Source organism: Capricornis sumatraensis, chromosome 1 (genome assembly GCF_032405125.1).
Source record: "Capricornis sumatraensis isolate serow.1 chromosome 1, serow.2, whole genome shotgun sequence".
Classification (NCBI taxonomy): Eukaryota; Metazoa; Chordata; class Mammalia; order Artiodactyla; family Bovidae; genus Capricornis; species Capricornis sumatraensis.
The window spans coordinates 231,003,637-232,145,952 of NC_091069.1; the positions used below are offsets into that span (position 1 = coordinate 231,003,637).

Genomic DNA, 1,142,316 nt, shown 5'->3' on the forward strand with positions numbered 1-1,142,316 from the left:
CAGAAGGATTGATAAGGAGAAGCAAAATTTGTTCTCAAGAACATTCCTAGCAACTGTTTCACGGTTGGTAGAACAACTGGATATATAATCAGGGAGTATACAACTTTGATTATAGTGGATTACACCAAGAGACATAATAATACTGCTATAATTACATATCAGCAGTTAGGCCTCAAATTCTTTTTTTAGAAAATAGCTATGAGTTTTGTAAAGCTACAAGTTATACAGAAATAGATCCAAGATAACAAGAAACAAAAGGATCAGAGTAAAAATCCTTTGTGACTAAGAATGTGGCATACTGTCCCTCCCCACTCCTCCATCTTAAACCTCAAAAATAAGTCCTTACTACACAGGACAGTAAACAGCAAAGCATATTTAGTTTTTAACTTAATTGTTTTTCAAGCATAAAATAGATACCTGCTTGCAAAACAGATACATGCTTAAAATAATTTAAGAAGTTAAATAGCTCAAAAGAGACTGACCAATTTAGCAATATTTACTAACAGAAATAACTTCATATAACTGCTTTCCTTATAGAAGCTTAGGAAATGCCACATGCATTTATAAGAATTATGGAAGTTTTTATTGCTATGGAAATAAGAAACATATAAAGATCACTTTAGAATAAAATTAGAATATGTTTTAATTCAGTATTACTAACTTTTAAAAAGTTATTCTTAAAGCTAAAGTTTTTTCCAATTTTAAAGTGATTTTTCTAAAGATATCATCTGAGCTATGGGCGAGATGTTTGCTTCTTTTAATATTTATGTTTCTTAGAAAACCTCTCTAGTAACATAAATAATAAAATTGACTTCTAACATGGTTCTTTGTAAAATAAAGTTAATAACTAAATTATACAATTATATACAGAAAAATTGAGCAACTATGTGACTCTAGCAAAAGCAGTCACATTTCATGTAAAGATGAAGTGAGGAGGATTCAGACTGACTCAGTGATAAGCCTGACTCACTAAAAACATGGAACTTTCCTTTTTTCACAAACTTCAGTTCAGTTCAGTCACTCGGTCATGCCTGACTCTTTGAGATCCCATGGACTGCAGCCCGCCAGGCCTCCCTGTCCATCACCAACTCCTGGAACTTACTCAAACTTGTGTCCATTGAGTCAGTGATGCCATCCAACCATCTCATCCTCTGTCATCCCCTTTTCCTCCCGCCTTCAATCTTTCCCAGCATCAAGGTCTTTTCAAATAAGTCAGTTCTTCGAATCAGGTGGCCAAAGTATTGGAGTTTCAGCTTCGTCATCAGTCCTTCCAATGAATATTCAGGACTAATTTCCTTTAGGATGGACTGGTTGGATTTCCTTGGTGTCCAAGGGACTCTCAAGAGTCTTCTCCAACACCACAGTTCAAAACATCAATTCTTCAGTGCTCAGCATTCTTTATAGTCCAACTCTAACATCCATACATGACTACTAGAAAAATCATAGCTTTGACTAGCTATGTAATATCTCTGCTTTTAAAGCAATGTCTCTGCTTTTTAATATGCTGTCCAGGTTGGTTACAACTTTTCTTCCAAGGAGCAAGCACCTTTCAATTACATGGCTGCAGTCACCATCTGCAGTGATTCTGGAGCCAAAAAGAATAAATTCTGCCACTGTTTCCACTCTTTCCCTATCTATTTGCCATGAAGTGATGGGACCAGATGCCATGATCTTAGTTTTCTGAATGTTGAGTTTTATGCCAACTTTTTCACTCTCTTCTTTCACTTTCATCAAGAGGCTCTTTAGTGTCTCTTTCTTTGAGTTCTGCCATAAGTGTGGTGTCATCTGAATATCTGAGGTTACTGATATTCGTCTACTGAAAAAAATGGTGAAGTAATAGTCAGATGTTACCTGCACTGGTTTAAATGCAAAGTCCCCCACTCCAAGGTTAGTGACAGTTCTGGCCACAGAAATATATCAGTACTAACACTCAAAAGCTATCTACTGTCAGTAAGAGCCACCTTAGCTTTCCAGCCCATATTTGGTCAGTCTAATTTGCATATATCCAATAATACCAAGAGTGTGAAGAACAATAAATTCTGGTGAAATAGTCATAGAATAGGAGCACTTCACTACAGAGGGCAGAACCCCAGGCTTCCATGGCTGGATGGCCTTGTTCCCACAGCAGAGAGCCATTGCTCTCTTTTCTCCACACTTAAAAGTTGAGGCTCTAGCCAGAGATTTGGATCCCACTTGACTCTCACAATGCAATTTTCTCTCTAACAGCAGCCCAGACAGTTTCCTGGGAGAGAGGAAGCTTACATACCTACAAGGCAACCAGTGGACCAATGCAGCTATCCACCTGGAGACCTCACCTGTCAGGAATGTGTGTGTGAGGGAGGAAGTTGCATGTATTAATGGAAATGGCACTACATTTGTAATTCTGTAACAACTGTAAGAGAATTATATTCCACTTAATACATCAAGGACATGGATGTTATACTGCCACTGTCTATCTGACCCACCAGGAGCTTTTAGGCAGTAGTTTCAATCTCTCAGTACTTGGGAGTTCTTTTCTAGAAAGTCCCCCACTCCAAGCTTAGGCTTTTCTGGAAATGAGAAGATCCCCAGTGATTATATTAACTATGGCAAGTCCTGCTCACCCCAAGTCCCAGTCCTGTGAGGCAATCAGGCCCACACTGATGGATCTGGGGAGACCCACTCTGGCTGATTCTGACAACCTTAGGGCTGAACAGGGGCATTAGGAAGTTTCATCTTGCCTGTGGTGGGCAGAGGGGAATAGACGTAGTTTTTGGTTCAGTATCCAGCAAGTCTTGGGCCTCCATGCATTGAAAGCACTGGTCTTCCATGCTGATCAGTCCCTGCAGTGAGGTTCTGGTCAGTCTGCTTCTTCTGCCTCAATTTTCTGTCCAGCATTCCAATTCTCTAGAGAATTATTTACTCTAGTACAGCCCTTAAACCTAAGCAGAAAGGGCCCCCGTCCTGAGCCTTGAACTTTGGATAGCCTGCATATCAGAAATATCAAATTGCAAAGATTATGAGAATGTTATTTTGGATGCTTGGTGATGATGGAACAAATGGGAATTATAAGAGAGGAATTTATGAACTGAACTGGGCATTCATCCAGCCCAGAAGATGCAGGGCTGAGAACCCTCATTTGTGACTATGATGGTGAGAGTGGAAAGGAGTGGGTAGAATAAGATCACAGCCTCTGCCCTGGGGGAGCAGGGAGAGGGAGTAGTTGCTCTTATTTGAAGTTGGCCACTATTTATTCAAAGTGACACCTATGCAAACTGGATTCCAAAGATAACAGTACTCCCTTCTTCTTCTTTGAGAATGCTAAAAATTCTATGAAGGAAAAAGTTCACTTGGGGGAGAACATACTCCCTTCAATATTCTGGGGATTTTTTCTGTATCACTGGGCTAAGGCTCAGTTTCTGCCCTGCCCTGCCTCACCCCAGCTAATCTGTGCTTGACCAGGAGACAGGCTTTATCCTTTAGCCATCAAGGCTTCAAGGCATTACCTGGGATTCCAGTGGGAGAGGAGGTGCCTTGGAAAAGAATATGGGCTATACACTACACTTTTGCCAGGCCCTTGTGCTGGGTAACATGATGGGGATTGAATTCTGCTTCTGAGAATCAGGTCATGGTCTGGAGTCTGACTCAATAAACTGACTACCTGGAAGAACAATGCCACTGCCTGGTCTTCTGGGTTTGAGTTGTTGCTGCCTAGGGACTTCTATGGCAATGCCCTTCCTCCCAAGAAAACTATCTCAACATCAGCAGCACAACTATCTTGGATAACAGCCTGAGCTAATCCCCAGTTTGCCTTGGGATGTTGGATATTAAGCAAAATCAATTCTCCCTTAATCCTATTTCCTTCTAGGCCTGATTCCCTAGTAAAAAAAAGATTTCAGGCCATGTGAAAAAAGATTTCAGAAACTGTGGGTTAGTCACTGTGGGTCATTTTCTAGGGCTGCCATAGCAAAATACCACAGACTGGGTAGCTTTAAAAAGAGAAATTTATTTTCTCACAATTTTGGAGGCTAAAAGTTCAAGTTAAAGGAATTGGCAGGGTTGACTTTTTGCCTGAGCCCTCTCTCTTTGACTGGCAGGTGACTGTCTTCTCACAACGTCTTTCCTCTGTGGGCACACATACCTCTTCTCCTACAAAGACAAGAGTCATATTGGATTAACATCCACCCTAGTGATTTAATTTTCACTTAATTACTTCTTTAAATTAATCCTTTTTTTTCCTGCCTCACTATTTAAGCTGGGACATCTCATTTCATCTCTTGCCCTCAGATTGAGATTTATACCATTGACTTCCCTGCTTCTTAAGTCTTCAGACTCAGACTAAACTATACTGCCAGCTTAGGTCTCTAGCTTTCGAACAGCAGACTGTGGGATTTCTCATCCTCTATAATCACATGAGCCAATTCCTCTTAATAAATCTCTCTCTGTGTGTGTATATATATATAGCAAATATATATATTGATATATATTGAAAATTGATTCTATGAAATCAGAGTTCAGTTCAGTCGCTCAGTCGTGTCTGACTCTGCGACCCCATGAATTGCAGCACGCCAGGCCTCCCTGTCCATCACCAACTCCCGGAGTTCACCCAAACTCATGTGCATCGAGTCGGTGATGCCATCCAGCCATCTCATCCTCTTGTTGTCCCCTTATCCTGCCCCCAATCTCTCCCAGCATCAGAGTCTTTTCCAATGAGTCAGCTCTTCACATGAGGTGGCCAAAGTACTGGAGTTTCAGCTTTAGCATCATTCCTTCCAAAGAACACCCAGGACTGATCTTCTTTAGAATGGACTGGTTGGATCTCCTTGCAGTCCAAGGGACTCTCAAGAGTCTTCTCCAATACCACAGTTCCAAAGCATCAATTCTTCGGCACTCAGCTTTCTTCACAGTCCAACTCTCACATCCATACATGACTACTGGAAAAACCATAGCCTTAACTAGACAGACCTTTGATGGCAAAGTAATGTCTCTGCTTTTCAATATGCTATCTAGGTTGGTCATAACTTTCCTTCCAAGGAGTAAGCATCTTTTAATTTCATGGCTGCAATCACCATCTGCAGTGATTTTGGAGCCCCCCAAAATAAAGTCTGACATTGTGTCCACTGTTTCCCCATCTATTTCCCATGAAGTGATGGGTCCAGATGCCATGATCTTAGTTTTCTGAATGTGGAGCTTTAGGCCAACTTTTTCACTCTCCTCTTTCACTTTCATCAAGAGGCTTTTTAGTGTTACAAATACCCAAAAGCATGGAAGCAGCTTTGGAACTGCATAGTGGGTACAGGCTGAAAGAGTTTTGAAGTTCTTGTTAGTTATGGCTACATTTTGAATGGATCACTAAAGGTGATTTTGGTGAGAGCTTAGAAAGGAAAGAATAGAGCTGTAAAGAAAGCTTCAGTCCTCTTAGAGAATACCTGAGTAATGCTTAACAAAATATTGGCAGAGACATGGATGGTAAAGACCATTCTGATGAGATATCAAATGGACACGAAGAACGTGTTATTAGAAACTGGAGAAAAGATGATCCTTATTATAAAATGGCAAAGAACCTGACTGATTTGTATTCATGTTGTAGTGTTTTATAGAAGATAGAACTTGTGAACAGTGAAACTTGATATTTTGCTGAGGAGATCTCTAAGGAAAATGTCGAAGGTTCTTTCTGTCTCCTTACAGTAAGATGTGACAAGAGATAAATCTTTTATTTAAAAAATAGAATTGTTAAGCAAAAAAGAACTGGAACTTAAAGACTTGGAAAATTATCAACCTATCAATGCTGCAAAAATGAGAACTTGTATTCTAAAGAGAACATTAAGGGCACAGTCAAGCGATAATTTGATAAGCAAATTAATGTGGATATGAATCACAGACCTAAAGGACCATCTCAGCAGAAGCCGGACATTATTGTCCAAGACAGGGGAAGAATGATACCCTGTCTTCCCAAAGTGATGCAGATATCATCAGGACTGTCACTTCCACCGCAGTCCCAGAGTGAAAGGGGCTGCGGGGCAGAATGGTTTCAAAAGGTGAGTCTGCCTCTCCAGTTCAGATGGTCTAGCATGTCCTTGTCCAGAGCCTCTATGATAGGGCCCCAGCAGAGCTGCCACAGGGGCAGGGCCACTGCAGACAGCATGGCATGAACAACACCCCACTGAGTCATCAAGAGGCTACCGCCATGGGACCAGAGGGCAGAACCTTGAGCCAAAGAGGATTATTCCTGAGCCTCAAGCCTTAATGTTATTGCCAGGTTAGGTTTTGATTTGAAACCACTAGTCCTTATGGCAACCCACTCCAATATTCTTGCCTGGAAAATCCTGTGGATGGAGAAGCCTGGTAGGCTGCAGTCCATGGGGTCGCTAAGAGTCGGACACGACTGAGCGACCTTGCTTTCACTTTTCACTTTCATGCATTGGAGAAGGAAATGGCAACCCACTCCAGTATTCTGGCCTGGAGAATCCCAGGGACAGAGGAGCCTAGTGGGCTGCTGTCTATGGGGTTGCACAGAGTCGAACATGACTGAAGTGACTTAGCAGCAGTCCTTAAGGTCCATGTAGTCAAAGCTATGGTTTTGCCAGTAGTCATGTAAAATGTGAAAGTTGGACCATAAAGAAGGCTGAGTGTCAAATAATTGATGTTTTCAACTGTGATGCTGGAGAAGACTCTTGAGAGTCCCTTGGACAGCAGAGAGATCAAACCAGTCAATCGTACTTAGGAAGTCAATCCTGAATATTCATTGGAAGGACTGATGCTGAAGCTGAAACTTTAATACTTTGGCCTCCTGATACAAACAGCTGACTCATTGGAAAAGACCCTGATTCTGGGAAAGATTGAAGGCAGGAGAAGCGGATGTCAGAGAATGAGATAGTTGGATGGCGTCACCGACTCAGTGGACATGAGTTTGAACAAAATCTGGGAGATAGTGAAGAACAGGGAAGCCTGGCTTGCTGCAGTCCATGGGGTTACAAAGAGTCAGATGCAACTGAACAACAAAAAGTCCATTTTTCTTACTTCTCCCTTTTGGAATGGCAATGTATAGCCTTTGTTCACCCTACCATTATATTTTGGAAGCACACACCTTGTTTGATTTGAGAGGTTTAAAGTTATAGAGGAATTTACTTTTCAGGATAAATTTTACCTTCTGTCTCATCCATATCTGATTTAGATGATATATATTTAGATAAGACTTTGGATTTAGACTTCAGTGTTGATACTGCAACAAATTAAGACATTTGAAGTTGTTGGGATGAAACACATGTATTTTGCACACAAGAAGAATGTGAATTTGGGGAGCTCAGGAATAGAAAGCTACCTACTCAATATTTGTGTTTTCTCAAAACTCGTATGTTGAATCCTAATTCCTAATATGATGGTATTCAAGGTGGGGGCTTTGGAAGGTTATTAGGCTCATAAGATCGTTGAATTTACAAATGAGAACTCAGAGAGCTCTCCTGCCCTTTCTTACTGTGTATGGACTTAGCAAGAAGACAGTCATCTATGAACCAGGTGGCAGACTCTCACCAGACAATGAATCTGCTGGTGCCGTGATCTTGGTCTTTCTCTAGAATTGTTAGAAATAAATGTTTGTTTGTCTAAGTCACACAGTTTATAATAATTTTGGTATAGGAGCCAAAATTGACCTTTGTCACACTGATTTGCAGGACAGTGTTTTACCCTATAATACACAGTAATAATCCTCACTGCTGTGACAGATCGAGTCCTTGATTTGTTCAAGTTCTTACTTTTTATTAGAAAAGAGTGGTGACTTCTAGGATCCTTTCATGCTGGGCTGGATACCAGAAGTTCCTGCTGAAATTATTTTTCAGAAACACATTTTTGATTAGGGCTGAGAAGCAAAATTCAAGGTTATATTACCAGGTTAGTATCAGATTAGTAGTATCCAAAGCACATATTAAATATTTATTCAACATGTATTTATTTGGTCCCCACTAAGTTGTGTATTCAGGCTATAAAATTGAACTAGCTACTGGGACTATAACAGGAACCAGATACAATTATCATCCTCAAAAAGTTAGAGGCAAGCAAGATAGGAAAAACATGTAATAACATTTCAAAAAAGAAAAAAATTGTTCCAAACCTGATCTGAAAAAGAACGTCCTTTGAGTGATATATGTCATATTGTCCTTTGGGGAGAAATTATTACTTCTGATTAACTTTTAAATAATTTCCCTACAAATTTTAATAGCTAAAATGTTGCCCTGAGGAATCAAGTAACTCACCATCCAGATGACTCTCAGTTGAAAGTCTGATGAACTTCTACCAAATATTCTTTCCTTCTTGCTCTGATTCAACAATGACTTATCTAATCATTCTTTTGACTATAAAATCTCTCACCAAGAAAGAATCTTTAACTAGCATATTCATAGGCCTTTTCCTCACAACGAAATTGTAATGAGACTTTGACACATGTTCATAACTAAACTGGCTGAAAAGCAGCACCAAGTGGCCCTCAACAGATAACTGGATGAAGATGATGTGGCGTATATGCACAATGAAATATTACCCAGACATAAACAAGAGTGAAATATTGCCCTTTGCAGCAATGAGGATGAATCTGGAGAATACTGTGCTTAGTAAGTGAGTTAGACAGAAAAAAATGAATATTACATAATATCACTTTTATGAGGAATCTAAAAATAATACAAATGAGACATATGTACAAAATGGAAACAGACTCACAGATTTAGAAAGCAAGCTTGTGGACTTCTCTGGTGGTGCTGTGGATAGGAATCCACCTGCCAATGCAGGGGGCAAGGGTTAGGTCACTGGTTTGGAAAGATTCTACGTACTGGGGAGCAACATGCACCGTTTAACTACTGAGCCCACTTGTGGACTCTAGAGCCCACAAGCCACAACCACTGGGCCTGTGTGCTGACACTACTGAAGCCCCAGAACTTAGAGCCTGTGCTCCACAACAAGAGAAGCCACCATGCTGTGAAGCCCATGCGCTGCAGCTAGGGAAAGCCCATGTGCAGTAACAAAGACTGACTGCAACCAAAAATGAAATTAATTAATTAACTAAAAAATCTTTCAAAGAAAAAAAACCCAAAACCTAGGGTTACAAAAGGAGAGAGAGACAAATTAGAGGTATGGTACTGACAGATCCAAACTACTATGTGTGAAATAGGTAAGCAACAAGGATATACTATATAGCACAGGAAATTATAGCCATTCTCTTATAATAACCTATAATGGAGTATAATCTACAAAAATACTGAATCATTATGCTGTATATCTGAAACTAACACAATATTGTAAATCAGCTATACTTGAGTTAAAAAAAGATAGAGTGAAAATTACTAAGCATTATAATAAAAGCACACAGGGGAAGCATTTGAGTTTTGGTGGTAAGAGTGGGTGAGGTTGGGGGTGGGGTAAATTTCTCCAGAAGCGGCATCTAAATTAAATACTGCACAGTGAATAGAACAAAGAGCAGTGGGGAGATAAGAGGAGTCTAAGTAGTAAAGGCAAGAAAACTAGAAGAAGGAAAACATTATCTGTAGAGCAGGCCTGTCATTGCCCTAACTATGTCCCTTGGCTTGAAAATGTCCTTGTTCCCAGGGCACTTCCACCCGTCTGTACCTGCATCTCCACCTGAGACTTTTCCCTCAGGACAGCGGAAGGCCATTCTTCCCTCTTTTGGGAAATGCTGGTAAAAAAAACTTGAGAGGACTGACATCTCCAATAGCAGCCTTGAACCAATGACAGAGTGCTGCAGTTAATATGAAAACACCCTGGTTCCTTCTCCTCCTATCTCCTTCAAGTGGGATAATTCTGAGTGTGTTTTAAGTTTCCCAAAATTTCCCCAGGGATTTAGCTCTAATCCCCCCTTGTGGGTCTGGCTTCCTTTTCCTGTGCTGTTTCTCAGCTCCCTACCAGTGTTTTCCCTACTTTTCAAAATGCTTTCCCTCTAGCCCTTGTCTCATTGTCTGCTCTGGGGATTCCAGACTATACAGCCTTATTGAGTGAGTGAGTTGCAAGTGGCTGGACAACAGAAAAAATTTGTAATATCCAAAGAGGTTTAAGTAAGGTTTGGCCAGAGTATACAGGGCCCTAATTTACCAATTTAGCATGTAAAACTACAGAATGCTTGGGTAAGCTTTAATTTCAGATAAATACCAAGTAACATTATAGTATAAGTATGTCCCAAGTATTGAAAAACTACTTATTATTTATCCGAAATTTAACTAGGCATCCGGTATTTTATCTAGCATTGCTACATAATCTAGAAAGGATTTGGAGCATTATCTACAGGATACTTTGATTGCAGCTTGAAACATGGTTTTGGGAAAGGCTGGGGAGACTGGTGAGGAGGCCTGGGCCTGGAACAGTCAGGGAGATGGGAAGAGTGAGTAGAAAGCATAAGGGCATTTGGAAAGTTATCTGCGCATCTCAGACTAGCTGCCAGGGCAACAGAACTCTCGCTGGATAAAATGGGAAAAGACTTTCAAAAAATGAGTTCAAGATGTCTGAAAATACCCCCTGACTGTTTAGACAAAGATATCAAAGTAGCAGTATAGGCCTCCTTCCCCTGCCTCACCTGTGTGCTTATGCCCATACAGTGAAGCATTCCTCCTTGGACCCAAACACCCAGCCCTCTAAATCAGGCTGCAGGGACCCTTTGGGCCTAGACCACTTCTCCTAAGCTGTGCTGAAGACCTGCATTAGAATGGACTCGGCTCAGCCTTGCCGCCAGACAAGCCTCTGACCAGATCTTCTGGGAATTACCAGCTGTGCATGGCAAAGAGCACTAAGGAAAAGCAAATTCTCTTGTTGATCATTTTCTCTTTGTTATTGTGGCTTTATCCCGAGATGGACCTTGCCCTATCTGATAATTCCAGCCATGATGCCCACATGTCTCAGTGATCTGACTGAAAATTCAACCTCATTATGGAGATGAATGGAAAGCATATTTTGCTTTATTATATGCCTTTCTCTGTGGAAAGAACTCTTCAGTTTCAACTTTCATGGAGGAAATTCTACTCCTGTGGGAATCTACTTCAAAACCAATATATTAAAAAAGAAGAAAAATGAAACCCATTTTACCAATGGTAGATTCTTTCTTCTGTTTCATTCTGTTTCTTCAATTTGTAAAATGCTCACCAAAGACCATTAGGGAACATAATTTGAATTTCTTTATAGCAAAGTTAAAGTGTTGAAAGATTTAAAAAAGAAAAAAACCTGTATCAAAATGAAAACAGGCCTTCATCATTTTCTAAGACCTGATTTTGATTATAACTTTCATTTCTGGAATTGCATAAGGCTATTTCTTCAAACTAAATTGTGAATACTTGTGTCAGACATTAGAAAGGCCTATGCATGAATGGTTATCTAGAAGTCATGTGTTTTCTACCCACATTCACATACACACAGACACCACTGTATGCGTGATTTGAGTTAGCATGTAGCTGGGAAGGGTTAATTTTGACCCCATATTGGATCTGTGTCTGTAAGTTTAACCCTTGTTTTGCCGCTTTTGTAATTATAGCAAATATAATGATCTACCTCAGGGAATTCTGCCCCCCTCTGCCTGACCCTTAAACTGAAGTGCCTTTGTTTAGCTCACAGGGAGATAACCTGACCCTGCCCACCTGTGAAGGACTGTGACATTCAGGCATGGCTCAGAAATTCACATTTTGGGGGCCAGAATCAGAGATAGCTGTGACATCCGTATTTGTTAATATGGCAAGAGATATTCCATTTCACACGACCTGTGAAATGGCTATCAGGAAGTGAAACTAGCACATACCCCTACCTGAGCCTTGCCATTTTAGGAGATATTTACAAGAATTAAATGGTCTTTTTACTTTGTTTCACCTCCCCTCATCTCTGATCCATAAAAGAACCTGGCATCCAGGCCCCAACAGGATGGTTATTTTGAGACATTAGTCTGCTGTCTTCTTGGTCAGCCAGCTTTTCAAATAAAATCACATTCCTTGCCTCAACAACTCATCTCTCAGATCTATCAGCCTATCATGGGGTGAGCGGCATGAGCTTGGACTCAGTAACAAGCAGAGCTGTTAATCACATTCAGCCACCCCACAGTAATCAAGTTGGTACCCTAGGGTATCTGATCTACCCTGTGCCAAGGATAATTTTTACTATTTACATATAGTATATGCTTAATTCTCATAATAACTTCATTTCTCACAAAAAAACCTTCTCTACAGCTGTAGAAACAGACTTAGAAAAACTGAATAATTTTCCCAAGGTCACATAGTCAATAAATGACAGCTGTGTGCTGAATTTTGTCCCCTCCAAAATTTATGTATATTTAGGTCCTAACCTCTAATATGTCAGAACATAACTGTACTCCTTCCTAGGCCTTTTATTCTAACCAGGCCTTCACTGGATTGGATGATGCCCACCAACACTGGAGAAGGCAATCTGCTTTACTAAACCCATGGATTCAAGTGCAAATCTCATTCAGAAACTCTGTCAAATTTACCCAGAAATAATATTTATTCATTCATCAGGTACTCTGTGGCTAGACAAGTTGATACATAAATGTAACTATCTCAATTGGAGAGACAGATAGACACAGAGAATCAAAACTAGCTAGATCAGCAACCCATGAGAAGCCTGTGCCAAGGTTGGAAAACTTAAGCTATAACTGATGAATTGTTAGAGGCTTAGTGTGGACAAATTTGAGAATTAAAAACTCCAAAGAGACCCAATCATAGGAAGACCCACAGTATTGTGAGATTTACCTCCAGGAGTTTCTACAAGGCCCTCATAGTGAATATCAGAGACAAATCTCCTCATGCTTCCAGCAGTGGGAGGGGAAATGAATCTTTCTGTATTTTGAAATACACCAGAGCATTCTGTTCTTTTTTTATTTTAAATTTTGTTGGAGTATAGTTGATTTACAATTAGTTTCTGTTGTACAGCAAGGTGAATCAGTTATACATATATCAACTCTTTTGAAGATTCTATTCCCATATAGGTCATTAGAGAGTATTGGGTGGAGTTCCTTGTGCTATACAGTAGGTTCTTATTTGTTATCCATTTTATATATAGTAGTGTATATCTGTTAATCCCAATCTCCCAATTTACCCCTCCCTCCCACCTTTTCCCCTTGGAGAGCATTCTGTTCCTAATCAATTTTGCCCTCAGGAGAAATTATTTTACCAGAACCTAACTTGCTGGGATTTTGCCAGAGCTTAGTCTACCTGAAGGAAGGGAAATAACCAAATCCTACTGATTTAGCTCCATGTGGGAGAAGCAGGAACATATGACTTCCCAGGTAAACTTCACCAAACATTTAAAGAAGAGTTGATACCTATTCTTCTCAAATATTCTGAAAATTCAAAGTTAAGGAACACTTCCAAGCTTATTCTATGAGGCTAGTGTTACCGTGATACCAAAATCCAACAAAACACTCCCCAAAGAACAAAAACTTAAAGGTCAATGTCTCTGATAAGCATAGATGCAAAATCCCCCAAAATATTAGCAAACCAAATTCAACAATACATTAAAAAAAATCATATGCCATGATCATGTGGAATATATTTCAAGGATGTAAGGATGCTTCAATGCACACAAATCAATCAACCTGATGCACAACATTAATGAAATGAAGGATGGAACTCACATGGTAACTTCCATAGATGCTTAAAAAGCATTTGACAAAATCCAACATCCATTTACAACAAAAACTCTTAACAAAGTGTGTGTAGAGGAAACATCTCAATATAGCAACAGTTATATACAACAAACACACAGCTAACATTATACTCAATGATGAAAAGCTGAAAGCTTTTCCTCTAAGATCAGGAATAGGATGAGAATATGATCTCACTGAGGCAGGAAGATCAATGTTCAAAGTCTTAGCTACAGAAATAAGCAAGGAAAAGAAATAAGAGCATCCAGATTGGAAGGGGAGAAGTTTCACTGTAGAAATATAACTATTTGCAGACAACATGATATGCTATATAAACAATCATAAAGATATCAAAAAACTATTAGAACTAATAAATGAATTCAGTAAAGTTGCAAGATAAAGTTAATATATAGAAATCTGTTGCATTCTAAGCACTCATAACAAGCTATCAGAAAAATAAATTAAGAAAACAATCCCATTTACAATTTTACTAAAAAGAGTGAAGTACTTAAGAACAAATTTAACTGAGAAGGTGAAGGACCTGTACCCTGAAAACTGTAAGACATCGATGAAAGAAACTGATAGTGACACAAATAAATAGAAGAATATATCATGCTCATGGACTGGAAGAACTAATATTGTTAAAAATGTCCATACTACCAAAAGCAATCTATAGATTCAATGCAATTATTAAATTAATATCTTTCACAAAACTAGAACAAGTAATTCCAAAATTTGTATGGAACCGCAAAAGACCCCAAATATACAAAGCAAACTTAAGAACAAAGATGGAGGTATCACACTCCTTGATTTCAAACTATACTACAAAATTATAGTAATCAAAGCATAATAGTACTGGCACAAAAACAGACACAAAAATCAGTGGAATAAAATAGAGAGCCAGAAATAAACCCACACTTATATGACTAATTAATCTATGACAAAAGAGGCAAGAGTATGCAACGAGGGAAAAATTAGGCTCTTGAATAAATAGTGCTGGGAAAATTACATGCAAAAGAATCAAATCAGACTACCTTCTCACACTATACACAAAAATAAACTCAAAATCAATTAACAACTTAAACATAAGACCCACAACCATAAAACTTCTGGAAGTAAACAGGCAGTATGCTCTTTGACATTAGTTTTACCAATAGTTTCAAGGGTTTTTTCCCAAAGGCAGGGGAAACAAAAGAATGGGACTACCTCAAACTAAAAAGTCTTTGCATAACAAAAGAAACTGTCAAGAAAGCAGCTTTCTGAATGGAAGAAGATACTTGCAAATAACATATCTGATAAGGGATTATAAAATCCATTTATAATATGCAAAATATACAAATAACTCATATAATGCAATATCCAAAACGAAACCTGATTAAAAAATAGGCAAAAGATCTGAATAGATATCTTTCCAAAAAAACACAGATGGCCAACAGACACACGAAAAGATGCTGAACATTGCTAATCATCAGAGAAATGCAAATCAAAACCACAATGAGATATCACAACACCTGTCAGAATAGTTATTATCAAAAATATAATCAATAATAAGTATTGGTGAGGCTATAGAGAAAAGAAAACCCACATGCACAGTAGATAGAAATGTAAATTGGCACAATCACTATGGAAAAAATATATAGATTTTTCAAAATATTAAAAATACCATACAATCCAGCAGTTCTACTCCTTGCTATTTTTCTGAAAGAAAACAAACCACTAACTTGAAAAGATATATGCACTCCTATGTTCACCGCAGCATTCTTTACAAAAGTTAAGACACGGATATGGCCTAAGTGTTCATAAATTGTTGACTAGATAAAGAAGATATGGTGTATATATCTATAATGGAATATTACTCAACATAAAAAAAAGAATGAAATCTTACCATTAGCATCAATCTGGATGAACCTAGAGGGTATTATGCTATGTGAAATGTCACTTATATATGAAATCTAACAAAGCAAATGAACAAACACACACAAAAAACAGAAACATACACACCAATAAAGAAAAACTAGTTGTTGTCAGAGGGCAGGGAAGTGGGATAAATGAGCAAAATAGGTGAAAGGGCTTAAGAAGTACAACTTCTAGTTATAGAATAAAAAAGTCATGAGGATGTAATATACAGCACAAAGAATAGTATTGTGACAACTTTTATAGTGACAGGTGGAAACCATACTCATAATCGTGATTACTTCATAATTTATAAAAGTGTTGAATTACTAGTATAACGGAAATGAATGTTACTTTGTAAGTCAACTAAACTCCAATAAAAATTGGAATAACAGTTGTGAGATTTAAAAGGAAAAAGAGAAACCAGAGCTGAATAGCCAAGAACGGTGAGACAATTACAAAATGCAACATCTAGAAAGATTAGGGAGAGAAAAAGAAACAGAAAAGAATATTGAAGCAGTTATGGCCGAGAATTCCCCAAATTATTTGCAAACACCAAACCAGACTAAATAAGCATAAAGAACATGAAACAGAATAAATATCAAAAATACCTACACTTAGCGTACTCAAGTTTCAGAAAATGAAAGAGCAAGAAAAATCTTGAGAGAAGCCAAAGCAAAAAACACCTTACCTTTAGAGGAGCAAAGAAACCATGCAAGGAAGAAGAGCATGGAGTAAAACATTTGAAGTCTAGAAACAAAAACAAGATGAAAGCACTACCCAGAATTCTGTACACTGGAAAACACCCAGGACTGATCTCCTTTAAGATGGACTGGTTGGATCTTCTTGCAGTCCAAGGGACTCTCAAGAGTCTTCACCAATACCATAGTTTAAAAGCATCAATTCTTTAGCACTCAGCTTTCTTTATAGTCCAACTTTCACATCCATACATGACCACTGGAAAAACCATAGCCTTCACTAGATGGATCTTTGTTGACAAAGTAATATCTCTGCTTTTTAATATGCTGTCTAGGTTGGTCATCAGAGAAGGCAATGGCACCCCCACTCCAGTATTCTTGCCTGGAAAATCCCATGGATGGAGGAGCCTGATGGGCTGCAGTCCATGGGGTTGTGAAGAGTCAGACACGACTGAGCGACTTCACTTTCACTTTTCACTTTCATGCATTGGAGAAGGAAATGGCAACCCACTCCAGTGTTCTTGCCTGGAGAATCCCAGGGATGTGGAAGCCCGGTGGCCTGCCGTCTATGGGGTCGCACAGAGTCGGACACGACTGAAGCGACTTAGCAGCAGCAGCAGGTTGGTCATAACTTTCCTTCCAAGGAGTAAGCATCTTTTAATTTCTTGGCTGCAATCACCATCTGCAGTGATTTTGGAGCCCAGAAGAATAAAGTCTGACACTGTTTCCACTGTTTCCCCATCTATTTTCCATGAAGTGATGGGACCAGATGCCATGATCTTAGTTTACATATAGATTTTATGAATTATGGCAATGATACATGAATTGGAAGGAGAAATTAAAAATATTTTATTATTATAAGGTCATACACTACCTGTGAATTGCTACAGTGTTATTTGAAAGTGGATTTGGACTTATTGTAAATGTATCTTCACCAAAGAAAATATACAGATGACAATAAACATATGGAATGATGTTCCACATCATACGTCACCAGGAAATTGAAATTAAAGCAACGATGAGATATCCCTACAGACCTATTATAAAGGCCAGAATTTAAAACACTGAACACCAACTGCCTGTGAGGATGTGGAGTAAGAGAAACTCTCACTCATTGTTGGTGGGAATGCAAAATGTGTACAGCCACTTTGGAAGACAGTTCAGTAGTTTCTTACAAAACTGAACATACTCTTACCATAATCATACTCCTTGGTATTTATTGAAAACATTTTTGTTGTTTACTTGATAAGCTGTGTCCAACTTTTCTGCAACCCTATGGATTGTAGCTTATGTCCACACAAAAACCTGCTTATAGATGTTTTTAAAACAGCTTTCTTCATAATTGCCAAGACTTTCAAGGAACTAGAATATCCTTCAGTAAGTGAATGGATAAATAAACTGTGGTACATCTAGACAACCCAATATTATTCAGTGCTAAAAAGAAATAAGATACTAAGCCACAGAAAGACATAGAAAAACCTTAAATACATATTAGTAAATGAAAGAAGGCAAACTGAAAGCTACATGATTCCAACAGTATGACACTCTGAGTAAGGCAAAACTATGGAAACAGTAAAAATCAGTGATTGTCAGGGATTGGCGGTAGTGGGGTGGGATGAATAGGCAGAGCCCAGAGGATTTTTAGGATAGAGCAATGATTCTGTGTGATACCACAATGGTGGATAGATGTTATACATTTGTCAAAATTCATAGACTATACACCACCACAAATGAAACAATGTAAACTACAGACTTTGAGTGACAATCCCTGGTGGCTCAATGGTAATGACTTTGCCTACAATGAAGGACCTGCGGGAGACGCTGGTTCGATCTGTGGGTTGGGAGGTTCCCCTGGAGAAGGAAATAGGTACCCACTCCAATACTCTTGTCTGGAAAATCTCATGGATAGAGGAGCCTGGCTGGCTACAGTCCATGGGGTTGCAAAATTCGGATGTGTTTGAGTATGTAGGCATATGCCAGCGTAGGTTCATTGTTTGTAAATAACGCACCTCTCTAGTGTGGGAGGTTCATAATGGATGTGGTTGTACGTGTGTTAGAACAGGGGGTATATGAGAGCTCTCTGTACTTTCCACTCAATTTTGCTATGAATCTAAAATTGCTCTAAAAAAGGAGTTTATTAATTAAGAAATTTATTTGTACAGAGATTTTCTTTTTTCCCCCCTTTGTTTCCAACAGCCTCATCAGATCCAGCCATTTCCCAAGGTGAGAATAATGGAGAAGGCCTTTTAGTAAAGCTGACTAAAAGAGCTGCTAAAAAGATCTTTACCAGGTAGTGTTTACCTTCCAATTACCTCCTAATACAGGATTAGAATCTCTTTCCGTCCCTAGCTCTGTCTAGCTAGGAACAATCTAACTCAAGAGGTTAAACAAAGGTAGAAGAGAGTGGACTCTGAAAGAAAGTGAAGAAAATATTGCATGATCCCATCTGTGTGCAATGTCCAGAATAGGCAAATCTATAGTGACAGAAAATAGATTATGGTAGTCAGGGTCTGTGGGAAAAGGGCCACAGCTAAGGAGCGTGGTTTTTGGAGGGAGTGATGAATACGTCCTAAAATTGATTTTTGTGATGGCTGCACAAATCTGTGAATATTCTAAAAACCATAGAAGTATATTATATGGTTTATAATTTATATTCCAATAAAATTGTTTTTGAAAAAGGAAGGCAAGGCAAACCTAGAGTTAAAATGACCAAGGAGTGGGAAAAAGGAGAGGGACAGGAAAGATAAAATCAAAAGGGGCAAAGTTTCCTGGTCATCCTGCAATGTCCAGCTTCAGAGGAATGACCACATGGATATGCCTTGGCATTTTAAATTTTGGGCTTCAAGTCTTTAAGGAAATACAGAAAAAGTGAAGAAGTCAACCTTGAATCTCAGTGCTTCTGTGAGTCATGTAGAGATCGCAATAATCAACTTTAACCCAAGAGACAGTTTTGCACATACTTCTGGACTCTCTCTGTGTGCCTGTCTATCTAACAGTGTGGTTGTTTGGGATCCATCTCTTTTTACTATAAAGGGAAACTCACAGTAGACAGTTGCTTACTTTTGAATTCCTCTTGATGTTTTAAATTTTAACGTAGGATCAAACATAAACCTCAGAGAACTGTGTACTCATATTGTTTTCTTTAGTCGTCATAAATTGATTTTAGTTAAAATTGGGTTTTGTTGTTTTGCCATCTGCCTCCATTGAAGAATACATTGAAAAAACAATCTTTAAAATTCAGCATCATCTTTATTGAGTCCACAGACTTGATATCAAAAGCACCTGAAGCTCTTATCAAATGCACAGATGCAAAGATAGTGAGTTATAATCCTGAGACTGCAACCAGCATTACGATTCTATATGTTAACATATAATTCTGTATGTTTACAAAGGCTTCTTCTGTTGGATTTCCCAGCTGAAAACTACTGTGGTACATCACTTGTTCCTTCTTTATAACACCCCAGAGGTGTTTTTGAGAAAAAAGTTGAAGTCCAGAAATAAAGTTATTTAGAGAGTGAGAAGGCTTGGATAACGTGGCAGATCTCTTGATTCTTCACTCAGTGTTTTCCTTACCACACCATATCGATGTCACTTACTGATCTGCTAATTTTTAGGGATCAATAAAGGAGAGCCAGTGCTTCTCAGAGGGAAATACTCTGGACTACCCAAGACTTTAGAACTAGGAAGACTCTATTACCTGGGATTAGCACATGAAAGGAGTTGGGAACCACAGAGCATTGAGTCATCAGGTGTTAAACAGTCCAGAAGTTCACAGGCCTTTGCTTCATTGCCTGCTGGGTTAGTCTCACCTTCCTCCAATCTATCCCTAAAATGCCAATCTCTCCACCTTTCAATGGGAGCACCTCTGAGAAATATGAGATGCCTCATATTTCTGTGGAGAAGCTCCATATGATATAAGCATTTTCAAAGAAAAGACAGTTCTTTGAAGAACATTTTATTGATGGGATTTTCCCCCCTAAGAAATAAAAGGTTAAATTTGAAAAGCCCAGATATTAGATGGAATTATTCATACTTTAGTGTTTCCAGGGACCAAAAAAAGTGCAAAATCACAATACTCAGGTCAATTTATTTATATTATATGTCAATTAGCAATATGTAGATGTCCCCAAATTGGTTATAGTTATATACTGCAATGGGAATTCCCTGGCCACTCAGTGGTAAAGAATCTGCACACCAATACAGGAGACAGGAGCTTGATCCATGGGTTGGGAAAATCCTCTGGAGAAGGAAATGGCAACGCACTCCAGTATTCTTGCCTGGGAAATCCCATAGGCAGAGGAACCTGGCAGGCTACAGTCCACGGGGTCACAAAAGAGTTGGAAACGACTTAGAGACTAAATAGCAACAACAGATATACTGCAATAACTTCTAATCTGTTGCTCATATGATAACAATGACAAATTGCAAATTACAAAATGTAACAACAACAAACATGATTCTTCTTGACTGTTTCCATTCTGGTTCACTTACTCATTTTTTTTCTCTCTACACACACACTTACACACACAAACAGAGCATTTCAGTCACTCAAAGCTGCAGGAGCTTGGAGATCAAAGTCTCTACATTTTCAGGTTAGAAGTTCTCTTGAATAGTTAAAACTAGTGTGAAATCACATAAATTTCCATAAATTTCATTTGCTTTTTTCAAGACACATCTTACCTGGCTCATCAAGATGGAGTGGTAAGGAAATTGCTTGAGATTACTTTTCAAATGGTCCTAGAAATAAACCAACAAGTTGAATTAAAGGTAATATGCATTTGTAGTAATTGTTCAGCTAATTAGATTCAATTTTTGTGATTCCAGAATTTATGCAACTGAATATAAGGCCCACCTTACAGTTTGTGGTATGCTCCTTGGATTGATAGTGCTTTGGACTGTATTGTCAGTTTAAATTCTTGAGCCTTAAAGGGAAATAATGCAAGTGAGACCAAGTTAGACAAGTTACCTTACTTCTCAGGACCTGTTCCCCATCTATTAGTTTCTCATCTTTCAAGTTTGTAATGAGAAATAGAGATCATTGATGTGAATCACTAAGTATAGTGACTGGCATATTAGAGAAAGCTATTGTTATTGTTATTAATGATACTAACACAGAAACTTTTGCTCAACCATGATAGTAAAAAAATCAACTGGTTTTATAGCACAAGTAGAACAATTTTAATTAGAAATTACTTTCCATATCGTTCTACAAGCACCACCTCTATTTTCCTCGAAATCCCTAAGAATTCTCAAACAGTTCCTGAGTATTTACACTCCAAGATTTTCTGTAAAATTATGTATTGATAATACAGCATATTGACACAGCTTTTTTCAACATAATAGTGCCTCATTTCTGCACAAATAAAGTAATGTTATATTGACTGACACCTTCTGTAGAAGCAAATGTAGGAGCCAGTGAATAAGCTGATCCATAACCTCTTTATTAGCAAAATTTCTGTTTTGATGTCCTTTACTTTAACACATTTTGTAATGTGCCAAAATTTTCTTCTCCTTTTGGGTTGTGTATGGTCACTTTTTGATATTTTTCTGGCATTTTTTGTACTAGAACACCTGTCACTAGAAATATATTTTTTTAATAGACCTTATTTTTTTTGAGCAGTTTTAGCTCTTTTGACATCAGTCCTGAGGAAGCTTTGATGCTATAGTTGTTTCCTTACTCCACACAAGTTGGCACAGATGAGAAGATCACTGTGGTTGGTTGTAAGCTGCTTAGTTTTACAGCCAACGAAGGTGACACAACTGCAAAAACCAAAATAAAAGAAATATTTCCTCCAGGTTCTCATGAGTGGGTTATAGTATATATAAAGATAAAGATAATTACACATTTTAAAAATATTTTGTTGAGAATAAAAAAGCTGTAACAATAACAAAAAGATCACAAAAATGGCAGTCAATGTTGTTATCTTTTTCTTCTGGTTCATCTAGTATTCAAAAATAAAATACTGATAATGCATATTGTGATATTCTATAACTTATTAGGATGTATTTCCAGAAATTGATGTCTCTAAAATCAAAAGCTTTTAACAAGATCTACAAACATTAATATTGAAGTATTGTACTAGTTCTGACTGCCGTAACAAATACCAGAGACTGGATGGCTTAAACAACAGAAATTAACTTCTCACATTCTGCAGGTTGGGAAGTCCAAGGACAAGGTACAGGTACAGTCAGCCCCTGGTTATGGCTTCCTGGACTGCAGGCAGCTGCCTTCTTGCTGTGCCCTCACATGGTAGAGAGACAGACAAAGAAGGATCTAGCTTCCTCTTCTTATAGGACTACCAATCCTATTGGATTAGAACCTCAGTCCTACAACCTCATTTAATCTTGGTTACCTCCTAAAATCTCTATCTCCAAGTACAGTCACATTGCAGATTAACGCTCAATTCTATGAATTCTGTGGGAACACAATTTAATCCATATCTGGTTTGTTCCCAGGTAGTTCAGCTGGTAAAGAATCCACCTGCAATACAGGAGACCCCAGTTCGACTCCTGGGTCGGGAAGATCCCCTGGAGAAGGGAAAGGCAACCCACTCCAGTATTCTGTCCTGGAGAATTCCATGGACTGTATAGTCCATGGGGTTGCAAAGAGTCGGACATGACTGAGCGACTTGTACTTTTACTTTCATAAATAGAATAGGAAGGGAGGGCAAAAAAAGACAGGGAAGGGAGAGAAATTTTTCAGGGTGTGAAGATATAAATGTTGGTGTCTTGGTCTTTTCAGCTCCTGAATGAGCTGCCGTTAAGTTTATGGCCTTAAGTTTTACTGCTACAAGCAGCCAATAGCTGTAAGAAACATTTCCTGGCAGTCTGTCCCACACAAAGGTGTAAGCTAGCATCCTTCTAGCAAGTTTCCACAGAATTCTCTGTTAACTGGCATTGTTATAGCAACCGGAGTGCCAATGGAGGCAGTCATGGTCTTCATCATCAAGTATCACTATGGCAACAGGAGTCTCTGGAAAGAAAAAGGAAAAAAAAAAAAAACTTAAACTGTCAACTGGAATCAAAGAGGTTTGTGAAGGAAAAAAGGTGGAGCCTGAAATGAACATGAGGCTGGAGCAAGGGGCAGAGCAAAGAGAAATGATTGTACAGAAGCTGAACAAACAAGAGAGAAAGGAAACAATAAGCAAAACAGAGGGCAGAGATGTGGCTCACATAAGAAACAAGGCAGCAAAAAACATATTCACATGAAATGGTGAAGTGTTCCCCAGTGAAGGATTTGTAATATTTATTGATTTAATAAACATAGGATAGTAAGGTCTATGTTGTTGGAACTATCCAGTATGTTACTATTACTATTTTTTCATGTATTTATTTTTAATTGAAGGATAATTGTTTTATAGAATTTTGTTATTTTCTGTCAAACATCAACATGATGTCACTATTACTATTAAAGAAATACTTAGACTGAGGCCACAAGATAGTTAAGAAAGGATAAACCAATTTATGGAGTACTTTTGGCATAGCATCCTGCTGACTAGGAATTCTTGTAATACTTGATGTTCAGAAGCACCACACTTAAATGTGCTTCTTTCTTTATTGGACAATGTGATTGCTTCAGACAAGGGCATATTGCCATTTGGTCCATTACAAATGTATATTTCCTTCATTAGAGGATCTAAATGGATGTTGTTTTCCAAGAGAGAATTAAGATAATTACTCTAATACTATTAAAAAGTAAGTGGTAATGTCATTGGGAATAAAATATTTTTCACTTAATATTTTCTATTTTATTAGCGCTCAGACATTGAAGTTTTTCATGGCCCAATATTAATTTTTGTAAAGGGAAAAAGATCTATTTTATGAAAACGTGTCACTAAATGTTGATACTTCTTTTTTTTAGAATTAAGAGATGATTTTGAGAAATGAGAGATTAAAGAAAATAAAAATAGAGACAGGAAAAGATGTGATGGTGTAATCATAAAGAAATAAACCAAAAGAAAAATAGCAAAAGCTTGAGATTAAAACATAGAAAAAAAATCAGCAGTCTTAGTGCTTTGCAGAACTCTGTTCTCAAGAATTTTTGTTGTTGTTGTTCAGTTGCTGAGTCATGTCTGACTCTTTGTGACCCATGGATTACAGCTCACCAGGCTTCTCTTTCCTTCACCATCTCCCAGAGTTTGCTCAGATTCATGTCCATTGAGTCAGTGATGCTTTCTAACTAAGAATTTTAATAGGATTTTAATTTTTTCTGATTTTTACTTTAACGACAACTATTTCTTTCAAGCACCTGTATTTCATGTGTCATTTGCCAACTTGACAAGAAGTGGTTTGTGGCCATTTCTCTTCTGCTCAGAAAAATGTCAGCTGCTTAACACTAGAGAGGAGCAAACCTCATCAGGAAGGCCCACATTTTAGTAGCCATTGGCCCCCACTGACCTGTTCCCACTGGAAGTACAGACCAAGCTCCTGAGCAGATCATAGGAGAGATACCCATCTGGTCTCTCAGATCCTTCCGCAAAGCTGGGATGACAACAGTGATAATGCCTTTTTGTCAAAGTTCATGATTAGAAAACCAATGCAAAATTTTTACTGGATGATACACACTTTAAACAAAGTTTATTTTTCTTTTGAATATTACAGTTATGTTTTAATTTTTCCCTATTTTTCTAACAACACATACACCAAGCATCATTTACAGAAAATGTATAAAGTTTTATGCAATGCATAAATAAAATAGCCAATTTTTATTATTCCAGATACTTAAGAAATGAAACAAAAGTGAGATAGCATGCAAACAGAAGTCAAATTATGGATTATAACTTAAAAAAAAGAAACATTTTTTGTGAAGTATAATATATAAGCGCAAATTACCTAAAAATCATAAATGCATTGTTTGATGAATTATCACATAGTGAACATACCTGTTTAATCACCCAAATCATGCTATGGAACATTATGCTTTTCTAGTGGTTTTCTGATTGTGTCAGAAAAGAATTTTGACATATTTTAAAACCACATCCATTTACATTGTAAGATGGATAAGCAAAATGAAAATATTCTATTCCATCTTCTAAGAATTTATTGTACCATGTGCAGAGAGAGACCCCTGCTGGAACAATGTTTTTAAAGAAAATGTCTGATCCAACCCAAGGAAATAATGTGGGGGGAAAAAAAAAGAGTTGCCACTAGCTCTTACAGCACCTTTGTAAAAATTAGAAGGTGCCCATTTTTTAGTACCCTTACTTATCTCTGCCAGGAGATTGATTTACTATACTTATGTTAACAAATTAACATTTGTTAAGAGCAGCCCAGAGTACTGAACGGTGAGCCACAGTTCAGCAACAGATCCAAGAGAAACTGAAATAAAGAAGTTATTGTTCACAAATCCTGGAGGAAATGCCCAGTACATCTCGACAGGCCACATACAAGGGTCAAGTCAAAGAGCAAGATCTTGGCACATACCTTGATTAAGGACTGGTGAAGTGCTTTGGGATTTCCAAACAAGGGCTAGATTGACTAATTTGAACCAAAAGAACTGGATTTGGGTAGGTCCCATGAGGGTCTTGCCTTTTCATACTGTTCATGGGGTTCTCAAGCCAAGAATACTGAAGTGGTTTGCCATTCCCTTCTCCAGTGGACCACATTGTGTCAGTTATTTAAGTTATTTAACTTATATGCAGAGTACATCATGAGAAATGCTGGGCTGGAAGAAACACAAGCTGGAATCAAGATTGCTGGGAGAAATATCAATAACCTCAGATATGCAGATGACACCACCCTTATGGCAGAAAGTGGAGAGGAACTTAAAAGCCTGTTGATGGAAGTGAAAGAGGAGAGTGAATAAGTTGGCTTAAAGCTCAACATTCAGAAAACAAAGATCATGGTATCTGGTCCCATCACTTAATGGGAAATAGATGGGGAAACAGTGGAAACAGTGTCAGACTTTATTTTTTGGGCTCCAAAATCACTGCAGATGGTGATTGCAGCCAAGAAACTAAAAGATGCTTACTCCTTGGAAGAAAAGTTATGACCAACCTAGATAGCATATTCAAAAGCAGAGACATACTTTGCCAACAAATCTCCGTCTAGTCAAGGCTATGGTTTTTCCAGTGGTCATGTTATAGATGTGAGAGTTGGACTGTGAAGAAAGCAGAGTGCCAAAGAATTGATGCTTTTGAACTATGGTGTTGGAGAAGACTCTTGAGAGTCCCTTGGACTGCAAGGAGATCCAACCAGTCCATTCTGAAGGAGATCAGGCCTGGGATTTCTTTGGAAGGAATGATGCTGAAGCTGAAACTCCAGTACTTTGGCCACCTCATGAGAAGAGTTGATTCATTGGAAAAGACTCTGATGCTGGGAGGGATTGGGGGCAGGAGGAGAAGGGAACGACAGAGGATGAGATGGCTGGATGGCATCACTGACTTGATGGACGTGAGTCTGAGTGAACTCCGGGAGTTGGTGATGGACAGGAAGGCCTGGCGTGCTGCGATTCATGGGGTCACAAAGAGTCAGACACGACTGAGCGACTGAACTGAACTGATGAGGGTCTTACCTGAGGGCCACATAAGGCTAACAGGCTCTGGGAGGCAGGGGAAACTTGATCACAAGGGCTGCTGGGGAAGTCATGTGAGGGCCTGTCTTTTGCTTCTGATTCTATTGTCTGCTGTCTGAGGCAAATACTCGTATGGCAGATCTAGTGTCCATTTAAAGTTACTGCAGGCTTCTTGGGTGAACAAAATGGATGTGGAAGCAACAGTACTATAGAGCAGCTTAGCTAGATTCTCAATACCTTAGTTTGTTGAAACAAAACACATTTCTTCTATCTGCCAGAAAAAAAGTGTTGCAATAACTCTAGGATGTCTGCAGTGGTAATGATGCCCCTTTATATGTGGTTCCCCTAAGGACTGCAGACCTGCATAATGCTATACAGCATCTATGGTCATGAGAAAAAGATGCAGTATGTTAGCGTGCCTTGGAAATCCCCAAAAGTATTTGAGTGTGAGAAACTGCTAATGAAAGTAAGTTAGGACTGGCTAAAGAAAACATTACTACTTTTGTTTGCATGCATGAATGATGTTTTTAAACAGTCACACGGAATGTACATTTTCACCAAACTAGGCATTAATATCGATGACTACATAGATGCTATAGTTCAGTGCATCTACGGTCATCAGAAAGTTCCCTGTGAAGACAGTCTAAGACTTTTCCCCAGACACTTCTTTAAAAAAGAAAGACCAAGATGTCTGGTCACCTTGTTCAAATCCAAAGAACTGGATCCTTGACTCTGGCTTAATCTTCCTCTGTCCTGAAAGATATAAGATGTCTAGCATTTTCTGTTTATTCCTGAAATCATCTATTCTTACTTTTCAGGCAGCAAAGAATTGGAATGCTAACTGAGGTGACCAATGCCAGGGCTAGATGTGAGAGCTGGCTGGTTGGCCTGTGGACTATGAAATGTAAAGAGAAATGAATTCTGCTTTGGCGAATGGGGGTAGCTAGTAAGATTGGATTGATAGGGAATATGTGGGGAACAACAAGCATATGAGAAGCAGAGAGTCTAGAACAGATGAAAACTGATTTGGCAGGGTCAGGAGGTGAAAGGGGAGAAGATACCTTGGGTTGATGCTGCAAGAGAAGACAACCCACATGGAGAAACCCAAGGGAGAGGAGGGAAGTACTACTAAGGTTAAGCTGGTTCAGAGGGGAAATTTGTCACCTCTGTGATTGTTCAGAATCCAAACAGCATTTTAAAAAATTCATTTGGCTGCTCCACATCCTAACTGAGGCACATGGGCTCTAGTTCCCTGATCAGGGATTGAACCCTGGCCCCTGCACTGGAAGCAAAGAGTCTTAACCATCGGACCACCAGGGAAGTCCCCAGAATCCAAACACTTTTCCTCGCTGAGGTTAATTTCAAATAGATGAGAGACAGGACTCCCCTTCTCACCAGAGGATCATTAATGAGGCAGTGGCACTCTTCCAGCTTACTGACGCGGGACATGAGCAGTGCAGCCCAATATCAGCCAGCTGACTGCTCCAGCCTGGAAATGTGAAAGTTAAGGGTATGACACTGACATAGCACTGGTTCCCTAAACAAAACGGCCTAGAAGAAAATCTTAGATGCCAAGTTTTTTTTTGTTGTTGTTTTGTTTTTAATTTGCCAGGGAAACAAGAGTGAGGAGAAAAGAAGAAGTGGAGCAGAGCAGGAGGAAAGAAAATACAAAGTGGTGCATTATAGATCTGGCCACCGCTTCCCAAGAAGACACCATAGGTAGCTTCGTTATGTGAGACACAACCATGGTATGTGCGCAGAGGTCAGTCTCAGAACAGCCCAGCAGGGGCAGAGAAGAGGAAGAATTACCAAAGTCCTCCTCATTTGGGTATTAACTCTCCTGCACTTTAGGCTGTGTTAACCTGCTCTCAGGAGCAACTCTGGGAAAAGCTCAGTATTTGTGGACAGATTGGAGGAGCCCTGGACCTGCTTTGGCCATGCAAAACCTAACCCCATCTCCAGGGAGACTGATAAAGTAGATGGTAGTAGAGATGTGTTGGCATTTGCAACAAAGTGTTTAGCACCACAGAAAGAGCATGAGCCCTCTTTCGAGCTGTCTAGCAAGCCAGGCAAGTGGCTCAGGCCGTAGGGCTCAGTAGCCCTGAGGTGGCACCAGGAGATAGTCAAGGAAACCAGTGAAGATTATTTAAGGACACATCTAGTGTCTCAAGGTGGCCATGCCAATAGTGATATGGTTGGATGGAGGAGCCTGGTAGGCTGCAGTCCATGGGGTCGCTAAGAGTCGGATACAACTGAGCGACTTCACTTTCACTTTTCACTTTCATGCACCGGAGAAGGAAATGGCAACCCACTCCAGTGTTCTTGCCTGGAGAATCCCAGGGACAGGGGAGCCTGGTGGGCGGCCGTCTACGGGGTCGTACAGAGTTGGACACGACTGAAGCGACTTAGCAGCAACAACTGTCCCCATGACTACGGGAAAATGTAAATGAGCAATCATTTTTTTAGTTTTCTGTGGTTGCTTTAGCTACTAAATTTCATTCCAATAAATCAACTGTCAGCATAAATAACCAAAGTGGACCTTTCTTGCTTACATCAGAATCCCCAGATATCCATCATGGCCATTTACCCTTTGGTTTGCTAAATGCTTCACTCTCTACCTACTCTGGATGGAGCGTGTGTGTGAACATTAACATATATGTTGGGCTTGAGACAGGCAAAACTGTTTTTATGGCTCTAGAACAAATCACCAGTGAAGTATTTTGGAAATTATTTCAAGTTTGTGAGATACTATATTACAGAGTATGAAGAAAGGAATTACCATTTGCTGGGGTCTCATTCAATTCACCATATACATTATGTATGTTATTTTGTTTAAGTGTCAGAACAACTTTTGTGATAGGCATAAACCAAGATCCCACAGAAAGTTTCAACATGGAATGGCTCAGGCAGTCCTTAATTACCATTTCTTAGAAATGCAAACCTCTGTTTTATAGAACACTCGCCTCCTTGGATATCTTTATTAATGTTTTTGCTGATATCTTTGAATTCTTTGCAATACTTCTAACATAGTAGGCCTTCAAAACATTCAGCAAATGGAGTTGGACTTATATGCCATATACGAAAAAAACTACCTTTACAGAGTACATAAAAAGCTACTTTGTTTTCACTCTCCATATTGTAGCAATGGATTTACATTTTCTTATGGACCATGATCAGCATAGCAATTGATGTCTCATCAAACTTGTTAAAAGAAATTTACCTCTCTGTAGATGTCTGTGCATGTATAAATCTTTTGTTTTGGAAAATGACAGCGACTGTGATTACTACCTGCAAATCACTTAAATGACTGCTGTATAATTAGCAATCATTTCTACATTGTACACACACAGAGTCTCATTTGATTTTAACCCATTGTTGCTATTTGTGTGCTATGCTCTTCTGTTTATCGATTGCAAGCCACTACTTAGATTTACTTTCAGGCAGAATATTTTATGAGACAGATAGGCATCTCTTGCCCCAACAGCTCCTGATGGTGCCACATTTGTTCACTTAGTGACTATTTATGAAGCAGCTGCTATGAGGGCTTTGGTACTATTGGCTCAAATGGATTCTAAGCATTAATTTGATTTTTCATGGGGGACCTTGATTTTTCTAGTCTAAATTGCTGTAACAAGGAGCCCAATAAGCCAGGGGATTAAGGAAGATTATTTCTCTCATCTAGTAGTGGTCCAGGGTGGGTTGGTGAGTTGCTGTGCTCACACAGCTATTCAGGGATCCAGGCTCCTCCTCTCTGGCTTCCACTGGAGGTTGTCACCCCTATTCATGTGGTCAGAGATGGGTCTAAGCACCAACCTGTTCCATTTCACAGGAGGGAAAAGTGGGAAGGAGGCTATATAAAAAGGCTCGGGCCTGGAGTGATGCACATCACTTCTGTTCACACGGCATGGTCACACCTGGATGCAAAGAGGCCTGGCACATAGTAGTCCCTAGCTAAGTGACCACATATGCAGGTACAACTGTGCTCATGTTCAGGAAGGGAAAGTGGAAATTTGTCTGTCATAGACACAGGACATTTGGGGCTTCTTATGTTTTACAGCTGATTTTTTTTTTTGAGCAGCTTCAGTCACTCCCTTTTTATAATCACCATTACAGAGCCATTCTGAGACCTCACTTTTGGAAATAAAGGTTTTGATGGTCAGCTTCTCTAGAATTTTATGCTGGTCCAGGAAAATGACATTTTTCTTCCCAGTTTTGAGGCAGCACCTGCCCTTCATCCATTATCTCGCTTTCCTAGATTCATTCCTGACCCCAGATCACCCCACCTCTACCATATCTCATTGTTCATGGAACTTGCTTGCTCAGAAATCTGTTATTGTTAAAGTTAATTCTTGTGGCCAGGTAATTTATCAAAATACCTACTGAGATATTAATTGGTGTCTTTATTTTCTGTTTTCAGAAAAATCAGAGAGATGCTTATGTTTTTTTATTCTTTAAATATTTATTGCACACCTGTTTATTTAATTGAGATATAATTGATATATAATATTATTTTAGTTTTAGATGTATGGCACTATTCAATATTGGTAGATATTATAAAATGATCACCATAATTAGTCTAGTTAACTTCCTTTACCATACATATATTGTTACAAAGGTTTTATGTACCTTGTGATGAGAACTTTTGACTAACTCTCTTAACAACTTTCAAATATGTAAAACGGTATATCTAACTTAGTTACCATAGTTGATGTTACATAGCCATGACTTTCTAATTTTATAATTGGAAGCTTGTACCTTTTAACTCCCTTCACCAATTTTGCCCACTTCCCATCCCCTACATCTGGTAACCATCACTTTGAAACCTGTAGGTATGTGCTCATTTTTTTTTTAAGATTCCACATAAAAGTGAGATCATACAGTATTTGTCTTTGTCTGACTTATTTTACTTAATATAATGCCCTCAGTGTAAGATTTTATTCTTTTTTATGCTTGAATACTATTCTTTTTTATATATATCACACTTTTTTTTATCCATTCATCCACTGATGGATGAACAGTTTGCTTTTATATCTTGGCTAGTATAAATAATGCTGCAATGAATGGGGGGGTGCATATATTTCTCTGAGTTAGTATTTTCAATTTTTTTAGATAAATAGCCAGAAGTGGAATTGCTGGATCGTATGGTAATCACTGCAGATGGTGACTGTAGCCATGAAATTAAAAGACGCTTACTCCTTGGAAGGAAAGTTATGACCAACCTAGAGAGCATATTCAAAAGCAGAGACATTACTTTACCAACAAAGGTCCGTCTAGTCAAGGCTATGGTTTTTCCAGTGGTCATGTATGGATGTGAGAATTGGGCTGTGAAGAGAGCTGAGCACCGAAGAATTGATGCTTTTGAACTGTGGTGTTGGAGAACTCTTGAGAGTCCCTTGGACTGCAAGGAGATCCAACCAGTCCATTCTGAAGAAGATCAGCCCTGGGATTTCTTTGGAAGGAATGATGCTAAAGCTGAAACTCCAGTACTTTGGCTACCTCATGTGAAGAGTTAACTCATTGGAAAAGACCCTGATGCTGGGAGGAATTGGGGGCAGGAGGAGAAGGGAACGACAGAGGATGAGATGGCTGGATGGCGTCACCGACTCAATGGACATGAATTTGAGTGAACTCCGGGAGTTGGTGATGGACAGGGAGGCCTGGCGTGCTGTGATTCACGGGGTCACAAAGAGTCGGACACGACTGAGTGACTGAACTGAACTGAACTGAACTGATGGTAGTTCTATTTCTAATTTTTTGAGAGACCTCCATACTGTTTCCCATAGTGGCTGCATTAATTTACATTCCTACCAAGAGTGCACAAAGATTCCCTCTTTTCCACATCCTTGCCAACACTTGTTACCTTTTGTCTTTTTAGTAATTGTCATTTTAATAAGAGTGAGGTGAAGTCTTACTGTGGCTTTGATTTGTGTTCCCTGATGATTTGTAATGTTGACCGTCATTTTCATGTGTCTGTTTCATGTGTTGGAGAAGGCAATGGCACCCCACTCCAGTACTCTTGCCTGGAAAATCCCATGGATGGAGGAGCCTGGTAGGCTGCAGTCCATGGGGTCGCTAAGAGTCGGATACGACTGAGGGACTTCACTTTCACTTTTCACTTTCATGCATTGGAGAAGGAAATGGCAACCCACTCCAGTGTTCTTGCCTGGAGAATCCCAGGGACAGGGGAGCCTGGTGGGCTGCCATCTATGGGGTCGCACAGAGTCGGACACAACTGAAGTGACTTAGCAGTTGGCCATCTGTATGCCTTCTTTGGAAAAATGTCTGTTCAGATCCTTTGCTGTGCAAGAGGCTTATGTGTTGTGTTAAGTGTTTATTTTTTTTTTTTATTACATCCAGGCTTCTTGCTTCCTTGGCCTCAAGTTGGGGTGTATTGCTATTTTTGAAGGCTAAAAACAGAAATTATCTAAGTTCTTGCTTTCAAAACTTTGAGTTATTGAATGCATTGTGCTACGGTCAGTCATTCTTAAAATGTAGCCTAGAATCAGAGTCACATGGAGGATTTGTTAAAACACTTCTTTCTGGGCCTCTACATCAAGACTCTAATAATTTACATATCTGACAATCTGCCTTTAGTACTGCTGCTGCTGATCTTAAGATCACAGAGAACCCAGGGAGAGAGGTAAGGTGGGGAAGAGAGTGGCCCACGAGTACTTCAGAAACAGCATAAGAAAGGAAAGCAATTTCCTCAGGCTGAGAAGGGCTCAGAGGTCCCGGGGACCTGAGGCCTATTAGGTGTCCTGGGGAGATTCTTCTCCCAAAGAGAAGCAGTGCCCCTGACTTCAAAGGACATGTGGGCTTTACTAATGCACATAATGAAGAAGGGCTGAACTTCTGACTACTTCTCATCCTTTGAAATGTTCTTCGCTGTGCAAGATCCCCAAGACCTTCCCATGACCCTGGCGAGTGGGCCTAATAATCCTGACACTGAATTTCCCAACAGCTCTGATCCATCAAGACAGAGATTGAATTTGAATAAATAAAATGCCATTCTTGCACATCTTGGGCTATAGGGTAAAATTCCTACATGCTTCATTGACTAAGTTGCTATTGGCTTAAGGGACTAACTTTTCTCTTTGTCCCTGTACATCTTTCCAAGGCCACAGGGAGAGTACTTCAGAAGGTCACTTACAAGCTCTGTGACTTAGCTCTGGAAGAGAAAAGGGCGAGAGAAAACTTCCCAAGCTCATGTCCACGACCATGATCCTCTGTCCATCCAGCACAGCCAGCACAAGTATTCTGAGGTTAAGAGGGAGGAGACCTGGAACCCCAGGTCAGTTGACCTTCATTTTATCTAGACCTCAGGGCTACACTCTACTGCTACACTGCTATAAACTCTTTCTCATTAAAGTAACACTGGAAATGTTTTGCAAAAATTATTACAGTTCCCCAATTATCCCAAACAAAAGGCCATTTTGTATACACCAAGATGTTTAAACATTTGTCTTAGTGTTCTAAATCAGAGATGTTTACTATCCAGACATTATAAACAAAGGAACTTTTTTTTTATATGTTTACCCAAACAAAGTGTTTACTGGGACCAAGTTTCTTCTGAGCTTCTAATCAGCGAAATCTTCAAGATATCTGGAATATTTCTTACAATGCTTTTTCCTGTCCATTCAAAATTATCCTTCATTTTAACTTTAGCCTGTTCTTTATTGACCGAAGTTCTAATCATAGCCAAGAATAATATTTGTTTTCTGAATTATTTTCTGGCCATTTTCACAGAAACATGGAAGGAGATTGTCATTATACTTAAAGGACCTGAGAGTAGAAAGAGCAGATGAAAGAAATAAGGCTTAAATATTTATCAGGTATTGACAGTGAGATAAACCACCATGAAAGAAAGCAGAAAATGTCCTTATTGTAAAAGCATGATGTTTACACTGGATCATTAATCCATATCCTGCTATGTATAAATCACACAACTATTTGACACAAAACTTGCCAAGTTTAGTCTCAGACTTTTGGGACTTGAGTATGGCTCAATGGTTCATACAGTAAAGAATCTACCTGTAATACAGGATACTGGGGTTTAATCCCTGGGTCGGGAAGATCCCCTAGAGGAGGGCATGACAACCTACTCCAGTATTCTTGCCTGGAGAACCCCATGGGCAGAGAAACCTGGCTGGCAACAATCCATGGGGTTGCAAAGAGTCAGATACAACTGAGTGACTAACACTTTCGCTTTTCACTTTCAAACTCTCCATTGTTTGCACAGAGGCCCTAACTCCTCACTTTCTGCACAAAGATGAACTCTGTCAAGTCGTATAATATATGGCTCTATTTAGTACTCTAATGGATGTGGCATAAATGGAATACAACATGCAGCACCCCTTCAAAAAGGCAACAATGGATTATTATTTATATATTGTTATAGATTGGGCCCATCTTTGCATGAAAGTTCCCTTGGTGTCTCTAATTTTCTTGAAGAGATCTGTAGTCTTTCCCATTCTGTTGTTTTCCTCTATTTCTTTGCATTGATCGCTGAGGAAGGCTTTCTTATCTCTTTTTGCTATTCTTTGGAACTCTGCATTCAGATGCTTATATCTTTCCTTTTCTCCTTTGCTTTTCGCTTCTTTTCTTTCCATGTCTGAGTGAACTCCGGGAGTTGGTGATGGACGGGGAAGCCTGGCGTGCTCCGATTCATGGGGTCACAAAGAGTCGGACACGACTGAGCGACTGAACTGAACTGATAGATTGGGCCTGATATGTTTCTGGTAGTTGCAGAAATTGGTAACTATAAAAATAAACAAATTGCACTTTGGGACCTGTATTGCTTCACAGTTCTAATTTCAAAGTAAATTAGTAAAAAATATCAACTTCTGCTATTGTAAATGTATCATTGGATCCAAAACAGGAAAGAGATATTGTGTATAGAGGCCAATTCCAAGTCAATCTCTATCCACTGTCATTTCAAGCTCTCTTTTTTGGTTAAAATGTAGAGAGCTCTTATATTTGCCATTTGAATAAGATATAGAGAATTCTTAGATACTGTGCTAGGAAATGTGCGTATATTTCTCATTTAATCCTTAAAATAACTCTATGAGGCTGACACTTGTTTTAACGCAGACTGCCATAACAAAAGACAATAGACTGGGTGCTTTAAACAACAAGAAAATATTTCCCACAGTTCTAGATGCTGAGTACTGACTCAAGGTGCTATCAGGGTTGTTGTCTGATGAGAGCTCTCTCCTTAGGTTGCAGACAGCTACCTTCTCCCTCTGTCCTCACTTCACCTTTCTTTGGTGCATTTGGATAGGGAAGACAAGCAAGTTCTCTGGTATCTCTCCTTTAAGGGCACTAATCCTGTCATAAGGGCCTCACCCTTATGACATCATCTAAACCTAAGTATCTCCTAAAGGCCTTATCTTCTAACACAGTCACATTGGGCATGATGATGTCAACATATAACTTTTGGAGGAAACAATTCAGCTCATAGCAGTACTATTATTATTTCCATTTCATACATGGAGAAATCAAGCACTGAGAGGCTCAGTCAATCAGTGGAGGAGCCAGGAATTATACCCATTATGTCTCCAAATTCTGATCCCTGGAAGACCATATGACTTTCATAGAGCCATCCCTGGGACCTAATCTCCCAGGCCTTAACAACTTGTTTCTGTAAATGAAATTGCAGTTCCAACTGGACTTTTCAGCTTATTCAGGAGCTCATCCCTTTTCAGATTGCAGCCCTCCTGTCTCTTCAGGAAATGACAGTCAGATATCTCCTGTGGGCAATAATAATTAGCTTCAGTAAGACTGTCTCTCCACAGGTACCTGTCCTCTCCATCTGCAAATACTATGCTTCACCTCAGGCTGAGATCCTGGAATCTTCAAATTTCAGACTTCCCACTGGAAATGTTTATTGAATGTCTTCTGTGTTCTTGACACTGTGCTTCATTTACCACCATGGGTGAAACAGCATATAGCTAGTGAAGTATTATATATGTGACTACAAATTTTGATACATGCTTAAAGGTTTCAAACACATGTTTTTCAAGGGGAAAGTATATCTTTCTGTCTCTTTTTATGAATGTATAAAGAAAAAAAATCTAAAACTTAGAAATAAAGGCAAAAACATAACTGTGTACTCTTTTAAAATCATACTAGACTAGTGATTCTCAACCATGGAAATTTAGTCCCCAAAGGTCATTTGGCAATATCTGGAAACACTTTTAATTTTAGAAGAACTAAAGAGCCTCTTGGTGAAAATGAAAGAGGAGAGTGAAAAAATTGGCTTAAAACTCAGCATTCAGAAAACTAAGATCATGGCACCTGGTCCCATCACTTCATGGCAAATAGATGTGGAAACAGTGAGAGACTTTATTTTTTTGGCCTCCAAAATTACTGCAGATGGTGACTTCAGCCATGTAAATTAAAAGATGCTTGTTCCTTGAAAGAAAAGCTATGACCAACCTGCTGCTGCTGTTGCTAAGTTGCTCTAGTCATGTCCGACTCTGTGTGACCCCATAGACTGCAGCCCACCAGACTCCCCCATCCTTGGGATTCTCCAGGCAAGATCACTGGAGTGGGTTGCCATTTCCTTCTCCAATGCATGAAAGTAAAAAGTGAAAGTGAAGTCACTCAGTCATGTCCGACAACAGCATATTAAAAAGCAGAGACATCACTTTGCCAACAAAGGTCCGTCTAGTCAAAGCTATGGTTTTTCCAGTAGTCAAGTATGGATGTGAGAGTTGGATTATAAAGATGACTGAGCACCAAAGAATTAATGCTTTTGAACTGTGGTGTTGGAGAAGAGACTCTTGAGAGTCCCTTGGACAGCAAGGAGATCCAACCAGTCCATCCTAAAGGAAATCAGCCTTGAATATTCATTGGAAGGACTGATGCTGAAGCTGGAACTCCAATACTTTGGCCATCTTTTGCAAAGAACTGACTCATTTGAAAAGACCCCAAGGCTGGGAAAGATTGAAGGCAGGAGGAGAAGGGGACGACAGAGGATGAAATGGTTGGATGGCATCACTGACTCAATCGTCATGAGCTTGAGCATGCTGCAGTCCATGGGGTCACAAAGAGTCAGGCATGACTGAGCAACTGAACTGAACTGATGATTGGGAGGGGAGGTGCTATTGGTATCCAGAAGGTAAAGGCAAAAGTTCTGCAGAACATCATACAGCCTACAGAATACACACCCACAACACTTATCCAAATTTTCTGGCCCAACGTGTCAACTGTGCTGAGACTGAGAAACCCTGTACTCTAGAGTATTGTCTACCAAGCCTGATTAAGGGTCATCTGGTGCTCAAGGGACTATAACTTTATTTTCTTTTTACTATTGATTAAGTCTTAGACAATGTAAAGTTGGATGTTAACATATGGAAGATTGATAAACTGCCAGTGATTTCTGTCTAGTAGAAAAGTTTTATTGCCCTGGTAGTCATTGAGCAGTTTGTAAAATCTAACTTTTCAGTTTATTCCAGCATTCTTTTTCTCTGAGTATACATATACTGTTTATGCTCATTGTTTGTAGTACTTATATTCTATAAAGTCACTGTGAATTCTGAGTTAGTGAATACTGAACCATTGCTCCTAGAGGAAATATATGATTAGGTTCCTTCAAGCTTGGTCACATTTAATCAATTAATCAACATTTAATCTTGATTTGTATCAAAGTGTTTCTATTTAAAGGCAACTTATTTAATGTATGCTCTTGATTCTTTAGCATTAAACTCACACTCAACAGCACTACAACTCATGCCCCATCAAAACTTATGTAACAAACAAAATTTCTCTGTGAGGTGTATCACAGCTTTCTTGAGTTTAGAAGTAACAGATAGAATCCTAACAATATATGCGGGACTTAATCTGAAAAATAAAGTCACCAAGAAAAATACAAAAATGCAAAAAATGTGGCAATAAATAGACCTCAAAAAAGACATTTGTTTACAATATGAGAACTGAAACTAGAAGGCAGAGCATGTATTTGTTTGACCTTGGCTGGGATCTTATGTGTTGGGAGGCTGGCATTTTTTGCCTCCCCTAACAAGACCTCTGTATGTCTTTGAACACTCAGCAAATGATGACAAAAGTGGTGCAAGGATTGATTTGGGGATTACAAATCAATTTTAGTGAGCAGACAAATTTGCAACTATGGAATCTGTGAGTAGTGAGGATCTACTATACTAGTTTCTAATGTTCTATTTTGAAACAGCTTTTGCAAATGGATGTTAGTTCCTTCATAACTGAATTAAAAATTTGACACATGCTCATTATATTGGCATGAGTTATGCATCTAGCTTTTTGAAAATTAAAATAAAAAATTTAACCATTTTCAGGTGTCACAATTTGTTATTTAGATAGACAAATGCCCAGTGCTTTATGATGATTTAGGGCAGTAGCTCTTCCAGGTGTATTTTATGGACCCAAGTCAAGTGGGGACTGGACTCAGAAACAAATGTACATGGCAGACAGCTTGCTGGGTTCACAGTCTTCTGTTCTTTCAGGTGTACCTGGCTAAGCCCCCTGTGTCTGACACCTATTTTCCTCAGCATGAGTTCCCCCTCAGGAGGCTCTTAGCCATCAGGGAAACAGGTTGCTACTGAGCCCACTGGATGCTTTCCAGAAATGCCAGGCTAAATTCAATCTGGGACTTTCAGGGCAAGGTGATAAGCTAGTCTTTGAGGTCACAGCAAGGGTAAAGTCCAGAGGCTAAAGTCATGAAAGTTTCAACAAGGTTAAACCAAAAATAATTCTGAGGAAAAAGGCTCTCCACAGAGTGAATTTTCATTGAGGGGACCAAAGAAATTCTCTTTCATCATAGAACTTTCTGGAACCTAAAGAAATAAGGCCCAGGGCCTATAGTAAAATAAATGTGCAGCATCTTCAGTATGCAACTGAAAGTTTATCAGAAGATTAGCATGCAAATAATCTTTTCCAGTAGGAAATGCTACATTATGTGGTATAATGGGGCTGCTAAAGGAAGGCTGATATCTTGACAATCCCTGCATACCTAGAACCCATATGAGTTGTATTTTTAAATACTATTATACATTTTTTTGCTTGAAAAGTTTTAAAATTAAAAATAGTATTGACGGCTTCCCTGGTGGCTCAGTGCTAAAGAATCTACCTGCCAATGCAGTAGACGTGGGTTTGATCCCTGGTCCAGGGAGATCCCACATGCTGAGGAGCAAATAAGACTGTGTGCCACAACTGTTGAGCCTGTGCTCTAGAGCTTGGGACCCACAACTACTGAGCTCATGCTCCACAACTGCTGAAGCCCATGCATTGTAGAACCTGTGTTCCAAAACAGGAGAAGCCTTGCCAAGAGAAGCCTGGGCACCACAACTAGAGAGTTGCCCCAACTCCAATCAACCAGAGAAAAGCCAACACAAGAACAAAGACCCAACACAGCCAAGAATGAATAAATAAATAAAATTATTTTTAAAGTAGTATTTTTTTCTAGGTATTTTTCAAAATGTATTTATTTATTTATTTATTTTTAAATTTTTATTTTTACTTTACAATACTGTATTGGTTTTGCCATACATTGACATGAATCCACCACGGGCGTACATGTGTTCCCATGTAGAGGGAGGTGGGAGGGGGGTTCATGTTTGGGAATGCATGTAAAATAGTATTTTAAAAGCTCAGCAAGGGATAAAGTAACATCTGCTTTTTTCTTTCCCTTCCCTTCCTCCTTCTTGTCATTTCACAACCTTCCTTTTAGGCTTGTGACGATTCCTGGGCTGGTGTTTTCATCATTTAAAGCAGTGGTTCTGTTACTGACCTATCTGGGTTTGCATTAGACCCCAACAAGGGTTCTTTGGCCCAGTGTCAATCGAGAAAATAGAATGAGACCAAGCTCCTTTCAGAAGCAAAGGAAAGCTATGTCTGATTCATGTTGATATTTGGCAGAAAATAACAAAATTCTGTACAGCAATTAGGCTTCAATTTAAAGAAAAGAATGGAGAGGTACGGACTTGGCTCTGGAGTACACTCTGTCCCTTACCAGATTTTGGAGGGGCTTCTACATAGGGTCCTCCACCACAGAGGCAGATTCTCCACTATGGATGGAGTGCTTATGGGTCCTTGTAGTTGTGTTGGCCACACTGCTTCAACCTGAAACGCTGGGCGTAGCCTCTCTGTACACAGGGTGCTATTGCCATCTTGAATTGCAGGGCTGTGGGCAGTACTTCTGCACACAATCTGCCAAGTTGGGGTGTGGTGGTTCTGTGCTGGGAGCTCTAATCCACGAGGTAGGTACAAGACTTTGTCACCTAGATTCCATCTTATTCCCTTCACCCCAGTCCCCAATGAGCTTCGTCCATGACAGTTTTCAACCAGGAAGGATTTTTGCCCCTCAGTGGACATTTGGTGATGTCTAGAGATGTTTTTTGATAAAGGATGGAGGGGTGGTTAAGGAGTGGTTCAAAATATCAATAGTGCTGAGGTTTTGAAACTAGTCTAATCAGGGGTCAGAAAACTGCTTCTGTAAAGGACCAGATAATAAGCATTTTAGGTCACACTCTGTTTTAACAACCCAACTCTGGTTGTAATTTGAAACTAGCCATGGGCAATGTGTAAATAAATGGGCAGCTGTGTTCCAATAAAATTGTATTTATGGATACTGTTAAATTAATTAAGCAAGGAGGCCATTAGGCTGAGGTAGGTCTAATGCTGGGACTGCCTACATAAGCAAACCAAAATCTAAGCCTATAAACGCCACAAACATAGGAAATTGAAACCTAAAGCCAACCAACCACAAGCAGCCAACTAGCCTTCAAGCTATACCAATCAATAATTTCCTTTCTTTGCTTCCGCATTGCTCTATAAAAATCTCTCCTGAGTTCCTGTCAGCAGAGCTGTCCTACCCACTTCTGGTTTGGCAATGCCCCATTTAAATCAATTTTTACTCCCAAATAAACTCTTAGAATTTTTAATATGAATCAGCTTATCTTATAATAATATCAAAATCTGAATTTCATATAATTTTCACATGTCATAAAATATGATTCTTCATTTGACTTTTTTTCTTTTTCAACAATTAAAAAATATAAATGGAAAACCAATTCTAGCCTGCAACCATACAACAAGAGGTTGTGGGCCTGATCTGGACACAATGATCCCAGTGAATAGACAGACTTTTCCTTCTTTTTTAAAGGAAGCACAGTATTTTCATTCAGCAAAACCATTTATTCTTCTTCTTTTTTTTTTTTTTTTGCTTGCAGCATTTTAATGTATGATTTGTGTTGTGTGATTCAGTGATTCAGCTACTAAGAGCTGTGGATGAAGAATAGCCCTTTTTATGTAAGCAGTGCTGTTGTGTTCTGGTCATTAAGAACTGAATTTTTAACAGACTCATAGACTGAGGAAACTTATTCCTTTTCTTAAGTGTTTATGATTTGCTTATTTAATCTTTGTCCCCTTTTCAGTTTTCTTGGCTTTTGGCTTAGCAGTGGATATTCCGAGTGAAGCAGACTCAATTTTCTGTAGGTCTGAAATTTCACCAGGGGTAAGTTCATTCAGATTTGGGGTCATTTACATTTCAAGTCTGCAATTTGATCTGATTATCACTGACTGAAAAGAAACACCAAGGGCCTTTTAATGTGGGCTGAACTGGATAACCCATTCCAAGGGCTGGGTAAAACAGAAAAACTGGTAAGTCTGGAGGGTACTTGCTTTTTATTTCTCAGCAGGGGGATATCATGGGAGAGTTTTATAAACACTAATTTCCAAAGAACAACTGAGAAAAGCTTGAGATTTTTGGTGAAGAACCAGGGAGAGAGAAATGCTTCCTGCCAGGTTGAAAAAGAAGAATGGGAAAGGAACAAAAAGGGGTTATTGTGAAACAGGCTGAAATGTGCCTGAGGGTGAAGGGTATAGTTATCATACTTTCAATACTTTCTCTTTTCCTAAGTGGTGTAAAGAGTACCTGAATAAACTTCTAGAACTGATAAGAGTTTGTGAAAGTGCCTAGATACCATATAAAATATATAAAATTCATTATTTTCTCTAAGTTTACCTATTGGAAGACAGGATATGGAAAACAAAGGATCCCATTCTCAGTGTCAACAAAAGACATACAATAGCTAAGAATAAGCCTACCAATAAGTGTGTAAAGTGTACCTAATGAAAACTGTAATATTTTACTGAGAAGTATTAAAAAAATTGAATAAATGGAGAGAGATTTTACCAGTTGGTTTTCTGGCAGTGGGGCAGAACCATTACGAGTAATGAGAGTAAGGGATTTTTTTTCAAAGACTAGACCTTACACGACTGTGGTAACCAGTTGAGAAATCAATGTAGAATTCTGCATCTGGTTCTGACCTCATGTCAGCAGAGTTGGCAAATGGGAAAGAAAGATGGTCTAAGGTGGGGAGAGCAGGGAAAGACTGGAAATTGCTGTTTTTCTCTTTCTCTTATCACCTCCAGCCTCAGGGACACAGGTGATCTGGAGGGTAACTGGGACCCTTCACCGTGGTGACCCTGGCACACGAAGCTGATTCTGAGAGCTGGAGGAGGAGATCTAGCGTTAACTGGTGGAACTTCGGTCCGGATGCTGCTTCATTTCTTCCCTTCAGATATTTCTCTTAAGAGAATCAAAGTGCTGTGCTAAGTCACTTCAGTCGTGTCCAACTCTTTGCAATCCTATGGTCTGTAGCCCACCAGGCTCCTCTGTCCATGGGATTCTCCAGGCAAGAATACTGGAGTGGGTTGCCATGCCCTCCTCCAGGGGATCTTCGCAACCTAGGGATCAAACCCAAGTCTCTAGTGTCTCCTGCATTGCAGGCAGATTCTTTACCCACTGAGTCACTTGGAAAGCCCGTGTAGGGGAGGAAAGTAAAGAACAGTTCCAGCTTAGCTATGGTGACGCTGCATAAAGCAACCATACATACTTTGTCTCTTGATGATGATGACATAGCAAATATGACATTAACTGCATGGTACACACTTTTCTAAGTTTTTTACGTTTATTAACTCATTTTAACTCTCACCACAACTCTCTGAGGTAGGGATGATTAGTAGCCCTATTTTGTAAATGAGGAAACAGCCTTGAGTGGTTAACAGCCTGCTGGTGGCCACATAACTTACAAGTGGCAAAGTCATCATTCAAACCCAGACAGTCTGGAAAGACTGCACTTCTTAAAATGTAAAGTCTCCTCAGGTTAATGTATTTTAATACAATCTGTTAAAATCCCAGTGGGCTGGGTATTGAGAATTTGTAAGAATTTTTCTAAAGAGCTTCTTCAAGCCTACAGATAAGTACATGTGTATGTGAATACATACAGTGAAACTCCAGTAGCTGAAACAGCATATTTCCATGGAAATCAGCAAAGAATCGAAGATAACTCTAAACAGAGTTTAGTATACAAACCAGAAAAGAAGAGCTGCTGCTGCTGCTGCGAAGTTGCTTCAGTCGTGTCCGACTCTGTGCGACCCCACAGACGGCAGCCCACCAGGAGCTAGAACGTGACAAACGCACCCTTGAACAACTGGCTTCTGGAGAAGAATGCAATGAGACCCTCCTCTCCCTGTGACTCACTGTGACTCACTGTGACTGTGACATCACAAGAGGGGAGGCAACATCACTGTCATACTTTCTCATGCCATCCTGGCAAACCTGCACATCAGCCCTGTTTCCTTTTTTTTCTTTCTCTATGCACTTGAGAACTGCCCTGGGCAGATAGATCCTACCATATTTAGATAATAAGTCTCTCTAGTCACATCAGTCATAGTAGTAAGAGTGAAAAGGAGCAGAAAGTTTTGACAGGGAGAGCTCCTCTGCTATTCACTCCCCCGGGGCTGTTGAATATGTTTAAAGTTGGATCCTTATTATGCAAAAGTTTTCCGGAGGTGAGGAGGGGTTTACCCTAAAATACTTCTGCTGGATCGCTTTCACAGCAGATCCCAGGAGAGGCAGAGTGTCTCCTGACTTGGTTCTTGTCTTCTACCTTAGCCTCTTCTGAGGGGTGTTTTGCCTCTTTTTTCATAACTTCTTGAGCACTTGTGCAAGGTGACCAACCACCTTGGTTAGGCTGGGACTAAGGAGTTTCCCAGGATATGAGACTTTCAGCACCAAAACTTCAACAGCCCTGAACAAACCAGGAGGATTGGTCACTGTCAAAAGTTCCCTTTTGAATACCTCTGCACAACCGTGCCTGTCTACCTCTCGATCCTGAGCAATGAACACTCTGGTCCACTATCACATCCTAAATGCAGCTTTCTGAGTCCATGGATCACTATTCGTAAGAGATTTCTGTCTTACTCTGGTCCATTGAGTCCCCAAATGCCAGGCAACTATACATCAAGCTCTCAGAGTGGCCTTCTAGAAGCCTCTAACAGGGCTTGAGGTGAAAGGAAAGAGAGCTACCAATTCCTGCCTTCAGAGTAGGTGTGGAACCTGCGCAGACACCTCTCTCTAAAGAAAGCTGCCCCCGCCTTTGGCTTTTTTCACTGTCAGTCCTTGTAGGGGCTTTCTCTACTGCTGGCTCAGGGCCACACACTGGTGTTTGTCATGCTTTTGCAGTGCTGTTGAGGCAGTAAAGTTTAGCCATCCCACTTTAGCATGTGGGAGCACCTGCCATGCACATTTTTGGTCACGAGATTTTTAAGCCTCAGAAAAAAACTGTGGCAAGATGGATTAGAGTTTTAATATCATGTTTCATAAACCCTTTAAGCAAAAAAAAAGGAAAGGAAAATTTCAGGGCAAGAGAGGATAATGAAGTATGAAAATAATTGACTTGATACATAGAATTGTTAAGTATCTGTACATCAAAAATTGTATACAAATTTAAAAGCTAAATGACAACCAGGAATGTATCTCCAACAAAGTAACAAATAAGAAGCTAATATACATAATTATGTAAACAAAACACTTTTACAAGTAATAGAGTCCACAGCTCACCACCTGTACCCCTACTTCCCCTTCCCAAATCACTCCAGTTTTCTGCCCTAAAAGCATAGCGATTTAGGATAATGGATATCTCTCTTGTCTCCTTATGTTCTATTCAGTACCAATAGTCCGAATAATCTTTTAAAATTGTAAATAAGATCCTGTCATAGTTCTATCTAAATTTTCTTTATGGCTTTTCTTACATTTAAAAATGAAATCCAAAGTCCTTACACGCCATAGTACAGAAGGCCTCATGCTATTTGGTGCTGGCTACATCTCTGACCTTATTCACACCCTAGCCCTCTGTGAGAGCAGGAACTTTATCAGTTATCTCTTTGTCCAATATCACAAAATGCTATCACTGATAACAGCGCCAAGCACAGAGCAGAGCACCACTAAATATCTTTTGAATGAATAAATGAATGGATGGATGACTGTAAGAAAAAAGATCAATGAACTATGAGGAGTTTTCTAAAAGAAAGAATACTATACATCATTGGTTAAGAGCACAAGCTGGAATCAAGATTGCCTGGAGAAATATCAATAATCTCAGATATGCAGATGACATTACCCTTATGGCAGAAAGCGAAGAGCCTCTTGATGAAAGTGAAAGAGAAGAGTGAAAAAAGGCTTAAAACTCAATGTTCAAAAAACAAAGGTCATGATATTCAGTCCCATCACTTCGCAAATAGATGGAAAAACAATGGAAATAGTGACATACTTTATTTTCTTGGGCTTCAAAATCACTGCAGATGGTGACTGAAGCCATAAAATTAAAAACACTTGCTCCTTGGAAGAAAAGCTATGAAAAACCTAGACTGCACATTATAAAGCAGAGACATTACTTTGCCGACAAAGGTCCATCTAGTCAAAGCTATGGTTTTTCCAGTAGTCATGCATGGATGTGAGAGTTGGGCCATAAAGAAAGCTGAGTGCTGAAGAATTGATGCTTTTGAACACTGGTGTTGGAGAAGACTCTTGAGAGTCCCTTGGACTGCAAGGAGATCAAACCAATCAATCCTAAAGGAAATCAATCCTGAATATTCACTGGAAGGACTGATGCTGAAGCTCCAATACTTTGGCCACCTGATGTGAAGAACTGACTCTTTAGAAAAGACCCTGATGCTGGAAAAGAAGGCTGACAGAGAAGGGTATATCAGAGGATGAGATGATGGACATGAGCTTGAGCAAGCTCTAGGAGTTAGTGATGAACAGGGAAGCTTGGCATGCTGCGGTTCATGGGGTCGCAAAGAGTCAGACACGACTGAGTGACTGAACTGACACATACTGCTTGAGGACATATATTTTTAGACAATTTGGGGGGAAAACAATTTGGAAATAAGAATGTAAAGTGTATGAAGTTCATATAATTTTAAGATTTAGAAATTTCAATTCTAGAAATTCAGAATATACACACCTATTGATTTTGGTAAAAGAAGCTTATTATAACATTATTAGTCATAGTAAAAAATTGGGAACAATCTAAAAGCCCAACAATAGCAGAAAAGTTTAATACATGTGTGCTTATTCACATGATGAAAAGTTGTATAGGTATTGCCATGATTTCCAAACAAATTTTTGCTTCAGGTTCATTGCTTAGTAAAAGAACAAAATACAAAATTTAATGTATTGTATGATTCTAACTAAAATACATATGTGTAAATTAAAAATTTGAGCAAATCGTTAATGTTACCACTGATTAATTTTGTTGGTGGGATAAGTAGTGATTTAAATTTTCTTCATTATGCTTTGTTTAAATTTCAAATTTTGTTATCTTTAGAATCAGAAAAGACTACAAAACTTACTTTTAAAATAATTATAGTTGATAGAGAAACTACTGATCAATGAATGCTTGCAGTCTTTAATATTTCCACAGACAGATGTGGACCAGTGACTTGATGATTGTGAATCAAATGTGCATAAAATTAAATTAATTTCCAGCAAAACAAGGCCAGAGAACCTTATAAGAAGATTTCAGCTCATGCCTATGGCTCAGATATGCATAAAAAGGAACTTCCTCCATTTTACTCTATATTTTCTCATGCTTATGATAGAAATTACTCGATTTGTCAGGTGAGGTTGTCTCCATCTCATACAGTTTGAAGTGGTAATTACTCCTTGCTATTCCATCTCTTCCTTCTCTGGTTGATGTAAATTTGGGGGTCATGGTTTATAGGTTTGCTCTAGAGATGTGTCATTTCATCCTTGCTGGACCTGGTTACAGTATTTCACTTCATCTGACCACTTGCCAATTCTACCTCAGTGTCTCTTGACCCCTCAGTGATTGGGGTCCTATCCCATCAATTGTGAGAGGGAGGGTGGTCTCATCTGGTGTTCGGGGCAGTGTTTGCAACTGATGCTTATAACAACGAAGTTTTATTGAATGTATGTCACGTGCAAGATCATGTGTTCTAACAACTTGAGGGGCACTCGCTTGTGCAGTTCTCATAGCAGCCAGCTCTGTGAGACAGATACAGCTAAGGAAACTGTGGCTCAGAAAGGGTAGGTCTTTGCCCATGGTCTATCACGTGTCAAAGTCAGAATGTCCATGGACTTTGTTATTGCCCTCGGTTGTCAGGTCCCCTCTTACTGTGGCCTTCTCATTTGACCCTGGGTCTCCTTGGGACCCTTTCCTTAAAGTTTCAGGAACCCTTGACTGCTTCTCCACAGGAGAAATTGGGTGCTATGAGACTGTGCTCATACTTAGGTACAGGTCTATACCTGTTCCCCAAGTATTGCTGCACTACCTTGCCTGGCCCAGGTTGTGTTGGAGTCTATAATGACAGGCTGGCAGTTTTCTCAGGATTCTCTCAGGGAAAGTAGGGAATTTGTTTTGTTGTCTTTAGTTTTCCAGAGCCTGCCTTCCCAAGAACTTCCTAGAGACTCACTTTCTCCCCAGTCTGTTTTTCTAGCTTCTGGACAAGCTTTCTCCTTTGTGAGCTTTCTCCTTTTTCTTCCTTGTCTGATCTTCAAACTTTAGAACTTGATGAGTGATACCCAGGTGTGGGATATGTGATAAAATCATTAAAAAGGTTATTAGTATGAGAAAAAGTCTTACTAGAAAAAGAGTTCAAACAAGTCTTCCTACCTGCAGTTTGTTGCTTTTCTGGCTTTGTCTTTGTGATGAAGAGTTGAAGAGGAAAAAAAAAAAATCTGAATTATATAAGGAAGGACATGGCTGATATTTGAAAACATTATCTTCAGCCCTGAAGGTCCATGCTATCCTGTCTGTCCCTATCGGGAAGCACTTTTTCCTGTTTTGGTCAGTGGTCCTGCCTTTCCCATCCTGCCATTGCACACTCAGTAGCTATTAATATCTACATTCTGCCACTCATGATAGCATTTGGGAGGCTCTTGGGTTTCAAAGGACCCTTATTTGAACTCCACACTGGTGAAAGTAAAATCTTAAGCATCAAATGCTGACATCTTAGCCGCAGCTCACTTATGTGTTATGAGCGAAGGTGAGAAAAAGATCTCGGAGAGGGAGCCCATAGAGGGCCAGTGAGACCATCAGCATGTTGCCCAGAAGACCCTCTTCTTCCGAGTATGAATGCTCTCATTGCACAGAGGGACCACTGTGCTACCTGTGCAGAAATATTTGTTGTTGTTCAGTTGCTCAGTCTTGTCTGACTCTTTACCATCCCACGGACTACAGCACTAGCTCACTTTGGCGCTCAGCCTTCTTAATGGTCCAACTCTCACATCCATACATGACTACTTGAAAAACCATAGCTTTGACTCTAAGTATCTTTGTTGGCAAAGTAACATCTCTGCTTTTTAATACACTGTCTAGATTTGTCATAGCTTTTCTTCCAAAGAGCATGCATCTTTTAATTTCATGGCTGCAGTCAGTATCTGCAGTGATTTTGGAGCCCAAGAATATAGTCTGTTACTGTTTCCATTGTTTCTCCATCTATTTGCCATGATCTTCATTTTTTGAATGTTGAGTTTTAAGCCAGTTTTTTCACTCTCCTCTTTCACCTTCATCAAGAGGCTGTTTAGTTCCACTTCACTTTCTGCCATAACAGTGGTGTCGTCTGCATATCTGAGATTATTGATATTTCTCCTGGCAGCCTTGATTCCAACTTGTGCTTCATCCACCTTGGAATTTCAAATGATGTACTCTGCATGTAAATTGAATAAGCAGGGTGACAGTATACAGCCTTGGCATACTCCTTTCCCAATTTTGAACCAATCCCTTGTTCCATGTCCTGTTCTAACTGTTGCTTCTTGACCTACACTCAGGTTTCGCAGGAGGAAGGTAACATGGTCTGGAATCGTCCACAGTTTGTTGTGATCCACACAGTCAAAGGCTTTAGTGTAATCCATGAAGCAGAAATAGATGTTTTTCTGGAATTCTCTTGCTTTTTCTATGATCCAAAATGTGTTGACAATTTGATCTCTGGTTTCTCTGCCTTTTCTAAATCCAGTTTGAACATCTGGGAGTTCTTGATTCACATACTGTTGAAACCTAGCTTGGAGGATTTTGAGGATTACTTTGCTAGCATGTGGGGCTTCCCTGGTGGCTCAGCTGGTAACGAATTCACCTGCAATGCAGGAGACCTAGGTTCAATCCCTGGGTTGTGAAGACCCCCTGGAGAAGGGAAGCTACCCACCCCAGCATTCTGGCCTAGAGAATCCTATGGACTGTATAGCCCAGGGGGTTGCAAAGAGTTGGGCACGACTGAGTGATTTTCACTTGCTAGCATGTGAAATGAGTGCAGTTGTATGGTAGTTTGAACATCCTTTGGCATTGCCTTTCTTTGGGATTGAAATGAAAACTGACCTTTTCCAGTCCTATAGCCACTGCTGATTTTTCCAAATTTGCTGGCATAGTGAGTTCAGAAATACAGTTGCAGTTTAATGTATCTGATTAATACTAACAAATCTTAGTTATCTTTCATTTTGTCCATGTATCCAGGTTCCCGGTTATGTTTTACATGTGGGAGAAATAATCAATATTCTCTTTTCATATAATGTATTTAGACTCACATTACAAACTTTATTCAAACATATTCTATATTTAGATATATATTCTCCAGCTTGGGAACTTTCTAAGGTGAATAAAAGTAAACAAACAGGCATGTAAAACCCATAGACTATGTTTACAGTAGAAGAAAATAACCAGAAGAATCACTTCTCACAATTTTTAAATAGTGTTACAAAACCAAACTTGGGTCCTCTTATCCACCACCCAGCAAAGCCAGTCTACTGACAGCTCTTTGTGGTGAGGGAAAGTACAGTGTTTATTGCAGGTGCCACTCAAGGAGTACACATGTGGCTCGTGTTCAAAAGACCCAAACTTCTCAGTGGTTTTCAGGGAAGCATATTTAAAGGTAAAATCTGGGGAGAGGGCTGCTGCAGGGTATGTGACTTTCTTCTCATCTGTTGGTGGTAAGGTAACAGGTGGTGCTCCAGGAACCTCAGTCCTCAGCCTTCTGTTTCTAACCAGTCTGGGTCCAGTGCTGGTACTCAGCCTGGAGTAAACATTCTCCACTTGGGTGGGGACTTTCATTCCTGTGGAAGAACTCTAAGATAGGCATCCGATTGTTATGTATATCCCTTGAGGAGGACCAGGACACTGCTTTATTGCTGCACGATTGTTCCTTGACTGCTTTTCCTTTGTTTCTGAATTCGCTCACTTCCCTAACCAGTAACTGTATCTGCCATTTGGCGCTCAGGGAAGGTCTAGGAGGCTGAAGGCTTTTTCTCGCCAACAAGAAATAGGGACACAGAAAGGCTTTTATAGGCAGAAGGAACTGACCTCAGGGCCCTGCTTGCTTTTAATACCTTTACTGTAATAATTTTAATCAAAACAGTTTTGCCTCAAAGTTGAGTCAACAGACAGTCCGTACTCCTGTGAAATTTGAATCTTTCCTGCTTTCAAGGGCTGGACTAAGTAGAGGAACTACTACTCTTCAAGAAATCTCATCCTGCCCTAGAGAGAAGTTCTAAGTTAGCATTTAACAGTTTTCCTCTTTCTTCATTCTTTAAATATTGTCATGTACATGATTCCTTCAGTTCAGTTCAGTTCAGTTCAGTTGCTCAGTAGTGTCCGACTCTTTGCGACCCCATGAATCGCAGCACGCCAGGCCTCCCTGTCCATCACCATCTCCCGGAGTTCACTCAGACTCACGTCCATCGAGTCCGTGATGCCATCCAGCCATCTCATCCTCTGTCATCCCCTTCTCCTCCTGCCCCCAATCCCTCCCAGCATCAGAGTCTTTTCCAGTGAGTCAACTCTTCTCATGAGGTGGCCAAAGTACTGGAGCTTCAGCTTTAGCATCATTCTTTCCAAAGAAATCCCAGGGTTGATCTCCTTCAGAATGGACTGGTTGGATCTCCTTGCAGTCCAAGGGGCCTTCAAGAGCCTTCTCCAACACCACAGTTCAAAAGCATCAATTCTTTGGCACTCAGCCTTCTTCACAGTCCAACTCTCACATCCATACATGACCACTGGAAAAACCATAGCCTTGACTAGACGGACCTTAGTCGGCAAAGTAATGTCTCTGCTTTTGAATATGCTATCTAGGTTGGTCATAACTTTTCTTCCAAGGACTAAGTGTCTTTTAATTTCATGGCTGCAGTCACCATCTCCAGTGATTTTGGAGCCCAAAAAAATAAAGTCTGACACTGTTTCCACTGTTTCCCCATCTATTTCCCATGAAGTGATGGGACCAGATGCCATGATCTTCGTTTTCTGAATGTTGAGCTGTAAGCCAACTTTTTCACTCTCCTCTTTCACTTTCATCAAGAGGCTTTTTAGTTCCTCTTCACTTTCTGCCATAAGGGTGGTGTCATCTGCATATCTGAGGTTATTGACATTTCTCCCGGCAATCTTGATTCCAGCTTGTGCTTCTTCCAGTCCAGCATTTCTCATGATGTACTCTGCATATAAGTTAAATAAGCAGGGTGACAATATACAGCCTTGACATGCTCCTTTTCCTATTTGGAACCAGTCTGTTGTTCCATGTCCATGTCTAACTGTTGCTTCCTGACCTGCATATAGGTTTCTCAAGAGGCAGGTCAGGTGGTCTGGTATTCCCATCTCTTTCAGAATTTTCCACAGTTTATTGTGATCCACACAGTCAAAGGCTTTGGCATAGTCAATAAAGCAGAAATAGATGTTTTTCTGGAACTCTCTTGCTTTTTCCATGATCCAGCGGATGTTGGCAATTTGATCTCTGGTTCCTCTGCCTTTTCTAAAACCAGCTTGAACATCTGGGAGTTCACGGTTCACATATTGCTGAAGCCTGGCTTGGAGAATCTTGAGCATTACTTTACTAGCATATGAGATGAGTGCAATTGTTCGGTAGTTTGAGCATTCTTTGGCATTGCCTTTCTTTGGAATTGGAATGAAAACTGACCTTTTCCAGTCCTGTGGCCACTGCTGAGTTTTCCAAACTTGCTGGCATATTCAGTGCAGCACTTTCAAGTTACTAGAAATAAAGAAAACTCTCCTCTTATCATTGGCTAGCTTAGAGGCATTGTAACATTTGAATCATGAAATTTTTAAAAAAGCAAACACATCAAGAAGACATTTCTTCTCTGATGTCCATTATTATAAGGTTCCTGCCTTATAGGAAGGAACTGTCTCTGTCTCTGTCTGCACCTCTGATCTCCGCACTCGGAGAGGCTTTGAAAGCACTGGTTGCCAGTGGGTGAGAGCGGTTTCATTGCAGAGAAGCAAGATAATAATAATGATGATGATGATGATGATGATGAAGATTTTCCTTCACTCTTTGGAGGACCAAGAGTCTGAGCAGAAATTCAAAGGAAAGGAAATGTGATTGCACAGAGGCTTAGCACCATTCATAATGAGAGAAATGCTTATTACTCAGATATACCAGTTTTCACCCACTAGATTGACAAAGATCAGCAAGTCTGATAACAAGCTTAGAGAACATTTTGGAAAACAGAACCAATACTCTCAAAATTAGTGCTGAGATTTGGCAAGATCTAGCAAAATTGCCAAAGTATATAGTTGTTGACCCAAAAGCTTCATTCCAGTAGATTTACCCTATAAATATACTGACACACATGCAAAGAGATATAAAAGTTTACTGCAGAGTTGTTTTTAAACTGTTTTATTGGAAACAATCTTAAATGTGTCAGCTACAAATTGGCACTTCCCACGAGCATTGCCAGCAATTGAACAAGAACAATAAGGGCATTTGCCATCTGCGCCTGTGGAGACCGAACCCAGTGCTGCAGCTGCTGACCTTCAACACCCTCTGAGGGGAATTCAGGCTGGAGAGTGGGACACTCTGCTCCAGGGAAACTTGTGGAATAGGTCTTTAGACAGATATTTTCAAGAATCCATTTTAAGATCCTAATCCTTATCTTATCTGCATCTCTCTTATCTAAAAAAATCACTAAATCCCTTCATAGTGACATCAGCTCCTCAGTTCAGTTCAGTTCAGTTCAGTCGCTCAGTCGTGTCCGACTCTGCGACCCCATGAATTGCAGCACACCAAGCCTTCCTGTCCATCACCAACGCCCGGAGTTCACTCAGACTCACGTCCATTGAGTCCATGATGCCATCCAGCCATCTCATCCTCTGTCGTCCCCTTCTCCTCCTGCCCCCAACCTCTCCCAGCATCAAAGTCTTTTCCAATGAGTCAACTCTTCACATGACGTGGCCAAAGTACTGGAGCTTCAGCTTTAGCATCATTCCTTCCAAAGAAATCCCAGGGTTGATCTCCTTCAGAATGGACTGGTTGGATCTCCTTGCAGTCCAAGGGACTCTCAAGAGTCTTCTCCAACACCACAGTTCAAAAGCATCAATTCTTCGGTGCTCAGCCTTCTTCACAGTCCAACTCTCACATCCATACATGACCACAGGAAAAACCATAGCCTTGACTAGACGGACCTTAGTCAGCAAAGTAATGTCTCTGCTTTTGAATATGCTATCTAGGTTGGTCATAACCTTTCTTCCAAGAGGTAAGCATCTTTTAATTTCATGGCTGCAGTCACCATCTCCAGTGATTTTGGAGCCCCCCCAAAATAAAGTCTGACACTGTTTCCACTGTTTCTCCATCTACTTCCCATGGAGTGATGGGACCAGATGCCATGATCTTCGTTTTCTGAATGTTGAGCTGTAAGCCAACTTTTTCACTCTCCTCTTTCACTTTCATCAAGAGGCTTTTTAGTTCCTCTTCACTTTCTGCCATAAGGGTGGTGTCATCTGCATATCTGAGGTTATTGACATTTCTCCCGGCAATCTTGATTCCAGCTTGTGTTTCTTCCAGTCCAGCACTTCTCATGATGTACTCTGCATATAAGTTAAATAAGCAGGGTGACAATATACAGCCTTGACATGCTCCTTTTCCTATTTGGAACCAGTCTGTTGTTCCATGTCCAGTTCTAACTGTTGCTTCCAGGCCTGCATACAGATTTCTCAAGAGGCAGGTTAGGTGGTCTGGTATTCCCATCTCTCTCAGAATTTTCCAGTTTATTGTGATCCACACAGTCAAAGGCTTTGGCATAGTCAATAAAGCAGAAATAGATGTTTTTCTGGAACTCTCTTGCTTTTTCCATGATCCAGCGGATGTTGGCAATTTGATCTCTGGTTCCTCTGCCTTTTCTAAAACCAGCTTGAACATCAGGAAGTTCACGGTTCACATATTGCTGAAGCCTGGCTTGGAGAATTTTGAGCATTACTTCACTAGCATATGAAATGAGTGCAATTGTGTGGTAGTTTGAGTATTCTGTGGCATTGCCTTTCTTAGGGATTGGAATGAAAACTGACCTTTTCCAGTCCTGTGGCCACTGCTGAGTTTTCCAAATTTGCAGCATTTTCACAGCATCATTTTTCTGGATTTGAAACAGCTCAATGGTATTCCATCACCTCCACTAGCTTTGTTCGTAGTTATGCTTTCTAAGGCCCACTTGACTTCACTTTCCAGGATGTCTGGCTCTAGATGAGTGATCTCACCATCGTGATTATCTGGGTCGTGAAGATCTTTTTTATACAGTTCTGTGTATTCTTGCCATCTCTTCTAAATATATTCTGCTTCTGTTAGGTCCATACCACTTCTGTCCTTTATCGAGCCCATCTTTGCATGAAATATTCCCTTGCTATCTCTAATTTTCTTGAAGAGATCTCTAGTCTTTCTCATTTTGTTCTTTTCCTCTATTTCTTTGCATTGATCGCTGAAGGCTTTCTTATCTCTTCTTGCTATCCTCATGACTAGTGAAAAACCTTTTGTAAAATAAGAGCTTAATTGCATTGATCTCCTCCTTCACCAACAGTTTATATATTGACCACCCTCCACTGCCTCTTTGGAGCAGTCTTTCAGAGCTATCTGAGGGGCTGTCTCCTAGGCTGCAGTCCTCATTTTGACTGACATAAAACTTAACTCGCAACTCTCACCTTGCACATTCTTTTAGTCGACACATGTTTATTAATAGGTCACAGGTTGGATACTGCATCCTTACATTGGACTAAGCAGCTTTAAAAAGACTGAGAAAGATACATAGATACATGCTGCTACTGCTGCTAAGTCGCGTCAGTCGTGTTCGACTCTGTGCAACCCCAGAGACGGCAGCCCACCAGGCTCCCCCATCCCTGGGATTCTCCAGGCAAGAACACTGGAGTGGGTTGCCATTTCCTTCTCCAATGCATGAAAGTGAAAAGCGAAAGTGAAGTCTCTCAGTTGTGCCCGACTCTTAGCGACCCCATGGACTGCAGCCCACGAGGCTCCTCCGTCCATGGGATTTTCCAGGCAAGAGTACTGGAGTGGGGTGCCATTGCCTTCTCCGACATAGACACATAATGATATCTAAATATGAGTTAAAGAGCAGAGTACTGAACAGGGGGTATCATTTGTATAAAATAGTTACAAGGGAGCTCTTTGTATATGTGCATTTTCTTATAGTGGCAAGAAATAGCTCAGGAAACTGATGCCATGTGTCCCCTCAGAGGCAACCCAAAGGTCTCAGGAGTGGAAAGGGAGTGACATTTTCCCCTATATTTCTACCTATCCTATATTTCCACTATATTTCTATCTATATAGATGCAAACAAAAACACAAATTATTTGTGTTTGAATTTGGGCCACACAAATACATTATCTATCTAAAACATACACACACTTTTCTGTATAAGTAACAAACACTTACTTTTTAAGTAACTGTGAGCTGTTTCTTGTCAAGCCTGTATATTGTCACCCTCCTTATTTAACTTATATGCAGAGTAGATCATGAGAAATGCTGGGCTGGATGAAGCACAGGCTGGAATCAAGATTGCTAGGAGGGATATCAACAACCTCAGATATGCAGATGACACCACCCTTAAGGCAGAAAGCGAAGAAGAACTAAAGAGCCTCTTGATGAAAGTGAAAGAGGAGAGTTAAAAAGTTGACTTAAAGCTCAACATTCAGAAAACGAAGATCATGGCATCTGGTCCCATCACTTCATAGCAAATAGATGGGGAAACAGTGGAAACAGTGAGAGACTTTATTTTGGGGGGCTCCAAAATCACTGCAGATGGTGACTGCAGCCATGAAATTGAAAGACGCTTACTCCTTGGAAGGAAAGTTATGACCAACTTAGCATATTCAAAAGCAGAGACATTATTTTGCCAACAAAGATCTTTCTAGTCAAGGCTATGGTTTTTCCAGTAGTCATGTGTGGATGTGAGAGTTGGACTATAAAGAACACTGAGCACTGAAGAATTGATGCTTTTGAACTATGGTGTTTCAGAAGACTCTTGAGAATCCCTTGGACAGCAAGCAGATCCAACCAGTCCATCCTAAAGGATATCAGTCCTGAATATTCATTGAAAGAACTGATGCTGAAGCTGAAATTCCAATACTTTGGCCCCCTGATGCGAAGAACTGACTCATTTGAAAAGACCCTGATGCTGGGAAAGATTGAAAGCAGGAGGAGACGGGGTCAACAGAGGATGAGATGGTTGGATGGCATCCCCGACTCAATGGACATGAGTTTGACTAAACTCCAGGAATTGGTGGTGGACGGGGAGGCCTGGCATGTTGCAGTCCATGAGGTTGCAAAGAGTCAGACACAACTGAGCAACTGAACTGAACTGAACTGAGCTGTTTCTACTCATAACATTTCTGACATAAAATGCATGGTTTTTCCAGCATCAACAAATCCTCCAACTGTTCAACCATCAACTGGGTGTTCTGTAATTTAATTTAATTCTAACACTAACTACCGAGAGTAAGCATAGAACCCATTGGCTAAGGGCTCATTCTCAGGTAGTATTGACCCTACCTCAAACATCGATTGCAGGTCCCAGACCACCCTACTTCTGATCAACCAGTTATAAAGCGGGTGTTCCCATGATTCCCTCCTCGGGTTGATAATCTACTAGTATAGCTCAGAAAACTTAAGAAACACTTTACTTACGAATACTGGTTTATTATGGGCTTCTCAGTGGTGTTAGTGGTAAAGAACGTGCCTGCCAATGCAGGAGACATTAGAGACTCAGGTTCGATGCCTGGGTCGGGAAGATCCCCTGGAGGAGAGAATGGCTATGCTCTCCAGTATTCTTGCCTGGAGAATCCCATGGACAGGGGAGCCTGGCAGGCTACATACAGTTCATAGGATCTTTGAGTTGGACATGACTGAAATGACTGAGCATGCATGCACACACTGGTTTATTATAAAGGGATTATCTCAGGAATTAACTCAAGGGCTTCTGTTCCTTTCCTGTAGGTTAGGCAATGGTGCCAAAAGTTCTAACCCTCTAGTCATGCCTTGGTCTTTTTTGCAACCAGCCCCCATCCTGAAGCTACCTGGGGCCCCTCAGTCAGCAGTCATCTCACTAGCATACAAGAGACACTCTATGGCTCCAGAGAGTCTAAGGGTTTTAGGAGTTGTATGTGGAACCACATACAAAGACAAAACATATATTTGTTGTATCACAGTAACACAATATCACTTTACAGAGGATGTGGCAGATTATATTTTCCAAAGGTAGCTATATCAATGTATCACACCTCACAAGCTCTTCTTATAATATGATGCTGACACTCCCCTTGAATCTGGGTGGGCCTGAAACCACGTGGAGGTGACTATTTGACCTTCAAGGTAAGGTCATAAAAGATGAAATAGCTGCCCCAGACTCTTCCTTGCTAGGGATGTTTGCCCCTGGAATCCAGCTACACTATTATGAGGAAGTCAAGTAGCCCTTTAGAAAAGTTCTGTGAAGTTGTTTCCACCCCAGCCCAACTGAGGTCCAGATGGCAGCCAGTATCAACTGCCAGACTTGGGGTTAAGAGAGCCAGTCCCCAACCTTCAAGCCATTTCAACTGGTGCTGAGTAGAGCAGAGCCAAACTGTCCCCTCCCAGCTCTACCCAAACTGTAGACTTATAAGCAAAATAGATGATACATTGTTTTAGACTACTAAATTTTGGATGGTTTACTGTTACACAGCAATGAATGAATAACTAGAACAGAAGATAAGTTGCTGGAAGGCTTTGAGTAGACCTCTGGGCACTTTCATGAAATAAAGGAATGGTGAAGCTTGATGTTGGGCACAGCTAGAACCAGACTGGTCACGTCCACAATTTCCCCTCTATCAGTTTCCTCCCATCTGCTGGTCACTGCTGCTTCTCTTTTCCTGCATATTATTTTCTTAGGTCATTTGATTTCACAGCACACTTTCCCAATCTCCAATTCCCAACTTGGCCCTTCAAGAAGAACTAAACCTCTTTTCCTTGTTACAGGTTTTAGTATGCTATGAACAACTTTGGACCAATCAAATGTACCTATAGGGAAAGTCTTATAACATTTGGCCTAGGGGGTTGCTGGAGAGTTGGGGTTATTTTTTGAGAAGAGAAAACTGCAAAATGAGTAGCCCTCACTTTTGAATTTGCGCAATTATTTAGGGAAATAATAAATTGCTTTCTGTGTGAGTTTAAATCCCAGAGTCTCAAGCGAAATGAAGCTTTAATTTTATGATAAAAATCAGTGGCACATAAAATTAGCTGAACAGGAATTCTTCTAATGGTACCATCTTGGATACTTCTATAAAATCATCAAGATCAACTAATTACGCAGCCTTCAGGATGTTAATGGGAAATGTAAAGGGAGATTGAGAAGGGCAGATTTATCCAGTGTGGCTTTATGTGTTAACTAATTCTACGCAGCAGCAATACATTATAGTTGTTAGACACCTGGGCCCTGGAGCCGGAAGGCTCCACTCAGTGTGGCTCCAACACTGGTTGTCGTTATGACAATTTAGCAAGTAATCTGTGTGCCTCAATGTTCTCATCTGAACATTGGCTCTAATAGCATTCCTGCCAGACAGCATTATTATTGGTTTTAATAAATTATATGCTAAGTAATGCTCAAAATTCTCCAAGCCAGGCTTCAGCAATATGTGAACTGCGAAATTCCAGATGTTCACGCTGGTTTTAGAAAAGGCAGAGGAACCAGAGATCAAATTGCCAACATCCGCTGCATCATGAAAAAAGCAAGAGAGTTCCAGAAAAACATCTATTTCTGCTTTATTGACTATGCCAAAGCCTTTGACTGTGTGGATCACAATAAACTGTAGAAAATTCTGAGATGGGAATACCAGATCACCTGACCTGCCTCTTGAGAAATCTGTATGCAGGTCAGGAAGCAACAGTTAGAACTGGACATGGAACAACAGACTGGTTCCAAATAGGAAAAGGAGTATGTCAAGGCTGAATATTGTCACCCTGCTTATTTAACTTCTATGCAGAGTACATCATGAGAAACGCTGGGCAGGAAGAAGCACAAGCTGGAATCAAGATTGCCAGGAGAAATATCAATAACCTCAGATATGCGGATGACACCACCCTTATTGCAGAAAGTGAAGAGGAGCTAAAAAGCCTCGATGGAAGTGAAAGAGGAGAGTGAAAAAGTTGGCCTACAGCTCAACATTCAGAAAACGAAGATCATGGCATCTGGTCCCATCACTTCACGGGAAATAGATGTGGAAACAGTGTCAGACTTTATTTTGGGGGGGCTCCAAAATCACTGCAGATGGTGACTGCAGCCATGAAATTAAAAGACGCTTACTCCTTGGAAGAAAAGTTATGACCAACCTAGGTAGCATATTCAAAAGCAGAGATATTACTTTGCCAACAAAGGTCCGTCTAGTCAAGGCTATGGTTTTTCCTGTGGTCATGTATGGATGTGAGAGTTGGACGGTAGAGAAAGCTGAGCGCTGAAGAATTGATGCTTTTGAACTGTGGTGTTGGAGAAGACTCTTGAGAGTCCCTTGGACTGCAAGGAGATCCAGCCAGTCCATCCTAAAGATCAGTCCTGGGTGTTCTTTGGAGGGAATGATGCTAAAGCTTAAACTCCAGTACTTTGGCCACCTCATGTGAAGAGTTGACTCATTGGAAAAGACTCTGATGCTGGGAGAGATTGGGGACAGGAGCAGAAGGGGACGACAGAGGATGAGATGGCTGGATGGCATCACCGACTAGATGGACAAGAGTTTGGGTGAACTCCGGGAGTTGGTGATGAACAGGGAGGCCTGGCGTGCTGCGATTCATGGGGTCGCAAAGAGTCAGACACGACTGAGTGACTGAACTGAACTGAACTGAACTGAATCTGTGTGCCTCAATTTTCTCATCTGAACATTGGCTCTAATAACATTCATGCCATACAGTATTATTATGGGTTTTAATAAATTATATGCTATGCCTTAATATTACTCTTTGGCACAAAAATGAGTCCTCAGTAAATAATGACTCTCGCTTTTACATTCCAGACATCAGATATGATACCTGTAGAATTTATACTTAATTGTCTTTGTCACTAGAACTTATAATCCAGATAAATTTATAAAGTGTGAGCAAGTCCTAGCCAAAACTTAGTTGCTAAAGGGAAATTGCTTTCTATTGCCCTTTGTTTCCTGTCTCTGTCCATATTTTGGAGTGGAGAGGTGTTATAGACATGGTAGTTTGCCTCTCAGCATCAGTTCCAGCCTCTCCCACATGTTTGGAGTCTTGCAGATACTGATGTACTAAAACCTACTTTCCTAAACTTCCACATAGCTGGTGTTCTGGGTACTGATTAGACTCTTTAGTCAGATGCATTTATGCAATAAATGGATATTAGATGGGTGCCATCTTCCTGTTGCTTTGAATCCTTCCACTGGCAAATTTGATTGTGAGAGTTTTGAGTTTTTCTGGAGAAGTCCAGTGTCCCTCACTATTTCTGTGTGTACTGAGAGGCAGCTGTGAGGGGAAGCCAGTGGCTGCAGTTCCCTGAGTCCAGGTCACAGTAGGTGGCAGTGGGTTTTGAGATCAACCAACACAAGCCTACTCAGCTGGTACAGAATCTGCCAGCAATGCAGGAGACCCGAGTTGGATCCCTGGGTCAGGAAGATCCCCTGGAGGAGGGCATGGCAACCCACTCAAGTATTCTTGCCTAGAGAATCCCCAGGGACTGAGGAACCTGGCGGGCTGCAGTCCATGGGGTTGCAAAGAGTCGGACATGACTAAGCGACTAAGCACAGCACACCGCAACCCAAACACAATCTCCTAAAGCCCCACATTTCTGAACATATCAGAAGTAACAGCTCTTTTGGCTAGCCTGATATATGATGTTGTTTGGGAGTGATTTCTCCAGCCCCTACAACACTTACATAAACACCCAATTTCTAACACTGTACCCTTTCAGCTCCTTTTCTTAAAACCAAACTGACTGATTCAGACAGGGAGCCACAGAGGTTGTCTCTCCTTGGCTATCCTCTGTCAAGTGGCTAATTTTTCCAACTTATTCCATGTGACCTTGCCAAGCTTCTCTATAAAATGGAGATGAACAGGAAAAGGAGGGTGTGGGCTGAGGAGCTGGATTGCTGATAAAGGATGATTCCTCAAAAAATAAACAAGTTTATCACGTACACAATGGGGAAAGCCACTTCTCTGCTGCAGCACTGTTATGGCGGTACAATGGGGTCATGTAGTGAAAGCACCTGGAGTGTCCCCAGTGTGATCACCCCCAAAAGAATTTCAGTTGATTCTACAAGTTATTGTTAGATCTTTCCACTCGAGCAGAGTGATTCAGATCTGTTTTAATCTCAGCTGTGCCACCTTGAAAAACTCAACTTTTGAATGCCTGTCCTTTCTCATCAACACTAGTACTGGGTTCCCCAAATGTTCTCAGCTGCTTTCTTTCTTGCCCCTGTCTCCACAGAGCATAGAAATTTATACACTACTGCCCTCTCTTCTCTTGCCCTAGCAGGAGTCATATGATCCAATTCTAGTGAAACTCTCCCTGGAGTAGTTAATAGAAAAGCTTTTGTTTTCCTTTAAAAAAAAAAAAAGAATGGTTGTCAAAGTTTCTTCCTCCCTTCTCTCCTAACTTAAAAACATAAATATACTATCTGGAGTCATAGCACCCATTTTGTGAACATGAGGTGACAAGCCAATTTACCAAAGACGATAGAGGGGGAAAAACAGGAGTTAAGACCGTTCATGACACCATAGAGTCTCTACATTCGCCATGAATTTCATACCCCCTGGGCTTTTCCTTAAGTGAGAATAATAAATTTCTATTTGTTTAACAAGTATTTGTAGGGTATTCTATTCCCTGTAGTCTCATTTCTATATATTTGTTATTTATACCTCTTAGGGATTTTGTGGGATCTAGCAAGATAACTGGTATGAGAGTACTTTGAAAATCTATAAAAAGAGAACTAATTTTAAAGTCCTATTTTAAAGGGAATCAAATGTTTTCCGAGTAGCTCAAGGTAGAGGAAGTTTCAGTGAAATGATAAATGATTGAAATAAATATGCCACATATTTCTTTCAACAACTCAGATGAAGGCTTGCTTCTTTCTTAAATTATTAATAACCCCATTTAGTACTTTCAAAGTGCTTTGCTATCATTTGATATTTAATCCTCAGAATTTCACTAGCAGATTGCAAAATCTCATTTTACAAGGGTAAAAGTGAAACAACGTTTTTCAAAGACTTTCTCAGAGACACATATGCCTGTGGCAGACTCAGAATTAAAAATCAAAGAATCTAACAGTCCGGTGTGTAATTGGCCTCCTCATATAAGTTTGATATGCAGGAAATGACCCAGCCTACGGAAGCCCTAAGGCCAAAGCATTTAAAATTTCAAAGTATATGTATATTCAAGCTAAAGTCCAGCTAACCACATACTTTATACTCTTTATCCTTGTGAATAAATGTCTTTATGAGCAACATTAGAAGAGGGCAAGGAAATAGCATCCTCCACCAGTACTGAACTTAAAGTCTATTTACACATTGCTCTATACATGTAATAGTTATGTGTGCCCCTCCCCCCTCCAATTCATATGTTGAACCTAATCCCCAGTGTGATATGGAGCATTTGGGAGGTGATTAGGTCATGATGGTGAAGCCTTCATGGATGGGATTAATACCCCAGAAAAGAGACCCCAGAGGGCTCTTTAATCCCTTCTATCATGTGAATACAGAAAGATGGCAGTTTTCGAAACAGAAAGTGGTCTCCTTAAATATTGAATCTGCTGGTGCCTTGACCTTAGGCTTTCTAGCCTCCAGAGCTCTGAGAAATAAATTTCTGTTGTTCATAAATCACCCAGCCTACAATTTGTTATAGCTGCCCAAACTAAGGCACATACTGAAAGCATCATCCTACAATGGCATAAGAGATTAGATCATATTACTTTTTTATTTTCTTAATGTACATTGTTATAAGCAGTAAGAAGGTGATTCCTTTGACACTATTTTGCCCCTATTTAAATGGGCAAAATAAGGAGAAATGTCTAACTGCCTAAATAGGAAGTGGATTCATACTTTTAAAAGCAAGTAAAGAAAAATCATCAGTGATCAAAACTTCTTTCAGGATTTTGCTGCTGAGAATGTCCCTCCACCTTCAAGCCAAGAAAATGTTCTGGTAATTTTAATCATGTTTTGTTCGATGAAAGGAAACTTGGTCTTTAATTCATGGTGGTATTTTCAAGAACAAATTTATGCATTTCAAATCCTTTTATCCTAATTCTAACTTAGTGAGACTTACATGACATGAGATCAAAGAGAGGAAAAGCAAAAAAGAGTCCAAAAAGAAATGCAAAAAGGTCTTAATAAGTCTATATTATTACGATCTTTATTTTCACATCCAGAAATGGATGATATAGGAGTTTCCTGTCCCAGTTCTACTACTTCCTAGCTGTGGGACTTCAGGCAAATGGCTCCCTCCGTGTTTAATTTCCTCAAGTAGTAAATAAGCATAATGATAGTGCCTACTTCCCTGGGTGGTTAAGAGGATTGCATGAAATGGTATTGTAACAGTAATGTTAGCTATTACTGTTGTCTGTAAAACCCAGGAAATAATAGGCACATCGAAGTCAGGGATACCTACAACACGCACTACAAAGCTGCAGGACCTGTGTCCAACACATTTTGTAAAATACTAAAGGGTAGATTGTTGAGAGATGACAAACAGCACACTTGGATCCAGCTCTGCTATTTCCAAGGGCAACAATGGCCACTGGATTGAAGAGGACACAGTTGAATTTGAGGAATCAAAAAGGTGGTGCTCAGCAGGAAACAGGGATGTTCCTGAGCAGAAATCCACTGTAAATGGAGAAAATTACCAAAAATTATGAAGGGATTATTATTGGTCACAACAAGGAGCAGATGGCTTCTCAATGTGCTTCCAGAAAGCCTGAATAGTAGAACGATGATTAGCCCTCTGGATTCTTGGTGAAGCTTATGAATTTATGGGGGAATAGCACACACCCTGGGAGAGTGAGAATTCTGTAAGATGTTTAAATCCTCGTGCCTGGTGTTTTAAAGGCTGCTGTATATGCACATTTTATATTAACTGCTTCTTTTTTTTTTAACAAATTAGGTTTTAAATTTTATTATTATTATTATTATTATTGGCCACACTGTGAGGCATGTGGGATTGTAGTTCCCTGACTGTAGATCTCGCTGTGGAAGTGCAGAGTCCTACCCACAGGACCACCAGGGAAGTCCCTGTAAACAACGTCTTCTGCAGCAGTCTCATAATAATTAAAATAGAGGAGTGAAGTATCTTGCCTGTTTCATATAGCAGATATGTTTAGGATGGATTGTAATTGCATTGGGGGAGAGATAGGAAAATGCAGCCAGAGAAGGCAAGTGCTTGAAACTGGTAGAATGAAACTGGGTAAACTCCAGGAAAACAAACACGCCTACCATAAATGTCAGGCCAGTCTTGGCTTCTAAGTTTTGTTACTTCCAGGAGCACCCAGCACAGGACAAGACTCTTCACCAAGTGTCTGCAAGGTCCCAAGAGCACCTCTAGTGTTTCCTGTCTGCCTCCCGTGTAGCTCAGTCTCTCCCGAGTAAGTGGACTGAAAGGAAATAAGATGAAAGAAGGATGAGGAAGAAGAGACAACAATGAAAAAGGGGGAAGCAATGAAGGATACAGAGAAGTGAGGGAACATTAAGAAGAAGGGAAAGAAAGGAAAAGAAAGGAGAAACTGAGAAAAAATATGGGGAAGAAAGAGAAGAAAGCATGACACTGGGACAAGCATGGAATCACAAAGATGTCACCAGGAAGCTTGGACCAGAGTGTTGAGCTAGCGCTGGATACAGGGAAGGAGGGAGGAGACACTGTGTCAGGAGGGGCTTCCTGAGAGCAGAAGAGGTAGGATAAAAGGAGGCCAGAGGAAGAAAGAGCACACTACTTGTTATCCCAGATGTCTACATCAATAATAATCTTTAAATCTATGGTGTCAAAGCTCTTAGTGACATTGTGGGCAGAACCACATCTGATACTGTTTCAAAATAATGATGCCTTTTGGTGAGGCGCGGTGTATAAAGGGGAAGAGAAACTGGATCAATGATGAAGAGATAGGAAGCCAGTACTGTGAGGCACCACAGGGAGATGTTGAACCCTTGAGAATGAAAGTGATGCAATGCCTGTGAAAATGAGCAGGATGTTTACTATCTTTCTGCACAGTTTAAGAAAAGCGAATAATTATAGCACTGGCTACACACAACTCTTTCTTAAAGAAGAACGTACTGGCATCTGTTTTATCTAAGATTGAGTTGCCACCTTGAGTATTTGGCATATGTTGTTTTATTTACATGTGATGTTGCATACTAGTTATTTATTGTTTTTTTAAATCAGGCTTTGGTTCCTTTGTATATGTGCTCCTTTTATTTTATGATATAAGTCATTTATTGCTCTATCCATACATTTATCAAGTTATCTCTTGGACCAGTCATTCTCAAATTTTAATGAGCATCAGAACCATCTGGAGGGCTAGTTAAACACAGATTTCTGGGCTCTACCCTGTCAGCATTTCTTGTGTATTATGTGGTCTGGAGTGGAAGAGTTTTCATTTCTAACACGTTTCCAGGCCATGCTGATGCTGCTGGTAGAGACCTTGCTTTGAGAACCACAATATTTGACAAATAATAGTGTTCCTACTAGAGGAGGAAATGGCAACCCACTCCAGTATTCTTGCCTGGAGAATCCGAGGGATGGAGGAGCCTGGTAGGCTGCCGTCTATGGGGTCGCACAGAGTCGGACACGACTGAAGCAACTTAGCGGGAGCAGCAGCAGCAGCAGCAGCAGTGTTCCTACTGGATGCAACTTCTGTTACTGCAGAGATATTAAAACACAAGATTGTATTTCCAAGGATGGAATTCTTAGAGTATAGAAAACGTTAGAAGCATTACTACACCAAATTGTCGGTTTGCTATTATATCAATAGTAAAAATCAAAGAGTTTTATGAATTTTTTCAGGAAACTTCTGAATTTGTGAGTTTCTCTGATTACATGACTTATTTGAGGTTCTGGCCTTACCACTGTAGTTTCCTCAATTTTAAACCTCAAACTTAAGAGTTGTGAAGGAAATATACCTGCAACTAACACAACATTGTAAATCAACTATACTTCAATTAAAAAAAATTTGCAAATAAAAATTTCCCCTCTTCTTCACATGACTGCATCTTGGCCCAGATAGAGGACACATTCACCAATAACTCTGTCATCCCAGAATAGTCCCGGTGAGGAAGCTTGCCCTCCCGCATCTACCTGAGCTGGACGGAGTGTGATACTCACTGGGCCATGTTGCTGTGCGAGGACTGTGCCTACAAAAAGGGGGGGGGCACCTTTGTGTCTGTGACTCCCTGAATTCTCAGGTGCCAACAGGCTTACCTGCACATCTGTAGCCAAGCACTAAGCCCACCTAGGCAGCACTCTTCTGTAGGCATCAGTCTGCACAAATGCAGACTCATCTTGCAGTTGACTGGGTAAGTGGATGTAGGGTCCTTCTGCAACCTGGCCACAGCCCCAGGGTGAATGTGCAGATCTTAGATCTAAGATAACTTCAGGTCTAAGCTGCACGCTCCAACATACTTTACCAGAAGCCCTGCTAAACCTTTAGTACAATTGACTGTTCTGTAAGTGCTTTATCAGTCAACTCTCTGAAGGGGAGCAGAATAGAATTTTAGATACAAAAGGCCTATAAACTATAGGCTGGGAAACAAGTATACGCATAAGATGGGCATGTGGGCAATAAAAGGCAACCTAAGGAGAGCAAATATCTCAATGTAGGACTCACTGGAAAGGTTTGGCCGGGCAGCTCACAGCGGTTTATACTACAGCCATAGCTGCAACATCAGGCATGGGATGCTCAAAAGCAGTGTTCTGATTAAGTGCCTCCTCAAAATATGTGGTCTTCACTTGTAAGGCTTTTTTAGACATTTGTGGAAAACATGATTGCTACTTTCATGGTGTCTTTTTTCTCCATAGAGTGCTTGGGGGCACAGGACACTAATGTGTTCATTCTGACCTCCAGTTTGTCAGGATCAGGCCTGAGTAACAGCTCTAAATCAGTTCCAAATCTGACTTCTTTACCTTATTTTAAATTACATCAAAAGTCAAATAGTCTTTTTGGACTCATGAGGCTCCATTATAGGATTCTGGAAATACACAATCTCTACCTTTGGGTTGCAAATTAGCTCTGAAATGGGTATGTTAGAAATTCTCCTCATGGGTGTAGATTTATCCCAGCTATAGCGTCAGCCATGGAAGGGTAGTACAACAGGGAAAGTGGGATGTGGAATTTCTCCTAAGGAGCTATGTCACATTTTTAACCTGGAGTAGAGTTCAGAAGAAAACCATCCTCACTATGAGCCAATGGCGAGGAGGATCAATTTCAAGATTTTTTTCCAGGACACTCTGTCATTTAGAATTTGGCTTGCCAAGTAACATACTGAAGAGAGAAAACTGGAAAGAGGTTTGATCTTGCAATCAAAACATCAATGAGAAAAAGTAAAAACAAAAATGAAGGCATACGCATTGAGACAGGCAGTAGAACAGAGAATGAACTTTCATCTTTGATGAAAGATTGAATTCTTGAAAATAGATATTACTAGGGAAAAGGGAAATATTTTAGCTATTCTTCAGTCAGGGAGTTTGGGGAGCTCACAAAGTCAAATAAAGGAAATGAGATTGAGAGAGCTAACTGGATTAATTCTCCCAGTAAGAGTCCTGATAGAGAATACTGTTGACTTAAATTATTATTGGAGTATAGTTGATTTAAAATGTTGTGTTAGTTTTCTTCTGTATAGCAAAGTGAATTGGTTATACATATACGTGTGTGTGTGTATTTTAATCACTCAGTCACATCTAACTCTTCATGACCTCATGGATTATAACCTACCAAGCTCCTTTGTCCATGGAATTCTCCAGGCAAGAATACTGCAGTGGGGTGACATTTCCTTCTTCAGGAGATTTTCCCCATCCAGGGATCGAACCTGGGTCTCCTGCATTCTTTGCCTTCTGAGACTGCAGGGAATTCCCATGCCTATGCATATATCCACTTTTTTTAAAGATTCTTTTCCTATATAGGTCATTACAGAGTATTGAGTAGAGTTCCACAGGCCATAGCAGGTTTTTATTAGTTATCTATTTTATATATAGTAGTGTGTACATGTCAAACCCAATCTCCCAATTAACATACTCTTCACCCCCAGGTAACCATAAATTTGTTTTCTACATCTGTGATTCTACTTCTATTTTGTAAATAAGTTCATTTGTACCCATCTTTTTTAGATTCCACATATAAGCGATATCATATATCTGTCTCTCTATCTGACTTACTTCACTCAGTATGACAATCTCTAGGTCCATTCATGTTGCTACAGATGGCATTATTTTGCTCTTTTTTATGACTAATATTCCTTTGTATATGTACCATATCTTCTGTATCCATTCACCTGTCAATGGACATTTTTGAGAGAGAAACTTTCCCTTCCTTTTCCTCTCCTCTCTTCTCTTCTCTCCTATCCTCCCTATCCCTTCCCTTCTCTTCCTTTCTTTTTCCTTCCCTTTCTTTTCTCCTCCTCTTTCTTGTTTTTAAAAGTATTTTAACTACAGCAATTTTCTAGCATACACAAAAGAGTGAATGTATTCCATTCTCTTCAATATGTTCATCTTTCAGCTCTACCAGTTACCAACATATGGCCCTTCTCATTTCATCCATACCTCTCCATTCCTCCCTCAGCCCCTCATTACCTGCTGGATTATTTTAAAGTTAATTTCAGACACCATATGATTTCATCGGTATTGTCTTAAAGAAATAAGGATTTAAAAAAAAAATTTTGGCTGTACTGCACAGCATGCGGGACCTTAGTTCCTCAACTAGGCATCTAACCCACATCCTTATTATTGGAAGGCAGAGTCTTAACCACTGGACCACTGGGTAAGTCCTGAAATAAGGCAAAATTCAGCTGCAAGATCTTTTCACATCTAAAAATATTAATAATGACTCTAGGAGTTATTAAGCTATTATACCAAAGTTCCAGCATACAATGTTAAACATACAAAAGTCAGTTGTTATCCTACTTACAAACAATAAGCAAGTGGAATCTGAAATAAAAAATGCAGTATCATTGGGAATTCCCTGGTGGGGTCCAGTGGTTAAGACTTCCTGTTTCCACTGCAGGGGTGCATGTTCTATCCTTAGCTGGGGAACTAAGATCCTGCATGCTGCATGACGTGGTGGGGAAAAAAAAATTATATCATTAACATTGACAAACTCACCTCAAAGAACTACTTAGCAGTAAATCTAAAAGATATGTACAAGATCTATGAAGAAAACCTTAAAAATCTGGTGAATGAAATCAAAGAACTAAATACATGGAGATATATTCCATGTTCATGAGTGAGAAGACTCAATATTGTCAAGATAGTTCTTCCCAACTTGATCTGTAGATTTAATCAAAATTCCAGCAAGTTATTTAAGGAATAAGTTAACATACTCATTCTAAAGTTAATCAAAGAACTAAATAAATGGAGATATATTCCATGTTCATGAGTGAAAAGATTCAATATTGTCAAGATAGTTCTTCCCAACTTGATCTGTAGATTTAATCAAAATTCCAGCAAGTTATTTAAGGACTAAGTTTACATACTCATTCTAAAGTTAATGTGGAGAGGACAAAAGACCCAGAATAGCCAAAATGGTATTGAAAGAGGGGAACAAAGTTGGAGAATTGAAACTACTCAACTTCAACACTACCTGTAAAGCTACGTTAATCAAGATGGCTTGGTATTGTACAACATGGGGAATACAGCCAATATTTGCTTCCCTGGTGGCTCAGAGGTTAAAGCATCTGCCTGCAATCTGGGAGACCTGGGTTCGATCCCTGGGTCGGGAAGATCCCCTGGAGAAGGAAATGGCAACCCACTCCAGTATTCTTGCCTGGAGAATCCCGTGGACAGAGGAGCCTGGTGGACTACAGTCCACGGGGTCGCAAAGAGTCAGACACGACTAAGTGACTTCACTTCACTTCACTTCATAAATGGAGTATAACCTTTAAAATTGTGAATCACTATATTGTAAAACTTCCAGTGTGGTGAAATAATTCTTGTGGCCATTGTTTGGGAGATGTTCAGGGAAATCATAGTGTTAGAATTCTCAGCAAAGATTTAGGGAAGATGAGGTACAGTGAAGGGGAGCCCTGGAGATTAAAAAGAGGTCAATTCCGAACCAGAGTCAGGTGCTGGGCTGATGGAAGGCACTTGGGGTAGAATTATCAAGCTTGGGACAGTGAGGGTGACTGGATATGTTTGAACAGTGAACACGTTTGGCTGAGCCAGAACTCATTGATTTCATGCAAGGGATCCCAGAACAACTGTCTGGTTTGGGGCAGGCGGGGGGGAATGAGGTCAGGAACTCTGACCTAGCAATAAGTGTTACCTAGGAGGAAAGAAAATTCAAAGCTTTGCTGAGCCTGCAGAATTCATGGAAGAAAAGAAAATGGAACAACAAGGGATATCAAACTGCTGTAGGAAAAGAGGTAGCTAGAGGAAGAGCTCTACTACTAATGATGTGGGAAAAGAGATGTTCAGGGTCCGAAAAGTCCAAAAGCCAAGGAAAGGAAAGGTTTTGGGGGAAAGCATGTGAAAAAGAACACAGTGATCCTCACCTAGAACTATCCACAGCTAGGGGTTTACTGAGGCTCATTCTTTATTAATATTATTTTTATTTTGAGGATTATTCTTTAAATGAGTTCATCAGGGTGGTAAGAGGGAACTGCATCTGTAATAAATGGCTCCTTAGATTAAGATTAAAGGAATTCCAGCACCAAATCTTTTCCAGTACAGGCTAAAACCCTCTTGAGTTTCTACTGTGGATGGAGAAATAGAGAAGGGAAATTCATCAAGATTATATAGAATGGAGGTCATGAGTGTACTTAGAAGGAGATGAAGGCTACATCACTAGGCAGAGTTCAAGCTCTGAGAGGAACTGGATACTCCAAAAGCAGCAATCAAGAAGGAAATAAAAATAGAGTTAAAATTTTTGAATTATACATAAAAATAGAATAATATATCATTCCCATCATGCAGCCCCGACAGTCATAAAATTGTTGTCATTCTTATTTTGATGATCCCTTCACATGATTTTATGATGGAGTATGTTAAAGGTCCACATGTTTATCATTTAATTATAAATAATTAGAAGAGTTTCACCATATAGGACAGATACAGAGCAGACCAATGAAGCCTTAGGTTAATGCAGAGGAGTGGACTAGGGGTGTCACCCTTGCACATTTCAAAGTTACAGAACAAGATAGTATTTTATTTTTTAATGTTTTAATACAACTATAGTTGATTTACAATATTGTGTTAGTTTCAGGTATACAGCAAAGTGCTTCAGAAATATATATATATATAATATATATATGCACACATACATATGTATATATATATATTTTTCAAATACATTTCCATTATAGGTTATTCCCAGATATTAGTCCCCTATTGTATATAAGAAATCATTATTGATTATCCATTAATATTTATATATATAGTAGTGTATATCTGTTATTGCCAAATTCTCAATTTATCCCTCGCTACTCTTTCCCCTTTAGTAACCGTAAGTTTGTTTTCTACATCCGTGAGTCTGTTTCTGTTTTGTAAAGAAGTTCATTTGTATTGTTTTTTTAGATTCCACATACAAGTGATATCTGACCTACTTCACTTAGTATGATAATCTCTAGGTCCCTCCATGTTGCTATAAGTGACCATATGCCATTCTTTTTATGGGCCACACATATTCCATTACATATATTGTTGTTGCTCAGTTGCTCGGTTGTGTCTGACTGTTTGCAACCCTGTGGACTGGAGCATGCCAAGCTTCCCGTACATAGATATAGCTCTAGATGTGGATATCATAGGTGGCCCAGTGGTAAAGAATTCACCTGTCAGTGAAGGAGATCCAGGTTTGTTCCCTGGGTTGGGAAGATTCCCTGGGGTAGAAAATGGCAACTCACTCCAGAATACCTGCCTGGAAAATTCCATGGACAGAGGAACCTGACGGGTTACAGTCCATGGGGTCACAAGTATTGTACACAACTGAGCACACATGTCCACATGCGTTTTATATATATCACATTTTCTTTATTTATTCTTCTCTTGATGGACAGTCAGGTTGCTTCCATGTCTTGAGTGCTGTAAACAGTTCTGTTATGAACACTGGAGTGCATATATCTTTTCGAATTAGAGTTTTTATCTTTTCTGGATATATATCCAGGAGTGATATTGCTGGGTCATATGGAAGCTCTAGCTTTAGTTTTTCAAATGACCCTCGATACTGTTTTCCATAGTAGCTGTACCATTTACATTCCCACCAACAGTGTAGGAGGGTTCCTTTTTCTGTTCATCCTCTCCAACATTTATTATTTGTAGACTTTTTTGAAGATGGCCATTCTGACTAATATGAGGTGATACCTCATTGTAGTTTTGATTTACTATTTCTTTAATATTTGGCAATTTTGAGCATCTTTTCATGTGTCTGTTGGCCACCTATATGTCTTTAAAGAAATGACTATTTAGGCCTTCTGCTCATTTTTTGATTGGGTTGCCTTTTTTTTTTTTTTTTTAATATTGAGCTGTGTGAACTGTTTGTGTGTTTTGGAAATTAAGCCAAATTACATTGTTCGCAAGTATTTTCTCCCAGGTTGTCCTCTTCTTTTGTTTGTTTATGGTTGTCTTTGCTGTGCAAAACATTGTAAGTTTGATTAGGTCCCATTTGTTTATGTTTACTTTCATTTCTTTTGCCTTGGGAGACCGAGCTAAGAAAATATTGCTATGATTTATGTCAGAAAACATTTTGTCTATGTTTTCTTCTAGGAGTATTATGGTGTCATGTCTTATATAAGTTTTTAAGCCATTTTGAGCTTATTTTTGTGTATGTGTGAGGGAGGGTTCTAACTATATTGATGTACATGAGGCTGTCCATCTTTCCCAACACCAGTTGCTGAAGAGACTGTGTTTCTTGCATTGTATATTCTTGCCTCCTTTGTTGAAGATTAATTGACCATGGGTGTGTAGGTTTATTTCTGGGTTCTCTATTTTATTCCACTGATCTATATGTCTGTTTTTATACCAGTGTCCATGCTGTTTTGATTACTTTAGCTTTGAAGTATTGTCTGAAGTCAGGGAGGATTATGTCTCCAGCTTTGTTTTTTCCTCAGGATTACTTTGGCAATTCTGGGTCTTTTGCAGATTCATATGAGTTTTAGGGTTATTTGTTCTAGTTCTAGAAAAAAATGTCATTGGGTAGATTGATAGGGATTGCATTAAATCTGCAGAATGCTTTGGATAAAATTGCCATTTTAACAATACTAACATTAATCCTTCCAATCTAAGAGCATAGGGTATCTTTTCATTTCTCTGAGTCATCTTTGGTTTCTTTTATCATGTTTATAGTTCTCATCATATAGGTCTTTCACCTCCTTGGTTAAGTTTATTCCCAGATTTCTTTTTAAACAGGGTTGTCTTTTACTTTCTCTTTCTGATATTTCATTGTTAGTGTAAAGAAATGCAACAGATTTCTATAGATTAATCTTGTATCCTGGTGCCCTGCTGAATTCATTTATTAGTTCTAATAGTTTTTGAGTGAGTTCTTTAGAGTTTTCTATATAATGTATCATGCCATCTGTATATAATTTTAATTCTTCTCTTCCAATTTGAATACTTCTTATTAATCTTGATTGATTGCTATGGCTAGGACTTTGAATTTGAATAGTAATGGTAAGAGTGGGTATCCTTGGCTTTTTCAAGAATTTAGTGGGAAGGCTTTCAGTTTTATTAAATCTGTAGAATGCCATTGGATATTATATTGCCTGTGGATTTGTCATAAATGGCTTTTATTGAGATTGGCACCGCACTCCGGTACTCTCGCCTGGAAAATCCCATGGACGGAGGAGCCTGGTAGGCTGCAGTCCATGGGGTCACTAAGAGTCGGACACGACTGAATGACTTCACTTTCACTTTTCACTTTCATGCATTGGAGAAGGAAATGGCAGTCCACTCCAGTGTTCTTGCCTGGAGAATCCCAGGGATGGGGGAGCCTGAAGCGACTTTGCAGCAGCAGCAGCAGCATTCTCTCTATACCCACTGTGGTAAAAGTTTTTATCATAAATGGATGTTGACTTTATCAAATTCTTTTTCTATAAGGAGATAGCACTTTCAGTGCTTCTCTTTAATGGTGAAATGAATTTCCAAACGAATTTCCCCATTGTTACAGAAAATGTAGTATGACCATTAATGGGCAATTTCTCCAATATGGGTTTAAATTTGTTGGAAAGGATTTCTCGACCACATACCCAGACTGATGTCCGTGTTGGTTAGCCTGAAAACAAAATATTTTATCTATAATTGTGCTTTCTCCTTGTGCCTGTCTTTCCCTGGGATACAACTCAGTAATATTCCTGCAGATAATGAAGATATCGACCTAGACTGTACAGTTTACAAAACTGGGAACAAATAATTTTGCTTGGGACAAGGCTCTAGCAGCAAAGGAATTGCTTGCTTGTATTTTGTAAAGTTTGTTATAATAAGTTTGGTGCAGTAATTCTCAGGCACTGCAGAATGCATGAGTAATTTGGAATTGGGTAAATTCAACTTTGTTGCTGCTGAAGAAACTATAATTATTCTAGTGCTTCAAAGATGGCACAAAACACTGCAGCTGCTAAAAGAAATCTGGTTCCATCACAGTTTGATAAATCCATTAAAACCAGAAAAAGACAGAAAAAATATTGAATTTAGTTTACAAGGGGAAGGGGAATTTGATTTAGAATATTAGTACTCTCTTACTTTAACAATCAAATAATTAATATTCAAATTTGGGGTATTTGAATGTTGTTTGTATGGTGTGTTTTTTGAGTAGTTTTATGCTGGCATGTGGAGCTTGTATACATTTTTGAGCTGTGATTTGCACAATGTGGATCAAAACAACTTACTAAAAAAAGAATTGAATAGGAATGAGTTTCTGTCCTTTGGTGTGGGGTGGAGTTGAGGCAAATTTAAAGAGTTCTTATCCTTCCTCTAGGCTTCAGGGGCAATAGTTAGACCACTCAACACGCTGTCCCTGGAGGATGCAAAAGAAGCATCCTCATGAACACAGGAGCAGCATTGCTCAGACAAAATGCTGATTTCCATTCTGAAGTGGGTTCATCTGCTCTGGTTGACCGTAAGCCTGGAAGCAAAGCCCAACAAACACCTGGGAAGAGTTCATGGGGGATATTCTGTTCCTAGCCTCACATTCCCACACTGGTTCACACAGGAGGAAATGTCCACCTATGCTTCTGAAATTTTGCAAGTGCCATGAAGGAGCTTCCGCCTCACTATTGATCACTTGGAATGAGAATGATCAGTGTGTGATCCAGACATCACATTGGCTGGGTCACATCTTATCAGAGGAGTTTCCTGGGCTCAGGAGCAAAGAAGTTTGAACTGTTCCTTTCTTTGATTTATACTGTCAAAGTGAGGTTAAGGGGTGATTGAAGCTCCAACATTCTTTCTTTTTCCGGCTGTGTTGCTGCAGGAGACCTCCCTTCTTGAAACAGGCTGAGTACATGGATGTGAATTCTGCTTTGCAGGAAAGATCTTACATCAGCAGGTGTGTCTTTGAGTGTTCTCTCAGGCTCTTTGTAGATTTGGGATGAGGTGAGAGACCTGAGGTCTAAGTCACTTGTTCAAACATAGTTCACCAAAAATCTTGCGTTTTGTATGTGACGATGTTGTTCAGCTGTTTGTTTTGCCTGTATTCTCTTTTGGTTAAGGTGGTGGCAGGGAGGAGCGCCAACAGAACAGTACCGTTTTTCACATGGAGATGAATCTAGCTATTATAGTAGATTTTGGTGGAATACAATAATATTTCAGACTGATAAGCAATTGACTCTGCTTTTTCCAAATTCAATATTTCTTAATTATAGTGCCTTAACAGACAAGGTTTACGTAAGTTCAAAGTAGAGTTAGAAAGACTTTTTCGCTTTAAAAAATAAAGATTCTTCATTTAACACTTCAAAACAAATTGTTTACAGTTCCTCAGTTTTGAAGTTCAAATATGCTGAAGAAAAATGCATCTTTTAGCAGGATACTAAGAGTGAGTAAATATTGAAAATTATCTTTTTTTTTAGTAATTTTGTTGAGGAACCAGGCAACCTGAAAGAGCTGATATAACACAATGTTCTCTGTTGAGCTTAATTGAGATTTATAACCCCTGATAATGTTTTGAGGAACAGTTCTTTCCCCCACCTCGGGTCTTAGTCTATCTGGGCTTCTATCACAAAAATACCATAAACTAGGTGGCTTACACAGCATTTATTTTTCACAGCTCTGGAGGTTGGGAACTGCACAATCAAGGTGCCAGCAGATGCGGTGTCTGGTGAAGCCCCACTCCCTGGTTTACAGATGGCAGCTGTCTTCCAGCTGGGTCTTCACACGGTGGAGGGGGCAAGGGAACTCGAAGGTCTCTTTTGTAAGGGCGCTAATCCTCCCACTTGTGAAAGTTCTGCCTCCATGACCCAATCATTTCCCAAAGGTCCCACCTCCAAATGTCATCAGAATGAGGACAGGTTTCAACATATGAATTTTGGTGGGGGGAGAATACAAACATCCAGCTAGAGCTTAGAAATGAAGATGGATGATTTAGGTATTTGGATCTTACTGAATAATTTAATTATTTATATATCCATACTTAACCCAGGTAACGAACATTCTTGCATCTGCATATGATGTAACAGCAAAATTACGATTATAAGCTCTATCATTCTTTGTGAATTGTTATTCTTTTCCCACAGCAATGCAGGTTATTTTTACAGAAATAAAATCGCATGGTCCTATGACATTTCTTAAAACTGTTAGACTGGATTAAAATGAATATGTAACCACCTATTGTTCCTTTAAAATTTATTTGGAGGAAGACCATGATAGAGTTTCAGTGAAGTGCATTTTAGTATGTGCATATGCCAAATTACATAGCCTTCAATGAGTCCCAGAGTAGTTTTAAACTTTTAGTTTAAAATTTAAACTTTAGATATGACATATCCACCACAAAGTGACATTTCAAAGCAAACTGAATTTCCTCTCCACAGGTGATATGAGACTTTAATTCTGCCAGCCACTGGGCATGATTTGCCTTCTTATCTAAGAGACCCATATTGTTTTTCATGGAATTTATCATGTAATTTTGTTGCTTTACACATAAATAAAATTTAACTTAGGTGCTGCTTATGGGATGTTTTGACCACATGCATAAGGTGGGGTTTCCCAGGTGGCTAAGTGGTAAAGAATGCACTTGCCGATGCAGGAGATGCAGTTTTGATCCCTGGGTTAGGAAGCTCCCTTGGAGAAGGAATGGCAACCTACTCCATCATTCTTGCCTGGAAAATTCCATGGGCACAGGAGTCTGGCAGGCTATGCTCCATGGAACTGCAGGCAAGTTGGACACAACTTAGGAACTAAACAGCAGCAGCAGCATAAGTATGGTATTAAAGTTTCAAAGTGCATAGACCCTATGAAGATATGGATGAAATGCGGAATGGATTAGGTTACAATGAGGCTTACAATTTTATTTCTGAAAAATGGTATTTCCTAGTCTTTGTACAATCTTCCTCAGTTGGGATTTTTGGAGGACATCTCCTGACTAAATCTTCTGTATCCGGGTCCTTGTCTCAGGCTTTACTGTTTTTAGGGAACCCACATTGAGATGTCCTCCAACAAAGGCTGTTTTAAAGACTGCTTTTTAAATTAGATTTAGGAGGGACTGAAAGAACTTTCTGTCACAATCTGCTCGGCATTTATGTACTTCATTTCAGAAAAATATTTCCAAGCTTACACAACATCACCTTGTTGGGAAGTCTGTCTTCTCTGTACATTTCACTGGAGAAATAAGTAGATGCAGGGAAAGGTGAGGGGCATGGTGCCTTCCTTTGTTAGTTCATATAAAATCTTTTATAATTTAATAAAGAAATGATAGGGCAAACTATCTTTTAGCTAATCAGGTCAGAGTTATTCATTTGTAAGACATAGAATAGAAGTTACTTCCTAAGAAGATTGTGAATTTATCACGTGGATGCTTAGGAGATCAAAGGTCTTTGATTGCAGGCAGCTTGCATTAAAGCAGGCTGCAGCTTGGACTGTCAGTTCTCCATCTTGTTCTCGCGTCCTTGGCTTCAGAGCTCATTCTTCTTCCCACCTCTGAAGCCTCCATCCTGAGTTGTAGGGGCGGTTTTAGCCACTGTGGCTGGCCTGCATTTACTCTGCCTTGTGGACAGCTGACAGAGACCGAACACAATAAAAAGCCGATGGGTGACTGTTTTTTTTCTATATTTTTTGCACAACTGACCTGTCAATATGTTCAAGACAGAAGTGGGGACCGATGGACTGAAACATTTCTTTCTTTTTTAAAAAACATTTTAAAAACTGAGATATAATTAGCATGTAACCTTTATCATTTCTTAAAAAAAGGTTCTCTCTACAAAAGAAAAGGGGATGATATCCCATGGACAGACATCTAGGGACAAAGGAAGAGGAGAGACAGAATGAGAAACCAAGGGATATTCAGGTGGGACCCTCCTCTGAGGCTTTAGCTGTGAGGCCATGGCCCTTTGATGACGCAGAGATGATGCAGCGAGATCACAGGCAAAATGCAAGACTTGCCTCCCTGCAGCTCTAGACAGCTTTGAGACTCTCTGATAAACAATACTTAGACCCAGAGGGATGGGATGGGGAGGGAGGTGGGTGGGGGGCTCAGGATGAGGATCTATGTACACCCATGGCGGATTCATGTCAATGTATGGCAAAACCAATACAATATTGTAAAGTAATTAGCCTACAATTAAAATAAATAAACTTATATTAAAAAACAACTTAAATAACAAGTGGGACCCAGTGTGTATTTGCTGGCACAAAGCCAACAGGTGCATCTAGTGCGAGTGCAAAGGGATTCCCCTCTTCTCTGGTCGTCACTGGCTGGGGGACCTTGTTATGTACTCACACACATCTAGCACGAAAACTCCAGAGATAAGGCCTCACCTGGGAAAGCAGTAAGCTCTGTACCCCAGAGAACAGCTGGAACCTGATAGGGTAGAAAAAGGAAGAGCTCTTCATTTACACATACATTTCTATATATAAGTTGTTTTATAAAATTATACAAGTCCTCTCGTTTCACTTGTTTTCAGTGTTCTTTATTTCACCTTGCCAGCAGAATGAAGAACAGTGGAAAGAGCACCCACTTGGGAGTTATGTCCTAGGTTCATGGTTCTTAGCCCCATAGATTTGGACTTTTCAGAGTCTGAAGAGGAAAACCAGGTATTAGTGAATTTCTTTGGGACTTACTATTGTCCAAGCATTTATCATGGAATTTAACTTTCTGTGAAATTTTTGAAGCTTCATTTCTCTCTAGAAATCTACTGATGGGAGTGGTTCATATTGTTCAAATTAGTGGCATTCTTATGCTAACATGTGACTTCTGGGGAGTAGGGAAAGCTAAGATGTGGTACAAGATAAACTAAGGCATGTTAAAATTTTCAAGAATGTATCTGTGCACACATGCACATCAACTTCAGTTTAGTCGCTCAGTCGTGTCCGACTCTTTGCGACCCCATGAACCGCAGCATGCCAGGCCTGTCTGTACATCACCAACTCCAGAGTCCACCCAAACCCATGTCCATTGAGTTGGTGATGCCATCCAACCATCTTATTCTCTGCCGTCCGCTTCTCCTCCTGCCCTCAATCTTTCCCAACATCAGGGTCCTGTCAAATGAGGCAGCTCTTCACATCAGGTGGCCAAAGTATTGGAGTTTCAGCTTCAACATCAGTCCCTCCAATGAACAATGAACACCCAGGACTGATCTCCTTTAGGATGGACTGGTTGGATCTCCTTGCAGTCCAAGGGACTCTCAAGAGTCTTCTCCAAAACCACAGTTCAAAAGCATCAGTTCTTTGGTGCTCAGCTTTTTTATAGTCCAACATTCACATCCATACATGACCACTGGAAAAACCATACCCTTGACTAGACAGACCTTTGTTGACAAAGTAATGCCTCTGCTTTATAATATGCTGTCTAGGTTGGTCATAGCTTTCTTCTAAGGAGCAAGTGTCTTTTAATTTCATGGCTGCAGTCACCATCTGCAGTGATTTTGGAGCCCAGAAAAATAAAGTCAGCCACTGTTTTTAGAGTTTCCCCATCTATTTGCCATGAAGTGATGGGACCAGGTGCCATGATCTTGATTTTCTGAATCTTGATCTTTAAGTCAACTTTTTCACTCTCCTCTTTCACTTGCATCAAGAGGCTCTTTAGTTCTTCACTTTCTGCCATAAGGGTGGTGTCATCTGCATTTCTGAGGTTATTGATATTTCTCCTGGCAATCTTGATTCCAACTTGGGCTTCTTCCAGCCCATTGTTTCTCATGATGTACTCTGCATATAAGTTAAATAAGCAGGTGACAGTATACAGCCTTGATGTACTCCTTTTCTTATTTGGAACCAGACTGCTGTTCTGGTTCCAGTTCTAACTATTTCTTCCTGACATGTATACAGGCTTCTCAAGAGGCAGGTCAAGTGGTCTGGTATTCCCGTCTCTTTCAGAATTTTCCACAGTTTATTGTGATCCACACAGTCAAAGGATTTGGCATAGTCAATAAAGCAGAAATAGATGTTTTTCTGGAACTCTTGCTTTTTCAATGATCCAGCAGATGTTGGCAATTTGATCTCTGGTTCCTATGCCTTTCCTAAAACAAGCTTGAACATCTGAAAGTTCACGATTCATGTATTGCTGAAGCCTGGCTTGAAGAATTTTAAGCATCACTTTACTAGCATGTGAGATGAGTGCAATTGTGCAATAGTTTTAGCATTCTTTGCATTGCCTTTCTTTGGTATTGGAATGAAATCTAACCTTTTCCAGTCCTGTGGCCACTGCTGAGTTTTCCAAATTTGCTGGCATATTGAGTGCAGCACTTCAACAGCATCATCTTTCAGGATTTGAAATAGCTCTACTGGAATTCCATCACCTCCATTAGCTTTGTTTGTAGTGATTCTTCCTAAGGCCCATTTGACTTCACATTTCAGGATCTCTGGCTCTGGGTGAGTGATCACACCATCGTGATTATCTGGGTCATGAATATCTTTTTTGTACAGTTCTGTGTATTCTTGCCACCTCTTTTTAATATCTTCTGCTTCTGTTAGGTCCCTACCATTTCTGTCCTTTATTGAGTCCATCTTTGCATGAAATGTTCCCTTCGTGTCTCTAATTTTCATGAAGAGATCTCTAGTCTTTCCCATTCTATTGTTTTCTTCTATTTCTTTGCATTGATCACTGAAGAAGGCTTTCTTATCTCTTCTTGCTATTCTTTGGAACACTGAATTCAAATGGGTATATCTTTCCTTTTCTCCTTTGTTTTTTGCTTCCCTTCTTTTCAAAGCTATTTGTAAGGCCTCCCTCCTCAGAGAACCATTTTGCTTTTTTTCATTTCTTTTTCTTGAGGATGGTCTTGAATCCTGTTTCCTGTACAATGTCACTAACCGCCATCCATAGTTCATCAGGCACTCTATCTATCAGTTCTAGTCCCTTAAATCTATTTCTCACTTCCACTGTATATTCATAAGGGATTTGATTTAGGTCGTACCTAGGTGGTCTAGTGGTTTTCTCCACTTTCTTCAATTTCATTCTGAATTTGGCAATAAGGAGTTCATGATCTGAGCCACAGTCAGCTCCCAGTCTTGTTTTAGACAGCCTTGTATAACTCAGTGAAACTAAGCCATGCTCTGTGGGACCACCCAAGATGGACAGGTCATGGTGGAGAGGTCTGCTAGAATGTGGTGCACTGAAGAAGGGACTGGCAAACCACTTCAGTATTCTTGCCTTGAGAACCCCATGAACAGTATGAAAAGGCAAAGATAGGACACTGAAAGAGAAACTCCCCAGTTCAGTAGGTGCCTTATATGCTACTGGAGATCAGTAGAGAAATAACTCCAGAAAGAATGAAGGGATGGAGCCAAAGCAAAAACAATACCCAGTTGTGGGTGGGACTGGTGATAGAGGCAAGGTCCAATGCTGTGAAGAGCAATATTGCATAGGAACCTGGAATGTCAAGTCCATGAATCAAGGCAAATTGGAAGTGGTCAAACAGGAGATGGCAAGAGTGAACATCAGCAATCTAGGAATCAGCAAACTAAGATGGACTGGAATGGGTGAATTTAACTCAGACGACCATTATATCTACTACTATAGGCAATAATCCTTAGAAGAAATGGAGTAGCCATCATGGTCAACAAAAGAGTCTGAAATGCAGTACTTAGATGCAATCTCAAAAACGACAGAATGGTCTCTGTTTGTTTCCAAGGCAAACCATTCAATATCATGGTAATCCAAGTCTATGCCCCGACCAGTAACACTGAAGAAGCTGAAGTTGAACAGTTCTATGAAGACCTACAAGAACTTTTAGAAGTAACACCCCCAAAAGATGTCCTTTTCATTATAGGGGACTGGAATGCAAAAGTAGGAAGTCAAGAAACACCTGGAGTAACAGGCAAAGTTGGCCTTGAAGTACAGAATGAAGCAGGGCAAAGGCTAATAGAGTTCTGCCAGGAGAACGCACTGGTCATAGCAAACACCCTCTTCCAACAACACAAGGGAAGACTCTACACATGGACATCACCAGGTGGTCAACACTGAAATCAGACTGATTATATTCTTTGCAGCCAAACATGAGAAGCTCTGTACAGTCAGCATTTGAACTTGGGCAGCACCAAACTGACAATGATTAGGAATATTCCACCAATGGAAGCTTAGAGGAAAGTTTTTATAGAAAAGATGGGGAAACAAGCAAAGACGCTATTTGATTTGCTATAGATGACCTGATTGCCTTGTTTGGGAAATCTCCATTGGCCATTTGTGATTGGTTGTTCTTAAATTCCTCAGATTTGAGCTCCTCGACTCTGGCTTAGGTTTGTTTTGCATGCATAGGTAACCAAGACATTAGAGTTACCCCGGTCTAATAGTGCCTCATTCAGTCACTTTAAGTCTTCCCAGGTGGTGCCAGTGGTAAAGAATCTGTCTGCCAATGCAGGAGACATAAAAGACGCAGGTTTGATCCCTGGCTCAGGAAGATCCATCCTCTGGAGGAGGAAATGGCAACCCCCTCCTGTATTCTTCTCTGGAGAATCCCATGGACAGAAGAGCCTGGAGGGCTACAGTCCATAGAGTCATACAGAGTTGGACATGACTGAAGTGACTTAACACTGCAAAATCACATTAACAGAGGGATTCACGGCAAGTTTGAAAATAGAACTTTGGTTGGGTGCATTGTGTGGCTTTCAAGTAAACTTAATTTCAGTCCTGTCCTAGTCTATTTTATAACCTTTGGGGGCAAGACATGAAACTCCCCTCTCGCTGGTCTCAGAGAGGGTTAAGTATCAGGGAAGAGGACAGGGAAGAGTGAGGAAATGGAATTTTCCTCAAACTCGGGGCCTGGGTTGACTTGAGTATTTTCTGTTAAGCCCAGTGGTTGAGAGGGTACTAAGAATAGGTAGGTAGGGCTCTAGGGAGCAGGGAAGAGGAACTCTCAGCAGCTCTTACACTAGGAAAGCATCCCTTCTTGATCCTCTGGGCCCACAGTCTCCACTGTCTTCTCTAAGCAAAGGAACCCTCAAGTGATTGGCTAGATTGTGGAACACAGTCTCTGGGTTCTAACTGGTCGGATTCACTAATAGGTGAGGTTACTCTGCTACACAAGGTTATTGGCTTGGAGGCCTCGTCAAGTTTTTCCTTCCATGGGACTGGATGGACAAGCTGAGGCAGGGCATGTTCACTGCATAAACTGGACCATCCTGCTTTTCTCTTTACTTTCTTCCTGTTCCCAGCATGTTGCATCTTGCAGCAAGAACCTTTGACTTAGTGGCCAACAGTTGTCAAGATCTGTAAGAGACAATCAACAATTCCTCTTTGAGCCTTATGTTTGAGTTCGATCCCAACTTCATTAGAGATCTAGTACTAAGGTTTATGTCACCAGCTAATAAAATTTATGTCACCAGCTAATAAAATAGTGCTTTAATTTTTAACTGATTTTTTGTTGTTGTTGTTGAATATCTCCCTCAGGAATCTCAGAAACAACAGTCATTTTTGATGGTACCAGATTTGTAAATTTGGGGAATCTGAAGGTTGACCTATTGTCCTGGTTTGCCTGTGTCTGAGGAGTTTCCTGGGATGCAGCACTTCTAGTACTAAAACCAAGAAAGTTTCTGACTAGCTAAGATGCATTAATCACTCTAGCTGAAATTCCATCTTTTTTTTCCCAAACTTCATTAGACCTTTACTTCAGGAGAGCAAGATGTAAAGGAAGGAAAAGTGCTTATCAAATAGTCAATTATCAACTAGGAGGCTATGCATAATAACAACACAAAATATTTTATATTATCTAATATATAAGTCTTTTTTATATATGTTATAACATGAAAAAACAAAAAGCACAAAAATTTGAACATAAATGTTTAGCTCTAACACATCAACATTTGTTTGTTTGTTTTTTTTCTTTTTGGTCTCAAGAAAGATTTCCTCGAATTTTACAGCAAGTTTTCCTCACTCTCTTGAGTCACGGCTGTGGATTACAGCTGTGAAATGCCATTTTAATACCATTAAACCCAACGTGTAAATTTAATTCTTACAGGCTGTGAGAACTTGGATATATTACCAACCCTCTCTGAGCCTTAAGTGCTTCACATATAGGTTTTCTATAAATATTATATCAAACTAAATTAAATTTCCCAGCGTATTTCCTGGTTCATGTGTGTCCACATGCCAAGTTGTTTCAGATGTGTCTGATTCTTTGCAACCCTATGGACTGTAACCCGCCAGGCTCCTCTGTCCATGGGATTCTCCAGGCAAGAATACTGGAGTGCATTGCCAGGCCCTCCTCCAGGGGATCTTCTCAACCCAGGGATTGAACCTGCATCTCTAACATCTCCTGCTTTGGGAGGATGGTTCTTTACCACTAGCACCACCTGGGAAGCTCTTCCTGGTTCACGAATATGTGTGCTAAAGTTGCTCAGCCATGTGGACTCTTTGCGACCCCTTGGACTATAGCCTGCCAGGCTCCTCTGTCCATGGAATTCTCCAGGCAAGAATACTGGAGTGGGTAGCCGTTCCCTTCTCCATGAGATCTTCCCAACCTAGGGTTCAAACCCAGGTCTCCCACATTGCAGGCGGATTCTTTTCAGTCTGAGCCACCAGGGAAGCCAGGTTCATAGTAGATACCAAATTAATATGTGCTCCTATTTCATTTGCTTATTTTTCTTGGCAAAGAAGAATATCAAGTGATATTCTGTGAGGAAAACACAATATAGGAGGGATTGAAATACTTTTCTGAATTGAAGAATTGGAAAAGATTCTTAAGTCCACTTTTCAGTTTAATGAAAAGAAATTTTCCTAACATTAAATAGTATCAGGATTAGACAATGGAATAGTGAATGCATTCTATTACTGGAATAAACCAGGGGCCATATATTCAAGTGACTGTGGAGGCCATGCAGGGAACATAAAAATGAGTGAAATAGGATGAATGAGACTGTGGCAAACAGGCACCCCTCAGCCCGGACTGTGGCCACATGAGGAGAGTCCAGTGTGACAGATCCTACCAGTTTTTTTCTAGAGAAACTATGTGTTTGACTTTTTTTATGTGAAACATACATTTTTACATATGTTGACATTAAGTTTAGGATTTTCTAAAACAGTGTATTAGCCAATCAAAACATTCCATAAGCCTTTAATCCTCTCACTGAGTTGCTTCATTGAGTAAGAGAGTAAAACTGGATGTTGTAATAAGACAACCAAAGAAAGTTAATTCTGCCCAGATGGAATAATCATCATCATTAAAAGTAGCCAAAGCAATTAAATGATGACAGAAAAGAAAAAAAAATTTATGAAATTGTCAAGTTTTAAATTTGGGTATCTTGTGAATCTAACAACTCAAGGCTAACTCTGTGGGTGTGCAAAAGTGTAAAGGTTGAACCTGCTAGCAAAGCTTGGTAAAATGCTTGCAAGCATTATCTGACAGATTTCAAAACAGTTTGAATATTAGTCATCACAGATATGTCTGCCAAAAAGGGTAGTGTAAAACATCTGCAGCCCACATAAATACCCCCTGCTGAGTTAAACTCAGGAAATTAGCTTCAAAAGTTGCAGGAGGCAAAGAAGCTGAAATGGCAGAATTTTCTACTAAGTGGTTGATAGACTTTCTGTGTGAGTAAAATTGTTGGGGGGTGGGGGGAACCAGTGAACTTTCAATATATCCTGTGTTTAAACTTTGGCTTTTGGTGACAAGATATTCTGAAGCTCTACTTGGACTTATCCTACTCAGTGAATCACTTACACGGTATAAACTGAATACTAATTCTGTTGAGTCAGGGGATGTTAGATGACTATTAAACTCCTGAGTTACAATAATTGTATGAAATGATGAAAAATTTCACTTAACTTCATTTAATTGTACTGTAGAGCCAATAAGGCAAACGTATCATCACAATTATTAAGAAAACAGCAGAGCTTAGAGTCTTGAACTTTTTCAAAAAGCATAAAGTTTTAATTCAAACAGAACTAACCTGCCAAATGCAAGATGATCTGAAGAATCATCACTGTCTGTGTCCTGGAATCCTGGAAACTTCAGTGTTAGTGGCAGACTATTCCTCAGTGAGCCACATTGTTTTGCCATAAGACAGAGGAGGTTTGTGATCTGTGGCAGATTCTGTGAGTCCTGAATGTCTGGATCAGGAATTTTATAAAGAGAAATCCACTAATGTGGCATTACTAGGAACGGCTGCATGGTTTTTTCCTTCAGAGATATGTTTCTTTTCTTCTTTTTTTGACTCAATACATAAAAACATCACAGCTGTAGAGAGGAGGACAAAATTCTTTTTGTCTTATGTTTTCATTTATTCCTGTTAAAAGAAAAACAACTGATTCAGAGTTTAAATACTGTTATGGTGACTACCAGTTATATAAAACCAAACAGAGAGAGAGAGAGTCATATACAAAATTATTTTCTTCTCAATTAAAAAAAAATCCTTATGAAATCATTTTCAGTCCCCATCACATTGCTAGGCTTTGGTTGGAAAGGAAAAATCTTGCATATGAATGAGGTTATGATTCAGGAATTGGCTTATTGAACTTAGAAAATGTTGCTGATGTAAGACAATCTGTTCTATTATTAATCTACAATTCACCAGTTATGCAGCTTAAGAAGACTTGTTCTAAATGATAAGATCATGATTCAATATCTCAGAACAACTGCTAGTAGGTTTGTCCAATATGAAAGTTAATTTCTTGGAATAAATCATTTAAAGACAGTAAGAGTCGATGATGAAACCACTCTCTGGAGTTTGAAAAGAGACGGGGCTGCTTTAAGAGAGAAACAGGAAGTTGTAACTAGAAGCCATCTGAATACTAAGCCAAGGCAGAATGCTCACGAAGTAGCAACTTAAGTGGCAGTGTTTACCCTGAAATCCTCAGGCAGCCAGACCGTCTTAGGCAAATCTTGATAAAATAGTCCTTGTCCAGGTTTTTATCTAAGGAATCCTGAGAAGACTGAAGAATGGAGAGAAAGCAAAGATTCATGTCAGAGAAGGATGAGTATCAGTTTCAACATCAGGGAGCGGTGGAGCTGCTTGTCTTTAATTTTTTGCTCATCCTTACCATTTTGACAATCTGGCTGTTTAAAAATCATCGATTTCGCTTCTTGCATGAAACCGGGGGAGCGATGGTGTACGGTGAGTGCAGAAATTGTAGGATTGATGTGAAACTTGTTGCTTGGGCGTAATTAGAGACGTGCTCAGATGGCAAAGTACCAAAACTGGAGAAAATGTGCTGATTGAAATGTCATTAGCTTGATGAAAGGTGCTGCAGCATAATGAATGCTCATCTCTTTCCAGATGAGCTGCTGAAATTTGCCTTGTCACAAAAGTAAATGCCACGGTCATGTTCTCACGAGGCACATAATGCGAGTCTGTTGACAGATGCGGTCCATTGTCATGTGGGAAGTCAAACCGGGCTAGTTGTTTGTTTTTGTAATGATAGATATTTGGAAGCGGTGGCTCCGCAGTCATCTCTCTCTGGAGGGGCTGATGAGCATTATAAAGTTCTAGAAATAACATCACTTAAACATGTATTGAGAAAATCTTACAGCACCGAGTTTCAAGAAGAAAACTTGAAGAAATGTACGTATTCCTTCCCCTCCTAGTGAAGCAATTTTGTTCAAATCTACTTAAATTATATGAGTGTGTTTTATTTTCGTAAAATACCAAGAGTTTCTTTATGCAGTGCTCTTCATTTCTTAGCCTGATTTCATACTTTCTAATTAACAATTATTAGTATTATTTGCTAAGTATCTTCTTTTTTTTTTGGAGGTACAGATAAGATGTGGAAAAACATTTAACCTTTAAACTCCCGAGGTATTGCTCTTTCTGTGCAATTTACCATATCATTCCTTTCAGAAAGTTTATTAAAACGTGACAGAGATTATCCAGTCTGTATTCTCATCTTTTAAAGTGTAAGACACTGGTAGTTTTAAAACTGATTTGGTTTATGAAATAGTTTTCTGTACCACTCTTATCTCTGCCTGATAACGGATAGGAAATTTGAACACATGGAAATGGCTGAGGTATTGTTATAATTCATAAAAGAATATACTGTTATATTTCACTTCCCTTATTTTGGAAGTTCTGAAGCCTTTTACACTCCTGAGTTTCAGGGAACAGGATCAGTGCACATTTTATATGCTAACAACGTGATGTCCTGATAATAACAATATACAGTCATGATTTGAGACCATGAGAAACCCTATGCCTTAACTGGATCCAACTGTGAGATATTTGAGCTAAGTTGTTTTAGGCTAAGCAGAGTAATTGCTTTCAGGAGACTGATGTGCTGGTCTATTCAGAGAACAGTTAGGTTCTTTCCATCGAGGGTCTTAAAGCACACACAAGCTCTCATTTGAGGAGGAAAAACTCACAATCAGGTTTAAGAGAAATAGTCAAAGAAAGTGATACCACTAGATGTAAAGCCCTGGGTGCCAGTCACTGCCCTCCTCCATCATCATTGGACCAAGCTTTCTCCTGACTTGTCTAATAAATAATCAATGAGGATGTGGGATGTAATCTGAGAAGTTGGAAACAATGTAATTCCTAGCATTAAATTATAGGGCAATTTATAGTTTAGAAAAACAACACAGGTTTTAAAATAACAAACCTTTATTAGAGGGGAGGATTTCTTCACAGCCCTGAATTTGAGTGACCATGACTCATTTACCAATTAAAGTTTATCTATGATGGAGATACTGTTTTGTAAAAGTTTTGATTAAATTTTGGTGACCTATTAAAATTCAACATACTTTGTACTCACAACACATAAATGTAACTTTTACTTTGGAACATGAAAATTCCCAGGTTAACTTTAATACTTAAACAGCTCCATGAAGTACTTTTAAGTTATGGTTAAACTCATAAAATATTAGCACATTTACTGCATAGCACAGGGAGCTATATTCAATATCTTTTAATATGCTATCCTGGAAAAGAATTGAACAAAAAAAGAGTATATATACAAATTACTTTGCTGTACATCTGAAACTACCAATATTTCAAATCAGGTATGGTTTAATAAAAAGAAAAATAGCACTTGAACATTAGCTGAGATAGCATTTCTCTTAATTGCTATTCCTAAGGCAGTTTAAGCTTAAGGTTTGTGTGGGATTAAGTTGAACTGTCTGATTTCTGTCCTTCTTTCATAAATTTTTTTATACAAAAGTTATTGAAAGCAAGTTCTGAAACAGTGCAATGTATAAGGATTATAAAAATTATGGAGACATGCACATATATGTATAACTATCCCATTACTAGAAATTTTAGTATCCTTGAGTTATCTTGAACTCTATAAATCAATGAAAAGACTTTTATTTTAGTGTTGCTTAATTTTTTTGTTGTTGACATAGAATTATAATTGTTGGAATTTAAGGAGATCTTAGAGGTTATTTTTTCTAGCCACCTCATTATGCAGAGGAAGAAGCTAAATTTCAAAGACGTGAACTTCCCCCAAACTGAATAGCCCCTCATAACAGCATCCTTGTGCTTTTACTTACTCAAAAAAGCTTTCACTGATAATCCCCCAAATTAGTCCATATGGATAGCATTGGTGATATCTCAGTGTTCTTTTTCAGGGATGATATAAATGTTATAGGTAAAATAATTCATAGGCAGTTTCTCTCAATGATGTAATAAAATCCTTTGAATCTACAACAGAGAAACAAGATGGGACATTCTGATAAACTTTTTTAAATGGTAAGGGGAAAGGCGATACCAAGTGAATGAATCTCCCAGTAGCTACAAATGAATTTGAAATTCATTTACTGGGAAGAAGTCAGAGATTGTAAGTTCAGTATCTTCATCTCATAGATGAGGAAATGAAGACTTACGTAGCCAATACACCTGTAGTTGTAACCAACCTATGACTTGGTTACATATTCATGTAACTGAGCTGATAGGCCTCTATCTCTTTTAAGAGATGCTGAAGATGCTTTAACATAAATTCTTTCAATGATTGTCCTAGAGAGAGGATGTATCTGTGAGATCCAGATGCATCCTCACATTCTTTATGCTTTCAACACTAGTCAGAGAGATTCTATTTTCCAGAAAGTCCAAGAGAATGAAATTTCAGAGTAAGACCATATAAGCCCTCATCATCAGAGTATGGAGACCATGGTTCTTGCTAGAGTCCTGTCAGAGGAACGGTGATAATCAATGTGGGAGAAAAGCAACAAAACTATGGTTGAAATCAACTTTGAACTGTTTTTTTTTTTTTTTTTTTGGCTATTCTGGGTCTTGAGGCTCCTGTTCCATGCGGGTTTTCTCTAGTTGCAGCAAGCAGGGGCCACTCTAGTATGAGGGCTTCTCACTGTGGTGGCTGCTCTTGTTGCAGAGCCCAGACTCTAGAGTGTATGAGTTTCGGAAGTTGTGGCACACAGAGTTAGTTGTCCCACAGCATATGGGATCTGCCTGGACCAGGGATTGAATCTGTGTCCCTTGCATTGGCAGGCAGACTCTTAACTACTGGACCACAAGGGAAGTCCCCACATTGAACTTTTAGAGGGTTTTTTTTTTTGTCTTAGATGAACACTTGAGAGTAAACTGTACTTTAGTCATCTCCATCTTTCAGACAGATATACTTGTAATGAAACATCTAAGATTGCTTGGTCCTGTATCTGATGCTTATCAATGAATTTGACCAGTCCCCTACTGGACTGAGTAGTGCTCTTACTCCCATCAACTATCTGTATAATGTGCCATTTTCCTCTGCGTCAAGAATCATAAATATTTTCTAAGGCACTGGATTTCCTGTAATACTTAAGCCCAGCCAGCATGCTACTTTTCTGCTGACATTCCACTGATATGTATCTGTTATCTTTTAGAAAATACAATAGATGTTGATTCATTTTATCTGTATATTGTTGTTCAGTTGCTCAGTTGTGTCTGACTCTTTGTAACCCCATGGACTGTAGCATGCCAGGCTTGCTTATCTTTCACTATCTCCTGGAGTTTGCTAAAGGTCAAGTCCATTGAGTCGGTGATGCCATCCAACCATCTCATCCTCTGTCTTTCCCTTCTCCTCTTGCCCTCAGTCTTCCTGAGCATCAGGAAATGAGTCAGTTCTTCGCATCAGGTGGCTAAAGTGTTGGAGTTTCAACTTCAGCATCAGTCCTTTCAATGAATATTCAGGACTGATTTCCTTTAGGATGGACTGGTTGGATCTCCTTGCAGTCCAAGGGACTCGCAAGCGTCTTCTCCAACACCACAGTTCAAAGATATCAATTCTTTGGTGCTCAAGTTTCTTTATAGTCCAACTTTCACTTCCATACATGACTACTGGAAAAACCATAGCCTTGACTAGATGGACCTTTGTTGGCAAAGTAATGTCTCTGCCTTTTAATATGCTGTCTAGACTGGTCATAACTTTCTGTCTAAGGAGCATGCATCTTTTAACTTCATGGCTGCAGTCACCATCTGCAGTGATTTTGGAGCCCAGAAAAATAAAGTCTGACACTGTTTCCACTGTTTCCCCATCTGTTTGCCATGAAGTGATGGGACCGGATGCCATGATCTTCATTTTCTGAATGTTGAGCTTTAAGCCAACTTTTTCACTCTCCTCTTCCACTTTCATCAATAAGCTGTTTAGTTCTTCTTCACTTTCTGTCATGAGGGTGGTGTCATCTGCATATCTGAGGTTATTGATATTTCTTCCAGCAATCTTCATCCCACCTTGTGCTTCTTCCCGCCCAGAGTTTCTCACGATGTACTCTGCCTATAAGTTAAATAAGCAGGGTGACAATATACAGCCTCGACGTATTCCTTTTCCTATTTGGAACCAGTCTGTTGTTCCATGTCCAGTTCTAACTGTTCAAGGGTCCTAGGATGCTTTTAAAAATTAGTGGTAACATTTTAACGATATTTTTGCTTCACTGATAACAGTGGTTGGTAATTGTGTCTCATGACATTCTACAGTTCTCATTATTTCAAAATTGAAGGATTAAAATCCATAATTGGTTCAACATAAAAGCCATGATGGTATTCATTTAAATTGGACTAAAAGCTTAGAAGACTGTTAATGGTCAAATATTGATTGGCAGCAGAATGTGCACTTAGTGCTGCTCACTTAGGGCCCTGTATCCCCTTCTCATTGTTCATAAAAGAAAAATTGCTTCTTGTTCTCTGATAGCATTAACAATTCCATTATACATCACTGGCAGCTCCCTTACTTTGTAGGACATTCCTAATGCTATGCATTTGAGGGGTGAGATCTGAACTTAGGAACAAAATAGTTTAAACCTCTTAGAATTCTGCCTTTGATTTCATGGCCTTACAATATAAGAAACAGTTTCTAAATGCACATGGAAATCTTGTTTAGTGGGCTGAAGGGAAAAATTAAGCTACAAAATTTAGATTTTGAATTCATTAAAGTATGTTAAACTATTGGGCTTCTCGGGTGGCTCAGTGGTAAAGAACCCACCTGTGAAACAAGAGACGCAGCCCATCCCTGAGTTGGGAAGATCCCCTGGAGAGGGAGATGGCAGCCCACTCCATATTTTTGCCTGGAGAACCCCATGCGCAGAGGAGCCTGGCAGGCTACAATTCATGGGGTTGCAAAGAATCGGACACAACTGAGCGACTAAACAACAGCAACATATTAAACTACTGACCCATGTTCCTCTAAAAAGATATTTACCAGTTTAATAGGTCCCATTGAGTTCACTCAAGATCCTGTTTTTCAAGATTTAAAGGGAATATAGTTCATAGTCAATCACTAACCCTATCTTTCTTCAAAAATCACAAGGCATTCATTTTATCCTGGCACTGCTTGGAGGTTCCTCAGAATAAGACTGGGTTGCTGGACATGGTGTGGCTGTTCCCTACTGATCCATTTTACTCTGCTTCGGTCCAGCCCTGCCTCCTTGACCTCCGGGCCCATAGGAGATGTTGACTGCCACTTCATACCCTTCTCCCTGCCTGGAAGCCCTGTCTGAGGCTTTTTCCTTATTCAAATGTGGCATGCTTTATGAACAAAGCATTGGATGCTCTCTTGTGGATTTGAGTTTTTAAATCCTTATGATTTTCCTTCTTTCTTTCTTTCTTTTTTTTCAGTAGCTAAATGCATTACTTGGGCAAGTGACTTAATTTCTAGCCTTACTTTTCCTATCTATAAAAAGAGGAAGAAGTGAAATAGGTTATCACTAACTTTCCTTCCAGCTGCAAAAGTCCTTCAAGATTCAGGTCAAGGCTGACTTTTGTCATCAGGCATTTCAGTTACTCCAATTCAAACCAACACCTTTCTTCCCAGAACCAGCCTATAGTGACATCCAGGTCCTTCTCCCAGACAGAATTTTAGTTACTGTTACATTGCCGTTCTTAGTTCTTCCAATCCCTCTCTGATTTTGTATTTCGTGCTCAGTAAATCCTGTTGAATTCCTGTTAGAAAGTTAAAGAGAGAAAGTTATCCTGTCAGAACAGTGAGGGCTGGCTGTGGATCTGGGGGTCTGTGAATGCATGTCCTATGAAAGTCAGAGTGGCTCTGGTTTAATCTAAAGGGGTCTGCAGGAAAGGAAATTATGGTTAAGAGCCTAAGGAAGGAAACTTGCTTTCCCCTTTGGTTTAAAAAAAAAAAGGTTGGTTTTAAGGACACCAGAGATCAATCAGGGCAAGGTTTTCCATGCTATAAAGCGTTAGCCAGAGAAAGTTTGAAAAAGTGGAAAAAATCAAAGGCAAATTGCTCTATGTAGGTTTCTGAAAGTTGATTTTAAGAAAATAACCTCCTATGTATTCTGCTTTGCTCCTGAATCAGCAGGGAGCTACAGAAAAAGCCCTGAGAGCAAATTGTGTTGCCTCAAATGGTCTTGTCTCAGGTGCTAAAGGCTAATGAACAAGCACATCAAGAAAATGAATTTATGATTTAAACAGTTTATGGAGATATTATATGTAGTCTAAATTGAATTAAAATTATCTGGTCAGCAAGTAGGGACATGAAGAACAAACATTTGTTAGGATTTATTATAAAATCAGTCAGTTCAGTCACTCAGTCGTGTCCAACTCTTTGTGACCTCATGAACTACAGCACACCAGGCCTCCCTGTCCATCACCAACTCTCAGAGTCCACCCAAACCCATATCCATTGAGTCGGTGATGCCACCCAGCCATCTCATCCTCTGTTGTCCCCTTTTCCTCCTGCCCCCAATCCCTCCCAGCATCAGAGTCTTTTCCAATGAGTCACCTCTTCGCATGAAGTGGCCAAAGTATTGGAGTTTCAGCTTTAGCGTCAGTCCTTCCAGTGAACACCCAGGACTGATCTCCTTTAGGATGGACTGGTTGGATCTCCTTGGAATGCAAGGAGCATCGATTCTTTGGCGCTCAGCTTTATTCACAGTCACACATGACCACTGGAAAAACCATAACCTTTACTAGATAGACCTTTGTTGACAAAGTAATGTCTCTGCTTTTGAATATGCTGTCTAGACTGGTCATAACTTTCCTTCCAAGGAGTGTCTTTTGATTTCATGGCTGCAGTCACCATCTGCAGTGATTTTGGAGCCCCCAAAAATAAAGTCTGCCACTTTTTCCACTGTTTCCCCATCTATTTGCCATGAAGTGATGGGACCAGATGCCATGATCTTCATTTTCTGAATGTTGAGCTTTAAGCCAACTTTTTCACTCTCCTCTTTCACTTTCATCAAGAGGCTCTTTAGTTCTTCACTTTCTGCCATAAGGGTGGTGTCACCTGCATATCTGAGGTTATTGATATTTCTCCTGGCAATCTTGATTCCAGCTTGTGCTTCTTCAAGCCCAGCATTTCTCATGATGTATTCTGCATAGAAGTTTAATAAGCAGGGTGACAATATACAGCCTTGATGTACTCCTTTTCCTATTTGGAACCAGACTGTTGCTCCATGTCCAGTTCTAGCTGTTTCTTCCTGACCTGCATACAGGTTTCTCAAGAAGCAGGTCAAGTGGTCTGTTATTCCCATCTCTTTCAGAATTTTCCACAGTTTATTGTGATCCACACAGTCAAAGGCTTTGACATAGTCAATAACGCAGAAATAGATGTTTTTCTGGAACTCTCTTGCTTAACATATAGTAAAAAAAAAAATACAACAAATGACAATAATAGCAATGACAAATGGCATTTGCAGTGGGAACTATGCTCTCATAAGTACTTAAACATATATTAACTCATTTAACTCACAATCACCATATTTTATATGGGGAAACTGAGGCACCCCAAATTAAATAACTTGCCCAATGTCACACATCTACTAGATGCCGCAGCTGGGACTCAAGCCTTGGTAGTTTGGCTCCATGAGACCACAGGGTATCACAAACATGGGTATATTTGTGTGTGTGTGTGTTACAGGGAGAGATATTATCATTTTTTTAAGTTACAGATGCTGAAACCAATATTTGGAGACATGCTGTGACTTGCTGGTAACCACCAGGGCTAAACTTCAAACCCAGGACCATAAAACCCATGTTCTTTTTCCTGTATCACACATTTAATCCTACTGAGGTTGCTGTTATTCAGTTAAATGTCTACTCTGTGCCAGGTGATAGTACCTTAGAAAGTTTATAGAAGTAAGACAGAGAATGAGAGATCTAACTTTATACTAACTGTCATTGCTAATCATCACTGTATCCATGCAAAATAGGCCTGAAGACCTTCAGTTTGTATGTTAGGAAACATATACTCAAAATTTACAACCATGGCCAAGGTTTCCCACAATAATTGGCAAGAACACCATTTTTGGAAGCTAGTGCTCTCAAATTCTGGCCATAGTTGACTACTCATCAAAGTCTTCTGCTGATATTTAACTGTCCCATGAAGTCAGGAGTAGGGAGAAGTAGGGGAAGGAAGGTATTAAAGTTTTCTTTTTTACCTTGAGGCTCCAGAAACAGTATACTGTCCATAGCAAAAAGCCCAGGATGGGAAACTGGGGATAAATCACTTCAGTCATGTCCGACTCTTTGTCACCCTGTGAACTGTAGCCCACCAGACTCCTCTGTCTGTGGGATTCTCCAGGCAAGAATACTGGAGTGGGTTGCCATGCTCTCCTTCAGGGGATCAGCCCAGGGATTTAACCCGTGTCTCTTTCTTCTCCTGCATTGGGAGTTGAGTTCTTTACCCCTAGCATGGGAAAGACAGTGGGAGCAACATTGGGAAAGTGCATTATGCCAAGTAGCTGGGTTGCAATGTCCCAGCGAGAGTGATAAGGCTCACCAAGAAACACCTGCCCCAGCATCAGGGTAGGTGGTGTTTCAAGTCCACAGTTACTCTGGTTTTAAATGGTTGTTGGAATGGGTGGGGAAGGTCCTGCAAATGCCTTATTTATGTGGAGCGGGCAAAGTAGGCTTTCATAATGTTAGGTTAATTGAGTTAAATGTTTGGAAGAGACTGAAGATAAAATTGATTATACCTCTGGACTCTCCAAGCTTGGTGAAACCTATGTGCATGAACCTGAGGTGACATGGATATTGATAGAGTTCTGTGACTGTGATGTCAATCATACCAGTAGAAACTGTTGTCTTATAGGACAGTGTTTGTCACAGTAGGGTCCCAGGACCAGCAGCATCAGCATTATCTGAAAACTCATTAGAAATGCTTATATGTGGGCCCCGGCCCAGACTTATTAGGTCAAAAATTTGGGGCAGAATCCAGCAAAGCAGTTTTTCAACAGACCTTCTAGAGGGGTCTGACATGACAAAGTATAACTACTTCATGTAGCTCCTAGTTTTGTTTCTTTTTTTTTTTCTTTTATATTTTGTTTTTCTCACTTCATTACCCTATTGTGACAAAAAGGGGATTTTGGGAGACAATCTCTATGTATTGGAGAACCCCTTCCTCTTTCACTATCTATAATACTTTGTGAAATTTCCACTTGTGGGCTGAGGGGAAAAAAGAGACTGTTTTTGTGTAAACATTATAAAGTAAGAAATTAATTTGTTTTAGTCAGTATGTATCTACTTTGATATCTCTATTTTCATATTTGTTCTGTAACCTTGCAAAGCTGATTTCATGGAAGCATGTTAGCTCTGTATAAGCTGGTGTCTGAGATAGTTTCTAGAGAAAAGTTACCTATAGCGCTGTGTTAGGAATCCAGAGTGCTGTGAAATGTGTGTGTTATGTGTTTGTGTGCTTGCATGAGTGTGTTTGATATACACCAAGGAAGGAAGTGTGCATTGAACAGCCTACCATGGTAGAAGATCTCATGGTTGGGGTTCTGTCATTTCCCATATGACTCTAACCTGTGAGGAGATAGAACTTTGAATGGATGAGGCATCCCAAGGTCCCAAGGTGGAACAGCTTCGTGGAGACCACTTTCCCACCTTGGGATATCATGGGATACTGTTGCTGGCAGATGCCCCAGACAGACCTGTTCTGAAATCCTATGGGATGCTTTTCTTCAACAAAACAAGTTGATAATGAGCCAGCACAAAGCAATAAATTATGTCCCTTTTAGCAACACCCACACTTTCTTTTAGTCCTTTGAATTTAGGAGGTTGGTGGGAGGGCAGAGAGAGAACAAAGCCCTAAATAACAGAATGCACTGTGTATTTTTACTTTTGGTCCTATCCCTGACTAATCTAGCAGTGTAAAATTAAACTGCTAGAGGAAAATGTTAGGGAATGCATTTAACATTTGAAACTCAAACCCACATCATCTCTCTAAATCAGTGTTCTGACAAAGACTTTGATAAGATGGCAAGTGAGTGAGTGAAGTCGCTCAGTCATGTCTGACTCTTTGCGACCCCATGGACTGTAGCCTATCAGGCTCCTCTGTCCATGGGATTTTCCAGGCAAGAGTGCTGGGGTGGATTGCCATTTCCTTCTCCAGGAGATCTTCCTGACAAGTGTAATACCACTTCCCTAATATCATCGCTGTCCTAGGAGTGGCCTGGTGTCACCCACGTGAGCAGTATTGGTGCGGTGCAGAAACAAAGAACCTGGGCTCCAGGAAGGCCGCCTTCCTGGGTCAGGGATTTAGTGGCCCTGGAAGGGCTGCCCATCAGTGTACATTTTGGCCTGTTTACCTTTAGAAATCATACCACAGAGCATTCAGTGTTTCTATACATATAAACTGATAAGATGGTACAGGTGGATAAATACCAAATAAACAGTTAAAACTTGTGGAGATGCCATGTAATGTCTAATATTTGTGAATAGTATCTTACAGTTAAATGGTATCCACTGATTTGACTGCCTTAAAATATTGATCACATCCTTTCCTTCTTCATCTCCACGTTTAGATCCCTAGTTCATATGTATTTGTTTTAATCTGAGTGATTAAAATAACATCTTACATTCTCTGCCTTAAAGAGTCTCCTGCTGTAAAAAGTCTTAAGATTGGTAAAGAACATTCTTTCTTCTTTGGGCTTTATTTTATTCCTGTCATCTTGAAATTCCTCTACTCAAATTCCTTTGCTAAATTCTTTTTCACATAAATATACACTACTTCTGATGTTAACTTTCTCTGCAGTTGCCCACTGTATCTCATTTCTCTTTTCTCTCGGCAGATGATTGTCTCCAAATGCTCTCTCCCTTGCTCCAAAACAGAGCAAATCTGCCTCCCTCAAAGGGGGTTACCCTGCCTTTCCTCAGGATCTTCTTGGCAACCGTCTCTCCTTCTTGAACAACCTCTGTTTCCCAGTTGTGCTGGGGCCCTTGGTCTCAGGTGCCTTAGTGGGCCACCCCAGCTGCTCCAGGGTCCTGATTAGGACCCTGCTCGTTGATTTCCATGGATTTCTCCCTAAAAATGTCTACACCCTCTTCTCTACCTGGCAAACCCTATGCATCCTTAAGAACCTTTTCTGTAAGGCCTTCCTTAATGCTTTCATGGGGCAGAGTTTGGGTTCCTGGGAACTTTTATATTCACTTAAAAATTATGTCTGTTAGCATGTATTCAGCTGTGTAGTCAAAGAAATCCTGACTCAAACACACTTACGCAGTGTGGTCATTTATTATCTTACATAGCTGAAGTCTAGAGGAGAGTAATCTTCAGAGCTGGTTGACTCAGCAGCCTGCTATTGTTTTCAAGGACCCAGGTTCTTTCCTTTACTCTGCTATTCCTAGTGCTGACTTCAATGTCAGAGTGAGGGTGAGGTGGACATGGCAGTTTCTACTGTCCTAACCAGGCCCAATAATAGTCTGAGGAAGAAGACAACACATCTCTCTTCTGCCTCTCTCTTAGGATGACAAAGCTTTTCTAGGAGGCCTCCTAGCAAGCTTCGCTTCACATCTTACTGACTGAAATAGAGTCACATGCCTTCTAGTACCAGTGGCTCAGATGGACAAGTATCCCGCTGCAATGCAAGCAATCTCCAGGTTCCAGGTTCAATCCCTGGGTCAGGAAGCTCCTCTAGAGAAGGGAATGGCTACCCATTCACTCCAGTATTCTTGCCTGGAGAATCCCATGGACAGAGGATCCTGAGGGGATTGTCCATGGGACTGCAAAGATTCAGACATGACTGAGCTACTAACACAGTTTTCATGGTGGCTCAGCAGTAAAGCATCTGCCTGCAGTGCAGAAAATGTCGGTCTGATCCCTGGGATGGAAAGATCCCCCAGAGGAGGAAATGGAAATCCAGTATTAGTGCTGGGTAAATTCCATGGCCAGAGGAATCTGGCAGGCTACAATCCATAGAGTCACAAAAAGCTGGACACAACTGAGCAACTGAACACATATTGAATGGAAACACCCATGGAACTGACAGAGAGGTCAGCTTATCCTGAGCATGTGTGGGAAGGAATGGTTAGCTGAACAAATCAGGGTTTTATTGGGATAAAGGGGAGATAGATATGAGTTGTCAGTCAACAATATCTGATACCCTTATCAAGTTGAAATACATTATACACCTTAAAGATTCATCTTTTCTTGTAGGGGACAATACTTCTTTTATCTAGATTATTCTTAGAAGCCACTCAGTGCATAGAGTGAAAGAAATATAAAACTCGATTCTTCTCTAGCCTTCATGTATTAACTGCATTTTATTTAGGCTCCTAAATTCTCTCCAATATCTTGTGGCATTGAAATATACCTGTGTAAGGCAGTTCTATTTCCAGTTTTTTAAGGAATTGCCACACTTTTCTCCATAGTGGCTGTACTAGTTTGCATTCCCACCAACAGTCTAAGAGGGTTCCCTTTTCTCCACACCCTCTCCAGCATTTATTGCTTGTAGACTTTTGGATAGCAGCCATTCTGACTGGTGTGAAATGGTACTTCATTGTGGTTTTTATTTGCATTTCTCTGATAGTGATGTTGAGCATATTTTCATGTGTTTGTTAGCCATCTGTATGTCTTCTTTGGAGAAATGTCTGCTTAGTTCTTTTGCCCATTTTTTGATTGGGTCATTTATTTTTCTGGAATTGAGCTGTAGGAGTTGCTTGTATATTTTTGAGATTAGTTGTTTGTCAGTTGCTTCATTTGCTATTATTTTCTCCCATTCTGAAGGCTGTCTTTTCACCTTGCTTAGAGTTTCCTTTGTTGTGCAGAAGCTTTTAATCTTAATTAGGTCCCATTTGTTTATTTTTGCTTTTATTTCCAATATTCTGGGAGGTGGGTCATAGAGGATCCTGCTGTGACTTATGTCGGAGATGGTTTTTGCCTATGTTCTCCTCTAGGAGTTTTATAATTTCTGGTCTTACGTTTAGATCTTTAATCCATTTTTAGTTTATTTTTGTGCATGGTGTTAGAAAGTGTTCTAGTTTCATTCTTTTACAAGTGGTTGACCAGTTTTCCCAGCACCACTTGTTAAAGAGATTGTTTTTTCTCCATTGTATATTCTTGCCTCCTTTGTCAAAGATAAGGTGTCCATAGGTGCGTGCATTTATCTCTGGGCTTTCTATTATGTTCCACTGATCTATATTTCTGTCTCTGTGCCAGTACCATACTGTCTTGGTGACTGTGGCTTTGTAGTGGAGCCTGAAGTCAGGCAGGTTGATTCCTCCTGTTCCCTTCTTCTTTCTCAAGATTGCTTTGGCTATTCGAGGTTTTTTGTATTTCCATAGAAATTGTGAAATTGTTTGTTCTAGCTCTGTGAAAAATACCATTGGTAGCTTGATAGGGATTGCATTGAATCTATAGATTGCTTTAGGTAGTATACTCATTTTCACTATATTGATTCTTAGTCCCACTGCTGGGCACACACACCAAGGAAACCAGAACTGAAAGAGACACGTGTACCCCAGTGTTCATCACAGCACTGTTTATAATAGCCAGGACATGTAAGCAACCTAGATGTCCATCAGCAGATGAATGGATAAGAAAGCTGTGGTACAGATACACAATGGAGTATTACTCAACCATTAAAAAGAATACATTTGAATCAGTTCTAATGAGGTGGATGAAACTGGAGCATATAGAGTGAAGTAAGCCAGAAAGAAAAACACCAATACAGTATACTAATGCATATATATGGAATTTAGAAAGATGGCAATGTTAACGCTGTATGTGAGACAGCAAGAGACACAGATGTCTAGAACAGTCTTTTGGACTCTGTGGGAGAGGGCAAGGGTGGGATGATTTGGGAGAATGGCATTGAAATATGTATAATATCATATAAGAAACAAATCGCCAGTCCAGGTTTGATGCAGGATACAGGATGCTTGGGGCTGCTGCACTGGGATGACCCAGAGGGATGGTACGGGGAGGGAGGTGGGAGGGGGGTTCAGGATGGGGAACACGTGTACACCCGGGGCAGATTCATGTTGAGGTATGGCAAAACCAATACAATATTGTAAAGTAATTAGCCTCTAATTAAAATAAATAAATTTAAATTAAAAAAAGAAATATACCTGTGTAATTATCTGATTATCAGATGCATGTGTATAGTTGAGCTTGTTGCTTTATGTTACTCCAGAGAAGTACTACCCCTACAGAACAAGACTCTGAAGGGAGCCTGCTGTGTGTGCCATGTGGGTGACAGTGTGTGTGACAGTGTGTGAACACAACTGTTGGTCTGAACATAGCCAAAGAGGTTTCAACATGTGATGTTTTCAAAACCATTCTGTAATCCATTTCATTATATATAAATATAACCATTATATGTCAAAGTAAATCCCCATCCATATTTCTCTTAGAAAACACCCTTTAGGAGGACATTTCAGCATCATGTAGAATGACTGTCAGTAAGATGCAGGGGAACTGTTTATGAAATGCAGGCTTAATATAAGAAGACACTTAGGAAAAACCTGTTGTACCTTCTTCTTACCAGAAATTAGGATCACAGGACTGGGCAAAAGATAGGATTAAAATATTTTAATATTGTATGATCAGAGCCATATTTTGTTCATTTTTATAACTCCTACAAGTCCTAGAGCAATGCCTGTCTTGTCTATAGCATGAAAGCAGACGGAGGGAAGAAGGGAATTTTTTTTTTTTCCCATATTTTCAATGTGAAGAGTGGAGAGTCAGTTCAGAGAGATGAGGCTCATGTTTCTAAATGCTTCTCATTTTGAGTGCTCGTGAGGCTCTTTTTTCTCCTTCCCTCTGTTCTTCTCCCACAAATATCACCATGTCCACTGTATGTCAGGCATCTGCTATAAGAATTATGCCACAAGCAAGCTCTGTAAGGATGGGAACATCATAGCATTTGGTGTGATGCTCCTCACATGTGACATTTTAAAATGCTGGTCCCTGACTGAATACATAAACTCAGAGGATCCTTTTCTTCTTGAATCCAAGGGCGTTTGTGAACTTGGAGAAAGTTTGGCTGTAACTGCCTAAAGTGTTTGGCATTTCAAGACGAAATAAAAGAGATGAGAAATAGCACAGCTTCTGCCCTAAACTGTCTCCTTGTCTAGTGGTGACAAAGCCAAAGTCTACATAGCAATGCTGAACAATATATGTCTTTATATAAAATTGGGCCCCAAAGGGTGTGGTTCAAACTGTAAGTATTCAGAGATTAGCGAACTTAGTACAGGCCGCATCAGAGCCCAGGTATCCCTGCTGGGACTTGGGATGCTCTTTGTTGGACTGTGAGTACTTTAGGGATGAGGACTGTTGTCCAGCTCTGACTTGGGGGTTTGTATGCTGCTGGAGCAAGGCCAGGGCTCACTTGAGAACAGGTTCCCACTGCTGTCACACTAGTTACTGAGAAGTTCAGACTTGTAGACTCAGGGGATACATTTGGACTAGAGTTTCTGCTTGAAGAAGGTAATGCCACCAGCCGGCCAGGTGACAGAACTCAGCAAAGTGTCATACTTGTGAGGATAAACCTGGGACCAGGGCTGTGTGCACATGTGATGGTGATATTGCTTTGCTGGGAGAGGCTGCCTTCTTTACTCCTTGGGCAAGTAGGGTCAGCTTCATGACTTACCAAAGAGAGTGCTGGTTTGTATCTATAAATCATGGTAGATAGTCTCCTCTTTCCTTCTTCTGCATACAAGTGGCTGATAACTGTCTATCCTGTATTTTTGTGGGGGTGTAAAAGTGATCCCTTTTCATTAGCATTTTCTTCCTATTAGCAGTCCTTCTTTATCTGTCACCTACTCTCATAATACTGGGTAGGAGTATATTCACTCAAGACTCCACATTTGTGTCAACATACAGCTAAAGCTGTGAGTGATTTAGCTAAAGCTAAAATTGTGAAGCTCTGTGAGTAAGTAGTCTTGCCTCCAACATTAAGGATTTTCTAGTTGCTGCTCCTGCACACAGATGGGTGGATGTGTTTAACCAAGTTCATAGGGAAGCTGCAGCTCCTCCACTGATCCTTATCCTAGGCTAAGATGACTCCTCTCAACCCTTGGGGTAGGGGAGAAGAAGGGTCAGGGTCTTTTGTCTAGTGTGTTAATTTGAGTCTTCCAAGAGGCAGATGCTAGAAAGAGATTAGTTCTGCAAAAGATTTATTAGGGAAAATTCTTCTGAGGAAAAGGGGGGAAGGAGACTGAGGATGCTGGGCCAGCTGTCAGGCCTTGGTGTAGCCCCAACCAACTCCTGTGGAGAGAAGGAAGGACAGGAGGCTGGGGAGGAGAAGATTTAAGCTGCAGTGCAGTTTTAAAAAAGGTTTGACAAGGCTGGTACAGAGTCTTTGAGCCATGGTGGCCCTTCAGAGGCCTGCTTAGTGCGCCTGATGAGATCAGTCATTTGGCTGGTTTCTTAAGTTCCTCCAGTGTGCCTCTTCTCAAAGGCTCGAACCAATGATGGCACAGAGGGCCAGGCATGGCCATTTAGGTTTTGATTCACTGTATGAATTTAGCCACAGAATCCCAGGTCCTGAGCACTTGTTTTTATGACAAATTCTTGTTTTCCCTGCTTAGGAACGAATGATAGACACTTCATGTTTACTCCGTTATTGCACCGAGAGCACATTGCAAAAGTAAAACGACTCACCCTTTGGGAATTTCAGACATTATCAACAATATAGTTTCTCTCTATTCAGGTGCACATAGTATCTTGTTTCCCTTCTATATTTCCCACTAAGCAGAAAGCTGAAGAGGTCATAGTATCATTCATGATACTTGCCAAGTAACATTTAGAGAATAAATTCTCCCTAAGATTTCACTAGAGTGTTGGAAAAGTGATATTCTTATGCAGGCATCCTAAGCCCTGTGCAGTGTATATGGTGTGTCTTCCCTCCTCTTTCCTGACTAGTTTTATTACACTCATTTGACACTGCACGTGGAAGGCTGCCCACTGCTCTGTGATAGGTCAAGTGCTCGTGGTGGTTACAAATCCATCACTTATTTTTTTCTTTCTAACAAAAGTTAGCATTAAGTATTTCTCACTATTATGGGGGAGTGGACCAAATAGCGAAGCAGGAATAAGTAAGATAAAAATATTCTTGACAGAAATCTGCTTTCATTCTCACTTTATCGCCAGAGTGATGGCTCTTACATGAAAATCTGACTGTTTTACTGTCCTGCCTAAAATCTTACAACAGTTTCATATTACCATTGGGTTAGAAATAAGAACTCCTTAGCAAGACAGAGGAGCCTCTTTATAACCTGGCCCCTGTAGTCTAGTTTCTCTCTCTTTCTCTCTCTCTCCCTCTCTTCCACTTATTCTCTTCTTACTCCACTGCTGATTTCCGAAATCCATCAGATTTCTTAAGTTCCTTTGTATATATATGGTATATTGTTAGGTCATCCTAGTGACTGTTAACACAGAAGCACTCACATTTCAGTGAGTGCGCAAGAGAAGTTCACTTTTCACTCACATAATGGTCTGGTGCAGGTTTTCCTGGCTCGTGGATGGCTTTCCCACACCTGCTGTCTCAGGGACTCAGGCTTCTTCAGTGTTGTGACTCTGTCTAACTATAGTACTGTTTTCTCCCCTCCACGTCCATCTGATAGATGGCTAAAGAGAAGGGAGAAAGCTTGCCTACTTCTTCAACACTTCTGTGGCACACATCAATTTTGCTTATAATCCATCGGTGAGAACCCATCCAAACTCAAGACAGCCAGAAACACAATCTCTGGGTGAGCAGCCACTTCCTGACGACTATTCTACGCACTGGTGAATCAAAATCCTAGAGAACATTTAGTTGTCTCTGCTGTTACGTGCTGCTCCCCACATGTGCAGCCTGGATCCCAACTCATTCCCTGATTCAGCTCATCTGGACAAATCTTATGTGACCTTTTAAGATTCATCTAAAGCTTTGCATCATTCAAAAGGCTTTGGAATGTCTCCTCTCTATACTCGTATAGCACAGAATCCTTACCAGCTGTCATAGCACATGTCATGTTGTATTATAATTGTTTGCTTATGGATCTTCATTTCACAAACTTCAGCTCCTGTAGGACTGCAAACTGTATTTTTATTTTAAATCTATAAATGTCTGGCACAAAATATGCACCTAAATATGCACATTCATTTTATGTGTTATTAGATAAATGAAAGGCAATTAGATGACTTGATTCACAGAAGAATGGCAAAACCCCCAGCATTTGATTTTTTTAAAGAGTAAACTGTGGATTTGTCCTAAAACAAATACATCAGTTCTAATTTTAAACTGAGGAATGTATACACCTCTAAAGTTTCTTTGCTTTTTTTGTTAATAAATCCATAATATTAAGAGAATTCACATTTATCAGATTACCGTGAGCATCTGAACAGTTTGTAAACTTGAAAGTCAAAGACTGTCACTTGAGTCCAACTCTTTGCTAAAGGAATATTGTGTCATTAAAATGTGTTTGGCTGCAGGTAAGGATAAACTTCATTTTAAATAGTTTGAAAAAAATTAGAAAATGTGTTATGTCACATAATAAGAAGTCTAGAATTAGGGTAGGGCTTCCCAAGTGGCACAAGGGTAAAAAATCCTTCAGCCAATGCAGAATACATGGGTTCAATCCCTGAGTGGGAAAGATCCCCTGGAGTAGGAAATGGCAACCCCCACTAGTATTCTTATCTGGGAAATCCCATGAACAGAGGAGCCTGGTGAGCTACAGTCCATGGGGTCGCAAAGAGTTGGACATGACTGAGCACCTGAACACACACTCAGATTAGGCTCTGAGATAGGTTGATCCAGGGCACAGTGAAGTTATTCAGGACCTAGGTTCTGTCTATATCTCAGTCCCACCATCCTGAGTGTTCTGATTGTGTCCCCTTAAGGAGACAAGATACCTGCCAGCAAAATGAGGAGAAATATATCGCCTTGATCATGTCCTGAGGGCGAGAGAGAATAAGGCTTGTCCTCTAACCATAGTACATAAGTGCTGTCTACTAGTCTGATGGGGCTCTCTTAGATATGTGCTGATTTGTGGACCAGAAACTTTCTCTAGGGCAATTCCATCTCCTGACTGATTAGATTACTCAGTATCTGTCACAGAGCCAAGGTTTTCTTGAAGCAATTGGATGGAAAAAAAGAGGTGGGTAGCTCTTCTCTCCAAAATCTGTGGGTCCATTAGGAAGAAAAGAAGGAGAGGTATGAAGTGTCCACTGCAAATATTGTAAGAGTCCAATCTTATCGACTCACAAAGAGTCAGACATGACTTAGTGACTGAACAACAAAAATCTAGTGAATTGGTGCCAGTGGAAAGGTAAACAATTTTCTAAGCCAGGTAATGATCCTTTCTCTTGCCACTTATATAAGTTCCAAATCATATATTTGAAAACATGGAGTAATAAATATTTTAGATTATGTTCCTCCAGTACACTTATTTATTCTTTATTTTAGGCCTCGTAATGGGATTAATTTTACGGTATGCTACAGCACCAACTGATATTGAAAGTGGAACTGTATATGATTGTGGAAAACTGGTCTTCAGCCCATCAACTCTTCTGATTAATATCACTGATCAAGTTTATGAATATAAATACAAGAGAGAAATAAGCCAACACAACATCAATCCTCACCAGGGCAATGCTATACTTGAAAAGGTAAGGACACTTTCTATCTGGTCACATATTTTTGTTTTCCAGTGTAAATAACTGTGTCATATATAAGCCACCATAGAGAGTGCATTCACACACATACATATGCCCCCTTAAACACCGTACTCATAGGGCAATTTCATTTACTAAGGGGTTAATGTCTTGATATGCTCTTATTGTAAGCTCAGTTGTCTGTATATTTCTTCTAGAAGCTGAGAAAGAGTACTTCTTATTATAACTGTTTTGCAAACCATGGTTACATTAGGGAAAAAGATAATAATTCAGCTGACTCTACCTTTAATGATACTTGATTCAAGTTTTTACACGTGTGTTTTAAGTGTCATTGTATATATATATTGTGGTTGTTGTATATGTTACCAGCTGGCTACTAAGTTTAAATCTCCCTTACGCCAAAGGGAAAATGAAGGAGAATGAAGGCATTTGCACTTGCAAACCTTGATCTAGAATGGCTGACTTTTAGCTGCCAGCATAAAACACTGGCCTCTTTGCTGTTTATACATGCACTGACACTCAGTCGTTCTTAAGAGATCTCGACTCCATCTGTTTAGTTAGAGAATCTTAGATTGAAAAAAGAAAAATTGTGAAGTTATTCACCTTCTAAAACTGGTTTTATTTTTGCAAATGTGTGAACTGCTTCGGTTATTGGAAGAGAAAATTTCTTTTGCTCTCAAGACTCTGGGTTAGAAAACAAGTGAGGTGACATTTTTGCTGCCTTGTGTGTGGATCAGTCTTTGTAATAAGTGAATTTGTGTTTAACAACACATATGCATGCTAAGAATCAGGATCTTGCATGACTTCTTCTAGCTTCTTTTGTGTCGGAACTGAGAACTTCCTTGAAATTATGGAAGTGCATTTTATCACTTTTATTCCATACAGATTTAGTTTTCTTTTAAAATATACTTTTCCCCCCTCCATTTTGAGAGATCTGGGGCAGGAGGGGAGATACACGACCTGCCATTTTTCCTCATTCAAGAAGAGTAATTTTTAGTATTTTTTTCCACACTATCTCCCAACTAGCAAATTTCTAGATTAACTTCCTCCTAGCACTTGGTAAGGGCTCTGGAAAGTCAAACTGATTATAATACTAGCCTAAATCATGCTTAGGGAAGTGAAGCGAAGCACAAGAAAGAAAATTAAATAATGTTTCTGAAGTAAACAGGAGCAACTTCTAGATCTTTGACTTTCTTGAGTGATCTCTTCTGTGAGATTCTTTCTATTCTCGTGAATAATGGAAAGTAATCTGTCTAGTCAAGGCTATGGTTTTTCCTGTGATCATGTATGGATGTGAGAGTTGGACTGTGAAGAAGGCTGAGTGCACAAGAATTGATGCTTTTGAACTGTGGTGTTGGAGAAGACTCTTGAGAGTCCCTTGGACTGCAAGGAGATCAACCCGGGGATTGCTTTGGAAGGAATGATGCTAAAGCTGAGGCTTCAGTACTTTGGCCACCTCATGCGAAGAGTTGACTCATTGGAGAAGACTTTGATGCTGGGAGTGATTGGGGTCAGGAGGAGAAGGGGACAACCAAGGATGAGATGGCTGGATGGCATCACTGACTCGATGGACGCAACTCTGAGTGAACTCTGGGAGTTGGTGATGGACAGGGAGGCCTGGGGTGTTGCGATTCATGGGGTCGCAGAGTCGGACACGACTGAGCGACTGAACTGAACTGAATCTATCTTGAAATAAATAATTGTTTTAAGTGACCTTGTTAGCAGCATAGGATTTAAACACCCTTGTCTGTTTAATTTTCTTAGTACCAGAATTTAACTTATTTCCCTTCTCACTCTCTTATCTGTTTTTATCTGCATTTCTAAGCAGCACTATTTCTTCAAAGGGGTTTGAGTTCCACCCCCCACAAAGGTGCTGATAATTATCTCTGTCATTATAGCAATTTGTTTTTCAACAGGACTGCCTGCGAGCACCTGTTCAGAAATTCTGTTATGGTGTTACTGACATATTGATTTTTATCAACAGCCAATTACAGTGTTTGCTTTTAAAAAATTAAGGCAAGAGATGGAGAAAAATATGGAGCCTTCTTGGTTTCTCCTGTTGGTTGGATTTTGAGTTCTCACATGAAATGTTGAATTGACTTTGAATGGTGCAAGTATTTTATAGACTAACTTCTAAAGCATGTGACTTATTGAATCACAATTAGCATTTGTTCCTCTGGACATTCCAGGCTGGCCATGGGCAGCTCAATACCCAGGGTAGATCCCCAAGTCCCTTGCTGGTCTACTGATACACTTACCTTATTAGACAACTTTAAGTAGAAACGATGTTTTTAATAAATGGCCAGAGTATATTTTAGCACAGATTTGTTGCTTATGTGCCAATGTTGGGGGACCCTACATAGTCTGTGAAAATGAAATGCTCATAGTCTGTCTTCCTTACTGAGAATCCTCCACTGCATGCAGTTATTCATTATGAATCAAGCAATTGCTCAGTCTATGTCAGATGCAAAAGAATTCCAAAATGAGTCCAATTTTTGAAAGGTTTAACATGGAGTTACAGAGGTAACATGGAATAATGGGGAAAAAAATTCAGGACCAGGAAGACCTGTCATCTATCTTTCGTAAGTTCTTTGAACTTCCTAAGCTCCAACTTTCTTATTTGTAAGGTGGGTAGATTAGAACTATTTTGCAGGTTGTTTCAATGTTTAAGTGAGATGATGTATAGAAAGTGACTGACTGCCATAGGCCTTTTATACTGTGTGGCTCTCACTGCCTTGTTATACTTCTAATTCCACCACCAATACCATCACCACTGCATGACCTTAAGACCAGTGCTACCATTGCTACTTCTACATAGTATTTGAATGCTTAATGTATTCCAGTGATTAATGGAATATATGTTTCTTCCTCATTTATTTAATATCTTTGGGGGAGATAATACCAGCATATAATATATGTTAGTATATGTTTCAGTTCTAAATTATATAGACTATGAGTTTCTTAAAACTTTACAGATTAGTTGTCATAAATATTTAAGCTTGTTAGGGAGGCTTCCTGGAGGAGGTGGCACTTGAGAGGGCTTTCAAAGGTGGGGGTGGCTTGGATAGGCAACAGGATAGAGTTCAGAAAGATCTGGGCAGGATTGGAGGATGAGGCTGCAGGAAGTGGTTCACTAGGTGAGAAGGGAAGAGGGCCTCATGGATTCTTTGGGTCAATAGAATCTGCTTCATTTATAGGAAGAGTGTGAAGAGAAGAATCTAAGATTCCAGGGTTTCAGGCCCGGCTGGGAGAATATGAGGGTCCCAGGATAGTGGGAAGGGAGAGAAAGATTTGTGGAAGAGGGTGGGTGAAGATGACCTGTGGATCTGCAATTAGAGAGAGATCATCTAATTCAGAGCAAGAAAAAGACCTGATTTCCTTATGTTGAACTCCATCATTTAACAGATAAGTAAATGAACTTGAGCACTAAAATTGATTTAGTGCTTTACTCGGTGATTTTCAAATTTGTCTGAAATTTGGAATCACTGGAAGCTTCAAAAAATTCTGATGCTTGTATTCTGTCCCTGGAGTTGGTGATTTTACTGGTTTGGGGTGTAGCCTGAGCACTGGAAATTTTGGAAGATCACCAGATGAGTCTAATGCACAGGCAAGTTTTGGAACCACTCATTTAGGTTCTATGTTATGTTTGGGTGAATATAGAGAGGAAATAAATGCCACGTTTCTGCTTCTTCTCACTCCCACTGCTGCAGATCTAGCACTTTTCTCACGTCAGGACTTCTACACATGTTGCTCTTAGCATATGCTGTCTAAATTAGTCTTCTGCTCTTTGGATGTCAGGCTACTTCCTATTCCTGGAATCTTGAAATGCCATCTCTTCAGAGAGGGCTTGTCCTGTGATTTTCTCACATTGCATCCCCTCTCTCTCTCTTGCCCTCTCTTTTGTTTCAAAGTACTTTTAGTACCAACTGAAATTGTATATGTATTTTCTTGCTTATTAATTATAATTCTTACATCATTTGATGTCCACTAGACTGCATACTTCACAAAGCAGGGTCCATGCCTTTTTTTATTGACCAATGTGTCCCCAAAGCCTACCATAGAGCCCAGTGCATACTGCTGCTAAATAAATAGTTTGTGAATGAATGAATGGATGGAGGAATCTGAGTGCTTGGTAGAGTATATATAGCTGGAATATTTGGAAGATATCATCTTGGAGTTGGTAGGAGAATGTCCTAGACACTTAATGGTTGAAGAGACTAAGATATTATATAATCCTAGTTGTGTTCGTATAGATATAAATTCATATACAGAGAAATTACATGGTGGGCCCAGGGTCCCAGTAAATATATTACTGGTCAGAGGCAGAACTGAGGTCCATAGGACTTTACTCTGAGTACTGAGTAGTTTATCAAATTGCATACCACTGGACAGGCTCCAGAGTGGGCTTGTGGACAGAGAAGGGCTGAGGCCTGAACAATCTGACATTGAGATGCGTGGGGGGAGATGAGGACCAGTACTGGAAAGGGAAGATTTACAGAATTGCAGAAATAGGTCCAGCACCAGGGTGTCACAGAAGCCATTGGCGTGGCTCCACTGGGTCCTTCTTCTTTGTGGTACAGGTTAAAAGGAGTTCTTGGCCTTTGTTTCTAAAAGTTACAGGATGAGGAAATGAGTTTTACTCTCAGAATGCAGTTTAGGGGCTTGGATGAAATTTCTGACTTCAGGATTTGAAGAGGCTGGAATAAATTCCTGTGCTATATAATCATCTCTTGGAATACCAATAAAAGCACATGTATTTCTGGGATGGTTAGGCCTTGACGTGCTTGGAAACAGCACTGGGCTTGATGGCTCCCTGGGTTTCTTCCAATAATATGGTATAAAACTGGAAAATAGGAGAGCTGTTGGCATCTATATACGCAGCAGTGTACTGTGCTTTCATACCACATTGTAAACATATAAAATTTTTAAGAATTACCATATGCCAAGCTTCTTTTGTTCATGCTCAATACAGATAAAAGTGTAGAGAAGAAAAAATATTTTCACTTAAAGATGTGTGAGAACAGTATTTTTCTATATATTACGAGCAGCTGATGATCTCAAAACAACCTTCTGAGAGACTAAAACTAGAATTATGTTGATTTATATCTATTCGGTTGACATTTCCAGAACTATTTGTCAAATTGTTCTGTGGATCCACTATATCCTTTAGTAATTTTAACTGAGTGGGGCCTATATTCTATTACATAATATCTTTACAGACATTAATTTGTTACAGAATATTTAGGAATACAAAAATGTCTACTAAGTGTTTTCTGAATTTAATATCAATAGAAAGTTAAAACTTGCTTTTGAAAAAAGAACTTTCTCTGTCATTCATTCCTTCAGCACAAATGAACTGATTTCCATCCGTTTTGATTCTAAATAGGAATGATCTCAAGGAGTTTATTAGTAAATCTGGGGGAAATGCAGCATATGACAAGACACAAGACAGCTAGCTATCAAAGGAGTAGGTCAAATACCATAGACGTTCAGAGGGGGTGACATTATTTCTTGTTAGGGTGATAGGCTAAGCACCGAAGAATTTATACTTTTGAACTGTGGTGTTGAAGAAGACTCTTGAGAGTCCCTTGGACAGCAAGGAGATCAACCCAGTCAATCCTAAAGGAAATTAACCCTGAATATTCATTGGAAAGACTGATGCTGAAGCTGAAGCTCCAATACTTTGGCCACCTGATGCGAAGAGCTAACTCATTAGAAAAGACCCTGATGCTGGGAAAGATTGAAGGCAGGAAGAGAAGGGGATGACGGAGGATGAGATGGTTGGATGATATTACTGATGCAATGGACATGAGTTTGAGCAAGCTCTGGGAGATGGTGAAGGATAGGGAAGCCTGGTGTGCTGCAATCCATGGTGTCACAAAGAGTCGGACATGACTGAGTGACCGAACAACAACAAAGGGTGATAGGAATGATTTTGAGGAAAGATAGCTGATTGACTCTGATAGTGATATATGTAGTGTTTGGAGGTTGGAGAGTCATTCCAAGCATGAGTAGAGAAAGGAGTAGAGAATATTCTGAGAAAGAAAGTCATTTCTAAGTTGTTGAAGTATGGAAGATCAATGAAACATAGGGTGGGACAAGGGCAGAGTCTGGCTACAGAATCACTTAAATCACGGCTGAGTAATGCCCACTGTATTTGTAGTCAGTGGAAGAGTGCAGTGTTGACAAAAGCAAAGAGATAGTTAGGCTGCTGTGTACAAGGTAGAGAGTGAAAGCACAGGGACAGCTACGTTTTAAGATCGAATGGTAACCGAGGGGCAGATAGAAGAGAAACAAGGAAGGAAGACACTGTAAAGTTTAGATCAGTTGGGCATGAGGAGGAAGGATGAAGAGCTAATTCTGCTGCTGTGTCTTGTGGGTTCATAGAAAGTTGCAGGACAGAAGTGGGTACCTTAGAAGTTAAAGGAAGGAGCTGTTTTATAGTGAAAAATCACAAATATGGTTTAAAACTATGATGAATGAATCAATCAATCTCATTTATTTATTTTTCATTGATTTAACACATTATGTTTTTCTACATTGAGTTGGAAAGGTCAGCAGACCATTTGGCTAGAAAAGTTTTGCAGACCTAGTAGATTTTCAAAAAGTTGTCAGCACAGTTAAATTTATACTTCCTATAATTTATGAATCAGTTGACTGTAGTGTGAAAAGTCAAAGGAAACCCCAGTGAAAAGTTTGCCAAGCCTTCACTTCCTGCGTGACAAATGACACTATCATTTGGTAAAGAAAGTTATTTTAGGGCAAGTTAAACTACCAAGCAATCTGTCTTGTCTATTGTTTCAATAAAGAGAATTGTCAGGCACATAGGTCACACTGAAGCTATTATCAATGGTGTTGATAGTATTGTGTATTTTTGAGATATTTTAAGGAAGTCCTTATAGCAGTAACATAACAGTAATTATATAACCTTATAAAATTATATGACTGTATAACAGTAATTATATGACTTTAAAAAATAACTTTGTATGTGTAGTATTAAAACATCATTGTCTGATTTTTTTCTCACTGTCCAACTTTTTCTGAAGATCGTTTTGACCGTTTGTGGTTCAGAGTCTTAATTTTCACATATTTATTTGTAAACTATTTCTGTTCTTTCCAGTCTTTCTTTTTACTTGACTATTCTGGCTGCAGAGTCCAGAAGGCAAAACTCTTCTGCTAACAGGAACAGCTTGATCAGAAAGAATCATTAGACCATGAGATAATATGTGCACTTAGTGCTGGGGTACTTTGGGGGAGGATAAAGAAAAGACTGGAAAGGAATGTCTAAAACTGTTCTAGCCACAATGAGAGAAGCAAGTGTCACGATAAATCAGCACCTGGGGTTTGGGGAAACACTTATAGAATACTATCAATTATTTCTTCACTCTGTAGAGATCAGGGATTCATGATCTATGTTTCTCTATCATGACCAGTTTTGATTCTTACACATGAGATGGTCTCAGGGAATCTCAAGTTTGGCAGTGCATGGGATGAGTCTCTTTGGATAGACTTAGATACTTTTATCGCAAACCTTCCTTAAGAGATCTATTGTTAACAAAGAAACCTAACATTTTTAATTCGTTTTATCTATTTTCTTCCACCTTTGCTCAACTTTCTTTGTAGAATTTTGGCCTGCAGACTCAGTATTCCGTTTAACTTTTTCCAGTTCTATTGAGATAAATTAACATATAAGATTATGTTAGTTTAACATAATGATTTTATATAGCTACATAGATATCTATAGGGCTTCCTGGATGGTGCTAGTGGTAAAGAACTCATCTGCCAATGCAGGAGATCTAAGAGGCAGGAGTTCAATCCCCTGGAGAAGGAAATGGCAACCCACTCCAATATTCTTGCCTGGGAAATGCCATGGACAGAGGAGCCTGGGGGTTACAGTCCACAGGGTCACAAAGATTTGGACACAACTGGAGGGACTTAGCATGCACGCACGCATGCATATATATCTATGTATGGTCAAATGCAAAATGATTATCACAATAAGTTTAGTTAACCTTCATCAATTCATGTAATTACAGATTTTTTGTCTTGAGAACTTTTAAGTTCTTAGCAACTTTTGAATATACAATACAATGTTATTAACTATAGTCACCATGCTGTACATTATATCCTCAGGATTTATTTATTTTATAACTGGGAATTTCTATCTTTTGACCACCTTCAACCATTTTTCCATCCCTCTTCTCTCACCTCTGGCAACAGTCAATCTGTTCTCTGTTTCTATAGTTCTTTTTAGACTCCACGTAAGTGAGATGATATAGTTTTACCTTTCTCTATCTTATTTCACTTAGCATGATGTTCTCAAGTTCCATCCGTGTTGTTGCACATGGCAGAGTTTCCTGCTTTTGCATGGCTGAATAATTCTATTGCATGTTAATCCAATTATCCATCAATGGACACCGGTTATTTCCATGTCTTGGTTATTGTAAATAATGAGACAGTGAACATAGGATTGCAGTTATCTCTACAAGATTGTAATTTCAACTTGGGGGGATCTATTCTCAGAAGTGAGATTGCCGGATCATAATGTAGTCCTACTTCTCACTTTTTTTGAGAAACCGCCATACTGTTTTCCTTGCTGGCTGCACCCATTTGCTTTCCCATAAACAATGTGCAAGTGTTCCTTTTTCTATTCCACATCCTGTGGAATAGAAAGGTAACACCTGTTACCTTTTGTCTTTTCTATGACAGGCATTTTAACAACTGTAAGATGATATCTCCTATTTCTTTGTGCTTCTGACTTGCATTTCCTTGATTTAGTCATTGAACAAACATTTTCTTTATTCATTTAGTCATTCAACAACTATTTATTGGACACTATTCATATGCTAAGTACTTGTTTTAAGTGATGCAGATACAATAGTGAACAAGACAAAGCCCTCACTCTCATGGCCCTTAGATCCTAAGGGGGCGCTAGACAAGGTACAGTTCAGTATAAGTATTTATAATCTAATGTCAGGAGAAGACATGCGCTATGAAGCCAGGTTAACAACATGAGAAGATGGCAAGAGAAGTGTATTTAGATATGCTTTGCAGGGAAGCCCTCATTGAAAAGGTGAAGTTGGAGCCTAGATCTGAATGAATTTGGGAGTAAGCCACACAGAGATCAGAAAGAAGAGAATCAAACTAAATAATAGAAGATGTCTTTACTTTCTTGAGGTCAATTTTTCCCTTTGCCAGTTCTTTGCTGTATTTTTCATGAATATCCAAGATCATTTTGTCTATAATAGAAGTTCCGGAAAAATTCTAGTCCTTGTGACTGAGAAAGGTGGAGGAGAAGTAGAGAGATGTCAGCTTGGAATGGGCAGTGAAAATACAGAAAATGCAGAAATAACAGGAACGTCATGCCCCAAAGGCTGGCAGTCTTGACCTAACATCCAGGCCACTTTTGCAGTCTTGCCTTCAGAATGCGTAGTCCAGATATGAAGGAGTTGTTTTGTGACAGTTTAGTTGTAACCTGGAGCACTCCAAATGTGAGACTGGTAATTACCCTTGTTGTTGTTTAGTTGCTAAGTCAAGTCTGACTCTTTTGTGACCTCGTGGACTGTAGCCCACCAGGCTCCTCTGTCCATGGGATTTCCCAAGCAAGAATACCAGAGTGGGTTGCCATTTCCTTCTCCAGGGGATCTTCCTGACCCAGTAATTGAACCCATGTCTCCTGCATTAGCAGGCAGGTTCTTTACCATTGAGCCACCAGGGAAGCCCAAGAATAACCCTAGACAGCTCTGTGAGACAGAGTTTGGATTAAGTCTTTGCCACCTGGAATGCAGCTTGGCTTTTTCACACAGTGGTATGGACATGGCACTCAAAAATCCTCCTGACTTCCTTTCTTCTTCTTCACAGATCATCACACATCATCACTCAGTGTTCTAAGGAAGCTGACTACTGGGACATTTATTTGTGGCATGATTGAATTCCAACCAGATGTCCAATTTTATTTCTTAACAAAAAACCTAGCTATTCAAGTAATGTAAAAGCTGCTGGTGGCAGTGATCTCTTGGATGTCATGTGATTAGAGCACAGATTGTACTGATGTCTCTCACACTCACTCTTGGTTAGCAAAGACCATGAGTCATGTGAAAGTCTATGGGTAGGATGAACACTGGCATTGGTGCACTTCCTAATGTGACAAAACTTGATAAGAGGAGAGTGGCTATGGAGTAAAGGGAAAGCGTCTCAGGTTCTGGACTTTGAGCCCAAGAAGGTATCCCTGACCACCATGGGGAGAAACAACTGATATGCCCACCCATCTCCCAATCACTCCTTCCTCCCGACTGATGCCTGGTTTTGGACCATCTCAGGTCATCCATTTGCCTAGTTCCAGAAAGGTCTTAGTGGCATCACAGACAACTTTTTAGGAACGACAGGAGCCAGCATGGCAGACCACAACATGGACTAGCTTTTGGGGATGTTGAGTAGCCATCCACTTAGATATCAAAGTTCCCTGGTAGCTCAGATGGTAAAGAATCTGCCTGTAGTGCAGGAGACCAGATTCGATCCCTGGGTCAGGAGGATCCCCTGAAGAAGGGAATGGCTACCCATTCAAAGGATAGGTTTCCAAAGCTATTTTAGGGGGTTGTGGGTGACTGGGGGCTCTAAAGCTATTCTATTTCCTTGTCCTACTCAGTTCAAGATCATGGTGAAACATGTTCCGTGAGAGGCAATCTTTAAAAACTGACTTAAAACTTGTTATTTGATAATATTTTCTGTATTTACTAATGTTTTATATTTATTGTGTGTTACTTCCCTCGTGGCTCAGATAGTAAAGCGTCTGTCTACAATGCGGGAGACCCGGGTTCGATCCCTGGGTTGGGAAGATCCCCTGGAGAGGAAATGGCAATCCATTCCAGGGCTATTGCCTGGAAAATCCCATGGACAGAGGAGCCTGGTAGGCTACAGTCCATGGGGTCACAAAGAGTCAGACATGACTGATCGATTTCACTCACTCACTCACTATCTCAGAACAAAATATTCCTCATAAGTGACCTTTCCAAAAAGCCCCAAAATATTATTCTTATAAATATCAACACATACATGATAGGAACTGGCATGTATGAGACAGCATAATATGGTAAGAGCCCCATTCTGCAATCAAAATACTTGGGTTTAAACCTCTGGTCTACCTTTAACCTGCTGGGTGATCTTCAGCATCTGACTTAATCCTTGATGCCTTTGTTTTGTCAAATGAGGCAGTACTAGTACCAACCTCAAAAAGTTATTATGAGAACTAAATGAAATAATTCATATAACCAGCTAATGTGCTTTAGCATTAATAAATCCTCAGTAAATATTACTTGTTATTATTGAGCATCATGTACTTGCCAAGTAATTTAAAACACTGATTTCCAAACTTTGATATGTGCATCAGTTAAACTATTGAGGATATGTACCTTATATTTGCCCATTTATTTGTAAATGACATGCGAGTGCTATTGTACAATGTATTGTGTATATTATAAAGTGAAAGTGTTAGTCACTCAGTCATGTCTGACTCTTTATGACTACATGGTCTGTAGCCCACCAGGCTCCTCTGTCCATGGAATTCTCCAGGCAAGCATACTGGAGTGGGTAGCCATTTCCTTCTCCAGGCAATCTTCCCAACTCAGGGACTGAACCCCATCTCCTGCATTACAGTCAGATTCTTTACCATTAGCGCCACCTAGGAAGCTCAGGTAATATTGCTATGAGAAAAGAGCATCAAACTACAATTTTTCAAAGGATGAGAAAAAATATAAAAAGTTTTTTGCACACTTAAGTGGATCATCTGGTTCACTTCATAACGTATGTACACCTCAACTTAAAGAGCAATAAACAGGTCATATTTTATTAAAATTTTATTTTTACTTTATTTTTGATATTTTTCTTGAAAAATTTTGCTCTTTTCTGAAATCTCACTGTATTCTGAGTCTCAGCAGCACCGATATGCACATGGGCTCTAGGCCTGAGGCAGGGATGCTTTTAGGGGTTGTTAGCTTTGTGGAAACATTCAGTCCCACCCCAGGAGACCCCACATTACTATACTTCAGTATCTAGTTCTAGCATCTTAAGGCTCCAGCTGATGTTCTCTCACTATGTCTTAGCTCAGCTGTAAATTAATATTTATGTCTATGATGTTGGGTTACTGTCTGTCTTCTCACTAGACTTCAGGAGGGCAGGGACCAGCTCTGTCCACGGTCCATTGTGTTCCCAGCTCACAGCAGCGTGCCTGGCACCTGGCTGATATACTCTGTGGACCCTGGCAAGTGAGTGGATGATATAATGAAGTATCCGTCTCTGCTTGTCAGTTGCTACTTCTTCCTGCCGCTCTGTCCTGTCTTTGCTGTTGGCCATTTTATTCCCAAGCATCTGTCACAGATTTCTCCTCAGAGTGAAGTACCAGGGCTCTGTGACGGTTGTTTTGCTACTCAGACAGTTGAATTGTTGGCAGTCTTTTTTTTTTTTTTTTTTTGGTGGTTGTTTATTCATTATTGCGTTATGATTGCTTAACAATGTTGTGTTGCTTTCTGCTGTACAATGAAGTGAATCAGCCATATGTATACATAGTCACCTCCCTCTTGAGCCTCCCTTATCTCCTCCCCCATATCACCCCTCTAGGTCACCGCAGAGCACTGAGCTGAGCTCAGTGCTGCACAGCAGGATCCCACTAGCTATCTGCTTTACGCACAATATTGTGTATGTCAATCCCCATCTCCGCGTTTATACCCCAGTCCCAACCCTCCAATGTCCACTCATCTGTTCTCTGCATCTGTGTCTCTATTGCTGCCCTGCAAATGGGTTCCTCTGTACCATTTTTGTCTAGATCCCATATATATGTGTTAATATATGATATTTTTCTCTTTTCTGACTTACATCACTCTGTATGACAGACTCTAGGTCCATCCATATCTCTACAAATGACCTGATTCCATTCCTTTTAGTTGGTGGCCTTAGCTCCAAATAATTGATCAAGGATAGAGGGAGAGGGAGACAAGGAGCTGGGCACAGGAGAGACAGAGAAGGAGGGAAAAAGGGAGGGAGAAAAAGAGATTCCTCGTGAAGACTTATAGTATGAGTACATACAACTTAAAATGGATCTTTCAGTTCCTTTCCTGTTTGCTTTATTCCTTCTAAACCATTAAACTTAGGCAAGACTGCACATTTATCTTTGCCGGTCTCACAAGAGTAATTATATAAGGTTCCATCCAACTGCATTTCCTGGTTCTTCTCTAAGATCATTAAGAAGCTCCTCATTAGTAGCTTACACAGCCCGAAGGCAGGGTAAACAGAAGTGGCACAGAGGGCTGAGAACAATCAGAAGGAGTGAGGACCTTGAAGAAGCTGTGCATTTATCTGGCTTGTCTCCTGATGCTATTTAAGCCTGTCTTGTGTTAGGGGTCTCCCAGCTGCTCCTCTCACATCCATTGTTAGTTACACTAAGTCTCCTACAGACGAACCTTCAAGTTGTGAGCTTTCAAAGATGTGTATGTGCGTTTGTGTGTCCAATCATGTAAGTTAGTTCACGTGTCTGGTGTACATGGTCACGTGTGTACATCCTCTGCCAGAGATTGTGCTTTTGTATACTTAATTATACTGTAGAGAGTATCGTAGTAGTACAGTATCTTTATGTCAAGCCCAGGATGTCTGTAAGCAAGTGTAAAAACAGCAGTGACGTATCTGGTACTACTGTGCTTTTTAGGGTACTATATTGTAAGATTAAAAATGTTTGATCTTTTGTGCTTGTTTGTTTATATTATTTGGGTGAATAGTATAATAAATCTATTACGGTACAGTACTATACAGCTGGCTGTGGTAGTTGGGTATGTAAGTGCTGTGTGCTCAGTCATATCTGACTCCTTGCGACCTCATGGACCGTAGCCCACCAGGCTCCTCTGTCCATGGGATTCTCCAGGCAAGAATCCTGGAGTGGGTTTCCATTTCCTTCTCCAGGTAGTTGGGTACCTAAGTAACTTTATATACTTATGAACAGTCTCTCAGAACAGAACTCAATTCTATGTAGGTGACTTACTGTATAAGGCTAACTGGACATGGTCTGATTTACAGAGTTCTGCCTCAGGTGGAGGTGTGTTGAATGAGGATGTCTCACAAATTCGGTTTCTTTTACTGTTGTTGCTGTTTGTTTGTGTTACATGGCATACAGGGTCTTAGCTCCCCAACCAGGGACCAAAGCTGCGCCCCCTGCAGTTGAAGCAGGACCACTAATCACTGGACCACCAGGGAACTCCCCTCTACACCATTCTTTCTGACTATTGAGCTCCTAGAGCACTCAGAGGTAGAGTTTAGTGAGCAGGATGGTTAAGTGAGCTTGAGATCAATATCTTATGAATGGAAGAGGAAGGAAACCAGAGAGGGCCAAGGGAGAAGCTAAGCTATGATGCAGGCTTGACAATTTTTTCTAACTGCTTGGCAAGTTCTGAAGCTAGAATGGCTCTTCAGAGTCCTCTGCCATTGGACTGAGATGGCCTGGACTCTAAAACACCAAATCATTTTGTCTTTGGATGTGGGCCTCTCTGGAAAGGGACTTTGTGTGGGGTGGTTCTTTTCAGTCTTACTTGTCTGAAGGGACTGACATTCTAAGCAGCAGAGGTGACAAGGCCTTCAGTGGAGGAAAAGCCCAGGATCTAACATATTGTAACCCTAACAGGGGAGGAAAATCTTTCTTTCTACCTGTCTAGGTTTTAGCCTTAGGGCCCTTGTAACAAAAGGCAGATTAACAAGAGAAAGACACACAGAAGTTTATTTCATATAGGCCTTAGAGAAATCTAGAGAATGAGCAATTCAAAGAGATGGCTTAGAATTCAGGCTTCAATACCATCCTCAGCTAAGATAAGGAAAAGTGTATAGGGGAGGCAAATTTTAGGAAGGTGACCTGGAAATGTCTGGTGAACAAGGGTAAAACTGTTGTGCAGATTTAAGTCTGTGCCTTTTTTATTGATAAATTTCATATGATTTAGACTTATTTTTCTCTTCCTGGTATCAAGCAGGAGACACCCTTATAAATGGAGGTTTGCTGTATGTAAATTTCCCTCACTGTTGTTGTTGTCCAGTTGTATCCAACTGTTTGCGACCCCGTGGACTGCAGCATGCCAGGCCTCCCTGTCCCCCACCATCTCCCAGAGTTTGCCAAAGTTCATGTTCATTGCATCGGTGATGCTGTCCAGCCATCACATCCTCTGACACCCTCTTCTCCTTCTGCCCTCGATCTTCTCCAGCATCAGGGTCTCATCCAATGAGCCATCTGTTTGTATCAGATGACCAAAATCCTGGAGCTTCAACTTCAGCATCAGTCTGTCAGGCGAGTGTATCCTCCTCAGTTCTGTCTCATGTCAACAAAGATTTGGAGTGACGGACATTAAAGCCCTCGGTGTGTCACAGCTCTCGGGTCTTGGACAGACCATGTTATAGCTCTCAGGTCTTGAACAGACAAATCAGTGTTACAGCTCTGTGTTACAGCTCTATTTTATTTAGAAAATAGCAGGGAAATCCATCCTCGAGGCGTGAGGGCATATCGACCCAAAGACGTGAAGAGAAGAGAGCCCCAGCGTGCCTGAGGGAGAGACCCCCGGCCCTTTGGCTCCTCTTCTTATATGTTTTTTCCTCCCCTGGGCCTGCCCTATATAAATCGGGCTAGCCAGGAGTGTTTGTTCTACCTGAGGTCCTCACTCCGGTCCTCGGACTTCCTTTGTTCTATTTTTGCAGGCTTTTCTCTACCTTGTCTTTTAGCCACCGCCATTCTGGACTCCTGTTTCCTATTCTAACTACCTAACAAGTCCTTCTAGTGAATATTCAGGGTTAATCTCCTTTACGATTGACTGGTTTGATCTCCTTGCAATCCAAGGGACTTTCAGGAGTCTTCTTGTGCACCGCAGTTCCAAGGCATCAATTCTTTGGCATTCTGCTTCTTTACAGTCCAGCTCTCACCACTGTACGTGACCACTGGAGAGACCATACCCTTGACTCTACCAACCTTTGTCAGCAGGGCAATGTCTCTGCTTTCAACACACTGTCCAGGTTTGTCATCGCTTTCCTTGTAAGAAGCAATCATCTTCTGATTTCATGGTTGCAGTCACTGTCCACAGTGATTTTGGAGCCCAAGAAAAGGAAATCTGTCACTATTCCACCTTTTCCCCTTCTATTTGCCATGCAATAATGGGGCTAGATGTCATGATCTTAGTTTAATATTTAGTCTTAAGCCGGTTCTTTCACTTTCCTCCTTCATCTTACAAAAGGGTAATTTCTGGTCTGTTTTCAGAGCATCTCCTTTGTCCACTCTTTCTCAAAATAATCAGTTCAAAATAATTCTGTGTCTAAAAGGCAAGTTTTTGGGGGGAGGTTATGTAATAGATTCTGGTCTCCTATACCTTCCATAGTGCGAGAAGCTTTATATGTTTACGTAGGTCATGTGCTCAAGAAGAGTACCCAAATGATGAGTTAACACACAGCTGAAGTAAAAGAACGCAGTGGAGTACTAGAACAGGCTTGTCTGTTCTCTGAGAGCTGATTATTTATTTAATATCCAGAATCTTATAAGCCAGTTGATCAAACATTGGCAGCTTGAAATGGGTCATGGTGGGAGTATTTAGAAACCATCAACTGCTGCAAATCCAGGCTTTTAGGCTTTTTTCTCTCCCCAGAGAGATGGTTTACTAGCATACCACTGAATATATGCCTACTCTTTGCATTTCTAGAACTGGAAATATCCACACACCTCTTGTTTCATCTCACAAAAAAGTTTTTTCTCACATGAGGCTTGTCTTAAAATTCCACTGTTAGAGATTCCTATCTTCAGCTTGAACTAACTGCTTCTAGGGTGATACAGAGAAAAGCATAAGGGTTTGTCTTAGTCCTTTTTGTCACCTGTAACAAAAATACCGTATCCTGAGTGACTTAAACAATAAGCGCTTATTTCTCACAGTTTTAGAAGCTGGAAAGTTCAAGATCAAGTCATCAGCATATTTGGAGTCTGGCGGGAGCTAACTTCCTGATTCATAGATGGCTGTCTTCCTGCTGTGTCCTTACGTGGCAGAAAGAATAAGAGCCCTCTCAGTTTTCTTTTATAAGGACATTAATCCCCTGTATGAGCGTTCTATCCTCATGACCTAATCACCTCCCAAAGGCCCCACCTCCTAAGACCATCATCTTAGGGGTTAGATTTCAACATATGAATTTTGACGAGACGCAAATATTCAGTCCATTGCAGTTCTGCAATTACACCTTGGGCTGAATCCTGTCTCTGCCACTTCTAGCACTGAGACCTTGGAGAAGTTAACCTCTCATATTTTTCTTTATAAAACAGGGATCGGTCATACCAGTTTACAAAATGAATGAGAAAAAGTTGTTAGGAGTGCTGTAAATATTACTCTTCTTCCTTAACATCTGCCCTTGGCAAGCATGGATTTCCCCCTTGGGACAAAGTTTGAAGTAGTTATGTTGAAGGAAGTTTGAAATTGTTTTTTAATGCATCATTCTTAAGGTGAAAGCACTGTTTGAAAAACACATCATTTTAATTTTAAATCAAGCTGTTTGGCATCTATTTTCTGCTGATTTCAGCTCATCCCCTCTACTTCCCCCAAATCCCCTCAAGCATGCCTGCTGTGACTGGTCCTTGCTGATTCAGCCCTTCCCTGTCCAGCTTCCCCAAGCCAGTTGCTCCCTGCTGAGGCCTTATGATGGGGAAGCTGCATGCACAATTCAAAGCTAAGGACTGAAAAAGATAATGGAAACTCAGAAAATTGTAAGGCAAAAAGAAACTCTGTGCGACTGTGATATTCCTATATATAATGAAGATCAGAAAGCAGTTTCTTTTGCTTTGTAATATTAAGATTGGCCAAGATGAATATCAATTCCAGATGGAGAGGGAATCATTCTTGATGCATAGGTTTGTCTTTCCTTTTGCAAGCCTCCCGCAGGTATTGAGGAATAAATACTCTTGGTGAGATGAAGAACCAAGCCCTTCTCATATCCACCTGTTATTTTTTCTTCCCTTGCTGATATGAAGCCAGGAAGTCCCCTTGTCATGTTAATACCACTGCTAGTGCGGGTGATGGGAGGTGGGCAACTCACAGCAATATTATAAATATTAGTCGCTCAGCCGTGTCCAACTTTTTGCAACCCCATGGACTGTAGCCTGCCAGGCTCCTCTGTCCATGGGATTCTCTGGGCAAAAATGCTGGAGTGGGTTGCCATTTCCTCCTCCAGGGGACCTTCCCAACTGTACATAAAGGAGACTTCATTAATGTGCATTAGAGGTTACCCCAGGTTAACTGTCATAGAAAACTGTCTCTTGAGCCTTTAAATTCTATACCAATTCTCACCGCAAAGGGCAGGCCTATAGGGGACCAGCAGCCAATCCAAGCTATGTATAAGGAAATAAAGGCCAAGAGTCTGTCTAGAGTTAGCAATAGAAAACCATATCATTTGATTTTTCAGCTATAACTCTGTGTGTGAATGAGGGATGTGAGTATTAATTAAGTCAGGACAACAGCTACTACCTGGGACTGTTCTGGTTAAGCTGGAAGGTATAGTTACCTTAGTAAAGGGTCACAAAGGTAACAGAGGTGAGTTCATGTGTCAAGAATCTTGTTCAGAAACATAGGAGACTCTGTCCATTGGTGTCTAGATGCTGTAGCAATGATTTGGAAAATGTAGGTGGTCTTTATGTATTTGCAGCTAATGAGTACACATCCAGTAGTGGAGTGGGTAACCTGAACCCACAGGTGGGTGGAAGATGGACTATTTTAGTTAAGAAGCTAGTCCCTGGAGCTGTATTACTTGGTTCGGGTGCTCCTTACCAGCTAAGTGATATTGGGTAAGATGGCTGGTTTCTCTGTGCTTCAATTATCTGTTTGTAAAATAGGATATTCCTAACTACTTGGTAGGATAATTGTGAGTTGCAAGTGAGAAAAACTTGTAAAGCACTTAGAATAGTGCCTAGCTCATAGTAAATGTTCAAAGTATACTGTTAGTTTTATCATTATTGTTATCAACAAAACAATGGATTCACAATTAGAAGCTAAGATATGAGTACAAGTCTGGATACTTACAAAGTTTGTAACTGTAAAAGTCATGTAATTCAGAGCCTTGATTTCACCTCTGTAAAAGCGGGATGTTCACAGTACTTACCTCAAACAGTTGTTGCAAAGAAAATATGAGAGTCTATGTATGAAGGTGCTTTTTTTTTAAAAAAAAATTATTACTTACTGTTATGATTAATTGACAAGTGGTAATAGCAGTCTATTAGTGAGGAAGATAGACCCTGAACTTCAGCCCTGCTTAAATTACAATAAATATGCATTCCCTTTTCAAAGATTGTTGTTATTTCCATTTTAGTCTCACCATTTTTCCATGAGGTGAACAGGTATCACCTCCATGTTTCAGAAACTGAGGCTCTGAAAACGTATGTGACTTGGTCATGATTGATCTGTGGCAGAACTGGTCTTAGGACAAGGTCTTCTGATTCTGAGTTCAGTGTACTTTCCACAACTCCATGCTGCCAACCTAAATATTTAGAATTATATAAATGTTCTATTCTAAATTCTCCACTTAAGTTCACCTGGATTTGTAGACATTACCTGGGCTTCCCAGGTAGCACTAGTAGTAAAGAATCCACCTGCCGTAAGAGATACGGATTTGATCCCTGGGTTGGGAAGATCCCCTGGCAACCCACTGCAGTATTCTTGCCTGGAAAATCCAATGAACAGGGAAGCCTGGCGGGCTACAGTCCATAGGGTCACACAGAGCTGGACAGGACTAAAGCGACTTAGCATGCATGCACACACATAGACATCACCTACCTCCAATGAAATACCAATGTTTATATCTGTCATTTTCGCATGTATAAATTTCACAATAGTGTATTTCTAACTTCTGGAATTTCAACTACTTGAAAAGTCATCATGGTTTTGTGGTATGAGAGTCTCACAATTTCTCAGTGATATTAATAATTCATGATTATCATTACAAGGAAAAATATTTACATTCATTTTACATATTTTCTTTATGTGATTTAAATCAGGTGGTCTCTAAAACTTTGTAACTTGCTTTATTTATATTCAAACCCTAACCTTTCCTCAGGCTTTTAAAATTTCAGGGTAGACAGCCAATTATAAAACTTTAGGAGAAAATGTATTTATGACATCAGGATAAGGAAAGATTTTTTAAAGAAGTTACCAAAAGCGGAATCGAAGTGAAAAATGGAATAAATTTTACTACATTAAAATGAAAAACAATGGCATGAAAAAGACACCAGTGACAAAGTTAAAAAAATGTTAAAAGGGTTAAGAAGGTAAGAGAATAGCAGAATATGTTTGAAATGTAAATAACCAAAACTGAATAGTAACTGTATTGTATGAAGAATTAATAAACAAGAAAAAGTCATACTGGGTAAAAGATATGATCCAAAAACTCATTAAAGAGATATCACAAAAGACCAAAACACACACAAAATATACTTATTTCATTAGTAATGGGAAATGCAAAGAAAACAGTAATATTAAGCAGCCCCGATTGGTAAAAATTGGAAATTTATTAATACTAAGCATTGGTTAGAATGTGGGAGAATGCTCCTATACTCTTCCATAGAGTGTAAATTGGTGTGACCACTTTAAAGTAACTTCAGTCTAGTAAAGTTGAAGATTCGGCATCCAGCAATCTACCTTTAGTATTTTCCACTTCTAGAGAACTTCACACACGTTATATGCAAAGGCTTAAGTGCAGGAATATCTACTGCATTATTTCTAGACATAGTGAAAAATAGGAAACAACCTGATTGCCCTGATTCTCTTGATAGAGAAGGGAAAAAACAATCATGATATATTCATCCTACAGAAGGCTATACTGCAGTTTCAGCACATGGACAAGATCCACTTGTATTAATATAGGTAAGTTGTTAAAAAAAAATTCTAAATGTAAAAAGCAGGATATAAAAGGTTGGTGTTGTGTGTTTAGTCAATTTAAGCCATGTCCAACTCTTTTGTGACCCCTTGGACTGTAGCTCACCAGGCTCCCCTGCCCATGGGATTTCCCAGGCAAGAATACTGGAGTGGGATGCCCATTTCTTTCTCCAGGGATCTTCCTGACCCAGAGAGACAACCTACGCTTCCTGCATTGCAGGCAGATTCTTTACCACTAAACCACCAAAGAATACCATATAAAAGGCTATTTATAGCTAAATTTCTGTAAAACTTAAAGATGCACAAATAGTAGTAATCATTGCTGTGGATACCTATAAATGAAGTATAAGAACACAGTCATGGAAGAAAAACTTCAGGGTATTGGTCACTTCTGGGGAAGGGGGAAAGAAGGGTCTTTAACTCTGACATATCATTTGAAACTTGTTTAAAGCAAAGTTAAGAACATACTATAATAAAAAGAGGAAGAGCTCTGGTCTAGAATTTTTAAGTTCAGTGGTGCCTCTGAGTGAAACCTTGACATTTCACATGTTCCTTGAACTTTCTAGGGGACAATATTAGGTCAGGGTCTGCTTCAGACCCTGAATAAAGCAGAGGAATGCTTCATTCAAAGAAAATCTGAAAACCCTTCTCAATGTGTAAAACAAATGAAATCAAAATTGCTCAGGCAGAACCGGAGGGCAGAGCCAGGTGGAGACCAGCACTCTTGTTCCCACATCCCATCACCACCACTCCCTCTGCAGGGCCCAGGAATTGACAGAGATCAGTTTGCAGACGGACACGACTGAGCGACTGAACTGAACTGAACTGAAGACAGGTGACCTCTCAGGCAGCGTCTCCCTCTGACTGCCTGTGGCACTATGTATTTCTTAATAAACAGCCTGCATGAGGTAGAGCCTGTTTCACTGAGGAGTCCCTGCCGCATAAAAGGGCCCAGCAGAAAACCATCTGGAGGAACAGAAGAATGCTTTTCACTGTGAATAACTATCTCCTAAGTCCATTCTGAAGGAGATCAACCCTGGGATTTCTTTGCAAGGAATGATGCTAAAGCTGAAACTCCAATACTCTGGCCACCTCATGTGAAGAGTTGACTCAATGGAAAAGACTCTGATGCTGGGAGGGATTGGGGGCAGGAGAAGAAGGGGACGACAGAAGATGAGATGGCTGGATGGCATCACTGACTCGATGGACGCGAGTCTGAGTGAACTCCAGGAGTTGGTGATGGACAGGGAGGCCTGGCGTGCTGCGATTCATGGGGTCGCAAAGAGTCAGACACGACTGAGCAACTGAACTGAACTGAACCTGGCTGCTCCACAAATTTGGAGTTTGAGAGAAAGATTTCTTTCCATATTTTTTTTAAATTAATTCATTATCTTTTTGCTGCTTATCTTGCTTCCTTGGGGCTTCCCTGGTTGCTCAAACTTCTGCAGTGCAGGAGACCCAGTTCAATCCCTGGGTTGGGAAGATCCCCTGAAGAAGGGGATGGCTACCCACTAGTATTCTTGTCTGGAGAATTCCATGGACAGAGGAGCCTGGTTCAGGCTACAATCTATAGCGTCTCAAAGAGTTAGATACAACTGAGTGACTAGCAGACACGCACGCTTGCGCGCACGCACACACACACACACACACACACACACACACACACACACCCCACTTCCTTACCTCCCTAAACTTAAGCCTTCACCATCCTTTGTCCTGATCTGCTCCCCTGCTTCCTTCTTTCTTAGCCTTTATCCTTTTGTTTTTCCTTCATCTCATCCTAGAGCCAGTTATTGGACTCCTGAAAGTGCTTGGCACTCAGCCTCCCAAATGGAGGTTCTAAACCCACTGCTTCTACTTTCCATCACTCACTTTTTCCTTTACTCCCTGTATCCATTTCTTGATTGGAATCAATTGAAAAGGATTGACAACCACTTCCCAATTATGAAATTCAAAGGATTCTCCTCAGTCCTTGAAATTCTTTTCTTAGTCATTGATATTGGGAGTCAGTGGCTCCTTGGTTATTCATCTCCTCAGTCAACCAGATGCAAAAACACAGGTTCACTTTTGATTTTCTATTTTTTGTTGTTTTCAGTTGATCAGTTCTGTCTGACTCTTTTGTGACCTCAGGGACTGTAGCCCTCTAGACTCCCCTCTCCATGAGATTTTCCAGGCAGGAATACTGAAGCAGGTTGCCATTTCCTTCTACAAGGGATCTTCCTGACCTAGGGATTGAACCCACATCTGCATTGCAGGCAGATTCTTTACTGCTAAACCACCAGGGAAGCCCCTTTCTATTTTTGCTTCTCTGTTTATTGAGTTTCAGGTAAGTAAAAAATAATGGAGCAAAGCATATCCCAAATGCAGTGCTAAGAAACTGTTTTGAAAAATTATTGCTTAGGTGGTGATGGACAGGGAGGCCTGGCGTGCTGCGATTCATGGGGTTGCAAAGAGTCGGACACGACTGAGCAACTGAACTAAACTGAAGCTCCCATTAAACTGGGTGTACTTTTACCCAAGTCTGACAGTCTTGTCCAGGGAACAGCACCTCCTTCTTATACCACACTTCCCCTTAGTTTTCTGTGGCCCTGACCCTCATCCTGCTTGTCTCGTGACTGCTCACTCATTGTCCTTTCCCATGATAGTACCACCTCTTCCCACCCCCGGGTCTGTTCTTGATTTTCTTCTCTTTCCTATAGTACTTACTCCTTCAAAGATCCCGCCTATACTTGACAAATCCTTTCCTCTCTGCTGATGATTTTGAGTCATTTCTCCTTGGCCCACCTGTCCCCAAGCATGTATTTCCAAGTGTTTCACAGACACCTCAGACTCAGGGAACCAAGACTTCAAGTAGTCCTGAGCTTTTCTGACTCCTTTTATCTCTGCCAAGTCAGCTCTTCTTCAATCATTTTTTATTCAGCCATACTCCTAAGTGCAAAAATATGGGTTCCTTCTGGGTTTTTTTTTAATTATTATTTTTGCCTCTCTATTTTACCTGCAAGCTCTGCTGCTTCTCCTTGCCTTATGCCTGGCTTATTCTCAGTAAATATTTTTGAATGAATAGAATGTCTCCTGTGTTTGTTTCTTTCTTTCCATTCTGTGATAACCACCTTCATTCACATTGTTGTTATGTTGTGCTCATTCTGGCAACTGTGGCTTGATAATGGTTTCCCTTCATCCAGGCCAATACTGAGGGCCCTTCAAACCAGTCTACCTGAGACATCTTTTTTTGGGGTGAATTACTTCAATTTATTTTTTGACTAGGTAATGCATTCATGTGGCTCACATTCAAAAGGTACAAAAGGGTATGTTGAAATCTTAAAGAAGTTATTCAGTATCATCTCTTTTGCTCATCTGAGTTTTTAGTTGATAGTATTTATTAAAATTTTTGTTGTTGCTGAGGTAGAGTTGCCCATCTGATTTTATAACTAGTTGAGACATAGATACAACAATAAGAAAGATGGAGATCAAAAGCTAGCTAAAATAATGAGGCTCAGTTTGTAAGCTGGCTTGCTCATCTTTAGCCCCAGAATTAGAAAGACTTATCAAACCAGCCACAGATCCAGCTGGAAAGAAAACCTTCCCTATGTTCGGGAGGAGCTAGGGACATCCACTTTGAGCAAACAGGCTGATTTCAACATGGAGAGAGAGGAGGCTGAGATGCACACTCTCAATTTCTTTTCTTCAACTTAGATTGGTCACTCTCTGTGTCCTGGGGAGGATGAGTGAAAGATGAAATGAGGGCCAGGAGTATTGAATCCTGCACGGTGCTTCCCAGCTGATGTGCTAATGGATTACAGCTGCTCCACAGGCTTTAAATTCCTTCATTCTTGGGCTGAGGATGGTCAGAGTCCCAGTCTCATCCTTTTAGCCCTGAATTGTCTTACCAGGACCCTAATTTCCCCACAGTTTCCTCCACTGACCAAATATAATCACTTTCTGTGTGTATGTATTGATGGCAAAAATCCTGGATGCACTGTGCTAAGCAGCAGTCATCTCTGTATCTCTAGATAAAAGCCAGGGCAAAGAGAGTCATCCTTCACTAAGTAAATGCAAAAAAAGCCTTCTCCAAGCCACCCCCCTTCCTGCCACCAAGTTCTAATCCCTGGTCTCCCCAGAGGCAACAGATTGTATATATATAACATGGTAACAATGGTGGTTTAGTCACTAAGTTACGTTTGACTCTTGTGACCCCATGGACTATATATATATAGCCCAATAGGCTCCTGTGTCTGTGGAATTCTCCAGGCAAGAATACTAGAGTGGGTTGCCATTTCCTTCCCTGGGGGATCTTTCTGACCCAGGGATCGAACCCAGGTCTGCATTGCCCATGAATTCTTTACCATCTGAGTCACCAGGGAAGCCCCATATATAACATATATGATGGTATATATACAATTTACAATATATACAATTTACAATAGTATGTGTATGCACACACACACATATATATAATATGCAAGTAAATATTCTACACTTCCTCCTTTTCCACACAAATCTTGGAACAGGCCAAATACTTTAACAGACTACCCCCAGATCTCAATGTGAGGTGAAGTGAAAGTCACTCAGTCATGTCCGACTCTTTGCAACCCCATGGACTATACAGTCTATGGAATTCTCCAGGCTAGAATGCTGGATTGGGTAGCCTTTCCCTTCTCCTGGGGATCTTCTGAACCCAGGGATCGAATCCAGGTCTCCCACATTGCAGGCAGATTCCTTACTAGCTGAGACACAAGGAAGCCCAAGAATACTGGAGTGGGTAGCCTATCCCTTCTCCAGTGGATCTTCCCAACCCAGGAATCAAACCCAGTGTCTCCTGCATTGCAGGCAGATTCTTTACCAGCTGAGCTATTAGGGAAGCCCAGATCTCAACAACTTAGTACACTAAAGTTTATTTATGGCTTGTGTTCAAATCCACTGTGGCCTTTGCAGTCTTCTCCAGGGGCCAGTAATCATCCCCAGCTTCCTTTAAACTAGTGGCTCTGCCACTCCCTAGTATTTGGGACCTCTGCCAGATGTTCCGTGGGAACTAACAATGGCAGAAAGACAGAGAACATAGGAGATCTAGGGGATTTTAGAGACCAGGGTTGGAAATTACTTATATTACTGTTATCCATATTCAACTGGTCAGACCTTTGTCATATGTCACACGTGATGACAAGGAAATGTAGTCTAGGTATCTGGCGAGGACAGAAAAGAAAAGGAGTGTGGTGAAGACACAGCAAGATTTATCACACCTGCCAGATGGACTGTTTCACACCTTGCTGTTTTAGCTTCACAACGAATTTTAGAAAGGAGCCATATCAGTTCCTAGACAGTTTCCTCAGCCTTTCTAACAGTTGCATGGTATTCAGTTTTATAGATTGTAGTTGACCTTTGAACAACACAGGTTTGAACTGTGTGGGTCCACTTATGTGCAGATTTTTTTCGATAGCAAATACCACAGTCCTACATGATTCACAGGTGGGGGAATCTGCAGAGGGAGAACCATAGATAAGTAGGAATTGCAGAAAGAGAAGAATCTCGTATACAGAGGGCCAACTGTGAGTTATACCCAGATTTTCGAGCACGGGGAGTCGGCACTCCCCTACTTTGATCAAGGGTCAGCTGTATACTGTGATTTATTTCACCAGTCTGTGCTCAGTCATCCTCAATGGTTTTTTTTTTTTCCCCCGCATTCATTCATCTGCAATGAATACTCTCATCCTTATGGCATTCCACACATGTGCAAGCATATCTGCAGGATAAATTCTCAAATTAGGTGTTGCTGAATCAAATAGTATGGATATTTGACATTTTGATAGCTGTTGCTAAATTACCATACTAAAAAGTTACACAAATTTGTACTCTCAATAGCCATTTTATTGTTCAATCCTGCTGGGTAAAACATTTCTACTTTTCTCCGTGTTTGAATGAATATTTCTGTGCCTTGGGCCTCCAATCCTCAATCCATTGCATCAACAGTTTCTTTCATTTCAGTTCAGGTACAGTGACCATTTCTTGAGAAACAATCAGTGTTGGGTACCAAGTAGACCCCTTTACATCTCTTACATCTAATCATGAAAAGCAAGTCTAGGAAGTAGGCAAATTACAAATGAGGAAACTGAGGCTCAGAGAGATTAAGTAAGTAGACTAAGCTCATCTAATTTGTAGGTGGTATATTTTCATTATATAGTCTGAAATTATTCATCTTTTACCCCCTCTGGTACTTCTCACACCAAAACATAACCTAGGGCAGAGGAAAGGAAATGTTCATTCTTATGTTGTCTAGAGCTGCCTTCCCTGGGCAAGCTTTCTTTGGAGTCTTTTATATATATTAAAAATGCATGCAAGTTTTGATTTTCACTTCTAAATATATCTGCATGCTTAAAATATTCAAAATATTTCAAACTACTTGCTCTTAAGTATAACTGAAACTTCGGGAAGCTGCCAGTTTCCCCTGTGGCTTGGTGAACCCTGGCCCAGTGCTCCCAGGGCAGACAAAAGGGCATGGTTTTGTATGTTGGTGCCCCATGGAGAGGCTTCTATTCATCCTTCAAAACCTAGCTCATGTGCTGCTTCAAGATCAAGGCTCCCTGCAGGGTCAGCAAGCCCAGAGTGCTATCTGTCTTCTAAAGAACTCTGGATTGCAGCAGAGAAGGGGCTCACTAGATTTCTAATGGACAAATCATTGCAGATAAGCAAACACATTATTGTGTTAACTACTTTTATTTTTCCAAAGGAGTTGGGAATTGCCAAAATAATGAAGCCTATTTCAGAGTGCCAACCTCTCTTAAACACTCCTAGATCTTGGTTTAAGCAATTATATTAGCCTGGTTCTCAACTGAAAAGCACACATTTAGTTTGCCCAGGTATACACATTTAGTTTGCCCCTGCATACACACCCTGTTCCCAGTGATATCCCTGTCACATTGATTGACACTGGGCATGCCTTTCATTTCTTCTCCTGTCTCTGGAAAAAGGGCATAATTGCATCTGCCAGCTACCACGCAGGAATGCTGTCAGAGTTAATGAAACAATGTTTTTAAAAGGCCTCTTTGGAAGTAATATGCCACATAAATCACAGTCCCCCATTAAAGTGGTTATTTTAGTGCTTCTTTAGTTAGTCGTTGCATGGAACACATGCTTTTTCCCAGGTAATTCATGTTGAGTCACTGGATGCCTTAATACTTAGGCCCAAACAGAATTTTGTATCTATAACCTTCTGATGAACTTGAGAGCTGAACTTGGTAGCTTTCCTTTCTACTCTTGGAAGTTTTCAAGTTGATTATCTCTCTGAAAGTAAGTCTGGGCCATTCCTAGCCAAACACTCGTGCATATCAGAGATAATAGATAAAGCTACCACATCCTTGGAGTAGTTGAACATATTGGTATTTTTCCGTCTCATACTATCTGGTGTTTTAAGAATTGAATCCCAATATTTTTAAATCACAGTTTTCATGAAGCATTCATAATTCTACCATTTGAGTTGCAGGTCTGTTGCTCCAAATTAATCATTCCTTATGTGGGGCGATAAACCATCTAAAAACCGAATGGTGTGAAGTTTTAAATTCTAGTACCTGTCTGTAAATATACTGTCCCATAGTTACTAGCCACAGAAAAATAAAAATTTCAGTCCCTCTGTTCCAGTAGTCTCCAGTTCAGTTGCTCAATAGATCATATGACCCATGACTACTCTACTGGGCAGGACAGTAATAGAATACTTCCACCATCACATAAAGTTCTGTTGAACGGTGCTGGTCTCTAAAACTTGTATTTTAAGACTAGTGTATTTAGCTGAAAGATGTTTAACTTTCTGTCCTTCCAGTTCACACCTGTCTTAGATTTTTTTTCCCCCTCATACTATAATGAAAAATTTTAATTGTTTGGGCTTTTAAACCAGTCTCACCTCCAAGGCCATGATTTGAACACAAAGTTTGAGGAAAATGACATGTGGAATCGCCATCTGGAGGCTGGTGCAGTGGCAGATCCAGCCATTTCTGAGAAATTATCTGGGTTTGGAGTTACTCCCAGAACTCTGATTTAGCAGTTCCTAAGCTTATAGCAAGTCTGAAAGGAACACAAATCTGTTTTGTATATACAAATAAATCCTCGTACTCTGCATGCCATTCTCAGCCTGCCAGTTTCATCTGGCTGCTCCAGAAAATATAATTCAATAGCACATTAGTTAACCTGCATGCAGGGAATGGGGCACTCTGATTATTGAAATGTTCTGGTTGAGTGATTAACCTGATTTTTGCAGGAAAACTGCAGAGGCGAGGGATTTTTCTGCCCAAGATGTTGTGCCACTGTAATCCTCTCTTCCAGATGATCACAGATCACAGCTATATGGTTTCACTCCTCCAGAACACAGAAATACATCTCTTTGCAAAAGCTTTCAAATATGCAATTGATAGACTCTTGAAGAGGCCTCAAAAATAGATCAACAATGGTGTTTTATATAATCTTAGAAAAAAGAATAAACTTAGAAGGAGAAGTAATCTCTTTGCCCAAATATTGCACAGTTGTAACACTTAAGAGTTCCTGACAATGGGGCTGCTGCTGCTGCTGCTAAGTCACTTCAGTCGTGTCCGACTCTGTGCGACCCCATAGACAGCAGCCCATCAGGCTCCCCCGTCTCAGGGATTCTCCAGGCAAGAACACTGGAGTGGGTTGCCATTTCCTTCTCCAATGCATGAAAGTGAAAAGTGAAAGTGAAGTCACTCCGTCGTGTCCGACCCTTAGCGACCCTATAGACTTCAGCCCACCAGGCTCCTCCATCCATGGGATTTTCCAGGCAAGAGTACTGGAGTGGGTTGCCATTGCCTTCTCCGACAATGGGGCAGTTTCTTCAAATCATATAACTTTAAATATTATTTCAAATATTTCATTTTCTTTAGTAATGAATTCTTAAAAGTGCTTACTAGATGTTAGGCAATGCTGCAAGAGCTTTACAAGTATTAATTCACTTAATTTTTCTGACCACCTTAGAAATTAGGTATAAAATTTTTGTATTCATCTTAAAGATGAAGAAACATGAGAGGCACAAGAAAGCTATGGATGGTCCAAGCTGATCTACCTGAATGCTCACTGGTCCAAGAGGTTGTGGCATCAGTTAGAGAATAACTAGGTTTATAAGTAGGCACCCAACTGAGTTACATGGCTCCTACTTCCCCAGCCTACCGCTTCCCAAATATTAGATGAGTAGAGTCAAGGAGCCAGTGTGGGGAAGGGAGAAGAGGGACTCTGGCCATGCTCAGTTAGGCCCAAAGTAAATCGTGGAGTTAAGAAAAGCTTTTCTTAATTTTTACTTAAGTAATTCTTACCTGTGATATGTAAGGTTTTTAGGGATATATATATATATATATATATATATATATATATATATATATATATATATATATATAATTAATTCCCTGGTAGCTCAGATGGTAAAGAATCTGCTTGCAACGTGGGAGACCTGGGTTTGATCCGTAGTTGGGGAAAATCCCCTGGAAAAGGGAATGGCAACCAGTGTTCTTGCCTGGAGAATTCCATGGGTAGAGGAGCCTGGTAGGCTACAGTCCACAGGGTCACAAGAGTCAGACACAATTGAGTGACTAACGTTTTCACTTTTTCATAATTCACTCTATTTTAATAGATTTGACTTTCAAAGGCAATTAATTTTTTCCCAATTGAGAAAAATATATCGAGCAATAAGCTAGCCCTGGGAGGGATGAAAGCAACACAGAATTGACCAAGGCATCATTGTGATCCTTGATGGCTTCCCAGTCTAATGGAGAAAGCAGTCAAACAGAAACTGATAAACTATGTTAGGAAGCATATGCTACAAGGGAGGGTACAGAATGCTGAAAGAGCACAGAAGAAAGTACAGTCGGTTTTGACTGGGGAAATCAGCATGCTTCAGAGATAAGTAGTTTTTGAGAATCAGCTTCAGAATGAGTAAGAATTCAGGCAAAAAAGTATAGAAAGTGTAGTTGTGAGACCTGTACGTCTGAAAGGTTTTGATGAGTGTTGTAATGGTAAGAAGGCCTTAGTGGAGAAATACTGAATGGCAGTGTATGTGTGTGCATGTGTGTGTGCACGCACGTGTGTGTGTCTGTATGTGTGCGCATATGAGAGTGAGAGATGGAGTGTGAGAGAAGTAGAGAAGAAGAAGATGAATCTAAGGAAGGTTTTAAAGAGTAAATTAGTTTTCATTTTCAGACTACTCAGCTCAGAGCATGTATTGGATTCAAGAATTTCTACATCTCACTTCATCATTCTTCACACTAAGGAATTTTTGCCAAGTTTATTTTAGCATTTAAGTAAAAGCCAATAAACAAATACTAGAAAAATCCTGTTTCTCTTTCAAATGTGTTTTCCAGAGTCTGGGAAATATTTTGAACTTTGGAATAGGATAAAGTAGGGAAAACTAAGACTAAATTTCTAAAAATGTTCGATTTGGGAAAATTTTAAATAAATCCTGTCAGAAGCTAAAATGTTTGAATACTACCAATCCCCTCAACTAGAAAAAAAAATAGAATAAAAGCATTTAAAATATGAAGAATGAATAGCTAATCAAAATAAAAGCAAAAAATTTTCTTTGCCTAGAAAGGTTTCATTCAGATTTTATGTTGTTCGTATTAGCTACAGAATGGAACATAAGTTTTACATTTAAAATATTACTTTATAAGTTACACTCAATCATAAATTTCTAAGTTTGCATTTTCTCTTTTTTTCATCTCTACTAATTTAATAGCATGTTGCCATGTCTCATACAACTTTAGCAAAGGCAACTGTAACTTTTTTAAATTTTATTTTTATTAGCCCAAAAGAGCATCTTCCTAACTACATATTTGTCTTTTTTGGCAGATGACATTTGATCCAGAAATCTTCTTCAACGTTTTACTGCCACCAATTATATTTCATGCTGGATATAGTCTAAAGAAGGTAAATATACAGTGATTGTTTTCTTCTTTTATCATTAAATAGAGAATCTTGCCAGCACTAATAAAAAGAGCATCATTTCATTTTACGTGTTTACCTATTTGGTAAAAATATCATTATCTTAGATTATGTGATACAGTTTCAAATCTGACATGCTTAGAATTCTAAACTTGCTCTGTCCAGTATACTGATTGATAGTCACGTGCAGCTATTCAGCCCTTGAAACTTGACTAGTCTGAATGAAGATGTGCTTTAAGTGTACAATATGCACTGGGTTTTACAGGCTCAGTATAAAAAAAGAATGTAAAATATTTCTACAATATTTTATATTTATTTCATGTAGAAATGATAATTTTTGAATACATTATATTATCAATGTTCATTTTACTTTTTAAAAACTTATTTTAATATGACTACTAGAAAAGTACATATGTCATTTTATTTTTTTATATATATCATTTTAAATGACATATATGGTTTACATTATATTTCTAATGGGCAATATTATTCTAGATGATTATAACCAAAGAGTTTACTGTTAATTAACATTGAGTTTATAGAGAGAAAGTTCACTCTCGCATTTTTTGCACTTGCAAAATATGACTTATGTGTAGCCTGAACATGTACATTTCCTAAATTAGTAATTCACACCAAAGTCTACATGCTTGCCTCCCCAGGGCCAAAGATCGAGGCTCCAGCCTGAATGAGTTTTGAGACGCAGAGTTAATATGGTTGCTTTCCTGCTGCCCACCCCTGACTCCAGAGATTTCTAGGGCTCTCCTCCCTTTGGCCTGTGGGCTTTAGCAGCCTTTATTTGTTCAGTACAGACTTGATTTTCTTGTGTACTTTGGGCTCCCTCTTGCTGTCAGTTCTGGCTACTTAGCTACCACTTACAGAACTGGAAGGGAGTTTTTCCAAGCAAGCATTTGAAAAGATTTAGAAAGCTGGATTTATTCCACTCATCCTTCTTCATCCCAGCCCCAAGACTAAGCATCATTTTGTGTGATTCATTAAAATAAACTGTTGTAGGTGATTAAGGTTCGGTTTCATCACTTTCAGAAAAACAGTAAATCAGAGATCCAATAAAAGTCAAACAGCAACTTAAATCTTTTAGAACAGTATATTTTAAGTGCTAAAGGGGTTTCAGTGACAACAAAACTTCTTAAAAACTCTGTCTTCCTTTAATCATTTCAGAGTCCTGCACGACCATTGCCTCAATCCCTTCCTCCTCTCTCAGGGCCAGCCAGTTCTGGCCTGTCACTTTCCAGATGTATCTTTTCCCTATTTGTTGGAAACCTCTGTCCTTTACAGTGTAAATCAGTTATCTTTGTACAATAAGGCCAGCAACTGAGGCTCCAAAAACAAAATCGGCCTTAACAGTGAGGAAAGGGTGACGCTGTGAAAACACATGCATTTGTTTTTATTTCTTGTTATGCTTAGAAGAAAAAATCTGAAGTACTATATGAAATCTATCTTTTCCTCCCCAGAGACACTTTTTTCAAAACTTGGGATCTATTTTAACATATGCCTTCTTGGGAACGGCCATCTCCTGCATCGTCATAGGGTAAGTGACATTTGGAGCTTAAGTTCCAGAAGGCTGTGGGGCCAATCTCATATTTCCTGGCCTCCCACTATGTGGGTGAATTTTTTTTTTTTTCAGTATATCACATCTTGACACTTTTTTCTAACTCAGTTCCAAGGCTTGCATGTCTTCTGAGAAACACAAGACTTCAAATCAAAGCAAACTAGAATTAGATTGTTGGATTTTCTCTATGAGTTTTGAACTTCTGACAGACAGTGTGGCTAATTTGGTTTGAATTATGTGAAGCACATTGCCTGTTTTTTGGCTTAAATAATGCAGATAAGCACACACTGTATTCTTTTTCCATCTTCTTTGCAGGATCTTACATGTATTTGACAGGAGTACAATAGTAATATATGTCAGGGGTTTTCTTTCTAAGGGAAAGTTAACAAGAGAGCAGTCTGAGACAGACATTTCTAAATATCAGCAGAGTTGTTTAATGCTGGGATGGCTTTTTGGTCGATACGCTGTAGAATGCAGACTTGTTTTTTTCTCATTATATTTTATTGGTTATGCTGTGAGCCCCAGACTCTGGCTTGCAGCTCATCATAAAGCAGAATGTGGTACAAAATGGTAAAGCCAATCCAATTCACTTCTAATTCTACCCAGTACATTAAATCTCCACTGTAGAAAACATATCCAGCTGCTCCGACTATGATGGTGTGGATGTCTTAGATTGTCTAATACAGCCAGTTCTACCCTGAAATTTTACTGCATACAGCTGTTATATCCCTAAAACAAGAAACTGAGGCTAAAAGCACACATTAGTCACTCAGCCAGCCCTTTCCTTATGAAGTGTTTAGTGTGTGTCACTGGAAGGCTAAGGAGCTATCATTACTTGGACCTGAAAATGGGGAGTAGGGGGGGGGTTATGTTGAAATCGCTCTTAAATTTTTATTGGTTCAAGCCTAGAACAACTCAGGCTACATTATATGAAAATGTCCAGCATGGTTAAGTTAGTGAGGAAGCTGAAGATTTTAACAACTGAAGCTGGAGGCTTGCAGAGATGTAGCCTGGGGAGCCTCATAAAGTCTGGACAACTAAGGGGTCTACCAACTGTTTGTGACTGAGAGTCACAGTGCATTGGATCCTTCTGGAAGCTTGTTCAAGGGAGGGCTTTTCTGTTCTGTGCGTATGCCATAGCTAAATATTCAAACTTCGAAGCTGGCAAGGGCCTCAGAGATCTGTGTGATTAAACTCTTCCTTCTGAAGATGAGAAATGTAGCATCTTAAAAGGCTAATTAATTGTTTCAGTCTCACCATCTATAAGAAGTAGGACCTTGGTCAGGACAAAATTAAAATCTGCTGCTCTTGATCCAGCAGCCCTTGCTATCACCCTCTCTTTATTTAACAATTTATCTTTAATTCCTACACATCCCTAATCATTGTTCCTATACATCGACTCAAGACTCTGAGGTGTATGAACTTTCAACAGATACTTATCAGTTTATAGCAAACATTGATTTTTAGCAATTCTATAATATGGAAATCTGAAATTTATAATAGATCTAAATTCTAAACTTGTAGACAATATTATCAAATTATGGCATAATCAGTTTCATTATTACTCTGTTTCCTTGCATAACTAACTTCAAGTATACTTGTTTGTATATTTACATAACATGCTTTTGCTATTATTAAAACTCTATACATCTATTTTTTAAAGCACAATATATATATTGTGTGTGTGTGTATACTAACATGCATGCATTGTATGTAATTGACTTGTTCTTAAAAATTCCAGTTCAAGAGATCCAGTAATATGTTTTTATTGGAGCTGAGAAACTCTTCTAATTGATTTTGGAGGCTGCAGCTAACCATTTATAATGGAAAGTGATTTGAGTAAGATGTGCAGCCCTGGCAAAACCTTTAGAACCATGTTCTTTGCTTGAACAACAAAAACTTACAGGGTGCCTTCCTAATGTGGATTAGATTAAAGTTCGGAAGGGATAGATAAGTTAAAGATTTTAGGATCTTATGCAAGTAAGGGAAACCCTTAAAGAGCTTTAGCTCGAGAGTGACAAGATCAGATTTACACTTTGGGAAGGTCATTCTGGTGGCCATGTGAAGTGGGAAAAAGGCACCAAGGGGACTATTTCTTGAGACAATTTCCAAGCTAGGTTGGAAATGATGAGGGCTTAGTATCAGGCAGTGGCAGTCAAGATGGATATCGAGGCATCAATTTGTTGAAATCCTGAGAGAATGAGGTCATGTAGAGCAAGTATGTGGAGGGAGAAAGGTAGGTATCTGGGCAACAGCACTATCTGGAGAAGGGGAGAGGTGCCCACAAAAGACTAAGAAGCACTGGGCCAAATAAACAGGAAGCAAACCAGCAGGGAATGTGTCTGGAAAACAAAGAAGGAGGTAGATGGAGGGTGGAAGTGTCTAACACGGGAGTGGTCAAGTCGGACAGACGTTGATATCCGTTGGATTCAATCCCTGGGAAATGATGGGTGACTCCACACTTATGCTATGGGCAGAAATAGAGGAAGAACATTGGCAGGTTCAATTGCTTAGGGAACTGTATGATGAAAATCAATCATTGTTTTATGCTGCTCTCCAGATACAATTTCAAAAATTTTGAAGTGAAGTTAGTGGTGGTTTAGTCACTAAGTTATGTCCAACTCTTGTGACAATATGGCCTGTAGCCCACCAGGCTCCTCTGTCCATGGAGTTATCTAGGCAAGAATACTGGAGTGGGTTGCCATTTCCTTCTCCAGGGGAACTTTCTGACCCAGGGATCAAACTCACATCTCCTGCATTGGCAAGCACATTCTTTAAAACTGAGCCACCTGGCAAGCTCCAGCTTAATTAATAGGTATGCTCAAAACAGTCCATAAGCAGCACCTAAGATAAATTTTATTTATGCTTGAAACAACTAAATTGCATAATAAATCCCATGACAAACAATATGGGTCTCTTAGATAAAGAAATCCCCTATTTCCTTCTTCAGGGCATCTTCCCAACCCAGGGATTGAACCCAAGTCCACTGTATTACAGGTGGTCTCCTGCATTGCAGGCGGATTCTTTACCAACTGAGCCACCAGGACAGTCCACTGAAGGAAAGGCACACACTTAAATTCAGATCAAAATGATACTTTCATAATTTGGTAACTCCCATTTTGTGAATCACTCAAATTTAAACTTAAATCTTGGAAAATAACCAGTTCTATTCTTCTGATAAATTAATAGTGACAAGAACAATACAACAAACATTTATTGAAAGCTTGGTATGTACCATGCCCTTTTTAAAAGTGCTTTACATGGATTATTTCATATAATCCTCAAAATAATCCTATTAAGTAGATACTATTATTACCCTCATTTAACAGTTGAGACAGCTGAGGTTCAGAGAGAATAACACAGTATAAGTAGTAGGGCTGATATTAGTAACCAAATAGTTTGGCTTCTGAGTCATATTCTTCATGCCAAAAAATTGCTTTACTTATATTTTTATTAGCACAAAAACATTTAAAATATTAAACTAAAAAATAAAATGGTAGAATAAATATTTACTAACATGCCACATGTTTCTTTATTTATCCCCTTAAAAGTTCTCATAGACATGAGAGATTTTTATCAGGAATCCCATCTAAAAAGAAATCCACGCTTTTACGGGGAAGAAGGAATGCACGAGTTTATGCAGATATATTCATCTTTGGATAAAATAGGCCAGAGGAGGGACTGAGGACAATCAGTTAGAATGGAGGCTGAGAATAATTTTAAAAAGCGGGTAGATCCTGGGTAGTGATTTTGTGAAGAGGGATGAAGAAGTTGGATTTTACATACTATCAAGTGTGTTAGTCCTGGTGGGTATTAAGAATATTGTGCAATTTTCCATGTTGGAGAGTCAGTCTCACAGAGTGATGTAAGAGAATGTGGGAACTGGAGTGCTGGAGAGTCAGCTGACAGATGCCCATGAATCTCAGGATCAGAAATGTATGAGGATGTGAAGATCATGAAGAGTGATCATGGAATATGCATGAAAACTCAGCTTGTGGGCCATGATCTTCTGCTAGTAAACCCTGTAATCAAACTATGGGTTAGCGCTAGAGCTGGACTCAGGTGTTCTATAGGATTTGAGATTGTTGGGTCCAGTAAATGAAAAAGTTCTTAAGTTTTATTAACTTCATTTCATTTAAAAAATTAGAGGTAAGTCATCTTTCAATGTACATGGGGAAGTTTAACAATATCCCCCTGGAAATAAAGTCGAAGAAATCTTTAAACATTTTTTTAAGGTTAACTTGTTCATCTTTTCTAGTTGTCTCCCCCATTTTATCACTTAAGAAATATTTAAAATATGTCTCTGCTTTTAAATACAATCCACGTATTTGAATTATTTTGCTATTCACTTCCTCCATCTCTGAGAGCTCTTCCTTTGCTATTGACTCAGTGTCTCTACTTTCATGGTCCCGTAGGTGGGTCATCACAATGCCAGCCTACATACTGTTTACTGGCATCGTGTACATTTTTGTCCTAAGAACTGATCAGTGTCCGTGGAACACTTCTTTAAGAGAACTGAAAATGATATCCTTTCCGCTTCTCTGTTAAGGACAAATTAAAACAAATACCACAGTTTAAAAAATTTTTTTGAAAAAGGGGGTATGGATCTAAATGATAAAGAATGGGCTGTTAATTTTAAGAAAAGCTCGCTGTTTAAATTGCATTCCATGTGCCAGACATTGACCTATGCTTTTTACAAGTATTATCTCATCTTATTCTCATAGTGCCCCTATGAGACAGGTACTATTATCATCTTTCTTTTACATGCAAGGATGCTGAAGTTGAGACTTACTCAAGGTTACACAGTAAGTAAATGGTAATAAATGGCACAGCCTGTCTGACTTGAGAACAATACTCTTAGAGTCTCTTTGTCCTCCTCCTAAGATGATGCATTATATTTCCTATAGTGTTTTGCAATTAATAATTATATATGCAAGACAAACCAAGCCCTCAGTAATTTCATATTTTCACATCTATCATTGTTGCCCTTTAGTTACTCAGTCATGTCTGACTCTTTGCAACCCCATGAACTGCAGCATACCAGGCTTCCCTGTCCTTCACTGTCTCCCGGAGTTGCTCGAACTCATGTCCATGAGGCAGTGATGCCATCCAACCATCCCATCCTAGCAATTATGAAAAATATGAATGTTTGATAATGAGCTATGAATATAACTGCAGTGTAGAAATTGAACCTGTCCTTTCTTACTGGAGATGGAGGGATGGGATGACTTCATTTTACTTCCTTAGAATTGCTGGATTTGGGGTAACTCACTCTGGAAAACCTGGATTCAGGTGTGAGGTTTTTATATTATTCATGTCAACATTCTTCAGGAATGTTGTTTTACCTGCTGGACTCTCTAATACACCACAGAAGCGTACCTGACATTAGCCTCTTGTGTGATCGTGCCCGCTGAGCTGGGGCCTGTAGGCCTGAGCACCCATGGAGCTAGTTCTGGAATCAGTGTTTCTCTGTCCTTGAAAGGGATAAGGTTTGTTGATGTTCAGCAGTCTCAAAAGGCTGACTCCTAAACCTAGAAGAAGGAACAACGGTCTAGAATCAAAACCTGAAGTATAGTTCATGGATGGAGGCCAATATGTCAGTGCCTTAAGCTCTAACACTATAAAGAGAATGATTTAGAGCGGTTCTTAGTTACTAATCCAGTTCTTAATCCAGGAAACACAGACCATTAGATGTGCATAGAAGGACTTCAGCAAGGCAGTCAACCCCCTTAAATCATCCATGAATTTTTTATGAGAGAGAGACTATATAGATTTCACTGTTTCATCAGCTTTGCTAGGGAGTTGCAGTTCCCCAAAAACATGTTTTTCAAGAACCTAAGCAAAGAGAGAGCTGGGAAAGGAAGGATTTTACACATCTCCATATTTAATTAGAACTGAAGAATTCTCTAGACTGCATTCAGGGTAGCTCTAAAGTCCAAAAATATGCGTGCTATTATTTTATCTGTACTTTAGAGTATTTTATCTGTACTGTAGAGTAATAAGAGAAGGCAATGGCACCCCACTCCAGTACCTTGCCTGGAAAATCCCATGGGGGGAGGAGCCTGGAAGGCTGCAGTCCGTGGGGTCGCTAAGAGTCGGACATGACTGAGCGACTTCACTTTCACTTTTCACTTTCATGCATTGGAGAAGGAAATGGCAACCCACTCCAGTGTTCTTGCCTGGAGAATCCCAGGGACGTGGGAGTCTGGTGGGCTGCCATCTATGGGGTCACACAGAGTCAGACACAACTGAATTTACTTAGCAGCAGTAGCAGCATAGAGTAATAGCAATAAACCAACTATTAGGTATTTGCCTGTGTTCCCAGACTTGGTGGCCATTCTGTATCCATGCCTAAGACTAGAAGGGCCGGTGGTAGGGTCTACAAAATGATATTTGTTTTTACAAATGAAAAATCATCTCCAAAGCAATTGTTCCTTATAATTTTTGGCAATTTAATAGGAACGATATCAAATTCTACTGTAGTCTTTACTTTTATTTTCCTGATTGTTAATGAAATAGATTATATTTTCATATGCTACCTGACCAAACTTTTTATCCATTTTTCTGAGTTGTTTTATCATATTTTTATTGTTGTTTTATCATGTTTTCATTATTTTGCATAATTTCTTTATATATTCTACATGATAATCTATACTTAGTTACAGATGCCACAAACATTTTCTTCCAGTTTGTGTCTTTTGCTTTTACTTTTTTCATGATTCTCTTAATGAACAGAATTTTAAAATTTTAATGTAGTTAAACTTATAATATTTTTTCTTTTATGGCTAGCATTTTAAAATTTTATTGACTAAATCCTTCCTTGCCCCCAAATCAGAAAGATATTTTCTTCTAAAGTGTATTAAAGTTTTACCTTGTGTAGTAAGTCCATTTTCTGAAATAGATTTTTGTGTGGAATATGCAGTAGACATCTAATTTTTTTCTTTCTCAAAGTGACAACTAATTATTCTAACTAATTATTCATTTATTGTCCTGTCCCACTTTCCCCCAAGATCTACAGTGCCTCCTGTACTATGTGTTGTGGTTTCTGTTTGGGGCCATTAATTCTTTCTAATTGATCTCTAATCTATCCCTGTACCAGTACCACACTGTCCTGATTATGATGGCTTAATAATTAGTCTTTATATCTTAAATGGATACCCTTCTTCATGAGTACCTTGTCTATTATTATTTCTTTACTGTAGAACATAAATGTGTTCCAATGTTTACATTTAGGAGTAAATAATTTTAAAATTTGTAAATACATTCTTACATACTTTGTACGTATTTGTATATCTTATATTTCTGAGTGTTTTCCTTAGGGACCCTCTTGCACACATTCACCATGTATAAAAATGTTTGTATCAACATTATTCATAATAGCAAACACTTGTAGACAACTCATATTTCATGAAAAAAGGAAAATAAATGTATATATATATAATATTATACAGCACTGAAAACAATGAAATAAATAAAACTGATGATGCCCATGTAGGTGAACCTTGAAAATAATGTAAGATCAATAAATCAGGTCCCATGTTACCTTTCTATAAAGTTCATAAATGACCAAAATGACCAAGATTAAACAATATTTTATAAGCATACATGCATATAGGTGAGAATGCATATATGTGTATCTGTAGCAGATAGGGAATTAAGATCACAAAATTCAGCAAAGTGGTGATTTCTGGGGAAGAGGGAAGAGAATGGGATGGAAAGAAACACACAGAGGAAATAAGTTATTGGTAATATTCTGTCTCATGGCTTGAAGTGGGTTTCCCAGTAGTCAGTATACTATTATAATTTGTAATTTGCATATATCTTCTATATATTCTCCTGCATGTGTCAATTGTATTGAAAAGGAAATAAAAGGGAAAACAAGTTGAAGGGGCTATCTAATAGGTTTATGAATATAAGCAGCTTGATTACACTGCTCACTTCATTTCTGGGAAACTCTGATTCTTCTATTGTTACTCCTTGTGTGTGTTTTAATAAGAAGAACTCTGGTTGGCAGGCAATAGCAGAGATGCAGAGGTGCCAAGAGTGTATTTGCCAGTATCCCCTGGTTAATTCTTATCAACTACAAAGCTCTCTATTTTCCCTCTGTCTTATCTATCTCCACCTTCTCTCTTGTTTCTCCCTGCTCTCTTGCCCTCCTTCCCAACCATGTTTTTCTCACTGTCCCCCGAGACTGGGCTGCTGCTCTCTGAGACTCCATTTTCAGGAAGCTGCAGCCCAGCAGAGCTCAGGAGGCTGTGGTGAGTGTGACTAGGAGGCCCCATGCCTTTTCAGTGCGTTCATTTACTCTCTGAATGTGGAACTGGCACAGTAATAGCTGTCACTGCTGTCGGAGAGAAAAATAAATAATGCTGCTGCCCTGACACAGCCAAATAAGAAAAAAATAATCTCTAATCTGTCAAGTACAGCCTGAGCTGCTTAGCAGTGTGGTTTCTCATATCTATATCACAGCAGGCACGGGCTGTATTTCTGAGAGCAAAGAGAATAGTGAAGTTTATTAGGAAAAGAAACACAAGGCAGGATAGAGGGGACTCTGGAGAAATCAGAGATGTAGTTTGGAGGTATAGAAGGTGATGTCTTATAGCCATATGCATTAGTCCATTTAATCCTTCTATCACAAACCTGAAGTTGTGGGCAATAAGGATGACAGCACAGGACAGAGAAAATAAATAGATTCCAAAAGGAAGAGAAATGTGGAAAGTCATGTGGAAGGAACAGACAGATATGTGAGATTGTTGACATGGAAGAAGAGAAATGTCTTAAAATAAGAAAGTATAAAAATAATTCAAACATACTCTATTCTGAAAAAGAATTTACCTGATAAGTCTCATTATTAAATAACTCATTCTAAAGATCCTAACTATGGGATTCCTTTTAAATGAAATATTTAATTCTTTGAATTATCTAGTTTATCTTCATCTCCAGGACCCTCAGGTACAATGTCAAACATTTTTTTCAATTTGACCAAAATCTGATGGAAGAGCTACCGTAAATGTGGCACACATACACATACCCCACATCACATGCAGAAAAAGGTTAAAAAAAAAAGCTAAGGGAACTGTATCAGTTACCTATTGCTTATATAACAAACCACTCTCCAAACTTAGTGGCTTAAGACAGCAACTGTTCTCTGTATGCGTGCTCAGTCACTGCAGTTGCATCCAGTTCTTTCTGACGCCATGGACCATATCCCACCAGGCTCCTCTGTCCATGGATTTTCCAGACAAGAATACTGGAGAGTGTTGCCATTTCCTCCTCCACAGGATCTTCCCAACCCAGGGACTGAACCCGCATCTCCTGCATTGCAGGTGGATTCTTTTACCACTGACCCACTGGGGAAGCCCATTAGTTCATAGTTACGTGGCTCAGCCATTTAGGTTGGAATCGGTTGGGCAGTTCTCAGATACTCATCTGAGGTCATTCATGTGACCAGTCATCTGGGATTTGACAGGGAAAGGGTGGTCTAATGTCTGCCTCCCAGTAGGTTAGCCATGGCTTTTTCCCATGGTGGTCTCAGGGCAGTATTCCAAGATGGGGGGAACTGAAGTGTAAGACTCTTAAGGCTCAAGACCAGAAGTCCTTCAGTGTCATTTTCACTGCACTGGCTTGGTCAAATTATCATAAGAGCAGCCAAGACTCAGAGCAAGGGGAAGTAGGCTCTTGATGCAATATGTGATAAAGTCACATTACAAAGGGATATTATATACAAGGATGGGAAAATTATTGTGGTCATTTTTGTGAATAATCTGCCACAGGAAGGAGCTCTAAAATATCTTCAAGATAAGAGCTTGCATTAAAAAATGGGGCTCAACCCATTGCTATTTACCTGAAATTATCACATTGTTAACCGGCTATACCACAATACAAAATAAAAAAAGTTTAAAAAATGGGACTGAAAATTTGTTATGAAACCTATGGCTACGAAATGAAAACATGGTGGTGAATTGAGTTGACCTTACAAGGGTTAACTCATCAGCCTCCTCTGTTAGGCTTCCTGATAGCCTGAAACCAGTAGCAATGAATATGTACCCTGATGATCTGAGTAACTTACGAAGAAGCATCTTATAATGTTCTTGATTTGTGCATAAAATGTCTATGGAAAGTATACATAAAGTTCAAAGAAAATAAAGCAGAGAACATGGCTCACTAAGATTTTATGATACCAAAAAAATGGCATTCATGGAAAATTGAGCTTTCCTCAGCTAGAGTGGGGAAGTATGGAAAATTTTTATTTAACTTGAGAATTTCAGCTTCTCCTTTTCCCACAAGTGACGCAGAAAATGTGGAGGCAAAGATGTGGCCGTGTTATCTGCAAAGGCAACAGTCTCTGCTGAGGCGGTTTCTCTCATGACTGCACATCCTTGTGAAAGGCTGTCATGTCAAGCCTGGTTTGTATCCATGTTTGTCTGGCTGGTCATGGTGCTTTGGGAAAGGGTGGAGCTTTGGGGATGACTAAAGCTCGATCTTGGCAGCTTATTCATTTTTCTTGCACAGCTTAAGAAAAAATAGGTTAAGGAGTTATAACATGGCCTTCATTGCACTTTTTCAAGGCCTTGAAAATTACCTTAAAATGAAAATGCATGAATTCTTTACTGACTATAAGCTCTGTTGCCAAAACTGTCCAACTTTCCTATGTGTTCCTCCCCATGGTCCTTTCCCCACATCCCCAGAGGTAAATCTTATACTGAATTTTTATTTATAGTTTTTCTATATGCTTTCAAAATTTATGAGAACTGTATCATACTTTATGTCATCAAGCCATTTCTTCTTTTTTTGCCCACTCATGATTTTTCTAAGATTCATCCATGTTATGGTTTTCAGCTGTAGTTCATTCACTGTCATTGGTAATATGCAAAAGTGGGAATATTTCATGCTTTACTTATTCTCTTATTGATGGAGTTACTTTCATCTATGAGGGTTCTTATACAAATCACCTGCTGCTAAGTCACTTCAGTCATGTCCGACTCTGTGCGACCCCATAGACGGAAGCCCACCAGGCTCCCCCGACCCCAGGATTCTCCAGGCAAGAGCACTGGAGTGGGTTGCCATTTCCTTCTCCAATGCATGAAAGTGAAAAGTGAAAGGGAAGTTGCTCAGTCATGTCCGACTCCTAGCGACCCCATGGACTGCAGCCTACCAGGCTCCTCCATCCATGGGATTTTCCAGGCAAGAGTACTGGAGTGGGGTGCCATTGCCTTCTCCTATACAAATCACCTGGGGCCCTTGTAAAAGACTCTTTAAACAATGAACTTAGAGTGATATGTGCAATACCAAATTCTTTTTCCAAAGTAGTATTCCTACTCCAGCTGGTCCCATTACTTCATGACAAATAGATGGGGAAACAATGGAAACAGTGAGAGACTTTATTTTCTTGCACTCAAAAATCTCTGCAGATGGTGACTGCAACCATGAATTAAAAGACGCTTGGAAGAAAAGCTGTGAACAACGTAGACAACATATTAAAAAGCAGAGACATTACTTTGCCAATAAAGGCCCATCTAGTTAAAGTTATGTTTTTTCCCAGTGGTCATGTACGGATATGAGAGTTGGACTATAAAGAAAGCTGAGCGCTGAAGAATTGATGCTTTTGAACTGTGGTGTTAGAGAAGACTCTTGAGAGTCCCTTAGACTGCAAGGGGATCCAACCAGTCCATTCTAAAGGAAATCAGTTCTGAATATTCATTGGAAGGACTGATGCTAAAGCTGAAACTCCAATCCTTTGGCTACCTGATGCAAAGAACTGACTCATTTGAAAAGACCCTGATACTGGGAAAGATTGAAGGTGGGAGGAGAAGGGATGACCGAGGATGAGATGGTTGGATGGCATCACCGACTTGATGGGCATGAGTTTGAGTAAGCTCCAGGAGTTGGTCATGGACAGGGAAACCTGGCTTGCTGCAGTCCATGGGGTCACAAAGGGTTGGACATGACTGAGTGACTGAATTAAACTGACCTGATTCCTACCAGATGGTATAAATGTTTCCATTGCACAACACGCTCACCAAAGCTTAGTATTGTCAGACTTCATGATCAATTTGTCCAGCCCTGTGACAATATCACACGATTTTAATTATCACTGCCTTCTACTAATTAACTCTTGATATTTAATAGGAATAATCTGCCCCACTCCCCACCACACACACCCTGCAATATTCTTCCGCAGTGTTGTGATAGCTATTTGGATCTTTTTTACTGTAAACATTTTAGAACCACCTCATCAAATTCTTTGACTCACTGTATCAACATTTTGATTAGAATTATATCAAACCTATAGATCAGTTTAGGGAAAATTGATGTATTTATTATATTGTTTCTCTATTCTTAAATTTTGATATCTCTTTTTACTTAGGTTTTCTTTTTTAAGTCTTCCAATAAGAGTCTTGCATAAATTTTACAAAATTTATTTCTAGGAATATTATAAATAGTTTCATTTTCAACATTTTATTTTCTTAGTGTTATAATTTAGCAGTCTTGATGAGCAAGAAAATGGCCTAGTCCCAGCTGGCCTGGAGCTAACAGTCTGTAAGGGAGGCAGACATTCATGAGGGAGTCACACACACGTGGAAGAGCACAACTGCCATGTGTGTGAGCAAGGAGAAGTGAAGGGTGCAAAGAGATCAGAGACTTGGAGGATCTGCTTGAGGGTTGGGTCAGGAGTGATATGACTGTGATGTGAGAGGTAAGGGGGCTGTGGGAGCCCACTAAGGGGACCAAGAGAGGCTTTTGGAAAAATGACCTATAACCTGAGATCTTATATTTATTCCAGAGGAAACCAGGAAAAGATCTGGGAGAAGGCATGCCAGGCAGAGAGGATGTTATGTGGGAGGCCAGAGTATGGATAGGAAGCAGTAAGAGATAAACAGAGAATTTATCCCAGGGAATTGAGACCTTGTTCTGGAGGTTGGACATAACTCTGTAGGCTGTAGAGAACTACAGGAGATATGCCCTTTTAAATTTTCACTCAAATCGGAATATGAAAATGGGTGAGAGAAGGTCAAGATGGGAAGCAGGAGAACAGTTAGGAGGTGATGCTACTTTAAACCTGGAGACTACTTGGTTGGATTTGAGAGCTGCTTGGGAGATGAAATTGATAGTACATGGCTATTGCCAGATTTAGAGACATAAAGGCCATCGTGGTAACTGTCAATTTTCTGGCTTCAACCTTAAGCTCACTCTGAACTTGTCAAACCTAACACAATTTGTACCTCGTGTCCAAATGAGTGCTATCCCCTTCCATCCTTATTTTATGTTCCCTGGTAGAATTAAACTCTTGGTTATTATGCCCTCACTTTTAGTAAAAGTCAATAACTATATTGCCAAGTAAATTAATGAAAAGATTTGAAAAATGTATATCGTTTGGCTGACAAAGGGGTCATAGAAATGACAGAAGTTACAACAAAAGATAGCTTTTGGTGCATTTTCTGTTGTTGTTTCTGACCTTGAACTGACCATTCTGCATTTATTATCTCATTTAATCTTCACTGCAAACAGCAGAGATGGTTAATTTCTATTGTTCCCTTTTCGTAAGTGAGAAGCTTACAGCTCACATAGCTTAAGTAACTGTTCCAAGTGACTGACTCCAGTGCTTGTATGCTAAACTCATCCTTGCAACTTAAGTTTCATCTTTGAACCTGCAGTAGCACCTGGAGCTTGTTAGAAATGCAGAGTCTTGGGCCTCATGCCAGACTTTCTGAATCATAATCTATATATTGAGCTTCCCTGGTGGCTCAAACAGTAAAGAATATGCTTGCAATGCTGGAGATACAAGTTCGATCCCTGGGTTGGGGAGATCCCCTGGAGAAGGGAATGGCAACCCACTCCGGTATTCTTGCTTGGAGAATTCCATGGATAGAGGAACCTGGCGGGCTATAGTCCATGGGCTTGGAAAGAGTCAAAGATGACTGAGCAACTAACACTTTCACTTTCAATCTGTATGTATATTAATGAAGTAATGTGAAAGTTGCCCAGTCGTGTCCGACTCTTTGTGACTCCATGGACTATCCAGTCCATGGAATTCTCCAGGCCAGAATACTGGAGTGGCATTCCCTTCTCCAGGGGATCTTCCCAACCTGGGATCGAACCCAGGTCTCCTACACTGCAGGTGGATTCTTTACCAGTTGACCCACCAGGGAAGCCCAGTATTAATGACAGCCCTGAGTAAATTTGTTATACCTCACTTCCAAACCAGTAGTGAGATTTAATATCTTACTTAGGGATTTAGTAAGAACAGGCTATAGGAATCAAGATTATTTTAACTTACGCTTAATCCATCTTACCCAGGTGTCATTGAAACTAAACCAAATTAATTTTAATTTCATAATTTATGTCCTCAAAATTTATATAGCTACCTATGTCAGTGCATGTGTTCAGGGCAAATATTGTATGTGTGGTATGTAGAGTATAACTGGTAGATTACTCTTAGTTGGGCACACAGAGCCATCTCAGTGAGAAACGCTGAATGTTCTGGTTTAAGAGTTTCAGTGTGGGAGGTGCTCAAGCTGATTTAGCAATTACACTCTGATGTCATTAAAATGAAATGGCTCCAATAAAAGGAATAGAAGTCAATCTTAACTACAGTTCTGAGATGCTTTATTGCTCTATCTCATCCTTACTTACTAATTCTCACTGTGTTAGAGGTAGCTATAAAGGTTTCCAATAGGCAAGCTACATTATCAACAGAATCATGAATATGAATGATGACATCATTGTTTTAGCTTCAGTGAGCTATTTTAAACTTGAAGGTCACTGCTACTGGATGATGGGTACCTATGATTTATTTTGACACAATTCTTGACTATTTGCCCTGTGGTTACACCTCCTTCCTCCACGTGATTTCAACATCTATATGAATTTGACCTGCTTTTGACTGGATTTTTCTTGAAGCCTCTGTTCTAGTGTTTCGTGAAGTGGATTACTCAATCTTTTCTTTTAATTTCTCTAGGATACCATATCATTTGGTCCCCTTCTTTGAATAAGGTTTACAACTATGAGAACTATCAATTGTAGTGATGATAACTGCTTGTATTGAAGCGAGTTCTGTCCCTGGGTTGGGAAGATTCCCTGGAGAAGTGCATTGCAACCCATTCCAGTATTTTTGCCTGTAGAATCCTCATGGACAGAGGAGCCTGGTGGGTTATAGTCCATAAGGTTAGAGAGAATCAGATAGAACTGAGCATGAGCACCTCACTGAATATGTACTTTGTGCCAGTTACTGAAATGCACTCTACACACATTAAACTTATTCATTACTTCAATCCCCCATTTAAAGATTTTTCTCACCACAAGAATATATATTTGTTTTTATATTCTTTATTAAAACAATTTTAATTTTTCCTTAGAATGTTAAGAAGTTTAGCACAATACTTTTATAAATATTCTTATTTATAGAATAGACTTTTGCTGAACTTTTGCTAATATACAGTAGAAACTTAGGGTTCTTAAGGAAGAAAGTCCTCAAGGATGAAAAGAATGAAATCTATTATAGACTAGACTTTAATAATAATGTATCAATATTGACTTATAGTACTGGAAACTGGAGGAGAGTTAAGGGGTATATGGGCACATATTTTGAGATTTTTTAAAAATACTTTCTACTCAGTGTTTTTGTAAACCACTCAAAAAATAAAACCTATTAATTTTTAAAACATCCACATTATTAATCTCTTATACAATCTCTTTCTTTTATAACACATAAAATATACCAAATATTTCCCAAGGCCCCAGTGGTTCGATGTTGGATGAAAACTAGAGGTTCTTATCCTTCTCTGAACCTAGGACTCTAACTCTTTTTGGCTCCTGGACTTTAAAAGCCCACTCAGCCTGTTTTAATGGTACCATCTTGGTTTACCAGTTTGGCAGTGGCCCTACTACGCTTCATCTCTATTACAGTATCAGGGGTCCTAAGAATAGCACTAAAAGCTGAGTTCTTTATGGCTACTGGGAAACTTTTCCTCTGGTAAGTCTCCATTATATGGTGGCCACCTTCCCAATCCCTTAGAATAGTACTATGAGGATGATGCTTTCTTAATTGCCCAAGTTAAATCATATTTCTTCTATTATTTTTGTCTTATTTTTCACATTTTTGAATTATTTTTTAATTGGAAGATAATTGATTTACAATGTTGTGTTGGTTTCTGCTCTACAACAATGTAGATCAGCAATAAATATACCTATGTCCCCTCCCCCTTGAGCATCGCTCTCCCATCCCGCTTCTCTGGGTGATCACAGAGCACTGAGCTGAGCTTCTTGTGATATGCAGCAGCCTCCCACTAGCTATTCATTTTACACGTGATCGTGTGTATATGTCTGCGCTACTTTCTCGGTTTGTCCTACCCTCTCCTCCCCACGCTGCGTCCACAACTCTGTCTCTTCTTACTTCTCTTTAAGTGTCCAAACTGCACTGCTGACAAAGTCATGACTGAACACAAGCTTTTCATGGGAGTGATCATAATGTATCATCAGTCCCTGATTGACTGTGATTCACTAATCCCATTTCTCAAGATCATTTTCTCCATGGCTATGTCATAATATCTTCATTATGTTTTTTGGTTGCATGTAATGTGCCAATGTTTTCTCCCATCCAAAATAGTAACCATAATTTAATCATCTGTTCCTAATTGATTCTCTCTCTCTCTCTGCATAATGCATGCTTTCTGTTTCAAAGTTTACTTATGTATTTAATTTTTCCTGTTGATTTGTACCACTTGGCTTCTGTTATTGGGCTCTCCTCTATTCAGGTAACCTAAGACTTCTAACATATATAGATAAATCCCTTACATGATTGTGAAAGCATTGCTTTTAATTTGCAGCAAAAATGTATCTATACTAGGTTGTGAATTTAAGGCTTCTACTGGAATCAATAACCTGATTATTGATAACTTATCTACTGTGCTTCACAGGGCTAAATACAATTACAGCCTTATTCCAGCAGAGAGAAACTAAGAGTATAGGAAAAGGCAAACAGTATCCTCTAAGAGTGGAAAGTAAATGGAGACTCATTTGGTAGAATGTTAGTGGTTATTGTGGATGGCACACACTTTAGGAAAGCATTTTACTTTAAAATGACCTGTTTTCATAGGACTGATATGTTAAAAATATGGACAAAATTTACTGTTTTCATAGTTCCCTCCTCACAAAATGTATTCATTGGATTTTATAACAACCACACCAGACAGGCAGGGACAGAAATTATCCAACTTTATGGATAAGAAAATTAAATTTAGTGGAAAACTACTTTCTAAAATACATTTTCATTGGTATTTGTCAAAACTGGTAATGATACCTTTTTTTTGTAATTCCTGCTGCTGCTGCTGCTAAGTTGCTTCAGTCGTGTCCGACTCTGTGCAGCCCCAGAGATGGCAGCCCACCAGGCTCCTAGATCTCTTCAAATGCTCTTCATCCTTGGTTAAGGTCTATCCCAGTTTTGAAACCTACTCTCTTGTTGATCATTCAATACAACAAGAAAAGTTTGAGATTTAGAACAAACATGATAAATAATAATAGTATATTACAGATACTCTATGTATATATGTACATATATAGGCATATTATACATACTTATACACACACAGACACACACGTATACACACCACGTTCAACTTTTAATTAATTTTTTTTTAACTTCCCATCAAGCTAGCTGGGATGTAAGATTTCCCACCAAAGACATCCCTAAGCCAGATCTGGAAATGAATATAAATTCAGTGAAATTGTTTAGAACATTGGAGATGTAATTTCATGTCATTGCAAGAGTCCTACATTAGAAATAGTCCTGTGTTCACAGAGGTTTGGAGAACTGTATTTAATTAATCTCTGGAGGAAATTACATACACAGAGCATGCAAGTCAACCACCATTAACTCACCCAACTGCTGCCCAAATTATACTTTTCAGGAGCTGTGCCTCTAATCTTTACTTAGACTCAACTGTTCTATTACTTCCACTGATGTGCAGTTTAGTTTGGCTACTTCTAATGAATAACTCTTTGTAAGCAAATTGATTTTCCTGTTGGAAAAAAAATACAGAAGTTTCCCTAAAGGTTTTTCTCTTTTTCCTTCTAAATTTAACTAACTTTCCATAAATCAGATTAGGGAAAATACAGCTTTTTTAAAGATATTTTCTTTAAAAAGTAAAGAGTTGCCAGATGATTTCCAACCCTCTTTTTTCTCTTCCTCCCTGCCTCCCAGATGGATATGTTTACAAGGAACATACTTAGTTAGGCATTGATATTCAGTTCCAAAAGCCGTTCTCTGACTCCATTCCTCCCATATTGAATAATTTCAGCATTCAGCAAGTTATGGGGTTTTTCTTTTAAAATTTACAAGATGAAAGGGACTTTACTTAAACCTTGAATCATTCATAGCTATTTCGATACTTAGAAACATATTTTGAGCAGTGTTAGTATTCTTCAAACAATGTAGTTATGAGAACATATCAATTTTTTTACAACCTTGCTATAAGAAGAAAGACCATGAGCAAAGTTCTACTGAAAGTGTTGTCTGCAGACCCATAGTAATCTGTGAGCTGAGTGCTATGGGATTGGGAGTAATAATTGCAAAAAGTGAGACTAAGCATATAGGAACATTAACAGGCCTTTGATATCTGTTGAATTTAATAATAAAATATCTGGACTTGCATTTTGTGCAATGTAAAAATACAGTTTATGGAGCATCTAATTTTTATTGTATTTTATAAAATCAGTATCAATAACTTAGAAATAAGAGTAATAAGCTAATTAATTAATACTCATTTACCACAGAGAGTTTAAGAAGTAGTGCTCAGGAAGGTCAATGCAAAGATGTCCTTATGGTAGGGGTGTTTCCTAGAGGAAAAGAAAGAGGTTAGAAAATGATTTCTAGGTTATGGTTAAAAAGAAGTTTGGTTAAAGTTCACTGGGTTTCCCTGGTAGCTCAATCAGTAAAGAATCTTCCTGTAGTGCAGGAGAGCTGGGTTCAATCCCTGGGTCAGGAGGATCCCTTGGAGAAGGAAATAGCAACCCACTCAGTGTTCTTGCCTGGAAAATCCTATGGACAGAGGAGCCCAATAGGCTACAGTCCATGGGGTGGCGAGAGTTGGACACGACTTGGTGACTAAGCCACCACCAAAGTTCACTAGGTGGATAACTAGTTCCTCAGAACAAATCTTAATTCTATTAAAGTTTAAAAGAAAATTACTTAACCATTTTTAAGAGATGGCATTTATTTTTATAGGAGAGTTTCAATTATATATATATAATTCAGATAAACTTTGCTTCAAATTTTCTTTTATCAGAGTCAGGGAGGAAAGTCAGTTTTGCTGAATACCTGAAATCTAACTTAAGTATATTTCCTCCTGACACAAGCTTCCCATATTGAGTAAGTTTCTTTGAAGCAACTGGGCTTGCTTCATGTAATTCTGGCTATCCAGTTTTTACTGAAAATGGATGCTTTCCAGGAAGGGCCCAGTAGAACTGAGCTCTAGGCATGATCTCTGATGGGTACACCAACAACAGTCTAGATTTTTAAGAAAGACAGAATGGGGCCAAGGAAGAGGTGACAAAAATGCCCTTTAGAGATTTATCTGATTGTCCACTGGTTAAGATTTTGTGCTCCCAATTCAGGGGGCCAGGGTTGGATCCCTGGTCAGGAAACTAGGATCCCACAGGCTGCAACTAAGCACATGTGCCACAAGGAAGACTCACTGCAACCTAAATAAGGAAATAAACAAAATAAAATTATTTTTTTTAATGCTCTTTAGTAACCTCCTTGGTACCCCAAAGAACTAAACAAACGCACCGTTCACCAGGTAGATACTCAGTTCCTGAATGTTGTGAGTTGCTTCCCCCAAAAGAAAAACTTTATATTGTGAATATATCTTAGCTCTCTCTTAAGTGAGTTTACAAAATTCTTATGATGAAATGTGTTCAAAATTTTCAATTTTTCTAAAATGACAAACATACTAAGGGATGGTTTTTTTCTCAGTAGAAGCAACAATCCTACCAAGGTGTGAAATTCATTCATATTGAAGGGGAAACAAAATATTGCTTTAGAACATTCAGTTCAGTTCAGTTCAGTCCTCAATCATGTCCGGCTCTTTGCGACCGCATGAATCGCAGCTCTCCAGGCCTCCCTGTCCATCACCAACTCCCGGAATTCACTCAGACTCACGTCCATCGAGTCAGTGATGCCATCCAGCCATTTCATCTTCTGTCGTCCCCTTCTCCTCCTGCCCCCAATCCCTCCCAGCATCAGAGTCTTTTCCAATGAGTCAGCTCTTCGCATGAGGTGGCCAAAGTACTGGAGTTTCAGCTTTAGCATCATTCCTTCCAAAGAACACCCAGGGCTGATCTCCTTCAGAATGGATTGGTTAACATTACTTATAATTAAAAAAGAAATCTGATCTAGAAAATTATCCCCTCTCAATCTTTTATATTTCAACATCTAATGATATTTATGAGACTTTTTGTTTTATTACTATGAATTTCAGTCTTTTTTTCTTCAAAGTCTCTAGGAGAAGTTATAATTATGGGAAATAGCTTTTATTTTAAATGGCATTATCCCTACTCTGTCCTTTTGAGAAAGAGAGGAGAAAACTACAAATTGCATTCCTTAGAATGGAAGAGTTGATTTTATAATTCTTTATAATTTATTCTCATCACCAGCCTAGCTGTTCAGATTGTTTCAGGTGTTCAGATGTTTTCTTATTAGTTTACAACTTCACTGGATAAGTCCATTAAGTCACTTTGAAAAACATTTCAATACTAGGTGAAACTTCAGGAGTTGGTGATGGACAGGGAGGCCTGGCATGCTGCAGTCCATGAGGTCTCAAAGAGTCAGACACGAGAGTTCAGTTCAGTCACTCAGTCATGTCCAACTCTTTGTGACCCCATGAACCGCAGCACACCAGGCCTCCCTGTCTATCACCAACTCCCAGAGTCCATTCAAACCCATGTCCATCGAGTCGGTGATGCCATCCAACTATCTCATCCTCTATCATCCCCTTCTCCTCCTGCCCTCAATCTTGCCCAGCATCAGGGTCTTTCCAAATGAGTCAGCTCTTCACATCAGGTGGCCAAAGTACTGGAGTTTCAGCTTCAACATCAGTCCTACCAATGAACACTAAGGACTGATCTCGGGGAAAAAACGTTTTAACAAAATTTGATTTGAAGAGATGGAAAAAATCATACAATTGGCACAAAGATATACATAAAAGATCTAATGATGATCTTTATACCTGTTCGTTTTGAAGGATAGGAATAATATATAGCTTATTATTATATATGTTAAAAATCCTTTCAAACTATATTAAATATACACATGTTTTGAGAAAGCAGAAAATTAGTTTTTTTTAACTGTGATGTTTTATATTTAAAGAACATACATTTGAATTTTGAAGGTTAGATTTTATTTAGAATAGGATAAGGATGTGTATTTTTTCAGTGTCCTAAGAATTTACATATAAACTAGATTCACAGCACAAAACAAATTGATAAAGCTTTATATATCCTTTGCTTTTTAACCAAACACCCACGCCGAGTTGAAGCCAGATTTTAGCAGTGTTTAAAGGCAACACAGTGTGTTATTGTAAGTTTGAATTTCAAATTCATCTCAAAGTTATAATCTTTTGCCTATTGGAAAGAAGAACTGGAACTTCAAAAAGGTCTGTTTCAATAAGCAGATGTGAAAAGCCGTTTTGGTAAATTTATTTGCAGATTTCAGACTCAGGCAAACCTTAAACATGCGAAGAATGGAGTGTGGATTATATTAGAATGAATGTTAAACAGGAGGGGGCAACTGTCACCACCTAGGAAGCTGAAACTCCATTCCAAAACCAACAGAATGAAATAATTATATATGGTAAATGATACACCAGCTGGAGCTCCACAGTCATTGCTTTTATATTGTGCCCTCTGGTGGGAAAATATATAAATCACAATTTAGCAGTTATGAACTGAGAAAACATGTTTATTGTTTCTTATTTCTGAGCTTTATGTATAATCAAACTTTAGCTTAAGGGAGATTACATGATGATTTTTTTGAGGCAGAGTTGCCTTCAGTTCAGTTCAGTTCAGTTCAGTCGCTCAGTTGTGTCTGACTCTTTGTGACCCCATGAATCGCAGCACTCCAGGCCTCCCTGTCCATCACCAACACCCAGAGCTCACTCAGATTCACATCCATCGAGTCAGTGATGCCATCTAGCCATCTCATCTTCTGTCGTCCCCTTCTCCTCCTGCCCCCAGTCCCTCCCAGCATCAGAGTCTTTTCCAATGAGTCAACTCTTCGCATGAGTTGACTAAAAGTCATGAATGGCCAAAGTATTGGAGTTTCAGCTTTAGCATCATTCCTTCCAAAGAAATCCCAGGGCTGATCTCCTTCAGAATGGATGGGTTGGATCTCCTTAAGTATCAACTAATCCAACCTCCCAGTTTTACCTGGAGATAATAAATAATTTAATCAAGCTTAAAAAAAATAAAAAAAAAAACTGTTTATTATTTAGGTCTCCTGTGTCCCAGGAAAGTATTAATTACTGAATAGCCTTTAAGTGCCAGACACTATATGAGCATCATTTCATTTAACTTCATTAATGCTGAACTTAGCCCAATACATTTCCCTATTACCTTAAGATCTTTCCTGTGCTAAAACATCACCTCCAGTCTATTCATATTTGCCAATACAAGTTTTAAATGTTATTTCTTTCTTTTCCCCTTTCAGAGAGGGACCAAGGAGGGGCAAGACCAGCAGAGCAGGAATAGGTCCCAGGAGGTGCTACTCTTTTTGGCTAATGAAACTAGAAGCCTGAGACCTGGCGTCCTTCACACAAATTAGCAGTGGGACTGGGAAATCCAACTCCAATCACTTATCCTGGGCCATGTATGGACAAAAGTCCATGGCAGTGACCGACAATGAGGCTTGTGAGCTGAGAAAGCTGAGCAGGCAGCTGAGAGGAGGCTGATAGTGTCCAGGGATCAGGGAGGGGGTCACGGGAATAAAATGGGGCATTTTTACCTATCCCTGGGTTTGTCCACATGTGTAGGTCAATTTGGAAGGCTCAGAGTTGGCCAATGCGTATATACGATGAACATTTTTAGAACTAGAAAATGTTGCAACAATATGTAGTTCAACTTTTAGATTTTTAAAAATTGTCTTTTTTTTCTGTGTAATATGATACATATATACATAATGATAATATAATAGCTAACCTTATAGGCCATCTTTTGTGCATGTATTTTATTCCAAGTCTTTCATATATCATAACCCATTCAGTCCTCATATACATCTCATGGAGTGGATGCCATTGTCATCCTCAGTTTGCCAATGAATAGATCATAGCCCAGCCCATGATGGACATCGCATGGACAATACTTGTGAAGAGCTAAGGCTCAAACTCAGGCCAGCTGGCTTCAACCTATGCTCCTAATGAATATGCCATGCCTACATGAAATTATGAAGCATAATAACAAATCACCTATAACCCTTGGTTCAACTTTAAAAATGGATGGCATCACTGGTAGCAGGGAAGGCCCCAACCAGTGAAGATGCTTTTCTCAGAACGACTAAGTGACTGTCCCACAACTGGTTATTGTATCTTACTGAGTTTAAAACTCAGCTGTTGAGTTTATATGGATGCTACCTAGTAGCAAAAGTAGAAGTTTACTGGTTGATTTATTATTTACTGAAGCCAATAAAACAGAATTTTTGTCTTACATGCCTTTCTGCCTGGAGAAGGGAATGGCAAGTCACTTCAGTATTCTTGCCTTGAGAACCCCATGAACAGAATGAAAAGGCAAAAAATAGGACACTGAAAGATGAATTCCTTAGGTCGGTAGGTGCCTAAAATGCTTCTGGAGATCAGTGGAGAAATAACTGCAGAAAGAATGAAGAGACAGAGCCAAAGCAAAAACAATACCCAGTTGTGGATGAGCCTGCTGATGGAAGCAAGGTCTGATGCTGTAAAGAGCAATATTGCATAAGAACCTGGAATGTCAGGTCCATGAATCAAGGCAAATTGGAAGTGGTCAAACAGGAGATGGCAAGGGTGAACATTGACATTTTAGGAATCAGTTAACTAAAATGGACTGGAATGGGTGAATTTAACTGAGATAACCATTATATCTACCTCTGTGGGCAGGAATCCCTTAGAAGAAATGGAGTAGCCCTCATAGTCAAAAAGAGTCCGAAATGCAATACTTGTATGCAGTCTCAAAAACGACAAGATGATCTCTGTCCGTTTCCAAGGAAAACCATTCAATATCATGGTAATCCAAGTCTATGCCCTGACCAGTAATGCTGAAGAAGCTGAAGTTGAATGGTTCTATGAAGACATACAAGACCTTACGGAAGTAACACCCAAAAAAGATGTCCTTTTCATTATAGGGGACTGGAATGCAAAAGTAGAAAGTCAAGAAACACCTGGAGTAATAGGCAAATTTGGCCTTGGAGTACAGAATGAAGCAGGGCAAAGACTAACAGAGTTTTGCCAAGAGAACACACTGGTCGTAACAAACACCCTCCTCCAACAACACAAGGGAAGATTCTACAAATGGACATCACCAGATAGATGGCCAACATCAAAATCATATTGATTATCTTCTTTGCAGCCAAAGATAGAGAGGCTCTATACAGTCAGCAAAAATAAAACCAGGAGCTGACTGTGGCTCAGATCATGAAATCCTTATTACCAAATTCAGACTTAAATTGAAGAAAGTAGCAAAAACCACTAGACCATTCAGCTGTGATCTAAATCAAATCTCTTACAGTTATACAGTGGAAGTGAGAAATAGATTTAAAGGACTAGATCTGATAGACAGAGTGCCTGATGAACTATGGATGGAGGATCGTTACATTGTACAGGAGACAGGGAGCAAGACCATCCCCAAAAACAGAAATGCAAAAAAGTAAAATGGCTGTTTGAAGAGGCCTTACAAATAGCTGTGGAAAGAAGAGAAGTAAAAAGCAAAAGAGAAAAGGAAAGCTATACCCATATAAATGCAGAGTTCCAAAGAATAGCAAGGAGAGATAAGAAAGCCTTCCTCAGTGACCAGTGCAAAGAAATAGAGAAAAACAATAGAATGGAAAAACTAGAGATCTCTTCAAGAAAATCAGAGATACCAAGGGAACATTTCATGTAAAAATGGGCTCGATAAAGGACAGAAATGGTATGGACCTAACAGAAGCAGAAGATATTAAGAAGAGGTGGCAAGAATACACAGAGGAACTGTACAAAAAAGATCTTCAGAACCCAAATAATCATGATGGTGTGATCACTCACCTAGAGCCAGACATCCTGAAATGCAGAGTCAAGTGGGCCTTAGGAAGCATCACTACAAACAAAGCTAGTGGAGGTAATGGAATTCCAGTTGAGCTATTTCAAATCCTTAAAGATGATGCTGTGAAAGTGCTGCACTCAATATGCCAGCATATTTGGAAAATTCAGCAGTGGCCACAGGACTGGAAAAGGTCAGTTTTCATTCCAGTCCCAAAGAAAGGCAATGCAAAAGAATGCTCAAACTACCACACAATTGCACCCATTTCACATGCTAGTAAAGTAATGCTCAAAATTCTCCAAGGCAGGCTTTAACAATAAGTGAACCGTGAAATTCTAGATGTTCAAGCTGGATTAAGAAAAGGCAGAGGAACCAGAGATCAAATTGCCAACATCCGCTGTATCATCAAAAAAGCAAGAGAATTCCAGAAAATCATCTATTTCTGCTTTATTGACTATGCCAAAGCCTTTGACTGTGTAGATCACCACAAACTGTGGAAACTTCTCAAAGAGACAGGAATACCAGACCACTGTAGATCAGGAAGCAACAGTTAGAACTCAATATGGAACAACAGACTGGTTCCAAATAGGAAAGAGTACGTCAAGGCTGTATATTGTCATCTTGCTTATTTAACTTATATGCAGAGTACATCATGAGGAATGCTGGGCTGGATGAAGCACAAGCTGGGATTAAGATTGCCGAGAAAAATATCAATAACCTCAGATATGCAGATGACACCCTTATAGCAGAAAGTAAAGAAGAACTAAAGACCCCTTGATGAAAGTGAAAGAGAAGAGTGAAAAAGCTGGCTTAAAGCTCAACATTCAGAAAACTAAGATCATGGCATCCAGTCCCATCACTTCATGGCAAATAGATGGGAAACAGTGTCAGACATTATTTTTTTTCAGCTCCAAAATCACTGCAGGTGACTGCAAAGCCATGGAATTAAAAGACACATATTCCTTGGAAGAAAAGTTTTGACCAACCCAGATAGCATATTAAAAGCAGAGACATTACTTTGTCAACAGAGGTCCATCTAGTCAAGGGTATGGTTTTTCCAATGGTAACGTATGGATGTGAGAGTTGGAGTATAAAGAAAGCTGAGTGCTGAAGAACTGATGCTTTTGAACTGTGGTGTTGGAGAAGACTCTTGAGAGTCCCTTGGACTGCAAGGAGATCCAACCAGTTCATCCTTTAAAAAATCAGTCTTGAATATTCATTGGAAGGAGTGATGTTGAAGCTGAAGCTCCAATACTTTAGCCACCTGATGTGAAGAAATGACTTGTTTGAAAAGATCTTCATGCTGGGAAAAATTGAAGGAGGGAGGAGAAGGGGATGATAGAGGATGAGATGGTTGGATGGCATCACCGACTCAGTGGACATGAATTTGAGTAAACTCTGGGAGTTGGTGATGGACAGGGAGGCCTGGCATGCTGCAGTCCATGGGGTCACAAAGAGTCAAACAGGATTGAATGACTGAACTGAACTGAACTGAACTGCGTTATTTGTGGGGGTCATCATCCACCGCTTACATGATTTTAAACAGACCTAAATCTTACTGTATTTGCATTTGGAAGACTTCTAACCTCAGATAGTTACTCACTAACTAATGAACCATTTAACTCACCAAGCATATGTATAATACCTGCTGCTACTGCTGCTGTCACTTCAGTCATGTCCGACTCTGTGCAACCCCATAGACAGCAGCCCACCAGGCTCCCCAGTCCCTGGGATTCTCCAGGCAAGAACACTGGAGTGGGCTGCCATTTCCTTCTCCAATGCATGGAAGTGAAAAGTGAAAGTGAAGTCGCTCAGTCGTGTCCGACTCAGCGACCCCATGGACTGCAGCCTACCAGGCTCCTCCATCCATGGGATTTTCCAGGCAAGAGTACTGGAGTGGGGTGCCATTGCCTTCTCCATGTATAACACCTGCTAGGTGGCAATGATCATGCAAAGGACAGGGCAACAATTAGTAGTGCACTCTAATGGCTTGTGCTAGTTCCCAAATGCCAACTGTTAACGATTCAGGACTTTTGTGAGTCAGTTGCCAAGTATATCCATTATCAAAAATTAAATTAAAGAAAAATTAAATTATATGAATGTACAAATATATAAATTATAATAAAACAAAGCTAATAAATGGCAAAACTTGTCAGTTTCTAATCTTTTGCTACATGTTTATTATGCATGCCCTTGAGGTTATTTAGAATTGTATGGTGGAAAGAGTGTGCTAGCAATTGTGCATTTTTTCCCTACTCTACTTCAGAAATGTTACATTAGTTGCTTGAAATTCACCATTGTGTGTTTATATCATAGAAACCATCAAATGCTGTAAACCAGGGCTTTTCTTCTCAAAGAGCTACTTTTTCCACTTTTAGCAGCACACCATCAAATACAGTGAAGATACAATCTCTACTAAAAAAAGTAGAGATCTAATATAACTAGTTATTTGAGCAATGTTAGTGTTAGTCACTCAGTTGTCTGCGACTTTTTGCGACCCCATGGACTGTAACCCACCAGGCTCCTCTGTCCATGGGGATTCTCCAGGCAAGAATACTGGAGTGAGTAGCCATTCCCTTCTCCAGGGGATCTTCCCCACCCAGGCATCAAACCCACGTCTCCTGCATCAAAGGCAGAGCTTTACCACCTGAGCCACCTACACACACTCAATATTAAAAAAGAAAGGAAAACAGCTGAACAAATTAAACACCAAAATCCACCATGGTCTCCAACAATGATAATTTTACACTGTTACCTTTTAACATAGTTAAAATCAACTTCATTTCCATATTTCTCTGGAATTTAAAGTTGGAAATACAGAACTGATGCCATGCTTCCAAAATTGAAATCTGTTGGGCAGGACCTCTGAAGGGCAGTGTTGTCTCTGTAAACATTTCTAGTCACAGCTCCAATCACAGTTTTCCACAAACTGGACTTTGGAGCAATCAAAGAGCTTGCTAATTAGCACTTCACTACAGTGGTCACAACTCTTGTTTTGAAGTGAAAAGACTTTCTGAAGGAATTAACTAAAAACAATAGGGGTTAAGTGCTACGGTTCCTTCCAGAACTTGTTTTCCCTTCAGGTTACACCCGGCAGAGAGAATGCCTGCAAACATCCACACAGTGTGCGAGTTTACAGGATAAACTCCTCATGACCAATCTGGAATTTGAGGCCCTTCTAACTAGAACTTTCCTTCTTAAATATCTATATTCAATTATACTGACTGTCCTTAATCCACAAGCTTTAATGTACCAAAAGGAAACTTTTTTTTCATGGACTTTGGTTGCTCTACTTTTGGCCCCAATTTTTCTCTGGTGTGTGTGTATGTGTTTCTTTCCATTGGAGGATAATTGTATTACAGTCTTCTGGTGATCTCTGCCATCATCAACACAAATCAGTCATAATTATAAATATATCCCCTCCTTCTTGGGCCTCCCTTCTGCCTCATCCCACACCTTTAAGGTACTCATAGAACACCAGGCTTGCCTCCCTGTGTTATACAGCAGATTGAATGTCAATGCTGCTTTCTCAGTTTGTCTCACCCTCTCCTTCCCTTGCTGTGCCCACCAGACCATTCTCTATATCTGTGTCTCCATCTCTTCTCTGTAAATACATTCATCAGTACTATTTTTATAGGTTCCATATATATGCATTAATATATGATATTTGCTTTTCTCTTTCTGACTTACTTCACTCTGTGTAACAGGCTCTAGGATCATGCACCTCACTAGAACTGACTCAAATTCAACCTGTATGGCTGAGTAGTATTCCATTATATATATATATATACCAAAACTTCTTTATCCATTCATCTGTCAATGAACATCTAGGTTGCTTCCATGTCCTGGCTATTATAAATAGTGCTGCAATGAACATTGGGGTGCATGTATGTTTCTGAAAGTAGTTTTCTCAGGGTATATGCCCAGCGGTGGGATAGTGGGTCATATGGTAATTTTATTCCTAGTTTGTAAAGGAACCTCCACACTATCCTCCATAGTGGCTATACCAATTTACATTCCCACCAATGTGCAGTAGGATTCCCTTTTCTCCACATCCTCTTAAGCATTTATTGTGTATATATGTATATTTTTATAATGGCCATTCTTTTTTGTTTAATAATTCTTTAAAAATTTTTTAAATTAAGTTATGAAAGTATGATAACACATTACAGGAGACTTGGAAAATACTGAAAAAAGTTACATTTAGTTCCACTATATGTTACAATTATTTTTAAGTGGATAAATTAAGATTTTTAGTTGGAGTTTCAATGTCAAACTCTCTATTAATTTTAGAATGAATAGACAGAAAAGCAGAAGGATATAGTATACCTGAAAAGCTCTATGAACCAATTCAGCACAAATCTTAAGATTTATACAGTTTTCACTCAACAGCAGAATACAAATTCTATTCAAGTTCCTGTAGACTATAAGCCAGGGGACACTGGAACATATCCAGGGACGTAAAACTAGGTGCAAAAATTTCATGGTATCTAAATCACATGGAGTCTTTTCTCTTATCACTGTGGAGTTACATTAAGAATCAACAGGTGATGGCCATTCTGACTAGTGTGAGGTGTTCCCTCATTGTAGTTTTGATTTGTATTTCTCTAATAATGAGTGATGTTGAATATTTTTATGTGGTTATTGGCCATCTGTTTGTCTTCTTTAGAAAAATGTCTGTTTAGATCTTTTGCCCAGTTTTTTTTTTTTATTAGACTGTTTTTCTGATATCAAGCTGTATAAGCTGCTTTTATATTTTGGAGATTAATCCTTTGTCAGTTGCTTCATTTGCAATTATTTTCTCCCATTCAGAGGACTGTCTTTGAATCTTGTTTATTGTTCCCTTTGCTGTGTAAATGTTTTTAAATTTAATTATGTCCCATTTGTTTATTTTTGTTTTTATTTCCATTACCCCAAAGATGCTACCAGAAAATTACTAGAGCTCTTCATATAGTTAAGACAAAGGATATAAAATTAACACACAGAAATCCCTTGCATTGCTATACACTAACAATGAAAAATCAGAAAGAGAAATTAAGGAAACAATCCCATTCATCACCACAATAAAAAGAATAAAATACCTAGGAATAAACCTGCCTACCTTTCCTGGTGAGTCGGACAGTAAAGAATCTGCATGCAGTGTGGGAGACCTGGGTTCGATCCCTGGGTCTGGAAGATCCCCTGGAGAAGGGAATGGCTACCCACTCCAGTATTCTTGCCTGGAGAATTCCATGGATAGAGGAGACTTGTGAGTTAAAGTCCATGGGTTCGCAAAGAGTCAGACACAACTCAATGACCAACAGCAATAACTAAAAGCAGCAACAAAAAGACAAAAGACTTGTATTCAGAAAACTATAATACACTAATGAAGGAAATCAAGGATGACACAAACAGATGGAGAGATATATCATGTTCTTGGATTGGAAGAATCGATATTGTGAAAATGACTATTCTTCCCAAAGCAATCTACAGATTCAGTGCAATCCCTATCAAACTACCAATGGTATATTTTATAGAACTGGAACAAAGTATTTCAGTTTGTGTGGAAACACAAAGGACCCTGAATAACCAAAGCAATCTTGAGAAAGGAAAACAGAGCTGGAGGAATCAGTCTGACTTTCTGACTTCAGACTGTACTACAAAGCTACAGTCATCAAAAGAGCATGGTACCAACACAGAAACAAAAATATACACCAGTGGAACAATTTAGAAAGCCCAGGGGATAAAACCACCTATGAGTACCTTATCTTTGACAAAGGACACAAGAATAATAATGGAGAAATGCCAGTCTCTTCAATAAGTGCTACTGGGAAAACCAGGCAGCTGCAAGTAAAAGAATGAAACTATAACACTTCCTAAAACCAGAAAGGGCAGAAACTACATATAAAACTCTTACTGGAGAATATAGGCAGTGCACTCTTTGACATAAATCACAGCAAGATCCTCTTTGACTCACCTCCAAGAAATTTTCTTTACTTTTTCTCTATAACTAAAATTAGTTTCTATTTTGAGGTTTTACTATCCTGTCTGGATGGCTGAAACTAAATCTCTTCCCTATGATCATGTCCAATACCAGGAGACTTTGGAGCCCTAAGTTATCGTGGGTGGGAGAGCATTCTCTAGGCATACTAGCTTTCACAGAGACACCATAGGCTGGACTTCAGGCATTGGTCTACACATTTCACTTGTATACTCTCCCTATCCTAGCAGCAAAGTCTCACCAAGAAGCCTGCAATCTGAGTCATGTGTGTGCCACCCTGGAACCCATGAAAAACATTCTGCTGCCCCCATCCCCAACACACAGACACACACAGACACACATACACATTCTAGGGCTCTTCTGAGGCTCCCTTGAACCCATATGACCAGGTTGGAAGCCTAGCTGTGGTTTTGCAGACCATCTGGCCATCCACTAGCACTTCCTCTTCTATTTCTGCTGCTCAGGATGGAGGCTAGTCTGGAAAGGAAGCTGGTTCTTCCTCTCTATCAATTCAGGAAAAAATGTAGTCAGTTCTCCAAGTGATGATAAGAAGCAAAAAGAGTCTGAGTAGTTTCCACTACTTTCACAGCCAAAACATGATAAGGAATGACAACAAAAATAGAGAGGAAATCATAATGTCTTATTAACTGTGTCCACTCCAATGTCAGTAAAATTCCTCAATTATATCTGAGGAGTTTCCTGGGTTTTCAATGATACGTTAGCCTGAAATGGGACAGCTCAATGTAGAGGATAAATTTCCATTCAGTGTCATAATTCTTGAGCTTGAGATCTCAGCCTTTCCCCCATGGCACCCACTGTCTGCAAGGTCAGCGTGTCTGTCTATATGTATGTGTATGTGACTAATAACAACCATAGTAGTAGCAGTAGTGTAGTAGTGAAGTCGCTCAGTCGTGTCCGACTCTTTGCGACCCCGTGGACTGTAGCCCACCAGACTCCTCTTTCCATGGGATTCTCCAGGCAAGGATACTGGAGTGGGTTGCCATTTTCTTCTCCAGGGGATCTTCCTGACCCAGGGATTGAACCCAGTTTTCCTGCATTGCAGGCAGACGCTTTAACCTCTGAGCCACAACTGTATTTGTCTTTAAAAAAAAAAAAAACAAGCTTTATTCAGTCTAGTCACTCCATCACTTCGCTTCTTTGGTACACACCACATACTACATGCAGTTGAATCAGAATCCCACCCAACATGTCATAAGAAGAAAATATATATCATAAAAAATATCTCCTCCTTAACCTGACTGACATTGAATAAGCATTGGTTTTATATAGAAAATATTCCTTTTCCAGTTCCCTAGAGATGCTCTCATCAGCCATTATAGTTCAGGCCTGTTCTGAGATCTCTTTGCTTCTTTGCATTGTTGTGTTGTATGAACAGAGTATTTATGCCCCCTCCTAAAATTGATGTGTTGAAATCCTAATGCCCCAAAGTGATGGAATTTGGAGGTGGGGTCTTTGGGAGGTAATTAAATTTAGATGAGGGCATAAAGGTAGGATCCAATGATGCAATTCATGTTTTTATAAGAAGAAGAGAGATTAGAGCTTTCTCTGGCTCTCTGCCAATGTGAGGAGAGTGAGAAGGCAACTGTCTGCAAGCCTGGAAGAGGTCTTTCACCGGGAATGGAATCTGCTAAGACCTTGATTGTGGACTTCCCAACCTCCAGAACTATGAGAAATAAATGTCTATTGCCTAAGCCACCCAGTGTATGGTATTCTGTTATAGCAGCCAAGCTAGAAGATTATATAATGTGTGCTTGGAATCAGGTCTGCAAGTGAAACATAATAGGGGAAGCATTTTCCCTCTATAAACTTTTTGATCTGATCGTTGACATTTTGATAGGTGAAAAATAATAACTTTTAGTTTTCATTTATATCTCTTACTGTGAGTAAGGCTGAGTATTTTTACATTTGTTTAAGAATTGTTTATATTTCCTTTTAGTGAACCATCTTCATAATCTTTATCTATTTTTTTAAGTTGTAAAAAAAAATAGAGTTTGTCTTTTATTAAGTTGTAGGAGCTTTTTATGAGCTTCCCTGGTGGCTCAGATGGCATAGAGTCTACTTGCAATGCAGGAGATCTGAGTTTGATCCCTGGGTCAGGGAGATCTCATGGAGAAGGGAATGGCTACCCACTCCAGTATTCTTGCCTGGAGAATTCCATGCATGGAGGAGCCTGAGGTGGCTGCAATCCATGGGGTGGCAAAGAGTTGGACACAACTGAGGGCCTGACATTTTCAGGAGCTCTTTATACATCAACAAGACAATCTTCAGTGATGTGAGCAGCAAATAATTTTTCCAGCTTATCATTTGTTTGTAATAGGGCTTTCTTTTCCAGGAAAATCTTTTTTTTTTTTCTTTCTGTGACTAATGTTATCAATACTTTATTTTGTGGGTTTAGGTCATTCTTACAAAGGCCTTTCCTGGTCTACATTTTATTTCATTTCTTTCTTTGTTTTCTTTAAGTGTTTTCATGTCTGTTTATTTGTATTTGTAGTAATTATTTGGCCTATCTTCAATTTCTGGAATAAAAGTTGTGATGTAAGGCTCTAACTTTATCCACCCTCTATCCAACTCCCTGCCAAACACACACACAATATAGTTACTCATTTATTTCTATGGCATTTGTTGAACAACTCACCTTTTGCCCACTCATTTTAAGTATTCTTTTTATTAGATACCAAATTTGCTCATTTATTTGGGTTTAATCCTGAATAGTATACCCTGTTTTATTTGTTGTTTTTTCTCTAAGAACCAGTACCTCACTATCTTAATTATTATGGCTGTAAAATATGTTTTAATATATGTTAAGGTTAATGTTTTTTCCTATTTTTCCCCAAATTTTTTTGACTATTCTTGTTTGCTTATTTTCAATATTAACTTATGAATCACCTGTATGATCTTGAATCAAATTCATCTAGAATCCCACCTGTTCTTACTCGGATTGCATTAAATTGATAAATTAACTTGTGGAAAATTTACATATGAGGTCTAGTCCTCATCTTCGAGAAATGATATATTGCAAGTATCAATAATTTATTATGAATAGTAAAGTATAAATAAGAGGAAATAATTTCTATCTTTATGTAGTTAGAATGAATTTCAGGCTACCCATAAGCACTCATGCTTACTTGCATGCAGACACCTCTTTTCTTGAGTTGGGGAAAAAGAGACCACCATCTCAGCTAGCTCCCTAGGAGTTCCACACACCTCTTGACATCTCTTATCTCTGTACACAAGAGTGTGTATTCTGCATGTAAGCATCATCCATCCTTCTGTCACAGTGGGGAGAAAAAGGTTCTGAATTTTAGCCGGAGCGTATGCTCTGACTTATCTAACACAGGTTGCTGTGCTTTCTTGAACTTTTTCTTGACCTTTTCCTTGAGTACTACCTTTTTCAGATCAGCATTGTCCTAACTAGCTGCTATATTTTTATGTTTTTGCATGTTTGTACTTTTTATTTATTAACTCACATGGAATTTCAAGTTAGCATAGCTTCTTGGAAATTTGGCAGCTACAAGTCTACTTTTAGAAAATAGCAAAAGACAACATTTTTAATGGTGTGGAAAAGAAATGGTTCTCATAGCTTCTAATGTTTTTGCCCAGTTTTGCTTTTGTTTTAGAGGAGTAAAGAGTCTGACACGACTGAGCGACTGAACTGAACTGAACTTAGGGAATGAAGAATGAAACATCAAATAGACTAGGCTAGTATCAGCAACTGAATTCGGTATGGGCTTGTTTTCACTAACATTAACATGGATAAGGATGGTATAAATGCACTGATTCACGTAATAGTAACAGCTGAAGAGCTACTCTCTATTTTTAAGATTATAAATACAATTTTATTTTCATTAACTTTTACAGCTCCGTGGTTCACCTTTAATTACTACTAGTAACAATATTTCTTATCTATTTTCTCCTTTAATCTGATAACTCTATCACGTTGTTTCTTCCCACTCTGAAGATGAGGAAATCTGGGCTTAAAAAAGTTAAGTAATATAGTCAAAGTCACACAGACAGTAAATGGGAAAACTTGAGTGAATACTTGAACTCTTAACCACTAATCCATGCTTGACCTTTTATAACAGAGTAAAACACCTTATTATTTTAAACTATTTGTATTTTAATTTGAAATATTTACACAAAGTGCCAAAAAATAAACATTTGTACTAAATGTTGCATAGAGGTATATAATCTCATTTTAAATAGCATTAGTACTTTGGAATTGGGAACTTTACCAAGACATCCCATTTCCCTTTATTTCCCTTATTTTACTGAACCTGCCTCTTGAGAAATCTGTATGCAGGTCAGGAAGCAACAGTTAGAACTGGACATGGAACAACAGACTGATTCCAAATAGGAAAAGGAGTATGTCAAGGCTGTATATTGTCACCCTGCTTATTTAACTTCTATGCAGAGTACATCATGAGAAATGCTGGACTGGAAGAACCACAAGCTGGAATCAAGATTGCCGGGAGAAATATCAATAACCTCAGATATGTAGATGACAGTACCCTTATGGCAGAAAGTGAAGAGGAACTAAAAAGCCTCTTGATGAAAGTGAAAGAGGAGAGTGAAAAAGTTGGCTTAAAGCTCAACATTCAGAAAATGAAGATCATGGCATCCGGTCCTATCACTTCATGGTAAATAGAGGGGGAAACAGTGGAAACAGTGTCAGACTTTATTTTTGGGGGCTCCAAAATCACTGCAGATGGTGACTGCAGCCATGAAATTAAAAGATGCTTACTCCTTGGAAGAAAAGTTATGACCAACCTAGATAGTATATTCAAAAGCAGAGACATTACTTTGCCGACTAAGGTCCGTCTAGTCAAGGCTGTGGTTTTTCCAGTGGTCATGTATGGATGTGAGAGTTGGACTGTGAAGAAGGATGAGCGCCAAAGAATTGATGCTTTTGAACTGTGGTGTTGGAGAAGACTCTTGAGAGTCCCTTGGACTGCAAGGAGATCCAACCAGTCCATTCTTAAGGAGATCAACCCTGGGATTTCTTTGGAGGGAATGATGCTGAAGCTGAAGCTCCAGTACTTTGGCCACCTCATGCGAAGAGTTGACTCATTGGAAAAGACTCTGATGCTGGGAGGGATTGGGGGCAGTAGGAGAAGGGGACGACCGAGGATGGGATGGCTGCATGGCATCACTGACTCGATGGACGTGAGTCTGAGTGAACTCCGGGAGATGGTGATGGACAGGGAGGCCTGGCGTGCTGCGATTCATGGGATTGCAAAGAGTCGGACACAACTGAGCGGCTGAACTGAACTGAACTGAACTGAAGACATTCATGGAGTATCAATATGCCATGCCATTTATTCAGCAGTGACTTTTAAAGCATTTATATAGGTTCTCCCTGGTGTTTCAGACAGTAAAGAATCTGCCTGCAGTGCTGGAGACCTGGGTTTGATCCCTGGTTGGGAAGGATCCTCTAGAGAAGGGACTGGCTACCCACTCCAGTATTCTTGCCTGGAAAACTCTATGGACAGAGAAGCCTGATGGACTACAGTGCTTGGGGTCTCAAAGAGTCGGACACCACTGAGTGACTTACATTTTCACTTTTTTTCATCATGTATATAGCACTGGGTATCTCAGTAGCCTCACTGTAATGAATCTGTGTCTATGTGTATGCACGTGTATTTGTGTGCTCAGTCGTGTCCGGTTCTTTGCAACCCGATGCACTGTAGCCTGCCCAGTTCCTCTGGCCATGAAATTTTCCCAGCAAGAATACTGGAGTGGGTTGTCATTTCCTTCTCTATTCGTATGTACGGTAGGAGTTATTTCCCTTGAAACTGCCCTTTGGTATCTGAAACACAGTTCCTCCTGTGTTTTGTTAGATGAGATACACTCCATCCACTTTCAATACCTCATTAAGTAGTGTTCTGTTACTAGGTTCATATGCTCAGAGGAACGTGTTGCATCTGATTCCAAGAGAACAATTCTTCATTCTCTTAAAAAAAAAAAAAGGAACAAATTTTCTTCAACATCTCTAATTTGGGGACAAAATACAGAGCAGTTTGTTGTCAAGATTAAACGAATTAGTATATATGTAGTTCTTAGCATTATGTGAGACTCATTTTGTCCCCTCAGAGAGTAGTGTTCTGATTGCTTATTAACATGGCCATCACTGTTATTTATACGTAGAAATGTTTATCTGTTTTTTTTCCTCTTGACTAAGAGTCATTGAGAGAGAGCAGCCCTTCAGGTGTGTAACCTTAGTGTCTAGCCAGGTTAGACAGTTAATGGGTGAATGTTGTATGAATGCAAGAAGAGGGCATAGTTTGAAGAATAAGAAGGGGAAGGAAATGGTAAGAAATGTGGGAAAGTCTAGCTGGAGGCGGGGTAGCAAGCAGGATGGGTATAGAGAGGATCTGTACAGCTGCCATCTATTTACCTTTAATTGCCTGCCAGAAACTTTGCAACAGAGCAAGCATGAGAATTTATACCAGCTCTCTTCAAGAGCATATATATTGGTCATTAAAAAATTCTGAGGGAGTGAGAGGCTTGAAAGATATAATTACTGTCTGTGTAGTTAATTCTAAATCATTAAGCTTCCCGTTTATAATCATTTAGTTATAAGATAGAGAGGTGTCACAGAAATGCATGAAGTGATAAAGATGATTGGGAAACCAGCCATCTAAATGGCCATTTCATTAAGGAACTAGGCTGTTATTTTTAAACAGTCAATGAAAATTTTTTTAAAATCATGCTGTGAAGGATGAAGGAAGATTCATACTTACTGTTGAAAAAATTCTAAACGTTTCATGGATATGAAAACAAGGCTGCACTAAAAGTCCCCTGCTATGAAAGAATAGAAACCATGGAACATATTTGTTGAGAACATCCATGAACATCCATGATGTTCATTCCAATGGGCTCAAATGCTGCAGGTATTTAAGAGTTAAGATGAGTTCCTGGCCATAGGGAGCTTTCTAACTGAGGTTAATGAGACATTTGTTTATGTAACTATCCTTCCCCCCAAAAACTTGATAGTCAGTTAAGGTAGCCCTTGAAGTCAATTTGTTTTTGCACATTCTCGCTCTCTTTCTGTTTCAGTAGTAGAATCATATGAAGGGCAGTGCCAGCTCATGTGTGTATACAGTGGGGAAGCAGTAAATAGTTTTACTCAGCATCAGAAATTACAGCTAGCTGGAGGATCATCCACATCGTCAGAGGTCTCATTGCCCAGTCTTGTCTGAAGATATCCTGGCATGAATAACATGCATGAGGTTTGATCAAGTTATTCTGGTTAAACATCAATTCTTTCCTTCTGTCCCCTGCAAAAACACTGAGAGATCTGATCAAGGGGCATACCTCCTAAATGGGACATACGCTTTCAACACCCTAGCCATGTTATTAGCATAATTTTCATGAAGTGTGCTTCAGCTCAGACACACTCAGATCATGGTAGTGTTAAATGCTACAGATATGACTTTCTAATTGCACATAGCAGCTGTGGGCATGACTGCCATGCATAGTTTCTCAAAGCAATTGGTATACTGAAATGACAGTTATGGGACACGTGGATAGACTCCTCTAGCCTATCCCTCCACTTACAGCCAAAAAATCCCAATACTTGCTTGTAGAAATACAATTTACAATTCCTTAATATTAGCAATCATCCCACTATTTTTAAATGTGATGAGAGGGAAATCCTGTTTGGTAGCCATTCTCTTCCGGCAGAATCCCTCCCTTCCGTACATGTTAGCTAATAATGGTTTTATGTTAGCTGATAATGGCTTTATTGATTCTGGTCTTGTGGCCTGATACTATATCCTTTTCAACTTTCCTAAATGTCAGCTTAGCTTCAGTATGGAGGATTTCCTCACTTTCGTTCCCTCTAGTTCTCAGTTTTCAGACTCCCATGCTACAGTTCTTCTTTGCCCTCGGGAGACCATTTTTCAATAAGAACTTCCTCTGGTTAACCCCTAAACCATCTCAAAACTTAGTGTGTATCCTCTATCAGTTACCCATTGCCTCATTAATGCTGCGTAATGAATTACTACAAAAACCAGTGGCTTTAGGTACTAGTAGCTCAAGAATCTATAGGTCAGTGCTTCAGGCTTTGCTCGGTTGGCTGGTTCTTCTTGGTCTCAAACATACATCTGATATTCAGCCACGGTGACAAGAGTGACTGGGCCACTTACCTCTCATCTTTTAGCAGACTTGCCTGAAATATCTTTTCATGATGATGGCCATGATGTGAGAGAGCAGAATTGTGCAAGTACCTTGTCAGGCTTCTGTGTGAGCCAAATCTACTAACATTCTATTGGCAAACAAGTCACAGGGCTGAGGCTACAGGAAGACTGGAGGGCACTACAAAGTGACGTGGCAAACAGATGGGAGGGTGAGGAAGTAAGGCCAGTAATGTAATCATTACACCATAATATGACAAGAAAGTAATATTGAATTTGGCTACACAGAGCTCAGGGTGACTGTGAAGCACAAATTTTTGTCAATGATTTATATGAGCAATCACAGAGTTATATCTTTCATAGATAGCAGTCTTTTTACCAACTGCCAACTAATGCTTTTTGGTTTTGGAGTAAAAAAAAAAACTATTATTATATGAATTGAATGCCAATTTATTTAATAAGCATTTATTTACCAAATATGATATGTTGGTCTTGAATAAACAGCTAATCTGTTGAACAACATACTTAAAACAAGATCCCTACTGCTGCTAAGTCGCTTCAGTCATGTCTGACTCTGTGCGACCCCATAGACAGCAGCGCACCAGGCTCCTCTGTCTCTGGGATTCTCCAGGCAAGAATACTGGAGTGGGTTGCCATTTCCTTCTCCAATGCATCAAAGTGAAAAGCGAAAGTGAAGTCGCTCAGTCGTGCCCGACTCTTAGCGACCCCATGGACTGCAGCCTACCAGGCTCCTCCGTCCATGGGATTTTCCAGGCAAGAGTACTGGAGTGGGGTGCCATTGCCTTCTCCGAAACAAGATCCCTACTGAACCCCAGATGGATAGTGTGACAGACTCATAGGATCTAAACTCAAGGCATTAAAAAGCGGGAGCCCTCTTGGTTCAATGAACTCTCAGGGATCATTGGTAATGAACCCAAGTGCCAGAAATGAAATACCAGACATGAAGAGAAAATAGGAAATTCAGCAAAGAAGTCTTAGTCTTTCCATAACACTGGGGTGGCCACATGAGGCAGTAGACTGTACTCCTAAAGGTTTTCTGGAAGTTACTCCGAAGGCAGCATTTAGCTCTGCTTGTAGAAGTTTAATTTGCATTGCATATGTTTTACCTTTAAAGGGAAAAAAGATCATAAGTGGTCTATCTGGAAAATGACATGCTATCATTGAAATTTCTTCAGTCGGCTGCACAGAAACAGTCTTGTCTTCATCCTGAGAAGTAGATGAGAGCCCATGACTTATTATGTTTCCTTAATCTATCTAGAATATTCACATCACCTCTTAGATACCATATTAGCAACTTTCTCCATCAAACTTTTGATGAGAATTAATGACTGGGAGAAAAATGACCTTTCCTGGGCAACAGTCCCCTTCTCTTTCCCTAACCATTCAAAGTGGATTTTTTTTAAAGCAATGTCTTCCAATATAAACTTGGCAAAGGGAAGAAAGAGCCCAACTATCTTGCTTAGTCTGTGACAAAGAATGGTTTTCAGAGGTTAGAGATCTTAGTAGAAAAAGATCTCTTAATAGTAACTTGGGAAATGCGAACTCTCCGAGTTAAAAAGAAGAAATATTGACTTATCATATCAGACTCTCAATAAGTATATTCTATGTAGAAAAAAAAAAATCACTCATCTGATTGGATGGCCCCATTTTCTCAAGTTTCTTCTGTTTTAGAGGTTTTACAACAGAGTTATCTTCTTAAACATCCCACTAGGTGGAGATCCTGAGCCATATTCCATGCTTTATGGCAAAAATGAAGAAACATGAAAAATATTTTATTTTGCTTTTTACTTCATTTTTCATGGCTTTTTTCCTTTTGAAAGATTGCAGAATACAACTATTTATTGGTTGCTATATTAAAGAACATCTGACATGTACAAAGAAGCTCTCCAAAGATTTTTAGTAACACCTATCACACGAGGTTGAATTGATACCAGAAACTAGAAGTATGAAAATACCATGATGGTATTTTTTTGTGAAAAAGAAGACGGGTGTTTGTTCTTTGTTTTGGAACCGCAGTGACCAAATCACACACCGACTATTTGAACTTATCTGTTTATAAAGACATTCACCTTAAATCAGATTAAGGTTTTGGTTTTTGTTTTTTTTTTACCCAAAATTTCTCTGTGCAGAGTCTAGTAAGATGAAGGCAAAATGAAAAAAAAAAGCAGATGGGTGTAAATTTCCAAAGCTTGTGAACTAAAGGCTCACTTTGGTAACTGACACAGCTATCTGAATGTCATTGTGGGTTGTATCCCATCATATTATCCAGGTTCTGAAGGAAGAGGGTGGGGAACTCCCATGGCTCACAAGAAGAAAAAATGAATTTCCATTTCTGCCCACTGTATAGGAAGCCAGTAGAGATGCTGCCACCGAGAGCCCCAGGGAAAGGCTAGCTAGGTCTTCTAGAAGCATCTGTGCTGTGCTATTCTAAATCTCTTCAGTAGTGTCCAACTCTTTGTGACCCTATGGACTATAGCCTGTGAGGCTCCTCCTTCCATGGGATTCTCCAGGCAAGAATACTGTGGGCTGGATAGCCATGCCCTCCTCCAGGGGATCTTCCTGACCCAGGGATCAAACCTGCGTCTCTTACGTGTCCTGCATTGGCAGGTGGGTTCTTTACCACTAGCGCCACCTGGGAAGTGCAGAGCCATCTGAGGACTCTCCAAAATATCAAGAAACCTTTAGGACTAGTTTAATCTCCTGTCCTTTTTTTCAAATGGAACCCCAGAACAGAGCTCTGTAAACGGCCATTCTACTGGCTGCTTCTCATGTGAATTGATTTGAGTTTCTCAACCGTAGGTTACCTCTTAATGTTTTGAAACTTGTAAAAGCCACAAAGCCTCTTCAAAGAAGTGAAATGTAAAGACCTTTAAATCAGGAATATCAGCTAACTCAGGATCCAGTGCTAACCATGCCCCTAAATTGTGTGACCTTGCTCTTTAGGCCTCAGCATCCTCATCTGTAAAATGAGGACGATGGGGAGAAAGTCTCTTTGTTCTATCTGTGTTTATTCACAGATATATTAATTGCTCAGGCAAGTTCAGGTCAATTTGAGAAAATAACCCATAGTCAGTATCCTTGCTTCCATCTCCCTCATAGCAACTAGGTTCATGTGGGAAAGTTGCCTTGGAGATCATCACACTATTTAAGCAAACCATTGCAGTTTTATTTGGGGGTATAAAAGTCAAGCTTCTATCTGGCTGTTTTAATTATTTATCAAGGATTACAGTAGAATTCCATTTTAATGAAATTGGTAGACTATCAAAATAGCCCAAATACCACTAAAATTAAAGTCCACTCTACAAATAAAAAGGATGTTTATGGTATCAGATGTGATAGTGGTGATGACTATTGTTATCATTTTAAAAGCCATTTCTATAAAGCAAAAGTGTACTGTACATCCTGTTCCCAGTATTTCTAGTAGGAGGTGGAAGTCTGCTAGTGTCTGTGATATTATTATTGTCCTAAGACTAAATCTCAGAGGGATTTAGCAAAGTGTTCCTCATCTGAAAGAAGACAGAAAATGTTGATGAAAGGGATAAATGCTTAAGGCAGTAAAATACATAAGAAGAGATCGAAACTACAGACTGGAGATCTCTTTGTTGTTTTAGTTATATCTCTTTGGTTGTAAGTGACAGAAACCAATTCAGGGCAGGTTTGGCAAAAAGTCGGTGCTTCTTACGAGAACGGAAGGTATCTCATCATATCTGATGGCAGAAAGGAGCTGGTCTGGAAAAGGGGAATGGACGCATACTAAGGACCTAGGAAATGCTCCCTTTCTATCTTTTTTCTGTGTCCTTCCAGTCATTCCCCATCTTCTGCCTCTAAGTAGACCTGAAGGGAAGAAGGCAGACACCTGGTAGTCCCTGCCCTTAAGACTGATCCAAACTGACTGGTTATTTCCATCTGAATTCCAAATGATTGGGGCAGGGGAAGAATCTGAATGGATAACTTGGGACCAGGTGAACAATTCTGTCCTGGGGAGGGGCTAGTTGTACACAAGGCTTCTGGGGTGTCCACTCTTGGCAGGGGGTAGGGATAATTCTCAAGGAGTCTGTCATCCTGGGAGTAACAATGTGAGATGTGAAATGAGGCAGGGTCACTTGACGGTTAAAAGCGGGAATTTGGAACCAGATTCCCCGCCTTCAGATTCCCATTCATACCCATGTCCGAGCTGAACAAGCTATTTAACCTTCTCCGCCTTAGTTTCTTCAGCTGTCAAATGAGGATGCCTGTAGTGTTGAGATGAAAAAAGTTAATTCATCTATTCATGATATAACATTGCCTACAACATAACTAATAAATATTAGTTGTTGATAGTATCATAATTATTAAAAGGTACAGATGTCTTAAAAACACATCCAGAGTTATTTTGAATCAGTTCTGAAGCTGTTAGTGACCTCTTAGTTTGCAATCCTCCCTTCTTTGTCAGTAAGCAAGGATATTACTTTTAAAAGCCCATCTTTATAACAAGGCTTAGAGGGTTCCTTCCTTCCCCCTCTCCCACCCTCTCTATGTCCCCTCTCTCCCTTGCAATGCATATCCAGTCTACTAGTCTTTGCTTCTCTGCTAGAACCAAGCTTAGTATCATTATACCTCCTGACCTTTCACTGTCCTGGTTCTTCCACCTGGCTTTACCAATATCTGACACTCTTCTACTTTGAACTTTTAAAATTGTCTGACACCTATATTCCCACCCCTGCCTTGGTTCATTTCCTATTTTCTGTTAACAATTTTATTCCAAACATCTTCAAATCTGCATATCCCTGAGAACTTTTTTTTTTTAATCTTTTTTTAAAGATATGAGTTTCTCTGGTGGCTCAGATGGTAAAGAATCCACCTGCAATAAGGGAGACCTGGGTTCAGTCCCTGGGTTGGGAAGATCCCCTGGAGAAGGCAATGGCTACCCACTCCAGTATTATGGCTTGGAGAATTCCATGGGCAGAGGAGCCTGGCACGCTGAAGTCCATGGGGTTGCAAAGAGTCAGACACGACTGAGCAACTTTCACTTCACTTCACTTCACTTCAAAGATGTGAGGGTCATTACTCCAACAGGGAGACTCTCAACAGTCATTAAGTCCTTACAGGCTACAACATTCTCCACTCAGAAAACAAAAAACTGTACTTTGAGAATTGATGCCAGATTCACACAGGATATTATAACATGCGATCATTCAAAAGTAGTTTCTATTTCTGAATGAAACACTATATCAACAGATGTGTTAACTAGGTTGACTGGTAAATGAACAATGATTTGGGAATACAAAACTCTGTCTTACATGAGTTTTTCATTTAAGGAAGCTAATTATATCCATAACAGCAACCTTGGGTTACTGAGGGTTGTTGACCATGAGTTGGCAATGGCCTCATTATGTAAAACTGGATGTTATAAATGGCAGTCATTAAGACAGGATTCTAACTTAGTTTAAGGACCAAAGATATGAATGCAAAGTTTCTCAAATTGGGCATTCTGGGAAAGTTCCAAGGTGATGGAAGAGGATGAAAGGGAGCAGCTTTGAAACACTGTGCGGTGGTAGAAATAATAAAAATCACTAGTCCAGCCTCCCTCCCCACATACTTTCCCTGCTGTTTCCTTTGCCTAGTGACTGCATTGACTTGTCCTTTGATCAGTTTCTCCTCCTCCTCCCCTCATTATCTTCATATTTCCTGCCAACCCCTTTAGAGTACCCTTTCTAATCTAATGTAAGACAAAGCAAATGATCTGCTATTGTACTGTCCTCCTTAAATCCTGGAAATCATCTTGTGAATAAGGAAAAATATGAGGTGAGATATAAAAATAGAGAGAGGCAGAATAGTTTAGCCATGGAACCAGACGCTGGTTCTCACTTTTGGGGTGGGGTGGGAAATGCATGTTTGAAATTTGGGGTGTTGAGGGGAACACTTTCATTTGCCTAAATGCTGCTATAGCTTTTGATTCCTGGGAGACCTGGATGTCTGTAGACTTGCAACACACAGCAAAATCCTGCACAGTAAAAACTTATTCCACTGCAAGTGCCAGCAGTTCCACTGCTGAGCATCTTTAGTGGAGTGAAATAGGTTGATTATTTAGAGCAGTGGTCACAATATAGCCATTGAGCCAACAACCGTGGTCAACAGGTATATTTTGTCTGCCTTGAGACTTGTTTTATAAAAAAATTAAATGTGAATGGTGGGAATGCATATTTTTCATTTCCCCATAAGACCCACCCTCTACCCCCACCCGCTGTGGTTTTTCACCACTTCATTAATAGCACCCACTTACAACTTGAATTTGCTTGGCGATTTTGGCTTAGGTGTCACAAATCTGTATTTTTGAAAAGAAGAGAGAACCCCAAGTTCTCCCAGTTACTATTTTGATTTTCCTTCTCCAGCGTCATAAACTGTTTGGCCCTGTGGACCTGACATTGTTCCTGGGACAATTTTTGGAATATCACAGGAGCCTTTATTCTCTCGCTTGTCCTGTGCCCTGATACGGGTCTCCTGGTTCATTCTGCATCTTACCTAAATCCCTGTAGAAAGCATTTGTGTTTTATTACATTCACTTATACATTATTTATATCTTTCAAAAATGACTTTGGGTCAGCTTACAGTAACAAGATAAAAACCGAAATAGGACCATTTAAGAGATCAATTAAAAGGAGAACTATTAGGATTAATTTGTTACTTGAGTCAGACATTTAATTTAACTCTGTGCTTTGGATTAATCAAGAATAGATTATAGAATTCTCTTGCCCAGTTAAGGGAAGCAAGCACCTTTGTTTGGAGAGACAGACCTCTTGAGCTGATATTGAAGTCTGCAAATATGTTATTGCACACATTCTTATAATGTGATAATTCCTATGAATATTTTCAGCCTGTCTCTATTTATTATTACAAAAACAGATTGTCCATTCAATAAACCAACACTCTCCCCAGAGTGCCTTGGTTTCTTATGTTCGAAACTGTGGGGGACCAATGAATGGTTTTGAAAGTAAGTACTTTTAAAAATCTTATCCTGCTTAACATACATAGGGTAATGATTATAAGGTAAATGGATGTTTGTTCTAAAATTTGTTAGGCAACTGAAGCATAGATATTTTTAAGAAAGGACACTAAATACACGGTACTAGAATGAGATAGTGTATGAGAATGATAGCTGTAAATCTCTTTTCTTGTAAAGCCCTTGCCTGGTGAGTCAATGGCTTTAATTGGTTTATTCCAGGGATTTATAAAACTTGGATACTGCCACTGTTCTGTGAAGAAGAGCTTTCCTTTCCTGAATACTCAGGTCTAATTATGGGATTGTGGCCTTCATGTTTTGTATCCATAGGTACAGAAAGGCCTGCATATATTTTCTCTTTATGAGACAGCGTGATGGATGAAAAGTGATTTGTTTGACTTTGGGTGCAGAGATTAGGAAGAGGCCCTGATTGGTAACAAATGGTGATTTGGAAACATGGTCCCTGGAGTCACCACTGCATCACCAAAGACATGCCACTGAGCAGGTTTCTCAGTGCCCCCAAAAGTTTCCTTTTGTCTCCACCCCCCGCCTTTGTCTTTTTCTTGCAAAGAGAAATTTACAGCCAAATTACTTTAACTTACATCTTAATAGCCAACGCAATTCTCTCTTGCTCATTCTTTAATACATTTTAAAAATTACATACACATACATGCATTCATGCATATTTGCACATATATAATAGATATATTTGGCATAATAAAGATTTGACATTATATTCTAAGTGACCTCAAGCTACTTTTGAAAATCAATAAATACATTAGATAATAAATTATGATTTTTTAGTACATTTTAGAGATCCTGCCATATTTCTGTCTCCCACCTGACTGTTTAACGGGACTGTTTAACATGTGGCCACCTAGGAGGCTCACAATAAATATGTCTTAGATTTCTTGAACCCTATTGCTTCTAATAGGACTCTAACACAGTTTCAAAACAGGTCTTATAAATTTTACTTTTTTTTTTTTAGTTCTACCAGTTTATTGTTACCAACCCATCTCCCTCCACCCTCATGCCTGCATGCTCAGCCATGTAACCCTGTGGACTGCAGCCCACCAGGCTCCTCTGTCCATGGACTTTTCCAGGCAAGAATACTGGAGTGGGTTGCCATTTCCTTCTCCAAAATTTTACTATTAAATTACCATGACCTAGGTTGCATACTAATTTAGGCAGTCCCTCTTTCCCTGTGTCCTTGACTAATCTGTAAAGCTCCTCTTTGCTCAGAGATGCCTGTGAATATATTAAATGCTTGAGAATACACTTGTAGTCATTTCAAGGAGTACTCTTTTGGAAGAATCAACAAATCTCATAGATGTGTATACTAGTGTGGATATAAATGTGTTCACCTTGAGAAGCGAATGCAGTGAGCCTTGGCAATCTACGAGAGGGGATGTGTCTTCAATTCATTCAAGAGTGGCCTGGGGGCAGCTGGAAAGAGCCCACAGGCTCCCAGGGCTCCCTGAGAAAGGCTGGAAGCTCCTAAATCACCCATTGTACAAACACCTATTCACTGGCAAGATGTGGTTATAAGATTCTATGTCCACAGCAAGGTTTTGATGGTGTTGTAAACCACTCAAGCTCAGCTCTTGTAATTTATAGAAACATCAATTCCCCTCAAGGGAAATACAGGCTGATAATTACCATTTGTCTAGGTGCCATAAACGTCAAAAGACCCTGGTTTCTCCATGGCAGAACTAAATATTATCCTATGTTGTAATGATAATGTGTAGTGGGGGAGAAAGCTTTTCTAAAAACTAAACAGCCTAACAAGACAAGAAGTGTGCCGCCCAGATGAGGTTCTTATGCTAGACATAGTCCCTCACCTTTCCTCTTTCCACCCTTGTCTTAATCCCTGAAAATTCCTTTTTTTGGAGGCGCTTCTGTGATAACCAGCTCTCTTTTGAACATCTCAAGAAGCTTTTGCGTTCACCACAAGCTTTGTCTTGGGATTTCTGGCTCAGTTTCCACCCCTCTGTTTTCCCCTTGTCACTTTGCTCTCCGGTGCCTGCCTCTGTCTGACTCGTCCTTTTCAGTGGCTTAGCCTTTTCAGTCACTCGACCACATGGGGAAAAGTCTATTCTGCTCAGGGACCCACTGAAGCTTCCACATCAATAAGGCAAATTGATGGCAGGTTTAACACATTTCCCAATTATTGTCTGCAGATGCTTTTCAGAACAAACAATCCCCAAAACCCTTCACACACAAGAAAACACTCCCCTGGCAAAATGATCTTGTTGGGAGCTTGAAAAGGAAAACCCTGACAAAGGAAGAATAGAAAATATTCATTGGCAGGAGTTTCCTGGCAATAGACCTTACTCCTGTTCAGAGGGATAAGAGCAGGAAAACACCCCAAAGCATCACAGCCTGACACTGGGGTTGCCATATTGGAATTAGCTTTTAATGAGAGAGGGTGGCTGCAAGAACACTTAATTTCATCAGCTCAGTGGCTATGTTTTTCTGTATTTTCTATTTCCTTGATCTCACTTTTCCACTATTGTGGATTCAGGTGACTAATCCTGACAGCTGGTCATCTCTTTTCCATACTTTTATCTTGAGTTTTGCAGAGATGATTTCTGAAAGGTCTATCCAAAACTGTGGAGGATGGTTGGGCTTCAAGCCCTTCCCATGGCTCCTAGGAAGAGAAAGAGAGATCCTGAGATATCCAGACATGCTTGATTATAGGGGAATATTCAGCACTTGTGTTGGTCTGTTCCCTGTTGGCAGGCAAGGTCTTGTGAGTTATTTGCTTTTTCTCTTTATAAAAAATCAGTAACCCCTTTTCCTTCCTCACTCTCTATAAAGAATTAGAGCATATACTTAGACAAAACTGTAGTTCAGGAAGATACATGCACCCCTATGTTCATAGCAGCACTATTCACAATAGCCAAGACATGGAAACGGCCTAAATATCTACTGACAGAACAATGAATGTTGTACATATACACAGTGGAACACTACTCAGCCATAAGAAAGAAAGAAGGTCATTGGCAGCAACATGCATGGACCTAGAGATGCTCATACTAAGTGAAATAAGTCAGAAAGAGAAATACAAATACCATATGAATTTACTAATATGTGAAATCTAAAATACCATACAGATCGACATACTTGTGAAACAAAAACAGACTCACCAATATAGAGAACAGACGTGGTTGCCAAGGGCGGGGTGGTTTAAGGGAGGGAAAGAGTGGGAGTTTGGGAGAGCAGAGGCAAAAGATTACATATAGGATGAATAAACAAGGTTCTACTGTAATGACGCAGGGTACTATATTCAATATCCTGTGATAAACCATAATGGAAAATAATATGAGAAAGAATCTATACATATGAGTGAGTCACTTTACAGAAGAAATTAACACAGTATTGTAAATCAACTATACTTCAAAGAAATTTTAAAAAAGATCAACTCCTAAAAGAAAAAAAATTGTTTCATGATCTTTTCTTGTATCTGTTATTATTGCACACCTTTCTGGGAAGCACTGGTGTGCAGGCAATGCCAGCAAGCCTGAGGATCAACAAGCCTGAAGGCCTGAGAGACTGAGTCCCCTCCCCTGTCAGCAGTGCCCCTGTGCAGTGAGCGGCCACCGGGGTTTGAAGAGCTCTAGGGACCGCCACAGTGGAGCGCCATTCCTGGAAATCCTCTAATGTTGCTGTGGGTGCTCACTCTTCTGAAACTCAACTGTAATAACCTCTTAGGGTCCTAAACGGAACCAGGAAAGAACCAAGACCAGTGCTGCACCAGGCCCAGGGGAGAGCCTCCATCAACTTCCTCTCTCTTCCTCTCTTGGAGGAAAAATTCCACCTTATTTTCCCACCCATCCAAAGAAGGGGCTGGAGCTCTGTATGGTTACAATGAACAGAAAATGGTGTGCATGTTGGGGGTGTGGGGAAAGTAAACTTTTCAATCGCTATTTGGTGTCTCTGCACAGTTCCACCGTCTGGTACTTCCTAACTTGCATGCGTGTGCAGTCAGTGAAGTAAAAGATCCACGCTTTTTTTTTCCCCACATAGACCAAATCCTAATTTCAAGGAGACAGAAAAACCTTCCAAATATGGCAAAATACAAAGCGAAACTACAACCAAGGGACGGATGTGAGCTTTCTAAAAGCAGAACAAACCTTCTTGGAGCCATTCTGCTCAAGGGAGTGGGGAAAGAGAAGGAATGAAGGCCCAAACTTCAAAGAAATGTAAATAAAACATTCCTCCTGCTCTGATTTTAATCTCTTTGTTGGCCGCTTTCTGTGAGGGGGTGCCTAAGTGACTGGATTTGCCTACCCCCTTCAACAAATCAAAGCTTTTCAGAACAGGATCATCAGTGGGGACTCCTTACCCCAGGCAACTGTAATAGGTGGTAAATATTAATTTCAGAGGAAGGCCTTTGAGCCTACGAAGTGCAGCAACAATGTGCCTCCAAGGAGCCACTTCTTTTCTTTTCCGTATCCATTGGAAGCAGGTTGTGGGAGCAAAGCTTATCTCCCATTTTTATCCATTTTAACAATGCTCTGCCTACTGCTAGTTAAACTGAGCTGCCTTAAGCTCAGTACAAAAAGCTCTTTTCAGAGCATCTAACAGATAACTTGGAAAAAAAAAAAAAGGAATCTTTTCACATAGCCTTCCTGGTGCCCTTTCAAGAGATATGGCTGTGTGCAGACAGCAGGCCTGAGGTGGCTTTTGGGGACAAAGGCAACACCAAGAATTAAGTCTACGTTTGCTGCTGCTAAGTCGCTTCAGTTGTGTCCGACTCTGTGCGACCCCATAGACAGCAGCCCACCAGGCTCCCCCGTCCCTGGGATTCTCTGGGCAAGAACACTGGAGTGGGTTGCCATTTCCTTCTCCAAAGCATGAAAGTAAAAAGTGAAAGTGAAGTCGCTTAGTCGTGTCCGACTCTTCACGACCCCATGAACTGCAGCCTACCAGGCTCCTCTATCCATGGGATTTTCCAGGCAAGAGTACTGGAGTGGGGTGCCAGTGCCTTCTCCGAAGTCTACGTTTACTCTTCTTTAAAGTTGTCACCACCTTCTTGTCTCTACCTTCTGCTTTTCCTCCAGTGCCCACCCTCACTCCCCGTAAGTGGGTAGGCCCATGCTGGCAGATTTGATGATGCTTTTTCTTTGCACACTGGTCAGTCAAGCCTGGTGAGGTGAGGATCTCCTGTTTTAAATCATGTCTCACCTTCAAGTTGAAGTGAAAGTGAGTCGCTCAGTCATGTCTGACTCCTTGTGACCCCATGGACTATAACCTGCCAGGCTCCTCAGTCCATGGGATTCATCAAGTAATGGTGTCTAAAACCCACAGTGTCATCTGGAGACCCACTAGACCACCTGTGGGGAAGGTGATAAAAAGAATTCATAACAGGCAGGGTGGTGGCCAGATTCTGCTAGAGTTCTGTGAACAGTTCGTTTCCATACCAGCCTTGTTGAACCTGGATTTCTGTTCTCTCTGCTAATGAGACAGACGGCTGGAGTGCCATTTCCCTGCTCAGGTAAGGGCAGGAGAGGCGCCCTTTCTACTGCTGCTGCTGATGAGGAGATTTCTGAGAATGCCGGAGTTTATTTTAAAATCTCTGAACTTCTCTTTGAAGTAAGGCTTCTTTGAAGTCACTCTAAAGTTGTTTCTGAAGAGTTTGATGAGTGTCTGAGAGGTGATTAAAAAGACTGTGGATGGAGGAATAGCCTTTCCTCCCAACCTGAGTTGTCCTTTCCTCTCAACAGCAGGCCACGTTGGTGAGAATAGATTTTTCAATAGTCAGACTCATTGAGGATGCCCCTGGCTCTAGTCCAGAATCCACTTGACTCAACTCAGTCTGAGGGGAGAGGAAAACATTGCCTACCTCATTTTGGTCTTCAGTGTGGCCTCCTTTCCCCCCCATACTTCCAACTACTTTCTCTCATATCCATCAACATGTGCTTATTGATGCCGTACCCACTTTGTTAATCTGCCTTTGATCAGTGTCATGCCATTTACTTCTTCTGGAAAGGAACTTTCTGTCATCTCTGTCACAGGCCAGTTTCTCAGGAAGCCAACTCTGCAGAAGAGGTTATAGTGTTCTTGTGATGCAGGCCTGTGGAAGGAGAAAGGATGAGGTGGAGGGAAAAGCTGAGCTACAACACAGTTCCAAGAAAGGTCTCACCTTACCTTAGGGGATGGGAGGCCCTGGAGCCAGGATAGCCCTTCAGAGTTGTCCCAAACTGACACAAGGAAGCCAGGCCTTTATCCTCTTTATATCATTAAATGCAAGCTGCCCCTGGAAGGAAGTATGCCCTTGCAAAAGGTGAGTCTCTTCAACCAAGGCGATCCCCTTAGGGGCCTGACAGCAGCAGGAAAATAAGTCCTGCGTTCTTGAAGGGATATGAGGCCATGCCTCACATCTACTAAGGTCTCCACATTAAACCATTAAGTGGGCCTGCCAGAAGCATCCTACTAGTGATTTAAAGGTGACAGGTACTTAGAAAGAAGGATGCCCTCCAATAGCATGCATCCTCCTGTTCATATAGCGGGAACCTGATTGAGCACTGCCAAGAAGGGCAACCTCGATACACCCTACAGTGTCACACTGAGGTCCCAGCTAGCCTGGCTTCAAACACAGAATTGTCCATAATGATGACTTCCTATTTTATTGAAGTAGCATCTGCTGTGCATCTCCTCCAGCAGCCCTGGAAACCGGTTCTGCCAGCTGCAGAGGAGAGAGCCAACAGCTAGACTCAACAGGAAGCTTGGATTTCAACAAAGAGAAAAAAATATAAATATTTATCTAATCACATAATTAAAGAAAATCCACTGTTCCTGTACAGTTGCTATCTAAATAGCCCACTTCATTAAAATGCAAAAGTTTTGTGAATTACTTTAAAATATTTCCTGAAAATGCTCTTCCCTTCATGGACTTATTTTTTTAAAAGAGGAAACAAACCAATATATTTAAAAGAATACATTATTTATTTAAGTATATATTTTGCGTGCCATATGTATATGATTATGCTTTGCTTTTACTCTGTACCTTCTTCCCACTTTACTATAGAATGGTTATCAGTTATTGGCACTTAACAAAGACGTTACCAAACAGTATTATGAAACATTTTCTTCTCTGCTGTCATTACAGGGTAGCAGGTAGATTTGTCTACACAGGTGGGGAAAGTGGAGAGCTGAATTATTCAATGACTTTGATTAATGTTTATGTCAGAGCAGGAACTAATGTATCAGGAATGGGGAAGTTCAATTAGTGCTTTAATTAATTAGATTCCTGTTTTTAGCTCTATTGTGAAGGATAATTACTTGTTAGGTTTGCTTAGGACCTGGGTGAAGGCCTTGATTACAGGTATCACAAAAAATATGGCACTGAGTTTGGGGCACTTTGAAGAAATGTAAAGCTTGTGAAAATAGAAAATGTCAGTGAAAATTCAAACACATTGTCATTTGCTAAGCCATCAAAGGCTTAGAACAAAGTTCAAAATAAACAGATTTAACTGAAGATAGGATTATAAGCAAGACCTCTTAGATACATCAATTGTCTTCTATTTGAATTTAGGGCCACTTTTGACTACAGTATCAAGACAATACAGTATTATGCGCTTAACCAAAAAGCTGACTTGAGTCTCTCTCTCCCTCTTTCTGTTGGCTAGGAACTTTTATCCTTACAACGATAAATCTACTAACAAATATCAAGATCGCAGAGGCGTAGTCTTACCAAAAAATGGAGTAAGCCCTGCAGAGGAGTCTGTGTAGTTTAGATTTCTCCCAGTTCTCACTGCTAGGATTTAATCATATCTGAAGGGCAGAGTAATTTTGATGCCTAACCATCTGCGTAGGTTTCCCTTTGTTCCTTATTTAGTCTGACCAGTATTTCTGAAACATTAATGGTATGCTCAAAGATTACAGAAGTATGTTCTTGAAACTAGGATAGTTGTACCTCATGGACCAATTAACGGGCGTTCAAGGGCAATTTTGGTTGAGAATTATAATAAGAAGCACATCAACAATTTAGCCACTTGGGCCTTAACATGAACTAAAGATCAAAAATGTTGTCCCAACTAACTAGCTATTCTCCTCAACTCTAGCTTTCAAATGTAACACAAATAGTAGGCTTCTGATAAAGTATTGAGCCTTATGAATGATTTGCTTTTCGCTTTTGAATGAAGTGGAGAACATTAAATGTTAGACCCATAAAGGAGCATGCTTAATCTCTGGCATCTAGGAATGTTTCCCTGAGTGGGAGAAAAGGAATTCCAGCTAAGTCTCCAGAAGTAGAATTCTTAGCCTAGTTCTTTAATGCTGTGGGTTGTCTTTGAAAGTACTGTAGTATTTCTGAAATGTGATTTTGCAGTTAATTTTCTTCTTAACTCTAACTGTGGATACATTTTTCTAAAAGGAAGAAACAAAGAATAGAGGAAGAAAACATCTTGATTGTGTTTGATAAAGAATGACACCATAGCTATCTGTTTTTAACATCTAAAAAGTTTCAGTTCTTCTAAAACAGGGCAAAGAGATTTATGTGGCATTTATGAATATCAATTTAAAATAACAAGCAAATACATGAAACCATATGTGCACAATATTTACAGTAATAAAATGCTTTAGATTTTTAAATAGTCTGTACTTGTCTTTGAGAACCACATGAAAGTCTAGAAGGAAACCAAAATTAAGTTCAGTTAGAAAATATATATACCATATTTAACTTTTTTATAAAAATGACACTTCTATTATTTACGTGCTTGTGTAATGCTACTAGGTACGTCTTTATCTTTATGTTTGGGTTTTTTTGCTCTACAATTTTAGTGTTATTCCTGTCTTAAGTTAGTACCTTCCTTTTTAAAAATATCTTCTTTTACTGCTCTTTCAACTATTTTATATAGTTGAAATAAATCTCTCATATTTTACATTACCCCTTTAAGACTTCTGAAAACTTTTTTATGAAGAAAGTGTGTATATGTTTGTGTGCATGTGGGTATATTTGGGAAGGAGGATAGTGGCACCAAGCAAGCAAGTAAATAAGCAAAGACACCTTAAACTATTTTTGTTGTTTAGTTGCTAAGGCATGTCTGACTCTTTGCAATGCCCTGGACTTCAGCACACCAGGCTTCCTTGTCCTTCACTATCTCCCAGAGTTTGCATGAACTCATGTCCATTGATTCACTGATGCCATCTAACCATCTTTTCCTCTTGTTGCCCACTTCTTCTCTTGCCCTCAATCTTTCCCAGCATCAGGATCTTTCCCTAAACACACACACACACATATATTTTTTTTTCTATGTTCATATATGTGTATATGTATATACATACATATGTGTGTATATATATATGTATACATGGCCCTGCATCTCTTACACAGCTATACTTTGGTAAATAAATTAATGCAATCAAGAAGAAAGGCTGTTCTTAGATTTCATATGTATTACATGTATGTAATTAACATATATATTCTTGGGTTTATTGGATGTGCTTCTCACTAACAGGAGAAAAATGATTGATAAGGTGTGACACTTGCTTTCAGGCAGCTCATAGTCATAGGAAAAGACAGAATAGTATACAAGCTATACACTCACTGTTCCATGAGACAGTGAAAGTCACTCAGTCATGTCCAACTCTTTGTGACCCCATGGGCTGTATAGTCCCTGGAATTCTCCAGGCCAGAATGCTCGAGTGGGTAGCCTTTCCCTTCTCCAGGGGATCTTCCCTACCCAGGGATCAAACCCAGGTCTCCTGCATTGCAGGCGGATTCTTTTATCAGCTGAGCTACAAGGGAAGCCCTTCAATGAGATAAGTTCTGGAAATACTTGTGCTTAGGCCTGAAGGAATTGGAGAAGGAAATGGCAACCCACTCCAGTGTTCTGGAGAATCCCAGGGATGGCAAAGCCTGGTGGGCTGCCATTTATGGGGTCACACAGAGTCGGACATGACTGAAGCAACTTAGCAGCAGCAGCAGGCCTGAAGGAAGAATAGGAACTCCCCATTAGAAAGGTCCTCTCTGTTATCAAGGCAGCAAAATCCAAAGCAGCAAAAGTATAATAGTCAAGTCTCAGAGGTCCATTGGAGGAATAGATTTTTTCTGTTTATGATGGGAAAGAGAAACACCAGGGTACCAGTTAAGGCATGAACATTCCCAAAGCAAGGAAGAGGTAGTGAGCCCAGAGAGTCATCAATCACATATCTTGTCAAAGGGATGAGGGTGAAGAAGATGGGCATTTATTAAAAATCTCACGTGAGATGACTGACAGGCTCATTGCGCCCTCAGAGCAAGCCTATGATAAGTGTTCATTCAGGATATAGTTATGAGCACAACGCTATGCTAGGCACTGAGAATACAGCTGGGAAACAGCAAATCTCTGTCCGCATAGGGCTTCCACTTCATTAGGAGAAACAGTCAATAAGGAAACCAACTAGTGAGCATGTGATAGGATGAACCTGGGAGGGACACTTAGGAAATGGTAGTTGAGCTGGGAAGTGCTTGGAAGAAGGGGTCTAGGCCTGAGGCAATGTGAGGGAAGAACATTCTATGCAAATACAAAGGCCCCCAAAATGGAAATGAACAGAGAGTCTTCAAGGAACAAAGGAAGGAAGGTGGGTCTAGAGTAGAGACACTGAGGTCACTACAGTGGGGAGGTGACAGGCAGGTGAGGCTTCATGAACGTACAGGATGTGCTACCAATGGTGGAGCACAGATTTGATGCCAAGTCTGACTCCAAAGCCCCAGTTCTCTCTTATTGGATCCTCTCCCCTGTTGGTTGTAGTAATGATGTGCCAGGAACTTGTACAAGAACTCTGATCAGAGAGTTCAAGAACATAGAATGCTCTTTAAACTGGCTGTCCAACACTAGGACTTGTGCAAGCCAGAGGAAGTCCCAGACCTATTCCTGGGTCTCTAACATTTGTGGGGCCCAGGACAAGAGCATGAAGAGACACTCACATATCATGTGCTTAAATATTTAAAGTTAAAAGGTGAGGAAATTCCCTGGGGTCCAATGATTAGGACTCCATGCTTTCACTGCCAAGGGTGTAGATTCAATCCCTAGTCAAAGAACTAAGATCCTGCAAGCTGTGCAGTGTAGTAAAAAAAAGAGAAAAAAAAAAAAAAAGGAATGGTGGTTAAAAATAAAATTAGTAAAGTTAGAAGGCAGGCTAGAAAACTGCTAAATACACGTTCACACTTAAACCTTGACAAATATACCTTTATAATGACCTAGAAGATCTGTTCCAATTTGCAGTTCTCAAGATGCCAATTTCAGTGCCAGAATATAGGGGCAGTGAGAGTGTGAGTCTCTGACCTCTGACTCCCAGCCTACTTTAGGTTCACCTCAGACTCAGGAAAAGGACCCACAGAATCCCAGGAGCTGGCTTGACACCATTACTGGCAGGGGATCCTGGGAGTCAGAGCCAGTGTGCACCCTAGACATGGGGGTATGTGTTCAGGGTGGTCACATCTCCTTGGCCTGTGAGCCTTTCACTGTGTGAAAGGAGAAGAGACAAGGTCAATAGCGGGGGCTCTAGATCACAAGACCTTCCTTGGCCAGAGGATCATTTTACCAGATCTGAGAGCAGTGCTACCTGCCCAGTGAGCCTAGAGGTGAAGAGGGAAGCTATGGAAGACAGAAAGCAGACTAAACCCCCCAAAATAATTCTTTAAAAATGTAACTCAAAGCATGCTTCTGCTGCTAAGTCATCTCATTCATGTCCAACTCTTTGCAACCCTATGGACTATAGCCCACCAGGCTCCCCTGTCCATGGGATTCTCCAGGCAAGAATACCACAGTGGGTTGCCATGCCCTCCTCCAGGGGATCTTCCCAACCCAGGGATAGAACCCAGGTCTCTTGTGTCTCCTACATTTCCTGGTGGGTTCTTTATCACAAGCATCACCTGGGAAGCTTTGAGTTAGGACTCAAAGCACATTTCTATATTATTTTCTGATGACTGCTGTATGAATTTCTACAAACTTGGAAGCATAAAATAACAGAAATGTATTCTCTCACAGTTCTAGAGATCAAATCTGGAAATCAGTTTCCCTGAGCTAAAATCAAGGTCTCAGCAGGCCTGCTTTTCTGCTAGGAGTTGTAATGGGGAATCAATCCTTTCCTTCCTCCAGTTTCTGGTTGTGGTAGTGGCTGGCATTCCAGCTTCCTGTGGCTGCATCACTCTGATAGTCAAGGCCAACATCTTCAAATCTCTCTTCTCCATTTTCACATCTCCTTCTATCTGTGTTAACATCTCTCTCTTCCTTTGTCTTATAAGGATATATGTAATTGCATTTAAGACCCATATGAATAGTCTAGAATAATCTCCCCACTTTGAGATTTTTAACTTAATCATAACTGCAAAGTTCCTGTGTTCATATAAGGTAAAGTTTCCAGGTTCTGGTCATTAGGACCTGATCTAGGCCCATGATTCAGCCTACCACAGCACTGTCTTTGTCTGATGGTTCAAGTTATAATACTGGTCAAAAATAATTAAAAGGTAAATAATTAAGGTAAAAAGCAATTAGATTTGTCACATAATTTAATGTTGTGTTAGTTGTTCAGCCATGTCTAATTCTTTGTGATCCCATGGATTATAGCCCACCAGAGTCCTCCGTCCATGGAATTCTCCAGGCAAGAATACTGGAGTGGATAGATATTCTCTTCTCCAGGGGATTTAATATAAAGAGATAAATATTTTCATTTTGAATATTGTCAAGACCATCACCAGGGAAGACAAAAGTTTTCTATTTGGTCATCTTTTTCCATGGTTAGGGATGGTAACTGATAGCAGATGACCAAGAAAACAAAGATTTCTAGCCAATTGTTTTCCAGTTTCTTTCGTATTAATCAGCACTATTTTTATTTAGGATAGGCAGGTGACAAACCTGTCTATTTCCACCACACTGGAAAGAAATTATTCTAACACTTTAAAAAATGGTGAATGTACTCAAATAGGCAGGGCTTGATGGCAAGCTTTTTCCCTGAGAATTTGAGATAGGAGTCTTGAATTCCATTCAACATTTTAATTAAACCAAAAACATTTGAGACACCACTAGATGCCAGGCACTGGGCTTTGGAAAGAGAAAGATAAATTATATCCCATACATGTCCTCCAAGAGCTCACAATTTAGTATGTGTGAGAGGCACAGAAACAATTAAGAAAATGAAAATACAATGTGTTATGTGCTATGAGAGGGATGATTGAAGTGCTGAGGCTAAAGGTTCAAGAGGAGAAACAAGAGAACGCAGGAAACTATCGCATATACAAGGAGCACTCAATAATATCTGAATGATTGGGCCACTGCTATGTCCTTCCTAACACCTCCTCTACCAGCTCTGAGTTTAAGTTACCATCATCTCTTGCCTGAACCACTCTAATGCCTTCCAAATTAGTCCACCAGATCTATTCTCCATGCCAGAAATCCGTGGCTTCTTTGCTTAAACCCTCTAATTTTTTCTCACCAAACTGAGAATAAGATTCCATCTATTTCTCGTGGTCTGAGCAACATAGTTTAGCCCTGCCTACCTTCTGATTGTTGCTTCTGTTCCCCTTTCTCCAGCCACACCAGCCTTCTTTCTCTTGCTGGAAACTCTTAACTTATTCCTGCCTCAGAGCCTTTGCTTCTTGAGGTTTCCTTTGTTCTATCTTGGCTTCTGTTTAACCAGTCTCTGCTCAGGTATTCTCTATTCCCTGATAGAGGAATTTGTCTGATCACCCATAGTATCAGTTTCCAAAGTGATTTCCTGTGTTTATTTATTTTCTCTCTTTTCTTTTCAATTGAAATGCAATTTCCATGAGGCAGGACCTTGTTAATCTTATACAACATATTTTCCCCCATTGTTTGTCACAAGATAGATGTAAACTTTGACCCCTGCCATGATATGAAATGGAGAAGGAAATGGAAACCCACTCCAGTATTTTTGCCTGGAAAATCCCATGGACTGAGGAGCCTGGTAGGCTATAGTCCATGCGGTCACAAAGAGTCGGACACGACTGAGCAACTTCACATAACATTCACATATGATATGGAAACTGTAAATCTATACTGCCCAAAATCCAGGCCTTGACAAGAATTGCCAGAAAAATATACAGCAAACTCCAGTGTTCTAGGTATTGGTGACATTATTATTCTGATCCTTTAAGTAGGCTTAAGAGTTAATTCCATAAAGGCTGCATGGCACAGCTGTAAAGTTTTCATGAAAGATGATTTTCGGTTTCTTTCCAGACTTCTAGGCTAGTCATTGGGCTAGAATTATGACACAAAAGTAAAAATGGACTTAAAAAAATACAGGATCACTTTAAAATGAGAATAGTCCAGGAGATAAAATTGTGACAATTTGAACTCATTATTTGAAAATCTCCTTGTTTTCTTTCTCTGGAGGCTTTTATCTGCAACAATAAAAATATCTGTAAATGCTTTGCAATCAGAGAAGCTTATTATAAAAACATATCTCGGTTACTTGAAAATGCTCACTGGTCAGTAGTTTTCATTTATCAGTCTCTATGCCATGCTTTGTCTGAAAGCTCCATCTCTCTCTCCTCTGAGTTATTGCCTGAGCATCAAACTAGTATATTTTGTATGCCAGTTACATTAAATTGGAGGTTAAACTGAAAAAGCTCCTTTGTGTAAAGGTCAAGCTCTCTTTAAAAAGCTCTGGCATTCAAAGCTAAAGCAGTAAACAACAAAAGAGGATGGCAAAGTTGAACAAATGGGGCTTAATTGGCTGTTAGACTTGGACCGATTTTTAAAAAATGAATGCCTAACTCTGCATTCTGGGTATCCAACTCTAAGGTAGTTCCCCTTAGCAGGCTCACTTCAGATAAATATCATCTAATTCCTTTCTCATTAAAAACTTCCTCTGGATATTGGCACAGTAAATACCTGGCATAAAAAGCTACCCCTGGTTCATCCCCCTGCTTCTGCTTCTCCACTTAATCAGACTTAATCATTATTCATTTGCCTAATTCAGGAAACATTTAAAGCTGTTTTTCTCTTAATCATTTTGACTAAAAAAGCTACAAGACCAGTGGAGGTTTTTTTTTAAGCCTGTTAAAACCTTTAGAGCATAAAATGGTGAATTCTAATTATTATCTAATAAAACAGAGGGAAAAAAGAAACAGGAAGTTCTTTTTAATGGCAGAGGAACACATGCGGGGCCTGGGCAAGCTGGGGCGTGAGTGGGGTCCTGGGGAGAGAGGAGCCATTTTCTATTCTTGTGGCTGAGCTCTGCAGGGGTTTTGAGTTGGGACCCCTGTGTGGGAATGACTATGTGCAGGTAACTGTCATTTTTGATTAGCTCAGCCTGGAGTCCTGCGATGAGGGAGACACATTCAGGGCCTGGAAGAGTTGGTCTCCCCAGGCAATAGGTGCCACGAGGGATGTCTTTGACAGGTGTGAAGTAGCCATTGCCAACGTTCCTAAAGAGGATGGGGCAGCAGCAGCTTTCTACCAGCTGAGTAGGGGTCTGGGAGCACCAGAGCCTAGAGCGCAGCTGGGACTCTGGGATGCTCTGAAGCAAAATTGAGAACTGGCATTAACTTGGAGGCATGAAAGACTCTGAACTTGTCAAAAATTACCTTGAATTCTATATTGCTGGTGCCTGGGACTTGGTTAAGTATTTAATTGATGTTGCTATTATTATTACTATTAATCATATTAGCTACTCACCACCTGCATCCACAGAATCAGAAAGCCTAGATGGTCATCTGGTCCATCAAACCTCTGCCTTTAGGGGCTTAAAAGTGTCAGAATATATTAAAGTTAAACTTCTCACTTGCATTCATGTCTAAAGAATTATACAGCTGAAAAAATATATTTTCCTCACCCTCATGCTTTCTGTCTCGAAACAGTTAGGAATGCCACAGGAAACGGACACAGGAACCAGCAGGTACGAACGCCTTTCTACAAATTAAACAGAGCTGACCCCTGTGAAGGGGTGCAGCCTCTTACCTTGGCCATGGACTGTGTAGGCAGAGTGGGAGTTGGGTTTCAGCCTTGACTCACCCTCCTAAACTGGTATAAATTGGAATGAGATGAAGAGAACCTCCTGGGAACAGGCAGCAGGCTCTCTTAGAGAGCTGTGATATACTTATTTTCATTTTTTAAATAATAGGCTATATTTTAGAATAGTTGCAGAGTTAACAGAAAAAATGAGAGACAGTACAGAGTATTCCCATTATATCTCCTGTTATCCTCCCCACTTCGCAGTTTCCCTTATAATTAACGTCTTAGCATTAGTTTTGTTAAAAAACAATTCAACTGAGTAAATTTTAAAGATCTGATTGACTTTATTGATTGAGTTATGAGTCAGGCAGCAACCCCTCTAGCAAATAGAAAGGACTCTGAGGAGCTGTGCAAAATGGAAGGCTTTTCTAGGCAGAGGGTGAAGAGGAGGAGGTTTCAGGCTTAGGTACCTACCTGTGGGGGGTGGAAGGGGACACGTGGCACATCACTTCATTGGTTCTCACTAGAAAATTCCAGACTGATTGGTTGAGACTACATTCCTGGGAAAGGTTGTAGCTGCAATTAGGGTAGGTATTTTGTCTTTATTCACCTATGTGAGGCTTGCCACAAGTGACTCCATTTTGGGCCAGTTGTTTCCTTTTTAACAGTTTGGTACATTTGTTACAGGCTTTCCAGGTGGCACAGTGGTAAAGAATCCACCTGTCAGTTCAGGAGACACAAGAGACATGGGTTTTATCTCTGCATCATGAAGATCCTCTGGAGTAGGAAATGGCAACCCACTCCAGTATTCTTGCCTGGAAAATTCCATGGACAGAGGAGCTTGGTGGGCTCCAGTTCATGGGGTCGCAGAGAGTTGGACATGACTTAGCAACTGAACAACACCAATGAACCAACACAACAATATCGATATATTACTATTAACTAATTTTCTCTCCAAAAGGGAGAACCATTTGCTTAATTAATTCCAAAATATGTACAGCAGTATCAGAGTTTTTAATTCATATGTCCATGAAAACAATTTTGTCAGCCAGAGTAAAGTATTTATGCACAGTTCCTTTTGCCTTTAGTTTTAGGTCAGCCTTTTCCCCCTTCTTTTTGAGTGACTTGTTTCATATGTTTGTGATACAGCTAGATACTCTTGTCTCAGTCTGCATTTTTTTCCTGAGATTCTTTAATGAAGAGATGTGAGAATTTAACAAATTAATTAATCTCATGTTTACCAAGCATATCACTGGTGGTATGCAAGATGATTTTTAAACAGACCTTTTTATTTTAGTAGCTATGCATTTATTTTAATTTGTACTAGAAAAAAGTATTTAGCCTATCAAAGCTATGATTTCATGACTATTATTGATTACAACAAAGGTAAAGGTATTTAATTTTCAGACTGGGTCATATTAATGAAAAATAGCAGTGACAGGGAAAGGCCTAAATTGGGGAAAAACTGAAGTAATTTATTCACCAGGCCCATCTCTAGCATACCACAGCCAATTAAGAATCCTACTTCAGCTTCAGCTTCTCAACCTATAACAACCTATAATATTCTCGACAGTTCAAAACAATAATCTGGTGTACAGATAATAATGATCTGTTACACATTCTATATCTTTCTCTTTTATCTCAAGTAGTGATGTTGCTCTCTCTGATTTGCTGCTGCTGCTGCTAAGTCACTTCAGTCATGTCCGACTCTGTGTGACCCCATAGATGGCATCCCACCAGGCTCCCCGGTCCCTGGGATTCTCCAGGCAAGAACACTGGAGTGGGTTGCCATTTCCTTCTCCAATGCATGAAAGTGAAAAGTGAAAGGGAAGTCGCTCAGCCATGTCTGACTCTTTGTGACCCCATGGACTGCAGCCTACCAGGCTCCTCCATCCATGGGGTACTGGAATGGGATGCCATCTCCTTCTCCAATGTATGAAAGTGAAAAGTGAAAGGGAAGTCGTGTCTGACTCTTTGAGACCGCAGGGACTGCAGCCTACGAGGCTCCTCCATCCATGGGATTTTCCTGGCAAGAGTACTGGAGTAGGGTGCCATTGCCTTCTCCGCTCTCTGATCTAGTCTCATATAATCTTATGACACATGAGGCAGCTCTCAACTCATAAATCTGGCCAACTTCTCACTAAGTTCACAACTTCTTCAAATGGTATAACCTATAGAACTCCAGGATATTGAGGTGGAAGAAGCTGGATTTCATCTACCTCTTAAAGAAGACAGTCCTGATTGACAACACTAGCTCTCTAACTTACCTTATGGAAACCCAATTGAGAGAAATAGCATCTCATTGGAGCATCAATAGGAACAAGATACCTTGACATGAATAGGGGTAGAGATGTGAAAACTAAGCAAAAAAGTCTTAGAGGATTTATTAAACACAGATTTCTAGGTCCCACTCCCAGAGAAGGCAATGGCAACCCACTCCAGTACTCTTGCCTGGAAAATCCCATGGATGGAGGAGCCTGGTAGGCTGCAGTCCATGGGGTCACAAAGAGTCGGACACGGCTGAGCGACTTCACTTTCACTTTTCACTTTCATGCATCAGAGAAGGAAATGGCAACCCACTCCAGTGTTCTTGCCTGGAGAATCCCAGGGACGGGGGGAGCCTGGTGGGCTGCCGTCTATGGGGTCGCACAGAGTCAGACACGACTGAAGCGACTTAGCAGCAGCAGCAGCAGGTCCCACTCCAAACTTTCTAATTCAGTAGGTATAAGTGGGCCCCAAGAATTTGCATTTTTAACAAATTTCCAGAAGATACTGAAGTCTGGGTTACAGGAACCACACTGTGAGAACCATTGGTTCAGGTGTTCAAGCAGTGGATTAATGGAAGCAAAAGAACAGATTAGCCTTTTATATGTTATTATCTGCTAAGTTGCTTCAGTCATATCTGACTCCTTGCAACCCCAGGACTGTAGTCTGCCAGGTTCCTCTGTCCATGGGATTCTCCAGGCATGAATATTGGAATGGGTTGCTATTTCCTTCTCTTCTGTGTTATTATAGAAAATATAACTGCTTGAAGGCAAATACAATTTTAAGTATCTAAATGAAATTAAACTTGAATTTGGAATTTCCTTAATTTTATTGTGGCCATTGATCTCAAGACCAGGTAAGGTTAGTAAGAAAAAATTAACCTATACATTTAATAAATGTGACAGTTATCAGCATCATCATCTTTGCTTCCTTTCATGACGGATTTTAAGTAAGTATTGGATAGTTATTATATTTGGGTTTGACCTTTTTAAAATTAGGGATATTTTGTTGTATTTTTCAAGCGGGTTGATTAATAAGAGCAAGTGGTTTAGGCAATAAGAAATTTTTTTTCATTTTTTAAAATTTTGTTTAGTTTGAAAACATACTTCAAATTTGCTTCATTTTCTCATTTGAAGACTTTTTAAATATAAGTTAAATATCAAAGAAATTTGTTGCCTGAGATATAGTAACCTAATTTTTAGGAATCTCTTCTTATGGTACAATACAAAATGCAGGTAAAGTTTGGGAGCATTATTTAAGAGTAAAAACTGGAATTTGTCTCAATGTCCAATATTAAAGGAATGTTTAAATATGTTAAGTGAAATGAAATGCCCTGTGACTCTTATAAGTTAAGGTGTAAATAAAGAAAATCATATACCATATGAAAAATAGTAATTTGCAACATTTTGTAAATAGTATGAGTCACAAAGGGGTGATCCAGGTGGCGCTGCTGCTGCTAAGTCACTTCAGTCATGTCCGACTCTGTGCAACCCCATAGACGGCAGCCCTGGGATTCTCCAGGCAAGAACACTGGAGTGGGTTGCCATTTCCTTCTCCAATGCATGAAAGTGAAAAGTGAAAGTGAAGTTGCTCAGTCGTGTCTGACTCTTCGTGACCCCATGGACTGCAGCCTACCAGGCTCCTCCGTGCATGGGATTTTCCAGGCAAGAGTACTGGAGTAGGGTGCCAATAGTGGTAAAGAACTCACCTGCCAGTGCAGGAGATGGAAGAGCCTCTGGTTCCATCCCTGGGTGGGATCCCCTGGAGAAGAAAACGGCAACCCACTCCAATATTCCTGCCTGGAGAATCCCATAGACAGAGGAGCCTGGTGGTCTACAATAAATGGGGTGACAAAGAGTCAAACATGACTGAATCCGTTTAGCACAGTATGATGACACATGGGTCACAAATGGGTTAAAACACATAAAAATTATATTGGTATAAAACGTATTAAAGTTATATACAATTTTCATAGGGCTTAAAGTGATGCCTCTGGGTGCAGACTGTATGAGCATAAACCTCAGCTCCAACACTTGCTAGCCACGTGGACTTGAATGAGGTTGCTAGTCTTTTTGTTCTCCACCATGAAATGGCACAATGGGAAATATATATTTGATCTTTGTCCTGGGTTTCTGGCACACAGCTTCTGAAACCTTTAGAAAGTTTAGAGTGATAGGCGTGTCTTTCATTATTTATAACAAGCTCATTTCAACTGTACCTGTGTTTGTGCTTATGAGGTAACTCTTGCAGTCCTCTAGATAGTTTCAGGATGAGGGTTGATTGACAGAAAGATCAAGGCATGATCAGAAGCCTGGACTTTCAGCTCTGCCGCACAACCTCCAGGGAAGCGAGAAGGGCTAGAGATAAAGTCAGCCACCAAAGGCCAATAATTTAATCAACAAAGTCTTTGTAATAGAACCTCCTTACAAGCCTTAAATGATGGGTTTCAAATATGTGTTCCAGGTTGGTGAACACATCAAGGTACTGCAGGGTGCTGTGCCTGGAGACGGCTTGGAAACTCCATATCTTCTCACCCCAACCCCTATCCTCGGCCACCTCATTGCCACTATACCCCACTGCCACTATTCCTTGCCTTGTACATCTCCTCCATTTGGCAGTTCCCAAGTTGTGTCTTTTATAATAAATCAGTATTAGTAAGTAAAAAGTTTTTAATGTGTTCTCTGAGCTATTCTAGCATGTTATTAAACTGAGAGGGGGCTGTGGAAACTCGTGACGTATAGCTGGTGGGTCCAAACTAAAAGTGACTCAGGACTTGTGACTGGTATTTGAATTGAGGAGTGTCTTGTGGAACTGAGCCCTTTAACTTGTGGAATATGATGCTAACTCCAGGTTGATAGTGTTAGAATTGAATTGAGTTGTTGATCATCTAATTTGTGGCCAGATAATTGGAGAACTGGTTATTGACCTTGTAAAATACCCCAGGAGTCATATTATTTAGCTATAACACTAGCAGTTCATTTAAGAAAACAGATCCACTCTAGATATTTCAAGCAGAAAAGATGGAATAATATTTGGGGTTTACGAAACTGTTCGAAGTGCCATAGAGGGAAGTCGAGAGGGTGGCCACTAGATTTTACAACTGTGTCCCAGAGATCCCACCCAGTGGTGAGGGACTGGGTGGAAATCTTGCTATTATCCAGTTATGCATATGTCCTATGGGATGTGACTGGAAGGGAATTCAGAAGCCATTGAAAGATCAATTTCTCCCAAGGCTCACATATCTGCCACTGAAGGAGGAAGAAGAATGAATTCTGACTCCCTCTTATCTCCGAAATCTAGTGCTAGAGTATTTCACTAAATTGCAAAATGTGAGTTACATGTAGAACCCAAGTGATAATGGAGTCTAGGACACGTAGTTCTTGGTCTTCCAGCCCCTCAGATAAAGGGATAAGCACAGAGATCCATGGGCATATTATAGGCTAATCACTTAAAATAGTAAAAATCCAGCATATTACCTCAGAGGGTTTTGGGGGGACTAAATTTGGCAATTCATGAAAAGTATTAGCATGAAGAGCATGTGAGCACATTTTAAGTATTAAGTTAGTGTAAACATTCTTGATAATGATAATGATTAGGAGGTGAGGGAGATGATGGATACTCTCTTGCTCTATATTTTTCCCATACTTTCACATTTTCTAGAGTAAAAACTTACTATATATTTAGAAGAAAGCTAAATAAAACCAGCATAAATGCTAGGAAATTATATTTTCTGTAGGTATATATAAAATATTAGTATAGAGTACCATATTAGAAGAAGTATATATAAATTCATAAGCAAAGTATATTTTCTACACAAAGCAAATACACTGACCTTCACTCCTGAGCGTATTTGAAACTTGAGATTGAAACATGCCATCAGCACAATCTTTACTGGCTTTGTCATGCATGGGAGTTTTAAAACTCTCTTTAGTAGGGATCTTATTTTAGGTATTGAGTGAACTCTGAATCAGGCCTTTATTTCTGTGATTCAAACTTAATTACTCTACCTGCTGTCTTCCAAAAATAAAAGTGCATCCAATTCTTGTGAGAACATCTTGGTAAAAATTGGAAAAGGCAAATGACTAACAGGAAGAACATCAAATGTACGTGGAACATAAAGAGTAATAGGAACCTGAAAAAAGCTAATTTTTCAGTGAACCCAGGGAGACAATTCCAGTTAAAGGACTAATTAAAATACTGGGACAGAAAATGTTGTTTTCATGATGAAATGATGTCAAGACTTAGAAAGAATGGTGCTTCCAGGGCAAATCTTAAAATACGACATTCTGCCTTGACATTTATAATGTGGTGTGAAGTCTACTGAGTTATTATTATCATAAATCTTTAATAATATAAAATATTATAACCTGGCATTTTAATCAAAGAGTATTATTAGAATGACTCAATATCTGAGCTTTGCTCTACTTAGTGCATTAAGATAATTCTTTCAAATACACCAATTATGATTGTCAGAGTAAGTGGAAAATAATTTATTTAGGAAGTAACCGCATTCTAATGTTCCCTATCCACTGACTCAGAGCTGATTAATACTTTACAAACCAGATGTGATTAGCTGGCAGCCTGGCTCAGAAGAGTCATCTCATTACTGGCCCATTATCCTGTTAGCCCTTTGCTCAAAAACTGATTAGTGAGCCAATTAACTATCGTCTCCTTAGTGTACAGGAGCATAGCATTGTGGTGTGTTCATCTTTTACAGATGTCACCTACCATCATCATTTATTTTGCATGTCATGAGAACTAAGAACAAAAAGGAGAGAGGTATCTCAGTCTTAGACCTTCTTGCTATCAGTTAAAACAAAACCCCAGAAATTCAGATAAAACTCGAAACAGGGAGTAAATAGTTACTTCCACAGAGCCCCCTGTTTAGAGTATGCTCATGTCTGTTCAACATCTATTGAATATTCACTTCCACTAAAATATTGCTTCTAAGACGGTAGGGTTTATCCTGATTACCTTGGAATCCACATGTTGAGAATTTTGCCTGCCGTATAATAGATGCTCAATAAACATCTGTTGAATGAGTAAGTTAACACTTGACATGATGCTAGTGTAAATGGCAAAAATAATTAGAAGAGAAACACATGCATTTATTTAAATATAAGGTAGTAGGTGACAAATTATAATAAGACAGGAGCAAGGAAGACTGTGAGTCAGTTCAGTTCAGTTCAATTGCTCAGTGTCTGACTTTTTGCGACCCCATGAATTGTAGCACGCCAGGCTTCCCTGTCCATCACCAACTCCTGAAGCTTGCTCAAATTTATGTCCATCAAATCGGTGAAACCATCCAAACGTCTTATCCTCTGTCGTCCCCTTCTCCTCCTGCCTTCAGTCTTTCCCAGCATCAGGGTCTTTTCCAGTGAGTCAGTTCTTCCCATCAGGTGGCCAAAGTATTGGAGTTTCAGCTTCAGCATCAGTCCTTCCAAAGAATATTCAGGACTGATTTCCTTTAGGATTCAGCGGTTGGATCTCCTTGTAGTCCAAGGGACTCTCAAGAGTCTTCTCTAACACCACAGTTCAAAAGCATCAGTTCTTTGGCACTCAGCTTTCTTTATGGTCCAATTCTCACATCCATACATGACCACTGGAAAAACCTTGGCTTTGACTAGATGGATCTTTGTCAGCATAGTTATGTATTTGCTTTTTAATATGCTGTCTAAGTTGATCATAGCTTTTCTTCCAAGGAGCAAGTGTCTTTTAATTTCATGGCTACAATCACCATCTACAGTGATTTTGGAGCCCCCCAAAATAAAGTCTCTAACTGTTTCCATTGTTTCCCCATCTATTTGCCATGAAGTGATAGGACCAGATGTCATGATCTTAGTTTTCCAAATGTTGAGTTTTAAGCCAACTTTTTCACTCTCCTCTTTCACTTTCATCAAGAGGCTCTTTAGTTCTTCTTTGCTGTCTGCCATAAGGGTGGTGCCATCTGAATATCTGAGATTATTGATATTTCTCCTGACAATCTTGATTCCAGCTTGTGTTTCATCCAGCCTGGCATTTCACAGGATGTACTCTACATATAAGTTAAATAAGCAGGGTGACAATATGCAACCTTGTCATACTCCTTTCCCTATTTGGAACCAGTCTGTTCCATGTCCAGTTCTAACTGTCGCTCCTTGATCTGCATACAGATTTCTCAGGAGGCAGGTCAGGTGGTCTGGTATTCCCATCTATTGAAGAATTTTCCACAGTTTGTTGTGATTCACACATTCAAAGGCTTTGGCATAGTCTAAAGCAGAAGTAGATTTTTTTTTTGGCACTCTCTTGCTTTCTTGATGATCCAGTGGATGTTGGCAATTTGATCTCTGGTTCCTCTGCCTTTTCTAAATCCAGCTTGAACATCTGGAAGTTCACAGTTCACAAACTGTTGAAACCTGGCTTGGAAAATTTTGAGCATTACTTTGCTAGCATATGAGATGAGTACAGCTGTGTGGTAATTTGAACTTGCTTTGGCATTGCCTTTCAATAGGATTGGAATGAAAACTGACATTTTCCAGTCCTGTGACCACTGCTGAGTTTTCCAAATTTGCTGCCATACCGAGTGCAGCACTTTCACAGCATCATCTTTTAGGGTTTGAAATAGCGCAACTGGAATTCCATCACCTCTACTAGCCTTGTTCATAGTGATGCTTCCTAAGGCCCACTTGACTTCGCATTCCAGGATGTCTAGTTCAAGGTGACTGATCACACCATCATGATTATCTGTTTCATGAAGATCTTTTTTGTATAGTTCTTCTGTGTATTCTTTGCCATCTCTTCTTAATATTTTCTGCTTCTGTAAGGTCCATACCATTTCTGTCCTTTATTGTGCCCATCTTTGCATGAAATATTCCCTTGGTATCTCTAATTTTCTTGAAGAGATCTCTAGTCTTTTCCAGTCTATGTTTTTCCTCTATTTCTTTGCATTGATCGCTGAGAAAGGCTTTCTTATCTCTCCTTGCTATTCTTTGGAACTCTGCATTCAAATGGGTATATCTTTCCTTTTCTCCTTTCCCTTTCACTTCTCTTCTTTTCTCAGCTATTTATAAGACCTCCTCAGACACCCATTTTGCCTTTCTTTTCTTAGAGATGGCCTTGATCACTGCCTCCTGTACAATGTCATGAGCCTCTGTCCATAGTTCTTCAGGTACTCTATCAGATCTAATCCCTTGAATCTGTTTGTCACTTCCACTGTATAATTGTAAGGGATTTGATTTAGGTCATACCTGAATGGTCTAGTGGTTTTCCCTACTTTCTTCAATTTAAGTCTGAATTTGGCAATAAGGAGTTCATGATCTGAGCTGCAGTCAGCTCCCAGCCTTGTTTTTGCTGACTGTATAGAGCTTCTTCATCTTTGGTTGCAAAGGATATGATCAATCTGATTTTGGTATTGACTCTCTGGTGATGTCCATGTGTAGAGTCTTCTTTTGTGTTGTTGGAAGAGGGTGTTTGCTATGACCAGTGTGTTCTCTTAGTAAAACTCTGTTATCCTTTGCCCTGCTTCATTTTGTACTCCAAGGCCCAACTTGCCTATTACTCCAGGTATCTCTTAACTTCCTACTTTTGCATTCCAGTCCCTTATGATGAAAAGGACATCTTTTTTGGGTGTTGGTTCTAGAAGGTCTTGTAGGTCTTCATAGAACCATTCAACTTCAGCTTTTTCAACATTATTGTTTGGAGTGTAGACTTGGATTACTGTGATACTGAATGGTTTGCTTTGGAAATGAACAGAGATTATTCTGTCGTTTTTGAGATTGCATCCAAGTACTGCATTTCAGACTCTTTTGTTGACTATGAGGGCTACTCCTAGTCCTGTGAGTCAGGGAGAGACTAAATTTGGTGTCAGGAGGAGGTGCTTGGGGTAGAGGCAGAGCAAACTTTCCAGGGATGAGGATGCATAGATTTTAAATAATTGTTAGGAAGTCCACAAGCCAAATGGAAGGTTCCAGGGAAAGAAGACAACATATATAAAGATATGGTTTCCTGGCGAAAATCATCTATTAGAAATATCTCAAGGGAAATTATCAGTATAACCCACACTGTTTTGAGGTTTCATGGTTATGATTTTCAAAAAGAGAAATGATAAGATCTGGAGAAAGAACAAATAAGTTGTAAGGAGAATCTGAAAATGGCACATTAAAATCATTTTTGAAGAAGCTAAAGTTTAGAGAGACTGAGTAACTTGCTCAGTGTTAGACAGATAGCAAATGGGAGATCAGGAATTTAAACTCATCTCTCTAACTCTGACCTTTGCTGACAAAGGTCCCTATAGTCAAAGTTATGGTTTTTCCAGTAGCCATGTACTGATGTGAGAGTTGGACCATAAAGAAGGCTAAATGCCAAAGAATTGATGTTTTCAAATTGTGGTGCTAGAGAAGATTCTTAAGAGTGACTTGGACTGCAAGCAAATCAAACCAGTCAATTCTAAAGGAAATCAACCCTTAATATTCATTGGAAGGACTGATGCTGAAGCTGAAGCTCTAGTACTTTGGCCACCTGATAAGATGAGCTGACTCATTGGAAAAGACCTTGATGCTCAGAAAGATTGAGGGCAGGAGGAGAAGGGGGCATAGAGAATGAGATGGTTGGATGGCATCACCAACTCAGTAGACATGAGTTTGAGCTAACTCTGAGGGATAGTGAATTACAGGGAAGTTTGGCATGCTCCAGTCCACGGGGTCACGAGAGTTGGACATGACTTAGTGACTGAACGACAGTTACTCTCCAACCCATGATCTTACTAACGCTTGACAGCATCTGTGAGGCATCCGCTTAGTTCATTTTTTCCTTGAATTACTATATGCCTGAGAAATCAAATTAGTTATCCAAAGCCTTATTTCCTGAGTATGAAATGTGTGTGTTTTTTTTCCTAAAGGAAGCCTACTGTTTGAATGTTTTCTAGAATCCTACTTTCATATTAGCTTTCCACAGGTTCATTGCTTCATTCTTTCAGTCAGCAGTCCCTAGCTCATGTATGCCAGCTGCCGTTGAACACTGACTCATAACATTCCTTGTCCTGGCCTTTATGCAGCAGACAATAAGAGTCTTAATTTCCAACTTTACTTTATCGGGCTCACTGGAGTGTTAATGCAAATCTAATTTGGCAGATAGCATATCTTTTAAATCTACAATTCCAAGGTTGAACGAAATATAAATTGAGTAATTCTTGGAGTTCCCCAAAGGGCAGGAGTTCTTTTATTTGAGGCCTTTGGGGTCTAATGTCTACTTTGCTGCTTCACAGTATTGATTGCAGAAGCTTTAATCATTATTAAGATTTTCATTTAGGTAGTTGGTCCTCAAAAGTCATTCCGGTGATTGCTTTCTCACTGAGGAATGGGGAGAAAGAAGAGAGCTTATTTTCATTCTTGTATTACCAGCAGGGCAAGAGATATGGCTCTCAAATGCGTTAATGTTAATTTTGTCAGGAATTGCATTCTGTATCCTAGCAAACAGGCCCTTCCTTCTACACAAAACAAGTGTGTGACTCTGAGTACACTAATTATTGTCATTTGTTAAATGGATCTGATTGAGCTATAGCCAGATTAAATCGATGCATCTTTACCAAAGTGCAGATGACAACGCAATTTACAATGATCATCTTTATTATGATTTAGCCACAGATATTTTACCTGGGATTTTCTTTAGCCATTTAGAGAGGGAAAGTAGAGCAGAGTATGGTCATGTTATTCCACCTTTGTTTATCTCCTAACTCTGTCACCTCTGTGTCCTTGAAATGTTATTGAATCTCTCCATGATAGAGTCTGCTCACTCACAAACCTCCCAGCAGAGTATTTATGAAGATTAGAGACAGTGCCTGCATGTAAAGTAACCAGAACATAATCAGTAGTTAGTGAGTGCTAAGTGCTGATATTATTATCTGGGAACTCATTAGGGTGGTAGCACATATACGTGGGAAAACATGAGAACATTGAAAAAGTGTTAGAGAAGAACCACAAGATTAATTTGAAGGTTGAAGAATGAGCTTTGGAATGGAAGACTAGGGAGACTGAGGCTTGTGATGTTATAGACAAGAAGGAGAAAGATAATTCATTGTCTTTGAGGTGTTGAGCAGTATGAAGTGTTATTATCCTAAAGACAGCTATCAGCTGTTTGCTATTTAAATGAATAAAAAGTAGGAAATTTGGAGTCTACAGTATAGAATGGGGACTAGAGGTCAGGTGAACTGTTCCCACAATGTTTGCACACTAGACTCTTGATACACTGCTGCTAAGTCACTTCAGTCGTGCCCGACTCTGTGTGACCCCGTAGACAGCAGCCCACCAGGCTCCCCCATCCCTGGGATTCTCCAGGCAAGAATACTGGAGTGGGTTGCCATTTCCTTCTCCAATGCATGAGAGTGAAAAGTCAAAGTGAAGTCGCTCAGTCATGTCCGACTCTTAGCGACCCCATGGACTGCAGCCCACCAGGCTCCTCCATCCATGGGATTCTCCAGGCAAGAGTACTGGAGTGGGCTGCCATTGCCTTCTCCACTTGATACACTAGTTGAATGAAAACTTACATGAACTAATAAGCAAATTTAGAATAATTTTCTAGCACTAATGTTTCTTGAACATAGATTATTACTGAGAGGGGTTAAGGAACTCTTCTATCTGGTGAAATAAAGAGATCGGAGATGTGATTAAATAGAGGCCATCAATTGTCTTGAGAACATTATTTGAGCTGTGTGCATATGTATTCACTATAGTTGTATATTGATTTATTCATTATTTTTTAATATGTTAAATGTTGCATAATAAATTTAGAAATAAAATATTATTATAGATTCAGGTGTCTCACTCTCTAGTACTTTGGCCACCTGATGCAAAGAGCTTTTTCTCTTTGGAAAAGACCCTGATGCTAGGAAAGATTGAGGGCAGGAGGAGAAGGGGAGAGGGTGAGAAGGAGAGGGTAAGATCGTTGGATGGCATCACTGACTCAATGGACATGAGTTTGAGCAAGCTCTGGGAGATAGTGAATGACAGGGAAGCCTGGTGTGCTGTATGTAGTTCATGGGGTCGCAAAGAGTTGGACACGACTGAGTGATGGAACAACAACACAGGATAGTCTTTTGGCAATGAAGCTTAGTGATGAGAAGGAATAATGGGAGAAAAGGATACCAAAGTGCTCCTTTTGGCAGCACCTGTGGAATATTCTGATCCAGCTGTCCAGGATTCAGCATGCATGGCCTGGGCCACAGATACACATTGTTCCGCTGTTCCTGTGGTCTCTGCCCCAGGATGGAGACTGCTGTAAAGCAGGAAGCGAAAGCATTCTGCTGGAGACAGCTCACCACTCCTGAGGTGTTTCCCAGGAGAAGCCAGGCTAGCTCTGAGCACAGAACATGAGGGGATGTGACCTCATGCTCTCCTCTTGGCATCTCATTGGTCTGCAGTGGTGACAACTATCATCAGGATTCTATGTGTTTTTCTATCAAGTTAGGAAAAATTTAAACTAGTGCTCAGAGGTAGTTAAGTGTCAACTGAATGAAAATAGGGCATCTTTCCAAATGCTAAAAATAAAATTATAGAGAAATATAATCAATTAACAGTTATGAGTATTATTGGCTCAAGTAGACAGACTTTCCTCCTTTTGTTTACACTGGGCAGTTGCTTACAGCTTTGGCTCCAATTTGGTCTTTCTCCCAGAGTACCTTTTGGAATAGTCTGATCAGTGATCAAAATGCCTGCAAGTTACAAGCAGTTGTTGTGTATCCTGGACCCTTACAAATGGAGGACCAAAAGGAGACCAGTTATCCCTGTTCTTCCTTCCTCTGAGTTGTGAACCCCTAACTTGTGACCATTAGCTTGCTTGTCTTTCTCCCCTGATGCCTGTCAACATCCTCTTTGTGGCTATCTTGAGTATAAGACCCATAAGTGGTAGGCAGTAGGGACAGTGTTCCTTCATTTTTTTTTAATTGTAAAAAAACATATATGTAACATAAAACCTGTCATTTTAAACACTGTGAGTATACAATTCAGTGGCATTAATTGCATGTCCAATGTTGTACAACCATGATCACTATTTATTTTCAAAACTTTCCAAAATACCAAATAGAAGCTTCTTAATCATGAAGTAATAACTCTCCATTCTCCCCATCTCCGAGCACCTGATAACCTCTAATCTATTTTCTGTCTCTATGAACTTCAGTTCAGTGGCTCAGTAGCATCCTGCACTCAGTGACCCCATGGACTGCAGCATGGCAGGCTTCCCTGTCCATCACCAACTCCTGGAGCCTACTCAAGCTCATGTCCATTGAGTCAGTGATGTCACCCAACCATCTCATCCTCTGTCATCCCCTTCTCCACCTGCCTTCAATCTTTCCAGCATCAGGGCCTCTATGAATTTACCTGTTCTATGAGAGATATTTCATGTAAGTGGAATCACACAATATTTGTTCTTTGGTGCCTGGCTTATTTCATTTAGTGTAATGCTGTCAGGGCTACCATATGGATATATGGTAGTGCATGTTAAATGGAGAAGAAGATGGCAACTCACTCCAGTATTCTTGTCTGGGAAACCCCATGGACAAAGGAGCCTGGTGGACTAGAGTCCATAGGTTTGCAAACAGTAGGACACAACTTAGTGACTAAACCACCAACTGGCACATGTTAGAACTTCACTCCTTTTTATGACTGAATAATTTTTTTTTTAATAAATCCATTAAGCACCAACAGTTTTATAGCCCTGAATCAGCCATACAAAGACAATAAACAACACATAGTCTCTGCTCTCAAGATGGTCATGAGGCAATGTATGATAAGGGAAGGATTCATGCAAAGTGGACAAGTGAAACAGTCGTTATTGATTGTACCATGTACTAAGTATGTACACCACGTAGCAGTGCTACAAGTAAAACCTCACGAACAAGAATGCAGAGCAGGAATAAAGACACCGAGGCAGAGAATGGGCATGTGGACATGGCAGTGGGGAGGAAAGGGGGAACGAGTGGGGAGACTGGGACTGACATGCCAGGCTCCTCCATCCATGAGATTCTCCAGGCAAGGATACTGGAGTGGGTAGCCATTTGTTTCTCCAGCGGATCTTCCTGACCCTGGGATTGAACCCAGGTCTCCTGCACTGCAGGCAGATTCTTTACCATCTGAGCCACTAAGGAAGCCCCCCATACATACACTACCATATGTAAAATTGATTACTAGTGGGAAGCTGCTGTATAGCACCAGGAGTTCAGCTTGGTGCTCTGTGATGACTGAGAGGGATAGAGTGGGGAGTAGGAGGGCGGCTCAAGAGGGAGGAGATATATGTATACATATAGCTGATTCAGTTTGTTATATAGCAGAAACTAACACAGTATTATAAATCAACTATTTTGCTGTTCAGCCACTAAGTCATTTCCAACTCTTTGCAACCCCATGGACTGAAGCCTGCTAGGCTCTACTCTCCCCTACTATCTCTCAGCTTTACAGCATTGGACTTTAATTTCACCACTAGTCATATCCTCAACTGAGCATCATTTCCCTGTTGGCTCAGCCATTTTATTCTTTCTGGAGTTAGTAATTGTTTTCCACTGTTCCCCAGTAGCATATTAGACACCTTCCAGCCTGAAGGGATCATCTGGTACCATATCTTTTCGCCTTCTCATACTGTTCATGGGGTTCTCCAGGCAAGAATACTGAACTGGGTTGCCATTTCCTCCTCCATTGGGCCACATTTTATCAGAACTCTTCGCTATGACCTGTCCATCTTGGGTGACCCTACACAACATGGCTTATAGCTTCATTGAATTATGCAAGCCCCTTTGCCATGACAAGGCTGTGATTTGGAGGGGGAAATTCAAGTATACTCCCATTTTTAAAAAAAGTTCAAAATGCTTTAACAGTAAGTGGATTTACTCTCTCAAATAACCAGACATCTAGAGTTCTCACAGTTGGTTAACTGAGCAACTTAAATCCAGGCCAGCTTCCTCCCATCTTTTTGCTCCACCATCTCCAGTCTCTTCCCACCAAGCTAACTCCCTTCACCTCACAATAGCTGTGAGGTTGGACAACAGCTGAAACAGTCCATGCAGTTACTTGCCACTCACAGATATCCAGAAGCTGAAAGAGGGAGTGCCCCATCATGAGTCTCCTTTTAGGAGCTAAGAGAAATTTTCCACAGCACTCACCCACCCCCAGGAGATTTCCCCTCATGCTTCATTGGCTTAGATTGTATGGCTTCACCCCTGGGCATGGCATGGCATCTCTCATCCTGAGTGTACTGAGAAAGGTGACTTGAACAAACTCAGGGTTCTGCTGGCAAGAAAATGAAAAGGAAAGAGCCTAAGGGAGTAACCACATCCTGCTACATCCTGGGACAGAGTGCTCATGGGGTCTCTAAACAGCCTGCAGAGTGGGAAAGGCTTAGATAAAACCTTCTCTTAGTGATGTTTCATTTCTCTGAAGCTCACAAATGGGTTACTTATACCAAATTCCTCTTTCTTTTGTAATTAATGGTTTTATTTCCAATATTAAAGTCCACATGCCTCTTGAAAAATGTTTAAAATAAAACATAAAGTAGAAATAAAAATAAGACACAATTATGCTATCCCAGGGTTTATGTTGTATATTTCTTTTCTCTTTGCATCATGTATATGTGTATATACATGTTGCTGTTCATGGTTCACTCACTAAGTCGTGTCCAACTCTTTGCCACCCCATGGACTGCAGCACCCCGGGCTTCCCTGTCATTCACTATCTCCTGGAACTTGCCCAAACTCATGTCCATTGAGTTAGTGATGCCATCCAACCATCTCATCCTCTGTCATCCCTTTCCCAGCATTGGGGTCTTTTCCAATGAGTCAGCTCTTTGCATCAGGTGGCCAAAGTGGCCAAAGTATTAGAACTTCATCTTTAGCATCAGTCCTTCCAATGAATATTCAGGGTTGATTCCCTTTAGGATTGACTAGTTTGATCTCCTTGCTGTCAAAGTTACTCTCAAGAGTCTTCTCCAGCACCACATTTCAAAAGCATCAATTCTTCAGAGCTCAGCCTTCTGTATGGTCCAACTCTAACATCCATAGCCTACTGGAAAAACCATAGCTTTGACTATACAGACCTCTGTTGGCAAAGTGATGTCTCTGCTTTATAATACACTATCTAGATTTGTGATAGCTTTTCTTCCAAGGAACATGTGTCTTTTAATTTCATGGCTGCAGTCACCATCCACATTGATTTGGGAGCCCAAGAAAATGAAATCTTACAAAACCATTTCCAATTTTTCCCCATCTATTTATCATTAAATGATAGGACTGGATGCCATGATCTTAGCCTTTTTTTGAATGTTGAGTTTAAAGCCAGCTTTTTCATTCTTTTCTTTCACCTTCATCAAAAGGTTCTTTAGTTCCTCTTCACTTTCTGCCATTAAAGTGGTGTGCTCAGTTGCTCAGTCATGTCCAACTCTCTGTGACCCCAAGACTGTAGCCTACAAGGCTCCTCTGTTCATGAAATTGTCCAGGCAAGAATACTGGAGTGGATTGCCATTTCCTTCTCCAAGGATAAAAGTGATATCATCTGCATATTTGAGGTTGTTAATATTTTTTCCAGCAATCTTGATTCCAGCTTGTGAGTCATCCATCCAAGTATTTCATATGATGTACTTTGCATATAAGTTAAATAAGCAGGGTGACAATATACAGCTTTGACACACTCCTTTCCCAATTTTGAACCAGTCCATTTTTCCATGTCAAGGTCTCACTGTTGCTTCTTGTCCTGAATACATGTTTCTTAGAAGGCAGATAAGGTAGTCTAGTATTTCTATACATACATACATTCCCATGTATACATATACATGTATTATATATACATATAATCTGTCCAAAAACCCATGTATAAAAGCTATGTAACTTTATTTTCAATAATTTAAATCAACATTAAACCTGGGGTCAAAAACAAAATCTTGACTAGTTACATTAATCTCAACTAATTCAAGGTTTCAATTAGCCATTCCAAGTTATCCTCAGTCAGTTCAAGATATTCTCTCTCTATTTTCTTGAGGATTCTCTAAATTCCAGGAGTCATGGTGTTGGACTCCTGGAATTTAGGAGAGAAATGGAAAGTCAAGTCACGGGTATTTCATTGTTTTCTGTCCACAGCCCATGACTAGGTCTGAACATTGGGTAGTTTCTCATCTTTGGTTCAAGTAGATGAGCACTATGTCTTCATTGTTTGTACACTAAGACCTCTTAGGTCTGTTGGTGATCTTCCTGTTTGTTTACCAAGAGTCACACCAGAGTACCTAGCAAAAGGTGCTAAGTTAGATAGGTACCTCATGCCCCTATTTCTACCTGACGCCTCTCAAGGCAGGTTCCACCAGCGACCACAGAGATGTGGATGCCTCACTAGGGCCTAGCTGGAAAACAGTCCATACAGCCTGTGCTCTCAGATTGCCCCAAGTCTATCTGAAGAGTGGCATCTCTCTTCCCATCCCTACTCCTACCCTGCAGCCAGGGACAAACCCAGGTATAAAATCTTTTCTTCACCCTCCTCCCATCCCCATCTCTTCTCTCCTTCCAGTCCCTGTCTCTGATCTGGGTTTGGTGCTGGGATGTAGAGACTGGAAGAAACCTGCCTGTGGCCGAGATGGCATCCTCCCACAACTATGCATTATGACTGAATCCTTCAAGGACTTGCTTTGGTCATTCAAAACCTCAGCTTCTGAGAAAAACTCAAAAGCCATTTTCTCCCCAGCCTTTGTCTATTTTAAAGTTCAAAATCTGAGAATTAGAAAACCAAAAGCTGAGCCAAAGTGAGACCAAAAATAATTAATAATAGTTCATGGGACAGACTATTTGGGGGAAAAAAAATCAAATATCCAGTTGATATAGAAAATAAGACAAAATGTAGTCTTTACTTACTCACGGGTCAACTGATGGTTGTGACAACTTTTTAATCCTTGTGTCACCATTCCAGGTACTGGTTACCACTCAGTTTATTCAGTCTAAGACAGCCATGTGTTCTGACTGAATTTGTTCCAGGGATAGTCATGCCATATTTGACTACTTCTCTTATCTCTGATCCAAATTTCATTTCTCTGAAGTTCACAAACTGGTCATTGTTATTTTCCATGAGTAAGAAAAGCTCCTTTAGAGAAGATAGCTCAGCAGTGCCTTGAATTCCCAGGAGGTGTGGCCAGGGAGGAGGTTAATGAAGTATTTAGATGGATTCCATTGAAGCATGGATTTATCTGTTGTAAAACTGGACATTAAACATTTAAGGATGGCTTTGTTAATGAGAAATTAAAGTCAAAGTGGTCAGAGGCTGTCCTCAAATCCCCATTCACAATTCCCATGGCTCTCTCTGAGACATTCACATACACAGCTGAAGGCAGTGTCGCATAAAGCTCTTTCTTTCAGGCTCTAACATGATAAACTCATGCTTTCATTTGTAAGAAAAGGGTTATTAATGGTACGTGTGGGGTATCAGTCACATAAAGAGAGAAGGATGAAGAGCTGCCCCACTCTTCTTTGTAAACTCTCTACATTGTCCATGATTAGATCACAGATTAGATACAAATTAAGACATTTACAGACAAAATACAGAATAGAATTTAGAAGGCCAAAGTAAGAGGCTTATGGATTTTCACAGAGAGGCATAAACTGCCACCAAGTTTCAGACAAAGTGAAACATTTTAAATTCATAGCGCAGCATGCTTATCTTTTGAAGTGTGAGATCTGGGCCTTCTGTTGTCGTCAAGTTCATCCTCTGAATCAGTGACACATGCTCCAATAAACATCAAGTGACAGCTCCTAGTCACTAACCAACACAGGGTTCCTGGAGCGAATCCAATCCTCAAGAACAGAAGCCATGTAAATAAACTCTGTTGGGCAGGTCATGCACTGAGAGCGAACGAGACTAAGACATCAAGGAAATTCCTGGACAGATTGCTATAGCTGAGCAGATGGCAGGCAAGAGGAGTGCTTAAAGGAGCCACTGGAGCACAATTTCAAGTGATGTCTCACATCCTCTGATGGCTGGAGAGTGATAGAAGCAAGCAGATCATGGGGATATATTATCACTTGGAAAGGAATGATTTCATTCAAAGATGACCCGGCCAAAAGACACAATAGATCTCCTCAGAAAAGGGCAATGGGTATGGAGAGGTGACTGCAACTTGGACACCAAGGACCAATCCAAGGTCAGAAGTATAGCAAGGGTGACTTTTTCACATCTCAAGAGTCTCATGTTTGCTGTGGGGCACTGCATCCCAAATCATCTTAACTGTAAGAATATTTGATATTATCAGAGGACAGGTATAGTCAAGCACTTCCTGGCTCAGAAGTATGGTTGAGAGCATGTTATGAGGTTGAGCCTGCAGGTGGGAGGATGAGTGAGGACAAATTGTGGAGCAGGAGAACCAAGACAGAGGGAAGGCAGTGAAACAGGAGCACTGTCCTCATCCTGTGATGGACACTGCGTAGGCCCCGGTAGGAGCAGTAGAACTGGGGATGCGTATTGTATACGGGAGTCAGTTGGGAATTGTGGCTGCCCAGCATCCTCTCTTCCTCCCCCCTGCTACCAGAACCTCTATTCTGTTTAGGCAGCTACCCATTACCCACATGGCTCTGAGGATGGTGATCTCCTCCCTAGTTCAAGAGTGAATCTCTGTAGACGTGACTAGACCCCTTGCCAGAGACTGGGATTGTGAACTAGTTCTAGCTGCTGAAACTTATGGGGGAAATCTCTGAGAGGCTTCTTTGGAAAGGTTTCCTCTCTCCTACGGGGAGATAGCCCTTTCCTCTATATTTAAGGGTTGGAGGGGCTTCCCAAGTGGTGCTAGTGATAAAGAACCTGCCTGCTAATGCAGGAGGCATAAGAGATGTTGGTTCGATCCTTGTGATGGGAAGATCCCCTTCTTGAGGGCATGGCAACCCACTCCAGTATTATTGCCTGAAAAATCCCATGGGCAGAGGACCCTGGCAGACTACGATCCATAGGGTTGCAAAGAGTTGGACGCAACTGAAGCAACTTAGCACGCATGTGCATGTGAGGGTTGAAACACCTTGTTTCAACCATCTTGTGACCACAAAAGAACCAGCATATGTTGATCGGTTGAAAATGGCTGAGCTGGAAAATTACCAATATGAGTCAAGGGTTTTTTGGTCACTGTACCTATAGCATCTTAATTTCTAGATTTTTTTTTTCAAGTCAGGTTAACTTTTCTGAAAGTTTAGTAGAAGTCTAGAGGAGGGAAGCTGGCTTTGTTTGAAAGGCTCTATCTTCTGCTCTGCTCATCCATCCATCCATCCATCTGTCATTTATTATGTGCTTACAATATGCCAGACATTTAGATGATTATTGAAGATATGAAGATAAATTGGAAATAGCCCTGCCCTTGCAGTACGCATAGTCCTTTATCATCAGATGGTATGATGTGTCTTGTAAGATAGGAATGTACAAAATGTCTTGGTAGTCCAGAGTGGGGAGTGATGAGCTCTAATCTCCAGATTAGATGTAGAGTAGGACAGAGATTGATTAAAACTTGCCCAGCAGAAAGTATGTTTCAGGGAGTAGAAACTGAAGAAAGTGAATAGAGGTAATAAGGAAAGCCCAATCACTTCACTCCAAGATGTAAATCCATGCAGAAAGGCAGGCCATATAGAAGTGGACTGTCTGCATCTTAAGGGAGGCCCAGAAATGGTGAACGAAATAGTCAGTTTACTTATTTAGATGGTGCAAGAGGAAGAAGGTAGGTTTAAGAAAGTATGAGGGATGTTTTATAAGACTAATCCTCGCTCTTGAGTTACACAGTCACACCAAAGTCTCCCAAATACCCCCCTTTCAAAGGTGGTCCAACAAGTGAATATGCTTCATGAAGCCTTTGTGATCTCCTTTCTGCTTCTAATTGTCAGAATTATATAAGGCCACTTCCCTTGCCCTTAACATGTGCACTTCAGTTCCAAAAGCATTTATGTAGTCAACTGCTTGCTATATGTGATATAATTTGAAGAACAAGATACAAATACCAGGATTTGTACCCAAGGAACTCACAGGATTGAAAAGAAAACACATATATAACACACACCTATCATAAAATAGAAAGCAATTAAAATAAAAGTATGTGCATAGGTGAGATCCTTGAGGGATACAATGGAGAGAGATTGACCAGGTACAGAGAATAGATTATATTTCTGTTGGTCCTGAATGATAAGTAATGGTAGGAGTTTCTAAGTTGGGAAGGGACTTTCAGATAAAAAGACCAACAACAACAAAAAAATGAAGCCCATAAGAAGAGGACATTTAAAGTGAGAAGATAATCTTCTAGGGGACAAGAAGTTACAGTGAGGTGAACTGGATGGAGTTAGCACAGAGGAGTGGATGGGCAGATTACATCATGAGAAATGCTGGGCTGGAAGAAGCACAAGCTGGAATCAAGATTGCTGGGAGAAATATCAATAACCTCAGATATGCAGGTGACACCACCTTTATGGCAGAAAGTGAAGAAGAATGAAAAAGCCTCTTGATGAAAGTGAAAAAGAAGAGTGAAAAAGTTGGCTTAAAGCTCAACATTCAGAAAACGAAGATCATGGCATCCAGTCCCATCACCTCATGGCAAATAGATGGGGAAACAGTGGAAACAGTGTCAGACTTTATTTTTCTGGGCTCCAAAATCACTGCAGATGGTGATTGTAGCCATGAAATTAAAAGACGCTTACTCCTTGGAAGGAAAGTTATGACCAACCTAGACAGCATATTAAAAAGCAGAGGCATTACTTTGCCAACAAAGTTCCATCTAGTCAAGGCTATGGTTTTTCCAGTGGTCATGTATGGATGTGAGAGTTGGACTATAAAGAAAGCTGAGTGCCAAAGAATTGATGCTTTTGAACTGTGGTGTTGGAGAAGACTCTTGAGAGTCCCTTGGACTGCAAGGAGATCAGTTCTGGGTGTTCATTGGAAGGACTGATGTTGAAGCTGAAACTCCAATCCTTTGGCCACCTGATGCAAAGGGCTGACTCATTTGAAAAGACCCTGATGCTGAGAAAGGTTGAGGGCAGGAAGAGAAGGGGACAACAGAGGATGAGATGGTTGGATGGCATCACCAACTCAATGGACATGGATTTGGGTGGACTCCAGGAGTTGGTGATGGACACAGAGGCCTGGCATGCAGTTCATGGGATCGCAAAGAGTCGGACACGACTGAGCAACTGAATTGACTGATTGATTGAATTGAGTGGATGAGAGGTGACAAGATGAGAAAGAGCTTACAGACCAGTGAAGATACTGTATATATTTTTGAGGAGTCTTCATTTCATTGATTTTTATATATGTCAGGTGTCTCCCACGTTCCTGGGAATTTTAGGATCCACAGATACAAAGACAAGTCTTAGTCCGTACTCTCAAGGAGACCTGGACCAATGGAGGAGTGAGACATATAGATAGCAGTAAGGTGAGTCAATGTTTGAAGAGCCTTGACCTTGTCCCAACACTCTTGTGCCACACACTATATGATGTTTGCCTCACAATGTACCATGAAATAGATAGTATTATTCTGGTTTTACAGACAAGGAACTGAGGTAAAGCATGGTCAAATAAATTTTCCAAGACCTCACAGCTAAAACCACAGACAGTCTAGATTCAGACTCAGGTCTGTTGGATTCCAAGGTCAACACAATGAAGTCCAGGGGGTCGCAAAGAGTCAGACACGATTAAGCAACTTTCACTTTCACTTTTGGAAGCTCAATAGAGTGGTACTTAACTCAGGCTGAGGATCAAAGGGAGGCTTCCTTAAGGAGATGATGTGTAAGCTAAGTTTTAACAATTAGAAGCACTTGGCTAGGTGATGAAGGGAGGACATTCCAGGCAGAGGGAAGAGCATAGGCAGGGATGTGAAGGTATGAATGTAGGGAACTATCTGGTGTTAGAGCGAATTAGGTGTTGGTATCACACATATTATGAGGCAAGAGGGAAAGGAGATGAGTCTAAATATGTAAGCAGCAGCCAGATTATGGATGACCTGTATATTATAAGGAGAGGATGTTGTCTATTCGAACATGAGCAAAAAACATTTCTTTTTCAACCATTTCACCATCATTGGCTTCCTGCAAGATATCTCCACTATACTAGTTATTGAAACCATTATGTACCTGGTTGTTAAAACTAGACTTTTATAGTCATCCTTGATTTTTCCATACCCCAATCCCCTTATCTAATGAATCAAGAGTTAAGTGAGATCATTTCTCCCTTCTAAATATATTTCTAATCTCCCCACTCCATCCTCACTGCCACTTCCTAAGTCCGAGCAAATCAGTCTTCACCTGGATACAGTGAGAGCCTTCTTTGTGACCTTGCACTTCTGCTCAGCAACCACAGCAATTTTCTAAAAATACAACTCAGACCACCTACCTCCTCATCCCTGCTTGAAATCCTACTGTGGCTTCTCTTATATTTCACATGAAACCCAAATACCTTACTATGACTGGCAAAGCTCTGCTTTCCTTTCCAAGCTTACCTCACCCCTCTGTCTCTTTCATCCATTTTTCTCTTCTTCCTTAAAGACTTTAGAATACTCTCTACCCCTTGTCTTGAGGCCTTTGTCCATGCTGGATTCCTGCCTGCAAGGATCACCTTCCAGATCTTTACATGACTTCCTCCTTGCCATCCTTCCGATTCCAGCTTAAACAATGCTTTGGTTGATGCATCCTTCCTTTTTACTCCATCCCACTTTGATTTCTTCTCCATTATTGAATATTGTGATTCTCTTAGCATTCTTGCCACATGCAGTCACCATATATTTTTCTTATTAAATGTGTCTCTTCTGTTGCTCTCTAAACTTGCAAAATGACAGAAGTTTGTTATTTTGTTCATTCTACCCTGAATGCCTAGCCCAGAATAGTCACAGTCCTTAGACATATGGCTGTCTTCCATTGTTTAATCACAGCTCCGCCAACTAACAACTGGAGACTTAAAACAAGTTTAAAGAACAGTATGAGATATAGAAGAATATGGAGAAGAAATAAAATTTGTGTAGGAAATATAGGGAAGCATGATGATAAATTCAATTTAGAATGCATGGGGAGAGTGACTGCTCTGGACAGTGCCTGGCACAAAACAGCCATCAATAAATATTGGTTAAATCAATTAACGTTAGTTAAATGATTGACTCTATTGACATAGATGAATAAGCCAGTTCTAACAGACCTCACAGTGACAAGGAAAAGTAACAGCCCGAGTTGTGCATACATGCATGATCAGTCACTTCAGTCATATCTGACTCTGTAACCCTGTGTACTAGAGCCCACCAGGCTCCTCTGTCCATGGGATTTTCCAGGTAAGAATACAGGCGTGGGTTGCGTGTCCTCCTCTAGCCTAAGGTGAGTCACTGTCAAAAGCATTTTCTTCATCTGTGACGGGAAAGTACTCGGTGAATTAATGTTTTATTTTTTCAGCCGTCTTTTTTTTTTTTCAATATACAAATCTGAAGCCAAGATATAATTTGTTATGGAAGATGAGCCCTGCTGGCCATATCATTTTGGCAGGAGAGAGGAATAACTCTTTTCCCTTGGTTGTAAATAGAATACAGTTCACTAAAAGTAATCTAATACAGTGAGAGAAACAAGTGTCAAGCCTAAAGAGTGCCCAGAGAGTCTTTGGTTCTTGTAGGCTAATGCATGGATGGGGGTATATTTTAATTCTAAATTTTATATTTCAAACAGCATAACACACCAGGTCATTGGAGTTGGATTTGAAAATGTAGCGACAGTTCCCTTGATGCCCCAAGTAGGATTTACAGAGAGAGTGTTTAATAATGCAGATTTTCTTTACTCTTCACCTTTGATATTTGGGTGTACAGTCTATGTTTGAGCTGCCTTGGTTAGAAACAAAGATAAGATTTTAGACAGTTGTATCCTCTTCTCACAGTACTCAGAAAAAAATTTTTATCCCTGCTTATCAGACAATAAGTATTTATTGAATATCTGCCATGTGCCAGACAGTGTTAATTAAAATTTGTTTCTCCTTTGTCATGTTAAAAATCTAGGCTTTTGTCATTGTTTGCCCTGTAATTAGGAAGGTGATTTCTTTTCTTGCTATTCATGGTTTTGTTTTTACGATTACTCAGGACTTTTTGTAGGGGTATGGGGCCTCATGTCTAAAATCTTCTAGAATTTATCTCAAAACTCAAGTGATTACTAAAGAGTCCCACAGATGGAGGAAGTCCAGTCTTCAAGCACTGGGATAAGACCTTTATTTCTGCTGGAATGATGGATTCCTTGAGAATTAAGTAAAGATAACTACTATCTTCACTATTGTATTTCCAGTCAACCACATTCTCCCAGAGAATTTCCCTCAAGCATTTCAGAAAGGAGGTCCTTTTTTTTTTCTCAGCCTTTGAAGGCATTATTTAATCTGGCCCGATACTTTTTTAAAACACTGACTACAAAAGTATACATTCACTTCTCTCTGCCTCTTTCTCAACATACTTATAGCTTATTCATGAGCAAGTAGCTTATCCACTGAAGAGACACGTCAAAGGCTGTATTCAGTTAGGGGCAAACACAAATATCATAATGATGAGACAGAAATTAACAATATATGTGATTATCTTTTCTTTCACCTTTTAAAATGAACTTTATCATGTATAATCTTCATACAATAAAAGGCACTCATTTTATGTGTAGAGTCAGATGAGTTTTAACAAATGCGTGTCCATTTAAACACCATCTCAATCAGTATGAAGGATGTTTCCATCATCCCAAAAGTTTTCTTGGTGTCCCTCTGTGGTCAGCCACCCTCAAACTCACCATAGGCAACATTGATTGATTAGAGCTGTATTTCTATTATTCTAATCACTGGGCAGAATAAAGGACAAGACACATCCTCTCTACATCTGTGTCTCTATTCCTGCTCCGGAAATATGTTCATTCATACCATTTTTCTAGATTCCCATGTGTTAATATTCGATATTTGTTTTTCTTTTCCTGACTTCATTCTACGTGACAGACTCTAGGTCCATCTACAGCTTGAAGCTCTGTGATGGCCTACATGGATGGAATGGTATGGAAAGAGAGGTCCAAGAGGGAGGGGATATATGTATACATGCAGCTGATTCACTTCATTTTATAGCAGAAACTAACTCAACATTGTAAAGAAACTATGAAAGTGAAAGTTGCTCAGTCGTGTCCGACATTTTGCAAGCCCATGGACGATACAGTCTATGGAATCTTCAGGCCAGAATACTGGAGTGGGTAGCCTTTCCCTCCTCCAAGGGCTCTTCCCCACCCAGGGATCAAACCCAGGTCTCCCGCATTGCAGGCAGATTCTTTACCAGCTGAGCCACAAGGGAAGCCCAGGAATACTGGACTGGGTAGCCTATCCCTTCTCCAGGGCATCTTCCCAACCCAGGAACTGAACCGGAGTCTAGTGCATTGCAGGCAGATTCTTTAACAACTGAGCTATCAGGGAAGCCTGAAAAGCAACTATACTCCAACTGAAAAAGAGAGAGAGAGAAAAGAACTACCTCCTGCCTTATAAGTCTTATAGAACAATGGAAATAATGGACACCAAAGAAATTCAATAGCAAGATAGTAATATACTCAAGAATTCATGGGGGCAGGGAGCAGGCAGAGCTGGGCTGAGGGGAGGCCTAGACTAAGCAATGCAAGGCTTGGGTTCTTTCTTGTACAAACTATTTCTAACCCACTGTCTTAGTTTTCTACTTATAAGCTGAGAAACATGAACTACCTGACCTCTAGAGGCCCTTCTAGCGTCCCACCTTTATATTTCACTTACGAGGAGGGAATGCTCTAGTCCCTGGGACTGCCATGGGTGTGGAAGTCTGTAATTACTTTGTGACAGGTAAAAAAGTCTGACTTCACTTGCCAAATACATTTTCATAAAAGTTAATTTTGTTAATGTTTAGTATATTAGGCTCTTCTCATCAGGAGCAATCAATGGAGTTTTATTTGATCTATTTACATAATTTGAAATAACTGAAGGAGCAACTTTTTGGTTCAGGTTGAGAAATATGTTAATTGATGTTTCCTAGCCAGGATACTGGCTTCCCTCATAGCTCAGTTGGTAAAGAATCCACCTGCAATGGAGGAGACCCTGGTTCGATTCTTGGGTCTGGAATATCTGCTGGTGAAGGGATAGGCTACCACTCTGGTATTCTTGGGCTTCCCTTATGGCTCAGCTGGTAAAGAATCTGCCTGCAGTGCAAGAGACCTAGGTTTGATCCCTGAGTTGAAAAGCTCCCCTGGAGAAGGGAAAGGCTACCAACTCCAGTATTCTGTCCTGGAGAATTCCATGGACTCTATAGTCCATGGGGTTGCAAAGAGTCGGACATGACTGAGTGACTTTCACTTTCATTTTCAGCCAGGATATAGCTGCTAGAGATGGCCTTAATTCCCCATCATCTCCCCTGCTGGCCGGTCTCCTTTACTCAGAGGTGGCTCTCCACAAAGTTAAATCTCCAGAAGTTACAACTCAGACAGGAAATGAGATAGGGAGTGAAGGAAGAGGAAAAGAGATCTCCACAGTGGTCTTCAATTCTAGCAAGGGTAAAACTTCCATCCCGAAAAGTGAATAAATAATTGGGCAATTATTTAAACATTGTTATAGCTTCTCTGACTGATAGGGGTGTTTTATTTTTCTTCAATAGGCTTCTTAGACTTCCATGAGTTAAACTTCTCAAATTCTGATCACCTGGGAATCTTGTTAAAATGCAGGTTCCAAGTCAGCAAGTCTGGGGAGGGGTCTGAGATGCTGCATTTCTTAACACACTCCTGGGTGGTGTGGATGCTCCTGGATCAAGGACTTGGACAGGTGACTGGAGTGGTGAGATGTCAGATGGGTTACCTTTTCTGGATAACTGACCAACTGAGTCCAAGTTATAAATCCAAGTTACATATGTTATTCAAGGTGCATAGTTTGGAAATGTCAAATTATTCAGGAAACATGCTTCCTAGAAGTTCAGTCTACTATAGAGTCAGCCCTCTGAAAATGTCATTGAAATATACATTTTTCCATTGGGCAACCAACCCACTAGTTTAACCTTTTGGTCAGAAAGTGTTTCATCCTTTGGATTAACATGAAAAATAGGAAAATTCTCTCCTGCCCTGAAACTTGTATTCAGGAAATAGAGGCCTCATCCATTACCATCCTGGCTTTCTGATGGACTTAAACCTGAGGCAATGGCATGTTTGGATCCCTCTACCCAGGATACTTGTTTTTAGCGTTTAGCTTCTAACTCTCTGTGTGCAGGAGTCTGATCAAATTTTTGTCCTGACTGTGGTTTTCAGGAACACAAGTTTTTGTTTGTTTTTTTTCCCTTCTGTTTATTGGTTTGTTGATTTCTAAAAGCAATCTTTGTTCCATCAATCACTTACCAGGGAGACATATTATTTTTATCACCTAAAGAAGGCAGATACTGCAACTCAGAGCAGATTTATATGTTGTTGGATTTATTTATCTGTAGGTGTACCAGAACTCAATCAGCCTGTGACTAGTGAGGAGTGAAGTGGACAGTAATCATCAAACTATCGTTAGGAGGCCAGGGAAAAAGTTAGGAGACAGTCATGTTACTGGTGTCCTGAGCCCTGCTTGTACTCAGCAAATATTAAAATACAAATTTTCAAAAATAATTGGTCCTTGGGTATTTCTAACTTATTTCTAAGGTATTCCTAAGAGAATGAGTAAATAAATAGAAAATAGTCTTGGAAAACATAATACAAATTACTGCCCACTGAAGACAAAATTGACCAAAATGAAAAGGACATTGGGAAGGAGTTGGGGAATGAAAAGAAAATGTCCTTTTCCCAAGGAAGCCAACAAAAGGAAAAGAAAATTAAGGCCAGAGAACTTTGGATCAGGCAGAGAGAGAAGGAAGCCTACATTTTATGTGATTCTACAGTTTGTATGGGACTTCAGGAAGCCAGACCTTTGGGACACTGGCTTCGCCCTGGGGTTTGCCATCAATTTTATTGATGACTATGACTCATTTTAACCTGCAGAAAACTGATGAATTTAGGAGAAAGGAGAGTGTTACCAGATTTACATCTGACACAACTTCACTTTATTTCCCCATATTAACCCATTAAATTCTTTAAAACTTAACACGATACTGCCTTTCTTCATTCACTTAAAAAAATAGTTTTGGCTTACAAAAATTTTTGAAAAGGCCATGTTTTCAGTAATGCTTTTGTTTTGGACACTGACTAGTCAGAATGCTGAGATGAAAAGCAAATCTTCTGTTGAAAAATTGATTTGTTTTTCCTAGGCTCTTCTTCATATGTCTTTGTCTGACTTCCATCCAACCTCGGCGTTAAGGTCACCTCAGAAATGGCTCCCCACTTTCTCTCCTTGTACTGGGCTGCTACTGTGTGGGGATTTCTCTCCTTCCTCCCCTCTCCTCCGTCTCCACCACTGCTGAGCCTTACAGCCACAACCACCAGTGATTCAGTGCCTCACTTCTTCCCAAGGCTGGTGTGAGGGACTCTATAAAGTTACTGGGGAAAAGTTAAGGGGATGGGGTTAGAGGGGAGCTACCCACCTCAGAGCCACTGTAACAAAGCCTCTCCCCAGGACCTAGGATGGATCACTGAGGCAGTGCTCCCGTTCGACTCTCTTTATTAACCACCTCCTTCTCCAGAGACTCCCTTCCTACACCTTCACAGGCATCCTCAGATTCAGAGAGTGGAAACTCACCACTTCTAAGTGTTTCTTTATACCATTACATTAAAAAGATACATCAGTGGAAGTTGCTAGCATTTCTCCTCCCTATATCTGCCCACACGAGGAGGTTCTGACTTGGTCCTCTCCTGTAGCTCCCTCCCACAAGCTCTGAGGGTGTAATATGTGGTGGCAGATGGGAGACATAAGGGAGAATTTTTAACAGGTATTGTTGGGACTTTTGAAGGTACAAAAATTATACCTGATGATCTGATTGTACCTTTTAGGGACAAAAATTATAACAAAGATAAAGCTTAAGGAAAATACTTAAGGACTGAAATATACATGGGTTATAGTGGCAGAATATTAAGTCAGCCCTCCCTGTACCTAAACAGCTAACATGTTCATTTCCCCATTCTTCTGCCTGCCTAGACTGAACCTAGAAAAGAGATGAACCTAAGGAGGCACTTTGCAACACTTTGCCCATTTTCCTGTTGAAGGCTCAGGGACAGGTGGGTGGGGTGGAAAGGAGGGAGGAGATGAGACTGCTGGAAGCAACAGAAGGTGGAGGTGGAACAGGATACGTTGTAGTTATGAAGGGTGTGACAGGACACCCGTGGGCCCAGGAGGCATTTTGAGGAGGCTTCCTGACATCTCTGTGTGTATGGTTTGAATTTAAAAAAAAAAAAAAAGGAAAACTCTGCATCTGCTCAATTGCTCTTTCCTCAGCAAGTGAGGCCCAAGGCATTGGCAGCCAAAGCCATTCTCCTCGGGTGGCCTCCAGTCTCACAGTAAGTCCTGACTTCAATTGCCAGGCAAAGAGCAGCTAAGAAAAACTGTAGGTCTGAATAGAAATCTCTCTTGCTTTTTTCAAACTATTAATTAAGTGTATAGCTATATGGATAGAGCCTTTGGAATATCTGCCTTATACTTCCAGTAGAGCAGCCATACCCTACCTTTTTGACACAAGGGAATCGATTTTATGGAAGACGGTTTTTTTCACAGATTGGAGTGGGGGTGGTTTCGAGATGTTTCAAGCTCATCACATGTATTGTGCACTTTATTTCTAATATTATGACATCAGCTGCACCTCAGATCATCAGGTATTAGATCCCAAAGGTTGTGGACCCTTGCAGTAGAGAACCCAAGTGTGGCATGTTTTTGTGTGTGTATACCTGCATATCAGAATGTTTACAGATATCAGTTGAGTTTAATTTAGGACACTTATTTGGAAACCTTTTAAAAAGACTGCCAGATATTTAGGGTTAGGAATTACAGGCAAGCATGAAAAAAAATAGATTAATTGTTTAATCGTATAATTATTGGGTATCTCCCCAGTAGTAGGAACAATAGTCCAGCAGTTTTTCAAGATGAAACTTCAAGGAGTCTCCATGTAAGAGGGTTTCTGATTCTCTGATTGAAAGTGTTACCATTGTTTACCTGCATACGCATGAGTGGATGAGTGAAAAATGGAGAGTGATATCCCAGAATGACAAGAGGGCATACACAGAACTAGGATTGGAGAGAGTTCAATATTGCTACCAGGGTATGGCTTTTTTTAATTTCATAATTTTTTTTCAAGCAGTGCTTTACTGGGGCCCCTTCTACAACAGTAGGGAGCAAAAACAAGCATTATTTACCTGTTCTCTAAGGGGGATGGTGAACTGGTTCCTTCTATGTGGTGAGGGTAGGGTTGTGGCCAGGGGTCAGGCTGGAGGGGTGGCCTAGGTATTTTGCCCACCCCTTAGGTAGTGTTGCTTGCAGGGGGCATCTGCAGTACCCTACTTTTGCTCCTGACTCCCTTATCATAAATGTTTTCAACAAGCAATTATTCAGCACCTCTTAAGTGCCAGGAACTGTGCTAGGTACGAAAACAAGAGAATTAAATATGGTGCCCGCCAAGGGTATCCACAGCCTAGTTACAGCAAGTAAACAAATGTTACAAAACAATGAGATAAGCTACATCTACCAGGGGTCCCAAAGATTTTGACAGGACTGAGTAAGCACACACCAGGGAATCATGGAGGGGAAATGGAAGGAGAAAACACTACTTTGGAAGACCCAGTGTGAATGGTGGATAAGTCCAGATGGCTTCCCAAAGATAGTGGCCACTGAATTGAAACTTAGAGAATGAGCACCAAAGAACTGATGCTTTCAAACTGTAGTGCTAGAGCAGACTCTTCAAAGTCCCTTGGACAGCAAAGAGATCACACCCGTCAATCCTAAAGGAATATTCATTGGAAGGACTGATTGCTGAAGCTCCTATACTTTAGCCACCTGATGCAAAGAGCCGAGTCTTTGGAAAAGACCCCGATGCTGGGAAAGATTGAAAGCAAAAAGGAGAAGAGGATGGCAGAGGATGAGATAGCTTGATAGCATCACTGACTCAATGGAAATGAATTTGAGTGAACTCCTGGAAATAGTGAAGGATGAGAAAGCCTGGCATGCTGCTGTCCATAGGGTCGCAAAGAGTCAGACATGACTTACTGACTGAACAATAACAACAAAGATTATTTCAAGGGCTGTTCAAGGGTGGGAGTGGTGGAGGTGGAAGGTATTCCATGTGAAGGAAACAGCAAGTACCAAGGTACTATTTTATCAGCCCTACATGTTGTTCAGCAAAGAACATCACATACATATTTGAAAAGACTTTATTTTCAAGTAAAATACGGACCCTTGTATTTCTCTAGTATCACCACCTTCCACATCGTTAAGACTCTTACCATCTCCCTATTAGGAAAAATAAGCAAATACTCAAATAAAATAGTAACTAGATTAATTAAGGCCAAGATAATTAAAAGCTGAAGATCCAAAAACCCTGTCTTTTAAATGAATTTCTTCCGTTCCCAAAAGGGCTTATTTGAAATCTAAAGAATATATTTTGGTTGCTCGTGTTTTTATTAAAGACACAAAAAAGAGACTTTTTTCCCAAGTAAAAACAGATTGTAAATTCACAACTGACTTTATCATCATCTAGCATCATGCCTGTGCATTTGGGGCCCCTGGGCTGCAGCAGCCCACATGCCTCCCCATAGGAATGGAGGTGCCTTGAGGGAGCTGTGAGTCCTGCCCAGAGATCTTCTAAAATAGAAGATGGCAAGTCACCTGTCTGCAGGAGGAAAATCTGAGCCCTTTATCTGCTCAGATTTGTATTCATGGAATACAAATTCCCACAGTTACAACCTCTCAGTAGTGTGCATTATGTTCTATAAGGAAGCAAACATGAATGGAAAGAACACATTAAGAAATTAATGTCCAGAGCACATTAGCGTGGATTTTTAAAAATCTGTTTAAGATTCAACAGCCATTTGTTTGGCTACCTGCTGTGTAACAACCTCCCAGGTCGGTTTTGTTATCCTCATCTTACAGAGAAGGAGACTGACTTTCTGAGAGGCCAAACTGTCCTCATTCAAGCAGCTACTAAATAGCAGTGTTTGGAGTTGAACCCAGAGTTTCTGACTATAGGTCAACTATTCTTCCTCAATACTCAGTTCTCACCTTGAAACTCAGAAAGCAAGGTCCTCAGGAATGGAATTCATGATTAAATAATTTTTATAGGAGAAACAATAAGGAAACTTTCAATGCGTGAGATACCACCTGGGTGGGCTGACCCAGGTGAGCTGCTACAGGGCTGGGCCACTTGTGGCAGTCGCTCAGTCATGTCCGACTCTTTGCAACCCCATGGAATGTAGCCTGCTAGGCTCCTCTGTCCATGGGATCCTCCAGGCAGGAGTACTCGAGTGGGTAGCCATTCCTTTCTCCAGGAGATCTTCCCCACCCAGGGACTGAACCTGGGTCTCCTGCATTGCAGGCAGAGTCTTCATTGTCTGAGTCACCAGGGAAGCTCATGAAGGGTCAGGGCAATAGCAGAACCTGCCTGTCCAGGCAGTAGGTGGGAATGAGCCGAGAAGGCCTGGAGCCCAGGCATTTCACCCTGGGAGGCGTTCAGCTCCAGGTGAGATGTGCTGGACAGCAGGGGCATGACAGCCTGCTCCAGTCTCACTCACACTTTGCTGCCTGAAAGCTCTTAATTCCATAGCAAGGGCAGAAATGTTCATTCTGCAGGGACTCTGCTGGATACCGCTTCAACAAAAACAAGAAAGAATTATGAAAGGAAAACATTTTCCCTGAGTTTCTTCTCAAAATTGTATGTGTGGGGGAGAGAAATATGTAAGAGGAACAGAAAAATGTAAGTAAACAGTGCAAATCAAACCAGTAGGCGAGCTAGCACAGCTAGAACATCCCAAGATTAAAAGAGGAGAAAGGACTGATTTCAGCCTTATGTTGTTCTCTCTGAATGTTTCTTTTTTGTTTTTGATGTTTTCAAGTCAGAGGCTTGTAAACTTGCCAATTTCTAAGAAATGGCTTCGGTGGGGTACGCTGTCTTTTTCCCTCTTCTTGGCTTCAGTCTTCCTTTCTCCCCTGTTTAACTCCCCATAACCTATTTAATCTTCAGCTTCTGTGGCTTGAATTTCCTTCACCAACAGGATCTTTCAGTTGTCATTGAACTTGATTAGCTGCTTGATTCTTACCCCTTGAGAATGTTACATCCACATCGTGATGTGTGAACCTACTAACCGCGCCACTGTTTATTCAACTAATCATTTTTTCTCTCTTTTTCTGCAAAAGGATAAAGCCACCTTGCCAGAGAAAATGTGTTCTTTCTGGACTTGCTTGCATCCTTTTTAACAGTGACATAGCTTTCTAAAATGGAAAATTGTGTTGAGAATGAAAAAGACTTTCTGGAAGCAAAATTGTCTTTCAAAAAGAGAATGGATCTCAGTTCCAACTAGCATATCTGAATTTAGACGCAAATGCAGAGGGGGATTAAGCAGGGGATGTAACGATGGAAGCTGCCTAGATGTAAAAGTAATTCAGACTGTGGCAAAATAGGGAAGCAGGAAGCCACCATTCAGTTCCAATGGCCTGCTTCCATGAGGGAACAACGGTCTAACATTGCTGGATCTTATTTTCCAAGAGAAGCTTGTAGTCTGAATTTTTTAAATTTATTTATTTTTAATTAAAGGATAATTCTTTTATAGTATTGTGTTGGTTTCTACCAAACATCAACATAAATTAGTCATAGGTTCACCCATGTACCCTCCCACTTGAACATCCCTCCCACCTCCTTTCCCATCCCACCCCTCTAGGTTGTTACTGAGCTCCGATTTGAGTTCCCCGAGTCATACAACAATTTCCCTTTGGCTATCTATTTTACATATGGTAATGTATATTTCCAGGTTACTCTCCATACATCCCACCCTCTCCTCCCCCACCACCCTCAGCCATGTCCTTGTAATCTGAATTTTTATGTGTGGTCTTTTACTGTTAGCCACTAATCCTAGCAATTTTCAAGGCATTCAACGGCCACTCAACAGCCAGCTTAAAGTCACCGTGGTAGGTGAGACATGAAATAGACATGCCACGCTGGGATAGTGCCATTCACTGAAAAATACTGACCTTGTGTATAGTTTGGGTTCTTGCTCCTTGCATTGTGGTCCATTGACCAGCAGTATTCATATCACCTGTATTCAAATCTGAATGTATCAGAATTCAGAATCTCAGACCCCATCTCTACTGAATCACAGTCTACATTTTAACAAGGTCTAAGTGTTCGGTCTGCACGTTAGAGTTTGAGAAGCATTGATATCTGTGTTAAGATGATGATTAGTGTAATGACAACTTTGATGTTCTGGAAGTGGTCTTCACCTTGTTCTCCCATCCTGGAAGGCATCAAGGAAGCTTGGTTAAGTTCTAGGAGCTACAGACTGTAAAGCAGCTGAAGGCTGTGATTCATTTGCAGTTCTCTCTCCCTCACCTCTTGCCCATCCTCCTTTGCCCCATCCCTGGACTCACCAGTTGTGGTTGGAGAAAACATTTTTGTTGCTCCCCATAGATGTCCCACAGGGCTTCCCAAGTGGTGCTAGTGGTAAAGAACCTGATTGCCAGTGCAGGAGACATAAGAGACACTGGTTTGATCCCTGGGTTGGGAAGATCCCTTGGAGAAGAGCATGGCAACCTACTCCCGTATTCTTGCCTGGAGAATCCCAGGGACAGAGGAGCCTGACAGGCTACAGTCGATAGGGTCACAAAGAATCGGAGACGACTGAAGCAACTTAACATGCATAGATGTCCCAGACATCCAAGTCAACAGGAAAAGAGCCACACAAAAGGCTTTAGCAACCTCCTCTACTTTCACTCTGTAATTATCTCTCCCTTTTCCCTTTGCCTGCTGTACATCCCCTTACTTACCAACTTCCCCTTGGTCCATCATCTGGCTTATTTTTTGTTTGGTTGTTTGATTTTATTTTGTTTTGTGTCAGCCTTTGTTCATCAGCATTTGAAATGACAACCCCATGCTGGACTGATTTTCTAAACTTGACCTTCTATTCCCTTGGCATATTTCCCTGTGCGTCCTTCCTCCTTTCACAGCCACAGAGCAGGAGAGACATGCCTGAGTTCAGCACAGGGTTAATGGTGACCACGCTTCTCTATTTGTCAGGAGTCTGGAATGAAGTGCTTTGATTAATTTATTCTTTGATGTGAACTGATAATTAACTGGTAATGCTTAATAAGAAACTAAGTATGTGTTTTTCTCTGAGAAATATGAAATTTGAAGAAAAAAAAAACTCCATTTCTCTTTTGAAAATAACTCAAAGTAATACCTATGTCAAATCCAGACAAGTTTCTTGTGGTGGCTTGGTGTGCAGTAGCAGAAAATGACTTACTCTTTGGGGATATAAACCTCATATTTTTTAAATCCATCTAATTGAAGATATTCTCTTCAATTGACAAATAATCTATTGTGAAAAGTATCTTACCAAAGATTGTTGTTGTTTTAATGTCATACCTCCTCCAACTTATCTATGACAGTGAGAGGATAATCTGTGGCTTGTGATGGTTCTGATCACTCTGGCTGGGGATCTTTCACTCCCGCCTTGGCCTTTCTCTCTACCTCCCCTTCTACCCCGCTCTCACCAACCCTCTTATTTGATAAATAATTACTGAGCACCTGTGTGTAAGCCCTGGTGCTACAGACAGTAAAGAATCTGCCTGCAATGGGGGAGACCTGGGTACAGTTCATGGGTTGGGAAGATCCCCTGGAGAAGGAAATGGCAATCCACTCCAGTCTTCTTGCCTGGAAAGTCCCATGGACAAAGGAACCTGGCAGGCTACAATCAATGTGATCACAAAGAGTTGGACACAACTGAGTGACTAACACATATGTGTAAGTGTTCCAGGGATTGGGAAAGTGGCCAATACAGGGATGGTTCCTATCCTCATCCTAGCAGGAAAGACAGATATTAGACAGTCTGTTACCCAATTAACCATTTAATTCTATGGTGAGTGCTTTGAAGAAGTATCGCATTACAGAAGCTTCTATTAGGCAGATCTGACTCTTGCAGAAGGGTCCAGAAGAGTTTCCATGAAAGAGTGATGTTTGAGGACTATTTAAAAGATGTGTGGAGGGCAACAAAAAAACGTAAAGGGTAGACCAGTTTCCCAGGGCTAGTAATAGGGGGGCACCATTATCTGAGGAGGAAAGTGATGAAACCATGCTAGAACCTGAAGAGATCTGTGTAGACAGGACCAACTGAAAGGAGATGTGACCTTTTTTGAAGGACAAAGAGCGCATGCAGACCCTGAAGGGAGAGAACTGAAAAGGTAAAGAATAAATATCCCAATCTTACTCGTCTCCCTCCCTGGTCTCCTGCCTGTGTCCCTCTACCCCTTTGACCTGTTGGTCAAATCTAAACAAAATCCAGAGATTAAGAGGAGCCCATTGATGGAACCCATACATATCAGCCTCTTGGGATACAGAACAGGGTGGAAAGGATGAAGAATGGACCTGGAAAGTAACAACCACCACAAGTATTTTGGCCTTTAATCTGCGAGCAATGGGAAGTCATGAAAATGATTTGAACATAGAAATACATGGTCAGATTTGTGTTTTATAATGATTCTGGCTATACATTGGTGGGAAGTGAGGGGATAAAGGAAGACAATTTCAGCAGGCATAGAGATAGCTGGAGGAGATGTGGTCTAGGCTAGACAATGGATGTATCTGAAACCAATTCAAGAGATAAACAACAGTTTAGCAATGGATTGCCTGTGGGGAAGGGCAAGGGGAAGAGAAAGCTAGAGATGTGTCTAAGATGACCTCCAGTCTTCTGGGTAGAAGTTGCTGCCTTTGCTGGGAAAAAAAAAGGAGACACTGTAATAACCCCAGTGTTCTGGATAAAATCCTAGTTTAGACTCAGAGTTAGTGACTGAGATGCCCACAGGTCCTCCCAGAAGCCAGAACAGGAGCCTGGTATTAGATAAGGTAGAGAAACTGCTAGACATCCTGTTCAGAGTCATCTAGGAAACAAAAATGAGTGGTTCCCCAGACCTAAGGAATTAAATGACTTTTGTGGATGTCTCCTCCCATCTGCTGGGAGGGCTGAGGCATTTGACACAGACAAGGATAACTTCATCTATTTTCATTCTAATCCCAAACTAAACATCTGTGGAAAAGCTACTGTCAGGTTAGGAAGAGAGTACTGGTTAATCAAATCAGTCCCTGGTGTCAGATTTTAGGTCCCATCAAACTTGTCTTTATCTGTACTTTGATAACTGACTAAACGCTAGAAAATATTGTCAATTGCAAAGTTTCCCAATCTTCCTCTCTTGGTCTTTGCTTTCATTTTTCTGCTTGAGATTTTTATAAAATCATTAAGTTCTAGAGTTAGAAATTATCTTTAAATTCGTTTAGTTTCACCTCCTAAATTCCCTCCCTCAAGTACACCTGTGTCCTTTTTATATAATAGACTGATATCATTTATGCATAGAATACTTAAGGGATGGTAAAGTTCCTCCAGGGAAGGAAACTCCTTCCCTCCCGCAGTACTGCATTCCTACCACACTTTGGACAGTTTTTCAATAGGTTGATCTGACTCTGTAATATCCACCTCTCTCCCTCGCTGCTTTCCCTCTAGTTTTCTGGAGGAACACAGGTTAGATTCTCTTTCTCTCTTCTTACCACCACCCTCCCATTGCGAACTCTGGACCGCATATTGCTTCTTGGTCTTCTCTAGGTAGCAAATCCACCTCTGCATTTCTTGACCATCTAACATGCTTCTAACCCTTCAGTAGCTTAAGTGGCATTTTTTAATAGGGTATTTTGAATAATAAAATATTTTAGCTAAGATTTAACCAATGTTTAATACAGTGGAATTAGTATGTATCAAGGTCTGCACAAATATACCTCCACTGATATAGGCATCTTTTCCCTCAACTACTTTTGCCATAGAGCTGCCTTCTTTTCTCTTATCATATCACTAGGCTTTGGGATTTTTGTGATATTTGTTTGAATATCTTCATTATGTGGATGACTAAACCCTATTAATCTATTTGTGACCTCCTGGCAAGCTGCTCTTCACCGTCTGAAGCTTGGCGACTTGCTTACTTTCTTCAGGGAGACCCAAAATTGGATGTGATGGGGTCAGGAGGGGTGGTCTTTCTGATGCATGCTGTGGCAATGACTCTAGATCCAGTTTAAGAATCATTTAAAGAAGTAGTATCTTTGCCAGTGAGGTCTTGGCAAATTCCTATAGTGAAATTAGATGAGAACGTATGTTGCTATTATGTTGAAAACAATCTATTAAAGGCTTCTTTTGATAGCTCCAAATCTAAGTCTTTCTCAATTTGCTGATTCTCAGAGGGAGATGTTAATGCTAAATGGCCTTTTGTGTTTCTAGACAAAATAGCTGACAGAACTAAATATACCCTTGGGTCATTCAGCAGTGGTTCTCTGGTAATAATACGAAAGGATGAATTTTTATACCTATTTTATGGATAAGGAAATTGAGGAAAAGTTGAGATAAGTAAATTGCCTAGTGTCAAAGAGCCTGAAAGTGGCAGAAACATTTACTTAATAGATATTAACAATCTGTTTATTTCTCTACAGACCCAAGTAGATTGCTCATTATCTTTTATTTTTCTTTCCATTTTATGCTCAGCACCTAGCAGGGTTCTGGGTATATAGTTGTTGTTTTTCAGTTGCTCTGTCATGTTTGACTCTTTGCAACCCCATGGACTGCAGCACGCCAGGCTTCCCTGTCCATCACCAGCTCCTAGAGCTGGCTCAAACTCACGTCTATCAAGTCGGTGATGCCATACATCCATTTCATCCTCTGTCGTCCCCTTCTCCTCCTGCCTTCAATCTTTCCCAACATCAGGGTCTTTTCCGATGAGCTGGTTCTTTGCATCAGGTGGCCAAAGTACTGAAGCTTCAGCTTCAGCATCATACCTTGCAATGAATATTAGAGTTGATTTCCTTTAGAATTGACTGGCTTGATCTCCTTGCAGTCCAAAGGGCTCTCAAGAGTCTTCTCCAACACCACAGTTCAAATGTATGTGGGTATACAGTTGGCACTCAATTAAAAATGTATTGTATGGCTTGATATTTAAATCTGATTCTTACCTCTCCCTCTGAGCCTCATTTGTATAAAGAAGATGCTTATTCCATCTACATTATATTTTATGCTTAATAATATCAGGTGCAATTCCTCTCCAGAGGAATGAGTTATTAAGAAATCAAATCATGAGCTATTGGCCATTAACTTGGGTGAGTCATCTCCATATGGATCATACCACGTCTGTCTTACAGCAGAATTAAATGCCCATTCAACTCCAGTCACATGGGAGCATGCCCAGCTGTCTACATCTCAGCTTAATGCCTGGTAAAGCCATCTATGGGGTCGCACAGAGTCGGACACGACTGAAGCGACTTAGCAGCAGCAGCAGCAGAGTAAAGCCAGTCCATATATCATGTGGATGGGGTTTAGTAAACAATGGGTAGGGGCATACGTGAAGAGTAAGTTATATCCAAAGTCATGGTTACCAGGGAGAAGGATGGGTAGAAGGGATAGTTAGGGAGTTGGGGATGAACATGTACACACTGTTATATTTAAAATGGACAACCAACAAGGACCCCTTACATAACACAGGGAACTCTGCTCAATGTTTTGTGGCAGTCTGGATGGGAGAGGAGTTTGGAGGAGAATGGGTACATTATATGTATGTATGAGTCCCTTTTCTGTCCACCTGAAACTATCACATTATGTTGTTCATTTACTTGTTCTGACTCTGCAACCCCACGGACTGCAGCAAGCCAGGTTTCCCTGTCCTTCACTATCTTTCAGAGTTTGCTCAGACTTATGTCCATTGAGTCACTGATGCCATCCAACCATCTTATCCTCTGTTGTCCCCTTTTCCTCTTGATCTCAATATTTCCCAGTATCTGGTCTTTTCCAATAAGTTGGCTCTTCACACCAGGTGGCCAACGTATTGAAGCTTCAGCTTCAGCATCAGTCCTTCCAATGAATAGTCAGGGTTGATTTCCTTTAGGATTGACTGGTTTGCTCTCCTTTGTTGCCCAAGGGACTCTCGAGAGTCTTCTGTAGTAGACTAGAAGCATCAATTCTTCAACTCTCAACCTTCTGTATAGTCCAGCTCTCACATCTGTACGTGACTACTGAAGAAACTGTAGCTTTGACTGTATGGACCTTTGTCAGCAATATTAAATTTTTAAAAATTGTTTTTTAAAAAAGTGAGTTATATCAATTATCTGGTGCTATGTAGTGGTGGATAATTGTCAGAAATGTTCCCATAGATTGGTCAGGCTGGCCCCGTGTAGATCTAGCCATGGGGTCTGGTCATTTAATATTGTAGCAGAGAAACTTGGGAATAACAGGATTCAGCAAACCAAATGGTCTTCTTTAGAAAATGTGTGTGTTGCTGGGGTGATGGGAAGCAGCGGCAGTGATCCAAGCTCAGGATCGATAAGGGAATACATAATTTCCTTATGGATCTAAATATTTTATCATTTTCTAAATGTTTTCTAAATCATTTTGGTGATTTCTTCTATGTTTGATTAGTTGGTAAACTCTGTTATTAGCAGAGAAGCCCATGAGGACAACCTGTCTCTAGGCTCTAAAAAGTGATTTGAAATATTGCAAAGAAATACACTTTACAACTATGAAGGGATTTCAAGTAAAAGCTTGTATTACATGCATCATAAGCAAAACAGGCTATCTGAAATTCTCCATTCTAGATCAAAAAGTTTTTAAAAATATATTGAGGTGGTTGAAAAAGAAGAATCAGGGCAAGAAATGAATGTTTGATTTTCATCACTCACAAGATAAATTGTTCAGTCTATCTTATTACCAATAATGATAATATATTTTAAAGCCATCAATCAAACAGTAAATAGTGTAACATCTTACTTTGAGCTAAATATGTTTTTAAAAATCTACATTATTTATGAACTTGCTAGAAAATTGATCTGATTGGAGAAAATCCGGAGAGTTGCATTTTCTTGTTATTTACCTTCTGTTGCCACAAGCAGTTGGCTTTAGGGTTCCAAATGGTACAGCTGAAAAACATAAATATGCTTTAGGGAATATGAAAAAGGATGGAAAGTTTTCTAGGAATACTAGATAAGGCAAGTTATATTCAGATCACAGATTCTAATCCCTTTGCTGAAAGGGATTAGAGATGCTCTCCTAAGCAACAGAGCATTTATGTAAACTGCCAGTTCTGGTAAAATCTTTTTAGGAAAAAACTGGGCATCCAGTTTTGGCTCCTCTATCAACTGAGTTAAGTGTGACTTTGACCAAGACCTTAGCCTAGGTGGGCCATGGTTTTATATCTTTAATAAGGATTCTGTATTGAATTTTTTTTTTTTTCTGGATCTAAATAACTGTTCCAAAGTGTTTCACTTTCAAACCTGAAGAAAGTGGTAGAATAAAGACTGTGAAGTGGTGAATAGGTTGCTCAGGTCCTTGTGACAGTTACTTCCTCTGAAAGTAAGACAATGGAGCTTGACTTTACCCACCTCCCAGGGAGAGCAAGAAGGGCAAGGGCAAGAGCAAGTGAGGCAGCAGTTATGCATGTGTTTTTCCTTTTGATAGCTTTATTTATTTATTTAGCTGTTCTGGGTCTTAGTTGCTGCATATGGGAATGGGATCTAGTTCCCCAAGCAGGGGTCAGACCTGGGCCCCCTGTACTGGGATGGTGCAGGCTTAGTCACTGGACCACCAAGAAAGTCCCTGTGCATGTGTTTTTGATGATGAAGAGTAATGGTCAAGGGACCAGCTGTACAGGGTAGCAGGCTTCTCTCTTGCTGCTTTAGGCTGGATGAATTTCATAGTTGTAGATACGTCTTACAAGTTTCAGTTCAGTTCAGTTCAGCTGCTCAGTCATGTCTGACTCTTTGCGACCCCGTGGACTGCAGCATGCCAGGCCTCCCTGTTCATCACCAGCTCCTGGAGCTTGCTCAAACTCATATCCATCGAGTCGGTGATGCCATTGAGCCATCTTATCTTCTGTTGTCCCTTTCTCCTCCTGCCTTCAATCTTTCCCAGCAACAGGGTCTTTTCCAGTGAGTCAACTCTTCCCATCAGATGGCCAAAGTATTCGAGCTTCAGCTTCAGCATCAGTCCTTCCAATGAATATTCAAAACTCATTTCCTTTAGGATTAACTGATTTGATTTCCTTGCAGTCCAAGGGACTCTCAGAAGTCTTCTCTAACACTACAGTTCAAAACCATCAATTCTTTGGCGCTCAGCTTTCTTTATAGTCCAACTCTCATATCTGTACATGACTACTGGAAAAACCATAGCCTTAACTAGATGGACCTTTATTGGCAAAGTAATGTCTCTGCTTTTTACAAGTTTACTTGTTGGTAATCAAAAATTCTATGTATATATATGTATTAGTTCAGTTCAGTTCAGTCACTGAGTCGTGTCCGACTCTGCGACCCCATGAATCGCAGCACGCCAGGCCTCCCTATCCATCACCAACTCCCGGAGTTCACTCAGACTCACGTCCATCAAGTCAGTGATGCCATCCAGCCATCTCATCCTCTGTCATCCCTTTCTCCTCCTGCCCCCAATCCCTCCCAACATCAAAGTCTTTTCCAATGAGTCAACTCTTCGCATGAGGTGACCAAAGTACTGGAGTTTCAGCTTTAGCATCATTCCTTCCAAAGAAATCCCAGGGTTGACCTCCTTCAGAATGGACTGGTATACATACACATATTTGTACTGCCATCAGAGCTTCTAAATTGAAGTAGTTCAGCTGAAAACAAAGAAACCAGTTGCTTTTTAAAAAAACAAGCACAGTATTCCTTTAATGGGCTTCCTTGGTGGCTCAGATGATAGAGAATCTGCTTACAATGCAGAAGATCTGGGTTTGATCCCTGGGTCAGGAAGATCCCCTAGAAGGAAATGTCTACCCACTCCAGTATTCTTGCCTGCAGAATTCCATGAACAACATGCAAATTTCTGCTAGAATTTTTTAAAAATTTTAAAGAAAAATTTGAAGATTCCTTTTACCACTTTTGAAAATGGTAGAACATTGCAGTGACCAGCCTCAGATATGATGAGACCAAAGCAGTCATCCTGTGTCAGTGAAGGGCAGGTCTTTGTACCTAGGACAGAAGTGTCCGTGGACCTACAGATCAAAGGCATAGCAGAAGTCTGTTAACTTTTACATTTTACTGGGAAGAAATTCTTTCACTCCCTCTTCCCCACTCCTTTTCATTTTCTTCTACAAAGAACTCTAAATTGAAACTGAGATGTCACAGTACCTTGATTCCTAAAACACTATTCAATAATTCTCATCACTCATCCACAAATGAGCATGGAGACCAAGTCACCATGCAGTGGGTATTAGGTGCTTAACTGTATGTGAGCCTGTATTAACTGCATGTCAGGCAGGGTCCATTTGTGACTACAAAGTGCATCCTCCTTAAAGAGTACACAGTTAGATCCAGAATGTACACAAGTGTCTGAGTGATTTTGCTTAGTTAGCGGCTTCCTCATTTATAGTCTCCGACTCAGAGTGTGGCATGAGACAAACAGCATCAGCACCTGCAAGATATTAGAAGGGCAGAATCTCAGGCCCCACTCCACCAGCTCATCGCTTAGCTCGTTGGTCTGGATACTGGAGACATGATGTGTTGATTTAAAACAGTAGTTCCCAAACGTTTTGGCATCAAGGACTAATTTCACAGAAGACAATTTTTCCACGGACCATGGGTAAGGGGATGGTTTGGGGATGATTCGAGTGCATTGCATTCATTGTGCACTTTATTTTCTAATCTAACACTGCCGCTGATCTGACAGGAGGTACTGATCTGTGGCCTGGAGGTTGGAGACCACTGATTTAGAAGATTTGTTCTAGATCTGGCTGCATAGTCAAGCAATGTAAGAACTTAAAAAAATATTGATGACTGGGTCCCACCTACAGAGATTCTAACATGCTTGGTCTGGGGTGTAGCCTGGGCATCATGATTTTTCAAAACTCCCTATATGATTCTAATATCCTATGTATGCACCAAAATTTTTAAGAGCCATTGAATTAGACTATATAGTAATTCATAGTGGAAGAATCTATTGGGTACTCACCCTGAATTACCCAACTTTCATTGTCCACACTTCATGTGTTGACATCCACTGCTTTGGGGGCCATGTTAACTTTTCCATAGTGACCACCCCTTTCCATGACCACAATTCATGTCTGACTCTATCAGTCCTTCAAGAAATTTTCATCTCCAATGCTTTCTTCCCCCAGACCATGGTTCTCCTTTCCTCCCCTGAACCCTGTATGACTTTAGCTTTCTTACCAAACTTGTTATTTTTCATTTAATAGTCCAACTATTTACACACATAGTTTGTCCCTTTTCCTAAGCTGTCAGCTCCCAGAGGGCAGAAGCTGTATCAGAGTCATCTTTGTAACCCTTAATGTCTAGAAAGCTGGGTAATGTGTGAATAGAATGGAGACGGGAAAAGAGAAAGCAGAAGGCAGAACAGAAGAGATGCGCTGATTCTCTTCAAATTAGTCAAGTAAGATAGGTACACAAAGGACACAAGAGTGGAATTTAGAATCTGAATGAAAGAAGGGAGATTTGTTAACCACATAAAGGGACAGATAAGGCAGACACAAGTTGAAAGAAGGATGGCAGCAAGAGAGAATGATGGCATCCAGTAAGCATTAGGTGTGGTTCTCTGAAAGGACAAGGTAGGAGGCCCAGGTTGTAGAGAGATGAAGAGCTGAGGTTCCTCAGAGCACTTTAAGGGCCAGGCCACCCCAGGTCCTCACACAGGCTGACCAGCTCTGCAAGGGAGGTTGTCATTTAGGGTCCATGATGCCTTTACTGTGACTGTGTCCCACACTGCCTTCATCATTCCCCTCAGTCTTCTCAGAAGCAATCTTCTTTCAGGCCCGAATGAGCCAGCATGCTCCCAGAAAGTGGATTTGAGTAGACATGCAGTCAGGATGCCTGGTCAAGTTCTCAGCTGTGTGTAGTTCACCTTTCAGTAGATCTCAGCTTCTTATGCATTTCAGCATTGCAGCTTACATCCAATCTATATGCATGCTTGACATTTGTATCATATTTCCTCCAAGAACTGTGAAACACTTAATAGGAAGGAAGCTTGTTTCCCTGCAGGCAACTATGTAGATTGCTGTTGGGCCTCCAGGGAAGACCCAAAAAAGTGACAAGTTGACAGGCAAGTGGGCAGTAGAGTGTAGAAAAATGGACTCACTTAACTCTGTTTCAAGGGTCTCAAGATCCCAAAGCCTTATACCCCAACTATGGATAAAGACAAATGTATTTCATCACAACTGCCTCTCTGCAGTCTTTCCATTCTTGCAAATCATAGTGACCATTTTTTTCTAGGCCCATAGGAAGCCTGATATAAAATGGACTTAAAGGAAAATCATGAAAGGCCTGGTGCTTTCCATATCCTCTTACAGTCAGATTTGATGCTGAAATGCAAGGTCTTCTAGGCCATTCCTAACTCTTAAAAAGCTGGTCCCATTGTGTATCATGTCAAAAACATTCACCAAAATAGTACAATCGTACAATAAGGATTGGTAGTATCTCACATGACTGAATATAAATATAACTTTTCACTCAATAATCCTATTTCTGTCAATTTACTTTGAAGATTCATCTTCAAAAATATGAAACAAAATATGCACAAGTTTATTCATTGTAGTATTATTTATAATAGCAAAATATTGAGAGCAATCTACATGCATATATGCAGAGCAGATTGATAGAATAAGCCACTATATGTCCATGCAATGGCATAATATGCAGCTATAAAAATGAAAAATATCTCTATAAATCAATATGAAGTGATTTACAGAGTATTTTAAGTAGAAGATACAGGTAATATGCTATATTTTTGTAAGAAAGTATATGAAATAAGAATATATAACCATTTTTGCAAAAGAATCATAGGAAAGATAAATCAGAAGTGAGTGAAACTGAACATCTGAAGGGGATGAGTTGAAATAAAGAAGAAATTGCAACAAAGAGACAGAGATGTCTCTAAATATACTGTTTTCATAGTTTTGGTTTTTTGACCCATGTAAATATTTCACCATACAAAAAATAAAATTAAATCATCAAATATGTGGAAAGATCCTAAAACTGAATGTAAACAGAAAGAAATAAACAAATCCACATATTAAATTGGTAAGATAACTATCAGTTCAGTTCAGTCATTCAGTCATGTCTGACTCTTTGTGACCCCATGAATTGCAGCACACCAGGCCTCCCTCTCCATCACCAACTCCTGGAGTTCACTTAAACTCACGTCCATCAAGTCGGTGATGCCATCCAGCCATCTTATCCTCTGTCGTCCCCTTTTCCTCCTGCCTCCAATCCCTCCCAGCATCAGAGTCTTTTCCAATGAGTCAACTCTTTGCATGAGGTGGCCAAAGTACTGGAGTTTCAGCTTTAGCATCATTCCCTCCAAAGAAATCCCAGGGCTGATCTCCTTCAGAATGGACTGGTTGGATCTCCTTGCAGTCCAAGGGACTCTCAAGAGTCTTCTCCAACACCACAGTTCAAAAGCGTCAATTCTTTGGCACTCAGCTTTCTTCACAGTCCAACTCTACATCCGTACATGACCACAGGAAAAACCATAGCCTTGAATAGATGGACCTTTGTTTTCAAAGTAATGTCTCTGCTTTTCAATGTGCTATCTAGGTTGGTCATAACTTTTCTTCCAAGGAGTAAGCATCTTTTAATTTCATGGCTTCAGTCACCATCTGCAGTGATTTTGGAGCCCAAAAAAATAAAGTCTGACACTGTTTCCACTGTTTCCCTCTCTAATCTATTTGCCATGAAGTGATGGGACCAGATGCCATGATCTTTGCTTTCTGAATGTTGACCTGTAAGCCAACTTTTTCACTCTCCTCTTTCACTTTCATCAAGAGGCTTTTTAGTTCCTCTTCACTTTCTGCCATAAGGGTGGTATCATCTGCATGTCTGAGGTTATTGAGGTTATTGATATTTCTCCCGGAAATCTTGATTCCAGCTTGTGCTTCTTCCAGTCCAGCGTTTCTCATGATGTACTCTGCATATAAGTTAAATCTTTTTCCTATTTGGAACCAGTCTGTTGTTCCATGTCCAGTGCTAACTGTTGCTTCCTGACCTACATATAGGTTTCTCAGGAGGCAGGTCAGATGGTCTGGTATTCCCATCTCTTGAAGAATTTTCCACAGTTTATTGTGATCCACACAGTCAAGGGCTTTGGCGTAGTCAACAAAGCAGAAATAGATGTTTTTCTGGAACTCTCTTGCTTTTTTGATGATCCAGCGGATATTGGCAATTTGATCTCTGGTTCCTCTGCCTTTTCTAAAACCAGCTTGAACATCTGGAATTTCACGGTTCACGTATTGCTGAAGCCTGGCTTGGAGAATTTTGAGCATTACTTTACTAGCATGTGAGATGAGTGCAATTGTGTGGTAATTTGAGCATTCTTTGGCATTGCCTTTCTTTGGGATTGGAATGAAAACTCACCTTTTCCAGTCCTGCTGAGTTTTCCAAATTTGCTGGCATATTGAGTGCAGCACTTTGACAGCATCATCTTTCAGGATTTGAAATAGCTCAACTGGAATTCCATCACTTCTACTAGCTTTGTTCGTAGTGATGCTTTCTAAGACCCACTTGACTTCACATTCCAGGATGTCTGGCTCTAGGTGAGTGATCACACTATCATGATTATCTTGGTTGTGAAGATCTTTTTTGTACATTTCTCCTGTATATTCTTGCCACCTCTTCTTAATATCTTCTGCTTCTGTTAGGTCCATACCAATTCTGTCCTCTATCAAGCCCATCTTTGCATGAAATGTTCCCTTGGTATCATTCTGTAATTTTGAGATTGCATCCAAATACTGCATTTCAGACTCTTTTGTTGACCATGATGGCTATCCCATTTGTTCTAAGGGATTCCTGCCCACAGTAGTAGATATAATGGTCATTGAATTAAATTCACCCATTCCAGTCCATTTTAGTTTGCTGATTCCTAGAATGTTGACATTCACTCTTGCCATCTCCTGTGTGACCACTTCCAATTTGCCTTGATTCATGGACCTAACATTCCTGGTTCCTATGCAATATTGCTCTTTACAGCATCGGACCTTGCTTCTATCACCAGTCACATCCACAGCTGGGTATTGTTTTTGCTTTGTCTCCATCCCTTCATTCTTTCTGGAGTTATTTCTCCACTGATCTCCAGTAGCATATTGGGCACCTACTGACCTGGGGAGTTCCTCTTTCAGTGTCCTATCATTTTGCCTTTTCATACTGTTCATGGAGTTCTCAAGGCAAGAATACTGAAGTGGTTTGCCATTCCCTTCTCCAGTGGACCACATTCTGTCAGACCTCTCCACCATGATTCGCCAGTCTTGGGTGGCCCCACAGGGCATGGCTTTGTCTCATTGAGTTAGACAAGGCTCTGGTCCTAGTGTGATTAGATTGACTAGTTTTCTGTGAGTGTGATTTCAGTGTGTCTGCCCTCTGATGCCCTCTTGCAACACCTACCGTCTTACTTGGGTTTCTCTTACCTTGGACATGCGGTATCACTTCACGGATGCTCCAGCAAAATGTAGTCATTGCTCCTTACCTTGGACGAGGGGTATCTCCTCACTACTGCCCCTCCTGAACTATACAGAAGGAAAAAATCTAATATAAATAATTTTTGGTGATGGTCATTGGACTATACTTCTCAATGAGACATATTCTAAAAATAACCGTGAAGGAATTTTGAAACTTTCTAACAGTATTTTTTTGGTATTGACATGAATATAATAATTTCAAAATTATTTGCATGTATTACAGCAAAGAGCAAAGGAGTAAATATATTGGTATTGTTGAGAACCAGGGAGGTTGAAAACTTGTTGGAGAAAATCATTGTGGAGGAATGCAATACAAAGAAAGAATGGGAAAAAGAGAGGAAAAATCTGTAGTATTGGATTGGAATTATAGGTGTTAATGGGCTTCCCTGGTGGCTCAGATGGTAAACAATCCTCCTACAGTGCAGAAGACCCGGGTTGGATCCCTGGGTTGGGAAAATGCCTTGGAGAAGAGAACTGACTACCTACTCCAGTATTCTTGCCTGGAGAATTCCATGGTCAGAGGAGCCTGGTGGGCTACAGTCCATGGGTTTGTAAAGAATTGGACATGACTGAGCAACTAACACTTTCACTTTTTGCACAATAAAGATAACAAATATTTTCATCATTTAAAAAAAAAATTCTACCAGAAACAAAGAATGTAGTAATTGACTTTTTGAATTTAAGAAGTCAAGGCAAAGATATCTTAAATTTTCTACATAATACTAAATGCTAAATAGTAGTACTAAATACTAAAGAGTAGAAAGGAACATCAGAGAAGGCGATGGCACCCCACTCCAGTACTCTTGCCTGGCAAATCCCATGGACAAAGGAGCCTGGTAGGCTGCAGTCCATGAGGTTGCTAAGAGTCGGACACAACTGAGCGGCTTCACTTTCACTTTTCACTTTCATGCATTGGAGAAGGAAATGGCAACCCACTCCAGTGTTCTTGCCTGGAGAATCCCAGGGACGGGGGAGCCTGGTGGGCTGCCGTCTATGTGGTCACACAGAGTCGGACACGACTGAAGCAACTTAGCAGCAGAAAGGAACATATGTTTAAGTCTCATTTCTATCCTTTGCTGGATTTCTTGTCTGTAATATTTGTAATATAAGAGTCATGATGGCTGCTTAACTGGTATGTGTGCGTGAGAGAGAGAGAGGATATAAAAAATAGAAAATGCACTAACATGGTAGCTCTACAGAGTAAGAACTCAACATATGCTCATACGTTCACTCTCTTCTTCCTTCACCCATTTTTATTTCTATTATTTTCATTCCTTCTTAAAATCTCAGGGCCAGAGAACCACCTTCCCAATGACAGATAAGTGCCTTAAGAAGAACTAAAGTTTGTAATCCCATGAACTGTAGCCTTCCAGGTTCCTCTGTCCATGGAATTCTCTAGGCAAGAATACTGGAGTGGGTTGCTATTCCCTTCTCCAGGGGATCTTCCTGACCCAGGGTTTGAACCCAGTTCTCTCACATTGGCAGGCAGTTTCTTTACCCTCTGAGCTGCCAGGAAAGGCAAGAGAGTAGGGGAGGAGAAGCCATGGACAAGACTGTGATTCTACAGTTGTCTTTATGATGACTGTTGCAAACATTTTTGATTGGTCAAGTGTCCTGGCATAGAATTTCCCAACCTCAGTACACACTTCTGCTGTTGACAATGAACCTTCCCCTCGTCCCTCCTCTTCCGCCTACCCCCGTCCCATTCCCTTATCAGACTCCTCTTTCCACACAAGGTCAGAAAAGTTGGATGCAACCGTTCCCTTCATCTCATACCTGTCTCCCTCTACCCCTTTCAGAGGAAAGCGGATCAAGGGCAGGCAGTCTGCAGTCTTCCTAGTTCCTTGTCCAAGAACTGGACAGGAGCTCGCTTGTCACCATGGCAAAGCTGAGTGAGCCTACTTGATCCCCGATTTTCTTTTAAGTTGCCCACAAGCCACCCACCCTCTTATTCCTTCACCCTCTTATTCTCCCCACTTTTCAATAAAACAGAAGGAGAAGCAAAATCTTGGGACTGGTGGGAAAAGTAGAACGGGCCAAAGAGGTCATCTAGTTTGTGAGATCTTAGTACTTGATTGAGCTACAGTAGGGCCCACAGACTTCATGGGTTTCTTGGGGTAGAGCGACCCATACTGGTTACTGAGGTAAAGGCCATAAATAGAACCACAAAGGAGACAGGACAAGCCTTTCCCCATCACCTCTGCTGTGGGCAATAGATGGCAGATGGTTCTCCAGATTGCTAAAGCAGAGGTTTCATTTCTTTGTCCGTTGGATTGTGTACTGTTCCAAAAAGAAACTACCTTTAGTAGGAAAGGGATTCCCTGGTGGTTCAGAGGGTAAAGAGTCTGCCTGCAATGCGAGAGACCCAAGTTTGATCCCTGGATCAGGAAGATCACCTGGATAAGAAAATTGCAACCCACTCCAGTATTCTTGCCTGAAAAATCCCATGGACAGAGGAGACTGGTTGGTATAGTCCATAGGTTCACAAAGAGTCAGATATGATCGAGCAACTTCACTTTCACTTTTCTTAATAGGAAAGGTTTTGCATTCTAAGGGGAAAAAAATAAGTAGTTTGGGCATATCTTATATAGGTGTGGCATTACAGGCAGTCTCCTTACTTGAATGTGTATTTCACATTCAGCAAATATGCTACCTTCTTCTCAAAGTCTTTCCTGTGTCCCCAAGGGACCTGCTTCTCTTCTGAGGATTGAATGCCCTTGATGTGCACCTCTCCTGCAACACTTAGCACTTTCTGTGGCTCAGAGGTTAAAGCGTCTGCCTGCAATGCGGGAGACCTGGGTTCTATCCCTGGGCCGGGAAGATCCCCTGGAGAAGGAAATAGCAACCCACTCCAGTATTCTTGCCTGGAGAACCCCATGGACGGAAGAGCCTGGTGGGCTACAGTCCACGGGGTCGCAAAGAGTCGGACACGACTGAGCGACTTCACTTTCACTTTCACTCTGCTTTGTAGGTGACTTGTCCCTCCCTCCTGAGGATGGAAGTCATGGCTGGCTTATTTTTGCATTTCTCATAGGCTTTAGTAAAGACTTTTATAACAGGAAATATTGTATATGTACATATGTATGTATACACACACACACACATATATATATAGAGAGAGCGAGCATTCACTATCATATATATATACACACACACATGCATACATACACAGTGAGGAACAATGACAAAGAGGAGAATCATCTCTATGACACTTGTGGGAGTCGCCCATGGTCCTATAGACCCTCTAAGGTCCATATCAGTTCAGTCGCTCAGTTGTGTCTGACTCTTTGCGACCCCGTGAATCGCAGCATGCCAGGCCTCCCCGTCCATCACCAACTCCTGGAGTTCACTCAGATTCACGTCCATCGAGTCAGTGATGCCATCCAGCCATCTCATCCTCGGTCGTCCCCTTCTCCTCCTGCCCCCAATCCCTCCCAGCATCAGAGTCTTTTCCAATGAGTCAACTCTTCGCATGAGGTAGCCAAAGTACTGGAGTTTCAGCTTTAGCATCATTCCTTCCAAAGAAATCCCAGGGCTGATCTCCTTCAGAATGGACTGGTTGGATTTCCTTGTAGTCCAAGGGACTCTCAAGAGTCTTCTCCAACACCACAGTTCAATTCGCCACTTTGTGCCACTAATCTTGAGAATGCAGAATTCTTATTTTGTAACTCTTTTTTTGTGTGTCACAGATGTTTGTGAGCATCTGTGAGATGTGAACCTCTTCACGACTTCTTCCTCATATCTTTTATATCAACTCAAGTCTCATCCCAATCTTCCAAATAGAGAAAGACCTGACTCCCCTCAAAACCAAACTCCCCAATGGATGGATGTGTTGCCTGTCTCAATTACCTGATTTTCTAATCTCACTTTAGTTCCCGCATTCCAAATGACCCTAAGTAAAAGGGCCCTCTTTTCAGCACTCAGCTCTATGCATCATTCCTCCCTGAAGCACTCTTCTTCTGACTCCTATGACACTCTACCAGATTTCCACTCACGCCTCTGTTGACTGATTCTTGATATCCTCTGCTCCTCATCATCTCTACTTCATCTTCAAATGCTGGAGTTCCCAGGCCTCAAGTCATGGGTCCTCGTCCACTTTATGTTCTCTTCACACTTTCATCCACACCCTAGGCTGCAATAACACATACCACACAGTTCTCTCAAATTTGCTTTTAGGCAAATCATGCAGTCCAACTCCGAATGCCCTACAAGCTAGAAGACCTTGGCAATCCCACCCATCCCAGTATTGATTAATTATGAATTCTCTCATAGAAACAGAACAGATTGATTGTTGCAGGAGCAGAGGGCAAGGGGGAGGTGGGAAAAGTGAATGAAGATGGTATAAGATGCAAACTTCCAGTTGTAAAATGAATAAGATCTGGGGATGTAATATATACATGGCTACTATAGTTAGTAACACTTTCTTGTGCATTTGAAAGTTGCTAAGAGAGTAAATCATAAAAATTCTTTGAAGTTCTCACCACCTAAAAAAACAGACTATAACTGTGAGGTGATGGATATGTTAATCAACCCTATTGTAATCATTTTGCTATATATATATATCAAATCGTCATACTGTACACCTTAAACTGACATAATGTTATATGTGAATTATATCTCAATAAACCTATAAAGAAAAAGAATTTCTGATTTTTCCAGTGGGATATTGCCCTTGAATGTGTGGCAGAAAAAAATAAACTGTGAGATTGAAACTCTCTAAAATGTGAACAAATAAATGGAGAAAGAACTTATCCAGAGGAAATGTTTTGAGTGTAGAAATAAGAAATCTAGGTGCAGATTATAATCTTTGTATTGCCTTCAGATCCTGTCGGTGCTGTGCTTTCCCACTGCGGAGTGAGGTCCATGTAATGGTCTGTTTCACGTGCCTTCACAGGCAAGGATGTGTCTCTTCTGACAGTTAACAGGCCTGGTCCATACAGCTGTCTCCAAACTAACAGCAAGTCCCCTTGCTTATCTCTAGCAATTCAAAAAACTGTCTTTTCCAGTGGATCTATTCATAGCTTGATCAAGACTGTTTTTTAAAAAGAAGATGTATTCTCAAAAAAAAAAAAAATTCCTGAGAGAGACTGAGATGGCACACTTAAAGATCATCCAAGCAATTGAGCCTTCTGGAACTTTTTGTTTTGAAACATATTTGCAGCATGTCTTTAGGTGTGGAGTTTTAATAGTGTGAAACAAGCTCATGGAATTTAAAAACAGTACGTGTGTCACAAACACTCAAGTATCTGGAGCTTTGTGTAGAGCATTTCCCCAAATTCTTTTTTATCCAATGCCTTCTGTTGGCATAAGTGATATGACTGCCATCCTGTCATACTCTGCTCTTTGAAGGCAGGTCATGGATTTTCACCTTTGTATCCTCCATAGCATAAGCACTCTGCTTTTTAAAAAATAACTCTAAGTGACTATTTGTTGAAATCAGTGTTATCAGCAATTTTGCGTATATGGAAGTTCTACTTCTGCCCTTCTCTGTGGCCTGTGACAGTCACTCAGTCATGGTTGACTCTTTGTGACACCATGGACTGTATAATCCATGGAATTCTCCAGACCTGAATACTGGAATGGGTAGCCATTTCCTTCTCCAGGGGATCTTCCTAACCCAGGGGTTGAACCCAGGTCGCCCTCATTGCAGGCAGATTCTTTACCAGCTGAGCCACCAGGGAAGCCTTCTCTGTGACCTGGGATGTCCCATACAGACTGACCCCAGAAGGATATCTCACCTGGTTTCATTTACCATCTTCACAGCTTTGCATGCACTGGACTTAACTGGCTCCCCTCTCCCCATCCGTCCACATCTTTCCTGTATCCTGAGCCATCTGAGATGCTTTCAGTGAAGTGTTGATAGCACGTGCTACTCTATGAGAATGTGGGTGGTTCTAATGGGTTCACTTTTTAATTCTCCCAGTTAATATAGTTATAACTAGTTGGTTACAATAATGTAGCAACAATAGCAATAGTTGCCATTTATTTAAAAAGTGTCTGGCACATAACACACTAATTATTGACATTGTAATCACCAGTGACAATGTCCATTGTTATTAATAATAGCAAAATGATCACATGGAGCTCATACTGCACTGGGCCTTTGTTCTCTTGCCTATCTCAAAGAAGATATTGGAATTATAGTTATTTTGGGTCCGGGAGTTGATTTGGAGTTACAAGTCACTTAATTTCTTTTTAAAAGCATACAAACTGTGTATACAGGGGTGTGTGTGTGTGTGTGTACATGCACATGTGTTTCTCTTCATTTCAAAGCAATTCCAGAGCTTTGTAGAATGGCAGCTATGTGTGCAGGTTTTGGCATCTAGCTGCGCTTGTGCTTAGTCACTCAATCATGTCTGACTCTTTGTGACCCCATGGACTGGAGCCTCCACCAGGCTCCCATATCCATGGGGATTCTCCAATCAAGAATACTGGAGGAGGTTGCCATGCTCTCCTCCAGGGCCTGGGTTCAAATCCAGCTTTGTCACAAGCTAACTTCTGTTTGGCAATTTACTTAACCTCTCTTTTTTAAGAATAACACTTTCAGCTTTGTAAAAAGGAATAATTATAGTATCTAGCTCATAGTCTTGTGAAGATTAAATGACATAATGAGTGTCTACTGGGTCATACAATAGCACTCACTAGTGTACATTGCTTTTCTTTTTATTATTCAGTTCAGTCGCTCAGTCGTGTCCAGCTCTTTGCAACCCCATGAATTGCAGCACGCCAGGCCTCCCTGTCCATCACCAACTCCTGGAGGTCACTCAGACTCACGTCCATCGAGTCAGTGATGCTATCCAGCCATCTTATCCTCTGTCGTCCCCTCTTCCTCCTGCCCCCAATCCCTCCCAGCATCAGAGTCTTTTCCAATGAGTCAACTCTTCGCATGAGGTGGCCAAAGTACTGGAGTTTCAGCTTCAGCATCATTCCTTCCAAAGAAATCCCAGGGCTGATCTCCTTCAGAATGGACTGGTTGGATCTCCTTGCAGTCCAAGGGACTCTCAAGAGTCTTCTCCAACACCACAGTTCACAAGCATCAATTCTTCTGTGCTCAGCCTTCTTCACAGTACAACTCTCACATCCATACATGACCACAGGAGAAACCTATTACTGTTATTTTAAAAGAACTGGAAAATACAGAAAAGGTAAAAAGAAAATAGTCACATACAGTTCCATTTTTATAACCATTAGTAACATCCCAGACTATATGCTTCAGGTCTTTTTCTGTTTATAGATATGCCTATGTTCAGTTTTTGTAAAATTAGAAATTATTATATATCACCACTTTATAAGTTTACTTTTCTTTGCCTAATATACACTCTTGTATGTTGTATTGAGTTTCATATTAGTTCATTATATGTGTGTTCTGTAATTTATTCATTGGACATTTAGATTGCTTTGAATTTTTCACTCATGAATACCAGTAATGTGAAATAATCTAATTACCTTTTAGGTTGTATTCAGATTAATTTCTTGGCAATTTATAGAAAATCATTTAATAAGCTATAGATATAAAACATTTAATACTTTCAAATAAGTTGGCAAATTGGCTTTTATAAAAATTTTAATTGTATTTTCAATAGTATATGACGTTTCTAGTTTCCATGTAACCCTGCCAAGCCAGTATAATATATATGCATGCATATATCTTATCTCACCCAATCTAATGACTTCTATTGGGCAATATGGGGCAAGTTGTTTTAATTCTGAGCCTCAGATTCCTAACCTGTAAAATTAACTAATGAGAATAGAATTCAGAAATACAGTCACAGGTTTTAAAGTTGATATTGATTCCAGAGCTTCTCCATGCTCCATATTGGAAGTGTAGCTCAAATGAGGAAAGACTGTAGTGAAGTCGAGTTAACACCAGATGAGGCTGAGGGGATGATTGTCAGCGAGCATTTCCCTAGTGCTGTCATGACTGCTCAGAATGTCTCAGTGTTTATCAGTGTTCATCAGACATGCATATTCTAATTCAGAGGGTGATGGGCATAACATATATAATTAAAATCTGTTTTATTTATTGCCATCTGCTTTGCTTTAAAATGCATGCTCCATAAGGACAGAGATCTTTGTCTTATTTATTGATGTATTTTAAACACCCAACACAGAGCCTGATGTGTAGTAAAGTTTCAGTAATAAGTATCTATTGAATAAGCAAATAAACTGAATGAAGCTACCCTATACCTTTCCAGAGGCTTCACCCTCTGGTAACCAGCAGAATGCCCTCCCCAGGATAACTGTAGATGAGCTGCCATGACTGGGACCTCTTTCCAGAAACCATTGCTGTGTCCCATTACACAGTCTTTCTCAGATATGTTAATACCGGCAGACTGGTTGAGATCCAGCCTCCCCTTCTAGAATCCACATACTTCGCAGAAATATTGGGTCTTTCTACTGTAACTCATGTTGGTTGTGTTAATAGTTTGACTCAAGAGGAGTATTATTTCCAAGTTCTTAGGGATACTTTCATTGCTGCCCCTTAGTACTATGTAGAACTGCCACTTTATGGACTAGTTGAGAGAATATTATATGATATAACACATAGTAAGAAATATAGAACTGTTCATCTAAGCAATATGCTGTGGTGGTTAAAAACCCAAGACCCAGAGTCAAATTTCCTCAGTTCAAACCTGGATTCCACAATTTAATAATAGTTCTATCAACTTCAGCAAGTTACTTGATCACACAGTGTTCAGTTTTCTCATCTGTAAAATGCAGCTAGTACCTACATTATAGAATCAATGTGTGGGTGAAATAAGTTAAAACATATGAAGAAGTAGAAATAGTAAGTGAATATTATTACTATATCTGTAATACTTGCATTAAGAATTTACTATGTGTCAAAACCCAAATTTATATTACTTCAGATAGTCTTTAAAACAACTCTGTAGACTGACCATTATTGTTATTCATAACTCATGAATAAGGATATTGAGGTTCAGAAGGTTTTAGTAATGTTCTAAAATCACATAGCTAGTGAGTGATAGAAACTGGATTTAAATGTAGATATGTATGAAATATTCTCTCATGGAGAAATTTTTAAGAGAATTAAAATATCTACATTCTCACTGACATTACAGTTTCTAATATCTGATTTCTAGTATTTTTAGTCATGCTTACAATCCTAGAACATTTTTCAAGAAACTAGCTTTAAATGAATGTGAATATCTAAGCAACCATCTAGGGGTCTGAGGGTCTATAATTTTTAAAGACTCTCACAGTCACTTTTAGTGATTCAACTGTGGTCCAGTTTACATGTCTCTGTATTTCCTTTACTAAGACTTAGAAAAATTCAGTCAATTAAATAGTTAAATACAATTTAAAAACTGTAAGGTGACAAAAGATGACCAAAACAGATAATTTGCATTCCATGGTGCTGGTTTGGTAAACATATTATAATCTCACAAAAAGAACAGCTATCCTTGAAGATCAAAATGTAATGATTTCAGGATTCATTTTCAGCAGTGTGTTGAAGTTACAGGCACTCTAACCCAACAGTGATTCTGTGGGTGTAGAAGTGCCCTGACATCAGCAGTTGTAGAGACTCATCCATTGTAAAGTAACTGGTTGGTCAACCAGTTACCTGGTTGGTAAAGTAACTGGTTGGTCAACCAGTGCCTTCTCATCACAGTAACAGACTTGAAATTTGAACCCTTTTCAGATATCCTAGCAGATAAAACAATAAAACTGATAAGTAATCCATTTAAAATGTCTGTGCACCTCTGTATTTATGGGCATGATTTGCTATGCCATGTTTCATGGATAATTTTTTATACCCTGAGATACTTGTTTTCATTGAAGCACACTGTAAAACATTTTGCTGTCTTTTGCCAGGGGAATGAATTGTGATATTTGGTAGGCGGTGTCCTGAGAACTAGCATGGCTACAAATGAGCAGAATAGTGGTAATTTGTGCATCGTGCTTATTTAGGAAGCCCATTAGAGTGTTAACTCTGATGGCATGGGTTTACACAGAATTCAACTTGATGTTTGAAGATCCTATTTTCCTCTTCAACAGGTTAATTATGTATGGCTTTGTGAAGGCTATGGTATATGCTGACCAGCTGAAAAATGGAGACTTTCATTTCACTGACTGCTTGTTTTTTGGTTCACTGATGTCTGCTACAGATCCAGGTAATTGTCCAAATAATATGTTTTCTTCTTTCTGAGAGTCAAACGTTTAAATTGAATTTTTCTCTAAAGAGCATCACCCAAGTCAACATAATAATTCCTTATTCCTTTTCACTTGCAGTTGACATATCTGTTAGTGATTTTAAAAAGCAGGTGAATATTCTAACAGCTCTCAAAAAATGGTTCTCAAAGCAATTTAAAGTAATGGGGAAGACTCTTTAAAATTCTCCACTGTTTGTTTCCCTAGAACATGTAGCCATCTTGACTTGTGGCTCTTAATTCTTCTCTATTCAACTTGTCTTCTTTCAAAAATGCTCCATTGCAGTGGTCCCCAACCTTTTTGGCACCAGGGACCAGTTTTGAAGAAGACAATTTATCCATGTACCAGCAGATTGCGGGGTGGGGGTGGGGGGTGAATAGTTTGGGGTTGATTCAAGCATATTACATCTATTAATGCCACCACTGATCTGACAGGAGTAGAGCTCAGGTCATAATCCAAGCAATGGGGAGAGGCTGCAAATACAGATGAAGCTTCATTCATTCAACCACTGCTCGCCTCCTCCTGTGCGGGCCAGTGCCTAACACGCCATGGGCTGGTACTGGTCTATGGCCCAGGGGTTGGGGACCCTTGCTCTATTGAATTAAATGGTAAAAGATAATTCTGAAAATTGATTACTATATAATGTTTCAAGCATATTAAGAATAGGGAAAATAGTAAAAAGAATTGTCATATACCCTTAATATTATCAAATTATGATAATAATCAAATTTGGCCAAAGTGTTTTATCAGTATCCTCCTACATTCCTTCTCACTATGACTGAATTATATTAAAAACAAGTCTCAGACATCGTATCATTTTATTTGCAAATGTTTTGAAAAATGACAGTTGTCATTATGAAACCTAAAAATATGAACAATCTTAATATTATCAAAGTGCTATCCTCTGTTCAAAAAGGCAGAATTTTCTTTTTGTCATTATCATTATTAGTTCATGTAGTAGTTTGTACAAATTAGAACCCAATTAAAGGCTACACATTACAATTGATGGACATGGCATCTAGTATTTTTTTAATCTATATGTTACCTTTCCCTCTTCTATTTTTCTTGTCACTTATTTATTGCAAAAAGAAAGGCAAATTGTCTTGTGTTTGAATTAAATATGATTGCTTAAAATGTTCCCCTAGCCTCAGGATCTCTTGTAAACTGATGGTTAAATCTAGAAATTGAATCAGATCAGGGTTCATTGTTTTGGCAAGATTGCTTGCTTGCTCTGAGTCTCTACAGAGTCACATCAGGAAGCACAGAGTGTTTGGTGACCCAGCTGTCAGTCTGATCCATCACACTGCTGAATTTCTCCTCCAGCAAAGACCACCAGAACACACCTGTAGTTGAATAAGACATGTTTATTACATGTTATAAGGAAGAAACTGCTCACCAGAGGAACACTGGGACCTCTCAGAGGGTGTTAGAAATAAGTTGTTATAGGATGTGGGCTAATGGTTGGTGATTTTAGGGAGAGCTTAAGGAATCGGGGTTTTGCTCGGGATTAGATGCTGTCAGAAAGCACGAATGATTGGACATTTTAGTAAATCTTCTCTAGCAGGAGGAAAGACTGAATAGAGCCTAAGCCTATAATTGGTAAAGAAACAGCATCACTCATAACAGCCAGGATAGGGATGCTGTGGTTTGGACAGTGTTCATTATTTGTGTTTAAATGTGATTACCCAATAGTCTTGTTTTTGTCTTGATTCTTTATGGTCACAGAGTGAACTTTTCTGATGTTTCATGTGAAATTGTTTACACTCAACAAGAGAAAACCTGTTCCAGCTGATGGGAACAGGCCAGCTCCCGCATACCAGGGCCTGCTCTTCTCTTTCTTAGAACAGCCCAGCAGCACTGGCACCATGTGGCACCTTGTTTTAAATACAGCACCAGAGCCGATGAATCAGCTTCTAAAATTTAACAGCATCCTCAAGTGGTTTATGAATGCATGCAGGCTTTCCTGCTCAGTCACTTCAGTTGTATCCAACTCTTTGTGACCCTGTGGACTGCTGCCTACCAGGCTCCTCTGTCCATGGATTCTCCAGGCAAGAACACTGGAGTGGGTTGCCATGCCCTCCTCCAGGGGATTTTCCCAGCCCAGGGTTTGAACCCACATCTCTTGTGTCACCTGCATTGCAGGTGGATTCTTTACCCACTGAGCCACCTGGGAAACCCCAAGTGGTTTATAGGCACACTAAATTTTGAAATTTAGCTAGTCAAATCAAATCCCAGTCATGGGGAAGTTCTATAATCAAATCCCAATGACCTTCAACCAGACCAATTTACCTGCCTCCTGAGAAATCCATATGCTTGTCAAGAAGTAACAGTTAGAACTGGACATGGAACAAAGGACTGGTTCAAAATCAGGAAAGGAGTACATGAAGGTTGTATATTGTCACCTGACTTATTTAACCCATATGCAGAATACATCATGTGAGAGGCTCAAGCTGGAATCAAGGTTGCCAGGAGAAATATCAATAACCTCAGATAGGTAGATGATACCACCCTTATGGCAGAAAGCTAAGAGGAACTGAAGAGCCTCTTGATGAAAGTGAAAGAAGAGAGTTAAAAAGTTGGCTTAAAACTCAACATTCAGAAAACTAAGGTCATGGCATCTAGTCCCATCACTTCATGGCAAATAGATGGGGAAATAATGGGAACAGTGAGAGACTTTATTTTCTTGGGCTCCAAAATCACTGTAGATGGTGACTGCAGCCATGAAATTAAAAGACGCTTGCTCTTTGAAAGAAAAGCTGTGACAAATCTAGACATCTTATTAAAAAGCAGAGATATCACTTTGCCGACAAAGACCCATGTTGTCAAAGCTGTTGTTTTTCCAGTAGTCATGTACAGATGTGAGAGTTGGATCATAAAGAAGACTGAGTGTCCAAGAATTGATGCTTTCGAACTGTGGTGCTGGAGAAGCCTCTTGAGAGTGCCTTGGACAGCAAGGAGATCAAACCAGTCAATCCTAAAGGAAATCAACTCTGAATATTCATTGGAAGGACTGATGCTGAACCTGAAGCTCCAATACTTTGGCCACTAATGCAAACAGTTGACTCATTGAAAAAGACCCTGATGTTGGGAAAGATTGAAGGCAGGAGAAGAAGGGGATGACAGAGGATGAGATTGTTGGATGACATCACTGGTTTCTATGGACACAAGTTTGAATAAGCTCTGGGAGTTGGTGATGGACAGGGAAGCCTGGTGTGCTGCAGTCCATGGGGTTGCAGAGTCAGACACCACTGAGTGAGTGAACAACAACAAATTTTAGCTAATGACCTTAGTACCCATCAGTGGTTATGCTTGGTCTAGTATGTATTAGGAGTTACAAACTAGTGCTGTGTTAATTCTGTCCTACATTTTTGCATGTATTAGCCGGTACTCTCCCAAAAGAAGTTGTTTTTCAGATCAACCATTTGAGTGCCTGTGATATTATTTAAACAAAAAAATCAGGATAACTTATTGATCTTTGTATTTACTAATTTTTGAAATAATGAATTGTTTCTCTAGCATCTCCCACATATGATCAAGGAGGTATATTTTTTCTTTTCTTACTTTTTTTTTTTTTTGCTTTTTAAAAAATTATTTATTTTAATTGGAGGCTAATAACTTTACAATATTGTAGTGGTTTTTGCCATACTTTGACATGAATCAGCCATGGGTGTACATGTGTCCCCCATTCTGAAGCCCCCCTCCCACCTCCTTCCCCATCTCATCTCTCCCAGTGCACTGGCCCTGAGCGCCTGTCTCATGCTTTGAACCTAGACTGGCGATCTATTTCACATATGGTAATATACATGTTTCAGTGTTAAAGTGTCATATCAATATATGGATTTAAACATAGCTGATATGTTCCCAGCTACTACAGTAATTACACTTTTTGATGATCAAAATGTTCCACTTTTGACAACCAGGGGACTCTTTAGATTTCTTCTGCATCCTTTTGCCATAAACCAAAGTCTTTCAGAGATTCCTTACTTTGGTGCAGGACCAGACATTCCAACCTTATCTTGCATGTTTCCTGTACCCTGAGATGGAAACAAACATTTCTCTAAGAAATCTTGGTTTTTTATAAGAGGGAAATTTATTTAGAGCTTAAAATGTGGGCACTACATGTTTTCATTGCTATTGTATTGGTCATTGTTTCTTAGATATTTTTATTTGTTTTGAAGGAGAAGTAATATCACAAGTTCATATGAATATTGTTAGTTTCCATTTACGTTTACTTAACTGCCTTGAATTTACTTTGTATTTACATTTTTCTTCTGCTACTTTTCTTCTTTCTGTTACATTAATATAATTTCTTATGTGCTTTAAATATATTTTTTCAAGGTTACAATACCCATTATCACTAAAAATATGATTATTGAAAACTGCTTTGGTTTCTTTTTAAACTTTACATATATGCCACTAGGATGAATAGCTAAAAATTACTGTTTTAAGAGTTCTTAAAATAATCCTCTATGTAGTTATGCCACAAGTCAAATATACAATAATGTTCATGTGCTTCACTTTGCTTTTAATTTCTGTTTTAAAATTAGATTAAATATCTACAGAATTCCAAAATGAAAACAATAGAAAAGAAGAGAAATCTAACTTTTATCCCTGTCCTCTCTACTCTGATTTTTCAACCATTTTGGCTGGTTTTTAGTTTACTCTTCTGCTTTAAATCTAAGCAAATAAGCATGAATACATTCAACCAGGCACACATGGTTCATCACCTTGCTGTTCTTTAATTAGCAGTATTTTTTTTTAAAGAATTTTCACAGTCTTTATTTATTTATTTTTACTTTACAATACTGTATTGGTTTTGCCACACATTGACATAAATCCACCACAGGTGTACATGAGTTCCCAACCCTGAACCTCCCTCCCATCACCCTCGCCATATCATCTCTCTGGGTCATCCCAGTGCACCAGCCCCAAGCATTTTGTATCCTGTATCGAACCTAGACTAGCGATTCTTAATTAGCAGTATTTTGAAGAGTAATCCATAGCAACATATAAAGAGCTTTTTCATTTTCTTTTATAGCTGCAGAGCACTCTGTAGTTTATTCAACCAGTTGTCTGTTGATGGACATTTGAGGGATTTTTTTGTCTTTTGTAATTATTAATGGTGTAACAATTAATAACTTTAATAGCTTTTCACATTTTGCCACTGTTTCTTTGGGACAGATTTCTAGAAATAGGTTAAAAAGTATTTGTAATTTTCCTGGATGCCAAATTCCTCCCCATAAAGTTTGTACCATTTTGCATTTAAACTAGCAATGTATGACATTATGTGTTCTGCATAGCCTTGCCAATGCAGAATTCTGCTACAATTTTTAATTTTTACCCACACAATAGGTGAGGGTTTTTATTTCTCTGTGGTTCGACTTATTGCTTTTCTTATTATGAGTAAGATTGAACATTTGCTCATATGTTTAGGGTACATATGCATTTTTCTTGCCGCAAACCAAATGCCTTTAAGTTGCCCTTTTCCTGGTAGGGTTGTTGATATATTTATTTTTCATATTTCAGAAGCCCTTAATATATTGTCTATAATTTAAGTTACAAATACTTTTTGCAGTTTTTTTTAATGTATTATTTTGCTTATGGGATGTGGGAGTAAAAAGCACTTAATGCCTGATTTCTGTTTTCTGGAAGAAGGTGAAATGAAAGTATGTCTCAGATTTGGAACCTGAGGTATTGATTAGAGGATCATAGCTGCAGAGTGGAGTATGGGGATAGACCACTTCGTCTCCAGGCCTGGACACGACTGGCCATGAAGTCATTGCTGGACCATTTCCGGCTACTGTCTCCCAGTGTCAGGGAAATGTAGAAGTCCTTTGGCATCCGTGGAAGCAAGGCCTGCAGATAAAGTGTTTTGAACCCATCAGCGACTTCTAGTTTGTTAGGGTTGTTGGATACTTTGTTTTTCATGGTCAAGTCTCACTTTAGGTCACCTTTGAACAAATCTGCATGTTGAAAAAGCATTGTATCCGTTGTTTCTTAGTTCCAGTGCTCATGGCCAAGTTGTTGCAGTCTATGGAATGACTCAGCCAGCTCCAAGCACAAGCTTTGTTCCTCCTGTGACTAGTGATCATTCCTGAGGTTATGTTTACATGACACAGGAGAAGTGATTGAAATAGAAAAAAATATCTGGCTCAGTAAGATGGCTATTAATCTGTATCATATCAAACAGCTGAGCAGACTGACTCTTTTAAAATACAAAATTGACTCACAGCCATAAAGAGAATCTTGGAAACCAAGTCCACTTTTCAAACCTGGCACAGACCAGCTGTGCAACTTTGGGCACCACTTTACCTCTCTAGATTTTATGGGTTCCTGGAAGTGGAAGATATTCGATCTCATCTTTTCCAACCACTTCATTTTACAGATGAAAAAACTGACTTTTCATCTGTAAAATGAAAAGTTTTGACTAGAGCCTTTTGCAGCTCTAACATTTTGTGATTCTTAAGAATTTCTGTGAGATTTTTTTTTTTAATTTTAAAACAAGTTTTTTTGCTTTTGTTTTTGTTTTTAGTAGTAGTTCAAAGTGAAGCTCAAGCCCTTCACCCAGACATTTTGGGGTTCTAACCCCAACTCAGCAAATGTTAGAGAAGATCTTGGCTCAGATGGTAAAGTGTCTGCCTACAAAGCAGAAGACCCAGGTTCAATCCCTGGGTCAGGAAGATCCCCTGGAGAAGGAAATGGCAACCCACTCTAGTACTCTTGCCTGGAAAATCCCATGGATGAAGGATCCTGGTAGGCTACAGTCCATGGGGTCGCAAAGAGTCAGACACGACTGAGCGACTTCACTTTCACTTTACTTTCACATAGCAGAGACCCACAGATGAACAGAAATACTTAAGCTCCCTTCTATTCTGGGAATTAATTGTTATATTAAAACATACTGAGTATACTCTCTGCTAAATTGGTACAATTTAAGATCTTCAACAACCTTTAAACACCTAGTTAATCTTATCCCACAATTACACATTTATTGCCTAAATTATTGTGACTCACTAATGAGAACCTATGCTTGCTCTCCAGGTCTGATTTTTCTTGGCCTTCTTTAAATTAATTCTTTCCCATTTAGCCTTAGCTAAATCTTAGCTAGGTGTTATTAACTATCCATATTTTTCTTTTATAGATACATATTTAGACTTAAATCTAATTCTTCCTCCATGTTTCCGACTCTCTTCAGCCAATTTTCGGTTTACCTCCAGTTAGGATGATTTGGCTGTTATTTGATTGATTTCACTTCCTCCTTTCCTCTCTGATGAAGGTCTTACTACTGATGTAAGGGTCATCAGCATCCCTTAACAGAAAGAGTGGATAAGTAAAGGCAGAGGCCCCAAAGAGACTGTGTATAAGAAATTGCAGGGTGGGGGAAGAGAGAAATACTTAGAGGGCTTGGTCACTGAACTAGCTCATCTTCAGTTGTGTCCCATATGTGTGCGCTCAGTTACTAGGTCATGTCTGACTCTTTGTCACCCCATGGACTATAGTCCCCCAGGCTTCTCTGTCCATGGAATTTCCCAGGCAAGAATACTGGAGTAGGTTACTCGTTCCTCGTATAGGAGATTTTCCCCATCCAGGGATCAAAGCTGCATCTCCTGTGTCTCTTACATTAGCTGGTGAATTCTTTACCACTGAGCCCACCTGGAAAGCCCCAGGTTTATTTAAACAATAATAACAGGAGGATGGGGAAGGGAAGAAAAACAGCTCATAACATGGCAATATTGTAGGGTGAAATTCTCAGCAGCTGGAAATAGATTCCATAGTTAATATCCTTTACTTGACAAATGGTCAAAGCCTATCAGGAAACCCTCTGGCCTAATATCATCGTCCTGTCTCTTTCCTCATTGACTTGGGTTCCAGTTTGGTAAATTTAGATTATCCAAGATAATGGTTTTTATTATTAAGTTTGAAAAATCCCTTTATATGGAGTGGGTGAGACAGAGAGGTCATCAGTGTATGTAAAGACACTTGGGAATCACAATGTACCTGTGTGCTATTCTTTGAACATGTCAGTCTTAATTTTTATTAATGACTAGTCAATTTACAATGTTATATTAGTTTCAGATGTACAACAAAGTGATTCAGTATTTTATATATTATACTCCATTTCAAGTTATTGCAAAATAGCAGTTATATTTCCCTGTGCTGTATAATATATCCTTGCTGTTATTTTATACATATTAGTTTGTATTTCTTAATACCATACTTACATCTCGCCCTTCCTCCCTTTTTCCTCACTGGTAAATACTAGTTTGTTCTCTATATCCGCAAGTTTTTATCTATTTTGTTATATATATTCACCTGTTTTATTTTTTAGACTGTACATATAAGTGATAATATGGGCTTCCCCGGTGGCTCAGACAGTAAAGAATCTGCCTGCAATGCAGGAGACCTGGGTATGATCCCTGGGTTGGGACAATCCTCTGGAGGAGGGCATGGCAACCCACTCCAGTAATATGACCTGGAGAATCCCCATGGACAGAGGAGCCTGACCGGCTACAGTCCATGGTGTCAGAAAGAGTCAGACATGACTGAACGACTGATCACATAAGGGATAACATAGTGTATTTGTCTTTCTCTGGCTAATTTCTCTAAGCAGGATACCCTGTAGGTCCATCCACATTGCTGAAGTGGCAGAAAATTTCTGATGGCCAAGTAATAATCTGTTGTGTATATAAACCACATCTTCTTTAACCATTTGTCCATAGCTGGACACTTAGGTTGCTTCCATAACTTGGCTATTGTGAATAATTGTGTTATAGATATTGAGGTACATGTATCTTTGGAACTAGTGTTTTCATTTTCTTTGGATATATACCCAGCAGTGGGATTGCTGGATCATATATAGTTCTACTTTCAGTTTTGGAATAATCTTCTATACCGTTTTCCATAGTGGCTGCAACAATTTACAATTCCACCAGCAGGATACTCGAGTTCCCTTTTCACCACATCCTTGCCAACATTTGTTATTTGCAGAATTTTTGATGATAGCCATTTTGGCAGGTGTGAGATGATATCTCATTGTAATTTTGATTTGCATTTCTCTGATGATTAGCATTGTTGAGCATTTTTTCGTGTACCTATTGGCCATCTGTATATCTTCTTGGAAAAAAATGTCTATTCAGGTCTTCTGCTCATTTTTTAATCAGTTTGTTTGCTTTTTGATATTGAATTATATAAACTATTTATTTATTTTAGATATTAACCCCTTATTGGTCATATCATTTGCAAATATTTCTCCCATTCAGTAGATTATTTTCTTTTTGTCAGTGATAACTGTTGAAAGCTGTTAAGTTTAATTAGGTCCCACTTGTTTATTTTTGCTTTTATTTGTTTTGCCTTAGAAAATAATCCAAGAAAATTTTGCTAAGATTTATGTCAAAGAGTGTTCTACCTATATTCTTTTCTAGAATTTTCACAGTTTACATCCTTATATTTAAATCTTTAATTCACTTTGAGTCTGTTTTTGAATATGGTCTGAGGAAGTGTTCTAAACTCATTGCCTTCCTTGTAACTGTCCAGTTTTTCCAGCACCACTTACTGAAGATGCTATCTTTGACCAATTGTATACTCTTTCCTCCTTTGAATTGAAGTCACTGACTCAATTTCGAAGTGTCCGACTCTCTTTGAACCCATGGACTGTAGCCTACAGGGCTCTTCTGTCCATTGGGTTTTCCAGGCAACAGTACTGGAGTGGGTTGCCATTTCCTCCTCCAGGGAATCTTCCCAGCCCAGAGATCGAACCTGGGTCTCCTGCATTGCAGGCAGACACTTTACCATCTGAGCCACCAGGGTGCCTCCTTTATCATAAATTGATTGGCTCTAAATGTATGGGTTTATTTCTGAACTCTCTATTCTTTTCCATTGATCTATGAGTCTGTTTATGTGCCGGTACTATGCTATTTTGATTACTATAGTTTTTTGTAGTCTGAAGTCAGAGAGTGTGATACCTCTAGTTTTGTTCTTTTTTCTCAAGATTGCTTTGACAATTCTGGATCTTTGTGGCTCCATATAAAATTTACAATTATTTGTTCTAGTAAAAATGCCATGGTTTTGTTAATAGGGATTGCATTAAATCACTGCTTCAGATAGTATGGCTATTTTAACAATATTACTTCTTCTAATCCAAGAGTATGAGATATCTTTCCATTTACTTGTATCATTTTCAAATTCTTTCATCAAGTGTTTTATAGTTTACAGGGTATAGATATTTTACCACCTTGATTTAGTTTATTCCTAGATATTTTATTCTTTTTGATGTGATTTTAAACAGTATTATTTTCTTGCCTTCTCTTTTTGATAATTCATTATTGATGTATAGAAAAATAATACATTTCTGTATATTAATCTTGTAACTCTATTCAATTCATATATTAGTTCTAATAATTTGGAGGCTTTAGGATTTTCTGATAGAGTAAGATTTCTCATGATAGAGTAACATGTCATCTGCAAATAGTGACGATTATACTCTTTCCTTTCCAATCTGGATGACTTTAATTATTTTTCTCATCTGGTTACTACGGCTAGGACTTTCAATACTGGGTTAAATAGAAGTGGTGAGCGTGGACATCCTGTCTTTTTCCTGATGTTAAAGGAAAGACTTTAAGCTTTTCACCTTTGAGTATGATGGTATCTGGGACACGCCAGAGGCACAGTCTGGCTGCTGCCTCTGGGCATTTACATTTGTTGTCTCTTTCTCCTCAATTTCTTCAGGTCTTTGCTCAAATATCACCTCAATGAGATCTTCCCTAAACATCCTATCAAAAATCACACCCTTCATTCCCCCCAACACAGTTGACCCCAAATCATTGTTTCCCCACGTTTTCCTTGACTTATATTCTTATACAGCACTAATCACTATTGATCCACTATTTATTTTATTTCCTTATTTTTCCTTATTGTGTGTCCCCTTTGAAAGAGAAGCTTTTTTTCTATTTTTTTCTGTTATTTTCACTCTTCTATTTCTAGTATTTAGAATAGTAGGTTTCCAATAAATGTTCATTAAATTGATGACAATAAATTTCTGGAAGAAACTGCTAAAGTGTGGAGCTTGAAAGGGTATCTCTTCTCAAATATGAAATGTGAAGCAGTTGAATATCCCAGCTCACTGTTGGAGATAAGGAGTCTCATGGCCCCAGGAGGGACAGTGACTCAAAATGAAGGTCAAATTCCTAGCACATAGCTGAACTTCAAGTACAAGCTGCATGGAAATATTAATTTTTGTCCTCAAAAAAAAAAAAGAGAGAGAGAGAGAGATTCAACTAAAACAAAAATATGTGTCTTTATTCTTGTTCAACCATACAGCCAGTATTTATTTCCCCTTTTTCATTGTTGGTCAGTGGTTTAACACTTTCCAGAAAGCACCAAGCCATAGGTTGTAGACTTGCAGAAGCAGTTATAATAGTGTGGATTTTTTTTTTTTTTCAGTCAGAAGAGGTCCAAAATAGGAGCTTCCTTTAGGAAAAGGAAGAACTCAGCACAATACCTTAAATATTAATCACCCAGAAGATGCCAGAAACTCATCCTGGTATTTACAGGACTAACATTTCTTCCAAGGTCTGCAGGAAGCCATTCGTTCAGGCACACGTGGACTGTGCATTATTTCACTTCATCAATTTTCCTGTTTCCTATTTGAACTAAAATGTCTTCATTTTATATGATGCTGATGCAGCTGCATTGAGATTCAAATACAGCTGTGCTGTTCTGAATTCTACAAGTGTTAGTCCAGTATTTAAAACTAGAAAAGAATTCTTACTTTGTAGAGTAGTCCTATTTTGTCTTAATAAAGTTAATCCAGGTTGTCCTGATTTAGGTAACCTCAGACAGGGCCTACTCGAGTGTTCCTGTGTCTAACAGGGTGGCCAGAAGCCACACGGGGCTACTTGAAATGACACTGGTCAAAACTGACAGGCTGTATATATAAAATACACCCTAGATCTCAAAAACGTAATGTGAAAAAAGTAAAATATGTCACTGATAATTTTTATAGTGATTATATTTTGAAATTATAACATTAATTGAATATTGAGTTAAATAACATATACTGGTTGCTCAGTGGTGTCCGACTCTTTGCGACCCCAAGGACTGCAGCACTCCAGGCTTCCCTGTCCATCATCAACTCCCAGAGGTTGTTCAAACTCATGTCCATAGAGTCGGTGATTCCATCCAACCATCTCATCCTCTGTTGTCCCCTTCTCCTCCTGCCTTCTATCTTTCCCAGAAAAAGGGTCTTTTCCAGTGAGTCAGTTCTTCTCATCAGGTGGCCAAAGTATTGGAGTTTCAGCTTTAGCATCAGTCCTTCCAATGAATATTCAGGACTGATTTCCTTTAAGATGGACTGGTTGATCTCCTCAGAAGCATCAATTCTTTGGTGCTCAGCTTTCTTAATAGTCCAACTCTCACATCCATACATGGCCACTGGAAGAACCATACCTCTGACTATATGGACCTTTGTTGACAAAGTAATGTCTCTGCTTTTTAATATGCTGTCTAGGTTGGTCATAGCTTTTCTTCCGAGGAAAGTGGAAAGAAAGAAAGTGAAGTCGCTCAGTCGTGTCTGACTCTTTGTGATCCCATGGACTATAGCCTACCAGGCTCCTCAGTCCATGGTATTTTCCAGGCAAGAGTATTGCAGTGGGTTGTCGTTTCCTTCTCCAGGGGATATTCCCAACCCAGGGACTGAACCCAGGTCTCCCACGTTGCAGGCAGATGTTTTACCATCTGAGCCACCAGGGGGGCCCTCTCTTACAAGGAACAAGCATCTTTTAATTTCATGGTTGCAGACACCATCTGCAGTGATTTTGGAACCCCCCCAAAATAGTCTCTCACTGTTTCCATTGTTTCCCCATCTATTTGCAATGAAGTGATGGGACTAGATGCCATGATCTTCGTTTTCTGAATGTTGAGTTTTAAGACAGCTTTTCCACTCTCCTCTTTCACTTTCATCAAGAGGCTCTTTAGTTCTCTTTTGCTTTCTGCCATAAGGGTAGTGTTATCTGCATATCTGAGGTTATTGATATTTCTCCCAGCACTCTTGATTCTAGGTTGTGCTATTAGAAATAATTTTGCCCATTTCTTTTTACTTTTTAAGGTGGTCACTATATAATTCTGAATTACACATGTGGCTTACATTATATTTTTATCAAACAGCATTGCTATAGAGCAATATAGATAGGGAACTGTTTTAAGACTAAAGTATGATTTTTCCCAGGTTTGTTGAGATATTATTGACATATAGCATATGTTCATTTAAAGTGCACAGGTTGATGATTTGATATTCATATGTATCATGAAATGATTACCACAATATATTTAGTTAACACCTCTATCCCCTCACATAATTACCTTATGTGTATGTGTGGGGGGCAGGGTATCATTCAAGATCTACTTTCTTAACAGTACTCAAGATTATAATATAGTATTGTTAACTATATTCACTGTGTTGTATCTTAGACTCCCAGAACTTATTCATCTTATCATTGAATATTTATGCCTCATCTCCCCTTTTCCAGACCCTGGCAACCATCATTCTACCCTCTGTTTCTATGAGTTCAGCTTTTTTCCATTTCATACAAAACATGTTCCTTAACAGAAATTCCACAATTTAAAATTGAGCAGAAAAATTAAGCACATGTAAACACATTGCACAAATTATGACTTTTGGTGAAATACAGGCACTTTATTTTTACAAGATTGAACTAATATGTCTGAAATTTTCTTTGCAAAGTCTCTTTTCTTGGTCTTATTTTTCTTCTCCAACACATAATAACCCATAAACTAGTTCACACCCATGTTTCAGAAGCAAAGCAAAAAGAAATAGAAGTAAATATCTGTCTGATTTCAAATATCACACAACAACCTCTGACTTGAGAGAAGCAGATTAAATAAATTCCTGTCCAAATGTCTCAGTTGTGTTCCTTTCCCTTAGTAGGCATAAATAATAAGTTCTCAAAGTCTGACAATCTGAGTTGTTTTTTTAATGCCCATTACTGTTTTGCTTTATGTAGCTTGTCAGAAACTCAGGAAACTTGACATTTATTTTGTTAGCTCTGTTTCAAAGTAATTTGATGCATTTAATGTCCCTAAATTGGCGGGACTCAATATCAGGAATAAATATTTATCCCAAAGTAATGAAGAGGCTACCTGTGTAGCCAGTTGGTAAAATACAGTTGTTATTCTTTTTATTAAATTTAAAAATCAGGTTGATGTAAATTATTAGTTCAGTGCTCCAATTAAGGTCAAAATAAACATAGTGCTTAATAGAATCCATTGGTTTTTCTTTTTTTGTTTTGTTTTGCCCATGCCATGTGGCTTGTGGGATCGTAGTTTCCCTAACCAAGGATGAAACCTGGGCCCCCTGCAGTAGAAGCACAGAGTCCTAACTACTGGACTATCAGGGAGTACCTGAGAATCCATTTCTTCATTGACTTTCCTAGTGGCTCGGATTGGAGAAGGCAATGGCACCCCACTCCAGTACTCTTGCCTGGAAAATCCCATGGACGGAGGAGCCTGGTAGGCTGCAGTCCATGGGGTCGCTAAGAGTCGGGCACGACTGAGCGACTTCACTTTCACTTTTCACTTTCATGCATTGGAGGAGGAAATGGGAAACCACTCCAGTGTTCTTGCCTGGAGAATCCCAGGGATGGGGGAGTCTGGTGGGCTGTCGTCTATGGGGTTGCACAGAGTCGGACACGACTGAAGCGACTTAGCAGCAGCAGTGGCTCGGATGGCAAAGAGTCTACCTGCAATACAGGAAACTCAGGTTTAATCCCTGGGCCAGGAAGATCCCCTGGAGAAGGGAATGGCAACCCACTCCAGTATTCTTGCTAGAGAATTCCATGGACAGAGAATCTGACAGGCCAGCATCCATAGGGTCATATAGAGTCAGACAATACTGAGTGACTTTCACTTTCATTTCTTGTTAAATAATTTTTAATGACTAGAACTAAGAAAGCATCTACAGATGTATCAAAGTACAGAAGGTCTAGTGAGTTTTGCACAGTGTACAATAAATATTTATTGAATAAATGTGATGGTCATTGAATATTGGTTAGAAACACTGTCCCTGGCATGTTTAAATCCCCATCTGTCTGACCCATTTGAGCCCCAGTTAATGATAATAATAAAACTTATTTTAAAGGTTCTTTATAAGAATTAAATGAGATGACAATTTTAAAACTGTTGTCATTTTTATGCCATTCTAAGCTAAGGCTGCTATTTTACCATCAGCAAGCAAAGCATGCATATTTTTGCTTATGTACCTAGTAATAGTAATGGCTTTCCATAAATCTACATACTTATTTAGTTACTTCCCTTGACTGACTCATTTGTTCACGAGTTGGGAATGTAATATATATAATATGGCTATTTTGCTTTGGATAAAACACAAATATGGGCACAATAAAGGATAAAAATGGTATGGACCTAACAGAAGTAGAAGACATTAAGAAGAGGTGGCAAGAATACACAGAAGAACTATGCAAAAAAGATCTTCATGATCCAGATAACCACAATGATGTCATCACTGGACTAGAGCCAGACATCCTGGAATATGAAGTCAAGTGGGCCTTAGCAAGCATCATTATGAACAAAGCTAGTGGAGTTGATGGAATTCCAGTTGAGCTATTTCAAATCCTAAAAGATGACAATGTGAAAGTGCTGCACTCAAAATGCCAGCAAATTTGGACAACTTAGCAGTGGCCACAGGACTAGAAAAGGTCAGTTTTCATTCCACACCCAAAGAAAGGCAATGCCAAAGAATGTTCAAACTACCACATAGCATTCATCTCACATGCCAGCAAAGTAATGTCCAAAATTCTCCAAATGAGGCTTCAACAGTATGTTAACTATGAACTTCCAGATGTTCAAGTAGGATTTAGAAAAGGCAGAGGAACTAGAGATCAAATTGCCAACATCCGTTGGATCATCAAGAAAGCAAGAGAATTTCAGAAAAACATCTACTCTGCTTTATTGACTACACCAAAGCCTTTGATTGTGTGTATCACAACAAACTGGAAAATTCTCAGAGAGACAGGAATAACAGACCACCTGACCTGCCTCCTGAGAAATCTGTAGGCAGGTCAAAAGGCAACAGTTAGAACTGGAAATGGAACAACAGACCGGTTCCAAATAGGGACAGGAGCACGTCAGGGATATATATTGTCACCCTGCTTATTTAACTTATGTGCAGAGTACATCATGTGAAATGCCAGGCTGGATGAACCACAAGCTGGAATCAAGATTGCTAGGAGAAATATCAATAACCTCAGATATGCAAGTGACACTACCCTTATAGCAGAAAGCAAAGAAGAACTAAAGAGCCTCTTAATGAAAGTGAAAGAGGAGAGTGAAAAAGCTGTCTTAAAACTCAACATTTAGAAAACAAAGATCATAGCATCTGGTCCCATCACTTCATGGCAAATAGTTGGGAAAACAATGGAAACAGTGAGAGACTTTATTTTCTTGGGCTCCAAAATCACTGCAGATGGTGATTGTAACCATGAAATTAAAAGATTCTTGTTCCTTGGAAGAAAAGCTATGACCAAACTAGACAGCATATTAAAAATCAGACATTACTTTGCTGACAAAGGTCCATATAGTCACAGCTATGGTTTTTCCAGTAGTCATGTATGGATCTGAGAACTGGACTATAAAGAAAGCTAAGCACTGAAGAATTGATGCTTTTGAACTGTGGTGTTGGAAAAGACTCTTGAGAGTCTCTTGGACTGCAAGGAGATCCAACCAGTCCATCTTAAAGGAAATCAGTCCTGAATATTCATTGGAAGGACTGATGCTGAGGGTGAGACTCCAATATTTTGGCCACCTGATGCAAAGAGCTGACTCACTGGAAAAGACCCTGATGCTGGGAAAGATAGAAGGCAGGAGGAGAAGGGGATAACGGAGGATGAGATGGTTGGATGGCATCACCATTTTGATGGACATGAGTTTGAGCAAGTTCCAGGAGTTGGTGATGGACAGGGAAGCCTGCCATGCTGCAGTGTATGGGGTCACAAAGAGTTGGACAAGACTGAGCAACTGAACTGACCTGAACTGAAAACACAAATATATTTATAGATTTATATTTCACAGGTAGAAGATAGCAATCTGTGAAAGCAAATGCCAGACCTTGTCATGTATCCGCATGTATATTAGTATGCGTATCTGTAGTTACGGACATTATTTTCACATGACCATGAAGTGATTATGAAACCTGCAAAATTTCCCATAATACAGTGACATTATCTAATACCCAGTCCACATTCACTTTCTCTAATTTTTTCCTTTTACTTCAATCAGAGCTTCACATTTGACTTCTAGGTATTGTATATCTGTGTTTCCCTCTTTCATGCCACCACTTTTTGTGCTATTGAGTTATTGAGGATGTTGGTCAGCTGTATAGGATGTCCTACAATCTAGATTTGTATATTACCTTACCACAAGTGTCATTTTATTTTTCCCATATTTCTATTTTGAGAGTTAGTTCAAAAAAAATCTTCATTAGATTCAGGTTCACCAGTTTTTCCAAAAATACTACATAGGGGGTTCTATATAGCTTGTGTTGCACCACATCAAAAGTTATACATTCTCTGGTGTTGACTTTTAGTGACCAGTTGGGTTCAAGTGGTCATAACCCGATTCCATGTGATTAAAGACTTACAGTGTGGCTATTACCCTGAATTATCTGGGTTGCCTCAAGCTTCTCACCTGCAGGCATGCTCAGGCTTGTCTGACTCTTTGCAGCTCTGTGGACAGTAGGCTGCCAGGCCCCTCTGTCCATAGAATTTTCCAGGCAACAATATGGAGTGGGTTGCTATTTCCTCATCCAAGGGATCTTCCTGACCCAGAGATTGAACCCTTGTCTTCTGCATCTCCTGCATTGGCAGGAGGATTCTTCTGCCACTGAGCCACCTGGGAAGCCCCATCACATGGTCTCTAAAAGCTAGAGAACCTTTCCTGGCTATGATCAGGGATAGATGTGACTATGGAAGACACACAGAGTGAACAACTTTCTGGTTTTGAAGATAAAGAAAAGGGGTTATTGACCAAGGAACATGGAGAGTGGTCTCTAGAAGCCAAAAAGGACAAGGAAACCAGTTCTTCTTCAGAACCTCCAGAAAGTCCTGCTGACACCTTGACTTTATCCCATGGAGACTCATGTTAGACTTCTGACATCCAGAACCATGAGAGAATCCATTTATGTTGTTTAAAGCCACTGAGTTTGTGATAGTTTGTTATAGCAACAATAGAAAACTAATTTTTAAGTGTTATGAAATATATACCTAGATTTAAATATCTTGAATTATCTCATGAAACTTTTTATAGCTTCTCTCTTGGACCAAATATCAAGACAATATCTCCACATTCCTTTTAGATGATATAAGGAATTCCTTTTAGATGACATAATGAATAATTTGAAATAATAAAAGTGTAGGATATTTTTGCAGAAAGAGGCTTTAGAAATCATTTAATATAACACTCTTAACTTTACAAAAGACCAAACTAAGGTTTAGAGGTGAATGACTTGATCCTAAGACAGTCATGTCAAAACAACATTATAATCACTCCAAAAAATTTATGAAGGTCTGCAGTGAGTTCTGGGAAAGTGATGGCCTTAACTTGACTTCTTTGTTTTAGTTACACACACCAAGATACTTGATTTTGCTAAAATCAAATAGATGCCTATATGCAACCGAGGGCTGGTCAAGCCGTGAGCTCAGCACAGGTGAGGTAACAAGCACTGAACTTTCTCCACCATGAGGAGAATGAGCATCTAGGTGCCATCTTCACAGATGCTTCAGTTGGCCAACGGAAAGCTATGAATATTCACCAAAGGTTTGGGTTTGCAGAACTCTGTGGGTCTTGGTGATGAAAAAGGAGGAAGAGGTTGAACAGCTCGCTCCTGTGTGAGTGAACTTAGTCTCCTCAATTGCTGGGCAAGGGGGTAGCCCCCTCACAAGTGCCTGAGGGTAGCCTACCTGCTTCGACACCACTGGCCGACTTTCTGCCACTTGTGCTGTGCTGTGCTTAGTTGCTCAGTCATGTCCGACTCTGCAATCCCATGGACTATGGCCCGCCAGGCTCCTCTGTCCATGAGGATTTTCCAGGCAAGAATACTGGAGTGGGTTACCATGCCCTCCCCCACGGGCTCTTCCCAACTCAGGGATCGAACGCAGGTCTCCTGAATTGCAGGCAGATTCTTTACCATCTGAGCCACCAGGGAAGCCCACTTTCTACCACTTACAGGACTGCTATTTGTAGGGTAGTCCAACAGTCTTAAACTCCAATAACCCAAGAAAGAAAAATAAAAACACAACAGGGCTTTTTAGCAGCCTGAGGGAGGAAGATCAGTCGAAACAAACAGAGCACTCTAAACTTCCGAAGCAGCCAGAAGACAATTTGAATAACATTCTTATGAGAAAAGTTAAGAGGATTGGGGAGTGGGGAGAGGCAGATAAAATTCATGATTTTTCAGAGTAAACAACTGGATAGATAAATTAAAGGATGATACAGTTAAGACTTTCCCTTCACAACAGACAATTATCTGGCCCCAAATGTCAATAGTTCGAAAATTGAGAAACCCACATTAGCTAATTTCTTGGGTCAGGGTTTAGACCCTTGGGGAGAGATAGCATTGGTAATCTTCCAGCTTCAGGATTTGTATGGAAAGAGAACGCCTTAACTCATTACCCCAGATCTTTTGTACTGGTCTGATATTACTGTCATGAACACCTGTCCTAGTGCTTAGCTAACTGTGTATGCTTTGTGTGGCAAGGACCTGGGCAATAATTACTCCACGAAAAACAAATGAGCCAAAAGGGTGGGGCTTATATATATATATATATTTCCTAATTTGTCTTTTCACTGTTGTGTCCAGCTGCCTTTTCCGGAATCTGATGGACCCCTCCCACCTCCCTCACCTCCCTTCCACAAGCTACAGTTCAAAACCACCTTATTTCTTCCTGAGCACTTCTCATGGTTTTTGTTGGTATTATTATTATTATCTGTTTGTTACAATTCCATTTTCTTTGTATAATTTCTCTATCAGTGATTTAGGGGAAGAAACCAGTAGTTTATACTAGCTTATCGTCTTGGTGATAGGAAGGATGTACGATAAATATGCCACTTTTGCCTAAAATAATATCAAAATTTAATGCAATTCTCATGAAAATCTAACATTTTAAACATTGGAACGGGATAAAATTATCTTAAAGTTTATAAATTAGAATAAAAGCATGAGGGCAACTGCCTAACCAGATGTAAGAATATATGACAAAGCTATTATAATAAAATTAATATGGTGCTGGCCTAGGAATAGGGAGATCAGTTGGAAAAAAATAGAGGATCTAGAAACAAGTCTTGGTATAAATGAGAATTTGAGGAATCGTGTTTTAGTTCAGTGGGGGAAGGATTGTATATTTAACAAATGGTACTTGCACAAATGGCTGACTATCCATTTAAGCTAAGTCACTTCAGTCGTGTCCAACTCTGTGCGACCCCATAGACAGCAGCCCACCAGGCTCCCCTCTCCCTGGGATTCTCCAGGCAAGAACACTGGAGTGGGTTGCCATTTCCTTCTCCATGAAAATATTCCATGAATGAATTTCAGTAACTCTTCAACATTCCACAAAATTTCCTAAGAACCTGTGAGAGTATAATATCTGGCAATCCTCTCTAAAACAGAAATTCACCTATCTGCTACATTACTGCTGATGATCTGAAATGTATATGATCTCTAAAAAATAACAGTACTGAATAAAACTGAAAGGATCATCCAAGTTCCTACATAATACCAAAGTATTTATCCAGGATTACTGAATAAGTCATAGCAATTTGGTATCCTTTTCAGAAAAATATCCATTTAGAAGATTTTAAAATTGGATCCTTATCTAACCATTTGCAAAAATATACCCAGCAGAATTAAAATGTAAATGAAAAAATAAAGTAAATGAACTCCTGAAATAAATTTGTACATTTATATTTGCAAATATTGATAAGGAATTTCTACTTAAAAAATAATGAAAATCCAGAATCTATAAATAAAGAATAGACATATTTGACTTCATAAAATTGTTTTAAATGAGAAAAGATACCATAAACAAAGACAATAGACAGGCAATAGCTTGGGGAAGAAAGCATTTAAATATAGAGGACAGTGTATTCCTATGTCTATTATATTAAAGCACTTAAAAAGTGACAGTCTGGCAATAAGTAAAAGAAAAATGGGCAAAGACAATAAAGAAGCGATTCCTAGAAGTGGAAATCCTCTTGGGCCACAAATGTGAAAAGTTATTCAAAATCATCAGAAATCATGGAAATGTAAAATAAAGTAACAGCATATCACTTTACCCCTAGCAGTTTGGCAACAATTATAAGGCCAAGAAATAGTCATTGCTGGCAGGGAGGCAGAAAAAAGTGCACTCTTACACATTTCCAGTGGAAATTTAAATCATGAACAGACTTTTGGAAAGCAATTTGGCAACAGCTATTAGAATTTAAAATACATAGCCTCTTCTCCCAGTGATCTGACTCCTGGGAGCCTGCCCCACACAAGTCAAAAGACTAGTTCTTAAGGATATATGGACAGGGATGTTTCTTGCAACATTTTTTTAAGTGGGGAGTGGGTTTAAAAAAGAAGCGTAATGAATCCTGTCAATAAGGTGATCTACCCAATGTTGTGTAGCCATTAAAAAGATAAATTAGCGCCCTTCAAGCTAACTTGAGAGTTTTCCAGGAGACATTGTTGACTATGTAAAGCAAAATATGGAAAAGTATATATTATTTATGATTCAAATTTTTTAAACAATCATCCCATATATTTATGTATAGATAACTAACCCCCATGCCTGTATTAGTATTTACATATATATATATTTATGTATACTTATAAATTCATTTACTTACATTTACAAATATGTAAATACATATTTACATATATGTATATATATATACATACAGCAGGACTCAGGAGGTATAACCATAGAAACTGCTTTTCTTTGCCCATTGCTCCTTTAAAAGTATTCTTTTAAAGGGCTACTCGTTTCTTACCTGCTCAAAAACTTTTGGCTTTTAAATTGCAATCAGAATGTCAATTTACCCGTGAACATGTCCAATATCATGTAATATTACAAATTTTCAGTTTAAGACTTCGCCCTACCTTTCCTAGCCAATTGAAAGCAGATATGGTTGGGGTCTTCTTTCTCACATACCTCATCTACCCCTTGCTAGATGCTGTCCTGACTTCTACAAGATGGGAGTAGAGATGAGATAAGGAAATCTTTTATTTGATTAATGATAAGCCACCACTGGGCTTCCCAGGTGGCACTTAGTGGCAAAAAACCCGCCTGTCACTGCAGGAGATATAAGAGGCACAGGTTTAATCCCTAGGTTGGGAAGATCTCCTGGAGGAGGGCATAGTAGCCCACTCCAGTATTCTTGCCTGGGGAATCTCATTGACAGAGAAGCCTGGTGGGCTGCTATCCACGGGGTCCCAAAGAGTCAGACACGACTGAAACGACAGCACGTACACACGTAGCACGTGCAAGCCACCATTAGAGCAGCTGGACAGCCACAGCCCATTAGACTTCTCAGGTGAGAGTCAACCAGTATTCCGCTGTATTCGCAAGCTCCCGGGGTCACACCTTAAGCTGTCTGATTGTCGAGACAAAGACACTTTTCATTGGATCACAATAAGGTCAAGCACCCCCAGCTCTCCTCTTACTGAAGTGTGAGATTCACAATTCACAAGTGGTAGAACACCATTCAAAAGTCTAGAGACCCTTTCACCTTCTGAAGGTAGGTGAGAAGTTTAAAGGAGTCATGTAACTGGTTTTTGGATAAGTACTTTAAAATTGTGCATCTCACTGTGGAAAATGTGAAAATATGGTTTCTTTGCTTTCAGTTTAAACTTCTGATTTAATCTGTTATAAATGCATGTGTATGTGATTATTATAAACAGACTTCTCTTATGAAGAGATATTTTTGGGACATATACTAGATTGTAGAGTTGGATTATTTGGAAAGGAAAGGAAGAGATGGGGAAAGTGAGTCATGCCAAAACAGAAAAAAAATAATAAAGCTATTAAAACAAAGCAAACAGGGCTTCCCTGGTGGGGTGAAGAATTCCCCTGCTCATGCAGGAGACAAGAGTTTGCTATCTGGGCTGGGAAAATCCCACATGCCTCAGAGCAACCAAGCCCATGTACCACAACTACTGAGCCTGTTCTCTAGACCCCAGGAGTCACAGCAAGAGGGGCCACTGCAGTGAGCGGCTGGAGCAACTCAGGCAGAGAGAAGCCCCCACTCAAAGAAAGTAGCCACCACTGGAAAAGAGCCTGCGCAGCGACGAAGATCCAGAGCAGTCAAAAATAAAATGAAGAAAGAAAATTTTTAAAACTCAAAGCAAACAAATAAACAAGAATATTTACAACGTGACATTTCTATATGGATGCACCCATATGGAAGCACATCTATGTATGTAAACAAGAAAATTTCAAATTTTCATAGAAATGGGATAATAAGGATTTTTAATATATTGTTAGTAAATTACTATGATGTGTACTGAGAAGATTTTAAAGGCATATCTTCAAACTCAATATATTATGTATACCATGAATTTAAAAAAATGCAGTGACTGCGTACATATTATGTAAGCCACATATCTTGACTTGCTCCAACAACTAAAGTGTGCTAAGAATCCCAGGTGCCTGATGAAGCCCTTAGCACTGGGTTTTCGTTTTCACAAGGAGACTGCTGGCTCATGTTAATTGAATTTACAATATTCATTCTGGCATTATCCTGTCTGAAGCCCAAATTAAATGCATGGATGATAATTCATTTATTGAAATTAGAAGCCAGGAGGAATGTAGATACAAAGTCTCTGCTTTACTAATATCAAGCCCAACTAGCTCCTACTTGATAAGTGTTGGAGCACCATGTTATTTATATTGTGGGGCACTAGGATAAGGAAATGGCAACCCACTCCAGTGTTCTTGCCTGGAGAATCCAGGGACAGGGGAGCCTGGTGGGCTGCCGTCTGTGGAGTCGCACAGAGTCAGACACAACTGAAGCAACTTAGCAGCAACAGCAGCAGCAGATCTAAGGTCTAGTTCAGATCCTGCTACTAACTTACAGGGCAAATTCAGGTGCCCACTTAACCTTTCTGGGCTTAGTTTCTTCATATATATTTGCTGAGAGGAATTAGAAGATTGCTGAGGTCACTCACTTTCTGTTTTCCATTAGTGATCTTCCAACTTGAGCATAGATAAAACTCCTATGTAAAATGCATGTTGCCGGGCTCTGCTTCCAGAGATTCTGATTCAGTAGGTCCAGCTGGGATCCAGAACTACAATTCTAACAAATGTCCAGTGATACTGATGATCCTAATCCAGAAGCCTATGAGTATCAGAATTGATGAATGAAACATTTGCATTTCTGAGTATACCTGGTGAATCAGAGAGAGTGAAGTAGGCTCGGTACTGATGTTTTTCAGTTCTGTTCAGTTGCTCAGTCGTGTCCGACTCTTTGCAGCCCTATGGACTGCAGCACACCAGGCTTCCCTGTCCATCACCAACTCCTGGAGCCAACCCAAATTCATGTCCAATCGTGTCAGTGATGCCATTCAACCATCTCATCCTCTGCCGTCCCTTTCTCCTCCTGCCCTCAATCTTTCCCAGCATCAGGGTCTTTTCCAAGGAGTCAGCTCTTTGCATCAGGTGGCCAAAGTACTGGAGTTTCAGCTTCAGCATCAGTCCTTCCAATGAATATTCAGGACTGACTTCCTTTAGGATGGGCTGGTTGTATCTCCTTGCAGTCCAAGGGACTCTCAAGAGTCTTCTCCAACACCACAGTTCAAAAGCATCAATTCTTCAGCTCTCAGCTTTCTTTATACTCCAACTCTCAGATCCATACATGACCACTGGAAAAACCATACCTTTGACTAGAAGGATATTTGTTGGTAAAGTAATGTCTCTGCTTTTTAATATGCTGTCTAGGTTGGTCATAGCTTTTCTTCCAAGGAGCAAGCATCTTTTAATTTCGCTGGTTCAGGCACCATCTGATGGTTTTAGGCTGAGGTAGATATCAGTACACACAGTTGTAGGACATTTGTGTAATTCCAAGGGTGGCAAAACTTACTTTATAGTGTAATTGTAGTAAAGACAAAATGCACTGCAATATATGTTCCCTCCTCAGAGAATGTGAACTGTAGCAGTCCTAGCTCCCAGGAGATCACAGAAGTGTAGAAAGCCTCTACACTACACTACACTACATCGCTGCTAGAAAACCTCTGAAGCTTCCACCTCTGTTGACCTTCCTTTCTCCTGGCAGTTTCCATTACCCAGCTTTCCCTGCATGTGCTACCTAAAGTTGCCGCTAGGTGTCACTCTAACTCTGGGGAGTGTTGGTCTAAGGGTTAGAGGTGTGAGCCAGGGTACTGGGGAATATATTACCAGCTCCTATGTTTGTGGGTTAAAGCATTTAACAGAGCACCTTGGAAATTCTCCACATAAAAGGATCACAGCTTGGGATGGATCATAGACTTTCAATTCCAAAAGGAACTGTCACTAAAAATAAAACAGGTACATGATGGTGTAGGTTGTTGTTCAATTTCTCAGGTGTGCCCAACTCTATGTGACCCCATGGACTGCAGCGCGCCAGGCTTCCCTGTCCTTCACCATCTCCTGGAGTTTGCTCAACTCATGTCCATTGAGCCAGCGCTGCCATCCAGCCATCTCATCCTCTGTCATCCCCTTCTCCTCCTGCCTTCAATCTTTCCCAGCATCAGGGTCTTTTCCAATGAGTCAGCTCTTCATATCAGGTGGCCAGAGTATTGGAACTTCAGCTTCAGCATCAGTCCTTCTAATGAACATTCAGGATTGATTTCCTTTAGGATTGACTGGTTTGATCTCCTTGCAGTCCAAGGGACTCTCAAGAGTCTTCTCCAACACCACAGTTCAAAAGCATCAATTCTTCGGTGTTCAGCCTTCTTATGGTCCAACGCTCCATACGTGACTACTGGAAAAACCATAGCTTTGACTAGACGGACCTTTGTTGGCAAAGTAATATCTCTGTTTTTTAATATGCTGTCTTGGTTTATCATAACTTTTCTTCCAAGGAGCAAGCATCTTTTAATTTCATGGCTATAGTCACCATCCACAGTGATTTTGCAGCCCACAAAAATAAAGTCTGTTACTGTTTCCATTGTTTCCCCATCTATTTGCCATGAAGTGACAGTCCCAGATGCCATGATGTTAGTTTTTAAATGTTGAGGTTTAAGCAAGTTTTTTTTTTTTCACTCTCCTCTTTCACCTTTATCAGGAGACCCTTTCGTTCCTCTTTGCTTTCTACCATAAGGGTGGTGCCATCTGTACTTCTGAGGTTATTGATATTTCTCCTGGCAATCTTGATTCCAGCTTGTGCTTCATTCATCCTGGCATTTCGCATGATATACTCTGCAAAGAAGTTACATAAGCAGGGTGACAATATACAGCCCTGGTGTACTCCTTTCCCAATTTGGAACCAGTCCGTTGTGCTACGTCTAGTTCTAACTGTTGCTTCCTGACCTGCATACAGATTTCTCAGGAGGTGAGTGAGGTGGTCTGGTATTCCCATCTCTTTAAGAATTTTCCAGTTTGTTGTGAGCCACACAGTCAAAGTCTTTAGCATAGTCAATGAAATAGAAGGAGATTTTTTTTTTTTTAATTCTCTTGCTTTTTTTGATCCAGTGGATGTCGGCACGTTGATCTCTGGTTCCTCTGCCTTTTCTAAACCCAGATGGTATAGGAGAGTTATCTAAAAATGAGGTCAGTAGAGGGCCTTCCAGTGGCTAGATTATCGTGGATAGTGCAAGCATCTGTTCATTAAGGTAGGATCAGTGTGATGGATGAATGGAGCACCATACTTTAGTGATTTGGCTTCTTTGAACTTCATTTTCCATGTCCTTAACATAGATACTGCAACAACAAAACATCAAGTGCCTTCAATTTCTTCATATAATTCTTGTGAGATCAAATGAAATGCTATCTGTAAATTGATAGGTATTATTAAACAAATTTTTACTGACAATGAGTTCTTCTGAGTCACTTTACTGACCATTTAGATGACACTGTCATAGCATTCTTACTTGTTTACAATTTAACATGAAATCACCAGATATCCATTCTTTTCCTAAATAACCAAGATGAAGCAATTGTTTTCTTGTGATATTCCATTACTTCTCCACCCACTGTCATGGTAAATGCTAGATATAAAAAGTTTAAAAAGAAACAATCAAATTATACATATCTTTGTGTAACTTCTAGAGTGGATAGCCTATCCCGTCTCCAGCAGATCTTCCTGACCCAGGAATTGAACTGGGGTCTCCTGCATTGCGGGCGGAGGGAAGCCCTAATAGTGTCTAGTGTACCTTATTTATTTATGTTTATTGAAGAATAATAGATTTACAATGTTGTGTTAATTACTGCTGTACAACAAACTGATTCAGTTATATATATATTATATATATATATATATAATCCTTTCTAAATGTTCTTTTCCATTATGGTTTATCAAAGAATATTGAAGATAGTTCTCTGTGCTAGAGTAGGACCTTGTTGCTCACCCATTCTATTTGTAGAATCTTACGTCTGCTCACCGCAACCTCCCAGTACATCCCTTCCTCAAACCCTTCCCCCTTGGCAAACATCAGTCTGTTCTCTCTGTTCATGATTCTGTTTCATAGATGAGTTCATTTGGGTCACATTTCAGATTCCATATATGAATAATGTCATATGGTATTTGTCTTTCTCTTTCTGAATTCCTTCACTCAGTGTGATAATCTCTAGTTGCACCCATGTTGCTGCAAATGGCATGATTCTGTCTTTTTACGGCTGAGTAGTACTGCACTGTATGTGCGTACCACATCCTCTTTATCCAGTCATCTGTCAAAGGATAGTTAGGTTGTTTCCATGTCTTGGCTATGGTAAATAGTATTGATATGAACATAACCATGCATGTATCTCTTTGAATTATGGTTTTGTCCTATAGATGCCCAGCAGTGGAATTGCTGAATCATATTTTTCGTTTTCTGAGACACCTCCATACAGCTTCCCATAGTGGCTGCACCAACTTATATTCCCATCAACATCTAGGAGGGTTACCTTTTTTCCACACTGGTTCCAGCATTTGTTATTTGTAGATTCTTTGACGATTGCCATTTTGACTGGTGTGAGGTGGTACCTCGTAGTTTTGGTTTGTTTGTTGTTTAGTTGCCAAGTTATGTCTGACTCTTTGCAATCCTGTGAACTATAGCCCACCAGGCTCCTCTGTCCATGGGATTCTCCAGGCAAGAATACTGGAGTGGGTTACCATTTCCTTCTCCAGGGGATCTTGCCAACTCAGGGATCAAATCCATGTCTGCTACATTGGCAGGCAGATTCTTTATCACTGAGCCAACTGAGAAGCCCAAGTTTTGGTTTGCATTTCTCTAGTGGTTAGAGATGTTGAATATCTTCTCCATGTGCCTATTCAGTTCAGTTCAGTTCAGTTGCTCAGTCACGTCTGACTCTTTGCGACCCCATGAATCGCAGTATGCCAGGCCTCCCTGTCCATCACCAACTCCCGGAGTTCACTCAGACTCACGTCCATCGAGTCCGTGATGCCATCCAGCCATCTCATCCTCTGTCGTCCCCTTCTCCTCCTGCCCCCAATCCCTCCCAGCATTAGAGTCTTTTCCAATGAGTCAACTCTTCACATGAGGTAGCCAAAGTACTGGAGTTTCACCTTCAGCATCATTCCTTCCAAAGAAATCCCAGGGCTGATCCCCTTCAGAGTGGACTGGTTGGATCTCCTTGCAGTCCAGGGGACTCTCAAGAGTCTTCTCCAACACCACAGTTCAAAAGCATCAATTCTTTGGTGCTCAGCCTTCTTCACAGTCCAACTCTCACATCCATACATGACTACAGGAAAAACCATAGCCTTGACTAGACGGACCTTAGTCGGCAAAGTAATGTCTCTGCTTTTGAATATGCTATCTAGGTTGGTCATAGCTTTCCTTCCAAGGAGTAAGCGTCTTTTAATTTCATGGCTGCAGTCACCATCTGCAGTGATTTTGGAGCCCAAAAAATAAAGTCTGACACTGTTTCCACTGTTTCCCCATCTATTTGCCGTGAAGTGATGGGACCAGATGCCGTGATCTTCGTTTTCTGAATGTTGACCTTTAAGCCAAGTTTTTCACTCTCCTCTTTCACTTTCATCAAGAGGCTTTTTAGTTCCTCTTCACTTTCTGCCATAAGGGTGGTGTCATCTGCATATCTGAGATTATTGATATTTCTCCCGGCAATCTTGACTCCAGCTTGTGTTTCTCCCAGTCCAGCATTTCTCATGATGTACTCTGCATAGAAGTTAAATAAGCAGGGTGACAATATACAGCCTTGACGTACTCCTTTTCCTATTTGGAACCAGTCTGTTTTTCCATGTCCAGTTCTAACTGTTGCTTCCTGATCTGCAAACAGATTTCTCAAGAGGCAGGTCAGGTGGTCTGGTATTCCAATCTCTCTCAAAATTTTCCACAGTTTGTTGTGATCCACACAGTCAAAGGCTTTGGCATAGTCAATAAAGCAGAAATAGATGTTTTTCTGGAACTCTCTTGCTTTTTCCATCATCCAGCGGATGTTGGCAATTTGATCTCTGGTTCCTCCGCCTTTTCTAAAACCAGCTTGAACATAAGGAAGTTCACGGTTCACGTATTGCTGAAGCCTGGCTTGGAGAATTTTGAGCATTACTTTACTAGCATGTGAGATGAGTGCAATTGTGCAGTAGTTTGAGCATTCTTTGGCATTGCCTTTCTTTGAGATTGGAGTGAAAACTGAGCTTTTCCAGTCCTGTGGCCACTGCTGAGTTTTCCAAAATTGCTGGCCTATTGAGTGCAGCACTTTCACAGCATCATCTTTCAGGATTTGAAAGAGCTCAACTGGAATTCCATCACCTCCACTAGCTTTGTTCATAGTGATGTTTTCTAAGGCCCACTTGACTTCGCATTCCAGGATGTCTGGCTCTAGATGAGTGATCACAACATCGTGATTATCCGGGTCGTGAAGATCTTTTTTGTACAGTTCTTCTGTGTATTCTTGCCACCTCTTCTTAATATTTTCTGCTTCTGTTAGGTCCATGCCATTTCTGTCCTTTATCGAGCCCATCTTTGCATGAAATTTTCCCGTGGTATCTCTAATTTTCTTGAAGAGATCTCTAGTCTTTCCCATTCTGTTGTTTTCCTCTGTTTCTTTGCATTGATCACTGAAGAAGGCTTTCTTATCTCTTCTTGCTATTCTCTGAAACTCTGCATTCAGATGCTTATATCTTTCCTTTTCTCCTTTGCTTTTCGCTTCTCTTCTTTTCACAGCTATTTGTAAGGCCTCCCCAGACAGCCATTTTGCTTTTTCGCATTTCTTTTCCTATATTTTGTCTTTGGAGGAATGTCTATTTAGGTCTTCTATACATTTTGGATTAGGTTGTTTGTTTTCTTGTTGTTGAGTTATGAGATGTTTGTATATTTTGTAAATTAAGCCCTTGTGTTGGTCACATCACTTGCAAATATTTTCTCCTATTCTGTAGATTGTGTTTTTATTCTGTTGATGGTTTCCTAGTGTACATTATTTAAATATTTAAAATTCAGAGTAGTTTCCCTATGCTTCCAAATGCTGCCCCTGGAGTCATATCAGGCATTTCAAAATGTAGTATAAAGGGTTGAATACTAGCTTCTGTTTTGGAGTATATAGATCATGGAATAATTGAGTATGAGTGCTCTAGCCTTTTATTACCTGCTTACCCACCCCTCTTCAACCCATTCTAAGCCTATCATGAATTATAAAGCAAATTCAGATCTGTGTTTGGATTGGTGCTTACCTGCTTTTTCAAGCCAGTTCTGCTTCTCTAATTAAAGGCTTCTTTTCTTTGTAATTTTACTCAGGGCCACACCTTAAGTTACCGACTATAGCTCATCCCACATAATGTGTATCTACAGTTACCATTGACCATAGCTACCCTCTGAGTTCATAGGCACAAAATATTACTTCTCATCCTACAGGGTCCCCAAGGGTAGGGTTTTTCCCTTTAACAGATTTTCAAAGTTGGCAAAATGATTATTGTTGTCTCCTCAGCATAATCAGAAGCACTGGACAAATGAGCAGCATCAAGTTTTCATCTTTTCTATTATTAACACTTTGGCAAAATAAGAGTCTTCCAAAATGAAAGGCATTTTTGTACACCATACTTGCGAGTCACTATTTTCATTTAACATTTAAGTTGCAGGAGGAGAAAAGCCACCTTTATTCTTTAAAGTTTGCTACAGTGTAACTATTCTAGAGGCACGTGAACGATCTTACCTTTGATCGTGTTGATAATCCGAAGACCCTTTCCATTTGGGGTTACTATGGTTACGGCTGCATGGGTGATGTGTGAGCTACACTGCTGTTTTGATAAAAATAGGTATTAACTACCAGTCATAGTGCTTTTCATTTCACAGTAGTTCTTGCAGAAGAACAGCATATTAAAAAGAGGGTGGGGGGAGGAGAAGAAAGAAAAAAAGCCTGACCAGAGAAGCATGAAGGAAACTCTGCGTAAATAATGGTGATTGGTCATGTGTATAAAAATATTTTTAATTAAATTCTTTTTAATTAAACAGGGCATTTTGCTGAATCCGTCTCTGTTATTTGCACCAAGCTTAGCCTTGAGGAAGATGGCTGATTAATAGACCCAAGAACCTATAATTAAAAACAGAACTGTTATTTTTAGAGAAAAGCCTCTCCAATAAGGGTGACTTAATTGGGCTATCTCTCACATTTTTCATTTGTCATTGAACTCTCTGGTTAAAATTTTGATTTTTTTTTTTTTATATATAGGAGGAACGACTATTAACATTGTCATAATCAGAAGTCTTTTCATTGTTTAGTTTTGTTTTTCTTAGATCCCTTTGACCACACACTCCCTTCACTGTTGTTTCTCAATATTTAATTGTGGTCTTCACTTATTTCTTTTGTTATATTATATATATTTTTTTACAATCATATATTGTTCTTTTTCTTCTCCGGCCCTGTCTGTCTCTCCATTTCAGTTTCAGGATACACCAAGTTTGTGGTTTCTCATCACTGGCGTTATCAGCATTCTGCACAGAAATTCAAGAGAAAGCTGAATAACTTTCTCTCCTCAGACAAAAAAAAAAAAAAAAGATGTAATTTACAAAGCAATCCCTTCAGCACCAGGGATGGCTTTGAGAACAAAGACAACATTCATTTAATATCTGCTAAGCAGCATAGAAAGAGATTGAGGTGGTTTTATGCTTATATTATTAAAAAAAAATACTCACATAGAGTATACGGTTCATGTCCCTAAATCATTTGCTTAGTTATTGGTAGAGAAACTTGTATGAGTCTACTTTTATTATTTAATATTTGGTAGAGAAGTATTGTATCCATAATTCTGTGGAAGAAGGCTAGCAGTGAGAGATCATTTGAGGTCTTTTCATATGCTTTCATTATATTCCAAGGGGAAAAAATTACACCTCTGAGGATATCTGAGTTTATTAGATCAGCATTCTTCCCATTGAAGGCTGCAGTCTTCCAGAGACTGCAGACAGACCAGCCATTTTTACCAGGCAATCTTTGCTTCAAACCTGCATACAGTGTCATTTAGTAGTATTTGGCTGCATTTAATGTATCTGTCCAATTCCATGTTATGAAAGCATCAGTATAAAAAGTCTCTATATAAACCTAGGTCTATAAAATGCCATCATATAAACCTAGATTCTATTCTTGAGCAAATTTACCCAGAAATAAAAAGAGCAGCTTGAACTTATATTATGTATCTCTTTCAACAAACTCAAATAGCTTTCACATGCAGTATTTCAATTATTGTCACATGCTTTCTTGGGTAGAGAGGATCCATTTCTTAGGTGAAATAATTGAGGCACAGATAAATGTTGGGTTTTTCTTAAGATTTTATAGTAAGTCAATGAAAGATTGACACAAAAGCGAGGACTTCTATTTTCTTAGATGACTACACTATGTTTTTTGTAAGACACTAACATCTGGGTGATCAAAATAAATTATTGACTTCAGCTAACATGCAGCCAGCTCTAAAATGTCCTTATTTTAACCATTAAAGCATCTGTGCACTTGAGTCAATATTTAGAATCCAAAGCTACCAAGTGGTAACAAATGAAAAACTCTATCTGAATGTTTCTACCTGGAGAGTTTGTCAGTTAGTGATAACCATTAACAGTGTACACATATATCATCTAATTTGATTATTACCACAGCCAGTCTATTATCTACATTTTAAGAAACTTAAGATTCTAAGTACTAAGCCCATAAGTGGCAGAGATGGGAGATAAAGTATATTCAATATTCTTTAATATTTAATATTTGGTAGAGAAGTATTGTCTCTACCAAATATGCATGTCCATGCATGCATGCCAAGTCTCTTCAGTTGTGTTCAACACTTTGCAACCCTGTGAACTGTAGCCCGCCAGGCTTCTCTGTCCATGGGTTTCTCCAGGCAAGAATACTGGAGTGGGTTGCCATGCCCTCCTCCAGGGGATCTTCCCCACCCAGGGATCCAACCCACATCTCTTATTATCTCCTGCATTGGCAGGTGTGTTCTTTACCACTAGTATCACTTGGGAAGCCCTTTCTTTGTCCTATACCACTGTTATTTCTCAAAATAAAAAAGTAAAGTGACAGTCAAACTTAGCACAAAATGAAACCCTATAGTCAAGATCTCACTTCTTATTGATTTCATTTAACAAACATTTATTCAGCACCTACTATGCGCTATATCACATAGTGTCAGACTTTAGTTTTGGGGGCTCCAAAATCACTGCAGATGGTGACTGCAGCCATGAAATTAAAAAACACTTACTCCTTGGAAGGAAAGTTATGACCAACCTATATAGCATATTAAAAAGCAGAGACATTACTTTGCCAACAAAGGTTCATCTAGTCAAGGCTATGGTTTTTCCTATAGTCATGTATAGATGTGAGAGTTGGACTGTGACAAAGGCTGAACGCCGAAGAATTGATGCTTTTGAACTGTGGTGTTGGAGAAGACTCTTGAGAGTCCCTTGGACTTCAAGGGGATCCAACCAGTCCATTCTGAAGGAGATCAGCCCTGGGATTTCTTTGGAAGGAATGATGCTAAAGCTGAAACTCCAATACTTTGGCCACCTCATGCGAAGAGTTGACTCATTGGAAAAGACTCTGATGCTGGGAGAGATTGAGGGCAGGAGGAGAAGGGGACGACAGAGGATAAGATGGCTGAATGGCATCACCGACTGGATGGACATGAGTTTGAGTGAGCTCCGGGAGTTGGTGATGGACAGGAAGGCCTGGCGTGCTGCGATTCATGGGGTCGCAAAGAGTCAGACACGACTGAGCGACTGAACTGAACTGATGCACTAGATACTGTAGGAGTGACTGGGGAAGGGAGAAGCAAAACACAGATCCTACATTCGAGAAACTCTTGTCTAAAGGCAGATATAAATGCAATAACTGGCAGTGAGTTTAAAAGATACAACAGAGGCAGTCAGGCAGCTTTTTAAGCTCGAAGGAAGGACTCCATGAACTCCTGCATCAGTCTGCAGGGGCAGGGAGAGAGTTCTGGGAAGACCTGAGGGTCTCCTTCATTTCAAAATAATCTTTTGCTTGATTGAAAAAGATGACATGTTAGTCAGAGGAACCACAAAACATGTTTCCCTCCTATAAGAGATGGCTCTATGAGTAGGGTTCTTTAAATTGCCATTCAGGCCACAGATGACATAACTTGCTGAATGTTAGCAAGATCTTCCTAGGCTCAGACTCCCTTTGGGGGTGTCCTGCCTTCACAATCCTGGGGGTCAGGGTCAAATAGAGAGCACACACAATTGCTATTATATCAGCTCTCTCCTCCCTTATGCAGAAGAGTCAAGCACATGGTCATCTGTCCTTGACACTATTCTGCACCTGTTGCTCTGCAGTGCTGCACCCAGGTTCCAGCATCATTAGCAAAATAGACACTCTCCACAACTGGGATCTACAGTTTGGAATTTAGGTCTGAGAGCCACAGAATTTTAGCTTTGGAAGGACCTTAAAGAAAACCTTGCTCAGTCTCATTTTTGGACAGGGATCTTGAGACTCAGAAAGGTAAAACAGGGACTTCTGTGGCAGTCCAGTGGTTAAGTCTTCACCTTCCAATGCACAGGGTGCAGGATCGATCCCTGGTCAGAGAGCTAAGATCCCACATGCCTTATGGCCAAAGAACCAAAAGGTAAAACAAAAGCAACATTGTAGCAGCAACACTGTAACAGCTTCAATAAAGACTTTAAAAAAGGTCAGCATCAAAATAGAAAAAAATATTTTTGAAAAGAAACAGAAAGTAAATGTAGGAGTAGGTGTTCTTTCCAAATGCAGAGATTCAAGCAGTAATTTGGGAGAAAGGGAGGGAGGCAGAGAAGAGTCTTCATGACTTCTCTACTTGATAATATCTATTTATCTCTCTTAAAGGCATTTTTGAGTATCAAAGGTGAAATACACAAGTAGAAGGTGTCATTCCATTTTATAATGGACAAACCCTCTTGATGGTTTTGATGACATGAGTAATAGCATTAATAGTAACCACCATTAATTGAGCTACAATATGCCAGACACTTTACATAAATTAGCTCACTTAATCATTCTCCAAAAGCCTATGAGGGAGAGAATATTTTTATCTTCTTTTTGCCAGTGATGCTTCCTGAAAGCTTAGTGACCGACTCAAGATCACCAAGTTCATTTGCATTACATTTGGGACCTGAACATAGGTTAGTTTGACATCAGAGTCAAGTTCCCAACCATTATCTCTACTTCTACTTTGGGACAGAGTTGTGAATAGCAAGGTCTTGGCACAAAGGTCTTGCTTCAGAAATTGGAAGCCTAGTTATTTCCAGAACAGAATTAGAGAATATAATGGGTGACAACCAACTATATACATGCCTCGGAATATTGAAAGTGGACTCCAGGTGTTCTGAGGGTGGAATTTCAAGAACACACTGAAAAACCATTTGAAGCAATTCAGCAGCTCCGTGGACAGCTGGGAAACAGCTGTGGCTGACAGACCTCTCTGGCTCACTGCTTTAGGGGACAGAATTGCTCTGTTTAAATGAAAGCAGCTCATTCTCAGCAGTGCTCAAAGACAGACCTGCAGAACAGAAGTTTGGAAAGTCAGTGTCCAGCCCAAACTTTCCATTTATGTGTTAAAGAAGACATTGCATATTGTGGTGAATAGGATTTAGAAAGTTTTAAGACTGTTTCCTTGGACAGTAGGCTGTCTGGCTCCCTTTAGGGCTCGGCTTGGCTGAATGAGGTCAAACTCATGGGGCAGTGAGGCAACTGGTGAGTCATATTGAAGGCGTCACTCACTCTCAGAGTCAGATAAGAGCACAGTCACCACCTCCACAAACTAAAAGTGGGCACCTCCTGAGGGTAAGATGCCCAGGAAGCCAGGAGGGCACCATAAACAGGGCTGAGATCCCTTGCTCTACAAAATTTCTCAGGGGCCCCAGGGGTTAGGATTCCTTGAAAAGTGATTTTCCTCCTACAACACACCCAAGAAATGATAGGGACTGGCCTTTTACCTGGGTTTTATAGATAAGAAACATTGTAGTGGTCAATGTATTATTTTGGGCTGAAATGGACACAGCTTTTCATAACAAGTGCTATCAGGTCAGTGAATGGTCGAAGAAGTCCCTGATCACAGTGGGAGAACACAAGAGAGGCGGGAGCTGGTCTGATCCTCAAGGAGTCAGACACGTGGAACATGACCTTCAAGTTTCATTCATTTGCTTATTTAATCAACAGAATTGCCTGCTGCTTGCCAGAAACTATTGAAGATATCAACAAATATATAGATGAACAACCAATATCAGTGATGAACAACTTTTTATCCAAGAAGACCAATTCAAAGAAAAGCTAAAATGCTTGCAGTCTACTTTTTGGGGAGTTTTGGTGTTTTCTTTTTTTTTTTTTAATGCTGCTTTCACATAAGGAAAAGCATTTATGTGCAATTGAACTTCTGCATTTTTATTTTCCAATCCAGAATGGATTTCTGTAGAGGGCTAAAATTTCAGACATGACAAAGCTAGTTCATAATGCAGTATCTGATGTAATAGATCACCACTGAAACTGGTTTCCTTTTCTTTCCTTGACTTTTCTTTTTCTTTTCTTTCCTTACAAAGTAAACCACTTAATTCCAAAGTGTGGCTTGTCTCTTCAAATTATACCCTATAATGCCAGAGAGTTTTCCATTGTAAATAAGTTACATTTTTTAGGATACACTTTATTTAAATTTATATTTTTTAATTTTTACAATGTTGTGTTGGTTTCTACCATATCACAACACAAATCAGCCATAATCATACATACACTCCCTCCCTCCCTCCCCCCGACCCCGTTCCTCCAAGTCATCACAGAGCACCAGTCTGGGCTCCTTGTGCTACACAGCAACTTCTAAAAAGCTATTCATTTTACACCTGAGAGTGTCTATAAGTTGATGCTAAGATAAGTTACTTTTTCTTTTCAATACAAACATAAGTTTCTGGCTAGGTGATGATGCCATTTCTTGAATTTGGTAATTCAAGAGCAAAAGCAACAGATTGATGAAGGCTGGTTAGATGACAGGGAATCTACAGCACCTCCATACCCAGTGTCGGGCACACAGTGATGCTTAATAAGTATTTGTTCCAGTAGAAGAACTCCAGGTGGAGTTGTCTTGCCAGTGGCTAGATATGGGAGTCTGCAGGTGAGGAGAAGAAGGGATGGGCTGGAGACTGAGGCAAGTGAATATGGATGAGATTGCCCACAGAGACTTGGTAGAATGAGGAGGGAACTGAGGAATTCTTGGGCAGCATTTGTGTCAAAGGGATGGGTTTGCCAAGGAGAGAGAGAGGGGCTGGAGGGGTCAAAGAGAAACTAGAAGTTAGTCTCCCCAACACAAAAGAGAGCTCTCAGAGAGATAAGAAGGGTCCACAGTGGCATGTCACATAGAGGGCTCAACAGTCTGGAAGCCTGCGGGGCGGGGGGGACGTTCTGGGAGAAAGGGAGGGGAGAGGAGTGCTCACATATGGCATCCTGGGCCGTGGGAAGAGACTCCGAGTTGCATGGTTTATCTCTTTATTAAGTTTGGCCAACTTTCAAGATGGCTTTTTATCCTTTCTTATTCATGCTTATTGTAGAAAAATTATAAAATACAAAAAAGAAATAAAAGTTCAGAGAAGAAGAAAAAAAATGGCCACTGCTTGCTTTTCTCATGAGAGTGGCTTTAGGACTTTTGGCTTGTTCTTCTCAGTCTTGGCTGGCCTGACTGTGCTAACTTTCCACCCTGGTTTGGGCTTCATCATTCCCACCTCAGCACTAGTTCTTCACAGTGTAGCTCAGTTAAAATAAACACCGGAAAATAAAGTGATTTGATGAGCTATAAAATAATACATTCTGAGTAAATGATCGATCTGCTGATCACACCAAGGGAGACACACATAGATAATTAATCAGCACAGAGGGGCTCATGGCAGAAACATTTGCAAATCCACAGCCTTCTCATCGGTTCAGGTTTTGTCCTTGCTAAAGTATGAGCTAAAAGATGGATTTGTCTATGTGACTTCTTGTCTACTGGGCAGGGAGGTAGGAGAAGAGAGGACTGAAGAGCCCTTCTACTCAGTAACTCATATATTGAAAAGTCAAATGCCTGGGAGTTTAGGCTGCCCATCCTTTATAGTTCCTCTGGTGAGAGGGGATCAGAGTGCATTCATTTATTAGGACTGCTGTAGCAAATTACCAGAAATGTTGCAGCTTAAAGCACCACAAATTTATTATTGTACAGTTCTGTAGGTTGGCTGGTTGCCCTACGTTGACTCAACTAGGATCTCTACTATACTCTCGCAAGGCCAAAATCAAGGTACTGACTAGTGGGGCTCTCATGGCGAAGCTCTAGGTTCATTCCATTTGTTGACCGAATCCATTCCTTTGTAGTTGTAGGACTGATTTTCCTGCTTTCTTATCTTGGCTCAAAGAGATCTCTCCCTGACCCTTGCAAGTGAGCCCCTGCAGCTCAGAGTTAATAATGGCATGTGGACTACTTCTCACACTTGGAATCTTCATGACTGCTGTCCCCCTACCCCCCACCACCCTTTTTTAGTCTCTCTTCTGCCTTCTTTTCAGCTACATCTCTGATTCCAAGGAAAGAAATGTCTCTGCTTTTAAGAGCTTGAGTAATTAGGTTGGACCCACCCGAATAGGTTCAGTTCAGTTCAGTCGCTCAGTAGTATCTGACTCTGCGACCCTATGAATCACAGCATGTCAGGCCTCCCTGTCCATCACCAACTCCCGGAGTCCACCTAAACCCATGTCCATCGAGTCGGTGATGCCATCCAACCATCTCATCATCTGTCGTCCCCTTCTCCTCCTGCCCTCAATCTTTCCCAGCCTCAGGGTCTTTTCCAATGAGTCAGCTCTTCGCATCAGGTGGCCAAAGTATTGGAGTTTCAGCTTGAGCATCAGTCCTTCCAATGAACGCCCAGGACTTATCTCCTTTAGGATGGACTGGTTGGATCTCCTCGCAGTCCAAGGGACTCTCAAGAGTCTTCTCCAACACCACAGTTCAAAAGCATCAATTCTTCAGCACTCAGCTTTCTTTATAGTACAACTCTCACATCCATACATGACCACTGGAAAAACCATAGCCTTGACTAGATGGACCTTTGTTGGCAAAGTAATAGTGCTGCTTTTTAATATGCTGTCTAGTCAATCTAATCACACTGGGACCACAGCCTTGGCTAACTCAATGAAACTGAGTTATGCCCTGTGGGGCTACCCAAGATGGGTGGGCATGGTGGAAACGTCTGACGCAATGTGGTCCACTAGAGAAGGGAATGGCAAACCACTTCAGTATTCTTGCCTTGAGAACCCCATGAACAGTATGAAAAGGCAAAATGATAGGATACTGAAAGAGGAATTCCCCAGGTCAGTAGGTACCCAATATGCTACTGGAGATCAGTAGAGAAATAACTCGAGAAAGAATGAAGGGATGGAGCCAAAGCAAAAACAATACCCAGCTGTGGATGTGACTGGTGATAGAAGCAAGGTCCAAAGCTGTAAAGAGCAGTATTGCATACAAACCTGGAAAGTCAGGTCCATGAATCAAGGCAAATTAGAAGTGATCAAACAGGAGATGGCAAGAGTGGACGTCAACATTCTAGGAATCAGCAAACTAAAATGGACTGGAATGGGTGAATTTAACTCAGAGACCATTATATCTACTACTGCGGGCAGGAATCCCTCAGAAGAAATGGAGTAGCCATCATGGTCAACAAAAGACTCCGAAATGCAGTACTTGGATGCAATCTCGAAAATGACAGAATGATCTTTGTTTGTCTCCAAGGCAAACCATTCAATATCACAGTAATCCAAGTCTATGTCCCAACCAGTAACGCTGAAGAAGCTGACATCGAACGGTTCTATGAAAACCTACAAGATCTTAGAAGTAACTTTTTTGGGAGTTAGAAGTAACTCCCAAAAAAGATGCCCTTTTCATTATAGGGGACTGGAATGCAAACGTAGGAAGTCAAGAAATACCTGGAGTAACAGGCAAATTTGGCCTTGGAATGCGGAATGAAGCAGGGCAAAGACTAATAGAGTTTTGCCAAGAAAATGCACTGGTCATAGCAAACACCCTCTTCCAACAACACAAGAGAAGACTCTACACATGGACATCACCAGATGGTCAACACCGAAATCAGATTGATTATATTCGTTGCAGCCAAAGATGAAGAAGCTGTATACAGTCAACAAAAACAAGACCAGGGGATGACTGTGGCTCAGATCGTGAACTCCTTATTGCCAAATTCAGACTTAAACTGAAGAAAGTAGGGAAAACCGCTAGACCATTCAGGTATGACCTAAATCAAATCCCTTATGATTATACAGTAGAAGTGAGAAATAGATTAAGGGACTAGATCTGATAGATAGAGTGCCAGATGAACTATGGGCAAAGGTTCATGACATTGTACAGGAGACAGGGATCAAGACCATCCCCATGGAAAAGAAATACAAAAAAGCAAAATGGCTGTCTGAGGAGGCCTTACAAATAGCCGTGAAAAGAAGAGAAGCAAAAAGCAAAGGAGAAAAGGAAAGATATAAGCGTCTAAATGCAGAGTTCCAAAGAATAGCAAGAAGAGATAAGAAAGCCTTCTTCAGCAATCAATGCAAAGAAATAGAGGAAAACAACAGAATGGGAAAGATGAGATCTCTTCAAGAAAATTAGAGATACCAAGGGAGCATTTCATCCAAAGATGGGCTCAATAAAGGAAAGAAATGGTATGGACCTAACAGAAGCAGAAGATATTAAGAAGAGGTGGCAAGAATACACAGAAGAAGTGTACAAAAAAGATCTTCATGACCAAGATAATCACGATGGTGTGATCACTCACCTAGAGCCAGACATCCTGGAATGTGAAGTCAAGTGGGCCTTAGAAAGCATCACTATGAACAAAGCTAGTGGAGGTGATGGAATTCCAGTTGAGCTACTTCAAATCCTGAAAGATGATGCTGTGAAAGTGCTGCACTCAATATGCCAGCAAGTTTGGAAAACTCAGCAGTGGCCACAGGACTGGAAAAGATCAGTTTTCACTCCAATACCAAAGAAAGGAAATAACAAAGAATGCTCAAACTACCACACAATTGCACTCATCTCACATTCTAGTAAAGTAATGCTCAAAATTCTCCAAGCCAGGCTTCAGCAACACGTGAACCATGAACTTCCAGATGTTCAAGCTGGTTTTAGAAAAGGCAGAGGAACCAGAGATCAAATTGCAAACATCTGCTGGATCATGGAAAAAGCAAGAGAGTTCCAGAAAAACATCTATTTCTGCTTTATTGACTATGCCAAAGCCTTTGACTGTGTAGATCACAATAAATTGTGGAAAATTCTGAAAGAGATGGGAATACCAGACCACCTAACCTACCTCTTGAGAAATCTGTATGCAGGTCAGGAAGCAACAGTTAGCACTGGACATGGAACAACAGACTGGTTCCAAATAAGAAAAGGAGTACGTCAAGGCTGTATATTGTCACCCTGCTTATTAACTCGGAGAAGGCAATGGCACCCCACTCCAGTTCTCTTGCCTGGAAAACCCCATGGATTGAGGAGCCTGGTGGGCTACAGTCCATGGGGTTGCTAAGAGTCGGACACGACTGAGTGACTTCACTTTCACTTTTCACTTCCATGCACTGGAGAATGAAATGGCAACCCACTCCAGTACTCTTGCCTGGAGAATCCCAGGGACGGGGGTGCCTGGTGGGCTGCCGTCTGTGGGGTCGCATAGAGTCGGACACGCCTGAAACGACTCAGCAGCAGCAGCAGCAGCTTATTAACTTCTGTGCAGAGTACATCATGAGAAACTATGGACTGGAAGAAGCACAGGCTGGAATCAAGATTGCCAGGAGAAATATCAATAACCTCAGATATGCAGATGACACCACCCTTATGGCAGAAAGTGAAGAGGAACTAAAAAGCCTCTTGATGAAAGTGAAAGTGGAGAGTGAAAAAGTTGGCTTAAAGCTCAACATTCAGAAAACAAAGATCATGGCATCCAGTCCCATCACTTCATGGGAAATAGATGGGGAAACAGTGGAAACAGTGTCAGACTTTTTTGGGGGGGCTCCAAAATCACTGCAGATGGTGACTGCAGCCATGAAATTAAAACATGCTTACTCCTTGGAAGAAAAGTTATGACCAACCTACATAGCATATTGAAAAGCAGAGACATTACTTTGCCAACAAAGGTCCATCTAGTTAAGGCTATGGTTTTTCCTGTGGTCATGTATGGATGTGAGAGTTGGACTGTGAAGAAAGCTGAACGCCGAAGAATTGATGCTTTTGAACTGTGGTGTTGGAGAAGACTCTTGAGAGTCCCTTGAACTGCAAGGAGATCGAACCAGTCCATTCTGAAGGAGATCAGCCCTGGGATTTCTTTGGAGGGAATGATGCTGAAGCTGAAACTTCAGTACTTTGGCCACCTCATGCGAAGAGTTGACTCATTGAAATAGACTCTGATGCTGGGAGGGATTGGGGGCAGGAGGAGAAGGGGACGACAGAGGATGAGATGGCTGGATGACATCACGGACTCGATGGACGTGAGTCTGAGTGAACTCCGGGAGTTGGTGATGGACAGGGAGGCCTGGCATGCTGCAATTCATGGTGTCGAAAAGAGTCAGACACGACTGAGTGACTGAACTTGAAGTAGATTGGTCATAACTTTTCTCTCAAGGAGTAAGCGTCTTTTAATTTCATGGCTGCTATCACCATCTGCAGTGATTTTGGAGCCCAGAAAAATAAAGTCAGCCACTGTTTCCACTGTTTCCTCATCTATTTGCTATGAGGTGATGGGAATGGATGCCATGATCTTAGTTTTCTGAATGTTGAGCTTTAAGTCAATTTTTTAACTCTCCTCTTTCACTTTCATCAGGAGGCTCTTTAGTTCTTCTTCACTTTCTGCCATATGGGTGGATCCAACATAATTTGCCCATTTTAAGCAAACTTTAATTACATCCACAAAGTCCCTTTTGCCATGTGAAGTTATACATGCACAGCCTCTGGAGATTTGTGCATGGACGCCTTTCAGGGGGAGGTGGGGGAGGGGTTGTTGTTCAGTTGCTCAGTCATGTCTGACTTTGCGACCCCATGGACTGCAGCACGCCAGGCTCCCGTGTCCATCATGTCCCAGAGCTTGCTCAAACTCATGTCAATCGAGTCAGTGATGCCATCAAACCATCTCGTCCTCTGTCATCCCCTTCTCCTCCCTTCTGCAATCTTTCCCAGCATCAGGATCTTTTCTGATGAGTCGGCTCTTTGCATCAGGTAGCCAAAGTATTAGAGCTTCAGCTTCAGCATCAGTCCTTCCAGTGAATACTCAGGATTGCTTTTCCCATAGGATTGATTGGTTTGATCTCTTTGCATTCCAAGGGACTCTAAAAAGTCTTCTCCAACAACTCAGTTCAAAAGCATCAATTCTCCTTTATGGTCCAACTCTTACATTCATGCATGACTACTGGAAAAATCATGGCTTTGACTATATGGACCTTTGTGGACAAAGTAATGTCTCTGCACGGGTGGGAGGGGCATTATTCAGCCTACCTCACAGAGTGATGGCAGAAATGATTGGACTCATGATATGATCCCTCTCCTCCTATCTTCCCCACCCTGTTGTGTCACACAGACCCAGTGTAGCCTCTTAATATTACTCTTGTTCACCCTTAGCAGCTTTTCTAATCAGAAATTAGAAATAGGTACCCTCTAGTTTGAAATCTTTCTGTAATGTCTCTTGGGGTCATTATCCACAGATTGGGCAATGATGGAATACCTGCTTGTTTCATGTCTTTTTGTAGCGAGATAAAAATTTAGTTGTGAAACCCACTTATAATGTGTACCATGATCATGACTCACATTATCATATTTTTCCTACAATTTTTGTTATGTGTAATGGGTCACACTGATATTTTTACCTCCCATTTTTGACCCATTCAGGCTTTGTCTGCTTTATGGCTCCACTGAGCTATTCTCTGAATTTATTTCATGATTTGTAGGCAAACCCTTGCTTACCACGTTCACTTTTAAAATGGCAAAATGGTTAAGTCATAATCCTGATTGGAGAATGCTTGTATGACAGGGTAAGTCATCTTCACTCAGATATTGAACAGACTGCAAAGATTCCCCATTAAACTGCACCATGGCTCATTAAACCCCATTGGTGAGAAAATTGGGTCTTTGTTAAATGTTTATGTTCTGTGCTAATGTTAAATTTAGAATATTTCTGTTGTAGGTACCTTTGGGAAAAATTCTAAAGCACCAGCTAAAGTGCTGAAAGATATCACCCCATAGTTCCCAAATAGAGGATCTAGAAAATATCTCCCCACCCCAGTGTTTGTTCTCAGGTTTCTATCTTGCTAATCTTTATATTTCTTATTTGTTTTTCTTTCCTTAATATCAAACCTTGTGATATTCTGATTACTTTTCTATATTCTCAGTAACTGATAAGGACTGTACTTCAGGTTTTAAAGCAAAAGAGGGAGTAGATTATCTGGAACTATGTTTGACCATGTTTGAAATTAAGGAAAGGACGTGATTGTCAGTGTTTTTAATATGCATCTGTATGTTGAAGAAATAACCTCTGTCCACAAAGCACTTACATTCCAAAAAAGGACTTCAGTTCAGTTCAGTTCAGTCGCTCAGTCGTGTCCGACTCTTTGCGATCCCATGAATCGCAGCACGCCAGGCCTCCCTGTCCATCACCATCTCCCGGAGTTCATTCACTCAGACTTACGTCCATCGAGTGCATGATGCCATCCAGCCATCTCATCCTCTGTCGTCCCCTTCTCCTCCTGCCCCCAATCCCTCCCAGCATCAGAGTCTTTTCCAATGGTTAACTCCTCACATGAGGTGGCCAAAGTACTGGAATTTCAGCTTTAGCATCATTCCTTCCAAAGAAATCCCAGGGCTGATCTTCTTCAGAATGGACTGGTTGGATCTCCTCGTAGTCCAAGGGACTCTCAAGAGTCTTCTCCAACACCACAGTTCAAAAGCATCAATTCTTCAGCACTCAGCCTTCTTCACAGTCCAACTCTCACATCCATACATGACTACAGGAAAAACCATAGCCTTGACTAGATGGACCTTAGTTGGCAAAGTAATGTCTCTGCTTTTGAATATACTATCTAGGTTGGTCATAACGTTTCTTCCAAGGAGTAAGCATCTTTTAATTTCATGGCTGCAGTCACCATCTGCAGTGATTTTGGAGCCCAAAAAATAAAGTCTGACACTGTTTCCACTGCAAATACTTATGACAGAAATGTGATTCCAGAATGTGCTGTTTTAATTAATCTGAAAAGAATAATTTTCCCTCATGTAATAGTTATTAGAAATCCTCTGCATACATTCCAAAAGAATCAGTTGGTTATTGTGTGGCAAAAGTTATTTAGAGCTAGGGAGCCTTTCTCAACAGGAATCCAACAAGAGAATTAAATTCCACTGAAAATGATTTGAGGAACTATTTTCTCATTTCTCTCAGAGACGATGCTTCACAAGTATCATTCTGGCTGCACAGGATGTAAATGGATTCATTACACACAACAAATGTCTTTGGACAAAGGTTCTCAAGCTTTTTGGTGTCACAACCGTTTTAAAATTCTTCAGAATTAGGAAGGACCTCAAGGAATCTTTTGTTTGTGGGTGTTATATCTATCATCATTTACCATGTTAGAATTTAAATTTTTTAAATTTAAATTTGTAATTTCATTGGTCTATTTAAAATAATAATCATGAACAATTTATATGCTAAATGACATTTTTATAAAAACTGAATTTATTTTCAAAACAAAAAATTTACTGGGGAGAATGGCACATCTTTGCAAGTCCCCTTCCTGTGTGGTGTGACAGAAGACAGCTGGATTCTCACACTGGTTTCTGAATTCAGCTGCACTAACACATCATATAACCTCTAAGTTCCACTCTACACAGATAAAATAACAAGAATGAAAAATGCAAGTAACTCTGTCATAGTATTCTGAGATAGTTTTGACCTGGGGAATCGTCTTGAATAAGTCTCAGGAACTTGCAGGTGTCCCTGGACCAGACTTTGAAACTATTGCCCTGGGGCACTGGAGCTTATTTCTCCCAAGTATCTCTAGGGGAAAGGGCTGTAATGATGTGCTAACATGTGGTATTTTCTCTACCACGAACTCAGTACCAAAATAACATATATTGATGGCCAAAATAAAATTGAAATGTTTTAGGGCTAAATCATTCATGATGGTCTGTGTAACTTCTAATTTACAATATTGTTTAGTTGCTAAGACGTGTCCAACTCTTTTGTGACACCATGGGCCTATAGCCCACCAGGCTCCTCTGTCCATGGGATTTCCCAGGCAAGAATACTGGATTGGGTTGCTATTTCCTTCTCGAAGGGATCTTCCCCATCCAGGGATTGAACCTTCACTCCTGCACTTCAGGAAGATTCTTTTACCGCAGAGCCAAATTACCTCAATGAAATAACATCTAGTGGTTAACTTTCTAGATCTGGCATTGTTTCTCTGACCTATTTCAGAAGGGTTAGGATTTCTAGTTGTATTTCTAGGATATGACTGGCAAAGCTTGATCAGCAAAACTAGTACACTGATTCTCTGCCAAGCCTTCACTGAGAAGATTGAAGCTCAAACTAATTTCAGTATTCCAGCATACTAGAATATCTCAGCTATTTTGGAGCCTCTCCTTGTAATCTCACTATGTACAATATTTCAGAAAAGTGGCAAGAGTTATAGGAGAATTTCTTATATACGAATTATAGGAGGGGGAAAATAATCCCACATTTTCCCAGTAATCACTTTTGTAAATAGAAATTTCTGCCTTGTTTATGAGGCTACCAGGGTTCTCCACCTGTCAGCCTGACAAGGTTCCACTGCACAAGCCAGAGACTTTTTGATTCTCCATGTGTCAGGGACAAGTGTCATACATACTGATTTGCACAGAAAACCATGGAGAGCTCTCTCCAGGGAGAGCCAGCATTTTGACATGGCTGAGTGATGACTTAGAGCAACGGGGTAGGAACTATTGTGTGATGCTGTCCACAGACCCAGGCAGAGCTTGTGCAGGTTGCTGAGAGTCCCTGTATTAAAATAGCATTTGAAATTTAAATTCCTTGTAAAACACCAAGAAAATATGGGTCAGAGAGCTGTTAATGGAGCTCTAGTGAAGGAACTGTCACTAAATCACCCTGAAGACTTAGAAGTGACTGAAAGAGCATTAGGAAAGAGGTTAGTTCAAAAGATAGTAATAAAAAAAAAGTAAGACATTATTTAAGTCAATACACTGAAGTACCAAATGGGGTAAGGTAGTCATTATCTGAATTTTTATCTCTAGTTATGGTTATTGCTTTTGAGATGAGAAAATATGAGTTCTGATGCTGTAATAGGGTTCTCTTCTTTTTCCTTTATTTTCAACTTTTCTTTCTGCTTATTCTGTTCAATCTGTATTAAATTAGAAATTGAAGAGAAAGCCTTCATTGGCTTTCTACTCCACAGGCTCCCCTTTATCACCAGCTTCCCAGAAGCACCATCCACACCACTGCCTCATTCGTTCTCCCAAGACCCCTCCCTGTTTGACTACTGAAACTATAACATATTCTCAGAAAATAGTTGAATCATTATTGTCATTCACTGAACCACTATTATCTCTAATAATTCAATGGCATGTCTCAACCATCCACTGCTCTTACATGGGAGTAGGTGTGTGTGTGTGTCTGTGTGTGTGTGTGTGCATATTTGAGCATAAGATTATATATGCTTGCATGCCTTACTACCAGTTCAGGAGACAAAACAGATTTTTCTCTAGCTAAAAAGTCAAGTATGGGGAAGGAACCCCAAACCCCAAGCTGAGCGTTGAAACTCACCACTAAGTGATGAGAACTAAAGTATGACAAAGGCAAGCATGGCACAATTCCTTGGTAAAATCAGAGGTTAAAGAAATCAGATTGTATCTTCTGCTCTTCCTCTCCACATGGTGTCTGGAATGTTCTCCTCAGACTATCCCAAGCAGTCTGATCAAACTATACATGGCTCTTCAGCCGAGCCTCGGACCTGGGTTTTCTTTAAAACCCAGCAAGGTGCGAACGGAGTCAGTGTGAGCATGTCTACAGCTGTTCCAAGAGGTTCTCTCTTGGGAAGAGGCGCCATGAGAGTCTTGGACATTGTGTGTGAGACAGCCCTGCCAGCGAGCTAATTACATGCATTTTTCAAAGCTCTCATCTCAGCAGTGAGAGTGGGTGGCTAATTTCCTGACTCACCTATTCAACTCATTTGTGGTCCCAGCAAATACTCCCTCTTGTAAGACACACCACCTTGTTTTATTTCAAAGCTGTTCCATTTCTTCACAGGGTAGATAGGAATGCCCAAAGTAATAGCTTGCTCTTTGTGTGGGACAGCATTTATGCAGTGGAATTCAGTTCTTTGTGCAAAAGGAATTGTGGGAATGTCAGAACAGTTTTGTACAAAACTGGATATTTAGTTAAAAGCCTGTCCCTCCAAAGGCCCAAAGCTCTCACTGGAGAGATTTAGAGTCCATCCTAGCATAGGGTAGACTTCATAAGTGGGGAGGTGGGGAAAGAAACCCAGGGCTTTACCTCCCTATTTGTGAGCCCAGGAAACTCATGTGCCTGGGAGTGCAGACAAGCTGCAAGTCATCTTCAAAACTTGGAAATACAAATAAGGAGCTACAGAGACTAAAGTCCATATTAGTAGAACTTCCATGATAGAATTTTTTAACTTAAGAATAACTTTCCACCAACAGTGTAAGAAGTTTCCCTTTTCTTTACACTCTCACCTGCACTTACTGTTAGATTTTTCGATGATGGCCACTCTGACCAGAATGAGGTGATACCCCATTGTAGTTTTGATTGGCATTTCTCTAATAATTAGTTATGTTGAGCATCTTTTCATGTACCTGTTGGCCATCTGTCTTTTCTGGAGAAATGTTTATGTAGGTCTTTTGCTCATTCTTTTTATTGGGTTGTTGGGGTTTTTTGATACTGAGCTCCATGTGCTATTTGTATATTTTGGAGATTAATTGATGCAGCCACTGTGGAGATCAGTATGAAGGTTCCTTAAAAAACTAAACAGGTAACAACAACGACAAAAAACTAGACATAGAACTACCATGTGCCCCAGCAATCATACTACTGGGCATATACCCTGAGAGAACCACAACTCAAAAGACACACATACTCCAATGTTCGTTGCAGCATTATTTACAATAGTCAGGACATGGAAGCAACTTAGATGCCCATCGACAGATGAATGGATAAAGAAGATGTGGTAACTGTATACAATGGAATATTCAGTTCAGTTCAGTCACTCAGTCGTGTCTGACTCTTTGCGACCCGATGAATTGCAGCACGCCAGGCCTCCCTGTCCATCACCAACTCCCGGAGTTCACTCAGACTCACGTCCATCGAGTCTGTGATGCCATCCAGCCATCTCATCCTCTGTGGTCCCCTTCTCCTCCTGCCCCCAATCCCTCCCAGCATCAGAGTCTTTTCCAATGAGTTAACTCTTCCCATGAGGTGGCCAAAGTACTGGAGTTTCACCTTCAGCATCATTCCCTCCAAATAAATCCCAGGGCTGATCTCCTTCAGAATGGACTGGTTGGATCTCCTTGCAGTCCAAGGGATTCTCAAGAGTCTTCTCCAACACCACAGTTCAAAAGCATCAATTTTTCGGCGCTCAGCTTTCTTCACAGTCCAACTCTCACATCCATACATGACCACAGGAAAAACCATAGCCTTGATTAGACGGACCTTTGTTGGCAAAGTAATGTCTCTGCTTTTGAATATACTATTTAGGTTGGTCATAACTTTTCTTCCAAGGAGTAAGCATGTTTTAATTTCATGGCTGCAGTCACCATCTGCAGTGATTTTGGAGCCCAAAAAAATAAAGTCTGACACTGTTTCTACTGTTTCCACATCTATTTCCCATGAAGTGATGGGACCAGATGCCATGATCTTCGTTTTTTGAATGTTGAGCTTTAAGCCAACTTTTCACTCTCCTCTTTCACTTTCATCAAGAGGCTTTTTAGTTCCTCTTCACTTTCTGCCATAAGGGTGGTGTCATCTGCATATCTGAGGTTATTGATATTTCTCCCGGCAATCTTTATTCCAGCTTGTGTTTCTTCTAGTCCAGCGTTTCTCATGATGTACTCTGCATAGAAGTTAAATAAGCAGAGTGACCATATACAGCCTTGACGTACTCCTTTTCCTATTTGGAACCAGTCTGTTGTTCCATGTCCAGTTCTGACTGTTGCTTCCTGACCTGCATACAGATTTCTCAAGAGGCAGGTCAGGTGGTCTGGTATTCCCTTCTCTTTCAGAATTTCCCACAGTTTATTGTGATCCACACAGTCAAAGGCTTTGGCATAGTCAATAAAGCAGAAATAGATATTGCTCAGCCATAAAAAGGAATGAAATTGAGTCAATTTTAGTGTGTGGATGAACCTAGAGCCTGCGATACAGAGTGAAGTAAGTTAGAAAGAGAAAAACAAATTTCATATATTAACACATATATATGGAATCTAGTAAAATGGTACCGATGAATCGATTTTCAGGTCAGAAATAGAGATACAGACATAGAGAACAGACTTGTAGACACAACGGGAAGGAGAGGGTGGGATGAATTGAGACAGTAGATTACCATATATGCACTACCATGCATAAAATAGACAGTGGGGGGTGCTCTGTGGTACAGGGAGCTCAGCTCAGTGCTCTGTGATGACTTGAGGGGTAGGGTGGGGGTGGGGGTGGGAGGGAAGCTAAAGGGGGGGGATATATGTATACATATGGCTGATTCACGTTGCTGTTCAGCAGAAACTAACCCAACATTATAAAGCAATTATATTCCAATAAAAATTATAGTTTTACTTTTATTCCGCACAAAATTCTGGTGAAAGGAAAATGTTGGTAATTCAAGCTCCCAGTTGTGGACTTCCCTGGTGGTCCAGTTGCTACAACCCTTTACTTCCAAGGCAGGGGGCACAGTTCAATCCCTTGTCAGGAAACTAAGACCCCACATGCCTATGGTGTGCCGAAAAAAGAGAAAAATAAAACTCCCAACTGAAGCCTTTTGGTTTTGACTCAGTTCAGGATCTTGACTCTATCCTATCAGGAGAAAGAGGTTACTTAGCAGAGATAATCGTCTGTCCCCTCCCACCACCACCTGCAAAGGCTCAGAGGTGGTACAAATGTGAACAGCTACACACTAGTAGACGGTACTTCTCTGCTGTTCTATCATGATTAAGGATCTTTTCATCTAGAATAATGAAATCGACTCTATGCCTAGTAAAATGGAATCTGGCTAATTGTCATGCTGATTCATGACAATTTGTATTTGTTTGTATTTCATTTGTATCTGTTGTCTCTTTACCCTAAAGCTAGTTGTTGAGTTCAATACTCCTTCCCCTAGGATAATCTTTAGTAAATAAAAATCTATTCATGATGGATGTGGTTTTCAGCCAACTTGCTCATGCTTAGGATCAGGTTTTGCAAATATCCTACATGTATATTTCATGTTTCTTTTTCTCCAGGTATCCCTTCTGTGAGTATCTCCCAAGGATCTCTCATGAACTCTCTTCTGTTACTATATACTTCACCCAGGCAATCTCAGCCACTCCTGTGGCTTTATGTTCTACCTACATGCTTATTACCCTTAAATTCTTTCTTCTGCTTTAACTCTGTATGGTTACAACCTTAAAAAAAATTTTTTTTAATTTATCTTTTGCTGTGCTGGGTCTTCATTGCTATGCAGGTTACTCTCTAGTTGTGGTGTGAAGGCTTCTCACCATGGTGACTTCTCTTGGGGAGCACAGGCTCTAAGGCACTTGAACTTTAGGAGCTGTGACTCCCAGACTCTGGAGTGCAAGCTCCGTTAACTGTGGCACAGGGGCAAAGTTGCTTAGCGGCATGTGGGAATTTCCCAGACCAGGGATGAAACCCATGTCCCATCCATTGGCAGGTGGATTCTTTACCGCTGAGCCACCAGGGAAGCCTCTAGCGATAGCCTTTTACTTCTAGCTTTCTTATTGAAATTTCCATTTGAAATTCCATCTGCCTACTTAAGTCAACATATCAAAAACCAAACTTGCAAAATTCCCTGTCTACAAATTTCTCTTATGCAGCCCATTTACTGCCTGCCCAGGGCTGAGACCCAAGTCTTGCTGTCTCTCAAGCACTGAGACCTACCAGTTCTTCATCCCAAATATATCATGGGTATTATCGCCTCTGCTCTATCCTCCCTGACATTATCTTTTCACTCACTAAAGCTTACCGTAGTCTAGCAACATGCTAGGGGTTAGTGACCCAGAGGGAAGGTGAGAACCAGTGAGTAAGTAAAATACAAAGCCCTGTGGTCACTGACCTATGAGAGCCCACGGTGGTGGATGTTCAGGGAAAAGCAGGATGTACAAGAGTTGAGCCTGAATCTAGAACTCTTCCAGTCTTGATACAACTCATCTCTTGCCAGAACATTCAGGAAAGCTTCCAGCCGCATGTCCATTCTGTCCTCTACCCTGCTGCCTAAACTTTAAATCAAGCTGTGTCACTCTGTCACTAAAACCCTCCCATTATGGCAGGACAAGTGCCAAACTTTTTGACCCTACTTACAAAACAGTCCAACTGAGCTTTTTTTTTTTTTTCTCCCTAGCACTCTTTTAGACAACACAGTTATTGACCTTACAGTGCATGAAATAGGAAAGGAAAGAACAGAAGTGAAAATGCCCATTCTGCCTTAAAAATTTACCATCAGTATCATTTTCAACCACCCTCTTTTACCCTTTGGCAGTCCACTCAGGGGATCATTCTCCTAATGATAGCTGTTCACACTTTGCATGACTGTTTCAAATATCAAAATACTGAATAGTTTTGATGAACGCAGTTAATCAGTGTGTGATTATTCACTGCCCAGGTATATGCCCAGAGGCTCTGTACAACTATACGGTATATAGGAGCCATGAAGCAGACTGCTGAAAATGAACCCTTAGGCCCCACTCTTAGGAACATTGGGTCCATCTGTATAGCTGAGTGTGATCTTGAGAGAATGAGAGCCAGGTGCCAACCACCTCTCCCTTCACAGGAATAAGCCACTGCAACAACCTTCATTCATTCACTCTCTCAGTCGTTCACACATCAAACACTTCTTGAGCATGTGCCAAGAGCTCACAGTCTTTTCCATGATATGTTCTGTGATCCCAAATTCTGGGATCAAAAAGGAGTTACCCAGGTCTTTACTGAGGGATCAGAGGGCTGGGGGAAAACTTGAGAAGCTTTTAAAGACTGAATAAAGGTTTGGGGTTTTTTGTAGCAAAAAGTGTGTGTGTGTGTGTGTGTGTGTGTGTGTGTGGGTGGGTGGGTGGGTGGGTGTGTGTATGTACTTAAGGAAGGAGAATGGTAGCATCTGGATGAGAAACAGATAGCTGCCCTGCTAAAGTGAACCCACATGCCAAGGTAGTTAGAAAATGACACACTGTGTTCAGGAAATTCTGACAAGTTCAGTGTGGCTGCTGCTGCTGAGTCACTTCAGTCGTGTCCGACTCTGTGCGACCCCATAGACGGCAGCCCACCAGGCTCCCCGGTCCCTGGGATTCTCCAGGCAAGAACACTGGAGTGGGTTGCCATTTCCTTCTCCAGTGCATGAAAGTGAAAAGTGAAAGGGAAGTCGCTCAGTCGTGTCCGACTCTTGGCAACCCCATGGACTGCAGCCCACCAGGCTCCTCCGCCCATGGGATTTTCCAGGCTAGGGTACTGGAGTGGGGTGCCATCGCCTTCTCCATCAGTGTGGCTAGAGAGCAGGGGCAGGGAGTGCAGACAGAGATGCTGGAAGGCAAACAGTGCACAGATTATAGAAGGCTCGTACCAACGAGCTCAAGCTTTCTCTTTAAGCAGTGGGGAGCCCAGAGAAATCTTAAGCAGGGGAGTGACAGATGAGGTTGATTTTGGTTAAAGGTTCAGTATGTACATATCAATGGATTTGAGAAGATGAACATTTAATGAGTGCTTTGTACAGGTGACCACAGCCAAAGACAAGTCTATGGCCGCATCCCAGCTAACGTTGCATATTTGTGTGTGTCTCCCCTAGTGACGGTGCTGGCCATTTTCCATGAACTGCACGTCGACCCTGACCTGTACACACTCTTGTTTGGGGAGAGTGTGTTGAACGATGCAGTCGCCATAGTCCTTACATAGTAAGTACCAGAACTTGGCCTGTGTTTCTTTGACCAAGTGAAAGTTGCTTCAAATATGGTGATAATTCCTAAGGGCTTTAATAGTATCTTTTCTCTTATATCATAGAGACAAAGGCAATTTCTAGCTTTTAAGGAATAATTACCAATGAAGAGCTCCAATAATGTGTACATTTCATTGTACATTTAATTTCTAACACTATTAATAAGTTTCATGTTTCCAGTCTATGATAAAATACTACTCAGAGGGTAACACTTTTGTTTCTTAGTGTATATGTTTACCTGATTCACTTAGGGTTCCTAAAATGCACATAAATAAGCTTTCTTCATTTTAAATCAGTATCATTTAATTTTTTCCAGTCATTTTCCAGATAATAGACTAATAGAAACCATTGTATTTATAAGAATTTTGGCAAATCAGAGATAGAAGTTGAGAGTCATAAATCTCTATTTATCAATGCAAATGTCACGCATTATAGGAATACACACATTCTAAAATCATCCACGTGATAAGTAAAACTGATGAAGCTTCTGCTAAGAGGTAATCTAATTTTCCTTTCATACTGGAGGAATTTTCATTTCAGGATGAGAATTAGTGCTCTCCTCACCTCCCCTTCAGGCACTCACCATTTATATTTAATAAATGCCATTTTGGTGGCTTTCACTATGTCAAAGGTCTCTTCTTGGTTTTAGATTAAGACTAACATTTTGGGCAACTGTCAAATACTCTAAAGGAAAGTAGCCATCTAATAATTAACTGTGACAACAAGATTCAATCCAGGGTGCTAATTACTTCGAATGCATTTGAATATATATTGCAAACTAAAAGAATTTTTCAAAGTCAGACCTCACAGAGAAGTCTAGGAAACAGCAGAGCTGCACCTCTCTTTTTTTCTGCCAGCTGACATTTCTCAAGGCTGCCACCCCAAAGTTACCACTGCATTCAGCAACGCTCAGAAAAGAGTCAAAAAAACCCTTATATTTCACCTGGCTCCCAAGAAGTGCTTTTCCTGCTTTTAAGGAAACTATCAGTGAGTCCAAATTAAGAGCAAAAGCCATGGCACATTCACAAATGCCAAAGGATGCTTTTAAAGAAACACCAAGAACAGTTCATTAAAACATCAGGAATCTCTGTCCAAGAAATACTAGTATTAAGGGAACATTTGGAGTAAAACTTGTTTAAAATCTGCTGAGTCTCTCATCTTCACTTCCTGAACTGCCAAGTTGTAAAAGGCCAAGCAAAGCGAAATCACTAAAGCACAAATGAGCTTGGGAAAGAATTGTGCAGCTACAACCAAGGAAAGGTTTGGCCTTTCTGCTTTCAGCACGACCATTCACAGTAGTTTTCCATTAAAAATGCAGACTCCAAGGATGAATGTTGATGCTGCTGAGCACAAGCCTGGAGGACATTCGGAACAATCCATTTAATATTGCCTTGGGTCAATAGGTGGTTATTAACTGGCAGCGCATTTTCTACTCCCCTACCTGTCCATTGCATGTCATAATAAAATGTGTTTCTCACCATATCAGGATCCCTTCCTTTCTAGGCACCACACACTTGCCATTCTAACCAAAATCTTGTGCTTCCCAGCTTTGACATTTCAGGTATTGTACAGAGTGACCCCAGTGAGTTTTAACTTTTAAATAAAGCTAATTCTAAATTAGGAGTTCTTGACATGGACACTGCCACACATTGAAATCTGCAGGCTCGCTCTTCCACCCAGTGCGTGCGGATTCCATCGGCCCCTCGCGGGAGCTCTTCTGAGCATTAATGCACAGCTGTTCCCCTGCATCGACAAGGGACTGGTTCCAGGCCGCCTGTGGATACCAAAATCCACGGGTGCTCAAGTCCCTTATATGAAATGGCATAGTACAGCCAACCCTTTCCACCCGCCAGCTCCCTGTCTGCAGAGTCAGCTAACTAACCTCAGATTGTTCGATGAGGAACCTGCAAATTCAGCGGGCCACTTGTACTTAGGTTACGCTGGGTCTGGACTCTGTCCACCTCTGCTGTCTATTAATTACTTCTTCTCTCACCTTGCACAATTCTCCATGTGTTTCAGTCTTCACTTTTCTCACATGCGTCTTAAACTTAGTTTACAGCCCATATGACAATCTCATTTTATACATCTACTTACCCACACATTCCCTCTCCTTTTAATGCTGCATCCCCACCCTCTCTCTTCCAACTATCTTCTTTTTACCTTGCAGAGCACTACTAAAAAGTTTTCCATGACCTTCAGACCAGAAATTCAACATTTGTCTCTCCATTTTTCTCTTCCTTCACTCTAAACTTCATATAGTGCCCAGTCAAGTCTCTGACTTGTAACCTATGCTTTTCTTTACCGGCACACAGCTCCTATTTTTGGCTCATCAGGTCTTTGACCACATACCTCAGACTCCTCCTCTGGGAACCACTAGCCCACACGCTAAGACCCTACCCTTCCTTTCTACGTGCCTCTAATTCTCTGCCAGCTCAGCAGTGCACTCAGGTTTACATGTATATTTGCTTCTCTAGATAGTAACGTCTGAGGATGGAGTCTTTGCACTTGAAACATACATTAAAAGAGAAAATGAAAATCTCTTTTGTATTTTCCCTTTCTGAGTTCCATCTTTGTGTGGTTTTGAAGTTTAAGAAGAGAGAGAGAGTTTTTTATTGTATCATGGAAAAGAAAAGACACATTTTGATGTGAAATCAAGTATTGTAAAGGACCTAAATCATCGACCACGATGGCCTTTGCAGTGACTCTGGAGCCTGTTTGGAATGGTCATACACTTTCATTTACCTTTTCATCTTCCAACAGCAAATCTCCTTGTTTAAGTATCATCCTCTTAATATTTAAAAAAGTTTCATTGTTAGTTTTGTCACAATATTCTGTTCTAGCATTTCTCATTCAAATACAGAGTAATTTAGCCATATTTTAATTTAAATTGGGCTTGCCTGGTGACTCAGTGTTAAAGAATCTGCCTGCATTGCAGGAGACACAGGAGATGGGTTCAATCCCTGAGTCGGGAAGATCTCCTGGAAAAGGAAATGACAACCCATTCCAGTGTTCTTTCATGAAAAATCTGATCGACAGAGGAGCCTGGTGGGCTGCTGCTGCTGCTAAGTCGCTTCAGTCGTGTCTGACTCTGTGTGACCCCATAGATGGCAGCCCATCAGACTCCCCCGTCCCTGGGTTTCTCCAGGCAAGAACACTGGAGTGGGTTGCCATTTCCTTCTCCAATGCAAGAAAGTGAAAAGTGAAAGGGAAGTCCTCAGTCATGTCCCACTCTTTGCGACCCCATGGGCTGCAGCCTACCAGGCTCCTCCTCCCATGGGATTCTCCAGGCAAGAGTGCTGGAGTGGGCTGCCATTGCCTTCTCCTCTGGTGGGCTGCATAGGGTTGCAAAGAGTTGGACACAACTGAGCATGCGTGCACACCATGCTGCTACTGCTGCTAAGTCTTCAGTCATGTCCGACTCTGTGCAACCCCATAGACGGCAGCCTACCTGGCTCTCCCATCCCTGGGATTCTCCAGGCAAGAATACTGGAGTGGGTTGCCATTTCCTTCTCCAATGCATGAAAGTGAAAGTGAAGTCGTGTCCGACTCCTAGTGATCCCGTGGACTGCAGCCTACCAGGCTCCTCCATCCATGGGACCTTCCCAGCAAGAGTACTGGAGTGGGTTGCCACTGCCTTCTCCGTCCAGTTAACGCCATAGTTTAAATTAGCTTTTCTGTGCTAATCTAAGTAACCAGTTATAATACTTTTTCTTAGGCTAAATGTGCTCTGAATTTCAAACAACTACTGTAATGTATAATTGAATTTGATGACTACAGCTCCTGAACATAGCAGTGCATGGTGGGTGGTGTCCCTAAGGCTTAAAATGATCCAGAGTTACCTTAAGATAAAAGTAATTTTATTTAACAAAAAGTTTTGGAATTAGCTTTTCTCTGCTCCATACGATTGTTCCAAGTATATAGGGAATGTCATGCCCAAACATGTATGCATAATGACTCATGAATGAGTTCCGCGTGATGGATTGGCATTTCTAAGAATGCGACTATGAAGGAAGACAAAAGATATAATGAAGACATCTTAAAAGGTGTGTGTTTTGAATCCTGAACAAAAAGGCAACATGGTAGGGTAGAAAGAGCCTTAGATTTAAGTCAAAAAGCTGGTGTCAGGATTGTCACGAATTAACTGTGCAGTTATGACAGTCGACATGGAATCAACCCAAACTGGAGTAAACACAAGGGGAATCTGTGTGAACTGAGGTAGCTGGACAGCAGCAGTAGACATGGCTCAGGAAAGGGCCCAGTGACACAAACACAGCTCTCTCCTCACTCAGCTTCTTCAGGGTTACCTCACACGCCTGGTCACAAGATGGCTGCCAGCATCTCCCAGGGCTGTATCTTAAATCAGGAGAGTGGGGCCAGAATCTTTGTCCCATTATTCCCAGAAATAATCTTGGTACATCTTGCAGACTCTGATGCCATTCCAGACTCATTCGAGGCCAGGGAGATGCGCTGAATTTACTGTCTCGGGTCTAAGTCACACTGTTCATGAACTTAAGGCTGTAATTGGTTTTAATTGAAAGCGCATGAACTGAGACTGGGGCAAGGTGGGATTATTGCTCAGAGTAATACTGCCACGAAAAAGGAAGAGTGGGGACTTCCCTGGTTTTCCAGTGGTTAAGAATTCGCATTGCAATGCAGAGGACATGGGTTCTAACCCTGGTTGAAGAGCTGAGATCCCTCATACCGAAGGATAACTGAGCTCACGGTGCTAAAGCTAGAGAGTCTGTGCACTACAACAAAGATACCATGCAGCCGATTTTTTTTTTTAATTTAATTTAAAAAATTAAATTAAAAAAGGCAAGTGGATGTTTGTTGCTATGTGTGGCAACTAAGACCCCATACAGCCAAAATTTTTCAAAAAATAAAATTAAAAAAGAAGAACGGAGGCTGGTCAGAAACAAAATAAAACTGAAAAAAACATGATGGTGACTTTATATGACCATAAGCTTTTCACACTTGTTTCCTTACCTATATTATGTAAGAATACTTGTCCTGTATACATTACAAAATTATTCTGGGTAATAAATAAAGCAATATAGTTGGAAAGGCTCTATAATCTATATAATCTACATAATCCATGCTTATAAGTATATATATACTTATTATAATTTATATAGTCACTGATATCAATATCTTTCATTCTACTTATACATATCTCTGGTTTCAGTGAAATGACTAAAGAAAGACCAGCTTCTAGTGAAGCATTCCTTTATAAATATGACATTTTATGAACCAAGGAATAGAGAGAATAACCATTTTTACATGTGATTTCCCCCATTAGGAATGAATGACTTAGTTAAAGCACACAGTCTAAAATCAAGAACTAGAAGTTGAAGTATATTATTTAACATTATATAGGTTCTCACACTCCAGTATTCTTGCCTGGAGAATCCCAGGGACGGAAGAGCCTGATGGGCTGCCGTCTACGGGTCGCAGAGTCGGATATGACTGAAGCGACTTAGCAGCAGCAGCAGGTTCTCGCAACCAAAGTTGATATTACTTGTGAAAGCTAATTGGAGGAGGAGAGAGAAAAGCAGGCTATGTTACCTGAAATACCATGTCTCTCACAGTAAGAAATCAATTTTTACATATGGAGTTGATAAATCAAGAAATGAAAGTGCATATATATATATATATATATATATATATATATATATATATATATACTGGTGGGCTGCCTTCTCTGGGGTCACACAGAGTTGGACACGACTGAAGTGACTTAGCAGCAGCAGCAGAATATATATGTGTGTGTATATATATATACACACATATTATTTAAAAATCTGAGTTGCAATGCAAGGGCCACAGGTTCGATCCCTGGTTGGGGAACAAAGATCCTACATGCTGTGGAGCAACTAAGACCTGACACAGTCAAATAAATAAATATTGGGCTTCCCAGGTGGCTCAGTGGTAAAGAATCCTTCCAACGCAGGAACTGCAGGAGACGTGGGTTCCCTGGGTTGGGAAGATCCCCTGGAGAAGGGAATGACAATCTACTCCAGTATTCTTGCCTGGAGAATCCAATGGACAGAGGAGGTTGGTGGGCTACAGTCTATGGGATCACAAAGAGTCAGACATGCATGCAGAGTCACAGGGCAGCTATCCGAAGAAATAAAGACATAAATGGTTAAAAAGAGATACTTTTGCTATGTATGACAATGATAAAAGTGAAAAGATAATTTAACTATTTTGTATCCTTTCATATTATCTGAATGTTTGTATGCATTTGAATTAATGTATTTAAACTATTCTTCTGGTGATCAAAATAAAAGAAAAGCCAATTTATTTGATGAGAATAGAGTCAGTCAGTCCTAGCAGGCAAAAAGTACAAACAAAATTAAGTGATGAAAGATAGACCAGGGAAAGTAGTTTCAACAGACATATTGATAGTCTTTCAAATATGTATTATGATTGTCAGTCTTTTTAGTATACCAAGTGTACTAGTTATGTTACCTGAGTTAAATTACTTAACCTCTCTTTGCACCAGATGTGTCCTTTATAAAACAGAGATGGTGATATTAATAGCACTTACCTCATTGGGTAGGATTAAACAAAAAACACCTGGAATAGGGCCTGACTTATAACACTCAGTAAACACTAGATATTAGCTTCTAATATAACTCCTGTTATAAAAGACCAATAAAGAAAAAGTAAACATGATAGAAAAATGGACAAAAGATGTAAGTAGATAATGAACAAGAGAAGAAACATAAATGGCCAATATTCTACTAAATAAGATCAGCTTCATTAGTAATGAAACAAATTAAATATCATTTTTTGCCTGGCAAATCTTCAAATTTTCAGAACTCAAGAGAGAACAGTTGTACTTGGGGTAAATCAGAGTTTGGGGAAACGGGAACCCTCCCACATTACTGAGAAAAAAAGAAAAAAGGAATAGAACTTTTATAAAGGCAGTTTGGCAATATTTATAGTCATTAGAATTTGTGAATGCTTTCACCCATTTACTTCATTTCTAGAAATTTGTCTGAAGCAATTAAGGGTATGTGTAAAAATTTCTTCATGAGGATGAGTGCATTGCTTTGAACAAAAAAGTTGTACTTAAATTACTAGTTGGTTGAGTAAATTATATTAAAATCATGAAATTCTATGCAGACATTTAAAAAATGATACAAAAAGTATTGATATTGAAAGATATTCAGAATATATTTTTAGGTAAAATAGGAAAATATTACTTTTACATATTTTCAAATATTTATTTTTATTCATTTATTTGGTTGCACTGGGTTTTAGTTGCCACATATGGGCTCTTGCTTGAGGCATGTGGAATCTAGTTCCCTGACCAGGGATTGAACCCAGGTTCCCTGCATTGGGAGAATGAAGTCTCAATAGCTGGACCACCAGGGAAGTCCTGAAAAAAAATTTAAATGGTGTATACTATAAGATCTATTAATATTTTTTGGTTAAAAAAACCACAGCCAAATTTATGTGTGTATAATTATAATACATTATAATTTATATACAAAATCAAAGTGTTAGGTGGGATCACAGGTGATTTTTATATTCTTTTTTGCTTGGATATAAATATATACAATGATCAGCTTTGGTCCAATGAATTCCCCATTAACATACTTGATAATTGGGAATCTTCATTTAAATGTAGATTCTAGAGAGCTTTAAATCTGACATTTTTCTACCCATGAAAGAGAAGAAAGAGGACGATGAGTGTTTTCAGTCATTTATCTGCAAAACTGAAGTACTGCCAGTATTGTACTGAAATATCTTCTTGTGAAATAATTACACAGTGTACAAATGCTTCCAGATTTTCTTAGAGATAAAATCAGAACCTCATTAAACAGCTGGCTGTTGGATGATAATAAATACATGCTAGGCTCCTTCATTTTCCAGTAAGCAAATGCTTACAAGGATATTCAATGTAGATTATTAAAAGAGTGTGGGAAATGGAGCACCATTTTCTTTTTTTAAATAAGAGTGTTACGCTGCTTAGAGGTTCTTACTAGAAAATGTCATTTAAAGTGTGATACTGGTGAATGCTTAGCACTTAGCGTGAGTGACATTTTGAAAGAGCACATTTCTTATAGCGCATGCATCTTAAGAGAAATTTAAAATGGAAATTAATGGGATGGCTGTGAGACTCCAAGTACCATGCAACTAACAGGAACCTTGAGATGTCATCCAGTCTTTCAGCAAAAATGTACTGAGGACCTATAAGCGCCAGACATTGTGCTGAGCCCTGGTGATGTGGAAGGATGGGCACAGCCACCTATGCGTGCTCTCAACTTAACTCCTCAGTGAAACAGGCAAATGACAGCTAACACAGGATTTTATATGTGTAACGAAACTTGCTCTAAAAATTATCCCAGAAAATAGCTCTGTAGAGATGTGTTCTGAACATACAGTGCTAAGGAAATCTATTCTTCTTCTTGGTCCCAGCATCTCTATGTAGATTACAAGCTCCTCGAAGGCAAATAGGTGGTTCTCCATCACCCACAACATGAAGCTAATTATCTGGAAGATGGGGACATTTTACTAATTATTAAAATTAAAATTCATTCCAGAGGATGGATGTTTAATATTCTTCATATTGCTTCTTCTAAATATATGAAAGCCTTATTTGTTATCCTCATTAGCTCTACTTCTCCCATTTGACCCATAGCTGTAAACAAAGAGGTGATAAGAAGATGTCTCCTTTTGATGAGCTTGAACCAAAACTGTTATTCCAGCCAAAAAGTACAATATTTCTCATAAATCTGCTTAACTTAAAAACAAATTTCTTATATCTTGACATATCTTTCTGAGGATAAATCACTTTGATATTTGCCTTGGAAACTAATAATCAGCATGAAATGCATTTATTTTGATGCCTGTCTGGATACTGCTGGTATACATAATTGAAAAAAAGAAAAAAAAAGTTATGGCCCTCTTGGCTTAAGGCTCCTTGTCCTGGCAGTCATTTCCATGCCAACTTCATCTTTTGGACACCAGGTGGCGGCACCTGGTAGGAATGGAAAGGGGTCCTGGTATCTTTAAGAAGCAACTGGGAGGCAGAGCTCAGCTGACCTCCAGCTTCAGTCAGAAAGCCCAGTGTTTGCTGCCACACCCGTGCCTGCTGCTGCAGGCTTGTTTGTTTTTTCTCATTCCTGATCCCTGGTTCCTGTTTCCTGGCTATGACTCTGGAACCTCCCCTTACCCTGCCTCTTAATGTCCCTGTTCAGATGACAGGAATTGACCTTGGCTTCATCCTGGGACTCCATTCCTTGTCTCTCAGATTAGATCTGACATTTACTCACTATTTCTCCAAAACTGGCTTTGCTTCATGTCAAACCATGCACTGCAAACTGACCTACCAAGAATAAATAAATAAAAGAAATCCATGTTGATGGTGTCTTGTTTTAATCCCACTATACGTTAATTTATTGGCACGTAAGTCAGATGTAAGTGACAGAAACCCAATTCAAATTAGCTTAAGCAAAGGAATTCACTGGCCTATTTAACGGGAGTTGAGCTGGCTCTGGACATACCAGGATTTAGGGGTTCAAATATGATTGTCTTCTTTCTTGGCTCTGATTCCCTGTGAGTGCTAACATCATTCTTTCCTACTGCAGATAGACTGCACAGATATATATGTATATATCTATGCACAATAAAAATTTATATGTATATATACAGACTATCTATCTGCAGGAAAGGGTAACTAATGCTATCTCCAGGCTTGTATTGTTCTATCTCAAAATAACACTTAATTCTCCCAATATTTGCATATCAGCCACAGAGAAGGGCTCCTGTTGGCTCTGCTTGCATCAGAAGATCACCTCTAGACCAATCACATAGCACTCCATGGAAATTAAACATGGTGACTGGCCAGATATGAATGATATCCTCATCCTTGTGGCCCATGGCATGGAATCTGCTATTAGAAGAAAGTGATTGAAAAGACAAGTTTAATCTCAGAATAACAACTACCAATTTCACAATAATGGAATGTTCAGGACATAATGAACTGAAATGAAGCAGACAGGCCCCATGCCTTTACAAACTTTAAAAGAAAATGCTTTATCTAAAAAGGCAAAAAGATATCTTCTAAATGTAGAATTGATTTGAAGAAGAGGAAAGGAAATTCCCTAAGTGTAAGAAACAAGAGAGAAAGCAAGGCAACAGTGAGTGGGAAGCTGCCACTGTCAGCAGCCACATGATTGTGTGTGGGATACAGACCCAGAGGTTTGGGAGCTGGAGTACCATCTCCCTGTGGAAATCAGAGCCCTGTCTTACAAGCTCATTCATGATAATATACTTGTGCAAAAGCTCTTTGAATAAAGCCTGAAGTCTCAACGTGCTCTCTCCATCACAGACTCTGTCCATCAGCCTTAAGAAATGGTGAGGACACTTGCCTTTTGGATTTTGCATCAAAATCCCTGGTCCAGGAAGTTGTATACAAGAAATACAAGCCAATGAATTAAGATTAAAAGTCTTCAGGACTATTGAAACTCCTGCCCCTGCCTTATTTTCCTTCCCTTATTTCTAAATATGCTAAATTTCTCTGAAGTGATACTATCTCAACTCAGAAACATGGAAATCCCACAGTAAAAAAACAACACTTCCTGAAAATAAATTCACAGTAAAAATTTACAAGCCACGGAAGGAAATGACTCCACTATGAAGAAAAGCCAGGAGATAACCAAAAGTAGATCAGAACAAGCACTCTAAGGAACTAAACAAAAAATATAAAATATTGAGATATATTATAAAAAATGAGCATATTAAACTGACTAAAGAGATAAGTGGAGGAGCAGAAAACAAGTTAGGAAAGAATAATAAAAGAAGAAGCAAAAGACTGTTCCAAAATGAAAAATGCATATATTGACATTAAAAACTAAACAGATGAGATAAATGTCCTATTAAATGCAGATGGTTAATCAAAAGATAAAATTTGCAAATGAACCAGGATGCAGAACAGAGTTAATTTGTGGCACTATTTGAAGAAATAATGGATGGTAATTTTCCAGAATTGAAGAGAAAAATTAAGACATCACATTATGTCCAGAACTGGATAAATTAAAATTATCTCACATCCAAATATATTATAGTGAAGTGTGAGATCATCAAAGACAAAGTGGAAATCTGAAAAGCAACCAGAGAGGACAGATGAATTGCTGACAGTGGAAAACAATTTAGAAGGCAGCAGTTTTCTTATTAGCATTAGTAGTTGCCTGAGGACAGTAGAATAATACGTACAAAGTACTGAGGGAAAATAATCTATAAACAAGGTTCTAAATAGCCTGCAAACAAGGTTACCATTCTAGGGAAAGAATGAAATAAAGACATTTACAGATTAAAAGAGTTTACCACTCATGGATAATCAGTGATAGAAATAAGAAACTGAACTAAATAGGAGTTAGAGACAGGAGTGGTGAGCAAAGAAGTTGGTGAAATAATCATAAATCTAATAAGGAATGACCATGGCAATAATCATGATGATTAGTGGAGTAAATTATGTGAGAACTAGCACTCTATTATTCACTACAATATTCAGAGATGGTGCACATTGAATATGATTGGACTGAGAGAGGATGCTGAGTTCAGAAAGTAGAAACACAGCAAAAGAGCTGTTTTAAAGCAATCCAGTTTTCACTCAAGCAGCCGTGTTCATCAAAATATTTCTCAAAATGGCCGAAGAGTATGACAACAGATAATCCTTTTCAGTTTGGTTTAGAAATGCTGAAATCAGTTAAAAAGTGCGATGAAATGTTAGATAGTCTTTAATAATTTCAAACTATACAAAGTATTTCTTCAAGTTAGAAAGCTGGTAAAGTGTCTTTCTTGGGATCCTTTCATTTTTCTGTTCAAGATTATAAACTCTCTCCTTTGTACCTCTGCTGTCTCAAGTGTGGGACTTATCAGGCTTTCTCTGGATGCTGTCCTTCATCTTTCTCATTGTCTTCCTAGTTTTCTTCATTCTTGGTTCTGATTGCCTCACGTTCCTTATTGTCAGATTTTATGATGCACACTAGGAATTCATCTATTCAGTTCTTACCAAGTCCTGGGAAGAGGTTACCTCCCTGGGTGGAAAGCGGTTACCTCCCTGGGTGGAAAGCAGGGATGTTTTCTGCCACATCCGTTCTTGATATGCTGTGTGATGGAGATTCTTTAAAATATTGTCATTTATATACTCAAGTAACTTTGAGCTAACGTTCTAAGCAACAAACCAGTTTTGAGAGAACACTGGAAGGGACAGTTTTGTCTTCTGATGTACATTGTTCACTAAATCACAATGAACAATGTATGTAGCTCCTTATTCATTTTTGCCTCTGTTTGAAAGTTTGGTTCTGTCTACATAAAAGAACATGGTGATCTCTAGTCCAGGCCTGGGATGACCAGCCATGTACTAAGATAATGATTTGTGCTAAGCAAAGTATGTATGAGGCAGAGGCAGACGGCAGGGCATTGATATAAAATAGGCACCAAGAAATTACTGATCCATGGCCTAGCCTATTCACATTCGCTTGATCGGTTCATTTTCTTTCTATAGTCAAGTTATGTAGGAAGCTGAATCATAATCAGCATCCAGCTTATTATTTACCACAGGAAATTACTGTCACTAGGATTTCAAGTACCCCAGAGATCATATGACAAAAGCAGTCTTCCTGTAGGCTGACCTGCATAAAAAGATAAATATCTAGAGGGTTGTATGATCAGCATGAGGACAGATGAAGAAGAGTAGATTGATGAATCATTAGTTCATCTGCATCTTTCAGACAATAAGTACTTTTTCCCCCAACCGGAAGTAGTAGGCAACCACTCCCCAAACCCATTACCAACTTTTAGGATAATTTAAAACAATTCAAAGTACGTTAGCATAACTAAACCTTACTCTCTCCCCACTATATAAAGCTGGGACTGTCACTCACAGAGCTTATGTGATTCCTCTGTGACTAATCAGTCCCTCTTCAGATTGATAGGTTGCATATTTGTCACTACATATGAATGCCTTATCTCTATTTAATGTCCTTGAATACCTGAGAGGGGAATTGATAGAGATTCTCCCTCCTCTGTGTTGTAACTTGTGACATACGTTCACAAGACAGTGGACTAATGATGGGGGACAGTTCATCACTAGGTATCTAGGACATCTATGAGAAGAACCAACCATGACGTGAAATAAAATTTCCAGCACTGTCAAACTGGCTTCTGTTCATAACATGATCTGAAACACTGCCCGTTCAACTTTTGGGGAAGAGGTTGCAAAGTCTTTTAGAGTCTGAAGAAAGCTATGGTTGTCATCTCAGAGAAGGGGGCATGTATCTGAACTTCAGGAACTCGTGGTTAAGATGTTTTTGTCCTAAGGCATATTTATTTCTGGTGCATTTTAAGCTTGAATTCTCATTTTGAACAACCAAGAAAATGCCTTTTATTTTAAGTGATCGATTCTGAATATTTTTTTCCAAGAGAAACATTTCCAGAGAACAAGGGGTCAAATCAGTATGCAGTTGAAATTTTGGTCTAAATTAAAAGCTCTCTTTCAGCCCAGAGAATATAATCTGTTCATGCTACTTGGGCTCTATAATGAATTTACATGGCAGGCTTATTGCAGGGTTTATGTGGGCTCTGCCTTGCTGGGGCATGTGATGCTCAGGGAGTCTGATTAAAATTTGGGGAAGGAGCAGCTTTTCAACCATAGAGGGTGAACTCAGGGCCCGTTTTTCAGAGCATGACTCTAACGCCTGACACCCTTGCCAGCTATTGGATGATAAATTAACTGTATTTAATGCCGAGCTCCTGTGTTAACAGCTTTAAAAGATCAGTTGTTTATGGGAAAGAAGTTGAGAGCTCTTACCAATTTTCCTGTCCCAGGGGTCCTCAAATACATCATTTTTTTCATTGCTAGAATGACAGGCAGTGTTTAAGGGAAAAGGAAAAAATTCTTCCCAGCATTTAGTTTACTCTTCATTGGTTAATGGCAAGAAGTTTCTCATTTCAAAAGATAGTGGAGTGAGTGCCCAGTGAATTCTTACATAAAACAAAACACATAAAACTCAGACCGTGTGATTGCTGGTATTATCCTATAGGACCAGAATCATGATGTAATTTCATCTGATTTTTCTGAAGCTACTTAATTCAACTGAACATGTGAAAGTCAAATTCTGAAGCCTGTGTTGTTATTGTTCAGTTGCTCAGTTGTGTCCGACTCTTTACGGCCCTGTGGACTGCAGCACACCAGACTTCCCTGTCCTTCACTATCTCCCCGCATTTGCTTAAACTCATCATCTCCATCGAGTCGATGATGCCATCCAGCCATCTCATCCTGTGTCATCCTCTTTTCCTCCTCAGTCTTTCCCAGCATCAGGGTTGTTTCCATTGAGTCAGCTCCTCAGGTGGCCAAGATATTGGCACTTCAGCTTCAGTATCAGTCCTTCCAGTGAATATGCATTCCTTTAGGATTGACTGATTGGATCTCCTCACTGTCCAAGGGACTCTCAAGAGTCTTCTCCAACACCACAGCTTGAAAGCATCAATTCTTTGGTGCTCAGCCTTCTTTATGGTCCAACTCTCATATCAGTACATGACTACTGGAAAAGCTGTAGCATTGACTATATGCACATTTGTCAGCAAAGTGATGTCTCTGATTTTTAATATGCTGTCTAGGTTTGTCACAGCTTTTCTTCTAAGGAGCAAGTGCCTTTTAATTTTATGGCTGCAGTTATTGTCCACAGTGCTTTTGGAGCTGAGAATATAAAGTCTGTCACTGTTTGCATTGTTTCCTCATCTATTTGCCATGAATTGATAAGACCAGATGCCATATTCTTCATTTTTTGAATATTGAGTTTTAAGCCAACTTTTTCACTCTCCTCTTTCAGTTTCATCAAGAGGCTCTTTAGTTCCTCTTAGCTTTCTGCCATTAAGGTAGTATCATCTGCATATCTGAGGTTATTGATATTTCTCCCGGCAATCTTGATTCCGGCTTGAGCTTCATCCAACCCGGCAGTTCGTATGACATACTCTACATATAAGTTCAATAAGCAGGGTGACAATATATGGCCTTGATGTACTGCTTTCCCAATTTTGAACCAGTTCATTGTTCCACATATGCTTCTAACTTTTGCTTGCTGACCTGCATACAGATTTCTCAGAGGCAGGTAAGGTGGTCTGGTATTCCCATCTCTTTAGGAATTTTCCACAGTTTGTTGTGATCCACCTTGAAGCCTGTGCCATGTTGCTTATTTTCAGAATGGCTGTTAAATGGTTAAATCTGATCTAATGCCATTGATGTGAGCATGCTATACCGGATGCCACTAAATTAAAATGAAAGTGAAAGTGTTAGTCTCTCGGTCATGTTGGACTCTTCGCAACTCCATGGACTGCAGCCCACCAGGGTCCTCTGTCCATGAAATTCTCCAGGCAAGAATGTTGAAGTGGGTAGCCATTCCCTTCTCCAGGGGATCTTCCCCACTCAGGGATAGAATCCAGGTTTCCTATATTGCAGGCAGACTCTTTACCATCTGAGCCACCAGGAAAGCCCCATTAAATTAAATCCTAACCCTAATACATTGGGAGTTTATCCTTTTTTTATCTTTTACCACATGCCCACCCTCATCTGCCTACTTTGTTTTTATGGACATCAGAATATCTTCTAAGTGGAATCAATTTATAATATGTGACTGTTGAACATGCAGATTTTCAGACATTGCTTATTATTCTAATAGCAGAATCTGCTTTTAGCCTTTTCATTAGCAGGTTTATAAGGACAAGTTATAAAAAGTAAAATATATATACAAGTAGGCACTCAAATTTATTTGGAGTTCTGATAAAAGTTTTGGTGGAAGAATTTTAACCTTCAAATATACTTCATGTGTGGATCATGTGTTTTGGTTTCTCCATGGAAAAGTGAAGGCTGATCTGAGAGTCTGAATGATGACTCTATCATTTACTAGCTTTATTCCACTAAGCAAGACAGTCAGCCTCTTCAAGTCTGCTTATTAATGTCATCAAGGTGTACACATCAGTTTACACATCTATTCCAATTTAAAATATAAAAATCTATCAGGATTTTAGAAGTAAAATTGAGGACATAGATTATAAAAGCAAATAGGATCAACACCATGGGAAAACAAAATTAGAGAAAACAAAAGCCCAAAACATAACTATTTACTAAGATAGGAGAAAAGACTATATATATATCCCCAAAATAAAGGTAATTTGAGATTTTAAAGTAAAATTAAAGAAATTTGAAATATAAATGGCAAAATAAGTTATAAGCTGATATGACTGTCTAGGTAAGAATACAAGAGACTCAAATGGAAAAATTTAGAGAGCTCAAAAATCTGGCTGGAGAGAAGACTGACACACAAAAATCAATAGATTTTTCAGACTTCAGTAACAACTGATGATAAAATGCCATGGGAAAATTATTTTGTTCACCATAGCATTTTAAAATCTAAAATAATTAGAATAGCTCTAAATAATAAACCTACAAGATATATAAGAATAAAACTCTTAACTTTAGTGAAGGACAAAAGAAGACAACCTTAATAAATCGGGAACTTTTCTATGAAATAGGTTGGGAAGATTCAATATTGTAAAATAGTCAACTCTCCCCCCAAGTAAACTGTACCTTCAGAATAATCTCCCTCCTCAAATACCAACAGTTTTTTTTAAGGTAATTCTAGAGTTCATGTGGAGCTTCTGCTGAAGACAGCAGAATAAAATATTTTATTCTACTAAGCTCTCTCAAAACAAACACTATGAAAAACATTGAAAAATAGAGAGGGAATTTTCATAACACATGAAACAGAGAAATAGTCACAACTCTAAACCACAAGCTATGAAATATTTACATATGAAGTATTGCTGCCAAATAATATAAAAACTTGAACAAGAGATGGAAAGTTACTGAGCCAAGTCAGTTCCTCTAGAACTGACAGCATATCACATCACTGAAAAAACCAGCTAATATTCCTTTGTTGAGAACACAGATTAAATCAGGTTGGATGGGCCAAGGGAGAAATGGGGGTGGGGGGGGAATAATCTGACCCTTCAAAATGCAAGATGAGTAGAAATCATGCTGACCTACATTCTAGTTTCTCAGCTAGGGCTTTGCAGGAGGCTATTTGCATGGAGGGAGGGAGGCAACAATTTTCAAACCAAAACATAGTTTTTCTGCTACCCTTGTATTGGATCGATCCTCCAACTTCTTTAGAGCTTCCCCAACTGATACCACTGAACCTGCTATGTATGCACACTCAGTCGCTGAGTAGTGTCCAGCTCTTTGTGACTACATAGACTGTAGTCCACAAGGCTCCTCTGTCCATGGGATTTTACAGGCAAGAATACTGGAGTAGGTTGTCGTTCATTTCTCCAGGGGATTTTCCTGACCTAAGTATCCAACCCACATCTGTTACATCTCCTGGACTGGCAGTCAAATTCTTTACCACTAGTGCCACCTGGAAAGTCCCCGAATCTGCTGAGCTCTGCCCAGTCTGCAGATCTGTAAACCCAGCAACTGACTGTTGTTTTAAACCACTAAGTTCTGGGGTGGTTTTTTGTGCAACAATAGATAGCAGAACAAACCCCAATTAACACTGTAATTGGCTTCTTCTTACTCAACTCTATTCTACGCATCCTCCCATAACACTGAACTACAATTTTCTTTAATAAATGGCCAGTCTCTTAAAATTAGTAATAATCAAAAAGGAGGAAGTGGGACATGTTCATCAAAACTGCAAAAGTTTTAAAACTTTAAGACAAAGAAAAACCCTTGCATGCATGATGTCATTTCAGACTCTTTGCAACTCTATGGACTATAGCCTGCCAGGCTCATCTGTCTATGGGATTCTCCAGGCAAGAATCCTAGAGTAGGTTGCCATGGCATCCTCCACGGGATCTTTCTGACCCAGGGATCAGACCTGCATTTCTCATGTCTCCTGCACTGGCACGGAGGTTCTTCATGCTAGTGCCACTTGGGAAGCCCAAAAGAACCCACAACCGCCATCCCCCACAGTCAAATTTACCAATATATCCTAGAAAATTTTAGACAAAGCATTCTCCACTATTATGAAAGACAACATCAACTTTTCCTCTCTAGATGTAGGTATACATGTATGATTCAAGGTTTCCTAGAAGAGACATAGAATAACCAGAGGAGATTAAAAGTGGACTGGCAGGACTCAGGAGGAACCTAGAGTGATAAATACGATTACTTAAAAGATTAAACTTTGGAAGCAACAAAAAGACAATGAACTTCTCTGAAAACACTGTCAGGGACATAGAAGATGGGTCTGAGGAAATAATAAAAAGCAAAGCAGAAAAGAACCTAGGTATGACAATAAATATAGGAAATATAGTAGAAATGGATGGTAGGTAGTTGAGTGATTTTGAAGAAGAAAACACATGGAAATTAGTTAAAAACACAATAAACAATATTCTACAATATTCTACAATGCAATGATGTAGTAAGTGGATCGAAAGACTTGAAGGACCCACTGAATGCCAGGAAAATTTCATTTGGAATCATCATGATGATGAGATAATCTGGCAAAGTTATTGAATTTCAAGTTTAAAGAAAGAATTATGGGGACATCTAGGCAGACAATTCAAGTCACCTACAAAAACAGAAATAATGAGGATGGCCTTGGACTTGACTACAGTGACATTCAATTTCAGAAGATGGAAAGGCCGCACATTTTCACTTCTGAGGGACAGAATGTGAAACTCAAGCCAAATTGTTCTTCCAATATAAATGCAACAGATTAGGTGTTTTAATAAATAGTGTGGGCCATTGAGCTGTTCCTTTGGGAGAAAAAGTTAAATACCTAATTCACATCATTCCTAAAAAGTAATTCTAGAGGAGTACTGTGAACTTCCTGATGTTCAAGCTGGTTTTACAGAAGGCAGAGGAACCAGAGATCAAATTGCCAACATCCACTGGATCATCGAAAAAGCAAGAGTTCCAGAAAAACATCTACTTCTGCTTTATTGACTATGCCAAAGCCTTTGACTGTGTGGATCACAATAAACTGTGGAAAATTCTGAAAGAGATGGGAATGCCAGATCACCTGACCTGCCTCTTGAGAAATCTGTATGCAGGTCAGGAAGCAACAGTTAGCACTGGATATGGAACAACAGACTGGTTCCAGATAGGAAAAGGAGTACTTCAAGGCTGTATACTGTCACCCTGCTTATGTAACTTCTATGCAGAGTACATCATGAGAAACGCTGGACTGGAAGAATCACAAGCTGGAATCAAGATTGCCAGGAGAAATCTCAGTAACCTCAGATATGCAGATGACACCACCCTTATGGCAGAAAGTGAAGAGGAACTAAAAAGCCTCTTGATGAAAGTGAAAGAGGAGAGTGAAAAAGTTGGCTTAAAGCTCAACATTCAGAAAACGAAGATCATGGCATCCGGTCCCATCACTTCATGGGAAATAGATGGGGAAACAGTGGAAACAGTGTCAGACTTTATTTTTGGGCTCCAAAATCACTGCAGATGGTGATTGCAGCCATGAAATTAAAAGACACTTAGTCCTTGGAAGAAAAGTTATGACCAACCTAGATAGAATATTCAAAAGCAGAGACGTTACTTTGCCGACTAAGGTCCGTCTAGTCAAGGCTATGGTTTTTCCTGTGGTCATGTATGGATGTGAGAGTTGGACTGTGAAGAAGGTTGAGTGCCCAAGAATTGATGCTTTTGAACTGTGGTGTTGGAGAAGACTCTTGAGAGTCCCTTGGGCTGCAAGGAAATCCAACCAGTCCATTCTGAAAGAGACTGGCCCTAGGATTTCTTTGGAAGGAATGATGCTGAAGCTGAAGCTCCAGTACTTTGGCCACCTCAAGCGAAGAGTTGACTCATTGGAAAAGACTATGATGCTGGGAGGGATTGGGGGCAGGAGGAGAAGGGGACGACAGAGGATGAGATGGCTAGATGGCATCACTGACTCGATGGATGTGAGTCTGAGTGAACTCCGGGAGTTGGTGATGGACAGGGAGCCTGGCGTGCTGTGATTCATGGGGTCGCAAAGAGTCGGACACAACTGAGCGACTGAATTGAACTGAACCGAGCAAAATGTTAAGAAAAAAGTATGAAAATACTAGGAGAAAATTCAAAAATTAATTCTATAATTTTGAAATGTTGATAAACATTTGAGTCTTTATAAATTAGACTCAAAACTTAAAAACAGTAAAATAAAAAATCAGCTGACTTTATACACAAATTTTTAAAAGTAAATAACAGCATAGATAGGAGACAGTTGACAGACTAGAAGGAAATATTTGCAACATCTTGACAGTCTTAATATTTTAAATGCCCAAAGAACAGCTACAAAATAATGTGGAAAAGGTAATACAATAGAAAGTTGAATAAAAAACATAAACAAATAATGTGCAAATCTCTATATATATGTGTATATACATGTATTAATACATATACATACTTATAGTCAAGTAAAATGATGTGTATTTAAAAATGGAGAAAATACAAATTCAAATGAGACATTTTACATCCATCAATCTGGCAAGAATTAAAAAGTGTTTTTTGTGTTTACTTCAGTGTTGTCAAGAATGAAGAGAATCAGGTGTTATTATATACTTTTGCCAGTACCACCCAACATTTTAAATGCACCCAGTAAAACTACCTCCAGTAACATAACTCAAGAAGTGTTTTCTTATGCAGACAAAGATACCGTTATAGTCATCAGTGTAATGACAACAAAGATGTAAACAGTCAATAATGGCTTTTCATAAGGAAGAAATTAAGTATTTTGTGCTACATACAAACTAGGGAACAAGTCGGAACCTCTAAAAAATAGATGACGGAAAAATCTCTAAGGCATTTTTAGTTACAAAATAACATTTCTGGAAAATACATATTTATGATAGCATTTATGCAAAAGTGATATTTGTATGTGCATGTATGCAAAGTCTCTTCAGTTGTTTCCAACTCTTGGTGACCCTATGGACTCTAGCCTGCCAGGCTCCTCTGTCCATAGGATTCTCCAGGCAAGAATAGTGGAGTGGGTTGCCATACCCTCCTCCAGGGGATCTTCCTGACCCAGGGATCAAATCCATATCTCTTATGCCTCCTGCGTTTGCAGGCGGGCTCTTTACCACTAGCACTGCCTGGGAAGCCTGACATTTGTGTGCAAGTGCATATGAGAGAAATGTAAGAGAAAGACTTTCACATTTTACTCTATATACTTTTGCATTGCCTTAATCTTTAATACAGAGAGTATATTTCTGTTTCATTCTTGCCTATTGCCTGCTGCTGCTAAGTCACTTCAGTCATGTCCAACTCTGTGCGACCCCATAGATGGCAGCCCACCAGGCTCCCCCGTCCCTGGGATTCTCCAGGCAAGAACAGTGGAGTGGGTTGCCATTTCCTTCTCCAATGCATGAAAGTGAAAAGTGAAAGTGAAGTCACTCAGTCGTGTCCTATTCTTCGCAACTCCATGGACTGCAGCCCACCAGGCTCCTCCATCCACGGGATTTTCCAGGCAAGAATACTGGAGTGGGGTGCCATCGCCTTCTCCGCACCTGTTGCCTAGTAGAGGTTTTCAGTTGTGTTTACTGCTACATTCCAAGCACCTACAAATGGCATAATAGTTGACCATCTGTTGTTAGTAGGCCTCTGTTTAATGAATGAGTGAACAGGGATTTGATGTCAATCAATGGGAGGGTGGTTGTAAAAGGCTTGTATAAGCACAGGTATTTGTGTGACAGAAAAATTGATTGTACGTTAAAAGAGTGAAACCCTAGAAATGTGTGACTATGATTCCAGAACAATTGATTGAAAATTGAAATCTTTGGCCAATCCATTTAGATCAGTTTTGAAGTTCCAAATCCCTAACCACATAAAAATGTTTAAGGTGTATTGGATGTATCCATCATGAACTTGACCTATGAGTATATATTTACATAAAATCAATTTTTTCCCCTTCATATTAGTGACAATGCATTTCTAAGTAGTTTGTGAGCAAAGCAGATAATATGAATTTGTGATGGTCTAGGGTACAAGACACGGAGAAGGCAATGGCACCCCACTCCAGTATTCTTGCCTGGAAAATCCCATGGATGGAGGAGCCTGGTGGGCTGCAGTCCATGGGGTCGTGAAGAGTAGGACACGACTGAGCGACTTCACTTTCACTTTTCACTTTCATGCCTTGGAGAAGGAAATGGCAACCCACTCCAGTGTTCTTGCCTGGAGAATCCCAGGGACAGTGGAGCCTGGTGGGCTGCCGTCTGTGGGGTTGCACAGAGTCGGACACGACTGAAGTGACTTAGCAGCAGCAGCAGGGCACAAGACAACAAAAAGTGGTGGTGGGGCCAATGATTCAGTGGAAGGTACATGCTTCCAAAATTACTTGAGATTCAATTTTAATTCTAAACTTGGTTATAACCAAGCATAACTGGAGGTGACCAGTTTGAGATCCTGGGTTTAATTGATGAAAAGCATTCACTTTCATTAGAATCTTCTCATTGTCACCTCCATTCGGTCCATCCTCATTTCTACCTTAATTCTTTTGCACCTGTCCTTTTATCAGTTAGGAATTTCCTCCCAATGTTCTGTCTCCAAATTGTTATTGTTTTGCAAAGCTTAGATCACACCTTCCAGCTCCAACAAACATTATCAAGAACCATCAGCCCTAGATTCCTTTCTCTGAACCCCCAGGGAAAGCTTTATTTGGAACCATAGCCTCTCAGAGTGAAACGGGGCATTAAAGGTCAATCAATCCAGTCTCAGGTAAGACTGCCTTCCAAAGTGACCAGCAGGAGGTCATGCCACCCAGAGCTGGTGATGGAGGGAAAGCAGGGCAACTCTGAGGAACAACTCATCTCCTGCCTGATTCCCTGTACCTTCAAATTCTTTCCTGGGGTCCTGGTCTCACCCCTGGAAATCCTATGGTAACCAGCAGCCTGGTTTTGTCGGATTTTCCCAGTGTTGATTGCCAAAGTGTGTATGTGTGTGTTGATGTGAATTTATTGCCCAGGTTTAAAAATCAAGAGAATTAGCATAAAAACCCAGATTTCTGACTACTTTTTAAAAAGCTGTTAGCTGCACTAAGACTGAGACAGCATAGCTAACATTTCCCCTGACAAAAATTAGCTGACATGAGGAAACTTTCCCTTTAACCTAGCACAACACTTCAGTTAGTAACAGTTCCCACCACCCCATGTGGCCTCTAAATTGAGCCCAGGAATCATCTGCCGCCATTGGCTAGTGAGTAGGCACAGTAGCTTTGTACAGGAGAGATAAGAGAAAAGGCATTATTTCTTGTGTTTCTGTCTTTATCAAAGAAGGAAAAGGAAGATAAGTCTCTCCTCCCTCATTCATATTACCTGCCCAAATGGTGGAACTTCGAATTTGCCACCTTAGTATTGAACACCTTCTCTTTCGTATGAAAGCTATTTATATATTGTGTGTGTTAGTCAGTTAGTTGAGTCTGACTCTTTGTGTCCCCCTGGACTGTAGCCACCAGGCTCCTCTTTCCATAGGATTCTCCGGGAAAGAATACTGGAGTGGATTGCCATTTCCTTCTCCAGGGGATCTTCCTGACCCAGGGATCCAACTCAGATCTCCTGCATCACAGACAGATTCTTGTCCATCTGAGTTATAAGGAAGTCCACATTAATGTAGAAGAAAAAGTAAGACTATCGGAAAGAATTCATTGTTTTCTCCTCTGCAGATCCCTATTTCTGTTCAACAAAAAACATAATTCTGATTTCATTCATCATCCTAGTTGCTGTACTGTGAACCAGTTTGCTGCTGTTTTCAACCGTGCATTAGAATTGTTGACCCAAATTCAAGGGTTTATTTTTAATCCCTACTGAATTTTGTTTAGATTTAGGCAAGGTGCTTGTCCTCTCATCAGAATCTCATGGAATAATATGGAGAAGTTAGAGTTAGTAAGAAGGAAAATTAAGTAATTGGGTATTGATTTAAGTAGCAATAAAAGTCAATATTTCTAGTAGCTTGGCAGAGTTTTAGGGACTTTTTCTGTTCAATATTTTTCTCAGTGATTGAGAGGAGGAACAGATTGCAGGCTTGTCAGATTTGCAATTGATATTAATCTAAGAGGTATAGCAAATATACAGAGTACTATGTTGAGATTACAGGAGATAACAGGCTGGAGAAACAGACTACCACATGTACTTAAGATTATTCATAGCTTGACATAATTAGTCTCTGGATGATTAATTATCACACCATAATCATCCTATCTCATCCATCTCATCCTCTGTTGTCTGCTTCTCCTCCCACCTTCAATCTTCCCCAGCATCAGGGTCTTTTCCAATGAGTCAGTTCTTCGCATCAGGTGGCCAAAGTATTGGAGTTTCAGCTTCAGCATCAGTCCTTCCAGTGAATATTCAGGACTGATTTCTTTTAGGATTGACTGGTTGGATCTTCTTGGAGGATAACATGGTTAGATGGCATCACCGACTCAATGGACATGAGTTTGAATAAACTCCAGAATTTGGTGATGGACAGGGAAGCCATGCTGCAGTCCATGGGGTCGCAAAGAGTTGGACATGACTGAGCAACTGAACTGAACTGAATCATCCTATCAGATTGCTTTGTTTTTGGCTATTAATTGGTGAAAAACCTAGGTAAGAGCATTTCTAAAGAAACATACTTTAAGCAAAGTCCATAATATTCAGAAAACACACATGGGTATGAATTTATTTTTTATTTGTTCAAATAAGCAAGTTGAAAATTGAGCTTTAAATCAGAATTCCATTTCTTCCCCTTAGATTTTCACATAATGAACTCAACTCTTGGCCTGAAAACTAATCTCTGATCATTTTCCCCATGAACTGCATTACCATTAATACAGTAGATATTATTTTTAAAGTCTCAGATAATTGTCAAAGTAGAAAGAATTTGCCTTGGCTTCTATGATGAGAAGAATGATTCTGTGCTCTTATCACAAGAGTCACTTCTTTCCCCCAAATGAACTGATCTTCAGAGCAAAAGGATGGTTCACTTGAGTATAAGGTATTTGTGGTTATCCTGGAAGTTCCCAGATGACTACATTTCTAAAATTTACCCTTTTTAGGGGGGTCCTTCCTCTCATCTAGAGTTCAGTTCAGTTCAGTTCAGTTCAGTTGCTCAGTCATGTCTGACTCTTTGTGACCCCATGAAACGCAGCACGCCAGGCCTCCCTGTCCATCACCATCTCCTGGAGTTCACTCAGACTCACGTCCACCGAGTCAGTGATGCCATCCAGCCATCTCATCCTCTGTCGTTCCCTTCTTCTCCTGCCCCCAATCCCTCCCAGCATCAGGGTCTATTCCAATGAGTCAACTCTTCACATGAGGTGTCCAAAGTACTGGAGTTTCAGCTTTAGCATCATTCCTCCCAAAGAACACCCAGGACGGATCTCCTTCAGAATGGACTGGTTGGATTTCCTTGCAGTCTAAGGGACCCTCAAGAGTCTTCTCCAACACCACAGTTCAAAAGCATCAATTCTTCAGTGCTCAGCCTTCTTCACAGTCCAACTCTCACATCCATACATGACCATAGGAAAAACCATAGCCTTGACTAGATGGACCTTAGTCGGCAAAGTAACGTCTCTGCTTTTGAATATACTATCTAGGTTGGTCATAACTTTTTTTCCAAGGAGTAAGCGTCTTTTAATTTCATGGCTGCAGTCATCATCTGCAGTGATCTTGGAGCCCAAAAAAATAAACTCTGACACTGTTTCCACTGTTTCCCCATCTATTTCCCATGAAGTGATGGGACCAGATGCCATGATCTTCGTTTTCTGAATGTTGAGCTTTAAGCCAACTTTTTCACTCTCCACTTTCACTTTCATCAAGAGGCTTTTGAGTTCCTCTTCACTTTCTGCCATAAGGGTGGTGTCATCTGCATATCTGAGGTTATTGATATTTCTCCTGGCAATCTTGATTCCAGCTTGTGATTCTTCCAGTCCAGCATTTCTCATGATGTACTCTGCATATAAGTTAAATAAGCAGGGTGACAATATACAGCCTTGACGTACTCCTTTTCCTATTTGGAACCAGTCTGTTATTCCATATCCAGTGCTAACTGTTGCTTCCTGACCTGCATACAGATTTCTCAAGAGGCAGGTTAGGTGGTCTGGTATTCCCATCTCTTGAAGAATTTTCCACAGTTTATTGTGATCCACACAGTCAAAGGCTTTGGCATAGTCACTAAAGCAGAAATAGATGTTTTTCTGGAACTCTCTTGCTTTTTCGATGATCCAGCGGATGTTGGCAATTTGGTCTCTGGTTCCTCTGCCTTTTCTAAAACCAGCTTGAACATCAGGAAATTCACAGTTCATGTATTGCTGAAGCCTGGCTTGGAGAATTTTGAGCATTACTTTACTAGCATGTGAGATGAGTGCAATTGTGCGGTAGTTTGAGCATTCTTTGGCATTGCCTTTCTTTGGAATTGGAATGAAAACTGACCTTTTCCAGTCCTGTGGCCACTGCTGAGTTTTCCAAACTTGCAGGCATATTGAGTGCAGCACTTTCACAGCATCATCTTTCAGGATTTGAAACAGCTCAACTGGAATTCCATCACCTCCACTAGCTTTGTTCATAGTGATGCTTTCTAAGGCCCACTTGACTTCACATTCCAAGATGTCTGGCTCTAGATTAGTGATCACATCATCATGATTATCTTGGTCATGAAGATCTTTTTTGTACAGTTCTTCCGTGTATTCTTGAAAAAAAAAATATATATATATATGTATTTTTGTTGAATTCAACAACCATTTATCCTTATCTTGTCTGGGGGAAAAAAAAGAGAAACAAAATTGACAGACAACCTTCTGTTATCCTTTACAATAACTGTCTTTGTGTTACTCATCAATAAAATGCCTCAAAATCAATGGGAAGTAAAATGAATTCTCTAGAGAAAATTCAGATGCATTTAAATAACTCCCTAAACCAATTAATACCAATGGAGGAAAAAGTTCCAAAGACACAAACACGAAACAACCAATTGTTTAATCCAGTGTGTCTTTTCCTTAAGATGAACATCTTAGGGTCTTTGAACATGCTATTCTTTTTTGGGGAGGAATAAATACTTTACCCCTCCCACACCTACAACAACATCCCATCATGCAATCCTCTTCCTTTTCTGGATTGCTCCTTTTTTCTGTCCATCTCAAATTAAATACAGTGTCTAGAGTGAGCTTTGCTTGACTATCCAATCTAGTATATCTCTCCTCTGACTCACACACACACACACACACATTTTTTACACGGTAGAATTGCCAGATTTAACAAATAAACGTGTAAGACCCCAGTGAAATTTGAACTTCAGATAATGACTGCTTTTAATATATGTAAGTTTAATACTGACAATCCTAAACATGGTACCCTGATCATAACACTTTTCATGATTTGCAATTATATATTCATTTACTCATTTATTGGCTATTATCTATTATTTCCTACTATGTTGTAAATTCCACGAGAGCAGAGACCATGTCTATTTTCCTTACCAACATGTCATTATCACTCAACATGGTTCTTTGCACTGGTAGATGTTCAAAACATATTTGTTGAGTGAGTAGACTGGAGATCAGGTGAGCTATCAAGATTAATAAATGATTTTTCTGATTGATGTGTTGAGCAGAAAAAGAATTTATTGCTTAGTGCTTCCCCCCAGCACAGGTGACTGATTGCAGTCAGTTACATTTAAAGAATATTACCTTTTTCCTTTGATGACATCACCAAAAAGGTGACCTCTCTAAGTGCAGATGACCCAGAGGAAACAGAAATTGTCATGGATTTACCCCAGAGAAATTTTGATTAGTATACCATTGACATTGCAGCTCCACTAATGATGGTATTTATGTCTGTTTTAATCTTTTTAGCAAAAGAAAAATACTTAACTAAGCTACATTTAAATTTTCTATTTTATTTTTAATTATTTTGCACAAGAAATTTCAAATGTATTATCTTGGAGAAAATAGGATGGTTTACTGACGACATTTCAGAGATACATTTGAACATACTCTTTGGGCCTGATTTACATCATCTATAAAATGAGTGTTGATTAAATGCCTCTTATTTTATGTAGTGAAACTCTGATATCCCAAAGTATAGTTTAGAAGATAACTTCATAGTTCAGAAAATGATTGTTCTAACAAAAATATTCAATTTGAATGACTCAAATAGGTCTCTATATTCCATTTTACTAATCAGGAATATTAAAGGGTGAGCTGTTATGTTACTCACTCTCTCCACTCACCCTTCCATCCCTCCATCCTAATCGATTTATCCCTCAGACAATTAGCTTCAGCTCCCTAAGCTCTCACATTCTTAACAAGACCATGTTCCTTCTAAGAAGTGAGAAAGTATTGTTTTCCTAAGAGTGAGCAGAAGGGGTTAACATATCCTTAGGGAGAGCCCCAGGGTAGAATGCAGACTACATTAAATTAAATAAATAAAACACATTAAATACAGATACATTAAATCAGTGATGGCCTGTCCTCCTGACACCTCACAGTTTAACTGGAGATGGAAATGTTCACCTCTGAACTTATATATTACCAGCTCCCTGCTAATTTTAAAAAACTTTTTTCTTATCTATTTAGTGTTTAGTATGTATTTTGTATTGATAACTGATTTGCATATGCCATCACATTTAATCCTCCCAATACTATATGATAGATGCTTCTATCCTCGTTTAATAAATGAAATAAACCTACATGTAGGGATGTTAAATTACTTGCCTAAAACTCCAATACTTTGGCCACCTCATGCGAAGAGTGGACTCACTGGAAAAGACCCTGATGCTGGGAGGGATTGGGGGCAGGAGGAAAAGGGGATGACAGAGGATGAGATGGCTGGATGGCATCACCGACTCGATGCACATGAGTTTGGGTGAACTCCAGGAGTTGGTGATGGACAGGGAGGCCTGGCGTGCTGCGATTCATGGGGTCTCAAAGAGTCGGACACAGCTGAGTGACTGAACTGAACTGAACTGAACTGAAAACTCCTTGGTTAGAAAGTGGCAGACCTTAGGTAACAGACCCACTACACAGATAGTTGGTATAATTTGGAGTGACCTAAACAGGATAAATATCAAAAGAACAGGGCTCTGCAAGAAGACCCTTCCTGCAAATGAACCAAAGGGAACACAGGAACTGATCTCGGGTGGCCTTGGCCTGTGGTGGTTTGAAGGCTTTGGCTCCTGGCCAGAGATTGAGGTTGGATTGCAGAAGTGAAAGCATAATTCATAGCCACTAGACCTGTATGCAGGTTAGGAAGCAACAGTTAGAACTGGACATGGAACAACAGACTGGTTCCAAATAGGAAACAGAGTACATCAAGGCTGTATATTGTCACCCTGCTTATTTAACTTCTACGCAGAGTACATCATGAGAAATGCTGGACTGGAAGAAACACAAGCTGGAATCAAGATTGCCGGGAGAAATATCAGTAACCTCAGATATGCAGATGACACCACCCTTACGGCAGAAAGCAAAGAGGAACTCAAAAGCCTCTTGATGAAAGTGAAAGAGGAGAGTGAAAAAGTTGGCTTAAACCTCAACATTCAGAAAACGAAGATCATGGTATCTGGTCCCATCACTTCATGGGAAATAGATGGGGAAACAGTGGAAACAGTGTCAGACTTTATTTTTTGGGCTCCAAAATCACTGCAGATGGTGACTGCAGCCATGAAATTAAATGACGCTTACTCCTTGGAAGAAAAGTTATGACCAACCTAGATAGCATATTCAAAAGCAGAGACATTACTTTGCCGACTAAGGTCCGTCTAGTCAAGGCTATGGTTTTTCCAGTAGTCATGTATGGATGTGAGAGTTAGACTGTGAAGAAGGCTGAGCACTGAAGAATTGATGCTTTTGAACTGTGGTGTTGGAGAAGACTCTTGAGAGTCCCTTGGACTGCAAGGAGATCCAACCAGCCCATTCTGAAGGACAACAGTCCTGGGTGTTCTTTGGAAGGAACGATGCTAAAGCTGAAACTCCAGTACTTTGGCCACCTCATGCGAAGTGTTGACTCATTGGAAAAGACTTTGATGCTGGGAGGGATTGGGGGCAAGAGGAGAAGGGGATGACAGAGGATGAGATGGTTGGATGGCATCACTGACTCGATGGATGTGAGTCTGAGTGAACTCCGGGAGTTGGTGATGAACAGGGTCCTGGCGTGCTGTGATTCATGGGGTTGCGAAGAGTCGGACACGACTGAGCGACTGAACTGAACTGAACTGAGACCAGTGGTCAGTGATAAGGCCCTGGCCCTTTGGTTTTGCAAAAAAAGAATTCCCATGAAGATGGAATTGAGTGAAACAAAGTGTTTACCAGGAGGAAAAGAGTACAATATGTATACAGACACAGGTGAACTCAGAGAGAGTCACACCCTGGTGGTAGTTTAAGTCACTTTTATGGGGCATTTGCTCCAGTTTACCTTTGGCCAGTCATTTTGATTTGCCTAGTTCTGAGTCCATATTTGGTATAACTCAGAATCCTCCCGTGTGTACACACATATCTCTCAGCCAAGATGGATTCCACCAGAGAAGCCAAGGGTAGGTAGACTTAGCATCAGCCCACTTTTGACCTACAAGAAGCTTTCTAGTCAGGAGAATTTCCTTGACTGTGGGAAGGAAAAATATGTGGTCTCGTATGTCTTATCTGGGCAGCCTCCTCTTTTGGTTGTCCTGCTATTCTTATCTTAAAGTATTGGTCCACAGGGAATGAATCTCCAGTTGCTTATTCTGGGGGTTGGGTTGGCGGGGGGTGGGGGAGGGGCTGCGGTGATGAGGGAGGCGTCTACCTCCTGCTTCAGAACCACTGAGAGAAAAAGTTCTCCTAGTCTTGCTTCTGTTCCTTGGCCAAGGCACAGCTGGACACCCCGAAGATTGCCTGGGTTGAATCCCCACCTCTACTATTTCCTAATGATCCTAAAAATGTTATGCAACCTATTTGACCTGAATCACTGTCAACAAAATATACCTGCAACTTTTATGAAAACTTGTTAAGTATAAAACACCATGAAAATGGTATTTATTATTTGGCTTCTTTGAATGGGTCCAGAAGTTGTTGAGATACTGGGAAAGAAAAGGCCATCCTTCGGAGTACTTCTCCTCAGTTCTTCCCCAAATCTCTGGCCATGTGGGTGGCCCTCCAGAGTCAGCTGGGGGATAGTGGAGATTAAGGAGGACTAGTTTATCCTCTTACTCAAAGCTATTGTCCTGGTAAAATGAGGATTTGTATGCCTTTCCTCAGGATTGACACAGCATGACAGTAGGAGATGAATTTTTATCTGGGGCAATGCAAAATGTTGCACACATGCATTCCCCTAAATAAAACGTTCTGTAAAGATTTTAATATTTGAATTCTATGCATGGAAAATATGAGTACATTATGTATAAAATGCAAATGTTTGCAAATTTGAAAATCCCATTTTTATTAGACAAGCATAATGGTTCTGGTTTGCTTCAAGTAAGCTTCCTTTCTAAATATTAGTTACTGTTTGGAAATGTTTTCTTTCTTTTTCCTCCATACACAAACAAAATTACTCTGCTTAGAGCAGTTATCACAAGTTCTCTCAAACAGCAAGCATTGTGTGAGATTTTGCTTCAGAAACTGTAATCTTTACAGTGGCAACATTTTCTAGGCTTCCTTTTTAACCTCTTTGCTTTCCCCCCTGTCTTCCAGTTACTCCTGTGGACTTTCTTCCACATATCTCTATAATATTGATAAAGTATAGGGCTTAGAAAATTGCCTCAGCTACTCTTCTAAATAAATTTGATACAGATGTGTGGCTTGTTGAGGAAAAAAGCTTTCTCCTCGGTAAGATTCAGTTCACTGTCATGATGAACTTAATTGGGGAAGATACCACAACTTTCAAAATTCAGGATGCTATGGCTTGACTTCTTTCGATGTGATGCTTCACGGAAACTGCCATTTCTTCTTTCCTCAGAGAAATTACCTAAACGCTCTGTGTCTTTCATTCTCCATTTGGTCAAAATCTTTATAAAATCTTACTGATTACTTGTTTGATTGTTGTTGTTGTTGTTGTTTTCTTCAAATGAATCCTATTTTGAGATTATCTCTCCATGCTACAAGTGAAAGTAGAATTTCAATCCTCCTTACTATTTCGTTCAGTTCAGTTCAGTCGCTCAAGTTGCGTCCGACTCTGCGACCCCGTGAATCGCAGCACGCCAGGCCTCCCTGTCCATCACCAACTCTCAGAGTTCACCCAAACTCATGTCCATCGAGTCAGTGATGCCATCCAGCCATCTCATCCTGTGTCGTCCCCTTCTCCTCCTGCCCCCAATCCCTCCCAGCATCAGTCTTTTCCAATGAGTCAACTCTTCACATGAGGTGGCCAAAGTATTGGAGTTTCAGCTTTAGCATCAGTCCTTCCAAAGAACACCCAGGACTGATCTCCTTTAGAATGGATTGGTTGGATCTCCTTGCAGTCCAAGGGACTCTCAAGAGTCTTCTCCAACACCACAGTTCAAAACCATCAATTCTTCGGTGCTCAGCTTTCTTCACAGTCCAACTCTCACATCCATACATGACCACAGGAAAAACCATAGCCTTGATTAGATGGACCTTTGTTGGCAAAGTAATGTCTCTGTTTTTGAATATGCTATGTAGGTTGGTCATAATTTTCCTTCCAAGGAGTAAGCGTCTTTTAATTTCATGGCTGCAATCACCATCTGAAGTGATTTTGGAGCCCCCCAAAATAAAGTCTGACACTGTTTCTACTGTTTCCCCATCTATTTCCCATGAAGTGATGGGACCAGATGCCATGATCTTAATTTTCTGAATGTTGAGATTTAAGCCAACTTTTTCACTCTCTTCTTTCACTTTCATCAAGAGGCTTTTGAGTTCCTCTTTGCTTTCTGCCATAAGGGTGGTGTCATCTGCATATCTGAGGTTATTGATATTTCTCCTGGCAATCTTGATTCCAGCTTGTGCTTGATTCCAGCCCTGCATTTCTCATGATGTACTCTGCATATAAGTTAAATAAGCAGGGTGACAATATACAGCCTTAACATACTCCTTTTCCTATTTGGAACCAGTCTGTTGTTCCATGTCCAGTTCTAACTGTTGCTTCCTGACCTGCATATAGGTTTCTCAAGAGGCAGGTCAGGTGGTCTGGTATTCCCATCTCTCTCAGAATTTTCCACAGTTTGTTGTGATCCACACAGTCAAAGGCTTTGGCATAGTCAATAAAGCAGAAATACATGTTTTTCTGGAGCTCTCTTGCTTTTTCGATGATCCAGTGGATGTTGGCAATTTGATCTCTGGTTCCTCTGCCTTTTCTAAAACCAACTTGAACATCTGGAAGTTCATGGGTTGGTGCAAAATAATTGTGGTTTTGCATTGTTGAACTTTGCTGTTTGATATTGGAATGCATTCTTAAATAAAAATGGTTATGCTATGTTTCATTTTAATGTGCATTTCTCACTTTTATTTTGCTGATGACTTTTTGCTTGCTATTTATTTTATATTTATTTTAGACTATGGAAATGATGTTAGACAAAAAGCAAATTTGAGCAATTTTCTTACTCAAGTTCAAAATGGATCATAAAGCAGTGGAGACAACTTACAACATCAGCAATGCCTTTGGCTCAGGGACTGCTAATGAACATACAGGGCAGTGGTGGTTCAAGAAGTTTTGCAAAGGAGATGAGAGCCTAGAAGATGAGGAGTGCAATGGCTGGCCATTAAAAGTTAACAAAGATCAACAGAGAGGATCATCAAAACTGATCCTCTTACAGCTACACAAGAAGTTGCTGAAGAACTCAATGTGGACCACTCTGTGGTCATTCGGCATTTAGAACAAATTGGAAAGGTGAAAAAGGTCAACAAGTAGGTGCCTCATGAGCCAACGACAAATCAAAAAGGTCACAGTTTTGAAGTGTCATCTTCTCTTCTGTGTAAAAACAGTGAACCATTTTTCAATCAGATCATTACGTGTGATGAGAAGTGGATTTTACAGGACAAGCTGTGAAGACCAGCTCAGTGGTTGGATGGAGAAGAAGCTCCAAAGCACTTCCCAAAGCCAAACTTGCACCAAAAACAAAAAAAAAGGACATGGTCACTGTTTGGAGGTTTGCTGCTGGTCTGACCCACTACAGCTTTCTGAATTCCAGCAAAATCATTACATATGAGAAGTCTGTTCAGCAAATCAATGAGATGCACCAAAAAGTGCAGCTCCTGCAGCGAGCATTAGTCAACAGAAAGGGCCCAGTTCTTCTCCATGACAATGCCTGACTGCACGTTGCACAAGCAATGCTTCAGAAGATGAATGAATTTGGCTACGAAGTTTTGCCTCATCTGCCATATTCACCTGACTCTTGCCAACTGACTTGCACTTCTTCAAGCATTTCGACAACTTTTTGCAAGGAAGATGCTTTCACAACTAACAGGAGACAGAAAATGCTTTCCAAGAGTTCATCAAATCCCAAAGCATGGATTTTTACACTACAGGAATAAACAAACTTATTTCTCATCGGCAAAAATATGTTGATTGTAATGGTTCCGATTTGATTAATAAAGATGCATTTGAGTCTAGTTATAATAATTTAAGAGTAAGAGTCCAAAACCACAATTACTTTTTCACCAACCTAAATATTAGGTAGGAGTAAACCTTTATTCAAAAGCTCATGAGGGTCTTTCCACGAGCAAGCAAAAAGTGACTTGTTTGCTATGCATCTAAGGCGGCTGAGAGGAATGGTGTGTTAGTCACTGAGTTGTTTTCAACTCTTTGCAACCCTATGTACTATAGCCTGCCAGGCCCTTCTGTCCATGGATTATCCAGGCCATTATACTGGAGAGGGTTGCCATTCCCTTCTCCAGGGGATCTTCCTAACCCAGGGATGGAACCCAGGTCTCCTGAATTACAGGCAGATTCTTTACCATCTGAGCCACTATGGAAGCCCGAGTAGAAAAGAATGGTGAGCTCCGTTTATTGTCCTAGCTTGGTCCTGAGGCAGGTACTCTCTTACCATCAGAAACCACCTTTGGTTTCTGATGACAGAATTAGGAAACAGGCACATGGATTCAGTACTATCTCTGAGCCCTTGTAAGGTCTCTATATCTATCTATATCTACCAGACTTTCCAAATCTGGGATTGTACATTGGACCCTGAGACTCCAGCAACTCCATTTGTCCCTTTGACTACATTCGTGTTCTACCCCCTACCTGTAATGGAAAGCCACTGGCCCCAGATAATTTTTATAGTCTCTTCCAAAGGGCTTCTCTGCCCCACCACCGCACCTGACATCCCCAGCACTCCTGATGCATTAGCTGTCTTGACCCAAGGCTGGTCAATCAACCACAGAAAGCAAGCTCTATGCTTTATTGATTTTAGGAATCTTGAGAATCCCCAAGTGGGATTTCAAAAAAATGGTCAGTTTTAACACTCTTCCCCAAACCATTCTAGTGGTTAGCTTTTGTCAGTCCAGTACCTAATCTCTCTGAGATGTTTTCCTCCTCTATGGAATGAGGCTAATTTTACATCAGTCAGTTCAGTTGCTCAGCCGTGTCCAGCTATTTGCGACCCTGTGGACTGCTAGGCTTTCCTGTCCATCACCAACTCCTGGAGCTTGCTCAAACTCATGTCCATCAAGTTGGTGATACCATCCAACCATCTCACCCTCTGTCATCCCCTTCTCCTCCTGCCTTCAACCTTTCACAGCATCAGGATCTTTTCCAGTGAGTCAGTTCCTCGCATCAGGTAGTCAAAGTATTGGAGCTTCAGCGTCAATCCTTCCAATGAATATTCAGGATTGATTTCCTTTAGGACTGACTGGTTAGATCTCCTTGCAGTCCAAGGGACTTTCAAGAGTCTTCTCCAATGCCATAGTTCAAAAGCATCGATTGTTTGGCACTCAGCTTTCTTTACGGTCCAACTCTCACATGCATACGTGACTACTGGAAAAACCATAGCTTTGACTAGATGGATCTTTGTCAGCAAAGTAATGTCTCTGCTTTTCAATATGCTATCTAGGTTAGTCATAGCTTTTCTTCCAAAGATCAAGTGTCTTTTTTAATTTCATGGCTGCAGACACCATATTTTTTGAATGTTAAGTTTTAAGCCAGCTTTTTCACTCTCCTCTTTTACTTTCATCAAGAGGCTCGTTAGTTCCTCTTCACTTTCTGCCATAAGCGTGGTGCCATCTGCATATCTGAGGTTATTGATATTTCTCCCAGCAATCTTGATTCCAGCTTGTACTTCATCCAGCCTGACATTTCACATGATGTGCTCTGCATATAAGTTAAATAAGCAGGGTGACAATATATAGCCTTGACGTACTCCTTTCCCAATTTGGAACCAGTCCACTGTTCCATGTCCGGTTATAACTGTTGTTTCTTGACCTGCATACAGATTTCTCAGTAGGCAGGCAAGGAGTTCTGGTATTCCTATCTCTTTAAGAATTTTCCATAGTTTGTTGTGATCACATAGTCAAAAGCTTTAGCGTAGTCTATGAAGCAGAAGTAGATGTTTCTCTGGAATTCTCTTGCTTTCTCTATGCTCCAACAAATGTTCGCAATTTGATCTCTGGTTCCTCTGCCTTTTCTAATTCCAGCTTAAACATCTGGAGATTCTTGGTTCATGTACTGTGGAAGCCCAGCTTGGAGAATTTTGAGCATTACTTTGTTAGCATGTAAGATAAGTGCAATAATGCAATAGTTTGAACACTCTTTGGCATTGCCTTTCTTTGGGACTGGAATGATTGAATAAATGCAAGTGGGGTGTATGCACATACAAGATTCCTTTTCCAATCTTGTGGCCACTGCTGAGTTTCCGAAATTTGCTGGCATACTGAGTGCAGCACTTTAACAGCATCATCTTTTGGGATTTGAAATAGCTCAGCTGGAATTCCATCACCTCCACTAGCTTTGTTCATAGCGATCCTTCCTAAGGCCCACTTGACTTCACACTCCAGGATGTCTGGCCCTAGGTGAGTGATCACACCATTGTGGTAATCAGGTTAATTAAGATCTTTTTTTGTATAGTTTTACATATGCCATACAAATTGTTGTAATGACGATGATAAATTATTTATAGCATCCAATATATAATAAAAACTCAACAAATACTGCCTGCTGCATTTATTTCACCATTATTATTGGCTCTGACTTACTTCCTGTGGTTGTTTTAATACTGATACATGAACTTAAGCTTTCATAGCCATTTTTTTTAAAAATTTCAGATATCTGGGTTCACAGCTGCCTTTTGAAAACCTGAGACTATCATAAAATTAGGTAGTATCTGAGAGCACAACAAGTACCCCACCTGACACATAAAAGGATCCCATAAATGTGGAATCTGAATTGATAGTTCTACCACCCATTATGAGAGTGAAACGTCTTCAATGTCCTAACTATGGTTTTTATTTTTCCTATACTAATAAAGAGACCCAAAAAAGAGGAAACCACCTTAAATCGTCCTGGATCTCTATTCCATGCCATGTGAGCAAAGACATGATCCAGTCATAACACATCCAGAGAGCAGTTTCTCCTGATTTTATTAGGCAGTCAGTAAGACTGTCCTCCTATTGTCTGTTGGAGGTCTATGAATTAAGTGCCTGGAATCAGAAGAGAGCTCTGCATAGTCTGTTTTCTCCTAAGCTAGAGGATCTCTGAATACGCTTTGTGGCTCATTAGAAAAGAGAGTAAGAAATGATTGAGAGCCAGAAAGACTGATCAAAGAACTAAATATATAGCTTACCAAATGATGCGCAGCAAGAGTGGTGGTTGGGTAGAAGGGGATCAGAAATTGATACAAGCTTACCACAAGTAAAAAGACTTGTTTAGACAGAAACTGAGCCTTGGAAACATAGGCTTAACCCTCAGAGATGGTGTACTCATCACATGGCTCGTTGAAGACTCCCTCAAAGGCAACAAAGGAATAACCCAGACTCATTCGAACTATTGGATGCTGCCCTAGAGCCAATGGGCAATGGAAAACATAAGCAGAGGTAGTGCTCAGAAACTATAGGAGGAGAATTATAAAATCTGAAGAGGGGAGAGAAACACTATTACATAGGAAAATTCATTATTAAAAATGTTAATTCTCCCCGAATTAAGTTTAAAATGTAATGCAGTTCTCAAAAGTAATCTTTTTCTAAAACTGGAGAATAAATGAGTTATATAAGAGAATAAATGAGTTTCAATAATATCTAAAGTAATCCTGAAAGATAAAGCATAATGAGATGATACAATTATAATTATTGCAATACAGTACCAGATTCTCCAGTCCATGGGGTCGCAAAGAGTCGGACACGACTGAGCGACTTCACTTCACCAGATTCTCCAGGCAAGAATACTGGAGTGGGTTACCATTTCCTTCTCCAGGGGATCTTCCCGACCCAGGGATCGAACCCGAGTCTCCCGCATTGGAGCCAGATGCTTTAACCTCTGAGCCACCAGGGAAGCCTAGTACAGGAATAGATAGGTCAAATATACAAAATAGAACACCCAGAAATAAACGGATGTATCTGTGGACATGCATACACACGTGTCATGTGTTTAAAGTAACGATTCAGTGAAAAATGAAGAAGATGAAGTTGGGACATTTGCTGGCTAATTATAAAAAGACAGGAAGAAAATATTACAACTCTACTATCACACCTTACACAAAAACAAATTCCAGATGACACTGTAAAAAAACGTACATAAAATCACCAGAAATACTGAGTTTACTACAACTTAATACCACCTAGTAGCACTTAATAAATATTTGTGGTAGATCTTGTGGTCATAAGATTTAATTGCAAAATTTGAGAGGTTTTAATATACTCTGAAGACTGGTTGCCAAGGCTTCAAAAATATTAAAATTACAGTAACTTTCGTAAATTCTTTACGGTTCTATATTTAATTTTCTTGTTAGTAACTTGTTATCCATAACTGCCAGAAAATTAATCATTGCTATTGATATTTGGAATTCCTTTTACACACTTTTCAGTTTGAAGGTGCATTTTGAAAAGAAGAGAAAAAAAGAAAAAGACAGGCATCTCAGGGCCCTGGCCCCTCTTCCTTCTTAGACATCAATCCTGTGACTAACCACAGCAGAGCTTACAGAAGGAAAGGTAATTGATCACAGTAAAAGCACCTTGCCATAAGAAAATGTTTTGTATCTTTTCAATACTTCCTGGAGTCAAGGAATCAAACTGAGAAGAAAATACAAGCAGTATGTTATTGGGAGACTATCGCAATCAGCACAGCGGCTTCCAAATTGTTTGTCACATATTTCAGCCCCTGCTGAGTTTTTTTCTTTCTTTTTTTCCCTACATAAGGGGGAAAAAAAGTCCATATTGGTCTGATTTAGCTTTCTTAAAGTGCTTTAGGTTTCTAAGGCAGTTCTTTAAGTAAGTTTCTGTTAAAGAAACTCCTTTTGTTTACATATAATATTCAAATTGAAATCACAGTGTTTCTCTCTAAGTGGCAGGCTGGAATATTTCAGCGAGAAGTGCCATGGAGTTTGCCCTCAGGCATGTATGAAACTATAACTAGGTGCAAATTAGCTGGGGGTTCCTGTGCATGTCATTTAAAATTTGCTCAGACTAGTTGTAGGCATTTTGGTCTGCTTTTCTATAAACAAAAGGATACTATGAAATGGAGGTTTGATAAACAGACAGTTCTGTTGGAGAACCTTGAAATCGCCTCAAAGAAACAATTATTTACCTCTGTTTTCAATTCTGCTTCTGTTCTGGCAATCTGGCATCCTAACCCCGGGGTTTCTCTTGCAAACCTGTCAGAGTACAAGGGCTCCACCCTGAAGGTCAGTGTGATTGCAAGCCAGGCCAGATCCTTGCTCATTTATATAAGATTAGCCCATGAGTGAGAGAGACTGTCTGAAGGCAATAGGATTGCATAGGATTTGCTTCTACCTTGCAGCCAATATTCTGTCTAACTGCACTGCACTCATGCATATTCACGAGGGTTCAGGGTTTGAGACCTTGAAACAGGCTGAAAATGCAAAGTTTAATAGCTATGCGGCTATACACAGTGCTACCCACCTCTCTTCAAGCTTGCGCTACCAGTGGCCATCACTATCTGTGCCTAGAGAGAATGCCAGTGTAACTCTGCAGCGATGCACCCCACGTGGGGCAGGCTGGGATGCTGTTTGGGGTGGAGTCCAGCACTCATTACCTGTCTTTTAAATACTTCTAACATTGATGGGCTTCCCAGGTGGTGCTAGTGGTAGAGAACCGGACTGCCAATACAGGAGACAGACTAAGGTTCAATCCCTGGGTCAAAAAGATCCCCTGGAGGAGGGCACGGCAACCACTCCAGTATTTTTGCCTGGAGAATCCCATAGACAGAGGAGCCTGGTGGGCTACAGTCCTTAGGATTGCAAAGAGTAGAACACGACTAGCAACTTAGCTGGCATGCAACACTGATGATCAACTGGAAGCTTTGACTTAAAAGTATTCCCTGCTTATCTCCAATTGGTTCATGTCGACCTCTGTAATATTGTTGTCCTTAACCTCTTGCTTTTCCAACCCAGATCCACTCTGAATCAACCCAGTCAGTATTTTTTTACTTATGCTCCCAGCCCTAGGACACTTCCTTGTCATCTTGCAAGACAGGATCCAATTTAAAACTACTTTAAAGACCAACTGGCTAGAAATAAGCTGATCTTTTGAATACAATAATATTTTTCTGTAAATGAATATTCCTTTTTTTTTTTTATTGTAGCAGCTAGATTTTTGAAGTGCCCTAGATCAGTTTTACAGTCCTTTGTTCTCCTCTGATTATTTCTTTTTATTTTTTGCTGTTTCTTCCACCTTTCTTCACTCCCACACCACCCCATCTCCCAGAATACGGAGGAACTAAATGTTAAAATATATATATTACATTGAAAAAGAACCTAAAAATTCAATAGTTGGGGGTTATGCCTGCCATAATTGTTTGAAAAAGTTTTTAATGGATTGAGGGTAAAAAAAGGAAAAAGAATATTTCCCTTCAGTCTATCATGACTTTATAGCTTTTTGTATAAAAGGCGTGAGGCAGTATATAAGGAAACCACAGAACAGGCCTCACGCTGAGTAGATACACTTGACTAAGAATTAACTCCAATTTTATAAATTAAAGGAAAGTACCTAAAAGGCAGTCTAAAAGACTTTAGTACTTTTCCTTTTTTGCGTTTTTATTTCTTTTCATCTATAGATAAAAATAGTTTATGTACCGTAGATACAGATCATAAATTGCAGAGAAACAAAAAGATATGCATCAGAACCCCCACCATGATCCAACCTACTTAGAGACAACCACTATTGTAAATATACCATTTCTTTGCTCATACAGATGCAAAACATATACATATATACCTTATTCAGAAATGATATTATACCATACTTAGTGTTTGAGAATGCTTAACCAGTCGTCTATTGTTGGATATTAGCTTTATTTGTGACTGTGTGTGTGTTTTGCTAAATTTTTCTATTACAAATAGGTACAATAATAACGATAAAAATAGATATTGAAAACTTAAGGAAAAAGAAAAAATATTCTGGAAATTGACAAAAATATTTAAAAACAAAACATGATACAATAAGCTGAAGGAGCACCCAGGTTACCTATTTGTGGGTAAAAACATGTGTTTTTGATTATTATTTTCAGCAATTCATTCCTTTGACTGAACTATCTTATTTAACAAATTTCTTGTGAACTATGTCCAGTCACCTTTATTGGGTCCCATTAAAGTTTCGCTGCAAGTGTCTGTCTCTCATGAGGATTCAGAGAGTGATTCATCCTGAGCCCCAAGTGTTCTTCCATTTAACATGTTTCAGATCTATTCTATGCTCCTTAAGCCTCTGATTCCTTCCCCCTCCTTCTGAATTTCTTCAGGAATTAACTTATAGTAATACCCAAGTCATTGCTTATAAATTGACTTTTACACAATCAACCAGACTTTAACATACCATCTTTCCTAACTTTATCTTTTTTTAAAATTATTTTTTCCTGCTCTTTGAAATTGGCAATACCTTTTAAAAAAAAATTTGAAGTATAGTTGCTTTATAATGTTGTGTTTGTTTCTGCTGTACAGCAAAGTGAATCAGCTATACATATACGTATGTGTGTTCTCAGTTATGTTCAACTCTTTGCAACCCCATGGACTGTAGTCTGCCAGGCTCCTCTGTCCTTGGGATTTTCCAGAGAAGGATACTGGAGAGGGTTGCCATGTCTCCTCTAGGGGATCTTCCCGACCCAGGGACCTAACCAGCGTCTCTCCTGTCTTCTTCGTTGGCAGACAGATTCTTTACCACTGCACCGCCTGGGAAGCTTTGTATATATACATACATCCCCTCTTTTTTGGAATGTCTTCCCATTTAGGTCACCACAAAGCACTGAGTAGAGTTTGCTGTGCTATACAGTAGGTTCCCATTAGTTATTTTATACATAGTATCAATAGTGTTCAGTTCAGTTCAGTTCAGTCGCTCAGTCGTGTCCAACTCTTTGCGACCCCATGTCAATCCCAAAGTCTTCTTAATCTTTTCGTTAGTATCAGATAAACCACCCTTCTTGCTAGAGTAACTGTCTTCACTTGGATTCTTATCCCTTTGTGTCCATTTTAAGACTTTATCTCTAAGCTCATATCTTCCTCTATTTTGTTTATCACTTGTTCTGTATCATCTCCTTCATTATTTTCTTTAAGCCGTGCCCTTATTTCCCCTTCCTTAAACAGTACTTTTGCTTGTCTCTATGTACTTTTACTGTGAATGTATTTTTCTTCTCCCTTGCGACACCAACACGAGCACATGATTTGTACTACTCTACTTTCTCAAAGCCCTCCTTAACCCCTGTAAACTGGCTTCCACCCCACTGACTCAACAAGCCTGCCTCACCTTTCCTTTTGGTTCTATCCAAGCTGTACTTTACAAGAATTTGGCCTTCTTCTCTGAAGCATCAAAACCTGTTTAAGCACCTACTCTTTTAGGACTCTCTCCACTTGCATTTATCTAAGGAGATTTGCTCAACTTTATGTTCCAATTTTGAAATTTTCATTTTGGCTTTTGTATTTTTCTATCTAAAAGCCCTTTCTTGTTTTTGATTGTTTCTTTTTCTAGGGTCCTATTCTTGTTTCATGAATGCAATATTTTCACTTGTCTCAGAATACTAATAATAGGTTTTGGAAGTTTAAGGCCCAGGATGTGGGCTAGAAACAAGTCTAGACTGTCAACTGGTGAGTCTTATTGTAGGGTAATTGGGAATCTGGCCTTTATTTGGGGGCAGCTCCAAATCTAAGTACCTGTGAATTAGTGAGCATCTACAAATAGTCCCTCTGCTGCTGCTAAGTCACTTCAGTCGTGTCCAACTGTGCGACCCCATTGACAGCAGCCCACCAGGCTCCGCCGTCCCTGGGATTCTCCAGGCAGGAACACTGGAGTGGCTTGTCATTTCCTTCTCCAATGCATGAAAGTGAAAAGTGAAAGTGGAAAGTGAAAGTGAAGTCGCTCGGTCATGTCTGACACTTAGTGACCCCATGGACTGCAGCCTGCCAGGCTCCTCTGTCCATGGGATTTTCCAGGCAAGAGTACTGAGTGGGCTGCCATTACCTTCTCCAATAGTCCCTCTAATCAGAGGTATAAGTAGATTACCATCATGCTGGGAGTACCTCATGGTAAAGGATCTAAGGGCTCTCACAGTTTATCGTATGGCTTCTATTTACCCCACCTCTATTCAGTTCTGTATCCCACTCTTCCTCCTCTGTGCCTACTGTCCCCAGTCCAGAACCTCCCTGCCTCCGTTTCCTCAGTAAATCCTCTACAGGTGGAGTGTGTGATAATGGCTGACTGCTCAGAGAAACAGACTGGATATTTTAAACTTAGTAGAATGATGCTAAATCTTATCTGGAAAAATAAACATTCAAGGAAAATTCTGAAAGTCCTGGGTAACACTCAGGTATAAGTTCTACCAGATACTAAATGTATTATGAGACTCTAGCCATCAACGTTTGGTGGTGTGAAGGAAAAAGCTGGCAGCTTTATGGAAGCCTAGAGTTAGAAAAATCCACAGAAACATTTGTAGGAATTTTGGTTATGATAAAAGTGGCATATCTGTGGGGAAAAGAGGATACTTATACAACATTATTTGTAAAAACAAATAATTAAAAAACCTAAATGTCTACCAATATAGAATTGCTTTAATAGGTGTGATAACTTCATAGAATATTTGCCGCTGTCCAAAAGAATGAGATAGTTATATATGAGCTAATTTGGAAGATATTCAATATATTACTTTAAGTTAAAAAGCAATTTACTGAATAATACATATGATATTATTTCATATTTATTCTAAAAAATGAGAGTTATATATTTACTAATCCATGCATAAAAGTTCTAGAAGCAGAAGAAATATTAATAGTACTTCTGGGAGTGTGAGTTAAGAGCCTGGAGAGGGAGTCTTTCACTTTTTATTTTATACCCTCTGCACTCTGAATTTTTTTTTCATTTTTTCCCTATGAGAATACATATTTCATACAGCCAAAATTTTGTTAAAAATTAATAACTACAACACTGCTAACTTGCTGTCCAAATACTAGATTGTGAAACAGTGTTTAAATGTAATTGAAAAAATATTGATTCTAAGCTGGCTTGCCCTATAGCAAATTGGCCCATGATCTGAGATTTCTTCAGGCTTGTCATTATCCTATAGTTTTGCTTACACTGACTCCAGCTGCCAGTCATCATGCTTTCTTACTTCTTGGAACACTCTCCACAATTTTTATTTACTCAGTCTGTTGCAGCATAAAAGTTTCCCAGATATCTGTTCTCTTAGGTCATTTACTACAGTTGGAGCAAATCAGAACCTGAACAGATTGATTGAAAATAGACTTATCTTCATCCTTACTTTAACTCACAGGAGTGTGGAAATAGGTTGGATAAGGAAGTTATATAACGCCACATACAACAGACATAACAGAACATGTTCCATCATAGATTACTAGAAAACTGGCATGATTTCACATTTGTTTTAGAGAAAAATATTTAAAGTGATTCAGCTACATAGACGTATACAGAAAAAAATGTACCCGTTACTCAGATTTTTTTCCAGAAGATTGATTTTACCTTAAGACTCTTTTTTAAGGAATAAAAAATATAACTACTGTTTAGTCCTTTTCCTTCCAATTCTCTTCCTTCCCCATTTCCCTTCTCCCTGAAGGTAGCTACTACCCTAAAGTCATTGCTTGTCCTTCTCAACCATCTCTTAATTATGTCCTATGTCTGTCTGTCTGTATGTATGTATGTATACATTGTATAACACATTTCTGTACATTTTATGTAAAAATTTACAAAAATAGTATTTTACTGTACTTATTTATTTCAATTAGGTTGTGTTCAGCAGCAAGTAACAGAAAAATACGCTATAGGATACTAAAGAATTGAGTGTTATTTGTCTCACAAAACAAGAAATCTAAGGAAAGGGGGTCCTGTTCTGATCCAGTGGCTCAGAGGCGTCGTCAGAGAGGACAGTGACGTTATGTGTCATACTCTGCACCGTCCCTGGGGAACTCTTCACCTGCTGGCTAGTTGTCTATGAAACCTCAGTTCATATTCCAGGGGGAGCAAAGGGGAAAGGCACACTCAAAACCTTTTTCTTTCTAACCCTTGTCATTTTCTTTAGGAAAGAAAAAACACCCAGAGAGAATTTCATTCATCTCATTTGCTAGAACTGATATACCTTTTGCTGCAAGAGAAGGCGAAGTATCGAATATTTTAGCTTTTCAACTTCCTTAAAAAAAGTCACTGGGAAAAAGGGGGACTGTTAACTCTTGAGTGGCTAATCATGATGTCTGCTATGTTATTCTTTTAAAACTTGCTCTTTCCACTTGCCATCATCTTTTTTTTATGATTTATCCATATTCATAATTCTAGGTATAATCCACTCATATTAACTACTCAGTAATAGTTCATGATATAAATATATTAAAATTTGTGTATTTTCCTATCAAAGGGCCTTTAAGTTGTTGCCGTCTTTTTGCCATTACAAAATTAAAATATTTGTGTGTGTGTGTGTATCTTTGTACTCATGTGAGAATTATATGTATAATATTAATGTAATATATAATACATATATTACACATTATATGATATACAGTTTACTATATATTATTACATACAATATATATATATATCTACATGGTGAAATAGGCTAATAGAGCATGTCATTTTCATCTCTGTTTGTACACACAGGTGCATGCACACATATACCTTACTCTGTACTTTTGATGTAAACACTTTTTAATACTTCCTATTTTCTCCTTTTCTGCTTTCATTTGGATTATTGAATGACCTATGTCTCTTTTATATTTTTATTCTACTGTGTGAGTGACTCATTTCAGTTTCTTTTGTTGCCTTTGTCGTTATCCTTAAATTTTAAACATATAATTCACATAGCATCTGTAATTAACAAAGTCCAAAACAAATAAATATCTCTAGCAACATCCTAGATAACACCCCAAAAATGAAAATGCTTTAACTCTTCTTACTCCTTCCATCATTCATGTGATTATTTATTATTTTAATTCCACCTCATTTTTAACCAAATAATCATTGTTGTTACAATTAATGTTTATTTTGGTTTATCTTACATTTAATAGTTTCTTTAATTAACATTGCTTCACAAACCTGCTCTTTCTTCTGTGTCCAGCTTTCTTTTTTCTAAAACTTTTCATGTAATGATTATTTTACTAAAGGCATGAGATTTTTGGTAAATTATCTCAGTAGTGGTAATTTACCAGTAAATTATTAGTCTTTGGCTTAAATTTTTCTTTATTTTGTTCTCACTTTTGAAGTATAGTTTATCTAGCCATAAAATTCAAAGTTGACAAATATTTTCCCTCAGAACTTTGGACATATTAGAAAACTGTATTTTGAACTTTGTTGCTATTGATTAAAAAATATACTCTGTAACCATTATCATTTTTAAAGCTAACCTGTCTTTTCTTTCTGGTTGATTTTGGTTTTCTTTCTGTGTATTGTAATTGTGCCGTTTCACTACAGCATGTCTAAGTGTGCATTCAGTTCAGTTCAGTCGCTCAGTCGTGTCTGATTCTTTGTGACTCCATGGACTGCAGCACGCCAAGCTTCCCTGTCCATCACCAATGCCCAGAGCTTGCTCAAACTCATGTCCATCGAGTCAGTGATGCCATCCAACCTTCTCATCCTCTGTCGTCCCTTTCTCCTCCTGCCTTCAATCTTTCCCAGCATCAGGGGCTTTTCCAATGAGTCAGTTCTTCCCATCAGGTGGCCAAAGTATTGGAGTTTCAGCTTCAGCATCAGTCCTTTCAATGAATATTCAGGATCAATTTCCTTTAAGATTGACTGATTTGATCTCCTTGCTGTCCAAGGGACTCTCAAGAGTCTTCTCCAACACCACAGTTCAAAAGCATTAGTTCTTCGGCCCTCAGCTTTCTTTATAGTCCAATTCTCACATCCATACATGACTACTGGAAAAATCATAGCTTTGACTAGATGGACCTTTGTTAGCAAAGTAATGTCTCTGCTTTGTAATATGCTCTCTAGGTTGGTCATAGCTTTTCTTCCAAGGAGCAAGCATCTTTTAATTTCATGGCTGCAATTAGCATCTGCAGTGATTTTGGAGCCCCCCAAAATAAGGTCTCTCAATGTTTCCAGTGTTTCCCCATTTATTTGCCATGAAGTAATGCGACCAGATGCCATGATCTTAGTTTTCTGAATGTGTGCATTAATTTTACTTTATTCCACTCAGAACTTAATATGACTATCCAATTTTATAAAAAATCTCCTATAAGGTAGTCTCTCTCTTGTCTCTTTTCTTTCGTTTAAAACTGTTATTAGATATCTGTTGGATCTTTTCAATTTATTCTGCATGTGTCTTATTATTTATTTTTTTCCCTTTATATTATTTGAATGATTGACTCAGATCCTGTTCTCTAATTCTCTTTTGAACTGTGTCAGCTGAGTTTTGCCAGTATTCTTGCCTGGAGAATCCCAGGGACAGAGGAACCTAGTGGGCTGCTGTCTATGGGGTTGCACAGAGTCAGACACGACTGAAGCGACTTAGCCATAGTGGCTCAGACAGTATAGAATCTGCTTGCATTGGGGAAGACCTGGGTTCAGTCCCTGGGTCAGGAAGATCCCCTGGAGAAGGAAATGGCAAACCACTCCACTATTCTTGCCTAGAAAATCCCATGGACAGAGGAGTCTGGTGGGTTACAGTCAGTGGTGTCACAAAGAGTTGGAAATGACTGAGCAGTTAGCATTTACTTTGTAGATTTTGGTTTGTTTCTTTTTAAAATTGGCTATGTATTTTCATTATGTTATATATATTATTCAGACTGTGCTGCTGTTTCTGTTTCTTTTGGTTCAAGTTCTCCCTTTTAAATTTTTTTTCCTGCTTCTCCTTCACAGTGGTTGCTCTTTCTAAACTATGTATATATTTTTAAATCTTTTTATTAAACAAAGTTAGAATGAAAAGTGAAGGATATTGGTTTGAATTCTCCTTCAGGTCAGTTAAATGAAGCACACAAATTTGTCTTTGGTGAGGGTTTTGTTTTGTTGTTTTTTTTTTAGTGGCATCGAGTAGGGCTTATTCTTGCTTTCAGTTTTCCTTTTGTTTCTTACTCTTGGAAATTTCCATTTTTTTATTTTGCATTCAGCCATGAGTTCAAGAAGCTGTTATAATTTATGTATAAACTTATATGCACTAATACAGGAAGGGACTCTATATAAGTTTCATTCTGCTGGATGCATGAACCACCTATTAACAACTTTCTGAGGACACTTAACTTCCTTAACATTGCTGTGTCCTCCTGTCAGCACTAGGCGATGTCATAAAGTCACTGAAAACAAATGCACGTCTTAAAAGTGGTTTCTGAACAATTTCTTAATATGTGCCAAAGATAACATCTGCTAATATGATTTCCTAAAGCTGAAGTTACAACATATGTTCTACTGGTCATAGCCCATGTGTTATGGGTTTTGTTCAGTCCACAGACACATTTTGTTCAGTCCACACAGTGTTCAAAATTTTGTTTTCATTTCTAACATTTAAAAATTAGCCAATTTTACATAATGGTTAAGATTTTCAATGTCTCTCACAGACAATTAAAAATAACCAGAAAAGCATGCCTGTGCCACAACTGAAAACAGGGAGTTCTCATCCCTGGCCCTCATTTCCACAGACAGCTAGGTCCTTTACGTTATAGGTGTGGCCTTGCTGGGACCTAAGCTTGTAGCTTCTGGTCTAAAGAAGTACAAAAATTTGTGGAGTGCCATCAAATAACTTACCATTCAGCTCCTAATAAATATGCAAAGGGCTGATTAATCTGGTTAGTTGGTGAATGCTTTAGCATTTAGGCACTTTGACTCACTAAGGTCAGGATGACAATCTGCTCTTTTGACTCAGTCTAAGGGAAGCATATTTATTTGGGGGAGTAATCTGAGGTCTTGTAAAGAAAACATACTACTGATTGTAATAAATGTAAACACAGTGGGTTCCAATGTGGTTTAGACCAGCAGAAAAGAGCAGAAAAGGCTTTCATTTTTGCTTTGTATTGGTGCATTTGTATCTTTGTGAGGTTTCGTGGTTTTACTGGAAGCAGGGCCTCCAGAATTCTCTCTAACTCTTGTTTCAACCAGCGGGCCCCTTTTTGGAAATGTGACAGAATCTGTGGATAATTAATAAGAATTGGACATGTTTCTAATTTTAAATTATTCTTTCTTTCTGTTGTGCAAGAATTCAGCAGTATTACAGCTGAGTGGGAGTGCTGTATACTGTTATTAAATAGCTTTATTATTCCCTTGTAGGTTAGCTATTTATTAATTTGATCAGCACTCATGTGGAAAAAATGGCCTTTATTGTGTTGCCATCTCTTCCCTGTAAACTGTGTTCCCAGGTAGTCAGAAGCATATTACTTGTTTTCACTTGTACCCCATACACCTCCACTTTTATTTCACCCCTTCTTGAGCCACACTAAGCTTCTCACCATAACCAAGATGACTCTTGTTTAAATAATTCTTTTATTTATTTATTTATTTTTGGCCGCCCTGGGTCTTCACTGCTGCGCACAGGCTTTGTCGAGTTGTGGTGAGCGGGCGCGACTCTCCAGCTGTGGGGCATGGGGGTTACTCTCTAGTTGCGGTGCTCAAGCTCCTCAAAGCAGTGGTTTCTCTTGTGATGGAGCTCAGGCTAAAGGGCCTGGGCTCAGTGATTGCAGCTCAGAGCCTTCGTTGCCTTCTCAGCGTGTGGAATCTCCTGGACCAGGGATCAAATTCATGCCCCCTGCATAGGCGACTGGACCACGAGGGAAATCCTAGATGATTCTTGTTTTCCCTGAGTAGTAATGCCAGCCTCTCCCTCTTCGTTGGGTCCAGTTTGGGTTTTGTCCCAAGTCAGGGATCATTTTTCTCTCCCCAACACTTTCATCCTACTTTATTCACCCTGTGATGAACAGGACTGTCAGCTGGTTTTATGGCTGGCTCTCCGTGTAATTGTTCAATACTAGATTTTGAGCTCCTTAAAAGGAAGCTTTACTTCTTGTCTTGTTCATCTTTGTATTTCTAGGGCCTGCTACCCTGCTTTGCACCTAACGATTACTCAGCAAACTCATAGTATCTTGAATTAGCCTTAATTATATCCACAAAGGACTTGAGTTAGTTTGTGGGACTAAGGAACATTTACTTTCAAAAAGGGTAATAAGTAAAAGATAAGACATCTCTTAAACAAGAAGATGAGTATCTGGCACCAATTAGATACTTAGTGCATGCATGCTTAGTCATGTCCAACTTTTTGTGACCCCAAGGACTGTAGTTCACCAGGCTTATCTGTCTATGGGATTTCCCAGGCAAGAATACTGGAGTGGGTTGCCATTCCCTTCTCCAGGGTATCTTCCCTACCCAGGGATCAAACCTGCATCTCCTGCATTGGCAGGAGGATTCTTTACCACTGCACCACCTGGGGAGCCCATAATTAGATACTTAATTTGGCACTAAACTTTGTTCAGAGCCTCCTGGCAACAAAGTGCAAAGGGAAGTATGTCAGTTTACACAGTTCTCCAAGCCAGCTAAAGAAAATACACAAATTATCTGCCAGTATTGTTATTAAAATGTGAAAAGTAGGGCATAGGGTGACATAATAGACAATGTTCTTGATTGTAGTCTTATGAAAGACACAAAATTATCCTTCAAATTGACCTTTTAAAAATCTGCCAACTACAAAAGCTAAAAGTAAAGCAGTAATCCCTAACTACATAAAGCCACTGCTATTATATAATAGGTCTGTAAAGTTGTTTCCTGATGGTCTGATGTGAAACCAAGTTAGACCTTAAGTAACTATCAATTATCCATTGCTGGGTAGCAAATTACCCAACAACTTTGTTTGCTTGATATGGCAAACATTCATCTCACTGTCCCTGAGGGTCCACTGAGACCCTCTGGTTCAAGGTTTTATAACTTTGCAGTTGAGCTGTTGGCCAGCACAGAAGTCTCTGAGGACTCAGCTAGGACTAAAAGATCCACTTAAAGCTCACTCACATAGCTGTTTAACTTCCACGCCACACGTTCTCCTCCATAGGGCTGGTCATGACTTAACTTCCCCTTCATAGAGCAATCTAAGAGAAAGACTGAAAGATTATGACATAATGCATGCGAGAGAAAGAAAAAGCAACCAAAATGGAGGCTGTGGTAACTATTTAAGTCTAATCTCAGACAGGATGTACTATCACTTCTATTGATCACACAGACCAGCGTTGGTACAGTGTGAGAGGGGACTATCACTTCTATTGATCACACAGACCAGTGTTGGTACGGTGTGAGAGGGGACTACACAAGGGTGTCGGTACCAAGGGTCAAGGATGGCTCAAAGGATGGCTCAAAGGATGGCTGCCACGGCACCCAAGGATGTTTGGTTCTCGTGTACTTTAGATTGTCCTTCTCACATCTCAGATGTGATCACTTGTAAGTAGTGAATGAAGACCATTCAAAGTTGACTCCTGTGGTTGCAAGTCAATATTTATTTGTTGATTAATGAGAGACATATATACTTCTTTGGGCTTCTCGGGTGGCTCAGTGGTGAAGAATTTGCCTGCCAAAGCAGGAGACACAGGTTTTATCCCTGGGTTGGGAAGATCCCCTGGAGATGGGAATGGAAGCCCACTCCAGTATTCTTGTCTGGGAAATCCCATGGACAGAGGAGCCTGGTGGGCTACAGTCCCTGGGGTCACAAAGACTAGGACACAACTGAGCACGCACACGTGTATATACTTCCAGTCCCAGGAGACAAATGCACCTTGAACAGGGTAGAAATGTGAGTATTCTTTCCCACCCTTGCAGTGATAAGACCAACAGTTTCCATGAAAGATAGCTGATTATGTTTAATGACCTACAAGAGCTGCGCATAGGTTTCTGCTCATAAAATATGGAAGAAAACTCTTGGCTTTAAAACCCTTAAGCTCATGTGCAGTCACAAGCATTCTCAGCCTCAAGTCTTAGAAATGCTATTTCACATTTCACATGCTTGATTTTTAGTAGGACTGCATCTTAAATGGTCCTTGGGGAGAGAGCTAAAGAAGGGAACCATCTTAAACTGTGAAAGGGACTTCTTTGGAGAAAGCCAGGTACTCTTACCATCCCTATTATACAGAAAGATTAAGTAATTTACACAATATTACAGAGCTAAGCATCGGTTATATTCAGCCAGGAAAAAAGAGATTAGGCTCTCTTACTTTAGACTACATGCAGAATTGCCCCACCTGTGCCTATATTTCCTTTAGCCTTTTAAAAGGATTTATTAAGCCATTAAAAATGAATGAAATATTAATCAAAAGGCACACAAATGCTAGTATTAAATAGAGTTAAAGTTAATGTACTTAAGTATTAAGAATTTCTAAAGGATAAAAAAATTGCTTAAATTCCCTTTAAAGGGAGCTAATGAATGTTTGGAACAACTGACCTGGTGCTTTCGTCACCAAGAAAAACTTCTCAAGGGGCAGACTGTAGCTAAGATCTCACCGTTGTGATCTTGAGAGGTGTTGACCTAGAGCCCTTGGGTCTGAGCCAGGGCCTCTAGCAGGGTCAGGGGCAGGCACAGGAAGGAGGCCTGTGGCTGCGGGGCCGGCTACGTGCTGCTGGTCTCATAATGAGGAAACCAGTGAGTTTTCAAAGCAAGCTCGTCCAACAGGCCTCCCCAACTCTCAGCCACTTTGAAGCATCAAATAATACAACAGCAAATTTAATTTTTTTATATGATAGCATTAAGGACAAATAAAACCTGCAGGAGTAATAAGTTTTTAAAAATTGAAGAAAGGTATTGTGGCAAATTTTTTAAATAAATAAGAAAGAGAACATGAGAAAACTGTTTTCTATAGGTTGGAAACGTAATAGAGGAGAAGTTCTCCAGAAAATTTCCCCAGCAGGGCCTCAAGTCTTAGTCAGGGCAGGGTGAGGGGTCAGAGGGATGGTAATAGAGGTTCTGGGAGGCTGGGGGTGGGGATGAATGTGGGAGCAGTGGGGATGTGGGGGGAGGGTCTTGAAACCAATGGGGATTCTGCCAGAAGAATCTGCAGATCCCCCAGAAGAGTCTGCAGGGGAAACAGTGCTTTTGTGCAAACACATGGACACCTTCCATCGAGTTCAGGCGCTTTTCAAAATATGCAGAACCGGTCTTCCTTCTGGATGACTTTAAATGACAGCTAGATAACAGGCTCAATAAAGGTGTGCTTTGCAGGCCTCTGGGCTTGAGAACCTGGAATTAGAACACCTGGTCTGTTAGCTGGAGTTTTGCTCACACCATGGCACTGGCTCCAAATTCCAGCAGAACACTTAGGTCCTCTTGAGTGGAAACAGTGAGAAGCCTAGTCTAGCTACATGTCATCCATCAGACAGCTGATTTAGAGGATTCTTTCTGTGATAACTACACTTCACCATTCACGAAGTCTTCCTACATCTATTGTACAATATGATTCTTATGACAACCCTAAGATAAGTAAGGTAAACTAATGTAATTATCATCCCTTTTTTACAAATGAGGCGACAAAGGCAAAGAAAAGCATCAGTGACTCCCCAGGGTGTCATCTGTAACCATGGTGTTGTGTGTGCCACGCACGGCCTCTTATCCCCACCCCCACATCTCCCACCTGCCATCCCCAGCAAATTCACTGTAAGAACACCAGTCCTGTAAGCTATTGTACTTCATTAAATCACTGCCTCTAGGGTAGCAAAAGTTACTGTCAAACCCAGAGGGTCTGGCAACAACCCTGCTCCCTTCACAGTGAAAATTGAAAGCAGTGGTTAATCCACCATGCTGTAAATTAGCAATACAGAGTGGAAGGGTTAAATACATGACTTTGGAGAATTGTTGATAGCTCAGTTGGTAAAGAATCCACCTGCAATGCAGGAGACCCCAGTTCGATTTCTGGGTCAGGAAAATTCCGTGGAGAAGGGATAGACTACCCACTCCAGTATTCCTGGGCTTCCCTTGTGGTTCAGCTGGTAAAGAATCCTCCTGCAATGTCCGATCCCTGGGTTGGGAAGAGTCCCTGGAGAAGGGAAAGGCTACCCACTCCAGTATTCTGGCCTGGAGGATTCCATGGACTGTACAGTCCATGGGGTCTCAAAGTTAGAAACAACTGAGTGACTTTCACTTTCATTTTGAAAACTGTATAGTTCAGTTCAGTTCAGTCACTCAGTCGTGTCCGACTCTTTGCCAGTCCATGGACTGTAGCATGCCAGGCTGTACATAGGTACACAAAATGTTAAATTAATCCTGGAAGTGCTATGATACAGTAAAAGAGCAGAAGTTTTAAAGAAAGATGTTCTGAATTTATTTTGTTTATTTATTTTTTGGTGCCTGGATAGGGACATGAACCCTGGACCCTCAGATTAAAAGCCTGATGCTCTACCAGCTGAGCTACCTAGGCTGTTAAGAAGATGTTCTGAATTTAAACCCTGGCTTCCCTGTTCACTCTTTTTGTTTGTTTGTTAGTTGTTTGATCATTTTATTTCTTTATTTAAAAATTTTCTGGTATACTGGGGCATAGTTGACTAACAGTGTTGTGTTAGTTTAAGGTGTACAGCAAAGTGATTCAGCTATACACACATGTATCTATTCTTTTTCAATTCTTTCCCCGTTTGTTGTTGTTTAGTCACTAAGTCATGTCTGCCTCTTTGCAGCCTCATGGACTACAGCACACCATCCTTCCCTCTCCTTCACCATCTCCCTGAGCTCGCTCAAACTCATGTCCATTGAGTCAGTGATGCCATCAAACCATCTCATCCTCTGTCACCCTCTTCTCCTTTTGCCTTCAATTTTTCCCAGGATCAGGGTCTTTTCCAAAGAGTTGGCCTTTCACATCAGGTGGCCAAAGTTTTGGAGCTTCAGCTTCAGCATCAGTCCTTGATTTCCTTTAGGATTTACTGGTTTGATCTCCTTGTAGTCCTAGGGACTCTCAAGAGTCTTCTCCAGTACCACAATTCAAAAGCATCAATTCTTCAGCACTCAGCCTTCTTTATGGTCCGACTCTCACATTCGTACATGATTACTGGAAAAACCATAGCTTTAACTCTACGGACATTTTCAGGCAAAGTGATATCTCTGCTTTTTAATATGCTGTTTAGATTTGTCATTTTCCCATTTAGGTTACTTCAAAATACTGAGATCCTTGTTGGTAATCTCTTTTTAATATAGCAATGTGTACATGTCAGTCCCAGGCTTCCAACCTATTCTTGCCCTCACCTCCCACCCCCATCCCCTTCCCCAGCAATATTCACTGTTTAAAAGAATTCGGCTGAGTCACTTAACTTTGCTTAATTTCAACCCCTAAATCTACAAAATGGAGCTTTCATGACAAAACATTTCATTGGAATACGAAGAAACTCATATAAGATATTGTCTCTGAAGTCACTTTATAATTTTAAATTTTGAATTATTTCAAATCTGTTTGGGGAGGGTAACAGATCATTTCCCATCTCAAAAGATTGATTGTTGGTTTTCATATTTATTGTCTCTTTGCTTCCCCACGCCACCCCTCTCGCTTATATTTACTGGCATATCACCATCATTTACAATATTGCCAGGCACTTAGTAGGCACTCAGCAAATATTTGCTGAATGAATAAGCATGAAAACCAATAGAAATAATCATATTGGAATTTAATTAAAGAGAAGAAATTTTGAAAGATAACCTTCCTACTATAATTATTTAGACTGTCTCCCTCTAGCTTCCCAGGTCTAAGGGAAATGAAATGTGTGGTTAAATACACTTGCATCATTTCCACTTACATCTCCAATCGTCACTTTCTTATACCCAGTTAAGATAAATCACACAGAGCTTCCTCCCCATATTGTTTTCTGATCTTCAGCAAACCCTGCCAAGAGCTAGAAAGACAGCCCAGTGGGTCTCTTCTCTCCGCCCTGGGCACAAGGAAAAAAGAGGATTTGAAGTATTTGAAACCATTTGTAAAAAAAAAAAAAAAAGAAAAAAATATATTTCACCCTTCTGGTCTATTTAACATTCTGTATCACCCATATTTCATTACCTTAGCTCCTCGCAATGACTATGAAATAATTTCCGGATTCTTTCCTTATCCATGGTTGCTGGTCAACATGAGTGATTTCTTGCTGATCAGTTTTTCTGATTTACTGGGAGTTGAGTTTTGGGACAGTCCTCTCAAATCCACTGAGGAACAAGAATGTCACCAACCTCTGTACCTCATTGATATTAAAAAGCTAATAACATTTATTAGCATTAAGGATTGACTTACCAATGTTAATATTTAAATCTGATAAATTAATGAGTTCTTCTTTTATTTTTTGCATGCTTAAAGAATTCTAATCTGTCTAGAGGAAACGTCTCTGTTTTAGTTACTTTTCAGAGCAGCAAAATATCTGCAAGCAGGGCTAGGCATATAGGTAAGAAGCCAAGAAAACCATAGTTGGAACAGTTTTTGATTACTTGCTTAACTCTGGATGAGTGACTTCATTCTCCATATTTCCTTTGATTTCTGTGTTGTTTTTTAAAGAAAAGAATGAAGAGAGCCACTGATTTCCTACTTTGCAACATGATGAGAAGACAAATGAAATATTTTGATTTCTTACAGGTCTCAAGGAACCATAGGAGTTTGTTTGTTTTATTTCCATTTTATTATGTATTTTATTATGGATGACATTGAATATTTCAGGGCACTGCGGAGAAGGCAATGGCTCCCCACTCCAGTACTCTTGCCTGGAAAATCCCATGGACAGAGGAGCCTGGTGGGCTGTAGTCCATGGGGTCACGAAGAGTCGGACACTTACTGAGCAACTTCACTTTCACTTTTCACTTTCATGCATTGGAGAAGGAAATGGCAACCCACTCCAGTGTTCTTGCCTGAAGAATCCCGGGGATGGTGGAGCCTGGTGGGCTGCCATCTGTGGGGTCACACAGAGTCGAACTCGACTGAAACGACTTAGCAGCAGCAGCGAAGTAACTTGGATTCTTTTGCCTCCAAGCCTAGTCTGTGGTCAGCCTGAGCATCATTTGCATTGCGGTAGCACAAAGGAAAGAAGTGGTATTTTGCTAGGTCACAGAGAGTGTCAGTGCCAAGTCAGGACCAAACACAGGCAATTGTTTAGCTCATAAAGCCCCAGAGCTTCCCGCGGATTATTTGTGGGTCACATCTCAACCTTATGTTTAATAACCGCTACCACCTCAAAGATTGCTGATTACTCAGACGTTAAGCACAGCCATTATTTCTTTGCAAATAAAGGCTCTCCTCACAGAATAAAAAGACCACTTGTGCTTTCCAAGTAAAATCCTTTTATTATTAGATTCTGGGTATTTGGCTACTTATACCATATAATAATACTTATAATTCAATGATCTTAATAATAACAAAATAGCTGTAACTGATTGTTTGATAAAATACAGAGAATTCCAGAAACATAACTATGTTTTTACAAGATAAGTCATAGTATGAGGCTGGGAACATAATTTCTTTTCAGACCCTTTTCCCATGAGGCATATGGTAGACTTTCTTTTCCCACTTTGCTGCTCAATCCCACTCCTGTCTTGTGTGACAGCAAGAACTATCCCTTCAGCTTTACAAAGGGAGAACTAGTTTGAATTTTGTTTAGAATAAGGGATTGAGGCTGCCAACATTTTAAAAATGTATTTACTTATTCGGCTGTGTTGGATCTTAGTTGCATCCTTCAGGATCTTTCGTTGCAATGCATGGACTCTCTAGTTGTGGCTCATGGGCTCAGTACTTGTGGCACGCAGGCTTAGTTGTTCAGGGGCATGTGGGATCTTAGTTAATCTGACCCGGGATCACACCCAAATCCCTTGCATTGCATGGATGATTCTCAACCACTGGAACCAGGGAAGTCCCAAGGTCACCAACATATTGAAGCTACTCACATCATTCCCTGGTGCCTCAGTCAGTAAAGAATCCGCCTGCAATGTGGGAGAACTGGATTCAATCTCTGGGTTGGGAAGATCCCATAGAGGAGGAAATGGCAACTCACTCCAGTATTCTTCCCTGGAGAATCCCCATGGACAAAGGAGTCTGATGGGCTTCTGTCCATGGCACCACAAAGAGTCAGACATGACTGAGCAACTAAGCACAGCCCATCATTCTCAGCATCTGGTTTGCCATGCAAATCAAGGCAACAAAACAACAAACAAAAGTGTCCTGCTCCTTGAGAACCATAATGTCATTGTTAAAGAAAATGGCAACTCCCCAGGTATCAATTTTTTTTATATTTGTCTTCATTGATGCCTACTGCACCCCACACAGAGAAAACCAAACTGTTTTCCCTTTTGAAAGACCAGGACAGCAACAGGCTGCACTGTCTCCCCAAATGGAAACTGGGGAATGATTTAAAATACATTGCATTGACTCCTTTGCAGCATTTTAATAACACATTGGTGTGATCCATGGAACTTCAGATAAGTAAGTCCTGAGCGAGTGCTATCAGTAGAGCTTGCTTCTGGAATGTTCTGGGAGTAGCATTGAGATTTGGGGGATGAGAATGTCTTTTTTAAGGCAGCAACTGGAGAGAATTATTTTAATAACAACAACCTGGTGCTAAGTATCTACCTGGGGAAACTGGGGGTAAGTTGAACTCTCACAGCTCTAAGTCACCCTCCAATAAACCCTTATCGGGGCACAGCCACAGCCCCATCTTTAGTTCTGCTTGGACTTATACACATGTCCCTCTCATTCTGGCAAAAGGCAGTAGCATCATTCCATCTGGGCATGTTTTAGGATGCCTCCTGGAAACAGCTGTGTTGCCTGTCTTTGTGTGGATACAGTATTTTTTAAAATGAAAATCACCATGGCAACAGCTGCAGTCACTTATTACAGAGCAGTGGAAGTGATGCTGGTATTTATGAGGAAATCTATGCTCTCAGAATAATGTGCCCCTTACAATGGAGTGGATTTTTCCTGCAAACATTACCATTTTTAAAAAAATAAAAAAAGTGTAAGAGTGTGTGTGAAAGAAATTTACCAGGGAACTGGAGAGTTCAGGGAATTTGGTAAGCAAGAATGGAGCCTTTTGTCTGTGGCCCCTGAGTTAAAAGCAAACCATCTGCTATTAGCTATCAACACTGGGGTTCTAGGGAGAGCAGTGCTTATTATTTGTTTTTGACTCCCTGTTACCTAATATGGCACTCTAAATAGAATTGTTTAATGATGGTGATGATTAGAATTAATTGAAGCAGTTTTCTGCTGCTTTTAGCACCACACCTTCCTTAAAGCATTGCTGCTGCTGATGCTAAGTCACTTCAGTCGTGTCCGACTCTGTGCGACCCCAGAGACGGCAGCCCACGAGGCTCCGCCATCCCTGGGATTCTCCAGGCAAGAACACTGGAGTGGGTTGCTATTTCCTTCTCCAATGCATGAAAGTGAAAAGTGAAAGTGAAGTCGCTCAGTCATGTCCGACTCTTCGTGACTCCATGGACTACAGCCCACCTGGCTCCTCCGTCCATGGGATTTTGCAGGCAAGAGTATTGGAGTGGGCTGCCATTGCCTTCTCCAAATTGGGGGCTGTAGGAACTGATGTGCTCTCATCTCAGCCAATAAGTATAAATTAGTTTAAGTTTGGTTTTCTTTCAACTCAGTTCTGAAATTAATAACATCTTTCATAGGCTCGTGCTTAATTTTCTGGCAATTTCTGTTTGCTAAGCACTAAGAAGGAGAGTGAAGAGGAAGCTAACAAAGGAAGATATGCCTTGACATATTTTCAAGACTGTTTATTATGGGGGAGCATCTGTGTGCTGAGTTTTGAATGAGTTTTTCATATTCCCTAAGCGTGATGTCACATTATTTAGTGATCAATAACATAGACCGTGTTCTTGATAGACGCAATCAGATAATTCAACAGGAAGCATTTAACTATAAGGAAAGAGAAGAGTGATACAAACTGTGGGTAATTTATGGAAAATAAAACCTCAAAATCTGAGGTCTCTAAGACTACAGATAAAGGAGCTTTGAGCACAGCACAAACATCCTTCAAAAACGAAATCCTTCACTCACTCCAAAAAGCTCTAACATCTGATGAGATGTTTCAGGTGTGCAAGTAGGATGGGCGGGCAGGAGTGTGTGGTTACTTATGTCTCTGAGTGTGCATGTGGGATGAAAAGAAAATACGACATATTATTTGCTTCATCTCTCATAGTGTTCAAATCCCTTAAAGAAAAGTTATTCCATATATTTGTTGGCTGTTGGGCCCTAAAGTTTTAGTTGTATATTTCACTACCAAAAGTATATTTCATCTAAACTTAGTTAAACTATGTTGTGCAATGGTTTGTTTTCTCCCATCACTCAGAAGAAGCAGAGAAGCCCAAGGAGAAAGATTTTTGCTCTGGGCTATCAGAAACATATTGCAAAAAGGCTCCATCTCATCCTATTCCTGGAAATGACTGCAAAACATAAACCTTTCCCCCTTTAAGCCCAATCACAAAGGACACAAAGGATTGTTTCATTTTTATTAGAAGGCAAGGAAGCATATTAGAATCCACTGAGCAGCAAGCAGTATGTCTCTCTCTCTCCTTTCTGCTGCCAACTTTGTTTCCCATTCAAGTCAACCAAGCAACTGTTACACAAAATAAGCCAGAATTTGGGATTAGAAAATGATTGGATAGAGTCTCTCCAGAAAACTCTTTAGTGCTTATGATTTACATCCCCCTCATTTCTACATCCACAACTGGGTGTTGTTTTTGCTTTGGCTCCATCTCTTCATTCTTTCTGGTGTTATTTCTCCACTGATCTCCAGTAGCATACTGGGCACCTATCGACCTGGGGAATTCATCTTTCAGTGTCCTATCTTTTTGGGGTTCTCATACTGTTCATGGGGTTCTCAAGGCAAGAATACTGAAGTGGTTTGCCATTCCCTTCTCCAGTGGCCCACGTTTTATCAGAACTCTCCACCATGACCTGTCCATCTTGGGTGTCCCTACATGGCATGGCTCATAGTTTCACTGAGTTAGACAAGGCTGTGGTCCATGTAATCAGATTGGTTAGTTTCCTGTGATTATGGTTTTCAGTCTGTCTGCCCTCTGATGGAGAAGGATGAGAGGCTTATGGAAGCTTCCTGATGGGAGAGACTGACTGGGGGAAACTGGATCCTGTTCTCGAACCCAGGTTTCCTGCATTGCAGGTGGACACTTTAACTTCTGAGCTACCAGGGAAGCCCAGGGCATGCTCAGAAAATCTTTAATCCAATTTTCTGTCAATGGGCGGGGCTGTATTCCCTCCCTGTTATTTGACTTGAGGCCAAACTATGGTGGAGGTAATGAAGATAATGGCGACCTCCTTCAAAAGGTCGCATGCACACACTGCTGCACTCAGTGCCCCCAGCCCTGCAGCAGGCCACCGCCAACCCACGCCTCCACCGGAGACTCCTGGACACTCACGGGCAAGTCTGAGTCAGTCTCTTGTGGGGTCACTGCTCCTTTCTCCAGGGTCCTGGTGCATACAAGGTTCTGTCTCTGCTCTCCAGAGCCTGTTTCCCCAGTCCTGTGTAAGTTCTGGCAGCTCTGTGGTGGGGTTAATGGCAACCTCCTCCAAGAGGGCTTTATGCCATACCAGGGTCTACTGCCCCCAGAGCCCCACCCCTGCAGCAGTCCACTGCTGACTCATACCTCTTCAGGACACACTCAAACACAGTTGTCTCAGCCTCTGTGGAGTCTCTGGGTCCTGATTTCGCCCCTCCTACCATCTTGCTGGGGCTTCTCCTTTGCCCTTGAATGTGGGGTATCTTCTCAAAGTCATCCCAGCGCCGCACAGCCACCACTCCAGTGCCTACCATCTTGCTGGGCCTTCTCTGCCCTTGGATGGGGGGTATCTCCTCATAGTACCTCCAGCACCCTGCAGCCACCGTTCCAGTGCCACGCAGCTGCAGCACCACTCTTCGAATCAAGACAAATTGGAAGTGATCAAATGGGAGGTGGCAAGAGTGAACATTGATGTTTTAGGAATCAGCAAACTAAAATGGACAGGAATGGGTGAATTTAACTCAGATGGCCATTATATCTACTGCTGTGGGCAAGAATCCCTTAGAAGAAAGGGAGTAGCCATCAGAGTCAACAAAAGAGTCTGAAATGCAGTACTTGGAGGCAATCTCAAAAATGACAAAATGATCTCTGTTCATTTCCAAGACAAGCCATTCAATATCTCAGTAATCCAAGTCTATTCCCTGACCAGTAATGCTGAAGAAGCTGAAGTTGAACAGTTCTATGAAGGCATATAAGACCTTATAGAACTAACACCCAAAACAGATGTCCTTTTCATTATAGGGGACTGGAATGCAAAAGGAGGAAGTCAAGAGATACCTGGAGTAGCAGGCAAATTTGGCCTTGGGGTATAGAATGAAGCAGGACAAAGGCTAATAAAGTTTTGCCAAGAGAATGTGCTGGTCATAGCAAACACTTCTTCCAACAACACAAGAGAAATGGACATCACCAAATGGTCAATACCAAAATCAAATTGATTATATTCTTTGCAACCAAAGATGAAGAAGCTCTATACAGTCAGCAAAAATAAGACTGGAAGCTGACTGTGGCTCAGATCATGAAACTCTTACTGCCAAATTGAGACTTGAATTGAAGAGAGTAAGGAAAACCACTAGACCATTCAGGTATGACCTAAATCAAATCCCTTATGATTATACAGTGGAAGTAACAAGTAGATTCAAGGGATTAGATCTGATAGACAGAGTGCCTGAAGAACTATGGGCAGAGGTTCGTGACATTGTACAGGAGACAGTGATCAAGACCATCCCCAAGAAAAAGAAAGGCAAAATGGCTGTGTGAGGAGGCCTTACAAATAGCTGTGAAAACAAGAGAAGCAAAAAGCAAAGGAGAAAAGAAAAGATATACCCATTTGAATGCAGAGTTCCAAAGAATAGCAAGGACAGATAAGAAAGCCCTCCTCAGTGATCAGTGCAAAGAAATAGAGGAAAACAATACAATGGGAAAGACTAGAGATAGCCTCGAGAATATTAGAGATACCAAGGGGACATTTCATGCAAAGATGGGCACAATAAAGAACAGAAATGGTACGGACCTAACAGAAGCAGAAGATATTAAGAAGAGGTGGCAAGAATACACAGAAGAACTATACAAAAAAGATCTTCATGACCCAGATAATCATGATGGTATGATCACTCACCTAGAGCCAGACATCCTGGAAAGTGGGCCTTATGAAGCATCATCAGAAACAAAGCTAGTGGAGGTGATGGAATTCCAGTTGAGCTATTTCAAATCCTAAAAGGCAATGCTGTTAAAGTGGTACACTCAACATACCAGCAAATTTGGAAAACTCAGCAGTGGCCACAGGACTGGAAAAGGTCAGTTTTCATTCCAATCCCAAAGAATGGCAATTCCAAAGCATGCTCAAACTACCATACAATTGCACTCATCTCACACGCTATAAAGTAATGCTCAAAATTCTCCAAGCCAGACTTCAATAGTATGTGAACCATGAACTTCTAGATGTTCAAGCTGGATTTAGGAACGGCAGAGGAACCAGAGATCAAATTGCCAACATCCACTGGATCATCGAAAAAGCAAGAGAGCTCCAGAAAAACATCTACTTCTGCTTTATTGACTATGCCAAAGCTTCTGACTGTGTGGATCACAATAAACTGTGGAAAATTCTGAAAGAGATGGGAATACCAGACCACCTGACCTGCCTCTTGAGAAATTTGTATGCAGGTCAAGAGGCAAGAGTTAGAACTAGACATGGAACAACAGACTGATTCCAAATTGGGACAGGAGTATGTCAAGGCTGTATATTGTCACTCTGCTTATTTAACTTATATGCAGACTACATCATGTGAAATGCTGGGCTGGATGAAGCACAAGCTGGAATCAAGGTTGCTGGGAGAAATATCAATAACCTCAGATATGCAGATGACACCAAACTTATGGCAGAAAGTGAAGAAGAACTAAAGAGCCTCTTGATGCAAGTGAAAGAGGAGAGTGAAAAAGTTGGCTTAAACCTCAACATTCAGAAAACGAAGATCATGGCATTTGGTCCCATCACTTCATGGCAAATAAGATGGAGAAACAATGGAAACAGTGACAGACTTTATTTTCTTGGGCTTCCAAATCACTGCAGATGGTAACTGCAGCCATGAAATTAAAAGATGCTTGCTCCTTAGAAGAAAACCTATGACCAACCTAGACAGCACATTAAAAAACAGAGATGTTACTTTGCCAACAAATATCAGTCTAGTCAAAGCTATGGTTTCTCCAGTAGTCATGTATGGATGTGAGAGTTGGACTCTAAAGAAAGCTGAGCACTGAAGAATTGATGCTTTTGAACTGTGATGTTGGAGAAGACTCATGAGAGTCCCTTGGACTGCAAGGAGATCAAACCAGGAAATTCTAAAGGAAATCAAGGACTGGAGCTGAAGCTGAAGCTCCAAAACTTTGGCCCCCTGATGCAAAGAACTGACTTATTTAAAAGACCCTGGTGCTGGGAAAGATTGAAGGCGGGAGGAGGAGGGGATGACAGAGGATGACATGGTTGGATGGCATCACTGCCTCGATTGACATGAGTTTGAGTAAGCTCTGGGAGTTGGTGATGGACAGGGAAACCTGGCATGCTGCAGTCCACGGGGTCACAAAGAGTCGGACACGACTGAGCGACTGAACTGACTGACATTTCTACACTTCATCTAAACCAACCTAATCAGTTTATTCATGACATTGCATTATATCTTACTTGAGAGTCTCAAGAGGAAGGTAACTCTAACAACTTAATTTTCATTAAACTAGGCAAAAAGGAAGGACATGCTGATTCAAATCCTGATGCAGGAAAGGGAACTTAAAAAGAATGCAGCAACAAAGAATGGAGATAATCATTTTCTTCACAAGAAGTCAGTACTTCTTCCTGGATTTGGTAGCCTCAGGCAGATAATTTGATAACAGCTGTCAGTGGAGAAGGAATCACCATTTGGCATGAAATGCATCTGAGTATAATTAATTTCTCATTAATAAATGTATTGAATTTTGTTGAACCACCTCTGAAGCCAAAAATATAAGATACTATTGGGAGATCCTTGGGTCTGCAAAAGGATCAGGTCTACCTTTTTCTGTGTGCTTAAGTCATAAGAAACCCCTGCCCCAATTCTTGTGTGTTTTAAAGCACAAGTCATGTGTTCAAAGAGAACTCATCAAGGCTCACGTTTCTAGATGATATCTGTTTTCAAGTTTGCCTTGGTAGGTTGGCTTCCTTCATTTTGCACCCAGAAGAGTCTCCATTTGGTATGACATTCCATTCTGATAGAAAAATAATGTTTTGACTATCCAGAAAATTTAGTAGCAGCCAAGGACAGATATGCCACTTCCTGCCAGATAACAGGCAAAACATTCTACCCTTCAAACACAAACATTTTCTTAAGCCTTTGGAAAGGACTGGAGGACAGTTGACTGTGTAAGTTCTTCAGTTTCAATATCCCTTTGGGCTTTTATTTATTTATTTATTTATTTTGCTGGTTTGCTATTAAGTAGAGATACAAAAAAAGAATTAAATATACAGATAGATGCTTTAAAGATCTCGCTTTACCTGTAAAGATTACTTAAGGGAAGAACTTACCTATTGGGATCACCACATAAAACTAACCTTTTAGTGATGCACAAATTTGCCTACAGTTTACTAGGAGGAGAGAGGGGGCAACCCAGGAGGTTTAGAAACAGGTTCTAATGCAGGTCCTACCACTTACTAGCCATGTGTAAGGCCACATAGCTTAACTTTCCGCAATGTCCTCAATTTCTCCTTGTAATATGCAGATAACATTATCTCTACTGTGGGACTATTGTTGTTGTCTGGTCCTAAGTCATGCCCAACTCTTTGCAACCTCATGGACTGCAGCACGCCAGGCTTCTCTGTCCTTCACTATCTCCCCAAGTTTGCTCAAACTCGTGGGGATATTATAACAATTATAAATAACGTATACAAAATGCTGATCACAGTTCTGGCTCGCAAGAGGCCTTCAATAAACGGCAGCTATTAGTATTGCAATGCGGAAAGCACAAAGTCCAGTAGAATTTTAACATGGAACACTTTGGAGGAGCAGACCATCTATGCTTTCTAAATTCAGTATTTAAGACTCTAAAATTATGTTGGCTCTGCACGGACTGATCACTCAACTGACCAACAAACTGCCTTTGGGTATCTTGCTGGTTTATTTTATTATGGTTGGAAGAGAAAGAAGTTACTATTTTTTTCCTCTGTCATCATTTTGGTAATTTATTGAGTTCTTTTTTTAAAATCCAGAAGTTTGAAGGCAGGACGTTTTAAAAGTAAATGGTTTAATAGAAGCAATGTTCTCTTTCCTGTCCACTGTCCCCTACACAGACTGGTTAGTGCCAAGGCCTAAACTGTCAGGCAATTCCAGGGAAGAAGATGGCAGAGGCACTTGTCCAGTTCCCTGAGACTTTCCATTTCATTACAGTCCCCAAATTCTGGCATTAGGCCGGAGGGGATTATCATACTTTTCCTGCGATGAGGCTACCTGGGGCCTCACTATCACATCTCGTATGCATCCATGGTGCTATAATCTCTAATTATGCAATGACCTCCTCCTGATAATGTTTTATTAGCATTAAGTGATAAAGCAGGTTTTTAACATACAAAAGCATGGATTTTGCTATTTCTCAGAATAAAATTTTTAAGTCTCTTTCTCTCTGTAACACACACACACACACGATGAATATGACTGCTACACACTCTATTGTTTTCATCTAAATGGCATTCTCCTCTCCTATCACTCACTCATTTCTGTTTCCATTTGGATGCTTTCTAATAATGGCCCTGAAGCATTTTTTTAAAAATTGGATTTTCCAAGAAGGTGAGGATAGGTTTGAATAAAAATCTAGTGAATAGATTTAATCCAGAGGAGACACTGAGGTATAATTCTGCCCTTTTTCTCAAAGACTTTGTGATTTCTATATCCCCTTAGTCCCACTTCAGTAAAGTTCAACACTAGCTGGTAGCATACTCAGTAAGTGGTGGGTAGAATGATAATGCAAGGGACCTGACCGAAGAAATACAACAACGACAACAAAAAACTGGAGAAAGAGACAGACAGAGAAAGAACGAGCTCCCTACCATAAAAGGAGCAAGTGGGAATTATTCAAAAGCAGCCTTCACCACCTGTCACTTGCCCTTCAAATTAGGAGGAGCCCCACCTCCTGCACCTTGTACCCGCTTCCTCCTTCTGACCCACACTGGCTACCAGTTTCTTCCCTTACAAACACTATGAACAATTCACTAGTTTTTAACCCATCTCAGAAACAGACATCTGCAACCCAAATGCATTTTGTTACCAACATGTTACTTATTTCACAGCTAAGCCATCAAGGCACATTTCTCCCCCAATTCCCTGTTTCTCCCATGTGTTCTCATGACATATAAATAAAGACATCGGGTCTTTTGGAGATCTTGCCCTGGGTGCAGTAAACAAAGCCTGGGAGCTGTTGTGTCTCACACATTCTGATAGACCTGTGGAGAGTCAAGCCCTGGTGGTGGTGGTGATAGTAAGTTCAGGCACGTGACTTTGGATGTTTTGAATCAATGAAGTTGACATAAGCTAGACCATGAACAGAGAGGATTGTTTCAAGCCACGGTTAATTTATGCTTCACAGTGTTATCTGCTATACTTCCTCTGTCATTTATTCCCCTGTAAATACAACTCTCCAAACCTTACCTCTCTCTGCAGAGATAGTTAGATGTCATTATTTACTCATGTTCTCCCTTTGCCTGCTAGCCCACAGCAGCTATGTAAGATCCCTACCAGAGCAGAGAGTGTGTGAAAGGCCATGGCTTAAACATAGGGTTTCCCCATGATCCCACTCCTGTTCCCTGTGCCTTGCTCTGGTTAGCTGATTCTCTTATCTTACCTTCTGCAGTTATTGTTGGCCTCAGTTTCTGACCACTCCTTCCTTGTTCTGCCATTCATATTTGCGTATCCTCACAGCAGCGATGTGCAACTTTTTTGAGGTCATGGACTAAATGGAGAAGATGTATGAACATTAAGGACTCTCCTTCCAGAGAAGTGCAGCGTGCATTTATGTGGCTTCACAGCCATCCCTGGACTCCTTCGATCATTAATCCCCTGGCTGTGTTGATTGTTGTTTATATATTCACTGTGGCTTGCTCACCTGTTTCTAACTTGAAGCATTGCACTGACCTGTCTCCACCCCAATCCTCAACTGGGTCTTCCAGCCTACATTTCCCCCAGCTTCTGAGCTTTTGTCTGCTTGAAGTGAAAGTAAAAGTGTATGTTGCTCAGTCGTGTCTGACTCTTTGCGACCCCATGGACTGTAGCCCTCCAGGTTCCTCTGTCCATGGAATTCTCCAGACAACAATATTGGGGTGGGTTGCCATTTCCTTGTCCAGGGAATCTTCCCAACCCAGCAATCAAACCCAAGTCTCCCACACTGCAGGCAGATTCGTCACTGTCTGAGCCACCAGGGAAGCCCCAATTATCTTCCAACATGTGCAAAAACCATCTTCTTGAGTCTTCAGACTGTTTCAGGGCCCAAGGTCCTAGCCCTAGGAGCTTCACAGCTGATCAATGACCTTGGTAAATGAAGTGTTCATCCTGGTGCTTGGCATCTGACTCCAAGTCTTAGTAACTACCTTTATTACATGGGTGGGATAGACCTATTAATTACCTGAGTTAGAAATCTCTCAATTTGTACAAGCTGTATTGGCTTAGAGATTCAAATATACTGTAAAGTATACATTCTTGTCCCAGACAAAGCTGTGTCCTGAAGATGCAGTATCAGAGATGACTCTACTGTGGAACATTGCATTCTGCAATATATACTTTATAGCAACTGCTACACACATAAAATGTAATTTAAAGGCATTATGTGAAAGGAAAACTCTCTTTGGTAAGATTTATTGGTCCACAGCTTCTATGCCTCAAACACAAAATCAAAATCTGTAGAGGAGAGGCAACTGCTTTGGTAAAATGCATTAGTTTAAGAAGATAACTGTGTGCTTTGCCCCCAAAGATAAACTTGTGCTCAAGTGAAATTATCTGCAACTCTAAAAAGATGGATGCAGATTCTCAATTAAGTTGTGATTTGGGAGGCAGATGCTCACTTAATTGCTAATAAATAGAAGAACAGGAGAAGGATCTGGGGATATGAGTTGATCAGTGCAAATATTTTCTAGGAGTTGGCTTGTCACCAGGTGAAACTCCATCAGACCCTCTCAGAAAGCTCTTATAATCTGAGTGAGTTTGTTTAACACAGGAATGAAAGGTGCCCAGATTAGGAAAGCTTTTCATAGGACCTTATCCATGAAAAGTCCTTTAACCCAACCAGAGGCAGCTAGCATTTCATTCAGCCCCTCATCTCTGTCCTCAGCACACAACATTTATGAAGCACTGCAGGCTCCAATGCAAGCAAGTGCCTGTGTTTGAATTCTTTTCATCTCTATGTGGCTTGCGGTGAGCTGTGGACTGATGATTGCCATGAAAGCAAGTGCCATAGGTTTCATGACTTTTTCTTGATTGTTGCTGATCAGCAATTCCACACAACTTTATTAGACAATTTCTATTCATGGTTTTTTCTTTTTTTTTTTTTTTTTGGCTTTAGATATAGCGATGAGTTAAAAAATCTGCCTTCAATACAGGAAGCACAGGTTCAATCCCTGGGTTGGGAAGATCCCCTGGAAGAGGAAATGGCAACCCACTCAGGTATTCTTGCCAAGAAAATTCTATGGACAGAGGAGCCTGATGGGCTACAGTCCACGGGTCACAAAGATTCGGACACAACCGAGTGACTAACAGACTTAGCAATGAGATTTCTGTGGTATGTCTGCCTCGATGTCCCCTACTCCAGCAAGGTTACTAGAAGTTCTGCTCTGTTGGGTTTGCAAGACAACCATGGATCTTTTGGTCTTAACTATTGTTAGCAATCTACATGCATCTCCTTCTTTGATACTATCCCAGAAATCTTCTGCTTTAAAAGCCTCATTAAGAAAAAGATGAATTCAGCATTTGATCTAACTCTAAATGTATTACTCATTCCACCTCAAAAGATTCTTGAAATGTTCTGACACATTAATTGGAATTCTAAATGTGCTATATTTTTAGAAATAAAGTTCAGTTTTTATTGACTTCTTTTGAGAAAATGGTGAAAAACACAGTAATCACTCTAACAATAATTAATACAAATAACAGTAACAATGGTTAATAACAGCTATCATTTATGGAGTGCTTTCTATGTTCCAAGTGGAAGCAATATATGTATATTAACCCAATGAATCTCCACTCTGTGAAGGAGGCACAATTGTTATCACCACTTTTTAGATGAAGACACTGTAACACAGATAATTACTATAAAGAGACAGTAGTCACACAGGGTGAACAACAGTAGGAGATGATGTGAAACTTGAGCTGGTGCTGGCATGGCCACCAAAAGGCACAAAGTGTATGTAGTTTCATAACAAGCTCATTTCCATATGCAGAAGAGGCCTCCACGAAGGAGTCCTGGCCTGTAAGCAGCATGGCAGTCAGCAAAACCGCTCATATCAAAATGATTATGTTCACTAATGCAATTTTTTTATTACAAATTAGCACCACGCTGTGTGTGCATATGTGCTCAGTCCTGTCCGACTCTTTGCGACCCCGTGGACCGTCGCCCACTGGGCTCCTCTGTCCATGAATTGTCCAGGCAAGAATACTGGATTTGTCCAGGCAAGAATACTGGAGTGGGTTGCCATACCCTTCTCCAGGGGATTTGGCCGACCCCAGGATCAAACCCGCGTGTCTCACGTCTTCTGCATTGGCAGGTGGGTTCATTACCCACTGAGCCACCAGGGAAGCACTGCTGCTGCTAAGTCGCGTCAGTCGTGTCCGACCCCGTGCGACTCCATAGACAGCAGCCCACCAGGCTCCCCCGTCCCTGGGATTCTCCAGGCAAGAACACTGGAGTGGGTTGCCATTTCCTCCTCCAATGCAGGAAAGTGAAAAGTGAAAGTGAAGTCGCCCAGTCGTGTCTGACCCTCAGCGACCCCATGGACTGCAGCCTTCCAGCACTAAAGTCCTAAAATCTTCGAAGAGTAGTCCTTGCCTCCATCCTATGAAGGTGAAATGTTTGTTGAGTTATTTATCTGTGCACACACTCAGGCAATGAATCTAAGTGCTCCTACTTTCTATTGTATTGTAAATGGGCTTTCACTAGTGAGACCTGAGTTGAGTGCCTACTAGTGGGACCTGAGTTGAGTGCCTACCATTCCAGTTAGAGTTACTTGGGGCAAGTAATTTACCATCCCTGAGTCTGTTTATGTCCAAAATGAAAATACATGCTTCATTAGATTGCTAGAAGGATTAAATGAGGTGAAATACACAGTTACTTAATTTCTCTAAGGGGCTTCCCTTGTAGCTCAGTTGGTAAAGAATCTGCCTACAGTGCAGGAGACCCGGATTCAATCCCTAGGTTGGAAAGATCCCCTGGAGAAGGTCACAGCAACCCACTCCAGTATTCTTGCCTGGAGAATCCCATGGACAGAAGAGCCTGGCAGGCTATAGTCCATGGGGTCGCAAGAGTCAGACATGACTTAATGACTAAACCACCACCACAATTTCTCTAAGCCATAGTTTCCTCATCTATAAAATGTAAATCAAAATAGCACCAACTTCAGGGGGTCACAGTGAGTGTTAAGTGAGACAATGTTTATTAAAATGTTTAACCAGCACTTGACACGTAGTGAATGCTCCATAGTGAAAAGAAAAAAAAAAAAAGGCAGGGAATAATAAGTATTTTGAGTGTTCAGTCAGTGTTGGAACACCTGACCCCCTTCTCCATTTCAGCCTTGAGGATTAATATTTGGTCTTTCTTGTGCATATTAATGATTATATTTAATTTTAGCTAGCTTTCCATCTTTAGTGACTATTAACCTACTTTTCCATCTTTTTCTATCTATTATGACTAAAAGTTTCATACATCACAGTACTCTTTGGAGCTAAGGTTTCATTAGTAAGGATTAAAGCAACTAAAAGTTGGAAACAGGTTGAAGTTCACATCAGATCATGAGAATTAGTCCCTCTCTCTCTCTCTCTTTTAAATAGGCTCACAGTAGTGGGATTCAAATTCTTGTTTCTGCTTTAGTAAAGGAAGAAAGAAAATGAAATAAGGAGAATATTTGCAAGTGACTTTTATCTTTAAAACTATCTCAAATTCACTTTCCTCCCAATATTAGGTATAAGAAAAAATTTCTCAAAGCCTGCAGACTAATTCAATTCTGACAAGACTTTTCAGGCTAAATTGCAAAGTAATTTAAGATCTCCTTTCAAAGAAAATGCACATATAATTCATAACAAACCTCCTTTAACTCTTCTTCCCTTTTAACCAATTTTAAGCTCAGAGCTCTCTTTGTCACTTTAGAGTTGGAACTTAATGGACCACAGTCACTTAGGAATCTGTCAAAGACTTTATTCCCTTCTGAGATTTGTAACTGTTCTTGATGTCACGATCAACCTGGCTCCAACCTAAATCATTGGCGTCTTCTTTGCATCTCCACTGAAGTACTGCCCTTTGCTTGCTGAATGCTCAGCCGTTTCCAGTGGCAGGATCTGAGTAGCACAGAAAACCAAGTCCCCTATCCCTCACCTGAGAGTTTTGGAAAATGCTGAAAACAGAGAGTCAGTGATTCTGGGGGCGGGAGGTTCCTCAAGGCCATGTTATCCAACACAGTCTAGTGCATGAATATTCTCCATAGCACCCTGACAGGTAATGCTTTCATTCTGTGCTTAAGCATCTCCAGTGACAGAGAACTTGCCTTTTGAAGATCCCATTTCATTTTCCATCAGATCTGAGTTAGGAAATTTCTGAAATAGAATATAAAGCTGAAATCCTTCTCCCTCTGATGTTTTACTTGTGGACTTTATCTATCCTTCTGGAAACATAAAGATTGAGGCCAGCTCACTGTACCTGTTTCTGCTAAATTCATCATCTATCATTTAAACTCTCCTCCTCGCTTACATCTTCCTCCCACCATCCTGCTCTTCCTCCTGTGAGCTGCTGTGGTTTTTCAGCTTTCATTCAGATGGTGGTATCCACTCCAGTGAAGAAAGGCCTGGTCTGCTGCAGCCGTGGGAGAGTACAACGAGGTCATGCCCACTCCCGTCCAGCTTCCTCTTCTCTTACTGACGCAATCTTCACCTGGACTGTTCTAAAACATACTCCCTTACCCTGAACCCTCCATTAGATGCCCTTTCACCATTAGAGGAAAATCTAAGTCCTAACAATGTCCTGGAAGCTTCCACAAGACCTGGTCCCAGCCCCATCTCAGCCTGTCTCCTACCACTCTTCCGCTGCCCATTTCCCTCTAGCCACCACCTCTGCTTCAGAGACTAGAAAGCCCTCCCATCGTTTTCATATAGGACTCCATTCAATAGTGCTTTTCAGAGGCTTTCCTGACCACCCTAACTAAACCAGCACCCTCATCACTGCCTCTTCCATGCGCTCACGCTGCTTCCTTCTCTTTTCTGTCTCTGTCCTTAAATCAAATATCTATTTGCTGAGCTATTTATTATGTTGTTTTCTTCCCTTGAATGTCAGGAACATGAGGTCAGAAGCTTTGCTGTATTTCCTGCTGTATCTTTAGCGTCTAGAACAAAGTCTGCACGTAGTAGGTGCTCGAGAAATATTTGTTGGTGGGAAGAATCTGCTAATTCAGTCTGAGATTGTATTATTCTGAGGGCAGCCATGATATACGAACTCATACGTCCCACAGAATTCTCTTTGCCTTTTTTTCTGTTGTGCCAGATATCAAAATGGTATTTGTCAAGCAAGGATTTGGAAAATCACTCTTTGGAGTGAATTTGGATTCTTAGGCAGCAGTCATTAACCAAACAATCCCTTAGAAGCTGAAAGAGTTAATTAATGTGCCTCCCCAAACACAGCTCTTTGCCCTACAGGGTCTTTAGCCCTGGGGAAGGTAAAACCCTGGTTCTAACTCAAGCTCAGCACACTTCTGGCCAGAACCTCTTATTATTAAGAGGCAGCTCTTCTAACCTCCCAGGGTGCCTGGAATGCCCCCAATTCCTGAAGTCATTATGTTTTACAGCAGGTTCTCTTGACAGAGCTTCAGCAGCCTTTGGCAGAACATAAGCCAGAATAATGGGCGAGCAGATGCCAGGATGAATTCTGATGTGTACACACAATTCTTGGCCCCATAAAAATCAATTCCTTATTCATTATTAAGCAACTTCTTGAGAAAGGGCAGGTCGGTACAGTTATTAAAAGATAAATAATAGATAAGGATCCACTTGTTTCTTTTTAGGGGGAGGATAAAAATTTTAAACGCACAATAGCACAGTAATTAGTTTTTCTTCTACATTGTTTCTTACCTGTGACACTCAGGGCCAACCAGACAGAGCAGTTTTACAAATTTCCATCACCCTTCCTTGTATTTCTCCCTAACATGTATCCTTCAGAGCATAATAAGAAGGCAACTCTAGATAGCTAGGGAGAAAAGAAACTAGAAGCACCCAGAATAAAGGTCACAAAATGTGTCAGCCTATGGGCTTTTGCCTGTTTTCCAAATTGGGTGTAAGGAGCAGAACTGAAAACAAAAGTAGCTAAATGCATCCATACTAAAAGGAGTAGCAGGGCTCCCCAGCAGTAAGAAACATACACCTCTCAACAGGCTTCACTGGCAAGAGAATTGGCCTTGTCTCCTCCAATTCCTACCCGATCTTCTTGGTCTCAAATAACTGTATGAAAGGGGGCCTCCTTGGAGAGAGGGCAGTGTTTGAGGTGGGAAGCTGTTAGCCCTCCCCATGAGGGAGCTTCCTCTCCCCTACGTCAAGTGGAAAGAACCCCATTAGAATCACCCAAACAGATGAGGGCTGCCTGCAAGAAGAAGACTTCCAGCTTATCCCCAGCGGAGGAAGCTGCAGAGGGCCTGAGGCCCTCTCAAAACTGAGCAGGGAAGGGAGATCTTGGGTGTGGCTTCTTGGCGTAGGGATGCCGAACACAGGGACTGGCCTACAGATTGCTGAAGGAATCAGCTGGAACCCTCTGTGTCAGCACGGCTCTCTGGTTTGATGTGTCTGGGGAGTGGGCAAGGTGAGCCCACCCAGAGCAGTGGTCCATGGTCCATGGAGGGAGTTCGGTGCTGCCCCAAATAGGAGGACTACAGATCAAGAGAAAGGTGAGAGCCACTGATCTGCCCAAGTGGCCCCTAATCCAAGCCGTAGAAAAGGGCTGGGAATGTGTATAGCTGGTGGGGCAGAAGGAAAATTGAGTGGCCCCTATGGAGTGGCGGGGGGTGGGATTCTTAATAAAATGGAGGTGTCACCATGAGAGCAGGGACCTCCAAGAAAGGGACCAAGCAGGAACAAGAGTGGGATCAGGGACCCTGTCCATGGTGGCCAAGCAAAAGGTGGACAGCTTGGCTCCCTGTCCTTCCTCCATGTCTCTGACACCAGGGGGCGCTGGTGCCCAAGAGGGTGTAAAGGGACATCTCCGTCTCTCCTCCCTTTCAAATCATCCTGCTCTCTGCTTTAGAATATTCTGCAGGGAGAAGAATCTTGCTTTGAAGATTTCGGTTTTAAGCTGGACAGCACTAGTTTAGATAACTGAAAGGAACTGAATAATGGAATTTGACCAAGACATCATTAATAGAACTATATGTCCAGCACAAAGAAGGATTTGATATAGTACAATTGGAAGTAGTGATTAGAAAAAAAAAAAAAACCTATATATGTCCCAACTAATCAAGAACTCTGTAATGAACTTGGGCCAGTGGTTTAAATATTTTCTGTTAGGGATTAAAGACTTGGCAGAGAAAACGGAAGTGCATTTGGTACATCTTTGGCTATGATAATCATCTTCCCATTTTTTTCTTGATGACTTTCATAGAAATTCTAAAAGGAATGCAATCTATTTGCTTAAAACTTTCCTTTTAAAGTTTTAAAGTGGCATCGATTCATGTTAACAGGAGAAGTGAGACTGAACTGGGAGACACAGAAGTAGATTGTTGCAATCAGGCACTCAGGACCGTGAGTGGCTTGTGGGAGCTGGGAGGACCAATCAGAGGGATAGCATCTTTAGGAAAGAATGGCTGCCTGGGAGCTTGAGGTTGTTGAGTAGTGTCTGTAATTATGGGGGAAATAATTTAGCAGTAGCAATGACGAGTAACAGGAGAGGGTGGTGATGGAGACTGGGTGGTCTTGAAAAGATTGTAAGAAACAGGAGGGATGACTCAGTAGGATCCAGAGTGGGGAGATGCACCGCGTTTTGGAAGGGGTCATTGGCAGCAGGGATGGTGGTTCCATTTACAGACTGCTTTCCGTACATGAGCTCATCGTCACTCTCAGCTCGATTGCAACACTTTTTCCCCTGCTTCCTCTTCTTCTTTCTTCTCCTCCTTACCTCTTTCTCTTTCTTCCTCATCACTGGCATTTATTGAGAACATGCACCACATTCCATTATATACAAAACAGTTTGTAAGATCAAATGATACCTGATACCCAGAGATGCTAGACCAGGGACTAGTCAGTGTGAGACAGTTAATGGCATCTCAGTTCTAATTTGCTTGAGGTAGTGCTGATTGGACATGTGGTTTGGGATACTTCTTTTAGAACTAAACCAATCTCTCCGTTCAATAGAAAGAGACAGAGGGAAAGAACAGACGATGAAGAAGGACAAGAAGAAGCAAAAGGAGGAAGAGGATGCAGGGCAAGAAGAGGACAAAGTAAAAAGAGGAGGAGGAGGGGTTATTTGAAGAAGGATGACCTACCTAAGAAATGCTTATCTAGTTTTGACTTTGTGCCAGGTACCATTTCAAATGCTTTATAAACATTAATTCATTGAATTCTCATAGCAACCTTACGTGATAGGTATATTTATTTTATTATCATTTTTTATCATTTTATTATCATTTTTAATCATCATCATAAGAAACTGAAGGGCATATAGTCTAAGTAATTTGGTCAAGGTCACACAGCCAGTAAGTGGCAGAGTCGAGATTCGCACCCAGCTCTCAGATTCAGGTACGATGCTCTTAACAGTACCTAAGCTGCCAGAGGGTTCCCTGTATGAACGTCGGAAAGATGAAAAGATGGGTTGTTGAGAACACTGGAGTTTCAGTCATGTCTGTGAACCTTAAATGATACAGTGAGCACTGTGATCCTTATTCATGTTGCTCTCTTCAAAGGAATGTAGGCTATTTCATCCATTTCAAAAATTTTGAATAAAAGATACGCACATTTATTTCTGAGACTGGATGCAATCCACGATCATCAAACTAGTTTTTGCTGAATAATCTGTTCCTGAACAGAATGAATCAATAACCTGGCCTTACTTCCAATTTATAAGATGAATATTTAAACACCACTGTGTAGTTCTGGTCATGTTATTTTCAAGGATATTGGTTGTATCCAACTCAAATATTCTTTTCCAGAAACCTGCATATCACAGATCTACCTTCACCAGATTATGCTATAAACAGTGCATCTTCAGAGTGGCGTCCCATACAGCAAGCACCACAAAGTCCAGTTCTTCTTCCCCACCTCTTCCCAGTCTGGTATTTGCATCCACTAATGGTTCAGCTGGCTCCCTTGGTGCATGGGAGGAGGGATTTACTTTTTAAGTTTAAAGTGCTGAAACCAGCAGTGGGGCTGGCTGGAACGTGATCGTCCTTCCTTTGTCAGACTGAGGTTGGAAAACTACACACACTACCCAAACCCTTGGTTGTTTCTGAAAGCACCCTCTGTAGCTGCTGCTCCATAATCTAGAGGCTTTGTGTTGCAGCTGAAAACTGGAGCCCAGAAAGATGCCTCCTTTGCCAGGGCGTCGAATCTGGAGGAATAATTTCCTAAAATCCGGGCAGTCAGAAGAAATTCAACATCCCTGGGCTATAAGGCCCCTTCTTTCTTGGCCTCATCTCTCACCAGAAGCCAAAGAGTTTTGCCTGAAGATTGTCCTCGGTGAAACCTGGGGAGATGTGACTCAAGCTCGGTGTACTGGCCTGTCCTTGTCCTGGAGCACATCGTTGTCCAGGCTGCTGAGGATGCTCCTCTCCTCCTTCATCCATGGAGCCAAGAGCTCCACACAAAACCAACTAGCATCACTTCTATGGCCATTTCCGCCCTCGAGACCCTTCCATTCCCATGCAGAAGTGACTAGTCCTCTGCAGCACTGTGTGCGTGGAGGGGAGCCACACCCCATCAGCCCATACCTGGAACCGAGGCCTGTTTCAGCCTCCGCACTCTGCTGTCTGTCACTGTGAGCCTGCAGAAGGTCTTAGCACGATGATGATGGGCAACATTCTTTGAGAGTCTTATTTTTTGTGCACATTATCAGCACTCAGTGAATGGCCCTACAACCCATAAGATAAATATATAGGAGTTTGGGGTTTTTTTCATCTCATTTATTTATTTATTTATTTATTCTTGGTCTTGTAGCATGTGGGATCTTAGTTCCCTGACCAGAGATTGAACCTGTGCCCTCTGCAGTGGAAGTGCAGAGTCCTACCCACTGGGTACCCTAGGGAAGTCCTTATATATATATGTGTGTTTAAATATACCTCATATCCTCGCACACTTCTGGAGCATAAGTACTACTATGTCCATTTCATAGACTTTGAAACAGAACCTGAGTGATGAAGTAACTCACCCAAGGCCATACAGCCAAGAAGGATCAGATCTTTGAAGCTCAAGAATCTCAAGTGTCCCCTTCAGGCTTGAATTGATGATCTTAAAAGTAACCACAACAGGACAACATATTGTTGCTGTTCAGTCGCTCAGTCATGTCCGACTCTTTGCAACCCCATGGACTGCAGCATGCCAGGCTCCCCTGTCCTTCACTATTTTCATTATATCTACATATTGTCAATTCAATGCCTAATAAAAATCTGTAGATGATGATTTATTTTAAAGACGACTCATTTTGGCAAGACTCCTCTCTTCCTGCATTTCTTCCTTTTTCCCCTCTGACTTCCAGTCAGCCCGCCCTCATTTCCTCAGACTTTATATAGTATGCCATGGGCCTGCGTCCTAGGCGTACAAAGAACAAGACCCAGGCCAGACCCCACAAAGCTTAAGTGCTGGAGCAGAAGCCAGACACAAAAGCAGGTTGCCAGGAGAAGCCCCATCTCTTGCTTGCTCGTAGAATGGGAGAGAGGGTGCTGTTGCCCCACACAACACACAGCATGTTCTACACTCTGCCTGTATTTGTGAGGGCGCTGCCCGAGTCCCATCCAGGCATGACATGTAAGGCTCTGATACCTGAACTCCAATTGCTCTTATATCACAGCCACGCTCAGCTATGCTGACGCGGGTTTAGGTTTTCCTCCTAACAAATCACTTTCGCAAGGTAGAAAGAAGAAATCTACATTTGGAACTTAGTGACTATAGATCTTTATTTCTCTGACTCTTAGTTTCTATATTTTATTTTTTTAAAAGGCAAGGGGAGGAAAGATAAACATACGCCCCCTAATTACCTGGCAGAGCTGTTATCAGATCAAGCACAGTTATGAGGCAGGCATCAGAGGACTAAGCATTATGTAAATGTGAGGGCTTTTTGTATATTCTCAACGTGGCGTTTAAAGCTTTGAGTGATGCCATCTACCTGCCTTTACCCTCCACCAGGGCGCATACACGTGCTCCCAGTCTCCTGCCATAACTCTGTGCTTCTACCTTTCTTGTTGTTTAGTCTCTTTTTGCTTCTTTTGCAACTCCATGTACTGTGTAGCCCATCAGGCTCCTCTGTCCATGTGATTTCCCAGGCAAGAATACTGGAGTGGGCTGCCATTTCCTCCTCCAGGAGATCTTCCAGACCCAGGGATCGAACCTGCATCTCCTGTATTGATGGGCAGATTCTTTGCCATCTGAGCCACCTGGGATTCTACCTTTACACACCCTCAATTCTCTGACTCCTTCTTTGCTACCACTCCAGTGGGAATGGCACTGGGAATGGCAACCCACTCCAGTATTCTTGCCTGGGAAATCCCATGGACAGACCAGCATGGCAGGCTGTAATCCATGGGGTTGCAAAAGTCAGACATGACTGAGCAACTAACACTTCAGTTTTGCATTTGAATAAAAATGAGTTGGTTTAAAAACAAACATTACATAAATAATCATACAGAATATGGCCAAAAAATGTGATGGTGCTACTTCAAGCTGGGGAAGCATCAGGACAGAGAAAACACTTCTGGGGAGTGTGAAGGTGAAGATGGGGGTGGAGAGATGCTTGTTCTAAGGATCAGATTTGCTGGGAGCAACCTTAGGAATTAATAGAATTATTTACAAAAGAGTGTGACTGTGCAAAAACCTGTGTTTCAAAGGCAGACTACAACTGAAATGTTTTCTCGTCACTATCATTTCTTCATTGAAATGAAGAAATATGTTCATATCAACTCACACACACACAGCTGTGGACACTGAATTTCAGAATGCCCATGGGTTTTACACCCTTTCCCAGGACTGTCAGCCACAAAGGACCCAAATGTGGGTTTGTGTTTCCTTTTTCCTGCAAAGCACAACACTTTACAAAAAGAAAAACACTTCAAAGGCAATCCCTTTCTCGCATACATTTCAGGGCTGCATTTGAGATCCACATTTATCTTCCTTATCCAATTACGTGATCAAAGCAGAAGTGTTTGGCCTACTTTGGGGGTTTAAAGACATCCAGGGAAAAACTAGAAACATTTAAAACTACCTTTTTTATGCCACACATTTTCCTGGAGGAGAACTGGAATCCACTCTCCCTGCTCTCTCTTAACTCTCTTAGTCTCCAGACACAAAAAGTCAGGTCAGAGAGTTAAGATACTTTAATTGTCCAAGCCATAAAAGATTCAGTTACATCTCTGTAAATACCTGTCTAATCTCAAGCCAGTGTGTCTGGTATCCTCTTTGCTCTCTACAGGGCTACAAAGTTCCTTCCAGAAGCTGCTGAGAAACTCTTGCTTTTGTCTGATTAGTTTTAAAGAACTTGTATTAAAATAAAAATAAAAAAACCTGAAAAGGGACTTTACTAGTCTCCCCAACACTGCTGGTTCTAGCACATCTGTCGTGTTAATGCTACAGGATGGAGCTCATGTTTCCTAAAGTAGGTCACACCTTGTCCTTTACATCAGCACTGTAGGATGTGAGGCCCTGGCTGAAAAAAAACAGCAAACATGACGTCTTCAAAAATATTTCAGTGAACAAACCACCTATTGGTGGATTGATTCTTCTCTGTGGATATAAATCTGTTGTCAGCCCCCAGAATCGGGGCATAAAAGATGACCTCAGGCAGCTGCTGCCATTTGTTTCGGTGGGAAAATGAGGGTTTTGTCTCTCCCCAGAGGTTAATCCTGTGATGCTCTGAATGTCGTCTGGGCTCTGTTTCTGAAGGGTTACACTGGAGAGGAGCAATGCTTTGTGGTTTATGACAAGATCACGGCAGAATATTTTGTGCATGCTGTGATTTGTATTGCCCATTTGTACACAGGCCATAAAAGTGCACTTTTTATCAGGAACATTTGTGAATATATAACAGCACCGAAGACATATGGCCACTAAATAATTCACAGTTATCTATCTCCTCAGCAGATTCTATCTATACCTACCATGTTTTAATGCCTAGTTTGCTCAGAAACAATATTCTTTACGACCCTTCCAATATAAAAATGTTTACTGACTGGCAACAATATATGGATACCAGGGGACTGGGCTGTACGGAAGGGGAAAGCTTTCTGCCTTCTCCGTCTCTCCTTGTCCTCATCTGTTGCCACTGAATGCTTCCAACCAGCACCTAACCTCAAAGGAGAAGGTGTCTTTCCCAAAATTGGGTGCTAAATTCTGACTTCTGGTGTTTGGGCCTTGAGATGGGAGTCCCTGACTAACCTTCACCCTCTTCTCTTTTCAGTTCTATATCCATTTACAGTCCCAAGGAGAATCCAAACACATTTGATGCCGCAGCATTTTTCCAGTCCGTGGGGAATTTCCTGGGGATCTTCGCCGGCTCATTTGCCATGGGGTCTGCATATGCTGTTGTCACGGCACTGATATCCTTTGTCTGTGTGTGGGAAGCTGGGGACTGTTAAGAGCAGGCAATATCCTTGGGATGTTTCTGAGGACTAACAAACTCCAGACCAGGAAATGGCTAGACAGTCTTATCCAAGCGTAGTACAGCACCACTGGGGCCATCTTGATTCTGAAGCATAGGCTGATACCAGTGGAAGAGTGGCCCAGGCTCTTTTCCTGCCAATTCTAGCACTGCTCATACTGTCTGATCCCAGGATATCAACAGTCTTTAAAAATTCCCACCTAAGAATACAGGTGGCCAGGGGGATATCAGGCTTGGCTACATTAAGATCAAGAGGAAGAAGTGAATATCCAATGTCAAGAATAAAATAGGATTGACTCAAGAGTGACTTACTAAGTATTCTCTGCATCCTTTTTAAACTCGTATCAATCACTAGTTCAGAGGGTTGGCTGAGTCAAGAATCACTGTGGGTTTAAACGAGCATCCATAGCTATTTTATGGAAGAAGAACAGCAAGCAACTTAGAAATGATGCTTGCCATATCCAGGCAATGATGTCATCCTACTCCCTCTTTTTCAATAGAGAGGCGGGAGGATGGGTAGAGTTCCTAGAGAACTTGAGTCAGGGAAAGAAGCTTGTCTGGTGGTCTCCTCACTCACAGCAGTTACATGGGACAAAAATGTCAGATTCTAGGAGGAGCCAGAAGGCTAATGTCAAGTATGTGGGCTTAACAGAGTCCAGAGAGAGGAGGCAGGGCAAAGGATTAGAGATCTTGGGGAAAAGGGAAGGACTAAAGGAGAATGGTGGAAGAGGGGTCAGGGATCAAGGCAAAGAAAGCAAAATGTTGGACTCTTTTTCCATGAGGACTGACCCAACAGTTCACTGAGCAACTGCTAAAAGCCCAGGTTCTGCTAAAGCTTTCTCAGGTAAGTCAGAATATGAATAAAACATGGACCCTGCCTCCAACTAATGACAGGCTTGGAAAGACAAGCTCTACAGAAAGAGTTGGATAGAAAGTGAGTGCTAAAGCTGCAGCCACCTTATTAAGGTTATAAAAATATAAGGATGACGCCACTGTATCTGGAAAAGTCCAACAGACTCTTGGCCAATCTGATGATTCTGGAAAATAACCCGAAAAGCAGTATTTACATGCAGGGTGGGACTTAGGCTTGACCTGAAAGATAGGTAAGATGCAGGCAAAGACCACATAGGTGATTCACGAGAAGATCAGCATTCACAAAGGTCAGGAGTGGGGGGCCGTGGGGGGCACTGACATGACCTATAGCAGTTGTCTCAGAGAGGGCCTTAGAGCTCAGGCTGGTGTGCAGTGCAAAATGAGCAGACACAAGTGCAGAGGAGTCAGCTTGTGGAGTACCTTGGAGGGCCACTCTCTATAGTCCACAGTATGCGACTGAAGTTTTCTCCAAGGATCCTGACACACTGAAGGGCTTGTGTTTAAAACATAAATAAGGAACTGGTATGAAGAATGAATGAGAAGAGGAAGAGTGAAATCAAAGAAAACTGTGAATAATGACCTGTAGGAGAAAGTCAGAAAGGAGGTCAACGTAGAAGACCCTCTAGGACTCAGTGATTGGTTGGTTCTATGAGATAAACAAGAGGAGAACATCAAAAGACGACCCCAAAGTTTTGTCCTGGAAACCCTGGAGAATGTCAACTCCATTAAAAATAAGTCAGAATAGGTAGGGTTGATTTCCAACAAAAAAAAGCAATGATTAACAATCTACCCAGTACTGGTGATACGTCAGGCCCCCTCCTACTTGTTTTACATGTAATACCTCATTTAATCTTCACAATGGTCATATCACACAGATGCTATTTTTCCTGGAGGAAAAAAAAAAAAAAGCTTAGACAGCATAAGCCCAAGGTCATGCAACTAGGAAGCAGAGCCAAGGTCAAACCCAGGGAATGAAACCAAGAGACAGACCATGCCCAGACCACACTCTTGATCACTACTCCTCTTTTTTTCCCCTCATAATCATTAAGGGGAATTACAATGGAGGTCACATGTTGTTTGGAGTAGAGAAATACTAATGATGACAGTAATGATAATGAGGCACGAAAGAGCCTCTTGATGAAAGGGAAAGAGGAGAGTCAAAAAGCTGGCTTAAAACTCAGCATTCAGAAAACAAAGATCATGGCATCCAGTCCCATCATGGCAAATAGATGGGAAAACTGGAAACAGTGACAGACTTTATTTTGGGGGCTCCAAAATCACTGCAGATGGTGACTGCAGCCATGAAATTAAAAGATGCTTGCTCCTTGGAAGAAAAGCTATGACCAACCTAAACAGCAAAAAAGGAGACATTGCTTTGCCAACGCAGATCCATCTAGTCAAAGTTATGGTTTTTCCAGTAGTCATGATGGATTTGAGAGCTGGACCATAAAGTAGGCTGAGTGTCAAAGAACTGATGCTTTTGAACTGTGGTGTTGGAGAAGACTCTTGAGAGTCCCTTGGACTGCAAGGAGATCAAACCAGTCAATCCTAAAGGAAATCAGTCCTGAATATTCATTGGAAGAACTGATGCTGAAGTTTAAGCTCCAGTACTTTGGCCACCTGATGCAAAGAACTGACTCAATGGAAAAGACCCTGATGCTGGGAAAGACTGAAGGCAGGAGAAGGGGATGAAAGGATAAGATGGTTAGATGGCATCACTGACTTGATGCACTTGAGTTTGAGCAAGCTCTGGGAGTTGGTGATGGACAGGGAAGCCTGATGTGCTGCAGTCCATGGGGTCGCAAAGGGTCGGACATGACTGGGCTACTGAACTGAACTGAATAATAGTGAGATAGTTAGGTAGCATCACCAACTCAACGGACGTGAGTCTGAGCAAACTTCGGGAGATAGTAAAGGACAGGGAAGCTTGGCATGCTGAAGTCCGTGGGGTTGCAGGGAGTGAGACAAAACTTAGCGACTGAACAATAGTAATGATCACAACATTTTGTGAATGTCTAGCATGTGTCTTTATATATATCTCCTCATTTGAATTTACCCTATAAGACAGATTATTATTATTCCTGTTTTATACATAAGGAAATTAAGTATTCATAGCTCACTCTGAGTCACATGTCAGTCATAATGGGCATGATATTAATATCATCTTATATATCTTGAGAATCTTACCAAGTGCCACCCATTATCTTTTATATTTTGCATAGATTATCTCAGAGAGTTTTTGTAAGAATCCTGGCAAGGAGATACTATTATTCTCTCAATTTTCAGCTGAAGAAACTGATGCATAATTTTAGACAACTTGTCCAAGGCCATATAGCTAGGACATTTTAGGGCCAGGACTTAGACCCAGGCTTTCATCCCCAGGGATGGCATGAAGCAGAAGAGCTGAGATTCGAACTTTTCTCTGCCTGATGTGCAGGAAATGTATGAACACATAAGTGAGCAGATTTTGATAACAGAAGGAAAAAATTCCTGGAGACTGGAAGTCTACCCTGACATTGGATCAGATCTGGGGAAAGGGGTGCTCCTCCTGATAACGAATTGCTTCCACATCCTTACTGAATCTCTTTCCAGAAAAGAGGTTTCACAAAACAAATTCACTTAAATTACACTAATTTAAAAACTTACACATCCCTTGTCACATGCCAGGCACTCTTCTATATACCTAGAAGGTAGGTTGTACTATTTGTGCCCATTTTCAGTTATGGGAACCAAAGCACAGTGTGGCCAAGGTACACATCTAAGCCGATACAATGAATATGAGCCCAGCTAGAGTTGCCTTCTAGAGGTCACGCTCCCAACCATGATATAATCCTGGTATTGTGTGCTTTCTAAGACTTTACAAAACATTTTTAATATTGTCATCTCATGTTACTCTTCACACTGTGGGGATAGGTATTATTCTTATTCCAGTTCACCTTGGATACAAATAAGGCTCCGAGAGGTTATCATACTGCTCAGAAATCACACAGCCAGTGACTGGCAAAGCCGGGACTCAAACCCAGATGTTGCACTCCAGAGGTCATGCTTTTTGCTGGCAACCCACTCCAGTACTCTTGCCTGGAAAAGCCCATGGATGGAGGAGCCTGATAGGCTGCAGTCCATGGGGTCGCTAAGAGTCCTACACGACTGAGCGACTTCATTTTCACTTTTCACTTTCATGCATTGGAGAAGGAAATGGCAACCCACTCCAGTATTCTTGCCTGGAGAGTCCCAGGGACAGAGGAGCCTAGTGGGCTGCCGTCTATGGGGTCGCACAGAGTCGGACGCGACTGAACTGACATAGCAGCAGCAGCTGGCTGCTAAACATCTTTTAAGGTGGAATCTCCCTTAGATTCTTTTTCCAGAAACAAAATCGCAATGTCACATTTTCTTGTCTGTCAGGGCATTTTCTGCCTAATGGTGGATACAACTGCAGTTGTAGCCCTTTACCATCGATCACATACTCCTAATCATCTCCCCATAGCCCATTCTCTGCAAGGCTCAAATCACTGTGCCTTTGTTCTATTTGCAATTTATAGATGATTGGCCAAGTGTCATCTTGGCCAAAATGAACAATTGCCTGCCAAAGGGCATCTTGCTTGACTTAGAGATAATATACATTTTCCTCTATCCTACTTATGCAAAGAGAGCCTGGGCAGCTTCCCCATCACTAAACAAAAATGCTCCTCCTGATCCAGTTTCCATCCCTAAGAGAAAAGGCTCTTCAGGTGATCTGTCCATAGACCAGCATTCCTGGGGAGCAGTGGCCTGGGAGGCCACTCCTGGGAGTGTGGACCGGCTGGCAGTTATCTCCACGAGACATGCTCCTTGACTTTATTTTCCCAGATCTGCCAGTCTCCTGAAGGGCACACCCAAAGGGTTGAGGCCAAATTTAAGGGGTTTTGTGTCTCCACTTAGCTGACTTCATCCTCTTAATAAGACATCTTTTTTAATCTCAAGACCACTTTGCGTTTTTACAGCCGTGTTCAGCCCCCAAAGAAGCATGACTCATGCAGGCTTTCAAAGGGAGTCACAGCGAGAGAAACAGTCAGGTCTGAGAATTGGTGCTCTCCTCTAAAACTATCACCACCAGAGTTTTTCTCAGCCAAGAGGGAGATTCATTCATAAAAGCAGTTGTTTCCCTTAACGCCTCTTTGTCACTTGACCAAATTTACCAAACTGTGCGAGTTCCCCATGCTGGAAACGGGCCTGTTTTTCCTCCTGTCTTGGAGCGCCTTTCTGTCTGCAGAGGCCGCTGGCCTAACAGGTCAGTGCTTCGTCCTGGGCAGCCCACCGGATGTGTGAATACCTGTGTTTCCCTCCCCTCACCAAGCTCCCCTCCCTGACCCTGCAGGAGGTGAAATGGATTGTGTCAGAATCAGCCTCTCCTGGGAGGGAAAAAAAAAAAATGCATCCGTTTTATGACCGCTCAATCGGAAGTCTCCAAAGTGCCGATTCCTCTTCTCTCCTTGCTGGTCAGGAAGGGGACGTTGAAATCTACGAATGACAGATGTACGGATGGTTGGTTTTACACGTTGCAGTCTCCGCTCAGAGTGTGAAGGGACGCACGGCTGCTTTGTGGGAATGAGTGCTGGCTTTCCATCGGCTGTTAACAGCGACGCCCACGTAGGCGGTCTCTCTGGGTGTACACCTTGCCACACCCAACGGTATTTAAAAATCTCTGCCTACGTTCGGGGCAAAGAAAATCAGGAGCTGACGCGGTGGTTTCGCTTCAGTGTCTCTTATCGTAGAAGGTCTATATGTAGAGTCCTCTGAGATGGAACGGTCCATGGAGAAAGAGGCAGTCCCTAAGGTCCCCCGGGCGAGTGGGGAGGCCCGCGGGCGGGGGCCCGCAGCTTGCATCTCGTATCTGAATTCTGCAATTAGATGGCCTTTCTGCAATAGCGAGGGTTTACGCTTGGGTAGCTGCAACGATTGGGTGCTTTTCCATGTAGAAGAATCACCGTGGCTCTGAGCAAAATGTCAGAGCTATTTCTTTGCTTTGGCCTAGTCCCCTCCTTCTCCCGGGTTTGAGTCCTGGATCCCTCGCTGTTCACTACATCTAAATTGATCAGGTGGTGAGACCCCACCCCCGAAAGCGCTAACTGGGAATAAGGTATGCCTCCAGGGGTACTCGCATTTTAATAGGTGGTACTTTAAGGGTAAATAATAATAAAAGTTGATATAGAGAAAGCTTACAATGAGCCAGGTGCTGGCTAACTGCCTTTCATGGATGTTCACATTAATTTACAGAAAGACCCAACATTAGGGACCGGTTTCCTTGGCCAAGAGCCAGTGGAGGCGCTGGGATTTCAGACTAGATCTAATTCCAGAGCCTGGGCTCATGGGCACCAAGCACTGCTACCTTGAATGAAATTATATCTTTGGAATATGAGGCAGGCCTTCAAGAGGAGGAAGATATTTGGGGTCCCAGGGGCCTGCCTAGTCCCCTTGCTTCTAGGCTGGTTTGGGCTTTCCTGTGAAAACCATGGCAGATCTTTTTTTGTAATGATAATCTGTTGCTCCAGGCGTCTGACCCACCTTACCTCATAGCCACAGGGAACCAGGCTGTTTCCACAGGCTTTGAGAGTATTTGTTGCTGATACAAACAGCCACCTGCCAGCCTTTATGACACTATAATCAAGACTACATTACCAGAGTCCACCCAACCAGACCATGTATCATTCCAAACCATTCTGACACAACATCCATTGTATTGGAGCTTTCTTTGCCTTGTTATTAGAAAGGTTGCTAAAGAGCTTATGCATTGCAAAGAAAATGGATACTTAGTGTTTCTTAAATGAAATAATGGAGTGAAAAGTTTACATAGGTCATTCGAAAAGTTGTTCCCTTTCCTCCGCATTCTATGCCCTTTTCAGCACTTAACATGGTGTAAAATAATGTAAGCAATGTTAACAATAAGAATACATATTTGACCTTCTGAAAAGGTTAAGTATCTTAACTCACCTGGTATTTTTTAGTCTACAGTTTAACATTGTAATAGAACACACAAACATATACACGCATATCCCAATGCCTAAGATCGTTTTGTGTGTGACAATTGTCTTACTATTTCGTGATCCAATTCAGCAAGATCATGTTTTCTTAACTCATTTTAAGATTATGGTCCATGTATAAATTATTGGTTTATCTGCGCCTTGCTCTGTTGCTACACTTTGGACCTGATATCCTTATTGGATACCATGCAGACCTCGTCTGAAGAGCCAGTGTCATGAGTTGAGTGGATGCATGCATGGGCTTTAGTAGCAGAAAGACCCAAATGCCCACAGCTGTACCCAGGGGAGCACTTAACCAGGACAGGACTTCAGGTTAAGCAACAAGTTGGACAGGTGTTTGATACAAATCAAACTTTTTAAGTGTGAGCATTTTGTACTGCTAAAGACCAAGCCTGCTTAGTCCATATTACTTATGCGTTTGTTTATTATTTGATCCCTGCCTCTTTCTAAATTGGCTTAGAGGCAACTCATAACATGAGCCATGCATATCATGGGACCATTTAGTTGAGGCTAGACACTCAAGTGTTTTGGGATAGAGTCGTTCTGCAAAATGAGACAGCTGTTCACTGCTGTGGTTTGGCAATAAATATGGCTCTGAGCTTTCTGGCAGCCAAAGCCAAAAGAGAAACATGAGTGGTACAGGAATAACACAGTATTATAAAAGGAAGTCACAATTATTTATAAAAATGAGTATGCTTTTTTTTTTTCTAAAATTTTAGGTGAATTTATCACACACGTCTTTATATAAGGGCCTTTGAGCACCATAACAGACAATGTATTGTTTTAGGAAAGATGGAGATCCGTTCTTTATGTAGTCATTTCTCATATCAACCTTCAATAAAATCTGACAGTGTGGTATTAAATTACAATTCCCTGGGGATATTTCATGTAATAAGAAAACCCTTTCAGTTCTAATCCACAAGTAAACTAATATAATACAAAGCTAAAAATATAGAAAATTTTTCAAAAAGTGCTTAATGAATAAACATATGATGATGAATATAGTGAATGAAATGGAATAAGATATAAAGAGTGTATGAGTTTCTGCAGTAGTAACCAACCATCCTGGGGCTGTGTATGGGTTCCCTAAGAATACCTCATGTATGTCCTTGAAACGGTGCTTACACACAATAGTTTCTCAGCAGAATTCCCCCAGCCCTGACATTGCTAGGTGGGGGCTAGAAGATGCCTACCAAGTGAGCACCCCCACATCACCCCTTTTATTGGTTCCACAGATTGAGTTTTCATCTAAGATTTTATTTGGGGGAAAAAAAGGATTTTTGTTGCTTTAAACAGAATAATATTTAAAAAATTTTTTTTCTTACTACCAAGATAAGGCATTTCCCTTGTAGAAAATTTGGAAAATATAGATTTACTGAAGGAAATAAAATTAGAGTTACCTGTATTCTCACTGCCTATTAATAACTATTGTTAGTATCTGTCTGAATTCATCTAATTATATGCAAATATTAGCATATATACATAATTAAATATATGCAAGGGCTTCCCTGGTGGGTCAGTGATAAAGAATCCACCTGCCAATGCAGGAGACATGGGTTCCATCCCTGGGTCAGGAAGAGCCCCTGGTGAAGGAAATAGCAACCCACTCCAGTATTCTTGCCTGGGAAATCCCATGGACAGAGGATCCTGGTGGGCTACAGTCCCTGGAGTCACAAAGACTTGGACACAGCTGAGCATACACACAATATGTGTATGTAACTGTATTTTTATTTTTAAATAATGATTTTTTTCACTTGGCAATTTTATAGTGAATATTTTCATGATATTAAATATTCTTCTATATTATTTTTTATGGCTGCCTAGTATCATACTGAAAGTGTTAGTCACTCAGTTGTGTCTGACTCTTTAGGACCCCATGCACTGTACCCATCAGTTTCCTCAGTTCATGGAATTCTCCAGACAAAAATACTGGAGTGGGTAGCCATTCTTTTTTCCAGGGGATCTTCCCAAACTTAAACCTGGATCTCCTGCATTGCAGGCAGATTTTTTACCTTCTGACCCACCATGGAAGCCCCACTATAATATATTAACTTGCTATAATTTATTATATTAACCTCTTGATCATTTATAGTTTTCAACATTATTAATATGATTGCTGTGATCATCCTTTCAGCTTGATATATAAACTTCTATTTATATAACTACCTAAAAATAAAAATCCTGGGTTAATGAAAATGCTAAAATTTTAATGTCTTGGAAAAATACATCCAAGTTATCCTTCAGGAAATTTGCATTCCTTTATACTTCCGCCAGCAATGTAAGAGAGAGCTCATTCACTCACACCTTCACCCCCTGAACTCATATTCCCTCCTGCTAATTTGATAATCAACCTCCGTTTCATTCTGATTTAAATTTATATATTTCTACCGAGGAAAGGATTTTAATTATATGTCATCATTGGCAATTTATATTCCTCCCTTGGTGGACTACCTGTTTATGCCCTTTGTCCTTTTTTTTTCTACTGAAGTGTTTATCTTTGTCACATTAAATTTTAAAATGCTCTTTATTGATTCAAAAATATTAACTGTTGACTATCTTGTAGACTACAAATGCTCTCCATTCATGGTTTTGTCTTTTAAATATATTGTATGTTGTTTGTTTACATAAGGGAAAAGTTTGGTTTAGACATTTTGAAGGTTCATATGGTTAATTTTTTCTTTCCTTAGTAAGTTCCAAGTTTTATTAATTTCTGCTCTTTGTTGCTGTTTAGTCGCTAAGCTGTGTCTGACTCTTTTGCAACCCCATGGACTGTAGCCCTCCAGGCTCCTCTGTCCATGAAATTCTCCAGGCAAGAATGCTGGAGTGGGTTGCCATTTACTTCTCCAGGGGATCTTCCTGATCCAGGGATTCAACCTGCATCTCCCTCATTGGCAGGCAAATTCTGTACCACTGAGCCACTAGAGATATAATTTCTGCTTAAAAAGCCCAATATTATTAATAATAATAATTTTTACTTTATTTTAATATGTGTTTTGGTTTTTTTCCCATTAGAATCCAAGCTGGAATTTGTTTTGATGTGAGGAATATGAGATGTGAGATATAGCAAGGATTTGATTTTCTTCCTAGATTGTTATTCACTCATCCTAATACCTATCAACCTTAACCTATGAGTTTTTAACATAATGTCCGTGTATGCAGGTACATATATGTGTATATATGTTCTGGCTTTCTGTTATTCCACTCAGCTTTTAGTCTTCACTGCTTTCATCATTTCAGCTCCATGGTTCATTTTAATGGCTAATAGACCCATTTCTCATTCCCCTCCCCCATTTTTAAGAGCTTCTTTGCTATACTCACATGTTTATATTCCAGAATCACTTGAAAATAACATTATGTTTCAAGCAGAAAATAACTTTAGGACTATGGTTAGGGTTGTATTAAATTTTTAGTTTAATTTGAGGAGGAGTGATGTTTTTACAATGTTGAGTCTTCCCACAGAGGAATACGTTATGTCTCTCCATTTATTCAAGTCATCTTTTATGGCCCTTAGTAAATTTTTATAGTTGTCTTCGCATTAGACCTACAAATTCCTTGTTAAGTACTTTTTAAGCTATTGTATATTTTGGCATACTATGATGAATGGAAACTTCTTCTGTGATAGTTTCTGCACGGCTATCGTTTGTTCGTGTGCATCTAGACCTCACTCTGCTATTTGATTTACTATCTGCAGTTCTGAAATATAGAACCAGAGCTGATGTGCAGAATTAGGATTGATGGGCCAAAGTTATGTTAGACTATCAGGTTCATGAGAGCTATATCAGCACCAGCAGTGTGGCTGAAGCATTCTAGGCAGTCAATATCTTTTGAGCAATGGAATGAATGATTTTAGGCCAACGAAAGGAAAAATTTCTAAAATATGAATAACAGGCTGTGTCTAAGTTAGGGACGGCCTTATCCCTGATAATAGTCTTTTCTTTTTCTATATTATTTATTTGTGGCTGCACTGGGTGCATTGCTGCACACAGCTTTCTCTAGTTGTGGGGAGCAAGGGCTTCTCTCTGTTGCAGTGCACAGGTTTCTCGTTTCTCTGGGTGCACGAGCTTCAGTAGTTGTGGTCCATGAGGTCTAGAGCACGGGCTCAGTAGTTATAGCACATGGGCTTAGTTGCTTCACAACATCTGGAATCTTCCCAGACCAGGGATCAAACTCGTGTCCACTACGTGGGCAGGCCGATTCTTATCCACTCTACAACCAGGGAAGTCCCTAATAACATTCTTATGGATTCTTTATGACCACTGGTCAAGGTATTTCAGAGCAGTTTCATACATCAACTAAAGGGCGTATCATAAATTACATTAAGCTGCAATTTCATTTCTCTAACTCTTAACTGAAAATGGAGGCATGTAGACCCAGGGAAACAAGAGCCTAGTCTACAAGAATATGGTGGGCATATGTTGGCTTTGGCTACCCAGCACCCATCCTCACTTTCACTGGTAGTAGCATCCTGATGTTACTGAGGGAACTACCCTTTCTCCATCAGATACCATCTTGTTAACCAAGGTACCCCATTCTCACCTGTCAAAGAGAAAAGGGGCATCTGAAGCAAGGTCACGCAGACACTCCTTCCTGGGGGTGCAGACCTTTAGGAGGAAGTTAGAAGGATGTGTAACTGTTGGCACCTGGACTTTCCAGCTGCAAAACCTTGTTGGGAACCTCTATTCCTGCCACAGATCCCTGGAGCTGCCTTTATGCTTCTCCCCTCCAATAAATTCCCTCTGATCACAGTTGCCAGAATGAGTTTTCACTGCTTGCAAATAGGGAAATCTAAAAAGTACAAGGGAAGGAATAATCCATGAGGGTATTTCAACAAAAGCTGTGCAACTTGGTGACAGTTCAGAAGGGGAAAGAGCCTCAAGGACAGCGCAGCCTCTAGGCTTAGATGCTTGGACTATCTTATGCCAGGTGCATGCTGATATACAAACAAAAGAAATCAAGCTCACAAAGACAGTTTTCACAGTGCCCATTATTCTTTTTGAATTCATCTCCTTGTAAGATTCATTATGAACACTTCAGTGGGGGTGGAGCTCGCTCATTACCACAATTTTCTGCTTTCACTTTCAGTTGTTATTAATTTGATGATGATCATTTGATTTATTTTGATCATCTTTTGCTTCAAGGGCCACGTTTGCAGCCGCCTCATCTCAGTCTCTTGGAAATTGCACCTGCAAACGTTCAGTCATCACATAGAAGAACTTAGTTTTATGGAAACAAGTAGCTTTTAGACATGCAAATGAAGGTTGGCATTTCTATTACCCAGAGGTCTGATACTCTGCTATTGGAAATATACAAGCGCAGTCTGAGAAAAGTTTTATGTAGGAAGACTAGGCAGAATGTCAAATGCTAGTGAGAAGTCTTTCTAGACAATGAGGGTGTGTAGATAGAAATGGAATTTAAGGAGTCCTCACAAGCCACAAGCTGGGACAGCAGAGAAGGAAGAGAACGTATGTACAAGTGTCTGCCCTGATTACAAAATCAGCCACTGAGGGGTCTCAGATTTCTAACTCTTCTGCTAGTTTCCTGAAGGATTGGAAGAAGTCACCCTATTAATTGGTATCTCAGTTTTCTTTATTGCTCAGGTAAAAAGATTTTATCATTTTGTAGTGGAAGGACATTGCACACACACACACAGAATGTGGCTTTTGCATAAATACAGGACCCATGGTACCCTCTCTATGAGGTACCTGGTACATATGCATACCTAAATTCTGATCAAGTAGAATTTTTCTTGGCCAAGTTTTTAAAAGTCGTTAGGTTACTGAGTCATTATTTTAAATTGAATATTGGAAATAATTCAGCAGTATTATTTATAGCATAATCTCCGGTGGAATTGAATCCTGTCATAGAAGCCACTTTTCAGTTTATAAAGATAACCAAAAAGCACAGCTGGACGGGTTGTTTGAAAATTCATTTTTACAATCTGTTTCCCAGCTGAGACTTTGGGGGTCAGGTTTTTGCCAGAAGCAAACTTTCAGGGACTGTCATTAAACAGTCGAAGGGTAAGATTTCTAATGGCAACATTGACACTGCGTCTAATGATTTCTCTGCTTCCAGGCACTGCTGTAATAAAGGCAGCTTCCATTTTTAGGTTCCTGGGGCATATTTTATGTCTGCTGGAAGTGAAGAGGGAGGAGGGAGGCGGTTGGCATTCCTCACTTTCTCGTATAGAAATTTAAACAGTATAACCCATTATTTACTCAGTTTAGGATGGTTTCCATCTAAGAAAATAAACATATAAAAATCTGAAAGAAAGAAAAAACAGCCCTGATTACTAACCATTGCTATTGGGCTTCATAGTCTTGTTCTAGAGAGTAAAAGACTCTAAAAATTTTTTTTGAACGTAGAAGGGTAAAAACAAGTGACACCCTGGCCCATTCACTAAGGAATTGACCAAGATGTCTGCAAGAGAGAACTCAGCACACACAAGCATCAGAGACAACAGAAAAAGTTAATTCATTCCAATCCCATCACCGAGGTTTGTTCTCCCATTGGTTTCAAATGACAAGGGCCTAATTACATTGTCGTGATAAGGAAAAGCTGACACTCAGGTCCTGCTTATCTGTCAGGTCAGCTCTTGAAAAGCTTTTGTAGAGTAAGTAGTCAGGAAAAGCGGAACCTGGGAAAGTCTTTTTTTTTTTTTTTTATAATAGACAAGGAGGGAAGATTTCCAAATGAAATGACTATTACTGGGCATGTTGCAGCTTTACTTGATCTGAGTAAGTAAGCTGGCTCATTACGTCTCATCTCCATCATCTCTCAGCTTGGCAAAAGCTTGTCTGAAACTCTTAAAAAGGCTTCTAGTTCAGAGGTAAATGTGTTCCATTTGTCCTGCCACTGAACACATTGCATGACTGGATGGGAAATACATTTCTAGATCTCAGTAAATAAATCCCCGGGAGACAACTTAGTTTGCCTTGTTTCTCAAATCAAGTCTGGCCAGTTTTAGCTTCTAAATACATGTCATTGGCTGACACCTCAGCTTCAAACTATTCTTGCTTTTAAATTTCAATATTGACAGGACCATATGAGTCCAACTTATTAGCCAACAATTCAACAATAAATGAGGTGCATTAAGTGTTTTCCAAGCCAAAAAATAAAGCCAGAGGCTCAAACTATTTATTTTTAGGCATTCAAGCTGCAGCAAAAGACACCCAAATTTCTCAAGGGGGTTTGTTAACCAGCTCGCTGAACTGAGGGTGAACACTCAATGGCACCATCTCAATAAACACAGGTGTGAAGTATATCTCCTTGCATAATAACTCATTAACTCACACCTGCACTTTCTTGAACCAAAGAGCTCCTGGTTTCAATATGCCAACGACCTTGCACATGTAACTTGAATAGTGAACAAATTTACCTCTGTTTTCTCCACTGTAAATATTTTCCGTCATTATTTAACATCTCCTCGTGGTGCCAGCAGGCATAGGGAAAAGAGAAACCTCTTTCTCTGTTGCCCATGTTCTGCCCAAGCATGTAGAAATTTGTCTGAAGATAGATGGCACAAATAATTAACATACAGGTGAAGGAGAAAGAGGAGTCAAGGATACTGGGAATTATATCAAATGGATCAATGGCTCATTTCAGCAAAATGGGGTATATACGTGAATGAATACATGTCGTAGAGGGAGACACAAAAATTAGTTCATTCAAAAATCTGGACTCTATGCAAGTGCGGAACCTCCGCACGTAAAGGCCATTGAGTGTGGACACCTGGAACAAGGCTGATTACTGGAGCCTTAGGTGACACTGGCATGTACATGTATTAGCTGACCGCAAGGAAATGAAATCTAAAAAGCAGTAATCCTGACAACACTGCATTTAAGGTGGAAAGTCAGGGATCTAAGTAAAAGGGTGTTTTTCTTCACTCTGGACCTCAAATTAATTTGCCTAAGTACTCACTACTACATTGTTGAAGGAATTTTTGTTTATTTTAAATGGAAATTTATAAACCTTGCAACATGGACAGAAAGTAATCTTGAATGCATTGGAGGATCTAGAAATAAAAACGTAGATTTGTGCTGTTTTCTATATTGATATTCTCATATCCCATAGACTCATGTTTCATCTGCCGATTGTAGCATTGCCCAATATGGTGAATTAGACCGTAAATTGTACTCTTGGCAAACTTGGAATCCTTCATATTCCCTAAAGGAGATTTCCATCTTGTTAAATCTTTGACTTTTCAGTTCCAAGTTCATGTTCAGCAGTGGTGTAGGAAAACTGTCAGAAATGTCTCTTTTTACTAAATCAAAACTAAATAAAAGCATGGCATGGAAAAATAGCCCATCAACCTTAAAACCCCTCAGAGTGCCATCTGAGAGCAAGTCAGAGTTTTTTCTTTCTCACTTGTTCTCTTTCTGTGTTCTGATGATATAATCAATATTTCCTGTCCAAAAATGCAATATTCTCCAGTCTTAGAAACCCCTCAAGTCTTCATTTACTGTCAAAGAAAATCATGCTCCATGTGACAGATGTTTATTTTTCAGCTTCTATATCTGAAGGCTTCATCAACTTTTAATGAGAAAAGAACTACTGAATAATGTTATCAGCAGCAGAGACTATATGGGTGACAATAGTCTTGAATAAGAAGATTTAAATATTAGAAGAAAATAGACTCTGCCACTAATAAATCCAGATAAATGTCTTTTTGTATGTGAGGATCAAAAATAATTTTTCCTGCTTTCTCTTTTTAGAGCAGATAAATATTTCTTGAAATAGAGATTTATTCCTTTGACAGACCTGCCTTTGAGTGCCTGGTGTCTGATGGGTACTGTTATAGGGTTGGGGCAATGCAAAGAGGGACATGATAGACCCCGCCTTTGAGGAGGTCTAGGTCAAGAAGGGACACTGGTAATTTAGTTGTCAGGAAGTCCATTGGAAGCTGTGGTGGCCCCATGTAATTCTTCAGTTCCATATACAGTAAGTCCCCTACATACAGACCTTCAAGTTTCAAGCTTTCAAAGATGCAAACGTGTTCATAGGTCCAATCATGTAAGTTAGTTCAGGTACCTGGCATGCATTGTCACATGTACACATCCTTGTGCTTTTCTGTACTTTACTGTCTGGTACTATATAGGGTACAATGGTACCATATCTTTATTTCAAGCCCATGATGTCCAGAAGCAAGTATAAAAGCAGCAATGATGTAGCTGGTACTACTGGGCTTTTCAGGGTACTGTACTTTAAGATTAAAAATGTTTGCTTTATTTTTTGTGCCTGCTTATGTGTTATTTGTGTGGAAAGTATTAGAAACTTATTACAGTACAAAATTATACAGCCAGTTGTATTAGTTGGGTACCTAGGCTAACTTCGTTGGACTTATGAACAAACTGGGCTTATGAATGCGCTCTCACAAGGGGACTAATTTGTGTTTGTGAATTTCAGTATGCAGTCCTTGAAGCAAATGTGAAAACAACTCAAGTCATAGACATTTAAGATGGGAAAGTGCTTAGAGATCATCTAGAGCAGAATTTACAGAATTTCTTGATCTTACCCACTCCAGTGTTCTGGCCTGGAGAATTCCATGGTCACAAGGAGTTGGACACAAATGAACGACTCTCACTTTCATTTACTTTCTTGATCCTTATTGGAAAAAAAAAAAAAAGATAGTTTTATCATGCACTTATCTGCACACAGCATATTTTTGTCCACAAGGTTACTTATATAGTTTAAAATACACAGACGTGGGAGGGGGGTTCAGGATGGGGAACACATGTACACCCATGGCTGATTCATGTCAATGTATGGCAGAAACCACTACAATATTGTAAAGTAATTAGCCTCTAATTAAAATAAATAAATTAATTTTTAAAAATGCAATACACAGACGTTCTAATTAGTAGTTATGAAGTTATATTTTCTTCTAACTTTCTGTGGGTTTCTTGTATACCCAAATTTAAAGAACACTAATGCAGACCATCTGTTTTTAATTCACTGAAGCGAAAACAATGGACTAGGCAATGAATTGGAATTGCTCTAGTCATTCAGCTAGTTAGGTATCTGGACTATGCCAAGGAGATCCCAGGTCTCCTGGCACCAATTGTAGTACATTTTCTCTGACATAATTTGCAACGACACAATGAACCCTCATCTCATGTAAACATGTTTGTACATACATGTGTGTGTATGTATATAACACTAATGCTCCCTGAGAGAGTCCAAAAGAGGGACTCACAGAAAACAGTGTAAACGGTGTTCTGTTAACCAAAAGGAATTAATTGTCCTCTCAAAACTGATCTCTCTAGAAAGAACTTACTTGCCAGCAGAATCATCATTCTTCCCAAAGAATTATGGACCTCCTCCTGCTGTTTCTTAAACTTCTTTGCTTGCCAGTAATTTGAATTTAACTCTGTACCTCTTTGTGGTTTCTCAAACAGCTCTTTTAGTTACTGTCATAAAGTATTGGTTCTAGTCCTTGCTCAAAATTGCAGAAATGAGTCCTTGCAGACAGCTCTTCAGGGATCTTGCCCACCACTGAAAACTCACTATGCAAACTGAAAGGCAATTTTGAGCACACGCATGAGTCAGAAACTCTTATCATTATTTTCTCTAAGTCATTTCTTGATTTCTTTCAGAGCTCCTTATTTTAGTTCTCAGATATTTTTGAGCATGATCCACTCCCCATGGACCTGGATGTATGTACTTAGTTCTATTTGTCATTGCCACGGGATCCCATAAATACAAGTCGAAACCAAGACTTTGGACATGCAACCCAGCAGTTGCATTAAGGACCACTTGTTTTTCAGAAAAGATGGAAACAGAATGATCAGATTTTACATCTGCTGGGAAAGAAAATGAAGTAATGTTTTGCCAACAGAAGATTGTCATACTTGATGCTTCATAATTCTATTTTGTGAATACTAGCACTAATAAAACATAGAGAAATGCTTTCATACTTATGATAACTAGCTTGACCATTTTTAAAAAGTATTTATTTACTTGGCTGTGTCAGGTCTTAGTTTTAGCACGGGGATCCTTTGCTGGGGCGCACAGACTCTAGTTGCGGTGCACAGGCCTCGCTTTTCCGCAGCATGTGGGATCCTAGTTCATTGACCAGGAACTGTACTCATGTTCCCTGTACTGCAAGGCAAATTCTTAACCACTGGACCGACCACCAGGGAAGTCCCTACCTTGACCATTTTAAACATAGAACATATTAATTGTTTCTTCTAAATTTTGTATTATCAGAAACTATGATGAATTAATTCAATGTGTATTTATTGCCTAACCTATAACAGAGTCAAACCCAAAGTGTGCAAGTAGGCTGCCTGTTCATGTATAAGCTACACAGTCTCCTAGCTCTCTGCCCTCACATTGAATTCCCTACCTGTGATCCTACACCCTCCCAGGTTTTCTTATTCAAGACCCAAATGCCTCTCCATCCTTTAGGAAAACGTTCTTCATCTCTCTTCTACCTTCCCCAGCCCAAAAGAAGTCACTGCCTCCCAGAATTCCTATTTTATTATCACCTACTGCATTCTACCTGCCATTAGATGTTTCTGTGTACATGATGTCTCTGCTAGGAGACATAAAGCTACTTGAGATCTAGGAGTGGGTTAATTCATTCTGGCATTTCCCAACAGATGGATAGCATTTGAATGGATGGAAAGCAAGTACCCAAGCCAACTTGTGGGCTTCCCTGGTATCTCAGTGGTATAGAATCTGCCCTCCAGTGTACATGATGCAGGTTCCATCCCTGGTCAGGAAGATCCCTGGAGAAGGAAATGGCTGCCCACTCCAGTATTCTTGCCTGGGAAATGCCATGGACATGGGATTACAAAAGAGTCAGATACAACTTAGCGAGTAAACAATGACAAGTTAACTTGCAAAAATCCAGTACCTTAACTGTAGTGCTACTGAGAATTGTCTAAATTTGAATTACTAGACTAGAGATCTCTTCAAGAAAATTAGAGATACCAAGGGAACATTTCATGAAAGATGGGCTCAATAAATGACAGAAATGGTATGGGCCTAATAGAAGCAGAAGATATTAAGAAGAGGTGGCAAGAATACACAGGAGAACTACACAAAAAGATCTTCACAACCCAGATAATCACGATGGTATGATCACTCACCTAGAGCCAGACATCCTGGAATGCAAAGTCAAGTGGGTCTTAGGAAGCATCATTACGAACAAAGCTAGTGGAGGTGATGGAATTCCAGTTGAGCTATTTCAAATCCTAAAAGATGATGCTGTGAAGGTGCTGCACTCAATATGCCAGCAAATTTGGAAAACTCAGCAGTGGCCACAGGACTGGAAAAGGTCAGTTTTCATTCCAATCCCAAAGAAAGGTAATGCTAAAGAATGCTCAAATTACTGCACAATTACAGTCATCTCACACACTAGTAAAGTAATGGTCAAAATTCTCCAAGCCAGGCTTCAACAATACACGAACCATGAACTTCCAGATGTTCAAGCTGGATTTAGAAGTACATGAACTGGTTCCAGAAAGACATCTATTTCTGCTTTAGTGACTATGCCAAAGTCTCTGACTGTGTGGATCACTACAAACTGGAAGATTCTTCAAGAGATGAAAATACCAGACCACATGACTTGTCTCCTGAGAAATATGTATGTAGATCAAGAAGCAACAGTTAATACTGGACATGGAACAACAGACTGGTTCCAACTAGGGAAAGGAGTACATGAGGCTATATATTGTCATCCTGCTTATTTAACTTATATGCAGAGTACATCATGAGAAACAGTGGGGTGGATGAAGCACAAGCTTAAATAAAGGTTGCTGGGAGAAATATCTATAACCTCAGATATGCAGATGACACCAACCTTATAGCAGAAAGCCAAGAAGAACTATAGAGCCTTTTGATGAAAGTGAAAGAGGAGAGTGAAAAAGTTAAAGCTCAATATTCAGAAAACTAAGATCATGGCTTCTGGTCCCATGACTTCATGGCAGATAGATGGGGAAACAGTGCAAACAGTGACGGACTTTATTATTTTGGGCTCCAAAATCACTGCAGATGGTGACTGCAACCATGAAATTAAAAGACACTTACTCCTTGGAAGAAAAGTTATGGCCAACCTAGACAGCATATTAAAGAGCAGAGAAATTACTTTGCCAACCAAGGTCTGTCTAGTCAAAGCTGTGGTTTTTCCAGTAATCATGTATGGATGTGTGTGTTGGACTATAAAGAAAGCTGAGTGCTGAAGAATTGATGCTCTTCTCCAACTGTGGTGTTGGAGAAGACTTTTGAGAGTCCCTTGAACTGCGAGGAAATCCAACCAGTTCATCCTAAAGGAAATCAGTCCTGAATATTCATTGGAAGGACTGATGCTGAAGCTGAAACTCCAATACTTTGGCCACCTAATGCGAAAAACTGACTCATTTGAAAAGACCCTGATGCTGGGAAAGATTGAAGGTGAGAAGAGAAGGGGATGAGATGGAAGAGAGGATGAGATGGTTGGATGGCATCACCGACTCAATGGACATGAGTTTGAGTAAACTCCGCGAGTTGGTGATGGACAGTCAGGCCCGGCGTGCTGCAGTCCATGGGGTTGCAGAGTCGGACATGAGTGAGCGACTGAACTGAACTGACTGGGTTACTAGGAGTGAGGAGTACATTTCCACCTGCTTCTTGATGCAGGAGATAATGTGGAAGAGAAGGCAACAGACAATGATTAAGGACATAAAACGTGTGAGATGAACTAGATGCCTTCTGTTTCTTCCCCTAGCCACTGGCTGAATAGGAAATATTGTGGCATGTGTTTTTCTGAGTTATTTCTCCTTTTCGTGTCATCCTCCTTTCACCTACTTATAGTAATTGGAGCAAAACTTAATGATTAGGTATTGGTATTTAGGCTACAAATCATTTTAAAATCCATCATATCACTTTATACTCAGAAGAGACCTGTGAGACAGGTGGGCAGGTACTATCCAAATGTGAAAATTGTCTTGGGTGGCTGAACCCTTGGCCAACATCACCCACTGTACATGGGTTGGTCAGAGAACAGCATTCTGGAGCGGATGGACACGTGAGGGTCTGAGAGGCATGGGCCACACTGTCACTTTATAACTCTTCATTTACTAACCAAATCTATTATTTTTAGAATGTTCTCTTTGGCTATATTTTTTCATTTTTCTTTATTAAGTTTTCAATTCTCTATCTTTGGGTCCATTTTATGTCTTTTGTCTAGATTCTTGAGGTAAAGAGTCCATTTTTTTCAAATTTTTTTTTTCTAAATAGGATGCATATAAGACTATAATGTTTCCTCTGAATAACACTTATTTTTACATAAGCTAAAAATTCAACTTTGACTTCATCCTCAAATCCAATTTTGTTTAAGAATACAATTAAAAATCCCTAATGGATACATATATGCAACTATGCTTTTTGTTAATTTCCAGTTTTATAGCATTATGGTCAATGGATATGCTTTGTTTGTTTGTTTGTTTGTTTGTTTTGGAGTGGTAAAGAATTTATTGAGCTATTTGATAGTAAAATATATCATCAGTTTTATTCCATGTGAGTAATTTATTTTACATCCCAGTGTTGCTGAGAAATTATGATCTCTTAAATGTTCTTAATGGACAGTTGTTCCATGAAGCTAAAATTACTTCATAGAATCCTGTTAATACTATTAATATAAAGTCACAGAAAGAAAAATGGGGAATAAGATATAAAAATATAATTTAAAAACATGTTTTTATAGCTAGCGAAAGTCATTTACAAACTTTGTAAATGAAAAATGAAAAACAAAAAGGCAATTAAAAAACGTATTTCTTCTTTGGAGCGACCTTCTAATTATTCCAAGGTGTTAAAAGGGCAATATTAGGCGCAAGTCTCTCTTTTAAGGACCATACACATTCCAAGCCAAAGCGCAGCAAAGGAGAGTTGATGCTAATACCAAAGTGTTGGTCAGCAGAGATTTGTCTCAAAGTGGGATGATAAAAGACCAGTAGCATGGACAGCCGATTTATACAAGGAATGGTCATATAAATGCAGAATCCTGGGCTTTGAGATTCTGAATCTTTACTCCAAACCTAGGGAAGCAGAATCTGTATTTAACAAGGTTCCCAGATAATCTGAATGTTCATTAATAGTCCAGTGGCATTAGGGTAAAGTTCTGAAACTTCTCTTGCCTAATGCGGACTCTTGGACCACAGTTGACCCCACAGCCAGGTGGGGTCAAGTGGCTTCTGATGTGCTGGGTGGCGAGCAGGATAAGCTGTGAATTAAGCTTATCTGAGAGTGACAAGCAACACAGAGGGCTGAGGAGCAGAGGTAAGAGGAAAGAAAGGAAGCGGGTTCCTCTGAAGTGAGCTGTGTATGTCACTTAGACACAGCCACTGGGGTTCACCCTTTTCAGAGCTCTCTGACCTGAAAGTTTGTGTTCTAGAGATTTAGAAACATTTTCTACACAGAGGAGACATCCTGAGTTCATCTTTAAACTTCATAGCTTACTTGAAAAAATTTAGGTTTTTATGATTTGAAAGTATGCTAGTGATATGCTTTAAAATTTTATTTTAGAGTAGCTGTCTGTCTAAATTTGGAAGAATATTTGAAAGTCTCTAAGTTTATCTTGTCTTTACTTTTTGAGAAAGTCAGGCTGCCTGTATTCAAAGTATCTAAATATTTCCTTTAGAACCAGTATTATTGTCTTGACCTGAACTTAAAAACAAACAAAAAAATTAATTGAGGTATTAATCCTACTGAATTAATAAAATAGTTTATAAGAAAATGACAGATACACAGAAATGTAGGATATCCAAATTTCTACAACACTTTATGTAAAAAATTCTTTCTATAACAGCTCTGGCAGATGATCATTCATCTCACACATTTCAAATGATAGGGAACTTGTCACACTTCAAGGCAGTCACTCCATTGTAGGACAGTTCTCATATTTTGAAAAATCATGTGATGGAGAATCAGAAAACATATTAGTCCAAGTTAACTTACTCCTATCCCCAAACCACTTGCTCCAATCTAGGGGCTCAAACTAGAAAAAAAATTCCAATCACAGGTCAGATTGAAATAGGCCTGAGCCCAGTCCCCAGGGACTTGGCACAGGATCTCATATGCTGCTGGCATCTCCCATGGTCCCAGTTATAATAAGAGAATAGAGGCTGAATCTTATTTCCAGATGACACACCTTCAGAGAACCATCAAAGTTTAGAATAGAAGGAACCCATAAGAGAGTCCTGGTCGGGGTTCAGTCAGGAAAAGAGGAATCAGCTGGCTATTCACAGGGTTTAATGCAGGAAATTGGATACACAGAAGATAGAGAGCTGCAAAAGTGAAAAGAGGGCCACTGAAGCAACGCACGGGCAGTCACTGCAGGAAGCAAGTATAACGTCTCAGACAGGACGAGCAAAGGGAAGGGAATCTAGAAACTCCTAAGAAAGTGTCATGGAGCTGGGACCCAGCCCTCGGAGGATACTGCCTGGCTGCTGCCCCCCTTCCCCTCGGCTAGGGGCGAGTCCCAGGAGGCTGGTCTGGAAGTGAAGGGAACAAAAAAATGAGAATATCCAGCCAGCTCAGATATATAATCTTCATCATCAGATCTCTATTTCCCTGGGGCATCAGAAATTATATTTTTAGATTGCTTAAGATTACCTTAAAATATTCACAGATGGTCTAAATACAGGCAGAAAAGTACAGGGGCTCTGTGAAATATTGAATCTCCGCTCTGCCACTTTCAAGGTGATCTTGAGTAAATCACTTTGTTTTCTTGTTACCTGGTGATAACAATGTTCATTTAGTTATTCAACAAATACATGGAGTACCTACCATGTGCCTGCCATTGCTCTAATGGTTGGGGACCAGTGAATCACTCTGCACTCAATGAGCTTTCCATTGCCATTCAGGAAGGCAGGAAATAAACCAATAAATATATGAAATGTTAGGTGGCAGTAAATAATATTTAAAAAATAGATAAAAGTAGGCAAGTAGAGAATGACAAGAGGGATATATTTACAGAGTGCACAGCGAAGACCTGTCCAATGATGTAACATCTTCAGGAAAGGAGGGAGGCATGTCAAGGTCTGGAGAAGAGCTTTTCAAAGAGCAGGAACTAGACGTGCCAGGGTCCTGCAATGGAGCCTGCTTAGCAAATTCAGCGGGTTGAAGACAGACTGTGGCAGAGGCAGCAAGGGAGACAGGGGGCCATGTAGAAAGCTGTTGCTGTCATCTAGGCAGAAAATGATGGTGGCTTGGTAGTGGGTGTTAGGTGGAGATGTTGAGAAGTGATTGCATTATGGGTAACTTTGGAAGGACAAGTCAACAACATTGCTGATATACAGAGAGAGGAGAAGTAAAGGTTGTTCTCAGAGTCTGGGCAGCAGGAAGCATGAAGAGGTTACTGAGAAGGGAAAGAGAGATGGAAGAGGTGGTAAATCATGAGAAGTCTGTTATGAAATAATAAATCAATGAAATAAATAAGATGATAAAACTAGTGTGTTCCTTGCTTACAATAAGGTTTGGCCAATCTTAGCCCCCTTATCTTTTATTCTTTGTTACCTATTTATGTTTTCAGAATGCATTTGTGAACTATCCACACACCTCTCCCTTTTTACTCACTACTTCTCTGTAGATCAATATACAGTCAAAACATTTCCATGACAGGCAGAGGTCAGCTAAACCTCACCCAGAAAAACCTCCGACAGACTGCAGAATCAGCAGAGATAGATACATTTCATTTTCAAATAAAGAAAGAAAAATATCTGATGCCAAAACAACATGCATGGCAATCCTCCTAGTTCCTCAAAGTCCTTGAAATACTTCAGTACCTAAAAGTTTCTCTGGCACTGCTTGTTTTTTAATAGAAATTCTGTGAAGAGTGAAATGTAATATTTCATAGGCATTTTTCTTTGAATTTCTGAAGAGAGACTAGAAAACTGAAGTTACCCCAAAAAAAAAACTATATAAATGCTTACTGCATATAAATCTCTTGGCAAAATTTCCTAGTTGTTTTTGTCTAAAATTTTGAAGCATAATATTAAAAGGAAATAAGTGATGCAAATGTATTAGACAAATATGTCTCAGCTATATTTTATCAAAAGCCAACCCCTCAAATAACAAACATATAAATAGAAGCATACAGTCAACATACAAAAAATATGCTTGGTTCTTTAAAATTCTTTACTGCAGATTCATTTGAAATGTCAGTATTCAGTTCACATATCTCTATACTCTTAAGAATCATCAGCATTTAATTTATGAGTGTTTTTAGGTGGGAAAGATTCTGCTGTTTAAAATTCAGTTCAATCCCCTTAGTTTGAATTGAGGAATACTTACATCTTGTGTTTTTCCCAAAGCCCTCCTATAGAGCCCTCCCAATTTCCCATAATTAATCAAATCTTTAATCCAAGGTAGGATGCAGCCGCCACCCACCTTCCCCACGCCAGCTTAGAGGCAATAACAGAGAATAGCAGAGCCCAGGGACAAATAACACATTTGTCCCGTGGTTGCTGCTCCTCTGTTCCCCAGGAACAGTGTATGTATGGCTTCTGACTATGTGTGGCTTCATGTAGCATTCGAAGCTGGGTATAACGATGGCTTTTGAAATAAACCCTGCAACCAGCCAAAAAGCAGCTGAGGGCCCACTGTGGACAGGGAGCACACAAGAACAGACCAGCTTGCCTCAAGGATTGTGTGCCTTGAATGTGTTCATGAAATTACCCAGCAGTGGAAGGACAAAGCCCCCAGCTTTGCCAAGGAGACACAGAGGCAAACAAGGACCTCTTTCTGTGCTTGGCAAGGAGGAGCATTGGCAGAGGCAACTGAACCCTTGTAGACATCTTAGGTTTATGACTCATGGTTGTTAATACTGAATTGTGGTATGATAGGAACTTCTCAGGCTTCTCAAGGTACACAGTGGAAAGCAAAGTTCTCAACAAATATGCCAGCATTTAAAATGCAGCAAAGTAGTTGGCACTGGCTGTGAGAGGCCTGGAACTGACTACACAGTCTTTTGTTCGTGGGTTTCCAAGTATAACTTTCCTAACTCATGACCAGAAAATAATTTATCCCCAGGAAGAATCTACTTATTAACACTTATTTATTTATTTATTTTTTTGGTAAGCTTTAATCCTGTAAGTCCCATGTTTAAAGCAGGAGCAAGGTTTACCCAGGTTTCATCATTGTAATTATTAGCAGTTTTAACTCTTCTGACACCAAGTCCATTTTCTAACTGGGGTAGCCCTGCCCTTTGACTTAGATGGGAAAGAAAATTGGTTTTGACTGGTATGTTTTTAAATTTCAGGGATAGTTGCTGTTCTCTTCTGTGGAGTCACGCAGGCACATTATACCTACAACAACCTGTCATTGGATTCCAAAATGAGGACTAAACAGGTAAAAGAAGAAACTCACTACAGGCTTTGTCTCTCTTCTCAGTGTAATGATTATGGAGCAATTCTGGCAGTGCACTCAGAAAGAATTTCATTAGCAAGGGAAGAAAGTAAGCTTAAGGCTTCATTATAGGTTGGATATTTATAGATTTTTTTTCTTCCTTCAGGATAACTATTAACAATTCTCTTGGTAAGCAAAAATATAGTTATAATACTCTTTCCCTCCTGAGAAATGTGGAACATAGACTGTCAGTCTTGAAGATGAAAGGCCCACAGTCAGTAATAATTCACAGTCACTTACATCTAAAAGCATTGTAAAGCATGTGAGATTGGGTAGTTATATAGAGAGAAGGAAATGAAGAAGAAGAAAGACAGGAATGTTTGGTCTTTAATTGGGTGCTTTTGCTTCCAAGTAAACTCAACTGCCAGTTGTCGCACAAGCAGAATGTATCTCCCATATGCCAGGAACACATCTGTTTCAATATTTGCACATAAACACTCAAAGATTCCTTCCACCAACATTTGCTGCATAACCACTCTGTGCCAAGCACCGTGCTAAGTACTAGGAATAAAAGGGCAGATAATACATGACCCTGCCTAAAGTGGTTCATTTTCAAGTCTGTTGAGGCTGATCAAGATGTGCAATGAGCAATTAATGATCCACAGTGTGGTAAGTACTGTGATAGAAATATCTGTAAAGGTTGTTTGAGGAAAATTCAGTAGGACCTCCTCCCACGGTTAGGATTGGGACAGTGAAGAGAAAGTTTCCAGAGATGATAAGCCTGATCTGGAGCTTGCAATGGTGAGGGATGAGAAGGTAGTAAGAAGGACATTTGAGGCCAAGGTTGTATTAATATCATGGACAAAAGTTTTGAAACAGTTGATTGAGCACTTTAAATAGTTCCAAGTGCCTGGTGAATGGGGAAGGGCTGAAGTTATAGTGGAACATAGTATGATAGAGACCACAGACAGAGCCAGAGACCAGCTTATGGAGGGACTTTCATACCTTATGAAGAAGTTTAGATTTTATCCTAAAGGTAATGAGGAGTGGCTTAAACAACAGAAATTTATTCTTACATCCCAGGTGGCACTGGTGGTAAAGAACCCACCTTCCAATACAGGAGACATAAGAGACATGGGTTCCATCCCTGGGTTGGGAAGCTCCCTTGGAGGAGGGCATGGCAACCCACTCCAGTATTCTTGCCTGGAGAATCCCATGGACAGAGGAGCCAGGCGATCTATGGTCCATAGCATCACAAAGAGTCAGACATGACTGAAGTGACTTAGCACACAGCACATGGCTCTGGAGGCTAGAAGTCTGAGATGAAAGCATAGGCAGGATTAGTTCCTTCTAAAGTTTGTGAGGAAGAACCTGTTCTAGTTCTCAGTTTTGACCTTCTGGTGATTTTCTGACAAACTTTAGTGTTCTTTGGCCTGTAGAGACGTCATCCTAATCTCTGCCTTCATGTTCACATGATACTCTCCCTATGAGCCTGTCTGTCTCTAAATTCCCCGTTTTTTTATAAGGATACCAGTCATATTAGAATAGGGACCCATCCTACTCCAGTATTACCTCATCTTGGCTTAACCAATTACATTTTTTAATGACCCTATTTCCAAAATCGTCAGATTTGGAGGTACTGGGTGTTAGGAATTCAACATGTGAATTTGGGAAAACATCACTAACAGAAGTCATTGACATATCTTAGGTAGAGTAGTTTTAGGATAATTGAAGTTTCATTTTAGAAATATCACTGTGACAGGCAGGGAGAGTGTGGATCAAGTGACACTTGTATCAGCTAGCTTTTGCTGTGTAACAAGCATCCCAGTGACATTCAACAATACACATTTATTTATCTTGCATTTACAGGGTTCAGCTCTTTTCACTGGGTTAATCTGGTTGGCTCTACTTGCCTTAACTGGGCAGATTCATTGAGTTTGGTGGGGCTCTATTCTAGAGTGGGCTTGGCTGGTGCACCATAGCCAGTCATACATGTCTATCATTCTTCTCCTGGCGGAAGAACAAACCCCAGTGTACAAGACCATTTCAAGCCTTTACTTGCATCACATTTCCTAAATATCCTATAGACAAAGGAAATCATATAGCTGAGCCCAGGGTCAAAAGGCCCACAGTGGAGAGCACTGTAAAGTTACATGACAAGGATCATAGATATAGAAAATGTATAGAATTGGACCAAATGATTGCAATCTGTCCCCAAATACAAATGGAGGTAAAGAGGTTCCCATACTAAGTCTAATGATGCTGAGAACATCTGAGATGATATTGGGGCAGTGGGAGTGGAAAAGGCCAAAAAGACATCTCAGCAAATGTATAATTGGCTGGGAATTCCAAACCAGTTTTCAAAGACTTACCTTCAAGTTCTGTAAAATGGCTATTGTTTTCATTCTCTTTGTCATGTCCCAAGCTCAGCTGGACCTGAACCCAGCTCCCACCCACCCAGGGACTCTACAAGGTCACCCTTACCTCTCTGCTCATCAGAAGACTCAGAAGATACAATTGCAGAAATTTTAAGGACCCCCAATTTTTAAAATTGAACACAAAAATTATACCAATACCTAGAAATGTCTAATATATAGCCTTCCATCTAGGATCCTTTTAATTATGGAGACAACTAGCATTCTCTAGAGTTTAAAGGGCAATCTCTTGAGCTGGTTTTTCCTGACCTCATATGGTTCTCTGAACATTTGTATTCTGGGCAACTGAACTCTGTTTAGGCGCTTGCACTTTCAAGTCACACTGCTCAGCGGAACTTCAAAGATAACTCATCTCATGGCGAGTCAGCAGCCCAGCACCTAGGGGAGACAAAGCCAAAATCAGTGCCCCACAGCCTTCTGTTCTCTTCTGAGTGGCTTGACAAGCACTCCCTGATGGGCTGCCAGCATCCTTTTTTATAGCAGTTTCCTTTAGGGAAGGAGATTTTTGAAAGTTCATTCTTCAACATCCAGATAGTTCCATCCCTCCATCTTTGTTCCCCCCATCACCTTCTTTCCTAGGTGCCTGGTTCATTGTAGGAGCTTGATGAATGCTAATTCCCTTCCCCTCCCTTCTCGTACCTTTCTCACTTCTTTTATTCCAGGAACTCTCACTTTGTATTTATTTTTTCTCTCAATATATGCATATGTAGCATGTATGCATATTCGTACATGAATATATATGCATGCATCTACACGCATATTCCCCAATCAAGTACATAGAGTCTGGGGTCACCATTTTTTTTAAAAATGAGATTGAGCCCTTTAATTAACTTCACAGATCAGAAGTTCTTGGCCACATATGCACCAACGTAGCAAGCAAAGTTTAAACTCCATGTGGGAAACCAATTACAAATTGTAAAGAAAAGCTGAAGCAGATATTATAGAGGTAGCCACTGTTTCCTTTCTGAAAGGGGCAAAGGTTTAGAAGGTATTAAATGACATGGTTACAGAATACATTATCTTCCTCTGCATCTCCCTGAGTTGTGTTTATTATCAGTGGGTAAAGTGGCCCCTTTGCCTCCATCCCCAGGACTGGTTAATGGGAGTGAAGGAAATCAATTAATGAGTCTAGGGGAAACCTCTGAAAATCAGCTTTGTGTTATAAAATCCTTAGGTAATATAATTTACAAAGGAATTTTATTCATGGACTGTGCCTATACCAGCTAATCAAACAGCTACAACTGGAGACAAAGACTTTTGAGAATTAATATATCCTTTATAGCTTCAAGAATTAGAGTGCCTTTTTTAAAATGCAGTTTTACATTAAAATATGTTTTGTACTTGATAATGACCATCTAGATTCCAGTGAATTGCTTTTCACTCCAGTCCATGAACATGTAACATCCCTGTATGTTAAGGCATAAAGCAGCTTAATAGAGATACTCTGGTGCTGCTGCTCACCATGAGGATTTTTCATAGCAAAGCATTTGGGGAAAGAGTATATGAACACTGGTGGCAATTTTCCTGGACTCAGATTGGTTTGCTTATTTCAGGGTGTGCACATCTAGCCCTAAAGACAGACACACACTGACTCTTGACCTAGAAACTGAGAACCTTCAGAGATATTTGATATAGATATCAGCACATGGCACTCTGTAAGCTGAGAGATTTCACCCTGAACCATCCAGAAAACTACCAACACATCCCCTGACCCCACTCACACAAGTCTCAGCCTACCTCTCAACCTCTTCCTCCCTCATACCCTCAACCCACTAGCCAGGCCTGGGGGCTGGTAATCTGGGCCAGACCCCAGGGTGTTTCCATCAGCTGTCTCTTCCTTGCTTGAGGCTTACTTGCAAAACCATGTACTTCTTTTTTTTTTTTTTTCAGATTAAAGGGTATCCTTTAATTTTCCCTCCAACTTCCTATAAGGTTTTGGATTTTTTCAAAATTTGTTTTTCAAGTATAATTGATTTACAGCGTTGTGTTAATTTCTGCTCAAAGTAATTCAGTTATACATACATATACATTCTTTTTCATATTCTTTTCCACTCTGGTTTATCACAAGTCTACCATCCCTTTTAACTAGAAATTCTCCTTCCCTTCCTGCAGTTTTCACCTAAAAATTACTCCCAACAGATACACATGAGCATATAATATTAAGTTAAATAATTAACATCTATGGTGCATCAATGGGCTTCCCAGATGGCACAGTGGTAAAGAATTTGTCTGCCAATGCAGCAGATGCAGGAGACTCAGTTTTGATCCATGGGTCAGGAAGATCCCTTGGAGGAGGAAATGGCAGCCCACTCCAAGATATTCTTGCCTGGAGAATCCCATGGACAGAGGAGCCTGGCTGGCTACAGTCCATGTGGTCTCAAAGAGTTGGACACAACTGAGAAACATGATGCATTAACAGATACAAAGTGAAAGTGTTAGGTGCTCAGTCCTGTCAGACACTTTGCAACCCCATGAGCTGAAGCCTGCCAGATTCCTCTGTCCATGGAATTCTCCAGGCAAGAATACTGGAGTGGATAGCCATTCCCTTCTCCAGAAGATCTTCCTGACCCAAGGATCAAAACTTAAGTCTCCTGCATTGCAAGCAGATTCTTTACCATCTGAGCCATCTGGGAAGCCCAACAGGTAAAAAAAAAGTACGTATTTAATTTTTACTTACTTCTTTACCTAAGAAGTGGCTCTTCTTATTATCACTGAATACCTTCATTCATTCATCTAATATTTTTTAAGAGCCTATTTTGTGCCAGCCACTCTTCAAGATGCTGGGATACAAGAGTGGATAAAAAAGAACTGCTAGTAGAGGAGCTTTAGAATAATCGAAATAAATAACCAAAGTTTACAATGCATTCATGGTCAGTTACAAGGCAATAATAATGCAAGAAAGGGAGGAAGGACTGTGTGTCTGGGAAAGCAGTGTTGCTATTTTAGACACTGTGGCCAAGGAAGGCCTCAAAAAGAAGATGATGCTTGAAAGAAAGAAAAGAGGGAACTATGTGGATAAAACTGGGGACCACATACACAATGGCACCCTGGGACAGAGTGACCACTGTGGCTGAGGTGGAGTGTTGTTGTTGTGTTAGTCACGTCAGTCATGTCCAACTCTTTGTGACCCCAGGGACTGTAGCCCGCCAGGCTCCTCTGTCCATGGGATTCTCCAGGCAAGAATACTGGAGTCGGTTGCCATGCCCTTTTCCAGATTAAAAGACTGGTTCCTCATTATTCCCAAAAGGAAATAGAACATGGAAAACTAAGGGACTTCAGCTCTTTTATACTTGGCAACCCAGAGGTGGAGTGTACCAGGTATGTAAGACAACATCAGAGCAAGTCTTAGGGAGCATCAACGAGGTGAGAAAACATCAGAGGTTTTTAAGTTCAAGCATGGCGTGATATGACTTAAAATTTTTAAAAAGGAAGGTGCCATGTGTTAGCTAGGAAGGCTGCAAAGTGGCAACATTTGAGGGCAACTGAGAATTAAGGATAGGTTTGTTATATTTGAGATGTATCAGTTCAGTTTAGTCGCCCAGTCATGTCCAACTCTTTGCAACCCCATGAATTGCAGCACGCCAGACCTCCCTGTCCATCACCAACTCCCAAAGGCCACCCAAACTCATGTCCATCAAGTTGGTGATGCCATCCAGCCATCTCATCCTCTGTCGTACCCTTTTCCTCCTGCCCCCAACCCCTCCCAGCATCAGACTCTTTTCCAGTGAGTCAGCTCTTTGCCTGAGGTGGCCACAGTATTGGAGTTTCAGCTTCAGAATCATTCCTTCCAAAGAACACCCAGGACTGATCTCCTTTAGAATGGACTGGTTGGATCTGCTTGCAGTCCAAGGAACTCTCAAGAGTCTTCTCCAACACCACAGTTCAAAAGCATCAATTCTTCGGCGTTCAGATTTCTTCACAGTCCAAATTTCACATCCATACATGACCACAGGAAAAACCATAGCCTTGACTAGACGGGCCTTTGTAATATTAGGCCAAAAAGCAGAGATGTTGATAGTTGGAAATAGAATTCTGGAGTTCAGGAGAGAAGTCTAGGCTAGAAATGTAGAAATCACCAGGATAGAGATGATATTGAAAACATGAGGTTGGATGAGATCTCTAAGGGAAAGACAGAGGAGAAATCCAAGAACCAAGCCTTGAGGTGCTCCAGTGGTGGTAAGAAATCAGAAACCAACAAGAGGACACTGTGAGGGAGTAGCCAGTGGGGAGAAGGAAAACCAAGAAAGTATGGTGTCCTGGGCGTCAAATGAAAAGAGTGGCTCAAGAAAGAGCGTAATGAATGATGCCAGATACTGCTGAAAGGGCAAGTGAGATGAAGAGCATGAACATCATTAATATTATTGATAAGAACCATATTGGTAGAGTGTCAAGGTAAAAGCCTGAACAATGGGTTCAAGAGAGCAAGGAAAGAAACAAATTGGAAACTGTGTATATAGACAAGTTTTTCAAAAAATGGGGAACAGAGAAGTGATCACTGAAGGGAGAAGTGAGGCCAAAAGATATATCTCTTTATTTTTAGATGGGAGAAATAACAGTATTTTTGTATGCTGATGGGAATAATACAGAGTAGAAGACCCTGTGTTAGAGGGTTCACCAAGACTTTTCAGTGGCAAAGGCAAATTTTAAACTTGGATTTTTTTTAAAAGATGTATTTATTTGGCTGTGCTGGGTCTTTATTGCTGCACACAGGCTCTCTCAAGTTGCAGAGGCTGGGAGCTACTCTTCATTGAGGTGTGCTGGTTTCTCCTTGAGGTGGCTTCTGTTGTTGTGGAGCATGGGCTCTAGGGTGCGTAGTAGGGTCAGTAGTTGGGGCTCGTGGGCTTATTTGCTCTGTAGCATGTGGGATCTTCCCAGATCAGGGATCGAACCTGTGTCCCCTGCATTGGCCCGCAATTCTTAACTACTGGGCCACCAGGGAAGCCCAAACTTAGATTTTGTGACTTTGTAATTCAAATTATTTTTGTCTCTTACTAAATATTCCTTGATTAGTAGATAGGTTTAGTAGCAATTGTGGGGCTTAGCATCATTTATCCAGTAACCCTTGAGTGGATGGATAGCTGAATGAATGAATGTTTAGCTATTTTATTATATTTTCAGCTAATTAGTCATTTATCTTATATGTAATTCTATCATCTTTGAAAGTCTACCAATTTCAGTGCATTTCAACTTTTTTTTTTTTACTGAAATACAGATTGAGATGGACATAGACATTTTCGTTCATTTATTTTTGAAAAGCCAGATTCTTTGCCTAGCCTTTATGGACAAACAATGACATCTTCATTACAGCACATTCTTTCCAGATGCTTATTTCATTTCCACTCCCTCCAGATGATATTTCAATCATCAATTGAATAGAAAAGTAGCAACGCAAATCCAAATTTAAATTTCCAATTAAAAGAAAAATGACAAGGGGAGCCAAATTAGACATGCTATGCATGACTTTGTAAGAAAATTCAAGGAAAATAACAGGAATGTGGGGAAAACAAGATGATATGGTAAAAAGAACACTTAACCAAGAGTCCAGAAAGCTAGAGTTTGTCTAGACAAGACACACAAGACAAGTTTTACCCTTGTCTCTACAACTAATGACGGGGTCTTAGGTAATTAATTTAACACCTATGAGCTTCAGTTTTCTCATTTGTAAAGTGAGTGATTGAACTCTGTGACTGAGTTTTAAGGATGATGCTCTAAACCTAATAACTCTCTGACCTGACATAGAGCATAAAATATGCATCTGATTCCCACTTCTAGACTAGGATTGGGCAGTGATCACTTGATTACAGGGTACTTCATAGAGATGAGAGAATCCATCAGTCTGTCATTGCTCTGGCCAACAAGTCACTGGGTAACCATTTTAATAAGTTGTCAAATCGAATCCAAGGGTGAAGCAATCAAACACCAAAGTCCCTGATTTATCCTGGTGTAAAATGTTTCACTGAAGCCTAGATAGTTCTTCCTGGAAAAATTCTCTGTTCCTTACGTGAGTGATTGAAATGGGTTCTTCAAAGAATGCCTGCATGCTTGGGGTGGCAAGGACAGAGTTTACATTGCTACCACTCAGTCTCAGAGTCTGACTGAAGGGCTTCTCGGCTTTCCATTTCAAGCATGGACTGAATGTGGACGAAGCGCCACATGCTTCAGTGACAGGCACAGCGCTAGAATCCAGGGAGACAGGGGCAGCAAGACACGGTTCTCACCCTTAGTAGCGGTAGTAGTAGTGTTAGTCACTCAGTTGTGTCCAACTCTGCGACCCCATGGACTGTAGCCCACAGACTCCTCTGTCCATGGGGTTTTCCAGGCAAGAATACTGGAATGGGTTGCCATTTCCTTCTCCATGGGGATCTTCCTGACCCAGGGATCAATTCTGCCTGCAATGCAGAATGTTTACAATCTGAGCTACAGGGAAGTCCTGGTTCTCACCCTTAGGAGTTCCTAATATAGCAGGAAGCACATACATGCACACAAATGCACAAACAAGAATCACAGATTTTAACATAGAGGGATGACCAGTGTGTCATGAGAACCAGAGGACTGAATTGCTTTCTGGAGGCAAGGTGTTCATGGAAAGCTGATTGTGGGTTAGGTGTTTTAGAGAAGGGTGTAAGGATAATTAGGAGATTATCATTCAGATTTCATGGGAAATGAAAGTAAAAAGAGTATGCAAAATCATAAAACTAAGAATGAGCTTGATAAGTCTCAGAGGCAAAGAGATGGCACACTCTGCCCTGGCTCAGGTTGCCTTGGGGAAGTAGACAGGGTTGGGTTTGGCCTGCTGGTATATGTTGTGGAACAGGAAAGGAAAAGGTGTGGGAGAGAGTTCAAGATTAAAATGAAAAGTGAGTTCAGGTGGACATTTCAATGTCTCACTCTGCTACATTTAGGAAAACTGTCTTCATACTTGCTTAGACTTTTTTGGCATAGAGATGATGATAATAATCATTACAAAGATAATGAAGATAGCACCATGGAGGAAATGACATCAACCTATGACATCAGTCTCCCTGTTCACCACATTTCCCTTTGATAAATACTTACATATGTAACATCTAAATTTATCTTAACCTTCTCTGGCTCTAGATATATTTTTGTCTTGCTAATCTCTTAGGAAGTTGTGGTCTATGTGAAAAGTTTGTGGAAATTTACCATTTGGTTTTGTCATGAACTTACGAGTTGCTGATTAAATAAATAGCTGAATGAATGAATTATAACCATTCATATTCCAAGATTAAAAATAGGGAAAATAATATCTGTTAATTAATGGTTTATTTAATCCTGATATGATGCATTAGTTTAAATGTCATGAGTTGGATGTACAAAGCAAATGTCTAAGGTAATCTTGAGATATTGAAAGAAAGATCAAGTATAATTCCATTGCTTGTGTGAGTTTCCTACAGTGTGCTTCTGCCTTATTGATTTGCATTACAGTGGTTTTTGATTATGGTTTTGTGCAATTTTTCTCCATCACTTCTAACAAAAGCAGGCACGTCCCATCCCAGTTACCTGTTTGAGGCACAGTGCAGAGAGAAAGTCGTGGGCAACAATGCCCACGTCTCCCTGGCTTCTGAGAAGTAAGATTAAAGATATCTTTATAAAGCATAGAATTGCCATTTTTTAAAAAACTCTAATTACATTTCTTTTGTCAAGATTTCTACCACTTTTCTTCTCCCCTTCATTCAAAGTACATTTAAAAATACCATCCTAGAAGGGTTGAATTCATAAATGATGGCAAAGTGTTTAAATTTCTCCTTAGCTAAGCTGGTGATTCTTTTCAATGAAACTCATTATATTGAATAAAGGACATTTAGTAGTTCAGCTAATAAGTGTTCTTTTAAATGCTAATGAGAGTAGAGCTCCCACATCATGGCAAGAACACACTGTACTTTCAGTGCCCAGAAGAATTAATGTCTGTGAACCCCTAGTTAAGAAACCTTATGCCACAAACAACTTGGATAATAGTAGAGGCCAAAAATGACCATTAGGCACCCTCAGTAGTAGATGTCTCCTATATGCCAGGTACTGGGGCCCAAGGAGAAATAAAGCCAAGTTAGATGTGAGATGCACTTTCCCTTGAAAATGTTTCATGTAAGTTTTTTTCTCTGATAAAGATATAATGGTACCATGTCTTCTTGATTAAATTTTAGTTCTTTTGACTTTTTTAACTACACATCTGTGTTTGTTTATCATAGTATATAATTGCAGTAGAAATTTTTAAGTCATAAAATCCAACAAGTTCAGAGAAGGGTGGGACAATAAAGATAAACGTTTAAACCCAGATATTGGAAGAAACTGAAGCCCAAAGAAGTTCAGTGACCTGAGGGGTAGAGTCAGTTCTTCAACCCAGGGGCCAATCTGAACGTAGATCAAAGCTCAAGGGATATGCTAAAAATACACAGTACCCACCTCCAAAAAGCAACTTTTGGAGTATTAGTTATCTATTGCCATGTGGCAAATTACCCCAAAATTTACCAATTAAAACAACAAACTTGTACTGTTTCATACTGTTTTTGGAGGAACAAAGTCTAGGAACATTAGTCAGGGTCTCACATAAGGTTGCAGACAAGCTCTTGGCCATGGCTGCAGTGTGTGAAGACTCAGCTGGCTGTGGAGGATCCACTTCAACATGGCTCACTCATACAGCTGTTGGCAGAAAATGTCAGTTCTTTACCATGTGTCTTTCCTTGTGGCTCAGCTGGTAAAGAATCTGCCCTCAATGCGGGGGACCTGGATTCAATCCCTGGATTGGGAAGATCCCCTGGAGAAGGGAAAGGCTACCTATTCCAGTATTCTGGCTTGGAGAATTCCATGGACTGTACAGTTCCTGGAGTCACAAAGAATCAGACACGACTGAGAGACTTTCACTTGACCATGTGTCTTCCATAGGGCTGCTAGAGAGTCTTCATTGTGTGAAAGTAAGTTTCCCCCAAAGCAAGTGAAACCAGTGAGAGAGAGCAAGAAGAAAGGAGCAATGCCTTTTATTAACTAGTCTCTGAAGTCACTCACTGTCACTTCTGCCATATTCTGTTTTTAAAAAGCAAGTCACTAAGACCAGTCCACACCTAATGGGAGGAAATAAACCCCTAAATAAATAAATAATTTTAAAATAATCTAAATTATTTATTTAAATAAATAAATAATTTTAAAATAATCTAAATTATTTATTTAAATAAATAAATAAACTCTTGAAAGGAAGAGTATCAAAAATTGTGAAAAATTACTTTAAACCTACCATGGAACCTAATGCCATTTTGGGAAGTAATTTTTTGATAATGGTTTCAATTTCTAAAATGATTGAATATTTAGGTTTTCTACTTCTTCAGTCAACTTTACTTTCTTAGTAAACCACCTATTCTCTCCAGAGTTTCAAAAATTTTAACAACAATTATTGAGCACATACTATTACCAGGCATTCAGCTCAGTTCAGTTGCTCAGTCGTGTCCGACTCTTTGCAAACCCATGGATCGCAGCACGCCAGGCCTCCCTGTCCATCACCAACTCCCGGAGTTCACTCAAATTCACGTCCATCAAGTCGATGATACCATCCAACTATCTCATCCTCTGTCGTCTCCTTTTCCTCCTGCCCCCAATCCCTCCCAGCATCAGAGTCTTTTCCAATGAGTCAACTCTTCACATGAGGTGGCCAAAGTACTGGAGTTTCAGCTTTAGCATCATTCCTTCCAAAGAACACCCAGGGCTGATCTCCTTTAGAATAGACTGGTTGGATCTCCTTGCAGTCCAAGGGACTCTCAAGCATCTTGTCCAACACCACAGTTCAAAAGCATCAATTCTTCGGTGCTCAGCCTTCTTCATAGTCTAACTCTCACATCCATACATGACTACTGGAAAAACCATAGCCTTGACTAGATGGACCTTAGTCGGCAAAGTAATATCTCTGCTTTTGAATATGCTATCTAAGTTGGTCATAACTTTTCTTCCAAGGAGTAAGCATCTTTTAATTTTATGGCTGCAATCATCATTTGCAGTGATTTTGGAGCCCCCCAAAATAAAGTCTGACACTGTTTCCACTGTTTCCCCATCTGTTTCCCATGAAGTGATGGGACCGGATGCCATGATCTTTGTTTTCTGAATGTTGAGCTTTAAGCCAACTTTTTCACTCTCCTCTTTCACTTTCATCAAGAGGCTTTTTAGTTCCTCTTCACTTTCTGCCATAAGGGTGGTGTCATCTGCATATCTGAGATTATTGAGATTTGTCCCAGCAATCTTGATTCCAGCTTGTGCTTCTTCCAGCCCAGTGTTTCTCATGATGTACTCTGCACATATGTTAAATAAGCAGGATGACAATATATAGCTTTGACGTACTCCTTTTCCTATTTGGAACCAGTCTGTTGTTCCATGTCCAGTGCTAACTGTTGCTTCCTGACCTGCATATAGGTTTCTCAAGAGGCAGGTCAGGTGGTCTGGTATTCCCATCTCTTTCAGAATTTTCCACAGTTTATTGTGATCCACACAGTCAAAGGCTTTGGCATAGTCACTAAAGCAGGAATAGATGTTTTTCTGGAACTCTCTTGCTTTTTCCATCATCCAGCAGATGTTGGCAGTTTGATCTCTGGTTCCTCTGCCTTTTCTAAAACCAGCTTGAACATCAGGAAGTTCACGATTCACGTATTGCTGACGCCTGGCTTGGAGAATTTTGAGCATTATTTTACTAGTGTGTGAGAGGAGTGCAATTGTGCGGTAGTTTGAGCATTCTTTGGCATTGCCTTTCTTTGGGATTGGAATGAAAACTGACCTTTTCCAGTCCTGTGGCCACTGCTGAGTTTTCCAAATTTGTTGTCATATTGAATGCAGCACTTTGACAGCATCATCTTTCAGGATTTGAAATAGCTCCACTGGAATGTCATCACCTCCACTAGCTGTGTTCGTAGTGATGCTTTCTAAGGCCCACTTGACTTCACATTCCAGTATGTCTGGCTCTAGGTGAGTGATCATACCATCTTGATTAGCTTTGTGGTGAAGATCTTTTTTGTACAGTTCTTCTGTGTATTCTTGCCACCTCTTCTTAATATCTTCTGCTTCTGTTAGGTCCATACCATTTCTGTCCTTTACCAGGCATTATAAGTATATATTTCATATAAATTATTTCAATTAATATTCACTAAAAATCCATGAGGAAAATACCACTAGTTAGATTTTGCCAGCCTTAGAGAAGGTAATAAGGTCACCCAAAAGCTAGAGTTGTGCATCATAACCCATTATTATTTTTAATGTCTTTTTCGTATATTTGATTATAGACATTTCCTGTAGAAAATGATGTGTATGTATTTCTCCCTTTAATTTAGAAACTGCATATTATACTGATCATTTTAAGAAACAGCACTTGGATTTATTTATCTCTTTGACTACCATGTTCTCTAATTCATTGTTTTATCACTATCATTTTCTTCCTTTCCATGGCTTCTCCTCTTCCTCCCTGTCCCCTTTAATAGATGACAATAAACCCAAGTTGCCTTGTCCCTGCCAGCCAACACTCCTCCTTTTGCTCTTCAATTCCTTTCTCAGCCTTACCACTGACCCAAGATGGCCTTAATATTAGCACCAAGAATGACTTTTTTCCCCCACCAAGTATTGATGCTATCACATCTTCTATCCTAATCACCTCTTTATCTTATGACATATGGTTTATTCCGTTATACCACTGTTGGTTTCCTCTTTCTTCAGGATTCATCAGTGTTCCATGTAGCTAAGAGTAACTGAATATTGTTGTTATTTTCTTCTAGTTCTTCATCTTGATCATAAAGGGCTCTATACCTGAGTCACCTGCCAGACCTGTCTGTCTCTACCCCAATAGGCAACATTTTGGGGATCCATATTAATTCACCATGACATTTCTTGCCAACACTCTTCCAAGTCTTCTCTGCATTTTTGTCTTATCTTCCAAAACTCTAAGAAAGTTTTGTTGTTGTTGTTCAGTTGCCCAGTCGTATCTGACTCTGCGACCCTATGGACTGCAGCACGCTAGGCCTCCCTATCCCTCACCATCTCCCAAACTTTGCCCAAGTTCATGTCCATTGCATTGGTGATGCCATCCAGGCACCTCATCTGCTGATGCCCTCTTCTCCTTCTGCCCTCAGTCTTTCCCAGCATCAGGAACTTTTCCAGTGAGTCAGCTGTTTGCATCAGGTGACAGAAAGAAAGTGTATTTACCTCATTTACCATTTTCTAGCAATTTACTACATTTGCTGCATTAAATTTTACTACATTTCCCCTCAAATAATGGTTTCATGTTCTTTACCACTATGTAGAGCTTTAGCGTCTCAGAGAGGGATGGTCTTCTCCCTTTCTCTTGCTCTCTCTGTTGCCTTTTGTCTCATTCTCTCTTTTCTCTCATTTCTTTCACCTTTAGAAAACAAAACAAAAAATTAATGCTTGAGTATCAACACAGAAAAATATATGTGATGCATGTCCTTCTATATATAAGTCTGATTCACTTCTTAATGGAAAAAAATTTATCTGAAAAAGATTTAAGAGATCAGCTAGCCATTCTGATGACATTCAAGACAGATGGTTGCTCATTATTACCTCAAAATTTCTAAGAATGGCAATGGCATAACCCCCTTGAATAGTCCGTTATAGTTTTATCACCCAGCTTAATAGGTGCAGGTATGAAGGGCTTTGGTCTCATAATGGCATTTGGGGATGATAAATGGAAATTACTGTAATTTTTCTACTCATTTTAATTAAATTTTATTGATGCAGCACAGAAAATATCAAGGCTGAATATATGCACCAGAGTGTGTGTTTGTTAAAGAATACTGCCAAATTTAAAGCTGCCATTTTCGTGATGGTCTTGAAAGATGAAGCAAATGGATTTAGTAAAATGTTAAGTCTTTGTGCAATTCCTTCCGAAGAGAAATGGAATTGCTTCTGGAGGCATAGCTCAAAAATCCAAAGAATCTCATCAGTGGAGAAAAGATATAGAACTCCAGAGTACCTGAAAGGAAAATCTAATAAATGAGAGTAAGAGTTTGGTTTTAGGAAAGTTACTTAATGCAGTTGTTCTGGGTTACACTGAGAAAGAACTTGATTGGCATCAGCAGTGACCAATCCATTCCTGAGAGAGAAGAGAATGTCCCTTATAATGGACCCAATAAACATACAAATAAAAAACAATCCCTGATGTATTTTTCTAGCAGTTCCAATAAAAATTATTCTTGAAAACATACTTTTTTCCCTGATAGAAAATTAAAGGAATTCTTCAGTTGGGAAAGAATGTCTAACCTTTTCTGTTATTGTAAGTAAGTGAATTTATACAACTCTTCTCTTCCCCGGAGATCTGTAAAAATGTGGTGTTTGGGATTCAGATTGGGGAAAAAGTGTTATTTGGGGTTTCTAGGACAATGACTTCAGACCTGAGCACTAGTCATCCTCTGACTTGCTTCTTTTCTAAAGATGCTGTTCTAATGATACCTTTGGAACCTACAACAGAGGAGCAAGGTGTAAGATCTCTCGACCAACTAGAAACAGAGAGGGGCTCTGGGCTAGGGCTAGAGTTTCCGTATGCTGAGTTCTGACACAGCAGGTTTCTGGACTGTTACCACGAAGTTCTATGAGCAGCCCCTGGGTCTTTCCTAGGGTCACAAGGAGAACTATATCTTAATGGTTTATGTCCTTCTGTAGGTGTTCCCAAAGGTGCTGTGTAGGTTGGTGTCATAATGATTCAATTTTACAACACCAGCTGTACCCAGTTCTGGCATAAGGTAATGATTTACACCAGCTTCTGAGGGAAAGCACCACCATTCTTCCCCTTTGTGCTGCCTTATTATTTGGTTTTTGGTTTGCTTTTATGGTACCATGTTGAGGCAAGTGGTCTACAGCGGTCCTTAGCTTCATCCAGGTTTACTAGAGACAGAAGAGTTAGAGACCGTCTAACCTTCCAGGGAAAAGTCGTCCGATTTTAAAGGAACATTTCTGGCTTGTTTGGCCCTAGTGAATGTTAATAGCTGGCCTCTTGCCAGGATTTAGATACACACCCTATGGAATAAAGCAAATTTCCTTAAGGGTCTTCCTTGGGGGGAAATATTCCTATTTAGAAGCTCTAGAATGTTCCCAGGCATGAATACAAGCATCTAGCCTAATATCTGATTTGTCCAAGGTCCAGGCAACCTAAGGGAAGGAACCTGAATTTTATCCCTAACTGGGCTTCAGGCAGGTAGTGATATGGGCTTCCCAGGTGGCTCAGCAGTAAAAAATTCACCTGCCAATGCAGGAAACATGGCTTTGGTCCCTGGGTTGGGATGATATCCTGGAGAAAGAAATGGCAACTCACTCCAGTACTCTTGCCTGGAGAATACCACAGACAGAGGAACTTTATGGATTAATTTCCTTGGGGCTGTGAAGATTCAGATACAACTTGTGACTGAGCATGCATGCATATGCAGTAATATATGTGTGAGGAGGGGTTTAATGGCAGATACAGAGGGAAATAGCCAAACTGCTAAGAAGAAAATTCCTATAAATGGGAAGGCATCTATTACAGCCTGACAATCAGCATCTTTTCTTGGGACAGTGTGAGAATGGAGGTGGTCCTCCCAACACACCAGCTACTGGCCTGCCTACATTTTGTGAGGACAAGAGCACTGACTGGTAAAATGGGGAGCACAAGACACAACTTCACAACACAGCTTAGCATTGTGTCCCTGCTGGAACCCTCCTCTCTTCCAAGAATATTGGGTGGTAAGCTAGAAAGAATTTAAGCAGATGTCCAGATAACTCCAAATATTAAAAAACAGAGACATCACTTTGCTGTCAAAGGTTCTTCTAGTCAAAGCTCATGTTTTTCCAGTACTCATGTATGGATGTGAGAGTTGGACCATAAAGAGGGCTAAACGCAGAAGTATTGATGCTTTCAAATTGTGGTCCTGGAGAAGACCCTTGAGAGTCCCTTGGACAGCAAGGAGATCAAACCAGTCAGTCTTAAAGGAAATCAACCCTGAATGTTCATTGGAAGGATTGATGCTGAAGCTGAGGTTTCAGTACTTTGCCACCTGATGTGAAGAGTCAGCTGGTTGGAAAAGACCCTGATGCTCGGAAAGATTGAAGGCCAAAGGAGAAGGAGGCAGCAGAGGGTGAGATGGTTAGATAACATCGCTGACTCAATGGGCATGAGTGTGAGCAAACTCTGGGAAATAGTGATGGACAGAGAAGCCTGGAGTGCTGCACTCCATGGGGTCACAAAGAGTCAGACACGAGTTAGTGACTGAACAACAATAACCAGATAACTTTACTAAGGACCATCTCTAAAAGAACTGGATACAAAAAAATGAAGTCCTCCCCTACTGGTTGAAGCAAGAGATAAATGAAAAGACCAGGAGGCAGCAGAAATGGAGTTTAAAGTGCTAGTGGCAAAAATAGCCGGTGCCCCCAGGAGTGAAGCCTTCCTAGAATTTCAGGAGGCAGGCAGCTGCATTACAGACCGATGGAGAGCGTGCTCAGCAGCTGGGAGTAAAGTGAGAGGTTTAGCATGGCTGTGACTGAGCAGAGTGAGCACATGGCCTGCTGGAACTGAAGCACGGCAAGTTCCAGACTCTGGTCATAGTTGCCACCCCTGCTCCTTCTTCCCGGAAGCTCTTAGAGCATCATTCCCAACACTGAGACTCTGTTAGAATCACTGAGGAGCTTTTACAAGTCCCAGATGCCTGAGCCCTATGTCCAGGAACTCTGATTTATTTACTCTGTGGTGGGGCCTGGGCTACAGTATTTTTTAACTCTGAGTAATTCTAGGGCTTCCCTGGTGGCTCAGCAGTAAAAGAATCCACCTTGCAATGCAGGAGGCAGAGGAGAGGTGGGTTCTTTCCCAGGTGGGGAAGATCCCCTGGAGGAGGGCATGGCAACCCACTCCAGTATTCTTTCCTGGAGAATCCCTGGTGGGCTACAATCCATAGGGTCACAAAGAGTAGAACACAACTGAAGTTACTAAGCACTCATGCACTCATGTAAGTGATTCTAATGACTGACCAAAGTTGAGACCCCAGAAAGACAATGGAAGGGAAGGATTGAGGTCCTGTCGTTTGGCAGGTGGGTTTTTGATCCAGCACACAGAAAACAGCCAGTCCCTGTGACTTCATGTGGGGTGAAAATTGCACACCCTTGGGCTTGAAGCCCTGGCTCTCCAACCAGGCTGCAGAGTGGAATCACCCAGGAGTTGTGTCAGGTGCTGCCCCAGGGATTCTGATTTAATTGGCATGGGGTAGGGTGGCCCGGGTAGCAGAGCTGTTTAAAGCTCCTTGGGTGGCTTTAATGTACAGTGATGCTTGAGAACCAATGACTTGTGGGACAGTAAAGTCACTTATGAAACTGCCCTTTGAGATGCCTACAAATATTCAAGAGAAAAGGAAACTCTGGAAGGAATTTTACATTCCATGTGAGTAGGCAGAGGCTCAGAGCTATCAAGATTTAGATGTTCGTACAAATGCCTCTATATCAATATTTGCAGTCAGGATGTTTCGGGGACATTACCCAGATAAGTATTTCCACAGTTCTTGGGTCTGGGAAGGCAGTCAAACCGACAAGCCGAAAAGAACAATTGACAGACCCCCTCGCAGGGTGACTTACTCACCTGTCTTAAGCAGACAAATGGAGGTTTCACTTTGAGATTCACAGATTCACTGTAGTAAACATGACGTGCAAAAGTGTTACACTACATAAAAAATGAGACTTCAACTAGAATGAGCTATGTAAAGGTATCTATTTTCACTACTTTAGTCTTTAACTTAGTTGAATGCAAATTTGATTAATATTTACTGAATATCTAATAGGTACCAGTCACAGTCTAAGATGGTTCAGTGAAAATTAGTATATTTCATCTTCCTGACAACAAATGGTGACTTAGGTCTCAGTAGCAGCTATTTTACTTACGAGGAAACACACACACAGAGATCACTCATTTACCTGGGATCACACAACAAACATGGATGGGATTAGAACAGATCCCAAGTATTTTTGTTTTTTTTTTCCCACCTCACCAAGCTGCCTTTCTCCATCTCTACTAATTGACTTTAAAGTATCTCACAGTTTAACTCTCATTTGCCAATTTTAGTTCCATAGGATCATTTACTTGTGATGGATTTCATGAAATACATTTGGAAAGTTGCCAAGTGGAGGATCCATATGAATCTAGTCTTACCTACAGAATCTAGGCTGACCTACAGTATTTAGAATTACCTATGAAAGTGTCAGTTGCTCAGTCATGTCTGACTCTTTGTTACCCTATGGACTGCAGCCTACTAGGCTCCTCTGTCCAATAGTATCTGCAATTTTATGAAAGAGAATTTTTTCCACCTAAAATTATTTGAAACCTCAGTAAGTAATATCTTCTTAGAGTCAGTAATCTTGAAAGTGTTGAAATCAAATCTATAATTTCATCAGTTGAGGAGGCTGCATTCTTAAATGACAGTGATTCTAATTATTGTATTCTACCATGTATAAATTGGGAGAAATTGCCATGTCTGTTTCTCAAAAGCTATGGCTCAGGTACACTCTAATAATCTTCAGAACTGTGCAAAAGAAAGTGAGATGTTTTCTATTGGATGGGGTAGACACATGTAAAGAAGAATCAAATGTATGTTTAAAGTTATAATCTATGTGCAATTATATGTACTATAATTTTAGATTCTTTAACATTCTCAAGACCTTTCATCTTAGACCACCTTATTCTACTCACTGAATCCCTGCCCCACAAAGAATACATTTGTGTCATAAATTATAAGTACTCTAAAAGCTCATATCACCATAAGGAAGATAATCCTGTCTGTGGCCTGCTAGGTCACTTCAGTTGTGTCCCACTCTTTGTGATTCTATGGACTGTAGCCCACCAGGATCCTCTGTCCATGGGATTCTCCAGGCAGGAATATTTGAGTGGGTTGCCATTTCCTCCTGCAGGGAATCTTCACAATCCAGGGATGGAACCCCAGTTTATTGTGTCTCCTGCACTGGCACGCAGGTTCTTTACCACTAGTACCACGTGGGAAACCTCAAGGAAAATGCTCAACTACTTAGAAAAAAAATGCTGTTTCCAAAGTGTATATTAGGACTTCAGTTCAGTTCAGTGGCTCAGTCATGTCCAATTCTTTGTGACCCCATGAATTGCAGCACACCAGGCCTCCCTGTCCATCACCAGCTCCCGGAGTTCACTCAAACTCATGTCCATCGAGTCAGTGATGCCATCCAGCCATCTCATCCTTGGTCATCCCCTTATCCTCTAGCCCCCAATCCTTCCCAGCATCAGAGTCTTTTCCAATGAGTCGACTCTTCGCATGACGTGGCCAAAGTACTGGAGTTTCAGCTTTAGCATCAGTCCTTCCAAAGAACACCCAGGGCTGATCTCCTTTAGAATAGACTGGTTGGATCTCCTTGCAGTCCAGGGGACTCTCAAGAGTCTTCTCCAACACCACAGTTCAAAAGCATCAATTCTTCGGCGCTCAGCTTCCTTCACAGTCCAACTCTCGCATCCATACATGACCACTGGAAAAACCATAGCCTTGACTAAACGGACCTTTGTTGGCAAAGTAATGTCTCTGCTTTTCAAAATGCTATCTAGGTTGGTCATAACTTTCCTTCCAAAGAGTAAGTGTCTTTTAATTTCATGGCTGCAGTCACCATCTGCAGTGATTTGGGAGCCCCCAAAAATAAAGTCTGACACTGTTTCCACTGTTTCCCCATATGTTTCCCATGAAGTGATGGGACCAGATGCCATGATCTTTGTTTTCTGAATGTTGAGTTTTAAGCCAACTTTTTCACTCTCCTCTTTCACTTTCATCAAGAGGCTTTTTAGTTCCTCTTCACTTTCTGCCATAAGGGTGATGTCATCTGCATATCTGAGGTTATTGATATTTCTCCTGGAAATCTTGATTCCAGCTTGTGATTCTTCCAACCCTGTGTTTCTCATGATGTACTCTGCATATAAGTTAAATAAACAGGGTGACAATATACATCCTTGACATACTCCTTTTCCTATTTGGAACCAGAGTTTCAGAGTTAAGCAAAACAAAATATTCATTGACAATGTTCAACTGGACATGAAAATATAACACCCTGGTATCATTGGCAGAAGGTGATAGCATTGAACTTGACTTCAGGTTTCTGTTCTAACATGAATTTTTGTTCAGAAATAATATGTAGTAGTGGATTCTGTGATATGGAAACTTCTTTGGCTGAACACTACCATGTTCTAAGCTGCCTTAAGATTTGTTCCAGTCTCCGTGTTCATCAATATCTTAATGTTACTTTGACTTGAATGTACATATTTTATGCTTTCTCGGACTTTTAGTTCAGTTCAAGTCAGTTCCTCAGTCGTGTCCGACTCTTTGCGACCCCATGAATCGCAGCACGCCAGGCCTCCCTGTCCATCACCAGCTCCCGGAGTTCATTCAAATTCATGTCCATTGAGTCGGTGATGCCATCCAGCCATCTCATCCTCTGTCATCCCCTTCTCTTCCTGCCACCAATCTCTCCCAGCATCAGAGTCTTTTCCAATGAGTCAGCTCTTTGCATGAGGTGGCCAAAGTAATGGAGTTTCAGCTTTAGCATCAGTCCTTCCAAAAAACACCCAGGACTAATCTCCTTTAGGATGGACTAGTTGGATCTCCTTGCAGTCCAAGGGACTCTTGAGAGTCTTCCCTAACACCGCAATTCAAAAGCATCAATTCTTCGGCACTCAGCTTTCTTCACATTCCAAATTTCACATCCATACATGATGACTGGAAAAACAATAGCCTTGACTAGATGGACCTTTGTTGGCAAAATAACGTCTCTGCTTTTCAATATGCTATCTAGGTTGGCCATAACTTTCCTTCCAAGGAGTAAGCGTCTTTTAATTTCATGGCTGCAATCACCATCCGCAGTGATTTGGGAGCCCAAAAAGACAAAGTCTGACACTATTTCCACTGTTTCCCCATCTATTTCCCATGAAGTGATGGGACCAGATGCAATGATCTTCGTTTTCTGAATGTTGAGCTTTAAGCCAACTTTTTCACTCTCCTCTTTCACTTTCATCAAGAGGCTTTTTAGTTCCTCTTCACTTTCTACCATAAGGGTGGTGGATTCTTTCCTAAATGCTTTCCTTGGTTGTGATTTATTATGATGATTTAAGTGATAATCTGTAGAAGTTAGACTTTAAATCTGCTTTTAGAAGAGAAATGATTTTATTTCTGTTGTTCATCTGAATATCCTAATGATATATGCAATCAAAGTTACTTTTTCTATCATTTTTTAGAGGCCTCCCTCAACCTAGAAATTCCTTTTGAAAAAAAAAAATGCTGTTTCATTTTAATTGCAAGAGACACTTCAGTTTATGCCACAGAACACCAAAGTGGCTTTTTAAAAGATTTTTTTAGTAAAATGTTAGTTGTACCATTAGTTTCTAAATAACTTAAGGTTGCAGTTCAAAGAAACTCTCATGCCAAACTTACCTACTCAAAATGTGTTTTTCTGATCCCAGTGTCCAGCCTCCCAATTCTTCCACCAGTTTCCAAATGTCAAGTCAAGTAAGCAATAGGGTTGATAAAGAAACATTTACATCTACCCAGCTCGTCATCACACAAGACTTATGTGGATGCCAGGATGCTCCCCTCTGTCCTGGGAATAAACCCAAGCTCTCTGGACCCAAAGAGTGTGGGGGCTTTAAATTAACCCATGATCTTTAACATGAATCAGCAATCCTCCTGCTAAAATATGCCCACTACCTGCATCCAAAAAGCATTATTACCTGCCCCTGGGGGAATGGTTTCAGGGCCCTGGAAGACATGCCCAAATGCAGTGGCTCTGGGAGAAAGCCATGACCACAGGAATATTAGACTTCACAGTGGCCATGTTGAGAAGCCCATTTTTAAAAAAATCACATTTTGTGGTCAGTTAACTTCATAAAGTCACACTTTACCTTTCAAACTTTGAACTAGGTGAACAGAGACATGATTTAATTTGTGGTTCTGCTGCATAGAAGCTATACATCATTTAAGTTTAGAATTTATTTTCAAATGTTTAAAAGCACCAGGAAATCATTTTTCTGTATTACTGACATTCAGATTTACCTGATCCTTGAAACGTTGTTATACTTTAATTATTATGAGCTGGTCTTGAGTTTCAAAGTATCATTTGATAACTGATTTAATTTTCAAGACATAAAATATGGGCTGTCTTCCTACAAGCAGAGCTGCTTTTTTTTTTTTTAAAGAGAAATATGGTCAAGATAATTATTACACTCAGCTTTTATCATATGAAATCTTTAATAAGAAAAGCTTTTTTGCTGTAGCTTTGTGAATTGTTCCAACTTGCAGTATATGACTCCATTTATTCGTAGATGCTTATGTTAAAAATTGCATTATATTTTAGACAGTAGGTTAGGTGGACTAAACCCAGACATTTATTGCATTATGGGGAAGATCTATGCAATTATTTTTTGAAAAATATGCATAATATCTCTTCACCAATGTTCACCTCTTTAAAAAAGAAATACCATTTCACTTTAGCCACAAAGACCTTGCATTGACAGAAGCATGTTGGCCACAATGATCTGTTGGAATTCTTTTTTTCTATCTCTCTCTCAGATACATTTTAAAAATACCTCTACCTCCAGATGATTCAAAGATATATGATACTTAAAGATGCAGGTTGTTTTTTTCATAGTTACGCATCAGTTAATGCAACAAAGGTCAGCTTTGCTCTGTTTTGCATGTAATATGCTCATATGTCTGACTGTTTCTATCTATCTAAACTCACTAACTGCACTTTTCCAGATTTCATTGTGTTTGTCCTTTTCAAAGCATCTTGTGCTGCGTTAGAGCTGTGACTTTTTGAATTATTAACACCAGTACCATGCCTCCCAGAAATGAGACAGTATGAGCACTGAATTATCCTGTGTGTCTCCAAGTCGATTTCCACACAACCTTGGCATCTGAGAAGCAGGGAAGGTGGGATAGCTAACACTGAATATAGGAGACCTGGGCTCTTGGTCTGGGTCTGCTCATGCACTGGTGGTGTGCCTCTACACAAAAGATTATTTTCTTTTGTACTGTTTTTTAAGCTTTTAAAACCTTACTGTGCCATAGGTGATGTTCCAGGCCACAGTATAGATATCCTTCATTAAAATGAGGCTTGTGGAATTATCCTGAGTACCAATTAGGACATCACAACAAAATCATTTGATCTTGTTTTTCTTACAACTTATCATCTACACCCACATTTTGTATTTTATAGTGAGTTAAGCTATTAAGAGATGATGAGAAGGAACTCAGTGAAGGAAGGTTTGTGTAGACTGACTCTTTTCAGACAAGCTTCCCACACATCATGTCTTCTCTGGTTTAGTGCCTCTTCTAGCAGGAAGATGGACTGTGGACCACTTGAACTTTAAGTTCTTTCCTTCCCTCATCTGATTCCCAGTTCCCAAGGACAAGAAAAGTTGCCCTTGCTACTCTTTCTAAGAGCTTCAGATAAGGAAAACTCAGCTGAATGCACTGGGGTTCTGGAGAGTCCAGAGCAGAATTCTCAAGAGAGAGAAAGTTCAGGGATTGCAGTTTGCTTCGGTGGCTCAGATGATAAAGAACTCACCTATCAATGCAGGAGACCCAGGTTCGATCCTTGGGTCAGGAAGATCCCTTGGAAGAGGAAATGGCAGCTCACTCCAGTATTCTTGCCTGGGAAATCCCACAGACAGAGGAGCTTGGTCAGCTACAGTCCATGGGGTGGCAAAGAGTCAGACAGGACTGAGCAGCTAACACTTTTCCTTGCCAAAACAGCATTCAAACTCTGAAGAGCTCAATGAGGCCAGGATACCCAAGAGCAGGCCCGAGGGGATGAATCCAGCTCATTAGTGAATACAGATAATGATAGCTTCTGTTTTAATACTTGATGGCACCGGAATCTGTAACAGTGCTCAGCAAATAGCTGTTGACAAGTGAATAGAATTGTTGTGAGGATTAAATAAGCTTTCACACGTTTTGTTTTCACAGTGTTTGTGGCACTTACATGCATGTTAGGTTTTGTTTTGGTTATTTTGTTTTGTTTTATTTTGTTTGCTTTCTAAGTGCTAGAATTAGGACTCATAATACATCAAGCTTCTGATCTGTAATGGAATTTCCACACAAGCTTTGCAGTTCAAGCTTCTGATCTGTAATGGAACTATCTTATTCCATGAAGACAAATTTAAAATGCTAAAAGAAGATAGGTTGACATAGACAAATCCTGAATCACGTTAAAGCAATTTTTCAATGAATTTAGGTAGAGTAGCTACCAATCCGAAGCTGGTTAGGCCAGAAAACAGGTAGTGAAGAAAGCACGTCTTGACAGAGCAGCAAGAGCCTAGGTGTACCGTTTAGGCAGCTGCCAGATTCTTGTCTCTGTTTTCTACCTGTGGCAACTATTTGAATAGTGTTTTGAAGACTTCTGATAGACTTGAGAAAATGTGTGGGCAGTCTTCCACCTGGTCAGTAAGGAAAAACCTTGACCAGATAAAATACTTTGAATAGTCTTCCAACCATGATAATTTACTTACATATTAGCCACTTCTTTTTTGTTAGCCACAAACCTCTCCCTTCCTCAAAGGCAGGTTTTCCTTCCCTTCTGCTTGCTCAGTGAATGTCACAGACTCACTAAATGCAGGCTGAAATAAACCACAAGGCTGAAATGAGGCTGTAGCTGCCTTCCAGTCTCTAAGAACACATAATACTCAGGCTAGCCTCTGGGCAAGCACAACCCCAGGTTTCTCATTCTAACCTCTTCATCCTGGACTCATGGGGGTAGCACCCCTTCCTCTCATCATGAATTCAAACCAAAGTAAGACAGACTTTTCATTTGTGAAATAAACTAGAAATACAGCATCAGATATAGGGTCCAATTCTTTTTAGTCCTTCATTTGTTGAGTTCTTAACTTTTTAATATATAATCAACAACTTTATAATTCATGAACACTATATGTGCATGTGTACATGCTGAGTTGCATCAGTTGTGTCCGACTCTTTGAGAGTCTTTGGACTGTAGCCCACCAGGCTCTTCTGTCCATGGGATTTTCTAGGCAAGGATACTGGAGTGGGTCGTCATGCCCTCCTCCAGGGATTCTTCCCAACCCAGGGATCAAATCTGCATCTCCTGCAGCTCCTGCACTGCAGGCGGAATCTTTACCACTGAGCCATCAGGGAAGCCCGTAAACACTATATAACTTTATGTAAATATCAAGTACTTTATACAATGCTGTGGCTTTCCAGTCTCTCTCTTGAAGCCCTGTAACCACTCATTGGTCACAGAGTCCTTGGACTTGAAATCTATGACTTCTATTTTCATCTTTGTTAAAATGTACTTCAAATTTTCTCAAGAGTTAAAAATTGCTTCTCTAGTGTGTTCAGTTCATCCAGTATATAAAATTATCCAACAAAACAAAATCCTTCCAAAATGCACTCACAGATCCTTTTACAGGATGACATTCCCTAAACAAAACTTCATAATGCTCTTGTTTTATCCAAATCTCTTGAGAGGATTACATATCAAAAACAATTAAAACTTCCATAGAAATGGGGTCAAAATGCTTCAGATGAATAAGAAATCCTCTAGGTCTTTTCTAAAAGCCAATGAACTTGGATTTTTTCTCCCTCCTCTGTTTTTACAAAAAAAAAATATTTTTTTAAGTTTAACTTGTTTTTCTTAACTATCTCAGTGTTGTGGTTTAAGTCATGAAATGAGGACTTTCTTCCAGAAAGGCATTTCCCACCCTAAGTGAGATATTGTGATTGTTGCTCCAGAGGCTTGGCTGGGTCTCTGAAAGAGTTAGATTCCCCCAGGGTCCCTGCACCCTATTCAGAGGCTCTGTCTCCTCCTCCAGCAGCCCTGACTCTCTCCTCCTCCTCTGCTTTAAGATGCATATGTTCTCCTTCAGGCTTTTTTCTTTCCCTTCAGAGTTAATGCTCTTGCTGGCTTTATATTTCCATCCTTTCATGCTGTTGATTTCCCCCATGATCATGAAGATTAACCAAAGTAAAGATAAATTTCTGGTTTGTCAAATTGTGTAAACTCTGGCACAGAGTGCATACTCAAGAAACATCTGTAGCATTTTATTTCTTTTCAGTTAAAGGGACAAGTTAAAGTTTAAAAGTTCCCTCCATCCCCTCCTAGCCATGTTACTAGTTACTAGCCAGTTTTACTAGTTAGGACCGTATGAAGTTGTGGCTATTTGATGATTCTGACCTACAGAAATGACAACTTCATATGATTCAACTAATACCATGCTGCTAAGCAGCTGGGTATTCAGTTTATAAAGAGCTCTCACACGCATGACTAGGTAACCAACCAATGGTCTTGGTTAACCCAGCACTGAGGGTCTCCCAGGATATGAGATTTCAACTCTGTAACAGGAAAGGAGGGAGTTAGTCACTCAGTCATGTCCAACCGTGGTCCCCATAGACTGTAACTCACCAGGCTCCTCTGTCCCTGGGATTCTCCAGGCAAGATTACTGGAGCAATTTTTTAAGGAATCTCCACACTGTTCTCCATAGTGGCTGTACTAGTTTGCATTCCCACCAACAATGTAGGAGGGTTCCCTTTTCTCCACACCCTCTCCAGCATTTATTAAAAAGACACAGATGTGTATAACGGACTTGTGGACTCAGAGGGAGAGGGAGAGGGTGGGATAATTTGGGAGAACGGCATTGTAACATGTATACTATCATGTAAGAATCGAATCGCCAGTCTATGTCCGACGCAGGATACAGCATGCTTGGGGCTGGTGCACAGTGATGACCCAGAGAGAAGTTATGGGGAGGGAGGTGGGAGGGGGGTTTATGTTTGGGAATGCATGTACACCCGTGGTGGATTCATGTCAATGTATGGCAAAACCAATACAGTATTGTAAAGTAAAATAAAGTAAAAATAAAAATAAAAAAAGAATACTGGAGCGGGTTACCTTTCCCTTCTCCAGGGGATCTTCCTGACCCAGGGATCAAACCTGGGTCTACCGTATTTCAGGCAGATTCTTTCCCACCTGAGCCACCAGGAAAACCTCAGCAAACTGGGACTAGTTGGTCACCCTACTCATTACACTGCAGTCAAAATTCTGTTTTCTGTGCTTTCCTGTTTCCTAAATGTGTACAGAAAAAAAAAAATGTCCAAATTTATCATAATAATATTGGGTTGGCCACAAAGTTCATTTGGGTTTTTCCATAAGGTGGAAAATGAACAAACTGTGGCCAACTCAATATAATCATCAATAAGATTTATCAAAAGCCCCCCATGTGCAGACACCTCAGTCAATCTGTGTAATCTTTCCAATAATTCTATGAGGAAGGAAGTCTTCTAATCTCCATTTTCAGTTCAGCTCAGTTGCTCAGTCATGTCCAACTCTTTGCGACCCGTGAATCACAGCATGCCAGGCCTCCCTGTCCATCACCAACTCCTGGAGTTCACTCAAACTCATGTCCATTGAGTTGGTGATGCCATCCAGCCATCTCATCCTCTGTTGTCCCCTTATCCTCCTGCCCCCAATCCCTCCCAGCATCAGGGTCTTTTCCAATGAGTCAGCTCTTCTCATGAGGTGGCCAAAGTATTGGAGTTTCAGCTTCAGCATCAGTCCTTCCAATGAACACCCGGGACTGAGCTCCTTTAGGATGGACTGGTTGCAGTCCAAGGGACTCTTGAGAGTCTTCTCCAACACCACGGTTCAAAAGCATCAATTCTTCGGCGCTCAGCTTTCTTCACAGTCTAACTTTCACATCCATACATGACCACTGGAAAAACCGTAGCCTTGACTAGACAGACCTTTTTGGCAAAGTAATGTCTCTGCTTTTCAATATGCTGTCTAGGTTGGTCATAACTTTCCTTCCAAGGAGTAAGCATCTTTTAATTTCATGGCTGTAATCACCATCTGCAGTGATTTTGGAGCCCCCCAAAATAAAGTCTGACACTGTTTCCACTGTTTCTCCATCTATTTCCCATGAAGTGATGGGACCAGATGCCATGATCTTCGTTTTCTGAATGTTGAGCTTCAAGCCAGCTTTTTCACTCTCCTCTTTCACTTTCATCAAGAGGCTTTTTAGTTCCTCTTCACGTCACTGGTGGGTAAAAGGAGGCACAAAGAAAGAATAACCTGATGGGGGTTATGGAGCCTGAAGTTGTAGAGCAGGGAGCTGAGCACAGGGAATCTAAACCCAAAGTCAGTGCTCTTTTGCACAGTACACTGGTTCTCATTAGTTATCTGTTTTAGACGTAATATCAATGATGTATGTATGTCAATCCCAATCTCCCAATTCTTCCCACCTCCCCTTTCCCCCTTGATATCCATATAATTGTTCTCCATGTCCCTGTCTCTGTTTCTTCTATACATGTCCAGCTCTTAACATGAGAAGCCACTCTCTGTCCACTAGGACCACTGCTCCCTACAAACAGCTTCATCTATGGCCCATACCCCCCCTCCCCTTGGCTCTGCTCCCACTACTGAGTAGCAAAGGGGAGGAGGGCTGAGCATCACCAGGTGGGCAGGTTGCTAGGTTGTGGAGAGTACTGAGTCTTGAAAGTCATGCTAAACAATTTGGCTTTTACTTGATCGACAGTAAAGAGCCAGCTAAGGCTGATAAGCAATGGCATGAGCACACTGTTTTAGAAAGATAAGTCAGAAGATCAACTTGGGCAGGGAGTCTCTCAGACTGCTTTCATTACATGAGCACTGACAAACTCTGATGCAATGGTGCTCAGGGTATACTGTGTTGAACCAAGGCAATTAGTCAATTACATGAAAAACATCAACCTAATCCAGTTACATCAGCCTGTGATAATGTTCCCTATTTTCACTCTCCAATAGAGAATGCTCACAATAAAAAGACACAAGTTGTCAAGTTTTGTTGTGTCGATTAAACACTTCAGCTGTATTGGATCCTACTGTGTTCTAATATCGCTAATATATTTAGTTAAAATGTAGTTTATTAATCTTATGTTAAGCCCTAAAAGGGCTTGCTTCCCTGGTGACTCAATGGTGAAGAATCTGCCTGCCAGTGCAGGAGACAATCTACAGTGCAGATTGTAGCCTGGTGGGCTACAATCCATAGAGTCACAAAAGCCGGACACAGACACGACTTAGCATCTAAACCACCACCACAAGGCTTAGAAAGGAGTGACTGAACACATTTCATGCTATCTATGAAAATCGGTGAAATCCAAAAACAAAACTGAAAATGTTAACACTGTGAAGGGGAAATGAGTGCTGAAATATGTTGCCAAACTATGTTATCACTGTTCTGTGTTTATTTGTGGATTCTAAGTAATTTGCCTAGAACTGCATGGAAGGAGTTTCAGAAAAAGAAATGTAAAGACCTGCTTTAAGTTGAGGAAATAGCTCCCCAATGGATACATGTATATGTATGGCTGAGTCCCTTCCCTGTTCACCTGGAACTATCACAACATTGTTAGCCATACCGCAATACAAAATAAAAAGTTTAAAAAATAAAAAGACAATATCTGGCTCCCCCCACCCTGGTCCCTATAATGGGGTTGTTGTTATTGTTGTTCAGTCACTAAATTGACTGTGTCCAGCTCTTTGCAACCCCCATAGACACAGAGAGTCAGACAGTCCTTCTGCCAGGCTCCTCTGTCCATGGGATTCTCCAGGCAAGAATACTGGCGTGGGTTGCCATTTCCTTCTACAGGGGATCTTCCTGCCCCAGGGAGCAAACCCACGTCTATTGCATTGCAGGTGAATTCTTTACCACTAAGACATTGAAGGAAGCCCCTATTATGGGGTAGATCTGCTTTAAGATGAATGAAACAGTTTTCTACATCCATATCCACAGTTCCGCATGAGTGTCCAAGCCCCTCACACCACAGGAAGCTTGATATATATTTCAACATGTGAGATAACGTATACTTTGCACTGAGACTTTATTGCTAAACTCAAGATCCTTACAATGGCTGCCAACTCCTAATATTTCAAAGACTGTCTACATTAATATCTTTCAAAGCCTCAAACCTTGGCAAGAAACAAAAATTGTTTTTGAATCTGCTTCAAGAATTAATATTAGAGAATAGGAGGTTCTCCTCTCAGCAAATTGAAGCTGAATAAATTGTTCTCCGTCTCCTTAGAAATGGAATTGATTGCTGGAGGTGAACACTGCTGCGAGGAGGCAGGGTGCAGTGCTAGGGAGGGACGCGTGTGGGCTAGAGGGGCCTTTGTTCTCTTAAATTATTGGCAGATCTGTTTCTTCAAACCCCCCAGTATAGATGCTAAAATACAGGAAATAAGTATATTAGTTTGGAGTTACATTAAAGACAGCTGGAATGGCTGGACGATCACTGCCTATTTTCTCTGATGACTGTGTGCCCACAGAGTAGCCTGCTCCCAAGCATTTCTGGGTGGCCGCTCACATCCTCGCCACTGTGACAGGTGAATTGAAGCAATCCCATGTAGACCTGCATTCAGTCTTTTCCTTGGAAAAAGACAACAAATCCAAGAAACTTTTCCTTGTGCTGTTTCTGGCATCTGCTTTGTCACTCCCTGCCCCATACAAGCAGTGATTCTGTGGTTTGAGGATTTGGCGTAGTTCTCCTTATGGATTTAAAAGACCCAGAGTTCAAAGCCACCTCCCAAAGGTTCTGGTAATGGCTTTGGCTTTATTTTTTTCTATTTATAAAAATGACATAATTCTTGTAATCTACCAGTAAATATCAAACAGAATAATGAGACTAAAAGAAAATCTTACTTCCTAAAAGCAGCCACTGTAACTGCTAATATTTTGGCAGTTTTTTCTCCCAGTCTTTCTTAGCTGTTTTAATTTAGCCAAGAACAAACTGTGTGTGTACAATTTTGTATCCTGCACTGTCTACCTGACTGTTATAACCTATGCATCTCCCATTAATTCTAGATCTCTGTTTTGTCATTACCAGCCAAATAAGTGTATCTAGATCCATGTATTGGATTAAATAGAAAAAAAAAAGAATAGAAAAATAGAAGAAAATATTGGATTTTCTTCTCCTACAACCTGTGGATTTTTATCATTTCATGCTTTTTTATTTATGTATCAAATTAAGTCATTGACACCATCTAAGTGAAAGGTGTCTTTCAAAGGAATAAAGTGTTCTTCATTATAAGCCCAGAAATATGCTCTAAGGTTGTACTGACATTTGAATGCTAATTTCTAAAACAAAAGAAGAAATGGTTCCCCCAAGACACTCACAGAGCAACAAGAAGATTAGATGGAGATTTGAAGGATGAGATTCATATGCTCCTTCAGCATTCCAGAAAAAGCATGCATCACTTAACTGACAGTCAGGGTCCTCACTTGTAACTTACCTGCTTTATGATCTTAAATATGTCACTGAACTTCCCCACAGAGGCTTTATCTGGGAAATGGGAGAAATAATACTTACTTCAGATAAGGACTAAGTTTTTTGTTTCATCACTAAGTCGTGTCCGACACTCTGTGACCCCGTGGACTGCAGCATGCCAGACTTCCCATCCTTCACTATCTCCTGGAGTTTGCTCAGGGAGATTTAGCATAATCTAGTATATAATCACTTTTTAGCATATAATCAATATTTGTTGGAACTCTGTCCTTACTATTCAAAGTGAAATCTTTTCATAGTAGATTTGTGTTAATGTAAACAATATAAAAAATAGAGAAGTGACATTTTCAAAGGCCTTAAAAATATAAGAACCAGTTCCTTAACTGCATCCTCCTATAGCTAGCATTTTTTTAAACAGATAGTCCATATTTTGCCTAGGCTGACAATGTATTTTTTGACATCTGTATAGCAGTCAGTATACTTTGTTCATCTTGGTTGACTATGAATGTTGATTCTCAAGAAATCTAATCTCATTAGTTGATCATGATGATGCACACTCGGGAAACCCAAATGATTAGTGTAGAGAGAATTCTAGGACCTTGTTTCAAAATGTGTATGCATAAACCGCTTTTAGTACAGTCGAGCATTTTCAAAACCACTATATACGTATAAAGAAACCACATGGCTGCCACACATTCATTCTTCCATGGCTATTACAGTTGATCCACTTTCTCCTCTTTCTGCACGTTCTTCAATCCTGGGCCTCCCTTGCCTTCAGCTTGACTGAGACAACAGACTATCAGTTGGACGGGAAGTCTATTAGCCTCCATCCCTCATCTCGGTTCAGCCTCTATCCTTCTTTTCTGTGAGGGCAAGGACTTGGATGTCCTCAGGGACTCGGTCATCTTCTTCTGCCCTTGTGTCTGCAGCCTCTCTACCCCTTCTAGCTGTTTCTCCTCCGCAGTGCTTTGCATCACCGACAGCTGAGCATTCTTCCATCCACCGCTTTCCGTGGTTTCTCTGAGACAGTCAGTCCTCGCCTGATCTTCCTCCTCTTTTCTGGTCTTCTCTTCTCACTCTTCCATCTGCTCTGCTCAGGCATCAAAGTCTGCATTCAGAAAGAACCCCAGGGAATTCCGTGGCTGTCCAGCGATTAAGACCCTGTTGTTTCACTGCCATGAGCCCAGGGCTCAATCCCTAGTCAGGAACTAAGATCCTGCAAGATATGAGGGAAAGTCAAAAAAAAAAAAACATGTCCTTTGAGCATGTCAAAGAAATGTAACATTACTGTTGGGTTTCATTGTTTGACTTGAGTAAAGGAGACATCCATATTCAACTCTTTCTTCTTTTTATATAGCTTATGGGGCAGAAATAAAAATAAACGTATGTACCATCAATCTTTTGTTTCTCGTTACCTTCTTACCTAAGATACACACAATACACACGATCTTGACATGATTTGTTGTCTTTCAATGATTAATAATTAAGAATCCCCATGTGCTAGACTTTGAGAAATTACAGAAAAATATAATGATAACAGTTACCCTCACTGAGCTCCTCATGTTTGCCGGGAGGTTTATGTAACAACAGCTTTGCCCAGTAGGATTAAATTTTCCAGTTCTACATGGAATAATGTTGAGGCTTCAAGTTTTCAAGTTCACACAGCTTGTAACCAAAGGGCTAGAATTCAAGCTGTTTCTTTATAACACAATAGTTTCTCTTTATGACTCAACATTAAATATATATAACAGCTCCTCAGAGGTACGAACTATGAGGAGGGGTGATCACTGTGGTTAGCTTTGAGTTTTGATCAAATTAATTATGTGGGGTTTTTTAAATTTATTCATTTGTTTTTCTAAAACTAAGAAATATATACAGTTCTACAAAATTTGAATTTTGAAAAAAGTAAAAATAAGTCACTCCTACCCTCATTTTTCATTTCAATTTACATATCAGTTTTTCTCCTGCCTCATAAAATCATGCACTTTGGAAGCAAAGATAAGCATTATTTCATGAAAAATATGAAAATACATTCAGAAAAGTTAAATGCTGGCCTTTTGCTGGTCACTCCTAAGACCTGTAGAATAGGAATGTTTACATGATTCAGGAGGTGTTGAAACTGTGTCTCCTGAAAGTTCATTAATTATGGACATTTTCTCTTTTTCTCTCCATGGAATTCTAGGACTGGAAAAGACCTTGTTATGTAGCTCCAATATAAAAATAAACAATGACCTGAGAATAAAATGTAATTGGGGCAGGCCTAATGAGAGTCAGGAGTATGAGTAATGAGAGGCAGGCAGTGGGCCTAATGAGAAACTTTACAGACTCTGTTTCTTTCTATTACCCTTTTCTATTTTTCAGGGTAGTCTGTTAGGCTCTGTTTTACTGAAATTTTCAGCATATTTTCCCTTCTGCTTTCTTATAAGTTTCTGATGTAGTGAACATAATGGCATGATGTGGTAAGGTTTCCTGTAGTGTAGGTAGGTACCCAGGGCAGTGGTAAAGTAGCAGAGGAAAATCCTTGTTAGATCTGGTGGTTCTGTGCTGTTCTGGTGCCCAGTCTTTTCTCATCTTGGAAGCTAGTTATAACTGGAGGGAATACCAGATGCTTCAGGGCTTTCTCCTAGGTCAGGAAAGACAAACAGAGATGATATATGAAGTTGAACTGACAACATAAGATAAAGGTGGAGTTTATAGCTGTTCCCGACATCAATGGGAAAGAAAGCTGTGATTAATGTTAAACATTTGTCTCACCATGCCAGTCCATGGGCTCGCAAAGGGTCGGACATGACTGAGAAACTAAGCGCAGTGGAGCGCATGTCGTGCCTATCCTAGGTTTTGACCATTCCTTTATCACAAGACTGTAAATCCCTCTATTCAACTATTAACTCCTTGAAAATATGAACTGATTTATTCGTTGTTGTATGTGCACTGGCTAGTACAGCTTTAGCATAAATAGTCAACCAATATTTGGAAATAAATGGAAAATAAATTAAGAGAATATAAATAATGATTTAAAGCTATTTTGAAGTCTAATTTCTGAGCGAGACTTGTCTCATAAATAATTCTTAAATGTGAGCTATTATACCTACAATAACTCAGAAAACATTGGTAGGATTCTAGGTGGGAAAGATGTATCCGCTGAGAAATTTGACCTCATATTTGACCTTATGAGAGTCTATGGTTTAAGTTTATATTGCTTAGGATATCCACAATACTCAAATTTAGAAATAAATTTAAAATGTGGTCCAGTTGGAAAGCCCTGGAACAACTAGCAAAAACAAAGCATCATTGGCAGGCTGCATTCCAGACGAGGGCCACAAAATGTCACCTCTACTAAAACTCCACCAACACTAGCTCATAGTCCAAAATCAAAAATACGTAAGAAAACAAACCACCATGAGAAACAGTATAAATAGCAAACAACAATATTAGATTCTAAGATTTTCATATAATAAACAATTGGATAATGATTACAAAATATATATTTTAAATGATTAAAGAAATAAAAGATGGAAACAAAAATGAGAAAAGAAAATAAATTATTAAAATAAGCAAACATATCAAAGAATTTTAAGTTTTTAAAAGGGAATATTAACAGAAATTCACTTTATATAAAATACGTATGTTATAATCAAATGCATCACTTCCAATACAGCAAACAAATAAAGAAGAAAAAAGTCAGCCGATAAAAAAGCAGGAAGAAAATGAGAAAGACAACAGCAACAAAAATCCAAAGCATAGAAAAGAGGGTAATTGGAAAACAGACAGTAAAAATAAAATTAAAATGCATTAATAGTAAACAAAACATAAATGGACTAAACTCATAAGTTAAAAGGAAGGGATTGTTATATTTAACTTTAAAAAATTTTTATCGAGGTATAGTATTCACAAAGGGAAATGTATGTAACTTTTGTGAACTGAACTCACCTGTATAAATAGCACCTGAGTCAACAAATATTACCAGCACCTCAGAAGTCTCTCTCTCTTGCCTCTTTCAGTCATTTCCCTAATCTTCCCCAAAAGAGCAACCACTATCTTGACTCTATCAGCATAGATTCATTTTCTTTTTATTCCAATTTAAAGATATATATATATGTAAAGCAAAATACAAAACTTTCAGAAGACAGTCTTTATGATCTCAGAGTTTGGAAAGACTGCTAAAGCACAGAAACATATATAAAGGAAAGAACTGATCAGTTTGACTTCACTAAAAGAAAGAACTTTTGCTCATCATAAGACATAAAAACAATCAATAATCTAGTTACAAAGGAGAAAATATTTGCAATTTGAAATATAACCACCAAAGGATCAGTATCCAGAATATATAATTCCTATAAATCAATAAGAAAAAGATAAACTACCTATTGACTTGAAAACTAGATAAAGACTTAGATATTTCATATGAGAGGAAACCTTAATAGCCATTAATACACCACTAGATATTCAACATCAGTGGTCATATAGGGAATTCAAATTAAACTATAACCACCAGGTTGAAAAAAAATGAAATATATATAGTGATTAAGGGTACAGACTCTGGAGTTGTCCTGGCTGGGTTCACACCCCAGATCCACATACCTAGTTAGGTGCTCTTGGGCAAATTATCATACTTCTTTCGGCTTTGGTTTCCTTACTTATAAAATGAGGCTATTAATTCTTCCTACATTATAGAGGCATTAACCTCATTAATATTGTTTTGGTTAGGTCAAAATCTTTCTTATCTTTGACTTCATCTTTGGCCTTTAGGAAGTCCTCTCACTTCTATTTTTAAAATATATACAAAATTTTCTCTTTTCACCACTCCAGTCCCTACCACTGTGGTCCAGATTCACTGATACATCTCATGCGGACAATCGCAATAACCATTTGAATGGCCTTTCTACTTCAGCACTGATCTCTGTAAGGCTATTTGCAACATAGCAGCAAGAATGGTAGTGTTGAGGCATATTCAGAACCGTGTCACTCTATCACTCAAAACCCTCCAGTGCACTCCCATCTTGCCCTGTAAAAGCCAAAATTCTGACTACGCTCTTCAAGTCCTTCAAGTTCCTAGATCACCTTGTTTCTGGTTCTCACTCTGATCTCCGCTTCTTCCATTCTGCTTCTCCATTCCAGACACACTGGATTCCTTGCTACTTGCTCTAATCAGAATGTTCTTCTTCCATATGTCCACCTGGCTTGTTTATTTACTTCTTTTTCAAGTCTTCACTTTATCTTTAAGTCAGTGATAGCTTCATTGGGCATTGTCTAAAATTTCAATATCACTTGTTTTTGGTTTTGATTTTTTTTTTCCCAACCTCCAATGAGGGGAAACCAAAGACCAAAAATAATCTGGAACTATTGAAATTTCTGGGACAAAGTTAGTAGCCAAAGGAAGTTGTTCAGCCAACATATTGAATAACCCTACTTTTTCCTACTTAGCTTGGCTACATAGCATATCAGATCATTTCTGACCTCTGTACTTTCCCTCTCTGATTTTCTCCATCAGGCTTGCCCTCTCCTGGGGTGGGAGGGTCTAACTCAAGTGTTCATTCCTTCAGGCCTGAGTATCAGGGACTGCTGTCTAACAGTTGTGGTTCTCATGTCCCTGGTAGCAAAGTGAGCTCCTTGGGGAAAAAAAAAAAACTTGATATCTCCTTTTTTGCCTTTTTTTTTTTAACCTTAGCTCATATCACTAATATACTATATTTTGGCTGTGAATCTAAAAGATAGCAACAATCTTGTTTAGTGTTTCCTCTACAGAATGTAAGTTCCAAAAGACAAGGATTTTTGGTTAAGTTTTGTTCACTAATGCATTTTCAGCACCTAGAATAGTGGCTGGCACATTGTAAGGCCTCAATAACTTTTTGTTGAGTGAATCCATAAATGAATGAATGAATGAATGCCTAATTTGGGCAAGAGTGTGAAGCAACTGGAAGATTTACACGTTGCTGGCAGGAGTGTAAATTTGAATGACTTGGAGGAGTAACTTGACAGTACTGGTAAAGCCAAAGATGGATGTCCCTTCTGACTCAGATGTTCCAGTCCTGGTAGATACTCTTTAGTTAAATGCTTCATATGGGCCTCAGGAGACAGGTATGAGAACAGTCAAAGTTCCACCATTTGTAATAGAATAGGATTGGAAACAACCCAAATGTTCATCAACAGTAGAATGGACAACTGCATTTCCACTGTTTTTCAAAATAAGTGAATTAGGACTATAACAAAACAACACAGATGAATCTCGAAAACAAAATACTGAGCAATATATTCAATGTGATTTCATTTATATAAATTTGAAAAACATAACAACCAAATAATATGTTGTTTAGAAATAGTAAGATTTGCAGGCAAAAGCAAAAACAAGGCCATAAGGTACATAAAATTTAGGATAGTAATTCCCACAGTGGCAGAAAGGAAGAGATGGAATCACAGAGGACAGACAGCAGTTCCAAAGTGTAAAATCCATGTTCTTTTTGTTTTGTTTTGTTTTATTTATTTATTTATTACTTTACAATATTGTATTGGTTTTGCCATACACTGACATGAATCCGCCATGGGTGTATATGTGTTCCCCATCCTGAACCCCCCTCCCACATCCCTTCCCATCCCATCCCTCTGGGTCATCCCAGTGCACCAGCCCCAAGCACCCTGTATCATCATGCATCAAACCCGGACTGGTGATTCATTTCACACATGATAATTTACATGTTCCAATGCCATTCTCCCAAATCATCCCACCCTTGCCCTCTTCCAGAGTCCAAAAGACTGTTCTATACATCTGTTTCTCTTTTGCTGTCTCTCATACAGGGTTATCATGACCATATTTCTAAATTCCATATATATGCATTAGTATACTACATTGGTGTTTTTCTTTCTGGCTTACTTCACTCTGTATAATAGGCTCCAGTTTCATCCACCTCATTAGAACTGATTCAAATGTATTCTTTTTAATGGCTGAGTGATATTCCATTGTGTATATGTACCACAGCTTTCTTATCCATTCGTCTGCTGATGGACATCTAGGTTGCTTCCGTGTCCTAGCTATTATAAACAGTGCTGTAATGAACTTTGGGGTACACGTGTCTCTTTCAATTCTGGTTTCCTCAATGTGTATGCCCAGCAGTGGGATTGCTGGGTCATAAGGCAGTTCTATTTCCAGTTTTTTAAGGAATCTCCACATTGTTCTCCATAGTGGCTGTACTAGTTTGCATTCCCACCAACAGTGTAAGAGGGTTCCCCTTTCTCCACACCCTCTCCAGCATTTAATGCTTGTAGACTTTTGGATAGCAGCCATTCTGACTGGCATGAAATGGTACCTCTTTTTGGTTTTGATTTGCATTTCTCTGATAATGAGTGATATTGAGCATCTTTTCAGTGTTTGTTAGCCTTCTTATGTCTTCTTTGGAGAAATGTCTGTTTAGTTCTTTGGCCTACTTTCTGATTGGGTCATTTATTTTTCTGGAATTGAGCTGCAGGAGCTGCTTGTATATTTTTGAGATTAATTGTTTGTCTGTTGCTTCATTTGCTATTATTTTCTCCCATTCAGAAGGCAGTCTTTTCATGTTGCTTATAGTATCTTTTGTTGTGCAGAAGCTTTTAATTTTAATTAGGTCCCATTTCTTTACTTTTGCCTTTATTTCCAATATTCTGGGAGGTGGGTCATAGAGGATCCTGCTGTTGTTTATGTTGGAGAGTGTTTTGCCTGTGTTTTCCTCTAGGAGTTTTATAGTTTCTGTTCTTACATTTAGATCTTTAATCCATTTTGAGTTTACTTTTGTGTATGGTGTTATAAAGTGTTCTAGTTTCATTCTTTTACAAGTGGTTGACCAGTTTTCCCAGTACCACTTGTTAAAGATATTGTCTTTTCTCCATTGTATATTCTTGCCTCCTTTGTCAAAGATAAGGTGTCCATAGGTGCATGGATTTATCTCTGGGCTTTCTATTTTGTTCCATTGATCTATATTTCTGTCTTTGTGCCAGTACCATACTGTCTTGATGACTGTGGTTTTGTAGTAGAGACTGAAGTCAGGCAGGTTGATTCCTCCAGTTCCATTCTTCTTTCTCAAGGTTGCTTTGGCTATTCAAGGTTTTTTTGTATTTCCATACAAATTGTGAAATTATTTGTTCTAGTTCTCTGAAAAATTGTATAGACCTGTGTTATATTATCTGTTTTTATGTTTCATAGTTATAAATATCCCACATTATCTACTTTATATATAATAAAACTAATTTAAAACAAAAATTTAATGAAAATAATTAAAGAAAAAGATAGACAATTCACTGAATAGGAATTCCCATTGGTCAAGAAACAAAAGAAGCTGCCCAAAACTCACCATAAATCAGAGCTAGAAATAAAACAATATTATGGTAATATTTATGAAGCTGGCAAGCTGTTCAAAAGTCATCAAACTAGATGTTTTTCAGGTTTTAGGGAAACAGATATTCTAATAAACTGCTCATGAAAAGGTAAAAAAATATACTCACTTAGAGGGCAATTTTGTTTTATCTATTAAATTAGTGATGTGTAAACCTACAGCCAGCAAATTTTCAAAATGGTACCATTTTTCCATCAGAATATCTTCAAAATAATACCATTTTTGGAAAATATACAAAAATAATATTTTAATGAGTATATCTTTCTAGGTAGAATAGACTACATGGGATGGGGCCAGAAGGAATAGTCAAAGGGGTCTCTATCTGTAATGTTCTATTATTTTTAAGCATATTTATGTATTGCTTGTTTAATTATATTTTCTTTTGCAAAAGAAATACAATTAAAGCTGCATACTGAAATTTGCAGCTAATTAAATGTAGTACTAAAATGAAATTAGAGCATTTATAGCCGTTAGTGTTTATCTTAAAAACTACAAAGAACTTGAATTTAATGTTAGAATATCAACTTAAGAGGTGAGAAAAGGAACAAGCAGAACAAGTCCAAAGAACAAAATTAAGTTAAAAATAAAGATAAAAGTAGAAAAAATAGAAAAAAAAAACCTGCAATAGAGAAGATCAACAAAAACCAAAACTTGTCTCCTTAAAAAGACCAATAAGGAGACTTCTCTGGAGGTCCCATGGACTCTGCTCTCCCAATAGAGGGGGCACATGTTCAACCACTGGGGAGGAACTAAGATGACACATGCTGTGGAGCCTAAAAACCAGAACAATAGCAAAAACAAAACAAAAAAAAACTGAAAAGACCAACAAAATAGACAATCTTAATAAGGCAAAAAAGAGAACAAAAATTAACAATGTTAGAAAAGAAAAGGAGGGCATAATCACAGGTGCTGTGGAAATTACAAAGATGAGAACAGGGCATTCACAACTAATGTAAATAAATCTAAAAACTTAGATGAATGGACAATTTCCTAGAAACATGCAACTTATCAAAACTGTCTGAGGGGGAAAAAGCTACATAGACCTTAAAGAAATTGAATCTGTTGCTAAAAATCTATTCACCAAAAAATACACAAAGCCCAAGTTGTTTCATAGGTGAGTTCTATTTAACTTTCAAAGAACGGATCATTTGATTTTTATATAACCTGTTTAAGAAAAAAGATAAAGGAGGAATGCTCCCCAAATCATTTAATGAAATTATTATAATACTCCTGAAATAAAAGTCAATGGCTATAATAAAAATGAAAAATACATGTTGATCTCACTTATGAACATAGATGCAAATGTTGTGAACACAGTATCAGCAAGAAAAATTAATCAATGTAAAAACAACCACAATATGACTGAACTGGGTTTATCCCAGGAATGTTAAGTATCCTCTAATATTAGCATATTGTAAGTATAATTTAGGCTTCCCCAAAATTATAGTGGTAAAGGTGCTAGTGGTAAAGGACCCACCTGCCAATGAAGGAGCTGCAAGAGATACAGTGTCGATCTCTGGGTCAGGAAGAACCCCTGGAGGAGGGCATGGCAACCCATGCCAGTATTCTTGCCTGGAGAATCCCAAGAACAGAGGAGCCTGGTGGGCTACACAGTCCATAGGGTTACAAAGAATTGAACAAAACTGAAGCAACTTAGCTTGCCCCTGAGTATAATTTAACAAATGAGAAGAAAATATCTCTGTAGATATAGAAAAAACATTGAATATGAAAGATTCAGCACATATTTATTTTTTAAATTCTTTGCAAACTATAGAAGGGAAGAATTTTATTTATGGATAAAATGTATCTGATAAAAACCCATAGGAAACATCATACATGGTGGTGAACCTTTAGAAGTTTAATCTTTTTAAAATTTTTTAAGTATTCTTCTTTTGATGTATGTTTTGGCTGTTCTCTATATCTTTTTATCTTAAGCAGTGAACATCTTGATGTAATCTATGTATACTTAGAATGTTGTTTGCTTAGGAAAAATTCCAAGAAGTAGAATTGTTTAGATCAAGGTTTAACATCCTATAAATTGTATTATATTTTCCTAAATATCCATGAAGGAAGATTGTGCCAACTTACAGTGACAAAAGGAAATTCCCAAAGGAATTTGGAATAATATAAATTTGGAAAATAAAAAGGAAGTTCCCTTTTTATTCATTTCAATTATTCAATAGATATCACTATTGAGCATCATGATATGCTAAACTCTCTGCTGGGAGTTGGTATTCAATGACAAACACAACTAATATGCTTGGTGCCCTTCTGAAGCTTGCAGATTAGTTTTGAGGTCATCTGCCTATCTTCTTTAAGAAATTACTTGTGTGTGACTTATCCATTTCTCTGAATTTTCAGTTTGATTCTAAAGCAGCCAAAATTCTAGGGTCTTCAGTATTTGGAATATAGAGTCCAAGAAATGAGATCTCTTCAGGTAGAGTAACTTTGTTTTCCAAACCAAAAATTGGACGGATGGTAGAAAAGCACAATAGTACTTAGATGGGGACAAGGGAACAAAGTATCTGAAAATAGGTCCATCCCCAAAAGTCTGAAATATATGATTTCCTCACCCATGGAAAGGGAGGAAGTGCTTACACACAGAGAGGTTGGGGACATAAACCACGGGCTACATCATATCCCCAGTTTTGCCTTGAGTAGGTTCTGCAGTAATTTGGCTGAAGTTAAACTCAGAAACTGCTATGGAGGAGAGCCCTTCAATAGCATTTATCATTCTCAATCAGCAACTTTAATTTTATTAATAAAAAAATAATAACAAAAAAAAAAACCCTCACCAATGACAAGAGAAAAAACTAGCTTTAGCTACTCCTTCCTCCCAAATCAGACATGAATAAACTACGTAATTGAGAGAAAGCATGGAACCAAGCAAGTCATAAAAACTATAAGAACACCTGGAGAGGTGAGAGGTAGTCTTGATGCGGTGTGGAAAAGGGGCCACATCTGCACAGCAGCCAAAGCAGGAGCCCGAGGAGAGGATCAGTTAGAGATGTGAACTTCTGTGTTCACTATTGCTCTCATTATTTTGGACTGACCTTCTTCCGCCTCATTGCAACAACCCCAGGCATCCATTGTCATATCAGGAGTAGCATCTGGGTTGTGAAGAAGTTGATAAAGGTGGAAGATGATCAGTTGCCCTGCCCTTGAGCATCCTCTCCTCCATCTCCTGTGCCTCTAAATTCCCAGGCTGATGGAAAATAACCTAGAGAGACTGCCTTTTGCCAGTGCTGCTATGTTCTAAGGATTTAAGGGTCAGTCCCTGACAGAGGAATTGCCAGAGGAGTGAGCTCAGTTCAGTTTGGAGGTGATCTAAAATCTGATGGTGCTGGAGGCTTTCTCCACTGTGGAGCACATCCCTTCCCATCTCCTAAAAATCTCTGAAGGAATACTCTAGAGCGTGTTCCTCGTAACATTCCTTTGTAACATTTGGAGACAGGGTTGACCCCAGAATTATATGAGCTCACAGGCCAAAATAATCAGATGCCCAAGGAGCACCACCACTGAAAAACAGAGACTAAAATCTGGACATAGACCGCAAGAAGCAAAATTATTGAAACAGGCAAGCTGACAATTTAAAATAGGCATATTGAAGAGATAAAGAATGTTAAAGATAGGTATTAGATAAAGATATTTAAAGATAGATAAAGATATTAGATAAATATAAAATATTAGAGAATATTAGTAATTTGGGACAGGTATAAGATGTTATAAAAATAACCAAATGGAAATATTAAACAAAAAAAAAGTTAAAATAGAGAACAACAGATACCACTTTTATCTAAAACAAAATCGAAGTGAACTAAAAGTTGCTCAGTCCTGTCTGACTCTGCGACCCAGTGGACTGTAGATCGCCAGTCTTCTCTCTCCATGGAATTCTCCAGGCAAGAATGGAGTGGGCTGCCATTCCTTTCTCCAGAGGATCTTCCCAGGCCAGGGATTGAACCCCAGGCTCCTGTATTACAGGCAGACTCTTTACCATCTGAACCACCAGGGAGGCCCAAAACAAAATTGGAATTAGTCAATTAATGGAAAAGTCACTTAAAGCAAGGAATCATTTTTAAATGACACAAATACCTTCAACATTTTTTCACTTACATAAATGCATCTTAATTTGCCAATCTTTTGATAGTCGATGCTTTTTCTCTGAATCTTAGAGTTCTAGGATATCTTTCTTGCACAAAGCACACTCAAAATATATCTACCAGAACTTCCAGTTTCTATTTCTGTGTCTTTAATTCAGAGCCGAGAATTAAAAGACATGTGCAAAGTATGTGAGTTGAGTCCTTCTGTATTTCAGTGTATTTTTGTAACATTTTACAGTTATCCTGCTCACTACTAATTTAGTAGCATTTTCTATGCAACTAATTTTTACCATGTCTTTTCTACACATTTAACTTAGTGTTTTGAAAAAAAACAATTCTTTTTCATAATGACACTTAATCTACATAGATAAATTAACCGTTACTAATACCAGTTTAAAGCAAACATATAAGACTTTGGGAGTAATGGAATTGACTCTTGTTAAGCCTAAAAATTTATGTGGTGGGTGTAGGAGTGACTTGGGCAACTGGAGAGTAATCTGATGCCATCGGCATTTGCTGTGCAAAAGGCATTGGTCACTGTGCTTTCTGGCACAGTCTTTCCCTCCATATATGTTCATGATTTATTTTGTGTACAAACTCATTCTGAACATCATCAAAAATACACATGTAGCCCAAAAGGATCTTTGTGGGGTAACTCTGAAGTGCCTAACAGTTTGGAAACAAAATAAAAGTAGCTCTAAAGCACCAAAGTAAGTCAAAGCTAAAACTTTCATTCAGATTAGATTTTTGCATGCATGGTTCTTATGAGAAAATAGAACTGCCTTCTTTAGAAACAAAGAGAAATACATTCTTGTACTGTAATAATTCATAATTTTTGACATTTTACCTATATTGTCAAGGATGTGCAATAGCTTCAATACAAGAGACCTTAAGGAGGGGGCTTAATGAATCTTGCTGAAAAAGAAAGCTCAACAAAGTTAATCAGTGTAAAATAAGAGTTTTCTGGAGTTCAATACAAGCAGTGACAATCTACCCTCACCACACTTTGACTCTCACAAAGAAACAAGTCAAGCAAGCTTAATTTTCACCAGCTATTGATTTATAGATATTCGTGCCTTCATAAAAATCATTTGGTAGCTGTTTTCTAATTAAGTGGCATTATTCAAATGTCATATATTTTTTGTCTTCATTTTCATTGATTTCTCTGATTTATAAACTCTTTCACATGTTCCAATTTCTTATCATGTTTAACACAATCAATGTTCTACTCTAAGCTTCAAGCCGTCTATTGAATGCCTTTACATAATCTGCCATAGTTCAGAAATTGAATTCAAACTCTTCTTCATAATAAAAATGATTTTAACCTTTTGCTGTAATTTTTTCTTTCTTTTGTCAGACAAATTAATGAATTCTTTAACCATCTGGAAAACAAAAAAATTTAAGAGCTTTAATATTGAATAATACTATTTATATATAGTGTTATATACTTGTATCAGACTTAAAATCATTTTGAAATACACAAGAAAACAATCTGTACCTCTTTACATTCTAAACTGTAAAATATCTACCTCCATGTATTGTACAAAGGATGACCTCAAAGCAAAAAGAAAAGCTGAACAAAGAGTTTGGCTAACTTAGGCTAAATAGCAAATCAGTTGAATTAGTCTTCAAATTATTTTCCCTCTAAAATAGAAGATGGGGTAAGAATGGTAAAATAGTTTTCTGTTTTTTTGTTTTCTGAGATGTTCTGGTTACTGTTGTACCTTTGTAATAAAGTACTCAAAATTAGCTAATTCAGAAAGTTATCAAAGGGATTCAAATATGATAGATACGTTAACAAAAATGACAATTTTTATTGGAAGTAACATAATGTGAAGCAAAGAAACCGGAAATTTTCAAGTTAATGATACAACTACGTGTTATTCCAAACCATGCTTCAACTTCTCAAAATTGAGGCAAAACCTTTCTCAATTGGTTTGGCTCTAGTGTTTTCATTTGTCCCGATACTCTCTGCATTACATTGTGAAATAGCTGATCGTAAAACAATACAGAATCATGTCCTCAGTCCTAGGCATTTTAGTTTGCCACACTTTCATTAAGGAAATGGGAGAGCATAAAGCTCACAGTGTTGTGACTCAATATTCATTTTGTTCCCAGTGACAAATCCTCACGTAGAAGGACCACACAGCCCTCATGGTGGATGGAATGGTGTAGTTTCAGTCATGTTGTGGATGGTTGTCCCTCATGTCAGTGGCAAGGGCTGGGGTATTGGTATTCAACTCAGAGACCTACCTAAAGAAATGAGGTCATTAGATATCTTCCTTTTTGTGTACATTCTTTATACTCCCATTCGAGAAAGAATTCAGCCTAGGCTAATTCTAAAGTTAAAAAGATGCACAAGATGAATAAGAAAGGAGATTAAGAATAGCTGAATGTAGAAAGTAGAAGAAATGGATATTAACCTTTAACATTTTTGATAATATGTGTATTTTATCAACACATAACAATATCAATGTTTCTCTTGGTTTATTCATTAAGAGTTTTTTTTAAGCATAGTTTTAATTTCTTCAGAGAAAACATATTGTTTCAACTAGTTAATTTTCTTTATTTATTGGCAAGGCCACTGAGAAATTAATTATGCTGTGCCATGTCTCCCTTTTTTTCCCCTGAAAGACAATACTATTAGATTTGCTGAGAAGATCCTTCTGAAGGACATTTATTTGAACATAATTCTGGTCACTGTAGGCCCCCAGCCCTTGCAGATATTCTAGACTAGAGGCCCCATGTGCCAACCACAAGCTTCTAGCAAAATGTTTGCTTTCAAGACAAGACAGTAGGATGAAAAGTGGCCGTTACTGTCTAAACTGTAAGATTACCTAAACTGCAACTCTTCTGATAGAAATCCCCTTTCTGCTGTTAGAGCAAGCAGCATGAAATAAAATGATACCCTACTAGACTCTTATTTTTTATGAGCTGAAGGAGTAGAAGTAGGAGAAGCAGTTGAAAGTGAGAAGAGAACCAAATTTCAACTCAATGAAAAGAAAGATATTCTAACAGTTGTGCTTTTTGCGACCCTATGAACTGTAGCATCATTAGGCTCCTCATCTCTAGGCAAGAATACTGAAGTGGGTCACCATTCCCTCCTCCAGGGGATCTTCCCAACCCAAGGATTGAATCTCATCTCTTATGTCTCCTGCATTGGCAGGCAGGTTCTTTACCACTTGTGCTACCTGGGAGGCCCCTCTAACTGTTACAGATATCCAAAAATGCCATTTACTTTCTTGGATAAGAGATGAGGTTTCTGCCTTTGGCCGTGTTCAATTATAAGCCAGAGAGCCCTAACCAAGAGTGTTGGAGCAATCAAGCATTGGCTAGACATCTGGACTACATACATCACAAAGTAACTCTGACTTTGAAATCGATGTTCCTATATTTTAGGCTGTGTGTGTGTGTGTGTGTGTGTGTGTGTGTGTGTGTGTGTGTGTGTGTGTCCATTCATTGAAATAGATCTAAGGCCAGTCTTATGTGGGGAACTGATATTCCTGATCAATATCATGATTATAAGCACTTTGAAGTTGCAGACTTGAAAAGATATTCTTAACCTAATGGTACATTAACTTAAATGCAACCTTACAAAACTCTGTACTTATCCCTTAATAGCCTCCCAAAACAGAGAGAATCAAAAGTAGAAAACCTCCAGAAATAAGAACACTATTATCAGTGTTTACCGGCTAAAGTAATTTAGCAGACTCATAGAAAATGACCTTCCCTTTAAGTTATAAGCTCAAGGATTTCAAGAAAATCTGACTACAGTATTTATTCAGTTTAATGAAGCTCAATTCCTTGTAGCTGTAACTACATTTCTTTCCTTATATTAGCTTTACTTACTTAATGATGCCTATTCATCTTCTTAAGATGTGTTTTGCTGTGTTTTTATAGGCCGTGCTTTTGGAAGTCTCATGTTTTTAAAAAGTCAAATTAAGTTTAAAGGAGGACAATGAAAAATACAGGGGATGGGAGAGGGCTGGGTAGCAGCCAGGAGTGCATAGGGAACCCCAAAAATTCTCAAAGAAATGACAAAGATGCAGCTCTCTGAACACTCAAGCCCTGTGAATAGCCTTTACTACAAGACCAGTAGAGCCCTGACCTTGAAGCACCTGATCTTGGATTTGAAGCCCACCTCCTGCAAATGGGGCAGAGACACTGCATGAAGTTTGTCTTATTTTAGGACATAGATAGATATAGATATAAAAATACACAATATATGTATAGCAATATTATAAAACGGTACAATCATTATATAAGACACAGTCCAGAAATTTCTCTAAGGGGAGAAGAGGTGATAGGAAAGGAGATTTGTCTTAATGTTATAAGAGCATGGCAAGACCTTTGGTTTTACTTTTGTGTTTTGAGAGGAGGAAAGAGAAGGATTGGATTGAAGGGGATGGTAAATAGACATTGTGGGGAGAAAAGTATGCCCCATCTTAAGTCACCCCCTGCTTCTACTAGTTGGGTACAAAGAAATTTACCTTTTAGGTTTCTTTACTGAAAAAAAAAACAAAACACATGATCAGAATTACAGATATCTTCCCTACCAACAAAGAACTGCCCTGATGATCAAACAAGATGTATGAAACTCTGCTTTGTAGACTCTAATATGTTACAAGTATTCACCGATACTCTTACTAACTGTTATTAACAAACATCTTTCTGTCCCTGAACCTGGATCTAGTCTAGTGGAGAGGCAGTGTAGTCTGGCAGAGGGGGTGTGGACTTTGGGTAAAACTCAGGACAGCTCAGTTCTTCCCTTTATTGTGTTTTACGTGGACAAATACATTAATATGGTCAAGTGCAGTTGTCCCAACTGTAAAATAGAAATAATAGTATCAATGTATGAGTTTTCTTGTTATAATAACATGAATTGTTAAATTTTTTGGAAAGCCTTGAACACATTCCTTAGCACAAATCCTAAAAAGTGAGTCCCATTGGTATTATTACTATTTTATAACAATAATACTGATGTTATTTTGTTGTTGTTATTTAGTTGTTATGTCATGTCCAACTCTTCTGCAACCCCATGGACTATAACCTGCCAGCTCTTCTGTCCGTGGGTTTCCCCAGGCAAGAATACTGGAGGGGGTTGTCTTTTCCTTCTCCAGAGGATCTTCCTGACCCAGGGATCAAACCCCTGTCTTCTGCACTGGCAATTCTTTACCACTGAGCCACCAGGGAAGCCCACTGATACTATTACAATGTCCTAAATCTAGAAAAGGACATTAAAAGATTGCACTTGTACTTATTTGTAAATCTTGTACTTATAAACCTTTGGCTTCGTAAGGAGAGGCTTCACTCTGGGTACCATGATCTTGACTGGCAAGAAAGCTTCCGTCCTGGTGGTAAAGATCACAGGTCTTCAGCACAATTCATCTCCTATGCTTAACTCTAGACCCCATAGGAATTATTGGGTTCATCTTGAACAGATTGCCTCAGGATTTAGGACCAAGCAAGTATTATAATCCCAGGAGCAAAAGTTTATAATTCTAACAGAATATATTATAATGTTTGTTTGCAAATCCCCCCAATATAGCAATGAAATTGTTTATTGGTACTCTAGTTGGCTTCTTGCATCTCAGTGGGTACAGAATCTGCCTACAATGAAAGAGACACAGGCAGATGTGAGTTCAATCCCCAGGTTGGGAAGATCCCCTGGAGGAGGGTATGGCAACCCACTCCAGTATTCTTGCCTGGAGAATCCCATGGACAGAGGAGCCTGGTGGGCTACAGTCCATAGGGTCACAAAGAGTTGGACACAACTGAAGCAACTGAACACACACACAGTCCAGTTTGTTCAGAATAGTTGTAGATATACCCAATAACTGATAAAAAATGAAATCTGAGGTATTCTCTAAAGAAGGCTCCCAGTTAAAAATAAAGGCAAATTTTATTAACAAACAAAAAAATTAATCCCAGGACAAAATTATGGAAAAAATAAAAGAATGCATTTAGTTCTTTCTTTACTTTCACTTTTATTACAGTTTTGTAGGTTCTTAACATCCAAATTAAAATGAATTTCAGTGCACTACTTGGACAAGTAGATGAAAGTCAGTATGTTGGGCCAAACTTTACTAAGTCAGATAGAGGCCATGTTGAGGAGTCCATGTGAATTTAATTAGTGTTAGTTAATCTGGGTGTAGTGAACTGCTGTAATATTTCTGCACATGAACCAGAGTAATATAATAGTTTCATTCTTTCACTATTCGGAGAAAGAATCAATCAGAATTAATAATAAACATATTTTATAAAACAGATATATAATAAAAAAGAAATGCTTCACCATGGCACCAGGTTTTCCTTCCCTTGCTTTCATGTTTAGAGTTGATATGATTTTTTTGATCCAAAAGAATTCAAGTTCTGGAAGATTCTTTGTGTAAAAGGTTATAGTAATACTTGAAAAATGATCATATGTAAAATCTACAATATAGTCAATATCAATTCAAGATAAGTAAATAAAACAGATATGATTTTTTTTCTTACTTTCTTAGTAATTACAATAAGTAACACCAAATGAAAAACATAGTATCAAATAAGTCTGTAAAAAACATGATTTGCTGACCATATTATGTTGCTTAATTAACATAGGAGTGGTTACCATGAATTTTTAGAGCTTTTAAAGATAGATTGTCCTTTTATACAGTTTAAATATTCCCCTAGTCTTGTTTGCACTATTAACTTGCTTCTTTTTCCTGAAGAAAAGCTTTCCCAAGCAAATATTATTTTAAACCTGAGTCTCCACCAAATGCTAACAAACTGTGAATTAGTGGAAATAAAACAAATGTTGTTTACTGTACTAGATAAATAAAATGTTAATTCAAGTTATTTTTCATTGACCCTGAGTGGGAAGGAAGTAGAATCAAGGTTATTCATATTGAATACTGTATCAACTATTTTGACATTTGTTGTTATTATTGTTACTACTCTTATTGGTTCTGGGGTAGAGTTTGTTCTTTATTTTTTCAAAATTGACCAATAAATCTATTTCCTTGGTAACTGACTACTCTGGGCCAGACTGGGGCAATGAAGGTTTAACAACCAAACTGGTTGCTTCTGTCAGCTTAGCCAGCAGTCTTTTTGGCACAGAGGGCCAGTTTTGTGGAAGACAAGTTTTCCATGGACCAGAGGATGGGAGATAGTTTTGTGATAATTCAAGCGCATTACATTTATTGTGCAATTTATCTCTATTTGTGTTATATCAGCTCCACCTTAGATCAATAGGCTTTAGATCCCGAAGGTTGGGGACCCCTGCAGTGGAACTTAATGTAGATTCATTCTCCTTCTGAAACATGTCTTCAGGAGAGTTTTGCTCATGAAACACAAAGTTGAATTTGCCCACACATTTTCATTAAGTGCCCCAAGAAGGAAGTTATTATTAAGCCTATTCATTCAGGGGAATTTTGCTACATGATATAAATAGACAAAGCAGTGCTAATCAGTGCTACCACCTTGCTTTGAAGGGAATCTTTTTTAAAATTCTAACAACCAGCTACAATTTAAAATGAGTCTATCAGATTGTCAAAGGTTTTTTTTTAAATTGATAAAAATTAATTTTGGCAAGAATATGAGGAAAACACAGCCTCGACACCATTGTTAGAGATGAAAATTGGTATAATCTTTCTGATAGGCAGACTGGTAGTATGTTGATAAAGTAAAATTAATGCATGTCCTTTGACAGAAGTAGCCCATATCTGGATATTTCGCCTAAGGAATAGTCACTCAGCTGAGGAGAGAGGTTTGTATAAAGATGCTCAGTACAGTTTTGTTTATAAGGGGAAAATCTGAAACAACCAAATGTCTAATAATGGGTAATAATGGACACAGTGAAATAAAATTTGATATGAAGATATGAAGAGATTATGCTGCCATTAAAAATTGTTTAGAAGATTCAAATTTATTGCCATGGAAAGAGACTTATAAATATTATTGAGCTAATGAAAGTAAATTATATAAAAATACAGTTAGATTTATGTAGCATTTTGCACGATGACTGCCCTGGTGGCTCAGTGTAAAGAATCCTCCTTCCAATACAGGAGACACGGGTTCAATTCCTGGGTCAGGAAGATCCCCTGGAGAAGGGAAGGACTACCCACTCCAGTATTCTTGCCTGAAGAATCCCACAGCCAGAGGAGTCTGGCGGGCTACAGTCAATACGGTCACAAAAGAATCAGACACAGCTGAGTGACTGAGGACACACACAGATGAGGATGCTTGATAATTTCCTAAAACCAAAAAGATGAAGAGTTGCTGTGAAAGCAAGGCTAAAGAAAGAAAATATTGGGGAAATATCTTTTTCTACTCTATTTTTAAATTTTTCATTTTTAATTGAAGGACAATAGCTTTATAGTGTTGTGTGAGTTTCTTCCATACAAGAGCGTGAATCAGCTGTAAGTATATGTATATCCCCTCCCTCTGAAGCCTCTCCCTACCCCTTCCGTCTACCCATCTAGGTCATCACAGAGCACCGAACTGCGTGCCCTGTGTTACACAGCGGCTTCCCACTAGCTGTCTCTTTTACACATGGCAGTGTATATCTGTCAATACTCTCAATGTGTCCCACCCTTTCCTTCTGCCGCTGTGCCTACAAGTCTCTTCTCTATGTCTATTCCGGTCCTCCTGCAAGTAAGTTCATCAATACCATTTTTTCTAGATTCCATATGTATGTATTAATATATTACTTCAATATTTGTTTTTCTTTCTTGTAGTTTAATTCATTTTTTTTAAATTCTGAAAGTAACATGTTTGTAGTAAAAAATTAATACAAACATTAAATGTCTGTAAAATGAACAAGCTGTGTGTACATGTGTATGTTAATACACTTGATGGATTCATCCATATACAAACATATTTTTTGTTTCTTTAACTTACTTTTTTTTTTTAATGTCTCACATTCAGAAGTCCTAACTCCAGCTAATAATAGCTGAATTCATCACACACATTTTTGAACCAAACACACTGGTCTGAAAATGGGGAAAGAAGTGGACCCCAGAGACAAAACTGGGGTACGACCACTAAGAGGCTGAATGGATCCTAGTCAGCAAATGTCCTCTCTAGAGTAAAATACATTTGGGATGGGGACCCAAGAAGGGAAGGACCTATGCATTTAACCTTGATATGAGGTTATTAAAGCTATGACAAACCTAGACAGTGCATTAAAAAGTAGAGACATCACTTTGCCAATGAAGGTCCATATAGTCAAAGCTATGGTTTTTCCAGTAGTAATGTTTGGATGTGAGAGTTGGACCATAATGAAGGCTGAGCATCAACGAACTGATGCTTTTGAATTGTCGTGCTAGAGAAAACTCTTGAGAGTCCCTTGGACAGAAGGATATCAAACCAGTCAATCCTAAAAAACAACTCTGAATATTCATTGGAAGGACAGTTGTTGAAGTTGAAGCTCCAATACTTTGGTCACCTGGTGCAAAGAGCCTACTCATTGGAAAAGACCCTAATGCTGGGAAAGATTGAAGGCAGGAGGAGAAGGTGGTGACAGAGGATGAGATGGTTGGATGGCATCACCAACTCAATGGACATGAGTTTGAGCAAACTCAGGGAGATAGTGAAGGACAGGGAAGCCTGGTGTGCTGCAGTTCATGGGATCACAAAGAGTTGTACACAACGTAACAACTGAATAATAACAGCAATGTGATTATTAATGTCAAAAACTGGGTAGTCTCTCTGGACTGAATATCTTCTCCCACCTTCCTCCTAACAAATTCATTTGTTTAAGCCCTAATCCTCAATGTGATGGCACTTAGAGGTGGGCTTTTGGGAGGTAATTAGGTCATGAGGGTGGAGTGCTCATAAATGGGATGAGTACCTTCAGAAGGTGAAACAGTAGAAAGAAGTTCTCCCTTTCTCTCTGCCATGTGAGGACACAGCAAGTAGGTTGCTGTTTGCACGCCATCAAGAGGGCCTTCACCAGAACCAAATTGCCCAGCACTTGGATCTTAGAATTTCCAGCCTCCAGAACTATGAGAAATGAATTTCTGTTGTTCAAATCACCCAGTCCATAGTATTTTGTTACAGCAGCCTGGCGTGTTATGGCACATAGGCAAATCTCACTTTTTGAAAAAGTAAAGATATAATGAAATAGAAAAGTATCCCCCATCTCCTGTATTTCCCCCCATATTTTCACATTGTCTGTGGCTATTTGGGTTACAGTGTTTGTTTAGATGAGCTGGCCTAGAATGTAAAGTGAGTGCTCAGGATAATTGATGATCACTACAACCAACCTAGATAGCATATTCAAAAGCGGAGACATTACTTTGCTGACTAAGGTCCGTCTAGTCAAGACTATGGTTTTTCCTGTGGTCATGTATGGATGTGAGAGTTGGACTGTGAAGAAGGCTGAGCACCGAAGAACTGATGCTTTTAAACTGTGGTGTTGGAGAAGACTCTTGAGAGTCCCTTGGACTGCAAGGAGATCCAACCAGTCCCATCCTGAAGGAGATCAGCCCTGGGTTTTCTTTGGAAGGAATGATGCTAAAGCTGAAACTCCAGTACTTTGGCCACCTCATGTGAAGAGTTGACTCACTGGAAAAGACTCTGATGCTGGGAGGGATTGGGGGCAGGAGAAGAAGCGGACAACAGAGGATGAGATGGCTGGATGGCATCACTGACTCGATGGACGTGAGTCTGAGTGAACTCTGGGAGTTGGTGATGGACAGGGAGGCCTGGCATGCTGCAGTTCATGGGGTCACAAAGAGTTGGACATAACTGAGTGACTGAACTGAACTGAACTGAACTGCTGCAGAAAGACCATCCTGTACCAAAAGAGCTGTGTCTTTTTAATCCATTCTTTCTATTACTGGTTTTAAATAATGTGTCTGACAAGATTCTGCTTTCTTTCTGTCAACTGTCAGTGAACAGGTATTGGGCATTATTGGTGGGGCTGTAAATACATTACATGAAAAAATAATGAGTCCTTAAAAAGTCAAGAGAAATGCCTCCAGAGACGTTTACCTCCCATGGTGATTTATGTAGGTCTGGGAAGGAAGTTTCAGAAACTTCCAAATGAAAAGTCTGGAACATAAACTAATGTCTCTCCCAAATCTGCCTTTGCTGGAGCCCCTGGACATATTTCCCTTTCACTTCTAACCTGGAAGTTGGAGAATGTTTTTCATGTTCAACTTAAATTGTTTAGTTAATGGTCTAAGAATAACTCTTAGGAGCATCCCTCAGCATAACATGTTATTACTCTATCCCTCTGACTGTAATGTGATGTATCTATTGTGTTCTTGCTGAATAAACTGATCCCTGGGATTAATCATTTTCTTTTACCGGCTAGAAATTGTAGACATTTAATGGATATACCTACATCAGTCAATTTAATGAGTCTTATTGTCTGAAGTTTGAAATATGATACTGATCCTGATCATTCTAATGTTGAAATATAGTTGACATTCATCCTTACCACAAGTTTCTAAGTTCTCCAGGTTTGTCTCTCTTGCCTGCCTGAGGAACATAATTTAGCTAAAGCTTTTTTTTTTTTAATTTAGTTCTTCCAGGGTCTGAGAACTCAAGTGCACCTTCTGGGTGATGTACAGAATGGGCTAGAACATTCTTGCATGGTTCACTACAGGGCACATTAACCAAATCACATAGTTTCGTTTTCTGTAAGAGGGACTGTTCTGTCATCCCGGTAGGAATTGTGCCATTGAGGATCATGCTGGTAAATCTCACCCTGGGATATCACTGACAGCCTTGCAGTTGGAAAGGAGGCTGAGATGTTGACATGGATGTGGCATCTGTCCCTGGGCAGAGAGCCAGGGTAGAGTCCTGGCCAGTCCTAAGGATGGCCTTCCCAGATACAGGAGGACCATCTAGCCACCAAACACAGCCACAGGAAATTAAATGCACTCAAAGCTGAGTCATAATTCATGGCTTTTGTTCTCTGTTTTGTTTCCAGTTGTTTGAATTTATGAACTTCTTGGCTGAGAATGTCATCTTCTGTTACATGGGCCTGGCACTGTTCACGTTCCAGAATCACATCTTCAATGCTCTTTTCATACTTGGAGCTTTTGTATCCTTTGAAATACTGAACACAAGGAGAAGAAAACAAACTACTTAACTTTAGGGATTATTCTTTTAAATTGTTCATTTTCCTCAGATTTACTGCAAAGTTCAAATTCAAAACATGTAAGTAATTTGAGTTAGAGGAGAAAAGCATCCTAAGAAATATTGGGGCCTTTATTAAATGTCTGTGGTTCAAGATATAAAGTTTGGAAATTGCTGAGGAAAATAAAGGGAAAAAAAACTGAAAGAGGAAGACATTTTTTGAATATTCAAAATATGTTTAAAATATGTTATGAATCATTTACATAAAAATTATGTCAACCCATTTTTTTAATGTTTAATCTGCGTTAGAACGTATCAGAAAACAGCCAGGCCTTAGAACTTTAGAAATACTTTCATTGAAAGATGGTAAAATCTTTTTTCCAGTGAAGACTTTGTAAAAAGGATAGACAGAGTAAAGATCAAGTCAAATTACCATGATGGGTGTGCTTTCACTATCTTAAGCATTGTGCACATGTAAGTTTAATAAGACAGCCTCTTTCCTGTAAGTGAAAGATCAGGTAAAGTCTAGACCTCACTTTTAATGCAGGGGGCTTTTCTTGCTCTAGGTCTGGGATCTAAGCATTCCCAGAGGAAATGGATGTCTATCAGAAAAGATACTGAGCCACTGTGGATGTTCCCAGGGATAGTCAGCAGCTGTTATCCTTGTTCCTGGTTGGAAAATGGACATGATGACCTCTGGGATCACAGGTAGACGATCCTAACAGCCAAGAGAGCCATCTCCTCTCTGGAAGCCCTGGTCCAACTAGGCACCAGCCCTGGCCTCTTGTTCTCTTTTCACTGAGCAGAGAAGTGAATTTTCAAATTCCATCCAAGTCTTAGAAGGACGCGCCCTCTTTCCCAAGTAACTCCTACCATTTGAGGACAGACTAGCACAGACAATCAGGGAAGATGTCCAAGATGTCAAAAGGGGACAGATGAGTACCGCCAGTATTTTCATAGATTTTTTAACCTGTATAGCTTGGATTTTAGTGAAATGCCTCTTAAAGCAAAAGTTGTTTTATACATTTAGACAGGCAATTCCTCTCGAAATTAAATTCACTAAAAGAAAAAAAAAATAAGTGAAGCTTGCTAGATTTAGAGAGTATAAACTGATGGGAAGTAAGATGATAATCGTGAGCCAAAGCACATTTATCCTTTCTCAAGTGCTGCTTGAGAGGATAATGGCACAGCCTCGGAATGGTCTCTGCCTCACATTTCGCAGCAGAATTGAGCATAGAGTCAGTTATCAGCCACATAAATGTGATGAGAAAATTTACGGTGATTGAAATGGTATTGGATTAACAATTTTAAACCGAGTATATGTTCAAAGAAGACCTCTATTATTTCTGGAAAGGAAGTGACATTGAAAGATGAATTTTGGAAGCGGTTTAGACATACATGTATCTACATGTTTGTTCCTATTTTCTGGGTCATAATATAGAGAAGCTTAAGGTCATAATATTTAAAGCCCAAGGACTATCACACTTACTGCAACAACATTTTCCTCAATGTTTCCCGGCGCTTATCCACAGGTAGCAATTTTTGTAGCCAGAGCCTGCAACATATATCCCCTCTCCTTCCTCCTGAATCTAGGCCGGAAACACACGATCCCCTGGAACTTCCAACACATGATGATGTTTTCAGGTATGTGAATTTTGTGTGTTCGTGCAACTCTTCTCTCATATTTTTTCCTTGTACTTGAAAACCATGTGCACTCTACATTATACTTAGAGACTTCTTGGGGAAGCATAACTTCTCTTTACCCCATTGTACCTACTTTCATGCTGCTATCCATACATTCTGTGCAACAATGGCATTTCTTTCCAGAAAGAAAATGAAATTAAAGAGAATATGGTTAAGATAGCCACGAGTTTCAATATCTGCCCAAAACTGGCCAGAATCTGGCCTAGAATAGCCACTGAACTTTTCCCTGACCTGTGCTCAGTCACTCCGTTGTGTCCGACTCTTTGGGACCACATGGACCACAGCCCGCCAGGCTCCTCTGTCCATGGGGATTCTCCAGGCAAGAATACTGGAGTAAGTTGCCATGCCCTCCCCCAGGGAATCTTTCCAACCCAGGAATCAAACCCAGCTCCCCTTCACTGCAGGCAGATTCCTTAACTGAGCCACCAAGGAAGTCCTTTCCTGACCTATTTCAGATCAATTTTCAGTTGGAGGAATTTGCATAATTGTTTCACAAAATGCAGACTTACAGATAAATAGTGTGTAAGTGGTGCCGTTTCTGTCCAATGTTATGGCTCCTTCTCCTTAGAAACCTTGCTGCTTCCCTATGCAAAGCTCCAGGAAGTTTTCATGGTTAGTACAGAAGCAAATCACATCCAAGTATGATCAGTTATTAGTTGAGAAAAGCGTTAATAGCAATTCCACCAAACACCAAGAGCTGTCCTACACACAGGTGGATGAAACCAACAAAGTCTCTACTCTCAAACCATAACCTGAAGGCCCCTTTTTCCCAAAGAAAACAAAATGAACTTGCTGACCCTGAACTGCTCTGGGGACTGTGTTCCTTTACGTTCAATTAATTTTCCTACCATCAGCCTTTTCTTATTTGGAGACTTTTCCCCTTACATGCCTTCTATGTACTTGTACACTTATATTACAGTCGGAGGCAGTTCACTGGAAGATACATGAGAGTAAAACAAAGCTTCACAATAGAGCAAACAAAATATGGGGTATACAGGAGAATATGGAAAAAATGAGAAAAACTATCATTTACTGAATATCTGCTGCTGCTGCTAAGTTGCTTCAGTCATGTCCGACTCTGTGTGACCCCATAGACAGCAGCCCACCAGGCTCCCCCGTCCCTGGGATTCTCCAGGCAAGAACACTGGAGTGGGTTGCCATTTCCTTCTCCAATGCATGAAAGTGAAAAGTGAAAGTGAAGTCACTCAGTCGTGTCCTACTCATCATGACCCCATGGACTGCAGCCTACCAGGCTTCTCTGTCCGTAGGATTTTCCAGGCAAGAGTACTGGTATGGGTTGTCATTGCCTTCTGCTTTGCCTCTCATTATAAATCAATCCTAGTGAAGTGAAAGTTAAAGTTGCTCAGTTGTGTCCAACTCTTTGCAACCTCATGGACTATATGAAGTGAAGTGAAGTCGCTCAGTCGTGTCCGACTCTTTGCGACCTCATGGACTGTAGCCTACCAGGCTCCTCCCTCCATGGGATTCTCCAGGCAAGAGTACTAGAGTGGGTTGCCATTTCCTTCTCCAGGGGATCTTCCCGACCCAGGGATCGAACCCAGGTCTCCAGCATTCCAGGCAGATGCTTTAACCTCTGAGCCGTATAAGGCCATGGAATTCTCCAGGCCAGAATACTGGAGTAGGTAGCCTTTACCTTCTCCAGGGCATTTTCCCAACCCAGAGATCGAACCCAGGTCTTCTGCATTGCAGGCAGATTCTTTACCAGCTGAACAAGGGAAGCCCAAATTAATCCTAGGAAGCAGATATTAATCCATTTTCTAGATGGAAAAAATGAGGTTCAGAATCTCAAAAAAAGTTTAAGTAACTTGGCTGAGGATGAAATCATTCCTAAGCCAAGGTCTGTGAAACTTCACCTCAAAACCCAACAAATCCACATTTTTAGAAGTAGAAATAAGGGCTTCCCGGTGGCTTGGCGGTAAAGAATCTGCTTGCAATTCAAGAGACACAGGTTCAATCCTTGGGGTCAGGAAGATCTCCTAGAAAAGGAAGTGGCAACTCTCTCCGGTATTCTTGCCTGGAAAATCCCATGGACAGAGGAGCTTGGTGGGCTACGGTCCATGGGTTTACCAAGAGTTGGACACAACTTAGTGAATGAACAACGACTAGGAATAGAAGGCTTGTTCCACCTTCACTTCCCTCCTGGCCTGTTCCACACAGTAAAGGGTGGCAGCTCCCAGGCTGACAATGAGTCATTCAATCAAGTGCAGGCAAATGGAGGTCCAGAGTTTAAAAATGTCCTCCTGTAGGCCTCTGATGTTTCTTCCCTACATTTCCAGATATGCCAGTGTGGCGTGCCCAAGAGAGAGAGGCATACAGAGTGTACCAGTAGGTGATCTTTAATTTAAAGCAGTGATGAACTTTGGTAATGATTAACTCTTATAATGGGACAGCAAAACACAGATTGGATCACGTAAAGAAGTTGGCACTGGGGTGCATTTTTGTAAAGCATTTCTAGGCGTTGGGAAGCACTGTTCCTCCATTTCCATCAAAATATCAGTAGCTTCACTCTGGAGAATTGTGGTTTATTTTTAAAACTGGGATATTATATTTTAAACAATGCTTTATTTTACAAAGAAGATTTTGAGAAAAGTGCAAGGTTTAAATAGCTGTCTTGGGATGTGAAATGTCTGCCCAAATAACCTCGTGGCTTGCTGGTTTTCTGGATTTGGCATCTTCTGTGTTTGCTTAGCTGTCAAATTGGAGCTGCATTAAAATCTGAGGCCAGCAGTATGGTGTGTACGGCCAGGGGATGTGAGGAAGCCCAGAACTTGATGATACCTTTCTGATATTCTAAAGTGGGGGGTCAGCGAACTAGGGCCTTTGAACCAAATCTAGCCTGCATGAATTTTGTGAATGAAGTTGAAACATATCTCTTCCTCTCTTTATATAATACTGCCCGTCCTGCCTTTATGCTGTTCACTCTGTGCAAAGTCGCTTCAGTCGTGTTGGATTCTGTGACCCTATGGGCTGTAGTCCACAGGACTCCTCTGTCCATGGGATTCTCCAGGCAAGAATACTGGAGTGGGTTGCCCTGCCCTCCTCCAGGGATCTTCCAACCCACATCTTTTATGTCTCCTGCATTGGCAGGTAGGTCCTTTACCACTAGCACCATCAGGGAAGCCCCATCTTTACTCTACAAGGGCAGAATTGTATGTTGCAGTAGAAACCATATGATTTACAAAACCTCAACCAGTCCATTCTGAAGGAGCTCAACCCTGGGATTTCTTTGGAAGGAATGATGCTAAAGCTGAAACTCCAGTACTTTGGCCACCTCATGAGAAGTGTTGACTCATTGGAAAAGACTCATGCTGGGAGGGATGCTGGGAGAAGGGGATGACCGAGGATGAGATGGCTGGATGGCATCACAGACTCGATGGACGTGAGTCTGAGTGAACTCCGGGAGATGGTGATGAACAGGGAGGCCTGGCATGCAATGATTCATGGGATCGCAAAGAGTTGGACACGACTGAGCAACTGAACTGAACTGAACTGAACTGAAAACAGCTACTACCTGGCCTTGTTCTAAAACACTTTCATCCTCTAGAAGAAAAACTAGAACTCCATCACATTAATGGAATTGGCATTAATAGTTTAATTAGGGGAATACCCATCTGCCAGTTCCTATTATTAAGAACATTGACTTTTCCACTAAAAAGCTGTCTTCTTAGCTTTAAAATGAGGAAATTGCTACGTTACATGGTTATGTAATTGAATCATAGATGGTCAACTCTAAAGTCACTCTGTACCTTTCTAAGACCTTTTGTGGGTAATGTTTTGAGACTCATCTTGGGAGCAAGATAGGCTAGGCATTGGTCTCTTTCTGTGGATTAAAAGAGAGAAGGAAAGAAAGACATGGAGAACTTTGGAGTATCTTGCTCACATCCTGGCAACTAGTTAAGAGATGGAATTGAGACTTAAACCTGGGCCTCCGGACTTTGAATTTAGATCCTTCTCTGCCTTGACAGGACTTCAGATTTACCCTCAAGGTCATGAGAACAGAAGTTAAATCAAAGCCGTGCCCTTCCTAGCCCAGGCAAACTCCAGCATCCAGTTCACAGTAAGCCACACATGTGGGCGACCCCCTTCCCCCAGCCATAGGCTCAGTTCTACATTGCACCCACTGATCCCCATCAGAATGTAGGAAGGATCAAGGGAATTCACCATGTGGAGGGCAATAGTTTTCTTCAAAAGAGAATGCTCCAGACTAGGCTTTGATTTTCTGCATAAATCCTGATATTCCATACCTCATATTCCATGCCTCACTCAGGACCTAAAGTTTTCAATGTATTTGCTGGGAAATAAAGAATTTAAAAGGTAAACTTAAGGTAATGTAAGCCAGAGGAGGAGGTGAAAAAGCAGATCAAATACACACAGTCTAGCCTTTTCTGGGTATGTGGACACCACAGCTGCTGAGATCAGAAAAACGACCGACCCTCTTAAAGAATATTTGCATTATAATGTAGTTTAATGTTCTTAATTATGTCCAGAGGGGTTTTGATCATCCAGTGAGAAGGAAACTTTGAAGGTTGCTGGTGGGACCTAGTTGTCCTTGCCTCACTGAGAAATGAAAATGGAGCCTCTCTTTACACAGCTCAAAACATTTTTCAGAGTCCTTAGAAGAAAGTAAATGACAATAACCCTCTATCTAAAATGGGTGAAAGTGAAAGTAAAGTCGCTCAGTTGTGTGGACTGTTTGCGACCACGTGGACTGTAGTCTACCAGGCTCCTCCATCCATGGGATTCTCCAGGCAAGAATACTGGAGTGGGTCACCATTTCTTTCTCCAGGGGATCTTCCTGACCCAGGAAGTGTGAATTTATTTACACAGCCCCTCTGTCATCACCCAGCTTCTCATTTCACAGACATTTCCTTACAGGCTCCCTTAGGTAAGTGTTGGGGTAAACGGAGACCAAGCTGAGAACCCTGCCCTTAAGGCGGCTTGCAGTTTCAGAGAGAGAACTTGGCTTTGGGCCAAGGTTCACTAAGCCCTTGCAGCACAGATGGTTCAAAGGCCAATCAAATAAGAGCCAGGATTTCTGTCTTAGTCAATTACACCTGCTATGTGACAAAGCCTTTCCTCCATCATCTTTACTCTCCGCTTGTACATGACTTTTTGGCACTGGGCAGGAAGAGGGCTGGTGATGCTTTAGAAGTAGAAGTGGATTCACTTGTAAAGTTAAAGAAGCTTCAGTTTGAAGCTCCCCAGGTCCCTGTTCCAAGACCCTGGGATGAGCCCTAGCAGTGTGTTCTGATGGTATATAAAATCTGTTAAAGATATTTCTGTCTCTTTTTTCTTAAAGAGGGTCCCAAATGTATAAGTTTCAGGCCCCATAAACCTGAATCAGCTCCTATGTCCATTCTGGAGGCACCTGAGGATGAGAGTTTGCAGAGGGATCCTGGGCTCATTACTTACCTCCTGGTTGTGGGGGTGTGGGGGGGCGGTGCAGGGGGGCGGCCTGCACACAGGGCCTGCAGTGAGCACTGAAGTAAGGCGTGGAGCTTCATAGATGGTGGGGTTTCAGCAATGTTTTTGGGGAAACCTCACATTGTTCCTGGATGATGACCGTACTGCCACTCCACCACCCTCTGCCCTCTCCCCTCAATACTCCACCTTTGGCTTCTAGAGCCAGTTAAAGTGCGCAAAGCCACTGTCAGGACCCAGGCTGAATTTCTCACCTAGCACAGGCCCTGTGCTAAGTCGCTTCAGTCATGTCCAACTCTTTGCGGGCCCGTGGGCTGTAGCCCACCAGGCTCCTCTGTCCATGGGATTCTCCAGGCAAGAATACTGGAGTGGTTTGCCATTTCCTCTGCCAGGGGATTTCCCGACCCAGGGATTGAACTTGTGTCTCTCATATCTCCTGCTCTGGCAGGCAGGTTCTTTACCACTGAGCCACCTTGGGAAGCCCAGCCCCTACCCAGTTTATTTTGTATAGACTCAGCGTCCACACACGCGCAGCCTTAGAACTTGAAAATGAGGAACGGTCTCAAGGTCAGGAGGAGTATGGTCTCTTTGCTTCCTCAGTCTTGAGAAGCTTTTAATAATGCAAATTCTGGGTTTTTTTGGTAGCTAGGTTGCAGCTCAGAGTCAGCTGGGGAAGTTTACCCTGAGACATTTTAAGACCTTCTTTAAATTCAAGGCCAGGAGTCCTCTGTTGTATCGTGTGACGCCCAGCACAAAGGGCTTAAGAGGACTGCTCAGCATCCTGCCCCCCTCTCCCCGAAACTGTTCCTGTCGTGCTCAGCACAGCCCCAGTTAATGCTTGGAGTGGGCGGCCCCACCCAGCACTCAGTTCACTTGAAACCGAAGATGCAAACCTCTGTGGTTTAAATTAAAGGAGAAGATGTGCTTTGCACAAATTAGCTTTCCTATTGATATGGTGCATATTACAAAGATCAGGCCTCTTGTTTTAATTCAAATCTGTGTGCTGCAATTTTTATTTAATTTAAAACTAAATAAGAGCCAAGAATTGCTAGAAGGCGGGGAAATACCAAGCCTAATTGAGCCCTGGCAGCCTTTCTGAAACCACTGGAACCACCAGGGACTGTAGGCTAGTGGGTTGTGGAGGCTCATGCAGAGTTGCTGTGCCGAACTGGACAGAAGGGAAGCCCAGAGTCATCCGGGCAGGTTGAAGGAGCCCAGAAGTGTTTCAGAAGACATGATTCGCCAATTTATCCATTTCTATTGCACTTTGAAGAGACTCTGTAACCCTGAAGTGTCCTATCCCATGAACTCAAAAGGGTTTTAACCTGGAAAATGTGATCGCAGTATATGGATATAACATAAAACCTCATCCATGAGTTTACATAACCATAAAGACAACAGCCCCAAGTGTGGCCCGGCTTTGCTGCTAATGTTGTTTGTTGCTCATTTGCTTGTCCACCAGCACTCATTAGCATCCAAATAGCTGCTGGCACTAAAGAACTAAGGGGAAGGCATGGAAGAAAAACTTTAAATTAAGAAAAATTTCCCATTAGCATTTATCTTCCCCCCTTACTAGTGAAAACACTGCCATTACTATTCAAGTTTTGGAAAACACTGTGCTCAGTATAGAACCCCAGTGTTCTATAGAACAGCTTAAGAACTCTGCCCACATGTTGGTGAGCATTTTTCTATGTCTTTTTGGTGAGCTACTGATCAGGCTGTGGTCAGAGCCAGTCTGAGACTTAGACCCCAAAATGGCCTTCCCTTCTTGACATTCAGTTACAGAAAAGAAAAATGTGTAAGTGAAGAGTCTAGGTTATTGTTTCAGCAGTGCCTAGCCGTCTATGGGGTCGCACAGAGTCGGACACGACTGAAGTGATTTAGCAGCAGCAGCAGTAGCAGTCTTTATCTTGGAGAAGGAAGTGGCAACCCACTCCAGTATTCTTGCCTGGAGAATCCTGTGGACAGAGGAGCCTGGTGGGCTGCTGTCCATGGGGTCGCACAGAGTCGGACACAACTGAAGTGACTTAGCATGCATCCATGCATTGGAGAAGGAAATGGCAACCCACTCCAGTGTTCTTGCCTGGAGAATCCCAGGGACGGGGGAGCCTGGTGGGCTGTCGTCTATGGGGTCGCACAGAGTCGGACACGACTGAAGCGGCTGTCGTCTATGGGGTCGCACAGAGTCGGACACGACTGAAGCAACTTAGCAGCTTTGTTGGCAAAGTAATGTCTCTACTTTTTGATAAGCTATCTAGGTTGGTCATAACTTTTCTTCCAAGGAGTAAGCGTCTTTTAATTTCATGGCTGCAGTCACCATCTGCAGTGATTTTGGAGCCCAAAAAAATAAAGTCTGACACTGATTCCACTGTTTCCCATGAAGTGATGGGACAAGATGCCATGATCTTAGTTTTCTGAATGTTGAGCTTTCAGCCAACTTTTTCACTCTCCACTTTCACTTTCATCAAGAGGCTTTTTAGTTCCTCTTCACTTTCTGCCATAAGGGTGGTGTCATCTGCATATCTGAGGTTATTGATATTTTTCCTGGCAATGTTGATTCCAGCTTGTGTTTCTTCCAGCCCAGGGTTTCTCATGATGTACTCTGCATAGAAGTTAAATATAGACCCTCTCTCTCTATGACCACCTAAATAAATGGAACCATATTAAGCCATCAGACTGTCCGACACAATTACCAGCCACCATATAAAAGGAGCACTTCCAGGCTTTCTTGATCCTTTGAACCCAAAGCCGTGGTCCTGGGACCAGCAGCTATGACACCCCTGGGGATCTCTTTAGAAATGCTGAGTCCAAGTCTGCCTTCGGATAAGATTCCCAGGCAATTTCTGTACATGTGAAAGCCTGAGAAGCACATCCCAGAACATAATCACAGTGCATGGTTTCTGTTCTGAACCTCTCTCTTCAATACATTCCCCCCACTTTATTCACTTTTGCTTTAGACCCTTCTGTGATGCCAGTCTTGCTTCTTTTTTTCCATTTGCCAGTCTTATCAGCAGAGCAATGTTTACCCAGTTACTGAATTTCCTCCAGTTCCTCAAGCATGTGGAGATCTTTCCTACCTCCACTCCCCAAACCCCACCCCCCACCGTTTACTCAGGTTCTTGGTCTGCCCTGACCCCTTTCCACACCCACCACCTTCACTCTTTTACTCAGTAATTGGTTTTATCCTTCACATCTTGGCTTAGACGTCACTTCCTGTAGGAAAACTCTTCTTGTTGTTGTTCAGTCACTCAGTCGAGTCCGACTCTTTGCAACCCATGGACTACAGCACCCTGGGCATCCCTGTCCTTCACTATCTCTCAGAACTTGCTCAAACTCATGTCCATTGAGTCAGTGATGCCATCCAACCATTTCATCCTCTGTCGTCCCCTTCTCCTCCTGCTTTCAATCTTTCCCAGCATCAGGGTCTTTTCCAATGAGTCAGCTTTTTGCATCAGGTGCCAAAGTATTGGAATTTCAGCTTCAGCATCAGTCCTTCCAATGATTATTCAGGACTGATTTCCTTTAGGATTGACAGGTTTGATCTTCTTACAGTCCAAAGGACACTCAGGTCTTTTCAATTCCACAGTTCAAAAACATCAGTTCTTCAATACTCAGCCTTTTTCATGGTCCAACTCTCACATCCATACATGACTACTAGAAAAACATAGCTTTGACTAGACAGACCTTTGTTGGCAAAGTAATGTCTCTGCTTTTTAATATGCTGTCTAGGTTTGTCACAGCTTTTCTTCCACGGAGGAAGTGTCTTTTAATTTCATGGCTGTAGTCACCATCTGCAGTGATTTTGGAGCCCAAGAAAATAAAGCCTCTCACTGTTTCCAACATTTCCCTATCTATTTGCCATGAAGTGATGGGACCAGATGCCATGATCTTAGTTTTTCGAGTGTTGAATTTTTTAAGCCAGCTCTTTCACTCTCCTCTTCTACCTTTATCAAGAGGCTCTTTAGATCCTCTTTGCTTTCTGCCATAAGGGTGGTGTCATCTGCATATCTGAGGTTGTTGATATTTCTCCTGGAAATCTTGATTCCAGCTTGTGCTTCACCCAGCCTGGCATTTTTGCATGATGTACTCTGCATATAAGTTAAATAAGCAGGGTGATAATATACAGCCTTGACATACTCCTTTCCCAGTTGTCTGGGTTGATGTCCCTCACCTCTGTTTCTGTAACACCCAACACTTCTCCTCTCCTAATACCCATCTCATTCCACTATGATTTTTGGTTCACCCAACTCTGTGCCCCTCTAGACAGGGAGCTTTGTGAGGCTAAATGCTTATCTATTGGGTTCACTCAGCACCCAGCCCACTACTTGAACCTGAGTAGCCTTCTACAAATAAGTGACAGATAAATAGGCAGATGAATGAACAATTTAAAACAGTATCTCAGTCAGTCAGTCAGTTCAACCACTCAGTCATGTCCGACTCATTGCATGCCCCTGCACTGCAGCACGCCAGGCTTCCCTGTCCATCACCAACACCCAGAGTTTACTCAAACTCATGTCCAAAGAGTCAGTGATACCATCCAACCATCTCATCTTCTGTCATCCCCTCTCCTCCCACCTTCAATCTTTCACAGCATCAGGGTCTTTTCCAATGAGTCAGTTCTTAGCAGCAGGTGGCCAGAGTTTTGGAGGTTCAGCTTCAGCATCAGTCCTTCCATTGAATATTCAGGACTGATTTCCTTTAGGATGGATCGGTTGGATCTCCTTGCAGTGTCTACACAACAGTGTCTACACAATTTAAATGGTATACTTCACCAAAATGCCACTTAAGGACTCTCCATTCCTGTTCTATCAGACTGGGAACTTCGGAATCCAAAATTGCCCCATATGCAGCTCTCAGACCAGGCTTGCCTAATTCTACAGGTGCAAGCCAAGCAACAATACACTTAAGGAAAGAGATCCACAAATAAAACCATTTGTTTTTTAAATGAAAGTATTTTTCACCAAGAAAAATACTGAGTCTTCATAACAGTAGACATTGTTAACACTTCCTTGTAAGTAATATGTAAAGTTACTTCCTTGTAAGTAACTGATATGAGACTGTTTTTCAAATCTTCACTTGCTTTGTATTGGGGGGATGTTTTTGGTTTCCAATTAAAAACTTTAGATCTCATTTAAAACCCTAAGATTTTTATATGAGCCAAGTGATTTGAATCAAGAATCAGGCTTAGCTTCAGCTTAGGAAAAAAAAAACAAAAAAGATTTCTGTAAACGTATATGCAAGGGTTGTCTGAGAATCTGAGGCTTCTCTAAGCAAGAGGACTCTGTTTTTGTTGTTTTTTGAAGGGGAGGGGAGGTGCACTGGATCTTAGTGCGCTGGATCTTAGTTCCCCAACCAGGGGTCAAACCAGGCCCAGACAGTGAAAGCATGGAGTGCTAAGCACCGGACTGCCTGGGAAATTCCAGCAGGACTTTTTCTCTTCTTGTCTCTTCCTTTTTCATTCTTCCAGAGAAAGACAACCTGGATGACATCATCATGGCGTCAAGCATTCCTTGCCAAGGCTTCCTCTTCAAAGCCCCCTCCCCCAGAGACCCGTGTCCTCCCCTGTTCCCGAGCTACATCTCCTTCCAGCTCTTGGTGTACCTTGTGCAATTAATTAGGCCACTCTCTTCCTTACCACTGCTGCTAAGTCACTTCAGTCGTGTTTGACTCTGTGCAACACCATAGACGGCAGCCCATCAGGCTTCCCCGTCCCTGGGATTCTCCAGGCAAGAACTCTGGAGTGGGTTGCCATTTCCTTCTCCAATGCATGAGTGAAAAGTGAAAGTGAGGTCACTCAGTCGTGTCCGACTCTTAGCGATCCCATGGACTGCAGCCACTACAAAACCACTAAGCAGCTCACAGGGCACAAGCTCAGGATATTTGTTTTCTCTACTAGAGAAGATGAACCGCACCAAGTCCCCAGCTCTCTCACTGAAGCCTGGGGTGGACGTGAGTGGGCAAGTGGGCAAGTGGAGAAGGTCTTCTGAGGTCTTCAAATAGGAAGGAATGAGGAAGGAGTCATGAAAATGTTCTAACCAGTGTATCACACGGTCACAGAAAAAGTCATCTTAAATAATAAATAGCCACGTGCCACATTGCAATGACAAAGTAGACAAACGCAGTAGGCCCATATGAACTGAATATTCCATTAAGTCCAAATGTGTGCTCTGTTGCTAAGTCATGCCCAGCTCTTTGCCACCCCATGGACTGTAGCCCTCCAGGCTCCTCTGTCCATGGAATTCTCCAGGCAAGACTACAGGAGTGGGTTGCCATTTCCTTCTCCAGGGGATCTTCCCAACCCAGGAATCAAACCCAACTCTCTTGTATCTCCTACATTGACAAGTGAGTCCTTTACCACTGAGCCACCAGGGAAGCTCTCCATTAAGTCCTCATATAGCTTCAAATGCTGGGGAAAAGTGTGAATATGGCAAGCTGAGAACATCTGAGAACTAGCTTCAAACTACAGCCAGTCCCATAGTTATCTCCTATTATTAGGTCAAAATAGCATATTCTTCACTTAGTTCCCAAATAAATTTAGAGTAAAAGTTATGAGCCACTGCATTTTTAAATAGAAGATTAGATTCCTCTATTTGGCAGACAATAATATTTTCTAAGGGAGAAGGCAATGGCAACCCACTCCAGTATTGTTGCCTAGAGAATCCCAAGGGCATAAATAGGAGCTACTGTTTTGGTAAAATGCAGAGGGCTCATGCTTTAAAGCAGTCTTAGCCATGGGAAGCGGTGTGGTTAACCCTCTCCAAACCTCAGCTCTCTTGGCTGTAAAATGGTGTTTACCATAGTTGGTCAGTGTTGAAAACCAAACTAGAAAATGAATATAAAATGCCTGGCACAGGGACGGCCACTTAGGAAACAGTCAACAGTTGGGAATTTCCATCGTTTTCTTTAACCACCACAGAAAAAGATAGCCATTAGTGCTTCACAGAGACTTGATTCATATAAACCCACAACTGTTCTCAGAAAAATCTTCTATCAGAGATGAAGGTTTTTATTCCTAATAAGGTATGACTGTCAGATCACTACTGAGGACCTACCTGTGCTAATGCTACTGACATACCCATGGATGGCAAGAACCCCTGATCCCTTCATTTAAGGACAATTGCTGATCTTCTGCTTTTAGTTCCAGCAGCAACTTATTCCTGGCACTAAGACATGAAACGTTATAAACTCAAAGTGAAACTCAAGGTAACAGTTTTTGTGAGGAAAATATATTGTAACCATCTCTGGGACACTACCCTTATGGTAGAATCTGTCTCCTTTATGGCAGATGACTCCACACTTATGGCAGAAAGTGAAGAACTAAAGAGCCTCTTGATGAAAGTGAAAGAGGAGAGTGAAAAAGTTGGCTTAAAACTCAACATTCAGAAAGCTAAGATCATGGCATCCAGTCCCATCACTTCATGGCAAATAGATGGGGAAACAATGGCAACAGTGAGAGACTTTATTTTCTTGGGCTCCAAAATCACTGCAGATGGTAACTGCAGCCATGAAATTAAAGGACGCTTGCTCCTTGAAAGAAAAGCTATGACCAACCTAGACAGCATATTAAAAAGCAAAGACATTACTTTGCCAATAAAGGTCCGTCTAGTCAAGGCTATGGTTTTTCATGTATGGATATGAGAGTTGGACTATAAAGAAAGCTGAGAACCAACCAATTGATGCTTTTGAACTGTGGTGTTGGAGAAGACTCTTGAGAGTCTCTTGGACTGCAAGGAGATCCAACCAATCAATCCTAAAGGAAATCAGTCCTGAATAATCATTGGAAGGACTGTTGCTGAAGCTGGAACTCCAATACTTTGGTCCCCTAATGCTAAGAACTGACTCATTTGAAAAGACCCTGATCCTGGGAAAGATTGAAGGCGGGAGGAGAAGGGGATGACAGAGGATGAGATGGTTGGATGGCATCACTGACTCAGTGGATATGAGTTTGAGTAAACTTTGGGAGTTCGTGATGGACAGGAAAGCTTGGTGTGTTGCAGTCCATGGGGTCGCAAAGAGTCGGACATGACTGAGCAACTGAACTGAATTGGGACAAGTTGACACGTGCAAAATGTCACTATCTACTTAAGCATTTATTGAGTGTGAAAAAGTGGCAAGACCTTGTAGATTACCCAACCACGCTATATATAGAGTAAGCCAAGAAGAGCATGCCAGCCTGAGAGACGCTGAGTAATGAAAGGGGACAACCCAAAATGCTTGTCACCTCTCCCTATATCTCAAGACAAGGTCTTACAAACATACAGAAAAATAAATAATCTTATTTAATTTGGGAAACTTACATGATCATTTCAGTTTTTCAGATATGTCACAGTTCAGTTCAGTTCAGTTCAGTCGCTCAGTCGTGTCACAGGTATCACAAATATCTGACTGATAGTTTTAATCAAGTGAAACTGTCTACTGAGGCAAAAAAATAGACTACATTGTTTTCCCCTGTTTTCTGCCTGAATTTGCTTCCTAATTGCTTGCTTGTTTCTGACATTAGGTTGACATAACCTTAGAAAATTATCGATACACACAAAGCAAGCTCAAAAAATAAGTCTGTCTGTGCCATGCATAAATCCCTCTAATTCCACCCTCAGGTTCTGTGGATAGAGTTCAGAAGAAGTCAATAAGATTGACTCAAGTAAGTTATATGTGCAAATGAGCAAGAAGCAGTTACATTTGAAAATGCCTTGTGCTAAATTTTCAATAGAGCCATTATGTCAATTAGGAATTTTCAGCATTTACTCTGAATATACTGGGGTCCTTCAAAAGCTGTTTGGGCAACCAAGTTCTTCACAGACAGACCAAACCTCTGTGAATAGGGATGGGTTCCAGACCCTTTGCCAGGCCTCCAACTGACCCTCTTCCAAACACTAGGAACTTTTAAAGCCCTGTGGTCACGTGAGAGGGCAGAGGGAGACACCAGGGCAGGTGCCCTGCCTGTGAATAACACCTTGCCCACCCTTTACAAGACCCTCAGTCCCACTCACCAACTGTTCCTCAGTGCTTGAAAACCGTCACTGGACCTTCAGGGAGCTGTTTTCAATTCCACAAGTAAACATGAAAGCACGCATGTTAACAACTATCTCAAAAAGCAAGCCCTTCAGAACTGTGTGCTTTCCTTTCCCCAGCAGATTTCGTCCTTCCAGTTGTTTTCTTCCTGGCAGGAAGCTCGTTTTGGCTGCATGGGGAAATGAGGGTCTTGACTGGAAAGTCGGAAACCTATCGTGTTCGCATAGGGCAGCTTGGGCTCAGGTGGGGTCGGGGAGCGGCACAATGGCAGTGATGTGGGGAAAGGGAGACAGAGACTGAGAAAGAAGGCACAGAAAGAACTGAGGAGGGACAGCAAAAGGCAAAATACCTTTTTCCAAATGTTGCCTCAGGTTGATCTGCCTAGGAAAGGGAAGATGATTTTCTTCTTCACATCTTTCCTAAAAATTCAAATTCTTAAGATAATCATGATTTTTCATCTTTGTTATGGGTTACATACTCAGTCGGGAGAATGAAACACAGATTGAATAACTAGTCATACCATTTACTATGTAACCTTGGCCCCTCCGTCTCTCCTAACCTGTATTTCCTCATCTGTTAAGAAAACACCTGTGATTCTGCAGAGACATATAAGGGGAGAGAGACATGGGGTAAGCAGATATACAGAATCCTCTGGTAGGCTAAGCTCTGGGAGCACACAGTCTCCCCAAATTCAGTTCTTGAACCATTGCAGTAAATCCTCTCTCATTCAAGTCACAGATCGGGGTTGATATTGCTGGGGGAGTATATCATTTCCTCGGTTCTGTCTTGTCACAACAAAAATTTGAAGGAACGGACCAGTGTTACAGCTCTCAGATGGACGAGTGTTACGGCTCTGTGTTACAGCTCAGTTTTATTTAGAAAGTAAAGGAAAATACATCCTCAAGGCATAAGGGCATGCCAACCCAAAAGACATGAAGAGAAGAGAGGCCCCCAGCCCAAAGAGGAGCCCAAAGTAGGCTCCTCTTATAATATGTTTTTCTCCTCCCCCGGGGCCTGCCCTATGTAAATTGGGCCAGCCAGGAGTGCTGTTTGTTTTACCTGAGGTCCCCACTCCAGTCCTTGGATCTTCCTTTGTTCTATTTTTGAGGGCTTTTCCCTTCCTTGTCTTTTAGCCACCGCCATTCTGGACTCCTTTTTCCTATTCTAACTACCTAACATTTCTCCCCTCAAGAGATGGGAGGCCCAATTCTTTGGGAATAGGGGCATCAAGGTCTTTCTGGCTACTTCATGCCGAACTGGGACAGCGAGGGGCATTGGGTCTCCCCTTCTTGCGAGTCTCAGGCCTCAGAGTCCTTATAGCAGTGTCCATCTAAGGGTGAGTGATATTTTCTGTGGTTTTACATATCCCTGTTGAACTGGCACTGCATGTTGTAGCTTGTTGACCTGGGCAGAGACAAAATAGGTTAGACAACTGATAATACATGGAGCAATCACAAGCAGCATCAATATGGTGATGACAGGGACTAGCAGGGGCATTGCTGCTGCTGCTGCTAAGTCGCTTCAGTCGTGTCCAACTCTGTGCAGCCCCATAGACGGCAGCCCACTAGGCTCCTCTGTCTCTGGGATTCTCCAGGCAAGAATACTGGAATGGGTTGCCATTTCCTTCTCCAATGCATGAAAGTGAAAAATGAAAGTGAAGTCGCTCAGTCGTGCCCAACTCTTAGCGACCCCATGGACTGCAGCCTACCAGGCTCCTCCATCCATGGGATTTTCCAGGCAAGAGTACTGGAGTGGGGTGCCATTGCCTTCTCCGAGTAGGGGCATTAGCCAACTCCAAATTTCCCATTTCCAGGAGCATCCCCAAAGAGAGATTTTAGCCACCTAGAGAACTCTCCAGCTTATTCTTTGAGATCCTGTGGGGTCTGAATGTTTTTCTTGAGGACTGTGAGACTTTCTTTAACTTAGCTGGAGGTATTTACTCAGAAACAACACGTCTCATTCAAGATGGCTCAAGTCCCTCCTTGTTCAGGGATCAGAAGATCCATCTCCTGTCTGTTTTGGAGTACAACCCCTGCCAAGCTGTGTTGGCTCTTCAGAGCTGTCCTGAGAAATCTTATCCCCAGAAACTTAATTGCGGTGCTCATTAGAATGGCACTATTTGTAGTTCTGAATAGGTATCTGAGATTTCCCAGGGGCTCACAGGTGTATTGAGTGTCCTCTTCTGCTTTTTTCCACAGCTTGACTTGTGAGTAGTGAATCCAGGGGTCATGTCCTGGTACCTTGACTGCTGTGGGCATAGAAAGTATTACAGGGTAGGGGCCCTTCCACATGGGCTGGAGTTGTGCCTTTGGGGACCCATCTTTCCAGACTTTACATAAGACTTGAGTCCCTGGAGCATATAGTGGTGATGCTTTAGAATCTTTTGGGTCCTAGTTGACACCCCACAAGCATATATCCTGTTGGAATTGTCCAATGGCTATGGTATAAGACCAGAGGGTCTAAGCCTCTGGATCTAGGAAGAGGTCATTGACATAAACAAAAGGTCTCCCATATAGTATCCCATAAGGACTAAGACCAGCCTGTTCCTTAGGGGCAATACTGGTGCAGAGGAGAGCTATTGGTAAAGCCTCCTTCCATCCCAGGGAGGTCTTCTGGGTTATCTTTTTTATTGCTGATTTTAAGAATTGGTTGGCTCTGTCTACTTTTTCTGAAGACTGAGGCCTCCAGGCACAATGGAGATAATAAGTAATGCCCAATGCTTTAGAGACCCCTTGGGTGACCTTAGAATAAATGATGTCCCATTGTCACTTTTAATGACCTGGGTAGACCAAATCTCAGAATGATTTCATGGAGCAATTTTTTACCACCTCCCCAGCCTTCTCAGTCCAGGTGGGAAAGCCTTCAATACATCCTGTGAATGTATCTATCATGACTAATAGGTATTTATACCCTGGAGAAACTGGCATCTGGATGAAGTCCATCTGCCAGTCCTCTCCTGAGTAGGTACCACATCATTGGACAGGCTGGGCCAGCTGGGGTCTTCGAGCTCCTTGGGGGTTATTTAATTGGCAAGTGGGACAAAAGGAGACCACTTCCCTTTTAGTCATTTGGAGGCCTGTTCCTCTGAAGGACCTTTCTATTCATCTTTGGAGGGCTTTCTCCCCTAAATGAGTGGTGGCACGTAAGGAGTTAACTAACTTTCATTGGAGGTTCCCTGGCAAATTAGTCTGTGGAGCTAATGACCTAATAGGCAACCCCTATTAGGTCATTGTTCTGTAATGCTGCTCTCTTAGCTGCCTGACCAGCTGCTTGTTTCCCTCATGCCACTTCTGTGCTCCTTTTTTGATGTCCTGTACAATGGGAGACTGAAACCTCAGCGGACAGATGGACTGCCTCCAAGAGCCTAAGGATTTGATCACCATATTTGATTGGGGACACTCGGGTGGTCAAGTGGCCTCTTTCTTTCCAAATAGCAGCATATGCATGTAGCACCAGAAAGGCATACTTGAAGTCAGTGTAAATGGCTACTCTTTTTCCTTTTCCCAGCTCTAAAGCTCGAGTCAGGGCTATGAGCTCAGCTAATTGGGCTGAAGTACCTGGTGGCAGAGGCTTAGCCTCTATGGTCTCAAAATTGGAGACTACTTCATATCCAGCTCTTCTTTTTCCATCCAGGACAAAGCTGCTTCCATCAATGTACCAGAGTTCCTCAGGATTGGTCAGAGGATCTTGTGACAATCCCTCTCGGGGTTTTGTCCGATGGTCCAAGGTTTCTAGGCAAGTGTGAAAGGGGAGAGAGCCCTCAGGGGTAGGCAGGAGGGTGGCTGGGTTAAGAACCTCACAGGGGGATATAGTGAGGCCTAGATTTTCCATCAGCACTACTTGATATCTGAGGATTTTTTGATCAGACATCCATAAATGGCCTCTCCCATTTAAGAGTTGTTTCACTTGATGGCTGGTAAAAATAGTTAGTTTGCCCCCAAAAGAGAGTTTTAAAGCATCTTCTACCAGGATTGCAATAGCTGCAAGATTTCAAAGGCGGGAGGCCAGCCTCAGGTGGTTGGGTCAAGCCTCTTGGATAAGTAAGCTACAAGCTTGAGCTCAGGTCCCAACATTTGAGTTAGCACTCCTAAGACTATTCCTTCTTTTTTGTGGACATAAAGTTGGAATGCTTTTTCTGTGTATGGCAACCTCATGGCAGGTGCTTGAGTTAAGGCTTGTTTTAGTGTAGCCTCCTCCTTCTTTTGAGAAGTTCCCCACAATATTAACATAGGGGTGGGGGATGGATGCCTCTCCTTCAGATGGTGATTCAGATGTTACCAAGTTCCTTCCATCTTATGGCATCATAATCCCCTAAGACAATGGTTCTTAAAATGTAGTACCTGGGCCAGCAATATCAGCAACACCCAGAAACTTGTTAGACATGCAGATCCTCGGGCCCTACCACAAACCCCCTGAATAAAACACTCTAGGTATTGAGCCCAACAGTCTCAGATTGAACAGGTCCTCTAGGTAATTCTGGTGTACTTAAAGTTTCGGAACCACTGCTATAGGGACTTATCATAACTTACAACTAGCTGGTGGAAAGGGAAAGAGAGACCAGGGTAGGAACAGCTGTTTCTTAAAAGCCTTGACCCAGAAATGACATGCCTCACCTCTGGTCTCATTTCCCTGGTGAGAAGCAGTTTTATAGCTATTCCTAGCTGCAAGAGATGCTAGCAAATATAGTTTATGCAGTTAGAGCAGCATCCAATGGATACCAGTGGACATACATGGATACATATCTACCTACCTGGATACTATGGATACCAGTGGACAGATAGCTATCTTTGCTAAAATAGCCCTTTGCAGTAGGAATAAGATCAACATTTTTAGCTTTGGTCCTATATCCTATGAAAAAATCCAGTGCCTAAACTAGGGCTTCTTAAACCAAGCAACTATTGACATTTTATTATTCAGTTGCTCAGTCATGTCCAACTCTTTGCAACCCCATGGACTGAAACACACCAGGCTTCCCTGTCCATCACCATCTCCCAGACCTTGCTCAAACTCATGTCCATTGAGTCAGTGATGCCATCTAACCATCTCATCTTCTGTCGTCCCCTTCTCCCTCTGCCTTCAATCTTTCCCAGGTCTTTTCCAATGAGTCAGCTTTTTGCATCAGGTAGCCAAAGTATTGGAGATTCAGCTTCAGCATCAGTCCTTCTAATGAATATTCAGAGTTGATTGCCTTTAGGATTGACTGGCTTGATCTCCTTGCAGTCCAAGAGACTCTTAAGAGTCTTCTCCAATACCACAGTTCAAAAGCATCAATTCTTCAGCACTCATCCTTCTTTATGGTCCAGTTCTCACATCCATACATAACTATTGGAAAAAAATCACAACTTTGAGTAGATGGATCTTTGTTAGCAAAGTAATGTCTCTGCTTTTTAATATGCTGTCTAGGTTGGTCATAGCTTATCTTCCACGGAGCAAGCATCTTTTAATTTCGTGGCTGCAATCACCATCTGCAATGATTTCTGAGCCCAAGAAAATAAAATCTGTCACTGTTTCCATTGCTTCCCCATCTATTTACCATGAAGTGATGAGACTGGCTGACATGATCCTTGTTTTTTGTATATTGAGTTTGGGGACAGATTATTGCTTTTTCTGGTGTCTGTCTTATACATGGTAGGCTCTGCCCAGGGATTCCATGATGGCTCAGATGGTAAAGAATCCAGCTGCAATGCAGGAGACACAGGTTCAATCCCTGGGTCAAGAAGATGCGCTGGAAAAAGAAATGACAACACACTCCAGTATTCTTGCCTGGGAAATCCCGTGGACAGAGGAGCCTGGCAAGTCCATGGGGTCACAAAGAGTCAGACATGACTGAGTAACTAACACTTTCACTTTTCACCTGGGCTCTACCCACTAAATAACAGTAGTGCCTCCCACCTTCCAGTTGTAGACAAACCATAAACGTCCCTGCTGCTAGTTGCTTCAGTCGTGTCTGACTCTGTGCGACCCCATAGACAGCAGCCCACCAGGCTCCCCCATCCCTGGGATTCTCTAGGCAAGAACACTGGAGTGGGTTGCCATTTCCTCCTCTAATGCATGAAAGTGAAAGTGAAGTCGCTCAGTCGTGTCCGACTCTTCGCAACCCCACGGACTGGAGCTTACCAGGCTCCTCTGTCCACAGAATTTTTCAGGCAAGAGTACTGGAGTATTCGGTGCCATTGCCTTCTCCAATAAATGTCCCTAGATATTGCCAAATAGTCTCTGAGGGACAAAATCACCCAAGATGAGAACCACTGGTCAAACAGAAAACTTATGAGTTGATCCTTGAACACAGCCTGGCCATAAGTTGAGTGCCACTCCTCACAGAGGTGGACTTTCTTCTGGTCTCTGTCAGCCTTTCTCTTGAAACCCTCCATTGAAGTTTTCAGCTAGTGGCAAGGATTATTCCACAGTTTCCTGCATCCACCTTTCTTACTTAAAAATAAGCTTCCAAAGCCAGAGGATCTAAGCATGTAGACTCAGAGCTGTGACAGAGCTAATCCTTCTGACAGTTACCCTTCCTGGCTGCCTAAGGTGTCCAAAAACAAACTTCATTTTATGCAAAAATATGCTAAAGTTACAGCGCATTCCTCAGTGGCCTTAGGTTTAAATGCTTCAAGTTCAGGTAGAGAGATGAAGGAAAGAAGGTTCTGCTTGTCTGACACAGGCTTAGTTTCCAGAAAAACTCAATTTATTTTTGAATGCAGAAGGATTTTTCATTGAAACAATCTGTTGGTTTCGCTTCCATGTGATAAAACGATGTTGAACTGAAAATGGGACTGTGTAACAAGGTGGTACTATCTTGGAAAAATGTATTTTGAAACCAGACTGACATTTTTGCTGAAAGTAGTTACCCTTTGTAAGGTCATGGGACTTCAGCAACGGTAAAAGCAATGCATAATTCAATCTTAGATCCAAACTATGGTTTGATTTATCAGATTAATGATAAGAATGTGTTAAATCTTTGAAATCAATCCCTTCACAGTACTTGAAGTGAAGAGGAAAAGGGGATGGCACAGAATTTCCCAAAAGGAAAGAAATGCGGCAAAATAACTCATTTCAGGGATATTTGTATTAAAGAATGGGTCAGTTTCTCAGGGACATTTCTGCATCCCTGCCCAACTACACATTTTCCTTTGGGTTCCACTTGTGCTTCAGATGCAAAGTATGACCTTTCCCTCATCCATTCTCTCATGCTTTTATCCAATGCTTGCTTTTATGATAAGTCACTTCACTCGTATCTGACTTTTTGTGGCCCTATGGACTATATAGCCTGCCAAGATCCTCTGTCCATGGGATGCTCCAGACAAGAATACTGGAGTGGGCATAAAAATTCAAATGGTGTAATTGTAATAAATGACAGGCAAAAAAAAAAAAAGACCTGGATTAAATTGGAGGGCACTTAGATGGCAGGATCATGACAGCCTTTCTGAGGCCTGAGATGATGAGCAGCAGGGCATAGGAGAAACTAAGGGGAATGTAGGAAGGGGAGATGAAGAAAGCCTAGGAGCATGCCTCCGGGTGGGAGGAGCAGCACAGAGGCCTTGAAACAAGACAACACATGGCTCAAAATAAGCTTTATCTTCCCACTCTAAACTTTCCTCCTGTCTTCTTACTCTCTCCAGTAAAAAGACCTTTCCCCTGAACTCCAGACTCTTAGGTCCAACCACCCGCTCAACCTCTGCACTTATATGACTACTAGGCATCTTGGATTTTGCAGGGCTGGAATATATCCCTTCATCTCCCCTAGACACCCAAATCTGCTCTTCTCACAGAATTTTCCTCAATTCTTCCCACTGCTCAGGCCATAAGTTCTTGGAGTTCTCTCATCTTCTCATACTCCTTGACCAACTCATCAGCAAATATCGTCAGCCTTTGACATTATTCCAGCACTTATGATGCTACCATTCTGTTCTGATCCACTTTTACTTCTCACATGGATTATGCAGCAGCCTTCTCACTGACCTTCTGCCTCCAATCTGAAGATCTGTTTTTCAGAGCCAGAGGGATCATTTTGAGCATAGACTAGATCATATCACAACCCTGCCAAAAACTTTCCTGAAGTTCTCCATCTCAAAATAAAATCCAAAAGCCATGCTGCTCAAGAGCCAAGTGTGATCTGGCTCAGTTACCTCTTTGATGTTATCTCCTTCCACTCTCCCCCCAAACTTGCCCCCCATTCATCTTGTTCTAGCCACACCAGCCCCTTTGTTGCTATGTGAATGTATCAGGTACATCCTTGCCTCAGGGCCTTTGCACATACTGTTCTGGGAGCCTGAAGTGTTTTCTTCCAGATGCACACATGGCCTATCCCTCATTAGGGTCTATGCTCAAATGTCACCTAACCAAAGTGGCTTTCCTAATCACCTTAAAAACTCCCACACTTCACATAAATACATCCTTTATCTTCTTACCCTACTTTTGTTTTCTTCACGTATTACTTTCTGCCTCTCGTTTAAACTAATCTGGAAGCCCCTTTAAGGCAGAAACTATCTCTTGCTTTCTGCTATCCCCTGGAGCCCAAATGAATGAAAAAGCACAAGAATGTCAGCAGCTCATACCTCCAGAGTTTAAAGCCATTGCAAGCATTCAATTTAAAAGCATTCACTGAGTTTCATGGTTTGAATACTATGAGAGATATAAAGCTGTGTAAAGAAGTTGTAATCCCAACCTTTTAAAAGATTAATAATTGAGAATAAAGAATAGATCGCATTAAACTACTGATTCATCTCAGACTATCATTTAATAATATGAGTCACATGAACAATATGTTTTATAGGATTTCTAAGAAAGAGAGAGCAATATGGCCTGGAGTATTCCAGAAAAACGTCATGGTGTTGGTGTAGAAGCAGAAAGAAGTTAATTATGGGCTTAACAGTAGGATCATTGCAAAGTGCATGCTCAGTTGCCCTGTCATGCTCAACTCTTTGAGGCCCCATGGCCTGTAGCCCGCCAGGCTCCTCTGACCATGGGATTTCCCAGGCAAGAATACTAGAGTGGGTTGTCATTTCCTTCTCCAGGGGATCTTCCTGACCCAGGGATGAACCTGCATCCCCTGCTTCTCTTGCACTGGCAGGTGGGTTCTTTACCACTAAGCCACCTGGAAAGCCCCATGGCATAGAGGCAAGAAAAACAATTATTTCTGGGGAGAAAGAAGGAAAGAAGACCACCTTGTTGGTATGCAAAGCTCTCAGTGAAAGAGAGAAGGCAGACAAGGAAAGAGGGGTTGAAATTCTGATTGAGGGGTTTCTAGGAAACCACTTATGGTTGCTGGATCAGATTACTGAAGGAGTCTTTGGGCCTAGAAAAGAAAACAACAGTCTCAAAGGCCCTTGCTGAATCATCTAACTTGGGAGAAAACAAAGCAGGACTTTAGGTCCTGCCCTGATGCTCCAGGCCGGTTGCATCTATCTGGGACTTATCACCCCCTGTCCAGAAACCTTCCACCCCCTACCTGCCCAGAAGACTTATCACCCCCTGCCCAACTACAAATGCCATCTCAACTAAAGAATGCCCAAAACATCCTGCCTGATTAAGTTTCCCTTATTGCTTCCACAAACCTCCCTATAAATATGGAGCCTCCCTGATCCCTCTGGGCGCTCAGCCTGGTGGTTAGGCCAACTGTCGCCCCTCCTTGCCTGAATAAAGGTAACCTACTTCTGTTGAGGTCGTCTTTCCTTTTCTGCCTCGGCCCGAGCTATACCTTACAATTAGCACCTCATAAAGTTAGATTTTGAGGAAATTGTTTAGAGGGACATTGATAGTTTAGAAGGAGGGAAGGGTGAAGGACATGAGCCTAAGAGACCAGAGAGTCAGTCAGGGGCACAGTCAGAATGTGCAGCGATGGGCCTTGGACCAAGGTGATACAGAGGGAGGAAGAGGAGTCTTCGCTGTCAGAGGACTCATTCTCTGCTGGATACAAATCTCTAGAGTTAGGACAGTGACATGAATGACTCATACATGTTTAAGTTTCACAGCTGATTGTGATGTGTGCTCCTGACTAAAGACTATAAGCTAGTCTTAAAACCTCCATTTAGTGATGAGACAACACAGATTCAGATAAGGCAATCTGCTTTTGATCATGCAACCTAGGAAGAAATTCCAGGTCTTTTGACTCTCAGTATGAGGCTTTAAAGTGAAGTGAAGCCGCTCAGTCGTGTCCGACTCTTTGCGACCCCATGGACTGTAGCCTAGCAGGCTTCTCCGTCCATGGGATTCTCCAGGCAAGAATACTGCAGTGGGTTACCGTTTCCTTCTCCAGGGGATCTTCCCGACCCAGTGATCCAACCTGGGTCTCCCACATTGGAGGCAGACGCTTTAACCTCTGAGCCACCAGGGAAGCCCATATGAGGCTTTAAGAGCCAATAAATACCAAAATAGCAGAAGCCAAACTTGTAGAAACTCAACTACTCCACTAAACTAAGAGCTATCAATCACTTTTCACTTTTCCACGTAATCTGAAACCATGAAGAATCAGAACATTCATCCATTCACTCATCTTTTATGTGCTTGGCATTGCTGTGTCTGCATAAACACAAAGCTAGCCAATTACAGTATAATGTCATAAATCCCCTAGACCAATCTCAGCTAGTAGTACTAGGAATGTCAGTTAGCCTAATCCAGGCCCAGATCTCAGAGGAGGCTTCATAGAGAAATCAGAGGCTCAGCTGAGCTCTGAAGATGAGTGGGAATTAGGTGAAATTTGGGTGAGAGTTATTGAAGAAAGAACTAGAGAAAATCTGAATGGGAGAAAAATGATTCAAGTATAGAAAATCAGGTATGCAAAGATCTCTTTTAGCCCACCATTGAATTCAGCGTCTTAAACATTGCACATCTGTTGACAATGCCATAATTTGGGCCCTCATGCAGTTTAGCAGTCTTATCTTTTTCTTCATCAGGGTATACATGCAAAGCATACTTTTCATACATCTGATGGGCTTTCCAGGTGGTGCAGTTGGTAAAGTATCTGCCTGCCAATGCAGGAGATGCAAGAGATGAGGGGTTCAATCCCTGGGTCAGGGAGATCCCTTGAAGGAGGAAATGACAACCCACTCCAGTATTCTTGCCTGGAAAATTCCATGGATAGAGGAGCCTGTGGGCTAGAGTCCACGGGGTCACAAAAAGTCGGACAAGACTGAGCATACATGTATGCATCTGATACACTTTGTCATAGTTAACCTGTTAAAAGAGAGTCATTTTTGTAGGACCACAAGCCCTGGAATACAGGATCCCGAGCTTCCTCATCATTGCTTCCCCCTACTCTATCTTAGGTAACATGTAGCACAGAGTGAGTCCTTAATAAACATTTAGGTTTAGACTGTTGCTTTGCACTTTCAGTACAAATGCCTTCAGGGGTACTTGTATTCTTGTGACTTAAATGTAGCTGTATATGACCTTCACCCTGTTCAGAACACATCTGCAAATTTATAATAGATTAAGTTTCACTTTTGCTGTTTAAAGATAAACAGGAAGCTGCACATTTTCTGCAGCAGGGGTCCTTGCCCAAAAGCATTCCTTTGTTCAATAGTCTTCTATTGTTATGAATAGAATATCAACATAATTAACATAAGAATCCCTTAGAGGCCAATTTTAAATGAAACCACATTTAATTGCAGGTAATTCTTTTATTTCCCAAGATGATGCTAACTTTCCAACTGAGTATGTGAAATATGTCAAGTCTCTGAACAGTAAACCCATCTAAAACAAAATGATAGAGTCTATCAACCCCCAAAAGTATAGAATTATGTCAATTAGTTGGCCAAAACAAAGAGAAAAAGAAAAGTAAATCCAAAGAGTCAAAGTACCCATAAAACAAAACAAAACAGGTTTTGACAATGAGTTCAGAATTTCCTGGTTTCTAAGCAAAATGACATGCGTTCTTTGCAAAGAGTGTTTTGCTAAAAGAAACGCCTAAGTGAATACTAATCTTTAATTTCTAGTATTTTGCTAGTAGCCTAAGTAATTTATTTCAATCCTAAAGTCCTCTGTTTCCCAAATCCATGGTGTGAAGAAGTTAAGTGTGCCCAGAACCTCCACATAGGAGATAATCAACACATACTGCTATGGACTGAAATGTGTCTCCTTCCCAGGTGGCACTAGTGGTAAAGAACCTGCCTGCCCAATGCAGGAGATGCAGGTTCATCCCTGGGTCCAGAAGATCCCTTGGAGGAGGGCACGGCAATCCACTCCAGTATTCTTGCCTGGAGAATCCCATGAACAGAGGAGCCTGGTGGGCTACAGTCCATAGAGTTGCAAAGAATTGGACATAACTGAAGCAATTGAGCACACACACACATACAAATTCATAAATTGAAGCCCTGACTTCCAATATGATGCTAATTGGAGACAGGCTTCAGGAGACAATTAGATGAGGTTATGAGGGTAGAGCCCCTATGATGGAAGTAAGATCCTTCTAAGAAAAGACACCACAACCACTGAGCTTGCTCTTGCATGGCACATAGGTGGCCTTCTGCAAGCCAGAGAGAAAACTCTCACTAGAAGCTGGCCATGCTGGCAGCCTGATTATAGACATCCTGGTTTGCACAACTGTGACAAATGTTTTCTGTTGTTGAAGCTACCCAAACCATGACATTTTATTATGTCAGACTAAGACACTAAGTATATTCCAAAGCAGAGACATTACTTTGCCGACTAAGTTCCGTCTAGTCAAGGCTATGGTTTTTCCAGTGGTCATGTATGGATGTGAGAGTTGGACTGTGAAGAAGGCTGAGTGCCGAAGAATTGATGCGTTTGAACTGTGGTGTTGGAGAAGACTCTTGAGAGTCCCTTGGACTGCAGGAGATCCAACCAGTCCATTCTGAAGGAGATCAGTCCTGGGATTTCTTTGGAAGGAATGATGCTAAAGCTGAAGCTCCAGTACTTTGGCCACCTCATGCGAAGAGTTGACTCATTGGAAAAGACTCTGATGCTGGGAGGGATTGGGGGCCAGGAGAAGAAGGGGACAACCGAGGATGAGATGGCTGGATGGCATCACCGACTCGATGGACATGAGTCTGGGTGAGCTCCGGGAGATGGTGATGGACAGGGAGGCCTGGCGTGCTGCAATTCATGGGGTCGCAAAGAGTAGGACACGACTGAGCGACTGAACTGAACTGAACCAAACTGAAGACACTAAGAGATGTATGTATTGAATGAAGCAATGAGTGACCATTGATTTGACAATTGTCTAGGCTCTAAATGTGTGATCAGTAACTTTGGCAATCACAAAGGATGAGTGAGATATAGATAGCCGTCCCCATCTAATGTTCTAAATGAGCTTTGTCCACTTAGTGACCTCACCTTTCTCATTTCCGTGCTTCCCGTGCTACCAAGTCATCTCACGTGTTGTTTTTGTTTAGTCACTCAGTTGTGTCTGACTCTTTTGTGACCCCATGGATTGTAGCCCCCCAGGCTCCTCTGTCCATGGGATTTCCCAGGCAAGAATACTGGAGGGGATTGCCATTTCCTCCTCCAGGGGATCTTCCCAAACCAGAGATCCAACCAGCATCTCCTACATTGGAGGTGGATTCTTCACCACTGAGCCACTGCAGAAGCCTCCATCTCAAATGTGGTATGGGCCATATTTGCTACGCGCACAGCAAAGTGTGACACACCTTTTAGGTGGTCATTATATGGAGAAGACCTCCTCTTATAGAGCCATCTTGGAGTTGTTTCTTAGTATGTCACAAGTATAAATACAAGACAGTGGCTGCATTTTTTTTCTCTTTATGAGATCTCTATATTGCATCTCATGTAAATATAGTTTTATGTATAGAGTACAGATATTTTAGAAGTCAGAATAATATAGTTTGAGTATATCTTTAGGTCAAGAACTGCTCACGTATAGATAATTTAGATTTAAGAGCCTAGTTATGCTAGTTTAACATAATAGCAATTTTAGGAAGATAAATGATTACGTTCTTCCTTGTCCTTGATAACTAACATGAAACATTTACAGTAAGTGTGATATAGCAAGTTTTAACCTTTATTCTAGTCTCTATTCTTTTCTTTATCACAAAATTCAAAGTAAAACCAAAACAAAATAGAACAAAACCCAAACAAATACACACATACATATACGCAAATATTTAATAAAGTGAAAACAAATACTTAGATTCTCATCACTTCAATATTTCTAACGCACACCACTTCATTTAGGGTAGTGCCTTTTTGTGGACATTTCTGGCAATAGGAGCTTGAGAGAAAGAAAACGAAAATACCACCTTTTGTCTCCAATCTTGTCCTGATTAAACACTGTTAGGAGCTTTACCTTAACCTATAAATTTTCTCCTCAGATATAGAAAGCTGTTGCAAAACTGTTTCCTTCTGTTCTCATTCCCTAATGACACCATTTGTATTTCCTGGAGAGAACATTATTGAAATATTCTCCAGTAATAAGGGTTATTAATATCTTCACTCTCTTCTTCCCAGCTGGGTCTAAATGCATGAACATCTCTGGTGGGGAACTTTTCTTCTGGAATATAGCCATATAAGTGTTCAGAATTCTGATGTATAAGAACTTTTTTTTATTAATGTCTACTTCAAATGTTATCGTCCTTATCTTCAGGCCATTTCCTTGTCTACATGGAGATTTAGAATAATTTTCTTCTTCCATTACATTTTGTTCCTTGAAGGTAATTTTATAATCAGAGTACATGTTCCTCTCTCTTTCTCAGACTTCCCTGTTTCAGGCAAAAATATATTAAGTCTCCCTAGTCTAATTCTCTGAATCTTGTGTTACGCCACTTGTCTCTTGTATATACTCAGCGTGGAGATAAGAAAGGAGTATTATGTGAAGTTGGGAACCCAAGGATAAAAACCAAGATAGTTAACAGTTTTCCTCATCCTATCCTGTATCCAATTTCTAAAAGTCTTTTAATGTATGAATACAGATTTAGAAATTTAAAAACCTAGATGATACAACAAATACTTTAAAAAATAGACCATTAAATTTTATGTATGTGACTTAAACCTTCCTATAAAAGTAACAAAATCACTACCTTTGACTTATACTTGCTGTCATTATAAATGTTTATTTGCCCTATTATTTGGTATTACAGAGCCTGTAAATCTCTTATAAGTCTTGTGTTACCCAAGACAAATTTTCCATTTTAACATTTTTTATTTCACTACTTGTCCTTTTATTTACCCTTCAAAGTCTACATCTGTTTTTATAATATCATCCCATTTTTATTTGAAATGTTCACATTTAATCTTCTTTAACCTCTTGCAAATATATTTAATGTGGATTCATAAAAAGTCAATTAGCATATTATTATTAAAGAGGAAAAATGAAGCAAAAAATCAGATTTTAATACGTCAGTTCAGATTATAGACTTTGTAAAAGTACGTTCTCAGTCTGGAGGAATTCTTAACTGTTATTTAGTTATTTACTCATTTTCAGTGATCCATAAGCTTGGTTTTCCTTGTTGTCTAACGCATTTGATTTTTCCAAAAATTATGTGTACCCAGAAAGACTTTTTTTGGTAAATACAGACAATATTTTTTTGATTGCATGGTAGAGTATTTAAAATAATTTTGAAAATGAAAAGTAAGAATCACTCTACCTGATATCAAGTCCTACCATATACCTCCAATAATCATGACAGTATACCATCAGAATAGGAATAGACACACATATCAATGGAACAAAATAGAGAACCTAGGAATCGAGCCAACAAATACACCGAACTGATTTTTGAAAAAGGTACAAAAGCAATTCAATAGAGCAATTAAACATCCATGGAAAGAAAAGAAAAAAAAGAAGACTCTCAACCTAAAACTCACCGCTTATGCCAAAATTAACTTAAAATGAGCATGGACTTAAATGTAAAATGTAAAGCTATGTAACTTTAGAAAAAATTTTAAAACATAGAGGAAAATCTTTGAGACCTAGAGCTAATATAGAGTTCTCAGTGCCGTGCTTAGTTGCTCAGTCGTGTCTGAGTCTTTGCGACCCCATGGACTGTAGCCTGCCAGGTTCCTCTGTCCATGGGATTCTCCATCCAAGAATACTGGAGAGGATTGCCATGCCCTCCTCCAGGGAATCTTCCCAACCCAGGGATCAAACCCAGGTCTCCCGCATTACAGGCGGATTCTTTACTGTCTGAGCCACCAGGGCAGACCAAGAATACTAGAGTGGGTTCACTTCAGTTCAGTTGCTCAGTCATCTCTGACTCTTTGCAACCCCATGGACTGCAGCACCCCAGGCCTCCCTGTCCATCACCAACTCCTGGAGTTTACCCAAACTCATGTCCATTGAGTCAGTGGTGCCATCCAACCGTCTTATCCTCTGTCATCCCCTTCTCCTCCTGCCCTCAATCTTTCCCAGCATCAGGGTCTTTTCAAATGAGTCATCTCTTCGCATCATGTGGCCAAAGTATTGGAGTTCAGCTTTAACATCAGTCCTTCCAATGAACACTCAGGACTGATCTCCTTTAGGATGGACTGGTTGGATCTTCTTGCAGTCCAAGGGACTCTCAAGAGTCTTCTCCAACATCACAATTCAAAAGCATCAATTCTTTGGCACTCAGCTTTCTTTATAGTCCAACTCTCACATCCATGCATGACTACTGGAAAAACCATAGCCTTGACTAGACAGACCTTTGTTGACAAAGTAATGTCTCTGCTTTTTAATATATTGTCTAGGTTGGTGATAACTTTCCTTCCAAGGAGTAAGCATCTTTTAATAGCCTATCGCTTCTCCAGGGGCTCTTCCCCAACCCAGGAATCAAACTGGGGGCTCATGCATTGCAGGTGGATTCTTTACCTGCTGAGCTAGTAGTTCATAGACTTGACTGCAAATAGATGATTCATAAAAAGAAATATCAACAGATTAAAGGTCATCAATAGAAAGCTACAAAGTGGGAGGAAATATTTGCAAACTGTATAGCCAACAGAGGACTATTATCTGAATATATAAAGAACTCTCAAAATTTCACAATCAAAAAATCCAGCAGTTCAGTGAGAAAATGAGATAAAGACTCGAAGAGCCATTTCACCTGAGCAGGTATACAGATAATGAATGAGCACATTAAAAAATATTCAATACCCAAGGTAGGGTGGGGAACATGTATATACCTATAGCTGATTCATGTTGATGTGTGGCAGAAACCAACACAATGAGGTAAAGCAATCATCCTCCAATTAAAAACAAGAATAAAATATTAAATTCCATTAGGAAAATGGAAATTACAGTCCCTGTAAGCTATCAGAATGACTAAAATTTAAAACAGAGACAACACTAAAGGCTGATAAGGATGCAGAGAAACTGGATGACTCATATGTTGCTGATGGGATTGTAAAATGGTAGTGCCCTTCTGGAAAAGTTTGGCAATTTCTTTTAAAAACATGCAAATACCATGTAACTCAGTGATTGTTCCTGGGAATTTATCTCAGAGAACTGAAAACTTATGTTCACATACACAGCAACCCTTTTTGTAACAGCCAAGACCAGGAACTACCCAGACGATCTTTAACCAACAACCTGTGGAACATGCATACCATGGAAATACTTACCACTCAACAGTGAAAAGAAACGAACTACTGATACATTTGACAACCTGGATGAGTATCCAGGGAATTAGGCTGGGTGAAAAAAAAGCCAATTCCGAAAGGCTACCTACTTTACAATTCCATTTATATCACATTCTCGAAATGGCAAAATTATAGAAAAGGAGAGTGGATTAGTGGTTGCCAGATGTTAAGGAGGAAGTGTGTGGGAGAAAAGCAGGTGTGTTTATAAAGGGTAACATGAGGGATCTTTACAGTGATGGGAATGTACTGAATCTTGCCTGTATCAGTGTCAAAATCCTGGTTGTGATGTTGTTACTTGAGTTTTGCAAAATGTTGTCTTTGGGGAGGAAATGGGGAACAGGCATGCAGTAAGTCCCTATTATTTCTTACAACTACAGGTGAGTCTACAGTTATCTCAAAATTAAAAGTTTAATTTTAAAAAGAAGTTGTGTTTGTCAGTAAATGGTAAATATAAATTCAATGAAATGAGTATGACACTTGTATAGATGTTTACTTTTCTTCTGGTGTTTCCCTGTAAGGTTTGCGAGGAGCGATAGCCTTTGCCTTAGCTATTCGGAACACAGAATCTCAGCCAAAGCAAATGATGTTTACCACCACGCTGCTCCTCGTGTTCTTCACAGTCTGGATATTTGGAGGAGGAACAACCCCCATGCTGACTTGGCTTCAGATCAGGTGAGTGACACTGCTTAACAGAGGACATCACTATGAAGTATGATTGTGCTATTCCGTTTCAGATGTTGCTGACTGGCCAAAAGTACAGTGGCCTGGGTGTGCCTTTACTTTCCCTGGGGTCAAGTCAACCTTCAATGACAAGGTGAAACAATATGACTGATCACCAACAGAACTGACTTTACCAAGAGTTCTAGAAACCTCAGGATGATGTCTGTTCACAGTCTACCGTCCCTAGAAGTGATTGTCTTTATCTGTGAGTTCTTCCATTCAGTCAGATTTATTGAGCACAATGTGATATGCTATGGCATTGACAAAAATGAGTAAGACACCAGTCTTGTCTTCAAGATACTTATGATAAAATGCAATTTATACAGAAAAGGCTGTGATACGAAGGAAAAAATGAAGTTTTGTTTTTAATTCCTATAGCACTTAGGATAGAATTGAGGACACAGGAAATACTTAAGTGTGTTTGATTATTCAGCCATATGTTTAGCCAGAGGGATGCTATAAACACAGATTAGACAACTTCTCAAAGGAAAATGGGGTCAAGGCTTCAGTCAGAGGCCATTCAATAAGCAGTGCTTGGAAGGTGATTGCTGTGAACCCAAAAGATGCAGGTAGTAGACGTTATGATGAGAAATGAATAGCCTGTGGCAACTGCGTAAACGGACAAATCTGTTGTAAAATGCTCTTGTCTTTATTTAAGTGTTTCTTTGACCTGGGTCCTCATTTTCCCATGCCAGAATGTAACAGTGCTTTACATAAATCACATTTTATTTCCCAAAGGCATACATCTTGATGATCCTGCAGCCCCTCCCCGGTCCCCACATATTCTCTGTGAGGCAAATCCATACCCATCACATCTGACAGGAAAAGATCCACCTGACTGGGAAGGGACTTCCGAGAAGATTTTTTTCAGACAAGGACTCTGTTATTCCAGCACGAGTGTAGTGCCTGGCACATGGAAGAATTGAATAAATAATTGGTACATGAAAATTAGATGGGTGTAATAATCACACACATATATTTCTTTTGTTAAGCCTTTATTGACAGATTTCTACCCACTTGACAAATAGAAGCAAGAGCAGGACTAACAAGTTTAGGATAAAAAAGCTTATCTTTAAACTGGGCCAAGTGGCTATGTGTCAAGCCAAATTCAAGGGGAAAGGGGCCTTTTAAAGTACTGTGAATATTGCTAAATACTTAAAAGCGCTTTGACCAAAGGTTGAAATGGAGAGTGTTTTGAAATGCTTGTTGAACTATTTTCTAACCATGTAAATGTGACCTGCAATTTCTTTCACAGTGGTAGCTACTTGTAGGCTCCTCTGGATGAGCACAAATATTGCATTAAACACTATAGTGTTGGCTCCTCTGTAAACTGATAATAAGATAATAGTGTGTTCAGGTTTCTGGAAAATAAATTCAGTAGGTGGATACATGCATGGAAAAATTAGGACTTGGAAAGCAGAAGTGAGAGGATACCAATCCCCACAAGAGAAATATATTGAATGCTCTATCAGTTAAATTAGAATATTCAGAACATAAAGTGGTGCTGGCAACATTTTCTTTAAAGTAATTCAAATATAACTTACTTCCTACTATTGTGTTTCTTTACCCTGAAGGATTTGTCCCCAAAGCAATAGCATGTTTTACCCTAAAATATTTACCGGATTCTCCTATGCACGCGTGCGTGCTAAGTTCCTTCTGTCGTGTCCCACTGTGTGCAATGCTGTGGACTGTAGCCCAGCAGGCTCCTCTGTCTGTGGGATTGCCAGGCAAGAATACTGGGGTGGGTTGCCATGCCCTCCTCCAGGGGATCTTCTAGACCCAGGGATTGAACCCACATCTCTTATATCTCCGGCATTGACAGGCAGGTTCTTTACCACTTTTTTGAAAGGCATCCATTGGCTTCAGATAGATATCATAGCTTATGCAGTCTCCTGACAACTGGATCAGCAGGGAGAGGGTAATATAAAATGGGGCCTTAGGCGAGTTAGAAGGATTATCAGGTTATAGTACAGTGCCTAATAGAGAAAGACAGTAACATCAACTGTAGCATCCATAGTAAGAGTCCCGGAGGTCATCTTAGCCCAGTGTGTTATGGCCTGCTGAGAGGCACAGTATGGAGCTGCCAGGTCATGGAGATGCCCCAGTGAGAACTAGCTCCAAATGGCCCACCAATTCAATGCCAGACTTATCCACCAGCCAGAAGGGAAGAAGAGTAAAAGTTAAAACCATAAGCTTTCAAACTCAAGTGAACATCAGAACCACCTCGAGGGCTCATTAAACTCCAGATTGCTGGCCCCAGCCTCAGAGTTTCTGATCCAGTAGGTCTGGTTCAGGGCCTAAGAATTTGTATTTTAACCACACTCCAGGCAATGCTGATATGGCTGGTTCTGGGACTACATTTTGAGAACCACTGGTTTAGACTTATAAACCCACCTGGAAATGGGGCTACCTTGAGGAGAAAAATTCATTGTGCATTGATCAAGAAGGAAATAGAACATACTAGAATAAACATAAAAGACTGGGACCATAAGTTAGTGTGTGTTCAGGCACAAGCACAACACACATTTGGTTTGACCGTGTAATAGTGGTACTATCGTATGCTCTACGTCCATCATGGTTTACAATGTTATCAAAGAAATCCTCAATTTCATTATAGCTTTTAAATGATCGTTGTCCATCATTTACACTATATGGAGGGAGACTTTGCTTGTTTACAGAGAAATATCTCATTAACCATCTTTCATGTCAGATGCTTTCCGTGAAATGCCAGAGTGTTAGTAAACTGGGGCTTCATAAAATGACACATATAGGGGAACCCAAAGGGCAGGCATGCAAACATGATATAGAATGAACTCAAACATCCTCACTTGGCTATGATTTATTTGTACGCTTTGCCTTCCCTCTTATATATTTTTTACATTCAACTTTTTTTCCTTTTAATTATTAGGTATGTACTTGAGGATTTTTTTTTTGTCCCTATAAATTTGTCATTCAGCTGCAAACTATCACAGTAAGATGCAGTTTTATGTAAGGTAAAAATTGAGAACATTAATATGAATTTCACTTTGATAGAAATAACTTGAAATGGCAATGACTTAAGCTTAGAGAAACTCTATGTAAAGAATGATCGTTACATATGAAACAAATTCTCCATTGGCTAAGTCTTATCCTGGGACTTCCCTGGTGGCTCAGATGGTAAAGAATCTGCCTGCAATACAGGAGACCTGGGTTTGATTTCTGGGACAGGAAGAGCCCGTAAAGAAGGAAATGGCTACCCACTCCAGTATTCTTGCTTGGAGAATTACATGGACAGAGTTTTATTAATAATAATGAAATATTTTTTTATAATGAAATATTTTTAATGCAGCATTTTAATGCAGCATTTAACACAGAGACCTTTGCTTTTTAAAATTCTAGAGAAAAAGATTCCTCCAGTATTATTTTGGAGGTTTTTATATAAAGCAAGCAGAATGATCTCTTGATTAGAATCCAGGTCTCCTCCCTGCTGGTTAGGAAAACTCAACTCTCAGTAGCCAAGGACTAGCTCTGATGTTAGCCAGGAAATAAGAGATCAAAGGTGTCAGGTTTTGCCCTACAGAGGCCAGTAAACAGTATCATCCACCAAATAATCACACATTTACAAAGAAAGCTCAGAGACCAACAGAGTAAAACTTTCTGGCAGTGGTAAGTAACTTGGGGTGGTAACCCTATTCTTAGTTAAGAGTAGGGTGTCACATGGAGTTAATGGAATTAGAGAGCCCATTTGTTGTTCAGTCGCTCAATCATGAGCAACACCAGGCTTCTCTGTCCTTCACCATCTCCTGGAGCTTGCTCAATCTCATGTCCATTGAGTCAATGATGTAATCCAACCATCTCATCCTCAGTCGTCCCCTTCTCCTCTTGCCCTTGGTCTTTCTAAGCATCAGGATCTTTTCCCGTCAGTCAGCTCTTGGCATCAGGCGGCCAAAGTATTGGAGCTTCAGCTTCAGCATCAGTCCTTCTGAAGAATATTCAGGGTTGATTTCCTTTAGGATTGACTGGGTGAATCTCCTTGCAGTCCAAGGGACTCTCAGGAGTCTTATCCAACACCTCAGTTCAAAAGCATCAGTTCTTTGGTGCTCAGCCTTCTCATGGTCCAACTTTCCCATCCATACATGACTACTGGAAAAACCATAGCTTTGACTATACAGACCTTTGTTGGCAAAGTAATGTCTCTGCTTTTTAATATACTGTCTAGATTTGTCGTAGCTTTTCTTCCAAAGAGGAAGCATCTTTTAATTTCATGGCTGCAATCACCATCTGCAGTGATTTTGGAGCCCAAGAAAATACAGTCTGTCACTGTTTCCATTGTTTCCCCATCTATTTGCCGTGAGGTGATGGGACCATACCGCAGTGCAAACCTTTCCTAGCTTCTCCCAGATAGGAATGCCAGACACATCTCAGCCACAGTACATAAAGCCTAGCTTACCAGAGCAATTCAGAACTTGTATTCCAAACAGTATGAGAAAGTGCCCCCAGCAATATGACTTTTACAACTTCCAGATTTTTGCTTCCGATATCGCAAAGAATAATAGCTAGCTTTTATTGACAATGAATTCTGTGCCAGATATTAGAAAATAAAGTACAAGGTAAAGTACAAAATTTCCTTGTGACTCTGCCTCTAATCTATGAAATGGAGATGATGGTAGTAGCTTCCTCCTAGAGTGGGTGAGGCCTGTTGAAGTGGCACGGGGTCACCCCCCTGTCCGGCTGCAGAGTCAGACTCCAAGGCCAGGCAGCCCAAGCCCAGGGGCCTGCACTCCCAACTAGTTCCTTCTACTGCCACTGCAAATAAATGAGCTTATTCCTGATGCCAGCAATCTACCTTGATTAACAAATCCTCTAGGGAAAAAGAGATGTACTTTTATAACCAAGACAGGCCAGTTAAAAACAAACACAGGAAATCTTCATCCATCATGAGTGATTGGGTTGACTTGCTCATGCAGCACAGAAATTCTTCGGTACAAATTTTCTCCTTGACCTAGAAAAGTTAAAGGTAAACAAGGCCAGCCCTGGTCTCGGGTAGCCAAACAGGGAAGTTTGTCTACCTCAGTTATAGAAATTTGAAATTAGAGGAATTTGTTACCCTCAGGCTCATTTCCCAACCCCATTTGGGATCCCATCAGCCCTCCATCAGCCTCTTCCACAGATCAGACAAAAAAATTGCATATCCTGCTCTGTGTCCATTGCAGAATGAAAAACTTTTAGGTAATGCAGTGTCTCCGCTAGCATCATTTTAGTTAAGTCTTTAAATTTTATTTGGGGTATGTGTCCTCTTCTATTTTATGTCATCCTAGAATGATTTTTTTCATCATATGTGCCTACTGACTACAAAGTTTTTAATAACAGTCACCATGGGAATGCATACAGAGGTAAAGAGAGAACTGTCTTTAGCAATATTTTTTAATCTTAAACAATAATGAAGTTAAATATACCTGCTTACATACCGATTTCCCTTATTGCTGAGGTGAGGAAATGCCAATCTAATGTAATAGAAGATACATGTAATCAAGTTCCCTTCATATCCAGCTGGTTTCTGCTTGGTTTTCTTTTTGGCATCCAAAGTCTTATGCATGTTTAACAACTTATTTCACTGGTGAGTTAACATAGTAATTAAGCTCACACACTCTGAGGCAGACAATGTGGGGTCCAATCTTGCCTCCCTCTTCTCCTAGCTGTGGTACCTTGAGCAATAATTTAAGCTCTCTATGCTTCAGTTTTCTTATTTGTAAGCTTGGAACAATAATAACTACCTACCTCTTTAGATTGTTATATAGATTAAGTATTGCATGTATAAATTTAAGGCACACAGTAAGTGCTCAATAAATGTTGTGCTGTAGTTGTTTAGTCGCTAGGTCGTGTCCAGCTCTCTTGTGACACCATGGACGATAGCCCACCAGGCTCCTCTGTCCATGGGATTTCCCAGGCAAGAATACTACAGTGGGTTGCCATTTATTTCTCTAGGGTTTCTTCCCAGTCCAGGTATCAAACCCGAGTCTCCTGCATTGGCAGGTGGGTTCTTCACCACTGAGCCACCAGGGAAGACCAAATGTTGCTGCAGCACTACCCAAATCACCACCTATGAGCCTTTCTTATCTAAACATTCTTTTTCTGCCTATGGTGTATATGTATATGTATATATATATATACACACACACACACATATACATATACACACATATACATATACACACACATGCATACATACACATAAAGTTATTAATTAATTGTATTTATGAAAGCATGGCTTACATGGGAAATAGAAATAGTCTCTAGGGAGTTTATTTCATTTTATGTAATGACTAGATTCATCAATTTTACAGGCAGCTCCTATTTCTGCATTCAAATTGATGAACCTCTTAAAGAAAAATGCTCACAAAAAGCATAATATTTATCCAACAACTCAGAAAGATTCTTCCTGGAACATGCTTCTGTTTGCTTCTGAGCAAAATCTTTGTCTCGGATCTCTTCAGAGATTTAATTTGCACCATTTCATTGATATATATTAATTTATTATTTTGCATTGATTTTGTACCAATTTGTACATTTTGTATCAATTTGTATTAACTGACGAGTCTGAGAAATACCCTCTGTCTTGTAACATGGAAAATGAGTTTACTCCTCTGAATGTAAACTTATACTCAATATTCCCCACCTCTAACTCCCATTTAAAATTATGTTCTATTTTCTGTAGGCTTTTCTAAATATTGTTTCAGAACTCCAAATATTTATTGCTTAAATTAATTTAGTCTGATATATTTTATTAAAATTATTGGATGACTCTAGTAACCTGCTGGTAACCTAAATCTATCCTGGGTTTTTAACAGGTGTAGATAGCAGCTACTGGATTTACCTTCAGTGCCATCTGGGTGTTTTCATATGGTTTCTCTCTGTGTACTGAATCTTCCCAGTTCCAGAGATAATAGACTTTCTCCTCACATCTGCCAGCTATCCTCCACTAGGCATGCTCTTATCTTCTTCAACATGCTCTTGAGAACATCAGCATCAATAAACTTCACCCATTTGTGAGGGTTACCAAACAATGAACATTCTGCTCTGTTGAAGGGTATTCATTAGCCTGCTATCGTAAAATGTGATTAAATACAGGTGCCTTACTTTAAGTAATAAGTGTATCATTGTTACTGTTGTTCAGTCGCTGAGTTGTGTCCATCTCTTTGCAACCCCATGGACTGCAACACGCTAGGCTTCCCTGTCCTTCACCATCTCCCAGATCTTGCTTAAACTCATGTCTATTGAGTGATGCCATCCAAACACCTCATCCTCTGTCATCCCCTTCCCCTCCTGCCTTCAATCTTTCCTGGCATCAGGGTCTTTTCCAGTGAGTCAACTCTTCGCATCAGGTGGCAAAGTATTGTCACTTCAGCTTCAGCACCAGCCCTTCTAATGAATATTTATGATTGATTTCCTTTAGGATTGACTGGTTTGATCTCTTTGCAGTCAAAGGGACTCTCAAGAGTCTTCTCCAGCACCACAGTCTGAAAGTATCAGTTCTTCAGTGCTCAACCTTCTTTATGGTCCAACTCTCACATCCACACATGACTACTGGAAAAACCATAGCTTTGACTATAATGGATCATTATTGGCAAAGTGATGTATCTTTACTTTAGGTAATATGTGAAGTCTGAAAAGAATACTTTAAAATTGTATTTACAGTAGATGGAACTTGTGATCCAAAAGGCTATAGAGGGGATTCCAGTTTTGGTCAAGATGGAGTAACCATGCTTAATCCCATCTGTATCTTCCTCTGAATGCAACTAAAATCTCTAGACAGAATGCCTGTAGCTGCTATCTAAGGACTCTTAAGGGTAAATGATGGATTGGGGGAGGAAACAAATTCAGAGTACTATTAAACCAGTGGTGAATTTCCTTTTTTTTTTTTTCCTCCTCTGGCTTCTCAACCTGAACTCAAAGCAGTTTAAAGGCCAGAACTGCACAATAAGGAAGAGAGAAAGAACTGCAACAGAAATGATCTGTTTGGGCATAAAGAACAGGACAGAGGACCATCATGGGTTAGAGGAGTGGGGAATTCCCTGGGTTTGTTGTTATTGCTTACTTCATTGTCATTTGAATACCAGGCAAAACTGAGGCAGCAGCGGTAATGATGGCAGCAGTGGTAATGATGGCAGCAGCGCCAGTTGGATGGACCCCAAATTCCCAGTCAAAGGAACTAAGATCCTGAGGTCTCAGGAAGAGTTCCCATGGCATTATTTTCTCTCTTAATCTTATCACTGTTTGACCTTGAAAACAGGCCCAATATTGCTGAAAAGTCATGGGAAAACCTGTAGCAGCATAGGGAAACAAAAACCCTGGGCTTTAGGAAGCCAGAAATTGTGGAGGAATTTGTGGTGTGGAGGGAGCACAGGAAAGTTAAAATTGTGTATAAACTTTTGGGCTCACCTCCAAGCTGCATAAGCATATATCTGACCCTAAATATCACACCAAAGTGTTTGAGAAATGAACTGCAAGAGAGAGCATCACTCAGGTCCCATATATACACTGTATGGCTCACATGCAGGGCATGTATGGATCTTAGATCAAAATGTAAACTATAAAACTTCTAGAAGAAAACATAAGAGACAAATCTTCACGGCCTTAAATTAGGCAAAGGAGTCTTAAATGTTATACCAAAAGCATCACATACAGAAGAAAAAAATGATAAATAGGACTTCATCAAAATGAATCTCTTTTGCTTTGCAAAAGACACTGTTAAGAGCATAAAAATGCAGACTACACACTCAGACTCTGAGAGAATGCATTGCTGATGGGAATACAAAACAGTGTGGCCAATCTGTAGATCACTTTAGCAGTTTCTTATAAAGTTAAACATACAGTGATTATAGGAGTCAGCATTCCCTCTCCTAGACATTTAGCCTAGAGAGTAAAGTGGGGATAACAGAATCTGTCTCTGAAGATTAAACGTGTGAACATTAAATTAAAAAATACATGTTAAAATCCTTTGAGCAGAACTGAGGACTCATTAGTAACTATTTTATTCACAGCTTTTATTAGAAATGTCAGATAAAGTTTAATAGTGTTTTCAGCATATATTGAGATAATCACATCATGTTTTTCATCTGGTTTATCAATGTATGAAGTATATATTGATTGCTATCTTGATATTGAATTATCTTTACAATATCAGGATAGTTATTTTTTTCCCTACAGTTCTGCTATCTATAATAATAGCCAAGGTTAGTCTATAATTTTCTTTTTTTTAGAAGGAGAGGGGGCTCTCTTTATTTAAAGTTTAAATAGTGTTAAGGATATACTATATTCATAGCATGAGCTAAAGACTTCTATTTTTTCATGGTATGAAATGAAAGCATAGCATAGAAATGATCAGGTTTGTAAAGAAAAGTTAGGAGTCAGCTGTAAAACCATCTGGCTCCTGGAGTCCTTTTAATAGTAGGTCTTTAGTCACCTTTCTGGATGTGAGAGTTGGACTGTGAAGAAAGCGGAGCACTGAAGAATTGATGCTTTTGAACTGTGGTGCTGGAGAAGACTCTTGAGAGTCCCTTGGACTGCAAGGAGATCCAACCAGTGCATTCTAAAGGAGATCAGTCCTGGGTGTTCATTGGAAGGACTGATGCTCAAGCTGAAACTCCAATACTTTGGCCACCTCATGTGAAAAGTTGACTCATTGGAAAAGACCCTGATGCTGGGAGGGATTGGGGGCAGGAGGAGAAGGGGACGACCAAGGATGAGATGGCTGGATGGCATCATTGACTCAATGGACATGAGTTTGAGTGAACTCCGGGAGTTGGTAATGGACAGGGAGGCCTGGTGTGCTGTTATTCATGGGGTCTCAGAGAGTCAGACACGACTGAGCGACTGAACTGAACTGAACTGAATCATTTTTCCAGTGTCTCCTATGGTAATTGCTGTATTCAGATGTAAAATTGTGATTTTTTTTTTTTAGCTCAAAAGTGGTCAAGATGGATATCCGTATGCCCTGTACCTCATTTTATCCAGTTAGTAATATGCCCATTTTGCTTTCTTGCTTTTATAAATACATATATATCACATATATTAAATGTTTTTATTTGTTTTTTTTTATTTTTCACTGAATCATTTAAATGTAAAAACAGACATCATACACTTCTAATCTAAGTACTGAAGAATGTCTTTGAAAAACAAGGACATTCTATTAGATAACTAAAATACCATTACTATGTCTAAAAATATTAAAAACAATAATTTTATCAGTATACACTCAAATTTTCCCAGTTATTGCAAAAAAGATATATCATGTGTAGATGTTTTTTAATTACATGATCTGATAGAGGTTATGTATTGTATTTGGTCAGTTTTCGTTTAGTCTCTTTAAATCAGTTTCTCTGCTTGTTTTTTCCCCCATGACATTGATTTTTAGGGAAAAAACAAAACAAAACAAACCAAAACAGGTCAGTTGTTTTGCACACTATTCCACATTCTGAACTTGTTTGTTTCCTCCTAGCATCAATTAATATGTTCTTTTCTCTGCTATATTTCCTGTAAACTAGAAATTAGGTCAAGGCTTGAAATTCAGGTTGAACCTTTTTGGCAAGAATTTTCACTGGCAAATGAACAAGTCTTTCACTCAGTAGGGGTATGCTTCAAGTACAGCTGTTGGACTGTATTATTTAACATGGTATCTGATAACCCCATGTGGACATGGTTAGTCCCAAACTGAGATATACTATCCTGGGTAGTAAACTATGTCCTCTCAAAATCCATATATTGAAGCTCTAACACCCAGTATGACTGTATTTGGAGACAGGGTTTTTAGAAGGTAATGAAGGTTAAGCGAGATCATGAGAGTAGAGTTCTAGCTGGTAGGAGTGGTGGGCTTATAAAAAGAGAGATGGATTGCTGTCTCTCTGCACATGTGCTCCGAGGAACACAGTGAGGACATAGGGAGATGGTGCTGTCTGCAAACCAAGACATAAGCCCTCACCATAACCTAACCATTCTGGCAACCTGATCATAGACTGCCAAAACTGTGAGAAATAAATGTCTGTTGTTAAGTTAAGTTAAGTCTCTCAGTCGTGTCCGACTCTTTGCGACCCCATAGACTGTACCGTACCAGGCTTCTCTGTCCATGGGATTTTCCAGGCAACAGTACTGGAGTGGATTGCCATTTCCTTCTCCAGGGGATCTTCCCAACCCAGGGCTCAAACCCAGGTCTCCCGCATTGTAGACAGATGCTTTACCATCTGAGCCACCAGGGAAGCTCCAAAGCCAAAACGAATATTCACTGGTAATGCTATATACTTAATAATGTGTATTTCCCAAAAAATTAATAATGCACATTTCATATCAATAAGCACATAAAGTCAAGTTGTCCCACTACTGGTGATGCTAAGTTTGGTTCATATGGTTATAGTAGTAACTTCCATTGTAAAAGTATAGTTTTAACTCTGTAATTAGTTTTTAACCTATGGGGCAACACTTGAGAACTGTGTGAATCTCCTGTTTCTAACATTCTTTTAGCCACTGTTTTTGCATGCATCAATGATCTGTCTGATTCAGTGATTCATTTGAGATGACTGTTTTGATTTCCTTTGCTAGGTAATTTTTTGTGAGTTTCTTAGTTTACCAAATGATCACAATTTTGATTACCTTTTTTATTAGTAACATTTATTTCTAATTCATTGAATTATAAGAATGTTTTACCAGTAACAATTCTACTTTTAAAATAAGAATTTTTATAATCAAGTATGTGACTGATTTGGGTGTATATTCCATGGACACACACCAAACAAGTATTTTTGCTATTTTTAGGGAAAAAGGTTTGTACATATGTATTGAATTTTCTATGTGACTCAAATTCCCTACATCCTTATCTATATTTTCACTAGATACAGGATTCTGAAAGAGATACATTAAATTCCCCAGTAGAATCTTTTGTAATCAAAGTCTTATATTCTAATTTTATATAGTCTTTCATGAATCAGTATTTCTTATGTGTTGTGTGTAGTATACCACTTTATGATAGGGACTCTTCAAATTGTCTAATATGTCTTTTTTATCCCAGAAATGAAGCTTAAATTGGTTGTATCCTTCTTATATGTCCATTCCCCTCTTCTATTCTCTAGTTATCATAATGTGAATCCTAAAACAAAGAGTGAAAGCAACACAGAAAACTGAACTCCTTCCTTCCTCCATTTCATTTTGGTTATAAACAAGCAGTGAGCTAGTAGATTTCAGTGTTTGGATCAACATCGTTTCATTCCCTGAAGTCCTTAACTTCTCTTCAGAAAATAAAGTCTGATTTTTTAATCTATTATCATCTTTTACCTGCTAGTATGCATTTTAAACCTTAATGAAATAGTTTAAGAAAAATTACTGCATAAAATCCAAAGAGTTGCAGTAGAACTCCCATTTTGCATTTACCCTAAAGATCAATTGCAGAGCCCAAATATGGGATTTTAACTTGAGTTTTAAAAAATAAGTGCTGAGTTCTATCACACAGAATCATTTCGAAGAAATTGGTTAAGACAGGGAATTGCCCATTAGAGGCAAAATATGCTTTAATGCAGAGTTCATTGTACTCAGTACATGGAATGTTGGGAAGACGAGTAGCACTTCTTCTTTTTTTTTTTTTTTTTTAAATGGGAAGCATGTTCCCCGCGTCCCAGTGCTAGATTTGCAGTGCAGAGTATAACTGACCAGTAATGAAGCAGTCCCCATGCTTGGAGATGAGGGTTGAAAGAATGTAACAATTGACTTCTTGGGGGCATTGGTTGCTTATTTCTTATTTTCTGCAGGATTCATTGTGAACATCAAAGGTCACCACATATCTCCTTGAGCTTCTTTGTCTCTCATTCTCCTTGGGCACAGCACCCACATATGAGTCCCCACCAAGTAAACGATCATCTTTGTTTGGAAAGTTCCAGCTAAAATGCTGGTTCAGTTCTGGGCTCACCACAACCTGGATTTCCTCACCTGCTGGCCCTCGTGGGGCTCTGCCAGGAGAGTGCAGCTGCCTGCCTGCAGCCTTTGTCCATGTGGGCTGTGATTTATTCTGGTCTAGCCAGCAAAATAATCCCACTCTTTTCTTTTTATTATTTTACTGTCACCATAGATCTACTCATTATCATACAGCACTCTTATGTCAAAGGGATCCTCAAAGAAAGGGAGAAAATATAAATGTTTGAAACAGTAATCTTAATTCAATTTTTCATGAACCATTACCAGACATTTAAGCAGGTGTTTAATTTTTATGAGTATAAACTAATACATGCTTATTATATAAAACTTTAAAAACTAAAAATGTATTTTAAAAAATAAAATTCACCTGAAGTCCTTTTATGCCAAGATAATTACTAACAGTAGTACATTTCTCTATTACTCTATAGATGTATAGACTTATAGATCTATAGGTTTTTTGGTAATCAAATTTTTTTTTTACAAAACTCAGATCTGTTATTTTTTTACTTAAAAATATAGCATGATAGCTTTCCAATTTTATTAGCTATCCTTTGATATTATATTTTCAAGGACTGAATAACAAAATTATATGAATATGCCAAAATTATTTATTTCCATTGGTATTAGAACATATGAACCTAGAATTATTTTAAACAATTATAAATTTTTCTGTGATTATTTCATACATACATACACACATGAAACTTTTTATATCTCTGATTGTTTTGGGGGGGGATAAAAATGAAATTAAGGAGTCAATGGTGGAATATTTTCTAGAACTCAAAATATATTTTGCCAAATTGCTTTCTATGGATGTGAGAGTTGGACTGTGAAGAAGGCTGAGCGCCGAAGAATTGATGCTTTTGAACTATGGTGTTGGAGAAGACTCTTGAGAATCCCTTGGACTTCAAGGAGATTCAACCAATCCATTCTGAAAGAGATCAGCCCTGGGATTTCTTTGGAAGGAATGATGCTAAAGCTGAAACTCCAGTACTTTGGCCACCTCATGCGAAGGGTTGACTCATTGGAAAAGACTCTGATGCTGGGAGGGACTGGGGGCAAGAGGAGAAGGGGACGACCGAGGATGAGATGGCTGGATGGCATCACTGACTTGATGGACGTGAGTCTGAGTGAACTCCGGGAGTTGGTGATGGACAGGGAGGCCTGGCGTGCTGCGATTCATGGGGTCGCAACGTGTCGGACGTGACTGAGCGACTGAACTGAACTGAATCATTTTCTAAAATATTGTCCTGATTTCAGAAGTTCATTTATTCTAGGTCATCAAGAAGGTGTTCCTTTTTCTTCACTCTGTAGAACATCTTGATAAGCTCTGTGTGATTTTTCTTGCCTCTGCTAGTTTTTGAATATGGAGAAAGCTTTCCAAACAGACTCAGCATTTGCCAACAGACAGGTGTGTGGATTGCCCTGGCTCCCCTCAACACCCATCTGGCTGTTTGTTACTTTACTTTCTGGGAGTCATAGCAAGCAAATCAATCTGCAACAAATTTAACCAAAACTCTAGGATCAACCAAATACTCATCTTGAAGCCATGCCCTGTGTGTGTAGAATTTTGTCATCCTCACCGCTCGGTCTTCAGGCCCTCTGAGCAATGCTGCACACGCTACTCCTAGCATCTCCCCACCTCCATCCTTGGCTACCACTCTACATATGGGACATTTATACTCCCAAAATGCAATGTGCCATTGCAGATGCTGACCTCTCTCCCTCATCCTTTCATTCATCCATTCACATTCATTCAGCGAATATTTATTGAGCTTCTATTCTGTGCCAGCCACCAGATAAAGCACAGAAGAGACAAAAGTCCCTGCCTTTGTGTAGCTGATACAACACCTCTAACTCCCACCTTCCACCCACCCTGTAACCTTTTGCTCTGAGTTTTCTGGTTGATACAAGATCTCTGAATTGGTGCAGGTAGTGGGGCTAAGGACAAAGTGTGTTTCAGCTGTCTTGCACACAAGCCAGGATGCTATATAATATTAAGTGGGGTATGGGTGGGGATACGCCACTGGTTGCTCTTCATACAGTAACTTATGATTATTGAAAGCTCATGGGAGATTTTAATGCTAACCTATCCTTTATTTGAGGTTTTCAGTAGGATTGGAGTTGTCTCCTCCTCTGGATCTTCAAAAGCATTTAAGTAGGAAGTTAGGAGGGATACTGTTAGGTACTGCTAAACTTAAACCATTTTCAACAGTCACACAAGGCATTTACAGTCTTTCAGTTGTGCTATTTCTTTTTATCAAGGTAAATTTTGAGGCAGTTGTTTTCGAAGATTTTGTTGTTGTTGTTCTAGTGGTTGGAGAAGGCAATGGCAACCCACTCCAGTACTCTTGCCTGGAAAATCCCATGGACAGAGGAGCCTGGTAGGCTGCAGTCCATGCGGTCACAAAGAGTCAGACACAACTGAGTGACTTCACTTTCACTTTCCACTTTCATGCATTGGAGAAGGAAATGGCAACCCACTCCAGTGTTCTTGCCTGGAGAATCCCAGGGACGGCGGAGCCTGGTGGGCTGCCGTCTATGGGGTAGCACAGAGTCGGACACGACTGAAGTGGCTTAGCAGCAGTTCTAGTGGTAAAGAACCCACCTGCCAGTGCAGGAGACTTAAGAATCTGATTCAGTCCCTGGGTCAGGATGGTCCGTTGGAGAAGGGAACAGCTACCCACTCCAGTATTCTGGCCTGGAGAATCTCATGGACAGAGGAGCCTGGTGGGCTACAGTCCATGGGGTCACACAGAGTCAGACATGACTAAAGCAACTTAGCACAGCCCAGCAACAGAACAAAAGAAACACAAAACTGCAGGAGCAAATTTTGTATGATGAATATAAATAGCATAGTTTTGATACTTAATATTTCTGCCTTCAATCCTTCAACAGAAACATTTGGCTGTGTTTTTTTCTTTTTCCATCGCTGAGCTAAATCCTGTCTTTGTAACTCAATAGGACACCAAGGTGAAACGAAAATCTGGCCTGTGTTTATATCTTATAATTAACTTCTTGTTGGATTGTTTGATGTGTCCCATAACTTCTAATACATGCTATAAAAATAACTATCAACATCTTAATTTTGTCTTCTGCCCTATGTATTTGCAACGGTGGTGGGTGGAGGGGCTTAGCGGGGAATATGGAAGTAGTTTCAAGTACGTTGTTGTCGTTCACTTGAAAAGTCATGTCTGACTCTTTGTGACCCCATAGACTGTAGCACCACAGGCTTCCCTGTCCTTCACCATCTCCCAGAGTTTGCTGAAACTCATGTCCATTGAGTTGGTGATGGCATCCAAACATCTCCTTTTCTGTCTTCCCCTTCTCCTGCCTTCAGTCTTCCCCAGCAAAAGGCTTTTTGCCAATGAGTCGGCTCTTCACATCAGGTGGCCAAAGGATTAAAACTTCAGCATCAGTTCTTCCAATGAATATTCAGGATTGATTTCCTTTAAGATTGACTGGTTTGATCTCCTTGCAGTCCAAGGGACTCTCAAGAGTCTTCTCCAGCACCACACTTCAAAAGCATCAATTCTTTGGTGCTCAGCCTTCTTTATGGTCCAACTTTCACATCCGTACATGACTACTGGAAAAAACATAGCTTAGATGGATCTTTGCAAAGTAATTACTTGCAAAGTAATCTCTCTGATTTTTAATATGCTATCTAGATTTTAATACACTGTGTAGATTTGTCATAGCTTTTCTTCCAAGGAGCAAGTGTCTTTTAATTTCATGGCTGCAGTCGCCATTTTTAGTGACTTTGGACACCAAGAAAATTAAGTCTGTCACTGTTTCCATTATTTCCCCATCTATTTGCCATGAAGTGATGGGACCAGATGCCATGATCTTCATTTTCTGAATGTTGAGTTTTAAGCCAACGTTTTCACTCTCCTCTTTCACTTTCATCAAGAGGCTCTTTAGTTCCTCTTTGCTTTCTGCCATAATGGTAGTGTCATCTCCATATCTGAGGTTATTGTTATTTCTCCCGGCAATCTTGATTCCAGCTTGTGCTTCATCCAGCCCAGCATTTGCAGTGGCCCCCATTATTCCATCAAACTGGTTTAGCTGTCCTTTTTTTTTTTTTTTTTTTGGCTACATACTTGGGGGCTTGTGGGAATTCCCCAGCCAGAGATCAAACCCAAGCCCCTTTTGTGGGAGCATGTTGTCCTAACCACTGGACCACCAGGGAATTCCCTGTTCTTACCAGTTTTGATGCTCTCCTCCATATTATTAAATCCAGTGGTCAAGTCTCACTTTTCAGTTTATTGGACCATCAACATTTAATTCAATTGATCCTCCTTCTTACTTGAAACCTCCTTCTTCACTTGGATTCTAGGACACACTCTTTTTACTTTTCCTAATACCTCCTGGACCACTACTCAGCTAGTCAGTTTTTGCTGCAGGGACAATAGACCAAATATATCAGTGACCTGCAACCACAACGATGCTTCTTGTTCAAGTTACACAACAGCTAGGAGTCACCTATGGGTCTGCCTGATGCTACTGGGTTCTACTTAGTTGCAGCTCAGCTCTGCTCAACTCCTCTTGGCTACAGGTTGGCTAGAGTTCTACCTGTTTTCTCATCCTTAGACCCAAGCTGATAGAGCAGCCTTATCTGGAACATGCTGTTCTCTCATGGCAGATGACAAGAGAAATTCTCTAAAAGCTGCTACTTGGACATGGTGTGGATCGTATCTACTCACATTCCACTGGGCAGAGTAAATCTGCACGTCTCCTTGACTACAGGAAAGGAATAACAACACAGATGAGGCTCGCCCCTCACCTTAAGCCCCTGAGATGAGCTTCAGAAAGACCATCAACAAGTTTGATAAATGTCCCCAGATGACTGAGAGTTCCAGTGTCAAACCTGCAGCCTGGTTCATCTGAAAAATCTGAAGGGCCAGGAGCTGGCTGAAGCAGCCTGCAACAGAGTGAGATCCATGGTCTGGGAAGTTGATACATTTCCACCAAGGATACATCTAAGCAGTGTGTTTTCTATTGGTTGGCAGTGTGGTGGAATAGACTTCTATTCAATAGACTCCATTCCATTGCATGGAGTTGTCACAGATTTGGCCCTAGAATGTCAACTGAAGAGACCAGAGATTACAGCAGAAGAAAGTCAGGGCTATATAGTTGGATGTTCAGAGGCTGGGGGAGAGGTGGATAGAATGCACAATTCATGTAGGAAACCACAGAAAGCAGAGAGCTTTCTGGGTTTCCTGGAGAGCCCTCACAAACGCCCACAAAGGTCAGCTTCCAACATCCATCATAGCCAAAGGGAAGTGGTACTTTAGTTGTGCCAGCAAATGAAACCTTTCTTGCCTAGTTGCTTCTCCTCCTTCTCCTGTCCCCTAAGCTTGGAGAAGCTAGGATAGCAAGGGAGTAGATTAGGAAACAGCTGGGGGATCAAAAGAAAGATGGACACTTGCAGCAAACCCGAGCTGGTGAAGGGAACTCAGTTGGAATGAACTTCAGATTCTGATATTATCACATGCGACTGAACATAGTTAACACCTGAGACTATTTCTGTGATTAGAGGTGACCAAAGGACTCTTTAAAATTATTTAATTTTGAATAAGAAATGTATATATAAAATACAAAATTTGAAAGGTACAAAAGGGTAAATAATGAAGTGAGTCTGCTCTGCTCTATTATAGCATACTGCGCACACGTGTATTTTATTCAAGTAGAGTTGATTTACAATGTTGTGTTAATTTCTCATGTACAGCAAAGTGGTTCATATATTTTTCATATTCTTTTCCATTATGGTTTATCACAGGATATTGAATATAGTTCCCTGTGCATTAACAGTAGCACCTTGTTGTTTATTCAGTCTATATATAATAGTTTGCATCTGCTAATCCCAAACGCCTAATTCACCATGCACCCATTCTCCCCACTTGGCAACCACAAGTCTGTTCTTTATGTCTGTGAGTCTGTTTCATAGATAAATTCATTTGTGTCATATTTTAGATTCTGCATATGAGTGATATACAGGATATTTGTCTTTTCTTTCTGATTTCACTTGGTATAATCATCTCTAGGTCCACTAATGTTGCTGTTAATGGCTCTTTCCATTCTTTTCATGGCTGAGTACTATTCCATGGTGTATATGTACCACCTCTTCTTTATCCATTCTTCTGTCAGTGGACATTTAAGTTGATTCCATGTCTTGGCTGTTGTCAGTAGTGCTGCTATGAACGTAGACATGCATGTATGTTTTTGAATTACAGCTTTGTCAGGATATATGCCCAGGGATGAGATTGCTGGATCATATGGCAACTTGATTATTAGTGATTGAGGCACTGCATACTATAGTGGCTGCACCAATTTACATTCCTGCCATCATTGTAGGAGGGCTCCTTTTCCTCTACACCCTCTCCAGCATTTGTTATTTGTAGACTTTTTAATGATGGCCATTTTGGCCAGAGTGAGGTCAAAATGGTTACTCATTGTCATCTAGATCAAAAGACTATTTTTTAAACTATCTGGGAGTAACAAAAAGTTATAGAACCAGTTCCACAGAGGGAAGTGTTGAAGCAGAAGTGTGTATATGCATAGCGTGTGTGTGTGTGTGTATGCGTGCACATGAACACGTGTACGTGTGTGTTGGGTGGAAGGGAGGGAGACCTGATGGAGGTGTTTTCTTTCTTGCTCCATAAGCCACGTTCACTGCAAGGGCTCTTGGCCCCTGACTGGTTGCTTCCATCTGCCTGGGTTTCCTCTGTACTAAGAAGTTGCATCATGACTTTGTGGCGACTTCACAGACATCTTTGATTGTGAGGCTCCAGGAGGCCAGAACCTTAGTTTACAATTGGCTGCCCTTGCATTTGACCCTGTTTACGTAAAGGAAATCTAGGCATCTGGCCAATTCGGGACCAAAGAATTTTGCAGTGAGGGTGTTGATCTTCACTTCCTTTTTTCATTTATAAATACAGTTGGGAGCTGATTTCAATGTGTTTTTAGGAAGTCAGTAAAAACATTTAGGCATAGCTACCACTGTTTTATGAAATTTCATCTATTGTTTTGACCTTGCCTGGGCTTAAATACGGAAATAAAAAGCCTGGTATGTCTGTGGGGGAGGGGAGGGGCATTATATCATTACAGCACCTACTTCAGGTCAGGAAACTCCGAACCGACCATCCATTTCCTACTTTACTAAGCCAAGGAATGCAGTCGAGTGTGTGACCAAGGGTAACATGATTCAGGTTAAGAACTGGGTCTATGGAATTTGTTTCCTGGCCGAGAGAACTCCAACTCAATTGCTGCTAGAGTTAAGTGGAAAATAAATACTTTTGCCTTCACTAGAACTATTGTTACTTTTAAAGACTTGTTGAGAACATAAGATCAGACTTAAACATGATAGCATGGATTCTTCTTATGGGAAACTGAGAGAGCCCTGGGAATAGAGCCTTCCACCCCCAGTTCTGCTTGTGCTCCATGTCTGACCTTGCATATCACACCTCAGTCCTTACACTTGAGAGAGAGACTATTTCTCATTAACACACAGCATTGGACAAATTAAAATGCCCACTTAGACGCAAGTTTGACTAACTTAGTCTTACCCTTATGCGCATTTATTTCTTTATCTAGTTCTTCATTTCCTAAAATGCTGTCCTTCACAGAAGTACCTGGGGCTACAAGCAGCATATTAAAACAGTAATTAAAAAAGGTAAAACATGACAAAGCAGCAATTGAGAGAGCAGCAAAAGAGGTTACATCGTAAAACACTATTATGCTTAAAACCTGACAGCAGTATTCACCTCATCAGTATAGTAGGCACCCAGGCAAGCAGTTCTGGAGCGCTACAGTGTCTTCGAGAAATCATACATGGGAAGCACGTGATGATAAAATTACTCCAAATTTTACCTCAAAATGTAATTTCCCAACCCTCCACACCTCTGCCCTACTCTGTTCACCTGTAGGGTCGTCTGCTGCACACTGGGCTTCACATGTCCGTTCCGCCAGAAAGAGTTACGGAGAATTCAAAAACCCCTTTCTTTCCCAGAGGCTGTAACTGGAGTCCTTAGTCATACTTTACACAGCTTAAATGGCAGTTGATGATGCTTAAGTACTGGAAACAATCAAAGGATCATAACCTCAGAGAACATTCTACCAACTGAAGTAGGAAAAAACCTTGTCCTTCATCACCAGCTCCTGCCCCACCAGGCCCCGCAAACCCACCCAGTTTCCTTATGCAACCCCGTGGGCCCTCTCAGCCTGTCACACACCTAATCCAGCCTAGGATTAATAACTGGCCTCACCAATCCTGTTTTTCTTTCCCCTTTTAACAGAGTGTACTTGAAAGATGTGGCTTTTAAAAGTTAGAATTTGCTTGGGTAGCAAGCTGCTTACAAAAGCTGATCACTCTGGGACAGGTTGTTAAGTGAGTGAGAGCTTGGTGAGCATTCTGAACAGGGAAGCTGAGAGTGGATCCCTTCCATTATGATGATCCAGGAGCGTCAAGATGCTGTTCTCAACAACACACTGAGTCCCTTCAGAAGCCCCTCTGTGGGCTGTTCAACTTGTTTGTGTAAATGATCCTGTATCTCCATTTTGGTTCATATAGTACTTAAAAGGCGGCATCCGCCATGCATGCCAGTGTCTGCCTCTACGGCCTGGCTCCCCTCCACCCTCCCACCTCTTCTCACTCCAGCAAGGCCACCCCCTCAGGGTGCTCAATTCAGTAAATAGAATTCCCAAGAACAGCATCTTTATAGTTCTGGGCTGAGCTCTGTAGAATAACAACCCACAGAAGTTATGCCAGGCTTATTTTAAAGCCTCTTCTATATGAACGTATTTAAACAGTTTCAATTTTGCCAGCGAAGCTCCTCTGGAGGATGTACTATTCAAACGGTTTTTACCACAAAGTCCTCTGAAATCATTCTGGAATTCCATATCAAAGAGAGAAAGAGCATCTCAATGTTCAGTAAAGACCCTGCCTTGGGAAGCAAAGGCTTGCTGAGGCCCTTGGCAAGCACCTCCAGGTTCCAATGGCTTATTTCATGAAGAACTGCATGTACCCAATGGGCTGTGCCACCACTCTGCCAACAATAAACAATAGGGCCATCTCCCAGAATTCAAACCACTTTAGCATAGTGGCGATTAAACAAATCATTAGAATGCCTTAAAGGATCTTTGGATTTCCTACAGGAAATATTATGAAGTCACTGTGTTTTCAGAGCTCATAAAATCCTTAGGTGGGTCTCGCCTGCAGAGGAAAGGGGCAAACCAGGGTCAAATACACTCTCCCCCAGCATCAGCCTGGGTTCTCCTTGTTTCCTGCACCATTCACTCCATCTTAACTGTCCCCTTCCTGCTGTAAAACACAGTTTTAAGGTGGCTTAAGTGAGCATGAAGACAAAAAACCTTGCACTGGCTAATCGTGATGCCTGGGGAAGCCCACAAAGTCAGGGGCAAACTGAATTTGGCACTGGCGTAACCTCGGAACTTCTGACCCCATAAAGCCACTGCGGGCTTATCTTTAAAACCTAGATGTGGGTGCCAGAGCTTTAGAAGAGCCACCTCTGCCCCCAGCATGACTGCTTCTGCTTTGTCCTCGTGGCCACACCTGCCCCAAACTTCTCTTCACCCCAGAGCCAGAGCCTTATGTTCTCTGCCCACCCTCCCCTTCCATTACCTGGTACTTTGTGTGCTCTGGGTGGAGGGCAGAGAGGTAAGGCATGATCCCAAAAGTTGGCCCCTAACTAGCGGTACCATTTACATGTGAAAGCCACATGACTCCACAAACTAGGGTGATGGTTGTTGTTCAGTTGCTAAGTCGTGTCCACTGTGAGGTCCCTCCTCCAGCCTTTGCTCTAGAAACCCCTAGAGTTCAGGCTGCTTTTTTTTTGCCCTAATTCTTCCTACCCCGGGCTTCCCAGGTGGTACTAGTGGTAAAGATCCCAGCTGCCAATGCAGGAGATGTAAAAGACGAGGGTTTGATCCCTGGGTCAGAAAGATCCCCTGGAGAAGGGCATGGAAACCCACTCCAGCATTCTTTCCTGGAGAAACCTGTGGACAGAGGAGCCTGGCGGGCTGCAGTTGCAGAGTCAGACGTGACTGAGAGACTAACACTTTCACTTTCTTCCTACTCCACCTTCCACCTGATGCTGATTGTGGCGACTGCTCATCCACAAACCTTCCCTGGTCCCACGGAGAACTGACCCCTCACTCACCATATCTCCACTGGACTCTGAAGGTACAGCAAGCTTAGCCAGAGGCAGTGCAAGGCTGTAGCTAGGAAGACAGCAGGCCGACAACCAAGATACTAAACCTTAGGTCTCTTTAACTGTGTGACTTAAAGCAAGCCTTTTTTGTGCCTCTGTTTTGTCAACTGCAAGAATGTGAACAATAGCACCTACTGTGCAGAGTTGTTGTGAAAAATTAACAAAATTAACAGAAGAGACTCCAAATGGTGTCTGGCATGTGATAAGTTCCTATAGTTGTTGTATATGATCACCGCTGCCACTCCTGTTAGGCTGTATGACTCCCCGGGGTATAGGCACTGCACGTTTATCTTTATATCCCCTCCTCCTTGCAGCTATAGGTAGCACAGAGTGGACAACCATAGAAGTTTATGAAATGCAAATTGAACAGCTGCATAAAGGACTGACCAACAAGTGAAAGGATCCAGGAAGGACAGATGGAGCAGCATCCTATTGCAGCAATAGCCCTGGGCCCAGAACCGGGGATGCCTGAGTTCAGCTAATACGGCTTGACCTTGCTCAATCAAATGAGCCCCTGAGTCCTGCAGCAGTGGCACTCCTGGAAACCAGTGATGGGCTGTGGCTCTGAAGACTGGGATCCACCCCCCACTCAGGGGTTCAAGATCCATTTGACTCCAACCATCCCCGCCTTGGTTTCCTCAACTGCCAAAGATAGACATTGGACAGACTAAAGGGTCCCAAACCCTGTGGGCCATTCTGGGCTAAGGACTTATACACTTGAGTTCTTACAGTTTCCTGGGAGACCAGTTCCACTGTTTGGTGTGAGGCTGAGGATCAGAGTCTTAAAAAAACTCCCCAGGTGTTTGCAAATCTCAGACACAGGTTTCTAAACAGCTAGACTAGATGACTTCTCATGCCAGAAGGCAGAGGTGGCTGCGGGCCATACCCTGGAGAGTACTATAGCACCACACTTCTCCCCAGGCTTCCCTGGGGGCTCAGATGGCAAATAATCTGCCTGTGATGCAGGAGACCCAGATTCAATCCCTGGGTCGGGAAGATCCCCTGGAGAAGGAAATGGCAACCCTCTCCAGTATTCTTCCCTGGATAATCCCAAGGGAGCCTGGCAGGCTACAGTTCACGGGGTCACAAAGAGTTGGATATGACTGAGTGACCTAAAAACAGTAACAACCGTACTCCTCCCCAGCCCCTAGCTCACATGTGCATGCACACACATACGTACGCACACACACACTAACACACACCAGGGGGATGCTAGGGAGAGCCCATCTCTGCCCTGCTCCTGAAACACAGAGCCTTGGGCACTGCCCAATCCCACATCAACTTCTGCTCCAGGAAGGCGGTGCAGTGTTGTTACACTGAAGCCACTTTTCTGTGGAGACTGGTCTCCCGCCCCCAGCCCCTCCCCAGCACACGCCTGACAAGTGATGGGATGAATGACCACCTGCGATTGATCCATGCAAGTCCTAAACTGTTATGAACCTGGTTAATTGTTTTGCTTGTATAAGCACATTTTGCTTCATCCATTTGTCAAGCTGAAGGAAGGTTGTTTTATAAAAGGAGATTTAATTAAAGGTTTCATCCCAGCCCAGGCTTTCTCTCCACATCTGCATTATGCTTGTGTCATATTTTCCCTGGAGGGCAGGAAAACAATTTAGTGAAAATGAAGGATCCATTGATTTACTATTGAAAAAGGAAATGCCAAGCTAACAGCTCCCCTCTATAATTTTCTAGTGACCATAAGCGAGAATCCAGCCATTTAACTTCCAGACGTGTGTTTCCTGATGCACCTGGCTCTTTACATCCTTCTATACCATTCATGTGATTCTGTTTATGGCCTTGCTCTTGATTGAAATTATTTCTTGAACACTCTTAACAGCTATTTTTCTTCCCTGAACAGAAAACATGTTTCTAGTAAGTAATATCCTTTCATTGTTTCCACCTCCAGGTTGGTGACTGGCGGGTGGAGAATCTTTCTTTCCCCAAGACCCTCTCAGTGGGATCATAACAGCCTCCTGCCGTTTAGCCACAGATCTCCCTGTGAACAGAATTTAACTTGACCTACTTTTCTGCCTGTTGAGCTGCCTCGGGCCTCAAATGTTCTCCTAGCAAAGATCAGCGATTTTCTGGGTTAAAGTCTTAGATCTTCAGCTCAATACAGTATCCCAGCACCTCAAAGCAAGCAGGTAGAGGAGGCTGAATGTGACAGGACCCGCTCTGGGTGGCCTGGTCCTCCAGCCACCCTGTGTCTGCTGCTGATCATACTGGAAACTGAAGCTGCGGCCAAGGACCAGGACAGCTCTAGAAATTTCATTCTGAAGGGAGGGAGTTCATATGTGAATGCAGAAAGGAATGTGGGACTAGAAATCAGGAAAATATGTTTTCCATAAGGGATACTGTGTCTTTGGGCACCATATGTCACCTCTGAGGGTTTCAGTGTCCCTGCCAGTGCTAAGGGTCTGTGATTAATTCACTCAGTTTCATTAAGCATCCGCTAAGCAGCAGCCTCTGTGGCTGGAGCAGTTGGAATCAGACCCAGTGCTGCCATCACGGAGTTCCGAGTGTAGTGGGAGGAATGGGTTGAAACAAATTTGAGACAATACTCTGATTAGAGCTATGTAGGGCAGACAGGACTATGAGACATCGCCAGGAGATCTAGCTCGGTGCCTGGCTAGAGAAAATCCAGGGAGTGGAGGAAGGCCTTTAGGAAAGAGTGACTTTGGGGTGAACTCACAAAAGATGACTTAGGGACTTCCCTGGTGGTCCAGTGGTTTAACTTCGCCTTCCAATGCAGGGGGTGCAGGTTCGATCTCTGGTCAGGGAGGTAAGATCCCACAGGCCTTGTGGCCAAAAACCCAAAGCATGAAACAGAAGCAATATTGTAACAGATTTAATAAAGACTTAAAAAAAGGTGTGTTAACCAAGAGGAATATGACTCAGGCAGACCCATGCAGATAAAGGAGCGATGCTACCACAGACTTGGTCAAGCACCCTGGCTGAGGATGCTCATTTTCCTGTGCCAAGCACCCACCTTCTCTCTAGTTGCTTTATTAGGAAACGCACCTGCAAACCTCTGGACTGGAACTGGTCAGCCAGAAAGCACTTATACCTAATTAGTCACAAGCTGCTGTCCACAAAGAGGAAATATTTTATTTTACTGCAGTAGACCAAGGATGAGGACAGCTGTACTTCTCACTGTCACCTCTTCCATCTATCCAACGAGGAAAGGAAGGGAGAGGACAGCACTTCTGCTCTGATTTTCACAGATCATCTGACCAAATCACAAGTGGCTCATCAGAACAGGACAGTAGCTCACCTCTCATTTGCTGATGGACCAAACAAGATATAACTGAGGCTGTCTTGCATTTCTAGCACTGTCCACCCAGAGCCGTCAAAATGTTTTGTGAGCGTGACAAGCAACAGGGTCTCATGCTAATGCTAAGTGCCCTCATAATCAATGTTCACAGGCCCGAGTCTGGCTTATTAGCCAGTTGGGGTGGGGGCAGGGCGTGCCTGGGATGGAGGCATGAGCTGAACCTGCCAACCAAGACCAGACCCTGTGCCCACCAGCCAGGGCTTTCTGCATGGATGCTGAGAGTGAGCCTCATGCAGACTTGAACCTACTTCTGCCATGCCAGGGGAAGCCGCCACAGCCCTTGTACCTGGGGAGACAATGTGAGGGCTGCTTGCCAGGAACCTGGAGCAAGAGAAGGGCAGAGAGAGACTAGAGGCAGAGTGGGAAAGGCCCGGCCTGAGGGTGAGGGAGGCTGAGGAGGAACCTGGGCTGCACCCATGGGGTGATTGGTTTAGAGTGACATAAAGACTGGCACAGTCGCCTTGAAGGACTGTTGTCACGGTCTGTGACTTGTCTTTCTACAGCATTCCTCCTGGTCCTACCTCTGTCCCTACTACGTCCCTCTAAGGGAAGAAATACTAAAAGTGTGACGCAGTCCTGTTTACAGATAGTTGTGTTTGTCCTCCAGGGGTGTTAGTGGTCTCCTAAGCAGGGCAGAGAGATGGGTCCTCATGTGCCATTTTGGGCTCAGTGGCACTCAAGCTTCAGTCCCACAGAAGAGATCTAAGTGGGGTTTCCAGTCACCTCACAAATCCTGCCACTCTGGGGGCTGCTCTGGGAATCTGTCCTAGGCTTCCATGCCCCTGGTCCTTTCATTCCAGAGCTCTTGTCTCCTGGAAAGCTTGATTTCATCGATTCATTCCTTGAAGATAATTCAGTAAACATCTAATGTGTCAGGCAATACATTAGACTCAAAGTGAAGACATTTTTCCTTGTTCTGACTTCTGAATTTCCCAGATTTTCAGTAGTGAATCTGCAAATTGTTTTGGACAATAAGATTTGCTATAGAATTAAAATTGAAAATGGAACTATGTAAGCTAAGCAGTTATTGTTGTTGTTGCTGAGTTTCTAAGTCAGGTCTGACTCTTTTGCAACCCCATGGACTAGAATAGCCTGCCAGACTCCTCTGTTCTCGGGATTTCCCAGGCAAGAACACTACAGTGGGTTGCCATTTCCTTTTGCAGTGGATCTTCCTGAGCCAGGGATTGAACCCAAATCTCTTACCTCTCTTGCCTTGAGAGGCGGGGTCTTTACTACTGAGCCACCTGGGTAGCCCAAGCATTTATTAGAGAAAAGCAGATTATTATTACTTTTAAAAATACTACTTGAAACTCTTACTTTAAAACCTTGACTTTGCTATCCTCTTTACCAAGAAAATATAAGGCTATTGGACTCCAACTTTCTCACTATCTCCAGATGCCTTTCTTCCAACTCAGAGAATCAGGTTCAATGGGTTTATAGTGGGGAAAACCTCCTTAAGAAGCAAAGATATAGTCATGCAGTCTGTCATCAAAACATTTGCAAGATCAATGGTTAGAAGAGAAAAGACATCCAAAAATAGAATTTTAAAATATAATGTAAAATATACTAAATATGACAAGATCAACAGGGATACATATTTTTAAAGGTTCTTTGGAAGGAATGATGCTAAAGCTGAAACTCCAGTACTTTGGCCACCTCATGCGAAGCATTGACTCATTGGAAAAGACTCTGGTGCTGGGAGGGATTGGGGGCAGGAGGAGAAGGGGACGACAGAGGATGAGATGGCTGGATGGCATCACGGACTCGATGGACGTGAGTCTGAGTGAACTCCGGGAGTTGGTGATGGACAGGGAGGCCTGGCGTGCTGCCATTCATGGGGTCGCAAAGTGTCGGACACAACTTAGCGACTGAACTGAACTGAACTAATGAGGTCTAAAGATGCCAGTAGAAGGTGTTTACTCCAGCTGAAGGGTGGGAAAACTTGATGGCAAACACGGGAGCCATGCCTGAATGGAAACAGGGTCCAGAGCTGCAATCAAGGTCAACAGTGGGTGATCAAGGAGGGGGTTAACATGAGCTGTAGACGAGAGGTCAGAGGAGGAGGCTCATGGGATGGACCACATGAGCTTGGTTAGTTAGCATGAAGACCAGAGACATAAAAGATGAGTGTAAGGTTCATGAATCCAGCTCTGGATGGAGGGTGCTGGGAGCCAGGCTGAAGGATTTGATTCTATCATCAGAGGCACTGGGGGCTTCCCAGGTGGCGCTAGTGGTAAAGAACCCATCTGCTGATGCAGGAGACGTTAAGAGACTCGGTTTTGGTCCCTGGGTCAGGAAGATCCCCTAGAGGAGGAAATGGCTACCCACTCCACTATTCTTGCCTGGAGTAATCCCATGGACAGAGGAGCCTGGTGGCCTATAGTCCATGGGGTCACAAACAGTCAGAGATGACTGAAGTGACTTAGCATTCACCATTTCCGAGGCATTGAGATGATGGCTGCTCTTCCCAAGTCAGACTTGTCCAGAAGCAGAGGTTATGGATCAGGGTGAGGAGAGATGGAAATTTATGAAGCTGAATCCAAATAAATACGATGAATACCTGACCTAGGGGAATAGCCATGTGAATGGGGAGAGGGAGCAGACACAAGAGGCATCTCAGAGACAGAATTGGTAGATTCTGGAGAAACAAGGATTTTTCTTCAACCTGTGCCCTTATATTGGATGGGGCCAGCAAGCGGAGGTTAGTAGTTGCAGTAGAACTCTGGAAAGGAAAATTACAGCACAATACAGAGGCTGGAAAGGAAAATTACAGGATGTTCTTCCGTGAGAACTTCTTCAGTTCAGAGGCACAAGGGGAGATGCCAGCATAATGAAAGCTAAACATAGGATTTCCAAGTAAGCAAGAAAGATAACTTATAAGACTTCTCTTTCTGTTTCCTTTCTGCCTCTCTCTCTCTCTCTCTCTCTCTCTTTTTTAAAGTCATATGTGCTTGCTCAGTCATTCAGTTGTGTCTGACTCTTTGCGACTCCATGGACTGTAGCCCACCAGGCTCCTCTGTCCGTGGGATTTCCCAGGCAAGAGTACTGGAATGGGTTGCCATTTCCTTCTCCAGGGGATCTTCCCAACCCAAGGATCAAACGCAGGTCTCCTGCATTGGCAGATGGATTCTTTACCACTGACCCACCTGGGAAGTCCTTTTTTAAGTCATCAGTCACTAAATCTCTATAAAGCAGTTACACTATGTAAAAAAACCAAAGAAACAAAATTTAACACCTCATTCCTAATCTCAGATGACTCAATATGTTTGCAGAGATAGAACTTCATCCCCATGTCAACATAACATCATGCACTGTAGTTCATGATAAAGGCCACCTTGAAAAAGATGCTGAAATGTGAATCAAAATGGAAATGTTACATAAATTAGGGGGAACTACGTGTGTGTGTGTGTTGGGGAGGGGAAGGCAAGTATCATAGGATAGCGCTACTCTGTGCATTTATTTGACTTCTTATCTTATTCTCCTGCCCATATTTGTAGGGAAGGAATAGAGACACAGACACAGAAAATAGACTTGTGGACTCAGTGGGGGAAGGAGAGGATGGGACAAGTTGAGAGAGTAGCATTGACATATATACAGTACAGTGTGCTAAGTAGATAGCTAGTGGCAACCTGCTGTTTTGCTTAGGGAGCTCAGCTCGGTGATCTGTGATAACCTAGTAGGGTAGGATGGGAGTGATGGGAGGAAGGCCCAGGAGGGAGGGGATGAATGTTACTTGTGGCTGATTCACGGTGATTACAGCACAAACCAAGACAACATTGTAAAATAGTTATCCTCCAACTAAAAATTGTTTTAAAGAGAAGTAAATAAAACCCAGAAAGGTTAAACAACTTGTTCAAAGTCACACAGCCAGTAAGCTGCAGAGTCAGGAGAGCCTGATCCAAAGGCCCGGTGCAGCATATCACCCTCCAGTGAGGCAGAGGTCAGGTAGGGAGGCAGCTGGAGGCAAACGATGTGCAAAGAGAAAGAAAATGGAGGCTAGCCAAATTCCAAAACCATTGAAACTTGAAGGTTTGGTAGGCATCTCCCCCCTTACTTTACTTTCCAGATGGTTTTAATAAAGGTTTCTGAAAGACTCCTACTGCTGCCAAGAATCTGCACATTTCCTCAAGATTTGGGGCAAAGCAAGACATTAATAGAAACACATGAGTAAATAGAAGATAAACGAGTTACTTACTGAAGTGAGTGTGAGAGTCAACCAGTTTTAATCCTTGTGCTGTTCTATGTCTGCCTCCTGGGGTTTATAGGGTTAAGAGACACCAACCTTTTATAATATCAGCAGATCTTGATTAATCTGGCAAATGCTATAAATCAAGGGACAGTGTGAAATTGGACACTAAATGTATTGGACGTTATTATAAAAAGAGAAATTGGATAATTTCTACTCATTTCTATCCGAAAATGAAAAACCGCCAGGGTAATGAATCTCCTTGATCTGCTGAAATGCCTATCAGTTATAAAGTACCTTTCCATCAAAGAGATATGCGAAGTCAAAACATGCAATAAAAATTATTCACCACAGAATTTTTAAATAAAAGTAAATAAATCTCTGTGATGCTTGTGCTATAAATCCCCCCAACCCCTGCCCTCCAAAAGACCAAGTGACCATCTCTGTTTTAAAAAGCCATGAAGTCAAAATCAAGACACATCTGAGTAAAAGGAGGACTTCACTGCCATTTCAGAAACTGTCCATCCTTCCATGAAATCAAGTGCCAACTTATCAGGACTGAATCTTATGACCAAGTCCAGTTAGATTTGATTGAAAAGAAATGCTAGCCCAAGAGTTGTATTTAAATTCTCACTTTCATTGTTAAGTTCAAAGAAAGTTACCAGGGCTGCAACACCATCCCCAAGGGAGTTGGGTGATGCCGTTGGTCCAATCATATCATACCTTGGATTCTGATTTACCATAGGCAAAAAGGTGAGAGTGCCTTCAGTTGGGACAAGATCAGTCAGCTAGCCTCCATTCTCAGGGAAAGAATACTGATTCCTGGACAGCCTACTCATAATAACATCTTTCTTTGTGAAGTTCCTCAAACCCTCAGCCCTATCTGTTTCCCTTTTCTGTATGAATTACTGATGTGATTGTAATGGATTAACCCTCCAGAAAGTAATGTTTGAATTCTTAATTCTTCCTTTATAGGATAAATATACTCTCTACCTACTAGTGAGACTAGTTTAAGTGGGGTAACTGGGATGGTAAATACTCATCTAACTGCAGACTCTTCAGGGGCCAGGATCATATCTTTTTTCCCACCACATCCCCAGGACCTGAGAGTGTATAGCACATGGTAAGTCCTCAGCACCATATTGATCTAAATCAATTTATTCATATACTCAAAAATATTTATGTGCAAAGCACTTTTCTGGGCACTTGAAATAAGTCAGCTATAAAAAAAAAAAGACAAATGTTTTCCCTCAGGGAGCTTTCCTCCTGGCAAGAGGAAATAAACCATAAGCAATTAGCAATTAGCACAATAGGTAAACTATATATTATATTAGATGGTGATGAATGCTATAGAAAAAAAGAGAGTAAGGAAAAGTAGAAGGCTGGTTATAGGGAATGGAGATGGGCTGCAGTTTGAATTAGGTGGTCCAGGTAAGTCTAAAGAGAAGGTCTCTTGAGCAAAGACTTGAAGAAGGAGAGGATGAAGAGCTTTCTGGCAGAGGGAGCCACTTACGTAGCTTGTAGGTGAGATGTACCTGACATGTTGAAGAACCAGCCGTGGGCCAGTGTGGACAAAGAGTTGGAGTTAAGTGGTGACAGTGGAGAAAAGATGGGGCAGGGAGATCATAAGACCCTTATGTGCCATTGTAAGGACTTTGTCTTTTACTTTGAAAAAAATGAGGAGTCACTGGCAGATTCTGCAAAGAAGAGGCATGCAACTGACTAGTGTTTTAAAGGGACCTCTTGTCTACAGTGAGAATACGCTGTAGGGAGGCAGCAGTGGTGGCTAGGAGTCAAGTAAGAATCTGAGCAAACCAACAAATAATATGTGGTTTTATGTGTGTTGGTGATGGTACGAACAAGGCTAGACTTTAGAGCAGAGTGTGCGATCAGTTTGAACTGGAAGAAAGGGGTTTTGAGAAGGGAGGGAGGTGGCAACGGGTGAGCTGGGAAGGGTTTTGTGGCATCAGATTGCAAAAGGCCTTGAATCCCAAGGTTTTTACTTGTTATGGTACCATAAATATACCCAACTATGTACCTTACACAAACAAGGTCTTATTTGTCTCATATACAAAGAAATCTGAGGATCGGTCCAGAACTAGTGCAGAAAATCTATGATGACAGTGGTGACCAGGCTCTTTCCATCATCCTTGTTGGGTTAGTTTGTAATGGTTATAAGATGCTGCCACAGATCCATGTTCTCAGAAGGAAGTGGCGGGAGAGCATGTATAACACATGAATCTGGCACCTGCTCTATTTAACCAGGAGAGCAAATCCCCCAGAAGCTCCATCCAATAGCTTCTGCTTATGTATCTTTGGCCCAGCTGGGTCACATGACCATCCCTACCTGGAAGGTGGCTGGACAGAGGGCTGGTGGACCAGCTGTGTCCATGGCTATCAGTGCTGCCACAAGCTCTTAAGGCAGCTAATGCAAGTGAAGAGGATACTCTCCCAGAACCCAGGAGCAGCCGCACCACCTCCCACGTGTTGGAGGCAGGTTCAGTGGTAGGGGAGTGGCCTAGGTGTGCCTACTCCCCACCTCAGCTGTCATTGCCCCACCCCCTCCCAGGAGGGGCCCAGGAGGGCCAGTTGGGGCTTCCAAGTCCTCCTTTCCTATGTATCTGTGAGCATCGCCAACTCTGCAGTGGGCTGGACACCCATGCTGCCTTTGTGATGTGTCTCTCTGTGGAGAAGAGCAATATATGTGTATACTTCACACTCAGAATTTCCCTAAGACTCCAGGGCTTGCTTTTGTTTTGGCAGAAGGGGCTTCTGTCCTGTCAGCCTAACTGATGTAGCAAGGAGGCACCCATGTGAGGCAACCTGGGGCTGTGCCTGACTGAGCCACATTGTGAGTCTGCAAAACTTGACCTCAGTGGCCGGAACCAGCTCTTCCAGACCCCAGGTGCCTGCCACCCGTGTCTCTTCACCTTCTTTCCAAATCTGTTCTTCCTAGAGGCTCTAACAAAGTCACTAACCCTGAAGTATAACTGACTCATAAGACAGAAAATATCCCCTCCCCACCTAACCTGCCTCTTGAGAAACCTATATCCAGGCCAGGAAACAACAGTTAGAACTGGACATGGAACAACAGACTGGTTCCAAATAGGAAAAGGAGTACGTCAAGGCTGTATATTATCACCCTGCTTATTTAACTTATATGCAGAGTACATCATGAGAAACGCTGGACTGGAAGAAACACAAGCTGGAATCAAGATTGCTGGGAGAAATATCAATAATCTCAGATATGCAGATGACACCACCCTTATGGCAAAAAGTGAAGAGGAACTAAAAAGCCTCTTGATGAAAGTGAAAGAGGAGAGTGAAAAAGTTGGCTTAAAGCTCAACATTCAGAAAATGAAGATCATGGCATCCAGTCCCATCACTCCATGGGAAATAGATGGAGAAACAGCGGAAACAGTGTCAGACTTTTTTTGGGGGGACTCCAAAATCACTGCAGATGATGATTGCAGCCATGAAATTAAAAGACGCTTACTCCTTGGAAGAAAAGTTATGACCAACCTAGATAGTATATTCAAAAGCAGAGACATTACTTTGCCGACTAAGGTCCGTCTAGTCAAGGCTATGGTTTTTCCAGTAGTCATGTATGGATGTGAGAGTTGGACTGTGAAGAAGGCTGAGCACCAAAGAATTGATGCTTTTGAACTATGGTATTGGAGAAGACTCTTGAGGGTCCCTTGGACTGCAAGGAGATCCAACCAGTACATTCTGAGGGGGATCAACCCTGGGATTTCTTTGGAAGGAATGATGCTAAAGCTGAAACTCCAGTACTTTGGCCACCTCATGCGAAGAGTTGACTCATTGGAAAAGACTTTGATGCTGGGAGGGATTGGGGGCAGGAGAAGAAGGGGACGACCGAGGATGAGATGGCTGGATGGCATCACTGACTCAATGGACGCGAGTCTGAGTGAACTCCGGGAGATGGTGATGGACAGGGAGGCCTGGCGTGCTGCGATTCATGGGGTCGCAAAAAGTCGGACACGACTGAGCGACTGAACTGAACTGAACTGAGGTATGTCCTCATTTCAATAGCTGCCAAGTCCCTATGACTCAGGCCTAAGTGTGGCATGAATTGGGCATCAGAGCACTGGTTTCTATTTCTAGCTCTGCTGCTCACTGTCCAGTCAATCAGTATATCTTGTGGGCTTCAACCATCTCACCTGTAAAGTAACAAGTTTGAAGGAAATGAGCTCTAAGGCCAATGCGTGTGTGCGTGCTAAGTTGCTTCAGTCATGTCTGACTCTTTGCAAACGTGTGGACTGTAGCCCACCAGGCTCCTCTGTCCATGGGATTCTCCAGGGAAGAATACCTGGAGTGGATTGCCATGTCCTCCTCCAGGAGATCTTCCCAAGGCAAGGATCAGACCCGCATCTCTTGCACTGGCAGCAAGTTCTTTACCACTAGCGCCACCTGGGAAGTCCCTAAAGCCCATACAGCCAAGTAGTAAACACTGGACACTGTAACTCTGGCCTTGACTGTGACTTAGCTGTCAGCATGGATGCAAGCTTCATCCTACACACTCTGTTGATCAGGACCCCACACACTCTCTCTTCCTCTATAGGGCTGATCTTCAGCCAAGTTACACCGCTTCCTCCAAGACCTCTGTCTGACTTCCTCTAAAAGTAGGCATCTGCGTGTGGACATCCATGGAGAGGAGCTGCCTCTTGGTGAATCCACTTGACCATCAACCTGTTGAGGGCAGGGACGTGTCTGGGTCACCAGGGTAACTGTGGCATCTACCGCAGGTCTGGCACACATAGGCATTCGACACATTTGTAAAGCTGAAGTGTCCTAACTGTGCTTAGAAAGGCAATAAGAATAAACCTCGTCCTCCATTTCTTTTCTTCCAAATAGACCCAGCGGGCCTTGCAGTCTACCCTTACCTGCCTTCTCCTCTGCTCTCTTCCTAATGCAAGGCAATGACTGCCTTACATACAGTCTTATTAAGGAGTCCCAAGTTGACCTCTCGCCCCAAGCACCCTCCAAACATCCTCACAGCCTACAGAGCTGCCCAAGTCACCACCCAAGTCAGTTCCATAATTTAAAGGTACTATTGCTTTGATTGTTGCATTAATAATAAATACCTGTAAATACCTTTTCAAGTTTTCCCAGTGTTCTCATTTATTCTACCCCCCTCTCTTGGGAGAGGTAGTTTCGCAAGCTAATATCAAGCTGTGACTTCTAAGAGATGAGCTGACAGCCAGCTAAGAGACCCTGGGGGGTAAGGAGCCACAGGAGACATGCCTGAGAGAAATATCAGCGTTAAGTGCTAGTAGCTAGGCAAGGAATTAGGATAAAATGAAATACCAGGAGGCAAGACACATTTCAGCAATATCACACCGTTACTTTGTGCCAGTTAAAGGCATAATGCCAGGCTTGGTTGTAGTAACTACGTCCAGCCCTAAGTTTTCTGAAACCATCGTTTTCTACCCACCCCTCCTCCCACCCTACCCCCCTCATCATAACAGAACATTTGTGCTTGTTGAACTACTTGACCTTCTGTTGTAAGCTGCCTCAACTTCTATTTTGTAAAAGAATAGAATATGGATAAGAAGTACCTTCTTTAATAATTATTAGAGATTGTTTATACAAGATGCCCTGATGCACTAGGAAGAAGATACAAGAATAGTTTTAATACCTAAAAGTGAGAAGTGAAAGTGAAGTAGCTGAGTTGTGTCCGACTTTTTGCAACCCCGTGGACTGTAGCCTACCAGGTTCCTCCATCCATGGGATTCTCCAGGCAAGAATACTGGAGTGGGTTGCCATTTCCTTCTCCAGGGGATCTTCCTGACCCAGGGATCGAACCCAGGTATCCCACATTGCAGACAGATGCTTTAACCTCTGAGCCACCAGGGAAGCCCTAAATACCTAAAAAGTACCCTAAATTTCTAAGTAGTAATAATAGTTTTAAATATGTGGCCAAATATGATGGCTTCTTTTCTTAGAGCATGAGAGCACACAGAGAGATATGGATAACTCCCATAATCTTGTGTGCATAAGCACGTTACACAAGCATAATTTTTCCACTATTACTAGGGGTACACTTTCTAGGCATTTAACCCACTTTGTGCTTCAGCCTAGCTCGCAGTAAGCAAATGGAACATTTCCCAGGACTCTTATCTGTGTGGATTGTCAATCAGGATATGAAGAAGTTGCTTCTTAAATCTCTTTTGCTTCATTTTTATGGGTTTAAAAACAAACAAACAAAAATGGTGCAACCTTACTTCAATAGTCATCATGTTTTGTAGATATGAGTAGACTCTAGTGGCTGAAAACCTGGGCTCTGGGGCCAGTTGCCTGGGTTTGAATCCAGCTCTGTCACTCACAAGTTTCATAGCCATGGCCTAATTACTCAAGCTCTTGGCACCTCCCTTTTCTCTTTCATAAACTGGGAACTATAATAGAAACCACCTCAGAGGGTCATTGTGAGGTCATTAACTGAGTTAAATTATGGACAGTATACACAGTACTTAAAACAGTGCCTGGCACATAATAAGTGCCCTATAAGTGTTAGCTCTTATGATTATGAACAGTCATCTATTGTTACACTTAACAATTTCCATTTCTAGTGGCATTTTCCAACATGGCATTGCTTATTATCTAAATGATTAGCTGCTTTCGAATAGGTTGTCCATGTAAGGGTAATCATAAAATTTCTATTTGACCTTGAGCAAAAATAGCTCTTTGTATGTTCTGCATTGTGTGTGTGTGTGTTTGAAAAACATGAAGACTATAAGCCTATATTGAGATAAAAGAATTTATTTAAGGATGAACAAGAGTAAAAGGTTGGGGAAGGGGCAAGAAAATTGCTGCTACGTTTCCCAGAAATGAAGAATCAGTGAACTCAGAGCTGGATATTTTAAGAAAGGAAACTGATAGGTTTCTACAAGATACTTCTCATAAGCCCAGATCAACTTGGAAATTTATAGTGGCTTGATTGTGAGGGACCAGAATGGTTCCACACTAGTGACTGAATCTAACCGTGTTGATTAAAACACTTTTTTAGGTGTTCACAGCCTTGGAAGTAAAGTCCCGATTATGACCTGAGCCAGTAATAGCCAGTAAACAGCTAATTACATTATAACGTGTGTTTTTTAATTGTTAATTATAATAAAAGAAGAAACAACCCAACAATAATTTGCCAGTTCGTACATCTGTGACGTTTAAATGGGAAAATTGCCTCTTGTCTCAGCAAGGATGTAATTGATTCTTGGGCACTTAACAATATAATACCAGTTGCTGCCTGTTCTTTCTTCCTTCAAAGAGCTGACACCATTATGTCACTGATAAAAATGGAATCTTGAAGGTGCATCAAAAATTCTCTGCCTTTTGAGAAAAAAAAAAAAAAAAAAACCCAGTGTGACTCTTTAGTTCAGAACAGGGGCATATTCAAGTAGGCATCCCAGGGTCAAGGTTAAAGTTCAACCCAGCTGGAGATTTTCACTCTTTTCTATGGGGTGAGGTGGAGCCCATCTTGTCATGTTAGCAATGGTCATTGTGAACCTCTAAAATGTTTGAAAGTACCATTTTAAAAGACTGCCAAATGAGAGAGCAAAGAGGCTTTGTCAGAGCCCATCTGCTCTCATGTCAACCAAAGCTAACTGAAAAAGAACTCAGGGTTCTTAAAACTGAATTTAATTAGTGGAGATGGACCAAAAAAATATGCCTTGAGAGGTAACTAGCAAAATATTAGCCTTACTCCCCACCCCCAATCTCAGCTCCTCATATTGCATTATTCCTGCTTGATATTAATTATCCAAAGGGCAGAAAAGGAATAATTTCCAAGAATCAACATCAAAGTGCTATCTGTGTTTCCTTCCCAACAAGAACATTGTTTTAATTTCAATTTTTTAATTTCCATTTTTAATTGAATTAGCAACTCTTGGTACTGGATACATTTTAATCCTTTATAATAGGCCCTGTGTATATAATTTTAAACTGCTTTAGAAATATCTTGTCAATGTATAATCACTTTTTCTTCATATTAATGCCTAGATTATTCTTAACACAATATTTTGGCCTGATATGATAATTATGTATATATATATATTTTTAAAAAAACTAATCCACATTGGGCCCCACATCAAAAAGTGTATATCCAAAGATTACAAACATATTAGTGTTATTTTAAACTCTCTCAGTCTGTGAAATCTACAGCCGTCTGCCTGAATAATAGGATTGACCACAGAGCAGATGTTTTCTAGCTGAATTCTATTTCTAGCTGAACAAGTCAGGAAGAATACACCAGATCTCTCTCCCTGGCATATGCCCTGAGGGGAAAAGATCACAGAGAATCATGTCATTGCCTACCAAGTAAGAAAAACAACCAGTAGTATTAAGAACAGATTGTATTAAGTACTTCATTGTTGCTAACTCACAGGAAATCTATGTAGGTGCTTTTATTATCCCCATTTTACAGACCAAGAAAGTAAGTCACAGATGATTTAGGCCACAAGTCATGTGGTAAAGAACCCTCCTGCCCATGCAGGAGACATAAGTGACATGGGTTCGATCTCTGGGTCTGGAAGATCCCCTGAAGGAAGAAATGGCAACCCACTCCAGTATTCTCGACTGGAGAATCCTATGGATGGAGGAGTCTGGTAGGCTATAGTCTAATGGGATCGCAAAGAGTCAGACATGACTGAGTGACTGTGCACGTGCATCACAAAGCTAGTGACAAAGCTGGGATTTAAATCCAGAGCCTAATTAGTGTTTTTAACCACTTTACTATAACCCCTGCATGCACTATCTATGTTCCTTTTCACTGTTGCTTTTGTTTCGAGATTTTTATTGTGAGGAAGATAATTTTTTATCTTGAAAAATATCAACCAAATTTTTTTTTTTCTCAAAAGGCAAGCAAAAAAATAGTTGCAAACACAATACAAAGAACTTTTATTTCCTGGACCATTTGAAAGTCATTCACCTGATAAATCTTCACCTTTAAATACATTAATTAGCATGTAATTCCAATAAACCAGATACTCTCCTGCATAACCACAACACAACCACCAAGATTAGGAATTTAACATTCAAAATATTTCTTTGGTCTAATCCTTACACCCCATTCACATTTCACCAGTTTACCACTAATGTCCCATAAAGCCAAAGACAGTTCAAAATCATGTCTGTTGCATTTTTTGGTCACATCTCATTGGTCACCTTTAATCTGGAACAGCTCCACAATCTTTTAAGTTTCATGACCTTGATACCTTTGAAAATTACAGGCCAGATCTTCCATAGAGACCCTTCCTTTGGTGGGCGTCTGATATTTCCTTGTGATTAGATTCAGACTTTGCACCTTTAATGGAAATACGACAGAAATGACGCTGAGTTCTTCTCATTCATGCTATCAGGGACCCAAGTCTTTGAGTTGTCACACTGATCACTAAATTAAGATGATGTCAACCAGGTTTCTCCACTGTAAAGTTACTCCATAATTAATAAGTATTCTGTGAGGAGATATTTTGAAGTTACATAAATAGTCCAGCTGATAATTTCAAGCCATTCATTTATTTATGAATATCAGTGAAGGCGTGTGCTTTTATTTATTCAGTTGTTATAACATATTACTATTGTTATTTATTTTGATGTTCCAATTTTCTTCCGTTGGCCTGTTGGGAGTTTCTTCAACCTGTCTACTTTATCTTTTTTAATTTTTCCAATGTTTTTAAAGCACTTCTTTGCTAACTGACACAAGAAGATGTTCCAGGCACTGCAGCCTTGGCATCAACCATTTCTCTAAAGATTCTTGGTTTCTTTTAACGAAGAATGGTGTTTAGGAAGGAAGATGTGGTGTTGGTGTGCTCATACTGGTGCTTTAAAGCTGGCCCTCTGGGTAGAATTTAGAATCTGTGTGTGGCTATAGATGCCTTTATATACGAGTTCCCACCAGTGCCTTTAGTGCTGGTCTAACACCATTCTAGTCTTTCCCTCTCCGTAGCTGTAGCTCCCTTCTCTGACAGCAAGAAAGCTAACAGCCTGTGCTCTTAACCATCCTACTCTATTGTTTGCCTCTGGGGACTCAAGAAAAAGGAAGAAAATTGGACTAAAACCTAGGCTTGAGTCCTGGGCCTCCTTTTCAATAGCTGTATGATCTTGAACAAGTCACTTAGCGATGGTTGGTCATTCTTTGTCTGGAAAATAGCTGTGACCATAATACCTATTTCAGGAGGACACAGAGGGTGGAATTCAGAGCAAAGGGCCTGGGGCCAGACTGGCTGTGACACTCGCTGGCTGTATGGCTTTGGGAAAAAGACTCAACTACTCTGAGCCTTATTACTTCATTTTAAAAATGTAAATAATGCGACCGCCAAACTCCCAAGTGGTTGTGCTATTTATCATATACAAAATTGCTTGGAAGAGTGCCTGGTAGATAGAAACAATTAATAAATAATTATTCCCTTCACCTTTCTCCTCACCATAACATTAAGTAATAATAATAATAACACAACTATAATTATACCTATACAGAGTAAAAGATGTCCAACACAAGTTAAAATGATCATGTAATCTCTTAAGTACTGTCCAGTGAGATAAGCTTCTAAAATAGCAACTGAGTATAAAAAGTTGCATTTTTATGGCATTTTCACCTTCTCTGAATATTTCCAAGGCATGATGAAACTAGGAGGAAGAGATGACTGCGCTAACAATAAAGGGTGCATTTAAGAAAATTTTACCATCATGTTTTAACTCTGAGTAATAATAAATAATGATGGCTTTGGTTGATTGAATGCATCTTGTATTAGGAACGCTGCAAACTCATTGCTAATCGTTACAACATCCCAGCAAGGAAGGGCATTTCATAGATTAGAGAACTGCAGTTTGGAAAACTTAAATGTCTTCCTAAGGCTACACAGCCAGTAAATGAGTGGGTCCAGATTGGATCCAATGTGTGAGGGTCTTCAGACCATCCAGGCACTGTCACATTACTCCTAGTGAAAAACATACCCAGGACATGACCCTGCCCGGCTGATCTGTGGAAGTCTGACCATGTCCCATTTAGTCAGAGACAAAATAGCTAACAGTGAATTCAGAACATCACCTCCAGCTTCCAGCATTCCACACTCCTCGTGCTCCAGAAATTCAAGAGCACAATGATTAGAGTTTTTTGGCATCTTGTTGCCAGAGTATTTCTGTCACACAACTAGAAGAGCTGGCATCTGCTCAGGGACCAAAAAGGCTCCCACTGAGAATGAAATAAATTCAGCATCATCGACCTGTTCTTTTTCCTTACATAGCTTGTTTTTCACAGGCTCTTGTGTCTGTGGGGGTTTACCTGTATCCTTTTTGTACTTTCCCTACCCATTTGTCTGATCCCCAGCTAGACTGAGTTCTGAGGATACAAGGAGAGCATTTTGGTCATCTTTATCTCATTTGTGCTAAAACAGGGCAGGCCCTTCATAGATAAATGTTGGCAGTCAGGATAGATGGTGCTTGTGATCATTATCCTTAATAATGTGAGGAATGAGGGGGTTACATACAATGATAAGGAAGTAAGGAAATAGCCTAGTTAGAGGTAAGTAGATCTATTCTAAACTTTATCAGAAAGTAAATATTTTAAAGACACAAGCTTTCTAACTTCTTTCCAAGGGTGCGATTCAGAGCATGGAGTCCAGGCAAGGCAGCCTGGTTGAATTTTCAGTCAAATATTTCTTCACTGTGTGACCTCATGCAGGTTACTTAAGCTCCCTGTGCCCTACCTGTAAAATGGGGTTGTTGTGCAAAATGGATGTGTTCATATATGTAAAGGGCCTGGCACTTGGCGAGTGCTATGTCAGTATGAGCCTTCGTTGTCATATCCTGCTGTTGTTGCTTTGGTACAAAGAGATTAATACCCCGATAGGGTAATAAAAAGAAAACATAGGACCCAAAGCCACATAAACTAAGAAAATACTTTTTATCCAAAGTACTCTACAAATTAAATTACCATAAACTGGTCATTACACATGTGATCTCAGGGGAAAGGGACAAGGAAACGAGAATGAAGCTACAACAAGGTGAGAAGATGCTATCATTAACATAATATATTATGGAAAAACCAACACAATCATTGTGTAATGCAGACATTAGTGCAGCGTGAACACACACCCCTGCAAGGAAGGACAATCGATCAGAAAGCAGCTCCGTGCCTTCTCCCTGCAGCACCCTGGGTTGCCGGAGGTTGCAAGAAATTCACACAATCAAGCCTTTGTTTTCACTTTAAATTCATGATCTCGAGACTCAAATCGGCACTCAGTATTACTCAGCAAGCTTGCTAGATTTCTCTAGAAGGGTCATTTTCCCCCCTCTCTTACACATCTAATTCATTCCTTCTCTAGCCCTCGCCAGCCTCCCACAACCCCTCCTCCATACTCCGCATCAGCTAATGATCTTGTTTCGGGCTTCACAGAGAAAACAGAAGCCAGCAGGCACACACCCCTCACCCTCCACCAGCAGACCTGCCACCCAACTTCACTTGCTCCCATCTTCTTTTCCCAACGCAGTCAAGAGCATTTTCCTTAAGCACGTGCCTAGGACTGACTGAACTGCCCATGCTTCAGTTCAAGGAACTGCCCTGGGTCCCCTGCTACTAAACTCAAGCAAGAAGAACAGAAAAAGACAATACGAGTCAACGCTGAGTGTTTACCAGATGCTAAGATTTTTTCATATATTAAATTTCTTGATTCACCACAACAAGCCTACAAGATGAATGGTATTATGGGCCCCACATTACAGATAAATCAAAGGCACAGAAAGGCTAAGTAATCTGCCCTAGGTCACAATACCACTAAGTGGTGAACCCAGACATCTGGCTCCAGAGACTGAATTCTTACACTGGTACAGCCTCACCATGAAGCATGGGTGGCAGATATGGGAAGAAGAGGTAATAAATTATTAATTGGCGGCACTAATGGTAAAGAACCTGCCTGCCAGTGCAGGAGACATAAGAGACGCAGGTTCAATCCCTGGGTTGGGAAGACCCCCTGGAGGAGGGCATAGCAACCCACTCCAGTATTCTTGCTGGAGAATCCCATGGACAGAGGAGTCTGAGGGGATACAGTCCATGGAGTCACAGGGTCAGACACAACTGAAGCGACTTAGCACACACATGTCAATCTTTCTGTGCTCAGAACAGACCCTCCTGCTGGGTCTCCTTCCTTCCTGGGGGTTGAGTAAGAATTAACCAAGTGGAACGCCATGGTAGAGGAACACAAGACATGCGCGTATCAAAGCTCCTTGCTCTAGAGAGTAAGACTGCAGAATCCTCGTACTCCTTCCTCTGAGAGTCTCCCATCATCTCAGCCTCTGTGACCATCACACACAGCAAAGTTGTGATCTTCCCAAAGTTAGAGTTCCTCTGGGCCCCGGAAACTACTCTTCCACAGGTGTGGGGAGAGCCCTTGAAAGGGTTTCAGTCTGCTCAAGCTGCCAGATCAAAATAGCAGAAATTGGAGCTTAAACAATTTATTTCTCACAGTTCTGGAGGCTGGGAAGTCCAAGATCAAGGTCCCAGCATATTCAGTTCCTAGTAAGCAGCCTCTTCCTGACTATGTCCTCATACGGCCTTTCTTCAGTGTGTGCTGGTGGAGAGAGAGATCTTTTCCCCTCTTCCTCTTCTTTGTCATTGTTGTTGTTCAGTTACTCAGTCACGTCTGACTCTGTGACCCCATGGACTGCAGCACGCCAGGCTTCCTTGTCCTTTACTATCGCCCAGTGTTTGCTCAGATTCATGTCCACTGAGTCAGTGATGCTGTCTAACCACCTCAGCCTCTGCTGCCCTCTTCTCCTTTTGCCTTCCATCTTTCCCAGCATCAGGGTCTTTTCCATTGAGTCTGTTTCCTCTTCTTGTAAGGCTACTAATCCTATGGGATTAGGACCTCACCCTTATTTAACCTAAATTACCTCCTAAAAGCTTTATTTCCAAACATAACTACATTGAGGGCCAGAGCTTCAACATATGAATTTTCGGGGATTCAACTCAGTCCGTAGCAAGGAGTGTTTCAGAGCTTTCTGCTATAGTTGCCACCACCTTGAGACCAGTAGAGCAGTCATCCAACTTGGAAAGAGCCTCCTAACCAAGTAGGAGACTTGCCCCTTCCCCTCTCTAAGGCAACCTCTCCCCCGAACTCTGAATGCTATCCTCTCTCACTTCTTAGATCTTCCCTCCCTTGGCCCTCCCTTCCCTCTTTTCTGTACTATCAACATCTCCCTTTCGACCAGAGGGCTAATACCAGCATCCCAAATGCTGTCCTATGCCCTGCCCTCCTGCAGCACTGCTACAAGAATCAAGGAAGGAACCTGAGCAAGATGTCATTTAGACTCTGTTCAGTCTAGCTTTTATGAAGAAATGGCTTGATTGTCAAGCTATAGTAGATATCTGATATATACATATATGTATTTATAAAATATAGATCTATATTATCTGTACTAAATGTGAGCATGTGCACATATATACACATACCAACATACACAAATACACACATGTAGATACATACAAATATATACACATGCACATATATGTACAGATGTACACATGCACACTCCTGCACATGAAAATATACTCACATATGCACAGACAGGTATACAGATATATGCACATATATAAAGGCATAGACAACTTTACCCACACAGGCACATATACACAACACATACAGTCACATATACACATACAGACATACACATATGCACACATAGTCTCAAGGCCGCAAAGAGGAAAGGAGAGATTGGAATGCAATTATAAAAGAAAGAAAAGATCAGACTGAATCTCTGCCTTTCCACTGAGTACTGACTGTTCCATTTTCAGCACATTTTTCCAGAACCTGCTATGTCTCTGGCCCTGAGTGAGGCACTTGCCCTTGCCTTCAAATGGCCCATTTAAAGCAACAGTATGCTTAATGAGATTTTTCAAGGGGGCAATAGGCTCCTTTCCAGGAAGAGCTGGAGTATATTCTCACCCAGAGAAGGCTGCTGCTAATGCATCTGCACAATAAACACATACGCATACACACACTCACTCAGTTAATGCTTCTGATCTCTATAACTTAGTACCTTCAATATGACTTCCTAAGCAAGAGCAAGAAAATGGCACTGTGAGACTGGCCACTTCAAGGGACCTCAGGCAGGAAAATGATTAAAGCAGTCAAGATTAGACTGTTGATTATCCAATAGCATTATTTTTGCTCATTCCCAGTCACACAGAGGTCTGGTGACAGGTGAAGGGTTCTTCAGAAGGTTCTCGTTGGTCTTTCCCCCCACAGGACACTCTTCTTTCCACACAGTAACTTAGCATAATAGCTCCTGGTCTCCTGTGCCAAGTCCAGCTTCTCTAAAACATGGGAGTCTGTGGGCAGGTGAGAGGAGGGTGAGCCCTGCTTCATTATAGTCAGCCGCCTTGGGAAAGGCATCTCCCAACTCTTCTTGGGCATTCTGTAGGACTGAACCTTGCTTGACTGATCATTCTACTTCTTAACATGATGCATTTTTCAAGCTTCCTGAAATGTCAGAGGCATTTCCCCCTCCAGCTTATCTTTGTAATTGTTCACGTATGACCCTATGTACCACAAGCTGCCAGGCTCCTTTGTCATGAGGATTCTCCAGGCAAGAACACTGGAGTGGGTCGAACCTGCATCTCTTGTGTCTCCTGCATTGGCTGATGGGTCCTTTACCATTAGTGCTGGCGGGAAAGCCCTCATGTATGACAGGTCTTATGAAGAGTGAACCTCTGGCCTTCAGCCAGCCATCTTCTACCTGATGAAGCTGCTTACTCCCAGGCAACTGAGGGGAAGGCTCTGCATGACATTCAGTGGTTATGACTGAACACAAACCCAGTTACTCCACATCTCATCCCTTTCCTTACAATAGCACCTCTGTAGGGTTGTAAAAAATAATTGGAACTCCTTCCCGTGAGCTTCAGAGGCCTTTTCTAAAGGTGCAAGTCTGTAAACTGAGGCAGAGGACATCAGTTCTTCTGTTAAACTCCAGCATGCTACCTGTAATGTAAAAAAATAAAAAAGAAAGAAAGAAAAGCTCAGGATTGGTCCACCAATGTCCAGTTCAATCATTTTCCATTGTCAGTTCAACACTACAAAGATTAAGCATTCATTTTATGAAAGACACTGTGAGAAGAGAGGAAGTAGACCCAGAACCTGTCCTCATGTTATTTAGGATCTGGAGTGGGAGAGGCAGAGGCGTACACAGTAATTTGAGAAAAGTCTGGTTGTATTAAGTGCTGCCACTGGGGAACAACCGGGACTACTAGGAGTACTAAGGGAGGGAGACATAAATTCCAGCTGAGACTTCCTGTCAAAGGTGGTATCTGAATCAGAGAACTAGGAGGATGCCAGAAGTCAGAGACAGGGAAAGGGGTGAGACGTCCATATGAAGGGAACTGTACATTGATCCAGAGGGGAGCCGCATGACATGGGGCTGGAGAAAGTGAGGAGTCAGGTATGACATCAAGTTCAGTGCATCCTATGTAAGAAGAGTACAGCTCCAAGGCCTAGGGTTTGGATGTCGAGCTTAGGAAACGGGGAGCCACTTAATGGTATTAGTATTGTCATGCCTACCTTTTAGAAAGATAACTTGGAGTCTGAGAAGGTGACTGCCAGAAAGAAAGCATGGACTTGGCCCCAGTCCTTCTCAGTCCCTTCTCTAGAGTCGATAGAAATGAAATTAGAGTCAGAGTTCAGAGAATGCATCAAGGGAGAGCATGCTGGGGACTTCAGACTCCATGGCGATGCCGACTGAAAATAAGAATCCTATGTGGGAGTTGTGAGTTACGTTTTATTAGGGGCAAAATGAAGGCTATAGCCCAAGAGACAGCACCTCAGAGAGCTCTGAGGAACTGCTCTGCAGAGGTAGGGGGTGGGGGGAGGTCAGTACATATGTGCTTTTGGTGAAGGGAGAGTGCATGCAGTCAAGCGTGTACTTTTTGGCAGAAAGTTGCTGCTAGTCACGAGAAGCAGATGTCTCCATTAATGATTTTGGTGCTTTTCTAGATAGGAGAAGGTGCAAGAATTTGAGCTCATAGTTTTTCTCCTGAAAATAACTATCTGAAGGCTTGTTTTGCCAGTTTTTCCCAGAGCACAGAGTGTCTTGTTCCTGATCCCCACGCTGAACTCCTTTCAAGGGTTGTTGAAGGTCAGCAGCTGCCGTGGCTCATAATTTAATCTTTGTAGAGGTAGATGGTGAGTGCCAATTTGTCGCTGGCAGCAGCCAGCAAGACCTGATGACCAACAGCAAAGGAGGAGCTGTAACGTGAAGACCTTGAACGCTGTGACTCCCTAAAGAACTGCATCTGGCCGATGTCTTTCTGACCTGCTTGAAAGGGGGCTATGTGTGTCCTGACTACACATGTTGAATTCAAAGAGGTCACCAACTTACACTCACCCTCTTCAACCTACATGGGACCTCCCTTGTGGCCTGGATTCTGTTCTATTGAGAGAGAATTTGACCCGCATCTCAGCAGACAGTCGGGCTTCCCTGGCAGCTCAGACAGTAGAGAATCTGCCTGCAATGTAGGAGACCTGGGTTCGATCCCTGAGTTGGGAAGATCCCCTAGAAAAGGAAATGGCAACCCACTCCAGTAGTCTTGCCTGGGAAATCGCGTGGACAGAGGAGCCTCGTGGGCTACAGTCCATGGGGTCGCAAAAGAGCCATACATGACTGAGCAACTAACAAAGCTTCCAACCAATCTCAACAGAAGGTAACAATTTGCCTACTTGCTGGCCATCAACCCACAAAAATGGACACTGGCATGCCTCCTGCCCCCTGCTCTGCTGTTGCTGATAGAATTCCCCAACTGGGTGACTGGCACAGGTATTAGGGGAGCCCACAAGATCAGGAAGTAATGAAAAATTACAACCCACTTCAGGGGACTCTGTAGCCAGAGGGAGAAAGACAAGGCTGAGCAAGTAGAGCTGGCAACTTCATTTACAGTAGAACTAATGAAAGAGAGAGAGGGGACATTAATAAAAGTAATTAGAACAAGATATAATTAGAGCACAGAAAGGCCTGCTGGAAACAAGGATATTTCTGAGTTTTCAAAGTTCAGTAGACAAATTGAAAAAATGAATGTTCACTGCTGAGAATAGAATTCATGTTCTGAGAGATCAAGTGAAAGAAATATCTCAAGACACAGAAAGCTCATCCCCAAAGTAGAACTCACGTGGAACAAGCAAAGAACCCTAGAAGACACATCCAGAGAATCTACCATGTTATCCTAAGAAGCAACAAGTGCACAAGCAATAAGAAAGTAATGGGAGAAAATGCTCCCTAAACTTGGACCTTCAGATCGAGAAGATGAGTTTAGAGGGGAAAACAGCAACAATAAACCCGAGACATACTCTAGTGAAATTTCTACATGCCCCTGCTCACCCATATGCCTGTGTCACCAGTCTAGGGCTACAGTTGGCATAGCAGGGTGATATATAAGCAAAAATATGTTTCTTCCCTGGTGGCTCAGATGGTAAAGAATCTGCCTGCAATGAAGGAAACTAGGGTTCAGTCCCTGGATGGGGAAGACCCCCTGGAGAAGAGAATGGCTACCCAATCCAGTTATTCCTGCCCGGAGAATTCCATGGACAGAGGAGCCTGGCAGGCTACAGTCCATGAGGTTGCAAAGAGACATGACTGAGAAACTTTCACTCACATAATATATTTCATAATATATATATTATGTATATAGATAGTGAGTGATAGTCTATATGTATAGACTCACTCAGTCTAATATAATAGGCTCATCCCAGAGAAGTACAGCCAAACTCTAGAATGAGAGAGAAGAAAGCTCTATTCTTTCCACCCGTCTCCTCTGCCACTCTGTTCGCAGGGACTGTCCTGGGAGACTGGGGCTGGAGGGCAGGGGCAAACAGAAACAGGCAGGGTCAGCATTTCCTCAATCAGGCCTCATTATTCAGCTCTAACGTCCTACTTAGGGAACAAGGGAGCTTCTCAAGAGACTTGTTCCGAAAGTAATTAAACACAACTACACAGTTGTAGCTCAATGACTATTAAATACAGCTTTAGCACTTCAGCTCAGTTTATGTTTGTCCTTCAGTCCTGCCCCCGCATCCCAGAACCCCAGCAACACATCACTGAGAAATCTAGACCTTGGGAATCAAATAAAAGAATCATTGGTCAAGATCTCATAATATTCAGATAACTTTTAAAAACAAATCTTGTAATAAACATTCTGGAATCCATCCAAGTCAATCTTCCTTCATAACTTCTATAAAAGCAGCAGGTCAATCATAGTATTTGTTTGAGAGGAGGGGAAAAAGCCAGACAGTGAAGCATCCAGGAGAGATTTTTCTGTCCTATGCTTCTACTTAGGCCAGCTTTATTTTCCCTTTAATGTTGAAGGTGTCACAGCTTCAGGCAAAGTAGGTGGTTTAGTCTCCAAGCCGTGTCCAACTCTTTGTGACCCAATGGACTGTAGCCCAACATGCTCCTCTGTCCATGGGATTTCCCAGGGAAGAATACTGGAGTGGATTGACCATCTCCTTCTCCAGGGAATCTTCCTGACCCAGTGATCTTGAACCCAGATTCCTGCATTGTAGGCAGTCTCTTTACCAACTGAGCCACCAAGAAAGCCCTCAGGCAAAGTATATTTGCTTAACTCTCTACCACAAATTTGTGCCATGTTAATTTAGTCTTTTGGTGAAGAGGTTTAACTAGTGAATGAAATGGAAAGGTTGAATACTGGCAGCTGATTTTAATTACACTTTTCTAGCACTTTGATTGAGTCTATGCTTTGTTGCTGAGAGGCTGTCACTAGTCTGGACTCCCCGAGATGCTTACAATATGGAGAGCTCAGGTTGGTGTTCCAGCTATGAACCTATGTCTGAGAATGTCTGACCAGTATCCCAAAAAGTTTTCTCCCAAGTTCAGGCCATGGAAGATCAGATCATTATGTTTAGCCACCAGTCTTCAGCCAAAAGAAATAGCAGGACATCACATCATTTACAACTGAAGCCTAAGTTTTTCTTTGAATTACTACCATTCACAGGCACAGCAACCTGACCTCATTCCAAATGAGTCCAAATCATGCTCAAGGAAAATAAAGCTACAGATACCCAAAGTAGTTCTGAGAACAACTGATATATCACTAGAGAAAAATGATATTCCTGAGCCGAGAATTAACTTCCCACATTCTTAGGAAATTGTCAAAATATATCCGGGCTGGCATTTTCTTTTCTTCTTCTTTTCCCTTTCTTTGTGTGCAGCTCTTTTGTAAAGTTGGTCCTCATTTCTCCTGGCTGGTGATGCTTATCAGCAGCCCAAATAAAATGATGGCAAAATGGCCTTATTCTTCATCTTTTTTTAAGTTGCACCTATTTCTGTAGAGTGAATAATAGTATAAATTTGGAAATTTAGCCAGGATTTTTCTTCTCCTTTATGTGCTAAGAGTATTTTTCTCATGTGGTACCAATGTTTTTGTCTCTTTGCATCAACTGAAAATGAACTTTTAATAATGCTCCAGAGTAAAGGGTCTTTCGTAATAGGCTTACAAATTTTGAGGCATGAAGCATTTCATCTGAAGAATTTCACATATCTAATAAAAAGTTCATAAATCTGAAAGGTACTCATCAAGGTAGTTTCCCTCAAGGTCATTTGTTGAAGAATTGACTGCTATTGAGATATTCTTTTTACGTCTTTGTGCTTTCTTTGAGGACATCTTACATACAAATTGGATGCACGGCTGTTATTCTCATCAGCATCATTTCTTAACAAGTCTTAACATGATTAGCTGCATGTCAGCCTATTAATCATTGAGTACCCTCTCTCTGTCCTAAAGCAGAATGTGAGACCTTTGATTTTAGTTCCCGGATACCCAAAATGTGATCCAAAGGCCAGCAGCAATCATATCTCCTAAGAACTTGTTAGAAACTCAGAATCCCAGGCCCCACACACACCTACTGTTGTGGACAGAATTGTGTAACCACCCCAAGTTCGTATGTTGATGCTAACTACCCCTCCCCACACTGTGACTGTTTCAGACATAGGGCCTATTAGGAGGTAAAGTGTGAAAGTGTTATTCACTCAGTTGTGTCTGACTCTGCCACTCCATGCTCTTCTGTCTGTGGGATTCTCTAGGCAAGAATACTGGAGTGGATAGCCGTTTTCTTCTTCAGGGAATCTTCCCAACCCAGGGCTTGAACCTGGGTCTCCTGGATTGCAGGCAGATTCTTTACAATCTGATTAAGATTAAATGAGGTCATAAATGTGGGGCCCCAATCCTTTAGAATTAATCTCCTTATAAGAGACACTGGAGAGCTTGTGTTCTTTCCCAACACACACACACATACACACAAAAGAGGTCACATGAGCACATAGTGAGAACCCAACAATGGGCAATCCAGGAATAGATCTTACTAGTAACCAGATCAGCCATTACTTTGATCTAGGACATCCCACCTCCAAAACTGTAAGAAATAAATGTCTCTGGTGGAAGCCACCCAATCTATGGTATTTTGTCATGGCAGCCCAAGCTGACTAAAACTCTTCTGACCCAAATTCTTCATTCTAACAAGATCCTCATTAAATTATGAGGATTACATTATTACAAGGTGCATATTAAATTATGAGAAAGACACTGCTTCGTTACCTTGAAAAAGACATTATTTAAACCTATCCCCTATTATTTCATTTTCACAGAAGTTCAGTTCAGTTACTCAGTCATGTTACTAAGTTCAGTTCAGTTACGTCATGTCCAACTCTTTGCAACCCCATAGACTACAGCACACCAGGCCTCCCTATCCATCATCAACACCCAGAGTTTACTCAAACTCATGTCCATTGAGTCGGTGATGCCATCCAACCATCTCATCCTCTGTCGTCCCCTTCTCCTCCTGCTATCAATCTTTCCCTGCATCAGGGTCTTTTTGAATGAGTCAGCTCTTCGCATACGTGGCCAAAGTATTGGAGTTTCAGCTTCAGCATCAGTCCTTCCAATGAATATTCAGGACTGATTTCCTTTAGGATAGACTGGTTAGATCTCCTTGCAGTCCAAGGGACTCTCAAGAGTCTTCTCCAACACCACAGTTCAAAAGCATCAATTCTTCAGTGCTCAGCTTTCTTTATAGTCCAACTCTCACATCCATACATGATTACTGGAAAAATCATAGCTTTGACTAGACAGACTTTTGTTGGCAAAGTAATGTCTCTGCTTTTGAATATGCTGTCTATGTTGGTCACAACTTTTCTTCCAAGGAAGAAGTGTCTTTTAATTTCATGCCTGCAGTCACCATCTGCAGTGATTCTGGAGCCCCGAATATAAAATCTGTTTTCACCGTTTCCCCATCTATTTCCCATGAAGTGATGGGACTGAATGTCATGATCTTAGTTTTCTGAATGTTGAGTTTTGAGCCAACTTTTTCACTCTCCTCTTTTCCCTTCATCAAGAGACTCTTTAGTTCTTCACTTTCTTCCATAATGGTAGTGTCATCTGCATATCTGAGGTTATTGATATTTCTCTCAGCAATCTTGATTCCAGCTTGTGTTTCATCCAGCCTGGCATTTCTCATGATGTACTCTGCACATAAGTTAAATAAGCAGGGCCTTGATATACTCCTTTTTCTGTTTGGAACCAGTCTCTTTTTCCATGTCTAGTTCTAACTGTTGCTTCCTGACCTGCATACAGATTTCTCAGGAGGCAGGTCAGGTGGTCTGGTATTCCCATCTCTTTCAGAATTTTCCACAGTTTGTTGTGGTCTGCACAGTCAAAGGTTTTGGCATAGTCATTAAAGCAGAAATAGATGTTTTTCTGGAACTCTCTTGCTTTTTTGATAATCCAAAGGATGTTGACAATTTGATCTCTGGTTCCTCTGCCTTTTCTAAATCCAACTTGAATATCCAGAAGTTCACAGTTCAGATACTGTTAAAGCTGGCTTGGAGAATTTTGAGCATTACTTCACTAGCATGTGAGATGAGTGCAACTGTGTGGAAGTTTGAACATTATTTGGCATTGCCTTTCTTTGGGGTTGGAATGAAAACTGACCTTTTCCAGTCCTGTGGCCACTGCTGAATTTTCCAAATATGCTTGCATATTGAGTGCAGCACTTTCACAGCATCATCTTTTAGGATTTGACATAGCTCAACTGGAATTCCATCACCTCCACTAGCTTTGTTCATAGTGATGCTTCCTAAGGACCACTTGACTTTGTGTTCCAGGATATCTAGCTCTAGATTGGTGATCACACCATCATGATTATCTGAGTCATGAAGATCTTTTTTATATAGTTCTTCTGTGTATTCTTGCCACCTCTTCTTAATATCTTCTGCTTCTGTTAGGTCCATACCATTTCTGTCCTTCATTGTGCCCATCTTTGCATGAAAAGTTCCCTTGGTAGCTCTAATTTTCTTGAAGAAATCTCTAGACTTTTCCATTCTATTGTTTTCCTCTATTTCTTTGCACTGGTCAGTGAGGAAGGCTTTCTTATCTCTCCTTGCTATTCTTTGGAACTCTGCATTCAAATGGGTATATTTTCCTTTTCTCCTTTGCCTTTCACTTCTCTTCTATTCACAGCTATTTGTAAGACCTCCTCAGACAACCATTTTGCCATTTTTCATTTCTTTTCCTTGGGGATGGTCTTGATCCCTGCCTCCTGTACAATGTCAGGAACCTCCTACCATAGTTCTTCAGGCACTCTATCAGATCTAATCCTTTGAATATATTTGCCACTTCCACTGTTATAATCACTATATAAAAGGACTGGGAAACTCTTGGAGGGCACAAACAGAGCTTTGTGTGCACCAGGACCCAGGAGAAGGAAGCAGTGACCCCACACTGCAAGTGACCCAGACTTGCCTGTAAGTGTCCAGGAGTCTCCAGCAGAGGCGTGGATTGGCGGTGGCCTGCTGCAGGGCTGGGGACACTGAGTGTAGCAGTTCATGCATGGGACCTTTTGAAGGAGGTCACCATTATCTTCATTACCTCCACCATAGTTTGGCCCCAGGTAAATAACAGGAGGGAACACAGTCCCACCCCTTAATATAAAATTGGATTAAAGATTTCCTAAACATGGCCCCACCCATCAGAACTAGACCCAATTTCCCCCTAGTCAGTCTCTCCCATCAGGAAACTTCCACAAGCTTCTTACCCTTCTCCATCAGAGGGCCGACAGACAGAAAACCACAATCACAGGAAACTAACCAATCTGATCACATGGACCACAGCCTTGTCTAACTCAGTGAAACTATGAGCTATGCTGTGTAGGGTCATCCAAGACAGACAGGTCATGGTGGAGAGTTCTGACAAAATGTGGTCCACTGGAGAAGGGAATGGCAAACCACTTTAGTATTCTTGAGAACCCCATGAACAGTATGAAAAACCAAAAGATAGGACACTGAAAGATGAACTCCCCAGGTCGGTAGGTGCCCAATATGCTACTGGAGATCAGTGGAGAAATAACTCCAGAAAGAATGATGAGACGGAGCCAAAGCAAAAACACCCAGCTGTGGATGTGACAGGTGATGGAAGTAAAGTCCGATTCTGTAAAGAGCAATATTGCATAGGAACCCGGAATGTTAGGTCCATGAATCAACCAAATTGGAAGTAGTCAAACAGGAGATGGCTAGAGTGAACATTGACATTTTAGGAATCAGTGAACTAAAATGGACTGGAATGGGAGAATTTAATTCAGATGACCATTTTATCTACTACTGTTGGCAAGAATCCCTTAGAAGAAATGGAGTAGCCATCATAGTCAACAACAAAGTCCAAAATGCAGTACTTGGATGCACTCTCAAAAATGACAGAATGATCTCTGTTCATTTCCAAGGCAAACCATTCAATATCACGATAATCCAAGTCTATGCCCCGACAAGTAATGCTGAAGAAGCTAAAGATGAACGGTTCTATGAAGACCTACAAGACCTTCTAGAACTAACACCCCCAAAAGATGTCCTTTTCATTATACGGAATTGGAATGCAAAAGTAGGAAGTCAAGAAACACTTGGAGTAATGGGCAAATTTGTCCTTGGAGTACAGAATGAAGCAGGGCAAATGTTAATAGAGTTTTGCCAAGAGAATGCACTGATCATAGCAAACACCCTCTTCCAACAACACAAGACTCTACACATGGACATCACCAGATGGTCAGTACTGAAATCAGATTGATTATATTCTTTGCAGCCAAAGATGGAGAAGTTCTATACAGTCAGCAAAAACAGGACCAGGAGCTGACTGTGGCTCAGATCATGAACTCCTTATTCCCAAATTCAGACTTAAATTGAAGAAAGTAGGGAAAACCACTAGGCCATTTTACCATGGAAAGAACTTAAGCCATGGACAAACTTTGAAATGAACCTTAGACTTGGTTAGGCTCTGACTTTTTGGTTCAGAAGACCTTTGCCAGCCTCAGTTTGCCAACCAATCTCTGAAGCGAAGAGAATCCTGGTTCTATGGTTAAGTGGAAAAGGTGCTCCTTAAAAGCAAACAAACAAACAGAACGCTGTGCATCTGTGAGCCCAGAAAGTTACATCCCTTTTCGGGAGAAGTCTCTAAGAGGCTCAGCAGGAATCATAGGATGCAAAACTGAACAAATAGCAGTTTTTGGATTATACCAAAGGCTCCCATCCTACCGGTACCTTTATTTTTATGTGGTGCCCACCTGCTCTTCAGGGGGATGGTTTCATCAAGTTTACAGGGCTATATTGTTTGGAACCACATTTACTCCATTTCAGAAAACCTAGATAATTTTCCATTGGAGGTCAAGAAATACTTGTTTCTTCCTTCCTTCCTCCTTGGTGTTAATAGTATTTTGTGAGATAGGGTGCTAGACCAAACATGCTTAATGGACAAATGTCTCTTTCTCAAAAAAGAACATTACAAATAGGAATTAGCATCTAAGATGACAAATGAGCAAGAAATACATCTTTACTATAGGGTGGTACCAGGAAAATCCAGACCTATTTCTGGAGTAGGGGAAAAGAAGGTCTTTACTCTCTCTAAGTCTCTCTTCTACCACAGTAGTGGGAACATCCTAGGGCAGGCTTGCCACCTTTTCTTGTATGGTTTATGAGCTAATAATGATTTTTACATGTTTAAGTGGTTGAAGACACATTTCTTGAAGATTATTTCTTGACATGTGAAAATTATTGGGAACAAAATTTCAGAGTTAACAATAAAGTATTGGAACATAGCCATTTATTCTTTCTATATTGTCTATGAGTGGGCTCATGCTACAACCACAGAGCTGAGTAGTTGCAACAGAGTATGGCCTAAATTAGGGCTTTCCAGGTGGTACAGTGGTAAAGAATCCACCTGCAAATGCTGGAGATGCTGGAGTCGAGGGTTCGAGTCCTGCATCAGGAAGATCCCCTGGCGTAGGGAATGGTAATCCACTCCAGTTTTCTTGCTGGGAAAATCAATGGACAAATGAGCTTGGTGGGCTATAGTTCATGGGGTTCACAAAGGGTGAACTGAGCACATGGCCTAAATCACTACTGGCCTCTTACAGAATACATTTGCTGACTACAGATCTAGGGGAATTGGACTGGGGGTCAAGTAAGAAAACCTAAATTGTTTCTAGATAAGTTTTTGGAATGTTGGTGATAATCTGTGGTGAAAATGATGATGCTTTTAATTTAGATTTTATTTTAAATACCAGTTGGATAGCTTAATCTCAGAATCAACTCCCCGGAATAGGCTTTTGGGGCCAAACAGTATGTGACTTTCAATATTACCTATTTGTTCTGTTCAATGCAAAAGAGTTGCAGTGATTTCTAACACCACTGACAGTTTAACCATATCTTTCCTAAATGCTATGAACTAATGCCTTCCTAATGCCAGAGATTGTATCTGATTTAGTCCCTCATGTGTTTTCCTCACATTAATACAGTCCAGGGTAATGTGGCAAGCTTCCCCTAAATTTTCTATTCTTTTTTTGTCATCACCATTCTGACTTCTTGGTCAGTAGTGACAGCAAAATAGAAATCCCTCTTGTTGCTTTCATTTTCTTCTAGTATAGTAATGAAATTGTCAGCAGGGAAAACCAAAATATAATCAGGTGCCCTATGTGTAAAAAAAACACACACACACAAAACCTTATACTTCCAACAGATATCTGGAGCACTGCACAGATATCCCAGCTCCTGTAGGAGCTCTTCATTCACAATACTAAGAGATTAGGTCAAGGTCTCTATCTAGCCTCTAAGTCTGTATAATACTCCCAGAATATAATCCTTCCACTTCTCTTTCATCTATGGAGAAACACTCTTCATCTCACTTCTCCACTAAGATTTATTTATTTTTCACTAAATTGTGTGCCTTTAAACACACACACATGGGCTTCTCAGGTGTCACTAGTGGTAAAGAACCTGCCTGCCAATGCGGAAGACATAAGAGACGTGGGTTCAATCCCTGGTCGGGAAGACCCCTGGAGGAGGGAATGGCTACCCACTCCAGTATTCTTGCCTGGAGAATCCAACAGACAGAGGAGCCTGGTGGGCTACGGTCCATAGGTCGCAAAGAGTCAGACATGACTGAAGGGACTTATTAGCAAGAATGCACAAACACACACACACTTACACACACAGAGCCACTCCTCTAGTCTTAATGTTTATTTTGAGCCAGTCCTGTTTTTCCACTAGTCTTAATCAAGTCATGTATTGTCCTTAACAAAAATTCTTAATACCAAGAAGAAAGAAGAGAGTGTTTATTGAGCACCTAATGTTTTCTAGTAAATACATTGGGTGCCTTGTCGTCATCTCTGAATGTGATGTTAACTCTGTAGAGCAGGTCCTATTATCCTCTTTTTATAGATGAATAAACTAGTATGCATAGAAGGGATGTTTCTTGTCCATGGTCACACAGCTAAAAGGAGTGGGGCCAAAATTAAAACCTAAGTCATCCTGGTTCCAAAACCATCAGGCAAGGTAGCACAATCTGTACCTAAAGCATACAGGAGTATTTTAGGAGGCACAAGGATGAACTTTATTTTTTTAAGTTACACATTTGTGTTTAAACCTTAATATAATAGAAAAAGCGGTAAAGAACCTGCCTGTAATACAAGAGACCACCTGCGAATCAGGAGACGTGTGTTCAATCCTGGGGTCAGGAAGATTCCCTGGAGAAGGAAATGGCAACCTACTCCAGTATTATTGCCTGGGAAATCCCATGAACAGAGAGATGGGTAGGCTACAGTCTATGGAGTCACAAAAGAGTTGGACACAACTGAGAGACCAAGCACATAATAGAAAAAAAAAAAAAATCATCATTTACCATCTAGGTCCAACATGCTTTTGCTTTTTATATTTAAAATATTTACAAATAATTTTCAGGAGAATAAAAGGATGGCGAAAAACAACTTTATTCAAAATTTTCATAAAGAATACAAACACAGAAAACAATTTTTGTTATATATTTTTCCTCTCTCTAGATACATAAGAGAGAGCAATCTCAACTTGGCAACATTCTCTGAGTTCAATTAATTTCTTGTCAACTGTCATGCACACACCTGAAACATACTCCAGATTTCAAACATATCTAGCTTATCATTATTTATAGGCCGTCTTTCTGCATTTGCATCACAAAAGTGGGAAATTTTAATATTTCTAAAAATTTTTGATTAATCATAATTTTGTTGAAGAGGTCATATTTTTAATTCCACATTATAAAACATTTCAATCTTAGATTTACAACAGCAGTTAAAGTAATAATATCTATTGAATTGTTTTAATTTTCTTTATATATATATCTGATTCAGCCTTTGTCTACTTATGAATCATATCAAATAATTTTGGCTCTCAGTTCAGTTCAGGTCAGTCACTCAGTCGTACCCGACTCTTTGCGATCCCATGAATCACAACATGCCAGGCCTCCCTGTCCATCACCATCTCCCGGAGTTCACTCAAACTCATGTCCATTGAGTTGGTGATGCCATCCAGCCATCTCATCCTCTGTTGTCCCCTTCTCCTCCTGCCCTCAATCCCTCCCAGCATCAGAGTCTTTTCCAATGAGTCAACTCTTTGCGTGAGGTGGCCTAAGTACTGGAGTTTCAGCTTTAGCATCGTTCCTTCCAAAGAACACCCAGGGTTGATCTCCTTTAGAATGGACTAGTTGGATCTCCTTGCAGTCCAAGGGACTCTCAAGAGTCTTCTCCAACACCACAGTTCAAAAGCATCAATTCTTCGGCACTCAGCTTTCTTTACAGTCCAACTCTTGCATCCATACATGACTACTGAAAAAACCATAGCCTTGACTAGACGGACCTCAGTCGGCAAAGTAATGTCTCTGCTTTTGAATATGCTATCTAGGTTGGTCATAACTTTTCTTCCAAGGACTAAACGTCTTTTAATTTCATGGCTGCAATCACCATCTGCAGTGATTTTGGTGCCCAGAAAAATAAAGTCTGACACTGTTTCCACTGTTTCCCATCATAAAAGATAAAAGAATAAGGAATATATTCTTTTAGAATCATGGGATAATCCAAGTTCTTGTTGCAAAATATTACATGATAAAGTTCTTCCTCTTCAATGACTAAATGGATAAAAATGCCATATTTCCTTTGTTCTCTTAGAATTATATTCATCACTCATGGATTCTGAAGTTTAAAACAATTCATCTAGGATATTGTTATCGGAAGAATTATGGTCTAAGATTTAGCTAATACAATCAATTCGACCATCATCCTTGGAGAATAGAGTTTTGTTGTCTCTGCATTTGTCTTCTCATTTGTCTAATAATTGTGAAATGTCTTCTACTGTAAAATCTATTGTTTTTCTCATTATGGGTGAGAAATGAAAAAACTCTGAGTTGTGTCCAGAGAAAGCAGACTATGACTACAAACCCTTCTGTCTTCTGTAAGACGCCTTTGATAGAAGATGATCCAATACTTTTCAACAGATGATGCAGTACTTGAGGCAACATAATAAGAGTTTTAAGGATAATAAAATAATGACTTATATCCCTGTTGTACGTAGGCAATCCCATCAGTTTTCTTGTTTTCCTATTAATTTAGTATTTTTAGCATCTTTTGGAATAATGAGTGATGAGGACATAATTCCTAGAATGATAAAATAGCAAAATTGTCAAGACAGAAAAAATAAGATGACTAAAACTTTATAACATATTTTAGCTTTTTAAAAGGTCCAGTAGACCTATATTGGGATAATTTTTTTTAAGTGGTATTATTTTATTTTCTTAATATGTCAGATTTCTCTCTGAGCTTTGGAAGACTTATAAGAAGAAAAATGCTGTTAAATAGCAATACTTACAAATAAAGCTACTTAAAACATAAGTTAAAATTAGATCCAGTGAATGTTGATGGTGTACGGAGGATAAAGGGATATATAAAATATATAGCTAGCATGTCAAACCATGATTTCACAGGTATTATTGCTGAAGATAGACTAAGCTTGTAAGACATCAATTGAGCAGGACTTCCAAAACAGAGATAAACTACATAATTTGTCCAGGCAATTCACTAAACAAACTAATAGCAACATCATCATGCCCTAGGGGTAGGAGACAGGGCTAATCAGAATCCAGAATTGGTACAATATATATCCATAATGTCTATTTTTGACAAAATATTATAAAATATGTAAAGTAACAAGATAATGTGTCCCTTGAATAGGAAAACAACAACAAATAAGCAATTAAAAACTGCATTTGAATGGGGAACACGTGTACACCCGTGGTGGATTTATGTTGATGTATGGCAAAACCAATACAATATTGTAAAAAATAATAATAATAAAAACTGCATTTGAGGGATCCTGGGTGAAGGAGACAAATACTTCAAAGCAGCTATTATAAATATGTTCAAGCAACTAAAACCATGAAACCATGTTTAAAATAAATTAAAGGAAAAGTAGGATGACCATGGCTCACTGATAGGGAATGTCAATAAGGACATAGAAATCATATTGAAACATAGAAATTTGGATCTTGAAAAATACAACACTTGTTGAAATGGAAAATTCACTATAGGGGTTCAACTGTAGATTTGAACTGGAAAAAGAATCAGCAAACTTGAAGGTAGATAACTAGAAATTATACAATCTTAAAAACTAAAGAAAAGAATGAGGAAAAGTGAATAAATCCTCTGAGACACCATCAGGCACACAAACATACTTGTAGTAAGAGTACCAGAAGGAGAGGAAGGGCAGAAAAATTATTCAAAGACATAATAGTGAAATTTTTCCAGGTATGATGAAAAACATTGATCTAAAACATTCACGTTCAATGAACTCCAAATAGAAAAAATGAAAAAAGAACCATATCTAGACATATTGTAGTCAAAATGTTGAAAGTAAAAGACAAAGAGAAAATCTTGAAAGCAACAGAGAAATAATGATTTACCACATAGAAGAAAATTCCAATGACATTACAGCTTACTTCTTATCAGAAACAAGTAGTCCAAAAAGCACTTGATAACATATTTTAAATGCTTCAAGAAAAAGAAACCGTTAGCCAAGAACACTACATCTAGCAAAATTATCTTGCAAAAGTGGGGAAAGCATAAAGACATTCCAAGATAAACAAAGACTAAGAGAATTTGTAGCTAGCAAACCTGCCTTACAAATAATATTAAAGGAATTCTCCAAGCTCAAAAGAAATAACACTAGACTGTAATTTAATCCATATGAAAAACCAGAAGTTCTGGCAGAGGAAATCACCTATTAAGTATAAAAGACAACATAATTATGTATTTGTGTTTTCCTTTCTTCTCTTCATTAATTAGAAGACAGTAGGGTAAACAGTATCTATAAAATTTAATTCTCAGGGCCTCTAGCATATAAAGATATATGTTTGACCACAATAATACAAAAGAAAGAAAGCAAAGTAGTGAAATGAGATAATAACTCAAGTCCACAGGAAGAAATAAAGAATACCAGAAACAGTGAATAAGATTAATATAAAAAGTTTGTAAATACATTTTTTGCTTTCTTCTTAATTTCTTAAAATGACGTGAGATTATATAAAGCACATTATAACACTATACTGTTGTGTTTGTAAGATATATAAATGTGATATATATCTATACATAGTATTAACAATATAAAAGAAGTGAGAAGGAATAGAGTGGAACAAATTTTCTATATCTCACTGGAATTAATTTAGTATAAACATGAAGTCGAATCTGATATGATGTATATTGTAATTCCCAGAGCAACCACTAAGAAAATTACTCAAAAAATATTTTAGAAGTTATTAGAAGAGCTAAAATGGTACACAGAAAGTATCCATTTAATACAAAAGAAAGCAATAACGGAAGAACAGAGAAATAAAAAACACACACTTACAAAGTCACTTCAGACATGTCCAACTCTTTGCGACCCTGTGGATCATAGCCCACCAGTCTCCTCCGTCCATGGGATTCTCCAGGCAAGAATACTGGAGTGGGTTGCCACTTCCTTCTCCAGGGGGCCTTCCCCACCCAAGGATCAGACCCACATCTCAGAAGTCTCCTGCATTGGCAGGCATGTTCTTTACCACTAGCACCACCTGGGAAGCTCATGAAACATGTAGAAAAAAAGAGCAAAATGCGGAGGTAAATATGACTATAGCAATAATTAAATATGGATGCACTAAATGAATGAAAAGGCAGAAATTATTGGAGTAGATTTTAGAAAGATAAAGTCCTTCTAGATTCAAAGATACAAGTAGACTAAAAGGCAAAAAATGGAAAAAGATATACCATGGACATAGTAACTGTAAGAGATCTGGAGCTGAATACTAATAGGGGATAAAATGGACTGTCTCACACACACACACTTCGCTAGAGATTCCTTTATAATGATTTTAAAAAAGGGTCAATTATTAGGAAAATATAACAATTTAAAAGACATGTTCTTAACAATAAGGCCCCAAAATACACGAAGCAAAACTGATAGAATGGAAGAAAGAAAGGTTAAAGAAAAATATTAAAGAAATAATGGTAGAAGTTGCTTTCAGTAATTTAAAAAATCAGAAAGGGATTTTGTGAATTACTGCAGCTTGAGAAATACCACCCCATGCCACATTGCAGCCATATTGTTTTCAGATTTCAAGTTCACTCTGTATCCTGACATCTCAGGAAATAGGTATCTTCAACTAATCTCTTCATTTTAATCTTTCCTTCTCCTAAAAGTCCATTCTCACCAAAGGATAAAGATGGTTTTAGAATCTCCCCCATCATTGTTCATCTGCTTATTCAAGGTAAGCAACATACAAAGTTGAAAGGAAACAACCTAAATTTTAAAACTGTTTTACATCTGGGCTCTATTACTTACAACCGAATTACCTCTTCAGAATAATCTCTGTGACTCTTGGCATTCTCATTTTTCAAATGTGATGTAGGATGAGACCTTGGAAGAAAAGCTATGACAAACCTTGACAGCATATTAAAAAGCAGAGACATCATTTTGCAAGCTCTGCTTTTTCAATGTACAGATGTGAGAGCTGGACCATAAAGAAGGCTGAGCACCAAAGAACTGATGCTTTCGAACTGTGCTGCTGGAGAAGACTCTTGAGAGTCCCTTGAACAACAAGGAGATCAAACCAGTCAATCCTAAAGAAAATCAATCCTGAATATCCACTGGAAGGACTGAAGCTGAAGCTCCAATACTTCAGCCACTTTGTGGGAAAAGCTGACTCATTAGGAAAGACCCTGATACTGGGAAAGATTGAGGGCAGGAGGAGAAGAGGGTGACAGGATGAGATAGTTGGATGGCATCATTGATTCAATGGCCATGAGTTTGAGCAAACTCCAAGAGATAGTGAAGGATAGGGAAGCCAGGGGTTCTTCAGTCCATGGGGTTGCAAAGAGTCAGACACGACTGAGGGACTGAACAACAGCACAGGGTGAGACCACCTGAAGTCCCTTCTGAGCCTTACATGAACTGCTTTCAGCAAGCTCACCATCAGGAAGTCAGAAGGACCCAGATTGCTGAGGTGGTGACGTCCACCTCACTGCTTCTCTAGATTACAACTTCAGCTTCCAGAAAGCCTTCTGTGAGCTTTTAACATTATCTATAGACTCAGTAGTTTAAGATGGAGCATTTAATAAAGCACATTTTGCCTTTGGATGTAATAAGAGGATTTGGTTCTAGAACACTTTTATGCCTCCTGTGTAGGTCCTAATAGGTCTGTGAAATGATCTACGCTCCTAATATCTGCAGTCAGCAGATTTTCCAAGTGAAAATCTGCGCCAGTCTAGGGCTGGGAGCCTTTATGTCAAGTTGGGCATGAATATGCAGATGCCCTAGAGAAACAGTTTAAAATGCAGTTCCAGTTTTTATGGCTGGAAACAGAACTCTGTGTATGATTTGTTTATTATACTCAGGAGTTCCTCGAGAAATTTCATGTCTCTACAAAGTTCCTAGTTCAAAGTAAGAACTTTCTGCATCTGCATGCTTACGCATATGAAATATTCTATTTTAGCCTGAGTTTGGGTAGGAAACAAATGATAACATTCAAATTGATTCATTTAAAGAAAGTTAATAAAGGAAATATTTAGAAAGATATGGGCTGACCTAAAAAAACCAGCAAGGGATAGTGCAGCACCCTGGGACTAGAATCAGTGGAGAGCAGTTACAACCTGTACCTGGAAGGGCAGGGAAAGGGAGTATTGGCCAGAACCCAGAGAGAGCAAATGCATGGAGCAGACTGACAGCAAGGAGCTGAGGCTTTGGGAGAGAGACACAGTCAACCATGGTGACCTAGCAAGGAGGCAGCCTGGAATAAACACCCTGTCTTCATTCACTTCCCTCCTCCCAGTATCTTGGAAGGAGTACTTCCCTTCAGCCAAAACCAATCCGGAGTCAGAGGGCAAGAGAACACACTTGAGCCTGTTCACATTGGTGAGCATCCCAGATCACAAGACAGTGTGGAGGAGGAGGGAGAGAGGACCTGGGGGGCAAATGGAAAAAGTCACACAGTTCCCAATTCCAGGGATGGGGACAGCAAAAACAACTGTGAGGTTCTCTTATCCAATATCAGGACTACAGTGAGGCAATCAAAGTAGGTAAGATTTACAATTTAAGAAGATGCTCACTCTCTGGATCAGGCTAAGGTTGAGCACTTGCCTGATGGGGTCACCTAGTGCCAGCAAGCAGAGACTTGATTACCAAAATAAGACCAGATTTAACCAGAGAATTGGAGTTGTTTACAATAGAATGTCAGACTTTATTTTGGGGGGGCTCCAAAATCACTGCAAATGGTGACTGAGCCATGAAATTAAAAGACGCTTACTCCTTGAAAGGAAAGTTATGACCAACCTAGATAGCATATTCAAAAGCAGAGACATTACTTTGCCAACAAAGGTCCATCTAGTCAAGACTGGTTTTTCCAGTGGTCATGTATGGATGTGAGAGTTGGACTGTGAAGAAAGCTGAGCACCGAAGAATTGATGCTTTCAAACTGTGGTGTTGGAGAAGACTCTTGAGAGTCCCTTGGACTGTAAGGAGAGCCAACCAGTTTATTCTAAAGGAGATCAGTCCTGGGTGTTCACTGGAAGGACTGATGCTAAAGCTGAAACTCCAATACTTTGGCCACCTCACGCAAAGAGTTGACTCATTGGAAAAGACTCTGATGCTGGGAGGGATTGGGGGCAGGAGGAGAAGGGGACGACCGAGGATGAGATGGCTGGATGGCATCACCGACTCGATGGACATGAGTTTGGGTGAACTCCAGGAGTTGGTGATGGACAGGGAGGCCTGGCATGTGCAGTTCATGGGATCACAAAGAGTCGGACATGACTGAGCGACTGAACTGAACTGAACAATAGAATTAGCAGAGGGGATATATTACCTTTTGATATGTAATTATAAAAAAATTGTTAAAAGATTTAGAAATATCTCTTCAGAGACTTTAAAGCTATCTCCTCAGAGACTTTAAAAACTTCTCTTTAGACTTTTCCCCAGAGATCCAAGCAGATAATACACTAGTTATACATGAACTGTCCAGAAGCTAGTGTGTTTAATGGCCTGATGTTGGCATGAAGCACTGGATTTGGACTGTTGTTTTGTGTGACTGTGTTATTGATTCCAACTGCACATTTTTTTACATTCTATCATTGCTGAAGTCAATCTTGTCTTATAATCAATGGAGTCAGAAGTGCAGTTAGTAGCACTTTTCTTCTTGTTGTTTAGTTGCTAAGTCATTTCCAACTCTTTTGCAATCGCATAGACTGTGGCCCACGAGGCTCCCCAAGTATACAAAGTAATAGTGTACCTTGTAATGGCATCTTTGATTTGGTGAAATTTAGTGTCAGTACTTTGAGCATCTTCCCTGGTGGCTCAGAGGTTAAAGCGTCTGCCTCCAATGCGGGAGACCTGGGTTCGATCCCTGGATCGGGAAGATCCCCTGGAGAAGGAAATGGCAATCCACTCCAGTATTCTTGCCTGGAGAATCCCATGGATGGAGGAGCCTGGTAGGCTACAGTCCACGGGGTTGCAAAGAGTCGGACACGACTGAGCGACTTCACCACCACCACCACTTTGAGCATCTAGTATGGATTTCATATCTAGCATGTAATAATGGTTGTGATGTATTCTCAACAGGATTTCATGAATGAATGAATGAACAATTGAGCAAAGGAGGGAATGAATGAAAAAGTCCTCCTGTCCTAGCAGATATTTCCTTTTAGGGCTTGGATAGTGTGGTGTCAGGAAAAAATATTAGTTCATATACAATAGTTTAAGCTATTATCGGGCTTCCCAGGTGATGTTAGAGGCAAAGAACCCTCAGGCCAATGCAGGAGACATAAGAGACATGGGTTCAATCCCTAGGTAGGGAAGATTCCCTGGAGGAGGCCATGGCGACCCACTCCAGTATTGTTGCCTGGAGAATCCCATGGACAGAGGAACCTGGCAGGCTAAAGTCCATAGGGTCGCAAAGAGTCAGACACAACTGAAGCGACTTAGCACTGATGCCTGCAGGCAGGCTATCATCATGATCTTCTGGAATGATAGGCTAAAAGAGCCTGAATGTTGCATTAGCCATGAGTATTCACTTATTCATTATTTCATTTTCTGCCAAATTGATGCGAATTCTGTATACATGCTATACACTTCCTGTAGTTTTCATGATAACTTGAAACTGTTTTACAGCAAATTGTCACTCACTCATCTCATCTTCCTCTTTATCATCTGCCCTAAGATAACTCTTTCTAACACGTTTTCATTAATTTTCAGCTTACATTGCTGATTTTACCCTCTGAATCTGAAATCAAGGTGCAGTTTCCAGTGTCATTCTATTAATAGCATTAACCACGAATTCTTTACTTAATGTTTTAAAATTTCATTTCATTTTAACACAGTCCTGCATGCAGGCATACATTTTAGTCTCATGGTTAATAGCAGCTGGTTTGGCCAGAGAAAACATAATTCTTCTAGTGATTTACTTTAGTCTGTTGCTGCAGGAAACTAACATTATTTTCTTCTTTTTGATGAGTCATGTAGTAACAGCTTCCTATGTTAACCAATATCTCTTCCTGTCAATTAAATTAAGATATTTATTCATTTTCAGCAAAAAACAATATTGAGACTGGTATTTCTGACTTAACTCTCTTCTGGAGATAAGCTTTTCATTAATACATTATGTCACAAAGCTGAATATTAATTACTAATAGGATCATATGGCCTTAAAAAGTGTTAACCACCCCAAAAGAGAGTAAGATTTCAGGTGTTTTTAGAGGTTATGTATCACCATCTACTTCCAATCTGGGGTTTAAGTAATGGTTTTGGCAGCCATTATTTACCCCAAAGCTGTTTCCATTTCAATTTTAGTGATTTATTAGTGTTGGTGAAACAATCTCCTTTGGCTATTTTTTTCATGTTTACATCCATGTTTAATAATTCTGTACTATCTGCAGAATGTTGGTGACGGATAGCCAGGAGCAACAGATTTACTGGTGCAAAATTATTATAGAACCCAGTTCCAAGTGCTTTTTAATGGCTAGCTTAAAGAAACGTGTTATAAATCTTTTTTAAAAATTTTAATTATTAAGATACATGGTATTACAATAACTTCAGATCATCTTGTCAACCTCTATCTGCTTTAGATAAAGCATGCATTTTATCTAACAAAGCACTCCATTAGCACTCAATGTGTGCATGCATGCTCAGTTGCTTCAGTCATGTCTGACTCTTTGTGACCCCGTGGACTATAGCCCACCAGACTCCTCTTTCCACGGGATTCTCCAGGCAAAAATAGTGGAGTGGGCTGCCATGCCCTCTTCCAGGGAATCTTCCTGATCCAGGGATCAAACCCACATTTCCTGGGTCTCCTGCACTGCAGGTGTATTCTTTACCACTGAGCTACCGGGGAAGCCCATACGCACTCAATATATATTGGCTATTAAGCTTATAGCTGCTTTTTCACACTCTTCCTTACTCCCATACTCCATTGTGCCCTCTCTCAGTACCTTGATGACCTTTAGGCTTTTGTTCTTACCTCTTTCTATTCTCAGGAATAAGCCTGGTCCAGTCACTTGTACTTTGTATGAATACAAGTCCAAATATTACCTCTACCAAGTCCTTGCCTTTAGGTCTAGTCTTCAGCTGGGAATGAAGCACTTTATCTCATCCTAAGGAAGTTCAGGCATTAGTAGTTAGAGATGGTCATGATGTGGGGTGGTAGCCTTCTCAAAACATCTTGTAGATTACCTGCAAGAGTTAAAACCTAGAGTTAAAGCCATGGAGGCCAAGAGTTAAAACCAATTTGGGATGAAGAATTCAGGACAAGCGACTGGAATTATACCTTTTGCATCAGTTGTCTCATAGATAAATATCCATCAACTTTGCAAAGCTTTATTGTTCTCTTAGAATTATTTCCAGGACATCATCCCACATACATGTCTCTTGGTCATCATTTACTCCGGCTGGGTCAACTTCTCTCCAGGATTAGTGTTTGGAGAAATTTAATAGTTCGCTAAATGTATGTTCTGTATATCTCCCCCTCATTGTTAGTCCATTCTTGATTCTTGTGGATGATTTCTCATGGGTAGAGTATCTTCCTTGCATCAAGAGAATATTCCCGTCCAAGGTCCTTCCCACTGAAGTCTGAGCATATCAAAGAACAGTGTGAAGCCTTGCTCTGAGGGGACGTCCAGACCCACATCATACACCATGTGTGGTCTTTCCTGGAGAGCAGGGTTCAGGCCACAGTTCCGCCTGGAGTTCCTTACAGCGTGGGCTGGTTTGGAGTGAGGGAAGGAGATGTACTTCCGATATTGTCATGGGAGCCTATTTGTTTGACTGTGAAGTAACCTCGATAGTTTCCAGGTTTTAAGTTTTCCACTTCTCACTCAGACAGCTGACAGTCTGGGATTTATTTTCAACCACTTTGGGTTTCACACCCACATTGAAAGCAGGCTGCTACAACCACTTTATATTCAGTAATAAAGTGTCTCTCTTTTTTCTCATCCAACGTCTTCAGTTTGACATTGCGAAGACACCCCACCTGATAACACACTAGAATTTAAACAAGCTAATCCACTTGAAAGGATGGTTTTTCCTGAAAGGGGATGAGCACTTGGCTCTGATAAATCCCTAATTGCCCAGGCAGGGCACCCAGAGTGAAGCCCTTAGGGAAGAAAGGGCAGATCCCTTGATAAGTTATTGCATCTGTCTTCCCACCAAAGTGTGTCAGTGTGCTTCCAGCTTCAGTCAGTTCAGTTCAGTCGCTCAGTCGTGTCCGACTCTTTGTGACCCCGTGAATCGCAGCACACCAGGCCTCCCTGTCCATCACCATCTCCAGGAGTTCACTCAGACTCACGTCCATCGAGTCCATGATGCCATCCAGCCATCTCATCCTCGGTCGTCCCATTCTCCTCCTGCCCCCAATCTCTCCCAGCATCAGAGTCTTTTCCAATGAGTCAACTCTTCGCATGAGGTGTCCAAAGTACTGGAGTTTCAGCTTTAGCATCATTCCTTCCAAAGAAATCCCAGGGTTGATCTCCTTCAGAATGGACTGGTTCAATCTCCTTGCAGCTTCCAGCTTAGGTCAAAAGAAATTAGTCTGTATGTTCAGTCTCAATCCACTTTCTAATTGACTCTTATCTGTAGCCTGAAATTAGCTTACATCTTGGTAGAACTGAACACTCCAAACTCAAGGGAAGTTTTGCCAAATTTATAGAACAGGATGTAGAGCTGCCTTTGTGTCTGTGACACGTACTTGTTTATTGGTGTTTATTTTTCAAATAACATAACGTTTTCAGCATACTTTTATGTTCCCAAATGTACTTCTAAATTTTCAGAGTATAAACACTAGTCCCACGACTCATCTACGCATCCAGAGCTTGCCTCTGCTTCTCAGTGTTTGCACTGTAAATAAGCCTCCACCGGAGGAAGTCACATGGAAATGGACTTTAAGGTCAGGTGATAAAGGGTGAAACATAGCTCCATTGTGGAGATAATCACAGTTCAATCTTTATCCAGGAGGCCTAAGCAGCAAAGACAACAACATCCACAACCACCACAACCGAACAGCAGCTACCACTTCTGAGCACCGTCTCAGTGAAGTCCTGTGCTGACCCCTTACATGCATCAACTCACAACACCCCCATGGAATAGTTGCTATTTACATTTCATTTCATGGAAAGAGAGGTACAGCTTCTTGCCTGTAATCACACAGATAAGTGGTGGGACCAGCTTATCAGAGTGTCCAACTCCTGATAATCATGCTATATGCCTCTTGTTAGCTGTTACCTAGTACTTTGAGTATGCTGTGTCAACACATTACTAAAGAGAGAACAGATCCTTCTCTAGTCTGATCAGCCTGACAGTGACTCAAGAAATCTGTTCTGCATCCATAGTCTCATATAAAACAAATATCACATGGGCAGTCACGGGACATCAGGACAGGAATGTGACATGAAACCTTGATCAGACAAGTCCCAGGGATAGAAAAGTGTAACCCAGCAGAGCATACAGGAGACCAGCAGATGACAGTGTGTCCATTTGCTGGTGGAGACCCAGAGGGACAGCTCTGCTCCCAGCAGCATCCCCAGACTTCCCAGTATCTTACTCACCCATGTGAGTTCACAGTCACATCAAATACTTCATGTCCCCAGATTATGGAACCTCCCTTTCTCCCTTCACTTCAGTGGCAGATATATTATTTTATCACTCCCCAAATTTAACATCAGAGTTGCTTCTGAGTACACATTACCCTGTGAGGTCTAAATCCAGTCTTCTGATAGAAGTGTCAACCGTCTACCCAGTTACTTATCAAGGGGACTCGCTATCACACCTCTGTGATATCCATCATTCTTTGCTTGAAAGCAAATAAGAAATGGTGGAGCAGGTAACTTTTCTTGATACTGAGCTTACATGGACTACATTTGAGTAACTTCCATGTGGCACTGTCCCGTGTAATCGATATTAATCCAAACTACAATTTTTCTACATCTATTGCCACAGCCTTCATCCAGAAAATGTTTACCTCTTTTCAGACTGTGATAAATTACCCATGAGAGCCTCCTTCCTAAGCCTCTCTGTAGCCCTTCTTAAATAAGATGTCCAAACTGTCTTCAGATACTGAATACAGTACACCCTCTCCAGCTTCCATGACCATTCCCAGTCCACTGATCTTGGCCTTGGAATGCCCATTTTCTCTTATGGTTCAGCCTCCACTTCAGAGAAGCAAATAGTTTAAACTGTTAAGAGGGAGGGGCTGCTTTTCGCAAGCTTAAAAGAATGTAGAGAGCTGACCTTGCTTCACTCACAATAGAAGTGCTCAGAACTTACTGATGCTGAGGTTCTGTTCCAACTTCTTAATAGGATATGCCTCAGGGCACATTACCAAAAGGGAGACATGGGGGAAGTGATAAATTAGGAGATTGGGATTAACATATACAAAGTGCTGTATGTAAAATAGGTAACTGTATAGCACAGGGAACTATACTCAATTTTCTGCAATAACCTATATGTGAAAAAGAATAAATACACACACACACACACACACATATATATATATATATATATATATATACACGCATGCATGCTCATGCTCAGTTGTGTCTGACTCTTTGGGACCCCATAGACTATAGCGTGCCAGGCTCCTCTTTCCATGCAATTTTCCAGGCAAGAATTCTGGAGTCGGTTGCCATTTCCTACTCCAGGGGACTTTTCCAACCCAGGGTTAGAACTTGCATCTCCTGCATTGGAAGGCAGATCCTTTACCAACTGCGGCGCCATGTAAGAGACATATATACATATGTCTTCCCATATATATAGGCTTCCCATATACATATATGTTTGTATACATACCTGATTAACTTTTCTGTACAACTGAAACTAATACAACACTGTAAGTCAACTATACTGCAATAAATTTTTTTTTTAATGAAAGAAAATCCACACATATTCCTCCCATATATGGTTAACGGCAGGGATGAACCATTCAGATATCCTGAGTAGAAACTCAGAATCCTCTCAGTAGATTCCTCTCCTTCCCTCCAGGTTAGTCCACCACATATCACAACCCCTGGCTCCTCCATATACAAATCTCTCAAATCCATCTCTTCTCCACTACCGCTATCTTAACTTAGATTCTTGCATGGACCGTTGCAGTAGTCTACTAAATGACCTCTATACCCCTAGTTTATTAATATCTCAATTTTGCCAGTGGTTTTCTAGAACATGAATGGGAGTACTTCAACCCCTACTGCCTACAGGAAAACAAGACAAAAAACACCCTCCTAAGCATAGCATAGCTTGATCATACAACATTCTAGACGTTCCACATTCCAGATGTTCAAGCTGGATTTAGAAAAGCCAGAGGAACCAGAGACCAAATTGCCAACATCCTCTGGGTCATCAAAAAAGCAAGAGAGTTCCAAAAAAATATCCACTTCTGCTTTATTGACTATGCCAAAGCCTTTGACTGTGTGGATCACAACAAACTGTGGAAAATTCTGAAAGAGATGGGAATACCAAACCACCTTACCTGGCTCCCGAGAAACCTGTATGCAGGTCAAGAAGCAACAGTTAAAACGGGACATGAAACAACAGGCTGGTTCCATATCGGGAAAGGAGTACATCAAAGCTGTATACTGTCACCCTGCTTATTTAACTTATATGCAAATTATATCATGTGAAATGCCAAGCTAGATGAAGCGCAAGCTGGAATCAAGATTGCTGAGAGAAATATCAGTAACCTCAGATATGCAGATGATACTACTCTTATGGCAGAAAGTGAAGAACTAAAGAACCTGTTGATGAAAGTGAAAGAAGAGAATGAAAAAGTTGGCTTAAAACTCAACATTAAGAAAACTAAGATCATGGCATCCGGTCCCATCACTTCATGGCAAATAGATGGGGAAACAATGGAAACAGTGAGACACTTTATATTTGGGGTTCCAAAATCACTGCAGATGATGACTGCAGCCATGAAATTAAAAGACATTTGCCCCGTGGAAGAAAAGCTATGACCAACCTAGACAGCATATTAAAAAGCAGAGACATTACTTTGCCAACAAAGGTCCATCTAGTCAAAGCTATGGTTTTTCCAGTAGTCATGTATGAATGTGAGAGTTGGGCTATAAAGAAAGTTGAGTGTCTAAGAACTGATGCTTTTGAACTGTAGTGTTGGAGAAGACCCTTGAGAGTCCCTTGGACTGCATGGAGATCCAACCAGTCCATCCTAAAGGAAATCAGTCCTGAATATTCATTGGACTGATTCAAGGACTGATATTGAAGCTGAAACTCCAATATCTTGGCCACCTGATGTGAAGAACTGACTCATTTGAAAAGACCCTGATGCTGGGAACGATTGAAGGCAGGAGGAGAAGGGGATGGCAGATGATGAGATGGTTGGATGGCATCACCGAATCAATGGACATGAGTTTGAGTTAACTCTGGGAGTTGGTGATGGACAGGGAGGCCTGGTGTGCTGCAGTTCATGGGTCACAAAGAGTCGGACATGACTGAGTAACTGAACTGAACTGAAACATAGCATTCAATATCCTTTACGATTTGGCCTCAAATTACTTTCTGATTTCACCCAGAGTGACTCTTCCCTCCTCAACATACATAATAACTCTCACAGTCTACTTGTACAGTTATTTGCTATGTCCTAAATCTACTTTCGGAGAAGGCAATGGCACCCCACTCCAGTACTCTTGCCTGGAAAATCCCATGGATGGAGGAGCCTGGTAGGCTGCAGTCCATGGGGTCGCTGAGGGTTGGACATGACTGAGCGACTTCACTTTAGCTTTTCACTTTCATGCCTTGGAGAAGGAAATGGCAACCCACTCCAGTGTTGTTGCCTGGAGAATCCCAGGGATGGGGGAGCCTGGTGGGCTGCCATCTATGGGCTCGCACAGAGTCGGACATGACTAACACGACTTAGCAGCAGCAGCAAATCTACTTTGCTTGTTTAAATTTCTAACCTTTTGCCCATGCTGTGCCCTCAGTCTGGAGTGCCCTCCGTCAACCTCTCTTTCACTAAATGCTCATGAGGTGTGGGTCCCAGTCTATGAATAGTGATGCTCTGAGCTCAGGATGCCTAAGGCACTAACTCACCATATCCCTCGTAGAGACCTCACAGACATTTCCCCTACTTGGGTCAACGTGTCGGCTGGACCAGCCCTTGTGGTCTCGGTGATGATTGCAGAACACACACTTCCAGAGACTATCAGGGAACTTTAAGGAACAAGACTCATTGCTCAGAGGGTAAACGTGGCACTCCTGAGGCCACACAGCAAAGTCATGGGGAGACAGAGAGAGAATAGGGATCTGGGGTTCTGCCTTTATTAGATCGGAGAATGGAGTATCTGGGTTTTGGGGTGCTCACTCTTTATTGGCTAATTAAGCAGGAATTCAGGGGAAAGAGAATCTGAGTCACTCAAGCAGTCAGTCCAGTCCTCTGGGTTATCCTAGACTTTCTGAAAGAGGGAAATTAATGGGTGGATGCAGCCTAATTCCTCACTGGTTGTTTTGCTAGGAACTGTATCATTTAGCTGGCAATATGTTTATTGAAGATAGATGTCTTTAGAAATGGATGCTTCAACAATCAAAATCTTAATGTCAGGCACTCACACTACACTCCCTTTTCAATATCCAACTCCTCTTTGAAATGTGCCCAAGCCCTTCATAACCCATCTTGGCTGGACTCTTTGTTGATGAATTTCAATAATTCCGTGTACAGTGCCTACCTCACTGTACTTTAGTTCTTTACTTCCAATGTCTGTCTTTCTGATTACATCTGGGGTCATTGATGGCAGGAATCCTGTCATTGACTTATGTATCTTAGCATCTATTATTTATGGGCTTCCCTGGTGGCTCAGCTGGTAAAGAATCACCTGCAATGTGGGAGACCTGGGTTTGATCCCTGGGTTGGGAAGATACCCTGGAGGAAGGGAAAGTCGGTCCACTCCAGTATTCTGGCCTGGAGAATTCCATGGACTGTATAGTCCATGGGGTTGCAAAGAATCAGACATGAATGAGTGACATTCACTTTGCTTCACTTCATCTATGATTTATAGACAATCTACTCTTGGTTTTAATCTATGCTGCATTTGCCATTCAATATGTTGTTGTTGTTAAGTTGCTAAGTCGTGCCTGACTCTGTAGCACTGTAGTCCACCAGGCTCCTCTGTCCATGCGATTTCCCAGGTAAAACTACTGGAGTGGGTTGTCATTTCCTTCTCCAGGGGATCTCCTCGACTCAGGGATCAAAACAGCATCTCCTGCATTAGAAGGCAGATTCTTTACCACCGAGCCACCAGGGAACCCCCACAATTCAATTTAGGGTATATCAATTTCTCCCTAATAACATCAAGAACATAAGTTAATGTTTCATAAGTGCTTCTTAAGTGGCAGCCAACATTTTACACGCTTCATATGTATTAACTCATTTTATCCTTATAATAATCCATACATTGAAATATATTTATCTTCATTTATAACTGAGAAAGCTGAGGTTTAGAGAGATAAGTAATTTGTCCCAAAATTATAAATGCAATAAATCCTAGAAGTGAGATTTGAACCTACAGAGCCTGGCTACAGACTCCCAACTCATCTAATTACTGTGCTGCACAAAATAAAATGAACTGGGATTTTTCCAATTATATTAGCCTATTTTTGTATTTCCCCAAAACCAATGTAAAATATTTGAGTGTTTAATTATATTAATTTTGGTCATACACAAGCCCAACTAATATTTATTCAAATAACATGGGGTGGGGATGGGGTGAAGTAGCAGATTGGGGCCCCATGTGATGTTCCCATGGCTACACAATAGTCTCCAAGCCTCAGCGGGTGTCTTTCAGACTCCTTCATTGTCCTGCCGTATTTGTTTTGCTCAATATCCAGTCACTCTTCCCTTACTGAAAATGTCATTTTTTTTACATTCAGCCATCAAATACAGTTCTTAGAGGAAATGGTTTCTCCTCTCCCACCACCTGGCCGCTGTCAGCCACCGGGGCGGTCGGGGGGGGGGGGGGGGCGGGGGAGGGGGTGCTCAAAAGAACCAAACTGAACAGCAAGACTATTGGAATTCACACAATGAGAGTAAACCCTGGTAATATTTCACTGCCTTTCCGGAGGTGCTAAGTGATAAGGATCAGAATGGATTTTGTTGGCTTTAATGGGAAAAGTGAGCCTTTTGTTAGTTACTTACCTTGCTTCCCCTCTAAGGAAAAACCCAATTTTGGAGCATTCGTTTTGCCGTGATTGGATATGGGAGCATCCTGAGCCTTCAATATGTCTAATAAAACTCTCCAAAGAATGGAGGTGCCCCGGGAGAGGAGGGATGCCCAGAGATGTGTTTGGCTCTGAAAACAGCACTGGATGCTTGCTGTAAATGAGGAACCTGGAGTGAGATGTTCCAGGGCACAGCCGGGAATATGTGCAAAGCTCATTTTCATTTTCATTTAAATACCATAGAGGCAGCACTCAACTTGCTTAAAATTAAAAGTTACATCAAAAATGCAAAACATGGTATAAAACTTTAACCAGTCTTCTTAGTTGCTTTTTAATCCTTCACTGGCTGTTCATATTCTCTATATTCAATTCTCCATATTTTTAGACATCTTCTTGGGCTGTGGTAGTTCCTCCATCCACCCTCAGCTTCCCCTTCTAAACTTGAGTGTACCTTTGTGGTTATTTATCCGCTAGCTTACCTATTCTTGGGCTTCCCAGGTGGTGCTAGTGGTAAAGAATTAGCCTACCAGTACCAAAGACGGAAGAGATGTGGGTTCAGCCGCTGGGTAGGGAAGATCCCCTGGAGGAGGGCAGAGCAACCTACACCTGCATTCTTGCCTCGAGAATCCCATGGACAGAGGAGCCTGGCGAGCTACAGTTCACGGGGTCGCAAACAGTCAGACACAACTGAAGTGACTTTGCATATAGCACGTTACCTACTCTTTATAATAATGTATTGTTTCCTTTTTACCTGCTTTCTCTTTGCTCTCTTTCTGTTCATTCTTCCCTTCTTTCCCTTTGCTCTCTAAACTCCTTCCTTTCCTTCTTTGTTGCCTTCTCACCTCCCTAGTCTAGCAGTAAACTGTGAATGAATTCCCAGTGTGGGAAGCTGCATAAATAGAACTGATATTTTACTGTGAAACCGGAAATCCCGGCTGTGCCCTGGCCACTACCTGTGGCTCCACTGTAGCTGTTAGTTTACACCAGAGGTTTGCCCAGTGCAGAATCAGGAACTAGAAGGGCTGAGCAGTGAGCACGGCAGTACTGAGCTCTGGCCCCGCTGATTTTAAAAGCACTGATAATAATAAAAATTATAACCTAGGGAGTTCCCTGGCAGTCCAGTGGTTAAGACTCTACCCTGCCAGTGCAGGGGACGCAGGTTCAGTCCCTAGTCAGGGAACTAAGATCCCACATGCCAGGCAGTGTAGCCAAAAGATAAAAATGAGCAGACAATAAAGAGGTTCTGGAAAGAACGATTATTTGTAAATAATAATAACATGGACAATAGCTGCTAACATGTCTTAAGAGCTCAGTAGGTACCTGGCCCTAAGCTAACACTTTACAAGTATTTTCATTTAATCTTGACCATAACCCTAGGAGAAGGAAATGGCAACCCACTCCAGTATTCTTGCCTGGGAAATCCCATGGGCAGAGGAGTCTGGTGGGCTACAGTCCATGGGGTCGCAGAGTCAGACATGACTAAGCACACACACACAGCAACCCTAGGAAGCAAGTTCCATCATTATCCCCATTGTACTAACCAGAAAACCTAGGCAGTGAGCAATGCAGGTCACACAGCAAAGAAACTCTTAACAACTGGGTCCACTCACCCCTCAATGGCCACAGGGTGACCTTGAGTCTGGGATTCCAGCCAAGGCTGCTGTCTCCTGAAGAGCGCTGGCTAGCCGCATGGCTGGCTCTAACCTCAGGAGAAAAGAGGGTGGGCCAGCAGGACAATCACAGGTGCCCCAGGAGGGGTTCTGTCAGGAAGCAGAGGACAGAACAGAAGATGTACGGCTACTTGCCATCCCAGTCAGTGAAAACTTTAAGTGATGGCGCGTCTGAATGAAGTTAGCGCAACAAGATGGATAGTTCACGATGGTGATCAGAAGAGGAAGGGCAGGAGGAGGAGGTTCAGAAAAAGAGGCAAGGCATCACAGATGGCCAGGGATGGCCAGCATGGCCCAGCCACCAACTGGAGTTTACAGAGAGTGTTCAGTCAATGGAAGAGGCACTGATCTAGGCAGGGCCAGAGCACAGGGGCCACACTGGGCACTGAGGCTCAGAAACAAGGACACATCCAGTTACCAGCCCTGAGGCACTGCCTCCAGGTCAGAAGAGCAGAAAGGGCAGTTCAAGGCTGTGGGAAAGGTGCTGAAGAAACTAGGATATCCCCTCAGGGGTTGTCCTTTATCCCACACACCCGTGATCTCGCCTGGGGAGCTGCTGTATACACATGTGGTGCCACATGCCAGGGTGACGTGGTGTCTTCTTTCTAATAATCTCTCAAAATCCCATAGCATGTAGGTGATCTTATGCATAAAAGTGAGGGGACTCAAGGGTAACCCTTTACAGGGTTACTTGCACACTCTGATTTGCTTTCTCAAAGAAGAGAGTAAGAGATACAGATGCAACTGGCATGTTGGCTTACCCCTGGGGATGCTGTGTGTATGTGCCATGCACACTGATGCCAGTATACACATCACAATCGAGAAAATGCAGAAAACTGCCCTCAGAGGCAATATGGGGGTCGGGGGAGTGTGGGGGTGGACAGTTGGTCTGTGGGTGTGCAGGGTGTAGCAGAAGACAAGCTATTCTCTCAGAAGCCCTTCTAGAAGGCTTCAATTATATTATATTGTCACACATGTGTATGTATTATAAACTTAAAAAGAAAAAATGTACTAAATCTGACCCTCAGGTTGTCATACTAAATATATACACCTATGGCTAATACGGTTGATGTATGGCAGAAACCAAATAAATTTTTTAAAATATCCTATGATAAGCCATAATGAAAAAAATATAAAAAATAAAAAGGCGAGCACAGAGTTAATATGCTGACATATTGTTGCAGGCAGGAAATCTAATTGGCAGATACAAGAGTTTCAAAAAGAAAAAGAATAGTAGCCAGGGACCATTTAATATGGGCATAAAGAGGTTCACTTGCCTCTTGGAAATCATTATAACACAGTGAGTGTTAGATTTTATGGGGCCGGTGGCGATCCTGAGACCTCCAGTAAAGCTCCGAGTTACCCCCATCACACTGTGTTTAAGGAGGCAGGGAGCCAGGTAATATATTTTAGCAAGATTCCTATCAAAAGAAGCCAAAATCACCAGTGAGAGAAGGCTTCACTCTTTGGTGCCTTTCCTTCACAGCCCTTAAATTATAATAAACTTTTCAGATTTTTTAAAAATTAGATCTACCCAACTGTATGCCCTGTGAGGACAGGGACCACGTCTTCTCTGTTCTCCTAGTTGCCCCAGAAGGGAAATAACTCACACTCACATAGGGTTCTGTTTCCTCAAGCCTCATGGGACTTTTTTTAATATTTATTTATTTGGCTGTGTTGGGTCTTAGTTGCAGCACACAGGATCTACACTGCATCATTCAGGAACTTTGATTGCTACTCGGGAGCTCCAGAGGACGCGGGCTCAGTTGCCCCACAGCATGTGGGATCTTGACTCCTCATCCAGGAATCAAACCTTCATCTCCTGCATTGGAAGGTGGATTCTTAGCCACTGAACCACCAGGGAAAACCCAAGTTCCTTGAGATGTCTAGTCTGCTCTAGGCAAGGAAGACAGCAGGCCTGGCCTCAGGAGCAGATGCTGAGCTTCCATGAAATGGGAGGTGGGGAGGAGACATGTTCTTCCTCTGAGAAAGCAGATCTCTTGGACCCCCGAGATGCTCTTCACGGAGTCCCGCATAAAACTGAAAGACATAAACTGTCCCCTCTCCTTCCTCTCTTCCATCTGGCTTCTGGAATAACTGAAACTAGCCTGGTCTACTGTGATGGCTGCTGGGGAGGAAAGCCTAAATGTCAGTGGAAAATCTCAGTGCTGCCTCCGACTTTAAACGTTGGGTTTCTTGTGAAATGTGACTTTTGTTCCCTCCAGTTTTCTAGACAGAGAACTGAAAAAAAGGGGCCCTAAACAGATGCAGCCGTGGAAAATTCAGGGCCCTCAGTCCAGTTCGCAGCCTGCATGGGTGCTGGTTAGCTCCTGGGGCTGGGGAGGGGTTCAGACTTACTCAGTAATAAAGGCTCCTGCAGAGAACTCAGGTCCACCAGAGACACAAGAAGGGGGGCCTGGGGCCCACTGTTCACAGAGGCTGGGCTCAGGTCAGCCGCACCGCAGGCTCATTGCCTAGACTCACCTCAGAAGGCTGGGCCTCAACTCCCCTCCATTCCGCCTCCCCTACTCCTTCCTCCTTTCCTCAGGATCCCACCCCCTCTATCCTCTTCCGGGCCCCCTCCCGGTCTCCACCTCCCCCCTCTCCCCCTCCCCTCCCCCTCCCCTCCCCCTCCCACCTCCCCGCCTCCCCCTCCCTTCTTCGCATCCCTCTAGGCCCCTCCTTTCTCCTTCCTGACCCCCTTCCCTCTCCCCCTCATCCTTCTCTCCCCCAACTTCAATAAAACAGGTCAAATGGCTCTTTCTACTCTAAGAAAATCAAAGGTTAGCCGCCACCAGAGGCTCTTTCCAGTTGCCTGAAAGCCTAAAGATTCCACACACAGTAAACAGCTACCCACTTCCCCCTGGGTTAGCGAGAAGCGGCCCTTCAGGCCCAGAGGTCACTAGTCTTAGAAGAATCAGAGGTGTTTGAAACCGGCCGCCTCTGCACTGCGGCCTTCCTTTCACAGGCTAGCACATCTGCGGGACTGGTGCCTGCCACCTGCCTCCCCTCCCCCACCCAGAGAACAGAACTGGAGCACCAAAGAAGAGTTTCCGGGGGCAGGAGGGCGAGGAAAGACTCCAAAGCGCTGGAGGTTGTGGCGTTCTCAGGAAAGGCTCTGGCGGAGCTCGAGCAGGTGGCTGAGGCCCTGAGCCACCACCCCCCACCCCATCCTGCCTGCCACAGGCAGAGGCCCACTGCCCAGAGCAGAGGAAGTTCAAGCTCCAGGCCCTCACGTGCTCCGGCCCTTCCAAGGCCCTGGGAAGAGCCCCAGCATTGTGTTCCCAGGGTCCTATGTTTTTGTAAGGTTTGCAAAAGGAATAGAGTTTAACCACTGTTGGGGTTGGATCGCTGTTTCTTTCTACTACTGTTTCCTCTCAGGCTTACTTCGCCCCGGTCAGATGGCTCTGGTGTGGCCCTGGGCATCTGGGGGTCTGACCAAGGGGAAACTGAATCGGGCATACATTCAGCTTATACTCAGTGGGGTTTTGTGGTCTGCTGTCACTCTGTGAAGGGCAAGTCACTGCTGGTCCTTCTGCAGGGACCGCTCACAGAACAGAGCCACGAGGCTGAGCCCCAGTGGAATGTGCTCTATGGTACCTGGCTTCGCAACTGTACGGTTAGTGGAGGAAAAACAAGGCTTGAAATGCCCTGAGCCAGGAACTAGTCTGCGGAAAACTCTTCCAGTTGTGAGATGTGTAAAATTCCAAGTGGAGGATTCCGTTCTCATCAATGTGCTGTCAAAATGGAAATTCAAGAATACTTATATTCAGTCATGCAGCACTTACACTGATAAATGCACTGGGTAGTAGTGTTGATGAGAATCGCCTGAAGGGAAATTTATCAGAAATCTTGTCTTTTCAGGGTATTAATCTTTAGCGGTATTGTACACAGCAAGTGTGTCTGTGTAAGGAAGCATGCTATAATGACTCCCAATTATTAATAATTTCCATCAGTCTTGCTGGAGGAAAGACGACCTCATCTTCCCGTTCTCTCTTATATGATGTCATTATATCATGTAAACAGAGTAAGAAAGTATACAGGCAAAACTCAGGAGGAAAAGTTATTTTAGAGGTGTATCAGACAGTAAATTAATTAGAACATTATACATCTTATAGATTTCAAGATGTCTGTTGCACAGATTTTAAAATTATTTATTGTGTTACAATTTATTTTCTCTTTGTAAACAGTCACTTTCATACCTCATTTTGTATTTGTATTTTTGCATTAATTTGCTTAAAGAGAGCCCCCTAAATCATATAAGTCCCACAAACCTGGATCCTCCCTACTTGCCAGCCTCCATGAGCATCTGGACGAAAGATCAGATTTTCCCCTAAATACAATATTATAAAGCAACTAAAAAAACCTTTTCTGTTGTTTGTTTCTGTCCTGGGAAGCCTGCTGCAGCCCGGGCCCCCACATCCCCGAAGCAGTGTGGCCAGTGAGTCCTGCCAGAGAAGCAGGTGGCCCTCCCTCCAGGAGCCCTGTTTGGGGGCCCTGGAGGTCTTTCCCTGAGGGCTTCGCTCCCAGATTCTCTTGCTGGGAAAGACAGCAGTGGGGAACAGCTGTCGGTGCTCCGTTCCGCCAGCTGTACAGAGGCCCAGCTGTGCGAGCTCTCCTTTTCCCATAAATCTATTTGATGTGCCTTGGATTCACGGAGAGGTACGAGGGTTTTCTGCCAAACCAGTCCTCTGATTCGTACTCTCTTTGGTTCAGGTGGTCTGACCTAAGAGACTGTCTCATCTCATCTGCACAAGATTCTTACCAGTTCTCTCTTCTCTTTAACAGGGTTGGTGTAGACCTGGAGGAAGATCAGAAGGAGGAACCCTCCTCACACCAGGCAAGTCAAAAAAGCAGAGGCATAGAGAACAACAACCTGAGCTGTTCTGTTTCGTAGCCAGGAAGCCCCATTCTAAAGGGGGCTGTTTCCTCAGATAAAACAAATCAGATGACTATAAAATACGTGGGAATTCAGGGTATCTATAACGTTTGTATCACCTCTAGTCTGCTTTGTATCACCAGCAGACACTTGTGCCCTCTTTGCGGCCTCAGGAAGCCTGGAAAGTGCAATGTGGGAGCAAAAGCATGGCTCTTGGAATCAGGCAGGCTGGAGTTCAAATCCCTGCCCAGGAGCTTGCTTGCTGTGGTCATTTCAGTGAAATTGATTTGATGCACATTCAACACATGTGGGGTGCGAAACAGATGGGCCTGCTTCTCCTGCGTGACTTCTCATTTATCAGGTTGAGGTATACAGAAATACAGAAACATTAAAAATCTGCAGAAGCACAGCCTGAAAATCCTAAGGGAAAATAGTTCAGGACAACATGCTGTTGCCTCAAGTAAGAGAAGTGTAGTCTCCAAACTCTGGACTTGAATCTAACATCAGAGTAAAGTCTATCATTAGCAATTTCGCTTTAGTTGTTTTTTACTTGGTACCCAAAGTTAACGACTCTGTAGCCATGTTGCACCTTTTGCTGAAATTGCAGGTAGACAGACATGAAATCACAGGTAGAATAACATCATAAATAAGTGATGCTGCTTAATGAATCGTGTCCTGATCCTATCTGAATTTGAAAAGAATCCATCTCTTTGATCTCGTTTTCTCCCTACCATTACATCAATGAGACGTCGCTGGTTAGTGCTGCCAGGCAAGGTGCTGCCGCTTTCCTGGTTCACACAAAGAAGGAAGGATGCTATGCTCTACTGTAAGGGCTGGAAAATTAAGTTGGCAATGATCCGGCTCATATGCACTTTGAATTTCTTCTGCCACATGTGTTCCAAGGTCAGGCTGGTGCTGTTTTCACTGACTTTATTGCCCAGAAAAGACACCTAACTGCAGGACTGAGCCCAGCAGGGGTGACCGGCACACTGGGATTAGGGCCAGTGTATTGACCTTCGAAAGGTGATCAAAACTGTCTCCTTACACTGGTGGGCTATAATGAGTTGTCAGGAAGGGTTCCTGGTTAGGATTTTCACAAAGCATTTTATCTCATGCAGGTCAACTAATCCCTTCTCCTACTTTCAAGCAAAGCTTTTATCGAAGTTTTGTCCTTCTCCTATATCTTTTTCTTTAAAAGAAAAGTGATACAATAAGAAAATTGATCAAAGAAAATTCTTCATCTTCTTCTGACTAACTGGCTAATACTTTATAGTTACATGTAATTATTGGTAAGATTATCTGCTAGCTTAAATTTTATCTTTTATAATTTCAATGTATTTTATTTTTGCTCATTTACACCATTGTTAATTTAGTAATAATTCTTACCTGAAAATACTTTTAATCAGTTGAAAGTACTTTTTGTTGTTCTTAGAGAAATGAGATATACCACATAATACAGTAAAAATTGTACCCCAGTAGCTGAGTGACAAATAATCCAACTGCCAATGCAGAAGACGTGGGTTCAATCCCTGGGTCAGTAAGATCCCCTGGAGAAGAAAATGCAATCGATTCCAGCATTCTTGCCTAGGAAATTGCATGGACAGAGGAGCCTGGCAGGCTACATGGGGTTGCAAAAGAGTCAAACATGACTTGGCGACTAAACAACAGTGGAAAGTGTATGGTATTTGGATCTTTGGCAAGCTTTTTACATCTTTGAATCTTAATTTTCCTATCTATATAACGCAAATGATAATAATGTCTACTTCTCCAGGTTGTTAAAACAATCAAGTGAAATTATATTTATGAAGACTACCTAACTTAATCTCATTAAAACCATCTTATCTCATAAACAATTTGATGAAGCAGCTTATACCACCACATATGATAAAATAATAGTGAAATATTTTTAAGAATTTTAAAATTCAGTTTAAAAAATTTATAAAAGCAGGAAGATGAAAACCAGAGAAGTAAAAAAAAAAATCATAAATAAAAGATCATAAGGTCCTATATGCTTGCTAAAGTTGAGCCACAAGTAAGCTCATTGGTAGCCAAAGAGGGGGGAAAGGAAGTAATAATCAGCAATATACTAAGTTATTATACTTAAAAAATTGCACTCACTCCCTAAGCTGTACAAAGCTTCACAGACCACAATGCTTTAAAAGAATTTTCTCACTTGAGGCTTCCTGTAGAGGACACGTAAGGAGCTGTCTAATTTCCATGTAATTTGCACGGTTTCTCCTGCTCTTCTGCTGCTTAAAAATAGTTTTAATTTTAAGAAGTGTCCTGGAATTGTTCTTATTCATGCTGCTTGACTACTAAGATAACTACATTTTGGATAAAGGTTTTCATCACACTTTGCAGTAATTTTTATTTTCAATGTCAAGTACAGGAAACAGTGGGCTCAGGCAACAAGTAACAAACCGCAGTGCCCGTGCAGCTGCCATTTAGCCTGGACAAAGGGGGTTTGGGGGACTTTTCAAACCATGTGTCAAAAACCTCTAGGCCCTCATTTTTCCTGACAGCTCTTTGCTTATCATCAGCATCTGTTGCTCTGACTATAGACCGTAAACTTAAGTCTCAGGAGGATTGTATTTTTCCACTCAGTTTGCATTTTATTACATTGGCCTTGCGTTAACAAACAGGTATCTTTGCACTGGTCAACTTCTGAAAAAAAGACTTTATTCTTAGTTTTTGTTCAGTTGCTCAGTCATGTCCAGCTCTTTTGCAACCCCATGGACTGTAGCTTGCTAGGCTCCTCTGTCCATGGGATTTCCCAGGGCAGAATACTGGAGTGGGGTGCTATTTCCTTCTCCAAGGGATCTTCCCAACCCAGGGAACAAACCTGCATCTCCTGCATTGGCAGGTGGATTCTTTACCCCTGAGCCACCAGGGAAGCTTGCCTTATTCTTAACTTACCAGAAGCTAAAATTTTCAGATAATTATGGCAATTACTGATCATAATTTTGATCACTCTCAAAATCAATAATAAGCATATGTAATGACATATACATATCCTTGAAGGAATTTCCTCTTCCTCTGTTTCTGGAGAGTAAAATAGCCTTTGGAAAGCATGAACTTGCAGCTGCGACTACCGCCCCCCCCGCCCCCACCGTGTCACGATTTTTCTTTTTGCCTTGTAACACCTTGGAAGTGTGAATGGTATTATGTTCTTACCCATTACAAACCCAGAAGCTTTAAAAAGCATGTTCCACATGCAGATATTAAACTTTAAATATACACTGTATGCAAATGTGCCACTTCAAGAAATGAAAGGTATTGCAACTGTGAAATTTATTTCTCTTAAATGTAAAAAAATAAAAATAAAAACACCCTCAGACAAACTTTCCCCCTTGACAGGAAATTTTCCTCGTACTTGATGCTGTGTCCTTGGCATCACAAGCCTTACAGAAAGGATGAGACTCGTTGGAGCACCATGCCTGTCATCTTAGTTCAATAGAAAATTCCTGCTACCCAAGAAGGGCCACCACTATTGCTTCTCTTTTTCCTGCTTGCTATCTTTCATGATCATCCTAGTATTTGTAGAGTGCTAACTATTGTTGTTAACACTTCTGAATATTAATACTTCAGCTGTGTTAACTCATTTACCCAGATAAACGTATCAGTTCAGTTCAGTCGCTCAGTCGTGTCTGACTCTTTGTGACCCCATGAATCGCAGCACACCAGGTCTCCCTGTCCATCACCAACTCCCAGAGTTCACTCAAACTCCTGTCCATTGAGTCGGTGATGCCATCCAGCCATCTCATCCTCTGTCGTCCCCTTCTCCTCCTGCCCCCAATCCCTCCCAGCATCAGGGTCTTTTCCAGTGAGTCAACTCTTCGCATGAGGTGGCCAAAGTACTGGAGTTTCAGCTTTAGCTTCATTCCTTCCAAAGAACACCCAGGACTGATCTCCTTTAGAATGGACTGGTTGGATTTCCTTGCAGTCCAAGGGACTCTCAAGAGTCTTCTCCAACACCACAGTTCAAAAGCATCAATTCTTCAGCGCTCAGCTTTCTTCACAGTCCAACATGACTACTGGAAAAACCATAGCCTTGACTAGATGGACGTTTGTTGGCAAAGTAATGTTTCTGCTTTTCAATATGCTATCTAGTTTGGTCATAACTTTCCTTCCAAAGAGTTAGCGTCTTTTCATCTCATGGCTGCAGTCACCATCTGCAGTGATTTTGGAGCCCAGAAAAATAAAGTCTGACACTGTTTCCACTGTTTCCCCATCTATTTCCCATGAAGTGATGGGACCAGATGCCATGATCTTAGTTTTCTGAATGTTGAGCTTTAAGCCAACTTTTTCACTCTCCTCTTTCACTTTCGTCAAGAGGCTTTTTAGTTCCTCTTCACTTTCTGCCATAAGGGTGGTGTCATCTGCATATCTGAGGTTATCCTATGGGTAGGTGCTGTTATTATGTTTGTATTTTAAATAAGGAAACTGTACACAGAGAATATAAATAACCTGCTGAAGGACACATAGTGAGAAGAGGTACAATTCAAACCCAGGTAATCTGGTTCCAGAACTTCCACTCTTAATGGATGTGCATGCCTCTGTTCATTCATTCATTCATTCATTCGTACAAGCCACCCATGTCAGGCAGGCATCTAAGTGTGAGGAGGATGCATCAGTTACCAATTCAAAGTCTTCACCCTCACAGAGCTTACACTCTAGTGGGGGACACAGAGAAGAAAGTGGTAAACCTCTATGCACTGTCAGTTCAGAGAATAATAACAACAGAGCAGGGAAGAGGATGGGGAACAACAGAGGAGAGGCTATGGCTGGCTTTCTTTCTGAGGAAGTGGCCTTTGGTTAGACACCTGAACAATGTGCAGAAGTGAGATGTGCACGTAGGCTCTGGGTAAACGGGCCAGGCAGAGGGAACGGCAGGATGACGTCACAGTGAGTTATGGTGTGCTCCATACACCGCAGGCATACCATGTGGCTGGAGCTGAGGGAGCAAGGCGGAAGCAAATGGAGAAGGAGTGGGAGAGACCAAGAGGGGCCAGATCACTGGCCATGGTGGTGGATTCATTTCATTCTGTGTGTGATGGAAGCAAAAACTTGCAGGTTTGGAACTTAAACCAACTTTTTTAAAAACTCATTTTTCTTCCATTTCCAACTCTGCCAACTGTTGTTGTTATTTAGTTGCTAAATTATCTGACTCTTTTGCGACCCCATGGACTACAGCCCTCCAGGCCCCTCTGTCCATGGGATTCCCCAGGCAAGAATACTGGAGTGGGTAGCCATTCCCTTCTTCAGGGGATCTTCCCTTCCCAGGGATTGATCCCACAACTCCTGCTTTGGCAGGTGGATACTTTACCACTGAGGAAGCCCTGTCAACTGATTAACAATTAACTGTCAACAATTAACAAGGAGGTTAATTTTCTTTTCAGATATAACTTTATTTTTAACACTCTGCTTGTGCCTCTATGTGCTCTCTTAAGGCTAACTTCCAATTTTATTTTTGCTTCTGAAAATCCCTTTATTGAAATTCTGATTTTGGTTGTCATTTATGCTTGTGTGTAACCTGGGTAGATCAGTTCTTGTCACTGTAGCTTAAGGAAGTCAAAGCAGAGCTGAGAAAGGTCCAGAGAAAGGCAGCTTCAATGAGCAGAGGGAGTTTAAAAGAATCAGGATTTCTCCAGCAGAAATGACTAGCACAAAGGGCTACAACAAAGTCTCTTTAAAAATATGGAGCATGTGAATCAGGTGAACAAAGACCTGTGTGCCAAATCCCAGAAAACCATAACCTAGAACACCCTTAAATCTGAAAAAGCTCATTTGGAGAAGAATAAAAGTACTTGTTCTTCTGCACAATTGACACTTAGTGCTCAGAGTCATCTGGAGTTACAAGACTGGAAATACAAGTAGGTTCAGGAGGGAAAGAGATTCATTAACAGATGGTAGGGTCATCTAGTCATTAAGTAATATTTAATTTTACCTTGTAAATATTTTCTAGTATTTCTAACAAACTTATAGGAAACAGAATAAAGAGTCCCACAAGTATGTCCCTCAGATTTAACAATCATCAATATTTTTTCATACTTGCTATTGGAGTTGGCCTCATAGAAAGGGAATCCCATGGTACATACCAACAAATATTTCAGAAATAAAATACTAGCCTCTAAAGGGCATCACTGACTCAATGGACATGAGTTTGGGTGAACTCTGGGAGTTGGTGATGGACAGGGAGGCCTGGCGTGCTGCGATTCATGGGGTCACAAAGAGTCGGACATGACTGAGTGACTGAACTGAACTAAAAGGGCTTTCCTGATAGCTCGGTTGGTAAAGAATCCGTCTACAATGCAGTAGACCCCAGTTCAATTCCTGGGCCAGGAAGATACCCTGGAGAAGGGATAAGGCTACCCACTCCAGTAATCTTGGGCTTTCCTTGCAGCTCAGCTGACAATCCACAATGTGGGAGACCTCCCTGGTGGCTCAGACAGTAAAGCGTCTGTTTACAATGCGGGAGACCCGGGTTTGATCCCTGGTTTCGGAAGCCTCTAAAATTGATCTGATCCATATGAGAGTTTTTGTTTATTTGTTTTTAATGTTATTGCAACTTATAGTTCTGTGAGAAAAAGGTAAATGACTGTTTCAGAGTAAGTATCTTGGGTTTTTCTGGGGCCAACACTGAATTTATTTTGATTTTACTTACTCATGCTTATACACTGAAAAGAGTACCACCTACCCACTACTATTTTGACTGAGTAAGACTAAATTCCACGTATATACATATATGTCTTACCTGCAGATTCTATAATTTCGTGCTTTACAAAGCAAAAATAATAACAAGGAAGAGGCAGCAGAAGATGGTAGCTACTATTTAGTGATTAGGCACCATGTATAAAATCACATTTACTCTCTAACTTGACCAATCAACATACATATTATAAACCTCACTTTTTTAAGAATAAAGCTTTTATTTAGTTAGTTATGGCTGCACCAGATCTTTGTTGCTGCATGTGCTTTCGCTAGTTGTGGCAAGCAGGGGCTAATCTCTAGCTGCAGAGTGCAGGCTTCTCTTTGCAGTGGCTTCTTTTATTGGAGAGCATGGGCTCTAGGGCCTGTGGGCTTCGCTAGTTGCTGCAGAGGGGCTCAGTAGTTGTGGCTCATGTGCTTAGTTGCCCAACGTCATGTGGGATCTTTCTGGACCAGGGATCGAACTTATGTCCCCTGTGTTGGCAGATGGATTCTTAATCAGTTGACCACCAGGCAAGTCCTAAACCCTATTTTATAAAGGATGAAATTGGAGTTCCAAGAATTAAACCAACTTTCCCAAGACAACATAAAAATTCCAGCCACTGCAACAATACCCAAACTCAGCTTCTGGTTCCACAGCTCATGAAACTGTTGTTCTCAGCTTGCATTGTTCTCTGCTTGGACTCTGCCTCTTCACACTACCATTGGGAAAGGGCCTCCTGGGAGAACAAAAGAAGAAGATAGGGCTCATTTCATTTGTTTTCCTTCTTTCAAGGATCACACTCCTTTGCTGCCTGAACTCTATTACATATTTATGGTACCAGTTATTCTATCAGCCATTATGTATTTTGAAAATAGTTTTGTTCAGGGAAACATTGTTCTGTTTCATTTCGTTTTCAGGCAAAAATATAACACTCTGTTCAGTTCAGTTCAGTTGCTCAGTCACGTCCAACAGGCTTCCCTGTCCATCACCAATTCCTGGAGCTTACTCAAACTCATGTCCATAGAGTCAGTGATGCCATCCAACCATCTCATCCTCTGTCATCCCCTTATCTTCCTACCTTCAATCTTTCCCAGCACTCAAATCACAAGTCTAAATGTAAGACCCTTATCCTTGCTATGGTGTTTGTGATTTGGAGTTCTGTCATTGGGGGATAGCATGAGCTAGGATCTTCTTGTTCCAAAGTACCTTTTCAACTCCAGTGCCTTTTACTTGTAGAACTTATAATTCTATTAGTAGTATGTAGTTGTATCAGGCTTCTACTGCTTCACAACAAATTGTCCCAAAAATTAGATGCTTGAAATAACAAACATTTATTACCTCACAGTTTCTATGGGTCAGGAATTTGAGAGCAAATTAGCTGAGTGTTTCTGGTGCAGGGTCTCTCCTGAGGTTGCAGTCAGGATGTCGGCCAGAGTTAGTCATCTGAAGGCTCGCCTGGGGCTGAAGGATCCACTTGCATGTTGGCAAGAGGCCTCAGTTCCTTGCTAACTCTTCACGGAGACTCAGGCCCTTTCCATACAGATCTCTCCACAGAGCTGCTTGAGTGTCCTCGCGATATGGCAGCTGACTTCCCTCCAGTGCTTCAAGACAGACAGCAAGGAGGAGCCCACAATGCCTTTTTATGACCTACTCTTGGATATCACCATCCCGTCTGCTCCATTCTATTGATTAAAAATGAGTCACTAAGTATGGTCCACACTCAATAGGAAGGGAAATTAGTCTCCATTTTTTTAAACTCATGTCTACTATTTATTGGACAATTTGTGAAGCACTATGAAACATAAGGCTTCTCATGGAAGCCCTATGAGGTAGGTATTGCATCCACATCTCACAGAGAATACAACAGTTTCAGAAAAATAAGCCACTTGCCCCTGATCACACTGCAAGGGAGAAAGTCTCCATCTTTTAAAGGAATAGGTACCAAAGAGTTTGTGAATATATATTTTTAAATCACCAAAGTATTATATTTACCTGAGCCAAACAATTTATTTTCACTGAATTAACTTGAATCCTTTGTACAGACAAAATTATTTTTGAAGCAGTCCCCATCCTTTTTTTGTGGTAGTGAAACCATGAGTTTAGCCCATCTGGTCATATATCTGTGTTGTCTAAGTTTCCTCCTGGCAGTTTTATTCATCTTTGTCTGATTGTTTCCTTCATTTTTTTTTTCTCCCTAAGCATGTATTTTCTGACTATACCTTCTTGGGAACATTTATGAATTTATCATGGTGTGGGAAAGGTAGAAATGTTTGCATAAAATACTTTCTATGTGGAGGCTAAGAATTAATTTTACTTTTTAAAACATAAATTTGAAAAAAAATTTCCTTTTTCCCCCTCAACTGTATATGCCCACCCTCTTTAGAACCCAGAAATCTTTCCCTTTAGGGACAGAGACTCTAGTCCTCTCCTTGGTTATCATAAAATCAAGGCAATAAATTTGAAATTATCACATGAATACACTCCAAACTGGGGGAGATGGTAGGGCAAAAGTACTGCTATCAAATTCCATTCACACTTACTACTGGAAAAAGTGCTCTGGAACCATAAGGAACCCTACAGACTTATTATGATAATTACCTGTCATTGTCATCATTCTGTACAACCTCCGTTGACTTTAGTATTGAGTACGAAATCTTGAGAAATAGAAAGGAAAATCTTCTCTCTCTTAATCCGCTGAATCCCCATGAAGCGAGGAGCAATCCCATAAGATTAGCCCGGAGCAGAGGTTCATCTGGTTCACTTAGCAAAGGTCCCTCGTTTGAATATTGATAGAGGAATGCATTTACATTGGCTTAGTTCTTTCTCACTAAGGTTAATACAGCAAACAATCCCCTCCTGCTTCAGTGTCTGGTTTTCAAAGATTTCTTGCCAGAGCCTTTTGTTTTCTCTCAGGGATCCAAATAAGCATAAAACAAAGAGTACCTTCATAATTTTCCTCTTGCTTCCTCTCTAGGGTGTTGCTAGAGGGGTCACTTAAAAGACAACTACTCACTCCCTCCTGTGTTCCTCCACTTCCCGATCTATTCCCTTGTTTAAGGAGAAAAAGGAAAGAGATCAAATGCCCCGGTCATTTGTGCGTTTTCCCAGAAATAGAGGATAATAAAGGAACCCGAAATTGCACATATATCAAACACTCTGCCTCTTAGAAGTATCAAGGGCAAATAAAAGCTAAGATTCAATGCCCTTGAATCTCCAGTTCCCATTTACAGCTGTGAAACATGAGGCTCAGAGTTGGAAAGTGTATCATTATTATTGAATGGGAGACAGTCGAGAGAACTCAAATCTTGGTCTTCAGTTTCTGGATCCTCTGCTTGTTCCAACATGTGTGCCACTTCCTCTCTGGCATCCAAGAACTCAGGAGAGAAGATATATTGCTAGCAATAAAGAAAATATCACCATGTTCCAGATTTTTCTGATGACTGCTCACATCCATTGTCCTGGGGTGTGATCTGATCTCAGCTTCAGAATAATCTAGGTAAATTGATGCTACCTGCTGTCCTCTGCCCATCTGGGCCCTCCCAGGCGCTTGCCCTCTGTGCTGCCTCATCAGATACTTCTCATGTTCCTGGGTGGCTGCAAAGGCTGGCCTTCCCTTGGAACATTTATCTTCAACCCCCAGTGAACAAGCAGAGCACATAGTGGACTAACTCATTTATTTCTCCTCATTTATTGATGGCCTTTCATAACCAAGTTATTAAGTCATCAATAACTTCAGAGAAATAAATGAATGGATCCAGAACTGGGCCAACAGATATTTAAGACATACTCTGAACATTTTATCTCAGATCAGCAGAAAAAGTCAATGCTGGGTCCTCAGTGGTATTTTCCTTACCTGGAAACACATGTTCTATATTTTATTCTAATGGAACCCAGTTTATTTCTCTACAAAGTAGTGAAATGACTAACATCTCCAGTATCCCAAGTAAATTAAAGTTTGAAAAATAGATTATAAGTGTTAACACTTTTTCCCAAAATACCATCTAGTATGTGTTGCTCTCATCAGCTGGCAAAAAAAAAAAAAAAATAGTTCTGGAAGATTTGCCAGAAATAGATTATAAATTCTTTCAGGAACATTTGTAAGTTCTGATATTCCCCTCAGGAGATAAACTAAAATGAAAAGGAGATGGAAAAGGGAGTGAAAGGCAGGGAGGGTTTCTAAGACCCTGAGAAACCCCTGAAATTTAGGAGTCTAAAGAAATTTGTAACACTAAAGTTACGTTTCTATACAGATACTTTCTGACATGTCAGTGGTTCAGCCACCTGAGAGGAGCCATGCATTTTATTTATGTTTGGGGGTTTATACAGCTGCTCTGTCTCAACCTTGGGTTGAGACATTTGCTCTAGTTTGCTCTTCACTAACCCCAGGACCCCACGATAAGAATCTTGGCTACTGCTGAGAAGCCACAAGTGTGGTTGGAAACCTCTCTGTGCCACAGTTGCCTCAGTTTCCTCATCTGTAAAGTGGGAATAATAATATATAAGCAGCACTTTGAATAGTGTCTGGTACATGGTATCTGTTCAAGAAGTGTCAGCTGTTATTGTTGTTGTCATTAATGATAATACAGTATTTTCCATATGGTTAGGACCTCAGAAACCAGTCAATCTATTTTCCTCAATTCATTTTATAGACAAGGAGACTGCAACCCAAATAGCTTATCAAGCAATGTACATTCTTTTCAACATTTAAAGGCTGAGTGAGAGACCAGCAGAAAGAATATCATCTTTGTTTTTTTTATTAACTTTTTATTTTGTATTGGATTATAGCCTATTAACAATGTTGTGATAGTTTTAGATGGAGAGTAAAGGATACTATCATACATATACATGTATCCATCCTCCCCTGAACTTCTTTCCCATCCAGGCTGCCACGTAAAATTGAGCAGAATTCCCTGTGCTATACAGTAGGTCCTTATTGGTTATCCATTTTATATATAGCAATGTGTACATGTTGATCCCAAACTTCCTAACTATCCCTTCCCCACTCCTTCCCCCTGGCAACGAAAAATTTGTTCTCTAAGTTTGTGAGTCTGTTTCTGTTAAAACATCATCTTTGGAATCCATGAGTCATACATTCAAATTCTAGCTCTGTAGCTTACTCGCTGTGTGACTTTGGACTCATCTCTTCTCTTTGAGTCTCACTAGATCCTCACTTGTAAAATAGGTATAACACAACTTACACTGATGGATTGTTGTAAAAACTGAAAAATAATGACTGAAAAAGTTAATGACTGGATAATGTGACCAACACACTACCTAGGAATTAATGAGCATTCCATAGCTGAGGACTATTACTGCAAATGTCATTCAACTGGGCTACTGCAGAGTGGGGGCTAGAAACCTGGGCCCCTAACTGCCAGCTAAGCTCACCACTGTGCAGCTCACCTTAACTTAGAAACAAACAACCAAATAAAAAAACAGAAATTTGCTTAACTCCTTTCTATCAGTTTTCTTCAATGACTATCTTGTCATCAGTGGATGTTCAGTTCAGTTCAGTTGCTCAGTCGTGTCCAACTTTTTGTGACCCCATAAATCACAGCACGCCAGGCCTCCCTGTCCATCACCAACTCCCAGAGTTCACTCAGACTCACACCCACTGAGTCAGTGATGCCATCCAGCCATCTCATCCTCGGTCGTCCCCTTCTCCTCCTGCCCACAATCCCTCCCAGCATCAGAGTCTTTTCCAATGAGTCAACTCTTCGCATGAGGTGGCCAAAGTACTGGAGTTTCAGCTTTAGCATCATTCCTTCCAAAGAAATCCCAGGGCTGATCTCTTTCAGAATGGACTGGTTGGATCTCCTTGCAGTCCAAGGGACTCTCAAGAGTCTTCTCCAACACCACAGTTCAAAAGCATCAATTCTTCAGCGTTCAGCTTTCTTCACAGTCCAACTCTCACATTCATACATGACTACTGGAAAAACCATAGCCTTGACTAGACTAGCTATCAAAATTAACTATGCCTCTTGATGGATTAAATTTGTAACTCCTTGTTGTTCTTAAAAAGAAAAAAAGAAAAAAGAAAGAAGAAAGCAAGCAAGAACTCCCCAGTGTTGGCCCAGAGCTTTTCTACCTAGTTTAGTTTGGGGAGAACAGTTTTACTCTCCCAGCTGTGCCCCAGCTGCTGACCTGTTTGAGAGATGGTGACTCAGAAACAGCTTGCAAATGTTCCAAGATGATGAAGAAAACACTAAGTATAGCAACAACTTTGCAAATCTGACACCTTTTGCATGGTAGAAATAGCTAGAGAAAAGTTCAGGGAAGAATGGAAATTGAATTGGACACCCTGGTTTCCTTTTACTGGAAATGTAATGAATAAATTCTAACTCTAGATAACAGGGCATGGCATTCCAGGTGTATCAGAAAACAAATCTATGGAACTCAAACATCCATGGAAAGATCATGGATGTCCCACTGAGGAGCTGGGGATGGGGCATGTGGTTAGGTAAGTTTGAGAAAAGCTTCCCTCTCAAAAGTTTACAATGCTCACTTATAAATGAAAGATTCTAAAAATTTCTGTAAATAGCAATCCTACTTAACATGCTCAAACCCACCTTTTCCTGAATGATTAGTACAGAATTTCCATCAACATCACGTAGAACAGTGGCATGCTGAGGAATGCTATTTAGGAAACTGTTCAATGTTGGAAATCAGAGATCTTCAACCACCAATGAGAAAGCCTGCCAGTTTGGGTTTTCATTTTATTGTTGAGTTTCTGTTTCAATCATTTTAGACAGATTTTGATGGCTACCTAGAAAGGGATCACGCTTAAGCTTTCTTACATCCCCATTTTGTTTGTGAGGCATGGAACTGAAGCACCTGCTGTGACATGTGTTTTGAAGCAGAATACAGCCTATTATGTTCAGTTATTTATCATTAACCATCAGTGGTACTGTCTGGAGAGAGGAATAAAAAGTAAATACATTAAATGAAGCAAATTAACTTAGATTAATCTAAAGGCTGGCTTTGGAGCAGCCAGTGGTTTGTCACTGTCTTCCATGCATCCTGATTTCTTGAGAACGTTCACTTACTAGTGGACTGTGAACTCTTGAAACCATTTGGAGATGGAAACCAAGGGTCCAAACAAAGCAATGAAATCCATTTTAATATATAAATGCTTTTAATGATGGAGATAACTGCAACTGATTGAAGTCCGGAATTTTCTTTTCTTAATATGTGAAATGGGATACAAAGAAAAAGATAAAATGTCACTGAATCTCCTTCATACCACACTGCAATGTTCATTATCATCTACCTGTATAAAGTTCACAAAAAATTTTCACCTTTTCCCTTTTTCTCACATTTTTATCCTCTACTGTTCATAATCACCCACTAAATGCTTTTTGTCCTTCTTAATTCCTTTTCTTTGTCCCTCCCACTGTGGTCCTTTTGGAAAAAAGACAGGAAGCAAGGGGGCTGGGAGATAAACACATTCAGTTATTATAGGCTTCTTAACAAGAATGTCTATTTCAAAACTTCAGAATTGAAGGGAAAGATATCAAAAAATTAACCAGAGCCTTTGGTAATGATCTATCAAAAAGAAAATGAATGAAAACTAGTTTAACAATGATTAGACTGTTAGCCCTTTAGTCTTGACCTTTTGGTAAATCATAAATAAATACCATCCAAATTTGACAGAATTAACTGCCAAATTCCCACAACAGCAATCTGACAGAAATATCATTTTTATTGGTGTCAAAAAAGTGGCATTTCTAAGCTGTTTAATAAAACAGGGATTATTAAGAAAAGTAAATGTTGAATTATGCCACAAGAGTCTCATCCATATGGCAAGATCTATAAGCTAATTGCTTGGCAGCTGCTTCACTATTTAGATAAAAATGCCTCTACCTGGAAAGTTGTTTTTTAAGTGGTTTAATTTGATATATAGTTAAAATATACTAAATACATACTATATATTAATGTTGATATGTTGGTATTTTATATTGATCATTTCTCTAATGACTTCTTCTACTGTCCCTTCTCCAGGAAGCAAATAATTTAGGCAAAAGCACGACAAAATCAGAGAGTGCCTGGCTCTTCAGAATGTGGTATGGCTTTGACCACAAGTATCCTTTGATAATGATCATCTTCCAGATCCTTCTATATGGCAGAGATGAACATTGAGCACTTCATCACTGAGGTATGTGCCTCTGCTCTGCAAGAAACACCAAAAGGTAAAGTGAATTTGTGACCAAATTTAACCGAAAGAATGATTTCAAATAATCAAAACGTATGTTATTTATACTTACGTGTTGCGAAGAGCTAACGTGAAATCTCTCAGAAACAACTGAATTTGGTGTGTGTGTGTGACAATCTACAATTTCCTAATGCCAGATGACAAAATCGTGGAGTCTTGAAAAATGGACCTATTTTACTGTTCATCCCTTTGTAAAAATATCATTTCTGGTGGAGTCGGTCAGGATGACAAAGCTCCTTCACCCCTCTGCTAGGAACCCATTTATCTGTTTTTGTTTCATGCTGTAAAAAATGAAAGGGAAGAGGGAGAAGGAAGAAGGAATGGTCCAAGGATAAGAGTGAGTCCGGTCATCACACTGTGAAATAATACTACTTTGTTTTCCAGGAAACACTAAAGTTTTTTTGTTTTTTTTTTTCCCTAGTCAAGGGCAGTTTTAAAATTCTAGCAATCAGTGTAAACATAGTGGCTCAGATACACGTTGCCATGTGACTCACAGGGCTAAGAAGTCAGGCCTGGAGGGCTTTGCCATTGTGAGTTGCAGTAAGCGGTCCATCTCTAATCCCAGGCAAAAGCGCCACAGAAGAAAGGAAAGAATTGCGCTGAAAATTGAATGTGTTGGGTCTTTGTAGTTAGTTTTCCACAGTCACAAATCCCTCTGCTTTCAGGGAGAAAATGTCAGTCACTGGGTGATTTTAAAGCAGCTTGGCAGTGATTTAAGCCACAGCAGATCAGTGGGAGAGGAAGAATTAAGAACGGGTAACAGAAAGTCAAAGAATAAGATGAAGAAGAGGTAAAAGTGGAAAGGGAAGAGGAGGCGAGAGAAATACAGGAAATTCACAGCAGAAAGGAAACAAATTAGAGGAATGACTGTAGAAAAATACAAGAGTGACTCGAATAATCAAAAGTAAATCAAGGTTAAAATTAGAAAGCAATTCTGGGAAAGTAGAGCATTCCAAGAATTATGAAATAGAGATGTGGAAGGTAGAGATTATGGTTTTGTTTTTCGATATTCCTGTTATCTATGGACAAATACCTTGTCTTGCTCAGTCTTGAGCTTTCATGGACAGTGTAGGCTGCCTCCACCCTAAAAGTGGCCCATCTTGGCCATTAAGTGCCTCCAGGAGGTGCTGGTACCTCATTAACCACTCACTGGTCCCTGGCTTTTAGCAGGTTATGCAGGTTTATGTTCCAGGTTGTGTTTCTTCTAGAAATATATTTCCCCTGCCATTGCTTAGGTATCAATAACCAAATTTGTAAGAAGTTATAAAAATCTGGCTAAAGAGTACATATCATGGCTGCTTGGTTATGACAAATGTACGGGAAGATAATGGTTTGGGGTTCCTGGACCCGATATCTGACTTGTGTGAACAGAGGCTTCCCCATCCATCCAAGCGACGTGCTGGATACCAGCTCAGTGTCCTACAGCCCGACCCAATCCTGACATTGCCTGCCTGGATACAGTGTCAGATCCTCTCAGGTAAGGGCTTGGTCCCACAAGGCTGCTTCCCTCGCCTCTTCAGATGCCAGCCACTAGCCCAGGTTGCTACTTATGCTTCCAATCTATCGGCTACAGGTTGGAGGTTCCATGACCTCCTCCTTGGATTCGATTAATTTGCTAGAAAACTTCACAGAACTCAGAAAAACATTTCACTTACAAGATCACTGGTTTATTATAAAAGGATATAACAGGAAAAGCCAGATGGAAGAAGTGCACAAGAGAAAGGACATGGAACTCCCACGGACTCTATGGGTACACCACTCTCCCCAAATCTCTGCCTGTTCACCAACCGCTAAATTCTTCTCAACTCCATCCTTTTGAGGTTTTATGGAGGCTTCATTGCATAGGCACAATGCATGAATCATTGGCCCTTGGTGACTGAAATCCATTACCAGCCCTTCCCTCTTTCCCAGACGTGGGGAAGGCAGGGCTTGAAAGTTCCAACCCTCTAATCACATGGTTGGTTCTCCTGGTATCCAGCTCCTGACCTTAGACGGGGTCCAAATGTCACCCATTAACATAACAAAGGATGCCTTTTTGCTATCATCACTTACGAAATTTAAGGGTTTTAGGAGCTCTGAGACAAAACTAGGGATGAAGACCAAATCGATATTTCTTATCATAAACCACAATATCACAAAATGGCAAATCAGAAATTAGATAAAAGATGGTTCTGTTCAAATTCTGACAGTGTTGTAAGGAATGCTTTACGATGAAGAAAAGAAATAAAATGGAAAAAAATAACTGGGAGACAAGAAAATGAAAGTGGCAACTGTCCCCAAGTTTTATCTTAGAGCAATGACAACTAAATTCAGATGATGTCATAGATTTTGTCTCACATTTCACCAGGGGATTGTTTCCATGTGATTATGGACAGACTAGCAAAAACTGAAAGCAGGCTTAACACCCTTAGTAATATCCCTTCTCATGGTAATTTGTCCTCCTGTGCATTCATTCTAGAAATTGCAGGACGACCATCACTGCATAAATATATTTTCTCTTAGAAAACAGAGCTTTTTATCCCAGTTGTGCTCTGAATTCATACCCAAAGAGTAGCAAAACCAACCAATTTCCACTCTGTACACTATTGATTTGTCTGTATTTTTAGAGATAAATTATTCTCTTGGCATTTATGCTCATTCTATTGTCCCCCCAGAACCCCGGTGCTGTGCCCCCATGGACCTCATGGGTAGGCTATGCCAGGTGCGATCAGTGTACAGGTGATCTCCCTCTTCCAGGGTCAGGTTGCCTGGCTCAGGCCAAGACAGAAATTGTGAGGCCAAAAGAAATGGACTGTGCAGTTTGCAGCCGCTCAAGTTTCATTTTAGTAAAACTGCATCCTGCAAATGAAACATCATAAAGAATTACTGAGAAAAGAAAAAGAAGAATGAAGGAGCCTTTGTATGTACCTTTATCAGTCAGCATTCTCTGGAGAAACAGAATCAGTAAGGAGTACACACGTATACATACGTATACCTATACACATACACATACACATGGATTTACTTCAAGGAATTGGCTTATGAGTTTGTAAGGGTGGCAAGTCCAGAATTTGTAGGGTAGGCTCTTAATCTAGACACTCTCAAGCAGGAGCTAAGATTCAGTAATCTTGAGATAAAATTTCTTCTTCCTCAGGGAAACCTCATTTTCCTCTTAAGTCCACTCAACTGATCAGATGAGACCCGCTTACATTACTGAGGATCATCTCTTTAAAGTGAACTGACTGTAGATGCTAGTCACACCTACAGAATCCCTCCATAGCAACACCTAGATTAGGGTGTTGTTTTTTTTTAATTGGAGTATAATTGCTTCACAATGTTGTATTAGTTTCTGCTGTACAATAACATGAATCAGCTATAAGTATACATATATGCCCTCCCTCTTGAGCCTCCTTCCCACCCCTCTAGGTCATCTTAGGGCACCAAGTTGAGCTCCCTGTATTATATACAGTGGCTTTCCACTAGCCATCCATTTTCCTGCGGTAGTTTTAGAGTTTGATTGAATAACAAGGTAGCCTAGTCAAAAAAAGACATAAATCTTAAGTGTCACAGTACTCAGTTCACATTCAACTATTGTCCAATATTCAGACTCAAGGAAGAAAGATCCTCAGCTCACCATCTGCTGCTGCTGCTCACCATCAGTATCAATAAAAAACAAGTCACTATTGCTCATATAGTTTTGTTTTCCTTTTTTACTTTATCATAGCATCATTAATATATACTATTGTTTTTGTTCAGTCACTGAATCATGTCCGACTCTTTCGCAACCCCATGGATTGTAGCCTGCCAGGCTCCTCTGTATGTGGAATTTCCCAGACAAGAATTCTGGAGTGAGTTACCATTTCCTTCTCCAGAGGATCTTCCTGACCCAAGGATTGAATCTGTGTCTCCTGTGCAAGAGGTATCTCCTGCCCTGCATGTGGATTCTTTACCTCTGAGCGACCAGGGAAGCCCAGTTAATACACATGCATTCCTACAAAAATTTTCCAAAAGCTACAGAAGAATAAAAATAATAAAAATTAGCATTCCATAAGGCTGAACAATGGCCAAGCACTGTGTTGAGTACTTTACATTATAATTTCATGTCACCTCCACAGCTCTGTAGGCAAGTGGGAGGGTCTAAGGGTATAATACCACACAAATGGACTACTGATTGTGTCCACCTCTGATGAAACAGCCTGAGCTCTCTCATTCAAGAACGTTGCTGGAAGCCTATGGTGCCAAAATTGATGATTAATTAAGATTTCATTATGATTCCCTGTGGGCAGCAATTCTGAGTCATGCGATGCAAAGCAGAAATTGAGAAGGGGAAGATGTTACTGCACACCAGTGCTTTCCATTGAGAACATTATTTTGTTTAATCCTAATAACCACCCTTTCAGTTTCATTCTCACAAAGCCTCTCTTTGAGGTGAAAGAAACAAAATCTCAAAGGACTTAAATAGCTTTCTTAAGGTTCCATACCTAGTGTCAGTTCCATGGTTCAAGCCCAGATCTATCACAATCTAAAACCCATAAATACCCTTAAATGAACTTTATCATTAACAACTCTGTGTCCTTGATAGCCCTTATTTACATGTAAACCCCATCTCCATACCTTCAGAATTCACTATTAAAGCAGTGACTATTATGACTGCTCACATTGTGTCGTGCAGAGCTCACATTTCATATATTTGTTGAATATATATGGGGTGATGCTTTGAGAAGACTCTTGAGAGTCCCTTGGACAGCAAGAGGATCAAATCAGTCAATCAACCCTGAATATTCATTGGAAGGACTGATGCTGAAGCTCCAGTACTTTGGCCACCTGATGCAAACAGCTGGACTCACTGGAAAAGACCCTGATGTTGGGAAAGATTGAAAGCAGGAGGGGAAGAGGGCGACAGAGGATGAGACGGTTGGATGGCATCGCCGATTCAATGGACATGAACTTGGGCAAACTTCAGAAGATGGTGAGAGACAGGGAGGCCAGGCTTGCCGTAGTCCACGTGGTCACAAAGAGTCAGACACGACTTGGTGACTGAACCCACACAAGGTTAGGGATCCTGGTAGGTCACCCTAAGAACATTACCACTGAGGAGTCTCCAAGTTTCTGAATCAGGTTCTCAGCTTTTCAGAGGCAGAGTTCAATATGCCAAAGACTCCAAGAATGGCTTAGTTTCATAGAGATGGATGCACTCTAGCCAAACTCCAGGAGGCACAAGTAGAAAGCAAAGATAAATTCCCAAATCATCATAGGTATCCTCATGGCGGGGAGGGAAATTCTTTTTTCTTTATTTCTTTACTTTTAAATTTATTTTTGGCTGTGCTGGGTCTTCGATGCTGCACATAGGCTTTCTCTAGTTGCAGTGAGTGGGGGCTTCCCTTCACTGTGGTGTGCGGGTTTCTCATTGTGGTGGCTTCTCTCGTTGTGGTGCACGGGCTCTGGGGCATGCGGGCTTCAACAGTTGTGCTCCCAGGCATTGGAGAAGGCAATGGCAGCCCACTCCAGTGTCCTCGCCTGGAGAATCCCAGGGACAGGGGAGCCTGGTGGGCTGCCATCTATGGGGTCGCACAGAGTCGGACATGACTAAAGCGACTTACCAGCAGCAGCAGGCTCTAGAGCACAGACTCAGTAGCTGTGGTGCAGCTGCTTAATTGCCCAGTGACATATGGGATTTTCCCTATAAGTGATCGATCGATACACGGGATCAAACCCATGTCCACTGCATTGGCAGGCAGATTCTTAACCATTGGACCCCCAGGGAAGTCTGGGGAGGGATAGTCCTTCCCAGCCTTCGGAAGGGTCAAGTCACAGTCTGGTCCCTGATGTCCCTCTGGCCCCCTCTCTTCGTCTTGCTCACTGGCTCACTCGACTCCAGCCCCCATGGCCTTCCTGAGATGCACCAAGCACCTCACTGCTTCAGGGCATTTGCCCTGCTCCTCTTCCTGCCCTCTCACTTGGGATACTCTTCTCTCAGACATTCACATGCGTCCCTCCTTCAGCTCTTCTATCCAGCTTAGCAGTGAGACCTTCCAGGTTCCATATTTGAAGTAGCTGTCCCAAGAGAAGCGCTCCCTCACCCCTTCCCTGCTTTGTTTTTCACCATCATGCTTATTACCATCTGACACTGTGTGTATTTTTTGTATTTGTTATAATATTCTTCACCAACCAGGATATATGCTTTCTGGGGACAGGGATCTGAGTCTGTACTCAAGGCATAGAATAGTATTTAGCACACACTGAACACTCAATATATATTCGTTGAATGAATGAATGAATGAATCAAGCAAGCAACATTTTCTATCCAGGGCACCTTCATTCTACACCCTGATATAACAGAAAAATCCAATTAATTATCTGAAGGTTGCTAAGTGAGTATGAAAGCAGAGCAAGGCAGAGCAGGTAATCTTAGTTGTTTTCACCCAAGCTGCCTTTTAGCACCAAAAAGCACATCCCCATGGACACCCACCTCTCCCCTCAGCCTCAGTGTCCCTGGCAGGGACAGCCACCACAGTCCACTTGGATCCCTGTTGCCTCACTGATCTCCTTCCTATGGTTGGTCCATTTTCCCTTAGGTTTAATTAGCACACCTGATCTCATCGATGCAAGCCTGGCTCTGGCTTAGAAGCCTTTGTCTGTCTGAGTGACTGTATCTTATCTCACCAATTGTGTATTGATTTTATTTGTGTACAGAAGTCAGAACTTCAGAGCTACCTATCATCCTCACTAACAATCTCTTATAATGAGAAGAAATTGATGCCCCCTTACTCAGATTTTAAGACGTCAGATAAAACGGCTTGCTTAGATTCACAGTGTTACAGCTGGTGTGGGAGTCGTAGGTTGCCCCGTTCATTGGTGACTAATAATGCTGCTGGACTGTCTGCTTCCTACTGTCTCTCTGTTTTATCATTTATTGTCTCTCTCCTTAAGTATGTGTATATATTTGTTCTACAAATGTGAATGACAGAGGATAAGAATGACCTTTTCCAAAATAAAAAGGGCAGCCTAAAATCATTTTTAGCACTTCCTGAATGCTGGCAACCACCAAAAATAAGGAGTAATCCTGTGGTTGCCAACATTTTACATAGTGTAAAGAAAGCACAAAGATAACAATGGATTGGCAAGTTGACACAGTAACAGAATTACATAAAGTCACATGGATGAAGACTTCCTTCCCATCACTGGCTTGAAATGAACTGTGCACTAAGATATTACTAACAAAATATAAGACCCATGGCAGATGTGTGGATGCTGCGGCATTTGAGTTTTCCATTAAAAAGTCTGGCAAGAAAAGTGGCAGATGCCAGACCCCCTCCTGGACAAAAGAGTGACATTGCCTTCTAGGAAAAGTCTAATGTGAATATCAGGATAATCCAAAATGATGCTTGGAACCAGGTATTGGAATGGCATTGTAGTCTTAAAAGAAAAAAAGAAGGAAAAAGAACACGTTTCCTCTTAAAACTTGACAGAATTCATTATATCCCACACGGACATGCTTATTTTAAATCATAGGTATGAATATTGTGAGCAGCAATTTCCATTTTAAATGATGATCACTGCATTGCAGTTTTTTCTACTCTGACTAGCTGAGCATCTATGAATTATTTATTGGATTGGTACTGTGGCCTTGTGAATGACTTGAGTTTACTTTGCAATAAACTCTCAGAGGAACAAGGAATATTAGCTCTGTGATTCCTGTTTTATAAATGAGGCAACTGAGCCCAAACGAGGGAAAAGACACCTCCAAGGTCAGTGAAGGACTTGGAGGCAGCATTCATAATCAACAAAGAGTGGGCTGTGTCCACCTGAAGAATCCACGGGTCCCTGTTCCAGGAGTCCCTTCACTGAGCATTAATATGCGTGTGATTTTATTGTTGTAAGTGTGCCTGGCCTACAGTTGGTAATTTGACATGATAGCTTCTTGAGTAGCTCATCAAAAACTTGACCAGTCTGTAAGTAGGATGTGTTTTACTTTAAGCAGAAATCCAGAGGGATAGCAGAGGATATAAGTAAGATGCTTTTTGTTGAACTTATTGAGTGCTTACTATGTGCCAGACAACATATTAGGTAGGTATGAGGCCAATAGCAAACAAGGTAGGCAAGGTTGACTCTCATGAGGTCTTGCTTATTTGACTCATTAGAATCCATCATAACTCCAGAGTTCCTTGAAATGCCAGGTGATCTTTAGTGCGGGAAAGAGAGACATTGGCACCAGCAGAGTTTAATGGGGGGAATTTTTTACGGAGCCATAAATTAAAATAATTTGTCACCCTTACTTGCAAAATGTAACCAGATACCTCCATAAGTGGTTTCAGAAAGCCTCAAAACTTCAAACGATTTGAAACAAATGTAAGCAGTCAGCTTTCTGATGGATCCCAAGATGATAGATAATTGAGTTTTTTACAATAATCTCAGGATTCTGTAAGAGTTTTGGCGTCCTTGATTTGTTTTGCTTTATCCCCTGTAAAAGTTTTAATAATAATTCTGTTAAATGAGAATGCTTTCTCATTTCATCTTCACTGTAAGCAAAGTGAAAATCTGAATTTATGCAAACAGGAAATCAGGTGACTCCTCCTCTTCTAAAATAGATTCATAAAAAACTTTCTTTAAATCCGTTTTTTAAAAAAACTTTTTTTTTTCAAAACAACTAGTTTTATTGGTTTCTGTGACCCTTAAGATGGATCTGTCTCATTGTGGCTTCTTCTTTGCCTTTGGATGCGGGTATCTTTTTTTTTTTTTTTTTGGATGTGGGTATCTTTTTATTTATGGGTTCCAGCATCCTCTGTCAATGGTTGTTCAACAGCTAGTTGCAATTTTGGTGCTTTGTCAGGAAGAGATGAGCACAGGTACTTCTACTCTGCCGTCTTGAACCAGAGGTCCATTTTTTTTTTTTTCATCTTTTGAGCACTTTCTCATTGAAAAGCACAATGTTAGGCTTTCCTCTTTTCTGTTTATTCATGTATTCATTACATATTTATCAAGAGGCTACCGTAAGTCGTGTACTATATTCGGCATGAGGAATACAGCTGTTGACAAGTTCTCACAGAGCTCACATGCCAATCTGGTTCTGTTTTTAAGTTTCTGATTTACAGATGTCTTTCCAGAAAATGGTAATGGTGTAAAGAAAGATAAACATCAACATTCTACTCTTGGTTTTTATCAAATAGAGGAAGGTCTGGCTCAGGGTCAAGGTTTGTGGATTTATTGTAGCTTACTCACTCATGGGGTCGCAAAGAGTCGGACACGACTGAACGACTGAACTGAACTGAACTGAACTCACTTACTAGTTGTGTCCTTTTAGGAATGTTATTTACCCTCTCTGGGCCTCAGTCTCTCAGCTGAGAGACAGAATAATACAAGTCCTTACCTTATAAGTTTGTTTTGAGGATTAAATGAGTTAACCCAAAGCACTCAGCAAAGTACGCAATAATGTAAGCTTTATTATTGTCATCAGTACCTGTTGATGTCTGTTTCTCTTAAAAGAAGGCATCATGTAATGTAATTAGTATTCATTGTCATTTGTTATTTCTGGGTGACTAAAATATCCATGATCATGTAGGCCTGTAATAATTTTTAGTTGCAATAGCCACATTTTAAAACAGTAAGAAAGTCTCAGTATCCATAAACAAAAGGTTCCACTTGGGTTGTAAATCAAATGCAACTCTTCTGACTCAGTTTGAGTCAATGGACATAGCTGGGTGTTTGACACCTCCTTGTGTTCCCTATGATGCACATGTGATTGTTTCATTTACGATTTTTCTAAGTTATAGTACTTCATCCCATAGTTATTTTTCTGGAAATGACACCATAGAGAGCAATTTTGACTTGACAGAGAAGTACAGCAATTTTTCTGCCCACAATGGAAGCTGTACAAGCCTTCAATGATAATTATTCCTCTTGTACCTTCTTGTGATAAAGGAAATCTTTTAATTGCACCTGTTAGGTGAAGCCATCATGTTTTGTCATTAGCATTGTAATGTCTCATTTGAAGATTTCTAGGTCAGTACATACTGAATCATTTTATTAGAAATAAAGAAGAAGGAAAAAATGTTAAGGTTGACAAAAAATATATATAATCTTAATGTGGTCAGTTTTGAACTTAGTTTCAGGATTTCATCCCCATAGGGGAAAAAAAAGTATTTTGTTTAAATTGTCTTTCGTTGCTACTTGGTCACTCCTTCTCATTCGCAGGAACCAAGCCATTTACAGGCTGACGACAAATCCATGTGTTGTCTGAGACATGTTAGCAGCATGGTTCATATATTCTCACCGGACAGGGAGACAGGGGCCAAGTCTGTTTTGCGGGTGGCAGGTACTCAGCCCTGATCTGCATATGAAGCGGCCATAGACACAGCACAAGGCATGCGGGCAGACACGGCCCTGCTCTGATGAGAGTTCACTCCACAAGGCGGATGGTGATGACGTATCCTCAGCATACGTCACGCCAATTCATAAGTAAGAGCGGGTAAAGAGGTGTGTGTGCTGGTGGTGAATGGGGGAAGTAACTGTAGGAGAAATCATTGCTGTTCTTCTAGTCCTGTGGGAAAGAGTCCAGGGAGGAACTGGGATTTCCTAACATGAAATTAAACAATGGGAAGGGAAGAAGAGTATTCTGAGCAGAGGGAATACCGTGGAGGGAGGTCTTATGACAAGTGTGGCATCAACAGCTCACAGAAGCCTGAGTAAAGCTGCCTGAAAGACAGAGTTGGGAGATGAAATAGGACGTAGTCTCCAGAGAACTATAGGGTCAGCCCATGGAGCCAAGGAGGAAACTCTTATTCCCTACACCTAGAGCAATCAAAATTCTCTCTCACTGGGACCCCCCTGGTAGTCCAGTGGTTAAGACTTCACCTTCCAATGCAGGGGGTGTCGGTTCAATCCCTGGTTAGGAAACTAAGATGGCACATGGCTTGCCGCCAAACATACAAAAAATAACTCCATAAAACAGATGTGATGTTGTAACAAATTCAATAAAAACTTTCAAAAATGGTTCACATTTTTTAAAAAATCTTTAAAAAATTCCCTCTCATTAGTATTAATTTTTTTTCTTTGGTAACTCAGATGGCTAGCAGTAGGGTAATGTGTCACAGGCTAAAGAACCTTGAGAGTTCCTTTTCTGGCACAAAGCTGATTCATCTGCTGACAGTCATTTATCAGGTACCTACACATTTAATGCTTCCAGAATTAAATTGAATTTTACTATTTCCCCTGGAAAAAATAAATATGTTGTTTAAATTACCTTTAATCATTTTAACTAAATTTTGTTTTAAATACTTCTTTTCCAGAAGAGAAAAATATATAAGTATGCTTTCTAGCTTCTTCTGAAGCCACAGAGATAAATAAGAAATGACGGTTGCCCTCAAAATGTAATAACAAGGTAGAGACAGCAGCCACCACTCTAAGAACTGTATTAAAGTTATGAGCAAAAAGTATTATGGAAACCAGAGGTGTGTGTAACCAATTCACCAGTTTTGGAGAATCAGAGAATCTACATGGAAGTCACTTTGAAACCAGAGGGAGAAAAAAAAGGGGGAGGGGAGGAAGAATCTGTAAGGAGCCGGACTGAGGATGTGAAGGGCATTCTGACAATAAAACAGCTCAGGCAGGGGCACAAACAGGGTGTGAGATGTTTGGAAAATGTTAAGAGTTTCAGTGCAGCTACATCAGTGGGAAATGAAACTAGAGAGTTCTCATGTGGACAGATTGGGCTGGACCACACGTGTCATAGTCAAGAAGATGGATTTTATCTAATTGACAGTGGGAGACCAAGGCCTCGCTTTAAGCACAGAGTCACACAGTCCGTTTTGCTATAATGAGAACTCACAGCTGTGTGGAGGGGGTGACAGGGAAAACAATAAACTTAGGACAATTCTGGACAGTTGCTCTCAAGAACACCCACCTGTTTTCTGTGTGGATGAAAATGAGGACAAGAATGTTCTTATTCTCCTTTGAAAAACATTTGGGAACACTTGATATTTGTTTCAGGGACTTCCCTGCCGGTCCAGTGGTTAAGATTCCGCCCTTGCAATGCAGGGGGCGCTGGTATGATCTGGTTGGGGAACTAAGAGCTCACATTCCTAGCCAGTGTGGCCAGAAAAAACAAATAAATTATCACTACAGCCCTATAAAATAGGTCATTTAAATATATATGTGTGTGTGTGTGTGTTTCAAAACCAGGATTCTGTAACAGTCTAGAGGGCTGGGAAAGGTTGGAAGCTGGGAAGGAGGTTCAAGTGGGAGGAAACATATATAGGTGGATGCATGCTAAGTTACTCAGTCTTGTCCAACTCTTTGGGACCCCATGGACTGTAGCCCTGCAGGCTCTGCTGTGCATGGGACTCTCCAGGCAAGAATACTGGAGCCGGTTGCTATAGATCTTCCCAACCCAGAGATGGAAACTGCATCCTTGCGTCTCCTGCATTGGCAGGTGGGTTCTTTACCACTAATGCCACCTGGGAAGCCTCAACATAAGTACACCTATGGCTAATTCATGTTGATGTATGGCAGAAATTTAACCAATATTGTAAATCAATTATCCTTCAATTAAAAATAAATTTAAATATATTTATGTTTCCAAACACAAATGTGTTAAAATAGAAAGGCATCATTTCATTAAGAGATTGATTTTTTTTTAGCTTCCATTAAGGAAAATGATCTGGTGGTGAAATTTTTAGGGTGTACCAGGAGGTTTTCTGGTTCAAAAGCCAACTAATTCAGCTTAGCTTCTGGTCTCACAGTTACCTTCCCATGGTCAGAATTGGGAGCACCTCTGACAGAAAATGTCAGATTAAAAATCACTTTCAAACAAAAGGCTGTTTTCTGTCCCCAAACTGATAAACTAGAATGCCACCAGCTCTCAGGCCACACTCAGCCCTGGGGTCAGCCACTTACCAGTGGTAACTGACGCTTTTGAATCTAGGGGAAGAAGCACAAGAGAGCTAACCTTTTTCCAGAGGAAACAGACACATCCTCAAAGCATTGCCTTTGACATTCTTTAAAGCCATTTCCTTGGAATTCCTTGAAGTCCACCAGTGTGCTGAGTTTCGCTGACCTGCTGCCTGTAAACATAGCCAGAGCTGCTTTCCAGCTTACAAATACAGTGTTTAATAGCTGGAACAGGAAAGGCCACACGTAACTGCTGTGTCCCTTCCTCACTACCCTTTCCTGAAGCCACAAACACCTCTTCCCACATCCCTCAGCACCAGCAGAACTTGGTTGCAGGTGCCAAGCTCTTTGCTTTTCCTTCCCCTGCTTCATGTAGACAAAGGTCATACTTGCAGCTCCCAAGAGAAGGCCCGGCTGCCTGCATGCCCTACGAGAGGAGGGGACCCCCCCAGGAGCAGGGACCCCCCACATCTTAAACAGCATAAGCCCAGAAGCCTGGTCTTTAGTTTAACCGATTCTTTTTCCTTTATTATTATTATTTTTTTAAATTTTTACTCTCAAATCTCAAGTCCTCGGGCCTTCTCTGAACTGCAGTGTTCAGAAGATGAACATTATGGTAATTGGTAATTGCACAAGCACTTTGCAAACATCAAGTGCTTCATAAAGTTGAAATGATACCAAATCCAGTGACAGTTTTATAGGCCTGAAGGCCCTCAGACTCACTATGCAGATATAAACAAAGAACTTTATTACATTTTTATTATTTTTAAATTCTAGCTGATTTCCTGCTCTATTCGGGATTATTATGAGCACACAAGTCTCTTCTCAGTCCACAGATGGGCCTTACTGAGAAATCTTTCTCCCCAGATCCCTGGCGCTCACAGTCCCATTCTTCTGAAGATGATCCACTGTGAAATGGATGCATCCCATTCCTCTTATCAATTAGCCTGTTAAGAATGCCTGTCCTTGCACAATCTCACGTGCAAGCGAAAGCCACAAAAGTCAAACTCAAAAGCAGAGAGTAGGGTGGCGGCTACCAGGGGAAATGAAGAGATGTGGGTCACAGGGGGCAAAGCTTCAGTCATGCAGGATGAGTAAGTTCTATGCATCTAATGTACAGTATGGTGATTACAGTTTGTAATTCTGTACTGTGTACTTGAAATGTGCTGAAAGTATACATCTTAAGTGTTCTCACCACCAAAAAAGGTCACTATGTGGGGTGATGAATTTGCTAATCAGCTTGTGATAATCCTTTCACAGTGTATTATTGTTGTTATTCAGTCGCTCAGTCGTGTCTGATTCTTTGTGACTCCTTGGACTGCAATATGCCAGGCTTCCCAGTCCTTCACCATCTCCCAGAGTTTGCTCAAACTCATGTCCATTGAATCAGTGATGCCATCCAACCATCTCATCCTCTTTCACCCCCTTCTCGTCCTGCCTTCAATCTTTCCCAGCATCGGGGTCTTTTCTAATTAGTCGGCTCTTCACATCAGATGGCCAAAGTATTGGAGCTTCAGCATCAGTCCTTCCAGTGAATATTCAGGGTTGATTTCCTTTAGGATTGACTGGTTTGATCTACTTGAAGTCCAAGGGACTCTCAAAAGTCTTCTCCAGTACCACAGATCAAAAGTATCAATTCTTCACAATGTATATGTATATCAAAATATCACTATGTACACCTTAAAATATCTGTATTTGTCAACTATTCCTGAATAAAAGCTGGGGGGAAAAATCTCTGTTCTTGACCTCCCAGCAAGTAAAGCTGGTGCTCTCCAGCTGAGGCCTTCCTTCCTGGTCTTGCCTTTGTATGAGGCATTTGTGTTCCTGCAAATGCAGGAACTGCATTTTAAATATAGGAACTGCAGCTTAAACCTACAATGAACACAGTTCTCTTGCTAGTTCAGTCTTTTCATAAATCTTTGAAAATTTGAAGATCTGGCTCATAGGCCTGCCTCTCAGCTATAGAACCTCAGGCTCTAGGCCTGTTCAGAGCCAACATTTTCTGATCTACAAAATGAGTATAATCATATCTGCCCCACTTAGTACCTACGATTTTCAAATGGAATAAGGTAAGTGAAACCACTTTGAAAACTCAGAAATATCAAACAAACACAAGATGTGCTTATTAAGTTTTTCTGCATGAAGCAAAGGTCACACGGAAAGATAAGAGTGGGTGCCTGGAACAGACTGAAGACAGCAGCTTGGCCCATGTACGGCATGTACGGCTGGCCGTGAGAGAGGAAGGGATTCAAAGGCTTTTCTTGGGGAAATCTGTGGAGATTTTGAGTATCACATCAGGTGAAAATGTCTGGATTTGATTCAGCAGCTAATGGAGAATCAGATGATGTGTAGACAGGAGTGACAGAGTCTTGTTTTAGAAAGACTGATCTAACAGCTTTGATTAGGGGAAAGAAACAAGGCCCTAAATGGAACTAGTTGCAATGGTACTAGAAAAAAAAGAGGTAGATGCTAGAAAACCCTGGCCCCCAATCCGTAGAATTTGATGCTACGTTACTGAGGGCATCAGTGCTGCAAGAGGAAGGGCCAGGGAGATGCAGTTTTTAGGAGGTGAGGGACTGCAGGTAGCTGCTGCTGCTGCTGCTAAGTCGCTTCAGTCGTGTCCAACTCTGTGCGACCCCATAGACGGCAGCCCACTAGGCTCCACCATCCCTGGAATTCTCCAGGCAAGAACACTGGAGTGGGTTGCCATTTCCTTCTCCATGCATGAAAGTGAAAAGTGAAAGTGAAGTCGCTCAGTCGTGTCCAACTCTCAGCGACCCCATGGACTGCACCACACCAGGCTCCTCCGTCCATGGGATTTTCCAGGCAAGAGTACTGGACTGGGGTGCCATTGCCTTCTCCTGCAGGTAGCTGGGGGTGGGGGGTCCAACCCTCTGCTTCTGCCTGTTACAGAAATGAGAGGCAGGAAGACTACAGGAATTCCCCTGCATACAAACGAGTTCCATTCCAAGAGTGTGTGCCTAAGTCCAATTCATTCAAGTTAGCCTACATACTCAACCAACAGAATAGACTATATAGTACCGTCCTGTAATAGGTTTACAATATTTTTCACACAAGTAATACATAAAAACAAACATAAACAATAAAAAAAACTATTAATCTTACAGTACCTTCAAAAGTACACTAGTACAGTACAATAAGGGGCTTCCCATGTGGTTCAGTGGTAAAGAAACCACCAGCCATCGAAAGAGGTGCAAAAGGTGCAGGTTCAATCCCTGGATCGGGAAGATGCTCTGGAGAAGGGAACCCACTCCCGTATTCCAGCCTGGGAAATCCCATGGACAGAGGAGCCTGGTGAACTACAGTTCATGAGGTCGCAAAAGAGTTGGACACAGCCTAGCGATTAAACAACAGCACAACAGCTGGCCTACAGGGGCAGGCACACACTTTCCCTTTGCATCTTTGAAAGTTCGAAACAAAGTTTCATAGATAAGGGACTTACTGGATCCCCTTGGGGAAGGGATGAGAGGTTGGTCCCAGCTCCCCTAGGTAGAAATCTATTTATAAGAACTTACACCATGTTCTTGTTGAACCTGTTCTTTGGGACAAATGAGCCACTGGGCCAGTCTTGCCTTGCATATAGTTCTCTTGACCTCTGAGTAAACTTGGTTTGTTCCCCTGAGCTGCTCTCTTACAAGGAGACACTCTATAATTAAAATTCTACTCAAAAAGAGGCAGAACACTTATTTTTAGTATTTTATGAAAATTCAGTCTTATCAATTTGTTTTCTATTTGCAGACTTTGCTTAAATTAAACCTCAGGTTAACTTATGTTATGAATACAGCCCTGATACCATATCCTACCACGTCAAGTTCAAACTCATTAGCCTGGAGCAGCATGGGGGTGAGTCTAATAGCTAGGTTTGGTTATCTGTTACTTACTAGCTGTGTGACACTGCAGAATTTACTCAAACTCTCTGAACCTTAATTCCCTAATCTGTAAAATGATGAAGATGGTCACGATAATAATACCTATCCCTCAGGATTGTTGTAAGTTTCGCAATGGTAAACATATCTAGCATAGAGCTTAGAAAAAAATAGACCCTCAATAAAAGACTGCTATAGTTACCCTTATTCAGGGATATGAATTGATGTGTTCCACCCTCCTTCCTAACCACACACTGCAGGTTTCCCTAATTCCATGGGCTGAGGCTTAGCCAGCCCAAGGAGAGGGGTTTCCAGGACTGACCTGGCAGCACCTATTTCTGCAGGAGCAAAAAGGCAATTTTTACTGCTCCTGTCTGTTAAGCCCACCCACAGGCTCTTTGGACAAAATAACTTTGTTCCAGCTCAACAGTGGTTCAAAAATGCCACGTGTCCCTCACTGAGAGTACGTGCACAGAGGTAGGACCACTCCATGTGTATGTACCACTTCGGTCACCCTGTATCCAGGGGTTGGGGAAAGACAGGGTTCCCATGGCTGCAGTCAGCTGAGCACTGGGGCAGCTGACCTTTTCCTGCCCCATGATCAGAAGAATCCTTGGGGAATCCCATCTGGCCGTGAAAATAAACTGCTTATGTTTCTATCATAAAATATGATTGCAAGCATTACATGCAAGCAATTAAGTGAATAGAGTATTCCTTGTGAGAAAGTCAAGTATTCACCAGCTAAACCAGAAATCATATTCAAGGAGTATGTAGCTGGGCCCCAGAGATCACAAAGCAGCAAGATTATGAGTCACGTGTCCTGACTTTGCGGGCTATGTGAGCTTGAGGCAACCCCTTCCAACCCCAAGTCTCCTCATCTGTGAGGACCTGGAATGCCCCTTTCTGTTCTTTATTTTATTTGGTGTTTTTTTTTGTTTGGCTGTGCCATGAGGCATGTGAAAGCATGCCTACCATGAGTTCTCTGATCCAGGATGACCTGGGCTCCCTGCAGTGGAAGCATGGAATCCTAACCCTGGACGCAGGAAAGTCCTCCGTCCTGTTCTCTAACCAGGAAGAACACTCCCCCAACACAGAGCGCTGTTCCTGCAAGTTCAGAAATCCAAGGCTTTGACAGCCCATGATACCCACACAGTATCCCCCACATTTTTTTTTAATAGGCTTGGAAACTAGAATTCATTTTTCAGTCTTGCATGTCTATTTATGCTTCCAACCAACACCACATTGCCCAACAAAAGTGCTTAAAACAAATTCTTCTGTAAGAAATGGGTCCCCCCAAAAGTCACTTTTATGAAAAGGAGTGTATATTCTCCCATGGTTGTGTGTGAAGAAAGGAAAGACACCTCTGGCTCCCTGTTGTATGTTTGGAATCTACTCTCCATGAATAGGGTGCACTTGTCATATTTTTGTCCTTGCAAACTTAACAAGATGTAATATCCCCTTTGGATGGCATGTAGTAAATAAAGGTGTTTTCTTACACTCCCAGGAAGTAAATAAATGACATGGTAACTTCCTATGATTCAACCCAAGAAACATACATGAAAATGAAGAAAAGAAATGGAATTAAGTCCAATAAGCTGTTGTCAATAGCTGCTTACCTTTCCATCAGCTTTCAGGAAGAACTGATTTCACCCTATTTGTGATAGAAACAAAGAAACAAATCTTATATCACTTCCAACAAGCCATGAACTCATCTTTTTTATGATGCTCCTTAAATTGTCACCTTTCAAATATTTTTTTCTAACTGGATCTTCATCAACTTGATTCTGAAATAATTTTTTCAAGAGAGAGTTAGAAATAGCTTCTCTGCTAAGGCTGGTTGTGGATAAGAGAGGGCAAGTGACCACAGGGGTGGCTTTTCTGTTCTAGCACAGAGCAGGAGACATTCTTCCCTTCTTACAGAAAGAGAAACTGAGGTTCAGCAGAGGTGGAACTAAGACCCATGGCATGGGACAGCCCCACCCAGGGGCCCTTTCCTTATCTAGTGTTTCATCTCTGTGGACTTCCACTGTTTGATTTCTGATTTAGCCAAAAACGTTTACGTTTTCTTATAACAAATTCTTTTTGGAGGAATTTTGAATTTGACTTTTATTCTTTCACTTATCTGTTTCTTTGAGTGATTTTCTTGATTTCCTCTTTTGTCTGGCTCATCAATCCATTTGTTAACGCAAACAAACAAAACTATTTCTGCTCTTTTCCCAAGCTACCATCTGATTAAACCATACATAAAGCTGCTTCTCTATTAAAGCCCTCAATGATTAGTTGCCATGTTTGTGAACATTCTTGAACCAGTACTTGGCCAAATTCAAACATGAAATATATCTTGGATGTTCCTCGCTGAGAAAAATGCTATCCATTATCTCATAGGCTCACAGATGGGCACATTCTGAGAGTCTAGCAATTGCTTCAGTATGCCCCCTGCCAGATTCAAGTTCACGTCCTTGAATTGTTAGATGCTTTTTGTTTATTTGAGGTTTAGCTGGTGAGAAGAAATTACATTTCCTTTCATTTGCTATTCCAAAATAACTAGGCATTTTCCTTTCTGGAAAAAAGGCAAGTTAGATTTGCCCTTGGCCATGATATTACTTATTATTTGGTGAAGGAAACTGACAACAGTCATCTGAAAAGTTTTGTGGAGATTGTATGTAATGGCCTTTCTCATTATTTTTCTCTTGTTTTCTAATAGCTAGTGTTTTTCCTTTTCATTTTATCCAAAGGTTTTAATAAAAATAATAAATACAAAAAGGCCAGAGTACTGGGAAAGAAATGAGACTTTAACATGATCATTTAAGTTTTTTACAACATCAAGTATCAGTTTTGTTTCTCAATTAGCTCAGCATTCATTTTGCTGAGAATAATGAAAAACTAAATGAGGTTCCCCTTTGAGTAAAGTTATGCTTTTCATTCTCTCCATTTTTCTCCTCATTTGGTCTCCAGTTCTTTGTATACATCCTTTACTCGGGCTTCCCTGGTGGCTCAGATGGTAAAGAATCTGCCTGCAATGCAGCCTGCAATGCAAGAGACTTGGGTTCAATCCTTGGGTCAGGAAGATCCCCTGGAAAAGGAAATGCAACCCACTCCAGTATTCTTGCCTGGGAAATCCCATGGACAGTGGAGCCTGGCAGGCTACAATCCATGGGGGTCACAAAAGAATCAGACAGAGCTGATCGACTAACACTTTCACTTTACCCTTAGCAAAATAAAAAGATGAGAACATTTTCCACGCAAATTTATTATGCTGAGAGAGTTTTAACTGGAATATAAGAAGAAATCTACATTCAAATAAGAATTTATACAAGTCTGAACTGAAAAAAAAAAAAAAGTCTGAACTGGTCTTTGAAATCTGTTTAGTCTATGCTTGGACCTTCCTACAAATTTGAGGGGAGAGGGAATAGTTAAAATTGGACTTAGTTCTCTTTTGCCCTTTAGTTTAATTAAAAAGAAATTTTTTATTCAGATATTTATAACATTAAATAAGACATTATTTTTCCTCCTTCTGAAGACAAGCTATATCAAGAGTGGTATATGCATAGATGAGACCTTTCTTTGAGGTGATAGAGATTCCAGTTCACTAAGGTCTATCCTTTCCCCAGTTTTCTACTTACCTAGATTGGAATCCATGCCCCATCATTTCAATAACACCCTTACAAACCCTCTATATTCCTCTACATCTGTGGTCCTTTTGGTACACCCATCTGGCAAAACCCCAAGCACTGATGAACCCAACCCTCTGCTTTTGGGGAAAACTGCACCTGAGTTGCTGAGACTAGTTAGAGTCACATACCTGGGAAGACTGGTTCCCCTACAACCTGTTAATCACCAGCCTCACATGACTCCATACCGCTCAACTCTCCTACTTCAAACATTGCATAATTTTTATCTTTACTTTTCTGAGCCTACATCTGCACTCCTCAAACTTCAACTCTCCAGCTTCCCATCTCTCTGTCATCTCTCCCCTCCTCCTTCGCAGAGAATAGAAGCCATTTGATGGGAACTTCTCCCAGCTATCTGTCAAACGTTAAAACCAACCTACTTCTCTACTTGCACTTTTCTTATATTGTCAACCACTCCTTCTCAACTAAGTACTTTGAAATACTTCTTTAAATTTTTCATTTTATTTTGGAGTATAGTTGATTCAAAATACTGTATTAGTTTTGGGTGTAAGACAAAGTGATTCAGTTATACATATACAAGTATCTGGCAACCTACTCCAGTACTCTTGCCTAGAAAATCCCATGGATGGAGGAGCCTGGTGTCTATGGGGTCACAAAGAGTCAGATACGGATGAGCGACTTCACTTTCGCTTTCACTTATTCTTTTTCTAATTATTTTCCCATTTGTATTATTACAGAATATTAAGCAGAGTAAATTAAGATCATGGCATCCAGTCCCATCACTTCATGGCAAATAGATGGGGAAACAATGGAAACAGTGACAAACTTTATTTTGGGGGGCTCCAAAATTACTGCAGATGGTGACTACAGCCATGAAATTAAAAGATGTTTACTCCTTGGAAGAAAAGTTATGACCAGTCTAGATGACATATTAAAGAACAGAGACATTACTTTGCCAACAAAGGTCCATCTAGTCAAGGCTATGGTTTTTCCAGTGGTCATGTATGGATGTGAGAGTTGGACTCTAAAAAAAGCTGAGTGCTGAAGAACTGATTTTTTTGAACTGTGGTGTTGGAGAAGACTCTCAAGAGTCCCTTGGACTGCAAGGAGATCCAACCAGTCCATCCTAAAGGAAATCAGTCCTGAATATTCATTGGAAGGACTGATGTTGAAGCTGAAACTCCGATACTTTGGCCACCTGATGCGAAGAGCTGACTCATTTGAAAAGATCCTTATGCTGGGAAAGATTGAAGGTAGGAGGAAAGGGGGATTACAGAGGATGAGATGGTTGGATGGCATCACCAACTCAATGGACATGAGTTTGAGTAAACTTCAGGAGTTGGTGATGCATAGGGAGGCCTGGCGTGCTACAGTCCATGGGGTCACAAAGAATCAGACACGACTGAGCAACTGAACTGAACTGAGCAGAGTAACCTGCACTATACATTAGGTCCTTGTTAACATCTATTTAAAATATAGCAATGTGTATATGCTAATCTTAAACTTCCAATGTATCCCTCCCCCCAATCTTAAGTCTTAATTATTTTACAACTATAGTTGGTAAAGAATCCACTTGCAATGCAGGAGACCCCAGTTCAATTCCTGGGTTGGGAAGATTCCCTGGAGAAGGGGATTCTCCTTCTGTGAGTGAAGAATACTTCACTCCAGTATTCTTGAGCTTCCCTTGTGGCTCAGCTGGTAAAGAATCCACCTGCAATGTGGGACACCTGGGTTCAATCGCTGGGTTGGGAAGATCCCCTGGGGAAGGGAAAGGCTACCCTTTCCAGAATTCTGGCCTGGAGAATTCCATGGACTATATAGTCCATGGAGTCACAAAGGGTTGGACACAACTGAGCGACTTTCACTTTCATATAAATACAATCTCAAGTAACCTCACAACACCTTCATCAGTCATCTTCTTTTACCTTCCCTTTTAAAGTCAAAATTCTCAGAAAAATTGACAATAGTCACTGTCTCCATTTGTTCTCCTTCTATTCAATCCTTGCCCCACTCAGTTCTGGCTTCCATCTCAGCCACATTACGAAAGCAGTTTTGTTAGGCCCACGATGACCCCCATGTTTCTAAACCATTCAGGTATTTCTTTAGTCCTCTTTCTGACATGTCTTTTTAGTAGCACATGATACTGTTGATAGCTCCCTTCTTGTCATGCACTTTCTCTTGTCTTCCCAGACTCAGCACTCTCTGAATTTCCTCCTGTGTCTCTGGCTAGTCATTTTCAGGCTCAACTCCCTATTCCATTAAGTGATGGAATTCATCAAGTTTCTTTCCAAGGCCCTCTTCTCTTCTCATCCTATTCTCTATCCCTAAGTGTCCATCTATGTTTTTGTTATTCAGTCTCTATATCATGTCTGACTCTTTGCCACCGCATGGACTGCAGCACACCTGGCTCCTCTGCCCTCCACTATCTCCCAGAGTTTGCTCAGATTCATGTCCATTGAGATAGTGATGCCGTCCAACCATCTCCTCCTCTGCTGCTCCCTTCTGCTGCCTTCAATCTTTCCCAGCATCAGGGTCTTTTCCAATGAGTCAGTGCTTCACATCAAGCACCAAAGTACTAGAGCCTAAGGATCAGTCCTTCGAATGAATATTCAGGACTGATTTCCTTTAGGATGGACTGGTTTGATCTCCTTGCAGTCCAAGGAATTCTCAAGAGTCTTCTCCAACACTGCAGTTCAAATGCATCAGTTCTTCGGTGCTCAGACTTCTTTATGGTCCAGTCTCACATTCATACATGACTACTGGAAAAACCATAGATTTGACTATATGGACCTATGTCAGTAAAGTGATATCTCTGCTTTTTAATATGCTGTCTAGGTTTGTCATAGCTTTCCTTCCAAGGGGGAAGCGTCTCTTAATTTCATGGCTGCAGTCATCATCTGCAGTGATTTTGGAACCCAAGAAAATAAAATCTGTCACTGCTTCTACTTTTTCCCCTTCTATTTGCCATGAAGTGTTGCTCTTGGATTAAAATAACAGGGAAACAGAGAAAAGTCACAAATTTAAACCTCTGTGAAATCCCAGGTACGTAGATGTAACTTAGTTGATAACCCCACGCATATGCCTTAAACTCAGAAATTTCCCCTCCAAACTGAATCCATGTCCCGCATCCCCTCTATTCTGTTATGCAGCAAAAAGTTCAAGCATTTTTATGAAGACTGTCTCCTTGATCCAGCTCTTATGTAAATCACCTCTCACCAGTTTTACTACTTTCAAAATTTACGTTCAGAATAGCTTAGAACATTCTGATTGTTATTGTTCACTTAAATTTTTAAAAAGAACTACCTAGCACCTTTTATTTTCCTCTAATCTCTTCTAACACAGTGAAATAAGAAAGACTTATAAGTGGGAAATGATGTAAATGTAAAATACTGCACAGGATTGAATATTTTTTGAAAAAAAAATTACATGGCAGGAAATATTTTGGTTTTTTTAAAGAGAAGCAACATTAATAGTGGGCATCATGTTTGTCACCTTCTCAAAGTCATGGTCACTAAGTTACACAGAAATGAGAGCACATAAAGGACTATAGTTACACCAAGAATTTCAGAAGGTCTAATGGATTAATGTCGTATCTTCTTAGATACATACATTTCTTCCATTTGGTGGAGTTGTACAATGGAGCTTTAAAGTTAATTTTCTGATCATAAAATCTTAAAAATGGGCCTCCTTATCATATCATATTTCTCAAGAGATCTGGAATGTGGCCTGTAAAAGAGATGTCTCAATATATTTTAAAATATTATCTTTAATTCTAAACAGATAGCACTAGAAAGTTAGAGTGAACATTTACCCTGTTTTCTTTTGGTCCTGACTGTTCATACGCTAGTAAAGAATGATAGATTCTTCTGCAAAGCCTCCTGAGAATATGGAACTAAATGCATCCAAATATTGAAGTGTTTGAAAAAATAATAGGTACATTTCTGCAGATAAACCCTCTACCTCTGTTGAAAGCTAAGTATTCATAGGCATATTGATAGGAGCTTTCCCAAATATGCCTCCCTCTGCCAAAATACAAAGCAACCTCCATCAGTTAATAATGAGCATGACTAATTATTAACCTGAATAACACATGACATCAGAGAAAACTGGCATAAATTATCCCAAAATGAACTGTGAGTGAATCTGTCCACTTAATGAATCTAATTTACATGATTCTTCTCCCTGCTGTTCCCTAAATAATCTTTCATTTAAGTCAGTTCCAGCCCCAAAGCTGAAATCATTATTCTGAGAGTTATGTGGGTTTGATGGGTAAGCCATTCTTCCAGCCATAACTTGCAAGCTGCTCAGATCATTGATCACTACACCTGGCTCTTGGTTTGGATACAATTTTGCTCAGGTAGTCAGCTCAGGACCTTGTTCAGAGCTCAGATCACAAAGAGAGACTCTTTAAAGGGACCTAGAACCAGGCTTCAGAGGGAGCAACGAGAGGTAAACAAATGTATATCCTCTGTCATTTTTAACTTACAAATAGCAAACAAAAATGCCTCCCTTTATACATAACCTTGAATCATCTTCGACATCATCAAAAGAATCAGTGATAGTCACACCACTTTCACAGCCCTCCAAGGTCCAGCAGACCCTTTGTTCATTTTGGGGGAACCTGATGGGGACTCCTACCATTTTCTCTCTATAGCGTTTCTTTGCTGAATCCCGGACCACATTATGAAGCCATGTTATTGATTTGATCACCACTTGTGGCTGTTCTCTCTTAGCAGTTAAAAATTACTTTTTTTTTTTTCTCTTAACCTCTTGCTAGAACACCTCATTCTGAAAATTGGCTTACTCTCACACTTCATTCCCACACTTTGCCTGGAAAAAGAGAAGGATTTTAAAAGACTGTCCTCCCATGCCTGTCACTACAAAGTGAAATATCAAAAGGAATTTAATATTTCCTGTCACACATGTGCTCGTGTGTGCATGATCACACAAAATTAGTCCTTCCAATATAAAGAGGGAAAGAACCAAGGAGAAAAGCATCCATAACCTCTTTGGGCATTAAGTCTATGGAATGTGCTGTACAGTCAAACCATCTATTAAGGTCAAAACCATTATCTCCTCCTCTGGGTGTCTAAACTGCCCATAGCAGCCATTTCAGCGGATAAAGGAATAAAGACTAGGAAATAGGATGCTTGCAGATTTGAGAAACAGTCAAAGTGTCAGTGCCATGAATGGCAACACTACCACTTGTATTATTACAGTCATTTTTTTCATTTTTATATTACCAGCTTTTGAGGATTATACTATCTAGTATTTGAGGATTGTTTTGGCAGTTTGTTCAAAGAGAGATAAGATAGAAGGAAGGGTCTTTTCACAAAGAGAGGCCTGTTTGTGTGTGCATGCATGCACATGTGTGTGTGTGCCTGAATGTGCCTTAAAGACATACAAGGTACACCATACCTGACCTGGGTGGTACACCATACCTGACCTGGGTGATAAAGTAGATTGCCCAATAGGAATTTTTGCAGCTAATTTTTAAGTTCACTTGGTCTTTTGAAATAAGATATGTTATAGTCTTCATAGGGGTATGTGTCTAGAAGCATTATCTGACTTTAACAACTTGCTCAAGTTAATCTTGACGCATTCAGTGTAAGCTGGATGGCCTTGACAGCTGTTTGGCCTTGAAGATTATCTTATTTGTGACTGTTGCTCTAGTGAAATGACTACTGCTGAAGCTGAAGCTCCAATACTTTGGCCACCTGTTGTGAAGAAGTGACTCATTGGAAAAGACCCTGATGATGGGAAAGAGTGAAGGCAGGAGGAGAAGGGGACAACAGAGGATGAGATGGTTGGATGACATCATTGATTCTATGGACATGAGTTTGAGCAAGCTCTGGGAGTTGGTGATGAACAGGGAAGTCCGGTGTGCTGCAGTCCATGGGGTCGCAAAGAGTCAGACACAACTGAGCAACTGAACTGAACTGATTGCTCTAGTGGCTACTAGATAATAGCATTGGGTGGGGTGTTTTAAATCTAAGGTAGTTCAGTGATAAATAGGAATATGTCCCCAAGAGGTCTATAAAGCATTTCATGAGGAATCTTTCAGCTCAATAAATTCTGGATCAGGGCCTGCTGGTCAGAAGGAAGCATACATTCTGGTGTTGGTCTCACTGAGAGTTCCCTTCCTAAGGGATCAACAAGCACCTTCTAACATGGTCTGCAAAGCTGCTGGATGTGCTAAGTGAAAAGTGAAACTTAGAAACATAGTTTCCACATTCACCTTTCCACATTCATCCACATCCTACTGACATGGCTGGATAGCTGAGCCCTGCCCATGACATGGCTTAGAACACACTGTGCGTGCAGAAGTGTATTTACCAAGAATCAGTAACATTTAACCCTAAGGGACTTGAGGGAGCCCCTTGTAAAGAATCTGTCTGTTTTATACCCAAAGTTTAGATTCTTTTCTGTTAGGGAGGGTCCCCCAGACTGGGTACCTTCAGGCTCCACAAAATCTGGATCTACTCCCATTCATTTGAGGAAGCTAGACAGAGAAAATACAACAAAGTATTAGTCTTTTTAAAAACTTTTTCAAGCATCTTACAAAGCAGATGACAATTTAAGTATTTATTTTATTTTTGGCCACACCATGCAGCACTGGGGAGCTTCGTTTCCCAGCCAGGGATAGAAACTTGGGCCCCCTGCAGTGGAAGTGCAGAGTCATAACCACTAGACCACCAGGGAAATCCCAGATTTTCAGTCCTACTGTAATAACATTTGTCACACCACTGTGAAAGATTGCACTCTCTAGCACCCATTCAGCACTATTTTCTGCATTTCTTTATGGAAGTAGTTTTGGTAAGAGAATATGTTTTCAATTTACTTGAGCAGGGTTCAAAAATTCCTTGAAAACTGTAACCCTCAATTTGGAGCCTGAAACTAATGTTATTCCTCTCCACACCTCTCCCCAACCATCTTGCACAGCTTCTCCTATTCCTCATACTATAGAAAGTACCACCTTGTTAACTCTTGAAAAGTGTGCTTAAATTCACGGTACTCAATTGTGTTTATTACAAGATCTCTTCCAATACCTTTCAATCTTCAGTCTAACTTTGTATTGTATAACTAATGACCTAGAAGGACTCATTTGCCCTCCCTTGTCACTCAGTCCAGTTATGAATTGATGATTATTTTTACATCTCACTCTAGATCCCCCAAACTGCCCCAGACCACAAATCCTTAACTTGCTCTAGAGGCCCCCAACTGCTGCTGTCTCAGTTGTAGGTTCTCATGACCAAAGCTTCGTGGGAGCTAGGCCCCTGTAAGCCCTCCTCTCCCAAGGGCCTGCGCAATAGAAACACTAAAGAACAGTGAAAAAGAGCCTAATTAAATAAAATTACCTCCCAATCAGACCAAATTAACGCTATCCTGAGGTAAGCTCAGAGAAAAGAACTGATTATATTCAATAAAAGTGCCAGAAGGCACTTGGGCAGAGTTTTCAGCTTGTAACATAGTGGGAGGGGCAGTCTTAAGAATTTTGTTAAGGATTTCTTAAAGAATTTTTTGGAATTCAGTACCCTTTTCAGGTTTAATTATGATTCTGCTACCAGCAAGAGTGATAAATTTCAGATGATTCTAACTGCACAAAATATGTAGAAATGAATAAAACCTTTGGTTCTGATGACTGACAAATTTCAATAAATTCCTATCTCTCTTCTTTACATTCCTCATACCAAGTCATTCGTACTGCCGTCTTAGAAAGAGAGAAAGAAAGGGTACCCACAGACAGGTGTTTGGACCTCAGGAGATTCTTTACTAAACAGAGATTAGATCTGAGAAGAATCCCTTTCCTGAGTACATTTTGAAATATAGACACGTATAGCAAGGGAAAATAATTTTCATGAATTGCATCTGAAAAAGGATTGGTGCCTCCTTTCCAGAAGTCTTTTTTAAAAATATTTATTTGGCTGCCTCAGGTCTTAGTTGTGGCATGCAGGATCTTCCCTGCGTGATGCAGGATCTTCCCTGCATCATGCAGGATATTTCCTGTGGAGCACACAGTCTCAGTAGCCCCATGGCATATGGGATCTTAGTTCCCCAACCGATCAGAGATCATACCTGCATCCTCTGCATTGCAAGGCAGATTCTTAACCACTGGACCACCGGGGAAGTCCCTCCAGAAGAAATCTTCAAGAGTGTGTAAACAGAGAGTGCTGGGAAAACCCAAACCAAAATCTCGTGAAAATCTCATTGACGAAGTGTCTTCAAAGACTCTACTGTAGAGTGGTTGTGATGGGAACCCAGCTTGGTTTTCTGCTGAGAAATTCCAGCTACACGTCAGTACCTGTTTTCTCATCATGATAGCCTCTAGGCCTACCACCATGCCTGGCACAAAGCAAGTGTTCTAGTAAATGGCTAATCAGCAGAAAATCAAAAAGGTCCTTCAATTAAAATAGTAGTAAAAACACAAATGTATTTCATCAAAAGGCTTGCTCTATTTCAGGCTGCTGTTGGGCATTGACTTTTGACCTCTATCCATTGCTTTATTCATTTATTTGCTTTGCACTTAATGCAGTTCAGCATGGCTGTGCACAGAATCTGGAAACTAAGTCTATATTATGCCAGTCAAGCATGAAATTATAGCTTTTTGGCTGATAGTGCACAAGGGTGCCTAGGAGACTAAGCATGAGATAACAGTACTGAGGGGTTCTAACAGGAATTTAATCAACCATTATTCCAAGACACTCATTATTTTGTTTACAATGTCATGATGCACAAGTTCTCCTGATGGGTCTTTAATGCTTTTCAGAATTCTCCAATGTGTTAGTCTTTGACCTGATTGCTTTTTTCCATGTCAGTTAACACCTTTTGGGGGAGCTGTAATTGTATGTACCACACCCCATAAGTCAGGCAGCACCCATTCTTTTACAGAAGCAGTTGTCACTCCCAAAGTCATATTAATAATTGTAAGAAAACAGTGAATTGAGCAACGGCTGTTAACATTAACCTAATGATCAGAACTGAAAACAGCCAAACTTGGCTTTGGAACAGAAGAGGAAATTACCAGTGTAGATGTGAATGTTAAGAATTTCAGCGAACACCTCAACAATCTGCTCTTTTAGTGACAGCTATTGTTCACTGGGCATAACAAGGGTTTTCAGTGATGGGGCAATACAATGTGATAGAGAGCCTTAGGAACAGCAATGACAGTGAAAAGGATCAGAAGAGTCATTATTTGTGTTAGAAACAAAGCAGTGTGTCACTGCAGAAGGAAGGAATGTGACATAAAGGGAGGTGGGCGGGGGTGGGGGCGCGGGGAGGAAATTTGTGCATTGAGCAAGAATCAAGCAGCCTGGAACCCAAGCAGATCTTCATCCAAGGCTTGAGCCCAGTAGATGAGCAAGAGAGCTGGGAACTGCATTTCTTCTCCCTCAGTTGCTCAGCTCCGGGGTGGGGGGTAACAAATTATAATTAATTACAAAAGCAAAAGATGACAGCCAAGACACACTAGCAGTGAAGGAAGTGGAGGACACCTCTCCAAGGAGTGGTGTGATGAGCCTCCACACCAGGAGGGGGCACTAGTGAGCATATTGTGAGACAGAGCAAGGTGGGGTTCCAGGGACACACAAATAATCACTGATGATGATTGAGAGAGAAGCCATCCACCAGCAGACAGTGGCATAGGGAAGCCAAAATTCTGTCCCTCAGGCTGTCAGTTGACACAGAGCTTTGTGTAGGAGGCATCAGGAAGCTTTCAGTTACAGAGTCTGAAGTTTTCCAGCATTCTCAACCATTTCATGGCTATAATTCCAACAAGGCCTAATAGAGAAGAGATCACATGGCATTCTTTCATGTTACAAGTTAAGGTGGTATGACTTGTGGAAATTAAAAAGTCTTGGGATTCAAAACACATGTGTTCAGACCCCTGTCTCTTTTGATTAATATTTGTGACTGGTGATAGAAGCAAGATCCAATGCTTTAAAGAGCAATATTGCATAGGAACCTGGAAAGTCAGGTCCATGAATCAAGGCAAATTGGAAGTGGTCAAACTAGAGATAGCAAGGGTGAACATTGACATTCTAGGAATCAGCAAACTAAAATGGACTGGAATGGGTGAATTTAACTCAGATGGCCATTATATCTACTACTGCGGGCAGGAATCCCTCAGAAGAAATGGAGTAGCCATCATGGTCAACAAGAGTCTGAAATGCAGTACTTGGATGCAGTCTCAAAAATGACAGAATGATCTCTGTTTGTCTCCAAGGCAAACCATTCAATATCACAGTTATCCAAGTCTATGCCCCAACCAGTAATACTGAAGAAACTGAAGTTGAACGGTTTTATGAAGACCTACGAGACCTTTTAGAACTAACACCCAAAAAAGATGTCCTTTTCATTATAGAGGACTGGAATGCAAAAGTAGGAAGTCAAGAAACACCTGGAGTGACAGGCAAATTTGGCCTTGGAATGCAGAATGAAGCAGGGCAAAGACTAATAGAGTTTTGCCAAGAAAATGCACTGGTCATAACAAACACCCCCTTCCACAACACAAGAGAAGACTCTACACATGGACATCACCAGATGGTCAACACCAAAATCAGATTGATTATATTCTTTGCAGCCAAAGATGGAGAAGCTCTATACAGTCAACAAAAACAAGACCAGGAGCTGACTGTGGCTCAGATCATGAACTATTTATTGCCAAATTCAGACTTAAATTGAAGAAAGTAGGGAAAACCGCTAGACCATTCAGGTATGACCTAAATCACATCCCTTATGATTATACAGTGGAAGTGAGAAATAGATTTAAGGGCCTAGATCTGATAGAGTGCCTGATGTACTATGGAATGAACTTCGTGACATTGTGTGGGAGACAGGGATCAAGACCATCCCCATGGAAAAGAAATGCAAAAAAGCAAAATGGCTGTCTGGGGAGGTCTTACAAATAGCTGTGAAGAGAAGAGAGGTGAAAAGCAAAGGAGAAAAGGAAAGATATAAGCATCTAAATGCAGAGTTCCAAAGAATAGCAAGAAGAGATAAGAAAGCCTTCTACAGTGATCAGTGCAAAGAAATACAACAGATTGGGAAAGACTAGAGATCTCTTCAAGAAAATTAGAGATACCAAGGGAACAATTCATGCAAAGATGGGCTCGATAAAGGACAGAAATGGTATGGACCTAACAGAAGCAGAAGATATTAAGAAGAGGTGGCAAGAATACACAGAAGAACTGTACAAAAAAGACCTTCACAACCCAGATAATCATGATGATGTGATCACTCATCTAGAGCCAAACATCCTGGAAAGTGAAGTCAAGTGGACCTTAGAAAGCATCACTATGAACAAAGCTAGTGGAGGTGATGGAATTCCAGTTGAGCTGTTTCAAATCCTGAAAGATGATGCTGTGAAAGTGCTGCACTCAATATGCCAGCATATTTGGAAAACTCAGCAGTGACCACAGGACTGGAAAAGGTCAGTTTTCATTCCAGTCCCAAAGAAAGGCAATGCCAAAGAATGCTCAAACTACTGCACAATTGCACTCATCTCACATGCTAGTAAAGTAATGCTCAACATTCTCCAAGCCAGGTTTCAGCAATACATGAACCGTGAACTCCCTGACATTCAAGCTGGTTTTAGAAAAGGCAGAGGAACAAGAGATCAAATTGCCAACATCTGCTGGATCATGGAAAAAGCAAGAGCGTTCCAGAAAAACATCTATTTCTGCTTTATTGACTATGCCAAAGCCTTTGACTGTGTGGATCACAATAAACTGTGGAAAATTCTGAAAGAGATGGGAATACCAGACCACCTAACCTGCCTCTTGAGAAATCTATATGCAGGTCAGGAAGCAACATTTAGAACTGGACATGGAACAACAGACTGGTTCCAAATAGGAAAAGGGGTACATCAAGGCTGTATATTGTCACCCTGCTTATTTAACTTCTATGCAGAGTACATCATGAGAAACGCTGGACTGGAAGAAACACAAGCTGGAATCAGGATTGTCGGGAGAAATATCAATAACCTCAGATATGCAGATGACACCACCCTTATGGCAGAAAGAGAAGAAAAACTAGAAAGCCTCTTGAAAGTGAAAGAGGAGAGTGAAAAAGATGGCCTAAAGGTCAACATTCAGAAAACGAAGATCATGGCATCGGGTCCCATTACTTCATGGGAAATAGATGGGGAAACAGTAGAAACAGTGTCAGACTTTATTTTTTGGGGCTCCAGAATCACTGCAGATGGTGACTGCAGCCATGAAATTAAAGGACACTTACTCCTTGGAAGAAAAGTTATGACCAACCTAGATAGCATATTCAAAACCAGAGACATTACTTTGCCGACTAAGGTCCATCTAGTCAAGGCTATGGTTTTTCCTGTGATCATGTATGGTTGTGAGAGCTGGACTGTGAAGAAGGCTGAGCGCCAAAGAATTGATGCTTTTGAACTGTGGTGTTGGAGAAGACTCTTGAGAGTCCCTTGGATGGCAAGGAGATCCAACCAGTCCATTCTGAAGGAGATCAACCCTGGGATTTCTTTGGAAGGAATGATGCTAAAGCTGAAACTCCAGTACTTTGGCCACCTCATGAGAAGAGTTGACTCATTGGAAAAGACTCTGATGCTGGGAGGGATTGGGGGCAGGAGGAGAAGGGGATGACAGAGATTGAGATGGCTGGATGGCATCACGGACTCGATGGATGTGAGTCTGAGTGAACTCCAGGAGTTGGTGATGGACAGGGAGGCCTGGCGTGCTGCGATTCATGGGGTTGCAAAGAGTCGGACATGATTGAGCAACTGAACTGAACTGAACTGAACTGAAATAACTGAGTGACCTGGACAAGTCACTTTTTAAATCTCTGTTTTTTAATCTTCCAAAGAGGAAGAAGCTATTGTCATAACAGTAAGGTACCAAGTAGTATGCCCACATTCATGATTATTTAAGTAACTTGACATCCCCAAAAAGATGTCCTTTTCATTATAGGGGACTGAAATGCAAAAGTTGGAAGTCAAGAAACACCTGGTGTAATAGGAAAATTTGCCCTTGGAGTACAGAATAAGCAGGACAAAGGCTAATAGAGTTCTGCCAAAGAACACACTGGTCATAGCAAACACCCTCTTCCAACAACACAAGAGAAGACTCTACACATGGACATCACCAGATGGTCAACACCAAAATCAAATTAATTATATTCTTTGCAGCCAAAGATGGAGAAGCTCTATACAGTCAGCAAAAACTGGAGCTGACTATGTATGGCTCAGATCATGAACTCCTTATTACCAAATTCAGACTTAAATTGAAGAAAGTAGGGAAAACCACTAGACCATTTAGGTATGACCTAAATCAAATTCCTTATGAGTATACAGTGGAAGTGAGAAATAGATTTAAGGGACTAGATCTGCTAGACAGTGCCTGATGAACTATAGACGGAGGTTCATGACATTGTACAGGAGACAGGGATCAAGACCATCCCCAAGAAAAAGAAATGCAAAAAAGCAAAACGGCTGTCTGAGGAGGCCTTACAAATAGCTGTAAAAAGAAGAGAAGCGAAAAGCAAAGAAGAAAAGGAAAGATATACCCACTTGAATGCAGTGTTCCAAAGAAGAGCAAGGAGAGATAAGAAAGCCTTCCTCAGCAATCAATGCAAAGAAATAGAAGAAAACAGTAGAATGGCAAAGTCTAGAGATCTCTTCAAGAAAATTAGAGATACCAAGGGAATATTTCATGCAAAGATGGGCCCAATAAAGGACAGAAATGGAATGGACCTTACAGAAGCAGAAGATATTAAGAAGAGGGGGCAAGAATACACAGAAGAACTGTACAAAAAAGAGCTTCACGACTCAGATAATCACAATGGAGTGATCACTCACCTAGAGCCAGACATCCTGGAATGTGAAGTCAAGTGGGCCATAGGAAGCATCACTATGAACAAAGCTAGTGGAGGTGATGGAATTCCAATTGAGCTGTTTCAAATCCTGAAAGATGATGCTGTGAAAGTGCTGCACTCAATATGCCAGCAAATTTGGAAAACTCAGCAGTGGCCACAGGACTGGAAAAGGTCAGTTTTCATTTCAACCCCAAAGAAAGGCAATGCCAAAGAACACTCAAACTACCACACAATTGCACTCATCTCACACAGTACCAAAGTAATGCTCAAAATTCTCCAAGCCAGGCTTCAGCAATACATGAACCGTGAACTTCCAGATGTTCAAGCTGGTTTTAGAAAAGGCAGAGGAACCACAAATCAAATTGCCAACATCCACTGGATCATAGAAAAAGCAAGAGAATTCCAGAAAAACATCTATTTCTGCTTTATTCACTATGCCAAAGCCTTTGACTGTGTGGACCACAATAAACTGTGGAAAATTCTGAAAGAGATGGGAATACCAGACCACCTGACCTGCCTCTTGAGAAACCTATATGCAGGTCAGGAAGCAACAGTTAGAACTGGACATGGAACAACAGACTGGTTCCAAATAGGAAAAAACTGAAATCAAGATTGCCAGGAGAAATATCAATAACCTCAGATATGCAGATGACACCACCCTTATGGCAGAAAGAGAAGAAGAACTAAAGAGCCTCTTGATGAAAGTTAAAGAGGAGAGTGAAAAAGTTGGCTTAAAGCTCAACATTCAGAAAACGAAGATCATGGCATCTGGTCCCATCACTTCATGGGAAATAGATGGGGAAACAGTGGAAACAGTGTCAGACTATTTTTCTGGGCTCCAAAATCACTGCAGATGGTGATTGTAGCCATGAAATTAAAAGGACGCTTACTCCTTGGAAGGAAAGTTATGACCAACCTAGACAGCATATTAAAAAGCAGAGACATTACTTTTCCAACAAAGGTCCATCTAGTCAAGACTATGGTTTTTCCAGTGGTCATGTATGGATGTGCAAGTTGGACTATAAAGAAATCTGAGCACCGAAGAATTTATGCTTTTGACCTGTGGTGATGGAGAAGACTCTTTGTGAATCCCTTGGACAGCGAGGAGATCCAACCAGTCCATCCTAAAGGAGATTAGTCCTGGGTGTTCATTGGAAGGATTGATGTTGAAGCTCAAACTCCAATACTTTGGCCACCTGATGCAAAGAGCTGACTTATTGGAAAAGACCCTGATGCTGGGAAAGATTGAGGGCAGGAGGAGAAGGGGACCACAGAGGATGAGATGGTTGGATGGCATCACCGACTCAATGGAATGGATTTGGGTGAACTCAGGAGTTGGTGATGGACAGGGAGGTCTGGCGTGCTGCAGCTCATGGAATCACAAAGGGTCGGACACGACTGAGCAACTGAACTGAACTGAAATGAACTGAACTCCTTGGAAGGAAAGTTACGACCAACCTGGACAGCATATTAAAGAGCAGAGACAGTACTTTGTCAACAAATGTCCATCTAGTCAAGGCTATGTTTTTTCCATTGATAATGTATGGATGTGAGAGTTGGACTATAAAGAAAGCTAACCGCCAAAGAATTAATGTTTTTGAATTGTAGTGTTGGAGAAGACTCTTGAGAGTCCCTTGGACTGCAAGGAGATCCAACCAGTCCATTCTAAAGGAGATCAGTCCTGAGTGTTCATTGGAAGGACTGATGCTGAAGCTGAAACTCCAGTACTTTGGCCACCTAATGAGAAGAGCTGACTCATTTGAAAAGACCCTGATGCTGGAAAGATTGAGGGAGGAAATAGGGACAACAGAAGACGAGATGGTTGGAAGGCATCACCGACTCAGTGGACATGAGTTTGGATAAACTCCGGGGGTTGGTAATGGACAGGGAGGCCTGGCGTGCTGCAGTTTATGTGGTCACTGAGTGACTGAACTGAATTGACAGCCTATACACAATCCTCAGGCTGCTGCAAGTCATTTTTTTTAACATAAAGGTGATTGATTGCCCTCCATCATTCTGATTTTTTTTCCTCCAGCAAGTGGCTGCTCTGAGTAGAGGCAAACACCAGTAAGTCCATCACCTGGTTTGGGTGCAGTCAGGTGTGTGATTGTTTTTAAAGAATCTTTCAAAAATATGTGTATGCATGCTGCAAGTTCTGTACACACACTGTGGGCTGGGAATGAGTTAAATCAAAAATAAATGACTAGGCAGAGCTGACTGCTGCTGCTTGCTCCCGCTCCCTCCCTCTCTATGGGGTTCACAGAGGTGTTTGTTAATATAACACTGCCCTGTCTGCCTGGCAGGAGTTTGAGTCTGACACAGAAAGCCCCAGGTCAAATTGGGCCAAACATGTTTACAGTGCCCTTCCATTTGCCGCATTTTTGGTGCAAGCTGAAATATTACACAAAACAGGATTCGGTCTTATTTACAATGAAACCTCTTAAAATGGATTTAGGCACAACTGAGTTGACAACTATAATACTTTGACATTGCAGTCAAAAATGAAAGCTCTTTTCTTCCTTAAAACGTTCCAAGACCACTAAGACGATGTAGCCAGTTTGCAGCCTGGCACACACAAAAAAACATGCATTCCTTACCTTCCCCAAATACATGAGTATATATTTAATAAACCTTTTATTTAAAGAGATCCATTGTTATTGTTGTTGCTGTTATTCAGTAGCTGAGTCATGTCCAATTCTTTGTGACCCCATTGACTGCAGCATGCCCTGCCCGTCTGTCCTCCACTCTCCCAGAATTCATTCAAATTCATGTCTACTGAGTTGGTGATGCCATCTAACCATCTCATCCTCTGCTACCCCCTTCTCCCTTTGCCTTCAGTCTTTCCCAGCATCAGGGTCTTTTCCAGTGAGTCAGCTCTTCACATCAGATGGCCAAATTTTAGAGCTTTAGCGTCAGCATCAGTCCTTCCAATGAAGATTCAGGGTTGATTTCCTTTAGAATTGACTGATTTGATCTCCCTGTTATCCAAGGGCCTCTCAAGGGTCTTCCTCCAGCACATCCATATTAAACTCTTCTATACAAAAGTCACTTAACTGGCATTTAAGGATCCCTCCTTGTTTCCTTTACCCTTTTCTTAAGAACAAAAAAGCAAAAAAAAACATGTGGTTCTCCTTCATGGGGTCATGACTGGCTCCACTCTGGCCCTGGCAGAAGCAGCAGTGAGTTCTGACCTTCAGAGTAGCCAGACAGATCCTCCTCTGCCAACAGAGAGGATGAAAGTCTAGGAATGAAGGGATATGGCTACAAGGCCAGGGTTTCCAAAGACTGGAGATTCCCCTTCCCTCTACTTAGTTCCCCAAGAACCTTATCAGGGTTTGCCAAGCTGCCTCTAGAGCAAACAGTAGTTTCTAAACATGGAGGCGGCTCAGAATCCCCTAAGGCTTTGGTTAAAAGTTAAGATCACTGGTCCTTTCCCTGAATATTCTGATTTAACCAGTATTCCATGGGATTCTGCTATAGTAGGTCAACAGGAAACTTTGGGGAAATTCCAGAAGTCATCTGAAGGAGTTGCCCTATCAGGTTCCAGTATGGTCTGACTGCTGTGCCCATTTTACAGAACAGATCACTGAGACTCAAAGTCACAAAGCAAGGAAGGGGCCAAACTGACTCATGAACCAAATTCTGTTAGAATTCCAGAGTCCGCACTTTGACTCACTGTGGGACAGTCTCTCCAAGAGCAGTGGGTGACTGTCAACTTACTTCCTCTGCTGTGGCTTCTAGTTTTCCACATGTCAGCATCCAACAGCTCTCTGCTAATATATGCTGTTGAAATGGAATAACCAGGATTGTTAATCAGAAACCTTGTTTTTAAACCCATTTTAAGTCCATGGTCATGGTGTAAGGGCATGTAGGTAGATGCAGATCTCTCCCAGGAGTCAAGTTCACGGGCTTTGTGACACCTCTTTTCCGCTTGTGCTCAGGCCACTTTTTCAGACGTGCATGGGGTGAAAATTGGATTTCCAGACAATTAAAAGAAGTCCAATTGATTGACACATGTAAATGCTTACCCAGGGATTTCTTATATCTAGTGCTGTGCTCTTCACACCAATTATAGCCTTCTTTTATTCAAATATATAATTAGTTAAAGCAAAGCTGCTCGGGTTGAAGGCGGAATGAATATCTTAGAGCCTAGAGTCCAGCCCTTTTTCCACTGACCTTCTTCTCCTCCCCATGAGATCCACTCCACACACCAAGGAATCTTGGGGCCTCGCAGAACATAGCTGGAAAGCCAAGGTCCTAGTGTCTCCTTCTAATGATTAAAAAAAAAATAAAAACAGATACTAATGAAATGCATAAGATTTTGCCAAGAGAGTAAATCATAACAAATGAATAAAACACCTCTTACCTGGCTCCATTGTTAGGAATTAATAAAAACTGATAATTCTAGACTTTAGACTTGGAGTTAGGGACTTTTGCCGTCTATTGTGAGTTCCTGTGCTGGTGGCTTTTATTACCAGGGCAAGTCATGGGGCTTGACTGGCTATAGTAACTTGTGTCTCCTCAAGGCCTATTTTCATGGTCTATCACCAGACCAGGAAGCAGCCCACTAGACTTAGAGAAATGCTGTCAAATTAAACATGTTCAGGGCTGCTCGTTACTACAGCTGCCTTGGTTGTGTAGGGAGATAAGAGAACTGAAGTCCTAGGAAGAATTTAGTGTTTCCTGTGAATAACTAGTTTCCTGCTTATGAGTTCTGAGATGATTCTGATAGTTATAGCATTAATTGGATTAATTGGGTGCAAAATAAAAACCTGCTTACTTGAAATGAACTTGTGAAACAGACAAATCCAAGTTGTATATATATTTGCAAAAGGACATTTAAAATTAGCGAATGTGTTTGTTACTTTTAGAGGTTCATTGTGCTGTTGGTTCACAGAAATTACAACCAAGCAAACATGCCTTGTTAGGGCAATGACATGATATGCTTACAGTGAGGATTTAGGCCAACCAGAACACAAAGTGAAAGCATAGTTCCTGGCAGGTGGGGATTACCTTGTCCAGACCAGAGAGAAACATTCATGTTCCCATTAGGCCTCCATAAACAGACCACAGTAGATGTAAAAATCACCCATTTCCTTAATGCCATTTGCAGATGTAACAGTTACAGATTTAGAGGTTAACATACTAAGTGAAGGAAGTCAGACAGAGAAAGACAAAAACCATATCATATCACTTATATGCAGAATCTAAAATATGATGCAAATGAACCTATCTATGAAACAGACTCTCAGTCGCAGAGAACAGACTGTGGTTGCCAAGAGGAAGGTGGGTGCGGGAAGGATGAATTGGGAGTTTGCGATTAGCAAACTGTGGCTAAACAGTAAGGTCCTACAGGATAGCATAGGAAACTATATTCAGTATCCTGTGATAAACCATAATAGAAAAGAATATAGAAAGAGTATGTATGTACACACACACATATATAACTGAATTACTTTGCTGTGCAGCATAAATCAGATATACGTCAATACTTTTTTTTTTTAATATCACCCATTTTCTGGGCCACACGGTGAGACCAGACTACTTGCCAGAGCAAGAGGCTCAGGTTTTAGTTCTCAGAAGTGAACTTGATCATACCTAAGAGTAGCAACACACTCCCCAACTGCTCTTATTTCTTCTAATAAATTTCCTGTGTTTTACATGTGATTTACATTAAAGTCCTGAAAGTAAAATGAAGGAGTAAAAAGAATTTAACTCTTGTCATCAGATTACCCTGCGATCGTAGGCAAGTTACTTAAGATCTCTAAGGTGTGTTTCCTTCAGCTGTAAAAGTGGGGATAATAAATATATATTTAAAGGATTAATGTGGGGATCAAATGAAATTATATATTTGCATATAAGTTAGCAAACACATAAATACACAGAAGGCTGTCAAGAAAGGGGAGCCATTATTATTAATAGTTATACTATTTGAATAAATGCCAAACAATGGCAAATCCTTTCCCATCTTCCCCAAGCCATCTTCTCCCCTCTCCACAATTGTCAGGAAGGAAGATGAAACCTCTTATGTTTGATAACGTTCTCAACTAATACCCAGACAAGTGGATTTCAACCCCTAGGTACACATGAAATCATTTGGGTTCATTGGTTTAGGGTGCGTCCTAGGTATAAGATATTTTTAACAAGCCCTTAAGTATTTCAGTGTACAACTAGGGTTGAGAACCAATGGCTTAAACTATTGAACACTCCAATCCATTCTCTAGTGTCCTAGTGAAATAGGCTTTCCAACAGTCAAGTCTGACACTGTTATTTCTATATTCAAAAGGCTTAGATAGCTTCCTTTATCTACAGCAAAGATAGTGAACATACTTTTCCTGTGTTCCAATCCAGTAAGGTGGAGGCGGCTTCCTAAAGCCCTGTGTAGAGAAGGATTTCATGGGTTGGCCTGGGGTCAGCAGGAAAGAGGACACCATTCATGACAAACTGGGGATATCTGCCATGAGAGTAGAAACGGGGAGTGCTGGGATTTGCCCAGTATATGGAATAAAGTGAAAGTGCCAACATGACATTGGAGATCCTGCAGAGGTTATTTCTCTAGTTCCATTTCCTCCCTATGAAGCCACAAACTTTATCCACAACCAATTTATTTCCTTAATTTTCCTCCCAAGCATGAGTCCTTAACTCCATGACTTGACTCATACTATTCCTTTGCTAGGAAAGGAAAGGGCCTTGCCCTCCTCCCACCCTGCCATCACCACTCCTCAATCCCCTAACCCAGTTTCAAAATTCAGGCTGAATATCACCTTTTCGGGGAAAATTCCTATGACTACACCAGATATAGTCTCTCTCTCTCTCTCTCTACCTCTATCCTTCTGAAGCATTTTCCTCTATTTTTATAACTGACTTTGTCATAATACCATATGGTGATTTACTCTATGTTTACATATTCAAATCCCCCAGTGTTTGAAGCATATCATTAATGCTCAGTAAATGTTGATGAATGAGTGAATAGACTCCTTGGTAGCAGATACTATCACTGCTTACTCATCTTGTTTCCCAATGCCCAGCTAATAACTGACACGTAGTAGGAATTCAGAAGTCTGCTGAGCAACTGAGCCAGTGTCTAAATCCATATGGCACCATGATCTGGACTCATTCTGAGTCACAAATCACAATCTGCCAGAAAACTTCCATCTGGAGTGATCACTCCCCTCAACAGCTTTTCCTTTTAGTCTTTAGGCCTGTTTTGTTCTCTATTCAACAGGAAATAATTGAATGCTAGCACTGACTCAAAAATAACTCGGGAAGCTATAAAAATTGTAAAAGTCTATTAGTAATATTGTGCAGGATGCTTTATGACAGTCCTGCTGAGGGCCATCCATCCAGTTCTCAGGGTTTCTTTATGCATTTCTGTTGCACATGTTCTTCTTATCCCTGTGGTCAAGGCAGCCCACCAGCCCCTCACACCCCCTCTTGTGTGCAGCGCGGCCTTGCTGACTGCTCGGTGCAGGCAAACTGATCAGATGTCTATGGTAGGGAAAGGGAAAGTGCTCAGGGTTTGCTCAGGATGATCCCTAATCAGTTAATGTTGTGCAGAAGTGTTTAGAGCAGGAAATGGCAACCCACTCCAGTATTCTTGCCTGGGAAATCCCATGGACAGAGGAGCCTGGCAGGCTACAATCCATGGAGTCACAGAGAGTCAGACACGACTGAACAACTGAGCACACACACAACATAGCATAGAAGAAATTATTGCATCTGTCCTTTCTAAAGCCCTCCACCTGAAACATAAATGCTGTCCTCTCTCCATTAACTAAAGGTGAAATTCTGTCCACAGAGAATTCTTTTGCAAGCACAACCATGCTGAGGTGCACAAAGAGTTAAGCTTTCTTGATTCCTTGTGGTTTACTCATTTAAATCAGCATCGCCACAGAGCAGAAACTATTCTGGCTCCATGCATAAGTGGAATATCTAATATAAAATTACATTATAGTGAAATATGCATTAATGCAAGCCTCATAAAATGCTTTTCATGTTCTGTGGGCATCCAGAAGTTGAAAATGACTATAATCTTATTTTAGTTGCTGCTCAAATGATGATTCATCAGGTTAATACGCTTAATTAAAAGTCACATTTGAAACATTCAAAGGGATAGTTAGTTCGCTATTGACATTTGCTATAACATATTTAAGCATTGTGGAAACAAGACAATGGAATGTGTCACTCCTGCTAGGAATAGAAGGAAGATCTTTTATGATCTTCAGGAAACAACATGTGCTTGACATCCAAGAAAATGTAACTAACCGTATCCTAAAGTATTAGCCATTAATAATACATTTGTGCTTCAAGAGACACTCTCAAAATAATATCCAAACCACTTAACTGTCTACTTTTAAATGAAAATGAATGAAAAAGAGGTATGCACAGGCGCTGTTTATTCTGCATACAGATTAGCTGACTGTTGGGTACAGTCCTCAGAAATGGACAAAGACGGTCCAGAGACTGTCCCTTTCCATTTCTAATGACACACCTGTCCCCTGTGTTGAACATGAGACTTAAAGCTAATTAAGTCCACTCCCCCCGACTTGACACTGAATTTAAAATAAAACAACTGAGCTCAGTTCATTCACAAACGTCTTGACAATAGTCAAAACATTCCAACAATAGTGCTTTATCCTTTTCTTCTCCTGCCTTATAGTCCATAGGGTTTACAATACAGCTGAGCCGCCCTCTGCTCAGCTTGGTCTCACCGACAGCTCTGGCCAGTTCATGAGGGTTGCACACAGGTCCTTACGTCATCATCTGTTTCCTTTACTCCCAGGACTCAAAGCCTGACACGGTGGGTCGTAGTCCAGGCAAATTCCACTTTTCCATGAACTGCGCCTCCAGCATTTTTTAAAAAGTATTTTGAAAGCTCTTTCTCAGGATTTCCTCCTAATTACTCTTTGTCCTGCATTAGGAAGAAAAAACTCACAGAGCCAAGCCTAGGGGTGTACAGGTGCTGAAAAAAGCTAGGGGAAAGGGAACCCTACCCAGGGGACCTGGGTGCAGGCAGTCCCCATGGAGAAGGGACCTGAGCATCCTGACGGGGAGCTGCCGGAGGCTGGAAGATGAACAGAGGGTACTCCCTGTTCCAGGAGGCAAGTGAGCATGTCTCCATCAGCCCAAGACCCTTCCAGGCAAGAGGATCAGCGCCCTGGGTGCTGGGAGGCACAGGGTGATACACACAGGCATGCCCTTCTTCTCTGGTGTTAACCACTCTCCTCCCACGAACTGGATGGGAAATCAAAATTGTTTTGCTAATCAATGATTTTAAATCTCATGTCAATAGAGACTCTGTGCTACACGAGGGGGAGTTTCCTTTACAGAGTCTAAAAGTCACTCATTTTTCATTTTGGCTACCTTGTTCCTCAAGGCTCTACTGAGCACCCTGCTCTGCCCCTGGTCTCAGCTTCTCACATTCTTTCTTTGCTTGCCCATCCCCTCCCATACTGCCACTTGCACTGCAAGCACACAAGCATATACACACACAACCTTCAAGGCACAATAAATCACCAGATCTGTAAAAGGCTGTCGTAAATAGAAAACACCCCTTCTGCATTAGGGTTTATATGGAGCAATGTGTCGTTTGGGTAATGGCTGTACTGAGGCTTAGAACAGCTCCCTGTTCTTAAATGGTTGGACTCTTGAAAGTTAGTTATTAACATGGATGGACCTACAGCTTGTCATACTGAGTGAAGTAAGTCAGACAAAGAAGGAGAAATATCATATGCCATCCCTTCTATGTGGAGTCTAAAATGAAACAATACAAATGAACTTACAAAACAGAAAGAGACTCACAGACTTAGAGAGTGAACTTACCGTCTCGCGGGCAGGGGGAGGATGGGGGAAGGGATAGTTAGGGAGTTTGGGATCAACATGTACACACTGCTATATTTAAAATGGATAATCAACAAGGACCTACTGTATATCACAGGGAACTCTGCTCAATGTTATGTGTTAGCCTGGATGGGAGGGCATCTGGGGGGAGAATGGATACATGTACATGTATGGCTGAGTCCCTTTGCTATCCACCTGAAACTATCACAGCATTGTTAATCAGTTATACCCCAATACAAAATAGAAAGTTTAAAAATAAATAAATATAAATGCTTTGCTGAAACGACTCCCCAAAAAAGAAAGTCAACTGCCCAGAATGCTAAACAGCACAGAGCATGCATACTTGCAGACAGGCAAGAACAGCAATTCCAAAGAGAGAAAATCCAGGTACCATTCTAACAATTCTTCAGGTCCATGACAAGTAGGGTGATGGAGGGTGAAGCAGCCTCATCAGAGGGAACAACCAGGATTCCTCCAACAGCTCAAGCTAACTGGTGACAGAAACAGGAATAGTGTACAAGCTGCAGAAGCTGGGAAAATTCCAGGAATGGTAACAAAATTACTTCCAGGTAGAGAACAAGAAGTTCTGGTGAAGAGGATCACAGGGAGCTGGGCTGTGAGCACTGTGTAGGGTTTTGAATCAGGGAGATGGAGGAAGAGGACTCTGTGGAGCATGATCAGGACATCTAGATTCCAGCGTGATGTCAGCACCCCTTCAAGATGGCAGAGTTCACCTGCTTCTTTGAGGTTCACTGTTACTGTGTTTTCAGGCTGTTCAGAACAGTTCTATGAAATAATCTTTAAAACCATCAAAGATCTGGAAACCAGAGGAATTGCAACTACTTTTATATATTTTTAATTGATAGACTACTTTTTGGAGCAGTTTTAGGTCTGCGCAGAGAGTATTGAGTTCCCATGTACACCATCTCTCTCTCTGTGTAGTTTCTCCTGTTATTATTAATATTTTGCATTCATCTGGTATGTCTGTTCCAACTGATGAGCCAATATTGATATGTTACTATTAATTAAGGCCATAGTTTACATTGGGGTCCACTCTTTGTGTTGTACATTTTATAGGTTTTTACAAATATAAAAGGACATATGTCTGCCATTACAATAACACTTGTAATGGTTTACTTTTCTAAAGACAGCTCAGACTCTGATTTATAGATATCTATCTGCATGCGTGCTCAGTTGCTTCAGTCGTGTCCAGCTCTTTGCAACCCCATGGACTGTAGCCTGCCAGGCTCCTCTGTCCATGGGATTCTCCAAGCAAGAACACTGCAGTGGGTTGCTCTGCCCTCCTCCAGGGAATCTTCCTGACCCAGGGATCGAACCCATGTCTCCTGCATTGCAGGCGGATTCTTCACTGCTGAGCCACTGAAGAAACCCAGGTATCTGTCTAATACTGATTAAAACCCGCATGGACAGGGAAAATGGATAGTGCTTGTACACAGAGCAGAAATGTCTGTGTAGAAAGACCCCCGCTGCTGACACACATTGCAATCAGGAAGAGAGGGGCCTGAAAAACCTTTCTTTCCTTACTAGAAATAGCTCATCTAGGTTTACAACTTTTAGTGGAACCTGAACGCTGGGGATTGGACTAGTTAGTGCTCAAGGAGTTTAGAACGAATTTGGAAGAATTGGCACTGCTCCTCATAAAAGTTACTACATGCCCTTGATTTTTCCCCTAGATAGCTTGGAAAATCTAGTTACTACCACATTCTGGACCAGTGCGCCAGCCCACCAAAATTTTGAGGTCAGAATGTCCTAATAATCCTGTATTATATTCAGAGTATTACCCTCAAGTACACTGAACAGAAAAACGTTAGAGTCTATTTCTCTATCTCCAGTAGGTGACCGTAGATGGAGGATGTTTGTGGAAGAACTAAGAAAGCTGAAGGCAGGGGAGAGGGGCGACAAAGGAAAATACTTCTAAGTTCAAATGATAGGAAACAAGAAAAGCCTCAGGGCTCAAGAAATGGAATCAATGTACTAGTAATAATAAGAGGAGCTGGAACAAGTTAAACAGACAAAAGCTATGTCTCCTCTTGAATTAAAATTCATAGCTGTTCCATATGGTGTTGTACTCAGGGACTTTTCAAACTGTCTGATCCAGCGTCTAAGTTGGTTTTCTTCTTTATTCCCCATATTTAATGGGCAAGCTCCTTCACTGTTTATTCACCCCCACTCTACCCTCACCCCCACAAGTCTACTTTTATAGATTTTTTTTTTCTATCATTGTGGGAGGTAGTGATTTTTTAAGAGAGGAAGTTTCGCTCTCACTTGGATTTATCATTTGCAATTTTTGGAGACTTTAGACTTCCTTCCTCTTTCTTTCCTGTCTGAAGGAGCCTCTGTGAGTGAGAGTTCTAGTTGAAATTCTGGAGAAATATGTTTCCAGCTCTCCACTGTACTCTCAGAATACTCACAAGGGCCCTTTCTGAGCTTTTTCAACTAAAATTATCCTTAAAAGACTTATTTCTGAACGTGTGTCTGCTGACAGATTCAAGGGGATCATTACTGCTGATGAAAAAAATTACTTTATTTCACTGCAAGACAGATGAGTGGCCCCATCACCATTTGTAAGAACTACGAGTGCAAGGCAAGAGGAAATGGGCCACTGAGAGAGGGACATGTGTGACTGTTGATTTAAGTGCACAAACAAATAACACCTTATCGATTCTACAAATATTTACTTAGTGCCTACTAAGCACCAGGCCAGCTTCCCAGGTGGCTCAGTGATAAAGAATCCGCCTGCCCATGCAGGAGGTGCAGGAGACACAGGTTTGAATCCTGGGTTGGAAAGATTCCCTGGAGAAAGAAATGGCAACCTGCTTCTGTATTCTCGCCTAGAGAATCCTGTGGGCAGAGGAGCCTGGTCAGCTCCAATCAATGAGGTCACAAAGAGTCAGAAACTAACCAACAACAACCTCTAGACACTATTTAAAGCTGTAGATGAGATCACCTAGATAGATGCTGTTTGGGGGAATATAGGAGGGCCCAGGACAGACCCTCTAAGAATACCAGTTTTAAAACCTAAGTAGAAGACAGGAGTCTGCAGAGAAGGCTACAAAGGAGAGACCCCTGAATAGAAAAGGAGACAAGAGGGCACAGGTCCTGAGAGCCCAGGCAGCAGAGTGTGGAGAAGGGTGGTCACTGTGCTGGGGGCTGAGGGACACAGAGAAGGGTACTCTGGAGTCGGTGCCACAGAGGTCACTGGTTGACATTGACTACAGCAAATTCAATAGAGTGACAGGAGCAAAAACTAGGTGGAAGTAGATGAGGAGTGAAGAAAGGTAAGAAAGCCATACAGTGGGCAGAAACCAACTCTTCCGGGTATGTGGGCTCTAAAAGGAAGCAAAGAAATGGGGCAAAATGTGGAGGAGAGTTAAATATGGAAGACACCAGATCACGTTTGTCTGTAGCTGATGGAAATGATCCAGGAGGGAGGGAGACAGCAGTGCCGAAGAGTGAATAAAAGATCCATTCCCTGAAAAGATATCAGAGGGTGGAAGCCTGATCCCAGGAGGAGGGCCTGGCCTCTGAGGAAATGGGACAAACACTCAGAAGAAAGGAGCAGAGGAATTAAGGGCAGGTCAGGTGGTGGGAGTTAGTTGATGGGAAGGGGAGGTGGTTCCATCTGTTATAGCTGATGGAGCCTCTTATTTTCAATAGGATACGTGGTGAGGTCGTCAGCTGACAATGAGGGCGGGGCAGAAAGGTAGAGGAGAGAAACGCAAGTCATTTCAGGGAAGAAAAGCATATCTTTTTGTTTGTTTTTTGCCCAACTGCACAGCATGCAGGATCTTAGTTCCCTGACCAGGGGTAGAACATGCGTCCTGTACAATAGAAGCACAGAGTCTTAACCACTGGACTGCCAGGGAACTGGCAAGTTCCCTGAAAAGCAAATCTTCTTTAAAACAAAAACTCAGGAGGGTCATCTAGCTCAGTTAAGGACCCAGGGCTTCCCAGGTGACACAATGGTAAAGAATCCACCTGTGAATGCAGGAGATGCAAGAGACTCGCATTCGATCCCTGCGTCAGGAACATCCCCTGGAGGAGGGCGTGGCAATCCACTCTAGTATTCTTGCCTGGAAAATTCCATAGACAGAGAAGCCTGGTGGGCCACAGTCCATGGGGATCTCAAAAGAGTCGAGCACAACTTAGCAACTAAACAACAACCTCCTAAAGAGTCGGACGCGACTGAGCACATGTATACTGTACTCATGCTACAACTCAGTTGAATGATTTTCTCCAAAACTGTCTAGAGAAAAGATCTTTTTTTTCCCCTTCCTCCAGAAGAAGCCTGTTTACCTGCCACACAACATGTCCCTGTCCAGGTGTTAATACTAAGTTGCTTCAGAAGCACCTATGGAACTAGAAACTCCCTGTGAAGTGAAACCCTAACACTGTATAGGTTCCTGGGAAAAAGAGATATCCAGGATGGCTGACAGAGAGAACTGGACAGAGAAATTTCTTCTAATCCTTCCATGCTCCTTCAAAGTATTCTTTTCTCTAATAATTGGGTCCAAAGACAGTCAAAATCTCCTCTCACTGCACATCCAAGATTTGTATGGTTTTTTTTTTTCCTTTCCATTATCATGAACAACTTTTTATTGAATTTCCTATGAATATTCACATGCAAGCAAACACATGAAGTGCTTGCAGAGCAGTTGCGTGCCAGAAGAGCAAACCAATACCAAGAGCCTCAGCCATAAGGGAGCAGATTCCTTCTTTCAGAAGCAGGACATGAATCCAGGACACTGTGATGTCTCAGGACTGACTGAGAGTACATCTCTACATTCCGGAAGCTGCATGAACTGCAGCTGACATGCCCTCTTTGTCGCCCTACACTCATCCTGAAGACAGAGATCAGATCTGCAGGATTCACTGTCGACAATTACTGACAAGGAACCATAAACGGCTTATTATTGTCTCCTTTTGATGCCGCTGCTGATAGTCCTGATTGGCACAAGCCATAGGCTTTCAGAGATTTAAACACAGCGCAGAGCCCAAGGGGAGGTCTCGTCCTATGGAACTGGCCAAGGCCTTCCAGGTGTGCCTGTGTTGCTCAGTTACTCCCGCCCACAGCCCCCTTGCTCTTAGCACGGGAAGGCAAGCTTCTGATCCTGATTTGCATGTGTGGCATATAAGGCAGGGCCCTGGTCTTGGTAGCCTGTGGTCAGAGACATGGGAGTGCCAGAGGGACTGCCTGGCTGACCTGGCCAGAGCAGAGACCAGCCTGACCCTAAGCTTCATCTGAGTCAAGGCCAAAGACGAGAATTGGGCTTATGGAGGGAGAGAAAAGAGAGACGTGATTGACTGTGTTCTACAGATCTGTTAACAAACTCTTAGCAAGGGCAATATTTCAGGCACTTCCTGGGGTTCAAAACATTCGGTGCTGCGTTCTCCCATTCAATCTTTGCACTGTAGTTTATAGCTGAGAAGAAGCTGGGGTGGGAGGTGAAGTGACATGGTGACATGGCCGATGAGGACAAATTCAACCAGGGCCAATGAACAGCAGGCTCACAACTGCTCTCACCACTGTGGAAGAATAGCTTTTTTTATTATTTTTATTATTATTTTTTCCTGGTCAGTGAGAAGAGACAGAAACACATAAAAAGGAAAAGAACAGGTTGTCCATAATCTGACCAATCAGGGCCAAGGCTTTGGGGAATTTTTGCATATTTTCCATAGAAGACTTTTGATGACATTAAGAAGGTTAAGCTGACAGCCATGTGCAAGGTGGGAGAAGCAGCATTTAAGAGGCTGCCGTGAGGGCATTAGTGCAGATTAACGGAGAGGCAGCCGCAATTTACTCAGCATCCACACTGCGTCAGCAGGGCTCGAGGGTCTTTCTTTACATGTACGCTGCCCTCACTCAGCCCCCCTAGACACAGGTATTGCTTCCAGAAATGGGGGAACTCGCCCAGCAGGGTCACACACTAGTACAAGGGAGGGCCCTGAGTGCAGTTAGAGCCCAGATTGGTCTGACCACAGAGGACTTTCCCACCCGCCTGTGCAGTTGGAGCTTTCAGGACCCAGAGGGGCTGTGGGAATGGAGGGGATGACCTAGACCAGGCTCACCGGGGCCATTATTACAACGACCCCACGGTGCTCCCACTCCTTCTGTAGGTCTCGTTCAAGGAAGGCAGCTATTGCTCCCCTGGCCATGTCTCTGCCCTTTCTCAGGGGAGCAGATGTTTTAATCCTAGTAAAGGAGAGAGGTGGTGATAACAGCAGAGGAAGTGACTTCCAACCTAACCAGTTACCTCCACCACCAAGAACAGACCGTTCTCACACAAGTATAATGCAAAGAAAAATGGATACATTGGGATCAAATATAAAGGGCCCGTTAAATAACCGGAAGATTAGCTAACCATTTTCTTAGGCTGCCAGACTGAAGACTAACATAAGCCAGGTTCAAGAATCCTTTTTAAAAATATTAGTTTCCTCAGGTGCGTATGTATGATAAGTGGAGCCATATGCTGACAACAAAGCAAACATGAGCATCGTTTATGATTACAACTGCGTGAAACCCATGCCAGGCACTCTGGTCTGGAAACCTTCTTTCTTTTAATCTGTAGGCATCCTAGTTCGCACTAATTAATACCCTAAAAGTAAGCCTTGGAATTTCTAGTCTGTATACACACACAAGGCCTAGATCCACTGAGGAAGAAGAGCTCAAAGGCGAGATGAGGCGTAGAGCCTGATTCCTCTTTCCCTGGTTATGTCAGTCAGGATTCTCCAGAGAAAGAGAACCAGCAGGAGATATAGACACATATTCATACATGGGGAGGGCAAGCTGCTTCGCTCAGTTTGCTGATTCCCATGTTAATCTCACCCAGAAACACTCTTATAGATACACCCAGAATAATGTTTGACCAAATTTCTGGGCTCCCCGTAGCCCAGTCAGGTTGACACATCGTAGTAATCATCATGCTGGTAAATTATGTAAATAAAGGAAAAAGTCAGACTAGATCAACCAAGAGGTCAGGGCCCTTCCACTGTCTTCCAGAAAGCAAGAAGCCAGGACCCCTCTTCTGAGAAGTCAGTGGAGGAGCCAAGCAGCTTCCCCTTGTGAGAAGCCGGGATGAAGAAGAAGATGGTCCACCTGGAACAGAGGAGGGATTCCTAACGCAGGGTCCAGACCCAAAGCATCATCCAGATGTAGGTACATGTCCACCCGGAGAGATTCCATAACATCCCCAGGTGCTCAAAGGGTCTGTCACCGAAACAAGTCTAGGAATCACCACTCAAGAATCTTCCTAAGGAGCTAAAAATCAGAATCAAGGACCTTGGCATTCCAAAATTACTGGGCATTTTAAACATTCCTTAGGTACAAAAGGAATGTATTTCCGAGCAACGGATATACTATTTCAGCTGACTCTCTGGGCCTCGGTGATTATGGTTAATGTGAGGGGAAATGTCCTAGAGCATAACTGTGTGTCAACACAGGTGCGAGGGAGGCTCCAGAGGGAGTTAGCTGACTCACACTGTTGTACAGCAGAGACCAACACAGCATTTTAAAGTAATTTTATTCCAATTAAAAATGGTTTTAATTTTTTTTTTTTTACTAACTGATACACCAATGGCAGTGTCCATAGAAGATCCCTTAATCTCACTGGAAACAGAGAATATAGACCACACAAAGTGAGAACTTAGATCCAAAATGGAGGTCAGCCAGTCAATAGGTAGCTAGTGGTATCCATGACAATGAACAGGCCAAGTGAAGCTAACCCCAGGAAAAAAGCCTCCCCAAACCTGAAGGATTTCAGGGGGCCATATCAGAAGAGCAGACAGACCCACCCAGATCAGAGAGCTCCTTGGCACAAACGGAAAGCCTCAGTAAATTCCACACCCTTGCCTTTCTTCCCACCCATGTCTCTTACCGCTCTGACAAAGCTGCTATGAGGCTACCTTGCTCCACAGTGGAGGCCATAAGTAAACTGAGCTTCCCAGCAAGTGTGAGGAGTGCTTCCTGTCTCATTCCCTGAGGGGTCTCTTGTTGATCTGTAATAACCTTCATGTATTGGTTTCCCAGGGTTGTTGTAACATACACCGCAAACTGGGTGGCTTAAAACAACAGAAATGTATTCCCTCACAGATCTGAAGGCCAGATGTTTGAAATCAGTGCTTCATCAAGGCAGTGCTCCCTCCAAAAGTTCCTGGAAGGAATCCTTCCTCCCCTTTCCTAGCTTCTAGTGGTTGCTGTCAGGCAATCTTTGGGATTCTTCAGTTTGTAGATGCCTAACTCCAATCTTGGGAGAAGGCAATGGCACCCCACTCCAGTACTCTGGCCTGGAAAATCCCATGGATGGAGGAGCCTGGTAGGCTCTAGTCCATGGGGTCGCTGAGTCAGACCCGACTGAGCAACTTCACTTTCATTTTTCACTTTCATGCATTGGAGAAGGAAATGGCAACCCATTCCAGTGTTCTTGCCTGGAGAATCCCAGGGACAGGGGAGCCTGGTGGGCTGCCGTCTATGGGGTCACAAAGAGTCGGACACGACTGAAGCGACTTAGCAGCAGCAGCAGCAACTCCAATCTCTGCCTCCATTTTCACATCTTCTTCTCTGTGCATTTGTGTCTCTAGGTACAAATCCCCCTCTTTAGAGACATCAGCCATTGGATTTATGGCTCACCTTGATCATTTTAACTTGATCATATCTGCAAAGACCCTGTTTCCAAATAAGGCCATGTCCACTGGTACTAGGGGCTATTATAGAACATGTATGTGTATTTTGGAGGGGCTACAGTTCTCAATACTTCAAATACAGACCCATCTTCTTCTTCTAAACAGTAGCTTGTCATTATTGAACTGGTAGCTTATAGAGAATAAGCAGTAAATTCATCCAAGCAATGTTTATTTAACAACGACTACACACCAGGCCAGTCCCAGGCACTGAGGATACCATAGTGAATAAGATGGACAAGGAGCCTTCCCTCTGGGAACTCACAGTGCTCTAAAGAGAGACAGAGTATGAACAAGTGAACAAGTCAAAGAACTTCCGAGGGTGGTAAGAGCTGTCACCCCAGCTGCTCCAAAGTGGCCATTCAGGGGGCAGAGAATTGGGGCGGGGTGGGGGAGGGCGGCCGCCAGTGATAGGCAGCTCGTGTTTGTAGGGCATGCCACAGCAAAGACCTTGAAGCAGTGATGCTGATGAAGGATACCTACCCTCAGGGTATAGGTAGATTAATTAATGTTTGTCAAGTGGTTTGAAGATCAGAGTTTTTCACTGTTGTTCCCAAGAAGTCAGTTCCCTTGGAAAAAGAAGCCATCTCCCAGGGCAGTGGCTGCTCTCCATCTGACAGGATAAGATCTTCCCCATGTTTTCATCTGTCACAAGGAAAAAAAAAAAAACAAAAGATTTGTTTAATTAGCAGGCAATGTTTTTCGGGAAACAGCTTCTGTGAATTAGCAAAGAGGCTGCAACTCCCAGCATATTATTATCATTTGTCTTTCCCCCCATCTGACATTTGCAGTCTGTCGCGAGTCACAAATTCCTGAAAGATAGATGTACTAAGGGGGAAAGCTAAGCGGTGAGCATGACACACCACTAAGGATTTCTGTTGCAACTGAAATTTAAAATCTTCAGGAAACATCTGCAAGATTATCAGGGCAAAGGGGTAGCAGAGAGAGTGGAAGCCTGGAGGAACGATGGGTGAATGCCTTGCTATATTCTGCATTTCTATTTTCTCATTCTGAAACAGGCTGATAATCCTTCCCTGTCCCTTTGCTCCCCTATCATATTGATCATTGGGGTCAATCCTGTCACCGGTGTCTACTGCTTATGCCTGATTCTCAAACAGGCAACAGAAACGGACATCACAGTCTAAGTGAGGATCAGGAATGACAAAAGAGACTCCATCCCATGTTAGGGAGAAGTGGTGGGAACTCCGGCAAGTCCAAGGTTCATGCCCCATAAAGGGCAGCCATTTGTGACCGATAGGTTGTTTTGGTTTCTTTGGTCCAATGCACGTGTCTGGTGGTTAACTATTACATTCACTGACTAATTGTGAGGTCTATATGTAGCTTCAAGTTCTGCTTGACTGCACTGTGCATTCTGAACAAGCGTATCACTTTTCCTCTCTGTGTTGTTTCTTTAGGACAAAAATGCACCCAGTGACATTTGTCTCATCTTTACTTCACAGGGCTAATTGAATATTACTTTGAGTTGTCCAAAGAAATAATATAAAAATGCTGCTTAGCTCTCTTAAAGACTGCAGTAATGACAGCTTCTTCTCAATACAATTTTGTGTCTCATCTTCCCTTTGAAATAATCCCAGTCTTGACTTGTTGAAAGAAGGGTGAAATACATTTAGCAGCATTTTCTAGTCAGTTGGTAAAACAACCTCAGATATAGTTTCTGAAAGTAGATTATCTAATAAAAAGTAAAAATAAAAAGATGACCGCATATCAATATCCAGCGCCACCAGTGGTTGTAACAATCTCCTAGAAATCCCACTGGGCGGCAAAAGCCCATAAAGAGATTGGGATGGAGTGAGAAGGAAGAAATGAAACAGAACATATCAAATCTCTAGAAATAATGAGTTTTGTAGACATTGCTTTCTTTAAAATAAAGAAAACATGTGCCCGCTTTCTCCAGTACCCAGAGGACCTGTCTTGGAAAACACTGCTGGGAAGTGTGGTTCCTTAAATCTCATCTTTCTCCCTCTGCCGTCCCTCTCACCCTCCCCTTTACTTCTCCCTGCACGACCAAACACCTCGCACTCTCCTGTTGGTGTGGGAGTCACAGGATTTCTTTTAATGTTTAATTGTGGTAAAAGTCACATAATACAAAGCATACTATTTTAACCAATATTTAACTATATGGTTCAGTGGCAGTAAGTCCATTCACATTGTTGAGCAACTCTCACTGTCATCAATCTGAAGTTTTTACCTTCCCAAATTGAACTCTGTCCCCATTAAACACCAAGTACCCCCTTCTCCCTTCCCCACCACTGGCCCCTGGCATCTACCAGTGTCCTTTCTGACTGTATAAATTTGACTATTCTAGGTACCTCATATAACCGAATGGGGGGGAAAAGAAGGTACAATCTGTTGGTGGGACATACAGTAACTTTAAAAATGCATTCCAATATACATTAGGAATTGGGAGGATTTTGACTGAAGAAAGCCGTCTTATCTCAGTAACACCAAGACATCCAGCCTGAGAGAAAAGGTAGGGACAAATGAGGTGGGAGTTTCCCCTCCTTGGCCTTGGCTGGACAGAGCGAGTGGGCAAACTCCTGCCTCCTTTCTCCTTTAGGGGCGGGAAACAGTGCTTTTAATCATTGAGGAGTTGGCATGAGGTTGGTTATTTGAGAGGAGTTCATTTGTTTTTCTCTTGGAAGAGATCTGCAAGTGAGATTTATCCATGTTGGTAACAGTGGTTAACCTCACTGGAGTGCTGGCCACGTTTAGGGCCTCATTCTTAGCACTTTGCCCATATTTAGTCCACATAACAACCTGAGGATAGAACTAAGATTGACTCCTACGCCCACCACTTACTATCTGTGTGATACTGTGCCCACACAAGCTCCTTTCCCTCTCTGAGCCCAGGTTTGCTCATCTCTGAAATGGAAATAAAAATCACTTCTTTCATGGGAGGGTCACTGGGAAAATTAGGTACAGTAACACTTGTCAATTGCTTTAAGGGCTCAATACAAATTTTGTTGTTAATATTGTCAGATTTCCCTGGTGGTCCAGTGGTTAGGTCTCCGCACTCCCAGTGAGGGGGTGAGTGGTTCAGTCCCTGGTTGGAGCACTGAGGTCTCACACGCCGCATAATGCAACCTAAAATATTGATAATATTGTCAATACATTATTCTCTACTCACTCCTTGTCATTACACCCAGCTGATGCCCCACAGGGCTGATTTTCCCCCGTCCATCCCTGTCAGGTGGTCAGGGTTCTATCAAAAGTCAAGAGTGCAGTATTTTGTACTTACATACCTGATAGGGAGTCTACTAAATGTCTCATTAATTAGTATTATGGTGTCAACATCAGTGCCATCTTAAATGCCCAAAGCATGTCACTGAACAGAGCGCTGTCTGCCTGGCCCTCTGTTGCATGCCAGCTCTTCTGGGAATGGAGGAGAGGTTCTCTTGCCTGGACAGGAGTTTGGTAATAACTTCCCATCCTGTATGTTCCCAAAGATCCCCATCTAGCCCCTCTCAGAGCACTGAACACAGAAAGTTGCGTTTCCTTTCTGTCTCCCGCAAAGAGGAGTGAGTCTGAGGGAAAGAACTATGTCATAATCATGGTTATATCACCACTGACCAGCAGGCTCCTTGACATGCAGTCGTGGCACCTCACAAACGTTGGGTGGCTCGATGGAGAAAACAAAATAAGCTGGCAACTTGCCCCATGTCACTGAATTTGTGGTCCTGTGAGTGGCGAGTGGTTTTCAATATTTAAAGACGGGAGAATTTTTTTTGCCTGTGCAGTTTCAACAACAGGTCATTTCCTCATCATCTCTAGTGTCAAACTCTCTGACTCCCCAGCCCCAGCGTCCCTCAGTGCTGGGTGCCTCGGTGAAGTGTCTACTCAGACCCTCAGATACCTAGCACCGAACCTTCTGGCTGTAGCTTTGGGCAAGGGAACTTAGGTATCACCATGTTCCCTCGCTGCCTCCTGGCTTGTTTGTATATATATATATATATATAATTTATTTATTTTTGGCTGTGCTGGGTCTTCATTGCTGCTCATAGGCTTTCTCTAGTTGCCACCAGTGGGGGCTACACTTTCTTGTGGTCAGGAAGCTTCTCATTGCAGTGGCTTCTCTTGTTCACCTCAAGAGTTGCAGCTCGTGAGCTTAGTTGCACCTCAACATGTAATATCTTCCCATACCAGTGATCAGACCTGTGCCCTCTGCATTGGCAGGCAGATTCTTATCCGCTGGACCAGCAGGGAAGTCCTCATCTGGCTTCTTTCATCAGCCAAAGGCCCTTCCTGGCTGCCATTGGAGTCCCCACCACATTCCCAGGCTCTGTGTCTTCTCCAGGACCTGCCACAGCTCACGGCCATGGCATCACATTCACTCTACAGGCACGCAGTTAATAAGCACTTTAGCATTACCCCCAGGGAAGCTTTAAACATTGGCTTTATTTTAGCTCTGCCCAAGTGGGAATTCTTCCAATTAAAGAAGGTAATATAAAAGCCTAAAACTGGTACAGACAAGAAGTGTTACTAAGTCTCCTTGACCGAAGGACAAACAACACCCTGGGTCTTTATTAGCTATGGTTCCTGAGTCATGATCCTCACACGTGGCTTTAAACAAACCAGGTAGGAAAGGGAATAAGTGGCATCCTTCAGTTCTCCTTGGGGCTACACGGACGTCGCTGAGGGCCTATCATGTACTTACTCTGTGCGCTAAGCAGTGGAGGACAGAGCAGATCGCCAGGTTTTGTTTTCTCATACCACACAGCAGTACATCAATTCTTGAAACGCCAAGAATGCTTTATAGAGCTGAGTGGAACGGAATCGCCCCAGATGGAGTGTGTTGCTGCTAGAGGCTCTCACCACCCATCAGGCCTGTCAAGATGCACCAACTATCTCTTTGCAAAAATATAATTTTAGAGAGATCAGAGCTCGGTAATATGTGCCCAGTATACTGGGAATAAAATGTGACTTCCATTAGTCAGATGACCAGAAGATGTACTATAACTTGTCTTTGCTGGGGCCCTACAGCTGACAGTGTTTTAAATTTAATTTATTCTCAGAAATTGATTTTCTTTATTTAATTTGCCTCCTCTATCGGGCTTTCTATGAAGACTGCCCATGGTATAGCCATTAATAACCACAGGACTCTCTGAAATTTCCTTGAGTATCACCCCTTGAGGTTATCTGTTTCTGTGAATTCCACTCTTTAATTCTCTAATAAGAGCATTTCAAAAACCAAACAGTATTTTATGTTTAACTTTCCAGGTGTTGAGGGCTTCCCTTGTGGCTCGGCTGGTAAACAATCTGCCTGCAACGCGGGAGACCTGGGTTCAATCCCTGGTTTGGGAAGAGCCCCTGGAGAAGGGAAGGCTACCCACTCCAGTATTCTGGCCCAGAGAATTCCATGGACTGTATAGTCCATGGAGTCACAAAGAGTCAGTCATGACTGAGCGACTTTCACTTTCACTTTCTTTCCCAGGTGCTGAAGGGCTATTGGAAATGGCACTTCCCATTGGCCTATCAGCTACTCACTGTCGAATCACTGTCGAGTGTTGTGATAGAATCCTTAGGGCTGCTCTAGAGTTCATCTCCAAGAGTGTAACTCATGCCCCAAAGTGGAGCGAGCTAGCCTGGCTGCATCTCTTTGGGCAACATTTTGCGTGCAGCTTCACAGACAGTGCCAGGGAACTTGCTTAAGACCAGTTAAAATCCGTGATAAGCAGCCAGCCACAAAGAATTGAGATTCGATTTATCTCTGTGATGTGGGGGACCAAAGCCTCTAGAAGGGCTGGCCGGTAGAGGGAAGGCAGGGTTAAAAGAAATCTTCCTGGCTTGTCTTCAACTGGAGAAACTTCTTTCCTTCAATCCATTTAGAATGATTCGTTTCCATGGAGTTTTGTTTTAAATTCTGAGTTCGTTTGTAGTGATACTTGCTAATCAATTTTAAGTGGAAGCAGCTGCTGTGTCACACACAGCGCCCCTTCAAACCCTGAAAAAATTTAATTCAAACCGTCCTCTCCCCACCCCCAAGCTGACCCACAATGCACACCCCTATGGTTCTGTCTGTCAGGTTCCTGACTTCACTCCATGGGGCCAGCCCTCTGGGGGGGCAGGTGGGAGTGGGGATCCTGACAACCTGTGGGATAGAGCAGCTTGTGACCTCAGCAGTCAGGAAGGAGATGCGCAAAAGGCAGCCAGCCGTGCTTCTCCTTCTGCTCGTCCATGACATGTTTATTGAGCAGCTACTATGTGCTAACAAACTATGCTGCCTGCTTGGGACGGACATGAGAAGATGCAAACCCTATTCTGGAGGAGCTCATAGTCCAATGGAGAGACAGGGGTTAGAAAGTCATAACTCAGAGAGTTAGGTCCCATGATGGAGGTGGCGTAAGGGCAACGGGAGCTCCAGATTGTTCCCTGAACTCACCGTCCACCTCTCCTGTGCACACCCACATCCTCAGTCTTACAAAGAGCCAGGTCTGGCGGTGTGGTCAGCTGCAGGCCTGGGACTGGCATGGTCACTCCTGTGTGGGATCAAGGCAAAGTGTACTCTTCCCTGCATCCCGCCCTGCGTTCCAGCACTTCCCGTGAGTGGCAAGCACACTGTAATGGCCAGCATCCCTACCAGGGCCATTCTCCAGGACCATCCAGGAGAAGACAGATGAGCTGCTTCACCTCTACCCAAAAGGGGAGAAAGGGAAGACCCAGTGTGCCCCAAAAGCCAGGAGGTCAAAGACTGTGACTTTGCACTCCTTCATTGCTCTCAGGACATCAGTTCAAATTCAGTTCAGGCACTAAGTCGAGTATGACTCATTACAACCCCGTGGACTATAGCACACCAGGCTTCCCTTTCCTTCACCATCTCCCAGAGATTGCTCAAACTCATGCTCATTGAGTCAAACGATGCCATCCAATGATCTTGTCCTCCATCATTCCCTTTTCCTTCGGCTTTCAATCTTTTCTAGTACCAGGGTCTTTTCCGGTACCAGGGTCTTTTCTAGTGAGTCAGCTCTTCACATCGGGTAGCCAAGGTAATGGAGCTTCAGCTTCAGTATCAGTCCTTCCAATGAATATTCAATCCTTTAGGATTGACTGGTTTGATCTCCTTGCAGTCCAAGGGACTCTCCAGAGTCTACTTCAACACCACAGTTCAAAAGCATCATACTTCAGCACTCAAGCTTCTTTATGGTTCAGTTCTCACATCTGTACATGACTACTGGAAAAGCCATAGCTTTGACTAGATGGACTTTTGTCAGCAAAGTAACATCTCTGCTTTTTAATACACTGTCAAGGTTTCTCATAGCTTTTCTCCCAAGGAGCAAGCATCTTTTAATTTCAAGTCAGCAGTCTGGAGGTGATGGAATTCCAGTTGAGCTATTTCAAATCCTGAAAGATGATGCTATGAAAGTGCTACACTCAATATGTCAGCAAATTTGGAAAACTCAGCAGTGGCCACAGGACTGGAAAAGGTCAGTTTTCATTCCAATCCCAAAGAAAGGCAATGCCAAAGAATGCTCCAACTACCATGCAATTGCACTCATCTCACATGCTAGTAAAGTAACGCTCAGAATTCTCTAAGCCAGGCTTCAGCAATACATGAATCATGAACTTCCAGATGTTCAAGCTGGCTTTAGAAAAGGCAGAGGAACCAGAGATCAAATTGCCAGCATCCGCTGGATCATCGAAATAGCAAGAGTTCCAGAAAAAATATCTATTTCTGCTTTATTGACTATGCCAAAGCCTTTGACTATGTGGATCACAATAAACTGTGGAAAATTCTTCAAGAGATGGGAGTACCAGACCACCTGATCTGCCTCTTGAGAAATCTGTATGCAGGTCAGGAAGCAACAGTTAGAACTGGACATGGAACAGCAGACTGGTTCCAAATAGGAAAAGGAGTACATCAAGGCTGAATATTGTCACCCTGCTTATTTAACTTATATGCAGAGGGAAATAGATGGGGAAACAGTAGAAACAGTGTCAGACTTTATTTTGGGGGGCTCCAAAATCACTGCAGATGGTGACTGCAGCCATGAAATTAAAAGATGCTTACTCCTTGGAAGAAAAGTTATGACCAACCTAGATAGTATATTCAAAAGCAGAGACATTACTTTGCTGACTAAGGTCCGTCTAGTCAAGGCTATGGTTTTTCCTGTGGTCATGTATGGATGTGAGAGTTGGACCATGAAGAAAGCTGAGCGCCGAAGAATTGATGCTTTTGAACTGTGGTGTTGGAGAAGACTCTTGAGAGTCCCTTGGACTGCAAGGAGATCTAACCAGTCCATTCTGAAGGAGATCAACCCTGGGATTCCTTTGGAAGGAATGATGCTAAAGCTGAAGCTCCAGTACTTTGGCCACCTCATGCGAAGAGTTGACTCATTGGAAAAGACCCTGATGCTGGGAGGAATTGAGGGCAGGAGGAGAAGGGGACGACCCAGGATGAGATGGCTGGATGGCATCACTGACTCGATGGACGTGAGTCTGAGTGAACTCCGGGAGATGGTGATGGACAGGGAGGCCTGGTGTGCTGCAATTCATGGGGTCCTAAAGAGTCGGACATGACTGAGCGACTGAACTGAACTGAGCATGGCCCCAACCATCACAATAAGACCCAGTTTCCCCTGTAGTCTCTCCCATCAGGAAGCTTCCATTAGCCTCTTATACTTATCCATCAGAAGGGCAGACAGAATGAAAACCACAATCACAGAAAACTAACCAAACTGATCACATGAACCACAGCCTTGTCTAACTCAGTGAAACTATGTGCCATGCCATTTAGGGCTACCCAAGATGGAAGGGTCTACTCGTTGGAAAAGACCCTGATTCTGGGAAAGATTGAAGGCAAGAAGAGAGGAGGGCAGCAGAGGTTCAGATGGTTGGATGGCATCACCGACTTAATGGACATGGATTTGAGCAAACTCTGGGAGATAGTGAAGGACAGGGAAGTCTGGCGTACTGCCTGAAGTCCATGGGGTCACAAAGAGTCGGACATGACTTGGGGACTAAACAACAACACAACAGAGTACATCATGAGAAACGCTGGGCTGGAAGAAGCACAAGCTGGAATCAAGATTGCTGGGAGAAATATCAATAAACTCAGATATGCAGATGACACACCACGCTTATGGCAGAAAGTGAAGAACCAAAGGGCCTCTTGGTGAAAGTGAAAGAGGAGAGTGAAAAAGTTGGCTTAAAGCTCAACATTCAGAAAACGAAGATCATGACATCTGGTCCCATCATTTCATGGCAAATAGATGGGGAAACAGTGGCTGAATTTATTTTTCTGGGCTCCAAAATCACTGCAAATGGTGATTGCAGCCATGAAATTAAAAGATGCTTACTCCTTGGAAGGAAAGTTATGACCAACCTAGACAGTATATTAAAAAGCAGAGACATTACTTTGCCAACAAAGATACATCCAGTCAAGGCTATGGTTTTTCCAGTGGTCATGTATGGATGTGAGAGTTGGATTCTAAAGAAAGCTGAGCACCAAATAATTGATGCTTTTGAGCTGTAGTGTTGGAGAAGACTCTTGAGAGTTCCTTGGACTGCAAGGAGATCCAACCAGTCCATCCTAAAGGAGATTAGTCCTGGGTGTTCATTGGTAGGACTGATATTGAAGCTGATACTCCAATACTTTGGCCACCTGGTACGAAGAGCTGACTCATTTGAAAAGACCCTGATGCTGGGAAAGATTGAGGGCAGGAGGAGAAGGGGATGACAGAGGATGGGATGGTTGGATGGCATCACCGACTTGATAGACATGGGTTTGGATGGACTCCAGGAGTTGGTGATGGACAGGGAGGCCTGGGGTGCTGTGGTTCATGGGATTGCAAAGAGTTGAACATGACTGAGTGACTGGACTGAACTGAGTCACCATCCACAGTGATTTTGAAGACCAAGAAAATGGGTTTCTCTATCTGTAGACTGGGAGTGACACTGGAAACATGTGGGAAAGATCAGGGAGAAAATAGAAGTATGGATGTTCTGGTGAAAGAGTGTGAGGTCATCTCACTACAGTCAATAAGCCATGTTCCTGGCCATTGTAGCTCCCGGACAGAGTAAGACTATAGCCTAGATCACTCTGCCCATCCCCAACCAGCTGGACCCTGGCTGTGTTTTGTGAATTACACATGGAGCTAGATTCCCATGGCTTCCAGGGGACCAACAAATGTAAAATGTAAAACAATAAATGTAAAAAGAGGTAGAGACAGGATTTAACCCTGGCGGAGGGTGGGGGGGGTGGGGGGGGTGGGGGGGGGGGGGAGGGCGGGTACCATTCCCTATCACAGGGCCCCTGTCCTCTTTTGAGTGTTCGGCCTTAGAATCAGTAAGATACTGAACCGCAGCTTTTCTACTCACAGTGGAACTGAGGCTCCATTTCCTCAAATACAAAACCACCAACAGCCAAACCTACCTTGAAGAACCGTCCTGAAGTTTAACTCTGAGGGTCCATGTGATCCACAGTAGAAAATTTATTAATTCTAAAGGTTTTTCTTTTAACCTCCTTACTCTTTGTGTTGTTTCTTGTTTAATATTATTAGCTTCCTGAAAGTCTCACAAGATAAATTAATTAGTTCTGTTGCCCAGAGAATGACCTGAGAAAGATATTTGAAAAAAAGAGGAAGTATCATCTTAACATGGAGAAAGGAATGGCAACCCATTCCAGTATTCTTGCCTGTAGAATTCCATGGGCAAAGGAGCCTAGCAAGTTACAGTCCATGGGGTCACAAAGAGTCAGACATGACAGACACATACACACATCATCTTAACAAGAGCTTGCAAATATCATATACTAAGGGCTTCCCAGGTGGCGTTAGTTGTAAAGAAACAGCCTGCAATGCAGGCAGCCACAGGAGATGTGGGTTTGATCCCTAAGTCAGGAAGATCCTCTGGAGAAGGAAATGGCAACCCACTCCAGTATTCTTGCCTGGAAAATCCCAAGGACAGAAGAGTCTGGTAGGCTATAGCCCATGGGGTCACAAAGAGTCAGCTATGACTGAATGAGAAAAGTGTAATTAATTAATTTAAAATCTATGGAATCTAGAAAAATGGTACAGATGAACGTATTTGCTGGGCAAAAATAGAGACATGGACTTAGAAAAAAGACCTGTGGACACAGTGAGGAAAGGAGAGGGTGGGACAAACTGCTGCTGCTGCTGCTGCTGCTGCTGCTGCTAAGTCGCTTCAGTTGTGTCCAACTCTGTGACCCCAGAGACGGCAGCCCACCAGGCTCCCCCATCCCTGGGATTCTCCAGGCAAGAACACTGGAGTGGGTTGCCATTCCCTTCTCCAATGCATGAAAGTGAAAAGTGAAAGTGAAGTCACTCAGTCCTGTCTGACCCTCAGCGACCCCATGGACTGCAGCCTTCCAGGCTCCTCCATCCATGGGATTTTCTAGGCAAGAGTACTGGAGTGGGGTGCCATTGCCTTCTCCAGGACAAACTGGGAGAGTAGAATTAACATTTACACACTATCGTCTGTAAAACAGATGGCTAGTGGGAATCTTGCTGTGTAGCACTGGGAGCTGAGTTCTGTGCTCTGCGGTGACCTAGAGGGGTGAGGGAGGGGAGGGAAGCTCAAGAGGGAGGGGATATATGTATACTTATAGCTGGGTCATGTTGTTGTACAGCAGAAACCAACACAATGTTTTAAACCAATTATCCTTCAATTTAAAATAATTTAAGAGCGTGTTCTCTGAGATGGAGATTGACAGGAGAATTCTTTGAGTCAGGAATGTAAGGCAGGGGTTATGTGGCCTGAGAGGCCATCTTACTCTTGCTCTAGGCAATGGTCAGAGGTGAGAGGGGGACAACACCAGTCCCAGATGTCTCATTTTGTTAGAACACAGTAGCCATCTGCACTGAAGGAAGACACAACATGAGGGACTCAGTTTCAAAAGTGAGAAGACCTTCCAGGAAGCTGGGGATGCTACCCCAAGGAATGAGTTGCCCAAAGGTAGGTATGGAATATCACTTCTCGGGCAGCTATATAAAGCAGGAGAGGTTTTCATCCACTGGACAGAAAGGCAGGATGATGGGACAGATGACTGCACTGGGTCCTGCCTCATCCTCAGGCTGGTGAGCCAGTGTCTAGTTTGGAAAGGCCATGCTTACCCCTGGTGGACACCAAATGGCTCACCTGCTTCTCTTCTTTGGGACGGATTCAGAGATAGTCAGATGGGGGTTGGAGCAAAGAGTTGAGAGCAGACTTTTTCCAGAGCAATGCTCATGCTTCCAAAACCAGCAAGGCCAGATGTTCTGTAGTGGTGCTTTGGTGACATTACAATGGAAGGTTCGCCTTTCAGCAACCATTTCTGGGTTTCCACCAAAGTTCGTTATGACTCCTTTGACTCGATATTGGGTTGAGCCTTGTTGCAATATATTTCCAGATTTCCACCACCGCCCCCCACCCACACACTCACACATCCATCCTTGTTCAGCAGATGACAGAAGTAGGTTACACCACATCCTCTTTCATAGAGAAAGGGCAATCAGTATTTTCCTGGGGTATTTTTATTCTCTGCAACTTAAAAAGGATTTAGCAAGTCAAATGGTCAGCATACAGATTTTGTTTCTCCATGAAGATTGAAGCTAAATGCTTGTTTCACCTTCTGGTAGACAAATAGTATAGAATTATACTCATCCCTCAAACGGACTAACTCATTTAATTTTTCCTCAAGGTTAGGGAAGTGTCATGTATGTTAAAAACATTTACTAAGACTAAATTTAGGAGACTCTCAGAGAAAGTAAAACATGGCATGGTTACTCTCACCCCCCATGTTTAGGGTTGATTTTCAGTACACAAGGGAACAAAGCCAGCCAGAGCAACAGCTAGAGACAAAAGAATATTCTCTCCCCACCACTGTCAACATAATTAGAAGAGACAGTTTTCCGAAATATTTTTTTTATGTAATAAGATCTGATATATCATCTGCTTCTAATCCAACTTTACTTGTCCTAATTCCACCCCACCCCTGCCTCCCACCACCATTCTTGTTGTTTAGTTCTGCAAGGTATTGGGTTGGCCAAAACACTCATTCATGGTTTCCATAAGGTGTTACAGAAAAGCCCAAACAAACATTTTTGTCAATCCAATAAAAAGTGTAGCTATTGTTAGTAGAAGCATCTAACCTGCCTGCGAGTGAAGTCTGCTTTTGCTGGGGTCCTAGAGAGGAATTTCTCATAACCTGAAAATGCTAAATTGTTTAAAGATGGAATTGAATTGGAGTAAGTCCCTGGGTCAAGCCCCACATCTGCCACTTAATTGTCTGCCCTTGAGCAAGTCATTCTTTCCTATGGTTTTAATTTCCTTATCTGTGAAAATGGGAACGCATACGTCACAAAACAGATATTTAGAGCAGATGAAATACTGTGTTCTCATTAACTGTTAAGTGTTGTACCAATATATAATAATGCACGGTATTTCAATGGTTTGTTCCATTACACTTCCCAACTAACTCTGAGAGAAGGTCATAACCAATAGGGAAAGCAGGCACATTTATTTATTAATGTAGAATATTTCTGAACCCATACCAAAATAAGATGTCATTCACTTCACCAGCCATGTAAGGTTTATCCTAGATGTACCCAAATTATCAAAACCTGGGCCACCAATATTGATTTTTGGCTCTCAGTAGTGTTTCACTGTCTTTTGGGTTCACTGAGCCATCCTTCCCTTTATTGCTAAGAATAAACCTTCCTAAGAGAGAGGACTTTCCAGGTGGTCCATCTTCCTGCCAATGCCAGGGACAATGGGTTCGATCCTGGTAGCACCCTAGAGCCTGTGCTCTGCAACAAGAAAAGCCACCAAAATGGCCCATGCACTGCAACAAAGACCCAGCACAGCCAAAGATAGATAAATAAAATCTGCAAGAAGAGAGAGAGGCCAGGGCAGGTAAGAGTCCTAGCCACTCTAGACAAGGCAGTTGACCAAGGGCCAATTAAGTCACAAGAGACTTGCTTTTAAAGAAAAGACCCCATCTCCCCCTGACCATTTTGGGTAGGTAAGGAGCCAGTTTTTATCCTGGCTGAACTGAACAGGAAAAGTTCTCTGGAAACCAAGCTGTTCACACAGAGAGTTTTACAACCTAGGGCAACTCCACCTTTCTGGCTGCCCATTTCCTGATCACTAAAATAAGACGCCTACGGACAGCTGAACTCCTCCCCAAATAAAAATCCAGTTTGACTGTGGGACATTCTTAGCCTGAAGGATTTTAAGCCTAGAATATTTTTCTAGAACTTAAATTTTCTTCTGATTATTTATTCATGAAAATTATGACCACCTGTACTTATTCGTATTTACAGAATCACATGAGCCTATGAGACAAATTCTTACGGATACACCAATTCTCATCACTGCCCTCTCCTGCACACACAGGAGTTGCCCCCTAGGTTTCTTTCTCTCTCTAGTGGTCCCCAATGTTTTTTGGCATCATGGACCAGTTTTGCAGAAGATAATTTTTCCATGGATTGGCGGGTAGGGATGGTTTCCAGATGATGTGAGCATTTTTCATTTATTGTGCACTCAATTCTTATTAGCACTTCCCAGGTGGTGCTGGTGGTAACGTACGTGCCTAGCAATGCAGGAGATATAAGAGATGTGGGTTCGATCCCTGGGTGGGGAAGATCCTTTGGAGAAGGGAATGGCAACCCACTCTGGGGTTTTTGCCTGGGAAATCCCATGGACACAGGAACCTGGCAAGCTACAGTCCATGGGGTCACAAAGAGTAGGACATAACTGAAGCAATTTAGCACACTTAGCTTTATTTCTATTATTATAACATCAGCTCCCCCTCAGATCATCAGGCATTAGATGCCGGAGGTTGGGGACCCCTGAGAATGTTCCATCGACCTAAACAACCATACCTACCCTTGCAACCCTATAATTTCTACAACTAGGAAGCATCACTGTGTTAGGATGGGGGCAGGAAGCCGAAAGCATCCATTTCTGAAATTGGTGCCAGCCTAGATTCTAAATTGGGATTTGTTTTAAGGGCAAGACATTCTGGGTTTGTTTTGTAAAGGCCACCCCACCCCCACACTTCACTACAAGATTCTCAGCCCTCATGTTGGCCTGATACCAGCCGAAAATTTCATAGCAGCCCCAGATTTCTGTGACTTTCTTCTAGAAAGGAGATCACTACACAGCCTATGGAAAAGGAAGACAGTGTTCCCCGGAAAGTGCTCTTAGTTTACAAACTTCATTCGCAGTCTGAGTCAAACTGGTTGGCAAATCACAGTTACTTAGAATGTGAGCCTCTAGGTTTCCTTTCTAAGGTGCTTGAAAATGGAGAGAAGGGGCTACTGCCCTAAATCTCAGTGAATGTTGAGAGCGGTGCGAAAAACCCTTTCCCCTTGACTCAGCAGCATCTGTCAGTTCAGGGCATCTGCAGCAACAGAGGGGCAGATTAAACAAAAAGTAAAAAAAATTAGTTTCAATCCCCCTGAAACAATTCATGTTTGATCAGGCCAGTTTGATGTTTGATCACATGAACCAGTTCATGTGAAAAGCACAACCTTAAATTTTAAAAGATATCACTCAAAAAATAAGCTGGATCCTTTGTCCAGCCAGAGCTCTCTCCATGAAAGGACCAACATGAATAAGGGCAGGCACAATATTAGGGAGTAAGAGGATTTCCAGAGACACAGAGAGGTTTTTTTTGTCTCTAACTCTCACCCCTGGGAAAAGTTCAAAAATTTCCAACTACCAGGCACATGACCAGATGCCCCATGGTGAGGTCTGGTGGGAATTCACATGGACCAGACCCAGGGAATGGCTGAGAACATTCCTTCCTTCTTTCCAACTTTTCTTTTAGGGGGATGATTAGATATCCCCCAAAGACCAGTTGAGATAGAGGGAAACAAATGGTTAAGAAGATGTGCTTTTAAAAGAACATCTGTTTATTCACCCTGGAGTACAGAAACATGAGAAGGAAGGGTCTGGGAATCCTATGCTCAAATAGGGAAAGAGGAAACCGTCTCCCTTACTAAATAGAAATAACTGGAGAAATCATGAAACCAAGCCTGCATCAGGTGTCCTGGGTTGGAGAAATGGGAACATACTTGAAAAAAATCATACAGTGAAGCCTGGAGGAAAATTTACCTTTTTTTTTTTTTTTTTTTAGCTTTTCTACTCTTTTGTTTTTATGAGAACTTTTTCAGAAAAGAATTATTGCAGGAATTTCCTTGGCAATGCAGTGGTTGAAACTTCCCCTTCCAGTGCAGGGGATATAGGTTCAAGCCCTGATTAGGGAGCTGGGATCCCATCTGCCCCACGGCCAATAAATCAGAACGTAAACAATATGGACCTAGAGTCTGTCATCCAGAGTGAAGTAAGTCAGAAAGAGAAAAACAGATACCACACTATTAATGCATATATATGGCATCTAGAAAAATGGTACAGATGAACCTATTTACAATGCAGGAACATAGATGTAGAAAATAGACAGGTGAACATGGGCATGGAGGGTGTGATGAATCGAGAGAGTGGCATTGCCGTATCTACACTACCGTGTGTAAAATAGACAGCTAGTGGGAAGCTGCTGTGCAACCCAGGGAGCTCAGCTTGGAGCTCTGTGCTGACCTAGAGGGGTGGGATGTGAGGGAAGCTCAAGAGGCAGGGAATGTATGTCTATAGATGGCTGAATTCATTCTTGTACAGCAGAAACTAACACTAACATTGTAAAGCAAGTATACTCCAAAATATTAATAAATGAAAAAAAGTTTAAAAAAACAATATTGCAACAAGTTAAATACTTGTTGAGCTTGTAACTTCTTATAACAACTTGTAACTTCTTATAACAACTTGCTTGTTACAACAATATTGAAACAAGAAAATATTGTAAGAAGTTCAATGAAAACTTTAAAAATGGTCCACATTAAAAAAAAAAAATCTTTTGAAAACAAGAATCATTGCAAAGTATGATTATAAAGATGTCTTCTGATGTGTCCTTAGTCAGGAGAGAAACGGTCTCATCGTCTGGAGGAGCAGGGCCCGGTTCCTAACCTCCTCCCTCTCATTCTTCGGCTCCTGGCAAGGCAGCCAGCCAGCCCAAGCCTCAGACTGCTCACATGGAAAATGGGTTGACCTTTGAATTAGAGGAACTTTAGAAATCAGCTCAGAACCCTTGATTTATGTATTCAGGGTTGGAAAGAGAAATTTGTTAATTTGAAAGGAGCTTGAAGGCCAGATAGAACCTCAGCAAACCCAGAGAGGAAGAAAGTTCTTTCAAAAGAACACTAAGACCCTGTATATATAAATGTCATGGAGTTGGTCAAAACAGATTTAGAGCTGGTAAGCCCTTTAGAGATTTCCTGCAATCCCCATGTTTTATAGAGGGAAAAATCTGAGCCTAGAAAAACTGAAGGGACTTACAAAAAAATCAGCCAATTTACATTATGTCAAGGTAAGAAATCAGGACTCTGTTCTGAAAAGGACTGAGCCAGCCAGGGGGAGCCCAGGCCAGACACCAGAAACGATCACCCACACCTTCTGGACATCTTCCCTGGGCCAGGCACCATGCTCAGTCCTGTCGATGCCTTGGGTCATTAAGTCCCCTCAACTCTGGATGGTGTTATCTATAACCAGCACCAGCTTCATGGGCTTGAGATCGGAGTGTTGCAAAAAGAGCCCCCTCTCCCACCGATTCAGAAGGGCCCTGTGCTATGCAATAGCATCTTGAATTTCTTAATAAGTTTTGAATAAGGGACCCCACATTTTCATTTCATGCTGAGCCCCACAAATTATGTATCTGGCCTTTGTTATCTCCATGTTATGGATGTACCAACAGAGACTTAGAGAAATTAAATGGCTTACTTTTGGTCCTGGTCATTTATGAAGATGGGGGCACAAACAGAGTCAGCAGGCAGTGTGAAGGTGACCAAAAGGACTGGCTACGTGGATGCTGTGCTTTCAAAGCCCCTTTGGGATTTCCCTTCCTCTGCTGGCTCAGAGCTCTCTGTGCTCTTAGGAGGGTGACCAACAATTCCAGATTGCACTGGGCCTGCAGGGGGTTCCCAAGACATGGGACTTTCAGTGCTAAAATCAGGAAAGTCCAGGGCAAACCAGGATGACTTGGTTACCCTACTGTCCAGTTGCTGGCTTGGGGCTCTGGAGGCTTCCCAGACTTTGTCTCTTGTGCCATGTCCTATGCCCACTGGCCCACACATATCTCCTCTAATGCAGGCTAATCCAGAGCATAGGCTGGAGATCATAAGTCGAGCAGAGATAGGCAGCCAACCAGCTGCCATTATGAGACAGGGGACCAAGCAAGTGAGTCCAGAGAGACCAGTCTGTTTGGGAACAATCAGGCCTCAATCAATATTCAGAGACCCAAGCCAAGCTAAGGCCAGTATGGGTGCAGACAGTCAAGAGAAGAAGGCAACAAGCTGGAGCCGAGCCCCAAGGCACAGTCTTAGGGGATCTTCAGTTTACTCACTCTGTGACATTGGGGAAATCACTTACTTTGCTGAACCTAATTCTCCTTATTTGAAAAACAGGAGACTCATTACTAACTTCATGAGGTCATTGTCAAGATGATTGATCTATAGATGTCTATACAGATATAGATAGATGAATGGATAGACAGATAGGTAAATAGATAGATTGATTTATACAGTATGCATTTAAGCATGGTCACCCTGAAAGTCTCAACTTAGACTTATTTAATTCCATAAATGGGCTTCCCAGGTGGTTCTGAGGTAAAGACTCCACCTGCCAATACAAGAGATGCGGGTTGATCCCTGGATTGGGAAGATCCCCTAAAGAAGGAAATGGCAACCCACACCAGTGTTCTTGCCTGGGAAATCCCATGGAGAGAGGAGCCTTGCGGGCTACAGTCCACAGAGTTGCAAAAGAGCTGGACACGACTTAGCAACTAAACAACAACAACAAACAAAATATTCCCACCAAGGCTGATGTCGGGGTGGGAATGTGAGGTCACTGAATACAGAGCTGGCTTGTGCCAAATCTGCTGTAGGGAGCCACATCAGCACTTTACTGAGCTCCCCTCTATGAAAGCACAAACCTTAACACTGAAAGTGTTATAGAAGAGAAAGGAAGGCGGGGAATGGATCAATGTGATTTCGGACAGAGAGCAGGGAAGACCTCCTGGAAGAAGATTTCTCCTGAGACCTGGAGGACACATAGACATGACCAGGGGAAGGAAACAGCATGTTGCCAGGCCAGGAGGAAAGAAAGGGAGGAAGCGAGAAAAGCATGTCTGAGAAAAGCTTAAGGCAGGAAAAGACAAGGCTGGAGGAACAGAAACCAGACAGGGCAGCGGCCGAGTTCACCAGGCTCCCAGGCTGGTTCCATGCTAAAGCAAGCACGGGCATAGCGCTTACAGTATTTCAGAACCATCACCCAGGCTAAGTGTGGTCAATGTTGAAGGACAAGAGGGCAAGCAGGGAGACCAGACAGGCCAGGGCAGCGTCCCAGATGGAAGATGCTGGTGTCCTGGTCCAGGCTTTATATATCTGTTTTAACTGGTATTTATTGAGTTTGTCCATGTACCTATACCTGTGCGAGGTCCCGGTGATTCACCAGTGAGAACACTGCCCCGGCCTTCATGCAAGTGAGAAACTGTTTTAAAAGATATAATAATAATGAACTCTGGAGTGTTTACTGCTTGCCAGGCATGGTTCTTTATATTCTGCATACATTGTTGCATTTAATTCTCAATGAATTCTAGGGAGTAGGTCTAAATACCCTCAATGCCTAATACCCTTGCTTGACATATTAGGTCATAAACTGGAAGCAGGTGATTCATGGTGCAGGTACCTGGGTTTCTCTGGAAGGCAGATGGATGCCGACATGATGGTAGAATAGGATGAGGTTGTACAGGGAGCCAGCAAACCCCTGCTATCCTGTCCAGCACCCTGCTTCTGCTCTTCCCTACAGCCACCCCGAGGGTGCAGTAGAAGCTTCCAGGAAGAAGTACAGCTAGTGTGGGACACTAAGGAAAACAATGCCCATGTTTGTCAATGTCTCCTATTAGAATGTGATGAAATTCCACTTCTATGATTTTTCAGGTCATTCACACCAAAGAAGATAAAACAAATGTTCATAATCTGATAAAACTACCGAATGTACTACAAAGGAGGTTTTGTTAGACTATTTCACTCATTTGCAAGTAACTATGGCTCTGACAGATAGCAAACATTCTTCACCACTTGACAGCTGAGAAATTGAGACAAGCCAGGAAAGAAGCTGAGATGATTCTATGACTTGAGCTGTGTTTTTCGCCAAGCCACTTCTGGTCAAAAATATATTTCTTTTATCTTCAGTCATTTCTTTTTGATGGGGTGATGAGCAGTTAGTTTGAATCAAGGGGCTTAAATAGAATTGAGCTTTATTGACCAGACCCATCAAATCCACCAAAAGATTTCCTTGAGACCACTCCACTCTGCAGTAGCCGTATTTTCATTGGCAGCCTCTTCCTTAGACTTTCTCTTCCGATCAGTTCACTCTCCCCCAGCATCCGTGTCATAACAAGAGCGGAATCCAAAGAATCATGAACTTTTGTGAAAACAACAAAACCGCTTTCAGGACCTTGAGGTCAGATAGACCTGGTGTTATTTCTTTTCTCCAATACTTATGAGCTGTGTGACTTTGGGAAATATACTTAATGTCTCCGAACCTGTTTCCCAACTGTAAAAATCATTTATATGATTGTCAAGCATAAATGAGGTAAAGAATATAAAGTTCTTAGCACTCAGTATATCTATGGCTATTACCATCACTGTCAGGAGCCACTGCTGTGTAACAAAATAATTGTGATTCAGTGAGAGGTTTAGAAGATGAGACAGGGGTCACCCGCTAGAACAGGGTGAGAAGCAATAGAAGAAATGCCTGATGGAGTTTCTCAAAAAATCGGCCTCAACTCTCCCTTTCCCTGGAGAAGGCGATGGCACCCCACTCCAGTGCTCTTGCCTGGAGAATCCCATGAACGGAGGAGCCTGGTGAGCTACAGGCCATGGGGTCACTAGGAGTTGGACACGACTAAGCGACTTCCCTTTCACTTTTCTCTTTCATGCATCGGAGAAGGAAATGGCAACCCACTCCAGTGTTCTTGCCTGGAGAATCCCAGGGACGGAGGAGCCTGGTGGGCTGCCGTCTATGGGGTCGCACAGAGTCGGACACGACTGACGCGACTTAGCAGCAGCAGCAGCAACAGCAGCTCCCTTTCCCAGTCTATCCAAATGACCCATATCAGTTGGCATTAGGATTCTTGAGCAGATATTGATATAAAAACTGTGATTGCCTTTTCACTTCCTGAGCAAAGGAAAATTTTTTTCTCAATACCCAAAATCTAATTTTGACATATGGTCCAAGATCAAATATCAAAATATAAAATATTCTTCAAAGTTGTGATCCACAGACCCAGATCAACTAGTCAGCCCTGACTTAGAGCTGAGTGGCCACCAGCAGGAGGAGCTAGAATGCCAGTGTGTGTGTTTCTGTGTGTGTGTGTGTGTGTTTCTGTGTGTGTGTGTGCGTGTGTGTGTGTGTGTAGGAGAGTTGGCAATTCTCTTCACTGAGCTTGCAAATAGTCAACTCTTAGAAAAAAATCTGTGTGCAAAAAAAAAAAAACAAGGAATTTATGTCACTGGACTGAAATTTTAATAGGAATACTTGAGAAGAAAGGGAAAGATGTTAAACCAAACTTTAAAAAAAATACTGATAGGAGATGGATTTTGTATGTCTGAGGAAGCATTCTGAGAAGTCATTATTGTTCACATTATCTTTATTGAGAGAAATCTCAGAAAGACTCCGTCTTATCAGCAGTGATAATGCTAATTTATTGGCTTCTCTGAAGATAGACGTTGGATGTCTCATTCATGAGTCAGCCTTGGCTGGACTCTTATCAAGTCCGTCAACTTGAAACCAAGTTTTTGACTGAGGCCTGAATGCCACCAACATGAAGCATAAACATCCCCTCTAATCCCAAAATGCCTGTGTTGTAGAACTCCAGATGACTAACAGACTTTGGGTTCCTCTCTTGGTTTCATATCTTAGACACAGGATGCAGTTTTTCACTGCTGGGGAGAAATAAAGGCATTTCCCAGGCACAGCCGTTAAGGTAGGTGTTTCCTGGGTGGCTCAGCCACCAGTTATTCAGAAGATTAACCCCAGAAAGTGGATTTTCAAGGCTCTTTCTCATCTCTTTCCTCCCTGAGGCCATCTCTCTGTTTGGTTGAAATCTCACCTGTGTACAGAAGACAGGAAAAGGAGAAAAATGTTGAAGAAATTCCATTTTCTTCTCATAAGCAGACCTGGAATGAAGTTATGTTGAAGTCCCAGACCAAAACCAGTGGCTACACCATCCAATGGCCACTAAGAGCTGACTGTCTTAGTTGCTGTCTTCCCACGGAAATCTAAGATATCACTGAGTCCTCTTCCCCTCCCCCTAGTTTCCCTGTTGCCCTCTTTTCAGCTGACAATATAAATATTTTCTGGAAATCAGTGCCAATAAATGCCCAATGGAACATTTTTTAGTTTAGCCTCCTAAAGACTAACCTGGTATAAATAAAGTCCTTCTGTTAAGAAATGAAGCAACTGGTTTTTTAAAAGCACCAGTTTAGGGGCCCAAGGGGCATTCTCTGAACTGACCTGAGCCCAGTCCTTTGCAGCTTTAGAGGGAGGTGAAGAGGCCTAGCCAGTTCTGCAAGGAAAACCTCACAGGTCACTGAAGCCTGCAGTCTAGGTGAAAAAGACCAAGGTGTAAGCACAACAAAATGGAATCAAGTTACGGTTCTGTCATTAACTACGTGACATGGAGCAGGTCATTTATAAATACCCCTCTGAGGCTGAGTTTGTTCATATATTTTTTTTTTTTTAATTCACATGTCATTCCTGCTTCACACCAGACATTATTTCCTGTAAGGTGACATCTGCCTCTGAGCCTGGCATTCAGCTTCCTTCGTGACCTGGTTCTTCCCACCTGTTCTAACCTCATCTCCACTGCTTGGTCCCCTGTTCGCTGCCTTCACACAAAGGCTCTAGCAATACTGAAAATCAGTTTCCCACCTCTGCTCCTCTGCACACGCTATGCCGGCCCCTAAGCAGTTCTCTCCCTTCCTTCCACCCACCTTCCCCCACTAAAACCATCTGGAAGAGGGAAAATTGTTCATCTTTGAAAACTCAGCTCAAATATCACTTTTTATGAGCAGGTCTCCCCAGACACCTCTGTACACACACCCCTCTCTTCACCACACACACACACACACACACACAGCCTCCTCCTGGAATCTCTGACTCTGTGACACGTGTCTTGTTTTATCCCACCAACACTTTTCTTCAGCTCATCTGCCCAAGACCTCAAAGGCCCCTTTTTCCAATGTGCACAGAGGCTGCCGATAGGCTGGCAGTGGCCCTGGAGGGTCCCTGTGGACAGGAAGGCGGCTTCAGAGTCTGTGTGTCACACCGACCGGAAGTGTCTGGAAGTCAGAGGGGAAATGCCTGGAGATGCAGCGGAGGCTCCGCGGGGAGGGGCAGGATGCTGCGGCTGGAAAGGGAGGCCTAGGGGAGGCTGCCAAGGATTGGCCCAGGGGTTAGTAGGGGCTGTCAGGGGCTTAACTGGAGGTGGATTTGTAAGGTGGGAGGGGCTGGATTCTCTCAAGAAGGATAATTGAAAACAAAGAGGATTTATGTAATTTGAAAATATCCGATTCCAGAAAATGTTCTAAATGCTGACAGTGGCCCACTTCACTCGCACTGGTGTGACTTTTCCCTCCAGTCCTGCCCCAGTCAGACTGTGTCTGTCCTCAGGGAGGGGACCAACTGTCCTACTTGTGGGAGGGTCTGTCCTCCCAAAGGCTCTCCCGCTCCCCCACCTCCTTCTTCCTACTCTTACTCCCTTGCTCTGTCTTCAACTTCCTTCAGTCTCTAGTCAGTCACTACTTTTATTTCTTTCTCTCTGGACATGTCCTCTCTTTCCTGTGTTTCAGCCACCCCGCCCCACCCCCACCTCATCCCCTTGTCCCACATAAACCTCACGCAGGCCTGCTGGCCTGTTCTGCATCTCCTGATTCCCTCCAATATTTATTAGCATGAATACCTTATTTTTACCTACTTTTCCCCTTCAATATAATTTCCGCTCTGTTTCCTGGAATCCTTTGGCTCTGATTTTACTTGTTTCTGCCACTTCATTCATTAGACAGTCACTTCTTAAGCACCTACTATGCTCCCTGCAGTGTGCAGAATGCTAGGGAAACCAAGATGTATGAGCCCGTTTCATAAAGCTGAAGTACAGACAATCACCCAGAAGTGAGGGCTAGGGGACCAAGTAGGCCATTGGAACATTGTGGGATGTTTCCACTGGGGAGGTGGAGAAAAAGCCTGACCTTGCCAAGCCTGCAAAACCACAGCTTTTAAAAAACCGCTTCCACCCTCTTGCTGACTTCTCCGAGCCTCTGGGGTGTATTAAGCCTAAATTTTGTATGAATAGAACAGGAAGCTATTGGTACCCTTAGGAGAGAGAGATAGAAAACTATTGTTTAAATGTGACAGGTTTTCACAACTCACTAAGTATGTATTTTGCACAAATGGAGTCAGCAAATCAGAACAATTTAGGAGAAGTGCGCGCGAGTGTTTGTGAAGGCGCAGCGGACCATATACCAGTCCCGTGGTCACTTTGTAGGATTAGCCAGGTTTCAAAACTGAGAAAATATGGAAACATAAACAGAAAAAGATTTTCCAAGGTCGCACTGAAGGTGGTGATGGAGGGAATTAGGAACTGAATACTCTCCTGAGTCTATTTGTGAGCTACTGTACAAATACAGCTTCCTGAATACAGATGTTAAACAGGTTTTTGCCTTTAAAATAAGAGTAAAAAAGATTCTTATTTTGGCCATGTTTCAGCACAGATCTCCTAGGGAAAAGGGGGTCCATTTGAAGGGAAATTAATTGCTTTAAGCTCTCGGAATATGAATCAAATGCAGCTTCTCCCTTTGTCTTACTAAAGAGTACTGTGAACCTTAGAGAGTGGTTCTCAAACCTGACGGCTCATTAAAATACCTGGGAGTTTTGAAAACCGTCAGCTCAGGGCTCACCCTGGACCAAGTCAGAATCTCTGGGAGTGACCCCCAAGCATCACTATTTTTTAAAGACTCTCCACGATGGAGCCAAATTTAAGCACCAGTGCTGTTGACACTGTACATATTGGGATGAGCCAAAACTTCAACTAGGACTGATATTTTTATCCCACCCCTAGAGAGCAGGATTTAATTGGTTTGGAGTATGGTCTGGGCTTAGAGGTCGCCAAATGATTCCAATGTGCAACCGAGTTCAAAGGCAACTGCTGAGGAGACTTGCCACGCAAAGCGTAAGTCCCTGGACCAGGAGTGCGGTCCATGTGTGCTGCTTAGAAATGCAGGTTCTCAGGCTCTACCCTGGACCTATTGAGTCTGAATCTGCATTTTAATAACAGTCCACAGTGATATGGATGCACATTTGAGTTTGATAAGCATTGTTTTACAGCAATGCCCCTGATAAAATTTTTTAAAAAATTACAAGGTAAAAAAGTTTTTACATTTCTAAACAGTGAAGGTTTGCTTCCTTCTTCTAATAAGGTCCAGAATAGACACAAGAAGGAACTGCAAAATTTGAGAAATGGAAATAATAATAGATAGTGATAAGAATGATACCTAATGTTTATTAGCATTCACTCTATGCTAGGTACTTTGCATGCCAGGCCCTCTACAGGTACTACTGTGTTTGATATTTACCACAAACCAATGATATACATGGGCTTCCCAGGCAGCACTAGTGGTAACAAACCCACCTGCCAATGCAGGAGACATAAGAGATGAGGGTTCAATCCCTGGGTTGGGAAGATCTCTGGAGGAGGGCATGGCAACCCACTCCAGTATTCTTGACTGGAGAATCCCATGGACAGAGGAGCCTGGCAGGCTACAGTCTATAGAGTCGCAAAGAGTCGGACATGGCTGAAGAGACTTAGCACACACGCATGATATAGATACAAGCCTTGTGGCCATTTCACAGCTGACCAAACTGAGGCTCAGACCCAGGTGAATAGCTGCAAGACTGCACAGATCAATAGATAGAGGACTTACCCTAGGATTTCCATAACTTGAAAGCACTTGCTCTTAACCACTTAGTCTGAGTTTCCCAACCAAACACTCAGGGTGGATTACACATGTGCCAAGATAGAGATCCCCTGAGCCCTCCATCAGTCTAGCAGGGCTTGGGTTGGCCACTCACTACAGAAAAAATTATTAGGAAGCTCTGGTAAATTATGCTTTTTCCAAATTATACTTTTTGCCCTGTTGTTGTACAGAGTGGAAGCCCTGTCTCCTAGGGTTTAAGTGACTTGCCTAAAGCCAGGATGGGTCCAGACCCATGGGGTCCCAATTGCCTGCAAGACTTCCCTGGTGGCTCAGACAGTAAAGCGTCTGTCTACGATGAGGGAGACCTGGCTTCAATCCCTGGATCGGGAAGATTCCCTGGAGAAGGAAATGGCAACCCACTCCAGTACTCTTGCCTGGAAAATCCCATGGATGGAGGAGCTTGGTGTAAGCTACTGTCCATGGGGTCGTAAAGAGTTGGGCACGACTGAGCAACTTCACTTTCATTTTCACTCCTCCCACTAAGCAGCATTTCTCCAAGTATGGTCTCCAGATCAGGAGGATCAGCATCACTTGGGAACTGTGAGAAATGTAATACGTAATGTTTATTAGCATTAGCAGGACCCACAAGCCCTCCAGGCCATCCTGATGTTTGCCCCTTTAAGTACCAGCATGCTAAGGCAAGCGGCCCCAGTGGCCCTGCCAGTGTGAATCCTCCCAACTCCTGTGCTTGAGCCCCTGCTACAGGCTGCAGCTTCTCCACAAAATACAGATGTCTTAAGGGGCTTAGCTTGGAACTAAGCTGAAATTTACATGCTGATTTAATCTTCTTAGGGCCTTCTTTACCTCTCAGGAAAGAATCATAATGCTCTAGAAAAGAGAAAGAATATAATGGATAACAGATAAAATATTAAGCACTCTTTCCATGCCTTCAGCTCACTTTCTGCTAGGGCAGCAAACACGTGGGTATCAGAAAAGGAAAGAGGAACTGCCATTTCCTGACCACCTAGTGTATGCCAGGCATCAGGCACCCAGTGATACAGCATATATACCCTGCTCACCTCTCATGTCATTAATAGAGCGATCTCTGTCTGAGAAATAGAGAAACTGAGGTTCAGAGACTTGAAGTAACTTGCCTAAAACCAAAGTGGTGATGGTAGCCCCAGGGTTTTTCTGGCAGCCTGTATTTTATGTTCCTTACTCTCCAGCAGGAGAGGTAAAGAGCTTAGGGCACACTCACTATCTGGAATGACTGGATTTCAGAATTCTCAGAGCAAACTCCCAAAACAGATCCGCCTACTCAGAGCCCCGGGATGCCTCGCTCAACAACCCTCTTCTGGGTTCTGTGTTCTTGCTGCACTGTGGAAGCTGCTCGCAAAGCATAAGAATAGATCAGCCACAAACGGTGAAATAATTCAGCTGCGCCTGAGCACCCTAAAAACTTAGAAAGCTATTCTTAACTGGCAGTGTCTGTTTCAAGGCAGCAGGCCCTGCGTTGCCAATGCCCTGCTAAGCAGCCTGAGCTTCACCCTTCAGAAGACCAAGGAACTTCTTTGCCACACCTAGAACTTGGGAAATGAACTCTCAAGAGAAAAGAACACGTGAAGATCTTGCTATCGAGCAGGTCTTCCCCACATCCCAGTAGGAGCTGGTGTTCATGCCATTAAGTGCAACAGGCTCGGAACTATGACCCAACATTGTCAGCTGCTCACTCATGTCTGTTTCTTTGCAACCCCATGGACTGTAGCCCACCAGGCTCTTCTCTCCATGTGGATTCTCCAGGCAAAAATACTGCAGTGGGTTACCATTCCCTTCTCCAAAGGATCTTCCTAATCCAAGGATTGAACCCAGGACTCCTTCATTGTTGGCAGATTGTTTACCGTCTGAGCCACCAGGAAAGCCCAATGATCCAACAAGTGAGACAAAAAGGAAATTGGCTGATTCAAGCACAGAATGAGATGGACACCTGGTTAAAGGTTAACATTGGTTTGTGGATCCAGACTTCATTTGAGCTTGCCTGGTGGCCCTAGTAAAAAAGAATCCATCTGCCAGTGCAGGTAGACATAGAGACTTGGGTACAATCCCTGGGTCAGGAAGATCCCAGGAGAAGGGCATGGCAATCCCCTCCAGTATTCTTGCCTGGAGAATCCCATGAACAGAGAAGCCTGGCAGGCTGCAGTCCGTAGGGTCTCACAGAGACAGACATGACTGAAGTGAGCATGCATGCAAGGACAAACTTCGTTCATTGTCTGTTTGCCCCAGCACCTGCCCAGCACAACCTCAAAACACTCTCTTCCCAAGCACCAGGTTCATCCACAGGTTAGACACACAATGGGTAACCCCAACCCCAAGATGTGGGAAGCCCTTCCAGCACTTGGTCCAAATAGATCAATTCTTTGGAGAATTCAGCAGGCAAAACAAAAATTTCAACTCAACCTTTCTCATTCACGCAAGAAGAAAGCAATTTTCCACTCTGAGTAATTATATTTTTGAATTACACACTTTTGCCAAAATGCAGGTCAGTTATTTCTGTAAGGGCCTCCATGGGCCATTTCCCTCTTGTTTGAGGTTAAGTCAGGGACTCTTTGAAAACCTGCATGCAGCCCAAGGGTTGCTGCTGCTGCTGCTGCTAAGTCGCTTCAGTCGTGTCCGACTCTGTGCGACCCCATAGACGGGGGCCCACTGTCTCTGGGATTCTCCAGGCAAGAACACTGGAGTGGGTTGCCATTTCCTTCTCCAATGCATGAAAGTGAAAAGCGAAAGTGAAGTCGCTCAGTTGTGCCCGATTCTTAGCGACCCTATGGACTGCAGCCTACCAGCCTCCTCCGTCCATGGGATTTTCCAGGCAAGAGTACTGGAGTGGGGTGCCATTGCCTTCTCCGAGCCCAAGGGTTAGAACTCCAGTATTTTTGCCTGGAGAATCCACATGGAGAGAAGAGCCTGGTGGGCTACAGTCCGTGGGGTTGCAAAGAAACAGACATGAGTGAGCAGCTGACAATGTTGGGTCATAGTTCCGAGCCTGTTGCACTTAATGGCACGAACACCAGCTCCTACTGGGATGTGGGGAAGACCTGCTCGCTAGCAAGATCTTCACGTGTTCCTTTCTCTTGGGAGTTCATGTCCACTCACTTGTCAGTACTGGACTCCAAGTTCCACTTCGTATTGTCCTTTCCAGGTAGGTACACCGCCACCAAGGCTGACTCTCCAGCTGAAGTCAAGAAAAGGTTATTCAGACATGATGGGCAATACCATATTATCAACAACTGTAGGTCCTTGAAACAGGAGTGATGATAGAAAGATCCACAATGGTAGCCACATGCCAGAAACTGGAGGGGCTTCATTTCTCAACGGGCAAAGAAGGGCTGCCGTGAGCAAGTGTGGGGGCAGGCAGGAGCTTTTGCATGTTTTGATCAATTGTTCCATTTCATATTGTGAAAAGATGTTGCTGTGTAATTACAGAAATGCTGGAAATGGTCTGAAGCAAAATTAAAAATCTACTTGAATAGAAGAGAACAAAAGCGGCCTAGGAAAGTGTGATTTGAAAGGTTAGCTAAACGATGGATATGAGAGGCTGCTGGTACACTGTCAGTTTTAGCATCATCTACAGACTGTTGAGGGGGCAAAATTTTTTAAAGATGTCTTAGAGTCAGTTACATTTACTGAGCATAATCGCATGAACTGTTTAACTTCCCCCAAATCACTTATCATTCCCACGTAACAGGTGAGGAATCTGAGACTCTGAGTGGTTAATGGGTTAGCCTGAGGTCATAGAACTGAATAGTGGCATGGTAGACTTTTTTAAAAATATTTATTTATTTATTTGGCTACACCAGGTCTTAATTGCAGCATGCGGGATCTTCAGTCTTCATTGCAGCATACAGGAGTTTTTAGTTGCAGCATGTGGGATCTAGTTCCCTGACCAGGGCTTGAACAGGGGCCCTCTGCATTATGAGTGCAGAGTCTTAGCCACTGGACCACCAGGGAAGTCCCAGCCTGGCAGATTCTTAAATGCAAGTCTCTCTTCTTTTCGCTTCTATTGCTTTCTGTATCAGGACACCCACCTTAAAGTGCCTGCAGGGACAAGGCAGGCTGGACAAATAAAAGGAGCTACCAGATTGGAGGGGAATAAAAGAAATAAAAACAACTGATACAGGGTCAGGGAGACATTAGGAACTGGTGAGGACTACAGCAAAGTGGAAAATAACAGACAACACCTAAAGTGAACAGCTGGCACTCAGAACCATCTGTCAGCTGGCAGGAGAGCAGATCCAATTGCCAGATCTGCTGATTGTTCAGATTGTTATATAGGGTTTCCTGTTAGTTTTTGTTTTAATGTTAGTGCAAAAAATAAACTTTAAACGTCAGATGTTTACCTATTCCATCAACAGGCAAAACAAAACCTAGCTGCAAACTAATTTTGGTTCATGGACTTCCAGAGGTAACTGGCTTTTTCTTGACCAATAACAAATTATTAAATTTTATCACAGATAGGACTTCAATCAATGATCTTCTGATCAGCTTTTCTGTCTTGTACATGAAATTTTTTCCAATAAGTGATAAAGACTTATTGAAATTATAAATATTAATCCCCATGATCGTGTTGCTTTTGACATAGCTCTATTTCCTACATGGGGTATGCATAGAAAAATCATGTTGTCCAATCAATGTTAGCATCCCAACAGGAGTGTGACCTTAAAGCAAGCAACTCAGTCTTTCTGAGTATTCAGTTTCTTCATCTGCAAAATAGAGACACTGGCATGTGAATTACAAAATCGAAATGAGATTTAAATAAGGCAACTATTAGAAGTTATAGTACTCAAAGCCTATCAGAAAGAGTGTGGGCAAGGCCCTAGGAAAGATATAACCATTTGAATGCAGAGTTCCAAAGACTAGCGCAGAGAACAAAGAAAGCCTTCCTCAGTGATCAATGCAAAGAAATAGAGGAAAACAACAGAATGGGAAAGACTAGAGATCTCATCAAGAAAATTAATGATACCAGGGAATATTCTATGCAGAGATGGGCACAATAAAGGACAGAAATGGTATGGACCTAACAGAAGCAGAAGATATTAAGAAGAGGTGGCAAGAATACACAGAAGAACTATACAAAAAAGATCTTCATGACCCAGATAACCACAAAGGTATGATCACTCACTTAGAGCCAGATATCCTGGAATGTGAAGTCAAGGGGGCCTGAGGAAACATCACTACAAGCAGAGCAAGTGGAGGTGATGGAATTCCAGTTGAGTTATTTCAAATCCTAAAAGATGATGCTGTTAAAGTGCTGCACTCAATATGTCAGCAAATTTGGAAAACTCAGCAGTGACCACAGGACTGGAAAAGGTCAGTTTTCATTCCTATCCCAAAGAAAAGCAATGCCAATGAATGTTCAAACTACCACACTCATCTCACACGTTAGTAAAGTAATGCTCAAAATTCTCCAAGCCAGGCTTCAACAGTACTTGAAATATGAACTTCCAGATGTTCAAGCTGGTTTTAGAAAAGGCAGAGGAGCCAGAAGTCAAATTGCCAACATCTGCTGGATCATAAAAAACAGCAAGAGAGTTTCCAGAAAAAAACATCTATTTCTGCTTTATTGACCATGCCAAAGCCTTTGTGTAGATCACAACAGATGAAAATTCTTCAGGGGATGGGAATACCAGACCACCTTACCTGTCTCCTGAGAAATCTGTATGCAGGTCAAGAAGCACAGTTAGAACTGGACATGGAACAACAGACTGGTTCCAAATAGGAAAAGGAGTACATCAAGGCTGTATATTGTCACCCCGCTTATTTAACTTATATGCAGAGTACATCATGAGAAACGCTGGGCTGGATGAATCACAAGCTGGAATCAAGATTGCCGGGAGAAATATCAATAACCTCAGGTATGCAGATGATACCACCCTTATGGCAGAAAGTGAAGAGGAACTAAAGAGCCTCTTGATGAAAGTGAAAGAGGAGAGTGAAAAAGTTGGCTTAAAACTCAGCATTCAGAAAATGAAGATCATGGCGTCAAGTTCCATCATTTCATGGGAAATAGATGAGGAAACAATGAAAACAGTGGCAGACTTTATTTTGGGGGGCTCCAAAATTACTGCACATGGTGACTGCAGCCATGAAATTAAAAGACACTTGCTCCTTGGAAGAAAAGCTATGACCAACCTAGACAGAATTTTAAAAAGCAGAAACATTACTTTGCAAACAAAGGTCCATCTAGTCAAGACTATGGTTTATCCAGTAGTCATGTGTGGATGTGAGAGTTTAACTTTAAAAAAGCTGTGTGCCTAAGAATTGATGCTTTTGAACTGTGGTGTTGGAGACGATTCTTGAGAGTCCCTTGGACTGCAAGGAGATCAAACTGGTCAATCCTGAAGGAAATCAGTCCTGAATATTCACTGGAAGGACTGATGCTGAAGCTGAAACTCCTTTACTTTGGCACCTGGTGCGAGGAACTGACTCATTGGAAAAGACCCTTTTGCTGGGAAAGATTGAAGGCAGGAGAAGAATGGGTCGACAGAGGATGAGATAGTTGGATAGCATCACTGACTCGATGGACGTGAGTTTGAGCAAGCTCCAGGAGCTGGTGATGGACAGGGAAGCCTGGCGTGCTGCAGTCCATGGGGTCACAAAGAGTCAGACATGACTGAACAACTGAACTGAACTAATTGAAGGCCCTAGGGGTTGCCACTGCCCACCCTCATCCATCTACTTTCCCTCATCTGTAAATTTTCTTTTCTTTCAGCATTCAGACAACCTAGTTAGAATACAACTTATATTCTTTAAAAATTAATGTAAAATAGAAACTGGAATTTCTGCTTTTCTCTGAAGCAGGCTCCACCACTAGATTTCTGTGCTTCCTTGTCACACACTTACTGGGTACCTTGTTTGGCAAGAGTCTTGCCTTCTTATTGGATATACTAGAAAATGCACAGTAAGGATTTGAGTCTTACTTAGTTGTTTAGTCCAGTCGCTAAGTCACATCCAACTCTTTGCAATCCCATGGACTGTAGCCCACCAGGCTTTTCTGTACACAGGGTTTCCCAGCCACAAACAGTCCAACCCATCTCCTGCAATGCAAGCAGATTCTTTACCACTGAGCCTTACCTTACTCTAGAGGAAAACCCAGATTTTTCCTTCTACAGTAGGGGAGACCCAGTTCTTTTCTGCTGCACTTCTTTCCTGGAAAGTGAAAGTTGCTCAATCATGTCCAACTCTATGACCCCCTGGACTATACAGTCCATGGAACTCTCCAGGCCAGAATACTACAGTGGGTAGCCGTTCCCTTCTCCTGGGGATCTTCCCAACCCCAGGATCAAACCCAGGTCTCTTGCTTTGCCAGCGGATTCTTTACCAGCTGAGCCACCAGGGAAGCCCTTCTTTCCTGGGAGTCCCCTTTATTACTCACACAGAGCTCTCCACTTCTGATACTTCCTGTCACCAAATGTGGAGGGAGCGTTCTCTGCAACAATGGGCAGGTCTTGGACATCAGCTGGATGTCCTACAGTTTAGCTCTGTCCTGACACTGTCGACCAGGAGATAGCCTCAGATCTCACAGGTAAGGGCTCAGTCCCACAAAACGGCTCCCCTCACCCCCCACTTCAGACCCCAACCACAAGTCCAGCTTATCCTGTGCTATGGATTGGTGGTTCCAACAGCTCTCTCCTCAGACTTTATTAACTCCCTCTAGAGAGACTCCCAGGGAAATACAATAAGTCCCTTAGATACAAACCTTCAACTTGTGAACTTTCAAAGATGCAAACATGTGTCCCATTAGCATCAGGTAGGAGTGAAATTGCAGCTTGCTCTCGTCTCCCATTGCTGACGATCCTTCAGCTCTACCATCTTCCGGTCAGTTTCTCTTCTTGCCTCTTCACTTGATGCCAGCCCCTGTATGCCAGCTGTTGTATGGTACTACCATACCTTTCAAGGTACTGTACTGTAAGATTAAAATGTTTTCTTTATTTTTTGTTTTTTGTATGTATTATTTGTGCAAAAAGTATTAAAAACCTATTACACTACAGTACTGTATAGCCAGCTGTGTTAGTTGAGTACCTTGGCTTACTTTGTTGGACTTAACAAACAAAACGAACTTATGACCTCACCCTTGGAATGGAACGCATTTGTATTTAGGGTGCTTACTGTACTTACTTACATACCAGTTTATTAAAGGAGATTATAAAAGATGGGGCTTCCCTGGTTGCTCAGTGGTAAAGAATCTGCCTGCCAATGCAGGAGATGTGGGTCCAATCTGTAAGTCAGGAAGCGTCTCTGGAGAAGGAAATGGCAATTTGGCAACCCACTTCAGTATTCTTGCCTGAGAAATCCCATGGACAGGCAGTCCATGGGGTCTCAAAGAGTCAGACACGACTTAGGTACAAAACCACCACCAGTGCTCTCTTAGGAATTTATAAGGGACTCAGGAGCCCTATGTCAGAATCCAGGGTCAAAGACCAATATATATATATATGTGTGTGTGTGTGTGTGTTTGTGTGTATGTGTGTGTTTCTATTATCTCACACTTAGTATAGGTATTTGTCAGTTGAAAACAGACAGAAAACCAAAGCTCCTACCTCTTTCCCTCTTCCTGCATCAGTTGCCTAAATTCAGCACTCTCTTTTCCACTGTAAACACCAACAATTACAGGAGAGGGTAGGCAACTGGGGTTTAGTTTTCTTTAGTTTTATTTAAGGTTAAGTGAATACCACAGCAATGAAAAATCAATATTGTATTTGGTCAGATAGACATTATTAAAGCACCTAGATTAAATGGAACATAAATAATAGTCGATTGATTTTTTTAATCCAACTTTTTGTAATTCGGTTTACAAGAAACAGTTATTCACAACACACCAAGTGCTTGACTTGGCTGAGTATATTCTATAACATTTTATATGAATTTACATTTCATTATCTCATCTTATTTGTTCTTTTTGTTTTTACAGATGTATGTAAGAAAAGAGGTTTATAATTTTTTTTAAAATCTCTGGTCCCTAATTAACTACTTGATTTTAACAAGAAATACCTCCTAGCAGAATTCAGACACATTTAAAACACAGACTTGTGCTCAAAGATAGGATTCTTCAGTATTAGTAAATTTTGCAGGAATCATATTTTAAAACCTGATCATGGAGATTAAACCACCTTCTGATCTTGAGACTACCCAATTCTCGAGTATCACATTATTCAGGAATTTCCAATTCCAGACCAAAGAAGATATCAGATAAGCTCCTGTGATTGACAGTAACATACTAAAATTCACAGCCATCAACCTCAGTCTCAGATCACATTCAACAACAGAAAGTGAACTTGGACAATGACAGGCAGTCCTCAGGTGGGTTCTGCTCTCAAGGTCTTCTCTCCCATAAGCCCTGAAGATCTTGAAGCAATTATCAGGAAAATGCCAATTATTCCAATAACAGAACAGCCATGGAATGATAAACAGCATGAATTAGTCTCCCCCCTCCCCTGAGCCATTCCCCAAAGTATCTGTTCATGACAGTTTTCCTATCTAAAGGTGCGATCACCAACCTAACTTTACTCACATACTATTGATTTTTGGCAGAGTGAAGCCAAATAATACAAAAATAGTGTAAAAATTGACGAATACGTTCAGATGCACATATCTGCCAAAACACTTGTTAAACTCTGCCTGAACCAGTGCATATAAGTAGGTCATTGAAAGTCAATGCAAACCAGGGCAGCTCCCTTGGCAGGAGACATTAACCTGTAGGAGGAATCTTGCAGACAAGTGATACATTTTAGCCGAGCAGCTGTATATTTTATTTATGAATTGATATAAGCATACACATATATGAGGAGAGGGATACATACCGTATGTATCCTTAAACACATTTCAAAACAAAGATAGATGGGAACAGAGATTTACACCACACATTCTTTAGTTTAAAGGGTTTCTTTCCCCACCTCTACCCCCATCCCATCCAGAATAACAATAATCAGAGCTCTAATTATAGCCCTGGGGCCTCAGTGTTGAGTATCTTCCATTTTGTGCCCCTGCAAGTGTAGCGTTGACCAGCCTCAGGCTCCTGGCTCAGAGAAGACCACCCATGCTACAGCCAGAGAGAGCAGTGCCTTCTAGGCACAGAGGGATCAAGGGATTCACATAACTCACTTGGTCGAAAAGGCACCAGCTTCCCAGGTGGCACAGTGTTAAAAAAAAGAAAAAAAAAACAAATCTGCCTGCCAACGCCAGAGACGCGGGAGATACAGGTTCAATCCCTGGGTCAGGAAGATCCCCTGGAGGAGGAAATGGCCATCCACTCCACTATTCTTGCTTGGAAAACCCCATGGACAGAGGAGCCTGGAGGGCTATAGTCCATGGGGTCACAGAGAGTCGGACAGGACAGAGCACACATACGCCAAAAGGCACCAGGTTCCTTCATTTTGGGAAAAGAGGTCCTAAAGGGGGCAGGTTTCCCTTCCTAGGCATCCACTTGGATGTGAACCCCATTTTAGACAGTGGAACATGTGTTTGCTTCAAGTTATGGAATGAGAGGTCAGGAAGGAATCTTCTAGATCATCCAAGCCACAGCTTTGATTTTACAATTCTGGGCCACATAGATGCAGGGAAGCACAAACAGAGGACCTCCATGTGGCCTGAAGGAGGCAGGATGTAACAGAACGAACATGGGTTCTGGAGCTAGGTCAACTTGTGTTCAAATCATAAGTGTAGAAACTGCATCAAATCTCTAACCTTTCTGATCCTCAGGTTGCTCCCCTGTACAATGGAATAATAGCATCAACCCACAAGCTGTCATCAATAGTGCGGAAATCTAAACCGCTCTGAAAAAAAACATTCCTAATTCATTTGGTAGCAGAGTCAGCCCAGACTGAACTTACTTGGAGGTATAAGCTGCCTGAAGGAACAAGACTACATATATGGTCATTCTTTATCCCATGGCCGCCTCTGTGTCTTCATCCTGTGTGCTTAATGAAGAGATTGCAGATGCTTCTAGTCCGCCAGCTCCTGCCTGCTGTTCTGGTTAGTAGCAGGTTAGGGCCAAGAGGGAGAAGGCAATGGCACCCCATTCCAGTACTCTTGCCTATAAAATCCCATGGACGGAGGAGCCTGGTAGGCTGCAGTCCATGGGGTCACTAAGAGTCGGACATGACTGAGAGACTTCACTTTCACTTTTCACTTTCATGCAATGGAGAAGAAAATGGCAACCCACTCCAGTGTTCTTGCCTGGAGAATCCCAGGGACCGGGAAGCCTTGTGGGTTGCCATCTATGGGGTCGCACAGAGTCGAACATGACTGCAGCGACTTAGCAGCAGCAGCAGGGCCAAGAGAAAGGCTCTTATTCCTAGGAGCAAAATCTAAACATCTAAAGCAGTCTTTAGTAAGGCACAGGAAGAAGTCAGATTGATTCATGTTCTAGAAACTTAAAGTAATTCATTTCCCAGAGGATGGCCCCTCCTCTTCCCTAGAAGAGTCCCCTGGCCCTACCCTCACTGGCTTTCAGCCACAGTACAGGGCACCAGCCCCACTCCCGACTCCCTTGCAGCACCTGTTAGCTCAACTACAAAGCTTCACAGTGGCATTTTCTGACTTTTCCCCCCCTTTTAGATTGGAAAAGGGGCTGTGAAAAAGGAGGAGTTTCAGGTTGTAGTTTCATGAAATTTTGTCAGTCTATAATAAATAATTAATTTGAAAGAAGGAATAGTGTCTCAGAAGGAAAAAATATACATATACTGCAGAAAAATTCTTCAAGGCAGACATTTAAACCTGCTCCAAGGGAACAGGGCTTAACTTTTGGGTGCCATCTTTTTTTTCTCCTCCATCAGTGAGTGGTTTAAGTTGGGTGTATGCTTTTCTTTCCTGATGTCTCAGGAACAGCCTCATCTTCTTCCTTTTTGAATGCTGACCCATGAGTTTCCCTTTGGGTGATGGACAGAACGTTTGACTTTGGTGCGTGGCCTGGCCAGTCCCACAAGTGAGTGCAGACAGAGAGATGATGTACCACAGAGAGGCAGAAAGATCCTGCTCGAAATAAGCCCTGCCACCCAACCTTCTACCACTCGAGCTGCCCTCCCTGGAAGCCAGAGGGTGTTAGTCAGCAAGGACCATCTAAGCAAACACCCCTGGGTGAGACTAAGCCTCATCAATTAGAGCTTTGGTGAACAGACTGTGACAGCCAAACCCCACAGGTGTGGACGCTGAGGAGGTGGGATGGGAACAGGGTGTGAGGTCACGGTGGGCACGGCTCAAAGGGAGTGTGGCCAGGTGTGACAGACAAGCTTCACCAGCTTCGTGGTTTCCTATGTTATTTTCAGGCAAGTCAGCCTCCTCCTAGGTCGCCTGTAGGGCCAATATGGCAGGGTGACATGGTTCCCCCAACTCTAAGTTCTTTTGTCCTCCGTTTGAGTTTATGGCATTCCAGTCTACATGCAACAGACATTTTTTTGAGTGTCAACTGTGTGCCAACTGGCCTAGGCAATGGGGAAAGATGAGCAAAGTACTGGCCTGGCCTTGAGGGACACAAAACTTTCATCTACTTAGAGATGCCGGAAAATACGACTTTATTGGTTCTCAGAGCAGGTTTCATGGAACATGAAAGTTGGGAAATAAGAGAGGCTAAGAGGGACAGATTGTGTGCCTAACTAAATTTCAGACACACTGCTTATTTCTCAGTATTTAAAAGAGTCTAAGCTATAAAGATATCTGCAAAATTTCCAGCTGGACCCAGTAGCCACTTATCAGTTAAAAAGTCCTCACATCCTAAGGTACTTATCCATCAGGAAACACACTTCGGGACCTGACCCATCTATTTCATCTCAGCCAGATGTGTTTTGGAATTCAGTATTTTGAAAGTGTTAGCAAGGCAATATGGTACTTTTCTGTGCTATTGTGATGTCTGGGGACTTCTTCAGAGTAGAAACAGAAAACCTAGGTCCAGTAGACATCAAGACCTACCAGCAGGTTTGGGGACAGATGACTTTACATCAGACCCTGGAGTCTGAGACCACGTGACCAGACTCCTGTTTCTTTATCATATTCATCCCTTTTTAAATTTATTTCTAATTGCATTGAGTACCTACTATAGAAGCAACTACATTGAAAACCGGGTATTCTCTGTCATCAGGGACTTTGCAGTCTACCCTCTAGGGCTGGGCTAGGGGAGACCCAGGCAGTAAACAAATAATTTGAAGGTGTGATAAATACCATGACTAGGGTCATTGGAAAAGCCCCTGATGCCGGGAAAGAGTGAGGGCAGGAGGAGAAGGGGACAACAGAGGATGAGATGGTTGGATGGCATCACCGATGCGATGGATATGAGTTCGAGCAAGCTCTGGGGTTGGTGATGGACAGGGAGGCCTGGCGTGCTGCAGTCTATGGGGTCACAAAAAGTTGGACACGACTGAGTAACTGAACTGAACTGAACTGAGGGTGACCATGGGCACCTGGGTTTGCCTGGGTCAGTCCCGATTTACACCTGTTGTCATGCAGAATATGTCCAAGTACTCTTTTCGCTCCCTTAGTTGTCCCAGTTCTGACATTAGATCACAAGATCCCTGTAGTTACAATGGGTGCAAGTTGTGGAAGTCCAAAGTAGGGAGGGTCAGGGGAAGCTTCTGGGAGGACCTGACCCTTGAGTCCTGAAAACTGAGGAAGTGGAGCCATGGACAGTGGTGGATTCAGCACTCAGGTGGAAGGAATAGCAAGTATGAAGGCTGAGAAAAGATAGGATTCAGCACATGTGGTTACACTGAAGGAGGCGGGAGCCAGATTTCAGAACCCCAGTTGCATCATGCTAAGAAGGTGAGACTTTTCAGGACCATGGGAAGCACTTGATGGCGTTGTAGGCAGAGAAGTATCATGGTCAAGTCAACATTGCAGAAGAACCACTCTGGCTGTGACTGGGAGTGGAAGTGATGCAGTGAGCTGGGGGGAGTGAGCAGAGCCCCTAGGGCGGTGAAGTGGCTGTTGAAGCCACCCAGGAAAAAAGTGCTGGCAGCCTGGATGAGGACCACAGCTGTGAGCTGGAAAGAAGTGAAAGGATAAGTGGGTGGATGGGTGGACAGATGGATGAATAAATGGATGGATGGATGGAAAAATGGATGCATGCATGGAAGGATGGATGGAAAGATGGATGGATGGATGGAAAGAAGGCTCGGTGGAAAGGGAGATCTTTGGTAGGCAGAATAGGCAGAACCTGGTGATTGATTGACTGATTGACTCTCGTGAGGATGGAAGAAGAGAGAGTTGAAGGTCAACTCCATGCTTGAGCATGAAACTGATCGATGGAGTCTTCTTCAGTGAGACAGAGAGCATACAGGGAGGAACAGGTTTGGGGCAGATGAAGCCAAGGAGGTCGATTTTGACCAGGACAAATGTGAAGTGTCCTTGCTGTGTCTTGACCTTTTCTAGAACTTCAGGGCTGAAAGGGTAAAGACAAAGGGGCATTTTAAAAAGTGACTCACAAACATTCTTGAAACTGAATGAAACAAAAAGCCAAGTCAAAGTGTACAGGAGCAGCCTTGTTACTGGCACAACATGTCACTGGCTGCTGTTGTTCGGGAGGCAGTGAATTGAGCGTCTAATGCCAAGCTCCTCTGTTTAGCCTTGCAACAGAGCAGGTATAGACAAGGGCCCTGTGAGCATCCCTCCCACCCACCCGGAGTGCAGAACCTTCTGCATCCAGCCTGTACTACCACTGTCAGCCCCAGTGAACAGACCAGCAGTTACCAAGTGGTTTCAGCCCTTCCTCGGGCTGAGACAGGTTTACAGCTGACAGCAAAGTGCACTTGAAGCCACTAGCCAGCCCCCTGAGCCACCCACCAACACTGTCAGTCCTCTTGCCACTGCTTCCTCCTCACCCCTGGGGCCACTGTACAGGCTGGATGAGGGCAGAAGCAAGGGGATTGGGTTTCCTTTTGATCAGAGAAGATCAAAGCTTAAAACTGCCCTGGCAGCTCTTGGATCTTCCAAGGTCATTCGAAGTTCTCTACTTGACTGTCCAATCCATTTTGTCTTTAGGTTCTTGGTGCAGGGTTTATTCATCTTATTGATAATGTGCAAGAGCTGATGAGTTACAGTGACTGCATGGCTGTAACGGTCCTACTCTTTCCAGGGAAAGGACAGGAAAGATTACTTCCTGGAACATGGCTACCTATAGAGCTGTGCTTGATAGTGATGCTGTAGCAGGGATAAAATTATCTCAGCAAAAACTCGCCAGTCTGGGACTGGAAGATCCTGTTGTCTGAAACCCTGAGCCCTCAGCAGATGTGTTAGTCACCCCCAAAGTCTCCTATTGTAATTCAGAGGGCCAACCTTTGCATGCAAAGCAAGAAAACTCCAAGTTCAAGTTTCACTTCATAAGCTGTTATAGTGACCCAGGGTCAAGCTAAACCCTTTAAAGAAAGCCTAAAAAGAATTCTTGGCCCTGAAAATGCAAACAAGGAGAACCTGAACAGTGTATTTACATTTTACTTAGCAGTCCCAAGAAACCCACGAGCATTTGGGGCTTATGAAGTGTGATGCGTTCCTTAGTTTTTGTTATAACAGGAGTCTAGGCTTAGCTTTTTTTTTTTATGCTCTCTCTGTGTATAGTTGGAATTACAATCATCATAATCAAGCGTTTAAGCAAACAAAAATAATCATTTGAAAGCCATTTTCCATAAGCGCTTTGGTTCTCCGTTCACTACAACTCTGTTCAGAGGGAAATGTTCCTTTTTTTTTTCCTATTGTAGTACCTACTGTCAGCAGTAGAAGCAATGACCAGTTCTCCACATATAAAATTAATTCCATTTCTGCTTTTCTGAATAAAAACAAATCAATCAAAAGCCTAAATGTGGTTTTTTTTTTGAGGTAGATATTTTTTGGTGTGACAAGCCAGAATCTACTGGAGAATAACATCTTAGTGATACTTAAGTGTAAGCACTTGCCATCATTTTGTGCCCTTCTGGAAAAACCAAATTGTTTACCTCTGAATATTTTTTAATCTCTAAAATCCCCCTTGGTATCCACATCATGAGAATTCTCCTCACAGCCTACCATTCCTAATTAAAGAAGTGCGAAGGTCCATAGATACAATGATTTCTATAAACTAACTCACTGTTATTCCATCACCACTGAAGGACAAGGTGCTGAGCAGAAAATGAGAAAATGATTGTCCTGGCCTCCTTGAATAGCAGCTACGGGAATTATTCCAAACCCGGGGGGAATAGCCGCACATTCAGCTCCTTCATTGTGCCAGCAAAGAGAGTGAGTTTGCAAGGATAACTCAAACCAATGCGTGATCTGCTCCCAGTTCTTCTTTCCACTTCAGTCACCTGTGAATCACACAAATGAGACACAAAATCACAAGAGGAGCTAGCAATGGCAAGCACAGGGGGAGAAGCTCCTGGAGGATAAAGAAAAGAGAAAAGAATTTTTCCCTCTGGTCCATAGCACCCTTTGATGTCTGCGCCTTAACAGGCTCTTTTTTGAGTCATCAAATTATTCACAGTCTGCCTTATTAGCACTCTTCTCAATGGTCAGCGGAAGACTGCTGGCCAAGCCCAAGGTCAAACAGAATATGGCAAATCGTATCTGTTTTGCCTCCTCCTCCAGGTCACTCCAGTGGCCTCTCTCCTCTGCTTGCCAGGATTACCTCCCATCCTACACCAGCTCAGCTCCCAAAACAGAGCAGGCACTGAGAGATGGACAATTTTGCTGACACATACTTCGTGAGGTCCAAAAATACAGGGTGGGACTTCCCTGGGGGCCCAGTGGATAAGAATCTGTCTGCCAATGCAGGGGACGCGGGTTCACTCTCTGGCCTGGGAAGATCCCACGTGCCTTGGAACAACTAAGCCAGTGGGCCACAACTACTGAGCCTGAGCACCTAGGCTCAGTAGTACCCGTGCTCCGCAGCAAGAGAAGCCACTGCAATGAGAAGCCGACGCACCGCAACTAGAGTAAGCTCATGCACAGCGACAAAGACCCAGCATAGCCATAAGTAAATAAATACAAATAAATAGGGGAGCCACATTTTGCTTTAAAACTGCTAATGACTCTGTGGGTCGGGAAGATCCCCTGGAGGAGGGCATGGCAACCCACTCCAATATTCTTGCCTAGAGAATCCCATGGACAGAGGAGCCTGGTGGGCTATGGTCCATAGGGTCACACAGAGTAGGACATGACTGAAGCGACTTAGCATGCACGACGACTGACGTGAGCTATAAGGACTCAAGTGTGACCTGCCTTGGCACCAATTTTCACAATCTATCAGACACTATGAAGTTTGATTCTAAAGGATTTGGACTTAATCTGATTTATCTGCCTCCTGCGGGAAACCCTGGGAGATGCTGATATGCTGGTTATCTGAAGTCCTGGGAGATGCTGATATGCTGGTTATCTGAAGTCACTGAAATCTGGTGTGAATGTTCCCAGTTCCTCTTATATCCAGACTGCATCCCTAAACTGGGAAGAATCAATGAAAGAAAAAGAATGTAAGTCCACTGCATGAAACAATGCAGCCTCAGCCTGAGCAGGAACATCCTGTGAGGGCCCAGCTGAAGGCAAGTGTGGGGGCTGGAGGGGATGTCACCAGGCTGTAAACCTCCATAATCGGCTTGACCCCGGCAACCACCTGAACTGAAAATGCTTTGGCCTCCTTTGCAAGTGTCAGATTTACTCCAAGGGCTCCTGACGCTGCTCAGGAGCTCTGAGCAGCGTCAGGAGCCCTGTGGTTCTGCTGACTCCAACAGAAAGAGCTATAGAATGCTTGGCTTGGCCTCCTCCAAATCCTCAAGAAGACCGCAGAATCTTTATGTCCAGCAACACTGTGCTCTCGGCCCCAGGATCTGGCTGTAGCCCTCAGCAGGTTCTGGAAAGGTTTATTGAAACCCCATCCCTTCCCTACCACTACCACCTCAAGAGCACATGTTCGTCTTCCTTTGAAAACACTCAAAATCAGCCACAATGAACAAGCCCAGTTAAGAGAAAATAATGACTCCTGTTCAAGCAGTGGATGGCTCATGGAAGATGAAAACACCCCAACTTTTAGAGTGACTAAGTCTTGAAGGTCCTTGACTTCCCTTTTCTTGGTTGAAAGAGAAGGAAATTTTTCAATGTTGTTGTTTAGTCACTAAGTCATGTCCAATTTGTTTGCATCCCCATGGACTGTAGCCCACCAGGCCCCTCTGTCCGTGGGATTTCTCAGGCAAGAATACTGCAGTGGGTTGCCATTTCCTCCTTCAGGGGATCTTCCCCACCCAGGGATCGGACCCCTATTTCCTGCATCGGCAGGTGGATTCTTTCCCACTGACCCACCGGGGAAGCCCATTACTAACCTCTATATTCCAATCTCTCCCAAGTTCTGGTTATAAGTCACATCTTATACTCCCTCAACTGTGTATTCAATTCCTCCAAGCCTCAAAACTCTACAGCTCATGAATAGAATCTCAAACAGTATGTAGTTGAGAGAAAAGCGGAGGGGGAGACAGCCCAGCTCCCCTTCCAGGCTGTCTCTGCTTTCCTCTTCTCTTCTTTTCCCTCAAGAAACCAGGGATATGTGGGAAAATTATTAAAACTCCAACCATTGCAAATGGAAGTCTCTAGTAAACTCCTCCATGGCAAATCCTTTCACACCGATAATTCTGCCCCAAACCCATGAATCACACCACAAAGTTCGTGGGCTGCAGTCATTATTAGTTGATGGCCTCAGGTGTGAATGGTGCAGAAGCAGCCTCAGAGAATACAGAAAACCGAAGGTCTTTTATTAGACACACTTCCATCAACTCTTTTGTGCTGCTTTGAGTTCCAGAGTCAAGATGAGAGACAGTTAGGCTGGCTGGATAGCAGCCCTAGTGTGCATTCTGGCTTCATCATCTCCTAGCTATGTGGTTTCATCTCCCTGGGCCTCAGTTTCCTCATCCATAAAATGGGGATAGTGATAAAACTACTTCCTCAGATGAAAGGAGATCATTCATGTGGAGCACTTAACACAGAACTTCCAACATACTTAATGTTTAATAAATGCTGAGCACCATTAATATTGCAGTTCTGAGCCTGAGGGCCAAAGAAGCATGAGCTTGCTGCTTTTGATTCTAACGCAGGTCAGAAACTCGACAGTGTCGCACAGAATGTGAAATTGGAGGGCAAGAGTAGCAGGAAATCACCCAAAGTAGGAAGACCCTTTGATCTTTACCTTCTCTAACCTATTTATAATCAGTTGATAGGGATCTCAAGTCAACAGGGATCTACAACTCACACAGAGCCAAAGGATGCAGCCGATCTTTATCACTCAGTTTGTCAGTGTCACTCATTAAGAAGGCTTTATCAGGCTTGGCAGATTAAATGATCACTTCCACGTGGGAGTGGGGCAACCCCTCAGAGCACAGCCACAGAGCAAGGACCCTCCCTCTTTGCAGAGTGGTTCCCATGGACTTAAAATTTTTGTCTAAATACCAAGCTCCTCTTAAATAGGGGGAAATCCCATAAAATCTAATTTCCTTACCAAATTCCAGTTCCTAAGATTCAAATTGAGCTGGAAATGCCCTCAAAGTAATCATATTTCTGAGACGCTGTCAATATTTCTCACCCATGCCCCTACTGAGTAGGGAAAGTTCTCCATCCTGCTAAAATATTTAGAGAGGAATTCTGACTGAAGGTCACAACCAATTCAGCCTTACCAGTTCCTCAGGGTGATTTCAGATTGGGTTTCAAAAAGAGGCCAAGAGCCAAGCCCCACAGAAATTTCTGGAGCTGGCAGTAAATGAATCTTTCACAGAACTCCGAGCCACGGTTGGGTATTAACAAGGAGAAAAGAACAATTATCATTTGGGACTCCAAGTGCCACTTTATGTCACTTTAAAGAATGAATAGACTTCCAGTCCCTACTCAGCTGTCTGCTCACAATTACAAAGCAATGGTAAATAATCGCGGCAAATGGAAGGTTTGATTTAGGAGAGTGAAATTGTATAATGACTTGGTGTTTTTTTCTTCCTTTTTCTGTGGCAAGTGGGACAGCTCCTGCCACTAGTTTGGCTTATATCCAGATCTTTGACTCACAGACACAACAAAAAGACCTTGGAGCCTTTTATTAAAACAGACATACAAACACAGAGCAAAGCTACCAAACACATTTTTTTATTATTTTTACAAAGAGGGGATAATCATATAATGTGGCATGGTTTAATTTGCTCTCCAGTGGTTTTATTTAGCCAAAGGATCACATTTGTCTACGGCAATAATATTTTTGAATGGTCTTAATAGAAAGTGCATCTTTCCACTTTCTGTGTGCTGGTTTCCGAGGAGGCCCCCTGAGCTCTGCTCCTGAGAAGATGTGTAGATACAGTGAACATACAGGATTTCTCTCCTTCTGCACCCCGTAACTCACTGAGAGTGGCAGAGGTTTTATACTCACTCTGAAAGGGGTCCAGAGCCCCGGCAGGCAAGACTTTGATCCAGCGCCCAAAAGCATCTTATCCAAAGATGCATTCATTTAATCTTGCAACTCAAGAGTGACAGACCCTTCCAAAGTGGTTTGGGAGGACCAAGGGGACAGGGCTGGGGCGCACGAGAGGCACTCACAGCTATGCCCAAGGAGCCAGTTATCTGTGATACCCAGTCTCGGGAGAGAAGCTTTGCCTCTCAGAAGGCAGGAGGGTCGAGGTAAAGCATTCCAATGCAGGCAGACTCCTCTAGGGATTTCCAGGTAGCGGCAAGGTTCTGTGTCCGGAAAAGCATAACGGCAAACAAGAGCTACCCTGGGGAGATCCAAATTGGCTGAAACCCATGGCTGTGGTTTTTCCCACCTTTCCTTCTGTGGCCAGTCCAGCCCTACTCATCCCTCACACCCTCCTCTCAAAGGCCCCCATCCAGTGTCATTTCCCATGATGTTATTTCTCGCCAGTTAAATCCCAAATAAGGTTCAGGTTTCAGATAATATCCTTTCCAAAAGAATCTGCATGTCAACAGAAAATCCGAAATATGTTTCAAATCTTAATTCAATTCAACAAACATCAATTGAGAGGACTCATTCTGTCTACTGAGCATTAAACACTGCAGATACAGAAAGGAATGAGACAATGTTCCTCCCTCAAGGAGCTCACAGTCTAACAGGGGAGGAGACATAAAGTCAAATAGTTCTTATATATTACAATAAATATAATCAGAAAGTTGAGTGAAGGCCTATGGGAACCACAGCTTTAAAAAAATCCCTAGTTAGGATACAGGAATAGATAAAGAAGAACTTTATGATTTGCCGCATATAACAAAAATCCAAGTAACAATAGCTTAATCAAAATAGAGGTTTCATCTCATGTAAAAAAAGCCCAGTATTAATCAACCTACAGCTGGTAACAGACTTCTAGAATGTCATCAATATTCCTGTGGTCCTCCTATCTTTCTCTTCTATCATCCTTGGTATACAGCTTCTATCATCAAGCTTATCTCATGGCCCCAAAATGGCTGCTGGAGCTTCAGATGGCACATACAAGTCTCAGGCAAGAAGGGAGAAAGGACAAACTTGATGCTCTTTGCAGAGCTTGTCTAGAAATTCTACCCAACAAACTTCTTCCATTTCATTGGCCACCTAATCTGCTGAGGAAATAGAACCTCTTACTATTGTAAAGGAAAAAGGGAGACTGGATATTGGATAGGGAAAAAGCAATCTATCACTTGGACTTTAAAGAATAAATGGACCTCCTCCAAAGACAAAGTGAGGAAGGACATTCCTGGTAAAGGAAACACAACATGCAAAGAAAAAATCTATATAGTATTTGGTAAATATGGAAACTGTGAGTAGCCTACAAAGGCCTTCCAAGTCTTCGTAAACCAACTTTGCTTTTTTAAGTTAGTGAATCTTCTAACTTTGGGGTATGTATTATGGTTATTGTTATTCATAGGAAGCTCTTTATTTAGAAGGAATTTGAGGGGGGACCTGAAGACGAAAAAGCTAAAAGACAGCAGCTCTGGCCCAAGGTGGGAATGGAGGAGGAGAATTGAACTTTAATAATTAAAAGGTAGAGAGCAGAAAGTCCTAGAAGAGTAAATAAAAGATCAGCAATTTCAGAGGGGCTTCCCCAGTAGCTCAGCTGGTAAATAATCCACAATGAAGGAGAATCCTGCAATGAAGGAGATCCTGGTTCACAGTGACAGTTGAGTTGTACCTGAAGGAATGTAGGATTTCCAAGTGCCAAGGTGAAAAGATAAGCTGTTCAAATGGAAGGAACATCATATGCAAAGGCCCAGAGGTTCAGTGACACATAAACAGGAATCAGTGCCTCACAAACATGGGGAGTAGAGTTGCGAAGGTATGTGGTATCAGCAGAGGATAAGTAAGTTCAAGTATCTCGCCCAGGACACAGCCATGGGAGGCCTGTGATCTCACCACCTGACAGCACTGTGGTAGCAGCCATGCATTTGTACTCCAACTTCTTTTAATAATAACTGGGATACATTGGTAATGTGGGTTCTCAATACACATAAGCTATTGATATTAATAAAATGTAGCATATATGAGGCCTGAATCTGGATGCACATCCATCCAAAATGCAAAAAAAAAAAAAAAAAAAAATCCCACAGAACACTACTCAGTCACCTTTGGAACTAGTCTGTGGTGCCTCCGCATCAACATTATTGCATCCTAACTCTCTTCAGTCTCAAATCACACAACTACTCAGTCCTTAAGTCACCCAACCCTGGCACTTGAAACCCTGAGGAGAGACTGCTCTAGTGAATGCTCACCCTCCTCTATGGGATTCTCTCTCCATCCAAACTTCAGGGCTGTTAATGTGGCAGATGCTTTGGGGAAATGATTTGCAAACTGTACAAGGCTATCCATAGTAGGTCATGGAATCATTTTAATAACTCAAGATCAACATTTCTTGAAAGAGAAAGAAAAGAAATATGCAAGAATACCACATTATAGTAGGACAGACTACTCTGTAGTAACAAACACCTCCCAAATCTCAGTTGCCCATCAAACACTCTTATTTTTCTCTTACTTAAAGACTGCTGAGGATGCAGATGACCCTCTGGAGTGGCAGTCCTCCGTGTGGCCACCCAGCGATGTAAGCAACTTTGATCTGTGACTCCACCATCTCAACCTGAGGCCTCCTTGGGTCACCATAGCAGGAAGAGAGTCAGCTGGAGGGATGCTGGCTTCCTGTGTTTCAGTGCTGAAATGATACTAGTCACCATGACCAGGGGCTTTCCAGGTGGTGCCAGTGGCAAAGAATCCGCCTGCTAATGCAGGAGACGAGAGATGCTGGTTCGATCTTTGGGTTGGGAAGATCCTCTGGAGGAGGGCATGGCAACCCACTCCAGTATTCTTGCCTGGAGAATCCCATGGACAGAGGAGCCTGGAGGGCTATGGTCCATGGGGTCGCACAAAGTCGAACACAACTGAAGCAACTTAGCACACTGTGTGCACCATGACCAGAGCACATTGGTCAGAGTTAGTGATATGGCCCTAGTTACTTCAAAGAAGCCCGTGTACCTTCTTCAAAGATGCTGATGTACCAGAAAGACAGGAGACCTGGGTACTGGTGCATCCTAGTAATGCCCAAGATGAGCAAATAGAGGACAGAGGGAATGGGATAGCATCGGATGGGAGAATAGGGCTAGGAATGAAACAAATAGGAGCAGGAATAGATCCAAGTGCACCACACACTATCTTTAGTTTTATGACTCTGTAGATGTTAGCACATGTACTGAGAAGTAATTGTAAAATGCATTTCCAGGTAGAGGTTAGAGGTGGGGAAAAAAGTTTGCAAGTGACTGCATCTGAGAGAAAAATGTACCTGGAGAGGAAAGTGAGATTATTTATGACAAGTGACCCTGTAATAACACAGGGCTCTCCTCTTGTGTCCTCTCAAAAGAAAAAGATTTTCTAATGTCTCAGGAGGCTTCCACAGGCTTCATTCCACAGCTCAAAATAACCCAGCATTGTATATCCTGATTCCCGTACGTGCAAACTCAGTGTATTACAGCAGTCAGCATTGTTGGGGAGTGTGTGTGTGTGTGTGAGAGAGAGAGAGAGAGAGAGATTTGTTTTCCTCAAAGAGCCAAGGGATGTGCATTCTACTAGGAGTTCACGAAATGGCCAGGAAGAGGCAGTGTCTTCAGAGTATATAGGAAAGTGGGATTTGCCTCAAGGACAAGCAGGGCTCAGAAGAACACAGTGATGAGAAATGGCTGCTCTAAGGCGACCTTAAAAGCCCGATGCCCAACATGAAAACACCTCCCTTCCAAGCAAGCGTCTTATCCCTGTGGAGACAGGTCATTCCCGTGTCAGGTGCCTCGGAAAGCAAGTGCTCCGTCTGAAGCCCTGCTGACATGAAACAGGGAGCCGAGCCTCCCTGGGCACCTTTGTGCAGGATGCAGCTCCAAGAACACAAGGGAGTCTTCTGGGAGTCAGTGTAGTAGCCAGCAGAAGAAACAGTAGGAATGCAGGCCATGTCGGGGGGGAGCAAACTGGGGGGCATTTTAAATATATCTCTAATACCTACAATTCCTCAAAGGACAGAGCGAAAACCAGTAATAATTATGTTAACTAAGGTTTGTTGAGCACTTATTATGTGCACAGACCTGTGCTTTTTTATCTCACTTAATCCTCTCCCCTATGAGATCACTATTATAAGCTATTTCCATTTTATGGATGGCAAAAATGAGGCTCAAAGAGCTTAGGAAATTGGCTTACTCACAGATAATAAGAGTTGTGATTCAAACCCAACCTGTCTAACTACTCTCCACAAATAAATAAAAAACACACTGAAGACATGGGATTATTCAGAAGAAGCAGGAAGTTATGAGCTGAATTATATCCCCCTCCCCAAAAGGTATTTGTCACTGTTCAGTCACTAAGTCATGTCCAACTCTTTGCCACCCCATGGACTGTAGCACACTGGACCACAAAGAAGCTCAGCCTTCTTTGTGGTCCAACTCTCACATTCATACATAACTACTGGAAAAACCATGACTTTGACTATACGCACCTTTGTCTGCAAAGTGATGTCTCTGCTTTTTAATATGCTGTCTAGGTTTTTCATAGCTTTTCTTCCAAGGAGCAAGCGTCTTTTAAAGATATATTGAAGTCCTAACACCTCATACCTCACAATGTAAGCTTCTTTGGAAATAGGTGCTTTGCAAATATAATTATTTAAATTAAGACTAAGTCATGCTGGAATGGGATGGGTCCCTAATCCAATAACACTGGTTTGCTTATAAAGACAATCCTGTGAAGACTCAGGGGGACAGCAGGGGAAGGTGAAGATAGTGATGCAGGGATGTACCTACAAGGCAAGGAACACTCAGGAGTTCAGGCCGTGGCCAGTAGCCAGGAGAGAGGCAGCGGGCAGCTTGGCTGTCAGAGGCCTCAAAAGGAACCAGCCCTGCCATACCTTGCTCTCAGACTCCTGGCTTCCAGAACTGTGAGACAATACGTTTCTGTTATTTTAAGCCACCCAGTGTGTAGTACTTTGTGATGCAGCCCTGGTAATCAAAGACACAAGGTAATTGCAATCTCTAAATAATTACCTAACCAGACCTACCAGAGCATCATGAGTCTCCTTAGTAATGAGAAAATAGAGGCACCAAGAGTCGAAGACATTTGCTCAGACTGAGAGGCAGTCACAAGCCAGAACCTCAGCCATCTGTGTTTGGTGTCTGCTGCCTTCCTCCCCATGAAAGAAAGCACTGAAGGTAGTTCCCTCCTTAGCTCTGTGCTCTGACCATCCTGACCCATGGTCCACGTTCAAGCTGCCAGTAGGGAAATGACTATTCCTATTTTCCTGAGGCAGAAGATGAGTACATGGGGGCTCCTGCCCATGTCCACAGGAGGACCAGTCCCTCTCAGGCATACGTTCTATTCTTATGTCCAGCAAAAGGGCCCAGGCTCATGGATGAGCCAGAGAGGGTTTGGGCAGGCATAGCCACCTCCATAGTAAATATGAACTCTACGGTAGCTAGCTGAGACTCCAGCACTCACAAGACCACATTCTATCAGTGTTGGGGGGTGGGAGCAGAAATCAAATAAAAATTTTACTCCAAACCAGAGTGGAGACTTGGAATGCTGGTGCAAAGTCACTTCTCACAGCCCAGTTCTTCAAAACCCCGCAAGGCAAGTGACCCATAAAAGCCTCTGGTTGAAATCACGATGAGCTAACAGAAGGGGTCTGGGTCTTTGGCAGCACTTTCCCTAATGACCAGAAGGCTGGGAAAAGCCAAGATTCACTCTGTGTGAGTAACAGCAGCATTCTTCTCCATAACTGTTCTCTGTCAAAACAATGAGCCAAGTGTAACCTTCTCTATGGTGCAAATGGACTTAACTGCATCTGATAGGCAGCAAAGATTCCTGGAAATCTGTGATCCCATTCTGTGCCCAAAGGGAAAAATCTTCAGGACACAATAGTAGGAGGAGAACCAATGGTAGTAAAAGTAACATTATTGTCCTGGTTATTATTGCACAGTGTAGCTCACAGATGTGGCACGGCCACAGCCAGAATCCTTCAAGAGACAAGATGTCATTCTGCTCCGCATCACTTAGGCCATTTAGTGGTTTTAAAGGGGTTGTTATTATGCAGATTGCTAGGAGGCTACCCAGGGGGTCAGGGTCAACAGGTCGGAAATCTGCATTTTAAGAAGCAAAAAGCCATTGTAATACAGATATCAGGTGACCACACTTGGAGAAACTCCAGATTTAGACTTTCTTTTGTATTTAGATCCAAGGCTGTGGATCAGATGAACTCTCAGGTTTCTTTTCCTCCAGCCTCATGATTCCAATATTTCCCTCCATTTATCTTGTGTCCACTTGCCCTACTTACACCGGCTGCTTTGGTATCCTACAACTGTCTTCTTTCCTTTAACCTTTCCAACAAATTCCACTGCCCTTTCTCTGCCCCTGGATTGTCTATCTGGAGCTGATAGAATTAATATTTAATAGGTAGACCGTATAGATACCAGTGATAGAAACCAACTCCCTATACAAACAGGATAGCAACCACATAATTTTTTCAGTCTTTAGTCTGCCCTGGTCCTTAGTACTTAATTGCCAGTTTCCTAGCTCAGGATCTCTAGGGGAGCATGGATACATTTTAAGGTATCTCTAAAATGTCCTGTGAAACTGTATGCAAATGATGAGCACACAGGCATTTTTTCACTAGCCCAAGACCAGGGGAGGTTAAGAACCCTGATTCCAGGTGCCATTGGGCTCACCTGGTGTAACATAGGAAGTTCATTCTGGTAAATCAAAGCTACAGTGGTTTAATTATGGACAATTCCCAGTTAGCTTGGGCAATTCAGACAGAGTACAGATGTGCTCTAGATTTACAAATCTAGCTAGACCACATCCCCATTCATTAATAATGTGCTGCTGCTGCTGCTAAGTCGCGTCAGTCATGTCCGACTCTGTGCGACCCCGTAGACAACAGCCCACCAGGCTCCCCCGTCCCTGGGTTTCTCTAGGCAAGAACACTGGAGTGGGTTGCCATTTCCTTCTCCAAGGCATGAAAGTGAAAAGTGAAAGGGAAGTCGCTCAGTTGTGTCTGACTCTTAGACCCCATGGACTGTAGCCTACCAGGCTCCTCCGTCCATGGGATTTCCCAGGCAAGAGTACTGGAATGGGGTGCCATTGCCTTCTCCGAATAATGTGCTAAATACTATTAATAATTACCAACAATTTAAGATCAAATAAAATACAGTCCTGGAGAGTTCTGGGAAGAAGACAGTGGCAATAGCAGTCTTTCAATCTCCGGAGCAATCAAGACCCCTGAGAGTTCTTAAAATTATGTACAAATGATGAGCACATGGGCATTTTTTCAGAGGGCTCCCTTCCAGGTCAGTGTGCAGCATTCAGGAGAAAGGACCTTGGCGTGGCATCAAAATTGAGCTGCATAGAGATGATAGTGACGATTGGAAAGGCAAGGTCCAGATCAGCTGGTGGGGGTGTGGGGGGAGGCAGTGGGCGTAGGAAACAGAGCAGGAAAGCTCAGAATGCAAGCTGCCATGTTTACCACTATATACACACAGCAGAAGAGGGATCCCTGTGAAGTCAGGACAGCTTTCCTGAGCACTGCCTCATTCTTTAAGTTCAGGAAAACTAATTATGCATAAAATTGAACAATAGAAAAGAAGTCAAATCACATAGAGACTTATTATAAGGGAAAAAAAGAGGATAAGGAACAGAATAACATCTCTACAAATAATGAAAAAATGCCAGAAAGATGTACCCACAAATAGATCAAAACTATAACATACTATATTAAAACAGGTTAAAAGACATTAAGAAAATGATACAAGCTATGAAAGAACAAAATAAATCAGAATAAGAAGAAACTCTGGAGACAATTTAAAAGTTTAAAAAAAAATTCAGAAATGAATAGCAAAATCAGAAGGGCTACACAAGCAAATAAACACAATGAATAATACCTTAGGAGGAATTTCAGGTAAAAGGAAAGTGTTTTAAGTTAAAAGGAAATGAAGAAAAAAGATTTAAAAGTTTTAAGAGAAAGTGAAAAAAAATGAAGACAGGTAAAGAAGACTGAACAGTCAGAAAAAAAAGAATTCTTGAAAAAGCAAAGCAAGGAAACAAGAGAAGTCCTAATTCAAGAGAAGTTTCCCTGATAGCTCAGCTGGTAAAAAATCTGCCTGCAATGCAGGTGACACTGGTTCGATTCCTGGGTCGGGAAGATCCCCTGGAGAAGGAATAGGCTACCCACTCCAGTATTCTGGCCTGGAGAATCCCATGGACTGTACAGTCTGTGGGGTTGCAAAGAGTCAGACACGACTGAGCGACTTTCACTTCTTGAAACACAACACACTTAACCCACTGGGAACTACACACTGAAAGAGCACACAGTGTACATGAGACTATCAATTAGGAACAACAAATATCAGGAAAAAATTAGTGAAATTAATAAACTTTTTTTAAAAAGTCCTTTGGGCATCTAAAGGAAAAATACATGGTTTATAAGGGAAATAAAATTATATTTTCATTAGACTTTTCAGGAGCTACTCCTTATGTCAAAAGAAAATAAAAACACTTTAAGCAATCAACTAAAGAAAGCATAGGTCAACAATTTTATTTCCAGAAAACGGACTTTCAATATATAAAGGGCACTGTTATCAATATGCACAAACTCAGAGAACGTTCCCATGAATCCTTCCTGAGGAATCTACTAAGGAACAAGCTTCAGACAATCCAAATGACTAGAAAGACATCGACATAAGGCCTGAAGGTGAGCATTAAATATACAGTTACCTGTAGAGCTAAGATTTAATGAGGTCTGAGAGAGAATATAGAATGTAGTGGTTATATATTCTGACTGTGTAAATATAGCACAATTATGTATAGCTGTACTGTAGATTTTCTCTATTTAATAAGCTAGAATGGCAGACAGAGAAGGCAATGGCACCCCACTCCAGTACTCTTGCCTGGAAAATTCCATGGACAGAGGAGCCTGGTGGGCTGCAGTCCATGAGGTTGTGAAGAGTTGGACATGACTGAGCAACTTCCCTTTCACTTTTCACTTTCATGCATTGGAGAAGGAAATGGCAACCCACTCCAGTGTTCTTGCCTGGAGAATCCCAGGGACGGGGGAGCCTGGTGGGCTGCCGTCTATGGGGTCACACAGAGTCGGACACGACTGAAGCAACTTAGCAGCAGCGGCAGCAGAATGACAGAAGGATAAGCAAAAATGTTTAAATATTATAAAATATCCATATTCTGTAATTATTATGGTGGTAGTATATTATGAGATTACTATAATACTATGGATAAAATAAATGAGTCATTATAGAATATTCTAATTTTACCCATTTCCTATGTACTTGAGAATCATAAATTCTTGAACTGAATTGGAAGTATCCATAGGAACTCATGAGATATATAACCAGTGATGTGGTGAAGCTGGTTTACAAGAGCTGGTAAGAACAGACTGTACACATCTTCAGTTCAGTTCAGTTCAGTTCAGTTCAGCCGCTCAGTTGTGTCCTACTCTGCGACTCCATGAATTACAGCACGCCAGGCCTCCCTGTCCATCACCAACTCCCAGAGTTTACCCAAACTCATGTCCATCGAGTTGGTGATGCCATCCAGCCATCTCATCCTCTATCGTCCCCTTCTCCTCCTGCCCCCAATCCCTCCCAGCATCAGAGTCTTTTCCAATGAGTCAACTTTTCGCATGAGGTGGCCAAAGTATTGGAGTTGCAGCTTTAGCATCAGTTCTTCCAAAGAACACCCAGGACCGATCTCCTTTAGAATGGACTGGTTGGATTTCCTTGCAGTCCGAGGGACTCTCAAGAGTCTTCTCCAACACCACAGTTCAAAAGCATCAATTCTTTGGCGCTCAGCTTTCTTCACAGTCCAACTCTCACATCCATACATGACCACTGGAAAAACCATAGCCTTGACTAGGTGGACCTTTGTTGGCAAAGTAATGTCTCTGCTTTTTAATATGCTATTGAGGTTTGCCCAGATCAACATTTAAGGACTACATGTTGATATATTAGAATAAGCCATAGTGGGAGTGTTTACACTGTGGAAATTGGGAAATGCCCTTTTTTTCTAGTGAGTCAGTTGTTAAACATTTACCAGCACCCCATTGTATACTGCAACCCTTGATGCCCAGATTGTGGTATTAAAATACCATTTCTCACTGAAAAAAACACCAAGGAATGTTGTAGAAATAGCTGGTTTGAGGTCCAAAACCGGAAATGTACAAGACGAACATACAACTTGTCATAAAATGACAAGGAAGCTATCAAATATACTAGCATTATGTCAATAGGACTCAGAAGCCAATCTGAAGATTCCCATTGACCAAAAAGCTTCAGTTTGAGCTTCAATGGTGATAATAATTACAATCAAATTCATTTAAATTCATTACTTCATGGTGATATTTAAGCAAAGAAAAAGTCATTTTCAGGGAGTCATAACCAATCGTTACCTGGAAAACTAGTAAACAGAGGGAATAAATCAAACATTTATTCTGCCTTTCCTATATTGACTGTTCCACTGAACATTCCAATAGGACCAATGAAAAATGTCTCTTTATTAAAGTATTCTACCTAATAAAAGAATAAAAGGATAAAATTAGAATTTCACTGTTTGCACATCCCAGTGAGCAAATAGCTATAGGTATTACACATCAGTGGCTGCTGAGATCACACAGAGAGAGACAGCCAGATATGCTGTGCCGTCTTGAGTCTTGCTGAAGGGAGAGAATAGAACCTGAGTCTGATCCCATCTCTGGATCCAGCTGGCAATTTGAAGGAAATACAAAGGGCAGAGGAACATGATGGGTTGCACATGAGTTTGCAAACAGCAATTCAGACTATGGGAAACTCCACAGGTCAAATGGCCCAAGTTCTTTAGCAGATAAATTATAAAGAAGAGGGTGGAAGAGTAATCCATAGATTAAAAGACATAATACATTTTTAAAATAGGCAAGACCAAACTGTAGTGTGTCAGAATGCACATTTAAGTGACAAAACTATAATAAAAACTCAAAGAAGTGATTAGTATAATAGTCAGGATACAGTTACTTTTGGGGAAAGGAAGAAGTTTTGCTTAGAATGAGACACCTGGAAAGGGCTTCAAGGATTAGGCCACATAGTTCTGTTCCCTGCAATCTGGAAGCTTCCATTAAGATATAATACATTAGGCTTGTGAGGTTTGATGTATCCCTTTTCCATTTTACAATAAGAGATTTTATTTAATAATAAATTTCTTGCCCTCTGGCTTTCTAAGTGATTCAGTGGGTAAGCAATTCAGGAGATGTGGGTTTGATCCCTGGATCAGAAAGATTTCCTGGAGAAGGAAAGGCAAGCCACTCCAGTATTCTTGTCTGGAGAATCCCATGGATAGAGGAGCCTGGTGAGCTGCAAAGAGTTGGACAGGACTGAACAGATTGAGCACACAGGAACACACATCCTTGCCCTCAGGGAGCTTAGAAGCTAAAGAGGGAGACAGAGATGTAAACAATTAACTTCAAGACAATGTGATAAATGCTCTCAGGTAGGTACGTACATATTGACCTTGAAGGGAGACCAAATAGACACATGAGTGGCAGAACTCAGGGATCAAGCTGAAGGGGGTTACAGTCAGTCCTTGCTGGCTTATCCTAGACAGTTCTGCTTACTTATCTGAATGCTTATCCAGACTTCCGTTCTGCCCCAGCAGTTACCTAGCGCCATTTCCTCTAGAATGGTAAAGGTTAGGATTGTCAACCAAAGGAATACATGTTCACCCATGTGTGTGAATAGCGGGTTTCTACCTTTTCCTTGATTTTAAACCAGAATTTCATGGATAGCCTAGGAGGAGAAAGTGCCATCCTGATAGATTGTTCTGGAAATAGAGTGGTTGCTGGGACAGGATCCCACCCCTATGTTCCCTGTGAGAACCCAGTGCAGAACGGAAGTCAAGCAAGAGAGAACAGAGTGATGAAACAGCTTAAAGAGGAGGGCTTTGGCTGGACTCTGAAAGCCTTCCTCCAACCTGAACCTCAAAGACAATTTAGCAGAATGGTTGATCACATCCTTAGGCAAGATGGCAAGACAGTGAGTGTCTAATTACAGAATCCAGTAAATCCCAAGGAAAGAGGGGGAACACACTCAACTTGTCAGCCCCCATTTCCTGTGAAACAAAGCATAAAGGGTGTGATTTGTACATTGAAATCAAAGAGTGACAGGGTGTGTACAATTTGGGGATGTCCTCTGCTAGTTCTGTTCACGGATGCTGAGTAAAGAACCATGAGGGGACTCAGCAAATGAGACGTAGTTTTATGAAGGTGAAAAGTGAAAGTCACTCAGTCATATCTGACTCTTTGAGACCCCAAAGACAATGGGCAAAAAAAATGATGATTTAAAATAATCTAAACATTTTACAGATGAGCCTGTTTACAGGGCAGGAATAGAGACACAGACATAGAGAATGGATGTGTAAACACAGTGAGGAAGGGGAGGGTGGGAAGGATTGAGAGGTTGGGATTGACAAACATACACTACCATGTGTGAAATAGCTAGCTAGTGGGAAGCTGCTGTATAGCACAGAGAGCTCAGCTCTGTGCTCTGTGATGACCTAGAGGGGTGGGATGTGAGTGGGAGGGGAGAGAGCTTCAAGAAGGAGATATGTGTATACATATGGCTGATTCATCACTTTGTTATACAGCAGAAAACAACAGGACATTGTAAAACAATAATACTCCAATAAAAATTTTAAATAAATAAAATAATCAAAGCAAAAACGAACAGAAGAGAGAAATCAATGTCACCATGTACTTTGGAAGTTAGTTCAGTTAAGCACTAAATTTAGGTCTGGACCTGCTGATAGCAGATGCATTTTCTCTTTTGGCCTGAGTTAATTGTCTTTCCTATTTCACACATGTTAAATTCTGGATAGAGCTCCAGCTTTTACTTACATCTCCTGAACCAAACTGCTATACCCAAACTCATGCCCTTTAAAGATGAGAAAAGTCATTGGTTTTTTTCCCCCCTAGAGCCTAACATTTCATCTCGATGTATTTCTAACTTATTAGAAAAGCAAAACTAGCTGTACCAAAAATACCCAGTGGGGAATATCTCTCTCTCCAAACATATACTAGAACCTGATAAGAAAAATAACCCAGTTTGCAAAATCAGCAGTAGAGGTTTTCTGGAGATCAAAAGAGTTTTCTTACTATTTTAATAATTCCAGTAACCCTGGTGATCTAGCCACTTTCCAGACCCTGCTCAGCAATGAAGAACTCAGAAAGTCACTGATTCCCCCATTCCAAATCAGTTATCCAATCAGATGAGACCTGTTATTCAGTGTCTCTGTAACAGAAGGAAGATGCTCAATGTGATGGAAATGTCTGGGACCTCAAGGCCAGTTCTTCCAATAACTAACTGGCTGGATTCCACTGAACAATTCTTTTATTCTCTTTGAGCTTACTGTCGTCATTAATTCAACAACTATTTCCTGAACATCTAAAATGTATCAACCACTTTACCAGGTGAAGGGGACAGCCCTACCCTCAAGGTGACCACCACCTAGAGACAAGAATATATGGCAAAAACACTTTGCATTCTATACAGTGATAGTTGCTCAGTCATGTCTGACTCTTTGCGACCCCATGGACTGTAGCCCACCAGGCTCCTCTGTCCATGGGGTTCTCCAGGCAAGAATACTGGAACGGGTTGCTATTCCCTTCTCCAGGGGATCTTCCCAACTCAGGGATTGAAACTGGGTCTCCCGCATTGTAGGCAGATTCTTCACCATATGAGCCACCAGACTGTAACTGTTAATTTTCTTGTGTGGGTACCCCGATAGTTTTGCACATAAACTAAAAACATGTGAGTGTATGAAGGAACAAATGAATGGTCAAGCAAGTGAGATACGATGGCTGTTTCTAGCCACTTTATCTTATGCCACTGCCACATGGTCCCATTTGTCTAATATCTTAGCCCCAAGAAGTCCGTTTTGACTTGATCTTTTATCCTCAGGAAATCCTCATCTGTTGGCTGTCATCTGCCCCCTTCATTCTTCCCTTGGCATAGTCACCCAGAATCTACCTCCATCACTCATAGCACCCTTGAATATTTTCCTAGACCATAAATTCAACAAACATCCATTGAGCACATAACATTATATATGGCAAGCTCTGGGCAAACTAAGATGTTGGCGAACATAGGCCCTGCTCCACATGGTGTCTGTGGATGGTACTTACACGTTCCATTCACTGCCACAGGATATATGTGTTATTCCTTTGACCTGAAGCTACTGAGACACAGCCAGAATGGCATCACAAGCTTCCTAGAAGAAGAGTTTTATGACAACAAATTCTCCTACCTCTCACCTACCACCTGACACCAGCCCCCCATACAATAATGTTTAACCCAAATAGCTATTTTTGGTGCAGGAGCAGCTTAAATTTTCCAACCACTAAATACTAGCTTGTGACTCCTGATACCACACCAAGTGCTGGGTGCCATTCTCTCATCTCTACCCTAGTATCATTTCTCCTCTGTTATGTGAACAACGGTCGACACACCACTTTCTCCAACAAGTATTACTTAAGAAATAATTTTTTTATAAAATAGCATTTGAATGGCATGTGAGAGAGTGCAACACCATTTTCCCACATTATATCAGCTAACATTCACAGCAATACTTGAGGCTCACAGGGGTCAGTCGCTAGACCATAGGTCATAGAGTCAGGGAAGGGGCAGAGTTACCTGTTGAACACAAGTCTTCTGAGTTGGGAATCCCAGAGCCTGTCCAGAGGGACCAAATGGTAGCCCATTTGGTCCAGGCCTCACATTCACAAAAAGCCACAAAGTAAGTGATTAAGTGTTAGCTCCAATAATAAGACACAGAGAGTTAAAGAGATACCTCATGGAGGGCAAGAGGAGAAGGGGATGACAGAGGATCCAGAGATGGTGGGATGGTGTCACTGACTCAATGGACATGAATTTGAGCAAATGGGAGATAGTGAAGAATGGGGAAGCCTGGCATGCTCCAGTCCATGGGGTCACAAAGAGTCAGACACGGCTGAGCCACTGAGCAATAACATCAGGATGAAAAGAAGAAAATGTTCATTGTGCAATTTTGAATTTGTGTTTTCCTTTTGCGACATGGTTTTGGCATTTTGATTTTTCAGTATATTGAGAATCTCAAACAATGGAAGTCGCCCAGGCCTCTCCTAAACTTAAAACCTTGACAAACCCCATTTTAGCTTACACAGCATCACTAAAAATGTTGCTTATTGGCTGTCACTTTTCCATCTGGAAATAAAATTGGCTCGATTTTCTTTGATTTATGTGCTGGGCTTGCTAAGTCACTTCGGTCGTGTCCCACTCTTGCTCCTCTGTAGAACCCCAGGCTCCTCTGCCCATGGGATTCTCCAGGCAAGAATACTGGCGTGGGTTGTCATTTCCTTCTCCAGGGGATCTTCCTGACCCAGGGATCGAACCTGCGTCTCTTGTGTCTCCTGCATTGGCATGTGGGTTATTTACTACTAGTGCCACCTGGGAATCCATCACTTTTCCATCTGGAAATAAAATTGGCTGAATTTTCTTTGACTTATACTCCAGTTATATATATGTGTGTGTGTGTATATATGTGTGTGTATATATATATATATATGTGTGTGTATATATATACATACATATCCTCCATCTCAGCTCCCTATTAAAAAAAGTTTTTTCCCCTGACCTATGCACACCATAAAGCCTATTAGAGCACGTGCTCCTGCCTGAGTGGGTCCACAGCTCAACAGCAGGGGTGTGGTCTGCGAGGTTTTCTCCCTGAAGAACCAACTGGTCACATACTCAATTCCACCCTGAGAAATTCTGCTAGCATATGGTCTTTGTGGATCCAGATAGTAAAGGGAGCCTCTGGATTACTTAAAATCATCGTTTATTTAGGCCTCAATGCCTTCATCCATAAAATGAAGGAAATAACACTCTGTAATAAAAATTAATGGAAGATCATCAAGAGCTTTCCAGAGTTGTAGATAGACTTGCAAGATGTCGCAGGCAATGCCAGGCTCTGAACTTTAATATCTTCCCCATCCTTAACTGAGCACAACAGCTGCGCATCTGAAAGGAGTTGTCAAGTTTTCCGCTCACAGTTGCAATCACAGACCCTCTTAAGTATCTCTTCAGTCACTCTCCTCGCATCATAACTAGGCTGTGTTCATGAGCCTCTCCTGCTTTGTCCCCACTGTGGGGGTGAATGATTCGAAGCCAGAGGTCAGCAGATTCCTGGCCCCTGCTGGCTGCATGCCCCTCTGTCCCACACACTCAGGACATCCCAGAATGACGGAGTGGTGTCGTCCACCCGTGGATGGGCTCCAGTAGAGCCTCCACCAAGATCTTCTCTTGAGTGCCTGGGGGTGAGTGCGCATCTTCATGAACCAACATTAAATGCTTTCCATTTTTTTCACCTCTCCCTATTTATTATAGCATTTCAGAAAGTTGACGAGGCGAACTATTCTCCAGCAGAGGAAATAATACAAAGCTTGAAAGTTGTTTCTGATGGAATGGTGAAATAATTTCACTACCTTTCTGGGAGGGAAAAAAAAAAAAGGCAACCTGAGGCGGCAGCCTCTAGGGATTTCATTACTGCTAGATTGGAGGGAAACCTAAAGGCTTTAGATAAACAGGTTTTTCTTTTAACTAGTTAGAGCACTTTGGGATGAAGAGAGGAGAAAGACAGGTGTTAGACAGTAGAATAAACCTAGCTCCAGCTTATTTACATAATTTTGTATGGCAATGCATTGATGTATGAAGTATAAAGTGACTGTGTTGAATAGTGAAAATAACTATTTTGGCAAACAATGTGTTCACTACCCAGTTCTCAAATGAGGGAATGTTTTATGAAATACCTCTTGCTTTTTGTGTGAAAATTACCAGTGGTTTAAGCTGTGTGTGCAGTTTTAGGAAAACACAATCTTTTATGCTATTATTTCAAATAATTATTAAGAATATATTCTCTAAGCAGAGGAGATGTTGAGTGGGAGAGGCGAGGAAAAGAGGACCATTTACACCTCTCTGACATTGGCTGGTCCAGGTGCCATTTCCCCATGAGTAAAGACTACCAGGAGGGCTGGGAAGTGTGGGGATCAAAGAACATAAATAGCAAGTTTGTGCAGGCCACATTACTTCCTCAGTGAGGGAGTAGGGGATTTGAAGGTAAAAGTAACTATCTTTCACCACATGCAAAGGTTTGTGCTATGTGAGAAACTCAATCCTGACTTCCTCTTGGCAAGTATTCCTTAACAGGCCTCACAGATACCTGAAACCAATTCTAACCCATTCTGGTCCTCCACTGACCACGACGTTACCTGAATGGTGTGGCCCAATTTCCCGACTGCTCACCAGTCCTCAGGCCTATGGGGTGAGTAAACATCTCGTGAGGGACAGGCTTGGAGAATACTGATAAAACCCAGAACCTTGGGGCTATTTCTTCCTGCCTTGAGGAGGAAGCATACAGTTCTTAAAATTCACTACACCAAGAAGCTTCTCTCTTTTCTTTTCCATTGTGGCTGATGTGGGCTCATTCGTCTTTTTAAAAATGCAATTTTTTACTGTCACCAATATTTTTAACCATAAAATGAATTTAGAAAAATATAAAAGAAGTAATGTGAACTCACAAACTGCTATGTTTTGAGGCTTTGAATATCAGGCCGGGTGCCTTATAGCTGAAGGGAGTGGAATAAATAAACTGATGAGAATCAATTAGACTCCCTCCCAGTAAATCAGAGTGTCAGAGATGGGAGAGGAGCAGAATCTTGGAGTTTGTGGCACCCTTGGAGGTGGCCGACCCCATGTCTAAACAGAGAAAAAGTCATCTCAGATTTCACATGTGCTCAGAACACAACAGCCTGAGCCGGCGATTCTCAGTGTGTCCTCAGACCAGCAGTTTCAGCCTCACTTGGAAATTTGTTTTAAACAAAGATTCTTAGGCCCCCACCTCAGAATTCTGGCCTCAGGAACCCAGTATCTGTGCCTCAAGGAGTGGTTCTAGTACAGGCTGAAGTTCGAAACCACTGACCTAAGGTCACCTAACTAGGGCTCATTCTACAGGGAATTCTGTGAGGTCTTTCCAAAGCCAATGAAAGAAAATTTGAGATTTTAATTCCTTTTCTTCAAGGGGAGGACAACTTTATTGGCCAGATCTAGTTGGTTTCCACCATTACCCACCAAGGAAACTTTGAACCACTTTTAGCCTTGGGACACTCATCCCATTTGAAACTTTTCAGAAAAAATATAGCAGACATTGAGGTAAAATATTAAAACCAATACTGGTGCATTCCAAAACCAATACTGGGAATCATTCTGTACTCTGAGGTCAAACGATTCTAAAAACTCCTCTCATCCAGGTTAGATACCCATTCAAAAGATCCATAGCATTTTATTTTAACTCCCCTTTAGCATTTTATTTAACCCACAGATGTGCTCAATTGGCACACGTTCTCTTACTGATGAGACTTGGAGACTTCTTATGATTATGTGACGATGTCCATCTTCAAGGTCATTTTAGAAATGTTTCACAACTCCTGCAGACATGGAAAAGGTTACATGTGGCATACCAGAAACTTCAGCCAAGTCAAGACAGGGCAGTGTAAAAAGGGAAATGAACTGCAGGACTGCTATTGTCTTCTGCTTTTATCAAGTGGACTCTCTCTCTTTCTCTCCAAAATCTAGGAACATCTCAAAGAGGATGATGTTGAATGCATCGTAAACCAGGACGAGCTTGCCATGAATTACCAGGAGCAAGGCACCTCACCCTGCAGCCCTCCTGGGGAGGACCAGAAAGCTTCACCCCAGACTCCAAGCAAGGAGAACATTTACGAGGGGGACCTTGGCCTGGGAAGCTATGAACTCAAGCTTGAGAAAACTCCTAGTCAATCCCAACTGAACTGATGGGCGTGAACAGCGCAGACATGATCACAGGTCATGCAGGGCTCACTGAGGAATACAAGCCAAGCTGATGAGGCCAAGTGCATGGAAAGAGGTTGGAAAGTGTATGAAGGGCAGAAAGGAGAGATTCAAAACATACATCCTCGGGTGCCCACAGAAATGAGAATTTATTATCATCCCTCTATATTAGGCAACTGATTTAAGTTTTGGACAGTGCCATTTTTATTAATGAACTGGGGAGGGTGGGAAGGGTGTGGGGATAGGAGACAGGCGTCTAGTTGCTGGAAGGATGAAACAGTTGTGTCTGAAGGTGTTTCTTTGCTGTGTACAGCTCTCCTGACGCTTCCCTCAGATTTGAGATTCTAGTCCCTCTTTAGGGAGAGTTTTAAAACTCTGTTTAAAAAGAGTTTCTGAGCTTAAACGCGTGGCTCCTAAGCTGAAGGGAATACCCATTTATTCAGGAAGTGACACGTTTTACATGTTTAGAACCTAGGGCCCCACTCGCTCCTAGTGATCCAGGGCTATTTGTCCAGATAAGTGCTCTACACCACTGCTGATGGCATGGTGCGTGGGGACCCCTGTCCTTCTGGGCATCATCTTCAAGCGGCTCCTGCCACTGCTTGAAGGGGTTCCTCACAGCTGGGAAGCACTCCGCACTAAACGCAGTGCCGCTTTCCCCCTTGGCGGGACCCCTTCCAGGGACAGTGGGGTTCTCTTCCCCGCACCAGGTTTCAGCTTTCCTATCCTTGCTTGCTTTCGAGTCACTTCCTGGCTCTGTGGCAGGTCCTTCTGTCTGTGGGGCGATGAGATCCCATAGCCCAGGCTCCTCTCCAGTTATAGTTCTCACCTGAGAACAGCAGCGCGGTGTGGGAGCGAGAACAGGACTGCGCATGCGCGGAGCCCCCCCACCCCCCCATCCCCCACCCTCTGCAGCGCCAAGGACGCAGCATCAGCACCCTCCTCACAAGACGTGGCTCGTGGCCTGTGGCGGAGAGACCAACACAACAGCTTTTAATTCAGCTGCACGACCTGTGCCTTTAAGCCATTAAGATACCTCAAACCCAGCTTCTCTTGAAATAACAGGTGTTCATATCAGACCCCAAAAAGGGCAGCCCAAAAAGGGCAGCCCGAGTCATAGGTGCCCAGGTTCTGAAGAGTCTGCATCGGATGAGCGTCTTCGTGGGGCCCAAAGCTTGAAAGTAACATATGCTTTGTTGACAAGTCTTTAGGCTTTCGACACAAACCATGGAGGTGCCAGGCAATCCTCTTGCTTTCCAAAAGGTAGAATCCAGGGGCACAAATTATTTTCTACTCAGCTAAGTATATCCTGGTCATTCCAGATAAATATGGCAAGCGGCAGAGCATGAAGTTTTCTAATTTGACTTAATCCTAATAAAACTTTGTTATAAAGTACGATTGTGTTCGCTAGTACATTATTTTAAAACGTCCTTTACTGTCCTGGGGCTTCCCTTGTAGCTCATTCGGTTTACCGACTGCAATGCAGGAGACCCAGGTTCGATTCCTGGATCTCCAGGGAACATCCCCTGGAGAAAGAAATGGAAATCCACTCTAGTATTCTTGCCTGGAGAGTCCCCATGGACAGAGGAGCCTGGCAGGCTACAGTCCATGGGGTCACAAGAGCCGGCCACGATTTAGTAACTAAGCTGCCATCTACTGTCCTTGCTAATTGGCAGTGCTAAGCCCTTACTCTTGAAGTGCCAGGTGAAAGGTGATGCAAGGGAGATGCAGGCATCCTCTGGCCAGGAAGAGTCATGGGAGTTTCTGGCCGAGTCAGTGATGCATGCAGAGAGCGTGGAGCTGGGAGGACATAATGGAAGTTGGGATCAGACAGAAGGGAGCACCTCCTCCTTTCACAGGACAGGGGACCAGAAACCAAAAAGAGCTCCAAAAATAGGGGAGGAGGGACTAGAGGAGAAAGGACCAAAGGAAGGGCAAAAGAGAAAGGTTCATCTTAACCTCTGCCTTTATCATGTGAAAGCAAGGGACGGGAACTCATATTTTGTTTCTTTCCCTTTGCATAGAAAAAGACACACCAAGGAAAGAGAAGATCCCCCTGAAACAGACAAATGTGAGTGGGGACAGAAGTGGAGAGGAGGGAGAGAAATATAACATGCTGGATAGAAATGAGGTAGGGTGAAGTAGGAAAGATACATGTCTATCCCAGCACCAACTTGCTAAGATAGCAGAGTAAAAATAGCCTCCTAGCCACAGGCAAAGCTCTCTCCTGCTTGGAAAAAGACTCTTTTTTCCAGCTAAACATCCTGAACCATTACCCACAAGGAGATTGTGCATGTGTGCTCAATCTTTGCAATCCCGTGGACTGTAGCCCCACCAGGCTCCTCTGACCATGGAATTTCCCACGCAAGAATACTGGAGTGGGTTGCCATTTCCTTCTCCAGGGGATCTTCCCAACCCAGGGATTGAACCTGTGTCTCCTGCATTGGCAGGCAGATTCATTACCACTGTGCCACCTGGGAAGCCCCACAAGAAGACTGAGGGCTTCTTAATCTGGGCTGGACCACTTACCCCAGTGACTCCAGGTAGGTATGATATTGGGAGTTTGAGTAAACTGTGTCCTACCCAATAAGACAGAGTTCTAGCTTCAAGATGTAATAACCAGCCTCTTTCCCTCTGAGTCAGCCCAAGAACAGAACAGAGGCTAACTGGTGAACCAGTGAGCAATTTATAAACCCCAAATTCCCTTTTTTCCCCTGTTATGAAGAATAATAATTTATGGTCTTCAGAAATGCTCTGTGCTTTGATTAGCAGCATCAGGGTTATGCAATTCAAGCCTATTATTTACTGCCAGTTTCTAATGAATAATAAAGGCAAAGGAGCTTTATTCAAACCACTAATGCTTGCATTCATTATTAGAGCTTTAAACAGCACCCTAATGAATTGGCTTATGGTTCTTCTTTGACCTTTTTACCATATATACGTCACACATATACACACATGCGCACAACACACACAGTAGCTCTCACTGTCAGGGTCCCAGCTAACACCTCTGTAGTTTTCTGCCTGGTACTCAGCACCTGTCTGAACAAGTCTGAAGCCCAGTGGCAAATGCTGTCATGGTCTTCATTTGTAAAGTTTCTAGAAACTTCTTGGAGGACAACTTACTGGTATAAATCAAAGCTAAAAATTCAAATACCCTTTGACCCACCAATTTTATGGGCAAAATTTTGATTCCAGATACTTGAGGATTTTATATGTACAAAGGATATTTATTAAAACAAATGATTCATGTTGATGTATGGCAAAACCAATACAGTATTGTAAAGTAAAAGTAAAATTTAAAAAAATTAATAAGTTAAAAAAAAAGACTGTGCTATATTATGGATAAATGCTTATAAAAAATAGGGATCAAAATATATGAATACATGCTTATATCTTATTATAATGAGGTTAGAAAAGAAAAAAATAAATAAAACAAATGAATTGCTACCCTGGTTAAATAAAACATGGCACAGGCATCTCATGAAACAGCATCATATGTACTGATATGGAATGATCACCAAAATATATTGCTAAACAAAAAGACCAAGGTGCAGGGCAGATGGTGTGCTGCCGCTCTGGAAGGTTAAACAAGAAACTGATAGTACGACTGCATCGTAAGAATTGAAGAGAGAACTAACAGTTTTGTATCTTTGGGGTTTTGTACACTGTAGATGCATTATTTATTCAAAATAATAATGAGAAGAAGAAAATTCCTATGAAATAACACATTGAGGTCCTGAGCTAAAATAGGAAGTAAGGACTGGAAAAGCTATTTTACAACACAGTCTTTGAGACCTTGAGAATACCAGGTATGGCATCAATAGTACCAAGAGCTTCTGGTTTATTCATTTGCATCGTTCAACACATATGGATGCAAACTATATAAAAGGTCTTTAAAATTCAAAGATATGTGACTCAGTCTCATCAAATATCTAGAAGAAGACAGACACTATAAAGTATCTAGACATATGATAAAAGTATAGTAACAAAAACACTGTAGTATTGGCTCAGAAATAAGCAAAGAGAACAAGAAAATCTGCTACAAAGGACAGAAACAAATTCATGACCTATATTTAGAAACGTAATTCATAAAAAATGTCATTTCAACTTGGGAGAATAGATGTATAGACTATTAACCAAAAAACAGTATGGACCAATTTGACATTCAGTATGGAAAAAGATAGAAAATTAGATAATACTCTCAACATGCACAAAATTAAATTACAAGTAACTTTAAGAATTAAATGGAAAAAAGTAAACCTGCAGGATAACAAAAATATAAAATAAAATATGGATATGCATACTGATGGTCTTCCTGAGAAAGGTACAAATGAAAAACAGAAAATGACACATTTGACTCCACAAAAATATAAAATTTCTTATAATTAAAAACACAACAGGGCTTCCCTGGTGGCTCAGAGGTTAAAGCATCTGCCTGGAATGCTGGAGACCCAGGTTCAAGCAAAATTTTTAAATGAAGCAGAGAAAACTACACATATACTTTGTGTGACTAAGGATTATTCTTCAAATTATACAAGGAACTCTTACTGATGCATGAGAAAAAAAAAATTTCTGAATACAAAAATATGTCAAGAGTATGTAGAATCAGATATCCAGACTTCTTCTTTTATGCTTCCCTGTAGAAAAGAAATGCTTGGCATTTATGCATGAGGAGGTATACAAAATGATATTCATTATGACACAGTTATTACAAAATACTGGCAGAGAAGGGGAATATCCATCAATAGCAGGGGTTAACTAAACTGTATTATACCCATATTCTGCAGCAGTTATGCTCTCTGTAGAGATGGACCCATACACATAAACTCACATGGAAATATTTTCAAGATAAGTTGTTAGTGAAAAAGTCTGGACTGACTCCCAGCAGACTGATAACAAGAAGAAGAATGAGAATAGGAGAGCTGAATCGAGAGAGCCTTTTGGTTTATCTGCATTACTTTTAATTTTCACAGTGATATTATTTTCATACGTAATCAGTTCTTGAAGCTTTGGCTTCAAGATGTGGGAAGGCGGTGAAGGTGTGGTCAAGAAAGTTGTCTTGGAGGAACTTACATCTGAGGGAGGTCTTGAAAGATGAGAGTGTTTGACCAAGCAGACATGATAGATGCTGAACTGTGGGGCAGGAGGTGGGGTGGATCCTGTATTAATATTTCCAGTATTAACAGAATATGGAAAAGGCATTCCAATCAAAGGAGAGAACCTGGGCAGGAGACAGAGGGGTGTGAAGCAGAGGGGTGTGAAGCATTAGAGGAACCATACATTATTCCACATGGTACTATTCATGTGTTTGAACACAGAAAAATGGAAGAATAAAAGATAATTCTGGAAATGTAAATCAGACGAAGTAGTCTGAGCCATGATCCTTTGAGAATGGGGAGCTATTGAAATATTGTAAACAGGGAAGAAAACTACATGCATTGTGAGGAGATGGAATACCAGGAAGACTGGGTATTGGTGCAATAGCCCAGTTAGGACATTATTATTTCACTGGCCCAGGAGAGAGACAATGAGAGGCTTAACTAAGGCAGAATCCAGGAGGATAGAGAGGAGACAGCTTCTAGACAGGTTTCAGAACTAGACTCAGCAAAGCTGGTAACTGGATATGGAAAGTGAGGAAGCTGGGGGAGCCCAAAAGGACCCCATATTTAAGGTTTAGGTGACAATAGATTGATGACTCCATTCACCGAGGGTTTTAGGAGGAACAAAGAAAAGCTGATGAATTCAGCTCTGGATATGCTGAGTCTGAGGTTCTCAGGCAGAGCTTCATGGAGCTGTCCAGAGGTTTACAAGAATCTGAAGTTTAAGGAAAAGGTCCAGCCTGGAAGTATGTATTTGGAAGGAGAAGACGTGCATTGCAGCCTCACTGAAAAGTTTCTCAACTGCCGCACGACCTTCCTCACCTTCTCTAAGAAAGAGATTCTGATATGCCCTCCTCACCAAGGGACCATGTCATAGTTTCCAAGAGGACAAGCAGATTTTTCCTCAAAAGGCCCCATGGATGATCCTTACTCAATCCTTGGGGAGAACCACTGACAGTAAGAAGAAAGGTAATCAGACAGAGGCTGAAAGGTGCTCCATTCAGTGGGTGGACAGAGCACGCACCCGTGAAAGGAGCCCTGGACAAGACCTCACTGAGAACTCAGGAAGCTCTGCGTGCCCATGGGACGGGGAACTAGCTCAGACAAATATTCATTTCTACTGCTACTGTGTTCGTGGTCTTGTACCATGACCCCGCCTCTCCTCAGCTATGACAGTTTCACGTGTCAACGTGGCTAGGACATAATCCCCATTCAATCAAATATTAATCTAGATCTTGCTGTGGATGCATATTTTCAGATGTGATTAACATCTGCCCTCACCGTAAAGTGTCTGTCTACAATGCGGGAGACCCAGGTTCGATCCCTGGGTTGGGAAGAACCCCTGGAGAAGGAAATGGCAATGCACTCCAGTACTATTGCCTGGAAAATCTCATGGACAGAGGAGCCTGGTAGGCTACACACAGTCCATGGGGTCGCAAAGAGTCGGACACGACTAAGCGATTTCACTTTCACTTTCAGTTGACTAGGCCAGCTAATCTGGGTGGGCGTGCTTCAGTCAGTTAAAGGCCTCACGAGTGGCAAGAAGGTTTCTGAGAAATTCTGCCTTTGACTCCAGTGTCAGCTCATAGCAGAGACTCCCAGACTGGGTACCCTGATAGCCTACTTGCCAAGCTATGTTCCCCCTCACCAGGTCTCTCCACACTCGCTTTCCCCTCCCCACTCCTTCCAGATTGGAGCAGAAGGACAAAGAAGACTAGAAGAGGAATTTATTTCACAAAATAAATGAAACAGATAGATTACCTGATCAATTCAAATGTTTTCGAAAGGAGCACTTCAGAGATTTGTTTCTTATAAGAAACCATACAATATTCTGATTTATGCATGATGTTGCCCCGATTTCTTACCCCTTCTCCATACATAGCACAGTTCAAAGATAGCTGATGCTTATAGCATGGTCCTGAAGTACAATCTCAAAGTACTTGTGTGATTAGCCAAGAAGCCTTCAAGTGTGTTTGTCCTTCAGAGCAGGCAGCAGGCTTGGTGTGGAGGAAGTTGCCGGGAATAAGACGCCTACCTGTGGAAGCTTCCATATGCTTCCCAAATATTGGCCATCAACCTGTCATTCATTCAGTTTAACCAACATTTATCAGATACTTATAATGTATGGCTGATAATCAAAGTTAGGAATTGCCAGTGTCAGCACCATTAATGGGATCAGTAAAGATGGGACAGATAAGCAATGGTGAGTTCCAGAAAGCACATTAATTCAAAGACATCTTGCCCATTGCATCACCCCATCATGCAGATTGATTCATTTTAGCAAAGAGTGAGGAGGAAAGAGAAGCTCCAAGTCAGGCTGGAGGTAAAGGAGGGAACTGGGCCATACAGGGGTCAGCGTCTCTGCATGTCAGCATCCTCCTATCTGCCCCCTCTCCCCTGGGAAATGATCAGTGGGAAGCAAACAGCTCAGCAAGGACCAAGTGCAAGAGACCAATTCGAATGCCCCCAACCTCAAGATGTGGCCTAAGCAATGCAGTCATACTGTGAACTCACCCTTCAGCAACTGAAGGTCTCCAGGGAACCCTCGGTTAACCAAAGTCACCAGGCCACCCTCCCTGAAACCCCGCTGTCCACTCACCATCTTGCAGATGGCCAGCATTCAGGAGTGCTGATTTATCAGAACTGAACTAAATTCAGTCCTGGGTTGGTTGTACCTGGCATCATGCCAGAGGGAAAAAGGAAAAGTGTCAAAAGGAAGAAAAGGAAACAAATATTAGTTGATTTTTTGCTATAGGCCTCACTTTTCCTTATACAATAGCTCATCTCAACCTACAACCACTCTGGGAGCATCACATTTAAACGCCACTTGATGTGCATGGACCTGGGAAACAGGAATGTTAAGTCCTGGCCTTAGATCATGTAGTTGACTCATGGCAGAGGGGAGTTTTGAACCCAGAACCCTATAGTTTCAAAGATCCAGACTTCTTCCCCAATTATACTGGGCTGCAGGCAGACTTAGTACTGTCAACAGACACTAAGAACCCTTGATGTCCCAACATCAGGGGTAGAAAACCAAACAGATGTATCTCAGCTTCATGGAGTTTACAGTGATCAGACAAGGATATTTTTAGTGGGTTTTTTTTGAAGTTTGTTTATTTATTTTTGGCTGCAGTGGGTCTTCATTGCTATGCATGGGCTTTTCCTAGTTGTGTTGAGTGACGGCTTCTCTTGTTGCACAACACAGGCTCTAGGCAGCATGTGGGCTCAGTCGTTGCAGCTTGAGGACTCTAGAGTGCAAACTCAGTACTTGTGGAGCAGGGGTTTAGCTGCTCCTCAGCATGTGGGATCTTCACAGACCAGGGATGGAACCCATGTCCTCTGCATGGGCAGGCACAGTCTTAATCAGTGGACCACCAGGGAAGTCCCAGACAGGAATTATGGTACTGGTTGGACACCGGATGGACCAGGAGAGCTTTACAAATTCCTAATGCCTGGATCCACCCACTGGATTCTGACTTGACTGGTCTGGGCTGGAGCCTGAACATCAGGATGTCTTAAATCTTCTCAGATGATTCTGATGTGCAGCCAAGGTTGCAACCCACTAGATGAAAAGGACTTTGGAAGTGGTTAGAGATGTCTTCCAGTTGCAGAAAATCATCAAAGGGGAAGTGGTGGTTGAGATGGGCAGTAAAAGCTGGCCATGTCTGGGAGAAGGTCTAGGGAAAGGAAGGAGCAGGGTGAGATGTGACAGCAGGGGACACAGGACCCATCCGTGGCATCTCATGTACTGGGGTAACAAGGAAGCACGCACTGGCTGAGAGGCAGTTGGGAGGTGGTGGGGATACTGCTCTCATTTTTTGTCTAATTCTGAACCCAGGCTGTAACTACGCACGTGGCCAAGACCACTGTCCAGTTAGAAAAGCACCAACTCACAAAACCTGTGAATCATCAAGTTCTAAATCCCTAGCAGGCAACACATTTGGGAGCCACAGCTGCTGCCTGAACAAAAGAAAGAAAAAATAACTGCTCCCTTCAAGCCTCTGTGACCGTGTAACATCATCCACCAAATCATTTCAAATTGTCTCCTTTTCATAACACTGGGTCCAAAGATACGAGCTGCATCCAAGCTGGCCTTGGTCCCCAAGTGCATCCTTTTGCTGGTAAAACCTTGACCAAGAGCCAGCATGGCCCTCACTGTCCCCCACAATCTGTGCCAGCTAGAAGTAAAGATATGACTCTATTCAGTCAGCATAGCCAACTCTTCCTTCCTTCCCTTCTAGGCTCTCTGGCTGATCTAATAATTACAGTGACATAAGACAGACACACAGGAGAAAAACAAATTTTGTACAGTGGGAGCCTCATAAAAATATGAGATTCCCAGCAGTCAGGTAATTGAGGTTTAAACACCTTCCTGAGCTAAGGAGAAGGGAGGAGGGACCTGGGCTTCAAAGGGGAAGAAGATAATTCTCAGGAAGATGGGAAGAACCAAGGCTTGGGAACAAATGTTTTGCCACACCATGCAGATGAGTCTTTTGGATATAAAATTCCTCTCTGCTAATAGCTCCCTTCCTGGTACAGGCCCCTATCTAAATTCTTCTAAGCAGTTAAACAGGAGGTAAAAAGCTCTTCCTGAGTCTGTGTGTGTGCATGGTAAGTCGCTTCAGTCATGTCTGAATTGGTGGGACCCCATGGACTGTAACCTGCCAGACTCCTCTGTCCATGGGATTCTCCGGGCAAGAATATTGGAGTTTCCATTTCCTCCTCCCGGGGATCTTTCCAACCTCGGCTTTGAAACTGCATCTCTTATGTCTCCTGCATCGGCAGGCAGGTTCTTTACCGCCAGTGCCACCTGGGAAGCCCCTTCCTGAGTCTGCTGGGCCCCCATTGTCTTTAGCTGAAAATAATCCACTTGGCAAAGTGGCACCTTCTGGGGCGGCTCATTCTGTCCCCCCATTTCCTGTTCAGCTGGTGTGGCTGCCACGCTTAAAGGCCTGCAAGGCTACTGTTGTTTATTAGGAGAGGAAGAACACCCTCCTGACATCCATCTTAGGAAGGGGTGTCCAGAGCATCACCTCTCAAACTTTCATGTACATTTGAATGCCCTGATGGAGGTGGTTTAGTCACCAAGTTCTGTCTGACTCTTGCGACCCCATGGGCTGTAGCCCTCCAGGTTCTTCTGTCCACGGGATTCTCCAGGCAAGAATACTGGAGTGGATGGCCATTTCCTTCTCCAGGGGGATCTTCCTGACCTAGGAATCAAACCCAGGTCTCCTGCATTGCAGGCAGATTCTTTACCAACTGGGCTACAAAGGAATGCCCTGAGGATTTGGTTAAATACAGATTCAGATTCCAAAGGTCTCAGATGGGACCTGAGTTTCTACACCTCCAGCCAACTCCTGGTTGATGCTGATCTGCCAGTCCCTGGACCACACTTTGAGTAGCTGGAGGCCGAAGCAGTGTTTCTCAGGCTTGGGACTCAGTTAACAGGCAGTCTTTATCTGTCAAAGGATCTGCAAACGGTTTGGCAATTTTCAGAAATAAAGTGACTGAACAATTTGATTCATATGAACTGGGATATTAACTATGATTTTCACAAAAATCCTTCTATTTTTCAAGTTTGTCCATGTCTGGGAAGGGTGGTATTGCTTTTCCCCCCTAGTTACTCCTCACTTCACTTTTCAATTATCTAACCCTCAGTTTAGAGGGCACAGCTCAACTTGACTAACATCTCTTCTCATGTGGGAAAAATAGCTATGTTTGTAATATACACTTTTCTGTCATCAGTACTGTGTCACCATATTCCCAAAAATGGATCGAGGACTCCAAAGTAGTTCATTGGAGCATAAAAGTAGGGATAGAGATAGTTATGTAAATACTGTGATTCAAAATGTAATATATATAGGTAGCTAACAAGACTCAAACAAGAGCTTGGTTCTGTGGTTCCAGCAGCTAACCAGGCAGGTGAGCCCATCAGATGACAACTGCAAGTAAGCAGTGCAAAGGGAAACCTTCTGAAATTCAGTTATCAGGTCACTCTTCCCTCAGAAGACATCATCTTTTACACAATTTGTCAGAGGAGAGCATAAAGCTTTACCTTTACTTCAGAGCACAGAGGGAAACTCCTTTTGCCTTCTATGGTAAAACCCTTCTATTTTTTAAAAAAACAAATACAAAACAATACACTTCAATACAAAATGTGTGCTGGAATGCACAATTTTTTGTACACAATGTACAAAATGTGTACTGGAATCCACAACTGACAGATGTGGGCCAAAGCTGAAGAAGAGTTATAAGCTTCTTATAAGAATCACCATTCAAAGTTGTATGCCCCACAGCAAAAAATGGGTCAAACTATGCTTTCACCAAAACATGTATTAAACCAGTTTAATTACAAATACTCTGCTTAGAGGGACAAAAAGAGTAAACATTAGGACGTGATTCTTGAGGTGAAAAGCCTACATGATCTTTGAGTTTGTAAGTGGGCATCTTCAGCTGGGCAATACCACCAATGAAAAGACTATGAATCAGCTCTATGCTTATGTGAAATAAAGTTTTTTTTTTTAATGCCCTGTATGTTTTTATTCTCTTTGTTACTAAAAACCTTTGCTACAGAAAAGACTCTCAATTTTGAAATGATTATTTTGTACCTGGTGAGGTAGACCAGGAAAGGTGTGCTTGAGTCACGCTGACAAAGCAGCTACGTGGCAGGGAGGCCTTTGCCAGGCAAATAGAAATATCCATATACACACTGCACCATTCAGAGAGAAACTCGATGGTCACCAACATTGATTCTGCAAGTATTTAATGAGCACCTACACTATGTCAGGCACTGTCACAGGTGCATAGGATCCTGAGTGAACAAAGCAAAGTTTTGTATCCTTCTAATGCTTACCTTCAAGCAGAAAAAGACAAATTTTAACAGTGACTGTCTGGAAGATGACCAAGGATAGCATCATTATGGGGAGGAAATAGAGCAGTGCAGGGGAGGTCAAGAACACAAAAGGACTTCCCTGGTGGCCCAGTGGCTAAGACTCCACGCTCCCGGTGCAGGGGGCCCAGGTTTGATCCCTGGCTAGGAAACTGGATCCCCTGTGCCGCAACTAAGGATCCTGTGTGCCACAACGAAGATCGAAGATCCTGAGTCCTGCAACTGAGACCCGGCACAGCCAAATAAATAAATAGAATTTTTAAGAAAAGGATGAGGAGGAGCATGGAAGTTGGGGTTTTAAATAGGATGATCAGAGTCAGCCTCTCTGAGAAGGTGGCATTTGAGCAAAGACCATGGAGAGATACCTGAAGGAAGAGAGTTCTAGACGTGTTTAGAATGCTCGAGGAGAGCAGTGAAGTATGGGTGGCGAGAGGAGAGCTAGTGAGGAGGCTTATGGAAGTCGAAGTCAGGGAGGAGATGAGTAGGGAGATGAAGTAGTTCATATGTGTTCTTATAAAAATTTCTAGTTGACCTTTAGTGAAATGAGAACCAATGGCAGGGGCAACACATAACTGGCAAAATCTGGCTGCTAAAATGACCATTCCATCTGCTGTGTTGAAAACAGACTTTACGGAGGTAATGACACAAATAAGGTATTTTGGTCCGCTGTTGCTGCATAACAAACAAGTTCAAAAATCTCAGCTATACAAACAGTATGCATTTATTTAGCTCATGCGTCATGAGTCATTGTTGGGGAGATCTGTTACTCCAGATTGGATCCAGCTGGGGTGGCCCCCCTGGTCTCTAGCCTGCTGTACCTCCCATTCTTCTCTGGGACCAGCAGGCTAGACCTGGAATTTTCTTTTCATGAGAATCATTGGCATGTAGATGGTATTGTAAGCCACAATCTTGATTTAACAAAAAAGTTACATATCAAATAAAATTGTGGCACCAAGTGTAGAGTTTCTCAGTGAGACATGTTAAGCGTGAACAGTAAATCCTCTATACTTTCACTCATCAAAACACTCTGTCAAGGAGAAAGGAGCTCACATAGTTTTGCTTTTTTTTTTTTTAATGGATTATATGATTTTTTTTTCACTTTATGACCCTGGATTCCAATAGAAACGCTTCATATAACGAATCATTTCAACTGTGTTGCTCAAGGTATTATCACAGTTGCACCTTCCATGTCTTGAATATCCTGAAGCTATCACTTCAGAGCTGAAATGCCATAATTCTTAATATTGGAAATGAAACATCAGATTTTTAAGAAACAAACAGTTGTGAGGACAACTCCATCCCTGGAAGTAACTATTTGTCTAAACAATTTCTCTAGTCTTCTGATAGAAACATACGGCTTGTTAATAGACATATTAAAAACCCTATCTGAATATTACAAAAGAATGTGAAGAAAACTGACAAATAAAACCAAAGAATAAATGAGGAATCCATTCCCCATCATCCTCCTTGTTGAAACATCCCTGTTTTCACAGTAAGACTAATTGACAAGTGGGCTGATGGGCACCAAGATGATAATGAGAAAAAGCCCTGTAACTTGGGGTTCTTGTCCTTCCTTTTCAGATATTCAGAACTATCTGACAGAGTCACCCTATACGTCCCTCCATTACCAAACACATAATTATGAGTAAGGGTTTTCAAATTTAGGAGAAATACAAACCCCAAAGCAGTAGATTACAGGGGATGTCATTTGTGGCCCAAACTCACCCCCACTGAGTAGATACATTATATGGGTCTGTATATGGATATGGACATATTAGTAAAGATGGTAGACTATATCATGTCTTTTGCAGAGACAAAACTATTGGTTCACATTTCAAATGCATTTTCACTTTCCTTTTTAAAAAAATTATGTTACCCCTTTTTTCTATGAAATGGTGGTCCATAGACATATCAAGTGGCTGCTAGGTTTTCGAATACTAAAAAATACATGCCAAGAAGCTGAAAATAAACCCAATTCAGTCACTCACCTACCACCTACCTACCACTCACCTACCAGTCAGGTTATACTAAGTACTTTTTAAAGATAAGCTCAGAAGAAGTAGGAGAAGCTTTCCATTTGAAGGGAAAAAAAGTTATTCCCAATAATTTTCAGTCCACAATACCTGGCGGTGCCAATAAGCCAAGCTAGTTATAAGAAAGATGAAATAAGTACAGCCATAAAAACAGGGACCCAGCCACATTAAAAAGAAAACACACACACACAACTCCATTTAACAGCTCAATTGAGATGACCTCTAGCCATCACACTTGTTCCAGTAACAGCTCCTGCCTCCAACACCCACTAGACTTGGCCTTCTCCCGTGGCCTGGAAATGACGAGGGAATGGGGAGCTTTTCTCTCGAGGCGTCAGCATTTCATAAGCACTTGTGGTTGCTCTCACCTCAAAAGAGCTCCTGCTCTGAGGGGTGAACTTTTCTCCAGCACATGTAATTAGCCCATTGATGCATCTCCCACAGTGTTCTGATCCTCTGGAGGGAAGCATTAGGAGGTCAAGTTCAAGCTAGGAAGGCAGGTAGCACAGCTGCTGAAGAGGAAAACGAGCCCTCTGTGGAGAGGGGCCTGGACCCCTGTGGGTCCCCTGGGAGACAGGACCATCGTTCAAACCTGATGGGCTGTGACTAAAGCATTGACGGGGTGGGGGTGGAGGAGAGTGCGTAATTAGGCAGATTCCCGTGTAGTTATTCCTCCCCTTCTGCCTTTCCCAGAAATTCTGAGCCAGATGAGGGCAGAGCCGGTGGTGGTGGGAGAGAAAAGAGCGGAGAGGGAGACCCAAAGCTCTGATAGGACCTGCCCCTGAAGGATGTCAGAGTCATTGAGGGTATAGGGGGGTGCTGTTGTTTCAACATAGTAAATGTTAATTAAACACAATCACAAGAAGCCATACCCAACCGCACCTGAAATCTCAGTTGATTGAAGGTGAGCAAGAAATCTGCCTGCTCGGCTAAGCAAGGGCTTCCCAGGTGCTGCTAGTGGTAAAGAACCCGCTGGCCAATACGGAGACATAGGGGACATAAGAGAGCCTGGGTCCACTCGAAGAGGTCATGGCAGCCCACTCCAGTGTTCTTGCCTGGAGAATCCCATGGACAGAGGAGCCTGGTGGGCTGCAGACCATGGGGTCGCAGAGAGTCGGACACAACTGAAGCGATTTAGCTCGTAGCCAAGCAAAGTTGAGTTAACACAGCCACACAGAGGGATGCTGGGACTGAAGTGCCTTCACCAGTCGAGTTGTTCCCGAGTGTTCCATGTGTTTCTCTGTTTTTCTGTTCTAGATAGCTCAGAAACAGGAGGATTTAGCGCTGCTGCAGAACACAGAGAACCACAACTCGAGTTTCTCAAGTGCTGAAGCTGAAGTTTTATGCTTATGAGAGTTCTGATCCAATTTCAACACTTCAGTCCCTTCCCTGCTCAGGAATTTGGGGAAGAAGATGAATTCACATCCTGACTCCCTCACAGACGCCCCGACTGTGCTCACGGGTCAGTTTCCTGTGAGGAGAGTAGACAGCCCCACTCCAGGGAGAGACAGAACCACACGTGTATAAGGCATGGGAGTGACCATAGGACCCAGCAAACATTCAAGAATAGACTTGCCCTCTGAGACACCACCTGTGAAACCCATACATAATGCATGAGTTCAGCCATCTGGGGAAAGAAACCCAGAGACTGTAAATGTGTGACTGAAAAGACTGGGAATACTCAAAACTCCAATCAAGGGGACCGGAGTGTAATTTTCAAGAAACAAAACCAAACTGTAATTGTAATTTAGAAAAATCAATCCTAATCAATGGTATTGTACCCAGTTTAAGCACAGTCTCTGGAACATACAGGGAGAGCTTGGCCTGGAGCACACAGAGGGGAAGCCCAGGGCCCCCATCACTGGCTGTTTATTCAGCCCCATCGGGCTTGAAGAGAAAGATCCTAAAGCCAGTATCAGCAAGGAGACATGTCCTGCCATGGTCCAGGGTTGACACACCAGGCCTGTCCCTAGAGGAGCCACGGTGGGTTTCTGAGGGCCTTTGGGGGCCACCACAGGTCGGGAGGAGCCCCATCCCTGATCCACCCAGAATGGCTCTCCCTTGATAATGCCCACAAACTAGACTTCCCCAAACATTTTTTAAAATTTTGTTTGTTTTTAAAACATTTATCTGTTTATTTTTGGCTGTGCTGGGTCTCGTTGCCCTGCACAGGTTCTCTCTAGTGGCAGCAAGGGGGCGCTTCTCTCTAGCCGCAGAGTGTGGGCTTATTGCGGTGGCTTCTCTTGCAGCGGAGCACAGGCTCCAGGGCGCCCACCTTTCAGTAGCTGCAGCTCAAGGGCTCCCGAACAGGGGCTCAGTAGTTGTGGTACACAGGCTCCCTTGCCCCATGGCATGTGGTATCTTCCCAGACCAGGGATCAAACCAGGTCCCCTGCATTGCAAGGTGGATTCTTAATCACTGGACCACCAGGGAAGCCCACATTTTAAACAATTTTTATTGGAGTGTTGATTTACAATATTGTGATAGTTTCTACTGTACAGCAAAGTGATTCAGTTATACATATACCCACTCTTTTTAACATATTCTTTTCCCATATAGATCACGACAGAGTATTGAGTAGATATCCCTGTTTTATACAACAGGTTCTTGTTAGTTATCTGTTTTTATATACCATATGGAGCATTCCTGCTGTAACAAATTACCACCAATTTAGTTGCTTCAGTTCAGTTCAGTTCAGTTCAGTCGCTCAGTCATGTCTGACTCTTTGCGACCCCATGAATCGCAGCACGCCAGGCCTCCCTCCCTGTCCATCACCAACTCCCGGAGTTCACTCAGACTCACGTCCATCGAGTCCGTGATGCCATCCAGCCATCTCATCCTTTGTCGTTCCCTTCTCCTCCTGCCCCCAATCCCTCCCAGCATCAGAGTCTTTCCCAGTGAGTCAACTCTTCACATGAGGTGGCCAAAGTACTGGAGTTTCAGCTTTAGCATCATTCCTTCCAAAGAAATCCCAGGACTGATCTCCTTCAGAATGGACTGGTTGGATCTCCTTGCAGTCCAAGGGACTCTCAAGAGTCTTCTCCAAAACCACAGTTCAGTGAACACAAATTTGTTATAGTGTTACATGCGTGCATGCTAAGTCATTTCAGTCATGTCCAACTCTTTGTGACCCCATGGACTATATAACCCACAAGCCTCTTCTGTCCATCGGATTTTTCAGGCAAGAATACTGGAGAGGGTCTTCCTGACCCAGGAATCAAACCCGCATCTCTTATATTTCCTGCAATGGCAGGCGGGCTCTTTACCACTAGCACCACCTGGGAAGCCCCATATTATAGTGCTAAAGAAGTCCAAAATCACTCTCACTGGCCTAAAGCCAAGGTGCCGGCAGAGTTGATTGCTTCTGGAGGATCAGGAGGAGAGTCTCTGCCATTTTCTGCTTCTTGAAACTGCCACACTTCTTGGTTCATCACCCCCTCCCTGCATCACTCTAGCCTCTTGCTTCTGTGATCTTATTTTCTTCTGCTGACTCTGAGCCTCCTGATCATTTCTCTTAGAAGGACCTTGTAATTACATTGGGCCCACAGGATAATCCAGGATCATCTCTCCATCTTGAAATCCTTAATCATATCTGCAGAGTTGAAAGGTACATCCACGGGTTTCAGGGATGAGGGCCTGGGTGTCTGTGGGAGCCATTTTCAACCAAAACAGCATCACAGCCATGGGTGATGTGAAAGATAAACAGGCATATTTAAATTTTTAAGAGTATTTGAGCGTGCATGAGTGCTAAGTTGCTTCAGTCGTATCTGACTCTTCGCAACCCTATGGGCTTGCAAGGTTCCTCCGTCCGTGGGATTCTCCAAGCAAGAATACTGGAATGGGTTGCCATACCCTCCTCGAGGGGCTCTTCCTGACCCAGGGATCAAACTTCCCTCTCTTATGTCTCCTGCATTGGCAGGCCAGATTCTTTACCAGTAGCGCCACAGGGGAAGCCCCTTATTTGAGCAAAAATCTCTTTTATTTGGGCAGCACTAAGCCAAAAGTGGTTAGGAGTGCTTGGCAGACAAGAGCCTAAAGAAAGACTTGCACCAAGAAGGTGCAAAAGCGAAGAAAGGAGATTATTTGATTGGCTATAGCATAAAGTCTGGTTGGTGCTTTGTGACTGACTGTCCCTAGTGTTTCAGTTTTGTAACCAGGAGGTACTTACGGGCTCAGGTCTTGGTTGGCTTACACAGGCTGTCAAGATGTTGGAGCCAGTCTGAAGGCCTCCTTATTTGATTAATGTAACAGCTGGAACAGGAGTAAATGGCACAACTGAAATGCAACTGATGAACCTTAAAGACTGAGCTCCAAAGGTCTGCGTTCTAGAAGCCAGAGAACTCTTTGTACCTTAAACAGTGATTCTGATTTGGAAAGAAAGTGCATGTCTGAGGGGGGCTGGCATGAATCCATGTGAGACACAAGTCGCCACAGGACATTAGCACAGACCAACAGAACTCCCAGGACTGGCACAACCTAGGAGAAAATATGAACAGCACCAACAGACACTCCAAGCCCCAGCCAGCTCCACATTTATTAACTAGTCATTACTCCAGCACTCTTGCCTGGAAAATCCCATGGACGGAGGAGCATGGTAGGCTACAGTCCATGGGGTCGCAAAGAGTAGGACACAACTGAGCAAATTCACTTTCACTTTCACTTTCGTTACACTAGATGCTCAAATTAAGGAGCATCCAGTAACTTTAGGGTCTGTGTGGGTTTATTTTACAATATATAGGCTGGATGAAAAGCTGTGCTCTACACTGTGTTCTTAATTATTCCTTCTCATAACTTTTACAAAGTTACAAGTAAAGATGCCTTTAGCTCTTTTTTAAATTAACTTTCATTGGAATATAGTTTCTTTACAATGCTGTGTTAGTTTCTGCTGTACAGCAAAATGAATCAGCTATATATATATATATATCCCTTTCCTTTTGGACTTCCTTCCCATTCAGGTCACCATAGTGAGAAAACTCCTTTCAATCTTGTCAAGCAAGTAACCTGACCAGAGGTCCCAACTAAAGCTGCTGGCCACTATGCCAGGGCTTGAGCTCAGGTCAACACAACATTTGATCTATTCTTGTTGACTGTGACTTACTTTTTGATGTCAGCCATGCTGAGAGGACCTCCATAGCCCAAAATATCTCCCCAATATCTTCACAAGCCTATGATGAAGACCTGCTTCTATCGAGCTTGGCTTCCAAACTGGGTCTGTCTAGATATAGATTTTCCCTCTTTTTAGCTGCATGAAGGTGAACGTAACCTTTCTAAATGTTGGCTTCATCATGTACAATATATAGGCTGTAATCTCGACCTTGCAGGTTATTGTGATTGTAATGAATAAAGTAGAAGTATAGCTAACATGGGAATATAACCCTCTATCCATAGGAGCTATTTGTTATTCATATTATTTTCTGAGTTGTGAAACAAGGATAATCATATGCATACACTCTGTGTAAGAACGAGGCAACATGTGTTAACACCTGACGCAGAAGATGTTCAGTGATAATTCATTCGCGATGTCCTCCTTCCTCATGTTCTTCACAATCACCTTGTTGTGTTTACTGAAAAGGACAGCTGCCGGCTCCAGAAATATTATACCAAATGGAAACACTGTGGTGGGAATGTAAGCTGGTGCAGCCACTACGGAACACAGTATGGCAGTCCCTCAAAAAACTAAAACTAGAACTACCATATAATCCAGGAATCCCACTCCTAGGCAGATACCCAGACAAAACTGGAATTCAGAACGATACATGCACCCCAATGCTCACCGCAGCACTGTTTACAGGAGCCAAGACATAGAACCTCCCTAAAGGTCCATCGACAGGTTGATGGATAAAGAAGATGTGGTATACATGATTATATCAATATGTATAATGAATATTACTCGGCCATAAAAAAGAATGAAATAATACCATTTGCAGCTGCATGTCTGGACCTAGAGATGATCATACTAAATGAAGTAAGACAGAAAGAGAAAGATCAACACCATATGATACACTTACACGTGGAATCTAAAATATGACACTAACTTATCTACAAGACAGACTCACAGACACCAAGTATAGACTCATGGTTGCCAAGTAGGAGAGTGGTGGGGGAAGGGATGAATTGGGACTTTGAGATTAGCAGATGCAAACTATTAAATATAGGATGGATAAACAACAAGGTCTTACTGGATAACACAGGGAACTATATTCAATATCCTGTGATAAACCATAATATAAAAGAATACGAAAAGAATGTATATATACGTATAACTGAAGCACTTTGCTGTACAGAAGAAATGAACATAACATTGTAAATCAACTATACTTCAATAAAATGAAAATTTTAAACTCTATAAATCTTTTACCTGAGACCACCCTCTGGTTGGCTCATCAACACAGATTCACCTTTCGGATGAGCTCATCATCAGTACTGCCTGGAGAGCCTGTCCCTAAGGACACAGGAAAGACTAGGTTTAAAGGGCTAGGCCAGGAAGAAAGTATTCACTAAGGACCCCTTATTAAAGGATCCTCTGAGTGGCAGAAACACAGCATTAAGAAGCCTAAGAAAAGACATATAGGATGAAAAATCTGTTGACTCATATAACAGAAAAGCCCAGTGGCTGTATATGGTAAATATGCCTCAACCCAGATTCTCCAAAGATGTCGTCGAGAAGTCATGCTCCACCTCTTGGCTTTGCTTTCTTCCCATTTGTTTCCTTGTCTGAAGAAACTACCCTCTTCTGCTTCTACCCTAGTTCCCAGCTCAGCGAAAGGGACAGGGGGAGCCCCTTTCTCAATAGTTCCAACAAAATGCCTAATTTGGGATTCTCTAGACCTCGGTGGATCAGCGGTGAAGAATCTGCCTGTAATGCAGGAGCCACGGGAGACACAGGTTCGATCCCCGGGTCAGAAAGGTCCCCTGGAGAAAGGCAGGGCAACCCTCTCCAGTATTCTTGCCTGAAGAATCCCATGGACAGAGAAACCTGACGGGCTATGGCCCATAGGGCCGCAAAGAGTCAGACATTACTGAAGCAACTTGGCATGCACCCGCACACCAACTTGGCTAGGGTGACCAGCCCTACACAAGACACTGGGGTTGAAGCGATAGAATATGCTGTCGGCCGGGCCGAGGGGACACACCCACCTTGGCGCTAAAATGCACGGATGCTGAGGAGGCGGGTGAGTTCACACTTCCCAGCTGAGCTCCATGGATTGAGTGGATAACGAGTAGTTTACCAAAGAGAGAGAACAGTGCTAAGACTACAAGAAGCAGAAGTAGATGCTGATGAAGCAGAACTTTCCAGAGGACCTGAGACATCGGCGGCCTAGGTTAACTGAGCCACACAAGGTCTCTGGCTGATACAGACCCTAGATATGGGAGGAGAGACGCGTGACTTCCAAGGAGCTCTTCTGCTTACAGGTCTTGCCCTGTCTGCCTTTGATTGAGTGGATTACCACATCCCATCAGTCTTTCCAAACAGTCTCTGGACTACCCATGACTCATTTTCTTTACAACACTCTAGAAGATCTTATGTTTTTAGAGTGTGAATCAAGATCTGGGGTCAAATTCAGATGAACAGCCACTCAACCTTGCCATCTTGTCCTGGACAAGCTGTCATGGGTGAGGAGGAGGGCAGAGAGCTGGTCGTTAACCCCTTTGCTTGAGAAGCCTTGTCTCTCAAGGCTTTAAAATTGGGTAATAAAAATAAAACGATCTTAAAAATCAGTTTGTTGATCAGATCCTTGTGCAGGTCCCCACTAAAGCTGGCTACAGGGGAAAATGCCCATTTGTTCCTGACTCAGGCATCCTGGCTCCTAATCAGCCCTAATCCCCCACGATTCTGCAGTTTTCCTCCCCTGTTACTGAATTCCCTTCTCATGAAGAACTTTGTCAAACACTTCTGGAAAGACTAAATAAATTAAAGCCACTAGTCCCTTTTATCCACGGCTTTATTTCAAGGACTTCTGACAGGTTCAAGAGGCATAATTCTACTCACTCCAAAGGCATGCCAGCTTGTTCCATTCAATCAGGTACTTCAGAAGACTTTTGAGTGATTCAGTTTGCCTTATCCACCTCAGCCTCATTACAGGGAAGTTATATCATAAATCTCTAATTCCCAAGGATGATTCTTGCTTAAGAATGCATCTTCAGAATACAATCGGTGCGCTTTCAGTCGCTTCAGTCATGTCTGACTCTTTGTGACCCTATGGACTGTAGCCTGCCAAGCTCCTCTGTGACCCTATGGACTGTAGCCTGCCAAGCTCCTCTGTCTATGGGATTATCCTGGCAAGAATACTGCAGTGGGTTGCCATTCTCTTCTCCAGGGGATCTTCCCGACCCAGAGATCGAACCCATGTCTCCTGTGTCTCCTGCATTGGCAGGCAGATTCTTTACTACTGAGACATGTCGTGGGAAGCCCACAGAATACAATAAATGTGGCTTAAATTAAAAATAGAGCAAGGTCCTGACTTGTTTGGCCATGACTCTACAGAGCCTGCATTTAAGGATAAAATAGGTCCATACCAAACTGGCAAGATAGCCAAGAATATTGGTCCTTTGCCCTAGTTGTAAATAAAATCATTTAAGGAGAATTTTTTAAAAATAACCACTCCAAGCCTCACCCCAAACCATTTAAACACAAATCTCTGAGGTTGGGGCCTAAATTCTGGATTTTCTTTTAAATGTGCAGCTAAGCTAAGAACTACTGCTTAGAAGACATTGGGGTCCTCAAGATGTGGGCCCAGGTCATCACTTCTGATTCATCCCCAAGCTGGTGTCACCTGGAAAGAGCCTGCAAATGTCCTAGGAGTGGTGAGCCCCATTCATTGGGTCTTGAGCACCTGAGGGGGATGAACCTATGAATTAAAGGATCCCGAAGTCAGCTTTAAAGGAGGGCATATATATGGGATCTAGAAAAATGGTACTGATGAACCTATCTGCAGGGCAGGAATGCAGACGTAGAGAATGCACACGCAGATGCAGAGGGGAACGGAGAAGGTGAGATGAATTTAAAGAGGAGTATTGACATCTATACACTACCATGTGTAGAATAGTGGGCTAGTGGGAAGCTGCTGCGTAACCCAGGGAGCTCAGCTCCCTGTGGTGCTCTGTGATGACCTAGAGGGGTGGGAGGAAGGTCCAAAAGGGAGGGGGTATAGTGATACAGAGAGCTGATTCGCTTTGTTGTACAGCAGAAACCAGGGCAACATTGTAAAGCAATTATAGTCCAATAATAAAATAAAATAAAAATTTTTAATAAATTTGTTGTTGCTGTTGCTCAGTCATTAAATCACATCTGACTCTTTGCAACTCCATGGGCTACAGCACACCAGACTCCCCTGTCCTTCACTACTGTCTCCCGGAGTTTGCTCAAATTCAGGTCCATTGAGTCGGTGATGCTATCTAACATCTCATCCTCTGTTGCCCCTTTCTCCTTTTGCCTTCAGTCTGCCAGCATCAGGATCTTTTCCAGTGAGTCAGTTTCGCATCAGGTGGCCAAAGTATTGGAGCTTCAGAATCAGTCCTTCCAACAAATATTCAGAACCGAATATTTTCCTTTAAGATTGACTAGTTTGATCTCCTTGGAGTCAAAGGAACTCTCAAGAGTCTTCTCCAGCACCACAGTTTGAAAGCATCAGTTCTTCAGTGCTCAGGCTTCTTTATGGTCCAACTCTCACATCAGTACAGGACTACTGGAAAAACCATAGCTTTGACTATTCAGACCTTTGTCAGAAAAATGATGTCTCTACTTTTAATATGCTATATAGGTTTGTCATAACTTTCCCTCCAAGGAGCAGGTGTCTTTTATTTTCACGGCTTCAGTTACCGTCTGCAGTGATTTTACAGCCCAAGAAAATAAAATCTGTCACCGCTTCCACCTTTTAACCTCCTATTTTCCATGAAGTGGATGGCATCACTGCCTCAATGGACGTGAGTCTGAGTGAACTCCGGGAGTTGGTGATGGACAGGGAGGCCTGGAGTGCTGCGATTCATGGGGTCGCAAAGAGTCAGACACGACTGAGCGACTGAACTGAACTGAACTGAAGCAACCCAATGCCATGATCTTAGTTTTATTGAGTGTTGATTTATAAGCCAGCTTTTTCACTTTCCTCTTTCACCCTGATCAAGAGGTTCTTTAGCTCCTCTTCACTTTCTGCCATTAGAGTGGTATTATCTGCATATCTGAGGCTGTTAATATTTCTCTCAGCAATCTTGATTCCAGTTTGTGATCCATCCAGCCCAGAATTTCACATGATGTACTCTGCATAGAAGTTAAATAAGCACGGTGACAATATCCAGCCTTGTCATACTCCTTTCTTAATTTTGAACCAGTCAGTTGTTCCATGTCCGGTCCTAACTGTTGCTTCTTGACCAATATACAGGTTTCTCAGGAGACAGGTAAGGTAGTCTGGTATTCCCATATCTTTGAGAATTTTCCACATTTTGTTGCAGTCCACACAGTCAAAAGATTTAGCATAGGCAATGAAACAAAAGTAGATGTTTCTGGAATTCCTTTGCTTTCTCTAGAATTCAGCAAATTTTGGCAATTTGATCTCTGATTTCTCTGGTTTTTCTAAACCCAACTTGTACATCTGGAAGTGTTTGGTTCACATACTACTGGAACCTAGCTTGAAGGATTTTAAGCTTATTTTGATAACCTTACTAGCATGTGAAATGAGCATAACTATATGGGAATTTGAATATTCTTAGGCATTGCCCTTTTTGGGGACTGGAATTAAAACTGACTTTTCCAGTCCTATGGCCACTGCTGAGTTTTCCAAATTTGCTGACATATTGAGTGCAGTGCTTTAACAGCATCATCTTTTAGGATTTGAAATACCTCAGCTGGAATTCCGTCACCTCCATTAACTTTGTTTGTATTGATGCTTCCTAAGGCCCACTTGACTTCACACTCCAGGATGTCTGGCTCTAGGAATGGCTACATCTAGGAATGGCTATGATTATCTGGGTCATTAAAACCTTTTTAAAGGAGGGCAAATCTCCTGTGCATATGAGAAAAAAAAAAAAAAACAACTATTCACAAAGAAAGATGGTGACCGGTAAAGAAAGTCTGTCCATGAAGCTATAAAGGACCCAGGAAAGTCTCAGGATGACACCATGCCTAGGCCTGGATGCTTGTTCTTCCCAGACTCTGACACTTATTTGCTATATGACCTTGGATAAATCTATTAACCTGCCTTGTCATGTTCACCCACTTGACGAATGGGCATGGCCTTCTTGGCCCTTTAAAGATCCTTTAAAGAGGGACTTCCCTGGAGGTCCACTGGTTAAGAATCCACCTGCCAGTGCAGGGGATATGGGTTCCATCCCTGGTCAGCGAACTAACATTTCACACGGCACAGCTACTGAAGGCCTCGCACCCTAGAGCCTGTGCTCCCCAACAAGCGAAGCCACCACAGTGAGAAGCCCCGAACCACAACTACAGAGTAGCCCTGACTCACTGCAACTAGAGAAAAGCCCACACAAAGCAACAAAGACCCAGCACAGCCAAAAATTGTTTAATTAAAAATTCTTTTAAAAAATCCTTTAAAGAAACAAGAGGCATTAGCTCTCATCTAAAAATCATTTTTGAGCTATAGTAGTTATTTTCTTTGGAGAATTTTGAGCATTACTTTACTAGCATGTGAGATGAGTGCAATTGTGCAGTAGTTTGAGCATTCTTTGGCATTGCCTTTCTTTGGAATTAGAATGAAAACTGACCTTTTCCAGTCCTGTGGCCACTGCTGAGTTTTCCAAACTTGCTGGCATATTGAGTGCAGCACTTTCACAGCATCATCTTTTAGGATTTGAAACAGCTCAACTGGAATTCCATCACCTCCACTAGCTTTGTTTGTAGTGATGCTTTCCTTTCTAAGGCACACTTGACTTCACATTCCAAGATGTCTGGCTCTAGATTAGTGATTACATCATCATGATTATCTAGGTTGTGAAGATCTTTTTTGTACAGTTCTTCCATGTATTCTTGCCACCTCTTCTTAATATCTTCTGCTTCTGTTAGGTCCAGACCATTTCTGTCCTTTATCAAGCCCATCTCTGCATGAAATGTTCCCTTGGTATCTCTAATTTTCTTGAAGAGATCTCTAGTCTTTCCCATTCTGTTCTTTTCCTCTATTTCTTTGCATTGATCACTGAAAGAGGCTTTCTTATCTCTTCTTGCTATTCTTTGGAATTCTGCATTTAGATGCTTTTATCTTTGCTTTTCTCCTTTGCTTTTCGCCTCTCTTCTCTTCACAGCTATTTGTAAGGCCTCCCCAGACAGCCATTTTGCTTTTTTGCATTTCTTTTCCATGGGGATGGTCTTGATCCCTGTCTCCTGTACAATGTCACGAACCTCATTCCATAGTTCATCAGGCACTCTATCAGATCTAGACCCTTAAATCTATTTCTCACTTCCACTGTATAATCATAAGGGATGTGATTTAGGTCATACCTGAATGGTCTAGCGGTTTCCCCTACTTTCTTCAATTTAAGTCTGAATTTGGCAATAAGGAATTCATGATCTGAGCCACAGTCAGCTCCCAGTCTTGTTTTTGTTGACTGTATAGAGCTTCTCCATCTTTGGCTGCAAAGAATATAATCAATCTGATTTCGGTGTTGACCATCTGGTGATGTCCATGTGTAGAGTCTTCTCTTGTGTTGTTGGAAGAGGGTGTTTGCTATGACCAGTGCATTTTCTTGGCAAAACTCTATTAGTCTTTGCCCTGCTTCATTCTGCATTCCAAGGCCAAATTTGCCTGTTACTCCAGGTGTTTCTTGACTTCCTACTTTTGCATTCCAGTCCTCTATAATGAAAAGGACATCTTTTTTGGGTGTTACTTCTAAAAGATCTTGTAGGTCTTCATAAAACCGTTCAACTTCAGTTTCTTCAGCGTTACTGGTTGGGGCATAGACTTGGATTACTGTGATATTGAATGGTTTGCCTTGGAGATGAACAGAGATCATTCTATCGTTTTTGAGATTGCATCCAAGTACTGCATTTTGAACTCTTTTGTTGACCATGATGGCTACTCCATTTTTTCTGAGGGATTCCTGCCCACAGTAGTAGATGTAATGGTCATCTGAGTTAAATTCACCCATTCCAGTCTATTTTGGTTCCCTGATTCCTAGAATGTCGACGTTCACCCTTGCCATCCCTTGTTTGACCACTTCCAATTTGCCTTGATTCATGGACCTGACATTCCAGGTTCCTATGCAATATTGCTCTTTACAGCATCGGATCTTGCTTCTATCACCAGTCACACCCACAACTGGGTATTGTTTTTGCTTTGGCTCCATCCCTACATTCTTTCTGGAGTTATTTCTCCACTGATCTCCAGTAGCATACTGGGCACCTAATGACCTGGGGAGTTCCTCTTTTAGTATCCTATCATTTTGCCTTTTCATACTGTTCATGGGGTTATCAAGGCAAGAATAATGAAGTGGCTTGCCATTCCCTTCTCCAGTGGACCACAGACTTCAGCAATATGTGAACCGTGAACTCCCTGATGTTCAAGATGGTTTTAGAAAAGGCAGAGGAACAAGAGATCAAATTGCCAACATCTGCTGGATCGTCGAAAAAGCAAGAGAGTTCCAGAAAAACATCTATTTCTGCTTTATTGATTATGCCAAAGCCTTTGACTGTGTGGATCACAATAAACTGTGGAAAATTTTGAAAGAGATGGGAGTACCAGACCACCTGACCTGCCTCTTGAGAAACCTGTATGCAGGTCAGGAAGCAACAGTTAGAACTGGACATGGAAAAACAGACTGGTTCCAAATAGGAAAAGGAGTATGTCAAGGCTGTATATTGTCACCCTGCTTATTTAACTTATATGCAGAGTACATCATGAGAAATGCTGGACTGGAAGAAACACAAGCTGGAATCAAGATTGCTGGGAGAAATATCAATAACCTCAGATATGCAGATGACACCACCCTTATGGCAGAAAGTGAAGAGGAGCTAAAAAGCCTCTAGATGAAAGTGAAAGAGGAGAGTGAAAAAGTTGGCTTAAAGCTCAACATTCAGAAAATGAAGATCATGGCATCTGGTCCCATCACTTCATGGCAAATAGATGGGGAAACAGTAGAAACAGTGTCAGACTTTATTTTTGGGGGCTCCAAAATCACTGCAGATGGTGACTGCAGCCATGAAATTAAAAGACACTTACTCCTTGGAAGAAAAGTTATGACCAACCTAGATAGCATATTCAAAAGCAGAGACATTACTTTGCCAACTAAGGTCCGTCTGGTCAAGGCTATGGTTTTTCCTGAGGTCATGTATGGATGTGAGAGTTGGACTGTGAAGAAGGCTGAGTGCTGAAGAATTGATGCGTTTGAACTGTGGTGTTGGAGAAGACTCTTGAGGGTCCCTGGGACTGCAAGGAGATCCAACCAGTCCATTCTGAAGGAGCTCAACCCTGGGATTTCTTTGGAAGGAATAATGCTAAAGCTGAAACTCCAGTACTTTGGACACCTCATGCAAAGAGTTGACTCATTGGAAAAGACTCTGATGCTGAGAGGCATTGGGGGCAGGAGGAGAAGGGGACGACCAAGGATGAGATGGCTGGATGGCATCACGGACTCGATGGACGTGAGTCTGAGTGAACTCCGGGAGTTGGTGATGGACAGGGAGGCCTGGCGGGGAGTCGGACACAACTGAGCAACTAAACTGAACTGAACTGAATTATTTTCTTAGGCTCCAAAAGCACTGCAGATAGTGACTGTAGCCATGAAATTAAAAGACACTTGCTCCTTAGAAGAAAAGCTATGACCAAACTAGACAGCATTTTAAAAAGCAGAGACATTACTTTGCCAACAAATGTCCATCTAGTCAAAGCGATGGTTTTTCCAGTAGTCATGTACGGATATGAGAGTTGGACCATAAAGAAAGCTGAGTGCCAAAGAATTGATGCATTAGAACTGTGGTGTTAGAGAAGACTCTTGAGAATCCCTTGAACTGCAAGGAGATCCAACTAGTTCATCCTAAAGGAAATCAGTCCTAAATATTCATTGGAAGGACTGATACTGAAGCTAAAACTCCAATACTTTGGCCACCTATTGCAAAGAACTGACTCATTGGAAAAGACCTTGCTGGGAAAAATTGAAGGCAGGAGGAGAAGGGGACGACAAGGATGAGACAGTTGGATGGCATCACTGACTCAACGGACATGAATCTGAGCAAGCTCCAGGAGTTGATGATGGACAGGGAAGCCTGGCGTGCTGCAGTCCATGGGGTCGCAAAGAGTTGGACTCAACTGAGCAACTGAACTGAACTGAATGAGAAACAGACGTTGTTAATGGGAGAGTGGGGCAAGTCCTCCTGGTAAATGTTACCATTGTCCCCTCCCCGTTACTCTACTTTCCTATTTACAGAAACAGAGACAAAATTACTGGAAATGTATCAAAATAGGTTATGGACAAATTTAAACTCCCTAAGTGTGCTGAAGATAAATGCTTTGAAAGTTAAGTTATCACAGCTACTCAGAGTTGAAATATGTTCAGGGTAAATCAGAGAGTCAGAAGTCTCCACAATTTGTTTAAAAAGCACAAAACCCCACATGCTTTCAAAGAGCACCCCACATCTACAGATGAATTCTTGTCAAAATTCCCTTTTTGTTACAAAGAAGCAGGCAATAATATTATAAAGCCATTAACCATGACAAGGTCTCTTGACAATAAAAACTGGTACAGAAATGAAATGCTACCCAGAGAGAAAGACCAGAGTCAGAACTGACTTATACATGTGTCTTGGGTTTCGCTCTTTCAGAGTCTTCAGTACTCAGAGGTCAAGTAGCTGAGAAAGTAGACTTCAACTCTTTATATGATCGCTGTTTACAGGACAGAACTTGGGAAGCAGGCTGGTTAATTCCTCCCATGCCCGGGGACCTGGCCCTAGTGGGCAATGTTATTTGATTCTGCAGCACACAGGAAGTAAATGGGTTTCTCTCCACGTGCAGATAACCAACCAGCCAGGATGGAACACCAGCAGTTTGTCTCACCATGTCGTCCCCTGTGGCAAGCACTAAGATGCAGACATCATATCTTGCAGAACCATCTACCTTCTTGATTTATTCCCATCAAAATGATTCATTTCTTCCTTCCTTCTTCTAGTGACTCTTTCAGGAAACATATTGTATTTGTATGGTATGCCAAACTTAATGCTCTGTATGGTGAGTAAGAGCTTTTTAAAAAAAAAAATCCCTTCATTCAAGCAGTGGGGTAATCTAACTGAAAGTGGGATCTGGCTGCCTGCTGCTCAAAAGCCATTAAAGAATTAAGGTTAGTGAAAAGGAAAGTTTGCTTTAGTTTGGATACCAGCAACTGGGTGGCAGGGGTTGGGGAGAGTGGAGTCCTGTTTAAAGGTGGATCCCCCGGCCCCCACCCCACTGACAGAGAGTAAGAGCTTTTATAGATGGAGAGAGGGCCTATATGCAGAAACAGCACAGTCGGCTTTGACAGTCATCTTGGAATTGGTCGTACAGTGGTTTGGTTGGCGTCATCTTGATTTTTTTGTTGGTGTTGCTGTTCAGTCGCTAAGTCATATCCAACTCTTTGCAAGCCCCTGGACTGCAGCATGCCAGACTCTTTTGTCCTGCACTGTCTCCCAGAGTTTGCTCAAATTCATGTCAAAAAAAAAAAAAAAAAAGGATATCCTTCTCATCGTAGGGGGTTGGAATGCAAAAGTAAGAAGTCAAGAGATACCTAGAATAACAGGCAAGTTTGGCCTTGGAGTACAAAATGAAGCAGGGCAAAGGCTAACAGAGCTTTGTCAAGAGAACACACTGGTCATAGCAAACACCCTTTTCCAACAACACAAGAGATGACTCTACACATGGATAGCACCAACTAGTCAATACTGAAATCAGATTGATTATATACTTTGCTGTTGAAGATGGAGAAGTTCTATACAGTCAGCAAAAATAAGACTGGGAGCTGACTATGGTTCCGATCATGAGCTCCTTATTGCAAAATTCAGGCTTAAATTGAAGAAAATAGGGAAAAGCACTAGCCCATTCTGGTATGACCTAAATCAAATTGATCATTTTAAGCACAATTAGTCTTCAGCTCTAGGGTTGATTTGTTTCCGTTTCTTTGAGGCTAGCTCTCAGAATTGTGGTGGCGTATGTCATGGCAATAACCTGGTCACCATGTAGTTAACTTCTTCCAGCTGATGAGAGTTTCAGCATCTATAAGACAGCTCACAGGATACGGCTCTGAATATTATCTATAGTCCTTGAAGAGGAACTAAACGTCTTTGACTGTGCTTACTGACTAAACTATTATTATTTAGTCTTGTTTGACACTTTTCCTCTATTTCTGCATTTTTTTCACCTCTGTGGTTAAACTTACTCTTTGGCTAAATTATTTCCACAAACATAAGGTAGCCTGAGGACATGGGGACAGGGACCACAGGATCGTGCTCTGTTTCAGGAAGAGTTGTAACGAAGGACTCCGTAAGATGCAATGTGTGACGGGGGGAAACCAAAGCCAGATTTGAGACATAGAGTTGGGAAAGGCTTATGGGAATATCAACTGAGATGAAAAGAATAGCCCAAAGAAAAGCAGTGAAAATGGCATTCCAGGCAGAGGGAAGAGGTTATGCAAAGTCCAAGAGACGTCCATGGGTCAAGAAGTGTGTTTCAAGCCATCCAATACATGCGGAGCGTGAGGAATTGAAGAGAAGGGAAAGAGGTGGAACGAGCAGTGGGGGTGGACCAAACCAGAAACGGTTTTGAGGATCTCATTAAAGGGGCTGGATTTTAAAGAAGGCAACGTGGACCCACAAAAGATTTTAAACAGGAAGGCATGGCAACCTACTCCAGTTTTCTTGCCTGGAGAATCCCATGGACAGAGGAGCCTGGCAGGCTACAGTCCATGGGGTCCCAAAGAATCAGACACGACTGAAGTGATGTAGCACACACGTATGAATGGGTAAGAGCGACACGGTGAAGGATGGATTAGAAGATGGAGAAAACGGAAATGAGGAACCCAGTTGCAAATGCTCATTGCATAAAACAGTAGAAATCAAGGGGCACGAGGACAGGAGGGAGGAGGAGAGAGTCAGAGAGAAAGCGGGGCTGGGGATGATCTGTACTGTACTGGGTGACTGGGGGATGGTGGTGAGAAAGAAACCTCAGAAGAAAGCGCGTTTGGGGAAAGGACAGTGAGTTGGGTTTCAGTCTTAGTCATAAGCTGGGCCCTGTCAACATTATGCATGCTTGTTCAGTTGCTTAGTCGTGTCCGACTCTTTGCGACCCCATGGACTATAGCCCGCCAGGCTCCTCTGTCCATCGAATTTCCCAGGCAAGAATACTGGAGTGGGTTGCCATTTCCTTCTCCGGGGGATCTTCCCCACCCAGGGACTGGACCCATATCTCCTGCGTCCCCTGCATTGGCAGGCAGATGCTTTACCACTGAGCCACCGGCAGGTGAATGTGTCAATGCAGGATTGGGAAGAGAGGCTTGATCACTGTAGAAATACAAAACTAGGGGTACAGGATAGAGGGAGATGTGATTCCCTGCAGAAAATGCTTATGAGATGTGAATATGGTCCAGCAAGAATCCTGCCTCCAAGAACCTAAGGGTTGACACTGATGGACCCTGTAATTATTAATGAGGAACTTAAAACCCCTTAAATGCATGAAAATAACTCACCAGTGCTGGCTACCATTCACGGACACTTAGCAGTTTCCAGGCAGTGCATGAGTGATCTCATGTCATTCCCAAACAATCAGAGACATGTCTCCCACTTTCATGCTCATTTTTCAATAAGCAAACCTAGATCTGTAGAGGTAAAGGGACTTGCCCCGGGTTATACAGTCTAAGGGTAGGAGGAGATGGGGGCAACAGAGGATAAGATGGTTGGATGGCATCACGACTCAATGGACAGAGTTTGAGCAAGCTCTGGGAGATGGTGAAGGACAGGGAAACTTGGCGTGCTGCAGTCTATGGCGTCACAAAGAGTTGGACACGATGGAGCGACTGAACAACATACATTCTAAGTGAAGGAGCCAGGTTTTGCTCCTAGTTCTATCAGAGCAAACCCACACAGTTAAGTCATGTCCAACTCTTATGCGAACCCATGGACTGTAGCCCACCAGGCTCCTCTGTCCATAGGAGTACAGAGCACAAACCTTCCACATGCAAAGCAAATGCCAGATTGGCAAAGAGAAAAGAACTTTTTTTCCCTCTGCTTCTTACCAAGACAAGAGGTAAAATGTTACAAATGCAAAGGTTAGAAGGAAAAAACAATGATTTGGGGGCTAGAAGAACCAAGAAAAAAGGCGTGGTTTACTAAAACAGAAACTGCCTCTGCAACCAGCCTGCTGTTGCTGAGGGCAAAAAGAGAGCAGTGTGGAACAGACCTCCATCCGGTCCTCCCTTTCTGAATCTGACAAGTGCATGCTGACATGTTAGGATGCTTCGCACCACATAACAAAGAACAGGATGCAGGGCGGGTGGGCCAGGGACTGAGATGATGAAAAACACACACTTCAAGCAGAGTGGAGCTTGGCTGAAAGGGCACTTTTTTTTTTCAGCGAAGCATCTGAAGTGAGAGCATCTTTTCACTTACTTGACATCAGACAAGATGGTTCTCACACATTTTTTCCTTTTTTTTCTCCCCCTGGAAAAATGTATCTCCACAGGGCAGTCTCATCTTAAGCCTGGTTTTGCTTTCCACGATGTGTAGCATCCAGGCCGAATCATAACAGGAGCCTGATCTTGTCTCAGAGAGGGAGGCCTGGAGGCCCATTGTGTCCATCAACCCCTTCAGCAGAATCCCACCCAGGGTTTTCCTCTTTGATTTCACGCTGGGTCCCATCATTTCCAGATCTGATTTTTTTTTATTTTTAAGGTGAGTGTTTCCCTTACTAACTCAAGACTGGCAAACCTGCTCCCACTCTCTATCTCCCCGACATCTCTCTCTCCCTCTCTCTCTCACATACAGACACACACCCGTCTTCCTTTCCAGCCACATCTTATTGCCTTGGCGAAGAGTGCAGTGAAGCAGAAAACAAATGTAGGAAGTGACAGATGACACAAGCATTTGTCCAATTAGCAATAAGAAAATCACAAGCACCGGCAGTGACCATTCATGTTGAACAGCCAACTCAGCAAAGAGCCCCGCTCCATGTCTCTCTGATCTAATTAGAACCACTGGGGCTGTGACTGCCCAGCCTGTTCCTGCATTTTTAGCCCACTCAGGGCAGGTGCCCGAGTTGACCGATAATGAGAGATGTGAAACCATCAATAGTTTTGATTAAGCCACAGACTACCAATTTAAATGTACCGTACTTCACAGTCTAAGACAGGCTTCCCCACCCCCTACATCAAAACATCTTTAAAATCAAAATGTGCCTTAGAATGAAGGCAATCATGGGATAGTCCTCATGTTTCTGTGTGATGAACTTGGTCCCAGATGTTCATATTGTCATCATTTCAGCTGAGTTCAAAGCATGGTTGTAAGGACAGGTAAGGAGGTTCAGTGACGTTTAAAATGCCCTTCACAAAGTATCCTATATTTTGGCATTTTCACAATGAGCTATTGTGGATGCCAAAAGAAACAGACAAGGGGGCTGTAAATTTGATATTTGTGAAGCAAATATTTGTTGCTACAGGAACAACTGCCATTTTATACTTTTTCACAAAGCAACAATCAATTGCTTTGAAGACCTCAAAAAAGATGAAATTCACAAGAAATGAAGCAGTTCTATTTGCCCCATATCTCGCAAAGCAATAGAAAGCAGGAGAAATTGACAAATCCCCTGGAAAAGATAAAAGAGATTTCAAAGCAGCCAGGCTAGTATGACTAACTCAAGAGCCATGCAGTACTGTTAAGACATTATGTGAGAGTTTAAAATAAATTTTTATCTTAGAAGTTCACAAGGTAACAGTGAATCTGGTACTCCATTATTTCTTAGGTATGGTGAAATATAGTCTGTTCAGAATAACTTTGACCCTCCAAGAAAATACATAACTATCCTCTAAAGCGCATGACAGTTTGAAAAGGGTAAGTTCACAGTTCAGGAGAGTGGCCACTGCAGACGGATGAGAGACACAGTCAGGGCTGAGCACCCAAAAGCATCACCCTCTCTACAGAGGAAGCTGTTGGTTGTCTTCCCCTACACGACCTTCCTTGCCAGCAGAATCCAGGGTTGATTCAAAGTTGAAGGGGCCTTGTGCTTCAGAAAAGATTTGGTCCTTCCCTACTCCAAAGAAGCTTCATAAACCAATTCCAACATGATGTTTCCTTCTCTTTCTCATTAGTTGTTTTAATGGTGACGTGTGACCCAGTTCTGATCAAAAAGATGTGAAAAGATGGGAGTGGAAGTGTAGGGAAAACTTCTAGGATTAAAAACAAAGATACATGAGAAGAAAAGAAAGGTATCTTTTCTACCTCTGGGCTTAGTGATGCCTAGAGCTCATCCAATTGGCAAGCATGAGGAAAGCTAACTGAAGGACACAGACACACACTGAAGACCTAAGTCCCTAGTGACATCACTGAACCGCTTTCTGAACCAAGACTAAACACTGGCTTCTGGTTATGTGAGATATTAAACATCTGTATTATTCAATCCATTGTTAGTAGTTGAGTTTTCTGTTCCTTTCACCCAAAGTCATATAATTGATACACTCTTGCCTCCCCTCTACTGTGGTGATGCCGCCTTCCCTTCTAGACTTCTTGAAACTCCCACTTGGGATGAACCAAGAGAAGTATGGACTCTGAAATGAACGAGGTGACAGTCCTGCTCAACTCTAAGCTGGGCTAGTCAGTCAACATCGGATATACTCATTTATTGGTGGAAGTGTGTACGCGTGCATGTTAAGTTGCTTCAGTCATATCTGACTTTTTGCAACCCCATGGACTGTAGCCTGCCAGGCTTCTCTGTCCATGGGATTCTCCAGGCAAAAATACTGGAGTGGGTCGTCATGCCCTCCTTCAAGGGATCTTCCGGACCCAGGGATCGAACCCAAGCCTCCTGCAGCTCCTGCATTGCAGGCGGATTCCTTACCACTGAACCATCAGGGAAGCCCATTGGTAGAAGCAGAACACGTATTAAGAAGAACCTGACAAAACAGAGCTGAGGCCTGCCCAAAGGAAAGTAACTAATATTTGTTATTTTATTGAATAGATTTGTCAAATGAATAACAAAGATTATGAAGTAACATCAAAATCATGTGAGAAAGAGAAAGCTGGAGAATATTTTATCCTGGGGAAAAGAAGCCTTGTTTGGGATGAGGAAGAAGGAGCCAGTCTTCAAAAAACTGAAGGGATAAAGTATATGAAAGAGATGACATTATTTAAGAATAGAATACACTATTGTCATTCATTCTGACATTGTTTAAGAATAGAATACACTATTGTCATTCATTCATTTGTTCAACAAAGATGTCCCAAGTTGCTGCCCAACAGCCAGAACTCGCCTTCTTAAAACTTATGGTCTATGGGGCGGATGGATGACAAGCAAACTAATCACTACAGAAAACAAAATGTGCAAAGAAGGAAATGAAGTAAGGTGCTGAATTAGAAAAGAAGAGCAAAATTCAGAAGGGAACAGAACAGTAAGAAATGATGTTGCGAAGGCCATGATGTGTGAAGTGAAGCCAAAACACCGAAAGGAAGACCATTCAGAGAGCAGAGGGAAGGATATTTAAGGTGAGATAACAACAGGAAGGAAAGAACAGGAAAATGATGGGAGGACCCATAGCATATAGGGCTTGAGGCCATTTAAAGGTCTGACTTTTATGTTGCTGCTGCCGCTGCTGTGAAATACAAAGAAAAGCCATTTAAAGGTATTTGAAAGAAGAGAGGCCTAAGTTAAGTGAAATTTTCAAAAGATCATTGGCTGGGGCCTGAAGAATTATTTGAAAAGCAGAGAGCAGTTGGAGAATATTGTCCCTGTTCAAGGGGTTGCTCCTGGGGGCTTTTACAGAAAGTGCTGGCAGTGCAGAGGGGAGATACATTCAAGACAAACAGTTTTAGTTCTAATAAATAGGACCTGTTGGTGGGGGAGGGGCAGGAAGAATGACTCAAAGCAAGAAATCAAGGGTCATTCTAGTTGCAACAAATTGGTGGATGGTGACACCATTTATCAGGATAAGGAAGAAGGCAGATAAATAGGTCTAGGAGGGTGGGGAATGGAACATTCAGTTTTGGTTTGGGAAATTTTTTTTCTTTTTTAAATTAAAGTATAATTGATTTACAATGTTGTGTTAGTTTCAATGCATAGCAAACTGATTCAGTTACACTTTTTTTTTCAGATTCTTTCCCTTATAGGTTGTTACAAAATACTGACTACAGTTCCCTGTGCTTTACAGTAGGTCTTTGTTTTCTATTTTATGTATAGTAGTGTATATATCTTAATCCCAACTTCCTAATTTATCCCTGCCCACATCTTTCCACTTTGCTTTCTATGTCCATGGGTCTATTTATGTTATGTATACAAGTTTGTTGTATCGCTTTTTTTAGATTTCACATATAAGTGGTATTCTATGATATTTGTCTTTCTCTGTCTGACTCACTTCACTTAGTATGATAATCTCTGGATCCATGCAAATGGCATTATTTCATTCTTTTCACAACTGAGTGATAACCCATTGTATAAATATACCACATGGTCTTTATTAGATGGTCAAAAGGTACATGAAAAGATGCTCAACGTTGCTAATTATTGGAGAAATGTAAAACAAAATGTAAAATAAAACTACAAAACTTACACCAATCAGAATGGCCATCATCAGAAAGTCTACAAATAACAAATCCTAGAGAGGGTTTGGAGAAAAAAGAACCTTCCCACAGTGTTGGTGAGAATGTAAATTGGCACAGCCACTGTGAAGAACTGTATGGAGGTTCCTTAAAAAACTAGAAGTAGAGCTGCCATATGATCCTGCAATACCACTCTTGGGCATATATACAGAGAAAAACATGGTTCAAAAGGACGCATATGCACCCAAATGTTCACTGCATCACTGTTTACAAAAGCCAAGACATAGAAGGAACCTAAATGTCCATCAACAGATAATTGGATAAAGAAGATGAAACATTCAGCTTGGGACATGTTAATCTGAGATGCCTGTGAGGTAGCCGAATGGAGGAGTCAAGATGGCAGTCGCATGTATGAGTCTAGAGCTCAGAGAATTATAGGGAGAAGGAACGACAAATTTGAGAGCCTGCAGATGCTATTGGAAACCATGGGGGAAGGACAGATGAACTCATATAAGGCAGCAGTATATAAGGAAAAGGAGGGCTTAACACCATGCTGTACGAAACTTAGAGATGGCATAGAGGTAGGGTAGAGGTGACAAACCTAGCCAGCGTGTTGAGCACAGAGACCTTACTCCTCCAACAAAGGTCCGTCTATTCAAGGCTATTAGCTTCCCAGTGGTCATGTACAGTTGTGAGAGCTGGACCATAAAGAGGGCAAAACACCAAAAAATTGACGCCTGCTTACTGTGGTGCTGGAGAAGACACCTGAGAATCCCTTGGACTGAAAGGAGATCAAACCAGTCAATCTTAAGGGAAATCAACCCTGAAAATTCTTTGGAAGGACTAATAAGCTGAAACCAGTATTTTGGTCATCTGATGCAAACAGCCGACTCACTGGAAAAGTCCCTGATGCTGGGAAAGATTGAGGGCAGAAGGAGAAGCAGGCAGCAGAGGATGAGATGGCTGGATGGCATCACTGATGCAATGGACATGAACTTGGGCAAACTTCAGGAGATGGTGAGGGACAGAGAGCCCTGGCATGCTGCGGTCCATGGGGTCACAAAGAGTTGGACTCTATTGGGCAACTGAACAACAACAAGAAGTAGGTTATCCAATAAGTAGGGGGAAAAGGCATCTAAGAGAAGAGCCGGAAGAGTATTCTATCATGGATGTCAACAAGGTATCTCAAGAAGGAATGAGCAGTCAGTTATTAAGAAAATCATCTAAGGGGTCAGTAAATCTATAACATAGGAGACATTGAATTTATAAACTAGAGGTTGCTGGTAATTTTGACAATGGAGTAATGCAGACAAAAACTAGATGGGAGGAGGCTGACCAGTGAATGAGAGGAAAGGAAGTGGAGATGACTTTCAAGGACAACTCTCATAAAGCTGGCTATGAAAAGCCTCAAGAGATACAAGCCAAAAATAGCAATGATGACAATGAGAAAAGCTCCCATTGATGGAGCACCCACTATCAGCAAGCAAATTGTCCCTAGTCCTTACAAGGACCCTAGATACAGAAAATCAATGAAGTTAAAAACTGAGCCCAAGATTATATAATACATTATTCATTTTCTTTGCTGTGTAAAAAATTATAAAACTAGCAGCTTAAAGTAATGCATTGATTATTGTATAGTTTCTGAGAGTCAGGAGGTCAGGAATGGCTTAGCTGGGTCCCCCACAGAGCTGATATCAAGGTGCTCTTCCAAGATGAGTTCTCATCTGGAGGCTTGACTGAAAAAGGTTCCACTTCTAAGCTTTCTCAGGCTGATGGCAGAATCTATTTCCTTGTGGCTGTACAATTCATTACAGCCTAGTTTTTCAAAGCCAGCATTGCAGATAGAGAGATGATCGGCTACAAACACGGAGTCTCATATATCATAGGCATTACATAATTATGGGAGTGACATCATCTTGGTTACATAACATAATGTAATTACCCATGTAACAGGAGTGACAATCCATTACTTTTACCATATTCTGTTGGTTAGAAGTAAGTCACAGGACTCACCTATACTCAAGGAAAGAGACTTATACAAAGCCATGAACGCCAGGAGACAGGGCTCAAGGACTCATCTTGGAATCTCTTCAACTCATACAGTTAGTAACTGCCATGGAACTAAAGACCAGCTCTATCTTGTTCCAATATCCATTCTCTTTTACTTTAGCTATGAAGCCTCAAAAATATAAAGTTTCTAAAAAGGTAGAGCCTTCTGCAAACGGAATAGACTGACTGCAGAGGACCTAGCTTCTCTGTCACTAGAGATGTCCATGTTTAGGACCGATACTAGATGTAAATATAGCTGAAGGGGCTCCTGCTTTAGCAAGGATATCATGGGGCAAGATGGGGAGGAAGCTGTAGAGTCAGGTGACTTCCAAGGTGTTTCTCAACCTTGCAGTTCTGATTCTTTCAGGCACATCACAGAGTCACAGAGTGTTACGGCTGAACAGAGTCTTTGAAATGAAGCCTCTGCATTTTACAGATCAGGAAACTGAGGTTAGGAAAGCCAAAACTTGTTTCAGGCTCAGCGAACACTGTTGGTGATAGAAAATAAATGGACTGAATACTTGTTTTCAAGAAGCCTATAATCTAATTGGAAGAAAATAGTTATATATATATCTACATATATATATAAAACATGATAGACAATAAACAAGTCCTGTGATGGAATATAATTTCAGGTACTCCAAAAACCCAGAGGAAGAGAGGAAGCTCAGGAGCAGGCAAGTTTGTGGGGGCAGATGATAAGCTGAGATTCACACCTGTGGACACTGCATACTTGAAGGACATCTAGATGGTGATGGCTGGTACTGGGCTTCTCAAACCTTAATGTTCACACAAATTCACCCAGAGACTGTGTTAAAAAGCAACTTCTGATTCTGCAGGCCTGGGGCGGAACCTGAGATTCTGCATTTCCAACCAGCTCCCAGGGGGTACAGATGCTACTTTTCCCCAGACCATAGTTTGCGTAGCAGTCTAGGTGGTTAGCAAACGTTCTTGAATATTCATTCTGCATTCCTTCCCCCCCTTCATCCCATTCTCCTCTCTCTGAAAAAGGGAGAACACCAGAGGTTTCTGCCAAAATGAGAAAGAGAGATACAGGATGAGGGGATTCCCAGGTAGGAGCACCTCCACCAGCAGCCACTGGAGACAGCCACATTACCTGAGAATGCCTTTCAGTTGATGCCAAGACTTCATCTACTATTCTTGCCTTCTAGTACATTTACTGACTTTCCTCTCTAAAGAAATACAGAAATGAATAAGTCCACTGGTGCAAGAACTTAGTAATGCAGATCAGCAAGCCTGATTAGCCAGGAACTCTGGGCTTGGTGGTTTAATACATTTCAGTGTAGAGGGAGAAAACCAAAAGTGGGTAGGTAGGGGTGACACCGTAAAAGGAGAATCAGGGCTGAATGGAGAAGAGGCTAGAGCTAAAGGACGGCCTCCTAAGATGTCCCTTTCCATTTTCAAGATAGCCCGTGACCCGATCGAAATGTACACCCTGCGATATTTAAAATAGGTAACCAACAAGGACCTACTGTATAGCACAGGGAACTCTGCTCAATGTTAGGTGGCAGCCTGGATGGGAAGGAAGTTTGGGAGAGAATGGATCCATGTATATGTGTGGCTGAGTCCCTTTGCTGTCCACCTGAAACTGTCACAACATTCTTAATCAGCTATATGTCAATAAAAAATTAAAAGTTTAAAGAAAAAAAGAGCCCATGACCCACTCTGCGTAAGAATAAGTTACAAATGTGCTGAGTCTACCATCCTATGAAACTATTTTCTCCGTCAGGCACTCTCAGCCCAGTGCTCATGTCATATGAGCTCTTCAGGGACCTACAAAAATGTTTGAGGCCAGGATATAAAATCATTGACTCCCAGATGTGAAAAGAAAGCAACAAAATACAAATTAATAAATGTTTATTGCCAAAATATGACATTATTTTAACCTCATTAATTGTTCAGTTTAGTATTCATAAAAGTCCCATTACAGCTGAAAAACATTTATAACTTAGCTTTGCTCACTTTGTAAAAACTCCTGAGTAAGCACGAGGATTGCAAAAAGATCCTAGCAAATTGTCAATTAAGTAAGTTTCCAGGAGCCAATAACTTCTAAAGAAATATTTGGCCTATTTTACAGCAAAAAATATATTTTTTTAATGCAAGGTTTGGGTGTGTATCGATACCATTATGTCTGAATGCAGTCTGGAACCTACGACTGATGTTAGAATGTGACAGTCCTTCGTGAAAAACTATAAACCAAAAGAGATGGATCTCCACTTGAGAATAATTGTCCAAGTGAAAATTATAGAATTTTTAGGGTCTCATTCAAAGCCATCTAAGGATAAAAGAGACAAATTCATTCAGTCAGTGAGCACCTACTATGTGTCAGTCACAATCCTAAGGCAAAGCAATACAACAGAAAAGAAGTTAGATAAAGCACCAGGTAGCAATGTAAGGTGAGTTTCCTCGGTGGCTCAGCGGTAAAAAATCAGCCTGCCAATACAGAAAGCGTAGGGTCGGGAATATCTCCTGGAGAAGGAAATGGCAACCCACTCCAGCATTCTTGCCTGGGAACTCCCATGATAGAGGAGCCTGTTGGGCTACAGTCCATAGGGTCTCAAAAAAGTCGGACAGGTCTGAGCGACTAAACAACAACTAGCTATGAAATGCAAGTGTACCCAGAGATGGATCTCACTGCACCGCACGCAACCCATCCACCTGGGGCAGGGCCAGGTAAGCCCAACAAGATGCCTGCAGTGGAAGGCCACCTTGTTTCCTCAGAGAGAAGAAAGAAAACTTACATTAAGTGCCTACTTTGTGCCATGACGCTAAGTGCTGTGTCATTCTTTCCGGTTGACCCCCTGCCCGCATCTCAGTGTGGTCTCTTAATTCACATACAAACAGCAAGGGAAGTGAACCCCGCGCCAGATCAGACAGCTAGTTCCCAAGTGGGTCACTCTGGACTCAAGCCCAGGCCTATCTAACCCCGAAACCACACTTCTTCACTCAGACACCCTTGCTGAGCGGCAGCCAACGCTAACCAGCACCTGCTTGGGAAATTCCCAGAGCTTCCCAGGTGGCCCTAATGGTAAACAACCCGCCTGCCAGTGCAGGAGACATAAAGGACTTGGGTTCAGTCCCTGGGTTGGGAAAATCCCCTGGAGGAGGGCCTGGTAACCCACTCCAGTATTCTTGTCTGGAGAATCTCATGGACAGAGGAGCCTGGCAGGCTACAGTCCATAGGGTTGCACAGTCAGATACAACTAAAACGACTTAGCACAACGCACACACGTATAACTGGGTCACTTTGCTGTACAGAAGAAATTAACAGAACCATAGTTGTAAATCCACTATACTTCGATATTTTTTTTAAATCCTCCTATAAAATGGGACCTATTTCTGAATTGATCTGATCTAGATAGCTATCCCTCTGCCTGTATCATCCTGATTTATTACAGTGGCTTTTTAGTTAAACAGATGCCTGCTTATTCTTCTTCCTACAATTTTTTTGGCTCTTCATAGGCATTTTTTTCCTCTGTATGAAATTTAATATTATGATCTGTTATCCCCCCAAAAGCCCTCATTGGAATTCTAATTAAAATTGCATTGACATATTAATTGTGACATAATTGACTTTGTTTGATATCAACGCTTCCATCCAACAGCATGATGTTTTTCCATTTATTCAGATGTCGATGCTTCCATCTCATATTATTTATTTTACAGGTTCTGTATCATTCTTACCTATATTTTAAATTTTTTGTTGATGTTATCAATGAAATGTTTTCCCATTTCCATGTCTTACTTCTAGAATAAAGAAAAGCTTGTCTCCCACATCACCAAATTCTTTTATTTCCTCTTAATTCTCTATGAAAATTATTTTATTTTACAAAATTTTAAAACTAGAATTTCTTTGTTTTTCTAGGTATAGAATCATATGACCAATTTACCTCTATTTTTCTCCAATGTTTATACATACTATTTCATAATTTTGTCTTTGTATATACGATAGAATCTCCAAAATAAAATAGTGATAAAGGTAATCATTGGCACCTCTTTTTTATTTCATTGATTTTCTTTCATCATTTCAGTACATGGAGTGATGATTCCTATTTTATTTTCAAAGATAGTCTTTTGTTTTAATTGAGGTTCAGTTGACATATAACTATGTTAATTTCGGGTACACAACATAATGATTTAATATTTGTATATATTGCAAAATGATCACCACAGAAAGTCTAATTAACATCTGTCCCCACACATAGTTACAACTTTTTTTTCTTTTGATGAAAACTCAAGGTCTACTCTCTTAGCAACTTTTAAATAGGAAATGCAGTATTATTAAATATAGTCACCATGCTGTACATTACATCCCCAGGACTTACTCATTTTATAACTGGAAGTTTGACCTTCATTCATTAATCATATTTAAATAGCTTTTCTTAATTGCTATTTACTTAGAGGGGTTTTTTTAGAAATAACTTCTGGGGTTATTTTCAATCAATTTTTTTTCAATATCTATTGCTCTGATCATATGGGTTTTCTCTTTTTTGCTGATATGATTAATTATTGATAAATGGGCCTCCCTGGTGGCTCAGATGATAAAGAATCTGCCTGCTAATGCAGGAGAGCTGGGTTCAATCCCTGGGTCGGGAAGATCCCTTGGAGAAGGAAATAGCAACTCACTCCAATATTCTTGCCTGGATAATTCCATGGACAGAGGAGCCTGGCAGGCTATAGCCCATAGGGTCGCAAAGAGTCGGACACAACTGAGCGACTAACATACACACACACACACACACACACACACACACACACACACACCCTTGCCTTTCCTCCTTGGTTATACTATACCATTCACCTGATACTTTGCCGTACTTATTTGTATATATTAGGTAGGTCAGTTATATCTCTCAATCTTTGAGAAGTGGCCTTATATAGGAGACACCCTATGGGGCCCAGCAGCACACTCTCCCCTGGTTGCCAGAGCTTCACCTTCTAGAGGTGCCCCTTATCTAGGTTGCATGGACTTTTCTGTTGTGATGAGGTTGACTTCTGTGGGCCCACAGGTCACTGAAGCGGGCACCCAGCCCAGCTGGCTCCCAGGTCCTGCCTCATGTGGCGGTTGTCAGCCAGGTCAGGTTCCAGTGCAACTGGCTGCACGGCCTAGAGTGTCTGGAGCCGGGGATGGCCCATGGGTGTATGGGGCTGAGTCCCAAGGCTGGCGCCAACCTGCTGGTGGGCAGGTAAAGCCCCTGGCATTAATAAGCCAAAGGGAAGAGTCCAAAATGGCACTTGTCAGCACCAGTGTCCTCAGGAGAGAGTGAGCTCTCAAAAATGACTGCTGCTAGCATCTTTAATCCAATTTGCCTCCTGTCTCTCTAGGAGGATTTCCAACATCAGCGAGTGGGTCTGACCCAGGCTTCAAAGCAGCGCCTCTGCACGGGGTCTTGGAGCATGGGAGATCCCTGCGTGCATCCTTTAAAAACAGAGTCTCTGTTTCCTACAGCCCTCTCCCCACTTTAGGCCCCAGTGGCCTTTGAAGTCAGACATTTGGGGGATTCATCTTCCCGGTGCAAGGCCCCCAGGCTGGGGAGCCTAATGTGGGGCTCAGACCCCTCGTTCCTCGGGGAGAACCTCCAATTGTGATAGTTCTCCTGTTTGCCTGCCCAGGGTGTGGATCTTGACTATACTGTCTCCACTCTGCCTACCCATCTCTCTGTGGTTCCCTCTTTATATCTTAAGTTGTGGAAAATCTTTTCTGCTAGCTTTCACATCATTTTCATCAATGGTTGCTCTGTAAACAGTTGTAATTTTGGTGTGCCCGTGCAAGGAGGTGAGCTTAAGGTCTTCCTGCTCTACCATCTTGGCCACATCTTTCTCTATAAATACTAAAATGGTTATTTAAATGTCTACATAAGAGCCTCAATTTACCTCTCACAGAGCCTAAAATATGTACTACCCAGCCTTCTACAAAAACGTTTGCCCTGTTCTTGATTTTCAAATAGGTTACTGAATAGTTGCACGTGCAACATAATGATATCCTCTTACTAGATATCTTTTTTGGTGTGAACTGTTTTTAAACTCTTCATTGAATTTGTTACGATATTGCTTCTGCTTTATGTTTTGGTTTTTTATCCATGAGAAATGTGGGATCTAGTTCCCTGACAAGGGATCAAACCTGCACTCCCCATATTAGCAGGCAAAGTCCTAATCACTAGATCACCAGAGAAGTCCCTCACTCACCGTTTTAACCCACATTCTCTGTTAGTTCTGTCTCTTTTCTTACTCCTGTGAAGTGAAAGTCGCTCAGTCATGTCCGACTCTTTGCGACCCCATAGACTATACGGTCCATGGAATTCTCCAGGCCAGAATACTGGACTGGGTAGCCTTTCCTTTCTCCAGGGGATCTTCCCAATCCAGGTATGGAACCCAGGTCTCCCACATTGCAGGCAGATTCTTTACCAGCTGAGCCACAAGGGAAGCCCTTTTTTACTCCTAATCTTGTATGTTTTGCTCTCCCACTTTTGTTCTTAATCAAGCTCATGAAGAGATTATGTATACATTACCAATCTTTGCAAAAATCTAGTTTTGCATTTATTTATACATTCTACTCTTTCAGTTTTCTATTTCATAACTTTCCATTTTGGCTGGGTTGCCACATTTCTTCATTTTTCGGTACACCACTAAGAAAAACAAAACACTTCCACACTATCTGGAACATAAGGCTTTCTTATCACTTAGAATGTTTATTTTGTACTTATGGGAAGAGCTCTTTTAGAGTCATTAGGCATAAATTTTAATCATATTTCTCTTATGCATCCATAAAAGAAAATATAAAATCACTGACGAAACTTCTAAGATGTCTTCTGATTGAGAATCCAGCTCTTTTAAATCACCATCCACTCAATCATCAACGTTCCAAATTTTCTGCACAATTTTGTCCTCTGTGCTGGTGACACAGCATTTCCTAAAAGAATGTTCCACTACTGTTTCCAAGATTTTCTTCCAAATTGCTGATACTAGCTCTCTCTTACTGGAAGTGTCATTCAAAGTATTTCAGGTACCAACCAGTATTCACAGCCCTTCTTCAAACAGCCCTTAAATGGTTTTTTGACTGACATCCCAGGGGATTTCAATCATGCCACCAGAAAGAACAGCCAAGTTCTTACAGGTAATAAGAGGTCACATGGCTACACGGTCAACAGAAATGGAGGACACATTCTGATTTAAGAGATGTCAAAATAGAAAGGGAAGCAGTCCTTAGAACTGGTAAAATATGGTAATCCTCACTTTGTGATTATTTTGAGTTATTGTATCTTTTTCTAAGATAGGCAATGTTATTTTCAGTTCTTCTATCTCCAGGCAAGACTAATGGAGTGGGTAGCCATTCCCTTCTCCAGGCTATAATAATAAAGATATTTAAGGCTATGAATTTTTCTATGAGAATAGTTTTTACAGTGACTACTAGGTTTTAAGGTAAAGCATTATATTCATGGGTTTAAATAGATTGTAACTTCAGTTTTGATTTTGGATGGTACCAGGTGTCTTCTGTTTATTTTTATTGTCCATGTAGTGATATTTTTATTATTTTCCAATCTTTGCTTTTAACTGTTTTGAATTAGGACTGTACAATTTGCCTATAAAATGTCTACCTCTTAAAATGTATTAAGATGTGTTTTTTTGGTAACACATAACTAGTTTTGGTCTTCCCCAGGGGCTCAATGGTAAAGAATCCTCCTCCATAGAAGATTTGGGTTCAATCCCTGAGTCGGGAAGAAGGGCATGGCAACCCACTCCAATATTCTTGCCTGGGGAATCCCAGGGACAGAGGAGCCTGGAAGACTACAGTCCATGGGGTCACAAAGAGTCAAACGCAGCTGAAGAGACTTAGCATGCATGCAACTAGTTTTATAAATTTTTATGGGCATATACACTTATGAATTTACCCCAAAGAAATAAAATTAAAGTTAATTAAAATAAAATCCACTAAGAATTAGAATCAGTTAGATAATTTTCATTCAATTCCTCATTGTCTTAACTTTTTTTTCCTACTAGTTACGAAAACAAATAATTAAGAAATCTGGAGAAGTTTGGAGCTTCTGGGTAATAGGAAACTTTTAAGTGTGTTTGGGGAGTAAGGTTCTTTTTTAACCACATAGGTGCAGCCACAATATTAGAAGTCAGAACAGAGCTATTTCTCTGGGCTCCTGACTGACAGGTTCCTGAAAAGAGCTTCTAGGATCCTAGTAATACTCTGAGTTAGTTTTTATTATTATTATTTATGTGCCAGTTGCAGGGATATTTTCAATCTATCAAAATTCTATCATTTTTATAAATTTATTTCTATATGTTATTCTTTTTTAGAAGTTTTTTTTTAATATAGCACCACAAGGTAAAATTATTTAATGCCATTTCTTCTTTCTTTCCCTATTCCCCATTCTCTTCAACAAATATCGATGTAAGAGAAATATTAATTTCACGTTTAGACCTGTTTTGGGAAAACTGCTTTGTGTTTTTGCTCCTTCCTTTTTCCCTAGGTCTTTTCCCATGTATCCGTGAAGACAGTTTAATCTACAGTTAATGCACTATTTCTCTGACTGAACTCGCTCACGCAAAGCCTTATACAGGTCAGGAGAACTTTCTCCGTCTTGTCTTCACGTAAACTTCAGAGTAGCAGAGAAAGAGAAATGCCGAGAGTCCACCTGGCTTTTAAGCCACTTCCACCCTCATTGGATGTCCCGAAGCTAACAGCCATAAGGGGCCCAGAGGAAAGGAGCTATCACTCCGTGCCTGGTGACACGCCTTAATGAACTGGAAGAGCATGTTTCATGTGTCAACCCTGCAGTCTTCCCAGCTGTTCAAAAATCTTTCTTAATCCTGCAAACCAGCTCTTAAACTCATGATACTGGTATCTTAATCCTTTTCCCTTCATCATAAAACCAAACGATGTAAGTAAACATTTTGCTTTGTTAAGAAAAGACTTGTGGTTACCAAAGGAGAAAAGAAGGGGAGGGATAAATATGGGATTTAGGATTAACAGATACATGCTAATACATATGAAATAGATAAACAACAAGGATCTGCTGCGTAGCACAGGGAACTATACTCAATATCCTGTAATAACTTTAATGGAAAAGAATCTGAAAAAGAATAGCTAAATATACATAAGGGCTTCCCTGGTGGCTCAGCAGTAAAGAATTCACCTGCCAATGCAGGATATATGGGTTTGATTCCTGAGTAGTGAAGGTCCCCTGAAGAAGGAAATGGCCTGTACTCTTGCCCTGAGAATCTCCTGGACAGAGGAGCCTGGTGGGCTATATGTCCATGGGGTCACAAAGAGTTGGACATGACTAAAGCAGCTTATCACACATGCACGCACAGCATATAGCTGAGTCACTCTGCTTTACGCCTGAGATGTTGTAAATCAACTATACTTGAATAAAAATTTTAAATTTAAAATTAAAAAGAAGGCGAAAAGATTCCGGTGCTTGTTTCTGGTTAGGTTTGAAGTGGGAAAGAGAGAGTTTCAATCACCTGTGCTTACTTATTTAACATCTCTCATTTTCCTTTGACATTTCTCAACACATGTCCAATTATACCTCTGATATTCTCACGGAATCCATTTAAGAAAAGAATCACCTCCTTAGAACTGATTCCAATGTACTCTTTTTAATGGCTGAGAAATACTCAATTGTGTATCTGTACCACAGCTTTCTTATCCATTCATCTGCTGATGGACATCTAGGTTGATTCCATTTCCTGGCTATCATAAACAGATGTATGGCAAAACCAATACAATATTGTAAAGTAAAAAATAATAATAAAAATAAAATTTTTTAAAAAAGAAAAGAATCAGACTCATGAGTGGCTTGATCATTTTCTATTCAAACCCATCCTGTGGGGCCTAATTTTTTCCCATTCACTAGATGAAATTTAAGACAAGTCTCATGGTTTTATGTTCAATCATCACCAATTTTTTTTAAAAAAGTTTTCCAGCTACATATAGTTCATGAAAATAGTATCAGTTCAGTAATTAAAATATCTAGTCTTACAGAATAGTCACAAGATTCAGTTCTATTTATAATGACATCATTTTCCTGATAGACATGCTTTGAGAAGGAAACAGGTGTGGTCAATTCCTTTCTGTTTCATCTTGAGTTTCTGTTCCCCACCACTCTCTTGGTTGTGTTCACCTCTTCTAGGCTTAGAGAGCAGGGAAAAGCCAGGGCAGAAATGTTATTAGACAGATACTATCATGAGCTGCTGCATGGGGAGCATACAACAAGCCTGGAATAAACCTGAACTATTTTACTCAAAAACAAAATGCATCAGCATGGCACTGACATGCCATGGCGTGATTAATAGTGTCACTTCACAACTGTGTGTCTGAGGAGTTCAGGGTGTTTTGTACCAGCTTGTCAGCATTGTTTATTGATAACAGTGAGGTTGGTGAGTTGCACCTGGTCTTGGTGAAAGCCCCCAAAAGTCTCACCCATCAGGGCTGATTGCATAGCAAAAATATATCCATGTGCCCAGCAGAGTATGAGAAATGGTTCAGACTCTCCTCTGGGCTCCATGGTTCCGCAGTATTCTGCACACACATCAGTGGTTCCTGAGCTCGGGCGGGGGTGGGGGATAAAACAGAGCTGATGTTCTGTTTCATCCTTTTCCTGAGTGAGCTGTAGATTGTTAAGTGCTGACCATGTGAGTCCTGTGAGTCTTTAGCAATCCCAAGGAAATCAACCCTAAATATTTATTAGAAGGGATGCTGAAGCTGAAGCTCCAGTGCTTTGGCCACCTAACGCAAAGAGCCAACTTATTGGAAAAGACCTTGATGTTGGCAAAGGATGAAGGCAAAAGGAGAAGGGGACCACAGAGGATGAGATGAATAGATAGCGTCACCAACTCAATGGACATAAATTTGAGCAAACTCTAGGAGATAGTGAGGGACAGGGAAGCCTGGCATGCTGCAATCCATGGGGTCACCAAGAGTAGGACACAACTTATCGGCTGAACAACAACCCCTACTGCCACCATTAATGCAGTTGACACCAGTGCTTCCTAGGATGTGCAGCTCAATGCAACTGACTCTTTGTTTTGAGGGGTGCTTTTGTGGGTATTTCACAGGGTCCTCCCAAGACTGGGTTTCTCCCACAAGCCTCACCCAGCAGGGCCAACAGCACCCTCTCTGGACTTCACCTTGCCCTTCCAGGCAACCTTCCTGGTTGACATCTAAGTCAGCCCTCCCGGGCAACATCTGGTCAGAAGGATATATACTTTCTTTGCTCCAGTCAGCTTGGGGAGTGGAAATCATTCCATCTGCAGCAACTTCTTTTCACTCCTCTCTCAATAAAGCAAAGCAACAATGGTCTCTTACCCTTTGATGACTCACACATCAATCCATCAGGACACATTGTCAAATTCACTGGTGGTCCTTTGGAAGACCTTCTCTCTGAGCTTGAGATCAAAGAAAAATGTCCCACCTTTCCAAATAAAAACTTCTTCTAATCTCTTTTCAACCCTTCTATATTCTTGATGCTGAGAGGATACAGGTTTCTAAATAGTACTGGAAACTTCCTGCAAGTCCTGCATGGTGGTGTCATACCCCATTTTGTAATGTATATTAATTTCAAGTCTTGAAGTCCTGGCCAAATCTGATAGCCATAAAAAAAATGTTTTATTTCCACATCCTATGACACTGTTATAAGTGGAAAATCAAGATTTGAACCCACAGTTAGTTGATTCCAAGTGCCTTATTCTTTGTACTGGGCCAGACATTTAAGTCAATTTAAGGATGCTGTTTAGAATCTACTTAGAACCTTTTGGATTGTCTTCATTTTGGTCTTGGAAAAGATGTCCTTTCAAATGTGTCTGTGCCACATCTTTCCTTTCTCAGTGAATTTTGTCTACTTTATTCAGAGATGGAAAACCAAAGGAAGTTTTTATATTCCCTTTCCTTGGTCAAGTGGAAAAACTTGATTAGCTCCTCTGTTCAGTGAATAGTGTGTTTAGCTGTTGTCAAACATAGTTTTGTGCTATGAATCCTTCCTTAGAGAAATAGTGAGGTAGAGTGGAGCAAAAAAATAAAAAATTAAAAAAAATACTTTCTCAACGAATGCTTAAAAAAAGCATTTGAAAGCGTTTGCCACTGGTTACTGACTCTAAAGTCTAAGACTCCCAAATTTTCATTTCCAGTTGGGGTCATAGCAACAAATGTGTTCATCTCCCTGTGTCTCATGGTTGCTATTGCTCTATTCATTGTGGACAGTAAACTCAAGGCTCTCTGGCCCCTCTTCTCACCCTGAGTTTTGGCCATGTGGTCAGCCAGTCAGAAGTCACTAGGGAGGCATCTTTCCACATTTAATTATTTCCCCAACCCATTCTGCCCAGCTCATCCCACAGGCGCTTCATAATAGAAGTAAATAGAGAAATGCATGCGTGTTCCTACTTAGTCGTATCCAACTCTTTGTGACCCTATGGACTGTAGCCCACCAGGCTCCTCTGTCCATGGGATTCTCCAGACAAGAATACCAGAGTGAGTTGACATTTCTTCCTCCAGGGGATCTTCCCAACCCAAGGATGGAACCCAAGTCTCCTTCATCTCCTGCATTAGCAGACAGATGCTTTACCACTGAGCCACCTGGGAAGCCCCAAATAGAGATTAATATTGTGCAAAACACAACAGTTCCTCTTTTTTCAATACAAAATAATCAGTCTTCCCAGTAGTCTTTGTGCAATGACATAAAACAAACATCAGGGGTTCTATCCAGAAACAAGTTTGTAAGGATAGCCCCACAAGATCTTTTGTGGTGGTCAGTGGTTGAGACTCATGCTTCCATTGCAGGGGGCATGGGTTCGATCCCTGGTTGGGGAACTAAGATTCTGCATGCTGCATAGCCATCCAGAAAATAAAATAAAAGTGTATTTTTTAAAAAAGAAAAAGCCCTGTGGTAAACAGATCTCTTTGGGCCTAAAGAAGGCAGTTAGGGCTTCCTTGGGGGCCCAGAGGTTGAGTCTGCCTTGTGGTACAGGAGACATGGGTTCCATCCCCGGTCCAGGAAGATCCAACAGGCCTCAGAGCACCTAAGCCCATGAGCCACAACTACTGAGCCCACCTGCTGCAACGTCTGAGACCCATGTGCCTAGAGCCTGTGCTCCGCAACAAGAGAAGCCACCACAACAAGAAACCCACGCACTGCAACAAGAGTAGCCCCTGCTCACCTCAGCTAGAGAAAGTCCATGCGCGGTAACAAAGACCCAGTACAGCCAAAAAAAAAAAAAAAAATAGCATAAATAATTTTTTTAAAACGAAGGTAGTTTAAAAAAAAGAAGAATAGCCCCAAAACATCAATATCTCAGGCAGATGAAGCATCCTGCCATGGCAAAATAACAGGCTGGGTTTCTGCTCCTGAACTTTCACCCTAAAAGCCTTCAACTGCATTGTTTAAGTAAAACCTTCATGTTAGCTACTCCTATTTCAGAAAAGCTTCAAGTAATATTTTCTGTAAATTAAAAAAAATATTGATTGTTATAATAAGTTAAAAAAATTATGTTAAAAGTGTGAATACTTCCTCTCCACCCCACCTCTTAAGAAATCAAAGTTAGAAGTTTGGCCATATACTTTCACATCTTTCTTCATGATCATTTAAACGTTATCAAGGCAGATCAGATTCTTTCACAGTCAGTTTAGTCACTCAGTCATGTCCATTTCTGACCCCATGGACTGCAGCACTCCAGGCTTCCCTGTCCATCACCAACTCCCAGAGCTTGCTCAAACTCATGTCCATTGAGTCAGTGATGCCATCCCACCATCTCATCCTGTCATCCCCTTCTCCTCCTGCCTTCAATCTTTCCTAGCATCAGAGTCTTTTCCAGTGAGTCAGTTCTTCGCATCAGGTGGCCAAAGTATTAAAGCTTCAGCTCCAGTAGTATTCTCCTGTCGATGGCTGTTCAGGAGTTAGTTACAGTTCTGGAGTTCTCACAAGAGAAGATGAGCACAAGTCCTTCTACTCCACCATCTTGTAAGAACAGATATTCTTTCACATATACTTTAAAATCATATCATCCTATATGCATTACAACCGAAATTTTTTTCTACTTATATAAGGTATTAATAAGCCTGGCTGCAGATAACACAGATCCATGTTAAGCAGACAGAAGTTTCTGTCTGATTTAATAATTTCTGGGTAGAGGGTCAAGGGGCCTTGTGGACCTCTGCTCCAAACTATGGGCCAGGCAGCCAAGGTTTTCTATCTTGTTACCCATCCTGTCCAAGCAGTATTGCTATTCCACATGGCTTCAGTTTGCCATCACGGCCATGTTCAAGAAAGAAGATGGAGGAAAGAAGGCAGAAAAGATATGCCCCCACCCCTCTAATTTCAGAACATAGCACAGAAGTTGCCCATCTCACTTCCTCATATTTCATTAACTAGGATCTGGTCACGTTGACTACACTTTGCTGCAAGGAAAGCTGGGAAATGTAGTCTTTTCCCCTGGCAGCAATGTGGCCAGCTAAAAATTGCGGAAAGGGTTAGACTTACCAGAGGAGTGGGGGTGGGGTAATGCATAGCCTTTGTTCTTCCTATGATACATATCACTAACCATATCAAAAGTCAATGTTTTTACCTTTTTTTTTCCTTTTGGCAATGCCGTGCCTTAGTTGCCACATGTGGGATCTAGTTCCCTGACCAGAGATTGAACCTGCGTTAGGAGCTCAGAGTCTTAGCCACTGAACCACCAGGAAAGTCCCTAACCATTCTTTTAATAACGATTCTTTTCAATAATCATTCAATTCTGTAAAGTGTGGGTGATCATACTTTATCCAACGATCTTCCTATTTCTGAAAATGTGCCCTATTTCCAGGCTTTTGTTTTCTCTTGGCTATAACAGGCAAGACTATTGAATTTGAGTGGAGATTTATCGAATATATTTAAACAAACGTGTCTCATTCTTACCTCTCCTGGACCGACAGGTGGAGGGACTGTCAAGTCTCTCTTCTTCTCTATTAAAGAACCTTGAGAAAAGATGAAGAAACTCGTGTGAGAGGCCCTCTTGTCCTGTGTCTCTAGGTGTTTGTTATTCCCTTCTCAGTGAAAAGAGCTGTTGAAGATCATGCAAATGGAACTAGACATATGTCCTTAACTAAGACGAGACTGCCTTTAGGGAAGAACAATGATTTTGCTTAGTTTCTTCAGATAATATGTTGTGCGCTATACTCTGGAAGGTATACCCTTCAACTTAATTTAGCCTTCAAAGCTGAGAGTTTGTAGCTTTGGGATTCCTGGCAAGAAAACAGCTTTAGGTTAGAACAGGGATTCTTTGTAACCTGAATACACGGTCATAAAGCAGTCTTGGGGGATAAATTAAAAACAAAAAAGGAAACGAAAGAGAGGGAGAGAAAGGAGGAAGGGAAAAAAATCAAGGAGCAACATCCAGGCACCAGAAGTCCATTCGGGAAAATGGGTCTCTGCTAGTCAAATCTTTTTGGTTTTAAGTCACAGACAATAACTCAAGTCAATGTAAAGATATAAGATATAGGAGACTTCCTTGGTGGCCATTGGTTGGGAGTCCATCTGCCAATACAGGGAGCAAGAGTTCAACCGCTGGTACAGGACGATCCCACGTGCCATGGAGCAGCTGAGCCCATGCACCACAACCACTGAGCCCACACGCCTAAAGCTCAGGCTCTGCAACAAGAGAAGCCACCACAGTGAGAAGGTCCCCGCTCACTGCAGCGAGAGAAAGCCCTCACACAGCAATGAAGACCCAAAGCAGTTAATTCAATTAACCAATAAATTAATTAACTCATCTTTTAAGACATGGGAATAAGGATATAAGATATAAGAATTCTTATAAAGATATAAGAATATTCAGGAAGCAAAAGGAAGATGGTTCTGGGAGCCAAAAAGAGGACAGCTCTATGGAATCTGCTTCTCTTTTCCCACTGAAGACCAGTCTTTGATGCTTCTCTGTGATTAAGTGAGCAGAGGGGGAATGTGCCCCAGCTTCGGAGACTCTGTCCTCTAGCTTCAAAAGACCAGAAAAGACTGATGAGGTCATAGTCTCAATTCAAAGTTCCCAGGAGAAAGAATACGGTTGATGCAGTGTGGGTCAGGTGCCCACCCTAGCTCCAGTCAACCATGGTCAGAAATGCAGCATCGGGAGAATAAACCTGGCAGGCAGGATGAGACCCCTGTGAGGATAGGAGTCCTTCTCCATGAAGCATGAGCTGGGAAGGTGACCAGGTACCAACTCAAATTAAAGGTCAAGCCAACCACCTATCCAGCTGTTTCAGTAAGGGAAAGATAAAATATTCTGTGTGCATGCATGCTAAGCCGCTTCAGTCATGTTCAACTCTTTGCAACCATATGGACAAGAGCCCGCCAGGATCCTCTGTCCGTGGGATTTCCCAGGAAAGAACACTGGAGTGGGTTCCCATTTCCTTCCCCAGGGGATCTTGCCAACCCAGGAACTGAACCCACATCTCTATGTCTTCTGCAGTGGCAGGCAGGTTCTTTACCACTAGCGCCACCTGGAAAGCCCAAGATATTCTACCTTAAACAACTATAAATTCAGTGTGATCCAGGCCATCTCTGGATCTTTCTTGGATTCAAAGGTCAGATGACATGGTTAGGATGAAATAAAACTGACGCATTTGTTCTTGTCCACAATCTGTGCAAACCTTGGCATTCAAATCTATAGATCAGAAAAAGGTCATTAGTGATGGCACAATCACCTGAACACCAGTCCATTCTCCAGGAAGGCAGGCTTGCTGTTTTCTCACCACACTCAGACCCAACCATCAGGAAAGTCATTTCAACCTTAAACATATAATGACCTACTTCTCCTAGGGAGGTGTAAGCCAGTACAAAAAGGACAGAGATATCCAATTTAGGAATGATCCTTCCCACCCAGAGCATGGTGGGGAGCTGCCTGGACCAGGGAAATGAACTGTTCTCCAGGACCCATAAGCTATCCCTTGTGGCCATTCCTGTAGGTCCATCCATATGCCTCTGTCAGCTGGGGAAAAAAATCACAATGTGAGAGTTGTGAGTTAAGTTTTACTGGGGGCAAAATGAGGACTATAGCCCAGGAGACAGCCTTTGAGAAACTGCTCCCAAGAGGTAGGGGGAAAGTTCAATATACATGTGATTTTGGTGAAGTGGGGTACAAGCAGTCAAGCACACATTTTTGCAGGTTTCCTGTATCACAAGGACCAGATGTCACTATGAATGATTTACTGCTTTTCTAGATATAAGGAGATGTAAAAATTGGGCTCATAAAATCTGCTCCTGAAAATATATAACACTCTGTTGGCTTGTTCTACCAGTTTTTCCCAGAGCACACAAAGTGCTTCATTCCTGATCTCCACCCTAAACTCTTTTTCAGTGGGTGTTGAAGGTCTGCGGTTGCACTGGCTTAATCCTTATAGAGGCAGATGGCAGCTGCCAATTTTTAGTTGGCACCTCTTTCTTAGACTTCTTTGTCCCAAGTCTGCTAATCTTTCTCCTGCCGGGCCTCTGACCAATCAGTCAGGAGGTTTGCCACTGCCCAGGAGTCCATTCATATTCTGACCTTGAACCATTTCTCCTTCTATAATAGTACAGACCGGATGCATCACTCAAAATTCTGGCCTTTGAAGGGGTTTGAGTCTTTACCAATTATTCTGATTTCTGCCATTCCTCCCAAGATGTTATAGTTTTCATTTACAGTTATTTAAGGTATTTGGGCTAGCCTTGGGGCTCAGATGGTAAAGAATCTGCTTGCAATGCAGGAGATGTAAGAGACGTGGGTTTGATCCTTGGGTTGGGAAGATCCCCTGGAGGAGGGCATGGCAACCCACTCCATTATTTTTGCCTAGAGAATCCCATGGACAGAGGGGCCTGGCAGGCTACAGTCTATGGGGTCGCAAAGAGTTGGATATGACCGAAGCGACTAATACTTTTTCACTTTCAGGTGGCTAAGTGGGTAAAGAATTCATCTGCAGTGCAGGAGATGCAGGAGACATGGGTATGATCCCTGGGTAAGGATGATCCCCTGGAGGAGCACATGGCAACCCACTCCATTATTCTTGCCTGGAGAATCCCATGGACAAGAGGACCCTGGCAGACTACAGTCCATGGGGTTGCAAAGAGTTGGACATGACTGAAGCGATTGGCATGCACGCATGCACGTTTAACTTAAGACAAAGAATGAGATGGTTGGATGGCAATCACTGACTCGGACATGAGTTTCAGTAAGCTCCAGGAGTTGCTGAAGGACAGGGAGGCCTGGCGTGCTGCAGTCCATGGGGTTACAAAGAGTCGGACACGACTGAGCGACTGAACTGATGTTTAAGTTATCTGTTGTTGAATAATGTTACCACAAAATATGGGATTTAAAACAGCAACTAGTTTATTACTTAGCACAACTCTGTGAGTTAACATGGGGCTAACTGGATCATTCCTCTGCTGATCTTGCTTGGAATCTCTCACACAGATGCAGCCAGATGGCAGCTGGGGTTGGAATCTCCAGGATGGCTTCATTCATGTGGCTGGCATCTTAGCAGAGAGGGTTGCCAGGCTGGGACCCCCTCATTCCATGTTTCCTCTTATGTAGCTCCTTTATATGGCAGCTGATCCCAAAAGCAAGCATTTCAAGAAGACAAGTCCCTATGTGCAAACTCATATCAAGCCTTTGCATTCATCATGCCTACTCATCACCATTTTCCCAAGCTCAGATTCAGTGTTGGAGAAGACAACTAACTCAAAGCTGTGAGTACTGGAAGGTGTGGTGCATTCAGGGCCACCAAAGCTACTGCTCAATTGACCATTAGGAGTACAGCAGCTGCCTTAAAGGCTTCCACTTTGCCTTTTCCACTACAAGAGCTCTAAACTTAGAGCCAAGTAGTAAATATGGTGGTTCTGCAAACTACTAAGTGTGTTAGTTCCAGGAAAATGACTTCTGAATGAGTCCATGAACTCAATGTACTCTATGAGTTAGACCTACACTATCAAAGAGGAAGGGACCTCAGGTATTAATATCAACTCTGGTGCCAACAGTCTTAGAAATGTTTCAGTATTCCCCTTTATCCTGTGTACAGTTAACTGAGTAAACAATTAGAGGCTCTCTGGGGAATCATTACCCAGAGGAATTATATCATATTTCCCTGCTGTGGTATTGCAGGGTCATTCTTCCTAGGAACTTTGTCTATCCTGCATTTGACAAATTCCAAGTCCAAAAACTGACTCAGGGGCTTCCCTGGAAGTCCAGTGGCTAAGACACCACACTCCCAATGCAGGAGGCCCTGGTTCAAACCCTGGTCGGAGAACTAGATCCCACATGACAAAACCAAAAGATCTTGCTTGCCACGACTAAGACCCAGAGCAGCAGAATAAACAAATATCTTTTAAAACAAAAACTGACTCAGGCCTGGAAACTAGACAAGGGATATCGTGAACTTTTATTAAATTAGTTCCCTCAACCTCCTGATAATCTAGCCTTGATTTCTTTTGATCCTATGGATTGAGCAATCCTTTGTGGCTGCCCATCTATTTCACCTGCAAGGTTGCTACAAGTTCAGTTCAGTTCAGTTCAGTTCAGTCGCTCAGTCATGTCTGACTCTTTGTGACCCCATGAATCGCAGCACACCAGGCCTCTCTGTCCATCACCAACTCCCAGAGTTTACCAAAACTCACATCCATCAAGTCGGTGATGCCATCCAGCCATCTCATCCTCTGTCGTCCCCTTTTCCTCCTGCCCCCAATCCCTCCCAGCATCAGGGTCTTTTCCAATGAGTCAACTCTTCACATGAGGTGGCCAAAGTAATAGAGTTGCAGCTTCAGCATCAGTCCTTCCAGTGAACACCCAGGACTGATCTCCTTTAGAATGGTCTGGTTGGATCTCCTTGCAGCCCAAGGGACTCTCAAGAGTCTTCTCCAACACCACAGTTCAAAACCATCAGTTCTTCGGCTCTCAGCTTTCTTCACAGTCCAACTCTCACATCCATACATGACCACTGGAAAAACCATAGCCTTGACTAGATGGACCTTTGTTGGCAAAGTAATGTCTCTGCTTTTGAATATGCTCTCTAGGTTGGTCATAACTTTCCTTCCAAGGAGTAAGCGTCTTTTAATTTCATGGCTGCAATCATCATCTGCAGTAATTTTGGAGCCCCCCAAAATAAAGTCTGATACTGTTTCCACTGTTTCCCCATCTATTTCCCATGAAGTGATGGGACCAGATGCCATGATCTTCGTTTTCTGAATGTTGAGCTTTAAGCCAACTTTTTCACTCTCCTCTTTCACTTTCACCAAGATGCTTTTTAGTTCCTCTTCACTTTCTGCTACAAGTTACTATCTCCATCGCTCTCAGTAGGTCAGGGCTTCTGACTGCCATTTTTATCTTACCATTAATTATGATTTTTGTGCCCTTCTCACAGCTTCCCCAGTGGCTCAGAGGTAAAAAATCTGCCTGCAATGCAGGAGCTGCAGGAGAGGCAGGTTTGATCCCTGGGTCAGGAAGATCCTACGGAGGAGGGCATACTAACCCACTCCAATATTCTTGCCTGGAGAATCCCATGGACAGAGAATCCTGGTGGGCTACAGTCCAGTCCACAGGATCGCAGAGTTGGACGCAACTGAAGCAACTTAGCATGCACGCATTTCTGATGGTGAAGTACTGTGGATCCTATCAGCCCCATTGTTAGCGCTGAACTAGGTGCTCCAACGGCACCTTCTATTAACATCAGCACTGGCCTTCAGAATACAGCCACCACTGAACTTCTCAGTGATGTTCATGTACTTCTGACCAGCTCAACCTTTATTCTTCTGGCTTTCTCATGGGCTGTAGTCCATTAGCACTTTTAAAAATCCTTACTTAGTCTATGCTCTCTAGCATGCTCAATTCTCTGAGCCTTTGATCCCTTCCACCAACTGCCACAGAGTTCTGGAATTTCTACTCCATGTTCATTAGGCCATCACTTTCTCCAAGCTTCTAAGAGCATTCTAAGGGCTTATCCGCCTCACTCCCCAGGGTCCTTGCCAAGTTTTAAATCATGTATCCTGTGAGGTGTTTCCCTACCTATAAACTCCCCTTTAACCAACCTTGTACTTCCTCCTCACCTTCATCCCCACTTGATTCAGCCTCCCTTGTGTACTCTTCCAACTCTGGGCACCACGTGCTGACCAGGTACAGCCGCTCCCTCTCTTCCCCCAGCAAGCACATCTCTTCTTTGGCCAGGTGATTCTGTGACCTAACTCTAGCTATTGGTCTAAAGAAGCGGTAGAAATAGATCCTGGGAGTGGCTGGGGTATGCTGCTTTTCAAGGCAGAGACTTCCTCCTTGTCTTTAAGAAAGGGGGCACACTAGCCTTTAATAGTGAGGACTCTGAGTCTATAGGCTCAGAGACTCAGGAGATTCTGGAGAGTAAGAGTTTAATTACATCAACCCAGGTGACCCCATTCCAAGTCGCAGGGTCCCACCTTTCTCATCAGAATCCCGAGGTAGCTGTCTTGCCATGTTTAAGAATTCAACCTCTTCTGGATCACCATTACTCTTAAAATTAGGCCTTAGATTTGATGATGCTGAGTGTTTTCTGCCCTTTGGCTACAGGAAGTGAGAATCTTTCCATATGCTGCCAAGGAGGCCTTCTGCTTTTCACCCTTCATTTGAAATGGGTGATGAATCATCCTAAGCCTTTCCTGTTCTCAGTGCCTTGATATCTCCAACCACCCACCATTCAATTCCATAATCCTAAAAGAATATTTGCTTTCCCTGAACTGCTTGACTGCTAAGCTATTTTAACTGCTAGTGAAGTCCCTTCCACCGGTGTCCCATCCCAGTTCCCCACCAGCAACTGCACCACGTATTAGGGGTCTGCTACCAGTGATGGGGTTCTCCTTGCTACCTAGCAAGTGATCCAGCTGCAAAATCATGTTTTTCTTTTGGGGAGTTCTTTTTTTAAAGCTTTATTTAGTCATTTCCGATCTTAGTTGTGGCATCTGGGATCTTTTGTTGCAGCACACGGGGGTCTCTCTAGTGGCAGTGCCAGAGAGCATGGGGGCTCCAGCACGCAGGCTCAGAAATTGCAGGGCACAGGCTTTGTTGCCCCAGGACATGTAGGATTTTAGTTCCCCAACCAGGGATTGAACCCATGACCCCTGCATCAGAAGGTAGATTTTTAACCACTAGACCACAAGGAAGTCCCCAGAATCCGTTCTTTTGGATTCCACTTGCTAGGACTATGTCTGATACCAACCTTTGTAGGTAAGCGTCCTGTAAAAAGACTCTGAAATTGAGGTTGATTAGGGTGTCTTGCTGGAAACAAATCCTATAAGCAAGTAAGGAAAGCAGAATGGTGTGAGGTGAGAGAGGGGGTGGGGTGAGTATTTGAATTGTGATGCAAGGCAGGAAGACCTAAACCAATCCATGGGGAGCTGTGGAACTAGAGTAGCTCTTATATCAAAGATTTGCAATATTGAAGCAAGGGGGTCAACCTTTGCACCTCTGCACCGACCTGTCATTGGGGCAGGACAGCTCCCTTTGTCCAAGGACAGTTTCTGCTCAGCCATCCACAGGCCACACACCTACCCGCTGGGGATGTGTACCCCAGTTCCTAAGGGAGAAGCTGGAAAGCATATCAAAGCATCCACCACACAGCCTGAAGAGAACTCACTACACAAACCTGACCTTGTAAATGCACTTATTAATAAAAATGGGATTCTAGGAAAGCATAACTATGTTTTAATAAGACTTAAAGATCTGGTCAATATACAATGATGGCAGGGCAGCGAGAAAGACAACAAATATCAGAAGCCTAAAAGCATCATGAACCTGAAATCTCATGACTAGCAAGATTAACAATTAAAAAGTGGACCAGCCAGAGCCATTGACCAGGATTCTGGTTTAAATCATCTTGAACCTAAAAAACAGGTCCCGTATCCAGACCAAGAACCAATGGTGCATCCCAGAGCCTGCTCTCTAAATTGGTCTGATGAAGTTATTGTTACCTTGGGAAGGTATAAGAACACAAGTGAGAATGAGGATACAGATTTGGGTAGAAAACACGGAAATCAATAAAACACTGAAATCAATACTGTAAGTAGAAAAATAGGACTGCGATCATTGTGATATTCTGTGTGTTTTATCTCCCTCTTGGGATGTTTAGAGCATTTAGGAGAATCCTAATACAAGGACCTGTGAAGATTTACTGTGTGAAAGCATTTAATCAAAGAAATTTCTTAGTTTCGGGGGGATATCTTCTCAAATTCATCAATTTTGACGTATTAGTTATGTTAAATAGCATGCAATTGTTTAGAATCAGGAGGAAATGGCAAACCACTCCAGTATTCTTGCCTGGAAAATTCCATGGAAAGAGGAGCCTGGTGAGCTATAGTCCATGGGGTCACAAAAGAGTCAAACATGACTGAAGCATGCACACACACGCGTATTTAGAATATTAATTATTTAATCGCCTATAATGCTTATTGTTTTATAAAATCCAACAAGTTAATAAATTGAGCATGAAAGGAAAGATAGGTAGTAGCAAGTATTCCTCTCCAAACATAAAAAGCCCTTCAGAGAGTAAATAATAAAATCAATAGAGACAATATAACGAGTCGCATCCCCAGGGTTGCCATAGAATGTATAATTTGATACATATTGGTTTTGCTGTAACCACAAAATTCATTCTCTATATTTAAAAGACACCACTCAAGGGACATGCCTGGTGAACCAGTGGTTGAGTCCATCTTGCAGTGCAGGGAACACAAGATTGATCCCTGTTCGGGGACTAAGATCCCACCTGCCATGGGGCAACTAAGACCACTTGCCACAGTGGAAATCCTGCTTGCTGCAACTAAGACCTGCTACAGCCAAATAAATAAATAAAATAATAAATTTTAGAAAGCACAACCCAACAAAAGACAGTTCAAAGCTAAATATAAGTAACTGGATATCATCCACGACTTCTACCTCTTTCTATCTGTCATACCCATTTGCCAGACAATTGTGAGCTGACTTTACATGCAAACACTGATGGAATTCTCTTGTTAGGCTGTGATACAGGAGGAGCTCTTTATCTGCTTCTCAATCAACCCCTTCCATCCTTTGCTCTTCCTGGAAGGCAGCAGAGAGTGTGCCAGCATCCTAGAAAATGTCAGCTGGAACTGGTTATTGTTGGTGACTCTATCCAAAGTCATTTCCACTGATAAGCTTGCCTGACTCCCCAGGGTGGAAGAAAACCAGAAAAATCAAGACAAATTCAGAATGATTTTTGTATGATACAATAAATAGAAAATCCAAAACTACTGACACTTCAGAGAAGCCAAGATGCAGGCAAAGATTCAGATTTTAAAACCGGTTCCCTGTTTTTAAGTACTCTGGCTTAAAAGTACTAAGTCTTCTAAATACTCAGGTTTCCAAAATGCACATTGTGTACTTAAAATGAGTCTCTTGGATGTACTCAAGCAAACCCCAATGAGCTTATTCCCTTTCCTCTGTAAAGCATTTCAGCTCTGCACCTGCAATGGGAACTCCCTGTCCTTGGACTCAACCTCTCACGGAAGCTTTTAATCCTCATGTAGAATGTAGGTGTGAGAGCTTCCGGACCTGACTCAAAGCCGCTTTGACATCCAAACAAGTGAGCACACAGTGCCCACTCTGTTCTCACGGATTTGTTTGTGTTTTGGGGTTTTTTGTTTTGTTTCCGACTCTTGATTTCCTTTTGATTTTATGTTGAGTTTTATTTACTTTTTAAGTCACTTTCCTGAACCAGCTCGTCATCAAATAGCCAAGTTGGCCTGGAGTTGCCCTACTCGAGGGGGTGGTGCGCAGGATGTGTGGTTGATGCTAAGCCTGACTACCATCCTTCAGCACTCCTTTTTCCTAACAGATCCACAAAACATGGAGACTATTGTCCCCTGGAGAAAGAATTTCCTTGTCCTCCAAGGAAACTTTCCCCAAATGGCTGTGAAGGAGAGGAAAAATCTCTGACCTCCAGGGGCCTGGATCCCAGCCCCAGCACTGCCACTAGCTGCCTGAAGACCTTAGGCAAGTCACCTCCCCTTTCTGTGTCTGGGTGCTGGATGGTAAAATGAAGGCACGAGATTAGATCATGTAATAAGCAGTCCGGCTCTTTTATGATCAGCAGTTGGAACTGACAGGTGTGTGTGTGGTTTTTTTTTTTAGCGTTATATCTTTTTTTTAATTCATTTATTTATTTTTGGCTGTGCTGGGCTTCTCTCACTGTGGTTCGTGGGGGCTCCTCTTCACAGCGGCGCGTGGGCTTCTCACGGCGGCGGCTTCCCTTGTCGTGGAGCACAGGCTGTAGGCCCATGGGCCTCCGTAGTTGCAGTATGTGGGCTCCAGGGCACAGGCTTCGGTAACCGGCACACGGGGTTAGGTGCTCCTCAGCATGTGGGATCTTCCCGGATCAGGGATTGAACTCACGGCCCCTACATTGGCAGGTGGATTCTTATCCACGGCGCCACCAGGGAAGTCCTGGAATTGACAGCTTTTAACTTTCCCTTTCCCTCTTCCACTTCTGGCCCACAACTGGAAAAGCTGAAAAGAAATCCCAGATGTTCCCTCCAAGGACTTTCAAGTCACTCAAGCTTCTGCCAGCATGTGGGAACCCAGTTCTACCCCCAAATGGCTATAAAAACTGCAACAAGTCTCCCATCCCTCAGCTCTCAGGCTATTTTTGGAACCACCCAGGACTTAACGCTGCTCTCCCCAGAGTGCCTCATTATGTGACTAGCAAAGTTTTTCATCCTCTCTTGAGATGTGGCTTAATCAGTCTCAACATTTGAACCAAATTTAAGGTTGAAGTGTATCCAGCTTCTACAGGGTGGTCACAGCAGATGGCCTCCAAGACCTTTGTTCTAAAGCAACACTTCCAGGAGAAAAGTGATCTGCATGTGGAAATTAACAGTTTCTAGTGACCTTGAAAAATAAACAGATGAAATCAACTTTAATAATACAGTCTATTTAATCCAATATAGCCAAAGTATTAGCATTTCAACACATGATCAACAAAAAAGTATTAAGGAGATATTTTAGCATTATTTATTTTCATAAAGAAGTTTCCAGCCTCTGGTGAGTATTTCGTGCTATAGCACATCATCATTTGTACCAGCCACACTTCAAGTGCTCAAAATTCACAGTTTTGGCTGTAGTTTTGGATGGTACAGTTCTAAGAGGTACTAATGAACCATTGTTGTTAATAAAAGTATTACTATATTCATCAAAACTAAGATGCCACAATTATGAAATATGTTCATATTCATATGTCATATAAAATTGTAATTATAAGGCCATAAATTGTCAAATGAATTCAAAATTCAGAGATACTAAATTTAAAGTGTACCTTAGAATTGATTTTAAAATATATATTAAATGTATATACATAATACATATATATACATAATATGCTTGTATTTAAGTATATATTATAGATATGTGTATATATATACTTATATACTATACATATTATGTATATATACCTTAGAAGTGATTAAAGTATATATTTAACATATATACATTATATATATTACATGTATATATATACTCACATATATGGTTGGTCAAAAGTTTCATTAGGATTTTTCCTTAAGATCTTATATAAAAACCCAAAAAAACTTTTTGGCCAACTCTATATATACTGCTGCTGCTGCTGCTGCTGCTGCTGCTGCTAAGTCACTTCAGTTGTGTCCAACTCTGTGCGACCCCAGAGATAGCATCCCACCAGGCTCTGCCGTCCCTGGGATTCTCCAGGCAAGAACACTGGAGTGGGTTGCCATTTCCTTCTCCAATGCATGAAAGTGAAAAGTGAAAGTGAAGTCACTCAGTCATGTCCAACTCCTAGCGACCCCATGGACTGCAGCCTTCCAGGCTCCTCCATCCATGGGATTTTCCAGGCAAGAGTACTGGAGTGGGGTGCCGTTGCCTTCTCCCCTATATATACCAGTTTTCCATAAAAGGCTAGACATCTGGGTAAGCTGTGAGGTGAGAAAATCAGTGTCTTTGGTGTTCTTACCCATTTTCTACCAAATTCTCTCTCTCCCCTTTGACCCTCTCCAGTTAGTTCCTGCCAATCCTTGCTTTAATTATCATTCAGTGATGAGTGAGCACTCACTGATAAGCACTCATTGTATTACAGAAATCCTTGATGTGGCACTTGTATTTTCAGAGAGGACATTTTATTGAGCCCCGTGCCATGCAATGAGCTCATTTAATCCTTCCAGCAACCCTGATTTAAGCATTATTTTCATTTCCATGGTGCGGATGGGGAAGAGCAGACTCAGGGACCCAAGATCAAACGGTATCTAGATGGCAAGTTTGGCTTTCAAACCTAGGTCTATCTAAGAGCCCAGGTATTTCCTCTGTAACCGAAAACGGTGACTCAGACAGTACAGAATCCACCTTCAATGCAGGAGACTCGGGTTCGATACTCGGGTCAGAAAGATCCTCTGGTGGAGGAAATGGCAACCCACTCCAGTAGTCTTGCCTGGGAAATCCCATGGACAGAGGAACTTAGAGGGCTACAGTCCATGGGGTCACAGAAGAGTCAGACGCCAGTTAGTGGCTAAACAACCACCTCCAGGATGACAAGTAGGGTCCCAAAAGGCAGCACTCCTTCCTACTAAGACCTCCTCACCCCTTCACAGATGCCCACAGGGGCCACTGGCGATGGCCTCTCCATCAGAAAGCCCATCAGACGGCAGCTCTGGCCACAGCATTTGGCCACCTGTGGTGACTCAGCAGGTTTCCTCTGCACGTCTGCAAGAAACGTTGAAATCAGAAATTCCCCTTTAAAAATAATGCACTATCCTGAGCACCACGGAAATGCCTCAGTGAGCAGATGCAAATGCACACACACAAAGAGGGGACTGAACTGTGCGTTTTTGGACGTGAGACTACACAGCTGAGTGGCCACGGCCCATCACTCAGGACACAGGGTCTACACAACCGCCGTTCTCAGGAGTCCGTCAGTCACAGCTGGGTAGACGTGACTTGTTTTTCTCCTCTACACTGACAGCAGCATCCCAAAGACCTCAGTCAGGACTGAAGGGCTACCTGGCAAGCCAGCCAGATTGAATTCCAACCCAGCTCAGCCAGCTGAAATGTGAGAAGTGGGCAATCTTCGGGATAACCAGGATCAAGGTAGCACATGGCATCAACAATGCTTTGAAACACACAAGCAAAGACCCCTTCAGTCAAGGCTCTCAGCTGAAGGTGTGGGTAGGTATCAAAACTGCTCATCATTCTTACAGATAATGTAGAAAGGTACAGAAAGAATGACTATTATGTTTTGCAATGTCTGGGGTTTCTGATGGGACCATGGGAATGCGTGGAGTAGTGGAGTGGGGGAAGCAGCATAATTATCTGGAGTTTTCTTCACTCAAATAATCTGGTTCCTGGATGGGAATGACTCAAAGGCTGAGCTCAGCTGGGATGGTTAACCAAAATGCCTATGCATAGCCCCACAGGGTGACTTGGGTTTCCTCACAGCATGGTGGGTTCATGGTAGCTGGACTTCTTTCACTGGGCTCCCAATGTGAATGTTTCAATGAACAGGGGGAAGGCTGTATCACCTTTTATGAATCAGCCTAGGAAGCCATCTAGCATAATTTCCACGACAGTCTACGGGTTGAATAAGCTCACCCAGACTCAAGGAGAGATTAAAAACATTCTATCTCTGAATGGAAGGAGTATCAAAAAAAAAAGGGGGGGGCCAATTTTTTAAAGCCAGTACTGTTAGCAAAAAAAAAAAAAAGGCGTAGACAAGTAACAGTTACTACCTTTGGACCAGAAATGAATTTCATTTTCAGAAAACAATCCCAGAATAACTGCAATTTTAGAAAACTAACAACATCTTGCAAACCCTCCTAGAGTGGATTTTCTTTTCAGCCTTGAGGTTGCAATACAGACCACCTACCCACCGACTTCATCTATAATTTAGCAATCAGTCAGGCAAGTACTTTTCAAAATATATGAAGAACACATTCTCTACTCCCTAGGAGTTGAAAAGTTTAATGAGAAAAAATGAGCTGGTTTACAGATTCTTTTCTTTAGCCTTTTCCATTGGTTGGAAGTTCTGCATGCTTCCTAGCTAGCTCTGCCACTCATGTAAAATGAGCCCAAGTTCATTTTACTGTGTTTGCTCTAGCCTAGCCACCTGTAAAATGGAGCTAGCCATCCCTGGAGAGCAGGTTCTTGTGGCTCCTTTTCTCTGTTTACAACAGACTGTCAGATCCGTGGAGACTGTGCTGTTTAAATGCAAAATGTTGCGACTATCATTTCATTACTTGAAAAACTAAACAGCAGAGGATGCTTCTGTTGCCGCGTTGCTAGGTAACCAACAGATCTCCCTGTCTGCACTTATATGTTGAGACTCACTGCAGTTTTGCACCAGGGCAGCCCTTCTTAAGCGGAAATGAAGGTGACAGAGATGGCTGACCTAGAGTCAAATTGCTACAGACATCACTGGGAAGAGAGGGGATTTAGCTCCCAAGTACCATGGCAGGCTCCGCTTGATCTTTGAATCTAACAACTCAGCTCATAGTATCAGTGCTAGAGATGGGCTCAACAACGAGATGGGCTTAGTGCTGACAAAGTTGAGATTGCTTCTCTGAAGGAGCCAAGCCCACATCCACTTCATTTTCTGGAGAGTAAGGATTGTGATAATCAAATGTAAGAGGCAGGCAATAATACCTGGAATGTCTTTCATATGCACAAGGCATGGCATTGCCATTCTGATACATTTGACCACATTTTTTAAAGGGAGGAGAAAACAATCGTATGCTATTAATTATTGTTTAGTCACTACATCATGTCTGATTCTTTTCCAACCCCATGGACTGTAGCCCACCAGGCTCCTCTGTGCATGGGATTTCTCAAGCAAGAATACTGGAGTGGGTTGCCCTTTCCTTCTCCAGGGGATCCTCCTGACCCAGGGATCAAACCTATATCTCCTGCATTGGCAGGTGAGTTCTTTACCACTGAGCCATCAAGAAAGCCCCATTAATTCTATTTATATGAGCCATTAAAATATTCTTTCTGGGGCTGAGTAATCTTCTATTGGCAGTCCCAAGGCAGATGCTATTGGAAATGCCTAAAGGAAGATAATTTCTCCCAGATATGACATTTAGACACAGTGACAAGTAATTACACACACACACACACACACAGAAGGAGTTCTCACCCAGCATACCTAGGTAAATGCTATTTACTGAATATACTCTATTGCTAAAGAAAACTTTCCAGAAGCTTTACCCTGGTGAGTCTTTGTCTCTTTAATAACAATTTAAATCTGGCAGCAGCACCCCCCACTCTCAAAAACCCAGGGATATTTTCTCCCTGGCCATGCAACCGTGAAGAGTAATTTTAGAAAAGTCTGAAATGATCTCATCAATGGGGATGTGATATTCAGTATTCATCTGAAATCCTCTACCCATCTGTTTCCTTCTAGAGCAACATGGGAGAAAAAACAAGGAAACCAATAAAGTTGTTACAAATGAATAGGGGAAGGAGGGAAGGACAGAGGAAGGGAGTGAGAAAGTAAAATGGAGACAGATGGAAATCAAGCTGTTGTAGAATTCTGCCGGGACAAGGCAGAGATGGGAGTGGCGATGATTCTTCCTCAGAAAACCAAGAAGTTCGCTAATCTGTCACCAAGGATGTACTGGGCACTTGTTCCAGGTGCTGGGGAGCCACAGCAGAGCCCTGGCAGGGAGGTACAGTCAGGACAGGAAAACCAGTAAGCATGCAAGTCAATGCATATTTATAGATGGCATGGGAGCCAGCAAGGACACCCCCAGGATGCCCTGAGCAAATACAGCTGGGAGAACTGATTTAGACCGCCAAGAAGTGGAAGACCAACCTCAGTTGGTGACATTTGCTCTTGAGAAACACTGGGAGCCTGTGGAAGGCAGCCAGGAAAGAGGCCAGAGCTCTCAGGCTGCTCAGCATCAGGACCAGACCTCAAAGGCAACCGGAAGTGAAAGCGGAGCTGCTCCACTGCTCTCACTCTATCTGGACCAGGAAATTCATAGGAGCTGCAACCTGTGGGCTGGCTCTGCCCTCTCCTTCCCCATCCTTTCCCAGGGCTCCCAGGGAAAAGAAGTCTTCTGTTTGCAGGGTGGTTTGTAAATACTCCCTCTTTCTTCCATCTAGAATGAAGTCAAAGAAATGTGTCTGTTTGCTTTTCTAATTTGACATATTATCCTCTCTTTTACTCCTTGTCACTTTTCATAGCATTTTCATCATTCTTTCATCCACATGAACCTCCCTCCCCTTAGTACATAATTAAAAGCTTCCCCAGAATCCAGTTGTAAAGAAGGCTTCACAGTAAGCTGTTTTGCACAATGAAATGGGACAGGAGATCAGTGTGTACAGACGGGGTGAATTTATTCTTTTAAAAACAGAACAAAGGAAAAATGGAAGGTTCTGGAGTTAGGAGAAAGCATTTATTTCTCTTGATGTTGAAAGAGTCCCTTAAGAGGACTCAGAGAAACCTCAAACAAGACTATATCAATTAGCTGCAAATTAAGTCAAAATGATATAAACTTTGTGGGAAAGATTTAACAATGTATCTTAATCCCTTGAATCATTTTTCTTAATGCAGCATGGCCACAACTTCCAGATGCTGGTAGCCTGGACAGAGATGAGAGGCAACATTCACAAGGACTGGCAGCGTTTATTCAGTCACAGCTGCCATCCTGCAATAAACATTCTATATGCAAATTGCCTCAAGTGACTCTCCAGAAATTGACTAGTTTCTTATGATGTAGCTTAGCACCAAAAGAAATTGAAAACATTTTTATGGCTTATGTCCATAATACATTCCTTCAGTATGTGCTGTGTTTTTATCTCCCAGTATATTAAACTCTTCTCCTGCTTGCTTAGGCATCACCAGTTCATTTTTTTGTGTGACAATGAGAAAAAAAAAAAAAAAACAGCTTGCCAAAATATCCATCTAAATGAGAGCTATTAATGGCCATCACCAAACTGCTGTTCAAGCTTCCTTTGTTCTTAAAATTGAATTGCTTTCAAAAGCAATAAGAAAAGTTGTGCAGATTCAAACCATTTATGATGTAGAAATTAAGCCCCATTTTTCCAGGGATGAAAGGTCTTGAGTGGACCCGATGCTTTGCTCTGAGTTATTTCGTCCTGGCCATAAAGCTTTGCTCACTTCTTTGCAACAGAATTTCCATCGAAGCTTTATAATCCAATTAATGAGATCAAGCAAAGCCACTGTCCTTCGTGTTTTTTTTTTTTTAATGGTGAGGTGAAGATGATTGTGTTTTTGTTTTGTGAGTTCCAAGAGGGTATTAAATGCTTGGTCATGCTCTTAGAAGCCTCATTTTCCTTCTAATCCTGTTGCTCTTAAGAAAAGTTTGGCAGGGACCTTCAAAGCAGCTCCGTTTCTTTTGTTTCGCTTCCCTGGAGCTTTGCAAAATGGTAACAGTGCCCACGGCTCCATGCCTCCAACATAAGGCCCACCCCCTACTTCAGAACGGCAACAGTGGCATGATGGGCTGGTTTTAAATTTGTCTTTATCACAGCACTAAGAGCTAGAAAAGGTAAGAAATGAAACTAATTCCATAGTGTGCACAGTTCTTCTGTTTCTTACTGACTTTCATCTAAGGAGCCGTAGGTGGATGCGTTCAATCACAGTTCTGTGCATGCCCGTGGACGCCAGTGCTGGGAGCTAGAGTTAACATTCTCTTCCTGGAAGGGACCACTTGCTGTACACATTTTGCAACATGATTCATGCAGTTATAGACTGCTGTTGCTGAAGAGAGCTTAAAGAAGTCTTCATCAAAGCTTCCTCACTTTATAGGTGAAAACACTGAGACCTAAAAATGCTCATCATTCAAGTTCATATATAGTCAATTGGTGACAGGGCTGGAGCAAGGATCCATTTCCTGATTGCTGGTTCAGGACTGCTTGGGTCAAATCACACTTCTGCATGATTTTATAGGTTTATCAAAGGTATGTTGTTGTAGATAATTTACTGAATATATAGCAAGTTAGCCATTTGAGTACACAGGAAAATAAACATGTTGGAAAAAGAAGCCTGGATAGTGAAAAGATGCTATGTATGTGTACTCAATCGCCTTCAGACATGTCTGACTCTTCGTGACCCTATGGATTGTAACCTGCCAGGCTCCTCTGTCCCTGAAATTCTCCAGGCAAGAATACTGGAGTGGGTTGCCACGCCCTTCTCCAGGGGATCTTCCTAACCCAAGGATCCAACCAGTACCTCCTGCATTGCGGGCAGATTCTTTAACCACTGAACCACCTGGGAAGCCTGAAAAGATGCTACTTGTCTTGAAATTAATTTTCAGGCTTAATATATTAAGGACTTAGAAGTGTGCAGGCTTCAGCAGTTGCAGAACGTGGGTTCAACAGTTGTGCTTCCTGAGCTCTAGAGCACAGGCTCAATACTTGCGGCACATGGGCTTAGCTGCTCCATGACCAGGGGTCACACTCGTATCTCCTGCATTAGCAGGCACATTCTTAACCACTGAGCTGCCAGGGAAGCCGTGGAGGAGAATTCTTAATTGTAAAAGTCACATATAATAAAAGAGAGACATATCAACAGAAAAATGGGCGAAAAGACATGAGCAGGAAAAATTACAAAAGAAGATATGCAAATAGGATAGACAAATATTTAGTCTCAATATCAATAACCTCAGATAATATCCATATCTCCATAGCAATAACCTTGGATATGCAGATGCAGAAAGGGAACTGAAGAGCTTCTAGATGAAAGTGAAAAAGCTGGCTTAAAACTCAGCATTCAAAAAATTAAGATCATAGCATCCAGTCCCATCACTTCATGGCAAATGGATGGGGAAACAGTGGAAACAGTGACAGACTTTATTTTCTTGGGCTCCAAAATCACTGCAGATGGTGACTGCAGCCATGAAATTAAAAAACACTTACTCCGTGAAAGCAGAGAAGGCAATGACGACCCACTTCAGTACTGGAAAATCCCATGGACAGAGGAGCCTGGTAGGCTGCAGTCCATGGGGTTGCTAAGAGTCAGACATGACTGAGCAACTTCACTTTCACTTTTCACTTTCATGCATTGGAGAAGGAAATGGCAACCCACTCCAGTGTTCTTGCCTGGAGAATCCCAGGGATGTGGGAGCCTGGTGGACTGCCATCTATGGGGCTGCACAGAGTCGGACACGACTGAAGTGACGCAGCAGCAGCAGCAGCACTCCTTGGAAGAAAACTTATGACCAACCTAGACAGCATATTAAAAAGTAGAGACATTACTTTGCTGACAAAGGTCCATCTAGTCAAAGCTATAGGTTTTCCAGTAGTCATGTATGGATATGAGAGTTGGACCATAAAAAAAGCTGAGCGCCAAAGAATTGATGCTTTTGAACTGTGGTGTTGGAGAAGACTGTTGAGAGTCCCTTGGACTGCAAGGAGATCAAACCATTCAATCCTAGAGAAAATCAACCCTGAATGTTCATTGGAAGGACTGATGCTAAAGCTGAAGCTCCAATACTTTGGCTACCTGATGCGAAGAACTGACTCATTGGAAAAGATCCTGATGCTGGGAAAGATTGAAGGCAGGAAAGATTGAAGGCAGGAGAAGGGAATGACAGAGGATGAGATGGTTGGATGGCATCACCAACTCAATGGACATGAGTTTGTGCAAGCTCTGGGGGTTGGTGGTGGACAGGGAAGCTTTGTATGCTGCAGCCCAGGGGGTCGCAAAGAGTCAGACATGACTGAGCAACTTCACTTAGTCTCCATAAGAATAAAGAATAAAAAACACAAAACAAAAACATTGAAAAGCATGTTCTCTTGTCATGTGGATAGAAAATCTTCTCCTACTCGTTTTTTTAAAGATAATATCAAGTGTAGACGTTAGTTCAGTCAAAAGGGAATTCTTATACAATAACAAAAAAAACTGTATTCCTTGATACAGCCTCAACAGATGGACAATTTGGCAGCATGTATCATAAATTTTAAAATGTATTGAAACACTTTGGTCTTATCTGCCTTTCTAAGAATTAATCCAGGAATAAGAGATGGGGGGCAGGAGGCAGGGAGAGCTTTATGAATGAGGATGTTTCTCATAGTATGATTTATAATACAAAAACTAGAAATGTTCCAAAAATCAAAAGTATAAAATAGTCAAATAAATGGTACTGTAGCCATATAATAAATATGATGCTACATCAAGAATCATATTTTGAAGAATATTTAAAGACATGAGCTATAAATTTTTCTAAAGACAAATAAAAACTATACACACTGTATGCTACCTATTTCTTCTCGAAAAACTGGAAAGATATACATTGAAATTGTAACCTTTTCTCGAGTTGATAAAATATTGTGTGATAATTTAATATTTTAAATTCTGAATTTTTCAAGTTTTTCACAGTGATCTTATATCCCAAGATTAAAAATGTTATTAGTAAAATAACACAAAATACCAAGTTAGGAAGAGACCAGAGCTGGTCTCAGGTAGCACACCCAGCCCCTTCTCTAGACAATATAGATTTAAACATTGCTCTCTATTCTGAGTCCAGGAGGTCTGCCGTGCTGCTAATGATTGTGGCTGGGCAGTGACTTTGTAGATGTCCAGGGATTGGAGGAGATGGTTTTAATCTCCTGACCACTCTCCTGACCGCTGAGTTTTAAGAGGGCGAGAAAAAACTCACCACCATCAAAAATCCTATAAATGGAAGAAAGCAAGATGTCCTTCAATGGGTGAATGTATAAATAAACTGCAGTACGTGCAGACAAGGAATATTATTCAGCCCTAAAAAGGAATGGGCTGTCAAGCCATGAAGAGCTATGGAAGCTTAAATGTACATTACTAAGTAAAAGAAGCCAATCTGGAATGGCTCCACGATATATGATTCCAATAATATAACATTCTGGGAAATGCAAACCTACAGACACAATAAAAAGATCAGTATTTGCCAGAGCTTTCCCAGGTGGCTCAGTGGTAAAGAATCTACTTGCCAATGCAGGGACTCAGCAGACGTGGGTTGGGAAGATCCCCTGGAGGAGGAAATGGCAACCCACACCAGTATTCTTGCCTGGAAAATTCCATGGACAGAGGAGCCTGGCATGCTGCCGTCCATGCAGTCAAAAAGAATAGGACACGACTGAGTGTGCACGCACATTGCCAGAGGTTGAGAAGAGGGAGTGATGAATATGTGGAGCACAGAAGATTTTTAGGGCCGAGAAAACACTCTATGTGATGTTAGAATAATCCAGACATTTATCCAGACCCATAGACTGTACACCACAAAGAGCAAACCATAACGTAAACTGTTGACTTCAGGTGATAATGATGTGTCAATGTAAGTTCATCAGTTGTAAAAAATGTACCAGTCTGGTGGGAGATGTGGATAGTTGGGGGGGGGGGGTGGAGGGCTGCTACATATATAAGGAGAGAGAGGATATATGGGAAACCTCTGTAACTTCCCTTCGATTTTGCTATGAACCTTGAACTGCTCTAAAAGTTTTTCTTTAGAAACAACAACAACAAAAAAAAAAAACCCTGTAGGGTGGCCTTGTACACAATCAACCACATTAAATACTAACCCATGCCAGAACCACGACTTAAAGACAGACTTCCCTTCTTCACATCTATCCTGCAAGCCACACATTGACTTTTTATAATGTCTTTTTCCCTTAAGCCTTCCCACAAGACTCACTTTATTCTGGCTTCACTTGGATAAAAATACAAAGGGTTATATAAGAAGAGCAAGCAGTGTGAGCTGCCCCCGGAGTATGAGTAGCTCAGACATCTTTTTGAAAGCGAAGGGTGGTGGGATCTGCTGTAGGAACAGATTTACTCAGCTCCAGAAGAAACTTGCACTAGTGACCCATAGTAGAAAATCTAGTCCTTTTATTACAAATAGGAACAAGCAGTCAAAGCTCAACAAACAGCTGAGGAAATAAACAACACGAGAGAAATTCTATGGCAAACAGAGCAACTGATTATCAAGGATGCATGGACAGATTAAAAAACACACCACAGCTATCAAAATCAAAAAGGACACTTGAACACGTGCAGAGACAGCTACAACCTTTAGGGAATCACATAATTGTCAAAAGAAAAATCACAGAAGGACGAGAAGACAAAGTCAAGCTAGATTGTCGACTAGAAAGAAAGAAGGAGAGGTTTATAAAGGAAAGAAAGAGAAAAACTAAAGCAATACACCACCAGTCCAGCAGGAACTCCAGAAGGAAAGGGGAGAAAAAAAGAACAGGAAGGAAGGAAGTCATCAAATAAATCATAGAAGAAAATTTCCTGGTGTACAAACACAGGTCTGGGATAAACCAATTACTGAGAAAAAAATACCCCCACTTAAACATATTCTTGGGAAATTTTGAAACATCAAAGATAAAAACTTCCAGAGGGGAGAAAATATCTACAAAAGAATTGGCATCACCAACTCTACTAGATGCTGGAAGATAGCAGAGCAACCCTGGCAAAGTTCTCATAGATTATTTCCAACCTAAATTTACAGCCACTCAAAATCAAGTGTGAGGGCAATATAATGCAAGAACTTAAATATACAAAGACTCAGAAATTTTACTTTCCAGTTACCCATTCTGAAAAACTTACTTGTGGTTGAATACCAGCAAAAACTTATAAAAAAGGAAGACATGGACCAAACCAGAATTTCAATACAATGTCAAGATGACAGCTATGCAGCAATAATAAACTTGAAAGTTTAAATTGAATCAGGATGTCATAAACCCTCACACAAAACATCCTCAATTTATAAAAAAATAGATTTGCTTCAATAACAGTGCAATTAAAAAATTTCATATGCTTACTAATCAGGCAAAGACATCACAACGTGATTAAAGTCTCAGTTTCCAAAATTAGACTGCTTGGTTCAAATTACAAACTATGTGTGTGACCTTGAGAAGTTACTTAAATTCTCTTTGGTTCAGTTTTCTTGCTTCAAAAATGAGTATAAAAATAATTTCTACTTTATAGGATTGTTGTGGTTATTTAATGAAATAATACATGCAGAATATTAGTGCATGAGCCCTCAGTAACTTCACTAAAAAGATTTTATTTTGTTATAATTTGCATATCAACAAGAAAAAAAGAGAGGCAATTAGAGATTTGGGGAAAGAGAAAACAAACTGGTCAAAAAAAAATCATATGTCAATGCAAATTAAACCACAGGGTGACTTTAGCAAGTAAAGGAGTATGAAGTGGAAAACAGAATTAATTTGACCTTGAAGACTGGATTTTTCTCCTTTGAGTGCCACGGGTTTGGTGATTTGGGATTATTTTTCCTTCTCTACAAGTCTAATCAAACTACTTGGTTCTACACTGAATAATATTTACATAATCATCATTTGCAGTTGCCATTTAATAGTATTCGATTTTAAGAAACTAACCTATCGTCAAAGCACAGAAGACTTAATTATAGCTGCAGATTAGAATATAAATGTAATAAACCTTGATCGTGTAAAAGTAATGACTGAAGCTGAGAGGGGAGGGGCCAGATAAAAGAGGAAGGAAGTGTTGGTGTATATTTCCTCTTCTTCCATAATGAGGAGTCAAGAAGTAGCAGTTTACACGTACTATTTATGGTTTAAAAGGTAACCAAAGGCAGACATTTTAAACAATGATGTAACTTTTAAAAATGGACAAAGAGGAGAAATGTGATGGTAATATGATAAACTCTACAAACACCTGATGCAAAGAGCCAACTCATTGTAAAGACCCTGATGCTAGGAAAGATTGAAGGCAGGAGAGGATGACAGAAGATGAGATGGTTGGATGGCATCACCAATTCAATGGACACGAGTTTAAGCCAACTCCGGAAGACACTGAAGGACAGGGAAGCCTGGCATTCTGCAGTCTGTGGGGTCGCAAAGAGTTGAATATGACTGAGCTACTGAACAATAACAACAAACTTCAAAACCAACTTACTTCTTGGGAGTGAGACCCAGATGGGGAGCAGGCAGAGGTGAGAGAAACAGGGAATGGGGAGAGGGAAGGAGGTCCTGAGCGCAGGCAGGATAATTGTACTTGTTTTATGCCTTGACGTTATTTTAAACTTTTCTCATGTGCTTGAATTACTCGTATGATTCAATAAATGAAAAAGAATTAGTCCATTGCTCTGGTGGCTGGCTCAGACCGTGAAAAGTCTGCCTGCAATGTGGAAGACCTGGGTTCAATACTTGGGTCAGGAAGGTCCCCCTGGAGAAGGGAACCCACTCCAGTATTCTTGCTTGAAGAATTCCATGGACAGAGGAACCTGGCAGGCTGCATCCATGGGGTCATAAAGAGTCAGAAACAACTGAGCAACTAACACTTTCACTTTTCACTTTTTTCCAGTTAGTTAAGAAATATGTACAGATACATCCTCTGTGTCAGGCCTTGCCTATAATCACAAGAGAAAGTCCTTGCTCTCAAAAAGCTTACACTCTGATGAGGAACAGTAACAGTGAACATGGAGTTTGATGAATATGCACATTTTAGACAGTGATGCTAAGAAGAAAATGGAGTAACGTGATACAGAGTCTACAAGGGGCCACGTGAAATCTCCTTTATTTACTGTAAACAAAAAAGATCTCTGGGAGGAGGTGACTTGAACTGAGTTGTGAATGATGCCCTCAGAGCAGCCACACAGATGTCTGAAGAAGTATCACATTCCAAGGGCTGGGACTGGAAAGAGCATGTTCTCAGGCTAGAAAGGCCAGTTGGAATGAGTGGGTAAAGGGGAGGCTGAGTATAGGAGTTGAGTTTAGAAATTTGGCAGGAGCCTTTTCAGCCATGATCAACCATTTGATTTTGTTCCACCACAATGCAAAGTCATTAAAGGGATTTAAGAAAAAGAGTGAAATGGCCTGATATTCACCTTAATAAGTTGCAATGCCATGCACGAATGCTCAGTCGTTCGTGTCTGAGTCTTTGTGACCCCCATGCACTGTAGCCTACGAGGCTCCTCTGTCCATGGGATTCTTTATCCAGGCAAGAATACAGAAGCTGATCACCATTTCCTTCTACAGGGCGTCTTCCTCACCCAGGGATCGAATCCGTGTCTCTTGCGTCTCCTGCATTGGCAGGCAGATTCTTTACCACTGAGCCACCCAGGAAGCTCCTTAATAAGTTGCCTGTCATTTTATTTAAGTTGTCATTTGAACCAGGCAGTCTGATGCCATAAATTTTTATTTTAACCACACAGTGATGCCTGTACTCAACTCGTAATAAAGTAAGTTGAAAAATGAAGGCAAGGTGGGCAACTACAAGATGTTATTGTGGCTTCGGCTGAGGTGATAGCAGTGGAAATGGTAAAGCAGGCAAATTCAAAATATTTGAAAGTACAGTGGAAGGACTCACGGATGGATTGATGGATAGATGAATGGATGGAGAAAATTAAGGAATCTATTAGGACTGTGGGATGTTTATCATGAGAAATAGAATGAAAGGTGATGGCCTTTGCTCCAGTGGGAAGCTGAGGAACAGCAGATGAGACTGGGAGGAAGGGGTTAGACCCATTGTTCTGTACAGCTAATTTTGAAACCCCTATTAGACATTCAGGTAGGCAGCAGGATATATGAGCCCTAGCTAGAGATAGAATTTAGAAGTCATCAGAGGATGGACTGTATTAAGACGAAGAGATTATTTGTGATCGCCAAAAAGAGAGTACAAATAGAGACAAGAAGGCATCCCCAGAGATCAAGAAGTTGATGTTAGAGAGAGGAAAGAGAGATGCAGGAAAGAAGTATGTAACGAGGTGAAAAAGGATGGAAGAGGCACAAGTGGAAGGCTTTGCCTTGGATGGGATCAGGGATTCTGTCTCCACGTCAACAGAATAGAAAGCAAGGAGTATGAGTTCTAATTCTTATAAACTGATGGATGTGATGGTAGGAAAATGAGGTACTTGTCATCTAATTACACATAAAAATTGTAAGGTGATGCTAACCCCAGGATGGGCTAGAGTAATAGAATGATGTTGGAGATTTAAGGAAGGAGAAGAGGTGTGAAATGGTCTTGCTGGAGGGTGGGAGGGTGAATATCAGGAAACTGTTGAGAATGTCTAGAAGTCTTCAAAGATGATTTGAGACTCATGGTAATAATAAAAAGTGAGAATGGTTAGAAGGTTGTGTGACCTTTCTTCAGAAACATTCAGATATTCAGGTGCAGACATGGAGTCAGTTGATGGGTGGGCTTGACCAGCTCGGGAATATTACCATGCAAGAAGAAAGGGAAAGAGGACACAGGAGGTATCAATACAAACCCACTCAAAGGGGAAACTGTAATGCTGTGTCATAATTAAATTGTTTCCAAAGATGGCTCAACAACCCTCCCCCGCCCTTTCCACTTGCTCTTTTGCAGTGTAATCTTGCCCCTCAGAGATCCAGTCTATTTCTGCTCCCTTTGGATCTGGGTTCGCCATATGTTTTGTTTCAAGTAATGGAAAGCAGCAGAAGTGATGCTGTGTAACTTCTGACACTGTGTGACTTCTGCAGCTTCTAGCTTTGCTAATCAGGATATTCACTCTTGAGATTCCAACTGCTGTGTAAAGAAGTCCAAGGTGGACTCCTGCAGTGCAGCATGAATTGAGAGAGACAGAGAGAATAATCCTACCATGACCACCAAGGTTCCAGACTTGAGACGGAAGCCATTAGGGACACTCCAATCTCACTTACCATTTGACTACAACCTCATGAGAGATTCCAGCTGATGCCACAGTGAGCACAAGAACCATTCAGTCAAGCCCTGCTCAAATTTCTGACCCTCAGGATTGTGAGCAAATAAAATGCTTGTTTTGAACCACTAAGCTCTGGGGTGATTTGTTACTTGGCATTACCTAACAGAATCAGAAAGTATTCCCCCAGTTTGCTGCCAACTCCACTGAAAGGAAAGGAGGATTTCAAGGGATGTTACTGTAAGTGGAATAATAGGGTCTATAAAGTTGTTGGATTTGAGGCTTCCATGAATCAGAGGAATTTCTGAAGTGGGATTACTACAATAGAGAGTTGGAGGGACTTCCCTGGTGGTCCAGTAGCTAAGACTCCAAGCTCCCAGTGCAGGGGCCCCAGGTTCTATCCCTGGTTGGGGAACTAGATCCCACAAGCCACAGCTAATAGCGCACATGATGCAACCAAAGATTCCAAGTGCTGGGGCTAAGGCCTGGTGCAACCAAATAAAGAAAGAAAATGTTTAAAAATGCAATAGAGGATTGGGAAAACAGGAGGTGACACCAGAGAGGGAAGAACTTGAAATCCACATTTGGAGATAATGGTGTTGTAACCGCAGCAAAGACCTCAGGAGTGAGGACCTGTGGTAGGACAGGGGAACCAAGGAGATAAAGGATCAGAAGGGCCAGAGTGTTGAGTGTCTGCAGAGACATTAAGGTTGCCAGGAATGTTAACAGGGAAACAGCTTACTACACTGTTTAAGGGTATTTGCTCGGGAGCCCAGCTGTACTTCCAGCCCTGACTCTGTCACCAACTGCGTGTGATCTTAGGCAAAATAGATTTCTCTCTGGGTCCCAGCTTACTCATCTATAGAATGAAGACGATGATAGTATTCCTCTCATAGTTTTACAGGATTTAAATAAAAGAATACTTTCAGAGAGCTTAAAAGAGTTCCAAGAGAAAAAAGAGCCCTGGATAAATACTGTCACTGTCGTTATCAGCAGCAGGAGAGATAAAGACAGCGGAGCAGGTGCTGGAGGCACCGAGGACTGAGGTCAGTGAATGACAGCAGCAAGGTGGGGTAGCAGGTGGTAACATCTGATGCTGCGCTTCAAAGGGGCTCGGATCTTTGAAGTTGGAAGCAAGAGCCATGATTAATTAGAAGCAGTAAAGGGGGGTAAGGAAGAGACTTACCCTTTTTCCAGGCTTTCAGATTCGCGGGGTATGAAATCAAAGTGTCTCCTTGAGAGGACTGCAAAGGAGACAGAGTCCCCAGGGGGAGCCAGGTTCTAGTTAGAATGAGAAGGTAAAGGGAACATTCAGGGGAAAAGATGAGAATTTATGTCTGGTAAAGACAGAGCTCCAAAGGGCATGGTGGAAGGATTGGGACAGACACCAAGGCATGGAAGAAGGGTCAGATTTTAGGATGTGTGGAATAGTGTGGGGATAAGGGAACATGCAGGCAAGTGAAGGGTTATCATATGGGAAGTAAGGAGTAAGGAAAAAAGATTTGTAACCCACAGGGGACTGATCCAAGAAGTCTCTCAAAAAGAAGTATGGAAAGATCCAGAATCAGCTGGTCATCCTTGTGGCTCAAAGTGGTGTGAGGGTCTAGGGGATGGGAGGGCTCCTCAGAGCTGTTCTGCTGGGCAATTCAATTTCTGTGCAAGATTTTAAAGGTATGGGGTTCGGGGAGGGGCAGTGAAGAGAGTGTTCTTCCCATCTCTCCCGGGTGGGAAGAGCAAACAATCAGAGCATCCATCTGTGATCCATTCTTGGAAGCCCAAAGGGTTATTATTCTCTTCCTGGCCTTAGAGGCTAGGCCACATGATCCTGGATGGTTGAACGGTATCAGGTGCTTAACATGTCCTGTGGCAAAAGAGGAGCTAATATTGACCTTTACTGTATGTCTCTGTCTGGGCTGCTAAAACAAAATACTATAATTTGGGTGGCTTATAAACAACAGAAATTTATTTCTTGCAGTTCTAGAGGCTGGGAAGTCCAAGGTCAAGGCACCAACAGTATCAGAGTCTGATGAGGGCTCACTTCCAGCTGTCTTTTCACTATATCCTCACATAGCAAAAAAAAAAAAAAAGAAAACCACAGGAAGCTCTCAGAGGTCTCTTCCATAAGGCCACCAATTCCACTCATGAGAGCTCTACCCTCATGATCTATTCACCTCCCAAAGTGCCCCCTCCTAAAACCAGAGATTAGGAAATTAGGTTTCAACATATGAATGTTAGGGGCACACAGACATTGTCCATGGTTCAGGATCTTTTTTTTTATTCTTTCTTTTTTTAAACGTATTTATTTTTAATTGGAGGATAATTGTTTTACAATAATGTGTCAGTGTCTGTCATACATCAGCACGAATCAGCTGCAGGTATACTTACGTATCCTTCCTCTAGAACCCCTCCCCCACCTCCCACCCATCCCACCCCTCTAGGCTGGCAAAGAGCACTGCTTTGAGCTCCCTGAGTCACACAGCAAATTCCTACTATCTATTTTGCATACAGTAATGCGTATGTTTCCATGCCACTCTCTCAATTCATCCCACCTTGTCCTTCCCCCACAGTGCCCACAAGTCTATTCTCTATGTCTGTTTCTCCACTGCTGCCTTGCAGATAGGTTCATCAGTATCTAGTTCAAGTGAAAAGTGAAAGTGTTAATCACTCGGTCACGTCCAACTCTTTGCAACCCCATGGACTAGAGCCTGCCAGGCTCCTCTGTCCATGGCATTCTCCAGGCAAGAATACTGGAGTGGGTTGCCATTCACTTCTCCAAGGGAATCTTCCTGACCCAGGGATCGAATCCAGGTCTCTGCACTGCAGGCAGATTCTTTACAGTCTGAGCTCCAGGGTAGTCCCATGTACCACACTAATAGACGATTCAGTATCTTAATGCAAATCAGGGAAAGATATTCTCCTCTGGCAGACGCAGCCTCCAAGGTGCATGGCTTGACCAGTACATAGTGCTTTATAGGAAGAAAAAGCCTCTGCTTCCTGCAAGTAGGCACAGCCTATAGCAAGGACATCAAACCTAATACAGGCTTGGCCAGGCATCCCCTTTATAATGTACAACCTGCACATAATATTTTGTGACATTGGTGGGAGTCTGACTAAATGTCAACTACACAGGGTTCTTGTGTTGTTTCTAATTATACAAACTTGAGTCAATCACTGTCCTTTTCCAGGCACAGTTAGGGATCTTATTTGGCTCCTATGACAAATGAATAGGCTGGACTAATTCAATTCACACATTTTTAAATGGTATAATGTATTTGGCTTGTACCGGGCACCAAAGATGCCAAGATGAATTAGATGCCCACGGTCTTTGGGGGAGAACAGACACACAAACATCTAGTTTCACACTGCAATTCAGGTGCTATGACGAAAGTGTGCACGGGTATCTATGGAAGCAAAGAGGAGTCCCTGTGTCTCCTGTCAGACATGTGACAAGTCATGGCCACTGAAATATGAGTAGAAATGAAATCACTTCAAGCGAAGGTGGTAAAAATCTGCCCCCAAGCCCACTCCCACCAATTCTCCAGTCTCCTTCTATCCTGGTACAATGCTCCTGGGGAGGCCTCTTGTTGAGATGGTGGAACCACATAAGACCAAGACATCCTGGATCCCTGAGAAACCACATGACAGATGGCTGCCTGGGACACACAATGGACTTTGTACAAGCAATCATTAAGCTTAATCCATTGAGATTTGGGTGGTTATTTGTAACAATGACAAAATCTAGACTATCCTGACTGATGTTGGAAAGAGGTAATTAACAATGGATGATGCCTAAATTGCTTTCCAAGATGGATGGGTCTGATGAACTGCTGGGCTTTTGTTCAGCTGAACATCTATGCAAAACTATTCAACCAATGTTGAATTATTCAGGAAAACAGAGGATGGCTGGACACACTGTCCCTATACCCCGCAATCTCGTCACTCAGATCTCCTCCAAATAAATGTAGTACAAAATATTTAATTTTTTCCACTGGGGACCTGTCCTCCCATACTCCCTGTTCTTGTGAACTAACTCCAGGACGGGGGGTATACCTGGCCAGCTGTGGTCCCACATCTTCTTGGCCACAATGGGAATATGAATCTATCCAGGCCATAGAGAGGAACCCAAGGTATCTGTCTGGAGAACCACCAGAGGAAATGATTTCTTTCCTAAGGGGTGGTTACATGAATGGGTATAAGGCTGGAACTGTTAGACTGACTTTATCATGGCATGGGGAGAATCTTCCTCAAAATGAAGACAACTCAGAGGAGAGCAGAGTCAGAAGTGAAGAGAGACAGTGGCTAACTGATACTGTTTCTCGTGCCAAGACACCCACATGTGATAGTCCAGTCTAAGCACAGGAGCCACCAACCCCAGCTTACAATCCTTGACGCTAAGCACAAACTCTGGCATGGACTTCCTCACCTGCATCCTCAAGAACAGAAATGAGGCCAGAACCTCATGTGCTCTGGATATGTCCACCCTCCCCTAATCTCATTTGGCAGGAGACAAGAGGGGGCTCCAAAGCTCTGCGTGCTCCTGGGAAGACCCCATACATCTTCCCTGCCCACTCCCACCACCAACACGCACAGCTTCAATATCACTATCTGCTGTAAAGATCATCTGGTTTAATCCCATCATACCTCTCATCCCTGTCTAACAGCCTCTACAGATGCGTAACTCCAGACCACCCCTCATACCCCAGCCCTCATCTCAGGAATCTACTCAAATTCTCCCTCCCACCCTTGCCTAACTCCTGCAACTTTCACACTGTGTCCTCTGAAACTCACTAAACATCAACAAAATCCCACATCGCAACATCTTTTCTGAACATTTCTATCACCTCCCTGCTCCAGGTGAAACCACCTGTCATCTGAAGACACTGCCCCCACTTCAACCCTCATGCATGTGGGCTGTTTCCTTTCTCACCGTCCTGGGCTGTCATAGTCACGGGGCCTGGAGGTGGACTGGGTGACCTGCTTCCTCCCCACTGACATCTCACTTCTTCTAAAAATCTTCCATTTTTGCATGACCAGCCTTCAGCCTAGATGTCCACTGCTTCTCCTGTTGAGGTATTCTCCAGACCCTCATCACCCTCCCTCATTCTTTAGTACTCTTAGCTGCAAGTTCACAAGCAACCTGGCCATCTTAATAGTTGTTGATTTCAAGATCCGTGTAAATGAACCCTTCAATATTCTGGCTTCTCAATTCCTAGACCGGCCCTTCTTCCCATGATCTTTTCCTTCTCTGCCACTGCTGACTTACTTCAACTGCCCAGTCACATAGTCACCCCCTAAATCTTGTCAGTGTCGATAACTACATGCTCTTTGTAATCTTAGTTTAAATCTCCTGCTGCCCATCCACCCATTACACCACTCCCTCTGGTACCCCAACTGCCACAACTCCTTGACCCACCAGGATAAAAGCTATCGATCCTACTATTTTCGTTGCTTATTTCCTTGCTTCCCTCTCTACAAAGCTTAGAAGCTGTGAGTCACCACTGTAAACCTTTCCTTACCTTTTCTTTGTTTCTTCTCATTCATCTAGGGAAACCACAGCCTCAATTAAACCCCACACCTTCGTGGATAAAGACTGGATGTGATTGGACAAAAGCACACAACCAGGCTTTCAGGTCCCATCTTAAGTTCAAGATCATTATCTACAGCCCTTCATGCTCCTAGATTTCTCCTGCCTCCTCTCTTACAACTTCCAATATCTCCTCCCCATCCTCCCTCTTGGTTAATGACTTGACTTCCAATTTCTCTGAGAATATAGAATCAATTGGAGAAGAATTTTCACATGCTCCTACCATACCCCACGTGATCCAATATTTCGTGCCTCTTTTCTCCCATAGTGCATAAACCGTCCATGCTTCTACAACTGATTTCTTCCCCCTCCCTTCTTAAGGCCCACCCAAAGATATCACTTCAAGATTTACTCTATCTTTTCTGCATCATTTTTTTTTCTTTCTTTGCTAGAGTGTTCGTATCCACATATACACTTGCCCTGATACTAAGCATCTTTTAAAACAAATCCTTAATAAATAGGACTCTGTGCTCTCACTGCTGAGGACCAGGGTTGAATCCCCCATTAGGGATCTAAGATCCTGCAAGCTGCATGGTGCAGCCAAAAAAATAAACACATAAAGATAAATCCAACACCTATACATGGACTCTAGAAAGATGGTACTGATGAACATATTTGCAGGGCAGCAATGGAGACGCAGACATAGAGAACAGACTTGTGGACACAGCTTAGGAAGGAGACAGTGGGGCGAACTGAGAGAGTAATAGCATGGAAACATACACGTCATCAGCTGTAAAATAGCCAGTGGGAACTTGCTGCATGACTCAGAAAACTCAAACCAGAGCTCTGTGACAACTGAGGGGGTGGGAGGGGGTGGGAGATGGGAGGAAGGGTCAAGATAGAGGGGACATATGTATAGCTATGGCTGATTCATGTTGATGTGTGGCAGAAACCAACACAATATTGTAAAGCAATTACCCTCCAATTAAAAATAAATAATAAATCCTTCAACTCAACTCCCCATGCCATCCCAGCACTCTGCTTCACAGCAGAATTTCTCAAAGGAGTTTTAGGGGCTTTGGGGGTGAAGCATTGTTTGTTTTTATACCCACTGCCTCCAGCTGCTCTTGTTGCCACCTCTCGTGGGCATGCTAAGTCACTGCAGTCGTGTCCAACTCTTTGCAACCCCATGGACTATGGCCTTGAGCCTCCTCCAAACTTTCAGCATCTCTACTTCACCAAAACAGGTCCTCTTTTCTGAAGTTATACATCGACTGTTGCTGAATGAATGAGTCCAGTGGTCAGTTCCTAGTTCTCATCTTAACACACTGGCAGCAGCATTTTTTCACAGACGGTCACAGTCTCTTCCTTGACATGTGTTTGCCCTTGGTTTCCAGCATACCACCCTCCCTTGGCTCTCCTCTTTCTCCTGCATTCATGATCATTTCATGTCCCTAGCTTGGGGCTCAGACCCGAGACCTCTTTTCTCCTCTCTTTACACTCAGCCCCTTGTGATCTCAACTGATTCACGGTTTAAAATACAGTAAAGGCTGTGGTTTTTCCAGTGGTCATGTATGGATGCGAGAGTTGGACTGTGAAGAAAGCTGAGCACCAAAGAATTGATGCTTTTGAACTGTGGTGTTGGAGAAGACGCTTGAGAGTCCCTTGGACTGCAAGGAGATCCAACCAGTCCATTCTGAAGGAGATCAGCCCTGGGATTTCTTTGGAAGGAATGATGCTAAAGCTGCAACTCCCGTACTTTGGCCACCTCATGTGAAGAGTTGACTCATTGGAAAAGACTCTGATGCTGGGAGGGATGGGGGGCAGGAGGAAAAGGGGACGACAGAGGATGAGATGGCTGGATGGCATCATCGACTTGATGGACATGAGTCTGAGTGAACTCCAGGAGCTGGTGATGGACAGGGAGGCCTGGCATGCTGCGATTCATGGGGTTGCAAAGAGTTGGACACAACTGAGCAACTGAACTGAACTGAACTGAAGAATCTCAGATTTGTGATCTCCAACTCATATCTCTGCCCTGAACTCCCGATTTACATGCACACCAACCTACTCAGTCTCACCACTTGAGTGTCTGCTAGGCGTCTCCAACTTAACTTGTCCCAAACCAAGTTCTTGATCTGCCCTCCCCAAACCCTCCCCAAACTTCTCCTCCTACAGCCTTCCTATCTCTGTATATGACAATCGCATCCTCTTGGTTTCCCAGCACAAACACCTCAGCATCGTCCTTGAGTCCAAGATTTTCCCACATTCTGTATCCAAGCCGTCACCAAATCCCGTAACCTTCAAACACTTCTTACCTCCATGGCCACAACCCAGCCTCATCCACCATCATCTAACGCTTGGATTGTTACAATAACTCATAGTGATACTTTTACCTTCTGTCCTTGCCTCCTTACAGGCTATACTCAACACAGCAGCTCTTTAAAATGTAAGGCCTCTGATCCCAGAGACAATACTATCCTGGGTTTGTAAAGAAATATAATAGTCCCTTTGTAACTTTGATTTCTTTCCTGAAGGACTTTTATGATATTTTATAATAACTATCAACTATTGTGAAAAAGAAAACATATTAAGAATTAGGCAAAATATATTTGGTATGTTTTAGTAATTTTTCACAGTTTTGAAACAGAAATTTATGAATTATCTTCCTCTGTTACATTATTGGGAATCTCTGATGGCTAATTGATAAATTACATTTATAAAACTAAAGAAATGTTCAAAGTGTGTAATGTAGAAATAAATTACTGTTGGGCTAAACTGACTTTTATTATATCATAAAAATAAATAAAATGTAAGGCCTCAATACCGTCTCTGCTAGACCTCTCCAGTGGCTTTCAGAGTGCATACCAAAGCCCTAACAGTGTCCTACATGCCCTTACGTGACCTGGCAACTTGTCTGACCCATACCCGCCTCACTCTTTCTGCTCCCATCACACTACTCTTCTCTGTCCTTGACCAGGCCAAGCACACGTCCACCACAGGCCTCTTGCACCTACTGTCTTCTTTGTCTCTGAAACATGTACCTGACTTGCTTCCACATTTCCTTTATTTGTCCTTAATGTCTCCTTGTTGGAAAGAGTGTCCCTGATGGCTTGCCACGTGAAATAGAACAGTCATCCATCCAACTGCTTTCGACATGCTCCGCCTGATGTTTTTCTCCATTCCTCTTCTTGTCACCTAATAGATATATTCACTTTTCGGATTTTGTTCTCTGCTATAGCAGGCATTTAGACCTGCTATATTCCTTCCATATTCCTGGCATTTAGACCAATTCCTAAAACATCAATATTTGTTAAATAAATGAATACATTTGAACCCTCACTCCATTGTATTCTATGTGCATGAACTTAAGTATGTGGCTTAACCCTCTAAAGTTTAATCTCTTTATCCATAAAATGAAATCAAAACTTATCTCACACTGGTGTTGCTAAAGTGACTGATGTAATGCACGTGAAACATCCTCTGTTGAGCCAGTATTTAATAGGAGTCACATGAGGAGTTTTTACCATCATTGTGGTCATCCTAAGTGATGTTGCTGCAGCAATCTGTGGTCAAGAATTCCATTCTAAATATCATATATAAATGCACATGTGTGGAATCTAGAAAGATGGTACTGATGAACCTATTTGCAGGGCAGCCGTGGAGATGCAGACATTGAGAACAGAATTGTGGGCATGGTGGTGGGGCAGAGGGTGGGGCGAATACAGAGAGTAGTCTTGAAACATACACATTATGGTATATGAAATGGATAGCCAGTGGGAATTTGCTGTATGATGCAAGGAATTCAAAGCTGGTGCTCTGTGACCACCTAGAGGTGGGGGATGGGCTGTGAGGTGGGAGGGAGGTTCAAGAGGAGGACAGACGTGTACCGACGACTGATTCATGTTGATGCATGGTGGAAGCTAACACAATGTTGCAAAGCACTTATCTTCCAATTAAAAATAAATCATTTTTGAAAAGAATTTCATTTTGAGAGTCTCCAGAAAACCCTCCTGACCAGTTCTAGAAACTTCGGGGGCCAAACACAATCCCCATGCGTGCCCTTTCCCAGCCAACCCTCAGACAAATGTCCTTTAGTCCACCTACAAAACACAGGCGTGGGACTTCCCCGGAAGTCCAGTGGTTAGGACTCTGTGCTTCCAATGCAGAGGGCTCAGGTTCCATCCCTGGTCAGGGAACTAAGATCTCACATACAAGGGGGAAAAAAAAGGCTCAGGCTCATGAGTCCCCTAGAGCTCACTGTGTAGAAATACTTTAGCTCAGAGAGAAAATAACTCACCTCTATGACACCAGTTCCATCTTCTAGGACACAGGGTGGTATTCTGTGCAATGAAAGCCATTTACTAAATAGTCCTCTGGTGCCGTGGAAAAGTGAATTCATTTTGCACGGGTCACAAGTTCACTTCCAGAGAGCAGTTTCTTCCCTGCCTGGGCAGAGCCAAGTCTAATGAAAAATGGAAAGGCATCACTGAGAGTGCCTGCAGACAGCGGTCCCTACTGTCCTGGGCTTTGGGAGCCCAGCTGAGGGAGAGAGACAGGAGCAATAATGACCCTGAGAAAGTGGAGTTGTTCTCTGTGCTCTCTTGAGACTGCTGGGACCAAAAGACTGGGGGTGGCGTGACTACCACCAGGACGGGGTAAGAAGAGAAGACAAAGCCAGGGGTGCAATAATTCCACAGTCAGAACCAGGTGTCCAAAATGCAGTGAACTTAAACCTGACTGTATTGAGAGAGAGAGAGAGTGTGTGTATGAAAGAGAGAGTGAATACAGTGTTCTTAACTGCATTCTTACAACGGGGTTGGGAATTCCAGCCCCCAGATGTAGACAAATTAGAGGATGAAGTGATGCAATGACTACGGAGCCTTCAATAAATAACAAATCTCTATATCAAGTACCCCTCCACTTCTCTCATATTTCTGTGTTTTAAAAAGATCTCCTTTTCACATCCGGGTGCACACTTCATAGCTGTTCTTCTCAGATAAGTAACAGAGTTTCTCACCAGATCTGGATTTAGAATCTGCCCTTTTTGAGCATTTAGAAATCACTCTAAAATGTCAAACAAAGGAGGCATTTGAGGAGACATCAGCAACACACTAGGGGAGGGCAAGTGAGCTTCATCACACGCTTCCCAGGCTCACATCTAGAGCTGACTAAGATCAGGAAGAAATCCAACGGTGTTATCCACAAAGGGAAATGTCAGTTTAGGAGATTATTAGAGACCTTAGAAGGAGACTTTATACAGTGCAAGCTAAAAGACAATCCTCTGTATCACTGTTTCACTTCTCAGTCATTTTTTTCAGCCGCTATTTGCTTGCCTTCTAGAAATCTCAGTCAACGCTTTGATTTTAAGGAACCCAATTAAAATTATACAACACTGCTTCTACAGGATGTTACTAAGTATTTTGTGAAAAAAAATTATCCTTTGGTCAATTTAACTTTGTAAATTCTAGGTTGAAAAAGGTTAAGAATATATCTTCCCTGCATATTTTTGGTACTTTTAATATGTGTTCTGTGAATCTCAAATAATGGATATAGCACGTGAAGTTCTCCAAACTTCCTTGACGACAGAAGCCTCTTTACAGGGAACATCCTGTAAGGGCGTACATGCAAGGAACACATTCTAAGAAATGCTAGTGCGATCTTTTCCTTTTATTGGCTCAGAGAAGCATTAATGGATTCTCTCGTGGCAAAATTCTAATCAACAGTCTTTTGAGAGTTGAACACTTAACTACTGGGCACTTTTGAAAAATCTTACTTTAATTGTTTGGTAAACATATCAATTCATGAATATGGAAATATGAACCCCACAGTAGTGAAATTATTGTAAACTCAAGCCTCCATTGAACGCACACAGCCTGGCCTAGTGGTTCAGGCCACAGACTCTGCAGGCAGAGTTCCTGGGTTAGAATTCCAGTTTTAATCTCATTTATTAACTGTGCAGCCTCATGTTAGGTATTCCTCTGTGCCACAGTCCACACCTGCCCCAAGTGTATAATGACGATACTAATAATAGTATCTACCGACAGTGCTGCTTGAAATTTAATGAGTTAAAAATTTTATAGAGTACTTAGAATGGTAAACACCAAGTTTTTGAAAAGTAATATGTGATATCAGTCATTTCAAACTCTCAGGAACAAAACAGTACACGTACCCTTTGAGAGAGTAAGACTTATCCATTTCCCCTCTCCACCTAAGAACTGTCCCATTTTCTTATCTTATATATGTTTATTTTTATTTACTTATTTGCCTGTGCGGGATCTTAGTTGTAGCATGTGGGATCTTAGTTCCATGAAGAAGGATCAAACTGGGTCCCACTGCACTGGAAGCTCAGAGTCTTAACCACTGGACCACCAGAAAAGTCCCAGAACTATTCTATTTTCAACGTGAACAAGAAATAGTGGAAATTTAAGTTAGACATCTAAAAGATGTTGCCTGGAAAGCTATACAGTATTCAGCTGTAGAATAAGAGACTGTTCAGGTTGAGATATTTTAGAGAAAAATACCGAATTTGAATTAAACACAACTTAGCCTACTACCTGATCTTTGGGCCTGGAACCATTGAGATTTTGTGGAATCGGGTGTGCAGACAAGTTTGTATGGGTGCTTTTGTATACAGCAAGCAATAACATTTTTAAGATTCTGGTATTTGAAACTGCTAAATTGCTGAATTGAAAAACCATTGTCATATCAATGTCATGAACGCTTCATGAGCAAGCAGATTTTCAGGACATGACTAGACTCAGTTTCCTTGGCATGTTGATGATTATACATTGAGAAATCCATGTCCCACCACCAGCCCCTTCTTCCCTCACTTAGGTCTAAACCTTTGTGCCCTCTCTACCCTCGCCTATCTTGTCCCTCACCAGCACAAATGCAAGACTCTGCATTAAAATAATCCTTCAAAATGCCACAGAGCACTCCAACCTCATAGACTCATATTCTCCCAAGCTGATTTCAACTTTCTTCAAAATAATTTTCTGTTTTTAAAGCATGACTGAAAGCTTTTTTGGGCTCTCTATCCTTGATTTGGGAAAGATATTTGAAAAAAAATTTTTTTTATTGAAGTAGAGTTGTTTTACGATGTTGTGCCAATCTCTGCTGTATAGCAAAGTGACTCAGTTATACACATATGGACGTTCTTTTCTTACTTTCTTTTCCATTGTGGTTTATCACAGGATATTGAATATAGCTCCATGTGCTATATGGTAGGGCCTTGTTTCTTATCCACCGTATATACAAAAGCTTACATCTGCTGACCGAGCCTCTCACTCCGCCCCTCCCCAGCCCTCTCCCCCTTGGCAGACACCAGTCTGTTCTCTGTGTCTGTGAGTCTATTTCTGTTCTGTAGATGGGCTCATTTGTGTCATATTTCAGATACCACATATAAGTGATATCCTGTGATATTTGTCCTTCTCTTTCCGACTTACTTCACTTGGTATGATAATCTCTAGTTGCACCTATTTGTCTGCACATTACATTATTTAGTTGTTTTTTACAGCTGAGTAGTATTCCATTGTACAAATATAACCACTTTATATTAGGCAAATCTAGTAGGCTGAAGCACCAAATGAAGCCTATAAACGTCCTTTAAATTCATTATTGCTTGCAAAAGTGAGCGTGTGCGTGTTGTGTGTGTTGTGGTTGGTTGCCTGCCTTCCCCAGGTCCGTCCTGACCCTTCTGTCTGCAGTGGTTACAGCTCTGAGCCCTGGGGACCAACACCCAGGGCTGCATCAACCAGGCTTCGCTGCCAGCAGGCTCCTGGGTGGGTTTGGCCAAGAGAGGCAACTTGAAAGAAGGCCACACCCTCCCTGACCCCAACATGCACTGGAATGACGCAATGCACTCCATGATGCTCTGTGTCCCCGGGGCAGCAATGGCCCTGCTGTTTGTCTCTGGGGGTCTCACCATCCGTGCTTGTTCCCTTAGCCCTGTTCACACCCTGTAGGCAGCATCTTCTTTTTGTTTGTCTGTTCATCGAAGTTTTAAAATGTTTATGTTGAGGTATATTTGATTTACAGAGGCTTTCCAGGTGGCACAGTGGTAAAGAATCTGCCTGCTGATTCAGGAGACAGGAGTTCAGTTCCTGGGTTGGGAAGATCCCATGGAGAAGGAAATGGTAACCCACTCCAGCATTCTTGCCTAGAGAATTCCATGGACAGAGGAGCTAGGCAGGCTACAGTCCATGGGGTCACGAAGAGTCAGAGTCACTGAGTGACTATGCAGGTGATAGCTGATTTACAATGTTGTGTTAGTTTCAGGCGTACACCAAGGTGACTCAATTTTATATATACATATTTTTTTTTTCTTTTTCAGATTTTTTCCCCATCTAGGTTGTTACAGAATATTGAGTAGAGTTCCCCGTGGTATACAGTAAGTCCTTGTTGGTTATCTGTTTTGAAAATAGTAGTGTGTGTACAATAATCCCAACCTCCTAACTTACTCCCCTCTTTCCCTTTTGGTAACTTTAAGTTTGTTTTCTAAGACTGTGAGTCTGTTCCTGTTTTATAGATATGTTCATTTGTATTATTTTTTAGGTTCCACAAACAAGTGATATTATATGATATTTGTCTTTCTCTAACTTATTTCACTTAGTATGATAATCTCTAGGCCCATCCATGTTGCTGCAAATGGCATCATTTCATTCCTTTTCATTATAAGCAGCCTCTTTGCAGTCTCTTGAACTACATGAATGGAATTCTGTTTATTGCTGGGATCCTGACTGATACAGTCTTACTAAAATTATATTATTTTTTGCAAATTATAATTTTTAATGTGATTATTAAACAAAAATAGTATCTTTGCTTATACATATAGCCTCAAAGGTAAGAAAAAAACAATTATTGTTTCTATTAAGCTCTACCACCCTGGTGAGCAAGAGACCCTCCTACAGGGAGTTATACTGGGCTTCCCTGGTGGCTCAGAAGTTAAAGCATCTGCCACCAATGCAGGAGACCTGGGCTCGATCCCTGGGTCGGGAAGATCCCCTGGAGAAAGAAATGGCAACCCACTCCAGTATTCTTGCCTGGAGAATCCCATGGACTAAGGAGCCTGGTGGGCTGCAGTCCACGGGGTCACAAAGAGTCAGACACGACTGAGTGACTTTACTTACTTACTTACTTAACTTTTAAAAACTCAAGTAACATTCCTGATTCCTAAATGAGTTAAAGCTACCTCATAAATAGCATATACTTACAACTCAGAGACAGTTTTTTAGCAAAAATTAAAAATGTTTCAAAATGTACAATGTCCTCCAAAAATAAATAAAAAGCTCAGTTTGAAACTTTTAACTTAAAATCACACAAAATTTATCATCTTTAGGAAACAACATGGGTCCCTCCCTCACCCCTGCTTTCTCTCTCTACCTGCAGTTCTCCAGATCTCTTTATGGCTGGCTTCTACTTATCATTTAGATCTCAACTTGATAGTGACCCACCTTCTGCCTCAGTAGCCCAGTTGGTAAAGAATCCACCTGCAATGCAGGAGACCTGGGTTTGATCCCTGGGTTAGGAAGAGTGGAATGTAACCCACTCCATTATTCTTTTTTTTTTTTAATTAATTAATTTTCAATTCTGTTCAGTCTCTCACTTGTGTCCAACTCTTTGCGACCTCATGAACCGCAGCATGCCAGGCCTCCCTGTCCATCACCAACTCCTGGAGTTTACCCAAACTCATATCCATTGAGTCAGTGATGCCATCTAACCATCTCATCCTCTGTCATCCCCTTCTCCTCCTGCCTTCAATCCTTCCCAACATCCGGGTCTTTTCAAATGAGTCAATTCATTTTAATTGGAAGATAATTACTTTACAGTATTGTGGTATTACTTTACAGTATAATTACTTTACAGTATTTTGCCATACATTGATATGAGTCAGCCATGGGTGTAGATGTGTCCCCCCATCCCAAACCCCCTCCCTCCCCATCCCTTCCCTCTAGGTTGTCCCAGTGCACCAGCTTTGAATGCCCTGTTTCATGCATCAAACTTGGACTGGTGATCTATTTCACATATGGTAATATGTATGTTTCCATGCTATTCTCTCAAATCATCCCACCCTTGCCTTCTCCCACAGAGTCCAAAAGTCTGTTCTTCATATCTGTGTCTCTCTTGCTGTCTCACATATAGGGGCATCATTACCATCTTCCTAAATTCCATATATATGCATTAATATACTGTATTGATGTTTTTCTTTCTGACTTATTTTGCTCTATATAATAGGCTGCAGTTTCATCCACTTCTTTAGAACTGACTCAAATGTGTTATTTTTAATAGCTGAGTAATATCCCATTGTGTATATGTACCACAACTTTCTTATCCATTCATCTGCCAATGGATATTTAGGTTGCTTCCATGTCCTGGCTATTACAACCAGTGCTGCGATGAACACTGGGGTACACATATCTCTTTCCTCAGTGTGTATGCTGAGCAGTGAGATTGCTGGGTCATATGGTAGTTATATTTTCAGGTTTTTAAGGAATCTCCACACTGTTCTCCATAGTGGCTGTACTAGTTTGCATTCCCACCAATACCCACTCCAGAATTCTTGCCTGGAGAATTCTATGGACAGAGGAGCCTGGAAGGCTACAGTCCATGGGGTTGCAAGAGTCAGACATGACTTAAGGGACTACCACCACCACATGCCACCTCAGCATTCTAGTTTAATCCTGCACATCGTTCACTGTTTGGTTTTGGGAGAAGCAAGTAATGTTTTTGTTATTTATTTGTTTGTGTACCTTCTCCCCCCTAGAACATGAGCTCCCTAACAGCTGAGACCTTATCTATTTTATTCACTAACAGATCCTCAACATTCGTCCTATAGTAGATGCTCAAAAACAAAACTGTTAAATGAATTAATGAATGAAATGGCATTTTATAAAAGATAAGTGAAAGAAAATACTGTTCCTGCTCTCAAGGAAGTCATAAATGGGACAAAGAAACACATCTGGAGGTTTATAGCAGAAGAGCATGCGGCAATAACAGAATACACAGAGTCCCATTGCCGGCTACTGCAGACTATCTCAGAGCAATCAGCCCACTGAACAAACTACAAAGTGTGATAAAATGAGGAGGAAACAAAAGCCTGTTTGAAGACATTGGAAACTCTTAAGCCAGGATTTGCAGGAGCCCAGAAAGAGGAGAAACTCACAGAGATGGGCCCAACATTCCATAGCACTTTTCTCCTTAGGGTATTTTCTGGTACATATACATTGTGTGTAAGGGCTAAGAAGCCAAGCAGAAAACAACTGCTGAGAGACAAAAAAGCTGAGCAGTGCTTTTATCATCTCACAGAAACGGGAAGACAAAAATTGGAATTCAGAGCCAGCAAGACAGCCAGGACTTAAGGGGCCAAGATTCAGGAGAGAAGGGAAGCCAAAAGGTGAACCCAACAATCTGAGCCGCATTTCCCCTGGAGGCATTTACTGATTCATACAAAGCATCTACTGAGTGGCAGGTAGTGGCTTCCAAGACTATAGGAAGCTGGACAGAGCTCTCAGTAGTCCCAGAGTGCTGGAAGAGTTTTTAAATTCTCTCTGGAGGAAGAAAGTATTATTTAGCAGGAACAGTCATTTCTTTCACTTATCTTTTATAAAATGCCAATTCATTTATAATCTCTGCATTGTTTACGCACATATCTAGCATTCAATAAAATGTTACCAGACATCCAAGAGAGATAACCAAGAGGCAGAAAAGAAAACAGAAAAAGACACCCTCCCCACAACAATCCAAGGACTTACTTGAATACTTTAAAAATTCCTGTGATTTATAGGTTAATAAAAATAGGTGGCAAGATTGAGAAATTCACCAGAGAATTCAGTTCAGTTCAGTTGAGTTCAGTCACTCAGTCGTGTCCGACTCTTTGGCATCCCATGAAAACCGCAGCACTCCAGGCCTCCCTGTTCATCACCAACTCCCAGAGTTTACTCAAACTCATGTCCATCGAGTCAGTGATGCCATCCAACCATCTCACCCTCTGTCATCCCCTTCTCCTCTTGCCCCCAATCCCTCCCAGCATCAGAGTCTTTTCCAATGAGTCAACTCTTCGCATGAGGAGGCCAAAGTATTGGAGTTTCAGCTTTAGCATCAGTCCTTCCAAAGAATACCCAAGAGTGATCTCCTTTAGGATGGACTGGTTGGATCTCCTTGCAGTCCAAGGGACTCTCAAGAGTCTTCTCCAACACCACAGTCCAAAAGCATCAATTCTTCGGTGCTCAGCCTTCTTCACACTCCAACTCTCACATCTGTACATGACCACTGGAAAAACCATAGCCTTGACTAGACGGACATTTGTCGGCAAAGTAATGTCTCTGCTTTTTAATTAGAACATACAAAAAATAATCAAATGGAAGTTCTGAAACTGATATCAGAAATTGAGAACTCAATAAATAGATTTAGTAGATTAGACACAGCTGGAAAAGGCACTAATAATTTGGAATATTGGACAATGGAAATTACCCAGAGTGAAGTACAGAGAGGGAAAAAAAGATGCAAAATATTGAAAGAGATATAGGGGACCCAGCAGAAAAAATCTAATATAAGGAATTAGAGTCTCAGTGAGAAGAAGGCAGAGCAATATTTGAACAAAAAATAATCAAGAATTTTCCAAAAGACATCAAGCCACAGATTCAAGTAGCCCCTCAAATTTCAAGGAGGATAAATACAAGAAAAATACACTGTGAAAACCAAATGCAAAGAGAAAAAACTTGGAGGAATATGCAAAATATTATGTTATATTATATTATATAAAAGGAAAAGAATGATTTTGCTTCAGAGGATCAGATATTCACAAAGCAGGTAACAATTGATTTATTAATTAATCCAACAAAAGAATTCATCGAGTCATTTGTATATATCTACCACTAAGTTGAATCTTGAAAAAAATGAAAAATAAAAATGACAGTCCTTTGTCTCTTGGAGATCAGGTCTAGCATACAGAAGAGACAGAAACGGAAAACAGAATCTCCAGAAACCCTGCCAAAAAGGGTTGTTTTTAAAAAAGAAGGCAAATGTTTGGGGCAGGTAGGCGTGAGGGGCTAGGGGAAAGTGCAGGACACTTGCAGGTTGCTTTCATGGAGACTCTAAAGGTGAAAACAACCGAAGCAACGGCACAGTGAGCATCTCTTTGAGCAAAGCGGGTTGCCTTTGGGCTTTCAGTGTGGGGAGGTGGTGGGGAGTTGCAGAAAATGAGGCTGGAAAGTTTTGCTGGCAACAGATTCAATAGGAAGCGGGGGGACCCACCACAAGTTTTCAACAGGAGAAAGGCATCATCTGAGACATTCTTTAGGAAGAGAGCCCTGGGAACATTATGAGAGTGCTTTTGAGAGGAAATCAATGACAGCCTATGGGACCAGTTAGGACAATTCTTTGTTGTCATGACCCAGGCAAGTGAGAACTATGGCAGTGGAAGTAGAAATGGAAACCTGAGAGCATCTTCTGTAGACACTTCAAAGTCAGAATCAATAAGACTCAGCCACCATGGAGAGTAAGAGACAGAAAAATAAGACAAAGTTGATTCAGGCATGTGGAGGATATCACACAAGGGTTGCTTGGGGATAATACCATGACGTCACTGTTAGCATATTGAATTGGAAATTGCAACAAGACTTTTCTGAAATATTTATTAGGAAGGTAAAAAGTTCAGTCCAGAGTCCAGAAGCAAGATCAGGAGCTGACACCAAGCTCTGAGAGACCAGAAGAGGAAGATGGCAGAGCAAGAGCTGTATAAAGACCAGTAACTCCAAACCAAACACTGAAATACAGGTGATCCTAACAATATATTCTTGGGTTTCTCATTCTGAAATATGTGAAACTATGTTAAGTGAAAGAAAATCATTAATATGCTCATTACATAGGAAAACACTTTGAGAAACAAATCTATTACCCTTCCAATTTTGTTTTCCACAGCCTTTTGCTACACCGCATCCCAGTTTTTTCTGCTTACATAGCAGAAACACTAATGATATGAACTGTACTTAAAAGTGCTTTCCAAGTCGGCTGGTTGAAAGCTTTGGTATGAATAATGCCAGAGGCACCAGGGATTTAAAAACTACATTTCTGCCACGTTTTTAAAATAATGCACATCAAATTAAGAAAAACACCACTTAAAATCGAGATAAAGTTTTCATAATATTAGCCAACTACTTTGATTTAAATATATACACACATATACCTATACTGTTTACAGTCACTGGGGATATTTTTTTCTCTGCTATCGGTCATTTGGTTTCTCTCATTTCAGATATGACTTGTGGATAAGAATATAACTTTATCAGTGAGATTAGAAAGATTTTTGCAGCCTCCACATTATTGCAAAAGATTGAAGTTCAGGTCAAGAATAACAGACTTCCTCTGCTATAGAAATTCTCTCACAGGGTTACACCGGATGCAACTTGAACTTTTGCATTTTTCAGCTACTTGTGGTTTATTTCTTGAAAAGTCTGTTGATCTGCTTTAAGTCCCCTGAGGACTACAGAGAAGCAAACTCAGTTAATATTCACACATTTGGTCTTTGGAGATGATTCCCCCAAATTACTTGCCTACACCCCTAAAACCCAGCACTCTCTGGTAACTGCCCCATAGCGAGTCTAATTAGAGAGTAAAAACAATTAGTAGTTACCGACATGCTCGACATTGCTTCATGTGACAGGAAGTGAGGGAGCAGTGGAAGAAATGAGCTTTGAAGCAAATGAAAGACAGACGTTATTAAAGAAATGAACTAAAAATAGCTATAATCAAGGGCTGGAGAAGCATCAAGTATTAAATCCTGTAGGATCTTCTGTAAAGGAGCAATGTGTGTGGACTGCAAAAACCTGAAGGCTTCACGGAGAAGAGCGAATTTAACCCTGGAAACACTCGTGTGTCTCTCGCATACTCTTTGGTCTGGGTATAATATGTGTGCTCCATCTTTGCCAACCAGCCAGGGGAGAAGGAAGTATCACAGACCTGGTGTTTAGAGCAGGCTGAAAATTCAAACCCTCTGCCTCACATGTTGAAGTAAATGGTTGAAACTCTTACTTCCTTCATTCCCAATCCCGCATGTGAGCTGACCATCCCCCTTCACACACACACACACACACACACGTACCCCAACATGAGTGCCTGAGAAGGCATAAAGAGGTGAAGCCAGGAGAAAGGTGTACAGTTTCTTGTAGGCGGGATATCTGCAGCCTTTTACATTAACAGGGAGATTGCAGTCGGATTCCAGACAATCTCAGACAAGATGGTGGCAGGCTGGAGCTGTCTAAAACCTCGTTCTATACCTCCTCCACCAGCTCTCCTCTCATCCTCTTTTAGCTTCTCTCTGGAATTTTTCCCCTGCAGATTCAGATCTCATGAGTTGTCATTCGCCAAATATTTACTAAGCACCTATAAAGTCTTCCACATGAAGTGGATGGAATGCGTGTACCCCATGACGGATGAAGGGACTGCCAGGAAGTATGCGATTTGTAAGGGGAGCAGGCTGGCAGGGAGTACCGGGTAATAGAATTGTGTGCAGAACCAGTCATAGGGTGATGTAGACATGGGGACTACAGGTACAGGAGTTTTGCAAAGCCTTGAGGTACTCAGATCTGCAGGGAAGGGAGGAGGGGAGTGCTCATCAGCCAGTTAACACAGAATTTGCAAGAGAACCACTTTGGAACTGCCTTGTGGTCAGCAGCGGGAGGGCACCCAGATGACACTCAAGGGAGAGGAGATCTCATTAGACTGCATACGAGAGAGAACGGTAAAGCTTAGAACTGTTAAAAAAAAAAAAAAAAAAAGAAGAAGGTGGAGATGGTGGGGAAGGAGGAAGGGGAGCCACTGATGATACACTTGGAAAAAATTCAGTGTTTGTCCAATAAAATTTTTACGAGCTTTCATTCTGCTGAAACTTTACCTCTCTTCTTCTAACTCCTGATGTGTGTTGTTGTCAAAGTAGGGACTGGTTTCTATGTGAACAATCCCCAAGGGAGAGAGGAATGAATTGGGAGGCTCAAGGAAGACTTTATGCAGAAGGCAGCATCCCAACCGAGCCCAGTGGATCGACTTTTAAAAGATAGTGATGGGAAAAAAAGATAGTGATGGAAGGACAGCCAGAGAGGAATCCATGGAAAAGGTGAGTAGCACATTCAAGAAGATGCATGGACTCCAGAAGAGCTATAATATTCACATGAAGGGTAGGATGGGAAAATTCAGGATTCCAGTCTGGAAGACTAGCCTGGCACTAGTTCTGGGAGCCTCTGTGTACCAGCCTAGACTGTTCACATGGGCACTGGGGGGTCGCTGAAGGTATCTGAGCAGGAATGGGGACTTGATGCCACCAAAAATTCCCCAAAGCTACTGATAAATACTGCCTCAGGTCCTGCCCTCCTAGAAATATTTATATTTCAATTTAAAACTTCCTGGATCTCCTGTATAGCACAGAAAGCTCTGTTTAATATTCTATAATAACCTAAATAAGAAAAGAATTTTAAAAAGAATAGGTACACGTACATGTGAAACCGAATCACTTTGCTACATACCTGAAATTAAAACAACATTGTTAACCAGCTAAACTCCATATAAAATAAAACTTTAAAAATTTTAAATAAACTCTCTAAAGGAAAAAAAAAAATGTGTTCACTTATCAAAAAATATAGATGTCAAGTGAGAGAATATCCCCAAAGTATGTATCTTGGGACAGGGTCCCCAAGTGGTCCTCAAGTCACTGCTTCCACACCAGGATGGTCTTCTTGAGGCTGTGAGATAAAGATGGTCTAGCTGCGAGTCTCCCTACCCTTTTTTCCTCTGAGACACCCAGGTCAGGTGACAGTCATAGACAGCCTACTCCCGTGGGTGCATCTAGGCTCACATGAGAAACCAGCTCATCAAACAGCCTGAAGCAAGCAGGGTTCAAACAGAAAGCAGCTTTGTTTTTTCCTCCAGCCACTGCACTCAGATCTGCCTGATCAGACCGCCCTCCTCTACCCCTTGACATACTTGAATGATGCTATATCTTTCCCGTCATTGCCAGTTCTTTTTTTTTTTTTTGCATAGAAAAATAATATTTTCTTTGGAGTTGAATGGCATAATTTCTTTTTTTTTTTTTTTTTGCCAGTTCTAAGAAAGAGCCTCATTTGGTCATCAAGACTCACTCTCAAGCCTGGTCCAGTCAAAACTGAAATATCAGCCCCATGCCATCCACTGCCCTTTCACACCTCCTCCACCTCCAGGAAGTCCTCTTCTGGGGAGAGAGCAGGGAAAGGGGGATGGTGCAAAGTGGACAAAGGTGCTACCAGACCTGTGCTTTTGTGATGCAGTGTTGATGCCTCCGGGGAGCCCCCATCCCAGGCTTGAAAGGAAAAGCAAAAGCCACATGCTCATTTCATTGAAGATCCCTTTGAAATTCTCTTCTTCTCCTCATAGAGACTGGAAATGGTTGTTGGTTGAAGCTCACAAGGCTGGTTTGGCCCCTCTTAGTAGGTGCTGCAGGGACCTTGCTAGCAGCAACTCCCTAGGAATTTATCATCCATTGATTATTGGCTCTGGGCCTTTAGGTGAATTTTTCAAGACCGCAGAAGTGTCATTTAGTATCTGATGGGTACTCAAGTTACCACTCACTAATTGTTAAAAAATTTTCCCTCCCACTCATTCATGAGACCATACCAAATGTAAGTCAGTGAGAATGAAATAATTAGAAACTCCTGAATCTACTCTAATTTATTATTTTTTTAATATATTGCTAGCAAACTTGGATGCTGAGGGCATGACTAATAAGTTTGTTTTGACACACCTCATGACTGATGTTTTGCAACATAAATGGAAACTTTCCTTGCTGGGGACAACTATAAATTTATTTCAAGTGAGGGACTCAATAGAGAGAGGCTCATTTATGCAGATATGTAAGTTCTAAGATGCAAGTGTCAGGTATTCCTTGGTATTGCTAACTCACATGTCATGTGGGCAGGTAAAGGAATCCTGGATGATTGTACCTTGCATTTATTTATGTATTTATTTTTACCAGACTGAGGCATGTGGGATCTTAGTTCCCTGAGCAGGGATCAAACCTATATACCCTGTGTTGGAAGCAGAGTCTTAACCACTGGACCACCAGGGAAGTTCTGTACCTTGCATTTCTGATTCACCTCTCTGACTGAGATGGGGAGGAAAGTGATAGAGAATCACAAGAGTGGAAAAGGACCATGGCAGAGAGCACTGGAAAAGATCCTGAAGCTGGGAAAGATTGAGAGCAGGAGGAAAAGGGGGCAACAGAGAATGAGACAGTTAGATGACATCACCAACTCAACAGACGTGATTTGAGCAAACTCTGAGAGATAGTGAAGGCCAGGGAAGCCTGGTGTACTGCAGCCCACGGTGTAACAGAGTCGGACACGACTGAGCAACTGAACAGCAACAACAGAAAGCATGTGGCGTAGAAGCAGTACTGATGGTTTTAAATATGCAGCCTCCACAGTCCACTTGGTAGCATTTTCCAGCCACTGATTTATAAACTCCTTTGGTCTCTGTGGTCTAATGTGTAGTGAACTGGCATTATAGGATCTGCCTAAAAGACCCAAATGCACCAGTGCTTAGACCCCGGTACCCATTCTCACACTTTGGTCCTTTTCCTGATTAGGGCCTTAAACATCACAGAGATTTACTGCATCCCTACTGCATCCATTAACCTCTGCTTCTGTGAGCAGGCAGAGGTTGGTAAAGGATGGCCAATTTTTCGTAATTTCTCAGCTCCTTGTCTGTTATCAAAAATATTTACAGTCACTGGCAAATCAATCAAGCAACAAATATCTAAGAAGTACCCACTAGGCACAAAGCCCTGTAGGGCTGTCCTGCCCCTACCCCCATCCTCCCAGTCCTAAGGAAAAGTACAAGCTAGTCTACCTCTAAGACTAGGGAGACAGGAATGATCCAATGACACTTTAGCTAACAGTATATTCCCTTTAGGAATGAACTTCAGGATTTGATGTGGGTCAGGAGGGAAGGAAAGAAAAGAGAAAGCGCATCAAGAGGTAGAAGGGATCATAAATTTCTCGTAGAAAAATGTTCAATTGATAGTTAGAAAGTAAAGATGATGAAGGATTAGGGTTCTTAAGAAAAGATAGGTCAAGTGATAAAGTCAGTTCTAAAATCATAAAGTATGACTCATGCACAAATCAGATTCGTCCATTCAGTAGACTGGGTTGAGTGACTTCTAAGTCCTCATTATTGAAAGCATGGTCCTAGGCCAGCAGCAGCAGCATCACCTAGGAACTTGTTAGAAATGCAGGCTCTCAGCTCCCATCCCACAGTGAATCCAAACCCACACTTTAGTAAGATCCACAGGTGACTCACAGGCTTGTTACAGTTTGAGGAATTCTGGTCTGAGTGCCAAGCATTGGCTATACATGTATCTACAAATGGAGGCCAGGAAATCTGTTTCAACGGATCATTCTGAGCTACTGAGAAAGAACAAGTCCTAAGCTTGTCCTCCTCTATAAATCTAGAGAATTCTCAAGCGGCTGGTGCCTCCCATCTGTTACCTAATTCCTTCACGGGGAGACTGCTATGGTTGCTTTAGAATTCAGAAGAGCCCCCTTTTCAACCACTGGGACAGCAGAAGAAATGCTAAATGAGAACTCAGAATGCAATTTCCCTGTTGGACAGTGCTTGTTGCTTGTTGTTATATGTTGACATGATTTATACTTCTCAATTAACTTATAGAAAGAATTTCTACTTTCAAAAATTATCTGTAACAACTTATATATTCAATAAGGCTATTCAAATACAAAGAAAAATCAGACATTAGACAGGAAAAGGAAGCAAAAGGAAATGCTTCAAGCACCTTGAATATCATGATTATTTAAACAAAGCAGTAGTTATAGTTTGAGGTTGCTGGTAGCCAAAGCAAAAAGAGAAACATGATGAGTTCTGAAACTATCATTATCTGAAAATTACTACCCAAAGGAGGTAAGAGATATTTTTGAGAGATCAGTCTTAGGAGGAAGAAGTTAAACATGTAAAAAAAGAGAGATTAAAGACACAAGTCTGACTCCAAAATCTTTAGACAAAAGGACTTCAGATGGATGTCAAGAGTAAATGTTTTATATTTTATGTGCATCCTTCAAACTCTGCCTAAAACTCTTCAGGATAAGAAATATGTTTCCTAACACTTTTGTCCCCCTACTGAGGTACTGAATACAACCTGCAAATTCAATACTAGTGAAAATATATTTCCTTCATTCCCTCTCCATTACAGACTGAGAATTTAAATCACTGAGACTTTCCAAACGTTTTCAAGTGTTACATCTTATTTGACTTTCACAACCTTCTGAGATTACTTCCTCTATTGAAAAAAGCAGACCCAGGAACTTCACAGCACTTGCCTAACATGACATGGTGGGTCAGCCCTGGAAGTTAATCTGAAATCTGCATCTGCCAACATCCAGTCTGGTGTACTTGACTCTACAAGTTGCCCATTCTTGGAAGTCAAGATTTAATTCCAGTGAGCAGCCCCAAAATCATTTCCAACTACCAAACAGCATATTCTTCAGGGAAGGACAAGAGGAAGATAGATCTGTAATATATTGCAAGGCCAGTGACTTCCTGCACTTAGGAAGCTCTTTCTTAAAAGGGTCAATGGGAGAGGGCTCTCCAGCTAAAACATTCCTGCATTCACGCACTTGATAGCTCAGCTGAAACCCTAAGAGGAGGTTTTAAGGTCTAAAAATAACTGCTAGAGGAAGGGAAACGTAAATCCACCATAATTAAAGAAACACAGCCTGTGAAAGAGATGTCTGCTAGGGTGGGCCATTCAGCAACAAGCTGGTTCTGCCAGAATATAACTCAGGAAAAGGTGTCCACATCCAAACTGAAACTGCAGAAAAACAGCTTGTGGATGAACTGAGCAGTAGGGCAGGCTGGTCATAGAGAGGATGACCACAGAGACTCAGAATACAAATAATGTGATATCCACTGCAGGGGGAGCCCGGCACCACTCCAGGAGGAAGCCTTCAGCGTCTCCTTGCCAGGAAAACCAAGCCAAGAGCAAAAACATCTTTAGTTCCTTCTCTCTACACCACTAATCCACCACTCAGGCAAACAAATTGGACACCTGGGGCTCTGAACAACAGATACCAGCTCATGATGCTGCTTGAGTGCATCTGTGAATTTACCCCGGGGGCTGTTTGGTGACTAATCATGTTTCCCTTTTTGTTGCTGTGGCTAGGAAGCTCAGAGCCTGCCTGAGGTTCAGGAGCAAATGGTGTCTATTTCTTTGTGACTTTGAATTTACACTCATTTCCTACACCATTTTATTTGGTTCAATTCAGTCGCTCAGTCGTGTCTGACTCATTGCAACCCCATGAACCACAGCACGCCAGGCCTTTCTGTCCATCACCAACTCCCGGAGTTTACTCAAACTCCTGTCCATTGAGTCGGTGATGCCATCCAACCATCTCATCCTCTGTCGTCCCCTTCTCCTCTCCTTTATCTGGTAGGTGACCATTTTTATAACTGTGTTAAATTTACTTTGGAATGAGGTGGGATAAAGATGAGAAATGAATAGGAAGGAAGGAAGAAAAAAGGAAGGATCCATGAGTGTGTGTGTGTGTGTGTGTGTGTGTGTGTGTGTGTGTGTGTGTGTGTGAGGGAGAGAGTGAGGGCAGGGGAGAGAGAGAAGAGGAGAAAGAGAGAGGATATGTGTGAGTTAAGAATTCAGGTGCAAATAAACAAATGGGACCTAATTAAACTTAAAAGCTTTTGCATAGCAAAGGAAACCATAAACAAAGTGAAAAGACACCCTATGGACTGGGAGAAAATATTTGCAAACCATGCTGCTGACAAGGGGTTAATTTCCAAAATATACAAACAGTTCATACAGCTTAATATCAGTGAAAAAATGGGCTGCTGCTACTGCTGCTAAGTCACTGCAGTCGTGTCCGACTCTGTGCAACCCCATAGACGGCAGCCCACCAGGTTCCCCCGACCCTGGGATTCTCCAGGCAAGAACACTGGAGTGAGCTGCCATCTCCTTCCCCAATGCATGAAAGTTAAAAGTGAAAGTGAAGTTGCTCAGTCATGTCCGACTCTTCGCGACCCCATGGACTGCAGCCCACCAGGCTCCTCCGTCCATGGGATTTTCCAGGCAAGAGTACTGAAGTGGGGTGCCACTGCCTTCTCTGGAAGAAATGGGCAGAAGACCTAAATAGACATTTCTCCAAAGAAGATTTGCAGGTGGTGAACAGGCACATGAAAAGATGCTCAATATCATTAATTATTAGAGAAATGCAAACCCAAACTACAATGAGGTATCACCTCACACTAGTCAGAATGGCCATTATTAAAAAGTCTACAAATGAGAAGTGCCAGAGAGAGTGTGGAGACAAGGGAACCCTCCTACACAGTTGGTGGGAATTAAATTGGTACAGCCACTGGGGAAAACAGAATGGAGAGTCCTTAAAAAACTAAAAATATAATCTTGCAATCCCACTCCTGGGCATATATCCAGAGAAACCTTGAATCCAAAAGGATACATGCACCCCAATGTTCATAGCAGCGCTATTTACAATAATGACATGGAAGCAACTTTCATGTCCACCAACAGATGAATGGATAAAGAAGATATGTATATAGATATAGATATAGATAATATATATATACACACACACAATGGAATATTAGCCACAAAAAATAATGAAATAATGTCATTTTCACCAACACTGATTAACCTAGAGGTTATCATATTAAGTGAAGTAAGTCAAAAACCAATATCATATCATATCACATATTATGTGGAATCTAAAAAAAATATACAAATGAACTTGCAAAACAGAGACTCACAGACATAGAAAACAAACTGATGGCTACCAGAGGGAATAGCAGGGTGGGAGGGAGATAAAATTAAGAGTCTGGGATTAACATGTATCCACTGCTGGGGACAGCACAAACCTGGGCACCCAGAGCTCAGTGCCCCTACCCTGGCTTATGAACTCAAGACCCAGACACTTCCCCAGTCAACAAAATTTATTCCCTGCCTCCTTCTACTCACCCCAGGCTTGGCTAGGATACCTTTCCTTTACCTAAAAAGGTAATTCATTATTCCTTAGGAGTAATATATCACAGTGTTTGGTTTGAGAGGTTTATTTATTTATTTGGATTTAAGACAAATGAAAAGGAGTCTGCTTCAACTTGGCTGAATGGACCAAAATGGAAACAAAGACATCAGAATTCTCTTTCCCTCCCCAGTCCTGATCTGCTGATTTACCAGTGCACAAGCCTTCTTGCAGAGGCAATGTACCTTAAAAAATGATACAAATGAATTTATATACAAAACAGAAATAGACTCATAGACATAGAAAACAAATTTACAGTTACCAAGGGGGAAGGGAGAATAAATTAGGAGTTTAGGATTAAAATATACACACTACTCTATATAAAATAGATAACCAACAAAGACCCACTGGATAGCATAGGCAACTAGACTCAATATCTTATAATAATCTATAATGAAAAAGAATATATATATGTATAATTGAATCACTTTGTTGCATATCTGAGACTAACACAACATTGTAAATCAACTATATTTCAATTAAAAAAAAAAACCCAGATACTGAAAAAAAATTTTTTTAACGTATCAGTTCAGTTCAGTTCAGTCGCTCAGTCTACACACTGCTATGTATACAACAGGAAGACAGTAAGGACCTACTGTTATAGCACAGGAAATTATACACGATATCTTGTAACAACTTATAACGGAAAAGAATCTGAAAAAAGGCAGATTTTACACACATCTGAATCACTTTGCCATACACTTGAAACTAACACAACATTGTAAATGAACTATTGTTGTTGTCGTATCTGACTCTTTGTGACCCCATGAACCACAGCATGCCAGGCTTCTCTGTCCTCTTCTATCTCCCAGAGTTTCTCCTGGAACTATACCTTAATAAAAAACCATGCCTTAATAAATATATATATGTACGTATACAGTTCAAGTGCATCATTGTGAGTAACGATAATAAAATCAAAACCTCTCCTGAAAGTCCCCCATGAGTCCATAGGAGCCTCTAGGTAGAGATGGTTGACAGAGCTACCAACTTATTGAGGAAGCAGATCAAAACTAAAACTACTGATATTGTTGTCCATGCCTGTAATAGCCACAGCCACAATTCCTGAGAAGTTACCCTGTACTGTGCCCTTTGCCACACTGTCCTTTTTTATTTAGGAATAATTCACATACAGTAAAATGCACATGTCTTAAGTGTTCAACTCAAGTTCTGACAATTCCATACACTCTTGTAACCACCAGTCCTGTAAAGATAGAAATGAGCTCCCCTCCCCAGTGTTGCTTGTTACTTTGTGTCACTTCTCAGTCAGTTTCTTCCCAGGAAGACAACCAACATTTGATTTCTACTGCTATAGATTCATTTTGTTCTGTCCTAGAATTTAGCACAAATGGAATCCTGTTGTTTGTTCCTCTGCTTTCTTTCACTCAACATAATGAAGTTCACTCATGTTCAGTTCGGAGAAGGCAATGGCACCCCACTGCAGTACTCTTGCCTGGAGAATCCCATGGATGGAGGAGCCTGGTGGACTGCAGTCCATGGGGTCGCTAAGAGTCGGACACGACTGAGCAACTTCACTTTCACTTTTCACTTTCATGCATTGGAGAAGGAAATGGCAACCCACTCCAGTGTTCTTGCCTGGAGAATCCCAGGGACGGGGGAGCCTGGTGGGCTGCCGTCTATGGGGTCCCACAGAGTTAGACACGACTGAAGTGACTTAGCAGCAGCAGCAGCGTGTTCAGTTCAGTCGCTCAGTCATGTCCGACTCTTTGCAACCCCATGAATCGCAGCACGCCAGGCCTCCCTGTCCATCACCATCTCCCAGAGTTCACTCAAACTCATGTCCATCGAGTCAGTGATGCCATCCAGCCATCTCATCCTCTGTTGTCCCCTCTTCCTCCTGCCCCCAATCCCTCCCAGCATCAGAGTCTTTTCCAATGAGTCAACTCTTCGCATGAAGTGGGCAAAGTACTGGAGTTTCAGCTTCAGCATCAGTCCTTCCAATGAATATTCAGGACTGGTCTCCTTTAGAATGGACTGGTTGGATCTTCTTGCAGTCCAAGGGACTCTCAAGAGTCTTTGCCAACACCACAGTTCGAAAGCATCAATTCTTCAGTGCTCAGCTTTCTTCACAGTCCAACTCTCACATCCATACATGACCACTGGAAAACCCATAGCCTTGACTAAACGGAATTTTGTTGGCAAAGTAATGTCTCTGCTTTTCAATATCCTATCTAGTTTGGTCATAACTTTTCTTCCAAGGAGTACGTGTCTTTTAATTTCATGGCTGCAGTCACCCATGTTATGTATAAGTAGTTTGTTCTTTTGTATTGCTCTATAGTATTCAATTACGTGGATATACCAACCTACTCCAATATTCTTGCCTGGAAAATTCCACGGACAGAGGAGCCTGGCAGGCTACAGTCCATGGCATCAAAAAGAGTCGGACACAACTGAGTGACTGAACACATTGCTGCACTGTATTCAATTACATGGATATACCATGATTTGCTTATCTTCTCACCTGTTGATGGACATGCAGATTGTTTCTGGTTTCTACCTATTAAGAATGAGACTGCCATGAACGTTGTTGCACAAATCTTTCAGGAACATATCTCTTGGATAGGTTTTCATACCTCTTGGATAAATATCTATAAGTTTAATTATAGAGTTATAGGGTAGATTATGCTTGACTTCCTAAGAAATTGAAAAACAATTCTCCATAACGATTGTACATTTAAATGTCGACCAGCAGCATATGAATGTTTCAGATGTTCTACAACTTGGTGTTATCTGTTGTTTTAATTTTATTCATTATAATGTATGTCTAGTGGTATTTCATGGGGAAGGCAATGGCACCCCATTCCAGTACTCTTGCCTGGAAAATCCCATGGACAGAGGAGCCTGGTAGGCTGCAGTCCATGGGGTCGCTGAGAGTTGGACGCAACTCAGTGACTTCCTTTCACTCATTGGAGAAGGAAATGGTAACCCACTCCAGTGTTCTTGCTTGGAGAATCCCAGGGACGGCAGAGCCTGGTGGGCTGCCGTCTATGGGGTCACACAGAGTTGGACACTACTGAAGCAACTTAGCAGTAACTTAGCAGTGGTATTTCATTATGGTTTTAGTTTGCCTTTCCCTGATGAATAAAGATATTGAATATCTTTTCACCTATTTATTGTTCATTAATATATCTTCCTTTATGAGTTTCTCTTCTCAGATCTTTTGTCCGTGTTTTTATGGGGCTGTTTGTCTTCTTATTGGTGAGTTTTGAAAATTCTTGGTATCTTTTGGATACAAATTCTTTGTGAGATCTATGCTTCCCTGGTTGCTCAGATGGTAAAGAATCTGCCTGCAATCCAGGATCCCTGGGTTCCCAGACGAGGAGATGGCAACCCACTCCAGTATTCTTGCTTGGAGTATTCCATGGACACAGAAGCTTGGTGGACTACATGAGGTCTCAAAGAGTAGGACACAACTGAGCAACTAATATACACACACCATGCAAATATGTATCACAGATATTTTCTTATTTTCTCCTAGTCTATGTCCAGTCTTTTTATTTTCTTAACAGTATCTTTGGATGAGCAGAAAATTTTATGGTTAGTGCTTTCCTATCCCAACATAACTAAGATATTCTCCTATGGTTTCTTTTAGAAGATTTATGGCTCTGATTTTATATTATGTCTAAAATCCATCTCAAATTAGTTTTGAATGTGAACTTGTAAGAGTCGAGGCTCATTTCCCCTTGTAGGGCTATCCAGCTGTTCCAGAATACTTTGTTGAAAAGGTTTTCTTGTCTTGTATTGAAATAACTTGGCACCTCTGTCAATTACCATATTACATACTTAATCTTCACAAGCCTGTGGTGTATTTTCCCCATTTTACAGATTAGGAAAACGGAATACTATTCAGACGTTAAAAAGGAATGAAATTCTGCCATTTGCAAAAACATGGATGGACTTGCAGAATATTACGGTTAGTGAAATATCAAATCAAGAAAGACAAATATTCCGTTTTCGCTTATATGTGGAGTTTATAAATAAAACAAGCTAGTGAATATAATGAAACAGAAACAGACCCACGGATATAGATAACAAACTGGTTATCACCACTGGGCAGAGGGGTAATATGGGGGTAGAGAATTAAGAGATCCAGACTACTATGTATAAAATAGATAAGCAACAAGGATATATTGCATTGCACAGGAAAAGACAGATTTTATAATAACTTTGACTAGAGTGTCATCTGTAAAAGTATTGAATCACTATGTTATACACTTAAAGCTAATATACTCTTGTAAATCAATTATGCTTCAATAAGAAAAAGAAAGTAATAAACTCCCTTCAAACACAGTTGTCTCCAGAAAACTGTAGTTTTGTCATAAATACAAAACATGTATGTTCTGCTAGGACACAGAGAGATTACAAAAGAGACTGAAGCCTGAATTATGGGGCACTGTCAGGAAAGGAGACTTCCAAGGTTATTGAGCAGCTGTGAGATGTAAGGTTATTGAGCCGAGCTGCTGGCCACAGATGCCCACAGTGGAAGCTCAAAGGGCACCAAGAAAAGCAGCTAAGAAGCGGCACCCTTGTAGGGCAGGTTGTCTGGGGGTCAGAGAAGCCACAGCCCACACAGAGGGTGACGTGGTTACTAAGTTAATTCTTCAAAAGAGCCTGCCCCTCAGAAGAGATGATGGAGCAATTTCCATCTCAAAACACTGTCAGCAGGAAATCATGGGGTGACACAAGCTGGAAGCTAAGGTCTCCAGGGAAGAGGGAAGGCAATCTCCTGAGAAACACAGACACGATCCATCATGAAGACAGAAGGTCAGTGTTCACAAATTCAGAAGGGATTAAAAACAAAAGGGCAGAGCTCATGACGAAAAGTGAAATATAAGCAGTAGGAAGAGAAACTCCAGATATAGAAGCCAATGAGGAGTTTCACTTTAAAATCACTTTGGCGGGGTCTGAGGAACCACCCTTCCTATCAGGACACAGTCAAACATTCTTATCTCCACAATCAAAGTGGAGAATTCAGCACATCTCTGGGAAACAGAGAACAAAGGATTTGGGCTTTTTAAGAAAGAACTGTCTGTTGCCCTAGTCCTCTAAGTTATTAGAATATGTCTTCAGTCCTACCTTAGAGTTCTACAAATACAACCTTGCAGTTAACGACAAGGCTCACCATTTCAGTAGCTCATGAGAAAGTTAGATTGGTGAATCAAATCAGTGTATTAAACATTTTTTTCTAAATGTCTCTTCAGGTCTTTGTAATCTTTTATTATTCTCTGAAGAAAATAGAAACAACATGGATTTTCTCACCAGATACAAGGCAATTTGGCTAAAATATATGTGCAAACACAGGAACTCAATTACCCGCACAAATGAAAGGAAGGACAGGTAATTCACAAATAGCCATTAAGTCAGGTAGTATCAACAGCCACCCTTTATTAAAGGTTTAATGTGGTAGGGCAGGCCCTATGCTCAGCACCTCACATACAGGAATTTAAACCTCGGGAAATTCTGTGATTGGGACTTCCCTGGCAGTCCAGTGGCTAGGAGTCCGCGCTTTCACTGCAGGGGGCCCAGGTTCAATTCCTGGTCAGGAAACTAAGATCCCACATGCCACACAGCAAGGACAAAAAAAGAAAAATCCTGTGATAATAATAACAATGGTAACTGATACAAATATTATTTCGTTTGTTTCTCAGACCAAACGTGGGAGGGAGACACTATCATTATCCCATTTTATAGATAAGGAAAGAATTTAAATACACAAAATAAATGTAAAGACACTAAATATAGTTCCTGTGGTCATGTAGCTAGGGAGTGTGGACCATGGAATCAATCCAAGTGTCTGATCCTGTTATCTGTATCTTGAACTACAAGACACTCCCCACATTTAACAAATGAGGTGTCTGAGCCCTAGAGAAGATAGAGCTCTGGTCCTCCTAATTTCAAGCCTCCATGCTTAAATGGATTTTCACACCCAGCCTCACTTCTATTTGCATTTTTTTGAGGATTTCATAAAACAGGAAATCCCAGGGCTTCAAACCAACACCCAAGCCCCATGGTAAAGGACCATCTCAAGAGAAGCCGGATGGGTATCCGAGTGATGCACCCTGACCTACACACCATCCTGAAGATGCCCAACAATGTCAACCATGTATCATCATTTGACTCCCACTTACCCTGGCAGGGAGAGGAGAACTATTTAGGACTTACAGTGAATACATGTAGGGAACATAGGGAAAGAAAGTTAACAATAAATTAACTTAAAGCTCACAGCAGATGGAAGAAAACTGAGTAATGAAAGAGAGTAGTGGAACCAGCTGTTGGCAGTTTACCTCCTTCTCCCCATTTGTGGGTTTTTATTCAAAGTGTTCTGCCTTTCCACCACCCAGTGATGGCATGTGACTCAAGTTAGACCAATAGATCAATCCCAGAAATTCAGTTTTAACTGGAGAGATGCAAAGAGAGGTTTCTTTTTTGAACTGATTCACACTGGATAGAGTGACCACTGGTTCCTACTGTGAGGTCTCCCAGAGCTTCTAAGTCCCTATTCCTCTGTATCAGGGTCCAGCAGCTTTCTCTTCCATTCTGTTAGCAGCCTCCAACACAGTCCTTTCCAGCTAAGGTAGCTAGGGTTCTGTTCTGTTGCCTGCAACCAAAAACCCTTAACTGAATCTCAAGTTGGCCAAGAGGAGGCATCCCTTGACATGGTGAATCTCAGCATCGAAATCTAGTGCAGAGATCAGAAAGTGACGGACTGACTGATATAGGAAAAATGAATGGAGAAATGGGGCTGTTTCCAGAAACAAGAAGATGAAAGAATAGGCTCTAATTTTGTTGGTTGCTAATCACAGAGTTTTTCACCCCCTGGAATTCTCTGTCCCTTGCATGATTCACACCTTCTATGGTCACTCATCACTTAAGCCCATATATTTTTCATCCTGTGAGAAGTAACTCAGCTGTCTTGAGCATGATGCTAATGAGGGCCACACTTCTGACTCGATTTTTGTGGGCTGGTTACCTTAGTTCTGAGTCACAGACAAGAATGGCACTTGAAACCAAATCAAAGTTCTTTTAAAATTTCATGAGGCTGGAGTAATGAAGTTGATGGACAACACTAATCGCTGTCACAAATTCAGGTTCAGCTCATATTTCTTAAAACTCTGAGCCATGCCAGGTAGTGCATTAGGTACTTCACAGGCATTATCTCATTGACCGTCAAGCAGGCACTCGTAACAAATGAATCCAAGTGGATTACAAATGAATGACATAACCATGTTGAAGACCAGTGAGGAAGGAAGGAACTGAGCTAAGCAACTTTGGAAAACAGTGTCTTAACTGGATACTACAAGGCTAAAGACATAAAGAAGTTTCTCTAGTTGGTAACTCTGCTTCTCACAGGAGTACTGGGTTAGCAATTCCAAAACCACTTTGTGTGTATTCTAGTGAACCCATAAGAAATTATACTGCCAATGATAAGAACCAAATTTCCTACTGTTAGAGGAAGAAGTTACAAATAAGGAAAGAAGAAGGTGAGAATAATCTGTCATGCTAGATGACCGTGGAAGGTAGCAACATGAATTTATTGCTAAATTTTTGTGGTTAAAATGTACAAAACAGACAATTCAGTGGCATTAACTACATTCACGTTGTTTTGCAACCATCAGCATTATCCATCTCCAGAGCTTTACTTAATATCATCCCAAACTGAAAGAAATATAGATACATCTGTGTGCACAGGTTAGAATATACACACGTGTGTCCTAGCTCAGACTATCTTCTGAGAGATCCTAGAAAGAGTAATAACTAGTAGCAGTGAGCACAACTGCTACCCTGTTCTTAGTCTCAAATACCATGCTACCATAAAAGGAACTCTCACCCCTTGGAGAAGTGGTTGATTCCAGGACTGAAGCAGGAAAAATATAAAATGAACTTGGAGCATTTCACAATGGCAGAAAGTTAAAAAGTGAGTTTTTTACCAAAAAATAAGAAGACTGTAAGGGCATATTAAAAAGCACAGGCGCCAACCTGAAAGAGCAAAAGCTGGAACAATTTGTGCAACAAGATAAATAACAATAGTATGGGATCATAACTGAACAATTAAAATAAATATTCTCTGAGTCCATAGTGTAATAAATAAATGGCTGAATGAATAAGTAATAAATAGATAGGAAAGACAATACTTCCTTACAGAAGAATTCCAATAAATAAGTGTGAGAGGAGTTAGAGAAATAGTAAATCACTATCAGAACTCCACTGTAGTACCCATTGGAGGCAAAACCCACTGATGGTTATTAAAATTAGTGAGTTAAAATTTAAGGAGAAACAGGATATTTTGATAATCTCAAACTATCTCCCCCAAAGTAAATATTTATTCATTTCAAAGTTAAATCCAGTCATTTTAAAGCAGAGAAACCACCTAAGCCAAATGATAAAGGCTAACATCAGTAGTGATGTCATTATGACATCATGCACTCTCCAATATGACCCACGGACAAGGGCACGTCACCTCAGTGGTATTCATCCCAATAATCCATAACTCCAGTCTAATCAGAAGAAAATATCAGACAAACTCAAACAGTTATCTTCTACAAAATCTCTGACTTGTATTTTTCAAAAATATCAAAGTCATGAAAAACAGGAGAGACTGAAAGATTGTCACAGATCCAGGAGACTAAAGAGGCATTGTCCCTAAGTGCATCCTGGACTGAATTCTGGAACAGACAAACGATGTTAGGAAAACAGGAAATTCTACAACCGTCTGTAGTTTAGTTGGTAACATTATGCCAATGTTAACGTCTGAGTTTTCATAATTATACTGCACGTCTGTAAGATTTTAACATTCGAGATAGCCTGGTAACGGACATATAGCTCTCTGTTCTACATCTGCCACTTCCCTGAAAGTCTAAAATTGTCTCAAAATTAACACAGAATGAAAATTATGAGAGTCCTGAGACATGATCTTTCTAGGCAACAACAGAACACCCGTTTTTCATGAATTAGGAACCCACAGCAGGAGTTCACCGTTTTTCCCCACCAGGAGCATAAAGCCCTCAGGGTCTGTTGATGAGGCAACGGATTTAGGAAGCACTGTGGCATTGGCCTGAGGCAGATCTGAGTTTGAATCTGGGGAATTTGTCAGGGAAAAGTTGTTCCACATCTCTGAAATGTAATGTTTCCAGATTTGTTGTGAATATTAAGTGAGGTCATACTTCAGAAAACACTTTTCCACAGTAGGTATTCTCTGAATATCATTTTAGCGACCTCCCTGGGGGCCCAGTGGTTAAGAGTCTGCCTTGCAGTGCAGGGGAAGTAGGTTCGATCCCTGGTGGGGGAAACCAGGATCCCTCATGCCTGGGAGAAACTAGGCCTGTGCGCCACAGCTAGAGAGTCAGTACACCACAGCAAAGGCCCTGAATGATGCGACTAAGACCCAGCGCAGCCAAATGGATAGTGAAAATCCTTTCTTTCCTTTGCTTCCGCTTTAAGCGAGTTAGAATATGAAAAGAAAACAAGACGTGTTCCGTGTTATGTCAGGGCTTTATAATCTAGATTGGGACAAAATGTACACGGGTGTGAAATAATGACCCAAGAATGGCTTCACACTCTGATACCATCAGATGCTGCATTTACCTGAGAGTAGGACCGTGTGTGTGTACCAGAGCACAGTCCACACGAAAGGAGAGACGAGAGAAACATGAGCCAGCATCCCCGGGACGCCTTCGAGAGCAGCGGGACTGCCCTGAGCCTAGCGTCCGAGCGCGAGGACTGGGTGGGGCTGGGGTGAAACTGAGCCCCCTTCTGGAGAGGGAAAGCAGCAAAGGCGAGAAGACCCGAGTACGTGTGCGTGGATGCAGCTATTTCCACTTATTTTCCCATTATTTTTGCAAATAAAACAGACCAGTGGGAGATGTTCATTTGGAGCACAGGATGAATGAGGAAACAACAAACCCTCTTGACTAATTTAGGAGGAAGCAGAATTCCGGAGAGCTGAAAAGTAGCCCAAGTTGTTCTGGATGCTGGAGGCAGGAGAGACTATGGCCGGTTAGTGAGGAAAAGTAGGGCTCAAGGGAAGCATGGTTTAGTTTGAACTGTGTTTGATACATGGAAGTGAGTTTCTTTTGTTTTATTGTGTTTGTTTTAATCGAAATATAATTGATTTACAATGCCATGGTAGTTTTACATGTACAGCCAAGTGATTTGTGTGTGTGTGTGTGTTCTTAGTGAATATATGTCTATCTAAGACCTGATACTGTGTATAAACTAGATAACTAATGAGAACCTACTGTATAGCACAGGGAACTCTATGCAATGCTCTGTGATGACCTAAATGGGAAGAAAATTCAAAATAGAAGAGATAAATTTACACACATAGCTGATTCACTTTGCTATACAGTAGAAACTAACACAATATTCTAAAGCAACTATACTCCAATAAAAATTAATTTTATATATATATATATATATTCTTTTTTCAGATTCATTTCCCATATGGGTTATTACAAGATATTGAATATAATTCCCTGTGTTATGCAGTTGTTGTTGTTGTTGTTGCTAAGTCGTGTCCAACTCTTTGTGGCCCATGGACTATAGCCTGCTATGCTCCTCTGTCCATGGGATTTCCCAGGCAAGAATACTAGAGCAGGTTGCCATTTCCTTCTCTAGGGGATCTTCCAGACCCAGGGATCGAACCCAGGTCTCCCACATTGTCGGTGAATTCTTTACCAGCTGAGCCACAAGGGAAGGCCAAGAACACTGGAGTGGGTAGCCTATCCCTTCTCTTCCCGATCCAGGAATTAAACCCGGGTCTCCTGCATTGCAGGCAGATTCTTTACCAACTGAGCTATACAGTACATCCTTGTTATCTACTTATTTTAAATAAGTGCCAAAGAATTGATGCTTTTGAACTGTGGTGTTGGAGAAGACTCTTGAGAGTCCCTTGGACTGCAAAGAGATCCAACCAGTCCATTCTAAAGGAGATCAGTCCTGGGTGTTTATTGGAAGGACTGATGCTGAAGCTGAAACTCCAATACTCTGGTCACCTGATGCAAAGAGTTAACTCATTGGAAAAGACCCTGATGCTGGGAGGGATTGAGGGCAGGAGGAGAAGGGGACGACAGAGGATGAGATGGTTGGATAGCATCATCGACTTGGTGGACATGGGTTTCGGTGGACTCTGGGAGTTGGTGATGGACAGGGAGGCCTGGCATGCTGCAGTTCATGGGGTCGCAAAGAGTCGGATACGACTGAGAGACTGAACTGAACTGAACTGAAATATAGTATTGTGCATATGTTAATCCCAAACTCCTAACTTATCCCTCCCCTCTCCTTCTCCCTATGGTAACCGCAGTTTGATTTCTATGTCTATGAGTCTCTTTCTGTTTTGTAAATAAGTTTACTTGTATCCTATTTTTTTTAGATACCGTGTATAGGTGACATCATATGAGATTTGTCTTTGTCTGGCTTACTTCACTTAGTGTGATCATCTCTAGGTCAATCTGTGTTGCTGCAAATGGCATTATTTCATTCTTTCTTATGGCTGAGTAATACTGCATTGTGTCTAAGTACCACATCTTCTTTATCCATTCTTCTGTCGATGGAAATTTAAGTTGTTTCCATGTCTTGGCTATTAGAAATAGTGTTGCAATGAACACTGGAATGCCTGTATTTTTTAAATTAGTTTTCTCCTGATGTGTGCCCAGGAGCTGGATTACTGCATTGTATGCTGTTGTTGGTGGTGTTCAGTCTCTCAGTCCTGTCTGACTCTTTGTGGCCTCACAGACAGCAGCGCGCCAGGCTTCCCTGTCCTTCACTGTCTCCTGGAGCTTGCTCAAACTCATGTCCATTGAGACAGTGATGCCATCCAACCATCTCATCCTCTGTCATTCCCTTCTCCTCCTGCCTTCAATCCACCCAGCGTCAGGGTCTTTTGTAGTGAGTCGGCTCTTTGCATTAGGTGGCCAAAGCAATGGAGCTTCAGCTTCAGCATCAGTTCTTCCAATGAATATTCAGAATTGATTTCCTTTAGGATTGACTGGTTTGATCTCCTTGCAGTCCAAGAGAATCTCAAGAGTCTTCTCCATCGTACGGTAGCTCTATTTTTACTTTTCTAATGAATCCATACTGTTCTCCATAGTGGCTGTACCAATTCACATACCAACAGTATAGGAAGGTTTCCTTTTCTCCACACCACAGCATTTATTATATGTAAACTTTTTGATGATGGTCATTCTGACCAGACTGAGGTGATACGTCATTGTAGTTTTGATTTGCATTTCTCTAATAATCGTTCCCAAGAGCATTTCTTCATGTGCCTGTTGGCCATCTGTACATTTTCTTTGGAGAAATGTCTATTTAGATCTTCTGCCCATTTTTCGATGGGTTTGTTTCCTTTTTTTTTTTTTTTTCACAGAAGTGGTTTAAGCAGAGGAGTCCTATGACCATAGCATGGAATATTAGGCAGGATTCTGTTGCAGGAAAATAAAAACCATTTCAGCAATTTTAAGTGGAAAGAAAATTAAGTGTCTATAAAATCATTGAAAAGGCTGGAGACTTGGTCTCTAGGCTGTCCTATTAGAAGGAATGTAAATTGGTAAAATCTTTGTCAAAAGCTGTTGAATGGCACCTATTAAATTGTACATATATATATTTTAAATTTTCATTGTGTATTAGCATATCATTGATTTACAGTGTTGTGTTAGCTTCAGATGTACAGCAAAGTGATTCAGTTATACATAAACATATATTAATTATTTTTCAGATTCTTTTCCTATATAGGTTATTTCAGAATATTGAGTAGAGTTTCCTGTCCTGTACATTCAGTTCAGTTCAGTTCAGTTGCTCAGTTGTGTCTGACTCTTTGCGACCCCATGAATCGCAGCACGCCAGGCCTCCCTGTCCATCACCAACTCCCAGAGGTCACTCAGACTCACGTCCATCGAGTCAGTGATGCAATCCAGCCATCTCATCCTCTGTCATCCCCTTCTCCTCCTGCCCGCATCTTTCCCAGCATCAGAGTCTTTTCCAATGAGTCAACTCTTCTCATGAGGTGGCCAAAGTACTGGAGTTTCAGCTTTAGCATCATTCCCTCCAAAGAAATTCCAGGCTGATCTCCTTCAGAATGGACTGGTTGGATCTCCTTGCAGTCCAAAGGACTCTCAAGAGTCTTCTCCAACACCACAATTCAAAAGCATCAATTCTTCGGCGCTCAGCCTTCTTCACAGTCCAACTCTCACATCCATATACGACTACTGGAAAAACCATAGCCTTGACTAGATGGACCTTAGTCAGCAAAGTAATGTCTCTGCTTTTGAATATGCTATCTAGGTTGGTCATAACTTTTCTTCCAAGGAGTAAGCATCTTTTAATTTCATGGCTGCAATCGCCATCTGCAATGATTTTGGAGCAAAATAAAGTCTGACACTGTTTCCACTGTTTCCCCATCTATTTCCCATGAAGTGATGGGACCGGATGCCATGATCTTCGTTTTCTGAATGTTGAGCTTTAAGCCAACTTTTTCACTCTCCTCTTTTACTTTCATCAAGAGGCTTTTTAGTTCCTCTTCACTTTTTGCCGTAAGGGTGGTGTCATCTGCATGTCTGAGGTTATTGATATTTCTCCTGGCAGTCTTGATTCCAGCTTGAGTTTCTTCCAGTCCAGTGTTTCTCATGATGTACTCTGCATATAAGTTAAATAAGCAGGGTGACAATATACAGCCTTGACGTGCTCCTTTTCCTATTTGGAACCATTAGGTCCTTGTTGAATATATATATATATATATATATATATATATATATATACACACACACATATATTATATATATAATATTTTATTTAGGAAATAAATAAATAGAAAAACTCAGTTCTAGAAAAAAATTATGTATAAACACAAACAGATTTACAAGATTGTTCATGGGAGCATTTTTTCTACCAGTGAAAAAAATTGTGTCTACTTCCTAAGTGGAAGAGGTTAAATAAAGCATGATATGGAATACTGTGCAATCATTAAAAGAATACATTGAGCCTTCATGGGAAAATCTCTCAGACATACTGTAAATTGAAAACCAAGTCACAAAGCAAAACCCACAGTATATCCCATTATTGTGTTTTTAAAGTACTTGGACTGAATGAATGGAGAGCAGTGTTCGCAGTGTGTGTCTCTCAGAAAGAAAGATAGTTGGGAGCATGCTATGGAGAAGCTGTCATGTTTCCCTCTGAATATTCCTGCATTGTTTAATATATGAATTTTCATGCATTCATATACTACTAGTGTGGTAAAAACATGAGGAATTGGTCCCCTCCTCCAAACCTCTTGTTAAAATACAATAAGGAAAACAGTGCTGATCCTAAGTTGAATCATGATAGAGATAGATGAGAAGTACCATTCTTCTCATATAAGAAATGGACTGTTATCCATCTCAAGTAGAAATGATTACTGCAAGTCAGCAGCAAGTCAGTTTCTCCTTTTGTCCTGGTGAGTTGGGAAGAGGAGGGAGGAATGGAGATTTCATTTTTCCTTTATGTGCCAAATACATACGATTTTAGCATAAGGGATGCTTTGAAAGACTGGCAGCAGAGCTCTGAATCCATTGGAAGACTGAAGATTGTAAATTTAGAAAGCAGAAGAGGGCAAACCAGACAGCCCAACAACATACACAAGTTCCCATCTGGGCAGAGTGTGGTCAGATCACCCCCACCAGGGCCAACACTACCCACCTCTGCCTGCCACAACATATCTCCAATGGACCCTGCATCCTTGCATCACTCCCTGGAAATTCCAAGCCCTGATGGAAACATCTTATTGACCAACCAAACAAAGAGTAAGGAAGGGTATCTGTTCCTCTCCTTGATTTAGTCATGGGCCTTGCCCATCCCCAAGGTGCCAACAAGCAGAGACATGTCTCCAGTAAGAAGGGTACTTTGGTGCTGAGAAAACAAACAATGACAAATGTCAACCACATATGGGGAGTTCAACTCAGATTTTGCTTGATTGTTGAAGAGATGCCCCATTGGCCTGTCCATTTGCCTTGGTCTAACGATTTCATATTGTCACCCTGCTTATTTAACTTATATGCAGAGTACATCATGAGAAACGCTGGACTGGAAGAAACTCAAGCTGGAATCAAGATTGCCGGGAGAAATATCAATAACCTCAGATATGCAGATGACACCACCCTTATGGCAGAAAGTGAAGAGGAACTAAAAATCCTCTTGATGAATGAAAGAGGAGAGTGAAAAAGTTGGCTTAAAGCTCAACATTCAGAAAACGAAGATCATGGCATCCGGTCCCATCACTTCATGGGAAATAGATGGGGAAGCAGTGAAAACAGTGTCAGACTTTATTTTTTGGGCTCCAAAATCACTGCAGATGGTGATTGCAGCCATGAAATTAAAAGACGCTTACTCTTTGGAAGAAAAGTTATGACCAACCTAGATAGCATATTCAAAAGCAGAGACATTACTTTGCCAACTAAGGTCTGTCTACTGGTGGCTCAGACGGTAAAGTGTCTGCCTGCAATGCGGGAGACCCGAGTTTGATTCCTGGGTTGGGAAGATCCCCTGGAGAAGGAAATGGCAATCCATTCCAGCACTCTTGCCTGGAAAATCCCATGGACGGAGGAGCCTGACAGGCTACAGTCCCTGGGGTCACAAAGAGTCGGACACAACTGAGCGACCTATGGTATGGTAGTCAAGGCTATGGTTTTTCCAGTAGTCATGTATGGATGTGAGAGTTGGACTGTGAAGAAGGCTGAGCGCCGAAGAATTAATGCTTTTGAACTGTGGTGTTGGAGAAGACTCTCGAGAGTCCCTTGGGCTGCAAGGAGATCCAACCAGTCCATTCTGAAGGAAATCAGCCCTGGGATTTCTTTGGAGGGAATGATGCTAAAGCTGAAACTCCAGTACTTTGGCCACCTCATGCGAAGAGTTGACTCATTGGAAAAGACTCTGATGCTGGGAGGGATTGGGGGCAGGAGGAGAAGGGGATGACAGAGGATGAGATGGCTGGATTGCATCACTGACTCGATGGACGTGAGTCTGAGTGACCTCTGGGAGTTGGTGATGGACAGGGAGGCCTGGCGTGCTGCGATTCATGGGGTCACAAAGAGTCAGACACGACTGAGCAACTGAACTGAACTGAACGATTTCATTTGCTTTGGATTTTCATTTATTTCAAGTCAGCTTAGCACTTCATAAACCGTTTGAGGGAAGGAGGCTCCTAGAGAGGAGGTGGCCTCACTTCTGAAGACGGCATCGGTGGCAGCATCCATGAGACAGGGATTTACGGAGCTGAGAGATGGAAGTGATGACTGATGCCCTGTCCCGCATCATTCGGTTGAAGCAATGTGCCCCATGTCAGGATCCCCATTGCATCAGGAAATGAAGCAGATGATTGGGAAGTGTATAGGCTGGCTGGCTGTGGGGGCCGCAGGTTGTAGCCACGCCTTCAGCAGACTGATGGGTTATACTCCAGAAAAGAGTTATTCAGCCTAGACTAGGAAGACAAAAGAGCAAATTCAATTGAGGTTCATAAAACCTATGAAGCATATGCTGAGAAGTGCCTCAGCAACTCACTCTCAGGCTTGTCCCATAAATAACACAAGGACAAAGGGAGAAGGAAAATGAAATTGGAGACTAGGAAAAAAATCTCTTTCACACACCCAGGAGTTTAGATGAGGCATGCTCCTCCAGTGGGCAGTAGAGCACACAGGATGGCAAAATGTCTTTGGAGAGGCCCATTCCATTTGAATTTTTTTTTTTACCACTTTTGGCCTTTGTAGGTATGAGGTATTGGCACTTCTTGATTTAGAACACAATTATGTGTTTATTGGAAAAGGAGGGGCCAGGAGGATGATTATTTCCCATGTGTAAGAGCAATTTGTAAATAACCATATTCATTTCCACATTTCACCCCAGGCTCTCCATGTGATCCTCATCAATTCAGGAAAGGAAATATGTGAATTCCTTTAATCCAGGACATCTCTGGGCAGATGTGGACACAAGCGAAGAGAAATCTGATGGTTTGGTCACATCTTGGCAGACATCAGAGTCCTCGCTTGCTGACAGCTGAAGGAGCAGGCATAAGCTGTTTCCAGCACTTTCTCACTTTTATCAAGCCACAGGGAAGAGTGGGTGCAGCTCCTGGTAACTACACCCCAGGAGCCTCTTGCCTGAAACCTCTTTTCTCTTTCTCATCCAGTAAACCAGCAGCTAAGGCAAGGGGGCTAATTGAGATAATATAATTACCTTGGAATGTATTGGTTACTGAATTTCTTTTTTAAGGGGCCAAGAAAAGCAAACAGGACTATGCTGCTCTCTCTTAGGCCATTCTCGTGGCTTTAGGCCATCACTCCCTGTCAAAATGAAGGGACAGGAACTGCCTCTGAAATCATTAAATGCAGAGAGAGCAATATTTGTGTGGCAGACAGAGCCAAGAAGATGCTGGGGGATGTTACCAAAGAGGAAAAGAGCCAAGGCAAGAAATCAGGCTAAGCAGGAGCAGAAAGAACCCTGCCAGTCCTGGAGACATAAGTGGCCTGTCGGCGTCCTCACAAAGGATTGCTTCAATTTACATTTTTTTAAGGAACGAAAGACATAGGAGGCCAGATGCCATAATTTCAGACAAAGCAGTAGCTAGAAAGGCCAATTCTCCTACAGAGAACTAGACTGTATATTGTTTTCATTATCCACTCATATGCCCTCTGCTTTCACATAAAACCTAGTGCCCATTTCCAAAAGGGGAAGTTTACTGCTGTCTACAAGCCCATTGTTATGGAAGCTATTTGTATCAGTTAGAAATATCTGCAGATGCAAATAAAACTTGACTATCAGGGACTTAAATTGGTAGAGATTTATTTGTTTTATGCGAGAAGCAGTCTGGGGTTTTGCAGTCTCACAATAGCTTGGAAACTCAACACCGGCATCCAGATTCCAGGTTCTTCTCTTCTTCCTGTTTCACAAGCCTTGTATCTTAAGCTTCTGTTCTCATGCTTGTTGCCACATGGCTCCAAAATAGCTGCTGCATCTTAAATCATCACATATAATTCCAGGCAGGAAGCAAAGGAAGAAACAGAAAGAGGAAGCATTGTGTCCAGAAGGGGAATGTTTTTCCAAAACTCCTTTAGCAGCATTCTGCTTACAGCTTGGTAACCAGAATGGTGTCCCATGGCCACTCTTAGCTGCAAGGGAGTCTGAGAGGTGGGCATTTTTAGTGAAAGGAGTGACTATGGAACACCATAATATCTCAGTGAGCTCCTGACCACAGGTCACCATCACAGTTGAAACCCTCGTGAAAATCAGTCTTTCTCAGAGGAAAAACAAATATCATATATTAATGCACGTGCATGGGATCTAGAGAGGTGGTACAGATGAGTCTGTGTGCAGGGCAGTGATAGAGGTGCAGATGTTGAGAACGGGCATGTGGACATGGGGCAGGGGAAGAGGAGGTTGAGACAAATTGGAAGAGTAGCATTAACACATATACACTACCATGTATAAAATGGACAGTTAGAGTCAGACACGACTGAGCGACTTCACTTTCCCTTTTCACTTTCATGCATTGGAGAAGGAAATGGCAACCCACTCCAGTGTTCTTGCCTGGAGAATCCCAGGGACGGCGGAGCCTGGTGGGCGGCCATCTATGGGGTTGCACAGGGTCAGACATGACTGACGCAACTTAGCAGCAGCAGCAGTAGCAGTGGGAAGCTGCTGTGTAGCCCAGGGGGCTCAGCTCAAGTGCTCTGATCTAGAGGGGTAGGGTTGGGGCATGTGAGGGAGGGGATACATGTAGCCTTACAGCTGATCTGCTTCGTCGTGCAGCAGAAACTAACACAACATTGTGAAACAACTATACTCCCCCCGCCAAAAAGAGTTAGTCTTTCTCTACCGCCAATCCTTGATCTAGACCCCACCCTGCATCCTTCATACATGCGTACATGCTAAGTCGCTTCAGTCATGTCCAACTCTTTGAGACCCTGTGGACTATAGCCTGCCAGGCTCCTCTGTTCATGGGATTCTCCAGGCAAGAATACTGGAGTGGGTTGCCATGCCCTCCTCCAGGGGATCTTTCCGACCCAGGGATGGAACCCGTGTCTCTTACGATTCCTGCATTGGCAGGCAGGTTCTTTACCACTAGCACCATCTGGGATTCACATGTCACATCAAATGTCTCTTGCTCAGGGAGGCTTTCCTGGCCACCTTCCTTAACCTGTTTAGTTTTTCCTTGTTCTCCATTTTTCTGCCTGGTGCTTCTGTTAAATGTCTAAAAGCTCCTTGAGAGCAAGTATTCTGCCATTACTATCTCCTGTGCCTGACCAGTGTTTGGCATAGAGAAGATGTTCAATAAATGTCAGCCCTATAACTTTTAAGCAAACATTTATCAAATATCACCAGGTATGATTCTCAATGTTTTACATAAATTAATTCACTTAAACTTTACAGCAAGCCTGTAGGTAAATGCTGTCATCCCATTTTTCAGATGAGAAAACTGAGGCTCAGAGAGGTTAAAACTGAACAATAAACACAGAGCTGGGACTCAAAGGCAGACACTGGCTCCAGAGCAAAGATGTTAGCCACTGCTTTATTCTGCCTCCACCTTGTAGAAGTTTTCACAACAGTTAGGTGTGTTGTAGCAGTACCCATCTACTCTTCCCGACATATTATCATAAGATTTCATTCAACTCAGTAGTTATCCCTAGTTCTTTTTTTTAATTCTTTTTTTAATGTGAACCATTTTTAAAGTCTTTATTGAATTTGTTACCGTATTGCTTCCACATTGGAAGGCGAAGTCTTAACCACTGGACTACCAGAGAAGTCCCTATCCTTAGTTCTTAATCTTTTTCTCCCTTCTCTCCATGGCTAGATGTGACCCCAGGCCTCCTTTAATGCTTCATGAATTGGGCACAAAATAGGCACTAGTAAACACTTATTAACCACTTATTATTGTCCTTAAATGCTTGGAAGAATCATCATTTGTTGGAAATAACCTACATTTTTAAAGCCAACTGTAAAATAGTTATACTTTTCTGTTCAAGGAAGTTTCAAGAAGGGCAGATGTAATTTACTGAATACCTACTTCATGCTAACATTGTGCTGGATGCTGTCTGTATGTTCTCATCCTTTCAACTCTCCTGTAAAGAAAGCAACATTCTTCCATTTTTGAGATGAGAAACAGAGCCTTCAGGAGTTTCAGTGAATTGTCTAAAGTTGTGTCATAAGGAGCAGGTGGAGAAGCAGTATTCTGATTCACCAAGTTTCACCATCTTGTGAAAGAATTAAATGCCTTCCCAAGCCTGAGCGCCTCACCAGGGAAATGTGAGAGGCGGTAAACTTTCCACCAAGGACTCAAAGGAAATCAAGATCCATAAGAGAGTTTAACAGACAGAACTCTTTCCCCCTAATGAAAAGGTATTATTCTCCTTCCAAGGGTTGTGCTGAGAGGTAGACATTTCTGAAACAACCACAGAGCCCGTTCACAAATCATGCAAGGAAAGGAGCATTATGACTCGATGGTCTCATCGTATATGCCCAGCTTCTGCCAGGGAGAAAGCTCTCCTTATTCACAGCTCCTTTCTGCAAAGGACTTTTAGCTCTAATCCAAAAATCAAACCCACTTTCAAAGGATAAAGATTGGCCCGTTGGGACTTCCCTGGTGGTCCAATGGTTAGGACTCTGTGGGTTCCATCCCTGGTCAAAGAACTAAGATCCCACAGGCCAAGGATGACACAGCCAGGAAAAAGAGGGAGATTGGCCCATCACTGGAGATGAGGACGAGGTTGTAATTATCTCCAATTTACAAGGGAGGAAGTGCAAACTCCATTGCCTGAGGTCATTCATTTTGTCATCAGGGGAACCCAAGCTTGACCCCTCATCTTAGGACATTGAACCCATGCTCTTTCTCCATTTCCAAGAGGCGCTTCACTGTCTAGGGCAGGATATAGAGTCGAGAAGACAGAGGAAGAGGGAATATGTATGTGACAGGCATTGGTGTCGTCATTGGAATCAGCCCACCCTAGCTCAGGCTTTGACTGTGGGAGATGCCACACGGATGTGTGTTAAAAAGCTGTTGATTTACTTCACAACTCCTGAGATGTCATTATAGTCACATATAGTGACAACTCCTGAGATGTCATTACATGAAGACTTGGTGGTTCTTGTTCACAGGGGAAAAATAGTAGGCCTTCTCTGGTAGAATGCATTCCCCCTGGACACTAGGGTTTAGAGATTTCTATTAATAGGATTTCTGCTCATCTCCTCAGTCTAGCAAGTGGTGGGATTGAAGAACCTCCTGAATCCCATGGGTGATGGGCCACCTGTCACAATGGCTTGGAGCTCTCCATGGGCTCTGGAGTCAGACAGCCCTGCATTCAGTTCCCATCTCTGCTCCCCACCAGGTGGATAACTTCAGTCTGTCCCACCAGTAAGGTGGGGAACTGGTGCACTCTTTGAGAGCGGATGTGAGGGTTGGATGTGCTCATGATGCAGAGCCTTGAGCGCCCCATAGGCACTGAGCAAGCTCGCCAGTATTTCAGCTGGAAACAGAGGATCCCAGGGGAGCCACTTCCACCCAGCTGCGGGGCCTTAACAGGGCAGAGGAGGCAAAAATTGCTCTTCCTTCAAAGGTCAGGAAGACATTGCCTAGAGGGACCCTGACTTCAGATCGAACCACGTGAGGTCCCTGAATGAATCACTCGGGGTGTGTGAGCACCCCTGCCTCCAGCCATAGCCAGCGTGGGCGGTGTTTGCCGAGGGACACTGTCCCTCCCAGGAAGACAAGGGAGGCAAAGAAAACACCCAAAAGCAGCTTGTTTGCAAAGCAGCCATCCAGAATTTAAGTACACATTTTCAATAAAAATGCACCAAAAATACTGTTTTTCTCTGTTGATACCGTTTCTAGCATTGAAACGTTGTCTAAGAGACACATTACCATAACTGCAGTCACCCTCTGTGCACAGAACCTGCTTCTTTCACAAAATATAATTATTCCTGCTCTCCAGGCTTTTAGCAGAAGATTAACTTGTAGCAACTTAAAAGGTCAAAGCTGAGCTCAAACTGCCTGCGTTTTAATCTCCAAAAAATGTAAAGTGGGCCAAAATTTCAAAAACAACAAGCACGGCGGGTAGACTATATATTCATGAAGAGTTTCCCATGACATCTGAACTGATCCTTGGAAAACAGGCTTTGCGTCAGAGAAGCAGATGTCATCTCTGATGAGGTATTTGCCGTGGTGCGGTAAAGGCTGATGCTTTATTGAAAAGAAACAAGCAAACAGAATAGAAATATCACAGGCTCCAAAACACGCCACAGTTGAAATGAAAGCTGTCTCCAGCATGATGGCTGCGATGATTTATCCAGCCAAATGTTTAAAATAAATGCCTCGATATGTTTGTATTGATTGTCCTTAGTTTTCACTGACAGAAATTGTGTCTACTAACTCCATCTCTGGGTAGAGGAGTCTAGATTTGGGGCTATAAATTCCAACAATGGCCACCATAAAAAATCCTGAAAAAGAAAAAAAAAAAAAAAAAACCGAGCTCCACTTTGCAGAGAACGAAATGCATTCCTTTCCACATGGCTGTTCTTCAACAAGAAATAATGAAGGAAAACAGTGCTGAAATGTGCTGTGCCGTTCTTAATGGCATTTTAATAGTTTAAATTAGGAGCGAAAGGCCACTCTGCATGCGGTTTTGCATAAACATTGCCCTTTCGTGATATTAATTGGGGTGAGGTGAGACGAGCTAGGAGAGAGACGTCAGATGGCAGAACTCAGGGCGGGCTCCACTGGGAGGTGGCCGATGGCACAGACCCTCCTCGGCTCCTGAGAAGCTACAGCCAGACCTGGATACCAGAGTAAAGCAAATGCTATCAGCACCCCCGAATTATGAACTGACTTGCAGCATGAAATACACTCCACAAGCGGTTGAGAGCTTGCTGGCCTGGACACTGAAACTGCTTAATTTATGTAATATTCAGCTAGGGAAGGAAACTTGGAAGTAAGGGGAAAATGACTCTTCTCTTACCACCAAAATCTATCTTTTCTAATTTCTACAAAGAGGATGATCATGATCATAAAATTCCAAAAGACAGACAGCTCCAGGGATGTTTGTTGCTGTTGACATTCAGTCATTGAGTTGTGTCCACCTCTTTGCGACCCCATGGACTACAGCACGCCTAGCCTCCCTGTCCCTTACTGTCTCCTGGAGCTTGCCCAAGTTCATGTCTATTGACTCGGTGATGCCATCCAACCATCTCATCCTCTGCTGCCCCCTTCTCCTTCTGCTTTCAACCTTTTCAGCATCAGGGTCTTTTCCAATGAGTTCCAGGGCCATGTGGGGATTCCAGGTACATGCGGCTTTACAATTTGGGAGGTACCTAAGACCATAGCATTCGAATGTAGGAGGCACAGACCTGTTTCTTCCAGGTAAAGTTGATGGTTCCATGTACAAATTGACACAAGCGTCAGGAATCCATTTTAAGATTTCAGCATTCCTGTTCTAAACCCCGGGGGATGTGCTCATGACCAAAACAGACAAGGTCCCTGCTCCTGCTCCCAAGGGCTTCCTATTCTATCTCCCCAAGTGTCAAGTGTACCACCCTTAAGTGTACCACCCTTAACAAAGGTCCGTCTCGTTAAGGCTATGGTTTTTCCAGTAGTCATTTATGGATGTGAGAGTTGGACTATAAAGAAAGCTGAGTGCCGAAGAGTTGATGCTTTTGAACTGTGGTGTTGGAGAAGACTGTTGAGAGTCCCTTGGACTGCAAAGAGATCCAACCAGTCTATCCCAAAGGAAATCAGTCCTGAATTTTCATTGGAAGGACTGATGCTGAAACTGAAACTCCAGTACTTTGGCCACCTGATGCAAAGAACTGACTCATTTGAAAACACTTTGATGCTGGGAAAGATTGAAGGTGGGAGGAGAAGGGGACGACAGAGGATGAGATGGTTGGATGGTATCACGGATTCAATGGACATGAGTTTGAGTAAACTCCGGGAGTTGGTGATGGACAGGGAGGCCATGCATGCTGCAGTCCATGGGGTCACAAAGAGTTGGACACAAATGAGCGACTGAACTGAACTGAAGTGTCAAGTAGACAAATCAACCAGTAAAATAATTCATTCATCAGGTCATGATGAATGCTACAAAGAAAATAAAAGTTGGGAAGGAAAGAGTGCCTATGCAGTCAGGGAAGCCTTTCTAGGGAGGGCATATTTCAGCTGAGATGTGAATGGCCAGAAGGGAACAGCCACATGGAGAACTCAGGAAACAGCATTCAGGAAGAAGTTACCATAAGTGCAAAAGCCCTGGGGTGAGTATGTGTCTTGTTCCCTTCCTTTCACCATCAAAGCAGGTCCATGTCATGTCAGATTTCTCATTGCAGCATTTCTTGAGCAGATGGTCTAGCTCTCTGGGGTGGAATATGAGCATGTTTCTAACACGGAAAATGAGCATCTTTTTGAAGAAGTAAATGGAGTGCTAAAGAAGCATAAGGGCACAGGATCCCAGGAGAGTAGGAAAACATAAGTGCTGTTTTCAAGGTGTAAGAACTGGTTTGCAGAACCCCCTCTGAACCCTCTAGGGCAATTACCAATAGAAACAACATATGAACTCAAAATGTAGGTGGGGTTGGGGGTGGTCCTGAGAAGATGTTTGACAAACACCAGATTATTTGTGAAGTTTTTAGCAGATTATCAAAGGACAGCATATTCTGTTGCCAAATTGGCTGATCTGGGTCAGTCCAGAGTTCCTGTGCCCCACAGTTCCCATGATGGCAACAATACCACTCTTGGGTGTAATCTGCATGGTAGAATTGATGTTGAGGATTATCCACTGGAGAAGTAGGAGCCAACAGGAAGAGGAGTCTCTGTGTACTGGTGTGAGAAATGACTTCCTTCATCAGGAGCTCTGGATGAAGAAAAGAAGTGCCCAAGTGGCTTCAAAAAGGTATCATAGCAACTTCTCTGGTAATCCAGTGGTTAAGACTCCATACTTCCATTGCAGGGGACACAGGTTCAATCCCTGGTTGGGGAACTAAGATCCCCAATGCTGCACAGTGTGGCCATAAGAAAGAAAACAAGAAAGGTTTTTTTAAAAAAAAAAACTATTTTACTGTGTCTCAAAAGGCTAAAATGGAAAACTTGAATGGACCTTATTTTTTCAAAGTATAATTTTAAAGGAAGAACTACTCATAATAAGCACTCTTCCACTGAAAAGGTCCTGTGAGGCACACAGGAGGTAATGAACATACCTGGATGTCCTTTCCAAGCCTGTTAGGGATGTTCTTCTCTTTGAAGCTGGGTGACATGGTCGAGTCTGGTATACATCCTGTTCAGATGTCTCTCTTGAACAGCAATGACTTTTATAATCACAGCCCAGGTTTGATCATATCAGGAACTGCTCATCTTTGGGGGAACTGGCTCTAGACAATAGCAACAGAAAATTTTCCTTTTTTTAAAGAATATAATTCCTCCGAATTTCTCTTTTGAAATCTTTCATTTTTCCATCTTATCTTTTGTCACCAAATGCATCAAGTACAATGCAGAAAAGTCTTTGACTTTCTAGATAAGAAGAATTAGGTGTTTTGATCTATATGACTGCTCTAACAGCATTACCCATGTGGAAAATTGTTGGCTAAGTCAGCATGATTGAATTGTGTTCCAGGGGTTTCCTCACTGCACTCCTGTTTGATCTATAGAGTGAATTTGATGAAGAACCCATAGAAAATGAAATAGAGACATCCTTCACCAAAACAGAAGAGATTAGCTTTTGCACTGGGAGATTTGGCCTTAAAGTTCATAAATTACCTGTTGACTATGCCTGTAACTATGATATACTTTGGAGGAAGGAGTATTAGCTATGCTGATTTGATATGACTCAACCATCTTGGCAAATGTATTACAAACTGGGAAATTGAATTTCTGACTAAAGCTGTATCTACACAACAGCACAACTGACTAAAAAAATGAAAAATGTAGTTAGTTGATCAGGATCTAACTAAGCCAAACAACTAGCCAAGCTGATTTTTGCTTTACTAAATTGACCTGTAGCTTGAGCAAATGGGCTGAGTCATCTAGGTGATAAGGCATTAAGTAGATCAAGTCTATTCACACCAGCACACACATGTATATCATCAGAGTTAGATTTTCCATAATCTATTTTCTTTTCAGCTCTAGTAGCAATAAATTTTGATGCTCACAGATAAAAAGATGAATTATTAGAACAGCAAATCTTCAATAAATATTTGTTGAAATGTAGGAAGTAAGCATAAATATGCACACTGATATTTCTGTAACTGTTAGAACAGTAACTTATATCTCCACATCACACAGGGCATAAAACTAAATTGATAATAAAGAAGTAACTGAGCAGAAAAGAATGAAAAGTGGCAATGTGCAACCAAGTCTGCTTTTAAGAGAGGCTTACATTTTGTTCTGAGTGATTACCAGATCTAGCCCTCAGATCTTAATTTTTAAATAACATTCTCTAATAGAAGAAATCATGGTTTCTTGGAGAAAAGGCTGATTCCAGGACAGGGAAAGAAAAGCCAAAGATGAACCTGGACCATCTTATGGTGTCAAAAAAGAGTAAGAAATGCTCAAAAAATGATACAAATATATTGGAATGACACAGGAAGCAAGTGGCTTAATCTGAGATTATTTCAGCAATAAATTAAATAATGATAATAATAGAGTAAAATAAAAGCTACTAATCTGTGCTGATATAAGTAAATTGAATAACCAAATAAATGAGAATGAAGGAAGAGCTCTTTCTTCTAGTAAAATTCTAATTAAATATAGAAGGAGTGATGGAAATAGAGAATTTGGCAAATCAATTCAGCTCAGTTCAATCCCTTGGTCATGTCCGACTCTTTGCAACCCCATGGACTGCAGCATGCCAGGCTTCCCTGTCCATCACCAACTCTCAGAGCTTGCTCAAACTCATGTCCATTGAGTCGGTGATGCCATCCAACCATCTCATCCACTGTCATCCCCTTCCGCTCCTGCCTTCAATCTTTCCCAGCATCAGGGTCTTTTCAAATGAGTCATCTCTTCACATCAGGTGGCCAAAGTATTGGAGTTTCAGCTCCAGCATCGGTCCTTCCAATGAATATTCAGGACTGGTCTCCTTTAGAATGGACTGGTTGGATCGCCTTGCAGTCCAAGAGTCTTCTCCAGCACCACAGTTCAAAAGCATCAATTCTTCGGTGCTCAGCTTTCTTTATAGTCCAACTCTCACATCCATACATGACCACTGGAAAAACCATAGCCTTAACTAGATGGACCTTTGTTGGAAAAGTAATGTCTCTGCTTTTGAATATGCTGTCTAGGTTGGTCATAACTTTCCTTCCAAGGAGCAAGCATCTTTTAATTTCATGGCTGCAGCCACCATCTGCAGTGATTTTGGAGCCCCCCAAAATAAAGTCTGATACTGTTTCCACTGTTTCCCCATCTATTTGCCATGAAGTGGTGGGACTGGATGCCATGATCTTCATTTTCTGAATGTTGAGCTTTAAACCAGCTTTTTCACTCTGCTCTTTCACTTTCATCAAGAGGCTCTTTAGTTCTTCGCTTTCTGCCATAAGGGTGGTGTCAAATAAGGCTGGTGTGGTATTTAGCAAATACCACAGTAATAATTGTTCCCAGCAAGGGTTATCAAAGGGATAACCATAGGTTATTGATGCCTAAAATTAATAGGCACGAGTATGAGATACAAGATGTTTATATGATCTCAGCATATCCCCTTAAAAACTGACTAGTTACAGAGAAGAAAATAATAATTTCACAATGGAGAAACGTCTCAGACACTACCTCAACCACGTTTTCAAAGTTAATGTCTCCAGATATGGTGGTGGTTTAGTCGCTAGATCCTGTCTGACTCTTGAGACCCCATGGACTGCAGCCCACCAGGCTCCTCTGTCCATGGGGATTCTCCAGATAAGAATATTGGAGTGGATTGCCATGCCCTTCTCCAGGGGACCTTCCCAACCTGAGGAAGGAACCCAGGTTTCCCGCACTGCAGGTGGATTCTTTACCATCTGAGCCACCAGGGAAGCCCAAGAATACTGGAGTGGGTAGCCTATCCCTTCTCCAGGGGATCTTACCAAGCCAAACAGGGTCTAACGCATTGCAGACAGATTCTTTACCAGCTGAGCTACAAGGAAGCCCCATATTTGCACTACCATATGTAAAATAGATAGCTAGTGGGAAGCTGCTATAGAGCAGATGGAGCTCAATTTGGTGCTCTCTGATGACCTAGAGGGATAGGATGGGGGGCAGGGAGGCTCAAGAGAGGGGGAATATATGTATACATATAGCTGATTAGTTGGATCATGGAGAAAGCAAGGGAGTTCCAGAAAAACATCTTCTTCTGCTTCATTGACTATTTAAAGCCTTTGACTGTGTGGATCACAGCAAACTGTGGAAATTCTGAAAGAGATGGGAGTACCAGACCACCTGATCTGCCTCCTGAGAAACCTGTATGCAGGTCAGGAAGCCACAGTTAGAACTGGACATGGAACAACAGACTGGTTCCAAACTGGAAAAGGAAGTACGTCAAGGCTGTATATTGTCACCTTGCTTATTTAACTTATACGCAGAAGACATCATGAGAAACACCAGACTGGATGAATCACAAGCTGGAATCAAGATTGCTGGGGGAAATATCAACAACCTCAGATATCCAGATAATACCACTCTAGTGACAGAAATTGAACAGGAACGTAAAAGCCTCTTGATGAAAATGAAAGAGGCAAGTGAAAAAGTTGGCTTGAAACTCAACATTCAAAATACTGAGATCATGGCATCCAGTCCCATCACTTCATGGCAAATAGAAGGGGGAAATGTGAAAGCAATAATAGAATTTATTTTATTGTGCTCCAAAATCTCTGTGGATGGTGACTGCAGCCATAAAATTAAAAGGTGCTTGCTTTTGGAAGAAAAGCTATGACAAACCTAGACAGCATATTTAAAAGCAGAGACATTGCTTTGCCAACAAAGGTCCATATACTCAGACTATGGTTTTCCAGTAGTCATGTAGGGATGTGAAAGATGGACCATAAAGAAGGCTGAGTGCTGAAGAATTGATGCTCTTGAATTGTGGGGCTGGAGAAGACTCTTGAAAGTTCCTTGGATGGCAAGGAGATCATACCAGTCAATCCTAAATGAAATCAACCCTGATTATTTGGAAGGACTGATGCTAAAGCTGAAGCTCTAATACTTTGGCCACCTGATTTGAACAGCTGACTGGAGAAAGATGCTGATGCTGGAAAAGACTGAAGGTAAAAGGAAAAGGAGGCGGCAGAGGATGAGATGGTTAGATGGCATCACTGACTCAGTGGACATGAATTTAAGCAAACTCCAGGAAGTCATGGAGGAAAGAGAAGCCTAGCATGCATGGGGTCGCAAAGAGCTGGACATGACTTAGCAGCTGAACAACAATGCTGATTCACTTCATTGTATAGCAGAAACAAACAGCATATAAAGCAATTATACTTGAATAAAATAAATGTATAACGTGAATTCAACCATCTTGAAACCTGGACAAATCCAGTTAAGGAATATTGCACAGAATAGCTGGCCAGTACTCTTCTCAAAGCATCAAGGTCATGAATGACAAAGACTAAGGAGCAAGTTGTCACAGATTAAAGGTAACTAGTAGGCATAACAGCTAAGTACAACGGCTATCCCAGATTGGAGCCTGGACTAGAAAAGAAACATGTGATGGACACCTGGAGAAATATGATAATGGTCTCTAGCTTATATAACAATAGGACATCAATGTAGATTTCCTGGTTTTTATCACTTTACTGTGGCTCTATGAAATGTTAACATTTGGTGAATCTGGGTGAAGGAGATAAAGTCCTTGCAGTATTCTCACAACATTTTGTAAGTCTGAAATTATTTCAAAATTAATCAGCAAAAAATAAAGAAAATGTTTAGAATTGCTACCATTGCAGCTGTGGTTGCTGTCGGCAAGCTGGGGACAGCCAGCTTTGTAGAGACCAAACTGTGTAGTCTGTCAGAGAGCCAAGGATCCAGCCACCAACAAGAGGCAGCAGTGAGCTGAGTGCAGGGTCTGGATTAAGCGTAAACTTTACACTAACCTATTAACCCAACCGACACCTCTGACCATACATATATATACCCACAGATGCTTCAGACCTCTTCTTGCTTCCTACTGCTCTCCAAATGGAGAACAAACTCCTTAATGGTGCTTTGAACAAGGTACTTAACCTCTTCATTCTCCATCTATAAAATGGGGCCATAATATTAAGTCAGTCATAGGCCCATTGCGAGGATAACATGAAAAGTACTTAGCATGGAGTCTGACACTGAGAAAGTTCTTGATGTATGCTGGCTGCTCTGCCATATTTTTTTCTATCATTATCATCATTATTATTATTCTGCTTGCAAAGACTTACAGACAGCCTCACTGGAGTCTAGTTCCACGGGAGCAGGTACTCTGTCCAGCATGGTGATCTCAGTAACCCCAGTTTCACACAATCCCTTCACAGAGGAGATATTCAGTTAGCATGCTACTCAAAAGGAAGAAAGAAACATCTGGCCCAGCTTCCCTCTTGAATTATTTTGAACAGAAACATAGCTACTTTCAAAGACACTCAGATTATCAGTAACTTAAATAAAGAGAGAAGTTTATTTTTCTTCCACAGATCCATCTGAGCATAAGCAGCCCATGGCTACAAGATGTTTCCAGGAACAGGACTTAGTCTTCTGTTGGGGCAGGGCCATTCCCAGAAAGCTCATGACCTCATCCACATTCCTGCCCACAGGAAGCAGGCAGGAAAGGGCAGGAGGAAGGACACACTCTTTAAGTGCACAGCCAACAGGATATACACTCACTTCTGTTTCCTTCTCACTGGCCACAACTTAGGTATGGCCAATATCCAGTTGCAAGGGAAGCTGGGACATGTAGTCTTCATTCTGGGAAGCCATGTGCCTGGCTAGCATCTGGTGGTTCTATTACTATAGATGATCAAACCAGTCAGTCTTAAAGGAAATCAACCCTGAATATTCACTGGAAGGACTGATGCTGAAGCTGAAGCTCCAATACTTTGCCCACCTGATACAAAGAGCCGTCTCACTAGAAAAGACCCTGATGCTGGGAAAGATTGAGGGCGAGAGGAGAAGGGGGTGACAGAGGATGAGATGGTTGGATGGTATCTCCAACTCAATGGACATGAGTTTAAGCAAACTCTGGAAGATGGTGAAGCACAGGAAAGCCTGGTGCAGGGCGGTCCATGGGGTCACAAACAGTCAGACACGACTTAGTGACTGACAACAACAACAATTACTGTAGGTTGAAGAGGATGATGCTATTGGGAAGCCACCAGCAGTCCTGCCAATCCCTCCCACTCTAGACACCAGCCCCATTACTCTTCTCCTAGGCCTTTGCACCCACTGTTTCACCTTCTTGGTGCCCCTAGCCTGATCTCAATTCCACTCTTTTCAGAAAAGCCTATTTCACTTTTCAGACCCTTAAAGAGACATCACTTCCTCTTGGAAGCCTTCTAGCACCCCAGCACAATCCAGTAGGGATTAGGTCCTCCTCCCTCCATGCAAGTCTGTCTCTGCCCCCGAACTTGTCCCACCACAGCACTTGGTGCTGTACCTAAAGTGTTAATCTGTCTTTCCTACTACAATGTACAGTCCAGGAGTGCAAAGAACATTTCTGTCTATGTCCCTTGCACATTACAGTACTTTAAATTTCTGCTGAATTATTTTTATGTACTTTTGAGAATCTGCATTTGAATTTCCAAGCTACTGCTGCTTTGCCCCCAGTGGAAGAATATTCTTGGCATAAACACAACCACGCTGGACCCAGGCAGTTAGGAGAGAAAAGACTAGTGAAATTAGACCTGCTACTTAAGAGAGAAAGGAATCCAGATGCTGTGAGCCCCCACAGGATCCTGGGAATGTTTGTCTGCTCCCAACTCCTGTTTACATCCGGCTGACCTAGAGCACAACAGAGCCCTATCATCAACACCTCCCTCTATGAAATCAGTAAGACTGGGGGTCATGCCTAAATCAGGACAGCATAGGCTTGTTTCCCAGTCAAGGAGCCATCAGGTGGTGATACCAGGACTCTGCTGGTTGAAGTCACAGCACAGATGGCTTATGAACATGAAAAGGCTGTTTAATGTTAAAAAGCCTTTGATTTTTTTTCCCAGATCAATTCCTTCAGTGCCTGCAAGCTGTACCCAAAACTATGAGCCGAAGAGAAAGGGCATTTCAACCAAAACTCGAAACATCCTTGCTTGGTATCATTTCTGTGAGTCCCAAATCAGGGTCTTAAATACATGTTTGTGGATTCACTGTTTGTTTTGGTTTGTTTGAGGTAGGGGAGTGAAGGATACAGCTTTAGGCTGCTTTGCTTGTCCAAGCGTCAACAAAGGGAATGAGAAAATATTAAGCTCAGATGGAAGAATAAGAAGTTAACATTTGCAAATGTCTTAAAGGTTTCACTGGAGGGTTCTTCATTCACTCCTCCCAGCCTTTAATCAATACTTTGAAAGCAAGATGGAGAAGGAAATTGGAAGCCTGGTCATTCCTCAGTCTGGAGCATCTCTCTGAACAGAATAGGGACTGTGAGTTTCTGCGCAACCAAAGGAAAGTCCTAGAAGAACACAGCTAGTGACATCCTCCAGTCAAAACGTTGGATTGCGGGTTCAACACGCTTTCTGTTTGTAGCTTTTGCTTTGGGCACAGAAACGACACACCTCTGCTCTATCTCCTCCACAGAGCAATTAAAAAAAAAAAAAAAAAAGGTTGTCATTTGCAGAGGATGTTTTATTGAAGGAAACTTGACCTTAAACCTAATCCTAGGACTTCCCTGGTGGTCCAATAGTTAAGAATCTACCTTCCAATGTGGCAGACACAGGTTTGATCCCTGGTAGCAGAAGGAAGATCCCACATGCTGCCTAGCAACTGAGCCTGCAATTCACAGCTAAGACCCAACACAGTCAAAAAAAAAAAAACCTAATCCTCTTTGTTTACTACCAGGCTTACAACCCCTGTTCATTGTCCTTTCCTCACTGAGTACCGTTTCCCTTATTTCCAAATCAGAGGTTTAAACAAGACTGTTGATGGAAGACTTGCTTTTGTTCGTTTGAAAAATAGTTCTTTCAGTATTAGACCATTGAGCACTCTAAGTATTGAGCTGCACCAAGAATTTCATCTCATTTAATTTCCTTGCCAATGTTATGAAGTCAATAACAACACAGGGTTCAGAACAGTCCTCAGCTGGTAAATGACAATGTCATCTCATCTGATACCTCCACCTAGAAAAGGAAACCTAAGATACAATGTTTTCTTTCAATACTCAGGGAAAGTTAAGGGAAACCCTGGAATTCTTTCTTGAGGAAGTTAAGCCCATGGATCATTCTGGGTCCTTGACTGCTACTCGTTTATGATGTCACCAGCCTATAACACTACTGTTAATCAAAATCTACCTAACTTCTTGCCTCTTACTAGTCATTCGATGTGCTCAGTTGCCTCAGTCATGTCTGACTCTTTTTGACCCCATGGAATGTAAGCCTGCCAGGCTCCTCTGTCCCTGAGATTCTCCAGGCAAGAATACTGGAATGGGTTGTCATTCCCTTCCCCAGGGGATCTTCCCAACCCAGGGATCAAACCCTCATCTCCTGTGCCTCCTGCATTGCAGGTGGATTCTTTACCCACTGAGCTACCTGGAAAGTCATCCAATAGGCCAGAGAGATTTCTGTGTAGTCCCTGGCTAACCAAATCTGTGCTCTGCAGCCATCTCCTGTCAGTGAGCACAGAGCTATGACATGAGACAGTAACGCTTGTCATGCACAGGCAATGTCTTTATCCTTAAGTACATAATACTGTGGAAGATGACAGGTTTGGCGGGTTTTTTTCAACCTGCTATGAACATCACAGGATATTTTTTAATGTCCTGAGGACTCAATCTCTAAAAACCAGCATCCACATGTGACTAAGTTTTCAACACGCATCTTTATTAATAAGCGGGTCACTGAGGTCCCCTGCTCACATGTCTATTAAGAAAACACTTAAATAAGTCCTCCTAAATCATTCCACATCAGCTGATTCTAAATGGCACCAAAACAGAAATAATTGCTTTCTTCTTGCACCCAAATAGGACATTTCCATGAAACTGTTCATTTGATTCAAAAGAGGGATGATACATGATGATGATTCAGTTCAGAAATTAGATCTTAATTGGGTCTCTGGATGAAACAGAGTTTTCTTTTATTAAAAAAAAAAACAAACCCAAAACAAAGATCCCTCTATAATTACCCACAGGTAAGGAAGGAGTTGTGTGATGTTTTCCTCTTCTTAGCAAATCATTTATTCTATTCTAGGTTTTCAACTTAGAAGGTCGTTAAATTGATCTGAAATAAGAACTACAACCTCTTTAACTGGGAAAAAGCATTGCATGGGAACACCTTGGGCTGTGGGCTGAGAGACTGCTGTTTCTCTTGGCTATTGGCTGTGTTACTCCACTTCTCTGAGCCTCATCTGTGAATGGGGCTAAGAAAAGTGGCTATCCTAAGAGGCCCACTGGCTGGATGACATATATACACAGCACAGTTGCCAGAAGAGTACACTCAATCAAGGTCAGCAAATTATTATCATCCTCTGAAGGTCAAAGGAAGGAGGATATTTTCTGCCCATTCACTGCCAATACAAAGTTGCTTTTGAAAAGTGAACCAGGGACTTCCCTGGTGGTCTAGTGGCTAGAACTTCACACTTGCAGTGCCAGGGCAGGGGGCTGGGGGAAGAAGGGGTTGGTTTCTCTCCCTCGTCAGGATCACACCACATGTTCCAACTAAGACCCCGTGTAGCCAAATACACACATAAATAAACATTGTTTAAAATAAATAAAAGACACAAGATTTTCTTTAAAAAAAAAAAAAAGTGAACCAACCAACAGTTTGACAAATCTAAAAGAGCTGGTACCTCTCCTGGACCAAAGGAGGTGAAAGTGAAGTCACTCAGTCGTGTCTGACTCTTGGCGACCCCTTAGACTGTAGCCCACCAGGTTCCTCCATCCATGGGATTTTCCAGGCAAGAATACTGAAGTGGGTTGCCATTTCCTTCTCCAGGAAGGCATTGTCTATGCCAGCCAGCTGATAGTGTACTCAAGCCCTAACCTCTTAGGTTAGGTACCACCGAGTACATGTGTACGTACTAAATCACTTTAGTCATGTCCAGCGATTTGTGACCCCATGGATTGTAGCCTGCCAGTCTCCTCTGTCCATGGGATTCTCCAGGCAAGAATACTGGAGTAGGTGGCCATGCCCTGCTCTGGGGGATCTTCCCAACCTAGGGATTGAACTTGTGTCTCTTATATCTCCTGCATTCCCAGGCTGATTCTTCACCACTGGCACCACCTGAGAAGCCCAGGTACCACCAGGTAGGTCCATTCAAGCCTAATGTGAGTGTTTAGTCCCACTTTGCTCAGTTCTAATATGTTAGTAGCTTCCTTAAAACTACATCTACATGCTCAAGGACATATATGTATATATCCAGATAGATGAATGGATATGAGATATAGATAGCCATCTATTGTTATGCTCTTGATTTCCCCCCCAGTCTGAGGACTGGCCTCAGCCTTCAGCAGTGAGAGTCTGTGTTACCAGCTGTGTCAAGTTCTTGCCCCATAAGTGTTTTTCCAGGCTACAGCCAGCTGAGCGTGTTCCACCATATGTTGCATTTAGGCTGTGATGCCTTTGCTCTCTGCCATTTATTGGAGCTGTAAGCCACGTTGGCTGGCAAACATTATGGAAATGCAGGCATTTAACCTGCCACAGAGAAGCAAAGGATGAGTAACATGTTGGATATTAAAATGCAAGTTACCGCTTGGGTGTCCACTGAGACACTTTCATCAGAGTAGTTAGGTAATCATCTCAAAGCCAGGAGGAACTCCTGTAAGTCCTTAGATATTATCAACAGGCATCATCACTGCAACCCAGAGGACTGATCCACAACTGACTCTCAACTCTATCCTGGAAGCTGGAAGAAATCAAGGCCAAAGGTCTGAAGTTATCCCACGTGGTTCACAAAGCCTGGAAGAGCAACTGCCAATGGCAATGTCAGGACCACGTCCCCCTGGGGACAATGCTGACTCAGTCATCACTCCCTCGTCCTGGAGAGCAAACCGCAGCTAGGAAGAACAGGACTGTGTTCCTTGCCTACCCCCAGCTTGAAGTCTTCAACCAGCTGTTTTTAAACAAACTCTTAAATTACAGAAAAGAAATGACTCATTCTTTCTACCCTGTCTTTTACAGAAGTTATGCAAGTATATTACATATAGAACATGCATATGTGATCCTTAGATGAGACGCTATAGATTTACTCAAAATTCGTGTTATGATTGTGTGAAAAACTCTCATGGTAGAACTATATTTTTATTAAACGAGGTGAACAGAAGCCAGAAAAAAAGAAAAGATGAGCATTGCCATGTGTAACTAACATCTAATCTCTAGAGGGTTTGGTGAGACAAGTTTTCTTATCACCTGAAAGCAAGCTAAGAAATGAGAGAATTTGTCTTTTTTTTCTGTCATTTATACAATGCTTGTTTGCTTTTGGCCGTCCAAAAAATGCACACTCACAAAGATTGAACATCAAACTCTGGACCCAGCCATGTGGCTAGGATGCTGCAGGATGGGAGCCCAGAGTTCGTTTTGACATGTAGTATTCCCTTGACTGTGACAGATTTCAGGTTTCAATTAGCTTTCTTCAGGCTCCCCAAATCAAGAAGAATCTGGTGGGCTGTTAACATATTCATAAGCAAACAAATGTTTGGTCCTTTGGCAGGTGGCCAGGATGTGGTGCCAGGGAGGGGTCCAGGCATCCATAGGGCAACCACGGGGAGCTTTCACATCCCTCACTCCGTGGGCCTTGACCAGCTGTGGATGCTGCTCCTGTCTTTCTGAGCACCTTTATCTATACATTTATAGAAGTGAGCAAGATGCCCATGGAGAGAAGCCTGACATACACCCAAAATCACTTAACTGATGGGGTACTGCTTGTGCAAAACCACTCCAGGCTAAATGTTGGTGCAATGAAGTTGCCTGTAGGTCTGCCTCAAACTTGAATGTGAACATCAATCACCTGGGATCCTGTTAAAATGCAGATTCCAATCTGGCAGGATAGGGAGAGGCTAATGCTGTGGACCCGAGGACCCCATTTCCATTTGCCATTAAATAAGCATGGTTTGGAGGCATCTCAGGTGCCAGGCATGGTGCCTTCTGCTGGAAACACAAAGATAAGACAAGGGGCACTGACTTAGAGACGCTTGCGTCATAGGAAAGACTGCTTACAACGTTCTGGGAAAATTCAACATTCGTTTGAATTCTTTGCATTACAGAAAAAGAAAACCCATCCAAAGCAGTTCAAGTGAAAAGGGAATGCAACTGGCTCCTGTAATTGCAGAGCCCAGGGAAGGTGACTTCAGGTCCGGTCTGATTCAGGGCTAAAATGATGTCACGAATACCTAGTTTCTCTTTCTCCACCAATACCCCGTTTCTCTCTCTGTTTTTCAGCTCTGCTTCCTGTGGTGTGGTTCCTTCTCCTGAAGGTAACATGGATACCCGTCCATATTCTCCTCTTAATGAGAGTGCCTGCTTATCCCAGAAATCTCAGCAAAAATCTCAAGGTACCTCATTGGCTCTAATTGGGTCATGTGTTCACCCCTTACCCAATCACTGTGTCTGGGGAAGTCAGACTTCCACCATGCAAACCCTAGCATCTAGGGTGGAGTGAAGGCTGAGCGCCAAAGAATGGATGCTTTTGAACTGTGATGTTGGAGAAGACTCTTGAGAGTCCCTTGGACTGCAAGGAGATCCCACCGATCCATTCTAAAGGAGATCAGCCCTGGAATTTCTTTGGAAGGACTGATGCTAAAGCTGAAACTCCAATACTTTGGCCACCTCCTGCAAAGAGTTGACTCATTGGAAAAGACTCTGATGCTGGGAGGGATTGGGGGCAGGAGGAGAAGTGGACGACAGAGGATGAGATGGCTGGATGGTATCACTGACTCGATGGACGTGAGTCTGAGTGAACTCCGGGAGATGGTGATGGACAGGGAGGCCTGGCATGCTGCAATTCATGGGGTCACAAAGAGTCGGACATGACTGAGCGACTGAACTGAACTGAACTGAACTAGCTCCAGCAGAACCACGTGTACCAAGAGAGCAGGGGGCATGGATTCCCAAAAGAAAATCAGGGGATTGGATGCTGAGCAGCCAAAAGCCCACAGTCACCATACAGAGGTGTGATAGAAGAAAGTGCATAGAGAAAAACACTGGTACCTGATAAGTACTGTCGACAACATGCAGGTGTGTGCGTGTGTCACCAGCCATAGGCAAAGTGCACAGTGTCTAGAAAGGACTACTGATTGGTTTCTTGGAGGCCTTTAACATGACATTCTCCTACCCCCACTCCAGCCATGGTGTGGTTCAGGCACTCTAGTAATATTTCATTCACTGCTTGAGAGCAGGAGATGAGACATGAAAAGTATGGTTTAATTGTTTCCAAGATTACAGTTGGAATTTAGTGAAGTTGGAATATAGACCAGATTGACACACATCAAATATTTTAAAGCCAGTACAAAATACTGTGTAGCTGAGTACCAATTTGTCCTCAAAGAAAGGAGGCATTGGTGTAAGCTGGGATAGAAGCTTCCACAGACATGAACACACAGATGGAAATAATGAGACAGCTTGTGCATTGGGACATGAAAAGACCAAACTAGCTGTAGAAGAAAACAGGGTCAACTTCAAACATCAGGGACAGATGCAAGATTTGAACTCTCAGGCCAATGGCCTTCCCTCCACCATGGCCCAGACCACCATGCCATGGTGAAAACCCATCTGACATCCTGGCCTGTTTCAGCTTCTTAACATCTTCACCTTCAATCCAACCCTTGGCTGAGAATTGCACCATCATAGAAATGTAGGTCTCAAGAATTCCTGACCACTTGTTATACATTCTATCCCTCCAGAACTGTGTGTGTATATATATATATATATACACACTCTATATATAGATTATATATAGAAATGTATATATAGAACTATATGTGTGTATATATATATAGTGTATGTATATTATATAATATATATGATCTCAAATCTTTGTCATCGTTGAAAGCTTCAACCCAGTGCCTCTCCTACTTGTTGCCTGTCCATTACCCATCATCCAATCCGCCATCTTCTCTACACCTAAGCTTAACAGTTGAGGTGTAGAGCAGCAGAATGTAGCTAGAGAAACAGGCAACCTTTAAATTCATTGTAGTCTCAAATGCCCAGAATAGTTATGAGGATGATGATGTTGATGATGGTGGTGATATCATTAGCACCTAACATTTATTAAGTATCATTATGAGGCAGCCTTATTGTCAGTTCTGAGTCAGTGAACACATAATTCTCTTTGGCTTAATTTAGCTCAATATTTCTCAACGGAACCACTATTGGCATTTGGAGCAGGACAGTTCTTCATTACCAGAGACAGTCTTATGCACAACAGAACATTCAGTACCACTGCTCCCCACTAATGCCAATGTCATGGCAAAACACATATATACACACACTATTTTCCAAAGGCTGATCCTCAGTTTTGCCCCCAAGTAGATTTCAGGGACTGTTGCAAACCAATGGCTAAATGGAAAGAGTACCGATTTGGACATCAAACTGCCATGTATTGTACTTTGATCTTGAAGGGGCCACTGAGCCTCTCTGAGAATCAGTTTCTTCATCTATAAAAGATGGATTATAATTCTACTGCTGCCCAGTGCTAGCAAGTTTCCAATGATTTAATAAAATATTAGTGAGAATATTTAGTGTATTCATTAGAATTTTATGTGACTGTAAAAAAAAAAAAAATTGACAACAACAGATTAAACAATTAGGTGTTTATTTTTCCACACCACAGGCATTCTGAAGGCTGGTGACCCATGACTGGTATGGTGACTTCATGATCCCATCAACATACCTGTCTTCTGTCTTTCTGCAAGTGGCTTTTACGTTCACGACCGCCTCTCAGTCACAACATAGAGACCTCCCTTCCAGACTCCAAACAGTCCAACAGAAAGGAGGGAGGAAGGAAAGAAGAAAGGTATGAAGACAAAACAGGCAAGAAAAAGCTTAATCGCAAGAAAAAACATAACACCTAAAATTCCCCAGCAAATTTCCATTCGCATCTCATTGGCTGTTGTGGGATCATTCCTACCTACAAGGGAGACTGGGAAATATTTTTAGCTGAGCATTTTGCCTCCTTGAACAAAATTAAGATTCTGTGAGTAAGAAAGAAGAGGAGAATGGATAGTGGGTAGGAAACCAGTAATATTTGCCATACTTAGTAAACTATAAAGTATTATATTAATAGATATGTAAGATGGCATTATTATTAAAGCCTGAATAAAAGTACATCACAAAACATGCTATCTCTATGCATTTCATTACTTGAATTAATTCCCATCACTTAAATAAATGAGTATTCTTATTCACATCCAAAAAGCATGGCAGCCCAGTTTACTAATAAGGTCCAGGGCTGCCCGTATTTTAACCTAGTAATGCAAAGCAAAACATCTTCAGTGTGCCCTAAAGAAAATTGGGCCCTGGTTATTCAAAGTAACAGGAAAATGTGGAAGTGTTAGCTGCTCTAATGCCTTCTTCTTTTCGACCCCATGGACTAGTCCTCCAGGCTCCTTTGTCTGTGGGGTTTTCCAGGCAAGCATGCTGAGTAGGTAGACATTCCTTTATCCAGGGGATCTTCCAGACCCAGGGATCGAACCCAGGTCTCCTGTATTGCAGGCAGATTCTTTACCATCTGTGCCACCAGGGAAGCCCAAGGTAGCAGGAGATAATAATAAAGTATATAAACGAATATAGCAGAGCATTTATTGGTTTAAGGCCACCTGGCATTTATTCCCCCACTTGTGATCATTGCACCCTGATTTTCTTGTGAAAAACTACTTTCCCACGATGTGTGCAAGTGATCTTGCGTGACCTTGGCCTGCAGTGGCTTGAAGCAGGATCTCAGTTCCCTAACCAGAGCCTGAATCCAGGCTGCAGCAGAGACAGCACTGAATCCTAACCACTAGACCACGAGGGCCAGGGGCCAGTGACAAGGCCCTGGCTTGTCTGCTTTGGAGAAATAAATTTCAACAAGGATACAGGGGATTTCCTGGTGGTCCAGTGGTTAAGAACCCACCTTCCAACGAAGGGGACTTGAGTTCGATCCCTGGCCAGGGAGCTAAGATCCCACATGCCATGGAGCAACAGAGCCCGAGTGCCGCAGTGAAGACCCAGCACAGCCAAAATTTAAACAAAAAAGAGAGAGGGAGTGGTAAAATAAGTGCCGTGTTTCTTAGGAGGAAAGAGCATGTGTGAATAGACAGACACAAGTGGGCAGAGAGAGAGTCGCACACCTGCGGCAGTTTAGATCACTTACATGGGGCAGTTCCTCCAGGTTTCCGGAGGCCAGTCCTCTTGTTTGCCTGGTTCTGAGTCCCTGTTTGGTATGACAGCATCCTCCCCTGTGTGTGTGCCAAGATGGATTCCAGCACAGAGGCCTGTGGGAAGGTTGACACCACCTATTATGGAGTGGTGCCCCTCCCTTTTGGACCCCCAAGACTTTCTGTAGTCAGCAGGTGTCCTTGACCTCAAGAATGAGAAATATGTGGTCTCTCTATCTTTTATTTGGGCAGGACTCAGCTCCTCTCTGCCCCTGACAGAATTCTGGGGTCCATACATCTCCTGCCTCAGTAGGACTGTCAGTCAAGGTTCCCTGATCAGGTGCCAAGGAACAGACACCTGCTCCAAAGTCAGCCAATACAACTCTCTCTTCCAAGACATTGAATTCTGAATGTATGAAGCAAAGAAAACAAAAGCAAGAGAAAGGGAAATCAGCCAGCAAATTTGGAAAACTCAGCAGTGGCCACAGGATGGGAAAAGATCAGTTTTCATTCCAATCCCAAAGAAAGGCAATGCCAAAGAATGTTCAAACTACCGCACAATTGCACTCATCTCACAGGCTACCAAAGTAATGCTCAAAATTCTCCAAGCCAGGCTTCAGCAATATGTGAACCATGAACTTCCAGATGTTCAAGCTGGTTTTAGAAAAGGCAGAGGAACAAGAGATCAAATTGCCAACATCCGCTGGATCATTGAAAAAGCAAGAGAGTTCCAGAAAAACATCTACTTCTGCTTTATTGACTATGCCAAAGCCTTTGACTGTGTGGATCACAATAAACTGTGGAAAATTCTGAGAGAGATGGGAATCCCAGAGCACCTGACCTGCCTCTTGAGAAACCTATATGCAGGTCAGGAAGCAACAGTTAGAACTGGACATGGAACAACAGACTGGTTCCAAATAGGAAAAGGAGTACCTCAAGGCTGTATATTGTCACCCTGCTTATTTAACTTCTATGCAGAGGACATCATGAGAAACCCTGGGCTGGAAGAAGCACAAGCTGGAATCAAGACTGCCGGGAGAAATATCAATAACCTCAGATATGCAGATGACACCACCCTTATGGCAAAAAGTGAAGAGGAACTAAAAAGCCTCTTGATGAAAGTGAAAGTGGAGAGTGAGAAAGTTGGCTTAAAGCTCAACATTCAGAAAATGAAGATCATGGCATCTGGTCCCATCACTTCATGGGAAATAGATGGGGAAACAGTGGAAACAGTATCAGACTTTATTTTTTCAGGCTTCAGGATCACTGCAAATGGTGATTGCAGCCATGAAATTAAAAGATGCTTACTCCTTGGAAGGAAAGTTATGACCAACCTAGATAGCATATTCAAAGGCAGAGACATTACTTTGCCAACAAATGTCCATCTAGTCAAGGCTATGGTTTTTCCAGTGGTCACGTATGGATGTGAGAGTTGGACTGTGAAGAAAGCTGAGTGCGTAAGAATTGATGCTTTTGAACTGTGGTGTTGGAGAAGACTCTTGAGAGTCCCTTGGACTGCAAGGAGATCCAACCAGTCCATTCTAAAGGAGATCAGTCCTGGATGTTCTTTGGAAGGACTGATGCTAAAGCTGAAACTCCAATACTTTGGCCACCTCATGAGAAGAGTTGACTCATTGGAAAAGACTCTGATGCTGGGAGGGATTGGGGGCAGGAGGAGAAGGGGATGACAGAGGATGAGATGGCTGGATGGCATCACCGACTTGATGGACATGAGTCTGAGTGAACTCCGGGAGTTGGTGATGGACAGGGAGGCCTGGCGTGCACAATTCATGGGGTCGCAAAGAGTCAGACACGACTGAGCGACTGAACTGAACTGAAGGGAGAGAGAGGGAAGGAGGGAGGAAGGGAGAAAGGAAGGCTAGGGGAAAAGAGAAAAGCAGGGTATCCAGTCTTGCTTTTGAGCTGTTCCTCAGGTCCATGGCCTCCCCATATCTTTTCCAGTTAATGTCCTGCTTTGCTTAATGTAATGGAGTCAGGTTTTCAACGAAAGATCCTTAACTGGGACCTATGAGAATAACACTGGCAGACCACCCAAAAACTCAGCTGTATGCTTTGGTTTCAACCTCATCTCTTACTAAAGCTTGACCAGAATCCCAAAGGACACTTCTCTGATTCCCAGACATTCTATAGCGTTATTGTGAAATACTGGAGTGGCCAAAAGATGGTGGGAGCCAAGGAAATTAAAAATTCTTAGGGTGAGGATGTGTCAGAGAGCCCTTGATTGGGAATCAGGAGCCACGATTTCTAGTTTGTGTAATTTCTCTGACTGTAGACACAGAGAATGTCTTTCAGCCTCTGTACGTCTCAGTTTACACACTTGTAGATGCCAGAGCTGTCTATCACATCACAGCTTTTATAACATGCCAGTATTTCCTAATTTTGCTAGGTCTCCACCTGCCCACCGAGTTCCTACCTGCAAAGCCCATAGAGTACAAGCCATATATCCACCTCCCAGACACCCCTGCTCCTTGAGCAGCACTCATGCCACCTCATCCTTGAGATTTTAAATAAGATAGCCTAGAAGCCCTGTGTCACAGCTGAAAGAAATTTTCTTCCCCGCCGAGTGCCTCCAGGGACAGCTGTGGTAAGCCCACACTTGTGCAGATCAATTCTAGTTCAAGTTCTGCTTCCTCTGAATTTGCAATCGCCTCCCTGCCTTTCACCTCCTGGTGTTTTTCATCCCATGTTATTCTGGGTGACACTACTCTCGTCTCTTTAAATCACCACGCAGTCATGAAGAGCCTGTAGCAGCCTTTGCTAGAGGTTCAGGAGTATTGGAGGCTTCCCTCGTGGCTCAGATGGTAAAGAATCTGCCTGCAATGTGGGAGACCTGGGTTTGATCCCTGAGAAGATCCCCTGGAGAAAGAAATGGCAGTATTCTTACCTGGAGAATTCCATGAAGAGAAGCCTGACTGCAGTCCATGGGGTCGCAAAGAGTCAGACACGACTGAGCTACTGACAATTCCAACTTTAGGGTAACAGAGGTAACCATCCTGCAGCTGAGGAGGGCAAACACCTCCATGCTGAACAAGACTCTTCCTGTCACTAGCCATTCCCTTCTCTTCCGGGGCCAATCCCTTCTCTTCAGGGAGCATCACTCCAGGGTCCCTCCTTGGTCTCCAGCATCCCTTCATGTTGCTTGTCTCCTATTATTCCTCCTTAAACTCTTCAAAGTTGGCTTAAAGCTCAACATTCAGAAAACAAAGATCATAGCATCTGGTCCCATCACTTCATTGGAAATAGATGGGGAAACAGTGGAAACAGTGTCAGACTTTATTTTGGGGGGCTCCAAAATCACTGCAGATGGTGATTGCAACCATGAAATTAAAAGACAATTACTCCTTGGAAGAAAAGTTATGACCAACCTAGATAGTATATTCAAAAGCAGAGACATTACTTTGCCAACTAAGGTCCGTCTAGTCAAGGCTATGGTTTTTCCTGTGGTCATGTATGGATGTGAGAGTTGGACTGTGAAGAAAGCTGAGTGCTGAAGAATTGATGCTTTTGAACTGTGGTGTTGGAGAAGACTCTTGAGAGTCCCTTGGACTGCAAGGAGACCCAACCAGTCCATTCTGAAGGAGATCAGCCCTGGGATTTCTTTGGAAGGAATGATGCTAAAGCTGAAACTCCAATACTTTGGCTACCTCATGCGAAGAGTTGACTCATTGGAAAAGACTCTGATGCTGGGAGGGATTGGGGGAAAGAGGAGAAGGGGACGACAGAGGATGAGATGGCTGGATGGCATCACAGACTCGATGGACATGAGTCTGAGTGAACTCCGGGAGATGGTAATGGACAGGGAGGCCTGGCGTGCTGCGATTCATGGGGTCACAAAGAGTCAAACACGACTGAGCGACTGAACTGAACTGAAACTCTTCACCTCTCCTTTCAAACTCTCTCAATCCCCAAATTTCCTGTTTAGATTTTATATAGCTTCTTCCCACCATCAAAATGGCCTTTTACATGTTTTGCTAAACAAAGGTCATTCTAAGAGGAATTTTAACCAACAGCACTTAAGCCAAAAATTCTTTCTGCTAAAAAAAAAAAAAAAAAGTATCTCTAATGATACTGATAACACCTGTTCCCTGGCTGAAGGCATAATGCTTCCGGCATTTAGGAAGCATATCTCAGAAAGCATTTGACTGGAACAAAAAGCTTTGCTATTTGGCTAGTATCCTTTTATGGAAACCATGTGAACTCTCCTGTACCAAGCAAAAAAGAAAGAGGCTTTGTCATTTACTAGCTGTGTGACCTTAGGAAAATTATCCATCTAAACCTCTATTTCCCTTGTGTAAAGTGGGACATTCCATCATCTCATCACAAGCAAAAGAATATTTTCTATTTCTCTAATTTTGTGTCTTTATGAGACAATGGATGTTCACTAAGCTTAATGTGACAATCCTTTAGTGATATATGTAAGTCAAATCATTATGCTGTGTGCCTGAAACTTATACATTGATGTATGTCAATTGTTAAGTGAAGTGAAGTGAAAGTCACTCATGTCTGTAATGACCCCTAAATGAACAAATATTTTTAAGCGCTTGAGACATAAAGTCACTTTTTTTTCTTCTGAAGTCACTCAGTCGTACCCGACTCTTTGTGACCCTATGGACTACACAGTCCATGGAATTCTCCAAGCCAGAATACTGGAGTGGGTGGCTATTCCCTTCTCCAGCGGATCTTCCCATCCCAGGGATTAAACCTGGGTCTCCCACATTGCAGGCAGATTCTTTACCAGCTGAGCTACCAGGGAAGCCCAAGAATACTGGAGTGGGTAGCCTATCCCTTCTTCAGCAGATCTTCCCGACCCAGGAATCAAACTGGGGTCTCCTGCATTGCAGGCAGATTCTTTAACAACTGCAACTATACCTCAATAAAATTGGGAGGAAAAATGGGCACAATAATAATAGTTACTCCATAGGATCGTTATAAGAGTCAGAAAGAATCATACTTACAAAGGATTTTGCATAGTGGCCAGCCCAAAAACAAATGCTCTACAAAGGGTAAATGATAATATTGTTTTCACCATCATCATTAGGACACTTGAAAGTGAAATTTAAGTGGTGATAGAAAGTTATAACGAGTACAGCACACGCAGAAGTCACTGGGGAAATGTAAAACTATAAATGAAGACTTAACCTAAAAAAGTGCACTCAGAGCTCACATTCTGGAAGGACACTCATCTCACCAGCAAGGTTATTTTAGCTCAAAAACAGAGCTAAAGACTATAAATGTGAATGCCCATTCTTTCAAAGAAAAAATGTGTTTCACTTCTATTTTGCTTTTAGAAAGAAATAACATAATACCCTCCTTCATCTAAAGATGCTGAGCACCAATACAGGAACATCAAATATCTTAATTCCTCCCAGGAGCTAGTTCAATCCTAGAGAGAATAAGGAAGGTTTTGCCAGAGTAACTGGGACATCTGAAAATGGAAATGTAATATTCAGACCTCCGTATCGTACCTTGAAAATTTTCCAGTCCCTGAAAAAGTTAAAAGAATCATACCAGCGGTGAGAAATGCATGTCAAAATAAATACACAGGCTCAGCCTACATTATAGCAATACGTTTTCCTAGTGGGCCCTTAAAATTGTATCATTTCTACATGCACCCCAGGGTTCATAGAAGCACAATTTACAATAGCTGAGATATGGATGAAACCTAAGTGACAATCAACAGATGAATGGATAGCAAAGATGTGGATACATACAAGGAAAACCTACTCAGCCATTAAAAAAAAAAAAAGAATGTAATTTTGCCATTTGCAGCAACCTGTAAATGGACTTGGTGAGCATTATGCACGGTGAAATAAGTCAGACAGAGAAAGACAAATAGTGTATGAGCTCACTTCTATGTGGAATCTAAAAAATACAATAAACCAGTGGATATAACAAAAAAGAAGTGGACTCACAGATATAGAGAATGAAATAGTGGTAACCAGTGGGAATGGGCAAGGGGAATGTGAGGTGGGGAAGCGGGAAACAAAATATCAGATGTCAACTGGCCTCAGGATGCACTGCCCAACACAGGAAACACAGCCAATATTTTATAATAACTGTAAATGGAAAGCAACCTTTAAAAATTGTATAAAAAATTTTAAATATGTAAAAAAATGCATATGTATTATGCTCATAATAAAACTGTATCATTTTGTTTGTAATTTAGCTGTTACCTTTCTTCTACAGGGGCTCCAAATTATTGTTGTTTCTCTGTTTCAAACATTTAATATGAAGGACCCTATTTGAGGCTTTCCACAGATCTTTTTTGGAATTGCTTTTTGTCCATATTAATTTGTCTTGCTTTTTCTGCTTCTGTCTAGCACACATACAAAGCTCAGCCCATGGAGAAATGTCACATCTTAATCTGTCTGGCTTCTTGGGTGACCCCTTTTATATAGCACTCACTTTTCTAAATTAGTGTTTTTTAATTCACTTTATTATTTCTTTAATTTTTTGGCTGTGCTGGGTCTTCGTGGCTGTATGAAGTCTTTTCTCTAGTGGCGAGCAGGGGCTACTTTCTAGTAACAATGCCTGGGTTTCTCCTTGCAGTGGCTGCTCTTGTGGCACACAGGCTCTACAGCCTGAGCTCAGCAGTTGCGGCACAGAGGCTTAGTTGCCCTGCTGCATATGTGATCTTCCCAGACCAGGGATCAAACCCAAGTCCCCTGCATTCTTTACCACTGGACCACCAGGGAAATCCAGCACTCACTTTTTAAAGACATCCATGCAAGATGCTGCTTCGATGTCAGGAAGACACACACACAAACAGGATCCAGTTTCTTTTCTCTTAAAGGACCATGACTAAGAGAGGAAGCAGATTATTAACAACAACAACAACAAAAAATACCAACCTGCAAGGACACATACCAATAGATCTATGCACAGATCTATGCAGCCAGAGTGAAGAGGGGATAGAAAGACACTTCTGCATCAGCTGATAAATAAAAACTTCAAAGAGACCCAGGCTCTTTAATAATAAGCAGGAATTCACAAAATAGAGAAGACACAGGAGGCAGGAGGGGGACAGAGTAAGGAGACCTTTCCCCAGAGGACAGCAGCACATACTATACCTACAAGGAAATAAACTTAGCCACCGCACCTGGCACACTGAGAAAGCAGAGCAGTTGGCTCAGCACACCCCGCACCTTACTTCTTGAGTTGATTGTAACTTGACCTCCTGCTTTTCTACACATAGACTCTCCCTCTCTATTATACACAAAGCAAATGCAGAGAGTCCCATGGTAGTTTCAGAAAGAAGGGAACATTGTCATCAGCAGAATTTGCCAGCATCCTCCTGCTGAGGACAAGGTCAAGCTCTCCATCCTCACGCAAGACTGTCTGACCTGTTCTTATGGGAAGGGTTCCTCCAACAGCACAGGCTAAGCATACATAAAGTTATAGAAAATAACTTCCTGAACTTAAGAAAGAAGTAAATATTCAGATCAAATGGGCTTGATGAATACTAGACAAAACTAATAGAAAGGGACCAGTTCCTATGGAAGCTTGACACTTTCGTTTTCATAAAAAGAATTCTGCAAGATGGGGGTAGGGGGGAGAGAGTAAAACAAACCAAGAGAATGAACAAATTAGCTACAAGGGAAGAAAAATCCAGACCAGAAGTTAATAAAGCAACATCCATCCTGAGCAGGATTGGTCCCAAGTGGTCTCAAGTCCAACTGATGACTTGGAGGACCTTGTCAATCACTGGCAGCAATCATGGAGGATTATTTGTCCTGTGTGCACTCGCCTCCTTTGAATTCATCATACAGAGTACACTTGTCTCCCCAGGATCTCTGTGCTTTAATGACAGTTACACATAATACCCTGCACCCACCTTCCAGGAACTTGTAGACCACCAACGTTAATTCCCTCCTATAATTAAATATTTCATCTTGGTCTCTGGATGCAGGACTCACTTCATGGGAAACCACCTGTGTAGTTTGTGGGCCCCATGCTCAGAACTGCCCAGGCTTGGTTTAATTCTCTGCTGCTGCAGAGTTGAAATGCTTCATCCTTTTTTAACAAGAGACCCCACATTTTCATTTTGCATGGAGCCTCACAAATTATGAGGCTGGCCCTGTCTGGAGGGCTCACTGCCTCAAGGTGCGTTTCTATCAAGACTTGTCTACACACTCGGGATGGGAGCCATTACCAAATGGCTCTGAGTATAGCTTTTGGTTACAATGATCGCTTTCACCCTCATTTACTTGGCAGGGTGACTGTCATCAACCTGAAAGTTCAAACAGCCCCCAGACACTTCTGACGTCTGATTACAAATAACTGGTTTGGTCAAAAGTTAAGCTTTGACCTTGGCCATCCTCTATCATCCTGCCAGGTACGCAGCCAGGCCCTGTTTCTTTAAGGCTCCTTTCAAGTTTATAAACAACCCCACCCCCTCGACACTGGCTCATAAAGTTTCTCATTCTACAAACTTAATGTGTTATTCAGAACCGAATGATTTCCTTAGCACAATTTGACAAAGGGTGTGCAGAACTGCATCATATGTAATAAAAGTCAAGCCCTGTAATTTCAATTATTAAACACTTGTACTAGAGCCTGCACCTGAGCAGCTCGGTGGCTCATACTTGAACTGCCAAAGTAGCAGCTGGGTTGCCAGAAAGAAGGGAAGGTGCAGAAAACCAGCCTGTGTTCTCAGCCATGACAGATTTGTAAGCGTCCTTCTCAAGATGAGTGACCAGTGGGGTCTATAGACTGTACATTTACCTCAGGACATCCCATTACACAGCTCAAGTCATTCCTCAGATTGCAACTGTTGTTTTCTACACGTCCACCTTGGATCCTGACACAGAACTGTCACCAGCTCTGATAGATTCATCGCCCACACGCTCTCAGAGGCCTGAGAAAAGTGTCCCTCCTGACACGCCCATTTGCTGGTATGTTAATAAAAGCATGCTCTCTTCCGGACCTTGAGACTGTGCAGAAACACACTTGTATGTGCAGGAGGGTATGTGTGCAATGTGTTGGGAGGGAGATGAAGGAGGTCAGGGGAGGCTGGAAAGTGACACCTTGTCCTTATTCACAACTACAGGTAAGACACGCCTTCTTACTTCCCTCTTAGTCTTTCTGAAGTCATCTCTAGAGACTGGGTTTCAAACACGATGTTTATTTCATTGCTCAGACCCAGGGTATATTCACTTAATGGCCTCACTTAGATTTACATTCATTTCAGACAGGGAAATTCAGCCACAACTCTCCTGTGTACAACAGAAATCCTGGACAGAACTGGCCATGGCCTGCATGGGGACAGGCATCCTTTGTCTCATCCAGCATCTACAATAGGACCCAATTCCTGCAAGTAACTATTCTCTGCCTGGGTGAAATTCACAGCACTGAAGGCCGGAAATAAATGTCACAGGCTTCTTGCTGGTGAATAGCACAGGCAGCTCAGCTCGGGGCTCTGTGATGACCTAGAGAGGTGCGATGGCAGTGATGGGAGGGAGCCTCAAGAGGGAGAGGATATATGTATACAGATAGCTGATTCACATTGTTGTACAGCAGAAACTAACACAACATTGTCGAGCAATTATACTCCAATTAAAAAGAAAAAAAGAAAAACCACAGGCTTCCGCAATCATGAACAACATCCCAGCCCTCCCTTAAGGTATCAGGGCAGCATTAAATATTCTGCAGGTATGTTCTAATCCCTGCCTTTTATCTCGTTCATTGGAAAAACAAAGAATAAAAGTTGAATCCCTCATTTGGAAACTTTTATCTCTCCCCATTCAGAAATTCTAATTCATCAAAGGGAAATGTTGGTCTACACACAGCAACACTCCCCCACCCCCGACAGCCCCTCAACAACCAGGAAATCTTGCAAGTGTTCCTAGCACCTATGCCTCACATTTAAATAGAACCTAAGATCCACTCTCTTGAGCAAACTTTGGTGAACAGCCTGGCACTTTCTCCAGGTAACTCATTTTCCCACTCTTCCCCTTCTGAGCACTTTCAAAATTGGATAGTAACATATTTCACTCAGTAAGTACTTATCAAGTACCCACTGCATAGTAGACATTGAAGGGAACAGGATTTGCCCCAGTCCCCGCCCACAAGGTATCCACGGGTCAGTCTGAATGAGGCCTTTGAGTGCCTCTGAGCTCCCTGAAACTCAAGCACCCAGACTGGGCTGCTGCCTTTTTCCAAACTCACATTTGTTGGCTAAATGTGCTAAGGAGACTTCGTTCTACAAATAGAGCTTTCTCATTAGCAAAGGCATTCCAAAGTCAAAGGGGTAAGTCAGGCGTGCTATGGGTTGAACAGAATTTGAAAATAAAAATCACTCTGATAACCTGCTCTGAAGAATACCTCCTCCTGCTGATGGACTTATTGCCAAGCTGAGAACAGTGAAAAGAACCTCTTTCACGTTTGCTGCTTCAGAAATGGTCCCAGGCTTAGTTGCAATCTGTTGTGACATGAGTCTGCGAGCACCAGGGACTGACCAAGGCTGATTAACACCCCAAACTGCTTCCCTCCTTCTCAGACCTGTGGAAGGTGAATGTCACTAATACGATGATCTCGGCTGTTAGTGGGAACAACACCTGTCTCACTTTCCTAGAATGCAGCAAGGTATAAATTCTCCAGGAGCAACAATTCACCCTGTCAAATTACAGAGCCCAAGAATGGCAGAGTGGAGCAAAGCAGCTGCTACAAAACAAGAAAATTACAGGCAGAAGCTCCGTTCAAGCACAGCAAGGGGAGAACTGTTGGTGTTCAGCTCAAAATTTCATCTGAGCAGAGACCACGAATGTGCTGCAGGCTGCCAAGCCTCTACGTGACATCTCTTATTTTTTAAATGCAAGATCCAAAAACATCGCAATTCCATTGTAACTCAATCGAAGTCCAGAGAGAAGAATGAATTCCACTGCTTAAAAATGCTTCACTCGAAAACTAAGCGTGAATTTTACTGTGATTAAGTGAAAAGAGTTGATTCTAATGCCACATGAAATTTGTTTTTAAATGGTTCTTTTATTCAGAGCGGTTGCTTTTTAATGATGTTGTTTTAATTTTCTGCTAAACCTGTTTCATCTCTAGTCATCCAACATTAATATTTATTTTGTTCATTTACTTTTAAAATATTCTTAAAGCTGTTACAAATATTCTACTGCTGCTGAAGATAATTCAGCATAGGCGCTACCATGAAAATATCATAGAAACCATGATCAATGTGTTATAGCTGTAATCTGGCTTAATAAACACAACACTATAAACAATTTTAGTAAATTAAGAAATATCCATTCTAGAATGTGTTATTAAATCAACTGCTAAATACATCCTTTTTTTAACCTCTGTGCTTCATCCCGGAATTAACAGCGTAGTTAGATTTCACATTGTAATGAAAATTATACTTAAGAATCATCTTGGGTTAAAGTATTTCCCATGTACATATTCCTTTCCATTCTATTTTCCTTAAAATAAAACCCTCAGCATTTAACCTATACAGATTGGCTTGCACAAATCTCACAATAAATTACAGTAAAATAGCTACGATGAACTTGAACTTGTACCGTATTTAATGTAATATATAACTACACTCTCATTCCTATTTAAGCTTCATAACTTTATATCATAATACAACATTCTGCAGAATGCTTCAGTACAAATGGGCTCAGGACGGCAGCAACACCATTACCATTACAGGAAAACTGCAATGGTTTTTTTCCCCTAGAAAATACCAAATCCCAAAATCCAACTACTAACTCATAATTCACTTTCATTTCCTCTTCCCCATAATTTATTTTCACATCTAAAAGAAGCTCTTGGTTGAAGCCTTATATTGTCAGAACATGTAGCTACTTCACAATTTTACTTTTAGGAAACACGATAAAGAAAAGCAATGTACCCCACAGGCATCCTAAGTAAACCATTATTAATTCACATTCTCTTTTCATTAATTTGGCTAGGAAGCCGGGAATAAGGGGGATAGCCTGTGGGCGCCCTTACAGTTCTCAGATCAAAAACTTCCCTTTTCATATGCCTCCGTGGAGTGTGTCAGAGGCAGAAACATTCCAAACTCAGATACTTGCATCACTTTTCTAACCGAAGAACTTGTTGACTACCATTGCCAACAAAACATTCACACTAATTTTTAAGGTTTGTGTTCACATCATCAGATGGTTTTTGAACTATCTACTTATCTTCTAAGAAAAAATCCTGTTTCTGAACTAAACTTAGGACCAAAACATCAGTCTCTGGTTCAAGGTTTCTCAGTGTAACTCCAGGGTAATCAAAACCGAATGCCTTCAAACCCTCAAGAGGTTACTTCTTCCTTTCTGTGCCCCAAGTGGAAAGTACTGCCATGCTTTTTCCTCCACTGCCCTGCTTGGTTTTTTGCCTTTAGAATTTGAAGATGTGTTCCCATTCCTGGGCACTGGACAGGCTATGATTTACCTGGGAGAAAACAACTCCAAGGTAGGGATCAAGGAGTCAGAGGCTGTCTCTGACAGGAAAGTCCCACCCATCTTAACTGTTTTCTAGGAAGCAGATGGGGGGAAAGAGGGTGGGAATAAGGGAAGCAGATTCTGTCTGAAGCTGCACAGGACAAGGAACACAGGTAAATCCAGAGTAATGGAGGCAAATATTTTTAAAAAAGAATATTATTTATTCTCTTCTTTATTAATACTCATGTATGACCTTTGCTTTTTACATAAAAGTCTACTTTGTAAGAATGCCTCCTTGGTTTAGCATGCCCAATGGGGCTTTCACTCCAGGACCACTTCCCCTTTCTCCACCCACCCCTCCCCCCATATCCAAAGACTCTTCTACACGTTCACAGATACCACGAAAATTTTGTAAACAAGACTTGCAGTTACCCGATCTTGATTTAATCAACATCCCACTTCAAAATGGAAGGCAGGTAGGGAAGAGGGGAAGAAAAGGGAAGAAAAGCTAGAGGAGAGAGAGAAGGGCAGCTGTGGTCAGAACTTTCAAGTCGCCTTTTCTGAGATGTGTGTGCATTGTGGCTCTTTCTTGAAATTCCATGACTCAAAACATTGACAGCAAGTGCCTGTGTATTTATATGATGTATCTATAACAGAATATGTGGGCTTCCTCAGTTTGGATCGGGGCTGTTTTTGTTGAAACACACCACAGTCCTTCTGTGGGTGTCTCCACAGGGCGTCAGGTCTCCCCGGAACCCCTCTCAGAGTCGGGGTTTCCGGAGCAGGGTCTTGCTGAGGTCTTTGACCTCCTCAGGGCTATTGACGCGCTCATAGCCCAGCACGGCCATGGGCTGGTAGCAAAACTCCTCCACCTGTTTAATCTGCTGGAAGGTGAGGGCGGTCCGCCAGGCGTTGGCGGCCTGTGTGGCGTTGCGGGCTGACACCACGAAAGGCTTGGAGGAGGAGCCTGAGCCACTAGTCATGTTGAGTGCAAACTGCTCCATTTCGGGGCTCACCAACAGCCCCACAAAGTCGTACACCCTCCGTAGGGTTTTGACAGGGTCTCCCACCAAGTCCTCGTACCGCACCACCAGGTAATGGCCCTGCAGCCAGTCAGGGGGCTGCAGGGCCGTCTGCAGCGTCTTGGCCATGCTGTTGCAGATGACCTCCATGGCGCCAAGCGCGTGGTAGTCTGCCGGCCCTCCCATGCTCTCCTTCTTGACGCCCAGTTTGTGGCCGGGGGCCTCCAGGAAGGGCATGCGGTGGGCTCGGGGGTCCCGGCTGCGCACCACCTGCAGGCTTTCACGGATGAGACCGTGGCGCGAGCGAATGCGTGAGCTGGCCACAGCGCGGGGGTCCCTCACCAGATGAATGACCTTGAGGTCCAGGGCCGGGTCTCGCAACAGTGGCGCCAATACCGCCACGTCGAAGACCCGAACACCCTTGATAACCAGCGTGCGGTACTTGCGGCACTCCTCCTCGAAGCGCGCCAGGCGCTGCGGCGGGCACTTCTTGCACACGCGGTCGTCCACCAGTCCCACTACCTCCTTGCGGTAGGCGGGGCACAGCGGCGAGGAGCACACCACCTTATTGGTGGCCGCACCGAAGATGCCCAGCGTGGTGAGGTTGCGCCCCCCACTGCCGGCGGGGCTGTACAGCTGGAAGACCGAGAGGTCGCAGCGGTAGAGAGCGCTCAGCATGTCCCGCGCCGCCCCTTGCAGGGAGACGGCGTCCCCCGGGTACAGTTTCTGCCACACGTGCCACACCGGCTCGTAGAGGAAGAACACTTCGGGGTTCTGGTTGAAAAGCTCGCCGAAGAAGGACGAGCCTGAGCGCCACGTGGTGAACACGTACACCAACTGCCTCTTGTCCCCGCCGCCCCGACTGCCATTACCTGGAGGGGCTGCGGCCCTCGCTGCCCCGGCCGCGACTGCCGGAGCTGCCTGGACTGCGGCGACGGGCGGGCGGTATGGGGTCCGGGGATCCAAGCGGGTGTGTGCGCGGGGCGGCACGGCTGGAGGAGGTCCTGGGCGCCCCCAGCCGCCCGAAGCCGCCCCCGCCCCGGCACCCAGGGACCCGTCGGGGCTGCACTGCTGCAACGGCTCCTTGTGCCACTTGTAGTCCAGGAGGTTGAGCATGGTGAGCACCAGCAGCAGCGCGTAGCCCGCGCAGAGCACCAGCGCCTTCCTGCGGAACACCTTCATTCCGAGTGGGGACGCAGGCCAGCGGCGACCCAGGCGCCGGGGCCACGGCGGGAGCAGGGCGCGCGGCCCGGCGGCGGGCGCGGCTGGGAGCAACCCGAGGGGCGCGCCCGCGGGTAGGGCTCGCGGCGGGCTGCGGCTCATCACAGGCACAACCCGGGCCGGCAGCGCGGCGGAGGCGGCCCTGCAACCCGGGAGGGGGACTCAGCGGCCCCGCTTCGGGCGCTGGGACTTGGGCCGCGGCTCCGAGGCGGGCGCGGCAGCAGCGGCGGCTGGTCCCCGGCGCCCAAGACTGGCTCTCCCATGGCAGCGGCTCCGAGAAGGACCTGCGAGGGGAAGCGGAGTAAGCCGGGGCGCCCCAATTCTCCCCCCAGCCGCCTCCTCCCGCTAAGTAACGCCCACCCTCCGGTCTGCCTGGCTCCCCAGCTCACCTGGAGCCGCGGGCGCGCCCCGGGGCGGCCCAGGAGCACGGCCCGGCGTTCAGTCCTGCTGTCACTCGTTCCTCGATTTCTCGAGAGCTGTTTTCCGCCTGGGGTCCCCGCGCCTCCGAGGGGGCCGCGCGAATTGGCAGCCCAAGCCCTGGGCAGAGTTTCTGGGCAGCGGGCGCCCTGCGGCTGGGGAAGGGAAACTTTCACCGGGCCCGGAGCCCTGCTCTGTGCTCTGCCGAGTTCACTGCACCCGGCTCCAGCGGCGTCTCCGCCGCCCTCTCGGGACTGTAGCTTCCTTCCTCGCTCTGGGGAGTGAAGCTGGCCGACGGAGATTGGGGTGGGGGGGGCCGCTTATACTGGACCCGGTTCCCGGCAAAGCAGCTCCGCCTCTCTTGCTCTCAGTCTCCGCGCCCCGAATCCTCCCATCTCTTTGGCAGTGGTAGATGGGGCGCAGCGCGACCCTGCAGCCGCGGCGGCAGGAGCCGCTTCTTCCATCACCAGAAGGATGCCCTCCGGGAGGGCACTGCCGGCAGCCCCCGCCGCTTCTCAGCCTCCTACTGGCCCGGAAACCCCTTTACATACACACAGCTCTAGGCAAAGGAACTGGGGTCTGCAGCGCTCTCTTGCCCGTCCCGCCCCCGGCACCAGGCTCTTCTGGCCAACGAGGAATCCAGACAGAGAAAACCCCCGCCGCCACAGCCGCCGCCGAGCGAAAGCGGCGCCCAGGAGGATGCAGCTACGCGCCTCTCCCTACGCCGAGCGGCTGCAACGCGCTCGGGCCAGCCTCTGCGCGGCTCCTGCCAGCCCGCGCCGGGTTGGTGCGCGCCGCCGTCTGTCGCTGCGGCTCCTCCCCTTCGCCGCGCCGCCCGCCCCCTCGCAGCGCCCAGCTCCCGCCGCCGCCTTGGGGGTTGAAGATGCGGGGCCCGGTTTACAGCGGCGTCGCTTGGGCCTCCATCCGCTCCGCTGAGGCCGTAGCCATCCCAGCTCCACGCGCCAGGGTACGGATCCGGGGTTCGGAGCGCTTGGGCGCCCCGACCTCTGGGAAACTTGGATTCTTGTGTGTGCTGCTGCCGGGCTCAACCGCACATTTTTGCTCTCGGAAAGAGTTGGTGACAAAGTTTGGGCAGAAATCCCCCAGTGGCTTCCCACTCCGCTCTGCCCCGCCTGGGTCGGCGCCGCCGGCTCCCGGTAGGAACCCAGGACGCACCCGCGCCTCGGAGCGCACAGAGGGCGCCGAGCACCGGTCTCGGGCTTCCCACTCCCGGCGCGCCCATTTCATCTGGCCTGAGGCTTCCCCCTCACCAAGGAAGTAATAAATCTTTCTGGCCCCAGGGTCAAAGAAGAAGCTTCAGTTTTCCTGAGGAGTGTGCCAGCGGGGCGTCTTCTCCCCGCTTTCCTCCAACTATGGAGAGGGCCTCTCTGGTTTTATTACGCCCCCAGCAGACGCCCTCGGCATCTCTGCTCCTAATGACGCGCCCGCTGTGATTGATGTCCTCGGGAATTGGGGTGATAGGGGGTCGGGGGTGACTATTTGTTCTAGTTTACAAAAATTCTCGTTTTGCTTCTTGGTTTTAGAGACGCGATCAAAAGATTTGACCCTAAAAGAAACGCAGTTGTTGAAAGTAGATCATTTTAGCTTTAAGTACTTTTTTATTTTTAATATAATGAGGAACAGCCTCCTTCCCCCTCTCTTCTCTTACCAACAGAGGCTAAGCCATAGCTGACTTTCAGCCACAAAATGGGGACACTTATAATAGCCTCCTGTATTTGAATGGTGATGAGGAATTAGATGCCCAAATGATTAATCCCCACATGAGAGCCCTGGGCTGAATCGCTCCGAATCCCGAAGGTTCTTGAGGCTAAGTCCGCTGGTAACTGATCTCCTGGAGGCATTTTGCTGCTTCCTGTCCTGATGGGAGTTTTTATAAGTTTGACAAAATTGCTGCACGTTTATCTTTATACTATGTGGGGCAGCCTTTCTCGGCCAGAGGATACTTCTAAATTTAAAATGTTGTTTGCGCCGTTATTTTTCAGTGAGTCTTACTGAAGTACGAATCAGTACTTCAGTACTTGCTGAAGTGCAAGAGTCTTAGAAAGTGACTTAATTCATAGGAATTTTCAGAGTAGAAAAATGTTCCAAGAATTTGATTTAGCCTCGTTTACAGAAATATCCAGAAAGCCACGGGTAGAGTTCAGAATTTTTTCCCCGTGGTTCTGATAAAGAGTAAGGATGAGCCATTTCTAAGACAGATTTTTTAGAAATGAAGGGAGGAAGCATGAAGGTGGAATTTTATAGGTAGCCTTCTCAAGCAGAGTAGCATTTCCCCTGGGAGCACGTCACGCTAGACAGAGGTTTTTAAGCCCTGTTTACAGACTGTGAGAGTTTCATGGAATGACTTCCCATCTCTCCATTTCTGGGCCCACCCACTTCCTTCCCCTGCTGTCTCTACCCCTCTCCCTTCTTCCCTCTGCTCTTTCCCCACAAAACTGACATGATACTGACACAGGAAAGAGTGGAAGAGAGGGACTTGGAAGGCAAGGAAATTTCGAGGTTAGTATTCAACTTGGTTCTGAGAAAAATAATTTCTAATATTTAAAATTTTGTCCCTGGCTTTGTGGTTACTCAGAAAGCTCAGTGAATTGCAGTTATTTGATGTAAGGACCCTTTTTAAAACCATTGTTTGCATAGAAACTGTTCTGTCTGCAATTCTGTAACACTTTCCCAAAGTTGGCAAAATAGTAAATCCCTTTGCCCGACAGCCCCACAGGGAAAGCTCAGCTGACATCAATTTACAGGTTCCAGCAACTCCACCCTCTCCTTGCTTGCAAATAATTTACCGTTTTGCACCATGTCATAATTAATGCCAAACTTCGTCAGGACTAATGACATCCAAAAACATGATAATGCCTTCCCTTCCCACATTGGTTCAGGAAGTCCTTTCAATTTTTTAAATCCACATGTCCCTTTAAAAAGTAATGACCGAGACATATTAGAAGTCACGTAAGTCCATTGCCAGAGGAGCCAGTCAGGGCTAGCCTTAATTTCAGGGCTAGCCTTAATTTCAGCTCACTGTTGAATTTACTGCAATTGAGTCTTTTCCATGAAGCTCCTCAGTCTACTCTCTGCTGTCTGGGATGTGGAAAGGAAACTGCTGTGGAAACTTGCTGTAGCATTTACCTAATCCTGGACAGAGAGGAGGTCTAACATTCTGGGGTGCTGTAGGCCCAGTGCCCAGTCTGTGGAATGTGGCAGAGAGGTCTTCCCAGACTTTCCTCTGTAGTCTGAATTGGGAGACAACATAAGGCTGGGTTACCTGGCCAGTATCTGGCCAAGCCTGTCTGTGTCCCTGTGGTCCCACAGCTTCACCTCTGGGGAACACCTACCACTGGGCACCAAGATCCATTCAGTCACTCATCGTTTCAGCAGATACATATTTCCAGTGGAACTTGAGTGCACAGAGTTGGATTCATCATTATCCTTGATTTAAAACACATTGACATCATTAGTTCAAGGGTCGCCCTTTTCTTTTTTTATATGGTTTTAAATAGTTTGACTATTAAATGAATGACTCCCCTAGCGGCTCAGACGGTAAAGCATCTGCCTATAATGCAGGAGACCCAGGTTCAATCCCTGAGTCGGGAATATCTCCTGGAGAAGGAAATGGCAACCCACTCCAGTATTCCAGCCTAGAAAATTCCATGGATGGAGGAGCCTGGTAGGCTACGGAGTCCATGGGGTCACAAAGAGTCAGACACGACTGAGTGACTTCTCTTTCACTTACAATTAGTATAATGAATACTCATGAACCCATTATACAGCCCAAGAGCCTCCAGAGGTAAACAACTCTGCTTAATTTAGTTTAAAAATTGAAACAAAATGGTCAAGTTCAAGGTGCAGGGGACCAGAGTGGAGGTTGGGGGTTGGGGGTTGGGGAGGGCGGGTTGCCTTATCTGTCAAAAAAGGAAATAGCCTAAATAGTGTTATGATCATGAAGGAATTCTTTTGGGTTTCCACCTTTAAATTCTAGTGTGTAGCCCTCAGTCATCCTGAGGAACTCTAGCTCTTCATCAACACCACTCACTCACCTCCACTCCCACCCCCTATGTCCCACCCCCCATCCCCACCAAGCCTTATTTATCACCAGCTGGATGAAAACAGCCCACAGTTCCCCACCACCCTGGGTCTTTCTTCTCTGCAAAATACTACTCACTTCCCTTCTGACATTGCAGCTCACCAAATGTGTAGATTCTGTGACACCAACTGGATGTCCAGCAAATTAGCTCAATGCAGACACTGTCTACCTGGAGAGAGTGTCAGATCCCAGAGATTTACAGCTCAGGGCCACTAGACTGCTCCCCATTTGCAATCACAATCCAGATTATCACCTGGGGTCTGACCAGTCGGTCACAAGTAAGAGGTTCCCACAACCTTCTTGGATTCAATTAATGTGCTAGAATGGATCACCGGACTCTGGAAAAGTTTACTTACTTTTATTGATTTATTGTAAAAGGATACGATAAAGAGCCAGACAGAAGCGATGCACAAGGCATGGTATGTGGGAAGGGGTGTGGAGCTTGCACGCCCCTTCTAGGCTCACCCCTCCCCCAGCACCAACACATGTTCACCAGCATGAGGTTCTTTGAAACCCTTACTGTTGGAAAGTATGGAGGCCTCTCAGATAGTCATGACCAATAATTAACTCCATTTCTAGCCCTTCTTCCCTCACCGGAAGATGGAGGCTAGTGGGGAAATTCATTGTTTCTAATGTGACTTGGTTTTTCTGGTGACCAGCCCCCATCCAGGAGCCCACCCAGAGTCACTTCAACAGAACAAAAGATGCTCCTAGTACTTTTTTTTTTTTTTTTGGTTGGACCATTTTAAACTCTGTATGAAATTTGTTACAATATTACTTCTCTTTTATGTTTTGGTTTTTTGACCTAGAGGCATGTGGGATCCTAGGTCCCCCACCAGGGGTGGAACCCTCACTCCCTGCATTGGAAGGTGAAGTGTTAGCCACTGGACCACCAGAGAAGTCCGTAGTACTCTTATCACTTAGGAAATTGCAAGGGTTTCAGGAGTCTTGTGCCTGGAATCAGAGACATAGACCAATATATGTATAGTTCTTATTATCTCACGCTAACACTGATTGGTTATGATTATACACCATTGGTATATGATTATTATTCCCTTATGATTATACAGTAGAAGTGAGAAATAGATTTAAGGGCCTAGATCTGATAGATAGAGTGCCTGATGGACTATGGAATGAGGTTCATAACATTGTACAGGAGACAGGGATCAAGACCATCCCCATGGAAAAGAAATGCAAAAAAACAAAATGGCTGTCTGGGGAGGCCTTACAAATAGCTGTGAAAAGAAGAGAGGTGAAAAACAGAGGAGAAAAGGAAAGATATAAGCATCTGAATGCAGAGTTCCAGAAAATAGCAACAAGAGATAAGAAAGCCTTCCTCAGTGATCAATGCAAAGAAATAGAGGAAAAGAACAGAATGGGAAAGACTAGAGATCTCTTCAAGAAAATTAGAGATACCAAGGGAACATTTCATGGAAAGATGGGCTCGATAAAGGATAGAAATGGTATGGACCTAACAGAAGCAGAAGATATTAAGAGGTGGCAAGAATACACAGAAGAACTGTACAAAAAAGATCTTCACGACCCGGATAATCATGATGGTGTGATCACTCATCTAGAGCCAGACATCCTGGAATGTGAAGTCAAGTGGGCCTTAGAAAGCATCACTGTGAACAAAGCTAGTGGAGGTGATGGAATTCCAGTTGAGCTATTTCAAATCCTGAAAGATGATGCTGTGAAAGTGCTACACTCAATATGCCAGCAAGTTTGGAAAACTCAGCAGTGGCCACAGGACTGGAAAAGGTCAGTTTTCATTCCAATCCCAAAGAAAAGCAATGCCAACGAATGTTCAAACTACCACACAATTGCACTCATCTCACATGCTAGTAAAGTAATGCTCAAAATTCTCCAAGCCAACTTTCAGCAATATGTGAACCATGAACTTCCTGATGTTCAAGCTGGTTTTCGAAAAGGCAGAGGAACCAGAGACCAAATTGCCAACATCCGCTGGATCATTGAAAAAGCAAGAGAGTTCCAGAAAAACATCTATTTCGGCTTCACTGACTATGCCAAAGCCTTTGACTGTGTGGATCACAATAAACTGTGGAAAATTCTGAGAGAGATGAGAATCCCAGAGCACCTGACCTGCCTCTTGAGAAATCTGTATGCAGGTCAGGAAGCCACAGTTAGAACTGGACATGGAACAACAGACTGGTTTCAAATAGCAAAGGAGTACGTCAAGGCTGTATATTGTCACCCTGCTTCTTTAACTTATATGCAGAGTACATCATGAGAAACGCTGGGCTGGAAGAAGCACAAGCTGGAATCAAGATTGTTGGGAGAAATATCAATAACCTCAGATATGCAGACGACACCACCCTTATGGCAGAAAGTGAAGAGGAACTAAAAAGCCTCGATGGAAGTGAAAGAGGAGAGTGAAAAAGTTGGCTTAAAGCTCAACATTCAGAAAACAAAGATCATGGCATCTGGTCCCATCACTTCATGGGAAATAGATGGGGAAACAGTGTCAGACTTTATTTTTGGGGGCTCCAAAATCACTGCAGATGGTGATTGAAGTGATGAAATTAAAAGACAGTTACTCCTTGGAAGAAAAGTTATGACCAACCTAGATAGCATATTCAAAACCAGAGACATTACTTTGCCGACTAAGGTCCATCTAGTCAAGGCTATGGTTTTTCCTGTGGTCATGTATGGATGTGAGAGTTGGACTGTGAAGGAGGCTGAGCACCGAAGAATTGATGCTTTTGAACTGTGGTGTTGGAGAAGACTCTTGAGAGTCCCTTGGACTGCAAAGAGATCCAACCAGTCCATTCTGAAGGAGATCAGCCCTGGGATTTCTTTGGAAGAACTGATGCTAAAGCTGAAACTCCAATACTTTGGCCACCTCATGAGAAGAATTGACTCATTGGAAAAGACTCTGATGCTGGGAGGGATTGGGGGCAGGAGGAAAAGGGGACAACAGAGAATGAGATGGCTGGATGGCATCACGGACTCGATGGACGTGAGTCTGAGTGAACTCCAGGAGTTAGTGATGGACAGGGAGGCCTGGCGTGCTGCGATTCATGGGGTCGCAAAGAGTCGGACATGACTGAGAAACTGAACTGAATGAACACTGAATGGGCTACTCACTCATAACCACTGATCTCTTTCATGATTATTTAATTATAACACCCCATTCAAAAAATAGCAGAAATGTGAGGTAGCTCACAAAGATAAACACAAGAAAATTGATCAAAAGGGAAAATAACATGAAGCCAGCGTATGGTCTGCACGACAGTTCATTTCATGAGGTCCTATGTAGTTCCCTGGCAGCTCAGACAGTAAAAGCATCTGCCTTTTATGTGGGAGACCTGGGTTCAATCCCTGGGTTGGGAAGATCCCCTGGAGAAGGAAATGGCAACCCACTCCACTACTCTTGCCTGGAAAATCCCATGGACGGAAGAGCCTCGTAGGCTACAGTCCATGGGGTCGTGATGAGTCGGACACAACTGAGCGACTTCACTTTTCTTTCAGTTTATGTAGTTGTGGGCAGTAAGTCCAAAAATTGACTCTGAGCTTCCTAGTAGGCATTGTAAAGAAGGAAGGTTGCTCAGGAGATTGACAGCTTTGCCTAACATAGAGAACTAAGGTAATAGTTTCTCTTCTTTGTATCGTAAGCTTGATTCATATGATTTCCTTGTTCACTGCTTTATTCCTAATACTAGTACCATATCTGGCATATGTGTTCAATAAATACCTGCTGGGTGATTACTATGGGTCCTTAAAAAGGAATTATGCAGTATGGAAAGTGTACTATATCCTTAAATATGTCTCTACGATCTACAATAATAACAAGTAAAGAGTGGGGGCAGAAGGTACCAGTTCTTATTAGCCCAGTCAATGCAATCTAATGTCATAACATCAGTACTCAGCTCAGGAAAGGTGGTTTAGTGTGGACCACATCTACCACTCTCATGTAGTGTCTGGCCTCCTGCTTCATCTCAGCAGACTGCATGGAGCTACGTATCATGCCCATGTGTAGGGGGTGAATCCCTTCTAGAAAGAGGCTTCTTGGAGAAATGACTGCCTGGAAACAAGGGACTCAGCTTCTGTCAACTCTTTCCACATCTCTATGCCAAACATCTCCCCACAGCAGGAAAAGCTGTGTCTTGTGCCATCAGCTAGAAAGCAGTCTTGAAGCATTTGGAAAATCATTCAATTTCCCCTTGCTGTCCCGCTCAGGTTCCCAGAACTTGCAGTTTATGAACACACCTAATGGAGTAGAACTGGGAGCTTGCAACATACCTTACTCTGACCACTGGCGTTTGTCTCCAGGCTGGAGCTCCAGCTCACAGGAATTGCTCCTTGGAGCAAACTTGTTCCATCCATGGAGAGCCTACCCATCCCTCCGACAGTTGGATGCCTGGAGATTAGTCCTCCCTGTATCCCCTGAGAGATGGCCAATCTGCTCACTGTGGATCTTCTAGACCCACCTCTTACCTGCTCTCAGCCAGTCAGGAGCAGTGACTTTCACTGTTTCTATAAAAAACACAACATTTAAAGAAGCTTTGCCGTTGACATTTTAGTGTATGATCAGAAGTACTTTAAAAATCGTCAACCAGTCACCAGAATCCACTGTCACACGGAAGCAGAGATAACATCACACAGGTAGAAACTCCATGGGACATCCACAGGGCTATGCAATTATAGAATTCTGCTTAAAACAAATAAAGGGCTGTCTAGTGTACTACCCCCATGCCTTCAATGTGACTTCTACCTTGGGTACCACAGTCTCTGATAAAAGGCTGTCAATTGGAAAACCTCTTTATTGACAGAAGAAATTAAGTTCCTTGAGATGTAGCAACCAGATATACAGCTCATGTACAGAATTTGAAATCGGCCCTGGATTCAGTTCCCTTCAAGTTTACTTACTGTTTCCATGTTCTCAGACAAGACATGTCATCTCCCTGGGTCTCAGTTTCCCATCTGTAATATTGGGGTCATAATAGCCATCTCCTTGAATGACTAGAAAAAGCCAGAGTGAGTGCAGAAGAAAGGCGCACTATGTGCCTCAGAGTGGCTAGGACGTGAAAGCTCCTGCCCACACCCCAGGGAGAAGGCATCTTCTTCTTAGGGGAGGAATTAACCCCAGAAGTCTGCAAGAAAGAAGCATGCCATATCACTTTTTTGAAAAATATTTATTTTATTTATTTGGTTACACCAGATCTTAGTTGCAGCACATGAGATCTTAGTTGTGGCATGTGGGATTTTTAGCTGTGGCATTCTGGATCTAGTTCCCTGACCAGGGATCAAACCCAGCCCTCCTGCATTGGGAGTGCAGGTCTTAGCCACTGGACCACCAGGGAAGTCCCCATATCACTTTCCTAGCCCCTTTTTGGTAAAGACATTTGGGGAACTGGTTTGGTGAGGGCTTTTTTTCAGGGTGGGAAGTGTTCTGGTTGAGGTTTGTAGGGGCAGAAAAATAGAAAATGATTCAGTGATTAACAGAGAGGATGAGGCCATCAAGACTTGGAGTTGACCTTGGAGTTCATTGGTCTTGACATCCCCTAGGCTTTGCTGCTTAAAATAAGATCAGTGGATGGGCTGAATCAAGGTCACCTGAGAGCTTGTTAGAAATGCAGAATCTCAGGCGCCAGAGGGCTCCCATCAGAATCTGCATTTTAACAAGATCGAAGAGTGACGGATCCGCACAGGAGAGTTTGGGTCACCCAGCAGCCATTCTGGTGTTAATGGGCATAAACACCTAAATAAGGAACTTAGGGTCGTGAAGATGGATGGACTGGTGTTTCACTTCCTTTTCCATTACATAAGATTATCAGGTGGCTAGGATAAGCTCCTTCTGGATCAGTTGCTAGCAACATATTAATAAGAAATGACTTCCTCCCCACATTCCAGGTACAGCCCCAGGCCAGGGTGTGCAGGCAGTGGGCAGAGTCTTTGTGAAGTATACACCCATTCACAACCACACGAAGGCCTGTTCTTGGCACAAAAATAAGAAAAATAATACAAATTTCCAGAACTTGTCCATCACTCTCAACTTCCGTATTGACCAAAGCCATGGATAGCTGCTTTGCTGGCATTACCTAGGAAGAAAAAGATATTATGGCTGCACTTAGGGCTTGCTTGTTGGCTCAGATGGTAAAGAACCTGCCTGCAGAGACCCAGGTTCGATCCCCGGATAGGGAAGATTCCCCTAGAGGAGGGAATGGCTACCCACTCCAGTATTTTTGCCTGGACAGAGGAGCCTGGCAGGCTATAGTCCGTAGGGTCGCAAAGAGTCAGACACAACTGAGTGACTAACACCCTTGGTAGCAGCACATCGTGACCTCAGTTTTTTCTCAGACATGTCCTGAGTCTCATGGTACAAAAGCAAATTCCATTCTGAGCGATGTTATCTTTTGTAACTTACAGACAAACTATTATGCAGAAACAGCGATTTTCCACAGGTGACCTCTGTGCTTAAGTGTGTAATTTCTATTGTGTGTCGGGTGAATGAAGAGGAATGTAGAATTTCATGCATATATTGTTTGGGCAGTCACAAGATAGAAAATCCAACTGGGGAAAAAAATTGGAAGAAAGTAGGTCTCAACCTAGATAGTTTCATTTTGCGTCTCCTCAGTCTACAGTTGGTCTTCCACCCCCCTCCAACTTCTGTGGCAGGATTTGAGTTCTGAATTCCCAAAGTTTTATGTCAACTCTTTATACTCTGGCTCAGATCTTGCCTAGTTACATGCTGAAAAGTTGGATGCAATTTTTGTCTCAGAATGTAACATCTCATTAGTTTTCAGATGATATATCCTTGTCCTCCGACAGATTTCTTTCTCAGTCACGACATAACATGTGGTTTTATTTACTTCAAAGGAGCAACCTTTCAGCTAAAACTCAGTTTCTGCCACATCCATTTCAAAAGCACAAACTGTTTGTTGATTTGTTGAGCTGTTTCGTTCCCTTCACCTTGTTAGCTGTCTATTTTTATGCAAGATTTCATTGTTAGGACACAACTTATTATGCAGAAAATTTTTTTCTGCAAATCCATGCTCCACTTACAGTTTTGGGAGACAATCTACATTTTAATGCCACAGGTCAAATTCCAATCCAATAAATGTCTAAACTCCTAGTCTTCAAACAAAAATATATCATTCTCTTCATCTCCAGCCAATGCCCCATTTGTCATTTATTTCAGGATCTAATTGACTCGATGAAATTTCAGTACAACATAAGAAATTAGGAATTTATTGTACCATGAGTTTTTATTTTTATGACTAACATCTGGGTTCATCCAGATTTATTTTTCCATTATCATTTTAATGATGGATGTTTTGCTTCTTTGCCCCGCCAAATCTCCTCTGCTCAGAGCATAGGAGACTGGTGGTCACTGCTTTATATTCATTACAGAGAAGCAATGTTCAGCCATTGCCACCACCTGGATTCTATACTCGGAGAATGAAGATTTGACGGGAAGCATCACAGCACACAACGTTGCACTAGGCAGAATGGCAGTGCCAACAAAGTGGGAATAATGGTCACTAATGGCAGAAGGAAGCCCTCTCCCTCTGGTCGAAGTTAATTCTTCTCCATTAACACTCACGGTGCTGCTCTGGCAGCTTGTGGATCCCTGACCTGTTGAATGTGGTCCATAATGCGTGAAAGTCACAGCACATCATTAACTAGGCCAATTTGCAGCATTTTTGTCAGAGTCACCGCCTCAGAGCACTTGGGTACCCATCTTTCAAGTTTTGCCCTTCTGTATGCTGTGCTGTCTTGAAGAAGAACCCAAGAGAGATAGTGCCATTTGGTACGTTTTGGCTGAAAGGCATTGTTTCTGCACACAGCTGGATCTGGCCAACTCTGTTGGCCATCAACTTGGGTGTTTATGGCTCTTACGAAATTCCCATCTCACTCAGGCAGGCAATTGTTTACTTACGTTCTGCTGGAAACCCCTAGAAATACGTGCTCAATCACTGCAGATGTGCCCACAGCTTGCCCACAGTCCCAGCCTGGGTCAGCAATCTTTTACATCCTTTTAAATAACCCACTCAGACTATCCCCTAACAGATTATTATCCATCTGGTAGTTCAAGTCGAAGTGCTGAATATGCACTGTGTGCTTTGGGGGCTCACATTTAGTCTAATCCCATGGTTCCTCCCGATTCAAAAAGTCTTTACTTACCTACCAGACTCCCCACATCACCAATTCTTGCTGTCAGTAAAAGGTAGATAATGCCATTTGTTTTCATAATCATGGTTCACGTTCAAAGCAATTTACAGGTGCTTGTCCTTAAAACCTCCCACCAGAGAAGGATAGACATTTCAAGAAGACTGGAGATGAGGCACTAATTTCTCCCATGAATAGCTAGGTCCAATAGAATTTTAGCATCCTTATTTCATGGTGTCCTCCAAGGATGCCTGGCCCTGCATGAGGTTTATATAGAAAGCATGAACAGAGAATTGAGAAAAGCTCTCTCTCCATCTTCTCACATCCAAGCAGTCTCCTCTCAATCTCTCCCACAAAAACACCACTGAACTGGTAGCAAATATGCATGTAAGCCTCATGGGCCACGTGAAAGAAACATACATGTGCTGGACCTGCCCTTAGCTGGGATTGCAGTGGAGACAAGGAAAGGGGAAGGAGCCTAATGGCGTGGCAAGTCTATGACCGCAAGAGGGATGCTGATTCCGTGCTCACAGGGTTCTGACCTCTAGATTACAGGCTCTCTCAAATGGTCCAGGTACCTGCTCAAAGTGAGGTTTAAACACTCCCCTCCCCAAACTCACACAGTCATTATCTCCAAGGGCAGGGTCCTGGAAAACCCTCCAGCTGATTCTGATGCACTTAAATGGGGCGGGGGGGGGGGGTTGCTGTCAACTGTAGCACACACCTTGACACTCAGGCTTTCGTAGTCATTTCCCCATTTTTCGAGGCCCTTGGCTCCAATGCTAGTCTCCATCCACAGATAGACAGGCAGAAAAGGCTCTTCCAGGGAGACTTCTATGATTACTACAGGAAGAAGCACAACCATAGCCCAGAACTCTGTCTGTGGCTCATGTTTGAACCACTGAGTTATCTGATCAAAGATATATGTGCAAGTCTTACTTCTCTTTGGGCAATTTCCCAAACTTCATTCATTCCCCTTCTACTTTCATTCCTTCTTGTCATGTCCAGAGACCACCTGCTTTATTGTTTACTTAATATTTTTTTTATCTGAATCACTGTTCAGAGCTAACCTATATTTATTTAAGTAGAAATTTTATTATCACTACCACAATGGAAAACCATTATCATTTTTTACAAATGAAAGTAACCAAATATAAATGTAACCAAAAAAGGAAGTTATTACATTCTAGTTAGATTATAGCCTGTAAAAGATTTAGACATGCTCTCTCTTTATTTTACTTTTCTGTTTTGTTTTTAAGAGGAGGGGAATATTAGCAGATATTAAAGACAGATCAGCTGCAGACTAAAACTGAAAATTTCTCCTTATTTTCCTGCAAACAATATGACATGCCATGAATGCTAGGGTTCCTAGTCTTTAAGAAACACTGCACCAGAAATAGAAAGTTTCTCAAAGACAAGAGCTGTATTTCATGGGAAATGTAACAATTCAAAACTAGACAGATTGCCACTTAAGAAATCAGTCTGAACATTTTATAATACCATCATGCACGTCTTTAAAACTGCCTTAGGACTTAGCACAAGTGTTTTGCATATGGAGGTACTGAACAGATATTTTTTGAGTGAATGAATGAGGAAATGTACAAACATCTTGGCTGTAAAATTGATTTTGTAACTTTCCTCCATTTAACCGCTCCATTAACCTTTAGCAGTTCAGTTCAGGATCTTCCTGGGATAATACAAATTCTACCCCATGAATTCCTTCCCCTGTGTGGTGAGATCCAATTATACAATTCAAGTAGACAGCACTTGATTTGCATGTGATTTGGTTAGGGCCAGAATGTTCATTAACGGAGGCCAAAGTGGGTTTTTGTTTGTTTGTTTGTTTATTGCACCTTCCATCTTGCATGCCGGATCACCCCATTCATTTATGTTAGGTCATGAACCACACAGATTATTGGAGCCACTGGTTGGTTTTTTGGTTCAGGTTCTGGTTTAGGATTGCACGTGTCATATTAAGCCTCCAGTCTCTAGCTTCTCTGTTTCTGAAGGTTTGTGTTTATGCCTGTGCAGGTCAAAGCAGTTTCACTCAACCTGCAGCCCTGGCTACAGCTCACTGAACAGCTTCTTCATGCTATTTCCTTATTAACATAGTAAATATTTCCATTCCAGGCTCATGAGCATTGCAAAAGATGCTAGCAAATTCCATGCACCCCAAATCTGATAATTCCTTTGAAACACTTCTGTGAACTATATATACAATTTGCTTTCGTTGTTAAGATTTAGAGTTTTAAAAATGCTTTTAAAAATACTCAGTTCATTTTTAAGCGTATCTAGGCCTCCTTTCAAAATAGTATATAATCAATTATGTTCAAACATCAGAGCCACATGGGTACCATGCATGCAGTTACAGGGAGAAGAGAAAACACATTCTGCTTGCCATTACACTTGGCATTTTTATTCATGCAAAAGACTCATATATTCAGCATATATTTTTGAGCAGCTACTAGAAACATGAAGTCAACATGATATCACCATCTAAATTAAATAACAAACAATATAAATAGCCCTTTTCCATGCTAAATCTTGTTTTGACCCACTTTGGGGTTGCACATTGATATCACGTTTTCCCGAGTGCCATATGGGGTGACATATCCATATCCTTAAAAAATGTTCTACTGAGAAGGCACTGCTTCCACTAATGACAAACTCAGTTATTCAGATCAGCGTAGCCAATTACTATAAAATTTGATGGTGTCAACTGAAAAAAGCACAACCTAAAAACTGAGAATTAGTGTTTTATTTGGCAGACAAAAACTGGGGACTTAAACCCAGGACACAGCTTTTCAAGTCTGGGAGAGGTAAGAGAGGAGCCAGGATATGTAGGGCATTTCGCAATGAAAGACTAGGTAGTCTGAACATCAAAAAATTACTGTTATTTAGATAAAATCAGATATCTCAAGTTAATGAATTTACCACTAGCCTGCATATGGGAAGATACAAAGAGTCTGGGATCATTGAAATCATTTCTTTAATATATACCTTAGCTGTCTGGGGCTGGTATCCTGTGCTTTCTCATCCTGAATCGCCTAGGGGGATGAACCGTAGAGGGTGGTTTCAGTGGCTCCAGGACTTGGCAGTGGGCAGCCTGCTTGTCACTATCCTGAGGTCCCTCAAGGTTCACCATCAGGGAGGCTGTAGTGGCTTGATGGCTGCAGCACCCTTTGTTTACTGATTTGTTTCATTCACAGTGGATATATAATGAAGAGAGGCAAGAAAAGCCAAGCAAAGCTCGAAGAAGAACAAGTAGAAGATTTGCGTGCATGCTCAGTTGTGTCCGACTCTTTGACCCTATGGACTGCAGCCCACTGGGCTCTACTGTCCATGGGATTCTCCAGGCAAGAACACTGGAGTGGGTTGCCATGCCCTCTTCCAGAGGATCTTCCCAACCCAGGGATCAAACCTTGGTCCCTTATGTCTCTCCAGCACTGGCAGTGGGTTCTTTACCACTAGTGCCACCTGGGAAGCTCCAGGAAGACTTGCTATTGTAGTTACCAAGACATAGTACAAATCTCTTATTATGAAGACAGTGTGATACTGATGCAGGGTAAAATAGGCCATGGACTGGAATATAGACCCGGAAGTTCCATCACAGACTCATGAATATATGGATCTGAGCTGTGACAAAGCTGCTAACGCAAAAGGGGAGAACAGAGACAACCTCTCAATAAATGACGCTTGGACAATTAAATGCCCATATGGAAAAGGTGACATTGGACACCTATCTCATACTATACATAAGGCTCAATCCCAACTAAATTCCAAACCTCAATGTGAAAGGTAAAACACGGATGCTTTTAGAAGACAATGGAGAATAGCTTAATGATCTCAATAGAGAAAAACGTTTTAAACATACTAAAGCACTAACCATAAAAAAACATGTATTTAACTACACTAAAAATAAGAGCTTCTGTTCATCAGAAAATAGCATAAAGGAAATGAAAATACAAATCATGGAGTGAGAGAAGGTACTGCAATACATGTAAGTTTCAAAGGACTTCATTCCATGTTACACAGAGAACTCCCACAGCTTGGTAAGAGAAAGGCAGGTAACCTAATAGAAAAAAACTACAAAAGATTTGAATAGGCTCTTCACAAAGGAATAAACTGAAATTGCCTATGTACACAAAAAGATGTTCAATCTTATTAGTAATCAAGGAGATGTGATTAAAGACCACAATGTGAATTACTACATACCACCAAATTGTTAAAAACATAAAAAATCTGGCAGTGCCAACTGTTGGTGAGGATGGGAACTCTCATTCACTGCTGGTGGGAATCATAAACTATTGCTATTTTGGAAAAAAAGAGTTTGACATTATCTAGTCAACTTGAAAAATTTCATCCCTATGACCCAGCAATTCTACTCAAAGGGCATATTTGCAAGAGAATCTGTGGACCTGGGCATTTTTCCAGGAGATAGACCAGAATCTTCAAAACAGTGTTGTTTATAACATCCAAATCATCAAAATAGACCAACAAATTATACAAACAATAAATAAAAAATGAAAAGAAATGAACTAGAGTATAAGCAAAAATATGAATCTTACATTGTTCAGTGAAACACAAGCAAGCACACTGTATTATCTCATTCTTATGAAATTCATGACCAGGCAAAATTATACACTATATTCAATATATATGTATATATGACATATATATGTCAAAATTATACCATTTTAATCAAGAATGTGCTGTCCACAAAAGTCAGCAGAAGTAACCACTGTGGAGGAGAAATCAAATGTTGATTGAGGAAGCATGTGGGGGTGCTTTCAGGGAACTCATGGTATTACATCTCTCAACTTAGGGACTTCCCTAGCCGTCCACTGCAGGGGGCTCAGGTTCAATCCTTGGTTGGGCGATTGACATCCCACATGCCACATGGCTAAACAAAAGACCAAATACATTTCTTAACTTAGATGGTGATGCAGAAGTGTTTACCTGTGTCAGTATTCATTATAATGTATATTTTATGTGTCTTTCTTACATGTAGTGTATTTTGTACGATAACAGCAAAGAAAGGAGAAGAAAAGAAAGTAGACAAGAAAAAAAAGGAAAGAAGGAAGGAAGAAAAGATGGGAGGGAGGGAAAGAGAAGGAAAGGAGTGAGGAAGGCAGAAAATGAGAGTGATCAGAGGCAGAAACACCGCAGCTGCAGAGCCGCCTGACCACAGACAGGCTGGTGACTCAGCTTTGATCATGCAGTTGAGGACGATCCCCTAGGGGATGGCAGAACAAGAGGGAGGGGAGCCTTGGTCCCTGAATGACCACACGGAGCTCAGCTGGCCCCCAACCTCTCAGTCCATCAGCCTGGGCCCTCATCTCAGAGAAACAAATGTCCATCTTCTTAAATCCACTATGTTGCGAAATGTGTTTGTTACCCCAGCATTACCTTCCTACCATAACTAACAGAGCTGTCTATCTCCAAATCAGGAGATTTTACATAAAAATTCAGGTTTCCATTGAAGAATCAAAAGCTCTTGAGACCCTGGACTGTATTCTCCTAAGATAATCTTCCAGACCCAGCCGAATGGTGGCTGTCCCCTCAGAGGGGCCGGGTAGTGATAGACAGCTCACCAGAGCCCCCACCTGGTGTACTTTATTCATTTATGGTACCTGCCTAGCTTCTGAGAAATTTGCAGTCTCAGCATTAAATGCATTTTTCCCCCCTCCTTCTATTTTTTGGTTGGGGATCTTACCTCCCCAACCAGGGGTCAAACCTAGGCCTCCTGCAGTGGAAGTACAGTGTCTTAACCACTAGACGCCCAGGAAAGTCATATTAAATGCACTTTTATCAATCTGTTCTCTTCCACAGATTTCATTTGCTCCCTGCCCCCAAGCTCCTCATTCTAGCACTGGATTCTCATCCCTGCACTCATGTACTCCCGGAGCCCACTTCCAGGCCCTGGCTCCACTTGTTTCCCCTTGCCCAGGGAAGCCAGCCTCCTCCTCCTCTCTGCTCAGGCAACCAAACACACACACACACACACACAGCTCCTCAGGGCCCAGTGACCTGCCATGCTCTGAACTGCTAGGACACAAGTTAATTGTCTGTGCTTCTCAAAAGATCATAGAATGTCAGAAGCAGAAGGAACCATAAGAAAAGGAGAGAAAGAGTTGTAATGAGAGTGTTTGAAATGACACAACTAATTAATGGTCAATTTCTGGATGGAAAAACCTAGACTCCCCAATACTTAGCCCTTTTCACTCCATCTCATTCATTAACGTCTCCAAGCCAGAGCTTCACATGCATTTTTTTTTAAATCATAAGGCACAGTAGGAAACCAATTTTACCTTACAACCCTGTACACACACACACACACACACACACACACACCCTCTCATGCGCACAAGTACACCACTCATAAAACATAAGCAGTACTTGATATTTTCTAGTCTATTCTACTTTTTAATACTGTTCTTAACCTCTGAATACTCTTCATGACCCATAAATTGTTTACAACCCACAGTGTGAAAAAAACCAGTCTGCTCCGTGATTCCTCCTTGGCCAGGTGGCAAGGAGCTGTGCTTGTCTCCAATCTTTGACCAGTCCCTTAGGGCACTCTGAGGCCTTGGGAAAATTGCCTGACTTCTTTGAGTCTCTGTGTTCTCACCTGTAAGATGGGATAATAATGTTCGCTGAGTTGTAAGGAGTCAAGACAATGTATACAAGTATTTGATCACAGCGCCTCATGTATAACAAGTGGTCTATAAACAGTGGCTTTGTCGTCAGTTTTTCTTTGTGGTTTTCGTATCATATTCCTCAAATGCATGGCAGTTTTCATCAGATATCATGGCACCCTGAGAGTTGCTGTATACCTGCTAGGATCTCAGCAAGTACCTCAAGGATAGTGTCCTGTCGTCTCTTTTGTCTTTGCCTTTAAGTCCCAGCTTTAGGAATCAGCTGGGAGAGTCCAGATGGAGATGAGAAGAGGAAACGTAGGAAGAAGGGAGGGGAGGGGCAGAGTTTTCCCTCTTCTACCTGTGATCAGGACCCACCCATCCTCCCAAACATTGATTTAGAGGCTGGCAGTACTGCAAAGCATCTTCAAGATGACCAGAAAAAAATTCCTCATGTAGGGCCCAAAGGGGACATTGCCTAGCAGCCGCAGGAAAGATGGGTAAGAACAGTTCCTCAATTTGACGAAGGGCAATTTTGGGGAAAGCAGCTTTTTTTTTTTTTTTTTGGCCATCCTATAGCATGTGGGATCTTAGTTCCCCAGCCAGGGATCGAACCCATGCACCCTGCATTGGAAGTGTGGAATCCTAACCACTGGACCACTGGGGAAGTCCAAAGGCAGCTTTTAAAAATTACATGCACAGACACGTGGATATGTGCACATACCTACATAGGCACACACTGAGTCATCTGGCGAGAGTAACAGCATAATATGGTGCAACAACCCCATTTTACAGATGAGGAAGCTAAAGTCCACAGAGTAACTGACTGAAGGTCACATGCTCACCCGAATTTGAGCCAGGGACAGGGTTCTTTTCTCAGCCAACACCTTTTCCCCTGTGCAAGCACCAGCTAGCTGCATGCTTTCAAGCTTCATTCAGATGCCACACTACCGCTCTCCCCTGATACAGTCAGGTTACACATTGGGAAGTTGCGGCCGTTTAACCTTCCGTTCCAAAATTGTAAGAACCCGAGCTGGTTTTGGTTAATTTTTGTTTTTTAAATTTCTGGGGAAAGTAACACTGATGTAGAAGTAAAACCAATCTACCAGCTTCTCCATGCCTCTAACTCTTCGTGACCCCATGGACTGTATCCCGAGTGACCCCATGGATTGTACCTGCCGGGCTCCTCTGTCCATGGGATTTCTCAAGCAAGAATACTGGAGTGAGTCGCCACTTCCTTCTCCAGGGGATCTTCCTGACCCAGGGATCGAACCTGTGTCTGTTGCATCTCCTACGTTGGCAGACGGATTCCTTACCACTGAGCCACCTGAGAGGCCTCAAAGCATCAACAGTGGAAATATCTCTATGGGTAATCTTTTCTGAAGGCACCATGTTGGCCATGTAAACATTTTCTCTCTTCCCATCCTCACATTTGCCTCATTTGATTCAGGAAACCAGGAAAAAACCGCCAAACCCTTAAAATATGGTTGAAGCACTGACTGATGAAAAACCAAGTAATTTCATTGGCAGCTCGCACTGCTGGCTCCCCACCCAGCCTGGGGAAACGCCGACTATTCAGGCCATAAAGTATGAGCCAGGCCCAATCCACTCAGTCTGCAAAATGCAGGAATTTTTCATCTACTGGAGGCTGAACAACAGCCTGGGCTCTAAGTTTCTAAGCTTTCATCAGTTTAAGTGAGGACTCTAATGCAATTTTAATAGGTAGTGATTTTATTTTGTATCTAATGAAATCAACGGAGCGTGAAAATAGAATCAGAATTTGGAAGATAATGAGTCTGTTAGCCTGGCTGCAACCGTCTCTGAGCGAAGGTACAGTATTTAAGGTACGAAGAATAGCCCGCTTCCGAAGAGGCTTTTATTAGCTTCATTAGGTGGACATCAAATGAATGATTTCATAGCAGATCTAATTAACCAAAGAATGTGCAGAGGCTGCATCTTCTTCCTGATAATTGGGCATTTAGACACAAGGCATATTAGCTACCTTAGAAATTCAGCATACAGATACACTTGATAGATTCTTTCTGGGGAAAGTTTCAGTGCAGGGGGCATTTAATAGCAGAATTTTGAACAACTCAAGATAAAAACTTTCTAACCTTTTGGCTCCTAATGTTGGACTAAGGACAATGGTCCCGCCCATCCCTTCCTCAGCTACCAGGAAAGGCAGCATCGATGGGCAGAAATTTTGCGGAATCCCTGGGAAAGCGTTTGACTGCAGGAAAAAAGAGCAGGGTAGAAGGCAGTGCCAGAGAGTAGACAGAAGTGTCGGATGCAGGTCTGCCTAAGGGATCCCTAGAGAAGTTGTGCCAAAGACAAAGGGCTGTCTCAAGGTGAATCACTGGATGGCAGAGAAAGCGTTGAGGACAGTCAGGGCTACGGGCAGTGCCCACTGAAACAGAGCCAAGGCCAGCCGGCCAGAGTGAAGCACTCACCCAGGATGCAGATCTCCTCCTGATGGCCAGGCTTCCCTGGTGGCTCAGTTGGTAAAGAGCCACACCCACTTATTATGAAAGCACCAGCCTCTTGTTTCTGGAAAATAAAGGCACCCATTGGCAAAGCCAACTCATATCTCTCATATCCACTATTGAGAGCTGCGGGAAATGGTCAATCAGAACAAAAGAAGAGAGATTAATTAAATCTATGATCACCAGTATTAACAAAACAGAAAACAGAAGGGATGGTGGGAAAGACTGAAGAACAAGTTGATGATTTTAGAGGTAGAGTCAAAATCTCCCAGAGTATATAGAATAAAAAGAAAAAGAAATTTAAAAAATAGGACAGGAAAGTAGAGAAGGACAATATTTATGCAGTTTGGCGTGTATCTGATAGTAATTCCAGTAGGAGTGTACGGTCATTACTGAAGAGAGAAATAATCAGAAACAATAATAAATGATCCACTGAACAGAAAGATGTGACTTTTCATATCAAAAGCTCTCACCAAACAAGATTAAGGAAAAAGACCCTAAAGACCCTAACCTGGAGACACTTTACCAACATTTCTCACTCCAGAGTTAGAGAAAATTCTAAAAGCTTTCGGGAAAAAAAAAAAAAATCAGACTACCAAAAAGGAAAAAAAATCAGGCTTCTTTAAGCAACACTGGATTCTAAAAGATAATCATGAAGCATATTTTATAGTCTAATGAAAAATAAACTTTTTGGAGAATTTTATGCCCTGGCAAATTGAGTTAAATATTAGAGTAAAATAAAATATTTCTAGTCTAACAAGTACCAAAAGATTTACCATGCACACACTTTATAGGAAAGAATGAAAGAAGCAAAATTAAACGAAATAAAACAAATCTACATCAGGTAACGGACAACCACTGAATATGATTTCATAAAAGTTGATGTCATTATTAGTGTCCCCATCTTTTAGATGAGAAAACTGAGAGAGGTAAAGTAAGTTACTTGAAGTTACACAGCTAAGAAAGAAAGGGAGTTGAGATTTGAACCAGGCAATTGCCTTCCCAAGTAAGCTATGCTTCCTACAAAAGCAATGCTTTTATTCCTCCAATATTTTTAAGTGCAATTGGTTTTGAGAATCATAGCTTGTGCCAAAAGGGATTTTAAAGATTTAGGTAGACTGTCACAACCATGCCCGCCCTGTCCCCTGATTCACATCCCCTGGGCCCACATCTTTTTGCAGTGTCACTTTGACACTCCCCATCATCTAGGCCTCCATCTCCCCACTCTGTGTCTGGGCTGACCTTCTCTGTTGCTTTGACCAAGAGAATGCAGCTTGTGCCGCTTTGAGCCTAGGCCTTAAGAGGTCATGCAATTTCCAGCCTCCTCCTCTCTCAAGTCCTGTGACCTGCATGGCCAGAAGAACTCCAGGATGAAAGCTCACAAGGAGAGACCGGCCAGCGTCACAGGTGTCCCGGCTGAGCCCAGCCCCTGAATGATGCCCCCGGGTGAGTGGTGCGCATGCGCCAGACCGGCAACCCACAGCCGGGTCAGCCCGCAGCACTGGAAACGGTCCTTGGAGGCCACTAAGGTGCGGGGTCGTTTGTCAGCAGCCATAAATAACCGGGACAGAGCTCAGAGAGCACAGCCCATTAATTTTACAGCTAAGGAACTAGAGGTAAAGTGATTCACCATGTCCTTAAAGATGAAATTAACATAGAGCCATTGTGACTTGCCTGCTGACCCAGGCAGAGAATAATGCCCGTGCTAGCACCGCGGGGTTTGCATCCACGCTGCCCTAGAAGGCGAGCGGCCAGCTGGGTGCAGGTGCAGGTGCGGGTGGAGCAGAGTCCCAGCTGCAGACTGCAGCACACTCACCCTCCCCTCCCCTCCCCTCCCCTTCCCTGACTTGGCAAAGCCCCTGAATCCTCAAGCTTAGTGTGGGAGGGTGGGCGGTGAGGGGCGGAAAGGGGCCAGTCTGCAGATGCTGGCGGAATCCCCGCTGTATCCGTGGAGCCTGAGCTCAGAGGTTGGCAAATGGGAGAAACGTCAGCAATTATGAAAGGGATCCCCTCTCGATGACCTGAGGCTGAGCTGAGAGGCTGCGGAATTGGGGTGATCCTCCCTATCCATCCTCTTCTTGGGGGCAAGGCGGCCTGAGGAGCCCCAGACCTGCAACAGCCGCTGCCCTGAGCTGCTTGGCCAGCAAAGCCAGACAGGCCTGAGCTGGGGGTGGGGGTCACGGGACCCTGAATGAGACAGGAAGGGAAGGGGGGCAGGGAGAAGGAGAGAGAGACAAGAAGCCCAGGGAGGGCTCCAGAAGCGCCCTTTCTCCCACCCACGTCAGCTGACCTCTCCACCTGCCCACCAAGAAGAGGAAGATGGCGGATCATGTGGGGGTCTCAGAGGGGTTCAGCCCCACCTCTCCTGCAGGGTCCTGGCGCTGTCTCCCTGAAAGCTTCTTTCCCGTGTTGACCACATCCAGCCTCTCCTCTCTCCAGCCTGCCTCCCCAGTGGCACAGAGGGAACTCTCCAACTCGTATCAGCAAAAATAAGACAAACCGCTCCCCCACCCATGAGATTTCTTTTCCCAAAGCCACAGACACCTGTACTATCACTTCGCGCTTTCTTTTAAAAAATGACTCACTTTCTGACTTAAATACCCATGACACTGTGGGCTTGATGTGCTGTTTATATATAGTTTTCCCCAATATGCATTAAAATAATTACATAACTGAAAAATGTAAATGTTGTCTGTGTGCCACCTCAGATCGTCCCATTGACTCCATCACACTCTGAAGCCACACTGAGAACCGTGTCACAATACTTGGGAGAGCAAGAAACAGGAATGGAGTCTACTATCAGCAGCGAAAGGAGATTTTATCAGAACACACTGAGAACCGTGTCACAATACTTGGGATGCAAGAAACAGGAATGGAGTCTACTATCAGCAGCGAAAGGAGATTTTATCAGAAAGCTGTATATGGGGGTGGTTGGGGGGATGGGGAAGCAGTGCCACAGGAGAGAGGAAGGCAGAAGGAGGTCCCAGACCCCAAAGGACAGAGCCAGTCTGGTCAGGGACAGGGTGCCCAGGAAACTGAGTTCCAGCCCCACCCACCCACACCCCCGCTGGAGTGAATGGCCCCAAGCATTTTCTGTCTCTAGTCAAATCAAAAAGTGATTCAAATTCCAGGGAGGGAATTCATTCGTCCTACCTGGGGCCGTTGCTCACCTCTTAGCTGTTGTTCAATTATAAAATTGAGGTGTTCTTCAACACCTCTTAGCTGTTGCAATTATAAAATGGACATTGCACCATCCAAAAAAACCACCATCCACTCTTGTTTCCCTCTTAAAGTTACCTCTGCAGAAATATTCATGGGTAGAATATTTCACCAACTTTACACGAAAGATGGAAATAGTTATGTGTCTTTTCCTCAGACTTGGTTCTTTGGGGGAATTTTTATGTTAATTAGTTTGATGTTAGAGTCTTTTAGAAGGAAGATTGGTTCAGAGAGGACATTAATAATACTACAATTGTCCAGTTTTTTTTTAATAAATCCAATTTAAATAGATTAAAAGTACTTTCATCATCACAATCTACTGATCACCTGGACCCAAAAGAAATCCCTTCTGTCTCACATTTGAAGACCAGCTGCTTCTCCTCATTTAATGGGAAAGCTCAGAGCCAAATTTTGGTCCACTGATGGGAACTGTGTTGGTGTTTAGCCTCACTCCTTTTTTTATATATTCATACTTGTTTTTCTTCTTTCCATCACTCCCTCCTAAATTCTACCTACTTCTTTTTATGCCATGTTGCTTGCTTTTTGTATCCTTCAAAAGTAAAGATACATAAATAGGACATATAACAAGCTGGGAGGTGATGATGAAGATGCAAAAGGAATACACACACATGACAAAATGTTAAGATGGGCTTCTCTTGGTCTCAGTTTTGCCCAAAGTTTCATAAGATCAAGGACAAATTAATGGGTTGAAGAACACAGTACACCTTAAGATACCAAAGGCTTATTCGTTGTTGTTCAGTCACTAAGTTGTGTCCTACTCTTTGCAACCCCATGAACTGCAGCACACCAGGCTTTCCTGTCCACTGTCTCCCTGGGTTTGCTGAAACTCTTGTCCATTGAGTCAGTGATGCTACCTAAACATCTCATCTTCTGCCGCCTCCTCCTCCTTTTGCCTTCAGTCTTTCCCAATCTTCTTCCAAAGAGTCAACTCTTCCCATCAGGTGGCCAAAATATTGGAGCTTCAGCTTCAGCATCAATCCTTCCAATGAATATTCAGGGTTGATTTTCTTTAGGATTGACTGGTTTGATCTCCTTGCTGTCCAAGGGACTCTCAAGAGTCTTCTCCAACCACAGTCTGAAAGCATCGATTCTTCAGCACTCAGCCTTCCTAGTGGTCCATCTCTCACATCCATATATGACTACTGGAAAAACCATAGCTTTGACTAGACCTTTGTTTGCAAAGTGAAATCTTTGCTTTTTAATATGCTGTTTAGGTTTGTCATATCTTTTCTTCCAAGGAGTAATCATATTTTAATTTCATGGCTGCAGTCACCATCCGAAATGATTTTTGAGCCCAAAAAAATAAAATCTGTCACTGGTGCCATTTTCCCCCATCTATTTGCCATGAAGTGATGGGACCCGATGCCATGATCTTAGTTTTTTGAATGCTGAGTTTTAAGCCAACCTTTTCACTCTCCTCTTTCACCTTCATCAAGAGGCTCTTTAGTTCATCTTTATTTTCTGCCATTAGGGTGGTATCATCTGCATATCCGAGGTATATAATCTTTCTCCTGGCAATCTTAATTCCAGCTTGATTCATTCAGCCTGGCATTTCGCATGATGTATTCTGCATATAAGTTAAATAAGCACAGTGAGTGACAATATACAGCCTTGACATATTCCTTTCCCAGTTTTGAACCAGTCCATTGTTCCATGTCTGGTTCTAACTATTGCTTCTTGACCTGCATACAAGTTTCTCATGAGACAGGTAAGGTCTGGTATTCCCAGCTCTTTACGAATTTTCCACAGTTTGGTGTGATCCACACAGTCAAAGACTTTATTTAGCATAGTCAATGAAGCAGAAGTAGATGTTTTTCTGAAATTCTCTGGCTTTCTCTATGACCCAACAGATGGCAATTTGACCTCTGATTCCCCTGCTTTTTCTAAATCCAGCTGTACATCTGAAAGTTCTCAGTTCACATACTGTTAAAGCTTAGCTTGAAGAATTTTGAGCATTATCTTGCTAGCATGTAAAAAGAGTGCAATTATGCAATAGTTTGAACATTTTTTGGCATTGCCTTTCTTTGGGATTGGAATGAAAACTGGCCTTTTCCAGTCCTATGGCCACTGCTGAGTTTTCCAAATTTGCTGGCATATTGAGTGCAGCACTTTCACAGCATCATCTTTTAGAATTTGAAATAGCTCAGCATGAATTCCATCACCTCCACTAGTGTTGTTCGCCGTAATGCTTCCTAAGGCCCACTTGACTTTGCACTCCAGAATGTCTGGCTTGAGGTAAGTGACCAACCACTGTGATTATCTGGGTCATTAAGAGCTTTTTTCTACAGTTCTTCTGTGTATTCTTGCCACCTCTTCTTAATATCTTCTGCTTCTGTTAAGTCCACACTGTTTCTGTCCTTTATTGAGCCCATCTTTGCATGAAATGTTCCCTTGGTATCTCTGATTTTCTTCAAGAGATCTCTAGTCTTTCCCATTCTGTTGTTTTCCTCTATTTCTTTACATTATTCACTTAGGAAGGCTTTCTTATCTCTCCTTGCTATTCTTTGGAACTCTGCATTCATATGGGTTATCTTTCCTTTTCTCCTTTGCCTTTCATTTCTCTTCTTTTCTCAGCTATTTGTAAGGCCTCCTCAGACAACCATTTTGCCCTTCTGCATTTCTTTTTCTTGGAGATGGTCTTGATTACTGCCTCCTGTACAATGTTACGAACCTCCATCAATAGTTCTTCAGGCACTCTATCAGATCTAATCTCTTGAATAATCTATCTGTCACTTCCACTGTAAGGGATTTGATTTAGGTCATACCTGCATGGTCAAGTGGTTTTCTTTACTTTCTTCAAGTTTGAATTTGGCAATAAAGAGTTCATAATCTGAACCACAGTTGGCTTCCAGTCTTGTTTTTGTTGACTGTATAGAGCTTCTCCATATTTGGCTGCAAAGAATATAATCAATTTGATTTTAGTATCGAATATTGGTGATGTCAATGTATAGAGTCATCTTTTATGTTGTTGAAAGAGGGTGTTTGCTATGACCAGTGCATTCTCTTGGCAAAACTCTGTTAGCCTTTGCCCTGCTTCACTTTGTACTCCAAGGCCAAACTTGCCTGTTACTCCAGGTATCTCTTGACTTCCTATTTTTGCATTCCTAAGTCCCCTATGATGAAAAGGACATCTTTTCAGTGTTAGTTCTAGGTCTTGTTGGTCTTCATAGAAAAATTCAACTTCAGCTTCTTCAGCATTAGTCTTTGGGGCATAGGCTTGGATTACTGTGATGTGAATGGTTTGCCTTGGAAGCGAATTTAGATCATTCTGTTGTTTTTGAGATTGCATCCAAGTCTGAATTTTGGAGACTCAGTCAGTAAAGAGTCTGCCTGCAATGCGGGAGCCCTGGATTCAGTCTCTGGGTTGGGAAGATCCCTTAGAGAAGGAAATGGCAACCCACTCCAGTATTCTTGCCTGGAGAATTCCTTAGATAGAGGTGCCTGGTAGGCTACAGTCCTTGCAGTTGCAAAGAGTCTGACACAACTGAGCAACTAACCCTATACTGATATGGTCCATCATATAAACATATCCGAAGACTGCACTTTGGACTCTTTTGTTGACTGTGTGGGCTACATCATTTCTTCTAAGGGATTCTTGCCCACAGTAGTAGATAGAATGGTCATCTGAATTCAATTTGTCCATTCTGGTCCATTTTAGTTCACTGCTTCATAAAATGTCGGTGTTCATGCTTGCCATCTCCTGTTTCACCACATCCAATTCACCTTGATTCATGGACCTAACATGCCAGGTTTGTATGCAATATTGTTCTTTACAACATCTGACTTTACTCACACCATCAGACACAGCTGCAACTGGAAGGCTTATTTATAACTATAATATTTGTAAATATAGCTCTTTTATTTATTAAAAAAAAATTTTGGCTGCATAGTATATGGGATCTTAGTTCCCTGACCAAAGTTCAAACCCTGAACCCCTGCAGGGAAAGCACAGAGTCTAACCACTGAACCACCAGGGACATCCCAACATAGCTCTTTTAAATGTCAAAAAAACCTGAAATTTACAAAATTGTTAAAAAGAACAAATCAATAGGTGTCAAATACTGCCTGAATTTCCCAAGTTGGTACTCGGCGACCCCCTCCCCCTGTACAAGTCTTGCCAAAGAGGGGCTCAAATTTTGCAATCCTTAGCTCAGTGCCACCTGGAGGGTACTAAAGGGGTGAAGCTGAGAGATGAAAAAATTTATGAGAGAGATGAGGAAATATTTCTCTCTCTCCTCCTATGGGGAGAAGTGAGAGGCTTGTAGGGGAGAAGATGAGAGAACAAGTGGTTTCTTATGAGTCCTCATGACTTCCACACTTTCAACACACCAGTTCTGCAAACTCACAATCTTTTTTGTCCCTCCATTTTTTGGCCACGCTACACAGCATGCAAGATCTTAGTTCCCCAACCAGGGATTGAACTTGTATCCTCTGCAATTGAAGTACAGAGTCCAAACCACTGGACCACCAGGAAAGTTCCTGAAAACTCACAGACTATGAGAGCATAGATATCAATTCTTCACCCAACATTGGTCCCAGGGTCCCTGGATACAAGTGTACATGATATCCATGAGAAAGTCTATCATGGAAATAAGTGAAAACTCTTACTTGAGACTGGACCCTAGAACTGGTCTAAATCTAGTAAAATGCCACTCCATCAAGATGCCTAAAGTCCCCCTAGGGGACCTTTGGATTTTGTTTCTTGATCTGGGAGCTTTTCGAGCTTTCCTTTGTTTGCACTGGGCTGGGGCTGGACAGCTCTTTTGAGACTAAGGACTGGAAAACTCCTTTCCTTTTCTCATAAGACGCTGACAGAGGTCACTGCCCTGTGGCTGTCTGGTGTGTTCAGAGTCTGAGGAGGGAATGGGGGAGGGAAGAAGTGGGACCAGGAAGCAGGGAAATCCCAAGTTGTAACCCTTAGAAAAGCCTCTGAAATATATTGATCAGATTCTCAAGCCATAAATCATATGGTGAGGTCCTTGCCTGACTTCTCTGTAGGCTGAGAGGTTCAGCAGCCTTGCTCCTTCAAGAACTGTAGTAGCTAAATACAGGGTTCACTTGGGGGATGGATGCACTTCACCTAATTGGTAAATGCTTCAAAATTTGGTGTTTCTACGTCTCCTTAATGATAGGTTGTACTGAATGTTCAATATGTGTAGATATGGTAGGAAGAATGGACTGTGGGGTTGAAAACAAGTGGTATGAAATTCCAGCAGATCAATTCACTCCAGGTTAAGTGTTTTATTACAATTACAGAAAAACTAAGAGATTCAAAGAAGAGGCTCCAAATAAACTCTTTCTTAGCTTTCTGAGTTTATGGCTTGAGAACATTATCTTTTCTAAAAATCAAAACCACAGCAAATGAGATTATTTTTTGTCCTCTAATTGTTTAATTATTCTTTTGTTCTTCTCTGAGACTTTGCCCAACAGCTAGAAAAATGAGAGATCAGGACATCCCAGGGCTTCTTATCAATGCTACACACCAAACATTCCCAAATAACCCTCTATAATAAACTGCTAACCATAAATAATTTAATCTGAGAAATAAATATATTTAATTATAAATGTGTGATTTAGAGATAAGCTCACTCTCAGCTTCTTAAACTTTTTCTTGTTTCCCAGAAATTTCCCAAAGACAGATGCTGAAGAAGGACTATTCAATAAGATATTTTTTGGTGAATTATCAACTCGTTAAAGAAATGGGCAAAAGATATGAAGAGGCACTTTGCCAGCAACCAGATCCATTTCCCGTATTTGGAAACTTCCCCAACATGAGTCCATTCCATTGAGAAGCCAGAAGGGGGCTGAAATTCCTGCTCCCTGGCTCTGCATGGAGGGCCCAGCACTGTGACCTCAGCTCCACTAAGCAGCCTTGCAGACACAGAACAGAGGACAATCCAGCCTGACAAGAGGACGGTGCCCTTAGCACCTCTTTGCCCACCCATTCTCTGAGTCTGGCTCACCGCCTTCCTGGTGATTCCAGGTGCTGCTCAGTAACTCTTTCTCCCGTCACCACTAGTTGGTTTCTGTTGCCTTCAGCTAAATACCTTGGCTTATTTGACAAAGTTGTAGAGAAAAGGGAACCCTCCCTACACTGTTGGTAGGAAGGCAAATTAGTGCAGCCACTAGAGAACAGTATAGTGGTTCCTCAAAAACTTACAAAATAGAATTACCATATGATCCAGCTATTCTACTTTGGGTATTTATCTGAAGAACACAAAAGCACTAATCCAAAATGATAGGACTTCCCTGATGGGTCAGTGGTTAAGAATCTGCCTGCCAATTCAGGAGACATGAGTTCAATCCCTGGTCCAGGAAGATTCCACATGCTTTGGTATAACTAGGCCTGTGTGCCCCAACTACTGAGCCTGCATTCTAGAGCTCTCAAGCTGCAACTATTGAAACCTGCTCACCTAGAGCCCATGCTCTGCAATGAGAGAAGCCACCACAAAGAGAGGCCTAAGCACCACAGTGAAGAGTAGTCCCCAAATGACACAATTAGAGAAAGCCATCACACATCAATAAAGACCCAATGCAGCCAAAAAATTTAAAAAAAAAATTATATACACACTCCAACATTCATCACAGCATTATTAACAATAGCCAAGAGGTGGAAACAACCTAAGTGCCCATAAACAGATGAACGGAGAAAGAAGACGTGGTGCATATATACAATGGAATACTACTTGGCCATAAAAACCACGAAACCTTACCATCTGCGACATATGGATGGACTTTAAAAGTGCGATGCTAAGTGAAATAAGTCAGAAGGAGAAAGACAAATATTGTACGATTTCACTCATATGTGGGATCTTAAAAACAAACAAAATAAGTGAAGAAATCAAACCAAACAAAACCAAATATGTAGACACAGAGAACAGAGCAGTGGTTTCCAGAGAAGAGGGAACAGTGGGAGGAGAGTGAAACGGATACAGGGGATTGACTGTAAAATCGTGGATGGAAGCTAAATTTCTGGCAGTGAGTATGCTGTAGGGTATAATGAAATAGAAATATAAAGTTATACACATGAAACTTATATAACATTATAACAAATGTTATTTCAATAAAAAATTAAAATTAAAAAAATAAAACTGAGCTGTTCATTTTGAACCAGGAATGTGAGAACACTATGTTCATAGAAGATGCCAGACTTCAAATGTGCCTCCACTTCCCACCTAAAACTTGGAGCTACTCACACCAGCTTGTTTCACTGAATTTGTGAAAAGAATAACTTTAAAAATGCAAACATTTTTGGAATTAAGTAACATGGACAAAACACACATGTGTTTTTTGAACCAGCACATTGTATTAAAATAAATGAAGGAATTCCCTGGTGGTACAGTGGATAAGAATTTGCCTGCCAATTCAGGGGAGGGACACAGGTTCGATCCCTGGTCCAGGAGAATCTCATATGCCAAGGAGCAACTTAAGCCTGTAGTCCACAACTACTGAAGCTGACACACCTAGAGTCTGTGCTCCGCAATGAGAGAAACTACCGCAGTGAGAAACCTGTGCACACAGCTGCAGAAAGACCGCGCAGCAATGATGACCCAGTGCAACCAAAAATAAATATATTAATTTTTAAAACACTAAAATAAAAGAAGTGCCAATTTCAAAGCCAGAGGAAAGCAAAAGGCTCAGTGCAGAAACGCTGCACTACTTTCTTCAGGCCGTAAGTGGAAATCCAGCCTGCGCTGCCACCTCAGAATTTATGGAGCCACCTAGGAGGAAAAAAAAAAAAAGAGTTTTTTCACAGACCCAATGATGCCATCTAAGACTTTGAAAAGCATCCCACACAGCCATAACTCTACCCGCATGTCACAGCATCTCTGTGTTTCCCTTCTCTGTATCTTTTTTAAGCAGCTGAGATAAATACGGAAACTAAGTCTCTTAAGAATTCATCTGTTGAAGCCTTTTTTCCTCTCACCAGCTGTAACCTCCAATTGTCACATCCATGGTAGAGGCTGGGGACATGGTAATCAAGTCACAAAGAACGAGCCCAGAAGGAAAAGAGAAAGCAGCACGCGTGAGGAAACCCTTCACGTCAGAAGCCCATTCTTAAAAGAAAAGGTCACTTACCGGGAAAATTAAAAAGGAAATGATCATCGGGAGACTATTCCTTCATTAAGACGTTCTTTTAAGGCCCATAAGGTCGAGGTATCCATAACCTTTAGAGAATATCACATGCTTTCATTTGCAAATCCATCCAAGGGCATCGTGTCCCCTCTCACTGCAAATATGTTGTTGATGAGGAACAAGAGATGGCCCTCAGTGACCCCACGGGGAAAAGGGAGCCCCAGGGAGTACGAGGCATCAGACCAGAACAAGCTGTTGGGAAATGGAGGTAACATTTTCTGCTGGCGTCAGTGACTTGGAAAGTCAACTCCATTCCACTGAGCCTTTTCCCTGAGTTATGATGCTCTGACCTCATTTTCTTTTCACACCTGCAGGCTGAGGGCAATTCTGTGCATCAGTCTGTCACCAGTCTGCCCTCTATTCATCAGCAAAAGGCACACCTGTGGCTGCAGCACCTGGCAGAGGCAAACCCAGAGATCCCTTTTAGAAGATGCTACCAGAAGATTGTCAAGGTCTGGGCCCCCAGAAGGGAGACCCGCAGAACTGCAGCTGTCAGCAAAGAACAGGGCCCTCGGTGGGGCAGAGAGAGGACCCCTGGGCTGTTCATCCCTCCACACTTCATTTAAGCATAGTCTGTTGGTTTTTTAATAACGTTATCTATCTGTCTATTTATTTTTGGCTGTGCTGGGTCTTCATTGCTTCGGGAGGGCTTTTCTTCAGTTACAAAGAGCAGAGGTTCCTCTTTGTTGTAGTGCGTGGGCTCTCATTGAGGCGGCTTCTCCTGTTGCAGGGCACAGGCTGTCCGGCGCACGGGCTTTAGAAGCGGCAGCTCACGGCTTCCGTAGTTGTGGCTTCCGGGCTGTCGAGCACAGGCTCAATAGTTGTGGCTCACCGGCTTAGCTGCCCCGCGGCATGTGGGATCTTCCTGGACCAGGGCTCAAACCCGTGTCCCCTGCATTCGCAGGCAGATTCTTTGCCACTGGCTCACACTCTTGGAAGGAATGCCCAGCAGACAGAGATTCACAGGCATGCTTAGGATTAGGTGACAGGAAGACAGCGTGGTGAGGAAGTCCAGTTCCCATCTCTCCCTGCAGTTCTGAAGTCACTAGCCAAACATGGTGCCCCCAGGTCAGCCTCAGGCCTGTGCAAGGGGCCTGGGATGCTCTGGTTCCCAGAGTAGGGGATACTGGGCACCCCAGGTTGCCCTCAGCCAGCGGTGCCCCTCACTCAGGCACAGTGCAAAGATGGGCATTTCCCTTGCGTACATTCAAAATGTGTGCAGCCTGAGCTTCGGCCACTACAAGTTCAAAGGCTTTCAGCTCTCCCTTGCCCATGGGGGTGTGGAGGGGGCCCTGCAGACCACTTGGATTCAACACTAGGCCCAACACATCCCTGTAATTTCCATCCTATATGGTCCGTCCTGACTCTTCAGAGAGTTTAAACCATTTGTGTTAGCATTTTCCAACATTATTCCTAGATGAGACACAACTTTATTACCATCTCTAGCTGCCCTTTCCAATTCTAATATTCTCGTATTCTGTGCATCCCAAGAGGTCCTTTTCCTGACAAAGATATTTACCTTTGATATGTGTAACTTCCAGGAGTCTAAAATATGATCATAAAGCTATTAGCTAATGCCGTGTTTTTTAGCTTCTCCAAAGCAGAACTCCCATCATTAATAAGTCTTTTAGTATATTCACCTCCGCTTAGCTTTCCTCTATCCCCCTATGTGAGGAGCACTTATTATATTTTGGATCCACCAGGGGACCACAGAAATGAAGTCTGCCTAGCATTTTATTAGCCCAATATATTATGTTCACGATGGAGAGGGAGAAAAAAACATGTTAATACCCCCAGGAGACTTCTAATGGTGCAAAGCTTTTCCTTTAGGCTGAAGTAAGAGGGAGAAACCTCAGCCTGGGCGAGAAAAAAGTCAGGCTCCTGCGTCTTCTCTCCTTGGGGGTCACTTCAGCCTTTCAGAGGCCCAAAGGTTTATGTTGTTCTGGAAACTGGCTCTGAGAGGTGTCCTGAGGATCAGAATTGGTCTAGATGGGGGTTTTCATACTTGAACACCCATCAGAACACCCGGGATGGCTGGTGGGAGCACAGATTGCTGGCCTCCAGCAGAGTTTCTGGTTCTGTTAGTCTGGGGTGGAGTCTGAGAGTTTGTATTTTTAACCAGTCACCAAGGATGCTGCCTCTGCTGGTCTGGGAACCACACTCTAGAACCAGTGGGGGTCCAAGATGGCTCACTGTTTTAGGACACTCAAAGGGGGCCAATAAAGGTCCGTCTGGTCAAGGCTATGGTTTTTCCAGTGGTCATGTATGGATGTGAGAGTTGGACTGTGAAGAAAGCTGAGCGCTTCGAAGAATTGATGCTTTTGAACTGTGGTGTTGGAGAAGACTCTTGAGAGTCCCTTGGACTACAAGGAGATCCAATCAGTCCATTCTGAAGGAGATCAGCCCTGGGATTTCTTTGGAAGGAATGATGCTAAAGCTGAAACTCCAGTACTTTGGCTACCTCATGAGAAGAGTTGACTCATTGGAAAAGACTCTGATGCTGGTAGGGATTTAGGGGAGGAGGAGAAGGTGATGACAGAGGATGAGATGGCTGGATGGCATCACTGACTCGATGGACAGGAGTTTGAGTGAACTCCGGGAGTTGGTGATGGACAGGGAGGCCTGGAGTGCTGCGATTGATGGGGTCGCAAGGAGTCGGTCACGACTGAGCGACTGAACTGAACTGAACTGAAGGGGGCCAATGAGTACACACTCTGAGAGGCGCCCCAGTCCAGCTGCTCCTAGGGTCCCCATTGCCCACTGCGAGCCCCCACTTCAGGAGTCCAGTCATCCCCAGACAGGCCCTAGTCCTATTCACGTTGACCTCAGGGCCAGGGATGTCCATGCAGCAACCCCAACCCCACGAGAACAAGTGCTCACTGGCTCTGCCCCTGTTTTCCCCTCTGCCAGGACCAGCCACATAATGTATGGGGCCCAATGTGTGTGTTAGTTGCTCAGTCGTGTCCAACTCTTTAAGACTCCGTGGACTGGAGCCTACCAGGCTCCTCTGTCCATGGGATTTCCCAGGCAAGCATACTGGAACAGATAGCCACTCCCTTCTCCAGGGGATCTTCCCAACCCAGGGATCAAACCCCAGGCTCCTGCCCTGAAGGCTGATTCTTTACCATCTGAGCCACCAGAGAAGCCCCAGTGGAGCCCAGTGCAAAATTAAAATGGGGGCCCCTTATTCGGGGGGTTTCAGTTTCAGTGACTATAGAGCATTAAGCCAAGCATGCGCACTTCTTCTCAGGGCTTGGTCTTCAGGCCTCCACACAGCAAGTCCTAATTCTTTCTCTGCCCATCCCTCCATCTCAAGTCTCTACACAAGAACCCACCCTCCTTCCATACCATGTCCCACCTCCTTGACTCCACACTCTGCCCTCAAAAAGGGGGTATTGATATATTTCCGGAGGAAAACTTAAATACCTGGGCAAATTATAGTGTCTCTCCAAAATCACTGCAGATGGTGACTCCAGCCATGAAATTAAAAGACGCTTGCTCCTTGGAAGAAAAGTTATGAGCAACCTAGACAGCATATTAAAAAACTGAAATTTTACTTTACCAACAAAGGTCCACCTAGCCAAAGCTATGTTTTTTCCAGTAGTCATGTATGGATGTGCGACTTGGACTATAAAGAAACCTGAGCACCAAAGAATTGATGCTTTTGAACTGTGGTGTTGAAGAAGATTCTTGAAAGTTCCTTGGACTGCAAGGAGATCCAACCAGTCCACCCTAAAGGAGATCAGTCCTGAATATTCATTGGAAGAACTGATGCTAAAGCTAAAACTCCAATACCTTGGCTGCCTGATGCAAAGAACTGACTCATTGGGAAAGACCCTGATACTAGAAAAGATAGAAGGCGGGAGGAGAAGGGGACGACAGAGGATGAGATGGCTGGATGGCATCACTGACTCAATGGACATGAGTTTGGGTGAACTCTGGGATTTGGTGATGGACAGGGAGGTCTGGCATGCTGCGATTCATGGGGTTGCAAAGAGTTGGACACAACTGAGCAACTGAACTGAACTGAACTGAACTGTACTGAGCATGGCCCCTCCCATCAGAACAAGACCCAGTTTCCCCCTCAGTCAGTCTCTCCCATGAGGAAGCTTCCATGAGCCTCTTATCCTTCTCCATCAGAGGGCAGACAGAATGAAAATCACAATCACAGAAAACTAACCAATCTGATCACATGGACCACAGCCTTGTCTAATTCAATGAGACTATGAGCCATGCCGTGTAGGGCCACCCAAGACAGATGGGTCATGGTGGAGAGTTCTGACAAAATGTGGTCCACTGGAGAAGGGAAGGGCAAACCACTTCAGTATTCTTGCCTCGAGAACCCCATGAACAGTATGAAAAGGTATTAGGGTAAGTAATGCTAACAACAAACTCCCACATCTCAATGGCTTAACACAGAGGTTTATCTTTCACTCAACGAGGTCTAATGTGGAAGTTCCTCGGTGGTGGATGGCTTTCTCCTTGGCCATCCTGGGCCCCAGGTCCCTCCATCTTCTAGCCCTTCCTTCCTTTGTGTTCTCAGCACAGAGATAGAGAGTGTAGAGGGCTACAAGGGAGATTTTATGGGCCAGGCCTGGAAGGGACAAGTAGAAATCACGTTCCTCTAGTCACATCCCAGTAGCCACAATTTAACCTCATAACCCCACCTAACTATGTGGGAGCCTGGGGTGAGTGGTACAGTAGACACAATATGGGCCCAGAGATGTCCCCAGAACCTGTGTTCTATGCGTGTGTGAGTGTGTGCTCAGTCGTGTCTGACTTTGCAATCACATGGACTGAAGCTCGCCAGGCTCGTCTGTCCAGGGAATTTTCCAGGCAAGAATACTGGAATGGGTTGCCATTTCCTACTCCAGGGGATCTTCCTGACCCAGAGGTTGAACTTGTGTCTCTTTCATCTCCTGCATTGGCAGGCGGATTCTTTACCACTAGAACCACCTGGGATGTGACATGCCAAAAGGACTTTGCAGATGTGATTAAGTTTAAAATCTTGTGAAGGAGAGACTGTCTCGGATTATATGGGTGGGCCCAATGGATTACAGTGTCCTAAGAAGAGACAGGCAAGAGAGGCAAGGTCAGAAAAAGGAGATCTGAGGGACTTACCTTGTAGTCTAGTGATTAAGACCTCACCTTCCTAGGCAGGGGGTTCAATCCCTGGCTGGGGAGTTGGGAGCCCACATGCTCTCAGAGAAACAACCGAAACATAAAACAGAGGCAATATTGTAACAAATCCAATAAAGACTTTAAAATGGTCCACATTAAAAAAAAAAAAATCTTAAGAAAGAAAGAAAAGGAAAAAAAAAAAGGCAATATGAAGATGAAAGCAGAGGTTGGAGTCTCATACTCGAAGGTGCAGGAAGTAGCCCAAACCAAGACAGCTCCTCCAGAAGCTAGAAAAGGCAAAGACAAGCTTCCAGAAGAACAAAGCTCTGCCAACACCAGGATTTTAGGCTTCTGAATTCCAGAACTGTAAGCGAAAAACTTTGTGTTGAGTTAAGCCATCAAGTTTGTGGTCATTTGTTATAGCAGCGGTGGGACTGATACACATGGTCCAAAGGAGGAAAAGGAATCACATTTGGAAAATAACAGCCGCCTTTCCTCCAGCAGGAGATCCAGGCTACCCCTTCTGCTGCTTTCTCACCTAGCTTCCAGCTCTGGCTGGCCTCCCCCTGACTCTACTTTATGCCAAAGTCTTTCCTCCTCAGCTACCCGAAAGGTTTTCCTAAATTATAGGTCAGAGAATCCCTTTTGCTCAAAAACGCCTGCATTTCCTATAGAAGAAAGTCCAAAATTCTCAGCCTCATTCCAAGTCTTATGATGTGGCTCCTAACTGCTTTCCTAACCAGTCCCACAATTGAGAGGGAAAACCTGGGGCTGTGAGAACCCATGACTAGAGGTCAAGGGACAGGGTCAACGGGGCAGTCAGGTGCTGGCAGTTGGCCTGGGCTTACCCGCTTCCTCCCCTTCAGGCTCCATCACCGAACAAGACAGAGAGAAAGCCAGGGGTGTGCTTTCCGGACGTGAGGAGCAGTTTGAGAAAAGATGCTTCACATACCGATAAATAATACAACCCAAAGGCGCTTGTTCTGAGTCTAAATAATTGAAAGGGCAAACTTTAGACATACTTTCATTGACCTCCGTGGTTACCGGAAAGCCAGTTCTTTAGCCTGCAAGGCTGGACAGTCATCCCTGCCATCAAGCCAAATTCAGTGAAGTCCTTCGTGTGAAAGCTGAACTGCAGTCCTCCCAGTGATGAAACGCCTGAGGGTCCACCAAGGAGACTAGAAGTTTCTAAAGATCCCAAGCCCACGCCTGTAGCTGGACTGTTTGTGAGCACGATGGACAAAGCTCGGGTAAGATGAAGGGGAGGCACCATCGCGTCCCCTGTGGCCCCACTGACTCTCTTCAGCCTGGGGTTTGTGTCCCCTCCCCCACCACTTCCTGGTAGCGTCCCTGCCCCAGCTCTAGGCTGTGCCTTATGCTCGGTGCCCCCTTTCCCCAGGCCCTGTCGTTTCCATTTTTTTATTTCCTTAAACCAGATTTCTAAAAGCAGGATTTCTGGGTCAAAGAGAATGAAAATATTCAGGGTGTGGTCAGACTGCATTTTTAAAAGTTGCCCCAATTTCAAGTGCAATGAGCAAAGAAAGAGAATATCAGACATGGAGATATTTGTATTTCTTATAAACATTTTAAAATAATTTCAAATATGTTTTTGCTATTTTAATTGGCAAGAGGAAAAAAATAGCATTTTGGAGTTGGAATGAACCTCATTTCCAATCCAGTGGTTTCCAAACTTGGCTTCATAACTGAATTACCTGAGGAGTCTCTTAATAATATGAGTTCCATATTGTTGAGAAAGCTTGAGAAATGGCTATTTTAGGTCTGAGGGTAAAAAAATGTATAAGATGAGTCTGGAGAGTTTGTCATTTCAGAAAATAAGGAAGCTATGAAAAAACCAATGTCTTGTGTCAAAAAGTCTCAGGGTTAAAGCACATCAAATATCTTAAATCTATGAGGTTATAATGTTAATAATAATCATAAAAGTTTAATGGTCACTTTGAAGGATGTAATACATCAAAAAAGATTTTGAGGGACTTTCCTGGATGTCCAGTGGTTAAGACTCCATGCTCCCAATGTATGGGGCATGGGTTTGATCCCTGGTCAGGGAACTAAAATCCTGCATGCTATGTAGCAACACCAGAAAAAAAAAAAAAAAAAAGATTTTGAAAACTGGAAAATAAAGGGAAAGAATCCAGCATTTAGGCTGCCTTTCCTATCTGAACTGTAGACTAAGCAAATAATAGATGAGGGGAAGTTTTTTGCATCATCCCAGCTAACAAATGAAAAAGGAATGATAAACTTAGGATGTCACCATATACTGCTGCTGCTGCTGCTGCTGCTGCTGCTGCTGCTGCTGCTAAGTCGCTTCAGTCGTGTCCGACTCTGTGTGACCCCATGGACTGCAGCCTACCAGGCTCCTCCATCCATGGGATTTTCCAGGCAAGAGTACTGGAGTGGGTTGCCATTGCCTTCTCCGTGACAGCTGCTAATGCCACAAAAACAGACACAAGCAGACCCTAATGAAAGTCCACACCATCTCTTATGAAATTTCCTTGCCAAAACTTTTTTTTTTTTAATTTAAACTTTTTATTTTCTGCTGAGGTGTAGCTGATGAACAATGATGTGATAGTTTCAGGTGAACAGGGACTCAGGGACTCAGCCATATGTTTACATGTATCCATTCTCCCCTAACTCCCCTCCCATCAATTGTCAAAACTTTTGAACTTACATCAAAGCAAACCTCTAGATCAAATTATTGCTTCACCAAAAATAAACACGGTGGAAGGAAGAGGTGCACTCAGCAAAATCCAAACTATGGGAAAATCTTCAGTACACACACCTAGCTTTTTGACAAAAGCTTTAAAGTGGGAAAAAAAATTAAAAAGGACACCAATGGATGAAAAGTTACTTAAGAGTTACATTGACTTCCCAGGTGGCTCAGTGGTAAGGGATCCACCTGCCAATGCAGGAAATGTGGGTTCGATCCCTGGGTCAAGAAGATACCCTGGAGAAGGAAAATGAAAGCCCACTCCAGTATTCTTGCCTGGAAAATCCCATGGACCGAGGAGCCTGGCAGGATACAGTCCATGGGGTCACCAAGAGTCAGACACTTAGTGACTAAATAACAACGAGAGATCAATAGCCAGTCATAATACAGGACGTTTTCTTGGATTTCAATTCAAACAAACAGGGGGAAACTTTTTTTTTAATAAGACAATTATGGATTTGTGAACACTGACAGGATTTTTTATGATATTAAGGGATAACTGTTTATTTTTTTCTGGTGTATAATGCACTGTGGGTATTTTAAAGTCTGTATCTTTTTAAAAAACATACTAAAATATGTATGATTGAAATGGCGTCTGGGATTTATACAGATTAAACAGGCTGTGAAATGATAATTGTTGACATCAAGTGATGTAGTCGAGGGGATTCACTATACTATTTTCTCGACTTTTGTGTATATTTTAATTTTCCACATTAAAAGTAAAGACCCCAGACCTGCCAAACCAGCGTCTCAGTGCTGGGACCTGGAATCTGAATTCTGAGAGCTCTCCAGTGATTCTGATGGGCTAGTCTGAGGACTGGTGTTTGGGAAACAGTGGTTTGACAGGACATTTCTTGCCTAAGCTCACACAGCCAGTTCATGGGAGAACCCAAAATGCCTGACTCCGGTCCAGGATCCTTTTCAGAATAATAGGCAGCCTCTTGAATGCAAATGCCCTCGCTCCTCAATGTCTTCCCCTCTTAGGCAGCAGGATGCTTTGATCTGGTTCAAATGCATGTGGTCAGAAGGCACCTCAGAAGTTGTCTAAGACTTTTCAGCACTTTGTAATCATCTCAAGGAGCTACTGATCCACAAGGACCTCTGTGTCTTCATGAGAAAAGAGAGGGACTTTTGAGCCACATTTTGCACAGGAACTCACATTTCAGAACTTCCCCAGTTGTCTTCCTGCGTTTACAGTCTAACAGTAGCAACATTTCCTGTGTCTGCAACATCTTCTCTGAATGAAAACCAAAAGGCAACAAGACGTAGAGGATTTTGTTTCTGTTGGCCTGAGAATCCTGAACAGAACAGGGAATATTCATCATGAGATGAATTAGAAGGTTGGAAGTAAAGGGCAACACGGGAGTCTGGGAGACTTCATGGTAACTGAACATAAGCTGAGCTAAAGAGTTGGGTAAATTCAGTCTTGGTGGATGAAAAGAATAATAATAATGATGGTCAAAGACTTCCCTGGGGGTACAGTGGGTAAGAAACCAGTGCAGGGGACACAGATTCTATCCCTGATCCCGGAAGATCCCACATGCCTTGGGGCAACTAAGCCCCTGCACCACAACTACTGAGCCTGCACTCTGGAGCCTGGGAGCCACAACTACTGAGCCCACAGGCTATAGCTACTGGAGCCCGAGCTCCTACAGCCTCTGCTCTGCAATAAGAGAAAAGCCAACGCAAGAAGCCCGTGCACTACAATGAAGAGTAGCCCTCGTTTGTGCAACCAGAGGAAGACTGCATGCAGCTATGAAGACTCAAGGCAAGCAAAAATAAAATATTTTAATCAAAATAATAATAACGGTCAGATTGGTTGTGAAAAGCTGTGAAGAGAGAAAGAGAGAAGGGCCTGTGTGGTTTTCCCCTGATTACAGGAGATGTGAGGACTTCTTCTGGACCTTTGGTCATGAGGGTAGAGGCTAAAGCAGAGTTCACTGCTATCTGACCCCTGTTGTTAAAGAGACAAAGCCACATCACAAGCACTGGCTCCTCCCTGGCCCAGAAGCTGGGGATGTATTTTCGCTAATGGCAAGCAGGGTAGGAAGCTTCAGAGGTATGGTTCACTCTTCCACCTTGCTCCCTACCATGCTTGATGTTCAATATTGCTTCTCTTTAGATTAATCAAACACAAGATTAGGAAGATAACCTTAAAGTTCAATTTTTTATTCTAGTAGTCATGCATGAGTGTGGCTCAGATGGTAAAGAGTCTGCCTGTAAAGTGGGAGACCTGGGTTCAATCCCTGGGTCAGGAAGATCCCCTGGAGAAGGAAATGGCAACCCATTCCAGTACTCTTGCCTGAAAAATCCCATGGATGGAGACTGAGTGACTTTACTTTCAGTCAGGTACAAATGTGAGAGTTGGACCATAAAGAAGGCTGAGCCCCGGAAAACTGATACTTTTGAACTGTGGTGCTGTAGAAGACTCTTGAGAGTCCCTTGGACTGCAAGGAGACCCAACCAGTCCATCCCAAAGGAAATCAGTCCTGAATATTCATTGGAAGGACTGATGCTGAAGATCAAGCTCCAATACTTTGGCCATCTGATGCAAAGAGCTGACTCACTGGAAAAGCCCCTAATGTTGGGAAAGATAGAGGGCAAGAGGAGAAGGGGGGGCAGAGGATGGGATGGTTGGATGGCATCCCTGACTCAATGGACACGAGTTTGAGCAAATTCTGGGAGACAGTGGAGGACAGGGAAGCCTGTGTGCTGCAGTCTATGGGGTCAAAAATAGTCGGACACGACTTAGCTACTGAACAACAACAAAGTGCAGGAGGGTCTTGCAGTATTTCACAAGTCATCTGGGAGAAAGGGAAATTTCCTCCTAACACACTCCAGGATATAGTAGAAAAATGGAAACCTGCCTAAGTGGCCCCTGGTCTGGAAAACAGGACACACAGCATTGCTTGGCTTGATTTTTCTCATATACCTACCAAAGATTTCTTCCTTTCTATCTCCCCTGATCTCTCGTCTATAACAACTCTACTCAGACACATATACATGTGGAAAACTCACTTGCCAAAACTGAACAAAAAATTGAAAGCAGCTGAAGCCAAAGACTTACACTTGTTATTATATAATTTCTGTCTTCTAAAAGTAATGTAAAATAGTGATTTTTTTAAAAATTGAGTTACAAGAGATTCATATCGGGCATCTTTGGCCTTTTGCCTCAGATGTCAGAGAAAATTAGTGCAGCTCTAGTAATATGGCTGCCACTCAGCATGGCTTCTGCAGGTGGAATTGCTTTAGACCTACACACTTTTTCAGATGACTGGACCAGTTACCTCACTCATCTCTGCAGCTTGCCAAAATCACCCTCTGTTTTATAGATTCCAGAAATCTCCCAGCTGGGGGCAAGTAGTTTCTTCCAATTTGAATTATTTTTTTAATAGTATGTCACAAATTCCCAGTGCTGGCAAAGATGTGGTGAAATATCCACTGCTCAACATTAGAGAAAGTCTAAAATGGTACATTTTTGGAAAGAAAGTTGACAACAGACATCACATGAACATTAAGATATTTATATTCTTTGACCCAATTTTTTCATATCTGGGAAGAATCTAAAAGTTCTTTTTAAAGAATGAAAACAAAAATGTTATACATGGTGATGTTCATCATACCATTATTTAGAAAAAAGTGGAAATAACCAAAGTTTCTAATAATAGAGTCTTGGTAAACTACACTAAATGATCGTTTGTAGCCATTCAAGTTATTTGTTTTTTAAACACTAATGACTGGAAATCAAGGTCCACCCCTTCCTGGAATCCAAACTTCAGGTAGAAGAACATAGAGGCTGAGCAAGGCTAGAGCTGTGATCCTTCCTGGGGGGGCCTGGCCAGACTGCCCACCACTGTGATTCCAGCTCTCTCGCCTGCTGCCATCCTCGGCCTCCTGACTCCCACATCCAGCTTTCCTTCTGGCCCTGTCAGCTCTCTGAGTCTACACAGCCTTCCACTGAATCCCTTTTGGCTTAATTTAGCAAGAGATGTTCTCTATGATTTGTACCTAAGGACTCTGACTCAACCCAACAATCAGATCATCAGATCCCAAAACATTTAGTTGCCCAATCAGTTTGAAAGTGTTTTCCAAAGTCTGTTCAGTGGAATTTTAGCCCTTGGAGATCAGATAAGTTTGGGAAATAGGACATCAATCTCCTGTCTGGGGATACATAGTCCATAGTCAAGGTTCTGAGAAGGACTGCTGTAAAGAAGCCTATGTAGCCCGATGTTTCTCAACTGCTTTGACCACACAACTTCTTTCTCCAGGTAGCATCCATTAACACCCAAAAGTGCATCAGGCAGTAGTAGCAGCGGGTGGTAGTGGACTGCAGATATGAAGGAATGCTTATGTAGTCTACTCAACTTATAATTTCCTCAAATACCAGAGAGACAAATCTTATTATTTTGGCCTCCAAAATCACTGAAGACGGTGACTGCAGCCATGAAATTAAAAGACCCTTGGCTCCTTGGAAGGAAAGCTATGACAAACCTAGAAAGAGTATGAAAAAGCAGAGATGTCACTTTCCCGGCAAAGTCTGTATAGTCAAAGCTACCATTTTTCTAATAGTCATGTACATTTGTGAGAGCTGGGTCACAAAAAAGGCTGAGTACCAAAGAACTGATGCTTTTGAGTTGTGGTGCTGTAGAAGACTTTTGAGTTCCTTGAACCACAAGGGGATCAAACCAGTCAATTCTTAAGGAAATCAACCCTGAATATTCAGCAGAAGGACTCATACTGAAGCTCCATTACTTTGGCCACCTGATTTGAAGAGCCAACTCATTGGAAAAGACCCCAATGCTGGGAAAGATCGAAGACAAAAGGAGAAGGGGTTGGCAGAGGATGAGACGGTTAGATAGTATCACCAATACTCAAATGCATGAATTTGAGCAAACTCCAGGAGATAGTTGAAGACAAAGGAGCCTGGCGTGCTGCAGTCCATGGGGTTGCAAAGAATCAGACACAACCTAGCGACTGAACTACACCAGCCTGAAAGCAACAGGGGTGCTATATCCTGATCTGGCTCAATTTGTCTAAGAGAGGTCAAGTGAAGTTAACCTTAAAGTGAATGCTTAGCCTCTGTGGGGAAGAAAGGAATCACAAGATCCAAGAAAATGATAAGAGGAGAGGTTGAATTATTTATCAGAGAACTGCTATGTGCTCAGGGCAATGCTAGACACTTCACTTACACGATATCATTTAATCTTCACAGCCAAGAGCTTCCTAACTAGGTTACCTGTTTCTTCTCTTGCTGCTGTGCACAGTGGCCAGTGATCTTCTATAGCTACACCACTCCCTTGCTTAAAACTGTCAAGTTCTTCCTAACCTCACCTCATGTCATGCCTTCCTTTCCTCACTGCACTGGAGCCACGTTGACGGCTTTCCCTTCCTCACCAGATCAACATTGCTTCCTCCTTAACACAGTCATTCCTGCAGCTTCCTCAGCCTGGAGCACCTGGTGCCCTATTTTCACTTAGCCAGCGCTACCTTCTTACTCAGGTCTCAGATCAAATTTACCAGCTCTGCAAAGCCCTCTTTGACTGCTGCTGTTGCTTTTTAGTCACTAAGGCATGTCTGACTCTTTGCAACCCCATGGACTGTAGCCCACCAGGCTCTTCTGTTCATGGAGTTTGACAGGCAAGAATACCAGAGTGGGTAGCCATTTCCTCCCTGACCCAGGGATGGAATCCATGTCTCCTGCTTGGCAGGCGGATTCTTTACCACTGAGCCACTTCTGGCTACCTACCATGCATCTAAAAGCACCCCTCACCCACTTCCTGTCTCGCCTCCCTGCTTTTTGTCTTTCAGTACCTTTTACCATTGGAAATGATCTTACTTGATTTACTTTCTGGCTCTTCCCATTAGGATATAAATTCCATAAAAAAGACCTTATTCTAACATCACCCTACAACCCCTGTGCCTAGAACAGTGCCAGGTGCAGAGTAAATACTCAATTTGTTGATGCTGATAACGAAATCGTGACCATGACCACACAGCCAGGAAATGACTATTTGCTTCAGAACAAAGCTGAAAGAAGTCTTTGCAGTCCGGGGATTATGTTGTATGGTTTGGCCAAATCCTGCTGGGCTACAAAATACAAAGAGCTGGGTTCTCAAGGAGGTACTCAGCTTTTGTGAAGTTTCTATCAAGCCCTTGTTGAAGATGCTCAAGGTCAGAAATTCATCTTTAGAAATCACATTCCACCCGAAATAACCAAAGAGCTCTAAGGTCTTGAGGTGTCTGACAACTAGACTCATTCAGACATGAGATGATGGAAGTGATTATATCTAACACTTTGTGCCTTTGCCCCCACCTAGTCTTGCTTATTGCTCTGGGCAGTATTTGGGTCAGAGGGAAGCATCTGTACAAATTAATCAGAGAGAAATATCATTTTAGGCAAGATCAGATATTTTAACATATTTACCTTGTTGTCTTCAACACATTCTGCAAGGAAAGAACTGAAAGCTTCAGAGAAAGTGGGGAGAAATAAAAGCCCTAGAAGGCAATCAGAAGAGGGAAGGCAGGCAGGCAAGTCCTCTGTTTTCTCTGAAAGCACATTATATCCTCCTCTATATTCCACAGAAGGGTCTGTTGCAAGAGGTGCACCATCTCCCACGTAGATAGAAGGAGCTTCGCAAGGTCTTCAAGGGCTTTTGGCTTCTCAGCGGGTGCATGTAAGGACATCAAGGTGAATTGACAAAAGGCTGAAATCTAGGACGAAGATGGGTGGGTAGGTATTGGTATACTCAGGCACTAAAAATAACTTGAAGGCTTTTCCCACATAACCCAAGTTTTATAAGAATATATGAAGTACAAGGAAAGCCACACTTGTGGTAATCTGAGTAGCTGAGAACTTTGAACTTTGTGATAAGCTATGGTACCTAAGAGAACCATCTTAACTCTTCACACTTGTTGTGGTTCAGTTGCTAAGTCATGTCTGACTCTTTGTGACCCCCATGGACTGCAGCACACCAGGCTTCCCTGTCCTTCACTGTCTCCTGGAGTTTGCTCACTCATGTCCATTGAGTCAGTGATGCCATCCAACCATCTCATCCTCTGCCACCTTCTTCTCCTCTTGCCCTTAATCTTTCCCAGCATCAGGGTCTTTTCCAGTGAGTCAGCTCTTTGCATCAGGTGGCCAAAGTATTGGAGCTTGATCTTCAGCATCAGTCCTTCCAATGAATATTCAGGACTGATTTCCTTTAGGATTGACTGGTTTGATCTCCTTGCAGTCCAAGGGACTCTCAAGTCTTTTCCAGCACCACAGTTCAAGGACATCAACTTTTTGGCACTCAGCCTTCTTTATGGTCCAGCTCTCATATCCATACATGATTACTTGAAAAACCATAGCTTTGACTATACAGACGTCAGCAAAGGTCCTACTTTTCACTCGGAAGGACACTATCAGTGTATGTGCTGTGATTGGTAATCAAGTTAATGATGAAGACTATTACAAGAGAAGCTGTTCTAGAAATACTCAGAAACAGATCTAGAATTCTGCAACTTGTGAATGGTACTGTAAGTTTTAAAATACGAGCAGGCAGAGTAATGCTTTATCTTAGCACCAAAACTTTCTCTCATTCTTCACACATTGTTAGTCATGGTTCTGTTATGCACTAGAAAAAAGAATACATTAGACTTCATAATACATCCAAGTAAAGAATATTCTGAGAGGTTTCGACAAGTTCCAATCAAGAGAACAAACAGGTAAAAAGATCGTTCCTGGCTTAAAGACTTTTTCTAACAAATGCCTAGTATTTGGGCTTCCCAAGTGGCGCTAGTGGTAAAGAACCTGCCTGCCAATGCAGGAGATATAAGAGACATGGGTTCAATCCCTGGGTCAGGAAGATCCCCTGGAGAAGGGCACAGCAACCACTCTGGTATTCTTGCCTGGGAATTCCCATGGACAGAGGAGCCTGGCGGGCCACAGTCCATGGGGTCTGAGTGGCTTCAGTTTGAAAGCCACCTACCAAGCCACTTAGCATGTTAGCAGGGACTTCCCTGGTGGCTCAGATGGTAAAGCGTCTGCCTACAATGTGGGAGACCCGGGTTCAATCCCTGGGTCAGGACTCCAGTACTCTTGGCTGGAAAATCCCATGGACAGAGGAGCCTGGTAGGCTACAGTCCATGGGGTCACCAAGAGTCAGACACGGCTGAGCGACTTCACTCACTAGCATGTTAGCAAGCATGCTTTTAGGGCAATCAATTCAGAATTCAACCAGTATTTTTATATGTTGAAACCTCTTGAGAAGTACTCGAGTGGTATTTCTGCTTTGTGGCACACATATATAGTATTTGGCACAGACCTCGACAGGCTGCAGATTTTTCTGGAGAGCATACATTCTTAAAATAAGATGGATATATCAGGGGAAGCTGAGGATAAGCACCCTATGAAATATGTAAGGTACATATGTGATCTTGGAATTTAGAGTTGTAAGTCACATTAGCAAAATGTTATAGTGATTGGAGACTATAAAGATTTAAAAAAACCTTAGAACACCTTTTGTTTTTTGACACAGCACTGCACCCTGTGAGGGAGGCCTATAATAGGCCCAGATACCTAAGTTTCCCAGGAGTGAGTGAAGAGCTTGACAGAGCCTATATTAAAATGTTTTGTTGTTGTTCAGTTGCTAAGACGGAGAAGGCAATGGCACCCCAATCCAGTAGTCTTGCCTGGAAAATCCCATGGATGGAGGAGCCTGGTAGGCTGCAGTCCAGGGGGTCAAGGAGTCAGATATGACTGAATGACTTCACTTTCACTTTTCACTTTCATGCACTGGAGAAAGAAATGGCAACCCACTCCAGTGTTCTTGCCTGGAGAATCCCAGGGACGGGAGAGCCTGGTGGGCTGCTGTCTATGGGGTCGCAGAGTCAGACAACTGAGGTGACTTAGCAGCAGCAGCAGCAGCAGCAGTTGCTAAGTCCTGTTCGACTCTTTTGAGACCTCATGGACTGTAGCCCAACGGGTTCCTCTGTCTGTGGGATTTCCCAGGCAAGAATACTGGAGCAGGTTGCCATTTCCTTCTTGAGGGGATCTTCCTAACTCGGGGATCAAACACAAGTCACCTGCATTGGCCGGCAGATTCTTCACCCTTGAGCCATTAAAACCTTAGCATGGCTAACCAACTGAAAAGCATCTTCCTTAATGTTCTTAACAATCTGCTCACTCCCAATAGCTATTGCAGCCAATAAAACAAAATATGCTGAAAGAAGAAAAACGACCTAATAGCCCCTCATTCAATAGAACTATTTAGTTACCAAGCTAGCCAATGGATAGTGAGGTACTTACTCTTTTCGATTTCAATGTTTCAGTGATGAGGAGGACCAAATAGTGTTTTTAATCAAAGTTTTGCTCTTCTAGACTCTGTTAGTGCAGCTGCTGAGAACTCCAAAGCTCGTTACAAATGTTCTGAAGACATATTACTGTGTAGTTGTTAAGTTGGTCTGACTCTTTGCGATCCCATGAACTGTAACCTGCCAGGTTTCCCTGTCCATGAGATTCTCCAGGCAAGAATATTAGAGCGAGTTGCCATTTCCTCCTCCAGATCATCATCCTGACACAGGGATTGAACCCGCATCCCCTGCACTGGCAGGCAGGTTCTTCATCAGTGAGCCACCAGTGAAGCCCCTAAATCTGAGTTTGTTTCTATTTTGCATGTGTATTCATTTGTATTGTTTTTAAATTGCACCTAAGTGATATCATACAGCATCATACAAGTCTCCTCCACTCTTGGCTGCCCTAAATCCAGTGCAATGCTGTGGCAGAGGTGGTGGGAACGGAGCATTACCAGGTAGATAATGGGATCATTCACAGGAAAGCCATCAGCATTTCTTCCCAGTGGATAGTCATGGTCATTGACATGGAGCTCAGTGTATGAGCAGGGCTCTTGAGGAGTCAGGGCAGAGACAGAGGGTGGACTAGGTGTTCTCGGAGTTCCCAAAGCTGTGATGGAAGGGAAAGAGGATTACAGTGATCAGACTCGCCCTGTCCTGAAACAGGCAACCGGACACTGAATCCCAAATACCTGTCCATTGCTGGGAGATACTGGTTAGAAGACACACCCTCTCTGCACCTCAGATTCCTCCTAGAGATAGTCCATTTATGCCTGATAACTGCAGTGTCCTCCCACACTGTTGCCACCCCAAGCTCTGCCAAACTCATTCACTGCACTCATAAGGCGCTTTCTCCAGTGTGAACTCTCTGATGTTCAGAGACTGGATTTATCAAGAAAATATTTCCTGCATTCACTCCACTCATAAACCCTTTCTCCACTGTCAATCTCTGAAGATACTGAAGGCCACAGCTGGCAGTGAAAGATTTTCCACGTTCACTGCACTCATTTTTCCCTCCAGTGTGCACTGGAACTGAGGTGGTGCATTTGATTAAAGGATGTACCATTCTGAGTAGAATTTAAAGTATAATTTCCTTTTCAAGTTCTATATAGTTTGAGCTCGCCATTAGTTTTAGGGTACATTTCCTGTTTTGGCATAATCTGAAAATACAAACTGTAACTTGCAAACATACACAAAATACAGGGAGTCCACTTACCCTCACATCACCAACCTTTTCAGTGTTCCCTCGTCCTATTCCCTGGCCACTCCTGTGAATACTGCACACTGCTGCTCAGCTCTGGTAATTTTTTTTTTACTTTGCATTTGGGCAAAGAATCCAGCACCTCATCCTATTTTATACTATTTCCCAGGCTCTTTTAACATACACCCTATTTCAACTGTTTACATTTGGATTTTGCATTATGAGTTTCCTTTCAGAAATCTTGGTCAATGGAATTCTATAATAAATGACAGTTTTAAAGTATTTTTAAAAATCTACTTAATAAAAATGTCTTTCTCAAAGGAGATTAAGAATTAAATGTCATCTGTAGTAGTAAAGAATCCGCCTGCCAATGTAGGATACGGGTTCAATCCCTGGGTGGGGAAGCTTCCCCTGAAGAAGGAAATAGCAACCCACTCCAATATTCTCGCCTGGGAAATTACATGGACAGAAGAGCCTGGCGGGCTACAGTCTGTGGAGTGGCAGAGTCAGACAGGACTGAGTGACTAAGCACGGCACAAATGCAAATCAAGTACAAGAATGTGTCTTTTCAAGGTACCAGCACTATAGAACTGTAGTTTTACTGTTTTAGTTAAAAGATGTTCCCATCATTAGTTTTCAGGAACACTAAAAGTTTAACTACCACTGCATGATAACTACACACCAGTGATTTACATGTTATTTCATCCTTACAATAAACAGGCAAGATTACTGCCATTTTATAGATGAAAATAGATTCCAAATGATCACACAGCTAGTAGTAGGAAAGAGCTGGTATTCAAGTACGAAGCCACAGCCCAGCTTCTTCATCTTCCCCCAACATTATGCTATGCCACATCTCATTCAAAAGTCAGAAAATAAATCTTTATTCTAAAGTTTCATGCTGTTTTCTAAGGATAGGGAAAAAACTATCAAAATATATAAATAAAACAAATGCTTTTTCCCCTCTTTGTGGCAAAATTAACATCTAAACACTGAGTATACTAAATGGCAAAATTTTAGTTTCCTTTTCACCAGGCAATGAAACTACAAAAGCATTCGAATATAGTCATTTACATTAACAGCTTCAAAATCACACATTTTAAGATGCTAAAATGTGTTTTTATTTATGTTTTGACCACACTGCATAGCATACAGAACCTAAGTTCCTGGACCAGGGAGTGAACCTGTGCCCCCTCCAATGGAAGTGTGGATTCTTAACCAATGGACCACCAGAAGTCCCTCAAAACTCACATATGCTTTGAAAGTGTATTTTGTACCCCAAATTATTAAATGAAGTCATATCACATATAATCAATCATGTAAAGAGAACAGAGCACAAAAAATGTCTTAAAAAGTGGTAGTTAGCATATCTACTTGGTATTACTTTCTTTTTTACAATTTTTACTCGAAATAGAAAATGCTAATGTGCCATTTGGGAAAAAAACTTTTCTAATTGTAAAAGGAAATACAGAAACTTTCAAGAAAAAGTAGACTTGAAAAAACCAACTCACATGCTACCACATGGATGAACCTGAAGGAACACTATGCTAAGTGAAATACGCCAGCACAAAATGACAAGCTCTGTATGACTCTACTTATCTGCAGTATCTGGAGCAGTCAAACTCACAGAAACAGATAGCAAAATGGTGGCTGCCAAGTGTGGGGAGAAGGGAGTAAAGCTGTTTAATACATACAGAGTTTTAAGTTTGTAAGATGAAAAGTTCTGAAGACAGGTTATACAACAATGTGAATATACAAACACTACTACACAAAAATGGTTAGGATTTTTTTGTTTCTTGTGATTTTTGTTATGAGTATTTTATCACAATTTAAAAAATTTAAAGGAACCAGTGAATTATGTTTAATGTGATGAGGATACTATGGTTATGTCTTATGTCATTTAGAGACTAGTAAGTGGATTATCTGTAGACTGATGGGTACCAGGGAGGCTCATCCTATTATTCTATTTTCACGTATGTTTGAAAATGTCCTCAATGAAACAGAACTTTTAAAAAATGGAACCAAAAAGAAAATGAAATTTCCTGATCAAAAAAATTATCTATCATGAAAATATTTTATTATGGTTTAAACATGTAAAAATGTAGAACATTTTAGCTACAACTGATAAATAAGACACATCATTTATTTCACTTGGGAGAAAGCTGCTGAAAACTAGATATGGTTTGCTGGGCTTACATTAGAAAAGCTGTATGGAGAAAATTACATCAACAGTCTAAAGTTTGCTATGAAAACAATGTATTTTATTAAAGTAATTAAAAGTCAAAAAACAACAACAAAAGGGAAATTCCACAACCTTTGTTTGCAACTATATAATCTTTATGTAGAAAAACTATAAAGTGACAGTCTGGAAAGCAGCTCCACAATAAACTGAATCCTTACATCAAGAGTAACTAAAATGATGGAATCAGTTCACCCAAAAGAAATTTAGTCTTGCCGTAGAGTATTTCAGCTGAGCTGATTTCAACTATATTATTCTCATTTCTGAAAAGTTGTCTTTCCTGATATTTCAAATTACCAAAGATACAACGTATAAGAGCCTGCTGAAGTCAAAAGAATAAAACACATACTCCAAGCACAATTACATATAAAAATGAATGAGGGCTTTTTATCTACAAAACTATATAAATAACCAATTACACACATAATCCGTGTACACTGACGCTCCATGAGGTGGTACTGAATGAACACTTGAGGCATAGAATTTTCAACACTGGAACATGGCTCACTCTGGTCAGCAGCGCATTCCCACCTTTTAGTCCAGCATCACAACACTTCCCCTGGGATTTGTATTTGTGTCTTATCTAAGTCCTGGGAAGTCGATAACAAATAAAGAAAAATGCCGAAAGGAAAATGAACGAAATATCATCTAAAATCTATTCTAAAACATGCCTGTGAAATATGAACAAACCAAGCATTTTGTGAGTTTTTACAGTCATGTTCCTTTAAACTTATATTAGTGTCTTCATTAGTACCTGCACTGAATTTTCTGTAGCTTTTCCATTAATATAAAATAGAAGAGGAAAACAACAAATAAAAAAAGCTTATTTTCTTAGAAAAAAAGTGGTACTATTTATTTTAAAAAACAACTTTCTCTGCTAAAGAAATCACACTATTGTGATCATCAAAATGGGTTAAGTCACTTTGACAATACAGACTTATTTTATTTTTAATAATCATAAACTATTACCATGGTCATATAATTTTTCAGAACTTATGAACACAATGGAGACAAATATGTACAGAATATTTCTAATAACCTATATTAGATCATAACTGTTAAAAATATATTCAAGTACTCAAGAATATTAAAGTTTGGGGGAAAAATGCGAAAGTCATAAGCATTTCCTCCCTCTTAGATTCTTTAACTGGGATGAGAGTCTCATGGTAAGCCCATAGGAATGGTCTGTAATAAAGAAAAATTAGGTCAGTGTACAGTAATTTCTGCACACTTCAGCAGAAATGGCAAGAACACTTTGAGCCAAATGGAAGCATTCCTTTGGGTCAGGGCTTTTTGTTTTCGTTCTTTCATCTCTAACTTCTCAACATGTCACAGTTCAGAAGTGCCTATACACCTACTAACAGTAATAAGAAAATACAAAATCAAAGAAAAGATTCACAGACATGATTCTTTTCAACCATAGGCCACCTTTGATAAGAAATAAATGACCATTTTTTAACTTTCTCTCACCTGTTAAAGAGAGAGATTAAATGGTATTAACCTAGTAAGGAATACCTGGTTTATGTTGGAGGGGAAGAGTTTAAGCCACGCCCTTTATAAAGTATAGATAACAGAGGATTTCCTCCTATATGTAGCTTTTGGGGAGGACAGAACTGGAACAGGGTATTTCCTATAACTGAACAGTCATGCCTACAAACACTTTCATGAAACTGCAGAAATTGTGTTATCTAACTAAGTGTTCTTTAGACAAGAAACAATGACTACTATGCTCTTATAAAAATATGGTAGAATATCCCCCCCACTCCCATTCACCAATTACTGACCATTAAGCTTTCACTGAATCCATAGAGAAACACACTTACTCTGGATATTTTCTCATTAGGTAAAGCTGGAAATTATCTAACAATACCACTTGCAATTCCAGGAAAAAAAAAAAATCCAGTACAATCTAATACGAACACTAGCAAACTTCACAGAATACATATTCTATCAAGCCTACAGAATCCCCATCCATCACCCAAGTCAGTCTTATCCACTGCATAAATGATGTTCATTAGATATCTAGATGCAGATTAAAAGAATTGCTACATTCTACTGCAGTAGAAAAAAAGACTACAAATAAGCACTCAAAACTGACCTAACAATGTCTACTCACTCCTGCTTCTCCAGGCTACTTTAAGAGACAGAAAAATAAGCATAACTTGCAATTTGACTGGCAAAATCACTTCCTGACTAATCATTTCTAAGCCTATACTAGATACCAATGATGATGGAATGCCCACAATCACCAGCAACTCAACCTTATCGTTATTTCTGCAAAGGAAATTATATAAAATACCATTCTCCCAGGCAGTGAACAAGGGAGAAAAACACATTCTTTAAAAATGGCTATATTTGTAGGTTTTTAGAAACCAGCACCAAATGTTCATGTTTAATTATTCTAAGCAACATTTAGTAATTAACTAAATGCTTACCAATACAGACAAACAAAAGAGTGAATGATAAGGAAATAATTTTCAAGCAATAGTGCATGTTGTTAAGAACCACTAAGTAAAATAATTTGGCACATTTCTACAGCTTTTGTAGGTTTGCCCAGTTTGGAAATAACATGCCTCACTGCTCAGATAATATTCCTACTCCTCAAATCATGAGTACAGGTTTTTAATTTTGTGACTAGGCAAGACCAAATACAACAACTTGAAAAGATACTTTTAAAATACAAGCTAACTCAGAACAATCTGCTATTAGAACCGTTACTCTATTAAGAAGGGAAAAAAACATCAAATCACTGTAAAAAGTGTCTAAATGAAAAACTGAAAGCAAGGTTCACAAACAGTAGCATCAGTTCAAGTCTACATAACCCTTTATTACACTGTAGCGATATTATGTTCAACATTACATAAGTTTTCTTATGTCTTCCTCACACTGCAATTTATTCCCACTGTACAACAGATTTCAACTCTGAAAATGGTTTAAATCAACTTTTGCATTTTTAATTTACAAGCCATTGGGTGTTATGTTTCATAAAAATTTCTATCATTTTAAAATTCTACTTAAAAGCTAAACCTAAAACTAAATCCTTTAAAAACAAAAAAACCAATGAAGGTGCTTTAAACAGAACCTTGTAGAAATATTCTGATACCAGTGTTTGAAAGAGAGCCTACAGAGGGCTATAAAAGGGCAACCTTCGTAAAAAAAAATTCTATGGCCAATTACTGTTAAATTCTTTTAAATAAATTTTTCTAATGATAGAAAACTAAATCAAAAGATGGAAATTTAATATTTCCCTGAAAATAAGTAGTTGCTCAGGAGATGGGTTAAGTGTATTGAAATCATATTGCTTCTTTGGAAAAAAAAGAGATTTTAGCCAGGCATACCATTAACAAAAGACCACGCATATCTGCCTAGTCTTTTGATCACTGGGTACTAGTATTACCCAAGGGAACATTACCCAAGAAATTGGTTGGCAAGCCTACCAAATATGAGTCTTGGGTCCCTAAATTTTGACAGTCATCTTAGTAAATACAAAACTTTAGCCACTTGAACAATGAAGCTTGTAAAGTGCATTAGGTGTAAGAAACACAACAGAGGTGCTAAACTCACTTAGCAGGATTTTAAGGGACTTGATGTCATCAATAGGGCAAAAAAACAACATTAAAGTTTTCTGTTCAGATTTTATTTGAAATCTAATTCAAATTGTCAAAGCTACAAAAGGGGGGAAGACATCTGTATTATTTTTTCTAAGTCACAACATCCTAAACAAAATACTACTACTGCCAGCAGATCCATTATACACATTTCTGATGAAATTCATTAGCACAATAAAAATTTCATCTTGAGAAACAGCCACAACAAAAGTAATTTATACAATATAAAACAACAACAGGTCTACAGATGCAGTTACTTATGAGTTTACACATGCATTCACAAACAAATAAAAACCCCAGGAATGCTCTTTCATTAGATTTTTTGTTTTTTGTTTTTTTAAAAAAACAGACCGTTCAGGCACAAAACAAAATCGCATTTCCAATAAGTGAGAGCATCTTAAAAATTTATGTCAGTGTTTGTTTTTCTTTGACTTTTTATGAGACCTGTGTGGAGATCGGGACTGGGATCTGGATTTCTTCCCTGATTTTTTAGGGGATCTAGACCGTGATCGCCTAGATCTTTTAGGTGTCCTTGAACCAGATGGAGATCTAAGGAAACAAACAAAAACAATTTAACCAAAGTACTCACATGATCAAAACCAACTATCCTTAAATTATCTAAAATGATCTTTAACAGGGCACAATGAAAGTCACTGAAATAAAAAAGGCTGTAAACGTCCCAAATTTATTCTGTGCCTATTGTATGCGTGCGCACACACACACACACACACACACACACACACACACACACACACACACATTTTGTACTTCCTATGCATCACATCAGTGATTATCAGTAGCATGCATGCCAAAACAGACTCTGGAGCCCTACCACTGCTCTACTGAATCAAACTCTCGAAATCTGCATTTTAACAGCTCCCCAGATTATATAAGCCAAAGTTCAAAATGGCATCCAATAGCATTCACAAAACTTTTGAACGCAGTGGCTTTGCAGCCTATCTTCTTGAGAGGAAAAGCACCAACTACTGCAATTTCAAGGGAATCTTTTAAGACAGCACTCTGTAAGTGCTATGCATTAAAATTATCAAAACAAATAATTATATAATTTTCATGAATATATATATAATATATGCACAAATACCATTCAGAAAAAAGAGTTATCTGTTATAGAAAAATTTTACTAAAAAATGGCTACAATAAAAACGTTTTAGGATAAAAAGCAGTTTCAGCTCTCAGGAAAACTCTATAAAACACCTAGATAAACGAAACACTTCTGGAACACCTTTCTGGAACTTGGAGGAAAAAGGTACAGAACACACTAAATTAAACGCTGAAGAAATAGTCTATGGTATTTATGTCCACAAGTCTACCCAAGAACTTGCTAATAAGATTACTGCTAGGTGGGGAGGGAACATGTATTTTTCTTTCAGCCTTGACAAAAACTAAAGAATATTCCACAGAAACTAAAGAACAGAAAGGAAAGAAAAGCAGCTATTCCTACTTCACAGAAAACTGATGTTTAAAATTCCTGGCTGGTCTTTACGTGTTGGAAGCTTTCTTGTGCTTTAGTCATGAGGAGACTGAGGTGGGGAGATGGGAAGGAAGAATCTAAAATGAAAGTATATCTGTTTGGTTTTCTAAAATCCTTTCAAAAATGGCTGCCAAACAAATTATTTTCAAAAGCTGGTGGAATGACAAGGAAACTGGCATTTGAAATATTACAAAAAATGACTTGCGTTTACCTTTTGGCCTTTTTGCTAACATCTCTAGGAGAATCTTTGTGAGATGACCTGGACCGTGAGCTCTCTTTATGAGATCTTTCTGAACGCTCTGATCGCTCCGATTTTGGTGATGGGGATTTCACTCGTCTACCACTGCTACTGCGAGATGGGCTAGGGGATGTACTGTGTCGCCTTTTCCTATGGAACAAAGCCCCGAAAACATCCCATAAGTGAGCAAAGGATCAGGTATATCATTTTCCTTCTACTAAATTAGCTTTTAATTCCTATCAGTTTACACTATCTTTATTTTCACTAACTTTATTAATGTTATTTTCCAACAACATTCAAAGCCTTTTACACTAAGAACAAAAAAGTCTTAAAGATAGGCTGACCGACACAAAAAGCTGAATTCAACTAAATTGGATTTTTCTCTGCTTTAAGACAGATTATTGGAACAGTAGTCAAAATTCCATCAAGGTCTCTGATTAGATGATAGTGTTTTTTTATATGTTAATTTCCTGCTCTTGAAAATTTTTTCCTTTTGTTCGATCTGGAAACTTACTGTGGTTAAGTATGAAAATGGGGCATCATGTAAGCAAGTTATTCTTAAATGATTGGGGGTAAGGGGGGAAAGGAAGAAGAAGAAGAAAATAAAGCAAAAGGAGAAATACTTTTAACACTGGGGGAATGAAGGTGAAAGATTATCTGGGAATTCTTTATAGCATTCTTAAAACTTTTCTATAACTCTGAAATTTTATCAAGATAATAATAAATGACAAAAAAGTGATGGATTTACTACTTTACCAATTAGTATAACCATGTTATCTTGTAACTATATGAAGAGTGGCTAACCCAAAATTTTTTAATTTGCATTTGCTTGGTTTTTATTACGAAAATCTCAATTCTAAAGTAACTTTCTCTACTAATCAGAGATTTAGGAACTGTAAAAGTAAGAAATAAAAACTACAAGAGAAATGATTTTGATTAGAATGAAGACTTAAAGTGAGGACCAAGCCCTACAGCCTAAGTACACAATCTCCCTTAACAAACAGGACTGGGAGACTCAAGTTTACAGGTAGCAGCCTCAGCACAGAAGAAAAGCTTATATTGGCAGTAACAGGTAAGATCTAGCAAGCTGCTTAGTTATTTAAGCCTTAGGTTCGATACCTAATACTGTAACTGAATTCTTGCCCTGAACTAAGGTTAAGGTACCTTATGAACCATGTAAAGGGATGATGTCCCAGGTAACTAAGCCTAGTGTCAAATGCCCCTTTGCTCAGCTAATTCTGCCTTCTGCAGGTAGAACCCAAACATGTTTATCATACACAAAAAAAACCCCTTTCCAATCTGTTGGTTCCAGTGATGAAAATATTACAAAATGAAACATGATTCCAAATCCTAAAGTCAGCATAGGCATTAAATGAGAAATGTTATACCTTTCTTTCCTTGTTGGAGTACATTCATCTTTCTCCTTCTTGTCTTTGGATCGAGATTCCAGTTTTTCTTTATCCTTCTTATCTCTTTCTCGCTCTCTTTCTAATTCCTTCTCTTTCTCCTGTTTTTTTTTTTTTTCCAAAGAAATATTTAGTCATTAAAAAACACCAACCTGGTTAAGCTCATTTATGTAGTAATATTTTCCCTTCTAGTTAACTATTTATAAAATTACTACTGAAGGTATACCTACTCTTCCAGAAAGCCAATCATTTCTACTTCTCTACTTACACTGAATGATAATAATGAGACCAGCAACAGTGGCTAAGTATTTTGTGAATGCCTACCATAGGCCAAGCAATTAATGAACAACTTTCCATATACCACTGCATGTAATTCTTCAAAACATGCCTATGAATAGTATTATCCTCATTCAAAACATGAAAAATGAGCCTTACAAAGGCTCAGTGCCATGCCTAAGGTCATAGAGGAATGAAGTCAGGATCTGAGCCAAAGCTCTAGAGTCAGGGCTCTTAAAGAGTGCTGTCCCTTCACTTAAAATAAACAAACTGGAAAAACAATATGATGACCTTTCCATCTCAGACTACTATAAAACTGTCAATAGTGATTCTAATTATACAGCAAACTGATTTAATCAAAGGAAAGCACTTATTAACATACTAAAAAGGAGAAAGACTTATTCACAATAAATGTCTAGCAAAAAGTCTTAGTATTAATAGTAGGAAACAAGTATCAATCATATTGGAAATTTATAAAAGTACAAATTATAAATCCTAATATAAAAGTACAAATTGATTAGATGACTATATAATTACATAAATCAGAAAATTCACTTATTTGCTTATCCCCAACTGCTACAACTGCCACTTCTCACTTGAAATTATGACTGCTATTGATAATTAAGGGCGTGGCTACTGACAATGAACCCACTAAGCCAACTGAGCTCTTCAAAAACAAGAATTAAAAAACAATACAATTAAATTTCTCTATGATTTGTATGCATCAAGAAAGGTAACCGATATCTGATAAAAAAAGCCCATACCAGATGCTGGCAAATGTTTTCTGTAAAGGGCCAGGTAGTAAATATTTTCTGCTTTGTGGGCTACAGTCTGTCAACTTTATAACCGTAGTCCAAAAGCTACTACAGATAATACATAGATAATAACTGAAGGGGGGGCATGGCTGTGTTCTGATAAGTTTATTAACAAAAATGAAGTGATGGTCATAGTCTGCCGACCCCTGGCCTATGCCTTCAAAAAAACACGTTCTTTCTTCCAATTATAACCATGGAGTGCAAGGAGACTAAAATGGTAATAAACAGGGCCAGTGGGCACCTAGAGGTACAGTCTTCCATGCAAATCAAACACTTGCCACCATCCCCAAAGGGACTCAACAGGGTTCAGATATATCTTTTTTTTTTCATCTCATGTATCTTTTCTCCAAATACAAATTTACAAAGTGATGTTGAAGAGACCAACTTCCTCTGGTGATCTGCAGTTACATTTTCCTGATTGATACTTCACAGGAATCAGACTACAGTTCACTTATAATATTTTAAACACTTTAATATTAAAAATTAATGTTAACAATTATTTAATTCTTTGCGTGTGTGGTGCCAGTGGTAAAAAATCTGCCTGCCAATGCAGGAGACACAAAAGATGCAGGTTCAAACTCTGGGTCAAGAAGATGCCCCTGAGGAAGGCATGGCAACCCACTCCAGTATTTTTGCCTGGATAATCCCCATGGACAGAGGAGCCTGGTGGGCTACACTCCATGGTATCACAGAGTCAGACACAGCTGAAGCAACTTAACACACACATACACAATTATCTAATTCACAATCCTGCAAAAACTGGACCATTAACCCAGTTTCACTGAGTAAAAGCAGGTTTCAGTGATGTGCCCGGGCATGCACCGCAGAGTAGCACCAGGAGTCCCCATGCTGAGCAGCACCATAGCTGCTTCACCACACCACTGCTCCCACCAACATGAGTAGCTTCGGATGACTCTAAGTTCCCTTCTAGTTGTTGCTATTTCTCTCAATCATCTTTTTTTGTAATAACAGTCAAGATGTAGGTAAAAATTAGTAACAGTACCAATCAATAAAATTCCTAGGTTCTTTCAACAACTATCCTGTGGGCTTCTTGTGTTAAAATTCCCTGTATATCCCTACACATCTTTTGATGTACAAGAATACAAAGTCCCTCAAAAGCTTAGAATTCACAGATGAGGTATTCTCCCTCTTGCTGTTCCTCCTTGGACACAATGGAAAAGTAGTCCTAACTCCATCTCTGTCTCTGTGCCACTACTTAGGGTTGTTGGTCACAAATGTAACTCTTTCTATAGGACCCTCCAGTTCTGAAAGTGTGTCCTTAACAGGATGTTATGCTCTACAAGGATCCAGAATAAAAGAACATGGTGTTGTTCTGAAACTGTTTTCCAAGCTGAACTAACTATAAAACATCAAATCCCAGATGTTCCTAATTATTTACCAGTCTTCAGCATTTATATAAAGGATATAATTTGAAAATTCTCTTCCTTAAATACACCAATATATCAATATTACAGGCAGTCAAACATAACTGAAAAATGCATAATTGCGTATACTTATTCCTTACTCGCTGAAGAAGTTTATCTCTGTAGTGTTCTACTTGTTCCTGAAAGCTCTGGCCTGCTTTTTTAGGTCTTTTTCCAGATTCCAATTCATCTTGAAACTTCATAACTTTGAGCTGTGAAATAAGACATTTTTAAAATAAATCTGTTTATCATTATAGCTTCTCAAGCAGCGCTTTGCTCCTTTAAAAAAATACTTTCTTCTTTGAAATGTGTATAAGAAGGAGAAACAAAAATAGCAACATAAAACATAAAAACATACAGTAACTGATTAGGACTCAGTCAAAACATAACATCAGTGTATATAACTCCCTAATCTGAAGGCCACTTGTGAGACAAGCCGAACTATGCAGAATTCAAGTGATCAGGCACGTGCCCATGTGCTCTCTGCATAGCCACACAAGACAACTTGAAAACCAAGACCTGTGCTTCATGCCCTTGAGAACGTACCTATTCTCTGATATAATGAGAATGAATTTGGTATCTGGTACCCCAAGTTACTCCAATACTTTGGCCACCTCATGTGAAGAGTTGACTCATTGGAAAAGACCCTGATGCTGGGAGGGATTGAGGACAGGAGAAGGGGATGACAGAGGATAAGATAGCTGGATGGGATCACCGACTCGATGGACATGAGTCTGGGTAAACTCCGGGAGTTGGTGATGGACAGGGATGGGATTCATGGTGTCACAGAAAGTCAGACATGACTGAGCAACTGAACTGAACTGACCCCAAATTAGAAAGGTAATGTTGTTAAAGGTAAGCATAACTTCCAGCAAGATAAGACAGTCAGCAGAACACAGGATAAACAACTATTAAAACAATCAAAGAGAGCAGCATTCTGGTTATAGCTCATAAAGCTGTAGCTTGAAGTGAAGTTTCACTCTGTTTACAGGAGAGCCTAATCACTCGGCATTAAGACATCCAGAAAAGGGTAAACCATATTCAAAACATACTTTTAAAGACACTAAGTACACAGTGATTTAAAAGAAAACAGAAAAATTCCCATTTCCTGTAATTTATTCATGTATGAACAAAGTTTTTTGTACAAAAGAATTCACTACAGCATTATTTGCAAAGGAATATAGACCACCTCCAGTTTATCAAGAGATTGCTAGCTGATTTTACATGTGTGTGTGTGTGTGTGTGTGTGCATTGTGACTGAGTGAACTAAGGGAAGTCAAATATACAGTGAATAGCATGAGGACTTAGATGATCCTGGCTGGTACCACAGGACTACAGTCCCAAACCTGTAAAACCTTGTTTCACTTCAGGTGGTCAAAGGGAACACACTTATCTGACACAATTATTACAGATGCAAACTTCTTTACCTATTTCACACTGTTATGCCCTTTAAAGGGACTAAATGCTACTCTTTTACTTGTATTTAAAAAAACATGTTTTAGTTTTTTCCTTCACTACCAATGAGGCTTTCCAGTAGACTGGAAACAAGCCATAACTTCCATTCAAAGTGGTATTTTCACCATGTTTTACTTCATGAACATTAAGTTTCCTGATTTTTGCCCCTTTTCTACCTAATTCTACTTCTATTGTCAGGATCATTTATAATCAGAGCTTTGAGGTTCTCTTCTCTTTCCTTAAAACTATTAAAAAATACTTGCATCGTGTGTGTGTTAACAACTACATTTAAAAAGATAGTAAGATGTAAGGTAAAAGAGGGTGGGGGCTTGGGAAACGCAAGTTTTCGAGTTCATCACTGTGTGAAGCCTCCCATGACTAAAACGGCTGTTCCAGAGAATGTATTTGTGGCAAATCAGTTTGAAAGTTAAACAAGCAAGAGTCAAACAACCTAAATGTTACTCCTGTGAAAGGCACCCCTAGAGTGCCTGTTGAAAAGTCACTATACAGTCCCTAGTTACATTCCTGCTGATGTGGCCTAACTCAGGCACAAGCGAAGTCCAGGGTGCCTGGAGGGTCCACAGGCCACAAAGGGTCCCAACTCAGAACAGCCCGTGCAATGGTTTGTTGGCCATCTCAAGTATATCACCTTTCCCTTCAACTATTCACTCCTTCCTCGGGGGTCAGGGCAGAAAAGGGATCTTTCTACTTCAGCAACAAAAGACCCTTCGCCTGGCTCCCCACCTAGTGTTCCTCTCCAACCCTTACCGGTAGAAATGGAAACAACAGCAGATAAGAAAAGGTAACTCCAGCCCAGGCACTGTTCTAAGCAGAATCTGAAAGATTACAAACTTGCTTCCAGTAAACACTGTAAGATCACATGACTGCATATTTTCCAAGTGCTCTGCAGAAAATGTCAATATTTTATAATATAAATCTTTGGTTTTCATTAATTCCATGATAAAAAAAGGTTCAGCTATAGACATCTTTGTAACAATACATTTGGGGACAAGAAGAGCTTTTAAAAAGAAAAACTGCTAAGATGGTAAAGAGTCTGCCTGCCAAGCAGGAGATGTGTGTTCAATCCTTGGGTAGGGAAGATCCCCTGGAGGCTACCCACTCCAGTACTCCTGCCTGGAGAATTCCATGGACAGAGGAGCCTGGCGGGATACAGTCCATAGGGTGGCAAAGAGTTGGACACGCCTGAGCAACTAACACTTCCACTTTTTCACTTTCTTATAATACACATACCATATATATTGTAGTATACAATAAAACTAATTAGAATTTTATTCTTCATTTAAGGGATCACCAATAAAAAGGTATTCGCTGAACTCTAAATTCAGAAACTGACATTCGAATTTAGGGGCAGAGAAGGGACAGTACATGAATAAAGCTCATGAGCCCGGAGTTCTAGCTCAAACTGGCCACCAGTTGTGGACCCTTACTCCACATGACTAAATCTCAGAGTAAATAAGGGAAAAGAACAAATAATTTTAAAACAAAGCCAAGATCTACATTTTAAAATTAGATTTTTGGCTCACCATCCAAATCCCAAAAGAGTTAAGTAAATTGTGAGAGGGTAGCCACTATGAGTGCAAGAAAGACAATCACTGAGTATCTAGCAAAGAGAAGCCAGATTATCAAAGAGCATATAAAATAGGGGGAGAGAAAAAATATATATATACACACATATGTAAGGCGTGTTGTTTATGTACATGCATGTACAGCACATATACACACATATACAGTGTAGAATCATCCAAATTAACCAAAAAGTTAAATCACATGGCTTTCTTTCAAGTGAAGAGGAAAACAGAACACTGAGAAATAGTCTATTTTGGTATGTCTAAGAAGACAGTTCAATTATCAAGAAAATACATTTTTTTAACTGAACTCAGTCTTTGTTTCTACTCCAGTACTTCTATCAGGTCAGTGAGGCAGAGTTCTGTAAGACTGGGAGGAGTGCTGAGAGTTCAGAAGGGTCATGAGCAGCTTGAAAAAGGTCAACAGGTGAGTGCATTCACTGAGATAACACAACATCTTATTTTCCTGAAAATTTTATAAAGACTGTATATGAATATATCTCAGGAAAAATAAATCAACTTACTAATTCTGAAAATCCTCTCTACTTGTAACTGACATCACACTGATTCTGTGTAAGGTTGAAACAAAATGCTTTCTCTGTTTTTGGCTTGGTAATAGATATCTGAGAAAGAGGTAGGCAAGAACTTGTACCAGCCCCAAGAGCAGGTGGTGGAGAAATGAAAACTGGTAATTAATATGGTAAGGTATGGCCTTTCCTAGTGGCTCAGTGGTGAACAATCTACCCACCAACGCAGGAGACACAGGTTCAGTGCAGGAGCAACTAAGCCTGGGCACCACAATATTGAGCCTGGGCTCTGAACGCATGTGCTGCAACTACTGAAGCCTGCACACCATTAGCCTGTGCTTCTTCTCAAAAAGAAGCAACGGCAAGAAGCCCGTGCACCACCACTGGACAAAGTCCATGCAGCTACTAAGACCCAGCGCAACGAAAAATACATACATAAATAAAAATAAAACTACAACATGCAAGGTATTATAAGTGAATAAAGGAAAAGCACAGACACACAGTAAGCATATAAAATACTGTTAAATGAATGGACAGAGTATTACAATTCACTCTCATCTACACTTTTGTGATTAAGGACTGACTGCTACACTATTGCTAACATTTACTGGGAATGTTTCATCATCTGGGGGCAAGAAATAAGAAAGGCTCCCATTATAAAACCCTCCCCTCACTGACATGTCTGAATACCTTTGGAAATTTTTTAAAAGACATTATAAAATGGAAGGGCATGGAGACAGAGAAGTCTTGAGTGTGGACTCTTCCTTCTTATGGTTAAGCCCCAATGTCTACTCTCTCCCCATCACTTGGGCAGACACTTAGAAATTTTGAGTGATGTATACATAACTTGAATGTGCCAGAAAACATTTCGCTTTTATTCCATACTATGTATGCTCAAAATATGATGGCTCTCTTAAGGTGAGATATAATCTATTACATCAATATCTGCAGATGGTCTCCTATGTGCCAGGCACTGAAGATATGATCATGAACAGACAACAGACATGAGAAGGGTCCCTTATCCTCACAGAAATCACAGCCTAGAGGGGAATACAGACATTACACAAGCAAGCAAGGAAAAAAAAACATAAATATACACAACATAATACATGTAAAAGCATCACAGATTAATATGGATAAGTAAGCAAATCCAGAAGGTTAAGAAAAGGGTACCAAGACAGAAGAGGTGCTTGAACTAAGAGGCCTGAAGGAAGATAGCAGGTATGAAGGTTCCAGACAGAGAGGGAACAGTATGGACCCAAGTGTGATGCTAAGAGAAGCAGAGTCTGGTGGAGAAGGTGGAAGAAGGTACAGTGTAGTTTAAACTTCAATGCAATACTAACCTCGATTTCACGGAGTTTAGCTCGTTTCTCCTCACTCATTTCAGAGTACTTAGAGAACTTGGACTCAGTCATTTCCTCTTTGATTGGATTAGAGTACAAATGATGTTCTTCAGATTTGGAACTCTGAGTATCTTCTTCATCTTCACTTTCTTCTTCTTGACTTTGGAAGTAAACAGAATACATTGTATGTATGTCAAGGCAACAAGGAAAATAAAAGTTACATTTTGGAGTCTTGGCCTTTTTGGTTTTTCATTGCCTTAGAGCTAAAGTAATGTTAACAAAACATAAGAGGACAATTCATCATTAAAACATTCTTTACAACATAACAGACAATTTTATAAAACTCTTATATATTTCCTCCACAGAAAAAATTTGTGCTTCAACATAATCACACTCCTAAAAATTCTGATATGTTAACGTTATTTTTATGCCTTTTTCTGCCAGAAACCTTCGGTGCAGCAGTTAAATGAAATGAATAATCAATCAATGATTTCTGTTCTCTTTGTAGTTCAGTAATTTTATGACGGTTAACGTTTAAAAAGCCAAATGTTTACCCTTCCTTCAGCAGAGTCTATAAACTAGAAAATACAAGAGTTTGAGTCAGTTTCTATGAAACAATCAACAGAGCAGCAAAGGCCTTATCTATTAATTAACATATAACCCTAAGAATAAAACAATATATTAATTTTAAATATTAGCACATATTACTTCATGTCATAGTTGACTATGCAAGTTGGATTGGTATGTCAAATAAAAAGAAAATGAAAAACTAACTACCATAGCTAAGGATACAAGGAAGAAAAATTCTCCTATTCTTCCAGAAGCAATCTAGTGGAAACAGACAAGCAACTATGACAAGCTGCTCATCATGGCCAGAATAGGATTAACAAGTGTTCTTCAATGTTCTTCAAATACAAAGAATGAAATGACTTTTAAAAAAAGGAAAAAGTTGTATGCTCCAAGACTGGGCTTTGTGAGTGTTAAATTTTAAATTTGAGCAAAACAAGTATTCTATGTACAAACTAATTCAGAAATGTTTATGTATACTGAAACAAAATTCCTGATAAAAAAATATGGTGATATGAACATGATTACCAGCATACCCTAGAAAATATGTTATTTTCTCTTTAGTATTTGAACCCAATAAGCCCTTGTATGTTGGTATTTGGATACTAACACTCTACCATGAGTAAGGAGTCTTTTAGTATATCTTTACAACTATTTGTAATAATATAAAAACAATTATAACCATATTCATTCCACATAAAATTTTAATTATTTTAGAACCTGATAATAAGATACGCACTGAGAAAATGTTAAGCAAAGTAGATAACAATAAAGAGAAAATATACTGTTTGCCTTTTAATTTCTCATCTGCAGAATACTAATAAAATACTTTTCAAACTTTATACTCTCAGAGCCCCACAAATCATTAGTAGCATATAGGCATAACTCAATACAATACTTACATGATGAAGAAAAACAGAAAAAAGTCAAAATCCAAGATTTTAAAAAAAAAACCTCTTTTCTGAACTAAAATTTACATAATATTTCTTCTTAATTTGTCAGAAACTTTCAAAACACAGTTCTTAGCTAATTTTTTAGAACACAAGAATTTCTTCTCTAATGGTACAAAATAGTTCTACAAGTGCCTCACACGCTTTTAAGTGGTTAAACTGTGTGTGTGTGTGTATGTAAAAATAGATGTTTACTGAAGGATTATTCTGGAAAGACCAGTCAATAAAGATGCAAAACAGTTAATGAAATTGTGTGACATATGAAGTGAAAAGTGCTTAACCAATTGTCTGTTATTGACAAATTCAAAAAAAATTTTTTTTGTAATTCTAAATATTCCTTGATAAACTTCCTTGCACACTTATCTGAATACCTGCTTTCAACCAAGATGAATACAGAGCAGATAAACATAGGGACTGACATGAAATAACAACATCCATGATAGTTCAATTAAAAAAAAAATGTGGGTCACAGAATAGGATATAAAACATTATATAATTTATGCTTTAAATTTATGCATATTTTTACACAGAGGAAGAATCTAGGAAACTAGAAACTAAATACTAATCATATTACTTAAGACTTTTAAAATGAACTACACTACAGATGATGATTTTTAAAATATACATACTTTACAGTTATCATTTAAATTTTCTAAGGCTTGAGCAATCTGTTCTAAATGGCTTTGACTTTAGCTCTTAGTTACCAGTTCTAGGTTCAGAACTTAGGCCCAACTTGTTCTTTTATTTTTAAAGAAATGGAAATTCAAGACTCTAAACCCATAAAGAATTCATTACAAATGAAATTAAATTACTATTTCAAACTTTTCTGCAAAATACTAGTGATATATACATACATATATTTAAACCAGTCTTCTGCCACAAATACAATAATTACTTGTATCACAGAGCAGCTTCTTGGTAAAAAGGTATTTTTGGACTCAGCCACTAGAGAGCAGTAGTGAGGCTCAAGAAAATTTCAAGAAACAGAAAACAGAATTTAAGTATTTTTTCCCTATTTTGCACTTTCATAAAGTTATTTTTGTTATTATGACTTATTTGGAACTCCTAGGAAAAGTAAAAAATATATATTGTACTCATAGTGATTCATGCTTCCCTGTATGAATGATTACCATTAACACAAAAGCATACGCATTTCAAACATTAATATAAATAACAAACTTACTGCAAACAATTAGTATGCTTAGAAACAATACCACTTGAACAATACTTGAGTTCTGCAAAGGCTTTTCTACCCTTTATTTCCCTTAAATTAATTATTTTATAAGAACAGGTATTCATTTTAAAAAGCAGTGATCCAACCACAGTGAGAGATGTTAACTAATGATGGGATTGCAGACGTAAAGATGAAAACAAGTTGTACTGTTTTCAATTCCTCTACTTCTAAACAGCCTCAGTCAGGTATTTCTGACAGCCAACAACATCTACATTTTACAAATATGTTGTCATAATGATTTGACATGTTCTGATCACAGTTTCTGGAAAGACACCACTGTAGACAACTTTTCTTCATTATATCAAACTGTGTTTCCACAAATGCTTATCAATCATATTTCCTTAAATTTAAATGCTAATAATACCCATTTACTAGATCCATACAAATGCTCAAATTGTGCTGGGACACAAAGGGACTTTTCCTTCTGTTTACTCTTCCATTTGAAAACAAACAAAACCCCAGAAACCTCTGCTTTGTGTTCTTGATGCCTTCTCTTTCCCTATTAAAAAAATAATTAACTTCCTTTGCACTGATTTTAAAAGGTGTCCAGTGTTACAAAGAACTACTAACATAAACTTGCAGAATTTGGGAGCAGGAATTCCTATTGCTTTCAGTGCTAACCAGCAAAACTGAAAATTATAATAAATTTTCTATATGACGAAGGTAAGTGGTTTTTTTTTCTTTTACTTTTTCTTTGTTTTTCTGAAGTATGTACATTTAAATAACAAAAAGAATGGTCAGAATGCATTATTTTTCTTAGCAATTCCAAAAGAGCATAACCTTCCCATTCACATTTTAAAAATCACCATTTTGTGGAGCTGAAAGAATAAAGATTTAAAACAAATGCAGCTGACCATTTAGTAACTACAACATGAGAATGTATAACCTAGCACAGAAAAATAAACTCAAAAGCAAACTGAAACCAGATGCATCAAAACCAGAAAGCAAAAGCTCTTTACTCATTAGAAAAACAATGAAGAACTAAAAATGATCCTCTTAAAACAAGCTTTTTAAGAGTTAAGTTTTCCTCTTCCCTATTACTCAAGTACACCTCTTAATGAAAATGAGAGTGTATATGCAATAAGAAACGGAATATATTCTAAACCTAGATTCTTACTTTTGATTTTCTTCTTCTTCTGATTCTTCATGCTGGTCAAATAACTCCCATTTAGAAGTTGTTACAGCTGAATAGAAGGGAAAAACAGGATGTAATTCCATAAGGTAACTTAGCATTTTTGCAGCAGCACAGCAGAAGCCTAACTTTAGAACTGAGAGTTTATATTACAGAAGTTATCTACATTTATCTTTTCTTTGAATAGCCATTTCCATGTACTAAATCTATTTCTTTCCTCACACCTACACTATAATTTTATTCAAATTCAGGAAGCAACAAGTAACGCTGTCCTCCTTGTTTCTGTGTTAGATGCTAACATCTGTTTCATCAGAACCTACAAAATACTGAATTAACAATTATAGTAGGATACATGTCCAGGCAAGTATGAAAGGCAGGTCTAAACTGCATCTGATAAATCAAGCACTATAGGAGACACAGTGATTTCGATTTTCTGAAACTGACCTCTAAATTTCCAAATAGGCATCCCACCTACATTTTCTACTGATTGGCTCAACCTGAAAGGTTTTCAGTGATTTCTGATTACTCCAAGCATCCAAACTGAAGCATCTAAGAAAACTGTAATAGCAACTACACTGAAAACTTAGCCACTAGAAATATAAACTATGGTAGTACTGGGTCTTAAGGTTGAAACATGTTATAAAACACAAAAGGAAAACTACACCTACACACACACACACCAACGTTCAGTAAAATTTTAAGTACTCAATTTTCTAACGATTTGCATTTACTGTACTTTAACTTACCCTGTGCTTCCAATTCAGATTCATCTACAGCTTCCCATTTTGATGGGGCAACTTTAAATATAGGCTCATTCTTCTTTGAATCTTCAGTTGCATCCACTAAGGAAGAAAAATGAGCCATTAACTTTTACTAGAGGATGACTTAAAGAGCTCATCAGTATTCGCTATATTATTAAAAAGCAAAACTAAATAAGGTCACACACAGACTAATAATGCTAGTATCAAGAATAACGATTATGACTAATCCAACTCTCTGCATCTGAAGGCTAATTTTTAAATATCAATGTAAGTAAAAATAATACCTATGTGTATATACAAAACACACCCAGAACATACAGGTGGTTACTTCAAGCAAATGGAGAAGTTGAGGAAGTAAAAAAAAAACCCTTCAGTACCTTTATCTAATTATTTTTTTAAGTATAAAATTAATATTATTCAGTATTTTAACATACAATTCAAATGTACTGAAGAGGTACATTAGGTGTACGTAATTCAATAAATGATTTCAGGCAGCTAGGAAAACAAAGTATAAGTTAGGAAAACTAATAATAAAAACAGAATTGGAGAAAAGGGAACCCTCTTACACTATTGGTGGGAATGCAAACTAATATAGGTGGCTCAGAGGTTAAAGCGTCTGCCTTCAATGCGAGAGACCTGGGTTCGATCCCCGGGTCGGGAAGATGCCCTGGAGAAGATAATGGCAATCCACTCCAGTATTCTTGCCTGGAGAATCCCATGGACGGAGAAGCCTAGTAGGTTACAGTCCACGGGGTTGCAAAGAGTCAGATACAACTGAGCAACTTCACCATACCATACCATACCATAGCCACTATGGAGAACAGTGTGCAGATTCCTTAAAAAACTGGAAATAGAACTGCCATATGACCCAGCAATCCCACTGCTGGGCATACACACTGAGGAAACCAGCACTGAAAGAGACACGTGTACCCTAATGTTCATCACAGCACTGTTTATAATAGCCAGGACATGGAAGCAACCTAGATGTCCATCAGCAGACGAATGGATAAGAAAGCTGTGGTACGTATACACAATGGAGTATTACTCAGCCATTAAAAAGAATACATTTGAATCAGTTATAATGAGGTGGATGAAGCTGGAGCCTATTATACCGAGTGAAGTAAGCCAGAAAGAAAAACATCAATACAGTATAATAATGCATATATAAGGAATTTAAAAAGATGGTAACGATAACTCTGTATGTATGAGAGACAGCAAGAGAGACACAGATGTATAGAACAGTCTTTTGGACTCTGTGGGAGAGGGCGAGGATGGGATGATTTGGGAGAATGGCACTGAAACATGTATATTATCATATATGAAATGAATCGCCAGTCCAGGTTCGATGCATGATACAGGGTGCTTGGGGCTGGTGCACTGGGATGACCCAGAGGGAGGGGATAGGGAGGAAGGTGGGAAGGGGGTTCAGGATGGGGAACACATGTACACCCGTGGCAGACTCATGTCAATGTATGACAAAACCAATACAATATTGTAAAGTAATTAGCCTCCAATTAAAATAAATAAATTTATATTTTAAAACAACAGAATTGATAAAACGAAGTACTTGGAATTATGCATACAACTGAACATAAGGTTTTGCCTCTAGTTTCCTGACAATTAAGACAGGAAAAATTTGCTAATATTTTAAGAGGCTGAGTATCTCACCAAAAAAAAAACACTCAAATGTGACCAAAAAGAATACGCTTTTCTTGGCATACTTAAATGTATTGCTGGGTATGTGAATTCTGAAAAGTTAAAAATAAAAGAAAGAAAAACGTTAATAACTGACACCTTACTCAGAAATTATAACCTTCTTAAACATCAGCATGTGCAGAAATGAAGAGATTTGGAAACAAACTTATTAGCTAGATTTAATTAGTTTGAAGTCTGAACTTACAAGGCACTCCATCAAGATCATCATCAAGGCTCTTTATAGGGACTCCATCAAGGTCATCAATAGGAGTAGCATCAATAGGAATTCCATCCACATCTTCTAGAGGGGCACCATCCAGCTCTTCCTCAATGGGGGCACCATCAAGGTCATCTGGTACATCCTATAAAAACACATACTATTATATGGGCTCAATAAAGGACAGAAATGGTATGAACCTAACAGAAGCAGAAGATATTAAGAAGAGGTGGCAAGAATACACAGAACTGTATAAAGAAGAGCTTCACGACCCGGATAATCATGTTTGTGTGATCACTCACCTAGAGCCAGACATCCTGGAATGTGAAGTCAAGTGGGCCTTAGAAAGCATCACTATGAAGAAAGCTAGTGGAGGTGATGGAATTCCAGTTGAGCTATTTCAAATCCTGAGAGATGATGCTGTGAAAGTGCTGCACTCAATATGCCAGCAAATTTGGAAAACTCAGCAGTGGCCACAGGACTGGAAAAGATCACTTTTCATTCCAATCCCAAAGAAAGGCAATGCCAAAGAATGCTCAAACTACCACATAATGGCACTCATCTCACATGCTAGTAAAGTAATGCTCAAAATTCTCCAAGCCAGGTTTCAGCGATACGTGAACCATGAACTTCCAGATGTTCAAGCTGGTTTTAGAAAAGGCAGAACTTCCAGATGTTCAAGCTGGTTTTAGAAAAGGCAGAGGAACCAGAGATCAAATTGCCAACATCCGCTGGATCATGGAAAAAGCAAGAGTTCCAGAAAAACATTTATTTCTGCTTTATTGACTATGCCAAAGCCTTTGACTGTGTGGATCACAATAAACTGTGGAAAATTCTGAAAGATGTGGGAATACCAGACCACCTGACCTTACTCTTGATAAACCAGTATGCAGGTCAGGAAGCAACAGTTAGAACTAGACATGGAACAACAGACTGGTTCCAAATAGGAAAAGGAGTATGTCAAGGCTGTATATTGTTATCCTACTTATTTAACTTATATGCAGAATACATCATGAGAAATGCTGGGCTGGAAGAAGCACAGGCTGGAATCAAGACTGCCGGGAGAAATATCAATAACCTCAGATATGCAGATGACACCACCCTTATGGCAGAAAGTGAAGAAGAACTAAAAAGCCTCTTGATGAAAGTGAAAGAGAAGAGTGAAAAAGTTGGCTTAAAGCTCAACATTCAGAAAACAAAGATCGTGGCATCTGGTCCCATCACTTCATGGGAAATAAATGGGGAAACAGTGGAAACAGTGTCAGACTTTATTTTTTGGGGCTCCAAAATCACTGCAGATGGTGACTGCAGCCATGAAAGTAAAAGACCCTTACTCTTTGGAAGGAAAGTTATGACCAACCTAAAGAGCATATTCAAAAGAAGAGACATTACTTTACCAACAAAAGTCCGTCTAGTCAAGGCTATGGTTTTTTCAGTAGTCATGTATGGATTTGAGAGTTGGACTGTGAAGAAGACTGAGCGCTTAAGAATTGATGCTTTTGAACTGTGGTGTTGGAGAAGACTCTTGAGAGTCCCTTGGACTGCAAGGAGATCCAACCAGTCCATTCTGAAGGAGATCAGTCCTGGGTGTTCTTTGGAAGGACTGATGCTAAAGCTGAAACTCCAATACTTTGGCCACCTCATGCGAAGAGTTGACTCATTGGAAAAGACTCTGATGCTGGGAGGGATTGGGGGCAGGAGGAGAAGGGGATGACAGAGGATGAGATGGCTGCATGGCATCACCAAAACTCTGGGAACTGGTGATGGACAGGGAGGCCTGGCGTGCTCCGATTCATGGGGTCGCAAAGAGTTGGACACAACTGAGCGACTGAACTGATTGTAATATGTTCTTTTGCATGCTAAAGTCTTACCACTGAAACATTAACTGCAATCCTGTATAAACCAAGTGGGCTTCCCTGGTGGCTCAAAGGTAAAGAATCCGCCTGCTAATGCAGGCAATGTAGATTTGATCCCTAGGTCAGGAACATTCCCTAGAGGAGGAAATGGCAAGGCTCTCCAGTATTCTTGCCTGGGAAATCCCATGGACAGAGGAGCCTGATGGGCTACAGTCCATGGGGTCGAAAAAACAGCTGGATAGGACTTAGCAAAGCAACTAAACAACAACATAAACCAAACAGCTGGTGATTCACATTCGCAGGTACAAAATGCAGATATAAGAATAATATATTCTTATCATCCAGTCTGACAAAGAAGTAGTCGTCTGTACAATATTTATCAAATATTTACCAGTACTTAATGATGCCAGGTATCATATGAGGCACTAAGAGAACAATAATGAGTGAAAATGAGCTTTGGTCCCTTAGTCCCTCCTGTCATAGAGCTCAGCAGAACTTGAGGGGCGGAGGGGGCAGGGGAGTGGAGAAGGAGCCAGGCAATCAGACAATCACAACAGTGTAGGATGACTTATACAACAAAGAGGTGCACTGTATTATTAGAATGTATAGTACATAGGTTCTACCTAAAGAGGTCAGAGAAAGCTCAATGAACTTATGCTCAAACTGAGATCTAAAGGGTCTGAGACAAGAGATGCTCCAAAAAGAGGAAAGAACATATATAAAGGTCTTCGGTAAGAGAAAACATTGATATTTAAGAAACTGAAACAAGGACCATGTGGTTCAAGTAGGGAAGCAAATCAGGAGTATCTTGTAGAAGTGAAAGCGAAAATATGATAGATGGATTAGGATGGTGAAAATGAAGACGAAGGATTCAAGAACTATTGAGGAGGCTTAAAAAAAAAACAAACCAGAACGGTGATGAACAGAATCTGCTACCACTGTGGTACACATCTTTTCAGGTACATATTTACTTACATAGGTATCTTCAGTTTAACAAAATGAAATTGTGCTGCATATTTCGCTTTATTACTTGCTTTTCTTTCTTTCTTCTACTAATATACAATAAATGTTTTCATGTCATCAAATAAAACACCAATCATCAATTTTTACATAAGGATACAAAACAGAGAATTCCTGTTATATATAATTTCAACTCCTGGGCTCCAACAATTCCAGCAACAAATATCCACTATTTTGTGGTAAACAGTACATATTTTCTACAAAGAAATGTTACTCATATCTGTACCTCCAAAGCATCCCCAGAAATAAATTTTAAGATAATCAGACAAATACAGTGAATACCTACCTCTGCTTCCTTTTCTTCAATAATATTTACAAGTCCTAAGAAAATATTTTGTAGTTTGATCAAAAATGGTTCTGGATAAATTGCCCAATCTTCCCATGCTCTAAAGCAGGTCATTACCCGTTGCTAAAAGGAAAAAGACAATGAATTATTATTCAGGACAATATGTATCAAACATCATCTCATGACAATGACCACCACTATTTGCTGGATTTCCATCACAATTTTCCTTTAAAGCAATATTCTTTTTAAAATTTAAGGAAAAGAACTATCATTACAATATTTTTTTATCATTAGTTTTTTTTAATCAATGTTACGTCTCAATTAAAAGAGGAAAGACACTAAGAATAAATATTTTTTAAAAAAAACAGTTAACTGCTTGCTCTTGGTCACCTAAGCTCAAGTTCCCTCCCAGAATGGTACACATTCTGCGAAATACTAGCCTAGAAACTAATGAAAGCTGGATACAAGTGTAGCCAAGTTCTAATCTGAACTCCTTTATGGTCTGATGAAATACTTCCCGAGTCAGATTAATACCTCTCTCTGTCCCATCCTTAAACTTTTCTATAATCTCTGTCTTCTGGTCAAAATTTAAGATAAAAAAATTTTAATGGAGTTGTTCATTTGACTCCCCTAAATGGTGGAGTCATTGGGGATCTGCCCAAGCTAAAAATTTCCTTAATGAGTGTTCTGCCCATGGAAGTATATTTATTTTTTTAATCTATAAGTAAGGTATTTTGTTTGGCCTTTCTTAACATTGGTCTATAATTTCAGAGTTTATTTTAAATATTAATAGCTGAATATACTTTCTAAACATGGATAACTAAAATGTGTATTTCTAATCCAACCGAATTATATATACTACTACAAAACAAGTGATCTTCTGAATGTTTTCTGTGAAAAGATTATTTTATGAAAATGTTTAAAAATAAACCAGACACCCAAAACACTACACATATTTTAAAATTTCAGACTTTTTCTGATACTGAAGGTAAAATGGTGGTAAATTTTAAAGCAATAATTTGTAAAACATCTAAGTTATGTCTTACAGTTATCTTACATACTCTTAGCTCTCCAATGTGGTTCCCAGCCCCCATGTCCCATTTAAAACACTAGGGCAAAAATAACCAAACAATAAACGTACCTTAAAGTTTTCAGACTGTAAATGGCCTTGAATTGTACGATAGGTAGCATTGAGGTCTGAAAATATCTGACACAACTTTGTTTCAAAACTGAAATTCAAATAATATGTTACTTTAACTCCTATTATTCTGAATTTTTCTTCTGCAAAAGCTCCCAAAGAGTCTTAAGAACTAGTTCCCTTGATTAATAAGGAATTTTACATCTAGGTTACTTTGGGCCATCTAGTCCAACCTCTTTGTTCCATAAAATAGGGAACAGAAAATTTAAGTGACTTGTCCAAGGCAGAAAAAGGAATAGCAGAGCTAAGATTAGGGTTGATTATCTCCAAATTTCCCTTCAGAGCCAGTTCTTAAAAGCCTCCCTGATTTATAAAATAAACACCAAAAAGGAAATGTCGGGAACTGAGCAAGAGTTATACTATACTCTTTTCTGAGCTTCTTACCCTTAAATATTTTATTTTAGGCATATCACCTTATATCACTATACTTACAATTTTCTATAATAGGAAGCATTGGCAACTTTGGCTGAAGAGTTGTATAAAACATCAGAAACCAAATATAATCTGGCAATCTAGAATACCAAAAGATAGCATAAAATGGATTAAAACTGAAAACCAACAGCAAATAATGTAGCTAACAAAAACTCCACATTGAATTTGTTGAATCAACAGCATAAGGACAATGTTTAGCTATGATTTAATTATAACTAATTTGAAGAGTTTTAAGAAATTCAGTATCACCACAACCATGACTTTGGCAGGAATAAAACTTGTAATTCATTTACATTTCAACCTGTTGATAATTTGTGTCAATTAACCTACATTTCCCTGGCAGAAGGAAAACAAAACTACATGGGAAAGATTTCTTCAGTCAAGTTCTTGATTCAAAAATGAAACCAATTTCAATCAAAGCAGAAGTCAGTTACTACCTCTCTTTTTCTTAATTAAATGTTTCATAAAGAAAAATCATTCCCATACCTTTTTGGGAAGGGGTGTCTTTAAGATGGACAAGGACTCAGTAATGCAATCCACTATTTCTTCAGCAGCTTCAGCATTATTAAGACAGAAAACCATTGCATCTCCAATATCATTTTTTCTTGGAGTTAGCCCCCGCAGAATTTCTTCTAATTTGTCTCTCTGTCTGAATACAAATTTTTTTTAACTTGTAAGTATTTATAGACAAATTTTAAATACCATTACAGTTTCTGCTCACAAACTAATTTCTTTAAAACCCACTCAGATAAAATTCTGAAGGTTAAACTGTGTTAAGTCTGATTTGCGTTACATACTCCAAATGTGTTACATTTTTTTAAGAACTTATATGGGGAAGAAACAGGAACAAATATATTACTACTTCAGTGACTTTCAGTTTACAAATTAAGTAAATTAAAATTACAGTCATTTTTTTTCAAGACTCCTTGAGAACATCACAGTTCTATTACCCTATTACACTGAAAAAGAACCTTTATGCTCTTCACTTTCCTTTGAAGTCTGTTACTTTAGCATGTTTGCATAGGATTAGGACAGGCTAAAGCAAGGGTTAACAAACTTTTCCTGTAAAGGATCAGACAGTAAATATTGAGGCTTTGAAGGCCATATAGTCACTCAACTCTGCTGCTCTAACACCAGTGGAACCACAGACTACCAGTAAAAGAATGGGTATGGATGTGTTCAAATGAAACAGGAGGCATCCAGATTTAGCCTATCTATGGGCTTAAGTATATGCAGATCCCTGGGCAAAAGTAATGATGAACATACATCTTTAGAACCAAATATACTCTCAAATACTATAGTTCTCTATTATCAATGCTCTTATAAACAATGTACCAATGCAACTATTAATAGCTTTAAGATTTATAGGCTAACACAATGAAGCATATAGTTATACAAGTTAAGTATCATTTTAGCCTTTGTATCCCCCAAATCAGGGATAGAGTTTCCTTTGAACATTTCAATAGTTAAATCTGTTTCTGCTTCTTAAACCAAGCTAACTGCACTGTAGCAGTGCTGAACACTAATAATAACATGTTTCCATGGTGGCCGCACACTGCACTTCTTAGAGCAGCTTTTTGCATAGTCATCCATCTCACTTCACTAAGTCATATAATAATTTTCCCTCTTTATGCTGCACTCAGAGAAGCAACAATTCTAAGGGCCCTGAGATAACTTCTGTATGAATATAAAGTATTCCACTGCCAAAGTGCCATCACTTAAGAGATCATCATCAATTTTTATCAGTAAGAGGTCAAGTTCAGCAGGACACACATTTACACTTGCCAAGATGTTTAAAGGGCTTCCCCGGTAGCTCAGAGGTTAAAGTGTCTGCCTGGAATGCGGGAGACCTGGGTTCAATCCCTGGGTAGGGAAGATCCCCTGGAGAAGGAAATGGCACCCCATTCCAGTACTCTTGCCTAGAGAATCCCATGGAGGGAGGAAGCTGGTAGGCTACAGTCCATGGGGTCACAAAGAATTGGACATGACTCAGTGACTTCACTTCAAGATGATTAAAATGAAAATGCATATCTTAAGACATGCACTATTTAAAACAGTCACAAAATTTTAAAGACCATTTTATTTTAAGGTTAACACATCCTACTCCATTAATTAAAATGACCATTAAATCATCTTTTCTGAAAATAAAACAAGGAAAAAAAAATCTTACTCTTCCTTAAGGGCTCCCTTTTTACTTGGCTCCTCTACAAAAGCTTCTGTTTCCTGCTCTTCTGACATTCCATGCAGATATGGATTTAATGGTGGTGGCCTCCAAAAAGATCCATTTTTGAACATACGAAAATCTTCCGTCCTCCACTTAGTTGGTGAATCTCCCTAATAAGTGCCAAGAATACTATCAGAAAGGTCCAATACATCAGATTCAAAATTAACAAAGTAACTGATTATATACATGCCTGGAGAATAGAATAAAGCTTCCACCTATAGTAAACATGGGCTGGTGTCTGGTTTTCAAACAAGAATCTAAAACAAAAACAAACAAAAAATTAAACACCACTTTTTTTAATGCAGAAGTGCCTTGAAGTAAATAAAAACAAATGAGAAACTTTATTTACCTATTTAGTTCTAAATAAAACCAAAAGCAAAGATCCCTGAAAAGAAATCCTCACCCTCACTCCAAACTGTCTTTTGACTGACATTAACACTCAGAAGGTATATATGCATCATGCTGAGTCTTACGATCAGTTTTATTGAACACTCATATGTCAGGGACTGTGTCTGGCAATGGAGAAGTCTTCCCAAGATGTAATTTCAAAAGCAGCAGTTTTAAAATGACTTAACTGTGAATGAATGTGTTAGATATCGTAACTATCCAGAAGATAAGTAGTTTTCTATAAACCTCATTTATTCTACCATATCTTTGTTATGACTCTTTCAGTGAAAAACAAAATGAGAAGTATTTTCCTCCAAGAGAATGCTAAAAACAATGCTAACTAACACCTGTGGCCATAATACAACTCTGGTCAAAGTTTTCAAACTACCCTCCCACTCCATTACAAAAATAACCTCATACTTTCAGGACTTTATTCTTGGAATATTTTTTAAGTATTTTAAAAAAGCACATCTGAGGATAAACAGAATGTGATGTGTGTGCGTGTGTGTGTATGTTCATCCAAAGATGAACCCTGAAGACATACGCTAAGTGAAATTAAGTCAGTTTCAAAAGAACAAACAAGGTATGACCCCACTCAGATGAAGTACCTAGAGTATTCAAAGAGACAGAAAGTAGAAAAGTGGTTGCCAGAGGCTGAGGGACCAAAGGAATGGAGTTACTGTTTAAGGGGTACAGAGTTTCAGGTATGAAAGACTGCCATTCAACTGTACACGTAAAAACAGTAAATTATATGGGTATACTACATGCAAATTTTACCACAATTAAAAAAAAATGCACACCTGAACATAGGATTGTTGATCTCTCTGTTCATAATCATAGCTTCAAACATTGGCCCTTCACGTACAACAAACTCTATCATTCGATGTATCAGGGCGAGCAAATTCCTACAACAACAACACAGTTAAAGAAAATGGATTCAGACCTACCACTACATAAAACTACACTTGACCTAAGTTACTATAATTGTGCAGAAAAAGATTGTCCTGCTGACTAATACAGAATTTATACCAAGAAAGTAACCTGGAGCATATGTTACTATACCTTGTGCATTAAGAGGGAGCAGGGTGATGGGGATAAGGGAGTGGGAGAGAAGGGAAGGAGGGTGGGAGGCCACAACACAGCTTCATAGCAATAGAGACTTCAACTTCTAAATGCCACTTAACTTTAGTTTCCAAATGCAACACATTGAATTATGAATCACAACTAACTGGAAAGCTGCAAATATACAGAATCAGTAACTCAGAGCTTATATGTTATCATAAAAAACTTATACACTATCTCAGTTTTAAAGAAAACATTCCTAAGCCAAGCACTTTTCTGGTGATATTGAAATGTTATAGACATGACTATAGTTTGTAAAAATGCAAAACTATTTAACAAGTTTAAGGCCTGATTTAAAGGAAAAAAATCCATCCAAATCCTGTGTTTTTCTGGTACACATATAGCAGTGGAGTTTTTATTGAATCTGACCTTTAATGAGGCAACATCCCTTTGTATCACACTTCAAACTAGTTCACATAGTTTATGACATGTATAATTCTGTCTGTGTGTTATGAATCAATAAAGCAATTACACTGCCAAAGCCTTAAACAAATGGAGTCCTCTTTCCAAAATATTTCAAAATACGGGACATGATGATATTCCCTTCCCATTTTTCATACCAATTACTTCCCAATAATAAATATACGTAACTTTTTAGTTGTCGTTTTGTTGACTGAGTTTATAGAAAGTCTTTATTTTAAAAATCTGATACTTTATGAGACTCCAAACACAATTTCAGACATTGATTACAATTCCAGGCAAAAATAATTCAGTTTATTACAGCTATTTCTGATTTCTCATTTTATTAATTGCCACCATATAAAGTTGGCAAATAACAATTGGGAAAAGCAAAAGGATATTGGCTCTTGGTACAAGGCACACACTAAATTACACCTTTAGCATTCCCAGCTCAAATTAAAGTTCATATAACTGCCAGAATATAAATTAAATATACAGTTATAGAATAAGACATTTTTTGCTCTGTAAAGCCCTGCTTCAGAGTACATGAACAATAAAATAATTTATCTCATAGTAATTATAATTATTTTCTCAGGCAAACCTACTTAAGTGGACATTAAAATCTCTATGTAATGAAAAAAATGAATTTTTTTGACCTCTTAAAAGAGGTCAAAAAAATCACATGGAGGCTTAGTAAGTGTTTAACACAGGGGGAACTACATATTAAAACTATTAATTCAACCTCATATTGTTAAAACCCCAAAAGCATCACTTAATTTTAAATCTAAAATTTATTTCTTTCACAAATGCTACTAACTGCTCTGCAAATATGCAGTTCTTGATATCCAAATGAGAATGTATTCTCAGCATCCATATGGCTAATGAGTGTTTTAAAGGAATGGAGGTAATGCAATGTAAAGTACTGATTCAGTCCCAAAGCTCCCACTGGTATGCATCAAATTAAACTGAAGGGAAATTTTGTGTATCATAATATATAAAACTAATGACTAGGTGGGCAAATACTACACATCCAGAAACTTCTATGAATTGTCAAAAGCAACTTGCATATTAAAGATAGATGAAAAATGGTTTAGCAAGTTTAAAACAAAGGATTCATTGTAATGGTGAGTCAAAACTTTACAGCAAAACAGTATACTCAAAATCTTATTTAGAAATAAGCTGAGCCACATGTAAAACTAATACTGGATATATACTTTTTGAGTGCTGCAAATACACTTCCCTGTGAGTTCTTTACCAGTGGGGGGAAAAACCCACTATAGTTTTAAACAGGCTTGTAACTGATAAATCTATTCTTAGAAAATATAAAGTTTAAAAGAAGTTCTAAAATGCTTCATGATTGTTTAAAATCAAAATCTGACAATTAGTTGTTGCTAACTTAAATTCAAGATTCGTAAAGAATTGTAATCACTTATCCTTAAGGATTATGTGCTTATTTTTAAAAGGGTGACTTTTCTATCAGAATGAAACAGTGTAGTACAAAAAGATGACATAAGTGCATTAATTTATTTTAAAATGGTAATTATCTTATTCTGGGCAACAACAACAAAAAAAACAAAAATTGTCTCTCAGTTATAATAAAACCACATTTACTAGAGTCGATCGTACCAATGTCTGGTCAAAAACTGTATACTTTCCCAATCCATCCCATGATGTTTTCCTGGTCCCCCGCTGCCGCAGACAGTTCAGCTGGTGTTGCTCACCAAGGCCAATGTCAAAGAGAATTTGGTATTCTTTTGTGTTCATTTATTATTCAACCAGTGTTGTGTTCCTGTGTTTGGGAAAAGGCTTAGCTTGACTGAGCAAGAGCATACCTAGAGCATGAATTCTTCTGCTTTAACATTACGTTGAAAAAGAAAAAAAGGAAGAAAGGAAAATAAAAGAATTCCAAAAACTTTTGTTATTAAAAAAAATTCTAGTTATATCCAGTGTTCATAAAAACAACAGAAATTCCTTCTTAAAATCATTTAGGAAAAAAATAAAGCTATGCTTTCAGTAAAGAAAACTCAAACTAAAGTTGTACATTAAACACAGACAATTCAGAACCAAGAAAAAATAACAGATCGGGTCAAAATGTAACATTACCTAAAATTTAAGATATATTTAAAATACCTATTTTCCCATCACAGTAGTCTAGTATTATTAGACCAGCAACTCCAGATTAAATCTATTAAACACATTCTATCTGCTAAAGCTATAAAATTTCCTACACTGCTAACAATAAAAACAAAAGATAATGACATAAAATTGCAAAGTGTACTAAAGTTGATTAAGCTTCATATATCCCCCCAAAAAGTACTGGGAAGGAACCATTGCTCAGTCAAGATACTACCTTTTCCTCAACACTATTTTTTTTTTTAAATTCAGAAGGGGATATTGTCTATATTTAGATCAGTAATAATAAAGAAAAACATGTACCTTTCTGTTGGGATAACCACTTTGACTATGGCTTGCGACAGAGTCTGTATATGAAGTCACATCAGATAATAAACATAGAATATGTGAGTATTGTTAACAAGTAACAAGCAAAAATATACATATGCATTGAAAATACTACACAACTAATCACAAGTTTTGCAGGCAATCACTGCATCTGAAGTAATTATACACTAAGCAATTACATAAATGCAAATGGATGTGTTCAGTGAACAATAAACGTTCACCAAATGCAAAGAATCAGAACATTCCTGCCAGAATGCACATCAATGCACTGAAATAGGTACTACACTGAGAATTATCAGATAAAGATTTTAATTTGTGAAATAATTAACTGTTTGCCTCTAACCATACAGTTTGCTACTTTGTTCCCAAGCCTTTAAAACCAGCCCTGTCATTTTAAAGTGTAATCAACATAATAGAACCAACAAATTCTTATAATTTGAAATTAAGTTGGTTTTATGTTTAATAAAAAGAAAATACTCACCCTTTGCTTTTAATAGAGTAAACTTTTTAAAAACCACATATGCTCTCAAATATTCTAATACCTCAGATCTTGAGAAGTTATTAGCTAGTTGCCATCCAAACAATTTAACTATTTAACTAACTCCTAGAGTCTTTCTAATCGAAAAGGCACTTAACCAATACAAAGCATCACTTTCTCAAAATAAATTTAGATACTACACTTAAGCAAACCTGGATACAACAGAGGACAAAGAAAACAAAACAAAACAAAACAAACTTAATAAGAGGTCAAAAAAGGAATGGTGGCCACAAATAAAAATATGATCTATTATCCCAGTACAGGGTTTCCATGGGCTAAGGCAGGGAACACATCTAAGTTATTTCTTTTTCTTTAACAGTTGCCAAACAGAATTACACACACATTTTTCTATAAAATTGTTGAAAAGAAATACTACCACAGATTTAGTATTTACAAATTAGATGCGGCCCTATGTACATTTTTAAAATTACCTTCTCAAAATCCTCCTTGTTTTTAGGTGGTGGTAACATGGGAGCATTGGGGTTTTTTAACCGCTCTCTAGGCTGCGCATTAAAAGGCAGTCCTGATGGAGGTGGGGGAAGCGTATGTTCCATCATGGAAGGCGGAATGTATATTGGATGTGGAGGAATAGGCACAGCTTTACCCCAACCTAACTTCATTTCAAAAGACATAATCATCTTTCCTAAAAGAAAGAAAAGAAAAGTCACATTGGTAACTCTCAAAAAATCTCTAGTGATATGAATTAATTTCCACGTTTAACCTTCACACTTCTGGTTCATTTTTCCCGTAGAGTTTTGATACTTTTCAAATCCAAAACAATGTCTAAATTCTATGATGGACTTCCTTACCATTTAAATTTTTTAAAGCTCTTTCAGCATCTCTTCTGTTCATAAAGGCCACAAAGCCACAATTTCTCTCTCTTGCCCTTTCTTCATCAGTTCTAGGCCACATAATTTTCACACTGGCTAATGGTCCAAATCTTCCAAATTCTTGGCACAACATTTCTTCATTCATCTATTAAAAGGCGTAAGGTATTTTTAGTATGCAAAGAGAAAATAATTCTATACAATGGAAAGCAAAGTAATTTTGCAAGATAAGAAGAGACCTATCAATGCTATAATTTTCCATCCAAGTACTAGGACCTCTGCAAGGGAAAAATTCTGCCTTCACTGGCATTCACAAATCTTTTCATACCAGAAACACTGTTTTATGTAAGTGACCAGGTAAAGACACTGGGAGGCTGGAGAAATCAAAAACACACCTTTACCTTCACTCTTCCTCCTTTTCAGAGTCTGCATCTAAAATAAGCTACAGCAATGATTTGTTTTACAACAATGATTTGTTCAGCATTTACGAACATTTTTCAGGCAGCAATGATAATTATACTTAAACCAAGGAGGAAATATTTGTTGACAATGAAAGAAATAAAAGACCTGGTTACTTTTCTCTTTTCCAGCACCCAGCTACCAGTGTAATCAAGAAAAGACAAAACGGAAAATGGTAAATATGCCATGAGGTCCAAAACATGTATTATTTTTTATAATCTTATGCACAACAACCACTACATTCAGTTAAGAACATAGCAGGGGAAAGAATTAAAATATAAAAGGCAGCAGAAATATTATTTTCCTATTATGGAGACAAAAAATTAAAAAAGGAAATCCATAAGGAAGCAGGCTATATATCAAAAGGAGAGAGTCTAAAAAGAATACTGTCCACCACTGGTCATATCCTGATTTGATAAATAAAATCAGCACTTAGGAAAACATTTCAAAATCAGAGTACAGTCCAGCTTTAAAAAAAGGAGACAAGTCCTCAAGAATTATAACAAGAAAATTTGACCCACATCAGTAAGGCTCAATCTCACAACATAATTTTAGTTCCTACCTAGTTCTACCAAATCTGCTTATTTCACATGCTTGACTTCATCTTTTTTTTAATATTGATTGACAAAGCAGTTTTCCAACAAAAGCATACAATATATGAGCCAATATTAATCTTACTTTTCTAGTATTACCTGTGGATTAATGTTTCCAAGGTATAAATTAGTAGTGCTTGGATCGCCTACATCATGTGAGCCAGGTGCATAATCATCAAGAACTATGACAAAGAGAAAAAAAATTATAACCTGCAAACTACAAAGTTTGGACAATTTCTACAAATTAAAAAAGCAAAAAACTATATTACCACCAGATGATCGATTTCTTCTTGAAGGCGCGTCCACTTTAAAAGAAGAAAAAGAAAACAATTCTTAGTTTTTAGAATAGTTCATCACAAATATAAGCATTAAAATAAATGTCACTTACTAGAACGACGCTGACCATCAGAATCTGACTGTGGAGGTTCAAAACGACTTAACCTGCCTTTTGTTTTATGTCTCTCATCACGCTCTTCTTGAATTCTGTTGAAAATATATATAATCACTACTAACGAGCCAAAATTTGGTTGTTCACATTTGATAACAGAACTTATCCAGATGTCACCTTCAAATAACTTCAAAATACTTGTGTGACACACTGACAACCAAGACGGGAACTGTCCCTCAGCTACAAATCATGAGCAAATTTCTGACATATTTTATAAGCAAAAGAATACAAAGCCTACTTTTAAGATGAAAAGGAAATTCAACATGAAAAACACTTTAAGTTTGTTCTTTCTTGGCTAAGATAGACCACTCTTCACCCCTATCTCACTGACTATACTGTTTCCACTGCAAACAGGACTCCGGACATTAGTTAAATTCAACTTAATTGAATCCATATAATGTAAGCAATCTAGATGCTGCACAAAATGCTAATTTACTGTCAAGTATACCCCACAAAATATCTGAAACAGCTTTATATAAGCCAGTTAGTAAAAACAAACTAGTAGACTACATTCTTCATACCTCCATCTATAAGAATCAGCTCAAAATACCTATGAGAGCTATTCTCAACACTATAAAACTTACTGTTTCAATTCTTCTTTGAAGAGTTCCAAATTGCTTTTTTTCTTTTCTTTCTCCCCTTTCTTCAGTGGCTATGAAGGATATGATAAGTTATACTCCAAACAAAACAAGGTTAAACAAAACTAATGGTTCGACAATCAGATCACTCTAAATATACTTTTATTTTTGTGCCAATTATGATCTCATTATTTAAATTAAAAAGAAAGAATGCTTCTGTTACCACTGAACTGTCTGTCCTTCCTATTCTCTAAAACTAAGAATTTAACAATTAAATTATTAAAACAACAAGCAGAAGTCTTAAGGTAAAGGAAACACCAACTTTATCCTCCCCTTAAATAAAGTCTACGATTGTTAGGCCAGAATACTGAGGAGCACTGGAGGAAAAATTAATAAACATAAAGTAACTGAACTGTCATGTAAATAACTGCCATGAACAACTACCAGAAATATGCACTCTTCAAAACAATCACCTTGGAGGAAATGAACTACTGAAACAAACAGCAACACTGCTTGAATTTCTCTCTTAAAACTGCTTTCAATAATGCTTTGGGGATCCTCATTTTAAAAGATCCTTTCTTTAAAATCCTTATTATTTTGGGATCCTTAATTCAATGAGGAAGAATAACAAAGGGAGGTAGGTAAACTTAATATCCAAACACAAAAAAGAATGAAATTGGACCTCTACCTCATTCCATATACAAAAATTAACTCAAATGGTTCACAGACCTCAATATAAGAACCAAAACTATAAAACTCTTAGGAAAACATAGTGAATTATCATGAGCCTGAACTAGGCAACAGTTTCTTAGATATGACACCAAGAGAAATAAAAGAAAAAAACTGATATATTGAACATCATCAAAATTATAAACTTTTGTTCTTCAAAGGACACAATCAAAAAAGGACAAAGAAAACCCAAAGGAAGAAAACAACGTAGCCGATAAGAGAGCTGATTACAAAAGCTGTAAAAATCTCTTAGAACTCAACAATAAAAAGACAATTCAATTAAAAATGTGCCAAGGATCTGAAAAGACATTTCTCTAAAGACTACAAATGGATAAGAAATAAAAAGATACTCAACATCACTAGACAAGTGCAAATCAAACTGTAATTAGGTACAACTTCACATCAACTAAAATGACTAAAATAAATCTTAGCAAGTGGTGATACAATTTCACTAGGAATATATATTAAGAGAAAAAACATATATGTCCACAGAAGACTATACATGAATGCTTTCAGAAGTATACTCATAATAGCCAAAAAGTGGAAACAACCCAAATGTCCATTGAGATGGATAAACAATACATAGCATTATCCATAAAATGGAATACGATTCAACCATAAAGAGAAATAATGTACTGATGGTGGTTGCCAAAGGCTGGGGATGACTAAAAAGTATAAAGTTTCCTTCAGGGATAATAAAAATGTTTTGAAATTAGAGATTAGTGATTGTTGTACAACTGTCAATATACTTTAAAAAACACTTTATACTTCTAAAGGGTCAATTTTATGATATGTGAATTAAATACAACTGTTTTTTAATTGCTTTCAGAGTCAGATAGGAAAAACCAGTTTTACTATTCAGTATAACCACATTTTCTCATCAAATCTGGCTCCAAATGATAAGCCCCACATCTACCTACCATCTTCCAAGAAAAATTTCACTCTCAAAAAATAAGATTTTCTAACACTAAGAATATATAAAGGAAAATGTCACTAGTTCTGATAGTAATTATCAGATTACTTGGAACATTACCAAACATGTTCCAAGCAACAGACACATTGTTGGAGTACAGTCTTCCAAATAATTGTCATCACGCATGCTGATATATTTAAATACCCAATTCAGGATTGCTTAAAAAGACAATCCCAGTATTTCACATTTATACCTAAAATATAGTTAACTTTTAACTTGCAATATACTATGAGTAACAGCAAAGGTTAACTGCTTAATGAGCATAGAGTGTCATCTGTGTGTCCCAATTTGTTATCTCTCATATAGGAAGATTAAGCATCAAAACTCAGTATCTATTCCCAAAAGAATTAAAAACAAGAAACCAAAGTCCTGCTTACAGTGGAAGTACAGAAAATATTATTGGCAGTGTCATCCCTGAACCTAAATGGTCACTTACTTAAGTATGACTTACAGGTTTTTTGGTTTCTATCACAAGAAGAGATGGTGGTCTTTCGTTGGATGACTGATTTGGAGGATTTTTTTGATCCGCAAATCTTGAAGATGGCTTATAGATTTTACCTCTTTTTTCATCTGTTTCATGTTCTTCTGAAATTTAAAATACTAAGTTTCAAAACTAATTTCACATTACATGAATTTACTTCACCCACTATTTTTATTGAAAATAAACAAAAATTAGTAAATGCTTTTTAGTACTAAGACAGATGACCTGTGACTAAATATGATAATTCAAATACTATTACCTTATTCTCAAAAATACTAGTTTAATCCGTAAAATGGTACAGCTACTTTGAAAACAGTACAGTAGTTTCTCAAAAGGTTAAACAAATAGTTACCATATGCCCAGAAATTCCACTCCTAGGACTACAAAGTAGAACTATAAAATACATTTTTTTGTATGTTTACAAGTTTTCTGCCCTCTTGAAACTTGAAAGGTATTTTATATTTTAAAAACTTCTCTGGCTCCAGTTTCTCATTAATCCTTATTTGGCCATTTATTTTACTAATAAGTAGCACCACTAGAGGGTGCTGATAGAAAGGAAAAAGAAACTGAAAAGCAACCAAACTTTTTTCATCATTACCTACAGTCATTCAACCAAGACTTTTTAGGTTTGCTCAAGGACTGTAACATTCACACTAACCTTTTGCTGCATTAACAACACCTCCGCGCACAAACGTTTTCACTTTATTACCATCACTTCCTTCAAAAGCAGCAAGAAATTCCTCATAAATCTCAGCAGCTGCCTTTTCATCCTCCTAAATACACATGAAAATATTAATATCACTTGATATAAAAATTATTGTACACAGGGTGAAACTCATCAAGGAGTAATGTAAACAATCTCTTCCTCCAATGGGGAAAGCAGTTATTAAGCACTCCTCTTAGGCAATAATACCTAATCCTTAGTAGATACTAATTAACATTGAAATTAAGAAGGACTTTGCTCCTCTACCAATAATCTGTGGAACAGAAAAAAAGGATACACTAAATAAATTTGTTTAGAGACAACTGAAGGGTGCAACTATATGACAACTGACTACACAGACTATATTACTCTATTAATGTTTATGACAATTATAAGGCACAACAATTTAATTCAGTGAATATAAACATTTCCTTCACAAATCACCAAAGACATAAAATAATTAGAAGTCTGAAGAAGCTTCAAACAGTTTGCATTAAATATCTCCAGACAGTCTGCATTAAAGAAAAAACCTTCAGTAGAACCCTCACAATTTAACTATTCTAAATGTCCCTAAAACATGTATGACCTGAAGGTCAAACAGAGCAGAACAGAAAATACAGAAATAAATCCAACAGTATGTAAAAATTTTGCGTTGTTATTTAGTCGCTAAGTCATGTCCAACTTCTGTGACCACATAGACTGTAGCCCACCAGAGCCCTCCTCTGTCCATGCAATTTCCCAGGGTAAGAATACTAGAGTGGGTTGCCATTTCCTTCTCTAGGGGCTCTTCCCGACCCAGGGACTGAACCCGCGTCTCAGGCATTGCAGACGGATTCTTTACCACCGAGGAACCAGGGAAGCCCATGTGGAAATTGAGTATTCAACATTTGATAGCTATTTAAAAGAAATAATAAAAATGAACCAATTCTTCACATCATACACTAGAAGAAATTGCAAATGAATAAGATTTAATTTTTAAAAATGTAGGTATGAGGGGAAAAAAATGAGGAAATTCCTTTATAAGCTTGGAATAAAAAAACAAAACAGAAAAACCAGAAATAAGAAGACTGATGGTAAATCTGCCCATGACTTGTTTCTGCATGGAAAAAAACACCAGAAGCAAAATAAAAACGGAATCCACAACCTGAGGAAAAAGCACTGTACCGTGCATCACACCCAAGTGGTACAATATACTTAAAACAAGAATTTCTAAATACAGATATCCCTCTAAGAGAAATACTGGTTTAGATATAAGCAGACAGTTCACAAAAATAAACACAAGAAAAGTTGTCCAACCTTACTTATAAGAGAAATGCAAATTTAAAACTACCTTGAGATTCCATTTTTTGCTTACCAGATTGGCAAAACTCCTTCAAAAATATCCTGTTGGCAAAGCCATGGGGAAACAACCTCTCAAACACTGATTATAGGCATGCAAAATGGACTTGCCCATAGAGAGCAATTTAACACCATCTAGCATAACTATAATTATACATTTAGCATTCAATGCAGTAATCTCACTTACAGGAATATATCCTAAAAGTATACTAGGAGTAAACCCAAATACAAAACACTATCCCTGACTGCATTACTGGAAACAAAAGACCAAAACATTAATTCCCTCAATAGGAATTGCAGCGAATGTAGGATTTTAGTACATTAACTATCACATATCTATATAGCTTCAATAAAGAACAAGCAATGCTTCAATATACTTGCGGTAATCTCTGAGATACAATGTTAAGAGAAAAAAGCAAAGTGAAGGAATGGGTATTATATAAAGTAAAACATTGTTCATCTAAAAAAAAAAAAGCAGGCACAACATGCATTTATACACACTGGCTTACAGGAGAAGAACAGACCAGAAAATAATCAAAACTGTCACACAGAAGTGAGGAAATGATGGAGGGGAAAGGCATAAAGCTGGACCTTCACTGAATACCTCTGTGTTATAGACTTAACTTGAGGTAGGAGCTGAGAATACCCTTGAAATCAAGAATCTTTGAGAAACATTTCTCTACTGTCCATACACTTAAAGCCTCCTTAGGTACATTTAACTGACAGAGATAACTAAAACTACATTCTAAGCATTACCTTCTTCTTTAATTCTTCTTGCTCCTTCTTACTCAAAGTTCGCTTAGCTGTACTCATTTTTCCAATACTGAAAGCTTTAAGTTTGTTTTCTAGAAGAGGCTGTGAAAAGGTAAAAAGCATACACCTTTACATACACATTTTCAATGTTACCTATAACTCTTCTAACTCAATGTTATCTATAACCTTGAGGTTATTAACAAGTTAATTGAGTTAATAACATACAAAAGTCATTTTTAAATAAAAATAAAACACAAAGAGACACTAAGGCTTATAACACATTCAACCTACTTGTTGGCAAGAATAAAAGCATTTGAGGAGGGAAAGTATAGATGTTTCTGGGCAAAAGAAGCAGTGATAAAAAACAGACATTCAAATAGGGAGGAAGAGCATATATTTCCATGATTGAATAGCAGGAATCATCACCATCCAGAACTCCCAATTCAGGTGCAAAAATCACATCATTTCCTTTTATAATTCAGCAAATTACTCTATTCTTCATCAACAAAACTGATATTTATGAACACAATTTCATTTTCATTGCTGGGAAAATACCACATACTATGTTCTAGGTTTCAGGAAGTATACAGTTACCAATTAATTTTGAATGAGAAACAGTATTTTAATGAAGTCTTCATTTATGTTAAATTAGAAGCAATTTCCTTCTGAAATATGGTGTGAATAAACTGTAGACTCTTAATTGTTCTGTCATTCATTTGAATGTTAATTTTGATTCAGAAAGTTTTCTTTTGATTCATAAAATTTTAAAAGAGAGGAATGTTTATTAAATACAGCCTAAATATTAACCTGCAATTGAAATCTGAATATTCCTCTCTCACCTACCAAAATGAGACTGACTTATAAGAGTATCAGTCCCCTGGTTATTAAACAGGCTTGCTTTTGGTGAGAGACAGAATGGAAAGGTAATACTGCATTAATACCTTAAAGTTACATTTAAATCCCTCTGAAAAGATAAAAGAAGTTCATAACTCAGAAGTCACTACTGGTTTCATGAACAGATTTCAAAGTGAATTTTTTTCCAAAATAGAAAGGAAAATGTTTGGCCATCATTCAGCACCTTTGGTTTCAACTTCTTTGGTTTAAACAAATGGTAAAATTACACATAAATTCCATGAAAAACAAGTTTTTACACAACAAAATTTTTGTCCTCAATTTTATTTATATCTTAGGAGCTAAATTTAGACACCTAAGAGAGAAATGGTTAAGGAAATCATGGAATATTTACTCAAAAAATATAATGATTCATTAAAAAGTCTTATAGAATTTTTCCTAGTTTTTTACAAAAATTAGACCTGAGAGTCTTTTAAAATGTGTTCCTATAAAATAGACCTCAATGAAGTAAATATATATTTATGCTTACAAATACCAAACAAGAAAAATAAAGTGTTATCAATGTCAACACTGGCTGGTAATAACTGTTTTACTGTATTTTCTAAATTTAACCATGACAAGAAAACATTATTTGAAATCTAAAAGACTAAAAGAGTACAAGAGTATTTTGCAGATACATGCACAGAGACACTCCTCTGGGTGCCTGGGTGGCCCTGGGCCCTGCACTGACCAGCAGAGTGAATAGCATCTGCTCCTGTTTGCTTCTCAGGATGAGATTACATATAAGCTCCCTGAGAACAAGTGTGTTTGGGGAATTCCCTGGAGGTCCAGTGGTTAGGATACTGTGCTTCCACTGCAGGGGGTGGAGGTTTGATCCCTGATCAGGGAACTAAGATCTTGCATGCCACATGACATAGCCAAAAAGGGAAAAGTATTTTAAACATTTGTGTATTTCCAGTGACTGGCATCTGGCACTTGGTTCAGCAAAGGTTTGGCCTAAGGGGCGAACAATAAACCAATTAGCCTTTTCACATCCAAACACTCGTTGGTTTTTTTAAACAAAATTTTTAAATGAAACATTATCTTACATGTGACTTAAAAAACATTCCCTTAGATAAGTTTATTTACTGTTAACCCAAACCGAATAATGAATGCTATTTTCAAACAGTACAAAATGAAACAAATACAAAACCAAGACACTTTAAGTACCAAATTCAATTAAGGACATATCCAAACCATTAATTATCCTTCATAATCTTTATCAATACCTACCCTTGAAAGATTCTGATGAGGAGAATCAGAAACATTTTCACGGGCACTCTCATTCCTATAATTATGTTTTCTTGGGCTCTTAGGTCGAGTCCGACTTGGCATATCACTATCTGAGGGTCCAGATGCATCCATCTTAAAGAAAAGGAAAATAAGTTCTTAAGAATCATACAAGTCATACTGAACTAGATACAACCCAAACATTCCAATACTGACAAAATTCATTACATACTGTCAAAATATATCACTACTGACCCCTTAATCTCATCCCTTAATACTTTACCACTGATTTCATCAGAAAAGTTCTTAAATACAGAAAGTTTTCAATAATTCTAATTTGGACTTGAAAGTTCAAATTTTATTATCATTTAACAGACTGCTGTCTTCTTCGAAGAAACAGGTACCTTTCCTTCACTTTAAAGAAAATGTCTGCCAAACACCCAAGTCTGATTAACCAGTCTGTCAATCTGTTGTACCTTCAGGTAAAAATAGCACTCAATGAGAAAAGGAACCAGTTTTATTTCACAACTTAATCCCACAAGCACTTCTCCGTAAGACAAATACCACATTTTGGCAGGTAGAAGTGCCTCCCATTTCATCACTCAGAACCCATACAGAAGGACAATATTTTATATTAATCATTTTTACTATCTAATCAAGAAAGTTCTTAAGTGAAACTAGCTTATTTTTACTGTGCCTAGTGGAGAAGAATATGACAACTACTTGCACATTTTGGTGACACTGCCTTGATTTGTGCCGAGGTGCCAACAGTTTACCCATCAACTGCTTTTATACCATTAGTGCAAATGTCAACACAGTGAAGGCAAATGATGTCTTAGTATTGTTACAGAAGAATTCTGAACTCAGACTGAAAAATTCTCAGTGGCCACACTTTTATAGCATTGAAAACCACACTTCTATAGCACTGCTATAATAACCCATGTAAAGTAATGTTTATTGCGTTATTCAAAATGTCAAAAAGCTTTAAACAAAACATCTAGGCCCACCAACAAAGAAACCAGCTTAATAAATAATAATATACCTCCCGCATGGAAAGTTAAGACGTCATTAGAAAGACTAGAGTTACAGCCGTTGACATGCAGGGGATTTCCAAAAGGTGTACTGTGCAGTGTGAAAAGAATTGTGTATAAACGTAAAACTTGTTTAAGAGACGTATAAACACACACACATATATATGCACAAAATTTTACAAGCACAATAAAAAAAGGAAATATACGTATTTCGTTTCTAACATGGTTTAAGGGGCCAACTTATGTGAATAACAGAACAGAAAAAAGAACACAAAATATCTAGCAAAAAAGGTTAAAAGAAAATAGGCACGTACAATGCAATCATATTTGTCAGGTAAAATCGTAAGGGATATGTCAAGTAGGGATCTACACAATAAGAAAGTAAATTTTAAGGAAAAAAGACAAAGACTGCCTCTGATACTCACATGGGCATCTGAAGATCCAGATGAATGAACATCTGATGATCTGGTCTGTAAGTATTAAAAATAAAAATCAACCTTTAAATAATGAGAAAAAGTATCATGCTAACAAAATAAGTATTTTCATGTTATAAAGACTTAATCTTTCCAAATTAATAGCAATTTCTTCTCAACTCATAAAATCAAACAAAGGCAATCTGACTTACAGAAAAAAAAAATTGTGATCCAAAATAAACGGGCCAGTTAAGTTCAGTCTTCAAACAATGGTGCCATTTAGTAAGGCCATCTGTTAAAATTTCATCTTTTAAGTTGATATACAATTTCAGATTACATATAGTGTATAACAAATTTGATTTTTCACTATGCATCTAAGGATGAAAAAGCCAAATTAAAACTAATATGAGATATCTTTCTGAAATTTCTACTTGGAGGCCCAGAATTTAACTGTCACTGAGTCATTTTTATTTTTCAAGGTATTGTGTAGTGAGATTTTACTTTGCATATATTTAAGTATTAAAAGTGAAATCAAGAAACCTGAGATCACATTTATCTCACCTGAATACTAGATTTCAAAAACAAGGCACATTCATTTTTAAGAGAAAACTGAAGATTTGTATGATGCAGAAAAGAGCAAACAAGATTCCTACGGGTCCACACAGTACTTTTTTACACACATATCTTGTAGAAACATATGGCTCTGAACAGCTGATCAGATTTTCACACTGAATCAATTTATTCCTCCACTGTACTGGACTGAGGCACAACCAGCCCAAGACAAGCAAGCACTGAGCCACTTCCCATCTCCATTCTTTCTACCCACCTTTTTTCTGTCCCCAACTTTTATTTTGTCTCTCCTATTTCACTTCCTTCTCCCTGCTAACCTTTCCTAAAAGGCAAGATATATGGGAGGAATTTTTTTTTATATTTAAATTTAACCCTGGGAAACATACTTTGAATCACAGTTTGAAATGTGCCTATTTGCAGACACTTAAAAATCCAAGAATAAATAACTCCTCTTAAAAAAGAAAAGTTGAGTCAAGAGACTGAATTGAACAGAAAAAAACATTGTTGCTCTTTGTTACCCTGCTAGGTAACAAAAAATAACACCCTAGTAGTAATAGCAAGAAAAAACATAAAACACCTAGAAACCAACTAAAGAAATACCTTACTATTAAGACAAAGTCAACTATACCTAAATTTATTTTTGTATCTAATGCAATTTCATTCCATAGCTCAAAATCCTAAATAGAAGTCTTTGCAAGGGGACAAGGGGGATTGCCAAAAATAATTCTGAAGTTTCCCCAGAAGAAGAAACATGAAAGAGTAGCTATGAAAGTGCTAACCCTTTTTCTTTATGCCACCATATCCAAATCATCATTTTTAGGATTTAAAAATAACAGCATAGCATAGGACGATGCATCAGCTGATTAACCCAAGATGGCACTGAACAATATTTACTGCAAACCAAACATTCTCCACTGATAAGCAGCTGCAGCTACAGAGCATTCAGAATAAAACTTTAGGCTTGAGAAGAGTTAAAGAGATGCAAAGAGTAGTGAATAAAAAATTTAAAGGAATAACTAACTTCTTGAGCTAATGGTTCAGGTGAACAGTAAATGTAACACTGCTTTTGAAGTCACGTCTCTGCCTCTACTTAACCTGGAACGGTACTATATTATTTGTCTTGGGTCGGGGTTTTATGTCTTTGCTGAAGAACACCAAATTAGTGATGTTTAATGAGCTTCTGCAGTGCACAGCACAATTCCTCATCCAAGTGAAAACACCCAAAAGCAAGAAACAAAAGGGGAAAATAAGGGAGATTTGAGGCAATAAAGAAGCAGACACAAGAAAAAATTTATCTCAAGACAGAGAAGGCAGATTTGTAATACACATGTGGGGAAGGACAGCAAAAAAAAATTTTTTTTAATTCTGACAGCTGCTGAGGAGAGAGATGAAGCCAACTAAACTTCAAAGTAAAACTTTTTTTCTGACTGCTCCTACCTTTACTTCAATTGAAAAACCCCCACACCTGAGTTCTTCAAATTACCAAGCTACCCACAGCAACACTGCTTCAATATTTCCACTCTGCCTGATCAGTTCTCCTATCCCATTTGTCTCCTTCCTCCTCATACCCTCTAAAGCATCAACTCACATCTCTGAAAGCTGAAGAATCACTCCCAAAGGAAGTACATCAACACTTCTATTGAACCGAAATGAACCCCAATTTCTTATTTTCAACCTTGGTGCTTCTCCTAGGTTCCAATCTGTTCTTAAACAACTTCCAGGACATCTTCACCTGAATATCTCCAAGTTCCTTAAATCCAGTATGTATAAAATCCCTCCCAAACTAGCTTCTCCTGTTGACTGTATTTCTGTCACTGAATGCTAATTCTCAGTCATAATCTGGAAGTAGTAACATTAAGAGCAGATTCTGGAATCAGACTTCCTGTTTTTAGCACTTACCAGCAGCTTTGTAATCTGTTCTTTCATCTATAAAGCTGACTGTGGTGTTGAAGGACAAAGACAGGTGAAGCATTAAGAACAGCACTGGGCCCATACAAGTGCTCAATGAGTGTTAGCCAGCAGGATTATTATAACAGGGTCGTCCCCGACTCCTTCCTCATCCCCCATAATCAACTGAGTCACATTCTGTTTATCCCACCTCTACTAAAACTCTTCTCCGGGACCCTTTTTTCTAAAAATACTACTATGGTTCAGATCTTCCCTGTATGCAACCCATTTACTGGCAACCACTTACTGGTACTGTGTCATGCATTAGAGATATAAAGTAAAATAAGACATAGCTCTTGCCCTTAGGAGCTAATAAGAGAGACAAGTAAAACAGTGTGGCTACACTGCACGAGCACAGAGGACAAGCAAATCTCAGTGGGATGGAGACAATGTCAGAAAAGCTTCCCAGAGAGTATCTGAGGTGAGATTTTTGGAGCAATCTTTATCAACAGCACTGCAAAAATCTTTAAACTATTCTCCTCACTCCCAGATTCTTCTTAAATTGTCTCCAGTATAGTTTTCCTAAAGGTCTTTCTTGTCTTGAATTTTCTATGACTCTTATTCCACAGGTTTCAAAGCCTCCACAATTTAGCTCAAACAAACCTTTCCATCTCAGAAACTTTTATTTCCTATTCCAGAGCCTTATAAATTGGCTAAAACGGACCATTTAGCAATCCATTTCCAAGTGATTTTCATTTTCTTTACTTCACCCATCTCTTTTGATACCTGTCTACCCTTCAAAACTTTGCTCCTTGTTCTAAAGACTCAATCAAATGCCTCCATTCCTGAAGCCTCCCTCAACCCCACCCTCCATTCAGCTGTCATTTCTTTATCTAAACTTTTAGATGCTTCAGATAGTTCTGCCTTGAACTATTATACATTGACTCTCTTCTTCCACTAGACAGCATGCTCCCCAAAACTGAACTGTCATCTTATTCAACGTTTTATTCCTCAGAGTTAAACACAAGATCTGGCAAGTGACACAGTCTCAATACACTTGCTGATTCAGCTGGTTGGAACAAGTACCTACCCAACAAAATTACATTCCATACTATCAATATATACTAAGCTGCCCACTCACCAACAAGGAGCAACTACCTAGCTGAATACCACTCTCCAAGACAAACCAAAGTCCACCTCTCAAAAAAACTTCATAAACTCACTGAGACAAGCACTATTTAATAATGTTAAATAACAAGGCTGAAACTATCCTTAAAATTACATCCAAAATACATGAAACATTTTAAGTACATTTTGAATGATTTGCATTTAATCTAAAATGAGGAAAAATCTAGTGAAAAAACACTGACTGCTCAAGGAACAGACGTCTAACAGTACCAAACAGCCTCAAGTGCTATTGGCAAATGCATCTTCCTTAAAAAAAAAAAAAAAAAAGTCTGCAAAATACCCACCAAGTGGCTGATATGCAATAAGCTGTTAAAGCTACTTAGTATAAAAGGCAAATTATTTGCAATATTACTATTTTTGAGTTTAATATCCTATAGGAACTTTTTTGCTTCTTTCTCCAAAAATGATGCTCTTTGTGTAAAAGGAACAGAGAGGCAGAAGTCTTCAACTTGCATGGCAAATGAATGTTTTTGTCGATTTGTTTTCCGGGAAAAACAAAGCTTCAGGAATAAAAAAATCAATTCAATCCAATAAGACACACATTTTCAAAACACGTATCAGTAGTCATATTCAAGAACCAATGCTACAAATACTCAACTTTCTAAAAGGCACCAATCAAGAAAACAAAAGCTCCTAATTTCTCTCTCCACCTCAAAACAGCCTTCCACATAGAAAACTGATCTCCTTATAAGGTGTTTATCTTACAGTTTCAATCATATCATAATGAAGACTCAGTTTAAAATTGGCAAACAACAGAGGCTAATTTCTCAAGGTCTGTGTAAATCTTCGAAGTTTTTGGTCATACTTACTTCTTACATATCTTTAGGTACCACCAAAAAAGGTACACAGGCAATAATACATACCTAAGGATCACAAGCTATGAATGGATCCTCATCATACATTATTTCACACAAGTGAAATATTTTCACTAATCAGCAGTCACTCAAAATACTGATAGTTCCCACACCGATTTAGAACTGAGCATCCAAGGAAGCCAACAGCATTTTATACTTTGCTCATTTACCTCTCTAACCCAAGTTTTTACAATATGGGAAAAAAATAATGCACTGTCAGAGTCAAGTAACAGGGCACACAATCCCACTATACTTGCAGTACTACCAGCACAGCAGATGCAGAGGGAACAAGGATACCACATTCTCTTCATATCCTCATTGTGCTGAGCAAACAACTCTTAAAATCAAAATTTTTATGAATTTTTATAAACTAAATTCTAAGGAAATACGCTTAATATTTTTCTAAGCAAACAATTATAGACACTTTGCCTCTCCTCCCAAAATCAAAGCTACAACATGGCACCAAGACCTCTCTCCCCTAAAACATTATTTTAGTCTGGTGATACAGGAATAAAGGCACAGGAAATTCTTAGCTAATTCCTAAAACCTTTGCCAGGCTTTAAAATGTAAGTACAGCAAAATTCCACAGAAAACAAAAGACATGGGGTTTCTTCATTAGGATAACTACACACAAAGGTTAAATCATTTGACTATACACCCTTCATGTAATTTTTAAAGCTAAAAGAAACTGCGCTGCTGCCACTCAGTTGCTCAGTCGCGTCCAACTGTGCGACCTTATGGACGCAGGCTCCTCAGTCCATGGGATTCTCCAGGCAAGAATACTGGAGTGGACTGCCATTTCCTCCTCCAGGGGATCTTTTCAACCCAGGGATCAAACCTGCATCTCTTGTGTCTCCTGCATTGGCAGGAGGATTCTTTACCATCAGCATCACCTGGGAAGTCCAAAAGAAACTGTAGAGAGTATCTAATTTAATCTCTTTATTTTGTATTTAAGACAGGTCAAATAATTTTGCCATTGTCAATAGCAAAAATCCTGTCATACATTATATTTTTAAAATTTATTTTACTGAGGTATAACTGACATACGACACTGCATTAGTTTCAGGTATACAGTATGATTCATTATTTGTATGTTGTTGTTTAGTTGCTATAAATCATGTCCGACTCTTTTTGACCTCCTCTGTCCATGAGATTTTCCAGGCAAGAATACTGGAGTGGGTTGCCATTTCCTCCTCCAGGGGATCTTCCTAACCCAGGGATTGAACCCAAGTCTCCTGCATTGGCAGGTGGATTCTTTACTACTGAGCCACCAGGGAAGCCCCAGTATTTGTATACACTGCAAAAAGATCACCACACTATTAAGTCTAGTTAACAGCCAGTATCAAACACAGTTAAAAGAGTTTTTTATTTTCTTCCTGTGATGAGAACTTTTAAGATCTACTCTCTCAGCAGCTTTTAACTATGCAATACTTAAAACTGTTAACTATGGGCTTCCCCGATGGTTCGGTGGTAAGAATCTGCCTGCCAATACAGGCAAAAGATCAGGGTTCATTCAATCCCCGTGTGGGGAAGATGCCCTGGAGGAGGGCATGGCATGCTGTATTCTTGCCTGGAGAATCCCAGAGACAGAGGAGCCTGGTGGGCTACAGTCTATGGAGTCTCAAAACAGTGAGACAGAACTGAGAGCACGCACACATTGTTAACTACAGTCGCCATGCTATACACTACATCCTCTTGCATATTTTTAAATTAGCATTTTTCTCAGAGTCTAGAAATATGATTGACAAGCCCATATCAACAGGAATTTATGACAAAAGAATGAACATGAAACTGAAAAATCTGTTCACTCATCTGTATGGTAGAATAGGTCACTCATCTGCACTCCCCAGATGTAGGGAAATCAAACCAGAGATCAAAGACTAGAAATCCCAAATGCTGCAGTATTAAACCAAAATGATCTTATACTCTCTCCAATAAATTCTGGACTTGGGGTTAGAAATAAAAAGCAGCAATCTGAGCAGTCATGATAACTGATGACAGATTCTAAATCTCAGGTTTAGAATTTATCCTGACATTTTGAAAAGTACTTTTTGTTTCCTCTAAGAACAAAAGAGGAAAGGAACTAAGGTTTTTAATGTATGTTATAGACATTCACTTATTTAATTCTTACATCGATCCTGTAGAAATGAGATTACATCCATATTACAAACAAGGAAATTTAAGGCTGAAAAAGTTAAGCAATTTGCCTTGATAGCGCAAACGATTTATTATCAAGTCAGGATTTGAATCCAATTATCTTGTTAGCAGTCTGCCCTGGTGGCTCAGAGGTTAAAGCCTCTGCCTGCAGTGCTTGAGACCTGGGTTCGATCCCTGCGTCCGGAAGATCCCCTGGAGAAGGAAATGGCAACCCACTTCAGTATTCTTGCCTGGAGAATCCCATGGACGGAGGAGCCTGGTGGGCTACAGCCCACAGGGTCTCAAAGAGTCGGACACGACTGAGCGACTTCACTTTCACCTTGTTAGCAAAATTCATAATCTCTCTACAAAACATGCACCCTCCATATTAATGGAGCAAATAACGTCAAGTCCTGAGATATTTTAATGACATCAGTAGAAAATCTCTTAACAGCATCAACTGATGATAATCTAAAGCAATACAGAGGACGTCCCTGACAGTCCAGTGATTAAGACTTCACTTCCAATAATGCAGGGGGTGAGGGTTCCATCCCTGGTCAGGGAGTTAAGATCCCACATGCCTCACGGTTAAAAAACCAAAATATAAAACAAAAACAACATTGTAAACAATTCAATAAAGACTTTTAACATGGTCCACATTAAAAAAACAACAAAACTTTTAAAAGCAATATAAACTGAAAAGGTTTATTACTGGAAGATCTAACAATTTACTTACAGGGAACAGCCACACACAACCATGAGAAGTACTATTAGAAAAGGAAGCCTGAACATACACATTAAAACGTTTTCAATATATCCAAAGTCTCAAATAAAAGATACTTAAAATATTACTTTGAAAATAAACAAAAATAATGAACCTTATGCCATGAATTTTATGGATGTAGTAGCTTTCCTGCCCAGGTGGCGGTGGTAAAGAACCCACCTGCAATGTAGGAGACACAAGGGAGGCGGGTTCGATCCCTGGGTCGGTAGATCCCCTGGAGGAGAAAATGGCAACCCACTCCAGTATTATTCCCTGGAGAATCCCACGGACAGAGGAGCCTAGCGGGCTACAGTCCATAGGATCGCAGAGAGTCTGAAGCGACTCAGCACGCACACAGCTTTCCTAACAGTTCCCTAACAGTAGGGAGGCCTGGGCTGGTTTTGTCAGAGTCGGCTGAGGAAGTGGGAAATCATGTACTCAATTATTCCCCTCCTCACCAAGGGAAAAGGTACTGGGGAAGGAAGAAACAAGCAAGAAATAAACCCCACATGTAAAGTAGCCAAAACTAGCTCTCTACCATAGTTTCTACACAACTGAAGGATTTCTGGAAAATCCATTACCGATAACGAACTAATTATAAACACCATTCACCAAACGGCATAAAGATTACAATTTAACAGAAACTGAGGAAGCAAGTATATAACAGGTTGCATTTCCGAGAACAAATTGTACATACCAGACATGCTCCGTCTACCGTAAACGTAACTTCCTAAAACCCTACTTACAATCACACACACTCTGTAAGATGTAACAGTCCTAGAACCTTTAAGTATTACACAACTTCTCGGATCAGCATCAAAAAGCGTTTAACAACTACTTCAGGCAGGACCTATTACTTTTAATATCGTGTTGGAGATGAGAAATTCAAAGCAAAAAGTCGATTAAAGGACCCCTCCAAGATGGCAACTTAGAACCTGATGCTAATCACAACCTAACTAACGCTAAACTACTTCCACAGCTCAGTAATTTCCACAATACATGCACACGGTTCCCTGTAAACTCAAAAGCAATTTACTAATCTTAGGTGGCTTCCAAGTCTATGGAAATGAGCCCTCCAAATATACTTCCTCTTACGTGAGGTAAAACCACGTGTAGAGCGTAGCGTTAACCTTGGCGATGCATCACCGCAAAGGGGAACTGCACTTCCCACCCCGCGTCCCTTCACTATTGGTCCTCCTCTCACAACCGATGGCCCTAAAGATTATTTATTCCCCGGAGGATGTGAGGGAAACGGGGGGAGGCCGGAAGCGTGTGAGATCCAAAACCAAAGGAAAAGGAGGCAGACACTTAAGCTAAGGGAAGCGATTCCCGCCTCTCCTAGGCTCTGCCCCGGCGGCCTGAAGAGCGCAACAAGCTGAAACACCCCGGCGTGTTTTCCGGATTTAAGACCTCAATCTAAATCCCTGATTTCACTCCAGTGCTAAACTGGGGCCAAAATACTCAGGCCACCAGCCCTGGGGCCCCCAGTCTCGAGCCGAATCCAGGCTGGGACTAAGGGGAGACACCAGGCCTCTCAACCTGCGCACCACGGTCCGTCTGCGCCCCGGCCTACCGTCGCGACCAGAACACGGACCCCGACCCCAATCTCCTCCCGCTGGCCAGAAGCGTCTATAGCCCCCAGACGACAGTGATAGGGCCACTGACTTAAGAAGTCCTCTAAGAAATTACCTTTGAACTGGCCTTCTGAGAGCCGCCTGGCGTTTTGTCCGCCATCTTGAGCTTTGCCCCTCCTTCAGCGGCGGCAGCAGCACGGGCGAGTCGAGCACCGAAAGGCTGGATCACAGTGGAGCCCGCCAGAGGCGCCTGCAAGGCTGAATAGTCGACTGCCGACTTGAGGAATTCAAGGCGAACGGCGCCACGTGACTTCCGGTGTTGAGCATTTCCTGGGCCCGCCCACTGAATATTTGGGGGCGTCTCCGTGTCGGGTTTTGCTATTGGGCCGGAGAATTTAGTGAATCTTTTTGAATTGGCTTTCGGGGCCGGTTGTTACTTCACTGTTTTTCCAGCCCCAACCCTAGATAGGTGCTGGGCGGGGAAGGAAAGACTTCTTAAAGAAGAAATGAATAATCAGCTTGGGAGGAGCTTTTACTTCAACTCAGAAAATAAATCTGAAGCCGACTGGGAGGTTGGAGGGGGCGGGACGGGGCGGGACGGGGCGGGGTAGGGGTTTGTCCGCTTTCCTGGGATGAAGATGATATCCGTGCTACTTCTGGCGTCACGCCCTGCTGGGGGAAGGCAAACTTGCAGTCTGTTCAAGAAAGTGGTGTCCGGAAGCATAGGAAAGACCCAACCTGAGACTCCGGCAGTGGAGTTTTCGGATAGACTATTCGGGTCAAAACCGGGACTTGCAGAGAGAGGATGAATGAAAGGAAAATTATAAATAGACGGTGTCCTAAATATAGCATCATGTAAGTTGTCATTTTAAAAGTTACATTTTACGGTTTAATCTTGTTTTCGTTTCTAATCACAAATGGAGGGGAGCACCTAAGTTCTTAATGGGATCTACATGTATGGATGTGAGAGTTGGACTGTGAAGAAGGCTGAGCGCCAAAGAATTGATGCTTTTGAACTGTGGTGTTGGAGAAGACGCTTGAGAGTCCCTTGGACTGCAAGGAGATCCAACCAGTCCATTCTGAAGGAGATCAGCCCTGGGATTTCTTTGGAAGAAATGATGCTAAAGCTGAAACTCCAGTACTTTGGCCACCTCATGCGAAGAGTTGATTCATTGGAAAAGACTGATGCTGAGAGGGATTGGGGGCAGGAGGAGAAGGGGACGACAGAGGATGATAGCTGGATGGCGTCACGGACTCGATGGACGTGAGTCTGAGTGAACTCCGGGGGTTGGTGATGGACAGGGAGGCCTGGCGTGCTCCGATTCATGGGGTCGCAAAGAGTCTTAGCTAATTGTCACCTGCAATGTAGGTGACCCAGGTTGGATCCCTGGGTCAGGAAGATCCCCTGGAGAAGGAAATGGCAACCCACTCCAGTACTCTTGCCTGGAGAATTCCATGGACAGAGGATCCTGGCAGGCTACAGTCCCTGGGGTCGCAAAGAGTCGGACACGACTGAGCCACTCACACACACTTACCTACTTATTGTGTGTAAAAGGCTGCATGAAGTGTTCAGAGACTTACACAGATGACTACAGTATTATCTTCATATAATTTAACATTTAATGAGGAATAGAGGGGAGATGGAGAAGGCAATGGCACCCCACTCCAGTACTCTTGCCTGGAAAATCCCATGGACGAACCTGGTAGGCTGCAGTCCATGGAGTCGCAAAGAGTCGGACACGACTGAGCGACTTCACTTTCGCTTTTCACTTTCATGCATTGGAGAAGGAAATGGCAACCCACTGGAGAGAATCCCAGGGATGGGGGAGCCTGGTGGGCTGCCATCTATGGGGTCGCATAGAGTCGGACACGACTGAAGCGACTTAGCAGCAGCAGCATCAGAGGGGAGAAGGTACCAGCAAACTGACACTGTAGAATTCAACCGATGCTGAAAGGAAGGATCACTAGCTGTGGGAACTCTGAAAGAATTAATTCTGAAGGTGGGAATGGGGTAAACAGATGGAGGTTTCAGAGAGCAGGAAGCCAACTCTGAAGAAGAAGGAGAATTTTGTTTGTTGGATGGTGTTGGGGGAGAGGGAGGGGAGGTTGGAGTGGTGGTGATCTGATACATGGAAAGGCTAACAGGCCTGTGCCAGGCACTGAGGAATCAGCAAGTTGGGTAAGGCTCCTGTTCTGTGTGAGCAGGTTGGGGTAGAACAAATAGTAAACAAGCAAAAAAAAAAAAAAAAGAAATGGTCAGAAAGTAACAAGTGTGAAATCTCTTTTTTGTAAGTTTGGCCATTGTGGACTATATATGTATAATTTTTATTTCTTCATCTTTTTTATTGGCTGTGCTGGGTCTTCCTTGCTGCAGGGGCTTTTCGCTAGTTCCGGTGCTCAGGTTTCTCATTGCAGTGGCTTCTGTTGTAAAACACAGGCTCCAGGGCAGTCAGGCTTCAGTAGCTGTGGTGCCTGGGCTGAGTAGCTGCAGTTCCTGCGCTCTCAAGCACAGGCTCAGTGGTTGTGGCATGTGGGATCTTCCCAGATCAGGGAGCCAAATGGTGTCTCCTCCATTGGCAGGCATACTTCACCACTGAGCCACCAGGGAAGCTCCATTGCAAAATACTGAAGTAGAATGGTGGTTTGCGACCTCCAGTCCTACTAAATTTAATTTCAAGCCCAGATATTTTTAATTCTAGACTTCTCACCCTCACCTCACCCTTATCCTGGCCTCTAATTGAAGGTTAATCAGTTTTTAAATACTCTTATGGGAGATATGGTTTTTCCAGTGGTCATGTGTGGATGTGAGAGTTGGACTGTGAAGAAGGCTGAGCGCCGAAGAATTGATGCTTTTGAACTGTGGTGTTGGAGAAGACTCTTGAGAGTCCCTTGGACTGCAAGGAGATCCAACCAGTCCATTCTGAAGGAGATCAGCCCTGGGATTTCTTTGGAAGGACTGATGTTGAAGCTGAAACTCCAGTACTTTGGCCACCTCATTAGAAAAGACTGTGATGCTAGGAGGGATTGGGGGCAGGAGGAGAAGGGGACAACAGAGGATGAGATGGCTGGATGGCATCACAGACTCGATGGACGTGAGTCTGAGTGAACTCTGGGAGTTGGTGATGGTCAGGGAGGCCTGGCATGCTGCAATTCATGGGGTCACAAAGAGTCAGACACGACTGAGCAACTGAACTGAACTGAACTGATGGGAGATATATTTCCTCCAGGAAGACTTAACAGACTTCCCTCCCCCACCAAGCCTAAGTAAGTTACTCTGCTTCTGTTTCCATGGGAACCTGTTTCCCACTCAAGATACTCATCACATTAGATCTTAATTGTCTGTTTACAATCTAGGATTAGAAAGTGAAATCATCAGCTGAGATGAAGGGAGAATTGTGGGCTTGTCCCTGCCTAGTCATGTTCTGGCAATACTTAAGGCTGACTTTGTCGCTATGAAGTAAATATACAAATGCTTTTCATTTAAATCCCTGAAGTCCTATTTCACATTAAAATCACCCTTATTAAATGTTGGGGCTTCCCTGGTGTCTCAGCTGGTAAAGAATCCACCTGCAATGCGGGAGACCTGGGTCCGATCCCTGGGTTGGGAAGATCCCCTGGAGAAGGAAACAGCTACCCACCACAATATTCTGGCCTGGAGAATTCCATGGACTGTATAGTCCATGGGGTCACAAAGAGTCAGGAACGACTGAGTGACTTTCACTTCACTTACTTTATTAAATGTTTACTCCTAGAGACTTAAAGGAACATAGACTTCTCTCTCTCATATAGTAAAGCCCCAAAGGAAGTCAAACATGTGACCTGACTAAAAATTAAACATAAGCCTTCATTAAGACCTAATTAAGTACACTCTGAAAAACACAAAAGCATGATTAACAACAGAGTTTTCCTTCATACATATAAGTCTTGAAATTATGGCCCCTTTACCTAAACCGCAAATGAAGGAGGATGAGATAGCATGCACATAAATACAAACAGATGTTTATAGAACCTGAAATTGTTAATTAGATTCACAGTTATTACCAAGTGACTACACATAAATAGTAAGAAAATTATACAATTTGCTGCAATTGGTATTTTCCCAGTCATACTAAAACCATGCTATTCTTGCTGACATGTTGGTTCTCTACTTTTACACCTGTTTTTAAGGGTTCTCCCTGCAGCTACATTTGACAGAGATTACAAAGTAGTGCCAGATGCAGTTCACAGAGGTGTTTTATTTGGCTCAAGCAGGAAGGGTTTTTTCTTTGAATTAGGAGACTTGACTTTTTTCTACTCAGGATTTCCAGTTTTTCTTGAAAAACAGGCAGGTCTGGGAACAATCCAGCGGGAGGGAGCCACATGGGACTCTGGGGTCAGCAGGCCTTCACCACACTCGGTGGACAAATGCCCCACACAGGCCTGCTTGTAGGCCTGTGTGTTTTCTGACTTCTCATATACAGTGTCAAGTCTCAGCAGAGGTGATAACACATTTAGCAGAGCTCTCCTGGGTTCAGCAGTAAAAAATCTGCCTGCCAATACAGGAGACATGGGTTCCATCTGTGGTCCAGAAAGATCTCACATGCCATGTGAGCCACAACTACATAGCCTGTGCTCTGGAAACCAGGAGCCGCAACTACGGAAGTGTGCACGCCCTTGAACCTGTACTCTGCAAAGGAGAAGCCCCTGAAACGAGAAGCCCGCACATGACAACTAGAGAAAAGCCCGAGCATCAGTGAAGACCCAGCAGAGTCAAAAATAAATATTTTTTTTAATTAAATAAAATCTCAAAGAAAATGGACATACAGTAAAAAGGAGGAAAGAAGGTTAATATTCTGTGGTTAACCCTCAGGAAGAAGGGAAAAAAAAAGAGTCAGTCCCCCAGCACCGAGGTGAACTGGCTTACCCATTAGACATAGAAGGCTCAGTGCCTAGGGCCAGTATATTTTTAAGGGCCTCCCCAAATGTCCTGGGCTTCCCTGGTGGCTCAGTTGGTAAAGAATCTGCCTGCAATGCGGGAGACCTGGGTTTGATCCCTGAGTTGGGAAGATCCCATGGAGAAGGGAACGGCTACCTACCCCAGTCAGTATTCTGGCCTGGAGAATTCCATGGACTGTATAAGCCCATGGAGTCACAAAGAGTAGGACACGACTGAGCGACTTTCATACACACAAGTTTTAATTTCTTTTAAACCAAGGGAGAGAAAAAGGTGGAGTGGAGAGGCTGAAACAACAGCATTTCACAATATACACAGTGAAAGATAGAGACCTTACCAGGGCTTCCCTGGTGGTTCAGTGGTAAAGAACATGCCTACCTATACAGGAGACTTGGGTTCAATCCTTAGTCTAGGAAAATTCCGCATGCCGAGGAGCAGCTAAGCCCGAGGGACAGAACTATTCAGCTGGTGCCCTAGAGTCTGAAGCCCCGTGCTCTAGCGCCCGTGCTCCACAGCAAGAAAAGCCACCACAACAAGAAGCCTGCGCGCCACCACCAGGGTAGCCCCCACATTCCCCGACTAGAGAAAAGCACACTCAGCAACGAAGACCCCAGCACAGCCCTAAATAGATACATTTAATTTAAATTATTTTTTTAAATGACTGCCCCAAAGCTAACATCTTCTCTGCTGTGCCAATGGACTGCTCCTATTTGGTGGCACTTAGAGAATTTTTAAGCAGTTTCTTTCTGCTCTTTAGGTTTCAGGATATAGGCTGGTGGAAGGACAATCCTATCCTTGTGTTCATTTGGCAGTTGTTGAATTTCTAGCATCTGCCAGGCTCTGCAGAGAGAAGATAAGGCGGGAGGAAAGGAGAGCTAAAAATCCAACTTAGCTTTTCTTCTGAGAGAGCCTAGCCACCTCTAGGAGTAGTCAGATAACAGCCTCCAAAGAAGGTGTGGTCTGCTTGAAATGGAAGATTCTTTGAGATTAACCTTATTGCCTGTCCCTGCCCCTCCCCCCTCCCACCACCCTACCCCATCCCACAAGGCTAGCCTGACAAGTAAGATTTCAGTGACAATAACAGCTTCTCTCTTTTCTCCACTCCTGTACCAAAAGAAATGTACTTATTGATGCTATCTAAAATTCCTTTGACAGTAGTGATTAGCAGTGGAGTTTTTTAAAAACAAACATCTCTTTTTAGCCTTTTATTTTTTAACTTTCTTGGCTGTGCTATGCAGCATGCAGCATATAGGATCTTAGTTCCCCAAAATGTGAAAGTGAAGGTCACTCAGTTGTGTCCGACTCTTGAGTGGGTAGCTGTTTCCTTCTCCAGGGAACCTTCCCAACCCGGGGATCAAACCCAGGTCTCCCGCATTGCAGGCGGATTCTTTACCAGCTGAGCCACAAGGGAAGCCCCTAGTTCCCCAACCAGGGATCAAATCCACATCCCTTGCATTGGAAGCTCGAAGATTCAACCACTGGACCGCCAGGGAAGTTCCTAGAAATGGAATTTTTTTAAGCTACAATGTCCAAGATGTAGAGAGGTAAGAGGTATATAAAAATGATGTCCAAAAAACATATAACCCAAGAATAGGCTAGTGACATGTTGAAGATCATGAAATGGTTATTTTAGCTATGATCCTGAGAAGATTACCCTTACTATGTAGCAATTATTGTTTCAACAAGATAGTAAAACCTAGGATAGTCCAGAGGAGTATTATAGAAATGGGTATTCCTGAGTCGTGTGTGTGTGTGTGTGTGTGTGTGTGTGTGTGTGTGTGTGTGTGTGAGACAAAAGAGGACTGAAGGTGCTTAGGGGCAAGTCAGACAAGGAGCAGAAGGCAACATCTCCTAGGGAGAATTCACTTCCCATATCCTGGCAGTCCAAAGGTGAGTTTGGCTTGGCCCATCAGGTAATATAAAGGCTAGATGGAGAATGAAGTTATGGAGACAAACATAAAACAGGACTATTTCTCCGATCAATTTCATTTAGTTGCCAATAAGAGAAACCCAGCTGCTGTGATATTAAGCACATAAGGCTGTTTTCAGTGCTATCATAGTCAGTCTTTTCTTAAGGAACATGGCATACCTTTCTTCTTTTTCAAGGTTTGTTCTGTTTCCTTCATATTGACTTTTCACATTTCTTGTTACCCTAATTCTTAGTTTTTTGAAAATATTTTCAAGATTAACATAAAGTAAGAGTGGTACTAGTGGATATACCTGGATTGTTCCTGACTTTAATGAGAATGCTTTTAGCATTCTTCTGAAGATGAGGCTGACTTTGGGGTTGTAAGTTGAGTTGTCAATTAATGTGTATTAATTATATATTAAATTTTTAGTAAACCATGGAACTGAAAATGCAGAATTTTAAATCTCATAGAAGACTTGGGGACCCTGAGGATATGCCAAAGGTCAAACAACCTTATTACAGAAACACTGTTACAGTCTTGTGTGAAAAACACCAGGACACCTCCATGACTTGGGAAAATAAGTGAACAGAGTAGAAATGTCCTGCTCTGTGCACCAGGGAGAATGGGCAATAGGGTGGGCAGATTAAAGGGAAGACAAAAATCTATATCAACTTCCTGATACTGCTGGAAGTTACCTCAAAGTTAGCAGCTTATAGCAACACGAATGTATTATCTTCTACTTCTGAGGTCAGAAGTCTAAAATGTGGCAGCAGGCCTGTGTTCATTTTTGAAATGCTAGAGGAGAATCCATTTCCTTGCATTTTCCAGTCTCTAGAGTTCACCTCGGAGAAGGCGATGGCAACCCACTCCAGTACTCTTGCCCGGAAAATCCCATGGGTGGAGGGGCCTGGTAGGCTGCAGTCCATGGGGTCGCTAAGAGTTGGACACGACTGAGCGACTTCACTTTCACTCTTCACTTTCATGCATTGGAGAAGGACATGGCAACCCACTCCAGGGTTCTTGCCTGGAGAATCCCAGGGACGGAGGAGCCTGGTGGGCTGCCGTCTATGGGGTCGCACAGAGTCGGACACGACTGAAGCGAGTTAGCAGCAGCAGCAGCAGCAGAGTTCACCTACATTCCCTGGCTTGTGGCCTCCTCTCCAGCTTCAAAGCCCATAGCATAGCAACCTCTCTCCTCTCTGACATCTGTTTCCATCTTTACAGTCTTCTCTCCAGCTCTGCCACCTCCCTCTTACAAGGATCCTCGTGATTACACTGGGCCCACCCCAACAATCTCCCATCTCAAAAGCCTTAAATTAATCACATCCACAAAAGATCCACAGTTTCTGAGAACTAGGATGTGGACATCTTCAGGGGGCTATTATTCAGTTTACCATAGAATCTAAAATGAACTTTCTGCGTTTGTATTCTGTCCGTGGCTGGCAGGCACAGCTTTGATCCCACCAGAAAACTGACATGGCCCCAATAAGTACCATCTTCTTGAAGCAGCTGAGTTCTGAAATTGTTACTGGGGAATTAAATGGGCTGAAGGTGTGGTTCCAGTGAAATAGGATGAGACAGATCTCTGCTGTGAAAGGACTTACAGGGCATAAAGGAGACAGATGTGTCACGAGTATAATAAGTGAAGAGTCTGAATTTTAGTCTGATTTGAGCGCCACTGCATCTGTCGTGCCTCGAATAGAGTACGCACATGCCGGCATTCAGTGACTGTTTGCTGGTGAAAAAAATCCACAGCAGAGGTAGTTTTTTAGAAACATATAAAGCTTGGTACTGCATAAAAGAAGTCAGGGAAGACCTCATCAAAGAATCTACTGAATTTTCAGGGTATCTGTCCTACTCTTAAAAGGTCACCTCTGGGGCTAACTCCTAGGAGTTACTAGAGGCCCTCAGAGAGAAGGATGGAGACCTTAGCATAGTGTTGTCTTATTTTAAGAAAATGCAAATTTTGCTAATTTTAAGCAGACCAAAAAGTCTCCCATCCTGTGCAGATTTTGAAATAATACAAATCTCCTCTTCCTCAATCTAAAAAATTCTTTTTGAGAATTGTGTAATTTTGGGAGTTTCCTGGTGGTCTAGTAGTTAGGATTCAGCACTTTCACTGCAGAGGCCTGGGTTCAGTCCCTGGTCGGAGAACTGAGATTCCTGCAAGCCACACAGAATAATACTCCCCTCTCCAATTCCCCAAAAAAGAATTGTGTAATTCCTACAGACAGGCTCAATGGACTGCAAACATCATTTACTATTGTGCCACGTGGTGGCGCTGCTGCAGCTAGTAAATAAAAACATCCACTATCCTTCCTTAGGAAGATCCCCTGGATAAGGAAATGGCAACCCCCTCCAGTATTCTTGCCTGGAGAATCCCATGGAGAGAGGAGCCTGGTGGGCTACAGTCCACAGGGTGGCAAAGAGTCGGTCACAACTGAGCATACACACACACACACACACACACACACACACACACACACACACACTTTCTCTCTCTCTCTCTCTCTCTTTCTCTCTCTCTCACACTATTCTTCATAGGTGTTCTGTGAACATACGTGAAACTTCTCTGAGTGGTCTTGGTGCTCAATTAAAAATCCTCCTAACATCCTGTCACTGTCAACCAAGCTTTCATTGAACAATTGTACTAGAGATGACATTAGAGGTAATATCTTTTCAGTCAGACTTGTCCTGCTTCTCAAGGAGGGCAGGAATGGGGCTGAATCTTAGCCCCTATTACTGTGCCTGGCACCTATAGGCAAACAATGAACATTTATTGAATAAGTGAACATGGAAGACGGTACCTCATGCTCCCAAATATATATCCTTTTGCCCTACACAGAGACTAACAAAAAGTTGCTGACACCAAATTCCAAAATCTCAGCTGAGAGTTTCTTAGTATTCCAACTCAAGTTAGCTGCTCAGTCTTGGTCTAAGCAGCTGCATCCAGGGAAATAGAGCCACACGATACACATGGCTCCCGGAGGCTTACAGTGGGATGAATGAAGTCTTCAGGTCGAGGGTGGGAGCGGAGAGCCAAAACTAACTGCAGAGTAGATGAATAACTGATCTTAGACATATGCACAATTATTTTTTCCAGATGTTTGGAGATGCAACCGTGATTGATAGGATACAGTTTGATTTATTGTGGAAAAATACACACAACATGCACTTTGCCATTTTAACCATTTTCAGTGTACAGTTTAGTGGCACTAAATACAATCACATTGTTGTGCAAACTCACACCACCATCCATCTCCAGAATTTCTTCACCTTCCCAAACAGAAACTATGCCCATTCAACACTAACTTGCCACCTCTCCTCCCCGCAGCCCCAGAAAGCTGCCATTCTATTTTCTGTGTCTATACATTTTTTAAATTAGTTATTTATTTTTGGTTGCACTGGGTCTCCGTTGCCTTGCACGGGCTTCCTTTAGTTGTGAAGAGCCGGGGCTACTCTCTAGCTTCAGTGTGTGAGCTTCTCATTGCAGTGGCTTCTCTTGTTGCAGAGCCCAGCTCTGCACTCTAGGGTGTGTAGACTCAGTAGTTAGGGTGCACAGGCTTAGTTGCTCACAGCATGTGGAATCTTCCCAGACCAGGGACCGAACCTGTGTCTCCTGCATTGGTAGGCAGATTCTTATCCACTGTAGCACCAGGGAAGTCTTGTTTCTCTAAATCTGACTACTCTAAATATCTCATAGAAGTGAAATCATAACGGTATTGGTCCCTTCATGACTGGCTTACTTCACTTAGCATATCTTCTGTGCTATAGCTATGGTGTAGCATGTGTCAGAATTTCCTTCCTTTTTAAGGCTGAATAATAGTCCATTGTATGTCTATAGCACAGTTTATCTGTTCATCCATCGATAAACATATGGGTTACTTCCAGCTTTTGGTTATTGTGAATGATGCTGCTACAAACACTGTCAGAGCATTCTTGAGTTCACAACAGCTCTTTGTCATATCCCTATTCTCAATCAGCGGTCTTCAAAGTGTACCTACTATCAAGTGGGGATCAGCAGAAAGACTGGCACTGTGGGTGCCCTTATGTTTGACATCTTTTTGAATCTTAGGAGTGTGTTCAGAAGAAAGGAATCCATGTGGCAGCACATCTGGAAATCAACTCCTGGGAGGAAGGAATGGATGAAGTCATTGGCCAGGAGCAGAGCAGACTGAAGGAAGCTGGGGAGCCATCTACAAGGAGCAAAGACCTTTTCCCTGTTGCTCCCTAAGACCAATTAAGAGGCACCACAGCATCAGATTTCTGATTTCAACTCAATATGTGAAATACTTTTTAACCTCTAGAGCAGTTTACCAATGGAATAATCTACCTTAATAGAATAAGTATTTCCCTATGAAAACACACAGAGAGAAGTTGATTGTAGAAGGAATTCCAGAACTTGGAAGGGAATTGGAGGAGAGCTGTATCTGGGTTCTAAGGCTTCTTGACCCCAACATTCCCTGTCTTTCTAATGCTTGACACATCCATAGGAAAGGCCAAAATGGCCAGAAAGTATAATGTTTCCAAAGTAAATAATTATTCAGTATAAACTTGACTTGATATTCATGAGTGCGATGTCCTCACAGGAGGCTGAAATCTAAGAAGTTTGCTGAGTGACCCACACAAATATCAGAGAGGAAAGTGTTATCTAAGATTGTAATGACAAGAGCCAGAAATGATCAGCAGGTACACTGGGGCCTAAACTCGAGTCCTTAATCTTGTTTGCATATAATATTAGGAAAATACCCCAGTAAATCCAAATCAAATTATACAGTGTTACACTGTTAGTTACTAAAAATTAATGACTGCAATTTGTTTCTCTTATTAGACTTTGGTTTTTAGTTTTTCTCCTACGATTTCCCTTTTGTTCATTAAAACTTGTGAACAATGCCTTAAGAAGCTGTGGAGAAAAAAAAAAAAAAGAAGCTGTGGAGAAGTAGACACAATTCTGCTTTGGGGTTGGGATGGCCATTTGGCCATAGTTATCAAAATGTGAAGGGAACATACCCTTTGACCCAGCAATTCCACTTGTAGGAATGAATTTCCCTCCATATGAGAAATCACTGCAGTAAAGAATATGTGCAGAACTTCCCTGGTGGTCCAGTGGTTAAGAATCTGCTTTGCAGTGCACAGGAAATGCTGGTTTGATCTTCAGTTCCTTTGATCCTTGGTCCTGGAAGATCCCACATGCCTTGGAGCAGCTAAGCCCATGCTCCACAATAAGAGAAGCCACCGCAATGAGAGGCCCATGCACACCAGCTAGAAAGTGGCTGCTGGTCGCCACAGCTGGAGCAAGCCAGCACTCAACAATGAAGACCCAGTGCAGCCAAAAATAAATAAATAATCATTTAAAATTTTTAAAAAGAATAGTGCAGCAAAACATTAAAAATGCCCTGACTGTCCATCAATAAGGGACTGTTTCATGAGGAACGACACATGCTATATCAAGGGTAGAAGATCTTCATGTACTGACCTGGAAATTGCTCCAAGATACAGTGTTATATGACGAAAGCAAGGTAGTAAACTTTGTGCTTTAAAAAAAAAGCATCTAGGGACTTCCTTGGTGGTTCAGTGATTAAGACTCAATGCTTCGACTGCAGTGGGTGTGGGTTTGATCACTGGTTGGGGAACTGAGGATCCCACATGCTGCAGGGCATGGCCAAAAAAAAAAAAGCTCAAAAAAAGGACATCTATAGACAGAAATACACGCATGTGCCAGGCAGCTTCTAAGATGATCCTCAATGCTCTCCAACCCTTGGTGTGGATTCAACCTAGTGTGGGTTCAACCTAGTGTCTTTTTTCTAACAGAATATAGCAAGGGTGTCAATTCTGAGATTTGGTTGTAGAAAAAAACTTTGGTTTCCTTCTTGTCCTTCTTGAGTTTTCTAGCTCTTGTCACCTATTTGCGTGGATGAAATCAGCTGCCATGCTCTGAGGAGCCCAATGGAGAGGCCCATGGGGTAAGAAGCTCAGGGAGGCCTCAAGCAAAAGACCAATGCAGAAATGAGGCCATCAGCCTAACAGCCTGTGAGGAACTAAATCCTGCCAGCAAGGCCTTGAGGGAACTTGAGAGCAGATAGCCTGGACCAGAGCTATGAGGTGACTGCATTCTCAGCTGACAGCTTGATGACATCTTTGTAACAGACCCTGAGACTGGAGGGCCCGACGAGGCCACTGGGACTCCTGATCACAGGAAATATGTGATAATAAATGTTTGTTGTTTTAAGTCACTACGTTTTGGGGTAACGTTACACAGCTGCTGCTGCTGCTGCTGCTGCTGCTGCTGCTGCTGCTGCTGCTGTTGCTGCTGCTAAGTCGCTTCAGTTGTGTTCGACTCTGTGCGACTCCATACATGCAGCCCACCAGGCTCCCCCATCCCTGGGATTCCCAGGCAAGAACGCTGGAGTGGGTTGCCATTTCCTTCTCCAATGCATGAAAGTGAAAAGTGAACGTGAAGCCCAACAGGCTCCTCCATCCATGGGATTGCCCACACAGCAGTAGATAGCTAATACCAAATGCATGTTTGTTTATGCACGTATTTCTTTTTAAAAAACTAAATTAAAGTATCTATTTTTGTTTGATTTTTAAAATTTATTTTTAATTGGAAGATAATTGTTTTATATCGTGTTGGTTTCTGCCATACATCAACATGAGTCAGTCATAGGCATACATATGTTCCCTCGCTCCTGAACCTCTCTCCCACCTCCCGCCCTGTCCCAACCTTCTAGGTTTTCACAGAGCACTGGATTTGAGCTCCCTGCAACATACAGCAAATTCCCACTGGCTATCTAATTTTACATATGGTAATGTGTATTTTTTAAACCCTGGCCACTGTGCTTGCCACCAGGGAAAGAAATTTAAGATTCTAGGGTGGAAGGAAACTTACTTTTTAATATAGACTCTTTTGTTTTATTTCAGTTGTTTATTCAACAAAGAGGCAAATAATAACATGTTTAATATTCTCCAATGAACAATCATTCCAAAGGCCCATTTCTAAAATTCTCAAATGAAGTTTTATTTTCTATATCTACGTAAGTTAGCTAACTCACTCACGAAGCTTTTTCATACTTCAACTGGAGCACATATTATATCACTTCACACACACAGAAAAGGAGACTCTTTCCTTCACCTCTTTGGGGGAAAAGGAAAATGCCTTCTTCTCAGCCCCTTTCTCTGCGGCCTGATAACTCTGTGCTCCGGCCACACCAAGGGATCCAGCTCCCCCAGGGGCCCTGTTTCCATCTCTTGTCTCTTAACTCACACCTCCTCTCAACTTGGAATTCTGCTCTTCCAACCCACTCTCCCTCCCAGCTAATTCTTATACCCAACTCTAGGCTCTTCCTCTGACGCCTCAGCTCACTCCTGCCCCAACTCCCCTTAGCAGTTCTGTTCCTGGATATGCATCCCAGATAAGTGAGTCTCTCCCTCCTTTGAGCTAGCCCTGTGCTTTAAACTTAGTCCCAGACAGGTCTGCACCCACCGTCATGTCATTTCTCTGTGTTCCCTATTAGACAGTAAGCTCCTTGCAGATAAGAGAGGATGGGATAGAAGGCAGACATATGGGACTATGGTATGACACACCCCGTTCACTCCCCCCAGTCCCTACCTGCAGCAGAGGCAGCAGGTGTGGAGCCCATACAGGGGTCACGTTCTCGACTTAAAGTCACAACAGATAATTGAGGATTTATACTTACATTACCTTAGGAAGCATGTGTAAGATACCTTTATGGTCCAAAAATATATACACCATAAAACAGTCAGACCATAAGGAAGGCTGAGTGCCGAAAAATTGATGCTTTTGAATTGTGGTGCTGGAGAAGACTCTTGAGAGTCCCTTGGACTGCAAGGAGATCAAACCAGTCAATCCTAAAGAAAAATCAGCCCTGAATATTCTTTGGAAGGACTGATGCTGAAGCTGAAGCTCCAATACTTTGGCCACCTGATGTGAAGGGGTGACTCACTGTAAAAGATCCTGAAGCTAGGAAAGATTAAAGCCAAAAGGAGAAGGGGGAGGCAGAGGTTGAGATAGTTAGACAGCATCACCAACTCAGTGGACACGAATCTGAGCAAACTCCTGGGGAACCTGGTGTGCTGCAGTCCTTGGGGGTCTCAAAGAGTTGGACACAACTTAGCAACTGAACAACGACACAGGATACCTTTAGTCACAACTGACAGGAATCCCATCACTTGTGTGGCTTACACTATAAGGAAATTTAATTATTTCATTCATCAAGATGCTCAGAGGCAAGACTCTCCCAGAATTTGTTAACTTAGCAGCCCAGTTTCATCAAGGGCCCACATTCTTTCCATCTCTCTGCTCTGCCATCTTCAGGGGGGTCAGCCTGTTCCTCAGGCTGATTTCCCTCACAGTCACAAAATGGCTACCACAGCTCCCAACATCACACCAGAGGAAGAAGTGTTCCTTTCATCCAGAAAGCTTATATATCATTTTTTTTTAAGACTAAGAAAAAAGGCTTCTTAGACATCATCCCATCAGACTTTTTCTTCATGTCTTATTTGTCAGAAATGAGCTGATGCCTAAACCAACTGATGGCAAAGAGAGTAGAATGACCATGGCAGGTTTACAGGGAGCACCTGGCTGACTGGGGTGTATGTATCTGTGTAAAATCTGGGCTCTGCTAAAAAGAAGGAACAGAGTGGGTAAGGACAACACTGTCTCCTACATTGTGAGGTCCTAGGCTTCTGACTTTTAAACTATTGAGCTAAATTGCATATATTATCATTAGAAAACACTACCTCATTCCCAGCACCTGGAGATATATTTTTTAAATTATCATATATGTAACCTGAATCTAGCTTAGAACATGGATTTTTAAAACTTTGAACTTCAATAATACTGTGTGAAAAAAAACAAGGCAATTAAACCCAGAAACATGCTAGTGTTTGCCAAGAGGCTGAGTTGATAATTTTTTTTCCTTTTTCCCAATTGGTCAGTACTCTTCATTGGGCTCAAAGAACAATCAGACCAGGAGCTGATATACTGGGCATGTAGTAGAAAGGAAAACACACGCTCTCAAGCTAGACTGACTTAGCTTAAAATCCTAGTTTCACCATTTAACAGTACATGAACTTTGGGCATTGAAATTAGATTTTCCAGGCCTCTGTTTCCTTATGTGTAAAATATAGATAATAATACTGACCTAGCTCATCACAATCATGGTATTAAATGTCACCTCCAAAAGTTAAAAAAATAAAAATACTGTCCTTGAAGCATTCTGAAAGAATTAAGTGAAAATCTGGACTGGAATCACATGAGTGTATAAAGAAAAAGAATAAAATATCAAACCTCTTGCCATTGTAAAAGCAAAACAAACAAGCAAAAACGGTGTGCTCATAGCACAGGAACTGAAAGTTTGGCCAATGGATTAGAAGAGCTAATTCAGGGCCAGTTGCACAGGAACTTAATACACAGCAAAGGTGTCAGCACTGCTCAATGGGGGAAAGAATGATTGCTTAACAGATGGTGTTAGGAAAACTGACTCATTACGAGGAACAAGTAAATCCAATTTGGAGCATGGGACTAGGATGGAAAATGCCCTTCTCGCCTCAAATTGGCAGAGTGGTTCCAAGGTGAATGGAGGTTCTAATTGTCTGAGAGAGAGCTCTAAAATTAATGGAAGAAATTGCAGTAGGGAATCTTTGTGAACTTAGGAGTTACTAATAGAAAGCATTTCTTAAAATTTGATGAAGACAAATATTCTATGATATCACCTATATGCGGAATCTAAAATACACAACAAACTAGTCAATATAACAAAGCAGAAACAGACTCAGACCTGCAGAACATACTAGTGGTTACCACTGGGCAGGGAGGGGCAACTGGGGGTTAAGAGGGACAAACCATTATGTATAAAATAAGCTACAAGGATATAACGTATAGCACGTAGCAGATAGCCAACACATGTATTATATATATGATATATACATTCACGACTGAAGTGACACACATTCAGGAGTGGAACTGTCAGACAGAACTGAGCACACTGCAAGGAGTGTTAAAAGTGAGTGTTAAATTGCTCAGTCGTGCCTGACTCTGCGATACCATGGACTGTAGCCCGCCAGTCTCCTCTATCCATGGGATTTTCCAGGCAAGAACACTGGAGTGGGTAGCCATTCCCTTCTCCAGCCGATCTTCCTGAATCAGGGATCAAACCCAGGTCTCCTGCATTGCAGGCAGATTCTTTACTGTCTGAGCCACCAGGAAATGCACGCATATATACCTATAGTAATTCTATTTTTAGAAAAACACAGAAGTTCATGATTTTTGAGAAAAGGAGGGGCTCTAGAATTCGAGTGTTTTCTTTAACCACTAGAGGGCACCCTGCATGGAGCATTTTGTTTTACTCCCATTCTGTATGATCTTTAAATGTTTATTTCAAGAGAATGTCAAAGAGTAAAAGAACAGCGAACTCTGATTTTTCAAAATAAATATTTTTTAAAACTTTCATTAACTTCACAAGAAATGATTAAGCATGAAGAAAGTAACAAAACAAGAGGGAAAGAAGTCAAAGTCCTGGAAACCTAAAAATGGATCAATCCAGATACTGTACTTGCCAAAAAATAAGTAAACACATAAGTTTTTCTCTTCAATTCCTAAGTAGTTAGAGAGTAAATCTAACTCCTCAGAAGGCAAAAAGAGAGAGCTGCATCACCAGGCAAGTGTTATACTGTGAAGTGTCAGCAAAAGATGCTTTATGATGTTGTGATAAGAGGCAATTCTCTACTTAAAAAGTCATTACATGTTTTACTTAGTTTTATTGGATTGCGGATATATGCATGTCGCGAAAATTTTAAAGGTACAAAATAGTCTCTCTTCTCCCAATAATATAGTTCCCCTCCTTAGAAGCCACAACTGCTACTGGTTTCTTATACATCTTTCAAACGAATCTCTACATGTATAAGCATGCTGCTGCTGCTGCTAAGTCGCTTCAGTTGTGTCTCTCTATGCGACCCCATAGATGGCAGCCCACCAGGCTCCCCCCTCCCTGGGATTCTCCAGGCAAGAACACTGGAGTGGGGTGCCATTTCCTTCTCCAACGCATGAAGGTGAAAAGTGAAAGTGAAGTCGCTCATTCGAGTCCGACTGTTCGCGACCCATGGACTGCAGCCGACCAGGCTCCTCCATCCATGGGATTTTCCAGGCAAGAGTACTGTAGTGGGGTGCCATTGCCTTCTCCGATGTATAAGCATGCTACTGCTGCTAAGTCACTTCAGTCGTGTCCAACTCTGTGCGACCCCAGAGACGGCAGCCCACCAGGCTCCCCCTTCCCTGGGATTCTCCAGGCAGGAACACTGGAGTGGGTTGCCATTTCCTTCTCCAATACATGAAAGTGAAAAGTGAAAGTAAAGTCCCTCAGTCATGTCCGACTCTTCGCGACCCCATGGAGTGTAGCCTACCAGGCTCCTCTGTCCATGGGATTTTCCAGGTGAGATACTGGAGTGGGGTACCATTGCCTTCTCCATGTATAAGCATAGAACTGAACAAATACACTGAGTTCTACTCACCACAGAAATGACTGTGTGCTACCTACACTGTTCTCACTTTGCATTTTTTCTTTCCTTTTTTTTTTTTAACTTAATAATGTATCTTGGAGATCCTTCTCTGTATGTCTGAATCTGCTTTATTTCTGCATTACTATTTTTAGCAGCTGTTATTTAGTGAGGTTACATTATTATCTTGTAATCCTATTGAAACTATACTTACATATTTCATTACTATCCAGTAATGAACATTTAAGCTATTCCCAATTATATCTTTTATAAATACTACTGCAATGAATACCATTTGCAGAGGTTATTTTCACTGTGAATATCTATAGAGTGAATACCAGGACTGAGTCAAACCTAATACACAATTAAAGTTTTGATAGACAATTTTTCTTCTGCAAAGATTGTATTAACTAAATTCCCATAACCCTGTTATCCTGTACCTTGCCCACACAGTTTTTACTTAATTTTTTTTTTAATCTTGGCCAATCTGCTCTGGCAAAAATATTGCCTTGTATGTTGTTTTGTGTTTCTCTTAATATAAGTGAGTTGAGCATCTTTTTCACATATTTAAGGAAAGGCTGGTATTAATCAGAATGAACTCTACCATATAAAGGCATAGAATGTGGAGATATTATCACCCAAATTAAGAATAGAGGTAAGTACATTTTCATGGGGAAAAGAGAATTGGGAAACTCCTGAGCTGACCCAACAAAGCAGGCCTTCAAGAGCACCCCAAACCATACTACTACTTTCTATCCTGGGACCCCAGGTCCTCAGCAGATCTCTAGGGGGCCTCCGTGTCAAATTGAGAGACCAGACACTACCTGGGGCCAAATGTACTAAAGCACCACTTATCCCCATTATCCTCAGCCCTGCTCTGACCTGATCCCCTCTCAGTCTTTCTCATTGCACTTTTATATCAACTCTGTCCAATAGAAATGTAATGCAAGCCACACGTGTAATTTAAATTTTCTACAAGCTGCATTAAAAAAGAAGCGGCTGGGAAACTAGAGAAAGCCCACATGTACCAACGGAGACCCAGCACAGCTAAAAATAATAAATAAGTAAATCTTAAAAAAGAAGCAGCTGTAATTATTGAAGTTTTATTGAAGTATAGTTGACTTAAAATATTGTGTTAATTTGTGCTGTATAGCAAAATAATTCAGTTATGCAAATATATATATTCTTCCCATTATGGTTCATCACAAGCTATTGAATATAGCTCCCTGTGCTAAACACTAAGAACTTGCTGTTTATCCATCCTATGTATAATTGTTTGAATCTGCTAATCCCAAACTCCTAATCCTTCCTACGCCATCCTCCCTCCCCCTTTGTAATTACTCTCAATATTTTATATAACAAAATATATGCAAATTATTATTTCAACATGTGATCAATATTAAAAGTTACTAATATTCTGTATTCTTCTTTTGGGACAAAGTCTTTGTGTATTTATGCTCACAGCCCATCTCAAGGGCTCAGTAGCAGAACGTGGCTAGATCAGCATCATCCAGTGGAACTTTTTGCAATGATGGAAGTGTTAGATCTTTGTTCCCATAAATACCATCTAACCTCCTGTATATTCAATTTTTCCCCAGAGCATTTTTTCTTGTTCTTGCATCGGTGGGATTCAGGTCCTCTCCTAAGGCCACTACACCACCCTTGGGCATCTCTAGTGGAGGCCACTTATTCTTTTATGCCCCAAATTACCAGAACCAGCTCCTCGTGAAGCTTCCGTCTAGCTCTGCGTTGTCCAGTGTGATAAATGCAAATAAGCACGTGGCTTCCTAGGTGGAGCAGTGGTAAAGAATCTGCTTGCCAATGCAGAAAACGCAGGTTTGATCCCTGGGTCAGGAAGATCCCCTGGAGTAGGAAATGGCAACCCGCTCCAGTATTCTTGCCTGGGAAATCCCATGAACAGAGGAGCCTGGCGGGCAACAGTCTGTGGGGCCACACAGAGTTGGACATGACTGAGACACCGAGCATGCACACACCTACATTTAAGTTAATCAAAATAAAATACAAAATTTCATCCCCTCACTTGCACAAACCACAGTTGTGGGGCTCAAGAACCACATGTGGTTGGTGGCCACCATATTGAACAGTATTTCTCCGCTATTTATCTTTTACCACCAGAAAAAGCCATCTCTCTCTGGAGACCACACAGCTCTAGAGTCTTCACCCATGCCCTCATGGGAATCATGGAGCTACCTCTTCTGAGTAAGACTTTTAGAGGGTTCTCCTCATCCCTCATCACCTACAGAGCCACCCCATGCTGTCCAGCCCAGCTCAGAACACCACACTGGGGCTTTGTACCGTGTGTGTTCCTCTAGGTAACAGCCTAGCTGAATACATCTGGTACTTTCTTAGTTCCAACCTTGCCTTCACTCCATTTCAGTCACTTACTCCCAGTACCCAACCCTTGATCTAGTCACACCTGGCAGTACTCCACCCAAGAAAGCTTTCCTTATTCCCTTGCTTACAATTAATTCATAAATAATGCATACTAAAAAAAGAATTGACCCACACAGCTAAAAGGAAAGTCCCCTTTGGCCAGCCACCCCTAAAAATCAAGCCTCCCATCATGGGCCCATCTCCCAATCCCCTGTCCTTGTATTTCTAAACTCTGATAAGTGCATGTTGTTTTGCAACATGCTTGTTTTTCTTAACAATTTGTCTTGCAGACCTTTTCATGTCAGTAATGTAGACCCACTTCTTCCTTGTTTTGTGTATGTAGTGGTGAGGGAGGTAGTATATTCACATAGTTAAAGCCCCAAAGGGAAGCAAAAAGGTACAGTGAAGTTTTCCTCCCCGTTCTTGCTCCTCATCTACACCATTCCCATACCAGTTTCATAGGTAACCACTGTTGCTAGTTTTCTTACTACAGTTAGTTTTTCCTCATGCATTTCAACCAAATATGAATATAGATTCCTATTTTCTCCCATTTTATGCATATTTATACACTATTCTGCACCTTGAAGTGACTTTCCATATCTTGATTCTATATCAGAGTACTGAGAACATCTTCCTTCTTTTTTCAGCACCATGTTTTCCATTGTATGAGAGCGAAAGTGAAGTCGCTCAGTCGTGTCCTATTCTTTGCGACCCAATGGACTGTAGCCTACCAGGCTCCTCCGTCCGTGGGATTTTTCTGGGCAAGAATACTGGAGTGGGTTGCCATCTCCTTCTCCAGGAGATCTTCCCCACCCAGGGATCAAATCCGGGTCTCCTGCATTGTAGACAGACGCTTTACCGTCTGAGCTACAAGGAAATATATGACTGCCCCATAATTTATTTACCCAATCGGAATGGATGTTGATGGAGTCCTGGGTTGTTTTCAGTGTCACTATTACAATGAGTGCTACAATAAAGAACTTTATACCTATATTACTTTCTGTATGGAAGTATACTTGTAAGATGAATTCCCCAAAGGGAAACTGCACAAAGGGTTTTTGATAGCTAATTTTGATAGATATTGCCACATTGCCTTCTGCAGGTACTGTACCAATTTATACCCCCATCAGCATGTATCTCAGTGTTTCCAACCACTGCATAATACTCTGAAGACTATCGCCCTTCTTCTTGGTGGGTATGGCGTACCGACTGTACTGAGAATATAGATTGCATTGGGTAGTCTCCTCCTGCTGATGAAGGATGTTGGGTTGTTTTCAATTGTTGTACTACAATGATGCTGTAATAAACATGCTTGTCTGTGCTTCCTTGTACATGTATTTTTCCAGAATAATTAAAGTAAACAAAGAGCAAAGGAAGCAGCTGCGCAAAGGCTCCAGGGTGGAAGAGAGCTCAGAGTGATAAGAAATGGAGAGAGAGCCAGTGTGGCGGCTGGAGCTCAGGCATGAGGCTGGAGACATGAGGGCAAATGTGCGCAGGGTCCACAGCTGGGCCAGAAAGCCATGGGTAAGGTTTTGGATTTTATTCTAAGATCAAGATTACCTGATTTACATTTCAAAGACCACTCTGGCTGCTGCACTGAAAAATGGTTTCAAGGGAAAGAGTTGAACCACAGGGACGTCCCCAGCATTCCAGTAGTTAAGAATCCACCTTCCAATGCAGGGAATGGGAAGTGGTTCAATCCCTGGTTGGGAAACTAAGATCCTACACGTCCTGGCGGGGTAGCTACTAAGCCCTCCCACTCTGGATCCCGGGCTCCACAGCTAGAGAAGGCCAGCGCACTATAAGGAAGACCAGTGCAGCCGGAAAAAACAACTGTGGAAGCAGACCAGGTAAGGATGAATGTCAGAAGGGGCACCAGAGGCCTGGCTAAAGTGAAAGACTAGATTCCTAGCAGGTTGCCCAAATGAGAAGTCAGTGGAACAGGAAGGGCTCTGCTCCCAACAGACACCATAGAGAGCACTGGGGGACACCTGGAGCCTCAGGCAGACAGAGCCTCTGCCAGCAAGAACTTCCTCTCTAGCAAGGCATTTGGAGGTTAAGCAAATCATTTCAAGTGTAGACAAGTCCTCACACAGTGTGGCGGGGAACAGAGAAGTGGCTTTGACCTTGGAAAGAAATAGGGCCATTTGTAGAAACTTGGATGGGCCTAGAGACTATCATACAGAGTGAAATGTCAGAAAGAGAAAAACAAATATCGTGTAGTAACGCACGTATGTTAAATCTAGAAAAATGGTGCAGATGAACCTAATTTCCAAGGCAGGAATGGAGACACAGAACAAACATGCAGACATAGAGGGGAAAGGAGAGTGGGATGCACTGGGAGATTGGCATCGACATATATACCCTAAGTCAATTCAGTTGTGTCTGACTCTTTGCCACCCTATGGACTGTAGCCCACCAGACTCCTCTGTCCATGGGGCTCTCCTGGCAAGAATACTGAAGTATTCCCTCCTCTAGGGGAGGGAGGTTGCCATTCCCTCCTCTAGGGGAGCTTCCTGACCCAGGATTGAGCCCATGTCTCATGTCTCCTGCCTGGGCATGCAGGTTCTTTACCACTAGCAATACCTGGGAAGCTCCATATATACACCACCCTGTGTGAAATAGATAGTGGGAATCTGCTGCAGAGCACAGGGAGCTCAGCTTTGTGCTTTATGGTGACCTAGCGGGGTGGGACGAGGGGTGGGGTGGGAAGGAACTTCAGGAGGGAGGGGATATATGTATACACATAGCTGATCAAGCCTATGGCTCAGATGGTAAAAATCTGCCTGCAATGCAGTAGACCTGGATTCGATCCCTGGGTCGGGAAGATACCCCAGAGAAGAGAATGGCTACCCACTCCAGTATTCTTGCTTGGGAAATTCCTTAGACAGAGGAGCCTGGTGGGTTCCAGCCCATGGGTCCCAAAGAGTTGGACAGGACTAGGCAACTAACACAGAGAAGGAAATGGCAACCCACTCCAGTGTTCTTGCCTGGAGAATCCCAAGGGCAGGGGAATCTGGTGGGCTGCCATCTATGGGGTCGTACAAAGTCGGAGACGACTGAAGCCACTTAGCAGCAGCAGGGCAACTAACACTTTCACTAACACTTATAGCTGATTCACTTTGCTGTAGAGCAGAAACCAATACAACATTATGTAGCGACTGTATGCTAATAATATGCTAATTGTATAGTAATTTTTATTAAAATTCTATTAGCATACAATTGTATTAGAATACAATTTTTTATTAAAAAAAAATTCTACTCTCCCACTTACTGGCTGTGTTAACATTCGTCAAGTTCCTCTCTCTCTCTCTCTCTCATATCTGATTCCTTCATCTGCAACAGTTAGTGAGAAGTTTAAACGAGATTCTTTTTGAAAATTACCTAACAATGGTTAAAAAAAAGGAGGTACTTAATTACATTTGGTAAATGTAGAAAAACACGTTCCCTTTTCACTGCCATCTGTCTTCTTGTGCCCCTGCTGCCTTTCCAAGCAATCATTTTGGTTCTAAACTCCTGCCACCCCCTTCAACCACAGAATGTGGTTACCACTGAAGTCAACCCAGCTCATTAACTCTTTGCACATGGTTTGCCAGAAGCAGGGGTTGCCAAGTAAATGCAAATTAACTGTTTATACTCCTTTGGGTCTATTCTTTCCCCAAAGTTATCCTTTTAAAAAGTAAATGAATATTCTTCCTCTCTCTCCCCTTTTATTATCAGGAAATTGTAAATATCCTAGTAACAGTGGATGGAGGAATTAATTTATTTGATTAATGGATACCGAATTATTATGGTTAAGTTTATTGTTTCAGACCACAGCTCCACCGGGACATTAATAAATGTGATTGCTTTTGCTAGAATATTCGTTAATCCTGTGGTTTAGTGCACTGATAATGGAACATGTTCTTCCCCTGACTTTTAATGAGCGTGCTCCACTGACTAGCAGAAAAGCAAAGAAAATGATTTTATGGACGTATATACACTAAGAAGAATAAGGTAGTTTTTAAAAGTCCATATGCTCTCAAAACATGTCACAAAGGTGTTCTTATTTGTAATTTCTATTTCCTATAGGTTTTTTTCTATAGATCTTTTTAAAATTTAAACTAGAAATTTGAGAAGTGGTGCTCTTAAATTCTAAAACCAGATGAGTTATTTCTAGCTATTGGGATTTTAAAAGACTTTCTTTGGCTTGGAGGCCTTAATTAACATGATTTTTGCAGTTATGGGGTTTTGCCTTCTTTGTGAGTATATAACTCAAAACTGACAAAATAATACGATGATAATAGACATTGCTTCTTGTTGATTCAGGTCATAGCCATAGTTGAAAGCAAAATACTGTTATTTAAAAAATCATGACAGCTTTCTGCTCAAGGACAATAGATTGCCAATGTGTCCATTCAAATGTTAAGGCTCATTATGTACCCTTTCCTACTTTCATCTGCCCTCATAAAAATCTATATAAATCAATGTGGTTTTTTTTAAACAACATGAAATTAAAAGATCTTGCTTCGAGTGGACCATATATTTTCCTCCTGTCGTTGCAGAGACAATCGCTGTATAAACAATTACGGTGAGGATTAGAAGGGATAAAATTAAAACAACAAAGAGAACAGGTGAGGAAGTCACCAATGGACAGTAATTTCTGGAAGACAATTCAGATAAAGCGGGGCAGAGAAAGCCAAACTCCAGAATATACTGGGGAGGAGGATGCAGATCCAGTGAGAAAGAACCCTGGCAACGATGTTTAATATAGAGACCATATATAAATGGCCTGGCACGGTGTTAAGTGTTCAAAAAATGTCAGCCATTATGTCATAACTCGGAACTTACTTTTCGTACTCCAGATCAATACATAACATGTAATATATTCTTTTGTAGACATGATAGTCCATAACATGTTCATCCATTTCCCTATTTGAGAAAAGTTCAGATTATTGTTTTTTGTTTTTAAGGGGATGGTCTAAAAAAATTGGTGCAACAAACTCACTTATATACCTAGCATTTAATGATTTGTGCTGTCATTTCTACAGGCTAGATTTTCTATAGGCTAGGTCAAAAGGTATGTGCAAGCTTAATTTTAACTAATTAAACAACTGATTAAATTTTGTCAAGTTGTAGCAGGCACACTCTGGCCAGCAACACCGAGGACCACCTGTCTGTATCCTCCAGCCAAAGTGGGATGTTGTCAGTATTATAAATCATAAATTTACAGATTTTTGTCATTCTGTTGAATTAAAAAAAGACAGTTCAGTCGCTCAGTCATGTCTGACTCTTTGCAACCCCAGGGACTGCAGCATGCTGGGCTTCCCTGTCCATCACCAACTCCCAGAGCTTGCTCAAACTCATGTCCATTGAGTCAGTAATGCCATCCAACCATCTCATCCTCTGTCGTCCCCTTCTCCTGCCTTCAATCTTTCCCAGCATCAGGGTCTTTTCTAATGAATCAGTTCTTCACATCAGGTGGCTAAATTATTGGAGGTTCAGCTTCAGCAACAGTCCTTCCAGTGAATAATATTCAGGACTGATTTCAGTTAGGATGGACTGGTTTGATCTCCTTGCAGTCCAAAGGAGTCTCAAGAGTCTTCTCCAACACCACATTTCAAAAGCATCAATTCTTCAGTGCTCAGCTTTCTTTATGGTTCAACTCACACATTCATACATGAACTGAAAAAACTATAGCTTTGACTAGATGGACCTTTGTTAGCAAAGTAATGTCTCTGCTTTTTAATATGCTATCTAGGTTTGTCATAGCTTTTCTTCCAAGGAGCAAGTGTCTTTTAATTTCATGGCTGCCATTTCTATTATAATTTGTATATCACTGGCCTAGTGTAGTTGAGCATCTTTTCAGACACTTACCAGCTATATAAAGTTCTTAATTGGTTAGTTGATAATTCATATTCTTTGCCCATTTTTAAATTTTTTTTAAAAATAAGATTGTAGGGGGGGGGTTGTATTTTAAAAACATTAATTTGTCTGTCTTATATTGACTTTGATTACCATTTTTCGCTAGGCAGAAGTTCCTAATTTTTATGTTGTTGAACTCATCAGATTTTTCTTTTTGACTCTTCATTTTCTGTCTTCCTAGAAGCTGTCTCTCTCAAACTGAGTTATACAAATATTCTCCTCTATTTCCTCCTGCTATCTTTATTGTTATATGTTTTAAATTTAGATCTTTAATTCACCTGGAATGTTTTGTTATTTATTTATTTTGAAGAGGGAGGTTTTTTTTTTTTTTTTTTTTTTTTCTCCCCCGGCTGTGCTATGTCTTTGTTGCGGTGCACGGACTTCTCATTGCTGTGGCTTCTCTTTTCGCAGAGCACAGCCTCTAGGCACATGGGCTTCAGTAGTTGTGGTGTGTGGGCTTAATTGCCCTAAGACATGTAGAATCTTCCTGGACCAAGGATTGAACCTGTGTGCCTTGCATTGGCAGGTAGATTCTTAAGCACTGGACCACCGGGCAAGTTCACAATATCTTTTTTTTATTGAAATATTGTTAATTTACAATGTTGTGTTAGTTTCAGATACACAGCAAAGTGATTCAGTTAAACATATATATATATATATACATATTTTAGCTTCTTTTCCATTATAGATTATTGTAAGATATTGAATATAGTTCTCTGCTATACAGTAGGTCATTGTTGTTTATTTCGTTATACAGTATTGTATATCTGTTAATCTCAAACTCCTAATTGATCACACACACTCTTTCACTTTTGGTAGCCGTAAGTTTCTTTGCTATATCTGTGAGTCTGTTTCTGTTTCTCAAATAACTTCATTTGTATCACATTTTTAGATTCCACATATAAATGAAAGCATATAACACTTGCCTTTGTCTGGCTTACTTCACTTAGTACCATAATCTCTGGGTCCATCCATGTTGCTGCAAAGGGCATTACTTTTATTCTTTTTTATGGCTCAGCAGTATTTCATTGTATATATATGCCACACCTTTTTTATCCATTCATCTGTTAATGGACATTTAGGTTGCTTCCATGTCTTGGCTATTGTAAATAGTGCTGCAATGAACTTTGGGGTTCATGCATCTTTTTGAGTTGGAGTTTTTGTCTTTTCAAGATATATGGCCCCATCTGGGATTTACTTTTATATCATGAGAAGAATAGTAATGAGCAACAATAACAGGTAAAATTTACTGAACAATTTCCATATGCCAAGAGCTTTGTAAGCACTTGATTTACTTCACTGGATAAGAAAACTAAGGATTGGAGAATTTAAGGAACCAGCCAAGTTTATACAGCTACTAAGACACAAAAATGAAATTTTATTCCAAGCATTCTCATTCAGCACCTTATCCTTCCAAATATCCAGATGAACAGTTAATTATGCTAATCCCATTTAAGAGTCATCTTTCCCACTTAACTGAAACACACATTTCACAGTACAAATTCTCAAACATAGCCAGTCTATCTCTGGATTCTATTGTGGTTGTGTCACAACCATATTGTTCCAGTTTCAGTAGCTTTATAGTACTTTTTCTCTCTGGTGAGGCAAATGCTCTCTCACAACTCTTCTAAATTTATCCAGTAAAATTTAAATATTCTTATTCCATACAAACGTTTAAACCATTTGTTCAATTTCAAAGAAAATATATATTAAATCTCTCTATCCATGAATATGATGTAATGCCTCATTTAAGTGAATCAAGAAAATGTTAGAGTTTTTTTTTAATATAATTCTTGTGGTTTGATCATTGAATCTGGCTCTTTTTGTCACCATTTTGAGTGGGACTTTTTCCCCCATATCTAATAGGCAATTGCTAATATAGAAGAAACAATGATTGGGCATATTTCTGGCATTCGGCAATAGAGTTAAATAAAACCTCTAATTGTTTTAATTATTTTCTTAATGGAGTCTTAAATTTTCTAGGTATATAGTCGTGCTACTGCCAAAAACTTATCCTCTTTTCCAATATTTATACCACTTGTTGAATTTATGGAGGAGTCCCAATACATTATTTAAACTTTTCAAAAAGTGTTGAATGTGGTAAATGTGCCTATCCTAGCTTTGGCTCTGATTTTAATGACAGTAGCTTTAATTTTTCACTTGATAATATGATGTTGCCAATTGTAATTCATAGTTTTTAGCAAGTTTAAGTAGCTTCCTTTTGTTCCTATCATAGTTGGAATTTGTATTAGAAAACCTACTTTGTCCAATTTTTTCATCTGGATTGCCAACATCACACAATTTTTAACCTTTAATTTGATAATATTTTAAATTATGTTGATATATTTCCTAACATTATAAAATGATATAATTCTGAAATAAGTACTTACATGAATATCCCTACACTTCCCAAACCGTCCCAGATAGTGAAAACAGATGGAAAGCACTTTAGGTCATTGAATGATTTTATCATATCCTTTAATACCAAAACCTACTACAAAATACAAAACACAAGAATGACAGAACAATTTTACTTATGAAAAGAGGGATGCATGCATGCTAAGTAGCTTCAGTCATGTCCAGCTCTTTGGGACCTTATGGGTAGCCTACCATGCTCCTCTGTCCATGGGATTCTCCAGGCTAAAATAATAGAGTGGGTTGTCAAGCTCTCTTCCAGAGAATCTTCCTGACCCAAAGATTGAACCCAGGTCTCCTGTATTGCAGCAGATTCTTTACCACTGAGCCACTGGGGAAGCCCTGAAGAGGGGGATCAGTTCAGTCGCTCAGTCATGTCCTTCTCTGCGACCCCATGAATTGCAGCACGCCAGGCCTCCCTGTCCATCACCATCTCCTGGAGTCCACCCAAACCCATATCCATTGAGTCAGCGATGCCATCCAGCCATCTCATCCTCTGTCATCACCTTCTCCTCTTGCCCCTAATCCTTCCCAGCATTAGGGTCTTTTCCAATAAGTCAACTCTTCACATGAGGTGGCCAAAGTATTGGAGTTTCCGCTTCAACATCAATCCTTCCAATGAACACCCAGGACTGATCTCTTTTAGGATGGATTAGTTGGATCTACTTGCAGTCCAAGGGACTCTCAAGAGTCTTTTCCAATACCACAGTTCAAAAGCATCAATTCTTCGGCACTTAGCTTTCTTCACCATCTAACTCTCACATCCATACATGACTACTGGAAAAACCATAGCCTTGACTAGACGGACCTTTGTTGGCAAAGTAATGTCTCTGCTTTTTAATATGTTATCTAGGTTGGTCATAACTTTCCTTCCAAGGAGTAAGCATCTTTTAATTTCATGGCTGCAGTCACCATCTGCAGTGATTTTGGAACCTAGAAAAATAAAGTCTGACACTGTTTCTACTGTTTCCCCATCTACTTCCCATGAAGTGATGGGACCAGATGCTATGATCTTCGTTTTCTGAATGTTGAGCTTTAAGCCAACTTTTTTACTCTCCTCTTTCACTTTCATCAAGAGGCTTTTTAGTTCCTCTTTCACTTTCTGCCAAAAGGGTGGTGTCATCTGCATATCTGAGGTTATTGATATTTCTCCTAGCAATCTTGATTCCAGCTTGTGCTTCTTCCAGCCCAGCGTTTCTCATGATGTACTCTGCATATAAGTTAAATAAGCAGGGTGACAATATACAGCCTTGACGTACTCCTTTTCCTATTTGGAACCAGTCTGTTGTTCCATGTCCAGTTCTAACTGTTGCTTCCTGACCTGCATATAGGTTTCTCAAGAGACAGGTCAGACGGTGAGGGGGATAAACTACTCTAAATGAAATATCAAATTAAATCTAGCAATGTGTTAGAAGAATGATAGCAAATGATGTGAGAGTATAATTAGAAGACATAAATTCAACGACAATAAAAACATACTAAAGAATTTTGAAAAAAGTCTAGATATAAAAAATGAATAATATAAAAAATCAATAGTTGTTCTGTACATAACCACAAGCATTTGGATTTGGAAATGTAAGGAAATCCTATTCATGCCATAGTTTTTTGTTTTTGATAGTTTTTGGGGGGGGGAATAAAAATTGTTTTTTTGTGTTATTTGGGGATTTGTGAAACATAATCTTGAAAATGGAAAATAAACGTGGGTGGAGCCCTGCATGTGGTCTAATGATTCATTCACGAAAGACCATTTAGAGATAGAACACTGGCTGCATGACTGACTCATCAGATCTTCACTCCCCCAACCAGAACCACTGCACCAGTTGAATTCAAAATAATTCTGCAGGTTCCCTAAAAGGCGTGGATTAAATAGCACTTCACCGGAGTATTTCTGGAATGAATTTCCTTTTGTTTGGGCTGGTCTTTACATCAGGGCAGAGCTGATGTTCACTTTACATCTGCTAAGTGTTATGTTGTCGCTGCTAAAGAAAGAAAACTCCATAGGCACCTGGAATAGAAAGCCCCCTGGAGAGAAAGGACTTTGTTGTCTCATTGATTTCCTGTTTCGGGGAATAAATTCATTCACTCATGAATTTAACAAGTATTTCTTGCACTTCGGGTGCTGTACCAGGTCCTACAGAAAGAGAGGCAGCCCAGCTGGACAGGGACCCACCCTCTGAGAACTTACAGAGGAGTGGGCTGAGGGCAGTGCTACATGTTTGTGATGAAATTACGATGCACTGTTCATTTGCCTTTGGAGCAAACAACTGGAGAGCAACTGATGAATGAAGAACTGGTTATCTCACTCCTAAATGGACAAATAGGGTCTTTACAGTATGTTGTTATTTGTTGTTTAATCACTAAGTCGTGTTCGACTCTTTGCAACCCCCATGGACTGTAGCCCACCAGGCTCCTCTGTCCATGGGATACTCCAGGCAAGAATACTGGAGTGGGCTGCCATGTCTTCCTCCAGGGCATCTTCCTGACCCAGGGATTGAACCCACGTCTCTTGCATTTCCTGCCCTGGCAGAGGTGTTCTTTACCACTAGCACCACCTGGGAAACTGATAACAGTATAGTCCTGTAAATTCTGCACCCCATGGACTGTAGCCCATCAGGTCCTTCTGTCCATGGCAGAGAATCTCCAGGCAAGAATACTGGAGTGGATTGCTGTGCCGTTCTCCAGGAGATCTTCCCAATCCAGGGATGGAACCTGGGTCTCCTGCATTACAGGAACCCTGGGGTCCTTTACCATCTGAGCCACCAGGGAAGCCCATTACTGCACATAAGAAAGTCCTTTCCCAGTTCACTTTGTTTCCTTCTCCCCTCTAGCACATGTTTTCTAAGCAGAAAGAGAAACAGTATTTCTTCTCTGCCTTCTCTCTCCCGGGCTGAGGTCAGCCTCAGGACAAGGTCAACATTAATCAGCTTGCCCAGTACTGACTCTCACCTCTGCCTCAAGGCCAATCTTGCTAAAATCTTGATGAACAAATGAAGAGTGTCTATCCAGGGTCCTGGGCAAAGGTAGGGACATGTCCCTGTGGAAAATATGATCTGAGACCTATGTGTGCTCTGGGTTGACATGGTAGACACAAAGAGACAGATCTCAGGGTTTTTTGCAAAAGAAATGTGTTAGTCACATCAGAAGCCACCAAAGTGTTCATATATTTTATCTCATAATTTTATTTTGGGGAATTTATGGCAAGAAAACAACATAAAAGAAAAAAAGTGTCCAAAGATATTCTCTTAACAGTGCAATTGGTATTATGATAAATTCTTAGCATCCCAAATACTTCCAATGGAGAATTTTGATATAATCTGGATGAAGGATTACAGAGGTATTAAAAATGGAAAGGACGTGTACTATGTTAATTCATGGAAATATCTACATTTAGAACAGAAGACAGAATTCACACATGGATTATAATTATGTGAAACATCTGTATGAATATTGAGAAAGATTAGAAGAGCATTTAGACTATTGTTTTTTCCCCAGAATTCTCTATTTTTAAAAAATTATTCTTAGAAAATGAAAATAAATGGCAACTGAGACATCAACACATAGAAGCTACTCTTAACCAGACTTAAAAGAAGGAAGCCCAGAAGCAGTTGTTTGCATGTTGGGATGGGACAGTCTGCCCACCACCAACCTCTCCAGGACTGAACGTGAGGTCAGGTTCTACTGTACCCTTCACCTCTCAAGGGATCACCCTGTTGTCAGCTACTCAGATCTATAAGCATGCCTTTTGATCCCTCTGGCTTTCTGGTTTTTGTGCCATGTCCCTCCTTCAGGCTAACTAGATGGTGTGACCTGACTGCGGCCACCTGCCCTGAGGCTGCCTGCCTGCCTGGATGCCTCTTTATCTGTCTTCATGCCTTTACATGTCCTCCTCACACGGGCTTCTTTCAGGCACCATCAGGGGAAGCTGTTCCCCTAACACCTAAACTATCTCTCTGCATGTAACCTCATTGCCCAGATGTCCATCCCATTACTGAAATTGTTAGTCAGTCATGTCCAACTCTATGAGAACCCATGGACTGCAGCCCACCAGGCTCCTCTGTCTATGGAATTCTCTAGGCAAGAATACTGGAGTGGGTAGCCATTCCCTTCTCCAGGGGATCTTCTCAACCCAGGGATTGAACCCAGGTCCCCTGTACGGCAGGCAGATGCTTTACCATCTGAGCCACCAGGGAGGGTCATCACTGAAGTTCATCTCTTTAGATCTCAATGGCTCTTTTCAAGGATCTCTACCAAAAATGAGCTCATGCTCTGTGATGGCCTAGAGGGGTAGGATGCAGTTGGGGAGGGAGGCTCAAGAGGGAGGGAATATATGTGTTCATATAGCTGATTCATGTGGCTTTTCAGCAGAAACTAACAAAAACTTTGTAAAGTGATTATACTCCAGTAAAAAACTGAAATAAATAAGTAAACACTTTTGAAAGTTGTACCATCTTAAACTAGTGTTTTGTAATATCCATTGATTGGTTTGTTTTTCCTCAGGTAAGGTTGTGGGAGATCAAACCACAGCCAATCCTAAAGGAAATCAACCCTGAATATTCACTGGAAGGACTGATGCTGAAGCTGAAGCTCCAACACTTTTGTCACCTGATGCAAAGAGCTGGAAAAACCTTGATGCTGGGAAAGATTAAAGGCAACAGGAGAAGGAGGGTGAAATGGTTGGATGGCATCACTGACTCAATGGACATGAGTTTGAGCAAACTCCAGAAGATAGTGAAGGACAGGGAAGCCTGGTGTGCTGCAGTCTATGGCGTGGCAAAGAGTCAGACACAACTTAGCCACTGAAAAACAACAATGTTGCGAGAGAGGTTGTAGGAAGAACAGTAACAGCTACCCTTTATTAAAATCTAGTCTGTGTCTAGCACTTTTATAGTCAATCTTCACAACAAAATTGCAAGACAGCATTACTTATGGGTTCCCTTTGCAGAACAGAGGTGACGCAACTTGCCCATCCAGTTGGATGACAAACAAAGTCATGTTTCAAGCCCAAGCTTATCTGACTCAAAGTCAGGGCTTACTATGAAAACAGTATGGAGGTTCCTTAAAAAAAAAACAACTAAATATACAGTTATCATATGATCCAGCAGTCCCACTCCTGGATAGATATCCAGAAAAGATTAAAACTTTTTTAAAAGAGATGCACGTGCTCCAATGTTCACAGCACCACTATTTACAATAGCCCAGACACGGAAACAAGCAAGTGACCATCAGCAGATGAATGGCTTAAGAAGATGTGGTGTATATACACAATGGACTGTTAACCATAAAAAAGAACAAAATTTTGCTATTTGCAAACATGGATGGACCCGGAGGGTATTATGCTTAATGAAATAAGTCAGAGAAAATAAATACTATACATTATCACTTGTATGTAGAATCTGAAAAATAAAACAAGTGAATGAATATAACAAAACAGACTCACAGATGTAGAGAACAAACTAGTGGTTACTAGAGGGCAGAGGGATGAGAGGAGGGACAAAATAAGAGTAGGGGATTAAGAGGTACCAAGTACTATGCATAAAATAAATAAATTACAAGGATATATTGTAAAACACAGGGAAAATAGCCAATATTTTATAATGACTTTAAATGGAGTATAATCTACAAAAATATTAATCACTACACTGTATACCTGAAACTAATATTATAAATAAACTATACTTCAGTTCATTTTTTTTTTTAATTTGTGCTGTGGTCTTAAAAGCTCTGAGACATTTGCAAATCTCCAAGCATTTTAAACCAGACTTTCAGGAAAAGGATCTGTTAAGTTCTAAAAGCTCAGGCCCTAGGGAAAGAGGGTATAAATTTTTTATGTCTCAGTGGCGCTATATCCGCACTGACATTTGCCTCTTTATTATCTCAGTTTAGGTGAAACCATGGTGAGACAGAATCCTAAATAGCCTCCGCAGAGCCACTGGGGTGTGAAATGATGCTATTAATAGAAGAGATTTGAGGAATTCTCTTTGATACAAACTACTTTAGAATTGACCTTTAAAATTCAAATCAAAGCACTGCTAAGTCTTCCTATCATGATGGCTCATGTTATATGTTCTTTCTTTCCAGATAAATGACTTGTCCACAAAGTGAACAGGCCTCTTTCCACAGGTTTCACTGAGGGGAAGGGAGGGATGAAGGTGGGGTGACAGGCATCTTTTAGGGGTCTGGTTTGTTGTTAAGATCCATAAGTGATTGATTCTGAAGTACAGGCACCACTGCCATTGTCACTGAGGTTCACAGCCAACAGCTTTTGTGTTTTCTATTTTTGGTTTAGCTTTTCTGGGCTTTGGAGATCAGTTCATCAGAGAAGAGTCTGCTTGAGCAGGGTCAATACAAATGTTCTGAATTGAGCCTAACTCTGGACTTGGAAAGCCTTAGGAATGGTGTCTTTTAAACCTTTCACAAATGTTAAGTGCCTACTGTATGCCAGGGCCTTTGATAGGTGCTGGGGATACAGCAGAGAGCAAAGTTCTGGCCCTCAAAGAACTTCTATTTTAGTAGAGAGAAAGAATGAATAAGCATATATGATATCATATATTACAGTGTCTGCTAGTAAAACAGGAAGAAAATAAAGCAGGCTGAGGAGGCAGAGAGTGATGGGGGCTGCCATTTTGCCATTTGGGTGGGTGGCAGAGTTTTCTGAGAGATGGTGTTGCTGATCAGAAAACTGAATGAAGGGAGAATGTCAGGGCAGAAAGCATTTGAGGCAGAGGGAGGCACAGAGAAAGAGCATGTGCAAGGGTCCAGGGGCAGCTATCAGCCCAGTTGTGACTCAGGGAAAGGCTTCCTTCTTCTGGGCAGACAGCCCATGTGTGGGCCCAGAGTGTGGCCGGCAGATTACAGGCTGCCTAGCAGATATTCCTGCCCCATCACCAGGCTGTTGTGCAGCGGAGAGCATGTACACAGCCACATGAAGCCTCTCCTGGTGGTACAGGCTTTAGAGGAACAGCTGGAAGGATGATGCAGTGGATGAGAGAGCACATAGAATGAGGGAGTGTGGGAACTAGCAACCTCTGTCTTAAAAGATGAGGGATGTAGATTAAAAATCCTTTTCTTTGAAAATTATTTATTTTTATTTATTTTTAAGTTTTTAAAATTACTTTTTGACTGTGCCACCATGCAGCATGCAGGATCTTAGTTCCCCAACCAGGGATTGAGCCCATGCCCCAAGCAGTGGAAATGTGGATTCTTAACCACTGGACCACCAGGAAAGTCCCTAAAAATACTTTCTGTTCAGTTCAGTTCAGTCACTCAGTCATGTCCGACTCTTTGCGACTCCATGAACCGCATGCCAGGCCTCCCTGTCCACCACCAACTCCCGGAGTTTACTCAAACTCATGCCCATTGAGTCAGTGATGCCATCCAACCATCTCATCCTCTGTTGTCCCCTTCTCCTCCTGCCCTCAATCTTTCCCAGCATCAGGGTCTTTTCAAATGAGTCAGCTCTTCGCATCAGGTGGCCAAAGTACTGGAGTTTCAGCTTCAACATCAGTCCTTCCAATGACACCCAGGACTGATTTCCTTTAGGATGGACTGGCTGGATCTCTTTGCAGTCCAAGGGACTCTCAAGAGTCTTCTCCAACACCACAGTTCAAAAGCGTCCATTCTTCGGCGCTCAGCTTTCTTTATAGTCCAACTCTCACATCCATACATGACCACTGGAAAAACCATAGCCTTGACTAGATGGACCTTTGTTGACAAAGTAATGTCTCTGCTTTTGAATATGCTTATCTAGGTTGGTCATAACTTTCCTTCCAAGGAGTAAGCGTCTTTTAATTTCATGGCTGCAGTCACCATCTGCAGTGATTTTAGAGCCCAAAAAATAAAGTCATTTTAAAAAAATATTTATTTGGCTGTGCTAGATATTCATTGCTATACATGGTCTTTCTCAAGTTACAGAGGGCAGGAGCTAGGCTCTAGCTGTGGTGTTCGGGGTTCTCATTGTGGTGGCTTCTCTTGCTGTGGAACACAGGCTCCAGAGCACAGGCTCAGTAGCTGGGGCACACGGGCTTAGTTGCTCTGAGGCATGTGGGATCTTCCTGGACCAGGGATCAAACCAGTGTCCCCTGCGTTGCAAGGTGGATTTTTAACCACTGGATCACCAGTGAAAGAAGTAAAAGTCTCAGTCATTCAGCCAGGTCCGACTCTTGGCGACCCCATGGGGTGTAGCCTGCCAGGCTCCTCTGTCCATGGAATTCTCCCAGGGATTGCTTTGCAGGCAGATTCTTCACCATCTGAGCTACGAGGTAAGTCCTGGACCACCAGGGAAGCCCATAAACATCCTTTTCTTAAGTGAATATAAGAAAACCACCAACCACATGGGACAGGATTTAGAAGCCCCCTCCCCCTCACAATGGACTCGCCTCCATCCCTCACTGGGGTGATGATTTTCTGCCATCAGCCATGAGGCTGATGTAGAATTTAAGAACCACATCAGCCCTAATGACAACACCATTCCAGTTTGGAAACTAAGGTAGGTTATTTCCATGCCCCTCTCACAAAGAGAAATTCTCTCTTCCTTCCCCATTTTATTTCTTCTCATATAATATTTGTACAATGCTTGTCTCTCCTGAGTTACAATGTTCTGTGGCACAGCAAAGTCAAGAGATTTTTGGTTTAAGTATAAAACCGCTGCTGCTTTATAAATTATAGAGTAAAACAAGAAAACTAGCCTTTCATCACCCTTCTTCCATCTCTAATCCCTTTCTTTATGAGACTTTCATTTTCTACTTTATTTCTGAATTGTTTATAATGTCTTACAAATTTATTGCTTTGACAAGCCCATATCCAATTACTTGGTATATGTTTTAGTTTTGTTTACACAATATGAGAAAACAAAGTGTTGTGTTATCTTGTGTTGACATCTACCAGACCTGGCTTAGCCTGTCTCCCCTAAGTTATTATGAAGGAGTTTGGTGCCAGTAGACAGAATATACATAAATCACTGAAGGGCCTGTTAGACATGTTGAGGATTTCCGGCGCAGTCTGGAGCTGGCAATATGAGAGAATTGTAGCCCACAGAGTCACTCCATTCCCAGCCCCTTCCCTTCCAACACTCATCCAATTAAATAAAGTTAATATAATCAGAAAGCTTCCAAAACATGAGAGACCATTCATGCAGTTTAAAGTGGAAAACAAAGTATTAATAAGTTCCATCCTGCTGCATTCAAATCTATTTTTTTATTAGAAGGAAGTGAGGCCAGGCACTGTTATGGAGAAGGAGAAATCAGAGAACCAAGATAAAAGCCAAGGGAGAGAGAAACAAACACCCCAGGACTGACAGTTCTCTCTGAGATGAGCAAGTGTGGGTGACTCGTAACTCCAGTTTTCCATGGTTTTCTTGCCAGATGGTGCCTAGCCCTCACCCCAGCCCTGACCTCTGTGGATGGGGTGCAGGTGTCTGTCTAGCAAATTACTGAGAAGTAAAAACATTGGAAACTTAATGGTGTTTGAAGCAGCATTGAAATACTGCTTGTTTCAAAATGGCTGCATTAAATGAGTAATCACAAAGTGGTTGCATTGAAACATTGCGGGCCCATTTCCCCTGCAACTGAGAAGAGGAATGATTCTAACTTCTCTTGATTGTGCTCCCGCTTGCTCCTCTGCCCTTTCCTGCCCTGAGCATCTGGTGCCAGCTATAAGCATAATTGGGGTTTATCATTGCTTGTTAAATAAACAACTGGCCTATCTCCTGAATGCTTGCTATAGATTTATTCAATAATCTCTACTCAGCACTGGGATATCTCTAATCAGTGAATTAAGTATGTATGAGAATGAAGTATCTAAGGTTGAAATAGGTGGAAAGAAGTTTAGAGGAGCAGGGTAAAGACCAAGAATAAAAACTAAAACATTACAATCTGCCGACTTCTAAATAAAGGGAATATTTTTAGTGAATATAGAGGGAAATAACTTTTATGTCACAAAATTCATATATTCAGCCATTTGGTATTTTTCAAAATCATAGTCATTGAAATTTAAGAAAGCATAAAAGTAAAATGTTTTCTCTTATTAAATATTTACTTTAAAAAAGAACTAAGCCATTTTAACTGTAGAATTTCCATAACACACAGCTCAAAGAAATGTGCCTATGGGTGACCAAGGGACTACATAAGTTCCTTTAAAAATGCTCCTTCTTTAAAAATCAATGTATTAAATATATAAGATATGATATCTTCAATTAGTTTCATGAATGGTGCCAAGACAATTATGTTGATAAATTCTTTCAACAAACAGACATTGTACCTCAAAGAAAAGGAAAATCTTTACATTAAAAAATGAGATGTACAGGTATATCAAAAGATGCTCAACATTACTACTAACCATAAGGGTAACTCAAAACCACAGTGAGATATCACCTCTCACCTGCTAAAATGACTATTATTAAAAAAAAAAAAAAAAGGAGTAATTTTGGAGAAGTTTGAAAAAAAGGAAAGAAAAGAAAACTCTCGGGCACTGTTGATTGGAATGTAAATCGGTACAGCCACTGTGGAAACAGTATGGAGATTTCTCAAAACATTAACATACAATTACTATACAACCCACCAACTCTACTTCAGAGTATTTATCCAAAGAAAATGGCAATACTAATTCTAAAAGACAGCTGCACCCCCTTGTTCAATCCAGCATTGTTAACAATAGCCAAGATGTGGAAACAACCTGTGTCCATCCATGGATGAATGGATAAAGATGTGGTTTATGTGTGTATGTGCTGCGCTTAGTCGCTTAGTGGTGTCTGACTCTTTGCCCACATGGACTGCAGCCCGCCAGGCTCCTCTGTCCATGGGATTCTCCAGGCAAGAATATTGGAGTGGGTTGCCATTCCCTCCTCCAGGGGATCTTCCCAACCCAGGGATTGAGCCCAGGTCTCCCACATTGCAGGCTGATTCTTTACCATCTTAGCCACCAGGGAAACCCATGTGTATATGTGTGTGCATATATATATATATATATATATATATATATATATATATATATATATAATGGAATATTGTTGCTGTTGTTCAGTCGCTCAGTCAGGTCCGACTCTTTGTGACCCTGTAGACTGCAGCATGCCAGGCTTCCCTGTCCTTCACCATCTCGCAGAGCTTGCTCAGACTCATTCTGCCATTAAAAAAAAGAATGAAATCTTGCCATTTGCGACAACACGGATGGACCTTGAGGACATTATGCTAGTAAAATAAGTCAGAAATGGAAGACAAATACCATATGTGAGGTGGAGGTGAAAGGGGTCAAAAAAGTACAGATTCCAGTTATAAAATAAGTCCTGGGGATGTAAGGTACAGCATGGTGACTATAATTAATAATACTGTACTGCACATTTGAAAGTTGTCAAGAGAGTAAATCTTAAAAAGTCCTTAACACAAGGAAAAAAAACTCTTGTAACTATGTATGGTGTGGATGTGGATGTTGACTAATTGTGGTGATCATTTCACAATACATACAAATATCAAATCATTATGCACCTGAAACTAATATAATGCTGCAAGTCCATTATGCCTTAGTGAATGTTTTTTTAATTTTTAAAAAGAAAAAAAAAAAAACGAAATGAAACCTTAGCAGAATATTTTCCTTTCTGTATTAATCAATCACTGTAATCAGTAATATTGTACTAAATGCAAGGATCACCTATGAAATCATAGAATCTGCTATCTGCATCTTTGTAGATACTGAGACTATGGCAAGCTCCCTGGTAATAACAGATGTTAACTGTTTACAGGAAAATGCTCTTTATATGAAATGTACCTTCCAGCCACAGCTAATCAATATGCAGCTGTCACATACTGCATGCACACATGCCTTATTTGGCATCATTCTTTGCAGGGACTTTCTAACCAGACCCAACTGGTGACCACATTCAATAACACAGTTGAGCTTTAGGCCAAGATGCAACAGTGTTTTTTTGTTTGTTTTTTTTCTCATCAGTTGTGCTCATTTATTTACAAAGTTCTCCCAAAACAACCATTTTAAAAGCTTAAAATGGAAGGGGATAACTTATGAGGTAATAGGTGTCTTTACTGGAGATGTTCAAGGCTGGCTGCACAATAGCCTTGCAGGAGGTAGCATCCCAAAAAGGAAAGAGTTTTGGAATTAATGGTTTGACTTCTGATCTGCCACCCAACCGCAACACATCTCTGAGCCTCTGATTTCTTGTCTGAAAACAGGGAGACTGGATTCACCTTACAAAGAATATTCTGAGAATTAGAGATAATATAGGTAAAGTGTCATTCCAATACCTGAATACAGTGTATGATCAGTAAATTGAAACGACTATCACAAATGGGAAGAGCTGGACTAGATGACCAACTCTCGAGATGACCAAAGAATTACACCACATCGCTAGTCTGAGATTCTAACCATTCAAAGATTTACAGTACTAAAGAGAATTACCCCAGTCACAAATATGTGCATCCTTACTATGTGCAAAGCACTGTGTCTTAAGGAAAACTGTCAGTAAATAATGAGGAGCAGGCACTCAGACATTTATCTCACACACTAGGATCAGTTTCTAAAGCTAAATTAATGGAAGCCACCTAAAAGGCTCTACCAAAAGTCTCTTCCCAAAGGGTAAATCTGAATCAGGGTGAATATAACATGTAAATGGGCTTCCTTGATGACTCAGTGGTAAAGAATCCTCCTGGCAATGCAGGAGATGCAATTTTGATCCCTGGCTTGGGAAGATCCCCTGCAGAAGGAAATGGCAACCCACTCCAGTTTTCTTCCCTGGGAAATTCCATGGACAGAGGAGGCTGGCGGGCTACAGTCTCTCAGGTTGAAAAAAGTCAGATACAACTTAGGGACTAAATAACAAAAACACAAAATACAAAGTCTATGTAGGAAGACAATACAGGCTCTAGACAAGAACGAGAAAGAGCAGAACTGGGAGAAATAACTCCAGAATGGAGACTGTAAAAGCTCAGGAAGACTTTGGGAAGGGCTCAAGGCTTTGGGCAGGGCTAATCGGAGCCTAGGAACTGTTGGTGGACTCTGAGAGGCAGGACCTGAGAGGCAGGAAAGGGGAGTCTATCCTGAGTCCGGGAGAGGGGATGGAAGCAGATGGGACAAACAAGAGCAATGGACTATGGGGCAGAAGTGGACAAACACTTTTGATTGCATGCCCTTTATCAGCCAGTGCTTAGATGCTCCCCATGCCCCAACGTATTTAGAAGGATGAGATCTATTGAAAGAGAAGTTGTGGCATTTTATTCTTCTTCTTAGTCTTTTTATGCAGCCCACTTTGGAGACCACTGGTAGAGAACAGGTGAACCTGTAGGACAGAGGGGAGTCTGGAGCTGTCCCTCCCAGCAAAGAATCTCAAAAGGCAAAAACACCTTCAACAAGGCTCTCTTAGCTTTTATTCAAAAAGGAACCCATTGGGACTTCCCTGGTGGTCCAGTGATTAGAACTCCATACTTTCACTTTCAAGAGTGCAGGTTCAATCACTGTCAGGGAGCTAAGACCCCACAAGCCTTGTGGTGTGGCTAAAAAAAAAGAGGGACAGAATCCTGCCACCATGTCAGTTACCAGGCAGGAATCATGCCAGATAAGAACTCAGTCTCCTACCACTTTATCATTTCCAGCCCTCCACCCAGCATTTGGATTGCACTTTGCCCTGAAAGTTGCCATAGTTACACCTGATGCCACTCCCAGAAGCTTTTCCATCATCAAGAATCTGATTCTATAATCTGGTAATGATCACATCTGACATGGAAGTGTTTGTTTCATTTTTGCTTTTTAAAATTTTTTGTGGAAATATAGTTGATTCACAATGTTGTGGGAGTTCCAAGTGTATAGTAAAGTGATTCAGTTATACATACATATATATATAAAATACATATATACCTTTTTAAGATTCTTGTCGATTACAGGTATATTGGAAGATACAATAAGTCATAAGGTATTTAGTATAGTTCCCTGTGCTATACAGTAGGTCCTTGCTGGTCATCTATTTCATATATAGTAGTGAAAAGTGTTAGTCACTCAGTTGTGTCCAACTCTTTGTGACCCCATGGACTGTAGCCCACTAGGCTCCTCTGTCCATGGAATTCTCCAAGCAAGAATACTAAAGCGGGGTGCCATTCCCCTCTCCAGGGGATCTTCCTGAGCCAGGGATCAAACCCACATCTTTCAGTCTCCTGCATTGGCAGGTGGGGTCTTTACCACTAGCACCACCTGGGAACCCCATAGTACATATATTTTAATCCCAAACAACATAGAAGAGTTTGGAAGATAACATTACGACTGTTTTCAACTTGAGGGAAGGGAAGCACTTTGTTTAGACTATATATTCTAAGGAGGGACTAAACCTTATAGAGTTCTCTGCATACAGTCACCAATGCAATTAAACAGTGTTCACAATGGGTTTTGTTTGCTTGTTTGATTGGTTTTGGCTAAAAATGAGACTAGAAAAAAAATTACCTCCTCCAAAACAGGTGTAGTATTACCAAATATCATAGCATATTTTTTTCTTCAGGTTTTACAAATATCTCATCATTTTTATTAGAAAACATCATATTTGCTGTGGAAGTTTTATATATGCTTCATCTTATTGTTAAAAGACACTTACTCCTTGGAAGAGAAGTTATGACCAACCTAGACAGTATATTAAAAAGCAGAGACATTACTTTGCCAACAAAGGTCCGTCTAGTCAAGGCTATGGTTTTTCCATTGGTCATGTATGGATGTGAGAGTTGGACTATAAAGAAAACTGAGCAGTGAAGAATTGATGCTTTTGAACTGTGGTGTTGAAGAAGACTCTTGAGAGTCCCTTGGACTGCAAGGAGATCCAACCAGTCCATCCTAAAAGAAATCAGTCCTGAATATTCTTTGGAAGGACTGACGCTGAAGCTGAAACTCCAATACTTTGGCCACCTGATGCGAAGAACATGACTCATTGGATAAGACCCTTAAGCTGGGAAAGATTGAAGGTGGGAGGAGAAGGGGACATCAGAGGATGAGATGGTTGGATGGCATCACCAACTTGATGGGTGTTGGTGATGGACAGGTAAGCGTGGTATGCTGCTGTCCATGGGGTCGCAAACAGTTGGACACAACTGAATGACTGAACTCAACTGAACTTCTTATTGTCATGGAGAGAACACAAATAAACCTACAGTTGATCTATAAGAACATCAAAGCAAACAACGAGGTCAAAATCCATTTGTCCTACTTTCTATAATTTCTACAAATGTCTGCATCTGGCAGCCAGGACCCATTAGTACCCAAAGGTACACAGTCTGCACAGAACTGCGAAAAACACACTTGTAACCTTGGTTTGACAAGATTTCAATGGGAAGAAGTAGCCGGTTTCTGCCTCTAAACGATGGCACTGACTTTCCAATGTAATACGGGTAACTTTTCTCTATCAGGAACTCCGTAGTCAGTTCTAATTACCTGAGAGATGCCTTATCTCCCGGTTCACCTTCTGGGAATGGCAGGCAGCCCACGGTTTCTCTGTTTAGCCAAGCCCAGGGGATGGGACTGTGGTTCTCACTGCCAAGAGGCAGTTATTTTACTGGAGTTAAAATAAACTACAAAAGCCAGCCTTTGTAGGGTTTGGGAAACAAGGTTTTATAGCTCAAAAACCTTAAGGAAAATTAATTCTATAGATTGGTAGTAATTAAGAAAAAAATCATATTGCTGGTTCTTTTTTTTTTTTTAATAAGTTAGGTGAATTGTGGTGTTTCCCTAGTTCCCTTTGACTTGGCTTTGTCAAGGAATAGTCAGGACACTTGTCTTGGCTGGCATCGGAGAGCTTTCAGGAAAACCACTTCAAAACTGCAGCAGAGTCTGTGCCTCGTGCAGGAGGGCAGTTACATGAAAAAAGAGAAAAGCAGAAATTGCAAAGACTTTCTGAAAGATTTTTAAGAATGTTACGATGGATTTTTTGACTTTAGAGTGCTTTAAAGAACGTCATCTTTTATCATCGCCAGTCTCATCCCACCCACATAAAGATAAATGTTATTTCATCTAATCAGTTTCTTTCACATTTATTTACAGTCAATTCCATTATTTCACTTGATGTGAACTTACTATTATATTCTCCTCTATTATGTAAGTGAGCTGATTATGCAACCAAGAGGTCAGTAAATATGGGAATTATTATTATAAGATCAACATTTTTTACAGCTCAGGTTGTTTGTGGAACAAAAAAGAAGAGAAAAAAAATCTTTGTTTTCCAGTCTGCCCTGGATTCAGTTTTATCATTCCTAGGTTAGATTTATAAATGCCTGAATCTTAATCTCTTTTACAAATTAGCCTGGATCCTTAGTCCAAATGTGAAAAGAAATTAGGTTTTGCTTTAAAACAAGGCTATAGACAGTAGCAAAACAAAATACTAAAACAAGATACAGTTAACTATAGCAAAATCTCATTTACTTAAAACCCATCAATAAGAGTTAGTCCAGAAAGGCACGAGACCCAAGTGCACCTTTGGCCTAATTGGGTAAGAGCTTGCTAAAGCAGTTACTAAATAGAAAAAAATTTTTTTTGAAAGAGAAGGCTGAAACTTGTTTCTGATACCTTAAAGTAATTTCAGACGTTTATAATACTGAATGACTTCCTGGTTATAAATAATTCTTATCCATAACTTAAGTCCCCTGAGCCACCACTAAGTAAACCTTCCTTGACCTACTTAAAGGATTTGTTATAGTGATGAAAGCGGCCTTTCATTTATGAAATGAAAATAGTTTCCTTTGAGCAAATCAGGTTGTTGGATGTTCTGCTTTAAGTACATAAGGTCCAGAAGCAGTTTGCAGGATTCATAACCTCCTTCTGCCAACTAGGCCGGTTATTTACCGTCGCGGTGCTTAGACTTCCTTATCAGCAAAATGGGAAAAATAATAATGCCTAAATGATTTTTAAAAGTGTAAAGCACTTAGAACAATGCCTGGCTCCTTAAATGTTAGCCTCTATTGTCATGACACTACACAGCAGGTCAGTGATGCACGTCAGACTCAGTCACACCCTCAGGGCATTGCTAAGAGAAACTTCCGCGAAATGACAAAACATTTTACAGGAGGCAGGTTTTTTAGCCCCTCTATTCACAAGGCTCAAGGGCATATTTTCACAGCGCAGTGCGTCACAACCGTTTTTCCATTCTTCAGTCTTCCTTTCTTCTGGCCTCCAGCCACTCAACCTAGCCTGCCAGGTACTTCTGCTAAATTATGCATAAAGCTTTTTCCAAGCCACCCCTCCCGATCTCTACGAATTCGTCTCCGTTCTCTTTTCAATTCGGGCTAGAACGCACCTCCTCCCTGAGGTCTTCCGTCATCAACATCCCCCACTTACAATCAGCCCTTGACTCGGGCACAGCTCTGCTTGGGAATCCCTTCTTAATAAATTTCTCAGATCATTACAGGCTTTCCGAATCCCCTGGTCTTCATCTGAAATTTTTCATTGAAATGCTGAGTTTGAGCAGCCCGCCCTGAGTTGTAGGACTCTGGGCTCCAAACAAGATTCCTAAAGACACAGGAGCACGGGTGGGCTGCGACCCCCGAGGGCTGGTGATCACGACCACAGGCCAGTTTAGAGGGCCGTTCGTTTGAATCGGACAAGGACGAAAGGAGGTTGGTGACGCACCTGAATAAGTCCGCTAGACGAAAGGAGATAAACTAACGCTCGACATGGTGCTGAGAGTGAGAACCGCGCGCGCGCGCGCACGCACACACACACGCAAAGTGAGGAGCAGTACCAGGTATCTGACAACGACACGGCCTGATCCAGACGCGGCCTCAAAGCCCCCAGATTGCCGGAGCGCCCCCGCCCGCTCCCGATATTACGGTCGGCGCATCCCTGAGCCCTGCCCTGGCTCGGACTAGCCCGCCGCTCTCCCCTCACCCTCTTCCCCCGCTTCTGCGGCCGCAGCTCCCCGCCCCCCTGCGAACGCGGCTCCCCAGTGTCCTCTCGAACGCCCGCGTGGCTGTCGGGTTTCGAATCCCTAAGCCGACCCTCGCCCTCGGAGCGGGTCGCCGAGTCGCTGGCGCAGCCTTTGGCCCCAGCATCAATCATTAACGGGCCAGCACGGGCTTCGGCGACCCGAAACGGGGGAGCAGGGGAGGGATGGTACGGAACTCGAGACCGAGGACAACTCTATCCCCCGAGGCGGCCGCGAAATACTAGCCGGGGAGGCTCCCGCCCTCCCTCGGTGCGCCCGTCCCTCCCTCCCTCCAGCGCCTCCGCTCCCCCCATCCCCGCCTCCCGAGCCGGGGGCGGCGGCGGCTGCGCCCGCACCTCGCGATGCCCAGTCACCGCAGCAGCGCCGCCGCCGCCGCAGTCAGTCGCGCCGCCGCCGCCGCTGCCGCAGCGCGGGCGGCCGCGGCCGGTAGCGGGGAGCCTGGCGAAGGGGCCGCCGTGCCCCGCGGGCTCCTGCCGGTTGGTACGCGCTTGAGATCGATGATTATTTGTATTTATTTCTTTATTTTTTAGGAACGGTTGTTCAGAGGCTCTGGTCTTCTGAACCTGCAGCGACGCCCCCGGCGCGCGCACAAAGGCTCCGACGGCGGCCGGCGGGGACTGGCGAGCGCGCCGGAGCCGGCGCCAGAGGTCGCCGGTGCGCGTCCTAGCCAAGCCCTGGGCACCATGCCGCGGCGCCTGCAGCCCCGGAGCGCGGGCACAAAGGGCCCGCCTGGCACGACCGCGGCGGCTTCGGAGGCCGCCTCGCGTCCCCACGCCTTGGCCTCCGGGGACTCTCCGGCATCCGCCAAGCCGCTGCTGCGCTGGGACGAGGTGCCCGACGACTTCGTGGAGTGCTTCATCCTGTCGGGCTACCGGCGGCTGCCGTGCACGGCGCAGGAGTGCCTGGCCTCGGTGCTGAAGCCCACCAATGAGACGCTCAACTTCTGGACGCACTTCATCCCGCTGCTGCTGTTCCTGAGCAAGTTCTGCCGCCTGTTTTTCCTGAGCGGCCGCGACGTGCCCTTCCACCATCCGTGGCTGCTGCCGCTGTGGTGCTACGCGTCGGGCGTGCTGCTGACCTTCGCCATGAGCTGCACGGCGCACGTGTTCAGCTGCCTGTCGCTGCGCCTGCGCGCCGCCTTCTTCTACCTAGACTACGCGTCCATCAGCTACTACGGCTTCGGGAGCACCGTGGCCTACTACTACTACCTGTTGCCAGGCCTGAGCTTGTTGGACGCCCGGGTGATGACCTCGTACGTGCAGCAGCGCCTGGGCTGGCACGTGGACTGCACGGGCCTCATCGCCGCCTACCGCGCGCTCGTGCTGCCCGTGGCCTTCGTGCTGGCGGTGGCCTGCACTGTGGCCTGCTGCAAGAGCCGCACCGACTGGTGCTCTTACCCGTTCGCGCTGCGCACCTTCGTCTTCGTCATGCCCCTGAGCATGGCCTGCCCCATCATGCTGGAGAGCTGGCTCTTTGACCTGCGCGGGGAGAACCCCACGCTCTTCGTGCACTTCTACCGCCGCTACTTCTGGCTGGTGGTGGCTGCCTTCTTCAACGTGAGCAAGATCCCCGAGCGCATCCAGCCGGGCCTCTTCGACATCATCGGCCACAGCCACCAGCTCTTCCACATTTTCACTTTCCTCAGCATCTACGATCAGGTGTACTACGTGGAGGAGGGCCTGCGCCAGTTTCTCAAGGAGCCACCGGACGCGCCCACCTTCCTGGGCACCGTGGGCTACATGCTGCTGCTGGTCGTCTGCCTGGGGCTGGTCATCAAGAAGTTCCTCAGCAACGCCGAATTCTACAGTAAAAAGTGAGCCTCCTCCTTGGGGGAGGCTGCCGGCTCGCCCACCAGTTTGTTGGGGAGTTTCTGTTGGTTTGTTTTGAAGTTTTGTCGTGTTTCCTTTCTTTGCTTGAGGAGGGTGCTGCGAAACCACAAGGGAAAAATCCAGCAAGGCAGGAGGGTATCAGCGCACCTGGAGCTTTGGAAGAGGGAGGTGGGACAAACGGGAGGGATAAGGCAGCTGGTTCTTGTCCTTGGAGAAAGTTCAGATGGTGTCTGTGGCATCAGGGATCCTTCTAAGGCAGCGAATAAAACCCCCACTAAAACCCCAAACGGTTCAATTTTCCAGTCGTCTTCTCCGCCAGAGGTAATATCAAGTGACCCTTGTGAGGTCAGGCATGGAGTAAAAAGGGTAAGTAGACAAAATCCCTGGGTACTTCCATTTGGTTCTGAGGAATGCTCGGATTTGTTGAGGAATAGACCTTTGTAGAAAATCAGCAAGGAGACACAAACCCAGGGTTTAACCTGCTAGAAAATGCATGGACTGTGAACACGTGTTAATTATTTCAAAATGTTTTCTCAGATGTTATTTAAATAGTAATATATACAATGGTTTTTCATAATTTATCAAAGCCTGTGATCTGCACTGAATTTTCTTTGTCGTGTACTTTTGAATTTTGCAGCCCTTCTGTATTGCGTACACTTGAACTGGACATCAGGGCAAGCTGCTTGAGAGTTCTCAGCTACTTTTTTTACACAGTATTTTTTGGAGGCCTATGTGTGTCATGATACAACTGTGAATTATTCTACTGTAGGGACTCTGGTTAAACTATTGAGAAGGAGCTAAATGGTTTGTATAGATCCCAGATTCCTATTTACTTTAATGTATTCCATAAAACCCATCTGATTTTTTTTTTTTTGCTTTGTTTTTAATCTTATTCTCTCCTTCTCTACTGATTTAAATTGCCACTGGAATAAATGTGCCTTTTGAAGCAATGCCCAAATGACTGGTCCTCAAAAATATCAATGGTTTCTTACATGGGGAGAGCAGTAGGAGTAAGCTTTTCTTACTTGATTGCAAATCAAGGTTTAACATTCCACTCAGGAGGGAAGGAAGATGGTGCTGGTTGTTTTTGGTAGGACAGAAAGTTGCTTACCAGGACATGCAGAACACTTGCCTTCTCTACAAGGAGAAGAAACCAATCCACTACTGTAGCTATGCTCCCTAATGTGGTCATTGGAGAACGTGACTGTGCCCATCTATCCCTGCTTAAAATTAAAATCATAGTATTCAGGAATAAATGTGGCATTTGTATTATGAAAAGTCAGGAGTATGTTACTTGAGCTGTAGTTTAAGCTAAATAAGATGACCTTTCCCTAGTTAAGCACTGAAGTCTCATTTGGATCCAGACTATGGAAATGAACGGCAGTCACCCAAAGTCATTGAAAAATTTGGGAAACATTCCTGAGATCCTGTCTGACAACCACATTGGCCAGTGTTACTTAAGATAGTTCTCATAAATGCTCTCCTGGTCTTGAGATGGCAACTCTAGATTAACACAAACTAGTGAGGTGATTTAAATGCTTATCACACTTCCTGACAATTCCTTTTGGTGAAGAGCCAAATAAGTCATTGAATGGGGAAGTGTTGCCTTCACGGTATAATTTAGATCAAGCACAGAAGGTAGATGAACACTTACCTCAGCACTGGTAGGCTGGTGCTCCTGCCAAGACTGCTGTTTTTGTTTATGCTTTTAATCGCTGCTGTGTTTGTAATCAGAGAGGTTCAGCACAGCTCCCTGGAGGAACCAGTATCCTTGTGTGTTAACTGCACACAGACGTAAACTTTATGTATGTCTGTATTTGACTTAGGACCTCTTAATGGGACCATGAATACACTTTGCAAGTGGGCTGATAGGTGTCAGTGTCTCGTCTTTAGCAAAGTGCAAGGAGATTCCTGTTAGGTTACGTTACAGAGACTGAGAGTTGTGCCTGCCACGGATGTTAATACTCAGCTGTAACTTCATTTGGAATGTGTGTTCAAGGACAGTTGTGGAAATCAGGCTATTTCTGCAGGCAAACTCATTTGCATGTCATTGCTGTCCCTTCTAGAACCCCAAAGAATGTTGGTTTGGAAGCTAGTTGAACAGGTTGAGAAGTATTTTGGGTCTTCCTGGTGAAATAGCGATCTCCTTTTTCAGAAGAAACTTTCTAGAGACAGATTTCTAAAAAATGTCGATGAGTTTGAGAAATTAAGCCCATATCTGTTGTTTTAAATTTTTGTTGGCGATCTTCCAGGTTCTCAAACGAAATTCTCTTCTTGCCTTGTGTCTTTGTCCTTAAGCAGAGGCCACTTAAGGATAAAATTATACCCATATCGTTTTCAAGTGATTATGATACATGAGCTCAGTAAGATGACACACTTTTCCCCTGGAAGGTTTCTGCAGGGTGAAGTCTCACTTTCATTCCCTTTGTCTCTTCCTTCCTGCACTTTCCCTTTCCTACTCCATCTTGGTTTTTTATGTACCATAGACAGCATTGACAAAGGACATTCTGGTGGAAAACAGTGGTTTGGCTTTACTTTGTGTTCCAATAGGTACCCTATACACTACATAGGACCAAGGGATGATTTGTGAAACTGTATATGTTATTTGCTAAATGATATCAGATTTCAGTCAAGGTAAAATATGATTTTTGAGAATCAGCAAATATTTACTCAGTCTCCACATTTGCATGGAACTCTCCAGATGTATTACATATTTCAGGGATAATATGGCAATCACAATATAAGTGCTTGTAAAATATTTAAAATGTTTTTTCACACTCTCCATGTTGCTACATCCTTTAAAATTCAGTCTTAGTTTATAGCGTTCAGCTGTTCAAAATATAGCACAAATAATAAGTCAAAATGCACTCCCTTATCTCTGTGCAACCTATTTCAGCAGTAGAATTTTGAACCCTATTATGTAATGCATTTTATTTTTACTTGTTAGTCATGATCTAGGTGACATCTCAAGGAGCAGTCATGCCTGGGAAATGAGGGTGTTTGACTTGCATGCCTGTCACCCCGTGGGTTGGTCTCTGGAACTGACTCAGGCTGACTTAATTGGCCAGGGTGGAGGGGGTCCCCTTCTTTCCTGTTACTCTTGTACCTGCACCTTCAGGTGAAGAGGGTGACCTTCCCAGAGAGAGGAAGTGAGTTCTTCAGTCATGTCATGAGTGGCTTGTAAAAATAAACGTGATCTTTCCCCCTGGCCATATACTTTCTATAAATAGCCCGGGAAGAAAGTGTGGGGCTTCACAGCTGGCCACAGTGGCCTTCCCATGTTTCCATTCATAAATCCTGCCTGTAAGTGATTTCAGTCAAAACCCATTTCACCTAATTCATCTTACTGCTTCAGGGGAATCATTCCGAAGAATGCAAAATCTGGGGATGGAGATGATTTTTCTAACTTTTTCTGATTTGGTGCTGAATCTGAGAGCTAACAGCAATAATAAGCAGGGATTTTAATCTTCAGATCTCTTCACAACTTGATTTAATATGCACAAAACTCTACTAGGAGAAAGATACTGTAGGGGTTATCTCCATTTCAGGGTTATACCATTGGTCCCCCAAGGTGACAGAATGTGGGGATGGTTGTGTGCTCAATTATGTTTACTAATTCATATGGCTATGATGCCTGGCCAAGCATATTGACACTAACTGGATATATATATTTTTTCCTCCTTTAATTGATTACCTTATAATTACAAAACAGCAAGGTTAGAGATGGCTGTCCTTGAATTTGGGCTTCCCAGGTGGCACTAGTGGTAAAGAACTTGCCTTGCCAATACAGGGGACATAGGAGACGTAAGTTCAATCCCTGGGTCAGGAAGATCCCCTGAAGGAGGGCAGGGCAACCCACATCAGTATTCTTGCCTGGAGAATCCCACGGACAGAGGAGCCTGGCTGAGTACAGTCCATAAGGGTGCAGAGTCGCACATGACTGAAGCGACTTCACACGGCACACATCCTTGAATTTAGATTATAATGTTGTAAACAAAATGTTATTATTAACCACTTAAGTACTTTTTATCCTCTTGAGTTGAAGTTGTTGAAGTTCACCTGTTGAAGTCTGCCATTGCTAACTTCACTCTGTAAGAGTCCTGTGAGCCGATTTTCATTTTTTTGTTCATATAATGCCTTTAGTGATCATGGAGCACCTTCTGCATGTAAGATGCTGGGCCAGGAACAATCCATATCATTACAGCCGTTACCCTCTGCTGGTGGAATAGAGGTAGAAAAAACCCTCTGACCAGGGACCCAACTCTAACCTTGGCCATAAGCACAATGTCCTAAGCCACTGAGTTTGGTTCTTTTCTCCTGTTAGTCTAAGAACAATGCATAGCATCTTATTTCAATTAACATCTTAATTTACCCACAACTGATTTCTTTCTTTTTTCTTTCTTTAGTTTTCTTCCTTCCTTCCCTCCTTTTCTTTCTTTCTGATTCTAGGTCTGTGTGAATATTATAGGTAAAAATAACTAGAAAGTTTAATGGATAATCCAGGTGAAGGGAGAGAAGGTATATGCACAAAGAATTGAAAAATTTGTCATCACTACTAATTAATAAATAACAATCACTTTTGGAAGGTTCGTAGTGTTCATATCACTATGAAGTAAGATTCATCCAAAGTGCCTAGACTGTGATATTATTAAGTGTGCATTTCATAGATAGTGTAATTAATTTTTTTAATGTGAACTTAAATGCTTATATCTCCAAGGATTAGCTAAGATTAACTAATGTTCTTTAGCTTTTCCCCTCCTTTAGGTGTGTTGTAACCTATGTACCTTGTTTCAGAAAAAAATTAATCTGGAGAAAGTTATCTAGGAAAAAATATCAGGTGTGAAAAAGCTAGGAAGGAGGCATGAGAAAGGAAGAATGAGGAGGATTCGATTCACACAGTCAGAATGGGACAAGTTTAATTACGGACAATTTTGCCCGAGTTTTACATTTTGTCCCTAGAAAAGCACGTGCATTCCCAGGGCATTCGTGCTCATATAGGCAGATGAAGAATTCTGTTTGTCGGTCTGACCACATCCTGTAGGTTTTGACCTGAGCACAAGCACCTCAGTATATTTTGAGTAGCACATGTACCCGTGGCTTCATGTCTTTAATTTGTCTCCATAAAATTAGGACATAAGGCAGAAAGGCATGAGGGGATAACACCAGCCAATTTTTAATCACCTTTTGAATCATTTTCTTGAAGGACTGCCAATACTCTCTGACATATATCTAACAGAAAGCAAATGAGTCTAGACACACTGAAAAAGGAAACAATCATTGGTGGAAGCTGAGTGCTGCTGTACCGTGTTGTGAGTCTGCATGTCTTCCTACCGAAGAGTTTATTCCTTCAATATTATGAATAACTATTTATTTGTGAAAATAGATGTCCACTCTTAGTCACTATTCCAAAAGCCAATGCAAATTTTGTCGTCATTACAAAAAGGACAAATGGATTGCATTTCTGGTTTGCAGATTTCTAACGAGTTTGTGGATTTTTTGTTCCCAAACAGCTTCTTCAGAGTCTGTCAGTGAGTTGCAGAATTAGAGTGTTTATTTATAGGTCAGAGGCCAAGAATGCTTATTTGGCTGTTAATTGTGGCAGGATGTGACTTTTTTAAAGCTCTGAACACATACCTAGATTCAGCAGAAATGCTCACATATTGACTATTTAACTCAGTGAAACACAGCTTTGGGTTTGAGCTTTTGAAAATGTTTCCAATGTACTATGCTTCTAAATGCAGAAGCTTCTAAAGTTTCTAAATGCACGACCTTTAATATTTTTTGTTCTTGAACAATCTCTGAAAGCTGTTCCAAACATGGCATTTCTTGAATGTGTAACATTATTCTCGAATGTGTAAAAGTGGCTGGCCACCTTTCTCATGCCTTATACTCCACCTAAAATATGCAATAAGCACTCAAGCAGGAGTCGGGGGTGGGGGGTATCTTCGGATGGTTTTTAAACCATCCTGAAGAAATGGCCCTTCTCCTCACAGCTCACCACAACCTTGAGAAAGGACCCCGTGTAAATAACCCTTGTTTCCAGATGAAGAACAGGGACACATTGATTTTATTTCTTCTTTTAGGTCAATCTCTAGTTAGATAGCATGATCTGTTTGTAGTATGCTGGATGCAAAAATGAAAATTAATAGGCAAAATTTTTAGAGAAGTATTCTAATTTTATATTTAAATGTTTATAACAGCAATTTGTTTGTAAAAACTGGCCTTAGCACACAGATGAGAACCAGCGCTTTTTGGAAAGCCTCATCTTTGTCCTGGGAATTTAATCACCTGGAGCTCTTACCCAAATGATAAAGACCTAGGAGGTCTTAAAACATGTAAATAGTGTATAGTTTAAAGATGGATAAAAATCATTTTCTAAAAAAGAAGAAAACAGGTCAGCTATGTAATAGGTGTGTCACTAGGCTGCATTTAAAAGTCTTTTCAAAATTCTGTTATAGTTAGAAATGTCATTAAATGCACTCTTCCAACAAGGCTGAGCACAGACGGTCCACTTTTCTACCAGGTTTGTTTCCTTTTATGGAGGCTATGAGCAAAACTAAGCAACTGAGTACCAAGGCAATACAGAAATGAGGCCCAGTTCACTTTGATGAGGGTTCAATCACCAAACGTAGTAGGCTTGTGGATAACATAGCCGGGAAAATGTGCAGCCCTGGACACTCCGCTCCTGGTTTCTCTGGAGCAGAAAGAAGAATAAAGCCTCATGCCATCCAGGAAAAGGCTCTATTTCAGGGATAGGGGAGGATACCATGCCCACTCTTCTCTCTAAATAAAGCACGTGCTAGCTCTGAGCTCTGTCCATTTCAGCCTTCTCCTAGACTGTATCCACCACCCTCAAAGCCTTCACTTGCCACAAACTCAGCCTTGAAGACAAAAGGTTTCTAAAAGGATTCCATGTGTATTTAGGCCTTCTCAAACCATCTGCCTTAGGAGGTTCATCCATTTCTAAACTAAGGCTTTAAGTACAATGACTGCACTCAAATTTACAAGGATGCACAACCAGCAGGTCCCCATTTGCAGTCATTAATTGAAGGGCCGTACACATTTTCCCCCCTCAGGTCAGAGGCAGAGAGAGGACTTACCAGTGAGCAAACAGAGACCTCCTTGTGTCAGTATTTTTTAAGTTCATTTAATGGTGTTAATGGAGGAAAGGGAGAGTAAAGGAAAATGCAGGCATGAAAAAAGACACTGAATGTTTTTCCACTGCTTGTTAAATTAATTCTTAAGCGACCTTAACTCCAGTCACCATCTATATCCTAAACAGCTGTGTTTAGCTAGCTGGCGAGGCTTTCTCAGGGTGTACGAACAGGTACTACAGTGTGGATTCAAGTCGTTGGTGAATTCTCCCAGAAAAGCATTATTTAATCATAATCCCATATGACCTGATACATTAAGCAAAAATAGTCCATAGAAATAGCTATCACTTGGTCAGTCCTGTGCATGTAGCTGAACAAAAATGAGTCATGTCTGTTGTATAATTCGCCATGATTTCGGTTTCTTGAGACCTTTGTTCCCTATGATCTTGAATATGAAAATCTGTATAAATAACTATGCATTTTTTGCTGAAAAACAAATGTATGAATTAAGAATAAAGTATTTGTAAGCATCATGTTTAAGACTGCATTTGTACATTTTCTGTATGTTCAGAAGATAACCTTCACCAAACATTCCTAAATTCATAGCATGTGTGACACTAATAAGGAGAAGGAAATGGTAACCCACTCCAGGATTCTTGCCTGGAAAATCCCATGGACGCAGGAGCCTGGGTGGGCTCTAGTCCATGGGGTCGCAAAGAGTCGGCCACAACTTAGCAACTAAACAACGACAGTGACACTAATAAACATAAGAAAAGACGTTATCCTTTTTATAGAAATGAACAGGCAGAATGGGAAAATGGAAGTTTGTCCTGAAGAAGCATTCTTAGTATATTACTTTTTTTTTTATAAGTAAAAGATTTGTTTATTTATTTATTTTGGCTGCACCCGGTCTTAGTTGCAGCATGTGGTATCTTTTAGTTGTGGCGTTTGAAGTCTTCATTGCAGCCTGTGGTGTCTAGTTCCCTGACCAGGGATTGAAGCCAGGCCCCCTGCATTGGAAACACAGACGTCACTGGACTACCCAGAATATCACCTTTAGTGTATTACAATTTGAGTTAGATGAAAAAATTCACGAGTTATTTTGAAGCCATATTGTCTAAGAAAATACATAATCCAAATAATGAAGCTTTTCCTTACACCTCACTATTTTTCAAGGGCACATGTAGTCCATGGATTTCTATGCCAGTACAACCTGTCCCAGCACCCTGTGATTGTGTTTGACTTTGCATCATCTCCATCCCAAATAATCCTAGCAAGGGGGACCCAACTTCAGTTCTCAAGCTCTGAGACTGCAAAGTCCTTAAATCATGCTGACTCTTGTTTCAGGTAGGGGTTTGTGGTTATTGGGAACATAAAATTCTCTCAGTACTGAGGGATTCTCAGAATGCACAAAGCTGACCAGCCAGACCTCAAGAAGGACAAAGAACAGGACAGAGCTCAAGATCCCAGCTGGGAACTCCTGCCCCCAGCCAGCGGCTCTCCAGGGAGAGAGAGCCAACTTCAGCTGCTTTCTGGCCCTGTTATATCTGTTCCCAACTCACATTCCTGGGAGGGAGTATCTGATTGGCTTAACCTAGCTCAGGTCACATGGACTCTTCTAAGGTAATAGGGTACAGGTGCTTGTGATTTACAGCCCTTTCCAGAACTACAAGGAGGGGAAAGTTTCATTCCCCAAAGGAAGGGGTGATGGGCAGATAAAAACAACAGCTGTCCACCTCATCGTCCATCCCCTTGGCCATCTGGTGCACAGGCATACCTCTGTAATCCTAACTCTTAGGGAGCATGAGGACAAGGACAATGAGAGACTGAAGGTTTGGGCTGATGGGCACTGTGTAAAGCACTTGTCCAAGCTGAGTGTCTTACCCATGCAGGGTTCCTATCCAAGTTCTGAAGCAGCTGGTTATAGAAGGAAGGAGAAAAATATATGCCAGCAGCCCCAAATGATAGCAACCACAGCCCAGCATACGGCTGGCTAGCCTACCCTCTTCTTTCCATGTATGCTTGGCTTATGTAATACAACTGCATAATCTAAGTGTGCTTGCCCCCTTTCCTAAAATCAGCCCCAAGTCCTGGCTTAGAACTGCAGCTGGCTTCCAGCACCCAGGATCTCCATGTGATATGAATGCCTCTCAGTGATTCATTCAGCTATGCCCTGACTAACTGTAGGCAGAGAAGAATTGGATCACTGAGAGGCAAACTCACACTCACAGTGTCATACCACTTCTAATAACATACTGTCCCAGCAATACCTGACAGTCACCACCTCCCAGGATGTAGGAAGGCCAGGTCCTCCATGAGCTGGTTGTGGCTTCCTCAGTTTCTGTGTGCTGGGAGGAGCTCTGAATGCCTTGCTCCAAGGTCACTCTATTTTTGCTGTTCAATACCTCTTGGGCCAGGGCTTCCCAGGTGGCACTAGTGGTAAAGAACCTGGCTGCTAAGGCAGGAGATGCAAGAGACATGGGTTTGATCCCTGGGTTGGGAAGATCCCCTGGAGGAGGGCATGGCAACCCATTCCAGTATTCTTGCCTGGAGAATCCCACGGACAGAGGAGCCTGGCGGGCTACAGTTCACAGGGCTGCAAAGAGTCAGGCATGACTGAAGTGACTTAGCATGCATGCATGCATCTCTTGGGCCTGTGCCAGATATCTGCCTGTTTGTCTGCAGACCCATTTCCCTATCCTTCTGCTCGTTTGTTCTGTGATTTTATGCGCCCTTCCCTCTGGCTTTTGTTAGGTTCTGCCAAGAGAAGAAGAAATGGTGGGAGACTGGCTAGAAGGAAGAAGGCAGGTATTTTTCCTCTTCCCTCTCCACTCTTTCTTCAATTTTTTCTGGAATCCTCAACCCTGACTGCTGCTAGCAGTCCAAGTGTAACCCTGAGGGAAGCCAGAATAGGAACAAAGCCAGCGCGTGGAGTGGGCCTGAATAGAGTAAATCACAACGGGAGCCTTGATCAACCTATGCCTGAAGTCTACACAATTTTTAACTTTTCCTTTTAAGCTAATACAGTCCCTTCATTTTACAACCCAGTTTAAGTTGTATTCACTGTATGTAATCAGAAACAACTGATCTACAGGTCTTCTAGTGTCCCAGTTATATATGGATAGGATTTGCACAGCTCCCATCCCAGCTTCCCTCAGCCAGTCCAGCATTTTAGGATCTGCATCTTTTTACTGTGTTCAGTTGCTCAGTCATGTCTGACTCTTTATGACCCATGAACTGCAGCATGCCAGGCTTCTCTGTCCTTCACCATCTCCTGGAGTCCTTCAGCACCTCTAAGATACATCTGTATCTTAGATATTTGAAATTTGTCGTTCTTAATATACAGATTCCCATACAAGGACTCAGGGCTGCCCAGTGACTCTCCTGTTCTCCATTGCAGGTATTCATTTCTTTGATCCTCCTACTTCCGCTGTCTCCTCAGATCTCTCATCCTACCCCTTCCCATCTCTCGAAGAACCACACGCCATCTATTGCACATTATTCTTCCCTGTGTTCAACTACTTCTACTCGATAGGATTCTCCTCATAAACATTTTAAAATGTGCTACTGGTTTCTCCCATCTTCTAAAAAAGGAGTCACCCTCTTCCCACTATGTCCCACTCTGACAGCCACCCTACTCTTTCGTCTCCTTCACAGTCAGGCTTTCTGCAAGAGTGGTGTACGCTTGTCTTTGTTTTCATACCTCCCACTCGCTCCTTCACCCACTGCATTCTGGCTTCATTAACCTTACTAGAATGGTTCTTGCAAGATTTCCAACCACCCCTTTATTGCCTCTTCTTAGACGGGACATTTCTTAGATCCCTCTTTTCCACTTTCTTCTGCCAAAACTCTTCCCTCAGCCTCTGTGACCCGTATTCCTGGATGTCCTCCGACCTCTCTGCTACTCTTTCACAATCTCCTTTGCTAACTTCTCTTCCCCTATTGCTCTCTGATGTCAGTTTTCTCAAAGTGTCACTGCAGGCCATCCACAACAGCATACTTTATGGTATACCGTTTAGCAGCCACTTCCTGTGAACTCTTTGACTCACAGCAGAGGCATTGTAATTCTTATTCCAGAAAGCTCAACTTTGAGCCTACTCCTGCAGTCCTTCTAGTGGGTGACTAAGACAACCAATGCCTGTTAACAAATCCCCTTCAGCCGCAACTACTGAGTGGATTCTGTTGTCTGAAACTGATTCCAAACTGATAAACTAGCTATGCAGAAAAAGATGGTGATCAGGACTGCTGTAAATAAGAAATCATAGCTCTTTATTCCCCAAACCATTCATTAGCAAGTAGCCAACTAGGCCCCTGCAGTTGACCATCACCAGATGGTCAATACTGAAATCAGATTGATTATATCTTTTCAGCCAAAGATGGAGAAGCTCTATACAGTCAGCAAAAACAAGTCCAGGGGCTGACTGTGGCTCAGATTATGAACTCCTTATTGCCAAATTCAGACTTAAATTGAAGAAAGTAGGGAAAACCATTAGACAATTCAGGTATGACCTAAATCAAATCCCTTACAATTATACAGTGGAAATGACAAATAGATTCAAGGGATTAAATCTGATAGACAGAGTGCCTGAAGAGCTATGGAAGGAGTTTCGTGACTTTGTAAAGGAGGCAGTGATCAAGACCATCTCCAAGAAAGAGAAATGCAAACAGGCAAAATAGTTGAGGAGGACTTACAAATAGCTGAGAAAAGAAGAGAAGCTAAAGGCAAAGGAGAAAAGGGAAGATATACCCATCCAAATGCAGAGTTCCAAAGAATAGCAAGGAGAGATAAGAAAGCTTTCCTCAGTGATCAGTGCAAACAAATAGAGGAAAACAATAGAATGAGAAAGACTAGAGATCTCTTCAAGAAAATTAGAGATACCAAGGGAACATTTTATGCAAAGATAGGCTCAATAAAGGACAGAAATGGTATGGACCTAACAGAAGCAGAAGATATTAAGAAGAGGTGGCAAGAAAACACAGAACTATAAAAAAAAGATTCTCATGACCCAGATAACCATGATGGTGTGATCACTCACCTAGAGCCAGATATCCTGGAATGCAAAGTCAAGTGGGCCTTAGGAAGCATCACTACGAACAAAGCTAGTGGAGGTGATAGAATTCCAGTTGAGCTATTTCAAATCCTAAAAGATGATGCTGTGAAAGTCATGCACTCAATATGCCAGCAAATTTGGAAAACTCAGCAGTGGCCACAGGACTGGAAAAAGTCAGTTTTCATTCCAACCCCAAAGAAAGGCAATGCCCAAGAATGTTCAAACTACTGCACAATTCTACTCATCTCACACACTAGCAAAGTAATGCTCAAAATTCTCCAAGCCAGGCTTCAACAGTATGTGAACTGAGAACTTCCAGATGTTCAAGCTGGATTTAGAAAAGGCAGAGGAACCAGAGATCAAATTGCCAACATCTGCTGGATCATCAAAAATTAAGAGTTCCAGAAAAACATTTATTTCTGCTTTATTGACTATGCCAAAGCCTTTGTGTGGATCACAACAAACTGGAAAATTCTTCAAGAGATGGGAATACCAGACCACCTGACCTACCTCCTAAGAAATCTGTATGCAGGTCAGGAAGCAACAGTTAGAACTGGACAAGGAACAACAGACTGATTCCATATTGGGAAAGGAGTATGTCAAGGCTGTATATTGTCACCCTGCTTGTTTAACTTATATGCACAGTACATCATGCAAATGCCACGCTGGATGAAGCACAAGCTGGAATCAAGATTGCAGGGAGAAATATCAATAACCTCAGGTATACAGATGACACCACACTTATGGCAGAAAGGGAAGAAGAACTAAAGAGCCTGTTGATGAAAGTGAAAGAGGAGAGCGAAAAAGTTGGCTTAAATCTCAACATTCAGAAAATGAAGATCATGGCATCCAGTTCCATCACTTCGTGGCAAATAGATGGAGAAACAATAGAAACAGTAGAGACTTTATTTTGGGGGCTCCAAAATCACTGCAGATGGTGACTGCAGCCATGAAATTAAAAGATGCTTGCTCCTTGAAAGATAAGCTATGACCAACCTAGACAATATATTCAAAAGCATAGACGCTACTTTGCCAACAAAGGTCCATCTGGTCAAAGCTACGGTTTTTCCAGTAGTCATGTGTAGATGTGAGAGTTGGACTATAAAGAAAGCTGAGTGCCAAAGAATTGGTACTTTTGAACTGTGGTGTTGGGGAAGACTCTTGAGAGCCCCTTACACTGAAAGGAGATCCATCCAGTCCATCCTAAAGGAAATCAGTCCTGAATATGCATTGGAAGGATTGATGTTGAAGCTGAAACTCCAATCCTTTGGCCACCTGACGCGAAGAACTGACTCATTGGAAAAGGCCCTTATGCTGGGAAAGATTGAAGGTGGGAGGAGAAGGGGACGACAGAGGCTGAGATGGTTGGATGGCATCACCAACTCGAGTTGGTGATGGGCAGGGAAGCCTGGTTATTGATATTTGTCCCAGCAATCTTGCTGTCCATGGGGTCACAAATTGAATTAGGCCCCTGATTTTTCACCTTTAATTCTCCTTGGAAGGCAAAGCAGATTCTGAATCAGGCATGCGACAGAAATCTCTTCAAAGAGTTTGGTTCTGTTTCAAAGGAAAAAAGGAACATTAGGAAGAAAATTACCTACGATTTCTTTCTTCTAATGTTGACTCTAAATAGATGAAGGGAGATATAATATGGATACTTAGAATACAAAATCAAGTGAAAGAAGTCTAAAATAACACAACTAATAAATAATGTGACATTCCTATCTATCAGCAGAGTTTATATATTTTCATATTGAGAACCAGCCCCTAAGAACCAAAAATTCATTATGTACAAAGAATGTACAAAATTATAACATTGGAAAGGAATTTCAAGAGTCTCAAATCTAAAAAATTAACTGTGGTCCTCCTACAGAGTGGAACGGGCTTTCTTGGTGGCTCAGCAGTTAAAAACAAAAACAAAAACCCCGCTTGCAATGCAGAACACTTGGGTTCGACTCCTCAGTTGAGAAGATACCCAGGAGAAGGAAATGACAACTACTCTAGTAGTCTTGCCTGGGAAATCTCACAGAGAAAGAAGCCTGGGGGACTACAGTCCCCCAGGGGGGACACAAAAGAGTCAGACACAACTTAGCACTAAAAACAAGAGTCCCAGTGGAAGGCCATCAGAAGTGAACCAGAACTTGAGCAGTTGCTTGGTTTTCTCTTTTTCTTGGTTTCCTTCTATTCCTGTAATGCACTCCCTGCTCCTTTAACCCTAAATTTCCTTTCAGGAAGAATCCATTTCACTCCCTTTGGGGGGAGTGCTCTCCCTGACTGTGAAGTGTGGGGCATGTGACCTAAGGCAGGCCTGCAAGCCCAGAGCATCTCTGGACTCTGTACTTGCCATAACTTGTCTGCATATGACTTCATGTGATTCTGTGAGCCACCCAGAGCCTTCAGTAAATTACTTCTTTTATTCTTCTTATTTTTTTCCTCCTTAAGTTAGCCAGAAAGTTTCCATTTCCTGCAACTAAAGAATGCTGACTGAGGACTTCAGTTTCTGGTCTGGCATATAAGAAGCTTACAAACTGTCACTCCATCCTGCTACTGCTGCTGCTGCTAAGTCGCTTCAGTCGTGTCCAACTCTGTGAGACCCCATAGATGGCAGCCCACCAGGCTTCCCCATCCCTGGGATTCTCTAGGCAAGAACATTGGAGTGGGTTGCCATTTCCTTCTCCAATGTATGAAAGTGAAAGGTGAAAGTGAAGTCGCTCAGTCGTGTCTGACTCTTAGCGACCCCATGGACTGCAGCCCACCAGGCTCCTCAGTCCATGGGAGTTTCCAGGCAAGAGTACTGGAATGGGGTGCCATTGCCTTCTCCAGTCACTCCATCTTAACAGCAACTAAAACTCGGAAGACACCCAGAAGATCACCAGTTCTTGGATCAACTAGAGAAGTAAGATCACAGAGCAAACCACTGTCCTCAAAATTAGACACCCAGACAGGTGGATGCAAAGAATTACAACTTGCCATGTTAGGAATCCACAGAAATCCAGCAAAAACCTCTATAGGAAGAAATACTGGGTTCCTTTTCCTGATACATATCATGTCTAGTTTTAAATTAAAAACTACAAGGCTACTAGAAGGTCAAACCATAGTTTGAAGAGACAGAGCAAGCAACAGAACCAGATGCAGGGCAGGGCCGTTGGGATTATCAGACTAAGAATTTAGAACAACAATGCTAGAGACTCTAATGGAATAAGTAGACAACATGCAAGAACAGAGGGCTTCCCTCATAACTCAGTTGATAAATCATCTGCCTGCAGTGCAGGAGACTCTGGGTCGGAAGATCCCCTGGAGAAGCAAATGGCAAACCACTCCAGTATTCTTGCCTGGAGAATCCCATGGACAGAGGAACCTGGTGGGCTACAGTCCAGGATAGATCACTACAGTGCGATCTCTCTGGGATTCCAAGAGTAGGACATGACTTAGCGACTAAACCACCACCACCACGCAAAAACAAACAGATTGCAAACAAAGAGATGGAAATTCTAAAAAAGAATCAATAATACATTCTAAAAATCAAAACATGGTGATAGAAATGAAGAAGGCCCTCAATGGACTCATTAGTAGACTAGAGACTGTTCAAGAAAGAATCAAGGAACTTGAGGACACATCAGAAGAAACTTCCCAAATTGAAAAGTAAAGAGAAAAAAGACTGGGGAAAGAATGGAACAGAATAAACAAGAACGGTGGGACAATTACAAAAGGTATAACATGCTCAGTCGGAAGACCAGAGAAAAAAGGAACAGAGCATAGTAACTGATACAACACCTACTCAAAATCTGTGCAAAGGAAATCCTGCACATAGATATGAAAAGACTTAAAAAATTTTTTTTGGACTATAGTTGATTTATAGTGTTATGTTAGTTTCAGGTATACAGTTTATATTTATATATGTATGTGTGTGAAAATATATATATATATATTTTCAGGTTCTTTTTCCTTATTGGTTATTACAAAATCTTGAGTATCATTCCCTCTGCTGTACCATGGGCCCTTGGAATCTTTTATACATATACATATATCCTCTCTTTTTTGGGCCTTCCCTGGTAGCTCAGCTGGTAGAGAATCCACCTGCAATGCAGGAGACTCTAGTTCAATTCCTGGATCAGGAAGATCCCCTGGAGAAGGGAAAGACTACCCACTCCAGTATTCTTGGGTTTCTGTGGTGGCTCAGCTGATGAAGAATCTGCCTGCAATGTGGGAGACCTGGGTTTGATCCCTGGGTGGGGAAGATCCCCTGGAGAAGGGAACAGCTACCCACTCCAGTGTTCTGGCCTGGAGAATTCCATGGACTGCAGTCTATGGCGGAGAAGGCAATGGCACCCCACTCCAGTACTCTTGCCTGGAAAATCCCATGGATGGAGGAGCCTTGTAGGCTGCACTCCATGGGGTCGCTAAGAGTCGGACACGACTGAGAGACTTCACTTTCACTTTTCACTTTCATGCATTGGAGAAGGAAATGGCAACCCACTCCAGTATTCTTGCCTGGAGAATCCCAGGGATGGGGGAGCCTGGTGGGCTGCCGTCTATGGGGTCGCACAGAGTCGGACACGACTGAAGTGACTTAGCAGCAGCAGCAGCAGCAGCAGCAGCAGCAGTCTATGGGGTCCCAAAGAGTAGGACACGACTGAGCGGCTTTCATTTTTCTCTTTTTTAGATTATTTTCCCATATAGGTCATTGCAGAGTATTGAGTAGAGTTCCCTGTGCTATCCTGCAGGACGTTTTTAGTTTTCTATTTTATGTATGATAGTGTTTATATGTCAATCCTAATCTCTCAATTCATCCCTCTCCCCACCTTCCCTGCTAGGAACCATAAGCTGTTTTTTATACCTGTGACTCTATTTCTGTTGTGAAAATAAGTCAATTTGTACCATTTTTTAAGATTCCATATATAAGCAATTTTATATGATATTTGTTTTTCTCTAACTTACTTCACTCAGTATGACAATCTTTATATCCATCCATGTTGCTGCAAATGGCATTTTTGTTTGTTTGTTTTGTTTTAATAGCTGAGTGATGACATGACTTTTGAAGAAGCAGTTTCTTTCCTTTCTGGGGAGTCCACTCTCAGTTTCTGATCTCCAATACTTTTTTCAAGAGCTGAAGGAATTCCTAAAATAAGGTAGGATTTAAGAAACTTGGGGACCTTTGCAGATAATTAGTACTTCTTAAAAATCATAGGATTAATAAAAGATGTCCCATATTTTGCCTCCTCACATAATTTCTGTCTTTCCTACCTTGAGCTTATATAATGGTGAAAAATATATGTAGAAAACTAAGAGTTTGGGAGAAGTCATGTGAGTGCCTATCAATGCCTGCTGCTGCTGCCGCTGCTGCTAAGTCACTTCAGTCGTGTCCAACTCTGTGCGACCCCAGAGAAGGCAGCCCACCCGGCTCTCCCATCCCTGGGATTCTCCAGGCAAGAATACTGGAGTGGGTTGCCATTTCCTTCTCCATATCAATGCCTATCAGTGCCTAAATCTCTAAGAGCTGGGTTATTATTAAAGGTGCTCTATAATTAGAGCAAGTGCTCTAATAAAGGTGCTCTGAGTGAGTTTTTACTCCTCTTAATTCAATGGTTCACTGTATTCTTTCTTCTTTACCTTGTATAAATCTGTTTTGGTTGTAATCTATAAATATCAGTTTAGAATTCTATCATATTCTTATTTTAGTAACACGGACATTTCAAAAACTGCAAAAAGAAATGCATTCAAGGAAATGAATATTTCTACAGATATATGCATATAATACACCAACCATAAGAAGACTGTGATCCTATCTTTTGTATAAAGTAAGAAAAAGATTCATGTCCTCATTTTCTCTTGTTTGTTTTGGTTTGACTTTTTGGTTTTCATCTGAATTTTTGTTTTGGGTTACGGTGTTTTCTTTGTGTTACTTTTAGATCCTAGAAAAAGGTCAAACATAAAAAATGGCAGATATGAAATTCTATCGGAAGCCCCTCATTTTGACCTCTGATATTATCTATGTCTTGTCAGTTGTAAAGCTTGCTCATTTATAGGCATCTACTTATCACTGGAGAAGGCGATGGCACCCCACTCCAGTACTCTTGCCTGGAAAATCCCATGGATGGAGGAGCCTGGTAGGCTGCAGTCCATGGGGTCGCAAAGAGTTGGACACAACTGAGCGACTTCACTTTCACTTTTCACTTTCATGCATTGGAGAAGGAAAGGGCAACCCACTCGAATGTTCTTGCCTGGAGAATCCCAGGGACAGCAGAGCCTGGTGGGCTGCCTTCTCTGGGGTCACACAGAGTTGGACACGACTGGAGCGACTTAGCAGCGGCAGCAGCACTTATCACAGGAACATAGGAAATTCAGGGCAAGTGGTATAAATCATGGCACTTGCCTTCAATGTTTTTATACAGCTGGCATCCCTCTAAAATCAATGTAAAGAGAGTACTTTAAAAGGGAAAGTTGAGGGCTTTTCTTAGCACAGGTGGCAGTTCCAAACTCTCTCCATCTGACTGGTTCACAGAATCATTTCGGCCCCAGGGCCATCATTTGCTCCTTGGTGGCTGGGAGAGTAGTCTTGGAAGGATGAGTCACAGCTATCCTGTGAGTCAGACTCAGATCTGATGATGATGAAGTTCTCGCTTTGTTCCTGGGCATATAACAACCCGGGGACTCGTCCTATGAATAGCAGGGTACTTTATTTTTTTTTAATTTTTATTTTTACTTTATTTTACTTTACAATACTGTGTTGGTTTTGCCATGCATTGACATGAATCCACCACGGGTGTACATGAGTTCCCAATCCTGAACCCCCCTCCCACCTCCCACCCCATATCATCTCTCTGGGTCATCCCCATGCACCAGCCCCAAGCATCCTGTACCCTAGCAGGGTACTTTAAAAAATAAATCTTTTCCTCCAGGTCCTCGCTGTTTAATGCCATAAATAGTTCTGACACCTGTCAAGCCGCAGAGGTACTTGGCCCCACCTCTCCATCCCACCCCCACCCCAAGTGCTGGTGACTATTCACAGCCCCTGCTAAGAGACCCCCAAGAGGACACAAGTGTCCTGCAGTAAAATGAGGAGGCCACACCTGGAATCGCTACTCAGGTGTTTGGGGCATCTTAGCTCCCAGCCTGATGGTTGGAGGTCTGGAACGCTTGCCCCACTGTCCCCGCTGCGGCCAGGGAGCTAGGTGGCTGCACATTCAGGCGACCTTGTGCTGTCGCAGTCTGAAGTTCCTGACAGCCAGGACGAAAAAGCTGAACCCCCGCCCCGCCCCCCTAGTTGGGGGTGGGGGAGTGGGCATCCTGCCCTTTCAGAGACTGGTATCTAAAGAGCTCTAGACGCATATACATATACCAAACTCAAACACGCTGGTCACTCCAGATGGCGAGATGACCCCCGAGCGGTAAAGGTGCCCAGAAAGGCCACTCTCAGAACCACAGCAGGCGGAACGGACCCGGGAGACAAGGAGGGGGAGGGGCGGGATCGGCTCTCGCTGCATTTTTTGCAGGAATTCCTGCAGGGCCGACACGGGATCTGAAATACATTCCGAGCAGCCGCAGGGATGCAGGGTGCTCTCCGAGTGTGCGCGGGGAGTGGTCGCCGCGCGTCGGGCGAGGGGCACCGGCTCCCGGGGAGGCCCGGGAACTGGAGGACACGGGGCAAGTGGGTCCTACGAGGACGCAGGCTCTGGCGGTGGTGCTGGCCTGAGGATCCGGGAGGTTGGTGCCTCGGCCTGGGCCTGGAGGGGAGCCGGCAGGACCGTGGAATGGCGATGGGGTGCTGGGGACCCACACTTCAGGACCTGGGAGGCCGCCGAAGAGCCCGCGATGGTCCCTACCCGGAGCCTGCTCTAAACTCCTGCCTCCTCTCACTGCAGCTCCTGGCCTCTGGCATCTTCAGACCAGACTGGTATGACTTCTTGCGCCATGATTTCCTTGTCTTATCTTAGGAGGATACTTGGCCCCTGTAGACCTCCATTTTCCCATCTATAAAATCGAGTTGGGAATATTCCTTATTTCACAGCAGTGTGAGAATTCAGTACGTTTTGGCTAAGGTTATATTAGCTCAAACTCTTAAGAACTTATAACATCTCCGGTCCATTAGGATCCTTGCCGGGTACCTGTGTACTCTGGAAAAAACTGAAACTGAATCAACTTTCCAAATCAGTGCTAACAGAGATGTAACGCAAACCATATAGGTAATTTTCTAATAGCCACTTAAAAGGGTAAAAAAAAAAATCAGGTGAAATTAAATTTAGTGATATGTTTGGTTTAACCCACTATATCCAAAATATTATCATTTCAACCTGTGGCATCAGCCACATTTCAAGAGCTTCAGTTTCTCCTGTGCTGGACAGCAGAGCTCTGACACTTTGTCAACATTTGGGTCTCAGCTCAAATGTCACCATGACCTTAGACTATGTAATTAGTGATCCCTGTCTCCTCCCCACCCATAAGCACACATTCACCATGGCTTTACCTTGTTTTATTTTCTACACATTATTTATCACCATGTGAAATTAACTTGTTTACTGTTTCCATCTCCCCATCAGAATTAAGCTCTGCAGTATTGGATCCTCAGCACTCAGTACAGTGCCTAGCATATTGCAGGCACTTGTTTAATACTTGCTGAATGTATGAGCTAATGAGTTAAATGACTGGATGTGGTAGTATCTACTTACTCTACAGACAGAACTACCCAATTTTGACTAAGAAGATCTCTCGGCATCATGGAAATTACCTTCTATTTGAAGAATATAGGCTGCATAGTACTTACAGGAATATGAAAACAGGCTTCTGTAAGTTTGATAATTAATTAGGCAATGACAAGTGACTTAGCCACCACCATGTGCCTAAGTTTATAAACTAACTCTCCCAACTGTGATGACGTACATTTCAGATGTTCTTCAGCTGTCATTTGTTTGCTTTATAAATTATCTGAAAAGTAATGCCAACTCAAAGATACAGGATTTTTAAGAAATTTTAAAAATAAAAGATTAATATATAAAAATATTACACTGGATCTAAATGGTGAAAAGCCAGTCCACTATGGAAGGGTTCAGTTCAGTTCAGTTCAGTTCAGTCACTCAGTCATGTCTGACTCTTTGCAACCCCATGAATCGCAGCACACCAGGCCTCCCTCTCCATCACCAACTCCCAGAGTTCACTCAGACTCACGTCCATCGAGTCCGTGATACCATCCAGCCATCTCATCCTGGGTTGTCCCCTTCTCCTCCTGCCCCCAATCCCTCCCAGCATCAGAGTCTTTTCCAATGAATCAACTCTTCGCATGAGGTAGCCAAAGTATTGGAGTTTCAGCTTTAGCATCATTCCTTCCCAAGAACACCTAGGGCTGATCTCCTTTAGAATGGACTGGTTGGATCTCCTTGCAGTCCAAGGGACTCTCAAGAGTCTTCTCCAACACCACAGTTCAAAAGCATCAGTTCTCTGGTGCTCAGCTTTCTTCACAGTCCAACTCTCACATCCATACATGACCACTGGAAAAACCATAGCCTTGAATAGACGGACCTTTGTTGGCAAAGTAACGTCTCTGCTTTTCAATATGCTATCTAGGTTGGCCATAACTTTTCTTCCAAGGAGTAAGCGTCTTTTAATTTCATGGTTGCAGTCACCATCTGCAGTGATGTTGGAGACCAAAAAAAATAAAGTCTGATACTGTTTCCACTGTTTCCCCATCTATTTCCCATGAAGTGATGGGACCAGATGCCATGATGTTCATTTTCTGAATGTTGAGCTTTAAGCCAACTTTTTCACTCTCCTCTTTCACTTTCATCAAGAGGCTTTTGGTTAACTTTCACTAAAAAGAGAGTAGATGGCTTAAGAGTATGCATGTCTACTCTGCTGAAACTGTTCAACATGAGAACTTTCTTGATAAAACTAACCAGTTGGGTCATGGGTCAATAACAATGGTTAAAACCTATTTCTGGATAGGCAACCCAATTAAGGTAATAAGTGTGTTTGTGGTACCAGTTCTAATGAACTCATTCACTGTTATAAATTGGTTAAACAGTGGTCTCTAAACCTAACTGCATGGTAGAACTGCCTATGGAGTTTCACAACAGAGATTCTAATTCAGGCATTCTGTTGGAGCTTTGCAACCTGTCATTAGAAAATTCTCTTGGTGTCTTCAATCATCAGCCAGGTCTGGGAACCTCTGCAGAAGAATTGTCCAAATGTCACCAAAAGCAGATTAATCAGGACACCAAGGAGGCTCTCTCTGCAGGTGTGTGTGTGCTCAGTCGTTCAGTCATGTCCAACTCTTCATGACCCATGAATTGCAGCCTATGAGGCTACTCTGTCCGTGGAATTCTTTAGGCAAGAATACTGAAGGAGATTGCCATTTCCTTATCCAAGGGAAGATATTCCAACCCAGGGATCGAACCTGCATCTCCTGTGTCTCCTGCATTTGCCAGTGAATTCTTTGACACTGCGCCACCTCGGAAGTCCCTTCATCTGCACGGGTCCCTCCCAAAGCTTTGTATCTAATTACTTATTCGTAATTTTACATTTTTTTAAAAAACAAGGTCCCTTTAAGCTAAAAAGATGTACAAATTTTATTTATTATGTAACCTTAATGGGATCCTGTACTGAAAACAGTTTTATGCAGGACATTATTGACACAGTTGAATACATTTGAAGCGGGGATTGGTGGTTAGAATAAAGCATTATATTGATGTTAAACTGCATAAATTTATTAATTTTACTAAGGTTACTTTAAAAAAAAGAGCTTCCCTAGTGGCTCAGTGGTAAAGAATCTGCTTGCAATGCAGGAAACTCAGGTTCAATCCCTGGGTCAGGAATATGCCCTGGAGGACGAGATGGCAACCCACTCCAGTATTCTTGCCTGGGAAATCCCATGGACAAAGGTGCCTGGCAGGATACAGTCCATGAGGTCACAGAGAGTTGGACACAACTTAAGAATGAAACAACAACTTAAGAAAATATCCTCTATCTTAGTAAGTGCAAATTGAAATATTTAAGTGATAAACAGTTAAAAAAAAAAGCGCCCCCTCACCCCCACCCCACCACCACTGCCCTTGTAAAGAGTTCTCTCCTCATAAAACCTGGATCTGCTTTTGGCTGTAAACTATACTGTCCCAGAACACTACCATTACAGACCAAATCTGAACCTCGGCCTGTTTTTTCTTTTTTTAATAGTCCATAAGAAAGGCTATTACATCTTTAAAGGTTGAGAAAAATGTAAAGAAAAATAATACTTTATGATATGTCATGTGAAAAGTACATGAAATTCAAATTCTAGTATCTATAGGTAAAGTTATATTGTTCACAGCCATGCTCATCCATTATAAATTGTCTGTGACTGCTACACAGTAGAGTTGAGTAGTTGCAACAGAGATTGTATGACCTGCAAGGCTTAAAATGTTTGCTATCTAATCCTCCAGAAAATGTTGGCCAACACTGATCTTATACCATTGAATGATTACATCATAGATACAACAGAAAATTGATTTGAAACAGTTAACTATTTAATGTCTAAAACATGGTAGGGGAATTGTCTAACATAATTTATAAACACTCCCAATTGTTGAAAGATTTATTTTTGAAAATCTACAAGGTTGAGCACCAAAGAATTGATGCTTTCAAACTGTGGTGTTGGAGAAGACTCTTGAGAATCCCTTTCTGCAAGGAGATCAAACCAGTCAATCCTAAAGGAAATCAATCCTGAATATTCATTGGAATGTCTGGTGCTGAAGCTAAAATACTTCGGCCACCTGATGAGAAGAGCCAACTCGTTAGAAAAGGCCCTGATGCTGGGAAAGATCGAACGCAAGAGGAAAAGGAGATGACATAGAATGAGATGGTTGGAGGCATTACCAACTCAACATACATGAGTCTGAGCAAACTCCAGGAGATGGTGAAGGACAGGGAAGCCTGGTGTTCTTCGGTCCATGGGGTCACAAAGAGTCGGACGTGACTTAGCAAATGAACAACACAAATGATTGCATTCAGATGTGAATAGCAAAGACTTTATAGAACCATAGTGTCTTATTCAACATCATTTATAGTAAGCTGTGCTTGATCTATAGGTTGGGAGCCATGTAATGTAAGACAGAAGAGTTTGTGAGATGCTTCAAGATAGGATGATTATCAGTAAAACCTTCTCAGGTAGAAAATTCTGGAAAAATCTTGGAAGATCATTGCCAAACATGTGTGCAATGAATGATTAACCAGTAAGCATAAAACATTATGCTCTGGGTTGTGGGAAAGTATAGTACAATGTTGCTAAAGTTATACTTCAAAGTTTAGCTCAGAGGTAGGTTATAAAATCAGTTAGCCCAGTACTTCCAACAAAGCTAAAAACAGTTGAACAATAATGACTAGACGAATTGGGCAAGAACTGCAACAGATCATCGGATTCTGGCAGCAAAGCAGAGCAAAAATACTGATTTGGCTGTCCCTCTTCATAAACATCTGATGGAAACCTATGCAGAGTAGGGAGAGCTCTGAAGATGGAGGAGGTAATCTATCAAAGGACAGCCAGTATAGCAAACTGAGCTGGTGTGAATGCTGCTTAGACAGGTCCTATAGACATAACAGATTCCCCGGTCAGACAAACAACAGGTGGAAAACTAGACCAAAGGGCAAATCAATTGGCAAGGTCAGTCTGTGAAATGTCACTAGGTTGAGAGTTCAATGATAAAGGCAGAGCTTTTTTTTTATCAGTCGGTTGACTTTACAGAGTTTATGATTAGATCGTACAAAAGAGAACAAGAGATCTTCAACTGACTCAAGGACCTGGTACTTTGAAGATTCAAGTAATCTGCTACTCCATCTTCTGACAGAATCTTGGTTGTTTGAAGACAATTGCTTCTATGACTTTTGAAAGGAGCATAGTCCTCTGTGTTTCGAAGGATGCTGTGTCTTCTGCTTGCCTTTTGTCTATGGAAAAACCTTAGCTAAAGAATAAGTTTAATCAGAGAAGTGAGAAAATGCACAAACAAAGGAAAACAGTCAAAGGGTGTTAGTTGCTCAGTCATGTCTGACTCTTTGCAACCACATGAATGGCAGCCCACTAGTTCCTCTGTCCATGGGATTCTCCAGGCAAGAATACTGGCATGGGTTGCCATTCCTTTCTCCAGGGATTGTCCTGACCCAGGGGCCAAACCTGGGTCTTTTGCATTGCAGGCAGATTCTTCACCACCTGAGCCACCAGGGAAGCCCTCGGAACTAAAGATTAACTATACTTAAAGCAGTCAAGATCAAATTCCCAACATCCTTTGGATCATCGAAAAAGCAAGAGAGTTCCAGAAAAACATTCGCTTTATTGACTACGCCAAAGCCTTTGACTGTGTGGATCACAATAAACTGTGGAAAATTCTTCAAGAGATGGGAATACCAGACCACCTGACCTGCCTCTGGAGAAATCTGTATGCAGGTCAAGAAGCAACAGTTAGAGCTGGACATGAAACAACAGACTGGTTCCAAATAGGAAAAGGAGTATATCAAGGCCGTATATTGTCACCCTGGATATTTAACTTATATGCAGAGTACATCATGCAAAGTGCCAGGCTGGATGAAGCACAAGCTGGAATCAAGATTGCCGGGAGAAATATCAATAACCTCAGATATAACCCACTCCAGCATTCTTGCCTGGAAAATCCCATGAACGGAGGAGCCTGGTGGGCTGCCGTCTCTGGGGTCGCACAGAGTCGGACACGACTGAAGCGACTTAGCAGCAGCATACTGATGACACCACCCTTATGGCAGAAAGGGAAGAAGAACTAAAAGAGCCTGTTGATGAAAGTGAAAGAGGAGAGTGAAAAAGTTGGCTTAAAGCACAACATTCAGAAAACTAAGATCATGGCATCCAGTCCCATCACTTCATGGCAAATAGATGGGGAAACAATGGAAATAGTGAGAGACTAATTTGGGGGGCTCCAAAATCACTGCAGATGGTTACTGCAGCCTTGAAATTAAAAGATGCTTGCTCCTTAGAAGATAAGCTATGACCAATCTAGACAGCATATTAGAAAGCAGAGACATTACTTTCCAACAAAGGTCCATCTAGTCAAAGCTATGGTATTTCCAGTAGTCATGTATGGATGTGAGAGATGGATTATAAAGAAAGCTATATAATTGGACTATATATAGAGTTGGACTATTTATATATAGAGAGAGACAGAGAGATAGAGAGAGAGAGAGAAAGAGAGAGAGTTGGACTCTATATAGCAAGTTGGACTATAAAGAATTGATGCTTTTGAACTGTGGTGTTGAAGAAGACTCTTGAGAGTCCCTTGGACTGCACGGAGATCCAACCACTCCATCCTAAAGGAAATCAGTCCTGAATATTCATTGGAAGGACTGATGTTAAAGCTGAACCTCCAATACTTTGGCCACCTAATGCAAAGAACTGACTCATTGGAAAAGACCCTGATGCTGGGAAAGATTGAAGGTGGGAGGAGAAGGGGATGACAGAGGCTGAAATGCCTGGATGGCATCATCGACTCGATGGACGTGAATTTGAGTAGGCTCCGGGAGTTGGTGATGGACAGGGAAGCCTGGCATGCTGCAGTCCACAAGGTTGCAGAGTCGGACATGACTGAGCTGAACTGAACTGAAAGCAGTCAAGATGACACTGCTCAGACTGCCAGTGACCAATTTCAAGATGACTATCTAAGCTAACTGCTGTTTCTGCATGTAGCCCCCTCCCCCAGCCTATAAAATGTCTTGCCCCTGATTGTCAAAGGTGGGGAATTGGCCTTTGGACAGCATCCACTCTCCTCCCGCACCAGTTGCCTGCATCCAAAAGAAAATAGATTTTCCTTTCTACCAACCTAGCCTCTTTAATGGCTTTGGAACAGCGAGTGACAAGACCCCCAACCACAACCAAATCCCCACCTTCAGTAACATTCCTGGGAATAAGATCCCAACTGCAGTCCAACTTTTTTAAGAAGCAGAAGTGATATTTATTCCAAATTACAGAATAAAATGAATCACAGCCTCAGAAATAGATTTTTTTAAAAAGCAAAATATTTCACCTTTATTTGTCTGGAAAAAGTTTCTTATTCTTCCACTGAAAACATGGTATAAGATAAGAGTATATCTTCACTGAGATTTAGTTGAACTACACATAAAATAACAGAAAAATTTTCTTTTTGATGACCCATATAGATACAGTTTATCAAGTAAAATTTTTAAGCTACTACCTACAAGGTGAAAAAATTGGAATTATCCTGCTACTGCTGCTGCTAGGTCACTTCAGTCGTGTCCGACTCTGTGCGACCCCATAGACGGCAGCCCACCAGGCTCCCCCATCCCTGGGATTCTCCAGGCAAGAACATTGGAGTGGGTTGCCATTTCCTTCTCCAATGCATGAAAGTGAAAAGTGAAATTGAAGTCGCTCAGTCGTGTCTGACTCTTAGCGACCCCATGGACTGCAGCCTACCAGGCTCCTCCATCCATGGGATTTTCCAGGCAAGAGTACTGGAGTGGGTTGCCATCCTACTTGATGTTAAAGTGAATAAGTCAGTTACCTGTATTGACTTATTTATGTCAAAGTCCATTTAGTGTCCTGGTTGCTACTTTAGAAACCTTGATGAAGTACGTTTTCCACCACCTCTCCCCGCTGCAGTCCAACTTCTGTATTGTCATGATAAGAGAAGGGTCTTGAGAACTGGAAGGTAAGAGATTTGTTGAGTCATTCTGAAGGATGAGTGATTTACCAGGTGGACATAGGGCAAGAGGAAGGAAAGCAACATTCTGGAGCACCTGCTTCTGCTGGGTACTTTGCATATGTTATTCCATTATCACCACATCCCCTCAGTATAATTATCATTGATTCCACTGAACACCTGGGGAAACAGAGAGGATCAGTTTCACACTTACAGCCAACCAGCCAGTAACTATAGAGCTGAAATATGAACACAGGTCTGTCTGTCTACCTGGCCCTGAGTCTTCCTCTTTCCTTCCTTCACCATCCTATTCCTGGCAGGCTCTCTAAGCAGAGAAAGCAACAAGCAGAAATGCACAGCATCATAAATATGTTTTCCCACTTTGAGTGACCACTGAGACATTTCTTTACATTCATAAGAATTATAAAAATAAAACTAAACTAATACTATCAATTAATAATACTGTCTCTAAGGTAAAAGCTCATATTATCCTTTGTAGTTGTCCTTAAAACAAATTGTCAAATCCTAAATCTAGGAAATGTCCTCAATTTGGTCCCTTTCAATGTTTTTACAATTTAAACTCCCAAACTGGCTTCAAAAAGTACCTCATATGCTGATGTAAAGATTTGCTGACTGCTGGTTGCAAAACAGGCAAGCCTCTGTCCTGGCCTCTTGTTCCAATCATGATTAGTGTCTTTTTCACCACACTCCAATTAGAAACACAGCTGTAGTTCTAAGTCTTTCCTCCCCAGGAGGATTCTTTACCCAGGCCATTACAGTAATGAATCACATGATCTTTCTTCCCTTAGGTGATGGTCAGTGGTAAAAACACATGCAGTAAATCATTAAAAGAATTATTACCAGCCCCCTTAAAAATCGGTTAAAGAACGTATGCTGCCATTTAGAAATCCTTTAGTATGTTATTTGATCAATTCATAAATATTTTGATTCCCTCTAAAACTGCATCTTCTAACCTGTCAGAGCTTATTTACATTTTGTTCCTATTCACAAACCACTCAGAAGAGCCTGCAGGAAGAAATTACTGCCAAGTAATGTTGTCTTAAAGCATTCTGGGACTTGCCTGGTGGTCCAGTGGGTGGGACTTGGAGCTGCCAACGCAGAGGATGCCAGTTCGATCCCTGGCCAGGGAACTAGGATCCTACACGCCATGTGGCATAGCCAAAAAGTGAAAAATAATCATAACAGAAAATTTTTAAAAAATTTTAAAGCAGCCTGTCTACTCTAAGTTCAGTAAAATTTTTGTCAACCTAGGCCTACTCTCAGATTAAACAAAACAAATGGTTACTAAGTAGATGGCCTCTTTAAATCTGTTTGCTTTGCCAAGGATGAAGGGGTCAAGACTATCTTAATTTGCAGTTCAGAAAGCGCTCTTCCCAACTTAAAAGCAAAGGGGAAAAAGAAGTCCAAGTATCAACTTAAACATTTCGTAATTATAGGATTTGGGGTTTGGAATCACTTCATTTAATCTTTACATGACCCAGAACTCAACCCAAAAGATCAAAAGAACAATATTTTCAATTCCATTCATGAAAATTAAGGACTGGACTAGAGTTAATAAAATTGTGGAGAAAAAAGAAAAGTTGTTAGTCAAAGCAGTGTAATCCTCATCCCAATGCCAAGTGAAAAAGCCTTAGTCATATATTATTTCCATTATAGTAGGTCATACTTTTGCTTATAGATTTATAAAAGAAAACATAATATCCTGAAGGTGAATTGCTCCATGTGGGAGATCCCTATTAAGATGCCACTGTTAGAGCAACCCCAGAAGCTTATCAGATCTAAATAAAAGATTGATGGTGATTCTGAGTTTAAAATTTAATGTCCAAGGCTAGCTACTAAAGTTTACATTACAAAAATTCTGACGGTACTGTAAATCAATAAAATCAATTATTTTCTCTTGAGGGATTGATTTTATAAGATAAAAATTATTTACATATCATTGTGTGTTTTTTCTGAGGACATTATTTATTTATGTCACTCACTATTATTTGTCAAGATTTTCATTTTGATGGATTTAATGGATAATATTCCATATATGGTACATTAGAAGTCCTATTCAGCTAAAAATGCCCTTTTTACCTGTAAATTGCTAATAGACATGATTGTTCCTACCTATAAATATGGCAGACTGTGTTTGCAGATACAGTGTAATAACCTGAACACTCAAATTCAAAGAAACAATTCCCAACTTTTAATCATATTTTAAACTGACTCCTTGGAAAAAGGAGGTCAAGACAGCTATATTGTGCTATGAAGACACAATCAAAATAGTAATCATAACTATGAGGTGTCTTTGTAAACAAATGGTGTCTGTTTATCCAACATCTTTGTTACTATGAAATCTTTCCTAAAACCAGGTTACCAATTCACAGGGGCTTTATCTTTGACTAAACCCATTTCTCAAGTGGGTTAAAGGCTTGTGCAAGAAAGTAAATGACCTTCTGTAGGTTTAAAACGGGCTGTGATGTTAAGACCCGTGTAGTGCCGCTCAAAGATAAGAGCTGGCAGTGTTTTCTCCAGGCTCTGTCACTAATGTTCTCAATGAACTCTCTTCCCCAACCTCCAAGAGGGAGAAACCATCTTACTAAATAATGCAAATACTGTAACAATATATGCCTTCAATTGTGTTTTCATGAAATTATAAGATCAAGGTTTTTGATCATTTAGACTGATCAGACACTTGGTTATATTTATAATAAAAAAATAACAGATGCCGGTATGGAAAAAAGGCTCAAACATTATCATAAGGGATCAAAGTATATTTCAAAGTAAGTTATCAAAAGTTATAATTAGTGTTGACTCTCAGAATTAGTATCTGAGAAAGACAAATTTCCTGGACAGTAGTGACTTCATTATTTTCTTTTCTTAATATAAGGGTGGTCTACTTTAATCATGGAGGAGAAATCCTTTTACTTATTCCTAACTATATTGGATTAAAGTCACATGTGCATTAGGAATAAGGGTGTTTTTAAACAGTTAATCATATGTATTCAAGATAAAGATACAAAAATCAATAATCAATTATATTTAAGCCCTGAAATCAAGAATTTACTCAGAAAAGCTTTTATAGATTTTCATCAGCTAATGTGATTGTTTGTTTTAAAATGTTTCTAGTATTAAATTTGGGTTTCCTTGGTAGCTCAGCTGGTAAATAATCCACCCACAATGTAGGAGACCCTGGTTTGATTGCTGGGTTGGCAAGCTCCCCTGGAGAAGGGATAGGCTACCCTCTCCAGTACTCTTGGGCTTCCCTGGTGACTCAGACTGTAGTGTCTGCCTACAATTCTGGAGGCCTGGGTTTGATCCCTGGGTTGAGAAGATTCCCTGGAGGAGGGCATGGCAACCCATTCCAGTATTCTTCCCTAGAGAACCCCCACGGACAGAGGAGACTGGCAGGCTACAGTCCATGGGGTTGCAAAGAGTCAGATATGACTGAACCACTAAGCACAGACAACACAGTATTAAATTTAAACTTTGTACTTTTTCCAAGTAATTTGCATCATTTCCCCTCTATATATTCCCATATTTGAAAAAACACAAAATATATGACACACACCTAAAAACATTTGAGTTTTAAAAGTTACAAAAGATACACCTATGTGAAAGTCAAACATCACAGATATGTAAAAATAAAAAGTTATTAATCATCTCTTCACTTTCTTCAATTCCATCCCGCTGAGAAAAACAATGTTAAATTTTAGTGTATATTCTCCTCACTAAACAAATAGCTACATATGCATTTATTCAAAGTGAAAGTGAAAGTGTTAGTTGCTCAGTTGTGTCCAACTATTTTTGACCCCATGGACTGCAACCTGCCAGGCTCCTCTGTCCATGTAATTCTCCGGGTAAGAATACTGGAGTGCGTAGCCACTCCCTTGATCTGCCCAAGCCAGGGATCAAACCTGGGTCTCCTACATTGCAGGCAGATCCTTTACCATCTGACCCACCAGGGAAGTCCCATTTATTCAAACACAAATGCATAATTATAAAGGCTCCATTTTATAGTCATAATCAAGTCATTCACATCATTTTACTTCTTAATCAGGACTCTGGGTAGCAAGTAACAGAAACAAAAAGTAGTTTAACTAAAAAGTAGGATTTACTGGTTCACAAAACTGAGGCTTCAAGCACAGCTGGATCAGGGACTTAAACTGGCACCTGGTTTTACTATGTCCTGATGCTCTTCTTTTTTTTCTTGGGGATGGTCTTGATCCCTGTCTCCTGTGCAATGTCATGAACCTCCGTCCATAGTTCATCAGGCACTCTGTCTATCAGATCTAGTCCCTTAAATCTATCTCTCACTTCCACTGTATAGTCATAAGGGATTTGATTTAGATCATACCTGAATGGTCTAGTGGTTTTCTCCACTTTCTTCAACTTCAGTCTGAATTTGGCAATAAGGAGTTCATGATCTGAGCCACAGTCAGCTCCCGGACTTGTTTTTACTGACTATATAGAGCTTCTCCATCTTTGGCTGCAAAGAATATAATCAATCTCATTTTGTTGTTGACCATCTGGTGATGTCCATGTGCAGAGTCTTCTCTTGTGTTGTTAGAAGAGGGTGTTTGCTATGACCAGCGCGTTCTCTTGGCAGAACTCTATTAGCCTTTGCCCTGCTTCATTCTGGACTCCAAGGCCACATTTGCCTGTTACTCCAAGTGTTTCTTAACTTCCTACTTTTGCATTCCAGTCCCCTATAATGAAAAGGACATCTTTTTTGGGTGTTAGTTCTAGACGGTCTTGTGGGTCTTCATAGAACTGTTCAGGTTCAGCTTCTTCAGCATTACTGGTCAGGGCATAGACTTGGATTACCATGATATTGAATGGTTTGCCTTGGAAACAAACAGAGATCATTCTGTCATTTTTGAGATTGCATCCAAGTACTGCATTTTGGACTTTTTTGTTGACTATGATGGCTACTCCCTTTCTTCTAAGGGATTCTTGCCCACAGCAGTAGATATAATGGTCATCTGAGTTAAATTTAACCAATCCAGTCCATCTTAGTTCACTGATTCCTAGAATGTCAATGTTCACTCTTGTCATCTCCTGTTTGACCACTTCCAATTGCCTTGACTCATGGACCCAAGGGAAGAGAAGAACAAAGGGAAAAAGGAAAGATATACCCATTTGAATGCAGAGTTCCAAAAAATAGCAAGGAGAGATAAGAAAGCCTTCCTCAGGGGTCAATGCAAAGAAGTAGAGGAAAACAATAGAATGGGAAAGACTAGAGATCTCTTCAAGAAAATTAGAGATACCAAGGGAATATTTCATGCAAAGATGGGCTCAATAAAGGACAGAAATAATATGGACCTCACAGAAGCAGAAAATATTAAGAAGAGGTGGCAAGATTACACAGAAGAACTGTACAAAAAAGATCTTCATGACCTGGATAATCGTGATGGTATGATCATTCACCTAGAGCCAGACATCCTGGAATGTGAAGTCAAGTGGGCCTTAGGAAGCATCACCATGAACAAAGCCAGTGGAGGTGATGGAATTCCAGTTGAGCTATTTCAAACCCTGAAAGATGATGCTGTGAATGTGCTACACTCAATATGCCAGCAAATTTGGAAAACTCAGCAGTGGCAACAGGACTGGAAAAGGTCAGTTTTCATTCCAGTCCCTAAAAAAGGCAATGCCAAAGAATGCTCAAACTACCACACAATTGCACTCATCTCAGAGGCTAGTAAAGTAATGCTTAAAATTCTCCAAGCCAGGCTTCAGCAATACATGAACCACGAACTTCAAGATGTTCAAGCTGGATTTAGAAAAGGCAGAGGAACCAGAGATCAAATTGCCAGCTTTCATTGGATCATTGAAAAAGGAATAGTTCCAGAAAAACATCTATTTCTGCTTTATTGACTATGCCAAAGCCTTTGACTGTGAGGATCACAATAAACTGTGGAAAATTCTTCAAGAGATGGAAATATCAGACCATCTGACCTGTCTCTGGAGAAATCTGTATGCAAGTCAGGAAGCAACAGTTAGAATTGGACATGGAACAACAGACTGGTTCTAAATAGGAAAAGGAGTACATCAAGGCTATATATTGTCACCCTGCTTATTTAACTTCTATGCAGAGTACATCATGGGAAACGCTGGCCTGGAAGAAGCACAAGCTGGAATCAAGATTGCTGGGAGAAATATCAATAACTTCAGATATGCAGATGACACCACCCTTATGGCAGAAAGTGAAGAGGAACTAAAAAGCCTCTTGATGAACGTGAAAGAGGAGAGTGAAAAAGTTGGCTTAAAGCTCAACATTCAGAAAACCAGCATCATGGCATCCAGTTCCATCACTTCATGGCAAATAGATGGGGAGACAGTGGAAACAGTGGCTGACTTTTCTTTTCCTGGGCTCCCAAATCACTGCAGATGGTGACTGCAGCCATGAAATTAAAAGATGCTTACTCTTTGGAAGGAAAGTTATGACCAACCTAGATAGCATATTCAAAAGCAGAGACATTACTTTGCCAACAAAGGTCCGTCTAGTCAAGGCTATGGTTTTTCCAGTAGTCATGTATGGATGTGAGAGATGGACAATAAAGAAAGCTGAGTGCCTAAGAATTGATGCTTTTGAACTGTGGTGTTGGAGGACTCTTGAGAGTCCCTTAGACTGCAAGGAGATCCATCCAGGCCATCCTGAAGGAGATCAGTTCTAGATGTTCACTGGAAGAACTGATGTTGAAGCTGAAACTCCAATCCTTTGGCCACCTGATGAGAAAAGCTGACTCATTGGAAAAGACCCTGGTGCTGGGAAAGATTAAAGGTGGGAGGTGAAGGGGACGACAGAGGATGAGATGGTTGGATGGCATCACTGACTCGATGGACGTGGGTTTGGGTGGACTCTGGGTGTCGGTGATGGACAGGGAGGCCTGGCGTGTTGCGGTTCATGGGGTCACAAAGAGTCAGACATGACTGAGCAACTGAACTGAACTGACTCTTCTTCTCTATATTGGTTCATTCTTGGGTGAAACTTCCCTTGTCATAGCAAGAGAAGCTTACATCTTCACAGCTCCAAACCCAGGGGAAAAAAAAGAGTTATTCTCTTCTAACAGAATTGGCTCTTGTTGGATCAACGAAATGTCCATTCCTGAGGCCAGAGGAATGCTCTCATTGTGATCACCCAGGCATGTATAATGGGTACACGTAGACTGAGAACAGTCTCCCTGCGGTAACAAAAATATACTAGATTGGGTGGCTTAAATAACAAGCGTTTACTTCCCATACTTATAGAAACTGGAAATCCAAAATCAAGAGCTAGATTTGAGCTGGTGTCTGGTAAGGATATTCTTACTGGTTTGCAGACCCTGAGAGAAAGAGAGACAAAGACAGAGAAAGGAGTCGAGATGAAGGAGGAGGAAGAGGAGGAAAAGGAGGACGCTGGGAGGAAGCAAAGGGGAGATGGGGAAAGCTCTCATACCTCTTTTTATAAAGACACTGATCTCATTCATGAGGCTCCATCCTCATGAACTAATATCTGAAGTACCCAAAACATCCCACCTTCTAATATCATCATATTCTGTTCAGTTCAGTTCAGTCATTCAGTCATGTCTGACTTTGTGACCCCATGGACTGCAGCACATCAGGCCTCCCTGTCCGTCACCAACTCCCGGAGCTTGCTCAAACTCAGTGTCCATCCAGCCATCTCATCCTCTGTCGTCCCATTCTCCTGCCTTCAATCGTCACATCGGTAGTTTTTATTTCAACATAGGAACTTGGCAGGGTGATAGCTGTGGACATAAACATCCAGTTCAAAATACTCCTAAAAGGAAAACCCAGGTTCTGGTTTTCCAAAAAGGTTAATGAATTCTGGGTCAGCAAAAACCACACATTGTCTGTTACCAATACGGTCTGTATCTCTCTTTCTCCACTTAATAGTACATTATGGACATCCCTCCATATAAAGTAATCAGTGTAGATATAACATCAATAATGAACAAAAAAAACCCTTCTTTTTTGTAAATTCCCATAGAATATACCGTTTCATTACTGATGGATGTTCTGCTGTCTCCATTCCCCCACTTCCCACAGAGTTTTTTTCCCCCAGATTATAACCGGTACCACAAGAAACATCCTTGTATTGTCTAGTTCATTTATTTCTACAATACAGATACCTCTAAGCAGGATTACAAGTTCTAAATATAATACGTTGATATTCATTAGCTGATGTTGGAGGATGGAGGGAATGAAAAAAGCTACCAAACTAGAAAGGCATCTTGAGACTGAAAAAATAAGCAGGCAGCTCCATCTAATCAATTAATCAGTTTATTACAAGGTAACTTATTCACAGGGTGTGATGCATATCAAGCAGACAAACCATCCAGCATTCACATCTGCACTCAGTACCACCAAGGGGCCACTGGGACAACTTTATAGTTAACCTAGGGTATGGAGGTGGTGCTTGGAAACAGGACCTAAGTCAGGATTTAGGAATGGATAACTAGTGTCTGGGGACCAGGAATATGTCAGTGAAGGTCTTCATTATTGTTTGGGAACTAATGGAGCAGAGCCCATCTGTCCTAATGATTACTACAAAGCCCTTGACAACAGAGAAGTGATTTGCCACACAGTATAGTCCAAGGTAGTGTCAGTGGAGGGACAGGCTGAAATGAACAGATCCAAGGAGACGTTAGTTACGCTGACAGCCATACAGCTGATTATATGTCAAAATCTGTTTGCATTCCCATCAACATAGGATGGGAATGTTGGTTTCCTCACATTTTGGACAATGTTATTACAGAGTGTAAGTGAAAATAATAAAATTAAATTTCAGCGTATATCAATTTTATAGTTTAGGTTGGGATGATTTAGCAGAACACAGGAAAGCAAGAAAATGTGTCACACTTACACTGAATTAAGGGTGTTGAGTTATGTTACTAATGTATGCAACTTGAGTTTTGTTTAACACTCTCTGCCAAAATACACTTTATTCCCCATAACTTAAAATGTATATACATATATATATATATGGATTTATATATATATATATAATAGCTTATTATGTACAGTTAATTCCACTGTTTTGGGTGCAATAAAATAGATTTTGAAAGAAAATTTTTTTTTAATGTGACTGGAAGCCAACATCTCACTTGAGAAGGCAGATCACCCAGCGGTCCGTGCTTTCCTATCTCACCATGTGAAGAATGGAGGCTCCATATTCAAGTCAGACCAACTGAAGAGAGCATACCTGCCTGATGGATATATGAATGAGAATCAACTCCTTAAACCACAAGATTGTTGACAGGGTGGTTGCCACCGTTGTGATCAAGATAAATAATGTGGAGTATTAAAGTTAAGTATTGATTGTGTGGTTCATTTTTATATTTATCTCAAAACTATATGGAATAGTTTTTCACTGTATATATAGTTTCAGGCAACTATATTGCTTGTTTGTTATGGTTTAGGCACTAAGTCATGTCCGACTCTTTTGCAATCCCATGGACTATAGCCCGCCAAGCTTCTCTGCCCATGGGACTTCCAAGGCAAGAATACTGGAGTGGGTTGCCCTTTCTTTCTCCAGGGGATCTTCCCAACACAGAGATCATAAACACATTTCCTGTATTGACAGGAGGGTTCTTTGCCCCTGAACCACCAGCGAAACTCCATTATATATGCTATTATAACCCTTTCAGTTTTTGCAAATCTCAAAGATAAAAATGACATCACTTATAAAAAGAATGACAAATTTGCACACTTGAGAAATATTAAAAATCTGCCTGTCAATAGAAAGACAACTCAAAGTTGAAAACCACAATAAGAGAATATTTGCTGCAGATGTGATAAATGAAGGTTTGTCTCTAATTTGTGTTTCCTTAAAATCACTGCAGATGGTGACTGCAGCCATGAAATTAAAAGACGCTTACTCCTTGGAAGGAAAGTTATGACCAACATAGATAGTATATTCAAAAGCAGAGACACAACTTTGCCAACAAAGGTCCGTCTAGTCAAGACTATGGTTTTTCCAGTAGTCATGTATGAATGTGAGAGTTGGACTGTGAAGAAGGCTGAGCGCTGAAGAATTGATGCTTTTGAACTGTGGTGTTGGAGAAGACTCTTGAGAGTCCCTTGGACTGCAAGGAGATCCAACCAGTCCAATCTGAAGGAGATCAGCCCTGAGATTTCTTTGGAAGGAATGATGCTAAAGCTGAAATTCCAGTACTTTGGCCACCTCACGCGAAGACCTGACTCATTGGAAAAGACTCTGATGCTGGGACTTACTGGGGGCGGGAGGAGAAGGGGACGACCCAGGATGAGATGGCTGGATGGCATCACCGACTCGATGGACCTGAGTCTGAGTGAACTCCGGGAGTTGGTGATAGACAGGGAGGCCCGGCGTGCTGCGATTCATAGGGTCGCAAAGAGTCGGACATGACTGAGCGACTGAACTGAACTGAACTGAACAGTTTAATGACAATTTAACTTTTCATATTTTTATTCACCAACCTCTTCTGGTCCTTGGTTTACTTTTTTAATTGGGTGCTGATATATTTTCGCAAACTTTTTTTTTCACTGTTGGCTGCAGAGCCTAGGATCTTCCTTGACCAGGGATTGAACCTGCACTCTCAGCTTTGGAAACTTGGAATCTTAACCACTGGACTGGCAGGGAAGTCCTTATGAACTTTAAAAGCTCTTTTTATGTTCAGAATGGTTTCTGAATCTTATCAATTCCTATTCTAGGGATGTATATCATGATTTAATTAGCTAATGCAATATGTTGAATTATGTTGATACATTTCCTAAGATTGAGTCATCTTTGCATGTGACCATAGGGCATTTTTTCAACTCACTTTTATTGTTTTTATTTTTTAAATTTTTTTAATTGAAGGATAATTGCTTTACAGAATTTTGTGGTTTTTTTGTCAACCATCAACACAAATCAGACATAGTCAACCCACTTTTAGATTCAATTTCCAGTTATTTTATTTTGGATCTCTCTACATAGAGATATATTGCTTTGCTTTGTGAATACATTTTATTTTTAAGTTTTTTCTACATATACACATTTATAAAAATTGCTAAATGTGAATGTTCAAAAAATAAAATTTTTGCATCCCTTGTTCCCTTTTTTGCTTTGCTATTCTTCACCTCCTTCTCCTTATTACCTACATCATTCTTTCTCCACCCTCCCCTTTTCCTCAATGCCCATATGCCTCAGGTTAAAAATATACTGTAGGACTTCCCTGGTGGTACAGTGGATGGGAGTCTGCCTGAGAACGCGGGAGTCATGGGTTTGACCCCTGGTCCTGGAAGCTTCCCCATGCCTTAGGGCAACTAAGCCGATGCACCACAATGACTGAGCTCATGCCCTAGAGCCCGAAGCCTGAAACTACTGAAGTCCATGTGTCTAGAGCCTGTGCTCTGCAACAAGAGAAGCCACCATGATGAGAAGCCCACTCACCACCATGAAGAGTAGCCCCTGCTCGTCACAACTAGAGAAAGCCCATGTGCAGCAGTAAAGATCCAGCACAATCACTCACCTGCTGATGGATGCTTAGGTTTCTTCCGTGTCTTGGCTATTGTAAGTAGAGCTGCTATGATCACCAGAATGCATGTCTTTTTGAATTAGTTTTCTCTAGATATATGCCCAGGACTGGGATTGCTGGATCATGGTAAGTGTATACTTTTTTAAGGAACCTCCATACTGTTTTTCATAGTGGCTGCAGCAATTTGTATCCCTGCTATAAGTATACAGTTTAAAATTTGTCTTCTTAGGGATTTTTCTTTGTCAGGGAGGCAGGGGTGATATTAACAGAGAAGAGTGTTTAAATCTATGGGTTTTTTTCATTAGTTCTGGAATTTCACACAAGCACACAAATTCCAAGAAACAGACAGCCTTCAAGAAAAATATTAAATATACTAGGAAACAAGGCACCATGAACAAGATCCAACAGAAAGAGTAGATGTCACTGAAGTACTCCAAAGACCTCATACTGGCTATATGAAACACAAAATATGAAATAACTATGTTTAACAATTTTAGAAAAAATGCAAGCATGAAAATATAGACAGGCAACAAGACATAACTTTAAAATGTCATAGACACTGAAAGACCATTTAAAACTTATAAGAATGAAAAATATAATAATGGAATTAAAAACTCAATGAGAGGGACTTCCCTGGTGGTCCAGTGGTTAAGAATCTGCCTTGCAAGGCCGGGGACATGAGTACAATCCCTGGTCAGGGAAACTAAGATCCCACACACCACGTGGCAAGTAAGCCAAAGCGCCACAACTACTGAGCCTGCACCACAGCTAGAGAATCCGTGTGCCCCAACAAAAGACCCCACATGAAACAATGAAGATCTCGAGTGCCACAACTAAAACCCTACTCAGCCGAATAGATTTAAAAAAAACCAACTCTGTGGAAGATTCCCATATATGGCAATATTGTTATCAAGATAGTTTGGACCATTCTCTCACTGGAAATAATAAAAAACTACTGGCTATATTAGGAAAAAAATATGCCTTTAGAGGCATCAAAGAGCTAACAAAATAATAAGAAAACATCAAGCCAAAATCTAGGTACAAGAGGAAACACAGAAAAATAAACATAGTTATGAGACCAGTACTTATTTATTCAAGATAATTCCTAAATGTACTTTTATTTTGTGTGAGGGCATTGTCTCATAACATCATACGATGACCCCACAAACAAGGACCCAACACTGAATAGCTATCCTCTACACCTTGGGGATACTCAACAAGTAGGCTTATCTGGAAAGGGGCCAGTCAGGAGAGAGAGGTTTCCTAGGCATCTCAGAATTAGATCTGTCCCTTGAAAGTGTAGACCACAGACAGCCAACTCTGCTGGACCAGCTCTATAATATGCTTGCAAACCCTTCACTGACAATATCAAAATAGAATAGGATTGGGATAAAAAGAACACCCCAAAACTGGAAAGAATGAGCAAGCCAGTCATTCTTCCTTCCTGCTTTACCCACAATGAGGAGAGCAGTAGAAAGGACAGGATGCCTGCTCTCAGATCCAGGAGGGGCAGGCTGCAGGGCTAAGTTGAGACCTGCGATCTTCATGGTCACCACGTGACTATTGCCTGCCACAACCTGCTTGCCTGCAGTAGACACATTGGACTAAATTTAACTTTGCACCTGCCCCACTCTACTCATGTGCTATTGCTCAGAGCTCTGAGAACACATTACCAGTGCTCCTGTACCAGTTAGGGTGCTCCTGCATCAGTTAGGGTGCTCCTGCTTCGAGGAATAGGATGTCTAGCCCAGATGCATTTAGACAATAAAAGAGGATGTTCTTGCTAAAAGTTCTGGAGAGGGTTCTTAGTTTAAGCACTAAAAATTGATTTAGGCAGTAACAAATTTGTTGATATGGAAGAATATCGGTTATCTCAAAGGCTAGGTAGAAAGAACCACAGCCAAAATTATGAGCCCAGAACCATTTTGGCAAAGACAGTGAATCATCTGACCCAACTTTTCATTCTGTCCTGGGGTATTAACTTCGTGTCACTCTATCAAGTGCTGATCACCTCCTGAAATAACAAACAGAAAAAAAAACAATAGCAAGCTGTTTTTCATGAACAAGAAATCCTAGAGAACAGTGACCTAATTTATCTGGATTTAGCTATCTGCCTGCCTAGAAAATGCCAGGGCTAAGGTAGGTGCTCAATAAAATGGTTGAATTCACACACACACACATACACACACACACACGCACACACACACAAATGTAGCTTTGTTCAGCACCAAATTTTGCTCACAAAGAATTGATTTCCCTCATTAAGACTATAATGGATGATGATGTTCATTGAACAATACTTGCCAGATACTGATATCTCAGTTAAAACCCATGACAACCCTATGACTTAGGTAGTTTTTATCAGAAGATAAAACTGAAGCTTAAAATAGTAAATTTTGAGTGCTGGCTGGATCTGGATTTTTGATCCCAGGTCACCTGATCCCAGAACTCATGGATGAATCTTTGAAACTCTGATCAGTTTTACAAAATAAAATGAATTAAAGTTGTGCCTTGACTTCCCTGGTGGCTCAGACGGTAAATCATCTTGCTTACAATGTGGGAGACCTGGGTTCAATCCCTGGGTCGGGAAGATACTCTGGAGAAGGAAATGGCACCCCACTCCAGTACTCTTGCCTGGAAAATCCCATGGATGGAGAAGCCTGGTAGGCTACAGTCAATGGGGTCGCAAAGAGTCAGACACAACTCAGCGACTTCACTTTCAAAGCTGTACCTGAAACAACAATTACTCTTCTGAATATTTTTTTTCTTTTCTAGACTAATCATTAGCATGCACACACTTAAGCAGCTTTTAGGAACCAAAAGCTTTTCGCCATATCATCAGTTCAGTTCAGTTCAGTTGCTCAGTCATGTCCGACTCTTTGCAACCCCATGAATTGCAGCACGCCAGGCCTCCCTGTCCATCACCAACTCCCGGAGTTCACTCAAACTCACGTCCATCAAGTCGGTGATGCCATCCAGCCATCTCATCCTCTGTTGTTCCCTTCTCCTCCTGCCCCCAATTCCTCCCAGCATCAGAGTCTTTTCCAATGAGTCAACTCTTCACATGAGGTGGCCAAAGTACTGGAGTTTCAGCTTTAGCATCATTCCTTCCAAAGAAATCCTAGGGCTGATCTCCTTTAGAATAGACTGGTTGGATCTCCTTGCAGTCCAAGGGACTCTCAAGATATCATAATCATTTAAAGTAGAAGGTTTTCTGCACAACTTGCCCATAAGCACCAGAGCAAGAGTAGAAGTGAACTCTTCCACATCAGAGGCTATTATTTGCACTGAGTCCGTGTTTGTTTTCATTTTCATTTCCAGCTTTGAAATTCCCTTCCCCACCTCTAGTTTTCCTTCTTTTTCTTTGTGCTAATGGTTAAATTACTTTTTGTGACCGTAAAACAATGTCTGAGCATTGTGAAAATTTTGCTGCAGTCAATCTTCTTTGTCTGAGTTCCCTAGAAATTAGAGCCTGAAGTAAGTTTTACTTTCTGAAGCTTTACCAGAAGAACACATATTCATGGAAGCAGAAGAGAAGAGGAACAGGGCACTGAGGCAGGAGGAAGGGGAAGCAGACAGAGGGTGGGTTTCGACTGACCTGGCCCCAACCTCACTAGAAGGCACAATTGGTTGCTCAGCTGTGTAGGAAGTTTCCAGAGGCCACATGGAAACATTTCTTAGAAGAGTCCTTTGGGGAGAGGAAGCAGAAAAATCATCCATCCTCTCAGTGGTTTGTTTGTTTTTTTAATTGAAATATAATAGATGTACCTTGGACTACAAGGATATCAAACCAGTCAATCCTAAAGGAAATCAACCTTGAATATTTATTGGAAGGACTGATGCTAAAGCTGAAGCTCCAATATTTTGGCCACCTGATGCAAAGAGCCGACTCACTGGAAAAAAACTCTGATGCTGGGAAAGACTGAGGGCAAGAGGAGAAGGGAGTGACAGAAGATGAGATGATTAGATAGCATCACCAACTCAATGGACATGAGTTTGAGCAAACTTTGGGAGACAGTGATGGACAGGGAAGCCTGGAGTGCTGCAGTCCATGGGGTCACAAAGAGTTGGACACGACTTAGCGACTGAACAACAACATAATTGATGTACAATATTATCTAACTTACAAGAGTAAAAGATCGAACCCAGGTCTCCCATATTAGAGGCAGACGCATTAACCTCTGAGCCACCAGGGAAGCCCCGGAGTAAAAAATAGTGGTTCACAATTTTTAAAGTTTATACTTCATGTATAGTTATTACAAAATATTGGTTATATTCCCTGTATTGTATAACAGAGACCCCCAACCTCCAAAATCTAATGCCTAATGACCTGAAGTGGAGTTGATGTAATGACAATAAAAATAAAATGTATGGCTCAGGAAACTCAAACAGGGGCTCTGTATCAACCTAGAGGGGTGGGATGGGGAGGAAGATGGGAGGGAGTTTCAAAGGGGAGGGGATATATGTATATCTATAGCTGATTCATGTTGAGGTTTGACAGAAAACAGCAAAATTCTGTAAAGCAATTATCCTTCAATAAAAATTAATTAAAAAAATAAAGTGTTCAATAAATCTATGAGCTTGAATCATTCCAAAACAATTTCCCTATTTCCTTGTCTGTGGAAAAATTGTCTTTCACAAATCCAGTCCCTGTTGTCAAAAAGTTTGGGGATCACTGTTGTACAATACATCCTTGTAGCTTATTTTATACATAATTATTTATATACATACATATTTATATATATAATTATCTTATACATAATAATCCCTTACCCTAATAGTGCCCTTCTTATCTTCCCTTTTCTCATTGGTAACCAGTAGTTTATTCTCTATATAAGATATGGAGTGATTTGCAATGGAATACTACTCAACCATCAAAAAGAATGAAATTTTGCCATTTGCAACAATATGGATGGTTTGGAGGGTTCAGAAAGAGAAAGACAGAGACAAAGTGATAGCACTTATGTGTGGAATATAAAAAATAAAACAAATTGGTATGTGATAACAGTAAATAACATTAAATAAAACAGATAAGAATCCGTAGTTAACATTTGCTTCTTTGGGTGTTAACATCCTGTGCTTCTGGCATCATTTCTGGGCTCCTCCTGGCAGCCATGTGGAAACAGCCGTGGCATCTGCCACCCTTTGAGCAGGCACAAGCCAGGCACATCCCCTTTCTGCCTGCAGCATCCTATCAAGTCGGTGTGTTCCTGTGGTCCTGTTGTGTCTCGTACCTCTGTGGAGACAGGGAGGGCTCAGGGCGGGAAAAAAGGGGCTGAGGTGTGAGGCTCGAGGCAGGGTGACACCTGGGCTGTACCATGGGTGACCCAGAGAAGCTATATGACGGGCCCAGCTAATTGAGCAGTAGAAACACGACAACAGCATGGCTTCCACAGATGCAGTTCCATGAGCTTCCCTATAACAATAACCTCGTAGAGGCCCCAAAGGAGGTGATCTGCCTGGAGGATCTTGAGAAAACCTTGCTAAGTCACTTTAGTCATGTCCAACTCTTTGTGACCCTATGGACCATAGCCCACCAGGCTCCTCTGTCCATGGGATTTTCCAGGCAAGAATACTGGAATGGGTTGCCATGCCCTCCTCCAGGAGATCTTCCCAATCCGGAGAAGGAAACTGTGTCTCTTATGTCTCCTGCATTGGCAGGTGGATTCTTTACTACTTGGGCTTCCCTGGTGGCTCAGATGGTAAAGAATCTGCCTGCAATAAGGGAGACCCAGGCTCGATTCCTGGCGGGGAAGATCCCCTGGAGAAGGAAATGGAAACCCACTCCAGTATTCTTGCCTGGAGAATCCCATGGACAGAGGAGCCTGGCGGGCTACAGTCCATGGGATCACAAAGAGTCGGACACGACTGAGCGACTAACATTTCATTTAGATTACCACTAGCACCCCCTGGGGGAGAAGGCAATGGCACCCCACTCCAGTATTCTTGCCTGGAAAATCCCATGGATGGAGGAGCCTGGTAGGCTGCAGTCTGTGGGGTCGTTAAGGGTCGGGGATGACTGAGTGACTTCATTTTCGCTTTTCACTTTCATGCTTTGGAGAAGGAAATGGCAACCCACTCCAGTGTTCTTGCCTGGAGAATCCCAGAGACAGTGGGCCCCTGTCTATGGGGTCGCACAGAGTCGGACACGACTGAAGCGACTTAGCAGCAGCAGCAGCAGCACCCCCTGGGAAGCCCCGAGAAAACCGTGGCTAAGCCTAAGAAACTCAGTCTGTCCAAAACATTCTCACACATGTCTTCTTGTGCACATACAAGAGATTTCCCTAGGGTATATATTTAGAAGTGAATGGCTGATTTTAAAAAATTAGCTGTTTGCAGCAACAGGATAGACTCAGAGGGCATTGTGCTAAGAAAAACAAGTCAGACAAAAAGACAAATACTGTATTTTTTTTATATGTGAAATCTAAAAAATACAGCAAACTGGTGGATATAACATAAAAGAAGCAGATAACATATAGAGGACAAACTACTGGTTACCAGTGGGAAGTGAAGGGAGGGATACTATAGCGGTGGGGGAGAAGGCACAAACTACTGGGTGTAAGACAGGCTTAAGGATGTATTGTTCAACACGGGGAATATAGCTGATGTTTTGTAATAACTGTAAATAGAGTGTAACCTTTAAAATTTGTACACAAATAATTTTAGCGAAAGAAGTGAATGGCTGGATCATTTGAAATGTCTATCTTCAACTATACTAGGTATTGTCATATTATACTCCTAAATAATTACTTCTTATTGATTCAGTCTCTTTCTTCTCCTTCCTGCGGATATGTCTGAAACTCATCTATCATTTAATAAATTCACCTGGGAGTGGGAGGGATCAGTGAATGTATCTTCCAGGATTTCTTCCTGTTTTTAGAAATCTTTTGCCAAACTTGTAGGGAAACTGAAAATGTGAATTAAATGGTGTCTATGAGGTATTTTGTACTTCTCAAATAGGCTACTTAAATTCACATTAATTTTAAAACCAAAATTTCCCATTGTTTCCAGGAGAGGGCACAAATTTTTTTTATGTTTATTCTTAGTGCTCTTCACCAGCCTCCCTAACTTGACCCCACAGGCAAACTTGTTTGTCTGTATGCATACACACCCTGACTCCCATTTCACACTCACCCAATAAACACACAGCTTCTGCTATCATTTCAGAATCGGATGATAAGCAGCCTTGGGGAGGCTCTTCACCCTGGGGCAAGACCCAGACGGTCTGCACGGGCTTCTTGAGACTCCCACGGCTATGGGAACTGGCCTGGAATGGGAGATAAGGATGCTTTTACAAATTAAATACATCTGGCTTTAAATTTTAGTTTCTATACTAGTTTTCCTCATTTCCTGTGCCACTGATGCTCCAAAAGTAGTCACAGGAATGGTCCCAGGCAATAAAGGAGTGGATTGTCTGTAGAGACTTTTAAAACAATAATAACTAAGTTGGTCTGCTTTTATTAATATTAATATATAATAATAAATAATATTGATACATAATCACATACTGGCAATTCTACATAATGTCAGATACAATGTGAAATACTCTTTCTCCCCCTAAATATTTTTTTGTCTAAATTCTGAAAGAGTTCTGTGGTTACTATTCAGTTTTCTAACTTATCTGTTTTTTTAATTGAAGGATAATTGCTTTACAGACTTTTGTTGTTTTCTGTCGAACCTCAACATGAATCAGCCATAGATATACATATACCTGCTCCGTTTTGAAACTCTCTCCCTCTTCCCTCCCTACCCCACCCCTCTAGGTTGATACAGAGCTGCTGTTTGAGTTTCCTGAGCCATACAGCAAATTCCCATTGGCTATCTGTTTTACATATGGTAATGTAAGTTTCCATGTTACTCTGTCCACACATCTTACCCTCTCCTCCCCTCTCCCCATGTTCGTAAGTCTATTCTCTATGTCTGTTTCTCCCATGTTGCCCTGCAAATAAATTCTTCAGTACCACTTTTCTAGATTCCATATATATGCATTACTTTATAATATTTATCTTTTTCTTTCTGACTTACTTTACTCTATGAATAGGCTCTAGGTTCATACACCTCATTAGAACTTACTCAAATGCGTTCCTTTTTATGGCTGAGTAATATTCAATTGTGTATATGTACCGCAACTTCTTTATCCATTCATCTGTTGATGGACATCTAAGTTGCTTCCATGTTCTAGCTATTATAAATAGTGCTGCAATGAACAATGGGATGCAGGTGTCTTTTTCAATTTTGGTCTCCTCAGGGTATACGCCTAGGAGTGGGATTGCTGGGTCATATGGTGGTTTTATTCCTAGTTTCTTAAGGAATCTCCATACCATCTTCCATAATGGCTGAATCAATTTACATTCCCACCAACAGTGCAAGAGCGTTTTGTTTTCTCCACACCCTCTCCAGCATTTATTGTTTGTAGACTTTTTGATGGTGGCCATTCTGATCGGTATGAGGTGACATCTCATTGTAGTTTTGATTTGCATTTCTCTAATAATGAGCGATGTTGAGCATCTTTTCATGTGTTTGTTAGCCATCTGTATGTCTTCCTTGGAGAAATGTCTGTTTAGGTCTTTTTCCCACTTTTTGATTGGGTTGTTTGTTTTTCTGGTATTGAGTTGTATGAGCTGCTTGTTTATTTTGGAAATTAATCCTTTGTCACTTGTTTCATTTGCTATTATTTTTTCCCATTCTGAGGGTTGTTTTTTCACTTTCCTGATAGTTTCCTTTGCTGTGCAAACACTTTTAAATTTAATCAGTTCCCACTTGTTTACTTTTGTTTTTATTTCCATCACTCTAGGAGGTGGGTCATAGAGAATCTTGCTTTGATTTATGTCATTGAGTGTTCTGCCCATGTTTTACTCCAAGAGTTTTATAGTTTCTGGTCTTACATTTAAGTCTTTAATCCATTTTGAGTTTATTTCTGTGTATGGTGTTAGGAAGTGTTGTAATTTCATTTTTTTACATGTAGCTATCCAGTTTTCCCAGCACCATTTATTGAAGAGACTGTCTTTGCCCCATTGTATATTCTTGCCTCCTTTGTCAAAAATAAGGTATCCATAGGTGCATGGGTTTATTTCCGGGCTTTCTATCTTGTTCCATTGGTCTATATTTCTGTTTTTGTGCCCGTACCATGCTGTCTTGATGACTATAGCTTTGTAGTATAATCTGAAGTCAAGAAGGTTGATTCCTCCAGCTCCATTCTTCTTTCTCAAGACTACTTTGGCTATTCAGGGTCTTTTGTGTTTCCATATGAACTGTGAAATTTTTTGTTCTAATTCTGTGAAAAATGTCATTGGTAGTTTGATAGGGATCGCATTGAACCTGTAAATTGTGTTTGGTAGTATAGTCATTTTCACAATATCAACTCTTCCTACCAAGAACCTGGAATATCTCTCCATTTGTTTATATCATCTTTGATTTCTTTCATCAGTGTCTTATAATTTTCTGTATACAGTTCTTTTGTCTCCTTGCTGCTGCTGCTGCTAAGTCACTTCAGTTGTGTCCGACTTTGTGTGAACCCACAGACGGCAGCCCACCAGGCTCTGCCGTCCCTGGGATTCTCCAGGCAAGAGTGCTGGAGTGGGTTGCCATTGCGTTCTCCAATGCATGAAAGGGAAAAAGTGAAAGTAAAGTCTCCCTAGGTAAGTTTATTCCTAGATATTTAATTATTTTTGTTCCAATGGTGAATGGGATTGATTCCTTAATTTCTCTTTCTGATTTTTCATTATTAATATCTAGAAATGCAAGTGATATCTGTGTATTGATTTAGTATCCTGTAACTGTTAAATTCACTGATTTTAGCTCTAGTAATTGTCTGATAGTATCTTTAGGGTTTTCTAAGTACAGTATCATGTCATCTGCAAACAGTGAGAGCTTTACTTCTTTTCTGATCTGGATTCATTTTATTTCTTTTCCTTATCTGATTGCTGTAGCTAGGACTTCCAGACATATGTTGAATAATAGTGGTGAAAGTGAACACCCTTGTCTTGTTCCTGATCTTAGGGGGAATCCTTTCAGTTTTTCACCATTGAGAATAATGTTTGCTGTAGGCTTATCATATATGGCCTTTACTATGTTGAGGTAGGTTCCATCTATGCCCATTTTTGAAGAGCTTTAATCATAAATAGGTGCTGAGTTTTGTCAAAGGCTTTTTCTGCATCTATTGAGATTATTATATGATTTTTATCTTTCAACTTGTTAATATGGCATATTACATTGATTGATTTGTGTATATTGAAGAATCTTTGCATCACTGGAATAAACCTAACTTGATTATGGTGTATGAACTTTTCAATGTGTTGTTGAATTTTGTTTTCTAAAATTTTGTTGAGGATTTTTGCATCTATGTTCATCAGTGATATTGGCCACTATTCAGTTTTATAATAAATAAAATTAGCACATTTTATTGTTTATCCTACAATAAACATTGTGTGCTTCATGGAAGTTAACTCACAGAATCCCCAGCATAACTGGATTTACCTACATGCATTTGTTTGAGAGTTTGATTCCTAATGGTTCAGAATCATTCAGGCTTGCTTTGAACACATTTCATGTCTCCAACTCCAGTGGAACTCTGCTTCTGCATTTAAACAAAAGATTCTAAATTTTAAAAAGGCTACATTTGAATCAGTTCTAATGAGATGGATGAAACTGGAGCCGATTATACAGAGTGAAGTAAGCCAGAAAGAAAAGCACCAATACAATATACTAACACATATATATGGAATTTAGAAAGATGGCAATGATGACCCTGTATGCGAGACAGCAAAAAAGACACAGATGTGTAGAGCAGACTTTTGGACTCTGAGGGAGAGGGAGAGGATGGGATGATTTGGGAGAATGGCATTGAAACATGTATACTATCGTGTAAGAAACGAATCGCCAGTCTATGTCCGATGCAGGATACAGGATGCTTGGGGCTGGTGCATGGGGATGACCCAGAGAGATGTTATGGGGAGGGAGGTGGGAGGGGGGTTCATGTTTGGGAACGCATGTACACCCCTGGTGGATTCATGTCAATGTATGGCAAAACCAATACAGTATTGTAAAGTAAAATAAAGTAAAAATAAAAATTAAAAAAAAAATTTTTAAAGGCAATCTTGACTCTAACAGCTACTTCAGTTCTCTCTCATTCAACTGAATTTTCTCATTTTTCCGTGACCACTTGGAGCTTCAATGTGTGATTAAAATTTAAAACAGTGCAAACTGCAAGATGGAATATTTTTATTTGATAAACACAGAAATTAGCTTATATGTGAAATTTAACAGCATTTGAATAATATCTTTAAAATTGAAATTGATTCTTTTTAGTTGTCATTTTTCTTATTTGTTATTGAATTACTATTCACCTGCAATGTTATTCATTTCTATGGCAGACAAATATACAGGTATATTTCCCCCATTTGCTTGAAAAATAATAATGTAATTAAAAAGGAATAACCCATTCCTTTTCCTCTTTTTTGATCCTATAATCATTATTTTATTGCTTAATTATTTATTTTTATTGGCATGATTATACAAAGTTCACAATGTCATTGTGGTTTTTCCTGTTCATATTATTATTCTCATTTTATTACTGTTACTGAAAATAATGTATAAAAGAAGATCTGTTAAACAGTGATCTGCTTTGTGTGTCAGTTAGGCAGGGCACACGGCTGCCTCCCAGCACAGTGAGACCACCCTGCAGAGCCAAGGATGGGAGAACTGCCCCCAGCTAAGGAGGCTGCCCCCTGCTGCTGGAGTGTGAATCTGCCTACAAGGATGATAGAAGTTAACCTCACTTTACCCTCAATCTTCTTTTATTCCAAGATATGTAGTTAAGGGGGATTCCCTGGCAGTCCAGGGGTTATGATTTCGAGGTTTCACTACTTAAGGCCCAGGTTCAATCCCTGGCCAGGGAAATAAGATCCTGCAAGTGGCGTGGCCAAAACCAAACCAAACCAAAAACTTCCCAGAGGTGTATAGTTAATGAAATGACAGCTCCATGAAGACTCAAACTTGGTCTCGTCAGCACTGATCTCCAAGAACAGAGAGGGCAGTCAACACATTCTTATTAAATGAAGGGAGGAACGTCGTGTCACTCTGCACACCTGGGCATGTGCATGTGTTCCTGTTTCTGAGTGTTCAGGGTGAGCCTTCCCAGGAAAGGATGGGACCCCATCAAGAGCAGACATTGTGTATTTTGCTTCCTTTGTACCTCCCCACAACTACCCCGAAATGCCAGAGACTCCATGGTTGCAGACTGACTAACCAATTGACTACAAGGTCAAGACTCAAGACATTATTCTAATGAAACGTAAAATGGCCAAGGAGTCTTTTGTAGAGACGTGGATGGACCTAGAGACTGTCATGCAGAGTGAAGTAAATCAGAAAGAGGAAAATACTTATGGCATATTAACATATATATATGGAATCTAGAAAAGTGGTACTGATGGACCTGTTTACAGGGCAGGAATAGAGACCCAGATGTAGAGAACAGATGTGTGGGCATGGGGCAAAGGAGAGGGAGGGATGAACTGGATGAGTGGAGTTGACATATTAATATATACACTGCTGCTTAGTCAGTTAAGTCATATCCAACTCTTTGTGACCCCATGGACTGTAGCTTGCCAGGCTCCCCTGTCCATAGGATTTTCCAGGCAAGAATACTGGAGTGGGTTACCATTCCCTTATCCAAGGGATCTTCCCAAGCCAAGGACTGAACCTGCATCTCTTGCTTGGCGGATGGATTCTTTACCACTGAGCCAGCTGGGAAGCCCCATATATATGTTGCTATGTGTAAATTCTAAGGCTAGTGGAACCTGCTATATAGCACAGGGAACTCAGCTCGGTGCTCTGGTGACCCAGAGGGGTGGGATGGAGAGTGGATGGGAAGGAGGCCCAGGAGGAAGGGGATATATGTACACATAGAGTTGATTTACTTCCTTGTACAGCAGAAATTAACACAACATCATAAAGCAACTATACCCCAATAAAAATAAATAAAAAAGAATAAAATGGTCAAGGAAGTAAAATTCAATAAAACAAAATAGCAATTTTTATTCTCTTCTTATCCTCTTACTGATTTCCTTTGGAGGGAGGGCTACTCATTAGAAAATAAAACGCTCAATGTATTAAAAGATACTATGCCTGATACTAATCTTTGCCAAATTTTAATAATGTGTTGCTCATTTATATAACTGATGCCAGGAAAAACACATCTAACTATGTGTCAGAATTACTAAGGTTCTATTCAAAGCAGAAAAGTAGGGAGAATGTAACTTTTAAAGACCTAGCAGCTCAGATAAGATGTTCTTTAAAAGATAAATAATAAGAATGTTAAAGACCCTAAAGATTACGTAATCCAGCCTTGGTTTGTAAATAAAGGTGGCAGAGCCTGGAGAACACAAGACTTCTGCCAGTCTCACAGAAGGGGGAGAGCCAGGACCAACAGAGAGCAAGCTTGACTTTTACCCCAGGTTCTTTTGCTATATGACCGAGCTTCTAAAGTACAAGAAAATGCTCTTTACTTGTTTATTGTATCAACTTGCTTAAAGTACTTCAGAGGTGTTCCAGAGTTACAGCTGTTTATGATAGCCATTGACTAAACAATGAAAAAGAAATGATATCCTCACATTGGCAAATAAAATACTGATTAATGAAGATTTGAAGATATCTTTAAGAACCACTTATTACAACACACATATTTATAAAGTAGAATTGTGTGTTAATTGCTCAGTCTTGTCCAACTTTTTGTGACCCCTTGAACTGTAGCCTGCCAGGTTCCTCTGTCATGGGATTCTCCAGGCAAGAATACTGGAGTGGGTTGCCATTCCTTTCTCCAGGGGATCTTCCTGACCCAGAGATTGAACCTGGGTCTCCCACATTACAGGCATATTCTTTACCATCTGAGTCACTAAAGAATTAAGAAATATTTACTGAACATCTACCATATACGTGACAGAGAGTTATTTCTATAGAGATTACTGGATGAATAAATAATAGACACACTTTCAGAACACTCACCATATGCCAGGCTCTGAAATTCTTTACATTCACTAACATACTAACATCTTCACAGCAGCCTTCTATTATCATCATCCCCATTCTACAGATGAGGAAATTGAGGCAGAGAGAACTTCACCAAATCAAGCAGCTAATAAGTAGATCTCTGCTAATCTGATCACCTAGCAACATAGACTGTACAAACTGCTGGATATGATCTCCTTCTTGTGTTAAGGAACATAAATTAGGAAAGGTGAAGGGCAGTGCAGTGCAGAATTAAAGAACACTCAAGGAAGACTCTGATGTCCGCCAGACCGTCCACAGAGCTGAGGGGATGGTGAATCAGGGAGTTCTTTGAGTCCAAGAGGCAGAAACTAAATTAGAAATAGCTTTTAAAGAGTGAAATAGTGCCATTTGCAGCGACGTGGAGGTAACTAGAGACTATCATACTCTAAGTCAGAAAGACAAATACCATATGATATTACTTATAAGTGGAATTTAAAATATGGCACAAATGAACCTATCTATGAAACGAAAACACTCATGGACATAGAGAACAGACTTCTGCTTGCTGAGAGGGAGAGGGTTGGCAGAGGGGTGGTGTGGGAAGTAGGGGTTAGCAGATGTAAACTTTTATATATAGAATGGATAAACAATGTATAGTACAGGGAACCACAGTATATTAAATACCCTGTGATAAACCATAATGCAAAAAATATCCCGTGTAAAACCATAATGTACATTCAAAAGGAAGGTATATATGAGTCACTTTGCCAGACAGCAGTAATTAACACAACACTTTAAACCAACTATACTTCAGTTAAAAAAAGAAATAGCTTTTTTAAAAAGGAAGAAAGAAAAGAAAATATTATTTACTTGCAACCCATATTTGTTTTTATGTGCTAAATTGTGTCTTTACCCCCAAACCTCAAAATTCATTTATTGAAGCCTTAACTCCCAGTACCTCAGAATGTGACTGTCTGGAGAGAGGGGCTTCAAAGAGGTAATTATGGTAAAATGAGGTCATTAGGGTGGGCCCTTATCCGATCTAAATGATATCCTCATAAGAAGCGATCGGGACACAGACATGAAGGGAGGACCATGTGAAGACACTGGAAGAAGGCAGCCTTCAGTCAGCCAAGGAGTGAGGCCTCTGAAGGAACCAGCTCGCTAACATCTTCATCTCAGACTTTCTAGCCTCCAGAACCACAGGGAAATACATTTCTGATGCTTAAGCCACCCAGTCTGTGGTACTTTGTTATGGCAACCCTCAGCGATAAAGAATCTGCCTGCAATGTGGAAGACCCAGGTTCAATCCCTAGGTGGGGAAGATCCCCTGGAGGAGGAAATGGCAACCCACTCCAGTATTCTTGCCTGGATAATTCTATGGACAGAGGAGCCTGATTGGCTACAGTCCACAGTATCGCAAAAGGTCAGCCACAACTTAGCAGCTAACAATAATGACAAAGACAACAGGCAAAATAATATAGAAGGATACTGGATGCTTTGCAGAATTGAAGGAAGAGTTGGTTATAGGAACCAGTCAAAGCCAGTAACCACCAGGACTAGAAACAGAGCCTACACAGACACACACACAGACACAGACACACACACACACACACACACACACACACACACAATCTCTCTCATCTGTGTTTGACTTCATCCTTCTCTTCTAACTCTGCTTTTCTCTCTCAGCTTCAGAATGTAAAAATGTCAAGGGTGGACTCGGTTGACCCAATGTGACTTGCATGTCCCACCCTAGACCAGTCAGTTCATTCTCTTCTCTCAGCAAGGTGTCTCTGCACATCCTTGGCTGGTCCATATCCCTGAATCTAGAGGCTCCTCTGGGTCACTGTACCCAAAGAGCAAACCCGGTTGCTGGACTGGGAGAAAGATACTCATTTGTCTGCTGAGAGGAGAAACTTGGGGATCTGACTGTTCCTTCAAAAGACTTTCCATGAACCTCTTGTTTGCAGCCCTACCTCCTACCTTCAGAAGAATCTGTGCCCCTCAATCCTAGGGCCTTTCTGAAGTGTGGTGTCATTAACTGGCTTCCTTCTTAACTGTTTCTCATCTGCAGAAACTATGTTTTGGCTTCTCAGCTCTGCAAGGTTAGTTACCACTCAGCCAGACCCTGTCCCTATTCCCCACAAAGTTGACACTAACTATTCACTCCTTCCCTCTGTCCTTGTGGACTTGGGCCATTTTGACTTGTTTGTTGTCATTTTAGTGGTGTTTGGGAAGGGATCAAAGAAAAGTGTATGCTTTTAAACAGCAATGTTTAACCAGAAGTCTATTCTGGGGATTTTCAAATAATCCTCTCTGAACATGCCACAGTGGCTGCCTTCCGGCTTGGGAGTGGTGGTGGGGGTTTGGGGGCAGAGGGGAGAGAGGTGGAGGAAAGTGTGGGAAGGCTCTGGCTCCTATCCCCTATCTCCAGCCGAAAATCTTTGCTTTTTTCTGCTTTATATTTTGGGGCTTCTCCAATTTCATTTGGACAAAAAGCCTTTAACTAAAAATAGAAAACCTTTAAAACCACTGCATAACACCAGGCTGCCTCCTACATATTTTATAGAGCTGTAATCATAGTGTATACCCAGTTTGGTATTCTGGCTTGTTTATTTTACATTATGTTGCATTATAAACATGTTTTCATATTTCTGTAGCTTTTTCATTACCAGTTTTTCAACCCCGTGCCTGGCACATGATAAGTCCTTAGTAAACAGTGATTTGAATGAATGAATGATAATATTTAATAGCTGCTGTTTGGCGTTTTTTAAATTACTTTGTCTTTATGAAGCTAGTGAAACTTATATGTTGTACATGCTACTGCTGCTACTGCTAAGTTGCTTCAGTTGTGTCCAACCCCATAGATGGCTGCCCACCAGGCAACCTTAAACCTAAAAAGTCATTTTACATAGAAAATTGAATGTCTTATATAACTGTTTCAAATTGCTTCTGTTTTTTCTTTTTTAATTAATTTTTATTGGAGTATAATTGCTTTACAATGTTGTGTCAGTTTCTGTACAGCAAAGTGAATTAGCTATACATGTACATATATCCCTTCTTTTTTGGATTTCCTTCTCATTTAGGTCACCACAGAACATTGCGTAGCGTTCCCTGAGCTATACAGTAGGTTCTCATTAGTTATCTATTTTGTACATAGTATCAATAGCATATATATGTCAATCTCAATCTCCTGTCACCAACTTGTGTTGAATTCATACATTCACTCACCTAACATGCCTACTACGTGCCATACACTGGTGAATGGTGCTGAGAATATGGCAATGAGTAACACAGACCTGGTCCTTTCCACACCACGCTTGTAGTCCAAATGAAGAACCTGGCAAGTGAGTTGAGAATCACAATACAGAAACATAAACACATAGCAAGCAAAAATGACGAAACAAAAATCGGAGCACTGAGTAAGTGTGTGTTAGTCACTCAGTCATGCTCGACTCTTTTTGATCCCATGGACTGCAGCCCACCAGGCTCCTCTGTGAGATTTTCTAGGCAAGGGTACTGGAGTGGGTTGCCATTTCCTTCTCCACTGAGTAGGGGCCACTAACCTAGACTTGAAAGTCTCAGAAGGCTCCCTGGAGGAAGAGACCAAGGAAAATCATTTTTAAAGTAAGCAGGATGTGCCAGGTGCAGAAGGGAAGACAAATGCTCCACTCAGAGCAAGCAGCAGGTGCACAGCTAGGCACAGAGGAGACTACGGCATAGTCCAGGACCTGGAAGAGGTTCAAGATGACTGGAGGACAGTGTGTGTATGCGTCCAGGGATGAGCCAGAGAGGCAGATGGAAGCCAGGGAGTCAAAGATCTGGTGGATTTTCTGCATTTGGCCTGCATCCTAAAGGTAATGAGAACCATAAGCACTCTTAGAGTAAAGCCCACTTGCCATTTCAGGGTCATATCTGCACATCCTACTATATGGCCTGTAAACTGTGATGAGTCTGCGACTTATCCTTAAGAGCAATGGATACCATTGAGGGATTAAATAAGGGGACAATATTTGCATCTCAAGAAAAACCCCCACAAAATTCCCAATCTGATTGCAACATGGAGAATGGATGGAGGGAAAAGAAAGACCATTTAGGACTAGCAGAGAATATAAGAGAATGGCAGTGGGGATGAACGGAAGTAGATGGGTTCAAGGAACAGGCTCAGAGAGAAGCAGTAAGCCTTGGTGGCTGGAGATGGGATGTAAAGAAGAAAGAGGCTCAGATGACACTGGATTTCTGGCTTAGACAATGCGTGGGTTGTGGCACCATTCATTAAGATAGACTGCAGGATATGGTAGCCAATGAGTTTAATGGACACACTGGGCTTAAGGCACCCGAAGAAACTCCAAGTAGAGTCGTTGGTATGGTAAGTGGAAGTGCAGTTCAGAAGCACAGGAAAGAGCACTGGACCAAAGATGGGGATCTGGGTATCATGCTCAGCATGGAAGTGGTGAGAGGTGTAGAACTGAAGAGGAGGGTGAGATAGTTCAGGAAGAGATGTGGAGAAGAAGGAAAAAGACATGAGGTCAGATCCCCAGGTGTCCTGATAATTCAGGATGGGCAGAGGGAGAAGAGCTTGCTAAGGAGCTGAGAAAGAGCAGCTCAAGATGCTGGATGAAGATCAGGGAGGAGCTGTGTAATGGAGGCCGAGCAAAGACAGCGCAGGAGGAAGGGCCAGTGTGTCAACCTGATAGGGACTACAAAGGGCATCCAGAATGTTACTGGGACTTCCCTAGTGGTGCAGTGGATAAGAATCACCTGCCAATGCAGGGGACATGAGTTTGATCCCTGGTATGGGGAGATTCCACATGCGGAGCAACTAGGACTGTGAGCCACAACTATTGAACCTGTACCCTAAACCCTGTGAGCCACAACTACAGAGCCCAGAGCTGCAACTACTTAAGTCCGGGTGCCCTAGAGCCTGTGCTCCCCAACAAGAAGCCACCACAGTGAGAAGCTGAAGCACTGCCGCAAAGAGTGCCTCCCCCACTCACTGCAACCAGAGGAAGCCGACTCAAAACGCAGCGAAGACCCCGTGCAGCCAAAAATGAAAGTAAATAGAAATGTTATGGCAGCACAGGGAACTATGTTCAGTATCTTGTGATAATGGAAAAGAATATGAAAAAGAACATTATATATGGTGGCGCTAATGGTAAAGAACCCACCTGCCAATGCAGGAGACATGAGACACTGATTCAGTCCCTGGGTTGGGAAGATCCCCTGAAGGAGGGCATGGAAACCCACTCCAGTATTCTTTCCTGGAGAATCCCATGGACAAAGGAGCCTGATGGGCTACAGTCCATAGGGTCACAAAGAGTTGGCTGCAAAGTGTGTGTGAGTAAGAACACACACACACAGATATATAACTGAATCACTTTGTTTTATAACAGAAATTAATGCAACACTGTAAATCAACTATAATTCAATAAACACTGGATGACCCAGAGGGATGGGATTGGCGGGGGGAGGTGGGAGGGGGGTTCAGGATGGGGAACACATGTACACCCATGGCAGACCCATGTCAATGTATGGCAAAAACACTACAATATTGTGATTAGCCTCCAATTAAAATAAATAAATTTCTATTTAAAAAAAAGGAATGTTAGGAGATGCTCGATAAGGCCACTCAAAGCAGAATGATGAACAGAAGTCAGGCTGCAAAGGTTCAGAAGCTTCTGGTTTTCAAAGTATTTAGGCAAGACTTTCAAGAACTATGAGTGAAAGAGAGAAGAAAGTGATAGGACCCAGCTAAAGGAGAAAAAGAAGGTAAAAGATATTTGAGCATGTTTGAGTTCTACCAGTGGCTACATATTATTACTTATTTAAAACCAAAACCAACCAACCAGATAAACACACAAAACTCTGTTCAAAGGTTGGCTCCAACTTTCTACTATTCTTTCACTGTCACCCAGTGCTACAGCCAAACAGGGTAGTTCCCCGAATAAACTGCCCAGGTCGCCACCTCTTTTTCTTGCTCTATATTATTTCCTCCCTTGAAATGTTACTGTCACCTCCCCTGGTCCAATCCAACCCACCTGTATCATTTTTGGGAACCCCACAATGCTCCACCCTGAGACTCTCCAGAGCTCACTGCTTGACCCACACAGTGGGATCTTCTTTCTTCTGTCCCTAAGTTATTTGGATATTTCCATCATGCCTCATCTCCTTCTGCTTTATTGACTATGCTAAAGCCTTTGACTGTGTGGATCACAACAAGCTGTGGAAAATTCTTAAAGAGATGGAAATACCAGACCACCTTACCTGCCTCCTGAGAAACCTGTATGCAGGTCAAGAAGCAACAGAACTGGACATGGAACAAAGGACTGGTTCAAAATTGGGAAAGCAGTAAGCCAAGGCTGTATATTGTCACTCTGCTTTTTGAACTTATATGCAGAGTACAACATGTGAAATGCTGGGCTGGATGAAGCTCAAGCTGAAATCAAGAGTGCTGTGAGAAAAATCAATAACCTCAGATATGCAGGTGTTACCACTCTAATGGTAGAAAGTGAAGAGGGGCTAAAGAGCCTCTCGATGAGGGTGAAAGAGGAGAGTGAAAAAACAGGCTTAAAACTCAACATTCAAAAAACTAACATCATGGCATCTGGTTCTATCACTTTATGGCAAATAGACGGGGGAAAAGTGGAAATAATGACAGATTTTAATTTGGGATGCTCCAAAATCATTGCAGATGGTGACCATACCATGAAATTAAAAGATGCTTGCTCCTTGGGAGAAAAGCTATGACAAACCTAGATGGTGTATTAAAAAGCAGAGACATCACTTTGCCAACAGAGGTTCCCATAATCAAAGCTATGGTTTTTCCAGTAGTCATGTGTGGATGTGACAGTTGGACCATAAAGAAGGCTGAGCGCTGAAGAATTGATGCTTTCAACTTGTGGTGTTGGACAGACTCTTCAGAGTCCCTAGGACAGCAAGGAGATCAAACTAGTCAATCCTAAAGGGAATCAACCCTGAATATTCACTAGAAGGACTGATGCTGAAGCTGAAGCTCCAAAACTTTGGCCAGCTAATGTGGAGAGTAGCCTCACTGGAAAAGACCCTGATGCTGGGAAAGATTGAGGGCAGGAGAAGGGGGTGACAGAGCATGAGATGGTTGGCTGGCATCACTGACTCAATGGACATGGGTTTGAGCAAGCTCAGGGAGATGGTGAGGGACAGGGAAGCCTGGCGTGCTGCAGTCCATGGGGTCGCAAGGAGTCGGACAGCACTTAGTGACTGAGCAACAACTCATGACTTCACTTGACTAAATTTCTAGAAGGCATGGTTGTTACTTACTTGGCTTTGTAAACTCTTTTTATATAGTAGGAGTTCAACAAATATGGATGAGTAAAAGCTTCAGTGAACTTTATGCAAGTGTTCATCATATACAGTTGATACCCTGGCAAGAGATAACCCTCATTCAGATCCTGTCCTTGGTCCCTGCATTTTCATTAAATAGCAACTCCAAGGGCATTCATGATATGCCAGGCATATCATCTATTGTACTCATCAGTCCTATGAGGTGGCTACTGTCAGCACTCCATTATGTAAATGAGGAAATTAAGGCTCAGAAATGTTAAGTGACCTACACAAAGGTCACATAGCTAGTGAATGGCTGAACCAAAACTCCAAATCCAAATCTCTTGGCCCTTGGAGCTTGTGATCTTATCCAAAATGGCACACTGATGTTGCCGTGTTCTCTCCGCTATCCTTGATGACTTGAAGAATGGAGAAAAACAATTTTAGGAAGTACTCTAAAAGTGCCCTCAGTAACAGCTGTACGAAAAATTGTAAAATATGCTGCTTTAGAAAGCCCTTTCCGACTTGTAGAAAAGTTGATGGATTCTGCCATTTTTTTCCTTTTTAAAAATTTGGTAATGAGTAAATAGCATAAATAGTACAAACCTCCAAGAAATAGCCAAATAAAAGTCAGCCATTGAGAAAGCAAGATATTGGAATACTGGAAAGAAAGGAAGTAGCTAGATAGCAGAAATATTCACTTTTCTTGGCTTTTATCTGGCAACACTCAATATTTAATAAATTCTGAATGTTCAGCTCCCTGGCCTGATTCTGAAAACCATTTTTTATACAAAAAATTATATTTCCAAGGAACATTTGTTCGTGATGACACAAAATTAGGTGTCCTTAGTTTTTTAAACTTGTAAAAATGACTCTTTGCTTACATGACTTTGTTTTTCTATTAGAGAAACATCAAGCCCAATAACTTATCACTGCCTGGAATGAGAACCCTGCCCTCATTCCTAGGTAGTGATCCAGGAGTTGGACTGTATTTTCTGTTTTCACAGACATGTTGGGGTTGGTCTTTTTCCATTCATCTAATAAAATTACGCATTATTTCTTGACAATAATTGCTTAACAACTCATTTGTTTTTCTTTGGAGTACCATTCTAATCAGATATTCATTATAATAAAATTAAAACATAGCTCAATTTCTGCTAATGGACTGTGGCATTCTTCATATTAGGGAAAGCTTCTATCTCTATGTCATTATAAAGATATTGAGTTCCAGGAATATTCTAAACAAAGTCAGAAACATCCAGTAATAGTCCCCACTTTGGCTAGATTCCCAGTAATGTCATTGTGTTTTTTCCCCAGATAGTCTATTAGAATGCTGGTTTCTCATCTTTTAAAGATAAGTTGTCCACCCTTGTTTGATGGGAAAGATTTCTTTTTTGGCCTAACTCCTTTTCTTCTCTCTGACCACTTGTCCTCCATCAAAAAGTGCTTCATGAAACACTTTTAAAAATAAGAATGAAATTAAAATAGCTGGGTTTGAGAATTTTTTTTCCTCTCCCCAAAATTCTGGGTCAGGCCTACAGAATCTGTTTTGGTCAAGATAATGTTATAACCCTTAGTGAACCCTTTTAGATTCACTAGTATTGAAATGTTTTATAACTGATTTACTGTTTATTCCTTTTCCCTTTATGAGAAATTTAGAAATTGGTCAAAAAATAATTTTCTTAAATAGAGAATTGTGGAGAGGAATCTAGCGTTTGGAGGCACGTAGTGTCCCATTGTTAGCCGTGCAGCAGCTGGGCTTTATCCTCAGCTCCCCCGGGGTAGTGGGAAGAGTCCCTCCCATCACGCAACTGGCTGCGGCCAAGACAGAGATGAAAACCTGAGGGTGACCTGGAGCGGGTGCAATGTGGCTTATCTCAGCTGTATTGTATAATGTAGGAGATGCCAATGCAGTCGAACCACTCCGTGACCTTGTGCTTGTTGTTCAGTCATTCAGTCGTGTCCAGCTCTTTGCAACCCCATGGACTGAAGTATGCCAGGCTTCCCTGTCCTTCACTTCCCAGAGTTTGCTCAAACTCACGTCCTTTGAGGTGGTGATGCCATTCAACCATCTCAACCTCTGTGGCCACAAGGTCCCTCTGTGACCTTTGGAAATTCTTTAATCAACTTGAACTCCTGTTTTCTCATTCACAAAATGGAAAACAGTGATATCCATCAGGGCCCAGTCAAGAGACAAGAAACCATACCAGTCATCTGAGAAGTGAGAATTTAATATGAAAAAAAAAAAACACTTAAGGACTTGCTTGGTGGTCCAGTGATTAAGGTTCCACACTTCCAGTGTAGAAACTGTGGGTTCAATTCCTGGTCTGGGAACTAAGATCCCACATGCCACGTGGCAAGGCCGAAGCAAACAAACAAACAAAAGCTGGTGGCTTAGACAGTAAAACATCTGTTTGCAATGCTGGAGACCCGGGTTTGATCCCTGGGTTGGAAAGATCCCCTGGAGAAGGAAATGGCAACCCACTCCAGTACTCTTGCCTGGAAAATCCAATGGACAGAGAAGCCTGGTAGGCTACAGTCCACGGGGTCGCAAAGAGTCGGATACAACTGAGCAACTTTACTTTCACTTTTGTTAACTAGGTATAATGTTATTAAGTAGGAGACCAAAAAGGTAAAAAGAAGACATTAGAAATCATACCTGTAGCACCTATGGGCAGCAACTACCCTCCCACAAAGTGGAGCAGAGAGACAAAAACCAAGTAACTGGTACAAACATCATCTATGGAAGACCTACTCCATGCCATGCACAATGCCAAGTGCTTCACATGCCTTACTTTATTCAGTTATATTAACAAGTTAGGGAAGTGTCCCCATTTTACAGGTATGTATGTAAAGAAGCTGGGTTTGTCTGACTCCTTAACGCCTCTGCCATATATAATGAGACATTGTCTGGATCTTATCTCAGTAAGCAGACATCCCTCCCACCTTTACCCTCCCTCCCAGTTCTAATATATTCAATATTCTCAGAGCTTGGCAGATCCTGGGGAGAGGCAAGGGGAATGGAGAGTCAGGCAAACTTACAGAGGACTTGTGGGGAGAAAGCGGACCCATTTTGTGGTTCAGATGTGTATAATGTGACCCTGACAATAGGCAGATGGAAAGGAAGAGCAAGAAGGGAATTCACCTGGCAGGAATTCGCTAGGAAGGAGGAGTCTGAACTCATGGCCATTGGTTCACTGGGGAACAGTGGTGCTGGTTATTGAAGCCTTGGGAAATGGTCTGATCCAAGAGGGTCACCTGCGTGGAGGGTTCATAGGCAGGACTGTGAAGCTGGGGTGGAGCTCCTGAGAGAATTTTCAAGGGAAGAAGCCTTCTTCTTTGTATCTTAAGCCATCACTATGACCTGGAGCACTGGAATGAAAGAGCCACCTCTGGCCATCAGGGCTGAACAAAGGGTCCAGTTTAGAAAGAGCAGCTATGATGAGGGGTGGCATCTTCCTGAATTTTGGAGGTTTCAGTGAAGAAGGCAAAGGTTTTTGCAGCAACAGCCCATAGTCATGTCACCTCAAATAGTTCTAGAAGAAGAGTCAAACCTCTAGAGAGGATTGTTGAGGTGCGAGCCACAAGGCTGAGTGAGTAGCATGTTCCATCTGCCTTGGGTCAAATTGCCTAGAGACAGACCCTGAGATGGAGACTTGCAAGTAGGTGGCAGATCCTGGTGGCAGATCCAAGGTGTTTAGTCAGCAGCTGCTGCTGCTGCTAAGTCACTTCAGTCGTGTCCAACTCTGTGTGACCCCATAGACGGCAGCCCACCAGGCTCCCCCATCCCTGGGATTCTCCAGGCAAGAACACTGGAGTGGGTTGCCATTTCCTTCTCCAATGCATGAAAGTGAAAAGTGAAAGGGAAATCGCTCATTCGTGTCTGACTCTTCGCAACCCCATGGACCGAAGCCTACCAGGCTCCTCTGTCCATGGGATTTTCCAGGCAGCAGTGACACCTATAAAGAAGTGAGGAAAGCAAGGCTGGGCAGAGGAGGGATGGAACTGCACTGCAGATGCAACAGAGGCCTACCTAGCTGACTCCAGCCTCAGTGGGAACTGGGATGGCCCGTCAGAATATTCCCAGACTGGGACTGGTCTTTTTAACTCCCACATAGACTTACCACTGGATGCCATTCTGGGGGAACAGTTGTAAATCTTGTCCTGTGGGAAATTCCTACACATATGCCAATCGGGAGAACTTAGCATCTGACACCCCAGCATGCTGACACCCTAGAAGTTGGGGCAATGATTGCCTTGGTCCCAAATGAGAGATCAGAGAAGCCCACCACAGCATACCCTGTACATCCATCAATTTTAAAAGTATTTCTCAGATAACCCCTCTACGTCAGGCATTATATGGAGCACAAGAAACACAACAGTGATTGAGATGGTCAAATATTCAGCCTCAAAGTACAGTTACATTTACTAAACTTTTCTTTGCTTCAGTGACCTCATCTATAAACTGGATAATAATAGTTCCTAAAGCAGAAGATAGCTGTTAAGAAGGAATGCAGTGCTTCCCTAGTAGCTCAGTGGTAAGGAATTCACCTGCCAGTGCAGGAGACATGGGTTCGATTCCTGGTCTGGGAGGGTCCCACAAGCCACAGGGCAACTAAGCCCTTGTGCCACAACTATTGAGCCGGTGCCCTAGAGCCCAGGAGCCACACCTCCTGAAACCTGCCTGCCCTGGGGCCCATGCTCCACAACAAGAGAAGCCACAGCAATGAGAAGCCCGCACACCACAGCAAAGAGTAGCCTCCACTCGCTGCAACTGAAGAAAAGCCCACACAGCTACCAAGATCCAGCACAGCCAAAAATAATAAATTAATAAATTAGACTTTTTAAAAAGAGTGAAAAACCCTTAAATCTGCCCAGTACATAGCAAGCTCTCAATTTGTATTAGATGTTGTTGTCATGATGTGCAATGACCACTGCCTGGAGGACCAGCAGGGCAGTCAGCTTCACCACTGCCATCCTTCCCAGGCAAGAATTTGCATGAAGAATGGGTCATTCCTCAAGGGATAAAGAGTTGGAACTCTGGCACTGGTCCAAGAGCAACAGTGAGCAACTCCTGCAGGAGAGACGTGGTTCTCTGTAGTTTACCTTGTCGACTGATGGCCAGCCCAGCCCCCAGGGACTCAGACAGGCAGAGGACTGCAGGAAAGGCTAACTACTAACACACATGGTGGTTTGACTAATCTCTGTGGCCAAGTAAGCACAGCCTGGCCCAGCCAGCAGCTCTGAGAGAGAGGACACTCACCGGACAATCAACGCAAGCTCAAGTTCATTTTTCCCCCTTGGTGCTTCTCAACTATCTGTTCCCCTCCCCTGGACTTGGGCTCTGGACTGGGACTTGAACCAGGCACTGCATCCAGGAATTTCCCTGGACTCTATGGATTCATTTCCTTGGCTTTGTAACCACAAACAGCTGTGCCCCAACCCCTTCTTCTGGCTTACTTGTTGGCTGGGCACCCCTGACCCCTGTCTGTCAGGTAAGAGGGCCCGAATGGCAGAAATGAGAGCGAAGGGTATTGTCTTCACACCGAGTCCTTGTTGGAGAAGTGAGGAGATGCCATTTTTTAAAGGGTTTGGTCCTTTCAACAACACGTGCCCCGCCTCCGCCGTCTCTGAAGGCACTGGACACTGCGCTTTGGGCACCGTGGCTTTAGCGGCCACGGAGACACCACAGGAGGCCACCGCAAAGGGGGAAGAGGTTACAGGTCCTGAGCGATACCCAAAAGAACTGTTCCACACGTACACAGGACTCCTCGCTAAAATCTCCAGGGATTCCCCAAATAATTTGGGAGGAAGCTGAGGTTCTGAAGTTCCCACATAGCAGGGAGGGATAAACCCAGAGAAATTCTAGTTTGTACGCTCTTGGGACCCTCTTTGTCTCTCCCATCTGCCTCCAGCCAATATCACCACTCTTGTGTGTCCTGAGGTCTTAAGAGTTATTTATGGGTAACTGACATTTGTTTTGTCATGTAGCTTCTATTCTCCCTACTACTAACCACAGTATAATTTCCCTTGAAATTTCCCTTGAAAGAGTTGGGGGATCACCAACTCTTCTTCTCTCAGCTCATAGAATGAATATGGGGTTGATTGTATCCTTGCCTCAACATATGGACATGTGTCTCAGGCTTGCTAATCAGAAAAAAAAATATGACATTTCTTTTGGTCACACTGATTGGTTTGGGGATGGGCATATGATCCAGTCATAAAGCTCAATGAAGTTTTTATTGGGAGTCTTAGGGAATAATTACTCTGTCCCAACATACTTGAATGAGGTCTGCTGCTCCTGGAAGCATCTTCTAACCACATAATATTCGGAAATTGAACCAACACTGAAGATAACCAGAGATGAGAGAGAGTGTCTGGGTTCCAGTGATGCCGTTGGATCCCAGATCTGCCTTGGGATTTTTCAGTTACAAGGGCCAAAGCATCTTGTTTTCAGTTAAGGCTGATTGGGTTGTTTTTCTGTCACTTGCAACCAAGAAAATCAAGACAGATGCAGTTTGTAACCTGTGCACTAAAGGATACAGAACTTGAAAGGCATGCAAGCTCACTTCAGTTTCCATCTCTCCTTTCATTTAATCCTCATTTCAACTATGAGATGTATTAATAAGTAAGGATGAGGATTTTATTGTCCCATTGAGGAGGTGATAAAGCTATACCCTTGATATGCTGAATGACTTGCCCAAGGTTTTCTAGTTAATATTAATAGATGATGGAACTTAGGGTTGATGACCTTCTCATTTGGGAGATAGAAAATGTCAACAAGATCAGTCCACAACATGACAGGTGATCAGACCTACTTACTAATAGTATTGTGTTGAGGATACTTTTGAGAAAACATCTGATGCTGCAAACATTTTCTGTTTATATCCACTAATGTCATTTTATTTTGCCTTTGGTCATATTTATAACCCTAAGTGGGCTTCTCATATTAATGGAGACAAAAAAAAAGTACCTGGAGGAAACAAACTCAATTGATCAATAAGAATTTATCAAATACTTAGAAACTATTCCATGACTTTCAACCTCATCCCTCAGGTTTTCTGCCCTTGGCTTTCCAGAACTGCTCACCCAGATCTCCTGAGAGAGAGCAGGGTTGGGGAAAGGTTGCCACAAAAATCAGTTCTGGGCATTAGGGGGCTTTTAAACAGCCCTGGGTTTCCTATTTCCAAGCATGAGTCACTCGTCTGCCTGGGAGTTTCAGCTGTGAGTGATGCCTAAGAAGATTCGGTTAGACTGACTGACTGACTGATGAACAGATTGATTCTTTCCACTGTCAACCCAAAATTCTCCATGACTTCACTCTGTCCAGCTGCAAGGATGTGCATATCACTTATAGGAAAACTTGGATACGGATCCTTGCCCCATTCACTGATTCATGTAACAAATGCTAGTCATATACCTACTGTGTGTCAGACACTGGACTAGACTCTGAGGATACAAAACCAATGCATAGACAGCTCCTGTCCTTAAGAACTTTACAACTTAGTAGAGAGAGCGCCACCAATGATAAGAATAAGGGTTCTAAAGGAATTTAGGTGTTTTGACACAAATGTGTATGGAATACAGTGGAGGAAAATGAAGGAAGTTCCACCTTCGGCAGGGGAGCCAGAAAAGACTTAGAGGTGGTTGGTGCATAAAGTGAATCTTGAAAGAGAAGGACATATTTGCCAGTTGACGGAGGTGGGGTGGAGTGGGGTAACTCCACGCAGTGGCAGCAACAGGAATTTTCCATTTCAGTTGCATGAGACAGAAAACCTGACACCGGTGGGTTTAAAGAAGAAGGGAATTGGCTAGGGAACTGAGTGAGAAAACAGAAAGTCCCAGGATGGACTCATCAATCATGGCGGGATTCTGGGCCCAAGCACTGTCTTTAGGACTGCTCTCTATCGCTCATCTGATTTCCTTTGAGATAGCTCCAGTCGTATCAAGATGGTGGCAGCAGATGTGACCCAACATCCCCTCAGCTCTTAGCTTCAGAGCAAAAACGACTCCACATCTCACTCTTCACAGAAATGTCTCATTCTGCAAAAATGTTTCGTGGCAACCCATGGGCTCTGGGGAGGGAGCAGTCAGATGCCCATCCCTGAAGTGCTCGCTGTGGCCAGGGGAGTGGGAAGCTCTGATTTACTGCTGCCTGAGTCACTGTTCTCCCCAGAGAGCCAGGGTGGAGCCTCCTCGCCAGGACAACTTGGACTAAGAGTGGGGAAGGACAATCCAGGCACTAAGAGCGCCAAAATGGGGAGTTGACCACAAGCGTCCATTTCAGCTCCAGCCCTGCCAGTCTCCACTGCCTGGTGTCATTCTAGACCAGAAGCCTGGAACCAAGCAATTCACCACCACAGAGCCCCAGGTGAGCAGCTCCAAGTCAGAGTCTCCAAGAGGACCAGTTTCTGGTCAGCTCTCTTGTGAGCCTTGTCTTCTCTGGAGCCCACACTGTGGGAAAGGCTTTCTCTTCATTCCCACCGGAGAGTCCCCACCTCTAGGGGGAGCCAGCAAGCAGCTGCAGTCCCAGAGAGGCCCCTGGAGTCTCAGGGGAGTCAGGGCTGCCCCTGCCCCCACCATCCCCCTCCCCAGGGACCTAATGAGGCCAGGCCACAGGTATTACCACCTCAGGTTTTTACTTTTTATTATGCTCTATTGGAATCTATGAGCCGCTGCTTAGGAAGAGCAGCTAGAAGCCTACCCTCCCAGGAGCTGAATTTCCAGTGTGTGCAGTGGCCTCACTCCTATATTTTGGAAACTATTTCTACCTGCTCATTGCATGTTATCCTCTAAGCTAAGAAACATGCTCATTCTTGGTACAGCGTCTTCCTTGTCTGGAACTTTCTGGCTTACATATAGTTCCCTACATCTTCATAGACCTTCTTATACAGAAGAAAGGGAATTTAAGAACACACACACACATATATACATTTTATAGGTAGATATATATATATAGTTTTTATTGATATATAAATTTCATACAACAAAATCTACCTATTTTAAGTGTACAATTCAGTGGGTTGTGACAAAAGCATATACCATGGAACCACCACCACAATTGAGCTATAGAACATTTCCACCTCCCCCAAAAGTCCTCTTGCACCCTTGGTAATCAATACTCATCCACTGCTGCTGCTGCTGCTGCTAAGTCACTCCAGTCGTGTCCGACTCCGACTCCGTGCGACCCCATAGATGGTAGCCCACCAGGCTCCCCCGTCCCTGGGATTCTCCAGGCAAGAACACTGGAGTGGGTTGCCATTTCCTTCTCCAATGCAGGAAAGTGAAAAGTTAAAGTGAAGTCGCTCAGTCGTGTCTGACTTTTTGTGACCCCATGGACTGCAGCCTACCAGGCCACTCTGCCCATGGGATTTTCCAGGAAGAGTACTGGAGTGGGGTGCCATTGCCTTCTCCGATACTCATCCACTACCCAGCCCTATTTCTGGCCCCAGAAAACCACTCATATGCTTTTGCTGCTCCAGATTAGTTTTGCCTGATTCAAAATTTCATATAAATGGAATCGTATTATGTACTCTTTTAGGCTGGCCTCTTTTGCTCAGCGTAATATTTTTGCGATTCATCCATGTTCTGGCAGGCATTAAAAAAGGTTCTTCCTTTTTGCAACCGAGTAGTTTTCCATTGCATGCATGTACTGCAATTTGTTTACCTACATTCCTATTGTTAAACACCTGGGCTATTTTACCTTTGAGCTAGTATGAATAAAATGCCAATAAATATTCATGTATAAGTCTTTTTGTAGACATATATTTTTATTTCTCTTGAGAAAAGATGTAAGAATGGGATTTCTGGGTCAAAGGTGTATGTTTAACATTTTGGGAAAACAGGCAAAGCAATGGGCTTCCTCAGGGGCTCAGCAGTAAAGAATACGCCTACAACACAAGAGACATGGATTCAGTCACTGGATAGGGAAGATCTCCTGCAGCAGGGTATAGCAACCCACTCTAGTATTGTTGCCTGGAGAATCCCACGGACAGAGGAGCCTGGTGGGCTACAGTCCACATGGTCCCAAAGAGTCAGATGTGACTGAGCACAGCACAGGCAAAGTAGCAAGGATATATTTACAGAACAGAGAATTGTAGACATTATTTTATAATAACATTTTTCACCTAGTACAAAGTATTTATTTTAATTGTAAAAGAAAACTTTAATTATAAAATTGCCATATTCTTATTGTAAATAATTCATATATTCAGAAGAGTATAAGGTAAACATAGAAGTCCCTCTTGCAGTTGCTTACTCTCCAGATTTTTCATGCATATACAAATACATACGGATAAATATAAACATGTATGTGTGTATACAAATATGTACATGTAGATACACACAGAGACACCTATATTATTCCACAAATGGGATCCTATTATAACAATATTTAACAACTTACTTTTTAAACATATTAAACTTGATCATCTTTTCTTACCAGTGCATAGAGATTTACTCCATTGCTTTTTTTTCTTCCAGTTTTTTTGAGACATAATCTACATAAGATTAGTAGTACTGTATAAGCTTAAGCTGTAGTGCATGATTATTTGACCCACATACACCATGAAGTGATTATCACAAGTCCAGTTACCATCTCCCATAGGTATTGTAAACTTTAAAATGTAGTCATAACCTAGAAGTTCAAAGTCACATTTTACTTGGTGGGAATTTTTAGGACTTCAGCCTGGGAGACAGCATCTCAAGTGACCCTGAGAGAGCTGCCCCAAAGAGGCAGGAGGAGGAGTCAGTTTATACAGAAGTTTGCAGCAAGGGGCAGGTAGTTTGAACACTGAAAGATTATTGTTAATTAAAGAAAATCAGATATCTCAGTTTAAGGAATTTAGTGCTTTTCTATGTATGGGAAGATGCAAGAGTCTGGACTTACTGAAATCATTCCTTTCACGTGCATCTCAGCTATCTGGGGCCAGCAGCCTGCAGTTTGATTACTCATATTCTTAGTTCCTTGCTCACCATAGGGAGTGGTGGCAGCTTGTGGTAGAAGCTCGACTGCTGTCAGATAGCAGGCATTGTTCTTCCTGGGCTCAGAAATTCATATCTGGAGGGCTGGCTTCACGGATGCCTGGGACATCCTTGTTTATTGATATGGCAGGAAATATTCCATTTCACAGTACAGGAGTAAAGAAATACAAAAATTTTTTTCTTGTGATGAGAAATTTCAGTACCCATTCTCTCCAAAATGTTCACACATAACATACAACAGTGTTAATATATTTAACATGTTGTACATGGCATCTTTGGTACTCATTTATCTTCTAACTAGAAGTTTGTACCTTTTCACAGCCTTCATCCAATTTTTTTCCCTATGCTGCCTTCCACTTCTGGTTACCACAAATGTTGTCTCTTTTGTAAAAGTTTTTGAAGTATAATTGACAAACAACACTATGCTAGTGTCTGATACATAGTGATTTAGTATTTCTTTGAATGGAATATAATCTATAGAAATATTGAATTACTATGTTATACATCTAAAACTAACACTGTATATCAACTATACTTCAATAAAAATTAATTTTAAAAAGAAAGACAGATATTTAATAGAGAATAGAGCACTCATAGATGTCAATACTCCAGGCCTTGGTTTCCTCATTAGCAAGATGGGAATAATATCTACCCTAATTCTTGCCACCATTGCAGTGGTCAGATTGGATAATGCATTCAGTACATCATAAAGTGCTAAGCTGCAAAGCATGGAAAAAGGGCTAAAGGGATTCCAAGGGAGGGGAGAGAGGAAAGGGTTTAAGCAGGACTGGATCAAGAAGGACCTGACCCTTGTATATTTGATGAAATCTGCCCAACAGGTGGATGGATGTATGGACATACAAATAGGTGGGCAGATGACATAGCCTCAAGGAATAAATAATAATTTAAAGACTTTAGGGAGAATATTAGATGTATATTAATTAAGATGTGTGTGTGTGTGTGTGTGTGTGTGTGTGTGTATGTGTTCACTCATGTCTGACTCTTTGCAACCTCATGAACTGTAGCCCGCCAGACTCCTCTGTCCATGGTATTCTCCAGGCAAGACTACTGGAGTGAGTAGCCATTTATGTCTCCTGCTTGGCAGGCAGATTCTTTACTACTGAGCCACCTGGGAAGCCCTTTAATTATGATACATGTTTTGAAAAATCACATCGGCATAAAGAAGTTTCCCAAGAACTTCACCATACATATTTCTCGTTTTGGTGCTCAACTGAGGCAAGAGTGACAACTGGCTAGTGTGGTCCTGCAAGAAAGATGATGCTCCTGTGAAAGAAAAAGCATCATCTTGGCTCTTGCTTCAAAAATTATGTTATACCGAACTCCAGACTTTCTTAATATTATTTCTGTACTGTGCTGTTCTTTGTCGCTCAGTCATGTCCAACTTTTTGTGACCCCATGGACTGCAGCCTGCCTGGCTCCTCTGTCCATAGGGATCCTCTAGGCAAGAATACTGGAGTTAATTGTCATGCCCTCCTCCAGGGGATCTTCCCAACCCAGGGATTGAACCCAGGTCTCCTGCATTGCAAGCAGATTCTTTACCAGTTGGGCTATTTTCTACCAAAAGTTCCTTATTCTATGCAAGGAATAGAAAATGAAAGGGGAGAAGTGCCCAAGCTGATTAAAGAATGCTTACTTTTGTGTGGTAAAAGTCTAAGATAATATGAAAGCTTCTCTTTCCTAAACTTTGCTGGTTGCCCAAGTCCCTCCCTTACTGAGGTAGCCAGATGCATTGCTCAGGGTTAGGGGGGAGATATACTATCCTCTTTGCTGCTGCTGGAGCTCATGGAAGTCTTCGGAGACTAGAAGCCAAGCTCTTTCTCACCTTTGAGCTGGTGTCTCCTGTTTCCTTCACCCAAATGCTCTTTTCTCTTTCTCAAGCCTGGTTCTCTCTTATTATTCAGGTCTTGGCTTAAATATTATCACAGTGAGGATTCCCTGTTCATCCAGGGCTTTCTACCACAACATCCTGTTTTAATTTTCTCTAGAGCTTGTACTAGTGTCAATATTTTTCATGTATTTATTTGTTTGCTTTCTTATTGTCCTCCTTCCCCACTGGAACACATGCTCTCTGAGGGGAAGGACTTTGTCTTTTTTTTTTTTTTTAATTATTGTGCACACATGGCTTCTCTCTAGTTGTGGTGCATGCACGGAGCTCAGTTGTTATGGCGTGAGGGCTTAGTTGCCCCTGGGCAGGTGGGATCTTAGTTTCCCAACCGGGTATCCAACCCATGTCCCTAGTATTGGAAGGCAGATTCTTAACCACTGAACTATCTGGGGAGTCCTATTACTTTGTCTTATTTGCATTATATCCCCAGTGCCTGGTTCCTGCTGAATAGTGGTAGCTCAATAAATATTTGATGAATGAATGAATGAGGTCACTCCTTGAAGAAGAAGAAGAGAAGGGGAATGATGACCACTGAGTAACTACCCAAAATAAACTGAGAAGAAACTGGCAGTGATTTGGGTTTAGACTCAAGAAGTAAGATGAGGCTTTCTGCCTTCTAGGGTTTTGTGTGTGTTACGTCGCTTTAGTCATGTCCCACTCTTTGAGACCCCATGAATTGTAGCCCACCAGACCCCTCTGTCCATGGGATTCTCCAGGCAAGAATACTGGAGTGGGTTGCCATGCCCTTCTCCAGGGAATCTTCCCAACCCAGAGATCAAATCCAAGTCTCTTAAGGCTCCTGCAGGCAGGAGGAATCTGGCAGGCAGGTTCTTTCCCACTAGTGCCACCTGGGCTTGAGAGATGGCTTGAGAAAAATCGAGAAAGTTTCGTTTTCATAACATCTAGCTCTGTCACTAGAGGATTCATATGTGCTGCACAATTAAATTCAAAAATAGTGTCTGATTTGATTGGCAAGATTTTATCAATGATTTAAACAATAGACCTAGTGTCCCTAATTATATATGTGACATTTGACCAAAGTAAATATAAAAATATTTCTGATTTCTTTGAAACACTGTAAGTTTCACATATTGTAAAACTTTTTAGAATTTCAGAGAGGCCATTGATTTTTCTAAAGACAGAGAGATGGTATGGGGAGGGAGGTGGGAGGGGGGCTCAGGATTGGGAACACGTGTACACCTGTGGTGGATTCATGTTGATGTATGGCAAAACCAATACAGTATTGTAAAGTAAAATAAAGTAAAATTTAAAAAATAAATAAATAAAGACTCCTCTGAAAAGATAATTAAAGCTTTTTGCCCTAGCTTTCAAATATATTTTTCATTTTTATATAATTCTAAGTTCGTTTAAATCTGTACTTGGCTAAATAATACATAGGATTAAGATAATATGATTTTGTTTAATTCTAACAATTTGAATTTAACCTGTTGATAAAGCTCATTTTCAAGAGGAAGGGTTATGTTGAAATTCTAACTGATTTAAAGTCTATCTTTTCCCCTGGGCTTTAAACACCAGGGATGAGAGAGACAGGCTAAACCTGCTGAGAATATTTGGGAGCAACTGGTCTTCATATCAGATAACAAAAGAATCAATGAAAGGAAGAGCAAGAAAGAAGAGAGTGGAAGGTAAGCAAGGAGGGGAGTTCTCATAGTAAGAGAGATAAGTTATAAGCATTTGCTAAAGGCAGACACACTATTTATTTAAACACTTGCAAGTGAGAAGCTGTTTGACTATCTTGTAGACCAGGCCAATTTATTTAAAATCTAACCAGTCATCTAGATCAGTGCTGCCCCATAGCTGTGGCTCCTGGAGACTCAAAATGTGAAATGTACAACTGTGGAACTGAATTTTTAGATTTTAATTGATATGTTTAACTTAAATTTAAATAGTCACATGCGACTGGTGGCTGTCATTGAATAGCACACATCTGGATACTCAGCTAAATTATGTTTTAATTTACTGTTTCTCAGAACATTAAAGACATCATAGCTATGCTTTAAAATTAATGTAGGGAGCTAGTATTTTGGACAAGTGTAGATCCAACCACAAAAATGCTGAGGAGTAGCAATAGCGAGAATCTCCTAACCACCTTCTCATTGTGTCTAATGTTCTCGTGTTTCCCTTTTTGGAAACCAAGACGCAAGTTTCTCCTGTTTCTTTAGTGCTTTTAGCAGAGATTAAAAAAAAAAAGTCCAACCACCATGTCTTCATCTGAAATACTACCCATCTGGACACTTAATATTCAGTTATTTGTTCTTGCCCTAAAGAATTCAGTTGACTGCTAGTATTCAATTTTTTCTTGGTGATAATCATTTTGGAGATGGAGAGTTGTTGGCTTGCTATACTATCAGTTAAAATCCTTTGGGCTGCCTATGTTTTCAGACCCACTAGAACTACTTGATGAGAGGGCAAGCTGGAGGAGAGTCCAATGGAAATGCATTGGAGTACAGTCATTCTGGAGATAATCACATGGTTTTATAGTTTTCATTTTTTAATCCATTTTTAAACTTTGTCTTTCTTTTCCTCAACTACAAGTCTTTTGGTGGTGGTGGCGCCATGGGATGGTGTGGTTTTGGCTTTATTTTGTTTAAGAGGAGAGGAAAGGCAATCCAAGATGTCCTAGAACTGCAGGGCTGGACGTCGTAGATTTGTAGGTGACACAAGCAGCCTAGAAGAGACAGGCAATATAGGATGCCTGCTGTGTGCCTAATTTTATACCTTACTGCTGGTAAGTGTCTATTGTGCAAGAGTGAAAAAAGGATTGGGAGCCTCAGACATCCAAAGAAATGCTTCATTACAAATAGTCCTATATTGATGCTTTTGAACTGTGGTATTGGAGAAGACTCTTGAGAGTCCCTTGGACTGCAAGGAGATCCAGCCAATCCATTCTGAAGGAGATCAGCCCTGGGATTTCTTTGGAAGGAATGATGCTAAAGTTGAAACTCCAGTACTTTGGCCACCTCATGCAAAGAGTTGACTCATTGGAAAAAACTCTGATGCTGGGAGGAATTGGGGGCAGGAGGAGAAGGGGACGACAGAGAATGAGATGGCTGGATGGCTTCACTGACTTGATGGACGTGAGTCTGAGTGAACTCCGGGAGTTGGTGATGGACAGGGAGGCCTGAGGTGCTGCGATTCATGGGGTCGCAAAGAGTCAGACACGACTGAGCGACTGAACTGAACTGAACTGAACACTTTCAGTGGAGTTGGACCATGGAGGGCGCTAGACCTCTCTCCTAAAACGGAAGAACACAGTAAAGTTTGGGTGTTACAAAATTAATTTTTTTTCACACAAAATTATTTTTGTTAAATTTCACCTTTCAAATTTTGTACCATCACTGTGAATTCATAGTATAAATTTTTATTCATATTATTTATTCTTTTTTAAAAATTTATTGAATATAGTTGATTTACAATATTGTGTTAATCTCTGCTGTGCAGCAAAGTGACTCAGTTATACATACATATATAGATACATAATCTTTTTCATATACTTTTCCATTATGGTTTAATCACAGAATATTGAATATAGTTCCCTGTGCTTGCTTGTGTCCCTTGTTGCCAGACAGTTAAATTCTTGATATAGCAGTCCTTACATGGGGGCAGCAGTGAAATGTTTCTTCCACTCTCACTGTCCTCCTATGCCTTCCAAAAACTAGAAAATAAAGTTGCCTCTGAAGATCATCTCCCAGGTGGCACAGTGGTAAAGAATCTGCCTGCCAACACAGGAGACACAGGTGACTCAGTTTTGATCCCTGGGTCAGGGAGATCCCCTGGAGAAGGAAATGGCAATCCACCCCATTATTCTTGCCTGGAAAATTCCATGGACAGAAGAGCCTGGAAATCTACAGTCCATGGAGTCGCAAAGAGCTGGACACAACTGAGCATGCAGATACTGTACAATCTGTGGATAAAACCCTAAAATCTATCTACATGGCAGTCATGGAGTATACCATACAGATGTCCCTCAGGAGAGAACCTGAGTTAAGAATTGTCATTAGCTGGTAGCCTCCAGCTGCCATGCTGCTGCTGCTATTGCTGCTGAGTCGCTTTATTCGTATCCAACTCTGTGCGACCCCATAGACAGCAGCCCACCAGGCTCCCCCGTCCCTGGGATTCTCCAGGCAAGAACACTGGAGTGGGTTGCCATTTCCTTCTCCAATGCATGAAGGTGAAAAGTGAAAGGGAAGTCGCTCAGTCATGTCCGATTTAGGAATCTACTAAGATGCATGCCAAGGCCACCAGGCTATTCCCAGTCAATGGCAGAAATACTAGAGCCAGGCCCTTCCTACCCAACCCAGGTCTCCTCTAACAGGCTCCTTGCGAGAGCTTCTTGATGCTGCAGCCCAGTTTTTACTCAGGACTGCACTGTTACCCAAAGTTCTTCCAACCCAACCCCACTTCTTTCTCTAACTCCTTTCACAGGTGCCAGTCTGCATTGCAGTCTGAGGCTCCCCATCTACTCTTGCCTTTATCTCCCACAGGCATTTCTTGGACACCTAAGTCTGTGCTAGTGTTTGCCTCCCAGAGGACCAAACCAACACCATACAAAATGAAAGAGATTAGTTCCCTTGACTCACCAAGGAGAAGTAACCTTGAAGGGCATTCTCAGTGGTGAGAATACAAGCTGGGTCTGCTCTATTCAACACTGTATATCCAGGACTTAGTGCAGCAATTGATATAAAGGAGACTCTCAAAAACTTATGAAAGGAAGAGAGGGAGGGAGGAAGGGAAGATTTTGGATTAGCTGAGATTTAAAAATCTAATTAAACTTTGTCGTTGTGTTGCTATTGGTCAGTCGTTAAGTCTCGTTTGACTCTGTGCAACTCCAGGGCGGCAGCACGCCAGGCTTCCCTGTCCTTCACCATCTCCCAGAGTTTGCTCAAATTCATGCCCATTGAATCAGAACTGCAGCATTATAAGGAAAAACATGCAGTCAGAAGAGGCTGGTCAATTTGGCATTTAGAAAAGGGAACTTCAAAGAGTAAAAATTTGTTATTGCATTCTCAGCACTGTCTAGGGACGATGTATATACACATTCAAAGCCGCATCCTTATCTACATATGCATAAACAGTACATGTGCAGAAAATGCTGGGCATATTATACATATATGTTCATATATTACTTTGTTCAAAAATCTCAATGTTTACCAAAAATAAAGCACAAAGTTCAAAGGAAAATGAAACAAACGAACAAAATCTCTCCACACTGCCAATGGAAACATTACCAATTGAGAAAACAGACAATGCCAGCTCCAGACACAGACACAGCACTTCTGTTGGTACAACTTCTCATTTGGGCAATTAGTTCTATACAGAGAGCCAGGATACTCCTGTCATTTGCGTCTGGCAAACATCCCTCAGTTAGGATGTTGCAATTGCAGTGTCCCTGAGAAGAGGCTCTGGACTCTGTCAAGAGCTGTAATCCTATTAAATTCCATCAAACAAGTCTCATGCAAATTTTTAAAATGAATAACCACTTAATATCCACAATAAATATATGTTGATGTGCAAACCTTTGGGGTTTATTTAAATTTATGCAAAGTGATATTTTCTTACATATAACTTCTTTTGCAATTATCTTAGTGGAAAAAAATACGTATTCAGAGTTCAACTCGTTTCTTAGGAAAAATGAAGTTTTCGTTGGGATTATTTCAAAAGCATTTACAAGACTATAAAATGTCCTTAGAACTCTGAAGTCAAAGGCCTTGGGACACATACTTGAAGCTAGTTTTATTAACAGCATGGATTTAGAACTGTGTTCATAGCCATAATTTATATATATTTATATATAAACATTCACGTACTATACTGCATATAAATTCTTACACATAATTTTATATTAATAAATTCTTTATATATAAAGTTTTCAGAGAAATTCTTAAATTTAATTTTGTTTAATTTTCATTCATTCTCAAATTGCAATATCTCTACAGAAATGCTTAAAAGAAAACAAACTGCATAATTCACAGCACTCTAAAAAATGTCTTAATGATTCAGTCTCATAGTTCTACAGTCTTTGTTTACACATATAATATTTATTTAGATAATGGCTTTTAGCTAGTTACCTCATTTTTTCAAAAGCAATAACCCCTAAACAATCTTGCAACTCATAACAAACAAGGTTCAGATTGCAAACACAAATTCTTTTATTCCAGATGTTTAATGAGCAATGAATGTGAATCTTTTCCTTGAGGGACAAATAAAAGACAGTTGAATGGACGTAGGTTTGCTAGTTCTGCCTGTGGTTAGAATTGGTTTCTCCCAACAGCAGTTTAAAAGAGCGATGAGTAAGCAGGAAGTGACTTGTGAATGGAGTTAAAACAGAAAAAGATAAGCCACCATTCCTCTTAGGAAGTCATGTTCAGCCTGTTATTGCAGTAATGTTGACACTCGAAATTTATCATTGATTTTCTCTATTAGTAACTTTCCCAAAATCAAAGAAGGACTTGGATTGAAAACAAACTCTTCAAATCCCTGGATACAGTTTTATGGTAGAAGAGGCACATCAGAAAGGATGGGGAACAAAATGGACACCAGTGTCATCTTCGGGTGGCAACATTAATGGTGATTTTTTTCTTTCTCTTTTTAAATGTGTTCCAGATTTTATATCATGAGCATGTATTTCCTTTTTACTCAGGGAAATTTTGACTTAAAAAATAAAAAGAAGAAGACATGGTGAGCGAAGATGAAAACCCACATAGCTTAAGAGAGAGTTTCAGATTTTGCTCCTTGGTGCTGGTTAGGGTTGGGTCTGACACCCAACTCTTGAGCTTTGAGAATCAATGAGGAGGGCATAGGACCTCAGGATGGTCTAGGGCAAAGGGATCTGAGCTAATACTCTGTGGTACTCTGGTATTTCTTGTTCCAGACTCCTGGTTCCTTGTTAGTGGGCAATCATGGTGGCATTCCTCTAATCTTTGGGGTCCCATTACTTTCCCCCAAGTGACTCCACTGCACTGCCTTCTTGAAGACAGCCGCCATCTTGGCATGACTTATGAGTAAAGTTGAGTCCTGGTGAGATAGCTGGATGAGTTAGCTACAAAAAGCATCCAAATGACTTTTTTTTACTTAATTATGGGATGTATATCTAACGAATAAAAAGAAACCTCTTACCTACAGTTAATAATAATCATTCTTTTAGGCAAATGTTTATCCCCAAAAGTCAACCTAATAAAATCATTCGGAGGTGTTTTGGTTTGATTTGGTCATGTGGATAATTATACTCTTTACTTCATGGCCCTCAGTATCATTAATGTTCCACTCACTGAGGACTTTTTAGGATCGAGTTCATTTTTTGATTAACACTGGTGCTTATATCTTTTCTCATGACCAAGTCTCCTTATTCTGTGGTAGAATCTTGGGTTTCCAACAGAATCTTTTCCAAATCCTTGAAGGTTCATCTTCATGTGGAAATTGAATATCTTGTTTCTCTGAAGCATTTACCTCAGGCTCACTCCTCTTTCCTATAACATCTGCTTACATGCTGCTTCCAGAGGGTAGAAGAAGCTTTTCGCCAGTACCTCCGGTAGAAGAGATGCAGGTTCGATCCCTGGGTCAGGAAGATCCCTTGGAGTAGGAAGTGGCATCCCACTCCAGTATTCTTGGAGAACCCTGTGGACAGGGGAGCCTGGCGGGCTACAGTCTGTGGGGTTGCAAATAGTCTGAGGCAACTTAGTGCTAAACAACAACAGAAGAGTCCTGGGACAGCTGTCTGATTGGACAGTCCTTGGTCACATGCCCCAAGGGGGGCAGGTGAGGCAGAGGCTGGAGAAACACTGAAAATGGAATCAGTGTTCCTGGGCGCATATACACGATGTATATCCATCAACTCCAGGCACCATCTCCATGTACACTGAACTTAGAATCCCCTGCAAGGCTCTGTTGAATTGATGTGCAGTGTTGATCAAGAGCTTGGACTTTCTAGTCAACGTGAGTTCAAATTCTAGCACTTCTTTTACATATGGCAGGTTGTGGTTTATTGGTTAACCTCTATAAATCTCAGAATCTTCACCTGTAAAAATCGTGATAATCATTTTTACTATACAGGGTTTTTGAGATAATTAAACAAAATATTGTTGTAAAGCATTTATATCACAGTTTCTGGTGTATAATATTGAAAGTGAAAGTGAAAGTCACTCAGTCCAGTCGTGTATAGTCATGGACTATACAGTCCATGGAATTCTCCAGGCCAGAATACTGGAGTGGGTAGCCTTTCCCTTCTCCAGGGGATCTTCCCAACCCAGGGATCAAACCCAGGTCTCCCGGATTGCAGGCGGATTCTTTACCAGCTGAGCCACAAGGGAAGGCCATAATATTAGTGCTCAGTAAAAGTCAGAGATGGTGACGATGATGATGGTAATGATGCCGATGGTGATGATTTATCATGGAGTGCTTCCATTGGACAGAGTTTCATTCCAAACCAGGAAAATGTTGCCAACCTCTTTGTCCAATATGGGCAGATGAGTGGAGTTGGTTTCATTCAACACACATTAGGTTTCTTCAGGACCTGTTTACATAAAGACCACCTGGAAGCCAATTTCCTCAATCAGTTCAGTTGCTCAGTCATGTCCAACTCTTTGCAACCCCATGGACTGTAGCATGCCAGGCTTCCCTGTGCATCACCAACTCCCGGAACTTACTCAAACTCATGCCCATCGAGTCGGTGATGCCATCCAACCATTTTGTCCTCTGTTGTCTCCTTCTCCTCCCACCTTCAATCTTTCCCAGCATCAGGATCCTTTCCAATGAGTTTGTTCTCACATCAGATTTCCTCAATAGAGACAGGTTAATGGAACTTTGTATATTCCCCTGTCTTGGACATTAATCATATTTGTGCCAGTCATTATTTTTTCAGTAGCTTTTTAGTATTGAGGGAAATTGATACAACATGCAATTCTTATCACCCACAAAGAGTTGAGCTCCTAGCTTTTCTTGCAGCTGAGATGCAGGCACGTGACATGAACATTACCATATACACTTGCAGGAGACTCATTCAAGAGATCCAA

At 41.2% G+C, this 1,142,316-nt stretch overlaps 4 protein-coding genes and 2 non-coding genes across 10 annotated transcripts; 2 read left to right on the forward strand and 4 right to left on the reverse strand.

Annotated features, from left to right (window-relative positions):
* Nucleotides 1-88,815: 88,815 nt before the first annotated feature.
* On the forward strand, nucleotides 88,816-738,227 carry SLC9A9 (solute carrier family 9 member A9). The gene is made up of 16 exons (XM_068974483.1): nucleotides 88,816-89,111; nucleotides 109,043-109,245; nucleotides 140,991-141,068; nucleotides 142,553-142,629; nucleotides 265,794-265,909; nucleotides 320,657-320,762; nucleotides 403,112-403,250; nucleotides 408,347-408,452; nucleotides 429,443-429,531; nucleotides 486,629-486,742; nucleotides 488,310-488,421; nucleotides 520,983-521,136; nucleotides 604,903-604,954; nucleotides 619,686-619,765; nucleotides 736,447-736,552; nucleotides 737,863-738,227. Exons 1-16 carry the CDS (start codon nucleotides 88,937-88,939, stop codon nucleotides 738,079-738,081), a joined length of 1,926 nt encoding a protein of 641 aa, XP_068830584.1. The 5' UTR covers nucleotides 88,816-88,936; the 3' UTR covers nucleotides 738,082-738,227.
* On the reverse strand, nucleotides 375,587-375,659 carry TRNAK-UUU (transfer RNA lysine (anticodon UUU)). The gene has a single exon. It is a non-coding gene; the product is annotated as a tRNA-Lys (tRNA).
* On the reverse strand, nucleotides 702,633-702,705 carry TRNAM-CAU (transfer RNA methionine (anticodon CAU)). Its single transcript has one exon. It is a non-coding gene; the product is annotated as a tRNA-Met (tRNA).
* A 164,148-nt stretch (nucleotides 738,228-902,375) lies between the features above and the next one.
* On the reverse strand, nucleotides 902,376-904,280 carry CHST2 (carbohydrate sulfotransferase 2). The gene has a single exon (XM_068982856.1). The coding sequence runs from the start codon at nucleotides 904,278-904,280 to the stop codon at nucleotides 902,697-902,699; it is 1,584 nt and encodes a 527-aa protein (XP_068838957.1). The 3' UTR covers nucleotides 902,376-902,696.
* Nucleotides 904,281-960,918: 56,638 nt separating this feature from the next.
* On the reverse strand, nucleotides 960,919-1,011,177 carry U2SURP (U2 snRNP associated SURP domain containing). Of its 5 annotated transcripts, none has more exons than XM_068989425.1 (28): nucleotides 1,011,129-1,011,177; nucleotides 1,002,054-1,002,098; nucleotides 1,000,601-1,000,732; nucleotides 998,480-998,578; nucleotides 996,341-996,455; nucleotides 995,653-995,783; nucleotides 993,506-993,573; nucleotides 992,862-992,956; nucleotides 992,743-992,778; nucleotides 992,573-992,655; nucleotides 991,404-991,569; nucleotides 991,026-991,237; nucleotides 990,033-990,076; nucleotides 986,876-986,980; nucleotides 985,879-985,945; nucleotides 985,635-985,798; nucleotides 983,951-984,113; nucleotides 983,465-983,544; nucleotides 982,976-983,063; nucleotides 981,835-981,957; nucleotides 978,661-978,817; nucleotides 976,746-976,841; nucleotides 975,985-976,051; nucleotides 972,117-972,276; nucleotides 967,307-967,417; nucleotides 964,673-964,791; nucleotides 963,258-963,434; nucleotides 960,919-962,103 (listed from the first exon to the last, which is right to left on the reverse strand). In XM_068989425.1, the coding sequence occupies exons 1-28, from the start codon at nucleotides 1,011,171-1,011,173 to the stop codon at nucleotides 961,965-961,967; spliced, it is 3,087 nt and encodes a 1,028-aa protein (XP_068845526.1). In that variant the 5' UTR covers nucleotides 1,011,174-1,011,177; the 3' UTR covers nucleotides 960,919-961,964. The 5 variants fall into 5 exon arrangements, with proteins under 5 accessions (XP_068845526.1, XP_068845483.1, XP_068845412.1 ...); XM_068989382.1 differs by having other exon boundaries at nucleotides 992,746-992,778; nucleotides 995,653-995,786; XM_068989311.1 differs by having other exon boundaries at nucleotides 995,653-995,786.
* Nucleotides 1,011,178-1,058,671: 47,494 nt separating this feature from the next.
* On the forward strand, nucleotides 1,058,672-1,059,805 carry PAQR9 (progestin and adipoQ receptor family member 9). The gene has a single exon (XM_068985899.1). It carries the CDS (start codon nucleotides 1,058,672-1,058,674, stop codon nucleotides 1,059,803-1,059,805), a length of 1,134 nt encoding a protein of 377 aa, XP_068842000.1.
* The last annotated feature ends 82,511 nt before the right edge of the window (nucleotides 1,059,806-1,142,316 follow it).

Coding starts and splice junctions, on each gene's coding strand:
- PAQR9 (XM_068985899.1), top strand. CDS start 1,058,672: ATGCCGCGGCGCCTGCAGCCCCGGAGCGCGGGCACAAAGGGCCCGCCT.
- SLC9A9 (XM_068974483.1), top strand. CDS start 88,937: ATGGAGAGAAAGCAAAGATTCATGTCAGAGAAGGATGAGTATCAGTTT. Junction 142,630..265,793: donor ATCTCCTGCATCGTCATAGG/GTAAGTGACATT, acceptor CCTCTTCAACAG/GTTAATTATGTATGGCTTTG. Junction 619,766..736,446: donor TGGTATGGCTTTGACCACAA/GTATCCTTTGAT, acceptor CAGGCCTCACAG/ATACCTGAAACCAATTCTAA.
- U2SURP (XM_068989311.1), bottom strand. CDS start 1,011,173: ATGGCGGACAAAACGCCAGGCGGCTCTCAGAAGGCCAGTTCAAAG. Junction 976,842..978,660: donor TGATCTTGATGGAGTGCCTT/GTAAGTTCAGAC, acceptor TTTCTTCCTTAG/TGGATGCAACTGAAGATTCA. Junction 964,792..967,306: donor GAGATAAACTTCTTCAGCGA/GTAAGGAATAAG, acceptor AAAAAAAAACAG/GAGAAAGAGAAGGAATTAGA.
- CHST2 (XM_068982856.1), bottom strand. CDS start 904,280: ATGAGCCGCAGCCCGCCGCGAGCCCTACCCGCGGGCGCGCCCCTCGGG.